The sequence below is a fragment of the Podarcis raffonei genome, chromosome 16 (genome assembly GCF_027172205.1).
Source record: "Podarcis raffonei isolate rPodRaf1 chromosome 16, rPodRaf1.pri, whole genome shotgun sequence".
NCBI lineage: Eukaryota > Metazoa > Chordata > Lepidosauria > Squamata > Lacertidae > Podarcis > Podarcis raffonei.
Genome location: NC_070617.1, coordinates 10,746,494 through 11,676,148, shown reverse-complemented (window position 1 = coordinate 11,676,148; position 929,655 = coordinate 10,746,494). Strand labels below are relative to the sequence as shown.

Here is a 929,655-nt window from a genome sequence, read left to right as displayed (position 1 = left end):
GCCCTGAAATAATACAGGAAAAGGGAGAATTAGGTTTAGACAGCAATCCTTTACACATTTACATAGAAGGAAGTCTCACTGAAACAATAGCACTTGCTTCTGAGTAGACATAGATAGGAGTGCATTGTTAGTCACTTTAAAGGGAAGTGCAATTAGAGATGTAAACTACCTGGTAACTTTGAAGCCAGAGAGAGGGAAATAATAGGTTCCTCCCTCGCCAACCCTAAAAAGTGGAAATCTGGGAATCTATTTCATGCATTGACTAGCTGTATCCATTCAAGCCAGGAAATGCAGTGAGGTCAGCCTCTTAACTAGCTTGAATTCCCTCAGTAATCACCTTACATCCTCAACAGCTGAAGAAAACTGCTCTCACCTCACTATTTATAGCTAATCTAGCTTTGGTGTTAGAATATAAAGTGTTCACCTTAAGGGAAAATATTTAACCAAATGCTTTCTTTTCTGTGTTTCACAAAGTATCAACACCCACCCCCCTTTTTAACTGATATAGAGGGGCAGGAAAGTGAAACCGCAGATAATATTCCCCCTCCCAAAAAAACCTTTCCCCCCCTTCCTGGGCATGACAAAGTGCAATTTCTTTCGGAGATGAATTGTATTTCCTGGGCAACTCCCAAATGCTTCTTGCTGATTTAAGGAAATAGAGGAGAGAAAATGTGTTTGTTTTGGTCACAGTATGATGGGGAGAGGGTCCCAAAACAGCTCTTCTGCTTCCATTCCCTTTGGGAGCGAGCGAATGAGAAACACGTATCTGTTCTTCCCAGGAGAACTCATTCTTGCTTCATCACCAGTGTGAATGGGCCAGTGTTTAACAGAGAAACTCTGGGCATATGTCTACGCGACTTATTTGAACCATCTAACTTGTTTTAAGTGGACTCTCAGCTAAGGAACTCTATTTAAATAAACTGCAAAGATCTCAAACAAGGAATTCTCAGCACCTGTACCAAAACTACATTTCCCCTTTTGGGAATAGCACGACAATAACTGCCGTTTAAAAAGTTTAGATTTGTAGCAGAGATGCTTACCGAAAAGAGTCTTGCCAGCTGCTCCCCCTCATTCATGTTTTTTGCACTTGGCAGCTTTCTTCATTTGGGGAGGGGGCACCCCCTCCTTGGGGAACTGGGTATCCATGTATGTTTGTGTTTATATGTATGTGTGTGCGTGCGTGTATGTCTTAATTGCCATATCCCCCATACTCTATGCTGAAGAGATGGTGGAGGATTGAGTGGGAATGTATTCTTAAGTCCTTCTCTAAGCAGCACAAAAGGCCAAGAACCAGCCATCAGGGGCATCTCATCCATGCAACCAAACCTTGTGTATTTTTTATTTGAAAATAAAAATCACCTCTGAAGCCAACGTGTTTTGTCTTACTCTTGGCACTGGGAAGCCTATGCCTCCCTCTCCAATTGCAACAGAGGTTGTCACCAAATGCAACAGCAAGGTCCAATCGCCCACTTAGCCAAAACCGGAGCACTTACCAGTCATGAGATAAACCTGGCTAGATTGAACTTGATTTCATAGATATATACTGGACCCAGGATAATTCAAAGGCAAAATGGAAATTGTGTGGTTGATGCATTCCTGCAGTAAATCCAGATGAGCAGACCCAACCTCTGGTTTGATGTGCACAGCTTGGTGCAAGAGGCCTGGAACAGGGTATGTGTCAAGGTTAACATGCAGAACTCAAGATGATCCCTTGACTGTGCTTTCATTAGGCCCCAGAAATCCAACTACAGCCCCCATCGTCTGCCCCTGTGGCCACACTTGCAGTTTTGTATGCCAGTGTAGAATTTCCTTCTCTTGCCTTGCCCACTTTTTGGACTCTTTCCCATGTTGGACACCTAGTGTGCTGTAGCTTCTGACTTCCACCAATCTGGTGCTGCTCTGAGGTCATCATAAACACCCCTTATGCACAAATAAAACCTCCCTACAGGCTAAAATGCCCCATTGGCTGTCTGCCCCATTTTTAAGCCACCCCCAACCAAAAGAGAACCAGAAACAGCCCCCGTGATGATTCACACAAGGTGGGAAGCTTGTGAGAAAATGCTATTCTCTAGTTTCTGGGAAGACAAGAATGAAAAGGCATCTGTGGAGCTTTTTGCATGGGAAGGGGATCTCTACAGAGATCTGTTTCCAAGCCGGTGAGAGGAATAGATGAAGCAGCCTGTTGCCTTGAAGGAGCAAACTGTCTTTAGACAAAGCACGCTGGGCCCATCCTTTTGAAACACACAGACTTTATTCAAAAGAAGAAAAAGAAACCATACACCAACTGGAATGGAACAGAATCATTCCCTGAAGCCACTGGAAGGTAAGGGAAGAGGGGGTAGGGCACGGCAATTATTAAGAGGTTTAACAGTTACAATATACCCAAGATATGCAGATATTCCCAGGAAGACAACTGCAGATGGCGGAAGGAGGCACTCAGCTGAACAAAACAGTCCATGGATGCAAGGGTTACACGCTAACTGGGGTGTGGCCTTTGGAGAGGGAGGGAGCGCAGGCACAAGGCAGCGGTGGAGCCAAGGGTGGAGGGGCGCCTTCACTACGGCAGCCCCTCTCCACCACTGGGCCACCCACAATGCTAGGAGTTGGGCCTTGCGTCGCTTCTCCTGGCCAGGGCTCTCCATTGGCTTCCTGCCATCCCAGCTGTACCCACCGCGGGCACAAGCATGTAAACCAAGAGGGAGGGGGAAGAGACAGCAGAGAATGGCCACAAACCGCTAAAGCATCAATGGAGGCGTTGAGTGCCAGACAGACAGGAGGAGCTGGAGAAGATTTCTATGGTAAGCAGACAAGTCCTTCCATTCTGCACAGGGAAAGGGAAAGGGGTGGCCGCTGCTTCTCTTATTTGGCAGTCATCATCTGTACAAACTCTACAGGAGCAAAGGAGACAGGAAAGGGAAGTAAATCAGGACATTCAAGAGGCAGGCACCTTTCCAAACATATCCTCCTACCAATGAATTTGAAAAGATAAAAATAAAGGATTTATTTTTTTAAGTGCTTACCTAGGGTTGCCATAGGTCTGGATTTTCCAAGACATATCCAGATGTATGGCAGTGCTCAAAAACGGCTTTTTTGTGATTTTGCCCAAAAAGCTTAAAAACTTTGGCACGGAAAGAAAGCAAGTATGTTTTGATAAGCTTCCATTCTGAAAAGCTGTGCTTGCTACTGTCAATGGTAAGGGGGGAAAGTGTCAGGAGACTTCATAGTGCTACTCAGATGTTTGGGAAGACATCAGTCATTTTGGTACTATGGATGAACTTGCAAGGCATCTCTACCAGGAGAGAGAATTTGACAAAGATGACCCAGCTTAGCACAAATATCTGCACCACTGATGTTGGAGTGGTTGCCATCAGTGAGCACTCTGTGTAGATCTACACAATGGGCAGTAAGTGCCTCTTCTGGTAGCTTGTAAAGGATGTACAAGTATCCCCATGGACTCCTGCAAAATTCCAGCTGCTCAAGTCACTCTTCAGCTGATACATGAGCAGGGTCAACAAAAGTACAGATCTCCCGTTTGAAGATTCCTTTTGGGCTACTGCACTCATCGTGAATCCAACCCTCATATTCACAATGAAATGCTCAATAACGAGATTAGAGACCATTCTACCCTTACTCTGGGCCCGGGGGATTTTGCCGGCCTGGTTACCTCATTCCAACAAATGGCCTACTTCTAGTAGCTGCAGAGAGCGATGGAGCTCAAGGAGGGGGACTTGCAGCCCCAGCCATTGTGTGTGCTGAACGTGATGAAGAATAGAGGCCTAAACCTCCACAAGGCTTTCCTGCGAGAGCAGCGGAGAGGAGGCCAGCAGCAAACCACAACCAGAAGAGATGTAGCTCCGGGAAGCAGAAAGAAGCGCCACCGGAAGGGGTTTGGAATTTGGAGGAGGTACTGTGGAGAAGCGCAAGCCAAACCCTATTCCATTATCCCCACAAACTGAAGCACATCTCTCGGGCAATTTGATCCCCGGGCAAGGAGGTGTTGCAAGGATTCTCCCATGTAGTCATGAAATGCAACAATTGTTTCATATGGCCCCCGACTTCATACACACACGCATCAGTCTCTGTAGCACGGGCAAACCACACCTGCCCAAGTCCCCATAAGCCCTGTGAGTAGCCCTGCAAAACTGACCATGGGGGAGGGGCACAAAGAAGGCTCTTCTCACCCAGGGCACTATTTGTCCCAGGGCCAGAGTCTGCCCTTTCATCATCATTATTATTATTATCCATTATTATTATTTCTATTTATATACCGCCCTTTATCCAGAGACCCTGGGGCAGAACATAACATAACATAAAACATAACATACATCTTAATAAGAAAATAACCATAGTAACAATCCCCCCACATTTAACAGGTCATAAATTATTTAATGGATGATGGCCTGGGTAAAGAGGAATATTTTCACCTGGCACCTAAAGATATGTAATGACGGCGCCAGGCAAGCCTCTCTGGGGAGAGCATTCCACTGGTGGGGAGCCACCACAGAAAAGGCCTATTCTTGTGTTGTCACTTTCTGAAGGTCTCGGGGAGGGGGATATAGAAAAGGGCCCCAGATGACAAGTGAAGGGTCCAGGTTGGTTTGCATGGGGAGGGGCAGTCCTTAAGGTATTGAGATCCTGAGCCATGTAAGGTTTTATAGGTCAAAACCATCACTTTAAACAAAAATGAGGTTCTTGGGACTTTTTTAAAGATCTACACAAGTTTCTAGCGTCCATCTTTCTAAACAAATCGCTGAAAATTATGTGGGCCATAATTCCTGAGCAAGACCCGTTGAAACAAAGACGACTTGCCCAAAAGGATGGCGACTGTGGTGCCACTGCATCCAACTCCCCTCCTCACCTTCATAATTGACTTGTCCATCCCCATCTATGTCAGCTTCCCGGATCATTTCATCAACTTCTTCATCCGTCAGCTTTTCGCCTAAGTTGGTCATGACATGACGCAGCTCCGCAGCACTGATGTAGCCGTTGCCATCCTGTGTGTGGAACCAGGAAAGGGAGAGAGGCAGAGGACGTTGACACCCATAATAACCTATTACTCCATCCACGGCAGGCTTGTCCATCCTCCCCATAAAGCAAATTAATGCACTTCGAGTCAAGAAGCAGCACAGATGCATGTGACTATTTATGCAAGGAGAGAATGTGGCTGTGCGGTGGTCCTTCTTGCTGGCCACTGTAAGAACAGGATGCTGGAACAGGTGGACCTTTGACCTGATGCAACAGAAAGGCTCTTCCTATGTTCTTAACTCCCACACTTCAGACATTGATCCTTTCCGCTTTGGGCCATGGAACAATACTTTCAAACAAGCTAGGTAAAGGTAAAGGGACCCCTGACCATTAGGTTCAGTCGTGACCGACTCTGGGGTTGTGGCACTCATCTCGCTTTATTGGCCGAGGGAGCCGGCGTACAGCTTCCGGGTCATGTGGGCAGCATGACCAAGCCGCTTCTGGCAAACCAGAGCAGCACACGGAAACGCTGTTTACCTTCCCGCTGGAGCGGTACCTATTTATCTACTTGCACTTTAACGTGCTTTCGAACTGCTAGGTTGGCAGGATCAGGAACCAAGCAACGGGAGCTCACCCTGTTGCGGGGATTCGAACCACCGACCTTCTGATCAGCAAGTCCTAGGCTCTGTGGTTTAACCCACAGCACAACCCTCCAAACAAGCTACACGGCTTCTAACCCTTTTCTCTCTCCTTCCACTTTTATTCCTCTGTAAAGATGTTTTCTTCCTTGAAGAGACCCTTTCTCCACTCCTCTCTACAAATTTACAGTTGACTCTAAGTTATTCTTTAACTATTTGCAGATTTGTTTTGTTTTGACATTTTCTCCAGACAATTTTCTCTCAAATTGCAAAGAAGGAAGGAGGAACGTGTGTGATAACCTAGGGAACAGATTCCTCATGTCCTAGCCAGTTGGCCAAGTGGCCTGGATTCAGATGGAAGTGGAGTTCTCGCCCCAGGGCTTATTTGGCGCCCAGAATAAAACCCAAAGCGACTCAATGAGACTGAACGTGTGAGGAATGTTACTGCACTCACCGAAAAGCTGCACTTCACAAAGGAGCCTAGGAAGCACTTAAAACTCCATCCCCAGTTTGCACAGAGCATCAGCCAGGCCTGCTGGTTTCACTGTTCCCCCATATGAACCAACTGCTTCTCTAGTAGGACACCAACCCATCCTCTGTAGTAGAAGAGGGAGGATCGTAATGGCCGACACTAAGGGGAAATGCTTTTACCACTATGGAACTTACCGCCAGTAGTTCTTAGGAAAAGTGTTCAGCAATTTTCAATCTCTGGCTAAAAAGCAGCAGTTTCTATTGTACAACCTTTTCCCAATCATTGGAATAATTTTGCTTCAAAGAAAAGCAAGGCGGCAGAGCTAAAAGGGCAGAGAGACTGTAAAACCTCTGTGAAAGTGTTGATCCCAACCAGGAAGAACGGCAGCTAGCCAGCAAGAAAGCTGGTGTTGTTTTACTGTTCTAGCTATAGGACTGATGTGACCTAACGAACTTTTGGCATTCAGGTTCAGCTCAAAAATTCCTACCCTTGGGCTCCTTGAAATCTCTTTCCAAGCCCTTCCCAAGGCCTTGGAATTAGTCTCATATGCTGGGATACAGCAGAACCTTTGGCTGATGTTGCTGAACTACAACTCCCACCAGCCCCAGCAAGCATTGCCAATGATGGGAGTTGTAGTTCAGCAACATCTGGAGGGCCAAAAGATCCTCACACCTAGGATAAACATCTCTCTTGCTGTAGGCCATCCACTGGAGAAAAGGGCTGCGGAGCATGTGCAGAATGCCACTAGTCCCACTAGGGAACAAGTTGTGTAGAATCCTAGCAAACGTCTTTTTGTCGCAAAATTAGCCCCCCTACCTTGTCAAAGACTCGGAAGGCCTCACGAATCTCCTCCTCGCTGTCTGTGTCCTTCATCTTCCGAGCCATCATGGTGAGGAATTCTGGGAAATCGATGGTGCCATTCCCTGGAGAAGGGTCAGCTCTTTAGTGCTGTGCCTAAAAAACTGCTGCTGAGATCACCTGTGTAGCAACATGGAAGTCTTGTCCGCTGGTCTGCCCTCCCGCCTAGCAGGGTCAATACTTTTCAAGGGAGCAATGGCTACTGGAAACGCTTTCCTCTTCCCCCTGGACGGGGCAACAATGGCTTTGCCAGACACCAGAGTGGGTGGAGAAACCCAGTTTCAGGTGTGTGTTCAAGTAACTGAGGGGAAGAAGGGGAAAGGGCCATGTAAGTGCCGGATAGGCCCTGCTCTCTTTAGGAAGGGGCCACAACATTCCATGATTGCACTTGGATTATCCTCAAGCTGGGAAGGCAGCTAAGGGAGTTCACCCACAAACAACTCGGGCAGGACCCCAGTTGGGTGGCAGGTGAATAATCAGTCCAGAGAGTGGCAAACCCCTGCAACCAAGCCAGGCTGTCCTTCCACTAAGATCAGCCTGGGAGTTCAAGAAGGCAACTCCTCACCTTCCTGCCCAGGTTTCAACAGCACACCAAGGACAGCTTGTTGTCGCTTTCACCCAAAAGGCTGCTGTGGACCCAGCAGCCTCCAAATGTTCACTTCCATCTTCTACTTTGGCCCTGACCAATGAGGATTGGGGCTTATGCATCTTGCAGGATGCAACTACTGTTACCCAAACCTGAGACTTTTCACTAGGGCAAGTTACAAAGACTAAAATAAATGTGTCAATTTCCCACCTGCACCACGTAAGTGGACCAAAGAAACAAGACAATTCTAACTGGAGGGCCAATCCTCCAGTTCCAGCACTGTTCCAATCCAATACCTGTTCCAACACTACCCCATTTCCCACTCGTCCCCAGAGTCTTGAGTGCCCAGCTTACCATCAGCATCCACCTCATTGATCATGTCTTGCAATTCCGCCTCGGTGGGGTTCTGCCCCAGGGAGCGCATGACGGTGCCAAGCTCCTTGGTGGTGATGGTGCCATCGCCATCCTTGTCAAAGAGGGAGAAGGCCTCTTTGAACTCTGAGAGAAGCAGAGAAGAGAGATAGCTCAGGGCCAGATATAACCCCCTCCAACCCAAGTCCCAGCCCCCAAACTCATAAAGGAAACCAGAAAGGAAAGGGGCTAGCTGAATACATTTGTAACCTCCTCCTAAACCCAGTTATCACCTTGGCAGGTATGGAGAGGGGAAGGACTACCCAGGCTGTGTCTGGGGGAAGAACGCAAGTATTCTCCCATGCAGGTTATCCAAGTCTTGCTGGGGGATAGAACCGCCCTAATGCACCAGCCCTTTTAGATCCGGGGCCCAAACACCCAGTACTGTTTTAATAGCATTTTTTTAGGACGCAGCTACACCAGCATGCTCCCTCCCCCAAGGTACACTCAGCTAGCTTTAAGTGTTTAAATCAGTAGGGTAGAGGTCAAGCAGTATTCGGAGAAGTACTTTTGAGGAAGGACATTACACATGCTCCTGTTTTACACAGGAAAGGAGCAAAGGCTGGGAGATTGTGAGGCAGTGAGTTTAGCTAGGACGTTCTGGGCCAAGCAAGAGTTTGGATGGAGGACCAAGTCCAGCACCAATTGCTGCCTCTCTTGGCATTTATGCCACACAACTGGTACCATCAACCCTTCAGATTTTGACAGATGCTGCCAATGTTCCTGTCCCCAGGAGCAAGATAATTTCTCACCTGCTATTTGCTCCTCTGTCAGCTGATCAGCCTGCAGGAAGGCCATGGAGAATGATGGGGGAGGAGAGAGAATATCAGTAAGTTTTGCAGGTCTCACCTTCCTGGTCCATGACAGCCGCATCCCATTTATTTTTCTTTCTCTCTTTCTCTTTCTTTCTCTCTCTCTCAGATACACACACACACTCACTCACACTCATTAACTTCTGAACTCAATGCAGTTGTTGCCTCCACTCTCTCCCAAAGACTCACATCTGCACTCAACCCAAATAGAGGGAGTGATATGGACTAAGAACAGAACACCCCCACAGGCCTGCCTTATATAGGAAGCTGCCTTATGCTTACTTGGACCATTTGTCCATCGAGCTCAGGACTGTCAACACTGATTGTCAGCAGTTCATCAGGATTTCAGCTTGGGGTCTCTCCTGCCCTTCCTGGAGATTGAGGCTGGGACCTTCTGCATGCAAAGCAGGTGCTCTTCCCAAGGTACAGTCCATCAACTTCAGCCTTCAGGAAGGGCAACATGAGGCCACCAGCTCCTCTCTGACTCTCTTCTCCACGCATCCTGTACTGCCCGCTTTCAAACTTGGATGGGCTCCTGCCACCTATGGTTCCCACCTCACCAAGTTCTCCTAACCCTTCCTTATCACGTGCTCCAAGTTCCTGTGTCAATAACCCACTATAGATTCTTAGCATTTTTCTATTTATAACCAACATTTATGGTGGTTTACAAAGCAGTATAAGCACAAAAACAGGAGAGAGGGAGGTCTTTGCCCTAAAAAGGCTACAATCTACATTTTCACAGTCGGAGGACACAACAGAGCCTGGGAACATGTGCCCCTCTCCTCTTCATCTGAAGGTGGGTGACCAACATCACACCAAACCCTTCAATGTTCTCCTTTTATAATCATATGGGGAGTTTTTAATCCTCTCTCAGGGAAGCTCCTCTTTCCAGTTTCTCAACTGTCTTTCCACTAATTCTTTCTTTAATGGAAACCACATGAGGGAGAGGGAGAACCCACATAGATCCTCTCTCCTGTCTGCTCATACTGCATCTCCCAACCCCATCTTCTGTCTTGGGATTCACCCCTGCTCCCTTTATATTTCCATTCTCAATCTGTGCAAGGCCTTAGGTAAGGGCTGTAGCTCAGTGGAAGAGCACCTCCTTTGCATGCAAAAGGTCCCTGGTTGGAGCTCCAGCATCTCCAAGCTGGGCTGGGGAGCACTTCTGCCAGAAAACCCAGAGAGCCACTGAGCAAGATGGACCAATGATCTGGAGCACATTATTTAAACACTGATTTACTATCCACTCCTCACAATAAAGTCCAATGTTCCTATGCATCCTCACTTTGAAATATACCATTGTCTATATATTGTCATTATCTCATTTTTAAACTTGAGATGCCTTAAGCACAGTCATTCTCTCAAGCATGCACACAACTCCTCAAAGGGTGTGTCCTCCACTTCTTACTCTCACCCCCCTTGCATACACAAGACTTTTCTTCCCCCCATCAGGTGTCCACTATCATTTCTCTTTCTCAGCAGTTCAAGTGCCCTCAAAATGAGGTTTTCTAGTCACACAACAGAATCTCCTTTTAAAGGCACCCCCTTTCCTATCCACCTGCTCTGAATTTTGCAAATTATTATGTTCTTCCCATTTCAAGACAGGCAAACCCCTTTATCATATTATCTCGTCACATCACCCTCCTTCTTCAGGAGTTTTCTTCCCAATGCTCCATCTTTTATCAACTGCCTCTTCTTAGCTGAGCACCCCACTTTTGGGGGAATATGAGGAACCCCCCAACTATTCCATTATCCACACTTTTATCAAATCCCCCCTTATTTAAGGGATCCTCTTCTCAGCATCCCAACCTTTATAAGTCTCTCTGCCAGCACTGCATACTTTTATGAGGCCTTTTGGGACTCCTCCACCCCCTAGCCCATTCCAAGAAGACTTCCACCTTCATTTTTAAGGGGAGGGTGTTCCACAGGTGCAGCTGTTTTTGAGGCGATTCCTTTCTCGACTCCTCCCGCTTTTGGGGAGAAGTTAAAAGATTTCCCTTAGACTTCATCACCCCCAGGTCCTTTGCAAAGGGAGGAGAAAGCTGGCCATATACAGCTTTTTCTTCCTCTACACCCATCTCCTATTAACCCATCCACTTCCAGCTCCTCAAACCCCAACATGGGTAAAAATAAAAAAATGGGGGGTGGGAGGAGGAAAGACACTTTGAACCCCTCCCACTTCTTCACCTTCATAAGATTCCACCCTATAATATGCCATCATTGGTGGGATGTCCCAGCCCCCCTCCCTGTGACCCAGTAATATGATAAAAGCCACAAAGGCCCCCATCTTCCCTCCCCATCAGACATTGGAGCACCCCCCCCAATCTTTTATTAACCCAACTCCACGCACATCCTATTTGGGGGAGGGGATGTGAATCCTAAAAACCTTATTTATCTTGAACTTGACCATCGTAAGATCTCCATGATGGAAGACCCCTCCCCAACACACACCCTTTCATTTTGGAGAGGGTCCCTTCCCCATATAGACCTCCATTGAGAAAAGGGGCCTGACCCCTTCCCTCCTTAAGACGCCACACTGCGGGGGGGGCAGGTCGAGACCCCCCCTCCTCACATGACCTCACGCTTCGCCCCCTCCCCATTTAAGCCCCCTCCCTCCCTCGCTCACCATGGTGACGTGGGGGAGGGGAAGCGGCGCTGCGACCTCTCGGCTCCTGGCTGGCGTCCGTCTCCCTCCACCCGGGGCTGAGTTGTCGCCGTTGCCCCGCTCGCGCAAGCGCTCTCGCTCGCCCTCTTCCTCCTCTTCCTCTCCTTCTTCTGCTCTAACGGCAAGCGCCTAACGTTACTTCCCGGGCCCCGCGCGCACGCGCATTCCCCTCCCTCCGACGAGCCCCCGGCAACCGCGGCCGCAGCGATAGGAAAGGCGGCCCTTTAAATAACCCCCGGGCCCGCCCCCTCCGCAGTCACGTGCGCCGCCGCCCGACGTCCCATTGGCCTAGCCTCACCTGCATTGCGTCAGGGGAGGCAGCTTAAAGGGAAAGCCGCGAGGAAATAGGGCGTGTTGTGAGCCGGGGAGGAGGAGGGGGCGGGAATGTAAATAAGTGGGTTACGGGGAAGAGGAAGTTGGGGAGGGGAGAGGGATGCTGTCGGCGGTATTTTTTAGAGGGTGATTAAAGGGGAGGTGGAAATCGGGGGGGGGGCCCGGACACACAAGTAAAGGGGAGCTTTACTTAAAAGGGATGGCTGGGTGTGATAATTCCTATTTCTTTTCCTGTTTAGGACTGCTGGGAGCATATGAATGAATGAATGAATGAACCAATCTTTATTTGCGTCAGCCATCGGTCATAGCAATAAAACAGCAACGCGATATACAAAGAAAAGAAATAAAAAGTCGACTATATAAAATGCATTTTAGGGTTTTGAATCAATAGTCAACTACTGGATCTTATTCTAATTGCCCCAGCTAAAAACCTGGCAACCTTTGCTGTCACCTGCTCATCTTGATCTGACAAGAGAAAGGACACTGTGGCAGTGGCTGGGCGACCAGAAATGGAATAAAAGAGGGGCGATAACCTCATTCCTCAACTCTTTATCAAGAGTGCAAGCCAGAAGGTATATTAAACTGTCCTGTACTCCTTTGTCATTTTACTGCAGGGCTGGGGACCTTGTAGCCCTCCAGTTGCTGCTGAACTACAACTCCCATCATCCTTCCCCATTAGTCTTGGGGGCTCATGGGAGTCGGGAGTCCAACATCTGGAGAGCTCCCAGCAAAGGTTCTCCCCATCCTTTTTGAAGGGTTTTGAAATTCCAAGGGATTTCACAGATTGTATTTTTAAATACCTAATTCACAAAATAATTAAATGAAGCTTGGCAGTAACAAGAAGCACATTTGAGTATCATGTGTGAAGGGTACATAGGCAGGCACTGTAGAGACAAGTACCAAAACTCAACGTGTTAACAACTCTTTACATGCATTCAAGAGTTTCTTTTGCAGGAACAATTCATATACATCCCACTTCTTGTGGAAAAGGGTGCAAGTTATGGTAATGTACCCAAAACCCACAGCCCAATCCTCTTCACAGCATTGTCTGTGGCCCTCAAGCCTCAGCCTGCTAGTATCCACAGATTATTCATTAGTCTTTAATTGCTGAGTCTGAGCCCACTACCAGCTCACAAGCTGGTCTCAGGTGGGTCGCAATAAAATAAATGAGCATCAGCAGTATTACCCCCATATATCTATGGTGAAAAGAAAAATAAAATTCTTGCCTGCTTGTTTTGGTTAAAGATGAGTCCCATGTCAGAAAAGGTTGAAAGATACCGTAACCTATGTTTACAGCTGTAAATATGGGTTTTGAAAAGGCAAAAGAAAGCCCAGAGATATTCAGGCTGTTTAATTATTTGTCCCAATCCCAAATTCCACACTTGTGCAACGTGATCAAGGTAAACACATGTCTGGAAGTCACCCAGTCTAGAAAACACCCTCTCTGCTGGCTCCCCTCCATCAGACTCAAACCTATTTCTAGCTAGAGCTATTATCCTCCTTGTTTAACAGGTATTCTTTAACAAATGTATAAAACTGTCACAGCCTGAGGCCATCTAAGCACCACGAACAATGAATACCATTCCTACAAACTCTTTTTAAAAAATCTTAAGATATAAAATTAATATTCCATAAAGAGCTGGGTCACTCCTCAAGGAAAGACTTCTTAAACCAAAATATTCAGTTGGCAACTAGCCATCAAGACAGTTAGGTGCCTGTCTAATTTCGGCCGATAATTGATTCCAGATTGCTGGTTTCTAGTACAATCTAAGCATGTGTTACTCTCAGTGGTGACCCATCTGAGGAGCACATGTACCCTTAAGTAATCTGGTCCCAAGCTGTTGAGGGGGTAAGTCCAGACCAGTTGCACTACTTCTACCCCTGCCACTGACGACTGCGCTGTTGAATGAGTTGGGATTTACCAGGGGAATTGAAAGAGGCTGTGTGCACATGCATAAACACTACCATTCTGAACAGAAACCACAAGAGTCAGCAGAGAGAAATTTATTAAACTCATTCCATACCAGTTCACAACAGTTTTGGCAAACAGGACAGGCACACGAACAGGACAGGCTCGCACAGACACTATGCGCCTGCAGTAATATTCATTCCACAAAGTACAGAGGCTTAGAAGGAGCTGGGTGGGGCATTTAGTTTGCACAAAAACATATAACTTTACTTGTCAGTTTTCAAGGATGAAAGTTGCCCAGCCAAATGACAAGCACACACACCATGTGGAAATGATAATCAAAACTGGAGCTGTGGACAGTCTGTTGACGCACATGACATGTTAGTGTATCCAGTGGTGGTGGGGACATTAAGCTCTACACACCACGGGTGAGGGACCCCACAGCCCTCCAGATGTTATTGAACTACAACTCCCATCCTACCCAACAACTGGCCAACCTGGCTAAGGATCATGGGAGTCGGAGTTCAACAACATCCTGAGGGTCCACCTATTCCCCCCTCCTACTATAAAAAGTTTCATTTTTCCAGATACTGGCAGGTCAAGGAATGTACAAGGAGTGAAGGAATTAGGAGAGCAGAGAGAGAAGAGACAGGTGTTAAAAAAATTAAGGTGATACAGGAGAGAGTAAGATCAGAATGCTGTGAAAACTGCGCCCTTTCAAGAATTCAGAGGCTGCTCCTTTGCAAGGACAGTTGCACAGACCCTGCTCTTTTGCTCCTCCCTGTCAGGCTGGGGGAGCCACAAGTCAAACTAGGCCACATACGGGAAACTGAGCAGGAGCCCTTCCGAGGGAGCCAGCCTGAGTTCCCGTACACTCAGCTGTTTCTTCTCCTCCGTGGGCTGCGTGCTGAGCTCCACTGTGACTTGGTCTGGGAGGGGAGGGGACGTCACTATGGAGATGGTCTGGTCCCTGGGAGCAAAGTTGAGGACCACTAGGTAGCGCTTGTTCTGGTCCCAGACCCGCAGGTAGGCAAAGACACTCGGGTTGCTGGTTTCAGCCTCTGTGTATTCGCCGTGAAGGAGGGAGCGCTCCTTCCCCCGCAGCTCGCTCAGCTGTTTGAAGAATGACAAGACCGAAGCCGGGTCACTGTTCTGTGACTGCCGGGATTGTGCAGAAGGGGTAGGGAAAGAAAGAGAGAGAGAAGAGAGACAAGGGGAAAGTTATTCATTAATCACTTCTAGCTTCACCGGCGTTAAAAATCTAAAAACTGCTTAGCGATTAAGGCTGCATACACACTATAAACTTAAAGTGCAAGCAAACAGAAATCCTGGGAACTGCAGTTTGCTAGGGGTACTGCTGGGAATTGTAGCTCTGTGTGCGTTCCCAGGATTATTGCAGGGAGGAAGGTGAATGTGCTTTAAATGTATGGTTTGTATGCAGCCTAAACTTCTGCCTACCAGACACTGGGGGCAAGCAGCAAGGGAAAGCTCTCCCGCTCGATGGTCCCTGCAAGGGAGGCCTTTCAGGCAGAAGTCCAGGGCCCCAATTCAGCAGAATGAGCAAGAAGGAGCCCCAAACGCAGCAGGACCAGATTTTCCCTGTTTTGAGGTAAGTGAAGGCATGGCCAGACATCAGCACCAGAGGCCCTCCATGCTGGACCGTTAAGTCCAGAGTCTAAAAATGACCTAACTGGCACCAGTGGTCTACACTACACGGGGCTTGGCTCCTGAGTTATCTGGCTGGACTTTGTCTGGGTAAGAATGGGAACAGAGGAGACTGCCTTGCACCCAGGTTCAACCCCCAGTCTCTGCAGGAGGGCTGGGAATGCCACATGCCTCGAAACCTGGAGAGCTGCTGCCAGTCAGTGTGGGCAATACAAAGCCAGATAGACCAATGACCTGACTCAGTGCAAGGCAGTCTTTCTGATGTTCCTATGACAAGAGGGGGCTGTTGCCTTCATGCCCTGCTGTTGAGCTTCATGGGAGCATCCGGCTGACCACAGTTAGAAGCAGGATACTAAGCTAGATGGAGTTTTGGTTGGCATTAAGCTGAGTATTTTGGGGATATATTTATTTGTGACATGCTGGCATGTGTCCCCATATAATTTGCAAATTACTGGCAAGAGCCACTCACATTTCTCCCATCACTTCTGAAACTCACCTGTACAGTGACATTGCTGGCTGCTGTGTTAACCTGCTGCTGATTTGCTTTTGAGAAGCCAAAGTTTGCTGAATTATCCCACTGCATACGAATGACACTGGAGGCTGCAGGCTGGAGGGAGAAAAGAACTTACTATTAGCATGGGTGCAACTTGGGGGGGGGGGGGTCAGAAAAAGACAAGACCCATCACACACGACCCATTGCAGCACCTTAAAAACCACCACCACCAGTGTTTTGCAGGAAGAAATCTGAATTTCCAAGTCCAATAAACCACAATGCAAATATAAGTAACATTTTTGTCCATTAAATTCGCCCAGATTCCATGCTGCCCCCGGAGGCTTGACACATTATAAAAACACAGGAGTTTGCATTTCTGCATGTGATGCGGGATGGAATATGATGGCTATGTTCTCCATCCATTGTGAAAGGCAGTATCTGTGAATCAACCCTGGGGAGAGTATTACAGCTGCGCTCAGGCACTGCTTGAGAGCTTTCCATAAGAGTATCTGGTTGGGCTGCTTAAGAAGAGAATGCTAGACCAGGTGGGATTTTGGCATGATCCAGCTGGGTTCTTCTTATGTGGTGGGGAGGATACCACTGAGCCAGATCTGATCCCCTAAGACAGAGAGGGGGAATCTGTGCTCCACAGATTACAACTCCCAAGATCCCTGACCATCAGCCAAGCTGACCAGGGCTGATGGGAACAGGACCCTTATCTCTGATTTACCCTTCTGTAAGTGCATTTAATATGTGATCCCTGATTGGCTGAGACATCTGTCCAGAACAGAAGGCGAACCCTGTGGCCTTCCACATGCTGGACTGTAACTCACGCCCTCCCTGACCATCGGCCCTGCTGTTTGGGGCTGATGAGAGCTGAGTGTTCAGCAACATCTGAAGGACCACAGTTCCCCAGCCCTGCCCTGGCAGCTCCAACACGTTACAGACTCAGGATCTGTTCCCTGCACCCAGAGCAAGCCTTAAAATGGTCCAACAAATAGATATTGCTGCTTGAGCATCCGCCCACAGAGCAGCTGGCTGTTGTTTGTGCACCTCCTGCATGGAGCCATGGGAACTCCGGAAACAGCAGGCCCCTTCGCAATGCATTTGTTGTGCTGCCAAGATTTTTGTTTTCATAAAGTGAAAACTACAATCCTTTGGCAAGAAGGGCCAAGGAATGCCTCTCCTGCATGTCTGTGGGGGGCATTGAAGCTCCTGGCACCTTTCAATGCTCCCCCCACAACAAGCACTTACTCTGGTTTCTCTCCAGTCTTCAAAAACAGTGTGCCCACATTTACATGCCTATGGCTGATGAAAAGGCAGGTGCCTTTCCACTGGGCTGCCTTGTATAGAATCAGACCACTGGCCCATCTAGCTTCCTGAAACCACCAGACAGAAGAACCAAAAACTTGCCTCCACTGCTGTATCTCCTCAGCCTCACTGACCCTTCCTGCTCCCACGCACCCTTTGCAAAACAACAGACCAAACAGACCTTGCTGCCTGAAGCAAAGGACATGCAGGTTCCTGGCACAGACTAGTGCTTACATCTTACTTAGAACTACAGGGTGTTGCCTTATATATACAGAGTCTAACCGTTGGGTCCATTGAGTTCAGTATTATCTACAATGACTGGCAGCAGCTCTCCAGGGTTTCAGGTGGGGGAAAATTGCCAGCCCTACCCAGACGCAGAGAACCGAACCTGCCTGTGACGTACACACTCTACCCCACCCTATCTGCCCCTCCACCCATCAGCAAAGCACCCAGACCCTGACGTCGCACCCCTACCTGGCCCGGCAGGTCCCGCAGCCCGATCTCATCTCCGTAGTCCGTGAAGGGCGTCCCTGGCAGCGTGTAGAGCAGCAGGTGGAAGAGGCGAAGGAGAGGCTCGCCCATCGGAGAGGCCAAGTGGCCAATGTCGGGTCTTCCCACCTGCAGGAGGACAGACAGTCAGCATCCAATCAAGCGTGGGTTAGAATGGGGCCATTGGAGGAGCAGCAGCTATGTGGTCTGTGCCTGCAAATGTCCCTCCTTCCTCTGCCTGCTCACCTTCAATTCACCCGTGGTCCCCTTGCATTTAACTCACGCGATTTCAACCATACATGGCTGAAGGGCCAATGGTTGAAATTCCGCGAGGCAAATGCAAGCAGGGCAGGCAAGTGAAAAACTCTTTTTTCCACTGGGTTTTCTCAACAGGGGCCAGCCACATCTCTTCCTCTCTCTGTCTCTGTCTCTGTCTCTGTCTCTCTCTCACACACACAGACACACACACACCCCTTCATCCAGGCCTGAGCAGAGCTTGTCTGAGGCCTGGGGGTGGGAGTTTCGCGATAACAACACTGTAAACTCAAGCAAAAAAACAGCCACTCCCTGGCAGGGGCTCCCAGCCAGCTTAGCCCTTTGAGGGCTGGGGCAAGTGTACCCAGCTGCCCCCGCCATCTGCACAAGACTGCTTCCAACCACACACAGGCCACAAATGGCGGCCAACCACTCCCCTTGCTCTCTTTCACCCACAAACACACACGTATGCAGACGCAACCACAGAGTCTGGTTCCAAGGCTGCCACTCACACTCCAACTGGGCCACTTGTCTCCAGCTTCTTGGATGTACTGGCGTATCATCTTGGCGGCTGCTTCCCCTCGTGTGCTGTCTTCTTGGCCGCCTTTCACCAGCCCCAGGAGGTACTGGCTGCTCAGCAGATCCACGCCTGTGGTCTCGTTGAGGAGGGAGAAGATGCCCTCGGCATCCTGCCTGCGTGTCGCTGCAATGAGCACCCTGAAAGGAGGAGCAGAGAGAGAAAGATGGAGATCAGTGGAGGCTGGACCATTAGGGCAAGAGGAGCACTTGCCCCATCACTCTCAGTCTGCCCTCAGCCAACCCCCACCTGCCTGCTTTCCTGCCTACAACCAGTCCGGGATGGGGGTGGCCCTGCCTCTCAGCTTCCTCCTCCTTAGTCTCAGCGTTGCCCTTGTAGAAATCAGCAGGAAGGGCAAAACTAGAATTAGGTGGCTGTGCCTGTGATTGGCTCTGGCTACGCCTCCTGCTTCTCACCACCAGCCAATGGGCACCAGCCACCGCTGAGAGATGGCTCAAACGAAAGACCACCATGGGAGGCAGCTGAGTGACATCAAGGTGACACAAGTAGTGGGCCAAGCACAGCACAATTGATTTTACTGTGCTTTCTTATTTCTATTATATAGTATATTTTGATTCTTGTTTCCTCCAATGAGCTCAGGGCAGCATACTTGGGCCTCCCCATTTTGTCTGCACAACAACCTTGCGAAGTAGAGGTTAGGCTGAGAGACAGTGACTGGTCCCAGGTCACCCCATGAGCTTCATGGCTGAGTGGGGGTTTGAACCTTGATTTTTCTTGCAGGTCATAATCCAACAACAACACCATGTTTAGAAGCTGGGGGTTTTTTTTGCTTTTAGCTTTTTAAATGGAATACGGATCGAATAGGCCTGGGGTTGTCATGTCTTCAGTAAAAGCTCAGAAGCCACTGGGGCTTTTCCGGGGCCCTGTACGGCATCTTAGTCCTCACTCATAGGTACCAACTCCTAGGAGCTGAGGGATCTTCGGCACCCCCAGAAAAATATTTGAGGGGACCAGGCCCCCTCAAAGTTGATGGGGATTGCCATCCAAATGGTGTCCGTGCACCACATCACGTGATCAATTACGCAGGGAGGGCTTACTTGGGCACCCCAATATTTTATTCAAATTGGCACCCCTGTCTTCACTCATTATTAGCAAAAAGCAGAATTTTAAAAAGTTAAGAGAAAATGGGTGGTAAGGGGTGAAAATGGCAGAAGGATAGTTTGCTTTGGCACAGATTTATCAACTTGATTTTGTTTTCTTATGTAAGTCACTATGTTTATGTAGCACAGCTTGGGAGCTTAAAGGAGGAGGAGGGGATCAGAATAGGAAGCTGTGCATCTTAGGGGGGTGCCTACCTGGTGTGGTCGTCCACACTGTATTCTTCTGTCAGGTTCTTCCACTCACTCAGGATTTGGGTGTCCTGAGGAAATAACATGATCGGCAAGTGAGATAGATGCACACTGAGGGCAGGAACTTCAAGCTCCACCCCACAACCACTATGCCAAACAGGAAGGAATGCAGGAAGTGGCCTTATAACTACTCTGACCTTCTGCATGCAAAGCAGATGTCCTGCCACTGAGCTTCCACTCTGTACAACCCAAAAGTCCCTCCCCCTGTAAGAAAAAACAACCTCCATGTATCTGACAAGAGGAGGCCACCACTCTTTAATACCAGCTCACAAGGAAATTCACTTTGTCCCTTAAGCGCTAGTGCCCTGAACCGGGGTGGGGAGGGAGAAGGATGAATAATGGAGATTGATTGGGATGGGCTCACCACATACATTTAAATGTTCCACGCCCCCGATCTGGATCCCAGAGACACCTTCCTCCAGCCAGAATGTAATTGCTTCCTGAGGGATGGAAAGAAAAAAAAACAGGACCAGACAAGCAGTTAGTCCTCAAGGGTGACTAAAAAAATCATGTTGTGTTGGTTGATTCCTCCCTCTCAGTCCCTGCTAATTAGCCTTTGGTGAATTTAGTTTTATTTAGGTTACAAGGAAATACGCCCACCTGCTATAAGGAACAAGGGTGTTGATTCACACTAAGGAGGCCATTGCTCAGACCCCTCCCTCAACCATGCAGGCTGCTGTTTCAGCCTACCTTACGGGATTGTTGCAAGGCCAGTAATGCTATGTGCACTGCCCCAAGTTGCTTGATAAATGGCTATATGTGACCAATTACAGGTTTGTTTAGTTTTTAAATTCGATCTAAAGTATTTAGACTCAAACCAGTTAGCTCTGTTGGTCAGAGCGTGGTGCTGATAACGCCAAGGTCGCAGGTTCAAACCCTATATGGGCCACCTGCATAGTCCTGCATTGCAGGGGGTTGGACTAGATGACCCTTGGGGTCCCTTCCAACGCTACAATTCTATGATGTTTAATGTTTGGTGCTTTACTGCAGTTTTATTTGTTGGAAGCCGCCCAGAGTGGCTGGGGCAACCCAGTCAGATGGGTGGCATATGAATAATAAATTATTAATTATTATTATTATTATTCTATATATCAGAAGGGGGAGAACCTTAGACCTGGGGGGTGGCCAAGCAAGCAGCAACTCTCCTCACCTGTGATACCCAGGCACAGGTGTAAATAAATTCTTCCCCATCACCACCCAAAAAAGGTGGCAACTTTAAGATCTTCCCAATGCTCCCCTGTGCGCTTTTCCTTCCTCACCTTCATTTTGTCCTGCAAATCCTTGTTAAGACTGATCTCCTGGCTGAACCAAGGCGACTGGCTGCGATAGTTGGGGGTCAGATCCAAAACCACCTTCAAGCCTGAAAGAGAGAGGAAAGGAACATCACAAGTCAGAAAGGTGATGCCTAGAACTTCTGCAGAGACCTCTTGCTGGCACTGCAGCCAGGAATATAAGAGCAAGATCCTGGCTAATGGATAAGGCCAAAGCCCAGAATCCTGTTCTCATGGTGGCCAAACAGATTCCTTAACAGGAAGCTACCAAGCAGGATTTGAGCACAACAGCACCTCTCCTCCCTTGCGATTCCCAGAAACTGGCATTCAGGGGCAGAGCAACAGCTAGTAGCCATTGTGGTTACGCTTGGCCCTTACTTTTTTTCTTTGCCACCTGCAGGACTTCCCGGAAGTCATCCAGCGTCCCATATCTTTTGTCGATGTCCTTGAGGTTCGTTCCAGCCTGGTCGTTTTCAGGATTGACGTGGAGAGGTCCAATCACCAAACCTTTCACTTTGAGTTTACTTAAATAATCCATTTGCTGCTTCAGACCTGGAGTGACAGAAAGAAAGCAAAGGTGTTATTTGGGGGGGGGGAGGGGGAATAAAGGTTGGGCTGCCAGTGCAGCAAGAGAGTTGATCCCCTGCTCAATTCTAGCTCCAGAGATGATGTAGGACTCAGCTAGCAGAGTTAACAGCCCAACTATGGCCACAGACTTAACAAGCCAAGTTCGGAGGATCAAATCCTGACTTTACAAGCCAGAATATGCACGTGCACTGTGGCTCCTTGGCATGAACTTTGCCCCTCCTTTTGTGTGAGCAAGGGACTCAAGCCAAGAACCATAGTTTCCTGTTACATCCAAACTGGGAAACATTGGCTTACACAAATCATAGCTTGTTTGGAAGACACTAGCCACAGTTCCCAGTTTGCACAGAGCAAGGAAGCCATACTTAAGTGCAGTTTCTCAATTTGCTTCCCAGTCTGAAACAGAGCACAGCAGTTGTGTGCGACGGAAACATAATGAATAAATAAATAAATCCAGCAGAGCCTTCCAGCCCTCAGTGTTGTAGAGACAAACTTGAAAATTAGTATACAATGGTTTCCCAAGTCCTCCTTAGTGTCAATTTGGAACTTTCTGTTGTTAAGATTTAAAAGGCCAGAGAATTTAACAGGGCTGAGGAGGAGGAGGACGACTATTTATAGAAGACATTATAGAGGACTATACGCTGGCTCCCTCGGCCAGTAAAGTGAGATGAGCACCGCAACCCCAAGAGTCATCCGTGACTGGACCTAATGGTCAGGGGTCCCTTTACCTTTACCTTTAGAGGACCACTGGGAGACCCGGGTTCAAATTATTACTGTGCCATGGAGTTTAGTGGGTGGCCAGGCAGTCCCTCAGTCTAACCTACCTCACAGGGAAGCTGTGAGGGTAAACTTGAGGAAGAGAAAAAGACATGTATGCTACCTTAAGAGTGATGGGTTGAGACCCTGGGAGAACAGGGTAAATTCCCACTCAGGAATGGGACTCAGTGGGTGACCTTGAGGGGTCAGTCGCAGTGTCTCTGCCCAAGCTACCTCACAGATTTGTTGTGTTGATAAAAACAGAAACCAGAGAAACAATGCATGCCACCCTGAGGGCCTTGAAAATGGCTCTCATATCTCCTCTCGGTCTCCTCTTTACCAGACTAAACATGCCCAATTCCCTCAACCGTTCCTCATAAGGCTTGGTTTCCAGACCCTTAATCATCTTGGTTGCCCTCCTCTGCACATGTTCCAGCTTGTCAATATCCTTCTTAAACTGTGGTGCCCAGAACTGGACACAGTACTCCAGGTGTGGTCTGGCCACGGCAGAGCAGAATGGTACCATTATTTGGTTTAATTGGTTTTCGTTCTTATTTTTATATGGTAATTTTATGTTGTGAACTGCCCTGAGATCTACAGATGAAGGGCAATATATAAACTTTGGTAATAATAAATAATAATAATAATAATAATAATAATAATAATAATAATGAAGAATCTAAATGTAATAAGAAGTCTGCTCCCAGCCCAGTTTTGCTTATTTATTCTATTTATTATAAATCATATTAATTAATAACTAGCCCGGGAACAAACTTCCAAACTCAAAGGGATGTTTGTGAGGGAGAAAATAAGCCCTTCCTGAGCTTTGGATGCCCCCCCAACCCCCAAATGTACTTAGAGCTGAGCAAATAAGGACACAGGTTCACACAACGAGCCACGAGGCTCTATCTGCCTGATCTCCAGAGGAAGCAGGGTCAGAGTGAGACAGTGGAGGAAAGGAAGTGGAGCCCTGCGAATCGTTTACCCAGCCAGCCGCCTCCGTGCTGAGTCAGCGTCCCACTGACGTCAGGAACTGATGAAACAAAGGCCAGTGGTTGCTTCAAAGCCGGATAGAACCGGCTGCTTGGCACAGGGAAGTCTGGCTGGTACCAGTCTGTGGATGGGCAGCCAGTAAAGAGGAAGGGGGGGGTGGAGAGGCAGCTGCTAATCACATGTACTCAGAGCACTGCTGAGCGCAGCAAGAAAAGCCCAATAGGGAGATCCTGAACTGCCCAGGAGGCGATTTTCAGAGCCATAGAAGCCTCATTGCGGGACTTGCCTGCAATGACCTTAGCCAGCAACTCTGCATTGAAAAATAGTCCTTTTGACTGCAGTGGAGGGGAGAGAGGAATAGGCAGGGTGCATTAAAGGGCAGGCTAGCATAGGTCCCGGGTTATATATTCCAGGAACCTTCTCAAGTTTTGTTTACAGCAGATCAGTTACTTCTGAGCAACAACACCCTGTTAAGTAGCTTGGAGGGCAGATATTCATGATAGGTTCCCCCCCCCCTCCCAGGAATTCAAGGCTGTTGAGTGAAAAGGGAAGAGTCCTTGACTGGCATTCACACAAGCACTGTGCCCATTAATTACATCACATTACTACTAGGAAGTCTGGACCTGCAAGTCCGCAATAAATTTTCCAAGCAGGTGGGGGGGGGATCAGGTTAGTTTATGAGCACACAAAAATAAAAATAGTGCTCATACTTGTCTCATGTCTCGGGTTCTACAAAGCTAGATACTTGCTCTTTTTTTGGAAAGCTGGGAATCTGGAAACGATGATATCTCATTCACCCACCTGAGATGTTCTGATGCTGAGCCACAACCCTTCAAATAGAATGTCCTTAAGAGCATAGGAAGCCGGCTGCTATTGAGTCAGACCACTGGGTCTATCCAGCTTAGTGCTGTCTACACTGACTGGCAGCAGCTTCCCAGAGGTCTCTCCCAGCCCTACCTGGAGATGCTGGGGATTGAACCAGAGCCCTTATGAGTGCAAGGCTTTTATTCTTGAGCCGCTGCCCTCTCCTGCAATGGAATAGCTAGGACCACGTCCCCCCCTTGCAGCACCCACCTGCCAGGTCGCCCACGTTGTCGTCCCCAGAGTCCTGGAACCCTGCCACCTCCTGGATGCGGTAGATGCCGCCTTTCTGCCACCACTCCTGCTTGGGCAGGTCCTTGCAGCGGGGGGCCTGGACGATGATGACGACGGCCCCCGCCAGCATGCCCAGCCAGCCCAGCCAGAAGAGGATGAGGAGCGCCCAGCGGGTGCGCACCCACGTGGGAGTGCCGGCCACCTTGAGCAGCTCTTCCTTGGAGAGCCCAGTGAACTTGGCCACCATGGCGCTTTCCTCCTCCTCCTCCTCGGCCACCTTCACCTTCACGACCCCGTTCTTCTCGCCCAGGCTGCCCGGCGAACTGGCCAGCGGGGAAGAGGCGTTCATGGGCTGCTTCTCGGTCTCGATCTCGTTGAGCTCCACGTCTTTCATGTCGAGCTCCGTGTCGGGGGTTACACCCGGGGAGGTCATGGTGCCACCTGGGGGAAAGGAAGCAGGTGGTTTGGAAGTGATAGAGGGGGAGCAGAGGGAGCCCCCTTAGTTCACAAGGCCTTTCTGGGGGGAAAGGCTCTTCTTGACCCAACATACCCGTCTTCCACAGAGACCAGCTTGCCTCTGGGCTACCCTTCCTGCATGCATCCAACTGAGGGTTCATCAAAGGCTTGGCCTCCAAACCTATCCTTGGTGCCTGTGCCCCCCCCTGGGGGCACCAAAAGCCCGTCTAGCTTCCCAGCAGCCACAATGAACAGCTGCACAGAAAACCCTTCAGCAGGCTCAAACCCTAGAACCTCACATTTTAGAAATTTCAGACAATGTCCATTTTTAAACCTCCGTTCCTCCAAAAACTGCCTATCTTCCTGGATACTAGTAACCCCCCCTTACAGAGCCCTCTTTAGGAATACCCCCTTATGTATGCCAGAGACTAGACCCCCCAAAAAACCCCTCAGCAGCAGTCACTATGCCACCCCTATTAGATCCCTGGGGCCATTAACCCCAAATACATTCCCCTCCCTATTATAAGAGGTGAAATTCACACGCTCTCTAATGGCAACCCTATGGAGAGGGGAAGGGGGATTTTGAACAGAAAGCTCCTTTTACCGAGGCGTTGCGCTGCCCCCCCCCGGACCCTATCCACCCCCCTCCCCGTAATCCAGATCTTCTCTTCTGCCTTTATCCGCTTTCTGGATACCAACTTTAGGAGGTGTATCTAGTGCGTAGAAGCGGGTTGTAAAATCAGGGGAATGGGGAGCGAGCCCGGCAGGTGGGGTCTCTCCAATCTCTACCTGGAACGATCCGGAACTTGGCTCCTCGAGGAAATCCGGTTCGATCCGATTCTGAGCAAAGCCTCGCCGGCCGGCAGCTAAAATAGGCTCGGAGCCTCCGCCCCCGTCCCGCCCTCCCGGCTCCCCCAGGCCGGCGCTTAAGGTGGAACAGAGCTTGCCTCGCCAACCTCACGATGGCGAAGGCGTCTGAGTACGTATCATCATCATCATCATCATCACCCCGCAACAAAAAATTGGGACAATTAAGTCCATCTCTCTCTCTCTCTCTTTGCCTCTAAGAACAGCCAGCCAAATGCTCTGGGGGACTCAGGAGAGGCATAGAGGTGCATGGCAGCTCACCTTACTCTTTGTCCCCAGCCAGGCATCTGCTAACTGAGGTATACTGCCTCTGAACCAGGAGGTTCCATCTAAGCTTTCATGCTCGTGAGAACCTAAGGGTTGCTTTGCAGGAGGAGACAGTCAACAGGGATGCTGCTAGGCTGGAGATTCTCAAACTGTGGTCCATGGACTACGAGCAGCCAGCGAGCTTCATGCTGGTGATCCACAACATTTCTGTGGATTCCAGATTGAAGATGAGGGACAGTACGTTCATCCTATTCAATATTTGTGTCGATTTTTTATTTTGTGGGGGGGGTTGCTTTTTTTGTTTCTTATACCATTTATTTCACTGTATCGCAATGTTTCTATGATATTCAAACTTTAATACAGCAAAATGCAAGAAAAAGACGGTTATAAGTTTAGGAGGTCACTCTTGGATGGTTGGTGGCCCTGATTGCCTCTCATAGCATCAAATTCCAAATTAACTATGAGCTGAAATCCTTTCATCTGTTATTCAGCTTTATTGGCTATCCCTGAGCTGGGTACACATTGTGCCTTTAAAGCACATTCGGGGCACATTCTTTCCCTCAAAGAATTCTGGGCATGGTAGTTCACCCCTCACAGATTTAAAATTCCCAGCAACACTTAACAAACTATATTGCCTATAATTCCATGAGGGGAGAGATGAGTTTTCAATGTGCTGTGAAGATATTCTGTGTACGCAGCCTTAGAGTTATGAGGAAAAAAGCGACAGACTTCCCCCATTTACTTTCTCCACACCAAGCACCCACTTATAATACCTCTAACATGTGCCACTGGCACATTAACTTTTCTTCTCAACTAAAATGCCCTGGAAGTTTCCTCAAGGAGGGGTTGCTCCAACCCCCTTTATCACTTTTCTTGTCCTTCTATGAACTTTTTTCCATCTGAGAGCTGCATAGGCCTGCAGGCTTCCCATCCCAGATCGAGGACCTTCTATCAATTGTTAAAAGGAAGGAAGTCAATAAGTAACAAAAATTAAACAATTAAAGTAAGAAAATAACTTCCCAGCCAGTTTCTCATCATTCAATACTCCATTCTTGCTCAGGCAAGGCAAAAGTGGGAAGAGGAAAGCGGGGGCAATTTTCAGATCCTTCCTTGCTATACAATTTCAGCTCCAAGACAGAACTGTACCAGAAACGGAGAGGGCGGGAGTCAGTGTCAGACTTTGAGCCTCTGTGGCGGCATCTGTGGGGAGATCAAAGGGGTAGACATCCGCCTTGGGACAATTGCAAGAAGCAACTGATTATTCCCTGCCTTAAATTGGGTGCTTTCAAGTGCAAACAATGTTCCTTTGAGGAGTGGGCAGCAGGCATGAAATCGTGCAGGGATCCTGTACAACACAGAGGCTAGAACACAGAGGTTGTCAATGTGGGGCCTGTGGGCACACAGGCACCCACAGAGGCCTCTCCTGGAGTATCTGCCATGCTGAAATTAGGCTTGAAAGAAGACTCCTGCTGCATTTATCCTGATTTGTTGCAGGTGAATGTAAGCCTGGCTGCTGGATCAAGCGAATAACCCATTTATTCCAGTATCCTGTTGTCACAGAAACCAGTCAGATTCCTAGGGGAGATTAGATGAAGGTTGCTGTTTAATCAGCATTCATCCTGATTAGCTTGTGGGGAGGTTATTTTATTTATTCATTTTATGTTAAAGCATTTAGAAACTGCTGAATATTCTTAAAAACCTCTAAGGTGAGACCCATATGTTGCAGATATTAGTCCAAATTTTGAATGCTATTTTTGTGATATACAAACGGCATAAGAAGACTTGGTCTCTTCATTTGTATCATTTATTTTTCCTATGATCCTTGCTAATTAAACCCAGCGAAAAGCTATTTAAAAACCCTCTAAGGTTAGACGACTGTTGAGCCAAAGCAAAGTTTATACCACACACTTTTGAGTGCATTTCCCCCTTTCCTTATCACAAAAAGCGGTTTTGTGTTGCAAGACCTTCCAATCAACAATAGTTGTGCAACATGAAATTGGTGACATGTGATTGAATCCCACCTGAAAATAACAACCGTCTATAATCCATGCATAATCTCTTTATCTTGTCTCTCCCAAGCACAATTGCCTTTTCCTCCCTTCCCAAAAATAAGAAAAGAAAGCCCCAAACATCTTATCATTTCTTTACAGTGCTTACTTAGCTTGTCATAAATTGTGCAGGCTCAGCACGGCCTCAGCTGATCTTGGAATTCCTTTGGTAGGAAGAAAAAATAGATTTTTTTCCCAGCAAGAAGCCAGCAGCTCCAGAGTCTTCCACCTTAAGCTGCATCTCCTGACTCAGCAAAACTTGCCAAAGCTCCAGTCCTCCTCTCTCTCTCTTTTCCTCTTTCCCTCCCTTCCCCCCATCCCAATGTTCATTGCTAGGGCAGTAAACAACTCTCAGACAAGCCAAGACTGAAAGCAGACTTTGGCTATTTTAACTTGACCTCCCTCTCCCCTCAAGCTAAGTGGATTTTGTCCCCACTGCCAAAACATTCTAACACCTAAACTGCGGGGGGGGGGGTGTCAGCGCCTCCACCCACACAAGACATTTTGTACATCTAACAGACCTGCATATATTTGTGAAGGGTTAAAGGTAAAGGGACCCCTGACCGTTAGGTCCAGGCGCGGAGGACTCTGGGGTTGCGGCGCTCATCTCGCTTTATTGGCCGAGGGAGCCGGCATACAGCTTCTGGGTCATGTGGCCAGCATGACTAAGCCGCTTCTGGCGAACCAGAGCAGCGCACGGAAACGCCGTTTACCTTCCCACCGGAGCGGTACCTATTGATCTACTTGCACTTTGACGTGCTTTCGAACTGCTAGGTTGGCAGGAGCAGGGACCGAGCAACGGGAGCTCACCCCGTCGCGGGGATTTGAACCGCCGACCTTCTGATTGGCAAGTCATAACCCACAGCGCCACCCGCGTCCCTTTGTGAAGGGTTGGTGGACCCAAAAAGCCCAGCAAGAGGGGATTCAGTAACCCTGTGAGGTAGCTTAGGCTGAGAGACAAATGACTGGCCCAAGGTCACCCAGACGGTTTCATCATGGCTAAGTGGGTGATTTGAACCCTGGTCTCCCATGGTGTGATGTCACTCACGCGTGTTGTGGGGCATGCTGACATGTTGTGCTGATGCTCCAAGGCATGTGTACATGCTGCCGCAGAACTTTGGTGGGCCCCAGCCCCTTCAGTGAAAATTTGGGGGGCCTCGTCCCCCACAGCCCCACATAAATGGCACCCCTGACTGACTGGCATCATGGACCAAGGCATGTCTGGGTAGTAATCAGTTGGCCTGGAATAGCACTCCCCAACATTATATATTATAAAAAATAGTTGTATTTGTATTTTGTACGCACATTCCGCCTATAGTATTGCTCATCTTTTAGTAGAGTGGATTGGCTTTCTGAATATCTTACTGGATGCACATTTTATGGATTTTGTATTTATGTTTTTAATGTTTGCTTGTTTCAAATTTCTGTGTTATCCAGTTCAGTCACTTTAAAACGTCCTTTTGTATAAAGTGACTGATAATATTAATAAAAAATAGGGACTTCCGGGGGGGGGGGTTCTGGAAGGGGCCGGTTCATCCTGGATCTTCGGCAATCAACAATTTTGGAGTTTCTTCTAACTAAAAAAAGCTGGTTTTACTATTTGAAATATGGCAACCCTAAATAAATAACAATAATAATACATGTCTGAATTTTTTTGTCAGCTCCACATTGTTGGAAAGCAAGGTATAAGTCTCAACTACTTATACTACTTAAATAAATATAAACATTCTAGGCAGTTGGGCTTGTCAACCCAAGGGAGAAACCATCTGACCTCAATATCTTATTTCTAGAGGACCTGGGCAAAGAATGCTGGCAGAATGGAATCTCCTCTTTTTTCCTTAGCAATTTTCTTCCAAGTCCTGAAGGGCACTCATTCCTGAGCACCCTCACTCCCAAGACTCTTAAACTCCAACCGTTCGTTCCTCTTTTGATCTCCATCAAATACCTGTCCAACATTTGGGTCAGGCTTCCATCACGTTCAGGCCTGTGTTCAGCCCAGGGCTGGAAGAGGAGGAGGAGAGGTGGGAGGAAGCCTCAACAGGGGTGAGGCTGCCCCAGAGCTAAGTAAGGGATCCACGTGCTTCTCACCCCACGTTGCTGGGAAGGAGGCCGGCCTGCAGGCCAGATCTTGTAGCCTCTATAAAGGCCTGGGCTCCGAGCCAGCTTTGAATCCCAGATCTGAAATCCCATCGGAGCAGTCAGGCATCTCAAAGCAGGGATAAAGCAAGGCACACATAACAATTAATGTCCTTTTTTCTGGTTGCCCTTTTCAGGGCCTAGCAGCTATTAGAGCCGGATTAACCATGATGCTATGTGGGGCCTCATTGTGTGGGGCAGGGCACTGCTTTGATTTAAATATCTGGATTTTTGTTTATGGCACTGAACTTGTTGGAAACACAGCTAAAAGATGGTCGCCTTTTTAAAAGATGCTCCTGCCCCTGTGTCTTTTACAGCAAACTGGTACGTGGAAGCTATGTGGTTAGCCACACTTAGGGCAGGTGTTTAGGGGACCTTTGACTCACCAGATGTTGAACCACAATTCTCTGTGTCCCCGGCCATTGGCCACATTTGCTAGGAGTGCTAGGAGTTGCAGTTCAGCAACTCCTGGAAGGCCAAAGGAACTTAGGGAAACCTGAGGTGACCCTCCAGACCTCTCTATCTGGCCCTTGGGATTCTCTGCAGGCCTCACACCAGCCCTGCCTTGCACCCTCTCTGGGTGTTCTTGCCTGGCTGCAATGCAACTCTATTAATGCTTCTTGCCAAGATGGACAATTGGGTGTGGGTGCAGAAACTAGCCCACCATACAAAGGTCAAATTCACATTCATTGCTCTGCTCACTTTTGCTTTCTACCACTGGCCTGCGGCCCCCAAGTGGTTGCCTAGATGGGAATGCGGCCCTCAGGCTGAAGAAGACTCCCTGTGCCTGACTTAGGGAAATTTCAGTCATCTTACAAAGCAGATGAAGGAACTCTGCAAAAAGAGACAGTAATCCTACCTGATGCACAGAATTCCTGGTGACCCTATTTTTCCCTGCGTTAAATGCTGTCCTCCCCCAGTGTGTTTACACCATACAATCTTCCTCCCCGAATTCCCAGAATCCTTCCTCCTCCTGCTGTTGTTGTTGTGCTGCTCAATGTTATTCGGAACAAGCAGAAAGGCTGGGTCCTTGCCAGGCTGCGGAAAATAAAGCGGTATGTTATTGCCGCATGTTTATCTGCTTCTCTAATGGACGGTGGTGCACACTCCTGTTGCGTGATCCTGCCGAGACTCACTCGAGTTCACACAGATAAAGGCACTCTTGGCCAGAGAGCAACATGAGTCCTCTCTCTCTCTCTCTCTCTCTCTGTCTCTCTCTCTCTCCCCCCCCCCTCCGTTACCCCCTACGGTTCAAAAAGAGCTGAATGCTTTGGCAACAGACCAGTCCACTGAGCTGAAACGGCTTGAAAAATGCTTGCAGTTGTAAACAAACTTTGAACTTTTTATCTGTGTCAGAGATGTTACCTTCCCAGCCGTGTTTGCCCCAGAAAGGCAAATGAGCTCCCTCACTTTGGCAACAACATTGCAGTTAGAAAACCTCACAGCCTCCCACTGTTTTGTAACCACCGCGGCTGGTTATTCCAGCACAGGAATCCAGCAGAGAATCCCAGGCAGTAAAATCAGGCTCTCAAATAAGACCTACTTCAGTTCTCATGCTTCTGCAGCCCCACCTTGCCAAGTGCGGGGAATCAGTACTGCAGAATTTAACCTCCTGAATTAAGAAACTCCAAGATTCTAGTCCTTAAGAATACATACAATGATAGGCCCGAAACTATGCTGAGTTCAGATAAATCGCCGAGTATGATTTCTAATGGTCAAAGAGCAGGGCCATAATTCTCAGCATCGTTCTTCCCCCTTCTTGGGCCAACCCCGGAACTCAAGGTCCTTGGGCGCAGAACTTTGTTTGGCAGCAATTCAGGGCTTAAACTTTGGCCCCTGTTACTGCAGGACTGGAAGGAAAGGGAAAGAGTATCAACTGCTCTTAAACAGCAGTGTGTATGAGTTGAATCAAGCTCAAGAGGCATTGGTTCAAATTCTAGCCCAGTTTGCATTGAAGTTGCATATACACCATACCGCACCCCCCCCCCAATAATCCTAGGAACTTGATATTTTATCTGTCAGAGCTACAATACCCAGCACCCTTAACAAACTACAGTTCCCAGGATTCTTGAGGGAGGTGTGTGCTTTACACGTATGGTGTGTACATAGCCTCAGTCTGTCCTGCATGCCCCCTTGGAACCACATCTGTCACAATCACTTAGATCTTGTCTGCGCTATACATTTAAGGCAGAATCATATCAATTTAAACAGTCATGGCTTCCCCAAAGGATTCTGGGAACTGTAGTCTGTTAAGGGTACTGTTAGGAAGCCCCTATTCTCCTCACAGAGCTACAATTGCCAGAGTTCCCTGGGAAGAGAGATTGACAGTTAAACCACTACTGGCAGCTCTTGGAGGGGAGGAAGGGTCTCCTAAGACTACTCTCAGTACTCTTAACAAACTACAGTTCCCAGGATTCTTTGGGGGAAGCACTGCCTGTATAAAGTGGTACTGCTTTAAATGTATCGTGCAGATGAGGCCTTAGTGTACCACTGCTGTGCTGACTGTAGAGGCTGCGAATCACACGCAGGGCGGGCCTAGTGCCAGGGAAGCAAGCAATCCGAGAACCGGCTGTGCCGCCAAATGCTCCAGTTCTCAGAATCAAAACAATAATAAAAACCCAGAACAGATGTGACATTTCCCTCCTCTCCCCGTGCAGTGAAGGCTTAGAAATACAGTCGCAGACACCCAAGGAATGGAAATTTGGAGATTGGTCATTGGGCCCACTTTGTGCAGGCCTCTATCTGAAGATCACCCCCTTGATTGACAAAGTCAATCAGTCACCTGGCTAGCTTCAAGGTGCTGGGTTTGGTGTGTAAAGCCCTAAACAGCTTGGGACCAGGATACTTGAAGGATGGTCTCACCTTTTTCAGCCAGAGCATGCCAGAGTACACTTCAGGCACTTCTCAGGTGGGCGCCATTACAAGCTGGTGCTCCCCCTGCCCGTTTCTTGCCTTTACATATGTCTGAGAAGCCCCAAACGAACATTTAAAGCCAAAATGGAAGTTGGCCCGCATATGAGAGTCTACACTTTTTAAAATATATGACTCCACCTAGCTCTTAGCCTCTCCTGGCCATGATTGGTCAAGCTACAGCACGGGGCCAATTTGTATTTCCTTTTCTGTCCCCGCGTAGCAGTGTCAGGCTTTAAGCTTTCGAGCCAGGCCTCTACTATTGCACATGCGCACGTTTGCACGAGGGCCCTTCTGAGCTGCCCTAGCCACCCGCCTGAATCTAAGAGAATGAGGGAGGCGGGGGTGCATTTATTTGACCTGCACCAGAACTAGGGGTGACCCCAAACCAGCTAGGGAGACAGCTTGCAGTAGTTTTTAGCATTCTGTGAGTGGTGAACATGGTTGTTGTCAAACCTGCATCTGTTCAGGGCTGCCCCGAGTCGCCCGGCCACTTGTTGTAACAACTTCATGGTGAGTTCTAGCACCATTTTTCTTGGAAAAAAGCACTGGTCTCACTGCATACCCAACTAACCACTGCACTCCGCAGGTGAGGGCCTCCTGCAGATACCGTCTTATCAAAAGATTGATGCCACACAATGCAGGAATCTGGCTTTTAGTATCATGACAACCACCTCTTGTTAAATATTAGACAGACGCCTGCTGAAGACCTACCTCTTCCAACAGGCCTTTTAAGCAGAGGACTTTCCCAGCCTGTAGCCTCGTTGGAACTGTTTGCAAGGTGTTTGAACTGTTTTCTTGTTTGTGTGTTTGCCACCCTGGGCTCCTCGGGGAAGGAGGGTGGGATATAAATTGAATAAATAATAAATTGAATATATAGTAAAAGGAAGGAGAGTAGGTGCTGGAGGGCCCTTGAAATTGCTCATCAACAGCACCTCAAGAGCTGAGCAAGCAGGCACACACGTTGCTTTATCATAGGTTTTCCCACCATGTTGAGAATTGTATTTCCAAACCCTCCAACATGCTGAGTCCCAAAACTGGGATGCACATCTTTCTGTCCATGCTCCTGTGTGATTCACATGACCCGCATGAGATCACGGAGCCCAAAATACACACTTTTTCAGGGCCGTGCTTTCACACCGCCTAAAAATGTATGTTTGGGGGCACTGTGCAAGGTTGCGGCCCCGAAAAAAGTGCTAGTTCTAACACAATGTTGGACTTACAAGACAGCGTTCCAACTCATCACTATCTGTAGCTGATGCTTCTTCAATTAACATCCACCTTAGCTAGGTAAGACCTGTGTCCACTTGGTGGTCTGATCAACCATCCAGTGTATTTTAAGATTTGAATGTGTATAAGCATATCTTCTCTATTGTTAATGAGCAGCCTGTGAGCTGATGTTGCTTTCAAATTTTTAGAAACAAACAAACAAACAGCACAGTTCTGCAATCAGTGAAGTTTTTAAGGTCCAGTCTGCCATTTTGATTCAAAATGGCACCCAACTGTATCAAAACATAGATGAAAACTGGCTCCTCGATCTCAGGAACCATCACACAAAATTTGTTGCAATATCTTAAGAAGTGTCTGAATGCATAGCAAACTGACAAACAACTTTTCAAAATTTGCTAATTTACTGGTGTTATGGATGCATGTCCCAATAACATTTTATGTTGTAATAAAGCATTCAAAATGATTTCTGAGTCGTCTTTCTTGACTCAATTAAGCTATCTCCACTGGTCTTTTGGACAATTAAAAACATGTCAAACTAAGTAAAAAGCTGTCCAGGTTAACTGTATTTGCACTTGTTGTAATGAGTAAACAAAATAAATTGGAAAGGAAAGAGAGATGGAAAGATCTGCAAGTTTGAAACTGGACAAACAGAAACCCTATGTTAAAATGAAATCTACAAGTCTTTGGGGTTTCTAGGGAGGTCTGGAAATACCATGGCAATTACTGAGCATGTGTAAAATAAAATAAAAATCAATGGAAAGGAGGCTCATTATTTCTTTGGAACGATGTACCGCAAGATCACATCCTTGAGCCAGGTGACCCCATCAAGATAAAAAGTGAGGCAGCTGCTCTCAGTGGAAGATTTCGGAGTGGTGGTTCTCATACACAAACACTTAACTCAGAGCAGGCTAGGATTACATACTGAATGGATAAGAGTTCAACGAGGGCATCCATCTGGGTGCCTGTCTCGGATGTCAGGATATTCAGTTCCTTGGTACAGACATACTGTACTGGGTCAGATCTTGGCTTATCTGGGTGTATTCCATATGGTGGTAGCTATAAAGGGGCTTCTCTTACCCTATTGCCTGGGAGTGAACCTGGCACCTTCTGAACATAGTTAAGAGCCTGGCAGCTGGATCCTCCCAAAGGCCCATCTAGTCCAGCATCCTGTTCTCACAGTGGCCAAAGGGATGCCCCGATGGGAAGCCCACCAGCAGCACATAAATGCAACAGCAACTCTCCCCGTTTGTGATTCCCAGCAACTGGTATTCAGAGGCACATCACTGCCCCCAACAGTGGTGAGAGAATATCACCATCAGGCTTAGTGTCCACTGATAGCCTTATATTCCATGACTTTGTCTAATCCTCCTTTAAAGCCATCCCAGTTGGTTAGCCATCAATGCCTCTTGTTGGAGCAAACTTCACAGTCCCAAGTACATGCTGTGTGAAGAAAGTACTTCTTTTTGTTGTCTGTCCCCTGGTTCTGGTATTATGAGGTTTGGGGGTAGAGAAACCTTCTCCCAATCCACTTTCTTTATACCATGCGTAATCGTAAAACTCCTCTCTATTTTAAACACCTACTGCATGCAAAGCAGTGGCTCTGCCACTAAGCTGCAACCTCTCAAACTTGCCTGGGAGTCTCTTCCCTCCATAGTTTTGCAAGAAGAAGATCCCTGGTTCAATCCCCAGCATCTTAAAATTATAAGGCACAACAGAGTGGGGGCAGAGTTCAAGATTCATAACTCACATTGCCAAATGCTCCCTCCTATCCTAAGAGCAATATTCCCAGTACATTAAAAAACCTAGCAGATCAGGGAGGAAGCTAGGCTTACAACCCTTTTCCTTGGTGTACTGGGTTTCTCTTTGCGAGGATTTAGCTCCATTTGTAGAGCATCTGCTTTGCACAATGACATCTCCAGGTCAAGCTGGGAAAGATGCTCTGCTCTGGAGAGCCGCTGCCAGTCAGTGAAGACAGAACTGAGCAAGACGGACCAAGGATTTGAGACAGCATAAGGCAGCTTCTTATGTTTCTTCTCCCTAATCTGAGCGACTTGCATCACCTTGACTCCAACTGGGCCTAAACGCTTTCAGCAAAATGCTTTGGTCGAGGTCAGAGAGACTTGGGACTTTGGCCTAGTGTTCAGGCTAATTCAGCAGTATTCTTCCACAGCTTCCTAGGGAGGGGCTGCACTGAAACCCTGGAACAATTTAAATTAAAATAAAGGGTGGCTTATTTTGTGGGGTGGGGGAAGGAGAGGAGGGGGTCCGAAAGGCTCTCTCAAGGCAACTGAGCCATCCAAAATGGGAATGTGATGTAGCAGGAAGGGGGGAGGGAGTTGCTGCCATTTTCCAGAATGGAAAGGACAGGGAGAAGAAAGAGAAAACATATGGTTCTTAACTTGCATACTGTTTAATCTGGGGTTGGGATCCTCGGGTTTGAAGGCCAAATGCGGCCCTCTAACCCTATCTGGCCCTTGGAATGCTCTTCACGCCACACCCCATCTCCAGCTCTGCTTTGCACCCCCTTGAGTGTTTTTGCTTGGCTGAAATATGCCTCTGAACTCTGGCGATGCCTTGCACTTGGCTGAAAGGAGGTAGGGCCATAGCTGGGGGTGGCGAGGTGGGCCGTGCCAGGGGCACAGCTGATGGGGGCGGGCACAAAACCAGATAAAAATATGTCCATAAATATAAATATTGATTATTGCCTCATAAGAAATGGTTTTAAATAGAGGGTGAATTGAATGGGGGGGGGGAGTTGGAGGAGAGGCAGAAAGAAGAGCTAGTTTGTCCGTGGCTAGGGGGTGCAATTTGGAAGGTTCTGCCGGGGCGCAAGATCACCTAGCTATGGCTCTGGATGGAGGACAGAGATGGGAGCATGCCTGAAGAAGCTAGCCTGTTGTACAAAGCTAACATCTACATTAATTGCTCCAGCCATTTTTGCCTCTGGCCCCAGTCACCACTGCCATGTGGCCCTTGGAAAGTTGTGCAGAAGGGCTGGGAAATGATATATAATGAACTGAAGAAGGTATTTAAATTTACCTTTCCTAAGAAACCAGAGGCCTTCCTTTTGGGCATAGTTGGCCAATTGGTGCCAAAGAAAGACAGAACATTTTTCATGTATGCAACAACAGCAGCAAGAATACTTTTCGCCAAGTATTGGAAGACACAAGATCTACCCACCGTGGAAGAGTGGCAGATGCAAGTGATCGACTACATGGAGATGGCAGAAATGACCGGCAGAATCCATGACCAGGGAGAAGAACTGATGGAACAGGACTGGAAAAAGTTTAAGGACTATTTACAAAAATATTGCAAAATGTTTGAGTGTTAACATGATGTGGGAAGTGAAGATAACAGGGCATGTGGGATTTGGTTAAAAGTGAATGAAAAGAAGAATTTTAAAAAGGAGAAGGGGGTTATGAACAGAATAATATTATGTCATAGTATATAAGATGAGGAATGGGCTAAGATAAGGGAAATTTGGGACATAATAACTAGAAAAATATAATTTTAAGTATGGTTTGAATAAGGGTTTGAACTTGCTGAATTTGATCGGAATAAAGAGGAACACAAAAAAGAGAGATGTGAGGAGGTCAGGACAGAGGGACATGGAATTTTGTAATTTAAAAAGTGGATTTTTCTTTTTTTTCTTCTTCTTTTTTCTTATGTATTCTTGTTTTTTGTTTTTTTCTGTGGGCTTTATCTAATGGATTGATCTATGTGAAATGATGAATTTTTTGATTTGTAAAATTTCAATAAACATTTATTTAAAAAAAAAAAGGAAAGTTGTGCAGAAGGGAATGCGGCCTGAAAAAAAGGTTCCCCACCCCTGTGCTAAATCAACAAGGTTAGATTGCTTGACAGACGACCCAGGTTCAAATCCTCCACTCAGTCATGAAGCTTACTGGGTGGTCTTGGGCTGGTCTCTCCCTCCCTTCCTCTCACCACCTAACCTACCTCACAGGGGTGTTGTGAAGCTAAAAAGAGACTCTGTGGGGGGGCAGGGCTGTTTGCTGCTGGGAGCACCTACAAAACCCCTGTCTACTATTTTATGATTTTTTTGAGAAGGGGCAGGAAAAATCCTTATAATTAATAATACTATCAAATTGGGTTAAGAGAGGAAGAAGAGGGTCGGGTGATTCAAAAATGGACCCAACATGAAATCCATTGGACAGAGGCCCACAAGGTTATTATTTCGCAAGCCCTTAAATGGCTTGAACAAGAGGCTTAATCAACTGCCTCCCCCTGAGCATGCACAGAGTGCCACACTTCTGAGAGCGGGGGGGGGGGCTTTATTCTATCGTCATTGCTTTTAGAAATTAATGCAAAAGAACTGGCTGGGGAGCAGAAGGGGAGGCTGTGCTGAGAATGAGAAACGCAAGGTTAGCAGGGGCAGCTAGTAGGCTTCAAAAGCTACTTTCGGAAGCGGCAGACAGTTACCTTGTCTCCCCTCCTTCTCTAGCTCTCTCCTTCCCAGCCGCATGTCCGGAGTCTCACCGCCGCCTAGCTCCCCTTTCCACACGGCAGCCATCTTGATGCCACTAAGACCAACATGTTTCCATGGCAACCAGAGCGGCCAAGGAAGCTTCTGCTCAAGCGGGAAAACAAGGCTTGGCAGTGGCTGGTGGGACCACACCAAAATGGAAGAAGACAGGAGACAATTGTCAACTTTGGTCCCCTCTCCCCACAACACTTGGGGAGGGGGGCAGACAGAAATTCAGCAGGTGAAATGATCATGGAACGGGAAGGCAGTGACAGGGAATGGGGCTGCATGAACTTGACTGTTCAGTGTCTATCACACTTCCTCAGAGATAGGGAATCTCAGGGCCAAGGGTGGCCCTCCAGGCCTCTCTGTCTGGCCCTCAGAACTCTCCCTATGCCACACCTCACCAGCCCCATGAAGGTGTCTGGCTGGCTTGAATGCAGCCTTGAACTCTGATAATGCCTCTTAGTTGTATGGATGGAGGATACAGATTGGTGTGTGTAGAAACTATTTTACTCTAACTAAAGTCAGGTTTACATTCATTGTTCCGTTCACTTTTGCCTCTGCCCCTCCCCCCACTACTGGCAAGTGGCCCTCAGAAGGCTGCCCAGAAGGAAATGTGGCCCTTGAGCTGAAAAACGGTTCCCCTCCCTTGCTCTCCCTGTTAAAAAGCACAGGAGCCTCTCCAGAAATAAAGGTGGCAACTCTACAAAGGAGAAATTCAATGATCTCCAGTTAAGGCAGGATGAGATCCTGGAGATCAACCAAGCAGCCATCACAACAACCATAATTCTTGCTACCAAGACACAAGCACACATTTCCCGCCCCCCTCTGTCATCCCAAAGATTACAGAGAAAAATATACTGTGAGTGCAGCTGGGGTGTGTTGGGAGGTACGAAAAAACCTTGCAAAAATCAGGTTGGTGCTTTCTAGATTTTTAACAAACAAGCTAATCAACTCAGGATCCAGGGCAACTCTGTGCAATCTCAGTCTCTCTCTCTCTCTCTCTCTCTCTCTCTCTCTCTCTCTCTCTCTCCAGATAAGCTTCCATTAACCCCAAAACATCATGCATCAATTGTCTTTTTCAAAGCACAGAAGGGCTAAGAAGCCATTTAAGAGCTGCTTCTAGGCCTGGGATCTGTCTGCCGGATGTGGCCAGTCCATCTTCCTCCATCTGCACAACAGCCCAGGATGCAGGATGGGCCCTCTCCTGCGCCTTTCCCCTCTAGCAGTGCAGTGCCTCACAGCTTGCGATAGGCGCCAACAGTGATGTCAAAAAGCTTTGTGTTGGTGATCCGTCCCTGTTTGTCCAAGAGGAAATAGAAGGCTCTCCCCTTAACCTTGAGTGGCATCATCGCCGGCACCTCCAAACGATGGGACATGCAGGAAACATGGCGAAGAGGGACCGTGAAGGACGAGGTCCAGCCCAAGGGGTAATAGGTGGTAAAGGTCACCTCCTGCCCGCCTCGGTGCAGCAAGATCCGGCTCACAGAGCGTCGGGAAAAGACAAAACCTGCCGCCAAGATCAGAGAACCTGCAGAGGAACAGAGCAGGATGTCAAGTCGAGCTGAGATAACCTACTGGTCAGGCTACTGCAATGCCTAATATATCCTAAGGCTGCCTTGGAAGATGGTTCAGAAATGGCAGGTGGTTCAGAATTCAGTTGCTGGGTTTCTGACTAGGAAATTTAATCATCATGTACTAGCGTTTCACCAATGCACATATTCCTACTCTGGTTTGGGACCCAATTCAAAGAGATTTTGACCTTCAAAGACCTTCATGGCTTAGGACTAAGGCCCAGGTGCTTCTGCCAGCTGAGCTGTGACAGACCTATGTCAAGGAAAAACCTGTTTTGTGGTAGTACCCGACCTGTGCAATTTCCCACAGAAACTGGACTTGCGCCTGCTTTGATACATTTGGGTGCCTGTGTCAAGCTGGTGCCTTAATGGATGTTTCAGACTACAGTTCCCACCTGCCCCAGCCATGGATGTTGGTTCTGATCCTTGGTCCTGGTTATAAGCCTGAGTTGGGCAGGGAGTGTTATTTTTATTGGGTTGTATCCGTGTTAATTCTACTCAGAGTAGACCCCATGAAACAAAGGAGCATGGCTAATGCCTCATCTGCACCTTATATTTAAAGCAATATTATGCCACTTTAACAGTCATGGCTTTCTCCAAAGAATTCCAGGGCCTGCCATTTGTTAGTGGTGCTGAGAGTTGTTAGGAAACCCCCATTCCCCCCACAGATCTACACTTTCCAGAGTGGCTTAACAATCAATTCTTCTTTCCAGCAAACTCTGGGAATCGTAGTTCTTTGGGGGAGATAGCAGGGGAGGTCTCCTAATTCTCAGTACAGTGGTACCTCGGGTTACATACGCTGCAGGTTACATATGCTTCAGGTTACACACTCTGCTAACCTAGAAATAGTGCTTCAGGTTAAGAACTTTGCTTCAGGATAAGAACAGAAATCGGGCTCCAGCGGCGCGGCGGCAGCAGGAGGCCCCATTAGCTAAAGTGGTGCTTCATGTAAAGAACAGTTTCAGGTTAAGTACGGACCTCCGGAATGAATTAAGTACTTAACCTGAGGTACCACTGTACTGTTAACAACTACAATTCCCAGCATTGTCTGGGGGAAGCCGTGCCTGTTTAAAGTGGTAATGATGTTGCTCTAAATGTATAGTGCAGATAGGGGCCTTACTTAAATAAATTAATTTCAATGGATCTATTTGGGGGTAGAACTAAGTTGGCTGCAACACATGGATCTGAAACCCACAATATTACGTTTGGATACATCTTCCTGCTGTGCCCCACATACTATCTGTCACCGACAAGAAGCAAACCTACAATTTCATGAAAGTAAGATTGCAATTTATATTGTAAACTCCTCGGGGTTAGGGGTCTTTTTTGTTTTGCTTAGAAAAATGTGCAAAGCGCCATGCACATCGCGACACATAGCTCAATCGCTAGAGCATGAGACTCTTAATCTTAGGGTCGTGAGCTCAAGCCCCATGCTGGCCAAAACGATTCCTGCCATTGCAGGGGGTTGGAATAGATGACCCTCGTGGTCCTTTCCAATTCCACAATTCTATAACAACGAAGAGCAACCAATGCTAATAAGTAACCCCGGAGGAGGAGCGGGCAGAGCGATCCAGCCCTTCCTTACCCACGGTCAGGCAAGACGCAGTGAAACCGAAGCGCCACTTGTTGGAGCTCAACTGTATCGTGGCTCCTCCCGGTAGAGTTGGCAGAGGGCGCTCCCCATGCTGGGGATCCGGCTCTGGCCGGCTCGCCCTAACATCCCGCAAGCCGTGGAAAGCGAAGTGTGCCAGATACGCCCAGAACACGAACTGGCCGGCGCAGAACAGCCCAAGAATACGGAAAAAACGGCCTCGATCGTGCTGGAAAAGCAAGACATCCCGGGGCACATTAGTATCCAACGGGAAGGCGGTCTGCACGCCCCGGGCGCCCCATAGCCGAGGCAGCTCCGCGCCGGGAGCCCTTTGCGCGCCCCAGCTCCAAAAGCGCACAGGACCCGTGAGGCCCCAGAGCCTCCAAACCCCGCAGCCTCCAGACCCCCCACCTGCCAGCCCCCCGATCCGCAGCCCTGCTCGCCATGTGCAGTGCAACATTCTTGAACGGCTTTTGCCAAGGTCAGCTGCCGCCCAAGAGGCTCATGGGAATTGTAGTATTTCTCCCCTCCCTTTTCTTTTTAACCCACTTCCCCTTCTCTACAGTCATTGGCGGATGCTCGTTTCGAGCGCCATCTTTGGGGAGGGCGGCCTTAGCTTCCGGCCAGTTACCAAAACTGGCAAGGCTGAGGAAGCGCACAGGATACCTTGAAAGCACATTCCCTCAGGGAATTGTCAAAATGTGAAGAGTGCGGTTTGTGGAGCGCCAGAAGCTGCAACAATCATTTTAAAAAGAGACTACATGTGTTGTGTACAGAGGATAGGCGACAAAGATGGAGAGGGATCTAGAGACCATAAGAGGAAAGGTTGAATAAATTAGGTCTGTTCAACCTGGATGACAGGTTAAGAGTTGATGAAACCTGAAGAGCTATTGTAGAGGCCAGGGTGAGTAAAAAAGTAGTCTACATTCACTAATGGCATAAATCACAGAGCCAATTTATTTTCTGTTGCTCAGAGGGTAGGACCCAAACAGACAGGTTTGAATTACAAAAGGATTTAGACTAAAAAAAATTTGTATATAAGTTTTGTTTAAACAATGAAAATAATTTTTTTAAAAAGGGATTTAGACTAAAAGTGGATAGCGATCTATCAGGGTTGTTGTAGCAGTGGATTCCCTGCACTGATAAAGGTTTGGACCTGAGTTGTGCGTCCCCTTCCAACTAATTCTGGTTACCTAAGCACAATTCAGTGTGGGATAACACCCTTCTCCATCACGGTCTTAAAAAATAAAGCTTCGTCCAAGGCTCCTGGGTCACTGAGTGACGTCTCTGTATGTAACACGGAGCAGGGGATCTTGCAGATCTCCAGGGCTGCAAGAGGAGCCATCTTCCACAGGGAAGAAATTAATGATAACATAACCTTGCTCTCCTTTTCAGAGGAAGCAGGATAAACTCAGGGCAGGAGCCCAAAGCATTAGGACCTCCCTACACACTTATTTTTAAAGTAATAGAAGATTGTGAAAGATGGGAAGGTATGCTTATTTACATAATTTGTACATTTGACAGAACTTCCACAATCATAAGTCGTGCATGGCCAAAACGGAAAAAGAAACCCATAGTAAAAGGAAGTGATCTTATCTCTAGTTTAGAACACCATCACATGAATGCACACCATGGTTTTAATAACAATTTTACTAAACACAGTGTTTTCAAGAACTACAGGCAGAAAAGAAACACGGAAGCTACAGCTTGCTAGGTGTGCAGACCCCAAAGCTTCTTCTCATTTAAGCAGTGAGTGACAGCAAATCCGACGTCCTGCAAGGGCTGTGCTTCAGCGGCCATCCATCCAAACAGGGTCTCACATACCTAAAGTCCTCTAAAGCAACCTAGAACTAGGAAACCCACTCTCTCTCTGGCACCATCAGGATGATCAATTGTGCCTCAAAGGACACAGGAGTGGGTGCTGCTGCTGCTGCCTTTTGCAGGTTGGAGGTTTACCATTCCCCCTGCCCTCTAGGGATATAACCCTTGTTGCATGTTGAGAACTACTGACTACTTCTTACTCTAGGCACATACAAGACTCAACTCCCAAGTCGGTAGCAGCGGGGGGGGGGGAGGTATACTAAAAATCAGCTTTACAAATTAAAAGGGAGGTGGGAGAACCCAAAAACGATCCAAGTGCCTTTCCTCCAAATTTCCATGGTCATCAGTGTCTGTTAGAAAATCAGTGTACACAGCAATTCCTCACGTCATCTGTCGCCGCAGGCAGGAGTTGCTGCCTCTTCCACAAGGGCCTGTTTTCACTGCTTTTGCCCGCAGTCCAATGGCAACACGGACAGGTGCAGCCTTCACAGTCACAACAGGGTAGGAGTCTCTTTAATTTACATAGTGAAACTTTCATTTATTTACAAAACAAGAACCCAAAGGATAAAACGCTGCTTGGCTGGCTTTGGTAAGGGCAATGGTGGCAAACGCTCAGTTGATGAAAGCCACTTCTGGGATCTTCCCCTCAGCCTAGAAGAGAGAAGGAAGAGTAAGAAGTTAACAGCAACCACCTCTCCTCCATGTCTGGTTCTAACAAGGAGACTGAGACAAACATGAAGCTGTCAACAGAACCCAGGGGTTTTCCCCAGGCTCACAGGGTAGTGATAAAAAAGTTTTCCCAAATCCAGACTTGACTCCTCTTCCAAAGGTCAGTTAAGAGGCCAGTAAGGGGACAAAATATTCTGAGGACAGTCACCCATCCAAAGGCAAAGTCTGCTACATATCAGCTTCTCATTACTGCATTATGGATGAAAAGCAAAAGAGCAAAAACCAACAGCAATGGTTTCTGGATGCTCTCGCGTCAAATAACTCTGAATACACACATCAAGGCATATTACATAGGGGGATGGCTTTCCTTGCAAACTTCCTCTGGGGGGAAACATGACCCTCAAATACAGCACATCAGACCCTGAGAATGAAGGAAAAGCCACCCAGGCTTCTCCCCTGTAACAGAACTGCAGTGCAGTGCAAATCCATCCCAGCCATCACTTTCTGACTCCAGTTCTTAAGCCTGGCAGCAGGTTCTGGTGGTCTCACTCTAGAAAGGCACCAGGGCACTCACCTTGAGCTGGGTAAAAACCTGGGCCGCATGAGCGTAGTTCCAATCATTGTCCAAGAGGCACCTGGGCAAGGGTAGGGAGAGATGATAAAGTCATGAGACAGCAGCCTAACCTAATCTCATTTTCCCTCCCTGCCCCCCACCCTGATCTCAAGACCATCTCCCACTCCTTTTTCCCAACTGCCAGCCCCCAGCAACTCCAGACTCACTTCTGAGACCACTCAAGATTCATGCCCGACTGCAGTGAGAAATTCTGCAGCATTTCCTGCTGCTCTGCCGTGAGCGTGGGCACCGGGCTGGAGGAGGGCGTGGGTGCTGGCATGACGAAAGCCTTGCGGATTTCCTTGTTGGTGGCCTTACGAATGAATAGCTGATCATTCACAATGCACAGCCTGCAGAGGAGGCAAAAAGAGCCAGGAGTGGTTAATGAAGGGGCTACAAGTCTACACCCAACATAAGGAGGAAATATCGAGGGTAGGGTAGCCAGAATGCCCCCTTTCACCTTCTACCCTTTCAGTCTGAGACCTGACTATTCCTGGCCACCCCTCTGATGGCAAGCAGAGATTAGGATCTGCTAATGCACACACAGAGCCTCCTACAGCTTGCTTGCTTGCTTGCTTGCATCTCTTGCCAAGCACTGCAGGATGCTCCTATAAATAAAGGAGCAACAGCTAGACACTATACTTGCTTCTGCCTTCACCAAGGAGAGAAGGTCGTCATATTCTAACAGTAGCAAAAAGTGTGGCAAATATTAAAAGTGCATCTAGCCAATGTTCAGTAAAATGGGTCCTGAAGTCAGAGAAAAAATGAGACACACCAGCATGATGTTCTTTGAACCATGCTCCCACTGTTCTTGTGGAAAGTCAACTACAGCAAAAAGGAATTGTCGCTGGATTCGATTTCTGACAGCAGAGTGGAAATCAGGTGGCAGTCAACCTGTCTTGATGGCCTGGTTTTTAAAACTGTGCTCCAAGGAACCACTTTCAAATTTACTGAGAATATATACTTTCGAACACTGTAACTGTTAAGTAAGGCATAACTAACCTGTCATCCCCCCTGCTTCTAAACATTAACATGCTTTCTGAAAATGCCAAAATCAATGCTAGCCCCACATCTTTTGCAAGAATTGCAAGAAAAGCTGCCTCACACCAAGTCAGACTGGTGGGTCTAACTCAGTATTGCCTGCACTGACTGGCAGCAGCTCTCCAGGGTTTCAGGCGAGTTTTCCCCCCAGCCCTACCTGGAGATACTGGGGACTAAGTCTAGGACCTTCTGCATGCAAAGCAGATGCTCTAGCACTGAGCTAGGGCCCTTCCCCAACCAGCGCCAGGCTGTCCCCTAGAAATTGGCCAGTGGTTCACCAGTACAGATATAAATCACTGGGCGAAATCAGATTGCTCCTCCATAAGCTGGCCAATCTCCCAATGCCTCCAGCACATGGGCTATTTTTAAAAGCCTTTGACATTCCTAGCTCCTGATAGACATGGCTGCTAAGGCTCTGTCTCTCATCCCCCTATAAATATTTCATCATCCTCCCAATACCTGCCCCTTTCAGAGACATACCTGTCTTGCAATCCCTGGATTTGTCAATGCCCTGAAGCTCATAACCCTTACCCATTATTGCCAGCAGGCACAACGATGAACACACGGGTGAAGGCGCGCACCGAGTCGCGACACTTGCCATCCACTGTAGAATTTAGAAAGAAAGTGCAGGTTAGAGTTTTCAAGAAGGGGCACTGGGTGCTGCAAGTGTTCTGGCTTTCCCACTGTTCAGGATGTGTCACAAAGCAGGCTTTTAACAGCACACTCACCTTCCTTGAAGACCCCATTGACGGTGAAAGATAGCAGCGTGTTCTGCAATGAGAAAAGAAGGGTCTCAAGGCCAAAGAGATTGTGGCAGCAACCCACACAGATGTTATATACATCATTTAACATCAAGATGTTTACCCCACCTTTCTGTAATGAAATACCCAAAGCCGCTTACAAGATAAAGTAAATTGCCTTTGTTTTATTGAAAAGTGAGCAGCAATAGTGGGGTATGTACTTATTGGGGGGGAATAATACTTTGTTCCATATTCCAAGATTTCCAGCTGAACAACGTATATTTTGACCTTGCATAGAGGCAGCAATTTTTCTCAATTCCCATTGGCTATCAGGGACAAGTCAAATTTCCAGCCAACCAACAACCCATTGCTCATCTTTCTTGTTGCCCACTGACCTCACCTACTCCTTGAAAGGCAGTAAGTGCTTGGCCAGTTCCTTCTCCCCTGACTCACCGTTTGGGCACAGACGTCCACAATAAAGGAGTTGATGTCATGCTGAGTCTTCGGGAGCTCGCTAAGGAAGGCCACAACGTTTAGCTTTGTGTGCTTGAGGAGCCTGAAGCGCATGGCTGGGGGCAGAAAGAGCAGAGGGAAGGTCAATCACTACCTTCACTGAAGTAAACCCAAAGTGGAGAAACCAGCAGCAAATACATGTACGTGTGTGTGTGTGTGCATGTGTGTGTGTGTGTGCATGTGGTGGGGGACAGTCCACTAATGTAGGAGCGTCTGCCCCAACCCTAAAAAATAAAAAAGAATCACTGCTCTTGTTCCAAAATAGCCAACCAATACAGTTTATTCACTTTAATCAGGGGTTTTTCTGTTATCCTCTTTTACAACTGGACTGCTACGAATGAAGGGCTTCAGTGTGGATTTGAGCATTGTCCCAAATCCTTTCACCATTGCAGCTCCCCTCTTTTGTGCATTGGGGTCCCAACCTCTGCAGCAGAATCACTGTGCAGGGCCCATCTCCCATGAAACACTTCTGATTACACTGTCCTTAAAAGAGTCTGTAGCCTTGTACACCCACCCCACCCCCGCCACTGGTCATTACTTACTGGGATCCTTAAGCTTCTTCACATTCCTGCTGTTCTTGAAGTATTCAGCCAGAGTGCTCCTGAAGACAAGACAAGAACATAAACGCCTACCCATTTCCCCAGGTCTTTCTTTACGTAGCAGGAGGTGTATACTTGGTGGCAGTGGGCAAAATGTTGGGTTTGAAGGCAGTGTGCTGAGGGTTAAATCCCCACCTGGCTCCAAAGTAAAGCAAGCAGCTCTATGTACTTTCAACCTAGTCTCTCTCTTGGTATGAGGATTTTTTAAAATGTAAGTTGTGGAAGCACCACAAATCCCTGCCCTCTAACAGTTTAGTTAGATTTATTTAAGCCCAAATCTTCTTCCCAATCAACACAATGCAACCAAATGTATGGCATCTTACAAAAAGACTTCATGCTTGCAAAGCGTGAAACACTTGAATGGGAGGCATGTGCAAGATCCACACACAGCTCTTTGAATCGCCTTGTGACTAATACAAGCAACTCTTGTTTACTTAGTATAGGTTGCAAAATACCCCACATCTTGGCACAGAAACTTTGGAAAGGGTGCACACAGCCTGTCTCACACCATGTCACACCAAAAGCACAGTGTAGTAGGGCAACGTGCAGTCCTCTCCCATGGCAAGGAAACAAATGTCATAAGCATAAACTTACCTAGAATGGTTGTGTAGTGAGAAGGGGATGCTCAGGGAGCAGCAGGCTCCATCGTGGTAGGCGTCCAATAACCCTTGCCGGTCCCCAGAATCATAGACAGTGTAATATCTGAGGGAGAATACAAACATTGCTAAAGAAACAGCCAGAATGGAAGAGAGGCTTTAGCCGCTTTAATATTTCTATTATGTTATTTCCATTGTATTGGGTAAAAAGGTAAAGGTAAAGGACCTCTGACAGTTAAGTCCAGTCGCGAATGACTCTGGGGTTGCGGCGCTCATCTCACTTTACTGGCCAAGGGAGCTGACGTTTGTCTGCAGACAGTTTTTCCGGGTCACGTGGCCAGCATGATTAAGCCGCTTCTGGCAAAACCAGAGCAGCATACAGAAACACCGTTTACCTTCCCGCCAGAGCGGCACCTATTTATCTACTTGCACTTTGATGTGCTTTTGAACTGCTAGGTCAGCAGGAGCTGGGACTGAGCAATGGGAGCTCACCCCGTCGCGGGGATTCGAACCACCAACCTTCCGATTGGCAAGCCCTAGGCTCAGTGGTTTAGACCATAGCGCCACTCATATCCTTTTGTATTGGGTACTGTGCCTCAATAAAGTCTTTTGCTTCTTTCAATTACAGTACAGTCAGTGATCCTTTTTGCTAGCCAAGTTTTAAACACTGGAATGCAATTTCAAACCCTGGTTTTCAAATGCCAGCCAGCATCATTACCACTACCCTCTTCCCAGGATCTAACTTAAAACTGAAGATCTTTACCCACTCATTTTTTTTCTCCAGCTCCCCTTTTTGTGTGTGCCCAAACCCCCAGGTTATAAACTTGTTGGCAGGGGCTCTGGTTTTCTTTAACATACAAGACCTTGCAACTCTACTTACTGTTGCAGAAATCGCAGGATCAACGCTTTTAAGTCTTCAGAGCAAAAATAGCTGCCCTGTGTGAGGAGAGTCAAAGAGAGAAGCCGGATGTTAATCTGTTCCCCTCCATTCCTCCCAAACACCAAGCAAAACCTACCAAGTACCCTCTCAGCACCAGCCCTAAGGCATCCTATGCTACACAGCCCACACTGAGCAATGGGACTGAAGCAAGGGCTCGAAAGGCGCCAGCTTTCTCAGTGCAATAGCAACACAGGCCCCCTCCCTTGCCCCTTCCAAGCATTTCTGTACCTTAGTAGGGGGAAGCGTGGTAGGTGCTTCAAGATCAAAAGCGATAGGAGGGGGGAGTTCATGGCCATCCTGTGATGGGAGAGGCAGAAGGGTAAGGCAACAGTACTGTCAGATACAAAAGCTGGCTCAGAATCCACCTGGAATTTGAACAATTCACTCACCAGCCTCAGCAACTTTGGAAACCGTTCGCGGATGGCGCTGTCAGAAAGGGGAAAAGGAGTGAATGAAAGAGCTTTGTGCCCCAAGAGCATTGCCCTCCCCCCACCCGTGGCCTACCTGGGTGGTCCCCACCTTCTGCTACCACCATCTTCCTAATACAGCCAGTGCTACCTGAACTACATCCTGTCGTGGCCTCTACCCACCCTGGCCACTGGCCATCATTCTCTAAAACATCCTTTAAAACCAAGCCAGGCAGTCTTGCAAAAAGAAGTTGCCTCAACTGCTGTCAGGAGGTGGAGGGTTATCAATTTGTTATCTTGGGCCAAACAGATGCCCACCAAATTATATAGGCTGCCCACTGGTGATTCAGAACCCTCACCACACCTCACTTCCTGGATTCTGAATTACAGAGCAACAACCAGCTCCCCAACTGGAAGAACTTAGGAGACATGTCCCACAGGTTTCATTCCACGCATCTGGGCCTTCTTAGGAGCATGGAGAAACACCACAAAATGGTGGCATTACCAGAATCTTTTAACAAAAGCCCCCCGCCCAAGGCTCTCAAACTGTATGTTTCTTTGGAAGCCTAAGAAATTTACACGTACAAGCATTTTAAACAAAGGTAGAACGTGTACAAAATCAGGGACGGGTTGCTAAAGCTGCACGTGGAACAGTATTAGGCTCTGCATCTTCCGTTAGCCACGGAAGAAGCAACACGAATGGGGTTAAAAGGATTGTACTGCTTATGCTGGATTAGAGAACTACTGCAATCCAGTTTAAAGAGACATCTGATTATATTTGACATTTCCCACCCTGCGTATTAAAATCTGACTCAAGTCTCACCTAGGAGAAAATGCTGAGTCAGCTTTCCTTTAATATTGCCAGACAATTTAAGGGAAAAGTTGATCAATTTCACTATTATGGTTCTGTCACTTGATACCATACAAGGGTGAGTGACAGTTAGCCAACTTCAAAAAATTAGTAGGTAGCAGAACACAGTCTTTAAAGTAAAATGCTCTGGTACTCTTCCCGTGGTAGTTTTACACATGCACACGGGTGCGAGAGGCAGAAGTCTCGAAAGCCATGCTACTCAAAGTCTCCCTCTGCACTTACCTGAGTGTGTACTCACCCGCATGGTGAGGAGGAGCGCTCCACTGAGGCCAGAGGGCAGGGGCAGGGAAGGGAAAGTAGGGAAATGGACAAGAATTCCCACTGGTCATGGAGATGCCTGAGCCAACTTCCTGGCACCCAACTTAAAACAGCTTTGGGAGAGTTCCTGCATCAAGGCCCAAATCTAATTAATGACCATGGAAGATGCGGGTGGGGGAGGGAGAAGCAGAGGGACGCCAGAATGATGGAAACAAAGAAAAAAAGGCCTGGAAACTCCTCCCTACTGATGCACAGCCTCATCCATCCTCCACACTGCCCCTTCTGGACGCTCCAACCCTGCAAACATACAGATGCCTTGGCCACACAAACAGGACTTCCAAGTGCACAACTGGGGGAGAAAGAGTTTTACTTGCAAGAAGCTTGTCACTTCAGTCTGCTGCTGCTGCTCCACCCAGAGTCAGCACCATCGTCACTCCCAGATCATCAAGAAGCAAAAGTCTCCCATTAGAAATGGCACAGAGGCTGTCCAAAAGCTACTTGCCGACGACAAGCCTGTGAAGGAGGGTTCTGGTGCCTTGTGTTTGCCAGCTTCCCCGGAGGCGGGCGGAAGGGCTCCGTTTGGCCACTGTGCGACTGTGCCTGTCTTAGGTTGTTCCTTCCGCAAGGAATCTTACCCGTCACTGGCTAACCAGCCATCTGTGAGAGCCAAACGCACCAGGGGCACCCCAGGATTTAGCAGCTTAGCTTCAATTCTCCAAAAGAAAGACTTCCACGTGCCTCTGTGCAATATGGTACTTCCAGGTACAGCATTGGGGAGCCACAATATATAAATATAGAAGCAGGCAAGGCCACGAACAAGGTGGCTCAGCATGGCAGGCTCAAAGGAGGGTGGCAGTGCACATGGGGAACTTGAGAGGATGGAAAAGGCTGCGCATCCTGAGGTCCTAGAGCCCCCGGGGGCAGAGAAAAGCAAGTGATGTGTGCAGAGCGGAGAGTGGAAGGCAGACAGAAAAGCGGGGGAGGGGGAAAGGAAGATTTCACAAGGAAGAGAAGCAAGGCTGGGGTGGCTGGGAGGTGCGATATGGCAGGTCATCCACAAAAGCAAATTTCAGCTAATAAATGTAGTAATATCAATATGGGGTGGGGGAGGAGACGGGGCTGGGCAGTGCTCCAATCTGGCTGAAATAAAACCATTATCACAAAAATCACAACTCAGGATCCAGGAATGAGATGCAGCATCTTCAGAGATTTGGCTGCAGCCGAGGCAGATGGTGCTATGGGGCAAAATAACCAAGCTGGCACCCCTAGGAGGGCAAAAAAAGCCTTTTGGCAAGAAACATCTTAATCATGCCCTGAATGCCCTCTGGGTAGGTGAAGGTGCACCCTTCCAGGACATCTTAGGCAGCCCCAGGGCTACTGCTCACCTGATGTAGGTAGACTGGTCACGGAAGCTATCACACAACAGGTTGCCATCCAGCCATAGTTCCTCAAGCTTCAAGTCTTTTAACCTGTCCAAGTCACGGTCTGTCTTCAACTGAAGGGAGCCAGGAGGGAAAGAAAGAGAGAGAGCATAGTGAAGAGAGTGAGGATTTTACCCAATGGAAGATTCAGGCTGAGCTAGTGAGCATCCAGCCCTACCTGGTTAGAAGACAAATTGAGGATCTTCAGGTTGGGAGCCTTCTGGGGCAGCTCAGCCATATCATCCAGCCGATAGAGCTTGTTGTCACTCAAGTTCAGAGAAAGGAGCTGCAAGGACAGATGGGGGTGGGATTTGTGAGGTGTGAGTGAGAGATGTGCTTTTTGCCACCAAGTGACCTCAAGGCACTTTTTGTATTTAAAAAAAAACCTCATTAAAAAATAAATTAAAGTACAGTAAGATTTATTTCTTTATTTACATTCGTATACCGCCCTCCATCTGTAGATCAGGACAGTTCACAACATAAAAATAGAAGATAAGACACAAAATACACGATAAATACAAGAACAAATAAACAAAAAACGCAAATCCAATATTGCCACCCCTTCTATGATGTTTCGTGTATGGTTTGTAATTATGGACCACTTACTTACAAGGGTCCATATTCATTTGAGGGCAAGCTGAAATCTTTTCAGCATGAAATTTCAGAGAAATCACCAATCCCCAAGGGCACCAAGGCAAGAAAAAGGCTGGGTTGAAGAGAGGGAAAGGGAGAAAGAAATGGATGACCTCAGGAATGTTCTCCTGGATGATCCGCAGCACAGCTAGCATGCAGCTTCGGCGACTCAACACCATGTCAATGTTCTGGGCTACCAGATCTGGGGAGTTAAAAAGTAGAATGAATCTCACTTTACTGCCAGCTGGAATCTGCAACAGAAACCCACCTCTGCCCCTGAAGCTGGAACCAGAGTTCTAGGTGTGTAGAAGAACAGCAGTCCCAACAGTGAAAAGGTGGGTACGGTGACCTACCTGGATCTGTGTGAAGGTTCTTTAGATCCAAGGCCTGCTGGGAACCATCGTATCTTTTACTCATGCAAAGCTGGAAGGAGAGAGAAAATTTCCATTAGATAGATAAGGACTCAGACAGGCTTATTCCTGCCTGCTTGAGGGGAAGAAGAGACTCTCAGTACCCCAAGCAAAAGAAAAAAAAAACAAACCAAGGTTAGGAAGAGATTGTACAATCACAACCTGAACAGGGACTTGTTTTCCCACAGATGGCATCTCCCATTCCAACTCGCTAGCCTCTTGAGACAGTTTAAAATCAAGGATCATTGTCAGGTTCCCAAAGAGAAAAACACCAGACACAAACCACCTGTGGGAATGCAGGGCAGACTGGCAAGTGGATGGCAAGAAAATAGTACTAAAGTTCTGGCACATTCCACTCACCTTCAGCTGCTCAATCTCCTCTGGTTTCAATTCACGCTGGACAGATGTTGGTGGACTGCATGGGTTTAAAAGTATCACAACCTGAAAGAAATGCCAGTTGGAGATTGGATGGGTGCAGGTTAATCCCTGCCCAGGCTACTTAATGTATGTAGAGAGGACTGGGGAACAAGATCTTGCAGGTGGGCTGGATCCTAAGCTCCCCCACTCGCCTTTGAGCCACTCTGGCCGACGGGCGATGTTGACCATCTCTCAATTACCTGACCTCACAACTTCAAAGGAAATAATTAAGAGTGCACTCTTGATTCTTTCCTTTCTTCCTTTGCAGGCACTGCTTGAATCTAAGCTGTGTCAGCAAAGGACGATCACATAAGGCAGGTCAGATCTATAACTGACCAAGCAACCTCACTAGTCTGGACATAGCTAATCGCCCTCCAACCTCATGTATCCCCCCCCACTAGCCCCAGGCCCACAGAGGAAGAACAAACCAACCTTGTAGCCATCTGGGGCAACAATCTTTCGAGACACCTGTTTGAGGGCGTTGGCTGCAGAGGCTTCTTCCACATAGAACACTACCCGATTATTGGCATAGTGTAGCTGCAGCAAGAGGGGGAAAGGTCTTGGTGTGAGACAGAGCTCATTCTTCTTTAATTAGAAAAAAAGGAGCTGATCTTCATCATTAATAAAGACTATACAACATGGAAGGTGCCTTGTAATGCCTCTGGGCACAGCTTTGAGTGACCAGAAGGTGCAGGGCTTGGAGCTTTTAAGCTTCCCCATCACCAACACGTTCTGCTAATGCCAACCTCATGCCACCCCTAGTCTCCGCATTCCTTCATATTTTTATTTCACTAGCACCAGCATTTCCAAAACTGCTGAATTATCTAGGACACAGTAAGTTTTTTCCTAGATTAAAATTGAAGGCACAATTCACTCAGATGCTCAAAAATGACTAACATTTTATTGATTGGTTCTGAGGGGGGGAAAGAGAGAAGTACCTCTCCCTTCAAATGCAGAGAAGTACAATTAATGCCTCCTGGCATCCTGCTCAGGTGGTTAAGGCCTATAGAAGGAAGTGGGTATTCTAAGCAATGGTGGTGACTCAGGGATTCCCCTGTACCCATCAGCTGCAGCATGGGATGCTAGTGTATAGAGCTTGAATTGTGGGAGAAAGTTGAGGAACTTCACACAAGCTCCATTCCTTGACTCCTCTTTTCCCCAGTTCTAACCAAACATTCTTGCTTGGCATTTCTAAAAAACAGTAGCTAATTTTTCTGAGTAGAATCAATACTGGGTACACCCAAGGAAACGCAGCCCCTGCCCAGCACCTTATAATCTGAGTATTGCTGGTGCAACTTCTATCAGAATACCATTGGCAATTTACTAACTGGGGTGGGGGCAAGATCAAATCAATGCCACATACAGCCTCCTGATCCAAATGACAATGGGTGCTGGATGCATCCGACATGGCGGTTTCAAGGAACACCCCAGCTCCTATTGCAGCACACAATTTGGGAATCACAAGACTGCCAATTCTGTAAAACAGAAAGGAAAATTCTTGCCCAGGGAACATGTGTATGCCTCTCTTACCTCCACAGGAGTGAAGGGAACGCTGCACAAATTCTGAATGGCATTAATCAGCCAGGCCTTTTCATATTTCCTTCCATAGGGAATCTGAGGGGGAGAAAAGCAAAAAAGCCAATCAAGGCAAGAAGCAGAACCATACCAAAGCTTTGATGTGGTAATAATATCCAGCTCTCAAGTCCATTTGCCAATTGGTAGGTTGGGGACATTTTTCACTGCATCAGTGGGGAAGAAAGAAAAGCTTTTGGCTAATCTGGAAATGTGAAACCTGGGAGGCACGCATTTTGTAAACTATGGGATTAAAAATGCTACAATTCAGCTGGAAAGAGAACAAAGGGAGATGCTTCTAGGCATAGGTGAAATGGAAGCAGCAAGATTTTGACTTCCAGTTTAGGAAAGTGCAAATGCTATGGAACTGTAAGTCCATTGTGGATGACTGAAGGGCTTTGGCTAGGGATGCACAAATCAGCCTATTTCCATTCTGCATCTGTTTCCATGTCAGTCATATGCCTGACTTTTTTTTGTGGATAAAGGTAACGCAAAAAGTTATATGTAGATTGTGTATAAAGTGTGTACATTCTTCCCCTAAAATATATCTGTTTATTACTTTCAATGCTTTTTCCTGCTTAACAAAAATGAATTTTGTATGCATAATCCCCCACAAAAAGATTCACATGTTTGAACCAAAACTGTGGAGCAAAATTTGGAGAAATATGTCATCTTACTGACAGCTAAGTCTGGGATCAGCAAATGAGGTATGTTTGCTTTAAAATGCAGACTACACAAATTTCTCCTCCATTCCTAGCTCTGGCCTATCACCCTCTGACATCTCCTCAAATCGGCTCTCTAGCAAAACCAGCTGACCCAGGCATATACACTGAATGGCTGGACTGGGCATGTTGGGAGAAATAAATCAGATGTAAAAGCCTGCAGCTGGAGAATCAGCTCAGGAAAAGATTTGAAAAGATGTCTAGATCCAATGGTTGATGACTTTCACTGAAGTTCCCAATCCCATTAAGCTTAGGTATAGCTATATTTAGCATCAACTGTACACAAGGGCAAAACCCGTGAGTACAAACAGTCTCTGGATACATTTCAATATGTGCAACTCAAGGACGTGGACTGTTGGAGAAGTGAGACCTGACTGCTCAATCCCTGCTCCTCCTGGCTCATAAAACCTGCCAGTGAGGAGATGCAAATGCCTTGTCACAAAATAGTACTGTTCCACCAAGCACAGCGGGTAGTGCTAAGATATTTAAAGGCGGGGCTCCTCCTTAACCCCCCACATACTGGATAATTTCTGGCCAGTTTCCAACTTTCAATTCTTGGGAAACGTCTCTGGGCAAAAAGAGGGAGTTCACCCCTCCTGGTTTGTTCTCCTGAGCCTCTCTGCAGCTTTCAGTAGCATCAACCTCCTGAACAATCTGGGTGTGATGGGACTTGGAGACACAAGTTTGTGGTGGCTCTAGTCCATCTTAGGGCAACAGTTTCAAAAAATGGTGCCATGTGAATCCTGTCTGATGCCCTTGTTGATGGTCAATTGTATCTCTTGGGGTTCCATCTCATTTCCCATGGTATTAAACATCTACATGGAACCATTGGGGGAGGAATTCTGCAGTTTGGAGGTTCTGTGTCACCAACACCTCTTCCATGGAGGTTTTTAAGCAGAGGTTGGATGGCTATCTGTCATGGATGTTTTAGCTGAGATTCCTGCATTGCAGGGGGCTGGACTAGATGACCTTTGGGGTCCCTTGTAACTCTATGATTCTATGAACATGCTGATGAGACTAACTCTCTCATTTCCATCTAAACCCCCCCAAAACCTGTTCAAGTTCAGAATCAGTGTGCAGTGTTGCTAATGGCCTGGATGCTGGTGAAGAACTTGGTTCATTTAAAATCAGGGAATGGGGATTCATGCTGTCTTGGATGGAATTGCACTTCTTCTGAAGACTTGGGTTTGCAGTTTGGGAATACATGCAAGGACATGACCTAAGGGCCTTCTCTAATGTCATTTCACAGTCACACAATCTTTTTTATGTAACTATCCTTTTGTCCCGTCAAGCTGACTTTTCTTTTTTAAAAAAATCATGACTAGTCTTATTATGTTTGTGGCCTCAATTTGTATCTTTGATAGGTTTTATCTGCTCTATTTACTTATTGGTTTTAAAATGTGTTATTGTAGTATTATTACTGGGTGGAATCTACTGAAGTTCTATTTATTGTACCCTACTGAAATGAATGGGCCTAAGTTAGTCATGTTGGTTAATTTCAATGTGTCTACTCTGAGCAGGAATAACATTTGATACAGCCCACTGTTAGCTTTCTTGGGTGTTATATGCATAAAGGCAAGAAAGAAATTGGAGTAATAAATGCATTTAATCTCCACCCCCAAATACACAGTGTTACGAGGCTTGGTTGTCAAAGTCAAACCATAGTGCTGCTTGTTTCTGTTATAAAAGAAGGCAGCATTCTCTCAACTCCAATCCTGTGAGGTTTAGCTATTTCCCCTCCCAAACCACATGGGACTGCAAAGCTACCATGTGGGGAAGGACTGACCTGCAGATTACCAGCAGAACTGAAACTGGGAAGCTCCCTTTCTACCCTGCATAACAATGTTCTCATGCCTAACTCAAAAAGCGGTAGCTCCTTGTGCTTTCAGCACACTCAAGTCTGAAAATTATTCAGGTAAACCAGCTGCTCTCTTAAACAATTAACAATGAATTGACACAAAGATTGGACTGATTGTTTCAGATCAAAGTGTGCATGAGAGCTAACCTCACCTCTACAGCTCTTTTCTGCCCACTTCTCCTTTTCTTTCTCCTCATGCTTCTGGAACATTCAATATTCAGTCCTCACCTCCTACCTTGGCCTCACTGCCTTTGGTCTGCTGTTTTCTCAGTCCCCTGCTTGGCCTGTTCTTCTCTGCTTAGGAGGGCATTTTGCCAGCCCCACCCTCCCCTTTAGAATCTAAACAGTTTAGCCAATGACACGCAGCATTGCTTAGGAACTGAATAAGCAAGAGTCCCGTCAAAACAGCAACTCTACAGGAACAGAGCACCTCTGCCAACAACAGCCAGGGGTCCTTCAAGCTCCGCTTCCAAATCCCTCCCCTCCCCCCTGTGACTTACTGTAACCTTGAACCAGCTCTTCTTGGGGGCATTGCTTCTGGGGCCAAGCCGTTCTAGGGTACTCAGATTCTGTCTCACTGTGAGGCTTATATTGCTTAGACCTCCCCGCTCCCGATCTCTGTTTGGACGACCGTAAGGAGTGCTGAGGAGTAGAAAACAAGATTTCAGTATGGAGTGTAGCAGAGTGTCAAATTAAGATATGAGAAACCTTGCCCAGAAAGAAGTCTGGATCAAACACTCAAATTATTCTACTGGCTTGTTTCTGTGGACAAAGCAGTAATAAAAAGCATTTGGTCCTCGTCCCCCCCAAAAATGTTACAGAACTAATCAGACATTTAAATGGTAATTATATCTGCAACTTAACTTTACTCAATGAACTAGGTAACTTGTGATTCTAGCTCTTTTTCCAAACGACGAATACATTCAATTATCGGTTCCCTGATTATTATTATTATTTACTTCACAGATTCTTCATCTGGTTGCAACCAGTTAAGTGCTATGCTGAGGAATGATTCAGATGACCTCAATTTTCCATCTTCGTAGGTGCAGGAAATGTGCACAGAGTCCCTCCCCACAGCAGAGAACCTGTACCTGGTTAGGCAAGAAAGGTTCACATCCCTTCAAAGAGCTCCACCTTCTATGCTTTTTTTAAAACTAGGGTGTGTGAGGGCCTGTAAACTAGAGCATTAAAACAGAGCAGGTCACAGGCTTTTACCATTCTGATCTTCGTTAATACCAGCTCCTTGACCTTATTCATATCCTGCCTTTAACCAAGTGATGCCCTAAGAAATGGTCCCCTTATTTTTCCTAGACTTTCTACAAAAACCTTTTTATGGGGTTGGCTGGAGATCTTATGAAATTCACACACTTGGTTCACTAGCAAAAAAAAACCACAAAAAAACTTTTTAAAAAGTGTCCTTAATAGGGAACATCTATTCTTTTTGAGAATTACTTTTCTGCCCCAGTGTACTTCCCAAGAAAAAGGAATGAGTATTCTCAATGGACTTAAATTAGCAGTATCCATTGATTTCATTGGGCCTACACTGAGTGGAACTTAGCTGATACAACTCATAATGCCTATCTTATTACAGTCTTCTGATATAAGTCGCTGTTCCCATTTGACAGATGGGGTAACCGAGGCTGAGCAACAGCAGCATGTCTACAAACTAAAGTATGTTTATGTCCACCCAAGAGAACACTTTACTTACTAGCGGGATCGCAGCACATCATGAGGGTCACTCATGAGAACATCTCCATCCTCCTCTTCAAGTCGGCTACGAGGACTGGGGCCTGCGCCGCTCCAGTTCCGTGGGTGATGGTTCATCTCACTGTACATCTTTCCTCGGAAGGGGCCTCGACCTTTTCGCCTCCTCCCTGGGAAGCCCCTGTTGCCACCACCTCCACCCACACGGTCATCATGTTCTATGTAAGGACAAAAAACTGAAGTGTCAGAAGGCTGTCAAGCAAAGTATTCAGAGAAACAAGTACACCAGGCAAGTCTCAAAAAGCAAACTAGAGCAGGGATAGCCAACACAACACCTTCCAGACATTGTTGGATTCCAGTTCTCATCATCCCTGAACCACTGACCATGCTGACTGGTGCTGAAGGGAGCTGCATTCCCAACAATGTCTGCAGAACACCACACTGACCACCCCTGGGCCATCAATTGCCTTCTTCTACACTCTGTGCTCCCTACAAAATTCAGCAAGGTGCCCTCATGCTTCTGAGTTCTCCACAGACAACTAGAGAATATCATGAACTAGGACACACCTTCCCATTCACTTCCTCTTAACAAGTCTCCATTCCCTATCCACCACCACCATTGCCTCCCTTCAGCTTCCCCCAAGGACCTGAAATAGTGGGATTCCTCTCTCTGTGCTCTTTAACTCTATCCAAATCTTCTTAGCTATCCCTGGAAAGGAACCCTCTCCAAGGAGCTGCCCCTGCCACCTGCCACCCTGCTTCATTTTTGTACAAAAGCAGGTTCTCCTACCCCTGTCAGTGATACATGTGTGTGTGTGTCACATTGACAATACTATAGACACAAAAAAGAGCTCTCAAGCCTTCAAGCTCCATTAGCATTTTTTCAAAAAGGAACCTCTCCCCCCCCCCCCGCCTAAGGTTCCCTATAACACCTTCCTCCATATCCCCCTCGTCCCCCCTAATATTCACCTCCTCTCTCCTTGTGCCCTAGAGCATTCCCTGCCTTAATTGCCCCCACCCTTCTGCTCCTCCCCCTCCCATCCCGGCCCACTGCCCACAAACCCGACCCACCCTTCCTCGTCTTCCATCCCTCCTTCCACAGCACACATATTCGCCCCCCGCAAAAAAAAGGTTCCTGACTCCCTAGAGCAGCGGTGCCAACTTGAATAAAATATGGGGGGAGGGGGACGGACAGGTAAGCCGTGCCTCACACAATCGATCACGAGGCGCACACGCGCCGTGTGAATGACATTGCCCATCAATTTGGGGGGGGCGTTAGCGGGAGGCGGACCCTTCAAGTATCTCATTGGGGGAGCCGAAGGGACCTCGGCCCCTAGGAGTTGGCTCCTGTGCCCTAGAGCTAGCGACGCGGGCCGGGACCCGGAGTCCAACAGGATCCTGAGGCGCAACACGTTGTCTTTAAAGTACCCTCTCGGCTTCGGCCCGGTTCCCACCTCTCACGCCAGCGAAGACCCCCACCCACCCCAATATCCCCTGGCCTGACCACCCCACCGCCCCCGTTCCTTTTCTCACCGCTGTAGCCTCCTTTTCCTCCGTCGGCCATCGAGGGAAGCGGCCCTGAGGGAGCGTCGGCGCTTCCCCGAGCGCAGAATGAGGCCGAGAGAGAGGCAAGGACTTGGACAGGTACAGGCACCTCGCCTCTCGCTCAAAAGATTAAAAACAATAGCAGCAGTAGCAGCAAGAATGACGGCGGTTATGATAAATCCGCTCTCGAGTCGGTTGGACAGCCAAGCCAGTTGCTCCCTCCGCTCTTTCCCTCACGAAGTATTTTTCATCCAACTGAAGGGGGCCCCACGCGCCGCACTGCGCATGCCCGAAACGGACGCGCTCGCGCCCTCCGGTGATTATAGTACGCGACCACGTCAGGCGCGCCCTCAACGCTCGGCTTTGTGACCATAGAGGTGCTGCGGCTAGAGCTTTCCGCATCCGGAGTTCTACTTCCGGCTCGTATAAAAGGAGAAGACGCCTCCTTCGGTTCACCCTTTCACCTACAATCACGGAGAGGGAGTGGCGCTCGTCGTAGGGATGAATGGAGGAATCTCATTTTTTTTGGCGCGCAGCTGTGGTTCGGCAGCAGCTACCAAGCAAACAGGGCTGGGGCAAAGATAAAACACAAACGGGAGGCCCCTGCGCTTTTACGCTCCTGTGAAACGTCTGTGGTTGTTTTGTTGAGTTTTTCGAGATTGTAAAAGGCATGCCAATGTAAAATGTAGGCAGGAGGGAGAGAATATCTTCGGACCACAGTGTAGTCCAGGAGGAAGCAGAAAGCAGCTTGGGATCTGCTGCCCTGGGTGCTTGGTTTATTATTTATTTATTTATTTATATTATTTATTAGTTAAGACTTACAGCTCACATTTCCTTCAATATGGAGCCCAAGGTAGCTTGCAGAAATGACATGCATGTCTCTGTGTATGATACGGTATATCAAAAGGATATACGGATAAACTATAAAATCACCTATGATGTTCAGAGCAAGATAGAAGAATAAAAAATAGTTCCACCAAACACATGGTGAATAAAAGGAGGTGTGGTGGTGGGACTTTCCTTGTTCCTTAAAACTACCCACTGTGGGGGTTGTATTTCCCCAAAGGAAGGAACTCCAGAGTCAGGAGACCACTGCAGGAAATACCCTGTCATACGCCCCTGAACATTTTATATATTTGTTTTATTGTTTTAAAATTGTAAACCACCTTGGCTGCCTTGGTAGAAAGGCAGTATATAAATCCAATAAACAAACAAAATAAAATAAATCCTATCGTCCCTATTGGCCACACTGGCTGAGGGCGATGGGACCTGAGTGTTGACCTGAGAGTTCCAACATCTGGGTGGGAACACTGCATTGGCTACTCAATATATAGAAAGGTGTTCTTGTAGGTATCGAGAGTCCCAGATAGTTTAGGGCTTTACAGTGGTACCTCTAGTTACGAACGTAATTCGTTCTGGAGGTCCGTTCTTAACCTGAAACTTATTAACTAGAGGTGTGCTTTCGTTAATGGGGCCTCTTGCTGCCACTGTGCCGCCGGCACACAATTCCCGTTCTCATCCTGGGGCAAAGTTCTCAACTCGAGGTAACTCTTCCAGGTTAGCGGAGTTTGTAACCTGAGGAGTTTGTAACTCGAGGTACCACTGTATATGGCTTGTATCAGGAGTGAGGAACCTATGGCTCTACAAATGATGTTGGGAGTACAACTTGCATCAACTTTGGCCATTGTCCATATAGCCTGAGGGTTGGGTGTCCAACAACAGCTGGAGAACCATAGGTACCCCACTCCTACACAAATAATAGTGCATATAGCTCAACAAAGGTTTCTGACTTTTAAAAAGAACAATGAATCTGCACACACACACACACCCTTGCCTGTGGGACTGGTTTACTCTAAAGCCTCCATCCTGGAACTGAGCCTCATGACCACATCAGCAGCCTAATTTTTGTACTTTTTATGCTCTTTGTTTCTGCTGATGGACCTCTGGGCTTTAGCAAAAAAAAGTAAATACCACATGCTTAAATGATGCCAACCCCTGCTGTCATTCACTTTGGGAGTATTGCGTATTTTCCCACAAAACAATTCCTAAAGTTGCAAAAAAGTTCAGTTTACTGAAATGCCCACACCCTGGCTCCTTCCCAAGCCAAATCCCACACTCAAGTTGCATACAGAAGCCTCATGCTCCACTGACTTGCATGCAGATCCACTGTTTTGCAAAAATAATACATTTTTGCACAAAGGAAAGAGCAGGGATTTCAATCTTTGCTGCTACTTTTTGTTGTTTAGGGACAGGGAGGCACCTGCTCCCTAATCCCAGATACCATTAAAATATTGGATCTCCAAATAAATAGGGTCTGTTCAAATCAGAAATTCAAGGAGTGCCCCTTATCAAAGCATTTTGTACCTTTGCCCAAATCTTGGGTTCTTCACTGTTTTCTGTGTATCTCTCACTTCCATCTCAGCAAAGTGAGAGATCTAAGGAACTAGAAGTGGAGGCCTGTGTGTTAATCTAGCCATCATGGATGCCTCTGAACTGGTTGCTAGGAAGCCTATTCTATTATTACTGTTTGTTCTAAGGTTGTACTGTACTTCCAAACACACTTTCAAGGACGTAATCTCCATTTAGCTCAGTGAAGCTTACTGCTGGCCCAAATCCAAAATCGGACAGCTTGCAAAATGAACCTTTAAATTCTACATCAATGGATAACGAATGTATTCATGGCCTTAAATGACCAGAGAACCAGAAAAGGGAGATCTACACTACACATTTTCTGAACTTCTGAAGCTCAGAATGAATATTTGCTGGGTAAGCTTGAAGTCTCTGAAGATCAGCAGCAAAAACTGCAAGCAGACCTTGAACAAATTATGAAGAGGGCAGCTTCATAGGCCAGTGAATCTGGCAGCATGGATGAGCTGTAGGGTCAACTTTTGAAGTACCAAGAAATCTTAACTGAGTCTAAGGATGTACACCAATAGGCAAAATCTGCCACAGCTCTAAGAATGGCACAAACTGAAGAGGAGAGATGGTGAGTTTGAGTTAACATTAGGTACTCTGTTAGGTTGGCAAACATTAAAAGCAAATTGAGTGTCATAGGAAATTGATTATCTGTGATTCATTCTTGCAGCAAGAGCCATACAGTGGGGTAGCTGGCTGCGGCTATTGTCTAGTTTATAGTATACGCGTGATCCTAAGAGTTAAATTTAGTTCCAATATTGCCTACTACAGCAGATTATTTATTTATTGTACTTTTATTGTATTTTCTTTTGTATTCATATTCCGTTTGCTGCTTTGGGGGCCTCTGAGTTAAAAGGAAACATGTAAAAGAGGCATAAAAATAATGTAAATCTGCCTCTGGCAGCATGGCCAATGCTCAGGGATGATAAAGTTTGTAATCCAGCAGCATCTAGAATGCCAAAAGTTCCCTAAATTTTTGCATTGTAGATTTTAAGTGAAAAACCACCTTATACAAAGCAGGCCAATAAAGATCGCAGTGGAGTGTAACTCTTACTACAGTGGTACCTTGGGTAAAGAACTTAATTCGTTCTGAAGGCCCGTTCTTAACCTGAAACTGTTCTTCACCTGAAGCACCACTTTAGCTAATGGGGCCTCCTGCTGCCACTGCGCTGCTGGAGCACGATTTCTGTTCTCATCCTGAAGCAAAGTTCTTAACCTGAAGCACTATTTCTGGGTTAGCGGAGTCTGTAACCTGAAGCGTATGTAACACGAGGTTCCACTGTACTTTCATCTGTGGTGAGGTTTATCCAACACACATCGTCTTGAGTCTTTCACAAGAGCCACCCATCAATCAGGACTATGAGCAATTCGTAGTGCCCCACCTGCTGCCTAAAGACAAAACTGAAAATGTTCTCTCCTTCCCATGCTGAGCTTATCTTTGTACCTTAAAAAAAAAAAACAGTACTTTGTTTCTAAAGTGAGAATCTCCTTCGCTTAGATAGGGAAGAGCTGTGCATGGGGTGGTTATTTAGAGGTGTACCTGTAGGAATTGCACTCGCCCCATGCTCAGAAGGTATGACTTCACATCGCTCAGTGGTGACTGCAGGCACAAAGCCAAGCCCTGGCTCTGCATCTAGGTCCCTACACCCCGGGGTGAGGAAGGGATTACATAGCTTCTCCCAGCAGGATGGCTAATTGATGTTTCCAAGGCCTTACCTTACATAGTCTAAGTTGGAGACTCATAAAATCATGACCTAATTTCCACCCACCTGGAGCTCCCAGTCAAAGCTGCAATATTTTCCTGCCTACTGTTGATGTTCTGTCATGCTTTCTCTCTCCGCTTCCACCCACCAATATAACTCAAGGATCCTGTGTAGATTGGCCTGCAGCAACACTGTCTAGTTCAGGCACGTCCAACAGGTAGATCGTGATCTACTGGTAGATGACCGGATGTCTGTGAAAGATCACTGGTAGATCCTGGCAGCTCTCCCCAAAAAAAGCTCAACAAATTTGATCAGAACCCTCCAAAAACGGGGGTAGATCACTGCCAGTTTTTAATTCTGAAAGTAGATCACAATCTCTTGGGAGTTGGCCACACCTGGTAGTTCAAGGGTAACAAACAGCCCTCCAGATATTGCTGTATGGACAACTCCCATCATCCCTGACCTTTGGCCTCACTGGCTGGGGCAGAGGGGAGCCCAATATCTGGAGGGTGGATTGAATTCAATCTAAGCAAATTCAACCAATAAAAGATAGGCGCTATTCTGAGCATTTTCAATCAGGAAGAACACCTGCTGACTATACTTGTTTGGCAAGGGAGAGCTGGATTCTAATGCCTCTGCTAGGACAGACCTCTGCCTGAGAGCCAAGCAAGCCAGTGTCGGATGCAGAATCAGTACCAAGTTAAATTAACCAACTCGCCTGACTTGCACAAAGGAGCTTCCTTAGGGGCCGGAAAAATCTCAGCCAGAACCTCCCGCCGCAGCTCTTTCTGCTACATTCCTCTAGAAGGAAGAGCTGGGAAGATGGACTGTACGACCAGTAGCCAAGGCCCAGAAGAAACTGCACCCCACTCATTTATGCTGTATCTTCATGTAGATTTTAATTGCAACACTGACTGGGGAGCTAATCTTGGCAAAGTGTTAAGCTAGCCGTGGACGAGCTGATGCGCTCTGGGGTTTTTAAGACTACGACTGCCATCAGCCCCAGCCACTCATGCTGACTGGGGAAGATGGGAGCTGTGGCCCACAATACGCTGGCGTGTACCAGCTTGGCCCAGGCTGGCATAAGCAGATAAAAGTGTTCGCAATCCAGGCTAGTGTGCCAGCAACAGAATGGGCAGAAGACTCCGTTGTTGTTGTTTTTAAAGTAAAGCTTTTTTAAAAAACAGCTTTCAGGCAAGAGCCGGTGCTACTCTCTCCTCTAGATCACAGGATAGCACCACCATCTCACACTGGTTAATGACAGACAAGCAGGTTCCCCCTACCCCACCCCCCGCTCATCTGAAAGAGCACAGGAGAAACTGACAGTGGAATGTTAAGGCCATTGCAACTGGGGAGGGGGGGCAAAATCCCACCCACCTAAAACCAAAAAAGGAGGAGGTGGGGGTGACATTTAAGGTGGGTTCCTGCTCAGCCACCATAACCAGGCCAGGGGGTTGAAATGGCCTTAGCATAGGCTACTAACAAAAAAGAGGTTGGGGCAGGGGAAGAGAAGGATTAGAGCTTAGCAGTTATATCAGTATCAACTAGCTTATAATGATTAGTAAGGTTGGGGTAGCAAGGACACTTTCTCCACTTCTTTTGTTTTTTTTGGGGGGGGGAGCCTGAACCGTTTGACAGCATGGAGGAGGCACTAGAGAGTTAGATCTGTTTTCAGAGAGGGAGAGATAGGGTGTCTGGCAACTAAAAGAGGCGTCAGTGTCTCTGCCCAAGCCCTGCCGACTTCCGTCAGCCAGGAGGATCGGAGCCACAGGGGGAAACATATTTGGTCTGCGTAAATCAGCCACAGTGAGAAATCTCTCCCTTGAGCAGGAGACGCGACGAGGAAGGCTGCCTCTTGATTTGCCTCTGTCTAAAACGGGAGACTCAGAGAACCTTCCTTGCACACAGGAGCTCTCTATGCCTAGGCAGCAGCAAAGAAGAAACTTAAATATAGAAAACAGGGAGTGGGGAGAAACCCCTATCAGGCCCACAGCCCTCTGGAAAAGACAAGAGAAGCCTTGCAACTTTAGAGATACAGAAATTGTGAGAGGGAGCCTGTGCTGGGAAGTTGAAACCAAGGTATCAGTAATATTTTAAAAGGGGAAGGGAGGGGTTCTGTTAGTGTGTTGTTTTTCGTTTAGTCCCAAAGGGGAAGGGCAAATATATAGAACAGAGGAGGGGAAGAGATGCAAGATCCTGGTCCCGCTACATACAGACATGCCCCCCCACTGGATTGTATCCCATCTGGGGAGCAGAAGGGGGTTTGTTGGGGCAGAGCCCTTCACAGCATAGTCCAAATGCTATTGCACTCCGATTGGGGTGGCCCCCGCTCCAGGCCGAGAGCCACGGCCAAAAAAGAGAGAGTCACAAATGAGCGAGGATGGGCCCCCTTTTCGGCACCAGGCACATGGAGGGCAGCAGTGATGACTCTGCCCCCAGGCCGGCTACAAAGAGAACAGAAGAGTCCAGTGTCCCAACGCGGCTCTTGCAGGAGGAGGAGGAGCTGGTGGTGGGCGGTTGAGCCGCCTCCACCATCAGGCCAGGAACACCACGAAGATGATGAAGAAGACAATAAGGATGAGGAAGATTTTCACCATCAGCCACCGATTGGATGTGACGGACTGGAAATATTTCAGGATCTCCGTGTGGGCGCCTTCAACATTAAGCTGAGCATCTTCCACGTTGGCGTCAATTCTACAGGATTGGCAAAAAAGAGAAAAAATAAGGGCAGGTGAAGCCCTCAGGAGGAGCTGCCAGCTTGCTTCTTGCCTCTGGGGAAGAGGAATAACTCTATGGAAACAAAATAAATTCCTTCCAGTAGTTCCTTAGAGACCAACTAAGTTTGTTATTGGTATGAGCTTTCGTGTGCATGCACACTTCTTCAGATACACACACATGCACACGAAAGCCCAAACTTAGTTGGTCTCTAAGGTGCTACTGGAAGGAATTTATTTTGTTTCGACTACGGCAGACCAACATGGCTACCTACATGTAACTAGACCTATGGAAACAGCAACACTAAGTTGCCTCCCAGGATTCTTACGGAAATAACATACAGTGCATTTTGCACGTATCAGACCAGTGTAATGCCACCCCTTTTGATTTGCAGCAGCTGGTCGCTGGTTGCAGTTGTCAAGTGATGAACCCAACATTTGTGAGTCGCCCAATTGAGGATCATCTCTGTCTGTTGGGGGTGGTTTGCCCTGGTGTACCAGTTGCTAAGAATCAAAAGTGGGAAGGAGAGTCGCTGCTGCGCTCAGGCCCTGCTTGCCAAGGTGGGAACAGGAAACTGGACTTGGTGGGCCTTTGGCCTGATCCAGCAGTCAGACTCTTCCCCACAAGTCTTCCTCACAAGCCTCCTCCCAAACAACCCTTGTGCTGCAATCCGCTGGCTGCCTCGAGAGGAACAGAGCTTTTCTCCCCTGCCCACCTCTGGATGGTCTCCTCTTGTTCTTTAACCATATGCGCCAACTGCTGGAATATGGAGCCCAGCTCCACGATAGTAGACTCGATGTTCTGCATGGTGTCTGCCCGGCTCTGGATGTACGTATCCTACAAAAGAGGAACGGGTGATGTGGGCAAGGGGTTTCGAATAGGTGATCCTTAGGGTCCCTTCCAACTCTACAATTCTATGATTGCCTGCTCTCTTTTCTGTACCACTGTTACCAGGCAGATCTGTGGCTATGGCACAACTGCAAGTAAGCCATGTGGTGGTCAATACTGATGATCTAGAGCAGCCTTCGGCAGCTTGGTGCCCTCCAGGTGTTTTTGGCGACAACTCCCATCTACAACTCCCATCATCCCTAACCACTGGCTCTGCTGACTGGGGCTGATGGGAACTCAAGTTAAACAATATTTGGAGGGCCACAGGCTCTCTATCCTTGCTTCACGCTTCTGTAAGGGCATTTAATATTTGATCCCTGACTGGTTGGGATATGTGTCTAGGACAGGGGTGGGAAACCTGTCAGGCTCTCCAGGAGGTGTTGGAAGTACAACTCTCATTACCATTGGCCATAGTGACTGGGGAGGATGGGGGTTGGAGTCCCAACAACAGCTTGCGGGCACCAGGCCCCCCATCCCTGCTTTAATGTGATGCGAGAACCCAAAGCAGGGCTATGCAAGTAGCAGACAGCTCAATTCTGACAGGCCCCCCCCAAGCCAATAGGCTACAATTAGCAAGGCTGCCAAAGGAGAGAGGGCAAAGCTGCTCAGAAGAAACAGGGAGTTCCACCAGGGACATGAATCTTCATGTGTGCTTTTGTTTGTAGACAGATGTTTCTTATCCTATAGCTCAGCCATGGGAAGCTAAAGAATGACAGTTAGCCTTTCCCATTGCTTCACACCCCTTATTTCTAGTGCAAACGTCTGCAGGCCCACCCACTCCCCATGCCAAGGCACCTGCTCGTTGATGAGTTGCAACTGCTGGCTGGCCCGGTTGTCCATGTCAATAGCCACGTCCCCCGAGTGCCGGCGTTCGTCCTGAAGCATAGCGGAGCCACCTGTGGACATCAGCCAGCGAGGTCAGACTGCTTCCCCCACCTCATTTCAACGCCACCTTCCCTCCTTCAATAGGGTACCTGCAGCACCACTTTCCAGTTCCTTCTGGTACCAGGGGACTCCCTGCTCCGACTCACCTAGATTGCTTGCGGCGAGGGGAATGGCGGAGACCGGGGGGCGGGAGAACTGTTCTCGCCGAGTCTTCTGCTGTTTAAGGTTCTGGGGAAGGAAGTTGGGAGGGTCAGGGTAAGCCAAGCAATCAAGGCACTCAGGCCGGTGGGTCTTAATGTGCACAAGTTAAAGTTTCCCTATCATCCCATTGCCCACACATCAATGCAATGCATAATATCACTAGCTCCTCCAGGTGTGGGGAAACATTGGCTCTCCAGACGTTGCTTGAACTACATCATCCATGGCCACTGGGGCTGATGGGAGTTGTACTTCAGCAACATCTGGAGGCCCAAAGGTTCCCCCCAAGCTTGCTTTACATCTAGTGATGGTGATCCATAAGGTTGTACAATTTACACAGACTTTTCACCACCTCTCATGGAAACTTGACATTGTTGTTTCCGCTTTTTTTAGCCCATTTTTCTCCAAACAAGAGGGATAACAATATAGATAACAAGCCTCCATATGCTTTTGCCTTTGATCAGGGTTGATAAGGCATTCATTTTATAATTGTGTTTATAGGTGTGTGTGTGTGTGTGTGTGTGTGTGTGTGTAGTCAAGAGCTGCCTTATTTATGTTGTGTGACGCAGCTAAAACAACGGAAGCTGACTTTAGCAAAGTTTGAGATTGGTGGCTTACAAGCAACTTACCTCTGTCCGCACCTCCAGAACAGACTTGAAATCGTTGGACATGGAGGCTAACTTGGACTAGAAAAGAAGGGAAGGGAAGAAGAGTGAGGAAGGCAAAATCTGATCTTCCTGCCACCCTATCTGGCCAGAGAAAACCTATTCCCACATCCATACCCTGTCACTGCTGCTAATCCCATGCTAGGGAACAAACATTTTCTTTATGTCTAATACATATAAGACTACAAGAGCCTTCCTCAACCTCGGGTGCTGGCTGGGGCTGATAGGAGCTGTGTTCCAAAACATCCAAAAGGCAAACAGGGATGCGTGAACAGTACACCTCAAAATTCTGCATCAAGAAAAAAAGATGAGTTCTGCAAGCTGAATAAATTATGCATATTATTTTCCAAGCTGTCAGAATTTATTCTATTGCTTGTGAGTTGGGGGGGGGGAATGAGCTATCTACAGTACCCAAGTCCTGTTCTTTTGGGATGGGGGAAACCCTCTGGCTCTGAAGACATTTAAGGCCCACAAACTTTTAGGCTTGCATTTTTTCAACCCTCTGCCTCAGGCCTGACCTGCAGTGACACCACCACGGTGTTGGAGTGAGTTTGCACGTGCCTCCCACTCTGGCTGCCTTTCGCTTTGACAAATTCTTGCAGCTGTGCGATCTGTTTGTTCAGGCTGTTGATGTCCTGTTGAGAGAGAGAGAGAGAAAGAGGAACTGCCTGAAGAGGCAACTCGAGGTTGCCAAGAGGCGCTAGATCAGGACACTGCCCCTTTAAGAGAGCTCGGAGGAGGAGGCGGCGGCGGCAACCAGCAAGCATAACGCACCACAGTGGTGCCTCCCACCTTCTCTGGCACTTACTTAGCTTTCCTTCCCCATCCACTGGGCATTCCAAGCAATACAGCGGAAAGAAGAGAGAAGGCAGCCAAAAGAGGAGCAGGACAGAGGAGGCCCTCTAGCTCACCTGCTTGATGATGTAAGTCAGCTCCTCAATCTCCACTGCCTTGTCATCAAACAGAGATTTCCGCTTGGCCACTGAAGATACAGAAAAGTGTAGCGCATTAATCCATTTTCAGTCTAGGGGCCACATTCCCCTCTGGGCAACCTTCCAGGGGCCATATGCCACATGGTGGGTGGGACCAGAAGCAAACACAGGCAGATCAATGCAACCTTTGTAGAGGGGGATAGTTTCTGCACACACACCTCCCTATGCCTTTGGTTCAAGGAGGCAAGAGGTGTTATCAGAGCTAAAGGACACTTCCCAGGCAGAAACACTCAAGGTAGGTTTGAAGTAAGGCCCATAAGGGGAGAGATGAACTGGGTACAGTCCTGAGGGTTAGATCACGAGGCCCTGAGGCTCCCAGCCCTCTATATTAACTCCCATTCTCACCAACCAAGCCCGGCCCCTTTCCCTTCACTTGTGACTTCCATGTTATGGAAGTGGAAGCTTATCCTAGACAGGACAAGCTAAGATGCCGCAGTTGCTCTCAACCCAGCTCCCTGCCTTCGTCCAAGCACAGCATTCCTGGTCAGCCACTGTGTACACCACTGCCCTGGCCTCCCAACACCTCCCTAGCTTTTCATCGACATCAAATGACAAGTCAAAACTCAGCCAGCAACTGCGTGATGTGGATCGGTTTCCCCCACTCCCCCCAGTAGCCTCCAGCTTCATCCACACTCCAAATACTCACAGATTGTTAGCTTCTCCAGCTTGGCAAAAGTGTTGCTGAGGTCCTTCCCAATCCGCCTGAGAATCACAAGGAGTTGAAATTAACAACAACGGATGTAGAACTCAACCGCCTCACCTAATTTTTCATTTCATCATCAAATGTTCCAAGTTACATGAAACTAACAAATCTTAAAACTGGAAGGGGCAAGGCGTTATTATGCACAGTGCTGGACCACCCCTGTGTGCTGGATTTTGACATTCCACATTTTCAAAAGGCCTTGCCCGCCGGCAGAAAAGTGGTAGTGGCTTCGGGCAGGTTATCACAGAGCTCTTGCAAGATCTCCCTGTTGCTTCTCCTCACTTCTCTGGAGCCACCACCAGAAAAGCAAGGAGAAGCGGCTGCAGCTACTGGATTCCACAGCAAGATCTCATGGACCTCTCAATACTGCTTCTCCTCACTTCTCCAAAGCCCCCACGCATATCGCCTGCCCCCCACTGCTGCAAGAGAAGCAAGGAGAAGCGGCTGTGGTTTCCAAGTTCCGTTGAGATCTCACAGACCTCTTGCAAGGGCTAGGGAACCTCCAATTGTCTTCAGCTGTTGGTCATAGCAGCTAGGGCTGATGGGAGCTGTAGTTCAGCATCACCTGGAGGACCACAGATCCCCCAGCCCTCCTCCAAGCTTGTCCTCCATGTTTCCAACCGCTTACCAACTTAACCCCCACTCCCTGCTTCCAGTACCTGCCATCTCACCAGCCATGAGTGCTGGACCTTACTGGCTGTGGGGCTGGGCTCCCGACACTGTATAGGGGAAACCTATTTCTCTGGATCCCCCTGCAGTGCTACATGTCCCTGAAACGTCCCCATGAAGCAATGGGTTGATAAACTCACTTGGCCATGACAGTGAATTCGCTTCTTTGCCGAATGGCGTTCAGCACTGGCTTGTTTGGCTGAAGCCCATTCTGAGGGGGGGGAGGGAAGAAAATGAAAGACAATTGAGACTGTGTTAAGAATATAAACAAAAATGTGAAAGAAAGAGTAACTCCTGGGTGCTTCTCTTTTTACTGGTCCAACTTCTCCCAGGTGGGAAAATTTCTACCTACACCTGTCAGAATACCAGCCACACTTCTGTCTCCCAACAAGCAACACAATGGCCTGGTACAAAAAGATGCAACTTTATTTTTGGGGAGTCTCCAGCATTTTTAGATGCCAACCTTATGTACCCAGGAAATTCCTGCAGCCTGTGGGAGAATTTCTCCTGCAAGTTCTAAAGATCTCAGATGCCCACCCCGCAGTAGCTCAGTGCAGGGCTTTTAGGGTGGCTGCCCATGTTGGTGGAATGGCATTCCTTTCAGGATACAACAGACGCCCTACTATCTGCACTTTCAGAAATGTAGCATACATTTTTGTTCCAACAGGCTTTCTCCACTGGAGAAATGGATCTATGCCACGAGTGTCTTTCTGGGGGGGGTATAGTTTCAGTTTTGTTTTAAGTGTATCTGCTGGGTTTTGTGTTTTATCTGGTTATTTTGCTGGTTTTGTTATACATTGCATTGACAATGAGTGTAGAATGCAATCATAAATTGATTATGGTGACGATAATGTTAACAATAACCAACCTGCTACTTATGCTTATAAAATTATTTACAGTGGTACCTTGGTTCTCGAAGTTAATCCATTCCGGGAGTCCGTTCGACTCCCGAAACTGTTCCAAAACCAAGGCACAGCTTCTGATTGGCTACAGGAGATTCCTGCACTCAAGCGGAAGCCATGTTGGAAGTTCGGCTTCTGAAAAACATTCGCAAACCGGAACACTTACTTCCGGGTTTGCGGTGTTCGGGAGCCGATTTGTTCAGAAGCCAAGCTGTTCAAGTACCAAGGTACCACTGTATATACTACATATTATTGCTGTATAAAGGCCAGTTTCATAAACAAAACATATATAAACATTGATTGTTAAAATACACAACAAAACAATTCCATTTAAAGCATTACAATGTGAAACACCCATAATTAAAATGCCCAATAAAATAATCCCATTATCCTGCTACAAGCCTTCTCAATGAGGTGTACAAATTTAACAATAAAACAGGTTTTTAAAAATCACAATTAAATAATGTGACATTAAACACTAGAAAAGGCACTGAGAGGAAAGTCTCCATTTGTGGCAATGGAAACTGGCTGCAAGAGTTAGGTCTATCCAAATCCCCTTGCCTCCAACTCTGCCTTAAGTGGCACTTACCTGTCTGCTCTGCAAGGACTTGCAGGCGGAGAGAAATTCCTGGGTGCGATCTTGACACGACATGGTGTCCCACTGTGGAGGAGGTGGCGCAACTGGGCTTGGGGCAGGGGTGGCAGCGAGCGGGGGCAGAACTTGTGTCTGGGAAGGTCCCAGGTAAACGCCCTGCTCCGTGTTTCTAGAGCCGTGGCGTCTCCTCGTATTCATGGAGGCTCATAACCTGGTGCTGAGAGAGAGAGAGAGAGAGAGAGAGAGAGAGAGAGAGAGAGGTGGTCATCAGCGCCCAGCAATGAAAATTTCAACCTTGCTCTCAAATTGCACCAGACAGGCTTCCCCACCCCATTGTAAAAACACTTAAATCAACAAGGGACAATCTAAAAGTTGTTAGACTCAAATTCCCATGATCCAGGTAGCAGCTGAGTGGACAGGGATAACGGGAGCTGCAGTTCAACATCTGGAGAGTCACTAGTTCCACCACTGACTTAAAGCCTGCAACCCTTTCAAGTATGGTGTTTATTATTGCATTTATTAATTAATTTTATATCTCACCCTTCCTCCCAAAGGAGCATCAGTGACCAATACAATCATTTTTATGGGGGGGACTCAATATATTAGAATAAAAATTTTCCATACACACACACACACACACACACACACAATATTCCATACATGAAAACCATAAAAAATATTATCTGCTTTTAGCAGTTACTGATTTAAAGCTCCACCCCTCCCATCAAAAAATAAAAAAACATTTTGCCAATCTTGAGAATTAATTTCACAATTTCCCATATTGTTCTCAGTTAAACTTCTCATCAGGTCACAAATAATTATATAAAAATTAGGGGGCGGGATTCTTGGGAGGGCACACTGTTAAAGCCCATTGAACAATTAATTTTAAATTTAGTCTGTTTGCTTGAGAAAGAACTATGTGATTAGCCAAGGAACGTGCAGTTTGATGTCTGGGCAGCCAGCTTGTTTCCAGTTCTCCCAGTTTTTCTTTTCCTTGGGCTCCTGTTAGAGCTTTTAAATCTCTGTAAAGGTATCTTATCGTGTGCAATCCCTTCTGTTTATAACCATTGGGCTGTATTTCTTTTGTTTTGATGTAGAACAAGGGATGGTAACAGAAAGGAGTAATTGGGGAGATCAGAGAGTGACCATAATTTCAAAGTCAGAGATGTGCTACAGCCAAGGGATTTAAAATAACTTGACAACAAATGTGAGAGGTCTGTTTCATCATTAGAATTACATTTCATGCATGTGCTGCATCATAAATTTGGTGGAATCCTCCCCACCCCTGCCAATATGTTGATTTGTATAGGTTGGCAGTCTTGCTTGCTTGCTTGCTTAGATGATTAAATTAAGAGATTCTAAAATCTTTCAAAAACTGGCAGATGAGTACAAGGACTTGGAATAACTTTTTAAACTTAGGTAGGATAATCCTTTGTACAGTGGTGACCCTTCCCAACTATGTTGCCAGTTTGAGGGATCTAATTATATGTATTTGATGAAAGGCCTATTGTTCTTTTTCTTTAACTGTTTCCAACTTTTTGTAATCATTACTCCAAGATACTTTATTTGCTTTCAGCACAATTTAATTTTGGATTGGTTAAGGCACAATTAATCTAGTTGTGCAATTTTGAAAGGCAACTTCTCTGACTTTTTGCAGTTGAATCCCATTCCCGAGATTTCACCTTAACAAAAAATCTTCAAGAACATTTGGTAAGGATATATTTGGTTTATCTAACCCTGATATCATCTGCAAATAGGTTAAGCTTTTGTTCCACTCCTTCCACTGATACTCCCTTAATCAAATCATCTCCCCTAACTTTGGTAGCCAAAGGGTCCAGGGATATGGCAAAAAGCAGGGGTGTGTCCTCGCCTTCCTTCACCACTCCACATACTGAATTTTGGGGGGGTCCTGTCCATTAAGTCTGATAGTTCTCTGAGAATTCTCAAACAGGTTTTTCAAAACAGTTACAAATATTGTGGGAAATTACAACTTTTCTAATAATGGATATAGTATTAATTAATTAGTTAAATCCGCATACTGCCCTATACCCATAGATTTCAGGGTGGTCCACAACACAAAATATAGAAAATGCAAAGCACATAAAAAAAATAAGAACAAAACCAAACAAATAATCCCCTCTCTCACAACACACTCAAAAAGGGCATCATGTGTAAATCAGCCCAAGGCTGATTTCTAGCAGCTAGTTTCACAGAGTCTAGTGCATAAAGGTGTATAATGAAGTCAGTCGAATCTTCCTGGGGAGAGTGTTCCACAGGTAGGGAGCCATTGCAGAAAAGGCCTGTTCACACAAAGAAGGGCCTCAGAGGATGATCTCAGGGTAGGTTTATATGGGGAGAGGCAGTCCTTGAGGTATTGTGGTCCTGAACCATTTACGGCTCTGTCAAAACCAGCACTTTGAAATGGGACCAGAAGCTAACTGGTCCCCAGTGCAGTTAGACCAGGGCTGGTGCAATGTGCTCAAACTGCCTTGCCCCAGGGAACAACCCGGTCACCGAATTCTGCACTAGCTGAAGTTTCTGAAACAAGCTGAATAAATTCTCCCAGCCCAATTTGTCAAATGCTTTTCTAGAATGATACTATCAATGTTACTTTTCTTGGTTCCCCCTGCCCCAGATAGATTCCATTAATTAATATCCTAATAGGATCAGCTATATGCTGCTCCTTAACAAAGCCTACTTGATCTGTGTTTACAATTGTAGATAAGAGAAGTGGATGTCAACCCATCTGCCAAAAGTTTCCTAAAAATCTTTGCATCTTGATTAATTAGTACTATTGGTCAATACTAGTAAACAAAAATGGTGTCTGTCTCAGGTTTCTGAAATTCAATCACCTACGATTCCTTCCAAGTGGCAGGTACTTGATGCCCTCAGAGCATAAAGTTGAAGAGCCTCCCCATTTTAGGAAACTTGCTCCTTAAACATTTTGTAAAAAAAAAAAAAAAAAAAAAAAGGAGGTGAAACCATCTAATCCTGGGGTGTTTGCAGGTTTTAGTTTAAGGGGATTTTTCCTATTTCATTTTCTGCTATAGATTCACATAGATAACTTTGTTGATCTCTGTCCAGGGCTTTTAGATTTACTTCACTGAGATACTGAGATAACTGCTAATTTGCATATTATATGTTACTTTATATTTATATATTTCATCGTAGAAGCCTTTACATTCCCCCCCTACCAACCTCTTCTTTATAAAGGTGTTTTCCTCCCTGTCCTTGAATACACGTGATATATTTCTAGAATTTCTTATTAGTTCATAAACTAAGAGTTTTGATTTTTTGTCACAGAATTCTTACTGATATATTGTGGCTTTTAAGAACATTGCAGTGCTGGCCCAAAACATCTTCCTTTCTGAAGCAAAGCCTAAATGGCACCACAACCACTCCAGTAGGGCCAACACAAAAAGTATTTGCTGCACTGTTCAGACACCAATCCCCACCACTCCTGAAGCAGACCACTTTGTCCTGCCACTTGGCTCCCAACACACACACACACCCTCGCTACCAGGATAGGGCTACCAATGGCTACTAACTCACTGCCAATGGCTACTATCTCCACTGTCAGAAGCAGTATGTGTCTAAATGCTAGTTGCTAGAAACCATCGATGGGGAGAGTGCTGTTTCATGCAGGTCCCATTCCTAGGCTTCCCACTGGAGCATGTGAGTGGCCACATGCTGGACTAGACAGGTCATTTGGTCTGAGCCAGTCAGGCTCCTTCCACGTTTTTTATGTTAACTCAGATCTCCACCAGAACTAAGCTGAAAAACAAACAAAGGCACCCGGTGCCCTAGGACAAACTGCTCTAAACTACTAGCAACAGCTTCTTCCCCCACAATGCTCAATACGAATCCAAAAGATTCCTAAGTTCCACTTCTTTTGGATTCGAAAAACTGCCACTCCTAATTCAGTGGGAGGAAATTTAGATTTCACAAAGGCCCAAGTAGTGATGCCAATTGGGCAGGTGAGAATCTGGCTGCTTTGTGGTTGTATGAACTAACACAGGGGTCAGCAACCTTTTTCAGCAGGGGGCCAGTCCACCATTCCTCAGACCATGTGGTGGGCTGGACTATTTTTTTTGGGGGGGGATTGAATGAATTCCTATGCCCCACAAATAACCCAGAGATGCATTTTAAATAAAAGGACATATTCTACTCGTGTAAAAACATGTTGATTCTTGGACCGTCCGTGGGCCGGATTGAGAAGGTGATTGGGCAGCATCCGGCCCCCAGGCCTTAGGTTGCCTACCCCTGAACTAACATCTACTCTCCCCACAAGTTCTGAATCGCTTAACAATAACAGAAGATTATCAGTCTTCCAAATCACCACCTTGCTGGCACAAATAACAAAGAGTTTTGTGGCAATATAAGGAGACAGATTTATTGTAGCATAAGCTTTATCATTCACTATATTTATAAAAAGCACTTTTAGATCACCCTTCACCTTCAAAGATACCAGCATGGTATCCAATCAGCAGGAATAAACTAATTGTGGACATACTGGCTGGGGCTGATGGGAGCTGGAATCCCCTGACCCTGCTTAACATAAACATACAATGCAGCTGCATTTGAAATACTGTGCAGAAACAATATTAAGTAAACGGGGAAAGGTGCAGAAAAGAATGACTACAATTATCAAGGGGCTGGAGCACTTTTCCTCCAAGGAAAAGAGAAGTCAATTGGGGCTTTCTTTTTTATAGAAAAAAAACACACTGTCTGGGAGAGGGGAGGAAATATTACAGCAACTTCTATTATTACAAATTGTCTAACAAAGAGCGGAGAAAGAGAAACTGTTTCCCCTTCTCAGAGTCAGCAGGTTTGGAACAGGCATACTATTTCATGCAGTACAATGCACAATTAACTTAATCAAACTTGCACTGTGGATATGGGCAGCTAGTAAAACTTGCGCCACTAAAAGCGGATACCCTGAAAAGACCAACAAATCAGAAACCTTTGTATACCTATAGTTATTTGTTTTGACTTTTTTCTGAATGTAGTATGTTTGTTTATACTATGACAAATATGTATAAAATCAGTATTTTAAAAACTTATCAAACTTAATGCCTGAAGTTTTGGTGAAGTGCCTACTAGCTAGGACAGCTTTAAAAGAAAGCATTAGAAAGGGTTGTGGAAGAGGAAGAGCTCTACTAACTGTCAAAAAGGAACTTCCTGTTCAAACACAGTCTACCCAGGAAGCCAACAAATTACATCCAGCCTTGGAACACAGGGATTCTGTACCTCTCCTTCAATCAAGCTTACCTGAAAATAAGCCTCACTGTATTCAATGGGGTTTACACTCAGGGAAGGGCATACAGGACTGCAACTCCGATTTTATGACACGGTAGTGTCGGGGGTTCAGAGGGGCTCGGAAACCCCAGTGCAAGTGTGGGACTCAGACCCCTTCAGCACCAAACTGTGAATAGCATCGGCTCAGAGTCTCCCAATATCCATCTCCAGCCTTCCCCTCTCCAGTAAAGGGGGGGGGGAGTCTGGGGTATATTTGGACCCTTGGCGACACAGCCTTGGCCACCCCTTACCTAGATAACCACCTCCAACCCTCCTTTTCTTTCTTAAAGCCAGAAGCACTACTGTAGTTGCACTGCACCCTCCAAAGCTCAATTAATCTGTAGGGTAAGAGTGGCAGGAAAGAGAGTAGAGTGGGGCTCCCCCATCACCCTCAGGAAAGGACAACATGGGTTGCTTGTCAGGGCAAGGGAAACTGTGGGCTGCTTGGGATGCTTCTGAAAACATAGATGAAGCTAAGCCAAAACAGAAAGTAAAACACAAAGTAACATAGGAAGCTGCATCTCTCATAACACTAGAATTAGAAAATAGTCAAGGAAGCTGGATGTTAAAAGGTTCAGGACAGGCAAAAGAGCGTATTTCTTTATACAGTGCATGGTTAAACTATAGAATTCGCCCCCACAAGAGGCAGGGATGGCCACCAAGTTGGATGGCTTTAAAAGAGGATTAGACAAATTCATGGCTGATAAGGCTATCAATGGTTACCAGGCATAATAGCTATGTTCTACCTCCAGTTGGAGACAGGATTATTCTGAATATCAGTGCTGGAAAACACAGCAAGGGAGAGTGCTGTGCACTCAAATTGTGCTTGTGGACTTCCTAGAGACATCCGTTAAGCCAGCATGAGAACAGGATGCTGAACTAGATGGACCAGTAGCCTGATCCAGCAGGATGTTCTTATGCCTTCTACAGAGCCAGGCCTATCAAACTCAGTATTGCTTACACTGACTGTCAGTGGGTGTCCAAAGTTTCACACAAGTGCTCTCTCCCAGCCCAACCTGGAGATGCTGAGAACTGGGACCTTCTGCATGCAAAGGTCTACCAGATGCTCTACCACCGAGCTACGGCCCTTCCCCTCGAATTAAGATTCTAGTCCTCATGGTCCACCACTGAGCTACGGCCCTTTCTTGAGGGTCCGCCACACACATAGAATCATGGAATTGTAGAGCTGGAAGGGACTACGGGGGTCATCTAGTTCAACCCCCTGCAATGCAGAAATTGCCCTACGTGGGACTCGACCCCACAAGGCCCTAATATTAAGAGTCTACTAGAAGGGAAAGGTTTTGAACCACTATCTGTGGAAGAGGAAAGTGGAGAGTTGGAGGGGGGCGGGGAGAGAGAGAGACCTCAATTCGTAATGATACCCAGGAGAGGAGGAGGGGGGAAAGCTTTCGTTCCTGTCAGAAAGGGGAGGGTGAGAGGAAGGACTTGGACCAATAGGCTGGGGGAGGGATTTGGAACAGGACACGAAAGAGAAGGGACTGGAGACCACAATCTGTCGGGAAGGGGGAAACATTTCACGGGGACACACAAAGCGGGGGGGAGGGCTCCGGCTTCTGTCCCTGAAAAAGGAGGGAACTCTTTGAAGCGGGAGGGGGGACCACACCGGGTGGGGGAACTTTTACGGAGGAGCACCGCGCTCGGCAAGAGTAGCGGGGGGAGGCGGCGGCGAAGCCTGAGGCATATATGAGAGGCGGACCCCCGACTCACCGGCTTCGCGGACCCGGACCCAGCTCTAGGCGCTGCCTCCCTCCTCAGTCCCGAACACCGGCCTCCGGATCGAACGACCAAACAAGCCGAAAGGAGGGCGGGCCGTCGACGTCACTGCCACGTACCCCCTCAGCGGCCGACGTCACACGCACGACGCCGGGAGCGACGTCTGTTAGCCCCGCCTCCTCCGCTAGCGCGCGCCTGCGTACGTCATCCCCGCCCCTCCAGCGACGCGGCTTCTTTTCGCTGACGTTGCGGTTGAGGGAGGCGGGGCTCTGTTGCTATGCGACAAAAGGCGGGCGCTTTCCGGGATCCTTGGCAAACGAGGAGGGAGCGGGGAGTGTAGAGTCGGGATTTTGTTGCTAGGCAACGAAGAGCCGGCGGGGCCTTGCATTCCAGAATAAAGGATTTACCTGGGAGTAAGCTGTAATTGAAGACAGAAGTGCCTGGCGTGCTCTGGTCCATGGGGACACGACTAAACGACTAAACAACAAACAAGCTGTAATTGAAATGGGTCGGGCTGGCTGCTGAGTAAATGTGCGTAGGATTGGGCCGTAACGTAAATCAACAAACTGAGAAGCAGAAGCAGAAACGTTGTGACAGGTAGAGATTCGGCTGGTGAGGCTTTTTCTAGCAGCTGCTCTCCAGGGTTTCAGGCAGTGGATGTTTCCAGCCCTATCTGGAGATGCCAGAGACTGAACAAAACAAAATAAAATAAAATAAAAATTCCTTCCAGTAGCACCTTAGAGAACAACTAAGTTAGTTATTGGTATGAGCTTTTATGTGCACACGAAAGCTCATACCAATAATTAACATAGTTGTTCTCTTAAGGTGCTATTGGAAGGATTTTTTTTAAAAAAAATTTGTTTCGACTACAGCAGACCAACACGGCTACCTACCTGTAAACAGAGACTGAACCTGAGACCTACATGCAAAGCAGATGTTCTGCCACTCAGCTACAGTCTGTCCCCCAATATCAAGTATTACGGAAACACTACAATAGAGTACTACAAAGAGGTCATATTCTCCATTCTTTCCTTGTGCATTGTTTAGTAAAGTTTAATGGAAGATAAGGCTGTCAATGGCTACTAGTCATAATGGCTGTGCTCTTTCCCCACTGTCAGGGCAGTAAGGCTTTTGAATCCCAGTTGCTGAAAACCACAGCAGCTCTTGTGCTTAAGTCCTGCTTGCAGGTTTCCCACCGGCATCTAGTTGTTCACGGTGAACAGGCTGCTGGGCTATAGAAGTCATTGGCCTGACCCAGCGCACTCTTCTTGTGTTCTTACATTGGTAGTCAAATGAAATGTTACCTTGATACGCTCTAGCATCTGTTTCCTTTATCTGTTTTTTTCCCACCCCACTGGCAATATTTCAGTAATAAGCTCCTTCGGGGCAGAGTATTTGTGTTACCAGGTAAAGTGCACAGTAAACCACAACATAATTTGAGTTTGGAACCTACAAATTGTGCAGGCCAGATCCAACACTGTTGGCAGTCTTCCAACTAACCCACCCACCATCTGTTGTGGCTGCCAGATGGCACTTGGAAAGAAAAAAACTTCTTTTTCTGAATATCATAAACAAGCAAGTATGAATGTAGCAAGCTCTGCGTGAATGTAGCAACTAAAAACCTACTTCCACACAAGCCAAGTACGTACAGAGATAGCGAACAGAGGTCTAACTTAGAGGAAGAGGAACTAAAATAAATCTTAACAAATTGTCATTTTAAATAGTCTAGTCATCAGCAACATCAATGAAAACAAGTGGACCTTGGCCACTGAAGAAAAAATACACATAAACTAAGAATCTTCAAAGGAAAGGAAGACCCTGAATATTTCTGTTCTGTCTGCTGGGACTTTATTTCTCTATCATGTGCAGGGTGGGGTGGCATCAACGGTTGGCACCCCTGAGGGCACGCTCAAAGACCCTGCTGGACCTCCTCACCCTCTGCACCATTGTTGACTGCTTGTTCACCTGCGTCTTCTTGCATTTTAATGGTGTCGCAAGGCCAAAAGAACAGGGTGTCTAACCACCACCTACGCATGTACCTCTTGGTCTGGCCCAGAGAGGAGAAGCAGCAATGGCATTGAGTGATGAGGAGCTGCTGCCGCTGCCTGCTTCCTCATTGGCATGCTGTGTCAAGCAGTGGTGAGGCAAAGGAGTTGCAATGACAGTGGACCAGAGGTGGATAACACCTTTCAGCCTGAGGGCGGCATTTAATTATGGGCAACCTTCCGGGGGCCATATTTCAGTGGCAGGTGGGCCCAGAGGTAAAATGGATGGAGCAACAGATGTAAATTATACCTACCAACATGAGTTTGACCAAACTGTGGGAGGCAGTGGAAGACAGGAGTGCCTGGTGTGCTCTGGTCCATGGGGTCACGAAGAGTCAGACACGACTAAATGACTAAACAACAACAACATGGTAGGCTAGTCTCTATGCACAATCACATATCCCTCTCCTCCATCAGGGCTAGCAAGAGGCACGGACAGATTTGGACACATTCTAACCTGGGAAAGGCACCTAGAGCCAGTGAAGGAAGTGGCCTGGGGAGAGTTCTGAGGCCAGGTAGAGAGGCCTGGAGGCCTACAATTAGCCCCAAGGCCTGATGTTTCCTCATCTCTAGCTCAGTGAGGCTTACAGAAGGTATCTCTTGTCCCTCAAACCTGCAGCTGGCCCCGATGTAGGAAATGTTAACTTTTTCTGTGGCCCATCCATCAAAACATCTTATGGGAAGGGGTGTGAGGAATAAAAATACAGGCTTTTACTTGCTGCATGGGATATTGCGCTGCGTTCATGGGTCAATAGTACAAACCTTTCCCACAGAATTAATTATGATCACCAAAAAACTGTTTGAATTCCTCACTTCCCATTACTAGTCCTCTCCTTTCTCTTCCTGACCATTATCAAAATGGGTATCTGCTATCTCGGGCAGCCAAGAATTTCACAGAAAGCCATGCATGATAGTTAAAGTTTATTCCCCTTAGCTGTAAGACTGCCTGTATTTTGCAGCAATGCTGCCATAGCCTGCTCTGTATTCTCTGTCCACATTCTCTCTCTCCTCAGTGAGTTTCCCCAAAATTACTCAGAGGTATCGGGTTGAGGTTCTTGATCGCTGTTCAGATGACTGGGCCCAGCCACTTCTGCGCTCATGCTCTTCAAGGAATCTCGCTTTGTGCTGAAGAGAGAAACACGTCTCCAGATCACGTGGATCTTTGTGCTTTCAGTCCGATGGCCCAGATCTTCGGTAGATGTCTTCTTCCCAGTTGCCCACCTTTCCCTTAAGCTATGTCTTCTCTTTTTTTTCACTGCAAACAAAAATTATAAGATCATGTCAATGGGGGGGGGGGAACCAGCAAAACCAGGGCAGCTTTAGCCTTTTGGTCTGCATAACCCTCTAAAGGGCCCTGTGCCAACACATGGCATAATTGGGCACCAGAGACCAATGCCACAATCACCAATTTTACTGGGTGGCATTGGCTGCCGCTGAAACTCTTGCTGTTCTGGGATAGCTTGCATGCTGCTGTGGCAGTGTGTTGAGAAGAAAAGCCCTGCTGGCTCAAGGCAAAGGCCCATCTAGTCCTCTATTCAGAGGAGCAATCTAGGTGCCTATAGAAAGCCCGCAAGCAGGCCCTGTGTGTGTTGGAAGTGGTCTGGTGCAATTAAGATGGATGCACTAGCAAGTTCAGGCATGGAGGCTCCAAGTTCCAGTTTCCAGCCATTGGGTTGTAATGGTAGCCATAGCTGGAGCAGACCTATTTAAATGACTAGATGTGATGAACTTCTATCCATTAATGTGTCTACTCTCAGTATAACTTGGTTAGATACAACTTGCTGGTTCATGGCATGCAATGAAATTTTTTGTTGGGGAACAGGGCCAGAGGCACCAGCTTGCAAGGGTGATTGGGGGGGGGAGATGCACGTGTGCGCATCTTAAGCAGGTCAGAAACTTACTGGGCTTTGGGGAGGAGGTGCCAGGCCTCTGACAGATTATTGGAACATTGCTGCCTCCGGGAGGGCTCTTGATCTCCGTCATTCTAATTTACCAGGAACATTTAGGGGGCTACCCTAGTCCACTGACTGCAAGCCACTGTTGCTGGTCACAATCCTGTCCTCTGAAGCAACTGAAAAGAGGTCTGCTTCATCTTCTGTGTGACGGGCCTTCTGATATTTGAAGACCACTATCATGTCTACTTAAATATTTGCTTCTTCGGGGTGAACATACCCTGCTCCTCTTCCTTGTTCCCCACAACAGTTTCTCATAGGAAAATGCTTTCCAAATCCTTCACCATCCCAGTTGCCCTCTTCTGAACATGCTGCAGTTTATCATCATGCTTCTTAAAATGTGGTGCTCAGAACTACTCTACATATATTCCGACCAGCAGAGAATAGAGTGGAGCTATTACTCATTATCTGGTCAGAATGCTTCTATTTAAATAATCTCTCCCTCTTACCTGCCCCAGCCAGTGTGGCCAGTGGGATGATGGGAGTTGTAGGATAGCAGCATCTCAAAGGTTCCCCACCCCTGTTCTGCAGGGCTATCAAGGTTTGGGATTATTTGCAGTTACCGGTAGCTAATCTAGCATCAGTCTACATTGTTGTAAAGCAATCCTATGCATGTTCATCCAGAGATTGTCCCATTTTGTTTAATTGGGTTTATTTGCAGATGCATGTGCAGAGGTTTGCAGCCTTAACAAAATATATCTATAACAGTTTCTCCTACATTGGTAAGAAGCTGAAAAGGTTATTTATATTAGGTTCTTATTTCACTATTTACTGATTAGTTTTTAAGGTTGTAAATTAGATTATCATGATCTTGTTTAGAAGCATATTCTCCTCAGGGTGGCCAGATGCACAAGGACAGGTCTTAATAATTGTGCCGAAGAAGGAATTTCAGCAAGTGTATCCTCTAATGTATAAGGCAGCTTCTGGTTTAAATTAAATCTACCAGGAAAAAATGTATGAATATATAAGCGCCCCGAAAAAGCTGCAATGTGAAATGATGGTTTCCTACAGTGTGAACAATCACAGTGAGCATTTGGGCTTGTGCATCCTGTTTTCCTCTTTTATACACATATTAAGAAAACCTTGGTTTGCTGAGTGATGGTTTTAGAACTTGCTAGGATTTGAGATTTCAGCTTGATCCTAGCTTGTTCTTACTAACCAGGGTCTGGACCTTGATCACACAACTGTGTTTTGTTTAAAAGTGAAAGCATCACATCTCTGTGATGATGTGAAATAATAATAATAACAACAACAACAAATTATTATTATTATTACTACTACTACCCCACCCATCTGGCTGGGTTTCCCCAGCAACTCTGGGTGGCTCCCAACAGAATTAATGATAATTAATAATAATAATAATAATGGGGGAGCATGCTAACAGCTGGTTTACTGCAGTTGGAAACTGCATTTACTCGTTCCGCTTTATAACAGGAATGGAAAACATGCACCTAACTCCTGTCAAGTTCCTCCCATCGGAATCCTCCCTCCTGTTGCCTGGGCCGATTCCTCCACAAGCTCCTCCCACTTGCATGCGCGAGCTCCGCCCCCTTCCCGAGGCCCCACCCTCTTCGAACCTCGCTTGCCCCTTAAGTTCCATCCGAGGGCTTGCCCGCCCACGTGCGCAGGGCGCTGGGGATTCCCCGAATTTTCCCAGCTCCGGTGAGGGGAAACCCCTCCGCGGGATTCCCTTCTGCGATCGGGGATGCGGAGGAGGCGTCACCTTTTTCCGAGGCTGGAGCAGTCGTTTGGGGCGCGGGTGGTGCTGCTACTGAGTTTGTGTCTATCGCTTCGCAGGAAAGCACTTCATTGGATTCCACACAGCCCATCGCCCGCCGCGCGGCGCCTGGACGGGGCCCGTCCCGGCCCGCCAAAGGGGCCTGCCGCCGCCGCAGCCTTATTCCCTAGGCGGCTTTTGTGAGGTCACGCTTTCGCCTCGGCTCCAACTTTGGCGGAGGAAAGTTGCCTCGCCTCACTCTGCCCACCATCATCCACCGTCTTCCTTTAAAAAAAAAAAAAGATTGTTCTTTTATATTACAGTATATCACTTGCATTTGTTATAAAATATATCGCCTTCCGATTCCGGATCCCAACTCCCTTCGTTACCAAGGTGGCTGCGATCCTAGCACGTTTCCCTAGGAGGGAGTAAATCCCATACAGACTGACTGAGACTTACTTCTGGTTTTATGTATTGATTTAAGCAATTTAGTATACTGCTTAACTACGGTAGTCTCTAAGTTTACAAATATAAGGTACAAAATATAAAAATACGATTGCGCTGCCAGGGGCATTAAAGCCACATTTCCCCCTCAAAAGCAAATCCCATTGCCTTGAGAAGGTAAGAGCAGCCTAACTGCTGCATCAGGCCAAAGGATCAGGCTATCTTGTCCAACACCCTCTTCTCACAATGGCCAAACAGATGACACAATGGGCAGCCCCAAAGCAGGGCATGAGCGCAACAGCAAGTCTCCCTGCTTGTGATTCCCAGCATGTTGCCTCCAAGAGAGGAGGGAGAGAATACACGGGCATCCTTTTTTCTCCTCCATAATTCCTCTCCCAGCCCCTGTAAATGGTGAGAGTTTTGTAGTAGGGATAGTTTGCAGAATGACACAGAAAGCTTCCCAAACTGCATCCAAAAATGCAGATAGGGTAGTTGTGGGATATAAGAGATGTTGGGTGGAGAAATCAGCAAAGGCAGCTCTGCAGATTGCAGCTTTAAATAATAATAGAATGATTATTACTACATTATATCCCACCAGTCCTCTGGGGAGCTCAAGATCACATACAGGTAAATTATTTTATTTTTTATTATATTATATTTTATTTTATTAAATACATACCCTGCCCATCTGGCTGGGTTTTCCCAGCTACTCTGGGCGGCTTCCAACCGAATATTAAAAACAATACAGCGTCAGACATTAAAAACTTCCCTAAACAGGGCCACCTTCAGTTGTCTTTTAAAATTCAAATAGTTGTTTATTGCCTTGACATCTGCTGGGAGGGCGTTCCACAGGGCAGGCACCACTACTGAGAAGGCCCTCTGCCTGGTTCCCTGTAACCTCACTTCTCGCAGCGAGGGAACCACCAGAAGGCCCTCGGTGCTGGACCTCAGTGTCCGAGCTGGATGATGGGGGTACATGGTTCCCCCACAACAGCCCTGTGAGGTAGATTAAGCCAGGTGTGGGGAACCTTTGCCCTTCTAGTTACAGAAAGGTAGCCGTGTTGGTCTGCCATAGTCAAAACAAACAAACAAACAAATTTCTTTCCAGTAGCACCTTAAAGACCAACTAAGTTAGTTCTTGGTATGAGCTTTCGTGTGCATGCACACTTCTTCAGATACACTTGAAACAGAAGTTGCCAGATCCCTCTATATAGTGAGAAGGTGGGGAGGGGTATTACTCAGAAGGGTGGTGGGAATGGGTGATTGGCAGATAGCTGTGATGAGCCTGTTGACGACTCTTAACGACTGCAATAGGTCTTACAGGAAAAAGCAAGGGGTGAGGTGAGAAGGTGAAAAATAGCTTTGTCATTTATAATGAGATAAGAATCCAATGTCTTTGTTCAGACCAGGTCTCTCCATGGTTTTAAGTTTGGTAATGAGTTGCAATTCAGCAGCTTCTCTTTCCAGTCTATTTCTGAAATTCCTTTGTAGTAAAACAGCTACTTTGAGATCTTGTATAGAATGTCCTGGGAGATTGAAGTGTTCTCCTGCTGGTTTCTCTGTCTTGTGATTCTTGATGTCCGATTTATGTCCGTTTATTCTTTGGCATAAGGTTTGGCCTGTTTGTCCAATATAGAGAGCTGAAGGACACTGTTGGCATTTGATGGCATATACAATGTTAGACGATGAGCAATTAAATAGTCCCGAGATGGTATGTGTGATGTTGTTGGGGCCAGTAATGGTGTTGTCCGGGTGTATGTGGCAGCAAAGTTGGCATCTGTGTTTATTGCAGGCTCTGGTGCCAGTGTCCGTGTTACGTCTGGTTGTAGTATTATTGTGGGTTAGGAGTTGTTTAAGATTGGGTGGCTGTCTGTAGGCAATGAAAGGTCTTCCTCCCAGAGCTTGAGAAAGAGAACTATCATTGTCCAGGAGAGGTTGTAGATCTCTGATGATGCGTTGTACTGTTTTAACTTGGGAGCTGTATGTGATGACTAGAGGTGTTCTGTTATTTTCTTTTTTGGGTCTGTCTTGCAGCAAGTTCTCTCTGGGTATCTGTCTGGCTCTGTTGATCTGTTGTCTAACTTCATCTGCTGGGTATTTTAGTTCTAAAAAGGTTTGCTGTAGATCTCTTAGGTGAGAGTCTCTGTCTGTAGAATTGGAACAGATACGGCTGTAACGTAGTGCCTGGCTATATACAATGGACTGTTTGGTATGTTTGGGATGGTAGCTAGAGGCATGTAGATATGTTTGTCGGTCAGTTGGTTTACGGTATAAGGTGGTGTCTATGCGTCCATCCTGTATTTTTATAGTAGTGTCCAAAAAATGTATTTCTTGCATAGATTGATTCATTGTTAGGTTGATTGTGGGGTGAAAATCATTGAATTTCTGGTGGAAGGTGTCTAGGGTCTGTTGACCATGTGTCCAGATGATAAAAATATCGTCAATGTATCGCAGGTACAAGAGAGGTTTGAGTGGGTAGGAGTTTAGGAAACGTTGTTCTAAATCTGCCATGAAGATGTTGGCATACTGTGGGGCCATGCGGGTGCCCATTGCTGTGCCGCTGATCTGAAGGAACAGGTCATCACCGAATTTGAAGTTGTTGTGGGTAAGGACAAATTGGCAGAGTTTGGTGGCAAAGTCTGCTGTGGTTTTATCTGAAATGGTGTTCCTGAAATGGTGTTCCACCCTTCTGAGTAATACCCCTCCCCACCTTCTCACTATATAGAGGGATCTGGCAACTTCTGTTTCAAGTGTATCTGAAGAAGTGTGCATGCACACGAAAGCTCATACCAAGAACTAACTTAGTTGGTCTTTAAGGTGCTACTGGAAAGAAATTTGTTTGTTTGTTTGCTTTGCCCTTCTAGTTGTTGATGAACTACAACTCCCATCAGCCCTAGCAAGCATAGCCAATGGTGTAGTTCAGCAACACCGGGATGACTAAATGTTCCCCATGCCCAGATTAGGCTGAGAGACAGCAGCATGGTGACCAAGTTGGGATGTGAACTCCAGTCTCCCAAGTCCTAGTCCAGCACTCTTGAATCACACATTGCACCACATACAATAACCCACAGCACCACCCGCATCCCTGTTCTTTGTAGTAATAGCACATAAAAAAAAGATGTGGAATAATATGAGCAGCTCTTGCTGGATCATATTAAAGGTCTGTTTGATGAAGCAGGCTCTAGCCCTTGAAAGATGATGTCATGACTTTGTTAGCCTTTAAGGTGCCACAGCACTCTAACTACAACAGACCAATGTGGCTACTTGGTGGGGTGGAAGGCAGGGAAACCTATCTTCTGGTGGAGCCACAGCCAATGGCGGACAAACTCACCCCAACTGGCAGTAAAAAAGAAATTAGGCATCTGGTCCCTGGCTGAAGGCAGATCTTCACAGTGGCTTCCCCTCAGGAAAGGGCAACCAAAATGGTCAAAGGCCTGGAAACGATGCCTAATGAGGAACGGCTAAGGGAGCTGGGCATGTTTAGCCTGGAGAAGAGGAGGCTAAGGGGTGATATGATAGCCATGTTCAAATATATAAAAGGATGTCACATAGAGGAGGGAGAAAGGTTGTTTTCTGCTGCTCCAGAGAAGCGGACACGGAGCAATGGATCCAAACTACAAGAAAGAAGATTCCAACTAAACATTAGGAAGAACTTCCTGACAGTAAGAGCTGTTGGACAGTGGAATTTGCTGCCAAGGAGTGTGGTGGAGTCTCCTTCTTTGGAGGTCTTTAAGCAGAGGCTTGACAACCATGTCAGGAGTGCTCTGATGGTGTTTCCTGCTTGGCAGGGGGTTGGACTCGATGGCCCTTGTGGTCTCTTCCAACTCTATGATTCTATGATTCTATGAATTAGTGATTATCCAGCTCACTCTTACTGCTCAGACCCAGTAAAATCACTGGCCAATACTAACAAGTCTGTTGACTTCAACTGGTCTCTTCACAGTGGAGCTAAGGGGTTGTATTCAGTTATTTCTGACAGTGGACAACCCAGAGGCTTCTGGGAAGCTCATGAAGGATATAACCATGGGTAGGCAAACTAAGGCCCGGGGACTGGATCCAGCCTAATTGCCTTCTAAATCCAGCCTAATTGCCTTCTAAATCCAGCCCGCGGACGGTCCGAGAATCAGCGTGTTTTTACATGATTAGAATATGTCCTTTTATTTAAAATGCATCTCTGGGTTATTTGTGGGGCCTGCCTGGTGTTTTTACATGAGTAGAATGTGTGCTTTTATTTAAAATGCATCTCTGGGTTATTTGAGAGCCAGTGTGGTGTAGTGGTTAAGAGCGGTGGACTCGTATTCTGGTGAACTGGGTTCGCTTCCCCGCTCCTCCACATGCAGCTGCTGGGTGACCTTGGGCCAGTCACACTTCTCTGAAGTCTCTCAGCCCCACTCACCTCACAGAGTGTTTGTTGTGGGGAAGGAAGGGGAAGGAGAATGTTAGCCGCTTTGAGACTCCTTAGGGTAGTGATAAAGCGGGATATCAAATCCAAACTCTTCTTGTGGGGCATAGGGATTTGTTCATCCCCCCCCCCAAAAAATATATTCCGGCCCCCCACAAGGTCTGAGGGACAGTGGACCGGCCCCCCGCTGAAAAACTTTGCTGACCCCTGGATATAACCTTCCTCTGCTAATACCCCTTTCCTGCATTTCAGTGGTTGACTACTGCTGGAAGTGGAGTCTCCACTTTTGTTAGTGGGATTACTAGAGCTGACCTGCATGGATTTGCCCAATCCATGGCAGTAGTCATGAGCCCCATGGCCACAGCAAAATTCCATAAATTACCATTTTGTATGAAGGAGTTTCATGGATGACCCTGAGTTTCTAGAATTATTTTTCTAACCCTACTATTATTTTAAAGACCTATCATACCCATCTCTTTTTCTAAGCTAAATAACCACAAATGCTTTTAGCTTTTCCTCACGGGGACTGCGGGTTTTCCACTCATCCCCTCCATCTTGGGCCGCATTCACACTGTACATTTAAAGCAGTATTGTACCACTTGTGTCTTCCCCCAAAGAATCCTGGGAACTGGAGTTTCCCCCTCATTCCCCTCACAGAGGTACAGTATCCAAAGTTCCCTAGGAAAAGACACTCATGGTTAATCCACTCTGGAGACTGTCGCTCTCTGTGAGGGGGAATAGCGGTCTCTTAACAACTCTGGACATTCTTGTTGCAAACTGTTTTGATCTTTTCTAGGACATAGCAGTATGCATTTTGATAAATCCGCTCATGGATGGGGCAACACTCCCCCTGAAAACGCAGGTTCCCAGTCTGGGTATTTTACTGGATTCGGCCCTGAGCGTGGATGCCCAGATTTATGTGGTAGCCAAAACTGCATTTGCACAGTTAAATTTCATGTGCCAGCTGTGCCCATTCCTGGAGAATTCTCATCTAGCTTAGTTACATCCCATTTGGATTACTGTAACATGCTCTATGTAGGGCTTTATTTGAAGTGCTTGAAAACTCCAACAAACGAAGAACTGCAGGCAAATCCTTGACTGGGGCTGGTTGTAGGGAGCCTTTTACTCCCTTTTTTCGACTTCTCCACTGGCTGTTTCTGGGCTCAATTTGAAGTGTTGGTTATGACCTATAGAGAGTTATACAGCTTATGCCCAGGCTCTCTGAAGGACTGTATTCTGTCACACAAACCTGCCCAGGCTCTGAGATCTTTGGGGGAAGCCCTTCTCTCAGCCCTGCCATCCTCACAGGGACATTTGGTGGGGATGTGGGAAGAGGCCTTCCAGATTTGGGGACTCGCTTCCTAGTGAAGCTAGGCTGGCTCCCTCCTTGTTATCCTTCTGCCAGCAGGTGAAAACAATGTTTTATTCTAGTAGACTTTTGGGAACTGACTTTTTTTTTTAAAGGAAAGGGCTTCCATTAGTGCTGTGCTATTTTTACTGTGTTTTAATAAGTTGTTTTTGTATTAATTCTATTATAGTTTAATTACTTTTCAACTTTTATCTGTGTTGTTTCAATTTGCGTAAGCCACTTTGAAGCCTGGAAAAGTTGGGATATGAATATAATAATATCTTGAGTGGTCCCAAACTTGGGAGTTAGAAGTTGCTTCCACACATCACTCCTACGCACTCCTTAAAAATGGAAATGGAAATCCTAAGCAGGACAGGGAATGGTGACACTTTCTCCTACCCGAGACCCTGCACAGGGGGAAAATAGCCCACATTCAGAACATATTGTGCAAGAAGGTACTTTTTAATAGCTTCAAGCGGTCTTAACTGCACAGCAGCCAAAATGAGAGAAGGAAAATGGAGAATTTCAACCATGCAGGGGGGGGGGAAAGTGTTGTCTCCAGAACGTTCTTGAAATGAAGCCTCTGCTATAAAACTTCACATTCCTGCCACACCAGCTCCCCAGATCCAAAAAATAACCTGGGGCTGCTATGAGGTTAAAAGCCCCCCCCCCCCCCTGGCAAACCTGTCCTACGAGGCAGCAGAAAGCAGCTCACAATCTTTCCGTCTCTTTTTCTCCCATGACCAGCCAAGGCCTTTGCTTGTGGCAAACCCATGTCCAAGGCTGAGATTCAGGCACTTTGGTGATGCCTGCCTCCTTCATTATTAAAAAGGCAAATGTCATTCCAACCCCCTCCCCACCCAGATATCAAGATTCAGCTTTTTTAATCTTCTTCGGCTTTTTGAGGCCCTTGTCCCTTCGGGGTGCTTCCCTCCCCACGTCAGAGCACGGCTGTCGTTCTGCTTTCCGCTTGGCGGCAACCACTTCCATTGAGTTCCAGATCTCGTCCACCTCCTCCTCCTCCTCTTTCACGTCACTCTGGAGGTCAGCTGAAGGGTCGGCGCCTTCATCCTGGAGAAAGAAGATCAAGGATGTATCTGCACCTTAATCCAGGCTTCCCTAGTGGCATCAGTGGCATGCAATGCGCTCCCTGCTGAAATATGAGAGTGCCCATCTGTACTGGCATGCTGCCAGCTTTTAAAGAGGCACCTGTTTACACAGGCATTCCCGTGATTTCCTGACTCGTCTCCTGTTACAATGAGTGTGTGGCACCTAACTATGTTCTCAGAGTAGGTCCACTGACACTAATGGGCCCTAATGTTGGTTAATTTAATAGGTGGACGCGGGTGGCGCTGTGGGTTAAACCACAGAGCCTAGGACTTGCCGACCAGAAGGTCGGCGGTTCGAATCCCCGCGATGGGGTGAGCTCCCGTTGCTCGGTCCCTGCTCCTGCCAACCTAACAGTTCGAAAGCACGTCAAAGTGCAAGTAGATAAATAGGTACCGCTCTGGCGGGAAGGTAAACGGCGTTTCCGTGCGCTGCTCTGCTTCGCCAGAAGCGGCTTAGTCATGCTGGCCACATGACCCGGAAGCTGTACGCCGGCTCCCACGGCCAATAAAGCGAGATGAGCGCCGCAACCCCAGAGTCGGTCACGACTGGACTTAATGGTCAGGGGTCCTTTACCTTTACTCTCAGTTAAAACTAACAGATGATACAACCCATCACATTTGATTGCCTATTTTACTTATGAGGGTGAAATTAAATGTGCTATTACACAATCTTCCATCTGTGCAAGCATTCAACTTGTCAGACAGAACACCACCACCCCTTCTCCCGCTCCATGCTCAGAGCCTCATGGCAACCAGGAATTATTATAATACCTCCTCCTTGGTCCCTTCGACTCACCTCCCATTTTTCTCTGCTGGTTAGCAGCAGGCAGTTCAATCGAGATTTCAGATACACCTGTAACCAAACAGAGACATAGTTCAGTTAAGCAGCAGAGAGGAGGCCACCATCTTGCCCCATCTTGATGTCTTCCAGTCACTGTTGAACTCAAGCTTCATCAGCCCCAACTGGCATGGCCAATAGCCAGAGACGGTGAGAGTCGAGAATTCAAAATCATACCACCCACTAATACTGAACGTTGGCCATTCTGGCTGGCGCTGATGGGAGGTTCCCCCACAATCTATATGCAAACACCAGCAACATTGTTGTGTTGGGCTCCTCCTCACCTTATGCTCCAAACGTTTGTGCTGGAGGTTGTGCACACGAAGGAAGCGGTCCAGCCCGCACGAGGCCACCAGCGGAAGCACAGGATGGCACTGGATGGCACGGACACTCCCAGCGAAGCCTTTGAGGCACTTCAGCAACCGCCCTGTCACAGGACGACAACAATGGCTGAGTTACGAGGGCGGCAGGTATGCTGTGGCTACACTACTCAAGTGTGGAATTTGGAATGTAGTGAAGTGTAGCTTGGCGACAGCCTTACAAATTTATTATATAGTAAGATATTGTTGCAAGGGCAGACTTGAAGAAAAAGCCGTGAGGTTTTTCTTTGCGCTTGTGTGGAATTAAACAGGAAATTTTCAGTCTGCTGCACATGGCTGTGGTTCATAGACTACAAGATTCCAAGTACAGGATCCCAAGGGAGGTGGGTCTTCTACTGTTCATGTTTCCCCACTTGGTCTGCCTTGGGGTACAGAACCATTTTGTAGCCAACAGAATAGGCCTCACAGAACAAGGGTGTGTGTAGTTTCAGAGTGAGAGTGTCTGCAGCTCCAGCTTGAAAATGTGACCACAAAGGCAGGCAACAACCTCTGACTAAAAAACATCGCAGGAGAACTTTGCCCGGCCAAATGCTGCTGTCTGCAACTTGCTTTAAAGAACCTTCCCGTCATCAAAGAGTTGCCTCTCCAGCTGTACATCAATATCTCCTTCTGCCCTCCGTTTTTAGCCCACCTTGCTCCTCTGCAACTCTCTTTCCAGATTCTCCTCAGATCCAAAACCCCCTCCCCACTCCATCATTCTGGCTCTTACTTACCTTGCCGTAAATCAATTACTGCCACATCCCCACGCGAGCTGCCCACAACAACAGCACTGTAAGTGAAAAAAGGAGGAATTATGTATTTCCAGTTTTGCAAAGGGACAGCATCCATGTAGGCCCTTAGCTGTGAGCAGCCAAGGACACTGCAGGCTGGGGATTGTGTCCAGAGCTTGAAAAGTTCATTTTTTAAAAAGGAACTAGTTCCAGTTCACATTTGTCCGTTTAAAATATGAAATAATTCTGCTCTCATTCAGTCCAGATTCACACAAATAATCCTCAGCAATTTTTTCCAGCATTTAGAATGTTACAAGCTGCTATGCTAAAGTATTAAATATACTTAAGAAGACTAACAAAAAAACAACATCATGGTGGAATGTGAATGATTTAGCTTATTTACCCCAACAATTATGATCTTTAAACTTAAAATGCCCAAGGAATCTATGAAGTAGAAAAGCACATGTAATAGAATGAACTTGAAGATGATCTGGAAATCGTTCCAAGTTCCACCCTGAAACAAACTTCATTCACATTTAATTCACCTGGCAATTATGGGAACTGCCTTCAGGTGTAAGGTGGAGATCTTTGAACTTATTCATTGAAGTTGGTTAAACCAAACTCATTCATTCCAAGCACTGGGGAGAAGAGAAACTCACTTTGTGTCAGGGGTCAGGGAGAGGGCAGTGAGCGGGTGCTCCCCAAAGGTGGCTTCCAACACAGGGCGCCGCTGTGGGGTGCTGGGGTCATAGAGCCGGACCTGGAGGCAGAAGAAGACCAATAGGATGAAGAGCAGAAGTCTTCAGCCTCAGATGAAAGACCCAACAACAGCAGCAACCACCCTATAACACTCCCAAATACTATTATGCAATGATGGGGAACCTTTTCCAGCCCTTCTGGACAATGTTCTGAGGGAGACATGGAAGCACTGTGCAAAATTTGGTTAGGATATCTCAAGAGATGTCCAAATGCATAGAGAACAAATGCCCAACTTTCCGAAATATGGTAGTGGAGATATTTGTCTTCCCCAGCTTCTACCTGGTGGTGTCCAGTGCAGGTAACAATTTTCTCTGATCCAGGCAGGAACTGCATGTCCCGGTCCCAGATAGGCACCCTCAGGTCAAGCCAGTCATTCCGCACCTGTTGACAAGAGGGCAAGGCATGGTGTGAGCGAAGGCAAGAGTGTGCCATTCTCCAATACATTACACATCCTGAAGAATCTGAAAAGGAAAAAGATCTTTCCTGAACTGCGCTATGGAATCTGCTTACATCAGATGTGGTAGCGACCACCAATGTGGATGGCTTTTAAAGAGGATTGGACAAATTTACGGAGGAAAGGCTATCTATGGATTCTAGCCATGTTGTTCTCCTACCACAGCAAAATGTGCCTCTGAATGGCAGCTGCTGAGAACTGCAAATGGGGAGAGCTACTGTTGTGCTCAAGTCCAGCTTTTGGTTGGCCACTACAGGCACAGGATGATGGACCAGATGCGTCTTTGGCCTGATCCAGCAGGGCTCTTCTCACGCCCTTATCCGTGCACTAATACAGGAGAAAGGAGCCCAGGCTGTTTACACAGTATAGCAAACTCACATTTTTGGCTCGGAAGATGGGCTCCTGCGGTTGGTGGAGGTCCCACACCTTGAGGCAGTTCTCCTTCCCGCCTGTGGCCACGCGGTGAGGCTGTTCCGGGTTCTGGCGCATGCGGCACACGCCGGGGCCCACCTGGACCTCCAGCTGCAATGCAAGAGATAGAGCTGGTGGTGGAGGTGTACAAAGCCAAGACAAATACATGTGGACTCTCCTTCCCTAGTGGTTTCTAAGCAGAGGTTGGATGGCCATCTGTCATGGATGCTTTAGTTGAGATTCCTGCATTGCAGGGGGTTGGACTAGATGGCCCTTGGGTCCCTTCCAACTCAATGATTCTATGGTTCTGTATGTAGACAGGCTACCTAACATGAGGACCTGCCAGATGCAGGTTCATAAACCTCAGCTAAGTAACTATGACTGGCCTTGGGGAAGCTGCTTTCATTCTTAGTTCCTCCCCAAAATATGCAACATTGAAGAGGGTGGCAAGAAATCCACTTTTGCTGCAAAGATGGATAAAGCAACAATTATGTTGTAGGGTTTTTGTTTTGTTTTTTAAAAAATGTTGTCATTTTACAGTAGCTTTGTGCAAAAGGTGCAGTTCCACAGGAGTATAGTCATAGGTTGAAACCAATTAAGTTCTATTCAGTGGAGGCACACTCAAATGGGTTAAAACACAGAGCCTAGGACTTGCCGATCAGAAGGTCGACGGTTCGAATCCCTGCGATGGGGTGAGCTCCCGTTGCTCAGTCCCTGCTCCTGCCCACCTAGCAGTTCAAAAGCACGTCAAAGTGCAAGTACCTTCCAGCGGGAAGGTAAATGGCGTTTCTGTGCACTGCTCTGGTTCGCCAGAAGCGGCTTAGTTATGCTGGCCACATTACCCGGAATCTGTACGCCAGCTCCCTCGGCCAATAAAGCGAGATGAGCGCCGCAACCGCAGAGTCGGTCACGACTGGACCTAATGGTCAGGGGTCCCTTTACCTTTTAAGCTCATTAGCTTCAATGGGTCTGCCCTGAGTAGAACAAGTATGGGATACAATCTGCAGAATTTAACTTCCTGATCATATCAGCTCTTTCAGCAAACAAAACCCAACAAGTTTCTAGCATTTAAGACTGCAAAGATATTTAGAAAAATTAAAACACACAATAAAAAGCTTTGTGGCTCCTTAAAAGGCTATTGTGTGGCCTGGAACCCATCTCTCCCCCTCCCCACCTCCCTCAGACACCAAGATAGGACTCACATTTTCCGACGAAGCATCCCGCCAGACCTTCAGCAAACCAGACTGTACACAGGTGATAAGGGAACTGTAGGAATTGGTTGAAGAATTAAAAGGGAAGAGAGATAAGAGGGGAGGGAGGTGGAGAGAAATTAATTTGCCATAAATGTGGAGAATGCATAAGACGAGCTGGTAGCAATCCTTTCCAAGGAAGGAAAAACCCCACAAAGCCTTATCTCCTACAACTCAGTGAAAAGAACACACATTTGTGTGCTGAACAGCCAATGTTCAGTCAGGAAGGGGGCTTGAAGTCACAACTGATCAGCCGATGGGCATCACTCAGGACCTCCAAGTGGAAGCAATCTCTGGGGCCTGCAGGGTGCCAAACTTAAAAGGTTCTGAATTTGAATCATGCTGGCACAGATTAAGGTTCCTGATTGTTCCTTTATAGCTACATCTTTATCTGCCTCACACCTGGGGCAGGTGGCCATGGCTAGGGGAAAATTGGTCTTACAAGCCAATTAGGACCCCTGAGGTTTAGGCCCCAAAATACCTGAAAGATTGCTTCCTTCACTACAGATCTTCTCAGGTGCTGAGACTGGCACAGAGGGTACTTTTGGTAGTTCTACCTCAGACGTTCGGTGTGCGTATGTGTGTGGCAGCCCAAGAGAGTGCATTCTAAAGTACAAACACCCAAGGATCATCCCTGCTGAATCCATGGGCGTCATATCAAGTGACATGAAGCCTGTCCTTTCCCTGAGGTAGATGAAGGCTAAGGATTTGAAGGGATTCAGACTTACTTGTCAAGCACAGCCAAGCCACAAAAGGGTCCCTCGCCTCCTAGACAGTCTCGTGACTCAGTAAACTTGCCCTTCTCAGTACTGAACAATCTGACTGATCCATCAAGGCATCCCACAAAGATCTGGGAAGAAACAAAAGGAAAGAAAACAGAAACTATTATGAAACAAACGTGCACCTCCCTGGCTGCATTCTTTCAGAGAGGCGACTGCACCTCAGTGAGAGAATGTATGCAAAAATAAGTTCCAGGTTCAAACCTCTGCCATCGCCAGTTACAATGCCCTCCAGTGCAGGGGATAGGAAAAGCTTTTGGAGAGACGCTGCCAGTCACAAAAGACAATACAAGGAAGACTCTGTAAAGGCTACCCTTGGGCCTGTTCCGGAGGCTCTGGGTGGTGCAAAACACTGCAGCTAGACTGCTGGTGGTGACAGACTATCACTAGCACATAACTCCAGTGCCCAAATGCTTGCACTGGCTGCCCACATGACTCTTGGTCAGGTTCAACGTTCTTGTACTGATCCTCAACAACTTGAGTCCAGGATACTTCAGGCACTGCATGATCCCTGCTCAAACTCTGAGGTTTTCAGGAGAGTTTCTGTTAGTGTTCCCCCATGGCTTAGATGCATAGATCTTATGCACAAGGAGCTGTGAGGGAGGCTTGTCTTTCATTATACATCTTTAGGCTTCAAGTGAAAATATTTCCCTTTAGCTGGCCTTTGGCTGATTAATATTCTACACCCTTTTAAATGGGTTTGTGGGAAGGTTGTGGGTTTTTTTTTGACAATACTGAACTAGAGGGACCAACAGTCCAACCCACTATAAGGCAGCTTCCCATACAATGAGGTATCCTGTTTTTCTTTCCCAGCATCCAGTCCCCTAAACTCTGCCAGCTGCATTAGGAGTTGGCAACCCCGTTACCTCAGACTCGTAGGGATCGCCCCAACACATGGCAGTAACAGCTTCGTGTCGACTGAGCACCGCATCTCCTGACTTATAGTTTGTGGCCTGTTTCTTCTGCAGGTTGATCCCTAGAAAGAGGAGAAAAGAGAAAGAAAGGGATATTATTGGGAAGGGTGAAAAGAGAAACAGGTCGATGGCATACTCTCCCTGTGTCACTAACCACCAGGAAAGGGGAAGCTGAGGGGCTAGTGGACCTCTGTCTGCTCCTTGCAGTGTTCTAATCTAGCTCCCTCCTGCTAAGTCTTATGACGCAGGTTTGGCAACTTCTCAACCATTCCTGGCACTGTGACCTTTAACATGGACTTGATCTACAGCAGAGGTGACTAACCTATGGCCCTCCAAATGTTGCTTAACTACAACTCCTACCAGTCCCAGCCAATAATTATTTAAAGGAATCCCCACTTTACAAGACTTAGCTGATCATGCCCCTTTCAAAGGCACAGCAACAGCATCCAGCTACTAGACTGGTCAGTGATGGGTATTTATGTAAAAGCCTTTTGCTGCATTCCCCTCCCACATAAGACTCACTCTATATCTCCTCTGGCCTTTGTGTCTAGAGACCTTATTCACAGTGCCCCTATCTCCCCCTACCCATTAAGAGCATACCATGAACTGGGCTGGACCTAACCAACAGTGCACCTATTCCAGGATCACAGTTTCAACACTGGCGAACCTTGATGCCTCCACGAAGTTCACAAGCAGGGCATGAAGACAATTGCCCTCCCCTGTCGCTTGTCCTCAGCAAATTCCGAGGTATAGTCCCTCTAGAGCTGGAGGTTCCACTGAGCCACTATTGCTAATGCCTACTGAATAGCCTAGCCTCTTCTGTTCATTTGCCTTTCCCACTTTTTCCGCCCTCCAAACAAGCATTCATTGTCTACACATATATGCTCCCCACCCAAGAAACCATCCTCTTTTCCCCATCACCTTCCCTTCCTTCACATGTACTACCTATAATGTACTTCCTTCAAAACATGTCTCAGAAAGGGGAGAGGCACTCTGTACATGCTCAAAAGCCCAAAGCACCATAATTTGTTGTAAGGGTGCGGGCAACCTCACCCCCCTCCTGCCACTAGGAACAGCATCTACCCACACTTCCTCCTCATTTATTTCCCCGAAAGCCACACAAAGCTCTCCGTTTCCCCAGAGTCGCTGAATAATAGACATCCCACCCCAAGTAGCGGTCGAGCCCCGTACCCTCCATTACCTTTCAGGATGCCCGTCTCGGACCCCACCCACACGTGGTTACCCCGCGCCGGAGACGCCATTTCTACTGTCGCTCCGCCTCTGGACTTCCCGAAGCTAGTCCTGTCCCGAAATCCCTGTTGAGCCGGACGTTTTAGAGTGTAACACCGGAAGAAAATGTTACTAAGGCCCCACGCTGATTCGCCAGCGCAGCTTCGTCGGTGTTGCACTCTTAGCAATCCCACTGGTACGCCGTTCCCCTTTCCTGGTGGTCCCTTTGTTTTCCTGATAGCGAAGGGATGGGGGTGTTTATGGACCTTCTTCCTACCTAGACCCTACTGAGTGAGCTTCAGCTGGGGAAGGAGACTATTTTGCGGGCAAATAGAGCTCCGAAATAGGGATAGGGTCAGGCGAGCCCTGCAGGAATAACTGCACAGGAAACCAGTGTGGTGCTTAATAATAATAATAAAAATAATACAGTGGTACCTCAGGTTACAGACGCTTCAGGTTACAGATGCTTCAGGTTACAGACTCCGCTAACCCAGAAATAGTACCTCAGGTTAAGAACTTTGCTTCAGGATGAGAACAGAAATCGTGCTCCAGCGGCGTGGCAGCAGTGAGAGGCCCCATTAGATAAAGTGGTAACTCAGGTTAAGAACAGTTTCAGGTTAAGAACGGACCTCCAGAACGAATTAAGTTCTTAACCCAAGGTACCACTGTAATAACAACAACAACAACAATAATAATATATTTATACCCCGCCGATCTGGCTGGGTTTCCCCAGCCACTCTGAGCGGCTTCCAACAAAAGATTAAAAATATATTAAAATATCAATAATTAAAAACCCCTAAACAGGGCTGTCTTCAGATGTCTTCTAAACAACAGAGAGTTGTTAATTTCTTTGACATCTGATGGGAGGGCGTTGCACAGGATGAGTGCCACTACCGAGAAGGGACTAGACTAGCGTGTCGGACTAGGACCTTGGAGACTGGAGTTTGAATCTGCACTCAGCCCTCACTGAGGTGACCTTGGGTACCAAAAGAACGCAGCCTGGTGTCAATAGGCAGGGAGTTCCAAAGCATAGCTGCTAAAAGATCAATTTCTTCCAAGTGTGGAAAACATATATGTGGCACCTTTACAGTGCCAGTTCCGCAGATCAAACAGTTGAGCGGGCATATATGAAGTAAGGTGATCCTGCTACTAAACTGGTCCCAAGCTGCTAGTAGTATTATATATTGATAGTAATTCCTTGAACTTGGTCCTTAGCAGATGGGGAATCTGTGCAAATCTCTGAGCAGAGATATTATATGCAGGCAGGGTCCCACTCCTGTCTGCAACCTTGCTGCAGCATGCTGCACTAACTGCAGCTTCCGAATGTACCGCAGAGGAAGCCTCGCATACAGTGCATTACAGTAACCTAACATTGAAGTTGCCAGTGCCTGAATTACACTGGTCATGCTCTCCTAGTCCAGGAATGGCTGTAATTGTCGCACCAGTAGCAACTGGCAAAAGGTGCTTCTGGCCATGAGGTTATCTGGGCCTCTAGTGACAATGCTAGATCCAGAGGCACACTCAGATTGCATATCCACCCTTTCAGGGGGAGTGCAACCCCATCCAGGGAAGGCAATTGACCAGTTTCTCCGGCATGGCAACCACTCATCTAAGGTGTGTTTGCCTTCGCAGGATTCAAGCTCATCACATTCTTACTCGGGCATCTACCATCAAAGGGGAGAGAGCTGTATCATTTTTTATGATGACGATGTTTTATTAGCTTTGTAACGCACCTTTCGATTCAAAAATTCCAAGGACAGTAAACTACAGTCCATTAAAATACATCAATATATAAAAATCACAAAACCAAGAACATTATAAAACAGAAATTCCAACAGCAGAAAACATCAGTCATCTCCATAGCTTGAAGAAAAAGATACATCTTAACTTTACATCTATAAGCATTTAGTGTGCGGTACAGACATCCAGGCGGTGCCACGGGAGAGAGAAACCTGCTTCACATTGTCTTACTGTAGGAAGAAGCCTTATACTGAGTTAGGTCATTGGTCCATCTAGCTCAGTATTGCATACACTGACTGACAGTGGCTCTCCAGGGGTTTAGGTGGAGGGTATTCCCAGCCCTACCTGGACATACCAGGAATTGAATCTGGGACCTTCTGCATGCAAAGCAGATGTTCCAGCAATGAGCTATGGCCTTTCCTCCAGACTACAGCTGCTGCTAGTTCAGCAGCCTCCATTCCCACCTGCTTCTGGTACCCACAGCACATCACCTGCTGGATGGCAGTGTGGGTGAAGCATATTTAAGGTAGTTGTGTCAGCAAGTTTAAGCATACCACGTGGACCTGGAGCTCTGCTAGAGCCATTTACCCCGCTCTGGCACCCAGCTGAGCCCCTTAAGTTGCAGCAGTTGCAACCTGGGAGTAATGACACTTTGCATACTATAGATGTATATCCCTACTTGTTAGCTTATACCAATGGTCACCAGTCATTTTAGACCCATGTGGACACCACCCACTCTGGTCACTTCTCTCTATCCCACCCAAGACAGATCGTGCACAGAGACAGTCTTTGCTTTGCTGAGGGATCTGGGGGAAAGCTGGAGCCAGTAGTATTCATCTGAGTTTGGGAAAGCATGTAGAGCTGAAAGAGGAAGCAGGAAAGAGCATCATTCTTCCAACTTCCTCCTTCAGCTCTTTGTACATTTCAAAGGAGAAAAAGATAACCACCCTCTTGACAAGGGGGGCAAAGAGACTGAGCGTGGGCTCAGAGGCTTTGTGAGCCTCGGAGGAAGATATGAAAATGCATCATTGCACCCATATGTACCATGCTGGAGACTCTTGGTTGATACTTTGGTTCCTTCGACGTTCCCTTTAGCATACACGAATATAGATATATATTAAGATCTACTTCCGTTGTTTGACGTAACTTTGACACTGCCAAGCAGAAATGAACACTGAAGTAAAGTTTGTCAGGAAACTACCTCCAACGTGCTAATGGCAGAACTGGAGTGTGTGTTTGTGCGTATATCAGTCTGTGTGCCCTTTCCCTCACACCCTCAAGTCCCAACAGTTGCTAGGCGTCATACTCCGCCGTGGAGCGAGCCCATCCACCTTCCTGTTGCCTAGCCATCCGGCCTGGGCACGCTGCGCCACAAAGTGGCCAAGAATGGCGGGCAACGCAAGGCCCCACAGGCATCGTCTTCTGGACAGACAGCCTTGACGCACATCTTGGCCTCCTGGCCTCCCTCGGCGCTGAGGAAGGGCTCCGTCACGTCGAAGCGGACACCGCAGGCTTCCCTGCTCAACAGTGCACGTCGGTTCCCTTGGCGGGCTCGGAAGTACTGGCGCAGGGAGGGAGGAGTGGTGAGGAGGAGCCTGTAGGGAGGTGGCTGGCCTCCCCCTGGGGGCTGCTCCAGGTTCAGGAGAACAAAGGCTTTGGTGAGTCTCTCTCCCTTCTGGCAGCGGAGATGCAGCATCCAGCAAAATTCGTAGTCCTCACCTGTTAAAGAGAACGAAGGGGGGCCATTGTTAGCATCCCTCCAGAAAAATAGGCCTCAGCATCCTTTACCAGCTGAAGGAGTGTGTCAGTGACCATGAGGTGCTTCTGGGAACAACATTTGCCCAGGTCTTTCAACCTGTGCCTGTGATTGTACAGTGTTACCTCGGGTTAACTACTTAATTGGTTCCGGAGGTCCGTTCTTAACCTGAAACTGTTCTTAACCTGAAGCACCACTTTAGCTAATGGGGCCTCCTGCTGCCGCCGCACCACCAGAGCCCGATTTCTGTTCTCATCCTGAAGCAAAGTTCTTAACCTGAAGCACTATTTTTTGGGTTAACGGAGTCTGTAACCTGAAGCGTATGTAACCTGAAGTGTATGTAACCCAAGGTACCACTGTACTTTGTTTTAAACGGTGTTGAATATTGAATTCTAAGTTGCGGTAACCTTCCCTGGTATCTTCAGGTGAAGGGGTGGATATGAAATCAAATAAATGAACAGCAACAATCTAGGCAGAGCCCTACTGCATAGAACCACGTGGGTCATCTAGTCCAACCCCTTGCAATGCAGGATTTTTTTTGCCCAATGTGGGACTTGAACCCACAACCCTGGATCAGACCAAAGTTTCATCAAGTCTCACAGTGGCCAACTGGATGCCCCAGTGGGAAGCAGGACTTGGGTGCAACAATGCTCTCGCTGCTAGCAAGTCCCAGCAGCTGGTATTCAGGGTCCTGCTGGATTAGGCCCCAATCTCACAGGTACATTTGGGAAGCCCACTAGCAGGGCTTGAGTGCAAGAATGTTTTCGTTGCTTGTGATTCCCATCAACTGGTAATCATGGGCAAATTGCTTCAAATCAGATTGCCAACACTTCTCTCCTCCCGGGCCAGAGAACAACAGGGCAGTAGCTGCCAGGCAGAGGAGCAAGATAGCAAAGTCTCTTTAAGACAGGCCTGGAAACATATATTTTTAAAATAACCCACAAACCCTGCACAGTTCAATGGCTATATAGTTTGGACTTCCAGGTCCTTCATCTTAACAGTTGCTCTGTTTTTTGCAAAACCAGAAGGCAGCAAAAGTGGAAGAGCATCTGCTTTGCATGCAGAAGGTCCCAGGTTCAATCTGGATCACTTCCGGATAGTGCTGAGAGAGAACCCTGCTCAAAACCCTGGAGGTACTGCAGCCAGTCTGTGTAGACTGTACTGAGAAAGCCAGGCCAATGGTCTGATTCAGTGTCTTCTTGCTTTCAAAACAGTCCCCATGCACTACCTTGGCTATCCTTACAACAACCCTGTAAGGTAAGCCCATATTAGCTCCATATTGCATGTAGTGGAAGGGTAAAGCCTACCTATGCCCCCCATCAGCACTTGCACCTGGACAGCAGATGGAGGAGGTACACAGACTGATCTCCATCTTCCTCTCTATGGCTGTGAACACACCGTACATTTAAGACACATTTAAAACTTTTGACATTCCCCCCCCCAAAGAATCCTGGGAACTGTAGTTCACACAATTCGTAGCACTCTTAACAAACTACTACTGTTCCCAGGGGAAGAGGAACCATGTGTACACAGCCGAAAAAAAGCAGCATGGTACTAAAATTACTGTACACGCAACTCCCCATTTACGCAGGGGGTTACGTACCAAGGCACCGTACAATTAAGTGAAATTGCGTGTGTTGGGAACACCCTTGAAAGCCTGAAAACACCCTCAAAACATCCTTGCTCAAACACCAACTCTCCACAGACCTCAACGGTCAGTGCAAAGGCTCCTGGGATTGCACTTGCAAAGGCTTGTGGGATTGCTAGGCGCTGTTTCCATGCCATTTTCGTGCTCTTTCAGCAGCTACCCCCCCCCTTTTGCATGCCACTTCCAGGTTCTTGGCGATGCGCATCTGTGCGGTCGTGCACATATTGAACGCGCGTAAAGTGGTTGTCGCCATTGTGCTATTTTTCTAGAAAAAGAGGTGCTGGAACTCACCACAAACACCTCCCTCGTTCTCTTAGAATGGCAATGGTGCCAACTGAGTTCTGTCAAATCCCTGCTGTGGAAAAAGCCCTGGTTGTCTCCTATAATTATTTACACCTTTGCATTTCAACATATAAATTAACGCACACAAAGATTATGGAAATCAGCATCCTTTTTCCCGCAATATATTTTTTCGGGGGTGGGATGCAAAAGTGACCCCCCTGCCTCTTCCCCCGCCCTCCCCACAGCACTCAGAGGCCTTGCAGCTCCTGTGACGCCCAGCAGCTGCAAGCAGAGCAGGGAAGCCACCCTGGGGTGGAGCCTGTGGAGCCCTCCCTGCTGCCGCTCGATTGGCTACGCAGCTGGGATTCCAAGGAAGGCATGGCAGCTTCGCTTTGGGTGGCCGTCCACCTCCCTTACCTTCCCTGCCTTCGTTGAGCTTCAAGGAGACGGAGCTCTTGGCGCCAACCATCCCAAGCATCGCCTGTGCAGCGCACTGCAGCATGCATGTGCTGAACCTGGGTGCCACGTGCGGCTCTCCTGACGGCGCTGTCGGATTCTCTTCCTGAGGGCAGGGTGCGTCCGGGACCTCTGACTCAGGCACGTTGCCTGCCGTGCGGTTGGGAGCAGTTGCGGCAGCCAGTATCAGAGCCAAAGCCAGCCATTGATGACCCATCGCACGCTTCAGGGGGGCCGAGGCCTGCTGTGGGTCGGTGCCAGGACCAAGGTTCCCGCTGCCGAGAGACAGAGAGGAAGGGGGCAGGCTAACGAGGGGCTGGATCCGGCGGCATGCCTGGACTTGCTGCCGGAGGTTGTGTGGATTCCTTCGCCCCTGCGAAGCTGCTGGGTGGGTGCCCAGAATAACAACTGCCAAGGGACGCTTTTAGAAGAGGCCTTGGAATGCCAGAGGCCGGGGCGAGGTCTGGATTTGCCGCCGAAGCCTGAGCGGCTTCCTTTGCCCTGCTGATCTCTGGGACGGTGCCCAGAACAACAACTCGGGAGGCATGTTTCTTGATGAAGGCCTTGAGGAGCCAGACACAGTGATAAAGAATCGACCTTGCATGCAAGAAGGCAGAGGCGTCTGCCTGCAGCGCAGAGTTAAACTGTGTGACTCATTCCTGATGGACACCAAATTCATTGAGAAGAGGGGGCTATCAGTATCTACCAGCCACAATGGTTGTGCTTTGCCCCACAGTAATACTTCTGAATACCAGTTGCTGGAAACCACAGGGAGAGCACTCTTGTGCTTGGGTCCTGTTTGTGGGTTTCCCACAGGCATATGGTCAGTCGCTGTGAGAACAGGATGCTGGACTAGATGGGTCATAGGCCTGATCCAGCAGGCTTTCCTCATGTTCTTAAGGGCTGGAAATGTTCCGTGTGAAACCAAGTAGATTTATTGCATACATGTCAATCCTTGGCACATCCAGGTAGCCCCCTGAAATATTTCATGTCTGAAACTCAGGAGAGCTGCTTCCAGACAGTGTAGTAAAACCAGAATAATTTATGATCACTGAAGAATTGATGCTTTTGAATTATGGTGCTGGAGGAGATGCTGGACTGCAAGAAGATCAAACCTCTCCATTCTGAAGGAAATCAGCCCTGAGCGCTCACTGGAAGGACAGATCGTGAAGCTGAGGCTCCAATATTTTGGCCACCTCATGAGAAGAGAAGACTCCCTGGAAAAGACCCTGATGTTGGGAAAGATAGAGGGCACAGGGAGAAGGGGACGACACAGGACGAGATGGTTGGACAGTGTTCTCAAAGCTACCAGCATGAGTCTGACCAAACTCCGGGAGGCAGTGGAAGACAGGAGTGCCTGGTGTGCTCTGGTCCAGGGGGTCACGAAGAGTCGGACACAACTAAACGACTAAACAACAAAGCCCAAGCAGGGATGTCTGGCAAATGATTCTCACCAGATCCCATCGCTACATACAGTGGTACCTCGGGTTACAAACACTTTGGGTTACAGATTCCACTAACCCAGTACCTCAGGTTAAGAACTTTACCTTAGGATGAGAACAGAAATCGCGCGGTTGTGGCGTGAGGCCCCAAAAGCTAAAGTAGTACCTCAGGTTAAGAGCAGTTTCAGGTTAAGGACGGACGTCCGGAACGAATTAAGTTTGTAACCAGAAGTACCACTGTAATTTGCAAGTCACAGCATCTGGCACCCAAAGCCAGCCAAGTGACTTTGTGAAAACCCCACAAACACTCTCCCTTGCTCTGTCAGTAATAATACAATTAGCAACAAACTACACAGTATGTGATTTTTGTTGTTGCTGCTGCTGCCTTTTCACCCCAAATCTGCTGCAGGCCTTGCTGTTCATCCGCATGACTCAGTGGCAAAAAGACAGAACAAACATCTTTCATGCGGTCCTTTTCAGCACAGAAAGGAGATAGGGAACCTCAACCCAGACCCAGACATGACGCCTTGGGACTCATTATCAGGTCTTATCCCTCCCCCAGTGGTACACGCTCTTCTCAAGCCACAACCCTCCCTGGCCCTGCTTCCCACCTTCCTGTTTTTGTTGGGCTGGAACATGACCTCGAACTCTGACCATGCTTTCGCTTGGCTAGAAGGATAGTGTGTGTAGAAAGCTTATTTTACAGACGTAAACTGCCAGAGACGGGCTGGACGCCAGGCATGCCAACTCAAGGGGGCTGAGGTGTCTTCAGTCCCCTCAGTATTGGTGGAAGGGGGCCAGGCCCCTCAGTGTTGAGGAAGCCGGTGTGGTACAGTTTCAGCGGCTGGCTTCTCCAAAGTGCTCACACATACACCAGCCCCCCCTTCAACCTTGAAGGCAACTTGGCACCTTTGTTGGATGCAAAAGACTGGGGAACCCCTAAGGGAAGGCTCAGTGGCCAGGGAGTAGTGGCCAGAGGGAGAAGACTGAGAAGTGGTAATAGGGCTTTGTGAGCTGGGAGACTGCGGCAGAAAGAAATCAAGTCAGAGGCAGCTGAAGCAGGGAAGGAGACCAAAAAGCAGAAATGGGTGAGGCCTGATACTGTCATTGACTCTGTGAAATCAACTTGACATTTGTTGATACCCACTGGGCTGATGTGACAGCCACCAGCAAGAGCCTTCTAGCTAAGTACAGTGGTACCTCTGTACTGTACTTATGTACTTAATTCGTTCCGGAGATCCGTTCTTAACCTGAAACTGTTCTTAACCTGAAGCACCACTTTAGCTAATGGGGCCTCCTGCTGCTGCTGCTGCGCTGCCGGAGCACAATTTCTGTTCTCACCCTGAAGCAAAGCTCTTAACCAGAAGTACTATTTCTGGGTTAGCGGAGTCTGTAACCTGAAGCGTATGTAACCCGAGGTACCACTGAAACTTCAGCAGCTCAAAGGCTTATGCACCATGAGAACCAGGTTTATGTATTGCCCAGCCACCAAATGCATTGTACAGCACTGAGGTTAGAAGAAAAATTTCTCGAAGTCCATATAGTCCCTCGGGAAGGTCTCTTATTGGTCAGAGAGAAGCAGGCCAACCAGAGTATTGCATATGGAAGCAAGGCAGCTGGTAAGCCTGATCTTTATGAATAGGGCGTAATACTTTTTTTTAAAAAAACACCTTTTGATTCACAGGCGATTTCACTGCAGTCCTCCCAACAAGAGCATGTCATACATCAGAAATAAGTCATAGAAAGGACATACACCAGTTTTACAGGGAAGTTTCACAGCTTAAAGGTTAGTCATTGACACTTCCTTAGGCAAAATAAACATTGCCCAGTAGCACCTTAGAGACCAGCTAAGTTTGTTCTAGGTCTAAGCTTTTGTGTGCATGCGCACTTCTTCAGATACACTGAAACAGAAGTTATGCAAGCATGCAAGCATTCTGTCACCCTAAAATGTCTTCCTGTCAGTTCCTGTTTTTTGCTTACATCCTGATCTCAATAACATGCTAACAGTTACTTGCTGTCCTTTGCAGGAACAAGCAGTGGGGAACAAATTATTAGAAATGTCTAATGAGGCTAAGGTTGACTCTAATGAGTCAACAAATATGGATGTATGGAAACACATCTTGACAGCTTATGAGCCGTCATCCACTGAAATTGAGTGGCTTGACATTGTGAATTGGTGTTATTCATTATAGACACAGTAGATGGCACTGTGTAGCTGTCAAGAGTTCCCTTGCAGAAGGAAAAGATGTAACTTTATACCCAAGTATCAATTTTCATACCCAACTCTCCTTCCATCACGTTTGCAGAGTGCCAATTTCAGGAAAATACATATGAAGGAACAAGGCAAGTTCTGCCATTTGCAAGTTACTGGAATGGATACTGAAGAGCCCCATATATTGTGGTGTAAAGAAATATCCACTCCTCAACTTTGCTACAGACAACCCTTTACCCATGACTCAGAAAAAAACACAAAAGGCAATGTGTTGATGGGATCACACATATGTAATTTATTGAGTACTGCCCACAATGCATTTCTATGAAATTTAGTTTTTGCCTAAAAAGCAAAGCAGTTTACAAATAAAAGCATAAAGTAATAAGCTACATGTTTTTCAGGAAACTTGGTCGTTTTGCAGCTGTGCAATGTGTTCAACATTGTATTTTAATGGCCATTGGCTACAAACAATAACACTGGATTGATTGCTTTAGCACTTGGGTGGGGTGGGATCAATCGAGAGCACTGACAGCTTGCTGATCATCTTGAGAACAGTCTCCAGCAATTGTGCATGCCTGTGTATGAAGGGGAGCAGGGCAGGAGGGAGAAAGAAAACAAAGATAGCAAAGATGAGTTACTATAGGTGACAAATCAAAACCATACACAACCACTGTGCTTCTCCTCCCACGAATCCCATCAGACAGCTCCTTCTGGAGTAGCGTTTCCTCTTCTCCACTCTGCGAGCTCCAGTGGGTTCAACCTTTGCAGGTTCTGGAGCCAAGACAGATGGTAAGACATGTTGCCTTATCTCCTCATTGGGACTCCTCCCCACACCACAATACCAAAAGCTCATGTTCTGGGACTATGTAATACAGTACTCCATTCCTTCCTCTAAGCCCTAGGTGTTGGAACAACCTGTGGCCCGTTCAAATGTTGCTCAACTGTAGCTCCCATCAACCCTGGTTCTTCCCCCACTTGTCTGCCCAACTGTTCTCTTAGAGCGGTTAGCTTTTAAAGCTCACCTGTTGGATGCAGAAGCAAGGCTGGGTGAAGTGGGCTGGAAGCAATCAATGCTGCAGTGATATCACAACTAAGGAAGCTACCAGTTACTGGAGAGACCTGTAGGAGCCCCAGTTTGTCCAATTTGAGCTCTTCTATGGAAAGGAAAAAATAGAGATGTTAAGTATAATGAAGTCAAAGAGCAACTGTCATCTCCCATCTCTTACACAAATGTCGCTGCCATGCTCCTAGGCTCAGAAGGAACCACTCAGTCACAGAAATCAGACTGGGGCGGTAACAATCTCATCACTGGAGCCAACTTGGGAAGAGGAGGGAGTGCCCTCTCTCTCTCTCACCCCCCCCCCAAAACTGTGGAGGGCAAGCACTTACCCTCTTTGCATCTGCTGCCAGTTCATGTAGACAATGCAGAGATGGGTGGACCAGTGGTCTAGCAGCTACCTTAGGACTGTAGTTGGCTTCAGGGATCTACAAGGAGGGGGAAAACACACACACAATCAGACCCAAGGCCCAAAAATCTTGCTTAGTCTACCTAATTTGTTTCTTTGCAGTTTTTCAGCTGTTCAAACATTTTCATGGTTTTACAGATGATCAAAGTGAGCTAGTGAAACTCATCATTAAAACTGCAGGCAACTAACTGCTCAATCTTTCCTAACTTTTATGGGAGTCCTCTTTTTTATGCATACTGGAAAGTTACAGTGTGCAGGGCTTCTGGAATCCCCCAGAGAGAGCTGTAATCTGGACAGCCAGATATTCGAAGGTTTCAATCCTATATACTTACATGGCTGTAAGCCCCACTGAACTTCCAAGCAGACATGAATAAAACTGTATTTTAAGCTTTTCACACGTGCTACCATTTTACCTATCAGATAAACTTTACCTGCTAAATCTCCACCAGGAAGGGAGGGAGGTCCCCCAATTCAGGTTCACCATTCTGCAAGAAAGATGGTTTTGCCATTTAGGGGGGGAAATCCAGAAGAAACAAATTGTCAAGCATGACCTCTAGTCCACAAGAAGGAATATTCAAATTTAAAGAAATCCCACCAGCTTAAAAACTGGAGCAAAAATGTAAGGGCTGGGACATTATTTAGACACTCTCCCAACTGATGCTCAGATTCCGCTTCTCAACAGCAAAATTCAGCCGAACGAGATTCCAAGTGAGATCATCATGTCAGTGGGAACTGGGGGTGGGTGGGTGAATTGACTATTAGCAGAGAAGTTAAAAGCAAGGTTGGCGCTATATGCAAACTCACTTTTCATCCTTTGGAGACAGGAGGACAAGCAGTCAAGTCCACAAGGGCTAGCTCTCTGGAGTATGTCCTGCATTCTGAAGGAAAGAAAAGTCATCTATGTATATAAATGCATATAAAAACGAACTTGATCTACAGCCCTTCCTCATCAGACCCACGTCCCATCAGACAGTTCCTTTTGGAGCAGAGTTTCATCTTTCCCCTCTGCTGGCCCCAGTGGGTTCAACCTTTGCAGGTTCTGGCGCCAAAACAGAAGATAAGACGCAATAGGATTTCTTCATTGGGACCAGAGTGATGCTTTAGGTTTGAGATTCCTAGATTGTATTTTTGCTAGCATGTGGCTGTTCGATTGCGAGGAATAAAACATACCTGTTGGAAGCACCGTCTTTTAAATTAACTGCTCCATTCTGCTGTCTGAAAGAAACAGCAGATCCTGGAAAGCAAGAGAAAATGATTATTATTAAGTTCTGATTTGCAGCTATGACCATCCAACCTCACCCAAGTCCTGCTGAGCTCTTAAGCCTCAGAAAGGACCACTCAGTCACAAGAAATCAGACTGGGGCGGTAAAAGTCTCATCACTGGGAAGGAAGACAGCAGGTGGAGGTTGGGCGGCAGTACAGAAGCAAGAGCAACAATACACTAACCCAGATGTCAGGTCCTCCAGATGTTGCTCAACCACAACTCCCAAAATCCTTGCTAATGCTGGCCAGGGCTGATGGAAGCCGGGACTCTAACAACATCCCCACCCCTATATTAAACAGTGCATAAATTTAAAAATGAGCTGTACCTCCAATACTCACTTTTTTTGGCCAGGGTCCTTGTACCTGTGTAGGACATAAGAACTTGTTCAGTAAAAGGAAACTGAAGCCAGAATGCATTTGCTACGCGGAGGAGCAGCAGTTTGATCAGGGCTTTGGTAACTCTATTGCCATGAGACTAAATGTCGTCCATCAACGTAGGTCATCATTTCAAACTAAACAGTCAAGCGCAAACGATTGAAACACACCCAGCGCACAAAGGTCTCACCTCCCCATCATTCAGATGCACTGGTCCTCAAACATACCTCTGAAGGGTTTTCCACACAGCTGCTCCTTGTTCAGGAATATACATCCTGTAATTAAGGAAATCGGAAGCATTTTTTATTTTATTTTGTATACCCATTCATTCCCCCCTCAACAAGCTGGAAGGTCTTGTGTTCTCAGACAGGAAGCTGACATCACTAGACATCAGATATATGCTTGTCAATTTTAACATCACTGAACACAGTAAGGCAGCAAAAAGGCGCTCAAAACAGCTGGTAGGGTGTGCTGGAAGCTTTCTATTTTTGAAGTACACCCAGAGGATTTGTCCAGAGAACTCCTTCTGCCCCCTCCCACTAGAAATTTGCCACACTGGCTGCAACAAGACTACTTTGCTCCTTCTCAAATGGACTAGTTCTCTAAATAGCATGCAAGTATAATAAAATTGTACAGGTAAACATACAATGCAAGAGGGCCAGGTTTTGTTCCCCTTGCTCTGGATCTGAGAGCAAATCACCAAAAATTACAGTGACTAGATAAACAGAAATATTTCAAGTTTAAGGAAAATGTTTTGGCTTCTACATTATCCAGCTGGTCATGTTATTCAATGAGCACTATAGCCAAAATGGCAGTTATAGAAGTGGTGAATGGAGTATTGTGTTTTTAATTACAGCTCCTTTGAGCATGTCCTAAATGCACTTTAAAAATGGGGTTGGCATATTTTATAAATATAAATAAAATAGATACTTACACGTGGTAGACACACATAGCTGATGACTCTTGCAGCTGCGGAATGGGGGAATATGAAAAAAATATTAAAACAACAACACACACTGCCTTCAACCACTAATGCTGCTATACCAAAGGTGTGTATGAGGGAGAGATTCTACACAACTTGACCACATGGTCTTTGTGTCTCGGACATAGAACAATTTTGTCAGGGCACTTTGGCAAAATCTACTTCCATCTTCCACACTGATGGCCAGGGCTAGTGCTACTCAGAATCTGGTAAAGGTTTTCTCCACTGAAGCCTCAGAAAGAGAGAGTTCGTGGATTTCATCTCTGTAGCACTTGATGCCCTTGTAACAATGGCTAGAAAGGGCACTCAAGGAAGTGCTCTTTTTAACAGATTGAGCTATGGGGTACAGTTTAAAATATGATACCAAGTACAGCATTCTAAGGTCTTCAGAAAGAGCAAGTGGGCTTCATAGGTCTGTTGGAACGCATACACCGCCACTCAGCAAGAAATGAATGTAAGGATCAAAAACATTGCAGTTTTATCCCAATCCTACTCTGCAACATGCTAGATTATGGTTAGAACTAGCTTCTAAAACATGGTATTCAAATACAGTACACCTCACAGTACATTTTCAAGTTTTATGTTTGGACATCCATGTAAATACACAGCATATTATATTTCTAAAACCTCCCATGTACCAAACGTCAATTGCCCAACAACTGCTCATCTTTCCAAGTACATAACAAAGAACAGCTTAAACACATTTGATTTTCACCTCACCTGGAAAGTACAGTCGCACATGATCTTGCAAATTCAGGTCTGGAGGGAGAAAAAGCCAACAGCTTATAAGCTACACATTTCCAAGTGATATACTATAATCTAGAAAGTAGTATCTGACTATGGCAGCCAGGAGTCCATTCTCAGAAACAAAAGGATGTCCTCACAGAACTTTTCAGTACAGGTCTGTGTAGTTTCATCAGAGAAAGACATTAAATATACAGAGGGAGCGCTAGCCCCAGCCATATCCCCCTTATGGCTGGGAATTTATACCAAAACCATACTTGATCTCAAAAGCTTTTAAGCAAAGGTAGTCTGTTAGGGAATGCCCTCACTATGGATTTGATGTGGTGGGTTGGAGCAGATGGCTTACAATAATGCCAATTCTAGGGCCCCACCAATGCTATGCATTCTACTACTTTCAACAGTCATGGTTTCCCCCAGAGAATCCTGGGAACTGTAGTTTGTTAAGGGTGCTAAGAGTTGCTAGGTGACCCCTATTCCTCCTACAGAGCTACAATTCCTGAAGTGGTTTATCAATTAATCCCCAGAGTACTCAGTGAAGGGTAGCTCTCTGAGGGTAATTTGGGCCTCGATTTCCAGTGACCAACTTTAATCAGAAAGATCTGCAGCAGACCCTTAAAAGTTATGGAGAAACGAAGCCCAAACGTATGCATAACTTCTCAGAAGCATATTGCACCAAGCTCAAAGAGGTTTCTTTACAGCTTGATGGGCACACAGGCCCTTATTCACATTTTCTGATAGGCATCCAGGCCAGTAGGGTTTTTAAGCGTCCACAGGCACGTACAAAAGTCTACCTATTCCAGGCATCAGGAATCGCTGCGAGATATTTTATGAAAAGCAATAAAAAAATGAAATCAAATCAAGTACCGATTACACCCAGCCGTTAAATGGCAAATAAAGTAACCTTCATTTGTATTTCAGCCACCTCTTATATAGAGCTGGCCGAATGCTTACTCAGAAATAAGTCCCACAAGAGATCCAAGGGCCTTGCGCCCAATTAAGCGTTGCACGAGCTTGCAAGATCATACGCGGCCCGTTGACCGCATCCTTTCTCAACAAACACGCTCAAGGGCTACTCAATATCCACACCCAAAGATGAGGGAAAGCGTACAGAAGCCCTTTAGTGGGATTTGCAGGCCTGAAACCCTCCACAAATCGCGGATGGCTCCGGATTAAAAAGCAATAACTCTCCCTCCCACGCCCTTTACTTACCTTGCCGCAGGACTGCCTTAGATAGAGAATCAGTGCCCGCCCGCTGAAGGGTTAAATAGTCAGTAGCCGCGGAGCATGCCGGGAACTCTTCTCCGCCTTCCCTTTCTGCCCAATGGCCATCGCTTTTTACAAATTCGCCCGTTTAGCGCGTGCAGTGAGACGTTAGAACGCATGCGCCCTCTTTTACAACTGCTTGAAGACAACCGTGACCATAGAGATAGAAATGAGAGAGCTCTATGGCCTTCTTTCTATCCCTACGATAGTCAGTACTGTTTTCGAGAGATAATAGTATTACGGATTTTTCATACTCTGTCCCTGTCTGTACGACATAACTTATGGAGCGGAGAATTAAGGGGCTTTTACCATGGAGATATGAAGGTATAGAACCGTGTTACTGCCCCCCTCCCTTTAAAATGGTCAATGGCGGCCATCTTCATCTCCTTTTCAATTGATACCGGAAGTGTAGCCTTTGTGTGTCGCTCTAATTTTTCAGATAACCTTATTGTCTCTAGGACATATTACGAAAGGGCAGGGCGGGAAGAGGACTGCGCAAGCGCAATAGAAAAAAAATCAAGCACGTGTAAAACAAAGGACGCAGGGATTCCGCATGCGCACTGGCCTCGATCAGCGGGGGGCGGAATGGAATGGAGCTGCACGTGTAGTACTAGTGATAACGAGAACGGCCCCGAGCATGCGCAGAATTCTAATTCTTCCCTTGCCCGGAGTACGTATACAAAGGATTTCCGAGCAAGTTTGCGATTCCTCCTCTTTTTGGTGTGCTGTTTCGCCCCAAACTCATCATCTGAAAACATTTTGCTTCCCCTGCAAAAATTATTGGGAAGCAAGTCAAAGCTTGCAGCAAGTTTCATACAAGGAAACCCATCTTTTTATCCCCCGTGCAAAGGCAGAACCACACAGCATTATGACAAAGTAGAAATGTTTATGCAAATATGTTGCTAATGGCTGTCAGGTCAATCAGGTAGAGACTATCAAGAAATTGTCCAGGTCAGGACAATTCAGAGTTTTTGAGATTAAACTGCTTATCACACAGCTGATGGGACAGTGGAAATAGAATCACCATCAGAGTTTATTTGCGGAATCAAAAAGGGTACTGAATTACATGCAGCCCGGAGCGCTTTAAAGCCCGGGACCCCCACCAAAAAGGATCCGGCCACCTACCACTGAAAATCGCTAGGAAATGAGTTTGGTTCCCCAACTAGAACCTGACATGCTACCTAAGTAAGCCTATTGGCTGGCAGTGGGCCAGCGGTGCAAAAGGCCCAAATGGCCACCACTCAAGGCTCAGTGGGTTCACCGGAGCTGCAGTTCTTAACTTGCAGATTGAGTGAACTGTTTGCATAAGGCCTTTCAGACAGGACCTCTGTGCTGCTCTTTGACACTTGCTCCAGGGGAGGAAAGCTGTTTCTACTGAAACAATTGTTAAAATGGGAGGGTCCCTGTTTTAGCAGCAGTTTTGATGCCAACCACTTTCCTCTCCCAGACCAAGGTGGAAGCATGTCTCAGTGCAGCAATGGAACCACCAGAGCACACCTTGATTTCCCAGTTGTTTCTTTGAAGCTACATATGTCATCAGGTAGGGGTGGGTGGCCGTGACTTGGTGTAAACAGCCTTGTGGGCCACTAGGGGATGTTTGGTGGGCCAAATTTGGTCTGCAGGCTAGCGGTTCCCCACCCTTGGCTCAGGCTGTAAAGACACAAACGAAGACACAGAGGTTAAATCTGTGCTCCTTCTTGTCACTTTGAGGCACGATAAGAATAAATGAAACAAAGAATGAGAGACGTGGGAAAGGGTTTTGGCCATGTTTTCATATTCACATTGGCAGTAAGAAAAATATGCAAAAATAAATAAACACAAATCTGTAACTGTTTACAAATACATAGCTTGATGCCCTCTCTTGGGGGACTCAGGCCTTGCTAACCAGGTGCTGCTCCACCATTCGGGGCAAAAAACCTTGCAGGAAGTGGAAGAACTCCTGGAAGACGGACGTTTGCTCAGGGTCTGTCGAGAATCTCAGGCTGATGCGTGTGTCTTGATCGCGGGAAGTGCCACCCCTGCTGGCCTGGGCACAAACTGTGAACTGGAAGAGAGGGTCTGTGGGCCTTGCTTCGCACTCCTGCTGGGAAATGGCCTCGGACACTTTTGCTTCCAGCTCCAAGGAGTTGGCCTTCTGCTGCTGGGTTTCGGGCTCCGGCCCCTGGAGCTGCCGCCGGATGCGACGGCGGCCCAGCCACACGCGATGCCAGACGGCGCAGTTCCAGGTCATGCTCTCCTCACCAGGGAGCAAATCATCAACTCGCAGCCTTTTAGCGGGCAGAGAGACATTGCTCCCTCCCTCGTCTAGAGGGCGCTTGGACCCTACCGACAGCTGCTGAGTCTTTGCTTCTAACTCCTCCTCTTCCTGTTTCACCTCAGAGACTTCCTGCTCCTCCCCAAGCCCCTGCCCCACCTCCACACAGCTACATTTGAGCACGTCCCTTAAGACGAAGGCTACGCTAGCACAGACCTTCTGGAACCAAAGTAGGTGGAAGTCCCTGGCCTGGCCCAGAAGCTCATGGGCTTGAGTGGGCGGCACTGCCATTGTTAGGGGAAGGCCAATGACAAAGTTCTCAGCAACCGGAGCTTCGGTGGCGCCTGGCTGAAACAGGCGGACGAGCCCCCAGATCTTGCCCTTGCTGGACTTGCGCTGGTACTGCAGGCTGCGGCAGTACTTGGCTGCGTTGCAACAGCAGCGCTGGAACCGCAGCGCCGTCTTCTCGTTGACGTTGGCGGCGACGTTGTGGCTCTGCTCAAAGGGGTCCTGGAGATTGAAGGGCCCCAGCTTGAGCTTGCTGCCTGCTTCAGAGGAGGACAGGAAGCTGGGCAGAGGCAGCGGACGGCCCTCCCACAGCGAGATCACGCAGCCAGCGAAGTCGTAATCCTCGAAGACGCGGAAGAACTCGGACAGGAGAGAGCCTGGAAAGTAAGAGGCCGGCAGCCAGTGAGCCATGGAGATGCGAGGGAGGTTTTCCACAAAGTGCTACCAACAGCAATTCAGTGCTTACATCACACAGGAAGCTCCCTTATGCTATGTCAAACCACTGGTCCCTCTTGCACCAGTCTTGTCTACGCTGACAGGCAGCAGTCAGTTTCAAAGCAGGGAATCTCATCCCAGCTCTACCAGGAAGCTTTCTCCAGTCCTACCTGGAGATGCCTGGGATTCAACCTGGAACCTTCTGCAGTCAACGCAGGTGCGTCACCACCGAGCTGCTCCCCTTCCCCTACAAATAAGGATTCTAGCCCTCATGGTTCCAAATAAGTGTTTCCCAAACTTGGGTCTCCAGCTGCTTTTGGACTACAATTCCCATCATCCCTCGCCACTGGTCTTGCTATCTAGGGATGATGGGAGTTGTAGTCAAAAAACAGCTGGAGACCCGAGTTTGGGAACCACTGTTCTAAATAAAGTGAAGATATAAAAAGGGAGGTGCCTTATGCAGAGGCAGACCACCTGTTTAACTCAGTCCTGTCCACATGGACTGGCAGCTCCAGGACTTTTAGGCAGAAGACATTCCCAGCCCAACCTGGAGATTGAACGGGGACCTTCTTCTGCATGTAAAGCAGGTACTGTCCCACTGAGCTATGGCCAATGTCCTAGACTCCCACCTGCACATTTAAAGGAGAACAACAGGAAAATTTCCACTTTAATCTGGGTTTTAACCTCCTGAGAGCAACTCACAAAGATCTTCCTTGTTCCCGCTGGGCTCCAGCCGCGCAGAATCCTTGGGGAAGCTGCAGTCCCATCCATCCACCACAGTGTGTTCCTCTTCCACTAGGGAGCAGAGGAGAGTGAGAACGCTCTTTCCAGAAGCATTGCCAGGAATATCACATTTGTGTGTGTGTATTAATCTTTAGGTTTATTAATCTTTTACATTTCAAAAAATGAACAACAAAATGAACCCTGAACCCTTCCCTCCCCAGGTAAGTGTCTTTCAGCATCAAATGAATCGCTGTCCTCATTCCAGGTGATCTCACCAGAACAGACAGGTCCAAAGACATCTGTGTGTAGCCAGTGGCTGCAGGGACTGGGAATATCACTCAATATTTGCACCTCACTTTTCCTCCCACAAGGAAGCCGAAAGTGGGTGTTAACAATTTGTACAACATAAATAACGACGAGGGCAAAACCAGGATCTAGCTAAGCGATAAATAAAGCTGTTCAGAACCCCAGCTTGCTTTTTTGGGGTGGGAGGGTAGGTACCTGAGAGGTCCTTCAAGTGGGCGACCGTAGGTAGGATGGGTGGGGTGCGTGTCTGCAGGAAGAAAAGCACCAGCAGGGTCAGGGCATAGTTATTGAGGAGGGGGCCTCCGCCAAATGGGTTCCCTGTCAAGAGAGGAAAGGAGGTAGTGTTAAGTGGAAATAAAGCTCTGGCTTCCCACTGCCACCAGAACCCTCCCTCCCTGGGCCACAGCCTGCAGAATCCAAAGCTTTATCACAGGGATCACCAACGTGGCGCCCTTGGTCACCAGAAACCCTCATGGTACCTACGAAAGGTCTCAGTAAATATACCTCTTAAAACCCAAAGTAGACATTTGCTCTTGTGGTTCAGTTCCTGTTTGCACTAGCTCAGCCAATCAACAGTGAACACGCCCCCTTAAACATACCTACATTTGATTGGCTCCTCCCCTCCATTTTGAACAGGGGACAGATGCAATGAGGGAGTGACTGGCAGAGGCTCCCTTTCCTCAGTGATGGGGTGGCTGGTTGTGGGGAGTCAGGGAATGCCCACATTATTTTGTAGGCCTTCATCTCTCAGTCTGCTCTTTTGGATGTGGTGGCCATTCCATGTTAGGCTAGACCCTCCATGGCAGCCATTTTGTAGCTGACACCCATGGCACATTTTTGTAGCTTCAAATGACGGCGATGATTAAATTTATTACCTGCACTTCGCTAGCAGGTTACAACAATTTAAAATTCAGTATTTAAATGAACTGCAGTCAAAGGAATAAGATAAAGGTAAAGGGACCCCTGACTATTAGGTCCAGTCATGGCTGACTCTGGGGTTGCGGCGCTCATCTCGCTTTATTGGCCGAGGGAGCCGGCGTACAGCTTGCTTCCGGGTCATGTGGCCAGCATGACTAAGCCGCTTCTGGCAAACCAGAGCAGCGCACGGAAACGCCATTTACCTTCCCGCCGGAGCGGTACCTATTTATCTACTTGCACTTTGACGTGCTTTCGAACTGCTAGGTTGGCAGGAGCAGGGACCGAGCAATGGGAGCCCACCCCGTCAAGGGGATTCAAACCGCCGACCTTCTGATCGGCAAGTCCAAGGCTCTGTGGTTTAACCCACAGCGCCACCCGCGTCCCTTCAAAGGAATAAAGGGGGTCCTAAAAACGTACATCTCAGGTGTTTACACTGATGGGCGACAACCCTCCAGGGACCCAAGCAAGGAGTATCTCCAAGCCCAAGCTAAAGATGCTGAAGACTGAACCAGAGACCTTCTGCATGCAAAGCAGATGCTCCACCACTGAGTTGCTATGGGCTGTCCTCTCCTTCACAATTTTTGTTGAGTCCCCTCACCCCTTGTTTCTCCACTTTACCTGCCAGCGCCTGCTGCTTTGCCCAATAGCGCACTACATAGACCAAAGGCCGCACTCGCTCGTCCATCTCGGTGCAAAGCTGCAGGAAGCGCGTGTTGCAGATGGCCAGCCTACCATGGAGAGAGAATCCAGAGACAGTAAGTCAGGACCCTGACACAACGAGGCAGCTACCCTGCGCCCCCGGAGCATATAGCTAAAATGGAAGTGGGGAAAGTGTCTCATTTGCAACATCAGTCTCATTTTGAAAATATCAAGCACCAAAATGAGAGAGGAAATCAACTCCTAAGAAACAATTCCCTGAGACCTCGTGTACTTAAATGGCCGTGTTCGTAGTGCCACCACTGGGGGCTGCCCGACTGGCACTGACCTGTGACATGACCTTTTCAGTGGTGGCTCCCTGACTGTGCAATGTCCTCCCCAGCATTGTGTGCCTGTCTCCATCATTCTTAACTTTTATGAGGAATCTGAAAATGTTCCTGTTTATCAAGGCATTTGGTGGCTGAAGAATACTGTTCCTGGAAACCTTGAGATCATTGGAAGAAAGTCTATGTTTTAAATTGTATGTTAGAATGTTTTATCTGTAACTAGTTTCAGTATGTTTTAATCTATTGTAGAATGCATTTTGTTTTATTTTTGGTTTTTCAATCGTGTAACTTTTTGCTGCCCTGGTCTCCTTAGGAGGAAAGGCAGGCTATAAATTCAATAAATTAATAATAATAAATAAAATGGAAAGAACCTATTGTATTTTAGTGGTTTGTTGGAAGCCGCCCAGAGTGGCTGGGGGGACCCAGCCAGATGGGCGGGGTACAAATAAATTATTATTATTATTATTATTATTATTATTATTATTATTATTATTATTATTATTACCTTTGGCCCTCCAGATGTTGCAAAACAAAAGCTCCCATTAGCCCTAGCAAGCATGGGCAACAGCCAGGGGTGATGGGAGTTATGGTTCAGCAACATTCAGGAGGGCCAAAGGTGTAAAACAACAATGCAAAATTTAGTAAAGGGATTCACGCACACAAACACACACACAGCCCCCGTACTTGTTTTTTATGGAGATGTCACCACGCAGGCCCGATTCCTTGTGCCAAAACTTGACAACCGGCCGACGGGCAGTCAGCACGGCCTGGACATTGTGGACTCCCGGAACGCACTTCCGCATCACGGCGGCAACCAACTCCAGCACTTCAGGCACTGTGGCGGAAGCCAAGTCAATATCGCTCAGGATCGAGTCCTCCGAGCACGAGTCCAGCTCCACGCTGGCTCCGTCCTCAGCCTGGAGGAGAAGGGGCATTTGGAACAAGCTGTTTTTATCCTGAGTGTTTCTCTGTCTGGCCCAGTGCTGGCTACTCTGACTGGCAGCATCTCTCCTGGGTTTCAGATCTCTCCCAGCACTTCTTATAGATTCTAGTGCATTGCAGACCTCTTTTCAGTGTAGGAATCTGCCTTATACCAGGTTGGAACAACGGAACATCTAACACTGTACTGTCCAAGCGGCAGCAGGTTTCAGACAAGCTATCTTTCCCAGCCTTGCCTGGAAATGCTGGGGACTGAACCTTGCACCTGCACGCTACAATTCCCAGAGTTCCCCGAGAAGAGGGACTGATTGTTAACCGCTCTAGAAACTGCAGCTCTGTGGGGGTGGAATGGGGTATGTGTCTCCTAACCACTCTCAGCACCCTTAACAAACTACACTTCCCAGGATCCTTTGGGGGGAAGCCGTGACTGTTTAAAAGTAGGAGGATACTGCTTTAAATGTATAGTGGACATGAGGCCTAAAACAAGGGTGGAGAGAATGGAGACCTCTAGGCATCTCTAACTGGCCACTCCGCCTTCTCCAGTCCTCCACACCCCCGAGTGCTTTTCCTTGGCTGGAATCTGTCAGTGAACAGGAAGCATGTGTCTAGGTTACCAGGATGGGGGGTGGAGAGAATTTTGTGCATGTAGCAACCTCTGACTTGTAAGTGCCTGCTGTACAAAGGCAAGAGAGTCACATCCATTAGTCCACCCACTTTTGCATGTGGCTCCTTGGAAGCTGTGAGAGCTAGTGCTCATTAGGACCGGCAGGGTGGGAAGAGAGGAAAACCAGCAGTAGGGGGAACCACAGCCAAGGATAGATGGAACCAAGAAGATCTGCTCTTGTCTCCCTCCTCCTCCCTACAGCATTCTACAAATGCAACACTTAGACTAGGTGCCACCTCCTAGACTGGTTGGAAGGAAGGAAGTGGGTTGCGGCAAGAACTGTGGGTCCAGTTCTGGGCACCACAGTTCAAGAAGGACACTGACAAACTGGAACGTGTCCAGAGGAGGGCAACCAAAATGGTCAAAGGCCTGGAAACGATGCCTTATGAGGAACGGCTAAGGGAGCTGGGCATGTTTAGCCTGGAGAAGAGGTTAAGGGGTGATATGATAGCCATGTTCAAATATATAAAAGGATGTCACATAGAGGAGGGAGAAAGGTTGTTTTCTGCTGCTCCAGAGAAGCGGACACGGAGCAATGGATCCAAACTACAAGAAAGAAGATTCCACCTAAACATTAGGAAGAACTTCCTGACAGTAAGAGCTGTTCGGCAGTGGAATTTGCTGCCAAGGAGTGTGGTGGAGTCTCCTTCTTTGGAGGTCTTTAAGCAGAGGCTTGACAACCATATGTCAGGAGTGCTCTGATGGTGTTTCCTGCTTGGCAGGGGGTTGGACTCGATGGCCCTTGTGGTCTCTTCCAACTCTATGATTCTATGATTCTAAGAGTATTGTTAGCCCAGAAATGGAAACAAGAAGAAATTCCGACGAAAGAAGAATGGCAGACGAAATTAATGGACTATGCAGAATGACAAGAAGGATTCGAAACCTGCAGGACCAGAGATTTACAGAAGATTGGAAGAAGTAGATGAATTATTTGAAGAGCAACTGTAATCAACAAATTACGCTAGTAGGACTACAAGAAGTTTTGTAAGGAGAAATATACAAAGTGTTACAAAGTATAAAAGATAGAGATATTGGTTATGAGTTTGAAATGTAATAGGGAAGATAAGAAATGCATACTGAGAGATTAGATTGGAAAATTTTCAGACAGGATTGATGGAAGTCAAAAATTTGAATAAGATGTAAAAGTATGTTTAATTACTGTTGAAAATGATATGTTAAAAAAAACTAATAAAAAAATTATATATATATATATTTTAAAAAGGAAGTAAGGAAGTGGGTAAGCAGGGCCCAGCTGAGGACAGGCCCTTATGGACTCCACTGATTCAGCTTAAAGCAACTTCCTATGCCACTGACCCCTGGAATTCTGAAATACACTGTCTCTGGACAGGGATGTTCCATTTGACATCATGGTGGTGAACAGTCAACTAACCTCAACTCCATCAGTTTGACAAGGTAGCAGCCATCACCCTCGGCTCATGGCAGCCAGATCCATGCAAGAATAACAGTAGCTACAACTAGGGCTGCTGATTAATGGAGGACGGCATCACTACTGCATCAGGAGCAGGAAATCTTTTTCAGTCTCAGGGCCAGATTCCTTTTTGGGCAGGCTTCCAAGGCCCACATGCCATGACCCACTGCCTGAAAGGTCGCCTAGCAGGAATGGTGGCTGTCAGACTGAAAGGGTTTCCCAATCCTAGTCTAAGACAGACTGAAGGAGACATTTGTAACTCCGTCTGCTGTTAATGTCCTCTGCTCTGGGTCTCACCTGTGGCCCGCTAGGTCGCTTGGCGGAGGCCTGGAAGTTTTTTGTCTTCTCGAGGTCCAGGAACAAATCCAGGTCGCAGCCAGAGACATCGAAGCCATTCACCGAGGAACCAAAGGGGAGAACAGCAGAACCTGGGCATGGAGAGGGGGGTGAAAGGTCAAATGAAGATCCAAGGTTGGACAATCAGCAGAGGTCCAGGGCAGCAGCTTACCGGGGAAAAACTCCAGGAACACCTCCTGGAAGAGAGTGACCAGCAAGTCCCGCAGGCGTCGTTCGCTCTCGGAGAACTCAAAGAGCTGCACCATCAAAGACATCTGGGCATCCACCTGGAAACATAGGAACAAAGGAAGCTGCCTTATGCCCTTCAGACTATTGGGGTCGTCTAGGCCAGTAGTGTCTACACTGACTGGTAGCAGCTGTTCAGGATTTCAGACAGGAGTCTGATTGCAGGTGCCTGGGCTTGAACCTGGGACTTCCTGCATGCAGATACTCCACCACAGAGCTATGGTTTCTGCCCTAAAAACAAAGGAATATTCCAGTCCCCACGATCCTAACTGAACAGCTGGTTTAAAAAGGAGCACAGGAAATTGCCTCATACAGAATCAGACCATTACATCCATCTAGCTCTCTACTGTCTGCACTGGCTGGCAGCTCTGCAGGGTTTCAGACATGGAATCTTTCCCACACCAGGGATTGAACCTGGGACCTTCTGCACACAAAGCAAATACTCTGCTGATGAGCTACAGCCCTTTGCCCACCTGCAGGCAGGAGACCAATAGCAAGGCTTTGGGTTTAATACTTTTAAAGCTGCTGCTAGCCCTGTCAAGCAACCACTTCCATTCAGTCTCCTCCAGCACTTGGGATCAGGAATAAGTTATAGACAGGGCAAGAAAAAGAAACCAGAGTTCACTCACGTTGTCAGCTTGGCACAACTTTTGTGCCAGCTTCTCGGGGCTCAGCTGTCCTTGCTTGGCTGACCCCTGCTTCCTGGGGGGCGTGTATTTGAAGTCCTTCTTCTCTCGAGGCTTGACACGCAGCTTCTCACCCCCCAGGCTGTGCTGGGGCTGTGCCAATACTTTCTCCAGCACTGTCTCATTCTGTAGCTCCACAATCGCATAGACTCCCTAGCAGCGGGTGAGGCAAGAGAAAAGAAAAGAATGTCAGTTTCTGGGTCCTCTCACAATCCTCCTGCCCTGTCTAGAAAAAAGAAGCTACAATGCATGCTCAGCCTTAATAGATTAATGTCTTTAAAACAGAATGAACAGATCAAGAGAAACAACACCCTTTATTAGGATGAACAAGCACTTGAAATGCATGATGAAGGCTTTCTGAGTTAACAAATACTGTATTTTCCCCTCTATAGAACGCACTTTTCCCCCTCCAAAAATGAAGGGGAAATGTGTGTGCGTCCTATGGGGCAAATGCAGGCTTTAGCTGAAGCCTGGAGAGCAAGAGGGGTCAGTGCGCACTGACCCCTCTCACTCTCCAGGCTTCGGGGAGATATCCGCAAGCCTGGGGAGCCCAGCTGGGCTCCCAAGGCTTGTGGATAGCAGTCTCCAAATCCGACCTGGTGTGGAGGCTGGTGGTGGGGAAAGCAGCGCTTCTCCCCACCGCCAGCCCCACAAGCTCGGGGGACAGCGGGGAGGCGGAGCGCCGTCTTCCCACTGTTCCCCGACCTGGTTTGGAGGCTGGTGGTGGGGAGAAGCGCTGCTTTCCCCACCGCCAGCCCCACAAGCTGGAGGGACAGCGGGGAAGCAGAGCGCCGCCTTCCCGCTGTTCCCCGACCTGGTCTTTGGGGCTGGCGGTGGGGGAAAGCAGCGCTTCCCCCCCCGCCAGACCCAAAGAGCAGGTCAAAAGGAACCCAAAGCCTCCAGTTCCCGCTGGGCTCCGGAGGCTTCGGGTGAACACACCTTGAACGCATAGAACGCACCTTGACTTAGAGGGGGAGAACAAGGGGGAAATTTTTTTCCCCTGTTCTCCCCCTCCTATGGTCCGGTGCGTCCAATAGAGCGAAAAATACGGTAATTCCTCCTCCAGCTAGGTGGTCCAGAGGGCAGGAAATATCTCTGTGTATTGTCCTCCGACAAAAATGTCAGGGCAGTGTACAGCAATATAAAAACATTTCTAAAAGACCATTACAAGCAGAATAGAATAATCATTAAAATGACTGTGAGCAACTCCCCAGGCCTGCTGCAGTTGGATTTTCCCCAATGGAATGTTATTTTGAAAACATGCAACCCACTCCTACGTGTGTTTACTCAGAAGTCCCACTGTGCTGAATGGAATTTACTGCCAATAAAGCTGCATGTGAAAGGCTTTTGAAGGTTAAGCCTCTTTAAGTCTTGGGAACAAAGGAGTTGGGAAACATTCAGGAAAGGGCAACCAAAATGGTCAAGAGGAGAGAGCAACTCCCCTATGATGAAAGGTTCCAGCATTTGGGGTTTTGTAGTTTCAAGAAAAAAGCAGATAAAGGCTATCAATGGTTATTAGCCAGGATGGCGATACTCAGTGCTTCCACTGTCAGAGGAAGCATGCTTCTGAATATCAGTTGCTGGGCTGATAGACAGGTTAATACAGTGGTACCTGGGGTTACATACGCTTCAGGTTACAGACTCCGCTAACCCAGAAATTGTGCTTCAGGTTAAGAACTTGCTTCAGGATGAGAACAGAAATCATGCCCCGGCGGTGCAGCAGCTGCAGGAGCCCCCATTAGCTAAAGTGGTGCTTCAGGTTAAGAACAGTTTCAGGTTAAGAACAGACCTCCAGAACGAATTAAGTACTTAACCCGAGGTACCACTGTACATTAGCAGGATTTTAGAAATACAGTGGTACCTCTGGATGCGAACGGGATCCGTTCCGGAGCCCCGCTCGCATCCTGAAGTGAATGCAACCCGCAACTGTGCGGGTCTCGATTTGCCGCTTCTGCGCATGACATCATTTTGAGCGTCTGCGCATGCGGCGAAACCCAGAAGTAACGCGCTCCTTTACTTCCAGGTCGCCGCAGAGCGCAACCCGAAAACGCTCAACCTGAGGTATGACTGTACTTGTAATGACATTATGAATAGACAATAAGTAATTTCAATGATTTTTCAATATAAAATGGAGATGTGGTATGATGCTAAACAATAGAACCAGGGAAGGGACTAAGGGAAAGTCAACTTTTTTCTTTTTATGTTTGATTATGAAGATGTATTGTTGTTGTTTTTTATCTGTTATTTTTGGAAAATTAATAAAATATTTAAAAAATGATTATCAGCTGCTGGAAAGCAGAGGAGGGCAGAGGGCTCTTGTGCTCAGGCCTTGCTTGCATGCTACCCAGAGGCATCTGGTGGGCCACTGTGTGAACAGGATGCTGAACTAGATAGGCCACTGGCCTGATCCAGCAGGCTCTCCTTATGTTCTTAAAGTAAAGGTAAAGGGACCCCTGACCATTAGGTCCAGTCGTGGCCGACTCTGGGGTTGCGGCGCTCATCTCGCTTTACTGGCCAAGGGAGCCGGCATACAGCTTCCGGGTCACGTGGCCAGCATGACTAAGCCGCTTCTGGTGAACCAGAGCAGCGCACGGAAACGCCGTTTACCTTCCCGCCGGAGTGGTACCTATTTATCTATTTGCACTTTGACGTGCTTTTGAACTGCTAGGTTGGCAGGAGCAGGGACCGAGCAATGGGAGCTCACCCCGTCGTGGGGATTTGAACCGCCGACCTTCTGACCGGCAAGTCCTAGGCTCTGTGGTTTAACCCACAGCACCACCCGCATCCCCCTTATGTTCTTATCTGTCTCATAAAGTTTATTTCCCTGCTCCCCTGCAAAGCTTATTCAACGGAGTGTGTTAAATATTGAAAGTGGTAGGAACCCAAGAGTTAAGTTAATACACACTTGGATGGTATCATTCTCTGTGAAATGAACTAAAGGGAGAACTGAAACCATTTTAATATAGTGCTTTATGTCTCTTGCTGTATGTGCTCTTTCTTTTGCTCAGTGGCAAAGTATCTGCTTGGCATGCAAAGACCCCGGTTCAATCCCCAGCATCTCCAGGTAGGAATGAGAAATAACCCCCCTGAAGCCCTGGAGAGCTGCTGCCCATCAGAGTAAACAATACTGAGTTAGATGGACCCCCTGGTTCAGTTTAAGGCAGCTTCCTATCTTCCCAAGAAGCAGCTATCGAGGTTTTACTAATTTGATGCCAAAGGCAATACCTTATCCTTGTCCATTACCACATTGGCCACCTCCCCATAGGCCTGGAAATAATCACTCAGCTCAGAGGCTGGTGTCCCCTTCCGAAAACCACTGACAAACACACTGCGAAGCTCCTGGGCCTGCCGAACAGTGCGGAGGTTTTCCAAGCGCTGGTGTTTCTTCCCACGAAGGTGGTCATCCAGGCTGGGCTCTGCAGCAGAAAAACCAAGGCTTTTGTTTGCTTCTTTTAATCAGCTTTTAATACTGCCCTTTTGACATGATGACCCCAGAGCAGTTTACATCAATAAACATTTAAAAGCAATATGATGCAAACCAAGTATAATAAAAACAGTTCCAGAACTCCAACACACTTACTCCAACACAGAACTCCAAAGATACTTATAATGGTTTTAGAATGATTTTTGTAGTGATATGTTTGCCACCCTGGGCTCCTTTGGGAGGAAGGGCTGGATACAAGTTGAATAAATAAATGGTAATAATATAAAAGTATTTACATTCTGCCATCTGATGTAAACTATCAAGGCAGTCTACTATGATATATACAATACAAATACAGCAAAACATAAAACGCCATTAACATACAAAATCATCATTAAAATGCCTGTCTACTCTTAAAACTGAATAGGCTTATCAACATAAAAATAAGTCTTCAAGAGGTGTTTGAAAGTCAAAAGTGAGCGTGCCTGCCAAATCTCTGCCAGAGTTTTCCATCACATGGGACCAGCAACACTAAATGGCTGATTTTTAGCTGAGGTCAGGCCTCTGTTACACAGGGCACCATTACAATGCTCATGTGGATTATCTCAATGATCGAGCTGAGATCAGGGGGCCATTAAAGTAACTTGCCACTTAAATACCCTGAAACCTTCACTTTTAAATGAATCTGTTAACAAAACACACACACACACACAAATAAAAATAGTTAACATCCATATGAAGCTGGGTGAAATCAGGGGATTTGGAGTTGGATAGCACCAATATGCAGATGTCACCCAAAACATCAAAATGACACACCTGACATAAAAATCAGATAAAAGCCATTTTGAACCGGTGTCTGGTCACTGTAGTGGGCTTCACAAGGGCATTTCCCAAAAAACTACAGCCCACCTAGCCTACTTCTGATGTTTTATGTGGCATCAGGTGTGAGCGAGGCAAAGGGGTGGTCTTCCATCACTTTGAAATCTGTTTGTAAGCTGTTTACATTGCAAAAATAAGGATTTATTTATATAAGGCACACTTGGTGCCTTCATTACATATTTTTAGGTGCCAGGTGAAAACATTCCTCTTCAACCAGGCCTCTGAGTGATACAACAATATATGACATTTAAATGTGCATGGGTGTTGTTGTTCTGCTATTATATTACTATGTTTTTATGTTGTAAACTGCCATGTGATCTTCAGATGAAAGACAGTATATAAATTTAATAAATAAGAACATATCAATAGTCTTCCCCATCACTCAAAATTGGTATGGATAACACCATGAGCGCTTTTGCCTCCCTGTTTTCTAGATGTCAACAGCTTGGAAAGGGTATACAGAGGAATATGAAACTGATTTTAACTGCATGGGGCCCTTTCGCAAAACCACTGTTCCATGTGCCTACTAAAGGGGAAAAGGTCAACTCAGCTGCTCTTGCAGAAGAAAAAATATACATATATATTCATTGCTTAAGAACACAAGGAAAGCAGTTTCTTTCCATGGCTTAGGACTCTTGTACGTTAGCTGCTGTTCGTAAGTAAGGCAAGATTGCCTCAAGTGTGTAACTTTACTTCTCAGGAGGATCCTAAAAACCCTGCAACAGGCGAAGTTTTCCTTCATCACAACTTCCTCTTATCACCAAAACCTTCACTTCAGCTGAAAAGTTTTGAAATATACCGGAATTTCGCAAGGGGTGGGGAGAAGAGTAACCCGGCAGCAGAGGCTGAGCAACTGCAGCCCTTCAGACGTTGCTGGGCTCTTAGTTCCCATCAGCGCTGGCCAAGATATGGGAGCCTGAAGGGCCATCGATTCCCCATCTCTGCCCTCCTGCGCTTCCGAGACAGAACACTTAACTCGAGTCCAAGTTCAGCCTTGGAAGCATTTGAGGAAGAGAGAAGAGAGTGCCTCTGGCCACGTGCAGAGTACCAGACCGAGTTCTCTCTTTTGGTGCGTGTGCATAGGACAATATAAAACCTTTGTTCACCCGCAGCACAGGCCCCACCTCCCGACCTGCGGCCCCACTCACTATTGGCCACCGCCACATGGCAGAGGCGACACCGAAAGCCCCCGCGGGGCAGAGACTCCACATCTCCCAGCCCCGAATCCGCCATTCCGGCGCTCGCCACGCCCACCGCCAGCGGCCGGTTCTTCCAATACATAGGTCCCCGGCGGTTCCCATGCTTGGCTCCGCAACTTCCGCCGGAAGAGCTCGGGTAAATACACGCTACTTCCCTAACTCTGTGGTTCCGCCGGTCTAGGCGCAATTCTCTCTTCCTCCACGCGCCGTCGTTGCTCCTAGGGGTTCAGGGCAATTCGCTTGGAGAATCAACTTCCGGTTGCGATTCGGCGGTCGCCATATGCGTGGTAGAAGCCGCATGTCGCGTTACCGAGTTTATTCCTGCCAAAGGGATAGGAAAAAGTCCCCCCACCAATACGACTGTGGTTCTCCCATCTCGCCCAAAAAAGGTCGGAAGGAGGGACCGCCTCGCCTACAGCTAAGATGGTGGAGGCGAATTTCTTCCATTGAGCTCTTCCATTTCTGCACCTACATAGCCCCCACAAAACTACCTCATATTAGATTCCTTACACATGTTATTCCCCTTCACGTATTTGTGTATGTATTGCTAAGAGTTTTGGCGGGGTAAATTGTATGCCTGAGCGCCATTCTAACTTCTGGATCCAGCAGGGCTTCAATTCCAGGAATAGCCAGGCTAGCTTCCAGGTGAGGTAATAGCCTTCTAAGTGTGGGCCATTAAGGTAACAAAGGAAGTAACTCTGTTGCAGACACAAATGGGTGGGACCGCCCATTCCAACATCTCTCTGTCCTGGTAAGCAAGCATTTTCACAGTGCAATGACATTCCAAGCAAGCAAAAACGCCCAAGCAGGAGCTACTGAGGCTGGGGAAGGTTTGTGGCTTAGGGAGACATCCCAAGGTGTACCTAGAGAAGTCCTTGGGTTCCCCCATCCTGGGTTACAAAGTAGCCGTGGTGCAGAAGGATAGTTAAAATAGGTATTGCCAGTAGGTCAGCAAAGGGTGATATGAAAGGTATCAACAGTGTGTTGTGAGGAATTGCCCAGTTTAAAAATGTTCTGAATAGATGGCTGTTACCTGCTACCTGTGGGGACGCGGGTGGCGCTGTGGTCTAAACCACAGAGCCTAGGGCTTGCCAATCAGAAGGTCGGCAGTTCAAATCCCTGCGACGGGGTGAGCTCCCGTTGCTCGGTCCCGGCTCCTGCCCACCTAGCAGTTCAAAAGCACGTCCAAGTGCAAGTAGATAAATAGGTACCACTCCGGCAGGAAGGTAAAGGGTGTTTCCGTGCGCTGCTCTGGTTCACCAGAAGCAGCTGTCATGCTGGCCACATGACCCAGAAGCTGTCTGCAGACAAATGCTGGCTCCCTCGGCCTATAGAGCGAGATGAGTGCGCAACCCCAGAGTCGTCCGCGACTGGACCTAACGGTCAGAGGCACCTTTACCTTTTTACCTGCTACCTGCAGGCCTCTGGCATTGCTTGCTCATGGGTAATAGTTGGTGGTTCCTTTTACAGAAGTTGCGGAGGCCCGGATTTCATAGTGGGGCAGCTCTTTTGGGAAAGGGCCCATACCCTTTATAAGTTCCCGGCATTTAAAACAACTTGGAGCACAATGGCAGCTTCCAGCTGCACACTCACACCATTAAGGTAGCTTAGCGAAGCAGCCAAAGGCTGAGGAAGCCTCAGGCATGTGAGGGGTTCTCTGTCCTGGGCAAGTTAAGACAGAATTCTTGGTACTACTGCCGCCGGGTCGCAAACAGGAAATTCAAGCCCTGGGAAGGCTGCAGAGGCCTTTACTCCCATTATTGCCTATACAAAGGTACCATTAACCTCCATTGCTCTGCTCACTTTTGCCTCTGCTGCTGCCCACCTTTGGTATATTCCTGCCACACCAGAAGGGAATCTGGCCCTCGCTTTGAATAAACCCACTGCCATCATAGATAACTGCAGGCGGTGTCCTGAATGCCAGTTACAGTGGTACCTCGGGTTAAGTACTTAATTTGTTCCGGAGGTCTGTACTTAACCTGAAACTGTTCTTAACCTGAAGCACCACTTTAGCTAATGGGGCCTCCCGCTGCTGCCGCGCTGCCAGAGCACGATTTCTGTTCTCAACCTGAAGCAAAGTTCTTAACCTGAAGCACTATTTCTGGGTTAGCGGAGTCTGTAACCTGAAGGGTATGTAACTTGAAGCATATGTAACCCAAGGTACCACTGTATTGGAAACTGCAGAACTCTTGCACTCGGGTCCCACTTGTGGGCTTCCCTTTGAGGCCTCTGGTTGGCCACTGTGAGAACAGGATGCTGGACTAGATGGGCCATTCTGACTGATCCAGCAATGCTCTTCTGATATTCTTACTGGCACCTACTTTTGTTTTAGCAACCTTCAATCCTCTCAGCTTTCCTAGAACTAAATCTTGCACTTAATCCTCAAAGCTCCCATTGCCCCACAAGGTTGGTTCAGTGTGAGAGAAGGGAGAAAGTATGCAAAAGCTCATATTTCATTTTACTGTACTATAGTCTGAATTCTGTGGAATACTGTATTTTATTGTATAAGAAATAAAATCAATAAAAATACAAAATGAAATTCCTAAGGCAGCTAGCACAGCACATTACAATTGCTACAAGAGGCACAATGGTAACATTAGATGGTCCACAGATACCCTTAGCAATTTTCAAGTGGTTCGTGGAGGAAAGAAGTTTAGAAATCCCTGCTCCAGATGACGCAGGCCCCTGGAAAGGAAAGGGGCCTCAGGGTCCCAGAATGTGGTTTAGTACAAAGCCCAAACATGTAGGTTGCCAAACTTGTGACAATTCATGAGGGATTCGGGTTACTATGTCACCAGTCATAGCCAACTCCCCCTTCATTCTGAAACTTTCAAATCCTCACTCCAGAGACCAGTACAGTTATGAGTAGGAAACACGTGGGTTATGCTGGGTAAGAAAGCAGGGGCGGGAGATGGCACAACCCCCTGGCTCTGCATGGCTTCCTGTTCCTCCAGCACCGGCCCCATGCTGCGTCTCTTGATTTCCTGAAGATCTCACTCCCCCACCCTTCCATCGCTACAGCCTGTCTTCAGCAGGAAAGGTTCCCAATGTTCCTGAAAAGCCGCTGTGCATTTTATGCCTTTCGCAACCAGAACGGACGTTAAGTCTACGGGCATTTCTATAATCTAAATAGTTTAATCCCAGATGAGGACTGAGATGGGAGATTAGCAGAGAGCTGTAGGGCCTGTCAGAGAAGGGATTTGCCTTAGAAGACTGTCTGGGCTAAGAGCGGAAAGGCAGTGCCGTTTGCACCATCCTCTTGCATGAGATAACTGAATTTTTTTAGGGCCCACAACAACATGGCAGGGATGAAAATGGTAAAAGTGAGGACTTATTTCCATTGAAATGAAAAGTTAAATTGAGCCTCCAAGTGTTTTTCCAGTGTTGAAGCCGGAGTCGTTACACTGGGAGGACAAGTCTCTGAAAAGCACAGGTGTTTTTTAACAGACTGTGAACATACTGAGTCTATGAGAGCCTCCCTGATACTTTCTATCCTGTGCTCAGCAAGTACCAGTGGATAATTCAAGGACAAAAAGCTAATTCTCTTACTTTATCTGTGTGCCTTATCTAAGAAGTGAGTGATGTTCTCTTCCCTGCATCTGCAAAATTTAGAAGGGCCATTCCAGGTTTTCCTGCCTACCAGTTCCCAAAGGGAGAAAGGAGGGGGAGGGGCATAACCTATGTAGGTCCAGGCTATCCACTCTTAACACAAGGCAATAAAGTGAAACCCTTCGTCCCTGTAAGGAGCAACACACATGCACCAAGTTTTCCCCAAACAAGCTCCCTCACACGCAAAAGGAAAAAAAGAGAGGAGAGGAAGGTGTGAAGAAAACAGCATTTATTTATTTTGTTGCTATAAGAACCAGTAAGAGGTTGACTTAAAAAAACCTGACTTTTTTTTCCTCTCCAAACCATGTACAAAAAATGGGCTTGTCAAAGGCTTGAGGGGAGGGGCAAGGGTAGCCATGTTTACAGACAGCTGGGGCTGCCCCTCTTTTCCCAGATACATGGGTATTTGGGACCAGAGGGCAACTTTTTAAAAAAAAAGGGGGGGGGGAGACATAGAGACAAAAAAAGAAGAAGGAAAAACAGCTGCAGGGGTGGAATGGAAGTCACTCTGAAAGGGGTTCTGTATTTCCCCAAGTCCATGCCATCCCTACAGTCTTCTCCACCCTGACCCCCAAACACACACACACAGAAGAGGGCACAACTTGCATTTACAGTGCTGCCATGGGGAGGGGAGGGAAGTGGCCAGCTTTGTGCGCAAGTCTGAATTGTTAGGGGAGGGTAAAAAAAGGAAGGGGAAACGTGGAAATTAAAAAATACATATATATATAAAAAGGGGGGAAATGAAGGATGTCCAGTATCCAACTTTGCGGGGGGGGGAAAGGAAAGAGATGCCCCCCTCCCGCCTGCCCAATCCCAGCAAACGCTTGGCAACTGGAGCTCTGAAGTTCTCTCTGCCAGACAGGCCTTGGAGGCGGGAAAGGGGTGTTGGTGTCGGGTGAGATGGCTACAAGGATCCTAGAGGGGGCGCCAGAGAAGCGACAGCACTCAGTCTTCCAGGATGATGGGTTCGCTGGTGCTGGCAGGATGGGCTGGGGGTACGGGTACCAGAGGAGCCGCCACAGGCCGGAGGGGCAGCACCGACTTCACCTTGAGCGGCAGGTTGGGCCGGCGGGCAGCACGGCGCATCTCCAAGTGGCTCAGGGCCTTGCGGAGCGCCCTAGGGGAAGGAAAGCAGAAGAGGCGCAGGGCGTCAGGGGCACAAACACTGCAGAGCCTAACCAAAGAGGACAGGCCGTGTGGTGCATGCAGCGCCTCAGAAGATGATGGAAGACGCAGTGAGCAGCCTGGCAGGGCAGCGCCAGAATCAACCCCTACACCTGGCCTGTCCAGTTTTTGTGGGGCCCATAAACAATATTTTATTTCAACCCCTCCCAGCACCTATTGCCGCTTGTATTTTTTAAACTCCCTTTCCCTTCAACTGCAGCTCTGGCCTGAGATTGGGATTGTCTCTAAACAGCATCGGACAGGGTTTATAAAACCTTGTTGCCAGTGTCAAAGCTACACAACTTGTAGCATCTGCCATTTCTGAAAACAAAACCTTTAAAAAAAAAGGGAAAGATTGTGCCTTGGGCACAAACAATTATGAGGCATAGGTTGTTGCTTCTGCGACAGAAGCTGTGTATGATGGCTAGGAGGGACATACTTCCACATGCCTGGGTTTCTGAACTTCTTTGCATCCATTTTAAAATGTAGAAGGGCCATTTTCTAGACCTTGTTGGTGCAATGGGGAACAGCAGAAGCATACACTGGGGCCTCGTGCATATTTCCTTCTGAGCTTTTGGCACCTGACACTCTTATCTAAAATCTCCAGAATTTAATGAAAACCCAAAAAATATGTAACAAACAAATCAAGTAAAATCTACATTTCTTTGCACGTTAATCACACCCTGTTTGTGGCAGAAAGGTGGAGGAGAGAGAGAATCCACTATTGTGCAACAACCTGACTAAAATTTCCCAGGTGAATTACAGGCTGGGTTGCTATCTCTTGCCCTAGGGCCCTTGACCGCCTGGAAGAGTGGAGCATCTCTCTGCGCCCAGAGTTCTTGCAGAAAAGAGGGGTGGTTAAGTGGGTAAATGTCCCAAGGACATTATGTAGCACACAGCAATAGCTGTCAGGACTTGCGGGGAGGGAAGGGAATTCCATTTTTTATTTGTTTGCTCCTGATAAGAAAACTGGCACAAAACTCCATATCTGAGGCAGGAGCCCTGAACAGAAGAGGCCAGTACCAACCCTGTGCCAGAGAAGGGATAAGCTAAACACCCTGCCCACTGCGCCACCCTTTCCATCGCCTTCCTGCTCACCCCAACTGCATTTTTTTGGTTTTAAATCCCTTCCCCAGTACCTGGTGTCCTTGGTAGCCACAAAAACGACTGGGTTGGGGGCGTCGGCCGGGTTCAGCTTCTGACGCTTGATGGCAGGCTGAGTGCTCGACCTCATTCCGGAAGTCATGGGCCGCCCGTTGGCTGAGAAGGGGAGCCCGCCCCCTGCCACCTGCACCCAGTCGCACATAGAGCTATCAGCGAGAGGAAACCCCAAAGGCAGTGTCCACCTCTTGCTGGCTCCCGCCCTCCCCCTCCATCCTGTGTCAGTCTCACCCTGCCCCAAAATGGGAGGGGGAGTCTTATGCTGCCTGGCTGGGGGAAACTGGCTACCCATCCTCCCCACCAACTACAGAGAGGAACTTACAGAGAGAGAGAGAGAGAGAGAGAGAGAGAGGGGCAGGCCCAGAAAGAACAAAGACCCCCCAGAAACAACATATTCCTTCTCTCCCAAAGAGAAAAAGAAAAAGGAGTTATGGGAAATTTAAGTAGCATCAGCCACAGTGAACAATAACCATTTTGCAGTTTGTTTTTTAAAAATATTATTTACCTTTTCTGCCCCTTTTAGGGTTTCAAATGTGTGGGTCTCCCCCTCCCACAAGCACACAAAATAAACTTTCAGAACTGTAAGGTGGTACCCACCCAAGCTCCACTTAGAGAAGGCTCACTGATTTCATTGGAACCAATTTGGTTGTGTTCATTCATTTAAACAGGTGCACTCTGAGTGGGGTTAACACTGGATACAATCCTTTGACACTCTCTACTATGCCTGCTGCTATTACACCCCTTCTCCCTGCCCAAGGTCTCCATAACATCGCACTCAATCACACCCAAATGCTACCGCCGCCCTTCGATGCCCACCTTCCAGAGCCCAGCGGCACTCACACTCTCGTACGCCCGCTTGCCCACGATGCCAGCCAAGCCTCGGTTTGGGGTCAGCTGGTTTCTGTTGATGGGCGTCTTGGTGCCTCGAGGGGTTTTTGGTTTCAGGGGAGCCTGTGCAGCTGGAAGAACAAGAGCATTGTCTTAGGTGGGCAACTTCTGAAGAGAAACACAGGCTTTCCCCCAGTGGTCTTGCTTCCCATTTTTTGGAGATATGTTTTTTTATAAACATCTGATGTTTTTGAAGGAGAAACTAGCTTGTTTGGGCCAAAGCTTCCTCTCTCTCCTATTCCAAGACACCAGACCTACATCATAAGAATCTAAGAGCCTGGTTGCTGGATCAGGCCAATGGCCCATATAGTCCAGCATCCTGTTTTTACAGTGGGCAACCAAATGCCCATAAGGAAGCCCACAAGCGGAAGCTGAGTGCAATAGCAACTCTCCCCACTTGCAATTCCCAGCAACTCAGGGACACAATCTTCAAATGGGTTGGGGACTGCTTGGTGGGGGTGTACGCAATTCCTTCTTATGTCCCATGATTTGGAATTCACAGAAAGTCAGGATTGTCTGCAAATCATGGTTTGGAGGAAATCCCAGTTAATCCCAATCATATTTTTGCTTGATTTGAACATCACAGCAAAGCCATAGAAAGGAGAGGGGAATTCATACGTGAGAAAGGAGTGCACAAACCTGTGGCAATAATTGTGATTTGGAGAGATGTCAACGTCAAGAGATGTGAGACATAAGTCCAACCCCAGTCTCCTTACCTAGCTCCTTGACAATGGTAGCCAGTGGAAGCCGCACCAGAGGGTGAATTTTGAGGGGCGTCTTTGCGGCCTTGGGAAGCCGGATAGAGCCTGGAGGGGAGAGCAAACAACAGGAATGAGATCCGCCAGCTCCTCTGTTGTTCCAAGCAGCCCTTCTCAACCACACACACAAAACATACACTCTGCCTTGATGGCATTGGCGTTGATGGGTGCGTATGGACGACGGGCAGCCCGGCGCGGCTGCAGGATGTCCCGGCACATGCGGCGTGCAATGCGGGTCAGCTTGGTGGTCTGCAGCAGGAAGGTCTGCCGGTTCTTGGCTAGAAGCTTGGCCCGGTTGGCGCTGGTCGTGTAGGGAGAGAGGCTCTGGGCTTCTGGCCGAGACATGTGGCCCCGGGAGTGTGGCTCCTGGAAAACGGGAGAAGGGGGCAATATGGTGAGATCCCCGCTCAGCTTGCAAAGTGGATGCCCCCCCCAAAAGTAAAGGGAATAGGAAAGAACCAGCATGTGGCAAGATGCCAGCTATGTCAATGACAACATTACAAAAAGAGGCCAGCACTGTACCACCTGCCAATGTGGTATCAAAATCTAAAAAGCCAACCATTTGTTCCTGGGCAAAGCTGCTTTCATGGAGAGATAAGAACGATGTGGCCAGGAAACCCTCTGAGCAAAGTCCCCTTCACTGTTAAATTTGCTGCTGCTAGTAGCCATTACAGGTAGAACCCAGAAGAATATAGCAATTTTAGAGGCTTCGGTGAAGACAGCAAATGTTATACTTCAGGTTCAAATCAGGGACTAGCGATACTAGAGCAGACTTTACCGTGACACTGCGGGCTGCTCCCTCGAGCTGTGTCGGGGTCTTCAGGCCCCCGTATTTCTTCCAGTAGATCCAACAGGAGGCACACAGGCGGCACTGCATGTTGGGGGGACCCCAAGCATACCACTGTGCTGACTGGGTGGCTGTGGGGCAAAAGGGAGGCAGAGCAGTCATGGACTCAGACAGGTGAAACCCTAGGTCAGGGGTCTGCAATTCGCGGCTCCGGAGCTGCATGTGGCTCTTTTACAACTTCGCCGCGGCTCCGGGGCGGATACTAGCGAGGGGAGGAGGCGCATTGTGCGCCCCGACACTCCCCACTGTGGCGGGCGCTGTACTGGCTGCGACGTCGCATGGGGGCAGTGCGTGCGATAGTCACGCACCGTCCCGACGTCACCTTCCCGCCCGCCCGCTACATTGTAAGGGACATATACGCTGGTCACTGCATTGAAAGGGGGCATGTACACTGGTCACTGTTTTGAAGGGGAGTGAAGAACACACACACACAAAAAGGTAACTTGTTAATTTAATGTTTATTTCTATGAGGAGGAGTAATTCTGAGGGGTCAAACAAAGAAATAATAAAAAAGTGACAAAAAAGTTATTTTTATAATGACGAGTTTTGTGGCTCCCAGTTTTTTTTTCTTCGGAAACGGGTCCAAGTGGCTCTTTTTGTCTTAAAGGTTGCAGACCCCTGCCCTAGATCCTCTCTCTCTCCCCCCACCCCAGGTTCGGAGGCAAATAACTCAGGTGGGTGAGCCAACACAGAGCCCACCCACACTGAGTGAAACACTGCAACGCTGTTGTCAGAGTTACCACTGATGAACAGAAACCAATTTGCACTGTGCTTGTGCCATTTCCCTGTCCTCAGATATACAATGCCCCCCCCCCCGCAGGTACTCACTGTGACAGCTCTCGCAGGTCAGCCCCTTCTGGAAGCCAGCCCCGTTCATGCCAGGCTTGGAGCCCACAGAGATGATTTGGTTTGGATTGGGTTTTGTGCTGGGTGGTGTGGAAGGGATGGGGGAAGAAGACAAATGCTGTTAAAGAGGCCAGGCTGAACTCTGGACGCATCTGTCCCTGCTGGTCCCTGAGGTGGGTGGGGAATACTCACTAGGTGGGGATGTACACCTGCTTCAGCTTGCTGTCAGCTTCTGCTGCTTTCAACCTTTTCTGTAAGGAAAAGAAGAAAGTGGGAAGGTCAAGACGTGCTGCCTTTCGCAGGGTCTCTGCCTGAGTCCCACGTTATCAAGGCCACTTGGTTGGGGGGTGGTCCACAGGCAGGTGCAGCCTCTGGGCAAGGAACAGGACTCTCCCACCCTGGCCACGGTCCCTTCCCCCCTCGCTGCCAAACCCCAAAAGCTCTGCAGAAATCAGTTCACCCACTTGCTGGATGTATCGGTCCGTGGTTTTCCACATGTAGTAGAACTGCACAATGCTGGCAAGGGACTTCCACGGGAGCTGCAAGAAAGGCAAGACTTCAAGGGAACGCACAGTTACTGGCCCAACCCACCAGTTTTTTTTGGGGGGGGAGCCGGCATTTGACCCCGGGCAGCCCTCCAGTTGGTGGGGACGAATTACAGTTAGGGAAGCAGTTGGAATCTGGAAGAGAAGGAACTCTGCACACCAAGTTTTCAACCTTTCGGAGTCCACAGCTCCCTTGACCAACTACATTCTTTCTGCAGCTCCCCTTCAGCCTGCCTGTGGGCAGTGTAGCCCACTCCAAGGTGGAGGCGGGGCTTGGGAACTACATTTCCTGTGAGGTGCGCTTCGTAGGTATTGCTATCCTTGATTCTGCCACGCGTGGCCATTTCTATCAATCTTATACACGCAATCTAATCTATCTATTAAAAGGAGGTAGGAAAGGAGGACGGACAGAGGCTGGTGCTGCCCTGGCTTCCCAAACCATCATCCAAGGCATCTCAGGGTGCCACGGCACATCAGTACACAATACCAGTTTTACAAGCATCCCAAAGACTGAGTTCTGGGGCAAATTAGAAACTGGGTCTGTCTGCTTATCAAGAGGAGAAATGATTATGTCCCTTTTCCAAGAGTGGGGGAGAAGACACCCTTCCCAGTTTTGGGGGAAACGGAAAGGGAGGGGGTAAAAAGTAGAGCCACAGGAGACTCTGACCATTATTTTCCACCCAACTCATAGCCCCAACTCACAAAGTCCTGCCGGATGTCATTGAAATCTTTGCCATATTTCTCCAGGGCCTCCTCAAAGAGCATGGCTTCGGAAGCCGACCACTCCTCCATCTCGTCCCTGCACAGCACAGGACCTCCTTGGGGCACCAGTGTTGACATAGCCTTGGCCAGGTCATAGCCATTTCGCTGCAATGTATCCATTGCATGGAACTGCCAAGACAGAAGGGGACAGAAGAGATACAGAACAGGAGGCAGTTGTGCGACTTGGGATTGTGCAGTCTGCTGAATGTAGTACAGGGTCAGAACTTGGGTTTCCTCAGAATCTCAGACCCGCACATCAGCTCAAGGAAACTTAGCTGTAATAGTTGGACGCAAAGTTTGAATTGAGAAACCATGACTTGCAATTGGCTAGCAAACCAGACCATGGTTTGTTAAGCAGATTGTGCTATAGTTTGGTGCCATGTCTCAATCAACAAATCTGAATTGTAGCCACTGCTCTGCCTCTGGAGGCCTCTGCAGACTGCTGAGCAGATTGGGGCCGGGGCCAGGGAGCAGGCAAGCAGCCTCACAACCATGGCTTGCTCCTTCTAAGTAAGGAAGCTCAAAGACCAGTTGGTTCTAGTGGTAAACTATGGTTAACCTATGGTTTTGTGTGGTGTTTGAATTGAGCTCCTAGTCCTTATGGTTGCAAACACAGGCTTGAAAACAATGCTAGAGGGGTGTTTGAATATGGATCCAAATGTCAGTAGAAGACTTCCTTGTCCCTCACCTGTCTTAACTGAATAAATTATACCACGCTGTTTGTTTGTTTTTTGTTTTTTTGTTTAAAAAGACAGTTTTGTGAAAATAAGTGAATTGGCATGGTTTTTAATTACCATTTTGCAAATCTCGGGGTTGTATCCAACAGAGCAGACCTACTGTAATTGATGGATCCAAGTTAGTAACGCCTAGTAACTTCCATGGATTGGAGTAGAACTGACAATGGATTCAACCCTTGGCTCTTCCCGACCTAGGGCTTGGGTGCTGTTTTTTTACCTATACATAATATACAGCCCTGCCCCACCCGTCATGCCCCACCCACAGCTATTGCCCTTCTCTCCCTCCTCGCCCCCTCACCAGCGTGATGTCACGGGAGGCGGCAGCCGCGCTCATGTGAAGGCTGGGCTGCCGGATGGAACTGCTGCAGTCAAGGGCGCGAGCGAAGGTGCCAACAGCCCTGGCATTGAAGGAAGAAAAGGGTGGGTTAATGACCCGCAGGAGCTGGAGCTAGACTGGCAAGAGGAGCCACAACACCCCCCAGCCGGATCTCACCGAGCCACCACAAGGAACTGGTCAATCTGCCGGTCAGTAAGAGGGTTGTCAGGGTCCCACACCTTCATTTCCATCTTCTGCTGGTTTCGATTGTCTGATTCTCCTGAGGGAGTATGAGAGAGGGGTTGTCAATGATCCCACCAACCGAGGGAAGTACTTTTCTTTCTTTCTTTTTGCTCAGTGATCAAGGGTGTGTGTGTTTCCTTGCTCACCTTCTGCCAACCGCTCTGGGATCTCTGCCTGATACTTGCAGCCAACCCGGATTTCACCCTGGTCAGCTAGAAGAGTCTTCTGAACTGGGTCGAAGACCAGCGAATAGAAAAAACAATCCTGGGAGGAAAAAGGGACATGGCAAGTTAAAAGGAGGTACCCTTCAAACCCTCAGTCTCTTCAGTTCCTGGCGGTAGGAGGATGTCTTCACTCCTTCTGCAAAGCCTAAAGAGAACAGAAGTGGGGGGCTGCCTTCCCTACTATTCTGTTTGATGGAGTTAAGGGATGATACCCTCTTATCCCAAGTCCAGAACACTGGGACTCTACAAGCAGCCACATACATTCCTTTTTACGCAACCTGCCTCACCTCTTTATCCAGGTACTGGCTGAGGATGTCTGTCTCGTTGAGCAGCGTAACACTGCATTTCCCCCTGCAAAGAAAAGCAGAACCCGCGTCTAGCCTAGCAGCTCTCTCAACTGTGTGTGTATGGTTGTTTGCTTTTTTTTTATTAATAGTGTTATACAAATATAACAATTGTCTCCAGCCTCTCCTCACCGTATGTGGGTAGCGGGCAGAGACTCAAACTGGCGTGAAAGGAAGAGTTCCCGGTGTTTTAGCTGGTGCCGCTGCTGTTCCGACACTGAAGGCTGTTTGGACTCTTCTTCAAATTCTCCTGTTTTGGGGTGAAAGAGGCAGAAGGTAACGGTGTTCACTTCCAGGAATTCCATCTCCCCCAGAAACTGCAAAATGTGGCTCCTTTGACTTAGCCAGCAATCATCCCAAATCAATATGGAGACTACTCAAAAGGCTAAAATCAGGTTTTTCAAAATACATAAAAACCGGATTGCTGGATCAAATCAAGGGCCCATCCAACCCAACACTCCGCTTCCAATGGCAACCAGTTAGACATATATGGAAACTCACATGCAGTGCAGAAATGCAATGGCCCCTCTCCTGTTTCTCTCTAATGTCTGAGAGCCAGGGTGCCAATAGTTAAAACATAGTACTTGGAGAGTGTGGGTTTTAATACTTGCTTGTCACAAAGTTCACTGGGTGGCCTCTAGTTCCATCACACATTCACACCCAAAGCCTAAAATCACAGCACTGTTGTGAGTTTAAAATGGGGTTTGCCTCCCTGAACTCACTGGAGAAAGGCTTGGATCTAATGGTGATAAATTAAATTCAAACATGTATACTGCCTTTGAACATGGAGGTTCTATTCTCAGTATCATGCTTAGTTAATACACCTATTCTCCCACTATGAGTCCACCAGGCTGTAGAACAAGGGGAGAAGAGAGAAGCACTTCTGCCAAGAGACCAGCTGCCTTTAGCTCTCCCACAAAGTCACCTAGCAAGGGTGATGCCATCAGGCTACCCTACATTGTTTCCATCCCAGCTGGTTGTTTTAAGTACTACAGCTTTAAGAACTGGTGCCTGAGCTTTCTTTCCACCCCTTGTTAGTCCCCATCCCTTGTTCCTTGTGTCTACTATCTTGCAGATAGTTACCCTGGAGGCAGAGATTGTCTTACTGACAACTGAACATCATCACAGGGCAGCTCACAACATAAAAATACAAAATGAGAACACAAAATACATAATAAAACAAAACAAACTGTTTGTTCCGACAAACAATAATAAGCTATTCTAGGAACCTTTTCTGGTTGAAGAGCAAGGTTAAAATAATAAAAAAAGTTTGTCTAATCCTCTTTTAAAAGCCACATTGGTTGTAGTCCACCACCACATCCTATGGCAGCGGCTTCCATCGTTTAATTAATTACACATTGCGTGAAAAGCCTTCTGTCTGCCCTGAATCGACTGCCTCACTTTCATTGGGTGTTCCTGAGTTCTAGTACTATGAGAAAGAGATAAATATTTTCCCTCCTCCAATTGTAACACCTATAATGACCCCCGACCCAATCGATCCCCCCCCAAAAAACCCCAACTATTAAAGCACCTCAGATACTCCAACCTTTTGATCATTTCCCAGCATAGATCTAGCCATGTTTACTCAGGAGTCTATTGACTCCAATTGGGCTTACTCCCAAATTAAGCAGAATTAAGATAGCAACCCAAATTTTCCCTTTTTATTAAAAAAAAGAAAAAAGAGCAGTGCCCTACTGGCTGCTGTCAGAGGGTCGTCATTTCCGCTCCCCTCTACAGCAACACAGCATGTGCCTGCATGCCAGTTTCTCTCTCTGTCTACACACACACACACACACACACACACACACACACACACACACACAGCCACCCTCCTGGAAGCAGCCAAGAAGCAGCGTCCACCAAGAGGCGCATTGTTCTCCCAACCCCCTTCTGCTTCTCAGAACTTGGCAGAGTCCCAGGGAGGGACTTGAAGGATGCTTACTCCACCCTCCCCTCCCGCCCCTGCTTTTTGACTCAGGAAACCCTCTGCAAAGGAAAGGTGGGCCTGTGGATTAGAGGCAGCCTTGAACCAGCCCTCCTCCTCCTACTCCTCCTCTGGCCTGATTGGACAGACTCAAGGTCACAGCCCCTGCTCCAAGAGGCCAGGAAGCCCTAAGCAGTCATGCAAGCTCCTCCCACCCCATCCTACTTCTGTTAACCCTTCAGCAGCTGGTGACTGTGCCAGGATTCAGAGAAGGCTAGGCTTTACAAGGGCCAGAGGCAGATGTCACCTCCTGGCCTTCACCACCAGGATTCAGTTCCGCAAAGACCCTAAAGGCCCTTCTCCAACGGCAGAAAAGCATAAAGTTTCCAAACCTACATGCACCTTTTTCTCCTATCTGACCCCTGCCAAAGTTTTTAAGAGAGTCAATGTATTATGCAAACAGCCAGCAACTAACTGCTGCTCTGTATTTTGGATCTGTGAGCAAGCAGGTGGAGAGAAATAAAGACACCCTCCCCCAAGTCAATCTGCTTAAGTCTCCACTTCTGCCAGAATAGAAAGAAGCTTCCCAGGGCTTTCAGATACAACTGCTCTGGGAAAGAGGGTAGGGCAGCCTTTCACACACTCCTCTCTTGTTTTCTCTTCCGAGGTGGATTCCCTCCTCCTCTTGCTCCAGCCTGAGGGCAACAGCTCCCTATCCACCTCTGTGCCTCTCCTCTCCCCCACAACCTCCTCCAGCACAGCCGGTGTCACCAGAGAGGCTGCCAAAGGCCATTCCCAGACACACGGCCCACGCGCTACCCAGCCCAACAGGCCCGGTGCAACATCTCGCCCCCCCAACCCAAATATACTCCACAGCTACTGGCTCCAAAGAACATGCAAAGCACACTAGGGACCCCACTACTCACGGGCATTGCTGTCGGCTAGGCTGTTGAGGCTACTGGATATATCACGCCGTCGAAACAGGCAGACCACTTTGGCCTCCACATTGCCATTGGCCGTCTGGGGGTAGAAGCAGAGGGGCAACGCTGTTTATTAGTGGGCAGGCAACAGTGGCCTCAAGATCTTGTTCTTATTTATGTAAGGCATTTCTAGACCACTTAATCATTAGCCAGTCTAAGTACATAAAAGTAAACACAGAGAATGAAACCTCACCATAAACCATCAACACTACCTTAAAAATGCCCATTGGAATAAGGAAGTATTTGCCATGCACCTGAAAGGGGCCTATGTAACCTCAAGCGGAAGAAAGCTCCAGAGGTCTGAGACCACAAAACTGATGGCTTCTGAGTCATGGGGACTACCGGGATCCTTTTCAAGTGCCTCACCACATCCAGCAGCTTCCTACTTCACCCCCCATGTTCCCCCAGCTCCCAAATATCCTGGCTTCCTTGGCTACAATAGGTCCAGCACCCCCAAGGCATGCAGCCCAGCACCCCCCCCCGCCCCATCTCTCTGCCTCCCACGACCAGTGCTGTCATTACCTTGTTGAGCTCCTCAATGCGGCGGACGAGGTAGGGGTTACTAGAGGAATTCTCAAAGTAGACATAATCTGTAAGAGGGGCAAAACAAAAGGCAATGAGGGAGTGGAAGCAGCAGCAGCTGGAAAGCAGGAACATATTCTCAGGAGACACTGGCTCCTGAAACAACAATGTAAGTGGATGTTTTAACATTTTTCCCTCCTAGGGTGCTCTGTGGTCTTCCAGATGTTGCTGGATTCCACCTTTCATCAACACTAGCCAGCATGGCCTATGGTCAGGGATTGCAGGAACTGTAGTCTGGAGGGCCACAGGTTCCCCAACCCTGCTTTAAATGCTTCATGGATGTTATTTAAGCCAAGGCAGGTACACTTCAGGACTGTGGCTGTGTACACACCATACCTTTAAAGCACATTCTGAGAACTGCAATTTATTATGGGTGCTGGGAATTGTAGCTCTGTAAGGGATAAACTGCAGCTCACAGGATTATTATTTTTGGGGGAAGTATGTGCTTTGAATGTGCATCAAAGGTAAGTTGTGCAAGCAACCTGTGCTTTTTTTTATTTACACGAGACCTTCAAAGTCCACCAATTAGAAACAGGTGCAAAGCACTGCCAGTGGAGGAGGCATTGGTAATGCTCAGCCCTGGAAGTTGTAAGAAATGACCTCCTCCAAGTCCTTTCACATGAAAATTTGCTCCTGGTTTCTCCCCAGGCTTTACTCGTTTCAGAAGCCTATTTGAGGGAAGGTGGGGAGCTTTTTTTGTTGCTGGTTTTGTTAAATAATGAAGTGTCAAAGACCCTTGCTGAGCTACTGCAAATCACCCAGAAATCGATCAGGAGGTCTCAATCACCTTCTGTCTGTCCCTGATTGGACCAATCCTGATAGCCCCTCTGTAAAATAGGCCAGAAGGACTATTATCCCTGTTATGCTGTACAGATAAGGGCCTGAGGCTGGGAAGATTGTTTAATACTACCTGGCAAGTTCATGGCCGAGCTGAGATTTGAACTAAAGACTTCCCCATTTACAGCCCATGCTCTTGACACCTCCAGGAGTTGTCATAGATACACCTCAAGAATATATGAAAAGCCTGGCTGGCTTACTTCAAAGGCCATTTGCGTAAAGTATCCCATTTCCCACAGCAGCCAACAAGAATGCTTCTAAGAAGTCTCTAAGCATGTCACAAAGGCAACCACCTTCCCTTGCAGACTGCCTTTGAACATGGAGGTTCTGTTCATTCACCATAGCTAGTAGCCATTGCTCAAGCACATACAGTGGTACCTCGGGTTAAGTACTTAATTCGTTCCGGAGGTCCGTTCTTAACCTGAAACTGTTCTTAACCTGAAGCACCACTTTAGCTAATGGGGCCTCCTGCTGCTGTCATGCCGCCGGAGCCCGATTTCTGTTCTCATCCTGAAGCAAAGTTCTTAACCCGAGGTACTATTTCTGGATTAGCGGAGTCTGTAACCTGAAGTGTATGTAACCTGAAGCGTATGTAACCTGAGGTACCACTGTACTGCGTATAGGAATACTATATCCATCAAACTCATCAAAGTGCCTTAGGAAAAATATGAAGATTTATCTAATCTAGGTCAGCCCATCCCATTTTATCCAGGACAAAGACTATTCAGTACTTCTCTCCTCTGGCCCAGCCTCAAGACTTGCCACCCTGCAGCTCAGCCCCACCCTCCCCAGCACCCACTGTCCGTTCCATCAGAAGTCCCACACTCAGGGCTGTGAATCTCCCACTTCTCTGCAGTTATGCTGTGCGTACCCCCATGGAATTTGACAGCAAGACGAAGAGTTGAACATAAGCATCTTTCATTTCCCACTTTTTAAAGCAAGCAGAATTTGAACCTTTAAAAAGGTGAGCCTGAAAGCTCTGGGTGGGGGAGGAAAGCCTACTGAAGCTGCAGAAACCAGAATTTTCTAATGGAGGTGTGGTGAAACTTTGGACCTTCGTATGTTGCGGAACTGCAGCTCCTATCATCCCTGGCCATTGGTCATGCATGCTGGGGCTCATAGGCATTGTAATACAGCAACATCAGGAGGACTAAAGGTTCCTCACATCTATTCTAATACTTAGGGAAGGGATTGGGAACCTTTGGCTCTCCAATGATGTTGTTGGTCACTGAGAATTACAGTGGTACCTTGGAACTCGAATGGCTCCATTCTCAAATGTTTTGGCTCCTTGAAACTTGAACGTTTCAGAAGTTGAACAGTCTTCCAGAACGGATTACATCTGAGTTCCAAGGTACCACTGTATTGGATTTTGTAATCCTGAAGTTTTTGGAGGGACACTGGTTCACCAACCCTCATGAGGGAATGAGGCTTCAGTGCCCTGCTTCTCCCAATCATTAACAGAAGCACTACATGCAAATTTCCCTGATCTGCATATTTCTTACACGCTACAAAAGGCAGGCTGCCTCCACACAGAGTTATAGGGTGTTTGTTTTTTGTTAGGTGCAAATCATACCTATCAGTGGCTAAAGCCAGGGAAAGGCTAGAAACCTTTCTGTCTAAAGTGTTTCACAACTATATTTGAATCTTTATGACAATCACATAAAAGTAAGCCAATATCACCACTATGGGAATGCTGAAGGTGAAAGCCATCGTGCAGAAGGCCGGCCAGCCACACAATATAACTATATAGAGACTATCATCCCTGATCTTCAGAGTAGCCAAGCCCCAACCCAGGTGTGGTTGCCAGTCATTTGTCTGACATATAAGAAAGGGTTGGGTTGCCTGCTGCGCTTCCACAAGGCCTATTTCCACCACTACCAATAAGTTCTTTGTTTTCCTACCAGTACTAGCCACTATAAGCAATACAGTATATGAGTGACTCAGATTCAGCCCACATTAAACAGGAGGTGGTGGAGAAATTAAGAAGCGGTGGGGGGGGGGAGTCAGGCTTGGAGAGAGAGTCAGGTAACAATGGGAGGGCAAGCAAAGGGTGGATGGCAGCCAACCATTTGGCTGAAGTTGTTAAGTCTTCAGAGAAGGGGCCTAGAAGAGAGGGGAATTGTCACCAGGGAGAGGGAGGATATTCCAGGCCAAGGGAGTCGCAGGGTGGTTAAAGAGATAGTTAAGAGTGGGAAGAGGTGACTAAGGGGTCCAACAGCTTGTGAACAGGAGAGTAGGAGGGAATGAGGGCAGCAGGCTTTAAATGCAAGAAAGAGAAGCTTGAAGGTGAAAGGAAAAGAAAGGGAGACGGTTGAACATATGCCCATCCAGCCCCTTATTATCTAATCAGACTGCAAGTAGCATGTTTCTCTCTCTCCTGTGTGTGTACACACACATGAGTGTGTATATGCCGTGCTATTTTTCTAGAAAAAGAGGTGCTGGAGCTGACTATGAACTTCTCCCTTGTTCTCTTAGAATGGCAATGGCACCCACCTGAGACGTGCCAGAGTTGAGCTCCAATGAGCTCCAGCTGAAAAAAAGCCCTGTGTGTATGTGTCTTTCCTAGCCCCGCTACCGGAACTTTTTGAACCTGGGTCCTTCTGCAAGCAAGCTGTGCCCTCTATCATTGACCTATGGCCCTGTGACGCTGGGAATTCTAGCAGCACTGATCACGGCAAGGGGGTGGGGATATATTGGTAGAGTCTTCTAAACTGACCAAAGATGAAAAACACTGGGTTGTTTCCAGCTAAGTTGTACTCAGAGCAAACCCAATGAAATAAATGAACCTTTGTTAGTCACTGCTATGAAATTAAACAGGTCTACTCTGAGTAGGAATAACATTGGCTACAACCCTATTTCAGCATCACAAACCTCAAGCAGATGCCTCCCGGAAGTCTGTAAGGAAGGCACCATATAAATGGCTCTCTCCAGTGCTTTCCTCCCCATCATCTATATTGCTTCTGACTATGGAGGTTCCAGCACCTCACAGACTCTTAAAACCAACTCTCTAGCATCCTGTTCTTAACTCCGCGCACAAACCCCTCTCCTTGCCTCCCCTGCCCCCCCAGTCTGACAGGCCCAGACTTCAAACTACCCCCAGCTGAAATCCAACAAGACCCTTTGCTCAACTTATAAGTTGTGCGGCCCCTAAGTGTATTACGCCCTTCCTCATCTGTTTCTTCGCTCCCACTCTCTCCCAGAACCAACCACATCCTCCTCACACCTCTCTGTACAACTAACCAGATCTTGACATTTCTACCAATACTTAACACACACACACCCAATTTCCCACCAATCTGGTCTTGTTTCACCCACCCACCCCAATCTTTTGGACCTCACTTCTCTACCACCACATCTGAGACTGAAAACAGCTCACCCTCTTCTCACTTGCTGCAGCCAACTGTTTAGCAGGGGAGAGAGGAAATTATCATGTTTCCCACCATACTTTAATTTTAGTGTCCCCCTTGCAAATTCTTTCACCCAAATTCCAAACTCAAACCAGGGTTTGCCAGACTCTTAAACCGCCACCTCTCCTCAAGTTAAACCTTTTCCCAAAGGCTTTGAATTCTTAAGCCTGCCCCATCCATCACATAATTAGCAGATTCCTCCACCAAACTCTTTCATGCCCCCAACTCCCCTGCCCAGCCCCATATCTTATCCCCAGTACCCCAACCCATTCTTTCACACTGCCCTCCAATATGCACACATCCATGTGCATTCACACAAACAAACCCCTTGGGTTTCCAATCTTTGTGCTACTACTTCAAACTAGACCTCTTAACACCTTCCTCCCTATACCTCTTTAATATTCCCCAACCTTCATATATCTATTTTTTGCCACCCTGCTCCACATGCACTTTTAAGTCCCACCACTACCACTATGCCTGCTACTTCTTAATTTTACCACTTCCAGTATTAGCCCCCCCCCCAAATCCTCCCTCCACTCAATTACCTTAAAACAAACTATTTCCAAACGTTATCCCACTATTTGGAACAAACCCTCTTGGTGCCCCCAGTATCCCAAACCTGTTTAGACCCAAGCGCCTCCATGTATTCCTCACCAACCTCAAACCACCCCAAACTATTTTATTCAACAACTTCCCTCCCTGCCTCTTAGGAATACCCTATGCCCCACAGCACCCCAATTTAAAGTCAGCCCACCCCCCAACCTCCTTCACTAACCCCTTTTCACTTTACCAAAACCACCTCCCTTCAAGTCCCCAACCCACTGCTTGGAACTAAACCCCCCCTTATTGCTTTCACACACCCCCAAACACCCCAATTTCTTTTGCATCCCCCTTATTTCTTCAAACCCTTTTACCCCACAAACTAGGTAGTTCAGCCAGCCTCCTTGCTCATCTCAGCAACCCCCCTGATCCACAACCCAGCCCCCACAACTAACTTTATAAACACACACACAAAACTCCACCATACTCCCCATGGTGGCTTTTTTTTTATAAGCCCCCCCTTTTCACATTACTGTACAAATAAACTTAGTCCCACTTCCTGGGTCCAGCCCCCCTCCCTTTAGCCCTCCTGCCCCCCTCACCTCCTCGGTGAGACAAGGTCCCCTCCCCCAACTCCTCAATGCACCCCCCGACACCCGCCTCCCCCACCAGCCCTCTCTCTATCTTTAACCCCTGGTGCTGAACCCCTTTAGCCCCCCTCACCTATTAATTTCCCCTTCGTTCCCTGCCTCTCCCCTCACATTCTCCCCTCCAGCCAGCAACCCCTCCTCCCCTCGTGTCTCGCCCCTCCCCCATTTTCCCCCCACAGCAAAAAAAAAAAAAAGCCCTCTCCCCCCGCCCCCCTCTCCTTCCTTACCGCCCACCCGGTACATATTGGCCGCCATGACGCCTGTGGGGCGCTTCGACTCCTCCCGGCCCGGCCCGCCGCGGCCCCCTCAGGAACTCCGGGCCCGGCCGCTCTTCATCGCCTCCCGCCGCCGTTGTCGTCTCCCTCTCACGCAGCGAGCGCCGGCGCCGGCCAAGCCTCAAGTCCTTCGGGAACCTCCGGAAAGCCCCCTCGGGAATCTTCGGAAACCCTCGGCTTTTTCCGGTTCTCGCTCGTCGAAAGAATACGCCTTTCCTTACAGCATCTCGGGCTTTTACGGAAAAGAGGTCGGAAAGAGACGGGGATTTCCCCGGCCAGCTTTCCCCCTCCCCCAATACTACCAACGGATGAATGAGGGCGACGTCTGCTGACCATACCCGGAAATGGACGAGGGCCACTCGTGTTTTTCCGGATGCCTTCGGGTCGTTCCGTAAAACAAACCTTTTTCCCCCTATAAGAGGGAGGACGGGTCTGGACTGCTTTTTAGTGGCAAGAGTTCAGAACGCTCCTTGGCGTCTTTACGTCACTTCGCAAATTAGGCGCAAGGCCGCGCCGCTCGGCTGTCTTCATTTTCGGTGTCAAGAGATTAACCCTTTCCTCAATGCCCTGTGTGCCCACATCCACGTCAGTTTGTCTATTTTATTTATTGCCCCTAGTATAATAATTCCACAACCAACCGTGATCTACATACACATCATGTATTTGAGGCAGAGTTCTCTCCCCTCCACACAAAAAAACCGTAGCAACTGTCGTTTAGTACGGCTGCTGGGACTCGCAGCTCTGTTAGGAATAAACTTCAGTCCTCAGGTTTCTTTAGGAAGGGGCCAGATGCGTTTTAAAAGTATGTTGTGCACAGTCCTATCTGCTCCCTCTTTATTTGTTGCTGGAGACTTAAAAGCCCACCATGCCCTTAGTGATTTTCTATTCTCACAACAACCCTGTGAGGTACGACTATTTTACAAATGTGAAGTACAGTAAGCCCTAGACTTAACACAGGGGTTACATTCTGGGGATCATGCTTAAAGGAAAAAATGCATATAGTCAAAACACATTGAGTGCAGTGGTGGGTGGCATTGCCAAAGTCTTTTTTCCTGGATCCCTTTCCACCCCCTTTTATTTATTTATTCTTAATTTCCAAGTGTATGAAGCTGAATGTACACAAGTTAGGTAAAGGTAAAGGGACCCCTGACCATTAGGTCCAGTCGTGGCCGACTCTGGGGTTGCAGCGCTCATCTCGCTTTATTGGTTGAGGGAGCCGGCGTACAGCTTCCGGATCATGTGGCCAGCATGACTAAGTCGCTTCTGGCGAACCAGAGCAGTGCACGGAAATGCCGTTTACCTTCCGACCGGAGCGGCACCTATTTATCTAATTGCACTTTGACGTGCTTTCGAACTGCTAGGTGGGCAGGAGCAGGGACCGAGCAACGGGCGCTCACCCCGTCGTGGGAATTCGAACCGTCGACCTTCTGATCGGCAAGTCCTAGGCTCTGTGGTTTAACCCACAGCGCCACCCGCATCCTACATGCACACAAATTGCAGGTTTATTGCATATTCATATGCCACCTGTTATACAAAAGAACTTAGGGCTGCTAGGAGATACTTGCTGCATTTACCTCTTAGATTTCAAAACAAAACAAAACAAGTAATCAAGAAGACTACAAAGGACCGAAGGAACTTGGTATGAGATGGCAAATCTCAACTCAGGGTTAATTAAAAGATAAAGCCAGATCTTAGGTTAGAGAGGTTGGAGTGAGGAGTGATGTAATCGAGAAGCAAAGTAGCAGGCAGAGCACAATGGCTGATGGCTGTTTGAATCCAGGGCTGTAGCTATGGGAGAAGCAAGACCCTATTGATGTGTAAATGCTGTAAACCCCTCCATCGTAGGCTCAAGCTGTATATATGTGTAAATAAATCATCTGTCATTAAAACACCACAGTCTCCACTGTGCCTCATTTCCAAAAGGAAACATGGACCCTGGTTAAAGCGTAGTTGGAAACCCTGGAATCTCGCACTGCGCAGAGATTGGGAAAGTGCAACAATAATAAGCAATACTGGTATCTTCCCCGTCTGTTTCAGAAACAACCCAGCCATGTGCACACACAGAAACACACTTTTTTCAGCAAAGGAAACATTTCCTGCCCCTCTCTACTTCACATACATTGAATTGGGCTTCTGTTACAGTTGCCACGTACGGTGCATATGGTCATTGTTTGACTACATGTAGATTTCAAAACTCAGCACTCAAGCTCCACTTTTAAAAAAAAAGTTATCTTTTCCCCTCACTCCCCTCTCCTATAAAAAGATGTCCCAACACACAACTGGTGTCACTGGGAGTTGAAATATTATGCTGCAGGTTATCCTGTGTTGTTGGGTAACCATGGTTACCAGCCAGGCCGCAAATTCCTGCTGCAGTCCTTGTCCTTGCGCCCCCCCCCCCTTCACCACGTCCAGGGTGGAAAAAAAGACACGGAACAGCAGAACTCTGGATGCAAAGGTTTATTTCTCTGCGTTTCTCACAGTGTTAAGGCCCTTCTTTGCGCTTGCTATTTACACATCAGATCCAGCCCCTGCCAGAATCACTAGGAATGTAAACGAAGTACGGAAGGATGGCAGTAAGGGGAGGGGTGTGTGGATGGAGACATTTACCCATTTTCTCTGGACTTAACAGAATCCAGCGTCTTTCAGGCTTGAAAGGGGAACATCACTGAAGTTCAAAGGGAACATTCTCCAGAGAGGTCCCCAAATCTACACCCCTGTCCCCTCGCCACTCACAAGTAGTCCTTCTCTCCAAAAACTCCTGTCTGAGAGACAAGGAACAGGTCTCTCTGCCTTCTCACACACAACAGGCTAGACATTTTCCTTCACGGTGCCAGTTCTCCTGAGCCTAGGACTGCTAGGTATCCTGGCTGATCCCACCCTTATGTTAATAAAGCAAATCACATTGTTAGCCAAAGGAAATTTAAGTTGGCAGGGAGAAGAGACTCCCGCCTTCCCACGGATCCATCAACCTGAGCACTCAAGTCCACAAGAATGAGTCACGGGGATGGGAGGTCAGCCCCATCATCCTCTCTTGCAAAGGCTTAGTCACCATACTGGGGTATGAGATTTTGCTTCTTCCCCTCCCGCTGGCTTCAGGTGCTGACCCCAGCATCCTGGGAGGAGACCGAGGCAGAAGAGAGGGATTGGCTGCGGGCAAGGCTGCCACCCACCACTCGCCACTGGAAGATGCTGGTGTCTTTGCCCCCCATGGAGATAAGGTGGCCATCGTTGTGCGTGAAACGCACATTGGTGACGTGGCTCCCATGGCCACCATAGACATGACTTGGTGCCTGTGGAAAAGAAGAAAAGGTGGGTAAACGTTTTGAAAAGGTGCCATCATCAAGGGGATGTTCTGGGAACGGGAAAGTCAATGTGGTGCCCTCCAGATTTTGTTGTTGGACTGCGACTCCATCAACCCTAGCCAGCATAGGCAATGGTAAGGGATGATGGGAGTTGTAGTCCAACAACAGCTAGCATCTTTTGGCCTACAAATACCCTTAAAGGTTAGCTGAGTGGCACAGATGCAGGAATGTGGCGAAAGCACCTATGATCCATAAGAGACTGGATTAGGTTGGGAGAGCCTAGAGTCACCAGGATCCAGCCTACAGTGTGGGATAAGTTTGAAAGTACAGGTACCCTCTGAAGTCAAGGAAATCAACCCAAGCCTAGAATGGTGATCAGAAGACAGAACTCATGCCCTTATCCCAAGCCTAGCCCAGTTCAGAGCTGAATTAATCCTTGCCTACGAGCAACCTCTTCTCCCACCCCACCTCAAGTCAACTCCATTCTACCTTGGGCTTGGCGCAAGGGTACTGGAAGAGGTGCACCTTACAGAAATCATCTGCAACAGCCACCACCCGCTCGTTGTGGGAGCGGCAAAGTGCATTGATGTCGGTGCCATCCGATCCGTCAGGCCACACACCTGTGAGCAGATGGAAAGAGAGAGGGGGAAGTGAGATGTGATGAGTACTATGGAGAAGAAGATGAAATCAAGGCCAGAATCTTACAGGGAGGGGATGCAACTCTGTGGCAGAGATCATGCAGATGGTCGCAGGATCAATCACCAGGTACAGTTGGGGAAGTTCCCTGCCTGAAACCCAGGACAGCTGCTGCCAGTCAGAGTACACAGTAATGAGCTAGATGGGCCAATGGCCTGACTATGTTTTCTACACACACACACACTCTGCCGCCATGTGCTAGGTTAGCACATAGAACCCAGCAGGTTAGCTTCTCAACAAAACCAGCGGAGTAGGCTTGTTTTTCTTATCTCGCCTCCAAACTCACCAAAAACATGAAAGCCCAGCACGCAGGTATACGAGGCCCATTCACGGTCCTTGTTCTCAAAGCGGTTCCTCAGCAGCTTGCAACCTCCAGCCACATCCCCTGAGAACCAGACATGCAAAAGTAAGGGTTAATTTTGCAGAGGATACCAGGCTGTTGCCCAGAGAGAGGGCACTCCTAGGATCTTGATATTTTCCGGTACGATTCAGTCACAGGCCGAGAGGGGGTTATTGTCTTCTGGGCAGCCCAGGACCTCCATAGACACTGCCTAGACTTGCACCCTGGGGAGGTCACTCCAGTGCTGCTAACGTAGCAGTCGTATGACTTCACCCTCAGAAGTGCACTCCTGAGACAGACAGATGGCAACAACAATTCAGGTCTATACTGGCGTTTTTAGGTTGCACAATTAAAGTCAAATGATAGACCTGTGCACCAAACCTGCCTGCTCCCCCCTGCCCCAGAGAAAGCCAGACTTTTGCTATAAGGGATGAGGAAATGCACTAGAAAATGTGGAATAACACTTTGGGAAGTTCAACACTACACACTGAAAGTACACACAATGCACATTTAAAGCACATTGTTGTTGTTTAGTCATTTAGTTGTCTCCAACTCTTCATGACCCCATGGACCAGAGCATGCCGGGCACTCCTGTCTTCCACTGCCTCCCGCAGCTTGGTCAAACTCATGCTGGTAGCTTTGAGAACACTATCCAACCATCTCGTCCTCTGTTGTCCCCTTCTCCTTGTGCCCTCCATCTTTCCCAACATCAGGGTCTTTTCCAGGGAGTCTTCTCTTCTCATGAGGTGGCCAAAGTATTGGAGCCTCAGCTTTAGGAGCTGTCCTTCCAGTGAGCACTCAGGGCTGATTTCCTTCAGAATGGAGAGGTCTGATCTTCTTGCAGTCAATGGGACTCTCAAGAGTCTCCTCCAGCACCAGAATTCAAAAGCATCAATTCTTCGGTGACCAGCCTTCTTCCTCTAAATAATCCTGGGAACTAAAGTTTTCCTCTTCACAGAACTACAATTCCCAGAACTCTTAATGAGCAACAGTTCCCAGAACTCTTGAGTGGGGGGCGGGGAGAGAGACTCATGTACTTTAAATGTATGTTGGATATCCTTTAAATATATGGTGTCATCTAAGCTCCACACAAACTAATCACAGTGAATGCTCAATAAACAGATGGTCTGGAAGCGAACAGAGACCAGATCACCACATGGGAACAACTATCAGGCCTCAGAATTAACCAAAGGCTCAGGACTTTCCATTTCTCCGCCACTTCAGGGACTTCTCCCAAATTTCTCTTTCCCTAACCAATGGGCCTTACTGCAGAAATAAAACAGCAGCTCCACACCTTGGTAGCTAAAGGAATTACCACACAATGCACTTCAGGGCAGAAGAATTTTTTTTAAAGAGGTTTGTGATTTGGAAGTTGCCATCTCAGGGTTTTCACCTTGAGAAAACATGTAGCTTCCTTCCCCCTCCTGCTCAGACATGGAACTTACAGTACAGGATTTCATAGTCCCCAGAATTGGACATGATGAATTTCCCATCCTTGGACCAGTCCAGATGTGTGATGAAACTGGAGTGTCCCTGGAGTGTAGGGAGAGAAAATGTGCAGGTTAGGAAACATCTGGTCTGGTTTTGCTTACCAACGAACCAATCAATAATATGCTCACCGTGCAGCGGCCAAAACGGGTGTATTTATGCCCACTGTCCTCTACGCTGTAGATATAAATGAAATTGTCGTGGGAGCCAATGGCCAAGAACTCCCCATCTGCCAAAGAAGGTAAAAGCACAGTTAGAGGCGGGGGGAGGACAGAGAAACAAATTTCCCAACAGGAAAGGCTGGGGTGGGGGCGAAGGCTCTGTGGCAGAGCATCTGCTTTGCATGCAGAAGGGTCCCAGATTCGATCCCTGGCATCTCCAACAACGGCTGGGAAAGGTCCGGTCTGAAACCCTGAAGAGCTGCTGCTAGTCAGTACAGTGGTACCTTGGGTTAAGTACTTAATTCGTTCCAGAGGTCTATTCTTAACCTGAAACTGTTCTTAACCTGAAGCACCACTTTAGCTAATGGGGCCTCCTGCTGCCGCCGCGCCGCCAGAGCACGATTTCTGTTCTCATCCTAAAGCAAAGTTCTTAACCTGAAGCACTATTTCTGGGTTAGCAGAGTCTGTAACCTGAAGCGCCTGTAACTTGAAGCGTATGTAACCCGAGGTGCCACTGTATATACAATACAAAGCTAGATGGACCCAGCAATCTGACTTGAGATGAGGCAGCTTCCTATGTTCTTATTTAAATCAGCTGTCCAGCTAGAACCATGAGGACTGGCATCTTTGCTCAGTGGTATGGCATCTGCCTTACATATAGAAGGTCCCAGATTGAATCCCTGGCATCTCCAGGTAGAGATGATGAGGACAACAACAACAACAACAACAACAACAACAACAACAACAACAATAATGTTATTTCTTATACCCCACCCATCTGACTGGGTTACCCCAGCCACCCTGAGTGGCTTCCAATAAAAGGTAAAGGAACAAAACATCAAACATTAAATCTTCCCAAAACAGGGCTGCCTTCAGATGTCTGAAACCCTGGAGAGCTACTGCCAGTCCGTGCAAATGCATCTGAGCTAGATGGACCAATGGTATGGCTCAATACAAGGCAGTTTCCTATGTGGAAACTTAGGCACTGGTGAAAAAGGAAGCAATGGCCTAACCTGGCGAATAGCGCACCACTGAGAGCTGCTCGTTCCCATCTATGTAGCTCGACAACACTTGTTGCGTCTCCGTGTCCAGCACCACCCATCTGTTGGAGGGAGAAAACAAGAGATTCTCTCAGCAGCCAGTGACCACACCAAAGGGCGCACTTCTTTTCCGGTGTGCAGGTGCACAGAAAGCTGAAATTTAACAGGACAAAGCTCCCCCACTAACTGCATTCTGGCCAGAGGGAAGAAGTTTAACCTGTTGATTTTCTGCTTTTCACACAAGTGTTCTCAAGGCCAGAAAAGAAATTAGCAACCCTTACTAACGAAGCAGGGTTGCCCTTCCCAAGTGTGCAAAAGTTGAGGTGAGGGTGGGGTGGAACAAGTAGTTACCGTCCAGAGCTGAATCCGACTGTGACCACTTTCCCACTGGGATGGAAGTCAGCACAGAGCCCTGTCTCCTAGAGAAGAGAGAAAGAGGAACGACATGAGATTTATTGTAAATACTATCATGACATAGGGTGGCTAACTGGATACGGTGCTATTCATTCAGTGTGTTCAAAGCACAGAACTGCCCCAGTCAGGTGGAAAGAGGCTATGAAAGAGGATTAGACAAACTCCTGTAGGATAAGACTATCAGTGGATATTAGCCATGTCAACTATATTTCCCCTCTGCTGTCAGCGACATTATGCCTCTGAAGACCAATGTCTGGGAATCACAAGTGGAGGGAGAATGCTGTTGCACTAACATCCTGTTCATGGGCTTCCCCAGAGGCATTTCGTCAGCCACTAGAAGAACAGGATACTGGAGTAGATAGGCCGTTGGCCTGAACCAGCACGTTCATCTTACTGTATTTACTCAAGTCTCCTCCTGCCATAAAGAAGGCTGATTGCCAAAGAATTGATGCTTTTGAATTATGGTGCTGGAGGAGACTCTTGAAATTCCCATGAACTGCAAGAAGATCAAACCTCTCCATTCTGAAGGAAATCAGCCCTGAGTGCTCACTGGAAGGACAGATCCTAAAAGCTGAGACTCCAATACTTTGGCCACCACATGAGAAGAGAAGACTCCCTGGAAAAGACCCTGATGTTGGGAAAGATGGAGGGCACAATGAGAAGGGGACAACAGAGGACGAGACGCTTGGATTGTGTTCTCAAAGCTACCAGCATGAGTTTGACTAAACTGCGGGAGGCAGTGGAAGACAGGAGTGCCTGGCGTTCTCTGGTCCATGGGGTCACGAAGAGTCGGACACGACTAAATGACTAAACAACAACAACAATCGTGCCAACCTAGCAGTTCGAAAGCACGTCAAAGTGCAAGTAGATAAATAGGTACCACTCCGGCAGGAAGGTAAATGGTGTTTCTGTGCGCTGCTCTGGTTCGCCAGAAGCGGCTTAGTCATGGTGGCCACATGACCCGGAAGCTGTACGCTGGCTCCCTCGGCCAATAAAGCGAGATGAGCACCGCAACCCCAGAGTTGTCCGCAACTGGACCTAACGGTCAGGGGTCCCTTCACCTTTAATGAGCCATCAAATCTAACGTGCACCTCAGTTTTCAGAACCTTGAAACCAAAAAACCATATTTGCCAGCAAATGTAAATGTGCCATTGAATCTAATGTGTACCTTATTTTTTGCAATGTAATTTGGCCAAAAAAGGTGAACGTTAGATTCAAGTAAATACATTAAGTTCTTATGTGCAATTTTCATTGTATTTTTTTATTATTTCTGTTTCTAACCCTTACAATCCCAAAGCATGTTAGCCGATGGCTATTGAAATCTTAGAAGCCAGAGAGGATTTTTTTGCTGAATGAAATTTCCAGCAGGACAAGAATTCACTTCTTTCATGTGTTTCGTGTCCGCTTTGTGTAGGATGATCATGCAGAAACAACACTTCTTGCCTACCCAGATGCCTGCAAGCTGGACACGAGCACAACAGCACTCTGCCTACCTGTGATTCCCAGGAACTGGCATAATGCCTCCGACACGGAAAACATAGACAACATGGCTAAGCTGCTGTTGATAGTCTTGCCCTCCATGAATTTGTCTAATCCTCTTTTTAAAGCCATCTAAATTGATTCTCTGTGTCCACTGGCCATTCCACATCAATGGCACTGCCGACACCCCTGGGCCATGCCACACGTTCCTCCCCTCCCGGGTCCAGTTACCTCCAGCGTGGTGCTCCAAGCCAGCGTGTGCTCCCCACTATCCCACATGCAGAGCTGCCTGTCATGGGCGCAAGTGACAAAAAGGTCCCGCGAAGGGTGAGTGCCCAGCCCCCACAGTTCATCCGTGTGCCCCTGCAAAGGAAGAACGTTGAGAAGCAGCTGGAGAAGGAAGGAGCAGCTGAGGAGGAGGCCCTGTGACCAGACCAGACCCACCCCTTTACCTGGATGATGGGCCGGAAGCCCTCCGCCAAGCTCCCCCGCAGCAGCGCATTGCGTGTGGTCCCTACCAGCAGCTCCCCTCCATCACCCTCGGCGATGGTGCGGACGGCACCAAACTGTTCCGGAATCTGATTGCCAAAGAAGCGGCAGGCATTATAAAGCTGGTCTGTGTGTAAAGTTTGATGGATTCACCCAAGGATGGATTAAAACCCTTTTTCAGTCTGAGGGCCGCATTTGCTTCTGGGCAAACTTCCGAGGGCCACATGCCCACTTGGAAATTCAATGCTTCAAGTTACTTTGCCTTATTTCCTTTTGTTATTTTTAAGGATTAATAGCAGGCTTCCTCAACCTCGGCTCTCCGGATGTTTTTGGCCTACAACTCCCATGATCCCTAGCTAGCAGGACCAGTGGTCAGGAATGATGGGAATGATGGGCCCAAAACATCTGGAGGGCCGAGGCTGAGGGAGCCTGATTTATAGCAACTCACTTTTCTCCATCAGGGATGGGCTCGAAGCGGGTCAAACAAAACCAGAGGGAACCATCTGATGAGATTTTGAAAATTCATATGATTAAATTGGCAAATGTTTCTTTAATTGAGCAACAAGCCTTAACCATAAGGTGTATCCTCCCTTCCGGGTGCAAACCTACAGTGAGGGGCAAAAGCAGTTAAGAGGCTAACCCCAGATCCCCAAACACATTTTAGTAAAAGAAAAACCCACCCCAAAGACCCTACTGTTTCTGGTGGTTGGGGCAAAAAGGTGGGAGAATGTTTGAAGTACAGTGGTACCTCGGGTTACATACGCTTCAGGTTACATACGCGTCAGGTTACAGATTCCGCTAACCCAGAAATAGTGCTTCAGGTTAAGAACTTTGCTTCAGGATGAGAACAGAAATCGTGCTCCGGTGGCATGGCGGCAGCGGGAGGCCCCATTAGCTAAAGTGGTGCTTCAGGTTAAGAACAGTTTCAGGTTAAGTACAGACCTCCGGAACGAATTAAGTACTTAACCCGAGGTACCACTGTAGACTCAGGGCCGGGGTGAACAGAGCTCAATGCTTTGATGGGGATGCAAACAGCTTCTTCTTTAATCATCAGATCTGTCAGAAAGGATACTTTGTGTGGGTGGGTGTACCTCAGGCTGCAAGTGAAAATGTGTGAGGTGGCCACGCCCACTTTTAGCCACCCCTGGCACGCAGCCCCCAAAGAGTAGGCCAAGGGTGAATGTGGCCTCCTGGCCACATGAGCTTAGCCACCCCAAAGCTAAAGGATATGGTGGTTATTAACGTACGCCAAGCAATCTCCAAGAGCTGCTGTGCAGATCCAGTCACCTCCCTTACCTCCACCTCCTGCAGCAGGGAGAGGCTGGGGCTCCACCGGACCAGGCGCCGGTCCTTGCCACCCCCACTGAGCACCGAGCCATCGCGGCACAGGCAGAGAGAGAAGATGCTGCCTTCGTGGGCTCGCGTTTGCTTGCTGATCTGGTAAGTCTCTGTCAAGAGAGGTAAAAACACACCTGTGTCAAACCCTGGTTCAGTTTTGTATTCTTTTTAGTGACACGACACGGGGATTAGTGCCAGGTTCTCTGTTCGGATGCCTCTCCATAGGAACATAGGAAGGTGCCCTATTGTACAGTCAGACCACTGGTCCATCTTGTTCGCTTCTCCATTGTATATCTATTTATATTATAGTACAGGCGACTCCCCACTTACACTGGGGTTACGTTCTGGTGCCCTGCACGAGTAAGTGAAAACTGCGTAATTGGGGAGCACGCTCCAAACACCCTTTAAATGCCTGCTCGGCCATTCCAGATTTTAAAATGCTGTACAGTGGTACCTCGGTTTTCGAGCGTCTCGGAAGCCAAACATTTCAGTTTTTGAAAGCCAAAAACCCAGAAGTAAATGCTTCCCTTTTCGAATGCTTTTTGGAAGTTGAACGGCTTCCGCTGTGTTTCCCCCCCCCAATTTTCTCCATTGACTTTGCAGACCACCCTTTGCACCTCAATTGTCAAACGTTTCGGATGTTGAACGGTCTTCTGGAACGGATTGCGTTCAACAACCGAAGTACCACTGTACCAAAAATATCCACAACTGGAATTGAAGCTCTGGACTGGCTGGAGACTGGAGGACACATGGAAAAGATGTTGCTCCTGCTGCGCTACCTCACGCATCAGCTGTTAGGCGGGGAAGGTGAGCAGCCTAAACAAAGCCCCACTGAGCCTCCAGTCTCTTGTCCATCCTAACTGAAGTCCTCTTTGGGCTCCAGGAAGTGTCTCTTTGCAAGTTACAAGGACTCTCCAGTGCTCTCCCTCCATTACTTCCCAGCACCACGCGTATACACGCGATAGCACACAAGTGGGGAGTCCCCTGTAATCATTTCTAACTCTGTGTCAGTCCACAGCCCATAGCATATGCAAATTGTATGCAAATCAGCATATGCCCAAGGAACCACCCTAGCAGACCATGGTCTGCTATTACCATTCACCTTTGCATACCTTTTGCCCCCTTTCCCAGCGTACGGATGTCAGCAGGCACCCTGGCCCAAGTCAGGATGTTGCCCTCCGAGTCTCCGGTCAGCACATCACTGTTGGTGTCGAACACAAAGCACTGGATGAACTTGGGTTTCTTGTATTTCTGGAAAGATCAGGAAGGGGAGATGCTGATACAACAATGGCGGGGCAGAACCGGGCGAGGTTCATTCCCGTATCTCTAAGTTCTAGCAGGATGTTTATCAAAAAATATCTAAAATAATTAAATTGCCTCTTCAGGCTTCTCTATTAATGGTCATTACTGAATATATGGAATGACAGTATGAAAGCTTGTTTGCTCTGAATAACTTTCAAAACACATGTAAGCTGCAGCCAGGATTTCAATACCCAGGACAGTAATGGAAAATTTTGGGGGGAGGGGGAAATCTACATTTGTCTTTGTAGTACAAGAACTGACGGAGTTTGGCTATTGTGGGGGAAAAATAAACACATAAATTTTGTGTCTTCAAAGGGATGGCGGATCCAGAATGCTTCTACACCATCTGGTGGGATTTTATTTATTATGCTTTGGACTTAGATGCCAAACATTCACTGTCTGCAGTACTGGATTTAGGGCAGTGTGTGCTGTCCCCCGTCCCCCCCACAGGGCGCCGAGCTGAGGGGGCACAAAATAATAATAAATAAAAAGGGTATTATTGTGAAAATAAGAAATATTTAGGAAGAGGGCAGTGCCAAATTTTGTCCTCGCTCAGGGCGCCCTATTACCAAAGTCTGCTCCCACCATCCATGCCAGTTTGGGAAATATGTAGGCTTTGGTTTATACTGGTGTGTTACCATTTCTTTCTTTCTTTCCTTTTATCTGTATATGTTAACAATGTAATGCACTGCTACTGTGATTTTGGGTTGTTGAAAGAAAAAGAAGATGGGGAAGAAGAAGCTGTTCAAGAAGGAACTTGCATTTGCGATTCTGCCCACGGTAAAACACTGAAGTTAGCAAATGATAGTATAGTGATCTGGGAATCTGTGTGAGGAGTTGCATGGGGAGAAGAAAAGAGAAAGATTAACTTGGACAAACAACTAACGTCAGGCAAGGCATGGAAGCAATGAGAGACTTTTGAGTAGCGAGCATTGACTGGGACAGAATAAAATGTCAGCAGAGACACTGGTCACAGCCACACCACACAGCCTGCCCACTGCCAAGAATCCCAGGAACTGTAGTTTGCCCCTCACAGAGCTATAATTCCCAGCACCCTTAACAAATGACAGGTCCCAGGATTCTTTGAGGGAAGCCGTGTGATTTAAATGTGAATTAAACATATAGCATGGATATGACCATTAAGTTATCAAGACAGGGCTTAAGGCAGTTGAGGAAAACTCTGGTTGAAAAACGTAGCTAGCTAAAAAGAGTGCATCTGAGCATGTGCTGGGTGTTTTCTGTCACCATGTTTAGCACTCGTATTTTCTCCGAGGAAGGAATTGGGTTGACCATCTAAGGCCTTGAATTTGGAAGCCTTCCCTACCCACTTCTCCCTCCCTGTTCTCTTTTATTGAAGGCCCCCAACTTTACCAATGACCCCCCCCACACACACACTGCAGCATTGCCTCACCCCAAATATTCCCTGCTTCTTTGTTAGGCTGTTTCCACTCCAGGTCCAGAAATAGACATGAGATTTCCCAGTGGTGATTATGTTGCTGCTGTCTTGCGGGTTGAACTCCACGGTCAGGACAGATTCATTGGTACTCTGCGAGGTGCAATGGGGTGGATGGGTGGAGAGTGGAAGGAAGAAGGTATCAGAGTGATGTGGCCTCTCAGTACCACCAAAGATGCCCACAAGGATTATTCAAAGTGTTGTAAGTCTCCCAAAGCGCCTTTTAACCTTAGTTGTGTGTGTAGGGAAGACCAACCCTCCAGACAAGCAGATCACCACCTTATTGCTGCACCCCTGGAATGATCTGAAGGAAATGCACTTTTCACACTGCTGTTATTTTAATGGGATTGTTTCAATGTGTACTTGAATTATGGATGCTTATATTTTTATAAGTGGCTTTTAAGCTTTGTAAATCACTTTGAAGCTTATTTTGGCATTAAGCAGTAAATAATAATAATAATAATAATAATAATAATAATAATAATAATGGTGGTGGTGACGATGATGATGGAGATGATGTTATGAGGAGCCACCACCCAAAATATTAGTATTATTATCATTTTATTTTATTTTTTCTTTAGGTGGTGTCTCTGTCTCTGTGGAATAACCTCCTTGCTAAGCTGCATATTACCCTGACTCTTTCATATGCCAGCTAAAACCCTAACATTTTTGCTGGGCCTTCATGGTGTTTTTAACTATGCTATTTATACAATTAGAATTATTTTAATGCTTTTGTTTCTTATGTATTATGATTATCCTTTGCGGGGGGGGGGGAGCTGCCATTTGACAAAAACGCTTGGACTGGTGTAACAATCGTAATAGTGCAAAATCAAATTCCACCCACTGCGTTTAAATCAGACGAGACAGCAAAGCCAGGCCTCTCCACACAGACAAGAGAGAGGGCCTTCTGGCTCCCCAGTTGTGGAAGCTCTCCACAGTAAGGCCCACCTGGTGCCTTTGCTGACACCTTTTCAGCACCAAGTGACTACTCTTGATGGACCACAATGAGGCTGTTTGCTGTTACTCAGACTGTCAAACCTTCTACTGCTGCTGTTGAGGGTTGCCTTGCATATATTTTTTATGAACTGAATGTATTTTGTGTGCATGTTTTCTTATTACCATGTACAGTGGTACCTCAGGTTACATACGCTTCAGGTTACAGACTCTGCTAACCCAGAAATAGTGCTTCGGGTTAAGAACTTTGCTTCAGGATGAGAACAGAAATCGGGCTCCGGTGGCGCAGCAGTAGCAGGAGGCCCCATTAGCTAAAGTGGTGCTTCAGGTAAAGAACAGTTTCAGGTTAAGAACGAACCTCCGGAACGAATTAAGTGCGTAACGAGAGGTACCACTGTATTTTATTTTTTTAACTTATCTTTATGCTTTTTAAATATGTTGTGAGTTGCTTGGAGATCTTTTTTTGTAATAGGCAACAAACTAGTTCAAATAACAACCACCACCACAGTACTCACCTTGATTTCAGCCTGCTTGGTGCCACGAGCACAATCCCAGACAGACAGCATGTGCTCGTTGGACTCGTCTATCACACATAAGTATGTCCCCTCATCCTGGAGGGAGATAGGAACACAGGTTCCTGAGTTATTGTCTACACTGATTGGCAGCAGCTCTCCAAAGGTCTCAGGCAGAGAGTCTTTCTCAGCCCTAACTAGAGATGCCAGGGATTGAACCTGGGACCTTCTGCATATCAAGGGGATGCTCTACCACAGAGGTTCCCCAGCTGTGATCCGGGGACCACCAGTGGTCCATGAGCTTCATTCAGTGGAGGGAGAACATAGCCATTGTAGGTAGTAGCATCCTACATGATGGGCCCTATGGTCATAACACAAGGTTCCATTATGGCAGGCATAGGCAAACTCAGCCCTCCAGATGTTTTGGGACTACAACTCCCATCATCCCTAGCTAACAGGACCAGTGGTCAGGGATGATGGGAATTGTAGTCTCAAAAACAGCCAGAGGGCCATGTTTGCCTATGCCTGCATTATGGTGTGAAGCAGTTAGCTCACTGCTTGCTCAGGGACCTATGGGGTTAACTTATCAAACTTAAAAGTGGAATATATACGTAATTATAAAAATGATATATAAGGATCAGCGCTCAAGAGAATGCATGTATAATAGTATTTAGTGTGGGATAACCAGTCTCATATAACCAACATGCTTAAGTCAAATTAATGCATGAAGTAAGTTGCTCTGCCAGGCTTAGCTACGTCACATTGGGAGGAAATAGGTCTACCTGAGAAGCTCAGCATGTAAAAAAGGTTTGAAATGATTGCTCCAACTCAGACCGCATGGCTCTCACAAGCCAGTCTTGAGTTCCTATACTAATAATTTAGGAACTTTCACCATTTTGTATATAAGATAAGTTTTACTGTCTGTGCTCTGAAACACATGAACCTGACCTTTGAAGCGTTCATAAGTAAACCCATTTTTAACTTACCAAACTTGGGATTTTTTCTGTGCTTAGGGAAGGGTAAGACTTTGGAAATAAACTTTTGAAGGGATATTCTGGAACTCACTTTAAAGGGCACATATTTTAAAGGTCTAACATCCTGTATTTCCACAATTTGCTGCATATTTTGTGGTTTTAAACCTCTCTTGGGGTCCTCTCACCAAAGAGTACTTGCCCCAAATCTTGTCATCCAGAAATTCTCCTTTTTATATACCTATTTTTTCCTTGAACCAACGTATAGGATGGAGAAGTTGTAACACTCACAGCTGTGGAGAAAGCAAGAGAACCAACTCCTCTCTCAAAGCTGCCCTGACCAATTTCTAGCAAGGTGTTAAGGTTGGACGAGTCCCAGATGTGAACGGAGGGTTGCAGAGGCTGTAAGGAGAGTGGGAAGAGAAATAAGAAAGGTCAGCTTCCCTGTGTAAAGAGGTAGAGCAAAAAGAGGTAGAGATCAAAACAAGCCAGTACTGTATATAGAAAGCACATTACTAGTTTGCTAGTAGCAGAATATTAATTCAAATGGACTATCTATCACAGAGTAATTAATTTTAAAATGTTATTTTATAATAACATGAATATCTTCCTTTCCTCAAGTAACTCACACCTGCTTGGTTTTCGATTTGTGCGTGCACACACACACACTTTATTAATGGGTTCCATTTGTTATTCACACCTCATAACACTTTGTTTGCTGATTGAAGGAGTGCATTACTTGTACTTTCACTGCTGTCAATAGCCAGACCAATAGAAGATTTTGCCATTTAAGCACATTCTGTTTTGATAAGTTATTGAATTCCATCTTTAATTTCTGTGTAACCAGGCAGTGGGGCAGTTAGGTAATTTTAGATTCTGGAATTAGCATGGTCTGATTGGGAGGCAGGAAGAGATGTTTTTCAACCCTGCATCCCCAGAAGTTTATTTGTTTACAAAAATATTTATATACCACTGTATCATAACACTGTATCTCAGCGGTTTACAGCAATGTAAAAACGTAAAACCAAACAATGAAATCATAACGAGCTAAGAACAAGTTAAAAGCACAAAGAAATTAAAAGCAAGTTGTTGAACTACAGTTCCTATCGTCCCATAATCCCTGCTAGGGATTATGGGGAGTTGTAGTCCAGCAACATCTGGGTGCCAAGGTTGAAGAACACTGGTTTGGGCAGCATTTTGCATTACTTCAAAATGTGAAAGGCCACCAGTCCTATTGTGTTTGGGAGCATTCTGGCTCATTTCGCTGAGTGGAGCCCCAAACCTCTCTGCCCCAAAGTCTGATATCTGATGGCACCACTGCAGCCAATTAATCTTATCTCTGGACAAAAAGATTATAAGCCATGTAGCTGAAATGAGGGGGGAAATCATGGCCTTGGGTGCCTCCCAGATCTAGGGGTTTACCTTGCCATCCTTGTCCACACCAGCCATCTGCCCTGAAGCAACGCGGACTTTGTCAGGATGCACTGCTAGGCTGGAGAAAGAACAGAATCACAAGAGGAAAGGGCCTGATCCACCATCTGCTCCCAAACTCAAAGTCTCCTAACCCCATCGCTCCAGAGAAGGTGAAAACCACTTTGCTCAATCAGATTCTCCACTCACCCCCCCCATGGACCAAAGCAACGTCAAAATTCAGCATCCCCCCCACCTCTTGCCTTTCGTTCTAAGTGATCTTTGCGGTGCCTCCTGCACCACCCTCTTGGTTCAGCACCCAGTGCAGGCGAACCAGTCACACTCCCCTAATCTGCCTCTGCTGGATGATTTCAGTGAATGGGGTGCTGCCCCACCAACCTCAGCCTGCTCTCAGCCACCGAGCCCTGCACACTTGCCTGCCTTCTTACTTACTTACAACCAGGCCAGCGGGTGGCTGTGCCTGTTGCCTTTCCCCTCCTCCTGTCTCAGTGATGCAGCGAGGATGGTTGGCTCTGCCTGTCATTGGCTCTGTTCCTGCCTGTCATTTGCTTTGGCAAATGACAGTCTACCAGTCCCATTGGACGCCAGCCGCCACTGGTGAGACTAGGTGTCTGTAGTGGAGTGCCTATTTCTTGCATCATGGGAGAGTGAGCACAAGTATTTGTCTGTATGTTTCCTGCGCCTGTCCCTGTGCTGTGGGTGTAAGGTAAAGGTAAAGGTAAAGGGACCCCTGACCATTAGGTCCAGTCGTGGCTGACTCTGGGTTTGCGGCGCTCATCTCGCTTTATTGACTGAGGGAGCCGGTGTACAGCTTCCAGGTCATGTGACCAGCATGACTAAGCCACTCTGGCAAACCAGAGCAGCGCACGGAAATGCCGTTTACCTTCCTGCCGGAGCGGTACCTATTTATCTGCTTGCACTTTGACGTGCTTTCAAACTGCTAGGTGGGCAGGAGCAGGGACAAAGCAACGGGAGCTCACCCAGCCGCGGGGATTCGAACTGCTGACCTTCTGATTGGCGAGTCCTAGGCTCTGCGGTTTAACCCACAGCGCCACCTGCGTCCCTCATGTTGTGGGTGTACATACAGGTAATATACACAGGAGTATTGGAGCAGGTTGCGGGTCTGGGAAATGGCTCCCGCAACTCACCAGCGCACGCAGTCAGTGTGCCGCAGGTAGTGGCGTTGTGTGCGATGTTGCACATGATACAACACAACCACACAGGCAATGAAGTAGACCAGCTCTCCTGACGTCAACACGTAGAGATTGGAGCGGCAGTCACGGCCTCGGTATCCATATCTGGGACGGGCGTCAAGGAGCAAAGAACCGACACAAATGCAAAACGGGGAGGACAAGGGAGCCACGCCTGCCTGCTCTCTGTGTCACTGGGGACTCAAGCGATGGCTCTGTCATCTTTTGTGATAACACCCCTGTGAGGGAGGCCACTATTTCAGGGGCCCAAATGGTGGGACTCAAACCAGGGAGAACTGGGTGCTAGTCCCTACTCAATTGCAAAGCTCAATGGGTGACTTTGAACCTGTTTGCTTAACTCTCAACCCAACCTACCTTACAGGGTTGTCGTGTGGGTAAAAGTGTGGGATCTGTGTATGCCACCCTGAGCTTCTTGGAGGAAGGCTGGGATAATGATAATAATAATACAAACAAACATAGGAAGCTGCCTAATCCCATCAGACCATTGGTCTATATAGCTCAGTGTTGTCTACACTGACTGGCAGCAGATTTCCAAGGTTTCAAGCAGGAAGTTTTCACCCCAGCTCTACCTGGAGATGCTGAGGATTGAACCTGGGACCTTCTCCATGCAAAGCAGATTTCTACCACTGATCTGCAGTTCTTTCCCTCAACCTAGTCAGCTAGAAACAAAAAACAGAGAAGGTAGAAGCTAAGTGTAAATTTAAATAACATTCCTCCTCCTACGCCCTAGATCTGCATGCTTTAATTCAGAGATAGCCAACCTCATGTCCTCCACACATTGTGGACTACAACTCCCATCATCCTTGACCATTGGCCATGCTGGCTGGGGCTGATGAGAAATAGAGTCCAAAAAACCTGGAAGGCGCCATGTTGGCTACCTTTGGTTTATAGGGCACAGTCAGTGCTCCTCAGAGGCACTCCTCCAGGTGCCACTGCCATGCGGGGTAAGGAATAAAACACAGAGAGAAAGGGGGGAGGGGGGAATGAGCGTTCTCTGTTCATTTCTATTCCTCTCAGTCTATTCTTCTCAGTCTCTCATTTTCTCATTAGCCAGCTTGGTGAACTACAACTCCCATCATTGATCATGGGCCATGCTGGCTGAGGCTCATGGGAAATGGAGTCCAACAACACCCAAAGGGCACCAGGTTGGCTACCCCTCCCTGAATGGGTTTCACCGGGGAAACAGTGTTATTCTGTGGTGGCTACTGTGCTTTAGGAAAGGCTGGGATGGGAGGGCGGCGGAACAAGGAAGGAGGCCTCCTCCTTCCTGAAAGGATACACCCAGTCCAGCTTCAACTTCTCGGTCGGCAGCTCCATGCGCAGCTCCTCGTAGTTGAGGAAGTCGGAAGGGATGTACATGGTGATGGGGCGACCACGCAGGAACATCTTCGTGGAACGTCCTTCTAAAGGGACAGAAAAACAGAAGGAGGGAGCAGGTGGGCATCAGCAGCTGGAGCACAACAAATGCCAAACCCACCTTGGCCCAAAAAGTCCATCTGTATGCCTTCTGCTATGGAGGTCCTGCCCCTCAAACGACCAAGCATCACCCACTTTTCAGGACTCCTGATGCAACCAGGAGAATCAAGCGATAAAACTTTGCCTAGGCTCCTATCTTAAGGATGAAGAACCTCAGGCCTAGGGGTCAAACACAACCCACACCCCTCTGCCTCTCTATCCAGCCCTCCCTCAATACTCTTAACAAAACTACAGCTCCCAGGATTCTTTGGATGATGCCGTTACCATTTAAAGTGCTGTCAAGAATGCCTTAAATGTATGGTGTGGATGTGGCCTAACTCCACCACAGGCACCACCAGATGTTCTGTCTTCCATTACAAAGAGCCTGCCGCATCAGGCCAGTGACCCGTCCAGTCTAACATCCCGTTCTCACAGCAGCCAGCTATATATCCCTATGGGAAGCCTGCAAGCAGGAACTGAGCACAACTGCACTCTCCACTCCTGCACTTTCCAGAAACCACTACAGTCGAACAGAATCTGTTCCAGAAGTCCATTAGACTTCCAAAATGTTCGGAAACCAAGGAAGTCGTGCTGGACGTTTGGGTTCCAAAGAACGTTCAAAAACCGGAACAATCACTTCCAGGTTTGCGGCATTCGGGAGCCAAAACGTTCGACTCACAAGTCATTCGTCAACCAAGGTACAACTGTATTCATAACTTGTTGGAGGAAAAGGCCATCAGGGACTACTAGCCATCCATTTTAAAGCCATCCAATCTGGTGACCATCTCTACTTCCTGAGAGACAAACTCCCATATGCACTGTGTGAAGAAGGACTTCCTTTTGTCTGTCCTGAACCTTCCAACCTTCAGCTTCATAAGACGTCCCCAAGTTCTGGTGTTAAGATAGAGAAAAACTCCTGCCTGCTTTCTTCTCCCAAACCCTCCAATGCAATCGTTTCCGAAGCCTCACCTTGGTGCATCCGCCGAGCACTCAGTGGCCCTAGGCAGTGGGAGAGGAAGGAAACATTAGGCATTTGTAGGAAAGAAGAAGGGGCTGCATTTTTGCCCCTGGAGCAGCCTTCACCAACCTGGTGCCCTCCAGAGGTTTTGGACTACAACTCCAACCCACCAAACAGCTTTATTGTCCCCTTCACTATCCTTGACTTTGAGAGCTCACCTGGACTTAGGGAGGGATCCTTTGTTCGGCTGCAAAGAGAAAACAGAACATTAAAGGGGCCGGTCAGGGTATATGTGTGTGGTAGGTAACATAGAAGGAAATGAACTGTGGAATAACCAGGGGGGTTTTTCAGCCGGAACTGAGTTCCAGCACCTCTCAGGTAGGCGCCATTGACGTTCTAAGAGAACAAGGGAGGTGTTCATAGTGAGTTCTAGCACCCCTTTTTCTAGAAAAATAGCACTGGGAAGAACACTACCTCTGAGCATGCACACCATACCCTATTACTCCCCACAGAGCAAACATAACCAAATCCCATGTGGCAATATATGCTGTGTGTCTATGTTTATTTGTGTGTGCTGTAGATAACAGATTAGCCAACATGCTGCTCTCTGGATATTTTGGACTACATCTCCCAATTATCCCCGATCAATGACCATGCAGGCTGATGTGAGTTGGAAACCAAAACACCCAGAGGGCACCATGTTGGCTATCCCTGGCTTATAGGGAGCAGCCAGAGTCACCAGAGATCATCTTCAGTAATACTCCTCCAGGTGCCCTGCAGTGTTAGTTAAGGTGGACAGCAACCAGCAAGAGAGACAAATGGCAAATCTGTCCATTTCCATTTCTCTCAGCATCTCATTTTTTCCAATCTTAAATTCAGTTCCCCACAATTCCACATCTATTTGCATTTTTTAAAAAATCTTCCTGCAAATTCATCAGCATTTTAGTGCAAACATCTCCCAATACCTATTCCCCGTAATACAATGATTTTTTTTGTACTTTATTTTCACTAATATATGCATTTCTATGCACACATCCTGCATTTCTATACAAATTACTGGGCTGGAAAACGGCATTGCAAAGTCTGAAGAAATTTAGATTTCAAAAGATAGCTGTGTTTTGGTTCATACCTTGTTTTGGAAAATGCAAATCAACTGGGTTTGCCTTTAAATGTGGACTGACTCAATTCCCTCCGCCCAATTCCGAAGTGGGAGACAGAGTCTTTTTGGTGTTGGTGCTGTGGTTGTGGAATTCCCACTCCAGAAAAGCCCACCTGCACCACGGTTATATTTCTTGCACCAGGCAAATATTTTAAAATGTATTCCCTCCCCCCCTCTCCCTTAAGATATTGAAGTTATATGTTATTAGTGTATTTTTTCTTTTTTGCAGACTGCCCCTGGGCATCTCCAAATAAACAATCCAGAGTGCAACCTTGGGGTGGCACTGTGCTTTTGAACATGCACAGAGTGCATGCTCCCTCACCCTCAGGGCGAATGCAACCAAATGCCACTCATGTCCCTAAATCAGAAAAATTGGGGTGATACATGGTATGTGCCTGAGTGTGCCTCACTTCTCAAAGCTGCTGGAGTGGTTGAAGAGGTTGGCTGAGGACGCTGCCTTCTTGGAGAGGCGCTGCTTCGTTTTGGAGGGTTTGTCGGAGGAGCTGTTTCTCCGCAGTCTGGGGAAAAAGAAAGGGGGGATAGGTAAGGTCCCACACTATGATGTCGTATCCAACGTTAGTCCTATAGGGCTAGACTGTCGCTACTTTCAGGTGGGATTCAAGAACATATAGGCAAATTCAGGATGTGCAAATAGAACTGACTTGGAGCTCTTGCACAACAAATTCACTTCCCTGAAAGATCAGACTTTTTGCAACAAGAAAAATGACAGGGAAATGCACTGGGAAGGGTGGGGTGAAACATCCCTTCGTGCAACATGATTGGCGCTCCCCACAAATAAATCAGAGTGGAATGTTCATCAAATAGCCAATGTCGTCTAATCTCCCTGCAAACAAATCAGAAAGAATGCCCAATAAACAGGTCAGCTGGAAGCGCCTCTGCTCCAGGTAGGCCCATTGATAGTAACAGACAAAACCTAACTCAGGTCCATTAATTTTAGTGGGTCTACTTAGAGTGCAGTTGTTCTACCTCCACTAGAGCTAGTAGAGCTTTGAACACCATCTGCTGGGAATCACAAGTTTGCAGCGTTGTCCTTGCGCTCATGTCCTGCTTGTGGGCTTCCCTTTGTGTAAACAGGATGCTGGACTAGATGGGTCTCTGGCCTGATCCAGCAGGCAGACTCTTCTTACATTCTTATGGATGCAACTCAATCATTGTTTTTGTAGACCACTCAGAGGTTTGCTTACAATCCAGTGGAACAGAAATTGTGTTAAATAAAATAAATAAGTAACAGAGATGCATCCCACAGTCAAAAACTCCCCTGTTGTCCTTTGCCTGCAAGAGCGGAAGTTGTTTTTCTATGTTGTGAGTCTATCCCATGGATATTGGCTGATTTGCTTCTCCTCAGGGTGCTGTAGGCCACTGAGAGGGAGCAACCCTGGTCATCCCCTTCTTCTAAGGAGAAGTGGCGGCAGCAGCAGAAGACAGGCTCTTTTTTCTGAGGAAGAGCTCTTCACAACCCGAAGAAGAAGAAGAAGAAGTAGCTGCCGCCTTTGGCCTTGTGGTGTGGGGGCAACGCTCTGCCCACAGCTGCAAATAGAGCCTGGTTTTTACCAAACCTTCAATTCAGCCAAGAGAGAACGGGGCGGGCTCCTCTGAGCAAGCAGGAAAAGAAGCTCAGAAAGATAGAGGGGGAGAGAAAGGGTGAATCACAGGACAATAAGTGACCCAGAGACAGGGCCGACCTGAGACATTTCGCTGCCTGAGGTGAATGTGTGCATCCCCAAGTCAACACACACCAGACCCAAGGTTGGTCACGTGATTTTGGCATCTGAGGCAGAAAATCTCATAAACGACTCTCCTCTTTTCCGACAGGAAATATGGAGTAATAAATAAATAACTGGTTCCCATTTTGTTTCCTTCATGATACCCAAAATCAACTGCCTGAGATGGCTGTCTATGGATAGCGCCAGCCCCAGTGTTTCCCTTTCTCCTAAATCAGGAACCTCCAGCTTGTGGGCCAGATTTGGCCCGCCAGCCCTCCTGATTTGGCCCATGAGGAAGCTTTCCCCAGCTGGTGTCAGGCGTGGAGCAGGTAGAGATGTGGCTGGAGAGCAGGAGAGAACCACGTTATCAACTGGTGCATGGGAAGTTCAATCCTGAATGGTCTCCATTTCCCCCCAACTCTGTGGAGCAAACAACCTGTCTGTCATCTGCTGTCAGTTAGGATGTCAGATGATTGACATGTGGGTGGTCCCACCCACCTGCTAAAGTTTTCCTGAGGGGTGGGGAGATGTAAAGATCTGTCCCACTGGGCGACAAACGTTCCCAACCAATGTCCTAAATCCATCCAGTAGGTTAATCAGTTTTCAACAGGTGTGCAGGAAGCTGCAGGACGATCACATCCTGACCTTAAGTGTGTCACACTAGGGGTGGAACATATGTTTACATATGTTCAATGTACTGAATCCAACTAAACAAGCATCTGGATCTTCAACAGCAGCAATGGGGCAACATCCTCTGCCATACCTGAGGGCAGCAAGCTAAGGAGCTCAGGGAGAAAGACATAGCACTGCTATCACTCCTGGTATCTGGAACATAGGAGTCCCCCTCATATCAAGTCAGACCATTGGTCCATCTTGCTCTGCCTACACTAATTGACAAAGACTCTTCAGGATATGTTAATTGAATAAAAAACATGTACAAAAGGAGGCAACTAAATGAATCAGATCATAATATCAAGCCATGGGTGGGTCTTGCCCTGCACCCAGAATCAGACAGAAAACCTAGGAATCCTGGCTCTCTGCTCCAACCTACTAAACTAAACCTCATCTCCATCCAGCCTTAAACCAGGCATATGCATATAGGAAGCTATGGTCTCTGGCAGATAGACTTCATGTCTTAAACAACCTTTTTTCTCTTGGATCTGGGAATAGGACTCTGGAGTTTTGCTGATTTTTATTTATTTTTAAACACCCACAAGACTAAATCCAGAGCAATCATAACCTTATGAAACACTCGCCCCTCTTTCTGTTTCTCTCCCAGAAGAATCCAGCCCAGTTCCCTCAGCCTTCACACTTACAGCTCCTTCTTGCTCGACATCAAACTCTGCACAGCTGGGACCGGTGAGGCAGGGGTGCTGCTGCTGTTGCTGCTCCCCACTTCCAATGGAGGCTCAGGGGATGCTGGGAGCTGACCCAGCGACTGAGCTGGGGGTTGGGACTGCCCCACGCCAGAGACTTTGTCTCTGCTGTCTTCAGGGGGAGGCTCCCCGACATCTTGAGTTTCGTGGGGGCAAGTCCTAGGAAGGTGGCAACCAGTGCCTCGAGCCTGGGGTTCCTCCTGAACCTTTTGCTTTTCCTGAACATTTTGCAACTCCAAGGCAAATCCTGGGTCTCCTCCTCCCTCAGCCTGCAACCCAAAGGAGTTCTTAACGGGCTCCAAAGGGCCTCCACTGGCTAAGCCCTCTGTGAAGCCTGTCTGTCCAAGGGTGGAAGGGGCTTGGTCTGTCTGTCCTTGAACCACCGAGCTCTCTGTCTGCTTAAGATGCCCGTTGCTTAGGTACTGGCTCTGCTTTGCCTCCAGCAAGGAGGACTCCTCTGTTTGCGTCCCAACGCTGACCCTTGGTGAGCCCTGGGCCCTTTCAGCTGAAGGCACTGACTCCCTGTAGCCTCCAGGTTGCTGCGCAATAGTGGACCTGCAAACCAAAACACAACGTGAGTTGTAGGATGCCAGCTTGTTTCAGTCATCCTTGTAAACACCCTACACACCCCCTTAAAAAGTCAACATGTCGGATGTGTTTCAGAAAGCCAAGCTTTCCACCCAGATGATGGAGTTATTATGCAATTACTGTGCGGTAACAGAGCCACTGTGGGATGTGGGTGGCGCTGTGGGTTAAACCACAGAGCCTAGAACTTGCTGATCAGAAGGTCGGCAGTTCAAATCCCCGCGATGGGGTGAGCTCCCGTTGCTCGGTCCCAGCTCCTGCCCACCTAGCAGTTCGAAAGCACCCTTAAGTGCAAGTAGATCAGTAGGTACCGCTCCGGTGGGAAGGTGAACAGCGTTTCCGTGTGCTGCTTTGGTTCACCAGAAGCGGCTTAGTCATGCTGGCCATATGACCCAGAAGCTGTACGCTGGCTCCCTCGGCCGATAAAGCGAGATGAGCGCCGCAACCCCAGAGCCGGTCATGACTGGACCTAATGGTCAGGGGTCCCTTTACCTTTTTTAACAGAGCCACTGGTGGTGTAGTGGTTAGGGTGCTGGGCTTGGACCTGGAAGACCAGGGTTCAAATCCCGTCTTGGCCATGAAGCTCTCACTGGGTGACCTTGAACCAATCCCTGCCTCTCAGCCTAACCAACCTCAAAGAATTATTGTGAGAATAAAATGGGAGGGGGAAGAGAGTTCCTTAGAGGTAAGTTGGGATATGAATATAATAACAAATCAATAAAGTGAGCAGTAAGTGCAAGAAAACACTTCTGTTTGGGGGGGAGAGAATGGTGTTATATTCTCTGTGACTAAATTCTGCAGCTTGAGATGCTGAGAAAACAATAGAATTTCCCTCAACCAGAAGTAGCAGTAGTGGTTATTTAAATTTGTAAATCACTTTATCTTGCCCAAGGGAACCCAAAGCAACTTACAACCAAACAACGTACTTAGTTAGCTACTCCATCACACAGTTCCACAAACAGTCATAAATTGACACAGCTCACAGTAAAATTCTTATGGGTTTTTTTTAATCATTGAGTTTATATTTCCTTGGATACATATTTTAAATCCATTTAATTGGTATATTGATTGTTAAATTTCACTTTGTCCGTTTTAATGTTTATGAAAAAATTATGCTGAAATTCTGGTTTTACTATTAGTCATAATAATAAACATTCATTCATTCACTCCACCACACTTAGTTAACCACTATACAGCACTTCCTCTCCTTTTACTTCCACACTCTCAGGTACAGTACACAGAGCTAGAGCCAATGGCAGGTGGAGCCAACTAATCCTCCTTCCTGCCGAGTTATACAATGAGTAACACTGAGACTGAGGAGGAGGAAACAGGCAGGGTCACCTTCCTAGGCTGGTTATCAATAAGATGGCAGGCAGGTGGGAGATGGCTGAGGGCTGGCAGGCCCTAACAGACCAGCCTCCATCGTTTGGGAGTGAGCTGCAGATGGTCCCATAAGCACAGTCTTTGCTGGGGCCTCATTTTGCCCCTCTCAAAGATCCCTTGACAAGTACCTGAAAGAATCATTGGAGAAAGCAGCAGGCAGGCTCCAGAAGGCACCATTGTCTTGTGGAAGGAGTGCAGGATCTTTGGTATCTGACAGACCGGAATTTGCTGCAGTGAAAAAGGAATTTGAATTAAAGCAACCATTCCCATGAAGCAATCTGATGGCTGTAAGCAACCTGCCATGTTAGGGTGGGGTCTGATTTTGACATGAAGCGGGGATTTCCAGCCCCACTTTACCTCCTTGCTCAACCAGGCACTTTTTCCCATTACCCCAGGCACTTGTCACTCTCCATGGCTCACTTCTGGTGTCTGACCTGAGGTGAAGGGAATAATTTTGTGCGCCTAACAACAGGGAGGTACAGTTAGAAAGGTTCACCTCCCCTCACCTGTATATATGCACCTTTCTTCCAATTAAAAGCTATCATCTGCTTCGAGGGTCTTTCCTTTTTTTTTAACAATCAAGCAGTATATACATTTTTTTACAAATAGATAGCTGCCCATCTATTGGGACTCTTGACACCCTCACCTTCAAGCAGCTGTTGCCTGAGCAGAGGGATCTGCTGGTCGTAGAAGCTGAGCCTCCGCAACGCGTCTGCCAACGCCGATTTCACCAGCGTCAGCTCCTCTTCTTGGCTCCGCAGTCGGGAATCGAGGTCAGTGAGCCAGGCTGGGTGGCGCAGGATAGTGTTGCTACCCAGGAGGTTATCACCTGCCAAAGGAGGGAGCTGTGATTAGATTTGAGAACCCGTGCTTTTAAAATGCAGGAGGGCAGGTTGAGGGGAACCTTTGGCCCTCTGGATGTTGCTGAACTACAACTCCCATCATCCCAGGGCATTGGCCATGCTTGCTGAGGCTGATGGGAGCCGTAGTTCAGCAACATCCAGAGGGCCAAAGGTTCCCCACACCCATAAAAGGGTTAGGCCACATTAACCTCATCTATAATTGGGGATCTATCTAATAATGTACAGTGGTACCTCAGGTTAAGTACTTAATTCATTCTGGAAGTCCGTTCTTAACCTGAAGCACCACTTTAGCTAATGGGGCCTCCTGCTGCCGCTGCGCCGCCGGAGCACGATTTCTGTTCCCATCCTGAAGCAAAGTTCTTAACCTGAGGTACTATTTCTGGGTTAGTGGAGTCTGTAACCTGAAGCGGATGTAACCTGAGGTACCACTGTATTGGGGAAGAGCTGTAGCTCAGTGGGAAAGCATCTGCTTTTCATGCGGAAGGTGCCAGGTTCAAATTCTGGCATCTCTAAGCCGGGCTGGGAATGTCCCCTGCCTGAAACCCTTGAGATCCACTACCAGTCTGTGTTAGCAGTACTGAACTAGATGGACCAACAGCCTGAGTCAGAGTTTACCCGTGTTCCTAAGTATCATAAGCATTGCCTTGCTAGAGACTAGACCAAGCTCTACTTTCGCATGCCATTTCCAAAACAACAACTAGACAGATGCATTTGGAAAGCTTATGAGCAGAGAAGGAAGGTTGCCCCTTTCCCCCATTGCTCGTCCTCAGCATCTGTTATGCAGGGGCATACTGCCTCTGTGCCTAAAGGGTCCCATGTGGGCTAGCCACTTTTAGATGAATGCTGCATGGATTTATTTTGTATTTCTTAAAGTTAATTCTGCATTGCGCCAAAGAAAGGCTTTTAATAAAAACCAAAAACAAGTCTGTCCTGAACCCAGTGCCAAACCAGTTCCTCCAACTTCAGACTGTAACGTCCTCAGGGCAGAGAGCTGTTTACATTACTATAAAAAACAAACACCAGGTACACAGGCAGCCCTACATCAGGAATATAGAAGCTTTTTGACCCTGAGAGCCACATTCCCTCCTGGGCAACCAAATGCCAGTGGCAGGCAAGGTCTGAGGCAAAAATGGGTGCAATAGTGAATGTAAAATTTCCCTTTGTACTCTAGGCCAGTTTCCACACACACACACACACCCTCGATCCTCCATCTAGAGAAGCCTGAGGCATTATCAGAGTTCAAGGATACATTCCAGCCAGGGGGAAAAAACTCAAGAAGGTTGTGAAGCAGAGCCGGTGAGGGCTGTGGAGAGGGAGCCTGGCCGGGGAGAGTTTAGAGGGCCGCACGGAGAGGTCTGAACGGCCACTTTCAGGCCCCAGATTCCCCTCTACTACATAAGAAAAGGTAAAGGGACCCCTGACCATAAGGTCCAGTCGTGGCCAAATCTGGGGTTGCGGCGCTCAGCTCGCTTTATTGGCCGAGGGAGCCGACATACAGCTTCCGGGTCATGTGGCCAGCATGACTAAGCCGCTTCTGGTGAACCAGAGCAGCGCACGGAAACGCCGTTTACCTTCCCGCCGGAGCGGTACCTATTTATCTACTTGCACTTTGATATGCTTTTGAACTGCTAGGTTGGCAGGAGCAGGGACCGAGCAACGGGAGCTCACCCCGTCACGGAGATTTGAACCGCCGACCTTCTGATCGGCAAGTCCTAGGCTCTGTGGTTTAGCCCACAGTGCCACCCGCGTCCCTCTCCTACATAGAGCACAATAATAGCAATATGAAAAAACCCCTAGGAGCAGCTTTTCTGTTTCAGCGCTGGAGATTGCAGCGTTCCTCCGAGTGATGACTTTTGTGTAGCTCCAGAGTCCGTGTGTTCCTATACCAAGAAGAACTGGCCCTTATTTGCTGCATTTAAACACATGCACCTTTTGCCAGAAGCCACAATGGTCAAAAGTGTCTATAATTAACACAGCAGGGGGAGATGGTTAAGGTTTCCCGCACAAGGCCCGTCCTGGGGTGCCACAGTTCACGGAGGGAGGGAGGCAGAGGAGAGGAGAGGCCTGCTTGGTTCAAGCTAGGTCCTCTGGCCCACATGGTGCAGGCAGCAAGCCCAGTTCTTGCCTCATGCCCAGCCAGCCTTGTTTGTGCTGGCAGCGGAGGACAGTGGCAGTTGGGAGGAAACGACTCCCGCCTTAGACATTCCTGACGCCACCGTCAGCTCCACAACATGGGCCCCCTGCCCCCCTGGGTGCTCTAAGGATGTGTGGGAGACGCAGAGGACAAAGGGTGTCAAGATGGCTTAACCCTTTACTACCCTTTCCCCATAATCTATAAGAGGGTGGCTGGAGGAGGCCAAAGGCCCACCTGGTTCAGCATCCTGTTCTCAAAGTGGCCAACTGGGAAGCTTACAAGTCGGACCCGAGTGCGAGAGTAACTCTTGGCACTTGCGGTTCCCAGCAACTGATATCCAGAGCTATATAGGCTCCTTAAGAGTATGTAGAACATAGCCATTGATAGCCTTCCCCTCCAAGTTGGTAGTCATCTCACAGGAACAAATTCCACAGTTTAGCCATGTGTTGTGTGAAGATGTACTTTGTTTTGTCTATCTGCGTGAAGCAGAGAGGCCTGGCCACTTTCTCCAGGCCATCTACCAATTTGATACACCTTTATCTTGTCCCCCCAATTACGTGCCTTTTCTCTGGACCTAAAGGCCTCTCCCCAAAAACTAAAAAGCACATCTTTACAGAGGACAGTTCTCTAAAGTGACCTCTATTTGAGGGCTGTCCAGTCCAAGTCTGGTTTAAAGGTAAGGAACCACAAGAAGGGAGGTTAGGAGTGGCCTTGAAATTGCCAACCAACAGTTAGCTACACAGCTCTTCAGTAGACTGAGCAGGCAGGCAAGTGCTATGTGTTTTTATTTAAGTATTTCTCAATTTGCAGCTATACTTTTGCAGATTTTATGCAAATTTCTGTCCTCTGTCCTCTTCCATTTTTAGTGATGTAACTTCTTCTTCTTCTTCTTCTTCTTCTTCTTCTTCTTCTTCTTCTTCTTCTTCTTCTTCTTCTTCCTCTTCTTCTTCTTCTTCTTCAATGCATATCTGGTCAACGAAGGCCTCCTTGAAGGAAAAGGGCTAGGAAATATTTCCTGTCTGAGCTGAGACTTTGCCTCAGCAAACAACATGCCCTGGCTTTGGTACGTTCTTATTGTTGGGAGTAAAGCAATGACACTTGTAACTGTGGTGGCAGGGGTCAGAAAGGCAATGCGTTCTTCCCTTGCTTATTCCTTATTGAGCAGATTGCTTTTCTCTCAGGCTTTGGTTCCTTCCTGCTGCTTCTTCAGTGCTACTATTGGACTTTCATTTCATACACCTCACAACTCTATAATGGCCATACATAAGCTTGTATTCAGAATGGCTTTGTTTGCCAGGACTAATAAACCGTATGTTTCTTTTATTTTCTCAACCTTTTTCAGCCCGAGGGCCACATTTCCCCCATTAACAACCTTTCAGGGGCTGCATGCCTGTGGTGGGTGGTGCTAGAGGCAAAAGTGGGTGGAGCAATAGATGTGACTTCAACCATGGTTCATTCCGGCTGTGCATAAGAGATTTCAATATACATGCTCCCCTCTCTCCATCCATGAAAGTAAGAGGCTTTGTTGCAGCTCAGTGATACATCCCATCTCAACAAAAGCATAAACATAAGCCAGTGTGGTGCTGTGGTTAGAATGTCAGATCAGGACTTGGGAGAGACCAGGGTTCAAATCTGTAGTTTGCCTCTCAACCTAACCTGGGTTGTTGTGTGGATAAAATGAGAAGGGAGAAAACCACGTATGCCACATCAAACTTAGAGAAAAAGGTGGGCTATAGGAGAGAGAGAGAGAGAGAGAGAGAGAGAGAGAGAGAGAGAGAGAGAAGGACAATGGCATTGATGGGGACTTCACAGGGATGATCCAAGCCAGGGGTCAGCAACCTTTTTCAGCCGTGTGCCGGTCCACCATCCCTCAGACCATGTGGGGGGGCCGGACTATATTGGGGGGGAATGAACTAATTCCTATGCCCCACAAATAACCCAGAGATGCATTTTAAATAAAAAGACACATTCTACTCATGTAAAAACACGCTGATTCCCAGACCATCCGCGGGCTGGATTTAGAAGGCAATTGGGCTGCATCTGGCCTACGGGCCTTAGGTTGCCTACCCCTGATCCTGGATATAGGAGAAGGACTGGAAGAGTGAGAAGGAAATTGCACAAAGAGGATCTCACTGTGCCCCAGATCTTGCCATTATGGAGCAAGAGACTCTCAATGGATCATAAATAGCTCGCAATGTATGGAAGTGGATGCAAATATAAAATAGTGCAGTATTCAGATTCCCCCCTCCCCTTCTTCTTAAAGGTACTAAACACACCAGCTGGAAGTTATACAAAGAAAACAGAGGGAGCTGGCAATCTTGCTGCATGCGACGAAGCAGACCGAAGTGTTTTCCAGCCTGAGCCAACGAGCAAGACTTGCTGGGGTTATTTTCTTGTTGGATATACCACCCCCCTTGATGAAACCACATCACCTCCTTCCTCTGTCTCAACTACCCCCCCCCCACCAAAGACTGAGAAGTGGGCAGTAAAGAAGGCCTCTGTCCAACAAAAAGAGGATGTGGAGAGGACTCAAAAGAAGCCTGGATCTGAGAAGCTGGTACAAAAAAAAAATGGAGACTTATTTCGTCTCTGTGCTGAGGAACACAGAAATCAGATGGGCTTTAAAGATAAATAATAGTCCAAACAGGCTCCGCTTTGTCCAGATTTTCCTCCTCCGCACACTCATCCCCCAAAAACCCTTAAACAAAAAGGCATTTTCCCCCGTGACCTTTTCAATTCACATCTCCCTCGCCCCCAGTATGGTCAACTTAAAGGGGGAAGGGATAGGGCAGGAGGGCCTTGCCTGCTCACTGAAATTTCAGACTAGAGCAATGGTCAGTGTTAGAATGGGAAGTTTGCATTCCAAATTCAAATCCTCATTCAGCCACATATTTTCAAGAATGGTGCCCTGTGGCATCTACAGCAGGAGTAGGGAAGTTTTTTTCAACACAAGGGCCACATTCTCTTCTAGGCAGCCTTCCGAGGGCCACTGCCAGCAGTGGGTGGAGCCAGAAGCAAAAGTAGTCGGAGCAATAAATGTTAATTTTACCTTTGTACAATAGACGAAGCACATACACACCCACTTTATTCTCCATTCAGGCAAGAATTGAATTCAAGGGCACATTCCAACCACAAAAAATCCATTTGGGGTATGAAGCAAGGCCAGTGCAGGATGCAGCCTAAGGAGAGGATGTGCAGTCTGGGAGAGTTCCAAGGGCCAGATTTGTTGTTGTTTAGTCGTTTAGTCGTGTCCGACTCTTTGTGACCCCATGGACCAGAGCACGCCAGGCCCTCCTGTCTTCCACTGCCTCCCGCAGTTTGGTCAAACTCATGTTGTTAGCTTCGAGAACACTGTCCAACCATCTCGTCCTCTGTCGTCCCCTTCTCCTTGTGCCCTCCATCTTTCCCAACATCAGGGTCTTTTCTAGGGAGTCTTCTCTTCTCATGAGGTGGCCAAAATATTGGAGCCTCAGCTTCAGGATCTGTCCTTCCAGTGAGCACTCAGGGCTGATTTCCTTAAGAATGGATAGGTTTGATCTTCTTGCAGTCCATGGGACTCTCAAGAGTCTCCTCCAGCACCATAATTCAAAAGCATCAATTCTGCGGCGATCAGCCTTCTTTATGGTCCAGCTCTCACTGCCATACATCACTACTGGGAAAACCATAGCCTTAACTATACGGACCTTTGTTGGCCAGATAGAGAGTCCTTAAGGGCAAAATTCAGCCCCTGGGCCTGATGATCCACCACCCCAGTCTGCAGAATAAGGCAGAAGGTTCTTAGTTCAAATTTCTGCTTCCTGGTCTCACCTTCTGACAGGGCCTGACTCTAAGGAATTCTACACCACACCTTCCCTGCTCCACACCCTAAAGCCAATAAAGAAATACTGGATTTCAGGAGTCTTATAGCCTTGCCCAGGCCCTGGTGTGCTGTGTGCATGGAATGCCAGAGCATCTTCCTGCTCCCTCTTGGGCCTTTCAGTTTCCATTAGAAAAATCGCCCCCACACTCACACACGCCCTCCACCCTCCCCGCCAAACACGTTGGGTGACATTTTTGGGCAAGGTGTTCATCTCAGGAATTAAACCTTCGGGGACAGGCACTTCCTATGCCTCTCCTTGGCTTCAGAGGGGGTGGAGAAGAGAGCCAAGTCATTTTCAAATTGAGGCTGTCAACTATATATATCCTTCCAGTCTCTGAAATGGCACAGCATCTTAGACTGGAAAGTATTTGATCTTGTGAACCGCCCTGAGATCCTGTGACGAAGGGTGGTATATAAATCTAATAAATAAGTACGTAAATACATAAATAAAATAAGTATCCGTTATGCATTAAACACCAATGCTTCACAGGCCAAGCGACATAACCGAGTGTGCCCTTTTTAAAAAGCATCACTGATTAAAGGGGGGGGGAATTTCCCCATGTGAAATTCTTTTGTGGCAAATGTAGTTTCCATAGATGTTAAACCACAACACTTTATGCGTCAAGCAACATAACTGGGTGCCGCCACCCCACCCCCCGCACTCCCAGCACCACAGATGCAAAAAAGTGTCCTCATTTTATTAATAAATTCATGTCCCACCCATCCACAATTCTGAAATTCTTATGTGGCAAACTTAAGTCTTTATATGTGTTAAACCACAATATTTCTTGTGCCAGGTGACATAACTGGGTGTCCTTTTTTCCTAAGCACTGTAGATACCATTTTTTAAAAAAAAAACCAACTCTCTCTCTCTCTCTCTCTCTCTCTCTCTCTCTCTCTCTCTTTTTTGCTGGGTTAGGCCTGACTGGGGTTTTCCCAGCTACTCGTGTCTGGCTCAGTCACTTCCGGTTGCCGGGCTACATATGGAGAGAGGAAGGGGGCGAAGACACCCACAGTTTACCTCAGCACCCAGTTGGGGAGCAGAATGTGTGTGTGTGTGTGTGTGTGTGTGTGTGTGTGTAAGAGAGAGAGAGAGAGAAAGAGTAAATTAATAAATGTGTCCGTCTGTTGTAGGTGAGAAGGATAAGACCCACCAAACTCTTATTTCCACTTCAAAGAAGACGACTTTAAATCGAGAGCAGAATGAGGCAAAACAAACCAAACTCTGAAAAGAGAGCATTGTCTATATTTCTCTTGAGAAAGAGCCCACAGAAGGGGCTTAGCCCCGTGGTAGAGCCTATGCTTGGCATGCAAAAGGTCCCAGGTTCAGTTCCTGGTATTCCCAAACAACAAATAGAGACAACCCCCATCTGAAACCCCGGAAAACCACTGCCAGTCAGTGTAGACAATACAGTGCTGGTGGACCAATGGATTGCCTCCGGATCAGATCCACACCATACATTTAATGGCTTCCCCCATAGAATTATGGGAATTGAGCTATAATTCCCAGCACCCTTCACATACTATAGTTCACTTCCCAGGATTCTTTGTGGGAAGTCATGTACTTTAAATGTATGGTGTGGATGTGACCTCAGTATACGGTAGCGCCTGTGTTTCTTGACGTACTCTCAAACTCTTGTGATCTGCTACTGCTTCAATTATTTCTCTCATATAACTTTGGAGGTTGATTCAGTCTACACAATTTTGCAGGTCGGGGGAGGCACCTTACTCAGTGAGTGAGGGGTCTGGTTTCCCCTGCTCCATTCCTCCAGTGCACATTTACAAAATGTACATTTGCACAATCCGAATTCAGGTGAGGAACTGCAAGCAAGGAGGAACAAGAGAGTGGCAAACTGATTCTGGATAACTCAATCCAAAAGAAATAATTTGATCTTGCCGACTTGCTTTATGTTTGGCAGAGCAGGCCAAAAAAGAAGTAGGCCAAGGGGTGAAGGATGAGATGCAATCAGGAGACTGAGCCGCTCTGGATTTCACAACTCTGGCTGCAAGGCACAATGTAAGCAGGAACTGTAGCTCTGTGAGGAGTATAGGGGTCATCCTTAATGAAAGATAGCTCCCACAATTCTTTGGGGGGAAGCCATTACTGTTTAAAGTGGTAGAATGCTGTTTTAAATGTACAAGGCAGTTGTGTCTCAATACACTCAAACATAATTTCTATTTTCTAGGAAAGTTTGGTTTTGAGCATGAAGTCTACTCTCCACCAGTATGTCTGAACCAAAAGCAGGAACCTGTCCAGGAAGGCCCAATTTATGACACACCACTTGAAAGACCAGCCTGGGCAATATAACACACCTGGCGTTGGAAGCTGAAGAACGAGACTGCAATCTCATTATACTGGCAAAAGGAGGGGCAGGTTTTCGGATTCAGCTGCGGCTAAATTAGGTGTTATATATAGTGCATTTCAGGTGTTCAGAGCTCTTTGTTCATGTTGGTAAAGTAATACCCTGCAAGCGACAGCCTTTGAAAGTAGGCCTGTATTATCTCTATAGTTTTGCCTAATTACACCTAGTAGTGAGACGCTATCTGAGGCAAGATTTGAATGAGGGACTTTCCTGGTCACACTATTAACTACTCTGCTAAACTACGCAGAACATTATTGTTTCTAACCCAATTGGGTTGAGATTTTTTTTATAAAGCTTCCCACCATTGGGGGAACTTATATGTTCCCTGTTGAATCACAGCTGGTTGCAAAGGATTCTGGGATATGTTCTATGAGTCTGCTCATTTCACATGGGGCACTATCCTAGATATTTAGGCCTCATCAGAACTCTTTCTTCTGAACTGATAATGCCTCTTGCTCACACCAAATACTCCTCTGTAGCTGCACATCTGATGGGTAGCAATGACAGATAAGCCAGGAAATATTGTGTACCGTTGACTAATCTTCTCAATCATAAGCTTCTGAGGAACCCCAGTGAAAAACTGCCGCTCGAAATTACAGTCACAAATGAATATCTCTTAATACATATTAGTTAGTGCTTATCACCCCTCTAGTCTCCCTGTTTTGTTCTCAGCAAATGGTCTGGGTAGTCAAAGGGTGGCAATCAAAAAAAGCTTTCTGTCTTTGCTTAGCCATGAAGCAAACTGGGTGGTCTTGCTCAAGTCTTTTTCTCTAAGCCTAACCTACCTCTCAGGGTTGTTGTTGTGCAGGATAAGATGACAAGCAGCAGACCTGAGCTCTTCATAGGACAGGGAGGGATATGAATATGATTAAACAAGTAATACTTGCTTTTGTAAAAAAGACAAGTGGCCTAGAAAATCAAAAGGGTTGCCCACTCCAGGCCCTAAACGCAGGGTGGGCTTTTATGTCTCACTCAACAAATAAAGATGAAACAGATAGGATTACACACTATAAACCCCTAAAAGAATCCTGGGAACTCACAGAGCTACAATTCCCAGCACACTTAACAAACTACAGTTCTCAATATTTCTTGAGGTGGGTTTTGCTTTAAATGCTTGGGGTGGGGGCAAGCGATGAACTCAATTGGTGGCTCCTGATTTTGTAAAATGTAGAAGCTCCGCCCCACATCCACACTGGTCATGTCCTGCTCTACTGACTCTGACTCCAGATGTTGCAATATGTGGCTTCCTCTAAGCCTCAGGACTAATGAGAAGTATGTCAGGGTGTGAGTGAATTTGTTTATATGCAAAAATGTATCCCAAGCAGGGAACGAATCCCTACAGGTTCTTTGCCTAGGAATGGAAGGAAGAAAAAACCACTGTAGATTTGCAGGGATAAAGATTCTATCATGCACAAACTTGGGGGGAAATTTTGGTGCTTTTAGAAGGCATTATAAATATTGACGCTATTTAGCTTTAGAAGGGAGGGGGCAGCCTGTCATTCTAGCAAAGGGGAGTGTGCACGTGTAGACATTGTTGCCTAATAAACAACAAAACACTGGGGGAGAAGTGGAAGGGGTAGTGTGTGTGTGTGTGTGTGTGTGTGTGTGTGTGTGTGTGGCAAAGCTTGGTGCCAACTCCAAATACTGCTAAACTCCAACTCCCATCAGTCCCCACTAGCATGGCCAATGATCATGGCCAATGGTAGATGTTTAGCAACATCTGGAGGGTCACAGTTTCCCTGTACCCTGTTCTAGACCAATCTTGTCCCAACCTACCAGGGATCACATATTAAATGCACTGACAGAAGTGTATAGCAGAGATGGGGAGCCCATGGCCTTACAAACGCTGTTGGACTTCCGTTCCCATCAGCCCCAGCCAGCATGGCCAATGATCAGGGGTAGATGGGAGTTGTAGTCCAGCAACCACAGGTACCACAGAGGGCAGAGTCTTCCAAAACACTGACTGTAGACCTGTGGAAATCCGCATCCACAAGACATTTGCACATGCTTCTCAGATTAAAGAAGGGAAAAAAACACATGGGCAAACCTCATATGCACAATGCTCTTGCACACAGGCTGCATGTTATTTCCAGTGTGGAAACTCTGCTCACAGAATCTCACACACATATACATACACAACACTTTTCTCCTCCTATGTTGACGTAGTATATTTACACAGGGACACACACACAAACCTCCTGCTTCCCCCGGGGAGAGATTCACACAGTGCGTACTTCCCAAACCCTTCCCACCAAACCAACCCACATTTCCTCTGCAACCATACACTGCATGCACTAGGCACACAACTCTCTCTCACCCTATGCCTCCGAGCTCCTTAACAGCAACAAAATCTGCCCTTGCTCAACAGCACAATGCCCCCTGAACCTTTGCACATCTGCAAACCACCTTCTAGTGGTTTTAAGGTACTTGGAAAGGAGTAATAATTGCAAGTTGGGGGAGCTGGATTCTTTGCTTGTTTATTCCATAAAAGCAGCAAAGCAGGCTTAATAATAATAATAATAATAATAATAATAATAATAATAATAATAATAATAATATCAAATCCACTGTGTTCTATGGGGTCTACCACTCAGTAAGCGCGTTCAGCTTTAACTCCCAAGTGAGCATGCCTAAGTTTATAAGCTGGCCAACTCAATCCTTCGTTTGTTTACTCCGATGTAAGGCTTGCTGTGTCCCTTTTAAATTCTCCAGGACGTTGAACGCGGGTTGCAGCTTCACCCACGTGTTTGTTTGTTTTTACGCCACAAGTATCCGCGTTTGTGTTGTTGGGCGCGGGGCGGAGGCGATCTCCAGTCCTCTGCGCTCCCAACCCGACATCATCCGGGAGTGGGGGGAAGCAAGGATGTCGCGGGGAGAGATCGCGCTGCGCCCGTTTCAACCCGCTTGGCAACCTCGCCCCGCTTCTGTTGCCCCACCTCTCTCCAGCGCCCCCTCGCGTCAGGGCGCGAGGCAACTCTCCTCCGCGCTCCTGTTCCCCAAGTTCCTCCTGACCGGGAGGAAATGGAGGGCGTCGGATCTTTGCACGGGGCAAAACAAAAACAAAATCAGAATAAATCACAAGCTCACCGTTGGGGCTGCGCTCCGGGTAGCCGTCCATGGTGGTGGCCGAGCAGCGCCGCGCCGCGCTTCCATGCGCTCTCGAGCCGGCGATCGCGTGTTTTTCGGTCCCCCTCCTCGCCAGGCGAATGAGCCAGGGGATGAAGGAGCCAGAAAGGACCCGGGGACTTGCGGGAAGCGGCGAGCGGAGGCGGCTGCGGCGGCAGCAGAAGCAGCAGAAGCGCCCGCCCTGTCCCGATCGCGCTGCTGGGGCCGGGCTCCCCCCACCCCCAGGAAGCAAGAAGGGCGGTATGTCATTTCCCTTGCAGGGAGAGGAGAAAAAACACACAAGTCTTGCATCGCGCTGTCTTCGCTCGCGCCTCGCTGGGATTTTTTGTTTTTTTTACTTAAAAAAAAAGTTAGTTTCTCAAGCGTTCGGCTGGGCCCACAGGAAAGAACCGGCCAGCGGGGAGATGGAGGGGCGACGGGACCCCGGCGCTCTGCTGGACCAAATTGGAAAGAGGGGGCAGCGGTGGGAGATATTCGCTGGAGGTTCTCCAATTGATCGAAAAGAGTTGGAAAAGTCCTCCTAACGCCTGATTTCTCCATGGAAAACGGAAGGGGCTGTGGTAAGCAGGCAGGCAGGCAGGCAGGCAAGATGGTAATAGAATCATAGGATTGTAGAGTTGGAAGGGACCACAAGGGACAAGGGTCAATCTAGTTCAACCCCCTGCAATGCAGGAATGTTTCACCCCAGGTGGGGCTCGAACCCACGACCTTGAGGCATAGCTGTCAACTTTTGGATTTGAAAATAAGGGATCAGCAGCCTCACCTGTCCCGGAGACAGTCTACGGGATATCTAACAATCCAGGATAGCAGCGGGAAGCAGTGGGAAACGGTGCTGAAATAAAGGAATTTCCTGCAAAAAAAAGGGAAGGTTGACAGCTATGCCTTGAGGATCAAGAGCAGGGGTAGGCAACCTAAGGCCCAACGGCCGGATGCGGCCCAATCGCCTTCTCAATCCGGCCCGCGGATGATCTCGGAATCAGCATGTTTTTACATGAGTAGAATGTGCCCTTTTATTTAAAATGCATCTCTGGATTATTTGTGGGGCCTGCTTGGTGTTTTTACATGAGTAGAATGTGTGCTTTTATTTAAAATGCATCTCGGGGTTATTTGTGGGGCATAGGAATTCATTCATCCCCCCCCCCATAGTCCAGCCCACCACATGGTCTGAGGGACGGTGGGCCGGCCCATGGCTGAAAAAGGTTGCTGACCCCTGTTCAAGAGCCTCATGCTCAGATGATGACATTGATCATTTTTGTTTAGTTAATAATATTTGCATACCTCTTGACTAATCAAAAACAACAGTGTTAAGTTGTGGGTGAACATATGCTACAGGCGCAACCAATGCTCGGGCCGTCTCGAACACCTCAGGCCCACAGAGGCTGAGGAATAGGCCCCGCTTACGTTCCTGTGATACTTCCGTCAGCTCGTTGGCTTGGAGGTAGCAGTCGAACTGAGCGAGGTAGGAGTCCCATGATTCAGAAGCTGGGGCAAACGGCAGTAGAGCCACAAGTGAAGCCATGGTTCCGATGCTGGCGTGGAGGGCGATGGATGGAACACAGTGCTCTAGCCAGAACGGTCAGCTCTGAATTGGTTCTGTTCAGTGATTTCGCTCAGTGATTCATCTCAGTGATTCAGCTCCACTCAGAGGGTGGCTGCATCTGGCTGTGCTCTGTTGTCCATCCATCCCATTCTCATCACCAGTGTTAAGTTGTGGGTGAACATATCAGACGACACAGCGATTCTTCAAACAGCTCTTGTTTATTCACAGAACAGAACAGAACTGAACTGAAGGCTTCAGCGAGCCTGCTTATATAGAGCTCCACTAGAACGCAACAGTAACCATTTTCTGTAAGTATCCAATCACTGAATGTCACTTTCGATCCCTTATTTGCATATGTGGACCTGAACTATCTACAGTATCCCCCTGCTGGCCCAGGGTGAGAACTTCAGTACATAACAAACAGCAACTGAAAGCAATTGGGTTTGTATCACACCTCTCTGAGGAGCTCAAGCTGGCATATGAGCTTCTCCTCTTTATCCCTGCAACAACCCTGTGAGGTAGGCTAGGCTGAGAGGCTGTGACTGTCCCCCCTCACAGGGTTGCACAGTGACATTCATGGCTGAGTGGGGATTTGAACCCTGGTCACCCAGATCCTAGTCCAGTGCTCTAACCACTACATCACACTGACCCAGGGATGGGGGACCCTATGTCACCACCTCTTCAGTTTCTATCAGCTCTGACCATTGGCCATGCTGGCTGGGGCTGATAGGAGTTGGAGTCTGTGCTGGCTCTTCATACCTGCTCTATTAAGAGTCCTTGCTGCTGGTCAGAGCACAGGTTAGTGCGGACCAATGGGGTGGCAGGCAGGGAGCCCACCAGTAGGTGGCGCCAGACCCAATGACAGAGCCAACTCAATCTCTCTCTTTTTTTTGTCCCCATTCTCCTCCTCCTCCTCTCTGCTGAATTTTACAAAAGCAAAACTGAGGAGGAAGCTGGCAAGCAGTGCCACCCCCTGGACTCTCTGTAAATAAGAGGCCAGAGGCGTCGGAACTGGCAGTATGCCTCTGAATAATAACAGTTGCTGGGAGTCGAAGGTGGGCACTGTGGTTGGCTACTGTGAGAACAGGATGCTGACCTTGTTGGGCCATTGATCCAGCAGCCAGGCCCATTGTATGTTCTTAGGAGGCATCCTGCCAACCCCAACGTGCCAGACTCCTTATGTACATCCGTCCCAGGGGGTAGCACTGCTTATCAGTACTCCTGATAAGCACTGATGTTCCTCCTCCTTAATCTCAGTGTTGTCCTTGTAGAGTTCAACAGGGAAGAGGATGGGGAGAAACCTTGAGTCAGTTTTCTCTGCTTATCATTAGCTCCACCTCCACCTAGAGTTTGGGCTCCTTTGCCATCTGCTCTACCAGTCGCATTGGGCACAAGCCACCACTGAAGGGGGTGCAGGGGGAGAGAGAGAGAGATGAAATAGGTGGAAGGAGGGCAGGAGACTTGCATGTTTCCCAGTACATTTCCGAGCACAATTAAAAGTGTTGGTGTTGACCTTTAAAGCCCTAAATGGCCTCGGCCCAGTATACCTGAAGGAGCGTCTCCACCCCCATCGTTCTGCCCGGACGCTGAGGTCCAGCGCCGAGGGCCTTCTGGTGGTTCCCTCATTGCGAGAAGCAAAGCTACAGGGAACCAGGCAGAAGGCCTTCTCGGTAGTGGCGCCTGTGGAACACCCTCCCATCAAATGTCAAAGAGATAAACAACTACCTGACATTTAGAAGACATCTGAAGGCAGCCCTGTTCAGGGAAATTTTTAATATGTGACATTTTAATGTATTTTTCATCTTTGTTGGAAGCTGCCCAGAGTGGCTGGGGAAATCCAGCCGGATAGGCGGAGTACAAATAAATTATTATTATTTATTATTATTATTATTGAATCAGTTCAGACCCTTGGTAAGAGTGATCTGGCCCTTTCACAGGCAAAAAAGAGAAGCAGGTGTCAGAAAGATAAACTCCTTGGCCGAGCACCCTGTTCCTTATTTCTGGGTTGCTGCCAGCACTGCCCCTCAACCATTATTTTGCACCCAGCTCTGATTGGCAGACCTTGGGTTCTGTTCAGTGGTGGCTGGTGCCCATTGGGACTGGTTGGACTGTAGGGAGGGAGCCCACCAGTAGGTGGCGCCAGATCCAATGGCAGGCAGAGCCAACCAATTCTAGCTTTGTCCTCCACCTCCTCCCTGACAAGTTCTGTCAGGCAACAACTCTGATGGAGGGAGCTGTCAGTTGCTGCCATCCCCTAGGCAGCTAGTAAGTCAGAAGGCAGGCAAGTGGAGGCAGTCTGTAGGAAGAAGTCTGAAGCCTGAAGTCTGCCCATTCTCTGAATTTGTGGGCCTCAGCAAATCATAAACTGCCTACCCTCAGGAAGGGAAGCCTATGAAATAGGAGCTTTTGCTTTATTTTCTTCAGCCCCTAAAGCTGGAAACTGATTCTCAGCTGCGGAACGTGAGGCCTGGAGACTCTTGCATTCTCTCTCTCTTGATTTAGCCATATAGATACAGTGGTACCTCGGGTTACATACGCTTCAGGTTACAGACTCCGCTAACCCAGAAATAGTGCTTGAGGTTAAGAACTTTGCTTCAGGATTAGAACAGAAATCGTGCAGCGGCAGCAGGAGGCCCCATTAGCTAAAGTAGTGCTTCAGGTTAAGAACAGTTTCAGGTTAAGAACGGACCTCCAGAACGAATTAAGTACTTAACCCGAGGTACCACTGTACATATTACAAATACATGTACATATTGCATATACAAAAGAAAAAAAGAAAACATATAAAAAATGAAAAAAGAAAGGAAACAGAAATTTTTTAAAAAGGAAAAAAAACCCAAACATTTTCAAATATATGTCTTTATAGGGAATACAAGACTCTTTGCATTCTCAAGCAAGTCGCAGAGGAGGAAGTGTCTGGTGAAAGCTTTATACAGATAAGCAACTTCTGTTGGCTCCTGGCCCTGGCTGGTGGTTTCGATTTTTTCAGCCTGGAAAATCAGAAGCTGTTGAAGGAACTTATTCTTCCAGCAGGACAGGATGTGTGGACGTCCAACTCCCAACACCACTTGCACTTCAGATCTGAGCGGCCAGAGAACAAGGTGGAGTCAGTAGGGGCCCCAATCCCTCCTCCAAAGGCATTGCTGACCTTTGGGCCAAGTCAGATCAATTGCCCAGAGGGAATTGCTGCTTCGTCTCGTCCCACTTGTGAGGTTCGACAAAAGAAGAGTCCTTCAGTATCAAGCCCAAGGCCCGTCTAGTACAGCATCTTGTTCACACAGTGGCCAACCAAATGCTGATGGGAAACCGGCAAACAGGACCTGAACGCAGCGGCAATGTTAGAGGGGGTTTTTCACTGGTGGCAGATGACAGAAACTGTGACACCATGAGACTGGTGTAAAACCAAACCAAAATAAAGGTTTTATTTCAAAACAGCAAAGCTTGTTGGGTGTTTTTCCTGCAGGCAAAGTTCAAACTGCAGCTTTTCTCCTTTTGTAGCCATGTCCAGCTGTACCCAATCAGCCCAGAGCTCACAGAAACTGTTCTTAAAGGTACAAACATCTTTACTGTTTCTGTGCAGAATGACTCCCCACTTGTGATTCCCAGTCAGTGGCGTAGCGTGGGGGGTGCAGGGGGTGCCGGCCGCACCGGGCGCAACATCTGGGGGTTAGGGTTAGGGGGCACAAATCCACGGGTTAGGGGGCGCAAATCCACGGGTTAGGGGTGCAAATTACTTGCCTTGCCCCGGGTTCTGACAACCCACGCTACGCCACTGTTCCCAGTAACTGGTATTCAGAGGCAGTTTGCTTCCCGACAGTAGAGGGAGAATGTGACCATATAGACTTGTAGCCATCAATATCCCTCTCCTCCATTAATTTCTCCCGTCCTCTTTTAAAGCCACGCAAGTTGGTGGTCATCACTGCCACCAGCAGGGAGCAAGCAAGTTCCACAGTTTAACTAAGTGCTGTGTAAAGAAGCCCTTCCTTCTGTCTGCCCTGAATCTCCCAATAGGTGGGCGACTGCGTGTTGAGATTCCTGCTTTGCAGCGGGTTGGACTAGATGACCCTCGGGGTCCCTTCCAACTCTACAATTCCACGATTCTGTGATTCAGCTTCACTGGATAGTCCCAGGTTCTAGAATGATGAGAAAGGGAGCAAAATCATCTTCCTATGCACTTTTCCTATGCATAACCTTACACAGCTCTGTCATATCTTCCCTTACCCGCCTCTCCTCCAAACTTTAAAACTCCCAAATGTCGTAACCTTTCTTCATAGAGGGATTTCGTGGTACAGTGGTACCTCGGGTTAAGTACTTAATTCATTCCGGAGGTCCGTACTTAACCTGAAACTGTTCTTAACCTGAAGCACCACTTTAGCTAATGGGGCCTCCTGCTGCTGCTGCGCCGCCGGAGTCCGTTTTCTGTTCTCATCCTGAAGCAAAGTTCTTAACCTGAGAGCCAGTGTGGTGTAGTGGTTAAGAGCGGTAGTCACGTAATCTGGGTAACCGGGTTCGCGTCTCTGCTCCTCCACATGCAGCTGCTGGGTGACCTTGGGCCAGTCATACTTCTTTGAAGTCTCTCAGCCCCACTCACCTCACAGAGTGTTTGTTGTGGGGGAGGAAGGGAAAGGAGAATGTTAGCCGCTTTGAGACTCCTTAAAGGGAGTGAAAGGCGGGATATCAAATCCAAACTCTTCTTCTTCTTCTGAAGCACTATTTCTGGGTTAGCGGAGTCTGTAACCTGAAGTGTATGTAACCTGAAGTGTATGTAACCCAAGGTACCACTGTAGATGCAGCCCTTTGGGACTGATGGGGCAGAATGCTGGGAGACCAACAGTAGGCCGGGCAAAAGGCAATAATAGGCGGCAGGGCTGGAATAACTAAAATAGGCACGTGCTTAAGGCATCTAGGGAAGGGGAGCAGCACAGACATTTTCCATTGCTGGTAATGGTCACAAATTGATCAGCTGAGTGTTCATTTTCTCAGCTGAAGTATATTAAAAATCCCAACAGAGCAACTATGCAGCAAGGCAGGCTGTACTAAGTACAGAAGCAGATGTGTTACGTAAGATTAGTTTGGAAGATCTGATCAAGGACTTTGCAATTAGAAAAAGTAGGAGATTCCTCCCCCCCCCCAAAAAAATATAAAGTGGAAGAATACAAAAATAAAAATTATTTTCCATCTTACTGTAGGTTCTGTTTCATTTCGAAGAATACAATTTTATTTTACAGTTTATTATTGTTTATACTGTGGTACCTCGGGTTACAGACGCTTCAGGTTACAGACGCTTCAGGTGACAGACTCCGCTAACCCAGAAATAGTACCTCGGGTTAAGAACTTTGCTTCAGGATGAGAACAGAAACTGTGCTCCGGCAGGAGGCCCCATTAGCTAAAGTGGTACCTCAGGTTAAGAACAGTTTCAGGTTAAGAACGGACTTCCAGAACGAATTAAGTTCTTAACCCGAGGTACCACTGTATTTTGAATTAGAAATACATGGGGGAACCAAAATATTTTAAGTGCTTAGGGTCTCTAAAGGTATTGATCCGGCCCTGATAGGTGGAGCCTTCTTGCTGAGTTCTGCAAGGGTCAATACTGAGACTAAGGAGGAGGAAGCTGACAGGCCAGGCCACCCTCTGGACTGGTTGCAATGGAGAAGGCAATCAGGTGGGGTCTGGCTGAGGTTGATGGCAGCACAACATTTGCCCTAATGCACCTGCCTTCACCGGGGGAATTGCTACAGCTCCTTGATCATTTTTCTAAACGTTTCCCAGAACATACAGCTTGGCAAGAGGCACACGTTGAACCCAGTGAACGCTGACCACAGCTATTGAATCAGCTTCTTGGGCAATACTTTAAGCTACTGGAAACGAGTTCCTGAGATGTTGGCTGCAATTTTTTAAAAAGCTGAAATAGATTTGTCTTGAGGCTCATGTCTGACCGGAAGACACGCCCTCTTCCCTGGAAGCCCTGATTGCCACTCCTAGAAGCTGGGAGGGAAGGTGTAGTTCTGCAGTGATGAAGGGAATGCCATCTGCATAGCTGTCAACTTACAGATTTGAAAATAAGGGACCAGCAGCCTCGAAAATAAGGGATCAGCAGCCAAAATAAGGGATTTTGCTATTGTACAGAGTTATATACATTGGTAGGATTGACAGATGCTGTCAATCTGGCATGAGGTGGTTGTGGCGCCGCCGCAGCCACTGAAGCGCCGCCCTTCTGCGTCCCTCCCCATCCCCTCCTCTTACCCCTCCCGGGCTCGCAGGTGGCATGGGCGAGTCTCTCTCCCTCCCCCCCCAGGCGGGGAAGGGCTGATGGAACGCCTCGCGCCAGGACGGCGCCAGCGCTTGCTCTCTCTCACGGCGGAGGACCCCGAGCCGCTGCTTCCCTCCCAAGCCAGGTGAGCATGAAACCCGGGAAATTTAAGGGACATCATCAATAAGGGACAGCAGCGGGACACGGCGCTGGGATAAGGGAGTTTCCCGCCAAATAAGGGACGGTTGACAGCTATGGCCGTCTGGTATGGAAAACAGGGCGTCAGTGACACCAGGCTTGTCCCTTGTCCCCAAGGTGTTCAATATGGTCAAGCCACAGAGTTTCATACTTCCACCAAGTATAGCCAGCTAGAACAGATTTGAGTGTGAATTGTTGCCTCGATACTGGGAGGCAGGTTTGTAAATGCATGGGACTTTATAGATCAAGAATTGGGAGTCTTTGTTTGTAAATGCATGGGATTTACAGGTTTGTAAATGCATGGGGTCCATGGGGTCACGAAGAGTCGGACACGACTAAACGACTAAACAACAACAACAAATGCATGGGATTTTATAGATCAAGAATTGGGAGTCTTTTTTTATCTCAGGGGCTGCATTCCCTTTCAAGGGCCATGTGTTGATGGTGGGTGGGGCAAGAGGTGAAAGCGAACAGAGCAATGAATGTTAATTTTTGTACTCTTGTAAAAAAAAAGTGGTTTCTACACACTCTCCTCTCTGCCCTGGGAAACAAGAAAACTCATCATTCAAGGGCATATTCCAGTTAGGAGAAAACACGCAGGCAGGGAGTGAAGCAGGGTCAGTAGGCTGTGTGGCCCAGAGAGTCTCCCAAGGGCCAGGCAGAGGGGCTTGGGGGGCAACATTTGGCCACCAGGCTTGAGATTCCCACCCCTGTTACAGATGCTTAGGTATGAATGGGGTATGGGAGAGCCATTTCAGAAACTAATCTGGCTTGGATGTGAAGCACTGTACAAGCATTGCCAAAGTATGCAGGGGAGGGGGAAAGATCCCCTGGCGTCTGCTGCAATCAGTTCGCAAACAAAAAAAAGCAGATTTAACTGTGAAGTTTGACTAAGATGCCAGAAAGGTGAAGGAAGGGACAAGAGGAAACACAGGGTTGCATGTCCGCAGTGGTTTCTTAATTCTTCGGAGACTCTCAGCTTTCATTTTTTAAAAATCACCTTGTGTGGGTGATGCTTGCTGAAATCTCCCCAAAACAGGACGTTCCCATGGAGCTCAATGTGACTTACTTCGGAATAGACACACACATAGGCTTGCACTGTGAATAATATTCCCAGTAGCTCGTAGCAAGTCACCAGCACCTGCCTAAGCTTTGTCCTCCTCTCCAAGAGTGGAAAACAAAAAACACCCAAGACATTACAAGAAGCAAGTATGCACATTTGACATATTTGCATGATTTGGGCAAGTTGCAGAATTCACTTTGTACTGGTGCAGGATTTGGCATGCCTGAGCACAGAATTTAAGGTTTGTGTGTTTGTGTGTGTAGAACACACCACCTTAGGAGAGGCAGGAGAGGCCAAAGGGGCAGGGGTAGCTGGAGACATTGTCCACAGTGGAGATGGAAGCTATGGAGACCCCATAAAGCAGCCTTCAGCAACTGGGACACCTTTCAGATGTTTTGGACTCGCAACTCCCATCTCAGCCCTGATGGGCATTGTAGTCCAAAACATCCAGACGGCGCTAGCTGCTGAAGACCGCAATAACAGGAGGTCAGTCAACAGAGCAGGGATGGGGAACTTGTCAGGCCCTCCTGATGTGGCTAGACTACATATCCCATCAGCCTTGCCCCTGACCAATAGTCATACTGGCTGATGGGAGCTGGAGTCCAAGAACCCCTGGAGGACCACCCTGCATTGCACAGGGGTCAATCAAGGCGTCTTAAGGCAGGCCGAGGTACAAATGAGAGGAAGCAGCGGAAGTCAACATGTTTATTGAGCGGTCAGCATGCAAGTTGCTGGAACAGCCACCAACACATGCAAACTGGGGTGGACACAGCGCAGAAACACTCAAGAGCTCATGGGGAACAGGAACCAGCCCCTCCCCAGGATCGGGCCCCTGGCTTGGCAAGGGCTGCTGTCCTTCCTAGAAAGAAGGGGTGGTGTGTGGGGGGACGACGACCTGTGGGGCCTCCTGATGTCGTTGCACTCCGGCCCCCATCAGTCCTAGAGGGCCAACTGCATCAGAGTTGAAGGGAGCTGGAGACCAGCAATGCCCAGAAGGCCACAGTTCCCCCGTCCCTGATTCAAAGAAAAATGATATGATTGGGGGAAGAGACATCAGCAGGAGGAGAGACACAGGATTCCTTACCCTTGCCTCCAGCTTTTCCCAACTTTTCTTCTGAAGAATTGCAGCAAGGGTTACTAGAGGCTTGCACCCTTTTCCTTCCCATAGACAGGCATAAGCAGGTGCCAATATACGTGCATAAAATACAAATTCACAATACAAATGTGAATCTTGTAATTTCCATACACATAATCTGTAAATGGATCCATATTCATGTTTAAAGAGCCATTACTTCTGACATGATTTCATTGTCACTTGGATTCTGGAACCACAACAACAGTGGTGTTGTGATTGCTCCCTTATGCAACTGGTTTTATTAAGTAGAAGATTAAAGGTGGCTAAAATGGGGGGGGAGCGTTTCCAAAGGAATGAACTTTTGGATTTCACTTAGGTCCCCTTCCCAACACCAATCAACGCCATTCAAGCACTCTTGTTACAGGAGAGAGCAATCAGACTATAAGACAATTGTTGCCAGGGAGGAGGGAACAAAGCATTTAGCAGGGGGGGGGGCGGTCCGAGCAGCCAGCAGGGGAAAGCAAAGGGGGCTTTTTCACCAGTAGGAATCTGCAGCATTCAATGAAGAAACGTTTTTAAAGAGGGAGGGCACCGAAATAGAAGACATTTCCCCAGCAGTAGGAAGGCGAGGGGGCGGAGGATAGCAGCAGTTGTGAATCAAGTCTTTTCTCGCTGGAGACAGAGTGTTCCTTCCATGCTGGGGGTCAAGAACAGGGAGCTCATCCTTAATAAATAAAAAGAGTTCCGGGGCAGCACATGTCCATGGATGGGCAGGGGAGTGGGAGTCAAAGACTTCAGCATCTGCGACCAATCGAGTTTGGCCGAGTCCTTCTAGCTCCTCCCACGCCCCACGGAGGCACTGCCACTGTCTCAGTGGCCAAATGGAGCCCAGTCACACCTCGATGCTGGGGTCGGAGCCCAGGCCCTGCTTTTGCAACAACTCCTCTTGTTTCATCTTGGGCTTCTCGGTCCGGGTGTGCCAGACGAGCACCTGCAAGATCAAAAGAGGTGTTTCTGTTTCAATTTCTCTACTACTGGTTGCCCGAGTTTGCTTGTGTTTTCCTCTTCCCACCCCACCCCTTTTCCTTTTCAAACATGTACTGTTTCAGGGGCAAACATACAAAGGTTTTCCACTCACAGCAGCTACCACCGTCAACCATTATGTGAGGAAGAGCAGTAAGACCATCTGCCCTTGGGGGTGACTGTACCAACTGTGCTAAATTGCTTCTCGATATCTCAAAAAGGAACTTCTCAATGGGAATCTGACTGTCATCAGGCCTGCCTCGTCTGAGACAAACCGCCTTAAAATAGCTGCTGCAAACTTCCTGCTGCTTGAGGAAGTGAAACCATGTATTAAAGAATGTCATGCACACACACTCTCCCCTTGCCCTGGTCATCTGCTAAAACACCAGTCAGGATTCAAGGCAGCCTTCCCTGACCAGGTGTCCTCCAGATATTTTGGACACCAACTCCAATCAGTTGGAGACAGCACAGTTTTGTGTTGGTGGGAGATGATGGAAGTTGCAGTCCAGGAGTGGGGAGCCTGTGGTCTTCTGTACGTTGATGGACTCCAACTTCCATCAACCCCAGCCAGCATGGCTAATGATAAATAGCTGGTGGGACCTGTAGTCTCCATGTCCCAACCAATCAGGGATCACAATATTAAATGCACTTACAGAGGTGTAAAGCAGAGATGGGGAACTCCTGGCCCTCCAGCTGTTGTTTTACTCCAATTCCCATCAGCCCCAGCCAACGTGGCCAGTTATCAGGGCTGGTGGGGTTGTAGTCCAGCAACATCTAGAGGGTCACAGGTTCCCCATCCCTGTGGTGGTCAGAAATATTGTCAGGTCCGAAAAAGTTGCTGTATGTAGGGGAATCTGTAGGGGACTCAATAGAATTGGAAGGGACCCTGAGGGTCATCTAATCCAACCCGCTACAATGCAGAAATCTCAACACATGGTCCCCCATCCAATCTGAAACCATGCCAGACCCTGCTTAGCTTTACAAATATGCCAGCAGTTTTACTGATGTCTGCCAACCTGCTCACCTTGGTGCAGTTGTCAGCCTTGGGCTCCAGCTCCTCAATCGACACCAGGGACTGCAGCAGGCTGCTCTCCAGGTAGCCGCGCTCGGCCAGCAAGTCAAAGCGAGCTTCCCGATTGGCCAGGAGCAGATCGAGGGCCACAGCAAAGCCGGCCATGTCCATGGGGAAGGGCCGGTTGGGCTTCCAGGCCGTGTAGAAACCCACCACTTTGCCGTTCTCCACCAGGGGGCGCTCAAAGCGGAGGCCTCCCACCAGGCCGACGGGCCACACCGAGACGCGCTTGGTGGAGCGGATCTGGTTGGGGACAGGGTGGAGCAAAGAAGGGAAAAGAGGGGGAGAGAGTTTGATAAAACTGCTTTTAGAATGCTTCCATTTTCTGGAACGCTTTCTTTAAAAACTGTGGCTGTGTTTCCAGCCCTGGGTGGGATATAAATTGAACGTCAACAACACCACCTTCTGGAGACCAACGCTGCCTGGTTGCAGTTCTTTGTTTAACAACCTGTTTATTCCCATCTCTTGTGGTAACCGGGAACCTCTCCCCAATAAAGCACCCCAACAATCCTGCACATGCTAGTTTGCCACGCTACCTTAGACGTGTCTACCTAGAATTCAGTGTAGGCTTCTCCCATGTAAGTCACATAAGTTAGGATTGTAGCCTTAGTATGTAAGGAGTAATTCCTTCTGTTCAACCCCCCCCCCCCGCTGTCAGCTATGAGGCTTGCTACTTAGGCACCTATGTCCGTAGAAACTGACACAACTGCAGAATAGATAGATAGCGGAGTATCCACTTACTCCCACAGAATCCCACCCGAACCCCAAGCTTTGTTAAATCCCTGGGAACACGGGAGTCAACTCTTAGGGGCCAATGTCCCTATTCAAATTGGCATCCCTGCCTGGGAAGAGGGGTTGATTGTAAAACCACTCTGAAAATTACAGTGGTACCTCAGGTTAAGTACTTAATTCGTTCCAGAGGTCCGTACTTAACCTGAAACTGTTCTTAACCTGAAGCACCACTTTAGCTAATGGGGCCTCTGGCTGCTGCCGCGCCGCAAGAGCATGATTTCTGTTCTCATCCTGAAGCAAAGTTCTTAACCTGAAGCACTATTTCTGGGTTAGTGGAGTCTGTAACCTGAAGCGTACGTAACCTGAAGCGTATGTAACCTGAGGTACCACTGTATAGCTCTGTAAAGGGGAATAGGGACCTCCTAGCAATTCCAAACCCCCCCCCCCATGAACGACACCTCCCAGGATTCTTCAGGGGAAACCATGACAATTTAAAGTGGCGCGATACTGCTTTAAATGTACAGTACAGATAGGGGCTAAGTCAGAACCGATGGAAGATTTGTATTGTTAGTATCATCTGACAATGCTTCTTTCGCCTCCTCCCCATTATATTTGTGAAAATAAAAGGTTTTGTTTTTCAGAAGAAGAATATGGAACATTCTGGAATCTAGGAGAACTGCAATCCCGCCCCCCCCAAACTGTTGCACCCCTTCCTCCCGGCACTGACTTCGTCAAAGAGGCGCAAGCTGTAGGTGTTGTCGTCGTCCGCAAAGTACACCACCGCCTTCTTGCCCAGCTCGTGGTTCTCCCGCAGCCACTGCAGGGCCAGGTTCCGCTGCTCCACCCCCCGGGGCTTCAGCCAGTTGGGGTCGCTCTCCTTGCGCTTGTGCTCCTTGGGCGTTTCGGTGTGCAGGTGCGTGAAGCGCAGGTGGCTCTGAGCCAGCAGCTCCGAGACCAGCTGCGTCTTGGCCGGCGCGTCCTCGACCACGATCCAGTGCAGGTTCTTCACGTGCAGGAGGGTCTGCGACAGGCGCACCAGCTCCGCCTTCTGGACCAGCCTGGGGAAGAGGAGCCCAGAGAGAAGGAAGCAAGTGAGAAATCGGGGAGGCAGATTTAGAGGGGCTCCAGCCACAGCTTTGGTAGCAGAGCGTGCAGAAGGTCTCAGCTTCAAGCCCCAGCATCTCCAAGCAGGCCAAGGAATGTCCCTTGTCAGAAGCCCCTGAAGAGTTACTGCTAATGGTCCGACTTTGTATAAGGCAGCTTCCTAGGTTTCTATTTCACAGATTCTGTGTTTGTGGCCAATATCTGGTGGAAGACGTTATTCACTATCTATTCATTTGTCCTTTATACAGTGGTACCTCGGGTTAAGTATTTAATTCGTTCTGGAGGTCCGTTCTTAACCTGAAACTGTTCTTAACCTGAAGCACCACTTTAGCTAATGGGGTCTTCTGCTGCTGCCGCCGCACCGCCGGAGCCCAATTTCTGTTCTCATCCTGAAGCAAAGTTCTTAACCTGAAGCACTATTTCTGGGTTAGCAGAGTGTGTAACCTGAAGCGTATGTAACCTGAAGCGTATGTAACCCGAGGTACCACTGTACAGTGATAGAAGAAAGATTTCTGGAAGAAACAGCTCAGTTTATTTGCTTTGGGACACATAAAGTGGCTCTTGGATTAGAAAGGGAGAATTAGATAATGTTGCTATAAATTGTTTTGGAGACTGGGAGGTTTAATCTGAAGTTGGGTTAGCTGGTGGTACTTCTGATTCTTCTTTTCTTTCTACTATCAATGTTTGTTATTTATTTGTTTCATAAAGCCATAGAGTTGGAGGGGGCCACAAGGACCATTTGGTCCAACCCTCTGCAACACAGAAATCTTTTATTATCACTACACATGTATTTTGGTACATTATAATGTAATTGCCATGGGCTTTGGACAGCACAATAAGCTTATTGGATATGGTCCTATTTAAATCAGACTGCTATTCAGAACCACAAAGACGGGAACCTCTGTTTATTTTTAGGGGAAAGGCCCTAACTCAGTTGTAGAGCCCCTGCTCTGCCTGCTAAAGGTTGCTGGTTTGATCACATGGATGAACCAGTGGTCTGGCTTGGTATATGGTATATGGTAGCTGTCAGGAGCTCGTCCTACACTCGAGTAGGACCCTGGCAGAGACACATGTTCTCTCCCTCCTGGTCATTCGTTTGGGAGCTTCAGAAGCTTTCTTCTGCCCAAACATCACAGCGACCGATGCCAACAGACATCGGCACGCTTAGGGATCCACAGAGTTTGCGCAGTTGGGTAACAGAACCCCAGCAACTCAGCATTTTGGCTAATCTACTTTATTTACATATAAACACACACGGAGCACTGCAACATGGCTCCCTCTCTCTCTAGCATCAGACAGCAAAGAGAAAGAACAAAGGACAATAGTCCCACTTCACAGAACACAGTAACACAAACATCCTGTCTCCGTCACTTCCCACGGTCAAAACATACACCGTCATGTGATAGATAGCAATCCCATGACTGCAATCATGGAGCAGGAATTCTAACAGTAGCTTCCCGTGTCTTAAGGGAAGAGCTCTACCTCAGTGTCAGAGCATCTGATTTACATACAGAAGGTCCCAGGTTCAACCTCAGCTTCTACAGGTAGGGCTAGACATAGACTCCTGAAAGCCTGCAGTCGCTGTCAGTCGAAGTGTAGACAATGCTGAGCTAGATGGGACCAGAGGGTCTGGCTCACTCTAAGGCAGTTTCCTATGCCCCTACATTTCCTCTGATCAGCAGCACCTCTCTCACAGTCCTTCCTTCCCAAGATCCTTCTTCCTGCAAGTCATGCCTTCAGCTGCTGAACTATGACCCAGAACTGACACTGCCCCCTACCCCCAAGGATCTGGCACCTTACCTAGCGTAGGTGGGCGTGACGGCATAAATGACCGGCAAGGCTTGTTCTGCTGGCTCTGGGACTTTTTCCCGCCCCTGGAGCCTCTTCAGCTCATTCTGCAACTGGGACAGCTTTTTCTCCTTGGCATGGATGAGGTCGCTGGCTGACTTCAGGTGCTGGGTGCAGTCGCAGGGCTGTCCTGAGGCCAGAGGGAGGAACATCAGCACACAACTGCTGCAATAATATCCATATATATACACACTGTATTGGCCTGAATATAAGCCTCACTTCCGAGACTTCCGGGGTGGTGCCACCGGCAATGGCGGACTCCCTCTGAACTGGAGGGACTGGCTCCGCGGGAAACGGGTCTTCTCCGCTACGGCGAAGCGGGGACCCTCTCAAAATCACAGGCGGATGAAGCCTGTGACCATGGGACTTGGCGGGCACCTTTAGCGCCCCCCCAACCCGCTAAGGAACCCACTAACGGGCTCCGAAGTGAAGAGGGGGAAGTGGCGCGGTGCTGTGAGTCAATTGCTTCTTCCGTGGAGTGAAGCCGCATAGCTGTTGCCGGAGAGCGCTGCCTTTTTCCTGGGACAATTTGGACTCTAAAATAAGCACCCGTGAGTACTTAGAATTTGAACAATTGGATATCAAACAAAGATTCGTGAGTAGGAAAGAACCGGACTTTAAAAAATTCATTTGAATTTGGTACGGAGCGGGAAGGGCTAAACAGGAAGTCACCCTTCCGTTCTTTTGTAAACAGAATAAAGCAAAGGCAATTTAAACTAGAGCTCAGAAAATCGTCTTTAAAAGATTGGATTTCAACATTTAAAATTGTGAATTTTTTCTTTTTGGACTGTTTGAAGTGATTTTAAAGGGAAGTAACTTTCCTCCGTCCTGATCCTGGAGCGGGGTGTCAGGACTGACGTGGGAAGTTCATTGACCAAAGACAAGTGCTTTTTGACAGATAGCTAAAAGAAGAGAAGCTTAGCGATTCCACTGCTCCCTTTCGCATTTTAAAGGAATATATAAGGACAAAGTATCTCAAAAAAGGAAATTCTGTAGCAAGAATAAATATAAGTCCTCCCCCTAGGGGGAGTTTGTGAAACTGTAACTAACTCCAGGGAATCGACAGCTGTTACAGATTAACCGTGGGAACAAGTATTTGACCTTGCAGGACAATGTACTCAGAAGCCTTGTTGTGTGCTTTTTACAAAACAAATGCTCTACTGGAAGAATTACATGAAAAGGTGAACTGGATGGTGACTTCGACTAGAAATTTTGAACAGGCAGTGGGATATTTTGACCAGACAGTGGGAAAATATGTGGAGCCCACTCAGGATTTAAACCAGAAGTGTGTTTTGATAGAACAGGAGTTTGTGACATTAAATCAGGAGTGTGTTTTGACAGGACAGACCGAACAGGAGTATGATCTTTCGGATTTGACAAATGAACTTGGAAAGAGCCAGATTTGGAAAGGAAAAGCTTGGTGTGGTTTGGAAATGGGGGACTGGATTGACCCCCTTATGTTGGGATGTCTGGACTTTTCAAATATGGCAATGGGCTGCGAGATGCTTGAGACTGTGGGGGCTCTCAATTTTGGAGGGCCCTTGAAACATGCTTTTAAATACTACATGGAATGCAGTGATGAATACGGAAAAGGGTCTGATCTGTCGAGAAGGGTTAAAAACATTGTCAAGCTGGAGTTATCACGAGCAAGAGACATTGTCAAGCTGGAGTTACCACGAGCAGGAGATAAGGGAAATTACAGCTACAAATATGAAGAAGAGCCGCGGAAGGGCCATGGAAGTGACTTGAGGGCCTCGGACATAAGGTTACCAGGTTAATGGGCTAGATTGATGGGAATAAGGACTGACAAAACCCGGAACCAGGAGGAAGGGACGCTGGATAAAGATTGGATTTGTTTATATCTTTCTTTTTTATTATTATTAGAATGTTTTATAAAGTTGATGAATGATAGAAAAATGTTGGAAGAAATTACTCGGCTTTAGCAAAGATGCTTAAAGAATTATGAAAGAATATTATGATTATAAGAAGCTGGTAAGGATAAGACTTAAGTTTTAAGTTTTAAGGTTTGTTCTATTATAGAAAGATAAGATTAAAATAGTCTAGGGTAATGTAAGGATAGAATTTTATGAAACATGGAAAGGAAAGGATTTGCTGGGATAATTAATAACTAGGATACAAAGAAAGGGAGGAGGAGGAGGTCTAAGAAAGAAGGTAATGACAGTTAAGGATCTGAAAATAATGAATTTGTTTTAAAATGCTTTTAAAGGTTTGGGATTTTTGTATTTTTGTCACGGTGGGAAGGGGTTTTCTTTTCTTTTCTTACTTTGTTAACTATTTTTACTCTTTGTATTTTCTTCTGTCCCTATTTTGTTTGTTTTTTTTCCTTTTTGTAATATTTTGAAAAAATTAATAAATATCTTTTAAAAAAAAGAATATAATCCTCACTTCCCCCCCCAATTCCAACCGTTAAAAGTTAAAGTGCGGCTTAAATTTGCGACCTTACAAAAATGGGCTTTTACGATAGCGCTGCTGAAACAGAAATATAGTAAAACGGAACAATAAAATGTTTTATTGCCTATTTGCGAGCTTGAGACTGTTCATTTGCCATTTACGGGTGTGAGTGCCTGCAGAATTGTAGCAATTGAATAGCGATTTGCAATTGTATGGTAACTTTTGTGGGCTTGCAAGATCAAAGGCTTAAATTGGCTTGGAGTTACAATTCTACCAACCACAGCGATTTTCAGCCTGTAACCCAGTCTTAAGGGAGCGGCTTATATTTGGATATTGTATTTCCCCCCCCCTTTGAATTTTAAAGGTGCGGCTTATTTGCAGGTGTGGCTTATATTCGGGCCAATACAGTATATATAAGAATTATGGGAGCTGTAAATAGCCCTTCACAGAGCTACAATTCCCAGAATCCTTAACAAGTTCCCAGGAGAAGAAGGGGAAGGAAGCCGTATGGTGTGGCTATAGCCCTGAACAATGTAAGGTAGGGTGGAGGCAAAGGGTTACATTCTAAATCAGAAGTGGGGGACCTGTGGCTCTCCAGATGATAATGTTGGACTTTAACTCCCACGAGCTCGACAGCATGGCCAATGGTCAGGGATGATGGGAGTTGTAGTTCAGCAGCATCTGGAGATTACCTACCCTATCCTAGACACATGTCCCAACCAATCAGGGATCACATATCAAATGCACTTACAGATGTGTAAAGTTGGGAGTCCAGCAGTAACTGGAGGGCCCAGAAGGGTATACCTCTCTGCAGCAGAGCCTTGTCAAATTTTCTATATCCTCCTGCTGGCCATCATAAGACTATGATTGAATACAGACTTTGCTTTTTTAACATCGAGTCAGGTATTGTTTACCCAGCATTGCTAAATATCTAGCTTTATAGAAGAGTTCTGAGAACTCAAAAGTTTGCTCATAATTTGATTGGTCCTAAATAAAGGTATTGCCTGCTAATAGATATTGGAAAGTCCATTAAATAAATACAGCAGGATACCTCCATCCCTCCTTTGCTACTCACCCAGTTGCAGCAGTGCATACATCAGGCCGATCACCGACACCAGGAAATAGATGACGAACACGTTTTTTAATTTCACCTTCATGGCAGGGCCTGCAGAGATGAGCACCAAACAAAGATCAACACACGGCTCTGTAGGGAAAAATTAAGATACCACCCACACCATACATTTAAAGCACTCTTTAACGCCACTTTAATAGGCAGGGCTTCCCCCAAAGAATCCTCAGTACTGTAATTTGCTAACGGCGCTGACATCACAGAGTTAGTTTCCAGCACCCTTAACACACTGCAGGATTCTTCATGACAGTTAGATTGGTGGTGTAAAAATGTACACAGAAGGACACTGCGCTTGCCACCCTAGCTGCTGCAGTCTACACTAGTTGCAGCTTCCAGGGCAGCCCCAGGTTGAGCACATTACAGCAATCAAGACTTGAGGCTACCGATGTGTACAACATGGTAGTAAGGCTATACCAGACCAGGAATGGTTATTACTGGCACTCCAGCCAAAGGAGACACAAAAAGACACTCACAGGTACTGAAGCCACATGCGCTCCAGTGACAAAAACAACTCCAGGGAATACACACAGATGATGAACATGTTTCTTTTGGGAGAGTGCTACCCTGTCCGGAATAGGCAGACATTCCAATTCCTAGAGCTGTAAACCGCTGACACACAAGATTTCTGTCTTCTTTGGATTCAGTTTCAGCTTACTGGCCCTTATCCAGCCAGTCACCGCTTCCAGGCACTGGTTCTGGACTTGTACAGCCTCACCTGACTCCAATGTAACAGAAAAATAGAGCTGGGCGTCACTGACGTGTTGATGGCACTGTGTTCCAAATCCCCAAATGGCTGCTCCCAATGGCTTCATATAGATAGGAACCAGAATCAGGAACCAGATGCTAACATGTAGCACTATGAAGCAGTGGCGTAGCGTGGGTTGTCAGCACCCGGGGCAAGGCAAGTAATTTGCGCCCCCTAACCCGTGGATTTTAGTACTCGAGTGCGAGCGCGCCCCCCCAAGATGTTGCGGCCGGTGCCGCCGGCCCCCCCTGCACCCCCACGCTACGCCACTGGGGCTGGGGGCGAGCGAAGGAGCCAAAGACCCCCCCAAAGGCTCAGCAGGAATTTATTAAATTTATTATTTGCGGAGCCCCCGCGGGCCGAGGCAGCCGAAGCCCCCTCCCCTCGGGCGCCTCCCCGCCCCCTCCTCTCCTTGGGCTGTAGGTGGAGCCCGCGCTCCGAGGCGCTCCAGATCCGGGCTTGGCGAGCGCCTCTCCGGGGGCTTCCAGCCGCGCTCCGTCCTCGCCCCCCCCCCCGCGGCTGAGACTTGCGCTGAGAGCCGGAGCCAGCGGCGCCCCCTTCAGCCGGGAGACGCTCGCCCGCCCGCCGGCTTCCTCTCGGAGGGTTTTGGGGAGCGCAGGGCGCGTCGAGGCCCCTCGGAGCTCTCCTCCCTCCCAGTCGGCAGAAGCAGCCGCCGCCTGTGGCTGGGCTGAGGGGATGGCGTCGGCGTCGGGGTGCGGAGGCTGCCGGTGCCCGGCCAGGCGTCGGTGGCGCCGTCGGCGCTGCTGCAGCGGCTGCTCCTCCTGCGAGCAGTGAGTGGAGCGCAGCCGCAGCGGCGGCGGCGGGGGTGGGCGTGCGCGCTAGGGCGCAAGGCTGGCGGTGGCGGCGGGGAGACCGGCGGAGGAAGGAACTTGTCCCTTCCCTCTGGACTCGCGCCCCCCCAGATGTTGCGCCCGGTGCGGCCGGCACCCCTGGCACCCCCCACGCTACGCCACTGCTATGAAGCATAATTGCCAGGGGGCCGAGATGTAGGGTTAGAGGCAATGTTCCTACTCAGAGTGAACCTACTGAAATGAATGGGCATGGTAGGTTCATTAATTTCAGTGCGTCTACTCTGAGCACAACTGAGTTGGAGGCAACTCATAGTCACCCAATGCCACTCTCTGAAACTGGTCCTGTAAGTAGGAATGGAACCACTATAAAATGGCACTGCCAACTCACAGGACAAAGAGATTAAGCAAGAGTAACGTGGTCACACTCCCCTTGCCCCTCAACCAACGTTGATTCAATGCTAAAACCCGGTCTAAACCTAGATAGAAATACAGTGGTACCTCGGGTTAAGTACTTAATTCGTTCCGCAGGTCCATTCTTAACCTGAAACTGTTTTTAACCTGAAGCACTACTTTAGCTAATGGGGCCTCCCACTGCCGCCGCACTGTTCTCATCCTGAAGCAAAGTTCTTAACCCTAGGTAATATTTCTGGGTTAGCGGAATCTGTAACCTGAAGCGTATGTCACCCGAGGTACCACTGTATATCGAGATAGTTTTCTCAAAGGTGGGCCACCACTACCCTCTTGAGCCCCTTGCTGAGGAGGGCGCATTTGCAGCCAGGAGGTAATTGTCAGAAAGCAGCAGACAAACAACCACCTTTTTAAAACAGGAGGCACTGTCACACAATAATGCACTTACCACACTCTGGACTCACCTGGTCAGCCCTCTCTGGCCAGCTCAAGGAAACCACAACAAACAAGGATCGAAAGGGCATGTGTTTAGCCAAATGATTCAACGTACTTTGTCCACATCCTCAGGCCTCAAAAGCTGAACCTGATCCCATAAAGCCAGACTAGACAGTGCACTGGGCACTTCAACTGGACTTGTCATAACCATGCCATCTAAATGAGAGATTTTTTTAAAAAAAAGTTAACAAGATTTTAAAAAAATATCACTTAACCATAAAAACTTCTAAGCAGTTTACATAAAATATAAAGGGTTGCATACAGTCCTGCTCAGAGTAGGCCCACTGAAATTAATGAAACTAAAAACTATTGGTTTTAGTAGGACTACTGTGAGTAAAACATTGTTGGATACAACTCAAAATACACATTAAATTATCTATAGCACCTGATGATTAAAACACCTAATTTATTTTCAAAAGAAAAGCAGCAGTTTAAAAATACATACTTTATAAAATAAAATTATGTCTTGATATGCATCCCAGATTAACATGTCTGCATAGCCTTGCTTAAACAAAAAAGATTTTAGCAGGTGCCAAAAGCAGTACAGTGAATGTGCCTGCTTAATATCAAGGGGCAGGGAGTTCCAAAGTGTAGTTTTTATCCTCAAAGTGCCTAGCAAATCTATCTCAGCAGCCTGATTCACTGCCTGTTTCACTGCCTACAGCTCTTGGGAATGCCAAGGAGCAGTGTGGGCTCTACAGCATCAGGAGCGATCATGTTTGGACCCTCACATCTCATCATTCTTCAGAGACCAGGGTTGCCAGCTCTGTCTAACTGTCCAAATATCCCTAAGAGCATTCAATAATCCATCAAATCCCATGACAGTCTCTAGGGATAGAGCATCTTAATGGGTTTCCCATCTCTGTAGGGAGGAAATGTTGCCCAAACCTTTACCAGGAAACCAACGACAAGCCTGCAAGCTACGTAAATGCCTCTGGAGTTGCGGAGATGGCATCTGAGCACATACAAAGTGCCTTTACGTCTCTATCACGCGCACTCCTAGGACGAGAGAGCAAGGGCTTGCTGCCTTGTGGGACGCAAGCACTCCTAAGCCCCTGCAACCTCTTATTTTAGGAACCCCGAAGCCCTGGTGAGATCTCTCTCCCTCTTTCCATGCTAAAGCCCCTCCCCTTCCCCTTGCAGTTACTGGGCAACCTTCAGCACTGCACCATCATGGAGGCTCCGGGCACCCCTTGAAGCAGAGCCTCTCCATCTTCTCCTAGGAGCGCAGCAGCAACCCCACGCCGACGCCCCCACCCCCCGTTCAATACCCCACCCCACCCCCGTCTCCCATCTCCTGGCATGGGAAGGGAGACGGTGTGACACCGTTGCTATGGCGACGGAGCCAAGGCCGGTGCTCACCACGCTTCTGTTACTGCCACCCGAGGCGAAGGGGGAAGAAGGGTTAGGGGGACTAGGATCCTCAGCTGCTCAAAGCCCCCTTCATCGTATCCGGGGTCCCCACGGAGTTCCCCGCGCCGGCCAACACAGCACTTCCGGTCCAGCCGCGTTTACCGTCCTTCAGAGGTCCCTTCTCGTGAAGGGTCCCCCGGTGCAGCTATTCCCCGTCTGGCCCGTTCCCCCCGCCTCCTGATTGCTTCATGCCTTTTCTTCTGAAATGTTGAAATACGTTGAAATGTTTTCCCTTGGTTCGACTGCACTCCGTTTTTTTCTCTTCTGCTGCGCTTTTAGCTGTTTCGTTTCCAGATAGGGCGACCGCGTGTCTTACTTTGCAGAGGACAGTCCTCTGTTTGAAGGGCTGTCAAGAGGACAATGGAGCCCTCACAGAGCTTCAACTCCCAGCACCTTTAAATATATAGTGTGGATGTGATCCAAATCCAAATTAAAGAGAATGCACCCTATGAAGGGAGAGGGCTTGAACCTGTGCAGCCAGTTAGCAGCGCTACTTGGGACAGTGGGTGGAGCAGGCACAGAAGTCACCTGGTCACAGTGTAATAAAAAATTTAAGGTCTTATATATATATAATAAATGTTCATAAATGTACCAACCAAGCAGTACATAGATATGTGGACCACATGTCTGGAGCAACACAGGAAGACTGAAACCATTTTGACCATAGCTGTCAACATTTCCTTTTTTTAAGGGAAATTCCCTTATTCCGAATAGGATTCCTCACAAGAAAAGGGAAAAGTTGACAGCTACGATTTTGACTCCCAAACTGACCAAATGTTTTCTCTGCAAGGAGCGAGGGAGTGAGGGAACCTTCCCATTGTCTCAGGAATTGGGAAATGACCATCTCAAAGGAATGGCCAGACTACCAGGAAAGGCAATCAGATAAGGCATTATCAGAAAACCCGGCAGACAGGAAAAACAACATTCAAATTTCTGTTGTAGACCGCCTTTGCTGTGATGTAGGTACAATGTTTGTGGGGGGTGGTCTTGAGCTGCAGGGCAGGGAATTAAAAATGTCTATATAACGGCAGGCACACCTTGGTTCTGGGTCCTCCTCTCTCCTGTGTGTGAAGGGAGCACCCTGTTGCAACAGCTTTAATAAAGATCAGTCTTACTAGCTGCTTTGCTTCTCAATATTCTCTGGTTGGCCTCTGTTATTTTCTCCTACCAATGGAGAACCTACAAAGGACTCTATAAAGGGCTCTTGTATACCCCATAAGAGAATAAGGGCAGATGTTGTTTACAACAGTCTTGCTCCCCATGCATTTCTATTTAAATTAGAGCAAAATGTTTATGTAAATTGGCCATTTTTATACAAACCAGTGTCCTTGTTTGGGGGGTGGGGCGGAGAGGTGCCATGCTTAAATCTGTTGCAGTAAAAACAGCACACAAGGTCTTGCACCTTAAGATTTCTATTTTTATTTATTTTGTGGACCAGATAGCACTTCCTCAGATCAAACACTCACTTTCTTATTCCATTTTTCTTTCTCATTCATACATTTATATCCCACCATTTTCTCCAAGCTCAAAGTAGCATACAGGATTCTCCCCACTTATTTAATCCCAACTGCCCTAAGAAGTAAATTATGGTTGAGAGGCTGTGACTGGCCCAAGGCCACCAAGCAAGAGCTCCCTGACCAACTGGTGATTTGAACCCTGGCCTCTCCGGTCATAGTCTGACAATCTAACCACTACACTACATAAGCTTTTGGCATAAGGTGTTTTATTGTCATGTAGTTATTATGGGGAGACCCAATATGGATTATGTAAAGGTGCCACAATATGGATTATGTAAAGATTATGTAAAGGACCACTGGGTGCAGACTTTGCCCATGCAAATTCAACAGAGAAAACAAGAAAGGTTCTATGGGAGAGAATTGTAGCCATTATTGTTGTTTAGTCGTGTCCGAATCTTCGTGACCCCATGGACCAGAGCACGCCAGGCACTCCTGTCTTCCACTGCCTCCCACAGTTTGGTCAAACTCATGCTGGTAGCTTCGAGAACACTGTCCAACAATCTCGTCCTCTGTCGTCCCCTTCTCCTTGTGCCCTCCATCTTTCCCAACATCAGGGTCTTTTCCAGGGAGTCTTCTCTTCTCATGAGGCGGCCAAAGTATTGGAGCCTCAGCTTCAGGCTCTGTCCTTCCAGTGAGCACTCACTCAGGGCTGATTTCCTTCAGAATGGATAGGTTTGATCTTCTTGCAGTCCATGGGACTCTCAAGAGTCTCCTCCAGACCATAATTCAAAAGTATAAATTCTTCGGCGATCAGCCTTCTTGATGGTCCAGCTCTCACTGCCATACATCACTACTGGGAAAAGCATAGCTTTAACTTATCCCACATGGTCTAAGGCAGGGAACATGTCAGCCTCTACATGCTGGACTCCACTCCCATCAGCCCCACCTAGCATGGTGAACAGAAGAGATGTAGCTCAGTGACAGAGAATCTGCCTTGAATGCAGAAGGTCCCAGGTTCAATCTCTGGCATCTCCAGGCATGGCTAGGAGAGACCCTGCTGAAAGCCAGGATATGCAGTACTGGGCTAGATGGTCCAAAATGGTCTGGATGAGAAGGGAGCTTCCTAGGCGCCAGGAATTCTGGGAGTTGGGAGTCTGAAAGTGCACCATGTTTCCTTCCCTGCTATAAGAAACTGGTCCAAATGGCCACAGTTTCCTGGCCACCACCCTCCAAAAGGGGAGGGAATCCAAGCACAGCTCAATACAGTGGTACCTTGGGTTACATACACTTCAGGTTACAGACTCCGCCAACCCAGAAATATTACCTCGGGTTAAGAACTTTGCTTCAGGATGAGAACAGAAATTGTGCAGCGGCGGCACGGCGGCAGCAGCAGGAGGCCCCATTAGCTAAAGTGGTGCTTCAGGTTAAGAACAGTTTCAGGTTAAGAACGGACCTCCGGAACGAATTAAGTACTTAACCCGAGGTACCACTGTATTCCTTTTTTAAAAGTTTTATATGTGCTACTATTATGAGGATTTCCTCTTTTTCTTTGCTCTCATGGTCTCCTGACTCGAATACACTATGCATCCATGCAGCAAAACAGACGCCTCTGACATTGTCATGAATAATCTGTGGCAGCTATCAAAAGAAGAAAAAAACCAAAATGCTTATTTTTAATGGTTTTTTTATTGTCCATCTTTTATCAAAACACCCAGTCAGTGAAAGCTTTATACCTGCAGATGAAATCACAATCAAGAAAGCATGGGAGGAGAGGAAGTGTGTGTGTGTGTGTTTTAAAGAAGGGATTTTGACCATTTTTTAAAAAAAGAAAAGAAAAAAGACTCGCTCTGGGCCTTTTGCCTGCAAATGCACGAGGGAGAACCAGCCAGGACCAGGAATGTTAATCCACGTACACACACAAGACGGCCAAGGCCAAACGCAAGCCAGGCAGCCTAGCCTGAGAGGGGGCAGGAGCAGTGATAGCTGGAAGCAGGAGCGGGAGAGATGGAAGGCATAGCGAGAAGAGTAAAAAAGAAAAAATCCTGTCTGTCCTACTCCACCCCAAGGAGGATGGGCCCCTCTCCTCACTTTCTGGCAGGAAAGGGGCCTGATTTCTTAGCAGCTTCTTTCCCCGCTCACCTGCCACTCTTGTTTTTTCCTTTCCAGATTTCTGTGCAGGACAACCCCCCGCTCCACATTCGCTTTGGCTTGCTCTCATAACCCAGGGCCTGGTTTTCTAACCAAACTGCAGCATGCCTCCCCTTTCCCTTCACATGATCTGTCTCATCTACCCTCCCCCAAGAAATTATATAAATAGAAGTGCCAGTGATTCACTGACACCAAGATAACCCCCATCCCCACTCCGGAAAGAAATAGAAATCCCTTCTCACTCACAGTACTAAGGGTGGTGGGTTTTTTTTTTGGGGGGGGGAGAAATAAGAAAGTATTGGGACTGATGGGTAAAAGAGAGCGTGGGGAGAGAATGGCCACGGTCTAGTTCAGGTGTGGGGAACCTGATGCTGCTGAACTACAACTTCCATCAGCCATAGCATGACCAATGACCAGGGATGATGGGAGCTGTGGTTCAGCAATGTCTCAAGGGCCAAGTGAGCTAGCTGTACATGTTGCCCTGTTGTTTATGGCGAGTGGCGACATGGGGCAGGGAACAACGAAAGAGGGAGTTCTCCATACATTCACCTGTTGGCAAGGAAAAGGTTAAAAGGCAACCCCTGCCAAGGTCACTCGTTTTGTGGTCAGCAACTGGAGCCAGGAATTGGTTGGGCAGGAGAGAGATGAAGAGGGAAGTGGAGATGGATGGGAAACGGAGGAGACCAAATCAATTCTCCCTCCCCTCTGGAAAGGCCCAGCCCCTCAAAATGGTTGGTCCCAATATTGCAACTCCAGGGAGTGGGGTGGCGTGGGAAGGGAAGGGATCTTTCTTAGCCACCACCCCCGGCAGAGGGGAAACGAGAGGCTCAACCAACTCCAACCCAGAGATTCTTCATTCTACAGCAAATATTGCTAAAGTTAATCTATGGAACCACACGCAGGGGGAAAGAAAGAGTCCAAGCCAGGATCGGAGGGGAAGGGGTGGAAGCGATAGCCGCCACCATCCCCTCCCAAGACATGCCTGAGTGGTACAGGATGTTGGACTTGAGCCCCTGCAGGGTGGGGAGCGCCTAGCCTTCCCTTCCCACATGACAGTGAAAGGGGAGGCACCCCAGAACTCCCCAACACTGCTTGAGTGTTTCCTTAGCCCTCTTGTCCAGCTGAACCCCTCTGCCCTCCCGCCCGCCCTCCCGCCCAGCTCGTGGCATTATCGCAGGGAAATGCTCCAGTCTGCCCCAATGTTGACTGCAGGTTTCCGGATGGTTAAGACGGACGTTTCAGCCTCGTGTGTGAAATCCAGGCGAGATTCTGCAACATCTTTTAGGATTGGGGGGGAGAAAGAGAGAAAGGAGGTGAGCACAGCTGAGAAAAAGAACTACCGTCCTTTCCCAATAGAGAACAGTTTGAAGTCGGGTTTAACTCAAGGATGTGACCCTCCAGGTGTTGCTGAACTACAGCTCCCATCAGCCTCAGCCAACAGGGCCAATGATCAGGGATTCTGGGAGTTGTAGTCCAGCAACATCTGGAGGGCCAAAGATCCCCCATTGCTGTAAATCTTAGCTGAAAGTGCTCTGTAGATTAGATTAAAATTAATATTAATTAATTCCCAAAATTCTCAGTGCACACAGACAAAACACCAGTTCAATTCATAGGAAACTGTTCCTCAAGTTTTATGGATACCAGGGGGAACCATTAATTTTTTTGCTATTGGGGGGTATTCACTGCCTGCCACAACAACTTCTCCCAGCAGATGTTGGCCCCCTTCTTTTCCTCCTAAGAAAGCCCCACTATGACCCAGCTCAGATGATCGTATTTCAGCTTACTGAAATGAGGCACAATTTGTCTATCCTGCCCAGGTGCCTAAGGCAGAGGGGAGTCTTCCCTCATCACCTGGATTCCTACTTCCTTCTATAACTGGAGGCACCCAGGACCAAGCCTGGGCCTTCTCCATGTTAAACGTGTTCTTCCACTCAGCTACCGCCCTCCCAAAAAAACCATGGAGGTGCCAGTGGATGGAGCCCAGGACCTTTCCAATCACTCACCGTTCTGTTTGAGGAACACTGCCGCTGGCTTCCCGGCTCCCAGGATCACCACCCGTTCAATCCAGGCCGGAGTTTCAAAGCTGCCCTTCGGGTCTGCGGAGCTGGAAGACAGGAGAAAACAAAGGCAGGGAAAGCACGGTTAGAGGGCAGGGAAGTGATACTGTAGTGCTACTTAAAAGGCAACAAAGATGGCACCTAAATCCCACCCCCAAAACATAACATTTTCACCCGACTTACAATAAAGCAAGGCAGGTTACAATAAAGCAATATAAGATTTACACACCCAACTAACAAAATGATGACATTAAAATGCTAAAACAACCGCCGCAAATAAAACATTATCAAAAGCAGCATCAGCAAATAAACCGTCCCAGAAGCATCAATTAAATAAATAATTATGAAGCTACATTAATATAGGCAACTCTGGCCTTTGTATTAAAGAGGTGTCAGACCCACCATGTCTGGGCTGTACCACCAGTTACAGAAAAAAATCCTTGCCTGTAGAAACCTAGCATGTCAGGGCTAGGTAGGACTGCTCTTCCCTGGCATGTTAACTTTCCATGAGTGGGGAGAGGAGCCTTTAATCCTGCCAACTGCCCCACCTGCAATCTGAATTGCAATCACAGGCCGACCACCTCAGTCAGAAGTAGCAGCACCAACCAGGCAGGATAGATGGTCTGGGGTGGGGATTTTGTGGGAAAGAGGAGGGAGGCCCAGTACCTTGCTGTCAATGTGTTGCCGGAGAAACTGAAGCGGCGATGGAGGTACTGCCCCTTTGTCTCGAAGCTGAATGTGTGCCCGTCGTCAACGAAAAGCTCTCCTTGTGCTGTGCCCTGTAAAGGGGGGGGGGGTGTTGACACAGAAAGCCAGGAGGTCCTGCTAGTTAAATCCTGTACCAGGTGGGTTCTGGGAGAGTGGAGCTACCATGGTCAAGACATGCTCTGTGCGGCCTCTTCCTCTTCATTGCTGCTGCCACTCTCCCTGATTTTTCATTCTCTCTTGGATTTAAGTGATGGGTAAACCTCTGCAGTCTGAGGAGCCCCGTTCCCTTCTGGGTACCACATACCGGTGGTGGGCGGAGCCAGAGGCAAATATGGTAAAGTATAGCATTGTAGACTAGTTCCCTACACACACTGCTCCCTTCCTCCTTCCAGGAAAACGAGAGTTCAAGGATGCATCCCAGCTAGGCAGAAATTCACAAGGAGGAGCTGAAGCGAGGACCTGCTAGCTAGGGATGATGGGAGTTGTAGTCCAAAAACAACTGCAGACCCAAGTTTGGGAAAGCCTGCTGTAGAGCATCTCTCCCACAACCCTGCCCCACTTTGCTCCTTCCCACCTCACCTGGGGGCCCAGGGCCACGTAGAGGGTGTAAGGGTCATTGTACATGCAGTCTGAAGATCGCCGGACCCGCTCCTTCCGAGCCACGATGCTGCCGCCACGCTGGTACACAGGAATCTGCAGAGAAGCGTTGTGGATCGGGGGTTAAGTTGTAGAGTTTGCTACTGTGTTGACACTATTCTCCATTGTTCATGATATATTCTATACTATTCTGTATAAATAAGTACAGTATTGTGTATTAGGATTTATGTACTGTACTACTGATTGCTATCCACCTGGTTTAATTTTTTGCAGCATAGTGATATTAGGCTATGTTTGTTACTATATTGTAAACCACTGTGTGGTCTTTTGAAAGAAGGTGGTATAGAAATGTCTTTATTGTCTTTTTGGTGCTTTTTTTACAACACTTCAAACCCGGAAGTGAGTGTTTCGGTTTGCGAATGTTCTTGGAACCCAAATGTCCGACGGGGCTTCTGCGGCTTCCTGCAGGAAGCTCCTGTAGCCAATCAGAAGCCATGATTTGGTTTCTGAACGTTTTGGAAGTCGAACGGACTTCCGGAACGGATTCCATTCGACTTCCAAGGTACGACTGTATATAAAACTGTTGTTGTTGTTTTTTTTAAAAAAATATTGGTGTTACTGAGTTGCAAGCCAATGCTAGTCCTACTCAGAGGAAACTCACTGAGGTCCATTAATTTTAGTGAGTCTATGCTGAGTACAACACAGCTTGCGGCAACCCACTATTGCTAATGGCTTCGAGAGGTTTCGTAGAAAGAGATTCATGAATGGAATTCAAATATACAATCCTAAGTGGTGGTTCCAAGGGGGGTGGGTGAGAGACAAAAGCCTCCAGTGGCCAGGTAAGCAAGGCTTCCGTGCCCTGTCTTGGTTCTCTTTCTCCCTCCAGGAACTGCTCCCCCCTTTTTACTTACGCTGCTCATGGTGACTGCTAAATAATGGGTTTGGGGCGCATGAAGTTTCTGGTGAGTGTGGACATCATACCAAACCTGCATAGTGGAAAAAGGCACGTTAGAGACATAGCTGTCAACTTACAGATTTGAAAATAAGGGGCCGGCAGCCTCGAAAATAAGGGATCAGCAGCCAAAATAAGGGATTTTCCAGGAACAGGCATGTTCGACTTCTGAGCCCCTCCGAGCCAAAGGCAGAAAGCCCAGCCAGCAGCCAAATGAAGCCTCAAGCAGTGGTTCCCACAGTGCAGCAACCCGGCGAAGCGGATGCAGCAAGGAAAACCACCGTCACCTCTCCGCTGGGAAGCGCTGAGCAAAGGCGAGTCCCCATGCAATGCTGCCAATTTGATTGGCACAAGGCATGCAAGCTCCACCCCCCAGTCATTCATAGACTCCTTATTGGGTGAGCAACGCAGCCAAGCAACACAGTTGGAGCCTCCCTCCTCCCTGGCCGGCAGGGAGGGAGGGAGGGGAGCTGCTTCCTTTATAACCCAGGAAATTTAAGGGACATCATCAATAAGGGACAGCAGCGGGACACGGCGCTGGGATAAGGGAGTTTCCCGCCAAATAAGGGACGGTTGACAGCCATGGTTAGAGAGGACTATGGACATCCACAGGACTTGTCACTCAAAACTCAAAACAGAATCCTGGGAGTGCTGGGGAGCGTCAGGTTTAATTTAAAACAGGGCTGGCCGATCTTGTGCTTTCTTCTGTTGGGGGCTGCAGCCCCTCATAGGCAATATGTGGGGCCCCATGCCAGCAATAGGTGGGCCTAGAGCCTAAAGTGGGCAAGACCGCCCCTTCTGCCTATGTCTGTCTCTCTGCCATCCCCTTTACTTTCTCTCTCCCTTTGCCACCCCTTCTCTGTCTCCTCTTTCTCTCTCTGGGTCATTGCAGCCTTCATTTCCTTAGCGCTGGACACAGGTAAGGCCAAGAAACTGCCAGAGTTGCTCACTCTCTATGCTATACACTCTGACAAAGGAGCGCCGACTCTCCTTCTCCCACCCCATCACACCTCATTTCCACTCTGCCAGCCTCAATTACCTCTCCTTTGCCAGGCAAGTAGACCTGCACGCCTCGGGCCCCCTGCGCCGTGACTGGGTGAACCAGCAAGGCATCGCCTGCAAAGGGAAGAAAACAGAATAAGAGCATGAGATCTAGAAATTTGCATTAACTGCACCTCTTGTAATCTGCCTCTGAATTAGGAACATTAGAGGAGCCCTGTTGGACCAGATCAAAGGACCATCTAGTCCACTATTCTGTTCCCAAAGTGGCCCACCAGATGCCAAAGAGAAGCCCACAAGCAGGAGCTGGGCGCAACAGCAACTGGTATTCTGCTTCTGATACTGCAGGCAAAATAGAGCCAACATGGCTAGCAGCCACTGGCAGCCTTATCCTCCAATATTTTGTCTAATCCCCTTTTTGAGCTGCTGGCCTTTATGTAAAGGTAAAGGGACCCCTGACCATTAGATCCAGTCATGACCTACTCTGGGGTTGCGGCGCTCATCTCGCTCTATAGGCCGAGGGAGCCGGCGTACAGCTTCTGGGTCATGTGGCCAGCATCACTAAGCCGCTTCTGGCGAACCAGAGCAGCACACGGAAACGCCGTTTACCTTCCCGCCAGAGCGGTACCTATTTATCTACTTGCACTTTGACGTGCTTTCGAACTCCTAGGTTGGCAGGAGCAGGGACTGAGCAATGGGAGCTCACCCTGTCGCGGGGATTCGAACCGCCGGCCTTCTGATCGGCAAGTCCTAGGGTCTGTGGTTTACACCACAGCGCCACTTGCATCCCCATACAGCCCATTAGGAAGCATCAAAGTTCAAGCCCACAATGTTCAGAGCAGCCATCAAGTTTTGCATGCTGCATTGCATCCAACATCTCTGCACTTCATCTTTGTTTGCATAAACAATAAAACAGTACAAAGATGTATAGAACCTGGTGATCATAGAAAAGATAACTCAAGGAAGTGTGCCCCTAACTTCTCAGTTGAAATGCTCAAGAACCAAAATGGCTATTGGATGTTAAAATGCAAAGATTCTTGCCAGAGAACAGGAAGTGAAGCAACATCAGCCCTGGGATTCACCACACTCACCAAGCAGATACTGGTCATCAATGGCATATGTTGTAGCGTCCTGGGGATATTCCACCCAAAGAGGTCTATGGAAGGGGAAAAGAGAGTAGTGAAAGCAGCAGACACACAGCAGTGGGGAAAGCACCATCTGGCATAGCAGCTGATTTCACACACCACACCAAGCCCGGCTTGAGGAAACGTAACTATTGGTTTGGTGCAATGTGTGAACGGATAAACCCTGGTTTGCAGCTGGCTAGAAATCTGAAAAAGAATCTAGGGCTTCAGGCATCACTCAGTTTAGATTTCTTTTCTTTTTCTTTTAAACAATTTTTATTGAATGATTTTATGTTACAAAAAACAATACAGCCATACTACCACTAAATATAATTAAGAAATAAAAATTACATACATTGATATTTTGTTTGTTATTTGTTATTTACCGTCTTATATCCTCCCAAACACTGCATACAACAACACACATATGTGCAGATGCTCAGTTTAGATTTCATGCCATTTCTGAGGTTCTGGTCTGCTTTCAGCTTTCCATTGCTCAAAGCTCTCATTCCTTTCAGGCAGAGGTCTCTGGAGGTGGAGCAGCTGTTCCACAGCTAGTAACCTGGAGCAAGGCTTTCAGGGTTGCTGCCCCTGCTTTGTGTAACAGCACCTCTGCTGAGACTGGACCACCTACCTATATAGCCAGTCCACGCGCAGGTAGCTGAAGTCACCCTTTCCTAAAATGGAGAGACCCCCTCACACCCTTCCACTCACCTCATGACAGGCTGGCCAGTACGGTAGCTGTGGTAGAAGAGGGTGTACCAAAAGGGCAGGAGGGCATAGCGCTGGCGAACAGCGTCCCGGATCAGGGCCTTGTTCTCTTCGCCAAAGAGCCAGGGCTCCCGGCGGGTGGTGTCCATGTGGGCATGCGCCCGGAAGAAAGGCTGGTAGGCTCCCGCTTGGTACCAGCGCACCAGCAGCTCCGGCTCAGGGTTCTTGAAGAAGCCACCCACGTCGGCTGGAGGAGGGAAGGCAGGGGAAAGATCAAGACTTTTAATATCCTTTAAGAATCCAAGAGTGGCCCAGTTCAGCTGGAACCAAGGGTCAAAGTAGTCCAGCGCTCTGCTTCTAACAAGCCAACAAGAACCAGGATGGTTAAGGATGGGGAACTTGTAAGCCGATCACAAGTTGGACACATCTGACCAAAGCAAAAACTCAAGCAGGATGCAAAGCAAAGTGGGGGGTGTGGCCTAGTGAAAGGGTGTGGCCTGGGGAGAATCATGAGGCTGAATTCAGCCGAGGCTCCCCACCCCTGGTGTTAAGAATCTCAAGAAATGTTTGTGTCCACAAGTAACATCAAAGCGCATGGATGAGCCTCCCGTGACAGCAAATCAAATGTTGGCCTCATGTGACCCCCCCCGCTCCTGTGCAGCTGGCAAGATGACTTCTGCTGAATTCAGTTTCACTTCCAATGAACCTCAGCTTAGTGGCTTTTACAATTTTCAAGTCGCGGTTTCCAGCAAACCATCTGGCTTGTTTAGCTACTAACCATTGTTTCCTGTAAAGCGTGACTCCCGGTTTGTATGTAATACCATGCTGAGATTCTAACTCGGTGTATGTCCTCTTCCTCGCCGTGTAGGGGGAGGACATGGGGGCGTGAAGGAGTCTGATGCTTCCCACAGACTTATGGAGGCTCATCCATGAAGAATTAAAGCACAGTTTAATGTTAGATGGTAAGTAGTCCAAATGTGTAGAGCATTCAGAAGTGCCATATTAACGATTACTATTATTATGAAGCCATGGGTTCAAGACGGGTTATCTGAACCCCACAGGGTTTACCTCCGCAGAAAGAGATGCCCACAAGAGCCAGGCTTAGACACATGGGGATGGAGATCTTTAAGTGGTCCCACTCCGCTGCGTTGTCACCTGTCCACACAGCCCCTGCAGAGGGTGACAACAAGAAGGTGCAATAGCGAACAACCTGTGCACAGATCATCTCTCAACCTGCCACTTTCCTGTGGCCTCACCTAGGCTCTGAAACTCCCTCCCCAGGAAGGCCGGCTTTGTCGATTCCTTGATGATGGCCTTTAGAGCACAAGAGGCTAACCTGTGACCCTAACCTGCTGGACTCGCATCACCCCTCACCGCAGGCCATACTGGCAGGGGCTGATGGGAGTTGGGGTCCAACGACATTTGGAAGGTAAAGGTGGCCTCAGCCCTGCCTTGGAAGCCTGCTTACAGTCTGCATGCCTGCCCCTCCACACCCCCCCCCCAGGCTCCTTAAGGAGCTTTCAGTTTAATAGTCTTTACTGAATTGGTATAACCTCTGCGGCAGAGTTTACATGGCAGACTGGTTCTTTTTTATTTTAATGTTGTGCCATGTTCTTTAAACTACCTTGACAGCTGGGTCGTGAGTTCGAGCAAAATATTCCTGCATTGGAGGGGGTTGGACCAGATGACCCTCAAGGTCCCTTCCAACTCTACAGTTCTCTGATTCTCTGTCTTACTTATTTGTCCAATATATCCCACCTTTCTTCCTACAGGTCTGCTGCACAGTAAACCATATTGTACAGGGCCAGTCCATCAGTCCAGGTAGCTCAGGACGGTCTCCAATGGCTGGAAGCAGCTCTCCAGGGTTTCAGGCGGGGAGTCTTTCCCAGCCCAACCTGGAGATGCCACGGGGGACCGAACCTGGGACCTTCTGCATGCAAAGCAGGTGCCCTGTCACTGAGCAATGGCTCTTCCCTCCTCCCATCTCATGCACCACTAACCGTAGCGTTGTGAGCCCGCAAAGAAGCCGCGAGTCAACACAAACGGACGCTCCAAGCCTCCCGACCGTTTCACCTGCCCCTCCGCTGTTGCCATTTGCTGCCGGCAGTGGGGGAAAAAAAGAAGTGTTATGGGGACACTTCAAACTTAACACCCGAACCCAAGCCCAGAAACCTTGCAGCCCATGCCTCCCTCATCAAACAGAGTATGACACATGTGTGTGTATGTATATATATATATATATATATATATATATATATATATATTAATGATTCTGACGGAACGCAGGACCAAGCGCAGAATGTGGTTCTAGGTGCAGAATTCTGCTTTGTGGTTTTAAAAAATAAAATAAAAATAAAGCAAGCTTCTAGCCGTCATGGCTCTACATGCTTGGATTCCTGCGAGGGGCTGTTGAAATCTGAGAAGCTTGGCTCACTGCCTTGCCCCTCCTCATGACTAACAAAAGTGTGCAGAACTGTAATCAATCGTTTTTATGTAGAAGAGGAATTGCACCAATCTGTGCGGGGAATGCAACAACCTAATGGGTTATAATTTATCCAACTCTTAAATTTTAGAAGTTATGATTTATCTGTCTCCCATCCAGAGTACTGTTCAGATTCATGCCTGCTTAGTTTCCTCAAATGTGCTCTAGCAGTTAGAACTTAGACCAGAGAGACCTAGGATTGACTCTCCCTCAGCCACAAAGTTTACTAGGTGACCTTATTCATTCACTATCCCACCTATCCTCTAGGAGCTCAAGGTGACATCCATGGTTCTCCTCCCCATTTTGTCTTCACAACACCCTCTGAGGTAGGTCAGGTTGAGAGTCAGTGTCTAGCCCAAGGCTGCCCAAGAGCTTCACAGCTGAGTGGGGATTAGGGGGTCTCCCAGGTCCTAGCCTGACACTCTAATTACTACGCCACACTGATCCAGGGATGAGAAGCCTGTGCCACCCCCTACCCACCCTAATAATAAAAATAAAATAATAATAATAATAATAATAATAATAATAATAATAATAATAATAATAATTTATTTATACTCCGCCCATCTGGCTGGGTTTTCCCAGCCACTCTGGGTGGCTTCCAGCAGAATATTAAAATACAATGATTCATCAAATGTTAAAAGCTTCCCTAAACAGGGCTGCCTTCAGATGTCTTCTAAAAGTCAGATAGATCTTTATTCACATCTGATGGGAGGGCGTTCCACAGGGCGGGCTCTCTGCCTGGTAGACTTCAATTCCCATCAAACCTGACCCCTGGCCATGGGAGTAAGAAATACGTCCGCAAGCATCCAGCGATCTTTCCTGCAGATCCTGATCTACATCTCAGCCCACTTGAGTTCCTTGGAAGACCAGACGAGAGAGATGTTCCAAACCAGCCTTCACCAACCCAGTTCCCTCCAGATGCTTTGGACTACAATTCCCATCAACCCCAGCCACCCTGGAGGGGAGCAAGCTAGCAAAAGCTGTTTCATTCGTAAACAGACCGGTCATGTCATGGACTTCAGCTTTTCTTGGCCCAGAAAGGGGGAGTAGGAAAGGAAGGCAGCGCTCACCACGTAGAATGCATACAAGTTGTGAATGTCACGGTGCTCCCAGCCCCCTTGGTGCACGGCATCCTTGTGCATCGTCACTTCGGGGCCGTTGAAGACAGAGGGCTCGTTCATGTCATTCCAGGTGTAGAGGTTTTCCATGGAGCCCTGAAGCCGAAGGAAAGGGAAAGTCAATTGGCGGGGAGGGCCCAGGAAGGGCTATCCACGCCAAAACTGAAGCCTGAGCCTGCATAATAATAATAATAATAATATTTATTTATACCCCGCCCTCCCCAGCCAAGGCCAGGCTCAGGGCGGCTAACAAGCAATAATAAAAGCAAACTGAATGAATACAACTTAAAAACAAAATTAAAATACAACATTAAAATATTGAAACCTCATCACAGGAGGAGAAAGGAAAAGAAAAAAGAAAGAGGGGGAGGGAATCAAATTGGCTCCAAGCCAAAGGCCAGGCGGAACAACTCTGTCTTACAGGCCCTGCGGAAAGAAATCAGATCCTGCAGGGCCCTGGTCTCATGAGGCAGAGGGTTCCATCAGGCCGGAGCCAGAGTTGAAAAGGCCCTGGCTAAAGAGGTGAACCACCTGCCTACCTCATAGTGGTCGTAGCCAAACATGCTGGACCACCAGGCACGCATCTCTGGGTTGGTGAAATCCGGGTAGCCTGCTGAGCCTGGGCAGAAGGAGGCAAAGCGTTAGGCCAGACCCTTACGTTTTGGTTTAACAAATATTCAACACATGATAGTTCTTTTTTAAAAAAACAGAATATAATGATGTGTTTTTAGCTTATTGCTGGTTTTTAAAATTGTTTTGTTTTTACTATGAATCTTGCTGCTTTATTCTTTTCTGTAAACCGCTTTCATTAAGGTTTTCTATAGTCAAGCAGTATATAAAATTAATGATAAACAGTATGTATCGTGCACACTCCTGCAACTACAGAGCATACGGCAAACGACGAGTCTATGGACTTGTCGGCTAGTAACACCCCCTCGTATAAAGATTCTCTCTTACAGCGATCTATAAATTCGCCCCAGCCACTGGCTGCTCCTGTGACATGTGACAACTTGAACCTGAAATGCAAACAATCAAAAATCACTGCCTTTTTTCACCCTACTGCCCCTTCACGCAGCATGCACCCCCATTTGGATTCCCCAGGATTAACCACGCAAGAGAAATCATGACTTGAGGGAAACACAAAGCGGTCTCTTACACTACTATCATGGAATGTGGCTGGTATTAAATCCAAACTGACAGATCCATCATTTGTTGCCTATATAAATGGCAGCCACATCCTTCTATTCCAAGAGTCATGGGCCTGTGAGGACTTCTATCTAACAGGATACAAGGGCTTCTACCTGAATGCCACGCAGAATTCGTTATCACATGGTAGACCACAAGGAGGCTTGGCTACTTTTGTTTCCTTAGCCATAAATCTTCAGGCCGAAAAAATCGACATCCAGTCGTCACTCATGCTGATTATAAAGTTGCAAACAGCAGAGGAAACGATAGTAGTGATCAATATCTACTTATGTCCAATTTATAAGAGAAATTTGGTTGATCTGAGATGGCAGGAAATCCAAGTGACATTGGAAACGCTTTTTGATAAATACCCCGAAGCCACTTTTCTGTTGGCGGGAGATTTTAATGGACGCCTGTCACACACTGACCAAATCTTATTCTCTAAATTTAGCAAGTACCCTTCTTCACCTCTTATGACTACAGATCTTTTACCAATGTTATTCAAAGATAACATAGCCACTTACGCAGGTTTCAAATGCAGACAAACCTTGCTGGCCCTCAATTTCCTTCTGCTAAATGGGGCAGTCAGCTCGGACTACCCTGTCGAATTCATCTATTGGTCAGGTTCACGTGCATCCACCATTGATTTTGTATGGATATCTCCCGACCTTACCCCAAAAATATCCAGCTTTAAGGTGGCTACAAGATTGGAGATTGATCACTTCCCTCTAGAAATTTCTTTGACTCTGGCTGACGAACTTGATAGGCACTCCTTTGTGCACCTATCAAATGATCATCTGGAGATAAGACCTACAGCCCTTAAATGGACCTCCAACTCAGCCCAGCAGTTGAACGAACTTCTCTGGTCTGATCAGCTCCAAATAAAAAGGGCTTCCCTTATGCAGGCGGATGAGCCTCTACCAATATATGACGATTTAGTAGAACTTCTAAAACCAACACTAGCTCGGTCCCCCACAAAGCATGGTAAACAGTTTTTCCACAAAAAATGGTTCGATGAGGAATGCAAAAACTTCAAGAATCATCTGTATAATGAATGGTTGGCATACAGAGCATCAAATGACCCCATGCCAAATAACCGCCTTATCACCCTCAGGAGAAGTTACAAAGCCCTACTAAAGGAAAAGAAGCTCGAGGCAGAAAGAAACAATTGGAACAACCTTTTGATAGCTGCAGAGAATAGAAATCCAGCCTCTTTTTGGCAGTTAATTTCCAGATACCTGGGTAGGCCGCTTGCAGGAATAGAACCCCACATCTCAGCGGACACTTGGGAAAGATACTTCGCCGATCTGTATGCAGCCCATGATGCCTGCGGAGATACGGTGGAGCCGGAAGCACTGCCCGATTGGGACCCAGTTACATGCCCTGAAGTTGAAACTCTCATAGATCGATTTAAAGCAGGCAAGGCCCCCGGTGATGACCTTATATCCATTGATGCCATCAAAGCAAATAAAGATTGGTGGATCCCACTTTTAGCAGCACTTTACACGCATATAAACAAAACAGCAAAATTTCCCTCAAGCTGGAGCTCTGCGTTGATTGTATTAATACATAAGAAAGGCCCACGTACAGAGCCGAGCAACTTTAGACCAATCAGCTTGCTAAATGTCATTTGGAAGATTTACTCGGGGTACCTGCTAAACAAACTATCGAAATGGATGGAGGACGACAATATCATTGCCGATGAACAGGCGGGTTTTCGCCCTGGAAGATCTACCACAGACCAAATATTAACCTTGAATCACCTGGCGGAAAAGTATGCCGGCAAAGCCCCAAAGGTTCTTCATGTGGCTTTTATTGACCTTAAGCAGGCATTTGATCGAATCTCTAGAAAGCAGCTATGGACAAAACTGGCTGCTACAAAGATCGATCGTCGTCTCCTTCATCTGATTATCAGCCTCCATACAAACACCTTTCTGAGAATCAGGCTAGACAATAAAGGCCTAGTCTCCAACCCTGTTACCACCACTAGAGGGGTAAGACAGGGTTGTCTATTGGCCCCAGCATTGTTTAGCTTTTACATTAACTCACTGGTGACTCACATGGCCAATGATGTCTTCCACCCCCCCAAATTAGCAGGCCGATCTCTGAATGTTCTTCTGTATGCGGATGACGCCGCACTTCTTGCCAGATCCCCTATTGGACTGAGGAGAATCTTGCAAGCTCTACATGAATACTGTGATCAGCATGAGCTCCAACCCAACTATGCTAAGACCAAGATCATGGTCTTCTCTGCCCGACCGAGACTCCATCGATGGTCGATGAACGGGATCCCACTAGAGCAGGTTAACTGCTTTAAATATCTGGGACAAGTAATACGGTCAAATAGGACTTTTCTGGCCCACAGAGACTATATAACAACTAATGCATCTAAAGCAGCCATCCAGATTAGATCTCTATATGCTAAGAATCAGGCTCAATCAGTGAAGATAGCTTTGAGACTCTTTCAAATGAAAGTCCTCCCCCTTCTTTTGGCGGGCATCTCTTTAGGCTCCCGCAGGGATTTTTTGAAACTGGATTCTATCCGAACGCGATTCCTTAGAGCCATCCTTAGGATTCCCCCCTCGGTAGCGGGTGCGGTTATGAGATTAGAGGTTGGCTGGCAAGCTCTACGGTATGTGGCCTTGAAGACGAAGCTCTGGCTATGGCTCAATCTTTGTTTTAAACCAGTGGGTATTGCCCCCTTGATATTGAGGGACAATTTCCAATCATCGTGGGAAAGGGAGGTCATTAACGAGGTTCAATCCTGCGGATTGTCTCACCTTTACTTTGAGTCTATGACGTACAATCAAGCTAGAGCTGTGATCTCCCGGAGACTGAGTGACATTGCCAGACAAGAGGACATAGCCCAGGTAAAACCAGGGATGTTCCTAGGGGACCAGATTTATCGGACCATACCAGCCCCCTACCTTGCAGAAATCCACTATGTGGAATACCGCAGACTTCTTACAGCGGCTAGATTAAATGTCCTTGACTCTGCGATATTGTAGGGAAGGTACAGGGGAGTACCATACGCCCAGAGAACCTGTCATTGTGCCATGGGTGTGGTTGAGTCCACCGAACACATTCTCTTGACTTGCCCTTCTTATGCAGAGCTTAGACAAAATTTTATAGACCCACTCCTATGTCAATTTAGCTTCCTACCCGGAGAAAACCAGGTTTTACACTTGCTGAATAATGTCACTAGAGCTATACCTTCCTTGGTGGCCAAATTTCTTTTTTTAGCTTTTAAGCGTCGCAAGACTATAATTGACTGTATTGATATGGGGCTATCTGTTTAGCCCATTTTAGTGTTGGCTAAGTTCTAAAATCTTCCTGGATGTTTTAACCGTGTATTGACAAACGTACTTTTTTCTGACTGACGGTCGAATAAAAGGTTGATGATGATATGTATCGTGCACTATAAACAATTAAATAATCAATAAAGTGCAATATATTAAGAAACACAAATCAGTAAAATTGTTGTTATAGAACCGTTGGTAGATGTATGCATATTTCTGAGTGGTTTGCTTGTCAAGATCTCCTAAGATTTCCTTAATAGCTTAAATATTATAGAGTGTGTGTGTGTGTATAGCCACTGAATACTTAGTTACAGTGGTACCTTGGTTCTCGAACTTAATCCATTCTGGGAGTCGGTTCGACTCCCGAAACCATTCGAAAACCAAGGCGCGGCTTCTGATTGGCTGCAGGAACTTCCTGCACTAAAGTGGAAGCTGTGTTGGACGTTTGGTTTCCGAAAAACGTACACAAACCGGAACACTTACTTCTTGGTTTGTGGCGTTCGGGAGCCGATTTGTTCAGGAGCCAAACCGTTCCGAGTACCAAGGTACCACTGTATTTACAAAATTAAATATTGGCCATAATCCAGCCACATTTCGGGGTGGGTGGGTGTAAGTTATATTAAAAAATGCATACAATCTATTCCAGGGGTAGTCCATGTGGTGCCTGCCCTGCAGAAGTTTTTGGATCCAGCTCCCATCAGCCCCAGCCAGTGTGACAAACCGTGAGGGATGATGGGAGTTGTAGTTCAGCAACATCAGGAGGGCCACTTGTGATGTATTGCTTCTCCTGAGATTGCTAGTTTTAGGTTTCTTTAAATATTGTGTTACTAGACTCCAATCATTTATAGCTTCTCTAAATCTTCCTTATTCTCTAAGCATAGCTGTTCATTTTACAATATTTAGTTGTTCCCTCAGCTTCCTTCAGTAAACCTACTTTATTTGATTTCCTATTGTCTTTGCAGCTTTTCCCATGGGAAATTCTGATGGCTGCTATAAATGTATAACGAAAGCTGAGAATCCGCTGCCCTTTCATGGCACTCAGGGGTTTGCCACTCAAGAGGGCTGGCCCACATGACTGCCAGTCGGGGCTGGCCCCAAACGCCAGGAGCACAGCAAAACAAGTCTCCTGCCTCATCAACCGAATTCACTTTCCTCACCTGGCCAACACCAGCCCTCGTAGTCACTGCCGTCCTTCGTCTTGACGTAAAAGTCCCGGGAGCGAATCTCGTTGTGGATCCGATAAGCACTGTCCACCTTGATGTGCGGGTCCACAATGCTCACCATCTGAGTTGAGAAAAACCAGAGTGGTCAGGGATGAAAGTGGTTGGGCTGAGCACCGCCCCCTGCCTTGAGAAAGACCAAATTCAAATTGTTTGTCTTCCTCTGCATCATTTATTCTGGGTTTGCAAGTGACAGGGGAGACTGCTATGCAGAGCACTGAAGCTGGATGGGTCTCAAACCCTCGGTAATCTAGCGACTTCCCCTGCAGGTTCTGGAGGGTTGAGTGGGTGATACCAATACAGTGGTACCAGTACTTAATTCATTCTGGAGGTCTGTTCTTAACCTGAAACTGTTCTTAACCTGAAACACCACTTTAGCTAATGGGGCCTCCTGCTGCTGCCTGCCGCGCCGCCAGAGCACAATTTCTGTTCTCATCCTGAAGCAAAGTTCTTAACCCGAGGTACTATTTCTGGGTTAGGGGAGTCTGTAACCTGAAGCGTCTGTAACCTGAGGTACTGCTGTGGTGGGTCCGACGATCAATAAGATGGTTTCTGCATGTGCTGCAGAGGGAAGTGAGGGGCAGGTGGGGCTTGTCCCTCTGGGAAGGTAGCCCATCTAGGAGAAGGAAAACTCTGATCCTTCTTCTCCGCTGCCTTGCAGGATATCTTTGGGAGAAGAAAAGGCTAAGGAGTAAACCCTACAGAAATCCGGAGTGGAGTCCCTAAAACGGTGGGATGACACCTTGTACACCTCCCTCCAGGAACTCCTGCAGCCAAGTGTATTGCTCTGCTTTCTTTCGGACCACACCAGAGAGGCCAAGAGGAGGGTCTTGTCTTCTGAGCAGCCCAGGACCTCCATACACCCTGTCCAGGCTTGTGCCCCAGGGAGGTCAGTTCTAAATTGCTAACACAGCAGTTTGAATTCACCCCTGGAAGCACACTCCATTGTCTCTTTGGACAGATGGATGCCAACAAGGCAGAGGTGGGGAAGCATTTTCAGAACTAGGACCGCATTCCCTTCTAGGTAACCCTCTGAGGGCCACATGCCAGTGGAGGGCCAGATCAGATGCAAAAATGGGCGGAGCGACGAAAGTTAATTTTACGTTCGTACAGTACTCAAGCACCCCTCCCTATCCCCCATCCAGGGAAGGAAGAAGATGCATGTCTGGCCCACATGCCAGCCAGACAAAAATATCTGCAGTGCAAAGCAGGGCCACTGAGGAGTGTGGCCTGGGGAGAGAGTCCCAGGGGCCAGATAGAGAGGCCTGGAGGGCCGCATTGTTGCTTGAGGTTCCCCACCCAGGCTCTAGTCCATGGTTACATGTCATTAATGTCTGGGACACGTCAGATGATCGTTAGGTGTGCGGAAGCTCCAAGGTCCCTGCAGGGAAGCTTAAGAGCTAGGGTAAAGGTAAAGGAACCCCTGACCATTAGGTCTAGTCGTGACCGACTCGGGTTGCGGTGCTCATCATGCTTTATTGGCTGAGGGAGCTGGTGTAGCTTCCGGGTCATGTGGCCAGCATGACTAAGCCGCTTCTGGCAAACCAGAGCAGCGCACGGAAACGCCGTTTACCTTCCCGCCGGAGCGGTACCTATTTATCTACTTGATCTTTGACATGCTTTCGAACTGCTAGGTTGGCAGGAGCAGGGACCGAGCAACGGGAGCTCACCCCGTTGCGGGGATTCGAACTGCCGACCTTCTGATCAGCAAGTCCTAGGCTCTGTGGTTTAACCCACAGCGCCACCTGCGTCCCAGAGCTAGGGACGTCTCCTCAAACCTCACCTTGCGCCTCTTGGCTGCCAGGCCCTGAAGCATTTCCCGGGGGCGGGGGAACTTGTTGGGATCCCAGGTGAAATAGCGCTTGCCATCAGCGTGCTCAATGTCCAGCCAGATGACGTCGTACGGAATGTCGTGCTCGTCGAAGCCGTTGTCCACTGTGCTCACGTCCTCCTCGTCGTTGTAGTTCCAGCGGCTCTGGTGATAGGCCAGGGCAAAGAGCGGAGGAAGGGCCTGGGTTCCTGAGAGAAAGGAAGGTCAGCCGAGGACACCTGCCCATCTTCATGCCCGCAGAGGGTGGGCCAGAGAAATGCTGCCTTAAATCAAGTCAGACTGCTGGGCCCACGTTGTCCTGGAGCCTCCAACTAAGTCTAACTCAAAGCAAACCCCTTGAAAGCAGTGGACTTAGGGACAGAAAATTAGTCTTGACTGCAGCCAGAACAATCGTTACATTTGGAAAAAATATGAAAGCCCCTACTTTGGAGGAACAGAACAGTAAAGTTTGGGATATTGCATCTATGGTTGAATTGAATCGGGAATTTTTTAATGTTTGGCATTTTATTAAGTTTTTCTATGTGCTAGAAGCTGCCCAGATTGGCTGGGGGAAACCCAGCTGGATGGGCAGGGTATAAATAATAAAATTATTGGTATTATAAAATTAACAAATATAGTAAGGGTCATAGTGGAGAAACAGACATGCTTTTTGTGGGGGGAAATGGAGCCTTGTTAAGAGAATGCTAGTCTACATATACTGTTAGGAACTTTATGAAAATAGTCATTTGATTGTAGCAGAAGCTTAATGATATTTACATACTTGTATATCTGTCTGGGGGTCTTCTGTTTATTGGATAAACTCAAAATTTATTTGCTTACAGTAAAAAAAATTTTTTTTTAAGGACTACATCATGGCCATTGACTTCAGTCTATTCTTAGGACTAGTACGGTAAGAAAAGAAGGAAAAAGATAATCCCTGCCATTGTTTAAAGCCAGTTTCTTCCAGAAGCAGAGTAAACACAATCTCTGTCCCACTCACCTGTGAGGGATGCATACTGTCGGAAGATGTCATTGGGCGTAGGGCCCAGCAAAAGAAACGCATCTATGATCCCGCTCTCAGACATCCAGCGAACATCTGTCTGCGGAGTTTCGCCTCCTCCTTGCATGTAATCCAACATCTTCCCAAACAGAGTCTGTGAAAGAGTTTGGGGGAGACAAACAGGGCTGTCTTTAGCAGATGCAGCACTGGGGTGCAAATATCCACCCAGCGCCCCCAAATTACCATGGATAGTTTTGGGGTGGCCGTAGCTGCGCACTGCCAGCCATGGGAGGGGCAACTCTCCCCCATGCTGCTGTGGGAGAGCGTTCCTGGCAGAGGCTTGGGAGGAAAGCTGCACGCCTGCCAGGGAAAGGGGAGGCCACCGGCAAAGCTGCGCAGCTCTCCCACTTGCTGGGGCGCCCCTGAGAGGCCGGCACCCTGGCAGAATGCACCACTAAGCCCTATGGGAAAGACGGCTCTGGTGACAAACTATTCAATCAGCTCAGGTGGAATAGCAAACCATAGTTTGGCTTTACATAAACAAGCTTTCATGCATTGCCTTGTCTTCCTCTTTTGCAGCAGGCCACTTTGCCATGACAACCTGAACCAGGTCAGCCCCTGGCATCCACCTGCCTCTGCCCCCTCCTTCCTGGGTTTGGGTGCACCAAGTCCACTTGACATCCAAGTATTGTGGGTAATCAGAATGGCTTGCATTGGGTGTGTATGTGTGTGCTTGATAAAAGGCACTTTGCCAGGGGAGCTTACACACAGATTTCAGTTCTGTGTTTTGAAGGATGCAAAATGGCCACTCTTCCAATAAGGATCGCTTTCAAGCTACCAGCAGCAGGGGGGAGATTGCCAAAGGTGTTGCGCTTCATCCCCTTTTCAACTGCCACTGAAATACACATGGGCAGGGAGGCAAATGAAATGTTCATCCTAGCTAGCTATTGTGGGCATTGCACGGGTGATAGATTAAGAGCTGACAGCTCTGTTCATTCGAAGGCGGCAGGACTGAACTGAGAGAGGCTCCTCTCCTATAGAGATGCCAGTTCTGAAGCAAAGTGGAAAAGACCAACTAATAATGGAAGAAGAAACTGAAGAAGAAACTATGGCCACATCCGCACTAGTCATTCAAAGCACTACGATACCACTTTAACCGTTATGGCTTCCCCAAATAATCCTGGGAACCGGTAAAGGGAGCAGAGAGTTGCTGTTGTTGTTTATTCGTTTAGTCGTGTCCGACTCTTCGTGACCCCCTGGACCAGAGCACACCAGGCACTCCTGTCTTCCACTGCCTCCCGCAGTTTGGTCAGACTCATGTTTGTAGCTTCGAGAACACTATCCAACCATCTCGTCCTCTGTCGTCCCCTTCTCCTTGTGCCCTCCATCTTTCCCAACATCAGGGTCTTTTCCAGGGAGTCTTCTCTTCTCATGAGGTGGCCAAAGTCTTGGAGCCTCAGTTTCACGATCTGTCCTTCCAGTGAGCACTCAGGGCTGATTTCCTTCAGAATGGATACGTTTGATCTTCTTGCAGTCCATGGGACTCTCAAGAGTCTCCTCCAGCACCATCATTCAAAAGCATCAATTCTTCAGCGATCAGCCTTCTTTATGGTCCAGCTCTCACTTCCATACACCACTACTGGGAAAAGGATGTTGTTAGGAGACTTCTATTCCCCTCACAGAGCTACAATTCCCAGATTGGTTTAACAATTGATCCATCTTCCCTGGGAACTTTGGGAATTACGCTACAGCTCTGTGAGGGGAACAGGGGTCTTCTAGCAACTCTTGGCACCCTTAGCAAACTACAGTTCCCAGGATTCTTTGGGGGAAGCTGTGACCGTCAAAGGGGTATCACAGTGCTTTGAATGTATAGTGCAGATGTGGCCTATAGTTTGCATTATAGCTGGATGAGGAATAAGTCAATAGACCTCAATTTGCTTTGGGTCTCATGCAGGTGCGTGTGATGTGTCTCAGCTAGGGAGGACATAAGAGGAGTCCTGCTGGACCAGGCCAAAGGCCCATCTAATCCAGCATCCCTGTTCTCATAGTGGCCAAACAGATGTAGATCTCTGGGAAGCCTGCAAGTCTGCATGACAATAACTCTCCCCATTTGTGATTCCAAGCAATTGGTATTTGGAGGAATACCACGGCCACAGTGGAGGAAAAATATAGCCATCTCCTTGTCCTAGAATTATAGAACTGTAGAGTTGGAAGGTACTGTGAGGGTCATCTAGTCCAACTCCCTGCAACGGAGGAATGAAAACATGTTTTACACAAGGAGTAAAAGGGGTGATGTGCCCTTGGAGGAACAGTACCTTGCCTGCTGTATTGGAGGTGACGTCCACCCAGGTCTCCGCCGCGTTGAGCCAAAAGATGCCCAGAGTGCGCTGGGGATTATGGGCCAGCAGGACAGGAACAGAGCCATAGAGAGCCATGGGATTATAAAGTTCGTATTGGAAGACATCCAGGTTATAGAGGCGGTATGGGTCCCCTCCCCTGCCAAGGATTTGGCAATTAGAAACAGTAGGGGGAAATGCAGGGTGAATCCAATGGCGCAGCTGCCTCCCTGATACTCGTGACACCATTTGGGGTGCCTAGGAAAGCAACACACCACCACCCCTCAATCTCTAGGGCACACACATACAACCCTCTTGCAACTGCTTAAGCTCCATCGGGGGCGTGCACAGGGAACCCCACCACCATTGCTATTAACACTGTCAGGCCCCAGGCTTACTCAGTGGTTCGCAACCGGAGGTAGTCTGCGTGTTCTGGAATCCCATACACGTTCTCCACACCCGGGAACGAAAAATCTAGCCCCACAGATGTTGGACCTGCAGAAAGAGAGAGAGAGAGTGAGAAAGCGAGAGGGAGCTAGGAAGAAGGGAAGTGGAGCAGCATTAAGGTGTCTTACACTTCAATACCAAAGCAGGGTTTGGCCACACTTGCAACAAACCATGGTTTGCAAGAGGCTACTAAACCAGGATCTGAAACCATGGTCTGTTAACCCAAGTGGGCAGTAACAAAATGCTTCTGGGATTGCCTTCCTTAACAGGACTTTACCATTGGGCTTGCTGTCTGTGTGTGTCTTGAATGTTTCCTCCCAAGATCCTGGCTCTTCTTCTGTCTCACTAGCCCCTTTGGGTGCTTCCTCACCCTGCGAGAACAACACAAAGGAAATTCAAGTCACCATTTCAAGTCAACGTGCTTCACGCAAACCACAGTTATTGTTAACTGCTTCTCAGTCTTGGAATCCAACAAACTGTGGTTAAGCAAAACTGGAACTGGAAGCTTCTGATTTCCTCCGAGCAGGGCTGGGGGAAGAGTGAGTGAGCCCAAGAGGCTCGTTCACTGCATTAAAAACCATGGCTTGGCATGACTGTGGTTCACTTCACAGTCATTATGGTTCAGCATTCAGCTCCCTTATTCCCTGCAGAGCAGGGGTGAAGAATCTGATGTCGGTTAGCACAGCTCCCATCACCCTTTGGCCATGATTGTTGGGGCTTTGTGTTGGAGCCCCCCCCCCCATCATCAGGAGGCCTACAGGTTTCTCACTGCTACTGCAGGTGAACACCTTTCCCACCCTGTGCTCACCTGCTCGGTTTTCTCTGTAGACTCCTGTTCCGCTGACGAAGGGGCATCCGAGGCTTCAGCAGCCCCCTCCCCTTCTGATGCTGGTTCCTTTGGTGGTTCTCTGGAAGAAAATAAGGGAGGGGGAGAAAGGAAGGCTCAGCCCTAGAATCCCCACCTGCCCCATGACCCCATCCAGGCAGCTTGAAAGGAAAAGGAAACCAAAATCCCAACTTTGTCCTAGCCCAAATGAAATGCTGGAACCGTTAGTCCACTACAAGCAGCACAGCACACACCAATTCACAGCCCAGCCAGTTAGCAGGGGAAAGGGAAGTGTGGGCAGCTGTGGGGCGGAGGACAGTGCAAAACCAGGCTCTGGTTCCCTCGGCTCCAAACCCACTGGCTCTTAGGAAATGGTTGCCAATCCCATTCTGGACTGGCCGCTTTTCGTCCTGCACCTAAAGAAGAAGGGGGTGTTGCAGTTGTGCCTCTAGGTCAGGCACAGGCAAACTCGGCCCCCCAGATGTTTTGAGACTACAATTCCCATCATCCCTGACCACTGGTCCTGTTAGCTAGGGATGATGGGAGTTGTAGTCCCAAAACATCTGGGTGGCTGAGTTTGCCTATGCCTGCTGTAGGCTTATTTGCAATGGGTGGTTTTCTCATTAGAAATGTTATTTCTTCATCTGCACATCTAACAAGCAGCTGATGAAAACCCAGACGGCCAAACAATTAAACCAGGCAGGTCTAATGCATGCCAGTTCAGAAGCAAGCCCTGTGGTGTTCAGTGAGTTTGCACTTCAAGATGCAAGTGTGCCTGGGGTTGTTGCCTGAGAGGTCTTACAGTGGAGCGGCAGCCCCAGGCATTACTATCCTTACCCCATAAAGAACAGAGAAGAGGGATATTGCGTGTGTTCTCGGCACATTTGGTTTGCGTGGGGCAACAGCTAGATAGAACATAAACAAGATGGCACCCTAAACAAGCACAGCTGGCTCCTTGAACAATCAGAGCACTTGCTCACTCAGATATTCTCTGAAATGCATGTGGGTTCATCAGCAGGTGTGCCAAGGGGTCCCTGTGGGCAGGTAAGAAGTTTGGAATGCATTCCAAGGTGCTGCAAAATTTGGAAAACTACACTGACTTCTCAGAGAGTGGAACTGCCTGCTACATGTGTGTGGGTGTGTGTGGGTGTGGGTGTGAAGGTCTTCACTTAGGCTTGAGAATCTGTGGCGCACCCACTGTGATCCAATGGTCAGGGATGATGGGATTTGTTGTCCAGCAGCATCTAGAAGGCCAATGGTTCCCCTCAGACTGGGGCACATCAACTTTTTAATGTCTGGGGGCACATTTGGAATTTTGAGTGAGGGTCTTCCGCCGGCCACTTCTCTCTCCCCTCAGCTGGATCTCTCCCCGCTGCCTCCCACAAGACAGAAAGAGAAAAGCACACACATACGGACCTTGTTTTTCCGAGAGATCTGGGTGAAAGTCATATATAGCAGAATTAATCTAAGACTTAAAAAAGCACATGGAGCTTTTCCAGTTTCAACTCTATGCACTTTTTAAGGGAGAAAAAGATCTAAGGAAGGCTCTTCTCATGTATTGGATTGCTGTCACCAAGCCATACATAATACCCCTGATGCACAGTGTGTGAGTTTAAAGGAAATCCTGCAGGGCCATGGGTTTGGAAGTACGCAAGCTCTCATCTAGGACTAAACATGGTCTACACAGAAATAGAGAAAGGAGACAGCAGCAAGCAGCCCATCAGCATGTCCTTCTGGCAAGGACTTAAAAGCGTGAGCTCCCTCTCTGATATGAAACAATTTCTATTAGCAGCAACCTCCCAATACCAACCAGCACGGAGAATAACCAAAAGAGGCAATAAGAAGTCCAACATTTCTGCAACTAGAAATGCATTACACGGAATGAGTGGCAAAATGGGTCTTGGTCTCCTACACTGGCACACGTTGCTTCAAAAGACAAACATTCGGGAATTTCACTTCATTTGTTTTCTTTGCTTTTTTTGCGAGACCATAAGAAACATATCAGAAAGTTGGATCTGACATCCTGGTCTCTTAGGCTTATCACAGCCTGCAAATTGCGGATACGATCGCAATACTTTGTCCATACATTACATGGCAGTAAACCAGAGATGGGGAACCTTTTGCCCACCAGATGCTGCTAGACTACAACTCCCAGCATCCCTAACAATTGGCCATGGTGGCTTGGGCTGATGGGAGTTGGAGTCTAACAACTGGAGGGCCACAGGGTCTCCACCCCTGCCCAGCATTGCCACCCAGCGTACTCTAAAGATGTGGCAACCAGCTATGGCACTCTTAAAACAGTCCTTTAACTGCATGATGTACAGAGAGAAGAATATTGCAGGACCTTTAAGCAGTGGCAGACAATGAGGCTCCCTCCAGAGATTGCTGGACTACAACTCCCATTATCCCTGATTGGTGGCCATGCTAGCTGAGCTGGAGTCTCATCAGGCACCACACAGGCTACCCCTGACACAAGACTAATAAATTTAGGCTACAATCCCATACTCACTTACCTGGGAGTAAACCTCACTGAATTTAGGGACACGTTTATCTCTGAATATTGCGCTCTTATCACAGCAGATGTTTTTGCGGACTCAAGAGAAATGAAACTGTGCCACAATAAGCATGTAAGCCAGCGATTCCCAAACTTGGGTCTCCAGCTGTTTTTGAACTACAATCCCCATCATTCCTGAGCACTGGTCCTGAAAGCTAGGAATGATGGGAGCCAAAAACAACTGGAGACCCAGGTTTGGGAAACACTGGCGTAAGCCTTTAAGGAGGGGTGGGCAAGCTGTGGCCCTCCAGACTCTGTTGGACTCCAACTCCCACCAGCCCCCAGTTAGCATGATCAATGATCAGGGGAAATGGGAGTAGTAATCCAGCACCATTAGGAAGGCCACTGATGTTCTCCACCCCTGCTTTAAGGTGCCACAATATTTCTTCAGAATGCATTTGTATCATATCTGGATATCTATTTGCCTCATTTGCACACTACCTTTGTGTTTCTGCTTAAAGAGCAAGCAAACAAAATGTGTGAAAGAGTCGGGAAAATTACTTAGCACCCTGGGACAGAGTTAGAAATCATAGGCGACAAGGACAAAAGGACATGATCCAACTAAAGTGAAGCATGCTTTGATGCCTTTATGCCTAGAACGTCATCTCTCTGAGCATGGGTATGTGTGAGCCAGGGCCATAGCTCAGCGGCAGAGCATCTGCCTGGCATGCGGAAGGTGCCAGGTTCAGTCCCCAGCATCTGCAGTTAGGGCTGGGAACGTCCCCTGCCTGAAACCCTGGAGAATTGCTGCCAGCTGGTGTAGACAATACTGAGCTGGAGGTAGGGCAGCTTCCTCTTCCTTTTTCTTCAAACCCCATTCAAAATCCCATTCACCCCAAGGCTATTGGCTCATCCTCCCAGTCCTCCCCACAGAGTGCTTGTTGTGGGGCAGGAAGGGAAAGGAGAATGTTAGCAGCTTTGAGACTCTTTAGGGTAGTGATAAAGCGGGATATCAAACCCAAACTCTTCTTCTTCCTCATTCCTAACCCAAACCCAGGATTTTTCCCAAACCCTTTCCCTCCCATTTGCTGTAATTCTCCACCGTCTAAAGAATTTAGGCTGCCTATGTCAGGAGTGGGGAAACTGGCTTTCCAGATGTTGCTCAACTGCAACTCCCATCAGCCCTAGCAAGTCAGTAATGATGGAAGTTGTACAACATCTGGAAAGCCACAGGTTCCCCACACCTCCCTATGTACTGCTGTTAAGATGCCATGTACACTGATGGGGTGGTAACAACAAGGATATAACTTCAGGAAAAACAGAATAAACCTAAGCATTGGGTTTCAACTTTACTATGTTGAAAGTAAAACGACTTAACTCTGGCTAGATCACACTCAGACTTTTTACTTTTATTTTTAACAAGGACACTTTGATTTGGCTGCTGCCAGCACAGCAATGAGTTGCAATGAATTAAACTTCATGAACTTACTCAAGGCAAGGTTTGCGGGAATCGGGACAGTCAAATGCGTTCATGCACACCTTGGAAACAGAGCTAAAGGCTGCCGCACACCTCTCAAGGATTTGAGAGGGCAGCAACTAACCACAGGGATCCCCAAATACGGCACAGGTAAAGGTGGGCAGGGAATGGCAGAGCCACTGTCTAGGCGGCGGCAAGGGTGGGTGGGGAAGGTTTTAGAAACAGTAGCAGAAGCTGCAGATTTACCTAGAGAAAAGGTTCTTGATCCTATCCCAAATGCTAACGACCGTGCTACTAACTTTATCCGAGAAACTGGGGGGGCCGAGCGGGAGGGGGAGGCACAAACCAACAAAAACAGAAAACACAACGAGAGTCAGTGCAAGGAATCCCAGAGACGTAGAGACACATCCCTCCAGCCAGCCCCCCAACCACCCCTGGAAATGGCCCTGCTCTCCCCTCCAGGACAACTGGGGCTGGGGAGCAGGGTAGGGAAAAGGGGGGAGGGGTGGGTTAACTGAGACCCCCTTCCCATCCCTTGTACAGAAAGCCTGCTGCTTTCCCTAGCACAGTCTTCCCCCAACCTAGTGTCCTCCAGCCACTTTGAACTTCAGTTCCCATCAGACCAAGCCAGGCCAGCTGAGGCTGATGGGATTTGGAGTCCCAAGAGCAGAGGAAGCAGGTTTCCTAGCCCTGCTTGAAGAGATGTGCTTGTGACATGCTCTCGCTCCAGAGAATGAATCAGAGGGCTGGAAGAGATCTTGGAGATGACGTAGTTCAGCCTCCAGGATCTCACTGCAGCGCAGCTCACCCAGATGTTGCTGGACTACAATTCCCATCACCACTGACCACTGGGCTGTGCCTGGTGGGAGCCATAGTCCAACACCACCCAGAGAGCACCAGGTCGGGAAGGCTGACCTAAGCTATACCCCTCCTTCTTCTCCAACACCCTGGATGATAGAAACTTCTGGCCTTGTGTCCCAAAGAGAGGGTGTGAAACCCATACAAAGAGGCCTTTGCTCGCTCGCCCAGCCCCGAATGGAGGTTGAGACATCACTACAGTGACCCCCGCTGGTGGGAGGCTGGAGATGAAAAGCACCACAGAGCCCCATCTTCTTACCAGGTCTTGCCTGGTGGCACTTCCCAATGAGAAAGCGGGGTTAAAAACACATCCAGAAAGGCTTCTGGCACAGGCCCCTTTTGCACTTACATAGCTCACTGGGAGCACCCCTTGCTCCTGCTGGAGGAAAAAGCGGACTGCAGCTAAAAGGGTTATTTAGCTGCATTGAAGAGGGTTGGGACTAAATGACTCTTTGGGTCCCGCCTAACTCTACAAATTATTATTCTATGAAACAGGCCGTCCCCGCTTTCCACAAATCAGGACTCCTGCCTCATACCGAATATCCCCCCCAACCCATTCTGGAATGGGAAGGGTAGACCCATAGTGAGGGAAAGGATGTGAATTGGAAGAGGAGGCTGACCTCTCCTTTCTACACCCCATTCCCCCAGGTCAGCCGCTTTTCCTAGGAGACTTGAAAGCAGCAGGCTCCCACCTGTCAGGTACACCCCAATCTTGTCCGTTAACAGATCCCCTTCCCCTCGTTTGTTTGCTTGAGCTTTTTCGTTTGAGGAAGACAGAAGCTGCCGAGAAGCCAGGAACAGCCTTCCCCTCCCTCTCCCCTGTGCCGGCGGCCCCAGTACTCACGAGTCCTTCCGCTGCCGCAGGTGCTCAAAGACAAGCAGCCCCCGGGAGTTGACGCTCAGCACCAGCTCCCGCCCTTCCAGCAAGTCCATGCGGAAGGGCTTGGCCGTCAGAATCAGCTTGTGGTTCCCCTCGCCCAGGGACAGCTCCACGCTGTTATCGTCCCGGCCTGTGACAGATAATCTTTGGTGGGAGGTGGGGGTGGGAGGATTAAGGGGAAAGAACAGAGCGGGTGGCATGAAGAAAGGGAAGTGTCCAAAGGGAGGGCAGGAAGATATCCCCATGGCTACATGCGAGATCCTGGGCGCTATTCTATAGACTAGGGCTGGGCGATATATTGATGTATCGTCCAAACCCGGTTTTAAGTTCATAACGTGATCTTTGACCTAGCAATGCACCACAAATCATGATATGTGTGATTCGCATAGCAAATATTTTTTGCTATGCAATAATCATGATGTGAGAAAAACCGTAAAGCCAACCAATGCCTCTACATAGCTCCATCCTTATTTCTGACATTGTGACATCTCAGTATATTGCGATGTTGAAAACCAGTTATCACCCAGCCCTACTATAGACTGTTGCTACTTTGTGGTGGGAATCAACCAGGCCCCGACAAGATCTGGATCTTCCCGTGCAGAAAGGAAGGGCAGATGCTGTTTTGCTCCCCCACCCCAGGGGAAAGGGTTCCCTTTAAAGCAGGGAACCTTTTCAAGTGTGACATAACCTTCTGGAGGCCCCACGCAAGTGGTGGGTGGGGCTTGAGGGGGAAAGTGGGTGTGGCCACAAATGCAAATTCCCCATCCCACCCTGGGCCTGAGGTTCCCTGCCCCTACACTAAACCGCTGTGCCTTCTCCTCACAACCCATGGTGAGCTAGGATGCATAAATGACCCTCCATCTGCGTACCTGGTAGTGGGCGGGTCCTGGACTAACACATCTGGTACCTCATAGCGGGGCTTGAGCGGGTTCAACTCATTGATCCGGATCCGGGTCATGTTCCCTTTCAAGCCGTAGAGCTCGAGGAGGAGAGGGACCTGGAGGCAGAGAGCAGGGTCAAGTCCTCTTTTTCCAGAGGTGGGGAACATCTGTGGCCCTCCAGATGTTGCTGGAGTACAGCTCCCATTGTACCTGACTGCTGGCCATTCTGGCTGGGGCTGATGGAGTCCAATGACATATGGAGGGCCCCCAGGTTCCCTGTCCCTGTTTTACACTGAGGCTCCAGCCCCAAAGCTGAGACTGCTGCCTGATACATGTATGTTTACAAGCGTGGCCTATGTTTGGCTGGCAGCAGCTCTCCAAAAATTCAGATAAGGGCCTTTCCAGCCTTGCAAATGGAGGTTGTTTTTAGTGAAGAGCTGAGGGGGATTGAAATTGTGAGCTTCTCTACACCAGCCATCTGTTCTTCCACTGAGCTACACAGATGTAGGATATCTGCCTTATAAAAAGGTAAAGGGACCCCTGACCAGTCCAGTCATGATCGACTCTGGGGTTGCAGCGCTCATCTCGCTTTATTGGCCGAGGGAGCCAGCGTTTGTCCGCAGACAGCTTCTGGGTCATGTGGCCAGCGTGACTAAGCCGCTTCTGGCGAACCAGAGCAGCACACGGAAACACCGTTTACCTTCCCACCGGAGTGGTACCTATTTATCTACTTGCACTTTGACATGCTTTCGAACTGCTAGGTTGGCAGGAGCAGGGACTACGCAATGGGAGCTCACCCCGTCGCAGGGATTCGAACCACCAACCTTCTGATCGGCAAGTCCTAGGCTCTGTGGTTTAACCCACAGCGCCACCCGCGTCCCCTTATACCAGGTCATAAATTTGGCACTGTAGTCAAGCACTCTCTCCTCCAGGGCAGCAGTTATCCAAGGTCTCTCTTGCAGATGCCCTCCAACCAGTGTTCAAAATTAGCTAGGTACCAGGCGTGTTTTGCAAATTACATGGGTCCCATCGCGACCACATGGAGATCCCTGGACGCCAGGTTGGTGACTGACATCTCCATCTGGCTGGCCGCTTCAGCTTTCTTAAGCAGGTAAGCAGAAGAGTTTATTTACTGCATTTATATCCTACCTTTTTCTCCAAAGAGTGCATGGTTCATCCCATTCCTCAGTTAATCCCTACAAGGACCCTGTGAGGTAGGTCAAGATAATGTGACTGGCCCAAGGTCACCCATAGAGCTTCATGACTGAGTGGGGATTTGAACCCCGATTTCCCAGGTCCTAGTCCAACACTCTAACCACTATACCACCCTGGCTACCTAGGGTTTCAACTCATCAATTCACCTTGTTTGCTTCATTGATGAGCTGGATCTTCATGGAATCCTGGCTGAGCTGCAACGACTCCAGCAGCGCTCTGTAGGGTGAACTCCCAGCTTCCACGTTCCTCTGGCGCCTAGGGAGGGGAAACCATGGTTACTGGAGGCAAATGATCAGGGCCACCTTTTACTATCTCACTCTCCCATTGTAGGAAGCTTGTTTGTTTCTGTACTTGTAGCCACAAGAGGAAACTTCACGGCACAGGGAAAGGACCGCAGCCCTTCCTCAGGGAACAGGAATCCTGTTGAGGAAATGAGTGCCAGCCCTTTTTCCTCAGCCAGGACAAACATTTAAACTTTTTTCTTAAAAAAAAAATGTTTCTAAGCTGCTTTTATTAATATTGTTTTAATGCTGCTATTTTTCACTCTGGGCTCCTTTGGAGCAATACAACGAAGAAATAAATAACAAGAACATCAGACAAGCCCTGCTCATCAAGTCCAGCATCCTGTTTCCACACTGGTCAGCCAGATGCCTCAGTGGGAAGCCTGTTGACGACAACAGTAAATGATTCCCAGGAACTGCTGTTCACAGGCACACTCTGGCCGGTGGGGAGAGTCAGAATTAAGGCTACCAGTGGCTAGCTGATGCTTTTATTGTAAGACAATAAGAGCCTCCTGGATCAGGCCGGAGGCCTACCTGGTCCTGTATACTGTTCTTATACCTAGGGTTAAATATGCTTCAGGTTGAGCGTTTTCGTGTTGCGCTCTGCGGTGACCCGGAAGTAACGGAACGTGTTACTTCCGGGTTTCGCCGCTTGCGCAGACGCTCAAAATGATGTCACGCACATGCATGCAAGCGGTGAATTGCGACCCGCGCATGCATTGGTTGCGTCCGCTTCAGAATGCGAATGGGGCTCCGGAACAGATCCCGTTCACATCCAGAGGTACCACTGTACTGGTCAACCAGTAAGGGAAGACCACAAGCAGTAAGGGAAGACCACAAGCAGGACCTGAGTGCAACAGCAACGCTCTCCCCACTCAAGAGTCCTCCTCTGACAGCAGAGATAAGAGACCCAACTTACTTGCAAAAAGAGCTCTGGTCGCATGTCTTGAAGTTGCTTCTGTCCACAGCAGTGACAACAGCCAGGGAAAGAGCTAACCAAGCAAGAGCTGCCATCTCGAGTCTATTGAGAAGGAAGACATTTCTCCATGCAACACATTGTTAACTTGCAGACTCCCCCCCACCAGTTGTACTTGAGGGCTGCTGGCTCACAGAGATAGCAAGTGCGTTTTGATGTAAACGGCCCCGGATTTATCTCCAGGCAGAGGTAGGGCAGACTCCTTGCCTGAAACCCTGGAGTGCTGCTGCCAGTAAGTGCAGACACTACTGAGCTAGATGGACCAGGGTCTCACTCAAGGTGCATGCTCCAGGCCAGCTAGCATTAACCAACAAGGTTCATCCTACAACTACCTGGATTGTGCTCAAAAGGGATGTTTAAGGCCCAGATGCCATCTGGAATTCCTACACCAGCCTAGCCCAAGCAGCACAGACACAGAATGCCTTTTCAAAGCTAAGATCCCATTGACACAGGCTGCTCAATTGCTTCAATGAAAAAGGGAAACGAGAATGGTCTCCAGAAGATAGATAGAATAATGGAGTCATAGAATTGCAGAGTTGGAATGGACCATGAGGGTCATCAAGTACAACCCCAGCAATGCAGGAATCTTTTGCCCAATGTGTGGCTCAAACCCTTGGCTCTGACATTAAGAGAATCATACTCTAGCATTAAACAACATCCTTTGGTGGGGGGTAATCAGGACTGCTGAGACCATCTGCATGCAAAGCGGATGCTCTACCACGGAACTACAGCCCTTCCCCACAGTGTTTAAAAAACACAGGTCCTGTGCAAGCTCTCAGCTGAAAGATGGCTTCTGGATTGCCTTATCTCATCTGTAGTGTAGTAATGACGAAAAGAAAGCTCACCAGATAGGAACACAGAAAACCGCTTTACACCAAAGCAGACCATTGCTCCATCTAGCTCACTGCTGTCTACACTGGCATCGTTTCTCCAGGGTCTCAGACAACAGGCTTTGCCAGCCTGACCTAGATGTACTGGGGATCGAAGCTAGGATCTGTAGAGCACTAAACATGTGCCTGATCTACGCAACATGATTATTTTTTTTGATGCAGGAGATTTATAAATCACATATTTTTTACAAACCTCTTTACATGGTGTATAACTAAAACTATAGATAAACAACAGCTGAAATCTACTAACCAATTAGAAATGCACAAAACCATTATGATTAAAACGCAGAATAAAAGAGTAAAATGTAGGTAACCAAATTATATGTCTGGGCAGGCATGCAAAAATGCACTCACACACAAATCAGCATTGGCAGAACATCAACAAGGGGTTCTGGCTCCTAATTATTTAACAACAGCAACAAGAAAAAGCTTTTCTCTCTCTCAAAATTAGGCAGTTAGAATTCCACATATGCAGCTCATTCAAGGGGATTTGTACTTGTACACGCACATTATCCCCATTTCTGGCTCATGAGGTGCTTCCTTCTCTTCTCCAGCCACTATACCTGTCTCTGAATGGTGGAGCTTGGGGCCTTAGTAAAAACACCAGAGTGGGATTCCGCCTAAACGGCCCTTGCTCACATCCACAACACGTTGAAAGCCCTGCCTCAGCATTATGTTCTACCTTGATCACTGGCATCCTGCAATGGGGTGCTTCTCGTGGCCCCCCATGCCCCTGGGTTTCGGTGAGCCCTGCTCTGTGAAACTTCCTGCCAGTGAAGGATTGGCAGGAATCATCTCCGCCTCCTTTCATGTATCTCCAAAAAACTGTTATTCAGACAGGCCTTTGCAATGTGGATTTCTTTTTGCCAATGAATATCTACTGATATTCTTACTGATGTTTTTATGTCTCTTAATGTAACTTTGTACAGTGGTGCCTCGCAAGACGAAAAGAATCCGTTCCGTGAGTCTCTTTGTCTTGCGGTTTTTTCGTCTTGCGAAGCAAGCCCATTAGCGGCTTAGCGCTATTAGTGGCTTAGCAGGCTTAGCGGATCAGCTGATAAGCGGCTTAGCGGATCAGCTGGTAAGCGGCTTAGCGGATCAGCTGGTAAGCGGCTTAGCGGATCAGCTGATAAGCGGCTTAGCGGCTTGGGGAAAAGGGGGGGGAAGGAAAAAAACCCTGCAGGAACTCGCAAGACATTTTCGTCTTGCGAAGCAAGCCCATAGGGAAATTCGTTTTGCGAAGCACCTCCAAAACGGAAAACCCTTTCGTCTAGCGGGTTTTCCGTCTTGCGAGGCATTCGTCTTGCGGGGCACCACTGTACACTGTATACCGACCTGCTATATATTTTTTGAAAATGCAGTCTATGAACACTTTAATAAATAAATGGGTATGTTAATACATAATAAGAACAGCGTTTCTATACCACTTGAGCAATCAAGGCTTCCCCAAAGAATTCTGGAAACTGTTTTGTGAAGGATGTAGAGGGTCATAGGTCTTGAAGGTTCTCCCAACAACTCTTAGCACCCTTAACAAACTACAGTTCCCAAGATTCTTGAATGGGAAACAGGGAGCCATGATTATTAAAAAGGCATGAGATTGCTTTCAATGTACAGAGTAGATGCGACTGTAAAATCTGCCAACACCTGTTCTTGAAGCACAGGCTCATTCATAGCAGGAATGCCAAGATGTGATCAAGCCATCTGCTGTGTATTCAGTGATCAGGAAGCAGCTTCTAGAGACAAAACTATGGGCACAGGGAGAGTGCAAAGGGCAAACAGAGCTCTCCACTGCTGGTGTGAAGGTCAGTGCCTGTTTCCACACATGCTGCATTTGAGTGATCAAAGGCTGAAAAGCAGGAGCCATGTGCTAATAGAAGGATCAGCACACTGGGCTGACCAAGACCTCACATGCAAAAGCACAAAGTTCTGAAGGAAGTTTCAGTAAAAAGATAAAAAGAAAAACTGCCCCTTTATTTTTTGGTTGCTCATCTTTTTCAAAACATAGTTTCTTGAGGCAAGGATCTGTCCTTTTTGGTGGTTCACATTATTTTGAAAAGTATTTTGAAGCACAGAACAAGAACAAAACTAAGGGAAATCATCACAACCATGCCATGGTTCACTCACAAGAACTACAATTGGGATGGGTATTAGGGAACATAGGAAACCATATTATATAGAATCAGACTATTGGTCTGCCTAGCTCAGTCTTGTCTAAGCTGACTGGCAACAGCTCTCCAGGGTTTTAGGCAGGGGTCTCTTCCAGCTCTATCTAAAGATTTTGCGGACTGAACCTGGGGCCTTCTGCATGCAAAGCAGATGTTCTACCACTGAGCTGTGAACACAGCACAGGTACATAGGAAGCTGCTTTGTACTGAGTTGGCACAATGGTCCACCTAGCCCAGTGTTCTTGACACTGACTGCCAGTGGCATCTCCAATCAGATGCTCTACAGCACACGGCTATGCAAAAATGTGCAGATCAGTGTTCACAACTGTGCAGACCACAGTCCACAGTACAAATCATTTTCATAGTTTTCTGTAAATTTCAGCAGAAGAAAGTTTCCAGTCCCCAAGAACATACAAAATGAATGTAATTGAATATGAAATGGTCAACAAGCAAAAAGGGTCAGTGCTGTGCTTCTTAATAACTGGTACAGAGCATAGCGGACTAGCCAATGGGCTACAAAGGACAGCTGGATCAAGTCAAAGGCCCATCTAGTCCAAGATCCTGTTCTCACATCCAAACCAGATCCCTGGAGGAATCTTGCAAACTAAGTTTGAAATCAAAGCCCAGCCTTGGTTTTGCTTAGGTGGTTTTGGACTAGTGTCCCCTGAACTCAGTCTGCCAGAATGGAAATATTGGATTATCTGCTTCATAATAGAAAATAATTGTGGAGAGGTCGCACCCACACCATACATTGGGAGGCCTAGCTACACCGCAAAATATCCAGAGAAGTGCAGTTGGTGAAGGGCGCTGGGAACTGTAGATCCCTGACAGGGTAAATTAGTTCCCAGGATTCTTTGCACAGGGTGTTTTAAATGCATCGTGTGCGCACAGCACAGGTAGACAGGCGTGTAGGCAGGTGGCTGCATCGTAAGGGGTCTGCAAGCCTCGGAAGGGGCTTATGGGGGGTGGAGAAATGGAAAGGGGTCCTGCAAGGGATTCGGGGACCATGGGCTGGGTGGGTGAGCAGGGGCTGGCGATGCGGGGCAAGGAGCAGCACGCGCACCTGTGGGGCGCCCTGCGGGAACGAGGTCTATTCCAGAAGCGACGTGGAAGCACAATGGGGGCGGGGAGACCATGTGGGGTTGGAGGGCGGGAATAAGGCGACTGTGGGAAGGGAGCGGGGGCTGAAGGGAAGCCCCGGAAGTTGAAGGGTCATTCAGGAGGAATGAAGAGTTGGTGGTCTTCGGTGGGGAGGGAGGGAAGCCATTCTGAAAACAGCCCTCCCCCCACGCCCTCCCCCGCATAGCCGCCACCCCACAAGTGAGCCTCGCTCTCACCTCCCTACTGCTGCCGCCGCCGCCATCTTGGATCCCGCTTCACTCCCCCCTCCCGCCGAGGGTTATCAGCCCCACCCCGTCCCCACCGAGGCTTCTTATTGGATCCCGCGGCATGAGCCCGCCCCTTCGCTTCTCGAATCGGCCGGCCGGCCGCTCCGCCGCTGGTCCCTCCCACTCGCTGTTGCATTATTCATGAGCGGGCTTTCCCGGCGCGTGCGTACACCGGAGGCCGCTAAGGCACGGCGGCAAAGGCACGTTTCCCGGGAGCGGGGGATGGGGGCAGGCAGTGCTCGGACGCCTGGGTCCCATTCTGGGAAATCATGATGACACGAAGCTTCGGTGCCTGGATCCTATTGTGAGATAGGAAACTCGAACGCCTGGGTCCCGTCCTGGGGGAATGAACGTCAGGGATCCGATTCTGAGAAAGGAGTTCTTGGACTGGTCCTAGCCCCATTCTGAAATCTTAGAAAGTGAGCAGTAGGATGTGTGTTCATCTAGCCAAAAACGAGAAGCCAGCTGTCCCCCACCGCAATGCCCCAAACCCAACGGAGCTATTTTTCTTTTGAGGGCTTATACTACACTCTGTTCATTTGGGGCTGTATATATCCTCTTTTATTCCAACACACATCTCCCTTCGAATGATTTAGTCAAATAAAAATTTTAAAAGCTAAAAACCTACCCCTTTAACAGTCGTGGCTTCTCCACCCTCAAACTCTGGAAACTGCAGTTTATCCTTAGGAGCTACAATTCCCAACACCCTTAAATTACAGTTCCCATTATTATTCAAGGGAAGCCATGCGGCTTAAATGTACAGTGTGGATATGGCACCAGTCATCAGTTAACAGGATCAGGTAGCTGGCCATGGCGAGAGGGCCTTAGCTCAACAGCAGAGCACCTGCTTCGCATGCAGAAGGTCCCAATAATTCAGTCATTAGTGTCTCCATGTAGGGCTAAGAATTTATCCCGAATTAAACCCTACAGAGCTGCTGCCAATAAGTTTGACATGGTAAAAGCCGCACTGAATTCTAAGCTATCAAGAAAGGCAGTGTGGTGTAGTGATTAGAGTTGAGGTGACCTTGTGGCCTTCCAGGTGCTGATGAACTGCAACTTCCCTGTTGCCTGTACTCCCTGGGGCTGATGAGAGCTTAAGCCCAATGACACCTGGAGGGCAACACATCCCTGGGTAAGAATGTCTTAAGAAGGTAAGACACACCCGCTAGATGAGGCCATTGACCCATCTAGTCCAGCATCCTGTTCTCTCAGTGGCCAACCAGAAGCCTGTGGAGAACCTGAAAGCAGGACATGAGCACAACAGCACTCTGTCCACCTGCGAGGGATCTGATCAGTCAGTGTGAACAGGAGGCTGGACTTCGATGAGACAATGGCCTGATGCAACAGGGTTCTTATATGTTTGTTTGTTTGTTTGTTTGTTTGTATGTATATCTACTGGGACGCAGGTGGCGCTGTGGGTTAAACCAGAGCCTAGGACTTGCTGATCAGAAGGTCGGCGGTTTGAATCCCTGCGACGGGGTGAGCTCCCATTGCTCGGTCCCTGCTCCTGCCAGTCTAGCAGTTCGAAAGCACGTCAAAGTGCAAGTAGATAAATAGGTACCGCTCCGGCGGGAAGGTAAACGGGGTTTCCGTGCGCTGCTCTGGTTCGCCAGAAGCGGCTTAGTCATGCTGGCCACATGACCCGGAAGCTGTACGCCAGCTCCCTCGGCCAATAAAGCGAGATGAGCACTGCAACCCCAGAGTCAGCCACGACTGGACCTAATGGTCAGGGGTCCCTTTACCTTTATGTATATCTACTACATATTTTGGACAGTTCTTTGTTGTTATGGACTGGCTGGACACAAAGGAATGGCGGGAGAAACCAGATGGAGAAGCACCAAGGGGAGAAGGATCAGAACTTGGGGAATGGGGAGTGGTGGTGGGATAACAATGAGTAGTAGCCCAAAGGAGAAGACTGGGAAGAGGAGGTGTCAGAAGCCGAAGAGGTAACAGGGCCTAGTGAGCTGGAGAGTCTGTGTCAGAGAGAAGTCTGGAATCAGAGGCAGAAGCTGAAGCACGAGGGTGGGAGGAGAGAGGTCAAGGGTGTCTCCCACTCCTGCTGCGACAAGCTCTCCTCCCTGCCTCCCAGAACCAGAAGAGACATGAAAAGGGTGGAGAAAGGATTGGTGATGCATAGTCGCCATCGCCAATTGCTTGGGGAAAACCCTGGAGAGGAGGGGATGTAGGCAGCTGTGGGGAGGCGGGGACCTTTAGTCTCAGCAGCTGCTTCATGGAGGCAAGATCTACTGGAGATGAGTTGCTCATTAGGCCTGACACTCCTGTGCAGATTGTGTTTTTGCTAATAAAGAGTTAACTCCAACTTGCAGAGTGTGATTTACTGCTGGCTCGCTCTGCATTTTGAATACCTCTTAAAATACCATAACCAAATTTTGCACAATGCTTCCCGAGATCAAGGAACAAGTTTTTCTCTGTGTTTGGACAGGTTTTTTAAATCAAGATGGCAGACTGAACCTTTTGAAACAGAACTGATTCTAACCGCAGATCACAAAATTGCACTGATCTTCTTTGGCTTCCTAAACCCCTGAGCAAACCCAGGTGGAAGGCCGCTGGTGTTCTTTCGTTGGCTGGAATTTGTCATTTAATTATGATGATTATTTTTTACAAATGACAAAGAATTTGCAGGAACACTGTTTCTGGACAAAGTGCCAGTGCTGTGTGAGCTGCTCTTTGTATGCCAAGCCAGCTGCAGAGTCATATAAGCTCCTTTTCCTTTTTTAAAAAAGAAATTGAAATTTGCTCAACCACATTGTTGCAACTGTTTATTTCGCCATCCAGATGGAAATTCTCTTAGCCCTCTGTCTCTAACTGAAAAAGCAAAGGCACAGAAGTTCCTTCTTCACTTTTTTATTATTTAGAAAACAGTTTAACCCATCACCTCCCACAAAAACCACCCAACTGGGCTGTGATGATGCAAAAGCAGAAAGGCCAGCAACCCTCCAGCCCTGCTGAAAATGACTGACAGCAAGAACCCCGTGCTACACATGACCTCTTTGTAGCACTTGAATCGTCCCTGAAAAGGAAAGTAGTAATTGCCCATACGGCATTTAGGCACAAGGAGGTCAAGCAGGACTCTTGTCACACACAAGCGGAGCTCTGGTACCAATAGGGGGACATCTCTCTTTGGACTGGCTATATAGATCAGTGCTCAAGTATGCATGGATAAGTTTAGGCAAGTTCTGGCATTATGGTCAGTTGTTCCCACACAACAGCATCAGAAACCTTCTGGAGAAGAGCCCTCAGTTTTGTAAGATAAGCTGGCCACATCTGTTTATGCAAAGTGTTGTATCCAAGTGCTACTCAGAGAAGGCCCACTGAAATCAAAGTTTCAATGAATAGGACTTAGCTGGCTACAACCCCATGTGGCAAACCCCCATCACCAGGAATTGCAGTAGGGGGCAATCAATGGCCAGCTCAGAGCCACTCTAAGAAGCAGCCCAACAGGCAAATGGCTTCACCTGCCCAAATCCTTACTTTAGTGAAGCAGTCTGGGGGAAACACTCTCATGTCAAGCAAGGCAGTACTGACTGGGCCCTGCTCGTGTTGAAGCATTTGCATTTTGGGCCCACAGAAGAGCTCTGCATAACCCAGAAACATAAAAGTCTTCCAAGTTATGCAGAGCTCTTCAGAAGGGCAACATTTCACCAGCTCTGTGTAACTAGAAATATTTGCACATTCTTATACCCACTCACCAACTGAGCAGCCCAGTAAGTGATTATTACTTAATCTATTTGTCCTTTATTACAGGGAAATGGGTTTGGGTTTTTTTGCGGGGAGGGGTGGTTTGTACCAGAATTTATTCACCAATTTTTCCCTCCTTGCTCCCTCCCTATTCTTGTGCATTTAGGAATGTGTACCTGCTCAGCGATTGTAACCTCTGTGGGAATCTTAACAGATTTCCAGATCATAGCAAGACATTGAGAAACCAGCCATATATGACCATAGGAAGTGAGCTAACAGATCTGGAAAAACAAGATAGAGAAATGCAAAAGCTTCAGGCATTCTCCCCTCAGGCTACCTGGATATGGTCATGTCAACTGACACTGACAGCCATATCACATGGCACACAGCAGAGTACACAAGACTGTGTCCATACTGGTACCATCTGGCTTTAACCGAGGCCTCTGACCCTCTCAAGTGCCAGGTCATCCTGGCAACTTCTCTACTTGCTGCATGTTGTGTTTTTGAAGCAACATCTCATGACTTACAACTGCATTTTCAGCTCACACTTCGTAGGTCCTTCTGCAAACTAAGCTGCCAACACCAGCTGGGGTGGCATCACATCGAAGCTGAGGATACAGATAAGGCCTGGGAAAGAAGGACCTTCTGTTCCTTCTTTCTCATGACAACCCCCAACTGCTGCACACCTGGACAAGTCATATGACAGTTTTCCCTTTGCTTACAATCAAAAGCAGGAAGGCAGGATGTTCTCTCCCGACAGTGGCAGGCGGGCTGACCAATCCCACAGGGCAAAAACACCAAAAGGGGCACTAGATCTGGAAGCGCCCCGAGAGCAGCCCCAGCCGGTCAATGTTTTTATGCAGGACGCTGTGCAGAACGCAAAGGTATTTGCCAATGTCGGTGTCTCTGCTGAAGTCCCGGAAGAAGAGTCCTGTGCCAGCGTTGAAGGTGAACTTCTGCGGCAGCGGGCTGTTGTCGCGCATGTAGTCCCAGACGCTGAGGAGCAAGAGGTGGACCTCAAAGGGCGCCAGCTGGTCAAAAATCTCATGCATGTTGCTGAGCACGGGCGGGAGGAGGTGGCCCTCGCCCATGCAGGCCACCAGGGCGCAGGAGGCCTGCAGGTGCCAGGGGGAGCTGGTGGTGTCGTTCTCCCGCGAAGCCTCCCAGTGCGCCATCAGAGTCGCCAGGAGGCCGCGGAGAAGCACTGAGCAGTAACAGAGGGCCGGCCTCCCCGCCGCCACCAGGCTAAGCAGCTGGAAGAGCAGGGGGTTGTCGCGGAAAGCCCTCCCGATCTGGATGTCCCGCTCCACTGTGTTGCGGGTGTGCTCCTCCGGAGGCCACGCCAACTCGCTGTTGGTGATGTCAGGGCAGACGGTCTCCACCAGCACCACCGCCACTGTCTTCGCTGCCTCGGGGCTGACGGCAGCGTGCTGGGAGGGCTCCGGGCTGCAGCGCTCAGCTCCGCAGCACCGCAGCAGCAACCCCAGGAAGGTCTGGACGTTGTGGGAGACCTCCTCCGGCTCTCGTTGGTAGGGGGCGTGGGGCGGCTTCAGGCCCCTCCCAATCACGCCGGCATGGAAGACAGACCACACACTCCCCGAGAAGTTCACCGCGGCCATAAATCGCCGGTTGATATCCAGCAGGGAGACCTTGGTGCCTTCCAGGGCGGCAGGGTCGTTCCCGACTGCAGGAGGCTCGGGCAGTCCACCAAACAGCTCGGCGTTCCCTGGGTGCAGGGCCCCCTCCACCAGGTACTGAAGTATGGCCTTGCCAGCGGTGGGCGAAGCCCCGCTGAGGCAGCAGAGGAGACGGCTTCCGTAGCTGATGCCCGTGGGGCACTTGCAGCGCAGCACCAGGAAGAAGTGGTGTACAGCGGAGCGGATGAGGAAAAGGAGGTGAGCCGGCCGGATGGCCTTTGGCATGGGGCAGACGGAGAGCAGCAAGGCTGCCACCTGGGCCACCTCCGGGTTGCAGTGCAGCAGGAGCTGTCCAAAGTCATAGAGGTGCGCCGCGACAGCCTCACCCAGCTGGTGGCCCATGGAGGGGGGGCCCTCGCTCTCCCTCTGCATGATCAAGGCCAGGTTCTGGAAGAGCTGAGCCATGTGCTGCTCTGAGAGGCCGCCAGCATGGATCTGGCACACGCACTTCTTCACGGTGGCCGGCAGCAGGTCACTCATGCAAGAGCTGAGCACGGCGTAGAGCTGAGTGGCCAGGCTGAGCTCCTCCTGGCTCTTGGCCAGCGTCAGCAAAAAGAAGAGGGCCTCGCTGGCGCAGCTGGGGGTGCAGTAGACGGAGAGGAGGACCAGCAGCTGGTGCTGCCAGAGGAACCTCTTCCTCTCCAGCCGCAGCGTCTCCACGCACAGCTCCCGCACGTGGCCCTTCAGCTCGTCCAGGAAAGGCACCGGCCGCGGAGGGGCCTCCGCCAAGCTGGCCGAGCCCCGGTTGTACACCAGTTTCTGGAGGTTGAGCAGCAGCAGCTGGATGACACGGTCGCAAGCCTCCCGCACGCTGTCGTGGACGGCCAGGCCCGGGGTGGTGATGACAGAAGCCGGCATGGCTGTGTTGATGAGGAACTGCAGGGTGCGGTAAGCTCCTCCCGACGTCTGGCAGATGAGGTGCACCACAATGCTGACCATGTTCTCCAGATCCTCCCGAGGGAGCGAGGCGAAGTGCTGGTGCAGCTGGTTGAGCACGCCTGGCTTGAGGGAGTCCACCAGCTCAGCCGAGATGGTGCCCAGCAGAGTGGGAGACATGACGGCCAGCTGGAGCAAGAAGGGCACGGTGGCCTTCTGCTGCTGGTCCCGCGTGGGGCCCAGGCTCCCATGGAACATCCTTAGCAGCTCCTGCTTGATGCTCTCGGAGTGGCGGGAGGCCAAGTGGCCCAGGATGCCCACCACCGAGGCGATCTTGGGGACCCTCTTATCTGCCGTTGTGGCGCTAGGGAAGAGGAGGAGGTCAGCCGAAGCTGTGCCGTGCATGCAGAAGTCCTTCAGCCCGCAGGAGAGCACGCGGTTGATGATCGTGTTGGGGAAGGACGAGCCGATGTGGGCCACCACCCAGTCGAAGTGCGGAGAGTGCTGGACCGAGGTGTCCAGCAGGGCATCCACGCAAGCGTCCGGGCAGGTGCTGATCATGGAGGAGAGGCACTGTGTGTAGATCTCCATCAGCGTCCGAGTCGCCTTGCAGGACATCCACAGCTGCAGCAGCTCGTTGAGGCTGCTGGCGTGGGGCACACCATGCCGGCCAGCATACTTGCTGCTCAGCTGTCCCATCAGGTCAATGGACCAGGCCGAGACCAAGCCTGCCCATGCCTTGGGGTTCATGCGGACGAATTCGGACAGCACGGCCTGGATCTCTTGCACCACGTCGTCCAGGTTGGGACCCTGGGAGCGGATGGAGCCCAGCCCACCTTCGCTGCTCTCCAGGTCCAGCAAGTAGGTGCACACATACTCATCAAAGACACCCCGGAGGTGGTCCAGGACGGCGCTGCGAGCAGGCGGCAGACTGCGCAGCAGTAGGATGGCGCATCGGGCATGCTCCTTCAGGGTGAGTTTGTTGCCGTGCAAAGGGTCTACACCACTAAGGAAGGCCTTGATTTCCTGGGCCAGCTCTTGCGAACTACAGGAGGCAAAGGAAAAAGAAGGAAACATAGCATCAATCCTCGGCCAACGTTCCTAAACAAGACTGTTTTAAAGTGGTATGATACTGCTTTAAATGTGTAGTGCAAGTGGGGCCTTAATTTGCTTGCAAGGGCTTACTCCAGGCATAAGCAAACTCAGTCCTCCAGATGTTTTTGAGACTACAATTCCCATCATCCCTGACCACTGGTCCTGTTAGCTAGGGATCATGGGAGTTGTAGTCCCAAAGCATCTGGAGGGCCGAGTTTGCCTATGCCTGGCTTACTTTATTACCATCTCACAACAGAAACTAGGTTAATCACCATGTGTTCCCACAGAGGCCTTTCTCTCCCTTTTCAATTCCCGCTCCCCCAATCCAGCTTGAAAAAGTGTTCTGTTTAATTCATAAGCTCCAGTCCACTTTAAGAACAATGGCTGGTGTTAATGATTTTTAAAATTTGCTTTAAAATGTGATTTGCTAAATATCTGAACTTTATGCATGTGTCTTTTCACAAGAAAAACATGACCAGGTTAGGGGAAAGTTGTCCAGTGGTGAGAGCTTCCTTTCAAAAATTATTCTGTATTTATTAGCCCTGAGTCTGATCCAGCATGTTAACATAGGAAGCTCCCTTATACCAAGTCAGATCCTTTCTCCATCTAGCTCAGTACTGTTTACACTGACTGGCAGTAGCTCTCCAGGGCTTCAGGCAGTTATTCCCAGCCCTGCCTGGAGATGCTACTGGATACGGAACCTGGTACTTTCTGCGCTCAAAGCAGATGCTCTGCCTCCAGTCCTATTTCCCATCCCAAGGCACCCTGTTGCATCTGTCACTTCTCAATTTCCCAACAAGCCTTATATACTTGCAGAGTTGGAAAGGATCCCAAGGGTCATCTAGTCCAACCCCAGTTGCTGTGCACAATAGTACCAGCAAGTTCACCCAAAATGCACATAAATGGTACATATGCTTTCCCTGTGTTAACCCTCCCTGCTACCACTTCTCTTTGGATTTTAGACTGCAAGCTCTTCGAGGCAGGGACCTCTGTAAAATGTTGCAAGCGTAATTATTCCTTTCCAGAGCCATCAGAGCAAGTGACCATCAACACACCCTCTGTTCAAAGATGAGGGGACTGGGTGGTGCCAGCATGAAGGGGATGTCCTAGTCCCTTACAGGTGGCAGGGAGGAGAGAGAAGAGGTAAGAGAATCAGTACCTGAGCGATGGAGAAGCAGCTGCTGGTTTGGGGCTGGGGGTGGACCCCGGATGCCCTGCCACCCCTGGGGGATCACACAGAGCAGACATACCGCCCAAGGGGAGAAAAGCTGCAGAAGAACCAGTCCCTTTGTCCCCCCTACTTCCCTTCTGCGCCTGCGCGCGGTTGAGCGGCGTTGAGGGAAGCATACAAACAGCACACAGAAAGGGCCCCCTTGGAAAATAGTTCCGTGCAGGCCTGCCGTCCCTTCAGATTAGCGTTCCACTTTCCGTTATAAAGCTTGGCACCCATGGAAGGCAAGCACTGTGTCACTCTTTGCTTTAGCCGGAGGAGCGTTCCTCAGTTGCCTTGACTTGCCAATTGCCAGTCAGAATGGTTTTTTGTTTCTTTTACAGGGCAGTTGCCCAAACTGAGATGTATGCGTCGCCTGTTAAAAAAAGAAGGAAATTTGTTGCACCTTAGAAGCCCAACAGATTTTTTTAATAGCATGATCTGTTTTTAGTATTCTCATTAATCATCATCATCATCATGAAAGTGCATGACACGTTCTCACTCTCCACCCCACCCCTGGTTTATACCAGTCCTTTCAGATTTCTGTACAAATACAAGGGAAAACAAAAGACCAAGTACAGTAATCAATTGAGCAGGAAGGAAAAGAAGCAGGCGGCAGAGTAACAAAACAGATCCCTGACCTCAAGGGTCTTACAAGCTAAAAACGGGAAAACAAATGAGGTAGGAATATACATCTCGTTGACTTACACTACTTAAAAGTAATTCTGCAAATCAAACGTTGTGGGGGCAACTTTTCATCCTGGCTTTGGGCCTGTAATTTGAAAGGTGTCATTATGACTTCTTTTAGACCGGGGTAGTCAACCTTTTTATACCTACTGCCCACTAATGCATCTTTCTTGATGGTAAAATTTCCTTGCTGCCTACCAGTGCTCGTCAAATGAGATATTAGATTATCTGTCTCATAATAAAAAATAATTGCACAGATGGATCACATCCACACTATACATTTAGAGTACACAGCTCTCCCCAAAGAATTGTGGGGGGAGGTTGGACTACATGACCAATTGAATTGAAAGGAGTGGAACTAGATGACTGTCAGGGTCCCTTCCAACTCTACAATTCTGTGATTCTAAGAATCCAGGGAGGTGCAGTTGGTTAAGGGCGCTGGGAAATGTAGATCCCTGACAGGATAAATTAATTCCCAGGCTTCTTTGCACTGGGTGTTTTAAATGCATCGTGCGCGCAGAGCACAGGTAGACAGGCGTGCAGGCAGGTGGCTGCATCGTAAGGGGTCTGCAAGCCTCAGGAGGGGTTTATGGGGGGTGGAGAAATGGAAAGGGGTCCTGCAAGGGATTCGGGGACCATGGGCTGGGTGGGTGAGCAGGGGCTGGCGATGCGGGGCAAGGAGCAGCACGCGCACCTGTGGGGCGCCCTGCGGGAACGAGGTCTATTCCAGAAGCGACGTGGAAGCACAATGGGGGCGGGGAGACCATGTGGGGTTGGAGGGCGGGAATAAGGCGACTGTGGGAAGGGAGCGGGGGCTGAAGGGAAGCCCCGGAAGTTGAAGGGTAATTCAGGAGGAATGAAAAGTTGGTGGTCTTCGGTGGGGAGGGAGGGAAGCCATTCTGAAAACAGTCCTCCCCCCACGCCCTCCCCCGCATAGCCGCCACCCCGCAAGTGAGCCTCGCTCTCACCTCTCCGCGGCTAGCGCCGCCATCTTGGATCCCGCTTGACTCCCCCGTCTCGCAGAGCACTATCACCACCTAGGCTTCTGATTGGATCCCGCGGCATGAGCCCGCCCCTTCGCTTGTCGAATCGCCCGGCCGGCAGCTCAGCCGCGGATCCCTCCCACTCGCTGTTGCATTATTCATTACCCTGTTAACCTTTCAGGTGCCGCAAGACCTCTTTGGAGTTGTTTTTTTATTTGACACACAGTACAAGTTCACAGGGACTTCCGTGATTTGAGGGGGTTCCATTCTATTGATATGTCAACTAAGCGCCAGCACTTGGGCTGGTGGCAATCAATTCACATAAGCAGCTCCCAATTTGGTAAACAGTTGCTACACTCCCTCCTTTTCTAAACTAAGGTAAACTAAACTAAACATCTCCTTACACCCAACTGGTCTCCGAATTGCCTCCATCTATGGGGTAGGGAGATGCCCTTTTATTAACACCTTAAAAAGGTTAAGGGACCCCTGACCATTAGGTCCAGTCGTGGCTGACTCTGGGGTTGTGGTGCTCATCTCGCTTTATTGGCCGAGGGAGCCGGCGTACAGCTTCCAGGTCATGTGGCCAGCATGACTAAGCCGCTTCTGGCGAACCAGAGCAGCGCATAGAAACACTGTTTACCTTCCCACCGGAGTGGTACCTATTTATCTACTTGCACTTTGACGTGCTTTCGAACTGCTAGGTGGGCAGGAGCAGGGACCGAGCAACGGGAGCTCACCCCGTCGTGGGGATTTGAACCGCCGACCTTCTGATCGGCAAGTCCTAGGCTCTGTGGTTTAACCCACAGCGCCACCCGCTGCCCAGCTGTCAAGGTAGTTTAAAGAACATGGCACAACATTAAAATAAAAAAGAACCAGTCTGCCATGTAAACTCTGCCGCAGAGGTTATACCAATTCAGTAAAGACTATTAAGCTGAAAGCTCCTTAAGGAGCCTGGGGGGCGGGGTGTGGAGGGGGCAGGCGTCCAGACTATAGGCAGACTTCCAAGGCAGAGCTGAGGACACCTTTGGCTCCTAGGCTCTGTGGTTTAACCCACAGCACCACATGCATCCCTTTTTCTAAACTACTGTAAATTATAGATTTCAGATTTCCTTTATTTTTGATCCAGGACACCTCCTTCCAATAACCCAGAAACATGTTGTTCCCCACCACCACTATAAACACACAGAACACAGAAGGACACAGAACTGGTTTTCTGCTATTTTATTGGGACAATATTTCAACCCTGGAACATCTGCCAAAAATCGAATTGTACCCTAAAATTAGGCTTGGGGGAAAAGCCTTCTATATTGGTGCCAAATGAAGACTACTTTCCAGCCTTTCCAGTTATTGCACTAGAGGGTGAGAGATCTTTGAGCAGAAAATGTCCCTCCTCAGCTGCAGTCTCCATTAAGTGAACACACTCCCCAAAATGCTTTACCCTCAACAAGCCCCATAGCTGGGGGGGGGATGATAGAAGTGTGCAGAGTATCCATGGTATGCATTTCACCAACTCACTTTTGTTTTGACACCCCACCCAACATCAACATCCTCAGAGAGAGAAAAATGTTCCTCACCCTTACTTTTAATTTAGGGATGGGGAATTTGGGCCCCTCTAGAAGTTCTTGGACATCAACTCCCATCAGCCCCCATCTAGATGGCCAAAGGCCAGGGGATGATGGGAGCTGTAGTTCAGCAATATCTGGAGAGCCAAAGGAACTAGACAGTTGCAGCCTGTTTAGCAAACCTCTCAAGACTATGTGTGTTTTTAACGGAAATCTAGCCACATCAAAGTCCATGGGGTTAAAGAGCTTCCAAGCCCAATCCTTATGACTTTCCTGGTTCTGCAGCCATGGATGGCCTTTGCTGCTAACCCCAGAGTTCTGCCAGCAGGCAACGAAAGAGAGTGAAGAGACTGAGCTTTAAGACTGCAAAGGAAGATCTGAGCTCCCTGGTTCTGCTGCAGGCTCCACTTCTGCCACTTCTGCCATCTCTACATCTGGGCCAGCTGTTTCCCCCCCATTCTTCTTCTTCTTCTTCTGCCGCTTGCCACTCTGGGCATTTTTATTTGGACCTGGAGAAAGCTCAACTGCAATACAGAGAGAGAAAAGGAACTTTAAAAACAGTAGCTCAGTGGTACAGCAACTGCCATGAAAGCAATTTAAAAATGGGATAAAACACAAACCCCAGTTTCTAAAAGCTGTAATTTCTAAAAACAATAAAACTATCCATAAACAGACAATCAATTTTCATACATGACTGTAACACCTATCAAGGGAAGCGTCCTTGAACAAAACATGTCTTCAATGGGTACCCAAAAAACATGACATCAAGCACCCCCCTGATTTCAGCCAATCATTTGTATCCAGAGTGCTGGAACTGCAACACCAAAAGCTAAGTACACCTGTGAGAACAAGGTACTCCTTTGAGCAGTCCCTCATTTGAGCAGCAAAATTGCCTGCTCTCTGCGTCAACAAAGGTAGGAGTGGAGGAACTGTGGCCTTCTAGTTGTTACTGGACTGACACTCCAATCACCCATGACTGTTGGCCATACTTGTGGGGGCTGACGGGGATTGGAACCCCATTCCTATTTTACACCTCTGTCGGTGCCTTTCATATATAATCCCAGGTTGGCTGGGACATGTGTCAAGGACTGGGGTGCAAAGTCTGTGGCACTCTGGATGTCGCTAGTCTCCAACTCCCATCACCTCTGATGTTTTGGGCCATGATATCTAGAACTGATGGGAGTTGGGGGGCAATGAGATCCCTGTTAAAACGAGGCTTCATATATTCATAACTAATCAGGCTGTAGCAGAGAACCAATTATACACATCCCACAAAACCAAATACTATCTAAAGCTGTTCTTTGACAGCACCACTTCAGAGTGTAAGTGGGGCTCCCATCTGCCTTACCCTCACCCCCTGGAAACAAAACATAATAATACCAACACGCCCAGAAAGTGGACTCAGCTAAATCTTTTTCTACTGTACAGGGACAGGGTCATTCAAATATGCAAGCACCCCTACAGAACCTAAAGTGGCAAAATCCAAGAAAAGTCCCACCCTTTACATCTGCTGAATGCATAAAATAGTTCATGGCCCCTAAGTGTTTCAGTATTTAAAAAAACAGTGGTACCTCGGGTTAAGTACTTAATTCGTTCCGGAGGTCCGTTCTTAACCTGAAACTGTTCTTAACCTGAAGACCATTTAGCTAATGGGGCCTCCTGCTGCCGCCGGAGCAAAATTTCTGTTCTCAACCTGAAGCAAAGTTCTTAACCCGAGGTACTATTTCTGGGTTAGCGGAGTCTGTAACCTGAAGCGTATGTAACCCGAGGTACCACTGTACTGATTTAAGGCTTCCCTGCTTAAGGGACAAGGGTAGGAGGTGGGGGAGAACTGAAGGTCTGGCCCTAAAAAATGCTCACCCTGCATTTCTGTCTTCTCCTTTGTGGAATGGCGGATTTGCTTCAGCAGTTTCCTTTTCTTTTTCCCAGAGAGGGTAATGTTCGCTCGGGAGCTAGAACTGGAGAGGGAAATGGCAGGGAGGTGGTGATGCACAAAGAGAAGTTTGGGTTTTTAAACCACGCACCGCTGGATTGCAATGTGCTTTAAAATGCACGGCACAGATGTGACCCCCAGCCAAATCCACTTTTCTTGCAAGTATGACAGAAAAAAGCCAAGCAATCCAGCTCACACTCTCCCCACTTCTCTAGATTCTAGTCCCCATGCCCATCTCAAGGCTGGGAGCAGGACTGGGCACTGCCTTCCTCCAAATTATCCTCATGACCAGACTCTGATTTCTTCTTTGCTTTCTCAGTGGGTGAACTCTCCCAGAACTTCCAAGGCAAAGAATAACTCACCAACGTTTCTTTAGGTGATGAATGGTGATGAGCCCCTCATCCACCACAGCACCTACAATCCGGTGCTTCTTCCTCTTCTGCTTGCTAAGGACGCGGCGCCTTTTGAAAAGGTTTTTCTGTAGCTCCTAAAATAGAGAGAAGTCACTTTGACACACACAAGTCACCATCTCAACAACATCCCAGTAGCCACTTGGCCTCCATGAATTTGCCTGATCTTTAGTTGGCAGTCCAATTTCAGGTGTATGCTGTTTCTGTTTTGTACTGTTTTTAATGTACAGTGGTACCTCAGGTTACATACGCTTCAGGTTACAGACTCCGCTAACCCAGGAATAGTGCTTCAGGATGAGAACAGAAATCGTGCTCCGGCGGTGCAGCAGCAGCAGGAGGCCCCATTAGCTAAAGTGGTGCTTCAGGTTAATAACAGTTTCAGGTTAAGAACGGACCTCCGGAACGAATTAAGTACCGTATTTTTCGCTCTATAACACGCACCCGACCATAACACCCACATAGTTTTTAGAGGAGGAAAATCCATAGGCATGCCACCCGTAGGCATTCCCTCCATAACACGCACAGACATTTCCCCTTACTTTCTAGGAGGAAAAAAGTGAGTGTTATGGTGCAAAAAATACGGTACTTAACCCGAGGTACCACTGTATTTAGTCCTACAAGCAGGGTGTTTTTTTCTTACCAGAGAAGCATTCAAGAACAGGACATCCACACCAACCTATGACCACAATTCAATGTTGGATCCACATAGGGCAGCAGAACAAAAGGGGAGAATAATAATAATAATAATAATAATAATAATAATAATAATAATATATTATTATTTATACCCTGCCCATTAGGCTGGGTTTCCCCAGCCACCCTGGGTGGCTACCAACAAAACACTAAAATACAATAACCTATTAAATGCAGTATAATAGATTATACTACAATACTTGAGACTGACGGTTGAGGGTATTTTTAAAAGCTCAGCTTCAACAACCATCCTCACAAGTAAAAAGCTAGCACACAAGGAAGAAGGGTGGCCTTCAGCTTATCTTCCCTGGGCATTAGTTTTCAAAAGGCAGGAAATCTGAATCTAGGCATGCTTTCAAAAAAGACACCACACACCAAATGCAGCTCAGTCTACCACCTCACGACTCTTCCCATTTCATATGCTGCTTTTTTAAAGGGAGGGCCTGGAAGACCAGGGTTCAAACCCCTACTCTGCCATGAAACTCACTGGGGCCAGTCAGTCTCTCAGCCTAATCTACCTCACAGGGTGGTTGTGAGGAAGGGAATCATGTATAGCACCTTAAGCTCCTTGGAGTAAAAAAAAATTAATTAAAAATTTTTAAAAAAAAATAATTTTTTTTGCATGGGATGCAAATGTGATAAACAAACAAACCAGAGATAGGGGAGCCTGTGGCCCTCCAAACCCCTGCTGAACTTGAACTCCCACAATCGCCAATCGCTAGCCGTACTAGCTGGTGCTGACGGGAGGTGGCGTCCAACAACATCGGAGAGGCCTCGGGCTCTCCCTCCCTCCTCTAGACTAATGCTAGACATTATTAGCCCCATTGGGAAAAACATCAAAAAATAAGAGCCATGAAACGGAACAAAACAAAAGCCCGGAACAAGATGCGGGAGGGGAGAGAAAAGATCAATTACCGTCCGGGGCCGGTTGATTTTTCCAGTGGCTCCCATGCTTCACCCACGTGACGCCCTTCCTCGCCTACTTCCTTATACTGCACTGTGTTGTTTAACTTCCGGGTAGGAGAGGCATAGCGAGAACCTCCGCTAGAAGGACCGCCCCCTCCTCAAGGCCACGCCCCTGATTCTTTGAAACAGCCAATCAGGGTAGGAGTTGTGGATCGGCTCCTCACTATTTCTCCCTCCTACTGTACTTCTTTTTAAAAAATGACCACTTGGTGGCGCCCGAGAGCTCCAGGCTGAAATATAAATTGAGGAGGCGGAGGATTCCTCTTTCTTTTCTGCAAGGGAGGTGAGTAGCAAGGAGGGAGGGAGGGAGGCTGCCTGGGTTTAGTTGGCCTACAGAGGCTGGGGGTCAAATGGGATCCGCGGGGGCATTTGGGTCGGGTTTGTGCAGGTGGCCTGATCCTCTTTACTATTTGCTAGGCTGGGGGAGCCTATAGAGGGCAGGTGCAGGGGAGCCACGTGGCGGTTCTGGAGGCCTGTGCGCCTTAACGCGCCTCCATGTTGTCCATCCTCGCTTCCCCCGCGCTGCCTCTCGTGTCTCCCGCTTGCTCCTCGGCTCGTCCTGCGCGCCATAGCGGGGATCATAAGCCCCGCCGGAATTCAGCCATCGAGCATTCCTGTCTCCTCCTCCTCCTCCTGGGTAAACAAGCACCGGGGAAAGTTGTTTAATGAGCAGGTCGGGGGTCCGCCGGTGGATCTTTATATACGTGTATATATAGTTTTCCATTTAGTGATATACAATTATAACATTATTATCCACTTTAACTTTCTGGCTCTTCAGAGCCGGTCGACTTCCTTTCCTGCCTCCTCATGGCTTTCAAAGTCAACCTTTATATCCTTTTATACATTTTCCAGTTCTAATTTCACTCATTACGAAAAGACATTCAAGTTTTACTTAAAATAAAAAGGGAGAAGGGTTCTCATTACAAGTCTTAAGTCAACCCTGCTACTGATGTTAATTGCTTACAATAATCTTTCAAATATTGTATAAATTAACTCCAGTCCTTTTGGAATAATTGATCTCACTGGTTTCAGATTTTTCCTGCCGCCGGTGGATCTCTAGGCTGCTTGGAAAGACCACCAAAGATTTGTGTTGTGTTTTTTTTACAGTTGTGAGTTCCCCCGCCCTTCCTCTAAAACTGGGCTGCGGGAAGGAAGGAAGCCTGTGGGGTGGGAGGGAAATGGGGATGGATTTTTAATGTATTAGAATACAGTGGTACCTCTGGATGCGAATGGGATCCGTTCTGGAGCCCCATTCGCATCCTGAAGCGAACGCAACCCGCTTCTGTGTGGGTCAAGATCATTCCATTTTTTTACAGGGCTTTCAACATAAACTGCAGAATGTGCTTCATTTACCATAGATGCCACACGGACAATCACGTGTCCCTCTGTTAGGTGCTCTTGGGAAAGTTAATGGTCATATACTGTAGCATTGTATTCATTAACTTATTTCACAACTGTTTTTTGTAGGTGCACTTCTACATGTCAAAATGCCAAAAAGAAAATGTAAATTTTCTGTCAAGCTACAGAAGAAGTATACCTGTTTTAGAAGAGGTAGAGATGATTTCGAAGGTGAATGCATGATATGTAAACCAGGTACGTTTGTTTCTGTGGCATGTAAAGGAGGACTCAACCTGCAATCGCATGTGGACTCTGAAAAACACAAAAGAGCAATTCAGGGAGAAGCTTCTTTCTTAACAGACTTTTTCGTAAAACCAGGTAGCAGTTTGGAAGATGAAGTAACCGCAGCAGAGGGAACTTTCGCTTTTCACACTGTTAAGCACCACAACAATTATAACATGATGGTGTGCACATCAGGCCCACTGAGGACCATGTTCCCAGATTACGATATTGCAAGGATATTTTCAAGTGCAAAAACCAAGACTGAGGCAATTGTAAATTCTGTCTTGGCACCTGATTGTTTAGAAAATGTTTTGAAAAGCATTGAAGAAAATGAAGTAGATTTTTGCGGAGTTTCTACTGGCGGGAGTGACCATGGTTCGGTAAAGGTGTTTCCGATAGTTATTCGATATTTTGACTGGAAAAGTGATGGTTTGCAGTCCAAAATAATTGAAATGCAAAGCCAACCCAACGAGAGTGCAGATACAATCTCATCATACGTGAAAGAAACTCTTGATAGTAAAGGACTATTAAATAAATGTATAACGTTCACAGGTGACAACTGCAACACAATGTTTGGAGGGATGCCAAGGGATTCAGAAGGAAGAAATGTGTTTGCAAAGTTGAAGAATGAGCTAGATAACAAAACTTTAATTGGTGTGGAATGTCCAGCACACATTTTGAATAACTGCGTACAGCAGGCAGCAGAAACGTTGGACGTCGATATTGAGGGCATCCTTTTCAGGATATACCAGTACTTTCATATCTATAGAGTCCGAACAGAGCAGTTAAAGGAGTACTGTGAATTTGTGGACATTGAATACAAACAGCTGCTATCGCATAGCAAAACAAGGTGGTTGTCATTATTTCCAAGTATCACTAGACTCATTCACCTGTTTCCAGCTGTCAAGGCGTTTTTCCTCTCGCAGAATAAACCACCAACAGTGTTAAAAAACTTTTTTGAACATGAGTTCAGTGAGGTTTATTTATTGCACTTGCAGTCTCTCATGAGTATCTTTCACTCAAATATTTTGGAACTCGAAAGGGAAAATAATTCAGTTGTAGAGGTTCTGAAAGTTCTGCTTTGTGTTCATAACATGCTTACTGAACGTAAGAGCAACAACTTTATGTGTCTCAAAGTTAAGAGCCTCCTAGCCGAAAAGCGTAAGCATGGTCTTAGTGCGGCGTGTGACAAATTCTGTGCAGAAGTAAATAGCTTATACGACAGCTGCATAGAATATCTAGAAAAATGGGTGGAGCCCATGAAGGAGTTTTCATGCTTCATGTGGATGTCTCTTAGTGAGTCACTAGAGTGGGACAAGGTAGAATCTTCCATGAAATTTCTCCTGGACAGGCATGTGTCCATAGATTATGGGAAGTGCTTTGATCAATTCTTCAACCTCAGGAAGTTTGTAAATCAATACAAAGGTGATGATGAGTTCATTAATCTACAGGCGCATCAGAAGTGGGCCAAGTACTTTGAGACTTCCAAAAACATGTGCCAGTCAGAACTTCTGAAAATTGCACAGTTTTTTTTTGCTATTGCACCACATAATGCGAATGTGGAACGCATCTTCTCTCTGATGCAAAGTCAGTGGAGCAAAGAAGGAGGCAACTTACCCTTTGAATCACTGCGAAGTATATTGCTAGTACAATATAATTATAAACACTTTACTTGCAAGGAATTTTGTGCCTATCTCTTAAGCAATAAGCAGTTGTTGAACAGGATCAGATCTACAGAGAAATATGCTTAGGCCAGACAGTGTCAGAAAGAAGAACAAAGTGCATCTGAAACTGACGGAAAGGTATTGGTTTATATTTGTACCGATACACGTGTTTAAATTGTGTTATTATTTTGTTGTTGAAAGTTAAGAGCATTGCTACTAGCAATATATCACAGCTTCTATAGCCTACATATAATAGGGGTATTTAAAATTAGAGCTGTCATAGCGATCCATAGTTAAAAGTAGAAGTCTGCAAATGTGTCCCCTTTTTTGTTCTTCAGAATATGACAACCCTACTTGTTATTAACACTTCACGTTATCAGAACACTGCTTTCAAGCATTTTACATGGTGCATCTAGCTATAAAGATATGGGGAACCTGTGGCCCTCCAGATCTTGCTGAACTTCCAACTCCCATCAGCACCAGCAAGTGTAACTAGGGATTATGGGAGTTGTAGTTCAGCAAGATCTGGAGAGCCACCTGTTTCTACTTTTTGTTAGGACTGCATCTCCCATCAGGCCCGAGGCCAATATTGTCCTAGATGATAGGAGTTGCGAAGCCGCATTGGCTACTCTTGATCTCTTCCTATGGCTTATAAAGAGGGGGGTTTTGCTTACTGCTTAACTGTGTAGCTGCTACAATGGTGGTGGGGGTTCACTTCAGTGCAGCTCCTCCTTTTCTTGGCAGGCCCGGGTCTCCCAGTGCCCGGCTCTGTAATGTCCGGAGGTACAGGAATGCGCACCCAGTGTTCTGTCTTCGGTGCCAGCGGCTTTGCCATCTGCTGGTTCTATCCTCAAGCACTGGGACAAAAGGCATGTTGGATCAGGTACAAGCTCTATACCTGTCAAGGCTCTACCACAGCCATCTCCAACATGGTGCCCATTCAGACAAGGGACGACTACAACCCCTTCTCAGCCCTGGCCTTTGGCCATCCTGGTTAGAGCTGGTGGAAATGGGGGGGGGGCACCTGTGGCTGGTTGTAACAGCTAGAGCAGGCATAGGCAAACTGCCCTCCAGATATTTTTGGGACTACAACTCCCATCATCCCTAGCTAACAGAACCAGTGGTCAGGGATGATGGGAATTGTAGTCCCAAAAACATCTGGAGGGTCGAGTTTATGCCTGAGCTAGAGCCTGTAGAGAGGGGCCTGTTTTGTGTGTTGGGAGAAACCCTTAAACATATTTTCTCATTTTTCTCCACAGGGCTTTTTAAGACTTCTGCAGAAATGTGGAACTGAAGGCGCAAGACTATTCAAGCTGCTAAAGGCTACTGTAGAAGAGGACAATGGTGCCCAAGGGTCTTAAAGGCTGAGCCCCAGAATCTGGAGAGGAGGTTCAGTAGGTGAGGTGCCAGCACGCAGCCCTACTGGCCACTGACTATAGGCCCCAGGAATTAGAAGAGTCCCTAGTTCCCTAATTGGCTTGACCTGCCATGCCGTTTCTCAGAGCCTGGAAGTGGCAGAGAAGCCATCGATGCTGATGGTGCCAAAAATACGAGAGGGAAGAGGGCCTGGCGAGGCTGCTGCCACAAGAGAAAGGCACAGACCCAGTGGGGTGGGGTGTCCAGTTACAGGGAGGTGGATATTGCAGTAGGAGCAGCAGCTAGTCTGCTGGGGGCCCCTGGGAATCCGGGTTCAAATGATGCTAGATATAAATACCATTGTGTAGCTGGCTTTGTCCTGGCATAGGTTTTACACAGCAGCCAAAATCTAATTCAAGCATTAATGTTGAACTCCTTGATTTTTCATGCACGAAACTGGACTTTGATTGGGTGCTGCCACTACCCTTTCAGCTGGTGCTGTAGATTATAGGTTACCTTGTTAGTGGCTTGCCTGACACCCTCACTGTATTCTTAAGTGGCAGGTATGGCCGCCTTAAAAGTTCACCCAGGACTTGTAATTGTGCTAAATTCAGCATTTTAGGCTGTCTCTGTTGTAAACTTTTCTCTTTGATTTTTTTGCTATCTTACATTGTTGTCTTCCATGAAGTATTTGCTGATGGGCATGTATGTGTGTTATATATGTTTATAATAAATGTGGCTGGAAACTACCCTCTGGACTCTCAATGTGTTACTATAAACGGGGTGGGAAACCTTTTCCAACTCGAGGGCAATTTCCCTTCTGCAACCTTCCAGGGGCCACAAACCATTGGTGGGGCGCGGCCACAGGCAAAAGTGGTTGGAGCAATTGATACACATGTTAAGTTTGTACAGTAGGCCAGTTTCTATGCACACTCCTCTTAGCTGGGTTAGCTTACTTGCTCCGGGCAAGTAAGAGGCATCATCGGCCTTCGAGGACATGTTCTAGGTCACATGGAAAACCATTGGGTGGCGGGGGGAGCAGTGCCCAGTGATGGGAAGGGCAACCACAATGATCAAGTGTTTCCCAACCTTTGGTCTCCAGCTGTTTTTTTGGACTACAATCATCCCTGACCACTGGTGTTGCTAGCTAGGAGACCCAAGGTTGGGAAACTTCTCTTAGAATGTGTGGACAGCCAGTGAAGCTGAATGCTGTAGGTGGTGAAGAAAAAGCCGCTGTGTTCCCCTCTTTGGGCCTCAAAAATCTCTTGGAGGTGTTCACCACCTATCACAATATTGTGATTTTTGGCAGACACAGCCCTAAGTATGCTGATGGTGTTTTATCAGCAGGCTCTAGAACTTGCTCATTTAGATACCTGGGTGTACAGTGGTAGCTCTGGTTACAAACACTTCAGGTTACAGACTCCACTAACACAGAAGTAGTACCTCGGGTTAAGAACTTTACCTCAGGGTGAGAACAGAAATCGCGTGGCAGCGGGAGGCCCCATTAGCTAAAATGGTACCTCAGGTTAAGAACAGTCCTCCAGAGCAAATAAAGTTCATAACCAGAGGTACCACTGTACTCTCTTGGTCATATGGAGGTAGTGCAACTCAAAGGACAGAAAACCATAGGGGCATTGATGTGAAGTTTTGTCAACAGTAAGGGAGAGGGCAGCTGATTAAACCTTCCCTGAAGATATTTGGTAGTTAAAGTGCTTACCCAAATGCTCTATGGTGTTGAAAACTGATTCAAACTCCATTAAAGTTTTGGAAACTTCAGTATATTTCACACACACCCCACTAGCAATACTCTACTATCAGAAGTAACAGCAGTTCTTATTCATACAGAATACAGATGGCCAACAGTTAAGGCAAGAGTGGACTCAGCTAAAGTATATATTTTTTTAATTTGCTACTATGCCTACTGAGTGTTTTCCTGCACTGTGCTATATGGAATTGTATGGTAACAAGTTTGAAGAACCGCTTGTCAAGATGTTTTAGACCAGGCACGTCCAACAGGTAGATCATGATCTACCAGTATATCACTGGATGTCCGTGGTAGATCAGTGGCTCCCTGCAAAGAAGCTGAACAACTTTGGCTCTCCTAAAAGCTCAACATTTTTGCCCTGCACCCCCCAGAAATGGGACTTCCCTCCTCCCTAAAAAAGCTCAGCAACTGTAACCTGAACCCTTAAAAACAGGGCTTTCCTTCCTACAAAATGTTCAACAACTTTGACATGAACCCCCCAAAAGGGGGTAGATCACTGCCAGTTTATAACACTGTGAGTAGATCACAGTCTTTTGGGAGTTGGCCACCCCTGTTTTAGACTTATTAACCAGATTCTTGCCTTGGTATCCACTCTTGAGAGCACAGCATTTTAGAGCTACAGTGGTACCTCGCAAGACGAAATTAATTCGTTCCGCGAGTTTTTTCTTCTTGCGAGTTTTTTGTCTTGCGAAGCACAGTTTCCCATAGGAATGCATTGAAAATCAATCAATGCGTTCCTATGGAAACCGCCTTCAGACCAGGTCCGGGGACAGTCTGTCCCCCGACCTCTTCTGAAGGCTGGGGGGGGGGGGGGACAAGGGCTTTTCTTCCCACTGCCAGCCTTCAGAAGGCTGTTCTGAAGGCTGGCGGTGGGAAGAAAAGCCCTTCTCCCCACCTCCCGCCCCGCAAGCTCCGGGGACAGGAGGGCTTTGCTGCCGACCGACAGCATTTTAAAAGCCCCCGGGACAGCGGAGACTTCTCCGCTGTCCCGGGGCGATTTTAAAATGCTGGCGGCAGCGAAGCCTCCGCTGTCCCGGGGCGATTTTAAAATGCTGGCGGGCGGCAGTCTCCGCTGTCCCGGGAAGGCAGGCGGGGATAGCGGAGAAACGCGCTGCGCTTCTCCGCTATCCCGGGAAGGCCGGCGGTGGGCGAAAGTCTTTGCTCCCGACCGCCAGCATTTTAAAAGAGGTCCCCGGAGATTTCCCTATGGGCTTTCTTCTTGCGAAGCAAGCTCATAGGGAAATTCGTCTGGCGAAGCACCTCGAAAAACGGTAAACTTTCTTCTTGCGAGTTTTCCGTCTTGCGAGGTACCACTGTAGTTTCCTGACCAAACTCTTACCAGCTTCCTTTAGCAACTTCTTTATTGAATTAGGTATCACTTTATAAACACAACTGCAGTCTTTGATGACCACTGTGTTGTCCCCTAGGCAGACAGCCTTGGTATTTGTGGCCAATGTTAGGTGGAAGACATCATTCGTCTGTTAGCCTGTTCCTCATATAGAGACCCAAGAGATCACTTTCTGAAACCATTGTTGACGCAAGCAAGCAGGTACACCCTGACAGAAATGGTCTAGTTTCTTTTGAGTGAGGACGATAGCTTTGTCACACAGAGTGGCTCTCTATGCACTGGCTTCAAAAAAGGAAAGGAAAGTGGGGGAAAGGAGGAAGAGGAGTAATAATAATACAGTGGTACCTTGGGTTACATACGCTTCAGGTTAAATACGCTTCAGGTTATACACACTCCGCTAACCCAGAAATAGTGCTTCAGGTTAAGAACTTTGCTTCAGGATGAGAACAGAAATCGTGCTCCAGTGGCGCGGCGGCAGCAGAAGGCCCCATTAGCTAAAGTGGTGCTTCAGGTTAAGAACAGTTTGAGGTTAAGAATGGACCTCCAGAACGAATTAAGTACTTAACCTGAGGTACCACCCTAATAATAATTTATTTCTACTCTGCCCATCTGGCTGGGTTTCCCCAGCCACTCTGGGCGGCTTTCAGCAGAACATTAAAAACAGAACATTAGATAAAATAGCTATAAATCCAGCTGAAAGGCTGGATTTGAGTTTATTGGTGTCCTCTCAAATCATGGATGTTGGCTCATATTGGGGATGTAAGCTCTGTACTGTCTTATTTTATTGGTACTGTTGCTGTGGGTTTGTCATTGCTTTGGGCTAGAACGATAAACTTCTATATAAAAAACCTGCTAATTCTTAAGCTATTTTACCACCACCACACCTTTCCATTGCCTTTATGGGCTCACACAAACTACATCCTTCCAACCGTGTCTCAAATATATTTGCTATTTCTTTTAATTGTGCTTGAAGCATAATGAGTTAATTTGAGGGCAGATATATCTCCAATTTTTAAATTAAAGAAAACAAATATAAATTAAAAGGTGTTATTAATAATTCGGGACACTTGTGCATCTCACGCTGAAATCAAAGTTGAAAGGGTAAAAGCAAGTAAATCTAGTAAACTTAAAAGGATCTGGATGCACCGATAAATTGTTCCTAAGGCTACGTGTCACCAGATAGATTATCGGCAGTCATTAAGTGCTGGAAATTCCTTTTACAGCTTTTCAAGCTAGAAGCTCTCAATAGAACAGGAAACTATCAAAGGGATAGATTTGGAACCTCTGCCGGCACGCAATGAATTAATAGTTTCACAGTGCCTGCTGGGTAAATGGGTGGGCCTATGCAAATTTAGCACCAATCGCCATCGGAGTAACCAGGCAGACGGCTGAGAAATTGACATGATCGAAATAATAATCTAGTTTTGAGGTTAAATTGTCGATCTAGAGGGTGCTGAGTTGGAAAACAGGTAGAAATGTTGTCAGAGTGTATTTTGTGGAAATGGAAACGGTGCTGATTCTGATGGGGCGGTGAGAGCTTTGCGGCGCCAAGTACCCACCATCACCTCAAAAGCCATCGGGAAAGGAGACCCGCTTAATTTTTGTTCGGTTTGGTATCGCTTCTCGGCCTTTTGGCTAAGATCAAGTGTAGTATCTGTTCTTATCAGTTTAATATCTGATATGTCCTCTATTTGAGGACTATATATTAAATGGATTTTTGGAACTGGGAGATGGAATAGGGGCTTGCTCCATCCACTCCATGCATCGACCTGGTATTGCAGTACCTTCAGGAATGGTGCACCTCCCTCTGGGGGGAATATTACTGGTGCAAAAATAGATGAAACTTGCTTGGAGTGTGGAATGTGTTTTGACTATTACCAAGTTTGTCTAACCGAACAACTTTTGCAAACATACATATATTTGGAGAAAACAAATAAAGTTATGAAAATGACACGCACAAGTGCATTAGTTGTACCTCGGGTTACGAACACTGCAGGTTGCATGTTTTCAGGTTGCAGACGCACCAGGTTTCGGTGCTTGTGCATGCGCAGAAGCACGAAATGATATATGGTGCATGTGCAGAAGCGCCAAATCACATCACGTGCATGCTGCGAACACTGCAGGTTGCAAACGTGCCTCCCGCACAGATCACATTCGCAACCAGAGGTATGACTGTATTAAAAATAGTTTGCCTGCAAAAATGTGTACTTTAGTCAAAACTACATACAAAACAACCCTGCATCAGCCTGGGATTCCAGTGCCTCCAGGAACATGGCACCTAATTTTCTGCTGGTTCAGAAAAAATAAAAAAATAAAACAAGTAGCATAATGTTCTGCTTCAGAATGTTCTAGTTCCAAATTCTAACCAGCCAGGCTCTCTTTCCAAAATATTCCAATCACCTCCCCACCCATCCGCTCAGCATTCCATGGCCACTGACTTTACTTAGTCGCCATTGGTTTCCTCCCTAAAAATATATATATTTGTTGTACTTTCCAAACTGTCCTGCCTGCTTATATCTCCAGGGAGGGTGCCATTTTGACTACATAAGGCCTGGCATTTCAATGAACAGGTTAAGAAATATGCAGCAGATTTTAGGAACTCCCCCCAACACTGCCGCCCAATAAATTAGAGATTTAAGAAGGCATCAATTTCTGTCCTTATTCCTGCTCCTGACAAGCAGCACTGATTCCTTTCTGCTGCAGTTTGCCTTCCAACAAGAGTCAAGTTATTTGTCTAGCTGTCTGCTGTGGCAGAATTTTACATAATGAATTACAGTATGATTATGTTATTTTGCATTGCTTGTTTCAGTGCAAAGGCCATTCATTTCCATGCAAAGGTAATGCCATGCAAATGTGGACATTGGTTCTCATTTGCCCGTTTAAGGGAATGGCTGCTGCCCCACCAACCACAATCTGTCCTCAGCCAGCCCCCTTCTGCCTGCCTCCCCAGGGAACAAGGGGGGGGGGGCTGCCTGTCAGCTTCCTTTTCCTTAGAGTAATAATAATAATAATAATAATAATAATAATAATAATAATTTTTATCTATACCCCGCCCTCCCCAGCCAAGGCCGGGCTCAGGGCAGCTAACAAGCAATAATAAAAACAAGTTGAATGAATACAACTTAAAAACAAGATTAAAATACAATATTAAAATATTGAAACCTTTAAATATTAAAATGCAGCCTCATCGCAGGAGAAGGAAAGGAAAAAAGAAAGAGGGGGAGGGAATCAAATTGGCTCCAAGCCACAGGCCAGGCGGAACAACTCTGTCTTAGAAATCAGATCCTGCAGGGCCCTGGTCTCACGAGGCAGAGCGTTCCACCAGGCCGGAGCCAGAGCTGAATAGGCCCTGGCTCTGGTTGAAGCTAATCTTACTTCCTTAGGGCCCAGGACCTCTAGGGTGTTGCTATTTATGGACCTTGAGGCTCTCCGTGGGGCATACCGGGAGAGGCGGTCCCGTGGTACGAGGGTCCTAGGCCGTGAAGGGCTTTAAAGGTCAAAAGCAGCACCTTAAATCTGACCCTGTACTCCACTGGGAGCCGGTGCAGCTGGAAAAGCACTGGGTGAATATGCTCCCATGGCAGGGACCCCCTGAGGAGCCTGGCTGCAGCATTCTGCACCCGCTGGAGTTTCTGGGACAGCTTCAAGGGCAGAGCAAATTACAGTAGTCAAGCCTGGAGGAGACCGTCGCATGGATCACTGTGGCCAGGTCGGGGCGGGAAAGGTAAGGGACCAACTGCTTGATGCAGCAAAGGTGGAAAAATGTTGCAGACTTGTCTTTGCAGAACTCAGCAGGGAAGAGGAGGAGGAGAGCAAGGGAGAATTATCTGGCCCCACCTCTGTCATTCTGGTTCCACTTCCTGCCTGGGCTCCCTGCATTTCCTGCTTCAGTCCCAATGCAAACCAGGCACCACGCCCTGGAACCTGCAGTTCGTTAAAGTTGCTTGGAATAAGGGAAATATTTATTCAGCAACTCTGCTTTGCTTGGCTTGAGAGCTGAGTTTTTGCAGGATGCTCTCAAGGGGAACAGGAAGTTAGGAACGGGAAACTTTGGGGACCTGTACTGGCACGCAATGAGTTAACAGTTACAAGGCGCCTGACGTGTGAATGGGCGGGTCTATGCAGATTTAGCACCAATCGCCATCGGAGTAACCAGGCAGATTGCTGAGAAATTGATAAAATCGAAAGAATAATCTAGTTTTGAGGTTAAATTGTCGATCTAGAGGGTGCTGAGTTGGAAAACAAGTAGAAATGTTGTCAGAGTGTATTTTGTGGAATTGGAAACGGTGCTGATTCTGATGGGGTGGTGAGAGCTTTGCGGCGCCAAGTACCCACCATCACCTCAAAAGCCATCGGGAAAGGAGACCCGCTTAATTTTTGTTGATTTTGGTATCGCTTCTCGGCCTTTTGGCTAAGATCAAGTGTAGTATCTGTTCTTATCAGTTTAATATCTGATATGTCCTCTATTTGAGGACTATATATTAAATGGATTTTTGGAACTGGGAGATGGAATAGGGGCTTGCTCCATCCACTCCATGCATCGACCTGGTATTGCAGTACCTGCAGGAACGGTGCACCTCCCTCTGGGGGGAATATTACTGGTGCAAAAAATAGATAAAGCATAAGTTCCTCGCTCAGCTATATTTCAGCATTTTTTTCCTCAAAATATGCTTTTTTCTCAATGCTGTGTGTAAGCTCGGTTTGATCTCCTATGTCTCAAGAAAGTACACCCGTTAATAAAAATATTTGTTTACTCTTAAGGGTTGGAAGGAATCTCCGGCGATCATCTAGCCCAACCGCCTCCAATGCGGGACTCTTTTGCCCAAGGGGGACGGCGGCTCTTGAACTCACAATCCTGAAGCTGGGTCTCATGCTATACGGACTAAGCTATCCCAGCATGCTCATTCATATATTCATAAAAATATGAATGGGGCTTCAACCCCATAACAATGTTTGAAGCTTTGCGAATTAGATTCTATATGGAGCTTAAAGGTGAAACGTCTCTGCAACGTAGACGAGCCACATAAGACCCATTCTGCATTTTTAATAACTCAAATCTCTTAGGGCGGCAGCACAAGTACACTTTGGAACTCCCTGCCAATTGATATCATGCCTTCGCTTTACTCTTTCCCGTGCAGGCTAAAAACATATTTGTTCCTGCAAGCGTGGGCAAGTTTTTATACAGTGGATGCGAGTTTTAATCTATTTTTAGTCGGATGTTATTTTAACGTTTCAAAAGTCTTGAACAGTAGACCTCTTTGAGGGGCTTAGCGGTGTATAAATTTTATGAACTAAAATAAATAAATTGGAGGAAGAATCGCAACAGCACCGCAGCCCCATAAACACTAACAAGCAACCTTAGCAAAACCCGAACAGCAAACAAAGCAATACAAACCCACCCAATTAGCAGATAACGACAACCTCATCAACCCCCTTCCCTAGATCACATCGGTGGGTTCATGCTCCCTCCAAGCGTTATTCAATATTTCTCCTCCCACGTTGCAGAGCAGTAGCGAAACACATCGGGAAAACGGTGGCAAAAGTTTGACCTGCTTTTGCAAGTTGACCCAGATGCCGCTTGCTTCTTGCTGCTGCTGGGGCTACAGATGCGGCTTTGCAGAGATCGGCCACTTCCTCCTTGTGCTCTAGAGATCTCCTTAGCTCCTCCTTCCCCCTTCCTCCCGCCCCACTGAAGATGGCAGCAGCAGCAGCAACAGCAGCAAGCTGGCTGAAAGGTCCTCGGGGTGTTTTCAGGACGCTGGTGCGCTCCTCGCTTTCTTCTGCCTCTTCCTCTTCCTCTTGGTCAGGTGGGTGCCTCTCACGCCAAGGAGAAAAAGGGAGGGCAGGGAGCTTTTGCACAATTGAGGTTTGCAAAAGGCTCCTTTCAAGGAATCTGAGTATTGATCCTGATCTGCTTGCATCAAAGCTTAGGCGGCGGCTGGGCTCCGGATTTGGAGATTTATTAGATGGTGCTGCCTGTTCAAATGAATGCAAACGCGCCATACATCTGAAGCGCACGTGCTCCTCAAAGATTTCTGGGAGCTGTAGTTCGTTAAAGGGGTGCCAGGAATTGTAGCGCTGTGAGGGGTAAGCTGTAGTTTCCCAGGGTTCTTTGAAGGAAGGTGAGGGCTTTAAATGTATACACAACCACAGACCGAGGGCACCCCAAACAAGAATGCTCTGCTATGCAAAGAGTCTTATGCTGTTTGTCTGCATTTTTTTACGTGTGTGTATACACACACACACACACACACACACACACTCACACACAATTGGTCTGACAGCATCAGGTGCAGCAGCTAAGCAGTTTTGTGCTTCATCAGTCCTTGGATGAGAGATCATGACATGTAAGAGCAGGATTTAAGTATAAGTTAGCATTCCCCCCCAACAATTTTTTAAAAACAGTATAACCAATCTTTTTCCCCTTCTCCGATGGTGTTTGTGCGTTGGCAAATCTCACAATCTGCCTTGAGCGTGCTGAGTCCTTCCTCTTGATTCTTGGTGATCCCATTTTTGCTGCATTTCGGTCGGCACACAACACCTGTGTTCATGATTGGAGGGAATAATAGAGGGTTGGACTAGATGTTCCTCAGGGTCCCTCCCCACTCTGATTCCAACTTTTGAATTATGCTTTGGGAAAATGGCTACCCCAAGGGAGTCCCATAGAAGGGCAAAAACCGCCTTTGAAGGTAACTGAGGGCCACTCCCAACATCCTGTCTGATGCTTACACATGATGATTTGTGCTTATGACCGTGTAGGTGCAATTATATGCAATCCAGCTTTCAATACAGTTTGAGCCTGCAAAAGTCCTGGGGCAGCCACATTGCTTCATCCCAAATCATAACGCTGCAACCTTCTGCTTGAATCCTGTAACTTTTTATATCACAGATCTTCTGGTTTATTTTTGTCCTGCAATGATGATGATGATGATGATGATGATTTTCTCCAATTATAAAACAAATGAGAACATAACAAACACGATTAGGGAATGTACATCAAATAATAAATTTGAATATACATCAAATAATAAATGTCCTGCTTTTGTGACAGGGGGGTTGGACTAGATGACCCTTGGGGTCACTTCCAACTTTACAATTCTATGATTCTAAGTCACAAAAAAGGGCTGGTTAATGCCAAGGGAGTAAACCACCTTGGATTTAACTTCTGAGTAAATGTGTGCTTAGGACTGCGCTCTGGAGAATACCCTGCGTGTTTAGTTTTATTTTATTTTTTTAATTTTTAATTTTCAATGCAAAATTACAACAAAAATTACAAACATTGAATCAAAAATAAAACAGTACAAACAAGAAAAAAAACACAAGAGAAAAAAGGACACAAGAAACACAAGAAAAACAGAAAACAAAAACACATCTACAAATAAAACCATATCGTCATTTTAATCGTTACAGTACATACATATGCACATATTGACTTCCTTCCTTTGTTCTAAGACCTCAAAATTTTTACTCTTTCTAAACTGTTGTGTCTAATGTAGATTACCTCTATCTTTATACTTTTTTGCACCATTTTTCTCTTTCTTTAACCCTGCAAAGCTTCGTTCGTTACATACCGGTATGTGTTTAGTTTTAAATTTTTGTGGGGTCAGAGAAAGGCAAGGCGAGCTGAGGTCCAGCGAATATGTGGCTTTGCAGTTGACACGCTGCGCCTTCTGCCTCCATCCATCTTCCAGATGATCTCCTTCGGCAAATGGACCGGCGTGGCGCCTGGGACCGCTTCTACAGCGCTAAGGAGAAAGGAGCTTCGCATCCTGGCCACTTTGACTGGTTCTTTTCCTACGAAGATGTCTCGGGGTTCCTGCTCTCCTTCCTTCAGAGCTCGCCAGCCGGCCAGACCCAAATACTAGACGTTGGCTGCGGCACATCCGCTTTAAGCCTGGGGCTCTTTCGAGACTCACCCCGGCAACTTCACATCTCGTGTTTGGATTTCTCCCCTCCAGCCATTGACTCCCTGCAACAGCTGGTAAGGGAGAGCCCCCCACCAGGGCACCCTCTTTCTGAACTGCACTGCTACCTGGCCGATGCCACTGCCTTGACCAGCACCTTTGAGGAGGGATCGTTCCACCTCATACTCGACAAGGGGACCTGTGATACGCTGCTGCGATGCCCCCAGGGCCCGGGCAGAGCCAAGACGTTGGTGTCAGAGTGCCTGAGGGTGCTGAGGCCCACGGGGAACCTACTTCAGTTTTCTGATGAGGATCCGGATGCCAGGGTGCCATTTTTGGAACAGGCAGGGGGGGTGAAAGTTACCGTGAAGGAAATTGCGCATATCGGTGGCATCTGTTACTATGCTTACATACTAAGCCCAGACTCTTCAGGGACCAGTGGAGCTGTCAAATAGAAGAGGGATCGAAAAATTGTATCCTATGAGGTGAAGTAAAACCTTCGAGGCCGGCTGGGGTTTAGAAATTGGGTGCTAGCTAATGCTCTTCAAGCAATCGATTGTGTAGTGTGGCAGCATCTGCTCTCTGGAACTCCCTGCCACTTGATCTTAGGCAGGTGCCTTTGTTGTGCTTGTTTTGGCGTCTGCTAAAAACTTTTCTGTGTAAACAAGCCTACCCAGGGAAGAAAGCACTGGAGGCAGAAAACAACAGGAATGGCAAAAGGGAATGAAAATGAGCCAGTTTGAGAGTTATTCTCATTTATTACATTTCTCACCCACCCTCACCATCAGGTTCCAGGGCGGGTTACAACAGTTTAAAAATATGTTATTTTAAAATAAGTTAAAACATGACAGTTGAGAGAATAGGGTGGGTTCTAAGATATACATACCAGTATATCTGAGGTGTCAAAGAGGTTAATCTTCGGCATATGACAAAAATTACATAATGCAGGTGCCATATACAACTCTGAAGAGAGAAATTTCACAATAGAGGGGCTGCCACGGAGAACGCCCTCGCCAAGGCCTCCACCACCCCAAATTTGTGAGGATGGTGGAACTACCAACAGGCCCCCTCTGCCAATCCTAACACTTGAGAGGCAGCCATTCAGATACCGGTTATTTGGGGCCTAAGTAATTGAGAACTCCAGACCTTAACCCAGCTGCTGCATTTTGGACCATTTGAAGTTTCCAAATTATCTTCAAGGGCAGCCCCGCATCCAGTGTGTTGCAGTAATCCAGCTGGAAGTTACCAGAGTGCGGAATACAGTGGCCAAGCCATTTCTGTCCAAAAGCTGGCGAACCAGCTGAAGCTCAAAATAAGCACCTGAGGCTTCAGTGACAGGGCTGGATCCAGGAGTTACCCTCAAGCTACAGACCTGCTCCTTCCAGCTGCATGTATATAGATTTAGCCGCAGGCAAAAAACCAAGGATGGAGAAGCCCTTTCAGTTTGAGGGCCACGTTCTCTTTTAGACAGCCCTTTGGGGGCCTTGGGGGAAAGCAGGTGTGTCTGAGGAGCGAAGGTGACTGGAAAGAGTCCCAAGGGCCAGACAGAGCTTTGGCTTGAGATGTGAAGGCCTGGGAGGGATGTTTCTTTAAAAAATATTATTATTCTATTTTTTTTTCTCCTAAGCCTTCACATTTCTAGACCTAGAGAATCACATTTGCCTCTCCCGCCCCAGTTTAAGCCAAGAGCTAAATGGAAAACGTGGTGGCACCATGTGGGAAGGAGCTTCAGGCCTAATCCTCCGCTGATAGACACTCATCCTGGTTGATAGAATGACGCTGAAGTCATCATTGCCATGTTTGTCTTCAGGCCCCTTTGCCTGGGAAAGTGGGAAGTGACGGAGACAGGATGTCTGTGTTACTGTGTTCCGTGAAGTGGGACTATTGTCCTTTTTCTCTTTGCTGTCTGATGCGAGAGAGAGGGGGGGGGAGCCATGTTGCAGTGCTCCACATGTGTTTATATGTAAATAAAGTAGATCAGCCAAAATGCTGAGTTGCTGAGGTCTGTCACGCGCATGATGCGCAAACTCTGTGGATATCTAAATGTGCCGGTGTCTGTTGGCATCGGTCGCTGTGATGTTCGGGCTGAAGAAAGCTTTTGAAGCTCCTGAACGATCGACCAGGAGGGAGAGAACATGCCAGTCGAGCATGTGTCTCTGCCAGGGTCCTACTCGAGTGTAGGACGAGCTCCTGACATCTGCTACCCCTCCGAGAGACACCTCGAAACAAAACAGCAGGATGCTACGTTTGCTTCTTTCCAAGGCGATGCCCCAGAGTCCCTTTCCAAGACGTTGCCAAGTCGTGATTAGACGTGGGCGGCGTTGGGAAGGTGCCGTTTCTGTCCATCCGTCCCAGGGAAACATTGGGCAGAATGTTACAGAAGCACCTCCTCCACGTCGCTGTCGAAAGACGACAGTCCTTGGGAAACAAGAAAACGGGAAGAGGGGAGGAGGTTACAGGGGGACCTGGGACCTGGATAACCTGAAAATCTCTCGCAAAGGATTCTGGGCCGTATTCACTCAGTAAAGTGTGGCATACTAGGGTGCTATTTTTCTAGAAAAAGAGGTGCCACAACTCACCATGAACGTCTCCTATTATTATTATTATAATTATTATAATTATTATAATTATTATTATTATTATTATGCCACCCTTCATCAAAAGATCTGAGGGCGGTTCACAAGAATAAAATATAAGCTAAAACCTAAGTAAATAATTAAACCAAAACAACAAAAATAACACTACAGTGGTACCTCGGGTTAAGTACTTAATTCATTCCGGAGGTCCGTTCTTAACCTGAAACTGTTCTTAACCTGAAGCACAACATTAGCTAATGGGGCCTCCTGCTGCTGCCGCGCCACCGGAGCACTATTTCTGTTCTCATCCTGAAGCAAAGTTCTTAACCCGAGGTACTATTTCTGGGTTAGTGGAGTCTGTAACCTGAAGCATATGTAACCCGAGGTACCACTGTCATGGCGCCCACCTGAGAGGTACCAGAACTGAGTTCCAGCAAGTTCTGGCTGAAAAAAGCCCCACCCACAGATCAAGTTGGGATTTGGGGGGTGGGCACCAGTAAGACTCACCTGCCCCCAAGTCCTCCTCGCCATCAGCAAAGAGCTCGTCTTGCTCAGCCTCCTCCAGCAACGTGAAGTCGGGGGGCCACCGCAGCTCCCCGCTTTCCACATCGCCCACTTCAATGGGTTCCACCACAATGGAGGGCAGGCGAGCCTTCTCTGACCACGTCTCCACATAACGCTCCTCTTCATACAGCCTCCTGGAGGCTGGCCCCTTGAAGACGCTCTCACACAGTTCCGCACATGTCGTTTCCGGGCACTGGCCCCCGCAAGGGGCTGCCCGGACGCACATCTCCTCGCAGGGCAGCTCAAGGGGGTCCCTGGACATCTCCTCGTAGGTCTCGCCAGGGAGGTCGCCGCATGACTCCAAGGGGGAGCCGCGGAAGGGATCTGCCCCCAGGCCCTGGGGCGGGCTTAGGAAGAGCTGGAGAGAGAAGTGCAGAAGAAGTTTTAACCCAAATCAAAGAACGGAAGGCCTTTTCACATGTTGACGGTTTTTTGAATTCAGGACTTAGAGAGAGGCTGGGTGCTGCGCAGCATGTGTTTAATTAAAGCGCAGGATTTCCCCCCAAAGAATCCTGGGAACTGTAGTTCGACAAGGGTGTGGGGAATAATAAGGGCAAAACTGCAGCTCCCAGAATCCTTTGGGGGAAGTCACATGCTTTAAATGTGCATGCAGCCATGGTGGGCTTTAGAAGTTACAGGGGGGTAGATTTCAAGCAGCTTCTGGACGGTCAGAGTGAGGCTGACAATGCAGCCAATGCCCTAGAGCAGGGGTAGGCAAACTAAGGCCCAGGGGCCGGGGCTGGCCCAATCGCCTTCTAAATCCAGCACACAGACGGTCAGCATGTTTTTACATGAGTAGAACGCATGCTTTTATTTAAAATGCATCTGTGGGTTATTTGTGGGGCACAGTAATTCATTCATTCCCCCCCAGAAAAATGTAGCCTGGCCCCCCACAAGGTCGGAGGGACAGTGGACCAGGCCCCTGCTGAAAAAGTTTGCTGACCCCCCCCCACCCTAGAGGAATGGGTGGGTTCTCCCTTCCTTCAGTGGAAGCCGGACAACCACCTGCTGGGCTGCTTTAGCTCAGCTGTGGGGAATCTGTAGCCCTCTGGATGTTGTTGGACTACAACTCCCTTCACCTCTGACCATTGGACATGCTGGCAAGGGGCCGATGGGAGTTGGAGTCTGAAAACCTCACTGGACTCCAACTCCCATCATCCCTGACCATCAGTTATGCCAGCTGCAACTTAGCTGACCTCCAACTTTACAATTCTGCAGTTAGTAAAATGTGATAAGGTTTATGTTGCTGACGTCATCTTCAGTTTGCCATTTCCTTTTCTGGTAAATAAAACTCTTCCGATAACTAAAACTTGTTTGGGGGGGGGGCAAAGACTCAAATTGCAGTAGACAAAGCAGCTGAGCTCACACACAGAGACTGCTTTGAGCTAGCAGTTCAACTCCTGCAAAGCTTGCATTTGGATGTCCCAGTTGCCAAGACCCTAGTGAACAGGGAAAGTCAATTAGGACATTCACTGGCTTTCTGATTCATGCTTTAGACACTGGATGAGAAGGATAAGGGAAGTTCCTCAACTTGCATAGGAGGCAATTACCGTATTTTTCGCTCTATAACACGCACCCGACCATAACACGCACATAGTTTTTAGAGGAGGAAAACAAGAAAAAAAATATTCTAAACGAAACAGCGGATGTATGATTTTTGTGGTTCATGCTGTGGCCACAGACATGTGATCTGACGGTGAGTTTGGGGTAGCCCAATGCAAAAATCCTGAAGATCCATGTGGATCCATGCTTTGTAACCACGTTTTTGCACCACTGCGGCCCCAGGCAACAGTGGGTGCATGCTTTTTTTGGTGCAATGGACATGCTATGTGATCTGATGGTGAATTTGGGGTGACCCAGTGCAAAAATCCTGAGGATCCATGTGGATCCGTGCTTTGTAACCATGTTTTAAGTGGGGAGGGAAGGAAAAGCACTCAAGGGACAAGGAACACACGTGGGGTGGGTGGAGAAGGATGCTGTTAATAATGCAGAAGAGGGGTATAAGAGGAGAAGGCTCCTCTCCTCTCCCGCTTTGCTCCTTTAAAGCAAGCAGGCTCTCTGTCCCTCTCTCCTCCCCACTCAGCAGCTCTTCTCCCGCTTTGCTGTTTCAAAGCAACCACGGAGGAGGGAAGGAAGGGGAACCATGGATCTTCTGCTCACGACTGCAGCAGATCCCCCCGCCATCCGTAGGCATTCGCTCCATAACACGCACAGACATTTCCACTTACTTTCTAGGAGGAAAAAAGTGAGTGTTATGGTGCAAAAAATACGGTATATTATCTGAAGATGGAGGTGGACAGCAGCTCAAAAGAACGTTCTTGTCTTACCTGGGTGTTCAAACAAGGCGCTCGGTGGGAACTGTCCTCCCTGGCTGAGATCCACTGCATCTCCTGATCAGTGTTCAGACCAGGCTCACCACTCATGGCAGGATCCAGACCTCCTGTAGACATCTGGCACGCAGCACACGTTTCGCCCTGGGTGTCAGGACCCTCACAGCCCCTCATCATTTCAGTCATGACTGCATCTGGGAGCAGGCTCTCTCGAGAGATCCAGAGAGACTCAGGCCCCTTCCAGCTTTTGAGGCCCCTATCCATAACAAAAAATAAAAATGAATACACACGAAAGCAAAACAAGATCTGAGGGGACACCGTCACCACAGCCTAATCTTGTGTCATCAGAACCAACAGTTTTACAAGCATTTGAAACTCTTTTAATATGACAATTATGGCAGCAGTCCTTTGTCAAGGGTGCAGAGAGATGTTGGGAAACGCCTCACAGAACTACAGTTCCCAAAGAGGTATAACAATCAATATCTTTTCACGGGGAACTTGTAGTTCTGTGGGAGGAAGAGAGAGGTCTCTGAGCAACTTTCAGCAACCTTAACACATACCCTCCAACATTAATCTGATAAAAAATAGGGATGCCTGAAGGAAAAGCAGCACATTCTGAGATCAAATCAGAAACCAGAACGGCTTCTGAAAATCCACAACTGTCCCTGGAAAACAGGGACACTTGGAGGGTCTGTAATAACAAACAATGGCTCCCCCCCCTTTATTTTTGAGGGGGAAGCCATGATTGTTTCATGTTTTGCTTTGAATGTGAGGTGTGCGTGCAGCCTCAGAATCGTGTCCCTCTCTGATAGCGGAGAGCTCAGGGTGCAGCCGCTTAAGAAGGATTAGGGTCTGAGTGCCCTGACTCTGGCCTGGGATCTCACGGAAGCGCTAAAGCGCTTTGTCCTCGTGGCCAGATAATCCTTCAGCCATAAGATATGCCCACATATCCCATCACTGCATGTGGAGCAAAGGGTCTGTGGTGACGTGACCCTGGCTGCATAGGCAGCCTGCTTCCTCCGTCTGAGAAGAGCAGGCCCACGTGGAACATGCTGCGTGAAAGGGTTGTTATAGGAATTCTAAGGTCTTAGAGAGGGAGGGAGGGAGAGAGAGAGAGAATAAATGTTCATAAAAGTACAAGGCAAACACACATCCATAAGTATAGTACAGGAGAGTGTGATAGGAATTTTGAGGTCTTAGATATATGTTAAATGTTCGTAAGTGTACCAACCAAGCATGTACAGTGGTACCTCTGGTTACGTACTTAATTTGTTTCGGAGGTCCATTCTTAACCTGAAGCACCACTTTAGCTAATGGGGCCTCCCGCTGCCGCCATGCCGCCGCAGCACGATTTCTGTTCTCAACCTGAAGCAAAGTTCTTAACCTGAGGTAATATTTCTGGGTTAGCGGAGTCTGTAACCTGAAGCGTCTGTAACCTGAAGCGTATGTAACCCGAGGTACCACTGTACATAGATCAGCACAGGAAGACCGACCTGAAACCATTTTGATTCCCATACTGACCAAATGTTTTCTCTGCAAGGTCAAAGGAAAATGGAAAAGCCTCCCCATTGTCTTTTCCTTCACAAATCCTGTCTTAAGGCCACATTTGGCTCAGGAACTAAGTGTTTATCATTACAAAAGACTGGCCCAGGCTCCCCAGGCAATCCAATCAAGTGGCCATTAAACAGGTAACCTGGCAGACAGGAGGTAAACAAAGCACTCAGATTTCTGCTGTAGACCGCCCTTTCTGTGATGTAGGTATGATGTTTCAGATCTACAGGGTGGCAATTTCAAAAGTCTATATAAGGGCTTGCACACCATTATTCTGGGTTCCTCCTCCCTCCTGCGTGCGGTGAGTGAGAACCCTGTTGCAACAGATCAATAAAGATCAAGCTTACTAGCTACTTTGCTTCTCAATATTCTCTGGTTGGCCTCTGTTATTTTCTCCTACCAATAGGGAACCCACTTAAGGACTCTATATGTGTCCTTGGATACCCCATAAGGGAAATTGGGCAGAGTTTTGTTTACAACAAGAGCAATTCTGAAACCATTTTGACTCTCCCAAATTGACCTCAGATGTTTCTCTGCAAGGAGGAAGGAAATGGGAAAAGCTTTCCAATTGTCTTTGGACTGTAGGGGCTTACACCTCCCTGTAAATACAGTCTGGCAAGTATCTGATTCAGGATTTACCATCTCCAAGGAATGGCCAGGCCACCCAGAAAAGGCAACCAGATATCACATTATCAGGTATCCTGGCAGACAGGAGAGAAGCAACACACTCACATTTTTGCTGGGGACCACCTCTTTCTGTGGTGTATGTATGATATTTGGGGGGGGGGGTTCTTGAGCTACAGGGTGGGCAATTTCAAAAGTGGGCAATTTCAAAAAAGGGCTGCATCAATAGGAGTATAGCATCTAGATCAAGGGAAGTAATAGTGCCACTGTATTCTGCTCTGGTCAGACCTCACCTGTAGTACTGTGTCCAGTTCTGGGCACCACAGTTCAAGAAGGACACTGACAAACTGGAATGTGTCCAGAGGAGGGCAACCAAAATGGTCAAAGGCCTGGAAATGATGCCTTATGAGGAACGGCTAAGGGAGCTGGGCATGTTTAGCCTGGAGAAGAGGAGGTTAAGGGGTGATATGATAGCCATGTTCAAATATATAAAAGGATGTCACATAGAGGAGGGAGAAAGGTTGTTTTCTGCTGCTCCAGAGAAGCGGACACGGAGCAATGGATCCAAACTACAAGAAAGAAGATTCCACCTAAACATTAGGAAGAACTTCCTGACAGTAAGAGCTGTTTGACAGTGGAATTTGCTGCCAAGGAGTGTGGTGGAGTCTCCTTCTTTGGAGGTCTTTAAGCAGAGGCTTGACAACCATATGTCAGGAGTGCTCTGATGGTGTTTCCTGCTTGGCAGGGGGTTGGACTCAATGGCCCTTGTGGTCTCTTCCAACTCTATGATTCTATGATTCTATGATTCTAAAAGTCTATATAAGAGCTTGCACACCAATGTTCTGGCTTCCTCTCCTCCCTCCCTGCATGGGGCGAGTGGGGGACCCTGTTGCGGCAGTTTAATAGAGATCAGGCTTATTAGCTGCTTTGCTTCTCAATATTCTCTGGTTGGCCTCTTGTTATTTTCTCCTACCGACAGAGAACCTACGGGCTCTTGGGTATCCCATAAGGGAAAAAGGAGCAGTTTTTTCTTATAACAGGGTGCTATTGTGGCAAAAATATTCCAGCTGGGGGAGCCTTCTCTCCCTGGAACTGAAATATTATCCTCTTCCGAAGCATGGCAGACTCATTAAATGCAGAGTCTTATAACTCCTGAAGCAACCCTAAACTCTAAGGGATTTGCAGCAATGTCAAAGTTGGGCTGGTCAGAATCTGAGGTCACAGCTTCACCACATGTTGAAAACGCTCCTATACTGCTTTAAGCCGTCGTGGCTTCCCCTGAAGGATCCTGGGAACTGTCATTTGCGAAGGGGTGCTGAGAGGAGACCCCTCACAGAGCTATAGTTCCCAGCACCCGTAACAAGCGACAACTCCCGAGATTATTAGAGGGAAGGCACAAAGTGGTAGAGATGTGATTTAAATGGAGAGTGTGGATGTGAGCGCTCTCAAGAGAAGCTGTTTGGGAACTTTGCCACATTAAAAAGCAAGCAAGCAAACAAACAAACATGTTCTTGACATGCAGAAATTAAAGAGGTGAAGTTTCCCCTCCCCAACTCAAATATTTTGTCTCTACCTTGAATAAAAGCTTAACTCTTTTAAAAAATATTTCTGGGGCACAAGGCACAGGAGCAGAGCCAAAGTTGCAATTGCAGAATGTGTGGTATACCATACTGAAGTCCTCATTGACTAGCTTGTTGAAATTGGGTCTGGGAATTAACAGGTAGCTGGTGTAACTAAAGAGGCTACACATTCATTGCCAGAACTGACCCTTCAACCTATCTATGGTTGATATGTCAGTGTAGACAATAACTGAGTGAGATGGACTGAACTAAAAGGCAGTTTCAAATGTTCCTATATATTATTTTCAGCACCTGCTGAAGGCATTCATCTTGGAATAAGCCTTTCCCAGTCTGCACCTATACTGGCTCCACCCGCCCCCATGGTATTTCTTAATTGTTTTATTACTGCTTGGTTGCCACCCTGGGCCTGGATATAAACTTAATTAAATAAAATAAATCGGCTCTGCCTTCAGAACTATGAGGAAACATGGAATCTTACTTTATTTGGGAGGGGGAACCATGGCTCAGTGGTTCCGTGTTTTGCATGCAGAAGGCCCCTGATCATAGCTGTCAACTTACAGATTTGAAAATAAGGGACCAGCAGCCTCCAAAATAAGGGATCAGCAGCCAAAATAAGGGATCAACAATTACTTTGATAAAATACATATTTTGTTGCGTGCAAATGGCTTTAGGTCCATAAATTACCATATAGCATATATTCAACACAAAAAACAGCAACAATTTGTTGTTGACAAAGGACAGCTGGACATAGAAAGGGCCCCATTACCTTCAGTAGCTTATTTAAGAGACATCATCAATAAGGGACAGCAGCGGGACATGGCGCTGGGATAAGGGACTGTCCCGCCAAATAAGGGACGCTTGACAGCTATGCCCAGGTTGGGCTGGGAAGAAGAGATTCCTCTCTGAAACCCTGAAGAGCTGCTGCCAGTCCGTGCAGGCAATACTGAGCTAGATGCACCGACAGCCTGACTCAGCCTAAGGCAGCTTCCTATGTTCCTATAGGAACTCCTCGAAAACAAGGCAGGAGAGCAGGTTCAGTTGGGAATCTGCCAAGAGGAACCCTCCCCCCTCCCCTTCAGTTTCTCACCTTTTCCTGGAAATCGGTCCTGTGGGATCTTGGGTGGATCCTCTTCCAATTCCCAGGGCTCAACTTCTTCCGGCAGAAGTGGAAATATCCTCTTCCTTGTCTGGTGGAATTGGTGGGGCAGAGAGGGTGTTCGCTTCCCCAGGCTCTGGACAGAATAACAGAGCAATGGGGGGGGGAGAAGGAGGGGCTTCCAGATCCAGGGGGGTGAGGTCACCCCAGGACACTGGCCATCCATCTCTATTCCCTGGATATTAATCGCCCTCTGAGATCATGGAAACTCAAAGCACAGCTAATGAGCTCAAGGCAGAGATTGTCACAGGGCTAGTGCGAAGGGTGGGGAAGGCCTTACTTAAAGCAGACGGTGGTGGTGTCTGTCCGTTGTGTGTGCCTCATTGCAAATATCAAGGTGTACGTGGGTTGCCAACTGATGGGACAAACCCAGCTGGGCCTGCACCTCTGCTTTTAATAGCGGCTTGACCCTCAAGTGAGACTTCTGGGTTTTTTAATAATAATAATAATAATAATAATAATAATAATAATAATAATAATACATTTTTGTATCTAACCTTTCTGATGCACGTGCATCGCTGAAGGAGGCATCCATGGATTTAAAAAAGGCAACCTCACAATAAAGTCCCAGCATCAGTAAATTACAGTGGTACCGCAAGTTACATATGCTTCAGGTTACAGACGCTTCAGGTTACAGACTCCGCTAAAGCAGAAATAGTACCTCGGGTTAAGAACTTTGCTTCAGGATGAGAACAGAAATCGTGCGGCAGCGGCGGTAGCGGGAGGCCCCATAAGCTAAAGTGGTACCTCAGGTTAAGAACAGTTTCAGGTTAAGAACGTACCTCCAGAACGAATTAAGTTCTTAACCCGAGGTACCACTGTACTGTGGAAGAAGGTACGAGTGATGAAAAACGATATTCAAATCAGAATGCTGTCCACCCAGGCAGCAAGGCAAGAGCAAACTCTGGGGCTTCTATTTAAATGGCACAGAGATGAGCGTGCTAATCTGCTGACACACGCAAGCCAACAGGAGGAATCCTTTGCGGGAAGAATCTGTGAGCTCTTTCTGCAATGTCTGATACTGTATACGGTTTCCAACGCACCATAAAACCATCTCTTTGGCATCTTTTTACCAGTGATGTGAGATGGGATTCCCACCCCCCTTGTGCTTTATTTTTCCAGGGGAAAAGAAACCCGTCACATAAGGTAATTAGTAGCAATCAATAGATGCCAATTGCCAATAAATATCAGGCAGGCTTGGCAGTTTCAGAGCGTTTAGCTTAGTTTGCTAAATAGGATTGCAAGGTTGTTTAGTCGTTTAGTTGTGTCCGACTCTTCATGACCGCCTGGACCAGAGCACGCCAGGCACTCCTATCTTCCACTGCCTCCCGCAGTTTGGTCAGACTCAGGCTGGTAGCTTCGAGAACACTGTCCATCCATCTATCTTCCTCTGTCGTCCCCTTCTCCTTGTGCCCTCCTTCTTTCCCAACATCAGGTTCTTTTCCAGGGAGTCTTCTCTTCTCATGAGGTGGCCAAAGTATTGGAGCCTCAGCTTCAGAATCTGTCCTTCCAGTGAACACTCAGGGCTGATTTCCTTAAGAATAGATAGGTTTGATCTTCTTGCAGTCCGTGGGACTCTCCAGCACCATAATTCAAAAGCATCAATTCTTCGGCGATCAGCCTTCTTTATGGTCCAGCTCTCACTTCCATACATCACTACTGGGAAAACCATGGCTTTAACTATACGGACCTTTGTTGGCAAAATGATGTCTCTACTTAGCATGCGGTAAATTGAGCACTCTCAAGGGACGCCTTCATCCATCTGGTGTCCTCCAGATATTTTGGACTACAATTCCCATCAGCTTCGCTTTTCCTTCAGAGTAACACAGAAAAAAGAAGAGGAAGCTGCCTGCTACTTCCATCTACCAGCCCTTCTAGCTCAATACTGCCTACACTGACTGGCAGCGGCTCTTCAGGGTTTCAGGCAAGGAGCTTCTTCAGAGATGCCATTGGGGACTGAACCTTGTGCATTGCAACGCAGATGCTCCGCCACCGAGCTACGGCATTTTCAGGGAAAATTTTAAAATCAATTTTAAAAACCAAATCTGAAATAATTCTTCTAACACAAATGAAGACCCGAGTTAGAAAGAGCAAGACTCCCTTCCCTCTTTGGCGCTCCTTTAACATCTCCATAACTCTCTCCTTTTCTTATCTCTAGTTTGCGGCCGGGACACTCTAGCCCAGACACACCTCTGCTCGCTAGGTGGTGCGCCACCTTTTTTCTTCCCCTCGCCCTTCCAGGGAGGCTGGTCCTTCCCGCTTGTTTTTTGGGGAGTGTTTTTGGAGCGGTGGGGTGTCGTTTGCTTCCATGGAGACTGCCTACCGCGTAGCAAAGGGGATCTTGTTCGTGGCGGGGTTCACGGGCGCAGGGCTTGTGCTTTGGGCCGTGGTCGCGCCGGACGAAGCGCGCAGAAAGGAGATGGCGAAGGTGGGCGAAAGCTCCAGTCTCCGGGGTTTGCGGTGGAGGTCAGAGGAAGCGACGGTACACTTGCGGGGAGCCCGGGCTCAGCCCGTGTTGTTTCCGGCTAAAGGTAGCAGCTGACGAGAAAGAGACCCCAGAAATCCTGAGAGAGCTGCTGCCAGTCAGAGTAGAGTATACTGGCCCCAATGGGCACATGTAATCCTCCCGTGTCTGTCTCTGTAACCGTAGCTGAAACTCTCCAGCGGTTTGACATCACCTTTGAAGGCACCTCTCCTGGATCTTCTAAACGTCTTTCTTTCTTCCTCCAGGAGTTTGCTGATGCTACCCCACAGGTGTTGACTGAGCGGCAAAAACATAACGCCATGGTAATGGAGATCCTGAAAGAGGCATCGAAGACCGATGAGAATGTGGCTCACAAGCCGTGGCCCTGGAAAAAATAGCAGTGAAGCAAAAAGAGTCTGTGCTGGCTGGACTCTATTCTAAACTGAGAACTTTGCAGAAGCTGGATCTAGGAGGACTTTACTGTCTCTTCAATGGAGAGATTCTTCTGTTTTGTCTTCTTGCTGTAAGGCTTGCTTTGGTGTAAACATTGAGTGATAAAATTTTCTTTGTAAATCACAGTGACATCTGTGCTTATTTAAGGGTTTGCTGTAAACGAGCAACAAAAAAAAGCAGTTTGTAGTTACGATAGTAATATGTGTGTAGAGAGAGAGGGTGCTTATCTTTTGCTAAGTTGTCTGTACAATGGCAACATACACTTTACAGCCATAGCTGGATACCTCAGCCCCAGGGGCCAAGTGCAGACCTTCAGACCTCCCTATCTGATTCTCAGAACTTTCTTCAAGTTGCACCTCTCACCTGCTTTGTGCCCCAGAAGTGTTTGCCTGGCTGGAATGCAGCCTTGGATTCTGATCCTGTGTCTTGTTTGCTGGGTGGAGGGTACAGAGGTAATTGTGTAGAAACTAGACCACTGTACCAAGGTAACATTCATTGTCGTGCCTACTTTTGCCTTTGGCTTTGCCTACCACTGGCATGTGGTCCTCAGAAGCTTGCCCAGAAAGGAACGTGGTCCTCTTGTACAGAAAAAAAGCTTCCTTACCCTTGCTTTCCATGACCTCTTATCACTTGAGGTTCAGGCCACCCATTGCCAGGCATGGAATGGTAGGTTGGGCCCTCACAGCAGTGACATTGCCATGAACAGTACTTAGGGAACCTGTGCACTGCTGAAAGTTGTTGTACTCCCATAATCCATGGTTCTTTCAGTATGCTGATCAGGGCTGATGGAAGTTTGAGTTTGTCCTCACCTGGAGAAACAGGTTCCTCAACCCTGACTTAAATGTTTCCCCATTAGACTGAATGACAGCTATGCATTGGCATGAGTGGAAAAAAATGAGAAATCTTATGTAGACCATTTGTGTGCAGTCTGTGGTGGCTGGTGCCCCTTGGAACTGCTGGGGCAGAAGACAGGGAGCCCAGCAGGAGCTGGAACCATCTAATTCTAGTACTGTCCCCATCTTCCTCCTGGTTGAAGCAACACTGACACAAAGGAGTAGGAATCTGATAGGCAGGGCTGCTTCCTGGACTGGTTGTATATCAGAAGGCAGGCAAATGGTGGCTAGCTGTGGGATGACGCATTGACAGGGCAGTTCCCCCGTATGGTTTCACATTGAATGGGGGACCTCTTGCTGAGATTCCTGCATTGCAAGAGGGTTGGACTAGATGACACTTGAGAGTTTTCCCACTCTATGATTTGCCTTAGTAAGCCAGCCTAAGCATGGTCTAAACCTGCTCTCTGTGAAGCCCACCCAGCAGAATCAAATCTGCTTTTATTGCCACAGCCTGCATAAGCCCCTTTCCCTTGCAAAAGCCTTATCTTCAGTTCTATTCTTCCACTGAAAAATATTGGAAAGCTGGCTTTTATACAGATGGAGAAGTGGACAAATAGCTGGACGTAATCAGCTTGATGTTCCCTAACTAATATCTCCTGGAGGGAGGAAATTCCCCCTTCCTCTCCTCTTGAGATTTGCCTCCACCTGCAAACGCTGACGGGAGCTAGCATGACCATTCAAATCGATGGGGGAACCAATCGATCGGGGAGTTGTTGGCATGCCGGACACCCATTGCAGTACACGCCGCCCTTTCTGCTTCCACCGAGACGATTGACAGGAAGCAGAGCGGCTTCTGGGCGCCAGCCGCTTCCGGCGCGGTGTCCTGGACGCCGCCATCTTCCCGCCTCCGCAGGAAAGCCGAGACATGTCTTCCAGCGTCGAGCGCGTCGCTTCCTCACCGGAGCAGAAACGGTCCTTTTTCTGGTCCTGCTTCAGCTGCCGCGCCCTGAGCGGGGGGGCACTGATCGCCTCCTCCTTGTTCGTCTATTCGGGGCCCCTCCGGATTATGAGCCACAGGATCCCCCCCAGCATGGGCAACATCGCCCAGATGACCTTCGCCGTCTGTAAGTGAGGGGGCGCAGAGAGGGGCGGGAGCCCAATGCCGGGGGCGGGGGGGGCCGGCTGCAGGCTGAGCTGCGGCTCACCAGGGCCGGATGTAGGCTTGATGAGGCCCTAAGCTACTGAAGGTAATGGGGTCCTTTATATGTCCAGCTGTCCTTTGTCAACAACAAATTGTCGCTGTTTTTTGTGTTGAATATATGCTCATACCCTTAGTCTGTGCTGCCTGATCATCAGTCTGCAAGCTTTAATATTAGATAACAGGTAGAACAGCTTGACTTACATTCAACTGTGCTGCACTGCAGTCTGCAGCTGCATGCGACATGCAACCAGTCCATGCAGAATGTAGGCACCCTATATAGAAGTGAGCAAACCAGTGATATTTTAGGGAGCAGGCCAGCAGGTGGGGCCCATTACTTACATCATAGGAGCCTACACAACACAAAAGACTGTTGCTGTATGTAGGTTTTATTTTGTTTTTTATCTTATATTTTGGAAGTGTACATCCAGTTTTTTTCTCCTTTAATTTTTTTGGGGCTTCTAAGTGAGTGGGGCCCTAAGCTATAGCTTGTTTAGCTTATACGTAAATCTGGCACTGGGCTCAGCGCCGAGATCGACATTTGGGTGAAGTCACCTCTGAGCATATGCAGAGGGTGTTTGCCCTCACCATAGTGAAGGTAACTGCATCTGCCCTTCTGAGCCGGTGGGTGTGGATTTCAGACCATACCCTGCCAGTCCCAGGGGACATCATTTCTTGTTCAGAGGTTGATCTATGCTCAATTGTACTTGGGAAAGTAGGTTCAGTGGGAGTGCTAATATCTCTCCTAGTTTTAGTCCAAATCATTCAACATATATGGGGCAGGAAATCTGCCCTTAAATCAGATAGACTAGCAATCATTTCTCTTCCCTCATCTTGTGGGGGTATTGGCAATGTCTGTTTCGAAATCAGCTCTGCCACTGGCACCCTTTGTTTCTTCCTGCTGTTTGTGGCATACATCCTTGGATGACTTAAGATCAAGGGTGGGAAACCTCAGGACCAGGGGGCCAAATGGGCCCCTCTATCTGGCCCTTGGAACTCTTCCTCGGGCCACACCCCTCACATGCTTTTCTTTTTCTCCCTTCCAGGTCTCTTCTGTTGGGGTGTCACTGTGTGGGTAAACCCAGTTGGAAGCTACAAGAAAGAGGAGTGAATAGCAATACCCCATTACTGGATGCACATCATCTTTTTCCGGATCTGGCAGCAGTTCAAACCGTGGCCAATAAAAGACTAATGGAGGGAAATACCCTGGATTTGTTTGTGATGTCCGTGGCAAGCTGGTTTATATGCCAAGAAGACACCGTGCACCCTCTGCAGAGACTTTAGCATATCATGCTTTCCTTACGACGGAGATTGTCAGTAGAAGCTGTGATGTATGTCATAGCTGGGAGAGGAGAAAATCTGCTTCCTCCTGCATTAAAAAAACATCCCTAAGCACCATGTATTCAATGTAAATATTTAACTGGATTTGTTTTAATTAAATCAAGCTCTGTTTCTGCATCAGGGGCTATAGTTTCACTTAGGGGTCCCCCTCCATGTTTTTAATCTTAATTGCAGCAGCATGCAAAGAGAAGTGGAAAGAAGAGGTTCCTTGCTCCCTCACACAACACAATTTGTGAAAGAGGTCAGGGAGGGCCACTGGCTTCAATAGGGGATTTAAAAGGATGCAAAACTACCATATTTTTCGCTATATAAGACGCACCAGACCATAAGACGGACCCAGTTTTTGGAGGAGGAAAACAAGAAAAAAAAATTCTGAATCCCAGAAGCCAGAACAGCAAGAGGGATTGCTGCGCAGTGAAAGCAGCGATCCCTCTTGCTGTTCTGGCTTCTGGGATAGCTGCGCAGCCTGCATTTGCTCCATAACACACACACACATTTACTTTTTAGGAGGGAGAAAGTGAGTCATAGAGCAAAAAATACGGTAATTTAGAAATTATTGAGTGCTGTTAAAAGAGGCTGCTGCAGTTGCAAGAGACACCAATTCCTACAATTGCACAACATGACTCATCTAAAAGAGCAGCTCAAATACCAACCATCCAGGACCCTGATGGAAGGTTTGTCCAATTGGCAGTGACCCCCATAAGCAGCATGGCCTTCTCAGTGATGGCTCCTCATTTGTGTAACCCCCCCTCCCCATTGAGATGCATCTGTATTCCTCATTATGAACATATGCTGCCAGTTGAGTCATGGCATCTGTCCTCTGTAAGGGCACTCAGGGTGGCTAAATGTCTAACACTACCGGAAGGTGACATCCTCGCCACTCCTACAGAGGACAGATGCCATGACTCAACTGGCAGCATATGAGAAGGTGACCAGGAAATTCTCTGATACCCGGACTCTTTGTACAGATCTATTCTGAGCGCTGGGTTGGTCTGGACCACCAGCTTTCCTTCCTCTGCTTGTACCCACAGAACATGTCGTCTTTGTTATGATTTGGTTTGCAGTGTCTGCATTTTTCTTTCTTTTTAGAAAGTTCAGTTTTTTAAAAACCCCTATTAAATACATCAAAGTCCCTGGAGTAGAGAGACAAGGCAGCAGGATAGCAGCCTTTTCCTGGAAGAGAGCCCCAGGCACTGCCCTCCCAGTGCCAACTAGATGACTCCGAGTGCCCTACCACTTAACAAATGGGATAAAAGAATTCTTGCAAGAAACAAGGAAAGAGAGAATAGGTTTTATTCATGGTGTGTGTGTGGCATGAAGAGAGGAAGTCAAGTTGCAACCTTGCCCCTCCCTCCCCGACAGGAGGGGAAGCCCAACACTTTTCTCCATCGCATCCAACCCCACCCCGATCATCGCCATTGATTCGGAATCCCAGCCCCAAGACATGGTGGCGCTTTGGAGTCTCTGTGGGCAGAGTTGGTTAGGAAAACCAGGAGGGGCTGGGATGTGCGCTCCCCCCAGAGACAGAGCACATGGGTCAGGTGAGAGTCACCTCCGGCAGCAAGGGAAGGAGGGGGCTGAGAGAGCGAGGAGCAGAGCCACTTCAGCTGTTGCCTTTCTTTGCTACGATCAACACAGCAGAAGGCACCAAACCTACAGAGGAGACAGAGAGAGAGGCAGAGAGAGGGAGGTAATGGGGAAAACTTGCATCCAGTAGTTAGCCGGGCAAACGTGGTGTTAGAACTTTGGGTCAAAGCAAAACAGTCAATATTTATGTACAGTGGTACCTCAGGTTAAGTACTTAATTCGTTCTGGAGGTCCGTTCTTAACCTGAAACTGTTCTTAACCTGAAGCACCACTTTAGCTAATGGGGCCTCCTGCTGTCACTGCGCCGCTGGAGCACAATTTCTGTTCTCATCCTGAAGCAAAGTTCTTAACCCGAGGTACTATTTCTGGGTTAGTGGAGTCTGTAACCTGAAGCGTCTGTAACCCGAGGTACCACTGTACTGTTCTGATGAAGTTTGGAACTGGCTCCCTAGAACTGGGCCAGGCAACAGTCGGGGATGATGAAATGTGTGTGTTCCAATTGCGTCTGGGGGAAAACTGGCCCTCCAGATATTGGTGGACTGCAACTCCCATCCTGAGCATTGGGCCATGCCGGCAGAGGCTGTGGGAGCTGGAGTGGAGCAGCTTCTGGGTTGATTTGATGTATTTCTAGGCTGCTTTTCATTCAAATGGATCTCAAAACGGCTTACCGACAACACGTAATAATGTAATGCAGCGTGAATCGTATGAAATAATTAACAAATCCTCAATAAAACAATTGCAATCAATAAAATTCTATTAGCAAAACGAACTAAAAAAAAAGCTAACCATCACATTTACAGCAAAAGTCGTATCATATGATCAACAAATCAATATGGCACTTAGAATCTATAAAACAATATTAATAAAACAGCAACTAAAAAAATTAGGTCACCAGTTCCTCTGGTGCAGGCTCTCTGTGTTCTTAGATGTAGCATAAAATGGCTCAGCTTCCAACAGACTGTGCTTTGGCCTAGGATGGGTCGGGAACCTGGTGTTGCCGGGGGGCGAGTCCTCATCTTCCCTGCTCACCTGTCGCTCACCTGACTTCGGGTGATGTTTGTCAGGGGTTTGCCAAGCGCTTTACACAGCGCACAACTAATCCACAAGCTTGAAGTCAAAATGTGTGAGCTGATAGGCAGTGATTTCAAGCCTGCTTTCTGCAGGGACTAGCTGCGCAACTGAGCTCCCCACGCACAGCCAGAATGGCTGCATCTCTACCTGACGTCACATAAGGTACAGTGGTACCTCGGGTTACATACGCTTCAGGCCACAGACTCCACCAACCCAGAAATAGTACCTCGGGTTAAGAACTTTGCTTCAGGATGAGAACAGAAATCGTGCTCCGGCGGCAGCGGGAGGCCCCATTAGCTGAAGTGGTGCTTCAGGTTATGAACAGTCCTCCGGAATGAATTAAGTACTTAACCCGAGGTACCACTGTATTAGGAGTGGGACGTAGCTTGGTGGGTATTGTAGGCCAAACTGGGAGCTATGCTGGGACAAACTGGGCTTGTGACCCAGAGGTTCCCAGCCCCTGCCTGAGAATTCCTCCGTCCTCCACGGAGTAGCAGGAGGGAAACACTCCAAGCAACCCTCACCCCCTTCCCTCTCCCTACCCCAGCAATCTCACTCACCCAGCTCCTGCAGGGGCTTCTCCATGTCCTCCTCAGTGAAGACACGCCGCGGGAAGCTGGTGAGGAGGTGGAAAGGCTCGTCACCATTGTCCTTGCGGTTCAGCTCCACGTAGAGCCGGACGGCGGCCAGCTGCTCTTTGGCTCGAAATGTCTGGGTGAGCGACGTGCCGTCCAGCAGTCTCACCTGAGGAAAACACAGGAGGAGAGGATCTGAAATGGTGCATGATTGTCGCATCCATGAACATGAATAAGCCTTGGGGGTTCTGGGCTGTCCTCTCTCTCCACAGGGAGATGATGGGGAAATGTACGTTTTTAGCCAGCTGCAGTTTAGTGTTATATCTGAACCCTAAACTGTGGCTAATCTTAACTGCAGTCATTGGGATGATAATGCACATGTAAACTTTTTTTTACTAAAGACCTTCATTCAGAACTCGGAGATTTCTTTTCTGCCAAAGGTTTTAACCATGCAATGGTAATTGCTCATTTCATTAATAATTAAGAATGCTAAGGTTTAAGGATTGTAGTGCTTTATGTGGTTCATATGCTTTCTGCACACTCTCTCGATAATCCTTAACCACAGGGGAGATGATGATGATGATCATCACCACCCCTTTTTTGTTGCAAATGTGGGGATAGAGATCAGAAGTGGGGGCCTGCCTAAAGCTATCTCAAGTGACACCACCACAAAGTCCAGAAAATCATCAGGGAGCCACCGAAGCTGCCTTTCCTAAGTCAGACTCTTGGTCCATCTAGCTCAGTACTGTCTACACTGACCGGCAGCAGCTTTGCAGGGTTTCAGAAGGGAGTGGCTCCCCCAGCCCTACCAGGAGATGCCAGGAATTGAACCTGGTGCCTTCTGCATGCGAAGTATACTGAGCTGCAGTCAGGAAGTCAACATCTGGAGCCTTGCCTCTGCCATGAAAATACTAGGTGGCCTTACTAGGCGAGCCCTCAATCTCAGCCCCCCCCCCACAGCCCATCTGCAATGTGGTGAATAATACCTTGCAGGGTTGTTGTGTAAGGATTACAGCTAGATAATGCACTGAAGCACCTGAAAGCACTACAGAAACACTAAGAAATATTACCATTATTTTGGAAAAAGTAGGTTCATATTTCCATTATCCATTGTGTGGAGCCAGAGAATATCCCTTCTTTACTCTCTGACAGGTTTTGTGAGATGTGCCAATAAGGATCAAGGAACGGGGTGTATAGATTTAGTATTATCTAACTAGGCTGTCCCTTTTTGGTTGTGCATCCTGGGCAAATAGCTTGAACTGCTGTTTGCATTTTCTGCTAATTGCATTTCGACATGGTTCTGTATTTATTTTAAGATCAATAAAATTAAAGGGGGATGGGTGAAAGGAGGCTCACAGCAGGGACCAGTTTGGAACTGCAGTCTCCTCCAGTTTGCATGGCTGGACTGCTGATAACCTGTCCTGGTCTACTCCTGCTTGCATTAGGCAGGGAAGATTTCAAGGAGTCTTTTACGGCAGGAATGCAAAAGGTTAAGGCCGGCCACGACATGGCTATATATCGCAAGCAGAGTGGCTTATGGTATGTGCAAGAAACAGATGAGAATAAGCAGCATTCTACACACAAACACACAGCCTGCCCCGCAGTCAGTTACCTGTATCCTGCATTGATCATACTCTCGCTTGACAGGGGGTTCCTGGCTGGGTGACGAGGGAACCGGTGTGGGTGCCGATTGCTCAGGCAGGGTGGAGCCTTGGGAAGAGCTGCTGCAGCCGCCGCCAAACTGAATTGAAAAGGAGAGGTGGGTCAGTGGACAAAAGACAGCTGCCCAGCATCATCCTGATGTTTGTTCTCAGGGCAAGCTTGCACCCTAGGGGCAGAAAGCCCTGTTCACAAATTATTATTATTATTATTATTATTATTATTATTATTATTAATAATAATTTATTTATATCCCACCCTCCCCAGCCAAAGCCGGGCTCAGAGCGGCTAACAACAATAAAAGCAACACAATTTACATAAAATCAATCAATTGATTGAAATGCATTCTAAAACCAATTCATTCTAAAATTAATTCAAAATCAAATTCATGGCAACCATTGGGCTAGAGTTCTGTGAAGATTGCCAAAGGAGGGGGTCAGACTGTGACCTGGCCAAAGGCCTGGTGGAACAGCTCTGTCTTGCAGGCCCTGTGGAAAGATGTCAAGTCCCGCAGGGCCCTGGTCTCTTGTGATAGAGCGTTCCACCAGATTGGAGCCACAGCTGAAAAAACCCTGGCTCTGGTCGAGGCCAGCCTAACCTCCCTGTGGTCCGGGACCTCCAAGATGTTTTTATTTGAAGACCGTAAGGTCCTCCGTGGGACATACTATGAGAGGTGGTCCCGTAGGTACGAGGGTCCCTAAGGCGTATAGGGCTTTAAAGGTTAAAACCAGCACCTTGAACCTGATCCTGTACTCCACCGGGAGCCAGTGCAGCTGGTATAGCGCCAGGTGAATGTGCTCCCGCGGCGAAGACCCCGTAAGGATATTGACAAGCTGAAAAGTGTGCAGAGCTGGGTGAACAAGACGATCAAGGGTCTGGAAACCAAGCCTTATGAGGAACGGTTGAGGGAGGTGGGCATTGTTTAGCCCGGAGAAGAGGAGCTCCGAGAGCCATCTTTAGCTATTTAAAAGGCTGTCACATAGAAGATGGTGCTCTGGGGGGATTTGAAATCAATAGATTCAAATGACAAGAAAGGAGATTCCGACTAAACATCTGGAAGAACTTTCTGGTGGCAAGAGCTGTTCGAAAGGGGAACAGATTCCCATGGGAGGCGGTGGTCTTCATTTTAAGCAGAGGGATGGCCATCTGTCAAGGAGTCTGTAGTGGTGATTCCTTCATTGCAAGAGGTTGGACTAGGTTGTTATTACTATTAAAGGTAAAGGTAAAGGTACCCCTGCCCGTACGGGCCAGTCTTGACAGACTCTGGGGTTGTGCGCCCATCTCACTCAAGAGGCCGGGGGCCAGCGCTGTCCGGAGACACTTCCGGGTCACGTGGCCAGCGTGACAAAGCTGCATCTGGCGAGCCAGCGCAGCACACGGAAACGCCGTTTACCTTCCCGCTAGTAAGCGGTCCCTATTTATCTACTTGCACCCGGGAGTGCTTTCGAACTGCTAGGTTGGCAGGCGCTGGGACCGAACAACGGGAGCGCACCCCGCCGCAGGGATTCGAACCGCCGACCTTTCGATCGGCAAGCCCTAGGCGTTGAGGCTTTTACCCACAGCGCCACCCGCGTCCCATATTATTACTATTACCATTTATTAAATTTGACATCACCCTTCATCCGAGGGTCACAGAGTGGTTTACAATAGAAAAACACTAAAGTACATACCATAAAGGTAAAGGGACCCCTGACCATTAGATCCAGTCGTGACCGACTCTGGGGTTGCGGTGCTCATCTCGCTCTATAGGCTGAGGGAGCCGGCGTACAGCTTCTGGGTCATGTGGCCAGCATGACTAAGCCACTTCTGGCAAACCAGAGCAGCGCACGGAAAGGCCGTTTACCCTCCCGTCTGAGTGGTACCTGTTTATCTACTTGCACTTTTTAGTGTGCTTTCGAACTGCTAGGTTGGCAGGAGCAGGGAGAGAGCAATGGGAGCTCACCCCGTCACGGGGATCCGAACCGCCGACCTTCTGATCAGCAAGTCCTAGGCTCTGTGGTTTAACCCACCATAGTAACGAACAAAAAGAATTCCCACCCCCACAGTTTAAAAGGCCATAGATTGTTTAATTAGTCAAAACCCTGGGAGAAGAGGAATGTTTTTGCCTGATGCTTAGAGATATGTAACAAAGGCACCCAGGAAGCCTCCCCAGGGAGGGCGTTCCACAAGCGGGGAGCCACCACAGAAAAGGCCCGTTCTCGTATTGCCGCCCTTCAGACCGTTTGTGGAGGAGGCATATGAAAAAGGCCTCGGGTGATAAACGCAGGGTCTGTTATATGACTCTTGGAGTCCCTTCCAACTCTACGATTTAAGTTTAACAACACTGGAGGGTTTACCCAGCAGGCAGGGCCTTGGCCTAAGAGCTTTGGCAAACAAGCAGGAGCAGCTTGCAATGCATTTGTTGCTGGCTTCCACCGTTTTGCACAGAAGGTGGGAGTTGGCCTTTCTGAAAGTTCTCTCCCGCAACATCCCTCCTACATATACTCCATTAAAATGGATGCAGTGCTGAAATACGGATAGCCAGGTGCTGTTTATAGACTCCCAGCTCCCATGAGCCCCAGGCCACATGGTCAACGGTCAGCGCTGATAGCAAATGGGAGCCCAATAATGTTTGGAGGGCTGTTTCCCCAAGTCTTGAATTCATGCTCTGTGAATCAGCCTCAGCTTATTTGCTCCCCTGTCCTTTCTCTCCCTCTGGGTCAGCCTTGAGGAGACTGGAATTATTGTATTTTAATATTTTGTTGGAAACTGCCCAGAGTGGCTGGGAAAACCCAGCCAGATGAGTGGGGTATTTTTAAAATAATAATAATAATAATAATAATAATAATAATAATAATAATAATAATAATTATTATTATTATTATTATTATTATTATTATTATTATTATTAGGAAACAGAACAGACTGGAGACAGCGCATCCGTTACCTTGATTATCCCTTTTGATTTTTAATTCTTTTTATTTCCACCTGTGGGTCCCACATCTCTCGTGGAAGGAAGCCACGAGCAAAAACACGACTCTCAGAGCACACCCCTTTCCCAGTCTCTGCTGCTTGCTTACCTTCTTGGCTCTCTCGGCCTTGTCGCGCTCTATCTTCTCTCGCACCCGCTGCCTGGAAAGGAGAAGAGTTTTCATGTGGGGGGGTAGGAGAGCAAGGGAGGCTGCAACTCAATCACAAGAGAGTGCCATTTGAGAGCAGTCTTGGTGTCAAGAATGGGGTTATCCCAGCGGCAAAAAGGAAACTGCTTTGTACAGAGTCAAGACCTAGCTCAGTATTCATCTGCAGTAACACTCCAGGGGTTCGGGGAGTGGTCTTGGGCCTCCAGCTGTTTTTGGACTGCAGCTCCCATCATCCCTGACCACTGGCCCTGCTAGCTAAGGATGATGGGAACTGTAGTCCAAAATCAGCCAGAGGTCAAAGTTTGGGAAGCACTGAGCTAGATGGACCAATGGCCTGACTCGACAGAGAAGCAACTTCCTATATTTGCAGCTCTTTTGCTTTGATTCGGGAAGGCGTTAAAAGCACCCACAGACCATGAGAGGTCTGCTGCTGTTCCTGGCAGAAATGACTGGCAGAATCCGCGACCAGGGAGAAGAGTTGGCAGAAGAAGATTGGAAGAAATTTAAGGACTATTTAAAGAAATATTGTAATATTACTGAATTTTGAAGGGAGTTGGATTGAAACCAATGGTTTTTAGCTGTTATGGTAAAAGAATATGGAAGAAATATGTTTTCTTTTTCTTTTGTTTTAATAAGGGTTTAAGTTACAATAATTTAAGAAGCTGAATAGAAAATAAAGGGTTAATTAATTGTGAAGTTAGGAGATTAGGATTTGCTGGATAAATAATTTGATCTAGAAAACAAGAAGGGGAGGTTCGAGGAAGTCAAAGGACGATGGTTTGGAAACTAGGTTTTGGAAACTATGTGTTTTTAATATTGTCTTTTTTTGTGTGTGTGTGTTTTATCTCTTTTTTTTCTTTGTTGTTTGTATAAAATGGAAAACCTTAATAAATATTTATTAAAAAAAAAGAGAGAGAGAGGTCTACTGCTGTTCTCCACTCTATAGGAGCAGCCCCCTCCCCACTTCCAGCCCCCCTCCGGGTCCCCACTGCCACCCCCCACAGGCTCTCACTTGGCCAACTTCTCCTCCAGCTTCTCCTTGCGCCTCTCCTCGGCCAGCTTCTTCATCTCGTCTTCCTGCAGCTTCTGGCGGATGAGGGAGAGTTCCTGGCCTTGCTTCCGGCGCTGCTTCTCCCGCTCAATGCTCTCCCGCTTCTCTCGCTCCTCCCGCTCTCGCTGCTTCTGAGTGATCAGCTCCATCATCCTGAAAGCACATGGGGAAAATCCCCGGGAGATCTCGTAAGCCACACAGGGGCATCGCCGTAAACAAGAGAGGGTGGAGTTGGAAGGTGCAGCTCTGTGCCTTGCTCACTTCGCAGCACAATTATGCAAAGATGCCTTACCTAACCATCAAGATTTCGTTAGTCCCATCATCCCTGACACCCAGTGATTCTGGCTGGGGATGCTGGAAGTCCAATACCACATAGGGACCCAAGTTCCACATAAAGTGCGGGGGGGACATGCAGGCTTGCATGATTAGCCTAATCATATTCTAGTCGCAGAATCCAGGTTTTCAGGTCGCAGAATTTAAAGGCGCCAGAATTACGATTACCTCTTTGTCTGCTCCCGCTTCTCTTCTTCGCTCAGGGGGCGTCGGTTATCTTCCTCCGTCAGCTCCTCTAACGTGGGATCTATGGGGAGATAAACCTGTTATGTTGCTACCCTCTGGGCTTGGAAGAACCCAAGGAGACAAGCAAGGAAATTCCTATATTTGAGGACGAGCAGAAAAAGAAAAAAGGAAAAGGAAAATTAACATATGAACATAACCAGAGCCTGTTCACTGGATTATTATTATTATTATTAGTAGTAGTAGTAGTAGTAGTAGTATACCACCCTATACCCATAGATCTCAGAGCGGTTCACAACATAAAGGTCAAAGAATCTGAGTGCAACAGTAATTTCCTCCAGCTGTGATTCCCTGCAGCTGTTGCTTCTGGCATTGGAGAATGAAGCACTGGGATCCTTATCCTGCATAAATCTGTTTAACCCCCTTTTAAAGCCATCTGAGTGGCTGACCCTGAAGAAGGGATCCTCAGGGTCCCCTCCAACTCTATGATTCTACTGTGAGTGGACTCCACAGATTTAACCATACGCTGTTTGGGAAGAAGGACTTTATTTTGTCCGTTCCCACACTGTACTTCCAGAGTTCAAGAACAGGCACCCCCCAAACTTGGCCCTCCAGATGTTTTGGGACTACAGCTCCCATGATCCCTAGCTAACAGGACCAGTGGTCAGGGATGATGGGAATTGCAGTCCCAAAACATCTGGAGGGCCGAGTTTGGGGATGCCTGTTCTAGAATGATGAGAGAGGGAGAAAAACCAGAGCCAAGAATGTTAAGGAAGAAGGCTGACAAAGAAGCAGCAACGGAAACATTCAGATTTTGGTTTGCGGCTTTTAGCATAGATCTTTCTTGGAGAAATCTAACTGACCAAGCAAGGCTCTCTGGAGGCAGGATTCCAGAACAGGGGTGGGCCAGCATGCTGTTACTGAACTATTAAGTCCCATCAGCCCCAGCCTGGGATGGGATGATGTGAGTTGCTGTCCAACATCTGGAGGGTGAGATGTCGGCTATTCCTGTTCTAGAACCTCTGGAAAAGTTGCCCTCAATGGAAAGAGATGGAGGTTCGAAGGAGCTCAATTCTGGCTGGATGGAACTATTTCCAATCTCCCCTTCCTCTCCCAGGTGATAGTAAGAACTAGGCCAGGCACAGGACCCCCTGATGAGGTTCCCTCCCACCTCAAGTTCTCCAGATTTGCTCTGACCTGATCCACTTTGCACTGACTCCGGCATCCTTCCCTCGGGGGGCTCCTCTGTGCTCAGAACATGGCCTTGGGGGGGCACGTATGGCTCATCCAGGTCGGGATCATTTTCGTGCTCCATGAGCCTGGGAGTTAAGAGAGAGGCACCATTCAGGCGAAGACTAGTAAAAAGAGGGCTGCAAGGGTCCGTAGCAGGGAAGAAGGGAGCCAATACTCACCAATCCATCGCTGATTCAATGCCCTGGTTCCCTGTTAGCGCTAGGGCCTTCTCTCTGGGGAAAAAGGAGAGGGAAGAGGTAGTGAACTACATATCAACACAGGGCTATTCTACATTTTTTCTGCCTCTGTGAGAAGTGCTGGAAGCACAGGGCACTCATAACCCCAGCCTAACTTCCCCTTCATCTAGGGTGGGATGGGAGTTGCGGGACGACGACAGGGTTCGCCGCAACAATTAAGTAACGTCCACAAAGGAAGCTGCCATATACCAAGTCAGATCATTGGTCCACCTAGAGCAATGCTGTCTGCACTGACTGGCAGCTGCTCTCTACTATGATTTCAGGCACGGAATGTCCCCCAGCCGAACCTGGAGATGCCGGGGATTGAACCAGGGACCTTCTGCAGGCCAGGTAGATGCTGTAGCCCTTCCCAAATACTAACACAGAAAGCTGTCTTCTACTGAGTCAGACCACTGAGATAATACTGTCCACACTGACTGGCAGCGCCAATGCTCTACCACTGAGCTACAGGTTTTCGTAAAGGCTCTGATTTTCAATTAAGGCCAATGGCCATGGTCTAGTACTGCTTGTCTGAACACACATATACACTGGGAACATATACATATACATATACCCATATATAAAGGTAAAGGGACCAGTGACCAATAGGTCCAGTCGTGACCGACTTTGGGGTTGCGGCGCTCATCTCGCTTTACTGGCCGAGGGAGCCGGTGTACAGCTTCCGGGTCATGTGGCCAGCATGACTAAGCCACTTCTGGCAAACCAGAGCAGCGCACGGAAATGCCGTTTACCTTCCCGCTGGAGCAGTACCTATTTATCTACTTGCACTTTGACGTGCTTTTGAACTGCTAGGTTGGCAGGAGCAGGGACTGAGCAACGGGAGCTCACCCTGTCGCAGGGATTCGAACCGCCAACCTTCTGATCAGCAAGTCCTAGGCTCTGTGGTTTAACCCACAGCGCCACCCGCATCCCATATATATACATATATATACCTGCAAGCTAACACACATATACACTGGGAGCAGAGAAGGGGTCTTGCACAGATCCAGTTTTCTTCTTTCTAGGCCTTCTGGGCAATACATGTGGGACCAGAAGGCCTGGCCTTGCCATTTTAACCCTCACATGCCTACCACCCCTCCCCAGGGACAGACACCTACGCTCTGTTCTGGGGGAAGCCCATCTCAATGAGGCTCTCCAGAGCTGTAGCCTCCATGCTGCTGGGCTGGGCTGCCACCACCACTGCCAGCAAGCTCTGCAAAAGAAACAGGAGGAGTCCAGAAATTTGTGTTAGTTCCTTTAACAGCGACAGTGAAAGGAAGAGGTTAGCAAAAGGAAATAACATTCCGGGAGCCAGAATTTTTAAATATAAGAACGTAAGGAAAGCCTGCTGGATCCGTCCACCCTCCACCGTTCGCGCAGTGGCCAGCCAGATGTCTGTGGGAAACTGGCAAGCAGTTTCTCCTGTGGTTTCTAGCAACAGGTATTCAGAAGCATGCTGCCTGTGACCACGGAGGCAGAGCCCTGAGCAATCTGTACAACAGAACAATCTGTGCCACCCAGCAAACATTTGTCCCAAGATTTCTGGAATAAAGCTACAGTTAAAAGTTATCTTCGAAGTCAAAAGTTATCACGCTGCACTGGCACAGTGATAATACATGGAATCCTCATTTGTTTGTCATACTTTTTGATACTTTATTGTATGCCAGTTTGGGAGGTGTTTTTTGTCTGCTTGCCAAGAATGGCTTAAAAGCCACACACAGAGAGAATTGCTGGTCACGATTTTGTCGTGTTAATACAACTCCGCCACCGTTCTGTTTCCAGAACGTGTCCTGTTTTCTTTTGCACTCTCTGTAGTTAAGAGAGAGCAAACCTCCCAACCTTGGAGAGGACTATCAGATCAGTGTGTGCAGCCAAGGCCTTGAGTGCCTGAACGCCACCCACACTCTTGCCTTAAACAGCTGCCTGTTAAGGTAGAAAAAAACAAGCAAGGAAAAAGTCCGTCTTTCATTGCATTTCCACTCCAGGGAGGTTTTGCTGGTTCATTTCTACACAGTCAAACTTTGGCTCTGTTTTCGAACGTTTCGGCTCCCGAACGCCGAAAACCCGGAAGTAAATGCTCCAGCTTTCGGAACTCGAACGTCCGACGTGGCTTCCGCTTGCATGCAATAAGCTTTTGCAAAGCAATTGGAAGCCGCACCTTGGCTGTCGAAGGTTTCAGAAGTCAAATGGTCTTCCAGAAAGGATTACGTTCGACAACCGAGGTTTGACCGTATCTGAGGACATGATTAGCCAATGCAGTGACCTCCAGATGTTGTTGGACTACAACTCCCATCAACCCCAAACAAAAGGGAGTTGGAGTCGAACAGCATTTGGAGGTCACCACACGGGCCAATCCTGTCTTAAGCTGTTTGTAAAAGCTACAGTAGACTTTCCAGGGGTGGGGGATGAAGGAACTAGCCCCTCCACCCTGTGATGACTCTAACTTTGGAGCCAGTGGGATATAGCAGTTCGACTGAAAGACTAGGGCTGGGAAGACCCAAGTTCGAATTCCTATTCAACCATTAAGTCAACTGCGTAACCCTAGGGTCAGGCATTCTATCCCACAGGCTCAGAGCAGCTTATAGCAGTTTTTCTAAGCATCAATAATTCTAGCAGTTTTTGGACTAGCTGGGCCTTCTTGACCATTAGACCGTCTATTAGTCCACTCAATCCACTGGAGCCTGTCTTCACATGCAGGTGAAGTCCCTAACTCACTGAGGGTTTGAGACCGCTGTCACATGCTGAGAGCTTCTGGGAGCCACAGGTCAGAGCTGAGTCGGGGAAGGAAGGTGGAAAATTACCTCAGAAGGAGCATGATGTGTCCACCCTCACAATATTGTTTAAGAAGCCTGCTGAATACATTTGAAATTATTATGATCATTATTATAGCAAACCTACCCAAAGACACAAATTTAGTTACCTAGATTCGCTTTCAAAATTTTATTGACCTCATCAGTGTTTCAGTTTTTTCTAATTATTGGTGGTGACTGTTTCTGTTTCAAGATAGTTCTGTGGATTTTATCTGCGGTTTCAATTTACGCCTCTTATAAATCTTTGCAAATAAATAAAATGCACATATTATTTACTTACCCCCAGGGGAAGGACCTATGGGGTTTAAATTCGTCCCATAAACACCCACCCACCCATTTCTTACGCTTAACGGCCCCAGCTTTCTTCCCCTCCATAGATCTTAAAGGGTTAAATGTAAGCCCCCCCCAAAGGTCTTTAGAGCAAATGACCTGGAAAGGGGGAGGAGCCAAAAGCGAGGTTGGAAAAGGGGGGGGGGTGTCAGGGCGGGGCCCTTCCCTGTTTCTTAAAGGGACCGCATATTTGGGGAATGGGGGGAGAACCCCGCAGGGCAGGCTGCGCCAGGTGGGGAGGGGGCCTGTACGAGCGAGCCCCCTTCCCCCTACTGCCGTTTCCCAGGGGGCGGAAGAAGGAGCGCCCCCCCCCCGCCTTTCACCTGCGCTCCGAGGGACCGGCGCTCTCGCTCTCTCTTCCCAGGCGGCAGCGGCGGCGGCAGCAGCAGCAGCAAAAGCGCACCGGAAGCGGCGGGTCTGTCGCGCGGCCGCTGTTTGGCTCACGTGGGCAGGTTGCCGGAATGCGCGAAGGCGGCCGCCGAGGGACAGAAAGGGTGCGCGATCGGTAGGGTCGGCTGAGAGCTTCGCCTTAAAGGGGCAGGAAACGGTTCGAGGTGGTCAAATCTGTGCCGAAGCGATTTTATCTCCTATTGCACACACACACACACATATATACACACATGTACGTATGTATCCCTCCCCAAGGCCACCACACACCTGTGTTCTCTTTCAATTCATTTAATTACTTTATTTATTACTGCATTTATTGATTTATTCTTTTTTACACTTTCATTATGTTATCATACCTTTCCCCTCATTTATTCTTCCCCTCGTTCTTTCTACCTTTTATTTATTTTCCATTCCTTCTGCCTGCCCTTTTTTGAATTCTGGCTCTTGTAGTCTTCTTTTTTCTTTCACTTCTTTCTCTTATTATTCTTTCTCTCTTCTCTTACGTTTATTTAGTTCAGTTTTCCTGTCTTTTGTTTCTTTTTTATTTTCATTCTTTTATTTTTCATTCATTATTATTTCTTCTTTCACGCTTTCACTCTTTTAGTCTTCCATTTTTCTCTTTCTCTTTTTCATTCGCTCTCTTTTCCTTTTCCTCCCATTCTTTCTCTTCTGTTTTCTTTCTATCATATCCCTTTCATTCACATTTTCTCTTTCACTTGCTCATTCATTCATTCACTGGCTGCAGGGGTTATAGCAAGGGTTGGGAACCTCTGGCCAGCAGGCCAGATTTGACCCTGCACAGATCCCAATTTGGCACAGGGGGGTCCATTTCCCCCAACCTACACCCACTTGCCCCATACCTGACACCGCATGAGACATCAGGTGTGTGGCAGGACCAGTTGTGCAGCTGGGTTTCATGTGGGGAGCTCCATCATGTAGCTGATCCCAGAAGAAAGCAGCTTTGCCAGCCCTATGCTGGGAGCTTTACTGAGCATAGGGTTGGCAAAGCCTCTTCTGCGGTTCCCAAGAGCTGCATAAGGGACTTTTGACAGGTGAGCAGGACAACATGCCCATCAGTCACCTGACATAATGTTGCCAGGTGATGGGCAGGTTGGTCAGAGTCCTGCCAGGTAAAAACACACAAGGAGGGTTTGATGCAGGGACGGTGAGGGTTGCAGCCAGACCCAAGGTCCCCTAAGACCATCAGAAAAGCTCTGCTGGGTCCAGGCCCAGACAGAGGGGGGGGGGTCATATGGGCCACTTGGCCCAGGCCTCCGATTCCAAAGGGGGCCTCGGTCAGGATATTCACAACCGCAGGGGATGCACTGGGGTGAATGCACTATTGTATACAGTGGTACCTCAGGTTAAGTACTTAATTCGTTCCAGAGGACCGTTCTTAACCTGAAACTGTTCTTAGCCTGAAGCACCACTTTAGCTAATGGGGCCTCCTGCTGTCGCCGCCCCGCCAGAGCACAATTTCTGTTCTCATCCTGAAGCAAAGTTCTTAACCTGAAGCACTATTTCTGGGTTAGCGGAGTCTGTAACCTGAAGCATATGTAGCCTGAACTGTATGTAACCCAAGGTATCACTGTATCTATATTTTCCATTTTGTCTTTATATGCAGATACGGTTCAAGCCTTGAAATAAAATTATTTGTCAGCATAACTTTTGTGAAAATTATTTGTATACTTACTTATTTATAAGACTTCAGTTATCCCCAGAGTAAAAAAAGGGGGGCACATTATCTACCTGGCCCAGGCCCCTGCCTGGCTCTGCAAGGCCCAGGCTGGGTCCAGCATCCTGTTTTCACAGTGATCAGCCAGACCCCCAGATTCCCCACAATGGAAAGCCTGCAAGCAGGACCTGAGGGCAGCAGCAACTCTCCCTGCTTGTGATTTGCACGATTTGCCTAATCCTCTTTGAAAGCCATCCAGATCAGGGACTCAAACTGTCTTGCTCCGGTGAGCAACCTGGCTGCTGAATTCTGCACCAGCTGAAGTTTCTGAATAGTTTTCAGAGGCAGCCCCACGTATAACACAATGCGGTAATCTAACCTAGAAGTTACCAGAGCAAAGATGACAGAAGTTAGGCTATACCTGTCCAGACAGGGGTGCAACTGGGCCACCAGCCAAAGCTGACGGAAGGCACTCCATGCCACTGAAGCCACCTGAGCCTCAAGCGACAGCAAAGGATCCAGAAGTACCTTCAAGATGCATAGCCACTCCTTCAGAGGGAGTGTAACTCCCTCAAGAGCAGGTAACCCTCCCATCCATCCAGTCTAGAGAACCTCTCACTAACAGTGCCTCAGCCTTGTCTGGATGGAGCTCCAGTTTCCTGGCTCCCATCCAGTCCATTACCAAGGCAAGACAACGGTTCAGCACATCCACTGCTACGATTGCAGTCTACACAAAGCTCAGCCAGGCTGGCAAATGCATTTCTCTGCCCCCACCCTAGTGAAGCTGGTGGCGACTGGCATTTGCTAAGCCGTTTTTTTGGCTGCAGAGCAGTCATGGGGATGGGAGCTGTTGGGGAATATTCTGCAAGATCTCATATACACCAGAGCCGTGACCTCGCAAGCCCTCGCGTTTTACCCCAGTAGGGTTTGTTGGGGGGGGGGAGAATCTCTGCAACTCTCCTCCCTCCTATTGTGGCAGGGGGAGAATCACATGCATCATTATGACCTGGTTTCTGCAGCTGGTGGAAGCCTGGGCAGAAGGCCAAAGGCAAGAGAGAGTGTGTGTGAAAGAGAGAGGGAGCTGCCTCTTTAAAGGACCCCTGGAATCCAAGGGGCAGTGTGCACTGGTCTCCGAGTGCAAAACTTTATTCAAGTGTAAAGCACACATACACAGCGAGAGAGCAAGAAACGGGGAACAGATTGCAGGGCAGAGGCCAGGCCTGGGTCTCTGGCCAAAGGGGGCCAGCAAAGGAGAAACCGGGCAACATCTAAGATTGGGAGAGAGCGTGCACCAGGGGCTGCAGGGGTGGCGGACGGAGGAATAAGCAGGTCCAGAACTGGGCGGGGGCTGGAGCCAACAGGACGGTTCAGAAGAGGTGGGCATCGAGGCAAAGAAGAGGACACAGGTTGGAGGAGATAGGAGGCCGGAGTGACAGCTGACTAGGAGTAGAAGGCAGAGATGGGAGCCCAGCCGAGAAATAAATCCTGGATGGGTGAGGGCTCCTCGCCTCTGTGGGCAGTGGTGGGCTCCACCGGTTGGCCTGTCGGCCATTTCTGCCTCTCCGCCTGCCTCTTCCTGGTAGAGCTGGTGGCCAGCCGGGTGACCGGCTCACTGCTCCTGCTTTCCTGCGCATTCCACACCCTGGGAGGTGCACTGGCTCTTGCTGTGGCCTTGACCGATGCCTGGCTGGCGACCGGAGGACACCCCAGTCGGAGGAATACCTTCGGGTGGGTGCGAGCCCGCATTGCGGGCACCCTGGCCAGCGCCGTCTTCCTGAGCGCCCTGTGCCTTGCGCTCCTGCCCGAGGCGCTCCGCAGAGTGTCCGATCCACACGTCACACAGCATGCGTTGGCCCTGATGGGGATCGGGGCCGTGGGGATCCCGATCCACCTTGCCAGGGTGGGACTGCCTGGCCAGCAGCCCCAAGACCCAGGCACCAGGCCGTGCTGCAGCAGAAGGAGGGTGACCGAAGGAGACAGCTGTGCCCAGGAGATGGAAGGTGAGTTCGTGCGAAGGAGTGACTGGGGAGCATTGGGACCGGCGGAGCAGAGGGCAGGCAGAACAATGGAAGGCAGAATCAGGGCCTTCCCTGCTGAGTTCTACAAGGACAACGTTCAGACTGAGGAGGAGGAAGCTGGCAGGTTGTGACATCCTCTGGGTTGGTTGTAAGAAATTAAGACGGGCAGGTATGGCTGGTAGGGGGGGCTGTTACGGTAAATAGTGCCCCAGTTGCCCTAATGAAGCAGCCTGCACTGTGAGTGAGGGGGGCAGGGAAGGAGAGTAGGAAGAAACGAATGGACTGTCTCATGTACAGTGGTACCTCGGGTTACATACGCTTCAGGTTACAGACTCCGCTAACCCAGAAATATTACCTCGAGTTAAGAACTTTGCTTCAGGATGAGAACAGAAATTGTGCAGTGGTGGCGCAGCGGCAGCAGGAGGCCCCATTAGCTAAAGTGGTGCTTCAGGTTAAGAACAGTTTCAGGTTAAGAACAGACCTCCAGAACGAATTAAGTTATTAACCCAAGGTACCACTGTATAGGCAATGTGGTGCCCTCTGCATGTTCTTGGACTCCACCTCCCATCATCCCTGACTATTGGCTATGCTGGTTGGGGCTGATGGGAGCTGGAGTCCAGCGATCTATGTAAGGCACCATGTTGGCTACGCTTGGGCTATCAAATCCTGGGGTGGAGAACCTCCAAATGTTTCTTGGACTTCAGCTGCCATCAGCCCCAGCCAGCGTCGCCACTTACCCCGGGGGCAATGGGAATTGGAGTCTAACAGCATCTGGAGGGCCGCAGGTTCCAATCCAGTAGTTCAAAAATTGGAAACCTTACGGAAAAGAACAAGGTTAATGCTCTAAAGACGTTTCTGATGACGGCTGAAGAGGCAAGCTGTGCTTATTAGGGAAAATGGCTTGCCTCTTCCGCAGTAGAGGTGGCTGCAGTGAAGGATAGGGCTGATCAGCACAGCCAGCCAGGATAGCCAAATGGCACCTCCAGATTCAGAGGCAATCTGCTCTCAACTGCTGTGGAGAAACAACAAGGGAAGGTTATTGGCTTCTCAGAGGCTTCAGGGGGCAGTTTTTTGGAACAGTGCTGGCTCAGATAGACATTGCATCTGATCTAGCAGGACAAATCTTACCTTCTTTGCTCCCCCAGTTCTCCTTTCTGTGATATACATCTGGGGATGGCAGATAAATTAGATTCCTTTTGCATGTTAATGAAAAACGACCCTATTTGCCCTTCTCAAACCAAGACACTAACACCTATCCATAGAAATTGGCACTTTTCACAATTTTGCACTGCAGTTCTTCACACCAACGTGCACAAATATATGTTCAGTTAAAGTCTGCATAAAAATGGCTATGTTAGGGTCATGGGTTTGAACACCATGTTGGGTGAAAGATTTTTATATTGCAGGGGGCTGGACTAGATGACCCTCATGGCCCCTTCCAACTCTACAGTTCTCTGATTCTAAACTTGGAAATATTTGAAACGGAGAGAAACCGAACCTGACAAGCTCATCCACCTCTTAACTCCCACATAAGGAAATGTCTCAGGCCTGTCCCGGGGGCTGGATTAACCATTAAGCAAAATAATCACCTGCTTGGGGCATCAAGGGAAGCAGGTCACCACAGAACTTTTCCATTGCCAGATTTTTTAACATTAATGGCCACCAATTGCTCAGCTCAGTTGAAATTGAGCTGTGCAACTATGCGACAAGGCAGGCTGGGTGCTTCATCTCTACGAAGTACAGAAGCAAACATGTTACCTAAGGTTAGTTTTGAGGATCTGATCAAAGACTTGGCAATTAGAAAAAGTAGGAGAAATGTGTTCAAATAAAGCGGAAGCATACAAAAATGAACATTATTTTCCATCTTACTGTAGGTTTCATTTCATTTTGAAAAATTTAAAAAAGGGTTATTATTGTTTATATTTCGAATTAGATATATATGGGGGCGCCAAAATATTTTAAGTGCTTAGAGCCTCTAAAGATCTTACAGTGGTACCTCGGGTTAAGTACTTAATTCATTCCAGAGGTCTGTACTTAACCTGAAACTGTTCTTGACCTGAAGCACCACTTTAGCTAATGGGGCCTCCTGCTGCCACCGCGCCGCCGGAGCACGATTTCTGTTCTCATCCTGAAGCAAAGTTCTTAACCTGAAGCACTATTTCTGGGTTAGTGGAGTCTGTAACCTGAAGCGTCTGTAACCTGAAGCTTATGTAACCTGAAGCGTATGTAACCTGAGGTACCACTGTAATTTGGTCCTGCCTGTCCCTTCTCTAAGCTTCTGGTTCTTTCTCCTCATCTACAGATCTGCTGGGCAACGGCTCCTCGGCCAACGGGCAGCCCTGGATGGAGGATGACAGGGAGGCCAGCCCCATGCCCCCCACAGAAAAATTGGGGCAGTGGACAACGCTTTGCCTTGGCCGGGTGGTCGCCTGCCTGGGCCCTGCGGCCGTCCTTCTGTACTCTCTCATGTTCCACCTGCTGTGGCCTCCTTGCCTGGGCAACGCAGCCTGCCTCAGCCACTGCCCCAGGTCAACCTGTTGGGCCTGGCATACTGCGGAGGCACTGCAGTGGGGACGCGCCCCTTGCTGGCTGCTCTACCTGGACCCTGGGCTCGCCGTGGCTGTGTCGGTGGCCCTGCTGTGCTTGGCGTGGCCTGCTCTGCAGAGCTCCGCTCTGGTCCTCATGCAGGCCGCACCGGAAGAACTGGACCTGAGGCTGCTGGAGCTGCAGCTGCGGGCCACGGAAGGCGTGGTGGCCGTGCGGGACCTCCGCGTCTGGCAGCTCGACGGGCCCAGCAGTTTAGTGGGCACTGCCCACGTGCACTGCCGGGACGTGGCCACGTGCGAGGCCGTGTTGGACAGGGTCCAGCGGGTGTTCTGCGAGCATGGCGTTCACGCTGCCACGGTTCAGCCAGATCTCAGTGTTTGTCCGGGCAGCAGGTGGTGCGAGGGGGCATCACAAAAGAGGTGCCTGGCCCCGTGCCCTGCCATGGTCATGGAATACGAGACCACGGTGTGAGCTGAGCAAATGCACCACTTGGGGGGTGGGAGACCAGGGTGGGGGGTAGGGGAAGAGTACCTCACAAATTTCCATTTTTCTCTGCTACAGGTGTCCTGCTTTCTAGCTAGGTGATGTTACGGGTGTCTGCAGTAATACCGTATTTTTTGCTCTATAAGACTCGCTTTTCCCCTCCTAAAAAGTAAGGGGAAATGTGTGTGCGTCTTATGGAGCGAATGCAGGCTGTGCAGCTATCTCAGAAGCCAGAACAGCAAGAGGGATTGCTGCTTTCACTGTGCAGCGATCCCTCTTGCTGTTCTGGCTTCTGAGATTCAGAATATTTTTTTTTCTTGTTTTCCTCCTCCAAAAACTAGGTGCGTCTTGTGGTCTGGTGCGTCTTATATAGCAAAAAATACGGTAAGTTGGTGGAGGTGCGGGGGAGACTTGTAACCGCAGGTTGTTGACTGGACTATTTGCAGCCTTTGTGCGACTGGGACACCTGCACTGTTACATGGTGCTGAAGACAAGCAACGAGAAATAATGGTGGGCTGTGCCTCTTGGTGATTTAGTGTTTAATATATATCTCCGAACAAACATCTAACAAGTTGCTTGATTTGTGCATTTAACAATATCAGAGGGAGGCACTGGAAAGACACAGCAGCTTCAATTTCATAGAAAATCATAGAATTGTAGAATTGGAAGGGAGCACCCCCCCCCCACAAAGGATCATCTAGTCCAATCCCTTGCAATGCAAGTGCCGCAGCTAAATAGCCAGCAATCTCAGTTTAACAACATGCAACAAAGGAGAGTCTACCACCTTCCAAGATAGTCTCTTCCACTGCCAAACATCATCCATGTCCTTCGAACAATGAATGGGCACGATGCTGAGGTTCCTGGGAATCTCAGCATTTCTTCTTTTAGATGCAAGTTTCTAGTCCTCATGATACAATTTGCAAAGTGAATTATGCAAATCAAGAGAAGTCCACCAGATATGAATGAAATATTTATATAGGCCACAGAATCCTCCTTTATTGCATGCAGAATCATGGGCATTGGTTTCAGAGGTGGGGTCTACAGTGGTACTTCGGGTTAAGAACTTAATTTGTTCTGGAGGTCCGTTCTTAACCTGAAACTGTTCTTAACCTGAGATACCACTTTAGCTAATGGGGCCTCCCGCGGTGCGATTTCTGTTCTCATCCTGAAGCAAAGTTCTTAACCCAAATACTATTTCTGGGTTAGCAGAGTCTGTAACCTGAAGCGTCTGTAACCCAAGGTACCACTGTAATCCAAGGAGGGATGGGGGGGGGGAATTTGATTCAGTTCACATTTAAAGGCAAATGTACCTAATTTGCACTTTCTGAAATAATCTGAAAACTGAAACACAGCAGTCCTTTGAAATCCACGCCTCACTGGATTTTGCAATGCCGTAAAGTGAGCATTAAAAATGCATTTGTTTGTGGAAATAACATGGAGGAAATGCTTTGCAAAATCTGCACTAAAATGCTGATGACGTTATAAAAATGTTCACAAACCAAAGTGGAAATGTGGATAACTGAATTTACGACTGGAAAAATGAGAAACTAAGATAAACCAAAACTCACAGATTTCCCCATCCCTATGATTTAGTTGGATACCACCCAAGGACTCTTCACCCCACTTCCCGCCTTCATGTGCCGAGTTCGGATGCCGCCATCTCTGCTATAATGTAAACTGCAAACAGGGCAAATAGGAGGAAAAAATGTGGGACTGGTGTTTCTAATACCTGATTCCCAGGATCGCAGCAGGGATGATTTCCTCCCTACTCCTTACCCAACACCCTGATAAAGCAAAGAATAATACAATCCTATAGATTTTCCAATTTTTTATTATTAATATTATTGCCAGCTAGGTGGGGGATCCTAGTTGAGGAGGGCAGGGGGTTATCAGGGATCGCCCAAGGTCACGCCACCTTTTCGGACGATCCCGGCATAATCTGCTCTCCAATGGCACCTTCACTTCCTGAAGGAAGAAGGAAACCAGATCAGCAAGGCACCCACCCAGGAATGGGGTACTCAGGGAGGGATGTAGGAGAAATTTGAATCAGCTTGCAGATCTATGGAATTCACACTTCCTGGAACAATAAAGGTAAAGGGGTAAAGGGGACCCCTGACCATTAGGTCCAGTCATGGCCAACTCTGGGGTTGCGGCGCTCATCTCGCTTTACTGGCCGAGGGAGCTGGCGTACAGCTTCCAGGTCATGTGGCCAGCATGACTAAGCCACCTCTGGCGAACCAGAGCAGCGCATGGAAACGGTGTCTACCTTCCCGCCAGAGCGGTACCTATTTATCTGCTTGCACTTTGATGTGCTTTTGAACTGCTAGGTTGGCAGGAGCAGGGACCGAGCAACGGGAGCTCACTCCGTCGTGAGGATTCGAACTGCTGACCTTCTGATTGGCAAGCCCTAGGCTCTGTGGTTTAACCCACAGCGCCACCCGCGTCCCATGCAAAATTTGTTAGGGGCGCAGAATTTCAACACCCGGTGCTGCCTCAGTACAGCTATGCACTTCCATTGCTGGACTCTGTTTAAAACAGCTTCTACATGCGAACCAAGAAGTGACCTCTCCAGACAACAAAATAACTCTTCTTTTTTTTTATCTCTGCGGCTGTGATCTCCTGGGTGACGCAGAGGCTATTAGTAAGTTCAATGCACATGCATATTCTGTATGGGCACTGGCAGCCCACGCTACGCCACTGCCTATCAGTCACTAGCTGTGTTGACTATTATCCCTCCACTGTCAAGAGGCACTCGGCCTCTGAATGTCAGGTGCTGGACACTACAAAAGGGGAGAGTGTTCTTGTGCTGAGGTCTTGTTCCCATTGGGGCAGCTGGTTGGCCACTGCGAGAACAAGATGATGGATTAGATGAGCCACTGGCCTGATACAGCAAGACTCTTCTTATGCTGTTATGGAGAGTGGGGAAAGAGTGCTCGAGAAGTTTAGCAGGGAATTTCAAGGCATGGGCAGACTGGAAGCGTGTCCAGCCCAAAATCTTTGTAGCACAAACAAGTACAATACTGAAACTGGGGTTGTGTATGACAGCCCCGACACCATCATGAGCACAAATAATCATGAATGGACATTAAGAAGGATGTCAGGAGGAACCCTAAATTGGTCAATAAATTTTAAGCAAAGTGCAAAGAACTGCTACTGCCATTTAGCCAAATGGCAGAGTTTTAATGTTTGGATTCCCTCCTGTATGAGTGAAAAAGTGGAGTATCAGTTAGGGGTGTGACCTGGAGAGAAGTGGTGTGCCTGGGGAGGGAGTGTGGACCAAGGGTCAGCCAGAGATGCCTGGTCTGAGGTTCCTCATCCCTTGTCTAAAACGGGCTGGGGGTGAACCCTGGGCCTGCGAGCCTAATTTGGCCTCCCCAAGCAAATATCTCTGCCCATCACTTCAAGACTCTACCAATCCCCCAGCACCCCAATACCTGGTCGTCTTGATGAATGCAGGCCTCCCTGGAATGGAGGCTTCGTCGTTCGCTGATTCTTGCTCCTGCAGCATTTGTTCCAACGTTAACACTTGTCCCGATGCCGGATTTGATGCTGACTGCTGTTCTAGCTCCTGCAGTGTTTGTTCCACTGTGAATGATCTTTCCGACGCTGGATTTGATGCTGACTGCTGTTCTTGCTCCTGCAGCATTTGTTGCACTGTGAATGATCTTTCCGACGCTGGATTTGACGCTGACTGCTGTTTTTGCACCTGTAGCATTTGTCCCACCGTTAACAGTTGTTCCGATGCCGGCTTTGATGCTGACTGCTGTTCTTGCACCTCCAGCGTCCGTTGCACCGTTAACTGTTGCTTCGATGCCGGCTTTGGTGCTGCTGGTCGCCCTTTCTGCACCTGCAGCATCCATTCCACCGATGATGGTTGTCCGAACTCCGGCTTCAGTGCTGATCAGCCTTTTTGCACCTCCGGCATTCGTTCCACCATTAATGGTGGTGCAAATGCCGCCTTTGGTGCTGTTCACCCTTTTGGTACATCCAGCATGCGTTCCAGCGTTGACTCTTCTACAAACAGCGGTCTTGGTGCTGATCAGGCTTTTGGCATCTCCGGCATCCGCTCCACCATTAATGGTTGTCCAAATGCTGCCTTTGGTGCTGATCAGCCTTTTGGTACATTCAGAGAGCGATCCAGCGTTAACTGTTGTACAAGTGGCGGTCTTGGTGCTAATCAGCCTTTTGGCATCTCTGGTATCCATTCCACCGTTGACGGTTGTCCGCAGTCCGACTTCAGTGCTGATCAGCCCTTTTGCACCTCCGGCATCCATTCCACCACTGACTGTTGTACGAACGGCGGTCTTGGTGCTGATCAGCCTTTTGGCATCTCCGGCATCCGTTCCACCGTTAATGGTTGCCCAAATGCCGGCCCCGGTGCTGATCAGCCTTTTTGCACCTGTTTCACCGTTGGCGGTTGTTCCAACTTTGGCTTCGGTACTGATCACCGTTCTTGCACCTGCACCAGTGTTGACGGTTGATGGTCTGAAGCCCGCTGCAATGATGGATGGGTTTCTGATTTGCCCATCCCTTGGCTTTCTGTTGACGACTGCGCACCCACGATTGCAAACGATTCCAATTCTTTTGTGGGATTCCATTTGCTCTTGGTCTTCAGGTTCGCTCTGAGGCCAGTGCAGATTTTTTTCACCTTATCATTGGTGTCCACGAACCCATCGCCATTCTTAAAGGGAGGGGAAGGGAGACGCATTACTAGTCCCTCTCTTGACTTTTGCAGAAAAGCCCCGCAGGGCAAGGCTTCACGGTGGTTAGAGCAGAAGGGAGGGAGACCCAGTGGCCCTCTGGGTGCTGTTGGACTTCAGCTCCCATCAGCCTCAGTCAGCAGAACCTGATGGAAGTCAATGTCCAGCAACATCTGGAGGGCTGCAGGTTCCCCCATCCTTCAGTTGCAGTGTTATAATGTGATGACTGCAGAGACCTGGGTCCAGTGCCCTGCTCAATGGGTGACACTGAGCCAGGCATTTCCACTTAGACTAACCTGCCTCACAGGGATGTTGCAAGGATGAAAGGGGGATCATGTGCCACAGTCTGAGCAACTGGGGACAAAGGCTTCTATCCCATGCTAGTCCTACTCAGCATAGACATATTGACGTTAATGAACCGGTTGGCCTTAGGTCCATTCATTTCAATTGGCTTTCTCTGAGCAGGACTAGCATCAGATAATGCAACCCAAAGAGTGGTTAGGAAAGTTTTTGATTTTGATTTTTTTTTAATGTCCAGAAGAGTAAAAACCGGAACAAATGGATGCAGCATGGAAAGTGATCCCTCCTTCCTATAGTTTTCTTTGTGTGGGGGTACGGCTATCAATTCTCAGGAGCACATCTCTACCAGTCACATGAACCAATCAGATTAGCAAGATGCCGCTAAACCACACAGGAGCTCCTCTCCCACGATTTCAGTTCCTCTGCAAACTGAATTAAGATGTGCACTTTTCTAAGGGCGTCGTCACCCCCTCAGGGGGCTTTAAAATGAGGGCCCTCCCTCATTTTAAAAACTTTATATATTTACAGTATTTTACTTTGCTTGCAGAGCAACCGGCCACTGTGCAAAGTGCAGTCCTAGTGGAAACCTGGTCACCTGCTGTTTACATTTGCTCAGAGGAACCCTATGTATTTTTGCAATTAGTAGTGTGGGCTTGATGCCCCCAGTCCTTCAAGTGTCTAGCAGCATCTCTACACTTTCTGATCCTGAGTTGTTGTAAAGCTCAGGTCTGAGGACTTGCATAGAAATCCTGTGTTACCAGAATTCACCCTAGCTCTTACTTAGGCCTCCCAAGATTTGCCCCTAGACCCCACCAGGAAGCCAATATTTATTTATTTTTTAATCACAAGCTAATAGAAAACCAATTGGTTCCATGTTTTGTTGATGTTTACTATGGAGTCAGATTGACAAATTGAGCGAAACTCCTAAAGAAACTGAGCCAGTCTCTCACACATGAAACCACCTGCTAGATCCAAGAGGAGCTCCTCCCTAAACCATTGCACTTTGCCAAATCTGAGCTGCTGGATTTTGTTTTTTTATCATGGTGTTTGATATATCATTGTGTGTGTGTGTGTGTGTGTGTGTGTGTGTGTGTGTATATATATATATATATATATATATATATGTGCACATTGCCCAGATATTTTATGATATGGTGGGGTGGGTGGGTGGGTGTATATTACATAAAAATGAAATTGTTTAAATAACAAGAAATAGTAATGATAAATTCAGATTATACGTAGAAAAAAGAAGAAGAGTACAGGTTGGCATTTTCATGATGAGAGCGTCATCTAGATGCTGTGAAATACCTGCATACAAGAGCGACAACAACCGCCCATCTGGAAGTGGTACCTGGAAAAACTCTTTTTTTATTTGGGCTTTTTCAAACATTGGGAGAGGGTATGGGCACTAGGGGGCACCTCAGCTCTAAGTGTTCAGCTACCTCATAGAAATGTAGAAGGCAGGCAGAACATCCCAGCTGGCAACTCTGGAAGGGAGCAGCAGTCATATGGTCATATGTCATGGGTGCTTCTGATTCCTGCATTGCAAGGCGGTGAACCAAATGACCCTCAGGATCCCTTCCAACTCTACGATTCTATGAATCTATGATTCAGCCAAGGGAAGGGACCCCCAGTTTTGCACAGCAAGCCAGCAAATTACGTGGGGGGGGGTACATTCCGGGGATCGTGCCTAAAGCCAAAAACCATATTGTCAAAACATATTGGGTTCAAAGGTGGGTGGGATTGCCAAGTCATTGTTTCCTGGAACCCCCCCACTTTCTGCTCTTTCTTAATTTTTATTTTTTGCCACACACACACACACAGCTGAAGGCGCACAAGTTAAATGTGTGTAAGTTGTGGGTTTACTGTATATCGATTCCTTGCAGGGGCGAACAAAGGCATCGTGACACCTGGGTTGGGGTGTCGCTATGTAGGGCGCATGTGCGGTGTTGGCATGTACGACGCATGCGCCGTACGTAGCGACATCGCACATGAGCTGTACATAGCGGTTTGCCGGCAGCGCCACTCCAGCGCCATGTGCCGGGATCCCTCCGTCGCTGCTACAGCCGTGAACTGAGGATCCTCTACATGCGTCTGTAGCAGCAACAGAGGGATCCCACTGTCATCCGTACGGTGCTCGAGCAGTGCTGGCAGCAAACCGCTATGTACAGCGCATGTGTGGCATTACATACAGCACATGCATGCGACGCCGCACATGTGCTGTACATAGCGGTTTGCCGCCGGCACTCTGCTGGCAGCTGCAGCCACGAACGGAGGATCCTCACATGCGGCTGCAGCGGCGCGATGGCTGCTTGCGCTGCTGCAAGTCCCTGGGGGTGCCTTCTTGTCACCCCCCCCCCCAGACATGGCACCCAGGGCCACCGCCCCCCCCCATTGCGACACCACTGATTCCTCAGCGTACCACTGTCTTAGTTGTAGGTTTTTGCGACTTATGGCAGAATCAAACCCATATGCTGTCAGAACTCCAGAAATGTGCTATGTGGATGTGTTAGTACGGCTGCGTACAAAGCATTCGTTTGTTAATGCACATTTCTTGCCCTGCGCAATAATCCTGCGAACTGTAGTTTATCCCTCACAGAGCTATGAATCTCTGGATCTATAATCTATGTTAAATATGTATTCTATAGTTAACCTCCTTTTTAATGTTTAATTTGAAATCTTTAAGATAATATTTTAGTTGTGTGTTATGTTGCTTTGATTGTATACTCCGTGGGTAGGCAAACTAAGGCCCGGGGGCCAGATCTGGCCCAATCGCCTTCTAAATCCGCCCTGTAGACGGTCCGGGAATCAGCATGTTTTTACATGAGTAGAATGTGTGCTTTTATTTAAAATGCATCTCTGGGTTATTTGTGGGGCATAGGAATTCATTCATTTCCCCCCAAAAAATATAGTCCACCGCCCCCCCCAAGGTCTGAGGGACAGTGGACTGGCCCCCTGCTGAAAAAGTTTGCAGACCCCTGGTATACTCTATATTTGACTTTCTTCAGATTGTTTTATTTATGTTTTATTGATTTAATATGCTGCAAACCCCTTTGAGGTTTTCCTTAAAATTATAAAGCAGTATAGAAATTTTAAAAAATATTATATTATATTATAATTATATTATATTATATTATATTAATTATATTATATTATATTATATTATATTATATTATATTATATTATATTATATTATTATATATAACAAACTACGGTTCCCGGGATTCTTAGGGCGAAGCTTTAAATGTACGGTGTGTACCAGGTGCGTGTGCCAAATCAGAGAGTCCATTTTGGTGGTACTCACCGTCTTTGAGTGCAAAACCTGACCGGACGCTGGGACAACCACCTCAAAGGCACCTTGGCCAGCAACTTCCCCAACCTGGAGAGGAGTCAGGAAAAGAAAGAGGAATAACTGGGAGGAAAGCTTTGGGCCTGTCACTCTCCCTCAGTCTAATCGACCACACAGAGTCATTATGAGAATAAAATTGGGTGTGCACTTGCGCCCACGACTCCCTCTCCCCCTAACCTACCTTACAGGGTTGTTGTACACTTAAAACGGGGTGGGGTGAGGCCAGTCACTGTCTCAGGTTAACCTACTGCACAGGGTCATTGTGAACATGTAATGGGGCAAACCTTTGGGCCTGTCACTCACTCACACTCAGCCTATCCTACCTCACAGGGTCGTTGTGAGGGTTACAGTGCATGTGGGGAAACGATGCCATCCTGGGCACCTTGGGGGAAAGGGCGTGACATAAATGGAATAATAAACATTCCTGTGCTCACACCAAAGATCACTATTCATGGTCACACCAACACCATACATTGAAGGCACAATTATAAAGCACTTGGCTTCCCCCAGAGGATCATGGGAACTGCAGGTTTTTAAAGGGTGCTGGGAATTGTAGCTCCACGAACCTTTTGGGGGAATCCACGTACAGAACTTTAAATGTATGGTGTGGAGGGTACCACAACGCATCCAAACTCCCTCCTATCCCCCAAGAGTTGTCTCCTGGTCCCGCCCGCAGAGGCACGTCACTTACGATTTCCAGCATGTTCGGGAAGCATTTTTCCAGGAGCTTTTTAATCTGCAAGAACTAGAGAGATGAATCACAGAAGAATGTAGTCAGTTCTTTTTTCTTTCTTTCAAAGCAAGGCGGCAGGCGGAGGTCTATTCCCACATCCCACATTGATTTTAGAATGCTGTGGTTTTTTTACCGTTGTTAGCCGCTCTGAGCCCAGATTCAGCTGGGGAGGGCGGGATATAAATAAAATTTTATTTTTATTATTATTATCCTGTTGAGGAAGCAGCGCTATGTGCCCTACCCCTCCTCACCGCACCTCTCAACATTGGGGTTTAGAAAGGAGGGGTATTTAAGAACATAAAAGCCTGGCTGCCGGTTCTCACAGTGGCCAGCTAGATGCCCCAATGGGAAGGGAGCCCACAAGCAGGACCTGAGTATGATAGCAACTCTCCCCTAACTTTTTGGTACTCAAACTCCTGCAGGATCAGGCCAAATCGGGATCAGGCTGGGTCAGCGTTATGTACTACTGAGTTAAATAGGATCCAGAATGTAGCAGTCTGATTGGTCCTAGAACAATAGGATCCAAAATGCAGCAGTATGATTGGTCCTAGAACAATAGGATTCAGAATGCAGCAGTCTGATTGGTCCTAGAATAATGCAGCAGTGTGATTGGTCTGCAGGAGCCACCCAATCCGGCTCCAGATGGAAGTGAATCCACAACCTGATTGGCCTACAGGAGAATTCCGGAATTAGCCAATCACGTGCAGCCCATTGTGTAAATAATGTATATAAAGCAGATACTTTGAGGGGACTTTCATTCCTCCTCACCACTATGAGCTGAATAAAGAGCATGAAATCCACTCTGAGTATATTTCAGTCAGATTCTCACAATGGCCCGCTAGATGCCTCAGGGAAGCCTGCAAGCAGGACCTGAGTAGAACAGCAGCTGTTTGTAATTCCCAGAAACTGGTATTCAGAGAATCACAAGATTTGAAGGGGACTAAGGAAACACAAAGGGCATGAACCGGGGGATTCAGCAGTGGTGGGGTGCTCAGGGCAGAATAAGCAGGGGGGGTGATATTTGGGAGGAGGAACAGCCCTCCTGCAAGGGACACTTACCCGACTTTTGTACCCTCATTCGGCTCTAAAAGACAAAAAAAAAAAAATGGTCTGTTTGTAAAGTTGCCAACATTTTATGATTGTATTTATTTTATTACCAGCAGCCTCATATCCAGATTGGCTGAGGAATTCTAGGAAACCAAAAGAACCTGCACGGTTTTGAAATAAGTGCAGGTTTGAAAAGTTCCATCTGCAATCTTGATTCAAAATGGTGCCCAACTGTATTACAACACGGACAGAAACTTGCGCCTTGATCTTAGGAGCCGCATCACGCAAAATTGAGTTAAGATATATTTTAACCAAAGACGACAAACAACTTTCCAAAATATGCAGTATTATTGCACACCACCCTAATCTCCGAGTGGTGTGAGGGGTTCCAGGGTTTGGTTTCTTTGGAATGAGGGACAGCGGAGACTGTGGTGTCTTTAGGATTTATGGTTTATTTACACCTATATACCACCTGAGACTATGATGGAGGGATTCACAGCATTATTAACACCCCAAGAGGATCTTACTGTTACTCTTTCTCTCTGGCTTCCTCCTCTACCTAGCTTCTACACTCACAAACCTCTCAGGCCTTTTGTTTTATTAACTTCCAGGCAATTGAGAGAGAGGGGGCTTATCCTTTCGCCTTCTGGCACAGAGCCACTTCCTTTGTTACCTTAAGGACCCATACTTAGGGGGCCATTATAGCCCTTGCCTGGCTAATTCAGCAGTTTGAATCCTTCTTTTGATTTAAGAATTAGAAGGGGCCCAGGCATACAGTCTACCTCCCCCAAACTCACAACAGTATAGACTACATTTATATCCATGGGTATCTGAGGAGGGGGGAGGAATGAGAGGCAGTTGGGGGCCCCTTTCCCGATGTACCATAATCTCCACATTCACAGATTTCTTTTATAGTACATTTTTAGCATTTGTAGAACCTGAGCTACGGGGCAAAATGTACAGGCACAACTTGTTTTGTGATAAATTATCCTACTCCCCCCCACAAAAAAAACTTTTAGTACTTTATTTTAACCCACTCCCCCCAAAATTGCAGGTGGGCGCCCAAGTTGATACCTCACATTTCCTCCAAAGAGCTCAAATACATGGTCCTCCCCGCTCCCCCATTTTACCCTCACAACACCCCTGTGAGGTAGGTTGGGCTGAGAGACAGCCATTGGCCCTCAAGGACCCTGAGTGAGATGCACAGCTGAGTGGGGATTTGAACCGTGGTCTCCGGGTCCTTGCCCAACCACTCTTGCCACGCTCACTGTATAGTGGCGGTGGGTAACAGAGGAGCACACCCTCTTGTGGTCAGACCCGAGGACTGACCGATCGATGCACACACTTTTCCCCGCCTCACCAGTAGATGATCTTCACTTTGAGCGACCCGGGTGCAGATACGGCTGTGGGTTTCTGCTGTTTGCTCCCCATCCTCCTGGATGGGGAGAAATGGAGCAAGAGCCTTAAATTGGTGCTTGGAGGTCTTGCGCCAAACTGGGAGGACCTCCCTGAGAGTTTTGGTCAAGGGGGCTAAAAGGGCTTGGGGGGGGATCTGCAAGAGCTTTAGAAGATGGTGGCATCGGAGACCCTCCCAGGCCTCAGAATTCACGTTCCTAAGCAACCTTCTTGACTGTTCTCTCTGTCCACACACACGACAAAGGCCACATTGATGCCATGCATTTAAAGCGCTAGGATACTGCTTTAGACAATCGTGGCTCCCCCCCCCCAAATAATTATTGATTCAGGGAGCTGTAGTTTGTTAAGGGTGCTGCAAGTTGTTAGGAAACCCCCATTACCCTCACAGGGCTATCATTTCCAGAGTTCCCTGTTGGTCAAACCACTCTGGGAAATTTCAGCTCTGTAAGGGGAATATCTGTTAAGTATAATTGGTTTAATTGACAATGGTTAAATGTGCATTGGTGAAAGGCTTAACATGGGGCTATGTTAGAAGAGCACTCTCTGGTTGTTGTTGTTCTCTAGCTAGCTAACAGTGTGAGTGAGCAACCTTAGGTCAGACGATTAAGGTATTGAATTACAAATCGCCGTTTTGGTTCTTTCAGACTCTGCGGAGTAAAAATGTGTAAGACTCTTCTGAAGTAAACAGCTTCTCTTCTCTTCTCTGTAAACAGCTCCAGGTTAATGGGGGCTGGAACAGGGTGATGTTATGATCTCAGTCCTGTTCAAATAGGGCTGCCATGTGCCGTCGGAAACGGTGTCCGGGCGGAAATTGTTGAAATGTCTGGGAAAATCCGGACGTATGGCAACCCATGTTGGAATGCGTAAATTTTGATGAATGTCCTCAAAAATACCTTCCTCCCCCCTGCCCAATGTTGAAAGAAAGAAAAAACGCTGAACAACTTTTGTATCCGGATTTTCACTTTTAGACATATGATTTCTGAAAATACACTCTGCCTGTGCTGGATATGCACAAGATATGGAGCTGTATGGCTGTATCATTTACTGGTTTTTGTTATGTTTTAAAGAAAGTTATGCAAGTAAACTTTGAATAATATTTTCATGGCTCTGGTTAATGCTTCATTCCAAAAGGACTCCGTTTTCACGCATCCAGTTGCTTCAAACTGCACAATATTAATATACAGTGGTACCTCGGGTTAAGTACTTAATTTGTTCCGGAGGTCCGTTCTTAACCTGAAACTGTTATTAACCTGAAGCACCACTTTAGCTAATGGGGCCTCCTGCTGCCGCCACACCGCCGGAGCACGATTTCTGTTCTCATCCTGAAGCAAAGTTCTTAACCCGAGGTATTATTTCTGGCTTAGCGGAGTCTGTAACCTGAAGCGTATGTAATCTGAAGCGTATGTAACCCCTGTATGCAATTATCTCTTTCTCTCTGGCCCTTGGCAGGCTCCCCAGTTCATTCACCACACTGGCTTAGCTTCACTCCCCACTTAAGTTTTTTTTCCTGGCTGGAACTCTAACAATGCCTCTTGCTTGCCTGGGTAGATGATAGAGGAGGGTGTGTGATTAAGGGCTTGTCCACACTTCTGCATGTCCCTTCTAGGCATGATGGGTCTGAGCAGCTTTCCATTTGGCCCGCCTCTTTCCCCAGGAAAACCCGCTGTTTATCTCTCAATCATAACAAACGTCAATCCGTTTGTTCTGATTTAAGTGCAAATTTGGAAGAGCCTTATGTGTCTAGAAACTAGCCTACTCTGCAAAGGTAAAAATTACAATAGTTGCTCTGCCCAAGTTTGTCTCTGGCTCCCTCAGCTGCACAACAGGTTACAACCATGTCCACATTTCAATTCTAGGAAATGCTGGACAGCATTCAGGGAAGGGTTGGATAGAGACAGGGCACCAGAATTTTAAGGCTGCATATACGCCATAGTGCTACAACTGCCTTAAAAACAACCATTTCCATAATTTTGGGGGTGTTTGTGTGCTTTAAATGTACTTCAAGCAAGCAGCACAGCCTGTCTACTCAGTCTGATTTACACAGAAAGGGTGTGGTAGAAATTTCATACCCCTTTTTGGCTGCCAGGGGGATGGAAAAGGACAAACTAATGAAGTTTTAGCACCAGCCGTAAGTTCTGACTCCTTTCCAGGCTGTCTGAGTTGCAGAACAAGACACTCAAATGGAATCTTGTTTGTAAAACCTCCAGCACTTGACGTTCATAATTTTAATGAAGGGCGTATAAACATCCGTCCATCTGAGGTGGGTGAGATTGGCTCTGCTTCAGTCAATCCTGAAGAAATATGTGCCTGAGGCCCCAGTGTGATGGTCTCCAAAGCCCCTCTGGCTTTTTGACCAAGGAAAATAGGTACTGAACAGAAGCTTCCTTCATAGACGGGTAATGAGTGAACAAGGAACTTCTGTAAGAGGCGATGGCGGAACCCACTGAAAGAATCTTTGGAATGCCACTTTCCTTCACACTAGACTTTCCAGGTCCTTCCAGATTAGAACATCACCGCAGTTCTTCATGTATTTATAATCTGAACTTCCACAAAAACGTATCAAGGTGGTAGGTAGCATATTAGAATAAAATCAGCAGGGGGCTAGCAGGAATCCCATAAAACACCATTAAAAAAATCAAAATGAGAAAATGCATATTTTATCAAAACATATATAGTGGTACCTCAGGTTAAGAACTTAATTCGTTCTGGAGGTCTGTTCTTAACCTGAAATTGTTCTTAACCTGAAGCACCACTTTAGCTAATGGGGCCTCCTGCTGCCGCTGCACGATTTCTGTTCTCATCCTGAAGCAAAGTTCTTAACCCGAGGTACTATTTATGGGTTAGCGGAGTCTGTAACCTGAAGCATATGTAACCTGAGGTACCACTGTTGTGTTGTACAAGCAGTATTCTCCCCAGAAGGAAGGTGCAGATGGGACACATCAGCCAGAGCAGGTAGCCCATCTAGGAAAAGAAAACTCTTGATACTAAACCTCTGCTGCCTTGTGGGATGTCTTTGGGGAAAATTAAAGGCTAAGGAGTAAACCCTACAAAATCTGGAGTGGAGTCCCTAAGACAGTAGGATGGCACCTTCTGGCAACTCCTGCAGCCAAGCTGGTGCCCAACTGAACCCTGGAATCTCACACCATGCAGAGATTGGGGTAGAGTGCAACACTGGCGCTTCCTTAGCATCTCAGAGAGAAGGGTGCTTCTTGATGTGCTATTATTTTATATGCGGGGATGTCAATCCATAATTTGAACTGCCCCCTGCAGACCGAGGCAACATAGCCCAGTCACAGCTTTATTGCCCCAGTGAGAGAACGAAGCTAATTCAGACTTGATATCTTGGTAGCAAACACACACAAGCTAAACAGAGTTGTTTTGAGTCAGGGAGAGGACAGAGAATCAAAGCGCCTTTGTATGCCACCTGCTTGTGGCTTGCTTGCCCAACTGGCAGTGGTTTCTGCATTCCTTGATCCTCCAGTGCCAACACTGCCAGGCTAAAAATAAGAGTGTCATGCGGACCGCAAGGCAGTTAAGTGCAAATATAGAATGTGTATGTGGAGTTAGAAAAAGCAGCCTTTATTTGCATGATTATTGGGACAAAATTGCCACTCTGGCAGGGGAAATGGGGACATTCCAGGGTAAAATCAGAAACCAGGATGGCTTTTGTTATTCTGGGATTCTCCCTGGATAATTGGGACACTTGACGGCTATGCAACTATCAGCCCTGAGTGCTCACTGGAAGGACAGATCGTGAAGCTGAGGCTCCAATACTTTGGCCACCTCATGAGAAGAGAAGACTCCCTGGAAAAGACCCTGATGTTGGGAAAGATGGAGGGCAGAAGGAGAAGGGGACGACAGAGGACGAGATGGTTGGATAGTGTTCGCAAAGCTACCAGCATGAGTTTGACCAAACTGCGGGAGGCAGTGGAAGGCAGGAGTGCCTGGCGTGCTCTGGTCCATGGGGTCACAAAGAGTCAGACACGACTAAACGACTAAACAACAACACCACATCCTATTAATTTGGGGTCCTCTTACTCATTCAGCTGATTGGGACCTTGAGCTTCCACCCCCATGGCCTGTGCTGACTTTGAGGGTTGCCATACTTTGAAAAGTAAAAACCAGAACACCCCAAATTTGTGGAGCTTTTTTTTGAAGTCCCAGACATATGGCATAGATACAACACTCTCAGTTCTAGGGGTTGTTTTGAAAAAAATTATTCAATGCAGAAATAAATAGTCATTTATCCCTTTCGATCAAGTCATCTTCCAATTCATGTTTCCATGTGATCAAGGAAAAATCCTGAATCTGTTTATGGATGGCAAGCTGCACTTGGGAATTAGACCTTTACATTCCTGGCAAACAGCTGTCTTCCTAATTTTACTGGAAGACTCAGCTGGGTGGAAGGGGAAAAAACTCGATATGGAAGAAGCAAGGAAAAGAAAACAAAACCCCCTATGAATGGAGCATGGGAATGCTTTTCTGATGCCAACAAACCAATTTAGACGCCTCCAAGTGAATTTGCTCAATGAAGCCTTTTAAAAAAAAGGCAAACACACAAACAGATTTATTTACGAAGAGGACTGATTTCCAAAACGGTGGCTTCTTATCCCTCACATCACAGAACAGGGGGAAGTTGAACTATACACACTGTGTGAAGTACTTTCTTTTGTCTTTTGCCTGTCCTGAATTTAATTCTACCCCAACCAGGAAATTAACTGGCTGGCCTTGGCCTAGTTGCTGTCCCACAGCGTAAACTGCCTCACAGGGTTGTTAGTGGGAGGTTAAAAGGAGAGGAAGAATCAGCACGTGGGCTACCTCCACAGCTCTGGAGGAAAGGGAGGATAAAAATGTAATAAAGAATGATCTCTTAAGTCCTGCTGCTAATAAGGCTTGGCATAGGGGCGGCCTATGCGTAAGGGCTAAAATAACATTATGGCAGGCTTGCAATTAGATGTTGAGAGGAACTGTGTGGGGTACGTACACAATCATCTTTGAATCAGCTGCAGGTAAGGATGGGACAGAAATTGGATTCGTTTTTAAAGGCTAACTTACTAGATTCACACTGATCTGAAACAATTTGTGAACCGAAACACAACCCTCCATCAAAATTCACAGCTCTCTGAACTGCATAATGCAGTTCTCCAGCTAACTAAAGTGTAAAAAGATGTGTATATTGGGATAAAGTGTGCATTGAAATGCAAAAGAATATTTCTTAATGCAGAGCATAGTCAAACTTTGGAACTCACTTCCACAGGAGGAAGTTATGGCCACCAACTTAGAATGGCTTTAAATAATAATAATAATAATAATAATAATAATAATAATAATAATAATTTATTTATACCCCACCCATCTGGCTGGGCTTCCCCAGCCACTTTGGGCGGCTTCCCAAAAAATATTAAAATACTGTAATACACCAAACATTAAAAGCTTCCCTAAACAGGGCTGCCTTCAGATGTCTTCTAAAAGTCTGGTAGTTGTTCTCTTTGACATCTGGTGGGAGGGCGTTCCACAGGGCGGGCGCCACTACCGAGAAGGCCCTCTGCCTGGTTCCCTGTAACTTTGCTTCTCACAGTGAGGGAACCGCCAGAAGGCCCTCGGAGCTGCACCTCAGTGTCCGGGCAGAACGAATGGGGGTGGAGACGCTCCTTCAGATATACTGGACCGAGGCCGTTTAGGGCTTTAAAGGTCAGCACCAACCGTTTAGGGTTTAAAGGTCAGCACCAGCACTTCAAATGAGGATTCAACAAATTCATGGCTACTAGTCATGATAGCTATGCTCTGCCTCCTTGGGTGGGGGTGGTAATGCTTCTCAATACCAGTTTCTGGCAATCACGGGGTGGGGGTGGGGATAATGTTCTTGCACTCAGGTCCTGTTTGAGGGCTTTGCACAGGCACCTGGTTGGCCACTGTGAGAAAGGATGCTGAACTAGATTTGCCATTGGCCTGGTCCTACAGGTGACTATTATGTTCTTAAGGTTGCTTTGCAAAAGAAAATGTGTATATTAGGCAAAATTGCATATAAAAACAATGTATGTTAGGAAAAACTGCACTGAAATGCGAATGAATATTCACAAGGAATTCTTAAAAAACAAATTCGCAAGCAGATGTCAAAAGATTGTCAAAAGGAGAACCCATAACTGTCAACTTTGTCCATCCCTAGCTACGGGAGTCTTTAATTTTGATAGGGAAAAGTGGAACATGGCCAACAGTAATTTAACAGTAATTTAACTGTCTCCCGTTTCTCTGCTTGTTGCTGCTGCTCTAATGAAAATCAGAGCCCCTCAGTTGCTTGAAGTCAACATTTTTTTAAAATTACATAACTCTGATGATGGATTCCCTGTGTTGCACGTGTGTGAGAGAAAAGATTTTGAGTGTTACATGAACGTGTACTCATCTGGGATCTAAATCAAGGCCTGGTGGGTCTCTGCGCATGAATGGCGCACATGTTTGTGAGCGTGCTCAAACCCAATGCAGTATGACCTCGTGTGTTGAGTCCTAGACTGTTTATGTCTCAAAAAACAACCTCCCCACTCACCCCACCTTCCCAAGGCTATAAACACTTCCTACACAGTCCCGCTCTCCAGAATTTGAGGGTGGGGGTAGGGGAACAACGTAATCCAAGTTTTAAAAAGAGACATATGATTCACTCTTGTCCCTGGCATAGAGCAACAAAGAAGGAGGAAACATCAAGGAAAAGCATAAACAGACAAGGATTTACAAGGGAGAGGGTTTATGTGTTCAGCCAGAACACTGCCCCGGGTGGTGTTCGCAACCTAAAATACTTTGGACTTCGTAGAACGCTGAGAAGGCTTGTCCACGCTTCTGCTTCTCCGAGTGCTTTCCCCCTTGTCCTGTGCATTCGGGGCACAATTTTTAGCAGTTTTGCCTTTTCTCCGGCCGGAAAACCTGTTCCTAAGCAATAAATTGGAACAGCAACAGTTCATTACTTGTACCCCTCCCATCTGACTGGGTTGCCCCAGCCACCCTGGGCGGCGTACAACAGAATATAAAATAATATACAATACACCAGACATTAAAAGCTTCCCAGTACTGGGAAAATCCAATTGCCGTTTGCTCCAATTCAGCACTAAACTGCAGGTTTTCTCTGCAGGAAAGTGATTTTAAGTCAAGCTAATACATGCAGGGGTTAAAACCATAGAGTAAGCTGTCCTGCTGGACTTACCTTGGGAGGAACCAGGTAACCAGGCCTTCTACCCAAGAAGCTCAGCATGTAAAGAGGCCTGAGATGGTTGTTCCAAGCTCAGACTGCATGGCTCTAACAAGCCATTATTGTGTTCTATCTATACCAATAGAACTTTCAACACTGAAACTAAGCCAAGTTGTATCGCCTGCGTTTTCTGACTGATGTATAGAAGGGCACACGAACCTGACCTTTGAAGAGTTTGTAAATAAACCATTTTTAACTTACCAACCTTGTATTTTTCTACGATGGGGTGGACTATTTTGGAACTCACAATGGCATATTATAAAAGGTCTAACGGCTGATATTCCCATGCTTTCCTTTGCTGCATATTTTGTGATTTTAACTAGTTGATGGGGTTCTCTCATCAAATAGTTATTGTCCCAGACCTGGTTCTTGGCATCCAGGGAATTCTCCTTTTGTATACCCTTTCCTCTCTTTGCCACCCACACCTAGTAAGTGCTCTTGGTTGAATGTAAAAAAATGGGTTGCTTAATGCTGTTCCTGCTATGCTGTCTTTCTATGGGCAGGGAGTTTCGGCCAGACAGCCTGTCAAAAAGACGACTGTCTTCTGTAAAGGAGGAAACAGGTTTCCCCCACATGTAGATGGGCTGATGAAAACACTACCATGGACCCCTATGAGGGACTCTCCAATGCCCTGATGCTGAGCAAATACATCTCCAGCCAGGGTAGCAAAAAGGCTCCCCAAAACCTGCTTTAGCTCTTCTTCCAGAAGTATCTTCAGCATTCAAATGCCTTGGCCCAAGTTTGCATAACAAAGTGGATAATGAACAGACCTGACTAGGTTTTTTTATTTCATCTCTTATTTCAGAAGTATCTTCCATCTCTTCAGTCAGTAGATCCAAACATAGTGGCTCAAGTTTACATTACAAAGTGGATAAGGAGCAGACCTGGCCTAGCCTATTTGCTTCACAAAGAAACTAATCTGACCATGAACAGTCTCTTTTTCTACCTAATTAAGTCTTAAAGCTTATAGCCCTCAAGTGTTTTTGCCTGACTGGGATGTCTTCAAACTCTGATAATGCTTCTTCCTTTCCTGACTGGAGAGGTGTGTGTACAAACTGGCCTATGGTATAAGGGTATATTTTAGGTTTGTTGACCAATCCACTTTTGCCTCTGGCATTGCCTGCCACAGACATGTACCCCCAGGAAGGTTACCCAGAAAGGAATGTGGCCTCTAGGAATAAAAAGATTCTCCACCCCTGCCCAAAATGGTTTGGGGCAGTGCTATTTTTCTGGAAAAAGAGGCACCGGTCTCTCCATGAACACCTCCCTTGTTCTCTTAAAATGGCAATGGCAACCACCTGAGAGGTGCCAGAACTGAGTTCTGTCCGGTGAGTTCTGGCTGAAAAAAGCCCTGGTTTGGGGTCAGGTGGCTCACACCAACCTGGCCTGTACCTTACAATCCACATCAGGCAGGGGCCCTGCTTGTGGGTCTGGCCTGTCTGTGAGAACAAGTTGGTGCCAAAGAATCCTGGAGGAATGACAATTCCCAACACCCATAACCAACTACAGTTCCCAGGATGCTTTGTGCAGGGGGTATGTGCTCTAAGTGTGTGGTGTGTGTGCAGTCACAAGGTTTCCCCCACTGACTGAAGGTGGTGTTGAAACCAACAATGAATGTGATTGTGCTGCGCAACAATTTGCCAGCCGTTGCTCTGCCTGAGTGTGCCACCGCAACCAGATGTGACTGATCCGTCCGAAGGGGAACTTGTTGCGTATGTTTTCATGCCAACCATTTCCTGCCAACAAGAAGCAGGAATTTCACAAAGACATGTTGCCTTGTTTACATCACCTTCGATGCCCGGGTCAAAGAGGGCATTACTGACGATGGTGTGAAGAAATTGAACCTCATCTAAGCATCCATGCAAATTTACTTCTTATTTACAGAGGTCTGCATTAAGACATCTAAAGGAACACAGGAAGCTGTCTTATACTGAGTCAGACCATTTGCTCCCTATTCCCCTCACAGATGTACAGTTCCAGTTTAACCATTAATCCCTCTCCCCAAGGAACTGTGAGAATTGTAGGTCTCACAGGGATTAGGGCCCCCCTATCAACTCTCAGCAGGACGTGGGTGGCACTGTGGGTTAAACCACAGAGCCTAGGATTAGCCGATCAGAAGGTCGGTGGTTCGAATCCCCATGACGGGGTGAGCTCCCGTTGCTCGGTCCCTGCTCCTGCCAACCTAGCAGTTCGAAAGCATGTCAAAGTGCAAGTAGATAAATAGGTACCGCTCCGGCGGGAAAGTAAATGGCATTTCCGTGCGCTGCTCTGGTTCGCCAGAAGTGGCTTTGTCATGCTGGCCACATGACTCGGAAGCTGTACGCCGGCTCCCTCGGCCAATAAAGCGAGATGAGCGCCACAACCCCAGAGTCGGCCGCAACTGGACCTAATGGTCAGGGGTTCTTTTACCTTTACCTTTTATCAATTCTCAGCACCCTTAACCAACGACCGTTCCCAGGATTATTGGGGGGGGAACATAACTATTTAAAGTGGTATGAATCAGGGTGCAGGTGGGGTCCAAAACTCTTCCCCGCTAATTCCTCTCACAGGACTACAATTCCCAGAGTTCCCTGGGAAGAGGTATGGACTGTTAAACCACTTGGGGAATTGTAGCTCTGTGAGAGGAACAGGGGTCTCCTAAACGCTCTCAGCACCCTTAACAAACTACAGTTCCCAGGATTTTTTTTGGGGGGGGAGCCATGGAAGTTGTATGATACTGCTTTAAACGCATGGTGCGGATGGGGCCAAGTTTGACTCAGAACCCAAGACAGGCCTCCCTCTGGGAAGACTTTCTCACATCTGCTTTTTGAGGTAGGCAGGCATCCAAGAGATGCTCAGGGAGGGAAAGTCCCCACCTTCTCAACCCTACCATACTCCCAGAGGCCTATGGGTACATGTTGTCCCAGCTCGGCCAAGAGGCAGGCACTCCCAAATTCCCACCGTTCCCATGCCTTCCTTCAACAACGCACATCTGGAAAACACTGAGTTTTCCAGGACACAGCTCAAAAGCTTGTGAACTCTGCCAAGGACAGCTGCCAACGGAAACTCAAGTCCTGATGCAACGACACGTGTGTGTGTCAGGAAAGAGTCAACCACGTTCCAGTGACTCCGCTTTCTCCAACTTAGCTCCCTCCAGATGGTTTGGACTACAACTCACTAGGCTGGCTCTGCCTGATGGGAGTTGTAGTTCCAAAACATTGAAAGGGATGGGCAGCAGGTCGGGTAAGGCTGCCATAACTCATATGAGGTGCTCTGGAAAGAAAAGATAAATAAGAAACGAAGGCATTCCAGGAAATGATGGTTCAGCATTTTACTCTACTCCGATTCCTCCAGCGACAATCAACTAACACCAATGTGCAGTTATGAGAATATCTGGCTTGGAGTGGGTGTCGAATGAGCAAATCTGCCATTTTGTTTTTTCTCATTTTTCTAATATTAAATTCAGTTCTCCCCATTTCAATATCAGTTTGTACTCATTAAAATTGATCAGCATTTTAGTCAAATTCCTCCTAATGCACACATGCTGGTGTGCAATTGTGTCTAATATAAGCATTTGTGTAAATCAATTTCCTCTAATACAATGCATTTGTAATGCTTCCCCCCCTACCGATGTATGCATTTTAGGCACGCTTCAATCTAGCATAAGCATTTTTCTACATATGACTTGGAGAACTGCTCAGCAAAATTCAGAGAAGTACAAATTTCAAACAACAGGACTGTTTTTGAGCTTTGTTTTGGGAAAGTTGCAAATTAGGTAGGAACATAGGAAACTCCTATATACTGAGTTAGACCAGTGTCCCATCTAGCTCAGTATTGCTTACACTGACTGGCAGCAGCTCTCCAGGATTTCATACCAGGAGTATTTCCCAACCCTAACTGGAGACGCCAGGGATTGAACCTGGGACCTTCTACCCACCAAGCGGAAGCTCTGTCCACTGAGCTGTGTCTCTTCCCAGAGGTAGATTCGCCTATAAACGTGAACTGAATCAAATTTCTCCCCCACCACTAGTTGTAGATATCTCTGAAGTTTTGTACCTCTGTAATGTTGTTTTATTTTTTAAAAAAACCTCTGATAATAAATACATAAATAAACATAGATTCTTGCAACATCTTAAAAGACCGTCTTCACATCCCTCCCAAGAGCAGCCATCCTTTTCAAGAGAAGAAAGAATTGGAAATGACAATTTGGCAGGATCTGAATACATGGCTTCTTCTTGAGCTGACTGAACTGGTCCAGGGGCTTTGAGTGGGCACTTGGGGAGTGACAATGACACAAGTTCTTTGCAGTCCCCTCCCCAAAGGGGGTATGTAGAGTACAGGGTTGAGCCAAGACATTTTGCTGGAGAAGAAACAGTATGTTGTAGGATGATGATGAGGAACTTCAGGCTCGGAGTCTGAATTGGCCCTCCAACTCTCTCTCTCTGGCCTTTGAAAGTATCCCCAGGCCACACCCTTCACTGGCCCTGCGTCCAATCCACATACAGAATCAGATTGGACTCAATGTTGAGCATTAGTTCAGCACTGGTGACAATGGAACAGTGTTATTCATGAATGGCCCTGTCCTGTCCTCTAACATTTTGCTGCTGCTTCTTAACTGCCTGAATCCGCTGCCTCATTGTGCCTAATGGCAAGTCCAGCCCTGGTAGACCACAGTTCAAAATGGTGGTCCAGGTCAGATCTGTCTGTGCACCCTCTCTCAGGCCATGAAAGTTCAGGGGAGTGGACTGGTTCAAATTCCCCAGCGCTGAGAGTTCAGAATCGCTCCCCTTCTGCCCCAGAGGCAGCAGGAAAAGAGCTGGGCGAAGGTCCACGAAAACGACAGAGCCTTTGAAGAAAACATCTCTGAAGAAAACCGTTGCCATCTCTGTGTAGACAGCATAGATGGCACCAGTGTTATTTTTCTGAGAAAAAGAGGTGCTGGAACCCACCATGAATGCCTCACTTGTTCTCTTATAATGGCAATGGTGCCCACCTGCGAGGTACCAGAACTGAGTTCCGGAGAGTTCCGGCTGAAAAGAAGGCCTGGATAAGACAAAATTGCTGCCCCTTCCACCCTGGAGGCAGCAACTAACACAGCATTTTAAAGGCAATGGCGTCGAGTGAAGCTCCCCCAAAGAAACAGAGGCTCGAACTCTGAAGCAACAGAGATGCCATCTTGCCAGTAGACGCCAACACCCTGCTCAGAGCTGCTCCTCACTGCGGAAAGAGCTGTTTGCAGCTCCGTCCAGGCCTGGCTCAGCGTCGAGGATGTTGTCCATCGACCCGCGGTGAGGATGCTTCCTCCTGTTGCGGACGCAGAAATGCCAGGCCAAGGCGGAGATGACCACTAGGATGAGGGTGGCAGCCAGCCCCGCAGCTATGTAGGCATAGGGCATTTGGTGGGCAGGGGTCCGGATGAGGCGGCATGGCCCATGCTGCTGGGTGCCATCGTCCGTGGGGCTGGATCCGGCCCGGTTGGATGCCACGATGCAGAACAGGTACTCGTGATCTGGCAGCAACCCTGAGACAGCCGCCAAGCGGAAAGTGTTGTTGAGGGCCGGGCCGGAGAGGAAGTCGCCGCCGACTAGCTGATAGTGCAAGCGATATTCCTGCACTGTGGAAGAAGGCGCACACCAGCGCATGCTCGCTCCCACCTCGCTCGTGTGGACCATCTGCAGGCGGGGCGGCTCGGGGGGCACATCTGGGCCGGTGACCCCCGGGCACAAGCACCCGCTAGCCCTACTCAGCTCCGCGCAGGGCACTTGGAGGTGCTGGCAAGGGTTGTATTTGCAAAGGTGATAGGGCGGCTGCGGGAGGCCGGGCGTCTGGGGCTCTGAGGTCAGAGGGTAGTCGTAATCGTCGTAATGTTGATCGTCAGGATAATCCAGAGAAGGTTTGACCGGAGCAGGCGATGAGGTCCTGTCTTTGCTCACCGCTGGGGCATTGCTCCCTGAGGGATGCGGGAAGAGGGGGTTCTCTTTCAGGGGCACGGGCAAAGGGTGCCCCATGCTTGTTGGTGATGCCTGGGGGCAGAGGGTCAGGATCCAGGCCGCTACCAGAAACAGCCCTGGGATTTCCATGGCTCCTGGTAACAGATGGAAGAGAAGGGGAAAATAGGGGTGTTTTTATTTATTTTAATAATAACAATAATAAAAATTATTTATATGCTGCCCTCCCCAGCCGAAGCCGGGCTCAGAGCGGCTAACAACTGTAAAAGTAACACAGTTTACATAAAATCACAATCAATTAATTGAAATACATTCTAAAATCAATTCATTCTAAAATCAATTCAGAATCAAATTAATGGCAACCATTGGGCTGGAGTTCTATGAGAATTACCAAAGGACTATTGGTCTATTTTTTTCTAATCAATTTTTTCAACATATGACAATGTCACACAGATAAATAATGAAATATCCCACCCTAACTCAGAAGCTGGTGTTTATGCAATACATAAACAACCAAATACTTATCCCAAACTATTATTTGTACAGAAGGCCATAAGCAGTTTAAGTTAATAAAAAGTACGGTAATTGTTTTTTAGAGCTGTTTTTAAATGGGAAGCTGCCTTATAGAATCATAGAATCAACACAAGAGTTGGAAGAGACCCCAAGGGTCATCTAGTCCAACCCCCTGCAATGCAGGAATCTTTTGCCCAATGTGGGGCTTGAACCCGCAACCCTGAGATTAAGATGCTCTGAGGTATCACAAACCCAATTTACAAAGCCCTCCACAACTTGGGTCCACACTATCACAGAGACCATATATCTCTGCCCAAACACTGAGATATTTGAGGGAGTCTTGGTTAGTGGTGTACCACGGTTCAGAGACATGGCTCTTAACTACCAGAAGTGGTGTGTTCAAAATTGTGGGTCCAATTCTGTGGAACTACCCTCCTGACTGAGATAAGAACCCAGCCCATTCCCTGCTGAACTGCAGGTGCTTGACAATCACTTTCTAATTTCAGCATTTTAAGGTTCTTCTCCATTTCTAGGGTTTATTTTAATTGTTCTTATTCTTTGTACAGTGTTCTTTAAAAAAGTATGCACACTGCTTATAAATTATAAATATTAAGTCGTACAGTGGTACCTCGGGTTAAGTACTTAATTTGTTCCGGAGGTCCGTTCTTAACCTGAAACTGTTCTTAACCTGAAGCACCACTTTAGCTAATGGGGCCTCCTGCTGCTGCTGCACCGCTGGAGCACAATTTCTGTTCTCATCCTGAAGCAAAGTTATTAACCCGAGGTAATATTTCTGGGTTAGCGGAGTCTGTAACCTGAAGCGTATGTAACCTGAAGCCTCTGTAATTCGAGGTACCACTGTATATAAATACAGGTCTAAAATAAAATACCCCCCCTTGCATCTTTCTGTGTCAGCCCATATGGTGAAACATTCAGAATTCCTAAACCACCAGATCTGACACTACGCATTACTATTTTGAACGAGGTGACTGCTTGTGCGTAGCCAGATTTATGCATGCTTGTGGCTGGATTCAAGGTCTGAATCAGAAGTGGTAACCCACAGGATGAGGAAACCTGTGGCCCTCCAGATGTTGGCTGCGTACACACCAGACCTTTAAAGGACCTCACAAAAAGAATTATGGGAATTGTAGTTTACCCCCATAGAGCTACATTTCTCAGCACCCTTAACAAACTACTGTTCCCAGAATTATTATTATTATTTTGAGGGGGTGGGGAATGTGTTTTGCATATATTTTAAATGCACAGTGCATTCACAGCCTAAGTTGGGGGGGGGATGAGTGAGACGAGGGTGCTGCTCTCCCTTTGCAAACGCTGAGGTGCTGGATCAGACCAAGGGTGTATTCTAGTCGAGCGCCCTGTACCCAGAAGCGACCTGCAAGAAGGCCTCATCTGATCTGCCTCTACTGATTTTGGAAGTAGAGTTCTCCTGAACCAGAGGGTCCATCACTGCCTCCTACAGGATCTAGAGCAAGGAGACGGGGAACTCAGGCCTGGAGTCCAAATGTACCCATCCAGGTCTCTCTGCCAGATTCCTCAGGACCCTGTCCAGGCAACATCCCTCCTGAGGCTGCACATAAGGTAAAGGTAAAGGTACCCCTGCCCATACGGGCCAGTCTTGACAGACTCTAGGGTTGTGCGCCCATCTCACTCTATAGGCCAGGGGCCAGCGCTGTCCGCAGACACTTCCGGGTCACGTGGCCAGCGTGACAAGCTGCATCTGGTGAGCCAGCGCAGCACACAGAACGCCATTTACCTTCCTGCTAGTAAGCAGTCCCTATTTATCTACTTGCACCCGGGGGTGCTTTCGAACTGCTAGGTTGGCAGGCGCTGGGACCGAGCAACGTGAGCGCACCCCGCCGCGGGGATTCGAACCGCCGACCTTTCGATTGGCAAGTCCTAGGAACTGTATATCTGTGCGGGCTGAACTACAGTTCTCAGGATTCTTGTGGCGTGGTAGTACATGTACCCATATTTTTTGCTCTATAAGACGCACCAGACCACAAGACGCACCTAGTTTTTGGAGGAGGAAAACAAGAAAAAAAAATATTCTGAATCTCAGATGCCAGAACAGTAAGAGGGATGCCTGCACAGTGAAAGCAGCCATCCCTCTTGCTGTTCTGGCTTCTGTGATAGCTGCGCAGCCTGCATTCGCTCCATAAGATGCACACACATTTACCCTCCACTTTTTAGGAGGGAAAAAGTGAGTCTTATAGAGCAAAAAATACGGTATATATCCTGAGCTGGACCCTTCAACAGCCTTCCTTAAGTGTTTCTACCAAGCTGGAATGTGCCCTTGGACTTTGACCATACCTTTTCCTTGCCCGGATAAAGCATGTGTATAAAACAGATTACTATACAAACATAAAAGTTACCTTTCTTCCTATATTGACTCTTTACTTCTGGCCCTTCCCGCTGCTAGTATGCGCCACCCCTCCCAAGATGGGAATGTGACACCCCCCCCAAACAAGCACCCCTGCTTTACCCCAAGAGGAACGCAACTTAAGAGGCGAGGAGGAGGATATTGTGCCTCAAGGGGGCAAATTCACTCACCTGGATGGCGGATGTCTGCCTTTGGTTGCTAGGCAACAGGCTGCCGGGGGAAGGGTCTCTGCAACAAGTTATTACCCAAAGGATGGAAGGTAGCAGGAACCCCCCTCGATGAAAGAACTACGATGGAGCTGTTTTCAGGAATAACAGGACCCACCAGGCAAGGACCAAAAGCCTGTGGTGCTGAAATGGGGTGTGTGTGTATCAAAAGCTGCCCGTTTGGGGGGGGTTGGGGGCACAATAATTGCCGCCTCAAGGCTGAGGAGCAATCTGTGGTATCCGTGGAAATGATAAGCAAGAGCTCCTTGCGCTGGCCTGCCGGGAACTAGCAAAGTGGTGGCCTCTTGCGAAGCCCAAAACCCAAACTTTTATATCCTCCTTGTGGGATGATCTCATCGCCCCCCTTCACAACCTCTTCCTCCCCCCCCTTTACAGCTGGGCCCAGCCAGTGGGAATGAGTACAAGGAGGGCTAATGGGCGTGGAAAATTCTTTGGCTTGACAGGGACCCCCCTGGCAGGTGCCTGGAAAGAAAACAAATAGTGCCTTATAAGGGCTATTCACTTCCTTCTCGGAAAGCCCTCCTCTGGGTAAGAGAGGGAATAAATAAGGGTTGAGGAGAGAGACAGAGAGAAAGTAAAAAAGACCTGACAGGAGACAAGGAAGGGTGTGTGTGTGTGCTGTGTCACAATCCCAAGGGGGGGGGGGACTATTCTTACATGGGCAGACTGATTCAGGATGTTCATCCCAGACAGAGGGAGAGGCATTTTTCTTGCTCCCAGACCAGCTCTGCCCTGCCTGGAGCCATACACTCACCCAGGTCTCAGCCACTCATTGAAGCATCAGCACAGACAAAAGACACTCTCCAGGGATCATCTTACACCCAAAGTGGTGCCAAAAAAACGTGATTTACAGTGCAGTGGGGGGGGGACTTTCCAGATGTTGTTAGACTCCAACTTCCAGCCAATGGTAAGGAACGATGAAAGTGGAAGGTCACAGGTTTCCCACCCCTCGCTTATATTATCATATTTGCTTTCTTTCTTCGTCTTCCGTTCCAAAAGGATCTCATTGTCTTTTTCTTTACCGCTGGGCTTTCTTCCCATTTTGCAAGCCGAAGGACTGAGGCGAAGGACAGCGAGGCTCAAGGAGAGACCACACATGGAGACCAATAGGAAATAAGCTCGCCACCTCCCCCATAAAACAGGCCTCCTACGATTTTATGAGCCACAAGACAGGCAGATGTTCAGCAGGTGAAGCCACATAGCTCCTTCATGTCAAGAGAAGCTTATTCTGTTGAGTTTATGGCCTGTGCAAAGCTATTTTGATGTATTTTTCATCTTTGTTGGAAGCCGCCCAGAGTGGCTGGGGAAACCCAGCCAAATGGGCGGGGTACAAATAATAAATTATTATTATTATACTATTAAATACATGGAAGCGGTGTGGGTGGGTGGGTGGGTGTGAGAGAGAGAGACAGACAGAGAGTCAATAAGTGAGTGAATGAGTAAGAGAACATTAGAAAGCAGTGATGGGACGCCCAGCGCGAAGTGTCTCCGGTCCACACCGGCCAACAGGAAAATATCTAAGAGCCAAAATCCTGCATTCTCTCGTTTATTAATGAGGTCATTCCAAGAGCAGAAAAATTGAAAAGGAAAATAAAAGACAATGCATTTATTGAATCTTAAGTAATATTGTATGAAACAGTTGTGCTGAAGAGATGCTGCTTGATGTACCCACCCGTGTTTTAAAACAACTTATTGTTTTACTTTTGTTTTCCTAATCGACAAGAGACAGAAAATTCCCCCCCTCTGTTGACTGAAGTTTCAATAACCCGCAGTTGTCTTCCATCATGAGCAGGCAAAGATCTATGACTGACGCCGACGTACACAAAAGACTTCACCTTCTTTATTTTACCACAGAGTATAATTCCCATTTTAGAGGTGGGAGAACTGAGGCCACAGAGACTTAACTGCATTTTGAAATCCTGGCGGACAGGGATTAAAATAAAGGAGGTACACAACTTTCTTAACAATACAAAATATGTCTTCTTAGATTCCCTCCATCACTTCCCATAATGAGGTGTCCCTTGTATACCTCATGCTACCTTTCAGAGCCCCACTGTGCAGAGTTTTGAGGTAAGAGAGTGATGTTAATTTACTTATTCCATATATCCCACGCTTCCTCCAGAATGAGCCCAGGTTGGCTCATGCATCCATATGAGGAATATATATATATTTTAAAGCCTTCTCAGAAACAGTTAAAAACATTCTTAACCAGTGATCTCAGATTAAAGTTTTAAGGAATACTTCAGGCTCTTTTGGACCAGCTCAAAGCCCTTTCTTGGTGGGCTTCCCTGGTAGCAACAGCCCTTCACACTGCAGATGGGAGACAGATCCAGCAACCAACGTAGAAGAAAAAGGAGGGTCCAGGATGTGTGTCAGCAGTGGGCTCTTCGGGGACCCCAGGAGTTCCCTCCCCACAAAACCAGCAAGAGGTGACGGCGCTCTTCTCCAATTCCCTAGTATAGGTAAAGGGACCCCTGACCATTAGGTCCAGTCGTGGCCGACTCTGGGGTTGCGGCGCTCATCTCGCTTTATTGGCTGAGGGAGCCGGCGTACAGCTTCCAGGTCATGTGGCCAGCATGACTAAGCCGCTTCTGGCAAACCAGAGCAGCGCACGGAAACACCGTTTACCTTCCCGCCGGAGCGGTACCTATTTATCTACTTGCACTTTGACAGGCTTTCGACTGCTAGGTTGGCAGGAGCAGGGACAGAGCAACGGGAGCTCACCCCGTCGCGGGGATTCGAACTGCCGACCTTCTGATCGGCAAGTCCTAGGCTCTGATTTAACCCACAGCACCACCCACGTCCCTCTCCAATTCCCTAGTGTGGCAATAATTCTCCTAAAGGCAACCTCGCTTTTCAACTAATATTCCACTTCCTCTCAGATCATCACCAGCTGCACGTAAAGCTGCTCAGGACATGACCCTGGCCAACTCCTGGCAACAGCAAAGCAGAGCTCTTTGCTACTCCCTCAGCTCCTCTGCAAGGAAATTCAGCAAATAGGCTGTGCAAGGAGGTCACCCTTAGAACTTCTTAAACGAGCTTAACTTTGGAACTGTGGAGCCTACTGCAATTGCCACGTGGCAAGGATTTTACTACGATTCCCTCCTTTTCTTCCTCAGTTGCCCAAACAAGACAACACGAAAACTAGGCCAGAAACCTCCAAAGGTTTACATTCAATGCTTTCAGCATTTGTAGAAACAGAAGACATTTTCCGGGACGAATGGGGCGTTTAGAGCACTACCATATTTTACACTGACATTATTATTATTTTTTAAAAAAGCAACTTTTTGTCAAGATTCTGATGTGATCTGAAAAGCAATTTGCCCTTTGGGTTCAAATGGGTTGCTCTGCTGATGGGGTAAAGGGTACTCTGTACATGTTCAGAGGCATGCAGCCCGTGTCAGACTTTGCAAAAGCAGACAACCATATTCAAAACACACGTTGAAAGCTTTTGCAAATTTAAGGAACAGTGAATTGCAGGGGTTGCCAGTCCATTAATACATTGATCATTTGCCTTAACTAACTGGGAACATGTTTCTTCGGCTGCTTTCAGATCCTGTAAGCTTCCATAGAATCATAGAATTGTAGAGACAAGATGTCAAACTGTTCTTATATGCAACAACAGCGACAAAAGTACTGTTACCCCAGAAATGGAAGCAAGAAGAAATTCCGACGATAAAAGAATGGCAGACGGAATTAATGGACTATGCAGAAGTGGACGAAATGACAGGAAGGATTTGAAACCTGCGGGACCAGAGATTTACAGAAGATTGGAAGAAGGAGATGAATTATTTGAAGAGCAACTGTAATCAACAAATTACGCTAGTAGGACTACAAGAAGTTTTGTAAGGAGAAATATACGAAGTGTTACAAAGTAGAAAAAAGATAAGAGATATTGGTTATTAGTTTGAAATGTAATAGGGAAGATAAGAAAGGCATACTAAGAGATTAGATTGGAAAATTTTCAGACAGGACTGATGTAAGTCAAAAAAATTGAATAAGATGTAAAAGTATGTTTAATTACTGTTGAAAATGATATGTTAAAAAACTAATAAAAAATTATATATATATATAAAAAAAAATTAGAGGTGGGAGGGACTCCAAGGGTCATCTAGTCCAACCCCCTGCAATTCAGGAATTTCAACTGAAGCATCCATAACAGGTGACCATCCAACCTCTGCTTGAAAACCTCCAGTGAAGGAGAGTCCACCACCTTTCAAGGGAGTCTGTCCACTGTCAAACAGCTCTTACCACCAGTAAGTTCTATGTGATATTTAATTGGAATTTCCTTCCTTGTAACTTGAAGCCATTGGTTCGAGTCCTACCTTCCAGAGCAGGAGAAAACAAGCTTGCTCCCTCTTCCAAGTGACAGCCCTTTAGATATTTGAGGATGGCTATCATATCTCCTCATGGGACCCGGGTGACACTGTGGGTTAAACCACAGAGCCTAGGGTTTGCTGATCAGAAGGTCGGTGGTTCGAATCCCCCGCCACGGGGTGAGCTTCTATTGCACGACAAGTGCAAGTAGATAAATAGGTACAGTTCCGGCAGGAAGGTAAACGGCGTTTCCGTGCGCTGCTCCGGTTCACCAGAAGCGGCTTAGTCATGCTGGCCACATGACCCGGAAGCTGTACGCCGGCTCCCTTGGCCAATAAAGCAATGAGCGCCGCAACTCCAGAGTCGGTCATGACTGGACCTAACGGTCAGGAGTCCCTTTACCTTTATCATATCTCCTCACATTACAGCTCTTATAAAATAAAGAAACTTTTAACATCCCAACATTTCAAATTATTTTATTCCCAGCTGATACAGCTCCTCTCAAAAGATCTCCTTTGCAAAAAAAATTTTTTGAAAAATAAAAACAGGGTTGGGGATAGGGAAAAATATATTTTTAAAAACAGGAGGAGGAGAAACACAAGCTTAATTAACAAATGTTGCCCAGACATTGTAAGGACAAGCAAGTGGGACCGACTGCACATTAGGGGAATGCTAATTAAATTTCAGTTGGAAGAACTGGGGCACAGGGTACGACTGAGACGTTGCTTTTCAAAATCCGCTTTTGTCTAAATTTGTGCTGAGTCATTATCATGAGTCTCTGACTAAGCAAGGGGACTGCATTCCTGGCCAAAAGCTCTTTCCAGCAAAAAAAAAAAGGAGGGGGGAGAGAGTATGAATTAATTCTGAAAACAACCCACATGATTAAACTTGGAAGAGCTCAATGGAATTCAGAATTGCTCATACACTACGTGCCAGTTTCTATACCATGGAATAGCAAAATTCCAGCCTTACAAAAATTCCTCAGGGTGAGTGGTGCTAAATTCCGCTCATCTTGCATAATTTAAGAATGAGTGGCGTGTGTATTTCTGGTACACAGCTTGCTCAGAGTATTTGCTCCACATACAGCCCGTTAAGCCAAGGTTTTGGTTGGCAAATTGTGGGAGAAAAGGTGGAGGAGCGGAACGGGAGAGAGAAGACTGTCTGGCAATCGAGGATGAGACCAAGGTGAACCTCATGACACATGGCCAATGCACGTTGGGGGTTTCCATTTGGAAAATTTGCACCCGCAATAACAGCAGCAAGAATATTACTGGCAAAAAAAAAAAAAAAAGAATATTACTGGCCCAAAAATGGAAGCAAGAAGAATTACCGACAATTGAAGAATGGAGAATGAAGTTAATGGACTATGCAGAACTAGATAAACTAACAGGAAGGATTCGAAACCAGAAATTCACAGAAGACTGGAGTAAATTTACAGACTATTTGAAAAGTATTTGTGAAGATCAGACAACGTTTGTAGGTTTGCAAGAAGTTTTGTGAGGAGTATTATTGGAAGTATTGCAAAAATGGAGAAGGGGAAGGATGACTTGTTAAGAGATGTAAAGGCAATATAAAGTTAAGAAATGCATATTTGTTTAGTCGTTTAGTTGTGTCCGACTCTTTGTGACCCCATGGACCAGAGCACGCCAGGCACTCCTGTCTTCCACTGCCTCCCGCAGTTTGGTCAGACTCATGTTTGTAGCTTCGAGAACACTGTCCCACCATCTCACCTCTGTCGTCCCCTTCTTCTTGTGCCCTCCATCTTTCCCAACATCAGGGTCTTCTCCAGGGAGTCTTCTCTTCTCATGAGGTGGCCAAAGTATTGGAGCCTCAGCTTCACGATCTGTCCTTCCAGTGAGCACTCAGGGCTGATTTCCTTAAGAATGGATACGTTTGATCTTCTTGCAGTCTATGGGACTCTCAAAAGTCTCCTCCAGCACCATAATTCAAAAGCATCAATTCTTCAGCGATCAGCCTTCTTGATGGTCCGGCTTTCACTTCCATACATCACTACTGGGAAGACCATGGCTTTAACTATACGAACCTTTGTTGGTAAGGTGATGTCTCTGCTTTTTAAGATGCTATCTAGGTTTGCCATTGCCTTTCTCCCAAGAAGCAGGCGTCTTTTAATTTCGTGACTGCTGTCACCATCTGCAGTGATCATGGAGCCCAAGAAAGTAAAATCTCTCACTGCCTCCATTTCTTCCCCTTCTATTTGTCAGGAGATGATGGGACCAGAAATGCATAAGAAGTGGTTAAAACGGTGGATCATCAGAGGTGCTGATGGAAGTCTAAAAAGATTGTATAAGTGATACGTTTTGTGGTACATTTTATAATTTATATGTTTATATATATATATATATATATATATATATATATATATTAGAAAATTTGTACCTAAGGTGGCGGCGGCAAATAATTTCTTAATTTATTTTTAATGCAAATTTATTTGAAGGAAAGAAAACGAAGAAGGAAAAACCTATCAACAATACAGACATGCCCCCACTTAATCGTGATTGGTGAGTACGTATACCTGCAGTACTGGGAAATAAATAATTCTATTCAAACCTGGAAATAGTGGGAGAGAGCAGGAGAGTTTTTGTGGCTCGTGAGGAGACCCTCCCCGGAGCTCAAAGAGGATGTCACTGCGGGCAGAAGCTCCAAAGAGACTTGGGCTTTGTTTAGGCTGCTCAGCCTCCCCGCCTAGCAGCTGATTTGCGGGGTAACGCAGCAGCTGTCATGCAGCCAGCCTCGAGCTTCAATTCTAGTTGTGAATATTTATGGATACAGTCTTTTTGGTCTGGATTGGCAGAAGAGCAGCAGAGAGGGTGTTTAAAGGATGCTCCCGATGCACACAATTTTTCACTTACACATGGCAGGTCCCCAGAATGTAAGTGGGAGGGGTGAAATCCCCCAAAAAGATGTTACTTTTTTTCTGTATGCCACAACAGCTGCGAAAATATTACTAGCGAAGAATTGGAAGAAACAATATTTACCAACGATCAAAGAATGGCGGATGAAAATGATGGACTATATGGAACTTGCTGAACTGACTGGGAGACTCCGAGACCAGAGAGAAGAGACTGTGGAAAAAGATTGGAAGAAGTTTAAAGAATATCTGAAAAAATATGTTTAAATTTAAATCTTAGAATACCTTTGGAAGGGGATAAAGGCTGTAGGGTTAGAAGTAGAAGATAGTGTATTTTAAAATAGTATCATTTGTAAGTGATAAAATGTGAAGATTTTTATGGTAAAAGTAAGCGTGATAAAAAGAATGGTTAAAAATTATGATATATGTAAACTGCTAAAGATGAGGTAAAATGAAAATCAGATAGAGGGGACTTGGGGAAGCCCACCTAACAATGTTTAGAAAAAATAAGGATAAGACAAGAATTTGTTTGTATTGGTTTTTTTTCCTGTTTGTGTTGTTTAGTTGTGTTATAAAATGAATAATTTTTTTTTGGGGGGGGGGGACCAAAACAGAATGTAAGTGGGAGAAACCTGTATACTGGATCATCCAGGATCCTGTCCAGCCAGATGCCTATGGAAAGCCTGCAAGGAGGATCCAAGCATAAGGGCAACTCTTCACCTCCTGCAACTTGCCAGAAGCTGCAGGATACAATATGCATCACCAGTGCACCCATCTTTGTTATTTTTATTATTATTTATTAAATTTGTATACCACTCAACATTTGCGCATACAGCTCAACATATGCCATCCAAATGTGGAATCAGCTATCCAGGCGAAGTCGGCATTTATAAACAGTGCGTTCAACATGTAACATTAATACGCAGCCCGCCGAATATTAGATGGTGGGTATTTTTTCCTTCCAGGCTGGAAGTTTAAGTCTCTCTTAGTGAGCACATGGGCTCTCAAAATCCATTTTTGTTGTCCTGCCGTGAATTCCTGCTCCACTTAATCTAAAAGTACCGTGTTTTTCACTCTATAGGACGCACTTTTTCCCTTCTAAAAAGTAAGGGGAAATGTGTGTGCGTCTTATGAAGTGAATGCAGGCTGCGCGGCTAAGCCCAAAGCCAGAACAGGGAGACGGAGCGCTGCGCAGTGCTCCATCTGGCTGTTCTAGCTTGGGGATGGCTGCACAAAGCTTCCGCAAGGCAGCGGGGTGCCTTCATCCCGCTGCCCTGGGGAGACTTCACAGGCTGTCCCCGAAGCCAGAACAGCAAGAGGCTATCCCAGAAGCCAGATCCCTCTTGCTGTTCTGGCTTCTAGGGTTCAGAATTTTTTTCTTCTTGTTTCCTCCCCTCTAGGGGAGGAAACTAGGTGCATCTTATCGTCCGGTGCGTCCTATAGAGCGAAAAATACGGTATGTGAACATGCACAAATATCAAGGATTTCACCAATACAAAATTGATACAGGCATGTGGGCCAGAGGCAGAATGGGGGACTCCTTTAAACTTCTCCGTTGAGGGGCGAGCGGCTGCCCTCCCTTCAGAGAAGAATTGCCTGATGGAAGGAACAAGCTGCCTACTTTTCAACATCCCAATGTATCGCCAGATCGCGATGTTTGGCTGGTGATACATTGCAATGTTGAAAACCTGACGCCGCCCAGCCCTACTTTGTATGTAATCATCTGCCTTGGTAAAGGTAAAGGGACCCCTGACCATTAGGTCCAGTTGTGACCGACTCTGGGGTTGCGGTGCTCATCTCACTCTATAGGCCAAGGGAGCCGGCGTACAGCTTCCGGGTCATGTGGCCAGCATGACTAAGCCGCTTCTGGCGAACCAGAGCAGCACACGGAAACGCCATTTACCTTCCCGCCAGAGTGGTACCTATTTATCTACTTGCACTTTGACGTGCTTTTGAACTGCTAGGTTGGCAGTTCTGCCTTGAGTGAGGAGCAAATGCTCACCTAATTTCCAGCAGATTTGAAAGAGGATTGGACTGGTCACAGTTACTGAGGAAAACTGGATTTCTTTTTCAGCATTAACTGGAGGGCTGTGGGTTTCCCCACTCCTGCTTCAGACTATGGGGCCCACCCCCAAAAAAGTATTTCATCCCCTATCCTGCCCACGTTTCCAAAGCAATCCAGGAGGGACAGACAGGTACCACCACAACAAACTCAAGTTTCAGCAAAGCATTTCGCACAGCCCTGCGCGACACCACTGAGCTTAGTTAGGAGTGCCAGCAAAGCACCATGGGAGTTTGGCAAACAACATGTGACCTAGGTTAGTCCTCACTGCAAGCAAGCAGTGCGCGTGCCCTGCACTACGAGGTGAACACACCCTTCCAGCTGGCGTGTGGAGCAATAAGGGTCATCCCCACTACCACTGGGCTGGAATTTGAGGCGAGAGTTACTAGCTGTGTCTGGAATGCAGACAAGCCCTCCTTCACAGCCAAGACGGGCCAGATGAACATTGGATCTTTGCAAACTGAAAGACGTCAGATTGGGTGGGACCCTCCTCTGGCTGCAACGATTATCGGAAAACGCTATTAATTAAGAAAGTGGCAGCTCAAACAGCCAAAGGAACATGAGTGTTGGGCCAAGGCAACTTCCTGGGTGCATTTCATGCAGCGTGGTGGTGGTGAAGACCATCAACCAGGCAACTCAAATTCTGCATCAGGAAAAAGGGGACATTCCTCTATAAACCCGTGCAGACAGAAGTGCCTTGCCTCTCAGCCTGCGTGATTTATTCTGGAAACTGAATGTGCAACCCCTACAGGTGTGCCGAGTTGCGTCCGACATTGGGGGGCCCTCGATGTGCATGCACGATGCCACACGTGCGATAGACACCCCAGATGCCACACGTGCGATAGACACCCACTCACCCCCCGCCAGCCCTTTTGGAAAGGGATGCACAGGCAAAGATGCTTCACCCTGTGCATCCCTGGTAGAGAGCGCCTTCTGGAAAAGCTTTCTGGTGTTCCTCAAGGGTATGTGTGGGACAAAAAAGCTTTGCCCCATGGGAGGTGGCACACGCAGAGGACGCTCTTCCCTCTCTGCTTGTCCCAGCCCCTGTCCGGCTTCCAGGCACTGGCAGGGGATGGCAGTCCCCTCAATTTGGGGGGGGGGTGTCTCAGCCCCCTGCACACCAATATTGAGGGGGCCGAAGCTTCTTTCGCCCCCAGTGCTCGGCGCCCCTGAACCCCTATCCCAGTGGAAGCCAAGGTAGTATACTCTGATGTTGACCGCAACTCCAGAACTATTTAAAGTGGGATGATACTACTCTAAATACATAGTGGAGAAAGGGCCTAAGGGCTCGTCGACTCTTCTGTTTGTGCTGCAGAATCGAAGCACTGGGTGCATGATCTGAGCAGGTATTTGTTCAACCCTGTGGTTTTCCTACTGAATCAGAACAAACATTGATCTGCGGAAAACCTGACTGACGTCCGAATCAGTGGTAAACAGCAAGTTTTCCCAGGAAAAGCGCTGGGACAAAATTAATAAATCGTAGAATTAAAAAAAGGTAAAGGACCCCTGGACGGTTAAGTCCAGTCAAAGGCGACTATGGGGTTGCGGCGCTCATCTCGCTTTCAGGCCAAAGGAGCTGGTGTTTGTCCACAGACAGCTTTCCAGATCATGTAGCCAGCATGGCTAAGCCGCTGCTGGCACACGGACGACTGTGACAAGTGCCAGAGCACATGGAAACGCCGTTTACCTTCCCGCCGCAGCGGTATCTAGTTATCTACTTGCACTGGCGTGCTTTTGAACTGCTAGGTTGGCAGGAGCTGGGACCGAGCAACGGGAGCTCACTCTGTCGCGGGGATTCGAACCGCTGACCTTCCGGTCGGCGAGCCACCCACATCCCTAAATTGTAGAATTATAGAGTTGGGAGGGACCCTAGGGTAATCTAATCCAAACCCCTGCAATGCTGAAATGTCAGCTACCTGTGCCTACAAATCAAAGACCTAGAAATCACACATCCTAAGGCTCGTCCTAGGCTTCTAATCTAGTCCAGGATGTGCATGGCTTAAAAAGCCCCAAACCCACCTCCCAGTGCACAAGAATTCACGGCATGGCTTTCCTCCAGCCCAGAGTTTTTGCAGTACACTGGCAAATAATTCGTTAGCAGGTAAATCTTTATTTTAAGTTACAGTGTCTCCGGGTGAGGAGTAGGGGGTGGGGGGAGAGAAAAAGGAGCTGGAATGTAAACACAAGCTGGGAACAGAGGCTCCCTTTGGAGAGCAAGGCCTGTGGTGGGGGCAAGCTATTGGGAGCAGTGCAAAAGGCTGAGGAGGGGCTCGTGAGGCCGCAAACAAACCCGCCCGCCCCCTTTTCAGGAACTGGAGCAAGTACTTCTTTGCCGGATCTCTGAGCCTGGCGTGAGGGTCCTGGCCCCTGGGGGCAGCAGGCTTGAAGGGTCCCCCTCCCAGGAAGCGGCTGGGAAGTTGGCCTCAGCAAGCAGCGTGGAATTGTCCACAGACTCAAATTCCGTCTCTGCGAATGAATAAGCAAACGGGAGATAAATCAGTATTCACATGTCGGAGAGAAGCCCCTGTTATCCAGGCATTTCAAAAGGTTGTGACTTTAAGCAGATACTGCAGACTAGGGCTGGGTGATATATTGCTATACAGTGGACGCTTGGGTCGCGAACGTGATCCGTGCGGGAGGCACGTTCGCCACCCACAACGTTCGCAACCCGCAGTGCCGTGCGAGCACCAAAACCTGGAAGTAACCCGTTCCGGTAACCCGAAAACGCGCAACCTGAAGTGTCTGTAACCCGAGGTATGACTGTACAAAACTGGTTTGAAAGACCTGGCAATATACAGTGGTACCTCGGGTTACATACGCTTCAGGTTACAGATGCTTCAGGTTACAGACTCCGCTAACCCAGAAATATTACCTCGGGTTAAGAACTTTGCTGCAGGATGAGAACAGAAATTGTGCTCCGGCGGCGCGGCAGCAGCAAGAGGCCCCATTAACTAAAGTGGTGCTTCAGGTTAAGAACAGTTTCAGGTTAAGAACGGACCTCTGGAACGAATTAAGTTCTTAACCCGAGGTACCACTGTATTGTGAATTATGAATTTGCTATGCAAAAATCACAATTCTCTGCCTGTGTTAACTCTGCAGGCTCAGCTCTCTCCTGCAGGGGGCAGCAAACCACAAGAGCAGGTGCAGGCAAAAATCACGATGGAAGAAAAACTGAAGTTGCCAGTGCTTCTACATAGCTCCATCCTAATTTCAGACATTGTGATGTATCAGTATATCACAATGTTTAGCTGGTGATATATCACGATGTTGAAAACCAGCTATCGCCCAGCCCTACTGCAGACTCTGAGCTTTCATTTTTTTAAAATTAAGTCTCTCTCTAGCCTTCCTAGAAAGGACGTGAAACGCTACTGAAGGGGGCTCCCTGATATTAGAAAGCAACAGCATCAGTGTGTGAGGGAAATTTCTGTCATCAGAACACAGCTGACTTCCCATGGTAAGCATGAGGTGGGTGGGGCCAGAGAACAAAGAGGGCGGGGCAAAGGATAATAGGATCATAGAATTGTAGAGTTGGAAGGGATCCTGAGGGTCATCCAGTCCAACCCCCTGAATTGCAGGAATCTCTGCTAAAGCATTCATGACAGCTTAAGCCAGGGGTCAGCAACCTTTTTCAGCCATGAACCGGTCCAACGTCCCTCAGACCATGTGGTGGGCCAGACTATATTTTGGAAGGGGAAAAAAAAAAGAACAAATTCCTATGCCCCACAAATAAGCCAGAGATGCATTTTAAATAAAAGGACATATTCTACTCATGTAAAAACATGCTGATTCCTGGACCATCCGCGGGCTGGATTTAGAAGGCAATTGGACCCGCGGATCAGCGGGTTTTTACATGAGTAGAATGAGTGCTTTTATTTAAAATGCATCTCTGGCTTATTTGTGGAGCCTGCCTTGGATGTGCCCCTTCACCTGCTGGCAGGTTGTAAGGTCCCAGGTGGGTAAGCTGTCCACACACACACACACACACACACACACAGAGAGAGAGAGAGAGAGAGAGAGAGAGAGAGAGAGAGAGAGAGAGAGAGAGTTGTCTTTCTTTGTACCTTCTCCAGCTTTATGATACCCAGAGCCAAATTTTAAAACCCCTTTTAAAAATAATTTTTATTAGCTTTTTGCACAAAATTTGATATTGTTCATTTCACTTTCAATTTAATAATAATTTAAAATGCATTTCTGGGTTATTTGTGGGGCATAGGAATTCGTTCATTATTTTATTTCAAAATATGGTCCGGCTCCCCACAAGGTCTGAGGGACGGTGGACCGGCTCCCTGCTGAAAAAGTCTGCTGACCCCTGCCTTAAGCCATCCAACCTCTGTTTAAAAACCCCCAAGGAAGGGGAGTCCTATGCTATGCTTACCTTTGTATAGCAGGCTACATGCCAGCTTAACAACAGTTAGAGGTTCATTTATGGCCTAGGACCCTCGTACCTATGGGACCGCCTCTCCCGGTATGCCCCACGGAGAGCCTCAAGGTCCATAAATAGCAACACCCTAGTGGTCCCGGGCCTAAGGAGGTTAGATTAGCTTCAACCAGAGCCAGGGCCTTTTCAGCTCTGGCCCCGGCCTGGTGGAACGCTCTGCCTCGTGAGACCAGGGCCCTGCAGGATCTGACTTCTTTCCGCAGGGCCTGTAAGACAGAGTTGCTCCACCTGGCTTGTGGCTTGGAGTCAACTTGATTCCCTCCCCCTCTTTCTTTTTTCTTTTCCTTTCTCCTCCTTTGATGAGGCTGCATTTTAATATTTTAATGTTTCAATATTTTAATTGTTGTATTTTAATCTTGCTTTTAAGTTGTATTCATTCAACTTGTTTTTATTATTGCTTGTTAGCCGCCCTGAGCCCGGCCTTGGCTGGGGAGGGCGGGGTATAGATAAAAATTATTATTATTATTTACACACTTCCCCACCCAAGAAAGCAACAGGTATTATGACTGCTGCCCATGGCCAAATCACTTAAGATGGGTGTGAAGGAAGGCTGAAAATGGGTGTGTCCTGGGGAGAGTCCTAAGGGTGGGATAGAGAAGACTGGAGGGCCACATTTGGGCACCTAGGCCTGAAGTTCTCCACCCTGGGGTGGGTGCATGCATATATAGATATGTGTGTGTCCCTTTAGCTCTGCAGAGTCTCCTTGCTTATTGGTATATACTGCATGCAAAACATGGATCCAGGAGGGGGGTGAAGGAAGCTCAGGTGAAGACCAGGATGTGCCACCTACCTTCGCTCATCCCATTGTCCAGCCTGGACCTTGTCCCAGAATCAGGTTTCTCCAGATTGCTCTTTTGGGTCTGCATCTCAGCAACTGTTGCAGAAGCAAGAGGAAGAAGATCAAGACAGGCCTGTAGGCTGGAAATCGTGTGTTGAAAAGAGGGAGCGTCTAAGATGGCAAGGAAATCATGGCAGAATACGCCATTCGTGGAATGCCCTCATAGGAAACCTGCCCGATACAGAGTTGGTCCATCTTGCTCAGCACCATCTACACTGACTGGCAGCGGCTCCCCAGGGCTGCTTTCAGAAAGGGAGTCGTTCTCAGCCTTGTCTGGAGATCATAGAATCAGAGTTGGAAGGGATCCTGAGGATCATCTAGTCCAACCCCCTGCAATGCAGGAATATGCAGCTGTCCCAGACGGGGATCAAACCCGCAACCTGCATCTCCACCTCCATCGTTCTGCCCGGACACTGAGGTCCAGCTCCGAGGGCCTTCTGGCGGTTCCCTCACTGCGAGAAGCCAAGTTACAGGGAACCAGGCAGAGGGCCTTCTCGGTGGTGGCACCCGTCCTGTGGAACGCCCTCCCATCAGATGTCAAAGAGAACAACAACTACCAGACTTTTAGAAGACATCTGAAGGCAGCCCTGTTTAGGGAAGCTTTTAATGTTTAATAGGTTATTGTATTTTAGTGTTTTGTTGGAAGCCGCCCAGAGTGGCTCGGGAAACCCAGCCAGATGGGCGGGGTATAAATAATAATTATTATTATTATTATTATTATTATTATTATTATTATTATTATTATTATTATTACTACCCCGGTGTCATCAGCACCATGCTGTAACCAGCTGAGCTAAGATGCTAGGGATTGGAGCTGGGATCTTCTGCAAGCAGAACAAATGCTCTGGCCCTTCCCCAGAGATGGTTTTTTTGTCACCTCCTTTGTCATCTTTTTCAGCACCTTTAGATTTTTAAAATCACTATTTACAACCTGACCTGTACCATTTGACTCCAAGAACAGGGTGACACAATTCATTTAAACGAGTAAGTTGTTTGCCTCATGCCTGGACATAAGAACCACCAACCCACAGGGAATTCTGTAGAGTGGAATATCAAATCTTGGCTTATTGGCCCTCATTCAACCCATTACCGAAGAGGTGGAGAGCCTCAGGCCACAATCCTGAGGCCACCTGCCTTGCCAGCCTCACTTTGCACCCTCCTTCAGTATTTTCTGCCTGTCTGGAACGGGTCCTTGAACTCCAGTAATGCCTCTTGCTTGTCCAGATGGAGACAGAGGGGGGTTGCATGAATGCATGTAGAAACTAGCCCACCACACAAAGGTAAACATTTAAACTTGCTGCCCCTCCCACACTGCCATGTCGCTCCCAGAAGGCAATGTGGCTCTGGGGACAAAAATGATTCCCTGTCCCTGCATTATAGCAAACAGACCGGAATTTAAAGTTTAGTTCAAATTTGAAATTACTTATAATAAAGGAACAAACGTAAGCTATAATACAACAGAAAATAAATGGCAGTTATGGCAGCAGATAAAAGGAACGCAACAGGGACATTATGGATGTAAGGGCAGGAAGTCCAAACGTAAGAAATCATTAAACTGAAAGTGAAATGAACAATGTCAAATTCTGTGCAAAAAGCCAATAAAAATTTATTTTTAAAAAGGGTTTAAAAATTTGGCTCTGGATATCATAAAGCTGGAGAAGGTACAAAGAAAGACAACTCTCTCTGTGTGTGCGTATGGACAGCTTACACAACTGGGACCTTGCAACTTGCCAGCGGGTGAAGGGGCACGTCCAAGGCTTTTAAAACCATGAACTTCGAACAGAGACTGTCAGGGAACTGCCATCTGAGGAGCAGGAGGTGAAAGGGCTCACAGAGGGTGAGAGAGACCATTCAGCTGAGGAGGGAACCAGCAGGGGGAGAAGTGGAGTTCCAAGGGAAAGTGAGTCGGAGGGAGGGCTCAGAGACACTTCCAGCGAAAATAGTGGGGAGGTTTCAGGACCTCCCATAGGGACACCTACTCCTCGCCGGAAACTGTCACGCCGAGAGTCCAGAAGACGCGTTTCCGTTAAGGAACTTTTATGCTGGAAGAAGTTCCGTAAACGCCCACTGTCCGATTCTACGAGCGACTGATGGAGCCATGCTTAAGGAGCTCCGTCACAGACAGAGGTTTGTGGACTTAGCCAAACTCTGAGGGACTAGGATTTTACGCACAAGCAGCTCACCATCCCATCACAGAGACCCAGGGATGGGCTGCAGGAGAGGAGGTTTCGCCCTTCACACACTACAATACAAGATTACCCAATTTATTTTCAGTGGGTTCAAGATAAAAACCAAAGACAGGGCCATTTCATGTTGTGCATAATTACGAAATCTTAAGGCAGCTGGCGCAGTGCCTGTCCAGATGGGGTGAAAACAAGATCCAGATACAAGTTATGTTGAGAAATTGGTCCAGAGGTTAATTTCTGCAAAATGTTAACGTCATAATGACATACATCATGCATGGAAGGGAAGAGAGAATAGCCACATCTCGCCAACTCGGTGGGGTGGGTAGGGCTTGTCCCTTTAAAATATATTTTCAGATGAGTATCTAAAACAGTTTGGTGCTGTTTTTATCTGATTTTAATGTTATTTCATTGTGTGCGTGCAAATTGCTTTGAGGCACCTGGATACAAATAATGCCACTAATAAATATACTGAATTAATTACTAAGCGAGATTTCATCATGCATTGGGGGGGTGTGGGTGTATGTGAAACTCCTTAGAAGAATGTGTGGTTTAAGTAGATGTCAACTGTTGCGTTCACAATCCCTGAGAAAAAGTATGATCGTTATAATTGATACTGGACGTGTAGTAACATGCCCTTTTAAAAAATAATAATAAAATGTTTTTAAAAAATAAATATCAAGATGTTGTCCTCAAGGTCTTATAATTCACACTTGAAACTGAAACGATTTCTGAGTAGTAGCATATTTTGTCAGAGGCATTTGAACACTGCTATCCTAACAAAATAATTAGTCACCATCTAGTTGAAAAGGAATTGTTTTGTTTGTCCTCTAGTATCCTTAATTGTTTATTGCTTTGTGTGTGTTTAATTTCAAACAACCGCATTGTTTTATCTTTATTTGCTAATCAATTATATCTTTTTGATCAAACAAATATTTTCTTTCTTTCTTTCTTTTTTTAAAAAGGTCATTTTTATCTACCTTTAGACCACGTACAACATCATAAGCACACAGGTTTGAAAACGAGAATTAGACGAGCTGAGCTGGAAACAAAATATTGCAATGTGGGCTGTTCCTGTTCAAGGATCCAGCTAGCCTCTTTCCCGATTACTCCATTCCATCCCATTAAATCACCAGCATTCCCTGCAGGCCTGTGCAGAGCTTGTCTTAGGCCTGGGGCGGGAGTCCCCAGTCTGCTGAGAGGCCCATGGCGTTCTTGGCAAAACAATGTAAAGTCAGGCAGGCCCTTAGAGGTCCCCCTGCCCAGCTTAGCCCTCCGAGGCCCGGAGCAAGTGTACCCAGCTGCCCCTCTCTGCACAGGTCCGGTTCCCTGTACAGTCATACCTCAGCTCCCGAACACCTTGGGAGTCAAACGTTCTGGCTCCTGAACGATTGAAAACCGGAAGTGATTGCTCTGGTTTTCGAATGTTCTTTTGGAAGCCAAACATCTGACAGGGCTTCCAATTGGCTGCAGGAGCCGCGCTTTGGAAGTCGAACGTTTCGGAAGTCAAATGGATATACGACTGTACTAACGGGATCCCGAAAGCGCTCAACCTGAAGCAACTTCAAGAAGAAGAAGAGGAGTTTGGATTTGATACCCCGCCTTATCACTACCCAAAGGAGTCTCAAAGCAGCTAACATTCTCCTTTCCCTTCCTCCCCCACAACAAAAACTCTGTGAGGTGAGTGGGGCTGAGAGACTTTAAGAAGTGTGACTAATAATAATAATAATAATAATAAAAATTTTATTTATATCCCGCCCTCCCCAGCCGAAGCCGGGCTCAGGGCGGCTAACAACAATCAAATAATCAAACAATCAAATAAACCAACATTCTAAAAATATTTCATTATAAAAATTAATTAAAATCAAGTTGATGGCAACCATTAAGCAAAACTCTGTGCAGGTTGCCAGAGGAGGGAGTCAGGCTGCGCCCTGACCAAAGGCCTGGTGGAACAACTCTGTCTTGCAGGCCCTGCGGAAAGATGTCAGGTCCCGCAGGGCCCTAGTCTCTTGTGACAGAGCGTTCCACCAGATTGGAGCCGCAGCCGAGAAGGCCCTGGCTCTAGTTGAGGCCAGCCTAACCTCTCTGAGGCCTGGGACCTTCAGGATGTTTTTATTTGCAGACCGTAGGTTTCTTTGTGGGGCATACCAGGAGAGGCGGTCCCGTAGGTACGAGGGTCCTAGGCCGTATAGGGCTTTAAAGGTTAAAACCAGCACCTTAAACCTGATCCTGTACTCCACCGGGAGCCAGTGCAGCTGATATAGCACCGGATGAATGTGGTCTCGCAGCGAAGACCCCATAAGGAGTCTCGCCGCGGCATTCTGCACCCGCTGGAGTTTCTGGGTCAGTCTCAAGGGCAGCCCCACGCAGAGCGAGTTACAATAATCCAGTCTGGAGGTGACCGTCGCATGGATCACAGTGGCTAGGTCAGGGCGAGAGAGATAAGGGGCCAACTGCTTAGCTTGGCGGAGATGAAAAAATGCCGCCTTTGTTATAGCTGTAATCTGCGCCTCCATAGAGAGGGAGGTATCGAAGATTACACCCAAACTCTTAACGGACGGTGCTGGCACTAACTGCACCCCCGCAAGAGATGGGAGTTGCCCCCTCAATCCCATATCGTCCCGTCCCAGCCAGAGGACCTCTGTCTTCGAAGGATTTAACTTCAACCGGCTCCCACGTAACCATCCAGCCACAGCCTCCAGGCATCTGGTCAGTGTGTCTGGGGCCGAGTCAGGATGGCCATCCATCAACAGATAGAGTTGGGTGTCATCGGCATACTGATGGCAACCCAGCCCAAAACTCCGAACAAGCTGGGCGAGGGGGCGCATAAAGATGTTAAAAAGCATCGGGGAGAGAATCGCACCCTGAGGCACTCCACACACCAAGGAGTGGCGTGATGACAATTCCCCCCCAAGCGCCACCCTCTGTCCCCGACCAGAGAGAAACGAGCGCAGCCATTGAAGGACTGTGCCCTGGATCCCCACGTCGGCAAGGCGGTGGTCTAGGAGTTCGTGATCGACCATGTCGAAGGCTGCTGACAGGTCTAGAAGAATCAGCAGCCCTGACCCGCCTCGATCCAGCTGCCTGCGGAGATCATCTGTTAGGGCGACCAGAGCCGTCTCGGTCCCATGACCAGCGCAGAAGCCGGACTGGAATGGATCGAGAGCCGATGTTTCATCCAGAAACCTACCAAGCTGTTCAGCAACCGCTCTCTCAATCACCTTACCCAGGAATGGGAGATTCGAAACCGGGCGGTAATTGGACAGATCTACCGATTGGACTAGCCCAAGGTCACCCAGCAGCTGCATGTGGAGGAGTGGAGACGCGAACCCGGTTCCCCAGATTACGAGACTACCGCTCTTAACCACTACACCACACTGGCTCTCAAGGTATGACTGTATATCCTCCAACCAGGCAAGTGAGAGGCATCATTAGAGTTCAAAGACACATTCCAGCAGCCAGGCAAAAGCATCTTGGAGTTCAAGGGCAGTCTGCATTAGAAGGGAAGTGGGGGAAAGCAACAAGTTAGCCCCTCCAAGACAGATGGACAGCCACTGTGGGCAACAAACTCCTAATCCATCTAGCCCTTTGGTCTGATCCAGAAGAGCAATTGTATATATATTTAAAGCGATTGTCCGAAAGGCAAAAGAGCATCTAAAAAAAGTGCAGACCTGCTCTCGACAATTCGTCCTCCTCTTCATCAGCCCCCACATCCTCTGGTTGACGTGGAGCAGCCTCTATTTCCTCAGAGCCTGCAGAAGAAAGGCAACCAAAAAAAGAGTTCAAAATAATTTTATTTGTTGCATTGTTACCGCTGCTGTTGCCAAAACTTCTATCCTGCCCTTCCTCCCAAAGAGGAGCCCTGGTGAGCAAGCAAAGTAGTGAAACAATTAGAAATGAAATAAAAACACATTTAAAACATTTAAAAAGAATACTTGAAAAACACTCGCATAGACTCAAAGCTAATCATTTCAATCTTGCCTGGAATGGTGGGTCGATCCAGTGTTGGTCCTGTTCCGAGCAGTCCCAGTGAAATCAATGGACATGGCCAACTTCGGGCCCATTCATTTCAGTGGGTCTACTTTTGAGTAGAACGTAAGCTGGATGCAACCCAATGCTTTGTCAAGCGCTACCCTGAAATCCCAGTGGCTGTTTTGACTTCTGTTTTGAAAAAAATGCTGCTAAACAAATTAATAATAAGGGGAGAGAATGGGTTTTCAACCATTACTAACCTGGGCCTTGCGGCCTTGCACCCTCAGGTAAAGCTCAGAACTTAGCCCCTTTTATTTATCGCTTTCCCTGCAGCCTGGGTCCTCTGGGCAGATGCCCACATAAGGAAGTCAAAACAATTTCGAAACAAAATCCACGCTATGCCAAAACAAAACAAAAACCCTCTCTAAAATCCAACAAAAGCACAAGGCGAGAACCAGAGCAGAGATGAAAACAAACAGCAGGCGTGATTCCACAGCCCAACCCCAGATAATTTTTTAAAAAAACAACAACTTTGTAAAGGGCAGACATATGCCAAATGCCATAAAAAAGAGCCTGAAATGTTGATATACAAGATGCTAAAGAGTTATTAAAATGGCACTGAAAAGAAGGGCGATTTTTAGAATGCCAACATCCCAAAGTTCTTTTGAGAGAGAGGTGTCATTTCAATGAATAAACCAAACGTGAGGAACGCTGGACTCAGCTGCTATATATATATAGATATCTTTGAAAGGAAACGGAGATTCGTTGTACTCTGAAATTTGCAATGCACTCGCTGAAGTTTGCTTTGTTCTGTTTAATGAAGTGCGAAAACAAAAATACATTTCAGAGAGGTGAAAACAAAAAGTCTTTGCCAGAAAACAGAAGAACGTGAAAACATCAGCAGCTTATTGATTCTCATACGTTCAAAGCACTATGATATCACTTTAAAAACTGGTGGGTGGTTTCCCCCAAATAATTCTTGGAACTGTAGTTTGTTAAAGGTGCTGAGAGTTGTTAGGAAACCCCTATTCCCCTCACAGAGCTACAATTCCCAGAGTTCCCTGTGAAGAGGGGTTGACTGTTGAACCACTGGGGGAATAGTTGCTCTGTGGGGAAAACAAAACTCTCCTAACAACTCTCAGCACCCTTAAACTGCAGCTCCCATAATTCTCTGGGGGAAGCCATGACTATTTAAAGTGATACCATAGCGCTTTAAATATATGGTGTGAATGTGGCCTAAGACAGGAGTAGCCGGTGCGGGGGGCCTCTAGATGCTGCCGGACTACAACTCCTGTGATCTCTGATCATTAGGCCATTCTGCCTGGGGCTGATGGAGTTGGGAGTCCAGCAACAACTGGAGAAGGGAAACTCCATACCTGGGAAGGTGCCACCAAAACAGCTCTAAAATAAATTGACTCCCAATTCCACGGTACCTTCTTTAGGGACCACAATCCGTCGGCGGATGTCTTCTGATTGTTGAAGCATTCCGGATCTTTCCCGGCCAGATAACTACCCGGGGATGGAGTGGGGAAGAGAGAAAAAAGACAGGACAGAAATCAGAATTTTGTTGGTAACTGAACACTCCCAAGTTTTAGATTTCTTTTACTGAGACTCAGCTGAGGGGTGGAGCGAAGTGTATACTGTGCTGATTATATTTGTACAGGTTGGTATATTAAGCGATCTCTACTCCCATCATCCAGCCCAGACACTGAGGTCCAGCTCCAAGGATCTTCTGGCAGTTCCCTCACTGCGAGAAGTGAGGTTACAGGGAACCAGGCAGAGGGCCTCCTCGGTAGTGGCACCTGCCCTATGGAACGCCCTCCCATCAGATGTCAAGGAAATAAACAACTACCTGACTTTTAGAAGACATCTGAAGGCAGCCCTGTTTAGGGAAGTTTCTAATGTTTGATGTTTTATTGTGTTTCTAATACAGTGATACCTCGGTTTAAGAACAGCTCTGTTTACGAACGATTCGGTTAGCGAACTCTGCAAAACCGGAAATAGTGTCCCGGTTTGCAAACTTTACCTCAGTCTAAGAACCGAATCCGAATGGTGGAAGGACACCGGCGGCAGGAGGCCTCATTAGGGAAAGCGCACCTCAGTTTAAGAACGGTTTCAGTTTAAGAACAGACTTCCAGAACGGATTAAGTTTGTAAACCGAGGTACCACTGTATTCTCTTGGGAGCTGCCCAGAGTAGCTGGGGAGGCCCGGCCAGATGGGCGGGGTTTAAGTAATAAATTAGTAGTAGTAGTAGTAGTAGTAGTAGTAGTAGTAGTAGTACAGGTTGGTATATTAAGCAATATGTGGCAATAGTGGTTCATTTGTATGACTTAAGAAAAGGTGAGGTGGCCTTGCTCCAACCATGTCTCCTTTTGGGTCAAGCAGCCAGGGCCGTGACAAGTTACAAAACGCAGTTCACCCCCAATCCTTGGCACCGTCTCTCACCTGCATCGATAAGGACTCTCTGGGCCACACAGTGCCCCAGATCCACTGCAAGTAGCTGAAGAGGACGATGACACTCAGGAAGGTGAAGTTGCTGGCCACACCCAAGATGGCGGACGTCACTGGGAAGTTGTAGAGCAGATATCTATGGGAGACAAGAACAGGAAGGAAGGGGGAGGTGTTAAGAGGTGCATTGTTCATATTTTGGAATTCCTCCCCGCAAGAGAGTCTAGACTTGTTCTCTCTCTTTTATCCTTCCTATTCAACACAGGCCTTTGAAAACCAAGAAGCAAGTGTCAGTCACTGGGCTGCTATCAGGGCAAACTGGGTTTCAATTGCTAGTTCCACCTGTGCTCTGATGTATTTAATTATCATTTTTATCTAGTGTTGTTTGTATTGCTTTGTATTTTATACGGTTGTTTTTAAATGCTGTAAATGGCCATTAATTCCAAGTAGGGAAAAGGCTGAGGTATAAATACATTTTAAAAAATAATAGTTTTTCTGTGGTTTTTAAAAATTGATTTTGCAACTGTCCCTTCTGCAATTTGCTCCCTGGAGTGTGCTGTGGGAAGAGGCCCAAACAAGCCTGTCCTTCTTTCGCCGTGCTTAGAATGAACTAGTTCGGCTTAACGAAGTTCACCGAATTAGTTCAAAACTTTCCAAACTACTCAAGGAAGGAGTTACCACAACTGCCGAGTGAAATGAACTGTGAATCACCTTTGCCTTGCAGTAGAACTGTGAATGATTTCTACTTCAAGTCCGTTGTATTTTTACATGTTGAATAAATCTAAAAAAACGCTAATATAAATAATAAACAACAGTCCTCACCGCAGTCCAGTGAAATGGGCATGAATGCGCAGCTGAGCGCCATAAATCTGGATCTTTGTGGTCTGGATTTCAATCACGGCACCGACTGTAGGTGTGTACTACAAGCAGAAAGAGAAGCCAAGGTCACTGATTCATCTTTTGTGTGTCCGTGTAACAGCAAAGACCTGTGCCTACTCAAAATGCAGAGAGATCGTCCCTCCATCCCCAAGGAAGGTCTTACATGCATTTAACTTGGGCAATTAACTTGTGGGGATGCACTAGCAAATTCTCACAGGAAGTCAGATTATCCCACGAGATTGTCCCATGAGATCTAACTAACCCAGAGCAAGGCTGACAGCTTGTAGGAGCCACAATGTGATAGCTGAGTGCAGGATGAGGACCAAAGCTCGGCAAACTACCCCAGTAGGTGGTGGGAGAAAAATATTGTCAGGTATGAAGGACTGGCCAGGAGATGGGAAACAGGAAATGACAGTCTTCCCTAGAGGAAGCAGGAAATCAGGGAGAAGAGCAATGCCATCCCCTCACCGAGTCCTCCTTGTAGTCTGAGTACAACTCGACGTCCAACAACTGCTTCTGTTCTGTGAAACCAGCCAAGAACAGGCTGGCAAAGGCGAAGGTGTCCAGCATTTGCAGCAGGCTCGAGCGGTAGTGTAGCATTGCCTAGTCAGGAGAGAGGGAGAGCGCGGACTCGGTCACTGGGTCACCGTTAAGGGAGTGCAAAGGATCTTTTAGGGAAAAGAAAAAATAGAGGGGACTGGAGGGAGTTCCCCCAAAACAGCCCAATGAAGAGTGAGAATGGCCACAGAATGCTGACCGGCTGTTGGGAGAGGAGTGGAATAGAGTATCCTAGAAGAGGGCAACATTTAAGAGGGTGGCGCTGTGGTCTAAACCACAGAGCCTAGGGCTTGCTGATCAGAAGATCGGCGGTTCAAATCCCCACGACGGGGTGAGCTCCCGTTGCTCGGTCCCAGCTCCTGCCAACCTAGCAGTTTGAAAGCACACCAGTGCAAGTAGATAAATAGGTACCGCTCCAGCGGGAAGGTAAATGGCGTTTCTGTGCGCTGCTCTGGTTTCGCCAGAAGCGGCTTAGTCATGCTAGCCACATGACCCGGAAGCTGTACGCCGGCTCCCTTGGCCAATAAAGTGAGATGAGTGCCACAACCCCAGAGTCGTCCACGACTGGACCTAATGGTCAGGGGTCCCTTTACCTTAAACACCCCTGAGGTTGCCAACTATCTTTTTCTTATTTTAAAGAAGCCAATGCGCTGGAGGTGCACCACGATGGGTGCAGGGTGGATTTTTATAAAGGTTTTGTATCCCACCTGGTATGGCAGCTTCTTCCAAGCCTAGGGATAGTACAATGGTAAAATAAAAATTAAAAAATGACCGCATGGACACCTGCCCACACTACAGAACGCTCATTTCCAATCTGTTCCCAAAATGTAAGTCAAGCAACCTTATTTTATTTAGTACAGAAGTGGGGACTTTGTGCCCCACCAGATACTGGATTCCAGCTCCCATCAGGGATGGTGGGAGTTGTAGTTCAATAGTACTGCAGGACTTCAGTTCCCATCAGCCCCTGCCAGCATGACCGATGGACAGAGATGATGGGCGCTGGAGTCCAACAACATCTGCAAGGCCACAGTGTCCCCAACTCTCATCTAGCCAATGACATTCATAGGTTCCTCTGCATCACAGTCTATTTCACATTCCAAGACTTAAGTGGTAGGGGAAAAAAGTTGTTGAGCGTGGCTGCTTGCAACATGGCGCAATATTTAAATCTAGCCTTAGCTGTTGCCCCTTATAAAATCTACCCATCTTGCCTTAAAAGCTGTAGATAGCATGTTCCAAAAGTAAAAGAAAGCTTTTTGGATGATAGCCAACCAAGCAGTGTAAGCTCTGCACTTGGGACTACAGGTGGAGAAGCCTCTTGGGAGACAAAACAGGCAGAGACAGAGAACGAATCAATAAGCTTTCCTTTCACTTTGGCTATTGACCATGTGCTGTGCAATCGGCTGTTGTTTTCTATAAAGATTACAGCCCCCCCCCCGCCCCCTCCAAAGATCTTACATTTGGAGAGGTTCGTATGTGAGAAGATGGCCTGGATCCATCACCAATACAACGGAAATGTGCTTTGAATTGTGCTATTCCCTCATCTTCAGAAGGCCTTCTCCAGCTGCCCCAGCAAATCAGGTTCACTGGATGGCTTTTCAAGGGTGGTACCTTGGCTGCTTTGTTTCCATTACTTAATATAATATTAACATTGAAATAGAATACAGTGGTACCTCAGGTTACATACGCTTCAGCTTACAGACCCCGCTAACCCAGAAATAGTGCTTCAGGTTAAGAACTTTGCTTCAGGATGAGAACAGAAATCAGGCTCTGGCGGCGCGGCAGCAGCAGGAGGCCCCATTAGCTAAAGTGGTGCTTCAGGTTAAGAACAGTTTCAGGTTAAGAACGGACCTCCGGAACGAATTAAGTACTTAACCTGAGGTACCACTGTAACTGAATTGCTGACATTATTAAGGATCAAGCGTGAGAAAGAGGCAGAATTGGCTCCACTCTCATTGATTTGAGGAGCCAATATAATATTTAAACCACTGACCCTTCATCTTTTGGCGGTTGATGGAATAGAAACTGTACACTTTTGTGGTAAAGTGGCTGTCAATTAGAATATGCAGCGTCGGTGTGATAAAGTGTGGAAAGTTAAGGAAACACTGAAGTAACAAGGGGTGAGTTTAACAAAGGTAAATTCTATGATGACTGATTGCCTTTTATTCCCTTTAGTAATTATTGCCCAAGAGCGGTTCAGCAACCTAATATTCAGTTTTTCTTTCTGGAGGGTTGGTGGTATGGTCTTTAACATGCTTTTGTCAATTGACTTGATCCTTGATTGTTGATACACACACAGCTTGCAGGCTTTTGTTTTGTTGCTGTTGTCAAATTTATATTGTCCATGGCTCGTCCTTGCTGGTTTGCTTGAATATTCTCTTTGTGTTATTATAAATTTTCAATTTAAAATATATATATTTAAAAAGAATCATGAAGCGAGGGGTCAGGCAGTCAGGTCTAGCATTTTGCTCCCAACAAACACAACCTGGAGCTTTCCAGATGTTTTGAACTACAACTCCCATCAGCCCCAGCCAGCATGGGGAAGGGGAGAGAAGCTAAGGTTGAATGTACACAGCAGTCCAAGCTCTTTGCATACATAGTTAGATGCAGGTATGTTTGTTCCTAAAATAAAAACAAAAATGCAGCGCTGGTTGTATCATGTTTAGGGTTATTAAAGTTGAACATTGCTTTGCACCAAAAAAGGCACAAAGCAATTTACAACAAATTGTAAAATGACCGCATGGGCACCTGGTATGCCCCATGGAGAGCCTCAAGGTCCATAAATAGCAACACCCTAGTGGTCCCGGGCCTAAGGAGGTTAGATTAGCTTCAACCAGAGCCAGGGCCTTTTCAGCTCTGGCTCCAGCCTGGTGGAACGCTCTGCCTCCTGAGACCAGGGCCCTGCAGGATCTGATTTCTTTCCGCAGGGCCTGTAAGACAGAGTTGTTCCGCCTGGCCTTTGGCTTGGAGCCAATTTGATTCCCTCCCTCTCTTTCTTTTTTCTTTTCCTTTCTCCTCCTGCGATGAGGCTACATTTTAATATTTTAATGTTTCAATATTTTAATGTTGTATTTTAATTTTGTTTTTAAGTTGTAATCATTCAACTTGTTTTTATTATTGCTTGTTAGCCGCCCTGAGCCCGGCTTTGGCCAGGGAGGGCGGGGTATAAATAAAAATTATTATTATTATTATTAACAGACTAAAAAATACCATAAAATCTGTACATAAACAGTAAAAGCAAATGCAATGCTTGAAATTTATAATAATAATAATAATAATTTTATACTTCCCTATACCCTCAAGGGACGCGGGTGGCACTGTGGGTAAAACCTCAGCGCCTAGGACTTGCCGATCGCATGGTCGGCGGTTCGAATCCCTGCGGCGGGGTGAGCTCCTGTCGTTCGGTCCCAGCTAGCAGTTCGAAAGCACCTAGCAGTTCGAAAGCACCCTTAAGTGCAAGTAGATAAATAGGTACCGCTTTCTAGCGGGAAGGTAAACGGCATTCCGTGTGCTGCTCTGGTGCTGGTTCGCCGGAGCAGCTTCGTCATGCTGGCCACGTGACCCGGAAGTGTCTGCGGACAGCGCTGGCTCCCGGCCTCTAGAGTGAGATGAGCGCACAACCCTAGAGTCTGTCAAGACTGGCCCGTACGCGCAGGGGTACCTTTACCTATACCCTCAAGTGCAAATAGAAGGGGAAGAAATGGAGGCAGTGAGAGATTTTACTTTCTTGGGCTCCATGATCACTGCAGATGGTGACAGCAGTCACGAAATTAAAAGACGCGTGCTTCTTGGGAGAAAAGCAATGACAAACCTAGACAGCATCTTAAAAAGCAGAGACATCACCTTGCCAACAAAGGTCCGTATAGTTAAAGCTATGGTTTTCCCAGTAGTGATGTATGGCAGTGAGAGCTGGACCATAAAGAAGGCTGATCGCCGAAGAATTGATGCTTTTGAATTATGGTGCTGGAGGAGACTCTTGAGAGTCCCATGGACTGCAAGATCAAACCTCTCCATTCTGAAGGAAATCAGCCCTGAGTGCTCACTGGAAGGACAGATCCTGAAGCTGAGGCTCCAGTACTTTGGCCACCTCATGAGAAGAGAAGACTCCCTGGAGAAGACCCTGATGTTGGGCACAAGGAGAAGGGGGCGACAGAGGACGAGATGGTTGGATAGTGTTTTCGAGGTTACCAGCATGAGTTTGACCAAACTGCGGGAGACAGTGGAGGACAGAGGTGCCTGGCGTTCTCTGGTCCATGGGGTCACGAAGAGTCGGACACGACTAAACGACTAAACAACAACAACAACATACCCTCAAGTATGTATCACCGGTGCTGCCCAAAGCCTGGGAAAACAAAAACACACCTGCTCGTTGCTGAAATTATGGCAAGGCTGGCTCCGGGCAGGCTTCCTGGGAGACGGGTTCCATTAACGGGGAGGGGGAATACTGCAGAAAAGGCCAGTTCTCTTGTCATCACTCCAGCCAAAGGTCACTGGGGAGAAACCACCACTCAGCTGCTCCGCCTCCACCCACGCAGTTCCCCCGCAAACCCTGGACATACCGATCTGGCCGAAGAGGAGATGATATGGCCACCTTTGGTGTAACACGAAATGACCACCATGAACATCCCCAGGTTCTGGTTGACCGGCGACTCTGGCAGCTCCAATTCCAGCGAGATGCGGTACGGTTGGCCGTACATGAGGACCTGAGGGCAGAGAAGGCGATAGAGAAACACCAACACACACACACACACACACCCTTACACCCTCACATTTAATCAGTGGAATTCTAGGGTCCTTCATTAAATAACACCTTAAAACCATTAAGGCAGGCTTTGCACTCAACTTAAGAGCAGCAGCAGCAGTCTTCTTTTCCCTTCGAAAGGAATACAGACATAGAAAGCTGCCTTAGACCAAGTCAGACCATTGGTCCATCTAGCGCAGTGTTGTCTACACTGACCGGCAGCAGCTCTGCAAGGTTTCAAGCAGGAAGCCCCCATCTCAGTCCTACTAGGAGATGCCATGGATTGAACGGGGGACCTTTTGCATGCAAAGCAGATTGTCTGCCAATGAGCTATGCACCTTCTCTGCTTCCTTGCGATGACTAGGCAGGATAGCCTTAGAGAAAATTTCAACCCGCTCCTCTGTTTTTTAGGCTAGGCACCCGTGGGCTGGTATAATCTTATTTTTATGGGGCGCTAATTCTTTATAGATTTAATTGCGAGGCCGCAGATAATGGGTGTAGCATCGCAGCCAAGAGCACAAGTCTCTGGCCCAGGCCCAGATCTCATCTCAGGCTTCTGGCTAGGTGCTGTTCTCTCAGTCTTTTTATCTGTAAAATGGGAACAATAAGAGTGTCCTAACTTGTCAGGAACACGGACCATGGACCTGGATTTATATCCTTTTGCATTATATCCACAATCCATTTTATTTACTTATTAAATAAATATATCCTGCCTTCCTCACAGAAGAGCCCATGATGGCAAACTCTTCTGTAATAATAATAATAATAATAATAATAATAATAATAATAATAAAAATACAGTTCATAATAAAGACATGTTTAAGACATTTAAATGTCTGGATAGGCCTACTGAAACAGAAGGAAGTTTTCAGCCGGCATCTAAAAAGAGGACAGTGATTTTCCCCCATTTTGTTTTCCACATGGGTACTGTTCCTTGTTTCTTCTTCTTTTGTGTCCACTCGGTGCACTTGTAATTTTGAACTTTTCATTTTTCAACAAAAATTATAAAATTAAATATAAATAAACAAAAAGAGGACAGTGACGGCATTTGCCTAATGTCAATAGGCAGGGACTTGAACCCGGCACGTTTTGAGAGCTAAGTGTGTGCTCTGCCACTGAGCTAGAAGCCCTTCCGAAATATGCTGAACTGGGCATTTCTCCCCAAGCGCCCAAGGTCTAGTGCATGCTATAATTAAGGTTCACTTATAAACTAGAGACAGTTTGCTGGAAAAAATTATCCCATGCCTTCCAGGAGTACTATTGTCTGGGGTGCAGGTGATGAAATTACTTCTTAAAAGAAACCCAGCACATCTTCTGGGACACCGGCAGAGCTTAGAATCTGTTCCCAGGGAACTTGCGCCCCAATAAGAATTAATTAGGACTGTGATGAAAGACACCTCGGAGCTTTGGAACTGAGTTTTTCGATAAAAAGAGGATCTCACCTCCATTTTGTAGACAGCTCAGTCTCATCTGTGAGATATATATATATATATATATATATATATATATATATATATATAGCCTTGTTCTCTTTTTATCTAGTTTTTAGGACACTTCAATGAATATTACAGTTTTTACTTCTATTTTTAAAAACAAAACAACTGAGATTTTTTATTATAGCAAGCAGTATAAACAAATATTAAAACATTATCCGGCTCAGGGGTTATTCACCAACCAATTGTTCTGAGCAGACAGTTTCTTGCAAGCTCTGGGAAAGGGAATTTGTGGGATTTTGCTATACCATGGAACGCAGAAGTCTAAAAAAAATGTACTTTCCTCCAAAGGGCTCAAGGCACCATACGCGATTGTAATGACTGGGATTAAGCGGTGTATAAATTGTTGAAATTATTTAACTGATCAAATCAAATCGTCAAGTTCCCAATTTAACTGGCAATTTTCAGGTGCTGATCTCCAGTTAGCCGGACTGCGGGATGGGGGGAAATGTCCCTCTATAGACCAGATTCTTCTCGACCACGTCTCCACTGTTCGATTCAAGACAAGAGCGGGTGAACCTGCATGTCAACCTTAGTGCCAAACACATCAATGGCCAGTGAAGCCAGAAACTCACCCGGTCCCGGCTGTCCTTGATGAAAGAAACGTTGGCAACAGGGAAAGAGCACAGTTCTGATCCAATTTGGCCACAGTCAGTCCTGGGGGAGAGGGAGAAAAGATCCCGAACAATGTCACATTCAGAACTTGAGAGACCTGCCAAACGAACACCAGGTTTCTGGATGGAGCTCCTTTAGATATAACCCCTGTTCTAAAACAGCAACACTAGCTGCCAGTCAATTTCCGGATCTAGGCACTCATGCTAGTGTTTAAACAGCCCTGAATGACTTTGGCCCCAAATATCTGAGAGATGGCCTCCTTCCCTACAGATCCTCCTGGGTGTTAAGATCGGCAGACTAGGCCCTTCTGGTACTTCCACCTCCCTAAGAAGTTTGGGTCGCCTGGGACAGGGCCTTCTCTGTGGCAGCCCCTAAGCTGCGGCATTCCGTTCCTGCAGAGCTGTGCCTGGCTTCTTCCCTGTACAGCTTTTGGCAAATGCTGAAGACGCAGCTCTTTGCCCTGGGCCTTTGACACCTGAGATGTCAGTTTCCAGGCCCCGCCCTGTTCTTGTGAATGTAGTATTTTCTTATTTTTACTTACGGATTTTAAATTGTCGTGGCCCACTCTGGGACCTGCGGGTGAAGGGCGGGTGGTAAAGTTAATGTTAATAATCAAAACAGCAACAGTGTCTCTGGGAGGGCACAAAGCTAACAGTCCTCTCTCACGGCTGCTCTCTGGCAACTGGTACTTGGAGGAATTTTGCTCCTGACATGGAGGATCTACTTAGCGACCACAACTGCTGGCCCTTAACAGAACTCTCCTCACCCCCCAACCCCATTCATTTTCCCCCTAATCCCTTTTCAAAGCTATCTAAGCGAGAGGCCACCCCAGGCATCCTGATGCAGCAAATTCCACAAATATATATATACACACACTGTGTGGCGTTAGGACTTCCTTTGGTCAGCCCCTTAATCTCCTGCCAACTGAGGAGATGGGGCAACAGTTGGAATCTGTCTCTGATCTGAAATGATTTTATGTTTGTGCTGTATCATGTTTATATTTATTTTTAATTGTTTTGTTATATATCTGCAATTAACTGTTGTTTATGCATGTAACTAGGGACGCGGGTGGTGCTGTGGGTTAAACCACAGAGCCTAGGACTTGCCGATCAGAAGGTCGGCGGTTCGAATCCCCGCGACGGGGTGAGCTCCCATTGCTCGGTCCCTGCTCCTGCCAACCTAGCAGTTCGAAAGCACGTCAAAGTGCAAGTAGATAAATAGGTACCGCTCCGGCGGGAAGGTAAATGGCATTTCCGTGCACTGCTCTGGTTTGCCAGAAGCGGCTTCGTCATGCTGGCCACATGACCCGGAAGCTGTACGCCGGCTCCCTCGTCCAATAAAGCGAGATGAGCGCTGCAACCCCAGAGTCGGCCACGACTGGACCTAATGGTCAGGGGTCCCTTTACCTTTATGTATGTAACTGGTTTATGTATGATACTATACTGTAAATTGTTTTGGGATGACTTGTGGGAAGAAATTCAAAACAGAAAGCAACAACGTAAGACTTCTAATATCCAAGGTGGAGGGAGAGCAAAAAAGCATGTCTGTCCAGTTTTTCAAACATCATTTTTTTTACCTTCCCCTTCTTACATTTTTCTGAGCTAAAAAGCTGCAAAAGCTTTGGAACTTTTTCTCGTAGGGACACCCCACATAGAAGCTATATTATACCAAGTCAGGTCCATTTACCTCAGTGCTGTCTACACTGACTGGCAGCAGCTCTCCAATGTTTCAGGCGGGGCAGGGGGCATTCCAAGCCCCGTTGGTAGATGCCGGGCTTGAACCCGGGACCTTCTGCACACAAAGGAGATGCTCTATTGATGAGCTATGGCCCTTGACTTCACCTCAGCCGGACTCTTGGCTTCATTGTCACCAGGGGCCTAAATCTGTGTCTGGGTTGTGCAACTTCACACTGAACAAAATCCCTGCAACAATGAAATAGTGTATCAAGGCAAAAAGCTGCTGGCCTACTTTTTTGCCCAGATAGCCTAGCTTTTTTTGTTTGGGGCTTCTTTTTTGTGAGAAGCCACAGTTACAGAAGTCCCGTCCCCCCGCTGAATTTGGGAGAGATACAACCCCAGGCAATGGTAAACCACCTGAGAACTGGGACCCCTCAAGGCATGTTTAGTGAAAGGGTTGCAGCTCAGCAGTAAAGCACCGGCTTTGAATGCAGAAGGTCTCAGGTAGGGCTGAGGAAAAGACTTCCTGTCTGAAATCCTGGAGTGCTGCTGCCAGCCAGAGTCTAGGTGAACCAACGGTTTGACATGGTGCAAGGCAACTTCTTATGAACTGCTCTCTCCCTTCTCCATCCAGATCTTGACTCCTGCAATCCCCAATCTCTGCACCCATATAAACTTGCAGGCTGAGATGGGGAGGATAGTTTGAAAACCGAACTGTTTGCTGAGAGAATTCGTTCCCAGCCACAGAAAAGCCTGTTGCTGTGTCTCACCATGAGTCACCGAGTCGACTCGGCCTCTGCTTTTGGCTGTGTCGCTGCCTCAGGTGTAACTGGAGCACCTGGGGCAGAGATGCAGCAGAAGGGCAGGTCCAGACCCAAAACAGCACCTTGCGGTGGAACGGTGGGTGGCTTCCTCGCAGGGCAAGCAAATACACATACACACACACACACACCAAAAGCAAGATAAAAAATTCGGGGTGTGTGTGTATAAGATCAAAGGAGGAGAAAAACCAACCCCAGCAACACTGATGCCAAAAGGTTTGGGAGGAAGTAGCACCATCATCTGATGAAGCAAACCAGCGTTCTTCAACCTTGCATCAAATGGACCCATCTTCCTGTGTTCCAAAGATTTGCCTTTAGTCTTTTGCAGCAAAGACAAATAGAGCTACTCTTCTGGAAACTTGTTACACCAGAGCAGAGGTTTTCAACCTTTTTGAGTCCATGGCTCCCTTGACCAAGTACAGTGGTACCTCAGGTTAAGTACTTAATTCATTCTGGAGGTCCGTTCTTAACCTGAAACTGTTCTTAGCCTGAAGCACCACTTTAGCTAATGGGGCCTCCTGCTGCACTGCCAGAGCACGATTTCTGTTCTTATCCTGAAGCAAAGTTCTTAACCTGAAGCACTATTTCTGGGTTAGCAGAGTCTGTAACCTGAAGCATATGTAACCCGAGGTACCACTGTATATCCTTTCTGTGGCTCTCCTTTGGGGAAACGCGCCCCGAGTCTCAGGAGCTCAGTTAGGTCGACCCTTGCCTGCTGAGCCATGAGCCCTCACCCTTTTTGTGGACACCCTCCCTTGTGGAGGGTTCCCTCAACCTCCTCTCCCCTCTCCTCAGGAATCCTTGCCCGCTCGCTTACTTACTCCGAGGCCACTGACCTCCCGGTAACCAACACCCCTTGGCCAGCCCCAGAGGCACCATTCGCCTGGAGAACTTGTAGCCAGGGCTGCTGCAACAAACAGCTGCACAAGCCTCTGGAGGTAGAGATGTGAGAGAGCATCAGAGGGAGGGTGGGAAGGAAAGAGGGACGGAGGCCAGTGCTGCCCCCAGCACACCTGACCACCATTCAAGGCACCCCAAGGTGCCATTGCACCCTGTTTGAAAACCACTGCACTAGAGCAAGTCTACTGCTATGACATACTGTGTGCACATCATCCAACAGCAGCGACACAAATTTAGCAGGCTTATAAATAATAAATAATAATAATAATAATATATTATTTTTACCCCACCCATCTGGCTGGGCTTCCCCAGCCACTCTGGGCGGCTTCCAGCCAAATATTAAAATACATCAAACATTAAAAGCTTCCCTAAACAGGGCTGCCTTCAGATGTCTTCTAAAAGTTTGGTAGTTGTTGTTCTCTTTGACATCTGGTGGGAGGGCGTTTCACAGGGCGGGCGCCACTACCAAGAAGGCCCTCTGCCTGGTTCCCTGTAACTTGGCTTCTCGCGGTGAGGGAACCACCAGAAGGCCCTCGGAGCTGGACCTCACTTCAGAGCCAGCTTGTTTACCCTTGCATGAATTTTAAAGGGTCAGCTAAAAGTCTAGGATTATGATTTCTTTCACCTGGTAAACAACACCTTGCATAAAAGTCACACTTAGTTAAAAAGCTCTGGTAAACTAAAGTCAGTTGTAGCCTGGAACTTGAAAGACACCAGCGACGGTGGCAAGAGGAGCTTCTCAGGAAGGCTGTTCTGGAGCCGAGGTGCCACCACAGAAAAGACCCCCACCCCACCTAACTTGGTGGAGGGCCCAAAAGAGAACTGCAATGGAAAAAGAAGAAGAAGATTTGGATTTGATATCCCGCTTTATCACTACCCGAAGGAGTCTCAAAGTGGCTAACATTCTCCTTTCCCTTCCTCCCCCACAACAAACACTCTGTGAGGTGAGTGGGGCTGAGAGACTTCAGAGAAGTGTGACTAGCCCAAGGTCACCCAGCAGCTGCATGTGGAGGAGTGGGGATGCGAACCCAGTTCACCAGATTACGAGTCCACAGCTCTTAACCACTACACGGAAACCAACTCAAAACTGACCTGAACTTGTAGTGGACGGGGCTGACGTAGCTGACCGTAGGCATATAGGAGTAGTAGAAGCTGCCATAGAGGAAGACTGAGATCCAGAGGAGAAGCAACAAGACGCAGAGCAAAATGGCCGTCTGCAGGACGGTCCGGCGCACACGGAGCATCAACAGCATCGCCACTTCCTGCGCCCATGGCAGGAAGGGTCCGCTGCTGCCCGCCATGGCGCCGGGAGGAGAAGGCAACAGAGAGGGATCCAGCGGAACGAAGTCGTCAGACCGGCAGGAGTCAATGAACGGAGCAGCTTCGATGCCTTCAACGGCAACTGGGAGAAAAACCAGGAATGTAACAGCAGATCCTCAGGCAATGAGGCGGCTAGTAAAAATAATAACAGTAAAAAGTTTCCCCTTGTTCTCAGCTGGATGGCAACCAGGCCTCCTACTCAGGGAATAGATTCTGGCTCCTGCTTCGCATGCTGCCCTGTTTGCGTCGCTTGGCTTTCTGCAGGCTCTTTATATCCATGAGAAAGACGGGGCGGCCTGGGGGTCAGTGACTCCGGCACATGGCGGATGGCGGGGCTGCCTAACACAGCACACTGTCCTCGTGGGAATCAGGAACTCGGCAGGCTCAGCGCCATCATGGGCAGGGAGGTGCCTGGAGAAAGGGGAAATAAAGATGAGAACACCAAAGTCAGAGAAAATCTCAGCACAGAGAAACCAGATTTTGCAGGGAACAGAATTGGGGTGAATTTTAAAGAAGGGTGAACAGAAGAGGGAAGGAGCCCGTTGATGGAGAAAGTTAGAGGATCCAGATGAAATGTAGAAGATCAAGCAAGGAGTATCAAACTTCTGGGAGAGACCAAAGGGGTAGACGGCAAACAGGGAAAAGGGATGGGATAAAGGAATTGGAACACCTGAGTTCCTCCTCTGGACTAATTCTTATTTCATAAACGTGTCTTGTTTTTCAAATGCAGGGACACAACAATAATCACAATGGACACCAGCATCTCTGATCCCTTGCCCACCACTTACCCTCCTCAGTGAATACCAGAGATTTATTGCAAATAATAATAAGAATGTTTATTATTTATACCCTGCCCATCTGGCTGGGTTTCCCCAGCCATCCTGGGCAGCTTCCAGCACATATAAAAGCATAATAAAACATCAAATATTAAAAACTTCCCTAAAAGTCATATAGTTGTTTTTTTGTTTGACATCTGATGGAAGGGTATTCCTCAGGGAGGGTGCGACTACCGAGAAGGCCCTCTGCCTGCTTCTCTGTAACTTCATTTCTCCTGGTGAGGGAACCGCCAGCTCAGTTGGTAGAGCATGAGGCATTTGGTAGTGGGTAGAGCATTTCAGGGTCGTGGGTTCAAGCCCCACATTGGGCAAAAGATTCCTGTACAGTGGTACCTTGGGTTACGAACCGTCATACTTATGAATGCTTTGGGTTACAAACTCCGCAAACCCGGAAGTAGGTGCTCCGGGTTGCGAACTTTGTCCTGGGATATGAACGTAATCCGCTTCCCGGGCCGCGGGAGGCCTATGTAGAGAATGGGTGCCTCAGGTTAAGAATGCTTCGGGTTAAGAATGGACTTCAGAAACTAATTAAGTTCGCAACCTGAGGTACCACTGTATTGCAGTGGGTTGGATAGATGGGCCTTGTGATCCGGTCCAACTCTACAATTCTGTTTCAATGCTTTCCATGTCCTGACCTAATTCTTCAAAAATTACCGTATTTTTTGCTCTATAAGACTCACTTTTTCCCTCCTAAAAAGTAAGGGGAAATGTGTGTGCGTCTTATGGAGTGAATGCAGGCTGCGCAGCTATCCCAGAAGCCAGAACAGCAAGAGGGATTACTGCTTTCACTGCACAGCGATCCCTCTTGTTGTTCTGGCTTCTGAGATTCAGAATATATTTTTTCTTGTTTTCCTCCTCCAAAAACTAGGTGCGTCTTATAGAGCGAAAAATACGGTATATCAGGGTTGCACAACTTCAGACTACCCCCAACCACATGCAAAGAAAAAGGCCCATGCTCTTCCCAAAAGTAAAATATCCCTGCACACAGAAAACTAGAAAGCTGGGGTAAAACTCTTTCCCTAACATGATAACTTTTTACATGCAGGGATATCCATTCAATAGGAAGCCGCCTACTGCAGGATGAAGAGCGACCGCTCAGACACAAGCCGACATTTCAGTGAGAACTAGACCTCAATGCAGAACAGAACCAGTGTTTACAGAACTTTAGAGAGAAGGAGGTGGCTAAAGAAAAAAGGGCAAGCTTCTAAGGCAGTAAAGCCCAAACTTTCAGCTTCTATGAGCTACTTATTTCCCTTACTGCTACTCTTTGATCTATCAAATAGAGTCAGGTGCAAATAGTTGCTTGGAGAGTTAAGTAAGAACTGGATATAAAGTACTGGTTCTGGAGCTTGAGGTCGTTAGCTACTGAACCACAGTAAGCAACACCATTGGGATAACCAACATATTCAGAAACAAATTATACTTACGTTATTCTGGACCAAGGATTCCAACACAAAACTTTAAAACGCAGCCAGCCAGCCACAATCAAATTTATTTTCTACCTGCTGTTCTTCCAAATTATAGTCAAAGCAACACCCAGGAATGGTGAAGAAATCACCAATATACAAGTACAACTAGAACACAGTCCTTAGCAGGTTACAGGGCACATTTCCTAATAGAATATAGAAATCCTAATGAGGAAGCCAGCACGCACACTATAATTATAGCCTCCCTATAGATATGAAACATTCATTGCACAGTCAAGATCACACGCAAAAAAAGATTTAACAAACAAGTCTTTCCCTAAATCTCTGAAGATACCAGTAGCACAAAAAAGATCAGAAAGACCTTATCAAAGACAACTACGGTAATTATTGCAGTACTCACATTTATACAAGTAAGGAACATGGAGGTTGAAAGATAAACAGAGGACAGTAGTGACAGATAATTTCTATACCGGGGGTTTTAAACAGCAACTTTATCACAGCACTCAAGTACCGGTATATAAAGTCCCACTGATATTTGGGGAACACATAAAACTTGCTATTAAACTACTGAGAATCAGAAACCCTCACTGATCCACTTCATTCTGCACCTATCTACCAGCAAACCCTGATCTAGTTACTATCTCTCCCAGTTCCAGAGTTTCAGCTGCATAGACTAAGCTCCAATTAAGGTCTGGGCCCTTTGAGAAGCAAAATAACAGAAGAGGAATCCTGCGGAATCAGGCCAAAAGCCCAACTAGTCCAGCATCTTGTACTCACAGCAGCCAACCAGGTGCCCCAATGGGAAGCTTGCAGGCAGGAACTGAGTTCAGCAGTGACTCCCAGCAACTGGTACTTGAAGACAGTGAACACTGTGATAGCCCAGATAACCCTCTTTTGAAACCACCCAAGGTGTGCGCTTTTCCCAACTACGTGCACACTATATCACACACCAACACCCAACATCTGGTCCCATCCAGTATTAGTCCTACTCAGAGTAGCCACACTGAAATGAGTGCACATGACTAAGTGAAGCACATGGATTTCAATGGGTTTACTCCAGGCAAAACTTGGCCCAGTTTCAATTCTAGCTAAATCTTCTTGTTTTTTTAAAAAAATACTTAATACACCAGGTCACAGCTTAGGCTAGCTAAGGCAAGACCTTCTAGCACTTCCCAGCCAATAAAACCGAGAGTGAAAAAGGAGGCATTTTGTATGTGGGGAGGGGGCATTGATTTAAATATACACCAGAAACAAGGGGATTAAGGCAAGTTTCTGCACTTCCGAATTGCATCCCATATTGTTTTTTGCAGGGGAGGGGAGAGTTCCCACTACCTAAATCCCACCTTTGACGGACAACAGCTTGAGGAGAAGTAAGCCATGCACCCCGAGGTTTCATTCGAAAGCAGGTGTGCGTGTGTAAGGAAGGAGACCTGGGTTCCAAACACAGCACCCAAAGTGGGTAAAGGAGGTCAGAAAGCTACTTACACACTCCAGCCACAACTAGGTGGGTGGGGAGATAATTAGACCCCTGGACCCCTGTGTCCCAACCAAAACTAAAGAGGGGGGGGGTCGGATAATTAGACACCCGGACGCCTGGGTTCTAGCCACAGATGGAGGGAGGGGGAGGAAGAAAAGTAGATACCCGAACGCCTGGGTCCCAGTCACATATGCGGGGACAGATAATTATACATCTGGACTTCTGGTCCCAGCTACACTCGGAGAAGGGGGGTGAGAATTAAACCACCTTAGTTAGTTGTTTCCAGCGCCGGCTTGAGGCTGCAGCTCCTCCTCCCCTCGCTCCCCCTCCTCTTCTTATTTCTTCTGCCTCTCCAAAAACTGGCTCTGGTCCTGCCTCTTCCGGGTTTGGCCCCGCCCTTGCCGATCCTCCGGGCGGGGAGGGAGAGGCAAGAGGAGGAGGCGGGCCTCTCTCTCTTTTTTAAACGCTCCTGCTGCGAGCATCTTCCAGTCACGTGGGGAGAAGGATGCTGATGCTGCCCGCCTGCCTCCCGTTTCCATGGCGACTGCAGCAGCAGTGCAGGAGTAGGAGGAGGAGGGGAACCAGGCCTCTTCCCATCCTCTGCCAAGGACAATGGTGGGGGGGGGGCGGGGGGGAGGAAGCTTGGGGTTCAAATCTCCACTCAGTTAACTGGGTGGCCTTTGGCCAGTCCTCCTCACAGGATTGCTGTGAAGATAGAATGGGGAGAGGGCAGAATAGTGTGAGCTGCTTTGAGCTCCTAAATCAGGCATAGGCAAACTTGGCCCTCCAGATGTTTTGGGACTACAACTCCCATCATCCCTAGCTAACAGGACCAGTGGTCAGGGATGATGGGAGTTGTAGTCCCAAAACATCTGGAGGGCTGAGTTTGCCTATGCCTGCCCTAAATGCCCCAGTACAGTTGTCTAGGATGAATGTTGAAATATCACCAAGGTGCTGGAGAGGCTGTGCTGAGTTAGGCACATATTCTCACGTGTGATGGACCTGCCTGCAGGTCTGTACACCCTGGAATCTACTTTTTGATGAAATACAGGAAATTGGAAAGTAGTCAGTGGACGGGCCCCCACAACTGGTGTTGGTTCATCATTTTATCATTCAAAATGCCGACATTCCACACACCGAGAAAAATTTAGCTGGGCATCTTTTAATGGTAACACGCTTCCTCATAACTAAACATTGAAATGATCTTCAGAGAGCAACTTTATCTTATTGGAAGCAGAAAGTATGGTACATGGCATTCCTGGGGAAAAATAATGCACAACCCAAATTGCACATGGTGTATCAAAAACTGACAGTTTATTTTTTAATACAGTATTTAGAACATTTTTCTGTCATCAGAGGAAGGAGATATGAAACATCAAAGCAAAGACAAAAAGGGGGCAAAGCATGGACGTAGCCAGGACTTATGTTAGAGGGGCAGGCTTTATGTTGGGGGGTGGGTGCAGAACCTCAGTTAAGTATTTTTAATTGATTTAGTTGATTGATGGGGCTGCTGCCCCCCCCCGCTCCTTATTGGCAGCACCTGTGGGGCAGAGACATCAATAATCCATTCCAGACATTTGATATAATAAAAATTATAACAAGAGTATAAAAATAAAAATACAATTAACACAGATATCCCTTATTTTACAGGGGGATGAGCTGTACTCCCAGCAAACCTGAGTTTGTGAAACTTTGCATATATCCCTGCTTTTGGACTTCCTAGAGGCATTGGGTTGGCCCCTGTAAGAACAGGATGCTGGACTAGATGGGCCTTTGGCCTGATCTAGCAGGCCTCTTCTGTTGTTTCCTCCCTCACTAAGAAGGGAAAGCAGAAGGGAAGATAGGTTAATAAACAGCCAAGAAAAGGGTCCCTCTTGGGGCTATAGCTCAGTTGCAGAGCAGCTGCTTTGCATGCAGAAGGTCCCAGATTCAATCCTCTGCATCTCCAAGAACATCTGGGAGAAGAGACCCCTGTCCGGAACACTGGAGAGTGTATACCGCTGCATGCTAGAGAGATCAGTGATGTGGCTCATTGCTGTGTAGCTTCATAGGTTTCCGTTATGTGCCTAGGTCCCCTTTCTACTGGGGGAAATTGCAGGGATTTAGGCCTCCGAATAGCTGAAGATGGAAATCGGCAGTTTCACTCGATGTTAAGGAGCAGGCAAGGCCTTGGAGTGGCAAAGAAGGCTTGTCATGTGGCACCGAGTGGAAAACGGAGACAATAAAATGTTCTCTTTCCTTCAGCTTTCTGCCTCCCACATCACACATAGTTCAAGGTGCTGCAGGGAGTGGAAGCTGCTTGTGTACCTGCTGTGCCTATTTAGAAAAGGGGGTGGTGGTGAGGAGCCTGGAAGGAGGGGAGAAAAGTAGGCAGTGTGCATTGATGTCAGATTTCCAAATGAAAGGGAGATGCTGACACCGTACTGCAGCTCCCATGCGCCTGTACCACTACGCACATGAGGGGTGTGTGGGCCGGCATCCCCCACTCCTTAGCTGTGCTTTCCCCACATAACCTCATGTCTCTCCTCTTTAATTAAATTTCCTCCATAGCAACTGTAGCCTTCCACTCCAGAAAAGCAGCCGTCTTTTTAGAGAAACCCATGTGGGGGGTTTACCTCCACAACCAGCACCACCCCTGCCACAGAGATGGTTCAGCCCCAGCCTTAAGTGGCTTGTTGGAGCATCCTCTAGGTACCAGTTCTATTTAATTAAGGTCCATCCTGGAAGAGGTGAGGAGAGTGCTGGGGAGACACCAGGGTGGAGTCACCGCTTTGGTGGGGGGAAGGAAGCAGAAAGGTGCCTTGTGGAAAACACACACACCCTTTCCTCGACCCCCCCACCCTCAAGTCCAGGTGGGGAGAGAGGACCAGAGTCTTTCTCTCTACGCCAGATCATCTGAACACACCCAAGGCTGAGAAAAATCAACAACAGGCACCCACATTTACACACCCATCTCTTCATTCCCAACAGGGATCCAAAATAAAGGTCTGTATTGGGGGAAATCTCCATCAGCTTTGAGGTGGGGGGTGGAAGGCGGCTTCTCGCATGCAGGGAGGGAAGATTTGGATGTCTGGCATATGGAACCTATCCGGGGCAGAGACCTAATGTTGATGGGCCTATGCAAATGTTTATTTTTTTTTCTGATCAGCCAGGGATTTGAATGACCGTTTTGCACTATTCTGACAGTGTGATAGGTTTTCTTATTGTATGTATTGTGTGGCACACTGCCTTGTGGGAACTGCTAGTCTAGAAATGCTTTTCTATATAAATAAAATGTGGCAAGAGAGTAGACAAAAGAAGGAGGGTGCGAGTAGCTGCCGTAGCTTTGTGTTTCCATGGTCTATGTTCCTTGGATTGCTTGGGTTGGGGGTGGGGAGTGGAGGAGAAGCAGACAGAAATAGAGGAAAGGGCTTCTGGGCAGAGATTCCTTCCTCACAGCTATGCCAAGGGTACGGGAACCAACACAAATGTGAAATCTGGGGGGGGGGGGTTGAATTCTGATGCCAGCCTTTGGAACTGCCATTTGTTCATGCTTCATAACATCTCCCTGCCTGATATAGCTTTTCTGCACTCCCCACCCCTCGCTTTTATTTTTTTGCATCTAATAAGAAAAGAAAAAGGAAGGAGAGAGGTGAGGGTGGGGCAGCAATTTTAAAAATAATAATAATAAAGGATTGGGTAGAGCTCATGGGGTGAATATTTGTTCTCATGGAAGGTGGGCTGTAAAGGGAGGAAGTGAGATAATGGGGGGAGATTCTTTGTCTTGAAAGGAAAAAAAACTCATGTGGAGAAATTTAACCCTCATATAGCATTCATTCGCTGCAGGAATATAGGAAACCGCCTTATACCAAGTCAAACCATTGTTCCATCTGGCTCAGTACTGTCTACTCTGACTGGCAGTAGCTCTCCAGAGTTTCAGGCAGGGCACTGAAGCCATGGCCCAACGAGCTATGAACCTTAAAACGAAGGTACATTAAGGAACATAGGAAGCTGCCATATATCGTGTCAGATCACTGGTCCATCTACTTCAGTGTTGTCTACACTAACTGGCAGCAGCACTCCAGGATTTCAGGCATGGGTGGAGATGCTGGAGACTGAACCTGGTTCCTTCTGCAACTGAACTATGACCTGTCCCCAATACTCCTTGACACCTACTGTATATTTGGCATATAGACTGATGCCCCAAAGAAAATATCTTAAATTGAGGACACATGTGACTGAATGGAATGCTATCCTGGAGTGGATGGCTTAGGTCGGTGTTTCCCAAACTTGGGACTATTTTTGGACTACAACTCCCATCAACCCCAGCCAGCATGGTCAATGCTCAGAGTTGACGTGAGTTGAAGTCCAGGAACTTCTTGAAGGCAACAGGTTCCCCATCTCTGGTTTAATGGATTTCCTCTCAGGATGAGCTGATATGATGCCCTCCAGAAGGTAGTGGACTACAGCTCCCATCATCCTTGTCCACTGGCCATGTTGGTTGGGGCTGATGGGACCTATAGTCTGACTACAAAGTCTGGAGAACATCATGTTGGCTTTACAATCCACCTTACCACTAGCAGGGGTCCTTGTGTTGCTTATCCCAACAACCCCCTTGCAATGCCTTCTGTAGTCACTTCATTTGGCAGAGTGTGAAACCTTTTTAAGAAAAGGAAAAAGAAATTCATTGGCTGGCTACCAGGGCTTTCAAACCCCAAGGCCAGAACTTTTCTCCCTATATATTTGGGATAGGTGAGGGAAAGTGCTGTTGCATTACTCCCAGAGACAGCCTGTCCTTTCCTTCTTGTCCTCAGGCCATTAAAAATACAACCACCAGATTCCTGGTTTTAGATCTTGGCTTAAATCAAGACTCCTTAGCCTGAGGGCTGGAGCTCTCTTCCTCAGGCAAGGCCTAGATTATTGCTAGAACTCCATCAGTCCCCATTGTCTTTAGCTAGGATGGGAATAGTCCCTGTCTGGGCCTAAGAAGTTGCTGCCAGCCGGGGTTGACAACACTTTTACAGACCTCTGATTTGACTCAGACCCCATCCGCACTATATATTTATAGCGCTTTTATCCCACTGCAGACACAGCTCCCTGCAAAGAATCCTGGGAGCTGCCATTTGGTTAACAGTGTCAAAAGTTGATGGGAAACACCCCGACCTTTGATATTGGCATTGCAATACTGTGTGTTTTTTGTCTGTGTGCTACCAGGCTCCGACCTGGTGAAACACTCTGTCACAAGAGACTAGGGCCCTGCGGGACTTGACATCTTTCCGCAGGGCCTGCAAGACAGAGCTGTTCCGCCAGGCCTTTGGCCAGGGCACAGCCTGACTCCCTCCCTCGGCAATCTTCACGGAGCTCTGGCCCAATGGTGGCCAGTGGCTTGAATTTAATTAATTTTATAATGAATGATTTTAGAGTGTTGTTTGTGTTGTACTTTTGTATTGTTTTATTGTTGTTAGCCGCCCTGAGCCTGGCTTCGGCTGGGGAGGGCGGGATATAAATAAAATTTATTATTATTATTATTATAAAGTGTGGTTTATAAAGGAAGAAACAAAATGTTGCTGGACTACAACTCCCATCATCCCTGTCCATTGACCATGCTGGCTGGGGCTGATGGGCATTGGAGTCCAAAAAAATGGCTGGAGGGCAGCAAGTTCCCCTTGAAGCTTTGACCTTGAAAACAGGTCCATGTTCAAGCTAACAGCTTCTTGTTAAAAGAAGCCTTGACAGGGACTGGTCAAGTGCCAGGAGTTTGCAACACCGCCCCAGCCTTTATCAAGGTTAACCTGATGCGCCACTTTCATGGCAACATCACTACTGGATCTTGCCGATTTCCCAATCATGCTCCCAGTGGCACAACATCTGCTTTGCATGTGCATAAAATCCCAGGTTCGCTGATCAGCATCTCCAGCTTGGGCTGGGACCGCCCCTTACCAGAAACCCTGGACAGCCACTGCCAGTCAGTGTAGACATACTGTGCTAGATTGAGCAACGTCAATAAGTTCCATTGTTCAAAGTATTTGCATTTCAAACTCTCCCTTGCTAACCCTGTATTTAACAAGCATTCACAGGAGGAAAACCAGGTGGTGTGCTGTAGAGTATATAATTCCTCTGGATTATAAAAAGATTAATTGGAAATTAGGTGGGTGGCAATTTAGGAGTGGGCCTCCTTAGCTGTGGCACCTCATCTGTGAGCTGCAATTTCTTCAGGGGTGCTGAGTTTTATTAGGAGACACCCTTGTTCCCTTCCTAGAACTGTAATTTTCAGAGTTCGCTGGTTAGGGTTGCCACATTTCAAAAGGTAAAAGCCTTGCCTAAGATCCAAGACAAAGCGCCACCTTTCAGAAATCCCTCCCAGACATCAATTCCGCCTTTTACATCATGGTAATGTCCGGGAAAATCCGTTTGATATACGGTAAATGGCAGAGGATAAGGCCATTGAAGGTCGTCATATACAGAACTGTCATGGACAGAATGGAGGAAAAAGAAGTACAGTATTATACGCTCACCTGAAGTTTTACAAAAGTATGTAAATGCTCTGGGTACTGTTTCAACACGAATGGAAACAGCTAAAAGTACAGTGGTACCTCGGGTTAAGTACTTAATTCATTCCGGAGGTCTGTTCTTAACATGAAACTGTTCTTAACCTGAAGCACCACTTTAGCTAATTAGGCCTCCTGCTGCCACCGCGCTGCCAAAGCACGATTTCTGTTCTCATCCTGAAGCAAAGTTCTTAACCGGAAGCACTATTTCTGGGTTAGCAGAGTCTGTAACCTGAAGCATATGTAACCTGAAGCGTCTGTAACCCGAGGTACCACTGTACAGTTGACAATTAAGGGATAATTTTGGGTAATGGATTGTAACTGGAGAGTTAACGCAGTAATATTAGAAGCTAAGATCGTATCAACAATGGCGAGTGGGAAATCATTTAATTAAAATTTCATAAATTTGGTATTGACTTGTAATAATCAGTGAAGATTGGGTTGAAATTTGGAAAATCAATTAAAAAAATAGTATGAGAAAATCTGGACAAATGGCAGCCCTAGACTGATTGTAACACTACTCTGAGAATTGTAGCTCCATGAGGATAATTGAGTCTCCTAACAACCATCAGCACCTTCAACCAGCTACAGTTCCCATGATTCTTTTGGGAAAGCAATGGATGTTTAAAGGGGTATTATAGTGCTTTAAATTAACGGTGTAGATGTGGTCTTTCATGTGATTCTACTGCCAGGCAAATAAATGTTTGTTTGCATAGTATTTTAGCAGGTAACGTAGAGGCCCTTCCAGATGGCCTGTTTATTGAGGTTTCTTCCTAAATTGCTTTGCAGGGAGATGAGATGATATACGCTATTTAACAAGCATTCACTCATCGGTGGGGAGATTAGACGATGTTGCCTCAAAGCAAGTGTCAACCTACTTATTCCAGTGCGTTTTCCCATTCCTTTCTTTATCGCAAAAAGGCTGTTCTTTTGTGGAAGTGGGTTTACTGCCCAAGATCTCCCAAATCATCTATAAGTGCACAACCTGGCTTTGCTGTTATGTGAACTAATCTTGCCCACAAATAGAATCTCAAAATGCCCCCTAAATTCATGGTGTGATGTTTTCAACCTGTTGCATTTCATCCTTATGCTGTTGTTCAGGTGTTACCGGTAATTTCCACGCAACTCTGTATTTTGTACTTGCAGTTTATCATCCGTGTTGCAGGCTGGCCTGACAATGTTCACTGAAGGGTGGGCTAAAAGAATCCTTTATTTAAAAAATGACAAAAAATTGCGGGCCGCTTTACAGTCCCAGCTCATTCCAGATTAAGTTGTGACCAATCAAGATGCATAAAATTAGGGGGGGGGGAGAGCACTTTGGGCTAGATTGGACCAAACATTCATCTAGGTCAGGATCCTGTTTCTCCAAGTGACGCCAGGAATCTACCAAGCAGGGGCAGGGCAGCATACACACCATACATTTATAATATTTCCCCCCTTCCCTCCCCCAAAAAGAATCCTAGGTACAGTGGGACCTTGGGTTACAGACGCTTCAGGTTACAGACTCCGCTAACCCAGAAATAGTATCTCAGGTTAAGAACTTTGCTTCAGGATGAGAACAGAAATCGTGCGGCAGCAGCGGGAGGCCCCATTAGCTAAAGTGGTGCTTCAGGTTAAGAACAGTTTCAGGTTAAGAACAGATCTCCAGAACGCATTAAGTACTTAACCCGAGGTACCACTGTACTGTAGTTTGTTCAGGATGCTAGGAGTTATAGCTCTGTGAGAGGTAAACTACAGTGCCCATGATTTTTGGGGGGATGCCATGTTTCTAATGTATGGTATATACACAGCCCATACAGGCAATGGCCTCCTGCTGTTAGTTGGTCCCATAAACTGGTATCCAGAGTGCCTCTGAACATGCAGGTTCCATTTAGCTACTAAATAGCCCTTGAGAGTCCTCATCTCCTTCATACATTTGACCAATCCTCTTTTTTGTATATAAAAAACCTCACCTAAAATAGGGTCCACAGTGGCACCCAGTCTTTTCATAGTATCTTTTGCTCCATGATTTCTGTCGCAGAATCCTCATGAAGGGCGAAACTCCAGTAAACAGCACTATGAGTATTGGGCAGGCCCGGAAGATGGTGGAGCAACTGAAGATTGAGGCCAGCATGTGCAGGATAAAGGTAGGAAATAGGAAGAAGGGAGCCTAAAAGGCAGTAGATTACTGGTCCCTCCATTGGGGTCAGGTGTGACACACACGCCGCAGGTGCTGTTGGACTCCAGCTCCCCTCATCCCTGGCCACCCTGGCTGGCGCTGATGGGATTTGTAGTGCCAGCCACTCAAGGGCCACAGGTTCCTCACCCCTTCTCATGTCTAGTAGTAGACCATATGCTTTGCATGACGAAGATCCTTGACGTCTCCAGGCAAGGCTACGAACATTCCCAGTCTGAAACCCTGGAGAGCCATTGCTAGTATTGGGCTAGATGGGGGAAATGACCTGGCATTCCAAATCTGGAAAATCAGTAAAAAAAAAAAAATCGCAAAAAAATGACCTAGTGTTTATTTATGTAGCACTATCAGTACATGTGGCACCTTGCAGAGGAGGGGGGAACAGGTCCCTGCCCCAAGGAATTTACAATCTAAGGGTGGCAAGGACCACAGTAGAGTAAGCCTGCTGGATCAGGCCAAATGCTTACCGTATTTTTCGCTCTATAAGACACACTTTTCCCCCTCCAAAAATTAAGGGGAAATGTGTGTGCGTCTTATGTGGCGAATGCAGGCTCCTTGGCTTCAGCGATAGCAACACAAAGCCTCCGAAACACAGAGGGAACGCTCTCTCTGCGCTCCGGAGGCTTCGCATTGCTTTCCCTGCAGCCTGGAGAGCGAGAGGCGTCGGTACCTGAAGCCACCTGAAGCCAGGGATAGCCACCTGAAGCCTTTGGAGCGCAGTGGGAGGTCCCGCTGTGCTCCGGAGGCTTCAGGTTGCCCTCACTGACTCTCCTGGCTTCAGCAGAGAGGGAGAGCTGCGCAGCGCCCCTTCAGCGAAGCGGGAGGAGAAATGGAAGGGGCTCCGTTTCTCCTGCTGCTTCGCTGAAGGGGCGCTGAGCAGAGAGGGGGATCCTATGGTCAGGTGCGTCCTATAGAGCGAAAAATACGGTATCTGTTCCCGCATCCTGTTCTCACAGTGGCCGACCAGATGCCCCAAAGCCCACAAGCAGGACTTCAGTTCAACAGTGATTTTCCCCACTTGAGATTTCCAGCAACTGGTCTTCAGAGACCTCCTGCATCAGCCCCAAACCCATCTAGTCCAGCATCCTGTCCTGTGCTTTTAAATGTATGGCGGGCACCTTCCGCAGGCAGAGCAGCTGCTCAACCACTTCGCTTTGGAGCATCCATACAAGTCCGTGTGTCTCTGTGTGTGCTCAAGGACCATTGAATCGAATTACCCCTTGTAATTTTCGACATGTGCGAAGAACGTGAAGTCGCTGCCCATTTGAGGAGGGTGAACAGCAACTCGGGCAGATCTCCCCCCCCCTTGAGTCCTGAATTGCTAGGAATGCAGCCAAGCTGCTTTCTGGTCACAACTGCAAGCAAAGGATGGCTTGCCCAGATGCACCCTCATGTGGCGAGAATGAGCTTTTACTGAACTACCGTATTTTTCGCACCATAGGACGCACTTTTTCCCCTCCAAAAATGAAGGGGAAATGTGTGTGCGTCCTATGGTGCGAATGCAGGCTTTCGCTGAAGCCTGGAGAGTGAGAGGGGTCGGTGCGCACCGACCCCTCACGCTCTCCAGGCTTCGCACACCTCTCTGCAAGCAGCGGGAGCGGTCCCGCTGCTTGCGGAAAGTTGCCAGCATGCCGAAGCCTGCGCGCGCTGAGATCAGCGCGCCCAGGCTTCGCGGACCTCTCCGCAAACAGCGGGAGCGGTCCCGCTGCTTGCGGAGAGTTGCCAGCATGCCGAAGCCTGCGCGCGCTGAGATCAGCGCGCCCAGGCTTCGCGGACCTCTCCGCAAGCAGCGGGAGCGGTCCCGCTGCTTGCGGAGTTGCCAGCATGCCGAAGCCTGCGCGCGCTGAGATCAGCGCGCCCAGGCTTCGCGGACATCTCCGCAAGCAGCGGGAGCGCTCCCACGGCTTGCAGAGAGCTGCCTGTTTGGGGGCTGGGGTCGGGGGAAGCTCGAGCTTCCCCCGCCCCAGCCCCGCGCCTGGGGGGGAAATAATTTTTCCCCTTTATTTCCCCCCCCCAAAAAAACTGGGTGCGCCCTATGGTCCGAAAAATACGGTATATAGTCAGAAAAGGGGATGTGGGTGGCGCTGTGGGTTAAACCACAGAGCCTAGGACTTGCCAATCAGAAGGTCGGCGGTTTGAATCCCCGTGACGGGGTGAGCTCCCATTGCTCGGTCCCTGCTCCTGCCAACCTAGCAGTTCAAAAGCACGTCAAAGTGCAAGTAGATAAATAGGTACCACTACGGTGGGAAGGTAAACGGCGTTACCGTGCGCTGCTCTGGTTCGCCAGAAGCGGCTTAGTCATGCTGGCCACATGACCTGGAAGCTGTACACCAGCTCCCTCAGCCAGTAAAGCGAGATGAGCGCCGCAACCCCAGAGTCGGCCACAACTGGACCTAACTGTCAGGGGTCCCTTTACCTTTGTAGTCAGAAAAGGCCCCTCAGCAGGAAAGTGGTAGATAAACACAACCGGTAACCAAACAAGCAAATAATTTTTTGAAAACATCAGCAGTAAAACACATGCCTGGCATGCAGAATGTACCAGATTTCGCAGCAGGGCATCTCCAGTTAAAAGGATGAAAGAGCCATCTCTGCACGAGATCCTATGAAAGCCACTGCTGGGCTAGATCAGGGCGGGGGAACCTGTGGCTCTCCAAATGTTGCCGAACTCCAACTCCAATCATCATCCCTGGCAACTGACTTGTGCTCGCTGGGGCCGTTGGGAGTTGTAGTCTAGCAATATATGGAGGGCACCATTGTAGCCTTCTTCTCCATTCATTTGTCCAATCCTCTTTTAAAGCCATCTAAGTTGGTGGTCCTCACTGCCGCCTATGGGAGTGGGTTCCATAGTTGTTGAAGAAGTAACTTCTTTTAACTGTCCTGGGTCTTCCAACATTCATCTTCATTGGATGTCCCAAACTTCTACTGTTAGGTAAAGGGACCCCTGACCATTAGGTCCAGTCGTGGCCGACTCTGGGGTTGCGGCGCTCATCTCGCTTTATTGGCCGAGGGAGCCGGCGTACAGCTTCCAGGTCATGTGGCCAGCATGACTAAGCCGCTTCTGGCGAACCAGAGCAGCGCACGGAAACGCCGTTTACCTTCCCGCCCGAGTGGTACCTATTTATCTACTTGCACTTTGACGTGCTTTTGAACTGCTAGGTTGGCAGGAGCAGGGACCAAGCAACGGGAGCTCACCCCATTGCAGGGATTCGAACCGCCAACCTTTTGATCGGCAAGTCCTAGGCTCTGTGATTTAACCCACAGCGCCACCCGCGTCCCTTTAGTGTTACGAGGGAGAAAAACTTCTATCCGCTTTCTCTGTGTCATGCATCCTTTTACAAACTGACATCATCAGAAGGCTGGAGTTTTCAACTCTCCCCCTTCCCTTGGCAGGTCTCCAAGGCTGCTGCGGACCTGATGACTTACTGCGATGCCCACGCCTGCGAGGACCCCCTCATCACCCCTGTGCCCACCTCCGAAAACCCGTTCCGAGAGAAAAAGTTCTTCTGTGCCCTCCTCTGAGCTATGTCTGTCTCCCCACCTCACCCCCTTGGGCCCAGGGGGGCATCTGGGCTGCTCAGATCTCCTTCTCTCCCCCAATCCCTCGCATCTTCCAGTCCCGGGACACCCTTATCACTGCTCAGCATTGAATTGGGTTTGCGCAGGAGAAGGCTGCCATGTACCTCGAAGCCCAAGTCTTGGCTGTTTTGGGGAAGGGGCTGTCAGGGCAGTTGTGGAGGTTCCCACTTTCAAATTCCCCCCTCCACGTGTTCCACTGCAAGGCTAACTTCTCCATACACTTCAACCGAGCACAATTCAAACTCTGCAAGTGATATGGATACAGCGCCCCCTCCTGTTTCCTTCCTCCACAGTCAACAAAGGGTGGCAGGAAGGCACCCATTCTCCCCAAAACGAGACCTAGAGGTATTAACCACCCCCTCCTGTATGCCCAATCTGTGGATGGTTTTGCTACAAACTGCCCCCTCCAGCTACCCACCACCTATTTCAAGTTTCGGTCCTAATGGCCAGAGGGACTGAAAAGTTTCACCCTCCCCGCAAAAAAATTATACCCGGGGGGGGGGAGAGCGAAGGGTTTTGATTTCTTCCAAAACGGGCCGAGGCGGTTTGTGCCACACACCCCTGCCCAACTCACACTGTATCAGAGAGCACAGAAAGTAATAAAATTAACTGGAGCCACTCAAGCTGGGCCGGAGTGGTTTTGAGATGGAGAGGTGGGGAGGGATCTGCTAAGGGGTCGGGGGAGGACTCTTAGCTCCCGTTGGCCCCCAGCCTGAGCAGCCAATGCTAACACAGGAAGTGGCCCTGTACTGGGTCGAACCCAGTGGTGGCTGGTGTCCATCAGGGCTGATGGGGTAGAAGGCAGGGGAGCCCAACAGGAGGTTCAACCAGAGACAATGGGAGGCAGAGCCAACTCACTCTGGATCAAGACAAGAAAATCAAAAAGAAACTCTGGCATGCAAGGAGGAGGTATGGGCAGACTCTTGATTATCAGGGCTGCAAAACTCTGGCGCCAGGTTTGCCCAGGGCATGTGTGCAAGAGTGTGTCAAAAACTTGAAAACAGAACCACCGAAAACTTGGGAAGTCCGAAATGTGTTCCTCTCCCACCTGCTGCCAATTGGTTTCAGGGTCTTCTTTGAGCTCAAGAATAAATGTAGTTAAAAACAACGACACTGACGCTGCCCAAAGGCTCCCCCAGACTGGTGCCCTTCAGACATTGCTGAATCGCAAATCCCATCGCTGTTCCTTAACATCTGCCAAACTGGCTGGGGCTGGAGGCCAGCAACAGATGTCGAATTGCAACTTCCACCATCCCTGGGGCCTTTGGGCATGCCAGCAGTAGGGGGTGGATGGGAGTCGGGAGCCCAAAAGGTTTCAAGGGCACAAGAAGAGGTTGGCATCAAACTTAGGTTCACCATACAGGATGGATGGGGAAACCTGGGCTGCCTTGTCTTGGGGGGGGCAGGGGGGACACATGCCAGCGATGGGTGGAGCCAGAGGCAAAGTGGGTGGAGCAATGTGTCTGTTTCTATAGAAACCCGTGTCTATCCTCCAACCAGACAAGGCATAATCGGAGCTCATGGACATATCCCATTTGGGCAAAAACACATAAGAGTAGCACAAAGCCAGGCAGGTGAAAGGCGTGGCCAGAGGAAGAGTCCCACAAGCCAGACAGGCCTGGAGGGCCATTTATGGCTCACAGATCTGAGTTTGTCTGGCCTTTTCCTGCCAGGAAATGCCCCAGAGTTGGGAACATTTTGAGCTAGAAAAGTGTGTGTGTCGGGGGGCATGAACCCTTCAACACAACTGATACAAAAAATAGAGCAGTCCCGGCCTGACGCTTCCTTCATGATTCAAACCGTTCATAAAATAAACCACTGTTCTTTATTGCTAATTTCTGTGCACAGTGAAAATTGGCAGACACGACAATGCCCTGAAAATTAGAGCCCCCCGCTGGGGGCAAGGACGACACTGTGACAAAGGGAGCTTTCTAACACTCCCATGCACACACGCATAGAGACGCAAAGGCAGGAATACTTCATTGGGTTGGGAAGGTGTGGTTGTGCAAGTCTGTGCTGAGAACGCTTTGGTATCTAGTCTATTGGCCCCGTGAATCTCCACTTTTGTAGTTGAAAAGAAGAAAAAAGAATAGTCAGGATTCTAGTTCCTGTGAACACTCAAATGCAACCCTGGGCTTCCGAAGATTACAGGCAGTGCTCCTGTGCGTCAACGCAAACCCCAAGCCCTGCTATCAGATGGGGAGCTTTGATTTGCATAGTTATGTCCAATCACAGAAGGCAGGGTGTTAAATGCTAAATCTTTTGGGAAATTTCCCATAAAACCAGGTGAAGAGCAAATAGAGAAGGCAACGGCAATGTTATTGGATGGAAATGAGCTTACACATTTCCCCTCTATCCTCCTCCGTCATGGATGCAAAGAAGAGTCTGGAAACTTTTGCTCCTGCTTTATGATGAGCCGCAGTTTGTTGTTTCACCTGAACAAAACTGAGTTAACACCTAGCTAGGGTTTAGGGTCCAGATGTCACGCTAAACTGTGGCTGATCAGAAACCACGAAAGAAGCAAAAGCTTCCGATCTCTGTGTGGCCACGCCAGAAGAGCAGATGGGAGAGATGGGGGCATGCAGCCAAGGCTTGCTGCAGCTCTTCAACGCTTGAGAAACTGTGGCTTGAATTTGGCCACTGTCTTCAGTGCAAGAGGGCAGCAACAGGAATCCACACTCGGAGCGAACAGAAGTTAACTGTCCCATTTCTGGGAATTGCTTTCTGCTATGAGGGGATGCCTTACAATTTCGAAGGACTGTGTCCCTGCCCATCACAAGACGCAGGAGTACCGAGGCTGCCAGATGCGGAACGGCAGCAGCCCCTATGAGAGAGAAGAGAAGAACGACCAGATGCAGAAGGGGAAAGTGGAGTGTGTGGCATTAACCAGCCTGGAAAGGAAAGATCTCAGAGGCAGCAAGTCTCCGTTACGCTGAGACTGTAAGCCTCTGCAGTGGGCAAGGAGGTGAGGAGTGCTCTTAGCTGAGTGAAGGTGGTGGGAGGCTGGCTTATGGGGCGGGAATATCCCCATATTTCCCATGTGCTGATTGGTCCGTGAACTGAGTATAAGGGGCAGTGCTTGTGGTTGCTGCCGCCTCCTTCCAAGACGTGAGCTCCGCTCTGCTGCTATCCTCAGAAGAGCTTGATGATGGATCTGCGCGATTTCCCCACTCCAATCCACTTGACTGCAAAACAGGGGGGGGGGGTTAAGAGAGAAACACCTTTATTTATCCAAACAAGGTTTATATACCTGTGTGTGTGTATGTATACACACACACACACACACACACACACACACACGTTAACCTTCAAAACCTCTAACTGGCCGACATAAAATATAAAACATACATGAATAGGACAGATGAAATCAGATGTTTAAAAACAAGTTGGCCATTCCCGCCCCTGCCCCCAATAAAGGGTTGCAGCCAATGCTAATCCTGCTCAGATATATTGAAATTCATGGACATGGCTAACTGAGATCCATTAATTTCAACGGGTTTACTCCTGGGATAGAACCCATACATTAAGAAGTAAGATACGCGTCAAATTCACACATCTGGGCAGCCTTGCTTAAGCAACAAATGGAAAGATTTCGGAAGGTGGAAACACCACAGCGAAGGAGGTGCTTGCCTATCATCAATGGGCAGGGCATTCCAAAGTGTGGCTGCTGGAGTAGTTCCATTTGCACGGGCCACAACTCACCTGGCACCCCCAGATAATCCTCAATGAAGCGGATGTAGCCCTGGGCCTCGGGGGGCAAATCACCAAAACTGCGGGCCTCCTCGGTGCTGCACCGCCAACCTGGCAGCACCTTGTATTCCACGGCTACTTTGTTGAGGAGCTCCTGGTTGGCTGTGGACGTCCGTGAAGGTGGGGGAAAGAGAAGCTCTTGTTAAATTTGGGTTTTCTGATTATGCTCTAAGTGTCTAAGCCGTCTCTGGGCATTCTTATTCATTACTAGCAATGTTGTACCCGGGGTTGCTCAGAAGCTTTAAGAAACAAACAAAAAATCAGTGTGATTTGGAAATCGGCAATTAAAATGAGCGCCGTTCCAAAAGGTTCCTTGATCTCTGGAATCGTCGTACAAAATCTGGTTGAAATCAGTGGGGTTTTGAATGCATGCATGCACTTGGAGACCTTTTATGGCACTGGGTTGCAGTCAGTGCTAGTCCTACTCATGAGGAAACCCATCATACGTAGATACAACCCACTGTAACCAAATATGGCATGGATGTTCCTGGGGTCAGGGAGCAAGTTTTTATCTACATTTGGATACAACTGGATGCCAGTTTGAATGAAGATGGCGGGCTGAACCTTTCAGAACTGCACTTGTTTTTTGTTTATTTGAATTTCTTAACAACTCCAAGGATTAGGCTGTTATAGACTAGTATAAATACGGTAAATAAGTAACTGAGCATGCTGCCTCTGAAACTGAACCTGCAGCTGTAACAGTCCTTGGTAGACCTTTCACTTCCATTAATTTGCCTAACTCTTCCTTAAAAGCTGTCCCAAGCCAGAGGTCATCTTGTGGCAGTGAGTTCCATAAGTTAACAATGAGTTATGTGAAGCAGTCCCTCCCCTTGACAGTCTTTCTGAACCCCCACTCTCAGCGAAACCTGTTTTTCTCTACACCAGCCTCTGCCAACCAGGGACTCTCTAGCTGCTTTGGATTACAATTCCAATGAGCCCCAACCAGCACTCCTGTGATGGGAATTGTAGTCCAAAACAGCTGGAGGGCACCAGCTGGGGGGCAAAGGCTGCTCTATGCAGACTCCAGGACACTGCTCACCACTTTCCTCCTGTCTTCTGAACCAAAGGACAAAACCCCTAAGGGCCTAAACCAGCCGTGGGGAGCCTGTGGCCCTCTGCATGTGGTTGGGACAACTCCCATCATCCCTCGACCATGCTGGCTGAGGCTGGTGGGAGCCAGAGTCCAGCTACATCTGAAGGACTGCAGGTCCCCTGTTTGAGGCCTAAACTGTGAAGGCTAAAACAGCCTCCCTCCCATTGCTGACTGGCCTAAGGCCCGTGGGCCAGATGCGGCCCAATCGCCTTCTCAATCCGGCCCACAGACGGTCCGGGAATCAGCGTGTTTTTACATGAGGAGAATGTGTCCTTTTATTTAAAATGCATCTCTGGGTTATTTGTGGGGCATAGGAATTCATTCATCTATTTTTTTCAAAATATAGTCTGGTCCTCCACAAGGTCTGAGGGAGAGTGGACCAGCCCCCTGCTGAAAATGTTTGCTGACCCCTGGGCTAGGCCCACAGCATCACCTGGGAAGTAAGGAATGCGTTTCTCATTCAGCCGGTACTCCACGCCCACTTTGATCTCCTCGAAGGTGTCCAGGATGTCCAGCTTGGTCACAGCTAGGCTGTGGAGCAGAGCAGAGGGCAACGGTTACAGGGTTATGAACAGCTTTCCAATCACAGCAGGGGCAGGCTATGCCTGTTTTGTCACTGAAAGCCCCATATGGGTGGAAGGCCAGGGGGCTGTGTGGCTATGGGCGGGGACCGGGGTGGAAGTTGGGTCATTCACACATAGCCATTAGCACACATGATGTGTTAGGCGTTCGACCCTTGCTGTGCGAATGGTGCGTGGTGTGGGGGCAAGAATCTGGCGGTCATACCGAAGGCATCAGAGGACCACATGTGTCCAACAGGCTACTCACGTGCACCTTAAAATGAGCTTCTTCAGTTTTGGATTCCAGTGACACACTACAAAAAGTATAAACTCCTCTAGAACCAGGGCTGGGCGATATCCTGTTTTAAAGTCATCCAAGCTGGTAGCCATCATTGCCTCCTGAGGCAGTGAGTTCCATAGTTTAATCATGCGCTATATGAAGAAGAGGGACGTGGGTTGCGTTGTGGGTTAAACCACAGAGCCTAGGACTTGCCGATCAGAAGGTCGGCGGTTTGGTTTGAATCCCCGAGACAGGGTGAGCTCCTGTTCTTCAGTCCCTGCTCCTGCCAACCTAGCAGTTCGAAAGCACGTCAAAGTGCAAGTAGATAAATAGGTACCGCTCCGGCGGGAAGGTAAACGGCGTTTCCGTGCGCTGCTCTGGTTCGCCAGAAGCGGCTTAGTTATGCTGGCCACATGACCCGGAAGCTGTACGCCGGCTCCCTCGGCCAATAAAGCGAGAGGAGCGCCGCAACCCTAGAGTCGGTCACGACTGGACCTAATGGTCAGGGGTCCCTTTACCTTTACCTATATGAAGAAAAGCTTTGTTTTATTTGTCCTGAAACTTCCAACATTTAGCTTTGCTGGGTGTCCTCGAGTGCTAGTGTTGAGAGAGAGAGGCTTACGCGCTAAATCCATTGATCATGTGGGCGTATTTCACCAGCACGAGGTCCAGCCAGCCGCAACGGCGCTTCCGGCCTGTGGTGACGCCAAATTCTCGCCCCCGCGACTGCAGCTCCTCGCCGATCTCCTGGAAGACGGCAGAAAAGCCGAGTCATCAAACCACTCATGGGTAACCCAGTCTCCCCTTCCGCTGCAAAGTCTCACTCCTGTTCTGCCCCCCACAGCCCCTCAGGGAAAGACTCACATTGTCCTGTTCAGTGGGGAAGGTTCCAACTCCGACACGGGTGGTGTAGGCCTTCACCACGCCGTACACCTTGCCGATGTAATGTGGGGGGATGCCGAGGCCGGTGCAGACCCCTCCCACGGTGCAATTGGAGGATGTCACAAATGGGTAGGTACCTAATGGGGAGAGGAGAATCTTCACAACGTTGCTGAGCCAATTGCAGCCTGTAAGCAGTGCACAGAACCTGTGCATTGTCTCCAATGAATGCCACTTTTGCAACATACATTTAAAGCACTATAGTTCCCCCAAGAGACATCACCTTGCCAACAAAGGTCCGTATAGTAAAAGCTATGGTTTTCCCAGTAGTGATGTATGGAAGTGAGAGCTGGACCATAAAGAAGGCTGATCACCAAAGAATTGATGCTTTTGAATTATGGTGCTGGAGGAGACTCTTGAGTGTCCCATGGACTAACAAGAAGATCAAACCTATCCATTCTTAAGGAAATCAGCCCTGAGTGCTCACTGGAAGGACAGATCGTGAAGCTGAGGCTCCAGTACTTTGGCCACCTCATGAGAAGACTCCCTGGAAAAGACCCTGATGTTGGGAAAGATAGAGGGCACAAGGAGAAGGCGATGGCAGAGGACGAGATGGTTGGATAGTGTTCTCGAAGCTACCAGTATGAGTTTGACTAAACTGCGGAAGGCAGTGGAAGACAGGAGTGCCTGGCGTACTCTGGTCCATGGGGTCACGAAGAGTCGGACACGACTAAATGACTAAACAACAACAACAAGTTCCCCCAAAATAATTCTGGGAGTTGTGGTTTTTAAGGGTGCTGAGAGTTGTTAGGAAGCCCCTATTTCCTCACAATTTAACGAGCAACCCCTCTTCCTGGGGACCTCTGGGAATCATAGCTCTGCGAGGCACTGGCATAGTGTGGGTTGCCAGTGCCCGGGGCTACGCCAAGGCGGTGGGTGGGAGGGAAATGGAGTATGCCTGCCTAACAGTGTTTGTATCACCAACAGCTGCAGAGATAAGAAAAGAAGAGTCATTTCATTGTCTGGAGAGGTCACTTCCTGGTTCGCACAGAGAAGCCGTTTCCAATGGAGCCCAGTGATGGAAGAAGCACACAGCTGTATTGAGGCAGCACTAGGTGCTGAAATTTTGCACCCCCTAACAATTTTGCACCTGTGGCAACCGCCCTGGTGCCATCCTTCCCACCCCCGCAGGCTATGCCACCGCTGTGAGGGGAATAAAGGGTCTCCTGCATTCCAAGTGTTAAAATGAGGATGCTTACCAAAATCGATGTCTAAGAGTGCAGCGTTTGCTCCTTCGACCAGGATCTTCTTGGGTGGGCCATGCAGGGCTTTGTACATGAAATAAACACCGTCCTTCACCAGTGGGCGGATTCTCTCGGCATAAATCTGTCGGGTTTTTGTTTTTAAAAAATGAGTTGCAGTTTTGGGCTCAGTCCAAGAAAGTGTAAGTCATGGGTAGGCAAACTAAGGCCCGGGGGCCAGATCCGGCCCAATCGCCTTCTAAATCCGGCCCCCACACAGTCCGGGAATCAGCGTGTTTTTACAGGAATAGAATATGTCCTTTTATTTAAAATGCACCTCTGGGTTATTCGTGGGGCAAAGGAATTCGTTCATATTTTTTTCCAAAATATAGTCCGGCCCCCTACAAGGTCTGAGGGACAGTGGACTGGCCCCCTGCTGAAAAGGTTTGCTGACCCCTGGTCTAAGTCTATGAAAGTCTGAGTCATGCACCCAACACTCAGCAAGGATGGTGCCTGCCTAATCTCAATCAGGAGGGAGTTCCACAGGTTTGGGCCCATTGCATTGATGGCTTCTAGTAGTTCCAAGCAGTGCCTCTAAGCCACAGGGGGCGCACCAACAGAGACAACCCCAGAGATCTGAGTCATCAGGTCAGGATATAAGGGGTCAGGTGGTCCTTAAGATATCTTAGACCCAAGCTACTAGGCACCTTGTAGGTTAACCTGGCTCAGTAACACACAGGCAGCCAGGGCAAGCTTTTAAGCAACTGAGTCAATATGCTGTCAGTCTAGCTGCAATATTTTGCAGGAGATGGAGCTTTTGGACCAGGCGTAAGGGTAGCTCCACGTAGAGCCCAATGCAATAATCATGAATCACTGCAGGCAGGCTTTCCCAGTAGTCACGGACCTACCCCCACCACAATAATCACCTTCAATTGCTGCAGCTCAGCCTCCGTGTCAATGTTGAGAGCTGGGTATGTTGTTTTGTACTGCTGGGCCAGGACCCTGAATCTAAGAGAGGGAGAGATATTGCTGCTGAGTCAGTTGCACTCCCACCGATCGCCATTGTCAATTATTTGCAAGCTACCTTCCCATCATTAAACCATGCTTGAGGCGGCTTATAGCACCAAAAACAACATGCTGTAGGCCGTACACCGCCTTGCCATTATTTTATGATTGAAAACAATATTAAAAACAATTTAGAACAGCTTAAGGACAATAGACGAATGAAAACTTCTCAGCGGATTTACGACGCAGTTAAGCAATCCTCACCCGTAATTTACAATAATGCCTTACAATAATCTCTTCCACCCATCAACTCACTTCTTGGAAAACTCGTTAAAATCCGCCAGGAGGTCACAGATGCGCAGGCCGGTTCGGGAGGCCTTGGAGGAGTAGGCTGGACCAATCCCTTTCTTGGTGGTGCCAAGGCTGAAAAAAAAGTAACCAGAGGGGCACAATACTTTTCACAGGAGCAACCAGTATACGCTGCAAGAATGAACCCCCCCCCCCACTATCGTGACCAGTTCTAACTTTGATTTTGTAAATATACATTAGGAGCCAATTTGTTTCTCAACATCCTTGTTTTTCTTTGTGCAGATGGGGGCTTTGAGTGCGGCATCCCTGGCCATGCCTGAGAACTGCAGGAGTCGCCAACCTTTCTGGGCCAGTGGGCGTATTTGGGGTTTTGAGAGAGTGCAATTGGTGCCAGTCACAAAATGTGGCATAATGTAAAATGGCTGCCACAGGGTGTGGCATAACACAAAATGGCTGCTGTGGGCCTGTGGCGTAACACAAAATGGCTGCCGTGGAAGTGTGGTGTAACACAAAATGGCTGCTGTGGGGTGTGGCCGAAAAAGGAACAGGGCAGCAAAACTGTGTAGGCATGCCTCCCATTGACAGGAAAAATGCAGCTACAATAGCCACGCTCATACAAAGACAGAAGCTCTTTGCACTTCTCCTTTATTCAGAATGGCATCCAATGAAATGTGGGAATGTTGAAGGGTAGGAGATGTTCTTGTATGGGAGGCTCAGCCACTACAAACAGGAACTGAGCAGTAAGGGCAAAATGTCTCTCGAACATTGTGGATTTTAGAGGGGATATTTACAGAGACATTTTGTGGATGCCGCAGGAGGTACTGGAGGACACACGTTGGCGACCTCCGATGAAGAGTGTGGGTTTTGTACGGGAGAACATGGCATTCCATGTGCAAACATTGGGGAGGACTATTGCTCAGCGGCAAAGCATCTGCCTGAAATCCTGGGCAGTTGCTGCCGGTGTCAGTGAAGGCAATTCTGAGCTAGAGACAGTTCCCCATGTTCCTATGTGTATGTTTGCATTTTATAACAGTTAGCTCAGCTTATTTGGGGTTGGGAGGGGAGACAGCTGTGTACTGAAGATGAGGCAGCAGCAGATTTCTATGCAGCAAAATGGAAGCAAACTTTGGTCAAGGAACTCTGGTTTAAACAGGCCTGGGATGCCTTGTTCTGAGGGAAGAAACGTCTATGACTGCGTGGGCTCTGGAATGGGGGAAGAAGAAATGCTGACTAGGCTTTAGTTGAGCTGAGAAGCCGGGAAGAATACATGATCTGTTTCTCCTTGGGCCTAGAAGGTCTGAATGACCTTCACGATGCTTGAGAATACCTCAGTCCCCAAAACAACGGAAAACTATTCCTGCAAGTTTCTACCACCAGGTTTGTCATTTGTCAGTACAAAGCTGAATCTCAGTGAGCAAAAAGAAGGTGACAAGAGAAAAGATTGAATCAGGAAAATGGAGAGACGTAGATGGATAAAAATGAGAAGGCACCTCAGTTGTTACAGCTCACATCTGCACCTCCTGTGCTTAATTTTACTTTTATATAGCTTCAGTTTTGCAGGTAAATATTTGCTTTAGAGCTCAACTGGCCTTTTCCCTATTTTCTATGAGAGAAAAAGGGATTTCCTGTTTTGAGTGTGTCCCTCCTTCAGATTTTGCAGCTACTCCTTGCCTTTTCCCCCCCTGAGCCAGCCTTTTAGGCGGGCTCATGAACAGTTTTTGTCACATACACATCACACATTTAATGTGCGGAAGGAAGGGAGGCTAAACAGTGACTGGAACCACAACCGATGACAGGTGGAGCCAGAGCTAACGCAAGGCAGCACCAGCTAATTCTAGTTTTGTCCCCCATCTTTCTCTTCCTCCCTGCTGAGTTTTACAAGGGGCAATGTGGAGACTAAGAAGGAGGAGGAACCTGATAGGCGGGCCCGCCCCCCAGCCTGATTTTAGATAAGAACAGAGGATTGGCTGGGGGCAGACTGAGGTTGGTGGGGCAGCACCCCATATGCCTTAATGGACCAGCCTCCACTAACATCAAGCTACAGGACAGGATGAGAGATGGGACTTCAGGGCCTCTGCTCTGAAAGACCAGCAACTTTTGACTCTACAGTGGTACCTCGGGTTAAGTACTTAATTCATTCCAGAGGTCCGTTCTTAACCTGAAACTGTTCTTAACCTGAAACAGCACTTTAGCTAATGGGGCCTCTTGCTGCCGCCGTGCCGCCAAGGCATGATTTTTGTTCTCATCCTGAAGCAAAGTTTGTAACCTGAAGCACTATTTCTGGGTTAGCGGAGTCTGTAACCTGAAGCGTATGTAACCCGAGATACCACTGTACCTGTCCTTGAAATCTTTCCTTTCCAGCTGGTCATTATAAGAAGTTCATAACTAAAATAATATACTGAGTTTACTTTTCTCCCTCCCAAGCTCTTTTCCTTTCGTGTTTGTGTCTTTTGGATTGAGAGATGAGAGCAGGGATTGTCTTTTTCCTGTATCCCTGGGGGTCATTTCAGCTGAAAAGCAGGGAAATGATGCTATAAATAAATAAATAAATAAATAAATAAATAAATAAATAGGCAAGTTTCATAGTCTCGAGCCCATGCTAGATCTGTGGCAAAGCTCAAATGTATATGCAATAACAAGAGACCTTTGCAACAGCACTATTACCAAATACCAGTGTGGCAAAGGGTCACTGTTTATTTAAAGCAAGGATGGGGGACCTGTGGTCCTGCAGATGTTGCTGGACTCCAACTCCCATCAGCCCTGGCTATTGGCAACGACGCCTTAGGCTTATGGGACTTCTGGACTACAACTCCCATTATCCCTGACTATGAGCTATGCTGGCTAGTATTGATGGAAGTTGGAGGCCAAAGGATCTTCAGTCCTGCCCTAGAGGACAGAGTGCCCACAGAGACAGAAAAAGACTGCGCACCCCTTGCCCAACATGCATGCCCGTGCCTACCCTGGGCCCCAGCAACCGATGCTACGCCACTGAGCCACACCCTCAGCACCCCACTTACTTCTTGCCACCCTGCAGCTGCCTTTGCTGTTCCTGGATTCCATCCACAGCCTGGTGGAAGTTGAACACTGAGGAAGACGCAAGATGACAGATATGTCGGTCTCTTTCTAACTGTTATTTCACTCCCACCACCAAATTCCTCCCAGGACACTCACCCAGATGAGCACGGTCAGAAATCACCGTCCGAGACTCCCAGCCTTCTAGCCCTGTGGAAACAGAACACTTGTGGCTTTTAAACATTTCCATCTCTTAGCTCAACAGGGCTTTCTATTAATGGACTTTCCATTAGTCCACAATGGAAAGCCACATACAAAAGGGACACAGGTGTGGGCTGTACCCTAGCCATGCAGCACGATGCACACACATTTTTTCCTTTTCATTTCCCTTCTTTAGATCAGGCGTGGAGAATCTCACGTTGTTGGGGGGGGTGTCACTCACCTGACCCTTTCTTAAGATTCTTCTCAGCTTCTTCAAAGAGTCCTGGCAAGTGGATGACAACACCGTTCCCTGAAAGGGAAGGCAACCTCTCATTTATTTATTAAAATGGTTTGTATGCCTCTCGATCCATTTGAAAATCTCAAGGCAGTTTTACAACCAAAATTAAACCGACAAATAAAGCATTACAAAATACCCAAATTAAACATTTCAGGCCCAAGTCAAATGTAAAATACACACTTTAAAAAAGCACAATGGACAGGAAAACAAAATTTTCTCCTGAAGATAAAAACATAGCACTGACAGAGTGATCTCCTTAGCGCTATGTTGAATCCCCCCCCCCAATATGAATATCTAACTTGTGTCTTCAGCCACAAATACACACAAATGCCACCGGCCACCTGAATGAAGCTTGCAGACCACAGTTTGGGAACCCAAATTGATCTAGAGCAATACAGTGTCCCACAAAGAACAACAGAGTCACTCCCTTCCCATCTCTCTCCCAGATAGGGCTATACTTTATGCTGGTTCAGTCTCCCATGCCGAGTGGTGTCCAGCAACTTTTAAATACACATAATCCGATCTTTAAAATATCTTTCAGTAAAAAACCGGAGGCATTCCTTTTAGGTTTAATTACAAATTATATCCCCAAAAATCAAAGGAAAGTATTCCTTTATGCAACAACAGCTGCCAGGATGCTTATAGCTAAAAACTGGAAAGGCAGAAAAATTCCATCAGTGAAAGATTGGCAAATTAAATTTTGTGAATACATAAATCTGGCAAGACTCACAGCTTACATAAGGGGACAATCGGACCAGAAATTATTAAAAGAATGGGGTTGTGCTAAAGAGTATATGAAAAAACATTGTTCTGGAGTAAGTATATTGGTATGTAATGAATGATGCTTTACAGGGTTAAAGAAAAAGAAAAATGGTGTAAAAAAAAAGTACAATGGTGGAAGTAATCTAATTAGACACAACAATACAGTAAGTGTAATTTTTTTGAGGTCTTAGAACAAAGGAAGTCAATTTGTGTTTATGTACGTAATGATATGGTTTTTTTCTGTAGATGTGTGCTTTTTCATTTTGTTTAGTTTAGTTTTGTTTCCTTTGTTTTTTTTCCTTTTCTTTTCTGTTTTTTTTTGTATGTTCCGGGTTTTTTTGTCTGTATAGTATTATTTTGGATTCAATGTTTGTAATTTTTGTTATGATTCTGCATTGAAAATTAAAAAATTCAAATAATAATAATAATACTAATAATCCGAACCCCAAGCACCCAAGTGGAAAGAAGGGTAGGGTTTTGGGGGGAAATCCCTGTCTAGGGACACAAAGAGAAACGGGTGAAATTGCAGAAGGAGAATATCCATTGCAGGGAAGGGAAAGAGTCTATGCAGGGTCAGAAGCCACCCATTTGGTCACAGCAGGGATTTGAACACACATCCCCAAATCTGCCCCCTCACTGCACCTGATTTGGCTGCCTGTCACAACCGTGGCAAGCACACAAGATTCCTTACCAATGAACGACGTGGCATTGTGGTTGATAACCCCACTGGGCAAAAGGTGGAAATCATATTCAACCGAATCCACCACAACGGTATGGCCTGCGTTATTGCCACCCTGCAGAGACACACATTGTTACCAAAAACAGCAACACTTAATTGGCGGCGTTTTTAATTTGTTAACAGCCTGTAGGGTATGGTTAATTGGGAGGCAACTAAACAAACAATCCACTTTTGAAGAGTGTGTTTTGGTGGTTTTTTTTGGAAAAGTGATATATAAATGCATACAGATACACACACAAACTGAAACAGAACTGGGTTGTGCTGTTATAGGAGGGGGAATTGTTTATTTTGGTAGCAAAATAAAATAGAAATATTTCAGGTTTTTGAAGGGCTATCACAACGTAGATGGACCAAACTGATTTTCTACTGCTCCAAAGTTAGGGATGAGAAACCTGCGGCTCTACAAGTACTGCTGGACTACAGCTCCCAGAACCCGTGACGACTATGTTGGCTAATAGGAGTTGAGAGTCTAGCATTATCTGGTGAGCCAGTGTCCCTGCTCTAGGATAAGGCAGGCAACCTTTGGCTCTCCAGATGTTGATGGACCACAGCTCCCATCAGCCCCATTCAGCACAGCCAACAGTAATGGGTCCTGTTTGTTAACAGCGTCTGGAGGGCCAAAGGTTCCTCACCCCTGGAGTGAGACCTGGTTCAGATTACAAGAAAGGACATTTGAACTAAACTTTAGGGAGAACTTCCTGACATTACATAGCCTTGGAAAGTGGTGGTCTATCCTTCATGGTAGAAACTGGGTGTCCATCTATCAGGAATGCTTCAGGCAGATCATTTTAAGCTCATAAAAAGAATCCTGGGAACTGAATTTAACCCCCAAAGAGCTACAATCCCCAGCACCCTTAAACACAGTCCCCAGCATTTTTCTTGGGTGTGTCCTTCAAATGCATAGTCTGTGGATCTGCCCCAGATCACTTCTGAGGACCCTCCATCCAACTTTAGGATCCTAAACCAGGGTCGTGGACTCCAGCTCCCGTCATCTCCAACCGCTGGCGCTGCTGGCTGGGGCTGATGGGAGTTGGAGTCCAACAACACCTGGAGAGCCCCAGGCTTGCCACCCCTGTCCTAAGCAAGACCCCCCCCCACTGCCCTTGCAGGCCTCTCTTCTCGTGTCTCACCTGGCACCTGCAGACGAGGTCCGCGTCGAGGCTGAGCAGGTCGACCACCTTGCCTTTCCCCTCGTCCCCCCACTGCGCCCCCAGCACCACCGTCACGCGGTTCCCCTGGGGCCCGGACCCGGAGGGAGCTGGGGCCGCCCCAAGCCGGGGCCGCTTCTCCTCCGGCCCGTCCCCACCTCCGCCTCCATTCAGCAAGCTCCCGGGGGTCGCCGCGCTCTCGGTCCCCGCCATGTGCAGAAGCAGCAGCAGCAGCAGAAGTAGCGGTAGCAGGAGAGGAGACGGAAGCCAACCCTAACATGGCGCCGCCCTAGGCGGCCTCAGCGCCAGCACCCAACATGGCGGAGGAAGGCGTAACGACCCACCACGATCATGGCCCCGCACCGCCATGATGAAGATGAGCCCATAGAGATACGAAAAGAAGGAGGAAAATAGAGGGGGAGAACCCGTGAGCCGTTAGGACTCCGACTCCCATCAGCCCCAGCCAAGAGGGCCAGCGGTCAGGGATTATGGGAGTTGGAGTCTAGAGTAACAAGATGGCGCTTTCTATTCTTTTTTGAACCTGCTCGTCCTTGTAACTGAAAGTAATAATAAAACTATTATTGATTGTGAAATATACTCAGAGTCGCAAAGTGATTTCATGCTCTTTATTCAGCTCATAGTGGTGAGGAGGAATGAAATAATGTCCCCTCAAAGCATCTGCTTTATATACATTATTTACACAATGGGCTGCACATGATTGGCTAATTCCGGAATTCTACTGTAAGCCAATCAGGTTGTGGATTCACTTCTATCTGGAGCATGATTGGGTGGTTCCTGCCAACCAATCATACTGCTGCATTGTTCTAGGACCAATCAGACTGCTGCCTTTTGGATCCTATTGTTCTAGGACCAATCGGACTGCTGCCTTTTGGATCCTATTGTTCTAGGACCAATCAGACTGCTGCAGTTTGGATCCTATTCAACTCAGTACATAACAGATTGATTGATTAATAATAATCCCCCGCCCCTCACCCTAAGGTTCCAGAGCGGGTTACAATGAAAGCACATTAAATACAGTTTAAAATCATTTATGAAAATTTTCTTCTGTTGGTCTCCTAGCCAAAAATTCCCTCGAGCTAAGATGGCGGCGTCCGGGGCAATCTCAGCGCCAGCACCCACGATGGCGGCCACTCCCCGCTTCTCAAGAACATCACTGAAGAGCCCGCCAAAGCAACATGAGGCCTTCTTAAGTCAAGCTCAGTGCCAGCATCCGATATGGCGGCGTTAGGATTTAAGACTCGACAAGAGCTCGAGGCTAATTTTCAGACAGGCAATGGCAGCTTTCCACTTCCACAGAACTTTTGACTCAGGCGAGCTTGAAAGCCACATCACTCTAATTTAATTGCTATTTAATTGCATTTATTGTGTACCTTATAGGGACGCGAGTGGCGCTGTGGGTAAAAGCCTCAGCGCCTAGGGCTTGCCGATCGAAAGGTCGGCGGTTCGAATCCCTGCGGCGGGGTGCGCTCCCGTTGTTCGGTCCCAGCGCCTGCCAACCTAGCAGTTCGAAAGCACTCCTGGGTGCAAGTAGATAAATAGGGACCACTTACCAGCGGGAAGGTAAACGGCGTTTCCGTGTGCGGCTCTGGCTCGCCAGAGCAGCTTCGTCACACTCGCCACGTGACCCGGAAGTATCTCCGGACAGCGCTGGCCCCCGGCCTCTTGAGTGAGATGGGCGCACAACCCTAGAGTCTGTCAAGACTGGCCCGTACGGGCAGGGGTACCTTTACCTTTATTGTGTACATTGCTGCTGCATTTCCATAGCATTGGTTTGTTAAATGTTTCTTGAAATGACAACCTATTTTGAATGAGGTGCCTGCTGTCCTTTGCATTTTTTCAAGGCCGGCATGGGAAGTTTAAAAAAAAAAAATTAGGGAAGGAAGAAGTTCACCACAGGCTTAATTGGGCCTGAACCTCCTGGTAAAGGTTATTCCGGCCCCCAAAATGTTCAGATCCCCTCTACAAGGAAATGAACTAAATGAGTCTTGTACATCTCTCAGCTCTACCTCAAAGGGTTGTTGTAAAGGTAGAACGGGATGGGGTGGTTAGGGGTCATGGCCCTAGAGAAAGATAGATAAGCACGTAAATTGCCCTTTAGATGACGCCAAAGGTCCAAGAGTTGCTAGTCACCAACTAGCTCAACTATTGCTCCTTGGAACAAAAAAATCTTTTTGCAGATACAGGGTCCAAACAGCTTTGAAGGGGAAAGTATTTAGAAAATTAAGAGCCCATAGATAAAGTGTTAGTGGTGTGTGTGTGTGTGTGTGTGTGTGTGTGTGTGTTTGCACAGGAAACCATCTTTAAAAAAAAACAACTAGATCTGAATACCAGCTGGTCGAAACATGTGCAAGTCACCTTTCACCCTCTGTAAAGGGAAAGCAGAACTGTAGTCTATAACAGGTGTAGTTTAAGCACATGCAGATTCCTTATCCCATACTATTACCAGCTTTAAAATGACAAAGCCCTTTTATTAAAAGATTATGAAACTCAAGACTTAACACGCAAAGGGCAGAGCAGCATCATACCTGGACCACGTTGGTGTTAATGCAACCTGGCAAACCCCCCTCCCCATTATGTGAGTCTAAATAATATACATTGCTTCTCTCTTCACTGCAGTCTGTGCTGATAAACTGCTCCACTAAATACTATTTCAATTCGTTTAAACAAAGGGCTGGGGTGTAAAACCGCTGTTTTGAAATCCTATCTTCACCAATGGATGCAAATTGCTTATTTTGCATCACCCACAAAAAGATATGCGAAACGGCCTTTCACACTTTGCACCACTCCCATTGTTATTTTACTGTCATCAGCCCCAAGCATGGTCAGTGGTTAGAAGTTGTGAGTACTCCAAAACATCTGGTGAACACCAGGTTGCACAAGGCTGCCACAGATTGTATCCTTATGCTTTCTCCTGAATGAAGAGGAACCTCAAATTGCTTTGGTCTTTGAGTTTTTTATTTTTGGGGGAGGGAGAGAGAACAGACAAGCCAAAAGCATTAAACAACGACACCTAAGAAGTCAGCGCAGCAACAGAAGGATGTGGAGTCAAGCGAATGATTATTTATTCTAAAAATGGAAGTTTTTCAACCTACATATGCCAGAATTGTTAAGGAAAGAAAGTTACAGATGTAAACAACCACACAGTTACATGTTCAATGGCAAAACCCTTTTTTACTGGCCACTTAAACGTTTTACAGTTCGTAAAAACATTTACAGCCTCCGTTTCGCTTGAGCTTTCCATCTACAGCAACTAAGACATACAATCATGAAAAACACTAACAGATTTTAAACAGGCTGAATTTTTTTTCTATTTTTTGTTATTTTTACCATTTCTTTTTTTTTCCTTTCCTTTTTTTTTTTACAAAAATGTGCAGAAAAAAGAAGACATCTACTAAAGTTGCTAAGATCTCTCAGTCTGATGGTCTAGGATGCGGCAGTTTTAGTCATTCCCTCCCCCCACACAAAAACACACACAGGAAGACAAGTGTGTGTCATTCTTTTGAGATTCTACTTTTTAAAAGGACCATAGCTCCAAAAAGCTATTCCACTGAACAGCATCAGCAACTTCTCGAAGTGATCCCCTGGAGAGGCATGACCGAGGACCTTCTTGCTTTCATCAAGGCTGCTGGCACTCTGTATGCTGGTAATCACGCCCAAGACCAACTTTCCACAGCATCAATCTATCACGCTCCCATGCGAGTGTTCAGTTAATGAAGCTATCTGCGTGCGCACTCTCTCTCACACACAACCCCTTCTTCCCCGGAAGAATATTTTCTAGTGGCCTGAAGCATGTAAAATACCAGTTAACTTTGTTATAAAAACAGTTGTCACACAACCACACATTCTGAATACACACATGCACGGAGATAGAAGAATCCTGCTTCTCTCTAACTCCTATATTTGAAAAAAGGCAAGAGGGCGAGGAGGTGGCTGCTGCCCTCCGCACTCCCTCCCCACCCCACATCAGCCCCCTTTTCAAATGACTTGGCAGGCTCCCCACTTCTGTTCTGTCAGGCTGGGATGCAGGAATGAGCATTCTTAATGGGGAGACAAGAACCATTTGCAAAGGCTGGAAAGAGAATTCTTGTGTAGCCAAAAAACAAAACAAAATAAATTTAAACCCAACAATCTAAAAAGAAAAACAAGTGTTAAAATTTCAAACAGTGAATCACAAGGAACAGAGGCAAATCTTCAATCCCTGTGTCTGGGAACAGACATAATTTAGTCAAGCTGGAAAAAGGTGGTACCAAGAAACTAGGGAGCGTTTACACAATGTGTCTTAAGGAAGAACATCCTGTTGTTAAAAGTCCCCCATCGTTCTGTGGAAGAAAGCCTACGATGAAGCAAAATAAATCAACCCACAGGATGGGGAATAGGTCCCCCTGCAACACACATAAATTCCCACCCACATCCCGGAAAGAACACCAGCCACTCGACCCAAGAAGCCTAAGATTTTCTTCCATCTGCACGACTGGACAAACATGGAAGAGGATGCTTTAAGAATTATAGCTAGGCACACTAGTGTGGTTAAAAAAAAGAAAAGAGGAAGCATCAATAGAAGCCTCTAGGAACTGGAAAAATAATTAAGCTTCATCAAAGGGCCAGGATCAAGAAGTCAACATATTTCAAGGACACACACACACATATACACACCTGTCACCCCACCCACCCCACAAGCGCAGATCCTCTTCGCCCCTCCCCATGTTCCTATTTACACAGGCTACCAGTTTATCAAAACCACAAGGACAGAACACCCCCCTTCCCCACAATGACTGTATAAAACCAGTTGGTATTCTCAGCACTAAGCTTCTCAAAAGGTGACAGTTACATGCTTGCAGTTTTGCTTATATACATGTTAGGTGCTAACAATGAGAAGATCCTGCAGAAACCCTGAGAAAAATGTTCTTTCCACTCCACTTAAGAAGAAAAAGGAAAAAAAAAGAGGACAGATACTATAGAGATGATGAGAGGGCCAACTAAGCCTTGGGAGGAAAGGAAGGAGGGTGCAGAAAGGGCACCCAAGGCAGCTTGCTTTGACCCGGGAAGAACTTGGGAATGTGGCGAACTAAACTCCTGCGCTTCCTTCCGTCTGATGGGTCACAAATAAGCAAGCCGCTGAGATTTCAAGGTGAGGCACCTGCAGAAATAGGGAGAAAGCTCAAGAAAAGCCTCTGTGGCCTGAGCGACATGAGGTCAAACAAGCCTCCTGGCAATTCACTGTCTGAAAACGTAGGCCGAACTCTGAAAGAGGAACATCAAGACCTCTCTTGTTCGCTCTTGGTGGCTACAGGATGGGGAAAGGTTTCCTTGGTTCAACTAGAAGGAAGAACATTCATGCCGCCACCACCCTGGCCTGGAAAAACAGAGTGACAATGCTCAGGAAGTGCGGTTTTTCTGCACGAGTTAGGAGAAGCCAAAAGTTGTATCCCGTCCCCTTCCCTCCGCCCAAACAGCCACCCGCTTATCCCTGCATGCCCTCATTTGCGCCTCCCCCTTTGCCATGTGAGCCCTGCACCTCCCTTCCCGTCCAGCTGCTCTATGATGTCATGTTTTCCTGCCCAATCACAGGCAGCGCTAAGTGCTGCTCTCCTGCTTGCGCAAACGTTTTGATTACAAATGTCTAAACTAGGTTTGAAATGTTTTTTTTGTTTTTTTATAGAATAAGACAATATTCTTTTCAACAAACTTTAAAAAAAATTTACAATTTCTTTTTTTTTAACCTCCCCCTCCCGCCCCCCTCAACCCTGCTGCCACTTTTCCCCAACAGCCCCACATCCATTATGTTGTGTCTTGGGAAGTGACAGACACCCCCCCTGCCCCCCAAATAGAGCCTCGCTGGTTGGCTGAAGGGTGGAGATGGTTGGGGTTTCACCGGTACCCCTGGTATCCTCCATAGTAGTTCCTGTAGTATCGGTCTCTGTCTTGGTAGTAGTTCTGCCACTAAAAAAAAAGGACAATGAGAGTTGTTATTATGCTGATAGTAGGGTATGAGTGTGCTCAAGACCAAAGGGCCTCTCATCTTCTACAAAAAACAGGTTGGGCACCATTCATGTTATTTACATGCTGATGGAGTGAATGCACTGGTGCCCTCCAGAGGCTTTGGACTCTGGAGGGCACCTGGTTTGGGCAAGGTTGGAGTACACAAATAATGGATAATCTAAGATAAATGGTCCTATTATAGAAGTGGGGAACTGAAGCGGTGATTTTAAATAATGCCATGTTGTTGCTTTGAAAGCAGAGGTGGATTAGGAACCGAAGCTCCCTACATCAATTACCTACTTCTCACCCTCCAACCCCTTTCTTTACTCCAGTCAAAGTCAAAAGTTTCTCTTAAGAAATCCTGGAACCAAGACTTCTTGTACCCAGAGCTTTTGTGGTCTGGAAGGCCTTTAGATGCACCACTGCTGGAACCAAAGCAGATGAGAGTTCCAGCAGTAGTTGTCTCCAGGAACAGAGACAGCGAAGTGCAAAACCACTATTCTGAAAGCATGGGACTGTGTCCAACTAGCTTCTGTCAGAGCAGGCCCTCTGACCTAAGTTAGCCGTGTCCATTCGTTTCAATAGGTCTACTCTTCATAGGACTAACATTGGACACAATTCATAGTATGCAGCCTCTTACCTCTCGGTTGTAGTCCCTGTAGTAGTCTCTGTATCTGTTGTACTCATAATCACGCCCGTAGAACCGATTGTAGTCCCCCCTGTATCGCTCGTAGAAGTTACGATATCCCTGTGGATTGAAGGAGCAGATTAGATGCAGAGACATATATCTGGCACTGCCCCTTAACATATAGCCTGTTCAAGGAAAAGTGGCTAACCTCTGGCCTTCCTGGAGTTGCTAGACTTCAACTCCCATCATTCCTGGCTATTGGACACACTGGCCAGGGCTGATGGGTGCTGGCCCAGCCACTCTTACTTTATTATTTTTTTTACAGTGGTGCCTCGCAAGACGAAATTAATTCGTTCCTCGAGTTTTGTCGTCTTGCGATTTTTTTCGTCTTGCGAAGCATGGTGTCGGGAAAGTTTTGGAAAAGCTTCAAAAATCGCCAAAGTCTTTAAAAACCTCAAAAAAGGCTACCACACCGCGTTCTATGACTTGCTCCTCGAAGTCAAGTCGCAACTGTATTAACGGTGTTTAGAAAAAGGAAACAAACTTGCAAGACGTTTCTGTCTTGCGAAGCAAGCCCATAGGGAAAATCGTCTTGCGAAGCAGCTCAAAAAACAAAAAACCCTTTCGTCTTGCGAGTTTTTTGTCTTGCGAGGCATTTGTCTTGCGAGGTACCACTGTATTCTGTTTATATCTTGCCCTTCCTCCCCCAGGAGCCCAGTGTGGCTTCAGAGGGCAACTGCAAGAGGATTTGCTTTGCATGCAAAAGGCCCCATGTTTAATCCCGGACATCTTTGGAATAAGGCTGGACTCTGAAACCCCATACACTGCCAGTCAGTGTAGCACAATACTGAGCTAGATGGATCAGTGGTCTGACTCTCGTCTAAGGCAGCTTCCTAGGTTCAAAGGTCGCTAAAAGGAAATCACTTGAAATTTCACAATATGGAAGGGGGGAAAGTGGCCCCGTTATGTCTTCCTGATTAAGAGTATCAAACCTAACTTATCAAACTTGGGCAAAGACAATCCAAGGGGATATACTTACACCTCTGTTTCCAGGCTGCCCCCAGTACTGCTGCTGCTGCTGTTGCTGCTGCCCATAAGCCCGATTGTTGTAGCCTCCTCGGCGCTGGCCACCAGCTAGGGGGGAGCGAGGAATGTAACAAAACAAAGATGTATCAGACAGTAGTGCCAGCTTAAGTGAAAATATTAAGAAGTGCTGAACAGTCAACCTGGCATCTCTCTTTTTTGTGTGTGGAGAAGCAGGACTTGAGCCCGGGGGGCAGGGCAGCTCAGGGGCATTCATTTTTTTTAGGAAGCATAGGCCAAAGATGCAAGAGAACATTTGCCACTTACAAACACATTAGGATCAGCCAAAGCTTTTTCCTGCAGCTTGCTGGCCAGCCAAACCTCACCCCACTTTCCTAAATTCACAAGGGGGCATGGTGGGAGGAGAAGGATAGAAAGCTGACAACTACTACGACCCATTTTATGCTAAGTGTGCCGATTTCAAATGGTGTTTGAATCACCACCCGCTGCCCCAATCCAACTCCTCCCAGTCCTCTACTCCAAAGCAAGGTAAACTGTGACCTCCCCACCTCTCCGACCCCCACCGCCCCATGCTTTGCCCCACCTCCCACAGAGCATTAGGCTACTCACACAGCAGCCCAGGAGGGTGCTGCATACTTGGATGCCTGGGCTGAGCTGCCAAAAAGAAAAACAACAACACTCTCAGTGAGAGTTTTAAAGATTTCCAGCCTTCCCCAAAATGACTACAAAGGACCGCCTGCTCTACTGTGGAAGCTACATTTTTGTTATGGGCTTGAGCAGAAGCTATGGAGAAGTAGTGGAAGCACAAAGCAGAGGGTTAAGTAGCAGAAGACAGATCAGCTGGTATAGAGCCAGAGGTGGGAGACAGAATCTGGACAGGTGGGGGCCTCAGTAAGCAGCTATGCAAAAGGACAGGGGGGGGGTGGACTCAAGATAAACCACTCTTGACAGGGAATAAGGAATTTGGGTGTTTCAAAATTGCTCATGGCTGTGTGATCCAAATGAGAAATCTTGTCTCTGGCTCCTTCTCTGCTGGTAGCAGTCTTTTGGAAAGGAAAGGTGGGAGGTAATACATGATAAATTAACTGAGGGCGCAGATGCCCCAGGCTGTTGCTCCAGAAGGTGGAAACAAGGCTTATAATCAAGGGGGAAGGGGAAATGAGGCTGGTACATAATGGGGAGGGGGAGGTGATGAAAGCTTAGGACAGGGGTGGGAAATATGTGGCCCTTCAGATGTTGCCGGGCTCCCAACACCTCCATCTGTCCCTGCCAACATCATTTGGTAAAAATGGTCACTGGATGGCCAAGCAAAGGAAGCACCATGAGGTTAGTCTGAATGCGACCCCTAAAACAGACATCAAGCCTGCAAATGTGACTTAATGGATCAAATGAGCACAAATCTTTTATATTGTGAACTGCTCTGAGACTCGTGGTTATAGGGTGGTGTACTACTACTACTACTGCTACTAATAAATATTAGTAAAAATCTTAGTAAAAAAACTGCTGCAGCCAAGTCCTCTAAGTGTGCATACAATTATCCTGCATGGTCAGAACTTCTCACCAGCACCCTAGGCTCCAAAGGGAGAGAGCTAAACCCACAAGGAGCCAAGAATGAGCGGAACAGGATTGGGGAAGTCATTTGGGCAAGAGTGAAGCAAGTGCTACTCTCAGAGAGGCACAGGATTTCCTTTGGGACCTGGGGAACAGGAAGCCCACAGCTGTCCTCAGCAAAAAGATGAATGAAGAGTGTCAGGAGTACCTCCAGAGAGCAGCCCTTCCTACTTGCAAACCCTCACCATATCCCTGGCCGCGGTTGCGGTTCTGGCGGTTGCGTTTGTTGCGATTGTTGCGCCGATTCGTCCGCTTTTCGGAGGGTGGGAGCAGTTTCCTGGCTTCTTCCTTGTATTTGGTGACGAGGGGCTGGGCCTCCTCCTTTGCAAGCTCTTGGTACAGGACTTCATCTATGAAATCACATTTCTCCGGAAGAGAGAAGTTGGCTGGGATCACAGGGAAGCAGGAGGAAGAGGAAGTGCAGAATCATTAGAGGAAAGTTCTTTTCAACAGGGAAAACAAACCTGAAGCCCCAACACCACCACTTCGCTCGTGTTCCCACAGACCCTTTTTGCAGAGGCTACCTTTCATTTCCAGCATCACAGACTCAGGCACATCTTCTCCTTCAGCTTCCTCCCTCTGCTCCAGCCTGTCTTCCCAGTCTTCTTCGGTGGGAACCAACACAATCACCTTGCGCACAAAACCCTTGAAAGGGAGGAGCTTCCGCCGTTGCCCAGAATTGTACACATTACACTAAAAGGGAGAAAACATGCGGGTCTTAGAGATGGCAAGAGCACCTCCTCTCAGCAATGGCCAAAAGTCATTAAGGGGCTCCCTGATACCATAGCCAAGCAGGAATGAAAATGAACCAAAACATTACGGTCGTTAATTATAATCAGACTTCTAGTGGTCAACCCATCCTTTATGGTCAGGGGCAGGAATTGCTTCTAAAAGTATGGTGATAGTTTAATTCATCTCTCCACATGTTAAGAACTCATCTCCCACCTTGCCCTGTCTTGCTTTTTGCAAAAGCACCCTCCTCATAGCCAGTGGTGGGGAATGGATGTTGCCAACACAACTCTCATCACCCGACTGCTGACCATTTTGGCTGAGGCTGGTAGGAGCTGAGTGTCCCAACTACACCTCAAGGGCCCCATGTTCTCCACCTGCGTCCTAAGCATGTATTTAATGGAAGCCTTTTATTTGCCCTTTCCAGTAGCTTCTTCTGTTCTGATACCGTTTTCTGAATGTCAGTGCCATCACCATATGCGAAGCCTTCTCCTCTAACATCATGGAGAAGAACAGGCCCACTAAAATGTTGTGACAAAGACCCTTCCTCATGTACCCAGTCATCAGTGAAATCCTGTTTGTCAACTTGCGTGGAGACTGTATGAATACTTTGGATTTTCTAACTTCATTGCCTACCTCCTTGGAACTAAACCCCCTCAGCACTTATGTAAAAATACCTGATCGAGAATGAAGTTTCGCTTTGTCCTGGGGGCAATCTGGACCAGTTTACTAACACAACGGGCAGCTTGCTGAAGCAGTTGGTCTTTAGCTGCAGTGTCCAGGACCTCTTCAACTTCAGTGCCCTTTGTCTGATAAAACGGGGGGGGGGGGATATGGAGACAGAACAAATCAAGGAGAAATATGTCACACACACCACAAGCCACTACTTTACACGGTTAAGAGTTTAGGAACTGACAACAGGGATGTTATTCCAGGGCAATTCTGTATTCCAGGGTGTCTCCACCATACTGCCCTGCTGACATTCTTGGGTTGTTTGTGGGTTCTCTCTTGTCTTCTTTAAAACTCTGTCTGTCTTCTACGGAGAAGTGAGTTAAAAAAACGCTTGCTTTTGCTTACATCAATGATTATGAAGGCAAGATGGCCAAGTCAAGGTTTAATCTGCAATTACCACACCCAATTCGCTCAGACCTCAGATTCACCCTCGGGAAGTATACACAGACTGAAAAGTGGAAGTGACCTCTAACTTCTTACCCTCATTTGGCAGAGAACAATGCCTGTTCCCAAGACGTTGTAGCGCTTATCTTGATTCTCCTGGATGTGCTTCTGTGCCCAGTGGGTTTTCCCGCATCCTGGCAGCCCAACCATAAGCAGCACCTAGAATGGGGAGCAGGAAGAGAGTAAGCAAGCGCACAAATTTAGAAAAGTTAAAGGGGCACTGGTGCTAACTGTGCTGTTGGGCCATGCAAGTCCCTGTTAAGACAGCAGTTGCCAAAGCTCCATTAAGAGTTCCTCTATGCTCTGAAGTGCCTTTCAACGCAAGGGGGCTAACCACAGAGAAGACCCTCCCTGCCCTGCAATTAGAACACACAATTCTCTGGACCCTTTCAATACATATCCCCTTCCTATCTAAGGTCACATCCACAACATACATTTAAAATTCCAATTCTTACCCCCTTCAACAAACTACAGTTCCCAGGATTCTTTGGGGAAAGCCATGCAGGCTAAATTGGATTTACAGTAAGTGGAATGTGTGGATATGACCTAATTCACCAGAATTAGGTAAAAGACAGAGTCTTCACCGCTAGATTATCCATTAGAGTTCAAAGATTAAGCAGCAGCATCACAACACTGTATTACTGGGACACAAGAGAAGCCCCTCTAGGAACTGAAACATGGAAGTCTGTTTTATTACCTCACACTCTCCAGGGGTTTTGGGTGGCAGGGGAGTGCGCACTCGATCCTCAACGGGGACGGCATGGATGAAGACGAAGTCCTCAGGAACTGGAAAAAAAGGCTCCTCTTTCTGGCCGAAGTTCAGCTCCACGACACAGTTTTTACACAGCACATGCGGCAGAAGAGCTCGGTCGCCGAGCAGCTCCTTGTTGATCTGGAAGGCCACACCTAGGTCCTCCCCATTCTTGGAGAAGGACAGCTCCACCTCTTCACTGTCAAAGTTCTGTAACACAGGATGCGCAAGCATGTGACCTGCAAGTCCCCGTGGATTGGGCACACACACACCTTCCTCACACTGTCACATGCTTTCAAAGCCATGTTCTAATAGCCTCCTGAAGACAAAGCAATGGAAGGCAAAGCTGGCTTTTAGCTGCCCTGGTTGAACACCACAGCCAGTTATGGGGACGTTCTAGTAAGAAGCATTAAGGCAAACCTCGTGACGGCACATGCAGTGCACGGTTGTCCCCTGAACGGCACTGCATCAAGGAAAGGAGCAGGAGTTAACTTTGTGTTGTTAGTTACACCTTGGCTATACAGAACCTCATTTTCCCCTACCCCGGCCTACTCCGAAGATACCGAAGCGGCCCCTCAAGAGCCGGCCCGAGGCCTCGCTCACTGCACTTACAGCAAAGCAACCGATCACATCATTCTCCCCAAAGGGCTGACCAAAGTCTTCGAATTGCCCATTTTCAGCCTTCAACCCTCGTCCATCGTAGCCATAAGAAAACTCATCCTCACCTAGAAGAGAGCAACACTTACTATGGTGACTTCACCTTGAGAACTGCGATTTCTTCCCCCAGGCGGCGCCAGCTTAGTTGCGCTGCATTGCTGCCGGAAAGGAGGTACTGCTTACCTAGCTGTGAACGAGAGAGATCAACAGACCATCCAACGCGAAGCAACTGGTTCTCTGTGGACCCTTCCTTCAGCGGGAGGTTTTGTGTCACCTAAGGCAGATCAAGGGGCGATGCCCATTTGAGACAAATGTTAGGAAGCTTGTAGAAAAGGTTTCTGTATGCACCCAAGTCCAATTGCAAAACGACACAATGATCTTTATTTAAATATCAGCCCAAGAAGACCCAAAACGGCCCTCACAGATGATCCCATTTAAGGCAACTTCTGTAGTACAAAACATCTTCCTCCAACCAAAAGAAAAGAAATATATAATTCACTATTATGTTCTGATTACACATTATACTACTACCTTCTGCTTTGATTGGGTAAGTGTTCTGTATTTTTATTCTTCTGTTCCTTGGCTGGAATCCAATTTATGTTGGAGGGCTGGGGGTCCTCCAGAGCAAATCTGTTTGGGGGGCCTGAATGGAGGAAGTGGAATTGCCAAAAATTGCCCCCCCCCCAGCTGCTAATGGATGCCTTTTATCACTGGAATGACACCAACTGGATTATACTATGTGTTTTTAAAGGACACATTTGCAGCTATTGCTGTGTTGCTTTTTGCTTTTATTGCAATAATAATTTTTTGTTCTATAACTGTGGATCACCTAGGCAACATTTGTTATTAGGCAACCTAAAAGTGACCTAAATTAAAATAAACTAGTAACAATACCTCAAGCCTCAATTCCTTGGCAGATGAAATTCACCTACCCAACATGTGACACACACACACACACTCTCTCTCTCTCTCTCTCACACACACACACACGTGTTGTGTATACACATATACATTTATTGGCCCTGAATTTTGTCATCGTTATAAGCTGTTGTGCAGGCCCAACTAGCAATAGGAAGTGAAGGAATGGCAACATAAACTTTGTTAACTTGCGCCTCAACAACCTTCACAGAAATGAGACTCCATTTACTTTAAAAACAGAACTGTGCAGTAAGAGTTGTATCCAACAATAAAAATTAATAGACCCAGGTTAGTGATGTCTATTAATTTTAATGAGCGTACTCTGAATATGACTAGCAATGACTCTTAAATGTCCACTTCATACTGATCTGGAGGGGTCCAAGTGCTACACTATGCCATTCACAATGAAAAACAACTCCAAGCTGCAGTCTGTTGAAATGATCACTCTAACTAGCTCAGACCACACTTGCTGCTGAAAGCTCCAAGAAGTCTCAACGTGGATTATGTGTTCCCCTGAGGAAACATCCTTACCTTTGCCTCAAAGCAGACCTTCCCCTTTTTCACTCCATGTGTGCTTCTTGCCCCAGACCACAGATTAGGGAACTTCTCGGAGAACAGAGGCTGGCCTCCGTAGCGGTCCTTGGTAGCTCTGAAGTGGAGATCGGATGTATCTGGGCAAGAAAGGAAAGCAGGATGCATTTAAAGCCAACATGTGTGTGATGTCTGCCACTGCAAAATAATTTCAAAAGAGACACCTGGGATGTGGATCAGTGATCAGATTTTGAGGCTTTCTGTAATCCTTTTGTTCATAATGACGTCTAAACTCCTAAAAATATCACCCCTTGTTACCCCACTCTTGCTGAAGTGCTCAAATCCTCTCAGGTTAAGTTACAGAAAAGGCATACATTGTAGTGAACATAGGAGGGATTTTTTTTTCCTGTTAGGAAGGACACGTTCCCTCCAGGAATAATTAAGAATCGCATACTGATGTTGGGAGCAATCTGAACAGGTAGGAGGCCAGGCTTGCCACCTCACTGGAGGAGGAACAGATCACTCTTGTAAGAGGACTAAATTCATCACTTGTAAAGGGCTTTTCTCCCACACCTTCCATTCCTCCCATTTTTGCTTCTCCCAACCCTTGCCTTATACAGTGAAGGAAGAAATGGGATAAGACTTAAAAGAATTTGAAATACAGTGGTACCTTGGGTTACATACGCTTCAGGTTACAGACTCTGCTAACCCAGAAATAATACCTCGGGTTAAGAACTTTGCTTCAGGGTGAGAACAGAAATCGTGCTCCAGCGGCGCGGGAGCAGCAGACGGCCCCATTAGCTAAAGTGGTGCTTCAGGTTAAGAACGGACCTCCAGAACAAATTAAGTACTTAACCCGAGGTACCACTGTAATGAATCTAGGTTAGTAATGTCCATTCAATTCAATGAGACTACTCAGAGTATGACTAACATTTAATACAACCCCAAGTCTTTTAGGTCCTATACTATTTAGGGTTGGCAAACTGATCAGAGTTATAGCAGGGCTTGCTATCTTGCTTTTATTTATTTTTTTAAAAATGAACAAAACAAAAAACACAAAAACTTTCAGTTGCAGTCTTACTATACTACAGCAGTCCTGACTTTTCTATGAAATGATATTTAAATTTTACATTACACAGTTCACATAGCATACAAAATAAGCACATACATGTGTCCAGGATCACAGTATTCTCATCATCCTCTTCTCTAGCCTCCTCCTCTGGTGGTGGTGGAGACTTGGATCTATATTGAATATAAAGGAACAACCAACAAGGTCACATTAAAAAAGCATCCAGTAAAAAATTGGTATGTAGAAGAAAACAAATACCACAAACACCATGATAATCCCTGGAACCTCGTTCTCACATCTGCTTGCCCTTCGTCCTGATTTAGCATTATTTTCAAACCAGATATTAAAACAATCTCTAGGTAGTCAAAACAAGTCAGGTTCATGGTCCATGTTCCTATGTTGTTTGACTTTGATACTTACAAGAGTTTGTTTCAAAGACACCACCCTCTGGTTCAAACACAACACTAAGCCACAATTCTGCAAAAGTGAAACTAAACTCTGCCCAAGTCCTCCTCCCAGCCGTGGGTGTGGGTGTGGGTGTGGGTGTGTGTGTGAGAGAGAGAGAGAGAAATTGATGCTTTGCTTGTGTTCATTCACAAAGCACTAAACCCACAGTTTAGTGTTTTGTATGAACTTCATTGGCCACCTAGCATGAATTCCTGGACAAAATGACCCACATCTCACCGGCTATTATATGCCTCCTCTCGGAACTCATAGTAAGCACGGCCGTGCTCGTCCTTTTCATCCCGCTGTCTTTTTAGTCCGTGGTGTTCTCCGTCTGGTGCAGCCTGCTTTGCTTTCTCATCATCCTCATTTGCTGTAAGAAAACACAAGCACAAAAACAAAAGAAATTTTGTTGAAAGCAAACACACTTGCATGTATAAGCCCCTTCTGGCCTCTCTTACCTTGGAATGAAACACACATAAGGTGTTTATCTAGGACTCCAAGGGTAGCCTAAATCCCCTGTGATCAACCTAAGGGAAATCTTTATAAACAAGCCTTGTGTCTCCTTTTTCGCTAACAGTTAACCATGGATTTAGTGAGGCTCCTGGAAGTCAAAGTGATATGCTTCATTTTTCCATTTTGGCCTGTGGGCAGAAGTCTTACATTTTCTGATTCTCTCAAGCCTCCAGTTCTTTAGCGCACGTTTTATTTTACATCTACATCAATAAGGTCTGCAAGCTTTCAGTGGCATTATGCCTGATGCACAAGATAGGAACAAAGCCTCCACATCTGTAAGACCGATGTAGGCATGTGTTAAGTACTAGGATGACACTTCATACTGCAAATCAAACTTCAAAACAGATTTATGGCAAAGATGTGACACACCCTGAGCCCACATGTAGATCTTGGGGGTATTAAGTAATGTGTGCCTAAGGATAAATTCCTATTTCTTCCTTTCATGTTAACTGCTATTCCAAGTGGCCCACGCCCCCACAATTTTCTCATCAAAAACAGGGTTCAATGTATTTCCAATTTCTAAGGAGAGTGAAGCATATGCTAAATATCAGCATTATTCCCAATATGTTAATTGCTTTGTCAAGGAACAGCATAGAACTAAATAGGCACAAGAAAGACCATTTACCTTGGAATAGCCTATTTCAATGATGCACCATAACATGCCTTTTGTAAAAGCATATTTCAATTTGCAACCATAGACAGGTAGCAAAAGTAGTGCTAGCAAACAGCAATAAGCAACCACACAACTTAGGAGCCACACATGGACCTGCTATAACCTAAGCCTATGCATGTTCCCCTAGGAAGTAAGCCCAGCTATAGTCAATGAGGTTTACTTCCTAGCAAGTGTTTAAGATTGTAGCCGAACTGCCTAGCTTTCTTAAGAATAAAACAAACCTTTAGAGACAGCACAGCAACTAAAGTTTTCCTCTTGAGAATCTGTCGTGTGCTCTCATGAACTTGATAACAGTCAAACATCACCATGCACAAATCTGAAATACTAGTTTTCCAAACCAATTTTTCAGAGTGTTTACCACTTAACCAAACAATGCACATAAGTTACCCTTAGTGCATTTCATGTGAATAAGCCTGGAGAACATACTTTGGTTACCTGCAGCTGCTTACAAACTGAGAATACTTTTTATAGCTATGCTTGGATACCAGCAGGTTTAAAAAAAAAATCAAGGACAGTTTATTCCAGAAAAAAGAAAGTAAAAGTATCAGTCAGAGGCTGAGAAGTCTGATGTGCTTTCCCCTAAACACACATTTGGCAGCAGTACTGAATAAAACACTTTCAGCAACTTCTAGTTCAAGGCCCAAGACCACGGCACTGCACTACATCAGTGTACTTCATAGGTCTTCTTAGCAAACTGATGGCCCAAAGCAGTGAGAACACAATTTACGAGTCCTAAGTTCAAATCACACCTTTGCTGTGAACTTTTAGGCAACCTTATACAAGCTTCACATCACAACCACAAAATCAGTGATTTGAACACTTAAAATGCATAATATATTTATAATGCATTTATTATGCTAAGTAACTTTCTTGTGGCAAACATTCAGAAATTGATAAATTGTTTAAACAACTCTCTCCTGTCTACCAACTGTAGAAAATTGAATAATAATTATAATTGCAACATTACTAACATTTATACACACAATCCATCATAGATGAAACTTTACAAAGAATCTTACCAGCAAAACAAAACAAAATGATCCCTGTCCATAGGGAACTAACCCTTAAGAATTTAATCTAGTAATTTAGCCTCCTCACAAGTGCTTCACACACACACACATTTTCATCCCACTCCTCCTCTAAGGAGTTCAAGGTAGAGTACACAACCAACATTTTTTTCTTACAACAGCCCTGTTAAGCAGGATAGATTGGGAGAGTGGACAGCAAAAGGTCAGCACTGAGCTTCATGGCTGAGTGGAGATTTAAATGAAGGATCCCGTAGCCCAGCCTTTTTGGGGCCACAGACCTCTTTAAGAATCTGCTAAAACAGGCACCCCCAAACTTGGCCCTCCAGATGTTTTGGGAGTACAACTCCCATCATCCCTAGCTAACAGAACCAGTGGTCAGGGATGATGGGAATTGTAGTCCCAAAACATCTGGAGGGCCGAGTTTGGGGATGCCTGTGCTAAAAGCTATTGACCCCTTCCTCAGAAATCCCCCCCGGCCATTCTCAAAGTAACAGGAAGTAAATGAAATAAAAATCTTCTCTTTATGTGCCTAGTTCATAGCCCCCCCCCTAATCCATGGCCCCCTTTGGAGTCCATGGGCCACAGATTAAGAACCCCTTGCCCTAATTCAATCTCACACTCCTCTACTCCAAGACTGTCTCTCATATCTTAATAACCTTATTTACACCAACCTGACAAAGTACAATGCCCACTTATGGAAAGGAAAAAGAGACAGGGCAGCAAACATATTAGGACTACAGACATAATTTAAATTAGATATTTCCTGACTCACAACAATTTAGCCACTACATAGATTATTATTTATTTATACTGAGCCATTAATGTGCACACCTCTTCACAAGAGCTAATTTCTTATGGACCACTTACTGCCTGCCACTGACTGGGATTCTTACAAAAAAATATTTACACACAATTTAGTTCTATCGACTTCTACTGTATTTTTACTGTATAACAAAAAAGAGGTCCCTGCCGTGAGGAGCTTCCAATTTAATATTCAATTCAGGGGAGGAAAGAGGAGAAACAAGATGGAAACAAGTATCAACAGAGGAGAAATAGGAGTTCAGTTACTATTACAGTGATATATATACAGGAATGGCTATATATGAGCAAGAAAAGTACCATGACTAAAACAGCTATAATGACAGAAAACCTGGTGAGACAGTAGAATTGTGACATTTCTATGCTAGGTCAACTGCATATAAATTGCACACTGGCTATTCACAACAGCAGTTAATTGGTGATAACACCATCTTCTGCAGTTATGAATTTACCTGTTGGCCCACAATAAACCTGTCGAGTATTTTACTTTTGTTCTACAACCAATAACAAGTCACTGGGCCATTAGAGATCTACCACAATACACATGTTTACTCAAAAGCTAATCCAATTGTGTTAATTGGGAGCTTACTTCTGGGTAAAGTGTACACAAAAATACAATTCAACAGCCAAAATCCTACACATTTTTTACCCAGAAGCAAGATTCACTGATTTAAAGAGGGCTTATCCACCACTAAAGCTGCAACCCTGTGCATCCCCCATCCGTATGCACATTAATTTGCAGGTTAGCACCACTAATCCAACAAAAGTTAATTGCAAGTAAAAGATGCACAGGATGTGCTGTGGCATAGCTGCCCTTCAGAATGCCTCACAACGAGGATAAGAATGACAACACAGGGGTAACAACAAATAAAAACAGCATTAGTGGTAACAGAGAATAGGTAAGACATTGAGGATGCCGTAGTTAACCACCTCTCAACAAATAGGTAGTAATAATGATGGCAATACGTAGGTAGAATGAACACAAGGTGGTACCCAACTATAGTGATACACAGGGTAGATCCAGTTAAATTAATAGACGTTACTAACTTGGGGCCATTTATTTCAATGAGTCTAGTTTGCAGAACACGGTTTCATGCAACCCTAATATTACAACGTATAAGTAACAACGAGGATGCTGATGAGAAACAAATAAAGACACGGGGCTTTACTGTTTGCTTTCATCCGTACCGACGTCAGCCCTGCTCTGAGGAGGCCCATTGAAACTTCTGCTAAGTTCATTGATCCGAAATGGTGCACTTTCACCCATGAAATCAATGGACTGGGGGGTTGCATCCCACGCTCGCCCTGCTCAAGAGTAGCCCCACTCACTGGAGCGCGTCGACACGACCTGAATCTGGGTCCGCTCGTTTCATCTCGGGGAGGCTCTTGAGCAGAACTTCGCCGGATGCGTCCCCTAAACCAGAGGCAGCCCACCAACAACGTAGGCAGGAGCTTTGCCTGGCGGCCAACAGCCGCGATGCGAAGCGACCGTTACACTCCGCCCCCCCCCAGCCAGCCCAGCCACGATTCCCGCCTTACCCTCTTGCTCGGCTCCCTCCTTGGCCGCGGCCTCTCCCGCCGCCTCCTCGCCAACCCCGCCGCCGCCTCCTTCCTCCTTCGAAGGCCGCTGGGCGCCGTTGACCCCGCCGCCGCCGCCGCTGCCGCCGGGCTGGGCCTGGCCTTCGTGCTGCTCGCCGGCCTGCTGGGGCTGGGCCTGGGCCTGGCCGCCGCTCGCCGCCGCCGCCTCCCGTTGCTGCTCCTCCTCGTCGGCCAGCAGCGCTTCTTCGTCCTCGTCCTCTTCCTCGTCCTCCTCGTCTTCTTCGTCGTCGCCGCCGCCCTCGTTGTTTTCGCCGCCTCCCAAGCGGGGCCTGCCGAGGCTATGCCCGGCCGCCGCCGCGGCTGCCGACTCCGCCCCGGCCTCCTCAGGCCCGGCCGCCAACATCTCGGCGTCCAAGGCCTCCTGGAGCCGCTGGGCCAGCTCCACTTTCAAGCCGCGCGAATCCAGGCCTCGCCGCCCGAGCTCGGCCCGCAGCTCCGTCACCTTCAGCCGCTTCACGTCCATGGCGCGCGCGCTCCGCGGATGAGGGGGGGGAGGAGGAGGGAGGGGGGAGGAGGAGGAGGAATTAAGCGAACGAAAGGCGCTCCGGAGGGACTGCGCCTGCGCGGTGCTCTCACGCTCGCTCGCTCTTCCCTGAGCGGAGGCCTACACCCCTGCAGTCCGAGTTCGGCGCGCGCGCCCGCGCCTGCGCCGTCCAGCAGCGCTCCCCCCTCCACCACCCCGCAAGCACGGCTCCCTCGCCTTCGACGACTTCTAACGCGCAAGCGCAGCCTGGCGAAAATGGCTGCCGCGCAGGCTCGGAGGACGGGCCGGCTAGGCAGTGAGGCGCATCGCGCAGGCGTGGATAGCCAGCAGCCCGTCGATGAGGGCAAGCAGCACAACTACGCATGGGCTTCGTTGGGGCGCATGCGCGCTTGCTGCCCCTTCGCGTCCCCGCCCTTTCCTCTTTCGATCCCACTGTAGTTTAAAAAGTTCCCTTTAGTTCGCGCGGCCTCGGTTGATTTTTTATTTACTCAAACGATCTGTTAAGCACCCCTTTTGCTTTGAACGGTGCATGCGTTTTCCCGCGCCTACGTGCACAGTGATAGACTTTGAGCGGGCAGCTAACGCCCGTTGGGGCGGGCGTATTGCAAGAGGAGAATATTCACCAATCAGAATATAGAGCTCTCAAAGTTACTCTGCCTAGGAACAGTCCAAGCTGCTTTTTAATTGGGCGGCTTCTCTCGAACCGCCATCTTGCCCTTAAAAGTCTCACATTAAGAAGGGAAAAGTTGTTTTATCTTGTTGCCCCTGACAGCGGCTCTTACGTTTTTAAAAGTTGCATAACTGGCAGAAATTAGACAGGTGCAGCATGCAAATCGAGGGTGCTGCACTAGTTAAATTACTACGTGTTGGCAACTCTTAAAGACACAGAGCCCTTGCCAGTAAAAAGGTTTATTTATTGAATCTTTTACACTCCACCTTCTCTCTTGATCCCCCAAAGCAGGGGTAGGCAACCTAAGGCCCGTGGGCTGGATGCGGCCCAATCGCCTTCTCAATCCAGCCTGCGGATGGTCCAGGAATCGACGTGTTTTTACATGAGTAGAATGTGTCCTTTTATTTAAAATGCATCTCTGGGTTACTTGTGGGGCTTGCCTGGTATTTTTACATCGAGTAGAACGTGTGCTTTTATTTAAAATGCATCTCGGGGTTATTTATGGGGCATAGGAATTCGTTCATTATTTTTTTTCCAAAATATAGTCCAGGCCCCCACATGCTCTTGAACATAGCTGTCAACGTTTCCCTTTTTTAAAGGGAAATTCCCTTATTCCAAATAGGATTCCTCGCAAGAAAAGGGGAAAGTTGGCAGCTATGGCTCTGAGGAACAGTGGACCAGCCCACAGCTGAAGAAGATTGCTAGCCCCTGCCCCAAAGTGCGACCAAAAACACACAGTACTTTACAGTAACACAGGAACTCTCCCTCTTTTTTTCTCACTTCACCACCTGCAAACATTTGCTTCTTTATTTCTGAAGGTATCTACCACGTATGCTGGGTAGTTTCATGCTTTGTGAATGTGCCTGTAGTGCATCAAGAACTATGTGAAACAAAACAATGTCTTAGGTCAATTTGGTAATCTCATTAAAAAAGAGAAGGATTAGGCCCAAACTACACAGGTTGGCGGCAGGACACTACACACCGTCTTCAAATGTTCCAGCCATGTCAGTGGCAGAAAGTGGGCATGACTGGCAGCACAATCCCATACCCTCCAACATTTCTCCAATGAAAATAGGGACATCCTGTTATTATTATTATTATTATTACCCATCCAACTCCAGGCTGCTTCCAACAATAAATAAAAATTAAACATTTTAAAAACTAGAGGTCAAATAACTCCATACCCTCCAACATTTCTCTGATGAAAATAGGGACATCCTAAGGAAAAACAGGACATCTACCGGTAGATAACACTCACTGTTTATATAATCAGGAAATGCAGATAATTTTACATCAAAATTATCCGATTTGGCTTCACCTCAGATAACACATCTATGTCTGACCAGACATTCAGATAAATCTTTCTGTTCATGGCAATTTATGAAATACCACATTGGTATGAACATTGCTATAAGTATATTCTTGTCCAGGGAGGGAGGAAGGGAATATAATGTCTGTTATTATTGTTCATATATACAAACATTTTTGAAGCAATGTTCCGTACATTAGAAGATAGCCTTAGTCTCCAATTATTCATCTAACCCCTTTTTAAAGCCATTGAAGTTGGTAGCTGTCACTGCATCTTCTGGAAGCAAATTCCATTTTCTATGTGCTGCATGAAAAAACTCTTTTGGCTGTCCTAAATCATCTTAACATTTGCCTTCATTGAATGAGCCATGATCTAATATAATGAGGGAGAAAAACTTCTATCTATCCTCTTTCTCTTCACCATGCATAATTTGATCCCCCTCATGTCCCTCACCCAACTTGCTCACATCCCCCCCATACTAAATGTTAAAATTTCATTTCTTGTAAGGGGGATGCTCATAAAGCCACATCAACTGAAACTGGTCCACGATGCCACAGTAGATGTGTGCAAAGGAAGGCAACCAAAACGATGAAGGGTTTGGAAACCAAGCTTTATGAAGAACAGTTGAAGAAGCTGGGTATGTTTAGCCTGGAAAAGAGGAGACTGAGAGGAGATATGATAGTCATCTTCCAATATATAATAAGGGCTGTCACACAGAAGATGGAGCAAGCTTTTCTTTTGCTCTGGAGGGTAGGACTCAAACCAATGGCTTCAAGTTGCAATAAATGAGATTCCGACTAAACATCAGGAAGAACTTTGTGACAGTAAGAGCTGTTCAACAGTGGAACAGACTCCCAGGAGAGGTGGTGGACTTTCCTTCCTTGGAAGTTTTTTAAGCAGAGGTTGGATGGCCATTTGCCATGGATCACCTAGCTGAGATTCCTGCATTGCAGGGGGTTGGACTAGATGACCCTCAGGGTCTCTTCCAACTCTACAATTTACAGTTTTATGACCCAAAACTTTTGCTGCATTCCCTACGTACACAGGAGACTTGCGTGCTTTCCAGTACGCACACGTGTCCGCATCCACTCAGAAGGAAACCCCACTGAGTTCAATGGTTCTTACTCCCAGGTAAGAGTATATACAATGTAAAGCCAGCAGTTTGCGCTATTAGCATTCCTGGGGGCTGGTTATTCCCCGGCTCCCCCGCTCGCCTCCTCCGAAATCAGCTGGCTCCGGTCACGTGATTTCGCTGCCCGAAGCCGCTTCCCATTTTTTTGCAGTTTAAACTCTGCTTCCAGGTCACGGAGGGGGTGTGGCAGCCCATGCAGAGCAGCAAGTGGTGATGGCCGGCTCCCGAAACTGCTGCCGCCGCTCCTTTTGATCCCAATGGCCACCGCAACACCAAAGGTACGTTGGCGGCGGGGGGGGGGTTGTTGTAGCTCATTTGTACAGCATCTGCTTTGCATGCACACAGAAAAGGTGCCAAGTTCAATCCCTGGCATTCCCAGGTAGGGCATGGAATACCCCCTGCCTGAAACTCTCTCTGGAGCCTAACTGTAAGGAAGCATCACCTGTTCCTGCTGAAAGCAGTCCTTCATTCAGAATCACGAAGACTGGCATCTTTACATTTACAACTATTTTACTTTTAAAAGACAACTGAAGGCGGCCCTGTTTAGGGAAGTTTTTAATGTCTGATGCTGTATTGTTTTTAATATTCGGTTGGAAGCCGCCTAGAGTGGCTGGGGAAACCCAGCCAGATGGGCGGGGTACAAATTATTATTATTATTATTATTATTATTATTATTATTATTATTTACATCTAGAGAGGATGGACCATCACTCAGTAGCAGAGCATGTGGTTTGCATGCAGAAGGTCCCAGGACAGGTTCAATTTCCAGCATCTCCTGGTAGAGCTGGGTAAACTACCTCTGCCTGACACTTTGGAGAGCCACTCGCAGTCAGTGTTGCATAGTGTTGAGCTGGATGGACCAACAGCCTCAGTCGGCCCCATTCTCCCCCCCCAAAATGTTGTGGGTGGCAATGGTAGGTCCCAAGAATAAATTAGTACTGGGGGACGTGCTCTCATCCCCCAGATCAAAATGCTCAGGGAGATCTTGCTTTGAAAAACGAACTCAAGGAAACATCCAAAAGAGGAAATGTTGTAGTGATGGGTGACTTCAACTTACCCTCACATAGACTGGCTACATATGTGTTTCGCTCAGGATGACAAAGAGATAAAATTTCTAGATACTCTGAATAATTGTGCTCCAGAACTGTTGGCCATGGAAATGGCAGGGGTGGTGGTGACCCTGGACTTAATCTTGAGTGGTGCCCCCGTGTGATGTTGTTTTTGAGCCAATTGGAATCAGTGACTATAGTGCCATTAAATTAAATAAATGGCCAGTTGCCAAACTTCCCTGAAACTGGGAGATTGGTAAAAGGGAAGTTGAAAGGCAGAGTCAAGAGGGTCAAATCACTCCAGACATTAAGACCAACAACATGGTGTCAACTGCATTCCGTTGTTGAACATGATGGCTGCATTCCCTTGCATAGAGGAGTTGTTGATGGACTAAAGCTGCCATCGTGCCTGATCACTGGCTGAGGCTGATGGGAGCTGGAGTCCATCCATGTCCTTGCACCCATCTTTTATATTATTCTGCTCACTGTCCCTTCCAGGCTTCTTCGGAAGCAACTATGGACCAACGGTTGCAGCAGGCCCAAGCCTTCAAGAAGGAAGGGAACCACTGTTACAAAGAAGGGCGTTTGCGGGCTGCCGTGAGCCGCTATCACTGGGCCTTGCTGCAGGTGAAAGGACTGGATCCCAGCGTGCCTTCGCCTTTGCAGGAGTTTGGTGCAGAGAGGCCTCTTGTGACACCGGAACAGGAAAAGGAACTCCACAGCACCCAAAGCGACTGCTACAACAACCTTGCTGGTAAGCCAGGGCAAATCTATTACATGTATCTGATGACGTCCACAAGCATGGCATGACAGCGACTGACTGGGCTATCCCATGATAGCTATCCCATCCTATTGGCTGGGTATTAACGTTCTCCCATTTGTCTGTCTTGTCCAAGACCTCCAGCCATTATTATTGGATTGACTCTCAATGAAAGGTGATTTCATAAATTTATTTTTCTCCTGTTAGCTGTAGGCTGGCTAATGGTGAGAGCACCTTTGAGCGTGCGCAGAGTGCCTACCTGAACCCCTTCCCATTGAGTAATCCCAGGCTGTCGCTGGCCTCCTAGTAACAATGTTGTGCTGTGTGCCTCTTCCACAGCGTGCCTCCTACAAATGGAACCTGTGAACTATGAGCGGGTGAAAGAGTACAGTCTAAAAGTCCTAGAAAGGCAGCCGGAGAACCCCAAGGCGCTATACCGAGCTGGAGTGGCTTTCTACCACCTGCGGGATTACGACAGAGCCCAGCACCATCTACTGGCAGCAACCAGCAAGCAGCCCAAAGGTGAGAGGTGCTAACATGGTGCTTGGAAGGATCATAATACAGGTCACTTTGACTTTGGTGATCTCTAGAGCAAGTGTGGGCATCTGGAACATATGAAGCTGGCCTATACAGTGGTGCCCCGCAAGACGAATGCCTTGCAAGACGGAAAACCCGCTAGACGAAAGGGTTTTCCGTTTCGGAGGTGCTTCGCAAGACGAATTTCCCTATGGGCTTGCTTCGCAAGACGAAAATGTCTTGCGAGTCTTGCCATTTCCCCCCCACTTCCCCCCCTTTTTCTAAGCCGCTAAGCCGCTAATAGCCTTTTAGCAGCTTAGCCTCTAATCCTTTAATAGCCGCTAAACTGCTAATAGCGCTAAGCCGCTTAGCCGCTAATGGGGTTGCTTCGCAAGACGAAAAAACCGCTAGACGAAGAGAATCGCGGAACGGATTCTTTTCGTCTTGCGAGGCACCACTGTACTGAGGCCTTATACACGCTATACCTTTAAAGCACATTCTTTCCCTCAAAGAATTCTGGGCCTTGTAGTTTGTTAAGCGATGCTTGGAATAGTAACTGCCTGAGGGAATAAACTACAGTGTCCAGAATTCTTTGAGGGGAAGAATGTGCTTCGAATGTTCCTTAAAGGCGTAGTGTGTTTTTGTTTTTATTATGTATTTTGTGTTTTTTTATATTGCGATTTTATGTTGTGGATTGCCTTGAGATCTACAGGTATAGGGCAGTATACACATTTAATAACTAAAATAATTATTATTATAATACAGTCGTACCTTGGAAGTGGAACGGAATCTGTTCGACTTCCAAAACATTTGGAAACCAAAGCCCTGTCAGACGTTTGGGTTCCAAAGAACGTTTGCAAACCGGAACACTCACTTCCAGGTTTGCGGCGTTCGGGAGCTAAAATGTCTGAATAACAACACATTTGGTACGACTGTAAATACATATCCCTAGTCAGTCAGTCAGTCAGTCAAATTATTTCTTTGTTAGAGACCATTGATCATCATCAAAATACAAACAGTAGAGAAGTACATTTTAGCAGAGGTGGTCCCCAATGCAAGAGACCCCATGTTGTGTATACTGAGTCAGACCATTGGTCCAGCATTTTCAATATTGTCTGCACTGAGCAGTAGCAACTCTTCGGGTTCTCTGGCAGCGGACATTCCCAATCCTACCTGGAGTTACTGAGGATTGGAACCTGGGACCTTCTGCATGCAAAGCATCTGTGCGGGAGGCACGTTTGCAACCTGCAGCATTTGCAGCCTGAAGTGCCACATCTGCGCACTGACTTACAGCCCCTCCCTGACAGTTTGTGAGCTGAATTCAGCCCACAAAACAACTTCTTCCAAATTTTCATTGAGGCATTTTTAAAAAACAATTGAATTTAACTTTGGTTTTTGCAACCCTTTCCCTCCCTGTTTTTCTTTTCCAATCTCTCCATCAAAGATGCCAACGTGAAGCGTTACCTGCAGCTGACGCAGTCTCAGCTGAACAGCTACCACAAAAAGGAAAAGCAGTTGTACATGGGGATGTTCGGCTAGAGGCGACAGGTCCTCCCTGAAAACACCTGGATATGGCCTAGTGTTGGCTCCTGGTTTTGTGGGCCATATGTGGCTATTGGCTTCAGAAGCATCAGATGACGCAGTGCCTTGGGAAACGTGTTTCATTACCAATTGAGCCTGGGAAAGTGTGAGTGACAGAGACCTTCTTCAACATTTCCTTCCCTACCCAATGTTGCTGTTTTTGGGTGCGGAACGGCTTGGGGATGGACTGCCCAACCCCTAAACGATTCCCTCCTTTCCATTGCAGCTATAATAGGAACTACCGGCTAGATTTGCTCTGTTTCGTTTTTTCCCTTCCACCTCACTGTTTCATAAAAGTATTTTGGGAAATGTAACTTTTGACTGCCTGTGTATGTGTGGTGCTTGTTTTCCGTTTTGATTCTGCAGAGGGAGAAACTGAAACCGAAACAAGTTAAGAAAGGCCGAGCCCCTTATTCATATATTGGCTTTGGGGGAATTGCTGAGTTTTGAATGTGAGTCTTTCTCTCCTCCCACCCTTCCATTACACATATCTAGCAGGTGACTCAACACTGCTTTGTTATTTGGTTTTTTCGGTGCCCTTCGTTGCCATAGCGACCGTCGCTAGGCCTCTCCTGTGGCTTGCTCCTATGGCAACGGCGTCCTGTTGTGTCAGCTATGCTTGGCATCTCCGTGTGACCTCGCCCCCACCCCACCCAGGGCCCAGACACCTCTGCCCATACAAAAGAAAGGCCAGAGGTCTGCATGTTCCACCTACCACATGCCTGTGTTGGAGCTTTTGCTGCTGCCGCTCTCAAGAGCTGCTAGCCCATCCAGTGTTTAAGAAAATGGGTTTGCTTCCCTTTCATCTTCATATTTCTTCTAACATAAAATTGCAGTTGGGGTGCGTTACTGGTGATCCTTGGTTGCATGCCAGAAGAGGCCAACCCTTCCAAGAGAGAGAGATACCTGGGGTTTCACCTGGCTCTGAATCCTGCAAGGCACAGGCAGCTCCTGGCACAAAGGGAGCATCGGGGCGCTGGGAGGAAGATCAAGGACACACTCCTACCATACATTTAAAGCTCTGCAATACCATATAATAATACAGTGATACAGTGGTACCTCGCAAGACAAATGCCTCGCAAGACAAAAAACTCGCTAGACGAAAGGGTTTTTTGTTTTTTGAGCTGCTTCGCAAGACGATTTTCCCTATGGGCTTGCTTCGCAAGACGGAAACGTCTTGCAAGTTTGTTTCCTTTTTCTTAACACCGTTAATACAGTTGCGACTTGACTTCGAGGAGCAAGTCATAGAACGCGGTGTGGTAGCCTTTTTTGAGGTTTTTGAAGACTTTGGTGATTTTTGAACCTTTTCCAAAACTTTCCCGACACCGTGCTTCGCAAGACGAAAAAAATCGCAAGACGACAAAACTCGCGGAACGAATTAATTTCGTCTTGCGAGGCACCACTGTACCTCGGGTTAAGAACTTAATTCGTTCCGGAGGTCCGTTCTTAACCTGAAACTGTTCTTAACCTGAAGCACCACTTTAGCTAATGGGGCCTCCCGCTGCCTCTGCGCCACCAGAGCCCGATTTCTGTTCTCACCCTGAAGCAAAGTTCTTAACCTGAAGCACTATTTCTGGGTTAGCGGAGTCTGTAACCTGAAGCGTATGTAACCTGAAGCGTATGTAACCCGAGGTACCACCGTAATAATTTATTATCAGTACCCCGCCCATTGGCTGGGTTTCCCCAGCCACTCTGGGCAGCTCTCAACAGAATAATACAGTCATACCTTGGGTTGCGAATGTGATCTGTGCGGGAGGCACATTTGCAACCCGTAGTGTTCACAGCCTGAAGTGCCACGTCTGCGCACGCGCGTGATTTGATTCGGCGCTTCTGCACATGCACGTGACGTCATTTTGCATTTCTGTGCAGGCGCCGAAACCCGGAAGTAACCCGTTCCAGTACTTCTGGGTTTGGTGCGGTCCGCAACCCGAAAACACACAATCTGCAGCGTTCGTAACCCGAGGTATGACTATAATAATAATACAGTTGTACCTCGGGTTACAGACGCTTCGGGTTACAAACTCCGCTAACCAGGAAGTGGTTGCTTCCGGTTAAGAACTTTGCCCCAGGATAAGAACAGAAATTGCGCGCCAGTGGGAGGCCCCATTAGCAAAAGCACGCCTTAGGTTAAGAACCGTTTCAGGTTAAGAACGGACCTCTGGAACAAATTAAGTTCTTAACCCGAGGTACCACTGTAGTAGTAGTAGTAGTAGTAGTAGTAGTAATAATTAATAAGAATAAAGATCAAACATTAAAAACTTCCCTATACAGGGCTGCCTTCAGATGTCTTCTAAAAGTCGTGTAGTTCTTTATCTCCTTGACATCTGATGGGAGGGCGTTCCACAGGGCGGGTGCCACTACCAAGAAGGCCCTCTCAGTGGCTCCCTGTAACCTCACTTTTTGCAATGAGGGAACCGCCAGAAGGCCCTCAGAGCTGGACCTCAGTGTCCGGGCAGAATGATGGGAGTGGAGACGCTCCTTCAGGTATCCTGGGCCGAGGCCATTTAGGGCTTTAAAAGGTCAGCACCAACACTTTGAATTGTGCTCAAAAACTTTAAACTGTCATAGTTACCCACAATAATTTTGGGAGCCGTAGTTTGTTATGGCTGCTGAGAGTTGTTAGATGATGTTACAATTCTCAGAGTTTCCTGGGAAGGGGGATCAATTGCTAACTGGGTATTGTAACCTTGTGAGAATAATGGAATATCCTAACAGCTCTCTGCACCCATAACAAACTATAGCTCCCAGATTTTTTGGGGGGGGGGATGCACTTTCAATGTATGTTGTGACTGTGGGCTCAGTGTGCTATGAGGGGAGTTCCATGTTCAAAAATCCCACCCAGTAACTAAGGCCCCCTCCCTCCAGGCTGGTGTATGTGTGTGTTTGCCACTACAGTGGTACCTTGGGTTAAGTACTTAATTCGTTCTGGAGGTCCGTTCTTAACCTGAAACTGTTCTTAACCTGAAGCACCACTTTAGCTAATGGGGCCTCCTGCTGCTGCCACACCGCTGGAGAACGATTTCTGTTCTGATCCTGAAGCAAAGTTCTTAACACGAGGTACTATTTCTGGGTTAGCAGAGTCTGTAACCTGAAGCGTATGTAACCTGAGGTACCACTGTAGATCCTGCAAGAGGCTGAGGTCCCTTCACACACACCCCAAAAAATATTTTAAGCGACTGGGCCCCTGCAAAGTTGATGGGTATTGCTTACCTGGACTCCCCCTGTTTTATTCAAGTTGGCAGCCCTGAATATGTGACCTATTCAGTATAGTACATTACTGGTGGATTTGCACCAGACAGGCAAAAAAACTTGTTTTATTACTAGTTCTGCGAGGCGTCCTCAACGGTTACCACATTATTGCCGTCTGGAGGGGGCACTCTTGTGCCACAGTGCAAGAAAAGGGGGGGGGGGAGAAACAGGAAAATGTGTGGTATAGCAAGTTACAGGATTTCAGAAGGAAGTTACGGGACTTGCACCAACTGGGAAAATAAAGCAGTTTGCCCACCCTGAAACTTTTGAAAGTGGGGTCATGTGTAGCTGCCCTGACAACACAAAATGCCAAAATGATTGTGAATACAAGATAAAAAGGATGTCCCGAGTGAGGGTTAAAGCGACCCCCACTCTATAGGTTCATAGTAGGGTTGGGGAAGGAAAATGGTGGGGACATAATCCGAGAGGCTTCTAATTCTGAGCCATGTTGGCACTTGTATGAAGTCAGAACTCCTGCCTTTTATCGATTTTGTCATTTCTGCTTTCTTCCCGGTTCTCCAGCTGTGACATCCCAGCAAACATCCTTCATTGCTGCCATGCGTGTCTCCTCCAGTCTCTTAAACAAATATGTGTGTGTGTGTCAGCAGCTGGGAAAGGGGGCTGTTTGCTTTTCTCAGCTGCCGTTTGTGACCTTGCCTCTTGCAAACAAGACATCAGCAAGTTTTTCTTTTTGTGGGTGGGGGTCGCTGCGGGGGGGGGGGCTGCCCGTGGGCCTCTGTGTCTATAGTACCTTTGTGACTTGGTAGCAACCGCAGCGGAATGTGTGTGCGGTGCATGAGTACATTGTGGGTGTGGTAGCATTGAACCAAACAGAAATTTGGCTTCTAGAAGATAACTGCTTTGGGGCGGTTGTTTTAATCGCCAAAGAAAGGTGCTAGTCCACAAGGTGGCAATATTTGCTGACAGGTCAGCAACCAAAGGTCAGAGGCAAGCAAGTGAGAGGAAATTAACTCCTGAAAGGAAGGAAACTTGCATGACACAGTCCTGAGTGTGCCCCCAGAGAGGTACCGATTTTTCCGTGTACTGTATAAGCCTGGTTTTTCTCCCTAAAAAATAATGTCAAAAATTTGGGGGCATCTTATATACGGGGGTCATCTTCCCCCATTTTCTTAAATTGGAGTCCCCAAAAGTAGGGTCGTCTTATACATGTGGGCGTCTTATAGACGGAAAAATATGGTAATTGAAGAGGGCCCAAAGTTTATTTATTTAACCCCCTGTTCCTCTTCAAACCCAAGGCAGCAAACGCAAAAGCGACAAAGTAATTAAAACATACCGTATTTAAAAACATGTAACGTATTTAAAAACATGAGAGATTATGGTCAGCAGGATGGTGGAGGGTATGCATTATGCCTACTTTGCTATGTCATTGTTCTGCATTTTTTCATGTTGAAAGCACCTTCAGCATTGTTTGAAAGGCGGCATATAAATAAAATTATGTATGTACGTATGTATGTGATCGGTTCAGGGTGTGTACTGCTCAGCAGTATTTGGCTGTTCTTGCCAAGATGCAGCAGATAAACTGTTATGCACAGATCTCCACGATTATAATTTTATTAAAATAAAATTTTATTAAGGCAACTGGGGAGAACAGTGAGAAAAGCTCAACAACTTTGCCAATAAAAGCTCAACAACTTTTGTGTCCGGATTTTCACTTTTTTGAAATATGGCAACCCTAAGACCCACACACCCCACAATGAAACCTGGAAGGGTACAGAGAGTTGTGAGAGACCCCTGCTCCTTTTACAGAGCTATAATTCTCACAGTGGTTTAACAATCAATCCCTTTTCCTGGGGGATTAAACACTGCTTAAGACCCTGAATAATGACTGAAGACATTCCTAAGCAGATACGGGCTTCTTATTAACAAATTCCATTGATTAAAATAGCTGTCTTAAGGAGGCCTGGGTATGACATTTTAGGCCAGGGGGGCGGAACCAAATGCCTTCTGTCTCCTCATATACAGTACGTGACAAAAATATAACAATGAACTAAATCGAAGGCAGGCAGAAGATTGAGCAGGATCTCCTGGGAGATTAATAGATTATTGGTCAGAGGTTTCTGCTTCCTAACCATTTAACTATGGCTGTGTACACACCATACATCTCCCCACCCCCCACCCCAAAATCTGGGAACTGTAGTGTACCCCTCACAGAACTACAATTCCCAACAGTCTTAATACAATAGTTCCCAGGATGCTGTGGGTGTGTACAATTTAAATGTAGTGTGTACACAGCAAAAAGTGTGTTTGTTTTCTAAACTGGGCTTGTTAGAACCACCAAGTGGGTAGTCAAAAGGCAGTGTGGTGTAGTGGTTAGTGTCGGACTGAGACCAGAAGAGGGTTCAAGACCCCACTTGGCTAGGAAGCTCATGGGGCAGCCTTGGGCCAGTCACTGTCTCTTAGCCTAACCTACCTCACAGGGTTGTTGTGCAGGGATTAAATGAGCGAGAGAAGAACCGTGTACACTGTACACCCTGAGGTGGAAGGAAAATATGCAATAATTCAGTCACTCAGATGTAGACTTTTCTGTGTTTGGGCGTCACGAGGTGTATGGTTTATGGCTTATACAGCAGGGAGTAATCCATTCTGCCCCTCAGCTACCCTGTTTTGTCTGCCTCTGCCTCTATCCAGCCACAACTGTGGATCTGGTAGTGTTGGGTGGGGGTAAAAGGGTTAGTTATAAAAGGCAAGAGACCAAACAAGAACCCATGTGCCTGAACTAAGTACAGTGGTACCTTGGTTCTCAAACTTAATCCGTTCCGGAAGTCCGTTCCAAAACCAAGACATGCTTTCCCATAGAAAGTAACACAAAACGAATTAATCCCTTGCAGACTTTTAAAAAACAACCCCTAAAACAGCAGTTTAACATGAATTTTACAATCTTACGAGACCATTGAGCCATAAAATAAAAGCAATTATCAATGTACTGTACTATAAAATAAGACAGTATTGTAGATGATAAAAATGAAAATTTAATCTTTTTCTTCCTTGCACTGATGATAGTCAATGTTTGGATGGGGGACTTTTATCCATTTCTGCAGTCACACAATCAATAAATCAGTAGCTGAACTGGGTTCCACAGAGTCACAAAAACAAATTAATCGAAAAAGCCTCAAAAACAAAAATGCAAAATAGCAAAAACAAAAGCGCCAAACTTAATCAGTTCCGGAAGTCCGTTCGACTTCTGAAATGTTCGAAAACCAAGGCACAGCTTTTGATTGGTGTAGGCGGCCTGGAAACAATAGCCGACAACCGCATTGAACGTTCAGCTTCCAAAAATTGTTTGAAAACCAGAACACTTACTTCTGGGTTTTCGGAGTGTGAGAACCAAAGCGTATGAGAACCAAGGTACCACTGTAGTTTATTATTTGCTGTCCTTTAAGGCCATGTGGGCTGCCTCTCCCTTCCTAATGGTGCAACCTGAAAAGGCACTCTCACCTTATACTTCTTCTCTGCCTCATAATCCACCTGATAGGAAGCAAGTTTCTACCTGGTGAAGCTTTCCTGATGCAATATAGTGGCTAAGGCTTCATACTCAACCTTACTTTTAAAGTAACCCCCCCCCAACAAAAGAACCCTGGGGACTGCAGCTTTCTATAACTCCCAGCCCTTATCAAAAACTACAGCTCCCAAGGTTCTCTGAGGGTGGGAAATAACACTTTAAATATACACCCAAACTTCAGAAAGGCTCCAGTTCAAATTTCACCTCTGCCACTCACTACGTGTCCATAGAAGAGTCACTCACTCTCACTCTCAGCCTCGGTCTTCCGTATCTGCATTATGGGGGGAATATTACTTTCAGGGTGTTGGTTAAGGATTACTGAGACAATGTATGCAAAATGCTTTGAGCCGCTCAAGCTATTTGATGAGGTTTTTCTGTTGCTGGGAAATGCACGTTCTGGGCTGGAAGGCTGCGGCAGGACCAGACAACAAGCTCCGGCTTGCCAAACCCCATCCCCCACAGTCTTGCAGCCTCCTTAATTACTATTATTAGCTGCGCGGTGCCAGGAGGCACGCCGTAAACAGCAATTCGCTCAGCCTTTTCAAGGCATAACCAGGAGCGTCGAGGCGGCAAAAATGTGTGGCTGGAAGGCAGGAGAAACCAGCTTGCTATATCCTACCTGCTTCTAGGCACTAAGCGGGGAGGGATTAATTATAGGAGGGATAATCTGGCATCCCTCCTCTCCTTCCCCCACTCCATTTTACAACCCAGGGCTTGGTGGGAACACACCTCTCTCCAGTGTGCATTGCAAAGTGTTGCATTGCAAATATGAAAACGCAGTGAGGTATGATCATAAATACCAGGGATGGGGGACTTTAACCGTCTGAAGGGCACATTATTCTCTGGAAATCAATGGGGCAATGTTCCAATGGTGCAGAAGAGTGTCAAAGTCTATCATTTCGGCAGGAGAGACCCCTGTCCAGTAACCTACAACCACCTGAGGATGAAAGGGGAGCTTTTTATCCTGTGTACAGGGTTCCTTCATGACAGTCACAGTCAGTAAAGAGTTATAGATATACCGTATTTTTCGCCCTATAGGACGCACTTTTCCCCCTCCAAAAATGAAGGGGAAATGTGTGTGCGTCCTATGGGGCAAATGCAGCCTTTCGCTGAAGCCTGGAGAGCGAGAGGGGTCGGTGCGCACCAACCCTTCTAGCTCTCCAGGCTTCAGGAAGCTATCCGCAAGCCTTGGGAGCCCGGCGGGAGCTCCGCAGCGCGCCCCGGGCTTTGGCAGCTCTCCGCAAGCCTGGGGAGCCCGCCGGGAGTTCCCGCCGGGCTCCCCAGGCTTGCGGACAGCAGCCTGTTCTGGGGGCTGGGTTCAGGAGAAGCTCGGGCTTCCCCCGCCCCAGCCCTGTGCCTGGGGGGGGGGAATATTTTTTTTCCTTTATTTCCCTCCCTCCCCCCAAACTAGGTCCGCCCTATTGGCCGGTGCGCCCTATAGGGTGAAAAATACGGTATATGGACAGAAAACATACTGGCATATATACTCAGCTGCTGCAAGACTTTGTAATAATGCTTCAGTAGGAAAACATCCTTAAATCTCCACACACTCCGTTCATCCCACATTCCCAAGACCAAAGCAAGACGCCTAATTTCAAAATGCTCGTTTTTATTTTCTATCTTGATCTTAACATTTACATGCAGTGGGGAAATAAGGTTCACAGTTTCAAAGAGCAAGACGGATAAAATCAAAAGGACGACGTTAAAAAAGCTACCTCCTTTTGAGTCTGCTGTGGGGAGACTTGGGCCTCCAGATGTTGCTGAATCCCCATCTTCGTTGGCCATTCTTGCTGGGGCAGATGGGAGCTGTAGTTCAGAAACATCCAGACTGCCAAAGGCTACTCACCCATTTTAATTAAAGTTGGGGGGGGGGTAGGGAGGCAGACGGGAGCACAGCCACTCCCCCCCTTTAAAGGTGGCAGCGGTACCAGACAGAAATATCTAGGAAGACGTTTGGAAGCCTTTGGGGGCCAAAATGAAGAATTGGGGGGGGTGAAGGCCTTGGGGGGTGAAGGGTTAGCTTGCACTAGGAATGGGGGGGGCCCTGTGGCCTGTCTGATGTTGTTGAACATCAGGCCCCTGACCACTGGGCCCGACTACCAAAGGCTGGCTTATTTATTTCATTACAGTGGTACCTCAGGTTAAGAACTTAATTTATTCCGGAGGTTCATTCTTAACCTGAAACTGTTCTTAACCTGAAGCACCACTTTAGCACCGCAATTTCTGTTCTCATCCTGAAGCAAAGTTCTTAACCCGAGGTACTATTTCTGGGTTAGCGGAGTCTGTAACCTGAAGCATCTGTAACCTGAAGCGTCTGTAACCCGAGGTACCACTGTATATCAATTTTTTCTCCAAGGAGCTCAAGTACAAGATACTCCTCCCTCCTCATTGAATCCCCACAACAACCCTGTGAGGTAGGTGAGGCTGACTGAGGCAGTGACTGGCCCAAGATCACCCATTGAGTTCAACGGTTGAGTGGGGATTCGAATCCTGCTCTCCCAGGTCTTAATCCGACACTCTAACCACGACACCACATTGGGTAGTGATATGAGAACTGTAGTCCATTGGCATCCAAAGTGCCACAACTCTGCATTATACCCTTACTGGAAAAGGAAGGCAATATAAAACCTTGAAGAAAAGGCAAATTAATACCACTTCAAAATCACGATTTGCAACCTGTTAACACAGCTCCCTCCCCACCAGGGACACACAATGGACCCCTGCCAAACCCCTCTTTGGTTTTCACCACCTGCTTCGAACTGCCAAGAAGAAAAATCCAGGATGGTGGCGGATGGTGGTCAGGGAATGACTTTGTTGGGCAGGCTGTGAGTTCCTCAGGACAGGCTGCACATTTTATTTATTTAAATAATTTACATGCTGCCTTTTCTAAGCGTCGTACAAGAGAGATAAGAACATAAAGCAAGTTAAAATTAACCACAGAATCACGGGGCTGGGGAACCCCCTCGCAAACTGTGTGCTGAAACAGAATAAGTTGTCACCAAGCGCTGGGAGTTCAACAGGGAGAGAGGGTGGTCGAACCACAATACGAATCATGTGTCTGAGCCATGGGAAACCATGAAAAGCGCCCTCCTCCTCCTCCAATACCTCAGTAATTGCCCAGGGATATAAGGCATGGCCTGGATCCTAAAATAATAATAAAAATACTTACAGTGGTACCTCGCAAGACGAATGCCTCGCAAGACAAAAAACTCGCTAGACGAAAGGGTTTTTTGTTTTTTGAGCTGCTTCGCAAGACGATTTTCCCTATGGGCTTGCTTCGCAAGACGGAAACGTCTTGCAAGTTCGTTTCCTTTTTCTTAACACCGTTAATACAGTTGCGACTTGACTTCGAGGAGCAAGTCATAGAACGCGGTGTGGTAGCCTTTTTTGAGGTTTTTAAAGACTTTGGTAATTTTTGAAGCTTTTCCAAAACTTTCCCGACACCGTGCTTCGCAAGACGAAAAAAGTCGCAAGACGACAAAACTCGCGGAACGAATTAATTTCGTCTTGCGAGGCACCACTGTATGGTGATCTGCGTGCTTCCCCTACCATATTTGTGGTGGGTGGGAACCCAAGGCAAGGCAAAACTTTTAAAGGACATTGGGGGTAGAAGATTCAGCATATCTCTGACCCTCATATTGGCTAGGCTGCGAGACTACCATAACTCAAGGGTTTCAGTGGAAGCGGGTACATGAGGGCGGAGGCAATGCTGTCCCACTAACCTCAGTCTGCCCCTGGCCAGCCCCCACCCGCCTGCCTTGTTACATCCAGTCCAGGGGGTGGCACTGCCTGCCATTTTCCTCAGTCTCTGCGCTGCCCCTTTCACAACTCAGCAGGGGGCATGGGGACAAAACTAGAATGTGTTGGTTCTGCCTGCCACTGGCTCTCTGGCGCCACCTACTGTGGGGCTCCCCACCTGCCACCCTATCAGTCCCAATGGGCAACAGCCGCCACCGGGGTTAGGTGAGGCGGCTTCAAGGCCCCTCAATCCATTCTTAGGAAAACATTATCGAAGGAGACCTGGAGTTCCATGTCCATCTTTGGTTCTTGTTTAGGCCAGTGAGAAATCCTGAGGCATAAAGAGTTAATGTCCAAATTCAAGGATGTACGTAGCAATAAGGCTGCGGAAAAAACTCGGGAGACAACCCCTGTCGTCCAAGGGGATGGGGAAGCTTGTCTAGGAAGGTCAATCAAGAAGCCTCAAAAATGCTTAAGAAGCTTCTTCACTTTTTACCTCCTCCACTCACCCACCCAACACATCTTACAGCCCTTTTTTGGGGGTAGGAGGAGTCACTTGGTGGTCCTGGACCCCTTGAAGGAGCGTGACATCATTTTCTTGAGCTCCTTGAAGGAGCGGCTGCGCCGGAGCTTGAAGCTGCGGACTGGCAAGTCGGCAGAGTCCAACGTGGCTGCAGTGTGGGGCCACCTGTCCCCGAGCTGATGGTGGATCCAGTCTCCGTTCAGGCTGACGGCGCTTGTGGCGTCCACCTCTCCAAGGCTGCCGCTGGCAAGTCCAGCCCGCTGCCGAGGCGGCAGGTCAAGATGGCTGCTGCCCAGGAAGCAAAACGACGTTGGCGAGTCAGAGGAAAAGGCAAGGTGGCGGTTCAGCACTTGGGGCGGGTGGAAGGTGCCGGCTTTCAGCCGCTGCCGTCCGGGGGCTTTGCTGGAAATCTCCAAGACCGATGTCCATTTCGGCTTGACCGCTTTGCCTCTGCTGGCTTGTGGGTCGCTGTGGCAACCCAGCCCCGCGGCCGCGTGGACATTGATTTCCGAGCTGGCGCGGGCCCTGCTCCCCATGCGAGCAGACGGCCTACGGCGAAGGCTCAGCCTGCGTAACAGTTCCCGGGGGCTCAGCCAGCTCCTCTCGGCCGGCTTCTCCTGCCTCTCGGCTGCTTTCACCAACTCCCGCGAGGCATGTTTGCCTTTGTACAGCCTGTCAAAGTTTATAGCGGCCTGCGGCAACGAGGCCTCCTTTCTGAAGGGAGCCTCGGCCTGGACAACATGACAACGGGCCACGTTGACCCAGCCCAGGACCTCTCTCTCCGATCCGCCATGTTGCTTATTTGGGTAGGGGATGACAGAAGGTTCCGGATACAATGGGAGAGGATCAGGCAGGGACACCACCGACGGCTCGGTAGCCTTCACGAGGTTGGTGGTGCTGGACTGGACTGAGGCGATCTCCAGAAACGGAGTGAAATCCCCTTGGCTGTCCAAAACCCGCGAGTCCCATGCCCCTTCGGAACCTTCTGGAGAACGCAGATGCGAGCAGGTAGAGATGCGCCGCCGGATCTTCCACCCGGGCGCCGGTGCCAGGAGCTGGCTGGCACCCAGGACAGAACTGCAGACGGAGGACATTGACAAGCTCTTCTGATTCCCCGCCAGGTATCCGGACTCTGGCCTGCTGGCTGCGGAGCGGCACTTGTAACGCAGCACCAATTTGGCCACGTACTGGTCCAACCGGGCTCTCTGCTGCTCCTTGGAGCACGCGGCCGCTCTCTTTGGGGAGCTGGTGCCAGGCTGCTCCAGGGGTCCCTCATCCAGATCCTCCTGAGACGAGCTCTGGGAGAGGCTGCTGGTGAAGAGGGGGCTCTGGAGAGCCACGGCATGCAAGGGGCTCGGGTAGTGGTAGATCTCGTTGGTGTTCCGGGAGACAAGGTCTGACCTGTACTGCAGCAGCTGGAGACTCGGGTTCTTTGGGAGTGGGAGGGACAAGTCTCCGAGGCCCAAGAGGAATTCAAGGTCACCTGCAGCAAGGGAACACAAGGGACTTATGGGTAACAGGAACCAACGACCTTAGGCAGGGCAAGGTAGAAGATGGACTGTCTCTTTAACAGGGATTCAAGGCAGGCAGAAGCTACCTGGTTGTAGCCTCCTAAGTTAGACTCACTGCAGACCCATTGCTATTAATGTTCTTAGCGTAGTCATACCTATCAATTTCAATGGGTCTATTTTCAGAAGACCTAGTATTGGGTATTGCCCATGTTCAATCATTCCTTGAACTCACATGGGCATAAAACAGGGGTGGGGAACCTGTAGTCATTCAGCAACATCTGAATTGCTGGCTGGTGCTGATGGAGTAAAACAAATTTAGAAGATGATATTTTGGGGTGGCACAAATCTGTTTCTGCAACCCATGGCAGCAGAGTCCAGTTGCCCTGGGGGACGGGTGCCATCTCATAACTAAAACATAACACCTGAGCTGAGTTTGCTTTTTTTCCTCCTCCCCTTTTTCCTTGTGTGTCATGTCTTTTCAGTTATTATAAGCCTGAGAACAGGGTCTGCTTTATTACTGATCTTCATAAACCACTAAAGGTAAGGATGCTTCAAAAAGGAAGTAATAATAAAGAGAAAAACTTCCCATTTATCAATTCAAACTGAAAGGGAGGAAGAAGGTTCTCAGGAAGCTGAACATAGAAGTCAGGATCACCTCATGGAACTGGGGGTCATAGGAAAGCTGTCTTATGGACAACATCCACACCATACACTTTAAGCACCATTATACCACTTTAACAGTCATGAGTTCCTAGGAGGTGTCTTTTTTTTAAAGAGTTCTTAAGGTAAAGGTAAAGGGACCCCTGACCATTAGGTCCAGTCGTGGCCGACTCTGGGGTTGCGGCGCTCATCTCGCTTTATTGGCCGAGGGAACCGGCGTACAGCTTCCGGGTCATGTGGCCAGCATGACTAAGCCGCTTCTGGCGAACCAGAGCAGCGCATGGAAATGCCGTTTACCTTCCCGCCGGAGCGGTACCTATTTATCTACTTGTACTTTGACGTGCTTTCGAACTGCTAGGTTGGCAGGAGCAGGGACTGGGCAACGGGAGCTCACCCCGTTGCGGGGATTCGTACCGCCAACCTTCTGATCGGCAAGTCCTAGGCTCTGTGGTTTAACCCACAGCGCCACCCACATCCCTATTCCCTTCACATAGCCCCAATCCCCAGAACGGTTTAAAAATTTTCCAAGGGAGCTCTGTGTGGGGAACAGGGACCTCCTAACAACTCTCTACACCCTTCACAAACTTCAGCTCCCAGAATTCTTTGGGGGAAAGCAAAGCTATTCCCCCAAAGGACTGTGTATCAAATTGCTCTATCTGTACAGTGTAAACGTGGTCTCAGTTTATTCTAGCCCTACCTGGAGATGCCAGGGATTGAATCTGGGACCTTCCACATGCAAAACAGGTGCCCTACAACTGAGCTACACTCTTGCCCCAGACATGTGCAGCCCAGTCTGTGTTCTTTGTTGTACTCTCCCTCATTCCTCCCTTTTAACTCCTCTCTTGGTTGGAGCAGAGGAGAGAGGCTCAAGCACACAGCCGATCTGCAAAGCCTGAGAGTCCCTGTTCATGCAAGCACGTCTCACCTGTCGACACAGGCCTCCTGCCGTCCACGCCAGAGGCGTTTGCCAAGGTGAGACGCTGCAGCTGGAGGTCTAGGAGGCGGACAGCAGCCTCGTCAGTAGAGCGCGGGCGGGAGAAGGTGGCCTCCCGCAGGCCTGGCAAGTGGGAGAGGGATCCAATGCTGCAGCGGGAACCCCCAGGCCCATCGCTGTGGACGGAGGCGCAGGAATCAGACAGGGAGCCCATCTCACTCGTCTCGTAAAACCCTGGAAAACACAGAGAAGGAAGATGCAGTGCTCTGGCCGTGGTGGAAATTTGAGGTGGCAAAAATCTGGCCACGTCAAAAAAGCAAACATAAAAAGTCTTGTTTACACAGAGGGAAATCAAGAAAAGCCACAGTTTATCCAGTCTAGTTTGATGTTATTAAATATATACATGTGGGAGCGGAGGGCTCAAATACACCAGCCAGAAATACACATTTATGGATCTCTTAATAGCTAAAAGTTTTGACACTCAAGATCAGTGACTGGTATCTTGGGAACTCTATGCTGCACACTATGAAACTTGGGAAGAGAGGCAGAATAAATCAGACTAACCCCTGATTATTGTTCTATATTTTATTTATTTTTACTTACCTTTGCTGCAATTCTGGGCTTTTCTCTTATGTGTTTGTTATTTATTGTTTGCAGCCTTGTCTTTTACATTTTCAATAAAAATTAGATAGTGCAGCACTCTGGACGGAAGTTTAATTGGATTTAAAGAAAAGGGATCAGATGTTTTCTGGGAGAAGGACCAGTGTGTCGTAGGGATTGCGACCTGTGAGACCAGGAAGCGAAGTATTTGTGGAGATATAGGGATGCAATGCTCATAAATGAATCTTTGAGGTGCATGTTGTGGCTGTGTCTAGTGGAGGGTGTCTTCTTTTTGGTCAGAAAATATTGTTTGCGTTAGCTTTGTTTCGGAAAAATCCTTAATATTTTCAGACATTCACCTACTTTTCCATTCCATTGCTCTGGTGCAAGGACTTAACAGATGGACAATGGAAGTGGACCCTGCAAACCCTTCTGGTTGCAGAGACTTAGGGTTGTGTCCAAATACTATTTCTACTCAGAGCAGAACTACAGAAGTTAACAGACATGATTAACATGTTCATTAAATTCAATGGGCCTACTAACTGAATATAACCTTTATACCTCAGGACTAAAAGGTTCATAGATTATTATAAGCACCATGCTCTAATCAACTGCCCTTTCTACATTTGAACATATATATTACATTCGTCAGTCTTGTTTGGAAATCTATTTGGACACACGAACTGCCTATATTAATATAAACATTTAAATCAGAACTGAGGGACAATTTTTATTGCTGATGTGAGACAGCTGCCTGGATTTTCTTTCTTTTTTTCTGTTAAATTTACAATACAAATAAACAATCCACCAGGCAGGTAGATTCCTCCCTGCTGAACCTGGAGCAGGCATACCTGAGCTGGGCCTGGAGTCTGCCTCCAAGATTTCTTGGGTATCTCCCCCATTGATTCCAGCTTTCTTGGAGGAAAGGAGTTGCTCGCTGACCATCCGCAACCCAAGGCATCCCTTCTCTGATCCGTCCCCCATGTGAGCACGGAGCACCCCGGGGTCTGCCTCAATGTTCTCTGATGAGCTGTAGGTGCGAGGCTCCTTTGGGGTCCCCAGCAGGTCCTCAGATTTGCTCCAGTCCAGCTTAGTGGTGGTGGGCAGTCGGTTATCGCCCAGGCTGCTTTGGTCCTCCTGTTTTTTGCGGGGGGGGGGGGGGGACAAGCAAGGGTTTTGTGAGACAGAACAGCAGAGGAAAAAGGAAACTGCTGCTGGTTTTTTTTATCAGGCCAAACTCAAAGTTTTGCTATTATCATATATGCCCACTTGACTACTTCAATTTGCGCAGCTGGCTCTTTCGCAAGTGCCACATGATCTCCATTCCACACTCATAAGGTATCAATCTTCCAGCATGGCAGCACCTGCAACCTGGAACTCCCTGCCCATTGAAATTAGGCAGACATCTTTGTTGTACTATATTTTTTAAATTCAGGCAGGCCCACCCAGATATGTGAGGGACACGGGTGGCGCTGTGGTCTAAACCACTGAGCCTCTTGGGCTTGCCATCAGAAGGTCAGCGGTACAATCCTCCACATTTTCTCCTGTGAGGTTGGGTTAGGTCCTGGCTCAAGGTTACCCAGTGAGCTTCATGGCTGAGTGGGGATTCGAACTCTGGTCTCTCTCCAAAATCCTAGTCCGACACTCTAACCACTAGGCCACACTGGGCTTTTGGATTTCTCCACCGATGTCTATGAGCAACACCCGCTTCTGTCTGCAGGTGTGAGCCAGGACAGATAAATACGAAAAATGCAGAACGGAACCTCATTCTTCGCGCCACTTCCTTCAGCCATCCCATTCTCTTGTCCACCTGGGTTTCAGTCCTGCCCCCCTCCAGTCGAGCCCTCGAGGGTCTATCTTTGCCTGGTCCCCCCACATTTAAGGGTCTCTCCCTTCAATATTTTTAAGCATTTGTAAACCTCAAGGTTGATCCTTCTCTTTTGTGCGGTGCTAATTTTTCGCTACGGAAGGAATGGAACTCTTCTCCCAGAGAGCAGAAATAGAAGGAAGGAGCCCCACGCTTTGTACACAGAGGTTTCTGATGCTTTTATCTTGCAACTGACAGATGTGTCCCTTCATTGGATTTGTCTAATCCCATTTTGCAAAAGCCAGCTAACCACCCTCAGGCTTTTCGGGGGCCCCTCGCTAAGCCCCACGCTGGAACGTCTCCCACCACCACCACACGACAGCAGGCCTGCGATAACAGAGGCCAATCTTCCTCGCCAGTCACCCTCTATGCTACCGCTTGAGAGAATCATGGTTTCCCCCAAATAATTCTGGGAAGTGCCGTTTGTTAAGGGTGCTGAGAGTTGGTAGGAAGCCCCTGTTCCTCTCACAGTCTTCCCAGGATCAAATCAGAGCTCAGTGAGGAGAATTGTAGGGCTTTTAACAACTCTCAGCACTCTCAACCAGCTCCAGTTCCCAGGATTCTTGGGGAGAAGCCATGACTGTTTAAAGCGGTCTCATAGGAATACAGGCGGCCATTTTGTGCGTGTCCAATTGACACGCGACTGCCGACAAATGGGTTGTTTTAGATATGGAGGGGGGCAGAACATGGTGGGCTTATGAGTGCGCCGCTAACACGTTCAGGGGCCAGGTACAGAACCCGCACACAAAATGGCTGCCACCTGTATAAGAAGTTGTCCTACAGCAAATCAGACTATGGGCCCATCTATGGCAGGGACTGAACTCTATACTATACTTAGAGTAAACTCATTCGCTATCCGCTAATGCTTACGTAGTCAAAAAAGTGTGAATTTTGCAAAAAAAAAAAAGGGGGGGAGACAGATAGCAGCAGGCTTGGGGAAACCCCAAGGTTTTTAGAAGTACAAACAAATCTTTAGATAAAAAAAAGCACCCTAGGGGAAGGGGGAAACCCCAAAGTAGCTCAAACGGCAGCTGAGAATGCTCAGCTGGACACAGAGTCCCCACTCAGCAACAAAGCTCACTGGGTGGACCTGGGCAGGGCGAACAATGGAATGGAGTATCCTGAAACAGGGCATGGCCGGCTGGCTGGCACCCTACAAAGTTCTCTGTAAACCCTTAAGACGTTGTATTTACAGTGTGCACATTTGGATGGCCACCTGTCAGGGATTTTTCATCTGCAACTCCTGCGCTGCAGGGAATCGGACCAGATGACCCCTTGGGGGGGTCCCTTCCAAATCTTAGGTTCCTAAGGCAGGCTGACAGCAAGGCCTGACTCCAAAACCAAAGGTATTAACCGGTGCGGAAAGCCAAGAGGAAGCAAACATGCTGCGGCTTATCTCCTAACCCACCCTGCCTGTCCCTCCAGACTGCACCTGGGCCAGATTCCAAGATTTATTGATCTCCGTGGGGCATTGGAGGGGTAAAAGTTGCAACATGCCTATGGAGTTTTCCCCCTCCCCACCCCACAACAGTTAAGACAGCTGCTTCACGCAAGGAAAGGGGGAGCGGGGAAGAGTCCCATTTGCTGAGCCAGCAGGAATGAAACATGAACAGGAGAAGGGGGGTGGTCTATCCTCCTCCTCTTTCTTCTCCTAAAGCCAGGCAGCTGTCGCCATTGTCTTGGGGCCTCCTGGCTACCTATTGAAATGGCAAGCGAGACGGCCGGACGCACGTGCCATGTGGCGGGTGCATGGTGTGTGTGGCTGGCAGAGGGAAGCAGCCGTTCCTCTAGGCTTGGGCCCCCAAGCTAACAGGGCCCAGGTTGGGGCTGCCATTTTGTCCACATTAATTCATTACCACCCCCAAATCCGCCCCATCGGTGGAGCGAGATGCAATGTTTTGTTTTCTGCATCAAATCTATTGGTTGCCTCTTTTTTTCCAAAAATCAAGTTAATATGACTGACATTATACAAATGCGCACATTGAAACCAGCGTAAAAGAAAACAAAGACAAAATCCAAACGGCAGTCCTGGTTTCAGAAAGTGGGTTTAAAACATCCTGCCAGCTCAAGGAGGTTGCAAGTGATTAGAAGCCAAAAACCTGGCGAAAAAGATATGTAAAGATGGCACCAGGCAAGCCTCCCCAGGGCGAGCATTCCACAAGTGGGGAGCCACCACTAAAAAGGCCCACTTTGGTTCTGCCACCCTCTGGACCTCCCTTGGAGTAGGCATGCAGAGAAAGGCCTCAGATGATGACAGCCCTGACACCTCTGTGAAGGCCAGACATGCTTGTAATTCTCAAGAAGGAAACTGTTGCAAAGACAACCCTCTTTTGTGTGTTTACATCATTTTTTAATTGAAATTTTACATTCACTAATAAAGAAACAACCCAAATGCTTGTTTCGAAACTGCTATAACATTTTGATTATGCAGTTCACCCAGGAATAATAACCAATTATAGAATTGTATTTATTATTCCAAAAAGGCTGCTGAGAAGATGGACTCAGGTAGGGATATAAGATCAGAGTTAGAAACTCAGAGATGTATAAACTAGGCGTCAAATGGCTCCTTAAACCAGAGTTACAGTCACCAAAATGTCTAGTTGCCATTTTTGGACCAGATGGCTCTAAGTCGTATTTTTCAATACAACATTGTGCAGAGAAAATATAATGGATAGAATTCTACAGGATGGGGTATTAGTGTGTGAAAACAGTCCGGATTCAAGGATCCCCATGCAGGAATCTCCAGATGGTGAAGACGTCAGGCGCCGATGGTGCCCAGGCATCTTCGCTTGGTCAAAAGTGGCCAGTAGCCAGGTGCAAAATTCACCTGGCAAATTTCAAGTGCTGGAGAAGATTATCTGCTCTTTAAAAAGAAATATCTCGCTAAGAATTTAGCAGCCCCCCAAAAGAGTCAGAGCTACAGCTGCCCATAAAAACCTCTGTTTCCAAAAGCATAAAATTTTGTGAAATTATGATAGTCTCATTAACACCAATGCCACACTATTATCATTACACATAGTGCAGGGATGAGGAGAAACCTGTGGCACACCTGGTGCTGTTGGACTACAACTCCCATGAACCTCATCCACTGGTCATGCAGTCTGGGGCGAAGGGAAAAAACCATGGAGGCCACTTTGAGCTCCTTGGAGAAGGCAGCGGGATATAAATGCAATAAAAAAATTAAAATAGTAAGAAAAAGTGTTCGATCAGACCCAAGGTTCATCTAAACCAGCAAATCCTAATTCTATAGTTGCCAGCCAGGTGCTTCTGTGGGAAGCTCACAAGCAAGGCAAGAAGGCAAATACATTCCCTTGCTGTCTCTCCCTGCCATTAGGTAATCCGAGATATATTCCCCCTGCACTTGGAGGTTCCAGTCTTTGCCAGCTAATGGACAATGGCAGACGGAGCCCTTCGCTGGTTTTCTGGTTTTCTAATCCTTTTATTTTGATTTTAAAGCCAGCTAAGCCAGTATCTACCACCACATGTTCCGGCAACACATTCCATAAATTAAGAACGTGCTGTGCGGACAAAACGCTTCTTTGCACATTGAGCAAATGTCAGCCTTTTTTTGTGCATGACTTAAAACAGGCAAACCCGCCTTACACTGTTTTTTTAAAAAGTCTTTTGTTTACCTTCATGAGAACTTTGTGAACTGGATCGATGTTGTTCTCACTTTAGAGATAAGCAGAGCCGAGGCCGACAGATGAGAGCCAGAACAGTATTTTAAAAACTACTGTGTGGCATACTGGTTAGAGTGGCAGGGTTTGGGAGAAAGAGACCAGGGTTCAAATCCCCATTCAGCCACAAAGCTTGCACCCGTCAGCCAAAACCTACTTCACAGGGTTGTGAGGATTAAATGAGATGGAGAACTCCTTGGATAAAAAAGTGGGACAGACATGCAATAAGAAATAAATGCAAAGTTCTGTTGGTTAACCAAGAGACGTGTGGCGAATGCGGTGGAAGTCTTTTGTAATATTTTAACTAGGATTTATATATTGTAATGTTTGAAGTATGAATTTGGAATAATTGATTATGAAAAGTATTTTTTTCTTGTTTCTTTCTTTTATCTTTTGTCTTTCTTCTTTTCTAGTCTGCGTTCTGAAAAATTGTATAGATAAATGTTTCTATGTATGGTTATGTATTGTTTCTATTTCTTTTCTCTATTTATTTTTTTGGTAACATTTAATAAAATTTAATAAAAAATAAATAAATGCAAAGTTCTGATCAATCTTCACTACAGCCCTCGATTCTGGGCAGGAAGGATGGAGGCCCAAGTTTGCGAAACACGGCAGGCCCAGGCTCAATCCTTAGTTATCCCCAGGTAGGATGGAGGGGCCAGGACTCCCAGCCTCAAACCCAGGGGAGAGCCTCTGCCAACCAGTGCAGACATTCCTGAGCTAAACGGACCAAAGGCCCGATCTCATGCCACCCTCGGCTGATATGCCACCCTTCCTTGCCTAGCCTGGAAGATAACGCTGTTTGCCCACGATTAGGTCACTGGGTGTACACAGCGGCCCCTCCCTGCCACGGGTGGAGCTCCCCGCAGGCGGCTGCCATCTGTCCATTTGACCAAGAGCTTGTTCTCCCATAAAATAAAGCGAGCTGTTTAAGAGGGGTGTGTCGGCATGCAGGAGGGAGAAAGAAGAGGGCTCGAAAGACAAATCAACTTTCAGGCCATCAGCATCCCCCCCCCCCCATAAAACAAAAACAGAAGGCTTCTTCACACAACACCATTGAGCAAAGATAGAAGCTGTGTCTATGGAAGAGCTAAGTGCACAGAGCATCTGCTTTGCATGAAGAAGGTCCCACGTTCCCTATTTTCTAGGGACAGTCATGGATTTACAGACGCTGTCCCGGTTTCTGATTTGATCCCAGAACGTCCTGCTTTTCCTCAGGATGTCTCTATTTTCATCAGAGAAATGTTGGAGGGTATGTCAGTAGAAAAAACCAGCATCGTGTGTACACATGCCTGCAGCTTTCCCAGCTGGGTGAAGAAGTCTCTGCCATGGCCATCCCATTTTGTATCGCTTTTAAACTCATCTTCTGTTATTTCTTCCCCTGCTGTTTTGTAACTGCTTTTACTCTTATTTTCTACCCTGTCTTGGAACCTATGTGGAAAGCAATCACTTATTATTGGTCATTTATACACCCCTGAATTTCAAATGTCTCTTAGTAAAAAAGTTTATGAACAATAGGATAAAGAGGAAAATCAGTTTGAGCTATAAAATCACAGAATTCAGTTATTATGCCTGCTGATTATTATTATTTTTTAAAGTCTTCAGCAGCAGCAGCCGGAAATTCAACAGGGAAGGGCACTTGTCTGTGCAATGGAGTTCCATAAAGCTGGACCCACGATACTGAGCAAACAGGTCCTGGGGGGTACGAACAGCTCCTGATAATATTAAAAAAGTTAACTCTGCCACATTAAATGTGCATTCTGTAGTTGACCTTTTTGGTAACATTTCATTTTGAAATCTTTAAGATAATATTTTAATTTCCTGTTCATCGTGTTACTCTGATTGTATACTTTACTCTCTTCACTAATACTTAATTCTGGATTGTTTTATTTGATGTTTTAATGTAGGTTGCAAACTGCTTTATGATTTTTTCTTAATACAGGAATGAAAATAAAATAATAATAATAATAATAATAATAATAATAATAATAGGTCCTCCATATTTAAAAAAAACTGACTCCGATATTAAAATTTAAATAAAATAGCATGTCAGGAAGAAGCAGCCTCAGTACTGATATGCCAAATGTTTTCTCTTCAGGGAGCTGGAGTTTTTTTAAAAAGAAATTAAAAAATAGTAATAGGTGCCAATTTAAACAGGCAACACCCCTCCACCTATAGTCTAAAAGCTGTGCAATTTTGTTTCTCACATGAGTCAGCTCTACATGGGCTGCTTAGGAGGAGCCACAGCTCAATGAAGAGGGCGCCTGCTTTGCATCCAGAAGTTTCCAGGTTCAATTCCTGGCTTTTCCACTTAGAGGAGTCCCAGGAAGCAGGATTGGGAAAGAGCTTCTGTCCCTCAGAGGAGGCAGTGCTGACTCCTGACAACTAGATTTTCAGTAAAGTGGTATTGCTTTAGTGCAAGCTCATTGTAGCACAAGCACCTTGCTTGAACCATGTGCGCCCTTTCCCAGAATGCATTTCGCATGCTCTTCCCAGAATCCCCTGTGAGACACACAAGGGTTCTGCAGTGGGCAAGACAAAGCATATTAAGGGTCTTCCTGAACGCAGGAGAAGAATGGAAACTCAGAGCGACGGGAAGAAGAATTGTGCATCAGTGAGACTCTTGTCAGGTAGTTCGGGTCTACAAATCTGAGCAAAAACAAGGAAGCTGGAGGAGAGGGAGAGAGGGACAGACACTGTTCCCTCCAGGTGGCAGATGTGCCAAGCAGGAAGTCACCGTCGCGAACAGCAGGTGCTTTGTTTTGCTGTGCTCTCTCACCCCACCCTACGCATGCAGGGGGAATGGCCGGCCTACGCCCACAGCTGGCGAGCCAAACCACAAGGCAAACCCCACCTGCCAGGACTCCCAGCACGGGGAGGACCTCTGCAGCAACAGCTGCTACCGGCATGAGACAAAGAGGAGCCTGGAAGGGGTTCGCCGGTGCTGTTTCTAGCCCAGATTCCCTGAATTATTTTATTTTATTCCGAGACTGCAGTAAAAGAGAAGATCTCATTTACAAAGGAGAGACTCCAATCCAGATGCAATCCAGGCTCTGACCACATCCTAACACCCAGAAGTCAGCTTGTTTTTTAATTTTAATAACAAATGACCCTCTTGGTGAGACTTGCGAGATGCACTATTGTAGGGGCAAATCCACACCACATACAAATTCTAATACAGTATCACTTTAACAGTCATTGTTCCCCTCCCACCCCAAGAATTCTGGGAAGTGTAGTTTGTTAGGGATGGTTAGAGTCATTAGGACAGGCATGGCCAAACTTGGCCCTCCAGCTGTTTTGGGACTACAATTCCCATCATCCCTGACCACTGGTCCTGTTAGCTAGGGATGATGGGAGTTGTAGTCCCAAAACATCTGGAGGGCCAAGTTTGGCCATGTCTACTTTAGGAAATCCCCTGCAGAACTACATTTCCCAGCACCCTTAAATTACATTCCTCAGGATTCTTCGTGGAAACCATAGCTGTTAAAGTGGTATAAGGCTGCTTTGAATTCATGGTGAGCATGTGACCTCAGTACCAACAGTCTCCTACTCTGTCTGCAAGATGACACTCTTGTCCTCATACTCTTGAGCTGCCATCAATCAGAGCAGGCAAGTGTAGTCTATTGTGGGAGAGAGGGTCATTGCTTTGATATGCTTTTGTCTATTTATTTGTGCCTTTATCCTATATTTTTATCTTGTGAACCACACCAAGATCTTACGATGAAGGGCGGTATATAAAATAAATAATAATTAAAATAAAATTACTAGAGCAGTGTTTCCCAAACTTGGGCCTCCATCTGGTTTTGAACTACAATTCCCATCATCCCTGACCACCGGTTCTGCTAACTAGGAATGAAGGGAGTTGTAGTTCAAAAACAACTGGAGACCCAAGTTTGGGAAAACACTGGACTAGATGGAAAAAACTATCTCCTGGTCTATCACAGCTTCCTGTGTTATCCAATTTAATTCATCCCAGAAGGAGCACCAGCTTCCTAATTTTGCACTTACAATTGGCAATGCTGATCAAGGATCCCAGTTCACAGACTATGGTAGTCACCAAAACATTATGTCGAATGCGAACAATGAGGAATAGCAAGGATGATTCAAGAGAGAGAGAACAGTCAGAAAAGGAAAGTGACATTTCCTGGCATATTTATAGATACAGATGCCTCATCAACAGGCCGTAGTCTCAGCTTGTGCAAGCTTTCAGAAGAGGCAGATCGCTTCATCAGACCAATGTCAAGGTGTTCTGTGCTGGCATATTCTTCTCTGCAACGAGCCCAGCTGCTAATTTACCAAAATTCATTAATTTTCCAAAATTGCCAAAAGCTTCCCAAAACACCTTGCTCAGACCAGAGAGAAAAAGCAGAGCTAACAATTCGGCAGAAACCTTTTTGTACGCAATATAAAATGGGAAGCTAGTTACTGGGTATGTCTTTGATGCAAAACTGGTAGGGCAACTCCATACAGGGAAAATCCAGAAGAGGAGCATGCAATCTTTCAAGCAACACGCCGGCCTTTGTTGGGCAGTTAATAACAACTGCTTCCTCAGTGGCCCAGCTGTCCGAGTTTCGATGCAGCAACTCCCCCCCCCCCAGCAAATTCTTTCAGAACAAGGAAGGATGAATCGCAGAAAAGCAAAAATAACCCCCCCCCCCACCTGCTTAGCCATTCAGGATATAAACAGTGGATTCCTTGCTGCCGACGCCACCATTACAGGTGGATACCGATGGGCGGGTTCCAAAACACGTGTGTGGTTGCAACAACAGAACCTGGGCGCTATTCCAGACAAACATGCAAGAGTGTGACCTTGCACATATTTGGTGTAAACATTCTGCCCTGTGCAAGATCCAGCGCACAAGACGTGGGGTCCTGCCAGAATCACGCCATTTCCCCGAAACGTCGACACAAACTCTCCCCTTGTCATTTGAACACATTGCTCCCTTCTATAGTTCCCATTCCTTCAACTTTCCCAGACTACCGCCCTCTCTTCTTGTTCCTCTATTCAAGAGCTCCTCTCCTACATTCATTAAACATCTGCCACGTCGGCAAGCCTTACTTATTTACTTCCCCAAGCTCACACACCTGCCTGCTCTTCCTAGTTTCTGCCACAGCCCTTCTGAATCCAGGCTTCCCTGAGGTCAGGGCACCTGGCGGTACAAACCAAATCTTTCTGTCTCCAAATCAACCCCGCTCCCGTTATCCCCCAAGACATATACTCTACCCCAACTGCTGACTTCCCAAGCTCCTCAGGGCAGGGACCACTCTTCCTCAGGTTTTGTTTTTTAACTCGGCAAAGTACCATAAATCTCTAAATCATGATTTGGAATATGTTTCCCTGCAAAAAGCTCCAAGCAATGAACAGGTGTTGCCAGCTGAAGTTAGACTGTTCTTTTCTTTATAAACAACCACCACATCTCTATGCCCAACATAGAATCACAGAACTGTAGACCGCGAGAGTCAACTAGTCCAACCCCCTGAAATGCAGGAATATTTTGCCCAACATGGGGCTCAAACCCATGACTCTGAGATTAAGGGTCTCATGCTCTATCAGCTGAGCTATCCCAGGGTCCTTAAACAGGCTAACGTTTTTTAAATAAGAAACTAGATTTCTTGTAGTCAACTGACAGGTTTTCAAATGAAACCAGCAAGGCACACTTTGGATCTCTTTCAGCTAAGGTAAGGGTTGGGAACTTGATGCATGGGGGGCCGGCCCTCTAGGCCTCTCTGTCTGGCCCTTGGGACTCTTCCATGTCCTTCACCAGCTCCTTGAGCATCTGTGCCTGACTGGAATGGGTCTCCCAACTGTGATAATGCCTCCTGCTTACCTGAAGAGGAGCTGGATGCAGAAACCTCTGACTTTCCTGTAGCCCCACCCACACCTCACAAGTAGCCCCCAGCAGCTTGCCGACCCACCCTCAAATTAAGGCATAAGTTACTTTTCCTGAAGTGGTCTCAAGTATGTCCTTTAAGCAACAACACACAGAAGTGCATTTCTGTATCAAACCCCCCTAGGCCCAAAGCTCTTTCTAAAAATCCTTACAACAGTGGTGCAGCCAAGCAGCTTTAGACTCTAAACCAGGCATCCCCAACCTTCGGCCCTCCAGATGTTTTGGACTACAATTCCCATCACCCCTGACCACTGGTCCTGTTAGCTAGGGATCATGGGAGTTGTAGGCCAAAACATCTGGAGGGCCACAGGTTGGGGATGCCTGCTCTAAACATAATGGATACAGGGCTTCTTTAGGTCTGATGATTTCACTTTCTTCAAAATGGGCTACATTTCTGAAAAATTTACCAGTGTGGTTGAGAAGCCTCGAGGTCGATCAGAAAAGGATCCTTTACCAATTTATTGATTGATTTCCCTATATTCAATATGTTCCAATCAAGCAAGGAAACCTCCTCACGCTAGTTCTGGAGAGAGGATAATTTCAGTATTTTCACTTGTGTTATTTACCGGTACATTGTTTGGAAATGTGTGGAATACTTCGGATTCTTTACTTGTTTATATGTTGTGTGTGTGTGTGTGTTTTTATACATTCATTCTGTTATTGGTTGTTGTTATATAAAAGCTGATTTTAAAAATGGGGGTGCTCTACTTTGTTTGGGGCCCCTCCTGCTCACCCCATCCCAAAGTCTTCCCCCGAAAGGTATCACTGCCCAACAACCAGCAAGCAAGCTACTCCCCCCACCTCAAAACTAGAAAGCCAACTTTGCTCGAATGCATTTCACCTGCTGTGAATGGCTGAAGAGTCAAGGCACAACCCATCACAGAAGTGCCTCCCTGGATCACACCAAAGGCCCACATTTTGTCTACTCAGACGCAAGTCTCACTGTGTGCAATTTATCATTTACACTTTGCCTTTCCAGAAAATACCTAAACTGCCTTACCACGTGTGTCAAAACAGACAAAATATAATAAAAAAGCAAGTCTGGCACTGAGCTCGTCGTAAACAGCCTTTTAAAACAAACCCTGTAAAGCCCTGTTTAGTGGGGGAAATGTCGTAGTTCGGCAATAAGAGCATCTTGCCTTGTATGCAGAATCAGAGTTGGAAGGGGCTGCAAGGGTCATCCAGTCGAAACCCCTGTAATGCACGAATCTTTTGCCCAACACGAAGCTCAAACCCATAACCCTCAAACTAAGAGTCTCATGCTCTACTGACTGAGCTACCCTGCCCCTTCACTCCCCACCTGAACACACACACCCTAAGCCGCTGCTTGACAGTGTTTACAATGCAGACTAACGCTCCGACTTGGTACATTTCCCCCCAAGTTAAGTGTGCGCAGGACTGCAGCATTGCAATCAGATACAGAAATGCCTTTGAACTGAGTGGGACTCTGGCTGCAAACACATCATACCTTTACAGCAGTCCTCCCCCCAGAATACTTGGAATTGTAGTTTAAGGGTGCTGGGCTGGGAATTGTAGCTCTGCAACGGGTCAACTACAACAGATTACATACCTTGAGGCACATGTGGTATAATTATATATAATGCATACAGTATAATTATATATAATGGATAGCCTGGGATGGGGCTATCTGATTGCAATCCTTTGCACACTGGCTTAGGGTAGATCAGTTTAAAAGCCTGCACTGGAAACCTAGCAAGCTAAGCCCCTCCTGGCCTTATCTACCCCAGCCTGTAAGTTTACTCCTGAGTAAGCATGCCTAGCAGCGAGCATTTAGGAGTCTGGAATAGCTTTCCTTTTGTTCTAAGATATGCACCCTATTCTTTCTTCCTTTTTTAAAGTTTTGGCATATATATTTTTTTAATGTTGCACTTTGTTGTACCCATCGGCTGGCTTTGAATCGCAAGTTATGTGAATTAGTGGTTTCTCATTTTTGTAGACCGCCCTGAACTCTTTGGTGCAAAAGGCAGTTAAAGGGCATTTTAAGCAAACTTCCCCCCCCATTTCCTCCCCCCTCCCTTCAGATCTCTCTCCCTCTTTCACACACACACACCTGTTGCGTCTCGCCATCTCTCCGGCTCCCTTCCAGAGCGCGTTCCACCGTTTCCCTTTGTGTCTCCCGCAGGAGATCCAGCTCGAAGATCCCGGCCAGGCTGGCTTGGAGGCGCTCCCCGATCCGCAGCCGCTCGTTCCCGGACCACAGCGACGGGGGCACTGCTCTGCGGCCGGCCATGGCCCCTCCCCCCCGAGACGCGGCTTTCTAAATCCCCGGGCTCCTGTCCCTTTTGGAGAGATCGCCTCTCATGCGCCCGCAGCTTTGGGGGGGGGGGAGCGAGGAGCGGTAGATCCCTACTAGAGGCAAGGATCGGAGGGGCCACCGCAATTTGGGGTGGTCGGGGGGGGGGAATCGCAAGCAAAGCAGCGCCAGAAGCGTGTCGCGGGGGAGGGAAGCACCGGCTTCGCACGCGCCGGAGCGCGCCACCAACTCCAGGGCGCACAAGACGCAGCCGGACTCGGACGATCGCAAAGAAGCGACCCGCAGTTCAGACAAAGGGGAAGGTTTTGAAAGTGTCACGTGGAGACAGGTTGCCTTCTCTCTCTCTCTCTCCTCCCCCTTTCCCTCCCAATCAACTTGCCGGCTTCCGATTGGCCCGAGCCAGAGGCAGGAGGGGAGGGGACCCGCGCGCGCCCACGCCGGAAGCCAACATTTTCAAAGAGCGAAAAGTTCGGAAAGTTCCTGGCTGGGATTTGAAAGGGATGCCAGATGGCCCCCAACTCAGCTGCAATGCTATGCACGCTTCAGCCCGGGAGCAGGAGGCCCATGGAATTCAGTAGCGCTTGCTTCTTAGAAGGCACGAAGATGAAAAAAAGGCCCGCTTACCGAGGTGGTTTTACCGCCTCTCTCCCTCCCCAAATAAGATTTATTAATAGTATATACAGTGGTACCTCGGGTTAAGTACTTAATTCGTTCCGGAGGTCCGTTCTTAACCTGAAACTGTTCTTAACCTGAAGCACCACTTTAGCTAATGGGGCCTCCTGCTGCTGCCGCGCCGCCGGAGCACGATTTCTGTTCTCACCCTGAAGCGAAGTTCTTAACCTGAAGCACTATTTCTGGGTTAGCGGAGTCTGTAACCTGAAGCATATGTAACCCGAGGTACCACTGTACCGATAATCCCCTTCATGGATCACTGCCTATCCATTCTTAAGGAAATCAGCCCTGGGTGCTCACTGGAAGGACAGATCCTGAAGCTGAGGCTCCAATACTTTGGCCACCTCATGAGAAGAGAAGACTCCCTGGAAAAGACCCTGATGTTGGGAAAGATGGAGGGCACAAGGAGAAGTGGACGACAGAGGACGAGATGGTTGGACAGTGTTCTTGAAGCTACCAGCATGAGTCTGACCAAACTGCGGGAGGCAGTGGAAGACAGGAGTGCCTGGCGTGCTCTGGTCCATGGGGTCACGAAGAGGTGGACACGACTAAACAACAATATACCGATAATATGCTTTATATTATCTGTTGGTAATAAATATTAATTATTGGTTTTATTTTTTGCAATAATTATTAATCGGTGTCATTATTAACAACTAAATGGTCATGATTAATGATCATTCCTTCACTATGCCTGGTGCTTTGCAGAATACAAAGAGGTCCCTGCCCACAGGAACTTCAAACAATTCCTAAAAAATCAACAGCAGGGTAGGGGAGACAGGGAAAACTGGTGTGGATATTACAGATAAGTAAGTTTATTTTCGTCCCAACAGCCTCTCCACTCTTGCTGGGTACATAGGCGCCGACTCCATGGGGCTTGAGGGGGCCCGAGCCCCCTCAAAAATTCGTTTGGGGGGGCTCCGCCCCCCCAATAATCTCCGGCGCCCCTCCAGCAGAGCGCCATCGCCGCCCCTCCCCCAGCCCAAAATGCACAGGGGGGGCGGGCTGCATGCCTCCTGCCCTCCCTCCCGAGCAAAAGCTCCACCCAATTTCCTATGGAGCTGATTAATAGGCGCAGCACGCTCTCCCCTATTCGCTCACGAGGAGGCGGCGCCACTTTATTTGCATATTCATGAGCTTATTTATTATTCATGAGCTTTCCCGGGCCCCCCCAATATTTTTTATAAGTCCGCGTCGCTGGCTGGGTAGCCTTCTTGTAACAATAGCAATGGAGATCAACAGCAATGGGGACCAGCCACTATAGGTTCTGATCAGGTTCAGTACATTTAAAAAGAAAATAAAAATAAGTTCATTTAAGTTCATACATGGATCAGCCAAGTGTGCTGAGGCATAGCTGCCCATGTGTGGCTGAAAGAGTGCAAGTGTCCTTTTCTTTAACTGCAAGAGAGACGAAAGTACACCAGGTGTTTTTTTAATTCATCTGCTCCTGTTTCATTTTGTACTGATGCAAGTTGACGTGTCAGTTTCTCCATCGATGCTCTGTTGATGAAAAAAGGTTTGTTGAATGAGATTTCCAGTTTTTCGCAATAACTCATTGCACTTGCTATAAGGAGAAAAGCTATAAGATCTTTAAACATAGCTTTTGGTGGTTGCTCATTGAAGTAGTAACATTTGATTTCCTAAATCTTGTAAGACCCTTTAAAACAACCTCTTCTTGCCTCTTCCTGCAAAATTACTTTGCATACTTAATTAAGATGTGATAGATTTCTATTTCCCCCTTAAGCTATTCAGTCTCATTATCCGCCCCCCCCCCCTTGTCACTTTGTATTTAACTAGGAGTTATTTCTGCTAAGTCACAGTTTGAGAGTCATAAAACCTTGGCCTTGTAGCGCATTCCTAAGCCCAGGGGCAAAAATTGCATAGTACAGATAAGGACTTCAATAAAAAGCTAGCTGAATAGCTAGTGGAGGGCTGAATTTCCTGCTAATGTCATAAATGAATGAAAACATAATCTGAAATTGTTGTGATCCTACCAGATGACTTCACTGCTTGACTCATGCTTTCACTGGAAGAACATGAGAAGAGCCCAGCAGGATCAGGCCAATGGCCCATTTAGCCCAGTATCCTGTCCAAGCAGGAACCGAGTGCAAAACCACTCTCCCCACTTGTTTTTTGTTTGTCCCCCCCCCCAATTTTATTAAATTTGCTTAGTAACGTAACATTATTATATATATTCTATAAAACAAAGAATACAGAACAAAATTCATTCATACTACAATGCCTAACTACATAATCTCCCCCTAATGCCTCAAACATAACATTAATATATTGGTTTCTGAAAAAAAGGCTTACATAACAAAATCAATTCAAAATACCGTCCAGTTTACTCCCCCCCCCCACTCCAGCACTCCCCGCCCCCGGTCAGGCCTTCCTTCTTCATATTTTTATCCATGTACACAGTCTGTTCATTCGAGCTTGTATGTTAGGGTTGACTTCCCCTCTTTCTATCCAGTTCCTGTAAAATGCCCATTTATTTGTGATTCTTTGGCATTTATTTTCCCATCTATCCTCTGCCACAATCTGTGCGAATATTTCTGATTGTACATATTCAAAAACATCACCATTCCATTTTTCCATATTCCATTTGGCCTTTTCTTTCCATCCCAAAGCAATAACTGCCATTCCAGCTAGACACTCTCCCCACTTGTGATTCCAAGTAACTGGTATTCAGAGACATCTTGCCTCTGACAGTGGAGAGAGAACATCGCCATCCTGGCTAGTAGCCATTGATGGCCTTCGCCTCCATTAATTTGTCTAATCCTCTTTTAAAGCCATCTCAGTCGGTGGCCATCACTACCTCCTAAGGGAGCAAATCCCACCATTTAGTTGCATGCTGTGTGAAGCCGGACTTGCTTTTGTCTCTCCTGAATTGTCCAACCCGTTCAGCTCCATCCGATGTCCCCGGTACTCACCTCCGACCTGTTAACCTGCCATTGTTAACCTAAGGAGCAAACAAAGCCCAGCTTTTGTCTGCTTAAGCTCAGGAGAACACACAACATCCTGCTCAGATGAGGACCACGCTGACTCAAGAAACTAAAGAAATGGGCTTCAGTGATGAGCCAACATGAGAAGAAGCCTTGTTTTTGAAGTTTGAAGGAAGAGGCTGGGAGAGATATGAATCCAAAATCAGGGTTGAGAATTTGGAAAGACTGAAGCACGGTTTCTCGATGAACCATCCCGTAATATTCAACACAGAGTGATGCAAATAAAAATGGATTTCATAGTACAGTGGTACCTCGGGTTAAGTACTTAATTCGTTCCGGAGGTCCGTTCTTAACCTGAAACTGTTCTTAACCTGAAGCACCTCATTAGCTAATGGGGCCTCCTGCTGCCGCCGTGCTGTCGGAGCACGATTTCTGTTCTCATCCTGAAGCAAAGTTCTTAACCCGAGGTAATATTTCTGGGTTAGTGGAGTCTGTAACCTGAAGTGTATGTAACCTGAAGCGTATGTAACCAGAGGTACCACTGTACTGTATAACTTCGGATGGATCTGCTGGGATGAGAGGGTCAGACTATAGGACAACCAGGGGCCCTTAGTGGAGGGGAGCCCATGCCAGTGAAGAGAACTCCCACCAGAACTCCATCTGCCCACCCACGGGCAGCGTGGCAAGTGGAAGTCATGATTGCCAATGATCCCACGAGCATAATAGCAAAAAAGGAGCATGCATCCTTCTTAAAAACTATGCTTGGTTGCTGTGCCCACACTTTGGGACTATTGTTGCCACACATTCCTGGATCCTTGCGGCCACCACTGGCTTGTGCCACGTCACTGTGGTGTAGTGGTTAGAGCAGGGCTCAGCAAACTTTTTCAGCAGAGGGCTAGTCCACTGTCCCTCAGAACTTGCGGGGGCCGGAATATATTTTTTTGGGGGGGGGGAAATGAACAAATTCCTATGCCCCACAAATAACCCAGAGCTGCATTTTAAATAAAAGGGTACATTCTACTCATGTAAAAACATGCTGATTCCCGGACCGTCCATGGGCCGGATTTAGAAGGCGATTGGGCTGGATCCAGCCCCCGGGCCTTAGTTTGCCTACCCATGGGTTAGAGTATCAGACTAGGACATGGGAAACCAGGGTTTGAATCCCCACTGGGCCATGACGCTTGCTGGGTGACCTTGGGCCAGTTACTGCATCTAAGCCTAACTGACATCACAGGTTTGTTGCGGGGATTAGTTGAGCAGAAGAACCACGTATGGTCCACCTTGGAGGGGGGAGGAAGTGGGAAATAATTCCAATAAATAAATGATAACATAAAAATACAGCACATTCACTTGATGCACAGTTGCTTTTGTTGCTTTTACCTCAAAAACCCAAAATATTGCATTCACCTATACAACAGGTGCTGATGACCCTAGCACAGAGCCCCCCCTTTTTTGGAGCAGCTGTTCCCCACACAGCACCACTGCTTTGTTTACACTGACTAGCTGCAGGTAGAGGACTTTCTCCTTGTCCTACCTGGAGATGGGAGACTCGACTTGAGATCTTCTGCACGCAAAGCAGATGTTCGACGACTGAGCTACAGTTCTTCCCAAAGAGAAATACAAGAAGCTGCCTTGTACCTGTCTGCCCACCTAGCTTGGTATGGTCTACACTGATTGGCAGCAGCTCTCCAGGATTTCAGACAGCCCTGTGTGGAGAATGAGGGACGCGGGTGGCGCTGTGGGTTAAACCACAGAGCCTAGGACTTGCCGATCAGAAGGTCGGGGGTTCAAATCCCCGCGACGGGGTGAGCTCCTGTTGCTCGGTCCCTGCTCCTGCCAACCTAGCAGTTTGAAAGCACGTCAAAGTGCAAGTAGATAAATAGGTACCACTCTGGTGGGAAGGTAAACGGCGTTTGCGTGCGCTGCTCTGGTTCGCCAGAAGCGGCTTAGTCATGCTGGCCACATGACCCGGAAGCTGCCTGTGGACAAATGCCGGCTCCCTCGGTCAATAAAGCGAGATGAGCGCCGCAACCCCAGAGTCGGCCACGACTGGACCTAATGGTCAGGGGTCCCTTTACCCTTTACCTTATGTGGAGACTGGGCTTGTGACCTCCTGGATGCAAAACAGATGTTCTGCCACTAAACTATGGCTCTTCCCCAAATTTCAACAAAGCATCCACAAAGGGCAAAAATAGGGTAAAAAAAAAAAGGCAGCGATTCTCTCACCTCCCACCCGCTTCTCTGGATAATACAGATAGTTGGAGCTTTATGCATTAAATGTGAAGCTGGTATCCTCTGATGGCTGTGAATTCTTTGTTAAGCAAGAACATGCACAGGAATAATGGGACTGTGCTGAATAATAGTAACAGCCTGGGGCTATTTACTGAGAGTGAAGTCAGCTGCTAGGATTGTATAAATTCCTTCCCATCTCTTGTCCAAAGGACACATTCATCTGACCCACAAGAGGGGTTCCTAGAACAACAACAACGTGATTCCTGAATTTCTAACTGCAACTGAAAATGGAGGGGAACTGCCAATGATGGCTTATACTGTATTGGAATAAAATAAATTACAAAAATAAAAAAGGCCCAGACCAGAGAGGAAAACGGCAATCGTCTTCCCCATTCATATTTGGGCCCAGGAAATAGGCCTTAACTTGAACTGGGTTGGAGGCCTGACCTCATTCCCCATATTGATCTGGCTCAGCAATAGAGGATATTAGCTGTGCCTCTGAGCATAAGCTACAAAATGGGTCCCATGTTTAAACAAAAAGCCCAGCTTAGGGTAATACCCCATCTAAATTTATATCAGCAGATCCCCTGTAAGATTTAATTTAATATACAGTGGTACCTCAGGTTAAGTACTTAATTCGTTCCGGAGGTCGGTTCTTAACCTGAAACTGTTCTTAACCTGAAGCACCACTTTAGCTAATGGGGCCTCCTGCTGCTGCTGCACCTCCGGAGCACGATTTCTGGTCTCATCCTGAAGCAAAGTTCTTAACCTGAAGCACTATTTCTGGGTTAGCAGAGTCTGTAACCTGAAGCGTATGTAACCTGAAGCGTATGTAACCTGAGGTACCACTGTATAGGCTTTGATTTCATGGTTATTGTAGCTGTGGTGCAGCTAAAGTAGACTTTATACCTAACTTCTGGAATTGCTCCCAATTAATTAAAGTGAAACCAAATGGTACATAGTATTATATTGGATATGCTAGGAAGCCATATACCTTTGGAACCAACTAAGTTATTTCAAAGATGTTATCTCAAAGTGATCAAGAAGTGTTAATTAACCTTATGGGGATGCAAAGGTAATGATTGTAAAGAATTGGAAAAACAACGTACCTCCTACTGAGTGTGAATGGATGGAAAAGATCTGGTTCATTGTGATGGTGATCAAATAACCTACTGCAAATCTACAGTAAAACAACCTACATTTAAATCAACTGGGTAAGTTTATGGAGCGATTCCCCTCCTCCAATGTCCTGGAATAATAAATTCAGTGACAACATACAACCTTGTAAGTCTTTAATTTATTGTAATGTCATCAGCCTATTTTAATGTTATTGCGCTATGTAGTTAGCTTTTTTCTTGTTGATAAAGGTAAAGGGACCCCTGACTGTTAGATCTAGTAGTGGCCGACTCTGGGGTTGCGGCGCTCATCTCGCTTTTCTGGCCGAGGGAGCTGGCGTACAGCTTCCGGGTCATGTGGCCAGCATGACTAAGCCGCTTCTGGCGAACCAGAGCAGCGCACGGAAACGCCGTTTACCTTCCCGTTTACCTACCTTACCTATTGATCTACTTGCACTTTGACGTGCTTTCGAACGGCTAGGTTGGCAGGAACTGGGACTGAGCAACGGCAGCTCACCCCGTCGCGGGGATTCGAACCGCCGACCTTCTGATCGGCAAGCCCTAGGCTCAGTGGTTTAGACCATAGCGCCACCCGCGTCCCCTTCTTGTTGATATGATGATCTAAAATAGAAATGATGAAAACAGCAATTACGAAAACAGACACACACCAGGGTTGGCATGAACCGCACTTTGCAAAGTTCCCTGGGAGAACGGTAGCTCTGTGAGGGGAGCGTGGAGTCACCTAATAACTCTCAACACCCTTGAGAAACTACAGTTCCCATAATTATTTTTTTGGGGAGAATGCTATTTAAAGTGGCATGGCACTACTTTGAGTGTGTAATGCAAATAGGCCTTAGAGGTAGCACAGTGCAGCCGTTAAGAGTACAGCCTGGGAGACCAGGGTTCAAATCTCCACTCTGCCACAAAGTGACTTTGGACCAGACACACTCTCTCATTAACCTACCTAATGTATATACCTCACCTTTTTAAAATTATTTTTATTTATTTTCCATAAGTTTTCCAATTCTAATTACACCCATTACAAAATAACTCAAAATTTAAATAAATATAGAAAGGTAGAAAACTTCTCCTTACCAGTCTTCAGATGACCCTGCTAGTGATGTTAATTGCTTACAATAATCTTTTAGCTATCGTATAAATTTACTCCAGGGACGCGGGTGGCGCTGTGGGTAAAACCTCAGCGCCTAGGACTTGCCGATCGTCAGGTCGGCGGTTCGAATCCCCGCGGCGGGGTGCGCTCCCATTGCTCGGTCCCAGCGCCTGCCAACCTAGCAGTTTGAAAGCACCCCCGGGTGCAAGTAGATAAATAGGGACCGCTTACTAGCGGGAAGGTAAACGGCGTTTCCGTGTGCTGCGCTGGCTCGCCAGATGCAGCTTGTCATGCTGGCCACGTGGCCCGGAAGTGTCTGCGGACAGCGCTGGCCCCCGGCCTCTTAAGTGAGATGGGCGCACAACCCTAGAGTCGGACACGACTGGCCCGTACGGGCAGGGGTACCTTTACCTTTTTATAAATTTACTCCAGTCCTTTTGGAATATTTGATCGTGCTGGTTTTGGATTTTTCTTGTCAGCTTCGCCAGTTCTGCAAAGTCCATCATCTTCATCTGCTACTTGTCTTTCCTTGGTACTCCTTTTTGTGTCCATTTTTGGGCTGAAAGAATTCTTGCCGCAGTTGTTGCACACATAAACAGTCTTTTATCTTCCCTTCGTATCTCTTCACCCACTATGCCCAATAAAAAGGCTTCTGGTTTTTTAACGATTTTCTTTAAATATTTTCTTTAACTCAGTATATACCTCACCTTGAGCTGCTAGGAGGAAAGGTGGTTTAGAAAGACAAAAAATAAATAGAAAAACATTTCAGATGGTTGGAGGAGGGGGAGCTTAAGAAGGCAGCTTGACCTAATGCCATCTAGTAATTGAGATTTCCTGAGTTCACAGCTCAACCCTAAACCAATACCTACCCATCTATTACGCAGAAAAGTCCTTCCTCGGTGTTGGGAAATTGCATTCACCTGTCTCAGCTGACATGGGTAGACGACACCTCCGCTACAAACTTTGTCCAACTCCTTCCTTCCTTCCACTCGAGTAATCAAAACTGCGTCCCGTGGCGGTGCGTTCCGCTGGCCAACTCCACCATTGTGGCCAAATGCGCTTCCCCTGTGGAGACCCGCCCCTGAATCTGAATGTGGGCGAGTCTCAGGGTGGGCTCTCCCCACCCTCCACCTCTCCACGTCCTTCCCCGGACCTTGGAGGTCCTGATCCTGGAAGCAATTTGGGAAAATTTTAGGCGTGACTCGGGCACTATTTAAGCGGCTCCAAGGGAGTCAAGTCAGAGCTACCGCTGGGGACGATTCTTCTTCAATTCCCCTTCCCGCCCCAGCTTTATTTCCCCCCTTCCCTTTTTAAGAAAAAGGTGTGGTTCCTTCCAAGATGGATTCTTTCCCCCCATTCAAGCACCGTAAAACCTTCGGTAAGACTTATTTTCTTTCTCCCCACTTATTCCCCCCCCCTTTGTCGTGTAAACGCTCCTTTTCGCGATTCGGAGTTGCTCTTGTTTGGCCGCTAGCGCCCCCTGCTGGCCCAAGGGGCTGAGATTAATTAGGTAAACTGGAGTGGGGGGCTAGACTTTGGGCTGTCCTGTTTTGGGGAGAGCTAATTTGGGGAGGGGAGACCGAGGGAGAGGTGTTTTTTCCCTATTGCCATAATTGACCCAGTTCTGTAATTTTCCACTCTAGCCTCCAGGAAAAGTGAAGTGGCCACGATCCGGATGAAGTTTCCTGGCAAACTGCCGGTATGTAGGTTTCTCCTTATATTGTTGGCTTAATAGGTATGGGGGCATGTTTATTTGGGCTTGCTTTGTTGTACTGGACCGTTTTGCATGTTAAAAGTAAGCTGGGCTATGGTTCAGCAAGGGTTTGTGTATAATGTTAAACAAACCATGGTTCAGTGAGATTACGTAAGGCAGTTATGGGCAGTGCTTTTTTTTCTAAAAAAATGTTTAGGGGTACTCTCATTTTGACTCAAGAAAACCACCATTTTATTGTTCAAATCAGGAAAAATAAATACAGTAGATGAACAAAAGTACAAAGATTTACAAAATGTTTAGAGGTATGCATACTCCTGCGTATCCCCAGAAAAAAGCACTGTATTTAGAGTAAAAGCGGGGGCTGTTTTGCTCCTGGTTCTGTGCTTGATACCCAACCCATCGTGTTGTTAGTTAATTTAAAAATAATTAAGATTCCTTATGTGTTCCTAGGCTTGTAGTTGGTTTCGCTCCCAACAACCAGTAATTGTAATCATGATTTGTTGTTCTTGATTCACCATTTTGTTCGGGGAAGACAAACCATAAACCTTGGGTTCACACATAGTGCTAAGCCAAACCATGGTTTACCTAGTAGCGCAGGAGGACCAAAGCAGCTGTAATTGGTGGTCTGGCTGCCTGCACTCTTGCTTGCCATTGCTAAATCAATTAAGTCAAGTAATATATCATTGTAACTGAGAGAAATTCAGTTCTCATTTTGTTTATTTACTCCATGTATAACCCACCCTCAACCTTCCATGCAACAAATATTTTTCTTTATAGGATTGTAACTGAGCTTAAGTGAAACATTCCTGACTCCCAGCTGATGCAGTTTCCCCCCAAAAATAGATGGTTATTGGGAAATCTTAAAACAATTATTTAGCCCCATATTGCAATCAAAAAACCCCCACCCAGAACCCCCACCAATAAAATCACATCCTTGCTCCTAAAATAAGATGTTGCACCCCTGCAGATTATTATTAATTGAATTTATTATTAATTGAATTTTGTTCAAAGATTAAAATCAAGATATAAAACCACAAAATACATAATGCTAAAAACAACCACCCAATGGCCCCCCAAAAACGCACACACATTTTAAAAGGGCATAGGATGTAAATCGGATCAACCAAAAGCCTGGTTAAAAAGGAACGTTTTTGCCTGGCGCCGAAGGGTGTATAATGAAGGTGCCAGGCGAACTTCCCTGGGAAGACGGGGGGCCACTGCAGAGAAGGACCCGTTCTCACGTTGCCACCTTCTGGACCTTTTGAGGAGGAGGCACACAGAGAAGGGCCTCCGAAGATGATCTCAGGGTCCATATGGAAAGAGGTGGTCCTTGAGGTATTGCGGTCTTGAGCCGTTTAAGGCTTTATAGGTCAAAACCAGCACTTTGAATTGGGCCCAGAAAATAATTGGTAGCCAGTACAGTCTAGCAGTTTGAAAGGACGTCAAAGTGCAAGTAGATAAATAGGTACCGCTCCGGCAGGAAGGTAAATGGCATTTCCGTGCGCTGCTCTGGTTCACCAGAAGCGGCTTAGTCATGCTGGCCACATGACCCGGAAGCTGTATGCCGGCTCCCTCGGCCTATAGAGCGAGATGAGCACCGCAACCCCAGAGTTGGTCACAACTGGACCTAATGGTCAGGGGTTCCTTTACCTTTACCTTAAAGTCTGACCAGGATTAGTGTAATATGCTCAAACTATATTGCTTGGGTGAGCAACCTGGCCGCTGAATTCTGCACCAGCTGAAGTTTCCAAATTGCCTTCAGAGGCAGCCCTACGTATAACGCATTGCAGTAATCTAACCTTGAGGTTACCAGAGCATAGACCACAGTAGTTAGCCAGGGGTCAGCAAAATTTTTCAGCAGGGGGCCGGTCCACTGTCCCTCAGACCTTGTGGGGGGCCGGACTATATTTTGAAGGGGAAAAAGGAACAAATTCCTATGCCCCACAAATAACCCTGAGATGCATTTGAAATAAAAGGACACATTCTACTGGTGTAAAAACACGCTGATTCCCAGACCGTACACAGGCCCGATTTAGAAGGCGATTGGGCCGGATCCGGCCCCCGGGCCTTAGTTTGCCTACCCATGAGTTAGGCTATCCCTGTCCACATAGGGGCATAGCTGGGCCACCAGCCGAAGCTGATGGAAGGCACTCCGGGCCACTGAGGCCACGTGAGCCTCTAGTGACAACAAAAGATCCAGGAGTACCCCAGGCTATGAACCTGCTCCTTCAGAGGAAGTGTAACCCCATCGATCTCCCACCCATCTGGTCTAGGGAACCACCCACAAGCAGTGCCTCTGCCTTATCTGGACTGAGTCTCAGTTTGTTGGCTCTCATCCAGTCCATTCCCGAGGCAAGACACTGGTCCAGCAGTGAACAGATGAGTCAGGCAAATCAGCAGCCGGCTGATAAACCAGTGGCTATTAGTCATAATGGCGACAAGTAGAGCCTTCCTGTACAAAGACAGTCTATCTGAGTACTTGGACAAATTGGAAACGGCTGTCTTCACTGTAACCATTTTGCTTAAGCTTCCCAGGGGAATCTGGCCGTCTGCTATTGAAGACCAATCTCAGGCGTGGCTCTTCTTCCTTTGCAGATAATCCTGGAGCGCTACCCCAAGGAGAAAATGTTGCCAGCCTTGGACAAGACCAAGTTTCTGGTTCCTGAAGACCTCACCATGGGCCAGTTCATCACAATCATCCGGTGAATGAGCCTCTGAGGAATCTGGGCAGCCTGTAAAAATGGGAGGATTACTAAGCATCTGGCTGGGTCGCTCATCCTTCTACAACCATATGTTGGGCTGGATTTAAGCAGCGACTATGTTAATTGGATTTTTAATGCTCTGGCTTGGTGTGTGAGAGTGGGGGAGAAATATTATTATATTGGCACACAGGGAAATAGGCTTGGAGGGGCAGTGGTAGCTGGGGCTGGTGGGGCGGAAGGCATGGAGGCGGAGCTATAGCCAATGACAGCCAGGGCTGGAGCCAATTGCAGGCAGAGCCAGCTCCTGATTGGTTGGAAGTCAGAAGTCGGGCAGGTGTGGGCAAGCTCAGGGCAGCGCGCCATGCACCCTAACGGACCAGACTCCACTGTTTTGGGGCAGGTGAGGATGCAGAATTTGTTTAGGCTACCCGGAAGCCATGTTTTTACTCGTGCCCGTTTCCTCCCTCAGCAACCGAATGTGCATCGGGTCCACTCAGGCATTCTACTTCCTGGTTGACGGCAACCGCAGCCTCGTCAGCATGTCTTCCACCATGTCTGAAGTGTACATGACGTACAAAGATGAAGATGGCTTCCTCTATATGACCTATGCCTCTCAGGAGATGTTTGGCTGATGGCAAATGGGTCGCCTTTGGATCCCGAGTTCCTCGTTTATTTTGTCTGGGAGATGTGATCACCTGCATTTTGGACACCAACTATCTCTTCTTTCTCCCCACCCCACCAGATTATGGTTTTCTTGGAACGTAGGTTTTGATCTACCAAGGTGAAACTCACCCCCACCTCCTTGCAGTTGTCCTTGAGAAAGAGGTACCCCAAACCGCACCTTTCTTAGTATTGCCAAGGAATGGCCTTCCTAAGCACGCACTATGTTAAAGTCCTTCCCGGCCTTCGCTTCTGCTCCCAGGTTGATACAGTAGGAGACTGCTTTGATCGTCAGGGATGGCCATGAACCAGTGACCCTCCCAGTGTTGGGCTCCCGACTCTCACCAGCCTGGCCCAATGGTGTTCAGCAACACCAGGAAGGTTGTTGGTTCCCTATCCTTCAATTCGGGGGTGGTAGCTGGTTATATTATTGCTCCCCCTCCCATACTCCCCATTACCAAGTCCATAAACGGAGATTGCCTCCGATACTCTTTCTTTTGACATCCAGGGATGATGGCTCCAGGGGTAGCCTGTGTGGTGAGGGTTTTGCCTGCTGGAATGAGATCATCTCTTGGATCTCCTGTGGCAGATGGGCCAGTGCAGCCTTCTTTTTCATGGCCCAACCACAAGGTTTCATGTGCAGAGGTGAAGGGGATCTGTTTTTTTCTATTTAATTGCAAGTATTAAGACTTCTGAAAAAGGGAACATTGGAACAACTGGGTTTATAATATAAAATTATGGTTTACTGTAACGGGGGGAAATGTCACTTTGTTCAACACTTCAATTACTTTGTACCTTGCATGTTAAACTACCACTCTTGAGTAGAAAATACAGTTTAAAAACATGTTTTGCGTGCCAAAATCTGCTTTTGTGGGGGATGGCACTCTTCTCTTCCCCATGCACCTCGGTTTCCTAAATGACATAACTGGCATCAAGGTATTCTGCTTCAAGCCTGATTCAGACTCTTGGAGATCTCAAGAAGATGGATGAAAGCAAATGACTCTTTGCTTAAGATCAGCTCTGCAGAACCCCAGCTGTGTCCTGACCCTTGCCCCCTTCTCTGCCATCCAGCTGGAAATCGCTGGTTAGTCTTGGTGGACTCCTTGCATGATTTTTCTGCCTATTGTAGCACTGGCAATGTCTCAATCTAGATACCGTGTGATTTTTTTAATTGTACGGTTATGGCATCTTTTATTTCTTACATTGTATTAGCTTGCATCCTGTAGACGTCAAACTGCACTTCAGTTAAATGCAATGTAAGAAGTTAAAGAAGTAATAAAAATACTACTTAAAATGAATGTTGGTATTTAATGTAGCTATGCCACGGACCACAATTTGGGAATCCCTAGCCTTAGAGGAGAGGAAAAACCCCCACCCACAAACCCCCACACCCACCCACACCCCAAAATCACAGAAAAGAGTGTACTGGAGCACTTGATGCCTGGTTTTTTTTACTGTTAAATGGGTATCCTTGGCAGTGAAGCTGCTTTGTAGCTGCTTAGAAGAACAAACAGGTTGGAGAAACACATTTCACAGTGGGAGGGTTGGCAAGTCCTGGGAGGAAGGTTGAGGCTGGCAGTGGCTGCTCTGAAGTGAGCAGGCTTGAAAACGGGAAAGAGCGTCGGAAGTGACTTGGAAGTGGGAAAAGTTAAAATCTCACCTGCGCTGTGCATGACCTTGGCAAGTCCCATCTGTCGGACTTTGATCTTTGTCTGTGAAATGGGAGCATTTCAAAACAGGGATGCACCTGGTGGGGGCCTGTGCATTGCCTGCTTTAGATGGGGCTAGTGCCTATTGGGACTATAAGAATATAATAATTTATTCCTTATACTCCACCCACCTGATAGGGTTGCCCCCGCCACTCTCGGCAGCTTCCAGCATAATAAACACACAGAAAAATGTCAAACATTGAGAAGTTCCGGATACAGGGCTGCCTTGTAGGATGGAAGGCAGAGAGACCAACAGTAGGTGGCGCCAGAGCCAATGACAGGCAGAGCCACCCCCTGGTCTGAGGGTAAGCAGAAGGCAGAGCCAAGGAGGTTGGCTAAAGTCAGGCATGAAGTTGGTGGGGGCAGTGCCCCACTTTCCCTTGCATCAGCCTCCACTGTTTTAGACTCATGACATCCAACGTGTCACAAAGAGTGGGGCAGGGGGGCTGTTTTGAAAAGGAATACTCTGCCCACTTCTCCCAATGAGTCCCACCTGCACTGCATGGTGGGACAGAGTCAGAATCATGCCTTTCAACACAGTCTTCCTCACAGGCGCTTCTCCCCCTATGCAATCTTTTTCTGTGCATCCAGGAGGGCTAGAGCTGTTCCCATCCCCCCTGCTGTCAAGTGAAATTCTGATTTGCAACAACTGTCAGGAACAAAAGGCTTTCAGGCCTTTCCTCCCACAAAACAGAATGCCCTCTAGGCAGCAATACCTAGAGCTCAAGCTTAAATACCTCTCCAACTTCATATTAAACCTGCAGCCACGAGTTTGTACATAAATAAATACTGGAGTGGGAGGACGAACCCCTTCCCCAGTTCTTTTTACGTTTGCTTCTTCCAAACGATGCACAGGGCTGACCCGGGTGCAAACCCAACTTCCCAACAATTCACCTCGTGGAAAAACAAACAAGAAATTCTCAAGGGCCAGGTGGGGAAATGATTAGGAAGCCAGGAGGGAAGGTTGAACCTGATAGGATGAGCCCCCATCATTGGCTCGGACAGTTAGGGCGGGCTCTCTCTGCCTCCTGGCTTCTGCACAAAGTTTTACAAAAGGGATGGGTTTTTTTGTCCTTGCATGTTGGGAACCGTCCATCTGCTCAGTCGTGAACCACCTGCCCTACGGCCCAAACTGGGTGGGGGTATAGACCCCCTACGAAGGGTTCTCAACATCCTGTTTGCAACGCTTGGCTGCCAGGTCCTCGTTGTGGGCCTTGCGGATGTGCCGGTAAAGGTCTCCGGACTGCGTGTAACTCCGCATGCAGTAGCGGCACTCGTAGGGGCGTTCCCGCGTGTGGACGGTGGCGTGGCGCCGCAGGGTGTAGGAGCACGAGAAGGTCTTCCCGCACGTCTTGCAGGTGGGGACGTCTTCCGAGAAGATGCCAAAGTTGGTGTGGGACTCGTAGTCCTGCAAGTACATCTGTTCGTGCAAGGGCGGAGTCACCATGTTGGAGAAGCTTTGTCCGGCAGGCACAGGGATCATGTGGTACGGGACGTGCTCTTGAGGCAGGAAGCCGCTCTCGGAAGAGACCTCTTCCATCCCACCTGGCTCTTCAAAGCTGTCGGGGTGGCGCCCACAGCTTCCGGCAGGCCCTGCCTCTACAGTGGACCTCTGGAATATCGTCTCCAGCCTCAAATCTGCGCTCTGCCCCTCCAATTGATCCATCATGTCCGGCTCCTCGTCGGAGATCACGATGGCTTCCACCTTGACCTTGACAGAGGACCTGCTTGGCTCCTTCTGGCAAAACACACCAAGACCACCTGTCTGTTGTTCCACATACCTCTCCGGAGGGCCAGCATGACCCTCAGCTGCGTTCCTCGGTGGCGAGCAGCTGTGTGATATGGTTTCGGTGGAGCTGCTAGGGCTGGAGAGAGAGATGTCAATGACGGGGGCTGGAAGAGGCCTCACAGGAGGAGGAGGAGCTTCCATCCCTGGCTGCGTGGTGTCCGCCATGTCCAACGTGGAGGCCAATGGCTCCTCGGAAACCATTTTCTCTCCACCTTTCCACTCCTGTTTCTTGCTCTTCCCTGCTTCGCTTGGCTGAGGGGGCGGCAGCGGCTGGGCTCCAGACGTTTGAAGTTGGCACTTGGAGGTGCTGGGCAGAAGCTCTGAGCTGCCCAGGGGATCCTCCTCCTTCTTGGTGCTGTCTGCTTCCGCCAAGGCGCGGGCCTGCAGCTTCTTCTTGCACACCTTGACGATGTCGTTCATGTGCAAGTAGCTGGCAGCCGCCAGGATGTCTTCCACCGGCATGTCGTTAAAGGAGAGGCTGCCTTTGTACATGAATTCCAGCAGCAGCCCGAAGGCGGGCGCAGTAACGATCTCATTGTTAATGGAGACCAAGTCTCTCTTGTCCAGCCGCTCCTTATAGAACATGTGGAAAAAGGCACTGCAGGAGGCCAGCACTGCCCGGTGGGCCAGGAACTGGGTGCTGCCCACGAGGACTGTGCAGTCACAAAGGAAGCCCTCGTGTTGCTGCTCCCAGAGGCTCTGCAGCAAGTTCTTGCTGTGGTTGGGGAACTCCATGCTGGGACAGCTCTTTCACGATGAGGGGTTGACCAACAGCATAGTCCAGACTCCTTGAGACAGCAGGGGAGGGGGGAGAGGGAACGAGAGAGAGTGGGGAAAAAACTTGGTAACTTGTAAGAAATGGCTTTTAGGAGGTTGACCCCTTCCCCCTTTATGCAGAAAACATTTTGCTAGAAATACATTCAAGGGGTTAGTACTAGCCCTAAATGACTTGGGAGCAAAGTACCCAAAAGGGCACCTAACCCAAGATCAACTATCTCACATTCTACAATGAGGTGTGTCTGCCTCCTTCATTATTGACTTTCAAATGGAATGTGGCATTTAAGGGCTGACCATAAGATCAATCTTGAAATCAGTTGTTGACTGTAATTTTAGAATGTTTCTGCCTGCTCTCAGAATGCTTAAAAATATTAATGATATGTGCCCTAGGCAATGCAGGATATTAATCTGAGTAGATAGTAATGAATAATGAACATTAAAAGCTGCCATATGCTGGCTGGAACACTGATCTCAATCTAGTTCTGCGTTGCCTGTTTTGCCTGGGAAAGACTCCTCAAGGTCTCAGGTGGACGTTTTTCTTAGCCATTCTACCTAACAGCCTTCTAAACTGGAGAGGCTGCAGACTAAACATGGGAACTGCCAGATGTAAAAGGTAAAAAAGAGAGAGGGCACTGCTAACTCTGCCGCCTGAAACTCCATCTCCCAAGCGTCCAGCTTTTCCCATCTGGAGGCTGCAAAGCAACGGCATGTTGACTTAAGGTCTCCTACATCCCCCACCCCAACTCCTGTTCTACAGCCCCCTGCCCCCGTTACTGTGCTCCACTGTTTGCAGATATTTCACCGGGTGCCAACCAGCTCCCTGCCCAGATTACTAATGCCAATCCAGAATTTCCCAATTTCCCGTTCTGAACCCACAACTCCACCAACAAATACCTCAGTTTGCACCTTCTAATTCCCTAAACCAGAGGTAAAGGTAAAGAGACCCCTGACCTTTAGGTCCAGTCGTGGCCGACTCTGGGGTTGTGGCGCTCATCTTGCTTTATTGGCCAAGGGAGCTGGTGTACAGCTTCTGGGTCATGTAGCCAGCATAACTAAGCCGCTTCTGGCGAACCAGAGCAGCGCACGGAAACGCCGTTTACCTTCCCACCAGAGTGGTACCTATTTATCTACTTGCACTTTGACATGCTTTTGAACTGCTAGGTTGGCAGAAGCTGGGGGGATTTGAACCGCCAACCTTCTGATTGGCAAGCCCTAGGCTCTGTGGTTTAACCCACAGCACCACAGCCCTCCAAATGTCACTGAACTACAACTCCCAGCACCCCCGACCACGCTGACTGGGGGGCCGATGGAAGTTGGGAGGGCCACAAATTCCCTATGTCAACTGTGTGCCCACTGATGTATTCCTATGATGGCAGCGCGCAGACTCCATAACACTCCTGCACCCTCCTTAGCCTGTATCTTGGGACTTCTCCCCGTTATTTGATCCCAACCCCCCAATAATTATATAATAATCTCCTTTCCCATAAGGCTGAAGGTGGGAGGATCATTGGTGGCTCCCCCTCAACTGTCCTCAGCATTTCCACCCCCCCACCCCCACCCCAATGAAGCCAGCAAATATGATGGAGACCCCCTTATAATGAATACCCCCCTTTATTTCCTTCTGCCCCGCCTTGGCCTCTGTGACCCTCCCATAATAAAAGCAGGGGAACCCCACAAATACTCCTCAATTTGCCCCTCCCCCACTGCGTGACCCCCTCCCCAAGTTGCCCCCCTCCCCAGGTCCCACCCTCAGGGGGAGATAACGTGATTCCTCACCCCCACAATGCACTACAGACATATATCTATAAGGGAAAGCGCCCTTCTTCCTCTCCCCCAACAGGGGGTGCGTTGGGTGGTAGAAGAGCGCCTTCTTTCCCCCACTTACCCACCACAAAGCGGAGGCCTCGAGGGACCCGCCCCCTTCTGCCTGATTGGCTGCGCTCGCTAGGGAGGCGGGGCTCCCTCTCGTCACTCTCTTGCCTCCTCGCCTCCTGAGTGGCTCCCGCTCCGCCCGCCTCCCCAGCAGCGCTCATTGGGGCTCCTCCTCGCCCGTCGCCTTTCTCGGCCAACTGTCTTTGAGTGCGTCGCGCCGAAGGGAGCTGAGGGGGAAAGGCAAGGGCGGGCCTCACTCCGCCTGCTCTTTCTTCCGATTGGCTCAGCCCAGCTCCGTCAGCCGCGACGACCGCGGTCCGCTATCGGCCCGGTGATTGGAGGAGGCGAGGAGCCGCCGCGCTTTCTGGAGCCTGAGTGGTCACCCCACCCTTGGCCCTTATCGCCGATTGGTGGGATCGTCCTAGAACTGAACCGGAGGAGGGAGCGCTTCGGTTTCCATAGTTACTAGGGAGTTGCGAGGCGATGGAAGGGGACCTTGCAGCTGTTGCTGCCTATGCAAATATTGTTTTGCATACATTTTGCTAATATATGCCGGTTACATAATTATTCATTGCTCAATTGCTCACAAATACTAAATAAAAAACAAACTTTTATTATTTTCACAATAATTATAACAAGAGTAACTATAGTTTATATTATTGTATTTATTATTAATAATTAGTATGAGTAAAGTGCTTTTACGTATATCGGATGCTTTGCAGCAAAAAAATTAAAAACCGTTTATTGTCTTTCCCCCTTTTTTGTTTTTTGTTTTGTTTTTCAAATGGATGCTTATAGTTGTAATGGTCCATTGCGAACCATTCCAAACAGCAGGAAAGAAAAGTATATTGTCAGCATTTGTCTGTCTGGCAATGGAGTGTGCCTCTGGGGGTGAAGCCAAACCACTGGCGAATCGCAGCACCTGCTATGACTGCAGAGACAGGTACAGTGGTACCTCGGGTTAAGCACTTAATTCATTCCAGAGGTCCGTACTTAACCTGAAGCACCGCTTTAGCTAATGGGGCCTCCTGCTGCCGCCGCGCCGCCAGAGCACGATTTCTGTTCTCATCCTGAAGCAAAGTTCTTAACCCAAGGTACTATTTCTGTGTTAGTGGAGTCTGTAACCTGAAGCGTATGTAACCTGAGGTACCACTGTAATTCATAACTGCTGCCTCCTATGTTGTTTTTGCTGTGTTTGCAGTACTGAAGTGACCTCTCTGGGGCGCAAGGCTGGGCAGGGTGTATGGAGGTCCTGAACTGCTTGGAAGACAAGACCCTCCTCTCAGCCTCACTGTTGGGGTCCAAAGGAAAGCAGAGCAATACACCAGCTTGGCTGCAGGAGTTGCCGGAAGGAGGCATACAAGATACCATCCAACCACCTTAAGGACTCTGCTCTGGATTAGGGTTTACTCCTTAGCCTTTTGTTCTCCCGAAGATGTCCTTCAAGGCAGTGAGTATATGGATTTTTCCTTAGCAGGGGTGTTCAAATTTTTTTCAAAGAGGGCCAGATTTGATGAAGTGAACATGCGTAAGGGCCTACCAAAGTTGTTGAGCTTTTCTTAGGATTTTACCTCATGAAATAAACTGCCACAGGGGCCAGATTAAACTGACTGGCGGCCTGTATTAGGCCCCCAAAACAGACTTTGGACATACCTGCCTTAGGGTTTACTCCTGAAGACATTCTCATGAAAGAGTATAGTGGATGGGCTACCTTCCCAGGTAGACAAGCCCCATCTGCCCCTCATTTCTCTCTACAGCACTTACAATAACTGCCTTCTTGAACGTTGGACCCACTATTGGTCTCATCCGCTCAATCTGCCAGAGCCTGTCTTTGCATGCAGGGGAAATCCCTAACTCACCAAGAGTTTGAAACCCATTGGCTACCCTCACCTGGCACCTTCCATTCTTACAATCAATAAGATATTGCACACTTATTTGTCACTTTTACCTGACTTAAGTTTTACTTGGATGCTACAAAATTATTATTATAGTACAGTGTTACCTCTGGATGCGAACAGGATCCGTTTCGGAGCCCTGTTTGCATCCTGAAGTGAATGCAACCCGTGTCCGCGTGTCTGCGTGTGCACGGGTAGTGATTCACCACTTCTGCACATGTGTGTGACGTCATTTTGAGTGTCTGCGCATGCGCATGCGCGAGCGGCGAAACCCGGAAGTAACGCGCTCCGTTACTTCCAGGTCGTTGCAGAGCACAACCCGAAAAGTCTTAACCTGAAGTGACTTCAACCCGAGGTATAACTGTATTGGGCTTTATCCAACATTACTTCTGCTCAGAGTAGGCCCATTTAAATTAATAGGCAAGTCTCAGGTCCTTTAATTTCAGCAGGTCTATGAGTATAATTTAGTTGGGTATGGCTTTTTAATTATTATTGACCAGGTGGAATGTATAATGTAGTTCACTTCCTTATTCATGGGAAGGATATTTCCAGTAGTACAGTCGTACCTTAGAAGTTGAATGGAATCTGTTCCGGAAGTCTGTTTGACTTCCAAAACATTTGAAAACCAATTTGCGGCTTCTGAAGCTCCTGCAGCCAATCAGAAGCCGCGGAAGCCACGTCGGACATTTAGGTTCCAAAAGAACATTCGCAAACAATCACTTCCGAGTTTGTGGCATTGGGAGCCAAAACATCTGAGTTCCAGGGCGTTCGGGATCCAAGGTACGACTGTATAGATCAATTGCATTTTAAATATTTAGAATGTATCATATTTATAATTATATGTAACATTTTTTTAATATATTAGGCATATTTATATCCTGCTTTTCTACTTTAAACCATTCAATAGCGCTACTGAAGATAGCTAGCAACAAAAGATGAAAGAAGGGAAATGCCAAAAATTAACAGTGTTCAAAAACCTCTGAAATCAGGTGTAGGTAGACTCATAGGTGTGAAAATAGATGGATATGTTCTGCCTCCACTGTTAGAGGGATGGAGGAGTGGGTGGCAGGGGTAAGTGCTGGCTTAGGGCAGACAGAGGCTGTTGGGGCAGCGTCTCATTTTCCCTAATAGATGATCCTTAACTGTGTGTACAGTGGTACCTCAGGTTACATACGCTTCAGGTTACATACGCTTCAGGTTACAGACTCCGCTAACCCAGAAATAGTGCTTCAGGTTAAGAACTTTGCTTCAGGATGAGAACAGAAATCATACTCCGGCGGCGCGGCAGCAGCAGGAGGCCCCATTAGCTAAAGTGGTGCTTCAGGTTAAGAACAGTTTCAGGTTACATATGGACCTCCGGAACAAATTAAGTACTTAACCCGAGGTACCACTGTATTCATTCACTTCAAAGCATGGTAATCCATGATAAGCTAGCTCTGCCCTGAACATCTTTGCCAAAGCCCTACACCTGGTGGCACCAGCAGGCTTAGAAGGCCAATCAAACATCCTTCGCCTAGGCTGGAAAAACAGATACAACAATGTCTTCTGCTTTGTTTTTGTGTCTTTGGCTGCTCGTCTTCCTGCTGCTGCACCGGCTGACGTTCCTCTTTCTCTCCTTTCCACAGCGGCCACTAGGAGTCAGCTGTCAGAAGCGAAGCCTGTATATGTAAACAACCCGCCAGCCAATTGCTGCCTCCTGTCATTTCAAATCCATCCAGTGGGTTTCTTTTTGAATTGTTAACGTCTCTGTGAGTCACAGAGCCTTCCTGACAGATCGCTTGTGCTTTCGAACAGGGCACCCGGCGGTGGAAATCTTCAGAGGGGGCTGGTGGTGGTGGGAGATCCTTCCTACCAGCTGAAGATCCCTTTCTTCTCCGACCTGACACGACATGAGGAGGAAAGAACCCACATCGGGCAGGTCCAGGGACACCCCGGTGAGAAGGTCAAGTCGCTTGCAACCGGACAGAGTTGGAGAGCAGGTGAGGCGTGGTAAAGTTTGCAGGGCAGGGTGCATGCTCAGTGCATGCAGGGAAGTCTGCCAGGCTCAGATCCCAGCATATCCATTGAAAGGGAGTTAGGTTCCAGGGCTGGGGAAGACCCTTGCGCTGCCAGAGTTAGGCAGCTAGATGGACCAATCAGTCCGAGCGCCAAGCTGCTTCCTGTACCAGCTGGACAGCTCCTCAGTGGGAACAACCTGCCTTTCCAGCAGTGAAGAAATCTAACATAGTGGTTCCCTAATTTCCACCACTTCTTGCACCACTTGAAAATTGCTGAGGGTCTCGGTGCACCACTGAATTACTATTTTGTTTGACTGCTGTAGCAGTTGTGCGGTGCTGTGCTAGACCAGGCATAGGCAAACTCAGCCCTCCAGATGTTTGGGACTACAACTCCCATCATCCCTAGCTCACAGGACCAGTGGTCAGGGATGATGGGAATTGTAGTCTGAAAACATCTGGAGGGCCGAGTTTGCCTATGCCTGTGCTAAACGCTGCATAATTTCTAACAGTATTCTTGTTAAGGCTTTTATTTCTTACATATTGTATTTAATTGTACAGCCATACCTTGGATCTTGTACACCTTGGCTCCCAAACAAATCGGCTCCCGAACGATCAAAACCCAGACGTGAGTGCTCCGGTTTTTGAACGATTTTCGGAAGCTGAATGTCCAGCGTGGTCTCCGCAGCTTCCGATTGGCTGCAGGAGCTTCCTGCAGGCAATCAGAAGCCACGCTTTGGTTTCCGAACGTTTTGGAAGTCGAACCGACTTCTGAAATGGATTCCGTTTGACTTCCAAGGTACAACTGTATTACCGTTTCACAGCACAGAATGCAAATTGTATCACAGTAAAACGCAATATAACGAAAGACGCTGTACCTCCCTTCTCAGAGGTAGTATGCCTCTGAATAGCCCTCTTCAAATATCTAAAGGGCTGCCACATGGAAGATGGAGCAAGCATGTTTTTTCCTGCTTCGGGGGGTAGGACTCGAACCAATGGCTTCAGCTTATAAGAAAGGAGATTCCGATTACAGGTAAACATCAGGAAGAATGTTCTGACCGTACGAGCTGTTCGACCGTGGAACTGACTTCCATGAGAGACTGTGGACTCTCCTTCCCTGGAGGTTTTTATGCAGAGGTTGGATGGCCATTTGTCAGGGATGCTTTAGCTGAGATTCCTGCATTGCAGGGGGTTGGACTAGATGACCCTTGGGGTCCCTTCCAGCTCTATGACTTTGTGAATACCAGTTGCTGGGAATCACAAGTGGGAAGAGTTGCTCTTGCACTCATGCCATGCTTGTGGGTTTCCAACAAGGATCAGGCTGGCTGCTGTGAGATCCGGATGCTGGACTAGATGAGCCATTGCCTTGATCCAGCATGCTCTTCTTATGTCCTTACGTTAAGCAATAAAAAGACCATTAAAAATCAATATGAATGCTTAATGTGATGGATGTGCTGTTTCTGATCTTCAGCCACTAATGCACAGACCTACCACAAACCACCTAAACGAAGCTCACAGATGACTCACAGACACAATTTGGGAATCCCCGGGCTAGAACAATACAGTGGTACCTCGGGTTAAGTACTTAATTCATTCCAGAGGTCCGTTCTCAACCAGAAACTGTTCTTAACCTGAAGCACCAGGTTTAGCTAATGGGGCCTCCTGCAAAGTTCTTAACCCGAGGTACTATTTCTGGGTTAGCGGAGTCTGTAACCTGAAGCATATGTAACCCGAGGTACCACTGTATCTCCTGATCTGTTCTCCTGATTTATTGCAGATTGCTAATGAAGCAAAATTCAGATTTCTGGGTGCAATTGACAATGTTTCTCCCGACTCCGTCCCCAAACTGGCAATGACGCTGATGGATTTTGTCAGCCCACAGCAATAGGGAATCCTACTGCTGTTGTTAGTAGCATTACTTGGTTGCATTATACCAAAAGTCTCAAGGTGATTTTGCAAGACAATTAAATCAAAACTAAAAGATAACCACCACAGTAAAAGCTGAAATCATGCATAAATATTTATCATTTGGTGTGATGTGAATTGATTGAACAGGTGAGCAACCATCCCCAGCAACAAAAAATTGCTGGACTTAAAATGATATTTTCAGTATATGTCTGTGTATGATTCTAAGCCAAGGTGAAACAGCAAAAGTGTCAATGTAAGATGTCTAATATGTCTCATTTCACGGCCTTTATAGTCAATTGATACATTTTAATTAAAGTAAATCTTAATTTTTTAAAATACAGTGGTACCGCGGGTTACATACGCTTCAGGTTACATACGCTTCAGGTTACAGACTCCGCTAACCCAGAAATAGTGCTTCAGGTTAAGAACTTTGCTTCAGGATGAGAACAGAAATCATGCTCCAGGTTAAGAACGGACCTCCGGAATGAATTAAGTACTTAACCCGAGGTACCACTGTATATCTATATGTATATCTGTATCTCAATATCTAATTAACAGGCAGGTTCCTAAGTGGCTTCAGAGTATTTGCTCTCTTTGGCCAGAATACTTGTAGGACAGGAACAAAATTTCCCCTTAGATCATCTTAAAAAGCTGATCATTCGGGAAAGGGGCCTGAAACATTCCTGAGGGGTCAACCTCCCTCCCTCTGGTGCTGAAGGAAATTGCCTCTGTGCCACACTAATGTGTCAAATGCTTGAACCAGGAATGGGAAAAATCTGGCCCTCCACAGGGTGTTGGACTACAGCTCCCATCAGCCAGCATATGACCATTGGCTGGGAATGATGGAACCCGGAGCCTGGCAACATCTGGAAGGCCACAGGTTCCCTAAACTGGCCTTTAAACATCATATTTGATGGAGGAGTGAATCTTGAATCGATAGCTGGATTTTGAACACCACTTTCGGAAGGGGAGCCACAATTCAGTAGCAGAGCACAGACTTTGCTCTGCAGAAGGTTCCTGCTTCACATCTTCACACCTCCAGTTTAAAAGGAACTCTCGGATTATGACGACGACAACAATTTTATTTGTACCCTACCCATCTGACTGTGTTGCCCCAGTCACACTGGGCAGCTTCCAGCATATACAAAAACATAATATAGCAGTAAACATTAAACTTCCCTATACAGGGCTGCCTTCAGATGTCTTCTAAAGCCTCTGAGCTGCAAGGAGTGACACAAATGAGAGTTTACAGCAGCACCTTCCACCAACCATGGACACACCCTTGCAGAGAAGTGGGCTTTGGTGTATCGGTGAGGAGGAGAAGGGGAGATCTCAGAGAGGTTGGGCATACTAAGGGCATTGTGCCCGAAGCCCATCCTGCCCCCACAAACTGGAACGGGCACTGGCCATACTGGCTATGGGAGCTGGAGTCCAGTAACTTTTGTATGGCTGCAGGTTTACCCATCTGTGGTGGCTGGTCCAATAGGGAGGCAGTGGCAGAGCATGCAGGAGATTAAAGTTGCAATTCGTGGCACCTCTTCTTTAAAAAGATCACAGGCTGCTGAGCTGTGAAAGACTCTCCAGCTGAGAAACCAGAAAGCCAGATGGCAGCCTTGACAGCAATGCTGGGGTTAGATCACACAGAGGCCTGACTTGGGCAGAGACAGCTCTTGCAGCGCAGGCTCCTTTCAAAGGGCAGGAAGTTTTCTGTGTGAGTGGCGGGCGGAGGAGGCGGGCAGAAAGCTCCTATCTCTTTGTGACTGTAAAAACATCTGTGCAGCAAGAGGAAACTCCCAGGGGAGCTGCCTTGTGCTAATTGCAAGTAACGGTTGCGGAAGGCACCCTTTGGTCAGATCCTTTGCACACACATGTGCTTTCTCTCGCACAATCCGTCAGAGCACCAATACTCCCTCAAGTCGCTTTTGGATGATGACAGGGTGATCGGTTCTCTTCCTTTATTTTTTAAATACATTTTATTAAAGTTTGAAAAAATAATTGAAAGGTTAATATCAGAGAGCTTTTCATCAAGGATAAAAAAAAACTAAGAAAGAAAAAATTCCAACTCCTCATCTGTCAACTATACGTAGAAAATTATTCAACACAGCCACTCCAAGATAACACCCAACAAATCCACTTTCTATAAACTAATATTACCTTCAGTCCTCAAACCCAGATACAGTGATACCTTGGTTCTCGAACTTAATCCGTTTGACTCCCAAAACCGTTCGAAAGCCAAGGCACGGCTTCTAATTGGCTGCAGGAGCTTCCTGCACTCAAGCGGAAGCCGTGTCGGATGTTCGGCTTCTGAAAAACGTTTGCAAACCTGAAATATACTCGGAGTCGAGAGTGGATTTCATGCTCTTTATTCAGCTCATAGTGGTGAGGAGGAATGGAAGTTCCCCCACAATATCTTCTTTATATACATTATTTACACAATGGGCTGCACGTGATTGGCTAATTCCGGGATTCTCCTGTAGGCCAATCAGGTTGTGGATTCACTTCCACCTGGAGCTGGATTGGGTGGCTCCTGCGGACCAATCATACAGCTGCATTGTTCTAGGACCAATCAGACTACTGCATTCTGAATCCTATTGTTCTAGGACCAATCAGACTGCTGCATTTTGGATCCTATTGTTCTAGGACCAATCATCAGGCTGCTGCATTTTGGATCCTATTGTTCTAGGACCAATCAGACTGCTGCATTTTGGATCCTATTCAACTCAGTACATAACAAAACCGGAACACTTACTTCCGGGTTTGCGGTGTTTGGGGGCCAATTTGTTCAGGAGCCAAGCCATTTGAACACTGTTTCGTGTTCATTTTCTTTTTCACGCAAAAAGTCTATAAGGGGTTTCCAACCTTTAGTAAATGTTGACAATGGTTTACTCTGATTAAAACATCAAGGGTGATCAGTTCTGATGGCTCCTTGAAACATCTTTTTAATTTCGGAAGGCACCAGGAATATTCCCAGGATTGTTGGGGGGCAGAGAGGATGTGCTTTAAAAGTGCATTAGGTGTATCGTGCATACACAGTCCTCATCAACCTTCTTTCTGTACAATAAGAAAACAAAAACCCCCTGCTAAGAGGAAGTGCCCCACTATACTGTAAGGCACCAGCTGCCAATCAACACGACTCTGCACTGTTTCTCAAACGCAGGTTTCAAGGGAACCGCAAAGCTTTAGAGGAAGTCATGTCGCTGACATCCTTTCTCCCAGGGAGAGCATCAGAGCTCACAGGAAGCAGGCCGAGCCAGCCAAGGACCCATCGCCCAGTCCCCCCAGAGGTTCTTCACAATCGTCGGAAGAAGCAGAAGCTCATGAAGACAGCAGGCAAACCGTGTTGGAAAGAGACACCCCCTTGGTGAGTCTATTTCAGCTAGTTGAGGCAGCTGGACTTTGGCATAGCTGTCAACCATCCCTTATTTGGCGGGAAAGTCCCTTATCCCAGCGCCGTGTCCCGCTGCTATCCCTTATTGATGATGTCCCTTAAATTTCCTGGGTTTCAAAGGAAGCAGCTCCTCTCCCTCCCTCCCTGCCAGCCAGGGAGGAGGGAGGCTCCAACTGTGTTGCTTGGCTGCGTTGCTCACCCAAAAAGGAGTCTAAGAACGACTGGGGGGTGGAGCTTGCATGCTTTGTGCTGATCAAATCGGCCACGTTACCTGGGGACTCGCCTTTGCTCAGCGCTTCCCAGCAGAGAGGTGACGGTGGTTTTCCTTGCTGCATCCCCTTTGCCGGGTTGCTGCGCTGCGGGAACCACCGCTTGAGGCTTCATTTGGCTGCTGGTTGACTAAAATCCCTTATTTTGACTGCTGATCCCTTATTTTCGAGGCTGCTAGTCCCTTATTTTCAAATCTGTAAGTTGGCAGCTATGGACTTTGGCCATAGCTGTGCAACACAGACAGGGTCACTCTCAGGGCTGGGGGTGTACAATCCATACCCTTCTCCAAATTCAGGACCAAACTAACTGTACCACAGGGAGATATACTTACTTATCTATTGCAGGAGTGGGGAAAATTTTCCGGTCCGAGGGCCGCTTTCTTTCTAGGCAACGTTCCGAGGGCCACATGCCAAAACTGACCTAGGTCACACATTTATTTGTAGCACATCGCTTTCCCCAAATAATCTTGGCAAATGTGGTTTGTTAAAGGCAATTGGGCATTGTAGCTCTTTGAGGGATGGACTACAGTCCCCAGGAGTCTTTGGGGAAAGCCATGTGAATTAAATGTGTGGCCTGGATGTGGCCTTCCTTGAATCCGGCGTGACTTACTTCTGTGTAAGGAGGCGCAAGATTGCCGAGTCAGGTGACAATGTGAAACAGGGAGTGTTGAAAGGGCTAGAATAATAGGCGCAGGGATACAGGAACTCTTTGTCAGACCCTCAAGCTGTTGTTGGACTCCAACTTCCATCAGCCTCAGCCAGCATTGCCAACAGTCAGAGATGATGGGAGCTGGAGTCCAGGGTGGGGTGGGGGCATTCACTGCTCAAACAAACAAACAAACAAACAAACAAACAGGGAAGTACCATTCGGAAGGTCAGCTGCCTTGTTTCTGTCAGTCAGGATTTGGTTCACAGGCAGAGTCCATTACAGTGGTGCCTCGGGTTACATACGCTTCAGGTTACAGACTCTGCTAACCCAGAAATAGTACTTCAGGTTAAGAACTTTGCTTCAGGATGAGAACAGAAATTGGGCTCCGGTGGCGCGGCAGCAGCAAGAGGCCACATTAGCTAAAGTGGTGCTTCAGGTTAAGAACAGTTTCAGGTTAAGAACGGACCTCTGGAACGAATTAAGTACTTAACCTGAGGTACCACTGTAATAGTAAGAGGACGACAACAACCAAGATGGCTGCCACAGCTGGGCTCACTGAACATAAAAAGACATCCCTCCATTTTCCTTTTCAGTCCCCCTTTGTCAGGCTGAGGAGACTGGATGTCCCACAGGAAGAGGAGCCTTCCCCACCCCGAAACGGGGCAAAGGAGGTAACAAGGGATGCATAACCAGAACAGGGGTCTTTTTTTAAGCAGAGCCATCTGAGGAAATGGCTGCCATCTTCCTCCATACCCCAGAAGCTGCCTTATACTGAGACCACTGATCCACTTAGCTCAGTATCGTCTGCACTGACCGGCAGCAGCTCTTCAGGATTTCAGGCAGGGAATCTCTCCCAGCCATACCTGGAGGACTGGACATGGGACTGTCAGCATCTTATACCGCAGGAGCAAGCAAACCAGAAACTCTTCCATTTAACTGTGTTTCCAATTTTGTCCGAACCGGGGGTGAAAGAATGTTAAACCAGCTTACAACCATGGCCTAATATCCTGGCTTGTTTCCTGCCTGTTACTTCTTGTTTTCCCATTTGGATGAAATGTGAAACTACAGGTTGAGTGGAGAACCTTGGGACTGGATGCGGCCCTCCAGGCCCCTCTGTCAGGCCCTTGGAACTCTCCCCAGCCACACACACCCTCTCTCCATGCAGTGGAGTTAATATTTACATTTGTAGCCCCACCCACTTCTTCTGGCCCCACCTACCACTGGATTGTGGCCTCCGGAAAGTTACTTAGAAATGAAATCGGCCCTTGGTCTGAAAAATGGAAGACTTCCTTGTTTGGTAGCTTGCTTGCTCAGAGGGACAGCGTGTGTGTGATCAAAAGACTCATTCGGATCTCGGCACATGAAGCCGAGATACGATTTTCACAACATGAGCTTTTCCCTCTCTTGCCAGCTGCCTCAACCAAACATCGAGTGGGAAGTGGTGAAAGACAAGAGGGCCCGGCTACAGGTTCTGGAGACCTCTCAGCTGCGAAGCACCAAGGCAAGGCCCCAGATGGAGAGGAGGACAACGGCTAGCTCACAAGGCAGGGTGCAAAACGAGACGTTTGCCCTTGGGCAGCAGAGCAGGGCAGGAATCGATGCCAGGTCCCAGGCACCAACCATGAAGAAGGCCGACTCTTCTAAGTCACAGGCAGGAGCCCCCCAAAAGTGGGCCAAGGTATATTAGAGAATCCCAAAGCATGCTCCAACATACCCCATATATTCACACTAAACTGCTTTAATCTGCGGAACAGGTACTTTCACAAGTGCCATGTAATGTTTATTCTACCCTGGCAAGGAAACAATCCTTTTAGTGGCAGTGCTTACTCTCCAGAACTCCCTGCTGATTGATAGTCCTCAAGCACCTTCGTCGTATTGTTTTTGGTGCTTGCTTAAAACTTTTTATTGTTGTTTGGGCATGTCTAAACATTCCGCACAAAAATAAGCCCGCCGTTCCACACAAAGGCAGGGCAAGAACTGCCACAATGGTGAGGCAATGCAATTAAAAATAAAACTGAAGCAGATTTAGAAACATCTACAAAGCAGTCTTTAGCAAAATCTAAAAATGTGCAGAACAGTCGCAGGCTCCCACAGCTGATAATTTCAAGGTTGCCAGAAACTGTTACACACATTTGTTTTGAAACTTATGGATTTTATCTATATTTTGGTAAATTTTAAGTCTACTTCTTTTTAAAGTTTGATTGTGTTGATATTTTCTTCTGAATATTTCATATTGTTTTGTGCCAACCGCCTAGGGTTTCTTGCTGATTAAGCGGTATATAAATCCGGTTAAATAAAAAAATTGACATGGGGGCAAAAATACGCAGAGTTTGAAATGTATGAGATAGTTGCTTTCTCAGTGGGGTGACAAGAGGGCACCCCCAGACTTGCTATTTTTGGGTGAAATTCAGTCACCTACCAGCAAATTCTGGCTCTACAATTCTAGTTGTTTTGGAGCGCTTGTGCAACAAACCCACTTCCTCAAAAGACCTGACTTTTGGCGACAAGGAAAGCAATAGTGAAAATGCAGTGGGAAATGTGTGGGATTACATTTGCTTTGATACGCTTTCAAACCTCTCCGCAAACAAATCAGAATGAATGCTCATTCAATGAAGGCACATAAATGACTCAGTGGTATAGCCTCAGCCCAGTATACCTGAAGGAGCGCCTCCACCCCCTTTGTTCAGCCCGGACATTGAAGTCTAGCTCTGAGGGCCTTCTGGCAGTTTCCTTTTTTTTAAAAAAAATATATATTTATTAAAGGTTTAAAGATTACAAAAAAAGAAGAAAGAAAAAATGAAAAATTAAATAGAACAAATCAGTACCTTACAATACATAGGAAAGATAAAAAAACAAAAAACAATACAATAAAACAAAAAGAGAAACAAAATCAATTAAAAACACATCCAATATTTCCATATCTTTGTCTTTCATTTACTTGTTTCATCAACCTCCTCACACCTCCCTTTTTTGTATTCTAATTCAATTAGCTGTTTCAGCAAATCCTTTCCATCTTACGCAGTTTTTGTTCTATGATTTATCTTAGCACAATCTAACCTTGAATTTTCCACTTTGACCCATTAACAATCTATTTTTACTTAATTCTTTATAACATTTCTGCTAAAGCCATGTAACTTCATTCCAGCATCCTTCTAACATTCATTAATTTTACAGTATTTCTGTAGATAGACTTTAAATTTTTTCCAATCTTCTTCCACCAACTCTTCTCCCTGGTCTCGGATTCTGCCAGTCATTTCCACCAGTTCCATGTAGTCCATCAACTTCATCTGCCATTCTTCCCGGGTGGGTAAATCTTGTGTCTTCCAATGCTTTGCGATAAGTATTCTTGCTGCTGTTGTAGCATACATAAAGAAAGTTCTATCCTTCCTTGGCACCAATTGGCCGACCATGCCCAGGAGAAAGGCCTCTGGTTTCTTCAAGAAAGTATATTTAAATACCTTTTTCATTTCATTATAAATCATCTCCCAGAAAGTCTTAATCCTTGGGCATGTCCACCAAAGGTGAAAGACTGTACCTTCAGTCTCATTACATTTCCAGCATTTATTATCGGGCAAATGGTAGATTTTTGCAAGCTTGACTGGTGTTATGTACCACCTGTAGATCATTTTCATTAGATTCTCTTTTAAGGCATTACATGCCGTAAACTTCATACCTGTGGTCCATAACTGTTCTCAGTCAGCCATCATAATGTTGTTTCCAACATCTTGTGCCCATTTAATCATAGCAAATTTCACCGTTTCATCCTGCGTATTCCATTTCAACAGCAAGTTATACATTCTTGACAAATTCTTAACTTTGGGATCTAACAATTCTGTTTCCAATTTTGATTTTTCCACCTGGAAGCCTAGTTTTTTGTCCAAATTATATGCCTCCATTATTTGATAATAATGGAGCCAGTCTCGCACTCTATTTTTTAATTTTTCAAAACTCTGCAGTTTTAATCTGTCTCCCTCTTGTTCCAGAATTTCCCAATACTTCGGCCATTTGGCCTCCATATTGAGTTTTTTCTGAGCCTTTGCTTCCATTGGTGACAACCATCTTGGGGTTTTATTTTCTAGCAAATCCTTATATCTTATCCAGACATTAAACAGTGCTTTCCTGACAATATGGTTTTTAAACGCTTTATGTGCTTTAACCTTATCATACCACAGATATGCATGCCAACCAAATACATTGTTGAAACCTTCCAAATCCAACACATCAGTATTTTCAAGAAGCAGCCATTCTCTCAGCCAACAAAAGGCGGCTGATTCATAATAAAGTTTAAGGTCTGGCAGGGCAAATCCACCTCTTTCTTTAGCATCAGTTAATATCTTAAATTTTATTTGAGGCTTCTTGCCCTGCCAGACAAATCTAGAAATGTCTCTCTGCCACTTTTTGAAACAGTCCATTTTGTCCAAAATTTGCAGTGTTTGAAACAAAAACAGCATCCTTGGCAATACGTTCATTTTTATCACAGCAATTCGGCCTAACAGTGATAACTTCAAATTTGACCATATTTCTAGGTCCTTTTTCACTTCAGTCCAACATTTTTCATAGTTGTCCTTAAATAAGTTCACATTCTTAGCAGTCATATTAACCCCTAAATATTTCACTTTCTTAACCAGTGTTAATCCTGTCTCCTTCTGAAACTTATCTCTCTCAATCACAGTTAAATTTTTCTCTAAGACCTTAGTTTTCATCTTGTTCAACTTAAAGCCTGCTACCTGACCAAATTCTTGAATCAGTTCCAGTACTCTTTTAGTACTAGATTCTGGCTCCTGTAAAGTCAATACCAAATCATCAGCAAATGCTTTCAGTTTGTACTGTTTAGCTCCCACTTGTATACCTTCCTTCTGGCAGTTTCCTAACTGCGAGAAGTGAAGCTACAGGGAACCAGGCAGAGGGCCTTCTCAGTAGTGGCACCCTCCCTGTGGAACGCCCTCCCACCAGATGTCAAAGAGAACAACAACTACCAGACTTTTAGAAGACATCTAAAGGCAGCCCTATTTAGGGAAGTTTTTAATATTTGATGTTTTATTGTGTTTTTAATATTCTGTTGGGAGCCACCCAGAGTGGCTGGGGAAACCCCGCCAGATGGGCAGGGAAACCCAGACAGATGGGCAGGAAGACATTCCCTGTCTGAAACGCTGATAGTGGGGTAGGAGAGCTGGAAAAAATGCCAATATATTTATTTCACATCTGGCAACCCATGCGCCCTTTGGTTTCAGATAGTGCATAGGCAGACGGATCAAAAAAGCTCAGGACACAAATTTTCGTGGCCCTCCAGCAGCTATGGTGGCTCATTTACCAAAAGTAATTTATTTAGCGTTAACTCCAAAAGTGTATACTCGATGCTGACCAAACTAAGCCTCCACGAGCAAAATGTACATTGGGCTTAGTTTGGAGATGGCACTAAATAATGTCCTTCTTCCTCTCAACCCCTTTTGTCTTCTCAGCGTCTCCCATATCGGTCTGTTCTCTGTTTCCTTCTTTTCTTTCTTATCCTGGGCTTTGTTTGCTGGTTCACATGGAAACACGGAAACCCTGGCTCCTTCCTGGGGCTGGTGGGATACGAAGCATGGAGATGGAGCAGCTTCCCAAAACTGTGGAATGCGGCGGAGGAGTGCAGTAGTCAGTGCAGGCAAGTAAGGGGCATGCGCATGTAAGGGCTACCAGCTATTATTTTTATTATTAATTCAATTTAGGTACCGCCTTTTATCAGAAGATCCCAGGGTGCGGTGCACAGCATTAAAAACACACTGCAGAACAATTAACAAAGAGATTACATGCACTGCATAAAACAAATGTTGTAGACAATTTTGTTGAAACATGACAGCCTTTTATAAAACACTTTACTGATAATCCTGAAGAACAGCAACTACCGAAATTACAGGCTGGACTTTGGCAAACTTAACTAGATTGATCTGTCCTGGAGAGAGGAGCGGGGCAGATTGTTTTTGTATCCTTCTCTTTCTCTCTTTTGTAATTGTTATGTGGTAAAGGTAAAGGGACCCCTGACCATTAGGTCCAGTCGTGGCCGACTCTGGGGTTGCGGCGCTCATCTCGCTTTATTGGCCGAGGGACCCGACGTACAGCTTTTGGGTCACGTGGCCAGCATGACTAAGCCGCTTCTGGCAAACCAGAGCAGCACATGGAAACGCCATTTACCTTCCCGCCAGAGTGGTACCTATTTATCTACTTGCACTGGTGTGCTTTTGAACTGCTAGGTTGGCAGGAGCAGGGACCAAGCAACGGGAGCTCACTCTGTCGTGGGGATTCGAACCACCGACCTTCTGATCGGCAAGTCCTAGGCTCTGTGGTTTAACCCACAGCGCCACCCGTGTCCCTTAATTGTTATGTATTAGAAATCAATAAAACTATATTTAAAAAGGAAACACTGAAAAAAGGAAAAACGGGCTTTCAGCTGGGGGTGTTGTAGTTCAGGGTTGGGGGAAACCAGGGCAGAACCTCGCCCTCCAAGCCTCTTCGTCTGGCCCTTGGGACTTTTCTCAGGCCGCACCCCTCTCACCATAGCACGGCATGTGGGATGGAAGAGATTCTGAAAAGAAACCCAAAATCCATGGGGTTTGCCAACCTGTCCAACATAGAAAGCACCACTGCATTTCTTTAGACTTCACCTGCTCCCCTCTCTTCTTCCTGGCTTTTTTTTTTTTTTGCATAATTTTTTTTATTAATTTACAACAAAACAAAACATACATAAAATTTTTCACATCCAATTTTCACAAATTGCTTCTTTTCTGGACTTCCTTCAGCTTCTCCGTAAATCATCCATAGTCATTATTTTAAATACGCATTTCGTAATTTATATTGTCATTATTTATACCCTTAATTTCCTTTCTCTTTAGACAATACTTCTTAGTTTTTCACGGTGCTTTTTTAAACCCCTCTAGCGTTATCTGTCCCTCACTTATACTTTCCAGATATTCCACAAATTTCCTCCAGCCCTCGATGAACTTTTGGTCTCTTAGGTATATAATTTTCCCAGTCAATTTATCCAACTCCACATAGTCTAACAGCTTCATTCTCCATTCTTCCACTGTCGCTATTTCCTGTTGTTTCCATTTCTGAGCCAGTAACACTCTTGCTGCAGTCACTGCATATTGGAAAAATTTACAGTCCTTTCTCTTTATCTCATTTCCTAGTATTCCTAATAGAAAGGCTTCAGGTTTCTTTGTAAATGTATATTTTAGAATCTTCTTCAATTCATTGTATATCCTTTCCCAGAAGCCTTTCACTTTCTTACATCCCCACCACATATGATAAAAAGAGCCTTCTTTATCTTTACATTTCCAACACTTATTACATGTCTTATACATTTTTGCTAATTTCACCGGTGTTATATACCATCTATAAAACATTTTCATAACATTCTCTTTTAACGTCATACATGCTGTAAATTTTAGATTTTCTTTCCATAGTTTTTCCCAATCCTCAAATTGTATATTATATCCAACATCTCTGGCCCAGTGTATCATTACCGACTTAACTTCCTCATCTTTCAGATTCCATTCTAACAACAGCTTGTACATTTTGGATAGAATTTTGTAATCATTATTTATTATTTCATTTTTTTTCTTTTTTTTTTAAATAAATTTTATTAGTTTTCATCGAATTGTACATTTCATCCCGAATACAACAAATCATAACTGTTTTGGACTTCCTTCAGCGTCTCTGACAATCATCCATATTTATACCTTTAATACACATTCCCTTCTTCCATATTGCCAATATTCCTCCTTACTCCTAATATTTCTAATAAACAATACTTATTTGTTTTTTACAGTGCCTCTTGAAATCCCGCTAGCGTTGTGTTAACACCACATGTATTTTTCAGATAGTCCACAAATTTTTCCCAGTCCTCAATAAACTTTTGATCTTTACTATATCTAATTTTCCCAGTTAATTTATCAAGTTCTGCATAATCTGTCAATTTTAATCTCCATTCTTCTACCGTCGGTATCTCTTCTTGTTTCCACTTCTGGGCCAACACAATTCTGGCTGCCGTTACTGCGCATTATTTATTATTTCAGTCTGAAATTTTGAATCTTTATCAGCATAACCGCCATCTTTGATATCTTTCCTAAACATTTCATTTATTTGAAAATAATGCAACCAATCATATACATATTGTTTAATTTGTTCATATGGTTTCATTTTCCATTTACCCCCTTCTTTAAATAGCAGTTGACCATATATGATCCAATTGCCTCTCATATTAATTTTCTTTACACTCATGACTTCTAGCGGAGATAACCAGTGTGGTACTTTGGGTTCTAATAGGTTTTTGTACCTATCCCATACTTCAATCAAAGGACCTCTGAAGATGTGGCTCTCAAAACCTTTATGGATTTTCTTTTTCTCATACCATAAATACGCGTGCCACCCGAATCTGTTATCAAACCCCTCTAAATCTAACAGTTCCTTGTTTTCTAATTTTATCCAGTCTTTCAACCAGCAAAGGCAAGATGCCTCATAATATAATTTCAAGTCCGGCAGGGCAAAGCCTCCTCTTTCTTTCGCATCTGTTAATAACTTAAACTGAATTCTCGGCTTTTTGCCCTGCCAAATATATCTTGAAATTGCTCTTTGCCATTCTTTAAAAATCTTGTTTCCCTTAATTATAGGGATAGTCTGGAATAGAAATAACATCTTTGGGAGCACGTTCATCTTAATTGTAGATATCCTACCCCAAAATGACAACTTCATTCTTCCCCACACTTCTAGGTCCTTTCTTATTCCATTCCACACTGGTTCGTAATTGTTCTTGTATAAATCTATATTTTTGGGGGTTACCCATATTCCTAAATATTTCACCTTTCTGACCACCTCTATCTTTGTTTGTTGTTGCATTACTTCAGTTACACTTTGATCCATATTCTTCGCAATCATTTTCGTTTTCTTCTTATTTAATCTAAAACCTGCCACTCTTCCAAATTGTTCAATTTTTTCCAATACTTCTTTTGCTGTGTTCATTGGTTCTTCTATCATTATTACCAAATCATCTGCAAATGCTTTAACTTTATATTCATTTTGGCCAATTGTTACTCCTTTTATTTTCCTATTTTGTCTTATCGAATTCAAAAGAACTTCTAACACCATTATGAATAATAATGGGAAGAGTGGACATCTTTGTCTTGTTCCTGGCTTTAGCCTGGTGTTGGTGGAGAGCATCCCGTCCACTTTGGATTACGAAACGCTGACTCCTCACCATCCAAGCATCTACCAGGCTTGGATGAACCTCCTGGATGGTGCCAACAGCAGTGTGGAGATAGCAGCTTTCTACTTCACCCTACGGGACTCCGATGTTCACGTGGAGGATCCCTCTTCGAAGCAGGTCAGTCGCTAAGATGGGACAATCTCGGTTCCAGTTTTTCTGTTTCTCCTTTTTCCAGGCTTCAGTCCTGTACATTTCCACATCTGTTTGCATTTTTTTAAAAAAGCCATGTGAAAATTAACCAGCATTTTACTGTATGCAATTTTGCCTAACGCACACATTTTTGCAAATCAGTTTCTCCCAATAGAATGCATTTTGTATGTTATTTTCTCTTATAGGTGCATTGTTATGCACCCTTTACCCCAGAATATTATTTTTTGCACGTATTACTTGATAGGAAAACTGCATAGCAAAATTTGGAGAACTGTGTTTGTGTAATGCGGTTTGTGTCGTTTGTGTGAATTAGCTGGACATGCCTTTAAAAGCAAGGTGAATCCAATTTATCCCTCCTGTGTTAGTCCTTGGCAGCTAGTGCTTGAGAGGTAGAACAATGTAAGGATGCATACAATCTTTACAGAGAAAATTATGCATCTTTACTAAATTAGGTAGGGCAGAGGTTTTCAACCTTTTTCTTTTGAGTCCACAGTTCCCTTGACCAACTACATTATTTCTTGACACCTCTGTGGGTCTCAGGAGCCCAGTTAGGTATGTCACCCCTTGCCTGCCGAGCTGGCAGCCTCTCATCCTTTTTTTATGAACACCCCTGTGAACAGTTCCTTCAGCCTCCTCTCCTTGGGAGTCCTCTGGGCAGCAGCCCCTGGTCTCTGAGCTTCCTCTCACCATTCACCTGCAGAGCTTATTAGCCAGGACTGCTGCAATAGGCAGCTGTGCAAACTTTTGGGAGGCAGAGACATACACAACCCTGGCCATCACGTAGGGAGGGTCTGTGGTGGGAGTATACAATCCCCTTGTTTCAAGACTAACATTGTAGAGAAGTGAAAATTTGTATCTATTTTTTGCACCAGCAATACTCCTCCCAGAGGGAGGTGCACCGTTCCTGGAGGTACTGCAATACCAGGTCGATGCATGGAGTGGATGGAGCAAGCCCCTATTCCATCTCCCAGTTCCAAAAATCCATTTAATATATAGTCCTCAAATAGAGGACATATCAGATATTAAACTGATAAGAACAGATACTACACTTGATCTTAGCCAAAAGGCCGAGAAGCGATACCAAAGTCAACAAAAATTAAGCAGGTCTCCTTTCCCGATGGCTTTTGAGGTGATGGTGGGTACTTGGCACCGCAAAGCTCTCACCGCCCCCTCGGAATCAGCACCGTTTCCAATTCCACAAAATATACTCTGATAATGTTTCTGCTTCCGTTGTCCAGCTAAGCAGCCTCTTGATGAACAGTTTAATCTCAAAAATAGTGGATTCTGTCGACCTTGTCCATTTCTCAGCCATCTGTCTTCTTGCTTGATGGCCATTGGTATGCAATCTGCATAAACCCGCCCACTTACCTGTTAGGTGCTGCCTAACTGCAAACTTGCTGCACACCAGCAGAGGTCGCAAAGGTTTCCCTTTGATAGCTTGCTGTTCATTCGAGAGCATCCTGCAAAAACAGCTGTGCAAGCCGAGCAAAGCAGTGCTGCAGAATAAATTTCCCCCTTAAAACATTGAAACACTGTAAAAGGAATTCTTGGCGTGTAATGACTGCAGAAAATCTATCTGGTTCTGCAGACCCTTTGAAGCTATTTCCTAGAAGAGCCACAACCTTTATGTTTACCTGAAGATTTACTTCCTTCTGCCCTTTCAGCTTTGATTTGAGCATGAAATGCACGTACAACTTGGTCACGAGTGTTTAATACCATCCTTTTACTGACTTTCCTTAATTAAATAAATTGCAGGTATCTCTGCCCCCCAAATTAACTCCCTTTGCTTCACGAGATGGAGATGTGAGCATCTCTAGGTTCCATGCATAGCAATGCTGTAGTAAGCGTCTGGTTGTGCTTGTCGTTCTTGCAGGGCAAAGCGGTGTTTGAGTCTCTGCGGGCCTTGCCTTCTCGCGGGGTGAAGCTCAGCATCGCTGTGAACAGCCCCCAGTCTTCCCAGTACGACACAGATGAATTGGCCCGCCACGGTAAGGCGTCACGTAGAACAGGGTTTTTTGTACTACCTGGAAACCTTTCAACATTCAACTGTTAGCCAGCTAAGGCTGTTGTATGCATTATTATACCATGAAAGCACACTCATTCCCTCAAAGAATTCTGGGTAAGGGTCAGTGGGGATTGTAACTCTTGTGAGGAGTAGAGTGCCCAGAATTCTTTGAGGGGGAGAATGTACAGTAAGCCCGCAACTTCTGCTCATTGAACTTGTGCACATTCAGCTTTATGCTCTTGACCAAAATAATAATAATAATAATAATAATAATAATAATAATAATAATAATAATAATAAATAAGGCAGACAGGCATCCAGGAGAAAGGACTTTGGCACCCACCATTGAACCAAGTGTGATTTTACTACAGTGGTACCTTGGGTTACATACGCTTCAGGTTACAGACACTTCAGGTTACAGACTCCGCAAACCCAGAAATAGTACCTCAGGTTAAGAGCTTTGTTTCAGGATGAGAACAGAAATCGTGCTCTGGCGGCGCAGCGGCAGCGGGAGGCCCCATTAGCTAAAGTGGTGCTTCAGGTTAAGAACAGTTTCAGATTAAGAACAGAACTCTGGAACAAATTAAGTACTTAACCCAAGGTACCACTGTATATGCAATTTTGGCTTTCGGTGCAATCCCCAGAACCCCCATGTAAATTGTGGGCTTACTGTACTTTGAATATGTTTTATGTTGGAGTTAGGTATGTACGTGTGCATGTAGTGTATATATTCAGAGCTGTAAGAAGGGTCCCTCCGGAGGGCCATCTGGCAGAGTCCTCTTTCTCTCTGGCCTTCCTCATAGCCCATTACCTTCCCCGATGCTTTTCTTCGGGGGGGGGGTGCCAATACTTCATATTCTTGAGTACCCCCAGAAAAAAAGCACTGACTTCCCTTTCTCTTTGGTTAATGGCTGATCTCCCAGGTGATTTCCTGAACACAGGAAGCTGGTGGGGCCTGTGTTTTAACACTTTGCTAAATCTGAAAGGGAGAGAATCTGTATTCCCAAGCGTGAAGGCTAGAAGCTTGCTGAATTCTGAACACTCAGTTCTGTCCTTGGTGGCAGAATATACATAGACTTTGGATGCGTGTGGTGTGTAATGGCATCAGCTCAGTGGGTTTGCTTTTGGTAACTGGAGTAGCACAGGGACTGAGCTACAAGTAAAATAGTCCTTCGTTTGAATCTCACTTCATAGTGAGGCTACATAGACTTAAATGAGCCATTCTCCCTCATCTTCAGCCTTGTCTTTCCAGTACAGGAGTAATACTGGGGTTGCAATGAAGGGGGCAGAGGCAAATCCAGGGGGGATAATTCCAAAGGCTCAGTGGTAGAGCATCTGCTTTGCATTCAGAAGGTCCTAGGTTCAATCCTCAGCATCCCCAGGTATGGAGGTGACTGGGAGAGTCTCCCTGCCTGAAATCCCAGTAAGCTGGTCAGTGTACACCAGGGGTCGGCAACGTGCGGACCATGGGCCAGAAGCAGCCCACGAAGACCGGTTTACCGGCCCACGAGCTGCCCCTGAACCAAGCCACCCACTTGGCGAGTCCCCTGCACGCTGCACTAAACTGGCGCAGCATGCTGCGGGGACTTGCCAAGCGACACCGGAAATCGCGTCTGCGCATGCGCAGATACCGGAAATCATGTCTGCGCATGCGCAGATACCGGAAATCATGTCTGCGCATGTCTAGGTGCCAGAAATCGCTTCTGCGCAGGTGCGATTTTCAGCATCTGGGCATGCACAGAAGTGATTTCTGGCACCGCAGACATGCGCAGACGCAATTTCCGGCGTCGTGCTGCGCCAGTCTGGCCCACAGACAATCTCCGTGGAAGCGATCCAGCCCATGGCCGGTAAACCTTGCTGACCCCTGGTGTACACACTGCTGAGTTAGGTGGACCAGTGTCATGATATGGTGTAATGCGCCATTCCTGTGTTTCAATAATGCAACCTCGCAGGGCTGTCGTAAGGATTACAAAAAGCTGAATGCACGTGACGCACCATATAAGCGATGGCGACACAAAGGCCTCTTAACATCATTAGGATCATTCCAATGGGGAAATGGAAGGCGTTAAATTCTTGCCCCTTCCTCCCGCAGGTGCAGATGTGCGGTACGTGGACATGAAGAACCTGACGGGAGGCATCTTGCACACCAAGCTATGGGTGGTGGATCAGAAGCACATCTTTGTGGGCAGCGCCAACATGGACTGGCGCTCCCTCACTCAGGTACGTCTGGGCGTCATGGGTGGAACTAGTTCAAGAGCATGGGCAGGGGACGGCTGCGCATTAGAAGCATCTGAGGATGTGCTCTGGGGATTGTCAAAGGGGTAGACACACTCACAACCCACAAAACAATTGTCAGGGTCAGGCACTCTGTTGGGCCCACGCTTTTGCCCATCAGACCTGGGGGTGGGGGGGGGCTGGCTTTCTTGCTAGCAGTGGCAGAAGCCATCAACAGTTCCTGAGCAATGCTGGGGGTGCTTCAAGACCCCTGGGAGCTATGGACCCAGTTCTGTGCAACTCTCTCCTGGCTGAGATCAGGTAGGTCCTTTCTCCCTGTTGAACTTCAGGCGCTTGGTGAGAAGACTTTAAAAAAACAAAAAACCTCTCCGCAGGTATTAGAAATACGTATTCTGATTTTATTTTTTATTGTATCAATTTCACAAATTTATATACTGTATCACTCGATTATAATAAAACCTCAAAGCTGTTAACAAAAATAAGAAAAGAATAAAACTCAGTACAAAACAGCTAATAATAACAATTAGAAACAGTTAGAAAATGAAAATTAACATTCTAACTGTCTGGATAGGCTTGCCTAAACGAAAATATATTTTAGCAAGTGCCAAAAAGGGCACAGTGAAGGTGCCTGCTTTATGGTTAAGTTTAACAGGTTCTTTGTTGTCCTGTTTGTTAATTTGAGGGACTGTGGTGCCATATAGCACATAAATAATTGAAATATAACAATGATGATTAACATTTTAAATTGCTACAATGCCCCAGAGCAATACTGCACCAGGGGCATAGTGGGTAATTAAAATGGCCGCTGGATTCAGCTGCTTGGTACTTCTCAGAGCATTGGTCCATGGGGGAGGCAATTTAAAGAGGTGGCCCAGGGCAGGTGTCTGCGAAGAGCCCCACCTGATTTCTAGTGCTGATGCTGGCTCTACAGTTCATAGAGCATTTTTGTCAAACAGGTGCAGGTCGATACAACTTGAGAAAATAAAAAATGTTCAAGGTGCAATGTGGGGCGGGCCGGTGAGGGGTGTACCCTGAGGGCCAGGCAGAGGGGCCTTGTTTTGTCCTTAAGCCCAAGTCTCCCCATACCTCGGGGCTTAGCCTAGACAGACAGACAAATCTCCTAAGGTCCTGCTCACCTTGTTCCTTCTATCTTACAGGTTAAAGAGCTGGGCGCTGTGCTGTACAACTGCAGCTGCCTAGCTAGGGACCTAGACCGAATCTTTGCCATATATCGCATCCTGGGGAAAGATGGGGCCTCCATCCCACCCAAGTGGCCGGCGGACCTGGCTGCCAAGTCTGGCCTGACTCATCCCCTGAAGCTGCAGCTGAATGGCACCGGCGGTCAGCTGTATCTGTCTGTAAGTTGGGGCAGGGTGGAGAATATTTTTCGACCCACAGGCTGGATTTCCACACTGGGTGGATGACAGATGTGACTCTTCCCTTTGCACAGTAGGCTACATTCCGGCCTATCAGGGATCCCAGGACCCTCAGCCTCACTGGCCTACACCCACAAAGTAGCTGTGTCTGTATTTCTTTCTTCTTTTTCTGCCACCAGTTATCCCCAAATTCTTTGAAACTTCCTAGTAACGTTAGTCTTGGAACCGTCAGAGACAGGATGAACTTGAACTGGGTTTATTATTAAAACTGACCCACATACAGGGCACTCAGAGGTGGTGGTTAGCAGTTTCTGTAGACTTGAGAGCCTCTGCTACTAACACAAACCTCCAGGTGGCTTTTTCCCTCAAACAAAATTTCCTGTTCCTCCACGCCAGCCAATTACTTCCAACCCTCCCTTCTCCAACTGCCTCTTTTTACAGTTAAAAGTCATCAGTCAGAGGTTAGAATTACTTATATTATTGCATTTATACTCCACCAAAGAGCCCGAGGCAGCATGCATGGTTTTATCCTCACAATTTCCCTGTGAGGTAAAGTTAGGCCAAGGGGCATTGACTGGCCCAAGTTAATCCAGTGAGCTTCATGGCTGAGGGTTAGATTTGAACCCAAGTCTCCCGGGTCCTAGTCGGACAACTCTAACCATTACACCACACCACCAGGCGGGAGTATTACGAGAACAACTCCCTATCCATTTTCTTCAAACCACGTATCATTTTAACACTTCTGCCAGGTTCTACTGTCCCTTTCTTGATTTTTCCGAAACTAAACAGCCTCAAATGCTGTATGTTGCTCAGGCCCCTTGATTTGCCCCCTCCTCCTCTTTTGCCCCCTTCGAAGCTCTCTGATTTTGTGGTTCCAGAGCTCTCCACCGGCCCTCTGCTCCGCAGGCAGAACCTCTGATCTCACCGCCATTTTGAGCACCATCGAGGATGCTGAAGACTTTGTCTACATTGCTGTGATGGACTATGAGCCCCAGTGCACATTCTGCAAACCAAAGAGGTAGGGCGAAAAGGGACCGAAAAGGCACATAAAAATCTGAACCTAATAAGTGATAAAGGCATAAGGGGAAGGGGCCACAGCTCAGCGGTGGAGCACCTGCTTTTAATGCAGAATGCCACAGATTCATAGAACGGTCAAGTTGGAAGGGATCATCTGGTCCAACCCCCTGCAATGCAGGAATACGCAGCTGCCCTATATGGGGATCGAACCTGCATCATTGGCATTTTCAGCACCGTTCTGTAATGAAATGAGCAATCCAGTTGATAATATCTCCAGGCAGGCTGGGAGCACCCCCTGCCTGAAAACCTGCAGAGCTGCTACCAGTCAGTGTAGACAATACTGAGCTAGATGGACCAGTTTGGTCTGACCCCTTATAAGGCATCTTCCTGTTTTCCTAAAGCTAAAGTTCGTCATGCCTATTCCCTTCAATGGGTCTACCCTGAGTGGAACTTGCCCTGGACACAAGCTTATTGTATTTTAGTATTTTGTTGGAAGCCGTCCAGAGTGGCTGGGGAAACCCAGCCAGATGGGCGGGGTATAAATAAATTATTATTATTATTATTATTATTATTATTATTATTATTATTAAGCTTTAGAGTGGCATATATCTGCTCTGGAATTCAGATGTTAATGGAAAATGGCCCGTTAGGACTGTCTTCACACACCATACATCTAAAGCCCATTCTCTGTCCCCCAAGAATCCTGGGAACTGTAGATTGTTAAGGGTGCTGGGAATTGTAGCTCTCTGTGGGGTAAACTATAGTTTACAATGAATTCTTTGGGGGGGGGGAATCATGGGCTTTCAATGTATGGTGCGTATGCAGCCTTAGCCGCTTTGTAGGGCCACCACCAGCTTTGGGTTTCCAGGGACTAAAGGACTCCCCGTTCCTTATATAATAATGCTGTTGCGCTTGGCTTGGCACTCCTAGGTTCTGGCCGGTCATTGATGACGCTCTGCGCACTGCGGCCTGCGAAAGGCGGGTGAAGGTGCGTCTCCTCATCAGCTGCTGGAAACACTCGCATCCCGCCATGTTCGTCTTCCTGGATTCGCTCAGAGTGCTCAGCTACGAACCTCTGCATTGCCCCATTGAAGTGGTGAGTCTGGGAACCAGAGAGAACAAGCAGACAGGCCTGCTTGGATGCAAGCTGTTTGGCGCCCTTAGGTGCTACCTCCACTGTCAGAGTCGGCAAGCTTGCAAATGACAGTGACTGGGAACTGCAGGAGGGGAGAATTACTGTTTGGCTCAGATCTTGCTTGTGGGCTTCCTGCAGGCATCTGGTCGGCAGCTGTGAGAATAAAAAGGTTGCCTGGAGGAGCCCTGGGAAGGGTCCTAGTCCGAAGCTCTAACCCAGAGCTTGCCAAACAGCTGGGTTTCCAGCTGTTTTTGGACTACAATTCCCATCATCCCTGACCACTGGTCCTGCTAGCTAGAGATGATGGGAGTTGTAGTCCAGCAACAGCTGGAGCCCCAAGTTTGTGGAAATTCTGTTCTAACTGCTACACCGCAATGGGCTCCACTCTCTTAACGGTGTTAGTCAGGTTCAGAAAGCTGCAGGAATCCAATTCAGAATCTGGAGTGCCAGAATTATAGGAACGTAGAACTTGGGAAGTGAAGGTTTGAACTCAAGCCTCTTGGGCAGGGGTCAGCAAACTTTTTCAGCAGGGGGCCGGTCCACTGTCCCTCAGACCTTGTGGGGGGCCAGACTATTTTTTTTGGGGGGGGAATGAATGAATTCCTATGCCCCACAAATAACCCAGAGATGCATTTTAAATAAAAGCACACACTCTACTCATGTAAAAATACGCTGATTCCCGGACCGTCCATGGGCCGGATTTAGAAGGTGATTGGGCTGGATCCGGCCCCCGGGCCTTAGTCTGCCTACCCATGCTCTTGGGCTTAGCCCAACGCTCTAACCTCCACACTAGGTGTGAGGAACCTTTGGCCCTCCGGATGCTGCTGAACTACAACTCCCATCATTCCTGGCAAATTGGCCTTGTTTGCTGGAACTGATGGGTGTTGTAGTTCAGCAGCATGCAGAGACTCAGAAGGCTCATTGCACCAAACAGTACCTACCCAATTAGGCCAGTTTGGGTGGGAAGTGAACAGGCCTTACCTCTGGCTCCTGGTGGGGTGCAGAACCAGAGGAGGCATCTCCCACTAGTGGTAGCAGTAGGCAACTTTTTCTCCTTTCAGAAACTCTTTGTCGTTCCCTCGGAGGGAGAGCAGCCACCGATCCCTTATGCGCACGTCAATCACAACAAGTACATGGTGACCGACAGAATCGCCTACATTGGTAAGTAGACCTTGTCTGCGTTTTATGGCTCTGTCCCTAACAGTTCCATGATGGGGCGGCCAGGGCTTCCACTTAGCTGTCCTTTGAAGTCCCTTCCAGCTGTGATGATTCTAAGCTACCACAGTGGTCCCTCGGTTTTCAAACGTCTCTGTTGACAAACGTTTCGGAAACCGAACAGCAAAAACCTGGAAATGAATGCTTCCATTTTCGAACATGCCTCGGAAGTTGAATGACTTCTGCTGTGTGTTTCTCAATTTTCTCAGTGAAATTTGCAGACCGCCATTTGCACCTTGGTTTTCAAATGTTTCGGAACTCAAACGGTCTTCCGGAAAGGATTACGTTCAAGAACCGAGGTGCCACTGTATCTATTTTGCTTTGGGGGCAGGGCAGGGAGGGGCTGGAGCATCTCACCTTAGTGCCATGAAAGCAAAGATGCATTTGGCATAATGTGAAGTTTGATCCTCCTTCTGTGGCCTCGCCTTGCTCTGCTGTTCTGCCTCTCAGGGCCCCCATCCTTGCCCTTCTCTGCTTCCCTGAGTAGGAGGAAGTCAAAGGGGCAGTTTTAGAAGGTCCCCTTCCTTGTCAGAGAGTTTAAAGGTGCCTTTGGTGGCAAACTGTTGCTGTACCTCAAGGCTGTAGAAGTTCAGATCTGTGGACCCCAATGTCCACTGTTATTATGAATTAGATTTATTAGTTACTTCTTCCCAAGGGTCTCCAATCATGACTATTATTGTTGTTTATTAAATTTGTATACCTCCCTATACCCGCAGGTCTCACAATCACAATATAAAATCACAAAATACATAATAAAAACAAAAACACAAACAACCCAATAATCCCACCCCCCTAATACATTTCAAAAGGACATTGGATGTCAATCAGCCAAAGGCAACTTGACCCAGCCCATGAATGTCCCCAAAGCCACCTCCTAGCCTGATTCCTCCCCTTTGGATTTTTCAGCCACCCAAGCGCCCAGGAAGTCCCTAATCTGCTGTGCATTTGTGTGTGTGTGTTTCCCTCTTCGCCAGGTACCTCCAACTGGTCTGAAGATTACTTCACCCGCACTGCAGGCGTGGGTCTGGTCGTCAACCAGAGCGAGGCCTCTGCAGGAACCCCGGGACAAACCCTGCGCCAGCAGCTGGAGAAAGTGTTTATCCGGGACTGGGACTCTCCCTACGTTCAGCCGCTCAGCAAACACTGGGAATGTTCGAGGAAGTGACGGCAGAGGGTGGACCACTCCACTCCTTGCCTGGAAACAGGTTCAGGGCTCGGCCTCGCTCTGACCCCTTGACCTGGAAACACTCCTTTCAACATCCTGCAGTTTAGAAGCTCTTGCCTTGGTGCCCCTGCTCCTGTGCTTGCGTCCCGGAGGAATCTGGCCAGCAGGCGATGTTGGGGGTGGGGGGAAAGGAAGTGGGACTCTTTGGGTCATCAGTCTGACCCAGAGAGGTTGCTTCTGAAACTCCTAAGCAGCCGCTCATTCTGTTGGCACAAGTGAGGAACAGCTACAGCTGCTTGGCCACCAGAGATGGAGCGCTCTTGCGCATGCCTAGGGAACCTGTGGCCTTCCATATGTTGCTTAACTCCCATCATCCTCAGCACAGCCAACTCACTGCAAGGGATGATGGGAGTTGGAGTCCAGCAACATCTCAACAGGTTCCTCACTTCCCCACTGTAGGGTGGGACGAGCTGCAGCTAAGAGCAGAAATGTGAACTCAGGGTGGGAGGAGTAGGGCAGGAAGGGGGTTGTAGCTGCCGCCCAGCTCCCTGTTTACACCAAGGATGGGGGAGCCTGCAGTTGCCCACCTCCCATGTTGATGGACTTCACCACCCTGATCGTTGACCGTGCCAATGGGAGTTGGAGTCCAGCAAAATCTGGAGGGCCGCCAGTTGGCCACCCTTGCTTTACAGGAGGAGTGGGGGGGACCCTGGTCCTGGGGGCCAAATGCGACCCTCTGGACATCTCTGTTGGGCCCACCCACTCCCCAGGTGGCATCCCTCCCTGGCCCTGCTCTCAGGCCTTTCCCCCAGGAATTGTGGCTCCATGGTGATAATGCATCTTGGTGGCCTGGGTGGAGGATGGAGAGGCATGTGCCTGGAACACAGCCTAGTTCCCGTATTTTTCGCTCTATAAGACGCACCCTTTCCCTCCTGAAAAGTAAGGGGAAATGTGTGTGCATCTTATGGAGCGAATGCAGGCTGCGCAGCTATCCCAGAAGCCAGAACAGTGAGAGGGATCACTGCACTCCCTCTCGCTGTTCTAGCTTCTGGCTTAGCCGCACGCAGCCTCTTCAGGGCAGCGGGGAGCCTTCATCCCGCTGCCCTGAAGAGGCTGCGCAGCTATCCCAGAAGTCATACAGGCTCTGCGCAGTGCTCCCTTTAAAGAATTGTTTTTTCTTACATACCCCGTCTAAAAACTAGGTGTGTCTTATCGTCGGGTGCATCTTATGGAGCGAAAAATACGGTATGAGTATCAGAGGCTGGCCCATTAGGGCAAATGGGGCAACCTCAACTTGCCCTCACCTACCTGCCTGCCTTCTTACTTAAGGCTAGTCCAGGGAACGGCCCTGCCTATCATCTTCCTCCTGTGTAGCCTCAGTGTTGTAAAACTCAGCAGGGAGGAAGATGAGGATGTGACTAAACTGGAATGGTGGGTTCAAGCTGTGACATTGGTTCTGGCTTCACTGTTGGGCTCCTTTGCCTTCCACCTCCCCAGTCCCAATGGGCACCAGCCACCGCTCTGGACAAAGCTAAGAGCCACATCTGTCTCTCCAACCACTTTTTTTACAGCCCGCCCCCCATTCACCACTGGCCCGTGGCCCCAAGAAGGCAATGTGTAAATGCCCCTACCAGCCTGGCTTTACAGAGACGGATGTTTACATTCCAATATTTCTTTTCGTTTGTTTGCTAGCTTGCCAAAGTTTTCCAGTTGCCCAGTTGGCAGAGAATGGCGCTGCCTTCTGCCTCGCTCTCTCCTTGCTGCTTGACCCGAACAAGGTCACATCTGTACCCTCCGTCTAAAGCAGGTGTAGGCAAACTCGGCCCTCCAGATGTTTTGGGACTACAATTCCCATCATCCCTGACCACTGGTCCTGTTAGCTAGGGATGATGGGAGTTGTAGTCCCGAAACATCTGGAGGGCTGAGTTTGCCTATGCCTGGTCTAAAGCATTCTCTTAGTCGTGGCTTCCCCCACAGAATCTTGGAAATTGTGGTTTATTAGGTTTCGCTCATCAGCTCTTAGAACACTTTATGAACTACACTTCCCAAGATTCTTTGCGGGAGGCATACCTGTTAAAGCGGTATGAGAGTACCCTGGAATGTACTGGAGCATTTGAAATAGGTGTAGATAAGCTCTGAAGGGAGGGGAGTGCTGGGACTCAAGTAAGATGATTAGCTGCCTTCCTGCAGGTGTTTTTATTCTAGGGGCATGGCTGTGTATGTGTGTGCATCTTTCAAAGATATATCTTAGCAGTGCAGCTATGTACAGGTTTGCTAAAGGGATGATGATATTGCTTTTTTATGTTGTATATCCCCTATAAGGGAAGAGGATCAGCAGGGAAATCAATTAAAAATCAGAAAATGGGTAAATCAGCCAGAAGTCAGATATCAGCTGGAAATAAATGATGAGGCAGGGAAATCAGCTGGAAATTAGAAATCAGTATGATAGGGAAAGGGTCCTCAGGTAGATTTATTTTGGGGGGAAATTAACTCAGGGAGCATGTTTGAGTTGGGGAGTTATGTGCCTTAAGCTGCAATCTTGTATATGTCTACTCAGAAGTAAGTCCCACTGAGTTCACTAGAACTCCCATGAAAATTGCTGTGGAATTGCAGCCTAAATTTATATGAGCTTTAAGCAGTGAGTGAGACAGTTCACCCTCTTTGGGGATAGGGAAATGCTTGGGGTTGGGTTGGGGCTGGAGTTGCATTCTTAGCAGAATTTATTTTTGATATTACAAGTGTTTTTAATAAAGAAGTCAAATTTTGTTTGTGTCTTTTCATTGACTGCACACCCAACCAGTTTTTAAATTCTCAATATAATCTAAAGAGTGCAAGCCATGCTTCTGGTTCTTTATGGAGTACAAGAAGACAGGTCTCTGCCCTGGGGAGCTTACAGTATAAAATGTGAGGCAGAGGTAAGGGACAGAAGTGGAGGCAGGAATAAATAGGGAAGCAGTATGCTGGGTGTGGAGATCATTTGGGCCCTCCAGCCATTGCTGAACTACAGCTCCCATCAGCCTCAGCAAGCATGGCCAATGGCCAGGGATGATGGGAGTTGTAGTCTAGCAACATCTGGAGGGCCAGAGTTTCTGATACTGTACCTGCTGCCCTGGACTCCTTTGGGAGGAAGGGCAGGATACAAATGTAATAAATAATATGCAGTGACCTGTTTATTGAGCATTCATCCTGGTGCATTTGCAAGGAGGCTAGACAACGTTCATTCTGATTTGTTGACAGAAGGTAGTATAACAGCAGGGCACAGGGAGTTTAGGGAATTGTGCCAAAGCTCCATAGAAAAGGTAGGTTTTGAGGAGGAATTTGAAGGAAGTGCTTTGGTCTTTGCCAGCTGAGATGTATATTGCTAGGACCCACCCCATTCTTGTAGGATTGCAATTTGTTTTAAACTGTGTTTAACATTTTGTTTTAAATTGTTCTGACCTGCCCTGGGATGGTACGATGAAGGGCGGGTAATAAATTGTATTATTATTATTAATAATACTACAGGAGGTATCTCATGGGCATTTGGGGAGTTTCAGACATATGGAGAAAAGAGTACTTCCAGATGGTAATAATCTCTGGGTTTAAACTACCTAACAGGGGTGTTGTGTGGATAGAACAGGGAGAGGAGGAAAGCATCTATGCTGTCTTGAGCTTTGTGGAGGAAAAGTGGAATATAGATGTAATAATGAACAGCGATAATATGAAAACAACAGTATGATGACATAGCTTAGTAGAGCAAGACACTCTAAATCTCAGGATTGTGGGTTTGAGCCCCATGTTGGGCAAAAGATTATTTCATTGCAAGGGGTTGGCTTAGATGACCCTCATGGTCCTTTCCGATTCTACAATTCTATGACAAATAAAAGCACACACACAAAATAAAAAGTGAGTAAAAGCAGCTGCTAAAACCAATTCGTTCCTCATTGTTTCCAGCAAGTTAAAAGCAATCCATTAAAAAAACACACCCTTGGATACATAGCTCTGGTAACATGCAGAGAGCCTCCCTCAAAGCACAGGGAAATTGCAGGTAGCTCTCATAGGCCGCTGCTGAGTCAGATGACTGGTCCACCTAGGTGTTCAGTGTTACAAGCACTGACTGGCAGCAGCATTCCAAGGTTTCAGACAAGGAATCTCTCCCAGCCCTACCTGGAGATGGCAGGATTTGAACCTGGGACCCTCTGCATGAAAAGCAGGTGCTCTGTCGCTGAGCCATAGCCCGCCACCCCCTAAGCAAGGGAACCTATGGCTCTCCCATTAACCCCAGTAAGCATGACCCAAGGCAAGAGATGATGGGGACTGTGAGTGGCTACTAACCATACAGTACTGGCTATGTTCTCCCTCCAGGGTCGGAGGCAGCATATGTCTCTGAATACCAGGCTAGCTGGGCCCCTGGCCTGATCCAGCTGTAAGACTCTTCTTATGTTCTGATGTCTCGCAAACGTCTATGGAAAGAGCCGCCCCCGCTCCGTACAGCTATACACATCCCACTATGGGAGAGCCCTGTGCACCCGCCATGACACTATAGGCACTGGCATCGACCGCTGAGGCGCACGCGCAGGCGAGCAACGTTCCCTTCCCCTGCCCCGGCAGCTTCCTGTTTGCTTCGTTAGGCGGCAATGGAATCCTATCGCCGCGCAGCCAATCAGGACGAAGCTGCCTTGCAACATTTAGAACGCGCGGTGCCTCTGCGTTCCTTCCGGTCTCGGAAAGAGAGGTGCGGACGCGCGCGTGCGCGCAGGCGGCCAGCAGGATGTTTTACCATGTGAGTAGTTTTTTTATTACTGGGGAGTCTTAGATTTTAGCTCCTTTGCTACCCAGGCACCCCACGTGGGACGTGAAAGATGTGGTCGCGGGGGCAAATGAATGATGTGCAACGTCAAGGTGGTATTCTGGCCCTTCCGTCGTTATGTAGTCTTGGAATAACTCAGTCGGGAGAGCAGGAGACTCTTAATCGCAGGGCTGTAGGTTTGAGCCCCACTTGGGCAAAAGATTCCTGCATCGCAGGGGGCTGGACTAGATGATCCCCGTGGTCCCTTTCCAGCTTTCCAGTTCTAGGATTCGATGTTTCTGTTGCAATCTGAGGAGTTCTCTCAAGTGTCGGTGGCACCCAGTTGGAAGAGGAGGAGATCGTGGACAGGGGAGATCAAACGCAGCGCTGCTACTTTCCGCCCTCATCAGGTGCTATGCAGCCGAGTTTTACTCAGGGTAGACCTGTTGAAATGAATGGCCCTAACCTAGTCTTGTTCGTGGATTTCAGCAAGTGTGCTCTGAACAGAACCTTGACTGCCCCAGCGCAGCCCAGCACTGTTTTGTGACTGTTAGCTTAGAGGATTTTTTTTTTTTTTGGAAAATGTATAGGATTTTATTTATTTATTGCAGTTGTATCCCACCCCAATCGTTCAGCCCAGACACTGAGGTCCAGCTCCAAGGGCCTTCTGGTGGTTCCCTCACTACAGGTGTCAAGAAAATAAACAACCTTTAGAAGACATCTGAAGGCAGCCCTGTTTAGAGAAGTTTTTAATGTTTGATGTTTTATCGCTTATTATTATTATTATTATTATTATTATTATTATTATTATTATGTTGGGAGCCGCCCAGAGTGGCTGGGGAGACCCAGCCAGATGGGTGAGGTATTATTATTATTATTATTATTATTATTATTATTATATTATCCCCTCCAGAACAAGGTGGCATACGTGACTCTCCCCCATCTTATTTAATTCCCTTAGGTTGAGAAGCACTGAGGTCCATGGCCAAGTGGGGATTTAACCCCTGGTCTCCCAGGTAGTGATCCGACAGTCTAACCACGACACCACTCTTGCTCTCAAATCAGCCTGGATCATCAGAAACGGATCTGTCACTCCATTGACTATGATGGCAAATGGAGTCTCCCTTGCCCACAGACATTATATCTGAAGTAGCTGCTGTGGACACACATCAGGTGGCAGTTGCATCTGGCTGGCTTCCTGTTGACATCTGGATGCTGGGCTAGAGTCAGATCTTTGGGTGGCCCAGCAGTTCTCTACTGCAATCCTAATCCTGCTTACCTGTTAGTAGACCTCACTGAAAATACTGGGGAAGGGTCACAGCTCAGAGCATTGCATGCAGAAGCTCCCATGCTCAACCCCTGGCACCACCAGGTGATGGAGCTTCCTTGAGAAGCCAGTGTAGTGCGGTGGTTAATTGTTGGACCTGGGAGACCTGGGTTCGAATCTCCCCGCTCAGCCATGACACTCACCGTGTGACCTTGGGCCAACCATTGTTTCTCTGCCTACTTTGCAGCAGGGCTGTTGTGGGGATTAAATGAGGGGGAGAACCATGTGCAGCACCTTGAGCCTCTGGGATATGAAAAGTGGGACATAACAGGCAACCAATCAGTAGTAAAAGGACCCCTGACCATTAGGTCCAGTCGTGACCGACTCTGGGGTTGCGGCGCTCATCTCACTTTATTGGCCGAAGGAGCCGGCGTACAGCTTCCGGGTCATGTGGCCAGCATGACTAAGCCGCTTCTGGCGAACCAGAGCAGTGCACGGAAATGCTGTTTACCTTCCCGCCGGAGTGGTACCTATTTATCTACTTGCACTTTGGCGTGCTTTTGAACTGCTAGGTTGGCAGGAGCAGGGACCGAGCAATGGGAGCTCACCCCATCAAGGGGATTCAAACCGCCAACCTTCTGGTCAGCAAGTCCTAGGCTCTGTGGTTTAACCCACAGCGCCACCCGCATCCCAGTAGTAAGTTAGTGCTTTTTAAAAAGTAGCCAAGTGTGTTATTGGAATTAAGCTTGTGACTAGGTGCTGCAGTGAGTCCCCATTCTGTGACAGGGCCTTCTCCCTCCACTTGCCTTCCTTTGTCTGTGTAGACCAGCTGTCACAGTGCAGTGGGAATAAGATCTAATGTTGCTATTTGCTTAGTGGCTGTTGCACTAATGCAGTTGTCAGCAAACTTACCGCGCCTTGGGCCGGTGTCTCCAGTGCTGATCGTGTGGCGAGCCGGAGGGCAGGGGAGCATGTGCCCATATGCGTGCGCACATGCTATTTCCGGCACACTTCTGGGTCAGAGTAGCACTGGAAATAGCTTGTGCACATGTGCATGGGCCTCCTCTGACCCAGATGTGCACTGGAAATAATGCTTGCGCATACGCAGAACGGTTGCGCATGCACACAAGCTATTTCTGGTGCTCCTCCGACCCGGAAGTGGGCATGCGTGCAGCGGGGATTGCTGTGGGCCAGATAAACGAGTCCCTCGGGCCTTATCCTGCCCATGGGCCTTAGTTTGGGGACCCCTGCACTAATGTCTCTGCTGCTCTACATCTGTTTTGCTTCCAGATCTCATTGGAACACGAAATCCTGTTGCACCCTCGTTACTTTGGGCCCAACCTTCTCAACACTGTTAAGCAGAAGCTCTTTACCGAGGTGGAGGGGACCTGCACGGGCAAGTAAGTGAAAGAGCAGATTGGGATCCTCTTTCCCCGTGATACTTGGCGGTGTAGATCAGCAATGGCCTGGATGAGCGCCAATAAAGCACTGCACATTTAAACCAGTGTCATCCCTGGTTTTCCCTCCAAAGAACCCTGGGAACTGTAGCTTAAATCAGATCTTTATGTGGAACAATGAGGAATGATATCTTACTTCGTTTTTAGGTGAAGGTTCATAACTCAGTGGGCGAGCATTTTGGTAGCTGTAAGGTTCTGGAGACGAGGACTCTGCTGCAAAAATAGTAATGGGTCTTTGACACCCCCCCACAACCCCACATTGTTGCACCACTGCCCCCTGAGAAGCAGGATTGGATTTCTGCAATGCACTCTACGCAGGGCTACCTTTGAAGGTGACTCGGAAACTATAACTAATCCAGAATGCGGCAGCTGGACTAGCAACTGGGAATGGCCACTGGGACCATATAACACTGGTCCTAAAGGATCTTCATTGGCTCCCAGTGCTTTTCCAAGCACAATTCAAAGTGTCGGTGCTCACCTTTAAAACCCTAAATGGCCTTGGCCCAGTATACCTGAAGGAGCATCTCCACCCCCATCTTTCTGTCCGGACACTGAGGCCCAGCGCTGAGGGCCTTCTCAGTAGTGGCGCCCACCCTGTGGAATGCCCTCTCATCAGATGTCAAGGAAATAAACAACTATCTGACTTTTAGAGGACATCTGAAGGCAGCCCTGTTTAGGGAAGTTTTTAATGTTTGACCTTTTATCGTGTTTTTAATATTCTGTTGGGTGGCATATATATATTATTATTATTGATATTGTTATTGTTGTTATTATTATTGTTATTATTAGTAGTAGCAGCCTGAGCCAGGATTAACTTGTGCAACTGTGACCAACAGCTTTAAAAATAAATAAATCAGATGCCTAAAAGCAAAGGGATGGAAAAAGTTAATTTACTTACTGCACCCCCATCACTTAGTCACTGAGGTCCAGCTCTGAGGGCCTTCTGGCAGTTTCTTCACTGCGAGAAGCGCAAGTTACAGGGAACCAGGCAGAGGGCCTTTTCGGTAGTGGCACCTGCCCTGTGGAACGCCCTCCCATCAGATGTCAAGGAAATAAACAACTATCTGACTTTTAGAGGACATCTGAAGGCAGCCCTGTTTAGGGAAGTTTTTAATGTTTTATCATATTTTTAATAATCTGTTGGGAGCCGCCCAGAGTGGCTGGGGAAACCCAGTCAGGTGGGTGGCATATAAATAATAAAACGGTTGTTAATTATTTTCCTCCTTCCCAGATATGGTTTTGTAATCGCTGTCACTACCATTGACAACATTGGGGCGGGTGTGATCCAGCCTGGGCGCGGCTTTGTCCTTTACCCGGTCAAATACAAGGCCATCGTCTTCCGGCCTTTCAAGGGCGAAGTGGTGGATGCTGTTGTGACTCAGGTTAACAAGGTGAGGTGAAATGTCTTGGGCCACATCCGCACTATACATGTAAAGTGCTATAGCTCCGCTGTATACAGTCGTGGCTTTCCCCAGAGATTCCTGGGAAATGGAATTTGTTAAAGATGCTGAGAGCTGAGAGTTTTTAGGAGGCCTTTATTATCCTCACAGAGTTCCCAGAGTACCGTATTTTTCGCCCTATAGGACGCACTTTTCCCCCTCCAAAAATGAAGGGGAAATGTGTGTGCATCCTATGGGGCGAATGCAGGCTTTCGGTGAAGCCTGGAGAGTGAGAGGGGTCGGTGCGCACCGACCCCTCTCGCTCTCCAGGCTTCGCGGACCTCTCCGCAAGCAGCGGGAGCACTCCCGCTGCTTGCGGAGAGTTGCCTGCATGCTGAAGCCTGCGCGCGCTGAGCTCAGCGCGTCCAGGCTTCGCGGACCTCTCAGCCAGCAGCGGGAGCCAGTGCTGGGCTCCCACAGCTTTCAGAGAGCTGCCTGTTTGGGGGCTTGGGTCGGGGGAAGCTCGGGCCTCCCCCGCCCCAGCCCCTCGCCTGGGGGGGAAATAATTTCCCCCCCTTTATTTCCCCCCCAAAAAACTAGGTGCGCCTTATGGGACTGTGCGTCCTATAGGGCGAAAAATACGGTAGTTTAACAATCGTTAATAATAATAATAATAATAATAATAATAATAATAATTTGTGCTGGTCCCGAGGGTTAACCGTGAGGTCCGAGTCCAGTCTGAGGTTGAGGGTGTGATATGGAGGCTGTCCGTCAAAGCTGAAGCTGGGTCCAAGACAGGGAGTCGAGTGAGGTCAGGAACTTTGGCAGAAGAGCAGGTCAGGGTGCAGGCAGGAACAGGCTACCGACAATGTTGCTCCCGCAACCTGGAACTGGGCTGGCTGGCTTTTATCTGCCCCGAGGCATAGGGCGGCCCCGATCCACAGGTGACTCGCCTCTCCTGGCCTGGAGGCAAGCACTCCTCCTGCGGGAACTTAGTTCCCTCTGCCTCTCTGCCCTGAGCCTCTGCAGCTCAGGAGACGCTGAAGGGTTACTGGACCCAGAGGCAACCTCACCTTCCCCTGACGGGGCTGAGAGTGGAGCACCTGCAGGCAATGGGTCCTCCATCACCTCAGGAGCCAGAGCAGACTCAGCTGGTACCTGCACCTGAGGATCCAGCACAGGTGAGGACCCTTCAGGCTCAATCCCCAGCCCCGGCTCAGCTGGTTCTGGAGGCGGGGACTCCTGTGCAGGCTGGGATTCCTCAGGTTCAGCCTCTGAGTCCGAATTCCAGGCCATCACATTATTATTATTATTATTATTATTATTATTATTATTATTATTAATCCTCATTCCCAAAGAATTCTGGGAACTGTATCTGTGAGGAGAAAATGGCTGCCTAACAACTCTCTGCACCCTTGACAAACCACAACTCCCAGGATTCTTTGGGGGGAAGCCATGCCAGTTAAGAGGAAGTCCTTTTGCACTGGAGGGTCCCTCTGACTCGCTTTGCCGACGTCTGCCCCCAAGTCCTGGCCTGCCGTTCCTTGTGCGAATGCTGACATACTTTCAAGATGGGGGTTGCTTGAGAGTGATGTTCTTTGTTGTTCTCTCACCAGGTCGGACTCTTCACTGAAATTGGGCCCATGTCTTGCTTCATCTCGCGACATGTAAGTGCCCTAGGCTTGGCGGGGGGGGATGAGGGGCAATGTCTCAGCGGCTTCCAGAAGGGCTGTGAGGGTGTCAGAGAAGGCTGTCCATCCTCTACCACAGAACCATCAACCCATCTTCCCTTTCACCTCCCCTTCAGCTGCTCATATCCCCTCTTAATTCTCTTTGCAGTCCATTCCCTCTGAAATGGAGTTTGACCCCAACTCCAATCCTCCGTGCTACAAAACTGTAGATGAGGTAAGTCATCCTCTCCTTCGAACCAGTTCAGAGAGTGGCTTTGCCTACCATCTTCCTCCTCCACAGTTTCTCTGTTGAGGATGGGGACAAAACTCGCATTTGTTGGCTCTGGCGCCACCTACTGACTGGCTCCCTGCCCTCTGCCCTACCATTCCCCAGTGGGCACCAGCCAGCCATTGAGCACAGCCCTTCGCTGTCTCTTTTCCCCCCAACGCAGGATATTGTCATCCAGCAAGACGATGAGATCAGGCTGAAGATTGTGGGTACCCGTGTGGACAAAAACGATATCGTGAGTTGTAAGAGTATTTATTTGCAATCTGACTTTTTTGACCAAATGATTTTTGAAAGCAGCTTACAGGTAACAATACAAAACAATACAAAACAAAAACAGCAGTTCACACACAGATACCCACCACCCTCCTGGCTCAGAGGCAGTGTGGAGTAGCGGTTAGAGTGCTGGACTGGGACCTGGGGGACCAGGGTTCAAATCCTCACTGGCCCATGGAGCTCCCCTTGGGCCAGTCACTGCCTCTCAGCCTCGCCTCGCCTACCTCTCAGGGCTGTTGTGAGGAGAGCATGAAGAGGAGGGAAAGAGTGTATTCCATTTTGATTGATATTTTTAACAGATACTCTTTGTTGATTTTATTCTTATATGTTCTATACCGCCTCGGTATAGTTTTATGAAAGTGTGAGTTATAAGTAAATGAAGAATAATGTTTTAAAAAATTATTTCGCAGTTTGCTATTGGGTCCCTCATGGATGATTACCTTGGTAAGTTTCCGTCTTTTCCCAGCATGGTGGATTGCAAAAGCTGCTGTTTTAAAAATAATTGAATTATTCGGGGGGGGGGGGACTTTAAAAGGGGAAGGGGGAGCTTGAACGATCACTAAGGGTTGAAGGTGGGATTGAAGGTGGGATTATCTTCCCACTACAGAAGTGGGGGGCCTATTTCAGCTTGGGGGGGCCACATTCCCTCTGGGTAATTTTCTGGGGGCTGTGTTGCCTGCGGCGGGTGGGGTGGGAGGCGAAAGTGGGTGGAGCAATGGGTGTGAATTTCACTTTATGGTAGGCTAGTTTTGAGCGCATGCCCACCCGCACCCTCGGGTGACTTGTGCTTTTTTTGGACATCATGCAGGTTCAAACCACAATGGGAATTCATTACTGTTGCACTTTGGGGTCGGTGGGCTCATGTCTCCCCCTCCTGCTTTTCCCCACAGGCCTTGTTAGCTGAAGTAACCCGTCCCTTGGCTCTGTGCGGAAGATCCTGACCTGTGGCTTCTAGGAGTTGTATTTATAACACACGAACGCCATTTATCCAGGACTGCCGGCAGCTGGGTGACGAAGGCTGGATGGATATGACCCCCTCCCTTCATTAAAGGGTTTCTTGTTCTGTGTTCAAGTCTGCCTCCTCCGTGTTTTTTCCTTCCTCTTCCCTGCCCACCCCCTCCAACCTCCTTTTGCTCCCATCCTTTCCACATGGGGTGGGGGAGGATAGGAACACAGGAAACTGCTTCACCCTGAGCCAGACCATTGGGGCCACCTAGCTCCATACTGCCTACACTGACTGGCAGCCGGTCACTAGGGTTTCAAGCAGGGAGTCTTTCCCTTTTTATTTTTTAATTCATCTTTATTGATTTAAAATATCATCTTACATACACCTTACAAATAATGACAGGAAAATTAAACACAAAAATATAAAAGAAAGAAATACAGTAAATAAGGATAAAAAGCAGAGTTAACAATAAGAGATGAGCATTGACTATAACATCCTGTCTTTTCTAATAAAGTCTTCTGAAAGAAACTTCCACTCATTCTTATTGCACTTTTCCTATTGTCTTAATTTTATCGCACAGTTTGTTTTATAACTTTTCCTGTCTATTTTCCTAGTATATTTACTCCATTTGTTTATTTTTGTTTACCATCATTACTACTCCAAAATTTCTTTTCCTAAGTTATTTCTGCAATCTTTAAAATTACAAGAGTTCTTAAAATCCTGCCAGTGTTTCAATCTGCTTACAATACTTTGGTAAACACATAATGAACATTTTCCATTCTGCTTTAAACGTCTTGCCATCTTGACTTCTGAGCTTCCCAGTTGATTACGCCATTTCAGGATAGTCCATTAACTTGGTCTGCCAGTCTTCTTTGTTTGGGACTGTTTCTTCTTTCCATCTTTGGGCTAACAATATCCGGGCGGCCGACGTAGCATACATAAACAAATTTCTCTGATCTTTGATATCTCTTTACCTACAATTCCTAGTAAAAAAGCTTCTGATTTTTAGTAAAAGTTGCTTTAAACATTTTTTTTCATTTCATTGTAAATCATTTCCCAAAAGTTTTTTTACCACCTTACATTTCCACCACATACGATTAAAAAGTACCTTCTGTTTCTTTACATTTCCAACAATTTTTTGTTCTTGTTCTGTACATTTTTGCGAATTAAACCGGGGTTAAGTACCCCTGGTACATCATTTCCATGTAATTTTATTTCAATAAAGTACATGCTGTAAATTTCAGATCTGTCTTCCAAAACCTTTCCAATCTATCATTTGTAATGGGGCTTGCCATGTGGACGAAATTCTTCGGTTTTCACTGTAAACGCAGCTTTTCTATTGAATACGGTCTCCATTGAAAAAATCCTTCAGTTTCCACCACATTGAAGAAATCCTTCAGTTTTCAATTTTTAAAGGCGGTTGTTGTAACGTGTCCGGTCGTGATTGACTCACTGGAAACCCAGCTTCCGTTTTGAGTTTTCCAGTTTTCCCATGTCCCTGTTCTTGTAAAGGGTCTGCATGGCCACTGGGTGTCACTGTAGCGCTGCTTCAGAAAACCTTGTTCTGGTATTTACATGAAAACCAATAAAATTATTTGGACAAAAGAAATGCTGTTTAGAAGAGGAGGCGCTGGTCCTAATTTCTGTGGCTTCGTGTGCCAATTCCTTTGCCTCCCTCAAAAAAACAAAACTTAAAATGATCTGTTCTGTAGAATGATGTATAACTTGTTTTAGAAGATTGTAAGTGTGTGTTTTAATGGTGAAACAAAGCCTTTAAAAACATCAACAGCTGTTTTTCATGTTTTCTTTCAGCCTTTAAGCTTCTCGCAATAGATTAATCAACTAACATTTTAGTTGATTAATCTATTGCTAAAATCTACTGTGAGTACGGTCTCCGTTGAATAAATCCTTCAGTTTCCACCCCGTTGAAGAAATCCTTCACTTTTCACTTCTTAAAGGCTGTTGTTGTAACGAGTGCATTGTCGTTCACTCACCGGATACCCAGCTTCCGTTTTGAGTTTTTCAGCTTTCCCATGTCGCTGTTCTTGTAAATGTTATTGCTTGGAACAACCCCAAGTGGCCACTGGGTGTCACTGTAGCGCTGCTTCAGAAAACAATCCTTCCTGTTCTGGCATTTACATGAAAACCAATAGCATTATTTGGACAAAATAAATGCTGTTTCGAAGCGGAGGTGCTGGTCCTAATTTCTGTGGCTTCGTGTGCCAATTCCTCTGCCTCCCTGTTCTTGTAAACGGTCCGCGTGGAATAGCCCCAAGAGGCCACTGGGTGTCACTGTTATTTTTACTATAGGAAGAACATTCACCAGCACTTTCTTGCCAGCCACTCCTAAGAAACCCCTTTATGTATGCAGTTCGGCCAGAATTTTATCCCAATACAAAGCACTTTTGTTTCTCATTTTCACCACTATGTTCATTTCCACGCACACTTTCCTCTCAAATGCACAAACACTGGCTGCTTGGAGAAACTGCATGGCGCATTTCGGACTGAGGCATCTGATCATAGCCTGCATTTTTAATCAAGGCTTATATTTTGATCAGATTCCTGTATTCTAAAAATGACCTTAAAGAAATATATATTTGTAAATGTTTGTATCTCTCATGCCAGGCAGAAACCATACTCTGGCAGCTGTTTATCTTCTTGATCAAGGGCCCCCCTGATCTATAGCAGTGTCTCAGGGTTGTAAAAGGAAATTACAGGCTAGGAGCAAAAGGTCACATTGACCATACAAATTATAGAATACAATCAAGGTTGCAAAAACACAAATAGTAATAATTATTGTGCCTCCCATTAAACTTGAGCCATATCTTCCTAAGGTTAAAAGGGCAAGAGCTAATACAAACAGCAGCTGGCTAGGGAAGTGGCTTCTCTCTGAAACTGCTTTGAATCTTTAGAATTTAGAATTTAGCTTAGCTTTTGCTAAGTTCCCTTTCTTCTAAAAAAACTATGTTATGAAATATATTGGCTTAAATGTAATTATGCAAAGGATTTAGAAAGTAAGAAATCATAGAATCATAGAAGAGTTGGAATAGACCACGAGGGCCGTTGGGTCCGGACCCCTGCCGGGCAGGAAGAGCACCATCGGAGCACTCCTGACGTGTGGTTGTCGGGCCTCTGCTTAATGACCTCCAAAGAAGGAGATCTTTCATTGATAATGTGTGGGGAGATGAACAAAAAGATCTGTTCAGATAAAATTAGCCATCATCTGTTTTGGAGTGAATAGGGCAATAGGGCAAAAGATGAAATGTTAGTTAAGGCGCCTAGTCTAGGGCAAAAGGTTATCTGGTAATTAAGGTGCCTGGTCGAGGTAAATGTAAGATATATGACTACTTATTTGCCAATTATAAATAGAAGGAAATATAGCTCTTTGTCTCCCATAAAAGGTAATAGGAAATGGGTGTATCTTTTATGATTGGTTCTAGCAAACAGCCAATAGGAATTTTAACCAGGCTGATTGGACAGAGGCAGCCAAAGGAGGAGCAAGGGGGCTGAGCTGAGGGAATATAAGTGCTGGCCATAATGGCAGGAGGCCAGGCCAGAGCTTGGTAACCATATACCACTGTGCCTCACATTTATTTGTCTGACAAATAAATTATTATTTTAATTTCTCTATTGCTGCGTTGAATATTTCATTCCAGCTAAGCGTTAACCACAAGCAGGGTGCTACATTTTATGGTGCCTCTGTGACTCGGATAAGTGGTCTGCTGGAACGCAGCCCCTTCGCCTTACTGGGCAGGGTACAAGAGGGAGGACCACTGACTGCTTACCCAGCGCGCACTGGAACATTTTTTCCAGGGGAACGCAGAAGTCTCGTCTGTCTGATACCCTGCCCACCGACGGCGACGGACCGGGGGGAACCAGAGAAATAAACTGGGAACCAGCTAAGGGTAAGTGCACAAAGGGTTTTGGCCCTCCAATTAATTAGGAGGAAGAGAAGTCCTGATCAAACTTCTGCGTCTCAGTAAGGGGAAACTGAGTACGCTACATGGCTGGGTACATCAGATGGTGATCTGATGTAGGGAAAAGGGAAAGGTTGGGAGGTAGAGTGTGGTGAAGTATCCAGCGCATTGTATGTGTGAGAAAGTACAATCTGTAAGTGTGGAGTGGGTACTACTTCGTTTCCCAGTAAGGCGAGTGTGTGAGTGACTGAGTGGATACTTCACAGGCCCATATAATGGGAGTTGGAGGTTCAAAGGGGGGAAATACACCTCTTGAATGTATGTTAAATAATTTTAAGAAAGCCTTCTCAGGGGCATATGGAGTCAAAATGACGCCAGAACGCTTGAGAACGTTATGTGAATTAGAGTGGCCGAAACAAAATACTGAATGGCCATCTCAGGGAACCTTTGATATAAATTTAGTAAGCAAACTTTGGTCTAATATCGCCAAAGAAACTGGAGGGTGCCCAGAACAATTTTCATATATAAATTCTTGGCTGAGCACATTAAATAAAAATCCTCCATGGATAAGGGAATGCAAAGTCCAACGATGCAAATTATTGGCTGTAAAAGCCAAAGCTAGGAAAGGAATCTTGCCAAATAAACTCAAACCCATTTTTGAGGGACCAGAGGAAGAGGTGCTTCCACCTCCACCCTATGCTCCACATCGAAGGGAGCCTAATCCAAATACTCCACCAGTTGTAACCCCAAGGCAAGAAAGTGGAACGAATAATGGGGGTGGAGTCACAGAACTTGATTCCTTGATAGATTATGATAAATATCTTCAGGAGGCCTTGGAGTCCTATAATAAAGCCCAAGCAGAAGTGGTTATTCCACCTGTGAGTCCCAGTAGAACTCCATCTACAGTCTCCTTTAGTGGAACAACCAATTGCCCACCCCAAACCCCTGTACATCCAAGTCCTAGAGAACTATTACAGGAGTTACAGGGAGACCTTGATCGGTCAGCAAGCAATACAGCAAGGCGTATAAAGCTGCTAAAAGAACGCCTTGGGACAGATACCATCCCCTATGATTTGAGGCCCCTAGAGCAAAGCGAAGAGAAAGGTCACGTAGTAGCCCCTCTTAGAAGAGTATTTGATGCACTTGAGGAGCCTGTGCTGGTTAACGGGCAACCCGGACCACGGCCACCTCGAACTTCGACCCTCCAGTACATTCCATTCACAACTACGGATCTGATGAATTGGAAAACACCCCCCCCCCCATCTTTCGCAGAAAAACCTCAGGCTATGATGGACTTGGTGACTTCAATAGTAAATACTCATAGTCCTACTTGGACAGATTGCCGCCAACTCCTGAATACTCTGTTCACCACTGAGGAAAGAAGAGACATAATTGAAAAGGCACAGATATATTTGCGTGAGCAGGCCAGAGTGGGAAATATTTTTAATATTGCCCGTCATCTCCAGGATAACTTTCCCTTGGAAGATCCTAATTGGGATCCAAACAATGCAATTCACCTGGCCAGGCTTACCACCTACCGCCAGACGCTTGTGCAAGGTATCCGCAGGGCATGCCAGAAGCCCACTAATATGTCTAAAGTCTCAGAAGTAGAACAGAAACCAAATGAGAGTCCGGGAGACTTTTTAGAGAGGCTGCAGGAAGCCTATTGTATATGGACTCCTTTTGACCCTGAAGCCCCTGAAAACAGCAGAATGATTACTGCTACATTTGTGGCCCAGTGTGCTTCTGACATTCGTAAGAAAATTCAGAAATCAGAAGGATGGGAAGGGATGCTGATGAGCCAAATTATGGCCATTGCACGTCGAGTTTATCGGAATAGGGATGAGGCTGAGAAACAAGAGAAGAAGAAGTGGCAGAAGGAAAAGATGGTAATGCTGGCCACAGCAGTGATGTGTTACCCATAACACTGTTTCGTGTTCAGTGTGCACCCACAAAAGACTTAAGTTGTCACCTTTTGCGCTCCTGTATGGGAGGCCACCCTCCTTTGTTCAGGATATTCCAGCTGACCTCAAACAAATAGGAGACCATGTGACACAGGGACAAGTGCAATCTCTCTCCCGTGTTTTTGTCTCTCTCCCGTGTTTTTTGTTGTTGTTTATCTTAACAGGTGGGCCCTCAAGCACACGCCTTGCAGCATTGCCCAGCCGATTCATCAGTTCCAGGCTGGCGATAGCGTATGGGTGAAAGAGTGGAAACGTGATCCACTTGCACCTAAGTGGCGTGGACCTTACACCATCTTGCTCTCTACTCCAACAGCGGTGAAGGTAGCTGAGGTGACCCCCTGGATTCATCACTCCCGTTTGAAGAAGTCCGAAGACAGTTGGACGTGCAAAGGTGACCCCTCTAATCCTTTTAAAACTGACTCTCTCCAAAAACCCCTGTATCTAGCCCTACGGGGAACGGGCTAGGTCACGGGCAACATTAGACGACTGGCTTGCTGCAGCCACAACCTGGAAGCTGGCTGACCTGCGCACGCCTGAAGCTTGAGGAGCGTCTGAACCAGCGATTGTGAACGGGAAGATTCTCTTATACAATTGATTGACTGCCCCCCCCCTGTGGAACAATTATCAGAGATATTACTCATTGGGGATCCTTGGGATATATGTTTTGGTCTTGGTGGTTCCCCATTTCTGTCACTGGAGGAATTATATTGGGGCTAATATTTTTTTGTTATCACAATAAGGTAATCTTTTGTGGAAGGAATGCATATGCTAGACATCAACATGATTTTATTATTAATCCTGATCTCTTGGGAAGGGGAAGGGTCCTTGAATTTGAGCAAATTTGCTAAATATGGATTCCGCCATGACCACAATATGTGGGTAGGCTTAGCTGAGATAGTAGCCAATGTTACAAATAGGACCAATTGCCTTGTTTGCTCTCTTGGGCCAGATGATTCAGAGGGAGGTATGCCCTTATTACCAATACCATTAAATGCCATTGGTATGGTAAGCGAAATGCCACACCAAACAGAAGTACAGAATTTCCCCGGATGGAACTCAACTAAACCAATACGAGTTATACCTGTACAAGGGGAATTCTGTGTACATAAATCATCAGAGGCAGCTGATTCTACCATGATAGGCTCTTCCCATTGCCACTATACTTGGGATTATATTAAGGGTAGTCAAACCTGGGCAAACGGTACTACCTATTGAACTCGGAATACCTTGCCCTGTGCACCTCCTTTTATTCATGCATGGAAAATGGTGTGGAACATAACTATGACAGAAAAAGGCAATCTAACATACTGCACTGTGAACTCTGTACCCCTTTTGATATTTCGCCTTATGCACTCCACGTACCAAAAACCTCAGACCCGATGGTTGTGGTGGATATGTGGAGAATGGGCATACAAGAAACTCCCTTCCAAATGGAGTGGGACTTGTTTCCTGGGATGGGTATTACCACCAATGTGGATTATGCCCACTAGTTCAGCCAAGCGTACACAAAGAAACGCTGATATTTCTCATATAGCAGGAGGAAGTACCCAAAGTTGGAGCGATACTGATGATTGGCCACCAGAGCGCATTATAGCCTATTATGAACCTGCCTCCTGGAATCCTGATGAGCTCATACAAGGGGCTCGGGATCCTATTTATAATCTAAACAGAATAATTCGGTTGCAAGCAGTAGTGGAACTTGTAACCAATGCAACGGCCCAGAGTTTGAGACTTATTGCACAACAGTTGGATGAAAGTAGAGCCGCCATTTTGCAGCTGAAAATGGGAATGGATTATGTACTTGCCAGGCAGGGAGGCCTATGTGGAGTCTTGAACTTGACAGGGAATGCCTGTTGCTTTAACATTTCTGATAATGGTGAGGCAATCCGTGTGTTGGCCACAAAGATGGAGAATATAGCACATGTCCCAGTACAAACATGGGAAGGATGGGATATGGGATGGCTCACCAACTGGTTACCAAATGTCGCAGGACTCAAAGGGATACTATTGTCTTGCTTGTTTTTCTTGACGGTAGTAGTAATGGTTTTGTGTATGGTGCCATGTATCATTTCATGTTTTAGAAGTACAATTAGCAAGATGATTTCAAATGAAACTCTACCTCATATCATGGCCCTATACAGAGCTTTACCTCAGGAATATGATGAAGGTCAAGCTATCAAGGACACTTGGGAAGGTCCTTGAGCTTGAAAGGGGGGAATGAGGCATCTGATCATAGCCTGCATTTTTAATCAAGGCTTATATTTTGATCAGATTCCTGTATTCTAAAAATGACCTTAAAGAAATATATATTTGTAAATGTTTGTATCTCTCATGCCAGGCAGAAACCATACTCTGGCAGCTGTTTATCTTCTTGATCAAGGGCCCCCCTGATCTATAGCAGTGTCTCAGGGTTGTAAAAGGAAATTACAGGCTAGGAGCAAAAGGTCACATTGACCATACAAATTATAGAATACAATCAAGGTTGCAAAAACACAAATAGTAATAATTATTGTGCCTCCCATTAAACTTGAGCCATATCTTCCTAAGGTTAAAAGGGCAAGAGCTAATACAAACAGCAGCTGGCTAGGGAAGAGGCTTCTCTCTGAAACTGCTTTGAATCTTTAGAATTTAGAATTTAGCTTAGCTTTTGCTAAGTTCCCTTTCTTCTAAAAAAACTATGTTATGAAATATATTGGCTTAAATGTAATTATGCAAAGGATTTAGAAAGTAAGAAATCATAGAATCATAGAAGAGTTGGAATAGACCACGAGGGCCGTTGGGTCCGGACCCCTGCCGGGCAGGAAGAGCACCATCGGAGCACTCCTGACGTGTGGTTGTCGGGCCTCTGCTTAATGACCTCCAAAGAAGGAGATCTTTCATTGATAATGTGTGGGGAGATGAACAAAAAGATCTGTTCAGATAAAATTAGCCATCATCTGTTTTGGAGTGAATAGGGCAATAGGGCAAAAGATGAAATGTTAGTTAAGGCGCCTAGTCTAGGGCAAAAGGTTATCTGGTAATTAAGGTGCCTGGTCGAGGTAAATGTAAGATATATGACTACTTATTTGCCAATTATAAATAGAAGGAAATATAGCTCTTTGTCTCCCATAAAAGGTAATAGGAAATGGGTGTATCTTTTATGATTGGTTCTAGCAAACAGCCAATAGGAATTTTAACCAGGCTGATTGGACAGAGGCAGCCAAAGGAGGAGCAAGGGGGCTGAGCTGAGGGAATATAAGTGCTGGCCATAATGGCAGGAGGCCAGGCCAGAGCTTGGTAACCATATACCACTGTGCCTCACATTTATTTGTCTGACAAATAAATTATTATTTTAATTTCTCTATTGCTGCGTTGAATATTTCATTCCAGCTAAGCGTTAACCACAAGCAGGGTGCTACAGGACCAGTGAGAATTTTTTAGAGCGGCTGTGTTTTGAATTCTTTTGGAAGGTGCGCATTTGAGAAACACAATTGAAAGGGGACTGAACTGGATTCCTCCCGCCTCCTTGGCCGTGCGAGGGCTCCTGCGAGACGAAGGGGAGCAGCGCCAGGTTCCTGCAGTGCTGAAAGGAGAGAGAAAACATCACATTTTAGTGAAGCAGGTCTGTAGTTGGGGAGGGACGTTTTCTGGGACTTCCAAACACCATGGCCTCTCAACCTCGCCTGGTGTCAGGTTTCAGGTGCTTCCATCTGTCTTTTGGTGCCAGCCATATTTTCCCCCAGAGGAAAAAGCAGCGCCGTTCCTGGAGACCCTGCAACCCCAGGCCGATGTGTGGGGTGGAAAGGTCATGAGTTGGGCAGACTATCTGCTCACACCACAAGCTGGGGTGTGTGGAATGAACACCTGGCAATTCATGCACCTCTTTGGTTGCAGATAGTACACGGGTATATCTGCCTAAAAAGTCTGGGACACAATTTATTTCACCCTCTAGCAGCTATGGCAGCTCATTTACCAGAAGTCATGTATTTAGCCTGAAGCTGAGACTCCAATATTTTGGCGCCCTCATGAGAAGAGAAGACCCCCTGGAAAAGACCCTGATGGTGGGAAAGATGGAGGGCACAAGGAGAAGGGGACGACAGAGGACGAGATGGTTGGACAGTGTCTTCGAAGCTACAAACATGAGTCTGACCAAACTGTGGGAGGCAGTGGAAGACAGGAGGGCCAGGCGTGCTCTGGTCCAGGGGGTCACGAAGAGCCGGACACGACTAAATGACTAAACAACAACAACAATGTATTTAGCATTAACTCTGGCAGTGTCTGCTTGATTCTGACCCAACTCAGCCTGATGTACACATTTTGCTCTAGGAGGCTTAGTTTGGTCACAATTGAGTCTCCACTTCCAGAGTTAATGTGAAATACATTCCTTCTGGTAAAAGAGCCACCGTAGCTGCTAGAGGGCTGTTAAAATGGGCAGCCCAGGCTTCTTAGACTCGCCTGCGCATGTAGTAACCAAAGGGGTGCATTGGTTGCCAGCCGTGAAATCCCCTGGCATTATATTCAACACTCTTTGAGTTTTCAACTTTCCCCATGTCGCTGTTTGTGTAAATGGTCCATGTGGAATAACCCCAAGAGGCCACCGGGGTCACTGTAGCGCTGCTTCAGAAAACAATCATTGTTGTTCTTGCATTTACATGAAAACCAATAGAATTATTTGGACAAGAAATGCTGTTTAGAAGAGGAGGTGCTGGTCTTAATTTCTGTGGCTTCCTGGGCCAATTCCCCTGCCTCCCCCCCAAAAGATAAACTAAAATGACCTGTTTCATTGAATAATGTTGAACTTGTTTTTGAAAATTGTACGTGTGTGTTTCATTGGTGAAACAAACCCTTTAAAAACAACAGCAGCTATTTTTCATGTTTTCTTTAAGCTTTTAGCTTAAAGTTTTATTATATTCATTTTATTTATTTTATTTTATTATTCATTTTATTTAACATTGCGGGTCAAAATGACGGAGGCACAATCTAGGTTTACTGTCTGCGTCTTGAATAAATCCTTCGGTTTTCACTGTAAACGTGGCTTTTCTATCGAGTACGGTCTCTGTTGAAAAAATCCTTCAGTTTTCAATTTTTTTTTCTTTCTCTCTTTTTTTTAATAAAATATTTATTGAAATTTTACAGAAACATAGATTTACAAAATACAAAAAAACAGGAAAAAAACATACAAAAATACATGAAAAATAAAAAATAAAAATACAAAGTACAAAAAACAAATAGATACAAAAGAGTTAAAAACAAACCCATTTTTTGCAGCTTTGAACTCAATAGCTTGTTTCTTTGACTTCCTCACACCTCCCCTTTTTGTATTCCCATTTAAATAATGAAATCATCAAATCCTTACCCTCTTTCGTTTATCTTAACTCTATATCTTGACATATTATAGCAGTATATTTTCATCCATTATCAACTCATTTTTGCATATTCTCATTAACTTTGTTGCTAGTGCCTCTTATTTTCAATCCAACATCATTTTTAACATTCATTAATTTTACAGTGTTTCTGAAGATAGTCTTTAAATTTCTTCCAATCTTCTTCCACCAACTCTTCTCCCAGGTCTCGGATTCTGCCAGTCATTTCCGCTAATTCCATATAGTCCATCACCTTCACCTGCCACTCTTCCAGGGTGGGTAAATCTTGTGTCTTCCAGTACTTTGCAATAAGTATTCTTGCTGCTGTTGTTGCATACCAGTTTTCAATTTTTAAAAGGCTGTTGTTGTAACGAGTACATCGTCGTTGACTCACCGGAAACCCAGCTTCCGTTTTGAGTTTTCAACTTTTCTCATGTCGCCGTTCTTGTAAATGATCCTTGTTCTTGTAAATGGTCCGCGTGGAATAACCCCAAGTGGCCACTGGGTGTCACTGTAGCGCTGCTTCAGAAAACAATCCTTGTTCTGGCATTTACATGAAAACCAGTAAACCTAAGAAATGCTGTTTAGAAGAGGAGGCGCTGGTCCTAATTTCTGTGGCTTCGTGTGTCATGGCTAAAAGTTGGCCGCTCTTTCTTTAATGCTTAAAAAGCCGCCTGGACCGGGTAGTATATATAGAGTGAGAAATGTTAGTTTGGTGTTGGGTTGGTTGGTTGGTTAGTGAAAGCTGGTAGTGTGGATGTGTGTACAGTTGGTCAGTGGCTTTTGCAGAAAGGCTTTTAAGAAGAAAAGCAGAAAGGACTCTGCAAGGATACTTTTCTCGCGGACTCTTTTATGCCAACAAGGATCCGAGGATTGTTGTTGTTTTACAAACCCTGACATCGAGTGCCAATTCCTCTGCCTCCCTCCAGAAAATAAACTAAAATGACCTGTTTCATAGAATAATGTATAACTTGTTTTAGAAGACTGTAAGTGTGTGTTTTAAGGGTGAAACAAGCCCTTTAAAAACAACAGCTGCTGTTTTTCATGTTTTCCTTCAGCCTTTAAGCTTTTAGCAATAGATTCATCAACTAACGTTTTATTATATTCATATTATTTATTTTATTTTATTATTCATTTTATTTTATCTTATTTTATTTAAGTAAGTACTACCGGCACATCCTTTTCATGTAATTTTATTTCAATAAAGTACATGCTATAGACTTCAGATCTGTCTTCCAATTCCTTTCCAGTCTATCATTTGTAATGGGGTTTGCCAGGTGGTTGTGGGAGGGAGAGATTTTTTTGTGCCCCCACTTTCACCTGAGTTTCAAACCGGGCCCCGGCAGGCTGATATTGTGTCCCACATCTTTTGCCCATTTTATCATAACAGATTTGACCTGTTCCTCTTTGGTGTCCCATTCCAAGAGCTGATTATACATTTTTGACAATAATTTAGTATTATCTTCTCATATCTCTCTCTGAAATCTTGATGCTTCATGACTTGGGCTGTCTTTCTGTTCTCAAAGGGAATGCTGAAATCTGCCATTAGGATTTCCTTCTGTTAGAATGTGTGTAGGTTTAGGGCTAGGTATGGGTTTAGGTATAGCATTAGATTAACTTTAATCTGAGGATTACAGTTTGTTCTCGGGCTAAGTCTAGAGTTATTGTGGGGTTTAGGGTGAGAGTGGGGGTTGGGGTAAGTGTTAAGGTTGGGATAAGGGTTAGTGTTGGTGTTAGGGTTAGTGTTGGGGATAGAGTTAGGGTTCGGGATAGAGTTAGGGTTCGGGATAGGGTTGGGGTTTGGGATAGAGTTAGGGTTTGGGATAGAGTTAGGGTTCGGGATAGGGTTGGGGTTGGGGCTCTGGCTAAGGCTCTGGCTAAGGCTCGGGCTAAGGCTTGGGCTAAGGCTTGGGCTAGGTCTAGGGCTAGGTCTAAGTTTAGGGTTAGGATGGTGGTTAGTGTGAGGGTTGGGGTTGGCGTGCTGGCAACTGGAAGGGAGACGTTGCCTCCTCTCCTTGTTCCTAGCAGCAAGGCATCCTCCGACTTCCCATTGCAAGGTTCTGCAGGCATCCCAATATGTGGTGTATCAGATAGTATAATAAGAGAGAACATCAGAGCAACATAAAACAATAACATTGCGGGTCAAAGAGGATGGATCAGAGACAAGTAGAATAGCTGCTGACCAAAATGACGGAGGCACAATCTAGGGTTACTGTCTGCGCCTTGAATAAATCCTTCGGTTTTCACTGTAAACGTGGCTTTTCTATCGAGTACGGTCTCCGTTGAAAAAATCCTTCAGTTTTCAATATTTTTTTCTTTCTCTCTTTTTTTTAATAAAATATTTATTGAAATTTTACGGAAACATAGATTTACAAAATACAAAAAAACAGGAAAAAACCATACAAAAATACATGAAAAATAAAAAATAAAAATACAAAGTACAAAAAACAAATAGATACAAAAGAGTTAAAAACAAACCCATTTTTTGCAGCTTTGAACTCAATAGCTTGTTTCTTTGACTTCCTCACACCTCCCCTTTTTGTATTCCCATTTAAATAATGGGAGTTTTCAACTTTTCTCATGTCGCCGTTCTTTTAAATGATCCTTGTTCTTGTAAATGGTCCGCGTGGAATAACCCCAAGTGGCCACTGGGTGTCACTGTAGCGCTGCTTCAGAAAACAATCCTTGTTCTGGCATTTACTTGAAAACCAGTAAACTTAAGAAATGCTGTTTCGAAGAGGAGGCGCTGGTCCTAATTTCTGTGGCTTCGTGTGCCAATTCCTCTGCCTCCCTATTCTTGTAAACGGTCCGCGTGGAATAGCCCCAAGAGGCCATTGGGTGTCACTGTTCTTTTTACTATAGGAAGAACATTCACCAGCACTTTCTTGCCAGCCGCTCCTAAGAAACCCCTTTATGTATGCAGTTCGGCCAGAATTTTATCCCAATACAAAGCACTTTTGTTTCTCATTTTCACCACTATGTTCATTTCCACGCACACTTTCCTCTCAAATGCACAAACACTGGCTGCTTGGAGAAACTGCATGGCGCATTTCGGACCAGTGAGAATTTTTTAGAGCGGCTGTGTTTTGAATTGTTTTGGAAGGGGCGCATTTGGTAAACACAATTGAAAGGGGACTGAACTGGATTCTTCCTGCCTCCTTGGGGGCGGAAGGGGAGCATCGCCAGGTTCCTGCAGTGTTGAAAAGAGAGAGAAAACATCACATTTTAGTGAAGCGGGTCTGTGGCTGGGGAGGGACGTTTTCTGGGACTTCCCAACACCATGGCCTCTCAACCTCGCCTGGTGTCAGGTTTCAGGTGCTTCCACCTGTCTTTTGGTGCCAGCAATATTTCCCCCCAGAGGAAAAAGCAGCGCCGTTCCTGGAGACCCTGCAACCCCAGGCCGATGTGTGGGGTGGAAAGGTCATGAGTTGGGCATACTATCTGCCCACACCACAAGCTGGAGGGTGTGGAATGAACACCTGGCAATTCATGCACCTCTTTGGTTGCAGATAGTACACGGGTATATCTGCCTAAAAAGTCTGGGACACAATTTATTTCACCCTCTAGCAGCTATGGCAGCTCATTTACCAGAAGTCATGTATTTAGCCTGAAGCTGAGACTCCAATATTTTGGCGCCCTCATGAGAAGAGAAGACCCCCTGGAAAAGACCCTGATGGTGGGAAAGATGGAGGGCACAAGGAGAAGGGGACGACAGAGGACGAGATGGTTGGACAGTGTCTTCGAAGCTACAAACATGAGTCTGACCAAACTGCGGGAGGCAGTGGAAGACAGGAGGGCCTGGCGTGCTCTGGTCCAGGGGGTCCCGAAGAGGCGGACACGACTAAACGACTAAACAACAACAACAATGTATTTAGCATTAACTCTGGCAGTGTCTGCTTGATTCTGACCCAACTCAGCCTGATGTACACATTTTGCTCTAGGAGGCTTAGTTTGGTCACAACTGAGTCTCCACTTCCAGAGTTAATGTGAAATACCGTACATTCCTTCTGGTAAAAGAGCCACCGTAGCTGCTAGAGGGCTGAGAAAATGGGCGTCCCAGGCTTCTTAGACTCGCCTGCGCATGTAGTAACCAAAGGGGTGCATTGGTTGCCAGCTGTGAAATCCCCTGGCATTATATTCAACACTCTTTGAGTTTTCAACTTTCCCCATGTCGCTGTTCTTGTAAATGCTCCACGTGGAATAACCCCAAGAGGCCACCGGGGTCACTGTAGCGCTGCTTCAGAAAACAATCATTGTTGTTCTTGCATTTACATGAAAACCAATAGAATTATTTGGACAAGAAATGCTGTTTAGAAGAGGAGGTGCTGGTCTAAATTTCTGTGGCTTCCTGGGCCAATTCCCCTGCCTCCCCCCCAAAAGATAAACTAAAATGACCTGTTTCATTGAATAATGTTGAACTTGTTTTTGAAAATTGTACGTGTGTATTTTATTGGTGAAACAAACCCTTTAAAAACAACAGCAGCTATTTTTCATGTTTTCTTTAAGCTTTTAGCTTAAAGTTTTATTATATTCATTTTATTTATTTTATTTTATTATTCGTTTTATTTAACATTGCGGGTCAAAATGACGGAGGCACAATCTAGTGTTGCTGTCTGCGTCTTGAATAAATCCTTCGGTTTTCACTGTAAACGTGGCTTTTCTATCGAGTATGGTCTCTGTTGAAAAAATCCTTCAGTTTTCAATTTTTTTTCTTTCTCTCTCTTTTTTTTATAAAATATTTATTGAAATTTTACAGAAACATAGATTTACAAAATACAAAAAAAACAGGAAAAAACCATACAAAAATACATGAAAAATAAAAAATAAAAATACAAAGTACAAAAAACAAATAGATACAAAAGAGTTAAAAACAAACCCATTTTTTGCAGCTTTGAACTCAATAGCTTGTTTCTTTGACTTCCTCACACCTCCCCTTTTTGTATTCCCATTTAAATAATGAAATCATCAAATCCTTACCCTCTTTCGTTTATCTTAACTCTATATCTTGACATATTATAGCAGTATATTTTCATCCATTATCAACTCATTTTTGCATATTCTCATTAACTTTGTTGCTAGTGCCTCTTATTTTCAATCCAACATCATTTTTAACATTCATTAATTTTACAGTGTTTCTGAAGATAGTCTTTAAATTTCTTCCAATCTTCTTCCACCAACTCTTCTCCCAGGTCTCGGATTCTGCCAGTCATTTCCGCTAATTCCATATAGTCCATCACCTTCATCTGCCACTCTTCCAGGGTGGGTAAATCTTGTGTCTTCCAGTACTTTGCAATAAGTATTCTTGCTGCTGTTGTTGCATACCAGTTTTCAATTTTTAAAAGGCTGTTGTTGTAACGAGTACATCGTCGTTGACTCACCGGAAACCCAGCTTCCGTTTTGAGTTTTCAACTTTTCTCATGTCGCCGTTCTTTTAAATGATCCTTGTTCTTGTAAATGGTCCGCGTGGAATAACCCCAAGTGGCCACTGGGTGTCACTGTAGCGCTGCTTCAGAAAACAATCCTTGTTCTGGCATTTACATGAAAACCAGTAAACTTAAGAAATGCTGTTTCGAAGAGGAGGCGCTGGTCCTAATTTCTGTGGCTTCGTGTGCCAATTCCTCTGCCTCCCTGTTCTTGTAAACGGTCCGCGTGGAATAGCCCCAAGAGGCCATTGGGTGTCACTGTTCTTTTTACTATAGGAAGAACATTCACCAGCACTTTCTTGCCAGCCGCTCCTAAGAAACCCCTTTATGTATGCAGTTCGGCCAGAATTTTATCCCAATACAAAGCACTTTTGTTTCTCATTTTCACCACTATGTTCATTTCCACGCACACTTTCCTCTCAAATGCACAAACACTGGCTGCTTGGAGAAACTGCATGGCGCATTTCGGACCAGTGAGAATTTTTTAGAGCGGCTGTGTTTTGAATTGTTTTGGAAGGGGCGCATTTGGTAAACACAATTGAAAGGGGACTGAACTGGATTCTTCCTGCCTCCTTGGGGGCGGAAGGGGAGCATCGCCAGGTTCCTGCAGTGCTGAAAGGAGAGAGAAAACATCACATTTTAGTGAAGCGGGTCTGTGGCTGGGGAGGGACGTTTTCTGGGACTTCCCAACACCATGGCCTCTCAACCTCGCCTGGTGTCAGGTTTCAGGTGCTTCCATCTGTCTTTTGGTGCCAGCAATATTTCCCCCCAGAGGAAAAAGCAGCGCCATTCCTGGAGACCCTGCAACCCCAGGCCGATGTGTGGGGTGGAAAGGTCATGAGTTGGGCATACTATCTGCCCACACCACAAGCTGGAGGGTGTGGAATGAACACCTGGCAATTCATGCACCTCTTTGGTTGCAGATAGTACACGGGTATATCTGCCTAAAAAGTCTGGGACACAATTTATTTCACCCTCTAGCAGCTATGGCAGCTCATTTACCAGAAGTCATGTATTTAGCCTGAAGCTGAGACTCCAATATTTTGGCGCCCTCATGAGAAGAGAAGACCCCCTGGAAAAGACCCTGATGGTGGGAAAGATGGAGGGCACAAGGAGAAGGGGACGACAGAGGACGAGATGGTTGGACAGTGTCTTCGAAGCTACAAACATGAGTCTGACCAAAGGGCGGGAGGCAGTGGAAGACAGGAGGGCCTGGCGTGCTCTGGTCCAGGGGGTCCCGAAGAGGCGGACACGACTAAACGACTAAACAACAACAACAATGTATTTAGCATTAACTCTGGCAGTGTCTGCTTCATTCTGACCCAACTCAGCCTGATGTACACATTTTGCTCTAGGAGGCTTAGTTTGGTCACAATTGAGTCTCCACTTCCAGAGTTAATGTGAAATACATTCCTTCTGGTAAAAGAGCCACCGTAGCTGCTAGAGGGCTGAGAAAATGGGTGTCCCAGGCTTCTTAGACTCGCCTGCGCATGTAGTAACCAAAGGGGTGCATTGGTTGCCAGCTGTGAAATCCCCTGGCATTATATTCAACACTCTTTGAGTTTTCAACTTTCCCCATGTCGCTGTTCTTGTAAATGCTCCACGTGGAATAACCCCAAGAGGCCACCGGGGTCACTGTAGCGCTGCTTCAGAAAACAATCATTGTTGTTCTTGCATTTACATGAAAACCAATAGAATTATTTGGACAAGAAATGCTGTTTAGAAGAGGAGGTGCTGGTCTTAATTTCTGTGGCTTCCTGGGCCAATTCCCCTGCCTCCCCCCCAAAAGATAAACTAAAATGACCTGTTTCATTGAATAATGTTGAACTTGTTTTTGAAAATTGTACGTGTGTGTTTTATTGGTGAAACAAACCCTTTAAAAACAACAGCAGCTATTTTTCATGTTTTCTTTAAGCTTTTAGCTTAAAGTTTTATTATATTCATTTTATTTATTTTATTTTATTATTCGTTTTATTTAACATTGCGGGTCAAAATGACGGAGGCACAATCTAGGGTTACTGTCTGCGTCTTGAATAAATCCTTCGGTTTTCACTGTAAACGTGGCTTTTCTATCGAGTACGGTCTCTGTTGAAAAAATCCTTCAGTTTTCAAAAAAAAATTTCTTTCTCTTTTTTTTATAAAATATTTATTGAAATTTTACAGAAACATAGATTTACAAAATACAAAAAAACAGGAAAAAACATACAAAAATACATGAAAAATAAAAAATAAAAATACAAAGTACAAAAAACAAATAGATACAAAAGAGTTAAAAACAAACCCATTTTTTGCAGCTTTCAACTCATTAGCTTGTTTCTTTGACTTCCTCACACCTCCCCTTTTTGTATTCCCATTTAAATAATGAAATCAGCAAATCCTTACCCTCTTTCGTTTATCTTAACTCTATATCTTGACATATTATAGCAGTATATTTTCATCCATTATCAACTCATTTTTGCATATTCTCATTAACTTTGTTGCTAGTGCCTCTTATTTTCAATCCAACATCATTTTTAACATTCATTAATTTTACAGTGTTTCTGAAGATAGTCTTTAAATTTCTTCCAATCTTCTTCCACCAACTCTTCTCCCAGGTCTCGGATTCTGCCAGTCATTTCCGCTAATTCCATATAGTCCATCACCTTCACCTGCCACTCTTCCAGGGTGGGTAAATCTTGTGTCTTCCAGTACTTTGCAATAAGTATTCTTGCTGCTGTTGTTGCATACCAGTTTTCAATTTTTAAAAGGCTGTTGTTTTAACGAGTACATCGTCGTTGACTCACCGGAAACCCAGCTTCCGTTTTGAGTTTTCAACTTTTCTCATGTCGCCGTTCTTTTAAATGATCCTTGTTCTTGTAAATGGTCCGCGTGGAATAACCCCAAGTGGCCACTGGGTGTCACTGTAGCGCTGCTTCAGAAAACAATCCTTGTTCTGGCATTTACATGAAAACCAGTAAACTTAAGAAATGCTGTTTAGAAGAGGAGGCGCTGGTCTAAATTTCTGTGGCTTCGTGTGTCATGGCTAAAAGTTGGCCGCTCTTTCTTTAATGCTTAAAAAGCCGCCTGGACCGGGTAGTATATATAGAGTGAGAAATGTTAGTTTGGTGTTGGGTTGGTTGGTTGGTTGGTTAGTGAAAGCTGGTAGTGTGGATGTGTGTACAGTTGGTCAGTGGCTTTTGCAGAAAGGCTTTTAAGAAGAAAAGCAGAAAGGACTCTGCAAGGATACTTTTCTCGCGGACTCTTTTATGCCAACAAGGATCCGAGGGTTGTTGGGTCCGAGGCCCTGACATCGTGTGCCAATTCCTCGGCCTCCCTCCAAAAATAAACTAAAATGACCTGTTTCATAGAATAATGTATAACTTGTTTTAGAAGACTGTAAGTGTGTGTTTTAAGGGTGAAACAAGCCCTTTAAAAACAACAGCTGCTGTTTTTCATGTTTTCCTTCAGCCTTTAAGCTTTTAGCAATAGATTCATCAACTAACGTTTTATTATATTCATATTATTTATTTTATTTTATTATTCATTTTATTTTATCTTATTTTATTTAAGTAAGTACCACCGGCACATCCTTTTCATGTAATTTTATTTCAATAAAGTACATGCTATAGACTTCAGATCTGTCTTCCAATTCCTTTCCCAGTCTATCATTTGTAATGGGGTTTGCCAGGTGGTTGTGGCAGGGAGAGATTTTTTTGTGCCCCCACTTTCACCTGAGTTTCAGAGCGGATCCTGGCAGGCTGATATTGTGTCCCACATCTTTTGCCCATTTTATCATAACAGATTTGACCTGTTCCTCTTTGGTGTCCCATTCCAAGAGCTGATTATACATTTTTGACAATAATTTAGTATTATCTTCTAATCTCTCTCTCTGAAATCTTGATGCTTCATGACTTGGGCTGTCTTTCTGTTCTCAAAGGGAATGCTGAAATCTGCCATTAGGATTTCCTTCTGTTAGAATGTGTATAGGTTTAGGGCTAGGTATGGGTTTAGGTATAGCATTAGATTAACTTTAATCTGAGGATTACAGTTTGTTCTCGGGCTAAGTCTAGAGTTATTGTGGGGTTTAGGGTGAGAGTGGGGGTTGGGGTAAGTGTTAGGGTTGGGATAAGGGTTAGTGTTGGTGTTAGGGTTAGTGTTGGGGATAGAGTTAGGGTTCGGGATAGAGTTAGGGTTCGGGATAGGGTTGGGGTTGGGGCTCTGGCTAAGGCTCTGGCTAAGGCTCGGGCTAAGGCTTGGGCTTGGGCTAAGGCTTGCGCTAGGTCTAAGTCTAAGTTTAGGGTTAGGATGGTGGTTAGTGTGAGGGTTGGGGTTGGCGTGCTGGCATCTGGAAGGGAGACGTTGCCTCCTCTCCTTGTTCCTAGCAGCAAGGCATCCTCCGACTTCCCATTGCAAGGTTCTGCAGGCATCCCAATATGTGGTGTATCAGATAGTATAATAAGAGAGAAGATCAGAGCAACATAAAACAATAACATTGCGGGTCAAAGAGGATGGATCAGAGACAAGTACAAGAGCCGCTGACCAAAATGACGGAGGCACAATATGGTGTTGCTGTCTGCGTCTCGAATGAAATCCTTCAGTTTTCACTGTAAACGCGGCTTTTGTATCGAGTACGGTCTCCGTTGAAGAAATCCTTCGCTTTTCACTTTAAAAATGTGGTTATTTTAATATTTACGGTCTATGTTGAAGAAATCCTTCGGTTTTCACTTTAAAAATGTGGATATTTTAATATTTACTGTCTATGTTGAAGAAATCCTTCGGTTTTCACTTTAAAAATTTTGTTATTTTAATATTTACGGTCTATGTTGAAGAAATCCTTCGGTTTTCACTTTAAAAATTTGGTTTAAAAAAACTTTAAAAATGTGGTTTTTGTAATATTTACAACGTTCAAGAATTTTTTCAGTTTCCACCAACTAAGTTTGTTAATGGCATAAGCTTTCTTGTGCACGCACACTTCTTCAGATACACTGAAACAGAAGTCACCAGACCCTTCTATATATAGTGAGAGGATTACTCAGAAGCGATGTGGGAATGGATGATTGGCTGTTTAGAAGGGGAGCGTGAAGAAATCTTTCAGTTTTCAATTTTTAAAGTACTGTCGTCGTTGACTCACCGGAAACCCAGCTTCCGTTTTGAGTTTTCAACTTTTCTCATGTCGCCGTTCTTTTAAATGATCCTTGTTCTTGTAAATGGTCCGCGTGGAATAACCCCAAGTGGCCACTGGGTGTCACTGTAGCGCTGCTTCAGAAAACAATCCTTGTTCTGGCATTTACTTGAAAACCAGTAAACTTAAGAAATGCTGTTTAGAAGAGGAGGCGCTGGTCCTAATTTCTGTGGCTTTGTGTGCCAATTCCTCTGCCTCCCTATTCTTGTAAACGGTCCGCGTGGAATAGCCCCAAGAGGCCATTGGGTGTCACTGTTCTTTTTACTATAGGAAGAACATTCACCAGCACTTTCTTGCCAGCCGCTCCTAAGAAACCCCTTTATGTATGCAGTTCGGCCAGAATTTTATCCCAATACAAAGCACTTTTGTTTCTCATTTTCACCACTATGTTCATTTCCACGCACACTTTCCTCTCAAATGCACAAACACTGGCTGCTTGGAGAAACTGCATGGCGCATTTCGGACCAGTGAGAATTTTTTAGAGCGGCTGTGTTTTGAATTGTTTTGGAAGGGGCGCATTTGAGAAACACAATTGAAAGGGGACTGAACTGGATTCTTCCTGCCTCCTTGGGGGCGGAAGGGGAGCAGCGCCAGGTTCCTGCAGTGCTGAAAGGAGAGAGAAAACATCACATTTTAGTGAAGCGGGTCTGTGGCTGGGGAGGGATGTTTTCTGGGACTTCCCAACACCATGGCCTCTCAACCTCGCCTGGTGTCAGGTTTCAGGTGCTTCCATCTGTCTTTTGGTGCCAGCAATATTTTCCCCCAGAGGAAAAAGCAGCGCCGTTCCTGGAGACCCTGCAACCCCAGGCCGATGTGTGGGGTGGAAAGGTCATGAGTTGGGCATACTATCTGCCCACACCACAAGCTGGAGGGTGTGGAATGAACACCTGGCAATTCATGCACCTCTTTGGTTGCAGATAGTACACGGGTATATCTGCCTAAAAAGTCTGGGACACAATTTATTTCACCCTCTAGCAGCTATGGCAGCTCATTTACCAGAAGTCATGTATTTAGCCTGAAGCTGAGACTCCAATATTTTGGCGCCCTCATGAGAAGAGAAGACCCCCTGGAAAAGACCCTGATGGTGGGAAAGATGGAGGGCACAAGGAGAAGGGGACGACAGAGGACGAGATGGTTGGACAGTGTCTTCGAAGCTACAAACATGAGTCTGACCAAAGGGCGGGAGGCAGTGGAAGACAGGAGGGCCTGGCGTGCTCTGGTCCAGGGGGTCCCGAAGAGGCGGACACGACTAAACGACTAAACAACAACAACAATGTATTTAGCATTAACTCTGGCAGTGTCTGCTTCATTCTGACCCAACTCAGCCTGATGTACACATTTTGCTCTAGGAGGCTTTGTTTGGTCACAATTGAGTCTCCACTTCCAGAGTTAATGTGAAATACATTCCTTCTGGTAAAAGAGCCACCGTAGCTGCTAGAGGGCTGTGAAAATGGGCAGCCCAGGCTTCTTAGACTCGCCTGCGCATGTAGTAACCAAAGGGGTGCATTGGTTGCCAGCCGTGAAATCCCCTGGCATTATATTCAACACTCTTTGAGTTTTCAACTTTCCCCATGTCGCTGTTCTTGTAAATGGTCCATGTGGAATAACCCCAAGAGGCCACCGGGGTCACTGTAGCACTGCTTCAGAAAACACTCCTTGTTGTTCTGGCATTTACATGAAAACCAGTAAACCTAAGAAATGCTGTTTAGAAGAGGAGGCGCTGGTCTAAATTTCTGTTTGTTTTTTTTAAAATATTTTTTATTAAACAGTTTTTATAACCACACAAACATAACATAGAAACAACAAATACATAAACAAACAAAAACAGAAACAAAACAAAAAACAAGTAACATTTCATATCTTAATTTCTTATACCTTTCTTCCCCGACTTCCTCATGCCTCCCTTTTCTGTATTCCAAATTCTAATCAATTACTCAGCAAATCTTCCCTTATTTTACTTTAGATTTAAACTAATCTTCCTTATTCTCCTTGTCTTAACCATTGCTAATAGTAACCATTTACTTTCCAGTCCAACATCATTCTAACTTTCATTAATTTTGTAATATTTCTTTAGATAGTCCTTAAACTTTTTCCATTCTTCTTCCGCTGCTTCTCTTCCCTGGTTTCGGATTCTGCTCGTCATTTCTGCCAAGCCCATGTAGTCAATCACCTTCATCTGCCTCGCTGGTCTAAATTTCTGTGGCTTCCTGGGCCAATTCCCCTGCCTCCCCCCCAAAAGATAAACTAAAATGACCTGTTTCATAGAATAATGTATAACTTGTTTTTGAAAATTGTAAGTGTGTGTTTTATTGGTGAAACAAACCCTTTAAAAACAGCAGCAGCTATTTTTCATGTTCTCTTTAAGCTTTTAGCAATAGATTAATCAACAAAAGTTTTATTATATTCATTTTATTTATTTTATTTTATTATTCATTTTATTTAACATTGCGGGTCAAAATGACGGAGGCACAATCTAGTGTTACTGTCTGCGTCTTGAATAAATCCTTCGGTTTTCACTGTAAATGTGGTACGGTCTCTGTTGAAAAAATCCTTCAGTTTTCAATTTTTAAAGGCTGTTGTTGTAACGAGTACATCGTCGTTGACTCACCGGGAACCCAGCTTCCGGTTTGAGTTTTCAACTTTTCTCATGTCGCTGTTCTTGTAAATGATCCTTGTTCTTGTAAACGGTCCGCGTGGAATAGCCCCAAGAGGCCATTGGGTGTCACTGTTCTTTTTACTTTAGGAAGAACATTCACCAGCACTTTCTTGCCAGCCGCTCCTAAGAAACCCCTTTATGTATGCAGTTCGGCCAGAATTTTATCCCAATACAAAGCACTTTTGTTTCTCATTTTCACCACTATGTTCATTTCCACGCACACTTTCCTCTCAAATGCACAAACACTGGCTGCTTGGAGAAACTGCATGGCGCATTTCGGACCAGTGAGAATTTTTTAGAGCGGCTGTGTTTTGAATTGTTTTGGAAGGGGCGCATTTGAGAAACACAATTGAAAGGGGACTGAACTGGATTCTTCCTGCCTCCTTGGGGGCGGAAGGGGAGCAGCGCCAGGTTCCTGCAGTGCTGAAAGGAGAGAGAAAACATCACATTTTAGTGAAGCGGGTCTGTGGCTGGGGAGGGACGTTTTCTGGGACTTCCCAACACCATGGCCTCTCAACCTCGCCTGGTGTCAGGTTTCAGGTGCTTCCATCTGTCTTTTGGTGCCAGCAATATCCCCCCCCCCCAGAGGAAAAAGCAGCGCCGTTCCTGGAGACCCTGCAACCCCCGGCCGATGTGTGGGGTGGAAAGGTCATGAGTTGGGCAGACTATCTGCCCACACCACAAGCTGGGGTGTGTGGAATGAACACCTGGCAATTCATGCACCTCTTTGGTTGCAGATAGTACACGGGTATATTTGTCTAAAAAGCCTGGGACACAATTTTCTCCACCCTGTAGCACCTATGGCAGCTCATTTTCCAGAAGTCATGTATTTAGCATTAACTCTGGAAGTGTAGGCATGATTCTGACCCAACTCAGCCTGATGTACACATTTTGCTCTAGGAGGCTTAGTTTGGTCACAATTGAGCGTCCACTTCCAGAGTTAATGTGAAATACATTCTGTTAAGTTGTGGGTGAACATATCAGACGACACAGCGATTCTTCAAACAGCTCTTGTTTATTCACAGGCCAGGCCAGGACAGAACTGAACTGAAGGGTTCAGCCAGCCTGCTTATATAGAGCTCCAGTACACATAATTGTAGCAACTTTCTAAAACTATCCAATCACTGAATGTCACTTTCGATCCCTTATTTGCATAACTATCTACAGTATCCCCCGGCTGGCCCAGGGTGAGAACTTCAGTACATAACACCCCTCCCCACCGAGATAAGGGGTTAGTTACAATCGTAATGGTTTCCTTATATATAGCACTACACATAATGTTCCATTAGGCACAAAAGCATATTGGTTACATTTCACATGCTTCCATTAGACCAGCAGTATTACATGTCTGTATTACATGAGAGCCAGTGTGGTGTAGTGGTTAAGAGCGGTAGTCTCGTAATCTGGGGAACCGGGTTCGCGTCCCCGCTCCTCCACATGCAGCTGCTGGGTGACCTTGGGCCAGTCACACTTCTTTGAAGTCTCTCAGCCCCACTCACCTCACAGAGTGTTTGTTGTGGGGGAGGAAGGGAAAGGAGATTGTTAGCCGCTTTGAGACTCCTTAAAGGGAGTGAAAGGCGGGATATCAAATCCAAAAAAAAAAGTCCAACAACATAGTCCTTTAAATAAGTTGGGCGCTTGGAAACTGCCAGACTGCCGGGGAGTGGTATCCAGGTCCGGTGGGCTGCCCGATTCTTGCTGAGGCTGTGGCGCGACCCTAGGTGGCGTTGAAACCAAGTCCCCTGGATCCGCTGCTGTGGGTGGAACATCCACAAGTGGAGTTGGCGGAATGTCAGGCACGGCAGTGGTCTGATTCTGTGGGAAGTCCGGCAGACCCTCTGAAGCGGCTTGGTTCAGCTCCACGCCTGCAGTTTGTGAGAGAGGTGTAGGTGGAGCCTCGCCATCTGTAAGCGTCTGTTCCGGAGCCATGAGTGCAGCTGGGGGCACTGCAGTAGTGCCCAAGTCCCCAACCCTGCGCCTAAGCTGGTCTATGTGCCGGCGCCACAAACATCCGTCTTTGAGTGCCACCTGGTATGAGAGAGGTCCAGTGACTCCCACTACTGTGGCGGGCACCCAAGGAATGTCCCCTACAAAGTTCCGGGCAAAGACCTGGTTTCCTGGAACAAATGACTGTGGTGCGTTGGCACAGCCTGGGGGTTCGGCCACGGCAAAGTCCGGGTGCAGCCGGTCGAGCGGAGACCTGAGGCGGTGGCCCATAAGCAGTTCGACAGGACTCTGCCCTGTGGCCACATGAGGGGTGATGTGTTGCACGAACAAGTATTCAGCAACCCGCTCGTGCCAGTCTCCTTGGTCCAGGCGCGCCAGTGCCTCTTTTGCCGAGCGCACCATTCTCTCCGCTTGCCCATTGCTGGATGGATGAAATGGTGCCGTGAGGGCATGGCGGATGCCCAGTCCCAAAAGGTATTGCTCAAAAGTGCCTGAGGTGAACTGCAGTCTGTTGTCGGAGACGAGGACATCAGGACACCCATGCGTTGCAAAGAGGCCTCGCAGCACCCGGATGACGGCCTCGGTAGTGGTGGAGGGCATCAGGGCCACCTCCAGCCATTTGGAATAGGCGTCCACCACTACCATTAAGCTCCGGCCGCGAAAGGGGCCGGCCAGATCGATGTGCACCCTCGACCAGGGTGTCTTGGGCGTCTCCCAGGTGTGTCCCTTAGCTGGCAGTGGTGCAGGCCTCGATTCTTGGCACGCTTGACAGGCGGAAACCCAGGCAGTGATGGCATCGTCCATGTTAGTCCACCAGACGTAACACCGAGCCAACGCCTTCATTTTGATGATTCCCGGGTGGCCAACGTGCAGAGCTTCAAGGATGTGTTGACGGAATCTTTGGGGAATCACGACGTGGTCTCCCCACAGCACACTGTCTGATGAAAGGAGAGCCTTGACCGCATTGAAGGCCGCTGTCTCCCGATGACCCCAGGACCAAGGCATCTTCGTGCTGAGGAGTCGGTGAAGAGGCTCAGCCACCGTGGCTTTGTGGGGCAGGAACATGTTATAAAAGTTCAGTCCCAGGAACGCCTGCAACTCCGTCTTGTTCTTTGGGATGGGGGCCTGCTGGATAGCGCAGATCTTGGATGTGGTCGGGTGAGGGCCGGAGGCGTCGATAAGATAGCACAGGAACTCTACCTGTGGAACGGCGATCTGGCACTTCTCCCTCTTTACCTTGAGCCTGGCCTCCTGGAACCTGGTCAGCACAGCAGGGAGGTGCTCGAACAGCTGCTGATGTGAGTCTGCGGATACCAAGACGTCGTCAAAATACGGTACCACGCCCAGAAGCCCTTGCAGGAGACGCTCCATAAGGCTTTGGAAGATGCCAGGAGCTACACTCACCCCGAACTGCAACCGGCGGCAACGGAATGCCCCTCGGTGGGTGACGATCGTCTGGGCTTCAGCGGTGGCATCATCGATGGCAGTTGTTGATAGGCTTGGGCAAGGTCCAACTTAGCAAAGACCTTACCCTCACCCAGGGAATGCAGCAGGTGTTGAACAACAGGAGCGTGCTGCTGAAGTTCCTTGTTGATCGTGCACTTGAAGTCCCGACCCGTCCGGCTTGACAGGCGTGACGATGGGGGTTTCCCGCTTGGTGTGGTCAACTGGTTCCAAAATTCCTTGGGCGATCAGCTTGTCCAGTTGTTCGTTCACCTTAGCCTTGAGAGCAAAGGGAATCCGGTGTTGTTTTAGCTTGATGGGGGCAACTTGTGGATCAAGGCTAAAGGAGATGGGCGTACCTGTATATTGCCCCAAAGTGCCGTCAAAAACCTCGGCAAAGTCTTTGACCAGACCCTCAGTCTCTGCGTTAGAGATGCAGTTGATGCCGGTGACTTCCAGGCTGAGGGCATCAAACCAGTCTAGCCCTAGGAGGCTTGGCCGCTGACCTTTGACCACCACCAGTCTGAGCAGGCCCGAAAAATCCTTGAAGGCGATCCGGAACTGGCCAACGCCTACCATGGGAATGTTGTTTCCCTGGTAGTGTCTCAGGTGTATGCGGTGAGAGTCAAGTTGCCTTTAAGACACTCTGGGTACCAGTCATTTGATGGTGCTCCAAGACACGATGGACAGGGCAGACACGGTGTCGATCTCCATGTCACATGGAGCTCCTTCAATGAGCACCATGACATTCAGCTTGCGTCACGTAGGTGAGTCGGTTTGGCCAATTGTGGTTCCAGATGGGCAGCGGCAGTTGGTAAGAGCGAAACAGTTTTCCTTGGCGGACTGGAGTGAAGACTTGGACTTGCGAGTCGGTGAAGGAGGGGTGCCGGACGGAGCCGATTGGCAGACCTTAGCGATGTGGCCCCTTCTGGAACACTTCCTACAGATGGCGTCTCTGAATCGACACTTGGCACGGGAATGGTTGCCTCCGCAGCCGGCACATTCCGATTGGCCCTTGGACTTCTTTTGGAACTTCCTGCGCTCCCGCTTTGTCTGGTGCATGTCATCATCTTCACTGGAGGATGCCTCATCACTGCTGGCCTCTTCATGATGCACTAGAACTGGCTTCCTAGCAAGACGCGGACTGCTGGCCTTGCGGATCTCCTGGGCAGCTTCCGAGGCCACGGCCCCCTCAATGGCTTTCTGCAGCGTGAGGTCTGGCTTGGCGAGGAGACGCCATTGCAGATGGATGTCCCAGACCCCGCAGACGATTCAATCCATCAGGGCATCGTCTAAGTCTTGGAACTTGCAGTGCATTGCCGCCTGTCGGAGGGCAGCTGTGTAGTTGTTAATTGACTCCCCCTCTGCCTGGTTCCAGTGGTAGAACGCATGGCGGGCAGCAATCTTGGACGGCTTTGGCGTGTAGTGGTTGCAGAGCTTCTCTTGAATCGTGTCCCACGGTGCTGCCTGGACTGCTTCAGGTGCAAGCAATGCTCGGGCCGTCTCAAACACCTCAGGCCCACAGAGGCTGAGGAATAGGCTCCGCTTCCGCTCCTGTGATACTGCTGTCAGCTCGTTGGCTTGGAGGTAGCAGTCGAACCAAGTGAGGTAGGAGTCCCATGATTCAGAGGCTGGCGCAAACGGCGGTAGAGGCACAAGTGAAGCCATGGTTCCGATGCTGGCGTGGAGGGCGATGGATGGAACACAGTGCTCTAGCGAGAACAGTCAGCTCTGAATTTGTTCTGTTCAGTGATTTCGCTCATTGATTCAGCTTAGTTCAGAGGGTGGCCGCATCTGGCTGTTGTTCTAACTAGTCTGGTCGTGGTTGACTCTCCAGAAACCCGGTCTCCGTTCAAGAAATCCTTCAGTTTTCACCAACTAAGTTTGTTAGTGGTATGAGCTTTCTTGTGCATGCACACTTCTTCAGATACAATGAAACAGAAGTCACCAGACCCTTCTATATATAGTGAGAGGATGGAGCCAGGTATTACTCAGAACGTGGCTTTTCTATCGAGTACGGTCTCCGTTGAAGAAATTATTCAGTTTTCACTTTAACTATGTGGTTTTTGTAATATTTACGGTCTCCGTTGAAGAAATCCTTCAGTTTTCAATTTTTAAAGGCAGTTGTTCTAACTGGTCTGGTCGTGGTTGACTCACCAGAAACCCAGTCTCCGCTGAATAAATCCTTCAGTGTTCACTTTAAATATGTGGTTGTTGTAATATTTACAGTCTCCGTTGAAGAAATCCTTCAGTGTTCACTTTAAATATGAGGTTGTTGTAATATTTACAGTCTCCGTTGAATAAATCCTTCGGTTTTCACTGTAAACACGGCTTTTGTATCGAGTTCGGTTTCTGTTGAAGAAATCCTTCAGTTTCCAATTTTTAAAGGCGGTTGTTCTAACTAGTCTGGTTGTGGTTGACTCTCCAGAAACCCGGTCTCCGTTCAAGAAATCCTTCAGTTTTCACCAACTAAGTTTGTTAGTGGTATGAGCTTTCTTGTGCATGCACACTTCTTCAGATACACTGAAACAGAAGTCACCGGACCCTTCTATATATAGTGAGAGGATGGAGCCGGGTATTACTCAGAACGTGGCTTTTCTATCGAGTACGGTCTCTGTTGAAGAAATTCTTCAGTTTTGACTTTAACTATGTGGTTTTTGTAATATTTACGGTCTCCGTTGAAGAAATCCTTCAGTTTTCAATTTTTAAAGGCGGTTGTTCTAACTGGTCTGGTCGTGGTTGACTCACCAGACACCCGGTCTCCGTTGAAGAAATCCTTCAGTTTTCACCAACTAAGTTTGTTAGTGGTATGAGCTTTCTTGTGCATGCAGACTTCTTCAGATACACTGAAACAGAAGTCTCCGGACCCTTCTATATATAGGGAGAGGATGGGGCGGGGTATTCCTCAGAAGAGATGTGGGAATGGATGATTGGCTGTTTAGAAGGGGAGGTGCTGGTCCTATTTTCTGTGGCTTCCTGTGCCAATTCCTCTGCCTCCCTAAAAAAAAACAACACTAAAATGACCTGTTCCATAGAATAATGTATCTATTCTACCAAGCGAGGTAGGAGTCCCATGATTCAGAGGCTGGCGCAAACGGCGGTAGATGCACAAGTGAAGCCATGCTTCTGATGCTGGCATGGAGGGCGATGGATGGAACACAGTGCTCTAGCAAGAACAGTCAGCTCTGAATTTGTTCTGTTCAGTGATTTCACTCAGTGATTCAGCTCAGTGATTCAGCTCAGTTCAGAGGGTGGCCGCATCTGGCTGTGCTCTGTTGTCCATTGATCCCATCCTTGTCGCCAGTGTTAAGTTGTGGATGAACATATCAGACGACACAGTGATTCTTCAACAGCTCTTGTTTATTCACATGCCAGGACAGAACTGAACTGAAGGGTTCAGTCAGCCTGCTTATATAGAGCTCCAGTACACATAATTGTAACAACTTTCTAAAACTATCCAATCACTGAACGTCACTTTTGATCCCTTATTTGCATAACTATCTACAGTATCCCCCTGCTGCCCAGGGTGAGAACTTCAGTACATAACACATTCCTTCTGGTAAAAGAGCCACTGTAGCTGCTAGAGGGCTGTGAAAATGGGTGTCCCAGGCTTGTTAGACTCGCTTGCGCATGTACTATCTGAAACCAAAGGGGTGCATTGGTTGCCAGATGTGAAATCCCCTGGTATTATATTCAGCACTCTTTCTTAGGGTGTGGTTATTTCAGAGAAGAAGCCAGGCCAAAAAGGGATGCTTAACAGAGAAGTATCTTTATTGCCAAAGAAGAATCGAGAACAGGAGCATGAGTCACTTCCTCAGTTGGGCACAGGGCCATCTCTAGTGGAAACGGCAGCATATCGGCAATGTGGACATCGCAGTCAGAACTCAGCCTCTTTCCCTGAGTGCATCTGCCGGCAAAGGACTTTTGCAGAGCTGGTCGTCTTTTTTATAATATATATTTTATTTGGTTTTCAACAAACATAAGATAAATGATAAAACAAAAGTAAAAAAAGAAAAAATATTTACACAAAAACAATATCAAATCCGTAAAATGGGGTTATCTGAATGCCTGGACTTCCCTCCACAGCCTCCCTGGGTCCCAACAATTTTCTTTTCAGCTGCATATCATTACTACTCCAAAATTTCTTTTCCTAAGTTATTTCTACAATCTTTAAAATTACAAGAGTTCTTAAAATCCTGCCAGTGTTTCAATCTGCTTACAATACTTTTGTAAATACATAATGAACATTTTCCATTCTGCTTTAAACGTCTTGTCATCTTGACTTCTGAGCTTCCCAGTTGATAATGCCATTTCAGGATAGTCCATTAACTTGGTCTGCCAGTCTTCTGTGGTTGGGACTGTTTCTTCATTCCATCTTTGGGCTAACAATATCTGGGCTGCCATCGTACATAAACAAACTTCTCTGATCTTTGATATCTCTTTACCTACAATTCCTAGTAAAAAAGCTTCTGATTTTTTGTAAAAGTTGCTTTAAACATTTTTTTCATTTCATTGTAAATCATTTCCCAGAATTTATTTACCACCTTACATTTCCACCACATATGATAAAAAGTACCTTCTGTTTCTGTACATTTCCAACAATTATTTGTTCTTGTTCTGTCCATTTTTGCTAATTTAACCGGGGTTAAGTACCACCGGCACATCATTTTCATGTACTATTATTTCAATAAAGTACATGCTGTAAATTTCACATCTGTCTTTCAAAGCCTTTCCCAGTCTATCATTTGTAATGGGGTTTGCCAGGTGGTTGTGGGAGGGAGAGATTTTTTTGTGCCCCCACTTTCACCTGACTTTTAGACTGGGCCCCGGCAGGCTGATATTGTGTCCCACATCTTTTGCCCATTTTATCATGACAGATTTGACCTGTTCTTCTTTGGTGTCCCATTCCAGGAGCAGATTATACATTTTTGACAATAATTTAGTATTATCTTCTAATATCTCTCTCTGAAATCTTGATGCTTCATGACTTGGGCTGTCTTTCTGTTCTCAAAGGGAATGCTGAAATCTGCCATTAGGATTTCCTTGTGTTAGAATGTGTGTAGGTTTAGGGCTAGGTATGGGTTTAGGTATAGCATTAGATTAACTTTAATCTGAGGATTACAGTTTGTTCTCGGGCTAAGTCTAGAGTTATTGTGGGGTTTAGGGTGAGAGTGGGGGTTGGGGTAAGTGTTAGGGTTGAGATAAGGGTTAGTGTTGGTGTTAGGGTTAGTGTTGGGGATAGAGTTAGGGTTGGGGATAGAGTTAGGGTTGGGGATAGAGTTAGGGTTTGGGATAGAGTTAGGGTTTGGGATAGAGTTAGGGTTTGGGATAGAGTTAGGGTTAGGGTTAGGGTTAGGGTTAGGGTTAGGGTTTGGGATAGAGTTAGGGTTTGGGATAGAGTTAGGGTTGGGGATAGGGTTAGGGTTTGGGATAGAGTTAGGGTTTGGGATAGAGTTAGGGTTTGGGATAGAGTTAGGGTTGGGGATAGGGTTAGGGTTGGGGATAGAGTTAGGGTTTGGGATAGAGTTAGGGTTTGGGATAGAGTTAGGGTTTGGGATAGAGTTAGGGTTGGGGATAGAGTTAGGGTTCGGGATAGAGTTAGGGTTTGGGATAGAGTTAGGGTTTGGGATAGAGTTAGGGTTTGGGATAGAGTTAGGGTTGGGGATAGGGTTAGGGTTTGGGATAGAGTTAGGGTTTGGGATAGAGTTAGGGTTTGGGATAGAGTTAGGGTTTGGGATAGAGTTAGGGTTAGGGTTAGGGTTAGGGTTTGGGATAGAGTTAGGGTTTGGGATAGAGTTAGGGTTCGGGATAGAGTTAGGGTTCGGGATAGAGTTAGGGTTCGGGATAGAGTTAGGGTTTGGGATAGAGTTAGGGTTGGGGATAGAGTTAGGGTTTGGGATAGAGTTAGGGTTAGGGTTAGGGTTAGGGTTGGGGATAGAGTTAGGGTTTGGGATAGAGTTAGGGTTGGGGATAGAGTTAGGGTTGGGGATAGAGTTAGGGTTTGGGATAGAGTTAGGGTTTGGGATAGAGTTAGGGTTGGGGATAGAGTTAGGGTTTGGGATAGAGTTAGGGTTTGGGATAGAGTTAGGGTTGGGGATAGAGTTAGGGTTCGGGTTCGGGTTCGGGTTAGGGTTAGGGTTCGGGTTCGGGTTCGGGTTCGGGTTCGGGTTCGGGATAGAGTTAGGGTTTGGGATAGAGTTAGGGTTCGGGATAGAGTTAGGGTTAGGGTTAGGGTTAGGGTTCGGGTTTGGGATAGAGTTAGGGTTTGGGATAGAGTTAGGGTTTGGGATAGAGTTAGGGTTCGGGATAGAGTTAGGGTTGAGGATAGAGTTAGGGTTGGGGATAGGGTTGGGGTTGGGGCTCTGGCTAAGGCTTGGGCTAGGGCTAGGTCTAAGTTTAGGGTTAGGATGGTGGTTAGTGTGAGGGTTGGGGTTGGCGTGCTGGCATCTGGAAGGGAGACGTTGCCTCCTCTCCTTGTTCCTAGCAGCAAGGCATCCTCCGACTTCCCATTGCAAGGTTCTGCAGGCATCCCAATATGTGGTGTATCAGATAGTATAATAAGAGAGAACATCAGAGCAACATAAAAGAATAACATTACGGGTCAAAGAGGATGTATCAGTGACAAATACAAGAGCCGCTGACCAAAATGACGGAGGCACAATATGGTGTTGCTGTCTGCGTCTCGATGAAATCCTTTGGTTTCCACTGTAAACGCGGCTCTTGTATCGAGTTCGGTTTCCGTTGAATAAATCCTTCAGTTTCCAATTTTTAAAGGCGGTTCTAACTAGTCTGGTCGTGGTTGACTCCCCAGAAACCCGGTCTCCGTTGAAGAAATCCTTCAGTTCTCACTTTAAATATGTGGTTGTTGTAATATTTACGGTCTCCGTTGAGGAAATCCTTTGGTTTTCACTGTAAACACAGCTTTTGTATCGAGTTCGGGTTCTGTTGAATAAATGCTTCCGTTTTCACCCCGTTGAAGAAATCCTTCAGTTTCCAGTTTTTAAAGGCAGTTTTTCTAACTAGTCTGGTCGTGGTTGAATCTCCAGAAACCCGGTCTCTGTTGAAAAAATCCTTCCGTTTTCACCCCGTTGAAGAAATCCTTCAGTTTCCAGTTTTTAAAGGCAGTTTTTCTAACTAGTCTGGTCGTGGTTGAATCTCCAGAAACCCGGTCTCTGTTGAAAAAATCCTTCCGTTTTCACCCCGTTGAAGAAATCCTTCAGTTTCCAGTTTTTAAAGGCAGTTTTTCTAACTAGTCTGGTCGTGGTTGAATCTCCAGAAACCCGGTCTCCGTTGAAAAAATCCTTCCGTTTTCACCAACTAAGTTTGTTAGTGGTATAAGCTTTCTTGTGCACGCACACTTCTTCAGATACACTGAAACAGAAGTCAACAGACCCTTCTATATATAGGGAGAGGATGGGGCGGGGTATTCCTCAGAAGAGATGTGGGAATGGATGATTGGCTGTTTAGAAGGGGAGGTGCTGGTCCTATTTTCTGTGGCTTCCTGTGCCAATTCCTCTGCCCCCCTCAAAAAAATAAACTAAAATGATCTGTTCCATAGAATAATGTATCTATTCTATTCTATTCCATTCCATTCTATTCTATTCCTATTTAATTTTAATCTATTCTCTTCTCTTCTCTTCTATTTTGTTCTATTTTATTATGTTTTTTTCTCTTTTATTCTATTCTAATCTATTCTATTTTGTTCTCTTTTATTCTATTCCATTCAATTCAAGTTTAATTTATTCTATTCTATTCTATTTGGTTCTATTTTATTCTATTTTATTCTCTTCTCTTCTATTTTGTTCTATATTATTTTATTCTATTTAATTTTAATCTATTCTATTTTGTTCTGTTTTATTCTATTTTGTTATTTTTTGTTCTCTTCTTTTCTATTTAATTTTAATTTATTCTATTCTATTTTGTTCTCTTTTATTCTACTCTATTTAATTTTAATCTTTTCTATTTGGTCTATTTTATTCTCTTCTCTTCTATTTTGTTCTATCCTATAATTTAATTTAATTTAATTCAATTCTATTCCATTCTATGTTATGTTATGTTATGTTATGTTTTATGTTATGTTATGTTATGTTATTCTCTTCTCTTCTATCCTATTCCTATTTTATTTGATTTTAATCAATTTTATTCTATTACTTTCTATTATATAATTCTATTCTATTCTATTCTATTCTATTCTATTCTATTCCATTTTATGTTATTTTAATTTATTTTATTCTATTCTATTATATCCTATCCTATTCTGTTCCTATTCTATTTAATTTTAATCTGCTCTTTTCTTTTCTTTTCTTTTTTCTTTTTTCTTTAAATCTATTCTATTCTATTCCATTCTATTCTATGTTATTCTCTTCTCTTGTCTTCTCTTCCATTTTGTTCTGTTTTATTTAATTCTCTTTAATTCTACTCAGTTCTGTTTTGTTATTGTTATTCTATTTTGTTATCGTTTGTTCTATTCTATTCAATTTAATTTTAATCTATTCTATTCTATTTTGTTCTCTTCTATTCGGTTTGATTTTACCTATTGTGTTCACGTTTATTCTATTTTAGTCTATTCTATTTTGTTCTCTTTTATTCTATTCTATTTTAATCTATTCTACTGTATTTTATTCTAGTCTATTTGGTTCTATTTTATTCTCTTTTATTCCCTTCTCTTTTATTTTGTTCTATTTTGTTCTATTTTGTTCTATTTTATTCTATTTTGTTATCTTTTGTTCTATTCTATTCTATTTAATTTTAATCTGTTCTATTCTATTTTATCCTATTCTATTCCTAATCTATTTTATTCTTCTCTCCTATTTTGTTCTCTTTTATTCTATTCTATTTAATTTTTATCTATTCTATTGTATTCTGTTCTAGTCTATTTTATTCTCTTCTCTTCTATTTTGTTCTATTTTATTCTCTTTATTCTATTTTATTTTTAATTTTAAACTATTCTATTCTACTCTACTCTACTCCACTCTACTCTATTCTATTCTGTTCTTTAATTATATTTACTTCTATTCAATTCTATTTTATCCTATCCTATCCTATCCTATTCTATAATTTAATTCAATTCAATTTAATTCTATCCAATTTTATCCTATCCTACCCTATTCTATAATTTAATTTAATTCTATTCTATTCTATTTCATGTTATTCTATTCTCTTATATTCTATTCTATTTAATTTTAATCTATTCTGTTCTATCCTATCTTATTCTCTTTTATTTTATTCTAATTTTAATCTGTTTCATTTTACTTGATTCTATTATTTAATTTAATTTAATTTAATTTAATTTAATTTAATTTAATTTAATTTAAATTCTATTCTATTCTATTCTATTCTATTCTATAATTTACCGGTAATTTAATTTAATTTAATTCTATTCCATTCTATTTTATGTTATTTTCTTCTCTTCTCTTCTCTCCTATCTATTCTATTCTATTCTATTCGGTTCTATTTTATTCTATTCTATTTTGTTCATTATTCTACTCTATTCTATTTTAATCTATTCTATTTTGTTCTATCCTATCCTATCCTATCCTATCCTATAATTTAATTTAATTTAATTCTATTCTATTCTATTCTACTCTATTCTATTCTATACTATTCTATTTTATTCCATTCCATTCCATTCTATTTCATGTTATTCATTTTATTCTATTGTATTTAATTTAATTTTAATCTATTCTATTCTATCCTAACTTATTGTCTTTTATTTTATTCTAATTTTAATCTGTTTAATTTTACTTTATTCTATTATTCTATTTTATTTTATTTTATTTAAATTCTATTCTATTCTATTCTATTCTGTCCATTTTTTCCTATCCTATCCTATCCTATAATTTAATTTAATTTAATTTAATTTTATCCTATCCTATCCTATTCTATTCTATGCAATTTAACCTATCCTATCCTATTATTTAATTTAATTTAATTTAATTCTATTCTATTCTATTCTATTTATTCGATTCTATTTCATGTTATTCTATTCTGTTTTATTCTATTCTTTTTAATTTTTATCTATTCTATTCTATAATTTACCGGTAATTTAATTTAATTCTATTCTATTCCATTCCATTCTATTTTATGTTATTTTATTCTCTTCTCTTCTATTCCTATTCTATTTAATTTTAATCTGTTTTATTCTATTTTATTCTATTTGGTTCTATTTCATTCTCTTCTATTTTGTTCTCTTTTATCCTATTCTATTTAATTTTTTTCTATTTTTTTCTATTCTATTCTGTTTTATTCTATTTTGTTCTCTTTTATTCTATTCTATTCTATTTAATTTTAATCTGTTCTATTCTATTCTATTCTATTTTATTATTTAATTTAATTTAATTCTATAATATTCCATTCCATTATATTCCATTCCATCTCTTTTATTCTCTTATCTTCTCTTTCATTCTATTCTATTTACCGTATTTTTCACTCCATAAGGCGCACCGGACCATAAGGCGCACCTAGTTTTTAGAGGGGGGAATCAAGAAAAAAAAATCCCCCCCCCAGTCCCAAAGAGCAAAGAAACCAAGACAGTGAGCGGGATCCATCCGTTGTCCCATAGCCGCTCACTGTCTTGGCTTCTTTAGCCGCACGCAGCCCCTACGGCCGGAGGGGCTGCGCGCGGCTATGGCAATTCCCCTACCTCCTGCAAAAGCCCACAGGAGCCGTGCACCCTTTAAGGAGTGTGCGGCTCCTGCGGGCTTTTCTACGAGGAGGGAGAAGGGAATGATTGACCGTGTCAGTCCCTTCTCCCTCCTGGGGAAAAGCCCACAAGAGCCACGCGGTGCTTGTGTGCGGCTCTTGGGGGCTTTTCCTGCCTGCCTCCCCCCTGCATTCACTTCATAAGATGCACACACATTTCACCTTACTTTTTAGGAGGGAAAAAGTGCGTCTTATGGAGCGAAAAATACGGCAATTTTAATCTATTCTATTCTATCCTATCCTATTCTTTAATTTAATTGAATCTAATTCTATTCTATTTCATTTTAATCTATTCTATTCTATTTAGTTCTATTTTATTCTATTTTGTTCTCTTTTATTCTATTCTAATTAATTTTAATCTATCCTATCCTATCCTATCCTATTCTATTCTATTCTTTAATTTAATTTAATTTAATTTAATTTAATTTAATTTAATTCTCTTCTCTTCTTTTCTATCCTATTCTATTCTCTTTTGTTCCATTTTATTCTCTTTTATTCTAGTCTAATTTTAATCTATTTTATTTTACTTTATTCTATTATTCTATTTAATTTAATTTAATTCTATTCTATTCTATTCTATTCTATTTAATTTTAATCTATTCTATTCTATGTTATTCTATTCTATTCCTAATCTATTTTGTTATGTTATATTTTATTCTCTTCTATTGTATTGTATTTAATTTTGATCTATTCTATTTTATCCTATTTTAGTCTATCCTATCCTATTCTTTTATTCTCTTTTATTCTACTATAATTTTAAGCTATTCTATTCTATTATTTAATCTAATCTAATCTAATTTAATTCTATTCTAATTTGTACTATTCTCTTTTATTCTATTCTATTTAATTTTAAGCTATTCTATTCTATTCTATCCTATTATTTGATTTGAATTGATTTAATATAATTCTGTTCTATTCTATTCTATCCTACTCTATTATAGTTTATTCAATTATTCTATTCTATTCTGTTCTTTTCTATTTTGTTCTATTCTGCTTGATTTTAATCTATTCTATTCTATTTAATTTTAATCTATTCTATTTTATATTCTACTCTATTCTATTTTGTTCTATTTTATTCTATTATAATTTTAATCTATTCTATTACTTAATTTAAATCTATTCTGTTCTGTTCTGTTCTGTTCTATTTTGTTCTATTTTATTCGATTCTACTTAATTTTAATCTATTCTATTCTATTTAATTTTAATCTACTCTATTCTATATTTTATTTTAATTCTATTCTATTTTATGTTATTCTATTCAATTTAATTCTATCCTACCAACCTATCCTATCCTGTTCCTATTTTGTTCTCTTTTATTCTATTATAATTTTAATCTATTCTATTCTATTCCTATTCTATTCTATTCTGTTTTGTTCTGTTCTCTTTTATTCTATTTAATTTTAATCTATTATTCTATTCTATTCCATTCCATTCCATTCCATTCTATGTTATTCTCTTCTATTTTGTTCTATTCTATTTAATTTTAATCTATTCTATTCTATTCTGTTCTGTTCTATTTTTTATTCTCTTTTATTCTATTCTATTTAATTTTAATCTATTTTATTTTATTCTATTATTCTATTTAATGTAATGTAATGTAACTCAATTTAAATTCTGTTCTATTCTATTCTCTTTTAGTTTATTGACTTATTCTATTCTATTCTATTCTATTCTATTCTATATTGTTGTATTTTGTTCTCTTGTATTCTATTCTATTTAATAGCCTGGGACTATTGGGAAAGAAGGAATTGGCAACAGCAATCAGAACAGAATCTTACTTTTGATTGATATGTGCAGCGCACAACCTTGTTATTACCAACACACTCTTTCGACAGAAAAATAAATTTAAAACTTCATGGAGGCACCCTTGATCAAACCACTGGCACCTCTTGGACTATGTTAATGTCCGTGCTAAAGATGGCCGTGATGTGCTTCTTACCAGAGCTATGACGACTGCTGGACAGATCACAGGCTAACATGCCCCATGGTGGCTATCAAGATTATACCTCAACGCAGGCTTCAAGGAAGGAAACCAAGGTGCAAAATGAACACACAAGCCCTTCAAGATCCCATTAAGCGGGATTGCTTCCAAACGACTCTAAAGGAGCATCTGCCTTCAGAATTCCCTGATAAAGGAACACTGGACCAAGCTAGAAACATCCATTATTGCAGCCTGTGAACAAACTATTGGATACCAAACCAAGAAACACCAGGACTGGTTTGGTGAGAAAGACAGTGGGATTGAACACATGATTGACAAGAAAAGGAAAGCCTTTCAGATCTGGCAAAGAGACAGAAACTGTGCCACTAAGAAAAAAACCCTATGCCAACACTAAGGCTGAGGTTCAAAGAAGAACCAGAGAACTAAAAAACACCTGGTGCATAAAAAAAAAGCTTAAGAGATCCAGCATTTAGCCGACACTCATGATAGACCGAGTTTCTTTAAAGCCACAAAGACCATCTATGGGCCAATAAATTATGACATATGCCCCCTAGGCTCAGCAGACGGTACCACACTTCTATAATATAATACAGTGGTACCTCGGGTTACAAACGCTTCAGGTTACAGACTCCGCTAACCCAGAAATAGTACCTTGGGTTAAGAACTTTGCTGTGGAGGCAGCGGGAGGTCCCATTAGCTAAAGTGGTACCTCACGTTGAGAACAGTTTCAGGTTAAGAACGGACCTCTGGAAAGAATTAAGTTCTGAACCCAAGGTACCACTGTGATAATAATAATAATAATAATAATAATAATAATAATAATAATAATAATAATAATTCATTTATACCCTGCCCATCTAGCTGGGTTTCCCCAGCCACTCTGAGTGGCTTCTAACAAAATATTAAAATACAGCAGTCCATCAAGCATTAAAAGCTTCCCTAAGCAGGGCTGCCTTCAGATGCCTTCTAAAAGTCTGATAGTTGTTCTCTTCGACATCTGGTGGGAGGGCATTCCACAGGGCGATGCTACTACCGAGAAGGCCCTCTGCCTGGTTCCCTGTAACTTGGCTTCTCACAGTGAGGGAACCGCCAGAAGGCCCTCGGCGCTGGACCTCAGTGTCTGGGCAGAACAATGGGGGTAGAGATGCTCCTTCAGGTATACTGGACCGATGCCGTTTAGGGCTTTAAAGGTCAGTACCAACACTTTGAATTGTGCTCGGAAACATACTGGGAGCCAATGTAGGTCTTTCAAGACCAGTGTTATGTGGTCTCGGCAGCCGCCCCCAGTCACCGGTCTAGCTGCCGCATTCTGGATTAGTTGTAGTTTCCGGGTCACCTTCAAAGGTAGCCCCACGTAGAGCGCATTGCAGTAGTCCAAGCGGGAGATAACCAGAGCATGCACCACTCTGGCGAGACAGTCCGTGGGCAGGTAGGGTCTCAGCCTGTGTACCAGGTGGAGCTGGTAAACAGCTGCCCTGGACACAGAATTGACCTGTGCCTCCATGGACAGCTGTGAGTCCAAAATGACTCCCAGGCTGTGCACCTGGTCCTTCAGGCACACAGTTACCCCATTCAGGACGAGGGAGTCCTCCACAACTGCCCACCTCCTGTTCCCCCCAAAACAGTACTTCTGTCTTGTCAGGATTCAACCTCAATAGATAAAGAAGCTATTGCACTGAGATGGAAAGAACATTACCAACATCTCCTTAACCGCAACTCCCCCATAGCTGCTGAGGTCCTCTCATAAATTCCACAAAAACAAGTTAGAGATGAGCTTGCAGTATCTCCAAATCTGGGAGAGTTGCGTACAGCTATTAACCAAATGAAAAACAACAAAGCCAGCAGACCTGATGGGATACCTGCCAAAGTCTTCAAAGTGGGTGGAATTGAACTTACACAACAACTTCACAAGGTCATCAAAAAAAAACTGTGAGATAGAAGAGATCCCAGCAAACTTTAGGGATGCCAAAATTATCAATCTCTTTAAAAAAGGTGACAGAACTGATTGTGGAAACTATCGAGGCATCTCTCTATTAACTGCGGCCGGCAAAATTATTTCAAGGATCTTAGCAAACCGTCTCTTAACAATATCTGAGGTGTCCCTTCCTGAATCCCAAAATGGTTTTCGACCTTCTCCGGGGACAGGGGACATGATTTTCACCGCTCAACAGTGGTGCAGAGAGCAAAACCAACCCCTGTATATAGCATTTATTGACCTAAGGCTTTTGACACTGTAAATCATAATGCCCTGTGGACTGCCCTTCTGAAAATTGGCTGCCCAGGTAAATTTCTGAACATCATTCGGCTCCTCCATGATCAGATGACAGCAACAATCGCAGATAACAATGGCTCTCAAAGTGAACCATTCCCAGTGGGACCAGGTGTTAAACAGGGTTGTGTTATTGCCCCAACTCTATTCATTATTTTCATTGCCATGATTCTACACTTTGTCGAAGGGAAACTCCCCACAACCACTACGAGTGATAACCAAAGAAGAAGAGGAGGAGGAAGAATGCTTAGAGTTAGATTCAGGTTTATGTCTAAAGTTAGGGCTGGGGCTAGGGCTAAGTTTAGGGTAAGGCTGAGGTTTAGAGCACTGGCGGAGCATATGCCCGCGCTGCCCAAGGCGGGCGCGTTCCCGAGGGGCTCGGAGGGTGCCCTCCCGGGCGCGGGATAGCCCCGCGCGCACCCACGATCCCTCTTCCTTGCTCTCCTCCAGCCCGGAGCGCGGGGCAACGGCGCTCTGGACTCCCGCGCCTCCTGCCGGCCGCCAGGGGAAGCGGCTGCGCTGCGCTCCGGCTGGAGGAGGCAGGCAGGCAGGCAGGCAGGGGAGAGGACGGGAAGGAGGCAGGCGAGCGGGAAGGGGAGAGGAAGGAGCCGGCAAAGCAGCGCAGCAGCTCCACCCCCCCTTCCCCCGACGGGTCGCGGGAAGCGAGGGAGTCCGAGCATAGGCGCCGACTCCATGGGGCTTGAGGGGGCCCGAGCCCCCTCAAAAATTCGTTTGGGGGGGCTCCGCCCCCCCAATAATCTCCGGCGCCCCTCCAGCAGAGCGCCATCGCCGCCCCTCCCCCAGCCCAAAATGCACAGGGGGGGCGGGCTGCATGCCTCCTGCCCTCCCTCCCGAGCAAAAGCTCCACCCAATTTCCTTTGGAGCTGATTAATAGGCGCAGCACGCTCTCCCCTATTCGCTCACGAGGAGGCGGCGCCACTTTATTTGCATATTCATGAGCTTATTTATTATTCATGAGCTTTCCCGGGCCCCCCCAATATTTTTTATAAGTCCGCGTCGCTGAGTCCGAGTCGCGGGCGGGCGGGCGGCGCACCGACTGGCACCCGGAGCGGTGTGGAGTGGGCCCCCAGCACCCCCTTCCTCCGCCAGTGGGTTAGAGACTCTTGAGAGTCCCACGGACTGCAAGAAGATCAAACCTCTCCATTCTGAAGGAAATCAGCCCTGAGGGCTGACTGGAAGGACAGATCCTGAAGCTGAGGCTCCAATACTTTGGCCACCTCATGAGAAGAGAAGACTCCCTGGAGAAGACCCTGATGTTGGGAAAGATGGAGGGCACAAGGAGAAGGGGACGACAGAGGGCAAGATGGTGGGACAGTGTTCTTGAAGCTACCAGCATGAGTTTGACCAAACTGTGGGAGGCAGTGGAAGACAGGAGGGCCTGGCGTGCTCTGGTCCATGGGGTCACAAAGAGTCGGACACGACTAAACGACTAAACAAGGTTTATGTTTAAAGTTAGGGCTAGGACTAGGGCTAAGTTTAGGGCTAGGGTGAGGGTTGGGGTGCTGGGGGGGAGACCTTGCCTCCCCTTGTTCCTAGCAGCCAGGCACCCTCCGACTTCCCATTGCAAGGTTCTGCTGGCCTCCCATTATGTGGTGTATCAGATATTATTATAAGAGAGAACATCAGAGCAACAGAAAACAATAACATTGCGACTAAAAGAGGATATATCAGAGACAAGTAGAACAGCTGCTTACCAAAACGACGGAGGCACAAAACAGTGGTACCTCAGGTTACAGGTGCTTCAGGTTACAGACTCCGCTAACCCAGAAATAGTACCTCGGGTTAAGAACTTTGCTTCAGGATGAGAACAGACATCGTGCTCTGGCGGCGCGGCAGCAGCGGGAGGCCCCATTAGCTAAAGTGGTGTCTCAGGTTAAGAACAGTTTCAGGTTAAGAATGGACCCCCAGAACGAATTAAGTTCTTAACCCGAGGTACCACTGTACTGTCTGTGTCTCCGTTGAGGAAATCCTTCGGTTTTCACTGTAAAAGGGGCTCTTCTATTGAGCACTGCCTGTGCTGACTCACCGGAAACACAGCTTCCGTTTTGAGTTTTCGGTTTTCAAACGTCACTGTTCTTGTAAATGGTACGAGTGGAATAACCCCAAGTGTCAACCGAGGGTCACTGTTGCGCTGCTTCAGAAAAACTGTAATAATTCTTTGCACATCTGCTTCTCCCGGCGCAGAATTTGGATGCTTTTTGAGCTGTTGGAGAGCACATGGATGCTGCAAAATGTTCAGGGCCCCTTTGGAATGAGCACCTTTTATAATTCCTCAAAATGTGCTCTGGCAACATTTCTGCTTCTGTTGTCCAGCTAAGCAGCCTCTTGATGCACAGTTTATTCTCCAGAATTGTGGATCCTGCCCACCTTCCCAATTTCTCAGCCATCTACCCGGTTGCTTGACGACCTTTGGTGCACAATCTGCATAAAGCTGCCCATTTACCCATGGCGCAACTGTGGGCCTGGAAAGTCCCCAAAGTTCTCCTGTCACAGCTTCCTGTTCTTTCAACGTCAGTCTGTGAAAACACAGCTGTGCAAGGCAAACATTCGTGCTGACATCCACGTTTGAGCATGTGAGCCAAGGCATGTTTGCAGAAGAAATGTTTCCCATAAAACACTGAAATGCCGCAAAAAGGAATTTATGGTATGTAATGCCTGTAGGAAAAAGGGACGCGGGTGGTGCTGTGGGTTAAACCACAGAGCCTAGGACTTGCTTATCAGAAGGTCGGCGGTTCGAATCCCCGCGACGGGGTGAGCTCCCGTTGCTCAGTCCCAGCTCCTGCCCACCTAGCAGTTCAAAAGCACGTCAAAGTGCAAGTAGATAAATAGGTACCGCTCCGGCGGGAAGGTAAACAGCATTTCCATGCGCTGCTCTGGTTCGCCAGAAGCGGCTTAGTCATGCTGGCCACATGACCTGGAAGCTGTATGCCGGCTCCCTCGGCCAATAAAGCGAGATGAGCGCCACAACCCCAGAGTCGGCCACGACTGGACCTAATAGTCAGGGGTCCCTTTACCTTTACCTTTAATGCCTATAGGAAATCTATCTGGTTTTGCCAGATAGATTTGAAACTTGGTTGGGGGCTGATCTATAATTTGGGCAAAGGAGTCAGGGGTCCACTAACCTCAGCCAGTCTCTGCCTGTTGTCTTTCTAACGATCAACTAGTGTAGTATACAGCACCTGCCTATATCAGCTTCGTTCTCCTGTCACAGAAGGGAGAAGGAGGGTGGGGGCAAAACTAGAATTGTTTGGCTCTGCCTGTCACTTGCTCTGGCGCCACCTACTGTTGAACTCCCTGCCTTCCACCCTACCAGTCCCGGACAAGCACCAACTAACCACTGAGCGCAGTCTTACGTTGTCTGCTTCCTCCAGCAAGTCGATGAGATCAGGCTAAAAATTGTGAAGACTCCTGGGGACAAGAATGATATTGTGAGTTGACGCGCGAAGTGTTGGAATGGCATCATCACCATTTTTAATTTGTATACCGTCTTTCTATCTTACAATACTCAAGGCGGTTTACAAGCTGTAGAAACAAAAAATGTACATCTTATAACAATCTAATGCAATACGAAAGTGTGAGAATAAAAGGTAGCCTTAAAATAGGCAACCTACATCAAAAAAAGTAACATTCAACAATCATTAGAAAATATAAAATAATCATATCAACATATAAAAGTTAAACAGAAATCCACTCAACAGTTACAAGAAATAATATCTAAACTTTTCATTCATTTCATTTATTACGGCCATAGGCCCATACAGGTAAAAACAACACATAAGTGACAGCTTGTGCCGTAGGGGGGAAAAAAAAAAGCAGTCGCTAAAACACCACTATAACAATAAAATACTATAAGATGGAAAGGCATACTACGCCTTAATTAGCTTGTAGTGCTCCTTGACGTCGCTTTTGGGAAAGGACAGCGACCAGGAACCTAGCCACCTTCAGGGTCGTGTGGGTATACTTGTCCTGCAAGATTTGGGCAAGGTGGAATTTTGGTGGGGTACCCTCTAGTTTCTGAATGATTGATCCCAACAAATTTGCCCGTGGCACATTGAACAAGGGGCAAATGAACATAATGTGCTGGAGCGACTCCGGCGTCACCTTATCACATTCGCACACGGCGGGGGCTTGGCCCTTTGAGAATCTATGTCTCAGGACATTGGAGGGGAAAACGTTAAACCTCGCTTTGGTGAAGGCCAGTCTATGGGCAACAGTCGAAATAATATCAAGAAATAATATCTAAACTATAATCAATAAAACAACGGCAAGCCACAGTACATAAAATAATACAATAGACATTGAGAAGCAGAGACTAGAGGAGAGAGCAAGGCAGGTGGAAGGAGGGCCTTGCCTGAAGGGGTCTCTCCCCTGGGGGGCTGTCACAAAGGCTGGGGGGGGCACAGAGATGCCTCGGCTGCTGTGAAGGACGGGCTTCTCCTGAAATATGAAGGCTGTGAACTGTATCCAAAGCAGACCCAGCTGTAAATATATGTACAATCATATATATTTTTCCAAATTAATTTTTATTAAATGTTTTATTGTGCTACAAAGTAAACAAATAATAAAAAAGGAAAAGTACATATTGCGCCTCCACATTCAATCCATAGTCTTTTTCACAGTTTGTTTACATTCAGTAAAGGGCACTACAGTGGTACCTCGGGTTACATACGCTTCTGGTTACAGACTTTGCTAACCCAGAAATAGTACCTCGGGTTAAGAACTTTGCTTCAGGATGAGAACAGAAATCACGCAGCAGCAGCGGCGTGGCGGCAGCGGGAGGCCCCATTAGCTAAAGCGCTACCTCAGGTTAAGAACAGTTTCAGGTTAAGAACGGACCTCCGGAACGAATTAAGTACTTAACCTGAGGTACCACTGTATTGTAATGGACATTGTGCAACTGGGCAAAAAGAGAGGGGAGAGAGGGAGGGAGGGAGAGAGATGGGGGTAATGATATTTCCTTCTCTTGCATTGCGTTTGAGAGATTGGAGGCCCCAGAGCTTGCTTCGTAGCAGTGTGGTTTGTCTGTATAGGTGAGCTGGGCTGGGCTGGGCGAGGTCCCGACTGTCTCCTGTGCCTTGATTTCCCAAAGGAAGCACGACCCTGGGGGTGCCTGGAGCCGGCTGGAATTTTGCTACCACTCAGCAGAGATTGAGGGAGCCGCACCACCTTTGTAACAATATTGCAGAGAGATAACAGTCCCGTTTATATGCTTTTCGAAGCAACAACATTCTCCCGTAGAGATACTCCAATCCCAGGTTGATGCAGGATATTTTGTAGGCAGTATTTGAATATCCTGCACATTCTTGCAAGCAAATTCTTCTAACAAAACACACTTTTGTCCAGTGGAGAGCGCACCGACGAGCAAAAGCTTTCAATCTACTTTTATACCAAGAATATTCCCCCCAGAGGGAGGTGCACCGTTCCTGGAAGTACTGCAATACCAGGTCGATGCATGGAGTGGATGGAGCAAGCCCCTATTCCATCTCCCAGTTCCAAAAATCCATTTAATATATAGTCCTCAAATAGAGGACATATCAGATATTAAACTGATAAGAACAGATACTACACTTGATCTTAGCCAAAAGGCCGAGAAGCGATACCAAAGGAAACAAAAATTACTCGGGTCCCCTTTCCCGATACCTTTTCAGCTGTCGGTGGGAACCTGGGTGCTGCAAAGCGCTCACCGCCTCCTCGGAATCAGCACCGTTTCCAATTCCACAAATACACCGTGACAACATTTCTACTTCTGTTGTCCAACGCAGCACCCTCTAGATCGACAATTTAACCTCAAAAATAGTGGATTTTGTCGATCTTGTCCATTTCTCAGCCGTCTGCTGGTTGCTCTGATGGCCATTGGTGTGTAATCTGCATAAACCCGCCCATTTCCCCATCAGGGCTTCTGTTACTGTTAAGGCGCTGCTCGGCAGCAGAGGTCGCAAATGTTTCCCTTTCCTGTTCACTCGAGAGCATCCTGCAAACGCACGTGTGCAAGGCGACCATTCGTGCTGACATTAACATTAGTGCTCCTTAGCAAAGGGGTGTTTGCAAGAAAAATATTTCCTGTAAAACCCTTAAAGGCTGCAAAAGGAATTGCCAGCATTTAATGACTGCAGACGGTCCATCTGTCTGGTTTTTCATAGACCCTTTGAAGCTATTTACCTATAAACCCGGATCCTTTTAAAATCACCATGCTTCTCCCCTTTCAGCTTTGATCTGAGCACGAAATCTACAGCCATGCCCTGAATTATTATGAACACAGTTTCATTTTTATTGGTTTTCTTTAAATAAATTTGAGGCAACTCTGTCTGCACATTAACTCAGCCTGCCTAAAGCACGTTCATCCCAACCATCAAATACATTTGAAATGGGGTCGGAAGAATTTTGCTTGTGGCTGGTGCTAACATAACTTGACAGGTATTTACTTAGCAATCGAAAGAGCGTTTCCTTCCCGGGACAAGTTTTCCATGTGATCTATATAGCAATGTTTGTTCATAAGGATTTCCGTTGCTCGATAGCTTTCTGTTCTCTGGAAGCATAATATCTGTGCAGATATTTCCCCCTGGAAATAAGGGTTATCCATTGTTAATGGTGTTTTTATTGTTGTTGTTTAGTCGTTTAGTCGTGTCCGACTCTTCATGACCAGAGCACGCCAGGCACTCCTGTCTTCCACTGCCTCCCGCAGTTTGGTCAAACTCATGCTGGTAGCTTTGCGAACACTGTCCAACCATCTCGTCCTCTGTCGTCTCCTTCTCTTGTGCCCTCCATCTTTCCCAACATCAGGGTCTTTTCCAGGGAGTCTTCTCTTCTCATGAGGTGGCCAAAGTACTGGAGCCTCAGCTTCAGGATCTGTCCTTCCAGCGAGCACTCACTCAGGGCTGATTTCCTTCAGAATGGAGAGGTTTGATCTTCTTGCAGTCCATGGGACTCTCAAGAGTCTCCTCCGGCACCATAATTCAAAAGCATCAATTCTTCGGCGATCAGCCTTCTTGATGGTCCAGCTTTCACTTCCATACATCACTACTGGGAAAACCATGGCTTTAACCATACGGACTTTTGTTGGTAAGGTGATGTCTCTGCTTTTTAAGACGCTGTCTAGGTTTGCCATCGCCTTTCTCCCAAGGAGCAGGCGTCTTTTAATTTCGTGGCTGCTGTCACCATCTGCAGTGATCATGGAGCCCAAGAAAGTAAAATCTCTCACTGCCTCCATTTCTTCCCCTTCTATTTGCCAGGAGGTGATGGGCCCAGGTGTTTTTATAGACTTGCTATATTTTCTATTGCTCCAAAAGTCTGGCATTTATTACTGCCCCTGCTCTTCTTTCCTCTCTGCTTCAAGATTTCACACCTGTTTTCTGTGATGACTTTGTTGCATGCTTGATTTTGCATCTTAATGATGAAAAATAATAACAGGCTATGGTTTATTCAGGATCATCCGGCAGGATCCTAAATCGCATCCGTTCTTGTAAATGTTACGCTTGGAATAACCCCAAGTGGCCACCGGGGGGCACTGTTGCACTGCTTCAGAAAACAATCCTTGCACATCTATTTCCTCCTTTCTCTCTGCAGGAACTCAGCAGAGTGTTTCCCTTTGGCCTTGCTGGTGTCCAGGAAAGCTGGAAACTCGCCAGATGATTTGATTGCAACCTCTGTAGCTCCACGCCACCCTCCTCCTTCTCTGCTGGGCATCACTGGCTGGTGGCTATACCAGCTGCAGTTGATAGGAAACACTGCTGTCAAAAAAATGCTGTATTAGTACTGTAGTTCTTGTATTTACATGAAAACCAATAAAATTATTGGGGGGGGATGCTGTTTAGAAGAGGAGGTGCTGGTCCTAATTTCTGTGGCTTCGTGTGCCAATTTCTCTGCCTCCCTCAAAAAAACAAAACTTAAAATGATCTGTTCTGTAGAATGATTTATAACTTGTTTTAGAAAATTGTGTCTGTGTGTTTTAATGGTGAAACAAACTCTAAAAAAACATCAACAGCTGTTTTTCATGTTTTCATTCAGCCTTTACGCTTTCAGCAGTAGATTAATCAACTAAAGTTTCAAGTTGATTAATCTAAGGCAGGTATTTCCCCTCCCCACCCATAAGTGGGGTTGAGGCTTAATTTATTTATGACCTTTTTAAAATTCTCACTCTTCTTGCAAGGAACTCATGGCAGTGTTAAAGATCCTCCCCTTGATTTTAACCTCCTGCCAACCTTGTGAGGTAGGCTGTGTAACCTTCCAACCGCTAAATACTATAATTTTTAAGATTTCAGTTATAACCATTATTTATAATTAAATAACTCTTTATAAAATCAGGCATTGAGCAAATGCGTAGGGAAACACATTTCTCCTTCTTTCATAACACCAGAACACGGGGACATCCAGTGAAGCTGAGTGACAAAAAGAAGTCCTAATTCATGCAGCACAGAGCGGACCTATGGAACTCACTGCCTCAGGACGCAGGGAAGGTCATCAACTTGGATGGCTTTAAAAGAGCATTAGACAAGTTCATGGAGGAGAGAGCTATTGATGGCTACTGTCCCTGTGGGTGATGCTCTGCCATCCAAGGTCTGAGGCAGCAATACTTCTGAACCCCCCTTTCTGAAAAACAAAGGAGGGAAGAGTTCCTCTTGCACTCAGGTCTTGCTTGTCATGTCCGGTTGCCATATGTCTGGCTTGGGTGGCTTAAGGTGGTTCTGGGGATTGTGCAAAAAATACCTAAGTATTTCAGCAGTTTCCTTTAAAAAAAAATAGCTCAGCAATTTGGGGGTCTTCCTGGTTTTTACTTTTTTGGAATATGGCAACCCTGTCAGGAGTTTGGCCTACATTCGAGTAGGACCCTGGCAGAGACACATGCTCGACTGGCATGTTCCCTCCCTCTTGGTCGATCGTTCGGGAGCTTCATAAGCTTTCTTCAGCCCGAAAATCACAGCGACCGATGCCAACCGACACCGGCACACTTAGGGATCCACAGTCTGCGCTGTTCGCGTGACAGACCTCAGCAACTCAGCATTTTGGCTAATCTACTTTATTTACATATAAACACACATGGTGAAATATACTCAGAGTCGAGAGTGGATTTCATGCTCTTTATTCAGCTTATAGTGGGAGGAGGAATGAAAGTTCCCCCAAAGTGTCTGCTTTATATACATTATTTACACAATGGGCTGCACGTGATTGGCTAATTACGGAATTCTCCTGTAGGCCAATCAGGTTGTGGATTCTCTTCCATCTGGAGCTGGACTGAGTGGCTCCTGCAGACCAATCATACTGCTGCATTGTTCTAGGACCAATCAGACTGCTGCATTCTTAATCCTATTGTTCCAGGACCAATCAGACTGCTGCATTGTTCTAGGACCAATCAGACTGTTGCATTCTGAATCCTATTGTTCTAGGACCAATCAGACTGCTGCATTTTGGATCCTATTCAACTCAGTACATAACACATGGAGCACTGCAACATGGCTCCCTCTCTCTCTAGCACCAGACAGCAAAGAGAAAAAGAACAAAGGACAATAGTCCCACTTCATGGAACACAGTAACACAAACATCCTGTCTCCGTCACTTCCCACTCCGTGGAGTCAAAACATACACCGTCATGTGGAAGACAACAATCCCATGACTGCAATCACGGAGCAGGAATTCTAACAAACCCTGCTTGTGGGTTTTGGCTGCAGGATGAACAGGATGCTGGACTAGATGGGCCATGGGCCGGATCCTGCAGGGCTCTCCTAATGGATGGGTTGAGCCAGGCCCGGTCTAGCTATGCAGGGTTTCGCAGGCGCCTCTCCTGGTTTCTCAGCTCAGGAGATGCAAGGCTGGCAGCTTCACCGTCCGTCATTAGCAAGCGAAGCCTGTTTGCTTGACGTGTCTTCCCATAAAACGCAGGCAGCCGGTGCTGGAGGGGGGAGAGGGACCCACACACACAAAAAAAAACACAGGCCGCGTCTGGCCCGCTTTAATTATCCTTGTAAATTAATCCGTCGCTCTCGTTCAGTGCATGCAAATGCAATTTAATTATTGGCAGCAGAAGCTCGCTGGGGCGGAGGGAATGCACACACTCCCGGCTCAGCCTGCAAAAGAGAGGCCACGGTTGCCGGCTCTTCTCCCCAGAGAGCGAGGCTTCCAAGAAATATGGCGCAAACTGATTAGGGAAATCGGCAACAGGCGTCCCTGGGGAACGTGGGGAAGGAAAAGGAGAAGTTGATTTACACCGCACAGACCCGACTCTCGGTGCCGCTGCAGGCAGTGATTAATTAAATGCAATAATGAAATTAAGAGGCGATGTAGCGGCCGCAGGCTTTCGGAGCATCGGCTGGGCTAGGTGACCTCCAGGAAAGCCTGGTTAGGTCCAAAGGAAGCTGCCTTATAGCGCGTCAGAAGTCATTGCTCCATCTAAGCCAGTACTGTCTGCACGGATTGGCAGCAGCTCGTCAGGCCTGGCCCAGCCCTACCTGGCGGTGACGCTGGAGATTTGAACCCAAGGCCCTCCACATAAAGTGCAGCTGCTCTGTCACTGAGTTATGGCCCTTCTTCTAACATTAAAGTGAGTTTCCAGTTCTGATTTTGAGTAGTGATCGGATTTAAACATGAACATGTTAACGGAAAAATCCGAGGGCTCCCTTGGACAAAAACAAAGACACCAACCAGGATAACTTGGAGCAAAACAGCAGCCTGTAGGCTTGGCCTTTATTGAACTGTTGCAACAGGGTGCTCCCCTCACTTGCAGGAGAGAGGAAGGACCCAGAAAAATGGTGTGCAAGGCCTTATAAAGACTTTTGAAATTGCCACCTTGTAGATCAAGACCACCCCCAGAAACATCATACATACATCACAGAAAGGAGGGGTTGAGGGAGGAGTTGTGGTGGTAACCTGAGTGTCCTGTCACCTGGCTGGTTCCCCCTTTCCCCCTCCCCATGAGTACTTTCCAGGTGACAGAGGGGAGTTTGCAGTTTCCTGCCCCCAGAGGGAAGGGCTGATCATTGTCCTTTGTTCCAGTCCTTGCTGAATCCACTCCCATATGCAAGTTCTTTGTGATCTTGATGGTCTTCTGTCTAGGACCATCAGGGTTGGCATAGGAACTGGGCAGGGCTCCTGTGGATGTGCTGGTATGCTCAAGAGATTATGGCTGCCCTGTATCAAACCTTCCCCATTTTGTAGTCCTTCCTTCATGGAGTAAAATAAAAGTGGAACAGTGCAAATCCGGTGTATGGTTGATTTTCTATGAATTTATAGAGAAAGCGTAGCATATGTAGTGTGTGAGTGTGAGTGAAGTTTGTACAAACTGAATGATTGGGGGGGGGAGGGTTCCTGCGACAAACATAAGATGCTGCTTTATAGTGAATCGGAGACTATTGGCCCACCCAGCATTGGCTACACTGACTGGCAGCAGCACTCCAGGGCTTCAGGTATTGGTATTTCCCTGCCCTACCTGGCTGTGGTTATTCAGTAGCAAGAACTGACTACTCTGCCCATGCTCAGGAGACGCATTTCCCAGTCGTTTCTGCGTACCCCCCACGACAAACACACCTCGCCTGGTGCTGTGGCAAGCCCTGGCTGGTAGAGAGGGCTGCTGCTTAGAAATCGTGACTGCTTAGAAATCACGATAAGAAACTGACCCGCTGCTTCTTTCAGAGACTTGCATAGTCTACAAAGACTTTCAGAGACTCATAAGACTTTCATTTGGTTCTATGTTTTCAAGAGAATCCATCAAGAGTGTATATTTTGTGACTTTCAGAGATTTATAAGATTTCTGTTTATTTGGTTTTGCAGAGAGTGCATTTCATATATTTCATACTGTTCAATGTTCTGTATAGATTATATAAAGAGTTTATATTGACATCGTATTGTTGTACTTGGTCGCCGTGTTGCTTTGGATATTACTGATAGAAGTCATGACTGGCGGCGTTTGCAGGATTAAGTCAGGACCGGAGTTACAAATGCACCGAAATTCTACAGACATGCAGGAAAATAAATACAGAATGTGGCATTATTATAATAATAATAATTATTACTACCAACCCATCTTTCTTCTAATGAGTGCTCCAGGGGGATTTTATCCCCGCAACAACCCTGTAGGGAAGGTCAGCCTGAGCAGGGATTTGAACCTTAGTCTCCTCGCAGTCCTTCTCCAATACACATTATGCCGCCAGGTGCGATATCCAGTCTCCTGAAAATATCTATCTTTTTCCTTTAAAAAAAATACCGTATTTTTCGCCCCATAGGGAGCACCGGCCCATAGGGCGCGCCTGGTTTTTTTGGGGGGAAATAAAGACAAAAAATTATTTCCCCCCCAGCCCCCAGAACAGGCTGCTATCCGCAAGCCGTGGGAGAGCTGTGCGAAGCCTGAAGCCTGGGGGGCGCTGAGCTCAGCGCGCCCCAAGCTTCTGGGTGCAGGCAGCTCTCCCACGGCTTGCGGATAGCTTCCTGAAGCCTGGAGAGTTAGAGGGGTCAGTGCGCACCGACCCCTCTCACTCTCCAGGCTTCAGCGAAAGCCTGCATTCGCCCCATAGGACGCACACACATTTCCCCTTCATTTTTGGAAGGGGGGAAAGTGCGTCCTATAGGGCGAAAAATAATAATAATGAAGAAAACAAATTTCTAGTCCTTAACACATACGGGTAGCCAGACTAAGGCCCAGGGGAAACAAAACTGATCTTCCCAGTATTCCCTTCACCTGATAGATTGGATTCTCCATTCCATGACTTAAATTTCCTATATGGGGTGGGTGAGAGAGGGGAAAAATAGGTGAGGAAATACTGAAATAGCTTTGAGCCAATTTGGAAGATAAAAAAGACCTAGAGCTACCTTGCATGTCTACTCAGAAGCAAGCCCTAGTGAATCTAATGGGTTTACTCTGAGGCAACCGGGTTTAGGATCACCCCTTCGACATTGCAATTAGCCTGGAATAAAAACCACCAAGTTTAAAACAGAAGACACACTTTAAGTTCCATTTTGGTGGTGATGGTTTAGCCCCCTCTCATATGATTAGCCTTGAAATAACCCTTCTATTCCTGGTGGCAGGGCAATGAGAGGGCTTGAACTGGGGAATGGTGTGGTGCAGTGGTTAGATCTGTGCTGCAATAAGGCTCTGGGAAGACATATGTTGGATACATTGGGAAGAGGTTCTAAATTAAGTTTACCGGACGTCCTCGTTTCCTGGGGACAGTCCCCACATTTACAAATCAATCCCCTGACAAAATCCATTGAAGTTGAAAAGTGTCCCCGGATTCATTGAAAAAAATCTGGTAACCTTACTCCAAATCCTATTTTTGGGAGGGTTAGGGATGGAAGAGGGCCCTTTGCAGGCAAATATACAGACACCCCCCCACACACATACACTATAGCATGGGTAGGCAACCGAAGGCTCGGGGGCCGGATCCGGCCCAATCGCCTTCTCAATCTGGCCCGCAGATGGTCCAGGAATCAGCGTGTTTTTACATGAGTAGAATGTGTCCTTTTATTTAAAATGCATCTCTGGGTTATTTGTGGGGCATAGGAATTCGTTCATATTTTCCCCAAAAATATAGTCTGGCCCCCCCACAATGCCTGAGGGACGGTGGACCGGCCCCCTGCTGAAAAAGTTTGCTTAACCAAACTGGGAGGGGTGGCTAACACCCCAGAGGACAGGATCACACTTCAAAACGACCTTGACAGATTAGAGAACTGGGCCAAAACAAACAAGATGAACTTTAACAGGGAGAAATGTAAAGTATTGCACTTGGGCAAAAAAAATGAGAGGCACAAATACAAGATGGGTGACACCTGGCTTGAGAGCAGTACATGTGAAAAGGGATCTAGGAGTCTTGGTTGACCACAAACTCGACATGAGCCAACAGTGTGACGCGGCAGCTAAAAAAGCCAATGCAATTCTGGGCTGCATCAATAGGAGTATAGCATCTAGATCAAGGGAAGTAATAGTGCCACTGTATTCTGCTCTGGTCAGACCTCACCTGGAGTACTGTGTCCAGTTCTCGGCACCACAGTTCAAGAAGGACACTGACAAACTGGAACGTGTCCAGAGGAGGGCAACCAAAATGGTCAAAGGCCTGGAAACGATGCCTTATGAGGAACGGCTAAGGGAGCTGGGCATGTTTAGCCTGGAGAAGAGGAGGCTAAGGGGTGATATGATAGCCATCTTCAAATATATAAAAGGATGTCACATAGAGGAGGGAGAAAGGTTGTTTTCTGCTGCTCCAGAGAAGCGGACACGGCGCAATGGATCCAAACTACAAGAAAGAAGATTCCACCTAAACATTAGGAAGAACTTCCTGACAGTAAGAGCTGTTCGACAGTGGAATTTGCTGCCAAGGAGTGTGGTGGAGTCTCCTTCTTTGGAGGTCTTTAAGCAGAGGCTTGACAACCATATGTCAGGAGTGCTCTGATGGTGTTTCCTGCTTGGCAGGGGGTTGGACTCGATGGCCCTTGTGGTCTCTTCCAACTCTATGATTCTATTCTATGATTCTAAGTTTCTAGTTCCTAATGTGGATCCCAGCAGCGCAGGAAAGGCGGAGGGGGGGAAGGGGGGAGTAGACTAGGGAGGCGTGGCTTAGAACTCTGGTTTGAATGACAGAAACGGAGGAAAGGAAGGAGGGCGGAGATTGGGCGTGGCTTATGAGGCTGGTTTCCCATTGGCTGGCACGCTTTTTTCTCCTTCCAGCCACGCCCACACCCCCCGTTGCTAGGATACTTCCCAAACAAAAGACGCAGAGCAGCCAGCATGGCAACGCACTACAGTTCTGGCCAGGTGAGGGCGGGGGGGGGGGAGAAGAGAGGCTGCCCCTCATTGAAACCACCCCTTATATTTCCAAAATAAGACGCTTGAATTAAAGGGGGAGGGGAGGATGGGATTGCTCAGGGCAAGGAGAAATTGTTTAGGGATGCTTTTAATATTTGGCGAATTATTGTATTTTAATATATATTTTTATTTTTAATATTGTATTTAATATTTTAATAAAGCCGCCCAGAGTGGCTGGGGAAACCCAGCCAGATAGGCGGGGTATAAATAAATAAATAAATAAATAAATATAAATAAATATAAATAAATACTAATACTAATAATAATAATCCCCTTTCCTCCCTACCGTGAGGAGTTCCATTCTCCCTCCTTAGTTTAGAGGCAGCCCTTCTTTGTTATTTGCTCCAAAACTCCTACGAAGAGGCAAACTTCTCCCCACTTTCAACGCGTCCCCCAAACAACCATCTGCAATAAAGTCCTCATGGAGGAATTCTTTGCCCCCTCCCTTGAAGTGAGACCCCCCCAATCTCATTTTGGAGAGGACTCTCCATCTCGCCCGCCCCTTGCCCCGTTTAAACTCTCCTCCAGGGTCTGTTAGTCACAAGCTTTCCACTTCCTCACATCTGGGAACCTACCTACCTACTACCTACCCTCCCTCCCTCCCTCCCCCAGGAAGAAAAATCCTCTCACCCTCTTCTCACAGTGGCCAACCAAATGCCCCATGCGAACCCTGCAAGCAAGACCTGGTTGCAACAAGCCACCCCCTCCCCTCGTTTTCCAACTGCTCCTTCCCTTCTCTCTCCCCATAGCTGTCAACTTTCAGATTTGAAAATAAGGGATCGGCAGCCTTGAAAATAATAAGGTATCAGCAGCCTCACCTGTCCTGCGGACAGTCTACGGGATATCTAACAATCTGGGATAGCAGCGGGAAGCAGCGGGAAAAGGCATTTCCTGCAAAAAAAGGGAAGGTTGACAGCTATGTCTCCCCCCCCCCCGCTGCTTTTGGCATAATATATTCTGCTTCCTGGGGAGGGGTAATAAGCTCTACAGCAGCCCACCCCCTTTCTCCCCGACATTTCTGCCCCATTTTGCTCATATATTTCATTTCATGACCATGAGGACTAGGAACTTACTGGATCTCTTTAAAAGTGAAAGACAATGTTCCATTCCACATAGGCACACTTCATCTTTACCGCTCAGTATTCTGGGACCAGCACTAAACCTGCCACATCTCAGCTCTGCTACCCCCCCCCTTTGTTTTGCAGTATGAAGATGCGTACAATCCTAAGAATTTGCAGAACTGGAACCTTCCCAAAGTTGCTAAGGAGGTGAGTTTCCTCTGGAAGCGAGTGTGGAATGAGCGGACTTTGGAGATAGGTCTGGTGCTCTCCTAACAACAGAATAAGCCTCACCCTTTTCCCAGTGTTGGGGAAACTCTTATGTTTGCTTTAATCGCTTTATTGCATATTTTGATTATGGAGGTTGACCTTTTAATGTTTTCAGGGGATTGCTTTATTGTATCTTGGTTATGGACGCTTATATATTTTATGGTTTGTGTTGTGGTTTTTATAACATGTTAACCTCCAAGAAGACGATTTTGGCATTAAGTGTGATAAAAATTAAGAAATGATTATAGTAAAATCCAATTAAGGGCACATTTCTGGTCACCATCATCTTCTGCTGCATATTTATATAAATTGTGGGTTGTATCCAACAATGGTGATACTAATTGGTGTGGTGCAGTGGTTAGAGCGTGGGACTAGGACCTGGAAGAGACCAGGGTTCAAATCCTCTCTCAGCCATGAAACTCACTGGGTGACCTTAGGCCAATCCCTGCCCCTCGGCCTAACCTACCTCACAAGGTTGTTGTGGGGATGAGGGGAGGGGGAGGAGAGCCTTGAGTTCATTGAAGGAAAAAAAGGGCTATATATAAATGCAATCCATGCTCAGAATAAAATTAATGTACATGAATAACATGGGACCATTACGTTCAGTTAAATTCTCTGAGTAGAACTTTTTTTTTTAATGCTGCTAAATCATACAGAAAATATCAAAGCAGTTCCACAAGAACTGTACATTAAACCATACAATAAAAGCCATATAAAAAAATTAAAATCAGTTAACTAGTGTGGAAAGCAGTGTTCTTAATTGCCTGCGTAAGCCTGACAGAATGGAAACATTTTCAGCAGGTGCCTCCTGAATATCTAGTGGCGGAGAGTTCCACAAGACAGGCTGATGACATTAAAAGCTCGGTTCCTTGTTGTTGCCAAAGGAGCCTTGCCACCTCAGGGAAACTTGGTTGGATACAACCCTTAGTAAATGGAGTGCTGCTCCTTCTATATTTGGGCTTCCTCCTGCCTTCATTCTCCTCCCATCTTCTCTGCAGCACCCCTCTGCCCGGGAAGGTTACACACAGTTTATAGCCAATGACCGAGGACACCTGCTTCCGACAGTCCCACGCTCCAAGGTGAGGCTCTGCTCCAGGGACGGGGAACTCTCAGGCCTGGGGGCTGAATGCAGCCCTTCAGGACTTTTGTGTGGCCTTCAGGACTCTCCCTAGGCCATGCCCCTTATGGACTGCCTGCCACATTCCTTAAAGGTAAAGAGACCCCTGACCATTAGGTCCAGTTGTGGCCGACTCTGGGGTTGCGGCGCTTATCTCGCTTTATTGGCCGAGCGAGCCGGTGTACAGCTTCCGGGTCATGCGGCCAGCATGACTAAGCCGCTTCTGGCGAACCAGAGCAGCGCACGGAAACGCCGTTTACCTTCCCGCTGGAGTGGTACCTATTTATCTACTTGCACTTTGAGGTGCTTTTGAACTGCTAGGTTGGCAGGAGCTGGGACCGAGCAACGGGAGCTCACCCCATCGCAGGGATTCGAACCGCCGACCTTCTGATCAGCAAGTCCTAGGCTCTGTGGTTTAACCCACAGTGCCACCCGCATCCCACCCTGCCACATAGAGCATGGTTAAACAGTGGGATTTCTTCCTGCAAAAGGTAGTGATAGGCACCCACTTAGATGGATTTAAAAAGGGGACTGGGCGAATTCCTGGAGGATAAGGCTATCAACAGCTACAAGTCGTGATGGCGATGTTCACTCGCCAGTGTTCACCCTCTGAATACCAGTTTCTGGGTCTCACAAGTGGGCAGAGTTGCTGTGGCTCTCAAGTCCCGCTTGTTGGCTGCGCTTTGGAGCAGCTGGCTGTCCACTGGGAGAAAAAGATGCTCGACTCCATCAATAGCTAGTAGCTACAATGGCTATGTTCTCCCTTTGCTGTGGGAGGCAGCAATGAGCCACTGAGTTTCTGGGAATCACAAACGCCGGAGATTTGCTGTTGCGCTTTTTTATTTTTAATATATAATTTTGTAAGTTTTTTACATGAAATTTGACGTTATTCCTTTGGACATAATACATACAGTGGTACCGCAGGTTAAGTACTTAATTCGTTCCGGAGGTCCGTTCTTAACCTGAAACTGTTCTTAATCTGAAGCACCACTTTAGCTAATGGGGCCTCCTGCTGCTGCCATGCCGCTGCTGCGCAATTTCTGTTCTCATCCTGAAGCAGAGTTCTTAACCCAAGGTACTATTTCTGGGTTAGTGGAGTCTGTAACCTGAAGCGTATGTAACCCGAGGTACCACTGTAATTACATTTTGCCTTCCCATCCGTATGCCCACAATGCTCCTGTTGTTATTCCTTTATCTGCTGCCATAGCTGCTATTTATTTTCTACTTACTTTATCATCGTTCATTTATTCTCCTTCCCTCGCCTGTTATTCGAATCCCCCTTGCGATTTCATTTGGCTGTAGTGTTTTTGATCAAATAGTCCGAGTAGAACCTCCAACTCTTGGACCAAGTTCTCATCTTTTGGACCTCTTATTTCTGCTGTCAACTTTGCCATCTCTGCCTAGTCCATTAACTTCAAAATCCATTCTTCTTCCCTTGGGAAAGAGGGTCCCTTTGTGCTAAGGTCCTGCTTGGTGGCTTCCCCCGTAGTCACCTGGCTGGCATGGCAAGAACAGGATGCTGGACCCGATGGGCCTCTTGGCCGGAGCCAGCCTCTGGGCTCTCGGCTTGTGTCCTTGCATCCCCCACGTGTGTTTGAGCTCTCTCCTTCCTCTCCCCCCTACAGGCCTCCCCTTGGGGAACATACATGGGCACATGGGATATGCCCCTGAAGATACCCCCGGCCAAAGTCAACCTCACGTCCCGCTCGGTGAACGCAGCCGCCCATCTCACCGAGTGGATCAACAGGTCCACGGCCTTGAACAACGCCTGTAACGGGTTCTGCCCGGAAGTCACCGGCAAGGTAAAATGGGCTGGGCTGGGCTGGGGGGGGGGTAGGGGTTGGTGTTTGGAATCCTCCTCTTGGACACACCTGTAGGTCAAGCCAGTGTGGTGTAGTGGTTAAGAGTGGTGGACTCGTAATCTGGTGAACTGGGTTCGCTTCCCCGCTCCTCCACATGCAGCTGCTGGGTGACCTTGGGCCAGTCACACTTCTCTGAAGTCTCTCAGCCTCACTCGCCTCACAGAGTGTTTGTTGTGGGGGAGGAAGGGAAAGGAGAATGTTAGCTGCTTTGAGACTCCTTCGGGTAGTGATAAAGCGGGATATCAAATCCAAACTCTTCTTCAAGCGGGACAGCTAGGGAGCCTTTGCAGAATCCAAAGTCACCTCTGCTGCACCATTCATTTGAAGCACACTTAATGCACATGTAAATCACAGGCTGCACACTGCAAAGAACTGCCGTTCCTGGCATGGGGGAACCGTTAACAAACAGCAAACCAAGTGTCCCCATTTTCCAGGGACAGTCCTGGATTTACAGAAGCCGTCCCTATTTCTGTTTCGATCCTGGAATGTCCCGCTTTTCCTTAGGACGTCCATCTTTTCATTGGAGGAATCTTGGAGGGTATGAAACAGCAGTTGAATTCCTGGAGAGCGGCTGCCAGGCAGTTTAGATAATTCTGAGCTGTAGTTTCCTGTATTTGTATCTTTGCTGAAGGGCTGTTGCTCCCAGGTTCAGTCCCCAGGATCTCCAGGTAGTGAGCTGCTGCCAGTCAGTGTTGGCAATGCTGTGATAGATGGAGCAATAGTCTGAGTCATTGTGGAAATCCCCTTTCTATGCTCCTATCAGCAGCAGGTAGCATAATCAATGTCCGGGCATGATGGGAGTTGTAGTCCCAACAAACAAACTGGAGGACGTGAGGTTAGGAAGCTTGCCATAGACAGGCCTCTCTTTCTGGCAAGGCATGACTCCTCCCAAAGAATTCTGGGAACTGTAGTTTACTGTGCACAATGCTACCGTTCCCAGCACCCTTAACACACGAGATTTGCCAGGATTATCTGGGGGGGGGGAGCCATGTGCTTTAAATGTTTGCCAAGTGTGCTTTGAATGTATACGGTGTGGATGCGACCCACATCTCATGCTTGCCATACTGATAGCTGTGAGATCACAGAAAGGTTAACTGCAAAATGTTCCTTAAAACTGTTGAAAGGAAATGCTAGAGTGATGCAGTTTTATCCTGACAGACCTATGCAGTTGTTTTGACATTTTCTTGAGTTGCCAGTCATTTTAATGATTGATCTGTACTGCTTTTAATGGGTTTTTTTTTCTGTTTGTATATCACTGTACTCTGCCCGGATAAATGTATAAGGAAACTTTTTTAGATAGCTAAGGAGGATGGAGGGCACAAGAAATGTTTAGGAAACCAGGCAGCCTTTGGAGAATTAGGGAAGGGCTGTAGAGCATCTGCTTTCTATGCAGAAGGCTGGGGAAAGACTCTCTTTCTGAAAGAGCTGCTGCCAGACAGTGCAGACAATATTGAGATAGATGAACCAACAGTGATCCTCCACTGAATCCGATTGGCAGGAGATACAGTACAGACAGGTGGACTGCTTCATTCCCAGTGTATTTCAACGATGGAACTCACTGTTGCAGGACGATGTGTTTAATTAATTATTTTATTAGATTTATTTATTAGTGATTTATGCAGTGATGGGCAACCCCCTATTCTCTCCCTCCCAAATCCCCACAGCCAAGCGACCCTCCACCACGCGTTTGCAAACCCGTCAAAGGCGGCCCATCGTCAAGAAAAGCCTCGGAGCGTCCCGGCTCGGTGGGGAAGATGCCTGCTCAGGAAGACCCCGCAGCCAGAGGATCCGCCACCCCCAAGGGCCCCCTCTCCCGCCAGCCCGGTTGCATTGACGTCCGCATGAAAGACGACTTGCCGGATGCCCAGCAGATGGAGCCCAAGGAACCCAGACCTCCAGCCACCAGCGAAATCCCGGTCTCACGCCAGCCCGGTTCCATGGATGTCCGCATGAAAGAAAATGGGAGCCCCAAAATCCCATCCCCGAGCCGCCCCAGCTCCAGGGAGCCTGCCGCTAGGAGGGCGGCCTCGGCAGAGGCCCCTGCTTCAGGCTGGCCCCGGTCGCTGGAAGGGAAGCCCAAAGGGGTCAGCACCCCTGAGCTCTTGGCTTCATGTCGCCCGGGCTCCATGGAAGCCAATCCACGGAGCCCGCTTTTGGCCGAAGCCCTGGCGTCCAGCCGGCCCACCACGAAAGGCAGCCTTGCAGCACCAGATGTCCGGAAGACCCCGCTAGACATGGGTGCGGATTGGCGGGAGAAGGGAGCCTCTCCTCGACCCCTCCACGGCCCGGAGGAGCCGTCCAGTTAGAACCAGTCCGCCTGGAAATGGAAAAATTCTATTACCAATGAGTTGAAAGTTGAAAACAAGCCATTCTGCTCAGTCTGGTCGAGACGTCCTGGGGGGCCTGCATGTGTTTCTTTCCCCGTCTCCTACCGTCTCACCTCGCCCCACCTTGGGGCTTCTCCCCACCCCCTGCCCTCTCCCCATTCCACCCCAGTTCCCTTTCTCTGTTCCACCTACCAAGAAACACCTTCCATCCGGTCAGCCCAGACAAGTGAGACCCAAGAATTTCTCCACTCGCCTGAACCTCAGGAAAAACGAAAAAAGGAAGGGGGTTAAAGCCCTGCCTGAGAGACACTGCCCAGGAGATGACCTGCCCGAACAAGTGGGCAGCAAGACAACCAACCCGAGCTTTGCCAATCAGAAAATTAAATAATTACAACCACAGGGGCCGCTGATGATGGAATGGGTGTTTTCATGGTAATAGACACTAAATAAAGCTAACCCCAAAAACCACTGTTTCCCAATAGGTCTTGATTGCCTGTTTGTGTGTTGTAGTGGTTAAGAGCGGTAGACTCATAATCTGGTGAACTGGGTTCGCTTCCCCGCTCCTCCACATGCAGCTGCTGGGTGACCTTGGGCCAGTCACACTTCTCTGAAGTCTCTCAGCCCCACTCACCTCACAGAGTGTTTGTTGTGGGGGAGGAAGGGAAAGGAGAATGTTGGCCACTTTGAGACTCCTTCGGGTAGTGATAAAGCGGGATATCAAATCCAAACTCTTCTTCTTCTTCTTGATTTTTATTTTTATTTAAAGGAAAACACGAGGGCTGCCGGCAGCTTGAAGGAATGTCAAATCAATTTGTCGTGTGCACTTTGATTTCATTAAGGCCGTCTTCCTCTGTACAGATTTATCCGGGCAGAAGCTCCATTGGGCTTTCTTCGGAGTCGACAAGGATAGGATAAGCTGCCCATTTGTGGACAAGCAAAGAAGTTATTGGTCTGAAGAGAAAAATATCTGTCTGTTTCCGGACAGAGCCGGCAGTGTCTTGGATAAGAGGCCTTGCCTCCTGGGTGTGAGAGGAGATGAGGCCTCTTCCAGGATGGTATTTTAGCATTATCTCCTGCGAGAGAAGGAGTGCATTTTCCAAGATGGAATGAAAAGAGGTCACATTCCCTTCTGGGGGGGGGGTGCACATGCAGGTGAGGGCGGGGCCAGAGGCAAAAGTGGGTGGAGCAATGGATGCAAAGTTTACCTTTCTACCTAGGCTAGATGATTCCCCACCCACCCCTGTCTTTGATCCAGCAAGTGAGAGGCATCAGAGTTCAAGGACATAATTCCAGGCAGGCAAGGAGGTGCAAAGCAGGGCTAGAGAGGGGTGTTGCCTGGGGAGAGTCTTGAGGGCCAAACAGAGGCACCTCGGGGACCACATTCAGCTCCCAGAAATGTACCCTCACCTAAGATAAACCCATGAAATCTTGCCCTGCCTTGTGAGAGCAAAGCCCTGATGCAGACTAAGAGCACCCCCTTGGCAGGTGTGAAAGGAGCCCCCTAAGCTACATCCTACCACAGACAGGATTGCCAGCCCAGGAGCAGCATCCCAGACCCTGAGATTTCAGGACTCAAACCTGAGACTTAGTGGAGGGATGCAGTGATGCCATGGGGGGGGAGGTTTGACCTCCCCTAGGGACGTGGGTGGTGCTGTGGGTTAAACCACAGAGCCTAGGACTTGCCGATCAGAAGGTTGGTGGTTCGAATCCCCGTGATGGAGTGAGCTCCCGTTGCTCGGTCCCAGCTCCTGCCAACCTAGCAGTTCGAAAGCACAAAGTGCAAGTAGATAAATAGGTACCGCTCCGGCGGGAAGGTAAACAGCGTTTCCGTGCGCTGCTCTGGTTTGCCAGAAGTGGCTTTGTCATGCTGGCCACATGACTCAGAAGCTGTACGCCGGCTCCCTCGGCCAATAAAGCGAGATGAGCGCCACAACCCCAGAGTCGGCCATGACTGGACCTAATGGTCAGGGGTCCCTTTACCTATGACATCTTTATACAGTAATTTCAGATATGAATATTAAATGGGAGAGGGGAGGAGGGAGGGGAGAAGCACAGCTCCCCTTTCCCGAGTGTCCTGTCTATATATCCTATCTATACAGTCAACTTCTGTTGAGCTGAAGCTTGCTATGCAGTGGTACCTCCGGTTACATACTTAATTCGTTCCGGAGGTCCGTACTTAACCTGAAACCGTTCTTAACTTGAGGCACCACTTTAGCTAATGGGGCCTCCCGCTGCTGCCAGCGCGCGATTTCTGTTCCTATCCTGAGGTAAAGTTCTTAACCCGAGGTACTACTTCTGGGTTAGCGGAGTCTGTAACCCAAAGTGTTTGTAACCCAGGGTGTTTGTAACCCGAGGTACCACTGTATATGGTGGTCTTGCTCACCTGGAGATTCAAGGCCCACCTTTGCCACCTGAGGGTGGTCAGACAAACCTGGAGACTTCAAGTCACAGCCTGGCAAGCACAGTCACAGAAGATTGCTGTCCCTTCAGGAAATGCCTGCCATCATTAACCTTTCCCCATTGCGCAACTCCCCAATGAGCTTTTGAGGGATCTGCCATTTGGGGAAGGGGATGGGGAAGACCCACACCCAACACACAGCATCCTGAAAGCAGCAGCATTGTTGTGGCACCCCCTGCAGCGCGGTCATGCCAGTCGTGTCACCCTGAAACCACCTCTGCAGAAAGCAACAGATAAACCCCACGACCTCATCTGTTAATGCCAAGCCCATTTTAAAAAGGGATGTGGGGGGGGGGAGAGAAACCAAGCTAATTGGTTGACTTGAAAGCTGCTGGTTCTGGGACTCGAAAGGCTCATTAACACCCTGCACGTACAGAAGATTATTCTTTTTTTTTTTTTTTTAAAGTATTTTTTGTGTGGGGGGCAAATTTAGACAGTAAAACTCTTCCCAGTAATAGATACGCACAGTTGATTTAACAGAAGCAAAGCCGTCACAGCTCCTGTTCCTTAGGAAAGTCTTAGATCATCTTTTTTTGATCATCAAAGCAGCCAGGCTTTTAAGAGAAGGCTTTCAGAAAACACACGGGAGATCTGGGACTCGTCTCCCCTTTTTAATAGACTGTGAAGTGTGGAGAGAGAGAGAGAGAGACAGACAGGTTAGATCTTCTTTCCCACCACCCACCAGCAACCTGTTTTTTCAGAATCAGAAATTCAGGCACTGCCAAGCAGGTGGGGGGTTCTTCATCTATGCTCAGCATTAATGCTTTACTGCAGATTTAGTTTTGAAGCGTACCAGGATACAAGGCTGCAGGGAACACTCGGGAATATATTGTGTGCGTCTGAGGAAGATGGACATAAACCGGATTGGTGTGGTCCCCAGCAAGGGGGAGAGAACAGCAGGCTTGTGGGGGCAGGAATCCCAAGTTTTGCAGAAGTACAAAACCATCTTGGGAAAGAACTTCTAAGGCTTGGGGGGGGGCAACACACCCAAAAATGATCAGTGTGGGCCCATTTTGTTCAATCATGAAATGCAGAAAAAGGGAGACCCTGGTGAAATAGGAGTGTGTGTGTCTTTGTGTGAGAGAAACATGTGGAACTGGGTGGAGGTAAAATGGAATATAGTACTGTATCCTGGAAGAAGGCACAGCCAGCTGGAACACTTTCTCAACATTATTATTATTTTTTTTTGCAGGTCCTCATTGTCACCAGCCCTTTTTTTAGAGCTGGGTCACAGTTGAAAGCCATTTATGAGACCCACTCGTTCCGTTTTAATTTAACCAGGTACATGTCCAGATGTGCTTTGGAGCAGGCTGCCAGCTGGTTTTGCATCCTGATCAACCAACCTCACCTGATATGGGCAAAAATCCCTATCATTGTGGGAGATCAGGAGTGGGGAATTTTGGGCCAAGTCTTTTTGAAGTACAGCTCTCGTCAGCCACAGCAAGCAGAGCTAGCAGCAAGGGACGATGGGAATTGTAGTTCAGGCGCATCCAGAGGGCCAAAAATTCCACACACCTATGAAAGATGGTCATGGAGGGGTTGAATTCAAAGAACCCAGGACAGGTGGGCTGCACACCCTTACAATTTATTAATATTACCTTTTAAACCCCAGCTTTCCTTCCAGGAGCTCAAGGTGATGTACATGGTTCTCCGCTCCATTTTGTCTTCACAACAAGCCTGTGAGGTAGGTTAGGCTGAGAAACAGTGACTAGCCCAAGGTTACGCAGTGAGCTTCATGGCAAAGTGAGGATTTGAACCCTGGTCTCCCAGGTCCTAGTGCAACAGCCAAACCACACCACCACACCAGTTCTGCTCAGCAACAGAGAACATTTTTTGCATACAGAAGATCTGGGTTTGCGGATTCCACCTGAGGAAGAAGGGTTGGAAGCTACCAATGTTTTCCTGAAAACTTGGGCAGTAGGGGACCTTGGAATTGCCTATGTATTTTTAAACCAGGCCAGGTTCTGCACCCAAGACATACAACAGCTGAGTGAGACGAGACCCACTGTGATATACCTTGATTATTCAGAAACGTGTCAAATAAATAGCACCAGTAACTTCATGTGCCCCACGAAAGGCTGAGGACAATTTATTAGTAGTAGAAACAGGTGGAAACTTTACAAAACCCAAACAATGGTTCTGATCGCAGAGAAGTAAGTTGCTTCATTTGTGGAGAACAGAGGGTGGAGAGAGGCAACCCAGCTTCATTCATGGGGAGGGAAAGCTGTCTGGCTTTAACATTTCAGGAGGTGGTAGTACAGTATGGGCTTGTATTTACGGAGTCCGAGAGGATAATTCGTCTGCGACAGGGTTGGAGAAACATGTGGCCTTTGTAGATGTGAGGCCTACAATGCCCATCGTTCCCAGTGAGCATGGCAAACGGTGATGGGTGATGGGAGTTGTAGTCCTACACCATCTGGAGGGCTGCAGCTTCCCCATTATCAGGACGGATCCATCTGCAAAGATGGCGAGCAGGATAAAGTGGTCTGAAATTACACCACCCGAGTTCTTCCACCCAAGTAGAGCCAGTGTGGGGAAGGTTTTTCCCTCCAGGCGCTGCCAAACTACAACTCCCATCATCCTTGGCCACTGGCCATGCTCATTGGGGCTGATGGGAGCTGTAGTTTGGCAGAGTCCGGCTGGAGGGCCAAAGGCTCCCCTCACACCTGCAGCAATGAGACCAGGCCTTGCCCAAGATGACATTGTTTTCTTTTCCCCTGGCCCATGTTGGCGGCCCACACCTACAAAGAGAGCAATGCAGCATTTCAGCACGTTGCCATAGCAACCTCAGCAGAGGCAGCCACAGGCCACAGGCCCGAAGCCTCACGGCCGCTGCCATCATTCTGGGAATAAAGGGGTGAGGCACAGGACAGCCGCTGGAGGTGGCTTCGGCTGAATGTGCTGCTCTTGCCTGCGAGCCTCGCTTATCAATGGGCGCCCTTGTCCTCGTGAAAAATATACCCACACGCTCGCTCACACAGTGTGCTAATGGAGCTCCCTCAGCCCCTAGGCAGGGGACAAAGGCTGGTATTGTCTCAAGCCTTTTTGGGGGGAAGACTGGGGGTGGGGGTGGGGAAGAGAGAAACGAAAAGAAGCATGCGGCTGAGGAAAGCAATGGCTCAAGCAGTGCATTGTGGGTATGCTAGCTTCTTAGCCAATCAGGACTCAGCTGCTGTTGGCCATCTTTGGAGTCTTGCACATCCAGCCCTAGGCTTTCCCTTGGGGTGGGAATTTCTTGAACTCCAGCTGGTGATAATGTGGGACATTAAAATAAAAACAGAAAAAGAGTGGTTCTGCAATAATCTGGGAGGATCTGAGAAGGGAGGAAAGAATCATCTCATTACGATTTACTATTAAACTATGTGCTGATTTGTGAACCATTTGCGCCCACCCCAGACTGTTTCCCTAGCCAAAAAGCTGCGCCTCAACTTCTACAGCTCCGGAGATTTTGACGAACTAAACCGTTCAAGAGATGGAAGAGAACAGGATTTCAGGAGTGGTAAGAGGACGAGAGAAGGACTGCTCCGCCCAGCTTCACATTGCTGCAATCCCAATGGAGGACAATACTGTCAGGATAAGGACGAGGACTCCGGATTGGTAGACCTGGGGTATTTTGAATCCTTTGCCCAGGTCCCATGCCTACAAGAGAGAGAGAGAGGGAAGCAAAAGTGTTGTTTTAAATAGCCGTTTTTAACTGATTATTTCACTGGTTTATTCTTTTAGCAAACCATTATATACATTTTATGAAATAAATAATAAACGCCCATCTGTCCCAGCCAGCATGGCCAATGGTCAGGGATGATGGGAATTGTAGTCCCAACAGTATCTGGAGAGCCCAAAACTAGACACCCCTGTGTTGAGTTAGTACCAGGGAGACCCAGTTTCTAATCCCCACTCAGCCATGAAGCTCACAGGGTGACCTCGGCCTTGTCACTGCATCTCAAACTAGCCTACCTCACAGGGTTCTTTGGAGGATAATGTGGAGTGGGTGGGTAAGAAACCATGTACGCTAGCTTTCCTCAACCTGGACCCCTCTGGACACTGCTGCACTCCCACTTTCACCACCATGATGACAGCTGATGGAGTCGGAGGTTCCATTGTAGTAGTAATAATAATAATAATAATAATAATAATAATAATAATAATAATAATTTATTTATTTATACCCCGCCCACCTGGCTGGGTTTCCCCAGCCACTCTGGGCGGCTTCCAACAAAACACTAAAATACAATAACCTATTAAACATTAAGAGCTTCCCTAAACAGGGCTGCCTTCAGATGTCTTCTAAAAGTTTGGTAGTTATTTTTCTCTTTGACATCTGGTGGGAGGGTGTTCCACAGGGTGGGTGCCACTACCGAGAAGGCCCTCTGCCTGGTTCCCTGTAACTTGGCTTCTCGCAGCGAGGGAACTGCAAGGATTGCCTCTCAAGAATGCATCTGAAGCTCCGTGAACACTTGAAAGAGCTATGCGCAAGTCGTTACGCAAAGTAGGTGGTGTAATTTGCATAATTTACACCAGACATACAATCAGCATACATCTATACATAAATGAATACGCACACCCATGTCCGCAGCCATCCCTAGCCTGTCTTCTCCAGTAATTTGCGGCCTCAAAGAGAAATACAAGTAATGTTTGTAGACCTCTCTTGCCTAGTCCCCTGGAAAGGGTTCCTACTCCCCAGAGGTGTCTAGGGAAGTGCTGTTACCTACGACTCGGCTTTCAAGACCACAAGTCATTTCCCAGCTCACAGATTAATTCCTCTGCATGCAAGCAGGTCCAAACTGCTGCACTAGAATTGACAGCTGTATGGTATTGGGGTGCAGTGTTGCAAGTTTGTGGGGTTTTCTCCCAGATCACTCTTGCTTTCTGCAACTGTATGCTGGTGTGTGTGTGCGTGTGTGTAGAGAGAGAGGGAGAGAGAGAGAGAGAGAGGGAGGGAGAGAGAGAGAGAGAAGTGCAGACATCACTCTTTTCTTTCTCCTGGCAATATTCTTCTCTCTAGCTGTGGCAGCTTCTGATGACAGCCGTTTGGATCGAGTGACAGCAGCTTCTATGCCTCCCTAATAATGTACAAGGGCACACTTGATGCGCAGGGAGCAAAATCCATTTGTCAAGCCCAGCGCCCACCAATCGGCATCCCCTGCCCCAAGGGGCAGCCACTGATTGTGACTCTCAGTAAACCAGAATGCCCTCCAGATCTTATTTTTCAAAAGCAAAGGGAGGCGTGGGCAGGCAGAAGAATCCATGCATACTATCTGGAGTCAGGAGGAAGAGAAGATGCTCATTCGGAGAGGCATAAGATGCCCAGGAGCTGGGCAAGGGAGTCAGTGGGTTGGCCTTTATAAGGTTTTTTTTTCCTCTAAAGAGAAAAACAGACACGCACACACACACACAGAGCTCACACTTCTCCCAGAGAGAACCGTCTGTCCCAAATCTCAGCCCCGGGTAAGTACTGAAGAGTCAGTTGCTTTCAAGGGAATGTTGCAGAGTCCCAGAAGTGAGCAATCAGAGCAGTTGTTCTCCCCCCGCCCTCCCAGAGAGAAAACACGCTGACAGATCTAATTGCTTTGAAAAGAAGTGCCACTTCGCAGCACTGCAAATGGCAGAGAAGGATGCAAACATGCAATATGATTGCTCCTTTCTCCGGGGGCGCAGGATGTGTAGTGTAGTGGTTAGAGTGCTGGACAAAGACCTGGGAGGCCACAGCTCAAATCCCCACTGCCCCCAGCCTGACCTACCTCACAAGGTTGTTGTGAGGATAAAATGAGGAGGGAGAACCTTGTGTGTCACCTTGAACTCTTCAAAGGATAGGTGGGTCATAAATACAGGAAGTAAATAAGTAAGGAAGTCAACTCTTTCCATCCCTTTGCTTTTAGGCACCTGGCTGTTGTTTTTTTAAGCTGTTGGTCAGAGTTGCACGAGTTAATCCTAGCTCAGGCTGCTACCCACACAGAGACATCCTGCCACTAGCCCAAACCTCCCCCTTTTGTCTGTTGAATGTGTGGGCAAGCAATGTTCCTCTGGCAGAATCCCCAATGCAAAGCTTCCATGTACAGTAGTACCTTGGGTTAAGTACTTAATTCGTTCCGGAGGTCTGTACTTAACCTGAAACTGTTCTTAACCTGAAGCACCACTTTAGCTAATGGGGCCTCCTGCTGCTGCCACGCCGCCGGAGCATGATTTCTGTTCTCATCCTGAACCAAAGTTCTTAACCCGAGGTACTATTTCTGGGTTAGCGGAGGCTGTAACCTGAAGCGTATGTAACCCAGGGTACCACTGTATACCACTGAATACTGAATATTCACTGAATACCACTGTTTTTTAACAAATATTTATTATTATTTATTTTTTTAAAAAATATTGTGCTATTGTTATAATTATTTTCATGTTTATTTCAGCAGCTCGTATGCCACTTAAATCACAGTCGCCTCTAAGCGGTGAACTGCAGACTCAGTAGAGTGATAATAAAACTGAGCAGAAACTATAAAATCAGAATTTAGTTAAAGTGCCTGCTAGCAAAAAACCAAGTCTTTGGTAAGGGCTAGAATTTCAACGGGGGGGGGGGGGCTGTCTGACCTCAACTGGGAGGGAGATCCATAAAAATGGGCCTGCAATCCTGAACACATAAACAGTGACTCCTCCCAAGACCTCAGTGAATACTTATGTCATTATATTGCAAATGGCTCTAGGATGCATCATGGGAAGAATTCATATATATATATATATATATATATATATATATATATATATATAGGCATCAGGCAAAAACATTTAGCCACGACTTTGGCTTATAATTCTCTGTGGGCTTCATGACTTGTTGGGATGTTCAATTCCTGCCTTTTAAAAAATAGGATTGCCCTTTAGAAATTTTTTTGCTTTATTTTATGCTGGCTTCAATCTGTCTGTTTGCTTCCATATTGTAACGGTGGTAAAAAAAAATAAAAAGCAACAAATACATTAAATAAATAAAATAATGAATGAAATCAATGATTAATATTAACGACAACAGCAACGGTGCAAGGAAGATTAGGACAAGGTCAACCGGCTGAGTTGGGATCTGAACCCTGGTCTGTAGCTCCCAGTCTAGTGCTCTAACCGCCACACCACCACTGCCTCTTTTATGCCGAGAGGCTCCCCAGTTGCATCCATATTCCAAAAGGGCTACTCACTAGATGCCTGATTCCGTTCCAGGTGTGGAAGGTCAAGGGAAAAGCCAGGGCAAACTTTGCAGAGTAGATGAGGGCAGGCCCCAGGCTAAGGGACCTGATCAGATCCAAGTAGTCAGCAAAGTGTCCCGGGAGGATCAGAGCGCTTAAGCCGAAGAGCGACACCCCTGGGGAGAAAAACATAAGAGAAATGGGCTCCTTTGGACAACGTGTTTATCGAGCAATCTTCTGCACAAAACTGATGTGGAGGCTGGACTATGACTGTTTTTTGTCTGAGCATTCATTCTGATTTGTTCATAGGCAGTGTTTTTTCTGGGGGTACTCAAAGATATGCAGTACTGTCACCTTAACCCCCCCCATGTGAAAAGTGTGGCACTTACTGTAACTTTATGGTGAGTAGCACCGTTCATAGGGTAGTTATACAGCAATGCGCATTCGCCCTACAGCCACCGTGAACTTTTTGCAGGGTGTTCAGCTGCATAAAATCATTAATTTGTCCGGCTTTTCAACGTGTTCCCCACCTTTTCGCTTTACAAACTGCAAACCTACTCTCACGGGAGGCAGTAACGGCAACCCACGAAGAGGATTAGACTGATTCATGTAGGAGAAGGCCATTGATAGGCTATGCTCTGCCTCCACAGCTGGAGACAGAAATGCTTCTGAATATCAATTTCTGGAAGCCACAGGAGGGGAGAGTCCTCTTGTGAAGGGATCCAGCTCAAGGCCTGGCCACTGAGGCATCTGTTTAGCCCCTGGGAGAACAGGATGCGGGACTAGATGTGACAAGGGCATGAACCAACACGTTCTTTTTATGTTCATATGTAAAAAGACCTTATCTTAGGGGGGAAAGTGGATTTGTTGTGCAATGGCAACAGAGCATTTTAATCTGCTTTATTTGCAAAAACCTCCGATTTCAGTTTGAGCTTGAGCCCCTCCTGTGAAATTCTGGCTGTCTGGGGGCACCCAGGGATGCTAAGGATATGGGAGGCAGACATACCACTCTCAAGCTCCTGAAAAACCTCTCACATTTGCTACCTGTGCTATGCAAGTTACATGCTGCAGGAGAACCTACACCCAGGACACACCTCCAAGACAAGCCATACAGTATATGATATCTAGCAGGTAAAGAGGCAGCTGAGCAAAAGGGGCGTTTTGCAGGCACCGATCAGCCCTGGACAGAGCGCTCTGCCAATGCCAACCATCAGACATCACAATACAGTAAAATGGCGAATTCAATCCAAGTGGCTTAATACCATGGCTCTGCTCAGCTTATAAGGCCACCAACTAGAGTAAGGAGCATCCATCAGGGCGAGACACAGAACAGCTACAAGCAAGGCCAGATTAGCAGTGGCTTGAGCTTTGACAAAGCCCCTTAAAGCTTCTGGAGGAAAGTTTCCTTTCCAGGCAAATTACAGATCAGCTACCAATGCACAGGCAACCTCAGCTAGCTGAGCAAAGAGAGGCAAACCCCACGGGTGAGAGCTGGGACGCTGAGCCGAATTGACATGCGGCAGGGACAGCTGATACGCAATAAGGACAGCTTGATGAGAGTGCCTGGGTTGGCTGGAAGAGTGGCGGTGGCGGCTCCTTCCTTTTAAGCCTCAAGGCTTCTCCTTGCTGTTTCCAGATGGCGCTGCCAGAATGGATGGCAGGGGCAGTGGGGAAGGGCAGGCGGAGCTAGCAAGAGCGAAGACCGCCAAGCTGCTCTTAGATCTGCTCCCTTCCTGCCCACCTGCCCGTCACTGGTCAGCAAAACCCTCCCAGGACACTTCACCCGCCACCCCGGCCAGAGTAGCATGCTGCAAAGCGCAGGACCAACATGGCCCAAGCTGTCCTGCTGTTTCCCAGTGGCCATGCTTCTCATTTTGCTGCTTGCCCCGGGCATTAAAAAAAATAAAATCTTCTTCTGCTCCCCAATCTCCCCTGGCTGCTTGAGATGAATCTGGCGAGGCGCCTCTTGGTTGACAGGCATGAGAGCGGACTGTACCACTTGAGACTGCAAAGGGCGGGGGGTAGCACTTTTTAAATGCATGACACATATGCATGCCCCCATGTTAAGGCAAAAAACACATTTCCTGAAATTCAGCAGCATTCTCCCATTGCTCCAGGCGCCTCTGGGAAGCCCAAGCACAGCAGAAAGGCTACAGGCCGTTCTGCACAGAGGGAGCTGCAGCTGTAAGGAGGGCACTGAGTGGGGTCCAGAGGAAGGTGACAAAGGACAGACCCCCTAAGTACCTAGGCTCATTGCAGCTCCTGTGCCACGGTGAGAAATGGACATCATCATGGGCAGGGACCAGCTGAAAGAAGAAACAGAGGCCAGTGAGATTGGGCACAAAGCAAGGCACCAGAGTCTAGCCAGACTGCCACCAACATTCAGTTCACAACAGCTCTTTCTTCCCCCAGCCCATCCCACCAAACTCTCTTAAAAAAGGGGTGAGGAACCTGCAGCCAATTCTGGCCTGCCAGCGGGTTCTTATTTGGCCCACCAGTCCCTTTCCTCCAAACCACACCCACCTGGCTAATCAGCTGGTGCCGCTGGCTGATGTAAACTGATCGGTGGGTTAAGTCCTGCTGGCTGCAGATTCACCAGCATATTCACCATGAGGAACACACTGGCGAAGCAGACCCCGGCAGAGAGCAGGATTGAGCCCTCCGCTCATCAGCTGATGAACAGAGAGTTAAATTCTACTGGGTGCTGCTTCGCTAGCATGTTCCCTCGCAGGGAACCCCTCTCTCTGCCCTAGAACTTTGGCAGATGGAAGCGGGAGAAGCCACCCTTTGGTCACCTGACATCATCACAGCATCAGGTGATTGACCGGTGGGTGACCACACCCACTTGTCAAAGTTGGTCCACAGGGTGGAAGGAGATAACCGGGGCCAAAATGGCTCCCCACTCTGGTCTTAAAGCCTTTGTTCAATTGATTATTCAGCTACTTCGTTTCTAGATCGCCTATCAACCGAAGTCCCTGGGCTGTTTTCAGAAACCAGTAAGACACACCAAAAATAAATATATCCCTATGTAAACGACATAAAACCTTCACAACCCAGCATTCAGACAGCACTAAAAACACAGATCAGCATAAAGTAAAACCCCAAAAAATAACATTTTGCACAGATCTAACTGCACTGGAAGAAAAAAATAAAAGAGGCTGAGAGAAGGAAGAGGTCTTCAGCTGACAATGTGCAAAAAAACGATGCAGTTTGTTCCCATAAGAAGCAGCGATGGCCACCAACTAGGGTGGCTTTAAATGAGGGCTAGACAAATCCATGGACGAGGAGGCCACAACAGCTGGTAGCAGGTCCTAAAGCATATATGTACATCTCTCGGGTGTCAAAGATCAGGCTAAAGAGGTAAGTCTTCAGCATATGACAGAAACTGCAGAATGAAGGTGTGTGGTGGGGACAGAATTCCTCTGTTTAGGGGCCACCACAGAGAAGGCCCTCTCCTCAGCTGCAATGTACAGTTGCAGTTAGTGGAATTGCTTCTACTTTTTATTTTATTTCCCCCTCACTATATGGAGTCAAATATTGAGTTTGGGATCTTGTTTGTGTATGTGGACTATTAATAAACTCAAAACAGAACTGATTTGGGGAAGGAGGGGGAGAATCGGTGACTCTCCAAGTGTAAATCACCCAGGATGGAGAAACTGTTCCAGCTCATTCTGTGCCTGTACCCAGAATTATGCCAGGAATCCAGCCAGATGAGGAGAAGGGATGGAGGAATCTACGGAGGTGGCTGAGGAATGACTTTGCCACAATGGCAGGAATCCTGGAGGGGCGGTGGAGGAAAGAGAGACGGGCTTAAAGGGAAAGCAGCGGACCTTCTGAGCGCCACCGTGAAGAAAGAAGGAATAGGATGCTGCAAGGGGAACAGGGTGCGAATTCCGCATCCGGGGAGCCAATGGAATATAGGAAGCTGCTTTATAGTGAGCCAAGGTTTCAGGCAGGGAGTCTCAGCCCTACCTGGAGAAGCCGGGGATTGAACTTGCATGCAAAACTGATGCTCTACCCACCGAGGGGCAACCCTTCCCCTGTAGTGTGCAGCAGTGTCAAATCCAAATGTCCACCCCTTTCCCTTTAAGTAAGCCTGTAGTAAAGTTAGTGTTCAGTTAGGAGTTATTCCTTGGTCAAGCAACAAGAGTGAGGCCTTGTGGGTAACCAGCTAGCCACAAGGATCATGGGATATAAGTTCTGTCCCTTTAACCTCAGACTAGCAGGCTCCCAGAGTGTGAGAGATTTACTATGGGAAAGGAAACCCCCTTGATTTAATGAAAGCTTTGACACCTGGGTCCGAAGTTAAGTGCATTCCCTCAGTGATGTTATCTGGCCTTGATTGCCTGAGAATGTGAATCTACATAAGTTTCACGGGAAGGGAGGAACCCCTTTGATTTAGGCTCTGGGTTCTTAATGAGTCCAGCTGCCAGGAGTTAGATTGATTAGTCCACCAGCTCGTCATTGGCGAATTCAAAAAATAATCAGGAGTTATGATTGGTTTTGGGGTTCCGACGCAACTTGGAAATTGGGAATAAAAGATCTGGGAAATGGCTGAGAAAGCGCGCTCTGCAATCCGCAAACCGCCCGGCTGCTAATGTTCCACCTAGTAGCCGTCCTTTCATCCTTTGAAATGGAGAATCGGAAAAGACTTTGAATGCGGACACTGGAAGGACTCTAACTATTCTCTCTACCTTTTAGTTGTGAGTATGTAAGTCAGTTAGACTCTACAATGTTCTTATTTTCTTTGCTTGTAACTTGCCAAAGAAGTGCCTGCTATTTTAGCATGTTTTCTGTTGTTCTTTTAAAATAAATTTTTAAAGAAGAAACTGTTTGGTTCTTGTGCCTTCCCGGGGGAATAGCTAAATCCTAGCCTTACGCTTGGTTGCGCTCTACCGTAGAATTTCTGTCTGCAAGTCTGTGGATGCAACTTGTAGAGTGGGGATAGCCAGTAGTAACGGGTCACAGCCTACTCCCTGGGTTGTGGTTCTGGGTCCCCGGGAACAGAGGGAGTGGTGGCAGCCCTACCGGGTTTAGTTGGGTTTTGGTTCTGAAAAAAGTGTAAACCCGTCCTCCAGCCCTGCTCAAGAAGCCTGGACTGGCCGGAGAGCAAAGACAGGTGAGGGAGGGGCAGGTGGCTGGGGGCGAAGGTTTACCACACGGTGGCAGCGGGTGGGATTGTGGAGCAAACATTACTACAAAGCCGCTCTTTCGTCGACTGCCCTTTCAGGATTCCTGCCAACGAGGCAAAGGGTTCCTCTGGGTTATCTCAGTGATCCAGCTGGGATATGAAGGCTCAGGTGGTCCTTAAGGTATCCTGAGCCAAAGCTGCCTGGGGCTTTGTATATATAACACAGGAACTGTGAACCTGTAGCAGAAGATGGCAATAATGCGGTACGCCTTGGGGGAGCCTTGCAGAACATCTAATAAAGTGGAACGATGTCTGGTCGGCCCAGTATAAATTGTGTTGACAATGTGCTGCAAAAAAACCACCCACCAACCCCATCCCGGTGCCAGTCCTAAATCTTGCTCTTTATCTCAATTAATTGGAAATGCAAGCGCCTCCCTTCTTAAACAAAGCCAGCTCTTACTGGTAGATGGTGACATGAGGGGACAGAGGACGGTTGGACCGGGTGTTCTTCTCCCAAAACTGGGCCATTTCCTCCTTTGCCGTTGTTGCCATGGGGACCACGCTGGAAAAGAAAACACAGGAGAGGAGAATGGCGCTGGGGCCTGTGCTGTGCTTAGGAACATGGGAAGATACTGCATTGCAATCAAGAGAACAGGGCAGGTCCTAAAATGGGAGGAAAAGCCATGGTTCGATCATCTCATGGGTGGCTCATGGTTTGTTAAACGAACAATGCCTCAAACCCGAGGTGCAGAACTTTTGCTGTTGTTGTTATTCCTCTTTCCTCCCCACCCCTTTTAAACAACAACAACAACAACACATTTTTATTTATACCCCACCCTTCCTGGTTCAAAAACCGGGCTCAGAGCAGCTAACAACAAATTTAAAACACTTTCCCTTTTTTTGTCATCTAAAATAGGACACTGTAAGTCTGAGGATGGGATCAACCTCATTTGTTTTCTGCAAGGAGTTTTGTGGAGGTGAAGAGCAGAGTTATTTTTTTAAAAAGAGGGAAATTGTTTAAATAATAAAATAAAATTGATGCACCAACTTCCTCTCCTGTAGGGCTCTGATTGGAAGTTTGTTTAGGGAAAACTTTTGTTTGCAATAAATAAGGGTGTGGTGGAGGGGCACAGAGACAGAGGGTGAATGGAAAGGACCATCTGAAGCCAAGTCGTTGGCAAGTAAACCAGCGAACGCCCTTTGATTTATATTACCTGAGAGCAGCACCTGCAGATTCTATAAAGTGCCAATCACAGCATTAACAGCTAGCCAGCCGTTTTAATGGCCCATGAATTATGGGAGAACAAACTGGCAGAGGAGTGAATCTTGCAAGGATCCAAACAGCAGGAGGAGAATTAACAAAAGCCCATTTTTTTTACTGTCATAAACTCACTGCCGCATGGAGAGTCCCGGTCTGAGACGAACACAGAGGCATCGCCGGCTGGCTAATCTGAAAGACAAAAGTGCTTTTTGAATTTACAACTGAAGCCTTATTCTTCCCACCAAGACACAGTGCAAGGCAGGAAACATGAAAACACAACGCGTTTTGCTCGATAATCACACAGAAACCATTATTGTTATTATACTGGGGTGTGTATGCATCTAAAACCTTCCAACACAATAACGAAATAAAATGTTGGCACTGCAACTAAGGTTGTGTACACAGCATACATTTAAAGCACAGGCCCTCCTGCCCCCCTGAGTTCTGTGAACTGTAGTTTCCCAAGGGTGCTGGGAACTATAGTTCTTTAAGGGGTAAAAAAATTGGGAGGGGAAGAATGCACTTTAAATATATGGTGTGTACTTACACAGCCAGAGAAATATATTGCCAGCTTCCCATTGGTTTAAGTAAATCACAATCCAATACTGCCAAAAGCATTTTGACCAGGCAGTCTTCTTCAGCGGCAAACAATAACAGCTATTAGATGGATGAGTCTGAAATGGATTATATTTCAGGTCTGCTTACATCTAGGTTCAGGCTGCCCAGGCTTTTAAATAAAATGTGAAACCACCCATTCAAACCATTAAGGGACAGAAATGCAGTTGGTTGCAATTCCCCAACTTCCGCTGCAAAACTCTCACAGATCCATGCGAAGAGACGCTATATATGGATTTCATAAAAGGTTTTAAATATTTATTGATCTAACAGTGACTTATTACAGATTTAATATAAATCTATATATATCGAGCTGAAGGAATATATGTACATAATTTTAAAAGATGAATGCTTGCTATGTATTTGTCCATCAGTACATTAAATCTTCTTTTAACAATTAATGAAAGGGGGAATATATTCGTGTGCATCTGTGCACCACACACACAAAATCAAACATACAGTCCTTCACATCTCCATCCTTGAAATGCAGCTCATTTTAATTTGCTCACTAAACACAAAATATCCAAGACGGGCGAGAAAAACCAGCCCTGCCAATAACAAAAAGCAGTTATTTCATGCCTGGACCCCTAAAGGGTAAAGGTTTGCAGGCTTCTGGTGGGGCGAAAGCAAGAAGGAAAACAAACTTTCATTTCATTCTGCAGATGCCATTTGTCACACCTGAAGCGCTAGCAAAATAGCAGGTCATTGTTTCAGTGCAGTGAGCATCACATTTCAGTCGCAAACTGACACCATGAGCAAGAGGTAAATTAAGGGTTTCAATTTCTTTTTTTATTATTACAGGCACACACACACACCCCTGCAAGCTACAGGAGCTATTCTAGACAGATCCCGTCAAGATGCTGTCAGGCTGACATTCAAAGGTGACACACCGGCAAAAAACCAGCGATTCACAAGGCAGCCGGTCATAGCTCAAGGAGTTTATAGAGATGGGGACTGGAGTGGACTTTGTCTAAAGGACACACTAGTGTTGGAGATAATTGACACATAAAAAAGGAAACTTGCTTATAAGGCCCACCTAGCCTAGAATCCTGTTCTTACAGTGGTCTTCCGGATTATTGTGGGAAGCCCACAGGCAGGACCTGGGTGCAATATTACTCTCTTCTCTTGAGATTCCCTGCAACTGATATTTGGAGGCACATGGCTGCCTCTGTCAGTGGAGACAGAATATAGTCACTGCAGCTGGTAGCCTTCTCTCCTCCATGAATTTGTCTATTCCTCTTCTAAAGCCATCCAAGTTGGTGGCCATTCTGACCTCCCGTGGGACCACACTCTATAATTTAACAATGCACTGTGTGAAGGACTTTCTCTCCGGTTTCCAGCTACCCCACTTTGCCGGATCAGGTCCCTTCCAAGAATTCTGGGAAGTTTGGGTAAAATTAGGGTTGCCATATGTCCGGAATTTCCCAGACATATCCAGAATCCTGCATTTGTCAGCAGCGTCTGGGCGGAAATCCAGACATATGGCAGCCTGTGTTGACAGTGCCAATTTTGCTGATTTCCCCTAGAAATGAGACACAGGCATGTCAAAATGAGGCAGGAAAGAGGGGCAAAGAAATAAGAATTGAGACCAGCTGAAAGCCTGGTGATGAACACATTTCGTAGGAAGCGAGTTGCGAAGTGTGATGGTTATTTTTCTGAAACTAGGACATTTTCCATTATTATTTTCTGCAGGGCAGTTGAGAATGTGAAGTGGTTCCATGGGAAAGCATTGCTTCTGAACTGGCACTGGGTGAAAAGAAAACTCTTGAGCATGGTGGCAGAACCGTGACAGCTCATTCACACATAAGTTGCCACTTGATAAGTGATGCACATACATGTGGGAACCAACTCACACATACAGGCACATGTGTTCAATGTTGCACATGTATGCACACCTTTCATATTGTATGCACATATGCACACAGACAGGTGCTCTTACAGATATTTGCAATTTCACAAACCTACAAATGTTAAATTTAGATGTGCACGTCTAAACCCACCTCGATAAAGCATGGGCATATATGACTACAATACCATAAACCTGCACATGCATTTAAGCTCAGGTGTTCAGAGATGCATATACACAGCCTGTGCATAGTTCCACAAAATTGTTACATATGCTTTACGGCTACACTTCCATACAATAAAGCATGCATACACTAAGACATATTCACAATGCCACAAGCCAGCATATGTATTTAAACTTATGGACACACAGAGATGTACAACTGCACACATGCTCACAAGTGCCACAAATATATTATTCGTGCACTTCAGTTTATGCACATCTGACTGCAATGAAGCACACACGTAAGCGTACGCATGCAAGGCAAACACTCTCACAAACTCATGCATGCATTTCGGCTTATGGACAAACAGAGACCCATGTTTGCAGTGCAACAAGCACATGTACACAAAAGAATAGATAAACAAACACCAGGTTTCAGAAAGGGCAGCATTTAGAAACTATTTGGAGAATATTTCAGCCTCACTGGACACTTGCCTACTGAACTTACAAGTAGCCATTCTGAAACAAAGAGCTTTCAGGGAAAACTCGAGTGTGAAATTAAATCACAACTGATGAAGAAATTCAATCAAACGAAAACCTGTGACTGAATCAAGATAATGGGGTTTTAATCGCACTACATGGTATTAATTAGGTTACCAGTGCCAGGATATTTGTGTTTGCACCAACATTGCCTTGGTGACAGTAATAGTAACTATTCTGTTTTTCGCGGATTTCCTTTCCATTTGGCCTCACTCCCCTTCATCCCTGCCCATCAAAGCACATACACACAGCTGCCATAATTTAAGATTATGTTTCACGCATCGGAAAAAATAGACAACCAAAGTGTGCTCCCTAATAGTTTGCTGGTTGACTTAAAGGTGTCACATGTACTTTACATATAGAAGCTTTGCCCACATGGAGAAGAGGCTGGTGGGACTGCATTGCTGACATCATGCATGGCACCAGCCCTATGCCTTGATCACTGGCACACTGACACTGATGTCTATACTGGGGAAATCAACAGGCAAATGACAGGCTTGCATGTGATCTGGACCCAAGCATGATCAGGGGTTGTTCACACATAGCAGGGCTGACACAGAATAGGACATTAGAGGCAGGGTCAGGGGTGCAGTCTCATTGCCTCCTTCTGTGTGCATGGCTTCTGTGTGTGGAGAAGGCCCACCTGCATGTCTGCTTGTGTGCAAACACATGTGTCTCAGTTTGTGGAAATGCCTGTGGACATGTAATGAATGCATAAGCGTAACACAGCTGTAGGGATTTATGGGTGGGTGTGTCACAAATAAATGCATTTGCAGAAACGTGCATAGGAACATAACACTGACATGCAATCATAGAATTGTGGAGATGGAAGGGACCCTGAGGGTCATCTAGTTCAACCCCCTGCAATGCAGGAATCTTTCACCTCATGTGGGGCTCGAACCCACGACCCTCAGATTAAGAGCCTCATGCTACACCAAATGAATTTTGTCGTTAACTATGTTTGAAACTACGTAAGTACAGTAGTATCAAACTGTTTTAACACAGTGTTGCAATTTTGTGTTCTAATGCTGTAATACACCCTTGGACCTTAAGGTGAAGGGTGGGTAATAAATTAAATAATAATATGAGAAACAGCATATACTTATATACTTATATGCATATACTTATATACGTAGGTAAAGGTACCCCTGCCCGTACGGGCCAGTCGTGTCCGACTCTAGGGTTGCGTGCTCATCTTGCTCTAGAGGCTGTCAGCCGGCGCCGTCCGAAGACACTTCCGGGTCACGTGGCCAGCGTGACAAGCTGCATCTGGCGAGCCAGCGCAGCACACAGAAACGCCGTTTACCTTCCCGCTATAAAGTAGTACCTATTTATCTACTTGCACTTAAGGGTGCTTTCGAACAGCTAGGTGGGCAGGAGCTGGGACCGAAAGACAGGAGCTCACCCCGCCGCGGGGATTCGAACCGCCGACCATACGATCGGCAAGTCCTAGGCACTGATGTTTTACCCACAGCGCCACCCGTGTCCCCCTACTTATATACTTAGCTTATATACTTACCGTACTTATATACTTAGCTATGCGCATAATGCTGAAATGCGTGCATCTTACATCTGCGGGCTTGTGAGTGAGTGCATACAGACACAGATTACATCTCTCTGCACACAGAAGTTTAAATGCGCGCAGAGATATGTGGCACCGCAAAAACATTATGTACCCATGTGCTGACAGGTGTGGGGCGTGTGCATGCAAGCAGAAAGGCAGGCACAGCCTGCTGCTGCACGTGAAAACGCACTCTGTACATGCAGCAGGATAACAGAACTCTTTAGGTTTGCATTTCAGCTTCTGCAAGAGGATAACGGAACGGCGCTAAAAAAACCCCCACACCTTTAGGGTAAAAACCAATGTCACCCAGTCTCACCCAAGGGCACAGGTCCGCCCCCACAAAGGGCCCACTCACAGAACACACCCCATTTCCCAGACAGCCAGGAATGACCCCCACCCCACCTCCCACTCCTTCTCTTCCCTCCCAGCGCTTCGCTCCCGTCTTCTCCTCCCCGCAGTCACCTTAATAGAGACACCGCCATCTTGCCGAGGCGCCACTCTTTCCAATGTCCCCCCGCCCAACTACAAGCAGGAAGTGGGCTCAGGGTGACGTCACTGCCCTACTTCCGTCGTCAAAGGCAAGCAAGGGCGGAAGGGCGCTTTTCAGCAGGCGGTGGAGGAGGGGGGCAAGGTGCGTCTGCTTAAGACCTTAAGGGTTTCCCGTCCCCTCCCGGTTCCGGCAGGCTGAGAGCCTGTGCTCTTTTTGTTTATTTATTCGGGAGCAAGGACTATTGATTTGCATGGGGCTCCTTACTTCAAATGAGGACTGGGAATTTTATATATTTATAATATGTGCACATTTATATTGCACCCCGCCTTTTTTCTCAAGGCGGCTTACAGATAAAAATAAGAACAGCTAGAAAAAGACAATCGTTTAAAAAAAAATTAAACATTGATAGAATTAAAACTATGTACATATACAGTGGTACCTCGGGTTAAGTACTTAATTCGTTCCGGAGGTCCGTTCTTAACCTGAAACTGTTCTTAACCTGAAGCACCACTTTAGCTAATGGGGCCTCCTGCTGCCGCTGCGCCGCCAGAGCCCAATTTCTGTTCTCATCCTGAAGCAAAGTTCTTAACCTGAAGCACTATTTCTGGGTTAGTGGAGTCTGTAACCTGAAGTGTATGTAAACTGAAGCGTATGTAACCTGAAGTACCACTGTATACAATTTATCAGATCCACACCAGTAAATTAGAGTTGTTCAGGGTAGACCCATTGAAATGAATGGGCATGGCTTAACTCAGGTTCATTCATTTCAACGGGTCTCTGGATATTTATTAGATTTCTATTCCATATTTCCTCCAAGGAGCTCGAAAGTGCTGTTCATGGTTCTCTTAACCCTAATGAGCTTCATGGCCAAGTGAGGATTAGAGCCCTGGCCCATCCGTCCCCCCACTATATCCTAGTCCAACACTCTGACCACTACAACACACCGGTTCTCATTTCAAGTAGAATTTAGTTAGGTACAGCTGATCTTCCACTGTAGTAGCCCAGAGAGAAAAATCACATCCTAAGCAGCCGTTTGTGAGTGAGTAGGTCGACAACACTGGAAATTTAAGCCAAATGTTCAAGGGTTGGCACCTACAAGTTTAGAGATTGCACACTTTGTTTTTCTGAACATCTGTTGAGCTCTTTCAAATTCAGGCACCTCATACTGCTGCCCTGCTGGCATTCAACGTCTGCTGGGTTATTTCCATTTATTTTACAGTATTTTATTTTATTATTTCAAACATTTATTGCGCTGTTTTTCAACATCTATGAAGGAGTTCCTCAAAGCAACTTCCAAAATACAAGGGCAACAGGGATCCAAATGCTGAAAGGCAGGTTGTCGAAGTAAAATGATGAAATGATATATCCTTGCTTCTTCCTCAAGGGGCCTGCCACTAGATCTTCACAACAACCCTGTGAGGTAAGTTAGACTGAGAATGAGAGAAGCGAGTGATCAAGTCAAGGTCAGTAAGTGAGCTTTGTGGTTGAGTAGAATTATGCTAACTACTCTGAGTGCCTCTGAGAAAGTGCAGAGTGTGTTCTGTTCTGGCATCTCTTACTGTGCGCCTCAAATTATGACGTGAGAAGCTTCAGTTCACGTATTATGTATTACATTTATATCCCACCTTTTTTCCAAGGAGGCCAGGGCGGAGTACATGGTCCTCCTGTTTTATCTATTCACACAACAACCCTGTGAGGTAGGTTAGGTTGAAAGATAAAGACTGGCCCAAGGTCACCCAGTGAGCTTCATGGCCGAGTGGGATTTGAACCCTGGTCTCCCAGATCCCAATCCAACACTTTCACCACTACAGTGGTACCTCAAGTTAAGAACTTAATTCGTTCTGTAGGTCCGTTCTTAACCTGAATCTGTTCTTAACCTGAAGCACCACTTTATCTAATGGGGCCTCCTGCCGCTACGCCGCCATCGTGCGATTTCTGTTCTCATCCTGAAGCAAAGTTCTTAACCCAAGGTACTATTTCTGGGTTAGCGGAGTCTGTAACCTGAAGCGTCTGTAACCTGAAGCGTCTGTAACCCGAGGTACCACTGTATTGCTATCCTGGCACCCCAGGTTGAATAATTACACTGTTTCACCAGATAGGGAGTGCTGCATCTTTAGCCAATTTTTACAACTTTCATCCCAGTTTTCTCCATCAGGGGGGAGAAGGGAGAGGTGACAAGCCCCCACCTGCCCTCCAAGATCATGGACATTCTGAGGCTAAACGCTCTAAGCAAGAATCCTGGGAACTGCGGTTTGCCGTAAACACCCCCTGCAGGCTGGGATACCATTGTTCTTGTAGCCAGGGCTTAGTGCAGCATGCAGAAGGTGCCAGGTTCAATCCCCAGCAACTCTAGGTAGGGTTGGGAGAGATTTCTAATGGAAATCCTGGAAAACCACAGCCTGTCAGTGTGTAGGAAATACTGAACTAAATGGAGCAATGGTTTGACAGCTTCCAACGTTCCTAGCCTGTCTCGTTCCCTTGTCTTTCTGGTGTCCTGCCTTGGACCCAGCAGTCCTTGTTGCAGCACCGAGCCTCTGAACCGCCCACTTTGGGCTGCTTAGCCCAGCTGGGGGGGGGGGAATCAAAGTTTCCTTTGTCAGCCCAAACTCAGTCGCCCCAGCTTTGTGGAATGTTGTGCCTACAAGCACAGGCAAGGGATCCAGATCACACGGAAAGCACGGCTCAGGATCCAGGCTTCGAGGGATCTGGAAGGAGGGAGGGATAATGTGCTTCAGGGTTGAGCCTGTCCTGGTGATCCCCAACCCATTTACCTTCCCCACAGTAGAAATCTAAAAGTTTCCAGGACTGCTGTAAACACCATATATTTAAAGCATATTCCACCTCCCCAAAGAATCCTGGGAACTGTAGTTTGTTATGGGTGCTGGGAATTGTAGCTCTCTTTGGGGGTATGCTCCAGGACTCAGGATTTTTGTGGAATGTATTTTAAACGTGTCTTAAAAGGGTCCTGGGAAAGCAGGTGGGCGGATGAGCATGTGCCAAAACTAGCCTAATTTTATGGGATTAATTTTGAAGTAACTGCTGAACAAACATCAGACAGATCAATGCCAAGCAGATATCAATCAGATGAATAACTGCACAACTTTCCGAAGACGTCCGAAGGCAGCCCTGTATCAAGAAGTTTTTAGTGTTTGACTTTTTGCTGCGGTATTATTATGTTGGAAGCTAGACTGCATAAATACTAAATTATTGTTAATACAGTATATTTAATGTAAATTTTGCATTTGCTGCTACACCCAGTTCTGCCTCTGGCACAACCCACCAGTGACATGTGGCCCTGCACAAGGGAATGTGGCCCTCAGGGTGAATAATCCAAGCCCTCACTGCTGCTCTCCTCAGCAAACTGGGTTGTAGAATCAGCACCATTCATGGCCTGGCTGCCAGTTTCCAGGCCCAGGTCAAAGGGCTGGTTTTGACCTATGTGGCTCAGGTCTCCCAATACCTCAGAGAGCACCCCATCTCATATGAACTGACCCGGACCTCATCATCTGAGGCCCTTCTTTGTGTGCTTCCTCCGTGAGAGGTCTGGAGGGTGACAACATGAGAACGGGCCTTTTCTGTGGTGGCTCCCTGCCTATGCAATCTCTCCTGGGAGGTTTGCCTGGTGCTGTCATTAGACACCTTTAGGTGCACAGCAAAAACATTTATTTCAGACCCTCCAAGTATCCCTATTTTCCCAGGACTGTCCCGTATTTACAGAAGCTGTCCCAGTTTTGACAGCGGAATGTCCCGCTTTCCCTTAGGACGTCGCTATTTTAATCGGAGAAATGCTGGAGGGGATGTTGTTTTGTGCCAGGCCTTCGGTTTGTAATCGTCTGTGGCCTCTTTGAGTGGGTGGGCATGTTTTAAACTTGCAGTTTAAAAATAGGGTTGTCTTTGTCCTTTTCGTTTGAACGCATGTGCTCATTTGTTTTACACGCTATACAGTGGTACCTCGGGCTACAGATGCTTCAGGTTACCTCGGGCTACAGATGCTTCAGGTTACAGGTGCTTCAGGCTCCGCTAACCCAGAAATATTACCTCGGGTTAAGAACTTTGCTTCAGGATGAGAACAGAAATCGTGCAGCAGCGGTGCGGCGACAGCAGGAGGCCCCATTAGCTAAAGTGGTACCTCAGGTTAAGAACAGTTTCAGGTTAAGAACGGACCTCCGGAACGAATTACAGTGGTACCTCGGGTTAATAACTTAATTCGTTCTGGAGGTCTGTTGTTAACCTGAAAGTGTTCTTAACTTGAAGCACCACTTTAGCTAATGGGGCCTCCCGCTGCCGCTGTGCCGCCGGAGCACGATTTCTGTTCTCATCCTGAAGCAAAGTTCTTAACCCAAGGTACTATTTCTGGGTTAGCGGAGTCTGTAACCTGAAGCATATGTAACCTGAAGCGTATGTAACCCGAGGTACCACTGTACAGTAAGTTCTTAACCCGAGGTACCACTGTAAGCTGCTTCAGTTAAAAAGGTGACCAATAAATTTAATCCATATTAAGGAGAATAATAACGATGACCCATTGGGAGGCTGAAGAGAGGGATGCAGGCCTTGGACCAGGCTTTTCCACCGCTCTTGCCCTGAGGCTTCATCTCCTCTGGCATTCCTTCTGGAGGCCGTGACATCGCCTACACCTCAGCCGAGAATGCGGCTTGACAATGGCCGCTCTTTTGCCCAGCTATGTCGCCGGAGCGTGTGGAGCAACATTTAACGAGCCAGCGGGCATAAATGCCCCCTTTTCACTTTTGTTCCGCTCTGGCTTGTTCTTCCCCCTTCTTGGCTCCAAAGCACCCCACCCCACCCCACGAAACCGAATGCCAGGCTCCCATTGGCTCGGCGTTTCTGCCGAGACGGCATCCTTCCCAGGCCGGCCAGGTTCTTAAACCAAGGGTGCCACCCTCCGAGGCACCCATCGCCAAGGAACCGCCGTCTCCGCCATCGCCAACTCTTCCCCTCCATGTGGCTGTAGGGATTGTACAGTAACCCAAAAAAAGAAAGAAGAGGGGGGGAAAGCCATGGGGACCCCAGGCAGCTCAGGGAGGGAGAGAGCCCTTCTTCTGCTCACGGTGCTGGTTTCGACAATGGGTAAGTTGGTGTTTCGATGGGAAGGGGTCCTGGGGGTCATCTAGTCTGACCCCAGCAGATCGATGCGGGGTGAAGTGTCTCTGGCAGGTGGCCGCTGGACCACTGCTTCTGTACCTCCGGCGAAGGAGCGTTTGCCGCTTGTTAGGAAACATAGGAAGGCAGCTGTCTTATAGCAAGCCAAAACACTGTTCCATCTAGCTCAGTGTGGTCTACACTGACTGGCAGAGTCTGTCCAGGGCAGCAGGCATCGGGACACTCCCAGGGACTGAGCAACGGACAAGATATCTTTTACCTATTCAGAGATATCGGACAGTCCCTTTGCGACTCCTCTTAATACCCATGGGAAAAGGAGGGAGAAGTTGGTGGTCATCAGGAGAACTCAAATGACGAAGCGTTCAGAGGTAGACTGGTTCTGAGTGAGGAGGCTCCATTTTGCTATCGCAAGGGGCCTGCCCCCCGTGATTGTGATTTAATTTAGTGTGGGCCGCTGGGCTTGCGTTCAAATTCCACTGTGGCTATTGTGAAGAATAGTCGCTCCTTACAAACTTATGGGCTGCCTTGCCGGTTCACGCAGCTCAGAAATGGGGAGCCTGGGGCTCTGCAGATGTTGTTGGAGTACAACACCCATCATTCCTGACCATCGGCCATACTTGCTGGGGCTGATGAGAGCTGCTGATAACAACATCTGGATGGAGGGCTCATCACCCTCCTCCCAGGAGCAGCCAGCCAAATGTGACGATGGAAGGGCATTCAGGCAATGGCTTTCCCTTCTCCCCCCCCACATGCTATTCAGAGGTAGACTGCCCTTGAACCTGGAGGTTTCACCATTAGCTGTAATTGTTCCTGCTAATTCTGATTCTGTAAATGGAGCACCTATTTATCACGCTAAGTAGATCTGTGTATTCTCTGTGATTTTCTCTAATCCTTGTCATTTATTTTTTTTCCTGTTGTTGAAAATGTTTGCGGCACTTGCGGGAAAAATATCTAAGTGACTTTAAGCTTATATTTTTATCTTGATGTAATCAGTAACCAAAACAGTAATGTGTGTAACAGCAAAAATAATAGGTTTCATCCAAGGCTAGTCCTCAGAGTAGACTCATTGAAGTGAACTGACTGACTAACTAAAACTCATTCATTTCAGTGGGGTTGCTCTGAGCAGGACTTAGATACAGCCCAATGATAATAACTTAACCCAACTCAGAGTAGACCCATTGAAATCAATGACCATGACTAACGTAATTGGTTTTAATAGGTCTAATCTGAGTAGGAACTTAGCTGGATACCAACCAATAATCATAATCATGTTGCAAAGAGTTCCACAAGCGAATTATGTATTATATCTATCCTGAAACTACTGTTCACCTTTTCTTTTTGGGGGGGGAAGGGGGTGGAATCCTGGTCTGGGTGTCCCATATTTATTGTTATTTGTGCCTCATAGTGGTAGTCTATAATGTGGTTTGACCTGGGCAGCAATGGTGGGGTGCTGGAGTGATCCGGAGATGATCTCGTTATCTAGGAAAGGAGTTGACAAGAGTGGCTTTCTGGATCCTACCCAGCCCTGTGATTTTGAGTCTTCCAGGGATGCCAGAGTTACAGCCCTGGAAGCCCAGGGTGGTGACTCAGTATTAGCATGAGATATAATCATCATCATCTTTTCTTTATATCCCGCCCTCCCCGGCCAAAGTTGGGCTCAGGGCAGCTAACATCAGATATATAACATTAGCATAAAATCAAACAATAATTAAATTACCTCCTAAAAACAGGTCAAAATCAAATTAAAGTCTAATTAGATGGTATTCTGCAGGGTTAGGGTTATATATTTTGTAACTATTTATACCTAGAAGCCTAAAATCCCAGGGCGCTTTCAAATTACCTGTTCATTGAACAAACACCCTGATTTATTTTCAGGGTGGATAGACGAGGTGGCATATTCCTGCGTTGCAGAGGGTTGGCCTGGATGACCCTCGTGTTCCCTTCCAACTTTACAATTCTGTGATTTGGCACAGGGACAAAAATTGACCAAATACCAATCGTTTTCCTTCTTTTTTAAAAACAGCCACAAAGACCTATTGCAGTCATAACTTAAATTGCTTCCATCTCAGCTGAGAAGTGTGTTAGAAGAACAAAGCGATGCATTTTATATTGCTCTGGGACCTCTTTCCATTCTCTTTTGGAAAATCGATAGTGTGTGCATGAGAGAGTGAGTTAAAGCAAAGCGAGCCATTAGGAAATACATTGTCCTTTAACTGTCCCCGACCTCCTGACAAGGAGGATGGCCAGACTTCCATGTCTGACCTGAAGTCTCCGGGGTTGCGTGGCCTCCTCCATGTGGCAGGTGGAGAGACTGAATCTCCAGGTGTGTATGAGTGGCGTGCCTTTAATAATAAAACATGTTTGCGCTGTGCATGCAGCTTGCAAGCTTCAGCCCAGAAGGAGCTGGTTGCAAATTATGGCAGAGACTCTGTTGCAGGGGGGGGGGTGCCCTCCTTTGCTCCCCTTTCCCAATTAACCTCCGTCTCCAGGGCCTGCCCCTCTGACATCACCAGAAGCCATCCCTAGGTCTCAGGACTGGACCCTGAAACCACCAGGTACTCCTAACCTGGCAAGTTCAATTTATACGTGATCGTGGCCTCCCATGCTTTCTCGTTTTTCCCCAATCTCCAGTTGGATGGATCTCTAAGAATGCCCCCCCTTTTTTTACTGCCTGAGCAAGTCTTTCCAGGGTGAAAAGGGTGTGCAGAAGGCCCCTAGGACTTTTTATTTAATAATATGCAATATCCTGCCCTTTGGTTTATTGGGAATGTGCCTCTGCTGCCACCCCAACCCCCCAATGTGGCTTACAGTTATGAACATTTAAAAATAAGGAAATTAGAAAAACATACAACACAATGCAGTCTAAACACAGCAGTGGAATCAAGAAACAGAAAATGTGAGAAAGGAGTAATAATCCTGGGAATTGCAGTTTACCCCGACAGAGTTTAAATTCCCAGCACCCTTAACAAACTAGTTTCCAGAATTCTTGCATATGTGTGTATGTGCGTGCTTTAAATGTAGGGGGTACAGACATTAACAGAAATATAGGAAGCTGGCTTGTCCCGGTCCATTTTGCTCATTATAGTGGTACCTCAGGTTATATACACTTCAGGTTACATACGCTTTAGGTTACATACGCTTCAGGTTACAGACTCCGCTAACCCAGAAATAGTGCTTCAGGTTAAGAACTTTGCTTCAGGATGAGAACAGAAATCGTGCTCCGGCGGCTTGGCGGCAGCAGGAGGCCCCATTAGCTAAAGTGGTGCTTCAGGTTAAGAACAGTTTCAGGTTAAGAATGGAGTTCCGGAACAAATTAAGTACTTAACCTGAGGTACCACTGTACTGTCTGCACTGACTGGCAACAGCTTTCGTGCAGGGAGTCTTTCCCAGTCCAGCGTGGAGATGCTGAGGATTGGGACCTCCTGCATGCCAAGCGGGAGCCTTGCCACCCAGCTACATGGCTGTTCCTTCAGAATGGGGATGTGAGAGATCAAGGGGACAGAAGAAGCTTGCCTTTCCCCGAGTTGGATTCTTTCTCCATCTATCCCCATATTGTCTACTCTGACTGGCAGCTGCACTGCAAGGACTCAGGCAGCGGCTTGGCAGTGGAAAAGGTTTGAGAGGGGAAACGCATCAAGCGACAGTACTTCTCGGGAAACAGCAGGCTCGATATGGATTTGTGGCAAACGTCACATGTCAGCAGCTTCGGAAGGCTAGGAGTGTGAGTGTGCTGGAAATGGAGTTAAGTGGCAATGTGTAGACTGCCTAGAATTAGCACTCTCTGCCTGCCGTTGGCTCTGGCGCCACCTACTGTTGGGCTCCCTGCTTTCTGCCCTGAAAGTCCCAAAGGTTCAGTAGCTACCATTGTGGGCATCCAATCGACAATAGCTATTGGTTACAATAGAACACTTTTCCCCCAGTCTAATTTCGAGGTGGGAAGAGGCAGGGGAGGACTTGGACCATCTTGGAGGCTGCAGCTATAAGCAATCACTGCATTGAGCCAGACAGGAGGGTGTCAGGCTGGTCTCCAAAATTCCATGTCCTGAGTTCTGATTGTGTTGTTGGATGTAAAGATCAGGTTGCATAATGGCAGACTTTCCCTTGACTCCCAGCTTGGAAGAAAGGCGGGATATAAAGACTAACAACAACAACAACTAGGAAATAATAAGTCTATCTGCTTACATATATACTGCATAGTTCTGCAAACTTAATTACATTTTATTGTTATTTTGTTATTGTTGTTTTCCTCAGCTTTCTTTTGTTTTTTATGTATTCCCCCCCCCCTTTTCCTTTTTTTTCCTCTTTTGTTTTTCTTTTCCTTATTCACTTTCACTCACTGTAAAAATTTCAATAAAAATTTCAGGTAGGTAGACATATACAGTGGTACCTCGGGTTAAGAACTTAATTCGTTCTGGAGGTCCGTTCTTAACCTGAAACTGTTCTTAACCTGAAGCACCACTTTAGCTAATGGGGCCTCCTGCTGCTGCTACACCGCCGGAGCACGATTTCTGTTCTCATCCTGAAGCAAAGTTCTTAACCCGAGGTACCATTTCTGGGTTAGCGGAGTCTGTAACCTGAAGCGTCTGTAACCTGAGGTACCACTGTATAGGATGGTGCTGTTACCCATTCTACAGAGAGACATAAAATGCCTCCTTTTTCAGATTGCACATGGCTATATAGACCCTGCCCATATAAAGCACGTGACTTCCCCCAAAGAATCCTGGGAACTGAAATTTAGCTTTTGCAGAGCTACAGTTCCCAGCAGCCTTAGCAAACCACAGTTTCCAGGACTCTTTGTCAGAAAGACATGTGCTTCAAATTGACATACCACCCCCAGTAAGAAAGTATGTCTTGGGCCACAGGTACACTAGTTTCCATCTAGTATATGCAATATAACAGTTTTGGACCACTGTGCACTCCATATCCCCTGTACAGGGTGAGAAATCTGCAAATATCTCTACTAGCAACTTTAAAAATACCGTATTTTTTGCTCTATAAGATGCACCAGACCATAAGACGCACCTAGTTTTTGGAGGAGGAAAACAAGAAAAAAAATATTCTGAATCTCAGAAGCGAGAACAGCAAGAGGGATTGCAGCACAGCGAAAGCAGCGATCCCTCTTCCTGTTCTGGCTTCTGGGATAGCTGCGCAGCCTGCATTCGCTCCATAAGATGCACACACATTTCCCCTTACTTTTTAGGAGGAAAAAAGAGCAAAAAATAAGGTATAGTAGTTAAGGTGCACTTGACAATTTTGTAAAGTTCATCTTTCCTTACCAAGGAGAAATACTGGTAAGAATGTTAATATCTGAGGGAGAGAGTGTATTTATTTAATATATTTCTGTTCTGCACCTTCTGCATAAGTTTTCCAAGGCAATAAGAACATGAGAATGTGTGTCATTGTACGAACTGTGCAGTTAAAGGACATTTACAGCACATTTCTCCCAACAAAGAATCCTGGGAATCACAGTTTGTTAAGGAAGCTGGGAACTGTAGTTCTGTGAGGGGCAAACTACAGTACCCAAGATGCTTTGAGTGGGGGCGCTTTTATTCATAGCAGTATCAGAAAAGTTAAAGTACTGTCTAAAGACAGAGAGAAATGAGGCTGACCCATAAGACGTTGTGGCTCTCTGCTGGTCATTCTAACCCATCTGATGAATGAATCTTACAAATCAAATATCCCAAAATGTTATGAACATAAGCAGAGCCTGGTGGATCAGGCCAATGGCCCAACTAGTCCAGCATCCTGTTTTCACAGTGGCCAACCAGATGCCTGTGGAAAACCGCAAGCAGGACCCAAGCGCAAGAGCAACTCTCCCCTCCTGTAGTTTCAGGAGCAATTCAGAAGCATTGCTGCCTCCAACTGTGGAAGCAGCAACTGTGCAAGAAGGTAAAAGGTAAAGGAACCCTGGACATTTAAGTCCCGTCAAAGGCAACTATGGGGTTATGGTGCTCATCTCATTTTCAGGCCGAGGGAGCCCACATTTGTCCACAGACAGCTTTCCGGGTCATGTGGCCAGCATGACTAAACCGCTTCTGGCGCAACAGGACACTGTGACGGAAGCCAGAGCACACGGAAATGCCATTTACCTTCCTGCCACAGCGGTACCTATTTATCTACTTGCACTGGCGTGCTTTCAAACTGCTAGGTTGGCAGGAGCTGGGACAGGGCGACAAGAAATGCATAATGCAACTGTGGAACTGTGCATTATGCATTTCTGTGGAAATACTGGGAACCTGGTCCTCAATTTACCTACTAATACCCTGCAAGTTTCAATTTCTACTCTAGCCCTTTTGCGTGTTTTGCTTCTTTCTTCTTTAGTGGATATGCTTTGTACAACTTTTGTATTTATTTATTTATTTATTTATTTACGTACTTACTTACTAACTAACTAACTATATGGAAATACTAGATATGGCTAGCTTCTGCTTTTGCAATCCCATTCTGTTAAAAAGCCATAAAAAATAAATTGGGAAATAAAGCTTATTTGGGAGTGAGGTGGGTATGCTATCAATGTATGGTGTGTATGCAGCCCAGGACTATTTTGTAGAAATACCCTTATCTTTCTAGATTCAGTATTCTAAGCATAGCAATTATGGGTTTCTTAATGATACCATCTGGGATGTGCCAATCGAGACATGTTGTGCAAATAATTTCAAAATGTAGAATTAGGGGCTTTAATTCACTTTACTTCTTGTTGGTTTTTTTACAGTGAGAATTTATTGTGCATTTTAAAGCAAGGCCATTTGGAAAGGTACCACAACAATCCAAACAAGTTTCCACCAAAATTATAGTTGCTGAGTCATTAAGTTTTGCCAAATTTATGGGTTCCCCAACCCATGCCAGTTTAATGCAGTATTTGTAAAGAGACAGAGTTTTATGGACCGTACCCAATGAAATTTTGGAGTCAGCCGTTTCCAGCTTGGTTTTAAGAAATAAGCAACCACGTTTTCCTCACATACAAGTAGCAGGAAAGTTTTGCTTTCAGTGAAATCCTGAGCAGCAGTAAGCTCAATACAAAGGAAGGTACAGTCATACCTTGGTTCTTGAATTTAATCCGTTCCGGGAGTCCATTTGACTCCCGAAACGGTTCGAAAATCAAGGCCTGGCTTCCGGAAGCTGTGTTGGACATTTGGCTTCCAAAAATTTTTGCAAACCAGAACACTCACTTCCAGGTTTACAACATTTGGGAGCCGATTTGTTCGACAACTAAGGTGTTCAACCACCAAGGTACCACTCTACACAGTGTGAGGTAAAGGTAAAGGGACCCCTGACCATTAGGTCCAGTCGTGGCCGACTCTGGGGTTGCGGCGCTCATCTCGCTCTATAGGCTGAGGGAGCTGGCGTACAGCTTCCGGGTCATGGGGCCAGCATGACTAAACTTCTGGCGAACCAGAGCAGCACACAGAAACGCTATTTACCTTCCCGCCAGAGCGGTACTTATTTATCTACTTGCACTTTGACGTGCTTTCGAACTGCTAGGTTGGCAGGAGCAGGGACTGAGCAACGGGAGCTCACCCCCGTAGCGGGGATTCGAACCGCCGACCTTCTGATCGGCAAGTCCTAGGCTCTGTGGTTTAACCCACAGCGCCACCTGCATCCCTTACACAGTGTAAAGTTAACCCCAAATTACAGGCCTCCAAGGAAAATGCAGCAAACACACAAGCTGTGTACAGTGGTCTGCTAGGCTCTCTCAATAATTATTTCTATCCTGCCTGCCTGGGGCTGCAAAAACAAAACAGAACACAAAACCCACCAGGAAGCCTGTCAGGCCATAATACTCAGGGCTGACGGCCTGTGTTAGGTTTGGTGTGTTGCAAAGATGGCTCCACGACCAGGTGGAGTCAGATGGCCACCTCAGAAAGTAAGTAAGAATTTCCTGAATTTCCCCAACTGCCCTGAGGGGGGGCAGGTTTGGTGGAAAACATTGTGCCACCACCTCTGTCAAAACATAGGTTCTTCCGGACAACCTGTCCATCGAGCATCTGTCCTGAGTTGTTTGTGGGGGGTGTTGTGCCAAAAACAAGTGTTGTCCCACCTTTTCCTGCTCACTTTCCTTATGGCAGAAAGTCCAATTTTTGAGGGAAGCAGGTCAGTGGCGCAAGGCCTGCCAGTCAACGATAACTGCGTGACTTGAACTTGCTGGTCTGTGATTGAATCCCACTCCTAAAATAGCGACAGTCAGAAAGTGCCCTAAGATTGAACTCCCCTTCCAGCCAGGATCAGTACATGGAAAGAGAGAGAGAGAGGAGCCATCTCGCTCCTTTGCCTCAGGCAGCAAAATGCCTTGGCCCAGATCGGATGCGTTCGCACAATATGCAGGCCTGTTTTATTGGCCATGCCGGAGAGAAGAAAAAGAACAGGGGCAAAATCTCCTGGCTCAGGGAAATTGCCCGACATGTTGGAATTTGTTCCCGGGGGTGGAACGACAAAAAGACGGGATTGTGTGGCGTACAATGCCCTCTTTGATTCCAAATGTCGCCCTGGAGGCTTCTGGGTAGATCAGCAATGTTCCACAGCCCCTTTCGGTGGCGATGGTGGACCACAGCAAGGTTCTGCAGAAGGAACCTCCTACACTACAGATGGATGGGCGAGGGGGCGTGGAGACAGGAACAAAGTCTTACAGAGAGCAGTCACACTGGGCCAGTCTCATGAGTCAGATCCTTGCATATTCTTCCTTCCAAACAAGGGAGCTGTGTACACCTCCACTACCCCACGTAGGTCTGCCTCTCACACTCCAGGCCAGAGGAAGCACATGACATCCCTGGGCATCTCTCCAGGTTACCTTGTTTCTGCAGTGATTTAAAAGGGCCGGTCCTACCATTAGGGAGAGTGAACTCACTGGTGACGGCTGATTTCGAATGGCAAGAAAAGATGGCAAAATATTAGTGGGCATTTTATTCATTATTATTGGTGTGCGGTTGTTGTTTTTTTACTGCCAGGGTGGGGGACAAGTCCCCTACTGGCTCTGATACATAAATAATTTGACTGGTCTTGGGTAGAAAATGACTTTCCGTACAGGAAGGGAAAATATCAGTTGCTAGGAAAAGTTTTGATGAAACCAGGCGCTCTCTGTGCTCACATCTGCACCACACATTTAAACCACATGACTGCAGTTTGTCAAGGAATCACTCACTCTGAAATATAGCTGTAATGGAGAAAATTATGTGTAACTTGAGATTTCAACCAGAACTAGAACCCCCAGACACTTTTTATATGCTTTGGCATTCTTTTATGGCATACTGTATAGCAAAACCATTGTTTTAAAGACAACCCATGTCACAAGCCTGGCAAATCTGGAGCAACACGTGATAATCAGAGCTGCCATATTTCAAAAAGTAAAAAGTAAGATTCAGGACAAGCTGCTGCCTTCCGGAAATTCTCCCTGGACGTCACTTCCGACTTTGAAATTCCAGTTATGTCCAGGAAAATCCAGTTGTATGGCAGCTCTAATAATTTGATAACGCTGATAGTCTTTACTTGGACTGTAACCCATATGCAACTACACTCACTCTATGTGCGTATTTTATAGTTTTGGTTTTTTATTTTACTTTTCATCTGTTCTTATAATTGTTCTCTCTGCTTTATATGGTTGTACAAGTACAACAGGGTTTTGTTTTGTTTTTGCTCAATGAATGAGTAGAGGACCACAGTCAAAGATATTCAAGAATGCTTTCGGAAATATAAATTACCTTACTCTTTAATTTGTTATTTATCAGGCAGTGAAGTTCCCTGGTTGTTTAATCTAATTTATATTTATTTAAAGCATTTTTATATTGCTCTTAAGGCCAAAACAAAGGATCTCAGTGTGTCTTAAACAGCTATGTCTCCTGCCCTTTCCACCTAAAAATCTATGACATGAAAGGAAGATAATAGTCTATTCTCTCAGCTACCATCATCCCTGGCCATTGGCCATGCTTGCTAGGACTGTAAGGAGTTGTACTTCAGCAACACCTGGATGGCCAAATGTTCCCCATACCTAGTGTGTACATAGCCATTAATAATAATAATAATAATAATTACCTGCACTTCCCCTTAAGGTCCCAGGGTGGGTTACAAAATGAAAACACAATTAAAAATAATTTAAAACAACTAAAACACTTAGCTGAAATGAAGAGGAGAGGCTCCCAAAGCAGCTTACAAATGTCAGTGGTAAAGCAGTCCCTGCCATTGTGTTTACAATCTAAAAGACATGGCACAAAAGGAAAAAGGGGTGGGAAGGGAGGACGAATGACGGGGAAAGAGCGCAATGCATGTCTCTTCTTTTCTCTCCTTTGCAGTGCTAACTCCAACTTTGGCCATCCACGTTTACACAGACCGAGAAGTCCATGGCACGGTGGGCTCCAAAGTTACGCTTTCCTGCTCCTTTTGGTCTAGGGAATGGATCTCCGATGACATCTCCATCACTTGGCGTTTTCAGCCAGAAAATGGCAGAGACGCTGTTTCGGTAAGCATTTGAAGCATTTATCTGAAGCATTTTTACCTCATTCATTTTGCTCCTCAGTTTAAGAGGGAGAAGCCATTCTATCACTGAGCTGCATCCGCTCCTCAAGGGCGCATCCACACCTCCTGACCGTATCTCATCCCACCTTAGATATTCCACTATGCCAAAGGCCAACCTTACATAGATGACATTGGACGCTTCAAGGATCGCATTGAGTGGATTGGTAACCCTCGCTGGAAAGATGGTTCCATCGTCATCCATAACCTGGATTACATAGACAACGGCACCTATACATGTGATGTCAAGAACCCCCCTGACATCGTGGGGAAGTCGTCTCAGGTCTTGCTCTACGTCTTTGAAAATGGTAAGGTTTCCCTTCCAGGTGAAAGGTCTGCTCATATTGGTATGCAGAGCACAGCTTGTGAATCTGGTTAAGAGAGCAGACTTTACCTGCTGCGCTCACACACACAGAGAGAGATGCTTGTAGGGTAAGAAAACAACACAGCTGCTTATGATAGGAAGTACAAAGCTTGGATAGAAAAGTTTCTAGTTCCAAAATGACTAATCTAGAGAATGCAAGGGCAACCATGCTTGCCTTTTCTCTCTCAGATGGTAGATCCAAGGTGACCCCGTCATCTTTAAGTCCGAGAGAAGTGTGAGGAGGAGGACATTGTAAGCAGGATGCAACCTAAGAGGCACCAGTCCCAGCTGGACTACAACTCCCATAATTCCTTACCATGGTGGCTGGGGCTGATGGGCGTTGGAGTACTGCAACATAGGTTCCCCAGGGGTGGAATAGAGTTAGGGGGCATCCAGGAGAGATATGAATGTGTATAAAAGAGTCTGAATACTTGCTAAGGAATTAAAACACAGTATATGAAGTCAGAAAACTAGAGTTATAAGAACACCACATGGATGCTAGGAATTGAACCTGGGACCTGCTGCCTGCAAAGCAGGTGCGAAAGCCCTTCTCAGAAGCTTAGGCAGCAGCAGAAACTTAAGCAAATACCTTACGCTAAAGACACATTGCTCTGTCTAAAGAGAAAACCCTGCGGCCAGGGCTTTATAGGGCCTGGAGGACAGTGATTGGCTCTTGTGAGGTCAGCTGACTGATGACTCAGGTGACCCCCTAGAGAACCAAAAAACTCAGTCCAAGAATGGCCAGGAGGACCAGGTTTGGCCCTGATGTTTGCAGGCTCCCCATCCCAGGTCCAGGTGGTGCTTGTGGGCTGGAAGCTCCAGTGCAATGTCTTTTTAATTTTAAACAGCAAAGTTCTCCCTTCTTCTGCTTCGTAGTACCTACCAGGTATGGTGTTGTGTTGGGAGCTGTCATTGGAGGTGTTCTGCTCGTGGTCTTTGTTGTGTTGGTGATCGCCTATCTCATCCGGTATTGCTGGCTGAGGAGACAAGCCACTCTGCAGCGGAGACTTAGGTAAAGCGCCCAGGAGGATGGACATGTCATAGAAGGGCAGAAACTATGAGTGTCGCCCTGGCTGCTATATACACACACTCCTTACTTCTTAGATTTTTAAGGGCATGGAGAATGCTTCATTCAGAGACTTCCCTCCACTACAGTGCCAGGAGCTGTAGTCACAGGGATCTATGACACTTGCTACGCCCATTTATTTAAATACTTATAGAGCGCATTATATTGCGAGGCAGTAGGCAACCTAGAAGCACATAATGCTACAGTAAAAACAATTTTAAAAGTGAAACATCACAGCGAAATCTGGTTGGCAGAGAATCTCAGGTTCAAAAGTCCTGTCCAAATAGTACAGTTTCCAGAAGATATCTGAGAGAGAGGAGGGATGACTCCTGAACAAATTTCTATTGGCAAGAAGTTCCATAGGGCAAGGCCTGCCACACTAAAGTCTTGGGATGGGCGGGGTATAAATAATAAATTTTATTATTATTATTATTGGCCCTTGGTAAAGGCCAGCCAGACCTCAGGGGCATGGGGGACAGCCAAAATTGCCCTGAGGGCAAGACCTCAGCAGTTGAGATTGAGGGCAGCTGTGTGCCCTCATTCATAGAGGAAGTCTGGCACAAGTCCAGTCTAAACATGAAGTCTGATGCTGCCCATCAACCCTTGAGCAGCAGACTGAGCAAGCAGGCAAGCACACAAGTCACCTGAGCCACATTTGCACCATACATTTAAATCACTATAATACCACTTAAACAGTCATGGCTTCCCTTCCAAAATCCTGAGAGCTTTCAGGCCCCTTGCAGAGATACAATTCCCAGAATGGTTTAACAATCATTCCCTCTTACCATAGAACTATGGGAATTCTATATCTGCAGGGGGAATAAGGGGTCTGCTAACGACTCCCTTAATGAACTACAGCTCCCATAATTCTTTGGGGGAAGCCATGAATGTTAGAAGTGGCGTCATAGCGCTTTATATGTTTGGTGTGAATGTGGCCCTGATCACACAGGCTTGCACCTCTCCGGGGAGATGTATTTCTAATTAAATAACATTAATTATTTCTAAAGCTGCATCTATGCATATAAATAAGCATGTGAAAAATTTAGGAAAACCTGTATTCTCCTTTTTCCCCTTTGGCAATGTGTAGCCCTTTCCTCGCTTGCACAGAAACATATCCAATGTGAGGGACCATTCATGCATTCCAATAAGCGCAGAGGGCATGACTTGTTTCTGTTTCCATTTCATTTCAGTGCTATGGAGAAAGGGAAGTTGAGGCTGGGCAAGGATTCTTCAAAAAGAGGCCGTCAGGTGAGTGTGTGTGTGTGTGTGTGTGTGTGAGAGAGAGAGAGAGAGAGAGAGAGGGAGGAGAGGAAATGTGTCGGGGGGGGGGAATGAGTGGGATGCATAATATATTATGCTGGTTTAAGAAACCTGTGCCACAACCACACCAAACATTAAAAGGGCATAGCTTCCCCAAAACAATCCTGGGAACCTTAGTTTGTTAAGGGCGCTGGGAATTGTAGTTCCAAGAGGGGTAAGCTACAGTTCCCAGGTTTTTTTGTGGGAAACCACGTGCTTTAAATATATGTTTCAATGTAACACCAATGATCAGAGCGTAATAACCTCATGGATCAGGCCAGTGGCCCATCGAGTCCAGCATCCTGTTCTCACAGCGGCCAACCAGATGCCTGAGGGAAACTCAAAAACAGGACTCAAAAACAAGAACTATCTCCTGCCCTGTGGCTTCCACATGCAGAAGTATTACAGTGGATGCAGAGCACAGCCCTCTTGGCTAGTAGCCACTGATATCCTCCAGCTTGTTGGCTTCTCAAAGGCACCTGGCCTCTGAGGAAAAGGATGCAGGCCTAGACAAACAGGCCCACATTTTTTGGCTTCCTGCGTGGTGACAAGACTCTCTTTTCCCTCCCTGTTTCCCCTCTCCTGCTGAATTCTTCCCTCTGCTCCTGTAGCAACCCGTCCTGTACGCCATGCTGGACCACAGCCGCCTCACCAAGTCGGCAAGTGATAAGAGGTCCAAGAAATAGCGGTTAGCCGGCAGGGAAGGTACCCAGAAGAAGGTGGGCGAGAAGAAGGTCGTCATGACCATCGAGATGGAACTGAAGAGGGACCAACTCGAGGCCGGAGGCCTCAAGCCCGCCGTCAAGTCCCCAAGCAAGAACAGCCTCAAAAACGCCCTCATGAACATCATCAAAAGCGATTCGGAAAAGTGATTGGATACTGAAAAGGTGGCGATGATCCCAGCCCTCCGTCCTGAGGAGAGAGGCCTGGGATAGTCTCCCCTGCATCCAACCCTCTTGGTTTTGTATCCCGCCATGTTCTTACACACTTCATTATAGCCCATCTAGTCCGGGGCTGATGGGATTTGGGCATATTCCTGCCCAGTCTCTGTCCCTATTAAGATATTGATGGAGAGCCTTTCGCATCATATATGTATATCCAAAGCATAGGGAATTTGCACCCACCTTACTGACTTAACATTATTAATAACTCCTAGGACGTTGTGTGCACATTAAAACCATGAGGCAAACTGAGGCAGGGTTAATCCTAGGGAACAAACTATGCCCTCTCCCCATTATGAGGTGCCTCTTCTTCTCTTTTAAGTCTAGAAACAGGCTGGTTCAGCATCTTGGAACACCATCACACCCATGCTTTGCTACTGAGAGTAGACCCACTGAAATTAATGACCCTGGATAAGTTAGGTTCATTCATTTCAGCAGATTTACTCTGAGTTGAATACCATGCAGATACATTTTTTCCTGAGGCACAGGCGACTCTCCTGAGTGACCCAGTCTCGCCACTGTCATCTTCAAGACCTCCATGCGAAAGCTGTAGCTAGACAACAGACCGGGCTTATTTTCTGGTTTTCTAATGGGAACCTGGCCTTCTATTTAGGGTGAAATTTCACCCTGAACTACAGGGCTCCAGTTCCCATCAGTCACTAGGCCCGATACGATGCCTTGAGGCCTGGATAGACAGGTGTCCTCCTACTTCTAGTTTTCCTCAAAATCCCCCAAAACATTGGCCAAGAAAGACATGCAACCTCCCCAGACAGGGGTACCTTCTACTGCCCAAACGGCTGTGACATAACCCTCTTCCGCTCAGTGTTTTTCGAGCACAGGTGTATTTTTTTCCTATTCCCACCCCCTTTTAATCCAAGGATCAAATATATATATATATATATACACACGTGTCTCTGAGATTCAGAAGGATGGTTTAGCTCCCTTCCCCAATTGTAGGTTAACCAACCCCACCTTTGTCTGTTTACTTCAGCCCCTGTTTGGCTGCATATAGGTGAAAATGCTAATTTTCCGGAAGGCAAGATAGTATTTTGCTGGTGCTCCATCTCTGCCTAACCTTCCCTCTCCAGTGCAAGCTCTCTTTTGCCCCAATTCTTGCAAAAGCACACCACAGGGGGGTTATCAACGGAATAAGGCACAATGCATTTGCCACAGAATTTCGCTTTAGACACAGTCAGGGGCTCCTGCTTTGAGCGAAGCATCTGAGGAATTTCTGGAGAAGTGAGAAAAACAGAGCACTCCCGAATTTCCTCAGGGAGGGGGTTTCGCCCATTTCCAGGTTGTCACCAGATTTTGCCCAAAGCTGAATTCTAGGCAAAGGGTGAAGGTTTGGGGGGGGGACGATGAGGGGTTTTGATAAGAAAAATGCCTCAGGCAAATTCCCATGCATCCTTATGCCAAATCCCCTTCTCCTTCCCTGCCTTTATCATTGATATTCTGGTTCATCCTGCATCTTCACTAATCCCCTTGAGGGGAATTAAGCCATCCTGGAAACAAGCCTTCTCAACAGTGGTTCAACCTTACAGTGTGATCCCCAACCCACAGGAAGGTTGTTATTAGTTCTTATTAACCACTGATATATTTCTGTTAGTCTCTCTTTCCTCTTCTTTTTCCCCGGTGACCGAACGCCACATGACGTCACACGGTTAATACCTCTTCATATTGAGGCCTCAGTCTTTCACCTTCTATGTCCTCATTTCTTTTTTTATGATGTGTCCTCCTCTGTTTTCAGATTAACTCTCCTTACCCAGGACAACATGCTCCGTAACTTAGTAGGCCCAACGGCCACCAAGTGAACAAAACAAAAAAAAGATCTGGAGGCCAATCGTTCTGCTAGGCCAGGAAAACGCCATACTGTTGAGGAAGGGCCCCTACCCAAACTTGAACTTACATTTGGACATACTATTGCATCCTCTGCTATATCATATATGCACACTTCCCCCCCACAATGCTTCAGAATCTTCCTTTTCAGTTGTGAGCAAGGAATCTAACACTGGCGTGTGGTAGGGCCTAGCAAATAGATTCGTCTCCATAGATATGTATATAGCCAACCACACACACACACATACTTTCTGTGTAGCAGTCAACCGCCTTTGTGTTTTGGTTTTCTTGTTTTTAAATGTTATGTAAAATGGTGTATTTCATTTCCTTTTTGGGGGGGTTAGTGGGGCTTTCTCAACTTTGTGTACATTCTCTCAAAATCAGCAGCAACAACCAAAAACGATACATGACACAATTAAAAAAAAAGAAGGGAAGTTAATAAAAAGACTGACATTTCTAGACAGAGATGGTCTCCTTTCTGTTCTAGGATCCATATCAGCAGCTGAAATGTGTTTAAAGCAGGACCCGAACACAATAACAACTCTCCCTGCCATAGCTGTCAAGTGTCCCTTATTTGGTGGGACAGTCCCTTATCCCAGTGCCATGTCCCGCTGCTGTCCCTTATTGATGAGGCTTCATTTTGCTGCTGGCTGGGCTTTCTGCCTTTGGCTCAGAGGGGCTCAGAAGTTGAACATACCTGTGCCCGGAAAATCCCTTATTTTGGCTGCTGATCCCTTATTTTCGAGGCTGCTGGTCCCTTATTTTCAAATCTGTAAGTTGACAGCTATGCTCCCTGCTTGCATTTCAGGGATATTCAAAGACACATTGCTACCTCTGACAGTGGAGGGAGGATATAGCTATTGTGGCTAGTATTATGCTCCATGAATTCGTTTATTTCCCGTTTTAAAGCCCTCTAATCTGACGGTCCCTGCTCCTGCCAACCTAGCAGTTCAAAAGCATGTCAAAGGGCAAGTAGATAAATAGGTACCACTCCAGCGGGAAGGTAAACGGCGTTTCCGTGCACTGCTCTGGTTCGCCAGAAGTGGCTTAGTCATGCTGGCCACATGACCCGGAAGCTGTACGCCGGCTCCCTTGGCCAATAAAGAGAGATGAGCGCCGCAACCCCAGAGTCGGCCATGACTGGACCTAATCGTCAGGGGTCCCTTTACCTTTAATCTGACAGCCACCACTATATTTTCTGGGAGCCAATTTCATAGTTCAACTATCACTGTGTGAGAAAGTTGTTCCTTTTGTCTGTCCTGAATCTTTCAACATTCATCTCCATTGGTTCTGGCCCAGAGTTCTGGTTTTATGAGAGATGAGTCCCAGTATTAAAGGCAGCAGCTAGCAAGCAGGTTTGAGCCTTGCTCCTCGCCACCCTTAAGTGCTCATCCAATTAGCTCAAACTAGTTAGTTAACACAATTATGGGCACTGACTTGATTACATTGAAACCCCCAGGAGTGTCCGATTAGCACATCTAAATGCATTTGCTAGGTAGCTTCAATTAGGAGGCAATTAGCAGAAAACAAGCTCCAAGAGAATCAGTTCCAACTAAGGTTGCCAACTGCCTGGGGTGACCGCCTCACTTTGCCTAATGGTAGGGCTGGACCTGTGACTGGCAGTAGCTCTCTAGTGCCCCAGGCCAAGAAAGATCTATCCAATGGAGTTGGGGGTGGGTGGGTTAGGGTCGGGAACTGTTTTCAGACTGAGGGCCACATTCCCTTCCAGGGGTTGCATGCCAGCAGGGGCAGATCCAAAGGCAAACATGCTGGCATTCATGTCTCGGAAGACAATGGAGTGTGCCTTTAGGTTCAAGATGTTATAGAAAAAAATGGGGTTTGCTTTTACAGCCCAGCTCTCCATCAAGGGACTCAGTGTCCCCTAAGTCCATTATCAGTCAGACAATAATGGATAGAGACAGGATTTTGTGAAAGCAAGGCAGATCTTTATTTTTCTGTTGCATAAGAGTTCCCCACCCCTTTCAAGGAGGTGAGGACCCAGAACAAAGGTGTGCATAACTTTTAAAACTTCAGAAATTGCCCAACCCCTTAGCCAAAGACCACCCTAAAGCATCATGCATATATCACAGAAAGAGGCATTTAAGAGAGTGGCTTATCTCCTGTCTGTCAAGATACTTGATAATGGTCACAGATTGCATTACTGGGCAGTCTGGGCCATTCTTTTGAAATGCTAATATCTTAGTTCTTGCATCCAGGTCATAGGACTACCCTATTCACACACAAAATATGCCCTTAAAACAGGATTTGTAAGTGAAAAGAACCATTTGGAGAGATTTTTCCCAAGATATTTCCTTCTGCAGAAGAAATATTTGGGTTCATTAAGAGTCAAGATGGCTTCATGATTGCTCTCCTGTACTATTTCAGGCATGTGGGTTTTGTGTGCGCTTCTGAACATTCATTTTATTTATGGTCCCTTGGAATTATTATAACATATTCCAGTCATGCTAAATCATTCAAGGTGTGGTGGAGAGCTGGTGAGGGGTGCAATTTAGCAAGAGGGGGTGTGGTCTGGGGAGAGCTGAAAAGGGTTAAGGCTGGAGTCTTCCAACAAAGCAATTTTTATCTCTCCACTTAAAAAGTCAGAGTGGTAAAGGGCTATATCAGATGTTGGCTGAAGCCCATCATTGGGACAGCTGTCCCTCCATCTCCCAGCAAATACTGCATTCAGTGTTGCCTGGTAAGCATAATCTTGACACAAGGGCTAGAAAATAGCAGTTACGCTTGTGTGATTGACCCATAGCAGATTGTCAAACGTTGTATAGGAAAGGGGCAACAGGCTGAAACAAGACCCAGGAAGAACTGACAGGTGAAAGAAGAGGACTTAAGGGAGGGCTGTCAGAACATTTTGATCATTGACACAAAAACGTAAAGATTTTATACAGGGGACTGGAAACAGTCAGTGCTGTTCTACACTCTCCTAGCTGCAGTGCAAGCTCTCCGCTTAAGAAATGGAAACCCGGGTTGAGTCACTCCTACATCATCACCAACTAGGGGCTTGTCCAATTAGCTCAGGCTAGTTAATGCAATTACGGACACCAACTTGATTACATTGCAACCCCCAAGAGTGTCCTATTAGCACATCTAAATGCGTTTGCTAGCTGGCTTCAGTCGGAAGGCAGTCACCGGAAAACAAGCTCAGCAAGACGGGGAGATCCTCTCGCTCCTGGGAGCTGGAACGATTCCAACCAGAGACACCAGCTTTTCTTCTAACAAGCCATGAAGCTAAGCATGGGAAGCTGCCTTAGAGCAAGCCAGAGGATTGGTCCTCTCAGCTCGGTATTAGCACTTCTCCAGCATTGCAGACTGAAATCTTTTCCCAGGCCTACATGGAGATGCCAGAGATTGAGCCTAGAACTTTCTCCATGCAGGACAGATGCTCTTCTGCTGAGTTAGGGTCCTCCTAAAATAAAGTAAGATTCCAGTCTTCATGGTTCAAGATGAACAGCTGATACAAATAAGAATACAGTGGTACCTCGGGTTACATACGCTTCAGGTTACATACGCTTCAGGTTACATACGCTTCAGGTTACAGACTCCGCTAACCCAGAAATAGTGCTTCAGGTTAAGAACTTTGCTTCAGGATGAGAACAGAAATTGTGTTTCGGCGGCGCAGCAGCAGCAGGAGGCTTCAGGTTAAGAACAGTTTCAGGTTAAGTACAGTACTTAACCCGAGGTACCACTGTAAAGGAAGCTGCCTTATACTGAGTCAGAGCACTGGTCCATCTAGCCTTGCGAGGAACACTTGAAAGAGTTGGGTATGTTTAGCCTGGAAAAGAGGAGACTGAGAGGAGATATGACAGCCATTTACAAATATCTCAAGGGCTGTGTTGTAAACAAAATCTGCCCTTTTCCCTTATGGGGTATCCAAGAGCCCACATAGAGTCCTTACGTAGGTTCCCTATTGGTAGGAGAAAATAACAGAGGCCAACCAGAGAATATTGAGAAGCAAAGCAGCTAGTAAGCCTGATCTTTATTGATCTCTTGCAACAGGGTGCTCCCCTCACATGCAGAAAAGGAGGAGGAACCCAGAACAATGGCGTGCAAGGCCTTATATAGACAATTTAAATTCCCTGCCCTGGAGCTCAAGACCACCCCCAGAAACATCATACCTACATCACAGAAAAGGTGGTCTAAAACAGAAATGTGAGTGACTTGTTTATCTCGTCTGACAGGTTACCTGTTTAATGGTCACTTGACTGGATTGCCTGCTTACTTGATTGGGTACCCTGGGGAGCCTGGCCGGTTTTTTGTAATGATAAATACTTAGTAATGATAAATACTTAGTTCCTGAGTCAGGTCACAGGCTCACCCTATTCAAACACAGACATACCCTCAAGACAGGATTTGTGAAGGAAAAGACCATGGGGAAGCTTTTCCATTTTCCTTTGACCTTGCAGAGAAAACATTTGCTCAGTTTGGGAATCAAAATGGTTTCATTTCAGTTTGGGAATCAAAAATGGTTTCAGGTCGGTCTTCCTGTGCTAATCTATGTATGTGCTTGGTTGGTACACTTATGAACATTTAACATATATCTAATACCTCAAAATTCTTATCACAGCTCTCACATGGAAGTTGGAGCAAACTTGTTTTCTCCTGCTCTGGAAGGTAGGAACTCAAGCCAATGGCTTCGAGTTACAAGAGAGTAGACTTCGACTAAACATCAGGAAGAACTTTCAGACAGCAAGAGCTGTTCAGCAGTGGAACAGACTTCCTTGGAAGGTGGTGGACTCTCCTTCCTTGGAGGTTTCCAAGCAGAGGCTGGGTGGCCATCTGTCATGGATGCTTTAGCTGAGATTCCTGCATTGAAGTGGATTGGTCTAGATGACCCTTGGGGTACCTTCCAACTCTACAATTCTATGATTCTAGCTCAGTACTGTCCACACTGACTGGCAGTGGCTTCTCCACGGCTTCAGGCAGGGGACATTCCCAGATCTACCTGGAGATGGTGGGGATTGAAACTGGGACATCCTGCATGCAAAAGGGGGGGGGGGCTGGAAGGTTGTTTGTTGCACACCAGTGAAAAATCCACTTTAATTAACTAACTGGTCTGTATGTGATTGATCTGCAGAATAGCAACAATCTGAAACATCCTTCATTCAATGTATCTGAAGAAGTGTGCATGCACATGAAAGCTTATACCCAGAACAAACCAACTAAGTCTCTAAGGTGCTACTGGACAATGTTCTTATTTTATTTATCCTTCATTTTGACTCACTTAAGATCAGGGCATAACATCTACAGAGGCTGATAGGTGTTTTTTTTGCTCTCTCCTAGCTGGAAATGTAAAGTGGTCAAAAGAGCCTGTCTGGCACGCTCCATTTGTGTGTTTTTTTACTTTTCATTTCAAAGGAACCAGGAGATAAGAGGCACTGCACTCTTACTATCTCAGCAGCCTGTCAGGAGAAAGCAGGGAGATAAAAGGTATTCAATCATGTTCTCCTGACCTTAGTCTGCCACTAATTGGTGATGCTTTAGGCAACACCTGGTCTTAGCGGAACCCCAAAATTTAGATTATAATGTGTATAACTTTACTTGTGGTACTTCAGCCCTGCGATGTCTGGGGGCCACTCCTGCTTGCTCTCCTGCAAGGGAGTTTAGACTTCTGCCCTAAAGTCCGCTCCTGATGATGTCATTACTTCTTATGTGCCAGAATCCAGCTTGACTGGAAAGAAGTAGAGATTATCAAAATTCCAACACACCCCACCAGGTATGTAAACCAGTAAACCCTATCCCAAAACCCAGACAGCATTTCCTTGGGGTTCTGACAGTACCAACACCCAAGGGGAAAACCAATCCTTTAGTCGTTTAGTCATGTCCGACTCTTCGTGACCCCCTGGACCAGAGCACGCCAGGCACTCCTGTCTTCCACTGCCTCCCGTAGTTTGGTCAAACTCATGTTGGTAGCTTCAAGAACACTGTCCCACCATCTCGTCCTCTGTCGTCCACTTCTCCTTGTGCCCTCAATCTTTCCCAGCATCAGGGTCTTTTCCAGGGAGTCTTCTCTTCTCATGAGGTGGCCAAAGTATTGGAGCCTCAGCTTCACGATCTGTCCTTCCAGTGAGCACTCAGGGCTGATTTCCTTCAGAATGGAGAGGTTTGATCTTCTTGCAGTCCATGGGACTCTCAAGAGTCTCCTCCAGCACCATAATTCAAAAGCATCAATTCTTCGGCGATCAGCCTTCTTTATGGTCCAGCTCTCACTTCCATACATCACTACTGGGAAAACCATGGCTTTAACTATACGGACCTTTGTTGGCAAGGTGATGTCTCTGCTTTTTAAGAATCCCAAGTATGAAGAGCTAAAAGACCAGTCTCTGCTTCTGGGGTCTCACGCACTAAAAATGAATTATTATTTTTTGAGTAGCATAAGACTGGATAGCTTAGCTGGCTAGAGCATGGTGCTGATAAATGCAGGTTCGATCCTTGTATGGGACAGCTGCATATTCCTGCATTGCAGGGCTTGGGCTAGGTGATCCTCAGGGTCCCTTTCAATTCTACAATTTTAACACCTGCATGGTGTTCCCAATCCTTTTCTCTCCTGTTTACTGGCCACCTTTCTTTTTTTTCCTTTTCCTTTTCCCCGCCCCATGGATTGGACGTAGCCAATGAAGGAGGACTTATTCGCAAGAGTAAAAGGAAAAATGGCCGCCTGTCTTCAAGAGGATTACATGTATTGAGGAAGCGAATGTGATAAGAATTCTAAGGTCCCAAATATAAAATAAACATTCATAAATGTACAAGGCAAACACAAAAGTATATAAACCATGTGTCTGTCAGGAGAGCAATCCTGAAGCCATTTTGACCTCAAATATTCCTCTGCAGTGAGGAAGGAAATGGGAAATTATCCTTATTATCTCTTTACTCAAATCCTGTCTTGAGGGTGTATTTGTGTATGAATAGGGTGAGCCTGTGACCTGGATTCAGGAACTAAGCATTTAGCATCTCAAAAGGCATGGCGGGGCTGCCCAGGTGGAGCAATCAGTGACCGATTGTCTGCTATCTTGATAAACAGGATTTCTGTTGTAGACCGCCTCCTTGTGATTTATTTCTGTTGGGGACAGCCTCCTCCTGTGATGTATGTATGATGTTTGGGAGGGGGGGTTCTTGAGCTACAGGATGGGCAATTTCAAAAGTCTATATAAGGGCTTGCACACCATTGTTCAGGGAACCTACTCAAGGACTCTATACGGGCTCTTGGATACCCCATAAGGGAAAAGGAGCGTTTTTTTCTGTAACACTTAAGATTGTCTCCTTGCCACCGCAATGTCGCAGCAGCGCGCGCTCCCCCAGAGCAAGGAAACCTTCCTTCAGTCTTACAACAAGAGGCTGAAAGATGACATCAAGTCGGTCATGGAGAACTTCAGAGAGATAATCAAAACTGCAAAGATTGAGGAAGGAACCCAAGTTTCTCGGACAACCCAAGGCCAGCAGGACAACTATGAGATGCATGTCAGAGCTGCAAATATTGTTCGGGCTGGCGAGTCTCTTATGAAGCTTGTCTCTGACCTAAAACAGTTCCTGATCCTCAATGACTTCCCTTCCATCAACGAAGCCATCAACCAGCGGAACCAGCAGTTGCGCAGCCTTCAGGAAGAATGCGACAAGAAGCTTATTGCCCTGCGTGATGAGATCTCCATAGACCTCTATGTGCTGGAGGAAGAATATTACTCTTCCGGCTACAGTCTGTGTGACACCAACAACCTCCTGCTGTGTGAAGCATATTGGAGACCGGAGCCAACCACGTCCTCTCCAGAAGGCCTAGCCATGCCTCTGGTGGCTGCCATGCATGGAGCAGACCTGATGGAGGAGGCCTGAAAAGGGAGCCTGAAAGTCTCCCCAGCTTTGTGGCATTTTGACAGTTGAACGGTCTGGTGGTGCCAGTTCACCTGAATACTTGATTGCAACATGCTTGTGGCGTTGTTAAAAGTAGGATTTTGTGGGGGGTGTTAATTGTAAAAATGTATATTCCTCTAATTGTTAACAAATTGTTTGAATAAAGTCAATTTTTATATATACCAAAAAAACCCCAAACAATTTCCAACACAGCTGCAAACAGGAAGATCCCAGCTTTAAAAGGCTGGATCACGTTTAGCGTTTGGGGCTTCCTTCGCTCGATGATCACCTTGCCAACTGCTCCGATCACCCAGCCTGCTCCGCCCTGCAAAGCTGCCCAGGCGTGGCCCCCTTCACCTCCACCCTCCCGGCCCACATCCGGCCTTCACCCTTATTTCTTGTTCCGGATAGTCCTTGCTACCGATCGTTGGGGTTTTTTTAGTGCAGGGGGATTTTGGAGAGGTCGCTTGTGCCCACTCTGCGCTCTCAGCTTGGCTAGAAGAGCCATTCAAGGTAAGCTGGTTTCCCCCACCCCCTGCTGACACCCCAATGCAATATCTATGAGCTTTTTTGGGGGGGGGATGTCTTTCTTCCCCGAATTGTGCGCCACGGGACGCAGCTGAGCACATCGCGCGCCGTGTGGATTAGGAAGGTGGATTTGTACCGAGTCGGACTGTTGCTGCATCTGGTCTAGTATTGTCCACACTGACTGGCAGCAGCAGCAGCAGCAGCGTTCCCCGGGGTTTCAGGCGGGGATCTTCTCCCTGCCCTACCCGGAGATGCCGGCGATTTCTGCATGCCAAACAGGCGATCTAGCGCTCTGGGTGCTCGGTTTGGAGACGGGTAATTTGAAAAAGCGCGCCAGGGCGGAAGCAGGCAAGGGCATCGGATGAAGAGGATCTTGGATTTACCGAGCCTGCAAGTCGCGGTTTTGCGGCTGGATCCAGGCCCTGTTTACTCCCGCCTATCGATCCCGGCGGGATTTATCACTCCTCCGGAATAGGGCGCCATCGATCGGGTTGGGATATTTGTAAGACGCGTCAGAGCTCGTGATCGATTTCGCTCCTGGAGAAATTGCTGTCTAGAGTTTCACTGCAGCCTCCTGGGGATTTGGGGCTGTCTAGGATTGTGGCCGCCGCCTTTGGAAGATCTGTACAGGGTGGCGATATTTATTACGTTTTTTTTAGCGAGGCCTGTATGCCGTTTAATAAAAACAAACTGTAAGCGGGTTAGCATAGATGATATAAAATAGCCATTAAAAAGCATTAAAAAGCGACTTTTGAGAACAGTATATCATAATTATCGAATTATAGATCAAATAAACAGATTTTAGAAACAAATGTGCACAATGCAAGCACTGTAAGCTATAAAGGCATTGGGGTTATTATGAGCCGCACAAGACCGAGGGCTACTTTCCTTTAAGCTTGTCTGGAAGTTACTGTGCAGTAACTGCCTATTTCCATTGAAGGATAAACACTGTATTTGCTCAGATACACTCATTTCCTATGCTGCAGGGCTGACGATCGCTGGTACCCAAAATAGTTCCCAGGATTTAGCCTCCGTTAGTTCAGATGAAATCCCGTGGCTGCGCTGCACAGGGGTATTTCCCCCAGTACAGTAGCTGGGAAGCTAATTGATTCACCACCACCCAGGACGGAAATTCCATAAGGACTAGAAACCTCAGTCGTTGTTTTTAAAGTCACGTAGTTTAATCAGAGTATTTTTAATCAACAAACAATTGTTTACAAGCCAGCACATTGACGCTACAAGACAAGACCTGTGGGGGTGCCCCTGCAGAGGCAGAGATTATTTGGCTTGCTTGAGAAAATGCAGGGAGGAGGGGGAGGGGCTGGTTGTCTTCGAAGTTGTGATAATATTATTAGTAATATTAGCCCAGGTGATTGCAAATGATTAGTGGCCAGTTACTGGGACGCGGGTGGCGCTGTGGGTTAAACCACAGAGCCTAGGACTTGCCGATCAGAAGGTCGGCGGTTCAAATCCCCACAACGGGGTGAGCTCCCGTTGCTCAGTCCCTGCTCCTAGCAGTTCGAAAGCATGTCAAAATGCAAGTAGATAAATAGGTACCGCTCCGGCGGGAAGGTAAACGGCGTTTCCATGCGCTGCTCTGGTTCACCAGAAGCGGCTTAGTCATGCTGGCCACATGACCTGGAAGCTGTACGCCGGCTCCCTCGGCCAATAAAGCGAGATGAGCGCCGCAACCCCAGAGTCGGCCACAACTGGACCTAATGGTCCGGGGTCCCTTTACCTTTTTACTGGTTAGTCAATGGCTACTTTGAGTAGAACCAACACTGAACACCCCTTATAGTTTGTGTTAACCCACACTAACTGTTTTTGTGAGGCGGGGGCACCCATATGCTTCTGTATTATTCCTTGGCTCTGGGGCTCCGGTGGGAGATTCTCCTCACTTTGCAGTATCAAGATGGCTGGCATCCTGCGGAATGCGCCAGGCGGGCCTTGACAATATTTTGATGTTTTCTCCTTCCCGAGTAAAAATACCCATCTGCGTGAGCAGATTGGCAAAGGGGGTTTGGGGTTTCGCAGAGCATGTGTTCTGGAGCAGGCCTGTGTCCCAGAGGGGGCCGCAAGAGATGGCTTGCCTTAATTTTCTCTGTCACATGAAGTGCTTCTTCAGAAGCGCTGCGTATCTGCACGCAACGAACCAGCGGCTACTTGTGTCGTTCCTGAACTGTGGAGAGGGTTTTGTTGCGACAACCAAATTCCAGTGTTTCCTTTGGAATAACATCACAGCCAAATTCAGATAGGTAGCCGTGTTGGTCTGCCATAGTCAAAACAAAAAATTTTTTTCCTTCCAGTAGCACCTTCCAAGAACTAACTTAGTTGGTCTTTAAGGTGCTACTGGAAGGAAAATTTTTTTTTGTTTTGATCACAGCCAAAGTTGTCCATATCAGTTGCTCTGTTGTTGCATATTTAAATTAGCACGCTTGTGGAGAGGGGGACTGTATTTTGGGGTGGGGGCCAAAGAAACAGAATACAGTTGTACCTCGGGTTACATACACTTCAGGTTACATATGCTTCAGGTTACAGACTCTGCTAACCCGGAAATATTACCTCAGGTTAAGAACTTTGCTTCAGGATGAGAACAGAAATTGTGCTTTGGTGGCATGGCGGCAGCAGGAGGCCCCATTAGCTAAAGTGGTGCTTCAAGTTAAGAACAGTTTCAGGTTCAGAACCTCCGGAACGAATTAAGTACTTAACCCGAGGTACCACTGTAAAATACAGTGAAAAAATGCATTTTCATTGGAGCCTGGTCCAAATCTGTGTACATTGCTGTTTCAGTAGCATTTCTGCCAATGTTAATTTTAATGTCACTCACTTACTTTATGAGCTCTCTGTATTGAGTACTGCAGTCTCACATGATTAGGAAGCTGCCTTGTGTGGAGTCGGGACTGTTGGCCCATTGTGCTCACTATTGTCAACTCTGACTGACAGCAGCTTCCCAGGGTTGCAGGCAAGCATAATTCCCGGTCCTAGGAATTACTGCATGCAGAAGGTCCCAGGTTCAAAGCAGATGCTTTGCCACTGAGTTAGCAGCCCTTGAAACAGGAAGCTTTTTTATACTGAATCAGACTATTGGTTCACCTGGCACAGTGTTACTACACTGGCTGGCAGCAGCTGCCACAGGTTTCAGATCGGATATTCTCAGCCCTACCTGGAGGGAGACGCTGGGGATTGAATCTGGGGCCTTCTGCCTGCCTGTGCTCTGCCACTGAGTTACGCCTAGTTCCCGATTATAGCACAGCGCACCATGTATCTTTATACATCAGCAGCGTAGAATTTTTTTGGCTCCATGTGTCAGGACTTCAAAGCTCACAGCAGGCAGCAAGATGCTGATAGTGGGAAGAGATTTTTTTTTCCTTCCTTTCAAAGGAAAGCCTCTTCATTATCAGCTTTTTGCTGTCTGCCCTGTGTGGTTGAACTGAGCAGTTTCAGATGCGCAGGAGAGCGCTCTTGCACATCCAGAACCAGCAGGATCATTGTCCTGTCACATCAGCCAGTGGGGTTGGGAGACAATGCGCTGGATCCTTAGTGCTGGGTTTCAGCCTCAAACAAGAGCACAGGGGTTGCTTTAAAATCCTTTGCCCAAAGCTTGCTGTGAAGCAGGTTGTGCTAATCCTTTCAGCGAATGGCTAGGGGTCAGCAGGTAGGGGAGCAGAGGTTGTGAATGGGCACAGCTCATGAAATACAGTGGTACCTCGGGTTACATACGCTTCAGGTTACAAACTCCGCTAACCCAGAAATAGTGGGTTAAGAACTTTGCTTCTGGATGAGAACAGAAATCGTGCTCCAGCGGTGCGGCGGCAGCGGGAGGCCCCATTAGCTAAAGTGGTGCTTCAGGTTAAGAACAGTTTCAGGTTAAGAACAGACCTCTGGAATGAATTAAGTACTTAACCCGAGGTACCACTGTACTCAGATCCTGTTTTTCAATTATATTTGCATTGCTTCTTTCAATTTCTCATATTGCATCTGATCATTTGTTTATTGTGTCTCAGATTGTTTTCCATGGGATTCAAATGTTTATGCCACAAAGTGCAGTGTAGGAAAGGAAGTGATACAAACGCAATTAAAAACTATGTGGTGTCTAGTGCAGTAAATCAGAGGCTACAACAGGGAGAGGAAAACCATTAAGTGACTTGCTGAGGCCCTCAGCAATTTTAAAGTGGCGGGGAAGATTGGGAACCACTGATGGAGGGCTTTAAGTTCTGGGCCTCTCCAGTCAAACCTTGGTTTCCGAACGCCGAAAGTAACTGCTCTGGTTTTTGAACGATTTTTGGAAGCCGAACGTGCTGTGCAGCTTCTGTTTTGAGTTTCCCTATTGTATCAAGGCTTCTGCTTTTGGTTGTCGAACGTTTCGGAAGTCAAACGGTCTTCTGGAATGGATTACTGTTATGTACTGAAGTTCTCACCCTGGGCCAGCAGGGGGATACTGTAGATAGTTATGCAAATGAAGGATCGAAAGTGACGTTCAGTGATTGGATAGTTTTAGAAAGTTGCTACAGTAACGTTGTACTGGAGCTCTATATAAGCAGGCTGACTGAGCCCTTCAGTCAGTTCTGTTCTGGCCTCTGAATAAAGAAGAACTGTTTGAAGAATCGCTGTGTCGTCTGATATGTTCACCCACAACTTAACAATTACGTTTGACAACTGAGGTTTGACTGTACTACTGTTTGGCCCAGTATAGGGCAGAGGGGGGGAACCTGGGGGTGGGGGTAGGGGTCAGCTATGTCCGGAGTCTGGCCAACACCAGGCCAGAGCAGGTCATGTGATAACTGCCTGGCTTCTGCAAAAGCTTCTTGAGATCATCTGTTCTTGTGGGCCTGAGTAGGTTTTGGGGTGCTCCACATAGCAGCCCATCTTTGGACTCAAATGGACTCCACAAATGAGAGAGAGAGAGAGAGGGTGTGTGTGTGTGTGTGTGTGTGTGTGTGTGTGTAAAGGATAAAAACCAGGCACAACCATTTCCCCCCTGATTATTTTATTAACATGCTAAAAGTCAGTCCACAAAGCAGCTTCTGTCAGTGCCCCGTGGTGATGCCGTTTGCAGAGGGGCCTGTTGGAGGTTTTCCGCAACCAGAGTAGGGGTGGTGGAGCGGCTTGCCAGTGCACGAGAGTTATGTGGCGGCTATCTTTGTAGCAGGTTCTGGCCCAACAGCCGGCTGGCCCTGGAGCAGAGGGTGCGTGGATCTCGCGAAGGACAGTCCTTTCCCGTCGGTGGGATTGCGGGGCCCTTGTCATTGGGCTGTAGGTTTAGCTCAGGGCTTGGTAATAGGGAAATGAGACCCGCTGGAATTAAAAATTGGTGATGGTTTAAGGATTTGCCCCTTCCCTCTCCCCGTCTTGTGGGAGCCGATCTGTTTCAGTTTTCTGTAGCCCAGGCTGCGATATGCACCATAGATTTAAAGCACATCGCTTTCCTCAAATAATCCTGGGAACTGTAGTTTGCTGTCCCCACCCTGAGCTACAATTCCCAGCACCCTTAAACTACAGTTCCCAGGATTCTTTTGGGGGGGTGTTTAAATGTATGGTGAATATGCAGCCCCAGTTTTAATCCAGCTATCTGGACCAGTACATTTCCATTCTTAGTTCAGATCTTTTACTCCCTTCTCACTACTTCTGAGTCTTAGCAACTGGCTCTGAATTAGTAGCTGTTGTGGTAATGGTTTAAGGAATCCATGAAGGGTTGTTTTTTTGTCACGTCTGCAGGAATTGAGTATATTCTGGGGGGGAAAGATATAGTATGCAAGAGATCAGATGCCTATTAAGTCTATTAGAATTTTGGGGAACGCTCAAGTAGCACAAAGCTCGATGGAATTTGCTCTCTTGGTAGATTCTTTCACCAGCTTGCAGCTGACCTCTGGCAGATCATATCTTAATTGCGTTATGTTAAAATTATCTGGGTTGTTGTGAGGATAATAAGGAGAAGGGGAGAGCCACCTTGAGCTCTCTGGAGGAACAGGTGGGATAAATATGCAATAATATTTTAAAAATGAGAGATTTAAAACCTGACAAGTTTGGCTATCTCAGTATTGATGATTTTGAAATCTGAACATTTGCTCTTAAGGATTTCACATGAGATTGTGTTTTGCACACTGGGGCGGGGGGGGGGGAGACTTGTGGATTGTGTCTCAATGGTGGCGTTCATGCCATTAATGTTTGGATCTAATACTATGGTGTTCAGTTTCGGAGCACAAAACCTATAAATATCTTATCTTTTCCCCCTATGAATGTTCTCAGACTGGCTTTTTAATTTGCCATTTCTAATAGGAATTGCTTTCCTGATCCCAAATATATGTGGAACGCCCTCTCATCAGATGCCAAACATACATGACTTGTAGAAGACACCTGAAGGCAGCCCTGTATATGGAAGTTTTTAATGTTTTATGCTGTTTTTATATTTTGCTGGAAGCCACCCAGAGTCAGATGGGTAGCATATAAATAAAAAACTATTATTATAATTATATATCTATATATCTCTATATATTGGAGGGGGTGGGGGAAGAGCAGCTATAAGGCTTTTCATTTTGTTTACTAGCAAACAAACCCTGAATTGGGCAGTGGGCAAGTCTGGCCTGACCCGCCAAACCACAGTGGGGGTAGCAGCAGGCTTAATTTTTCAAAGTGCAGACATTTTTTAAAAACACATTAAAATATTACAAGTCTAGCAATGGCTATCTTCTCTACCCCTGTCCCAAGGCTGGCCTGCCCCCTTCCCTTCCCTGCTTCTCCCCACCCTGCCCACTGCAATCTAGCGCTTTCTCAATGGCTTTCAGTGAAGGGACGTTGGCTACGCGGCTATCATCATGGCTATTGGAAAGTGGGAGCGCCCTCCCGTGGGTGAGTGGCACGTGAGCTTGAGGGTAGCCCCCTGTTTTGTTTGTTACCCCCCCTCCCCAAACTCCGGAGAGGGTCCAAGCCCCACCCTTGCTTTGAATATATTACAGTACGTGCAAAAAATAAATACCACTAGCCCCACCTAATATGGGTAGGATAAGGGGACGTTAGGGTAAGGCAGGCTGTGTGTCGTGGCGGAGGGGTGGGGGTGGCATGGGAGACGGGAGAGGTGGGTTTGGTGCCGCTGCAGCTGCTGCCGTTCAGGGACTGGGGTCCTTTTTCCGTTTCTGGAAGCGCCGGAACTTCCCCTGGATGGCGAGGGCGGCCTTCTCCGTCTCGGGCGCATTCAGGTCAATGTCTACTTCCTCTTCTTCTGCTTCTACCACCTTCTTGGCACTCCCCGCTTTGTCTGTGTGGAGAATCAACAGGTGCATGCATTGAACACAGAGTAGGGAATGGCACCGTAGCGGACATTTGCACAAAAGTGATCGAGAGGGTGGAGCGACTCTGCTGCAAGGGAAGGTTGCAGTGTTTCGGACTTCTTAGCTCAGAGAAAAGGCAAATAAGCGGCAACATGATAGAAGTCTATAAAGTTATGCCAGGCAAGGAGAAAGTGGATATAGAGTTTTTCTCCCTCATAATTCTAGAATTTGTGGACACCCAAGAAAACGGATGGTTCAGGCAGATAAAAGAATAAACCAGGTTAGGGGAGCCGATGGGTCTCAAAGCCTCAATGAGTTAGGGGCTTCCCTTGCATGTGAAGACAGGCTCTGGAGGGTTGAGTGGACAAGACCAATACAGTGGTACCTCGGGTTACAAACACTTCAGGTTAAGAACAGATTCAGGTTACAGACTCCACTAACCCGGAAGTAGTTCCTTGGATTAAGAACTTTGCTTCAGGATGAGAACAGAAATTGTGTGGCGGCAGCGGGAGGCCCCATTAGCTAAAGTGGTACCTCAGGTTAAGAATGGTTTAAGGTTAAGGACGGACCTCCAGAACGAATTAAGTTCTTAACCAGAGGTACCACTGTAGTGGGCCCAATGGTCAGGAAGGCAGTTTCTGCACGTGCTGTAGAGGGAAGTGAAGGGCAGGTGGGACTCTTCACCTGGGAAGGTAGCTCATCTTGGAAGAGGAAAACTCTCATCCTAAACCTTCACTGCCTTGCGGCTGTACTAATCCGTGAGGAAGGCTTTGGGAGTAAACCCCGAGGAAAAATCCATACCCGCTGTCTTGCGGGACATCTTTGGGAAAAGAAAAGGAGTAAACCGTACACAAAAACAGAGTGGAGCCCTAAGATGGTTGGCTGGCACCTTGTACTGTACACCTCCTTCTGGCAACTCCTGCCAGATGTCTTGCTCTGCTTTCGTTTGGACCACATCAGCGATGCTAAGAAGGGGGTCTTGTCAACTGGGCAGCCCAGGACCTCCACACACACTGCCCAGACTTGCGCCCCAGAGAGGCCATTTTGGTGCTTCTAATGCAGCAAAAACCATGCAGAAGGCAGCAGTTATACGTTACGGCCACAGCTGGCACTGTGGTTATCAAGCAGTTTTGTTGTAAGCCAAAAATCTCAGGAAATAAGCTATTTTTGGCTTACAACAGTTTGACTTGGCCCCCAGAGGTGTGCTCCATTGTCTTTCAAGACAAATGTATGCCAACAACCTTCTCGCTGGACTACAACTCCCATCAACGCTGAACATTGGTCACGCTGGCTGAGGCTGATGGGGAATTGGAGTCCAACAACGTCTGGAGGTCACCACATTGGCGACCCCTGACATGACTGAAATGACCCTATAACTCAGCAACTGTTGTTTGAAGGAGACAGAGGACCACGGCTTCTGTGTCCACCAGCAGCAGACACCACTACAAAGAGGAGTACAGATCCCTCTCAGCCGATCAGCCATTGGTTAGGTCAGCGTGTCAGACTGCAGCTCCCATTAACCCAACAAGTATGGCCCATTGGCTAGGGATGGAGGGAGCTGCAGTCCTACAGAATCTGAAGGACCACAGGTTATCCTGCCCCTGTTTCACAGGCCCGAATAATATAACAGCCATTTACTAGCTACTAGGTAGTTGTGGTTCTTAAGAGCCAATAAACTCGGGATGCTGCCAGCCTTCACCCACATAAGCTGTCATGTTCAGTCTTCACTCTGCCCCCATTTTTGATGATCCGTCCCAACCACCCAAATCCTGCCCTGAATCTGCTCCTCCTCCCACTCCACAGGGTCAGTATATTTAAATCAAATCGACAGAGAGTGCTGGATTACCCAATAAACAGGCTCAGCACATGCTTAGGGTGTCAGCCAAGAGCAGCAGCGAAAGAAAAAATTATTGAAGAATTTGACATTTGATATTTAAAAAAGCATCAAAGTCGTCATCCAGAAGTAGCTGCTTTAATTTCAGCATGCATTGTGTCATTTTGAAAAACAAATTTTTATTGTATGGTTTAGCATTGCTTTCATTTTGAATTACATATTAGGGGAACCATATCTTTTCAGTGCTTAGGGCCTTAATCTGGCCCTGAATAGGCAGCTGCTGGTAGGCAGAACCTTGGATGAGGGTATTGAATGTGATGCCCTCAGATATTGGTGGACTACAATTCCCATCATCCCTTACCACTGGCCACGCTGGCTGGGGTAATGGGAATTAGCGTCCAGGAGGGCACCACATTGGTGTCCCCTGATTTAGGAGAACATGTACATGTGCCAATTGTCAGTTCTAAAAATAAAATAACAATTTTATTATTTATACCCCACCTATCTGGGTTTCCCCAGCCACTCTGGGTGGCTTCCATAACATAAAAAATAAAATAAAAAAGCTCTTAAAAAAAAAGCAGCCAAATGGGAAGCCAAAAAAGGATCAGGACTCTTCAGGACATTTGAAGTAGCCATTTATGCCTGCCCTCCACCAGGGGTCCGGCCTGCCTGCAGTGCCAGAGCACAGTCTACTCTTTGAGTAGGCCCTGTGAGGGCGCTGACCTTCACGGCCTAGCCCTGCCCTAGAGGTGGGCAGGGCAGCATGGATATTGGGTTGCCTAGCAACCACAGGCAGAGAGCTGCAAGGGCAGAAAGCATCGCAGCCTCCAGGTTGCCTAGCAACCATTAGCTGACGGGGCCTAAGTTCCACTGCCTCTATTCCTCCCACCCTTTCTTCCTTTGGCGTTCTGTGAATGACAGCCCGCCTTACTCAGGCCACAATCACTGTCTAGAACGGGGACAAAGTGTGTGGAGGGTGGGCGTGGAAGTTGGAAGGGAGGTGTGTGCTCACACATTAACTTCCTCACGTTTTTATCTATCCCATTAACTCCAAATGGCACGGCCAGTTGTTCGGGAGGATAGGAGTCTTAAGTCCAGCAACATCTAGAGGGTCACAGGTTCTTCTCCCTTCTAGTTGAACATAATTCCACCCCCCGCTATCAGTTGATAGAACCTTTTTTAAAAAAAATTAATCTTATATTCACAAATATAACTAAGCAGGGGGGGGGGTAAGGGCAAAGGAATGAAAGGGAGCTAATGTATGAATAACAAAAAACCTACCATCATTTCACATTAAGGATTTTTGTATTCTTATTAATTATAATTATAATAGATATTCACACTTTGGGCTGCCGCCAACTCTAAAGTAGAAAAAGGTCCCTGGTTCAGTCCTCAGAATCTGCAGGTAGGACTGAGAGAACCATCTCTGAAACCCAGTCAGTTGCTGCCAGTCACCATGGACAATACAAAGCCAGATGGGCTGATGTTTTTACTTCGTATAAAGCGTCTCCCTATGTTCCTGAGGTAATCCATGTTTGATTCCGATTCTTAAAAAGAGTGTGTGTGCATGTAGGAAAAACATTGTTTTGATTATGTTACCTGACCCAAAGTAAAGGCATGCGGTCAAGTTTAATAATGAAAAAATCAGATGTAAGTTCTTAAGTTCTTATGGGCTGCTTAGTCATTAACTCTCTTGCCCTTAATTAAGTTTGAGAACATATTACAGGCTTAGCATGCACCTGGGTTGTTCTTTTTCTCAATTTGGATCAAAGCCAGTCTGGGCGGAAACACACCAGTACGCAATATTTCATTTTTAAAAAATGACAGGATCAATATGGATTTTGGCTCATGTTTTCTGTGCACTACTTCCAAACCAGCGATGGGAGAGCACTGAATTCAGAGTAAATGGAAGTGTGATGGAAAGGAAGACAACCCACTCCACCTGGAAAAGGTGATGTCATTGAACACACTCTTGGGCTGGGGCATTGTTTAGGTGGTTTTGTGTTACTGATTTTAATTTGTTGCATCTTTATTTTTAGATCTTACTATGCTATACATATGATTTCTGTCAAAATTGTTCAGTTTGGTTGTCTGCTTCCTGATGTGTTTTATTTATTGTTCATGACTACTTTTGTTATGTTTGTAAATATGTAAACTTTTTTTACATGTTGTAAGCCGCCTAGATTTCCCAGTAGTGATGTATGGAAGTGAGAGCTGGACCATAAAGAAGGCTGATCGCTGAAGAATTGATGCTTTTGAATTATGGTGCTGGAGGAGAATCTTGAGAGTCCCATGGACTGCAAGAAGATCAAACCTCTCCATTCTGAAGGAAATCAGTCCTGAGTGCTCACTGGAAGGACAGATCGTGAAGCTGAGGCTCCAATACTTTGGCCACCTCATGAGAAGAGAAGACTCCCTGGAAAAGACCCTGATGTTGGGAAAGATTGAGGGCACAAGGAGAAAGGGACGACAGAGGACGAGATGGTTGGATAGTGTTCTCGAAGCTACAAACATGAGTCTGACCAAACTGCGGGAGGCAGTGGAAGACAGGAGTGCCTGGCGTGCTCTGGTCCAGGGGGTCACGAAGAGTCGGACACGACTAAATGACTAAACAACAACAAAGCCGCCTAGATCATGGTTCTAGCTATGGAAAGGTAGCATATAAATAAGATGATGATGATGATATACACAGGCCTCTAATGCAAATGAATTGCAGAAGGAAGCTGGATCTCAGTGGAAAGTTGGAGGGGAGATTTTTTGGGGGTGCAGATTTTGCCAGCATTCCACAGATCCTTACTGCTATTCTTGCTGCCAAGTCGTAATTCCCCATCATGCAGGGAAGAAGACGACCGACGAGTTTCACACATACTCCTCCGACTCCTGCTCCCCACTCGAAATAAAATACAAAAGAGGGGTGCTTTCTCCCCCTCCTTGTTCTGATGTAACCCCCACCTCTCAAATTTTTGCAGAACATTCAGAATTTCAAACGTTGGCGCAACAATGTCCCAAACTTCCTGCTTCTCAGTACTGAGCCGCCTCTGGCCCTTAAAGGAAATCTCCATGGTTATGATGACATTTGCTCTACACTTTGCCAGCCCTGACTGCCGGCCTGGAGCAAGAGATGGAGACCAGGGCTCAAATGCCGCACTCAGCCATGAAGCACCTTGCAGGATTGTTGTGCGGATGAGAGGGGAAGAGGGAGAACCACATGCAGAACCTTGAGTGCCCTGGAGAAAAGGTAGGAGCTAACAGAACTAACTCTCAAGCAATAAGCCAGTAGAGAAGGAGAGGAAGAGTTAATGGCAGCTCCTTCTTGGTCCTTTATACCAAGACAGACGATTGCTGCATCTAGCTCAGCACTGACTGGCAGCAGCTCTCCAAAGTTTCTGAAAGGAGCCTTCTCCCGGGTCTACCTGATGATATGGGTGGTGTTTTGGGTTAAACCACACAGCCTAGGACTTGCCGATCAGAAGGTTGGCGGTTCAAATCCCCTCAACAGGGTGAGCTTCTGTTGCTCAGTCCCTGCTCCTGCCAACCTAGCACTTCGAAAGCACATCAATGTGCAAGTAGATAAATAGGTACCACTCCAGCGGGAAGGTAAACAGCGTTTCCGTGCGCTGCTCTGGTTCGCCAGAAGCGGCTTAGTCATGCTGGCCACATGACCCGGAAGCTGTACGCCGGCTCCCTCGGCCAATAACGCGAGATGAGCATGCAACCCCAGAGTCGACCACGACTGGACCTAATGGTTAGGGGTCCCTCTACCTTTACTAAAGCAGATGATCAGTTGCGGAAATGCGACCATTCTCCAACAGGAGAAGCTGCCTTATACTGAGTCTATGTAGCTCAGTATTGTCTACTCTGACTGGCAACAGCTCTCTAGGGTTTCAAACACGGGGCAATGATAAACTCTACACAGTGATGCCTGGGATTGATCCTGCGACCTTCTGCAAAGCAGATGTTCTGCCCCCAAGCGATCAAGGCCCTTCTCCTTTGCAGTTGAGTGTCTGGCAAGAGCATCCTAGAGGAATAAGCTGTCATGCTCAGCAAAGGGGATCTGCTAGCAGCTGCAGAGTGTCATTCTCCTCTGAGCCTTCCCTTCCTCTCCAGCACTCCGGGATGCCATTGCCTGCCCTTTTTTGTCCGCTCTCTCGTTACAGCAATTTGCCCAAGTGGCATTGAGTGCCCTCGGTCAGACCTTGTCGAGTCGCATTTCCATGGTTAGAGCAGCAGCAGCTCCCTTTAATGAAGGCTTAATGGAGACTCATCAGAAGAGAGGAAGCTGCCTTCTACGGAGTCTGTCTTATGGGTTGTCTCCTGTTATACACAGAGTAGACCCATTCAAAATAATGAGGCTAAGGCCACATTCGTACCATACATTTAAAGCATTATCGTGCCACTTCAAGCAGCCATGGCTTCTCCCCAAAATGCTTGGAGCTGTGGTTTGTTAGGGATGCAAACAGGTGTTAGGAAACCCCAACTCTCCTCACAGAACTACTATTCCCAAAATTATCTGGGAGTGGGTGTTAAACCACTCTGGGAATTGTAGCCCTGTGAGCAGAATGGGGTGTGTGTGTCTCCTAACAGCTCTCTGCACCGTTAACTAATTCTACAGCTGTTTAAATGTGTGGGGAGGGTTTTGTTTTTTGTTGTTTTAACTATTTACTTGTGTTTTCACCTTGTATTTTTATCCTGTGAACAGCCTTGAGATCTTGTGATGAAGGGCACTATATAAATCTCAACAACAACAACAACATTTGTGGGAAGCCATGACTGCTTTAAATGTACAAACAAACAAACAAACAAACAAACCCGTGTTGCAAAATATGACTCGGCAAAATCGAAAGCAACACGATGGCCAGAAACAATTACAGTATAGAAAACTTTATGGAATAATGAAAAACATCAAAACTATCAGACTGAAGTCACGGTGCCAGACTTTACACGGCGGAGACTACATAATCGCATGAGCACTGTTCCAGAGTACTTTTCATTTTCATGTACCGGTATATTATATCAATTCGAAAAAAGATTGGTTAATGAAGAAATTACACATCTTTCTACTTACGAGTGTTTGTTGAACTAATTTGCTGATGAAGAACTGAACGAAATTGTAGTTGCTATCTGGAAACACTGTTCATCAGAGTTCAGAGCTGGACATCAGAATTGGACATTTGCCGATTATACAAACCTTTACAAACTTGATCGCCGCCGGGTAAAGTCTGGCACCGTGACTTATTCAAGGACTTTCAGAGATTTCAGTTTGATAGTTTTGATGTTTTGCACTATTCCATAAAGTTTTCTATACTGTAATTGTTTCTGGCCATCATGTTGCTTTCGATTTTGCTGCTTTAAATGTATGGCATGAATGTGGCCTAAGTGAGTCATGTCCATTATTTTCAGTGGCTCTGCTCAAAATAGGACTAATGTTTGATACCCAATGAGCTGCGGGACAACTAGACCCAAATATCTCAGAAGCCCACCCTATACTAAACTACAGTGCGACTCCCTCCCCCCGTACCATAGAACACAATTCCTGTCCAGATACCATAAGTGCCCCACTATCTGTGCTCTCCGGAAACAACAGAAGACATTTTTTGTTCCTATAAACTTTCCCAGCTGGAGGTCTAGGTCTCTTCCATGGGTTTCTACTTGCTATTGTTTTTCAGATTTATCGGCTGTTATTTTCTGCATCATTAAAAAAAACAAAACTATTTTCCCGCTGTTTTTAATTGCATGTTTTGCATTGCCTTGAAACGTGTGTGGAAGGTGACATAAATAAATAGCCTTGGTTTTTCCCAGGATGGGGGCTGCGTGGGGATGATGCCCCTGAGACTGGCAGAGAAGTTGGCAGCCTGGAACAAAGAGGAGGAGACGATGAAGTGTGTGTGTGTGTGTGCGCCAGCTGCTTTCGCTCACCTTTTTCTTCCTGGCCTGGAATCTCACTGGGGGACGGTGACTCATTGGAGCTGAGCTGCAGAGAGACAGACAGACAGAGAGAGAGAGAGAGAAAAGGGCACTCCATTAGAACGTACTGTATTTTCGGGCACATGGCCTCATTTGCCTCCAAGCTCCCTTGTCATTCAGACATCCCTGTGTGCGTGTTTGCCTGTCAACGTCACGCAAGGAGAAGCTTCCGGAATAGCTACCAGGGAAAGAGAGGAACTTTATATAGGGATAGCTACCAGGGAAAGAGAGGAACTTTATATAGGGATGTGCTGACCTCTCTCTGTACATCTTTTGTTCCTCTTTGAAATGATTTAACCCTGAAACACTTTTCTGTTGTGCGCCAAGTTCGTCCCAATGAAAAATCCCAAACCTTTCTTCCTTGTATGGGATTTGCTTCAGCCCCTTGATCATTTTGCTGTGGCCTGTTCTGCAAATGCATGTAATATGAAAGTCCAGCAGGTGACCTACACCAGGCAAAGTCTCTTTGGGTGGTTTCGAAAGATGAGAATGTGAGAAGAGCTTGCTGGATCCGGCCCGTGACCCCCGGGGTCCAGCATCCTGTACTCACAGTGGCCAACCAGAAGCCTGTGGGAAATTCGCAAGCAGGACCTGAGAACAAGAGCACTTTCTCATCCTGTGTAGCCATCGATAGCCTTCGTGAATTTACCCAAGCCTCTTCTTACTGTTTCCTGCAGGTGCGAGTTCCATAGTTTAACTATTCACTTTGTGAAGAAGGACCTTCTCTTATTGGTCCCAAATTTTCCAATGTTCAGCTTCATTAGATGAAGCTGGAACAAGGAAGGTGCCCAGAAGCTGTACGCCGGCTCCCTCGGCCAGTAAAGCGAGATGAGCTCCGCAACCCCAGAGTCGGTCACGACTGAACCTAATGGTCAGGGGTCCCTTTACCTTTAAGTTTGTTATTGGTATGAGCTTTCGTGTGCATGCACACTTCTTCAGATTCTTTTGTCTTCACATAAGATCTTGCTCACTGTCCTTGCATTTCTACAGTGAAATGGCACAAATCTGTTAATCTCACAATTGCCTCGGGTTTCTCAAAACAGACAAAACTGGGTTGCTCAACAGACTTGTGAGCTGCATTCATCGGAGTGGCTTTGCATTTGGCTCCAGAGAAGTCCAGCTACTTAATCTGGTTGCAAACCATTATCTCTTGAATTTGTCATCGCAGCCGACGGTATGCAGTCTTTATTTCAGAAAACGCATGGTTTACAAAATACGGAACCTGATTTAATCATTGGTTTCCCTCCCCTCTGGTGTTCTAAATTATTAGTTCAATTGCCTCAACTTAAATTAATCGTCCCTGACGGGGATGCTTTCAAATCCCCACAGTGGGAGGACAAGAGAAAGTCACTTGGGGGGGTGTGATTTTGAGCTGGAAAATAGCAGAAAGGGCAAGGTTTAAGTGCCTCCTCCTGCTGCATCTTCTCCACATTTGATTGCCCCCCAAAAAAGCAGATCTGAATGGGCTGTTGGGCAGGCTCTTGCACACATTGGCATGTAATGTGTAGTTTGGGCCTTGAAATACCAAGACTTGCCCAAGCCAAATGATGGGAAATTGAGCTGGCATGGGCGAAAAGCCAGTGGTTCTTCATTCCATGTGTCACTTAGCCTGTGGAGCTCACTGCCACAAGATGTGGCCACAAGTGACACCTGCACATTTAACACACTTTTAAAGCACATAGCTTCCCCCAACAAGAATCCTGGGAGAACTAGTTCACTAAGTGAGGCTGAGAACTGTAGCTTTGTGAGGGGTAGACCACAGCTTCCCAGCATGCTTTGGAGAAAATTCATGTCCTTTGAACGTACAGCATGGCTGTGAGCCTGTAACCCTAATTTAGGCAGCTTTTAAAAATAATAGGGACGCGGGTGGCACTGCGGGTTAAACCACAGAGCCTAGGACTTGCTGATCAGAAGGTCAGCCGTTCGAATCCCCGCGACGGGGTGAGGTCCCGTTGCTCGGTCCCTGCTCCTACCAACCTAGCAGTTCGAAAGCACGTCAAAGTGCAAGGAGATAAATAGGTACCGCTCCGGCGGGAAGGTAAACGGCGTTTCTGTGCGCTGCTCTGTTTCGCCAGAAACGGCTTAGTCATGCTGGTCACAGGGCTCCCTCGGCCAATAAAGCAAGATGAGCGCCGCAACCCCAGAGTCGGTCACGACTGGACCTAATGGTCAGGGGTCCCTTTACCTTCAATAATAATAATAATAATAATAATAATAATAATAATAATAATAAAGCACATTCATAGAACATAGGAAAGAGGTGGGACTCGCAATGATATGTTGGTATGTGGAGCGTTCCCATTCAGCCACGTCCCATTCATCTCTCTGCTTCCCCTCCTCCAAAAGACCCCCCAGTAAATCTGCATTCTGTGGGTGACTGTTCATGCTCAGACCTCACTGGGCTGTTTTGGGGTCCCCCCTTCCCCCTTGGGGATTTTATTTGTGCTTTTGCAAACCCAGGGATCCCAACTCTGAGAATGCTGATAATGTCCCTCCTGAGCACAGATGGTGCGTTTTTGGCTATGTAAAAACACCGGCGCTCGCCAACCGAACATCAGCGATAGACGGAATTGTAACTAACAAAGGAAATGAATGAGAAGACGAGGCGTTTGAGCCCGAGGGTGCAGTTGTGCCAGCTTTGAGGAGGGGGAAGAGGAACAGTCCGTGTCCCAGGCTGGGCAGCTCTTTGGCTGGGACTGAGCATTACAATGCAAGCTGGCAACTCTTCTTTATTCCCCCCCCTTTTTTGCATGGTTTGTGGAGGGATTGCGGTTGTGCGTGCGGGGAGGTTGCAGCATTGCAGCATCTGCTTCTTTATTACACCCTAGTGGGTGATTAAACTCTCAAGCAGCAATTAAGCCCCTGCTATGCAAACCTCAGCAGTCCTGGGGAGAAGCGCAGCAGGGAGATGAACTGGGGGAGAGACTAGAAGGCTGCAGGGCAAGCGACAACTAGCAAGGGGGGCCGAGGGAGGGGGAAATGGTTCACGGAAGGGCAGCTGTCGGGTTTCCAGGACCCTGCAAGTCTTCTGCTCTTCAGGGACATCCCCACAGAGCCAGCTTTGCCAACCTGGGGCCCTCCAGAGGTTTCCAGTCCATCTCAGCATCCTGTTTCCAAAGGCAAGGCCAGGAAACCCCTGTGGCTGCCACCCCATTGATTGGTATAGACTGGGGTCAGCAAAGTTTTTCAGCAGGGGGCCTGTCCAGTGTCGCTCAGACCTTGTGGGGGGCCGGACTATATTTTGAAAAAAAAAATATGAATGAATTCCTATGCCCCACAAATAACCCAGAGATGCATTTTAAATCAAAGGACACATTCTGCTCATGTAAAAACACCAGGCAGGCCCCACAAATAACCCAGAGATCCATTTTAAATCAAAGGACACATTCTACTCACGTAAAAACACACTGATTCCTGGACCATCCACAGGCCAGATTTAGAAGGCGATTGGGCCTTAGTTTGCCTACCCATGGTATACTATAGACTGCCCCTGACCATGCAGGATCCATTTCACAACCTTGGCTGCTAACTCTCGATTTATCTCCCTCCTCCACAAACATATCCAGTCCCATTTTGAGAGCCGTCTAATAAAGCCTGTGACAGTCACAGTTGTGCGGCATCAAATCCCGCACATTATTATGTCGGTGTGAAAAAGTCCAATTTGTTGCATGTTCCTGAATCTGCCGCCGACCAGTTACTTATAATTGGCAGGCCCACACTGTAGTGTAACGTGAGAGGGAATTGATCTCTATCTGCTCTCTATCCATCATCCATAATTTTACCAACCTCCCTCTTCCCAAAACCCACTCTAGACAAATAGCCACAAGAAAAAAACATTATCCTTTCCGCGCAAGGAAGAGACTTTCCTCCACCCCTTGATGGTTCTGAATGTCCTCGCCTGCCCCTTTCTGAGCTCTGCAGTGTCCCCTTTTAAAGATGGGGTCATGCTGTAATCTAGGTTATAGCCGCAACTTGTTGGATTTATATAATGGCATTATTGTTCCAGCTGCTCTGCCTTAAGCCTCTGCTCTGTGACTGATATAATGAGGCTTCCCCAAATGAGACAAGCCATTGGTGGCTATTCCAGGGGTGAGGCCAGATCCCTATCTCCCCGCACCCTGTGGGGAAACTGTGACATGTGGAAGGACCCGGGGAGGGGGGTCAGCTTTCACAGGTGGGTGTAGGGAGATGGTCACCAAGCCAGACTTAGCTCCCCCACGCCTCAACTGGTGGGTGGTGCGTGGCCTGTTCAGTCTGGCTCCTGCAAGGCAGTGGCATTGCGGAGGTTGCCAGAGCCCATGGCACACAGGGAGGGAAATGGCCAGAGTACACATGTGCATTCAGCTGCCTAACCCAGGAGATTGCAGCCTCCGAAATAAGAAAATAAGAATTGTTCCATTGTCTAGAGAGGTCACTTCCTGGTTTTCAAGTTTTCAACAGTGCCCAGCGACGGAAGCATGCAGCTGTTTTGAGATAGCACCGGGTGCAGCCTGCTTACTGTGGAGGAAGTGGCTACATGTCTGCTCCTGCCCTAGAACTGATGTCACGTATGGCAGCTGGAGGGTCAAATGCAGAGGTCTGGTAGACCAAATATAACCCCACGGGTAGGAAGTCCCCCACCCCTGGGATATACCATTGGTTTGTTGAGCACAGTGCTGCTTGCTCTAACTATGCATCCCTCTTGGGAGTGTTATCCAACTCTTAACTGGAAATGCAAGAGATTGAAAGCTGGACCATGTGCATTTGCAACCTGTGTTGTGCCTCTGAGCAATGTTCCTTCCTAAACAAATCCTTTGTGATGTTCGTATGCAAACATGCTGGGAACGTGGCCTGTGTTGGAAACTCTGTCCTGCCATGTGACCCCCAAAATCTTCCTGACGCAGTGTATGTGGCGTTGCTCCTGATGGTTGTCAGTTGCCCATGATGGTTGTCAGTTGCTTCCGTAACGCAGCATGCTCAACACAGAAGCGTGGCAGCCCTTCATCTTGGGATCGGACGTTAGCTTTGCATTCTCCCTTTCGGAGAGGTGAGCCATTACCCCAGTGGCCTTGCCAAGAAGCTTGTCAATGGAGAGGCTGCTGGTCATGGTGGAACCCAGGAAGACAAACTTTTCTACCACCTCAAGTGTGTGGTCGTCAAAGCTGATCAGATGCTGCAACCTTCCAACAGTTTGACTTCACCCTCAAAGGTCCACTCCTCCATTGTCTCCAACAATGATACAAACACACAATGGACAGTTTATTTTTTTTAGTGGCTCTTTTGTTAATAGTGTTTAAGCATCATAGAATTGTAGAGTTGGAAAGGGACCCCAAGGGTCATCTAGTCCAACCCAGTTCAATGCAGGAATCTCAGCTAAAGCATCCATGACCAGGGGCGTCTTGCCCATAGACGTAAGTGGTACAGGGCGCCAGGGCGCCAAGTTCTGGACGGCGCCAGGGAAGAAGTGGAAGCTGGACGTGGCACCTCCCAGCATTAGCTCACTGCCCTTGCCCGCCTCCACCATCCCACACCAAAGCAGTGTGGCACAGTGGCCAGTGCCATGGCCACTGCGGCACAGGCGCCAGGGAAGAGGCGGAGGCTGGGTGCAGCGCCTCTCGGCATCATCTTGCCGCCCTTGCCCACTTCGCTGAAGCAGTGCCACGCCCGGAGCCTCTGCCTCTTCCCCACCGGGGGAGCTGCCCTCCAGCTGTTGCCCCCGCCTCCTCCAGCTCTGCAAAGCTGCCGGCAGCACCGTAAAAAGGTCAGCAACTCTGGGAAATGGGGAGCGGGGTACCGGAGGGATCTTTGCACCACAGCACCAGATATACTTAAGACGGCCCTGTCCAAGATGGCCACCCAACCTCTGCTTGGAAACCTCCAAGGAAGGTTCCACTGTTGAACAGCTCTTGCTGCCTGAAAGTTCTTCCAGATGTTTAGTCGGAATCTCCTTTCTTGCAGCTTGAAGCCGTTGGTTCAAGTCCTACCCTCCAGAGCAGGAGAAAACAAGCTGGCTACATCGTCCATGTGGCAGCCCTTCAAATATTTGACAATGTCTATCATATCTCCTCTCAGTCTCTTCTTTTCCTGGCCAAACATAACCAGCTGCTTCAGCCGTTCCTCATAAGGCTTGGTTTCCAGACCTTGATCATCTTGGTTGCCCCCCTCTGCACAGCTTCCAGCTTGGCAACATCCTTCTTAAACTGTGGTGCCCAGAACTGGACACAATATTCCAGGTGTTTTTTCTGACCAAGGCAGAATAGAGTGGTACCATGACTTCCCTTGACCTGGACACTAGACTTCTGTTTGTGTCATGTCTTTTGGCTCGTAAGCTTGCTGGCAGAGACTGTCATATTTTGCAAGCAGCTCTGGAAGCCTTTTTGGCTCCAGAGCAGGCGGGGAAAAAAAGTGCTTTAATAAGTAAAGGCATATATGCACATGTAATTCAAAGCTGCATATTTATAGCTGCAGGGCTGACTCCCTACAGCTAAGCAGCCACCCGCACTGACCCCAGGGAGGTCAATCAAAGAGGTTTCCAAGGGGCTGGGCCCACCTGCTGACCACAGATCTGGACCACAGCTCTCCGAGAAGAGCTGCAAAAAAGCATTCCTGTACCTGGGGCTGTTATGGAGTCCACAACCACAGGTTCCTCCACCGCTTGCCACTCTGAGCACTACTTTCCGAGGTCACATGGACACGCAGAAACTCCATTATTCCAAGGCAGATCAGCAATCTCTTAATCTGCTTAACTTTGCCTTGCTATTGCTCAGCCGAACCTCCCAAATCTCATTATCTGCCCAGGATCCCGTCTTCCCGTTCCAGCTGGCACCCAAAGGCTATGCCTGGCCGAGCCTCCTCACAGCACCCTTAGGAGTCAGGCCAGTGGTCCACCGAGCTCCGTTTCAGCTGTGCCAGAACCTCAGGAACAGCAGCTGAGCGGACTAGATGACACTCGAGGTCCCTTACAACTCTACAATTCGCTAAATTCTAACTGTAGAGGAGGGGGAATGGAATGGTGTAACTGAGAAGGTGGCGTGGCCGGCTGGCTGTCACAAATCCAGAAGAGGAGCACTTTGCGCTGCAACATTTTGTTGCAGGCCCAGCTTGTTTTGAAAATAAGCACAAAGCCCAACAAACTGCCTACCCAAGGCTCTGTGATGGCAGTTTCCAAACTTCCACCCTTCAGAGGCCACACTCCCTGTCAAGCTATATGCTGATTGTTGTTTAGTCATGTCTGACTCTTTGTGACCCCATGGACCAGAGCACGCCAGGCACTCCTGTCTTCCACTGCCTCCCGCCGTTTGGTCAAACTCATGCTGGTAGCTTCGATAACACTGTCCATCCATCTCACCTCTGTCGTCCCCTTCTCCTTGTGCCCTCCATCTTTCCCAACATCAGGGTCTTTTCTAGGGAGTCTTCTCTTCTCATGAGGTGGCCAAAGTATTGGAGCCTCAGCTTCACGATCTGTCCTTCCAGTGACCACTCAGGGCTGATTTCCTTCAGAATGGAGAGGTTTGATCTTCTTGCAGTCCATGGGACTCTCAAGAGTCTCCTCCAGCACCATAATTCAAAAGCATCAATTCTTCGGCGATCAGCCTTCTTGATGGTCCAGCTCTCACTTCCATACATCATTACTGGGAAAACCATGGCTTTTACTATACGGACCTTTGTTGGCACACAGAGTGAGAAAGGTAGAAGAAATATAGATGGAAGGAGCTGTCCATTTCTTTCTCTCCTTTCCCCAGTCTTAAATTCAGTTTTCCACATCGGGGCACCAATTTGCAATTTTGCGTCTTTAAATCTTCATGAAAACCCACCAGCATTTTAGTGAAAAATTTCACATTTTTCAATGTGAGTTTGCTTTATGGGCACTTCTTTTTTTGCAAATAGAAGGCATTTCTGAACATTGTTTTCATTATATTCCTTTTTCTGCATAGTTGACTGTATTGTGTGCACTTGACGTGGCTGGACAACTGTGATGCCAAATCCGGAGAACGGGGAATTCCAAAGGACAAGTTTCAGTCTGTGTATTGTATTGGAAAGTGAGAAGTAGGCTGGTTGGTCTTTAAATGCGAATGAAATCAAATTCTCCACACACACACCCCATCCTTCTCTGAGTATAACTTCGCTGGGGAGAAACCCTCCATATCAGTATCAGCTCAGGTAATTTATAAAACAAAAACCTTGCATTCTAGCCACAAAGCAGTAGGGGTGGGTTGATCTGACATCCCCCGCCCCTTAAAGGAAGGGTGACGACTAGGGCTGGGCAATACAGTGGTACCTTGGTTCTCCAATGCCTTGGTACTCAAACAACTTTGAACCCAAACACTGCAAACCTGGAAGTAAGTATTCTGGTTTGTGAACTTTTTTTGGAAGCCGAACGTGCTCCGTTTTGAGTGCTACCCTTGTGATATGAGTGTTATGCTTCTGATTTGAGTGTTACGCTGAGGTCTGTCTGTTTTTGCTATTTATTTTGCGTTTTTGTTTTTACGGCTCTTTTCGTTTTGTTTTGGGTACTGTGTGGAACCCAGTTCAGCTACTGATTGATTGATTGTGTGACTGCAGTACATTGTTTATTGCTTTCATTTTATGGATCAATGGTCTAGTTAGATAGTAAAATCCATGTTAAATTGCTGTTTTAGGGGTTGTTTTTAAAAGTCTGGAAAGGACTAATCCATTTTGCATTACTTTCTATGGGAAAGCGTGTCTTGGTTTTGGAACGCTTTGGTTTTGGAACGGATTTCTGGAACGGACTAAGTTTGAGAACCAAGGTACCACTGTATCAGGTTTTCAGCATTGTGGTATATATCACCAGCTAAGCATTGTGATATACCAATACATCACAATGTCTGAATTAAGGAAGGAGCCATGTAGAGGGGCATTGGCTGGCATCATGGTTTTCCCCACATTGTGGTTTTGTATAGTGCGCACATGCACACACATACACACACACACACGATTCAAAATATATTGCCAGGTCAAAATTTATGAAACCAAGATCACAATATGGATTTCAAACTGGTTTAGACGATATATCACTCAGCCCTAGTGAGGACCCGATTCGTATTCCTCCATGTCAGGCATGTTCCTGAACACTTAAGAAAGTCAGAAGGGTTTGTTGGGCTACCCAAGCAGCCTGGCTGGAGGACTCCATTGCAAAAGTTTGGAGAAGTTCAAATTTAGAAGGATGGCTGAGGGGAAATGAAACAGAGCAGCTGGGATCCTTAGCAGTAGTCCTCCATGCTGCGTCCTTTCTGTTGCATTTCCCACTTTAAAAAAATTTTTTTACACAACAATGAATGCAAAGTTTCAGCGCTAAGATGCCAAAGGACATCTTGCCCATTCAGCATTCAGGCCCACACTGTCTTTCCAGTCTTAACGGAAAGGAACTTCAGGCTATCTGTCAATCCAACAGAAGGATGGGGAGCTTATGGTCCTCTGGATGACTCCAGCTTCCAGCATCCCCAGTCAGTCTGGTGAAGGGGCAAGGATGATGGGAGTTGTAGTCCAATTACAGTGGTGCCTCGGGTTACGAACTTAATTCGTTCCGAAGGTCCGTTCTTAACCTGAAACTGTTCTTAACCCGAGGAACCACTTTAGCTAATGGGGCCTCCTGCTACCAGTGCACCACCGCCGCACGATTTCTGTTCTCATCCTGAGGTAAAGTTCTTAACCTGAGGTACTATTTCTGGGTTAGCGGAGTCTGTAACCTGAAGCGTATGTAACCTGAAGCGTATGTAACCGGAAGTACCACTGTATTTTGAAAAAAATAATAATGAACGAATGATTAACCCGAGGTACTAAGTTCTTAACCCGAGGTACTACTTCCGGGTTAGCGGAGTCTGTAACCTGAAGCGTATGTAACCGGAAGCGTATGTAACCGGAAGTACCACTGTATTTTGAAAAAAATAATAATGAACGAATGATTAACCCGAGGTACTAATTTCTTAACCCGAGGTACTACTTCCGGGTTAGCGGAGTCTGTAACCTGAGGTGTTTGTAACCTGAGGTACCACTGTACTTCCACAGGGCCACAGGCTCTGCTGCTGACTGCTTGTGTAGGAATCCCTGGCAGCACTGCTAAGTGTGGAACCCCTAGACATGCTAACAAGGAACCCCAATAATTCCTCAGCACGCGGCTGGGGAAACCGCAGCCCCACAGGAAAGAGTTCTCCCTGCTCTTCTCTGTTGAGCAAAGGGTCTCCCTTTTATTTTCCAAACACGTCTTGTTTTCCATGCCTGCTCCTTTCCAGAAATAGCTCGTATTATCATCTTAGTTTTCATTCTGCCACAATGTGTTTTCTCCCCACTGGGTCACCCATGGGCTGCACGCAGCACCGAGAACCAGCTGTTTTCTCTTCACTTTTTTTTTGTGTCTGTTTGACTGTTGCAGAGGCTGGACCCCTGCTGCGATAACATCACCCATCATCCTGTAGCCGTCAGTCAAGGACAGGCGAGCCGTGGGCTGAGGGGAAGGAGAGGGCTTAGCGATGGAGAGGGAGGGGGAAGCATGGGCCATAGCCTCCATCTCCGCACCCCGCAGATAAATAGCTGGAACTTCTCTTAATTTCTGCCTGACTTGCTGTAGCCATAGGCAGCCAACATTGCTGCCTATATTATTATTATTATTATTATTATTATTATTATTTGCTTCTAGGCTGCCTTGAGAGGGTGAAGACCTCTCAGGGTGGCCTATAAATTAATTAGAATAGAATACAGCAGAGATGGGACCTTCCAGATGTTCTGAATTTCCAACTCACATCAGTGTCAGCTTGGACAGCCTACTGCTGGGAGTTGATGGGAACTGTACTCCAACAATGTATGGAGGGCCGCAATTCCCCAACCCTGTAATGCAACTACAGCCATGAAATCACAACTGGCCAGAACCAAACAGTGCTAAATATTTCATTATATAACTATGACTGTCCATCGGAAGGGACCCCTAGGGTTCCGAGGTTCATCTAGTCCAACCCCCTGCAATGCAGGAATCTTGTCAATATCCTTCTTAAATTGTGGCCCCAGAACTGGACACAGTATTCCATGTGTGGTCTGACCAAGGCACAATAGAGCGGTACTATTATTTCCCTTGATTTGGACACTGTACTTCTGTTGATGCAGCCTAGAATAGCCTTAGCTTTTTTTTTTTTTGTTGCTGCATCATACTATTGACTTGTGTTAAGCTTGTGGTCCATTAAGACCCCTAGACCCTTTTCACGTGTGCCACTGGCAAGCCAGGCGTCCCCCGTCTTATATTTGTGCAGCTGGTTCTTCCAGCCTAAGTGCAGAACCTTTCACCTGTCACTACTGAAATTCATTTTGTTGGTTTTGGCACCTTTCTCCAATCTGATTCTGTCTCCTGCTGCGTTACAGTGGTACCTCGGATTACAAACACCTCGGGTTACAAACACTTCGGGTTACAGACTCCGCTAACCCAGAAGTAGTACCTCAGGTGAATAACTTTACCTCAGGATGAGAACAGAAATCGTGCGGTGGCAGCCGAAGGCCCCATTGGCTAAAGTGGTACCTCAGGTTAAGAATGGTTTCAGGTGAAGAACGGACCTCCAGAACGAATTAAGTTCATAACCAGAGGTACCACTGTACCTACCCTTCCCAGTTTGATGTCACCTGCAAATTTCATGAGCATCACCTCAATTCCTTCATCCAAGTCGTTTATAAAGACGTTGAACAACAACGGGCCCAGGACAGAACCCTGTGGCGCTCCATTTGTCACTTTTCTCCAGGATGGCGAGGTACTAGGAGGGAGCACTCTTTGGGTTTGTGAGAAAATCCCATTTCCACAGAAGAGTGATGCTAGCAGAGAAGCATTTTTAAGAACATTCCCCCCCCCCCAGACTTGTGTGTGTTTGTTTAACAGGTGTATCCTGTCGTTGATGCAATAGTACCATTGATGCAATAATAGTGCATAAGTGGTGCATTTATAATAGAGAGTTTACTTTATTCATTGCTCTGCGATGTGTCCTCAAGATTTACTGCAACTGGAGGAGGCACTTGCCGCAAAGACAGGACAACACTCACCCATCCTACTAGAACATGTGTGGTAGAAAAAGTTACAGGACTGTAACACGAAGTTACAGGACACACATCGATTGGAAACAAACCCTAACCCTGATCTCAAACAGCTACACCAATACCACCATGAGTGCAAATTCAGATTATAGGTACGTTTGTGCTGATTGAATCAATCAGGCAACTAAAACTCATGCAATTAGCTGTTTCCACTTTTGCCTCTGGCCCTGCCCCTTGATGACCTGCGGCCCCTGGGAGGGAATGTGGCCCTCAGGCTGAAACAACTGTATGATGGAGCAAATTGCACCAGTGTGCAATGGCTGTGGTTTTCCAGCTGAGCTCCATGGGATAAGACCCCCTGTATTCAATGGGATTTCCTTTCACCAGGGAAGTGTGTGTCAGATCACAGCCTTCAGAGGAGCAAAGGGGGAGAAATATGATTCAGTTTGCACTTTTTGGAACAATGTGCAAATTGAAAACCAGGCATATGCTTCAGAATTCGCTCTACTCTGAATTTTGCCACACAAGATCTCCAAGTCAAGTATTGTGGACAAAACTGCATCTACTGGAGTTAAAGAACGAATAAAAAACACCCCGTGCATTTGTGAAAAATAGCATAACAGGAATGCATTATTTCGGGGTGAACTGCATTGCAAAAATGGATATATCTGGCAACACAGCACACAAAGATTTGAATACTAAATGAAATTTGCACTAAAATTCTGGTCAATACTTCCAAGGACTTAAAAAAATAAATCACAAACTGATGCAATAATGTGGAAGGATAGTCTTAAGACTCGAGGAAATTTAGAAACTGGTGAAAACTGAAATTGAGAGATTAGCACATCCCTACTTAGGAGATAAGCAGCAAAGGGAAAAAGAAAACAGGTGGAGACAAGGCTTGGGTGTGTGGAGTTGACCTCCCCATCTTGATACTGTCCTTCCACTATGCTCAGAAGATGAACTCAAAGTGGGAAATGCCAGAAAGGAAAGAGGGGGTTGAGAGGCTGCTACGATGTGCTCCTGTGTGTGTGTGGCTTTTGTGTGTGTGTGTGAGAGAGAGAGAGAGAGAGGGAGAGAGAGAGAGAGAGAGCGCAGTGTACAACTGGAGCACTCCATCTTGCGGAAAAATAAATTATCTTCCACTTGACAGGCAGCGGTGCCTGGGGGCCCCTGCGCAGACAAAGAGTGCTGGAGCCAGTGCAGAGAAAGGGAAAGCAGAGAGGGAAGCGGTTTTGCTAAAACTCCCTCGCTCCGCTTTTCTGCACCAGGCATGAGGGAGACGCACTCAAGGAATAAAGAGTTTGGGTCATGTGCTTGCTTCGGCAGCACAGACACTAAGAGTTGGGGCCCCAAAGATGCTTTCTCGTCACCAGAAGATGCGAAGGGACAGGGGGTTGGCTAGCAAAGGGATTGGACGGCCGTCCAATTAAACCAGAGGGGTGGGAAATCTGTAGGCTCCTCCCAACATTGGGAGACTCCAACTCCCATCCATATGTTCAACTCTATGGGGCTGAGGACATCTCAGCCTCCCAAAGTATTCGGGGACGGGGCTGAGGTCCCACCCCCATTCTTGAGAGGCCGGACCCCTTGCAGCCTCCTTCTGATGTGTGAGGTCACACGTGCAATGTGACATCACACGTGCAATGTGACATCAGATGTGTGACATCACACGTGATGTGACATCAGACGTGCAATACGACATCACACATGCAGCGTGACATCACGTGTAATGTGATGTCATGTGTATTCGACGAGGCCCCCCCCCATGCCACACAGACTTATCCAGGCCCCTAAATTGTCCCAGGCACCAAGGCAGGATGGGATGCAGGTGGTGCTGTGGGTTAGGACTTGCCGATCAGAAGGTCGGCGGTTCAAATCCCCATGACGGGGTGAACTCCCGTTGCTCGGTCCCTGCTCCTGCCAACCTAGCAGTTCAAAAGCACGTCAAAGTGCAAGTAGATAAATAGGTACCGCTCTGGTGGGAAGGTAAATGTGTTTCCGTGCGCTGCTCTGGTTCGTCAGAAGCGGCTTAGTCATGCTGGCCACATGACCTGGAAGCTGTACACCGGCTTCCTTGGCCAATAAAGCGAGATGAGCGCCGCAACCCCAGAGTCGGTCACGACTGGACCTAATGGCCAGGGGTCCCTTTACCTTTACAAGGCAGGATACTAGTAGTATGCAGGTATTTCTCTCTGCAACCCCACTGCAGTAAAACAGTAAAGTGACCTCTTTGCGCAGGGGTCCCATTCCTGGCCCCTGCACTCATTGACGGAGCGTGCATAAGCCCGCCATGCCCCACTACGCCCCTGTTTTGCCCTCTTCCAGGTCCAAAAGGACCAGGACATCAGCGGCCATGTGTCAGCTGAATGCACACAAAATGGCCGCCACCTGAACTAAAAACTCCCAGAGGGGTCAGCCAATGAAATTTGGAAGATCCAGGACAGACAGGAGGGAGGACTCCTTCACACTGCGCACACAGGGCTTTTTTTCCAGGCAGAATTTTCCAGAACTCAGTTCCGGCACCTCTCAGGTGGGCGCCATTGCCATTCTAAGAGAATGAGGGAGGTGTTCGTGGTGAGTTCAGGCCCCTCTATTTCTAGAAAAATAGTACTGGAAAGAAGTGTGTATGCCATATTGAGCTCTTTGGAGAAAAGGTGGGATATAAATGTAATAATAAACTTTTTTTTTTTAAGAACCCAAGTCCATGAACTCCGACAAGTGACACTTTAACAAGGTCTCCCCAAACTGTGTTTTCGCCAGGAACTGAGAGCAGAGGTGGGGAACCTGCGACCTTCCAGATGTTGGGATTCCCACTAGGGATGGGGGAGAAAATCAATTTAAGTTTGCATTTAAAGGCAAACCTGACAAATTCTCATTCTCTCAATCAATATGAGAACTGAAATGCAGTTTCATCCTTAGCAATCTGCACATCTCCGGATTCTGCAATGCAGTTTTCCAGTTAAGTAACATGGACAGAAATATATATGCTAGAATAAAGTGTGCATAGAAGCATAGGATGGCGAAAATAACAGGCAAAAAAATGTATCGTGTGAGGGAAAGTAGCTTTGCAGAAAATGCGTCTGATGGGCAAAACTGCAAACAAAATGTGCGGAAAAACACATCTATTAGTGAAAACGACACTCAAAAATGCATTATATTAGGGGAAATATAAGAATCAGGGAAAAGATGCTTTGCAAAAATGTCTATATTAGGCAAAACTGCATCCCCAAAATGTGTATTTTAGAAGTTTACACTTAAATGCCGATGAATTTCTATGAGGATTAGATCTCACAAACTGTGGAAACGTGGATAACAGACCTTAAGACTGGAAGAATGAGAAAAGGAACGGAAACAGAATGGACCTGTTCGCTCATCCCTACCTGGAAATGACCACAGCCAAAACTCCTCCTTTGCCACCCTCCTGCTTGCTCTCTGTAGCGCCCCCAGGTGGTGAGACCGCCGTTGTGCCACGCTCCCTCTCTCCTCCCCACCCGCACCAATTGTCTTAGAAGCTGCGCTGTTTTGAATAATTCTGCTTGGGGCTGTGGGTCTTCTGCATTTGCCGTTGCCGAGGCAACTGCAGCCCATCCCATAATGATCTCAATTGCATGCAGACACACACGAAGATGAAGAAGAAAAGAAGAGGCATATGCTCTGGGTAATCTCCCAAGGAAGAAACAGCAGGCAGCAGGGGGAGATAATATAATAGAAAGCTATTAGGGGGCTGAGAAGCTTTTTCCCGTTTTTGTTCACAAGGATTGGATCAGCACAGCAATATATATATATATATATATATATATATATATATATATATATATATAAAACTCAGAGAATTCAATAGGAATCAGAGCTGATGGAACCAAAAAATAAATAAAAAGGTGGTGCAGACAAAAAGGTGGGGCAGGAAAGAGGAGAGTACACAAAGGTCTACAATTTAGGAGTCGTTGCCCAACTTGACTTTTCCCCACCCAGAGCATGGATCTTGTGCTCTGAGCTGCTGCATAACAGAAATTCAACAGGTGCCGGCACATTTCTTCCCCTCAACCATGGAGAAGCGGTGATAAGGGAGCTACACCTGGTGGATTTCTACCTGTTAAAAGCAAAGGAGCCTGTCGGGTGACTGCATTTGCCGTTCCACCACCTGGTAGACACCCTGGTTCTACCCAAATGGTTTTGGAGGTAAAGCTAATTTAGGGCCTGCACCAAGCCCTGGCACCCGTGGGCAACAGACGGGGCCTTGGCAGTGCCTACCACTAATCCAGGCCCTCTGAGCAGCTGGTTCCAGGTTCCCGTGGCGCTGTGGGTTAAACCACAGAGCCTAGGACTTGCCGATCAGAAGGTCGGTGGTTTGAATCCCCGTGACGGGGTGAGCTCCCGTTGCTCGGTTCCTGCTCCTATCAACCTAGCAGTTCGAAAGCACGTCAAAGTGCAAGTAGATAAATAGGTACCGCTCCGGCAGGAAGGTAAACGGCATTTCCGTGCGCTGCTCTGGTTCGTCAGAAGCGGCTTGATCATGCTGGCCACATGACCTGGAAGCTGTACGCCGGCTCCCTCGGCCAATAAAGTGAGATGAGCGCCGTAACCCCAGAGTCGGTCACGACTAGACCTAATGGTGAGGGGTCCCTTTACCTTTACCACTAATCCAGGCCCTCTGAGCAGCTGGTTCCAGGTTCCCTTTTGCTTTCCCACAATGCCCTCAAACGACAGCACCACCAGGGGCATTCTGGGAATTTGCTATGTTTGCACACACAGGGGTGAAGACCAAAAGGTGTATTAACAAGGTGGGAACTGACAATGGCTCAGAAGCTCAGTAACTCCTGAATTATGGCTACTTCTCAGCCAGCCCCCCAGCAGAGGGCACTTTGCCTAAGCCCCCCACGCCCCCAGCCTGGAGCTCTCCCAGATCCCATTGACTTCAGCGGGGCTTAGACTCCCAGATAAATATGCATGATCTTGCAGTCTCGGAGGGCTGGCAGCCAAAAATGCGGCTGGTTATTCCTGATCAATATATGGAACTTAAGTCGTCTGCAGCTGTCGACTCTGTGCGCTTCCATTCATTCATCCAGCCTGCGTACATACTGTACTTTTACAGCACATTTAAAGCATATGCCGTCCAAAACAATCCCAGGAACAGTAATTCAATTCTCACAGAGCTACAGTTCTCAGCACCCTTAAAAAAACAACACAAAACTACAGTTCTCAATATTATTGGGGTGTAAGGCGGTGCACTTTAAATGTATGGTGTGTATGCACCCATCCTCACTCTCATTTTCTCTCTCATTTGTCCTTGCAGGTCTCTCCTCTGCTTCTATCTTAGGACTATTACAGAGAGCCAGTGCAGTGAGGTACCTGGCCTTGAATTAAGAACTGGGGAGACCCAGACTGACATTCGGCCATCAATGTTCACTGGACAGCTTGGGCCAGTCCCTCTCCCTCCTTTAACCCACCTTCCAGGGTTGTTGGGAAGATTAATCATTGTGGGAGGGGGCTACAGCTTTGAGCTTCTTGGAGGAAAGTCAAAATATAACGATCATAAATAGCATCTTTCTTCCCAGACTCCGCTGCCTGGCGTTGCGCCCCTCGCCAGCCCTGACCACCTCCTGCTCCTCCCCAAGTGATTTTGCTTGACTGCAAAGTGTCCTTGCACTGTGACAATGGTCATGCTTGTCTGGATGGAGGACGGAGAGGGTCAGGAGTGGATGTCAGGAATAAACCACTTCCTTGTTAGAAGAAACAAGGCCTGCTCAGGGAAGCCAGGCCTACTGAGCACAGCGACTCTTCTCGGTAGGTCTTGCCCCTATGTTATGTACTGAGTTGAATAGGATCCAAAAAGGCAGCAGTCTGATTGGTCCTAGAACAATAGGATCCAGAATGTAGCAGTCTGATTGGTCCTAGAACAATAGGATCCAGAATGCAGATTAGACCACAGGAGCCACCCTATCCAGCTCCAGGTGGAAGGGAATCAGCAACCTGATTGGCCTACAGGAGAATCCTGGAATTAGCCAATCACGTGGGGCCCATTGTGTAAATAATGATTTTAAGGCAGACATTCTGGGGGAAATTCCATTCCCCCTCACCACTATGAGCTGAATAATGAGCATGAAATCCACTCTTGACTCCGAGTATATTTCACCCTATGAGGCAGTTGCAGAGGCTGAAGATCTCTGCCTTCCCACAGCTGCCTAAATCTCCCCTCCAATCTGACACTCAGCCTACTTGCCTGTCTCTGCTCCTTTCTCTTCATACCTCTTCTGGTCCTGGGAGCCTGTTGCGGCAGGAGAGGGAGAGACCTGGCTTCCACATCAGCCTGACTTATCTGTGCCTCCTGGCCTCCCTCCTCTCTCGCTTCAGCTTCAGCTTCTGGACTTTGCCACAGCCTCTTCCTGCTGACTAAACCCTGTTGCCTCTTCCTCTCTCCCAATCTTCTCCCTCTGCCCACTCATTGTTGTCCCGCCACCAATCCCTGGTCTCTGAGCCTTTTTCCCTTTGGGATTCCCCAGCTGGTGCCCCGCACCCTCTGCATCCAACACGTCCATGGCAGAAAAGTGTGTATATGTGTGTGTGTCAGAGCTGGATTTACATATAAGCTAAACAAACTATAGCTTTGGGCCCCACACTCTTGGGGACCCCCAAAAAAATTAAAGGGGGAAAAAACTGTATGTCCATTTCCAAAATATAGGATAAAAAACAAAATAAAACCTACAGTGTTTTGTGTTGTGTAGGCTCCTATGATGTAAGTAATGGGCCCCGCCTGCTGGCCTGCTCCCTAAAATATCACTAGTTTGCTCATTTCTATATAGGGTGCCTACATTCTGCATGGACTGGTTGCAGGGCAACATGTGCAAATGGCTTTAGATACCTGTTAGGTCCATAAATTACCATATTTCATATATTCAACACAAAAAACAGTGACAATTTGTTGTTGACGAAGGAAAGCTGGACATATAAAGGGCCCCATTACCTTCAGTAGCTTAGGGCCTCATCAAACCTAAATCTGGCCCGGGTGTGTGTAGACACCTCTGACTTCTGTGTGGCTGGATTGTCCAAACGAGTGTTACAACTTTAACTTCTGGCCCCAACGCCGATTGCCATGGGGCTCCTGGAAGGTCCCCATGAGAGAATACAGCCCTTGAGCTGAAAAAAGTTCTCATAGCCCTGCTCCTCACATCTCCTTCCTCCCCTTCTTCCCTTGTTCCCGCAGGCTGCTCCGCCGTCACCCTCTCTTGCATCACAGCAGCCCAGCCAATGGCAGCCAGAGGCTCTTTGTTCATGGCCCTCTGGCATAAACAAGACTCTTTGGCCCCTTCACTTCGCAGGGTGCACCTCCACCGCAAGGAAAAACAACAACACCTCTCTCTTTCCTTTGTGTTCCGGAATCGCTGCCAATCTTTCTGCCTCACACAAAATGCGGTCGTTTCCCTCTCAAAACGTAAGAGAGCGATCCAGCACCGGAGCCTTCAAGCAAAGTGGCGCAGATTCCTCCCTCCCCGCTCCCTCTGGGCCGTGGGAAATTCCAGCCCAGCCGCTTACAGTGTTGTCTTCGTTTTGGATGACGGAGCACTGCAGAGTGTTGATTTTGGGGAAGGCTAGGGTTTTGGTTTAAAAAAAATCTATTTATTTACAGCTGCACAATTTAGCTGATTTTACAAGGGGGATATTGCACAGCAACAAGTAAACAGTAGAAAATATTGGTAACCAGGTCAACACCCAAACAGCTTCTGCTAGGCAGTTCCAAAAAAGATAGATAAATGATATAGATAGATATAGATAGATGATAGATAGATAGATAGATAGATAGGCAGGCAGGCAGGCAGGCAGGCAGATAGGTAGATAATATATAGATAATAGGAAAATTAAGCTTTCAATACCTTGAACAGACATGACACCAGGGCAAAAGAAATAAGGATATATACAGGGAACACAAGCTTTGCCATAAGATCTCCTAACTTCCAACTAAGAAAACAGACTCATTTTTTTTTAACCTTCCCTTCCCTCAGCTGTGCAATTTTAGAGCAGCGCAGGAACAGGCACACAGGAGGTCAGGTCGGATTTCTAGTGCTATCAGTATTTTTAAAAATAAGGCCAGCACCTTCCAGGAGGCAGCTTTGAAAATGTAGAACTAAATTTGCCCTGGCCCTGAAATCCCCTGGATTTCAGTGAGATGTCCCGCAAAGGTTGTCAGAGGAGGAGGAGTTTGAAGTCTCCAGATCTCAGGGCTTTTTGCGGGTGTGTTGCAGGCGTACGCTGCAACATGTCACTGATGTAATAGCAGCACATTTGGGGGGTGCATTTATGCTGGAGTGTCCACACATCATTCCTCTGTATTCGTTGTTCTGTAAGGCTACCTCAGGGTTGCTGCATTATTTCCATCGGGTGGGGGGCACTTTTGAACTTATAGCACAGCAAAACCAGGATAATCTCTCCCTCCCCAGAGAACATTGAGGATATAAAAAGTTACAAGACTTCAGCAAGAAGTTACAGAAACATGCACTGACATAAAACAAAGCAGTACAACCACCGCAAAACTATTGCAGACACAAGCAAGTATTGAAAAAATGTTTGCATATGGTTGCCTTTGAACCATCATGAGCACAAATAATCAGAAATGCCCAATAAAAAGGATGTCTCCAGAGTGAGGAGCCAGGAGCAATCCATACATCATCCAAGCTCGTTTCCTCAACAGTTCTACCACTTGAGAAGGTCCAAACCATAACACCATCTCCTTAAATTCTCCGCAACTTTGCATGAGGGGTGGATCTCTGCTAGTCATGTGATGCTGCTCAAGGCATAAAAGGGGCTCAGTTGAGCCAGAGGCCACCTTGGAGCAACATCTGCCTTTCTTGGGAGCTCTCCATGGTCCTGCAATGCCCGAGGTAAGAACCCAGTTTGTAAACCAGGAATGGAGAAACTATGGTCCTCCAGATGTTGCTGAACACCCTGGCCATTGGCTATGCTAGCTGAGGCTGATGGGAGTTGTAGTCCACCATCATCTGAAGGTTAACCACCCCTGTTTTACACACACACTCCTTTGCAAGGCCAGATAACTACTGTTCAAGGTCAGGCCCCTCCAGGCCTTGATTAAAACAGAAACAGAACTGTGTCCAAATCTTATACACAAGCCTTAAAAAAGGACTGAAAGGAATAATAGGGCCACATAAACAAGTCTATTAATATTCAACCAGTCAGCCTGAGGGGCAGAGATGGAAAAGGGCTGTAAAATACTAAGATGGCTACAAGATTAGCCACTGAGAACAAAACAGGCACTGCATGAAATTGCAGGAAGCCAACAGGAAGCCAAGTGTGAACCCAATGGAAGCTCCTAAACCAGGGACTCCTGTGGTCCTCTGGACATTTTGACTCCATTTCCCATCAGCCCCTGTCAGCACAGCCAGTGGTCAGGAATGATGGGAGTTGTAGTCAATCAACACCGGGAGGTTCACGGGTTCCTCACCCTATATCAGAGTTTACAAAACTTGAGTCTCTGGCTGTTTTTCGACTACAACTCCCATCATCCCTAGCTAGCAGTGCTGTAACCAAAGTGCTTAGGGGATCCTTTCCAGGCAACTCAGGCAAGTAAGCCAAGCTGCGTGTTCCAATTGCAATGGTGATGGAGGCAAGACAGAGATCATTCTTTCTCAACACCTAATAAGGCAAAAGCATAACAATAAACAACTCTACCCCCCAAATGAAAGTCTTGCTTGGACACAATCTCACACCGACCAGTACCTACGGGACCGCCTCTCCTGGTATGCCCCACGGAGAGCCTCAAGGTCCATAAATAGCAACACCCTAGAGGTCCCGGGCCCTAAGGAAGTTAGATTAGCCTCAACCAGAGCCAGGGCCTTTTCAACTCTGGCTCCGGCCTGGTGGAACGCTCTGCCTCGTGAGACCAGGGCCCTGCAGGATCTGATTTCTTTCCGCAGGGCCTGTAAGACAGAGTTGTTCTGCCTGGCCTTTGGCTTGGAGCCAAATTGATTCCCTCCCCCTCTTTCTTTTTCCTTTTTCCTTTCTCCTCCTGTGATGAGGCTGCATTTTAATATTTTAATGTTTCAATATTTTAATTGTTGTATGTTAATCTTGTTTTTAAGTTGTATTCATTCAACTTGTTTTTATTATTGCTTGTTAGCTGCCCTGAGCCCGGCCTTGGCTGGGGAGGGCGGGGTATAAATAATTTTTTTTATTATTATTATTACCCCTATAGACAACTCTGACTTGAAATGACTGAAGTTCTTTGCCTGGTGGAAATATGAAGACCTCGGTTCAGATTTTGTTGTGAGGCTATATTGAAACATTATATGTACATGAATACTTTAGAAAGATAAAGAAAATCACTGCATAAATGCTGCAAAAATTGGTATTATCATCACTACCCTGTTCTAATAAGAGTTTCTGGGAATCAAAAGTGGGGAGAGCTGTACACAGGTACCACCTGGCAGGTTTTAGTAGGATTGACATTTCCCAAAACCACCATGTGATACATCCTAGTTTGTGCTCAGTCCCTAGGACAGTCTTCCCCAAATGGCCCCCCAACTGCTAGATGTTGTTGGACTCCAATTCCCATCAGCCCCAGCCTGCCTGGCCAATGGTTAGGGATGATGGGAATTGTAGCCCAAAACATCTGGAGTGGCACCAAGACTGGAGAAAGCTGTCCTTGCGCAAAATCTGAGAAGTCATTCAAAAGATATGAGCTTTCTATTCTGGTCTGAAAAGAGATTTCTCATTGTCCCTCTTCTCCGATATTGTCTCACGCTGCTTCTTTCATTCCACCCGCCTCCCTCAAAACTGAATATTTATACCTTTGCAAATTTCATCTGCTACTTTCTTTGCAGATAAACAAAATTGTGCCTTTTTTGTATTTGCCTTTGTATTCTCCCTCCCTCTCCCTCTCTCTCTTGATCTTCTCAATCCTTCATGTTGTTGGGACGGGGTTTTTTTGGGTGTGTGTGGGGGAACAGCTTTAGTGTTTGAGTTTTGCAAAGTGGATCCAGTTTCCTGGGGCATGCATGCATGCCAAAGGACAATTAATTCTGCAAATCCAGCACTTGCTGAGGCAATAAAATAAAATAAACCAACCTAATAGATGGAAGGAGGAGGAAGTGAGGGAAAAGGACAGAGGCTTGTATAGGCTTACAGTTTACGCATAACTCTTCTCTAGATGCAGACTTAGGCTGCATACACAGCACATATTTAAAGCACACACACTCTTAAAAAGGAATCCTGGGAATTGTAGTTTATCCCTCACAGAGCTACGATTCCCAGCACCCTTGACAAACTAATGTTCTCAGGATTCCTTGGGATGGGAGAATGTACTTTAGATGTATGGTCTGTATGCAGCCAATATCTCTCATCTCTGTCTTCATGTCTCCATCTTTGTATCCTGCTCCTCCTCAAGTATTTCATCTCAACAGCAACCCTAAGGGGCAACTAAGTCTGGGAACGACATCTCTCCAAAGGCTACCCTGTGAGCTTCAAAACTGAGCAGGGAATGGACTCTGAGCTTCCCACAATGAACCCAAGCACGCTAACCATTGTGCGAAACTGCCAGCATGCCAGCAATGCTTTATCCTCCGGTTAAGTGTTAATCTGCTTGCTTGTTCTTTCCAGGGGGAGGGAAACTTGTGCACTTCCTGATGTTGCTGAACTACAACTCCCATCCTCCCTGACTGTTGACCATGTGGGTTGGGGGCTGATGGGAGTTGTAGTTCAGTACAGATCTGGAGGGCCTCCAAGTTGTGAACCCTCAACTGGAAAGTCAAGGAGGGACTCCCTTAACAGGATTACAAACCACCTGGTCTCAGGGTAGTAGGGGATCAAGGTCTCGTGCACAGCAGAGAAATTACAACTGTAGATGGTAGAGAGAAATTCTTCGGCATATCTCTGCCTTTACCTAATTTAGTCCTTTACCAAAGCCTAACCCATTCTCTTCCCCTTAGCCATGTTCATCAGAATAGATTACTAGCCCCCCCCCAACTTAAATGCATTAATTCTGTACGCGTTGCACAGCACCTGGTGCACTCCTGCAGTTAAGTCAGCAGAGCCACTAGTGCATACACCTACACAAAAAGGTTATTGCTTACACACACACATACACACCAGTCAGTTGTGACATATTCACAGCCTTCAAGGTGGAAAGGAAGAACTCTTGTGTGGTAAAAGGGAAAAAAATAAAAAAGCTTTCTTCCCTAGTCGCCACGAGGAGATTCCGACTCGCCACAGGCGACCGGCGAGTTCCAAGCCTGGGCCTGGCGCCTTGCTGGTGTGAAATGAACTGGTCTACAGCAGGAACTGCAGTGGTGGAAGACGCATTCCCACCCGAGGACGATCAGGCTGTGGGAGGGTGTGAGGAGTTGGCAGAGCCCGGCGTGAGCCGGTTTAATCGGCTGTGTCCATCTGGACGGAAGGGGCGGCGGTGCCAATTCCCGGCCTTGAGCCCAAAGCACCAGCTACGGTTCTTGCCGGGCTCTCCGAGGCAATTAACCATGATTAAGAGAATCAGCCCTTGCCTGCTCACGCCTAAATAGCTCCTGTCAACCCCGCTTAGGCACAGACCGCCTCAACGGCTCTCTCCACGAACTGCGTCTTCGTCTTCCTCCTCCTGCTCCTCTTCCTCCTCAGGAAAAGAGGTCCATGGCTGGAGGCAAGTATCGCAAGCACCTGGGCTAGCCAGAGGTCTTGCCCTGGCGACCACACAAAGAGGAGAACATCAGAATTAGGCCAGTGGCCCATCTAGACCACCATTCTGTTTCTCACAGCGGCCACCCAGGTGCTTATGGGAAGCTCACAAACAGGGCTTATCTCCATTCCCCGGGGTTCCAGAAATTGGTGTTCCCAAACGTACTGCCTCCAATAGGGGTTGTAGCCCAGAGTGCCCCATAACAGCTGGGAGGTCTTCACAAGTGGTGCTGGCAGAATAAGTTTGCTAAGGAGAGAAGCTCATAGGATGAGGCTCACGGTCTGTCTGGCCCATTGCTCCTCTGGTGCACACTTGTGATGCCTTCAGAGACAGCGTAAAGAGATTGACAGTCTGTCTACTGATATCAGGTGCTGCTCGCAGCCTCCTTCCCTGCCCCACTTGCGGGCTTCCCAGAGGCACCTGGATTATTAATGTTATTTATGATTACAATTCTATCCCAAGGAGTTCGGGGGGGGGGGCACGCAAAGCTCCCCATTTCCTTCATTCCATCCCCATAACAGCCTTGTGAGGTAGGCCACACCAAGAGAGTATGATTGCCTTCCCCCCTTCCCACACCCCCCCCAAGGGAGGTTAATGGCTGAGTGGGGATCTGAACCCTTGTCCCCAGTCCAACACAAACCACAACATCAACACCCTCTCTGTCAGGTTCTGTGGCACTGCAGTCACGAGGCTGGGCTACCTTTGGTTTGATCCTGCAAGGCAGTTCTTTATGAATACAAAAATTATTTACACAATGTATGCAATGGCTAAACGGAAACTCCATAGACAGAGGCAGTCTATCTTCGCTGACACGAATATAAGATTAGCTAGGTAAGGTCAATGGGGACACAGGTGGTGCTGCCACAGAGCCTAGGACTTGCCGATCAGAAGGTCGGCGGTTCGAATCCCCGCAACGGGGTAAGCTCCCGTTGCTCGGTCCCTGCTCCAGCCAACCTAGCAGTTCAAAAGCACGTCAAAGTGCAAGGAGATCAATAGGTACCGCTCTGGCGGGAAGGTAAACGGCGTTTCCGTGCGCTGCTCTGGTTCGCCAGAAGTGGCTTAGTCATGCTGGCCACATGACCCGGAAGCTGTACGCCAGCTCCCTCGGCCAGAAAAGCGAGATGAGCCCTGCAACCCCAGAGTCGGCCACGACTGGACCTAATGGTCAGGGGTCCCTTTAACTTTACCTTAGGTAAGGTCAAAGGTCTAGGTAAGACCTTCCACATGCCCACGAGCAACAGAGGCAACCAGTCATCAGCTCCCGCAGCTACTGCTAATCACAGATAGGCTATTCCTGAACGTGGAGGCTACCCAGATTAGCCACCACCTCGAGGCTGCAAATCCCAAACGCATCTGCTAGGGAGTAAGCCTGGCTGAATGCAGCTGGGGCTTATTTCCAAGTAAATACCCTTGAGGATTGTCGAGGGAGCGAGCCTTCCAAAATCTGCCTAATTTATTTATTAAGCCATCAGCGCTTCTCAGGGCAGAGAATTCCCTACATGAATGCCAGATTGCTTGAGAGAAGTGGCTCCTTGTCAGGCAATGCCTGGCCCTAGTACTGCTCATCAGTTTTGTGGGGTGAGCACCCCACCCCGAGTCCTTATATCACAGAAGGAGGGAGAAAATAAATAAGCAAATACCCACTTCTCACACCGCACAGCTCACAGTGTGTTTACGCATCGCACATAATCCCATGGCTTTTGCCAGGGTTCCGCTCCAGACCTGGGGATTCCTCCTGCCAGATTTGGATCTTACACACACGGTGGGTACTAATGCAGGCTTTAGAGTTAACACATGCACATGCATTCGGATCTCTGTGTGTGTGTTTGTATATGTGTGCAGAGAAAGAGAGAGATGGGTTGGGGGAAGAGGTAGCCCAGTGCTTGGAGGATCTGCTTTGCATGCAAACAGTCCCAGGTTCAATCCTGGCCTCTCCAGCTGGGGCTGGGAATTTCCCCGGTCGGAAACCCTAAAGAGACTCTGCCAGTCAGTGTAAGCAATACAAAGCTAGACAGATGGACCAACAGTCTGACTTGGTATAAGGCAGTTTCCTATGTTCCACCCAGAGATAGAATTTGTGGATTAACAGACATGGGCTTGTATTAGGCACACACTTTATAGTCTTCTCTATCTCATACACGCACACACAATTTCCTGCATGCACAGAGCTGTATCTCACTTTGGCATAAATACAGGATAGGGGTCTTTTTTGCACCCCTGTCACTCTCTCACATAGGCACCCTTCTATAGGGCGAACCAGATGCAAAAGGGGAATGGGTTGCTTGCTGTATCTCTGACTGTTGTGTGGAAGAGGAGATTCCCCCCATCTTTTCATTCAGGGTGGATTAAAAAAGCTGCACTCTCTGAAATTCCCTTTGCTGGAGAACCGTTTGCTTACTTCTCTGTTTATTTTAGCGGTTTGTCCCTATCTGGGCAGAGAAGAAGAAGAAGAAGAAGAAGAAGAAGAAGAAGAAGAAGAAGAAGAAGAAGAAGAAGAAGAAGAAGAAGAAGAAGAAGAAGAAGAGGCATCCCATATACACACACACAAAAACACACACCCCAAACACACAAAACTTACAAAAATCAACATACAAGTGAGTTCTCTCTCTCTTATACTCTCACTACTCATTTCTCTCTCTCTCTCTCTCTCTCTCTCTCTCTCTCTCTCTCTCTCTCTCTCTCACACACACACACACACACACACACCCCTTAGCCATGCAGGTTGCTAACCTTTCTGAACAAACACACTCACTCATTTTCTTTCCAGACGCAATCAGCTGTTTGCACAAGAGGATAGAGTGTGCGGGTCACACGCAGCCAGATGGATTAGACAGTGACAGCAGAGCCTGTCTTCCTGTATATACCCCCTCCTTCCTCCCTGCACCCCAAATGCATCACACAGTGAAGCTGTCTCTCTGTCTGTCTCTCTCCACTTTGGTCCACGCTCCCCCCCCCCGCCCCCAGCCTCCAGTGCCAGGGGATCACCTCCGCCACACAACCTGCCCTGGGGATGCCGAGAGGCGAGAAGCCTCCTCCTCCAAATGGGCATCCCTTGGGGGGCAGGCACCCCCCCATAAAACCTCCTCCTGGCACAAACCCTCCTCAGAAGACCCTCTCCATCCCATCTCCTTCCGGATTCCCGCATCCCCTCACCTTACTCATGGCGCCGGGATGGTACCCTAAGGATGCTCCAAGAAAGATGCTCTGGTCCTCTCTCCTCTCTTGCGCTCTCTCTCTCTCACTCTCTCTCGCTCGCTCTCATTCACACACTGCCCCCCCTCTGTCTCCGGCTCACTCGCATATATAGCATATTGCCGGACTCAAAGATGCCCGGCACTTTGAGTGGCAGGTGCAGGCAGCCAATGGGAGAGGCCCGTGGTTTCTGCTGCATTTGCAAACTGGGTTAATACAGCGGGATGGTGGTAGTAAACAGACGCTGAGGAGAGAATTGCCACCTTGTTGATTCTAAACTATCAGCGTGGTTCTCTCTCCCCCCCTCCCCAACTTCCATCAACCTGACATTTATTTATTTCTTCTTTCTGAAATCTAGAGCTGAGTGCTGGGTAATTGCAAATCTTCAGACATGTTAAAAATGAATAAAGACAGTTAAAAAAAGGAAAAGCAATTCTTTATGCAATTTCCCCATAGGGGCTGATGATCACAGAGGCTGCAAGTTTGGGGATGGGGCCCCGGTTAATTGGGGAGGGAGAAGTTTCTCCTACCCAAATCAAATTGCATCCTTTCCAGATATCTTAAGGTAGGGGCAGCTGATGTTGTGCCCTCCAGCCATTTTCGGAAGGTAATTCCCATCGCCCCTCACCATGCTGGGGGTGAAAGGAACTGGAGTCTATTAAATTTGCAGCTTACGGCATTGGCTACCCTTGTCTCAAAGGGACACATACAATAAATTCCACTTTTATGTCAGATCACTCAATTTAAAATAGTGACTACCCTCAGTGGAAGGACTTTGGGGAGACCCCAAATGCAACAAGGTGGGCTTAAAGTAAAGGTAAAGGTACCCCTGCCCGTATGGGCCAGTCTTGACAGACTCTAGGGTTGTGCGCTCATCTCACTCTAGAGGCCGGGAGCCAGCACTGTCCGCAGACACTTCCGGGTCACGTGGCCAGCGTGACGAAGCTGCTCCGGCGAACCGGCACCAGAGCAGCACACGGAAACGCCGTTTACCTTCCCGCTATAAAGCGGTCCCTATTTATCTACTTGCACTTAAGGGTGCTTTCGAACTGCTAGGTGGGCAGGAGCTGGGACCGAACGACGGGAGCTCACCCCGCCGCGGGGATTCGAACCGCCGGCCTTCTGATCGGCAAGTCCTAGACTCTGTGGTTTAACCCACAGCGCCACCCGTGTCCCATCTAAGGTGGGCTTACTCCAAAGCAAATACACGGAAGAGATAGCTCAGTCAGTAGAGCCTGAGACTTTTAATCTCAGGGCCATGAGTTTGAGCCCCAGGTTGGGCAAAAGCTTCCTGCATTGCAGGGGGTTGAACTAGATGACCCTCAGAGTCCCTTCCAAGTCTACAATTATGTCATTTATGACATTACAGTCTAAACAGCTCCCCTTCCTTCCAGGGTGACCCATTAGAACAAACACACACACCATTTGAATGGCAATGCCCATCAACTGGGGGGGCAGCCCCTTCAAATATTTTATTGGGGGGGCTGAAGGGACCTTGGTGCCTAGGAGAGGGCTCCTATAGGGAGAAAAGTCAAATGAGCTGGACCCACCTGTCCTTGTCTCTGGCGCCATCTACTGTTGGGCTCCCTGCCTTCTCCCCTATCAGCCCCAATGGGCCCCAACCAGCCCTGGCAAGAACCCAGAGTCAGGATTACCCAACTGATGGCAAAACCCTAACCCTCTCTAATCAGATGTGTTTTCGAATTCGTTGGGGTTTACTCCCAGGTATGTGGGATGAGGTTTTTAGCCTGTGCCACCGGCTACACGATGATTTCAAGGGTTGAAATTGCACCAATAAACATGTGCTGTAAGTCCAGCCCTTTTATGACTACCATAGCTCTAGCCTGTGTTTTGAATATAGCCCCTTTGTCGCGGGAGAATTTCCCCCAGGAAAAGCGGAAAAACCCTTGTTTTATTTATTTAACACGCACGCACCCGTATATATTGCTCCATTTTTCAAAGAAATCTCTGAGCTGCTTGCAATATCGTAAAAAAGCACAAACACAAACATGGAATAATAAAAAGACCCCCATTGGAAAGAGGCACAAAACAATTAGATAAGATATCCTCTTAAGGAGAGAGAAAAAGTCAGTGCTGTATAAACCAATCCTTGGAATGCAACGAGACCGTAGTAACTTCTAGCAGATCCAAAATACAGGAAGACAGAAGAGACAGGCAGCCCTACCCACGATGTATGCAAGCCTGTACTTAGAGGGAGCAGAAAGATTCTCACTTCTGCGGCTGTCTCCTCAACCTGACATTAATCTGCCTCCTTCTGTCCTTCTTTCCTTTGCTGCCACAGGCAACCTTGAAACATACACTGTAAACACTTGGGAAGAGAGACTTTTTATTTTATTTTATTATGTTTATCCCACTCCCCCCCCCCAGTGCAGGACCCAAAGCAGCTTACAACACGAATTAAAAACAGATGCAATTTAAAAACATTGACACCCCCTATCAATCAGTTTTAAATTAAAAAATAAATAAAAATGGTTTCCATTTGAAAAAACAGCACTGGACCAAAGCAACTTAAAGCCATTTAAAACACAGCAGAAAGAGAAGAAAACGCACAACAACCCACCGTTGAAAAGACCCTGCCCCAACAGTCAAACAAAAAAGTGTTTGCCTGCTGGCGAAAGGAAGGCAGAGAGAGGACCAGCCTACATTTCCATGGAAGGGAGTCCCACAATCTGGGAGCAACCACCGAGAAGGCCCTGTCTTGTGCCCTCACCAAATGTTCCTGCGAGATTGGTGGAGCCAAGAGAAAGTTGTCCCCTGAAAATCTCAAAGCCCGGGCAGGCTCATATAGGGAAATACAGTGGTACCTCAGGTTACAGACATTTCAGGTTACAGACTCCGCTAACCCAGAAATAGTACCTCGGGTTAAGAACTTTGCTTCAGGATGAGAACAGAAATTGCGCGGCAGCGGCACAGCGGCAGTGGGAGGCCCCATTAGCTAAAGTGGTACCTCAGGTTAAGAACAGTTTCAGGTTAAGAACGGCCCTCCAGAACGAATTAAGTTCTTAACCCGAGGTACCACTGTATGGTCCTTTCTCTCTTGCTTATCTTACTAAGGCAGTGTGGTGTAATGGTTAGAACAGGCTTCCTCAACCTCGGCCCTCCAGATGTTTTTGGCCTACAACTCCCATGATCCCTAGGTAGCAGGACCAGTGGTCAGGGATGATGGGAATTGTAGTCTCAAAACATCTGGAAGGCCAAGGTTGAGGAAGCCTGGGTTAGAATGTCAGGTTAGGAGCAGGAAGACTACACCTCCCCACTCAGCCCCTTCAGACTGGTGTGCTGTTGTTTTGCTGGTGTATTCAGTGAGGCATAGTGGTTAGAGCGCTGGACTAGGACCTGAGAGACCCAAGTTCTCATCCCGACTCAGCCCTGAAAGTCCCTGGGCCAGTCATTGTCTCCTAGGCTAAGATATCTTACACAGTTGTTGTTTGGATAAAATGGGAAGGACCAGGCGTGCTGCCTTGAACTCCTTGCAGAAAATGTGGTCTATAAATGGAATACTAGTAGAGGTGATAATAAAAATGTCATTGCTGTAATAATAGTGCATTAGCGATGGATTTATAATGGACCAGCCACACATCATCCTGCTTCCTTAGTTGTCCTGCTGTTCTTCCCCAGTGTTGCTGTGTTACTGCCATCTGGAAAAGGGGCTTTTGTTTTACAGTGCATCAAAAGCGGGATTAAAAAGAAGAAAAGGCCCTGGAACGTTTGTGGCGTGAAAAGCTACTGTATTTCAGCAGGAAGTTACAGGGCACTGCACGGGTTAGAAGCAAAGCGTTCTGTCTGCCCTGAAACTTTTGCAGATGTGAACAGTACTGAAAGCAGAACCATGTATTACTCTCCCAATAACATCAGGTGCACAATTAATCATGAACGAACAACAGAATAGACACACACATACAGTACGCACTCCCCCCCTAAACTAATATTGTATTGTCCAATCCTTTTAAAAAAAACAACACCCAATTTAATGGAGTAATATTAATCAGGTAGGTGACCCAAGGGCAAATGGCCTTCATTGAATAGGTAAAGGGACCCCTGACCATTAGGTCCAGTCGTGGCTGACTCTGGGGTTGCGGCGCTCATCTCGCTTTACTGGCCGAGGGAGCCGGCGTACAGCTTCCGGGTCATGTGGCCAGCATGACTAAGCCGCTTCTGGCGAACCAGAGCAGCGCACGGAAACACCATTTACCTTCCCGCTGGAGCGATACCTATTTATCTACTTGCACTTTGACGTGATTTTGAACTGCTAGGTTGGCAGGAGCAGGGACCGAGCAACGGGAGCTCACCCCGTCATGGGGATTCGAACCGCCGACCTTCTGATCGGCAAGTCCTAGGCTCTGTGGTTTAACCCACAGCGCCACCCACGTTGCCAAAATTGTTAGCCTTTCTCGACTCTGGTAATTGTACTATTAACGTCTTTGTTCATCTCCTGTGGAATTCAGTGAAATATTAACAAGCAGTAAGCACACCCATGTAGAATCAGAGAATTGTAGAGTTGGAAGGGACCAGGAGGATCATCTAGTCCAACCCCCTTCAATGGAGGAATTTTTTGCCTAACCTAAGGTTCGAACCTACAACCCTGAGATTAAGAGATCCATTCTCTAACAACTGAGCTATCCCAGCAGTTGTTTTTTTAATAAACCACAGCAATTATTTATATAACAAAGGCTCACTGCATGGTGTTTGCCAAGCCGCAACTCTCTTGGCCTCCTGTCTGCAACCCGCCTTAAAGGGTTACTGCAAGGGTTCCAGAGATAACTTGCGTGAATTACTCTGAGCACGTGAAAAGCGGGCTTTTGTTGTTGTTGTTGTTGTTGTTGTTTAGTGATTTAGTCGTGTCCGGCTCTTCGTGACCCCCTGGACCAGAGCACGCCAGGCACTCCTGTCTTCCACTGCCTCCTGCAGTTTGGTCAAACTCATGTTTGTAGCTTCAAGAACACTGTCCAACCATCTCGTCCTCTGCCGTCCCCTTCTCCTTGTGCCCTCCATCTTTCCCAACATCAGGGTCTTTTCCAGGGAGTCTTCTCTTCTCATGAGGTGGCCAAAGTATTGGAGCCTCAGCTTCAGGATCTGTCCTTCCAGTGAGCACTCAGGGCTGATTTCCTTCAGAATGGAGAGGTTTGATCTTCTTGCAGTCCATGGGCCTCTCAAGAGTCTCCTCCAAGCACCATCATTCAAAAGCATAAATTCTTCGGCGATCAGCCTTCTTTATGGTCCAGCTTTCACTTCCATACATCACTACTGGGAAAACCATAGCTTTAACTATACGGACCTAATGCCAACTATTGCTGCCGAATGTGCAGAAGCAGCATGGCCAAGGCCCTGGTTTTGACCCCGAGCACAAGGACAGGTCATAGGTCAGTGGCAGAGCATCTCCTTCGGCTGCGGAAGGTGCCAGGTTCAATCCCTGACATCTCCAGTTAGGCCTGGAAGAGAATCCTGCCTGAAACCCTCGAAGGCTGCTGCCAGTCAGAGTAGATGACACTGGGTGAGCCGGTGAGCCTGACACTTCTTGGTTGCTTCCTTGCCACCGCCTTCCATCCCACTCCCAGCACATCAGATGTCAGAGAGAGGCGGCGTGTGCCAGCTGCCGTCACCCACCGTGGCCCATTTAGAGCTGATTAAAGGCCTTTATTTTTGGTGGCTTTCCCTTTCTGTTTTCTCCTCATGTTTAATTTAAAGCCCAAGAAGCAGGTGATAAAAGATTAATGTGGCACAGCCAGACCCTGTGGGCGGGGGGAGAGACAGGGAACAGGCCGAGATGGGAAACGCTCACTCTGTCACTAACTCTCCTCATCCAGCGAAGCTCCCCTCCCCAAATCAATGGTCCTTGAACCAGAGGAGGCAGGAGTTGGCTCCTTCCCAGATCCCTTTCGGAAGCAAATACAGTGGTACCTCAGGTTACATACGCTTCAGGTTACAGACGCTTCAGGTTACAGACTCCGCTAACCCAGAAATAGTGCTTCAGGTTAAGAACTCTGCTTCAGGATGAGAACAGAAATCGTGCTCCAGCGGCGCGGCGGCAGCAGGAGGCCCCATTAGCTAAAGTGGTGCTTCAGGTTAAGAACAGTTTCAGGTTAAGAATGGACCTCCGGAACGAATTAAGTACTTAACCCGAGGTACCACTGTAATGTTTTATTATGTTTTCACAATAAGTGGCTGGGGCAACCCAGTCAGATGGGTGGGGTACAAAGGAGGAGGAGGAGGAGGAGGAGAAGAAGAAGAAGAAGAAGAAGAAGAAGAAGAAGAAGAAGAAGAAGAAGAAGCAGCAGCAGCAGCAGCAGCAGCAGCAGCAGCAGCAGCAGCATGAATAGCCTTACATCAAATCCGCACTACAGGTTTACAGCCATAGCTGTCAACTTACAGATTTGAAAATAAGGGACTAGCAGCCTCGAAAATAAGGGATCAGCAGCCAAAATAAGGGATTTTCTGGGCAGAGGTATGTTCAGCTTCTGAACCCATCCGAGCCAAAGGCAGAAAGCCCAGCCAGCAGCCAAACGAAGCCTCATCTGTAAGGGACAGCAGCGGGACATGGCCCTGGGATAAGGGACTGTCCCGCCAAATAAGGGATGCTTGACAGCTATGTTACAGCATTATCACACCACTTCTAAACAGTCATGACTTCCCCCAAAAGATCTCGGGAAGTGCTGTATGTTAAGGGAACTGGTTGCAGACCCCGTCCACCAGAGCTACAATCCCCAGAGTGGTTTAACAACGGATCACCCTTCCCTGGGAACTCTGGGAAGTCAGCCCTGCGAGTGGCTGCGCATATGGAACTGTGAGTGGTAGATGTTCAAGACCCTGTTAGTGCAGAACTCAAATTCGTGAATTTGTGTGATGATGAGGCAGCCTGCTTCCGAATTCTGTTGCTGGACAACAGAGGAGGGAGGGATTTTTTCCTACCCTCCCCCCTCGGTTCTTGGGCTTCTCGGAAGCACCTGTGGCAGGGCCACTTGGAGACTAAATGGACCCAGCAGATCAGCCTTAAATCAGCCTTCGCCAACCTAGTGCCCTTCAGATGTTTCGGACTGCAACTTGGGATGGGCAAATTTCGTGGTCTCTCGGTTTCTTGTTTTCTCACTCTCAAGTTCAGCTCTACACATTTTCGCATCAGCTTGTGATTCATTGATTTGGCTTTAAAAAAACCAAGTGTTATTTACTGAAGTTCTCACCCTGGGCCAGCAGGGGGATACTGTAGATAGTTATGCAAATGAAGGATCGAAAGTGACGTTCAGTGATTGGATAGTTTGTATGCAAATGAAGGATCGAAAGTGACGTTCAGTGGTTGGATAGTTTGTATGCAAATGAAGGATCAAAGTGACGTTCAGTGATTGGCTAGTTACAGAAAATGGTTACTGTTGCATTCTAGTGGAGCTCTATATAAGCAGGCTGGCTGAGCTCCTCAGTTCAGTTCTGTTCCAGCTTACAAATAAAGAGCTGCTTTGGAAGAATCGCTGTGTCGTCTGATATGTTCGCCCACAACTTAACACCAAGTCCCACTGAAAATTTGCCAGCAGTGCTGTACGAATCTCTCCTCTTTTCCCCCTCCTCTTTTTTTTTATTTTGCAAAGTGACTTCCGCCAATGCAATGCATTTTAGTACATTATGTTTTCTAACAAGTATGCATTTTAATACGCACTTCAGCCTAATATATGCCCCTTTTTTGTGTGCACAAGCTGCTGGGCTGAGCAATTTGCAGTGCAAAGTGCAGTGTCACGGACTGGATGAATGCAGAGGTGCGGTGGGAGGGAACCCCTGGGGGAAGAAGGCTCAGAGCCAGGGGACTGGTGGTGGGGTGACAATGAGTGGTTGGAGGGAGAAGAGGGAGCAGACTGGGAGGAGGGCAGGCATTGGAAGCTGAAGAGGCAACAGGGTTTAGTAAGCAGGAAGCAGCTGGGGCAGAAGGCAGTCCAGAATCAGAGGCTGAAGCGGAGGCTGGAGAGGAGCGTGGGCCAGGAGACAGAGATGAGGCAGGCTGCCGAAGCAGCCAGGGAGTCTCCCCTTCCTGATGGTTTCCAGAACATGCAGAGAAATGAAAGGATCAGATTGGTTGCGTGCAGACGCAGTCTCTGATTGCATGGGGAAAACCCTGGAGAGGACTTAGGCAACTTCAGTCCTTGCCATTGCCTCATTGGGTCAAGACCTACTGGAAGGAGTTCCCGGAATCCCTAGGCCTGTGCTGTTTGGGTTTCTTTGAATAAACAGTAAAGAATAAGGTAAAGGGACCCCTGACCGTTAGGTCCAGTTGTGACCGACTCTGGGGTTGCGGCACTCATCTCGCTTTATTGGCCGAGGGAGCTGGCGTACAGCTTCCGGGTCATGTGGTCAGCATGACTAAGCCGCTTCTGGCGAACCAGAGCAGTGCACGGAAATGCCGTTTACCTTCCCGCTGGAGCAGTACCTATTTATCTACTTGCACTTTGATGTGCTTTCGAACTGCTAGGTTGGCAGGAGCAGGGACCGAGCAACGGGAGCTCACCCCGTCACAGGGATTTGAACCGCCAACCTTCTGATCAGCAAGTCCTAGGCTATGTGGTTTAACCCACAGCGCCACCCTTATACCCCACCTATCTGGCTGGCTTTCCCCAGTTAACTTCACTGGCACTGGAGCTTGTTTAACCTCCTGACATGCGGAAAAGTGCAGATTTCGAAGAACGGCCACGTTTTGGTTTGCAACTTCCTTCAGAAAGTGTCAGACAGGTCTGTGTTTAAATGCAAGCTGCATCGAATGCCTTCCCCATCTGTAACTATAATTCCCATCAGCCCCTGCTAACCGTAGTTGAAAATGCCTGAAGGGCGTCGGGTTGGCGAAGGTGGACTGAAATCATGATCTTGCCCAGGTTTTGGGTCCCTTTCCAAGCATCAGGAAGCAAACACGGGGCTGTCTTGGGCTTCCTTCTTCTGCTACTCTGGAAAGGCTCCCTCTTTCTCACTCGGGGCGCATGCTTCAGATCTGATGGGGACAGAGCAGTGCGGATCTACACGTCCTTCTCCGATTGCAGCCTACCCAGCTGGCATGCATCAGCAGCTTCAATTATACTCCCACTGGTGAGCTCGCAGCGATGCACTCACACCCCCATATAGGCAGGCCCTGCTCATACGCTCAGAGACAGAGAGAGGGGGGGGGCTGGCTCTCAAATTTATGGCGAGACCACACTTGGAAAACCACATGCCGTTCTGGTCGCCTCGTCCCAAAAAGGGTACCTATCGCAGAGCTGGAAAAGGATGGAGCAATTCCCTAATGTCGAAAGCAATGCTCCCTAATGGAGCAATTCTCTAGTGGGGAAAGGTTTCAGCATTTGGGCTTTTTCAGTATGGAAGGGGGAAAGACACATACAGTCATACCTCGGGTTGCGAATGAGATCCGTGCGGGAGACACGTTCGCAACCCAAAGCACCGTGTCTGTGCACGCACGTGATGCGATTCGGCGCTTCTGTGCATGCGCATGGTGTCATTTTGTGCTTCTGCGCATGCGCAAGCTCCGAAACCTGGAAGTAACCCATTCCGGTACCCAATAAAACGCAACCTGCAGCATTCGTAACCCGAGGTATGACTGTAAAAGCAAAAGAAGAGCCTGGCTGCTGGATCAGGCCAAAGAATCCTGTTCTCATACTTGCCAGGCAGATGCCTCAATGGGAATCATAGAATTGTATAGTTGGGAGGGAACCAAGGGTTATCTAGTCCAACCCCTTGCAATGCAGAAATCTAAGCTCAAGCATCTATGTGGGATGGCATGGTTGGAGGCAGGAAGATGATAGACAGATAGATAGATAGATAGATAGATAGATAGATAGATAGATAGATAGATATAGATAGGGAAAGTGGAGAGAGAACCATTTTTCTCCCTGTCTCTTAACACAAGAACACGTAGACATGCAATGAAGCAAAACACAGGAAGGTTCAGGACACTCAAAACAAAATTCTTCTTCACACAGTGTGTAGTTAAAACAGTGGAATCAAAATATTGAGGGGGCTGAGGCCCCTTGTGCCCCATATACCTGGCGCCGCTGCATAAGACCATAAGAGTTAGCGATGGCCACCAGCCTGGATGGCTTGAAAAGAGGGTTGGACAAATTCACGGAGGAGAACACAGCTACCTCCCGTGTCGGAAGCCCTATGTCTCTGGTCTGAATACCTGTTTCTGGGAATTGCAAATGGGCAGTGTTGCTATGCGTTCAGGCTTCCCGGTCGTATCTGGTGGGCCAGTGTGAGAATGCTGGACTAGATGGTGTTTGTGTGTGAGTATTTGTGTGTGTGTGTGTGTGCGCGCACACACACATACTAGAATCCCTGTGGCCCATCAGAGCCTTTTAAACTTGCAAAGCAAAAGTTCACACCCAGTTGAAGCATAAGTCATCTGTGCGGAGGCAATGCTCAGTTTATCACCCTTTCTCCAGAAGCTGCAGATTTTCTCAAGTGACCAGGCCCTATTGCAGGATTCTTTGCAGAGGTTCCAGCAACTGTTAGGTCAGGGTTGGGGACGGCGGCAACCCTTGGGCTTTAAAATTTCAGTAGCACCCTGTGCAATGCCAAAATTTGGCACTCCTCGCCTCTTGTATTCCATTGTTCGTCATTCTTGCCTTGTCCCCTTGTCCCCTCTCAGCTCAGCACCCAGTGCGGGTGAACCAGTTGCGCTCCTCTGAATCCACCTCTACTGGGGAACCTCAGGTCTGAGGGCCTGAATGTGGCCCTCCAAGGCTCCCTACCTGGCCCCCAGGACTCTCCCCAGACCACGCCGTTTACCAGCCCTGCTACAGTACCTTACTCAGGCGCTTTGGCCTGTTTGAAATGTGTCCTCAAACTCTGATCGTGCCTTTTTCACTTACCTAGATGGGAATGCAGACCTGGGGCTAATAAATGGTCCCTCAGTCCTGCATTAGGCAGTCTATGAGAAATTGGGGAGGATGTCAAAGTGCAAGTAGATAAATAGGTACCACTCCAGCGGGAAGGTAAATGGCATTTCCATGTGCTGCTCTGGTTCGCCAGAGGCAACTTAGTCATGCTGGCTACATGACCCAGAAGCTGTACGCTGGCTCCCTCGGCCAGTAAAGCGAGATGAGCGCCGCAACCCCAGAGTCAGTCACGACTGGACCTAATGGTCAGGGTCCCTTTACCTTTTTTAATCCGCCTCTTGCTCACCTATTTGTCAAGAGATCCACAGATCCGTATGTGCATGTTCTGCAACGTTGCAGTCTCATGCAGCATTGAACAAGGAAGTAAGAGCCAGCATCTTGAGAGTCGTCTTTAAAAGGAAACAAGTTTCTAGTCCTTAAGATAAAGCCCTGAAAGTGTGTAGGTTAGGCACCCAGATGGTGTGGGGAAATGCTGAGCAGGATTACCACCAACGCCATCTGGAATTGCTCTTTGGCCACAATGACCACACCATACATTTAAAGTGTGTCGCTTCCCCCAGAGAATCCTGGGAATTGTAGTTTATCCCTTACAGAGCTACAAAGCCAGCAACCTTAGATGATGTAGTGAGGCAGCTGATGTAGTGAGGCAGCTGTGGTTAGGATGAATGAACAACAATGTGGGAATACTGCCCCCTGTTGGCTGTAGGCTGCACCTCTCTCTCTCTCTCTCTCTCTCTCTCTCTCTCTCTCTCTCTCTCTCTCTCCCAAACCACCAATATTTGGGGCATAGCTTAGTGGTAGAGCAAAAAAGGCCCCCACGTTATTAATAACAACAATTTTTTATTTATAGCCCGCCCTTCTTGCTGGGTTTCCCCAAGCCACTCTGGGCGGCTCCCAACTGAATATTAAAAACACAATTCAGCATTAAACATTTAAAACTTCCCTAAACAGGGCTGCCTTCAGATGTCTTTTAAAAGTTAGAGAGTTGCTTATTGCCTTGACATCTGATGGGAGGGCGTTCCACAGGGCAGGCGCCACTACTGAGAAGGCCCTCAATTCACAGCATCTCCTGGCAGAGCTGAGAGAGACATGAATCCCTGAAGAGCTGCTGCCAGCCAGTGTTGGCTATTCTGAGCTAGATGGACTAATGGTCTGACTTGGCAGACTCTGAGATTTTGGGGGTCAGGGAGAGTTATATGGGTGATACATGAACCAAGAGAGAATTTCGTAACCTTGGTGCGTTCACGCAAACCTGATGTAAGGGCCAACTCTATGGGGCTGAGGACACCTCAGCCTCCCCACCCCCAAAATAAGTTGGGGCTGAACCCCTCCCTCAGTCTTGAGGTGCTGGGTCTCGTCAGTCTCCCTACGTTGGTGGCAAGCCTTGTTGGGCCTCGCAACTCTCCCCATTTGCGATTTAGAGGCAGATGAGGAAGAATGTAGCCCTCGTGGCTGGTAGCTGTGGACAGTCTTGTCCTCTGTTAATTCCTCCAATCCTCTTTTAAAGACATCTATGGTCACATCCAGGGACGTGGGTGGCGCTGTGGGTTAAACCACAGAGCCTAGGACTTGCCGATCAGAAGGTTGGTGGTTCGAATCCCCGCGACAGGGTGAGCTCCCGTTGCTCGGTCCCTGCTCCTGCCCACCTAGCAGTTTGAAAGCACGTCAAAGTGCAAGTAGATCAATAGGTAGCACTCCGGTGGGAAGGTAAACGGCATTTCCGTGCGCTGCTCTGTTTTGCCAGAAGCGGCTTAGTCATGCTGGCCACATGACCCGGAAGCTGTACGCCGGCTCCATTGGCCAATAAAGCGAGATGAGCGTTGCAACCCCAGAGTCAGTCAGGACTGGACCTAATGGTCAAGGGTCCCTTTACCTTTACCTGTGTTGACATCCACACCGTACAGTGTAGCTCTCTGAGGGACAAACTACACTTCCCATAATTCATTGGGGGAGCCATGACTGTTAAAGTGGACTAGATGTGTTTTAAATATATGGTGTGGATGTGGCCCAAGTCGGTGGCCGTCTCTACCCCTTGTGGGAGCAAATTCTGCAGTTTAACTAGGCGTTGCGTAAATAAAGTTCTTTTGTCTGTCCTGAATCTTCAAACATTCAGTTTTATTGGCAAGCCCCAAGTTCTAGTATTATGTATCCAAATTTCCCCCCTCCCTCTCCTCTTTTTACCTGCTGAAGTATTTCCAGTGTGGTACCAAACTTAACACCATATCCGAATCCAGGATGCACCGCCTTATCAGCAAAGCAAACACACTTGCTGCAGAGGTAGAAAACCTGGAAAAGGAGAACGGTGCCTCCAAGGTGACAAGGGAGGCAGAGATTTACAGGGAGAGATCTCTCTTTTTCTCTCCCCTCAGTTGGAAGGAAGAAGAGAATGGATTGAAGCCCCAGGGGATAAAAATCTGAGCAAAACAGCCTCAGCCTGAGGAGGGAAACGTCCCCTCAGGGATGCAGGAACAAATCCATCAATTTTGGTTTCTCTCAGGTGCAGACACATTCATGACACTAGCCGCAATCCATATCTAGCTGGTCATTTCTGAGGAAATAATTCATTTTGATGTGTTTCTCACCAAACAAGCTGCAATCCAAACTGAGAAACAGGGTGACCCAGCTGCATTCTAAGCTGGTAATGTGCCTCAGTTTCTAATTTTTCCAATCTTAATTTCAAGTCTCCATATATTCACAATAACACACACCCAACACATTAAAAGGCCATGGAAAATTAATCAGCCAAAGAGGAGCTGGCGCAATGGCGTGCGGTCAGTGGACTAGGGGGCTAGGTTAGTCCCCTAAATGTTCCCAGTAAATTAGAGTATTAAAGTATTAAAGTCTAGCACCTCCTCCCCAAAGCTAGGGAAGCTTCTGCCTGGTTTAGGGAGGCATGATGCTCACACGAGTGACGTCACGATGTCCCCACGCCCCGCAATCGCCCTCACAAACTGGTGCCTCTAGCCCTAACTGTTCCCCTGTGAAAATTTCACTGCACACCACTATAAAGACGTATAATGAAGGTTTCAGTCGAACCTCCCTGAGGAGAGCAATTCCACAAATGGGGAGCCACCACAGAAAAGGCCCGTTCTCATGTTGCCACCCTCCAGACCTCACGTGGAGGAGGCACATGAGGAAGGGCCTCAGAGGAAGATCGTAGGAGCTTGGCCAGCTCATTTGGGGAGAGGCGGTCCTTGAGATATTGTAGTCCTGAGTCATTTAAGGCTTTATGGGTCAAAAACAGCACATTGAATCGGGCTCGGATGCTAATCAGCAGCCAACACAGTCGGGCCAGGATCAGTATAATATACCATACTCAAAGCATCTTGCCCCTGTGAGCAACCTGGTTTGCACCAGCTGAAGCTTCTGAATCATCTTCAGAGGCAGCCCTAGTATAAAATGTTACCGTAATCTAACCTAGAGGTTATCAGAGGCTAGGCAGCACTACAGTGGTACCTCGGGTTAAGAACTTAATTCATTCCGGAGGTCCGTTCTTAAGCTGAAACTGTTCTTAACCTGAGGTACCACTTTAGCTAATGGGGCCTCCAGCTGCCGGAGCACGATTTCTGTTCTCATCCTGAGGTAAAGTTCTTAACCCGAGGTACTACTTCCAGGTTAGCGGTGTCTGTGACCTGAAGCGTTTGTAACCCAAGGTACCACTGTAGTTGGGCTAGCCCTGTCTAGATAGGGGCACAGCTTGGCCACCTCAAGTGACAGCAAAGGATCCAGAAGTACCTGCTCCTTCAGTGAGAGTCTAACCCCATCAAGAGCAGGCAACCTCCCATTCATCTTCCTCCCCCCACTCTGGCCCCATCCTAAGCAAGAGTCAGATGTCAACTGTCCAGTTTCCGCCTGTGTCTTGCCGGACCTGAACCAGTCCGGTCTCATTCCCAGCTTGTTATGGGAGGCATTTCCTGGCAAGTGGGCCCTGGAGCAGAACTGCGGAGGGACGCTGGCCGCGCCTGTGATCCCCGGAGGCATGGGGTGGACGGCTCCGTAGGCTGACCGCCACCACCACCAGGCTGAGACCCCAGCAGAGATTTGGCCTTCCTGGAGCGGACAAGGCCCACAAGCATTAAGGGAGGGGGCAGGCGGGCAGCACCCCCACCCCACCGACAGGAGCAGTAAGGGATCTGGGACGAAGCTTTGCTCAGGCTTCAGTGCGACAGGGTAAGTGCGTCACCTCGCCAAATAATGTGTAGTTTCCATAAGATTACTGGCTGTGAGGCTGAGGGGAGACTTCTGTGCCTTTAGCAGGTATAATGATCGCAGGAACAGGCAAAGGGGCGTGTCCCACACGGGTGTGTGGCCCTCTGGCCCTCTTTGTTTGGCCCTCATGCTCTATGCGGAGGATGGAGAGGGTGTGCAGGTCGAGAAATTAACACCCCACGCAAAGGTAAACATTGCACTCGTTGCTCCGCCCACCTTTTCCCCTGGCCCCGCCCATCTCTGGCCTGCAGCCCTCTGGGAGTGGTCCAGGAAGGAGGGTGGGCTGAAGGCACCACTGACTCCAGGGTTGAGGGCATGGGACTTCCTGGAGATGCCAGGAAATGAGCCAGCCCTGCCTCCCATCGTTCAGCCCCAGACGCTGAGGTCCAGCTCCGAGGGCCTTCTGGCGGTTCCCTCACTGCGAGAAGTGAGGTTGCAGGGAACCAGGCAGAGGGCCTTCTCAGTAGTGGCACCCCCCCCCCGTGGAACGCTCTCCTATCAGATGTCAAGGAAATAAACAACTACAGTGGTACCTCTGGTTACATACGCTTCAGGTTACATACGCTTCAGGTTACAGACTCCACTAACCCAGAAATAGTACCTTGGGTTAATAACTTTGCTTCAGGATGAGAACAGAAATTGTGCTCTGGCAGCACAGCAGCAGCAGGAGGCCCCATTAGCTAAAGTGGTGCTTCAGGTTAAGAACAGTTTCAGGTTAAGAACGGACCTCCAGAACGAATTAAGTACTTGACCCGAGGTACTACTGTACACAACTTTTAGAAGACAACTGAAGGCAGCCCTGTCTAGGGAAGTTTTTAATGTTTGATATTTTATCGTGTTTTTAATATTCTGTTGGGAGCCGCCCAGAGTGGCTGGGGATAACCCAGCCAGATGGGCAGGGTATAAATTATTATTATTATTATTATTATTATTATTATTATTAAATGCAAACATGTGCTATGCCACTGAGTTTGGGCTGTGGAGAATAAGTGTGTGTGTGTGTGTGTGTGTGTGTGTGTGTGTGTGTGTGTTGCTCAGTGAATTTACAGAACCCCTTCTGATTTTGCCATCTCTCTCTATCTGACTTTGCTCCTGTGCCAACCGCATCCCAGGGGCCTGTGTGGCTGTGGAGGGAGGAGAGGGCAGGGTGGGTGGGAAGCTAGGATGTGATGGAGCTGTCATGGGAAAATGAAGACATCCTGTTCAAATATAATTATCCTCTCCGCCTCAACCACCACCGGCGAGATGGGGGTGGGTGGGGAGGGTGTGCAGTGGAGAGACGGCGGTGGGAAGAATGGATCGGCCCGGCTTGCCTCAGTGCAGATTAATCAAGCTCTTCAAAGTTTCATTAGCAGGAAATTGGTCTTCATTGCCGGGGGATTGGGGGATTAATCAGACGCTGGGGAATGAAAGGATGGGATCTGGTTCATTTTTCGTTCTGCCCTGCTCCTCTCAGGATTGCCACCTCTTGAATTAGCCTTTAGCCGGAATTTTGTGGGTGAACCTTTGCAGTGGCCTGGAGAGGAAGGTTAAAATTGGCAGTGGGGTGGGGTAGGGACATTACAGTGGTACCTCGGGTTACATACGCTTCAGGTTACACACTCCGCTAACCTAGAAATAGTGCTTCAGGTTAAGAACTTTGCTTCAGGATAAGAACAGAAATCGGGCTCCGGCGGCGCGGCGGCAGCAGGAGGCCCCATTAGCTAAAGTGGTGCTTCAGGTTAAGAATAGTTTCAGGTTAAGTACGGACCTCCGGAACGAATTACCGTATTTTTCACTCTATAAGACACACCAGACCACAAGACGCACCTAGTTTTTGGAGGAGGAAAACAAGGAAAAAAATATTCTGAATCTCAGAAGCCAGAATAGCAAGAGGGATCACTGCGCAGTGAAAGCAGCAATCCCTCTTGCTGTTCTGGCTTCTGGAATAGCTGCACAGCCTGCATTTGCTCCATAAGACGCACACACATTTCCCCTTACTTTTTAGGAGGGAAAAAGTGAGTCTTATAGAGCAAAAAATACGGTAAGCACTTAGCCGAGGTACCACTGTATCTGGCAAGTGTCTGCGTGTCAGGCAGTTGACTAAAGGCAGAGGAGCAGGCCCAGGGAGAAAAAGTGGCAACCCTGAGGAGGCAGGTGCTGGCTGGGAAAATGTGCCTGGCGCATGGAGAAATGAGAGCTGTCCGTGGGGAAAGGAAATCCACCCTGGGGATGAGAACAGATTTTGAGGCCTAAGGATCAGCCTTAAGGAGCCTATTTCAGCCTGAGGCCCACATTCAACTCTGGGCAACTTTCTAGGGGCCGCATGCTAGTGCTGGGCGGGGCCAGAAGCAAAAGTGGGTGGAGCAAAAAATGTAAATATTGCCTTTATAAAGGCAAAGGCTTCACCTTCTGTGTTTTTGCCCGATGTGCATCTATTAGTGCTGTTGCTTAAGCCAGCTCAGATGCCAGATTGCAATGCCATAAATCCCATAAATTGTGAGGTCTGGTTTGTAATGAATAAAAATATACACTGCACACATTCAGACACGTGTTCTGCTCCTGATTCCTGAGAAGGCGCCACCATAAGCCGGACACTTCAAAGCACACTTTGAGCCAGCGCAAGGTGTAAAACAGCGGGTTGTGCATTGCCTGGCTCATGCGCATGGATTGAGGTGCCAAGAGGCATTATTTTACTTCAGGAAACCCAGGGTTGGGGGTACAGCGGAACCTTGAAGGATGGCAATGAGAGCAATATATGCCCATCTGAAAATATGAACGAGATGCACCCCCCCAAAAAAAAACACACACAAGGGGAAATGATTTACCAGGGACTGTGGGTTAAACCACAGAGCCTAGGACTTGCCGATCAGAAGGTCGGCAGTTTGAATCCCCGCAACGGGGTGAGTTCCCGTTGCTCGGTCCCTGCTCCTGCCAACCTAGCAGTTTGAAAGCACGTCAAAGTGCAAGTAGATAAATAGGTATCACTCCGGCGGGAAGGTAAACGGCGTTTCCGTGCGCTGCTCTGGTTTGCCAGAAGCGGCTTAGTCATGCTGGCCACATGACCCGGAAGCTGTACACCGGCTCCCTCAGCCAATAAAGCGAGATGAGCGCCGCAACCCCAGAGTTGGTCACGACTGGACCTAATGGTCAGGGGTCCCTTTACCTTTACCTAGGAAATAGGGACCACCTCAGATAAATAAAGGGAGATAGGAGCATATCTCCTGACAACACACTATAGCATGGATGGGGAAGTTGTGACCTTCCAGATGTTGCCAGACTATACCTCCCATTATCCCCGTCCACTGGCCTTGTTGGCTGTGGTGGTTGGGAACTGGAGTCAAAGCACATTATTGAACTACAACTCCCATCACCCTGAATATTGGCTGGTGGGAGTTGGGTGTTCAACAGGATCTGAAGAGCCACAGTTTCCCCATTGCTCCAGAATCACAGAATTGGAAGGGACCTTATAATAATAATAATAATAATAATAATTTATTATTTATACCCCGCCCATCTGGCTGAGTTTCCCCAGCCACTCTGGGCGGCTCCCAATCAGTGTTAAAAACAGTACAGCGTTACATATTAAAAACTTCCCTGAACAGGGCTGCCTTAAGATGTCTTCTGAATGTCAGGTAATTATTTATCTCTTTGACATCTGATGGGAGGGCGTTCCACAGGGCGGGCGCCACTACCGAGAAGGCCCTCTGTCTGGTTCCCTGTAACCTCACTTCTCGCAATGAGGGAACCGCCAGAAGGCCCTCGGCGCTGGATCTCAGTGTCCGGGCTGAACGATGGGGGAGGAGACGTTCCTTCAGGTATACAGGACCGAGGCCGTTTAGGGCTTTAAAGGTCAACACCAACACTTTGAATCGTGCTCGGAAACGTACTGGGAGCCAATGCAGATCTCTCAGAACCGGTGTTATGTTAAAGGTCATCCATTCCAACCCCCTACCCCCTGCTCAATACAGGAATCTTCTACCTCTCCAAAAGAAATGAAAAGCCACAAGCAGACCTCTCCACCCAAAATCCAAGGCTGGTCACACGTTCAACTCCAAGTCATCCAATCAGATCCATGCAGTTGTGAACAGACGTTTGTCAATCTGAACTGGTTTATGTCAGGGTTTCCCAAACGTGGGTCTCCAGCTGTTTTGGGACTACAGCTGCCATCATCCCTAGCTAGCAGGACCAGTGGTCAAGGGAAGATGGGAACTGTAGTCCAAAAACAGCTGGAGGCGCACGTTTGGGAAACCCTGGTTTATGGCGTAAGTTTGAAAGGTTGACATAACCTAATATAACAAGAGATACTTCATCTTGACCTTTGGTGACGCTGGTACCAGTCTGATCCCAGCCTCTTGTCTCCCGAAAGGCATTCGGGGATATCTTGAGTTCCTCACACCTTGCAGAAAGGTCAGCACATGCAAATTTAGTTACCTGAGTACAGTCTATTCAGCCCTTGAATGGAGACCATCAAGATAATGTTAGGATAAACTGAAGGGAAAGAGGAGTCGAAAAAAACTACAGTGGTACCTCGGGTTACATACGCTTCAGGTTACATACGCTTCAGGTTACAGACTCCGCTAACCCAGAAATAGTGCTTCAGGTTAAGAACTTTGCTTCAGGATGAGAACAGAAATTGTGCTCTGGCGGCGCGGCAGCAGCAGGAGGCCCCATTAGCTAAAGTGGTGCTTCAGGTTAAGAACAGTTTCAGGTTAAGTACGGACCTCCGGAACGAATTAAGTACTTAACCCAAGGTACCACTGTAGTTCAGTCACAGCCCACTAGGATGGGAGTCTTTCAAACTCTTAATTTGATTTGCAAGATGAGAGAGGTGAGAAACTCGGGGGGGGGGGGAGGGGAGGGGGGAACAATGGAAACAACAGGAATTGCTCATCTTCCCCAGGAAGGAAAGCACATAAAGGAACCCTAAAAATGGTAGTCAGTGGCTCTCATAGCTCCAAGGAAGACCATCACTCAGCACTCACAAGGAATGAACTGAACACACACACACTTAAGGACAGGTATACTCTCCCCCCCCCCATTTTCTTTCCTTACTATCAATGTGGGTGGTGCCAGAGGAGGGGAAGGCAAGCACCCCCCCCAACAAGAAGCTCACCCCCAACTCCTTCCCCCACTGCTGAGCTCCTGCCAGTAACATAAATTGATATTTTCCCCTTTCACAGAGCTTAACATGTGGGACACAACTCACCCTACTAGAGATAAACTTTGCCTCTTCTCTTCCCACTCACACTAGATTTCCCCCCTGCTGCCACCACTGTACATCAGGCTCCAGTACTTGTGTAGCAGCTGCGTGACAGGCCGAACTCCAACAGATGCAGCTACAAAAGCAAGACAGGAGTGGAGCCGGTGGTGCCAGGAGCACCACCCACTGACCCCATTTATGATTCCACCCAGCCCTCATTTTTGCTCCCTCTCTTTCCGTACTGGCTCCTAACCTCCCTCACCTCACCTTGTGCCCCCCTGGTTTTTCTTGCCTCCGCCCTGCGGACGCCAGCTGTGCATGCCCTCGAGGCCAAAGTACAAATTTCACTTAGCCTTATCAGAATCCAGATCCTTTTCTCTCTCCCCACCGGAGAAACAAACGCCAGTGGGGAGGCAAACAAGAAGTCCGGCGCTGAGTGACAGCCCTGTGGGGAGACCCTCCACCCTCCCAGCTGCCCCCCTTGTTTACACCCACTCACCAACACACACGCTGCTGGAAACTCAACTGGTAAGCTCAGCTTTATGGGGTGGATTGGGGGGGGAGTGGGGTGGCTTTCAAAGTGTGGGGGAAGGCATTATGAGGAAGAACAGCAGGACAGGGGGAAAGAGGACCTAGGAAAGGTCAGAGGTCAGGAACAGCTGCTTCTCTCCAAAGCCCCCCTTTCTCAGTACACAACAGGTATATACCAAAAGTAAGGAAGGAAGGTCGGCCGTTTTGGGGTAGAATGGGCAGAATGAACCAGGACCGCAAACGGGGTTTTTCTTTTTATTGCTTTCTTCTTCACAGCTCTTTGTTTTTCTCCGCGAGCCGAGCCAGACACTCAGAAGAGAGAGAGTTGCTTTCTTCTCTTGACCTTTCCTTTCCTTTTCTCTCTCTCCCCTCCCTCGTTCTCTTTCCTTTCCAGGTTGCGTAACGGCTGCCCTTTTATCTACACCCAAAGGCGCAGGCGCTTGCAAGGAGCTGGACGTGACATTCGCACAGGTGGTAAACTCAAGGTGCCTTAATGCAGATTCAGGAGACACTGTAGGTTCTCGGGGCAGGCCCCCACCCCACCCCAGCTGCCCCAAAGAGGTGTCACTCAATTCCCACTATTGGGGCCGCTGCTTACCGCAAGGATGGGGCACTTCAGGCCTGAGAGGCTTATATGCCCCCTGCTAAGCTCCTCTCACTGACTCTCGGAACAATCCCCAGGCCACACCCCCTCTTCCTGAGGCCACACCCCTCACCTGCTCTGCTCCACACCCTCCGTAGTGTTTTCGCCTGGCTGCGATGTCTCCTTGAACTCCGGTAATGCCCCTTTACTTGCTTTTAAGTGGGAGAGCACCCTTTACTAGGAAGTACAGTTCCTAGGATTCTTTGGCATTAAGTCACAGAACATTTTAGAAGTGGTGTGGTGGTGCTTTAAATGTATGGTGCAGATATGGCCAAATGGACCAATTTAAGACAATGCCAGGTCTCTTATGGAGCCTGAACACTGCAGAGCCGTGTTCGATGAATAGAGAGAGGCATTCAAGAATTCAGAGTTAGCCACATCCGGCCAAAAACCAGGGGCAGCGGGATTGTATGCAGGGCCAGCCTCAGCAACCAGCACCAATTAGGGAAAACCCTCCACGTGTCTCTATTTTCCAGGGATGTCTCTGATTTGGAGAAGCCATCCCAGTTTCTGATTTGATCCCAGAATGTCCCACTTTTCCTTAGGATGCCTCTATTTTCACTACAGAAATGTTGGAGGGTATAGAGTTATCTGACCCCCGAGCCGTCTGAAGGCAATCCTGTTTAGGGAAGTTTTTTTTTATAATGTTTACTGTTTTATTATGTTTTTGTGTAGGTTGGAAGCTGCCCAGAGTGGCTGGGGCAACCCAATAAGTTGTGTGGGGTATAAATAGTACGATTATCATTATGGAATGGGATGTCAGATTGACCACCCGTGCCTGTTCTGGTCCCACAGGGCATTATGGGAAATTAAAATGGTCGGCAGACCCATCGACAGAAGGTGGGCTTCAGTAGTGGGTTTGCCCAGGGCAAACCCACTCAAACCTTAGTGAAATGTGGGGATATGCTTAATAATAATAATAATAATAATAATAATTTATTTATACGCCACCCATTTGGCTAGGTTTCCCCAGCCACTCTGGGCGACTTCCAACACAATATTAAAATACAGTAATGCATCAAAAGTTAAAAGCTTCCCTAAACAGGACTACCTTCAGATGTCATCTAAAAGTCTGGTAGTTGTTGTTCTCTTTGATATCTGGTGAGAGGGTGTTCCACAGGGCGGGTGCCACTACCGAGAAGGCCCTCTGCCTGATTCCCTGTAACTTGGCTTCTTGCAGTGAGGGAACCACCAGAAGGCCCTCAGCACTGGACCTCAGTGTCTGGGCTGGACAATGGGGGTGGAGACGCTCCTTCAGATATACTGGACTGAGGCCGTTTAGGGCTTTAAAGGTCAGCACCAACACTTTGAATTGTGCTCCAAAACGTACTGGAGTCCAACCCACTACAATGCAGGAAATGCAGTCATATTCCAAAATGCTTGTCTGGAATTTCCGCCTCAGGCACTGATGGGGGCCTGCCTGTCACCGATTTTCCTCCCTTCACACCAGGACTGCAGCTCCCATGGCATCGGTGCGTGGGGTCGCCGTGCAGTGCCCCTCCGACGGTGAGAGCAGCTGCAGCGGAGGCAGCCCAGCCACCACGGCCTCCAGTCGCAGTGACACAGACCTTGACGGGGAGGAGAAAACTTGCGCCGTGTGTGGGGACCGGGCCACAGGCTACCATTTCCACGTCATGACCTGCGAAGGCTGCAAGGGTTTCTTTCGGTACAGTTCCTCGTCTCGGTTTCCACTCCTCCTCCCACTTCTGCAACCCCATTTCTGAAAATGATCTAGGGGGCATCTTCCCTGCATGCAAAGACTCAATGTTTGGGTCCCCCCCCACCTTTTTTGCGACTGAGGTTAGTGTGCTTAGAGAGACATTAAAGGTAAAGGGACCCCTGACCATTAGGTCCAGTCGTGGCTGACTCTGGGGTTGCGGCGCTCATCTCGCTTTATTGGCCGAGGGAGCCGGCATACAGTTTCCGGGTCATGTGGCCAGCATGACTAAGCCGCTTCTGGCGAACCAGAGCAGTGCACGGAAACGCCGTTTACCTTCCCGCCATCTACTTGCACTTTGAGGTGCTTCAGAACTGCTAGGTTGGCAGGAGCAGGGACCGAGCAACGGGAGCTCACCCCGTCGCGGGGATTCGAACCGCCGACCTTCTGATTGGCAAGTCCTAGGCTCTATGGTTTAACCCACAGCGCTACCTGTGTCCCCTAGAGAGACATTAGAGAGACGTTTTTGTGTGTAGTCGTCGCTAACATGTGACATTTATAGGCACACTGTAGTCTACACATTTTTACACACATTAGGTGGCTGCAGAAGTCAGAGAAACGCCACGGTGCGACTGTGAGGTAATTTACATTCCCGCCCCCTTGTCTTGCAGGCGGACCGTCATCAAGGGCATCCAGTTCACCTGCCCCTTCACCCGAAGCTGCACCATCACCAAAGCCAAGAGGCGGCAGTGCCAGGCGTGCCGCTACCAGAAATGCCTCGTCGCGGGCATGAGGAAAGACAGTAAGTGTGGCTGGCCAGTGTTCTTCCTTGCTTGGTTTTGGCCCCAGGCAATGTCAACGGCTCCCGGCTGGTTGCCCAGGAAAGTATAAAGGCTAGGAAAAGTTTATTACGGTCCTTTTTTATTTCAAACTTTGCAGAGAGAGGCTATAGAACCCAGCCTCTTGGATAATGGTGTTGTCCCGAGTGAATCTCCACCCCATCCAGTCTCTCCCAGTTCCTCATTCATCAGTTCTACGGCTGCCGCTAAGTGCCCTCTGTCTTTGAGCTCTTTGCTCCCCTACTTTTAAGGCTCGCCGGGTTCTGGGAGATGGGGGGTCTGGAATGCTTTCAAGTGACAATGTGTCAGCCAGCTGCTGTTCTGGCTCTGCTTGCTCCTGCCCTCCCATTATTTCCCAACTTTCCCCCTCATCTGCCTCTGAGCTGTGACCTCCCTCAAACCCCTGCTATAAATCTATACTGTCTTCCTCTTCCTCCTCCCTGGAAGGGCCTGTGGTCTCCACCACTCCTCCTCCTTCTCTGCTCAGCCCCTGACAGGCAAATTACTGTACCAGGCAATGCAGAACCTTTTCAACCTTTTCAATGCAGAAACCATCCTGGTTTCTGATTTGATCCTGGAATGTTCCACTTTTCCTTAGGATGTCCCTATTTTCATTGCAGAAATGTTGGTGGGTATGGAGTTATCCGACCCCAGAGCCGTCTGTAGGCAATCCTGCATAGGGAAGGGTTTTTTAAAAATGTTTTATTATGTTTTTCTGTATGTTGGAAGCTGCCCAGAGTGGCTGAGGCAACCTAGTAAGATGTGTGGGGTATAAATAAGTAAAATTACCGTGATGGAACGGGACGCCCTTATTTTCATCGGAGAAATGTTGGAGGGTACGCAACTGGATTTTATTTATTTATTTACTCATTCAGAAAACTTCTACCCTGTTTTATAGGGGCTCTTAGGGTGGCTTACAGCAGATTATCACAATTTTCTATATTAAAAAAATCACATTCAAGGCTAGTATCAGGAAAAGAAATAAAGCGACGTCCCTAGGGTGCTTTTGCATGCAAGGGAAAAAACAAAAACAGAATTCCCATTGAGATCCTCTGAGGCAAAAGAGTGATGCTTAGCAGCTGGGCCTCACTCAGGTCCTCATGGAGGCCTGGCTTTCCCTGTTGGCGGTTGCTAGGCAACAGCTCCTATCCGCACCTGTTTGGCCACTGTGAGAAAAGGATCCTGGACTATATAGGCCTTTGGCCTGATCCTGCAGTTGGACTGTTACTACTCCTAATCTTATTAATTTGTTAAGTCACTTTCCCCACAGACTGATGCAAAGTGACGTACATTAAAATGGATTCAGAACAAGCGAGTAAAACCCCAACACGGCTATACAGATAAAAGGCAGGAGTAACCCCCCCATTAAAAGCAGCCACAGTGCCCCCCCTTGAAATGAAAGGCCAAAAGCTTGGGTAAAGAGAAAAGGCTTTGCCTGGCATCTAAAAATAGATAAAGATGGCGTCTAGCGTGCCTCCTTGGGGAGAGCATTCCACAAGCTTATGTTCTTAGGTTCTCCCAGTAAGGTCTTCTGAGGCAAGCGAGTGGGACTGACACATACACACACACGGAAAATACATATGGTTGCCCTGTCGCATCTTTGGACACCGACAGCCCCTCTTGCCACTCCTCCACTCCTGTGGCTGCATAATGAAAAAAACATTAGAATTGATTGAATTCTAAAAATGGCTGACAGTACAGAGGCCAACTGTTCCCTGCCTTACATCCAGGGATGAGGGGGAAATTTGCTTCAGATTGCTTTTAAAGGCAAACCCATGTCGTTTGCACCTTCTAAAAACACTAGGGAGAGCGGAACAGAGCCATCCTTAGAAATTTGTGCCTCTCTGAATTTTGCATTGCTATGTGTTAAGGGAATGTGTGCGTATAAATGCATATATTAGTGAAATTAATATGCAAAAATGTGAGTGTGTGTGTGTAGAAATAAGCTTTGAAAAAAGTCTGTAATAATAATTTAATTATTTACAGTATATGCCACCCATCTTACTGGGTTGCACAGAAATGTATATTTTAGGCTAAATTTTGCACTAAATGCTAATGAATTTTCATGAGGATTCTGAGTAGTAGTAGTAGTAGTAGTAGTAGTAGTAATAATAATAATAATAATAATAATAATAATAATAATAATAATAATAATTTCAAACTGATGTGCAACTCTGGGGAACCGAACTTAAGATTGGAAAAATGACAGAAATAAACTGAAATTGACACGTTCTCCCAACCCTAATTACATCCTATGGCCTAAACAAGTTCAGCTGTGGTGGATTTGAATCTTCCTACCAGATCCCATTTGTGATACCCATCCTCCATATATTTGCCTATCAATAGCTATTAGCGTTAATGAAGCTGTCTGGTCAAACGCAAAAGTCATACTAGACCTGGAAGGGGTTGTGGGGAAGAAACAGACTGGATGGCTTCTGCCCTCATGCCCTGGCTTGTGGAGTTCCTTTTAATTCCTATTACTATATGACCCAGGAAGCCTCTCTCTCTTTCCCCACCCCCCAATTCTTTCGGCCTGGTCCTTTTGTCCTGCACTTAACTGCATTCGGCAAGAGAGGTTCTCCTTAAAGTTCCCTGCGTTCTGCAGGAGAGTTTCTCTTTGAAGTCCCAAAAATATCAGATGGCTGCTCCAAGCAGGGCTGCCCCCATTTGTGGGACGCTATCCCATATAACTGTCCCATATAGAGATATGACAGGCAGACCACTACTATCTGCACTTTCAGGAAACAGCTGAAGGCCTGTTTGTTTTGATAGGCTTTTCCAGCAGGGTGGAAAGGTCTCTGGTCTTAGGGGTTCATTTTGTATAGTTTCAAAACTCATCCTTAGTTGTTGTTGTCAATGTTCTGCTTTTAAAGCTATTTCCAGCTGTTTTTAATGGCATGTTTGCAAATTGCTTTGTAAAAGGTGGTTCATAATTTAATAAATTATAGTATATAGAGACCCCTGCTAGATCAGATTCCCAGCAGACGTAAAATATAACCGTCGGGGCTGGTCACATTGGTAGCCCTGTCCTCTGTGAATTTCTCCAGTCCTCTTTCAAAGCCATCCAACCTAGTGGCCATCGCTTCCTCTTGCAGATGCAGCTACCACAGTTTGGCTCTGCACTGTGCAAAGAACAACAGTGCTACCTTGGTTCTCGAACGCAATCTGTTCCGGAAGTCCGTTCGACTTCCAAAACTTTCAGAAACCAAGGTGCGGCTTGCTATCGGTTGCAGGAGCTTCTGCAGCCAAGCGGAAGCTGCGTCGGATGTTTGGCTTCTGAAAAACATTCAAAAACCAGAACACTTACTTCCGGGTTTTTGGCGTTCGGGAGCCAATTTGTTTGTTAACTAAGCTGTTCGAGAACCAAGGTACCACTGTATTTTCTTTTGCCTGTCTCATATCTTCCAACATCCAGGCTTCATAGGTTGTCCCTGAGTTTAAATGTTATGAGAGAGACCTCTCTGTCCATTCCCATCCCCCCAACCAGGCCTCGTTTCACACGCCCCCCTGTCATGCCTGCTCTTCCTTGCCTATTCTTGAAACTAAAAAAAGTCCCCAAATGTTGTAACTTTTTGTCACACGGGAGTTTCTCCGGCCCTTTGTTTATTATTTTGGTGGTCCTTTTGGGAAACTTTGCCCAGCTCTATAACAATAGCAACAACATTCAGACACACACACACACACACAGACACACAGGTAAGCAGCACAAGATGGGCACTCTCAAAGCATCTTTCGGTGTCATCCTGAGCAGAAGAAGCCTTCAGCTTGTTTGCTTCTGCAAAGCCATCTTCAGTAAAGAGGAAGGATTGGAAGCAGCTGTAGGGTTGTGCGGAGAGGGAGGGGTGAGGAGGAGGAGGAGGCGGCTGTCAGCAAAGCCGCATCCCCTCTCCAGGGAACAATACACTGCGCTGGAAAGCAGGGTGGATTTGAGGCCGCCCAGCCAGCTTTTCCTCCGCATCGACTGGCCCAAAGGGTCAGATTTCATTAAAAGAAATGCCAGAGAGGAGCAAGAATAGAGTCATCTCCCTCTTCCAGCTGCAGAAGCAAGACACAAGCAAAAAAAGATCTTCTTAGAGCAGGCTGGCAGCAGAGCCAAACCAATAAAAACAAAACAAAACGGGCCTCTGCCTGAGCACAGATTAATCTGATGGGGGCAGTGGGGTGGGGTGAGGTGTGTGTGTGTGGGCAGACAATAATCTGGTCCAGGATGAATCCTGCTGCACACCCCGGGGCTTTGTGGAGAGAGGAAGGAGAGAGGGGAGCGTCAGCGCTGTGCAAGAGACTGTCAGAGGGTGATGCATTGCAGTCTCCTTACACAAGAGGGTGTTCCGCGCTGCAGTCGGACTGTGATGTAGCCGTGGGCACACACACGTCGTTGTTGTGTGTGTGTGTTTTAAGAAAAGAAATACCGCCTGGATCTGCCCGCAAACAGCTCCGAATCGCACCTGACCCTCTCTGCAGAATCCCATTAAGGAGCTTCTAGCGAGAGGCACTCCCTGTAAAGTGAATTGAGAAGGGGGGGGGAGTGTTGCAAATCAATTGGGGTTTCTCTCTGCAGAATCTTAAGCAAGTTCAGCTGGACACTGACAGCGGGGAAGAAAGAAAGAAAGCAGCATTGCAAAGAGACCGATAGAGCGGCAAATCCTTTCTGACAGTGTTGTGCCCTGCCTGCAGCAGGAGGCTGACCCCCAAGCCCAGGGATGATGCAACAGGGTTTAATTTGGACAGTGGCGAAGTCCATGGGGGTTTCAAGAGCTACAACATAGCCATGGAATGTGTAATACAGTGGTACCTCGGGTTACATACGCTTCAGGTTACATACGCTTCAGGTTACACACTCCGCTAACCCAGAAATAGTGCTTCAGGTTAAGAACTTTGCTTCAGGATGAGAACAGAAATTGTGCTCCGGCGGCCCGGCGGCAGCAGGAGGCCCCAATAGCTAAAGTGGTGCTTCAGGTTAAGAACAGTTTCAGGTTAAGAACAGACCTCCGGAATGAATTAAGTACTTAACCCGAGGTACCACTGTATTATTAATAATAATGGAGAGTGTGTAATAACAGAGTCGGCATGGCGCCGTGGTTAGGAGCTGGGGTAGGGAACCACCGGCCAGGGGCAAATTGTGGCCCTCGAGGGCCCTCTGTCTGGCCCTTGGGATGCTCCCAGACTACACATTTAATCACAGGAAGCTACTGGAGTAGTCCCTAAAGTGTGTATAGGAATGCATTTTACTAGGGAACTTTGCAAAAAAAAAAAAGTATATAGGGCAAAAATCCATATAAACATGTGTCTGTTAGGAGAAATTTGCGCTAAAATGCCAGTGAATTTTCCTGACTTAAAAAAATTCCACATATTGCTGTGGAAATGTGGAGAACTGTACTTGAAACTGGGAAAATGAGAAACTGAGAGAAACCAAATGCATCCCACTTGCTCAGGGATGGAAGGATCAGTTCATTCCGATTCTCTCTGTTTTCTCATCTTTCCCGTTTTAAATTCAGTTTGCCACATTTTGCAGCAATTTGTGGGGTTTGTTTGTTTAAATTCTTATGACTATTCATCCACATTTTAGTGCAAACGTCTCCCAACGAGCACGTATGTATATGGAGTTTTGATTAATGTACACATCTTTGCCAGCAATTCCCCCTAATATAATGTTTTTGTGCGTGTGCCATTTTCACCAATATATTCATGCTTCCTTTCACCTAATAGATCCGTTTTTTGGTTGACAACCCGCGTAGTAAAATTCAGTAAAATAGTAAAATTCAGGGAAGTGTGAATTTCGGAGGATGGCTGTGTTATGGTCCATTCGGAAAGTGTAGATTGGAAAGATTCGGCTTCAGAGGAGACGTGAATCAAATCCCTCCCTCACCCCTATACCCACCTGTTACGGCTAAAATCTGGGTGCGGGGCTACTCTGCCATCCAGCTCGTCGGACTAAGTCCGCGGGTCCCTGCGGAAGAAAATGAGCTCAGCTGGGCACAGGAGCAAACTGCAGAAGATCCAAGTTTATTGCGCAACAGGTTCAAGATGAGATTGAACAGCGAGAAAGGGGTGACATGAACTTTTGAAACTCCCTCCATGTCCCAGAATACAGTGCAAAATACATCCCAGTTACATCATGAATACATTAAGAAGAGGTTGGGTTACACAGATTACATCATGAATACATTAAGAAGAGGTTGGGTTACACAGGATTAACATATGGAGGAGGGAGGGGGGAATATGCAGAGCTGGAGATATGCGCAGATAAGCACATCCTGATTACCGGTGATGAGAAGACAATGGTCCATGTATGCATGGTCTGCCACCTGGCATTGCCCACAGGAAAGGCTTGGCAGAGTGATTTGACAGGATTAGGGTCTTTACACCTTGCTTGAGGGATTATGGAGGACAGGGGAGGTGTCATGGAGTCCTAGAGAAATTGAGCAAATTGACACGTTGATTTTCTATGAATTTTATAGATTTTAGTCCCTTTTGACATTGACAATTGGGAATAAATGGATATATTGTAGCGAAGAAGCAGGTGAAGAAGACATCCCCCCCCTTCCGTATCACCACCCTTACTGGTGGAGCGTTTGGTTTATCAGGTCCCTGGTAGCTCCCTGCCCAAGGTCCGCACTCAGCTTGGCAGCGGGGTCCACAAAGCTTCTCCTTTGAGCACTGCTTCCTTTTCATTTCTGACACAGTGATAATGTCAGAGGAAGCTTTGCATGTGCGGCGTGCGCTGAGGTGGCAGAAGAAGCACCAAGGACAGAGTCTGGCCTCAGTGGAGCCACCTGAGGAAAGCAGCCTCACAGAAGAGCAGGAACAACTGATTGAACTCCTCACCGAAGCCCACAAGAAAACCTTTGACTCCAGCTTCTCTCAGTTCAACCACTACCAGGTGAGCTTTGCAGGAGTTCCAGACGGTTTGTTTCAGGAATGAGGGGGGAGGAACACCCTGTGGCCCCCAGGTGCTGCTGTTGCACCCCAGCTCCCAGCCAGTCTGGCCAATGGTCAGGGGTGATGGGAATTGGAGCTCATCGTCTTCTAGAGAGGGGTCCCTCATCCCTGAATTGATTAATGTACCAGGAGAGACCTACACGATGCTTTGCAGATGTTGCTGGAAATAAAATATCACCAGTCCTAAAATATCTACAGTGGTACCTCGGGTTACAGACGCTTCAGGTTACAGATGCTTCAGGTTACAGACTCTGCTAACCCAGAAATAGTACCTCAGGTTAGGAACGTTGCTTCAGGATGAGAACAGAAATCGCGTGGCGGCAGCAGGAGGCCCCATTAGCTAAAGTGGTACCTCAGGTTAAGAACAGTTTCAGGTTAAGAACGGACCTCCAGAACGAATTAAGTTCTTAACCCGAGGTTAGCCCTGTGGAATGCCCTCCCATCAGATGTCAAGGAGATAAAGAACTACACAACTTTTAGAAGACATCTGAAGGCAGCCCTGTATAGGGAAGTTTTGATGTTTTACTGTGGCTTCATAATTGTTGGAAGGGGGCAACCCAGTCAGATGAGTGGCATTAAATAAACAAACAAATAAACAAATAATGATCCTTAACTCACTGCGATTGATCAGGCGAATGGCTGCCTTACAGGCCCGCTTGACCAATTTCCATGTATTTCTCATGAGGACTAGATGCTTAGGATCAGAGGTTGGTGGGAGAAAGAAAGAAAGCTGAGATGGTCTTGGGGTTCAACGAAGGGAAATTTATTGTGAGCCCCACTTAACCAGCGTCTCCCCTCCAGCCAGCGGTGCGTCTCTACATCCACAGCCAGAGATCTCAGAGCCCCCAGGATGCTGCCGTCCCTCCCATGTGCCCCTACAGTCCTCAAGACCACATGGAGAGCTTTCCGGAGGAGGTCCTCCCCGATGTCTTCAACCTCTTGCCGCTCTTTGCCGACATCAGCACCTACATGATCCAGCAAGTGATCCAGTTTGCCAAGGCCATACCGTCTTTCAGGTGAGTGCGTTGCTGTGAATCAAAGGGTCTTTATTCACCCCCTGCAAAGTCCTATCATCCTCCGGGAGTCAATAAAGGTAAAGGGACCCCTGACCATTAGGTCCAGTCATGACAGACTCTGGGGTTGCGGTGCTCATCTCGCTTTATTGGCCGAGGGAGCCGGCGTACAGCTTCTGGGTCATGTGGCCAGCAGGACTAAGCCGCTTCTGGCGAACCAGAGCAGCGCACGGAAACGCCGTTTACCTTCCCGCCGGAAGGTACCTATTTATCTACTTGCACTTTGACGTGCTTTCGAACTGCTAGGCTGGCAGGAGCAGGGACCGAGCAACGGCAGCTCACCCCGTCGCGGGGATTTGAACCGCTGACCTTCTGATTGGCAAGTCCTAGGCTTTATGGTTTAACCCACAGCGCCACCCGTGTCCCTCCGGGAGTCAATATGTGACTACTAATGGGGAACTCTGATCTAAATTAAGGAGGCTTCCAGACTGTTGCTATTTCCGTGCGGGAGATTCAATCACATATGGACATATTTAGGTCATATGATTAAAGTCGCTCCTGTGCATCAGACCTGCTTCATCCCCCCCCCCAAAAAAATCCTTCTCTTTTTTTGCAATAAGAAAAAGCATTGCGGAAACATGCTGGAAAGTGTAGGGAGGCAATTGCTTGACGCAATGTTGTCTGAACTCTCCACGAAGGTTGTGCAAACAGATCAGGGTGGGTGCTCAATAAACCAGTCACCCAGAGGTGACCTCTGTCCCGTGTTGCCTGCTGATAACTCATAGGTGATGAATGCCGAAAAAATGTGTGTAAGGCAGGCGGCTCTGCTGTAAGACAATGAAATTAATCTAAAACTAATTATCAATTAATTATGGAACTGATTTTAAAAGGTTTAAGGTAAGGATCAGTTACTGGAGGGCGTCCCCTGTCTTGGGGAAGGGGAAAGAGGTTGTTTATAGCTCAGCAGTCAGTGATTGATGGCTTGAATAATGGATACAGGGGGATTTATAATAAACAAAATACTGGGGTGGGGGAATGTTTGTTTGCTACTATGTTATGCATTTTTGGGTTTTCACATTGTAAACCACCCTGTGATCCTTGGACGAAGGGCGGTATAGAAATTTAATAAATACAGTTGTACCTCTGGTTGCGAACGGGATCCGTTCCGGAGCCCCGTTCGCAACATGAGCAGAACGCAACCTGTGTCTGCGCGTGCGTAGGTCGCGATTTGCCGCTTCTGCGCATGCACATGACGTCATTTTGAGTGACTGTGCATGTGCGAGCAGCAAAACACGGAAGTAACCCGTTCCGTTACTTCTGGGTCACCGTGGGACGTATCCTGAAAGAACGTAACCTGAACTGAACTTAACAAGAGGTATGACTCTAATAGCATCTTTAAAAGCAGAGACATCACCTTGCCAACAAAGGTCCATATAGTTCAAGCTATGGTTTTCCCAGTAGTGATGTATGGAAGTGAGAGCTGGACCATAAAGAAGGCTGATTGCCGAAGAATTGATGCTTTTGAATTATGTTGCTGGAGGAGACTCTTGAGAGTCCCATGGACTGCAAGAAGATCAAACCCATCCATTCTGAAGGAAATCAGCCCTGAGTGCTCACTGGAAGGACAGATTCTGAAGCTGAGGCTCCAGTACTTTGGCCACCTCATGAGAAGAGAAGACTCCCTGGAAAAGACCCTGATGTTGGGAAAGATGGAGGGCAGAAGGAGAAGGGGACGACAGAGGACGAGATGGTTGGATAGTGTTCTCGAAGCTACCAGCATGAGTTTGACCAAACTGCGGGAGGCAGTGGAAGACAGGAGTGCCTGGTGTGCTCTGGTCCATGGGCTCACGAAGAGTTGGACACGACTAAACGACTAAACAACAACAACATGACTGTAATAAAATAATAATAGTTCCCCCACCATCCTCAGCCAGTCCCCACCTGCCCTGCCTTCTTGCTTTCATCTAGAACTGAGATCTGCCAACCAGAACCAGGTGTAAAATAGCCACTCTGTGAACAGGGTGCCTCTGAGCACATGCTCAGTTGAAGGAACAAGAAAAGAGATTCCAGCTAAATACTGTATCAGGAAGAACTTTCTGACAGTAAGAGCTGTTTGCCAGTGGAACAGACTCCCTCAAGAAGTGGTGGGCTCTCCTTCCTTGGAGGTTCTTGGGTTTTTTCCCCAAATTTTTTTTATTGGTTTTCACAATATTATAAACAAACAAACAAACACACAAGACAAACAAACATAACAAACATAAATCATAGCCTTATTGAAAATTACCGTTATTAACTTTGTTAAGTGACTTCCTCGCTTCCCCTTAGTTGAATTTCATTGCATGTCCTTTTAACGGTTTTCCAAATCCCAATTTTTATAAAATTTAACTTAAACATTAACATCCTTAAATCTTCACCTGATATAATTAAACATATTAATTCATCACTTAACATAGACAGAATCCTAAGCCTATTAAGTATCTGCAAGCTGTTTGCGGTTACCGTATTTTAACTTAACAAATTTAACTAAATAATCATTAAATTTATTCCATTCTTCCTGATATTCCTCCTCCTTCTGGTCGCGGACTCTTCCGGTTAGGTCGGCTAGCTCTGAAAAATCCATCATCTTCATCTGACATTCTTCTACTGTTGGTAATTCTTGGGTTTTCCACGTTTTAGCTAACAAAATACGAGCAGCAGTTGTGGCATACAGAAATAATTTAACATCTTTCTTGGGCAATTCCAAACCTGTTATTCCAAGAAGAAAGGCCTCTGGTTTCTTTATAAATGTATATTTCAACATTTTTTTCAATTCATTATAAATCTTTTCCCTGAAGTCTTTCACCTTGGGACAGGTCCACCACATATGATAAAAGGTTCCTTCCTTTTCTTTACATTTCCAACATATATTGTCACAATTATGATATATCTTTGCTAATTTTACAGGAGTCAAGTACCATCTATACATCATTTTCATTATATTTCCCTTTAGCAAAGTACATGCAAGTCCTTGGAGGTTCTTGAGCAGAGGCTGGGTGGTCATCTGTCCTGGATGCTTAGCTGAGATTCCTGCATGGCAGGGCGTTGGACTTAGGTGACCCTTGGTGTCCCGTCCAACTCTACAGTTCTGTGATTAGAACTTTCCAAAACAGTCTGCAGACCAAAATGCAGCTGGCCTTTGAAATTTGCACTTCTCCAAGTTTTGCAACACAGTTCTCTGGCCAAGTCACATGTACGAAAAGGCTGACTTTAAAGGTTTAATAAATCAAGCATTAAAAAAAAAATAGTGAACGCAACAGGCAAAAATGCATTCTATTAGGAAAAATTGCTCTGCAAAATTATGTATATGAGGCAAAATTGCATACAAACGTTTATATTAGGAGAAGTTTGCACTGTTGTTATTTTTTAAATAAATTTGCAATACTGATGCGGAAACGTGGAGGACGTTGGAAAGACGAGAAACTGAGAGAAACCAGAATTGACAGATGAAGCAATCTCTAAGTCAAGGGTGATGGAGTTCAACAACATCTAGAGGGTCACAAGGTTCCCACCTCAAGGCTAAGGATTGGTTCAGAAACTTTGAGCCTGTCTTACCGCTTAACATGTTTTTTCTCTCTCCCCCAACCAGAAGTTTGCCAATCGATGATCAAATTTCACTCCTCAAAGGCGCCACCCTGGAGATCTGTCAGATCCGGTTCAACACAGTCTTCAATGAGGAGACCAAAGCTTGGGAATGCGGCCAACACTGCTACACCATCCAAGATGGCGCCCTGAGTAAGTCACAGGAAGTCTAGAGAGTTCCACAGTTGCCATGTGACTGGGAGCAGGACACATTCCATGGGCTCTCTCAGGCTTGCCTATAAGAGCGCCCTGCTGGATTAGGGCCACGGTCCAACTTGTCTAGCATCCTGTTCTCACAGTGGCCAACCAGATCCCTAATGAAAGCCCACAAATGAGATCTGAGTGGAAATGCACTCTTCTCACTTGTGATTCCCCTCCTTTGGTATCCTGAGGCAGGCCACCTTCCAAGCATGGGGACAGAACACAGTCATTATGGCTAGTAGACATTGATAGCTTCTTCCTCCATGAATATGTTCAATTGTTTTGTAAAAACATCCAAGTTGGTGGCTGTCACTGTGGGCCATGAATGGCCTAGCCTATTAGCATTTTTTAAACTTCCAAATGCAGTGGTACCTCGGGTTACACACGCTTCAGGTTACATACGTACGCTTCAGGTTACAGACGCTTCAGGTTACAGACTCCGCTAACCCAGAAATAGTGCTTCAGGTTAGGAACTTTGCTTCAGGATGAGAATAGAAATTGTGCTCTGGTGGCGCGGCAGCAGCAGGAGGCTCCATTAGCTAAAGTGGTGCTTCAGGTTAAGAACAGTTTCAGGTTAAGAACAGACCTCCGGAAGGAATTAAGTACTTAACCCAAGGTACCACTGTATCACTTTCCTAGCCTCTTTGCTAATTGTACATGGAAAGCTGTCTTGTTTTGCAGTTTCCAGGCGCTAGTACTTCCATAAATTTAGTATTCAGTCTGTACAATCCAATTGTTAGCATTCCTACCAAACAGAGTGTATGGAGCACAATTTATGGCTGCCGTGATTATGCTTCCTGGGCTGGGTTAGAGAGATTACCCTGGAAGCAGCAGTGTGGGTAGATGAATTCATGGAGAATTCACATGAGCTATTGTTTTTTGCTATGCATTTTTGTGTTTTTATATTGTAAACTGTCTTGCAATCCTCTGATGAAGGGCGGTCTAGAAATACTACTACTACTACTACTACTAATACGCTCCTGTTTTCTGAGGCAAATGATGCTAAGTGGGAACAAGAGCCCTTTTGGGGCGCTGAATTCCTTCCTGGGTTCTTTCCTGACCTGGTTGCCTCCTGGAACCAATTTTGCTCATGGGGTTCATACAACCAATCTAGCAAGAGACCCATAATTGGATTACGTTGTGTGAGTGCTCCCTCCTGTGGCCAGAGGGGAGTATTTAGCACAGCAGAGGATCCTGGAGGGGCCAGTCCTCTGACCTCAGATTGGTTCCTTCTGTGGGCAAACTGATCCACTATGCTACATGCCATAAGCATCACAGGCCCACAATACACAGAGACCCACTTTATCAACACCCCTGTCTTCTCCTCCAGCTGGATTCCAGCAGGTCTACCTGGAGCCATTGCTGAAGTTCCACATCAGCTTGAAGAAGCTGAGGCTGCACGAGGCTGAATACGTTCTGCTCCAAGCCCTGGTGTTGTTCTACCCGGGTAAGTCCTCCGCATCCCAGTAGCGGCAGATTGCACCATCGCCACCCTTTCTGAAAGGCAGGAGGTTTCCACGCCTGCTCGGTTAGAGTATTGGACTAAGACCTGGCAGGGGAAAAGGTAAAGGGACCCCTGACCATTAGGTCCAGTTGTGACCGCCTCTGGGGTTGCGGCGCTCATCTCGCTTTATCGGCCGAGGGAGCCAGCGTACAGCTTCCGGGTCAAGTGGCCAGCATGACGAAGCCGCTTCTGGCAAACCAGAGCAGCGCACGGAAACGCCATTTACCTTCCCGCCGGAGTGGTACCTATTTATCTACTTGCACTTTGACATGCTTTTGAACTGCTAGGTTGGCAGGAGCAGGGACCGAGCAACGGGAGCTCACCCTGTCACGGGGATTCGAACCGCCGACCTTCTGATCGGCAAGTCCTAGGCTCTGTGGTTTAACCCACAGCGCCACCCACATCCCTCCAAGACCTGGCAGACCAAGGTTCAAATCCCCACTCAGCCAGGAAGCTCACCAGGTGACCTAGTCGCAGCCTCTCAGCCTGGCCTGCCTCACAGGGTTGTTCAGAGGACAACAATAGAACCGTGTACGCCACCTAGAGCTCGTTGGAAGGAGAGGTGGAATAAAAAATGCCTGTCTGTATGCGGGTGTGCTTATATATCTGTCATTAAAAATAAATAAATATTTTTTGTTAACCGCAGTATCATACAGGCAACGGCCAGTCAATACACGTCCCATTGGTGTGTGACCGCACGGGCGTCACACCAAACCTGGAAGTGTCTTTAAAAATGGCAAAAATGGCCCTAAAAGAGCCCAGAAAAGGGGGAAAGGGCGCTTAGAAATCCTACAAGCCTTTGCAAGTGCAATCCCATGAGCCTTTGCGCTGACCGTTGAGGCCCATGGAGAATTGGGAGTTTGAGCGAGGAGGTTGGGAGGGAGCGATGGGGGTGTTTGCAGGCTTCCCCAATGGTGTTTCCAATATACGTAGTTTCAGTTAAACGTGGTACCTCGTAACATAAAAGGTAAAGGTATCCCTGCCCGTACGGGCCAGTCTTGCCAGACTCTAGGGTTGTGCGCTCATCTCACTCAAGAGGCCGGGGGCCAGCGCTGTCCGCAGACACTTCCGGGTCATGTGGCCAGCGTGACAAGCTGCATCTGGCGAGCCAGCGCAGCACACAGAACGCCGTTTACCTTCCCGCTTGTAAGCGGTCTCTATTTATCTACTTGCACCTGGGGGTGCTTTCGAACTGCTAGGTTGGCAGGCGCTGGGACCGAACGACGGGAGCGCACCCCGCCACGGGGATTCGAACCGCCGACCTTTCGATCGGCAAGCCCTAGGCGCTGAGGCTTTTACCCACAGCGCCACCCGCGTCCCTACCTCGTAACATAACCCCTTCGTAAATGGAGAGTGGCCTGTATCTCGTATTCCCGTGATTAACTGAATCTCAAAAGGGATCCAGAGAAAACGTGGGTGAAGTGCTGTTTGCTCATATATGTATATGTATGTGTGTGTGTGTGTGTGTGTGTGTGTGTGTGTGTGTGTGTGTGTACACACACACACAGACACACACAGACACAGTATGTCAACCTCATTCTTTATTTCAAGAAGTCCGGCATTTCCAGACAAGGGCCTCTGGGTGCATGCAGAGTACATCTTCCTCAAGAGGGGGACATTTTTCTATGTGCCTCTGAGCATGCACTAAGTAGCAACCCATTTGGGTGGGTGGGGTTTTTTGGTTTTTTTGCCAACGCTCCCTTTGGGTAAGAGGGGAATTCCTCACCCTTTGCCCCATATCTCCTCTGCCTTGTCTCTCACTGCCCAAGCCTGCGACTTTGCAGACCACATGGACGTCACGCAGCGAGAGGTGATTGACCAGACCCAAGAGAAAATCGCTCTAACTTTAAAAAACTACATTGACCAGCGACATGCTCTGCCCGAAGGAAGGTGAGCAGGGAACGTGCTTTGTGGTGGGGGAGGGGTGCTCTCTGCAAGGGGTGGGCGACCTGTGGCCGTCCCGATGTTGCTTTGGGGCTTCCAGACGGGCTCTTTATTTTGCAAATGTGATTGTTTACTTGCAACTGACCACACTCCCTGCTTTTTTAGGATTGCCATAGGTGTTCTGCTGTAGTCAGTTTTTCACAGAACATTTCTGTTACGTATTTTCTGACCTGTCCCAACAGTTACTACTTCTCCACTCTCTCACAAACCCAACTTTCCAGCCCCTAGTTATCGTGCTTCACAATGGGCAAAATGAAGGTTTGTGCTGGGTGTGTGTGCTGCAATTCCCAGAGTGCTTTACCAATCAATCCCTCTTCCGAGGGGACTCTGGGAACTGTAGCTCTGCGAGAGGAATAGGGGTCCCTGAACAACTCTTAGCACCATAGGAGCCAACTCCTAGGGGCCAAGGTCCCTTCACCCCCCCCCAATAAAACATTTGAAGGGGCCGCCCACCCAAAGTTGGCGGCGTTGCCATTCAAGTGGTGTGTGTGCATCATGTTCTGTGATTGATTATGTGGGGTGGGGCTTACCTGGGGCCCTCCCCATATTTTATTCAAGTTGGTGTCAGCATCGCCCTTGAGCCAGTGCCACCAACTGGACTCATCCACTTCAGCCCCGACTGGGCTAGGCGAGCTGGGTAGCACTTCCAGAGACCACCTTCTGCACAGGAACAGGTCAAAGTGCTGTGGACAGACAGCTTAGAGTTGTGAGCACCGGATTCACTCCAACAAGAAGACAGTCGTCGCACAGCAGAGTATAGCAGAGTATAAACGACTTGGAGAGCAGCTCTGTAGAGTAACTTCTTTATTCTATCTACGACTATCATACAACTATATACAGAGCTAAATGGGTTCTAAGCATAAATGAATGCTAAACTGCACTGAGTGTCTGCAGCTGCTCTTAGGTAAAGGTAAAGGGACCCCTGACCATTAGGTCCAGTCGTGACCGACTCTGGGGTTGTGGCGCTCATCTCGCTTTATTGGCCGAAGGAGCCGGCGTTTGTCCGCAGACAGCTTCCGGGTCATGTGGCCAGCATGACTAAGCCGCTTCTGGCGAACCAGAGCAGTGCACAGAAACACCGTTTACCTTCCCGCTGGAGCGGTACCTATTTATCTACTTGCACTTTGTGCTTTCAAACTGCTAGGTTGGCAGGAGCAGGGACCGAGCAACGGGAGCTCACCCCGTCGCAGGGATTCGAACTGCCGACCTTCTGATCGGCAAGTCCTAGGCTCTGTGGTTTAACCCACAGCGCCACCTGCGTCCCTTGCAGCTGCTCTTAGCAGCAACCTTATCTATACACACGATCTCTAACACTCAGTCTCTCTCTCTCCGACACACTGACTGACTGACTGACTGACTGACTCTTTGATGTGGTGCTGGAGCAGAATAAATAGAGAGCAGAACACTGCTCCTCCTCTCTGGAGAATCAGCAGAGATCATCAGGAGATTCTTGGATATGGGAGGGGTGAAATCTCCTCAGTTGGCACCCCTGCTCAGCACAAACTACATTTCCCAGGATTCTTTGGAGGAAGCCATGATGTCTTAAAGTGGTATGATACTGCTTTAAATGTACAGTATGGATGGAGGCCTTAGTCTTTTAAGATCCCTTAAGCAGCCTTTGCTTCCCCCAATGAATCCTGGGAACTGTGGCTTATTAATGTTATGTACTGAAGTTCTCACCCTGGGCTAGCAGGGGGATACTGTAGATAGTTATGCAAATGAAGGATTGAAAGTGACGTTCAGTGACTGGATAGTTTTTATGCAAATGAAGGATCAAAAGTGACGTTCAGTGATTGGATAGTTTTAGAAAGTTGCTGCAGTAACGTTGTACTGGAGCTCTATATAAGCAGGCTGACTGAGCCCTTCAGTTCAGTTCTGTTCTGGCCTCTAAATAAAGAAGAACTGTTTGAAGAATCGCTGTGTCTTCTGATATGTTCACCCACAACTTAACAATTAAGGGTGTTGAGAATTTTTAGGAGACCCCCTATTCCCCTCACAGAGCTACAATTCCCAGAATTCCCTGGGAAGAGGAATGGATATTGTTAAATCCCTCTGGGAACTGTAGCTGCGAGGGGGTCTCCTGAATAACTCTCAGCGCCCTTAGCAAGTTACAGCCCCCAGGGTGATTTGGGGGGAAGCCGTAGTTGCTTAAAGCAACGTAACTTGAATGTGTGGTGCTGATGGGGCCCTAGGTGGTGCTCAGGCAAGGAGCCAATGGAAATTTGGTGTGTGTAATAGAGAGCACCCACTCAAACGATCAGGAACGGCAAGGACTGATGGCCGCCTCCTTCTCCCTTCCACTTCTCCAGGTTCCTCTACGCCAAACTTCTCTTGTTGCTGACAGAGCTGAGGACGCTGAAAGTCGAAAATACGCGGCAGATCCTCCATATCCACGACACCCAGGACCTCACCACCATGACGCCACTGCTTTCGGAAATTATCAGCTGAAAGCTTGCACCAGGAGAGTGCTGCATCTTTCGTTCATGTTTTGCTTTAGGTGTAAAATGGGATATATGTGCTGGAAGACCGGATCCAGAAGTTTTCCAAGACTTCCCTCGAGATCCAGTAGTTTTAGGGATCTGCTGGAAAGCCAGGCATTGCTCCCTTCTGCTGCTACCCTGAGCAAGGGCTGGTTACTTTTGCAGAACTGTAGTCTCTTCCCCCTCCATCTGCTGCAAACCCATATTTCCCGCCCCCCGCCCCCCCACAAACAATCTAATCTTCCTTCCACAGCTAATCCAATAGCAGCCAACCCTGTTCCTCCCATCCTCACCCCCAAGCTGATCCTGGCTTAGCCAAGCATCATCAAGAGCCTCCTTGCAGCCAACCTTGTCTGATCCACTGATCCTCTCTAAGCTTCCCCTGCGCTGGCCCTCAAAACCCTCTTTAGGCTTCCGAGATCATGAAAGCGAAGCCCAACTGCCAGGGCCCCACCCCCAGACAGAGAGAATTTCAGGGCAGCTTTTGCATATCAAGCTGGTGTCCTGCGGGAGGAAAAGAGCTCCCCCCGAAAAAGTGATAGCATATTTGTGTGTGTGTGTGTATGTGTGTGTGTTTTAATGTGTTTATTTACAGCTCGAGAAGGATTTCCGGGGGCACATCAGATGCAAGGCCAGGGCCACAACAGAATCAGTACAGGCACCTAATCGCAGCAGGCTTTAGAGTATGAAAGCTATCTTGTCCCCCCTAGACTCCTTTGGCAGCACTTTAAAAATGAGGCAGTGCCATTTTTGCTGCAGCACACACTTTTCCAAGTGACTTTCGAGTAAGAAAATGTGATGATAATTTATTACTTATGCCCTACCCATCTGACTGGGTTGCCCCAGTCACTCTGGGTGGCTTCCAACAGAATATAAAAACACAACGAAACATCGGACATTAAAAACTTCCCGATACAGGGTTGCCTTCCAATGTCTTCTGAAAGTCGTATCATTATTTATCTCCTTGACATCTGATGAGATGGCGTTCCACAGGGCGGGCGCCACTACCGAGAAGGCCCTCTGCCTGGTTCCCTGTAACGTCACTTCTAGCAGTGAGGGAACTACCAGAAGGCCCTCAAGCTGGCCAGAATTAGTTACTAATAGCTTACAGAAGCTTCTAGCTAGCTCTTTGTGAGATTTCTTCAGGGGCAAGTGAATTGAACTGCAGATCAAAGGCTTGAAGCCTTGATAAAATTTGCTCCTAGTACACCTTTGAAGTCTCCTGTTTCTTTCCTTCATTCCTATGCTGAGCTTTTCCATCACCCCCAAGGAATTTTAACAGAACAGAACAGCAGCCCTGCTGGATCACCCCCAGGGTCAAGATGAAAATTCTGAGGACGTGAATGTTTTTGGGCTACAACTCCCATCATCCCTAGCTAACAGGTCAGGGATGATGGGAGTAGTAGTCTAAAAAAATAGCTGTCTAAAAACAGCTGGAGACCCAAGTTTGGGAAATCCTGCTTTAGAAGAAGTCAGCTAACATATTGGATGCAATGCCTTAGTTCTCTCCTGCCTGGGACTGGGTGGGCAAAGTACATCACAGGCAAACCTTCTTGCAGGTCCCCCAAATAAGCACCAAGACACACATTTTTGAGGGGTGGGATGTCCCCAGCATGATTTTAATTGTATATTCCAAGCCATCACTATACAGAAGCCACAGCCCTTGCCCTCGTCACAGTCCCAGGCAAGGGGAGTGGCACAATGCCCACATGCATGCCACCCTCTTCAAAATTCAGAGTTTGGGGCCAGAACTGACATAGTGATGGCATTGATTCCCAGTTCCTCAAGGGAATGCCATTATTGACATCCTCCAAGCCCCAGCAAATGAAGGCATCCGTCCTTCCACGAGCCCCCTGCCCCATCACCCACACCATAACACCTGCCGCGGAGTTTATGCCTTGCACGATCTGGAAGAAAACAATACATGGTCATGTTTTCGGAGGAGAGCACATCTCCCTGCCACACCAATAACAGTAAATGTCCTTCTGGAGACAAAAAAAAAATTAAATAAAAATCCGTGGACCTCCTCAAGGCAGGGCTGTGATGCAGGCACACTGAGAGGATGCTGGGGCCCCCAAATCATCGCTGCCCCACTGCAGAAGCCTGTGGTGAAGTGCCCCGCTCTGCCCACACAAAACACACAGACACACGGACAGAACGGGGGTCCCCTCTGACCAAGCAGCTTCGCAAAATCAAATCCAACTGCCTCGCGCAGTCGAGAGAGATGGATCGTCAGGGCGCTCAGCCCACGATGATGCTGAAGCCGCAATGGAACCGGTTCTTCCAGTGGTTGAGGAAGGCGCCCAAGGCCAGGGTGACGGGCAGAGGGGGGAGCTTCTTCTCCAGGACAGCCCCCACACACCAGCTACTGTCCAGGAAGCCTAGAAAGGGAAAGAGGGGGCACATTTTGTGTAGGTTTAAATATTTACAAACTAATTTGATTTTTTCTTAAAGGATAATAAGGCAGTAGGGCCCTATGAAAAAATATAGTATTACAGTGGTACCTCGGGTTACATACGCTTCAGGTTACAGACTTCGCTAACCCAGAAATAGTACCTTGGGTTAAGAACTTTGCTTCAGGATGAGAACAGAAATCGTGCTCCGGTGGTGCGGCAGCAGCAGGAGGCCCCATTAGCTAAAGTAGTGCTTCAGGTTAAGAACAGTTTCAGGTTAAGAACCGACCTCCGGAACGAATTAAGTACTTAACCCGAGGTACCACTGTACTACAACGGGGTTGCCATACGTCCAGAATTTCCCAGACATAGCCAGAATATGGCACTTGGAAACAGCGTCCAGGTGGAAATCGCTGCAATGTCTGGGACAATCCAGACTTAGGCAACCTGTGTTGGAAGTGTTGATTTTGGCGAATTTCCTTAAAAATAGTTCAAAAACATCATTTTGTTGTTGGTGAGATTTTGGAAATATGGCAACCCTATTCACTATAACATCAATAAAGATTGGTCTGGTAAAACACACACAGAGAGAGAGGGAGGGAGGGAGGGAGGGGGAGAGAACCATGTCTGAACTGTATGGTTTTTAAAAGGTGCCTCAAAGAAAGCAGGGTGGACTTCTGCTGGCCTTCACAGGGGAGGTCCTGTCACACTAGGGACTCGGCTGCTGGTAAAGGCCACCTGAACCTCAGGGGAGTGGGGGACCCCCAAGTTAAGATGGCAACAGCAGCTGCCCAGTTTACAATTCCCCACCGCCGGAACTTCTCAAGCAAGCTGCTGAGATGCAGTCTATCTCCTCTCTTAAGTCTGGCCAGTTTCTCTCAGACTCTGCTGGATGGCCTTGAGAGCCCCCAAGCTTGGCTTCAGGAGAGCCTCACACTCAGGGAAGATGTCCAAGATGGGACATCTCTCTGACAATCCAACTTAAACCTTTCCTGGGATTCACCTGGCTTCCTCAATCACCAGCCCTCCTCCTCCAGCTCAGACATTTCTTGAGGCCCCGATTTTGCCTTCTTCATGCTGCTTGGGGTCATCTAGCTGCAACCTCCTGATGTCTTTTCCCCTCATCTCCTCAGGATGTTCCTGTCCCCCCCCCCATGACATCTCCACAGGGCTCACGACAGACAGGAACTCAGGTTCCCTATCCCTGCCAAACTCATTTCCTGTCGATATACGATATATACAATATACGATATCTTTATTGTCACTGTCCCATGCAGAACAATGAAATTGAAAAACTACATAAAACTACTACAAAACTACATAAAACTACTACAAAACTACATAAAACTACTACAAAACTATATAAAACATTCAAAACCCCCTAAAAACTCTGAAACCCCATTTTAAAATACACTATACTATAGAGACCCCTTATGCTGCATTTAGAACCAGAATTGCATTTGCGTAGAAACTGTTTCTCAGGCGGCTAGTCCTGGCCTTTATAACCCTATACCTTCTTCCAGAAGGCAGAAGCTGAAAGAGATCATTTCCGGGGTGCGTACTATCCTGTCACAGGAAGACAGGCAACGGCGGATGAAGGAAGGGCTTATGGGAAGCAGGTCCTGTGGCATGAAGGTTCAGGCATTTGATCACACTCTGGCCTCGCACAGGGAGGGCGTCCCAGCCCCTCGCTCACCTCTGAAAACCATGTTGGCCTGTGGCAGCGTGAGTTGATATCCAAAGGCAAAGCTCGTGTCTTGCAGCCGAGTGTTGGCCTCAAATTCTACCCCGACCTGGATCTGTTGAGGGGGAGAAATCAAGAGGTCAGACTTGGCCAAAGAAAAAGTGGGCAATGGGCGGGGGCGCAAAAGAAACTCCTTTTTGACTCACCTGGTCATTGGCACGGTGATAATAGCTGGCGTGAGCCCCGCCATAGCCAAGGTTCAGGGTGGCTATCCATTTGAGGGCTACAGAAAAGGGGGGGAAATACAGCACAAAGGAACACATTGAAATTCATGGACCCCAATGAGGGTTTTTTGGGGGGGTGGGGGGCAGATGTGTGTGGCTTAATGACATCTTTGTAACAACACCTCTATCCTGTCTCTATTCTTGGCTAAGAGTGTGTGTTAGACTACGCAGACACTTCTTGACGCAGCTTTCCTGGCTACAAGAGTCCACTTGAACCATTATACAGTTTTCCAGGGAAACCAAAATATCTGCTGCTGTTTTGAGGAAGGGAGAGTAGAATCCTTAGAAAAAAAGGAGGGAGGGTAGATCTTTTTCCTTGCCTCTCCTCCCACCTTCCTTCAGAAAGTAAAACACATTCATTTCATTAAGGGTGCTGAGAATTGTTAGGAGATCCCCCCCCCCCCGGTGTTCCTCTCACAGAGCTACATCCCAGAATTCCCTGGGAAGAGGAGTTGATTATTAAGCTATCCTGGGATTTATGGCTCTGTGAGGGGAACTGGGAGATAGCCTAACGACTTTCAGCTCCCTTAACGAACTACAGTTCCTAAGATTCTTTGGGTGCCAGTAATTAAACATGACTGTTTGGAAGAGGTACAAAAGCGTTTTAAAGGTATGGTGTGGATGTGGCCATCACCTGGGAGGCCACAGGTTTCTTCATCCCTGCTCTCATATGTGTGTGTGTGTGTGTGTCTGCAGCTGGATTATTCACAGTACAGTGGTACCTCGGGTTATAGATGCTTCAGGTTACAGACTCCGCTAACCCAGAAATAGTACCTCGGGTTAAGAACTTTGCTTCAGGATGAGAACAGAAATTGGGCGGCAGTGGTGCAGTGGCAGTGGGAGGCCCCATTTGCTAAAGTGGTACCTCAGGTTAAGAACGGTTTCAGGTTAATAACGGACCTCCAGAATGAATTAAGTTCTTAACTCAAGGTACCACTGTATCTCCCAGACGCAAGGGAACAAGGGAAAAATTTAGCAGCCATAAACTGATTCTGCCCTTGATACTAAGCCTCTGACACAGAGAAGCATTTGGACATGCAGGCTTCTTCCTGCCACATCCCGAAACAGGAAAGTCTGAGGGAAACTGAGAAATGAGCCTTTCTGCAAGTGTTTCAATCAGCTCTGTGTGCTCTTGTTCAGGTGTGGGGAAACTTTAGCTATCCCGATGTCTGCTGGACTACAACTCCCATCAGCCCCAGTCAGCATGGCCAAGGACCAGGGATGATGGGTGCTGTAGTTCAGCAACACCTGGAGGGCTGAAGGTTTTTCATGCCGATCGCATCTGATGCCGAATCAGCAATATCAAGAAGCTGCTCTTTGAAGAACCAACCTGTGTACTTCCCAGCAAGCGTGACGATGGCCCCCTCTTCCCCCGGCCGCCGGTGGTACACCATTTCCCCGCCAAGGACTAACCGCGAAGTGATGCTCTGCAGGAAGTGTGCCACGACAATGACTGCAACGAAGGAAGAGCAAGTCAGTGTGTCCCCCCAAAGAAGACTTGCATGCAGCTGCAAAATAACCAACACCCTTTGGAGAAGAGCTGTGGCTTAGTGGTAGCACATCTGCCTTGTGTACAGGTTCAATCCCCAGGATCTCCAGGCAGAGAAGCACTGGGAGAAATCACTGCCTGGAACCCTGGAGAGCCACTGCCAGTCAGTGCAGGCAGTATGGAGCTAGATGGACCTGTGGCCTGATGTAGTGATCAGGTGGGATTGCTATGAGGAATTATAACAAATATAGAGTAAGCCATCTGTGTCAGCAATGAAAGCATTGTGTTGACTGGGTTTAAACTATTTTGATACGATTCTTGATCAAGCCACACCTCTGCATCCCTGTTCCATTTCTCTTTCTTCACAAGTCACGTACCCACTTAGACAGGCAGGCGTCCTGGGTCATCAAAGACAGTGGGTAGTTTCTTTGATGTAGCTTTTCTGCTATGTTAATCTTAGGATGTTAATCTTAGGGCCAGGAAACAGGTCTCACATAAAGGTGATAATGATCACTGTTCTCCTGGCCAACGTTCTTATCATGTGTATTGATTGATTATGACCTCTGGGGTTGCTGAATGCACTCCTTTGTAGTTTTCATTCATTTACCCCAAAGTATGCATGCCTAACTAGTGTTTGTAGTTTAACTTTGTCCCCCGTGGGGTTTGTTGAAATGATCAGAAGAAATCTGATTGGTTCTTATGAACACTCTGTAAAAAGTTCTTTTGTGAATAAAACGACCTGGGCTGAGGGGTAGAGGGAGAGAGATTATTATACGCACGCTTCCCAGAGTCTTGCTGGTTCAAGCCTCTGTGTGTATTCTTATTAATCAGAGTTCAATCCTTCCTTTACTTTGAGAACGCCTCAGCCTGACTCAGTATCAGCCAGCTTCCTGTGTCCCCTCCTAGACTGAGCTAACCAAGTGTTGGGGCAGCTACAGCAGAGATGGGCAACCTCTTGGCCTCCAGATCTTGCTGAGCTTCCAATTTTTCCCTTATCACTAGCCATGCTGGCCAGGGCCGATGGAAGTAGAAACAAATAAAATCTGTGAATAATGGGAGGGAAGTGTATTAAACCTGGTAAACTGGATAGTGACTGGTTTGTTTTGTGAAAAGGGAACGGCATAACAAGGGAGACGAGGAGATTTTTTTCTGGATGTTTGTGAGGTTTGTAAAACTCGGATATTACGAATGAGAGGATATTATTGAGGAAATATGATTTAAAATTACGATTAATGATTTATATGGACAGATTAGCGCTACTTGATTAACTGGGAAAATAGAAAAAAGTCTAAGCAGGAATTGAAGATGCAGAGTCAATGGAAATAGCAATGGATGGGCAAGTATTATAAATCAAGAAAAAAGTATTTTACTGTGAGCAGCAAAGAAGGGTTGGAAAAGAAGCTGAGGCTGATGGGAATTGCAGTCAAGCACCAAAGGTTCCACATGCCTGCTCTATAGGTCACACCAACTTTGGTCCATCAGCACGGACAAAGGGAACTTTTTCTAGTCCGAAGGCAACCTCCCAAGAGCTGTCACATGCCAACGACGAGCAGGCCAGAGGCCAAAGTAGACAAAGCAATGCATGCAAATTTGTACTTTGCACAGGAGGCAGCCTTCTAAACACACAAACACCTCTCTTTCTCCTCCACCCAGGCAAGCCAAGAGGCATTATCAGAGTTCAAAGGCATGATCTAGCTAGGGAAAAACACCTGGGTGGGGGGACAGCAGGGCCAGGGAGGGCTGTGGCCTGGGCAGTTTTGAGCAGAGCCTGGGAAGTTCGTTTTAAAAATGGAACTAGTTCAAGTTCAACATGTCCGAAAAGGAATCTAATTACAGTTCATGTCTGTCCCTTAATGAAACGACCTTCAACAACGTTCAGTAGTTTATCCAAGTGATCCAGGGCAATTTCCCTGTCCCCACACCCAGTATTCAAAAAGCTACAAACAGCCATGCTGAAATTTAATGGAAACTTAAGAAGATGTTTTTAATTGTGGCTGCTTTTAGAATGCTTTTACCTGGAACTGCTTTGAGAGGTTTTCAACTGTTGCTGTTTTTAAGAACGTTTTACTTTCTTCCAGAATGTTTTTGCTTGATCTTTGTTTTTATTTGTTTATTAGATTTATTTATTAGCTCTATATCCTCATTAAGATATCAGGGCGGTTCACAGAGCAAAAGCAGGATAAAAACATGAAAAATAAGTAATACAAAACAGCGAAACAATAACCTCCCCCTTTCCCACAGACGGATTCAAAAGGCTGTAGAATATGAATCCATTTTAAAATTGTGCAAATCTGTTTGCCTCGGCTCCTTGGGAGAGGAAGAGTGGGACAGGAATTCAATAAAGAAATAAAATAACACACTAGTCAGGAGTTGAGGACGGAAGCAAATTTGTCCCACCCGGGGGGCAACTGCTAGGCTGCTATTCCACCCCTCTCCAGGCATCACTGTAGGCCACAAAGAAGCCATGATGTTCTTGCCCCATGTTAGAAGCTGCCACCAGGTGACATAGGGCCTCTCACTGTCTAGCAGGCCCTACATTACATGGTAGAAACTCCATCCTTCTCTGGGGTTGGTTGCTAAGCAACACAGCAGCTGTGGGAGAGTCGCCCCCTCTAGTGGTCATTCGAGGGAAACATTGGTCTTAGGGGCTCCCCCTCCCATTCTAGGCCTCCAAATGTCTTTTCTTTCTTTTTTTACTACATTTATTTACCACCTTTTCCTCCGAGGTGGTTCTCTTTTCCCCATCTTAACCTCACAGCAACCCCTGTGAGGTAAGTTAGGCTGAAAGACACTGACTGGTCCAAGGTGACCTACAAGACTAGGACTAGCCACCTGAGAAACAATTTCTATCCAAATGCGATTTTGGTTTTAAACGCAGTGTAAGGTAGTCTCTATGTGAGCATATTGTATTCAATTATGGGGTATCAGAGTTTTAAGCGGCTAACCAGGCTGGGATAGTTGGGATAGCAGGCTTGTTGGTTTTTTAATGTCTGGTGTAGATTTTTTCAATTTCGTTTTCAATTTCATTGTTCTGTATGGGACAATGACAATAAAGATATCGTATCGTAAGTGAGCTTCGTGCCCAGTGGGGTTCAAACCCTGACCTCCCAGGTCTTAGTCCAACGCTCTTAACCACTACACCAGGGTTTCGCAAACTAGGGTCTCCAGCTGTCTTTGGACTACAGTTCCCATCATCCCTGACCAGTGGCTGTGCAAGCTAGGGATGATGGGAATTGTAGTCCAAAAACAGCTGGAGACGCACATTTGGGAAACCCTGCATCGTGACCTATTTATTCTGCATTTATCCAGAGTCTGGCTCCCTCTCACTGCCTGCCTGCCTCTCTCCCCATTATGTCAGCCTCTCTCTCTGCCTGCTTCCCTACATTTGTACAGGCAACTCTCCATTTGTGCATGCTCAAGGCACATGTGACAACGAACATGTGCATCGCGCAAACCCAGAAGGGGCAAAAACGGCCCCCGAAAGAGCCCCAAAATGGCACAAAAATAGCGCCTAGCAATCGCTAGCAAAAGTGCAATCCCATGAGCCTTTGCACTGACCGCTGAGGCCCATGGAGAGCTGGGAGTCTGAGGAAGGAGGCTGGGAGAGAGCAACTGCGGCGCTTGCAGGCTTTTTCCAATTGTGTTCCCAATATATGTGATTTCGCTTAAATGTGTGGTGCTTCAAAACGTAACCACTGCGTAAATGGAGAGTTGCCTGTATCTATCTATGCACATGTGCGCACACACACACATTTGTATATTTTCCTGGACAAGCTGCCAACCAAAGAACTAAGGTTTTTCCCCCCAGAGAGGGGCGGGCAGGATGCAAACAAGCCTGCGGCAATTGCCAAAGATTGCCAAGATGGCAGACGGGCACTCACTCACTCGACTCGCTGATCAAGTCAGGGTTGCCCAGTGTCAGGGTGGCCGTGTAGTCATCTCCCCGGTACTCGGTATCAAACTGCCAAGTCACGAATTTGGACTGCTGAGTCTGGAACACAAAAAAGTTGAGGGGGCGGGAACAGGGTTGGGCATGGGCTATTTCTCAAAACGAGTTTACAGCCTAGTTCTCAGAGAAGCAAAAGCTCCCAAGTTAGGATGTAGGTCAGGGCTGCAGCCTCACATGTTAGCGGAGGCTGATCCATTAGGGAAAATGGGGCACTGCCCCACCCATCTCGTCTGCCCCCCAGCTCTCACCTGCCTGCCTTACCAACCACCAGTCCAGGAGGTGGCAGTATTGGCCTACCAGCTTCCCCCCTCCTTCGTCTCAGTGTTGCCACTTACAGAACTCAACAGCAGGGAGGAGGGTGGTGGCAAAACTAGAATTATTTGGCTCTGCCTGTCTTTAACTCTGGCGCCACCCACTGTTGGGCTCCATGGCTTCCGCCCTACCAGTCCCAACAGGTACCAGCCAAATGCTGCTGGGCTCCGATTCCCATCAACCCCAGTCAACAATATCTGGAGGGCCCCAGGTTCCCAGTCCCTGATTTGCAGCCTCTTCAACCTCTCAGACAGGATGCCGTTGTTAACGTGACAAAGCCTCACAGGCGTGTGAGATGCCACCTCTGAATTTCTTTATTTAGGATTCATTTTTATTTAGAAAAATATTTGCATACTACCAATTCATAAACAATATACATAGTGTAACACGCCATTAAAAACGGGGTGGGGGGAGATAAAAAGGTAAAGGGACCCCTGATCATTAGGTCTAGTCGTGACCGACTCTGGGGTTGCTGCGCTCATCTTGCTTTATTGACCGAGGGAGCCGGCGTACAGCTTCCGGGTCATGTGGCCAGCATGACTAAGCCGCTTCTGGCGAACCAGAGCAGCACACGGAAACGCCATTTACCTTCCCGCCGGAGTGGTACCTATTTATCTACTTGCACTTTGATGTGCTTTTGAACTGCTAGGTTGGCAGGAGCAGGGACCAAGCAACGGGAGCTCACCCCGTCGGGATTCGAACCGCCGACCTTCTGATCGGCAAGTCCTAGGCTCTGTGGTTTAATCCACAGCGCCACCCGCGTCCCTGGGGGGGAGATAGGATAGTTTTTTTAAAAATTAACCGTTGCATAGGCCTGTTGCTTACCATTGAACACTCAAAAAAATATACGCTGATGAGTTTTCAGCCTGGCAATACCAAAAGCATTAAGATCCTGCCTTCAACCCCATTGGCCTCAGACCCAAACACTCCCTGTGTAGTTTTTACCTGGAATACAGCTTTTGTCCGTATCCGCTCAGCCAGTAGGTGGAGCACCTGAGCGTTGAGGCTCCCAGCATTATTAATGTCTCCAATGAGTGTTGGGAAGGCCTATGATGGAAGCAGTGAGAAGGTAAGGAGAGCCAATGGCCCATCTCGTCTCGCCATCGCCAAGCACTGAAATTTAGCACCAAAGGAGCACCTGAGCTAGAGAACAGTCGCCCCACCTGTGTGTTCCAGCAACTGGCATTCAAAGGAAGGAAGACTGAATGAGTTAGAAACCCATGCTCAAGAGAACATATGGCGCATAGATGCTGCCATTTTTTCCTTCCACCTTATTCAAGATGGCGTCGGGGTGAGCAAATGTGCATGCCAGGTATCATTCTGGAAGCATCTCTGCCTCTGCAGAGGCGGTGACTAAGCAGCAGGATGGAAGGAAGAAAAGAGATGCAGCTTTTTCTTTGAGCAAGTGGGAATTCTGGGTAGAACATATTTATTTCACTTTTAACTTGTATATAGCCTTTCAGTACACAAGGAGGCTTACAGGAACAAAATATACACACCTTATAGTAATCTGATCCAATACAGAAAGTCATAATGAAACATAACTTCAAAAGTAATATTCAAGAATCGACTGGAATATAATAGTACACAATAAAATTAATTCTCAAATCAGCAGCAAATAATACTTAAATATAAAATTGGGGGACTGGGCAACCTGTGGCTTCAAGGAATGACCCTGAGTTCAAGTTCCACCTTGGGCAAAAGATTCCTCTAAATCAGGAAAAAGCCCCAAATTTTGTCATCTTTCCTCCCAGGGAGTTGCTCCAACTCCTAGATCATTTTTTAAAATAAACTTTTATTAACACTTTTCACAAGCCCCCTAAAACCACATATCTAGAACCATGTTGCTCTTTTCAGCACTTTCCCCACTTGTCATAACCCCACCCCCCAGGAAAAAAATAAATGCTTTGCTCACTTCTGTGGGGCTCAACTGCTGGTCTCCCACATACGTTGTATTGAGATGATAACTTGATTGTCCAATTGTGCTCATGTGAATAGTATGGGTCACCTGGAAGAAGGAAAAAAGATGCACTCCGTTGATGGAAGAGAGTCTTATCGTCTTTGAAAAATGAACACCATGATCCAGCAGACAGTTCATACTCCAGGTTTGGGAGCTCTGGGATCTGTTAAGACTGGGTGCCACCGTTGGCCAGCACAAAAATACAGGTAGCACAGAAGTATGTTTTAGAATAGGCGGTCCCTTCACACAGAACCTGTTGTACAGTAAAATTGTATCTGGTTCGTTGGGTTGCAATGGCAAACATAGAAACCTTATATGGAGATCCCCATCCATCAGCAAAAAAACAGATTCTACCCCCCCCCCCTATTATTCCAAAAAGAAACTCTCTGGAGAATTCCTTTGAGAAATTCATCCCTAGGCGAATTATTTTTTGTTGGCATCCATCTGTCTTGAGAGACAATGGAGTGGACCTCCAGGGGTGAAGTCTAAGCACTGCGTTAGCAGCGCTGACGTGGTCTCCCAGGGTGTAAGTCTCTGCAGTGTGTATGGGGGTCCTGGGCTGCCCAGATAACAAGACCCTCCTCACTGCCTTGCTGATGTGGTCCAAAGGAAAGCAGAACGAGACGTCTGGCACCAGCTTGGCTGCAGGAGTTGCTGGAGGGAGGCGTACAAGGTGCCATCCAACCGTCTTAGGGATGCTATTCCGGATTTCTGTAGGGTTTACCCCATCACTTTTTTTCTCCTGAAGATAGTGGAGGTTTAGGATCAGAAGATTCCTTCTCCCATTGGACCCACTCTTTGTCCCGTCCACTCAATCCTTCAGAGCCTGTCTTCGCGTGCAGGGGAAGCCCCTAACTCATTGAGGGTTTGAAACCCATCGGCTCCCCTCACCTGGTTTAGTTGCCAGGGTGTGGCCACTGTCGCATGCTGACAGCTTCTGGGAGCCACAGGTGAGGTTTGAGTGCAGGCTGGGGACCAAAGGTGGACAAATACTGCCCCAGAAAGATCATGGCATGTGTCCCCCACCAGAGGCACTACCCCTCCCCTTACACCTTACAGGGAGCAATATGATAAACATTGAACAGTATTTCCCGCTTCCCCCTTTTGCCTGCAAACCAGACGCTGTTCCGCTGCGCCACAGCGCTTCCCCTGGGAGCTGGACCCATTTCTCCACTTTTTAGTCATATAAAAATAGCCAGCATGATTAACAGCGGCAAGGGTACGCACCTGAAAATGGCTGGTGAGGGATTTATTAATGATAAGCTTGACTCCTTCTGTCTGCTGGGGGAAGACTTCTGGAACAGAAGTAGGGTGGGAGAAGAGAGACAGAAGCAGTATTTACAAAATGAAGAATATGAATGATCCAGGAATTCCTAGACCAGAGATGGAGAACTGCAGCCCCAAGGGCCAGATGCGGCCCTCCAATCCTCTCTACCTGGCCCTTGGCCCTCTCCCCAGGCCACACCCCTCTTGAGTCCTGCTTCCCCCCCTCCTTGAGTGTTTTTGCCTGCCTGGAATGCATCCTTGAACTCCCTTTATGCCTCCTACATGCCTGGATGGGCGATAGAAGTGTGTGTGAGCACATGGAGAAGCTAGTTGATTTTCCAAAGGCAAAATTGTTTTACAGACGCATAAAGTGAGAGGTTTCTGCATGCACAGATCTCTCCAACCTCCACCCAGCAAGCAAGAGGAATGATCATAGCTCAAGGACGCATTTCTAGAGGATTATTACTATTAGTAGTAGTAGTAGTAGTACCCTGCCCATCTGACTGGGTTTGCATCAGCCACTCTGGGTGGCTTCCAGCATACAGTGGTACCTCAGGTTACATACGCTTCAGGTTACATACGCTTCAGGTTACATACACTTCAGGTTACAGACTCTGCTAACCCAGAAATTGTACCTTGGGTTAAGAACTTTGCTTCAGGATGAGAACAGAAATTGTGCTCCGGCGGCGCAGCGGCAGCGGGAGGCCCCATTAGCTAAAGTGGTGCTTCAGGTTAAGAACAGTTTCAGATTAAGAACGGACCTCCGGAATGAATTAAGTACTTAACCCGAGGTACCACTGTACATACAAAACATTATAAGAAGAAAAAAACCTTCCCTATAAAGGGCTGCCTTCAGATGTCTTTTAAAAGTCAGATAGTATTTATTTCCTTGACATCTGATGGGAGGGCGTTCCACAGGGCAAGCACAACTACCGAGAAGGCCATCTGCCTGGTTCCCCGTAACCACACTTCTCACAGTGAGGGAACCACCAGAAGCTCCTCGGAGCTGGACCTCAGTGTCCAGGCAGAACGATGGGGGTGAAGATGCTCCTTCAGGTATACTGGGCTGAGGCTGTTTAGGTCTTTAAAGTTCTGTACCAACACTTTGAATTGTGCTTGGAAACAAACTGGGAGTCATTATAGTTCTTTCAGGACCGGTGTTATATGGTCCCAGTGGCTGCTCCCAGTCACCAGTCTAGCTGCAGCATTCTGGATTAGTTGTAGTTTCCGAGTCACTTTCAAAGGGAAGAAGCTGCCTTGTATTGAGTCACTACCTATAAGGAACATAGGAATCTTCCTTATAAGTAGTAATTGTGATCCTTGTGGTTCGGTATGAATGAATTTCTCATGAATTTCAGCTGCGGGGAAGGAATGAAGAGGGAGATCATGCGGGCAACAGGGAAAGCTTCTTGGGGTCTGGAAGTGTGCAGCGACTCCTGCTCTGACTGGCAGCAGCTCTCTGGGGTCTTATGATGGGTCTTTCCTTTCCTCTCCCCTACTGGTCCTTTTTAACTGGAGATGCCAGGGACTGAACCAGGAGTCTCCTTCATGCGAAGCAGATGCTCCACCTACAGAGCTATGGCCCTTCCGCAGGCACACAAAACTACTCAGGGAGGGTGTAGAGCAGGGTGAGGGCCAGCAGAGAAGTCCGAGGGCCAAACAGAGCAGCCTGGAGGGCAGCACTTGCCCCCAGCCCCGAGGTTCCCCGCCCTAGCATTAGACCGTCCTGAGGACTAGGGGGCTGCCTGCACCAAAGGCTTCATGAGAAAGGTGAGAGCTTTGAGGAGGGATGAGGAGGAAGAGCAAACGACGGCTTACCTTTGCATTTCCGATGGAGCTCATCGAAGCTACCCGGGTTAGCAAGCGGCTCCTTCCGATGCGACCCCCTGCGCAGCCCAGGCAGAGGGGACAGCATGTTCCCCATGGCCCTCTAGAACCAGGCTAAGAAGCTTAGCTTCGGCCCATTGGTTTGGCGTTCGTTTGCTTTTTAAGGTAGAAATCTATTTATACAAACTCTTGCGTCCCACTTCCTGCCTCTCAGTTTAAAGAAAAGACTACAGTAACGCCAGGTTTTAAGCGGAGGAGCGCTTTAACACCAGCAGCCGCAGCCATGATAACCACTTCCAACATCCCAGGACAACTCGCTTCTTCGGATATTTATTGCCAACGAGTTAACGAAGTTTCACAAGAAGCTTGCCAGGTCAGCCACATAAAGCGGGACCTGGTTTGCGGGGTTTGCAAAGGAAGACAAAGGATATGAGGGTTCTGAGCAGGGGGAAACCTGTCAGTGCATGTTTTGGATGCTCACGAGAGGCTTCTAAAGCAAGATCTGGAACATGCACAGAAGGAGAAGCTCGGGTAACTGGGCACATACACGCACACAAAACAGCAGGCAGCGTCCTGGCAAAAAGCGGGGGGAAGCTTGTGGTGGTGGGGAAATAAGGGGCATCAGCCAGAAACTAGACTCTAGGAAGAAACCCACTCTGTGATCTTGATGGGGGCAGCCATCTTGGGCCCCCCTTGACCCCACCCGCCCTCTTCCAGGAAGCGATTTTCAACGGTTGAAGTATAACATGTGCTTTCAGCGGCCATGTTTGAAACGGGCACGCAACACGCACACACGCGCGCGCAGAGGAGAGGAAGCAAACAAACAAGGGCTGTGATTGGATAGGACTGTTGCAATCGCTGTTGTTGTTTCCTTCTCCCCCGCCCGGAACTGTTCTGTGATTGGGTGAAAATGTTGCCGCCGCCTTCTTCCTTCCATTCAACATTCCGAAAGCGCCGCTCTCCCTCCAAGCCGCTAAATCAGGGACATCTGTGGCTCTCCAGATGTTCTTCCATCTAGGCTCCTTGGGGAGGAAGGCTAAAATCCATGCTTACTTTGGGATCTTACTTGGGATCCCTTCTGAGTAGGCATGCATTGGATCGGGCTGCAAACTTCCTCACACACTGAGCGCAACGGGTTCACTTCGAAGTAAATATTCACCCAGAGATTTTGCTCCTAATTGGTGTAATCTTTTAGCTGGGTGGGACACAATGTGTCCTTTTTATGCGATTGCAGGATGAGCGCTTTTAGTTAAAAGTGCCTTCTAATCTTTTGGTGGATTTTAATTTGGTATTGTATGCTTTTAAAAAGAAAAGGGAGGGAATCGTAGTCATTTTATTTATTGACATTTATATTCCTGCATTGCAGGGGGTTGGACTAAATGACCCTTAGGGAGGGGAAAACTCTACAATTCTAAAATCACAAGCAATTAGTGAGGGAGCTGTGAGATGGTGAGGCCAGAGGCCAGGAAGTGTTGCTTAAATAAAGTCATAAGAACCAGACAGAGAGGCTTTGAGGGCCACATTCAGATTGCAAGGTAACCCTAATAATAATAATAATAATAATAATAATAATAATAATAATAATAATAATAATAATTTATTTATACCCAGCCACTCTGGGCGGCTTTCAACAAAATATTAAAATACAATAATCTAATAAACATTAAAAGCTTCCCTAAACAGGGCTGATTTGATCCCAGAATGTCCCACTTTTCCTTAGGATGCCTCTATTTTCACTACAGAAATGTTGGAGGGTATGGATTGCCTGAAGGCAATCCTGCATAGGGAAGGTTTTTTTAAAATAATGTTTAATGTTTTATTATGTTTTTTTATATAGGTTGGAAGCTGCCCAGAGTGGCTGGGGCAACCCAATAAGTTGTGTGGGGTGTAAATAGTAAGATTATCATTATGGAATGGAATGGGACGTCAGATTGACCACCCGTGCCTGTTCTGAGCCCACCTTTTTAAAAAACCAAACCTCTGCATGGCACTCTGAGCAGAACTGGATGGGCTAGTCTAGCCACCATTTTAATGTCCCACAGGGCATTATGGGAAATTAAAATGGTTGGCAGACCCATCAACAGAAGGTGGGCTTCAGTAGAGGGCGCTTTGCCCAGGGCAAACCCTCTCAGACCTTAATGAAATGTGGGGATATGCTTAATAATAATAATAATAATAATAATAATAAATTTATTTATACCCCGCCCATTTGGCTAGGTTTCCCCAGCCACTCTGGGCGGTCCAACACAATATTAAAACATAGTAATGCATCAAAAGTTAAAAGCTTCCCTAAACAGGGCTGCCTTCAGATGTCTTCTAAAAGTCTGGTAGTTGTTGTTCTCTTTGACATCTGGTGGGAGGGCGTTCCACAGGGCAGGCGCCACTACCGAGAAAGCTCTCTGCCTGATTCCCTGTAACTTGGCTTCTTGCAGTGAGGGAACCACCAGAAGGCCCTTGGCACTGGACCTCCGTATCCGGGCAGAACGATGGGGGTGGAGACGCTCCTTCAGATATACTGGACTGAGTCCGTTTAGGGCTTTAAAGGCCAGCACCAGTACTTTGAATTGTGCTCAGAAACCCAGCATTTATTTTGGGGTGCAAGGGCAAAGAAACTTAAATTCGTGCCCTGCTGTGTCAAATAAGGAACCAGAATTTCGGAACCAAGTTCTGGTTCCTTAGAACACAAAGAGAGCCTGCTGGATCAGTCAAAATGGCCCATCTAGTCCAGCATCCTGTTCTTACAGTGGCCAAACAGATGCCTCGAAGGGAAGCTTGCAAGCAGGACCAGAGCACAAAAGCCCTCTCCCTTGGATTCAGAAGCATCTGCCTCTGACCACAGAATCACCAAGGCTAGCAGCCATCAATAGCCGCCTGCATCGGGGGGGGGGGTGGAGTTTGGGAATCCAAAGGGTCCATAATTATAATTTGTTTTGCTTTTATTTTGTTTTGTTATTTGTATGAGAATTGAGGAAATCGTGGAAGGGAATTTAGGTCGACTTTAGAAAAAGGCTTTAAGAATAAGAACAGATGTATAATTATTGATGTTTATAAGTTATAAGTTATAAATTTATAAGTTAAAAGTTTAAAAGTTAAAATTGGTTTTTCTAAAATGATTGAAATATAAAAAGGTTAAAAATTGGGGACAAGAACTTGTTGAACCAACAATTCGAACTGGAATACAAGAGGGGGAGGTGTGGGGAAGTCAGGAAAATATGTTATTGAAAATAATGACTTTGAATTTTATGTGTTTTTAATTTTTTTTCCTCTTTGTTTCGTTTTCGTTTTTGTGTTTTTCTTTGATTTTTTGATAATGGAAAAATCTTAATAAATATCATTTTTTAAAAAAAGACAAACCAATAATAATAAATAAATAAGAATGTGCTGTGCACCCCCCCCCCCAAAAATAGCTGCCTGCATCATTTTGCCCAATCTTCTTTTAAAGCCTTCTCGGTTGGTGCCCATCACTGCCTCTCCTGGGAGCGAATTCCAACAGTTTAACTGTGCTGCGTGACTCTGCCCTGCATTTTTCAACATTCAATTTCACTGGATGTCCGCAGGTTCTGGTGTTATATAAGGGGAGAGAGTGTGAAGCTTTTTGCTATCTGCTTTCTCCATGCCAGGCATAAATTTTATGAACTTCAGTCTTGTGGCGCAATGAGTCAGTGCACCCGGCTGTTAACCAGAAGGTCGGTGGTTCAAGCATTGCAGGGGGTTGGTCTAGATGACCCTCGGGGTACCTTCCAACTCTACAGTTCTATGATTCTGTGCCACCACCTGCTCACCTTTTCACTAAACTAAAAAGTTCCAAAGAAAGCAACCTTTCCTTACGGAGGTAGCTCCATCTCCTTTATTATTTTAATTCCTTTTTTCCCCTTCTGGGATCCACCTTCAGCTGTGCATATTTTTTTTTATGGCTGTTTTTTGATGACTGATTCTGTTTCGTTGACGTTAATATTCTGCATGGAATTAGGATGTTTAATATTATGTGGTGCTCGGGATTTGTTAACCCGCGTGGTTTTCTTTTGGAAATTAGGTTTTTCTGTGTTTTTTCCAAAATAAAATAAGACTTTTTTCCTGGAGCTCCTTGGAGCTTTCAGAAAAATGCTTTCCAATTATTTCAGCTTGGATCAGGGTGATCTATTTATTTTATTTTTGTCAAATACTGCAGGGGTGATGATTGCTTAACTGAGCCTTTGGACTGAAGAGCACACAGCGACTCTTCAAACACAGGGGCACATGATGTGCAGCGGTGACGGAAGAAGCAGGCTGAATGTGCCCACTATGTTTATGTACAATAGCACCGGTGCCTGCCAACCCAATGGTTTGTAATGGACAATTTCCCAGAATTTTCGATGCTGGGGATGAAGCCAAAAAGGGCTCCCTCCCCCCTCTTCTCCTTCGTTCCTTCCCCCCACCCGCTTGATCCAGGTTCGTTACCCTCTTGTTTATGCTAATAAGAATATTTGGATCATGCAAACGGGTTCCTCAATTAAAAACATTCTTCCGCCAGGGACAGTATTCTTCAGCCACCAAAAGCCTGGGTTAACAGGAACGCTGTCATATTCCTCCTGGTAATTATTAGTGATGGAGACAGGTGCACCTCAGTAGGGAAGGCATTGCACAAATGGGGAGCCATCACTGAAAAGGCCCTGTCACAGGTCAGTGCCAACTGGGCAGCCCCGAATGGCAGCAAGGCCTCCCCTGTTGTATCGTATCGTAAAACCTTTATTGGCATCACATACAACATCCAAAACAAATCAATACAGAATTACCACTTCCCCAGTGGCACAAAACATTTACTAAAAGAAAGGAGGCAGAGCAGTCTATCGTCATATCTCTTGGTCTCCAGGGAGATCAGACGTCTGCAGTGTATTTCGACGACTAAAAACCAAATAGAGATATTTAGCCACTAACTTGGGGCTTCACCTGTCGATCGTAGAGTTCGAGATGGAAGGTGCTGTTGATCATCAGGTGTTGAAGGCCTAGGAGTCCTTCTGCAGGGGGGAGAGTTGAAATCCTGATGTGTTTAATAGTTTTCATAGTTATGCGCTGATGTCTCCTGTTTGTTTCTTCTCTCACACACACACAGATAGCCAAGCACATTGGGATGTAAGAAGTAGTACCATATTTTTTGCTCTATAAGACTCAGTTTTTCCCTCCTAAAAAGTAAGGGGAAATGTGTGTGCGTCTTATGGAGCGAATGCAGGCTGCACAGCTATCCCAGAAGCCAGAAAAGCAAGAGGGATTGCTGCTTTCACTGCACAGCGATCCATCCTGCTGTTCTGGCTTCTGAGATTCAGAATATTTTTTTTCTTGTTTTCCTCCTCCAAAAACTAGGTGCGTCTTGTGGTCTGGTGCGTCTTATAGAGCGAAGAATGTGGTATTTTTTGGAGTCAGACCATTGCTTCTACTGACCATTGCTTCTACTGATAGTATCTATCCAGGGTTTCAGTAAGGGATTTCTCCCTGCCTTACCTGGAAGATGGAAACCAGGACCTTCTGCATGCAGAGCAGATGGCCTGCCCACTGGGGTACAGTCCTTCATGTGCTCTGAGCACAAATGCTCACTCTTTTAAGCGGGCAGGTCCCATCCTGCCGCGCCCCCAAGTAGAAGAGGAACTTTGGGCGTGGTCTTTTTTGAAAAATTGCTTGTTTTGCAAACGTACACAAGTTGACCAAGGTGAAAGAGTACAGAAGCAAGCACACAGGCTGTACCAGTTTGAGAGTCGTGTATTATTCCCCAAGCCTGCCTGAGTCTTAGGGCCTGTCCCTACCTAACGTGGATTGTGAACCACTCCTGCAAAAACCCAGAGATTCCCTGTATCCTGAAAAATCCGAACAGCAAAGCCACATCCTTTGCAAAGGGAAATCTCTGGACTTGAAGAGGAGAAAAGTCTAGGGCAGCAGTAGTTGGAGGAAAACACTGTAAGAATGAGGGGGAATTAAGGGAGGCCAGCTTTGCGAACAGCAAATTACTTAAACCTGTGGTTCTCAAAGGGTTTGGTGTGCCACACTGGTGTGGCAGGAGAGGTGGTGGGAAGGTTCAAGGACAAGCAAAGAAACATTTCAACATAGCATGGTACCAAGATAATTGTTTTTATTTGCAGGAAATGGATAGATATCTTTTCAAAATGAGAGTAGGAGCATCAAGTTAAACTGCAAGCTCACACCTCTTACTGAGTTTGTATACAGTGGTGCCCCGCAAGATGAATGCCTCGCAAGACAGAAAACCCGCTAGACGAAAGGGTTTTCCGTTTTTGAGTTGCTTCGCAAGACGAATTTCCCTATGGGCTTGCTTCGCAAGACGAACATGTCTTGCGAGTCTTGCCATTTCCCCCCCGCTTCCCCCCCCTTTTCTAAGCCGCTAAGCCGCTAATAGCCTTTTAGCAGCTCAGCCGCTAAGCCTTTAATAGCCGCTAAACCGCTAATAGCGCTAATCTGCTAAGCCGCTAATGGGGTTGCTTCGCAAGACGAAAAAACCGCTAGACGAAGAGAATCGCGGAACGGATTCTTTTCGTCTTGCGAGGCACCACTGTACATACTTAACGTACACATGTAAGAGGCTTGTTTATAATTATATTTTGGGAGTGATCCTTATGTAGCTGCATTGTTTCATACTTTCTGGCTGTCCCACGATCCTATTACAGTGGTACCTCGGGTTACATACACTTCAGGTTACAGACTCCGCTAACCCAGAAATAGTACCTCGGGTTAAGAACTTTGCTTCAAGATGAGAACAGAAATCGTGCTCTGGCGGCGCGACGGTGGCAAGAGGCCTCATTAGCTAAAGTGGTGCTTCAGGTTAAGAACAGTTTCAGGTTAAGAACAGACCTCTAGAATGAATTAAGTACTTAACCCGAGGTACCACTGTATAAAGGTAGTTTGTGTTCTACCGTATGTTCTAAATCAAGCACTGCTAGTTGCTGTTTCTTTTTGTTTCCCAACGTATTTGCTACCAATAAAAAATTCAGTGTGGCACAAGCTAATTCTTATTCTGAAAGTGTGGCCCAGAGGGGGGGGGGAGCTTAAGAATCACTGGCTTAAACCATTCCTCCATAAAACCTTTATTTGCAACTCCAAGCAAAACTACGGTAGCACATTCCATGTGAGGTCAAAGGGAAAGATGCCAAAGATTTGGATTTCGGTTGTTGTTGTCTACCTTTTGATGGGGAGGGAGTTGTTTGCCTGACAGGTTTCCTCCACAGACCAGGTCTACTGAGTTTCTTAAGGACCTCTTTACACGTCGTGGACTCCCGGCTTCCTTTTCTGCTGACACTGTTTTTCCCCTTGTCTACTTCCACATCTGCCCCTATTAGTCAACCTGACATGTTGGAGGTTAATGTCCAGCGATAAGATTAGAGCCAAACTCTGTCCTTCACCTCCCAGCCATTAAACCCTGGCCAGCCTCATGTGAGCTGACAAGACCTTTTATGCTGCCAATTCTCGTTGTAGACTGAAATCGACAGGAGCCTGGCTAAAGAAATTTTAAAGACTGAATCTTCCTTTTGGACACAATTTGAATGAGTTTTTGGTTTGTGGCTTTTGTAGTAGATCTTGTACCTTGTTCTCTCAATTTTTGGATTATTAATATAAGATTTAGAACGTAGAATGGTTTGGTAGTGTTTTGTGTGCTGCTTATATGCTGCCTACTTCGTATCAGTCTCCAAATGTGGGCAGCCAATGGTCACATCCACAGGATGCATTTACAGTGGTACCTCAGGTTAAGAACTTAATTCGTTCTGGAGGTCTGTTCTTAACCTGAAACTGTTCTTAACCTGAGGTACCACTTTAGCCAATGGGGCCTCCTGCTGCCGCCGCACCACCAGAACACAATTTCTGTTCTCATCCTGAAGCAAAGTTCTTAACCTGAAGCAATATTTCTGGGTTAGCGGGGTCTGTAACCTGAAGCGTATGTAACCTGAGGTACCACTGTATAACATTCTTATGCCACTTTAGCAGTCACGCCATCCTGCAAAGAATCATGGGAACTGTAGGTTTGTTACAGAGCGACAGTTCCCAGGGAACTCTGGGAATGGTAGCTAGCTCTGAGAGGGGACTAGGGGTCTCCTCACAACTCGTAGCCCCCTTCACAAACTCCCAGGATTCTTTGGGGGAAGCCATGACTGTTAAAAGTGGCATCATAGTGCCTTAAATGTTGGTGCAGAATGCACCAATTATGTTTGCAGGTGAAGGGGCAAAAAACTTCCCCCTGTTGCCACTTTATTTTAAAATGCACAAGAGCAGGCTAGGCCCCTTTCCCTCCCCATCAGTTGGCAACTGATGAAGGAGGAAGATTCTAACACCAGAGGTGCACACACAGCATTTAAACGAAGAATTGTTTAGCAGAGCTTGCTCCAGTTCAGCTGCAGGAGATGCTAGGGTTGCCACCTTCCCACCTCCAGCAAAGCTCCCATGCCTTTAACAGCAGTCACAGTAGGCAAATTCAGCAAGATAAAACTTTTCCTGGCATGGAAATGAATGGGGGGAGTTGAGGGGAAAGATGCAGAATTTGTTTCTTTTTATTGTCAGGACCATTTATTTATTTTTAAGTCGTTAACCTTAGGAAAGTTATTAAAGCATCATTTTTATCTGTCATGTGACAAACTTGCTATGTACACAAAATACTTTGTTCAGTTTTGGTCGCCCCAGCTCAGTTGTTCTTATAAAAGGTTCAGAAAAGCACAGCCAAAATGTTCAGGGGGGTGGAGCCGCCACTCTGTGAGGAATGATGACAACATTTGGGTTTGGGGGGTGGTTTAGCTTAGAAAAGATGTATAACATTACTGTATTGAGGGGGAATCAAAGTGAGGCCAGGCTCCTTCTGCATTTTACATTTAAAGCCGTATTGTATTACTTTAAACAAGCATGGCTTCCCCCCCCCAACCAAGGAATGCTGGGAACTGTCTGCAGTTTGCTAAGGATGCTGGGAGTTTTTCAGAGACCCCTGCTCCTTTCACAGAGCTACTGTTTCAGAGTGGTTTAATAATCAACCCCTCTTCAGGAGAAACTCTGGGAACTGTAGCGTTGTGAAGGGAACTCCTAATAACTCTCTGTGTATTTTGCAATCTACAGTTCCCAGGATTCTTTGGGGGGGGGGAGACGTGACTGTTTAAATACTCCTTGAATACTCCTTTAAATGTTTGGTGCATGTGGGGCCTGAGTAGTTTTTCTCCTTCTTGTGTAGTACTAGAACTCAGAATCATGCAATGGAGCTGAAAGTTGGAAGATTAAGGAGTGGACAGACAAAATGAAGCATCTACCGTATTTGTTGCTCCATAAGATGCACCAGACCATAAGGCGCACAGCTTCTGACTTCTGGCTTCTGGGATAGCTGCGTAGCCTGTATTCGCTCCATAAGATGCACACACATTTCCCCTTACTTTTTGGAAGGGAAAAAGTGAATCTTATAGAGCAAAAAATACAGTAGTTAAAACTCTTGTGATTCCCCGACTGTACAAGGGGGTTAGAAAAATTAATGGATGTTTATGGCTATTAGATAGTAACGTTTCTGAATACCAATCGTTCAGCTTTTGGCCTGATCCACTGCAGCTGGGCTCTTCCTCTGTTCTTATTATCCCTACACAACGTCCTTGTAAGGTCGGCCAGGATCATGAAAAAGGAGGAAGCCAAAACTGCAAACGTTACTCTAGATGTGACTGCACCAAAGGTTTATATGAGGGCGCTTGCCTCAAGCCAGGGCTTGCATTCTGCATTAACTCTGATATGGCCACGATTCCCTTGCCCATACTAAATGTTATCACTGAAGTAAGTGTGGGCCTCTGTGTGTACTTAACCCTTAGACCCCGAAGCTGTTGACATGGGAATTGCCTTAGTTAGCAGTTGCAGAAATCGCACATTGCACTTCCAAGAGGGACAGTTGATGTGGTGGCAGGTTGAAGGGGAGGAGGAGGGACAGGACAGGACGCAAGCACCAATCACCAGGGAGAATAGATCGGGTGAAACAGACTGGTCTTTTGATGCCCTATATAAGAGCCTACAACTTCAAACTAACAATCACTTCTATGTTGACTGGCTCCTTGTAATTGATCTTTTGGGTAAGAATGAATTGACTTTATTTTATTTAAGAAGAAAGGGTTTGGGGTGGGGTGGAGCAATGGAATTGTCACTTTACCCCCCGGCAGAAATATTGAAACTTTACCAGCTATGTGACACAGGCACACCGGTGGAGCTTCTGTTAATAGAGCTTGACTTTTTGTATGGATTACAACAGAATTCAAGTGAATCCACAAGCCCTGCTCTTGAAACCTTGGTGTGGGGGGGGGCACTTGTTCTTTCAGTGGGCGGGTGAAAAACACACTCTCCTGGGTGTTCATATGGGTCTGAGGTGTGGCAGTTGTGCAACGGATGTCAAAGCACAGAATTAAGCCCCGCTGTGGTGCTGGGGGTAACTGCCCCAGTTTAATTTTAGCCTGTTCTCAAGAGGGGAAGAAGGTGTCAAGGGTTGAGCAGTAGAAGGATGGGAAAGTAGAAAATCTAAAAGGAAGCTGGTGACAAATGTGAAACGGAGGGGTTGTCCCTGACAATACTGTAGTTGTTGTTTGGCTACTCCTAGGCTGCAACAAAGGGTTGCAGCGTGAAGTGCTCTGATTTGGGATAAACCGGTTCCGTTCCGTTCCCAACAGTCAGTCTGCATTCTCAGTCCTCAACTGCTGCTACTGGTGTTTCCTGTAGACTCCCCCCCCCCCCGCACAATGTTTTCTTTATTTCTGCAAACCTTGGGGGCTCCCCCGGCCTCCTGATATTACCCCCTCGTGCTAGGGTTGCCATACGTCCTGAATTTCCTGGACATAGATGGGATTTGGCAATCAGAAACAATGTCCGGGCGAAAATCGCTTAAATGTCCAGGAAAATCCAGACATATGACAACCCGTGTTGGAAATGTAGATTTTGGCGAATTTCCTTTTAAAAAAAAGCTTTAAAAAACTCTACACTGGTCCCAACTTGGCTGCGTAAGCACCTGAACTAAGGGAAGTGAAATTACTATTGTTTGATATTCAACACCACCAATGTACATTTTAATTTTTCATTTAGAAAGATTCTGTGCCACCTTTCTGAGTTTGGGATTTCTAAATTACTTTTATTATGTCTGGGTGGTAGATGTAGACAGGTACAGCTTCTCTCCTCCCTTTGTCCCCCCTCCAACACCTTTAGCTGTTCAGCCTCCTCTCTAACACAGGCACTGCAGCCTTCAAGAATGGCTGCTCTCTATTGACAAAAAGGAGGGATACAATAGTTTCTAGTCCTCATGAAAAGTTTTGGTTTTTTTAAAGCGTGCCATGCAGTTGGGCAGAAAACGTGAAGTAGTTTTTTGGGAGGAGGGGGGAATTGTTCACAAAGTTCACATATTTACTATATTCTTTGTTTTTAAAACAGTAAAGTATTTAACAAGCAAGCAAAAAAAAAAAAAAACCTGCCTCACGAAAAGCCTGAGAATTCACTTGGCCAACTAAGTCTATACCAGGGTTTTCCAAATTTGGGTCTCCAACTGCTTTTGGACGACAACTCCTATCATCCCTAGCTAGCAGGACCCAGTGGTCAGGGATGATGGGAATTGTAGTCCAAAAACAGCTGGAGACCCAAGTTTGGAAAACCCTGCACTATACCTTTACAGCAATGCTTCTATCAAACTATATGATATGGTGGGCCATCATTTTCCCCCAGCCTCACTGTGCCAGGGACTGGCACCATATTTGGTCTCTGAAGCTCCCTACCCAACCTGAGCTGTGGGAGGGTTTACGTGGCCTTTGAGCTCATAGCTTGTGGACTGCCAATGGTTTGTGGGCCATCGCTTTGCGTACTACTGCTTTCCAGCACATTCTTTCCTCCCAGAGAATTCTGGGCACTGTAGTTGACCCCTCAGGGAGCTTCAGTTCCCAGTAACTCTTAACGAACTACAATTCCCAGGATTCTTTGAGGAGAGCCACGTGTCAAATGTACACTGTGGGGGTAGCCTGCGTACACACAATGCCCTCAAATCACATCTTCTCTCTCAAGGAATTCTGGGCACAGGACTTCACCCCTCACAGAATTCCCAGTAATTCCTTTAACAAACTACAGTGCCCAGAATTATTTTTTGTGGGGGGGGAATGTGCTTTGAATGTGCTTTAAAGGTATAGTGTGTACGAATCAAGCCGTAGAGTGTGCGGGCTTGGTCTTGCTTCCTCACCTCTTTTCTCACAACCTCTCCCCGTCCTCCCTTTCCCCCCAGAAAGTAAAGGAGTGCTCCAAGCGTGCCAAAATGAAGGTGTTCGCTCTCGCAATCCTCTTGGTCAGCGTCTGCTGCATGGAAGGTACTCTGGGGCAAGGGGGCTGGCAGCGTTCTTCATTGCAAACCGTGAGGGAATCAAAGAGTGCTTCCAGGTGGAACTTAATTTGCAAACATAATAATAATAATAAAATAATAATAAAATAATAATAATTTATTATTTATACCCCGCCCATCTGGCTGAGTTTCCCCAGCCACTCTGGGCGGCTTCCTATCGAGTGTTAAAAACAATACAGCATTAAATATTAAAAACTTCCCTAAACAGGGCTGCCTTCAGATGTCTTTTAAAGATAAGATAGCTGCTTATTTCCTTCACATCTGAAGGGAGGGTGTTCCACAGGGCGGGCGCCACTACCGAGAAGGCCCTCTGTCTGGTTCCCTGTAACCTCACTTCTCGCAATGAGGGAACAGCCAGAAGGCCCTCGGCGCTGGACCTCAGTGTCCGGGCTAAACGATGGGGATGGAGACGCTCCCTCAGGTCATTGGCAACCGTTGAGGGTGGGTGTTTGTTTTCCACTTATTCAATTTTCTCCGGTATTGTTCCATCTGGACTGAACTTCGAATGACACAGTGTGGACACAGGAGAGAGGATACTGCATGTGTGAGGAGCAGAGCTGAAGCTCTCTAGGTAGAGCATTTTCCTTGCATGCAGAAGGTCCCTGGTTCAGTCCCCAAGGACATCTCCGAGAGCCCAGGGAGTGGTGGTGGGATGACAATGAGTGGTGAGAGGGAGGAGAGGGAGAAGACTGGGAAGAGGAGGTGCTGGGAACTGAAGGGGTAACAGGGCTTAGTGAGCTGGGAGAGTCTGTGGCAGACAGAAGTCCAGAATCAGAGGCAGAAGCAGGAGAGGTGGAGGAGAGAGGCCAAGATGAATCGGGCTGTTGAAGAGTCATGGGGAACTCCCCGTCTTGCTGCAACAAGCTCTGGTCTCCTAGAACCAGAAGCGGCATAAAGTGGAAGGAGCAAAGACAGACTGCGTGCCGGCTCAGTCTCTGATTGCTTGGAGGGGGAAAACCCTGGTGGGGAGAAGACCTAGATGATTGTGGGGAGGCAGGAACCTTTAGTTTCAGCAATTGATTCATGGGGGGCGAAACACCTGGAGGTAGGTTCCTATGTTCCTTAGGCCTGTTACTCAGCCAAGTCTTTGCAGATCCTGTTCTTGCTAATAAAGCTTTAACTCCAACATGCACTGTGTGATTTACTGCTGGCTCGCTCCTGTCATTCAGGTAGGTCTGGGAGGAACCCCTGGAGTGTCACTGACAGTCAGTGAAGATGATACTGAGCTTGTTAGTCTGATTCAGTATGAGGCAGCTCCCTTTGAACTAAGAGGGTGTACTGGTTAATGGCTTTTTCCCTTTGTACTGTCGAGTGACCCCCTATTTATGAGTCTCCCCGTGTCCTTGCAGGGACTGTGGTCAGACGGCAGGCGGAACAGGCTCCAGCCCCGGCTTCTGATGTCGTGCAGCAAGTGCAGAGCTACCTTAATAGCTTATCTGACTACTTCAAAAAGGAACTCGTGCCACAAGAGAAGATAGAGGAATTCAAGGCCCAGACAATGTAAGAGCTTCTTCCCCCACTCACATCTTTCTTTCTTTTTAAATGTATTTTTATTAAAAGCCCAACAATTCAGAAAGACAGACAGAACGAAAGGCGATTGAGCATGGTCAGGTAAGGAGATGAAGCATTAAAAACATAACTTGTACAAAAGAGGCAATATTTCGATTCAAGGCAAAAACAGCAGATCAAATACACATATAAATGAAACAGTGCCAGATCCAATCACATTTCAACTGAAATGGGGTGAGGACCCTTTTTATACAAACCTAAAAAAAACTCTGGATCAGGTAACCTTCTCCTCCACTGCCCAATAAAGGCACCAAATTCTACACATGGAACCTGGTTACTTTTACCAAGGCCTGATGGTTATTGGCTGGTGGTGAATAAGAGACTGGCTTTTTCCCTGCTAGCACCAGTGTTGTGGAATGCAATCTCCCTGCTGATATATGAGATGCTCCATCTGCATTGGCATGCTGCCGGCTTTCGAAGATACTTATTTATACAGGCATTCCCTTATTCTCTCAGCCCGAGCCTCTTGTTTTAATTGCAGTTTCATTTTAATGGGATTGTTTCATTGCACATGTTAATTACGGTCATTTATATATTAATGTTTCAGCTGGATTGTTTTACCATGCATTTAAATTACACTGAATTTTAAACAATTAGTCTGTATTTTAACAATACACACAGGTCCCGCTATCAGAATGCTCCTTATCTACAAATTCCAAACATAAAGAATTATGCCCAAAGAACAGCTGAATCAGATATGGGAACATCTGGAGTTTGCCCACTTCCTTACTTGTTTGTGCTTTGCTGGTCAGTAGCAGCCATTTTCGGGCAGAAAGCATGGAAAAGGGGAACAGGCAGAGAGAAGGGAGAAATCAGTTTTTCCTTTGTCTCTCTTTTGCTGGTTGGCTGCGGCCATTTCAGGATGAAACCATGGAGTGAGAGAGAAGACAGATTGGACAAATCACGGATCAGAAATGTTCCCATGGGAAATAATGGAAATTGTCGTTATGCAAACTCTTGCCTAATGAACGATTTCCTGAGGAACGCATTGCATTCTGAAAACTGCATGTACTGTACTGTGCAGTTGGTTCTTACGTTTTGTAAACTGCTTAGAAGCAATCTGGGCATATATATGTAATTAATTAACTCATAATCGGCAGTATGGCTAGGAATGTAACCGCTATGCACTGGGGCAGTCTATCCAAAGAACAGCTACTGAGGACTACCAGAAAAAGGGGGGAGCCATTTGCCTTCATGCTCTGCTTGTTGGCTTCCCAAAAGTGTCTGTCATATCACTGTTGGAAATGGATAGGATTAGAGCAGGCATCCCCAAATTCAGCCCTCCAGATGTTTTGGGACTACAACTCCCACCATCCCTGACCACTGATCCTGTTAGCTAAGGGTGATGGGAGTTGTAGTCCCAAAACATCTGGAGGGCCGAGTATGGGGATGCTTGGATTAGAGGGAAGCCCTTGGCCTGATCCATTTGCTGATTCTTTTATTGGTCCGTTTATTCATTCTGACAGGGCTTACGTGCAGCGGGCACAAGAGCATGTGACTCCTATGGCTGAACAACTCAGGGACCAGGCTACCGAGTTCTTCTCCAGCCTTTTGAGTACCATCCAGAAAAAGACCAAGTAAAGTAGTGGAAGCTGCGTTCAGAGAGGCTCCGTCCTCATCATCTGCTGAAAAGGAAACTAGGGAAAATCTAGCATCTTCTTGTAATCCAAAGACTGGCTGGATCTCCCTCTGGTTGTAATAAAGGCGCCTTATTATCTAAGTGTGTGCATGTGTCTGGCTTTTGATACAGGCAGAGTATCCAAGATATTGCATGTCCACTCCACTTAAAATGGCCAGCAATGGGGTGGGTGCCAAATGGGGACCCCGAAGCCCCCTCCATGTTCATCTTTTTCTTGTATACCATGCACAGTTCCCTGCCCCACTGGTACGTCATCCCAGTTTGCTGTTCCTCAAACTGCTGTAATGAGCTTCAACTATTTAAACAACAACAACACTTGATTAAAAACCACACTGTAAATTTAAAGTACTGTACTTTTCTGTGTATAATACTAGGGGTTTTTTTTTAACTTTAAAATAAGGTTAGAAATCTGGGGGCGTCATACATGGATAGTGCATATGCCCATTTTCTAAATCTGGGGTCCCCAAAAGTAGGGGGCGTCTTATACACGGAAAAATACAGTATATTTAACACACATCCCAAGGTAGACTGGCACTGTACACTGAAGGTTCTATTCTGCACAATGCTACAAGAGCCCCCCCCCCCGCCAAACAGAGGAAAGGGCTGTTTCCTTCAGCTTCCTCTTTCCCACAGTGGTCAGGTAGGTGCCTCTGGAAAGCCTGCAAGCAGGACTTGAAGACAACTGCCTACTGGCGGAGGAACAGGGGTGCGGAGGGAGCAGACCGTCCCTGGCACCACTATTCCAGTAGGGTGCCATCGCAGTGCCCCCCCCGACATGCGCTGCGCCCCTCCCGGCGCGCCACACCCCCAGAACGTGTGCCACGCCATCCCGCCTGCTCTCCGCCCCCGGTAGCAGAACATGCAGCTTCGCCACTGCAACTGCCCTCTGCCGATATTGTTCACTAAGGTAGAGTTTGCTCTGATCCAGCAAACGCTCCGTTTGTTTAATATAAAACACACTCTATTTAAATTGGAAGCACCCAGTGTGATTTACAAACTGGGAATTAAACAACATCTTTAAAATACACTGCTGGGAGGGAGAGCTCAGTTAGTAGAGCATAAGACTCTTAATCTCAGAATCGTTAGGGTTGCTGTATTTCAGAAAGTGAATATCCGGTCACAAAAGTGGGGGTGGGGGTGTCAAAGTTGTTAAGCTTTTTTTTTGGCAAAAAATAAAAAACAAAAATCAGAAGTGAAACCCACTTACAACATGGATTGCCATATGTCCAGGTTTTCATGGACATTTACAATGGACGTTGAAAATAATGCCAGGATGCCGTTTTGGAAGCCAAATCCCGGCGATGTCTGGGATTTTTTGGACGTATGGCAGCCCTAAGAGTCATTAATTTGAGCCCCACATTGTGCAGAAGATTCCTGCATTGCAGGGGGTTGAACTAAATGACCCTCATGATCCTTCCAAGTCTATAATTCTCTATGTATTTTCCTGCACAGCAGAGGTTTTCAACTTTTTTGAGTCCACGGCTTCCTTGGCCAATTACATTTTTTCTGTGGCACCCCTGTGAGGCTGGCAGCCTCTCGCTTTTTTTCCGAACACACCCCCTTGTGGAGTGTTCCCTCAGCCTCCTCTCCTCTCCCCTCTCCTTGGGAGTCCTCTTTTGCTGCCCTCCCCAGTCTTTGAGCTGCCCCCTGCCCCAAAGAGATGTGCCTCCTCACACTGTCCAGTCCCAACAACAAGGGCTGGAGGACTAGCTGGCTGGGCTCCCTTGCCTGCTTGCTCGCTTACTCCAAGGCTGCCTCAGCTTCTGGCAAATAGCACCCCCTGGCCAGCCCCAGAGTCACCATTCGCCTAAGGAGCTTGTAGCCAGGGCTGCTGCAACAAACAGCTGTGCAAGCCTTTGGGAGGCAGAGACACAAGAAGGAATCAGAGGAGAGAGGGAAGGAAAGAGGGACAGAGGCCAGTGTTGCCCGCAGCACCCCTGACCATCATTTAAGGCACCCTAGTTGAAAACCACTGCTATACATGCAGCAGGAACAACCCCCCCCCAATCATTCAGTTTGTACAAACTTCACACACACTCACACGCTACATACGCTACACTTCTGTTATAAATTCATAGAAAATCAACCATACATCGGATTTGCACTGTTCCACTTTTATTTTACTCCATGAAGGAAGGACTACAAAATGGGGAAGGTTTGATACAGGGCACCCATAATCCCTTCAGCATACCAGCACAACCACAGGAGCCCTGCCCAGTTGCTATGCCAACCCTGATGGTCCTAGACAGAAGACCATCAAGATCACAAAGAACTTGCATATGGGAGTGGATTCAGCACAGACTGGAACAAAGGACAATGATCAGCCCTTCCCTCTGGGGGCAGGAAACTGCAAACTCCCCTCTGTCACCTGGAAAGTACCGTATTTTTCGTTCTATAACACGGACCCCAACCATAACACGCACGTAGTTTTTAGAGGAGGAAAATCCGTAGGCATGCCACCCATAGGCATTCCCTCCATAACACGCACAGACATTTCCCCTTACTTTTTAGGAGGAAAAAAGTGAGTGTTGCGGTGCAAAAAATACGGTACTCATGGGGAGGGGGAAAGGGGGAACCAGCCAGGTGACAGGACACTCAGGTTACCACCACAACTCCTCCCTCAACCCCTCCTTTCTGTGATGTATGCATGATGTTTCTGGGGGTGGGCTTGATCTACAGGATGGGAATTTCAAAAGTCTTTATAAGACTTTGCACACCATTTTTTCTGTGTCCTTCCTCTCTCCTGCAAGTGAGGGGAGCACCCTGTTGCAACAGTTCAATAAAGGCCAAGCCTACAGGCTGCTGTTTTGCTCCAAGTTATCCTGGTTGGTGTCTTTGTTTTTGTCCAAGGGAGCCCTCGGATTTTTCCGTTAACACCCGGAAATTGTACGCCGGCTCCCTCGGCCTATAAAGCGAGATGAACGCCGCAACCCCAGAGTTGGCCATGACTGGACCTAATGGTCAGGGGTCCCTTTACCTTTACATCAGATTTCAGAGAGCTTAGTTTTGGACTACAACTCCCATGAGCCCCAACCAGCACACGACGACTGGGGCTTGATGGGAATTGTAGTCCAAAAGATCTGGAGGGCATTAGGGTGAGGCTGGCTGCTCCAAGCGCATGCGGCGGAGAGGAATCCGTCCGCTCTCCCAGTCCTTTGATGTTGGGTAAAAGTGGAATCCAAGGAAACCACAGCGCCCTAATTAAGCCACACAAGAAACAACTTCCACCAACAGCCTACATGGAGCCTCTCTTTTCTCCCAGCTCTGTGATTCTTCCTTTCCCCCGCCCCGCTCTACACTCTATTTCCGCCCTCAACAATCATGTTGGGGAAAGCGCCACGCGATCCATTTCCGCCCAACTGCTCACGTGCTGGGCAAGGATGACAACAACGTCCGACGTTTCCTCGCCCTGCCCAACGGGAAGTCATTTCCGGTTGGCGTACCTCAACAAAGATGGCGGACGAGGCTACTCGCCGGGTAGTGGCCGAGCTGCCTCTGCTGAAGACGAACGCGGGTCCGCGGGACAAGGAGCTGTGGATTCAGCGGCTGAAGGAGGAATACCAGGCGCTCATTAAGGTACGTGGTCCTTCCCGGTGAGGAGAGGGAGCTATGTGCCGGGAGGCTGACGTGGCTCCGGTGCACTACGGTGGCTTCAGAGGGTCAAGTATAGGCAGGCGTTTTGGTGCTGCTGCAATAGGAGAAACTTGCGGGGCCTGAGGCTGCAGGACTGTTGCCACTTCCCTGGGAGTGAGCCCCATCGAAATCAGTGGGACTTGCTTCCGAGGAGACCAACCTCCACCCATTCCGACGCCTGCCAGTTGTTTCAGACTACGGCTCCCACCGTGCAGGGCCTTTGGCTGTTTCCTGGGGCTGATGGGAGTTGTAGTGCGAAACGTCCTGGACTGAGGGTCCCCGGCCAGATGGTTGTACAGTGGTACCTCAGGTTACATACGCTTCAGGTCACAGACTCCGCTAACCCAGAAATAGTGCTTCAGGTTAAGAACTTTGCTTCAGGATGAGAACAGAAATTGTGCTCCAGCGGCGAAACAGCAGCAGGAGGCCCCATTAGCTAAAGTGGTGCTTCAGGTTAAGAACACTTTCAGGTTAAGAACGGACCTCCGGAACGAATTAAGTACTTAACCCAAGGTACCACTGTACTGCGCTTCAGGAGGGTTTGTGCCCAGGAAAGCTGCCAACCTAAGTGCCATGTCCCGCACGCCGCTCTGTGCGGATGGCACTCCTGAGTAAACACACCTAGGACTTGTGTCTGAGTTCACCTTTCTTTTTCTCTCTCCCCCCCCCCCACGCCCCAATTGTTTTCTGGAAGCTTACTGAGATGAGATCTTTCGGGTGGGGGGACGACGACTATATTTTTAACTGTAACTACTTTTGTAATATTTTAACAGTTTTACTTTTAAAATAATAATAATAAGTGGGTGTGTTTGCTGCCCTGGGCTCCTTTGGGAGGAAGGGTAGGATTTAAATTTAATAAATAAATAAATCCACCCTTCTAAAGAACCCTGGGATCTGTTGCTTACCGCTCACAGAGCTATGATTCACAGCACCCTTAACAAGCTACAGTTCCCAGGAATCTCTGTATGTGTGTGTGTGTGGGGGGGTATTTTAAATATACAGCTGCAGGAATAATCTGTAACCTGCCTCTGTCAGATTTTCAAAAAATGTTCATTACGGACATCATGCTATGGAGGTTACCTTGCTGACTATTTTATTTTATGGATTCTTTCTGTAGTATGTGGAAAACAACAAGAATGCTGATAACGATTGGTTCAGGCTAGAGTCCAACAAGGAAGGCACAAGGTGAGTACAAGGGAGACCCCAAAACTTTGTGGAGAATCCTGGGAACTGTAGTTTGTTTTGGGTGCTGGGAATTACAGCTCTGTGAGGTCTGCACCCTGAACAAACTACAGTTCCCGGGATTCTTCATGGTTAAAGTGGCACAATAGTGCTTTACATGTATTGTGAATACATTCTACAGCACTTGGAGAATGTTGAAGACACACATTTTTACCCTAGCTTTTAGTAATTGGGATGTATATTTTTATTTCTGTTTTAAACACTGTTTTAACTGCCGTAACCCACCCTGGGACCTTGAGTAGAAGGGTGGGGTGATAGTAGGAATAATAGTAATATTAATATTGATTATTATGTGGATGTGACTTTAGTGCGACAGGAGATGTAACCTTCTCTTATCTCTTTTTCTTTTCTTGCTAGGTGGTTTGGGAAATGCTGGTACATTCACAACCTCCTGAAGTATGAGTTTGCTGTTGAGTTTGATGTGAGTCCTTGCCCCGTGCCCTCCTTTGGGCTTCCTGGCCCTCCTGCCTTTCATTCCTCACTTTCCGTGTGAGAGCTGCTTCTTTTACTTTTATATATTTTATTTCAACAATTTGTATATCATTTAATCACAGTTGCCTGTAAGCGGTGAACAAGAAACCCAATACAATATGACTGAAAATGAGTTAAAACTATACAATCAGAGTTCAATTAAAAAGCCATCTGGAATGAAATAGTTTTCAGAAACCGTTGGACGGTCGGCTACCTGTGGATTTTGGTGAGGGCTAATTAGGCCAACCTATGCAGGATTTCTAAGTATTAAGCTCTGCTTAAACCCCATTTGCAGATTCCGGTAACATATCCATCGACTGCACCGGAAATCGCCATCCCAGAGCTGGATGGAAAAACAGCAAAAATGTACAGGTCAGATGCTCTCCTCCTCTATATTTTAGCCAGTTTGTATGGTGTGGTCTAGGGACGCGGGTGGCGCTGTGGGTAAAAGCTCAGCGACTAGGACTTGCCGATCGTATGGTTGGCGGTTCGAATCCCCACGGCGGGGTGCGCTCCCGTTGCTCGGTCCCAGCGCCTGCCAACCTAGCAGTTCGAAAGCACCCCCGGGTGCAAGTAGATAAATAGGGACCGCTTACTAGTGGGAAGGTAAACGGCGTTTCTGTGTGCTGTGCTGGCTCGCCAGAGCAGCTTCGTCACGCTGGCCACGTGACCCGGAAGTGTCTGCGGACAGCGCTGGCTCCCGGCCTCTAGAGTGAGATGAGCGCACAACCCTAGAGTCTCTCAAGACTGCCCGTATGGGCAGGGGTACCTTTACCTTTTTATGGTGTGGTCTAGATCACAATTTCCCCTTGTATCTGTCCCGTTAATGCCCCATCTTAATACCTCTGTGTGTCTTCTTGCAGGGGCGGTAAAATATGTCTGACGGACCACTTCAAACCTTTGTGGGCCAGGAACGTACCTAAATTTGGGCTGGCTCATCTCATGGCCTTGGGGGTGAGTTGTAGGTGTGTGAGAGAGAGTGCACACATGTGTTTGACTGGGCTGCTTGGGACATCATTTAGTAAGCCCCAAAGGGCTGCTCTTGTCAAATGAGTAAATTGCATTGGCAGCAAACCTTCCTGTTGAAAAACTGTGTCCTGCAAATAAGTATCAAAGGATGAAAACAACACGGAAGTCTTCCGGTTTCTTAAAGTTTAAGAAATGCATTGCATTGGTTTTTGTGGACTAGAGCCCGTGTCAGTTGTATCCATGATACATCAGGGGTGGGGAACTTATTCTGGTCTGTAGGCCAGATCTTTCATTCCCCAGCAGCTGGCAGGCTAGGATCAGAAAGTCATCCAGAAGCGAATGTGGCTCTCAGGCTGAAAAATGGGTTCCTCACCTCTATTGTAGGTAATACTGAGCCTAGATAGGCAACTTCATATGTTTGATGTGAACTGGAAAGCCTTGTACAGTGGTACCTCTGGTTAAGAACTTAATTCATTCTGGAGGTCTGTTCTTAACCTGAAACTGTTCTTAACCTGAGGTATCACTTTAGCTAATGGGGCCTCCCGCCTTCACCGCACGATTTCAGTTCTCATCCTGAAGCAAAGTTCTTAACCTGAGGTACTATTTCTGGGTTAGCAGAGTCTGTAACCTGAGGTACCACTGTAATTGGAAATATTGTTTAACAATCCTAAAAATGGAGGAGAGGGCTATTCTCTGTTAAGTACGGTATGTCACATGGCCAAGGAAGGGGAAAGGAAGCAGCCCTGGTGACCTCCTGACGGTCCTCTCTTTGTCTTGCAGCTGGGACCCTGGCTGGCTGTGGAGATCCCAGACTTGATATCGAAAGGCCAGATTGAGCACAAGGAGAAATGAGGCAGGCTGTGCGGCCTGCGGGTGGAGGCTAGGCCTCGGCTGTTCTCCTAGGCCTCAGCCATCAACAGCTGCAGACTCAAACATGTGCCAGTGACTTTGTTTTGTGCTTCTCTGTGTAACTTCTGAACCCCGGACTTCCGACTGATCCACAGAACATGACTCACTAATTAAAAAGAAATGAAAAGCAAGCCTTTCCTAAGAGTTGCTGTTTTGCTTGTCTCTTGAAAAGCCACCTGACCGCACTGTTGTGGCAAATCTTATTTATTTATTGAGAAAGATTTATACACCACTTCATCAGGAAAAAAACAACTTTAGATGGGTTACATAAAATGATAGGGTATATATATTTAAAAATAGCAATAAAAGCAGACCTAGGGTTGTAAGCAACTATGTTTTACTCAGAGTAGAACCAGTGAAATTAATAGAGCTAAGTGAATGTTGCCCACTAACTTTAATGGGTCTGCTCTGAGGAGGCACTGGATACAACCCTTTAAAAACGTAATAAAATTGAAACAGTTGAAAACCAAGAGGTGTTGAAGGCAAATGTCTGCATTGCTTAGCAGTATTGTACCTAGCACTGCTCATGCATTCTAAGAAACCAAAAAAATCAGTGCGGTTTTGAAATTGGTGGCAAATATTGGTGCAGTTTTGAAAGGTTCAGTCTGCGATCTTGATTCAAAATGGCATTTGATTGTATGCAGCCATAGAGAAAAACCTGATCCTTGATCTCCAGAACCATCAAGCAAAATTGGGTTACGATATCTTAAGAGGTATCCAAATGCATTACGATCTGACAAACTACTTTCCAAATACATAGTATAGGTATGGTTTTGCAGGGAGCAGCATTCTATCTCTGCTACCTAGGAGGGATAGGTGTGTGTGCAGGAAGAGGAGAATAAGCTATGAGGAAAGACTAGCTCAGGGTAGAACATCTTCCATCTCTGTGTACTGCTGGGACAGACCTCAGCCTGAAACCCTGGGCAGACAATACTGAGCTAGATTGATGTTGGAAGATTCGAGCCATGGGATTTGCTCCCACAATATGTTGTGGTGGCTTTGAAAGAGGATTGGACAAATTCATTTTCATACCATAAATTAGGGTTGCCATATGGCTTTGGCTGTAATGTCTGGAAAAATCCGGACATATAGCAACCCATGTTGGAAGTGTAGATTTGGGTGAATTTCCTCTGGATTTTCACTTTTTGAAATATGGTGACCCTACTATAAATGTTCAGAGGGGTGGGTGGATTGTTATATTTTTGTTGGTTTACATTGCAACAACTGTGTCCCACTGAAAAGCATGAATGCACCACAGAAAAACTAATAAAGTAGAATGGTGTGTGGGTTAGGGCTCAGCGATATATCAATATAAATCACAATGTGGAGCCAGACAACGCTTCTCTCAATTTCTGCGGCTCCTGTTAGCTTGGCCGGCTCAACTCTCCCCTGTGTCCTGCAGGGGGCAGCAAAAATCACAATGCAGGGGAAACCGTGAAGCCAGCCAGTGCCTCTACATAGCTCCATCCTTATTTCAGGCATCATGATTTTTCAGAATATTGTGATGTTTTGCATGGTGATATCTTCTTCTTTTTCTTTTTTGGTGATCACTTGTAGCAGAGTAAGATTGTCTTCCATTAACACGGTTTTAACAATGAGTCCGTAAGTGACTGTGGAGGCCAATTCTGGATTCACACATCCTTCCACAGTGGGGACATTGGTTCCCTGGCGGGAGTTGATCACGGTGTGGATTTGCCAAGCATGCCTTCCTCCTACCACGTTTCTCCCTTGCGTCCTGAGTTCGAGTGTCTTCAAAGCCCATGACACCTTTGGGAAAGGCTGTTCTCCAACTGGAGCGCTCTCAGGCCAGTGTTTCCCAATTGTTGGTGTTTATACTACATTTTTTAAAAAATTGCCTTGAGACAGTCTTTAAACCTCTTTTGTTGACCACCAGCATTACGCTTTCCATTTTTAAGTTCGGAATAGAGTAGTTGCTTTGGAAGATGATCACCAGGCATCCACACAACATGACCAGTCCAACGAAGTTGATGTTGAAGAATCATTGCTTCGACACTGGTGAGCTTTGCTTCTTCCAGTACACTGACATTAGTTCGCCTGTCTTCCCAAGTGATGTGTAAAATTTTTCGGATACACCATTGATGGAATCTTTTGAGGAGCTGGAGATGGTGTTTATAAGTGGTCCATGTTTCACAAGCATCCAGTAAGGTTGGTAGTACAATAGCTTTGTAAACAAGCATTTTGGTTTCCTTGCGAATGTCCCAGTCCTAAAGCACTCTGCACTTCAATCGGGAGAAAGCCGCACTCGCAGAGCTCAGACGATGCTGGATTTTGGCATCAATGATGGCATGGTGATATATCATGATGTTAAAAACCAGATATTGCCCAGCCCTAGTGTGGATGGTCCAGATGATCCACCATTGAGTGCTCTATTATTCCATCCGTGGCATGCTGCAGAATACGCCCATGAAAAAACACCAGTCTGGGGGCTTCCTCAGTGTGACTGGATGAGGCCCTGTGTGAGTTTTATTCTGTGCAAGCAACACTGCCTTTCCCCCCAGTTGATATTTGCTGAGCCATTAATGAATGGGTGGAAGGTAGCATCCAGTTAACATGTCCAGTATTCTCTCCCCTTCATCTTCTCAGTAAGCTGATATGAAGCGAGTAATTAATACAGAGGAACGTGAGTATTGAGATGAGCAGATTTTTGCAAGCTGATCTAGGAGGGTTAGTTTACCACCATCACAAGGAAACAATTCTCCTTCTCCCTGGGAAAGAGGAGTGAATTGGCTCAGAGGCAACAATAAGCACATAAGCATCTTCAAAGGCTCGTTATGACATTAACGGGATATCTCACATATGGTTGGTTTGCATACAAATGCTAATGTTTAATGTTTTTCAATTACAGTATATGGTTCAAGGAAACATGTGTGTGTGTGTCCCCCTCCAAGTATTCCATTTTGATTAAAAATAGCTTTTAGGGCAGGTGTCGTCCGCTATACACTTTTGCTTAGGGGGTTCAGCCCTATTTGATTCACTAGTGGTTGATGTAAGAACAGTAAGGCATGCTCACTTGCAAGGAAAAATGTTTACTTCAGTGTTACAACAAACTCCTTGCCCTGCTCTGCTCAGAAGTAAGCCCTGCCCTGTTCAATGGGGCTTATTGTCATGTAAGTGTGCACAGGACTGCAGAATGTTGCACCAGCAATGCAGTCTTGTAGCATTTTAAAAAGACTAATGTAACAAGTAACAATGTAACAAGTATCTATTTGTTAGCCTTCAAGGTGCAGCCAAGATCTGGAAGTTCTTGTTACATTTGAATTAACTCCCGTCAAACAAAGTGGGTATAATTATGATTAAATATCCTGCAATTGCAATTCCTATGCACACTTAACAAGGAAGTAAGCCCCATTTGTTTATTATCATTTCCTATTTCTTAAATGATATTTCACCCTTTCCCACAAAGGAGTTCAGGACTGCAGACATCAACAATAAACATTAAAACACACACAGCAACCTGGAAATAGTTAAATACATTCTGAACAACAGTTTAAAATTTAAATTTAAAAGCATTTCTATTCTGCTTAATATTTCAAAAATCTCTTAAGTGGTGTGAATTACTCCTGAATAAACATTCATAGGATCTGGTTGCAGCTTGCGAATAAATCACAGCGAACGATTCCCAAGAAATATACAATACATAGACCGGATCCGGCTTGCAAAGCGTACAACCTCTATTATTTTTTTTATTTATTTAAGGCTACTGCGCCTTTAAATTTTCTGGGACGCTTCCCGCCGTTTCCATGGCGACGGAAAAGGTGAGAGTGGCAGGTCGGGCAAAGCAAAAGCTGACTGTGACGCTACCAAAACAACAAAAGGAGCCTAGGGAGGATGAGCTGCGCACGCGCAGGTCCCGTCAGTCCGTCGCCTGCGCGCGCGGGGCCCGAAAGGCGTGCCGGCGCCTGCGCGTTGGAGCCGCGCGAAGCCGGCCTTGGCCGGGCAAAAGCGCGGAGTGCGGCGGGGAGGGGGGAGGAACAAAGATGGCGGCCCGTGCTGCAGGAGTTGTTGTTGCCATGGCGTCCTGCAGGAGGTGAGGCCCACACACCTGAACTCCTTTGCGGCACCGGGGGTCTGTTGCGGGACGGGGTGGGGTTTGAGGGCTGGGGGGGCGAGGGCCGTGTAGCACGAAGGGTTAAGAAGAGGGGGGCTCTAAAGGCTCGGTTAAAAGGATGCTCTGGGGGCTCCTCTCCTTATTTGAGTCGTGGGGCCGGCTGTGGGTCTGCATGAGGGGCACAACGCGACATAGGTAAGGCCCACCTGCCTAGATGGTGTCCAGCGCAGGCGAGATGCACACGCTGTGCCTGTATAACGCGAGGGGAGGGGGAGGGCAGGGAGCACAATTTGACATTATTATGTAATCGCGGCATAATAATATGTGGGGTGAGTCTTGACGGGGTGGGGGTGGGGTTTGTGGTTTTTATTTTTGGGGGGGGGGGACTTCTCTGCCCAGGGTCCTCGGTGAAGGGGGTGGGGAATGGGCTTCTCATGGGGGCTCTGGACTGCGAAGGAGGAGGGCTCTAGAGGTCGGCAGATGAGGCTGTGCTGCCTAGGAGTTGGGGTGGGCTCCAGGTGACAGCAGGAAGACCCCCAACCTCTATGGAGTAAGTGGGTCTGAAGTGTGGCTTGGAAGTAAAACAATTGGGGGGGGCTGTTCTGGGTGTCAGTATGCTTTTTATGGCACCGGTCTTCAGCTGGTGGGTTCGGGGACCCCACTAGTGGGTCACGGCTTGTTCCAAGGTGGGTTGCAGCAGAGCATGGACATCATGCAGATACACGGTGAAAATATTAGGGAATGGGTCCCAAAATGTATGGATGTGTTGAAAGTGGGTTCTGGGAGTGAAAAGGTTGATAACTACTGTTTTATGAGATGCATGGACAGGGGCTACTAGGAGGCTGCCTCTTGAGAAGGACATCCTGGCGAGGGCGAAACCAACTTCATCTATCTGCCAGTGGAGGATCAGCTGCTCCAGTCCTTGATTTTCCTCTTCCCTCCTCATTCCATTTTCCTTTCACATTGTGTCTATTGAATTGTGAGCTTGTGGGCAGATATTGTCTTATCCTTTAGTTTACAAACAGTGCTTAGAGAATTTTAGGAGCTTTGATAACGATGATAATATAGGTTTTAAAACAGGGAAGGTATGGACTGTCTTTTTAAATGGGAAGATGCACCCCAAATCAGAAGATGGATTTGTGGAGGATAATAGATGTGTTTTAGGTGTTTAGATATGTTATTGGGTTGTATCCAGGGCTAGTTCTACCCATAGAAATGAATAGGCATGGCTAATTCAGTTCCATTTCAATGAATCTACTGTGAGTAGAAGTTGGATAAAAACCTAGTATTTAAATGGTGTATGGCAGTGTCATTATCTGGCTTTATGGTGTTTCTGAAGATTTGGTCAAATTGACAGAAAAGGATAGAGCTCTGAGTGTCTCTTTGCTGCTGCAAGATATGGCAGTAGTAAAGATTTGAAGGATTTTTTTTTTAATGGTGAAGTGGAGGCCACCAGGTGTCATGGCTTCAAACAGGGTTAGACATACTTATAGGAGAGGAGAAGGCTGTTGAACTTCCATATCCAGTAGAGGTGGAGAACCTTTTAGGCCCTCCATATGTCATTAGACTACAACTTCCATCATCCCTGATCATTGTCCATGCTTGCTGAGGCAGGCAGAAATTGGAGCCCAGCAGCATCTGAAGGGCCACAGATTCCCCATCCATGATGTACAGGTTGAGACTACCTTTGAATTCTCCAATGCTGAGGACAAACATGAGGGGAAGATTGTTGCTGCTTTATCCCTGGATGATGGAAGCTTTCTGGAGGGACCTGGCTGGACAAAGTTTGTACTGGAGAACTGGACCTTTGCCTGACATTGGTTGGGTGTGCTCCATCTCTCCCAGTAACGTTTTGCATGTCAATGAAGCTTTGGAACTCCCAGGGGATGTCTTGTTTTCCATTTCAGCCACAGTGAAAAGAAGCAATAGAGCAAAGGAAAGATATGAGGGCCAGTGGTGGTTGTCCTCAAGGATCACATCTGTGATCCTGCAGATGTTAGACTCCAACTCCCATCTTCCCTGGCCATTGGCCATGCTAAGAGTTGGATTCCAGTTATGTCGCGGGGGAGCGGGACACAGATGTTGACCGGCTGATAATAAAGAGAACTCTGGGATTTTTGTGTATGTAAATAATAAGCTTCTAGAAACCAAGGGGAAGTGCTCTTGTGCTTGAAGCCTGCTTGTGGGTTTCCCGCAGGCAATTGGCTGGCCACTGCGAGAACAAGATGCTTGACTAGGTGTTGGCCTGATCCAGCAGGCTCTTCTTTTGTTCTTCTTTTGTTTTTCATAGAATCATAGAATTGTAGAGTTGGAAGGGACCCTGGCAGTCATCTAGTCCAACCCCCTGAAATGCAGGAATCTCAACTGAAGCATCATTAGATGGCCATCCAACATTTACTTTAAAAACCCCAAGGAAGAAGAGTCCACCACCATCTGAGGGACCTACACAATTTTTGTTCTTCTGTTGCATCTCCAGTGCCTGTCTCTATTCATTCCTCTATCCTCTGTGTCCCTATGAATATTTTAGAATATAAGCAAAGGACCATTCAGGCTTCTTCAGTGTCATTTATGTAAATGGGACTCTCTGTATATGAGAATGTGTTGAAATTCTGTGTGCCGAGAAAAGCTAGATTCCATAACCGTGGCAGAAATTATGCTGATAATACATTTGCATATTCTTTTTTCATCTACTTTCTCTTGCTTCTGCTGTGTAGCGACAAATAACTATACCGGTTACAGAATCTTCTCTTCCCCTGCTTGCTTTCAAATCTTACTTTGCAAAAAAGGAAAGGCTTTTCTGAAGGCTAGCTCTTTACTTTGATCCCCTATTCTGTGATTGGGTGGAATTCGTGTGTCCCAGCCTGTTTCCTGTGTGGCTCTTTAGGTCTCAGTGGGTCTCAGTGGGCATAGCTCTGTCTCCCATAAGAAGAGCCCTGTTGGATTGCACTAAAGCTGGGGTGGGGGCAGGACCTTGTGACCTCTACATGTTGTTGGACTGCAGCTTTCATCTTTGAGTCCAGTATCCTGCCTTTCCCAGTGACCTGCCAAATGCTCCACAGTCTGAGCATGAAGGCACCGGTCCTCTGCTGCTTATTTTGTTCCTCAAGTCTGCATAATTCATGTAATTCCCATAGTTCTGCTTAAGCAGGCTTTTTGAATTTGGCACAGAAAATTGGTTTCCCCCTGTTTTTAAATATGTCGCTCAGAATCTTGTTGCCTCTGTAAAGACCTCCTTGAGTTCTGATTTCCAGAGAATTGTGTTTTCCAAAAGAATTGTGCCAGGAATGCAGAAGAAATCCCCTTTGGCCAATGGTAGCAGAGGAAACTGGAGGAGAACCTCAGAAGAGCTCTGGCCAGCAGCTCTCTGACGCTCACAAGCAGCACAAGGAGGCAATAGCCCTTTAGCAGCTGGTATTCAGAGATATACAGCCTCTGAACTCCACTAGCCTTCGTGGCTGCTACCCATTCATAAACCGGTCCTTCACAAATGCGTGTAAATGCCTTGCAGTACCACCTAAAGTCATATAACTACACAATGCCCTAAAGCTGTTTGGCTGATACCACCATGGCAGAACTTTGGGACTGGGGGCCGAATGTGGCCCTTCAGGCTTCTCTGACTGGGCCAGGTTGCCTCTGGCTTGCCAGGATGGAAAGATGTGTGACCTTTGTGTGGCCTACTATACAAAGTAAGAGTTGCACCCATTTCTCTGCCCAGTTTACCACTGACTCTGCCCTGACACTGGCATGTGGCCCCTGGAAGATGCCCCATGAGAGAATGCGGCCCGTGGGCTGAAAAAAATGCCTGCCCTCCCTGCCCTATAGAGTGTTTGTGATTTTTTGGTCAACCTTTAGGTGTCCTGGTTTTTGGAATAAAATGTCCCATTTAGTTAAGTAGATGCACATGAAGCTTAATTCATGAAATAATTTAGATGCAAATGTGAGTGAGTAGCGGCACTGTCTATTCCCCCTTGCTGATCTCGAAGCTTGGAACTCCTCCCTAAATATGTAATGGCGCTACCTCTCCTCCCTTCCTTCGAATCACTTCTCAAAATTAATCCTTTTCTAAGGGATTTTTCCTCCCAAATTCTTCTTTCCAACTTTAACCAAGTTTTAGGCCAATGTAACTGCATCTGCCCACAATTTCTCCTCCCTTCTTCATTTCTCCCATTGTCTGTCTTGGATTGGAAGCTCCTTGCAGGCGGGCACCTCTCTGCACACCTCTCTGTGACTTACTGTACCCCAGGAATGGGAAGACTATGGCCTTCCTGATTTTGCAGAACTACAACCCCCCTCATCCCTGACCACTGGCCATGCTGCCACAGAGTCTCTGGTGCTCAAAAGCTTGCACTGACTGGCCATACTGGGCCAGGTTCAAGGCTCTTAACAACTTGGACACCTCAGGGTCCACCTCTCCCTTGTATCCCTGCCCAATCACAGAGGTATTCAGGGGAGTCACTGTTAGTGTTAGTTTCCCCCCATGGCTCAGATGCGCAGCATTTGGTAATGTGGGCCCGGTTTTATGGAACCTCCTTCTAGCCAAGGTCTGACAGGCCCCCCTCCCTGTTGAACTTCTGTGCCTTCTTAACTGGGTTAAAAAAATACTAATCCAGCAGGCATTTTAATTTACCGTATTTTTTGCTCTATAAGACTCACTTTTCCCCTCCTAAAAAGTAAGGGGAAATTTGTGTGCGTCTTATGGAGCGAATGCAGGCTGCACAGCTATCCCAGAAGCCAGAACAGCAAGAGGGATTGCTGCTTTTACTGCACAGCGATCCCTCTTGCTGTTCTGGCTTCTGAGATTCAGAATTTTTTTTCCTTGTTTTCCTCCTCCAAAAACTAGGTGCATCTTGTGGTCTGGTGCGTCTTATAGAGCGAAAAATGCGGTAATTCTGATTTTGTAATTTTAATTGGGTTTTGATGTCATTGTATTGAGATTTTTGTGTGCTGCATAGAGGTGATATAATGGAGAGCTATATAAAATGTCTAAGCAAATGAATAAAAATGTGAAGGAAACACCCATTATGTTACAGGTACTCCCAGCCAGGTGGCCTTAGGCTTTGGTTTCCAAGGTTTTGACAATCTGCGTACCTCCAGAGCTCCTTTCACTCCGTCCTTAGAATGACGAGAACTATTAAACCTGTATCGCAGAAATAAAGCCAAGGTTCTCAGGAAGCCAGAAGCTGAGCTGAATCCTGCATTGTGTTTACAGACTATGCTCACCCTTGTTTCTGAGGAATTGGAGTTAAGATGTGGCCTCGGTTCCCCCTGAGATGCAGGGAAGCGTTTCCCTTTCCATTGGGACCACCTATCCTGGAATCTGGCTGTGGGGAGCATCTCTGAGTAAAGGCGGAGAATTTTACCAGTTTTCCTTTGCTGTTTTTTTGTCTTGCAGGGCATCTGCCAAGAGGAGCCCTCCTGCGGTCAGCCACCTCTGTGAGGTGTGAGCCAGGGGCTGGCGGGGGTGAGAGCCTAGCACTTTTTGAGAGGTGCGTTTCCAGCTTGCTGGGCTGGGGTCTTTGTGCTGCTTGGCTTTGTGCCTGTTGAGTGCCTGTTTTGAAGGGCTAAAAAATTTCCGTGCTTTTATTAAATTGGAAACTGGGATTTCCCAGGAGTCTGTATGCTCAGTCCTCTGAACTGACCTTTTCCCACAGTCTCCTGGTTTAATTGCTGCATTGTTTTAATGTGTATTTCACTTAAGGGTGTCTATATTGTAAGGTGATTGTGTAGTTTAATTAGGAATGTTTCTACTTCAGTGTTTTGTTTATACACGGTAAAAAGCACAGAAGCCTATTCTGAATGTTAAGTGGTATATAAAGTTGTTAATAACTGATTCTATCCAGCTAAATCCTACTCAGAGCAGATGTACTTAAGTCAATGGACAAATTAGTAATAGCTATTTATTTATCGGATTGGCTCCAACCCAGTATTAATAAGCAGTAGCCTCATATTTGGCATTGCTCTGGAATGATAAGGAACCAAAAAACCAGTGCAGCTCTGAAAGGTTCAGTCTGCCATCTTGATTCCAAATGATGCCCAGCTGTATTCAAACGTAGACAAAAGCCTGGTCCTTGAGCTCTGGAGGAACCATTATGCCAAATTTGGTTATGATATCTTAGCAGGTATCCGAATGCACAGCCAACAAACATACAATGGTACCTTGGTTTAAGAACAGCTTAGTTTATGAACAACTTGGATTAAGAACGCTGCAAACCTGGAAGTAGATGTTTTGGTTTGTGAACTTTGCCTTGGAAGCAGAACATGTTCCGCTTCCTGCTGAGTGTGTTCCATTTGTAAATTGAGTCCCCCACTGCTGTGGGAAAGCACACCTCGGTTTCAGAATGCTTTGGTTTAAGAACGGACTTCCGGAACGGATTAAGGTCGTAAACCAAGGTACCACTGCATTTCAAAAACGTAATGTGAAGAAACAGACCTGACTGTTTCCCCACTTCCTGCTTTTGTTGCTTTTCTCCCCAGGGCCCTCCTCTATCTCCTCTCCGCAATGCCGCAAGCCTCCGAGCACCGCATGAGCCGGGCAAGAGAGCAGTCGGTCATCACCTCTCAGCCGAAAGCCACCTCCAAGCTCCCCAATGGACACCGAGCCCCGAGCCAAGAGCACCGTGGCTGCTCCTCCGCCGCCTCCAATGGACTTTCCGTGGCGTCCAAACTGCGCCCGTTGCCGCCCAGGCCGAGCCCTCTGGATGACAGGGGCAAGAAGCTGGAGCTCGACCGAGGCCGGGCCTCCAAGCGCAGCGACACACTGCGCGCCTCCGCCTCCCGCCGCGGCCCCGTCAAGGCAGACCACGCCCTCAAGGTGCCCGGCTGCCCGCAGGCCGGCACCATCTCCAGCAGCGCCTCCTTCACCATGCCACCCGGCGTCCTCCTAGGCGGGCCGGACTCGGACCGCCGGAGCGGCAACCTGCTGCGCTCCAAGTCGATCAGCATCGGCGACCTGAGCCAGTCCGGCAGCCGCGGGGAGGAGCAGCTGAGCGCCGTGCTGAACCGGCTTGCTCTCCGGGACCGCAGCCCGTCATGCAGCCACAAACACGGCCTGGGCGCCCTGGCCCTGAAGAGGAGCTCGTCTCTGCGGAGAGTCAACGTCACCCCCGGGGCAGATGGGAGGCCGTCGCCCACGCTGCTGTCCGTCCGCACGGAGGGCTGCCCCAGGACTCGCGCCCTCGACCCGCAGGCCACGGAATACGCTCGCTCCCAAGACGTCCCGGTATCCACCAGCCCACCCCAGAGCAAGGGCCCTGTTCCGAGCAGGCTGGAGGAGAAGGCCACTGCTGTAAGGGACTGGCAAGGCGTGCCCAGCAATGATCCTCTTTGGGGGAATGGAGGGCCCCAGGCTTTACAGTAGGGTACACGGTGTGAAGATAGTAGATAGAAGGAACTTTCTTAACCTTAGAATCCAGGGCTGTCTAGGAAACCGATTGGCAGTAGATCCAGGGGCAAACTGAAGAAAGTAATTTCTCTTCAGCACATGTAGATTCACTTTTGGCATCTCTGTATTTAAGCAGTTGCCTGGGAGTTGTAGGCACGAAGGAATTCCCTGTGGCAGAAGGGTCCTAGATTCCTCTTCTGTCCTGCACCCGTCACCTTTGTCCCTCCTCAGCCAAAATACTTTGCAGAATGCTTTCCCCTTCCTCCCCCCTTCCTCCCTGGCTGCTAAGAATCCGGTGTCCTGGGTTTCCATACTAGACATGGAGGACCAGCCTCTTAGCAAGCTAGTGTTTAGAAAACAAAGTGTGGGATACTTTTACTTTTATTCAATTTATATTCCGCCCTTAATCCAAAGATGTCAGGGTGGGTTCATAAGGGGGGGAAATGCAGGATAAAAGCACAAAATAGATAGTTAAAACCAAAATAAAACAATAACCCCCCCACCCCAAGAAACAGTACGTTGCTGTGAAGTGCAGTCACAGTCGCCATTTTGGTTTGTCTTAAAGCAGGATTGGTGTAACCTTTGGCCCTCCAAATGCTGCTGAGCTCCAGCTTCCACCCTCCCTGACCATTGGCCATGCTGGCTGGGGCTTACTCTGGAGAGCCAGAGGTTCCCACTCCCTCCTTTAAAGGAAGGAGAGAAGACAAATTTGTGGATGACTTTTGTTCATCTCTTGATCGCCTGATAAAGCTCCCATGTTCAGTAGCAGTATACCGCTGAATACCAAATGCTGGGGACAGGCTGTTGCCTTCACAACCTGTTTGTGGGTGCCCCAGCATGAGCCAACTTCTTTCACTCCTCTTCTGGTGCATCCCCACCCACCCCCAAAAAATAATTGCCCCAGAGGGTTCCGTGAGCAGAAATTGACGCTCGCTGGATTTCCCTTGATGTTTATGCTGTCCGCTCCCGCTAGTTTTTAACTGCTTTGTTTCATGTTCCTCCCAGGCAGACATGCACGCACGCAGGACTCTCCTTGGCAGGCGGCTAAGTATCTCTAACAGAATAGACAGCCACAAGAGTTCCCAGCATTCCTTGGGGGTGAGTCTGTGGGGGCGGGGAGCGCCATAGTCGTTAAGCTGGTTTTAAGTGGCTCAGCTGCATTAGACACACTTAAGTGGGTTTATCGGCCATGGAACCTTGCGGGTTGTGCTTCGGCGAATCGGACAGAGATCCTTCTCTGAGAATTCGCAGGAATCCACCACCAAAGGAAGTTTAGGGGAACTGGTGGTAGTTTGCCTGGTTTAGATTTGCGACACGTGAACTTCCCCTATACTACTAAGGCAGAATGCTGGCCCATCTAGTTCAATATTGTCCGCAGTAACTGGCAGCAGCTCTTTGGGATTTTCCATCCCTACCTGGAGATGTCAGGACCATCTGTGTATAAAAGCAGATGCTCTACGCCTCTGAACTATCCCTCCAAAAGAATAATAACCGTTGAATAGGTTCCTGTAGAGCTGCCCCTAGCTGTTTGCTTTCCCCTTTGCCTCACAGGAAGGCTGCCTCTGTATCCTTCATATCAATTACTTACAGTCCTGTAAATACTGGCAGGTGGCCAGCATGGATCCGGTTCCCCAAGGCAGGAGGGTGGAGTTCTGGCCTGACTCCCACCACATGCCAGCTGCTGGAAAGTGAGACAGCACAGGCACGGCTTCTTACAGCAAGGCGCTTTTGGTGTCGTTTGGGTGGCAGTGAGAAACTTAGGAAGCCTCTCTATACCAAGTTGAGTTTTATCGGAACTGACTCTTGAGGGTTTCAGGCGGTTGGCATCCCCAGGTCTACTTGGAGAGGCCAGAGGTTGAGCCTACAACCTTCTGCATTCAAGGCAGATGCTTTGCCACTCAGCTGCAGCCCTCCTCACTCTCAACAGTGGTCCAGACAGAGAGGAGGGCATACGAAGCTGCCTTCTCCTGAGTCAGACCACCTAGCTGCTCAGTATTGCGTACACTGACTCCAGGATTCCAGGCAGGGTTCTCTCCCAGTCCCACCTGGAGATGCTGCCAGGATTGAACCTGGGACCTTTTGCAAGGCAGATGCTTTTCCCATTGAGCTATGGCCCTTCCCCAAGGGGTGATGGCTGTTCATGGTGCTGTCACCCACACACATGGTTTTCTTTTCTTCTTTCTGTTTATTGCATGGTGAAAATCAGTGAAGCTTTTTGTGGACAAACGTTGTCTCAAAGAGCAGCCTCTGCACAGTTGCATTGCAAGCTGCTTCCACTGGTCCATCTGCCCCTGTTGGAGCCATCTCAGGAGATGCCTCCTTGTGGCCTCTTCAACACTCGAAAGCAGGAGGCAGATGAGAGGGAGGGAAAGGAGACTTTTCTTTGGTGATAGCCTATCGAAAATCACATTTGTTTCCATAGAAACAGATGCATGGAACAAAATGTATAGAGTTAGCAGATGTCTCCCCTAAATCTTTTCTGTGAGTGCAGGCAGGGATGGTCTTTTATTAGAGAGGGTGGGGATGGCTTAGGGGAAGGCACATTCTCAAATGTGCCCATTTTCTTCCACTGCTGTCCCAAGCTGGCAGCCCTTTTGCTGAACCTGGACTGATTTGGGGGTAGAATGTCCACGCCCAGCTCCTAGCTCACTCTCTGCACCCGGTTCCCCCGGCTAGTGACTCTGGTCGACTCAGGTGCTGACATCTTCCAGAGTTGTAACGGCTAATTAATTCCCTGGGGCAAGGATTCACTTGCACAGTTTTTATAGGTCTGTGTAACTCTCCGACTTGCCCTGCTCGAGGTAGCTTTTGGGGAACGTCCCACTGTGCCAAGGTGGGTTGGCCCACTGAGAAGTTGTCCGAAGCAGTTACCCGCTGGGTCTCGGGGCTTTTCTCGAGGACGCTGCAGGGGCCTCTTGGGGAAGCTGCTAGCCGTAACCCTGGTCACCCTGAGCTGTGTATATTTGCTTTGGTTGTGTTTTTATTTTGCCGTGCCGTTCCCTCCCTGGCTCCGCAGTTCTCCGAAAGCGTTGCTGCTCCCCAAAGTAGCTCTTCCTGCTAATTAATCCCGCCGAGATGAGCCTCCAGGAGGAGCCAGGAATAGCCAGGGGAAATCGGATCAGCTAATGAGCTGCTGGCTTATAGGGACGTGAGGGAGGGCCCGCCAGTCCTTTTCCCCGCTTGGCGCCGCGCAGGACGAGGGCTGCGCCTCTTTCTCGCCGGCTCTTCAAGCGGGAACAGGCAGCGGGGGAGCCATGCCGGGGCTCCAGGGGGCCACTCTGGTGGAGCTGCCCCGGAAGCTGCACCGCACCTTGGCCACCAAGCGGGAGCTTCATGGCCGAGCTGCCGACATCTCTGAGTCCGTGGTCCACACGGCGGTGATGGGGCTGCTGCTGATGACCAGTGAGGTAACACGCCCCCCCCCCAATCTCTCCCCGTTGCTGCCACTAAGTTGATAATGTCTGACGCGGCTTCATTGCGTGGCTTTATTGTACAGAGGTGCCCTGAGCCTCTTTCTCCGTATCCTTTACCTTTTACCTTTTTGGTTCTTTGGCTGGACTTATACCATTCCGTTCCGTATGGGACAGTTTTCATTGTAATGAAGGATGATTAAGAAACTTGACTATTAAAAAAACCCTGCTGTTTGCTGGGAGAATTTGAGGAACAGGGAGCTTTGGCCTATGGGACAAGGCTGCAGCTGAGAAGAGCGTGGAGAATGCTTTCCCTTGATTTCATAGTGGATGAGAGCAGCGCTTGTTGAATTATTTGTTTCTGACCCAGTAGTTGCCTTTAATTCTGGCCAGCGACTAGGGACCCAGTTACAATGTTTGTGATGAGATGTTTCCCTCCTCCTCCTCTTCCTCCCACTGCAAGAGGAGAGGACATTTTTAATAGCTGTTTGAAAGAGTTTTTTCTTGGAGGATCTACCCTGTGAGAGAAACCTGCATTTGCTGCAGTTCCCTTCTATATTACTAAATTCATACCCCACTTTTTCCTCCCAGAGTTGTCCAGAGTGGAAAACACACAAGCAAGAAAACAATTTGAATGTCTTAAAAACACCACTCCAGTACAGATGCAGGCTTGCTTTTATTGCACCACACAGCTATTTAAAAATGAAGAGGCTTGGTCTTCTTTTGCAGTTGGTCTCCCTGATCTCAAGCTCTTCCTCCCCTCCACCACACAAAAATGAAAATTGAGTAAAGCGACCAGTTAGTGCTTCTGCTGGGGTGAAGTGGCTGTAGGTCAGGGCACAACCTTCCTGTCAAGGGCCAGTGGTCTAAAGAAGAGGTTGGCAGGATCTATGGGGCTGCTGGACTCCAATTCCAGATGTTGCTGGACTCCCATCAGCCTTGGCCAGCCATATCTGCAGGGCCACGGTGTCCCCCTTCGGAGTATACAACAACAACAACTTCATATGCTCATACAGTTCTCTTACATTGGAAAAGGACCATAGTTCAGTTGATCAAGCCCCTCCTCTGCCCTCAGAAGGTTCAATCCCTGGCATCTTTAGGTGGAAAAGACTCTGAAGTTCTAGAAAGGCATGGCTGTTGGTGTGGAGCCTATTGGGTCCTCTGGATGTTGCTCAGCCGCCTCCCATCAGCCCCAGACAACAGGACCAAGGTTAGGGAGTTGGATTCCAACAACGTCTGATCCCAAAAAGGTCTGAAGGGTGCCTGATTCCCTCCCTCTGGAGCTAAGGAAGGATTGGTATCCGGACTCGTTTGGGGGCATGCAGCTCCTGTTTCAGAACGTCTTGGTTGCAGTCTTAGAAAAATGCCCCAAGGGTGCCTCCCCCCCCCAACTTCTTGATTGTGTTCAGATTTCCTTCCTGTCACGGCAAGTCGCACAACATAATTGCGTGTATTTAAATCCTCAGCGGTCACCGCTCAAGCTAACCTGCTTCAGAGCCGCTGTGATTTGCTCACTCCTTCTCTGCTCGAGACGACTAGGTAGGGGAGCTGGAACTCCTCCACAGCTGGAAGGGAGAGGTGGATTGATCTGAGAAGCCTGCAAAAGGCAGCTTGGCCAGAAAGTGCAGTGGAGCGACCCCTAGACCATTGGGAGGAATCATACTGGGGGTTGGGGAGCTCTGGCAATGACACAAAAGAGACCTTTGGGTTGGGACGCTCACTCTGTATGTGTACTTAAGTACGAATGTATTTGTCCATCCTGCATGTGGAGCCATGAGATGAGACGAGCCTATTATTCCCGCTGTCACAACACGCAAAACATCCCTCCCTCTCTGTCTCTCTCGTTCACTCTGTCTGTTGTTTTTGTTTTTTCCAGACGCATCACACTCTCCTGCTGGGCTCTGGGCACATAGGTCTCCGCAACCTTGGCAACACGGTAAGAAGTGGGCGCTTAGCCTCCCCAGCCCCAGGTGAAGAGAACTCCCCCCCCCTGCATAAAGGACTTGTCACAAAGGTTTCTTTTGAAAGGCCCCAACAATGTGCAATTTTTGTTATTCAAAAGATGCCTTAAAATAACCGGCATTGAGAAGTCGAACTTGGTAGGAGGCGAGGTAGCCGTGTCAGACTTGCCACAATGAGCGCAGCAGAAGTGATGTCTCTTATTGAGTTTGTTGTGTGTGTGTTTTAAAGCAAAGGTGGCAAATCTTTTCTGGTGGTGGGTGAGATCTGCATCTTCCCCACCCCATTTGACAGGTGGGTGGGGTTGCCCACCTGCCAATTGCCTGGATCCGCAGTGGCATCTTGCGATGCAGCGCTTTGAAGTCCTGACTTTCGGGACTTCAAAGCGCAGCGTGGGGCTGTTTGAAAGCCCTTTTGCAAACTGCCCCCGCTGCTCTTTAAAACTCCAGAGGCTACATTTGACAACCTGGTAGGCCAAGATCGGCCTGTGGGTTCCCCACCGCAGATGATTTTGACTTTCAGCTTGTATGATGTGTGCATATTCTGCACAACCGCTCTGTGCCGTGTACAGAAAACAAGTTTGGAATTCTGCATCCAGGTGTCGCTGAGGGAAGTGAGGTTGGGTGGTATGCTCCACGAATGTTCTGCACTAAGCACCAAAATCGGACGCAGGACCCAGCATCTTTGGAAACTCAATGGGATTTTAGCTGCTGCCTGAAGCCTGCTTGCAACCCTGCCGCTTCAGTCCCCGTTCCTAACCCTTGATCCCCATCTGGAAGTTGTGGGAGCCTAGCAACAAGGACACACACACACACCCATCAGCTGTGCCAACCTCAGCATAACTAAGAACATACGCTGTGGTTGGTTGCTCCAAAATGGCAGCATACTCCTGTTTCCCACCACCACCAGGAGGCGAAAAGGGGAGAACATGGAATTGAAGTCAGGATTGCTGGCTAGGAATATGGGTCTTTTATTGCATTCTGCACTGGAGCACTCTGTAGCTGATGTGCAGTTCACAGTTGTCCCCCTCCTGTCCAGGCACTGACTCACCCCAGGCCTTCTTTGCTCCAGCAAGGTTTTATTTATTTAAAGGCATTTAAAAACAGCTTTTTTTATTACAGTCGTACCTTGGATCCTGAACGCCTTGCAAGTCAAACATTTTGGCTCCCAGACGCCGCAAACCCGGAAGTGACTTTCCTGTTTGCAAACTATTTTTGGAAGCCAAACGTCTGACGGGGCTTCCGCAGCCTCTGATTGGCTACAGGAGCTTCCTGCAGCCAATCAGAAGCCGTGCTTTCGTTTCCATCCATTTTGGAAGTCGAACGGACTTCCGGAACGGATTCTTTTCGACTTCCAGGGTACAACTGTATTCTTATTCACTAAACAGTGTGCAACATAAAAACAATGAGTTGTAGCCAATGCAAATCCTATTCAGAGTAGACCTATTGAAATTAATGGACCTAAATTAGGTGTGTTGGTTTTTGAAATATTTCTTACTGTGTTTTCAAGAATAAGGAATACATCAGCGGAGGAAGTTACCTGTTGAGTAAACTACCGTATATATCCGTGTATAAGACAATTTGTTTTTCCAAAAAAATAATGTCAAAATTTATGGGGCGTCTTATACACGGATAGTGCCGAGGGTGTACTGGCGATTGATTGTTGCTGTGAGCAGGAATGTTTCATTGGCGATAGGGATGTTGATTTGTGTATGCGGCGAGGGCTGCTGCTGATAGGCTGCTGCTGCGGCAAGTGGGCAGTTGAATGGCAGTTGCTGGCGGGTGATTGTTTTTGCCCCCCCCCCAAAACCCCTCAAAAACTGTGGGCAATCCGCTCCAAAAAAAGCTGAACAACTGAGGACAACCCTCCGCAAAAAAACCCTCAACAACTGTGGGGCACCCCCCCCCATTTTCTTAAAACTCAGTCCCCAAAAGGGGGGGGGGCGTCTTATACATGGGGCATCTTATAGATGGGAAAATACTGTATGTTGATACAACTGTATTACATAATTATACTTCCCTCAGTCAGCAAACAATGGGATGCGGGTGGCGCTGTGGGTTAAAGCCTCAGCGCCTAGGACTTGCCGATCGAAAGGTCGGCGGTTCGAATCCCCGCGGCGGGGTGCGCTCCCGTTGCTCGGTCCCAGCGCTTGCCAACCTAGCAGTTCGAAAGCACCCTCGGGTGCAAGTAGATAAATAGGGACCGCTTACCAGCGGGAAGGTAAACGGCGTTTCCGTGTGCTGCGCTGGCTCGCCAGATGCAGCTTGTCACGCTGGCCACGTGACCCAGAAGTGTCTCCGGACAGCGCTGGCCCACGGCCTCTTGAGTGAGATGAGCGCACAACCCTAGAGTCTGGCAAGACTGGCCCGTATGGGCAGGGATACCTTTACCTTTACCTTTACCTTTACAGTCAGCAAACAACCATTCGCAGAGCCTCTGTAACAAACTCACTAAATGAAACAAAACTAAATCTCCTGCAATGTTGGTTTTCCCCCCCTGTGAGTTGGAACATCATTGGATAAACCCCAATGGGAGGGGGGTTTACTCAACTTGTTTTTGCTCAGAGTAGATCCGTTGAAATTGATGGCAAAGACAAAGTAACGGCATTCTGTAATACAAGGGTAAGGACAGAAAATGTCCCGTTTTCAAGTCCCCGCCCTGTGATGTTCTGCAGGGTGCTGTGTTGCAAGTAGAATTTTCCCAGCTGATTTAAAGGTTCTCCCGGGACTATACAGGGGCAGGTGACCTTTCAGGTAGCTGCATCCTGTGTGTCTGCAGACGATCCCTTTTGGGGGAACGGGAACGCTGCAGGCCATGACGATACCCCCATTGTATCTCCCCCTCCAGTGCTTCATGAATGCTGTGCTTCAGTGCCTGAGTAGCACCAAGTCCCTGCGGGACTACTGCCTCCGTCGGGAATTCCGGCAGGAACAGCCCAGCGCTCTGCGGACCCAGCAGGAGCTGACCGAAGGTAAAGGGGGGAAGTGGAAAGACCCTGCCCTGCTTTTTCTGTTGTTGTTTTCCCTCCCGTCGGCAGAGTCGGTTATGTAACCAGATCACTGTCTGAACGAGCTTCAGCTAAAAAGGATCCTTGTAGTGAGCCAGCAATCTAAATTGGTCTCTGGAGGGCCTTAATCCAATCCCGGTTGACCACTATTATATAAGTACCTCTGCCTTGAACAAAGTATTATATAATTAGAGGACCTAATTCCAGCACTGTCCTGTCCTGTCCCTTTCTCACCTGCGAGGCATTCATAGGCCACCGTCTCTGGCCTTCAGCTTGCAAACATATTACAGGAAACACCTAAATAAATATTGTGGGTCAAACTGCCCAGGCTTATAATCCACAATTTTGAGGTGAGGGGTGGAATGGTGGGACAGGGAGAGGATTATGAAAGTCACTCCTAAAGGAGCGGGTGTTTGATATTGCATTGTGTTTGCACATCTTTTTCCATTGCTCCAGCCCCTCCTCTGACCCCCTTGATAGTTTTCCACCAGCAGTATCTTTGAGCCTGTCCTGTTGGGAGGGAGAGGGTCTAGGTATGAGTTCTGCCTCTGCCACAGTCTTCCCTGTGCAGCCTTGGACAGGCCACATACCTAACTCCAAGCCCCAATTCCTCATTTGTAAGACAAAACCAGGAATGGTAGCATATTTGCCACGTTTCAAGGAAGAGGAAGCAAAACGAAGTTTGCTGAGTGTTTTCCCCAGTGTAAAAATGGAGAAGGAGAAAGGGAACAACTCCTTTATTTTCTTTTTTGTGGCTCTTCATTCTCCAGCCTTTGCAGATGTCATTGCCACTTTATGGCACCCCGATTCCACGGAGGCCGCCAACCCCAGCCGCTTCAAAGCCGTCTTTCAGAAATACGTGCCATCCTTCACAGGATACAGGTGAGGCAAGTTGGGGTGCCTGTTGCCTTATCCCTGCCCCAGTGCGGTTGCACATTTCTTACCCACCCCAACATTTCCCCCACCCCGGCCTGCCCAATGCTTCTGCCTTTCTTCCTTTTCTAGCCAGCAGGACGCTCAGGAGTTCTTAAAATTTCTCATGGATCGGTTGCATGTGGAGATTAACAGGAAAGGGCGCAAGACTCCCAGCATCCTCTCTGACGCCAAGCGACCCTCAGTACTAGAGGACACGGACACCTTGAGGTGAGTGCAGAAAATGTGGTGCCGTCTTGTGAGCTGGGCAGAAGAAACTGCTCTATACCACAGATCGGAGCATGCTTCTATTTTTTGAAGGGGAGAGGGCAGGGATTGAACCTGAGACCTTTGGCTTGCGAGGCGAGTGCTCTACCGCACAGCTACAGTTCCTCCCGGAATGTGTCAAGCTGCTGTATACCAGGTCATCTATCCCAGTACAGTCAAGTTGCATCATCCGGGCATTTTACTTACACAAATTCAGCTTTACATGCCCAGCTGCGGCTCCATTCCAGCCTTTTTCTTCTGCCTCCATCTCTCTCTCTTACTCACCTCCCCCCTCCTCCCTTCTGCTGCTCACTTTCACATGGGGGAGTGAGGGGAGGCAGCAGAAACATAGGGGAGGCCTCCCCCTGGGACTTCTCCACCAGCAGCCAAATGAAAAGTAATTTTGGCTGTGCATGGTTTTCACATATATACGCAACACATGTGATGCAACTTGATTGCATTGTCTGCTGATAGAGGCTCTCCACAGCCTCGGGTTTTTGGCAACTCTGCTATCTAAGAGCTCTTATGTTTTGTTACTGTTTACAGTCATATCTCGGGTTGAAGTCACTTCAGGTTAAGCCTTTTCGGGTTGCGCTCCACAGCGACCCGGAAGTAACGGAGCGTGTTACTTCCGGGTTTCGCCGCTCACGCATGCGCAGACGCATGTGCGGAAGCGGTGGTTGCATTCGCTTCAGTATGCGAACGGGGCTCCAGAACGGATCCCATTCACATCCAGAGGTACCACTGTATGTAAAGAGATTGTTTGAATGGTGCCAGTTTCTACTATTGACACAATATATGCCGCTTTTCAGCCAAAAGAGACCCCCAAGTCAGCTCACAAGAGAATAGATACACAAACGCCAACACAAATGATGAAAACTCAAAATAATTAACATTTGAAGAGTGTTTGACTGCGTTCGTTTTCCTGCCAAAGAGGCAAAGAGCATTCCCCCCCCCCCCGCAAAACTGAGAGCAAGATCAAATCTTTAAGCAGCGGCTCCTCTTTATAAGAGTCCCAGTTAGGGGGCAAGGCAGGTGGAAAAGCTTGCCCAGGATGATTCCAGGAGACTTTCCCGCGACTGGAGATCCTTGGAATTGGATCTGGAACCGCTACATGCAAAGCGCAGGCTCTGCTACTGCTTTTTGGCCGCCTCCCCTAAACACCACCTCAGAAGAGAGAGGAGATAATACTAGAAGGGGCTTCCCAAGGAAGCTGAATGTTGGAAGATTCAGGACAGGCAAAAGAAAGTCCTTCACGCAGTACAGAGAGTTAAACAGTGGAACTCACTCCCACAAGATGAGTGGTGGCCAGCAACTTGGATGGCTTTAAAAGAAAATTAGGCAGGTTCATAGAGGAGAAGGCTCTCGATGGTTGCTGGCCACAGATTCTGTGTTCTCCCTCCACCATCAGAGGCAGTTGCTGGGAAGCGCAACTGCGGAGAGTGCTGCCACTTCCCAAGGGATCTGGTCAGCTACAGTGAGAGCAGGCCTTGATGGGCCTTCTGGTCCTGCAGGCCTTTTCTTATGTTCTTACAATGGGCTCATCTTTCCTGGTCCAGTGGCCTGTCCCGGTGCAGGGTGTTTCTGACCTACCTGGGTTAATGTGGTGAACAGTTGGGCCTGACCTCTCAGTGCAGCTGAACTACTAGCAGCGCTCAGAGTGTGTCTGAGCACATAAATGCTGGAGGCTGGGTTTCTCGTCTTTGCTGTGGGCTTGAAGCCTGATTCATACCTGCATCTCCATTGCTCAGTGCAGAGCTTGGATGTGAGAATTGCCATGCTTGGAAAGCATTTGTGTGTGGAGGAGGTGTTTGATGAAATCTTCCCTGCGGTGACTGGTTGTTGCTTACTTAATAATAATATCTAACCGTTCTGTAGCGCTCCAGTTTTCAAGTGACATCGCAGACATTCTCAGGTAATTTTTACAATGCCCCCTTAACCTGGGCTGGTATCGTCACACCCACGTTTCAGATGGAGTCTGAGACTGGCTTGCCAAAGACCATCTAGTGAGGTTGCTCCTGAGGCAGGATTCGAACCAGGAACTTAAAGGTTCCCGGCTTAGCCTCTTACCCCCATACCAGCTATCAGCTTGCTGCCACTGAGCTTCCAAATTTCAGGGGTTGATGGGCTTCCAGTTCACCATCAGTGCCTGGGATTGTAAGCTCATCAGGGGCCTGTTTTGGCTTTCATTCTTCTGCAGTGATGCATTGATACTGATGTTGCTGAATTAAAATAATAATCGTTTTGCAGGTGGGCTCTGCTTCTGTGCTCTGCCCCAGTAACCAATGCCCCACCTCCATCCAACCCTCTCCCACTTCCTGATGTTGCTCACACTCTCCTCTTGGGTTTCTTTCCTCTCCCCCCCCCCCCAGTGATGACGAACAAGCCAACCAGATGTGGAAGCGCTACCTGGAGCGAGAAGACAGCAAGATAGTAGGTGAGCAGGTCATGTTTCTTGCACAACCTTGGGCTGCCAGCTCCCATCATCCCTGACAGTTAGCCAGGGACTGATGGGAGATGGAGTCCGGCAATCCCTGCCGGGCCACAGGTTTCCCCCATCCCTGCCCTATAGCATGGGAATGGTCTGAGCTGAGCCATAAGGCCGAAATGATTTGCCTGTGACTAAGCCAGTCTAAGAATCGCCCACCTGGTCACATAGGAACATGAGGGCCACTCGAGAGTAGACCCAAATGCAAATGCCAGTGTGCAACTCCTACAGGGTCCTTTTGATTCCATCTATTATCAACTTGAAATGCTCTCTTGGAGTCAGAACGCATGAGCTGTAGCAGAATGTGCAAGTCAAACGCTGTTTGTAAGCTGGCCCACACAGTAACAGAAGCATCTCTCTCTCTCTCTCTCTGCTAGATCTCTTTGTCGGCCAGTTGAAAAGCTGCCTCAAGTGTCAAGCGTGTGGCTACCGGTCGACCACGTTTGAAGTTTTCTGTGACCTCTCCCTGCCTATCCCAAAGGTAGGCTCCTGGTGTCGTCACGGCAGGCTTCAGGGCAGATGCTGTTAAGTGACTGATGAAGCTTCCCTACAGCAAGTCAGATAGCTAGCCTGGCCAGCTCAGAACTGTCCACTAATATGACTGGTACCTTAAGGGATCCTTTTTAACTGGAGAGTTAATCTGGGAATCCTCTGGAGTGTTTTCTCTTTTAACTGGTTAACTAGTTAAAGTATTGGGGTTTCCCCCCTATCCTGTAAGCCAGGAGTAGGGAAGGTGGGACTTTCCATATGTTGCTGAACTCCAGTTTCCATCATCCCTGATGACTGGGATGATGGGAGTTGGAGTCATTTGCGCTCTGGAGGGCCACAGCTTCCCAATTGCTGCTGTGAACCACTTCAAGAGAGAGGTTTTTTAAAGAAAAAGAAAAGGTGGTGATTTTAAAATTAAGATTCCTGGTCATCATTTTGTGTTTATCTACTGATGAGCAATGTCGGAAATGGACCACTGGTGCTACACTGACATCAGGCGATGCTTCCTTTTGAAGCCCCAGTTGTCAGGACTTCGAAGTGAACTGTAGGGCTTTCAAAGCCGCCCCCCCCCCGTTTCCCTTGCAAACTACTGGACTGTGGGCCTTTCCTATAATTTTGCAGTGGCTCAGAAGCAGCAAGAAGGAAAAGGGAGGGGTTTGGCCATCTGAGCAAAGGGACTTGACATCCCCTTGAGCAGGGGAGATAGACTGAGCTGGGGGAGGAGAGGTCCCTGCACCCAGCTTCTGGGTAAATTTTGGCGCTTGCTGGCCTGGCAGTGGGGCAGAGAGACTGCCAGAAGTGGAGATCTTCATCCCTGCTTTTGTTTTTACATGTGAGCACTGATGTTTGTAAGCCTCCTCGAACATTCAGCCTAACGGATAGGGTGGTGGTAAAGATGATCTTTCCAACCAAACCCTTGCCCTGATTTCACAGAAAGGCTTCACCGGTGGGAAGGTATCTCTGCTAGACTGCTTCAGCCTCTTCACCAAGGAGGAGGAGCTGGATTCTGAAAACGCACCAGTAAGTTCATCGTGCTTTTCTGCCACGTGGGTGATGGCATTAGCAGTAGCGCCTGTTTTACTGAATTTGTGGTGTCTTTTTGTTTAAATGGTAATTGTCTCACAGTTTGAGAGGTTTTTTAACAAAAAAATCTCCAGTGGTTTATAAAAACTTTTACAGAAATAAAATGAAGTATAAGCATCTTCTCTTCTTCTTCTTCTTCTTCTTCTTCTTTTCTCTCTCTCTCTCTCTCTCTCTGAGCAGGTGTGTGACAAATGCCGGCAGAGGACCCGAAGCACCAAGAAGTTGACCATCCAGCGCTTTCCTCGCATCCTTGTGCTACGTATCCTTTCTACATTCTCCCCCCCTCCCGCCCCAACTTCCCCCAAGAATTGGGAGCCAGTCAGGGTTGCAGCTGGCGGGAGATTGCCCAAAGTATTCTGTTTGTATTTTATCTGTGGATGTAGAAGCCACTTTGCAACCAAAGGTTACCAAAGCGGCGTACAGAAAAATATCAAGTTGAAATCCCAAAAGAATTGCCAACTCAGTAAACTACAAGCAACAATAGCAATTTCTACAGTTGTACAATTGTTGTCCTGTAGTATGACTGCGCCACACTGCAGGGAGAAAGTGGCTGCTTAGAACAGTCTGTTAAAAATGTTAAGATGGTCAAACTGGCCTACTTTTCAGGCTGGTTCTGCAGAATTACACAAAGTACTTGTGAAATGCTATACATACAGTCATACCTCGTGTTACGTTTGCTTCACGTTGCGGCTTTTCAGGTTGCAAACGTGGCAAACCCAGAAGTGTTTACTTCCGGGTTCGCCACACACGCAGAAGCGATCTGCACGCTTCGTGCATGCGCAGAAGCGCACTATCATGCTTCGTGCACACACAGTAGCGGCACTCTACTTTTCAGGGTGCAAATGGCATCCCGAAACGGATCGCGTTCATAAGTAGAGGTACTACTGCAAATCAAAATCGGATGCTTTCCTGGGTTTCCTAAGGAATTGGGGATTGGCTTCTGCTGGCCTCTAAATATGACGCTGCCAAGGCTATTCTGGCTTGGGTTTTCTTTTATGGTGAAGCATCAGGTTATGCTGCACTGATGTGTGTGATACTGGGTATCTTGCTCCTTTCCAGTCCTGCTGAGTTTAGGGGGGAAGGCAAGAGGCGTATTCTACAGCAGTGGGACCAATGGTCAAAGTGCCCTCGCTGCACTCGGCACAGGCATTACAGTCCTTCTCCAGGCTGAGTCCTGGAGAAAACTATATATAATAAAATAGCTTGTGCAAGGTTTTGCAATACAAGGTGGAATGCCAGGAAGCTGCTGAAGCCCACCTAGTCCCCTAGAACAGCTTGACGCATGAAGCGACAAATTTATATTTCTTTTTTTAAAAAAATAATTTTTTATTAATTTTCCAATACAATTGTACATTTCTATCCAAATTTTAACACATTATCTCTTTTTGAGCTTCCTTCAGCTTCTCTAATAATCATCCGTATTTATCTCTTCAGTACGCATTCCCTTCGTTTGTATTGCCATTTATTTTCCCTCCCCCTTCTATTTCTTTTGACAATACATCTCAACTTTTACAGTGCCTCTTGAAATCCCACTAGCGTTGTTTGTACATCACAAACATTTTTCAGATATTCTACAAACTTTCCCCAGTCTTCGATGAACTTTTGGTCTCGCGCATATCTGATTTTCCCAGTTAGTTTGTCCAGTTCCACATAGTCTGTCAGTTTCATTCTCCATTCTTCTATAGTCGGTATTTCCTCTTGTTTCCATTTCTGGGCCAGTAAAATTCTAGCTGCTGTAACTGCGTATTGAAAAAGTTTACAGTCCTTTCTTCTTATTTCATTTCCTGTAATCCCTAAAAGGAAAGCTTCTGGTTTCTTTATAAAGGTATATTTTAACATCTTTTTCAATTCATTGTAAATCGCTTCCCAGAAGCTTTTCACTTTCTTACATTCCCACCACATATGATAAAACGATCCTTCTTTTTCTTTACATTTCCAACACTTATTACATGTCTTATACATTTTTGCTAATTTAACCGGTGTGATGTACCATCTATAAAACATTTTCATAACATTTTCCTTCAATGCCATACATGCACTAAATTTTAAATTTTCCTTCCACAGTTTTTCCCAATCATCAAATTGGATATTATACCCAAAATCTTTGGCCCAATGTATCATTACCGATTTAACCTCTTCATCTTTCGTATTCCATTCTAGCAATATTTTATACATTTTTGATAAAATTTTACACTCATTATTTATTACATCTGTTTGAAATTTTGACTCTTTTTCTCCATAGCCACTTTCTTTTATGTCTTTTTTAAACATTTCATTAACCTGAAAATAATGCAACCAATCATATACATATTCTTTAACTTGTTCATATGGTTTTATCTTCCATTTCCCCTCTTCTTTGATTACCATTTCACCATACATAATCCAATTACCTCTCATATTAATTTTCTTTACACTCATAACTTCTAGCGGAGATAGCCAGTGTGGAACTCTTGGTTCCAATAAATTTTTGTACCTGTCCCATATTTCTATTAACGAATTCCTGAAGATGTGGTTCCCAAAACCTTTGTGGATTTTCTTCTTATCACACCATAAATATGCGTGCCATCCAAATCTGTTATCAAAACCTTCAAGATCTAATAATTCCTTATTTTCTAATTTTATCCATTCCTTTAACCAACATAGGCATATATTTCATTGCCTTTATATCCCACCTTTGCTCCAAGGAGCTCAGGGTGGTGTGCATGGTTGTATGCCAGTGTGGTGTAATGGTTAAGAGTGGTAGTCTCGTAATCTGGTGAACTGGGTTCGATTCCCTGCTCCTCCACATGCAGCTGCTGGGTGACCTTGGGCCAGTCACACTTCTCTGAAGTCTCTCAGCCTCACTCGCCTCACAGAGTGTTTGTTGTGGGGGAGGAAGGGAAAGGAGAATGTTAGCGGCTTTGAGACTCCTTCGGGTAGTGATAAAGCGGGATATCAAATCCAAACTCCTCCTCCTCCTCCCCTTCTTCTTCTTCTTCTTCTTCTTCTTCTTCTTCTTCTTTTCTCCTGACCTGTTTTATCCTCACAACAACCCTGCAATTTAGGTTAAGCTGAGAGGCAGTGACTGGCCCCTAAGGTCACCCAGCGAGTTTAATGACCAAGTGGGGACTTGAACCCAAGTCTCCCAGCACTTTTAATTGCTTTTCCATCACAGGCACAGCACAGACATATAAGGATCGTGCTTAAAAAGCAGGCTAAACCCGTGAGATTCACTTAGATGCACACCTGCCATCAGGTGTAGAACTGAAAGGATGAGTTTACCTAATTTTTTATTAATCATTTATTTTCAGCATTGATGCCACCTTTAGCCAAAATGGTTTTCAGAGCAGGTTTACAAAAAACAAATACTATCCCTGCCGTGTGGCTCACATTCTTAAATGACATGACACACGAGGAAAAAAGAAAGGGAGGAGGAAAAAGCAAACTTGAGTACTTCAAGTTGCAGCCAGTTATATTGGTTCATGTGTTTTTTTTCATCATCGTCAACCACTTTGAGAAACAGACGGTGAAAAGCAGGATATCAGTTTTGAATAAACAAAATTCTTTAACTCACCCTATCCCAGACCTGAACCGGTTCTCCACCACCCGTTACTCCATTAAGAAATGCTCCGTGTTTGTGGATTTCCCCCTCCAGCAGCTCAACCTGAAAGAGTTTGCCAGCGAAAAGGCGGGTGAGTTGGCATGCCAAGTCTGGGCCAATCCCTCCTGTGCCGTCTCAGGGCCTGCTTGCTGGAGAAGGGGTAGTCTGAGCTCCTCCTGTTCTCTCTCCCTGTTCCAGGCACCCCTGTGTACAACCTCTATGCCCTGTGCAATCATTCTGGCAGCGTCCACTACGGCCACTACACAGCCTTCTGCAAGGACCAGTCCGGCTGGCGGGTTTACAACGACTCCCGGTGAGCAAAGAGAAGATGATGGCTTTCCTTTCCTTTCCAAATCTCCACTGCGCTGATTCTAGTCTAGTTCTAAGGAAGCTTTCCTAGATCAAAAGCGAGGGTGTAAACACTCTCCAGGGTTTTGTAGCCAAACGACGCTGGTCAGGCGATCCAAATTCTGCAACCCGGGTTCGAAATGCGTAATTTCCTTGTTGAGTAATTCTGGGGAGGAGAATTCCCCAACACTGAAGGCCTCTTCCATGCATCTCATAGGGAGATAGGGAGTGAGACCGTTGGTCCAGATCGCTCAATATTGCCGCGTCTGTCTACTCTGGAGTCAGGCAGGTGCTCTCTCTCCAGGACCTGCCCGGGGGTGGATGCAAAGGATTGAGCCTGGAACCTTGTGCATGTAAAACATGCACTGCGCTGTGGCCCATTCTCCCAAAAAAGGAACCTAGGATATATAGGAAGCTGCCTGGTATTGAATCAGACTGTTGGTTCACCTAGCTCAGTGCTGCCTGCTCTGACTGGCAGCAGCCCTCCAGGGTTTCAGGCAGGGGTCTGTCTCTCCCAGCCCTACCTAGAGATGCCAGGGATTGAACCTGGGACCTTCTGCATGCAAAGCAGCTCCTCTCCCACTCTCATTTAGCCGCACTTGTTGATGTTACACTCTCTCTCTCTCTCTCTCTCTCTCTCACTCTCACTCTCACTTTCAGCTGTTTTGTAGGCATACGGAGTAGAAAAGTCCTTTTTTTGTTCTTAAATCAAACCGTGAAGGGCAGGAAGGGCAGGAATGCACCCTCTGTCAGCATTTTCCAACTCTACAATTCTGTGATTCCACACCCGCTGTGGGATTGTGGCGCTCACCCAGGCCAGCTCTTTTATGGGTCAGAAGTCACTTCCTGAACCCTTCCTGCCTGTGGCCTGCTTCCTTGCACCATAAATCCTGTGCTCTGCTCTGGACCAGGATGCTAATATAATTAGGTAGCTGTACTAACTTAAGTAGCTTAAGACACCTGTTCCTAATGTGTGCCCTGCTTGGCAAGGGTTTAAAGCAGGCCAGGCTGCTGCCTGAACACCCTTGATGCAGCCTTGCAGCCAGCTTCAAAACCATTCAAACCCGGCTGCCCTAGAACCCAAATTCTGCATGTGAACAGCTCAGTTTTGCAACCAATGCTAACAACAGCAAGAGGGTTGTATCCAACATAGAGTAGACCCATTGAATTCAACAGGCATGACTGACTAAAGTTCATTATTTTAATTAGCTGACTGAGCAGGAGTGAGCAACCAAAATCTCTGGTTTTCCTCACTGGCACGTTTCCCCCCCTGCTCTTTTGCACGATACAATCCTCTCCTGCTCATTATGGGATACTGGACATTGGTGCACTGCCCTCCAACCTCTCGGAGTCTTCTTTGGCCGTCACAGTGATTTCTAAGATTTCATCTAGCATAGCTCAAGTATCACCACAAAATCAAAATGGCTACAGAAAAATAAGAACCTGGCAATTAGATTGATAAATTATGTGACCCTGTGACTTTGGCTTTCTTCTGTACACTTGGCAGTGGTTATTAATTTTATTTAGTATCCTCTACACATATGGAAGGGACGCGGGTGGCGCTGTGGTCTAAACCACTGAGCCTAGGGCTTGCCGATTGAAGGTCAGCGGTTCGAATCCCTGCGATGGGGTGAGCTCCCGTTGCTCGGTCCCTGCTCCTGCCAACCTAGCAGTTCGAAAGCAAGTCATAGTGCAAGTAGATAAATAGGTACTGCTCCGGCAGGAAGGTAAATGGCATTTCTGTGCACTGCTCTGGTTCGCCAGAAGTGGCTTAGTCATGCTGGCCACATGACCCTGAAGCTGTATGCCGGCTCCCTTGGCCAATAAAGCGAGATGAGTGCCGCAACTCCAGAGTCGCCCAAACTGGACCTAATGGTCAGGGGTCCCTTTACCTTATACACATGGAAGTTTACAAAAGTACTGGGCAGGGAGGGGCGGCAGTACAGGCAACGCCAAATTTCCAGTTGGTTCAAAATGCAATTGCTTATTTGACACTGGGAGGAGATCAGATCACTGGGAGGAGATGTGATCTCAATACCATCAGCTTTGGTTATTTACTGGTTTCTAGACTAAATTCAGAGTGCTGGTATTAACTTCCTAGAACCAGCACACCATAAGGGCTGCCGTCTCCCGTGTGACCAAGTCTGAAGTTCATCTTAAGATGCCCAGTTTCATGTTCCTTTACTGTAAGACAGATGTGGGGAACCTGAACTGCAGCTCCCTGTGAGTCCCAGCAGATGGGCAAGGATGATGGAGCAGGGGCAGACTTTCAAATTTCACCAGCGCCCTTTGTGGATCCACCTCTTGCCTTCCAATCTGATCAGTTCAGTACATTAGAGTTGTGGTGCGCTGCTCAGCGCTCAGTGCGGCAGAACTGGTCACTCTGCCTAAATCCGCCTCTGATGGGAGTTGTAGTTCTGCAACATCTGGAGGAGTATTCCAGGCGAGTAAGATGAGCAGGCAAGTAAGGTTTCTCTGCTAATGTGCCATCCTTTCTCTCTCCCCTCCCCCCCCCCTTTTGCAGTGTGTCTCCCATCAGCGAGAACCAGGTCCCGTCCAGCGAGGGCTACGTCCTTTTCTACGAGCTGGACGACATGCACTGGAAGAAGCAGTAATAGTATTGGAACCCAGCACTTTCGGCCCTGCCGCCCCTCTTACCTCATAGAGACTGGTGCTCGGGTCTTTTTAAAAAAAATCATTTTAAAAAAGCGACGACGACAAAAAAAACAACAATAAAAAAACAAACGACACTGTGTGGGGTTTGTTTCTACGAGTGACCCGGGTCATCCACTTCTCCATATACGTACCCAGGTTTCCTTTTTATTTTATTTTTTTCCTCATTTGTTCTTTTTTTAAAATAAAATAAAAATCACCAGGTCTTAAGGCAGGATGGGAGCGAAGTGGTTGCAGGGCAAGGCCTGGCAGAGAGAGCGAGTGTGTATGTGTGGGAGCTTGTGAAGGGATATGTGTGTGTGGGAGGAAGAATGCACAGAGCCTCCATTGTCCGTCCGCTTGCCCCCCCCCAAGCCCTCAGGGGAAATAACATGCGCTTACCCCTCAGTCTGACTGTGGCAGCCACTACTGATTTTAAACGACTATGTGACTTTGTATATATAATGATGGGTTTGTACATAGATGACAAGAGAAAAATGAAGAGGTTGAAACTTTTTTTGTGAATAAATTTACTAAAAAAATAATAACAAAAATGGTGTTTGTCTCACTTCTGTTTGGGGGAAGGGGTCGTGGGGTTGATGCTCAGCGGGGGGAAGAAGAGACATTTTGGGGTATTGGTTTAGAGCAGGCTTCCTCAACCTCGGCCCTCCAGATGTTTTGACATGACAATTCTCATCAGCCCTGACCACTGGTCCTAGCTAGGGATCATGGGAATTGTAGGCCAAAAATATTTGGAGGGCCGAGGTTGAGGAAGCCTGGTTTAGAGTGTCGGACAAGGATCCAGGAGAGATCAGGGTTCAAATCCCCACTCGGCCATTATGCTCACTGGGTGACCTTTAGACTGGGGAAACTCAGGCACTGGTCCCTTTGGATGAGAAAGAATTAAGGTACTTAATTATCATTTTTATTTCCAATTGTGAAATGGTTTATAGGTGTGAGTGTGTTCATTTTGTGTGTGTGTTTGTAACATAACGCTTACATCTTGGCACAGAGTTCTGTGTAATCTAGAAGCAGGCACATGTTTTCTTGTTGCAAGACAAAAAAAACACTGGTACTTTTTGTGCTAGCAGAATGAAGCCCAACTGATTCCTGGGCAAAACTCTGTTGGAAGGCGTTAGTTGGTTGCTGGGGTGACCCCACCAGAGTCCAATTAGTATCTCTACTCATTTGGGATGCAGGAAGCCCCAGAGAAGGGGTGTGCATCTCTCTCTGGGTTACTTTTTCTTTCTAAAATTCTCTGGTGTGTTTATAAAAAGTTTTTCTCCCCCTAGCCCTGAGAGTGTCATTTGTCTTTATTTGAGACTTCTGTGAACTAAAATATAACTGTCTTTAACACAGGAGACAAAGGAAATGTATGTGTGTGAGAGACAGAGACAGAAAGAGAAAGAATTGTATCCTAGAGATTATCAGAATGGCAGTGGTGTTTAGGGGCTTCTGCTGGGGTCAAGATTTAATTTTGAAGTGCATTATTTTCACTGTTACTGGGACTGTGTTTGTATTTTATTATTATACCTTATGAATTACAAAGGGATTGCTTAATTTTATTGTATATTTCTTAATGAGCTGTTTTTGTTAATTTGTTTTTTTATTGTTTAAATTTTGTTATATTTTGTAACAGTGAATTATGTCTTTTTCATGGTGTGGAAAACCTGCACACAAATTATGATAGCCAATGCTAGTTGATGGACAGTGGATTATTATTAATAATAAGTAACTTTGTTAGTTGCTTTGCCCAGGGAAACCCAAAGATGAATTCATTTCAGTGGGTTTACTCTTAGTACAATTAGTTAGCTACAACCCTGGGAGATTTAAACTTCAACGTGCCATACTCAAAGCCACTTCCCATGCATTATCTAGCTGCTGTCCTTACAACAACTTTGTAAAGTAGGCTGTTGTTGTGCCCATATTGCAGATGGGGAACACTGAGGCTGAGTGTGTTTTGCTTAATGCCACCTCATGAATCCTTGACCTTGTTACCTCCTCTTGAGTCGCACAGAGACTGGTAGCTCTGAGCATTTTAAATTCCGATGTCTATTAATCACGTTGTTCCAGTTACAGAAAGGTAGCCGTGTTGGTCTGCCATAGTCAAAACAAATTTTTTTTTCCTTCCAGTAGCACCTTAAAGACCAACTAAGTTAGTTCTTGGTATGAGCTTTCGTGTGCATGCACACTTCTTCAGATACACTTCAGATACACGTGAATCACGTTGTTGTTGTTGTTTAGTTGTGTCCGACTCTTCGTGAGCCCATGGACCAGAGCACGCCAGGCCCTCCTGTCTTCCACTGCCTCCCACAGTTTGGTCAAACTCATGCTGGTAGCTTTGAGAACACTGTCCAGCCATCTCGCCCTCTGTCGTCCCCTTCTCCTTGTGCCCTCCATCTTTCCCAACATCAGGGTCTTTTCCAGGGAGTCTTCTCATGAGGTGGCCAAAGTATTAGAGCCTCAGCTACAGGATCTGTCCTTCCAGTGAGCACTCATGGCTGATTTCCTTCAGAATGGATAGGTTTGATCATCTTGCAGTCCATGGGAGAGCAGGGGTCAGCAACCTTTTTCAGCTGTGGGCCGGTCCACCATCCCTCAGACCATGTGGGGGGCCAGACTATATTTGGGGGGGGGGATGAACAAGTTCCTATGCCCCACAAATAACCCAGAGATGCATTTTAAATTAAAGGACACATTCTACTCATGTAAAAACATGCTAATTCCTGGACCATCCGTGGGCCAGATTGAGAAGGTGATTGGGCTGCATCCGGCTCAGGGGCCTTGGGTTGCCTAGCCCTGCTCAAGACTCTCCTCCAGCACCATAATTCAAAAGCATCAATTGTTTGGCGATCAGCCTTCTTTATGGTCCAGCTCTCACTTCCATACATCGCTACTGGGAGAACCATAGCTTTAACTATACAGACCTTTGTGAACTGGTAGCTCTCAGTACAGTATTTTAAATTCTGATGTCTATCAATCACTTATAAAAGCGCCCCAGACCCCGCCCACCAGGCGGTGCGCGTAAGTAGGAATAGCTGCAGAATGCTCAACGTTCCACTCGCCCCGCCTCCCCTCCCTTTGCAGCCTTCCGAACCCTTACGTCATTGTCCCTATTAGCCAATCCTGGGCGGAGGGGAGGAGCCCTGAGCTCAGCTGCGGGGGATGAGAAGGAGAGAAAGAAAGAGGGAAGTGGATGCAACGTGCAGCCATCAGAGTAAGGGGGCCCGAGGACTGCCGGGGGGGGGTGTGCTACACGTGTGTTTTGTGTTCGTGTGAACGCAGCCAGAGAGTGGCGTAGAGGGCATATTGGTGTAGGAGGAGTCAGTCGCTGTAAATCGAGGTGGGTCGGTCTGGAGTGTGTGTTTATTATGGTAGAGAGAAATTATATCGGTGGCAACTAAAGGAGGCCTTGAACTAGGGTTAGGGGGTGCGTTGTAGAGCCGGTTGGGGGGTAACAGGAGGGCAAATTGGGGAAATTGTTCGAAGGGTAGGATATCGGGGGCGGGCGGGGTGCACGTTACAGACAGGAAGAGAAATGTCATCAAATGACGGGTTGGAAGGCATATTTGCTGGTGAGGTTCTGGGGCAATTGGAAAGAGTTTTACTCATCAATTACTGCATTTATATCCTCCAAGGAGCTGAAGTGTGGTGTCCATGTTATCCTCGCAACAACCCTGCGAGGTAAGGCAGAGAGAGCTGGTGACTGAAGTCACCGACAGAGAATTTTGTGGCAGAGGGGGGATTTGAACCCTAGCCTCCCAGATCATAGTCCAGCACTTTCACCACTATGCCACCGAAGGCTTTCATTGTGTTCACAAATAACCCCTGGTCTTTACAGGGGGCACGGAGTGGGTGTGGCTGGCTAGGTGGAAATAACGTAGTAAAGTGAATGGGGGGAGGGAAGAGAGCAATCTTCCCTGAAGGGGGTGTTTGGTGGGGTGACCAGACAGGGGAATTGAACTCACTTAATATAGACTGCATGCAAACCATCCATTTAAAGCACACACACACACCCCCCGCCAAAGAAATCATAGGAACTGTAGTTTGATAATGGTGTTGAGAATTGTAGTTCTGTGAGAAGGCATTCTAAATTTCCCAGGATTCTTTGGGTGGGTAAATGTACTTTAAATATATTGTGTAGTCACAACCCCATTAAGTGTTGGCTACTTTGCTGAGCACCTCAGGTTGTGCAACAATTGGTTAACAAGCTGCATTTATGAAGGCTTCCAGACTGCGTTGTGTGGGCTGAAAAATGTATTCTCATGTGTGTTAATGGCAACCAGGAAACCAGGAGTGGCTGCAGAGACTCATCTGGGGGTAGAAAACTTTCAGTTGTGAGTTCTGTAAATATATGGGCTGGGGAGGTATTTTGAGAGGACGACAATTTCAGAGTGGAACATTTCCTCTCTATGATTAAAGTGCACATGGTGAGGTTAATTTCTTGATTTTGTAAAATTTATATACTACTTGGTTGTAGAAAACCTCAAAGCATTTACAAAAAGTTTATTAGTTTAAAAAACCCCATAAAAATAAAAACCAGCAATTAACTAAAAACACATGAGTATTCTAAATATCACGTTAACCCATATATTTATATTAATTTTTATTATTATATTTATATTAAATAAATCTAATTTATTTATTACACACACACGCCTCCCACCTGTTCTCAGAGGCGCTCAAAGTGTACACATTCCTCTCTCCAGTTTGACTGGGGTCACATCCATGCCTTGCCTTTAAAGAATCCTGGGAACTGTAGTTTGTTAAGGATGCTGGGAATTATAGCTCTGTGACGGGTAAACTACACTTCTTGTAGGAAGCCAAGTGCTTTCAAGGTATGGTCTTGGAGATGGCATGGATACCTTCAGCCAGCCCACTTCTTATCTCTCGGCCCGGCCAACCTCACAGGGTTGTTGTAAGGAATGAAGACGGCTGTCAGTATGGATGCCACTATGAGCTCCTTGGAGGAAGAGATGTAAACTGCTTTGAGGTTTTCACTGCAGCCAAGCAGTATATGAATGTTGTGGAATAATAAATGTAAAAATAATAATTTGGGGGCATGGTGTTGTGGGTGACCCCCTGTACGTAATCGGATCCTTTGCCCGACTCTCTCTAGAATCCCAATGCAGAGGACGGTGGCTGTTCTTGGTGGGGGGGTGAGCGGCCTGGCAACCTGTTACTACCTCGCCAGAAGCCCCCAGGCACCCAAGGTGAGTGTGGGACTGTCTGTGAGGTACTGTTGCTCTCTGGAGGCCCGGAGGGAAACAGCACTGCATTTGCTGCTTAAGTTGGCCATTTTGTGTGTGACCAAGGCCACAGCTTTAGACAGGCATGGCTTCCCCCCAAAGGATTCTGGGAGCTGCCATTTGTTAAGAGTGCTGAGAGTTGTTAGGAGACTCTTGTTCCCCTCACGGAGCTACAGTTCCCTGGGAAGAAGGGCTGAGCATTCAACTCAGAACTGCAGCTCTGTGAAGGGAATTGGGCATGTGCTCATAGTTCTCAGTACAGTGAACGCTCGGGTTGCGAGTGTGATCCGTGTGGGATGCAGGTTTGCAACCCACAGGGTTCACAACCTGCAGCGGCGCATCTGCACACACACGGGTTGCGATTCGGTGCTTCTGCGCATGCGCAAAGCGCGATTTAGCGCTTCAGCGCATGCGCAACCCCCAAAACCTGGAAGTAACCCATTCTGGTACTTCCGGGTTTCGGCGGGTCCGTAACCTGAAAAAACGCAACCTGAAGCGTCTGTAACCCGAGGTAAGAATGTACCCTTAACAAACTCTCCTCCCCCGGGTGCTGTTCTGGAGTTTCTCTCAACACCTAATTTGGGGGATTCAAGGGGAACAGAGTGGGGAAAGGCCGCATTGTACGTTTCCAAGCACAATTTGAAGTGTTGGCGTGGACCTTTAAAGCCCTAAACAGCCTCAGCGCTGTATATCTGAAGGAGCGTCTCCACCCCCATTGTTCAGCCTGGACACTGAGGTCCAGCTCTGAGGGACTTCCACCGGTTCCCTCACTGTGAGAAGTGAAGGGAAGCAGGCAGAGGGCCTTCTTGGTTGTGGCACCCGCCCTGTGGAACGCCCTCCCTTCAGATGTGAAGGAAATAAAGAAATTTGTGACTTTTAGAAGACATCTGAAGGTTGCCCTGCATCAGGTATTTTTTTAATAGTTAACGTTTTATTACACTGGAAGCTGCCCATGGTGACTGGGGCAACCCAGTCAGATGGGCAGGGTACAAATAACAAAATTGTTGTTGTTGTTGTAGTGGAAGCTCTTGTATGGTTTTCTATAACAGAACCCATTCATTGGATCTGGCCCATAGGAAATAAGGAAGATGGTTCTGATAATAGTCAGCCCAGCATCCTGATAAATATGGGTCCCATTTGATGCTATTCGGTCACATTCTCATGCACACACTAGTGTTCAAAATTCCCCAAGTGCATTTTGCGACTGCGAACAGTCCACTTGCGACCAAATGGAGATGTCCCGTTGCCAACTTGGTATCTCCATCTTCTGGCTGGCACGCAGAAAAGTTTTCTGCTGCCGTACCACCTGCGCAGCAGCAAAATTGGTGAGAGAATTGCTTTCCAGGGTAGAAACAAGAACAATAATGATAATAATAAAAATAAAAATACATTGTAAAAATAATTGTGGTGACCGTAACCTGGATTTAAGGTGCCATTTAGCAATTAGCTTGTATTTTTTTTACACACCCCACCCTTTCTCTGTCCAGGTAATCCTTTTAGAAAGCAGCAGCCGTCTCGGAGGATGGATCCATTCCACACGTACAGAAGACGGGGCAGTTTTTGAGCATGGGCCCAGGGGGATCCGCCCTGCTGGGGCAGTGGGAAGAAACACCCTCCTTATGGTATGTGTTTTGCAAATCGGAAGCCCTTTACAAATCAAGCAGTAGATATCAGTTGTATGAAATCAAATAAATTGATAAGTTGAGGCCCTTGATAGCTCAGGTGGTAGAGCATGAGACTCTTAATCTCAGGGCTGTGGGTTTGAGCTCCTCATTGGGCAAAAGATTCCTGCATTGCAGGGGTTGGAGTAGATGACCCTTGAGGTTCCCTTCAACTCCACAATTCTATGATATATCCCTGGCAAGATACTCCCAGCTGTGCTAGCCTGTCCCTGGAAACATGGCCACTTGACCCAGAGACAGATCATACTTAAACCTAGAGGACTTCTTCTGAAATCACCTGCTTGCCTATTTTCTCTTATTACTGGTTTTCCAAATTATCACAAATCAGTCCGAATTACTTTAATTTAATAGAATTGCTTTTTTTAAAAAAAAATCAGGTTTCCCACTCCTGTTGCAAACATATGTCCATTACTTCCCCGTGCAGCCACTTCATTCTTCTTTAATCTCCTCTTACTCCTTCTCTTGAATTCTCTTCCATTTTGAGAATTGGCACAAGAAGGACCTGCTTGCCATAACCCTTTGGCTTTCCAGATGTTGCTGAACTACAGTTCCCATCAGCCCCCAGCAAGCATGGGGGGAAATGCGAGGCCACCGGAGTTTGAACCTGGGAGTGGATGCTCTGCTATTCAGCGATGACACTTCCCCAAAAGCAGCTCCTTATCTGGGCGGCGTTGGCTGCTGTTATCCATGCATCAATGGTCACGGGTCGTTTTATCTTTAGAAGTTCGGTGTTGACTTTCTAAGTCCCACAAACTATAAATTATTTCAGATCCGCATTGCTCGGGGAGCGAAACAGCCCCCATAAGCAATCATGTTTGCTATATAGCGGTACCTCGGGTTAAGAACTCAATTCATTCTGGAGGTCCATTCTTAACCTGAAACCATTCTTAACCTGAGGTACCACTTTAGCCAATGGAGCCTGCTGCTGCCGCTGCGCTGCCACCACACGATTTCTGTTCTCATCCTGAGGTAAAGTTCTTAACCCAAGGTACTATTTCTACGTTAGTGGAGTCTAACCTGAAGCGTCTGTAACCCGAGGTACCACTATAATACAGTCATACCTCATGTTACGTTTGCTTCATGATGTTTTTTCCAGTTGCATCCCGCGGTGACCCGGAAGTACCAGAAAGGGTTACTTCCGGGTTTCGCTGCTTGCGCATGCGCACAAGCGCCAAATCACGCTTCGCGTATGCGCACAAGCGCAAAATTGCGCCACACACCTGCACAGATACAGCACTTCAGGTTGCAGGCTTTTCATGTTGCGAATGGGCCTCTGGAATGGTTCCACTGTACACTATTTTGAAGTCGAGCATCTGCACTGGGGTTAAGAGGGTTGCGATTCCTTTCTAGGTCTCTGAACTTGGACTTGACGCAGATGTCCTTCCTGTCCCCGGTGACCACCCAGCAGCCAAGAACCGCTTCCTCTATGTCCGCGGAGCCCTCCATAAACTCCCCTCGAGTATCAGGTACTTTCCAGAAACCCTGGGGGTGGCTCTCGGGAGCCCTGAGATCAACCCGTCCTTCCTATCTGAGCCCGGAAGGTGATACTTTCTCCGCTGTGTTTTCTGGGTGCCAATTTCCAGTGGTGTCGTGAGGACTGTTCCTCCTTTCACCCGCCCTCTGGTCTGGAGTGGCCTGAAAGAGCTCCTGTCCCCCCGCAGCTCCAAAACGGACGAGACCATCCACGCCTTTGTGAGGCGTCGCTTTGGCCAGGAGGTACGTGCCCAGAGGGGAAATGTGGCAACGCTCATTTGAGGGAGTGAGCCAGGAAGGTTTTCTTACAGAGGGGCGTTTTGTTTTGGCTGGCACAGGGCAGGGGGGAAAGGAGAAGCAGACCAAGGGCGGGGCGGGGTCCGTGTGTCTTATCAGCTCCACACAGGGCCTGAAAGAAGGGTGGGTCCCACTGCTCTCCCTGCCCTGCCTGTTTCTCTCACACAAAGCCTCCCAACAGAGTCAGGGTAAGCTGTTCTCAAAGATATCCTGTCCATAAAAGAACAGGGCTACTGTCTGCTTAAAACAAGGGCCCTTCAGGTGAAGGGCCACATTCGCTTCAGGAGAACGTTCCAGAAGCCACATGCCAGGGTTGAGTCAGAGGCAAAAGTGAGCAGAGCAGTGAATGTGAATTTTACCGTTGCGCAGAGAACTAGTTTGTACATAACACTCATTCGCCCCCTCTGTCCTGTAACGGGAAGTTTTTAATGTTTGCTGTTCCATTATGTTTTTATATGTGTTGGAAGCTGCCCAAAAGGGTGGGGTATTATTATTATTAAGGTAAAGGTAAAGGGACCCCTGACCATTAGGTCCAGTCGTGGCCGACTCTGGGGTTGCGGCGCTCATCTCGCTTTACTGGCTGAGGGAGCCAGTATACAGTTTCCGGGTCATGTGGCCAGCATGACTAAGCTGCTTCTGATGAACCAGAGCAGTGCATGGAAACGCTGTTTACCTTCCCGCCGGAGTGGTACCTATTGATCTACTTGCACTTTGACATGCTTTCAAACTGCTAGGTTGGCAGGAGCAGGGATCGAGCAACGGGAGCTCACCCTGTCACGGGGATTCGAACTGCCGACCTTCTGATTGGCAAGTCCTAGGCTCTGTGGTTTAACCCACAGCACCACCTACGTCCCCATTATTATTATTATTATTATTATTATTATTATGATTATTATTAATTATTATCCTCCATCCAGGCAAGTAATAGGCCTGATCCAAATTCAAAGACACATTCCAGCCAGGCAAAAACACCCAAGGACCAGCGAGAGGGATGTGGCCTGTGGGAGATTCCAAAGGGCCAGATAGGAAGGCTTAAGGGGCCACATTTGGCCCCAGGGTCTGAGATTCCCCACTCTTGATTTTAAAAAGCGCCTCACCCAACATCAGGGCGGCTTGCCGCTTTCTTGCCTTGAGTGCTGCGTCCTTGATCTCCCCAGCTGGCCGACATTGTCATCGACAGCCTCTGCCGGGGGGTGTTTGCCGGAGACTGCCGGACCCTCAGCGTGCGCTCCTGCTTCCCAGCGCTGTTCCAGGCCGAGCGGAGACACCGTTCTGTCATCTTGGGCATGGCCCTGGGCGGAGGTGAGGTGCCAAGGGGAGCCGGAGAAAAAGCAGGAGGCTTTTGGATTGCATGTTTTGTAAATTCAGAAGGAAAGGACACATAGAGTAATTTCTGATATCAAACTTCCTTATCTTTTAGGGAAAGGCCCCCCTGTGGATTCTCCTCTGATCCGCAGAGCCCGGGACGAGCGATGGAGCCAGTGGTCGCTGCGTGGCGGCATGCAGACTCTCCCTGAAGCCTTGGAGGGCTTTGTGAAGCAGCGTGGGGTGGAGATTCACTGCGGCGCCCCTGTGAAGCGGCTGGAGAGGGCGGCAACCGGCTCCTGGAAGGTAAGAAAAGGGCCATTGGGGAGTGAGAAAGGAGCATAAGGCAGCTTCCTCTCTAGGAATCTCCCTTCAGCTGCTCTGGAGGAATTTTGCCCCACTCGCACCTCTTGCGATATTTCCACAGAGGCCTGTTCAAGTCACGTGGTTAAAGTGTTGGGCTCAAAGACCTGGGAGATGTGGGTTCAAATCCCTTTCTCAGCCATGAGGGTCACTGTGGGCGACCCTGGGCCCAGTCACTATCTCTCAGCTTAACCTGCCCAGACACTGAGGTCCAGTGCTGAGGGCCTTCTGGCGGTTCTCTCGCTGCAAGAAGCCAAGTTACAGGGAAGCAGGCAGAGGGCCTTCTCGGTAGTGGCACCCGCCCATCAGATGTCAAGGAAATAAACAACTATCTGACTTTTAGAAGACATCTGAAGGCAGCCCTGTATAGGGAAGCTTTTAATGTTTAATAGACTATTGTATTTTAATACTTTGTTGGAAGCCGCCCAGAGTGGCTGGGGAATGAATGAATGAATAAATAAAATAACCTGCCTCATAGGGTTGTTGTGTGAGGAGGGCGAGATCCACATGCTCCACTTTGAGAGTCTGGGAAAAAAGGTGGGACTGAAGTGGGATGATGAACGATAATAAATTGAAGTGATATGAAGAAACAAGCCGCCATTTCCTTGCGGAAGCACCTGTAACCATGTGTAGGCCTTAGCCGGCTGCCCCTGACTATAAATTGAGTTGTGTCCCACTGAAGCATACTCAAGAGTTGACCTACTTTTTTATTATTGCATTTTATCTCGCCACTTCCACCAAGGAGCTCACGGGGGGGGGGCATGCATGGCCCTCCCCTTCTCCATTTTAACCTCACAATAACCCTGTGAGGTAGGTCAGGCTGAGAGACAATGGTTGGCCAAAGTTCACCCAGTGATCTTCGTGACCGAGTGGGAATTTGAACCCCGGTCTCTCAGGTCCTAGTCCAATGTGTTGGATACTGCAGTAACCAGTGCTGGGCTTGGTGCCAAGGCTAATTTTGGGAACATCACCCAGAGTTTTCTGAGTGGTCATTGGTGGTTGTGGTAGGAGGGCTGGACTTCAGCCAGAGGCTGTTGTTGTTTAGTCGTTTAGTCGTGTCCGACTCTTCACTCCCATTTCTTTAAGAACTTGCCATAGTTTGCTGTGGTCGACACAGTCAAAGGCTTTTGCATAGTCAATGAAGCAGAAGTAGATGTCTTTCTGGAACTCTCTAGCTTTCTCCATAATCCAGCGCATGTTTGCAATTTGGTCTCTGGTTCCTCTGCCTCTTCTAAATCCAGCTTGCACTTCTGGGAGTTCTCGGTCCACATACTGCTTGAGCCTTCCTTGTAGAATTTTAAGCATAACCTTGCTAGCGTGTGAAATGAGTGCAATTGTGCGGTAGTTGGAGCATTCTTTGGCACTGCCCTTCTTTGGGATTGGGATGTAGACTGATCTTCTCCAGTCCTCTGGCCACTGCTGAGTTTTCCAAACTTGCTGGCATATTGAGTGTAGCACTATCTGGTAAATCACTGCACTTGTGTTAGAGACCCTTCTGCAGCTGGCGCAGCGTTGATTGATGCTGGCTCTGCATTTCTCCCTTAGATAGTGCTTGAGGACGGCGTTGTGGAGGCAGATCACATCATCAGCGCTTTGCCTGCCCAAGGTAGGAGAATCCTCTGTCCAGGAACAGGGACTGTGGAGCCTAAGGACCACATTTCATCCTAGGCAACCTTGAATAGACTCAACCTGCCTCTTGTCTCTCTCCAGCGCTTGCTGAGTCGCTCCCCGGCTGGGCCGAACCGCTTGCTCGAGAGCTACTGGCCATCCGGGCTGTTTCTGTGGGGGTGGTGAACCTACAGTACAGAGATGTGCATCTCCCCGTCACGGTAAGAGGCTTTTACGATGCCCCCTGCTCAAAACGCGAAGCTTGTCGGTTCCCATTGCAATGCAGGCAGGAATAATGTCTCTCGTTTCTCTCAGGGTTTTCCCCCTTGTTGTGTCACACAGGAGAAAATCCGTAAATGTCCATAGTGAGATCTATTGCTTTGGGAACTGGGAAGCTTTACCAGGTGAATTTCTACCTGTCACAGAGTGCAACAGCTTTGAAACCAAATAAAAGGGGAATGTGGCAAAAATCTCCACATGCCCATAGGAAGATGTAGCGGTTGGAGGAGTGGGTGGGGACACCTTCCCAGCTAGAAATTCAACAGGTAAAGTTGCTGGGTGCTGTCACGGGAAAGATTTCTATATGTCCACAGAGAAATGGAGTGATGTGACAAGGACTGGGGCTTAAGTCTTAAATTTTGAGAGATCTGGAGTGTACATTTTTGTAATGTTAACTTCAGCTACAGTCAGTGGTCCTTGCATGTCCTTGCAAAAGGCCATGATCAGCCCTCCCCCTATTTTCTCAAGGAGGTGTGCCCAGCCATGTTCCAACCTGCCCCTTGATCTGTGAGATTGGCTGGGAACCCCAGGCAGGGCCTTCTTCAGAGTGGCCCCAACCATTAGGAATAGGTTTAAATACTGTGTGTGTTTGTTTGAATGGGTTTCATTTGCATTTTTTGTTTTGTTTTTGAACAGTTCTTTCCAGAACCTTTAGGGCAGAGTTGAAGTAGAAATAAAGAAACTCACGCTTTGTGTGATTGCCAATCTCTTTCTTCCAGGGATTTGGGCACTTGGTACCCTCCTTCGAGGACAGCTCGTTGCTGGGCATCGTGTACGATTCTGTCGCCTTCCCCGGGCAGGATGGATCCAGCGGTCCTTGCATGCGCCTGACAGTAAGAGCCGGTGGGAGGCGAGGGGCTAACCTCCCACCCCCCTTGTAGGATCATGTTCTAAATATGACTTAATGCAGGCTTCATCAGCCTGGTGCCCTTAGAGCATGGGTAGGCAAACTAAGGCCCCGGGGCCGGATCCAGCCCAATCGCCTTCTAGATGTGGCCTGCGGACGGTCGGGGAATCAGTGTGTTTTTACATGAGTAGAATGTGTCCTTTTATTTAAACTGCATCTCTGGGTTATTTCTGGGACATAGGTCCCCCACAAGGTCTGAGGGACAATGGACTGGCCCCTTGCTGAAAAAGTTTGCTGACCCCTGCCTTAGAGGCTACTCCTTTAGGGCAGATGGGGCACTGCCCCACTAACCTCAGCTGGCTCTGAGCCAGCCCCTGTTTCCTGGCTGTCTTACAAACAGTCCAGGGGGTGGCACTGCTTGGCAGCTTCCTCCTCCTTAGGCTCCGTGTTGCCCCGGGGGGAGCGCTAGGATGCTGGAAGTGGGAACTGTCCTGCAGAAATTGACCCACCCTGGCCACTAAACCACCGCCCAGCTTCCCTCAGCTCAGGCAGCCCAGCCCTTTTGGACACTCCGGCTTCCATCAGCCTCAGATCGGCTGGGAGTTCTAGTTCAAAATGGGTGCTGTGCCAATGAGCCACGGGTCCCAGAAGGCCATGCAGCTTTCAGGCTGGGAAACCAGCTTTTTAACATTCCACTCCTTTTGCCCAGGTGATGCTGGGCGGTGCATGGTTTACATCGGGGCTCGGAGATCCGGACACCGTCCCCCACGCTGTGCTGCTGAGCCGTGCCAAGGCAGCTGTTAAGGAGCACCTGGGGGTCTCAGCCGAGCCCTCCCACAGCATCGTCAAGGTGCAGAAGGTACAGACCATGGAGCAGAGAGAGAGAGAGAGAGAGAGAGATGGGGGTGGGGAAGAGCGTCAGTCTTAATTCCACAAACCTCCTTCTGTGTTCCAGCTGGATGCACAGCTCCCATTAAGTTCAAGAATCACAGAATCACAGAGCTGGAAGGGGACCTTGAGGATCATCTAGTCCAACCCCCTGCAATGCAGGAATACGCAGCTGTCCCATGCAGGCATCAAACCTGCAACCTTGACATTTTCAGCACCATTCTCTAACCAGCTGAGAAAAGTGAACTGATTTATTATGATTATATTGATTTCCTTTATTTCACAAAACGTATAATAAATAATAATAAAAATAAATTTTATTTATACCCCGCCATTCCTGGTTCAAAAACCGGGCTCAGGGCGGCTAATAACAATTTTAAAACACTTGATTATAAAAGCAGCATAAAATACAGTATAAAAACATGAATAACAATAGAATTCAAAAATCAGTTAGATAATCCCCAGGGCTAGCTGGCTGAATTGGTCCTACTTGGGTCAGCGAGGAGGCCAGGGGAGAATTAGCTGTGGGGTCACAGAGCGGGTGATCTTCATAAAAGAGGAAGGGAAGAGAAGGGAAATGAAAGATCAGGCTGAATTCAAATTAAAGGTCAGGCGGAATAGCTCTGTCTTACAGGCCCCGCTTGCAAAGAAGAAACCCTCAAAGTGGTTGACAAGCAGAATGAAAATGAAATTATCAGTGTGTGTGTGTGTGTGTGTTTTAAAAAAAAAGATAAAAGCAACTATTAAAAACTTTTTTTAAATAATGAAAACCAACAATAAGGTAACATTCACTTTTCTGGTGGTGAATGTAAAGATTGCCAAGATGCTGTACAGCATGACACAAATGGAGAGCTTTAAAAATGCAGAATTGGGCGGAGGTTAAGACCTATGGTGCTGTGATTCACCGTCTATGTTGCTTTTGTGATGACACAGCCACTGTGCTGGCTGTTCCCATGGTACAGATGGAGAATTGGTGGCATGACGAGGCTGTGGGGATTTGAACCCAGCTCTTTGCTGTCCAAGCCTCAATTTCTGTGTCTTGTGTGTGGAAGAAGCAGAGGAGAGGGTGCTGCATTGGGTGGCAGAGAGAAAAAGAGTCGGGGAGGGGTATTGAAGGGGTGAAGAGAAAGGGGTACAGGATCTCTTCTTATATATATAACTCCAATTTGTTTGAAAACATTTTGAGTTGCTCAAGACCACCTGCAAACCCCTTTCCCCTTCCTGTCTCTGCAGGCCTGCATTCCTCAGTATACACTTGGCCACTGGAAACACATAGGTAGGCCTTTCTTTTTTAACTATCAAGGCAATTTAATTCAGCTATTTTCATGTTATGCAGCCTTCCAATATGAGTGTGTGTGTGTGTGTGTGTGTGTGTGTGAGAGAGAGAGAGAGAGAGAGAGAGAGAGAGAGAGAGAGAGAGAGAGAGAGTTAGGCCTCAGCTACATTAATCAAAAAATAATGTTTTGAATTCATTATAAAAATGCAACACCAGATGGTGCCAGAGAGAAGAAAAATTTCTAAGTGGTTTTTGCGTAGCGTTTTTTTCTTTCTTTCATTATAACGATTTAATTTTTGACTTATTTATAGTGTTTTTCCCGAGAGAGAGAGAGAGAGAAGACACACAAAAAGCCCAGCGCAGCAACACCTTACATTTCTATGTATATAGAAGCACAGGTCTTCAGCCAGGGGGTTGGGACCCCCAGGTGGGTCGCAGCACAGCTCTTTCTTCTTGCCATGTTGTACTCCAGCTACAGTTGACCAAACCAAAAGAGCACAGTGCGTGTGGTGTCTGGCCCAGGATGCACCCTTCTGACAACACACATATTTTTGCCACAGGTGCTGCAAATTGAAAGGCTAGAGCCTTTTTCCATAAGAAGGATATTTCTGGCAAGCTGTGAGGGAGCTGCGACACTGTTCGCTTTCTGGTCTGTTTGTGTGGCTCTCTCGACTTCTCCCAGAACAGTTGAATGATGGGGACCAGAATGCAGGAGGTGTTGATTCAAGCCAACAAAGTTCAGAGGAATTGGCCACCCTCCAGGTGCCCGGCTTGAATTCTTGTTGACCTCCCTGCCAGCGACTCCCGGCAAGACCAGGGGAGGTCTCCAATCGGCGATTCTTCCCAACGTGAAGAAGAACACACCACTCCTCCCCCTCCTCCCATTGCCAGGGAGGGGAAAGAGACAGACAGAAATATATTTACATGTCTTTATTCCTGTCTTTCCAGCAGTACAGAGAAATCATGTCTGTACTCTCTCATCCCAACTGCAGAGAGAGAAAAACTCCACCCATGTACTTCCAGTACAGGGTCATGTGACACTCTGAGCTAACATCCGGCGCTCAGTGCACAGAATAGACTATCCCTGGTTCCCACGGTACAGTCCCATAACATCAGCTTCCTGTTTGGCTTTCCAGCCATCTGGAGCACCCAGCTGCATTGCTCCTTTTTCGTAACAGGAGGGTGGTAACTCAGTGGAAGGGATGGCATGCACCTGGCTGCAAGAAATGAGCTGGCAGAGGCTCCCCCCTGGAACCCTGGACAACCGCTGCCAGTCAGTGCAGGCAGTACTGAGCTAGATGGACCAATGGCCTGACTCTGTATAAGAAGGCAGTGACATATGTTCCTTGCTAACCCTTTGCTCTGTCCTTTAGAGAGCGCAGCGGCTTACCTGGAGCAGCACAAGCTGCCTCTCAGCCTGGTTGGGGCTTCCTACGAGGGCGTCTCAGTCAACGACTGCATCTCCAGTGCCCACACTGCCACAGCCAAGCTTCTTGGCCATGTCTCCTGAGAAAGGCAGAGGGGACTTCATCTTTCCTCGGCTTGTGGGACTCCTGCCCCAAAGTGCTTCTCTCCGCTGGCAGCCTTGGTTCTTATCCTGCTAACTGCCTGGAAGTGGAGTTGATGAATCTCTTGGCACAGGATCCAGGCCTCTCGCGTTGAAACGCAGAAGGGGGTGGTTGTGTTGGTTCAGCTTGGAATGGATTTGCTCCTCTGAGCTTATATCTTTCTGGTCTGCAAGAACCACACACTCTGTGCTGAGCACCGTCTGGAGAATGCGTTGCTGCAATTGGAAAAGCGGGTGTCTAGTCCCTGGCTTTCCTCCCTCCCTTGCAATTTGAGGTTTCCCCTGGTGCTTGGAAGTGTTCCCTGCTTTGTCTGAAGATTATGGGGAAGGTGTCTGAGATGCTCTGCAGGCTGCCTTGGCCCTGCTGTTGGGATGGTGGGGTTTGTGTGTGCCCTGTCTGCTTCCTTCCCATCACCCGTCAGTTCTTCATATAATTGACTATTTCATAGATGTCTACTAATAAAAATAATATATCTATCAGCCCTACTGCTGGGGAGGCTGGGCTGATTTCTCGCTCCCATTATTTGGGTACATAAAAGTGCAAAGCTTGAGGACTCAGGCCTGATTCAGGCAGTTGTGAAATCTACGCAGGTCTCCTCCTGTGCAGGAGATCTATAGCAGGCATTCATTAGAATTCACTGTGCAGGAAGACTGCAACTTACACAGGAGTTACATTCTGGGGCTCATGCCTGAAGCCCAAATCGCTCAGTGGTGGCCAAACTTGGCCCTCCAACTGTTTTTGGACTACAACTCCCATCATCCCTAGCTAACAGGACCAGTGGTCAGGGATGATGGGAACTGTTGTCCCCAAACAGCTGGAGGGTCAATTGCCATAGCCACTTTTCCTGGAATCCTGCCCCCTTTTAATTTTCTAAAAAAACTGTCATATGCATGAAGCTGAATGTGCACTAGTTAAATGTGTGTTAAGTTGCGGGTTTAACTTGCAATGCAATGGTATACATGTGCCTGCTCAGAAGTAGGTGCCTGTTTGCAGCAGGGCTTACTTCCAGGTACAGGATTGCGACAGAAATTATTCTAGCAAGTAAGATCAGCATCGGCTGCTGTTGCTGCTTTGTTTGTGAATAATTATTAGCCTTCCAATGGACGTAGGCATTCCACAACCAACTCTATGCCCTGTGCCCTTTCCTCTTTGGTGGAGGTAGAAGTTCACCAGGTGATGCCCATCCTATTTCTGGTCCGTACTGGGGGGGGGGGGAGGGACACCTATTCTACCTGTCCCACAGCTGGTCTTTTTATTGCCTGAAGCACACATGCCCTAATTGCAACCTTCCAGGGGCTGCATATTGGGGGTTTGGTGCGGGGCAGAGGCAAAAGTGGCTGCATTTGGAGGTTATATTCCAGCCAAGCAAAAGCCAGAAGATTCTACTTCTACCCACACCTCTCTCCACCCTCCTAGCAACATTATTCAAGGGCAAGGGCACCCAAGGAGAGGGCCTGGAGGGGACAGTCCCCAAGGGCCAACTAGAGAAGGCCCGAGGGCCACATCTGAGCTCTGGCCCAGAGATTGGCCACTCCTGCCTGCAGAGGGCCAGGGCAGCCACTCTTAACCAGGGAAGACAGCTCACTCTTTTCCTCTTTAATCCACGGACCATGTTTTTATTTCATTAAAAAAATCGGTTTATCAAAAACTGAGGCAAGGGACAGCAGCTACAGCGAGAGAGAACGAGGACTCCATAAATAGAATAAATAACTACACACCACTGCCAACAGCTAGAGCGATTGTGAGACGCACACCTGCGAAGAGGAGGAGGAAAGGGCCTTTTCTGAGGCCGTGGGGTGGGGTGGGGTGGGGAACAGGTTGCAGGCTGGGACCAGCCCTAAGAGAGAGAAAAATGTGTGTGTGAATGTGTAGAGCTGGAAGAGGGCATTGTGTAATGTTAACTATATCACTATAACTTCCGTTCACAGGAAGTTTTACAATCTATCCCCTTTCCAGCTTATTTTTATTTTAAAAACCACCATGATTCAGCAGCTACAGAAAGTACAGGGCTGATCAAACCCCATTTCCAATGGTCCACATAGGCCTTTTTTCAGGCAAGGAAGGGGGCCCAAGGTGCTAAAAACAGCCTGGGAGGGCAGGCATCCAGCGGGCACCTTAGCCTATTTGGGATGGGGATTAGGGTACAAAAAATGGCACTACACCATTAAAAAGGGTCCTCCTTGGGAAGGAATATATTGCACGAAAGCCCAAAGTTGAGAAGTAGCCCCACTTTTGACCCAAAAATGAACCTAGGCCACCTTCATGCCATACATTTAAAGACCTATCATACCATTTTAAATGTCTCCCCCCAAATATTCATGGGAACTATTAAGGTGCTGAGAGTTGTGGGAATGACCCCCTGACCTTCCCCTCATGGAGCTGAAATCCAGTGTTCCCTGTGAAGAGGAATTGAACGTTAAATCCCGTTCGTGAGGTGAACTAGGGACACCACAGCAACTCTCAGCACCCCAAACGAACCGCATTTCCCAGAATTCTTTGGGCGAAGCCATGACCGCAAAAGTGGCACTTTAATGCTTTCAATGCGTTGTGTGAATGTGGCCCTAATCCTTGGACATTTAAAAAAAGGGGGATTTCTTGCTTGGCTCAGAATGATTAAATAGGTTCCAGCATCCATCTGCGTCCAGCTCCAGAAAACGTGAGAGGGGTTGGTTCAGAGAACTGCAGGAAGCAGCCATCTAGGTTTCAATTCGATTGGGGGCGGGGAGACGGACGATGACGGGGACAGACCTCTCTCCTACCAAATGTTAGGTTCACCACCAGCACCTTGACTGGGCAGAGTTCCTCCTCTTAAGGAAGGAGGGTGCCAGAAAAATAGTGTTTGTATATGGACGTATTTCTTTCAACAAGTCTGGCTAAGCAGGAGATCCCCGCTTCGCCAGCCTTTTGAAGAAGGCACCCAGCAGCGCCAGGCTGTGGAGTGCCCCTTCTCCAAACCAGGCAGGGAAGAGGCCTGCATCTTTCCACTGGGACGGCATGAGCCCAAGGGCTTTTGCAGGAACGGCCTTTGCTTCTGAGGGAGCCTGGCACCAGCAACAGGATGGGGCTTGGTGGGTGTGCCCTCCTTCACTTCAATCGTACGCAGCCACCTCTTCCCCCTGTTCTGTCCACTGCCTCCGACAAAATCCACCAGCATGCAAATGTCACAGCAGCTTAATGACCCCATTTAACGGTACAGAACACCCCAAGGCCCCACAGTGAGAGTCAGCCCCAAAGTCAAGGGGGTATGGCTGCGCAGCAGCGAGGCCTAACTCTTCTGCAGAAAGTTGGTGGCACCTCTGAGGTAGGGCCAAAGTCTTCGGGAGGAGACGGCACCGCAGGTGGAACGAGGAGTCAATCGCTGAGGAATCAGAATGTGGAGTGTATTCCCGCCCCAGTGGAAATTTAACTACCATTTATTGCCCCTCCCAGGTCTCTCTCCATTGTCCAGTCCAGGTTTGTTGGGCCCTGGTGACCCAGCAGACACAGAAAAGGCAGCCCAATGGGCTCTAGGCCACAGCCTGATTATTATTGCAACTCCTACGATTGGTTCTAGAGGCTTGAGGCTTGGCTGTGGTGCCTAGCGCCCACCGGCTTGGACTGCAGCACCCGCCCTAGCCGGCGCTTCCTGGGCCAGTGTGATTGCTCATGGGCTTCTGGACCGGGGAGGCAGAGGTCTTGAAAAACTCTGCCTCCACTCGCCCGGGTAGATGCTTCCCAGCATCCTCTGCTTCTCGCTTCGCAGCTTCCGCACTGGGTGCCGCCGCCTGGACGACCGTTCTGAGGATTGCTGGCCTGGCGCTGCCAGCCGCCACACGGGGGGACCCCACCTCCCGCTCCGCCTTCCCCGCTGTGGGGCTGGTTTTCGTCTTCTCCGGTTTGGGAGGCCCCCGCTCTCCTGTCGCCGAATCCAGCAGGGCCTGGATCGTCCCGAGGGGAACTTCCCCCCAACCCATGGCCCGAGAGAGCTTGGCAAACGGAGTCTTGCGCAGCATCTCCTGGCGGAAGTCGTGGTTGCTGCCGCTCGGATAGTTCCTGCCGCCGAGGCTGGGGATTGAGCCCTTGCCGCCCCGGGTGGCCCGAGGGTTGGTGCCGATGTCGGCCGTGATGTTGGTGTACAGAGGTTGCAGCTCCTTGGAGAGGAGGGTGTACGAGAGGGAGTTCATCCCGTCCTGGGTCCAAGCCCGATGCGTCCTGATCAGCAGGTCAAACCTACGGGGTTGGGGAGAGACAGAGAGAGAGTGTGTATGTGCAAGGTCACATTTGTGCCATACATTTAAAGCACTCTTCTGCCACAAGTCCTGAAAGTGCTGTCCATGTAGAAAGACTGGGTCATTATAAAGAGAATAATAAATAATAATAATAAATTTTATTTATATCCCGCCCTCCCCAGCCGAAGCCGGGCTCAGAGAGGCTAACAACAGTAAAACGATTAAACATTCTAAAATCATTTCATTATAAAATTAATTCCAATCAAATTAATGGCAACCATTGGGTTAGAAGTTCTGTGAGGATTGCCAAAGGAGGGAGTCAGAATAATAATAAATTAGGTAAAGGTAAAGGTACCCCTGCCCGTACGGGCCAGTCGTGTCTGACTCTAGGGTTGTGCGCCCATCTCACTTAAGAGGCCGGGGGCCAGCGCTGTCCGGAGACACTTCTGGGCCACGTGGCCAGCGTGATGAAGCTGCTCTGGCGAGCCAGCACCAGTGCAGCACATGGAAACGCCGTTTACCTTCCCGCTAGTAATAAATTAGTGGTTCTTAATTGATTGGGGATTCGGGAGTGCTGTATTGTATTATTTATGCAAATTGATTTTCTCTGGAGTTAAAGATCTGACCAGGACAAACCTTATTATGTTGAGCTCATATTTTGCACAATTTGTATACGGTGTCTGTTTGATAATGTGTGGTTTGCTATGCCTAATAAAGGATAAAGGTAAAGGGACCCCTGACCATTAGGTCCAGTCGTGACCGACTCTGGGGTTGTGGCGCTCATCTCGCTTTATTGGCCGAGGGACCCAGCGTACAGCTTCCGGGTCATGTGGCCAGCATGACTAAGCCGCTTCTGGCGAACCAGAGCAGCGCATGGAAATGCCGTTTACCTTCCCGCCTCAGCAGTACCTATTTATCTACTTGCACTTTGACATGCTTTTGAACTGCTAGGTTGGCAGGAGATAAGGATAACTATATATAAAAAGATCTATGTTGGCTCCCAGGACCGTTTCTGAGCACAATTCAAAGTATTGCTGCTGACATTTGAAGTCCTAAACTGGCTTGGCCCAGTATACCTGAAGGAGCATCTCCACTCCCATCATTCACCCACTGATGTCCACCTGCGAGGGCTGGTTCCCTCCCTGCAAGAAGTGAGGTAACAGGGAACCAGGCAGAGGGCCTTCTTGGTAGTGGCCCCCCTACCTGTGGAACGCCTTTCCATCAGATGTCAAGGAGATAAACAACTACACAACATTTAGAAGACATCTGAAGGCAGCCCCGTTCAGGCAAGTTTTTGAAATTTAAAGTTTTATTATGTTTTTGTATATGATGGAAGCCGCCTAGAGTGGCTGGGGCAACCTGATGGACAGGTACAAATAATAAAATGATTATTCCTCCAACTGCAGGGTTTTTTTGGGGGGGTGGGAGGAGGGGGGAAGCAGCACACCTGTGTGGATTCTCCTCGTTGCCTTTATCTCCCTTATGCTTCACCATCTTGTAGTGGCCGACAGAGACAGGAGGCCGTGAAATCTTCATGCCGGCCAGGCGCACCCTGGAGACACAGAAGCAAGGAGGCCAAATTAGGATTTGCTAGCCTGGCCCTGTTGTTAGCCACAGTGGAGCAGATGCCTCAGGCAACATGTTTAGGAGTGCAGGGGGTGGTGGTGGCAACAGAATGTCCACCGCCAACCCCCCTCCATTGGAGACCAGAGCTAGGTCTGCCACAGGCCTGTCACACAGCAAGCCAAACTGCTCACTGGGACAGACTGTCACTATAATGTTACACTGCTGCTGGAAGCATGGCAAAGGCTGTCCATTAATTACCAACTTAGACCTTGTCCACACCACACTTTGAAAGCACCACGGCAACCCTTTCAACAGCCATGGCTTCCCCCAAAGATATTATGGGGACTGTAGTTTGTTAAGAGTGCTCAGCTACCCTGACAGAGCCACAGTTCTCAAGAGTTCCTTGTGAAGCAGGATTGGCTATTAAATCACTCTGGGAGTTGTAGCAGTGGTCTCCTAACAACTTTCAGCACCCTTAACAGCCGTTCTCAAGATCCTTTGTCAGGAGGGAAGCCATGACGGTTGACGTGGTACAAGAATGCTTCAAATGTATGGTTCAGGGTGCAGATGTGGCCAAATAAATGCACAGACACACGCAGTATGCAGCCTTAAGAACAGTGGGTGACTCTGTCTCATTGACAATGTTCGATAAGAGTCAACTCCTAGGCCTGCCAGCTTCTGTACACAGAATGGGGAGTGCGAGAAGGAAGAGAAGGGGACGCCATTTTGATTTTTGCCTCAGGTGGCAAAATATGTTGGGCCAGCGCTGAGGATTTATAGTCAGATGGGCTTGGGCCTCTCCAGAGGCACCTTGCCTGGGCAGCTCCCTAACAGAGACGTCGAACCTGCTCTGAGGTCATGGACTCCTGACCAATCAGGAGGTGGGTAATGTGCATTGCTGCGCTAAACATCCTCCCTCTCTTTTAACGCCAACTCTTTTGTGCAGGGAATTTTCCAGAAGCAGAGCGTAGGCACGCCCTCACAGCCAATTCCCTCCTACCCCTACCTACTCGGGTCTCTCTCAAGCTTTTCCTTTATCTTCGCCCAAGGTTAAGCATTCCACTGCTGTTCCCTCGCAGCAGGAGGTGGAACAGTTGCCATGGCGACGCACAGTCCTAGTCAAATCCATTGAAGAGAGGCACAATTTGGGAGCCAAAATGCTTCCCTGGGTGAGCCTGTTGGAACCAAGTACCAATTTTATTAATCCTTTGTTATCCATGTCTCTTAGTTCCCTCTCCTCCTCCTTCCTGCCACCCCTCACTGGCAAATCTTAAGATTGTAACATCCCTGGGGCTGGGATCCTGCCTCTTTTCCAGGGCTTATGCGGGGTTTTTTTGCAAAGCGGTGATAGCGAACCTCAAGCCCCGGGTGGTTGTGAATGCGGCCCTCCAGGCTTCTCTATTTGGCCCTCAGAACTCTCTCCACAGGTCATACCTTGGCTGCAGTTACACTCTCTCTGAAGGAATAGGCATAGTCTTTCAGTACTTCTGAATCCATCAAGGCTCAAGTGCCTTAGTGGCGCTGAGTGCCTTCCATCAGCTTCAGCTGCTGGCATCCGTCTCTGGACAGGCACGGCCTAATTCTGTCGCCTGTGCTCTGGTAACCTCAGAGCTGGACTACTGCAATGTGTTACACAGGGGGCTGCCTTTGAAGACCATTCGGAAACTGCAGCTGGTGCAGAATTCGGAGGCCAAATTGCTGACTAGGGCAGGACAGTCTGAACAAATAGTGCCAGTTCTGGCACGATCGTTCTGGCTGCCAATTGGTTTCCACGCAAAATTGAAAGTGCAGGTTTTGACCTATACAGACTTCTGTGGCTCAAGACACCTCAAGGACCACCTCTCTCTTCCCACGTGAACTGACCCGGACCCTGCAAACATCATCTGCAGTCCTTCTTCGTGTGCCCCCTCCGCAGGAGGTTCAGAAGGTGGCAACACAATATTGGGCCTTTTTGGGGGTGGCCCCCCACTTGCAGAATGCTCTTTCCAGAGAGACATCTCTTTATTTTTAGGTGCCAGGTACCCTGGCTTCTTTGAATGAGGTGGGATCGCTAAGTTGTACTCTGCTTTATCCGTTTAGTGGTAGTTTTTGGATTTTTATTGGATGTTCCTAATTGGTTTTAATGTAAGTTGCTTTGGGTTCCCCTGTGAGAAAAGCAACTAACAAATGAAATAAATAAAGACTACACCTCACTGCCCTGCTCTACACCCTCCTTGAATATAAAGCTACAATTTCCAAAGTTATTTAGCCATCCATCTTTCTTCTCAGGGAACTCTGGGGGCTGTAGTTCTCGGAGAACAGCGTTCTCCTAACAACTCTCAGCTCCCTTAACAAACTACACTTCCCAGGATTCTTTGGGAATTGACAGTTTAAAGTGGTGTCATAGTGCTTTAAATGTATGGGGCAGGTGTGGAACAATTCCTAGTAAGTAGCTCACAAGTGTGCTAAACCCAGGTTGGTGAGGTGTTAGGTACTCAAATTCTAATGTCTGCAGGGATAGATTAAGTTTTTCTTCTGGTGCCCCATTAGATAATTCTTTTATCACCTCAAAAATTCTGGACATGCATTCTTTGGGATCAAATATGCAAAATTAAAGCTTCACATCTGTTCCTTACAAGAGCATAGATCTTTGGACTATATCCAAAGCTAGTTCTATTCAGAATAGGCCCAATGAAGTTTAAAAACATGGATAATCTCCATGAATTTTACCCCAAGTAAAACTAAGTTGGGCACAACCCACAGAAAACATTTATAGCCCCACCTTTCCATTAAAAATCTCATTGTTCTGTGCAGTTTCCCTTTCCACCTTCTCTCACCGTTGCTGAGCTGACCCAACAATATCTCACAACACCCCACCCCCAGTGTTGGAGCATTTGTGAACATCCCATGGCATCACAGACGTTCAATTTGCCAACAAGTTCAAACCCTAATGCAACAAACACATGGGACTACTGAGCTGGGCGCGTCATCAGGCTTGGCACAATTTTCTCACCTTACCTGAATGCTGCAGCCCAAACCGCCACAGCCTGCGTGGGAAAAATGAGCATGCAAGGATCCGACAGCGTGCACAAGGCAGGGTGGAAGAAAGAGATAAAAAGAGATGATAATGAAGGCGATGAGAAGAAAAACAGCACTCCAGTTGCAGAGTGGGAAGAAGGGAGTGGAACAAACAGAGGCTGGGTGGGGAAATCAGTGCTCCAATAATCTCCGAGTCTTGCAACAGGCAGGGAAAACTACAATACCAAAGAGTGTAAATCTACCAGCTGCAGCTACTCTTCCCACTGCCCATTTTTAACCTAAAAACCATGGCTACACTTATGCCACAGTTCTTCACAATTGCAGGAAAAAAAGCAGGAAGAATGATTATCTGGCCTGGAATTTAGGAATCTGAGCTGCTTCTACCACTTTTTATTTCTTTCTCTTTCTCTCGCTTTTTTTTTTTTTAAAGTTTCTAGTCCTTTTTAATTTGGTAGAATTGCCAAAGGCATCCAGGATCCTGTTCTCTCAGCAGCTAACCAAAGCCGACAGGAAACCTGCAAGCAGGAACCGAGTACAACAGCAGGTCTTAAAAAACAACAACCCATTAATTTTGTCCAATCCTATTTTAAAGCCACCAAGTTGCTGGTCATCACTGCCTCCTGCAGGAGAGAGCGCCATCATTTAACTACGCACTCCTGTGGTTTCCGGAGACTGGCGTGCAAGGTTACCAACAGGGTTTGAACTGCAGAATCCTAGAATTGTAGAGTCGGAAGAAACCCTGAGATCATCCAGTCTGACCCCGCTGCAATGCAGGAATATACAGCCGTCCCATACGGGGACCGAACCTGCAACCTTGGCGTTATCAGCACCATGCTCTAAACAACTGAACGAACCACCGCCAACCCCTCAGCTACAGTTCCCGCCATGTCAGGTGCCAAAACAAAAAGAGCAATGCATGTTCTAAGCGAGTGGGAGAAATGGTTACAGGTTGGAAAGCAGAGGGCGAAGAGACAATGGCCACCACAGAAAGAAAGGGGTGAACGAGGGACACTCACCTGGTGGCGATGTCGTCGTCCTCGCCTCCCCAGCCCCAGTACTCATTGGGGAAGCCGTTGATCTTTAGGTACTGGTCCGGGGTAAGGGCCGACACACCGCCAAAGTACTGCGAATATGGGAGGCTGGAGTGGGAAAGGGGCAGAAGAGAAAATGGAGAGAAAGGCCAGCATTGTTAGTCATTTTAAGTGACAATGGGAATCCCCCGCACTAGATATTTCAAAGACACGGAGGGTGGGGGTGGGAAAGGCTCTTGACACAAATTTGCAAAGCATTTGCTTTTTCGCATGTGCTAGTGTACTGCATATGGATGGAAAGTCCTAGCCCAAATCAAACTTAATTCATATTTGGTCTGCTTGGCAATGATGGGAAATTACTTTTGGGTGTAGTTTGGATTTATTCTTTTTTTGAACTGATTCTATGAATTTAATGAAATGGAGTGAGTGCCCTCAAAACACAAGAGCCTTTTTGAGGAGGAGCATCAGGACCTGATTATGTTTTCTGCTCGTGTTTTGAAATAGCCCAGAAATGGTGAAAGCTAGACATTCGACACAGATTTCGAATAATCTCATTGTCTGGAAAAACCAACCAGTGTGGTTAAAAAGGCTTCAGGAAAGTCAAGGCAAGGATCATTTCCTTATTGATTGGTTTCCCTTTCTTCAAAATACGTTAATTGTTCTAATCAAACAAGGAAACCACCTCACAAACATTGCCAGCTCTGAAGAGACGATAATTTCAGTATTTGGCACTCACTTTTCCCCTTTTTCTTTGGAAACCTGTTGGATTCTGCACTTGTTTTTACATTTTCTAATGTTTATACGTTCGTTCTGCTCTTGGTTGTTACATGCTGTATAAAAATTAATACATATATTTCCCCCCCCAAAAAAAAGTAACACCATGGAGCCAGCCCTGAAGACAACCACCCACCACAAAGCATGGTGCGATCAGTCCTGCCCTCCCCTATCCCTGCCTTCTCACTTGTAGCCAAACTTGTTCATGGCGACAGAGACGTGCTTGGGACTCCACGGGTCGCAGATGTAGAGATTGTGGTCGTTCTCAGGAATGAGGTCAACATCGTGGAGGAAGAGGCAGTTCCACTCCTCATCCTTTAGGGCTTCCTTCACGCCCACATTCAGCAGCTTCGCCCGGTTGAAAGTCGCATTGCCAGCCTATAGAGAAGCAGGGTTGAGTGGGAAGAAGTGGCAACAGGGCGAGGAGCAAGACTCACGAGGCCCAGCCCTGCCACAAGGCAACTGCCTCAGGTGTCAGCAGTGCTAGAAACTCAGAGATAAAAGCTCAGTGCCAAATGGCTCCTTAAAACAAGGTTACAGTCGCCGGAACAGAAGGTTTAGTTGCCATTTTGTGAGGAGATACGACTCTAAAATCTGTCTTTTCAAATAATGGACTGACTGTGTTTGACTCTCAGTTAAACATCTGGCAAGTTTAGATGGCAACCTTGAGCTAGGTTAAGAGCTCTGAGAACTTAAAAAAGAAAAGGGGACTTCCGGAGGCGGCGCCTCCGACAATGGCGGATTCCCTCTGATTCAGAGGGAGACAGCTCCACAGAAATCGGGTCTACTGCTGCAGCGAAGCGGGGACCCTTTTGAAAACCGCAGGCGGAAGAAGCCTGCGGCCGTGGGACTCGGCGGGCACCGTTTGCGCCCCCCTGTTCGGCAAAGGAACCCTACAAAGGGCTCCGGAGTGAGACGGGGGCTGGCACGGTGCTGAGAGTCAATCGCTACTTCTGCGGAGCGAAGCTGCACAGCTGATGTCGGAGAGCGCTGTCCTTTTTCCTGTGACAATTCGGATTTTAAACAACAACCCGTGAGTAGGACAATTGAAACTTTGGATTAAAAATATACCTTTGAATTTGACCCGAGACTGGAAGGTGCAAACAGGAAGTCCGCCTCCCGTTCTTTGTATAAAGATTAAAGCAAAGATTTTACAAACTAAAAGCCGGATAAATTGAAAGCTTGAAATTTCCTGCATTTTTACCACCAAATCCCCCTAGACAGCAGGAGGAAAGGGGGGAAAAACTAGACTTTCTAATCCTGCAGAGAGTGAGTTAAGAAAATAAGTTTCCATTGTCCCTAACCTGGGGACGGAATGAAAGGAAAGAAACTGTCGGTGATGCTTACAATTTGAATATAGAAAAATTGACAGATAGAATTGGAAAAGGGAAAAGAAAAAATAATTCCAACGCTGCTTTCTGCCTGTTTGTTTTATATTGAAAGGAAACAAAATATCTGAAAATCGAAAGTAATTCTTTTTCCCCCCCTTGTTGGATACATTTTAAAAATGGATGCCAAAAAGTAACTACACCCCCTAGAGGAAGCCTACCAGTGTGTCTGTGTCAATTTATAAAGAGAACATAGTAACTGGGAGAATCAGACCGTGGGACCAGCTCCCTGACCTTGACAGAAATGATTAGAGAGGAAGTTTTATCTGCCCTGGACAAAATACATGATGTGCTGCGACAGCTGGATGAGAAAGTGTCTCTGATGAATCAAAAGATGGACTATATAACAGCTGCAGTCAGCAAAGAGGTGCCAATGGGAAATGCAGTTACAGAAACTGCACAACAATCTATCCAGGAAACTGGTTCAACAGAGCAAGTGCAAGGGCAGAAAAAGATGGAAGAGATTGTGAATGCATCTCAAAAGACACAGAGAATTCAAGTCCTACATGACCAAAAGCTGCAACACTGGGAGATGGAATTTGGAGGACACTGGCTAAATTTTGGATTTAAGAAAATTCCTATCTCTGGTGGGACTGTGAAACAAGTGGAAGATCTTTTTTGGAACAATTACTCTTTGGATTATAGACTAAACACTGGGGAGTGCAACACCGGGGAATGGGACAATCGGACAAAAGGAAATGAAGAATACTACTGTACGGAATTCCCCGGTGATTGGCTCCCCAAAGAGAAAGAGAAGAAAATGCGAAAGAATCCAACAGGGAACAAGGAGGTATGCAACCACAAACAGAAACAAGAAAACTCGCAGAGGGGGCTTGGAAGTGACTTGAGAGCTTTAGATATTAGAACACCTGACTGATGAGGATATAATGACATAAGGACTGACATCACCCAGAACCAGGAAAAAGGACGTTGGATAAACTTAGAATGAGAAATGCTTTTTGTAATAAATCTATATTTATGGAATTAGTGTAATAGTAATGAAGTATTAAGAGATGCTGGAAAGGAAGTAATTGGCTTTAACAGATAGGTTAAATATTGTCTAAATTTAGAATTTTTAGAGATTTGAGGGTAAGATAAAATTAATGAAATTAATGCAAAAAATGAAGTGGCTTGAGTAATAAGGTGAAATAAGAATTTGCAAGAATGGTTTGATTATAAATGAAAATATGAAGTAATATTATATGGGGATACATAATTAAGGGTAAGATAAGAGGGTATGAATTTGCTGAATAAATTTTTAAATGGAATACAAAGAGGGAGGTGAGAGGAAGTCAGGAAAATAAGTAAAAGAATGGTAGAAATTGAAGGGAGGGATTTTTATTTTTTTCCTGTTTTTGTGTTGAATTTTTGGTTTTTGTGTTTTTCTGGTGTTTATTTTATTTATTGTTTGTTGTTATGTTTGTTTTGTTGTTGTTTCTGTAACCTTTTTTCTTGTGAAAATTTAATAAAACATTTTTTTTAAAAAAAGAGAACTTGAAGAAAAGTCACTTGATCTAGGGAGAGTCCACATATATATTGGCCTATTCCGACCTTTCCTTAATGGTGACTGCTCCTGCTCAGGCTGCCCAAAAAAGCGTTTTGGTTCCCGAAACTCATTCCGATTGTGCAGATAAAATATAACTAGTAGAATTCCACAGGGCGGTGTATTAGTGCCTGAAAACAGCCAAGTTCCAACGATCCCCAGATGGTGGAGATGTCAGGCGCCATCCTGGTGCTGGGGCATCTTCACTTGGTCACAAGTGGTCAAAGGCTGGGCGCAAAATTTCCATGGCACCTTTGAGTCCTGAGGGCCAGGCCTCTAGCTGGCTGCTTTGGGCCTGAGGCGGGGACCCAGGGCCGGATTTAGGTTTGATGAGGCCCTAAACTACTGAAGGTAATGGGGCCCTTTATATGTCCAGCTGTCCTTTGTCAACAACAAATTCTTGCTGTTTTTTGTGTTGAATATATGCCATATATATATATAGTGGTACCTCCGGTTAAGAACTTAATTCGTTCCAGAGATCTGTTCTTAACCTGAAACTGTTCTTAACCTGAGACACCACTTTAGCTAATGGGGCCTCCCGCTGCCACCGCTGCACGATTTCTGTTCTCATCCTGAAGCAAAGTTCTTAACCCGAGGTACTATTTCTGGGTTAGCGGAGTCTGTAACCTGAAGCGTATGTAACCCGAGGTACCACTGTATATGATATTTTAGGGAGCAGGTGGGACCCATTACTTACTTCATAGGAGCCTACACAACACAAAACACTGTTGCTGTATGTAGGTTTTATTTTGTTTTTTATCTTATATTTTGGAAATGTACATCCAGATTTTTTCCCTTTAACTTTTTTTTTGGGGGGGGGCCCCAAGAGAATGGGGCCCTAAGCTACAGCTTGTTTAGGTTACACGTAAATCCAGCACTGCCCCCACCCCTGGGTTGCATTGAACTAATCTCTCTTTCACATGTACACAAATCCCAACCAAACGCACCTGATGGACCACATAGATCCCATACTGCAGCTGTTGGCGCTGGAGGAAGGGGTGTAAGTAGTAGAGCAAGTGGCGCAGGTGCGTCTCCCGGTTGCGGTGCGGGATGATGACGGCTGTCCGGGAGCGTGGCTCGCAGGCGGAAGGGCGGTACCTGCCCCCGAGGCCCACCGCCGGGTTCTTCTCTTGGATCTGCTCCAGATTTGGCACCTGGCTGAAGCTCACTGTCAGGGGGCCAACTGAGATGAGAGTCGGTAGGGGTGAGAAGAGAACAGGAACAGAATCAAAAATTCACGTGCAGCCAGCGGGCTCTTCCAGCGAGAGCTGCTTGCCTCATCTCTCTGACGCAGCGTTCCAAAAAACCCCCAAAGAATCTGCCCAAGTTTCTAGTCTTCATGAGGCCTGCATGAATACCCAACACGAAGGCCTCTATCTAAATATCTCTCACCCCAGAGGCAGGGAGCTAAACTAACCTTTTCCTTCCATGGCACGAGGAGACTCTGTGCGTGTCAGGTGTGGCGACAAAGTTTTAAGCTGTAAGCAGGATTTCCCAGAAAAATGGAACGAGGGATGTGCACGCAAAGGCAAGGATAACAAGCTGTTAGGAGCAAATGTTGCTTTGTCCCCACGCCAAGGACATCTGAGTCAGGGATAATCCCACAAGACTGGAGAGAAGCACCCTCAACATCTTTCCTTTATAATAAAATAAGTCAGAGCAATCTGGGTTGGGAGTTGCTGCTCTTAATATGACAGCAGCAGCCCCAGGTGGAGAGTGCAACAAGTCAGGAGCACAGGAAGCACACTTTAAACTGAGTCAGACCCACTGGTCCATCTGGCTCAGCGCTGCCTACACTGGCTGGCAGCAGCTCTTTGGGGTTTCAGATGGCAGATGGGGTTTCAGATTCCCAGCCCTGTCTGGGAGAGGCTGGGGATTGAACCTGGGACCTGCTGCATGCAAAGTGATGCCCTGCCACCAAGCTATGGCCCTTCTGGCTCCCTGCGCCACTGGAGCTGCCATCACTAGAGGAGTCATCTGTGGGCATCTCAAGCCAAGGCACCATCACCACAGCCCAGCATCCTCCAGGCCCAAAGAAGTCATGTGACACCGGGCAGCCAATCCTGTGCAACTACCCACTATAAAAGGGTTCCAGACCTGCCACCCTTTTCCTAATCCAGGCCGTTCTGCTGAGGGAGGTGGCCAGGTCCTCTCTCTTACCTTCTGTTCCGCATCCATACTATAAATATAAAGGACTATGACACAGCTTGCCCCCAAACAAACTGTCATTTGTTAAGTGTGTTACGAGACACTCCCAAGTCCCTCCAAAGCTACAATACCCTGAATTCCCTGGGGAAAGGAATTGGCTGTTAAAACTACTCTTGGAATCGCAGCTCTGGGAGTGACTCAAAATTGTTTTATGTATGAACATGTAGACACATTGAAATTCGTGGAGCCAAGTTGGTCATCTCCATTAATTTCAATGGATCTAAACTCTGAGTAGAACTTGAGGGGTTCTTTCCCCTCAGGTGTACAAGTTTTAAAAAATAAAAAAATAAGCTTCATACAACTCTACATTCCTACATCTTCACTACCAAAACACTGTTGCTATATATAATCATGCAAGGTATCATTTTGGCGCTATTAACATTCTTACCGTTAGCTCTGTTTTTAACCTTAAAACTATTTTCCTGGACATTCTGGGCTTTTGCTTTAAGGCAGGGGTGAAAAATATATCTTCTGCCTTTTCCTTTTCTATCGACTTTTGGAAGTTGTGTGTTTCTTTCTTGAAACCATCCTGGCACAAGTAGATGGGTTGCTATATTATCTTTTTCCTATTAGACTGCACTGTCAGCTTAGATCTGAGGTAGCTAACATGGCACCCACTATGGTGCCCTCAGTTTCCCCAACCCCCCCTCCCACTCTCTTAAAAAATAATAATAATTAAGGGAGGGTGGCCTGCTTATCTGTTGGTCTGCAGTCCATTTATTTTGCTGTGCATGTAAGCATTTTGCCTCTTTGGATGTGTGCAAGAGACTCACCGGTTTTTCCACCTGTGAAATGGGTACTTTATGGTGGCCAGAAGTTTCTTAGATTTCCAAATGTGCCCCTGGGCCCCCAAAAGTTGAGGATTCCTGGCCTAAGTTAAAAATATAGATAGCGATCCTATACACACCCCAGGAGTAAGTGCTGCTGAATCCAGTAGGACTGAGTTCTGGAAATTGTAATGCACTGTGCTAAATGATGCATTTTTACTGACATGCCGGGGGCCACCTGACTGACGCTCGCTGTCCACTGGCAATCTGTGGACCACAGTTTCAGAGCCCTTGCCTTAAATTACGTCTAGGGAACCTGTGGGCCCTCCAGATGTTGCTGGACTCCAGCTCCCACCAGCCCAAGCCAGCATGGTCAATGGTGAGGCATGATGGGACTTATAGTTCAGCAACATCCAGAGGGCCACAGGTTCTCCACCCTTGGAGGAGTGGTAATTTTGGTTTGCTCAAGTTACTGTTGCAATTAGTACACAATTATACTGTGTACTAGGGACATGGGTGGCACTGTGGGTTAAACCACAGAGCCTAGGACTTGCCGATCAGAAGGTTGGCGGTTCGAATCCCCGCGACAGGGTGAGCTCCCGTTGCTCAGTCCCTGCTCCTGCCCACCTAGCAGTTCGAAAGCATGTCAAAGTGCAAGTAGATAAATAGGTATTGCTCCGGCGGGAAGGTAAACAGCGTTTCCGTGCACTGCTCTGGTTCACCAGAAGCGGCTTAGTCATGCTGGCCACATGACCTGGAAGCTGTACGCCGGCTCCCTTGGCCAAAAAAGCGAGATGAGCACCGCAGCCCCAGAGTCAGCCACGACTGGACCTAATGGTCAGGGGTCCCTTTACCTTTATAGTGTGTACTCGTGGGGCTGTCAGTTTGCATGCCATTTTTACAGAGTGCAGAAGGACACGCCCCTGCCCCAAGGAGCTTACAGTCTCAACGTCTAACAAAGGGGAAAAGAGAAGCAACGAGTAGCACGGAAATCGCAGACAACTGACAGGTATTGGGGCCTGCTTGAAAATCCTGCACACACATCCCTGGAAGATCAGCCCCACTGCACTCAGTGGACTGACACGTGAGTAGACAAACACAGGGTTAAACGGTTCATTGCAACTGGGAAGGGAGTAGCCCAATGACTACATTCTGTTCTTGGCTACCTCTTGAGGGCCGCATGCCAGTGGTGGGTGGAGCAACACACATTTATTTCATCCTTGTGCAACAGGCTAGCTTCTGCACCTGCTTTCTCACGCCCTTCTCCATCCACCCTCCAGATAAGCAAGAGGCAGAGTTCAACAGGACCAAAACCACAAGGAAGGTGCAAAGCAGGATGGGTGAGGGGTGTGGCCTGGGGAGAGTTGTAAGGGCCGTTCAGAGAGGCCCGAAGGGCCGTATTTGGCCTCTGAGGGTGGGATTTCCCCCCTGCAATAGGAATTCCACAGGAAAAGTGATCAAGCTCATACACAGCAATACGAAACTGCTCCTTCAGCAACTCTGAAAAGGCTCAGCCACTTAATGGGGTGCCATGTGATCTAATAATTAAACATTTACCCAGGCCCAAGCAGCAGACAAAGGGACTGCCAGGCATAAAGCTGTGATAACCGCCTTATCTTATTTATTTTTTAAGTGGCTTTGAGAGACTTTGTAATCTTGCATAGCCTCCCACCTCCACCCACCCACATTTTGTGTCTGGGTTTTAATCCTGCAATACTGAGCTTTCATGGGAGTAGTTTTCTCTGCGGCCTTAGAGAACCTGAAACATTTTGGAAAACAAAGCAAGAGGACTTTTTCCAGCCTGAGGGCCACGCTCCCTCGTAGGTAGTATTCTGGAGGCCACATGCCAGTGCAGGACAGAGCTAGAGGCAAAAGTGTCAGGGCAACAGATGCAGCTCTTAATTTTCTACTGTAGGCCATGCAAAAGGCCTCCTCTGGACTGTGGATTTAAAGCAGCGTAATACAACTTGGAAACTGTGGTTTGTTAAGGGTGCTGAGAGTTGTTAGCAGACCCCCGTTCCCCACCCACCCAGAGCCACAATTTCCAGAGTGGTTTAACAGTTGATTCCTGTTCCCAGGAAACTCTGGGAACTGTAGCTCTGTGAGGGGAATAGGAGGGGTTCCTAACAATTCTCAGCTTGCTTAGCAAACGGCAGATCCCAGGATGCAATGGGGGAAGCCATGGCTGTTTAAAGTGGCATAATAGTGCCTTACATGTACAGTGGTACCTCGGGTTAAGTACTTAATTCGTTCCGGAGGTCCATTCTTAACCTGAAACTGTTCTTAACCTGAAGCACCACTTTAGCTAATGGGGCCTCCTGCTGCTACTGCGCCGCTGGAGCACGATTTCTGTTCTCATCCTGAAGCAAAGTTCTTAATCCGAGGTACTATTTCTGGGTTAACAGAGTCTGTAACCTGAAGCGTATGTAACCCGAGGTACCACTGTATAGCACAGAAGTGGCCAAAGCCAGCATTTTTCCTCACGCACACACGAACCTCTCTCCATGCAGGTAAGCAGAAGGCATTGTTACAGTTCAAGAGTGAACGCACGCAAGGAGGGCATGGAGCAGGCAGGGCTGGTGTGGTGTGCAACTTGGAGAGAGTAGCAAGGGCCAGAGAGAGACACATGAAGGGCCACATTCAGCCCATGGGCGCAACATTCCCAATCACCATTTCAAAGCCGATCGTAATTCTCTGTATTCTAGGACAAGGAAGACTCTCAAGCCCCTCGTATGTCGGAACCTACACTGAACCACCCCTCACCCAGCAGTTTTGACCTCCACACTGAGCAACATGGTCACAGGCCCCACTCACTGAGGTACGGCGACCGCTCCGGGCAGTAGGGCAGAGACTGCGTGGGGCTCCCATAGCGGGGCTGCTGAGGCAGGAGGCTGAGGTTGGTGTAGACGTCGTGGGTCCGGGAGTAGTCGAAGGACGGGTTGGCGTCGTGCCCAAATATCGAGGCCAAGTTCCGGAAGCCACCAAAGGAGAAGTAAGCCATGAAGGCAAACTGGAAGCCAATGAGGAGAGCCAAAGTGCAGGGCCGGTCCAGGAGCCTTCGGAGCATGGTGGGGTGGGGGGCAAGGTCTTCTCCCTGGGCCTCAGAAGGAGTCGCACCTGCAAGAAGGTAGGAGAGCACATCTCTGAAGACTTGTTCCTGGGGAGCAGCAGGGAAAGAGGGATGAAGCTCAGGGGCAGGTCATCTGCTTGGCATGCAGAAGGTCCCAGGTCCTTGCCTCTCCTCCCTGCCTTCAGGCTCTTGGCCTGCTGAAGATGATGGAAACAAAGTAGGGAAGATAGGCGTGGTGGAATGGTGAGAATGTATTTTAATACTTTGTTGGAAGCCGCTCAGGGTGGCTGGGGAGACCCAGTCAAATGGCCGGGGTATTGTATTGTATTGAACTTTATTACGGCCATTGGCCCATCACACGACAGTTTCCCATACCAACATAATGTACTTAAACCTCCAAATTTAAAACCGCCAAAACTTACAAAAAACAGACAAGAACCAAAGCAAAACAAAAACAAAAGACCAACATCATACATTACAATAAATTTGTAACATAAACATCGTCCTCTATTCATAAATTAGTAGAAGACATCAATGGTGATATCACCTAATTACATCCTAAAACATAGATCATAGTTTAGAGGGATTATCCGAGCCGCACAGGAGTCCGTTTCTCTTCTTTAGGGATAGAACGCTGATCAAGAATCTGGCAACCATGAGTGATCTTAGGGGGTCATCATCATTTAATAGATATCTCAGTTTGGCTTCATTCGTATCATCGGCAATTCCCTTTAGATATTGAGCAAGAAACTTGCTCCTGGCCGATGAGTGAAATGCACAATCAAAAATTATGTGATGCAACGATTCCGGTGCCCCACAATTACAATCACATAAGAGCGATATCTGTCCATTGGAGAATCTATTTCTCAGCACGTTCGATGGGAAGGTGTTGAATCTTGCCTTTACAAAGGCATATCTATGAGCCGAAGAAGTTAAGGAATTCAAACAGTTTGGGAGCCTTAAGAGGGGTAATAAACCAAGGTTTAGAGGTGAGCAGGTACCATTGCCCAAGACCATTTTCTGCTGCAAGTCCATCTCCTCTAGTTTACAGGTTACTGTTCTTTTAGCTGGAACTATATCCTGCTCTAGTAATTTGGATGGGGAGATTCCCATTGCCGTAATTTTCAGTTGTAAATTTTTTACCCATGGGCTCTGGAAATCATCTCTCCACATGCATTGTATCAAGTACAAGTTTGGGAGATTGTGCCATAGAGATAACCAGTGACAAAGTATGTGCTTCCACAGAGCGTTTTCCAGGGATACAATATTAAGTTCCATGCGTAACGCTGTATTATTTACACAGTTGGGCAGTTTCAATATCCCTCTTAAAAACTGATTTTGAATAACCTCTAGGTGGGATAAGTTGACGAAAGTCCCCCAAACTGAGATGGCATAAGCAATTGTTGGGATCACCTTGGCCTTGAAGACTTTCAACGCCGATGGGATATGAAGGGCCCCATCGGTGAAGAAAAATCGCAAGATCGCCAAGGAGATAGCTTTGGCTCTATTTGTAACATAGGCTACATGGGCCTTCCATCTAAGGTTATGTTGTAACCAAACTCCCAAGTATTGGAATCTATAGACTTGTTCGATGACTCTCCCATCAATTCTCCAATTATGGAGTTTCCGGCTCTTTGAGAAAATTAGAATTTTAGATTTCTCATAATTAATTGTAAGGGAATTTGCGTTACAATATGATCCAAAAATTTTTAAGGCCCTCATAAGACCTACTCTAGAAAAAGAAAGGATGACTGCGTCATCCACATATAGTAACAAAGGGCAGCGATAAAGTGCTAGGCGGGGTGCATGAATCCTTTCTTGAGCCTCTATTAGGGGAGTCCTCATGTCGCTTATGAACAAATTAAACAGGAATGGAGCCAATATACAACCCTGTCGGACACCTCTGTTAATGGGAATTGAATTGGTGAGATCGCCCTCTGGGGTGAGGCTCACTCTAGCCGCTGAGTTCTCATGGAGTTTGATTATTAGCCAGAGAAGCCTTCTGTCGATGCCCCAGCGGGTGAGTTTTTCCCAGAGGATGCTCCTGGAGATACTATCGAATGCTGCCTTTAGGTCAATGAATGCCACACAGAGTTGGCCACCCTTTGGGGTGGAATATTTCCAGGCAAGATGCTGTAAAATTAGAATATGATTTATTGTTGACTGTTTTGGGCGGAATCCAGCTTGTTCAGGCCCAATTAATTTTTTCTCTTTGGCCCATTGAATAAGTCTGTTCAACAGGAAGCGGGCATACAGTTTCCCCACTATTGAGAGCAGACTGATATTTCTGTAATTCCCCGGGTCATCTGGTGAGCCCTTTTTGTGGATTGGAACGATAACAGCGTCCTTCCATACTTCCGGGATCATTCCAGAGTTGTTAACGGCATCGAAGATGGTTGCCAGGGCTTTGGCCCACCAGTCCGCGTGGTATTTTATAGCTTCAGCCGGGATCAGGTCTGGTCCAGGCGCTTTCCCTGTTTTGAGTTTAACGATCAAGTCATGGATGTCTTCCGGATCGGTGGGGGGCCAGAGGGGAAGCTGATCTTGAGATTCATCTCTTGTGTTAACAATACAGTCAGTTGTGGCAAAGTAGTTTTTTAAGTAAGATTCCCAAACCGGGGCAGGAATAATAGTTAAAGGGTATCTTTTAGTTCTTTTATTTACCAGGAGCCAAAATTGTCTGGAGTTCCGTGATGATGAGGCTTCTATGATTGCCCGCCATTGATTCACTTGCCATTCCTGTCTGGCTCCCTTTTGAATTTGCTTGTAGGCTGATTTTGCTTGGAAATATTCTTTTGGCAGGACCATTGCCCTGGAGGCTTTATACTCTTTGTATATGTTACCAAGAAGTTGTCTAGCCTGTTTACAAGCACTATTGAACCACAGTGCACCTATCTTCCTTTGTGTTCAATTTATTTTATGCGTCGGGACAGAGAAAAAAGACGTTAGATCTTCCGACAGGTTCGAGAATAGTCTTAGAGTTTGGTCATAATCATAATAATCCTCGATTAGGCCTGAGTATGCTTGTTTTAGTCCTTGTTGGAAATATGCTGAGTATTTTTGGGCCTGTAGTTCGGACCATTTTATACTTTTGATTTGGAATGCTGAGTTCGTAATCAAATGTGTTGGGTGTCTGTCTCCATCTGGGGTCCAGTCTATTGTCATTGTGGCGACCAACGGTAGGTGGTCGCTCAGTTGAATATTTTCAACTTTAAAGTGGGAAAATTTGGGGAATATGTCATGAGATACTAACATATAATCCAGGACACTGTTTGCAGAGGAGCTTATGTGTGTAAACTCACCCGGTACGTCAGGCGGGCAATTCCCGTTTAGAATCACTAAGTTTAGACGTAGTACCAATTGGTAAAGAAGGGTTCCTGCTTCATTTACCCTTTTGTCTTTGGAAAGTCTTTGATTATGGAGGGAGAGGTCATTAATGAATTCTGGGGTTATAATGGCCGGGGTATAAACAATAAATTAGGGACGCGGGTGGCGCTGTGGGTTAAACCACAGAGCCTAGGACTTGCTGATCAGAAGGTCGGCGGTTCAAATCCCCACGACGGGGTGAGCTCCCGTTGCTCGGTCCCTGCTCCTGCCAACCTAGCAGTTCGAAAGGACATCAAAGTGCAAGTAGATAAATAGGTACTGCTCCAGCAGGAAGGTAAACGGTGTTTCCGTGCACTGCTCTGGTTTCCAGAAGCAGCTTAGTCATGCTGGCCCACATGACCCAGAAGCTGTATGCCAGCTCCCTCGGCCAATAAAGTGAGATGAGCGCCGCAACCCCAGAGTCGGCCACGACTGGACCTAATGGTCAGGTGTCCCTTTACCTTTATAAACAATATATTAATTATTATTATTATTATTATTATTATTATTATTATTATTATTATGTCACACTCAGCCATGAAGTTCACTGGGTGACCTTGAGGCCGGTCACCATCTCTCAGCCATAGCTTACCTCACAGGGTTGCTGTGAGCTTAAAATGGGGAGAGGGAGAACCATGTACGCCCCCCCCCTTGAAGAAGAGGTGGGACAAAAAATATATATTGAAATAAATAAATAGAGTTGGAAGAGACCCTGAGGGTCATTTAGTCCAACTTCTTGCATTGCAGGGGTTGGGCTGGATGACCCTTTGGGTCCCTTCCAACTCTACAATTCTTTTCTATGAAACAACATTATGGACTAGCAACCTGTTGGCAAGGCCAAATGAAAAAAATGATTAACCAACCTCAGAAATCTTCAATGGACCGACAGCCTTGCTGTTACTTTATACGTAATTTGCTATTGTTATAATTTTTGGTTTTAACAATAGTAACTGGCAACAAGGCGTCAGGTTTCCTTTTCTCCCCCTTACAGGCAGCGTCGAGAGACGGCTTTGCAGCGGGACAAAAGAGAACTGGCGAGCGCTCACACACACGCATCAGCATTCCCGAAGAGAACCTGACCAACCCCGAGGCAGCATGCTGCCCAAACCTGTCTCGGTTTCCTGCAAACTGAAACCTGCGACTTTTACCAATTAGGGGGAGCAGGTAAAGTGCACAGGCCAAAAAAATGATATTTTGCCCCATTCTTCTCTGGGAGCCCCAGAAGCCATCACCCCCCATTTTATCCTCACTGTGACCTTGTGAAGAAGGTTAGGCAGCGAGAGAGAGAATATGAACGTTGTGCAACTGGTTCAAAGTCACCCAGTGTGGTGGGTTGTGGCGTTCAGCTGTCCCTGGTCCCAGTCCAACCCCTATATTTATGAATAAAAAGGTTTGCACAGGAACCTAAGAACCACCTGGTGTATCAGGCCAATATGCCATCTGGTCCAGCATCCTATTAAAGCCACCAGGGCTAGTAGCCTTCAACACCTGCTGAGGGAGCAGTTCCATAGTTTAACTTCGTACCGCATCCTGCATTTTGGCACTAAGAAATAAACTGGACTCTCACATGCAATGTTCCTGAGCGATTCACACACCGAAGGCTTAGTTTAAGGTTAAAACAGTTGTATGCAAAGCTACACAGATATCACAGTTCCACGTATGCACGTAACAGTTTGGGGTGCAAAATCCAATTTCAAAAAGGGGTGTTTGTGTGTTAAGAAACTAAGATTCTAGACCTCATGTTTCCAGAGATACGCTAGAAGAGCACTTTGGGAAATGTCCGAAAGCTGGCAAAATAAGGTTGGCAGTGGCAGAGCACAGGGCTTCCATTCCCTGCATAATCTCCAGATTATCGGAAGCATAATATGTCATACGTCATCTTCAAAGTGTCAGAATAAGCCGTGCAACAAAGACACAGTTTCATCTGTATTCGGTCCTAGGAAAATGGCTGAGGGAGGGGAGAAGAGAGAAATCCTCTGGGAGCAGCATAAACTAGGCATGGCAATATTTTAGCACTCTCCGCTTTCACCCAGCACCACCACCACTTCTTATCCCCCTTACTTGAACAGCCAACAAGAAAGGAATAGACCTGTGTAACTCAAAAGCTGGCGCGGTTCATTTTGAACGCAGCAGGTTCAAGTAAGAACTCTCCATCTTGGCGCTGCCTGGCTCCCCCTGTTCCTTTCCCCAACCCCATCCCACCCTTTCCCTCACACATCCCGCAGAAAATGAAAGAGCCCTGAGTAACTCAAAAGGTAGCACACTTCCATTTGAACACAGCTGGATCCAGCAACTTTCCTTTCCTCCCTGACCTGCTTTCACCTGTATATATATCCTGGCGCGACCGACTCACCTGTCCTCCACCGGGTCCCTTTCCCAATCTCTGCTCTAAGCAGCTAGCTCCTTATAAAAGCCTCGCCTTTGAACTCCCAGCGGGATACAGATATGGATATCGCACACACATATCTAATTATTTCGCAACGGAAGCACCAATTCCATCCTCCTGCTAAAAATCTGGGATGATCTCTACGGCTAAAGCTCAGTTGGCAAGGGAGGGGAATGGAGCCCAAGCCGAGCCCCTCCCCCACCCTCTCCCCTTCAGGATCCCTTTCCCAATCCAACCCCGGGGGGAAAAGGAGGGCGCGGGGGTTTGCAAGAGGCGCCCCCCGTCTCCCTCGCCCAGGTGCAAGGCTCAGCGCCACCCTGGAGCCCAGGTGTCCCCTGTTCGCCGGGTGGAAGAGCCTCTCCCAGCGGCGCCCACCCTTCCTGCCAAGAGCGCACCCCCCTCGGCCCCCAAGGGTGCGCGCTTGCCCTCCCGCACCTCCTGCCCCGCCCTTGCTCACCTGGGTGCTGGGAGCCCTCCGCGCCAGGAACGCCCGGCTCTTAACCCCACCCCAGAATCAGAAACACCGCCGCCGCCGCCATCTTCAGTAGGTAAAAGGGAAAAAAGGGGGGGGAAATGGAATTAAGGGGCGGGATGCTTTGGGGAGGGGGATAAGAGAAGGGCCGGTGACGTCGAATAACAGGGCAGGCCCGGATACTCCTCCCTTTAAAGCGCCCTGCGCGCGGAAGCAGAAAGTCCGGAGGTTGCAGAGATTTTGATCCGATTTGATTTTTTTGCAGTATTTCCCCCCCACGGCGGAAGCCCCAGGATTTGGTTGACTTTGGACGTTTGAGGCACGGCGGCGTCCGAAAGGCGAGAGAAGCCCTAGCATGCACAGAGGGCCCGTTTCCCTCCTCGCCTGTTGCCACCGCGCTAGCAGGAATCGGACCCTACTGCATGACAACACTGGCAACTTAGGAACGGACAGCTGTAGGTGCACCCTGTCTTTGGATAAAATGCAATGATATTTGGAATGAATTTACACAGAGTATATTAGTTTATTGACAATTATGTGTGTATTAGGATAAGAATATATGCAAGTAAGGTAATGTAACAGTATTTTTTTCATCACTTCTTTCTTTTCCCTCCTCACTCGTCTTTTTATAAATGAAATTCTAATAAAATATTACTAATAAAAAAGGAATCAGACCCTACTGACAGGGTGGGGTTTTGGGAGGGAATACATAAGCACCTTGGGTCTGTCCACTCTTGAAGAAAAATGCTCCATTCGCTGCATGTTACTCAGAAGTAACTCCTTCGGGCGTCAACAGGTTTTAAACCCAGGGTAAGAGGGCGATAGGACTGCAGCCTGTAATCCTTGAACAGAACAGCCAGAAATGTCAGGAGCATTACATTACCCCTGTGATGGAGTTTAGTCTTTATATCAGCTTTTGCCAACCTGGTGCCCTCCTATTCCCTTCAGCCACAGCCAGCTCAGCCAATGGTCAGTGTTTATGGGAGGTGGAGCCCAACAACATCTGGATGACCCCATGGGTTCCCTTTCCTGCAGGTTAGGGGTGGTCCCACTGACAATACTTTTTTCTGTTCTCCAGCCCAGAATGGACCATCTTTGTCTTTTTCTAATATGTAATTATATTTAAGGGTTTTCAAAAAATACAACATTTCATCCCCCCCCCAAACAGCATAAGTAATTCAAAACACATGTTCCCCAAGTATGATTGATAACACATCATGGTCAGTGAAGGACTAAACACTGTGTTTAATCGTGTTCCTGGAAGCCTTTGGAAATTTATAAGCATGTTTTTAAACAGCAGCTCAAGAAATAAAATCAAGCCAAGTAGCATAAAATTTATAGTTTCTTATTGTGTTTTTTTCTCCAACAATTGGTCAGCTTTTCCATCAAAAACAGTTCTTAAATTTGTGCAGACCAAGCTTCAATAAGTCCATATCCAATGATATCCAGTATCTGGTTATTGTGAGGTGTGCAGGGATCATGAGAAGGAACAAATAAGTCTATCTTTAAGGTCTTGTGTATCTTCTGTAAAGACTGAAAATAAAGCTCTTTTAGGATCTGTGGCGGACTAGATGATCCTCAGGGTACCTTCACAATTCTATGATTCTATGGTAACTGATCAGGCCAATTTTGTGGAGTATCTTTGTCCAGAATGAGTAAACACATGGACATGTCCCCCACAAGTGTATAAATGATCCTATGTCGTATCTCCATCATCATGATGATATTTATAACTAATGTCTCTTCGTTTAACTTACTTAAGAAATATGGATGCATATGTCAATCATCTTTGTTTTTGATTGATTTTACAACAAAAAGTTTAAGTTGGACCAAAATGGGGAACTCTCATCAGCCCCAGGCAGCACAGCCAATAATTAGGTGGACAATAGTTTGGTGGCTGATATGGGCCTTATTCACACCATGCCTTTAAAGCACTATGATACCACTTTAAACAGTCCTGGTTCTCTACCCCACCTAAAATTCTGGGAGCTGTGCTTTGTTAAGAGTGCTGATAGTTGTTAGGAGACCCCTATTTCCCTTACAGAGCTACTATTCTCAGAGTTCCTCTTCACTGGGAACATTGAGCACAAATAATCATGAATGCACAATAAAAAGGACGTCTGGATGGGCTCTTAGCAAATCGAAGGAAGAACTCTTCCTGGACGAGAGTCCCCTTCAGTAGATGTGTGAAGGTTTATATGAAGTTTGGCAGATGTAGATATACAGTATACTTAGACGACAGCAGATGAATATGATGGTTTTCAATCTGCACTTTTCCTTAATGAAAGCCAGCATCTCTCTGATCTCTCCAAGCAGACTCTCAAAGAATCCTTTCCACATTCCCTGAGGGATAAAGTGAGATACAAGAGAACATGAGGAGAAAGATCTGTGAGTCTGTGGAACATTCGGGGGGGGGGAGGCTAGCCTTATGGGAGACCCTTAGGTCCTTATAGACATCGGAGCGCCAGGCATCCATATTTATTGACAAAACCCACTGTTTGAACTGGCTTGGGGTCATATCCACACAATACATTTTAAATAAATTGCTTCCCTCCCACCTCCCAAGAACCCTGAGAACTGTTAGACTGGGAACAGTAGCTCCGTGAAGGGTGAACTACAGTTCCCAGGATTCCTATGAGGAAGATGTGCTTTAAGTGTACGGTGTGCATGTGACCAATATAATGTCTGTCTCCACCACCCAGGTCCCATCTGCACTATACATTTAAAATAGTACCACACCACTTTAAGTAATTGTGGCTCCCCCCATGGAATCCTGGCTACAGTAGTTTGTGAGAGAGGATAGGCTACAGTTCCCAGGATCCTTGGGGGGGGGGAGCATGTGGTTTAAACTGTGTAGATATGACTGCATTTGGGATGCAGAGAGTTTTGTTTCAGTTTGCTTTTAAAGGCTAACCTAACGAATGCTTTCCAACACTATATGATCACTGAAAAATGGTCATCCTCCAAAATCGGCACTTTTCTGAAATTTGCAGTGCAGTTCTCAAGCCAAGCATTATGTACAAAAATGCTTAAAATGCGAAAGGTACCTCTCTAAGAGACATTCACATGACAAGCCCTTCGGAAACCTTCCTTCGAGGGAAACCGAAAATTAGAAATTCCTACAAGCTGCAAAAATGCTATAAAATGGAGGCCTCTGCAATATATGGGGTGAAAAGAAAGCCAGGTGACACCAACCAAGATCTGGATGCCATGGCACACTGCATAAAGGTAAAGGTAAAGGGACCCCTGACCATTAGGTCCAGGCGTGGATGACTCTGGGGTTGCGGAGCTCATCTCGCTTTACTAGCCGAGGGAGCCAGCGTACAGCTTCCGGGTCATGTGGCCAGCATGACGAAGCCGCTTCTGGCGAACTGGAGCAGTGCAGGGAAACGCCATTTACCTTCCCGCCGGAGTGGTACCTATTTATCTACTTGCACTTTGATGTGCTTTCGAACTGCTAGGTTGGCAGGAGCAGGGACCGAGCTCACCCCATCGCGGGGATTCGAACCGCTTACCTTCTGATTGGCAAGTCCTAGGCTCTGTGGTTTAACCCGCAGCGCCACACACTGCATACCCTCCAACAATTCTCTGTTGAAAATGGGAACGTTCTATTCCATCCTCCTCCTCCTCCTTTTATTATTATACTCCACCCATCTGACTGGGTTGCCCCAGCCACTCTGGGTGGCTTCCCACATATATAAAAGCATAATAAAACATTAAACATCAGACAACTTCCCTGTACACGGTTTCCTTCAGATGTCTCCTAAGGTTGCATAGTTACTTATCCCATTGGCTCGGGGTCACATAACTTCACACCCTCCAATACCATTGTTTTTTCTTCTTCTTAAGAGACTTGTAGAGTTGGAAGGGACCCCCGAGGGTCATCTAGTCCAACCCCCTGCAGTGCAGGAATCTCAGCTGAAGCATCCATGACAGATGGACACCCAACCTCTGCTTGTTGTTGTTGTTGATTTCATTTCCCAGATTTTTTGACCCCAAAGGCCTGCTTGGCCTTTGACGCGCCTTCGCACGCCGGTCCCCAAACTGAGGTGGGCCCCGCTACCCCGCCCCCCCCCGGCCCCAAAAGGAAAGGCTGGCGAGGGCTGCTGCTGCTAGGCCGCGTCTCCATGGCAACAGGAGCGCGAGGGAGACGCTGGTCCGGCGGCGCCCTCGGCTTCCGCGGCCCCTCCCCTCTCCCGATCTGCGATTGGCTGGCGAGCGGGGAGGAGGCGGCGCCGGAAGTGCCTGCCGGGGGTTGCCATGGGTGCGGCGGTGGCGGCCGGGGGTCGGTGTCGGTGCTGGTGCTGCGGGAAGGGGCGGTGTCGGGCGGACCCGTGCGGGGTCCTCTGCCTGCTGCTTACGTACCTCAGTGTGGGCTACGCCGACTACGTCATCCTGGAGCATGTCCTGCTCCAGCCGGGCTTCCGGGGCAGGTAGGGCGCGCCAGCCCCGCAGGGAAGGTCCCCACCCCTTCGCTCTGCACATGCTCAGGGGCACGGTGCCCTTGGGATGCTTGGGATGGCTCGGTTTTGTTCCTCCCCCCGTCACCGGTTTCCTTGCCCCACGGTGTTGGGGGAAAGGAAAGAAGCGATGCCGGAGAAGGGCCGTAGCTCAGGGGCAGGAGGAGGTCGCAGGTTCTGTACTCTGCACATGCTCAGAGGTGCTTTCTCAGAGTTTTCTTGAAAGAAAGAAAAAAGGGGGAAAGTTTCAGAATCTACCTCGAGCCAAAATGTTGCTGCTGCTGTTATTGGACGTGTTTCCTGCCCTTCACCAATATTTTGCTTAGGATCAACCCAGCCGGCACAAAATGCCAGTGAGCAAACCTTCAGCTTCTCCAGAGCTCTGCATCGGTTTCGGTAATTCCAGGAGTGGGGTAGTGAATAACTACAAAAATGAGGCTGGATACTCATGGAGCCAACATCCAACCTAATTGCCTCCCCCCCCCTTACTTCCCCAAGTTCTGCTTTGTGCAACAACTGGCCTGATGAAGAAATCTGGTGGGCTAAAACCTTGCTCACTCTTTTGTGACATTTTGGTTGATTCTAATATAAGTATTGTCTATTAGTGGATTCTGGATTCCTTACCCTGTGAAATGCCCTCCCATCAGATGTCAAAGAGATAAACAACTACCCGGTACCTGACATTTAGAAGACATCTGAAGGCAGCCCTGTTCAGGAAAGTTTTAAATGTGTGACATTTTAATGTGTTTTTAATTTTTGTTGCAAGCCGCCCAGAGTGGCTGGGGAAACCCAGCCAGATGGGTGGGGTACAAATAATAAATTATCATTATTATAAGGCAGCCCTGCCCTTGTGGGACTTGCTCCTGGATAAGTAGGTAGAAGACTGCAGCCTTATTTTTTGTTGTTGCTTAATAGATGTATATTTTTTCCTTTAGTGCATGTATTTTCAGGGCACCAGCACAGGGCACAGTCATGGAGGAGGAGTCCTTTAATTTCTGTTAGTTAAATAGACATAATAATGGTTATGCAGAACCTGTATGTTTGAGGAAGTCTACCACTGAATACTTGTCACTGGGAGATTACAACAGAGAAAAGGCTGTATCCTTCAAACCTTGGTGGTGGTCCTTCATGAAGCATTTGCCTGGCTGGTAAATGGATGTTGGGCTAGAGACATACACCTGGTCCAGTTCAGCGTGTCTGCTATGTTTGGGTACATGGATTTTCTTACAGGTCCTGAGCATGCCTTTTTTTCTTACCTGGTGCCCACCTTTTTTATCTCCCGCAGTTTAGCTAAATTCTGCTATGATCCTAAACACACACACTAAGGAGTAAAGATCGAAAAACATGGGCTTTTACTTCCAAGAAACCATGCAGAGTCAGTTATTTATAGGCCAGGATCAGTAGTAACGTTTGACTTTGGAATTCTAAAACAGTGTTTCCTTCCCCTTTACACCCCCAATGCCACCCTTTGAAAGTGGGGAGTATCAAAAACACAACAGAACAACATAAAAAACCTCCACTGAGTATGTCCAATCATGGGGGGCCTTTTGGGTCCCAGCTGTAATAAAATGTGAATATGCTCCCTTTCATGCACAAAGTAATCCAAGACTTGCTGCATTAGTAAGATGATCCCTGCTTGGCTGTCAGAATGCATTGTTTGCAACCGGATAATAACGAGTTTTTGGGGATGATTATGATGACGCAGGGATAGAATGGGCTCTCGTATTTCACTGAGTTAGCCTTCTGGAAAAGCTGTTGGGAAAGGGGAAGGGGGGGGGGAGAAAAAGAAAGAAAGTTTGCGAGATGCTGATGACCTCACTGCTTCCATTTGTCACAGCCTCTGGTGTCCGTTCCATGCCGTGGCGTTCAACTTCATTGTCGTTATGCTCTTGGCCTGTCACACGCGAGCTGTCTTTGCCGACCCAGGTAAGCCACCTTCACCCCTTACCTGGGCCCTGTCTGTGTCATCAGCTTCCATGCTTTGCTCTCTCTCAGTGGAGGTTGGTAGGACAAAAGGCAGAGGGTCCTACAACAGCCAGAGCTAGAGCCAGCGACAGGCAGAGCCAGCTTATTCTAGTTTTCTTCCATCCTCCTCCTTCTTACTGAGTTCTTGAAGGGCAACATTGAGACTAAGGAGGAGAGGGCTGACTGGCCGTATTGGACTGCAAGTAGGCAGGTTGGTGGGAGCTGGCCAAGGACAAGCTGAGGCTGGTGGGGCCTTGAGGATCAGTCCATACCTGCTGCCTTGCGGAACCATCTTTGCGAAAGGAAAAGGCTGAGGAGTTGTCGTTTAGTCGTGTCCGACTCTTCGTGACCTCATGGACCAGAGCACACCAGGCACTCCTGTCTTCCACTGCCCCCCGCAGTTTGGTCAAACTCATGTTCGTAGCTTCGAGAACACTGTCCAACCATCTCGTCCTCTGTCGTCCCCTTCTTCTTGTGCCCTCCATCTTTCCCAACATGAGGGTCGTTTCCAGGAAGTCTTCTCTTCTCATGAGGTGGCCAAAGTACTGGAGCCTCAGCTTCACGATCTGTCCTTCCAGTGAGCACTCAGGGCTGATTTCCTTAAGAATGGATAGATTTGATCCTCTTGCAGTCCATGGGACTCTCAAGAGTCTCCTCCAACACCATAATTCAAAAGCATCAATTCTTCGGCGATCAGCCTTCTTTATGGTCCAGCTCTCACTTCCATACATCACTACTGGGAATACCATAGCTTTAACTATTTGGACCTTTGTTGGCAAGGTGATGCCTCTGCTTTTTAGGATGCTGTCTAGGTTTGTCATTGCTTTTCTCCCAAGAAGCAGGCGTCTTTTAATTTTGTGACTGCTGTCACCATCTGCAGTGATCATGGAGCCCAAGAAAGGCTGAGGAGTAAAGCTACACAAATCCAGAGTGGAGATCCTAATACTGTTGAATGGCGCCTTGTATCCCTCCTTCTGGCAACTCCTGCAGTCAAGCTGGGGCCAAATGTTTTGCTTTGCTTTGGACCACATCAGCAAGGCCTGAGAGGGGGGTCTTGTTGTCTGGGCATCCCAGCCTTCCCCCCCCCCACTGCCCAGCCTCGTCCCAATTGCCCTGGATGGACCGGCCTCCGCTATGCACACTTTCTCTAACCAGTACACGGTGACCTTATGGGACTCGATGTCCCAAAATGGGTTAATATTGGCCACAATCTTAAATGGCATTTCAAAAATGATTTGAAGTACAATCCTGTGTGCTTGGAAATAATGCCCCACTATGGCTAATAGGAATTCCCTCACAAGTATATGTGCACTTTCAGCTTCAGACAAATAATACAGGAAGGAAAGGGATTTATTTATTTTTTAAAAAATTAAGCTGCCCTTTATCCAAAATCGGATTTTGGAGCAGTATGCAAATAAAAAAAGAAAATGAAAGCAGCCAATAATGCAATAAGATTAAGAGGAATGAAATCACCCGACTAGCTAAGAACAAAATCATTTAAAATACCTGTGCAAATGGAAAGCCTAGTCTGAAAAGAATGCAGTGTCTACACGACATACTTTCCTTGGGAAGGCATTTCATAAACGGGCAACTTCTCAGTAGTGCAGGAATGTCCCGTGGCTCAGGAGTCACTGTGCTTGTTTGCCTTTGCCATTCTGCAATTCCATAACAGGACCAGGGCCTCGATCAAAGCGCCAGCCATGTCTGGAAAATCCCCCTGAGCCTTCAGGAATCCCTTGGATTGCATAAGTATCTGGGGGCAGGCAGACCTTCCTAATGAGGGAATGTCAGTCACAGTCAATCCAAATCTCACTAGAGACTGATGTGTCCATGTCAGCCTGGACACTCCCCGCCCCCCCACTCTAGCAAAGACCAGATCGAGAGTATGATTTGCAACATACACTGGCTGCGTAATGTTTTGAGACATCCCGTGGTTGCCATGGCAGCCATGAATTCCTGAGCTGGACCAGATAAGGCGGATGTGGCATTGACATCGAGACTCCCCAGAATTACTGTCTTTATGGTTAAAGACCATATCAGCTCAGACAAGGAGGTTGTTGGGCTTCAGGAGATCTTTGTTCTGTCTCTGCAGCCCAGCATCACTTCCCAGGTTTCAGAATTTTATGACTGCAACCCCACCCTGACCCTCCAGCCTGTGTTGCTGCTGTGCTGAGTACCCAGGCAGGCAAAGCGCAACAGGCTGGCACCCCTGAATGAGAACGTAGAACCTTACATTTAGGTCTTTGGGGGCAGGCTGGAGGGAACATCTCTTCACCTAAACAGCTGGGCAGCTTCCTGGTGGCAGAGGACACTGATAAAGGCTGCAGGGCAAGTGCAGTGATGGGAACTGTGTGCTCTCCTGGCCTCAGATGTCAGCTGCAACGTGACACCAGCAGCGCCTCTGATCTGATACTGGGAACAAAGCAAGGGATGGGCTTCCTCTTTCGAATACCAGTTGCTGGAAGCCCCAGGAGAGGAGAGTGTCCTTGTGCTCAGGTCCTGCTACATGCTTCCCAGTGGCATCTGGTTGGCCACTGTGGAAACAGGGTACTGGACTAGATGGAGCACTTTTTATTGTGCTATTTACGAGTTGTCTGGCCTCTGTGAAAGAGAGAATGCTGGACTAGACGGACCCGTGTCTGATTCAACAAGGCGTCCCATTCGCCATTAGGTGCCTTCTTCCCCAGCCCCTCCTTCCTATTTCAGTACCTTTTGCAGAATAGTAAACAACTGCTTGGTGTCCCCCACCCTTGCAAACAGAAGGGCTTTAGAGTCATTCTTTTTGAAACCATGAAAGTGGAGATTCCTGGGTCTCTCTCTGTGTTAGGAGCTGTATTCTAATCCTCAGTGGGGCACACTTTAGGCCACACCTATTGCCAGGCTGCCACCCCCCCCCCCCCAATCTGTGATGCTGCCTTTTCAGCATATCCAAGCAAAGCAGCTGCAGAAACTGGAGCTGCCCAGCCTTCCTTTGCCGGGTGTTGTTTTTCCGCAACTGCTTGCCCGGATCCTGCTGAAGGTCGTTGCCTTGGCTTCCTTGGAGGTGTCATCTTACCCTGGAAGAGGGCCCTTGGGCCTGTGGATCTTTGCGAGTGTTTATTATGGGATCAGCAAAAGCGAAGTCCTTGATCATCTTTTGCCAGTGGCATTTGGGACAGAAAGCTGAAGTGGCATATTTGACATTAATCAGCCTGCTCTGCACATTTCATCTTTTCTCTCTCTGTCTCTCCAAATGCAAAATCAAAATATTTATTGAGCAAATGTGCCTTTGTTGGCGTCACTGAGAGCTGGAACATCTCGATTGAGTAATGTGCCTGCATCATTGTTAGAAGTTCATTCTGTTCCCGTTTCTTGGAGTTTATTTAGTTCATGATATACTTTTGCAGGGTGGGAGGGAGAAGGAGAACAGCTCTGTTCTCTTGATCCTTCCACGCACATTCAGATTTTTCTGTGATTTCTTTGCTTAAAAATAAAAGAATTTCCTTGCTGGGTCAAAACTAAGATCCATCTAGTCCATCACTCCAGTAGTGAGCAATCATTAACTCCAGGAAAATTCATAAGCAGGGCATGAGGGATAAAAGCCACTTTTGCCTGTTTGTCCCAAGCATCAGACGCTCAGAGGTAAACCTGGAGGTTCCATTCCTAAATATGGCAGCTATTAAAGGGATAAAAAGGGAGCCAATGATTGATGCAGACTTGGTCAACTGGCAGTGGAGAAGCACACACACAAAAAGCATTTTTTTGGACATTTAAAACAGCTTTTTGTTGCTGAGATAAGAACCGCAAAAACTGAAACGAGAAAGTTAACTTTTTTTCTCTGCAGAAAAAAACGCCATGCTGGAAGTAATTAGTACCCCAGGGCTGGGAACCTGGACTCCAATTCCCATCAGCCCCAGCCAACACGATGGGAACTGGAGTCCAGCAACACCTGGAAGGCTGCAGGCTCCCCAGCCCTGCAGCACAACTCAGTGGGATCCCCTTGAGGCCTCTTGGTGGGTAAATGCGATTAGTGCATGCATGTATTTACACCCACTAAACAAAGATGAAAGGAATGGTAGATAACAGGGGGAGGTTGGAGGAAGAGCATAAGTAAATGGGTGTGAAGTTAATTTCTTCATCAGGCTGTCTCCTGTCTGTCTGTTCTGAGCCTTTTTTTTAAAAAAAACTTTCTTTCATTACTTTTTAATCTGTTCTTTTCCCCAAGGAGTTCAGGGTGGCACATTTGTTCCCCCCACACCTTGTATCTTCACAGCAACAATGTTAGCCTGAGGCCATATCCACACCTTGTACTTAAAACACTCTTATACCACTTTAACAGTCACAACTCCCTAACAGCCAGTGTGTGGGGTAGCGCAGCAGCTTTCCTGTTCGGCCTCCTGCCGACCCCAGAATATCAGTTCTTGTGGATATTTTTGGACACAGTATTTTTGGTCTGGATTGAAGAGAAAGCAGCAGAAAGGGCATTTAAAAGGTGTTGAGAGGGCGCCCCCCCCCACTTTACATGATGTCACTTACTTGTGCGGGGGTAAGTTTGGGGGACGCTGACGCCGCCTTTACTGTCTCTGACAGCGATGGGAGAACACAGCCATCAAGTCTGGTAGCCACCAATAGCCTTGTCCTTTATGAAACAGCTCCCCACCATAAAAAAAAATTAAAAAATCAATTAGATTTGACATGCTCACACCCAGCCTTGCCTGTGGCTCTCTTTCAGGCATGGTCCCGCTCCCAGATACAGCCATTGACTTCTCTGACTTGCGGAGTAGCGGCAGTGGCGGATCGCACAAGAACAGTCGGGTGAGTTGTTGCAAGGAGTCTGTACCTGGGGAGAGGGGAATGTGAAGCTGCCTTGCCCGTAGCCTAGGGGTGGGGAACCTGTGGCCCTCCAGATGGGGGCTGGATTCCCAACTCCCACTGGCCTCAACCAGCATGGCCAGGGTCAGGAATGGCAGGAGTTATGGACCAGCAATGCTGTGTTCCAGCTGCACGCTCCTCATACCTGCCTTAGCCCAGTGATTCGTCAAGCTCAACACCATCTAGCTGCAGCTAGTTACTTTAATTCTCTGCAGCTACCTTGCATTCAGGGACGCAGGTGGCGCTGTGGGTTAAACCACAGAGCCTAGGACTTGCTGATCAGAAGGTCGGCAGGTCAAATCCCTGCAACGGGGTGAGCTCCCGTTGCTCGGTCCCTGCTCCTGCCAACCTAGCAGTTCGAAAGCACGTCAAAGTGCAAGTAGATAAATAGGTACCACTCTGGCGGGAAGGTAAATGGCGTTTCCGTGCACTGCTCTGGTTCTCCAGAAGCGGCTTAATCATGCTGGCCACATGACCTGGAAGCTGTACGCCGGCTCCCTTGGCCAATAAAGCAAGATGAGCGCCGCAACCCCAGAGTCGGTCACGACTAGACCTAATGGTCAGGGGTCCCTTTACCTTTACCTTGCATTCTGACAAGCTGCTGGAGAGGTAAGCACCTTGTCTGCTGTGAATGCAAGGCATGCAGGCTTCCCCATCGGCACTGTGTTCAAAGCACAATCCTACCACTTTAAACTATCACGGATTCCCTCAAAGAATCATGGGGATTGTAGTTTGTTAAGGGAACTGAAAGTCCTTAGGGGGCTTCTATTCTGCCCACAGAGCTACAGTTCCCAGAGTTCCTTGGGAAGAGGGATTGACTGTTAAGCCACTCCAGGAAGGGTAGCTCTGCGAGGGGGAGAGGGGCCTTGTAGCAACTCACAGCATCCTTAGCAAACCACAGCTCCCAGGATTATTTGCTGGAAATCCAAAATGGCGACGCCCCCAAGGGCATTGTGGGAATCACAAAATGGTGGCTCACAGACCCAGGGCAAGGTCTCCTGTAATATACGGAGCAGTTTACAGTGGAAAAACAACATCAACAACAAATATAAAATTACTGAAACAACATCTTCAATAGAATGGCACCAAAGAGCAACAGTAATAGATTCCAGCTGCTTCTCCTCTTGTGGTCTCCAACGGAGCAGAGTTTCTGGGACTCTGACTCAGATCACCCCTCCATCCCACAGTCTTGCTTTATATACGCAGCTCCCGTGTTTATGCTTTATATATACAACTCACAGGATTGCTTTCTATAGACAATTGCAAGCAGTGCAGGGAGGCTGTGGCTTGCTGACCTTTTAAATTTCCCAGAATGCCCCAGGTGCAGCTTTAGCTCGGGGGCATGGTGTGAAATTAAAAGGGTGGCTGAGTCCAGCCTCCTGGTGCTTCTTGGAGCAGTGCTTTCATGGCAGGGAAAGGCTGACAGAGCCCACCGATGGAACCAGCCCTGGAGTCAACCCTGAAAAGGAACAGGCTTTTAGGCTACATGGGATTTGGGCCTGATTCAGCAGGGCTCTTCATAGGTTCATTCTGGAGCAGTCCAGTCCAGACAAAGGTTTAATCTTTCAGAACTTAAACCCCTTGTGTGCAGATGAACTGTAGTCTGAAGGAGGTGGTGTTAATTCCATTTGATGGTTTCTTGCATTTGCACCCTGCACTTTAACTCAAAAGGCTCTCAAAAATCAGCATGAAGGTGGCCCCTGCCCTTGGGCTTCTGTCCAAAGAGGATATGTCAGGCAAGGAAAAATGGAATGGGAGGGAGGAGGTGAAAGCAAGCTCAAGCACCATCAGAAACAGAAGCAGAGCAGGTGACAAACACCCTTGGGTTCCTCTGCCATCCTCTTCTTTGCCTCCCTAGAACAATGAGGACTGGACAGTGTGTAACCGCTGTGAGACATACCGGCCGCCCCGGGCGCACCACTGCCGCGTCTGCCACCGCTGCGTGCGCCGCATGGACCACCACTGCCCTTGGTGAGGATCCTGCCTTGATCTGTGTGTGTCAGGGTTCGATGGTGCCTTTTGCTCCCCCTTGCTTCCTCCCCAGAGAAGAGGGCTTCCCATCTCAGTCAGTGGTATGACGGACCCAGTGAGACAGCATCGGCCTCCCCAACCCCATCTCCTCTTTGGGAACCAGAAGAACCACCCTTTTTAATTTTAACTTGAGCTGTTGTCCCTAGGGAGTGGGGGGGGGGAGAGGAGGAACGTGGTTCAGTTTGCATATGAAGGCAAACCTCCCCAATTCCCATTTTCTGAAATGATTTGTGAACCAAAGCACAACCATCCTTCAAAATTCACACTATATTAAAAAAAAACCAATAAAAAAGAACTCTACGCTTCTCCAAATTTTGCATGCAGGTTAATTACCTATTTGTTAGAAATATACTTATCTGCCACTGTTCAGTAAAAGCAACAGTAGAGTGGTTTATGACAATGGTCTATGAAACCATACAATAAAATCCATATAAAAAGTTAAAATCAGAAAGCGGCTGGCTGTTGTGGAAAGATGGATGCTCAATTGTCCACCTAAACTGAACGGAATGGAAAAGTGCCCAGCAGGCATTTAAAGTTCTTTCACCCGGGTAACGTGTGCAAAAATGAATGTACTAACGCGTGCATGCAAATCCACGTGTTAGTGAAAATTACATACAGAACACATTATATTAGTTAATATTGCTTTGCAGAAATGACTGTATTAGGGGGAAATTGCATATACAAATGTGTATAGTAGGAGAAATTCACAGAAAAACGCTGATGAATTTCCATGAGAATTTTTTTTTTAATTGCAAACTCATGTGGAAATGTAGAGAGCTGAACTGAAGATTGGAGAAACTCGAGAGAAGCCACTTGACAGCTTCATCTCGTTCCTAGTTGTCCAGTTTTCTTTCTAACACGCCCAAACGCTCTCTTGGTAGGATCAACAACTGTGTGGGGGAACTGAACCAGAAATACTTCATCCAGTTTCTCTTCTATACAGGTATGTCGGGAACGTGCTACCGGGCTGTGGTTTGGGGGGGGGAGTTCCTGTGGAGGGTGGGGTGGGTCCCAGGACATTGTGGGTAGCAATTTACCTCCCTGCTTAATGCCCCACTGCCCCAAGGGCCCCTTCTTTGCCTCCCCAGAACAAAAAAATTAGGGTTTAAGGTTGCATTTGTTGGTTGAGCTGCCCTCGTTCCTGTCCGAAGAGCACTGGGGACTGAGGGATTGCGGCGACTGAAATCGATCCAGCCCAGTTTATTAGATGTCCCCTCTGGTTAATCTCTGAAATCAAAGCAGCGATCCCTGTCTTTCCCCACTAGGGGCTGCTCTTCTCCAAGGCAGGCAGTCTTCCTTTTCCTCCTCACTGTAAAACTTGGAATTGTTCTCAGCTTCTGACAAGTTTCTTTGTCTCTTTGAGGGTTGAGAGTCCTTGTTTGCTTGTTTACCTGCTTAACTTTTAATGTCCTTCGTTGCTTCCAACTCACCTCCCACCAACTGAGTGATTCATAGAATCACTTAATCATAGAGGAGTTGGAAGGGTCATCTAGGTTCATTGCTTCCTCCAGCCACTCTCCTCGTTCTGCCTTCCTACCCCTTTGCTCCTTTGCCAGGCTGCCCCCTGCCAATGCCTCCCTCCCAAGACAAAATAACACTTTCCTCTCTTGACTTATCAAAACCTAACATTTTGTGTAGAGCAGGGGTAAGCAGCCTTGGACCAGAGCAACCTTGACCCTTGGCCTGATGTCAGAAGCCCTCTTCAAAGAATCAGTTCAGACCTCTGGCAATAGCAGCCTGTTCCTCCCTGGGAGACTTCTGGGAGGAAGAGCATGGTGCCAAGAGAGAGCAGGGAGATGGGTGTCAGGAGAAGGAGACAGGGGAGTCAGAGGGAGAGGACATTTTTAACTTTGGATGTTTCATTGCGTTTTTAATATTTTGTTGGGAGCCACCCAGAGTGGCTGGGGCAACCCAGTCAGATGGGCGGCATAGAAAGAATGAAAATGTTACAGTCATACCTTGGGTTGAAGGAGCTTTGGGATGAATATTTTTGGGTTGCGCTCCGCAGCGACCAAGAAGTAATGGAGTTTGTTACTTCCGGGTTTCGCCGCATGCGCAGACACTCAAAATGCCGTCACCCGTGGAAGCGGCGAATCGCAGCACGCGCAGGCACGGGTTGTGTTCGCTTCAGGATGCGAACGGGGCTCCAGAACGGATCCTGTTCACATCCAGAGGTACCACTGTATTAAGTTGGAGTGGTTCCACTGACCACCAGAATGCAGCCCCTGACAGATTGCTCCCAGGAGAATGTGACTCCAGACTAAAATAAAATGAACCCCCACTCCCTACCCCTGCTGTAAAGGATTTGGCTTAACCCCTCATTCTTACTCACTATCTCCTTTATCTCCTGCTCTTGCAAGCTAGAAGTTTGTTGAAAGTCGAAAAAGTCTAAGGCATCTGGAAGTTGAGCAGAAAGCCTGTCTCCCCACCCAAAAAACCCTTTCAAGCTTCAGCGCTGTCCTGACCATACTTGGGGATTTATGACATGTATCCTTGAGGGAATGATGAAATGCACAATGCCTACGTTGATAACCCTTTTTTCTTTTCGTGTTTCCTCTCCCTCTTGGCCTTCGCTGACCTGGTTCTCCGGCCACAGGCTTGGCCAGCCTTTACGCCATGGGGCTGGTCTTGACCACCTGGCTTTGGCCCACGGACAAGAGCTCAGCCGGGAAGGCCGAAGGAGCCGAAGGAGGCGTTTCCAACAATCGCATCCAAATGTGAGTCCCACTTCTTCCTCCTGCCATCAAGCTAAGGATTCTCCCCTCCCCCTCCCCTCCCCCCATTGCTGGGGCAGGGAGAGTTCTAGAGACCCTGTAGATGCCTCAGTTCGGCCTTTTGCAAAAACAAAAAAATTAATAAGAAAGACGAACGAAAGAAAAGAAATTGCCATGTCACACAGTTCTTGCCAAGAACAGCTGGAGCTCCAGAGCTTTGGCTCAATGCCAAGGGGAGGGGAGGAGGCTCCATGCTGGCTTTTCTATAAATGAGCAGCACACCCTCCCTCCCTCTCCCCCTCTCTCTTTGGAAAATGGGAGCAGCCGAGGGTAGGGCGTTGTCCCTTCGTCCAACCCCCGCAGCCTCCTCGCCTGCTTCCTCCTGCTTAGGGTCTCTCTGTCCACAATCGTGGGGGTGGGGGAAGGCTCCCCCCCTCCCGTTGAGGGCTGTATTCCCCTGCTGCCACGGGCTATTTATTTATTCTGTTTCACTTCTGAATCGCTTCCTGCGAACGTGACCTCGAAGCGATTTAAGCAGCGAAGGGATCAGCGTTAGAACAATTTCACGTGGAGAAGAAACTGAAAGAATGGGTTATACCACGTTCGAGTTCTCCAGTTAATTAGGCATGCCTAACGTAGGCCCCATCTGCACTCTGCATTTAGAGCAGTATCATACCACTTTAAATAGTCACGCTTCCCCCCAAAGAATCCTGGGAACTCCTTTGTTACGGGTGCGGAGATCTGTTTGGAGGCACCTCTCCACCCCCTCACAGCGCTACAATTCCCAGAGTGGATTAACAAGTAATCCCTCTTCCCGTGGAACTCTGGGAATTGTAGCTCTGTGAGGGGAATAGCTGTTTGGAGGTGCCTGGTACACATGTGAAGCACAGCTCAGCCCTATTTTAAAAAATAGTCCCGTGCGCTCTGCGGCCCCTCCGGAAACACAAGTTGGAGTAGTAGTGTTCCTAGTTAACAGACTGACTGTACTTTCCCCTTTCCTCCTTCTAGTGCTCACCGCATCATCTTGCTGGTGGAATCCATCCTCTTTGGCCTCTTTGTCACAGTCATATTTTATGACCAGGTTGGTTTTAAGGCTTGCAGCGGGGGGGGGGGACACTTGGTTTTTTAATTGTTTGGCAACCTTTTTAGTTTGTCAGCCATTTATTAAAAACAACAGCAACGCCCCCCAACCAATTATTTTTTTACAAATTGTTCCAAATCAATAAATTTTTAAAATAGTTTATTTATATGTCACCTTTCCACACTGAGCTGGGCCCAGTGTGGCTACAACACTTATTAGCAAAACGCAAAACTTTGTAGGCTGGGAGAGAAAGCTGTTGTCAAAATGAATCCATAAATTGAAGCAAGTTTAAAGAAAGCAGCAATTTAACAACATTGGAATGGATTCTGTACTAGAAATAATCTAGACTTGAATATGCCAGCACAGAGCAATTTTTTAATATTTTATTTTACAAGCAATTAAGTTCCAGCTGCTGGCGCTGGGCTGATTCCACTCCAAAGAGCCTCAGCAGCCTGACTAAGACACAGTTCAGAGAGGGAGGGGTCTTCTCACTAGGCGTACAGCTGGCTCCCTCATCTCTCCTCTGGAGAAGAATTAACAGCAGCAAAAGGGAGATGCTGGGGAGGGCAAGAGTGGCAAGTCCTCTTCCCCAGCCTTCTTCCAGTTGCTGGTGCTGGTTTTCCTGCAGAGGACTAGAAGAGAAACCGTGTCCATGGCACAGACACTATCAAATATCAGCAGCTGCATGGAGCTGCCTTGTAAAGTGTCCAATCAGTGGACTGTGGAGCCCAAGGTGGCCTCTTTTAATTGGCAGTGGCTCTCTACGGTCTTGGCAGGCGTTGTTGCTGTACGTTGGAACTGGGGAGGGTGGGGGCGACTTCAAGCAGTGTGCTGTACCATTGAGCTATGAGCCCCACTGAGTATAGGGTGCAGCTTTTTGCAGGTTGGGTCCTCTCTACTGTGAACAGCAGTGGTTTCCCAATGTCTTGTTAGATCTTACTGTGAATCATGTACATCAGGCTTGCATATTTATTGAGATGTTTCTGTTGGTTTATTGTTTGTGGCTAAATTTTGTTACATTTTGGTAACTGTTAGAGTGAATTATGTACGTTTTTTGAGGTTGCAAGTAGGGCTGAGCGATATCTGGATTTCAGCATTGTGATGTATCACCAGCTAAACATCACAATATATTGATACACCACAATGTCTGAAATTAGGCTGGAGCTATGTAGAGGCATTGGCTGGCTTCACAATTTTTCCTGCATCATGATTTTTGCATAGCAACCACACACACATCGAGATTTGTGATATATTGCCAGGTCAAAAATTACGAGAGTCACATAGGTGTAGCATTTATGTTTGTATTTTTGTATTGTCGGTATTTGAGTTGGTGTAATTGTGTGGTTGTACGTGCATTATAAATAATAAAGTTTTTTCTTTAATGAAAAAAAAATAAAAATTATGAAACTGTTATCACAATATGGACTTCAAACTGGTTTTGGACGATATATTGATATCTCATCCAGCCCTAGTTGTAAGCCACCTTGAAGGAGGTTTAACTGTAGGAAGGCTGCATACAGATAGAGCAATGAAGCATCACGGCTATCACAGTGTGTTGTTCAGGGACTAGGGGGACAGGTGGGCAAGGTTTCAGATTTTGCCCAGGACCTCCTGAGGTGCCAAGGATAACCCTCCCCCAAAAAAGATGCACCGGTGGTAGTGCTATTAGGAGAAAGTGAATGTTAGTATCGCATGGAGCAAAAGACAGACACAAGTGCTTGTGTGTGTGTGTGTTTGTGTGTCTCAAAACATATCCTGCCCACCCCCTAACTGCCTAATGTGCATCACTTCTCCCAGCTGGTCTCCATTATCACAGACGAGACCCCAATTGAGCAGCTGCGCAACCGGCTCCTGAAAGAGGCACGGCGGGAAGTCTCGCATACGCGGAAGCCCAAGATCGCCCTCCTGCGGGAAGTCTTTGGCCGAGGTAAGTCTGGGGTGGTGATGACTGGCATATGTTCTTGCTGGTCCGTTAAAGCAGTGCCGGGAAGCCAGTGGCCCTCTAGATTAGGCAGAGAGAACCTCCAGATGTTGCTGTGCTACAAGTCCCATCATCCCCAGCCGTCATGGCCAGCGACGCTGGGAGCTGTAAATCAGCAACATCTGGGGGACCAGACACACACCTGTATCTGGAAGATGCTGAACTCCAGCTCCCATCATTCTGTGCCATCACCCATGTTGGTTGGGGCTGATGCGGGCCGGGGGTCCATCCTCAGCCAGAGGGCGCTGGATTCCCTGTCCCAGCATTAGAGGCAAGCATCCACAATGAGCCTATTAAATGATGATGACCCCCTAAGATCACTCATGGTTGCCAGATTCTTGATCAGCGTTCTATCCCTAAAGAAGAGAAACGGACTCCTGTGCGGCTCGGATAATCCCTCTAAACTATGATCTATGTTTTAGGATGTAATTAGGTGATATCACCATTGATGTCTTCTACTAATTTATGAGTAGAGGGTGATGATTATGTTACAAATTTACTGTAATGTATAATGTTGGTCTTTTGTTTTTGTTTTGCTTTGGTTCTTGTCTGTTTTTTGTAAGTTTTGGCGGTTTTAAATTTGGAGGTTTAAGTACATTATGTTGGTATGGGAAACTGTCGTGTGATGGGCCAATGGCCGTAATAAAGTTCAATACAATACAATACATCCACAATGAGCTGTGTGCCTCCAACCCTCCTTCCCTCTCTCACCACCTAGGTCTCGTCATCTGCTGGTTCTTCCCGTGCAACTGCAGCTCTCCGTCAGCCAGCGGACCCTCCTACAGCTACTTGCCCAACTACGACGTGTGACTTCCTGGGCTGCTCTCTCTTCGTGCTCTCTTTCTATTGGTGGAGGCAGAGGTTCCGTTCAGTTTCATTGGCCACCTTCTGTGGAGGCAATGGTGGCTGCAGTTTCTTAACGTTTTCCCCCAGGCGGGGAAACAGTTTTCTTGGGAGGGGAGTGTTTGCGTGCGTGTATGTGTGTTTTTGTGTGTGTGTGTGTACTATAAGTGTTGATGCTCTTCATCCCAATGGGAACAGAGCACGCTCTCCCTTGAAGTGGAGCTCAGCAGGAGGTCCTCGTATTTTGAACTCTTGGCTCAACCTGTGTAACACTCAGAACTGGGGTGCTGCACACAGCAGAGATCACTCTCAGAAGCGGCCCTTAATGCGTCTTGGGCCCTGGTGTGAAGCATGTGAATTTGAGCCCCTTCCTTCCTTCCTTCCTTCCTGCCTCACCTTGCCTGTGAAGGCCGTATTTAAGCCCTGCGTCCTTTACCAGGTTTCCCAAAGAGATCAAGCTCTGGCCTATCTAATAATAATAATAATAATAATAATAATAATGCGGGCATTAGCCTCCTACTCTGGAGAGCTGTGACCTCTGCCCACTAGGGACCCCAGCCTTGCTTTTGTTCACCTGATTTCAGCCCTGGGGGTGGCAGTGTTTGGTACATGCTTCCACTTCAAGCTTGCTTCAGCCTCTGATGCTCTGCTGTGGCCTGGAAGCACATCGAAGGCTGATGGTGAACAGCTGTCCCAGAGGAGGGAGTACCTTGTATTAGCAACCTCCTTGGGGTTTCCTTTTTCAGAGGGCGGGGGCTGGCTGCCCTCCAGTGGATGTGACCACAGATAGCTCAGGTGGGTGTTAAGAGCACGCAGCCGCACCTCCCCACACGGCACCAGCCACATCAGGATCTCTGCTTATCCTTCTGGTTTGCTGTGAGCATTGTGTGTATATTGCCTTTCAGCACATTCCCAGCAGTTCCTTGAGCTTTCTTGAAACATAAGAGTCGGAACATCATGCTTTGTGGTGCGCAGGGACTTGCTGCATCCTCTGCTTGGGGAGGTGTTCAGGAGGTTTCTGTCATTTTGGTGTCTAATCGCTGGGGGGATTCCTTGTTTCCTTTGCTGGATTGGCCCCCACCCCAAGGTTCCCCGGAGGCCTTGAAATTAAGAGGCTGGGTTTCCAGCATCATTTGAGCTGCTCATTAACTGGAGAAAAGAGAGGCCTAGGGCTTTTTTTCAGCTGGAGCACACCGGAGCATGGTTCCGGCACCTCTCAGGTGGGTGACATTGCAGGCCAGCACCCTCCCACCTGCTTCTTGCCTTTACGTACTTCCGAGAGGCCCAAAATGAACATTTCAGGTCAAAAGCGAAGCTGGCCAGCATGTGAGTCTACATTTTTTTTAGATCTATGTCTCCACCTAGCCGCAGTTGGTCAAGCTATGGGGTAGGGCCAATTCGTATTTCCATTTCTTCAGTCCAATTCCCGTATAGCGGCAGTGGGCTTTAAGCTGTCCAGCCAGGCCTCTACTGTTGCACGTGGGCGTGTTTGCACGAGGGCCCTTCCAAGCTGCCCTAGCCACCTGCCTGAATCTAAAAGAATGGGGCGGGGGGCGGGGCACATTTATTTGACCTGTACCAGAACCAGGGGCGACCCCCAAACCAAACAGCTTGCCGTAGTTTTTATCACCTCCGTGGCTGGTGAACACTGCTGTTGTCAAACAGGCATCTGTCTATTCAAGGCTGCCCCGAGTCACCTGGCAACTTGCTGTAGCAACTTCATGGTGAGTTCTGGCACCTATTTTTCTGGGGGGGGGGGGCACCAGAGAAGCCCTTTTTAGTAAAGGGGAGATTCTCCTGCCCCTAGTACTTCAGCAGAGGGTGGCGGCCCCCTCTGAAATAATGACTCCCTGAAACTCATCTTAAAATGGTGGCTGGTATCCATTAGAGTTTGTAGGGCAGAATCTGGGAGCCCTGCAGGAGGCGGAGCCAGAGGCAATGACAGGCAGAGCTGCAAGCAATGAGTGGCAGAGCCAATGGAGTCTAGTTTTGTCCCCATCCTTTTCCCGAGACTGAGGAGGAGGAGGGTGACAGGCAGGGCCCCACCTTGGACCGGCTGTAAGTAAGAAGGCAAGCAGGCTGGGGATGGCTGAGAGCGGACTAAGGGTTGTGGGGCAGTGCCCCATTCCCCTGAATGGAGCAGCCTCCACTGCCTTTCAAAGCACAAGAAGTGTGTCGCATTTGATACCCATTGTGTCATGTGTTTCCCCCACACCCCCGACTTGCTAATCCTACACTGCTGCCCTTGGGTTGGGTGGTACTTATCTATTTATTATGTTGCCTTATAGCCCAGGCTTCGATTCTACTTCTCAAGGCGGCTAGAAATATATCATGTTAGAATAGAATATGTTTTTAAGTATGCTAAACGGGTAAAGCAACTAAGCAGCAGCATTGCAACCAAAAGCAGAGAGGAAGGCCTCTTCTAACACAATGCCCTGTGCATGTGCATTGTCTGAAAACGAAGCATGCCTTCTGTTTCAGAAGTGTTTTTACCCATGTGCAAGTTGAAATGGCAAACTAAATCTAGCCAGGCTCATACAGCGTACAGTAATTGGTTTTAAAAAATAAATAAATCAGGTTGCAGCCTTACTTTCAGCAGAGTGCTACAACCTGGGGAGTCAGTGTGAGACACCCTCCCCCAGATGTTGCTGGTTTCCATATCCTGTCCACTCCAACCAGCATGGTTCGTGGTCAAGGGATAATGGGGGTAGTAGTCCAGCCACATCCCTATACTGCAGCATTCTCATTCCCCCACTCCTTTCTACACGCTGTGTTAATTCCCTGTGCTCTGGTCTGTGCTAGAATGAGGCTTTTTTCTACCACTATCTCCCTGATGCCTGACCCTGCTATCCATCCAACTTTTTTAAAAAGCGGGGTGGTTTTCGCTCAGACTTGGCAAACAAGTTTTGAGCTGCGAACCTAACTGTGGCACGATTGGGGTGTGTGTGTGTGGTGAGGAAGGGAAAGAATGTCTCTGGGATTTAATTGGGATAATTTCCTACCCTCTAATGAAAGTCTAGACAGCCCCAGATGCAAGTGTCAGGAACTGGAGGGTGAGCGATTGATTGCCCCCGGTGCCCTGCGGACAAAGCAGCTCTGGCTGTGGATTAAGTCTTAAGTGTTCTGCCGCTTTATTTATTTTCTCAGGATGTGTTTGCACTGATGCTTCGTTTAATAACAGGATGCCACTTGTTCCCTTTGAACCAAATGTGATGCCCGCCCATCTCAAAGATGAGCAGCTTGTTTTGCAAACCCCACAGACGATCGGTCTTGACATCTTCACGCTCGAGAGGGTGCCAAGGAGCAAGGAATCCGGCAACTGGAGCACATTTTGCTGCTGCTTCTTTTTTTTCAAAGCAAGGTTCCGGTCCTCATTGCTGCAGAGAATAGCCAAATTTCTGATTTAAAAGAAAGAGAGAAAGAAAATATCTCTCACTCGGGAATCCAGTGCTCTGAAGGAGTCTCCTCATTTCTTTGCACAGTTATCGGGCTCCCAAAGTTAAGACTCTGCTAACCCTACTCTTAGAATAGTCTCATTGGAATTAATGAACACAACTGACTTAGATCTATTAATTTCAGTGGGTCTGTCTTGAGTAAAATTTAGTCAGTCTGTTCTCAGCAGGGGCACAGGAGGCAGAGTTGTGGCACTACTGCACACTGGGGCAAGGCAGCAGCGGGCTTTGCCACCATCCCAGCAAGGACGGTGCCGCTGCCAGGAGATCACTGCTGCTGCTCTTCTGCCCCTTTTGCATGCCTTTGCTGCCTGCCCCACTTTTGGTCATCTGCCCTAGTATTGCGATTTGCAGCTTTAATCTTCCAGTCTCTCCACCACCCACTACCCAGATCAAAACCTGTGCAATGATTCCCTCCGAAAAAGATATATTGCCGTTCCGAACATTCCTGCATTGCAGGAGGTCGGGCTAGATAACCCTCAAGGTCCCTTCCAACTCTTAAGATTCTAGGAGTCTAAATTATTGTAGGTCATTTCATTCCAGTTACATCACTTCATTCCAGTTGCACAGTTTGGGAACTTCTGTTTTGTTAGTGCAAAACTCCAGACTCTCATCGCTGAGCTCTCTTCTGCTGGGTGGCACAGAGGAAAAGCTGCCTTCAGTTGCCTGTATAAGATCCAGGCTTTTGCATCCCTTTGTTTTTTTCTTCTGCTGGGCCTAGTCTTCAACCAGCCATCCAACACCCTGAACCTCTGATAGATGACAGGTGTGAGACTTTGGCAGGCAAAGCCCTCCCTGTCCTCCCCCTGCTGTCTAGAAACGTGTTGTTGTTTTTCCTAAAAGAGCATGCATCTTCAGGATATAGAATCCTTTGCTTGTGTCTTGCAGTGGTGTTGGAATCTTAACACAGCTCTCGTGGCCCCGGTCTCTTAACTACGCACAGCTTGAACGGCATCTTATATGGAGGCCAAGCACAACTGGGAGACGGGCAGAAAGTAGACTGGGATCAGCGGGTAGCTCTCTGGATGACTTTGATTTGGCAAGGGCTTCAGATTCCTGACTGTTTAACAATGACAACAACCGAGAAGTCTCTTCTCCCTTCTCAAATTAAGCTGCTGAAACAAAGAAAGAAGGGGAGACTAGGAGTGGGTTGGGGGGAGGGGGGCTGTGAGCTCAGTCTTGATGTCAAAAACAGAGTCCCAGGAGCAGCGTGTGCATTCACGCTTGGTGCCCTGTTCCTGAAATCCCCACCGCCTCGTCTGTAGAGGAGCAGTTAGCTTTCTCAAGAAGTCATCTTAGCTCTCTCAGTTGTGAATGTGAACATTGCACTCAGGTCCTGTTTGCAGGCTTCCCCTCGAGGTGTCTGGCTGGCCACTGTAAGAGCAGGCCGCTGGCAAGGAGACCTTTGATTTGATCCAGCGGCCTGTCTCCTCTTATTTTGCTGTGGTAGTGGGGATGCAAACATGCCTTTAAACATAATAATGCAACAGCAGATTGGTGGAGCGGCAACAACAATGGTCTCTCTGTAGGAAAGGGGAGGTGGGCCGACCTTGCCCTAGTCGCTGACGCCACAGACTTGCTCATCCATGCACGCTCAGCAGGCATAGCGCCCCAGCGCTCACTGGCATGTATGAATGAGCCGTCGCAGGTCTAACTCGACAACTGGAGGGACCATAACACTTCCAGTGCAGTGTTAGCTAGCTGGAGTCCAGCTGCCTGTTGAGTATGCAGTCATTTAAGGGCTGATCCACAGAAATTTGTGCTTGAGGGGAGGGGGGGTTGGCCACAGACAGGGGCCGTTGCCACACTCCAAAAATGTGTGTTTTGGGGTTGGGGGCCCAAAGGGGGTGCTGCTATGAAGCCTGACCCTGTTGCAGCCTAGCAGTATTATAACATAACGGGTCATCTCTGTATGTATTTGCTCTTTGTATTTACTGCAAGGATTTTTTATATATAAAAACATTTCCTCCTCCCCTTCTCACTGAATTCTGTTTGGAGGCGCTTCTTCTTTATTTGTGGCTCAGTCGTTCCCCCACAGCAGGCACAATCAGTTCCCCTGGCCCTCATCCGATCTTAATTTTAAAATCTCAGCCGGAGAGGCTAACCGTTTCTGCGTTCCTCCCCGTCCCACACACCCAGATTCCCCACCCCCTTCTAAGACCAGGAGTGGAAATTGCAGCCTCTGTACGGGCTCTGGAATCCGAGCCGGCAGCTCCGTGGCCTTGGGAGATTTGGGGAGTTGGAGATGGGCCCAGGAACCTTTCAGCGCCTGAGTGAGTCAGAGAAAAGCGATGCAGGAGGTGAACGTCTGGAAAGAAGATTTGAAGAGGCAGCAGGAAAACATGGAGGAGGAGATGTAGCGACAATCCTTCTTCTGGACCTCACCTTTGAGGACTCCTTCCTTTTTTATTTTAAAGCCTGGAACCCAATTTTTTGCTTTGTGCGTAGGTCCAAGCAGCAGAGTAACAAAAACAGCTGCCATGCAGGCGTTGGGAGGCTACGCCTTAAAGGAAGAGGGATTTGCCATTAGGAGGTGACGGGAATGGCCAGCTTGTGAACGTTGGGAAATTCAGGACAGACAAAAGCATTTCTTTACACACAACACGTAATGCAACTATGCAATTTGCTCCCTTAAGAAGTGATGGCCACCATCTTGGATGGCTTTAAAAAGAGGATTGGACACAATCTTGCAGAATCAGGCTGTTGATGGCTTCCAACCACTGTGGCTGTGTTCAGCCACTACCGTTGGAGACAATATGCCTCACAGTACCAGTTGCCAGGAATCACAAATGGGGTGAAAGCTGCTGTTGCGCTCGGGTCCTGCTTGTGGGTATCCCACCAGCATCTGGTTTGTCTGCTGTGAGAACAGGATGCTGGACTAGATGAGCCACTGGCCTGATCCAGCTGGATTCTTCTGTTATTCTTGAGTATTTGGCTGGGCACCACTGCTGATGCCAGCCCTGTCCCTACCATGTCAAGTAGCCCCAGGTACCTGTATCTAGTCACTCTTTCTGATTTCCCATAATATCCCCTGCTTAGTATTGGTGCCTTGCAAGACATCTTCAGGAGAAGAAAAAGCTAAGGCGTCAAGCCTACACAAATCCATAGTTGAGTCCCTAAGACGGTTAGAGGGTGCCTGGTATGCCTCCTTCCGGCAACTCCTGCAGCCAAGTTGGTGCCAAACATATTGCTCTGCTTTCCTTTGAATCACATTGGCAAGGATGAGAGGGGGGGTGGCTTGTCATCTGGGTAGCTCAGGACCTCCATAACACACTGCTCAGGTTTGTGCCCCAGAGACGTCACTTTGGTGCTACAAAAGCAGCAAAAACAATGTGGGAGGCAACAGTTATAATCTTGTCGGAAGGGATACCATACACCATCTGCCCCAGCTGCAACAAAACATGTCTCTTCCGTATCTGTCTTTGCAGTCACAGCAGGTGCTGCAACCTTCCAACAGTTTGACTTCACTTCTCCATTGGTGCCTTTTGGGAAATTTAAAGGCTGGTCCAACCCATCTGCCTGGAAAGTGGCCTCCATAACCGAGTAAACTCAGCAAAGTCATTAACAGACAAAAGAGTTGCCTTCTAAAATTTGGATGGTTGTGGCACAGCCTGTTCTCCATAGACAACAGTCTGCCACACGACCTCATCCCCTTACAGATAGTATGGGTGTCATAACGTTCATATAATTTTGAAGTGTGTGTCCTCCGGAATTCCTGAGGCACTGCATACCAAGCCCAAAGCAAGATCTAACAAGGCGATATTGTTGCACTTTCCTCTCCTAGCAGGCCGCAGTCAGCTTGGCCAGTGGCCAAGGGTGTCTGGTTCCCCCACCCCAAAAGTATAAAATGTTCCCTCTCTCATTTACAGCTTGAAAGCTTTTCTTTCCCTAGCGAGGGAAGCCGAGGTCCGGCTTTTCACTGCTTCTTGATGAAACCGCCTTAAAGATACAGATGATATTGCTTCAGGGTCGCATCTGGCCAACAGGCTGCATTTTGGCCAGCTGAGCTCATGGGGTCAGAGACAAGACTTTGCAACAGGAAGCTGCCTTAGACAGAGTCCAGCCATTGCGCCATGTAGCTCAGTGTAGCTGACAGGCTGTAGGTCTCCCAGGATTTGGGGCAGGAATCTTTCTCCACTATCTGGGGTTGCCTGGGACCTTCTGCTTCGGGAAGTGGACACCCTACCACTGAGCTATGTGCCCAAGTGAAACTGAAGCGCTGCCCAGGACAGATAACTCAGTCCCAGTGCCCAGCTAGAAAGATCTGGAAAGTTGCATTTGGCTGCTGGGCCTGAGGTTCCTCACCCCTCCTCTTAATTCTTTCTCCCAAGCCACTGCTAAATACCAGGGGTGGCAGTATAGCGGTACCCACCAAAAGAGTCACACCAAGACACCGGGTTTATAAATAGCATTAAATAACCTGGCGGAGTTTTTATTATTTCAAAACGAAAAAAAATAACCCCAGATCCCCAACAATAGTTATTAAGATCAAACACACTGTTCTATACAAAACAAATATAAAACCCAACCTCATGACCCCTGGGGACTTGCCCCGGGGCCAGTTAAGGCTTTTGCTGCTATCCTCCTTGATTTATAATTTAATTAAATTATTAACTATCAGAGTCCCTGTGGTTGAGGGAAAGGGCTATCACTGACAAAACTGGGGAGTTGTTTGGGGGGGGGGATTGCCTCTGGTTCTACAGAGGTTTTAAATATAATTCACCCCCTCCAGGGGGAAACTTAGTGTGTATCAGCTTCGGTATGGGCATAGCTCATGTTGCTCAACTACAACTCCCATCAGCCCCAGCAAGCATGGCCAAAGGCCAGAGATGATGGGAATTGCAGTTCAACAGCATCTGGAGGGCCCAATGTTCCCTACCCCTGTTGTAAGGGCTGGTGCTTCTGGCACGGCAATGTGCAGAATGAGTTTCTTGTTCCCTTTTGCTGCCTCTTGGCCCATGTGCTTCTACTCCTCAGGTGTTTGGGGAGGGGAGAGACAATGAGAAGACCCTGGCTTGGCATCCTTTCGCTCTCAGAGCTGGTGGAGTCCCATTGTTTCCCACCTTCGCTCTACTTCACTGCTGCAACCACTAACCTCTGCTCTCATTTTAGAAGTCAGCGTCTAGAGATGATAGCCAACTGACTTTTACTCAGAGTAGCCCCACTGAAATTGGTGGACCTAAGCTAGTCCAAACCATTGATTTCATTAGACAGGCATTGGATGCAACCTTCTCTCTCCCTGCCACCTCAATGAAATCACCTGCTTTCCCTCACTTTTTTTTAAGGCTGGGAAAAATAATTCCCTTTTAACGGCCTCCTCATGCTAAGCTGCTGCTTATTCCCTTGCCACTCACTCGGCAGTGCCTCCTAGCCCATAATGTTAGGGCCGTCAGCTCCCCTCGCAACCTGTGATAATTGGGAACCAGCCCAGACACAACATTATTTTCTGGGCTGAGGGGAGGAAATTCTTCGAGTGGCCTCTTCTGCAGGCCATAACAGTGAGAGGCACAAAGGCCTGGTCCCTTCGCCCCTCCCTCGACACGATAGAAGAAGGGAGGTCTAACTGAGGTCGGCCTACTATGAGGAAAAAGCCCCAGAGCCTGACCACTTTGGGACGGCTTTTCCCCCAAACCAAGGCCTGTAATTTCTCTGGTGCCTTGTCATTGCCGCAAGAAAAAGGAGAAAGGCACGTGCTGCCAAAAAAATAAGAGAGGCTCGCCTGTCCAAAGCCAGAGACAGCTGTGGGGTGGGCCAAAAAAAAGCCCATTTGAGAGCAGAGAGTGGGGGAAGGAGGAGGCGCTAAGAGGCTGAGGTAGACGCCGCTGATTCGAGCACATTTTCTGGCTCCCCCAGAAAAAACGTGTGGTGTAAAGTTGCCAAGTTTTGGTGAGGCTGAGGAACATTGCTGCCTCCTTTGTTCTGCTTAAAAAAAAAACCCCAGCAGCAACAACAAATATATATATATAAACCCTCCCCACAATTAATACTCTTTATGCATCCAGAGTAGTGAATAAATAAAAAGGATAATAAATACAGTACGCGAGCGGACAGGAATAAAAAAACTGAGGGAACAAGCACAATGGAGAATAGGCCCGTTGACGGCCTGGGCTAAGCCAGATGTTGTTTTTGCAGAATTGATGCCTCTTCTCTTCAGTCAGCTCCGTTGCTTCTCCCTGTCGCTCATCCCCCCCTGAAAAAAACCACAAAAAAACAGCAAGGGGCTTTTTTTCATCTCCTCCGCACCCTGGATTCCATTTTGGAGCCCGGCTGACCATCGCCCTATAACTTATCAGATCCCTTGCAGGGAGGAGGAAACGGCTTGGCTTGACAACCCCACACTTGAGGTCAAGCCTTTTCAGACATACAAGGCCTTAAGCCTCTGGGTGCTTTCCCCTTTCCCCCACAACTTGGTTTGTGTCCTGAGTCTTCAAATGTCCAGGCAGAGCCAAGAAAGAGAGTCCACAACATGCTGAAGAAGGTTCCGGAAGGTCCCTGAGCCATTAAGCAAACCTAGCACCAGCTTTTGCTGCTTAGGGTCTCTTGTTTGTGGGGTCAGCGGGGAAGGTCTGGTGCAGTTTGGTCATCTTCAGGAAAGCGACATTAAGAAGACGTGCCTTTTGAGCCCCCTCCCCACGCAGACACCTGCCTCCATTGTGGGTTGCAGGGGCCAGAGCAAGTCAGGAGGCCTGGCCAGGAACCACCTCTCCCCAAGAGGTGCGCATGTCTATTTGCGGCCTCGCCGGTTCCTTAGGACCTCCAAGATGCGAGCCTTCTGCTTCAGCCACTGGCTCGACAGCCTCTTTGGAGCCTTGGGGACGAAGAAGGTGTACTTGAGGCGCGGGGTCTTCTGGTCGGTCACCACCAAGGCTTGCAAGGTGAGCGGTTCTTTCAGGGGCCCGCGCCCCACGATCGTCTCCATGGCCTTGGTGGCCCCGCTGTAGCGCATGGTCACCCCGCCTGGCAGGTGGACGTCCTGCTCGGAAGGTGCCAGGATGTAGTTGCCGTTGAGGGCGTAAGTGCTGTCCCGCCGGCGGAGAGCCAGGTAGATCCCGTCGCTGGAGGACGATGGGCCGCTGCTCTGGCGGATCAGGATGTTGGTGGCTCCTGCTGGGATGGTGACCACGTCGTTGTAACCGTACCTGATTGGGCGGAAGGACGAGAAAGATCAGGGATCAGCTGGGATGGAGAGCGGCAAAGCCCTGCCTCTGAGGGTCAGGGTGGCCAGGTCTCCACAAGACTCAGGGCTCATTCACACTTCTGTTTTTCTTGCCACTTTCCTCCCTGGGAAAACTTGCATTTTAGCGCTGAATCAGAACAAAGGGCAATCCGGTTTTTCTGCGGATTGCTGTTCTGATTTCGTGCAGAAGAACAAGTTTTCCAGAGGAAAGTGGTGGAAAACTGCTCTGAGCCGTGCTTTCTAGGCGTGGGACAAGCAGAAGTGTGGCCGAGCACCCAACTTTTCTGGGTAATTGTCAGGGAACTTTGGGAATTGTTGATCTGCAAGGGGAATAAGGGGCTCCTGGTGACTCTCAGCATACGTGACAGACTACATCTCCCAGGGTTCTTTGGGGGATGCCATGACTGCTTAAGGTGCTGTGCTATGGCTTTAAATGAATGGTGTGAATGTGGCCCTAGGAAGCTGTGAATAGGAGCCAACCTCTTGGTCCGAGAAAGGCCATGTCTTAGGGATGGATGGGATTGGAGTGAGAGGTCCCACATGTTCCACATTCTTTATTTGTTTCAACACTTTGTATACTGCTTAATCCCAGTCATACAGGAGCAGTGTACCCATGGACATGATTCATTGCAAACAGCAGTCCATGGTCTTCTAGGAATCAGGGGCTCTTAAAAATCGCCCAGTTCTGTTGGAATTAATTTATGTACTTACTTGCATGCAGGGGAAGTTTTCCCTTCAAAATGCATGAGAGTTCTTACACCTTTTTGTTAGGTATGGGAACAGGATGGTTTTATAATTGGAGCAAATCATGTAAGTATGAATATATATGTATTTGTATCCAGTGCCTTTTTTCTTTAAAAAAAATGTTTAGGGGTACTCTCATTTTGACTCAAGAAAATAACCATTTTATAGTTCAAATCAGGAAAAATAAATACAGTAAATGGACAGTAGTACAAAGATTCACAAAATGTTTAGGGCTTTGCATCCCCCTGCATCCCCCCCCCCCAGAAAAAAGCATCTAAGTTATACTCAGAGCCCAGCGTCAACTCCATTCATTTCAATGGATCTGCTCCAAGTAGGCATACTCTTGGATACAACCTGAAATTCATAAATGCAATAACTATTCATCATTTATATCTGGGCTCTTGAATTAGGGTTTCTATGGATACTTTTGGCGTAGGCCTATATTTAACTGTTGAAGTAATGGCATCAGCAGGGTCTCAACTATCTGTAAAGAAATGCTTGGGGTTGGGAAGGAGGGAAACACATTGTGCATTGTGCCACACAAAGCAGCGCCTGCAAAAAAAATGTCACTCACTGAGGGTTGGTGAAAGAACCATAGATCTTGGTGCATCCAGAGTTGTCCCCTCCGCACACCATGCATTTGTCAAACTTCTTCTTTGAGCCGATGACACGATCACAGCCAGCGTGGACGCAGCGCCCCTGGACGCAGACTGAGGTGGAGTCGGGGGAGCAGGGTGTTCCATCAGCCACCTAAAACCAAGCAAGAGTCAGTTTGCTGCCCCAAGGACTTATGGGAAAATCACTTTCCTCTTCGGTCCTCTACTTCCTTCCCCACGACACCTTCCAGATTCTCCATCTCCCGCCTACACACTCTCAGATAGCTGTCCATTGCTTTGCATTTTGTTTCCGAAAGCCTGTTCTCTTAAGTGTAAAATAACCTCAGGGTGTCCTGAGGGACAGGAGGCCCACGTTGCCATGGTAACACATACCTTCGGTTCCAGGACATAGTAGTAGCCCAGGGCATGGGATTGGCAGGTCAACTTGCACTGGTCACGCTCAGCCACACCGCTGTAGCGGGGCACCCAGTCCATGGGGGCAGGGTAGTCCTTAAACATGTCCGTGCGGTGATTGTAGACAGCACACTGCTGTTCCCGGTAGGTCAGAGCTGGAGGAGAATTAACACACAGGGGTTAAGACCTGCAACTAGGGCTGGGTGACACGGATAAAATGGCCCCAGGTGCATTTTGGGTGTGAAATGGGCATCAACTTTCATGTTAAACCTCTAGACGATTGCTTCCGTCTCACATTTCTCTTCCATATTAAACAATTAAGCAAGACCCCTGTGCGCCACTTGGAATAATGAACCCAGTTAGCACACAGGAACATAGGAAGCGGCCTTATGTGGAGTCAGACAATTGGTCCCTCTGGCTCACTCTTGCCTGCACTTGCTGGCAGTTGGCTAGCTATGTTTTCAGACAGTAATAAACGCAAGCGAGGAAGCACCAGGGCAGGCTGAGAAACGCTGTTTGAAAGTGGCGTAAATGATCTTACCGTTCCCATCGGGGCAATTCTGGACGTTGCAGGAGCGGTACTGGGTGCGTTTCCCCTCGCAGTACTTGCCACCATTGCGTGGGACAGGCTTGTTGCACTCGCGGGTGGAGTACTGCACTCCCCCTCCACAGCTGCGGGAGCAGTCGCCCCACGGGCCCCAACGTCCCCAGCCGCCGTGGGTGGGAATCTGCAAAAAAGGAGAAAAGGGAAGAGAGAGTGAAAAAGTGCTTTGTGTGAGTCAGTTGATACGTCATACGGTGTTTTCAAATGTACAAAGCACTTCACAAGCACTACGGTATGGGCAATGAATCTGTCAGTATCTGTTTCTCCCTTTTCTAAACTTAAGTTCAGTTCCCTACATTTCCACATCAGTTTACGTGCCTCTTGTGTTCTTGGGTTTCCAAGGCTTGTATCCAGTGTAGTGCCAAGCAATTCGATCCACTAGCGCAAGAATTGGTGCTTGTGCAGCAGATCTCCCCTCCTTCCCCTGTGCACCCCTTAAATCTGTCCTGATGCTCCCCTCAGGAGCAGAGAGGGCATGGTGTCCATTCAGGGGAGAAGAAGAGGGAAAGCACCATTACGCAAGCACAATTTACTGTGCTAACAGAACAAGTGCATTCAATACTGTACAAATGCGTCCTCCCCAGCTCAAAAAGTGAGCGCTGTGTCCTTTATGTCTACCCTGAGAATGCAGAGACACTGCTGGCGGGTCTACTCACATTGTACGCCTTCAAGTCGACTTTGCTGATGCACTGGCCGCTCATGCAACTCTTGCCTTCGCCGCAAGGTGTCCCATCGGCCCAGGGGAAGTATTTCGTCTGGCACATGTATTGCCCGTTGATCTGCCCCGTGCACCACAGTGAGGAACAAGGGGGACGCATGCTGGGGCAGTGGCGTGAGTCGGGCCCAAAGCTCAGCTGGCACTGCTGGTCCACATCGTAATCACTGCCGGGAAAGGCAGCTGGGAGGTGCAGGGGTTCGCGTGGTTTGTCTAAGAGGCAGCGACCTGCAAGGAAAGGGATGAGGAAGGGGGAACCAGAAGATTGGTTAATTCAAGGCCTAGGAATGGGCAGATCTGTCAGTTTTGAGTATACAGTTCTGCAAAGCAATGTTCCCTAATGAAAATGCATTTTGGTATGCCCTATTCACCATTACTGCATATGCATTTTATGTTCCTTTGCACATCACTTGGCCGGACAACAGCATTACAACGTTTAGAGATGTGTGAATTTCAGAAAATGGCTGCTTTCCGTCTTTGCATTGTTTTGGTTCTCCTTTCAATGCAAACTGAATTGAATTGCTCCCCCTTCTCCCTAGGTGCTTAAGTTGTCACATGAGGCCAGGATGGTGAGGAAGGAAGCTCGACCACCGGGGCTGAAAAGATCCAACTGAACAGTCAAGGACTGCGCAGATTGGAAGAAGTCTTACCGTGGTCGTTGTCTAGGAAGTCAGTGATGAAGCGGGCACTGCATGGGGACCACATCTCTTCAGGGTCCACGGGGGACATGATGGAGGCCATCATGTGACGTGAGTTCGAGTGGCGGTTCAGCTCTCTGCAGTGCTTGTCATCGTCATGGAGCATGTTGAAGACATGGCCTATACAAGGGGGAAAGGAAAGCGGGAGAGAGAGAGAAAGAAAGAAAGAAAGAAAGAAAGGAAAAAGAAAGAAAGAAAGAAAGAAAGAAAGAAAGAAAATTCAGCTCCAGCTCCCCATAAACTTGTGAAGCTGCAGGATATTTTGCATTAATTACTTGGCCATTCAAGAACAGAATCTGCGTCTGAGAGTCGAGGCAGGGCATAGCCCTGATGGTTAATAGTCATTGATACATTATCCTTCATGAAACTCATATTGCTGACTAGACAAGCCTAGGCTTGCACTCCACACCTCTGTCTTTTTGGGGAATAGACCACCTGGCTTTTCGACAGGGGTGGATCCATGGGAATGCCCCCAGGTGTGGCTGGTTGAGTGCAAGGTGCCAGTCCCCACTTACCAAGCTCATGCGCTGCAGTGAAAGCAGACTGGAGCCCGTCGTCCTCCACGATGGAGCAGCTGCGTTCTGGGTCACACACAGTGCCCACGTCCGCCATGCCCAGAGTGCCACAGCTAGAGCGCCCGCAAAGATCCTGCCAGGGAAAGACAAATGCATATTGTCAAGGCCACCAATGCACAGTGTGGCAGAAACAGCCATTAAAGGAGCCTCCAAGGTGGCACTGGCCACGTGGGATGGCACCCTCTGCAGGACTCAGCAGGCAATGTCTACAGTATCTTTTTGGAGGGGAAGGCACCCACTGGCCGCCAAATCAGCTCTCCTTACAAGTCAGTAGGGGGAGAGATGGTCAGACGCTTGCGTTCAGACCAAGCTAGAACTGATAGAATCATAGAGCTGTAGGGCTAGAAGGTTCTAGTTAGCTATGATTCCCTGCAACACAGGAATCATAGCTAACAAATTTGTGATGGAAGGCCATGCAGCATCTCTTTCAAAACCTCCAGTAAACAAAAGTTCATAGGTAAAGTAAAGGGACCCCTGACCGTTAAGTCCAGTCGCAGACAACTCTGGGGTTGCGGCACTCAGCTCGCTTTACTGGCCAAGGGAGCAGCTGTTTGTCCGCAGATAGCTTCCGGGTCATGTGGCCAGCATGACTAAGCTGCTTCTGGCGAACCAGAGCAGCACATGGGAAACGCTGTTTACCTTCCCGCCGGAGCGGTACCTATTTATCTACTTGCACTTTGACATGCTTTTGAACTGCTAGGTTGGCAGGAGCAGGGACCGAGCAACGGGAGCTCACCCTGTCGCGGGGATTCGAACCTCCGACCTTCTGATCGGCAAGTCCTAGGCTCTGTGGTTTAGACCACAGCACCACCTGGATGTAGTAGCTTCTTAAAATGCCCCCCCCTCTAATTTTCTTTTTCTTGGCAGCTATCTATATCTATCTATCTATCTATCTATCTATCTATCTATCTATCTAATCTATCTATCTATCATCTATCTATCTATCATCTATCTATCTATCATCTATCATCTATCTATCTATCTATCTATCTATCTATCTATCTATCTATCTATCTATCATATATCGATCGATCTATATCATCTGTCCTTGGGGTTTTTTTGTGAGCTTCATGGCTGAATAGGGAATTTGAACCCAGAACTTCCTGGTCCTAGTCTTATCTACCCTCCAGCTCTCAACTAGCTACTTATTGCAAATACCCCTTAAGCCTCTGGGGGCTCTCTTTCATCCAACGGAAACCAATTTGACTTTTGCTGCAATCCCTGGAACATTTTGCAGGTTAGGAAAGTAAGGAGCCTATTGCTAAATGCCAGTGTGACCAATTTGCAGATTTTATGCAGAATTTGGCCACTTTTCTTGGTGCAGAATTTTAGTTGTGCGAGTTCTCTGTGCAGCATATAGGGGGATACCTGGATGCAGTTCACTTACCTCCCTGGTGAAGAGAATGGCTGTGTCGAAATGCTCAGGATCCTCGTCACTCTCCTTATTGAGGCCTTTCTGCCACGTGCAGAAATTCCGCAGCGTCTCGGCAGCGTTGGAAGACACCCGCAACCCGTCCTCGGATTGTCCAATCACAACCAGCCTGGTCACGACCAAGTTGACTGGATTCTTCAGACTGGGGTGTCGGAAGAACTTGGCGGCCGCTGCCATGATGGTGAGAAGGTAGCGCTTGAGGCCTGCGCCATGGAAATGCGCCATCTCTTCATCAGCCACCACCAGAGTCTCCACATAGCGTGGGATGGAAGCAAACCGCTGCAGGGAACAGAAGGGATGAAGAGAGGTGAGTTGGAAAGAGGGCGAGTGAACCTCATTCTGCCCCCCCCCCACACACCATGGGGGAGCAAGCTTTGCCCCAAGTGCCTAGGCAAGGACAGAACACTGGGTGGGGATACATGAAATGACAGATCCATCAATTTAATTAATGTTATCTGCTATGTATTTTGAGAAGCTGTTTGTTGTCTATGCATTTGGGCACCTCTTACGATACCACAACAAGTTTTTGCGTGGCAGTTCCTGAAATTGAGGAGCAGGTATTTGTCTTATCTTTGGAGACATTTGGATGCCATTTTGAATCAAGATGGCAGACCGTTCTGTTCAAAACTGCACTGATTTTAACCGATTTTTTTCATGGCGGTTCCTGAGGTTGAGGAGCAGGTTTTTGTCTGTCTTTGGATACAATTGGACACCATTTTGAATCAAGATGGCAGAGCGAACCTTTCAAAACTACGCTGATTTTAAGCACTGATTTCAAGACTGCGCTGGTTTTTCTGTTTCTTAGAATTCCTGAGCAGCGTCAGGTACAAGTCTGCTTAGCCATATTTGAAGAAGGATTGTAGTTCAATGGCAGAGCACCTGCTTTGAATGCAGGAACTTCCCCGCTGTTTCATGTTAGAAGTACACTACAGAAAACCTAATTTTCAGCCTGGGGGCTGCATTTCTTCAGAGTGATCTTCCAGGGGCCACATACCAGGGCTGGGTGCAGGCAGATGTAGAAGTGGGTGAAGCAATGGATCTGACTCTTATCTTTGTATGGTAGGTTCCATTCCAGCCATGCAAAATGCAGGAACATAGGGAGCTGTCTTGTACTGAGCCAGACCATTTGCCCATCTATCTCGGTACTGTCTACACTGATTGGCAGTTGCTCTCCAGGGTCCTGTATCTGGAGATGCTGGGGATTGAACCAGTGACCTTCTGCAAGCAAAGCAGTCGTTCTACCTCTAAGCTATTGCACTTCCCCAAGGGCTTCTACACACAGAAAGAGATTTCTCCATCTTCCTTCCAGCCAAGAAGTATTATCACATTTCAAGGACACATTCAGCCAGCCAAAAGCACTTGAGGATATGGTCTGTGAGATGGGCTGCGGCCTGTGGAGAGACCCAAGGGCCACATTTGCCCCCTGGTATTAGATTCCCCAACCCTGCCACAGAAAGTGATGGGAAAGACTCTTCTCTGCCTGAGATTCTTGAGAGCTGCTGCCAGTCGGTGTGGACAATACTGGGCTATACTAGGCTGCTTCCTAGATTCCTGTTAATAATAGGCAGGGCAGGGAACACTTTAAAAAAACAACCTTTTAAAATCAAATAGATTTTATTGAAACGATTGCATGTAAAGGATATGTGGCAAGTAAAATATCTGACACCAAAAAGGATTTAGGGCTTGGGGAATTTGAAACTAAGCAGTTTTGGTGGGGAAACAGTTCTTTAGCTGGAGATGGTTAGGGAGCTTAGGCGACAAGGCCCAACAGTTTTGACGGATGGATTAATCAACCCCGGGCTTCTGTTGATTAATCTGTCAGGCCCCATTTGAGCAAATAAACAACATATGTGCCTGAATGCCTTGATGTCTCCAGCCAGGCAGCATGGAAGAAGATGAGTAGCGGAGAGCTTGTGGGGTAGCTTTCTTGACTGGCTGCTGGACAAAATTCCTGAGGGAGGGAAGGAGGGAGACTTTGAGGGCTGTCTCTGCTGTTGGCTCAGAGCCTCAAGCCTCGACTCCTTCGGTGCAGCAGGAGACCAAGCACCAGTGCCTGCCTTCCGCTAAGTAGGAGGCGAGGTCTCTTAGGGCCTGTGCAGTGCTGAGACATCTCCGCCACCGTGTGAGGTCAGAGCTTGCCACGGCTTCGCTGCATTACATGCGTCATGAAGACCCAGAGGTGAAGGGTTAGGGTGACAAAATACGAACGGGGTTCATGTCAGATTTGATGGGGACAGACTTTCACTGGTGCTCAAAAGCTTGCACTGGTTGCTCTTACTCTGTCAGGGCCAGGTTCAAGGTTCTGGTATTCATGGCCAAGGCTTAATTGGTGACAACTTGAGCCAAGGATACCTGATCTCTTATATCCCTGCCCAGTCATAGAGGTCTTTGGGGTAGTCACTTTCAGAGCCCCCCACTTCTCTCAGAGGCACAGTGTTACACACCACCACCCCAATCTCCAAGAGCGGTGTGAGATTCCAGGGGTTCCAGGCGCTTATCCAGGGTTATTGCTTCCTCTGGGAAGATTGAGGCACAGTGGAGGCTAGTGCTTTTAAGAAATATATTACTTATAATATAAATAGCTCGTATCCATTAGGAGCTGTGTGTTCAATATTGAGGACCCAGTTTTATGGAACCCCCTTCCAGCTGAGGCCAGACTTTTATTCTAGCTGGCAATTTCAAAGGAATTCTGATTTTATAGCTTTAGCTCGTTTTTATTGTGTCAAGGTTCTGGAACAAATGCTTAGAGACTATTGCAATTAAGTGGTCTGTAAATGATTGAAATAAATAATAAAACCTCTGCTTCATGGAGGGGGTTGCAAATAGATGGGCCTCTGGCCTGATCCAGCAGAGCTTTTCTTATGCTCTCTGCCACAATCTTTTTGAGATCTCAGTGTTGGCTTTGCAGAACTCAACAGGGAAGAGGATGGGTTCAAAACTAGAGTCACTTGGCTCTGCCTGCCGCTGGCTGTGGCACCACCTGCTGTTAGCCTCCTTCTCTTCTGCCCTGCTGGTCCCAATGGGCACCAGCCACTGCCAGGAGCCTCTCCCTTTCTCTTTAAAGCGAACTTTCTTCCAAGCACCCTGAACACCCAACAGTTGCTAGGCAGATTTCCATCCCAACAGTAGAGATGTGTTCAGGTTGGCTGGTGGCACTGAATGAGCTTAAGCTGGTGTGCAAAGGTAGAGCCACAATCAGACTTAAGGGGCCAACTGTGCATCTCGAAAGAAAGAGGAAAACCACCCCCACCCCAAAAAAGAAAGAAGATGATGATGTAGATTTGCACAAAAAAATGCACACGATAATTTATGTGCATAGCTGCCAACACGGGTTCTTGGTGACCATTGGGAATAGCAGGGCAGAAGGCAAGGAGGCCAACAGTAGGTGGCACCATAGCCAATCCCAGGGAGAGCCACCATGTCCAGCTAGGGCTGGGAGAAACCTTGGAGAGCCACTGGTAGCTGCTAAGCTAAATGGATCAGTCCTCTGACTTGGCATGAGGCAACTTCCTGCGTTCTTATGACAGGAGCCTTCACTGTCCTCCTTTGCGTTCAGCCTCCCTTCCTCTAACCACTGGCCTGCTTTCTCAAGACATCCTAGCAGCTGTTCCAAGATGGCACCCAGACCAGGGAGGCCATGGCTTGCATCTGCATGGAGCTGCTTTCTCTCCCCAGCCTCCCCGATGGCTTTCTACAGCTTTGCCAAGACTTTTCTTGTCTCTTTCCCAACCCCAACTGATGACACCTCACAGCCAGGGCAAAGAGCAGTCAGAGGAGGGGGAGGGTTGTGGTGGGTGGTGGGTGCAAGTGTAGAATCGCTGTCTGGGGGCTGGGCGTTCCCTGCTTCACTCTGTTCCATTATTATCTCTCAGACTTGGCCCCAAGGAAGAATCTGAAGGATGCAGACACTGCAACCATATACCCCACCGCCTGCCTGCCACTGAGTGGGAGTGACAGAGATATCATAATTAACATGCCTTTAGAAAATGTGACCCAAACAAAATGAAAACATGAAAAAGAAAACTTCTTTCTTAACAATAGGGTTGGGCAGAAACAGCGTGCTAGGTCCTGGATAGGGATGGGCCAATCTGTCAATTTCAACGTCTCTCAGTGTCTCGTTTTTCCAACTTTCCATACATTTGGCTTTCTGCATTTTCACATCACTTTGCAAATTTTTTTTGGTGGTGGCTGGGGAGGGAAGTCCTCATGAAAATTCATCAACACTTTAGTGCAAATCTCCCCTAATGTTAAAATCTCTGTATGCAGTTTTGCCTAGTATCTATGGTTCTTACTAGCGACACTTTGCTGTGTCTGTGATCCTGCCAGGAATCAATATCTTTGATGGATTCACCAGGCCAGTGTTGTTGACAATGACAGCCTTCCCTAACTCCCATTAGATGCTTTTGGACTACAGCTCCCATCATGCCTGAGCAATAGCCATGTTGGCTGGGGCTGATGGGAGTTGGTGTCCAGTGACATTTGAAAGGCATGAGGTCGAGGAAGGTTAAGGAAACAGGAACAATTCATAACTTGTCTGGCAAGACCAAGTGCCATTGGCTCAAGAGTCCCTGTACACAGCCAGTGTCAGGGATCAACCCCATTGGGCATTTACTGTGGCCCCACATCCCAAAAGGGGCCCTACTTTTGATACCCCAGGAGCCTGTCAGGAGAAGCAGCAACAGCAGTAACCACCTCTCTTGGGTCCAACTAAAGGGGCATTCAGACATGGAGTTTATTGCGGTAGTTTGCCTGGCTATAATGCAGGCATTTCTGTTCTGGTTCTCAAAGTTCCTTTTCCACCGCATTGCCTGTTGCATTATGGAACAGTGGCTTTCATATTGGCATCTTATCCCGCCGTACTAAATTTCATTCACACCAGTGGGCGTGGTGTGACCTGACCTATCATTGGACACATCTCCAGCCTTTAGGCGCATGCGTGCCTCTGTTTCCCCATGATTCACCAATGGAAATGACAGAAACGAACTGTATGCCGGAATACCGCCCCAAATTCACGTGAGTGGCGGTGGCCTGATGCATGAAAACTGCAGAAAGTACAAAAACTGCAGAAAGTGCAAAAGCCCCACAATTTCCTGGGTTAACTGGGTTGCAATTGACACGGAAGTGAGCATCAAACCTATATTAGATACCTGATACTGCTACGGGCTCCCAGGAAAATGGGGACATAGTGGGCAGTTGAGAACATTCCCACCGGGAACCTCCAAAGAACCTTTTGGGTGGGGAGAAGGGCCGTACCAAAATGGATGTAGAGGGACCCAGGTTCAATCGCGATGTCCTTCAGGTCAGTCTGTTCATATCCCATGACTGAAACCCCGGAGAGCTACCACCAGCCATTGTGGACAACACTGAACTAGATGGACAAGTGGTCTGAGCCTGTATCATGCAGCTTCTTTTAACAGCAAGACAGAAATGCTAAAGCAGGACTCAAAAGCCGGCCCCGAGCGCAACGTGGAACTAAATGACGTGTGCAAAGTATTCCCGGTAAGTGTTTTTGGCAGCCGCATCCCCCCCCCATCCCAGCATGCTCCCGCTCTTACCTTTGCTCTCCTGGGAGATGCTTCGTCCTTGGGCAGTGGTTTGCCTGCAGGGGCTGTCATGCTCTCTGGCGCCTGGGACCCGACGCCGCACATTGGCCCGTCCGCTTTCTCTGGCATCTTCTTCCTCACCACGTGGGCGCCGGCTCCTCCTGCCGTGTTCGGGGCTCCCCCTTCCAGGGGCTGCACGTGGTACTCGGTGCCACGGTACTGAAGAACCCCCAGCAGCGATGTCCCGTCGTAGTTGACTGCCGCAATCGATTCCGGGTCAGAGTTCACCGTGCCAGTGAAGTAGGTCCCTTGCTCGGCCAAGCCGTCCACTTCTTGTCCCGACCTGCCCAAATACTGGACCGTCAAGCCCTCTGCGACGAAGCTGGGGTCTTTCTCTAAATTTAGGACCAGTTCTTCACCGAACACGCGAAGGCGGTAGGAGAGCCGCTCATCCGAGCTGCCGCTGCCTCCCAGGCCGTTGTCTAGCATGTCGCCCTCATCCCAGCCCGCAGGATGGAATGTGGCATTGAGTCTCTCGGGGAAAATTATTTCTTCTTGATACTGGCCGAAACGGGCCCTTTCGTCCACAGCGAGGACCAGGTGGCAGCAGGTGATAAACCAAAGAAGAAACATTTGGAACTTTTTTTTTTCTTTTGCTAAAAGCAACCTTGCAGGGAGAAAGGGCAAAGCTTGGTGATCTTTGAGGGAGAAGATTCTTCTAAAGAAAAAGAGGAGCCCCTGAGATTAGCAAAAATAAAAGCAAATCAACAACTTGGCTGATGCACACAAAGGATGTGAGCAGTAAACGGAGGCAATTGAGGTCACTCCTTCTGTCCTAGCTGTGGCTCACAGCACCTAAGCAAGGAGCGTCATCCACTCTCCTTTGGGTTTTGAAATCCACCTCCAGTCACCACCTCACACACCCCAGCATGAAGTCCCTCACTGCCTATTTAAATTTCTTAAAAATGGACCATCAAGAAGTCCCTTTTCCAGAATTGTGGGGTTTCTCTTTCTCTCTCTCTCTCTCTCTTTCCCCACCTCAATGCCAAGTCTTTTTGAGCTGTCTTCTTTTCAGCACACACACTCTTCTTTAAAACAAAAAACCCGGCAGCGATCTGGAAGCCTGTGCAACAGGATGGAGCTGAGGTTTTCCTTTCCTTTTGTTCCAAATTTTTAAAGAAATACAAATATATAAATATACCTCTCTCTTCAAAAAGGGGGCTTCCTTCCTTCTGAATAAAGGAGCTTGAATGAAAAGCCGGTGGAAGAAGGGAAAAAAGGAAAAGAAACCACAAGAAATCGATGTCAATTCCAGTTGGCGTTTTCTCTTTTCTTCGCGTCTGTCTAAGAATCCTTGGGAACTTTTTGAGTTTGAAAGAGCGCAAGAGAGAGAAAATGTGTGTATGTGATATATATATTTATATGTGTGTATTAATCTCTCCTCCTTTATTAAATTGCGCTACAGTTGCTCGTTCAAGCATCCAGCTCCTTTTAACAGCTGTTTTTGGCTTCTGCTGATTGGCTGAAGCAAGGTAATTTTTTTTATAGCCTTCCTTGGCCCCCCCTCCAATTTTGCTGAAGTACAAAAGACGCAAGCAGGCAGTCGTTTGATGAGATCATAAATTACAACAGTTTGTATGTGGGTTTTTTTTTCTCTTTCTTTTTTCTTCCGTCCAAAGTAAGGGGGGGAGTGGGTTGCAGAGGGAAATGATGGTTCATCCATTGGCTAGAAGCCAATTTAAGGGTGGGAATTGCAGTTGTGACTCAACAGATTGCCAATTTCTGACACAGCTTTTTTCTTCATCTTTAAACACAGTGTCCAAACCTTCTCTTTTGTAGATTCTCTTTTGCTATCTCTGGCTGTGTACAGGATATTACTACTACTACTACTACTATTACTACTACAGATGTTGCTACAGTTAGTGAAAGCATGCTGGCTGTTTCAGAGTTGAAATCACCCAAAACCCACACCTACTTTTCAGTGGAGGGTGGGAGCCTTCCCTGTTCTGATTGCTACTAGTCCACATGGTTTGAACCCTGAATGCTTTTTAAAGTGTGGGAAATGGTATCATAGAAACTTAAGATCCGTTTTAAGGTACTTTCTTCAGGGCCCCCATCCCCAGCTTTTGGACATGACTGGCTGGGGCTGATGGGAGCTGGAGTTCAACAACATCTGGAGGGCCACACATTCCTCAACACCTGTCCTAATCCTAGAAACACTTACCTGGAAGTAAGTTCCATTGAGCTGTATGGGACTCATTTCCAAGTCAGTTCTCAAGCAAATGGCGCAGTCTTTGGCTGGCAAAATAAGTATACAAGGAAGCAGGTGGAGGTTACGGGACATACCAAAAGTTAAGAAATGGATACATAAAAGCTGGGAAGAGCTTTGATGTCAAAACTGGTGTATTTTAGAAGGACAACAGCAGCAGCAAAATATATTGAGGAAAAACTGGTCCATCCATTGAGTAAAGTAATATTTTAACATTCCCAATCAAAAGCTGTTTTTATTTTATATTGAATAACATTGGATGTTCTATAACTATAATAATCTACTAGGTATCAGCTACATACATGCACATGAAAGAGGCCAAGTTTAGGACAATGGAAGACAGAGATGCATTACGTGTATATTTATATATACTTATGTGTACATATAAAATAGAAAATATATATTACATGTGTGTCTATTTAAATATGTGCATACATACTTATAATAACAAAGTATAATGTATATATAATAATTATATAAAAAGCAATGTATATAAAATTATAAACACAGTTATTTGCTAGGCATTAGAAAGAACCAAAACAGGGAATAAACATTGCTGTTTGTGATCTTAGCGGTGTAGAAAGCAATTAGGTTTGCATCCACATTTGTTTGTGCAGTAAGTTTTCTCCCTTCTTCCTGTCTATCTGTTCTACATTTGGGAATACTGATGAATAAAAATCAAAAAGAGGGGGAAATATTTTACAAATACATTGGCAGGCAAGGACACCAGTAGCACATCAACAAGATCAATGTAAACAGCCATTAATCTGGATTAACTCTTACCACAGCCTTCCACAAATCATTATGGGAAGTGTACTTCACATCAAGACTTGAGAAGTCGCTCCTTGCCCTTTGACAGGAAATCAGTTTCCATTCCACAGATTTTAATCCACTGGGAGTAAAAACAGGGGCAGCTGGTCCATTGGGGCAAATAGGGCCCTGCCCAACCAACCTCAGTCTGCCCTCAGCCAGCCATCTCCATTTAGTTTGATGTTTTATTATGCTTTCATATTTGTTGGAAGATGCCCAGAGTGGCTGGCGGAGTATTATTATTATTATTATTATTATTATTACCATCATCATCATCACCAATCAAGGGGTGGCTTTGCTTGTGATTGGCTCTCTAGCTGAGCCTGCGATTCCCTGGTTCTGGCTCCACCTATTGTTGATTTCCACCCTACTAGTTCCAATGGCCACTGGCCACCGTACATCAGTAATAATCATAAAATTGTAGAGCTGGTCCAACCCCTTGCAATGCTGGTATATTTTGCCCAACATGGGGCTTGAACCCATAGCCCTGAGATTAAGAGTCTCATACTCTACCTCTACCAGCTGAGCTATCTACACTGAATAAGTAACACTTTGCCGCCATTCATGATATCCCAAGTCATTTGAGGCAGCACTTCCCTCTGCCCAACGGTAGAGCCAGGCCTGGCCAAGACCCCCTGTGCCCATCTGAGTAATCCCCATAGCAAAATGACAGGCCTCTGAGTTGGCCTCTGGGACAGTCAGCTTTGCATTTGTTCATGACTTCCCAGATGATTTTGCTATTTGTGATGATGGTGGTGATGGTGTCTTTGTACAAGAAAAGTCTCTCACTCTTGAGGGAGTCAGACAAGGGCTGCCATTTTATGGCAGCCTCCCTGCCCTTCCCAGACCAAGAGAGTTCTTCTGAGAACATGTTGTCCAGCTTTCCCACAGTCCCTTGGGCCTCCTTTGGGAAAGCCAGGAGAGAGGCCAAGCGGAGCAAGACGTAGCAGGGGTTAAGGCCTTGGAAAACTCCGCGCTTTTGAAAGAAGGGGGAAATCGGGCTTAGTTCCAGAGAGAGAAATCTTTCTCGTGGCTTGGCAGCCGAGCACTACAATTATACTTTCCTTAGCCTGTGGCGGTGATCTCTCTCTCTTTCTCTCTATCTCTCCTTCCTTCCTTCCATAGAAGAAGGAGCTCTTTCTTCTATTGATTATGAATTTTAATGCGGTTTTTAAAAATTATATATAGACACCAGCTACATTTAAAGCACTATGATACCACTTTAAACGGTCATGGCTTCCCTCAAAGAATTCTGGGAGCTGAAGTTTGTGAAGGGTGCTAAGAGTTAGGAGACTCTCTTCCCCTCTCAGAGCTACAGTTCCCAGAGTTCCCTTAGAAGACGGATGAATTGTTAAACCACTCTGAGAATTATAGTGCATATCAAAAGAAATTGCTGGATATATGACTTTTTTAAAAAAGCAAACTAGTTCAGAAACTTGAAGATCTGAACTTCAAACTAGAAAGACGAGAAATGGAAAGAAAGCAAAACTGACAGATTTGTCGATCCCTACAGAGCACTTCTAACCATCTTATCAGCCATGGCTTCTCCCAACTAATCCTGGGAACTGTAGTTTGTTTAGGGTGCTAGGAATTGTAGCTCTGTGAGGGGTTTCTCCTAACAATTCTCAGCAGCACTCCTAACAAACTACAATGGGGAAAAGTCTTGGCTGTTAAAGTGGCGTTAATGGGTGGTGCTTGAAATGCATGGTGTGGGTGTGAACTTTTCAAAAAAGAACAACTGACTTCTTGCGGTTTGGAAAGTAATAGGGGATGACTAAATGGACAACCTATATACACCCGGCAAGCAGATCAAAATGCATGCAGGACAAACGCTCATATAACCAGCCCTGCATACAAATCAGAACTAATGCAGCTCAGTATAGGTTGGACACAGTCTAATGATGGTGTTCTGCAAACTTGGGCCCCCAGAAGTCATTTGACTATGACTCCCATCACCCCGACCCATTGGCTAAAGTGGCTAGGGATGATGGGAGTTGTAGTCCAATAAAAATAGGGGGACTCAGGGTTGAAGAACATTGGTCTAACCTCCACGTAAGCTTTCTGCAAGTCAGTCAGCACTGAACAGTCAAACAGGTCATATGCAAGGACCCACGGTTTCAAAAATAAGTAGAATGGATTCTTTGTTGTATTTTTATATAAAAACAAACAAACCAAGAGACCTACTTGGTATCTAGTCACAGTCTATACAATGTTATGACCACAATGAACAAATTATATCTGATTCTCTCACTCGCTCGCTTTTCCTCCCTCCCCTCTCTTATTTTTCTTTGTCCTCCTCTAACCCCATCTCTCAGCCTCTCTCTCTCTCTCTCTCTCTCTCTCTCTCTCTCTCTCCCTTTCTCTCTCTGTCTCTCTCTTGGATTCAGGTTTCCTTGGATCGACTCCCCTCCAGCTCCGCCAAAGTAGCAGGGGGAGATCCCTCTGGCTCACCAGGCCCTCTGCTGAAACCTAAGCGACCCCTTTATGGAAAAACTCAGTTACTAAAGAAAAAAAAAGCAAAAAAAAGCTGATTTAAAAAAACACCAATTATTTACCTCCGCCTCCTATAGCTGCATTGTACATTCATCCCCCCACCTTTAACTGCCTGCCTCTTGTCTTTCTTTCCAACCTCCTAGCATTATTTTCATTCTTTCACCACGTTTATTCACCCTCTCTGTAGGTCTTGAATTCATGTTAGTGTGGTTTGTTCCATCTCTCCCCATTCCCCCTTTTCACATCTGTTCCACCCCCTCCAACACACACACACACACACACACACCGCCCGTGTGCAGAAGCCTTTTGCGGCCAAAAATATACTCTCATCTTTTCCTTTTCTCTCCCAGTCCCTTCTTACACCCCCTCTCCTCCGCCCGCCTCCAAGCTCTGCAGCACTGAGCTGCAGGAGATGAAAAAGTCTGCAGCTCCAACCTGGAAATGGCTACAACTATTGTAGGTCAGGAGCAACAATAACGCAAAAACCCTGGGGGGAATTTTTAGCAACCCTGGCAAACCCATCACGGGTGGCAAAACAAACACAAATCCTCGCCCATTCTTAGTTCTTTCAAAGCGGCGACAAAATCAACCCTCATCCTCTGGTTCATTTTCTTGGCGGCCTGCCATCTCTACCACCTTGGCATCATGGAAACGGTAGAACTTAAAATGTACAAAGCAAGTTTGGGAAGGCTGCGGTTTCTTTCTCTGAATATCCCTCCCACCCGCTTCTTCCTGAATCAAAAGTTCCATCTCCTGATATCACGGTCCCAGCCCTTCTTCACACGGGGGCCAAATATCAAGCTGAGGAAACTAGGTCAGGTATTTTAAATTGCCTCCATTCATTACAGCTTTTCAAAAGGTATATGGGAAGTCATTCGCTGTGCTCCTCAGAGCTGGCCTGAGGGGTGGACAAGTGGCTGTGCTTTGTATTCCTCTGGCTGTCATTTGTATTAACTGTTTTTAATTTCTGAATTTTAAATTATTGTAACCTGCCCTGGGACCCTGCGGGTGGAGGGTAGGTAGTAATAATAGTGCTTCAGCAAGGAAGAACTACATACAGTGGTACCTCGGGTTACATACGCTTCAGGTTACAGACTCCGCTAACCCAGAAATAGTACCTTGGGTTAAGAACTTTGCTTCAGGATGAGAATGGAAATCGTGCTCCGGCGGCAGCAGCAGGAGGCCCCATTAGCTAAAGTGGTGCTTCAGGTTAAGAACAGTTTCAGGTTAAGAATGGACCCCCGGAACGAATTAAGTACTTAACCCAAGGTACCACTGTACATTGAATATAATGCATTGGCTAAGTTTTGCATTACTGCAAGCCCACAATTTAGGGACATTTAAGTTGTGCGCATTCAGATTTATGTGCTTGGCAAAATAAATAAATAATAAAAAAGCAGGCAGGTGTCCAGGAAAAAAAAAGATTTTGGCAAGGCCACTCGCCATCAAACCCCATATGGTTTGACAATACGCGACTTTGGCCTTAGGTGTGATTCCCGGAACATAATCCTCGCGTAAATTGCTGGTTTACGGGACATAGTTTGCGTTAGGCACTTGCCGTTTTTGGAGATTTTCCAGCAGGTGTAGGGACTACAAACATATGTGCGCTTGTTATGTCCTTTGAGGAATCCGAGATAACCTGAAACACAAATTCTGGGCCAGACAACAAATCTAAGGGCACAGCAACCTCAGAAAAGTGCAGGGTTGGGGTTTTGTTTTCTGGCCAAGCTGCCTTTCACAACAAACTGCTTTATAGTTCCCCAGGTCAGGCTACTTGTCCATCCTGCCCAAAATTGTGAACTCTGACTGGCAGTAGCTCTCCAGGGTCTCAGGCAGAGAAGGGTCTTTCATATTGCCCACTACCTCACCCTTTTGACTGGAGGTGCCCAGGATTTAACCTGAGAACTTCTGCCTGCAAAGCAGCAGCGCTCTGCAGCAGACCTTTCCCCTCCCGTTTAGAAGCTGGAATGTTTGTGAGCATTCTGTGGCATCACAGTGGCTTAGCCATCCTGCAGCTGGGCTCATTTTTTTTAACCAAATAATATGCTAACTAGTGCACTGGAATGTATGAGTTCATCATGTGTGAGAGAGGGGTTCTTTTTCTCGGCAAACGGCACCACACAGCTCTGAACTGTTGCCACTCTGTGTTCAGTTGAGGTTTCTGGTCGACTGGTCCAACGGGCTGAACTCGTCATCCACCATACCTCTTTATTGGCCTATATTTGGAGCGGGAGCCTGGTCAAGGAAACCGGACCTGGAACTGGAAGAGCCATTTTCCACCCTCTTTTGTGCTGGGTGTTTGACTCAGTAGTAGGAAGGGGAAGGATGGGGCAAGGGGAGGGGGCGGGGGCTGATTGCTCAGGCAGCTGTGGAAGGAAGTGCTCTCCATCCGCTTGCAGAACAAAGTCTCGCTTCCGTCCATTTCCACCCCCAGCACCACACACACACACTGCGGCTGTTACCTTTTTCGCTCCATAGAAAGGCATACAGGAAAACATGACTCAGATGAGTCCAGTAGAAGAGAAAGAGAGTTGCTCACGCTAAGAGGCATTGAGAAAAAACAATGAAATAACTAGTGGATGCTGCAGCAAAATGTTGCAGCGTGAAGTGATCCTGGCTCAGGTTTCCAGCCAACCAGACGTGCCTCCTTCAAGGCTATTCCATTCCATCATCCACCCTGTTTTTTCTGTGTCCTACACCAAGAGTTGTAAGACCATAAGAAAAGCCTACTGAATCAGGCCAATGGCGCATCTAGTCCAGCATCCTGTTCTCACAGTGGCTCCCCAGATGCCCCAATGGGAAGCCCACAAGAAGGACCCGAGCCTGAGAACACTCTCCCCTCCTGTGGTTTCCAGCAACTGGTATTCAGAAGCATCACTGCTTCCCACCATGGAGGCAGAGCACAGCCATTGTGGTTTGTTGTTGTTTAGTCGTTTAGTCGTGTCCGACTCTTCATGACCTCCTGGACCAGAGCACGCCAGGCACTCCTGTCTTCCACTGCCTCCCGCAGTTTAGTCAAACTCATGCTGGTAGCTTCGAGAACACTGTCCAACAATCTCGTCCTCTGTCGTCCCCTTCTCCTTGTGCCCTCAATCTTTCCCAACATCAGGGTCTTTTCCAGGGAGTCTTCTCTTCTCATGAGGTGGCCAAAGTATTGGAGCCTCACCTTCAGGATCTGTCCTTCCAGTGAGCACTCAGGGCTGATTTCCTTAAGAATGGAGAGGTTTTATCTTTTTGCAGTCCATGGGACTCTCAAGAGTCTCCTCCAGCACCATAATTCAAAAGCATCAATGCTTCGGCGATCAGCCTTCTTTATGGTCCAGCTCTCACTTCCATACATTGTGGTTAGTGGCCATTAATACCCTCATCTCCATGAATTTGCCCCATGCTCTTTCAAAGGCATCCAAGTTGGTGGCCATCACTTGTGGGAGCGAGTTCCATACACGTCCATGAGTCCCAGCGCTATGAGAGGAGAAGGAGGAGACCTTTATCCACTTTCTCTGTGCATACTTTTATAAACTTCTCTCATGTCACCTCTTGCCTTTTTGCTGCTCTAAAAAGTCCCAAACGCTGCAGCCTTTCCTCTTAGGGCTGTCGCTCCATTCCCTTGATCATTTTGATTGCCCTTTTCTGAATCTTTTCCAACTCTACAGGCAGCCAGCCAGTATCCTGTGCCCACTGAACATGCTCAGTCTTCTGTGGCCTGTTTTGGGCTCCTTCCCTACATCCAGCGCTCTTCTTCCAGAGAGAAAAGGGTGCCGGTACTGTGTACCCTTGAGTACCTCAAACAAGCTTAGCACCATTAACAAACCACAGTTCCCAGGATTCTTTGGGGGAAAGCCGGGGGGGGTGGAATTATTACCTAGGAGTTTTGTAGTGGTCCTCCTCCTATTTAGGAATCTGTAACATTGGTCCAACCCTGCTTATGAGGGCCGCCTCTTAAAAATAATCAATACCAGCTCTCAAAACCCTGAAATATTTCACCCAGGCCTGATTAATGGCCTGTGTTTATTTGTCTACCCCTTCACCCCTTTTATTGTTTTTTTAAAAAAATATTTTGTCTCTGTGTTGGAAGCAGATGGAGGTGGGGGAGAGAAGTCTATAGGAAGGTCTAGCCAGCTTTGCAATTTATTTTCTCATGGTCTGGGAAAGCCAGCCAGACCTTCGAGCGTCTTTCTAAGAATACATCCAGCCATGATTTGTGAGTTGCCTCTGGATTTGATCTGAGAGTTTGCCTCATTGACACAATAGTTTGGGCTTATGTGGACACTTAAAAAAAAACAACCCCAAGCACTTTTCTGCATACAAAATGCTGAATAGCTTGCATGTGCTATGTTTTAAATATATGCTGAAACAGCCAAATGCATTACTATCTCGCCTGCGAATCCCTTCACATATATTGGCTTAGCTGCTGTGAGCTACAGTTCCCAGAGTTTCCTGGGGAGAGAGATGGATTGTTAAACCGCTTAGGGAATTGTAGCTCTGTGGGGGAATAGGGACATCTCCTATTAGAACTCTCCTCACCCTTAACCGAGTAAACCCATGTCTGTTTAAAGTAGCACAATACTGCTTTAAATGTATGGAGCAAATGGGACCTAACTTAGAGCAGGGCTTTAGGTGTGGCTGCCCCGTTCTGTGGAAGAGCATTACTGTTGCAATAACAAATTGGATTTTCAGAAAACATCACCTTTTTGTTCCAACAAGCCTTCCCAGCTGAATGGATAGGTATCTACCACACTTTTAAATTTGTCTTCTCGTTTTCTTTGTTCTTCTCTTGTCTTCTCTTGTTTTTAAATTTGTCTTCTCTTGTTTTCTTAACTGTTTTAAAATAGTCTTTATTGCATTTTGTACAAAGCATTTGTGAAGCAATAAAAAATAAACACTCAGAAAAGACACTCAATATTATTTGTGGGGCTGTTATATGACCATGAGCGTTCATGAGCTCCATGCTTGCTAGAGCTGATGGGAGTTGTATCCCAAAACATATGGACAACCTCAGGTTGGTGAAGCCTGTCCTAGAGGAAATGGTGATTCCTTCTTGCTTGCTTTCCCCTCCATTTCCTGCTGGGATATGATGATCACCTTGCTTTCAATTTTCCTGCCTCAGCCCTGATAACCAGTTTCCAGACTATTGGTCAGAAGAGCAAACAGAGGCAGGGCTTGGACTGCAGCAGGAGGAAGCAGAAAATTTCCTGCTCTAATAGGTTCGGTTTCCGCGCTGTCGGGAATTACTCTTCCTCACCTACAGAGAGACAAAGAAAGGTGGCTTCGTACTGTTACTGTGACGCATCAGTTGCTCCGCTAGGCCAGGAATTCCTCCCCAAAACACCTTTGGGGTGCTTCCTCTCCCTTTCCCTTGAAATCCCTCCTCCAAACACACCTTTTCCCGTGAGCCTTTGAGTACAACCCTCATCCTGTATGGAAAAGAGGACTAAGTATGTATATCAGTTTCCTATCTATTTCCGATGTTCAGGCTGTGCATGCCGTTGGTTATGTAACCTCCTTGGGAGGAGGAATGGATTACTAAACTGCTCTGGGAATTGCAGTCCTGTGAGGGCAATAGGGGGTCTCCTTACAACCCTCAGCACCCTTACCTAAGTACACCATGGCTCCCAAGAAACATATCCCCTCGCTCATTCTGTTCTCCTCAAGTGCCTGTCCACGCCACACACTCTTTCACCAATGCGTTTTCTAAAGAGGGAAGAAAGAAAAGACTAAGGCCACATCTACCCCATACATGTCATGAACCATGTTTACACCGCTTTAAACCGTCATGGCTTCCCCCAAAGAATCTTGGGAACTCAACTGTTGGTTGTCAAGTGTGCAAAGAGTTGTTAAGGAGTCGCCCTATTCCCCTTTCCAGAGTTACCAGTGAAGAGAGATTGGTAGTTAAACCACTCTGAGAACTGTGAGACAAACTGGGGCCTCTTAACATCTCACAGAACCCTTAACAAGCTACATCTCCCACAATTCTTTGGGGGGAAGCTGTGACTGACACAGGTGGTATAATAGCACTTTGGGTGTACGGTGCGGATGGGGCCTGACAGAATGAATGCTTCTGCCGTAAGCCCATCTCGTCTCCCATCGTGCACTTCTTCCTCTGCACTCCTGCCCCCACACCAGCAACACTGCCTGCTTGCAGAGGATGAAGGCTTTGCCCAGAGAGGTGAAGAGGAGCAAAAGCAGGACGTATCTAGAGGAGACATCGCTAAACCCGCAGGGCCGAGGACACATGAAAAACAAACCTCGGCCCTCTCAAGAGGAAAACAAAGGAGGCTACGAGATCCTACAACAAAAAGACCTCAGTGCCTGCCTGGGGGCCTGCTACTGAGCAGTGCAAGCTGAAGATGTTCCCAGACAAAGCTTCCCTCAGTGTGTTGCTGGCACAAGAAGTGATGCTAGGCTGCTAAGCCCGTAGGGGGCCCAGCTGCACATTTCAGCTTCCCACCTGATGTGGAATCAGAGTACGCTTTGGACCACAGCTAATATTGTCATAGTTGAGGGAACAAGCAGCAGGGCTCACCAGAACACCAGCTAGTTGCCCTCCAGATATTGTAGACTACAACTCCCATCATCCCTGACCATTGGCAGTGCTGGCTGAGGCTGATGGGAGTTGGAGTCCAATAACATCTGTAGGACCACAGGTTCTCCAGCCTTCTCTGACCTAGACCTTCTGTTACAAGCAGAATCAAAGACAAAAATTATCTACATGTATTCTCAACATGATCACCCTGTACTTCAGGGATGAGGACCAGGGAACTCTGGGAATTGTAGCTCTGTGAGGGTCTTCTAACAGCTCTCACCTTAAAAATTTCCCAAGTGTCTATGGGGGAAGCCATGATTGTTTACAGTGCTATGGTTCTTGTGTTTATTGATGTCAAGACTTGGAGCAGATGGACTTAAACTGGAAGAAGGAACGTTCTTGGAGAAGTTTCAGCACCAATGTTCTAACCATAGCTGCAGCAGGGGCGATGGAGGAGATTAAGCCAAGGAGGTCGTTGTGGGTTTGCAATTTTTTGAAGGAAACAGAAGTGAGATAAGTATCTGCCGGGGAGGCTTTGCGCAGATGGACTGTGCTGAAAGGATGGTTGGTGGCCCACATTTCCTTATAAGGTGACTTTCACCCCAACATTTCAGGAAATTGGTCGAGCAGCCTGTGGAGAATTCAGGCTAGCGGCTCTTTTGGATTGGAGGCCCTAACTCTTAGCAAGAACATGTGTGAATCAACCCGAGGAGATTGTGATGGAGTGCCCTTCTGAGTGAGCCAAGAGGAAACTCACTGGTTGCGCTGAAAAGCAACCGCAGTTTTCAGCAAAGTACACAAATGATGAAAAACGGGACGTCCTAACAGTAAGGACAGTTGGGTAACGCAACAGGATTGTACTGTGGTAAATCCTCTTCCCCGGGAGGGACATAAAGAAGGGACTCTTCTTGGCAAGCGTCTATGGGCCAAGGAATACTTCACATAGGCTGTGCTCACAGTTGACAGCTGGGCTCCAGATATGCTTCGCAACAAGTGGGAGGAGGAGTTGGATGAGCTGGGACCCACAGAAGAACAAATAATGCTGTCTTAGATTTAGGCCACATTCACACCCATTCATGTAAAGCGCTACATGGCTTTCCCCAAAGGATTCTGGGAGCTGTCGTTTGCAAAGGGTGCTTATAGAGTTGTTGGGAGAGCAGCCTATTCCCCTCAGGGCATTACAGTTCCATCCTCTTTTCCTGTTTATTTTTAGGCCCAACCTGCACTATACATTTAAAGTATCACCATACTTTTAAAATAATGGCTCGCCCCCCCCCCCAATAATCCTGTGGCTTATTATCAGTGACAAGATCTGTTTGGAGAACCAAACACAGCCTGAGTTCCCTCAGAGAACTATGGTTCTTAGGGTAGATTAACAACCAGTCCCTCTTCCCAGGGAACTCTGGGAATTGTAGTTCTGTGAGGGGAATAGCAGAGTCTCCTCACAAATCTCAGCACCCTTAACAAACAATGCTACCCAGGATTCTTGGGGGGGGGGGGAGCCATGACTGTTGAAACTGGCCTGATACTGCTTTAAATGTATAGCAGAAATGGGGGCCCCGTGAGCATGTGTAGAAAGCAGGCTATTTTACAAAGTAAAAGTCACACACATTGCAGCACCCACTTTTGCCTATGGCTGCACCCACCACTGTATGTGACCCCCCAGAAGGTTTCCTGGAAATCTGGAGGAGAACCCTACAGCCACAGTGCACAATGATATCCCTCTAACAGTCATGGCTTCCCTCAAAGGAGTCTGGGAATTGTAGTTCACCCCTCACAGCACCTGAAATATACTCAGAGTCGCAAAGTGATTTCATGCTCTTTATTCAGCTCATAGTGGTGAGGAGGAATGAATGAATGTCCCCTCAAAGTATCTGCTTTATATACATTATTTACACAATGGGCTGCACATGATTGGCTAATTCCGGAATTCTACTGTAAGCCAATCAGCTTGTGGATTCACTTCAATCTGGAGCATGATTGGGTGGTTCCTTCCAACCAATCATACTGCTGCATTGTTCTAGGACCAATCAGACTGCTGCATTCTGAATCCTATTGTTCTAGGACTAATCAGACTGCTGCCTTTTGGATCCTATTGTTCTAGGACCAATCAGACTGCTGCAGTTTGGAGCCTATTCAACTCAGTACATAACACCCCTCCCCTCTAAGTTCCCGTCCTGCCCGGGAGGTCGCATTCATAGTCCTCGAGGTACGCTGGCGGCCTACGTGTGCGTTGCGGCCTGGGGTGTTCCCTGGTCCGGGGTTCAGGTTCTGGCTCGTGTTCCAAGGATGCTGGCTGTGATGGGGCTGTCTGGTCTGGCGCAACCGGCTCGCTCAGTCGTGGTTCTGGTTCCGGTGTCCTTTCGGCCTCGCAGGTCCTCTCTGTATTTACTGATTCTGCCTCTCCTGCTGGCCCCTCGTGCTCTATGGGCCTCACTGCCCCTCTGTTCCCTTGGGACTCCTCTGACCTTTCCTCCTCCTGGTTTTCTCCCGGGAATCGTCGCCGTATCTGGTCGCAGTGGCGGCGCCAGCATTGCCCCCCATCTGTTAGCACCTCGTACGACACGGGGCCAGTGACCCTGGTGACTGTGGCGGGTACCCATGCTGGGCCTGCCCCAAAATTCTTTGCGTACACTGGGTCCTGGGCCTCGAAGGTCCGGGGGTTCCTGCCTTCCCCCACCACTACCTCATCCTGAGCTCTATCGGGGTGAAGGCGGTCCAATCTGATTGCAAGGCGCCGACCCATTAGTAGTTCAGCGGGGCTCCGGCCAGTTGTTGAGCTGGGGGTGCTGTGCTGTGCTAGAAGGAATGTGGCAAGGCGGTACTCCCAATCCCCTTGCGTCATGCGGCGAAGGGTGTCCTTGGTGGTCCGCACCATGCGTTCTGCTTGGCCATTGGTGGCAGGATGGAATGGCGCCGAACAGATGTGGCGGATGGCGTTTTGCGCTGTGAAGGTTTGGAATTCTCCTGACGTAAATGCAGTCCCGTTGTCTGAGACGAGAGTGTCAGGGAGCCCGTGGGTTGCAAACAGCCTGCGTAGTACCCGGATGGCTGCGGACGTAGAAGTGGACGGTACCAGTGCGACTTCCAGCCATTTGGTGTAGGAGTCCACCACTATGAAGAATGTTTTCCCCTGAAAGGGGCCAGCGAAGTCCACATGCAGGCGTGACCATGGTGCTCGGGCGGACTCCCAGGACTGGACTGGGGCCCTTGGGGGATCTGGGCGGGATTCTTGGCAGGCCTGGCAGTGTTTGACCCAGGCCTCTATCTCTCCGTCGATCCCCGGCCACCACACATAACTCCTGGCAAGGGCCTTCATTCTTACTACCCCTGGGTGTGTCTCGTGTAGGGCTGTGAGGACCCTTTTGCGGAGGGGCTGGGGAACAACGACCCTGCTTCCCCATAACAGGCACTCCTTGTGGGCCGACAGTTCATGTTTGCGGGTTGTGTAGCCGGCGAATTCTGGCCCGGGGCTGCTGCTGGGCCATCCCCTCCACACCCAGTCCAGGACCCGGGAGATGACCCTATCTTTCTTGGAATGGTGTGCAACTTCTTGTGCCTGAATGGGGCGGTCGGGAAGCAGCTCCAGGCTCATAACCTCTTGTGCAGGTGCTGGGTCGGGGCCTGTTTCCGGTAGTGGTAGCCTGCTGAGGGCATCCGCATGGCCCATCGCCTTCCCCGGACGGTGAATCAGTGCATACTGGTAGCTGGCAAGGAAAATTGACCACCTGAGGACGCGAGGAGACAGCACTTGGGGGGTCTGCTTTTCAGGGGCAAATAAGCCAAGCAACGGCTTGTGGTCAGTCACCACGGTGAAGGGCCGCCCGTACAAGAAATCATGGAATTTTTTTACTCCCTTCACGATTGCCAGACCCTCCTTGTCGATTTGCGAGTAGTTCCGCTCGGTTGCGTTGAGTGTCTGGGAAAAGTATGCCACCGGTACCTCTCTTCCATCCGGGAGTTGGTGTCCCAGGACAGCGCCAATTCCATAGGGCGAGGCATCGCATGCTAGCACCACCGGCAGCCTCTCGTCGAAGTGTGCCAAGACCGAGTTTGAGACAAGCAAGTCCTTGACTGCCTGGAATGCGGCCTCCTGGCGCTGGCCCCACACCCAAGGGGCCCGCTTGTCCAGGAGTCTGTGTAGGGGCTCTGCTACCGCCGCCTTGTGGGGAAGGAAGGAATGGTAAAAGTTCAATAGTCCCAAGAAGGCCTGAAGTTCAGTCTTGTTCTTGGGCGCTGGGGCATCACAAATGGCCCGTACCTTGTCCCCAGTCGGGTGGACCCCTTCTGCGTCCACCATAAATCCCAGAAAGTCCACCTGAGGCACTCCTAGTAGACATTTTTCCCGCTTCACCTTGAGACCCGCCGTCTGGAAACGGTGCAGAACGGTGCGGAGGCGGTCCTCAAACTCCTCTGGTGTGGGCCCGGCAATCAACACATCATCGAAGAAGGGGGTGACGCCAGGAATCCCTTTAAGTAGAGAGTCCATTAGATTCTGGAATATGCCTGGTGCCACGCTGACACCGAATTGCAGCCGCTTTACCCTGAATGCTCCTCTGTGCGTCACAATCGTCTGTGCCTCTGCTGTGGCCTCATCTACTGGCAGCTGTTGATATGCTTGGGCCAAGTCCAGCTTGCCAAAAATTTTCGACCCAGCCAGGGTGGCAAGAACATGGCTGACCACTGGCACTGGGTATGCATGGGCCGTGAGGGCCTTGTTTATGGTACATTTGTAGTCTGCGCAGATGCGGACTGAACCATTAGGCTTGACGGGCGTGACGATTGGGGTTTCCCAGGGGGCATTAGGCACCGGCTCCAGCACTCCTTGCTCCACGAGCCGGTCCAATTCCTCGTCTATACGGGGTTTCAGGGCGAACGGGACCCGGCGGGCCTTGAGCCTGACCGGTCGTACTGCGGGGTCAAGCTGTAGAGCAATGGGGGGGCCCGTATACTGTCCCAATTTCCCATCGAAAACCCCCGGAAATTCCTTGCATATGGCGTCCACGTCCACTTGTAAGCTAGTGTGGTTCACCCCGGTGACGGCTAGCCCCAGTGGTCCAAACCATGCCAATCCCAGTAAGCTAATGTAGGGGCCCTTGACCACAAGCAAGTCCAGTTGCCGCGTCCGCCCTCGGTATTGCACCCTGAAGGTCCCCACCCCCATTGTGGGGACCTTACGTTTTTGGAAGTCCCGGAGGGTGAATGGGGCCGGCCTGAGTTTGGGACCCCCAGTAGGACACAGTTTCCTTAAGGTCCTTGCCGAGATTATGGATAGAGTTGAACCCGTGTCAAGCTCCATGCGGCATGGGGCCCCCTCTATCTGTACGTCAACATAAATTTTCTCTACGTTGGGGTGGGGCAACTGGTATACCTGGAAGTCCGTGAGCTCTGTCGAGTTGCCTTGGTGCGTTGGGCCCCGGGACCTGGGGCTCTTGGATTGGTCATCTGATGCCTGGCGTCGGGTGGGCCGAGCCCGACACACCCGGGCGATGTGTCCCAATTTTCTGCACTGCCTGCACTCTGCGTTGCGGAAACGGCAGGTCCTCCTCTCGTGACTTTCTCCACAGCTTGCGCAGCTCCCTCCTTCTCGTCGAGGCAGCTGTGGTATGTGGGCTGCTTGAGTGCGCTGCTGTACTCGGTGCACCTCCTCCCTGTCGGATCCTGAGTCGTCGGTGAGGTCTTCGTGGTGGACCCTCGGTTGGGACAGCTGGCTCGGCCGTGCCTCTTGCGTCGACCTCTCGGCAGCTTCCGTTGCCAGGGCCTCCTCCAGAGCGACCTGGAACGTTAGGTCCTTCTTAGCGTAGAGGCGTCGTTGCAGCTTCTCATCCTTCAGGCCACCGACGAGGCGGTCACGAAGCATGTTCTCCAGCTCTGAGAAGTTGCAGAACCGGGCGGCTTGGCGGAGAGAGGTCACAAACCCAGTTATGGTTTCCCCAGGGGCTTGCCGCTTTGCGTAGAAGGCATTTCGACGAGCCACCACTGAGGGCTGTGGCGAAAAGTGCCCCTTCAGCTGTTCCATTATTGTTTTGTATGGAACAGTAGCGACGTCTTCAGGCGCAAGGAGGGCCCGGGCGATTTCAAACGTCTCCTCTCCGCAGACGCTGAAGAATATCGCCCTCTTCTTGGCGTCTTCTTCGTCGGTGACCCCTTTGGCTTCTAGGAGGAAGGTGAAACGGGAGGCGTACGCTTCCCAGTCTCCCGATGCTGGGTTGAACGGCGAGAAGCTGTTGTCGGTTGCCATTCTGAGTTCCTTGTGTCCCGGAGCTGAAGCCTGGATACACGGTGCGAGGCAGCGGTGCGGCAGGTGGCGGTGCTGCGGTGCTGTGTGTGGCAGTCAGCTCAGCGGGATCCCACCTTCGTCGCCAGTGAAATATACTCAGAGTCGCAAAGTGATTTCATGCTCTTTATTCAGCTCATAGTGGTGAGGAGGAATGAATGAATGTCCCCTCAAAGTATCTGCTTTATATACATTATTTACACAATGGGCTGCACATGATTGGCTAATTCCGGAATTCTACTGTAAGCCAATCAGCTTGTGGATTCACTTCAATCTGGAGCATGATTGGGTGGTTCCTTCCAACCAATCATACTGCTGCATTGTTCTAGGACCAATCAGACTGCTGCATTCTGAATCCTATTGTTCTAGGACTAATCAGACTGCTGCCTTTTGGATCCTATTGTTCTAGGACCAATCAGACTGCTGCAGTTTGGAGCCTATTCAACTCAGTACATAACAGCACCCTTAACAAGGGAGATTTCCCCGGATTCTTTGGGGCAAGCTGTGCGCTTTCAGTTAATAGTGCGGCTCTGACCTTACGCCAATTCTGCCCTGAGATTCTCACTCCTTATCTTCTGCCTTCTTCTGTTTCCTCCTCAAATTGTAAAACAAGTAATCATCTCCTCCCCCCATCCCCACCCCATGATTCATATTTATTGTATTTAGGTTACTGTGTTTCCGTCCAAAGTGGAAGCTCAAAGCAGATTAGTATCTAAGATCCATATGGATATGCTAGGAACAAAAGAACAATAATAAAGAAGTCTTTTGCAAAACGAAACAAAACGTAAGGCGAGAGACGTCCCGGTTCATTCCAGTTCATCAGCCAGCAATAATGTTCTTCTGAGCAATTTAAGACAGGCTTTCTGAATACTTCAGTCTTCCCCCTTGTCGTTAAAATAGAAGACGTTCTGTTGATCTCCATGGGAAAGGAATTCCATATTGCGGTGCCAACACAAAGAATGTCCTGCTGTGATTTAACCTTGAGGATGGTTGCCCCCAGCTGCAGCGCTGCCAACCCTGGCATAGAAAAGAGTTTCCAGCCCTTATCCCTGGCTCATGTTAAACCCCGTTCTAAGGCTCTGCTGTATCTTGGGGGGATGTTGGACAGTTTACTGCGTACTGTTTTCGTCGCCTCACCTCAGAAAGGATATTGCAGAGTCGGAAAAGCTTCAGAAAAGGGCAAGCAAAACGATTGAGGCGATGGAGCAACCCCCCTATTAAGAAAGAAAAGTTTGGGACTTTTCAGTTTAGAGAAAAGGGAAGTAAGAGGTGATACTATAGAAGCTTACAAAATCTTGTGTGGAATAGAAAAAGTAGATAAAAGTTTTTCTCCTCCTCTTATTAGGGAAGCTTTAGGGAAGCTTTTAATGTTTGATGTATTACAGTATTTTAATATTTTTTTGGAAGCTGCCCAGAGTGGCTGGGGAAGCCCAGCCAGATGGGCAGGGTATAAATAATAAATTATTATTATTATAATAACTTGAGACATCTAATGAAGATGAATGCTGGAAGATTCAGGACAGATGAAAGATAGAATCATAGAATCGTAGGGTTGGAAGAGACACCAAGGATCATCTAGTCCAACCCCCTGCAATGCAGAAATATGTAGCAGTCCAATATGGGAATCAAACCTGCAACCTTGGCGTTATCAGCACCACACCCCAACCAACAGAGCTATCCAGTCCAGGAACGCACTTTTTCACACAATACATAGTTAAACTACAGCACTCACTTCCACAGGAGGCAGGGATGGCCAACAACTTGGATGGCTTTAAAAGAGGATTTGAACCATTTGTGGAGGAGAGGGCTATGGTTGGCTACTAGACATTCTGCCTCCATGGTGGTCAGGGGCAGAAATGCTTCTGAATACCATTTGCTGGAAACCACAGGAGGGGAGAGTGTTCTTGTGCTCAAATCTTGCTTGCTGGTTTCCTACAGGCATCTGTTTGGCCACCGTGAGAACAGCATGCTGAACTAGATGGGCCTTTGGCCTGATCCAGCTGTTCTTCTTCTGCTCTTACGTTAATCCTATCAGAAACAGAAACAGGGGAAGAAATGGCCACGATTTGACTGCTTGTCCAAGGTCAGGAATGGAGAACATGCAAGCAAATAAGCGCGGTGCTCAATATTGCTGCTCCTCCTCCTCTTCCTCCTCCTCCTCTTCCTCCTCCTCCTCCTCTTCTTCTTCTTCTTTAGCCCACAAATATTACGTAAAACAATTACATCAACTTCTGCTTTGTTTTTGACGTTTGCCTTCCACAGAAATGAACTGAGATTAATTTCATAATTATTTCCGTTAGTTTCCGCCACAGCATAGAGTGAGGCAGATGATATAGATTTCAGCAGAAACCAAACTGTAGCAGAGCTGAAACAGGACAGATTGCAAGGATGGGTTGAAGATTGCTGATTCCTTGTGTCCCTACTTTAAGTGTTTTGGAGGATACTCAATATACTCAATGCATGGGCATAGACAGGATTTTTTTTAGGGGGCAGGCTTTATGTTAGGGGGGGCAGAACTGAGTTATCTGCGACACAATTGGTCAGTTAGTTATTTTCCTTTATTTTCTTTGTTTAGGGGGGCAGCTGCCCCCCTGCACTCCCCTGACTATGCCCATGACTCAGCGTGTTCAGTGGGGAGGGAAGGAAATGTGCTTCTTCCCCTTCTCATGTCAGGTAGCACATCCATCCTCGGTGCAACTGAATCATTGGGTACCTTTATTAAGACAAGAAACATAGGATGCTGCCGTATATTGAGCCAGACCACTGGTCCATCTAGTTCATCACTGCCTACCCTGGCTAGCAGCAGCTCTCCAGGATTTCAACCAGGGTTGTCTCCCAACCATCCCTGGTGATGTCATGGGGATTAGGACCTTCTGCATGCAGGGCAGATGCTCTCACGCTGATCTATGGCCCTTCCCCACCCATGACATCCTCCTCCCGAATACCAAATCCTTAAACTGAAACCGAGTGCATTTATTGAGACATTTCCCTCCCACACTTCTGTTAAACAAGCTTTGGAGACGTCTTGCAAAATATACGAGATGGCAAAAAAGGCAGTAAAAATCTTGCATAATAAAAGAGAGGCTTTAACAATAAAAGTGTCAAAACTTGCTTGGTTAACCCAGCACGAAGTGTAGATAAAAATCAAGGCATTTAAGCATTTCAAGCCCATTTGATCTACTCCCAAAACTCTCTGTAATAGCCATTCACTAACCAGTTTCCCCCACTCCTCAAAAGACCCTATAACAGCCATCTGCTCACAAGGGCTCTTGCTTAACAACCCAACTTCTCCATAAGATCAGAATTTTGGTCAAAAAAAGGAGATAGGGCCAAAGTGCTAAGCATTGTCTAATCTCCGCGCCAATGAATCAGGATGATAACAAATCTGGATGAGGGAACACCTCAGTTCAAGTCAATTTGGCTCTCCCCAAATGTCTCTGCAATGCCCATCTAAAAGCGCAGGAGTCATCTGTTGGAAAGGGGTGAGAATTGTCCTGCCTTCATATTTTAGGGTAAAGGCACTCTGCATATGCCCATAGACACTCTGTCCAGGCTGCCAGCTGCTAAAATAAAAAAATAATGGCAAGCTCTAAACTACACTGCAAGAGAGGGAGCTGTCAGCCAGAGGTCTGAGATGTGTTTGGCCCCGTTCCGCTCTCCTTTTGCTCCTGCTAAGCGTTCCAAGAACTTGGATATAACATTTCCAGCTTGGCAGGCACAAAGCCTGGGAAGGAATGCACACTTTTTCTCTCTCCAGCCTAACACTTAACCGTTTCTCCATCTGCAGCGCTAGAGGAAAGCTGATTTTGGCTCTTTAAAAAAGTAGAGGTGTGTGGAGCATATTAGAGGCATCGGACTAGGACCAGGTAACCCCAGTTAGTATCCTAATTCACATACACCTGGGTGACCTTGGACCAGCCTCTGTCTAACCTACCTCACAGGATTGTTGTGAGGGCAACATTTCTTATTTTATTTTATTTATTGCATTTATATCCCCGCTTTCCTCCAGGGAGCTCAAGGTGGTATACATGATTACCCACCCCACCCCGTTTTATCCTCACAACAACCCTGTGAGGTAGGTTCCACTGAGAGACTATGATTGGCCGAAGGTCATGGCTAAACAAGGATTTAAACTCTGGCTTCCCAGGTCCTAGTCCAACAGTCTGATCACTACACTTATATACACAGCCTTGCGTTCTCTGGAGGAAGTGTGACAATAATACGGGTTGCATGCAACTAGGCCCACTGATACGAATAGACCCAACTTAGCATGCAATCCTGAGCACACCTACCTGTGAGTAAAGGTAAAGGGACCCCTGACCATTAGGTCCAGTCACGGACGACTCAGGGGTTGCGGCGCTCATCTCGCTTTATTGTCCTGTGAGTAAGGTAAAGGTACCCCTGCCCGTACGGGCCAGTCTTGACAGACTCTAGGGTTGTGCGCTCATCTCACTCTATAGGCCGGGAGCCAGCGCTGTCCGCAGGCACTTCCGGGTCACGTGGCCAGCGTGACGAAGCTACCCTGGCGAGGCAGAGCCGCACACGGAAACGCCATTTACCTTCCCGCTATTAAGCGGTCCCTATTTATCTACTTGCACCCGGGGGTGCTTTCGAACTGCTAGGTTGGCAGGCGCTGGGACCGAGCAACGGGAGCGCACCCCGCCGCGGGGATTCGAACCGCCGACCATGCGATCGGCAAGTCCTAGGAGCTGAGGTTTTACCCACAGCGCCACCCGCGTCCCCTAAAGTAGGCCCCCCTAAACACAATAAAATGTAGCTTTAGGGTAAACATGCATAGCATTGGGCTGTTCCTCATGCTCATTAATTCCAATGGTAGGGCTGCCATACATCCTGAATTTCCTGGGCATATCTGGGATTCGTCCATCAAAAATTGCATCCGGGTGAAATTTCCAAAAATGGATGAGGATGTTGCAGGGGATGAGGTTGCGCAGTCATTGACGTAGCCGTGGTGGGCAGGGGGAGCTGCCCCCCTAGATCAAGTAAAACAACAGAAATACTTAACTAACTACGTTGGTTCTGGCCCCCCCCAAACAAATCCTGTCCCCCCCAAGAAAAATCCTGGCTATGCCCATGGGCGCAGTCATAAAAGAAGTCATCCCAGAGAGCAAATCTAGATCTTCTCATAGGAGACCAGCTACCCCACAGCTTGTATGCAGTTGGCCAGTGGGACTGGAAGGCAGGGAGGCCAGCAGTAGGTGGCGCCAGAGCCAATGGCACCCCTTGATGGTTGGAAGAAAGAAGGCAGGCAGGTGAAGGCAGGCTGAGGGTGATGGGGCAGTGACCCTATTGGCCCTCCTGGGCCAGGCCCCACTGCCTGTATGCTTTACCCAAATTTGCTATCAATACTGCTGTAGTTTGGAAATTTTAGACTCTGGACTTAATGGTCTTAACGAGGCCTCCCTCTCTTTAGATACTACTGTGTAATTCTTTGCTTGCTTCCAACCCTGTATCTCTGAATTGAGCTGGAGACTCCTGTTTATCTTGCTAAGTGGGGCACTGCCCCCCAAGTTCTGCCCTGGCAGCACCACTGCTTACAATCCTATACAGTGGTACCTTGGGTTAAGTACTTAATTCGTTCCGGAGGTCCGTTCTTAACCTGAAACTCTTCTTAACCTGAAGCACCACTTTAGCTAATGGGGCCTCCCACTGCTGCCGTGCCGCCGGAGCATGATTTCTGTTCTCATCCTGAAGCAAAGTTCTTAACCTGAAGCACTATTTCTGGGTTAGTGGAGTCTGTAACCTGAAGCGTATGTAACCTGAAGCGTATGTAATCCGAGGTACCACTGTACTTCAAAATTTCTTAGCTCCATTTATTTGCAAATCATTTCCAGTCATGTTCATAGTTATGATTCTGTACCTGGGCAAGGTACTCTGTGTATGCTCAGGAACTCTCTTAATATTCACACAATTGATCCTCCAGAGTCCAGGCAATGAAAAGAGGGTTTGGGGAAGGCGAGCTCAGATTAACCTTTCCCCCAGGCACTTGGTTTTCAAATGGCTTGTGAAATATACTCAGAGTCGCAAAGTGATTTCATGCTCTTTATTCAGCTCATAGTGGTGAGGAGGAATGAATGCAAGTCCCCTCAAAGTATCTGCTTTATATACATTATTTACACAATGGGCTGCACATGATTGGCTAATTCCGGAATTCTACTGTAAGCCAATCAGGTTGTGGATTCACTTCTATCTGGAGCATGATTGGGTGGTTCCTGCCAACCAATCATACTGCTGCATTGTTCTAGGACCAATCAGACTGCTGCATTCTGAATCCTATTGTTCTAGGACCAATCAGACTGCTGCCTTTTGGATCCTATTGTTCTAGGACCAATCAGACTGCTGCAGTTTGGATCCTATTCAACTCAGTACATAACAGCTTGCTCTTCTGGATAAGCAATTGGGCAAATCATGCCAGACCTTTTTGGCAGATGCACAAGTCTGGGGAGACCCCCTTATTCAGCCCCCATGGGCTAGCCTCAGGCTCTTTTAACGACAGTAAGTAGAGGCTTAATTTGGAAATGGCCATCTGGATTTGGTTTGAGACAAGATTCCTGACATGGCTTCCTTGTGGGGAACATCTGGATCCACCACATGGACTGAAAAAGACAGAGCAGCAAGGAGCTTTGGGGACGTACAAAGCCAGGACTCATATGTGCTTTGAATGAATAAAATAGAACAAACCCAACTATCTGCTCCCAAATTTCTACTTCGAAGAAATTTGGATTCTGAAACCTGCATGCATTATGCAAAATTATTTATTTATAGAATTTATATCCCACCTATTTCCTCCATGGAACTCAAGGTCGCTTACATGGTTCTCTCCCTCCTCACTTAATCCCCACAACAACCCTGCGAGCTAAATTAGGCTAAGAGGCAGTGACTGGCTTAAGATCACCTAGTGAGCTTCATGACCAAGTAGGGATTTGAACCCTGGTATTTCCCAGGTCCTAGTCCGATACTACATCACACTGGATTCTGGATTCTGTGGCCTGAACGCATTGCAAAGATTCTGGATCTTGTGACGTGAATGTGTTGTGCAAATTCCATATTCCGTGGCCTGAATGCGTTATGCCAGTTCCGGATTTTACAACCCAATTGGCAAATTCTGAATTGTGCTGCCTGAAGGTTTGAGTGGCGCATTAGTCATGATGGGAACGCAAGTGAGGTTGTGTCTACTCATCTTTTGCTTTACCAGTGTGTGTGATGGCCTGATGTCTGTGTTCCACCTTCACTGTAGGAGGCAGTCATGCTTCTGAATGCCAATTAAGGGAAGCAGTAGGAGAACAGAGAGCACTTGGGTCCTGCCTGCAGGTTTCGCAAAGCCATCTCGTTGGCCCCTATGAGATCAGGATGCTGGATAGATGCAGAGGCAGATGTCTGCAATGAAACTAATGAAGCTTAAGCTTCAGAGCCCCTAATCCTGGAGGGGCCCCAGAAGCGAATTTAGTCCACATTGCTTTTTTTAAAAAATTGGTCGAGTAGACCCAATTTGAGTTGCATGACTCAAATTGATTATTTTTGTTGCTGTATCTATTTAACAATCCCAAAGCTTGAGAGTCAGTAGCATAGATGTGTTAAGTTGTGGGCGAACATATCAGACGACACAGTGATTCTTCCAAAGCAGCTCTTTATTTGTAAGCTGGAACAGAACTGAATTGAGGAGCTCTGTCAGCCTGCTTATGTAGAGCTCCACTAAAATGCAACAGTAACCATTTTCTGTAACTAGCCAATCACTGAATGTCATTTTCGATCCTTCATTTGCATAACTGTCTACAGTATCCCCCTGCTGGCCCAGGGTGACAACTTCAGTACATAACAAGATGTTGTAAAGGTTGCAAACTATCCCATTGAAGAAGATAACAAGGGTTACCCAGACCTCATGGCTGCTTGCGAAGGGGCTCCCATAACAGTCTGAGCTTCAGGGGCCCCAAAATGTAGGTCCACCACTGACTAGATGGGCTACTGGCCTGATCTTTCAGGCCTCTTTCTGAATAGAGCAGGCATGTCCAAAGTTCATTTCGGGGGCCTAATCCGGCCCGCCGGTTGATTTAATCCGGCCCCCGTGGCAGTATATGTCCTGGGGTCAGCCCTCACGCATGTTCACTTCATCAAATCTGGCCCTCTTTGAAATAAGTTTGGGCACCCCTGGAGTAGAAGATACACACTGATTCAAAATAAAGCTCTCCGTCTGCCCTGAAGCTTCGGCAGGCACAAACAAATTTTGAAATGAGGGTCACATATAGCCGTCCCAATGCCACCCGGAGCACAAATCGGCATGAAGGCATCACAAGGAGGCTCAGAGCGGCTCACAGTGTAAGTTTCTATCTCAGGCACCCAAACATCTTGGGTCACCCTGCCAGCTAGTTAGGCTTCCTCAAGGCTGGCCAAATTTATGAGGTTCGTAACAGGGATGATGGAGGCTTGAGTCAGAAAGATCCTGAAGTGCTTCTGTCAGAAGTACAGCCTGGCTGGGATTTATTATTTCTTCCCGGCACAGCTGCTGTGGATCGTGGCGTACAGAACTGAACCAGAAGGATGTGGGGAGGGATGATAGGCCCGGGAATGACCGAGATTTCACAGGGCCTGACATGGGGGAAAGGGGGACTTCCTTCTTTTCTCAGGGCTGGGCTCCAGAAGAGAATCCCTTCTTCGCAATTCCCTTCCGAGAATCTCCCAGGCCTTGTTCTTGGCGGGCCTTGGGAGACGTCACGGCCCCTCTAGGCCACGCAGGCGCTGGCTGGCCCTGACCCAGGGGATCTGTCAATCTGCCATGCCGCTGCCAAAAGGCTGTGAGAGCAGGGTGGGGCGGGGGGGGGAGAGAGAGAGAGAGAGATCAGCTGTAAATCATCAGGGACACAGAAAACGTCTGCTGTCAGTGGGTGACCTGAGCATCCACTGCAAAGCAGTGAGCAGGGGAACTGCAAGAGAAGGGCAGGTGAAACAGGGAGTTTAAGAGGCCAGAAAAGGCAACAGGATAAAAGCATGTAAAATCCATGCTGTGGAAAAAGGCAGCAAAGGTTTGTCCCCCCCACCCCCCCGAATAACTCTAGAGCTCATGGACATCCAAGGCAAAATAAAGTACTTCTTTAGCACACACTGCATAGCTCAACCATGGAACTCACTGCTGCAGGATGCAGTGATGGCTACCAACCTGGATGTCTTTAAAAGAGGATGGGACAACATTATGGGGGAGAAGGTTATCAGTGGCTGCTGACCGGGGTGGCTGTGCTCTACTTCCCTGAAGGCTGAATGCTTCGGAATATCAGTTGCTGGAAACGGCAGGAGGGGAAGGTGATCTTGTGTTCGAGTCCTGCTTTCAGGTTTCCCTCAGGTATCTGGTTGGCCAGTGGATGCCGGACTAAATGGGCCACTGGCCTGTTCCAGCAGGGATGTTCGCACATACTTACTGAATTGGTCCATTTAGCAAGGGGTTGTCAACACTGACTGGCAGCAGCTCTCAAGGATTTCAGACAGTCTCTCCCAGCCCTACCTGGAGACACTGTGGATTGAACTTGGGACCTTCTGTGTGCAAAGCCAATGCTCTATCACTGAGCTATGACCTGTTCCCTGGTGCGTGAGGAGCCATAGCCTCTCACGTGCCAGCAGATCTTGTGTTGTACGTTGCACCTCTTCTCACAGTAAGAATTGCTGCCCAGAGCATGGAAAGGAATGAGTTCAAGTTCAACAAGTCCACAAAGGAACTAAATTCGAGTTTATGTTTGTCCCGCTATGAAACAAAACTAGTTCAGGTCACAGTTCAATTCAAGTTCATCCAAATGACCATCTGTAACTCCGCTCCCCTGGCAGCATTCAGAATGTTACAAGCTTCTGTGCTGAAGTATAAAAGATACTTAAGAGGACTAAGAGAACATCAAAACACAGAGCGGGATGCAAATCATTTATGTTTCCCCAGCAATTATGATTGTTAAGTCACGGAAAAGCCATGGAAGGGAATGAATTTGAAGATGAACTAGAAATTGCTCTGACTTATACCCCCGAAACAAACTTATTTCACATTTGCTCTGCTCAACAATGATGGGAACTTCTTGCAAGTGTAGCTCAAAGATTGCTGAACTGAGCAGGGAACTTTGTGAAGTTTTACTAGTTTGTTGCAAACCGCTTGACCTTCCCTCTGCCGGTCCTTTGTAGATTTCATAAGCCTTTTCTCTGCCTGCTGTGCATTAAAATCATCACCATAGTTTATTAAAGCACACATGCACATACATACATACATACATACATACATACACATGGATATACATACACATACATGGTCCAGTGAGAACTGGACCATAAAGAAGGCTGATCACCGAAGAATTGATGATTTTGAATTCTGGTGCAGAAGGAGACTCTTGAGAGTCCCATGGACTGCAAGAAGATCAAACCTATCCATTCTGAAGGAAATCAGCCCTGAATGCTCACTGGAAGGACAGATCCTAAAGCTGAGGCTCCAATACTTTGGCCACCTCATGAGAGGAGAAGACTCCCTGGAAAAGACCCTGATGTTGGGAAAGATTGAGGGCACAAGGACAAGGGGATGACAGAGGACGAGGTGGTTGGACAGTGTTCTTGAAGCTACCAGCATGAGTTTGACCAAACTGCAGGAGGCAGTGGAAGACAGGAGTGCTCTGCTCCATGGAGTCCATGGGGTCACGAAGAGTCAGACACGACTAAATGAGTAAACAACAACAACAACAGGCACATAAACACAAAAAAATGCTTTAATACACTGATGGAGGACCTGTGGCCCTCCAGATGTTGTTGAGCTCCAGCACCCATCAGCCCCAGCCAGTATGGTCAGTGATGAAGGATGATGGGAGTTGCAGTTCAGCAACATCAGGAGTGGACACATCAGAGAGCACTATGCCCAGTCCCTAGCCCTTGAAACCTGGAGCCATGCCAGGATGTGTATGTCCCATTTTGCTGGATGGATCCAAGGCCATGTGAATAGGATTGCAGATGACGCCCTGTCAAAAACCAACAGAACAAAGTTCTCTCAACTAACCTAAGTCCTGCTGCTCTCTCTCCCTCTCTCTTAGCTGAGACCGGGCCAGCTCTTTCCAGCGCTGCAGAACCAGAGACACCCTTTTTCTTATTGAGCATTCGTGCTGATTTTTAAAAACTGCTGACTGAAATTTGGAGAATGGAACTTGAGGGTGGAAAAACAAAAGAAGCTGAAATGGACAGGTTCACCCTGATCAGAGGGCAGAAAGCAAGGAGACCAACAGTAGGGGGCACTAGAGCCCATGACAGACAGTGCTACCTACAGAAAGGCTGTAAGTAAAACGGCAGGGCCCCATCTGCCTTAATGAACCAGCTTCTGCTGAAGCTTATCAGGGCCAGCCCTCCCATGAGGCAGGGTGGAGAAGCCACCTCAGGTGGTGGGAGCCTCCATGGATGCCACACTTGCCCCATTGTCGGAGAACCTCCGACAGCAGCATCACCAGAAACCACTGTCATTGTGGTTGCTTTGTGGGCACTGTCACATGACCCAGGAAAGGGTGGCATTGGTGGCGGCGTGCAGCACGTTCCCATTTTCCTCAGGCGGCGAAACGTGATGCACTGCCCCTGGAGCTTCAACATATGTTCTGCATCAGCAATAGGGGGTTGAGGCAAAATTGACAAACAAAAAATCCCCATCAAGATGTATCAGAATCCGCTCTCTCTTGCTGTGAGACTTGATGGATGTTTCCATAATTGACTCTGATTGCAGGATCTGAGGCAAAACAATGAAGAGGAGGGAAAGCATTGGTTTTTGGGTTGCTTTTGCGCAATTTGTCACCATTAGAATGACTGTAAAAAGGCTGTTGTTAATTAACAGTAGCGCTACTGATTGGACAGAGCCAGTCAAGACAAATGCCTCCGGAGCTTTCCAGTCCCAGCTGCTGCAAGTTAACGCCTGGAGTGAGCGGGTGGGGAAGAAATCCCAATTGCTTCCCGTTTTTATTTCTGTAATGCAAGTTTCCTAATTTGCCCTTCATGAAAGAATATGCACCAAAAAACATACAGCCGTCCTTTGAAATCCACACTTCTCCAGCGCAGTTCTCAAGTAATGGGTGTGATGAAAATGCATAAATTAAGGAAATTGTGCGTAAAAATGCATTTCCTGTAGAAAATAACTACAAAAATGCACTATATGTGGGGAAACAGCTTATACCTCAAGCACATGAACTGACCCAGGCCCTGCAGCCATCATCTGAGACGAACAGGGGCTCTCCTAACAACTCAAGCCCACAACAAACTACAGATCCCGGTTCTTTGGGGGAAGCCATGATGGTTATTTAAAGTGGCATGATAAATTGATGTTTTAAATGTATAGTGCAGGTGCAGGCTTAGATTACAAGCCTGGGGCCAGGAACCTTCTTAGAGGTGGTTTTTGTAAACTGAGGGCCTTTTTGGCTAAAGATTGGGGTATAACTACTCGTAAACAAGCAAACTAAGAAGGCTGCCTTTTTTCCTGCAGTTTTATAAGGCAAGGCTTTTGCGACCCACTGTGTGGTCTAGCAGCTGCAGTGATGCCTAGCTGGGATTACTCAGCAGGGTTTTGGACAGGCAGGTTTATCTAGAAAGACCCCACATTTTTGAATCTCCTCCCATAATCGTTTTGTCTCTTTGATATGAACAATGAAGTCTCTGTTCTACAGGGAATTGCACAGGGCTTGGAATGGAAAGGAAAACTGCAGAGGGGACTGAACTGTCGGCAGTGTTGCATCCTGTTAGTGGTTCATCTGTAAGAACAGGCAGCTCTCAGTTCATTCCCGCCTTCAGAACATTGTGATGGAGGCGTGACATTCCCTTCGCTCCATTGTAGGACAGTGTTTTGTGGCACTCCGTGGTAGAGATGTCAAGGCTGGTGGGAGCGGGGAATGAGGGGAAAACCAGTTCCCCCTTCCTTTTCTTTCTTTCTTTTGTTTTTTTTTGGGGGTCCCTCCCCCTTGTTTCTGCAAAATTGGAGAAGGGACAGAAAACATAGGGGTGGGAATAGTCTCTCCCCATTTTTATCCAAACCTTCAGATCTCTACTCTGAAGGTGCGTTGAACTTCACACTTTGTCACAGGTTTTCCAAGCTACACTATGGAACTCCCTGCCTCTTGACCTCAAGCTGTGACTGTCACCAGGCTCTCTTGAGTACCTGCTAAAAAGATGTTTGTTTAAGCAAGTCTATTCAGACATGTAGAAGTCAACAGGTGTTTTATTTGGTTATTAGTTTAAGATATTGATTTCCTTAAAAAAAAAACAGAAACAAAAAAACAAACACCTGCTTTTAACGTTGTGTTTTATCCATCATTTTAATGTTTGTTTTGTTTTCTTGTAAACTGTTTGGGGTCTGGCTTGCATCCAAGGCGGCGCTGAGTAACCATCACGTCAGCACAAGGATTTCCGCTTGCAAAACACGACTTCCCCCCACCTCACCTCCTCAGGCCCATGCTCCACACCCTCCCCAGATCCGCCCTGGAAGGTTGGGGGTACTTCCAAGACAAATTTCAAGGAGGAAGTGGGGTGAGTCCCATTTGCACAAGCAAATAGGGGAAACACTGCTGTGCTCAGGTTCTGTTTGAGGGCTTCTTGGAGGCATCTGAGTGGCCACTACGAGAACAGGATGCTGGGATTGATGGGCCATTGGCCTGATCCAGCTGCAGCAGTCTTCATGTTCTTAGGGTGCCCATGTGCACCCTAAGGGCGGTCCTTGCTTGGAAGGCATCTGTCTAGTTTAAAGATCAAGAACCTACAGATGACTGCTAGCCCTGGTGGCAAAGCTCTACTTCCATGGTTGTAGGCAGTATGCTTCTGAACATCTGTTGCTAGAAACTGCAGGGGAGGAGTGGGGTAGGAGACTGGGGGGGGGGATTACATCTGGCAACCAATGTGCCCCTATGGTTTCAGATAGTACACGGGTAGAAGAGTCTGACAGTACACGGGTAGAAGAGTCTGTGGGATGCGGGTGGCGCTGTGGGTTAAACCACAGAGCCTAGGACTTGCCGATCAGAAGGTTGGCGGTTCGAATCCCCGCAACGGGGTGAGCTCCTGTTGTTCAGTCCCTGCTCCTTCCAACCTAGCAGTTCGAAAGCACATCAAAGTGCAAGTAGATAAATAGGTACTGCTCTGGCGGGAAGGTAAACTGTGTTTCCGTGCGCTGCTCTGGTTTGCCAGAAGCGGCTTAGTCATGCTGGCCACATGACCCGGAAGCTGTACGCCGGCTCCCTCGGCCAATAAAGCAAGATGAACGCCACAACCCCAGAGTCGGCCACGACTGGACCTAATGGTCAGGGGTCCCTTTACCTTTACCTAGAAGAGTCTGAAAAGCCTGGGAGACCAATTTTCACAGCCCTTTTAATGAATATGGTGGCTCATTTACCAGAAGTAATATATTTAGTGTTAATTCTGGAAGTGTATAATTGATTCTGACCAAACTAAGCCTGAAAATCATAAAACTGTAAAGTTAGAAGGGACCACAAGGGTCATCTAGTCCAACCCCTGGAATGCAAGGAATATTTTGCCCACCATGGGGCTCAAACCAACGACCCTGAGATTAAGAGTCTCTTGCTCTTCAGACCGAGCTACCAAGTGTACATTTTGCTCTAGGAGGCTTAGTTTGGTCAGAATCAGAGTTAACGCTAAATGCATTACTTCTGGTAAATAAGCCACTAGAGGACTGAAACCAAAGGTTGATGTTTTGGTTGCCAGATGTGAAACATATTGGCATTGTTTTCAGCTCTCTTACCCCACTAGAGAGTTCTTGGGCTCAGATCCTGCTTGTGGGTTTCCCACAGGCATCCAGTTGGCCACTGGGAGAGCAGGATGCCCAGCTAGGTGGACCACTGGCCTGATCCAGAGGGCTCTTGTTATGTTCTTGACCCCAAGAAAGGAGAGCAGGCAGGGGCGTCTACTGTGAGCCCCAGGACTGCAAGACTGAGCAGCCACACAGGTCACTCGGTAACAGCTTTCCCCAGACTGGTAAGAAGTGCTGGATTTCTTATTCGCTGGGTGAGCCAATGGTCTGACTCAGTAGAAGGCAGATTCCTTCATTCTCCTTAAATTATAGCAATCATGTCTAAATTTGCACCTCTACGTATAAATTAGCCCGTGCAAATTTTATGCCAATCTGTCTCCTCTTTTGCCCTCTGTTATTTTGATGACACATATCCTCCTTTTTTGGGTGATAGAGAAGTGGCCTCCTCATTCTTCTTCTTAACTGCTTATTGAAAGGGAAGCAAACAAATGTAGGAATGATCAGCTAAACAAAAAAGGCCACAGAGGACATATGCCGTTTCCAGTGGCCTTATATTATCACAGGGCATATTCATAAATAGACATATTCCATAGTCTATATATGTCATGTCTGGCCCTGACCTGTGCCACATTCTCATCGTGGTGCCACATTAAAGAGTCATGGCTCCCCCCCCCCCCAAATTCTGGGAGCTGCAGTTTGTGAAGGTGCTGAGAGTTGTTTGGAGACACACCCACCCCAACTTCCCCTCACAGAGCTACAAGTGCCAGAGTGGTTTCACAGTCAACCCCTCTTCCCATGGAACTTTGGAAATTGTAGATCTGAGGGGAACAGGGGCTTCCTAACAACTCTCAGCACCCTTAACAGACCACATCTCCCAGAATTCTTGGGGTGGGTGTGCGCTGTGTGACTGTTTAAAGTGGTATCATCGTGCCCTAAATATATTGTGTGAATGTGGCCCTGGTACCGGGCATGGATTCTTCAGAGGGAGAACTGGACACCCCACAGTTTGGGGATGTTGAGGATCAGGAAGCCCCCCTCAGAAAAATCCATCAACAGCACAGTGTGTGTTGATGGACCCTGAGTCATCAGTCTACCTTTGACTAAGCAATCCCTGATACTCCTTCACTGCTAGCAGATGGGATTAGGGTGCAGTTTAGGAGGCCAGAGTGATGTTATGGGTTCTTGGGTGCCAAAGTTTTTGGTCGCCTTGATTTAGTAAGTGCTAGAATTTAATCAATGCTTGGAGTGTTGAGATGGGCTGCCAGTTGCCTATATAGGCAGTGCCAGACAGCAAGGAGTTGGAGTTAGCAAAAACAAACCAATTGAGTTTAGGATTGCAGTGCTGATTATGTGACCTAGGAAAAAGAGGTTGCAGTTTGTTAAATGCAGCAAACTGTAATGGTCGGGAGCATCAGAGCATAATGTGTGCTGAGAGTTTGAATCCAGGACCGTGGCCATGGAAGAAACAGGAGCCCCTTGGAGTGTAATGCTTTGAAACCTCTCCATCATAAGCTCAGTTTGTATATATGTATAAATAAACCATATATCGCAAAGATACCACAGTGTCCGTAGCTCCTCATTTCCAAAGGAAACACCTGGACCTGGATTCAAGCATGTGGACCCCTGGAATCTCACACTGCTGTGGAGATTGTGGCAGTATGTGACAGCCTTCTTGTTGCTGAAAATGTCACATTCTGCAGAGAGGAGGACTGGAACTAGCTGGCTCTGCCTATCATGGAGGAGAATGCTATCAATGGCTACCAGCCATGATGGTGGTGTTCTGCCGCCACAGTTGGAGGCAGCAATGCTTCTGAATACCAGTTGCTGGAAACCACAGGAAGGGAGAGGGCTCTTGGGCTCAGGTCTTGATTGCTGGTTTCCCACAGGTCTCTGGTTGGCCACTGTGAGAACAGGATGCTGGACTAGATAGTCCATTGGCCTAATCCACCAGACTGTTCTTATGTTCTTATTGTCTTTGGCTCTGTTTGCAGTTGGGCTTCCTGCCTTTTGCCCTATCAATCCCAATGGGCACCAGTGCCCCTAATTATTTCTTTTGTGGTGGCAAAGTCCTCATCTTTCTGGTTAAGAAGCCAATATATTAGATAGGAAACATTTGCGGGTTCAGCTCTGTTTTGGTGGTTTGGTTTGCCCTCAGAAAGCCACTTTGAATTGGTCTTCCTCGATTAGAGATCTGGAGGGTCCTCTAGCAGTAATTGTAGGGTGGGCCCCGGCTGTAAAACCTACAATAGCAACTTCAAATTTCTGTGGGTTTAAGAGCATTCCCTTGTCTTAGTAGTGAAGCATTGTTTGGGCACGGGTTTCCTTGTGTTGGTTTGGCAACACCGTCTGTAGACCAGTGGGGGAAAGTGGTACGTTGTGGTGCTAAGTTCAAACCACCAGTTCGCTTAGGAAAATAGCCCTTGAAATTGTTTTTCCAAGATGGGCATCTGCTCAGTAACTGTAGCCCAGTGGGAAAAGCATACAGGATGAACGTCTAGCCCTTGACATGTTCAAATCACAACTACTTTCTTAATTTTATTCTTTTTGTAATTACATTTCCTCCAAGGAGCATACACAGTCGTCATCGTGGTCGTCATCCCCCTTATTTAATTCCCACAACAACCTCCTTGTTAGGTAGACTAGGCAGTAACTAGTCATCCAGTCAGCTTCTTGGTCAAGGGGGGATTTGAACCTTGGTCTCCCAGAGTTGATAGGAGAGCTCTACATA

At 47.4% G+C, this 929,655-nt stretch overlaps 47 protein-coding genes, 4 long non-coding RNA genes and 11 other non-coding genes across 98 annotated transcripts; 23 read left to right on the top strand and 39 right to left on the bottom strand.

The window, feature by feature from the left end:
* Positions 1-2,232: 2,232 nt before the first annotated feature.
* Positions 2,233-11,623, bottom strand: LOC128403314 (calmodulin-1). The gene is made up of 6 exons (XM_053367996.1): positions 11,369-11,623; positions 8,683-8,713; positions 7,874-8,017; positions 6,892-6,998; positions 4,859-4,994; positions 2,233-2,888 (listed from the first exon to the last, which is right to left on the bottom strand). The coding sequence occupies exons 1-6, from the start codon at positions 11,369-11,371 to the stop codon at positions 2,860-2,862; spliced, it is 450 nt and encodes a 149-aa protein (XP_053223971.1). The 5' UTR covers positions 11,372-11,623; the 3' UTR covers positions 2,233-2,859.
* Positions 10,185-11,361, bottom strand: LOC128403319 (uncharacterized). Its single transcript, XR_008327930.1, has 2 exons — positions 10,502-11,361; positions 10,185-10,386 (listed from the first exon to the last, which is right to left on the bottom strand). It is a non-coding gene; the product is annotated as an uncharacterized LOC128403319 (long non-coding RNA).
* A 2,106-nt stretch (positions 11,624-13,729) lies between the features above and the next one.
* On the bottom strand, positions 13,730-39,300 carry SLC3A2 (solute carrier family 3 member 2). Of its 5 annotated transcripts, XM_053367978.1 has the most exons (12): positions 38,864-38,931; positions 31,143-31,321; positions 28,257-28,311; positions 24,489-24,950; positions 21,459-21,632; positions 21,069-21,169; positions 20,181-20,249; positions 19,756-19,820; positions 18,375-18,579; positions 17,593-17,736; positions 15,811-15,921; positions 13,730-14,807 (listed from the first exon to the last, which is right to left on the bottom strand). In XM_053367978.1, the coding sequence occupies exons 4-12, from the start codon at positions 24,940-24,942 to the stop codon at positions 14,460-14,462; spliced, it is 1,671 nt and encodes a 556-aa protein (XP_053223953.1). In that variant the 5' UTR covers positions 24,943-24,950; positions 28,257-28,311; positions 31,143-31,321; positions 38,864-38,931; the 3' UTR covers positions 13,730-14,459. The 5 variants fall into 5 exon arrangements, with proteins under 5 accessions (XP_053223953.1, XP_053223952.1, XP_053223949.1 ...); XM_053367977.1 differs by lacking the exon at positions 31,143-31,321 and having other exon boundaries at positions 38,864-38,930; XM_053367974.1 differs by lacking the exons at positions 28,257-28,311; positions 31,143-31,321 and having other exon boundaries at positions 38,864-39,300.
* Positions 39,301-39,401: 101 nt separating this feature from the next.
* Positions 39,402-42,632, bottom strand: TMEM223 (transmembrane protein 223). Its single transcript, XM_053367989.1, has 2 exons — positions 42,069-42,632; positions 39,402-40,440 (listed from the first exon to the last, which is right to left on the bottom strand). The coding sequence occupies exons 1-2, from the start codon at positions 42,532-42,534 to the stop codon at positions 40,148-40,150; spliced, it is 759 nt and encodes a 252-aa protein (XP_053223964.1). The 5' UTR covers positions 42,535-42,632; the 3' UTR covers positions 39,402-40,147.
* Positions 42,633-43,706: 1,074 nt separating this feature from the next.
* On the bottom strand, positions 43,707-61,734 carry NXF1 (nuclear RNA export factor 1). The gene is made up of 21 exons (XM_053367973.1): positions 61,413-61,734; positions 59,884-60,097; positions 58,676-58,817; positions 55,554-55,637; positions 54,456-54,560; positions 53,967-54,047; positions 53,550-53,619; positions 53,310-53,398; positions 52,742-52,849; positions 52,528-52,637; positions 49,996-50,032; positions 49,835-49,903; positions 49,547-49,602; positions 48,665-48,772; positions 48,014-48,072; positions 47,412-47,527; positions 46,947-46,989; positions 46,750-46,822; positions 45,345-45,527; positions 45,139-45,199; positions 43,707-44,546 (listed from the first exon to the last, which is right to left on the bottom strand). Exons 1-21 carry the CDS (start codon positions 61,441-61,443, stop codon positions 44,508-44,510), a joined length of 1,878 nt encoding a protein of 625 aa, XP_053223948.1. The 5' UTR covers positions 61,444-61,734; the 3' UTR covers positions 43,707-44,507.
* Positions 61,735-67,647: 5,913 nt separating this feature from the next.
* STX5 (syntaxin 5) lies at positions 67,648-81,925 on the bottom strand. Its single transcript, XM_053367964.1, has 11 exons — positions 81,781-81,925; positions 74,749-74,971; positions 73,398-73,468; positions 72,532-72,587; positions 71,805-71,875; positions 71,412-71,528; positions 70,858-70,914; positions 70,177-70,258; positions 69,941-70,041; positions 68,973-69,094; positions 67,648-68,236 (listed from the first exon to the last, which is right to left on the bottom strand). Exons 2-11 carry the CDS (start codon positions 74,950-74,952, stop codon positions 68,077-68,079), a joined length of 1,041 nt encoding a protein of 346 aa, XP_053223939.1. The 5' UTR covers positions 74,953-74,971; positions 81,781-81,925; the 3' UTR covers positions 67,648-68,076.
* A 2,814-nt stretch (positions 81,926-84,739) lies between these two features.
* On the bottom strand, positions 84,740-88,037 carry LOC128404118 (uncharacterized). The gene is made up of 3 exons (XR_008328067.1): positions 87,960-88,037; positions 87,507-87,785; positions 84,740-85,086 (listed from the first exon to the last, which is right to left on the bottom strand). It is a non-coding gene; the product is annotated as an uncharacterized LOC128404118 (long non-coding RNA).
* A 6,098-nt stretch (positions 88,038-94,135) lies between these two features.
* On the bottom strand, positions 94,136-102,646 carry WDR74 (WD repeat domain 74). The gene is made up of 11 exons (XM_053369016.1): positions 102,500-102,646; positions 101,251-101,360; positions 100,334-100,455; positions 99,558-99,621; positions 98,323-98,466; positions 97,770-97,871; positions 97,391-97,491; positions 96,735-96,790; positions 95,926-96,068; positions 95,600-95,656; positions 94,136-94,765 (listed from the first exon to the last, which is right to left on the bottom strand). Exons 1-11 carry the CDS (start codon positions 102,558-102,560, stop codon positions 94,562-94,564), a joined length of 1,164 nt encoding a protein of 387 aa, XP_053224991.1. The 5' UTR covers positions 102,561-102,646; the 3' UTR covers positions 94,136-94,561.
* A 1,589-nt stretch (positions 102,647-104,235) lies between these two features.
* LOC128404059 (uncharacterized) lies at positions 104,236-109,109 on the bottom strand. The gene is made up of 2 exons (XM_053369343.1): positions 108,372-109,109; positions 104,236-105,987 (listed from the first exon to the last, which is right to left on the bottom strand). The coding sequence occupies exons 1-2, from the start codon at positions 108,625-108,627 to the stop codon at positions 105,611-105,613; spliced, it is 633 nt and encodes a 210-aa protein (XP_053225318.1). The 5' UTR covers positions 108,628-109,109; the 3' UTR covers positions 104,236-105,610.
* A 3,235-nt stretch (positions 109,110-112,344) lies between these two features.
* On the bottom strand, positions 112,345-118,481 carry LOC128403808 (uncharacterized). Its single transcript, XR_008328008.1, has 11 exons — positions 118,104-118,481; positions 116,871-116,909; positions 116,103-116,137; positions 115,359-115,443; positions 115,120-115,156; positions 114,701-114,764; positions 114,335-114,408; positions 113,962-114,015; positions 113,454-113,549; positions 113,087-113,218; positions 112,345-112,639 (listed from the first exon to the last, which is right to left on the bottom strand). It is a non-coding gene; the product is annotated as an uncharacterized LOC128403808 (long non-coding RNA).
* LOC128404532 (small nucleolar RNA SNORD22) lies at positions 112,755-112,885 on the bottom strand. The gene has a single exon (XR_008328130.1). It is a non-coding gene; the product is annotated as a small nucleolar RNA SNORD22 (small nucleolar RNA).
* LOC128404529 (small nucleolar RNA SNORD31) lies at positions 113,312-113,382 on the bottom strand. Its single transcript, XR_008328127.1, has one exon. It is a non-coding gene; the product is annotated as a small nucleolar RNA SNORD31 (small nucleolar RNA).
* LOC128404528 (small nucleolar RNA SNORD30) lies at positions 114,187-114,255 on the bottom strand. The gene has a single exon (XR_008328126.1). It is a non-coding gene; the product is annotated as a small nucleolar RNA SNORD30 (small nucleolar RNA).
* LOC128404531 (small nucleolar RNA SNORD22) lies at positions 114,490-114,617 on the bottom strand. Its single transcript, XR_008328129.1, has one exon. It is a non-coding gene; the product is annotated as a small nucleolar RNA SNORD22 (small nucleolar RNA).
* Positions 114,851-114,918, bottom strand: LOC128404530 (small nucleolar RNA SNORD31). Its single transcript, XR_008328128.1, has one exon. It is a non-coding gene; the product is annotated as a small nucleolar RNA SNORD31 (small nucleolar RNA).
* LOC128404527 (small nucleolar RNA SNORD26) lies at positions 116,345-116,419 on the bottom strand. Its single transcript, XR_008328125.1, has one exon. It is a non-coding gene; the product is annotated as a small nucleolar RNA SNORD26 (small nucleolar RNA).
* A 1,430-nt stretch (positions 118,482-119,911) lies between the features above and the next one.
* TUT1 (terminal uridylyl transferase 1, U6 snRNA-specific) lies at positions 119,912-133,983 on the bottom strand. 2 transcript variants are annotated; one of them, XM_053368820.1, is made up of 10 exons: positions 133,816-133,963; positions 131,590-131,780; positions 128,308-128,517; positions 127,605-127,719; positions 127,394-127,524; positions 124,749-124,981; positions 123,700-123,809; positions 122,359-122,481; positions 121,837-121,929; positions 119,912-121,076 (listed from the first exon to the last, which is right to left on the bottom strand). In XM_053368820.1, the coding sequence occupies exons 1-10, from the start codon at positions 133,946-133,948 to the stop codon at positions 120,028-120,030; spliced, it is 2,388 nt and encodes a 795-aa protein (XP_053224795.1). In that variant the 5' UTR covers positions 133,949-133,963; the 3' UTR covers positions 119,912-120,027. The 2 variants fall into 2 exon arrangements, with proteins under 2 accessions (XP_053224795.1, XP_053224796.1); XM_053368821.1 differs by lacking the exon at positions 131,590-131,780 and having other exon boundaries at positions 133,816-133,983.
* A 3,704-nt stretch (positions 133,984-137,687) lies between these two features.
* On the bottom strand, positions 137,688-155,660 carry MTA2 (metastasis associated 1 family member 2). 4 transcript variants are annotated; one of them, XM_053368372.1, is made up of 18 exons: positions 155,458-155,660; positions 149,737-149,804; positions 149,161-149,254; positions 146,443-146,560; positions 146,254-146,317; positions 145,889-146,006; positions 145,677-145,779; positions 145,482-145,581; positions 144,387-144,575; positions 143,604-143,678; positions 143,332-143,390; positions 143,122-143,219; positions 142,225-142,364; positions 141,584-141,812; positions 141,405-141,494; positions 140,617-140,759; positions 139,779-139,927; positions 137,688-138,592 (listed from the first exon to the last, which is right to left on the bottom strand). In XM_053368372.1, the coding sequence occupies exons 1-18, from the start codon at positions 155,483-155,485 to the stop codon at positions 138,421-138,423; spliced, it is 2,037 nt and encodes a 678-aa protein (XP_053224347.1). In that variant the 5' UTR covers positions 155,486-155,660; the 3' UTR covers positions 137,688-138,420. The 4 variants fall into 4 exon arrangements, with proteins under 4 accessions (XP_053224347.1, XP_053224348.1, XP_053224349.1 ...); XM_053368373.1 differs by having other exon boundaries at positions 140,641-140,759; positions 155,458-155,658; XM_053368374.1 differs by lacking the exon at positions 139,779-139,927 and having other exon boundaries at positions 155,458-155,658.
* A 2,287-nt stretch (positions 155,661-157,947) lies between these two features.
* Positions 157,948-195,392, bottom strand: EML3 (EMAP like 3). The gene is made up of 24 exons (XM_053368633.1): positions 195,033-195,392; positions 183,373-183,555; positions 182,855-182,954; positions 180,699-181,313; positions 178,069-178,176; positions 176,718-176,746; positions 176,511-176,540; positions 175,366-175,489; positions 174,024-174,173; positions 172,867-172,936; positions 171,736-171,846; positions 170,477-170,572; positions 168,966-169,100; positions 167,365-167,503; positions 166,211-166,362; positions 164,878-165,003; positions 164,657-164,788; positions 162,884-162,951; positions 162,506-162,594; positions 161,463-161,560; positions 161,289-161,376; positions 159,790-159,888; positions 159,297-159,427; positions 157,948-158,795 (listed from the first exon to the last, which is right to left on the bottom strand). The coding sequence occupies exons 1-24, from the start codon at positions 195,061-195,063 to the stop codon at positions 158,598-158,600; spliced, it is 3,102 nt and encodes a 1,033-aa protein (XP_053224608.1). The 5' UTR covers positions 195,064-195,392; the 3' UTR covers positions 157,948-158,597.
* A 10,291-nt stretch (positions 195,393-205,683) lies between these two features.
* On the bottom strand, positions 205,684-218,510 carry B3GAT3 (beta-1,3-glucuronyltransferase 3). Of its 5 annotated transcripts, XM_053368804.1 has the most exons (8): positions 218,340-218,509; positions 217,866-217,976; positions 216,931-217,133; positions 214,464-214,553; positions 210,929-211,106; positions 208,752-209,082; positions 207,245-207,535; positions 205,684-206,188 (listed from the first exon to the last, which is right to left on the bottom strand). In XM_053368804.1, the coding sequence occupies exons 3-8, from the start codon at positions 217,004-217,006 to the stop codon at positions 206,090-206,092; spliced, it is 1,065 nt and encodes a 354-aa protein (XP_053224779.1). In that variant the 5' UTR covers positions 217,007-217,133; positions 217,866-217,976; positions 218,340-218,509; the 3' UTR covers positions 205,684-206,089. The 5 variants fall into 5 exon arrangements, with proteins under 5 accessions (XP_053224779.1, XP_053224778.1, XP_053224781.1 ...); XM_053368803.1 differs by lacking the exon at positions 217,866-217,976; XM_053368806.1 differs by lacking the exon at positions 217,866-217,976 and having other exon boundaries at positions 216,947-217,133; positions 218,340-218,506.
* A 3,945-nt stretch (positions 218,511-222,455) lies between these two features.
* GANAB (glucosidase II alpha subunit) lies at positions 222,456-258,381 on the bottom strand. 2 transcript variants are annotated; one of them, XM_053368285.1, is made up of 25 exons: positions 258,324-258,381; positions 253,875-253,976; positions 252,821-252,929; positions 251,448-251,575; positions 250,543-250,722; positions 249,087-249,152; positions 244,852-244,951; positions 244,321-244,414; positions 243,995-244,091; positions 243,576-243,756; positions 241,261-241,414; positions 240,234-240,469; positions 238,388-238,514; positions 233,286-233,365; positions 232,699-232,842; positions 231,144-231,240; positions 230,212-230,313; positions 229,147-229,390; positions 228,400-228,464; positions 227,349-227,425; positions 226,269-226,343; positions 225,340-225,453; positions 224,719-224,831; positions 223,999-224,099; positions 222,456-223,273 (listed from the first exon to the last, which is right to left on the bottom strand). In XM_053368285.1, the coding sequence occupies exons 1-25, from the start codon at positions 258,347-258,349 to the stop codon at positions 223,164-223,166; spliced, it is 2,922 nt and encodes a 973-aa protein (XP_053224260.1). In that variant the 5' UTR covers positions 258,350-258,381; the 3' UTR covers positions 222,456-223,163. The 2 variants fall into 2 exon arrangements, with proteins under 2 accessions (XP_053224260.1, XP_053224261.1); XM_053368286.1 differs by lacking the exon at positions 249,087-249,152 and having other exon boundaries at positions 258,324-258,345.
* Positions 258,382-261,223: 2,842 nt separating this feature from the next.
* On the bottom strand, positions 261,224-268,688 carry INTS5 (integrator complex subunit 5). The gene is made up of 3 exons (XM_053368653.1): positions 268,607-268,688; positions 266,901-267,327; positions 261,224-265,691 (listed from the first exon to the last, which is right to left on the bottom strand). Exons 2-3 carry the CDS (start codon positions 267,086-267,088, stop codon positions 262,883-262,885), a joined length of 2,997 nt encoding a protein of 998 aa, XP_053224628.1. The 5' UTR covers positions 267,089-267,327; positions 268,607-268,688; the 3' UTR covers positions 261,224-262,882.
* Positions 268,689-269,827: 1,139 nt separating this feature from the next.
* C16H11orf98 (chromosome 16 C11orf98 homolog) lies at positions 269,828-274,248 on the bottom strand. The gene is made up of 4 exons (XM_053368628.1): positions 274,135-274,248; positions 272,479-272,603; positions 272,044-272,141; positions 269,828-270,707 (listed from the first exon to the last, which is right to left on the bottom strand). The coding sequence occupies exons 1-4, from the start codon at positions 274,168-274,170 to the stop codon at positions 270,541-270,543; spliced, it is 426 nt and encodes a 141-aa protein (XP_053224603.1). The 5' UTR covers positions 274,171-274,248; the 3' UTR covers positions 269,828-270,540.
* A 134-nt stretch (positions 274,249-274,382) lies between these two features.
* LOC128403661 (uncharacterized) lies at positions 274,383-279,574 on the top strand. Of its 2 annotated transcripts, none has more exons than XM_053368627.1 (3): positions 274,383-274,468; positions 275,653-277,607; positions 278,729-279,574. In XM_053368627.1, the coding sequence occupies exon 2, from the start codon at positions 275,673-275,675 to the stop codon at positions 277,554-277,556; it is 1,884 nt and encodes a 627-aa protein (XP_053224602.1). In that variant the 5' UTR covers positions 274,383-274,468; positions 275,653-275,672; the 3' UTR covers positions 277,557-277,607; positions 278,729-279,574. The 2 variants fall into 2 exon arrangements, 1 of the variants encoding a protein (XP_053224602.1); XR_008327993.1 differs by having other exon boundaries at positions 274,387-274,468; positions 275,653-275,778.
* On the top strand, positions 278,197-278,337 carry LOC128404534 (small nucleolar RNA SNORA57). The gene has a single exon (XR_008328131.1). It is a non-coding gene; the product is annotated as a small nucleolar RNA SNORA57 (small nucleolar RNA).
* Positions 279,575-283,553: 3,979 nt separating the features above from the next.
* On the top strand, positions 283,554-283,744 carry LOC128404519 (U2 spliceosomal RNA). Its single transcript, XR_008328120.1, has one exon. It is a non-coding gene; the product is annotated as a U2 spliceosomal RNA (small nuclear RNA).
* A 2,585-nt stretch (positions 283,745-286,329) lies between these two features.
* Positions 286,330-286,520, top strand: LOC128404520 (U2 spliceosomal RNA). Its single transcript, XR_008328121.1, has one exon. It is a non-coding gene; the product is annotated as a U2 spliceosomal RNA (small nuclear RNA).
* A 1,087-nt stretch (positions 286,521-287,607) lies between these two features.
* Positions 287,608-290,575, top strand: CSKMT (citrate synthase lysine methyltransferase). The gene is made up of 2 exons (XM_053368954.1): positions 287,608-287,745; positions 289,630-290,575. Exons 1-2 carry the CDS (start codon positions 287,634-287,636, stop codon positions 290,295-290,297), a joined length of 780 nt encoding a protein of 259 aa, XP_053224929.1. The 5' UTR covers positions 287,608-287,633; the 3' UTR covers positions 290,298-290,575.
* A 987-nt stretch (positions 290,576-291,562) lies between these two features.
* LOC128403852 (uncharacterized) lies at positions 291,563-296,153 on the bottom strand. Its single transcript, XM_053368955.1, has 3 exons — positions 295,310-296,153; positions 292,926-293,340; positions 291,563-292,260 (listed from the first exon to the last, which is right to left on the bottom strand). Exons 1-3 carry the CDS (start codon positions 295,574-295,576, stop codon positions 292,217-292,219), a joined length of 726 nt encoding a protein of 241 aa, XP_053224930.1. The 5' UTR covers positions 295,577-296,153; the 3' UTR covers positions 291,563-292,216.
* Positions 296,154-302,222: 6,069 nt separating this feature from the next.
* On the top strand, positions 302,223-303,263 carry LOC128404403 (ubiquinol-cytochrome-c reductase complex assembly factor 3-like). Its single transcript, XM_053369959.1, has 2 exons — positions 302,223-302,651; positions 302,954-303,263. The coding sequence occupies exons 1-2, from the start codon at positions 302,532-302,534 to the stop codon at positions 303,083-303,085; spliced, it is 252 nt and encodes an 83-aa protein (XP_053225934.1). The 5' UTR covers positions 302,223-302,531; the 3' UTR covers positions 303,086-303,263.
* Positions 303,264-304,736: 1,473 nt separating this feature from the next.
* On the top strand, positions 304,737-306,629 carry LOC128404400 (distal membrane-arm assembly complex protein 1-like). Its single transcript, XM_053369957.1, is given in 2 exon segments — positions 304,737-305,097; positions 306,218-306,629. Coding segments are annotated over 2 exon segments (411 nt in total). The 5' UTR covers positions 304,737-304,751; the 3' UTR covers positions 306,283-306,629.
* Positions 306,630-307,789: 1,160 nt separating this feature from the next.
* UBXN1 (UBX domain protein 1) lies at positions 307,790-321,145 on the bottom strand. 2 transcript variants are annotated; one of them, XM_053369948.1, is made up of 11 exons: positions 321,023-321,145; positions 320,508-320,611; positions 318,678-318,772; positions 317,503-317,556; positions 317,288-317,409; positions 316,076-316,154; positions 315,536-315,727; positions 314,464-314,515; positions 311,358-311,486; positions 309,731-309,914; positions 307,790-308,165 (listed from the first exon to the last, which is right to left on the bottom strand). In XM_053369948.1, the coding sequence occupies exons 3-11, from the start codon at positions 318,731-318,733 to the stop codon at positions 308,116-308,118; spliced, it is 918 nt and encodes a 305-aa protein (XP_053225923.1). In that variant the 5' UTR covers positions 318,734-318,772; positions 320,508-320,611; positions 321,023-321,145; the 3' UTR covers positions 307,790-308,115. The 2 variants fall into 2 exon arrangements, with proteins under 2 accessions (XP_053225923.1, XP_053225921.1); XM_053369946.1 differs by lacking the exon at positions 320,508-320,611.
* Positions 321,146-323,519: 2,374 nt separating this feature from the next.
* Positions 323,520-327,810, top strand: LOC128404388 (proton-coupled zinc antiporter SLC30A1-like). The gene is made up of 2 exons (XM_053369941.1): positions 323,520-324,764; positions 327,085-327,810. The coding sequence occupies exons 1-2, from the start codon at positions 324,224-324,226 to the stop codon at positions 327,798-327,800; spliced, it is 1,257 nt and encodes a 418-aa protein (XP_053225916.1). The 5' UTR covers positions 323,520-324,223; the 3' UTR covers positions 327,801-327,810.
* Positions 327,811-329,625: 1,815 nt separating this feature from the next.
* On the bottom strand, positions 329,626-339,558 carry LOC128404386 (uncharacterized). 4 transcript variants are annotated; one of them, XM_053369940.1, is made up of 7 exons: positions 339,302-339,558; positions 337,954-337,978; positions 336,853-336,906; positions 336,117-336,191; positions 331,588-332,493; positions 331,247-331,518; positions 329,626-329,777 (listed from the first exon to the last, which is right to left on the bottom strand). In XM_053369940.1, the coding sequence occupies exons 5-7, from the start codon at positions 332,408-332,410 to the stop codon at positions 329,664-329,666; spliced, it is 1,209 nt and encodes a 402-aa protein (XP_053225915.1). In that variant the 5' UTR covers positions 332,411-332,493; positions 336,117-336,191; positions 336,853-336,906; positions 337,954-337,978; positions 339,302-339,558; the 3' UTR covers positions 329,626-329,663. The 4 variants fall into 4 exon arrangements, with proteins under 4 accessions (XP_053225915.1, XP_053225912.1, XP_053225914.1 ...); XM_053369937.1 differs by having other exon boundaries at positions 331,247-332,493; XM_053369939.1 differs by lacking the exons at positions 336,853-336,906; positions 337,954-337,978; positions 339,302-339,558 and adding an exon at positions 336,598-336,616 and having other exon boundaries at positions 331,247-332,493.
* Positions 339,559-351,156: 11,598 nt separating this feature from the next.
* Positions 351,157-356,568, bottom strand: LRRN4CL (LRRN4 C-terminal like). Its single transcript, XM_053369950.1, has 2 exons — positions 355,603-356,568; positions 351,157-352,655 (listed from the first exon to the last, which is right to left on the bottom strand). Exon 2 carries the CDS (start codon positions 352,648-352,650, stop codon positions 351,772-351,774), a length of 879 nt encoding a protein of 292 aa, XP_053225925.1. The 5' UTR covers positions 352,651-352,655; positions 355,603-356,568; the 3' UTR covers positions 351,157-351,771.
* Positions 356,569-366,997: 10,429 nt separating this feature from the next.
* Positions 366,998-395,973, bottom strand: BSCL2 (BSCL2 lipid droplet biogenesis associated, seipin). Of its 2 annotated transcripts, XM_053369943.1 has the most exons (12): positions 395,795-395,973; positions 394,828-394,896; positions 391,560-392,198; positions 387,031-387,112; positions 384,781-384,924; positions 380,135-380,269; positions 379,610-379,707; positions 378,785-378,926; positions 377,772-377,847; positions 376,038-376,118; positions 370,136-370,219; positions 366,998-367,373 (listed from the first exon to the last, which is right to left on the bottom strand). In XM_053369943.1, the coding sequence occupies exons 3-12, from the start codon at positions 391,766-391,768 to the stop codon at positions 367,213-367,215; spliced, it is 1,212 nt and encodes a 403-aa protein (XP_053225918.1). In that variant the 5' UTR covers positions 391,769-392,198; positions 394,828-394,896; positions 395,795-395,973; the 3' UTR covers positions 366,998-367,212. The 2 variants fall into 2 exon arrangements, with proteins under 2 accessions (XP_053225918.1, XP_053225917.1); XM_053369942.1 differs by lacking the exon at positions 394,828-394,896.
* Positions 395,974-398,091: 2,118 nt separating this feature from the next.
* GNG3 (G protein subunit gamma 3) lies at positions 398,092-408,086 on the top strand. Its single transcript, XM_053369960.1, has 3 exons — positions 398,092-398,512; positions 404,075-404,180; positions 407,618-408,086. Exons 2-3 carry the CDS (start codon positions 404,082-404,084, stop codon positions 407,744-407,746), a joined length of 228 nt encoding a protein of 75 aa, XP_053225935.1. The 5' UTR covers positions 398,092-398,512; positions 404,075-404,081; the 3' UTR covers positions 407,747-408,086.
* Positions 408,087-409,609: 1,523 nt separating this feature from the next.
* On the bottom strand, positions 409,610-423,441 carry LOC128404384 (adenylosuccinate synthetase isozyme 2-like). The gene is made up of 13 exons (XM_053369933.1): positions 423,063-423,441; positions 421,885-421,987; positions 420,375-420,443; positions 420,092-420,142; positions 419,938-420,004; positions 416,927-417,034; positions 416,533-416,614; positions 415,625-415,751; positions 414,351-414,505; positions 414,109-414,233; positions 413,080-413,177; positions 411,506-411,655; positions 409,610-410,988 (listed from the first exon to the last, which is right to left on the bottom strand). Exons 1-13 carry the CDS (start codon positions 423,291-423,293, stop codon positions 410,936-410,938), a joined length of 1,419 nt encoding a protein of 472 aa, XP_053225908.1. The 5' UTR covers positions 423,294-423,441; the 3' UTR covers positions 409,610-410,935.
* Positions 423,442-426,038: 2,597 nt separating this feature from the next.
* Positions 426,039-443,931, bottom strand: HNRNPUL2 (heterogeneous nuclear ribonucleoprotein U like 2). Its single transcript, XM_053369928.1, has 14 exons — positions 443,214-443,931; positions 438,879-439,011; positions 438,294-438,367; positions 437,126-437,265; positions 435,860-435,950; positions 435,632-435,744; positions 434,966-435,229; positions 434,305-434,427; positions 433,770-433,901; positions 432,888-433,056; positions 432,549-432,749; positions 430,748-430,842; positions 429,721-429,828; positions 426,039-429,041 (listed from the first exon to the last, which is right to left on the bottom strand). Exons 1-14 carry the CDS (start codon positions 443,734-443,736, stop codon positions 428,970-428,972), a joined length of 2,238 nt encoding a protein of 745 aa, XP_053225903.1. The 5' UTR covers positions 443,737-443,931; the 3' UTR covers positions 426,039-428,969.
* A 3,087-nt stretch (positions 443,932-447,018) lies between these two features.
* On the top strand, positions 447,019-451,088 carry TTC9C (tetratricopeptide repeat domain 9C). Its single transcript, XM_053369951.1, has 4 exons — positions 447,019-447,146; positions 448,416-448,671; positions 449,017-449,199; positions 450,638-451,088. The coding sequence occupies exons 1-4, from the start codon at positions 447,126-447,128 to the stop codon at positions 450,730-450,732; spliced, it is 555 nt and encodes a 184-aa protein (XP_053225926.1). The 5' UTR covers positions 447,019-447,125; the 3' UTR covers positions 450,733-451,088.
* Positions 451,089-459,135: 8,047 nt separating this feature from the next.
* LOC128404382 (dapper 1-like) lies at positions 459,136-479,549 on the bottom strand. Its single transcript, XM_053369929.1, has 5 exons — positions 479,016-479,549; positions 466,361-466,646; positions 464,901-465,143; positions 461,065-463,287; positions 459,136-460,707 (listed from the first exon to the last, which is right to left on the bottom strand). The coding sequence occupies exons 1-4, from the start codon at positions 479,193-479,195 to the stop codon at positions 461,834-461,836; spliced, it is 2,163 nt and encodes a 720-aa protein (XP_053225904.1). The 5' UTR covers positions 479,196-479,549; the 3' UTR covers positions 459,136-460,707; positions 461,065-461,833.
* An 8,538-nt stretch (positions 479,550-488,087) lies between these two features.
* LOC128404401 (microtubule-associated proteins 1A/1B light chain 3C-like) lies at positions 488,088-492,519 on the top strand. Its single transcript, XM_053369958.1, has 4 exons — positions 488,088-488,672; positions 488,938-488,993; positions 491,604-491,710; positions 492,180-492,519. Exons 1-4 carry the CDS (start codon positions 488,633-488,635, stop codon positions 492,340-492,342), a joined length of 366 nt encoding a protein of 121 aa, XP_053225933.1. The 5' UTR covers positions 488,088-488,632; the 3' UTR covers positions 492,343-492,519.
* Positions 492,520-493,804: 1,285 nt separating this feature from the next.
* ZBTB3 (zinc finger and BTB domain containing 3) lies at positions 493,805-716,898 on the bottom strand. 3 transcript variants are annotated; one of them, XM_053369936.1, is made up of 2 exons: positions 716,874-716,898; positions 493,805-496,656 (listed from the first exon to the last, which is right to left on the bottom strand). In XM_053369936.1, the coding sequence occupies exon 2, from the start codon at positions 496,601-496,603 to the stop codon at positions 495,233-495,235; it is 1,371 nt and encodes a 456-aa protein (XP_053225911.1). In that variant the 5' UTR covers positions 496,604-496,656; positions 716,874-716,898; the 3' UTR covers positions 493,805-495,232. The 3 variants fall into 3 exon arrangements, with proteins under 3 accessions (XP_053225911.1, XP_053225909.1, XP_053225910.1); XM_053369934.1 differs by lacking the exon at positions 716,874-716,898 and adding an exon at positions 498,531-498,705; XM_053369935.1 differs by lacking the exon at positions 716,874-716,898 and adding an exon at positions 498,535-498,705.
* Positions 499,834-530,496, top strand: LOC128404383 (5'-3' exonuclease PLD3-like). Of its 2 annotated transcripts, XM_053369931.1 has the most exons (14): positions 499,834-499,967; positions 502,038-502,391; positions 507,472-507,675; positions 509,214-509,291; positions 510,032-510,298; positions 514,080-514,264; positions 517,795-517,978; positions 519,885-519,999; positions 522,109-522,236; positions 523,409-523,609; positions 524,506-524,645; positions 525,575-525,740; positions 526,841-526,940; positions 527,969-530,496. In XM_053369931.1, the coding sequence occupies exons 2-14, from the start codon at positions 502,302-502,304 to the stop codon at positions 528,157-528,159; spliced, it is 2,049 nt and encodes a 682-aa protein (XP_053225906.1). In that variant the 5' UTR covers positions 499,834-499,967; positions 502,038-502,301; the 3' UTR covers positions 528,160-530,496. The 2 variants fall into 2 exon arrangements, with proteins under 2 accessions (XP_053225906.1, XP_053225907.1); XM_053369932.1 differs by lacking the exon at positions 509,214-509,291 and having other exon boundaries at positions 499,836-499,967.
* LOC128404513 (U2 spliceosomal RNA) lies at positions 518,900-519,090 on the bottom strand. Its single transcript, XR_008328115.1, has one exon. It is a non-coding gene; the product is annotated as a U2 spliceosomal RNA (small nuclear RNA).
* On the top strand, positions 532,761-540,334 carry POLR2G (RNA polymerase II subunit G). Of its 3 annotated transcripts, none has more exons than XM_053369955.1 (8): positions 532,804-532,921; positions 535,485-535,594; positions 536,883-537,042; positions 538,647-538,697; positions 538,870-538,935; positions 539,153-539,224; positions 539,673-539,706; positions 540,153-540,334. In XM_053369955.1, the coding sequence occupies exons 1-8, from the start codon at positions 532,910-532,912 to the stop codon at positions 540,164-540,166; spliced, it is 519 nt and encodes a 172-aa protein (XP_053225930.1). In that variant the 5' UTR covers positions 532,804-532,909; the 3' UTR covers positions 540,167-540,334. The 3 variants fall into 3 exon arrangements, with proteins under 3 accessions (XP_053225928.1, XP_053225930.1, XP_053225929.1); XM_053369954.1 differs by lacking the exon at positions 532,804-532,921 and adding an exon at positions 533,011-533,040; XM_053369953.1 differs by lacking the exon at positions 535,485-535,594 and having other exon boundaries at positions 532,761-532,921.
* On the bottom strand, positions 588,402-588,592 carry LOC128404515 (U2 spliceosomal RNA). Its single transcript, XR_008328117.1, has one exon. It is a non-coding gene; the product is annotated as a U2 spliceosomal RNA (small nuclear RNA).
* CFAP126 (cilia and flagella associated protein 126) lies at positions 597,610-604,879 on the top strand. 2 transcript variants are annotated; one of them, XM_053369944.1, is made up of 5 exons: positions 597,611-597,725; positions 598,982-599,044; positions 600,103-600,183; positions 601,847-602,023; positions 603,748-604,879. In XM_053369944.1, the coding sequence occupies exons 1-5, from the start codon at positions 597,699-597,701 to the stop codon at positions 604,387-604,389; spliced, it is 990 nt and encodes a 329-aa protein (XP_053225919.1). In that variant the 5' UTR covers positions 597,611-597,698; the 3' UTR covers positions 604,390-604,879. The 2 variants fall into 2 exon arrangements, with proteins under 2 accessions (XP_053225920.1, XP_053225919.1); XM_053369945.1 differs by lacking the exon at positions 600,103-600,183 and having other exon boundaries at positions 597,610-597,725.
* On the bottom strand, positions 608,923-625,692 carry SDHC (succinate dehydrogenase complex subunit C). Its single transcript, XM_053369956.1, has 6 exons — positions 625,607-625,692; positions 620,550-620,606; positions 619,617-619,718; positions 616,270-616,331; positions 614,038-614,201; positions 608,923-610,507 (listed from the first exon to the last, which is right to left on the bottom strand). Exons 1-6 carry the CDS (start codon positions 625,624-625,626, stop codon positions 610,403-610,405), a joined length of 510 nt encoding a protein of 169 aa, XP_053225931.1. The 5' UTR covers positions 625,627-625,692; the 3' UTR covers positions 608,923-610,402.
* On the top strand, positions 630,490-647,220 carry MPZ (myelin protein zero). Its single transcript, XM_053369949.1, is given in 6 exon segments — positions 630,490-630,719; positions 641,033-641,199; positions 641,347-641,560; positions 642,493-642,628; positions 643,873-643,930; positions 644,593-647,220. Coding segments are annotated over 6 exon segments (906 nt in total). The 5' UTR covers positions 630,490-630,649; the 3' UTR covers positions 644,854-647,220.
* LOC128404397 (mediator of RNA polymerase II transcription subunit 22-like) lies at positions 653,966-654,725 on the top strand. The gene has a single exon (XM_053369952.1). The coding sequence runs from the start codon at positions 654,046-654,048 to the stop codon at positions 654,595-654,597; it is 552 nt and encodes a 183-aa protein (XP_053225927.1). The 5' UTR covers positions 653,966-654,045; the 3' UTR covers positions 654,598-654,725.
* On the top strand, positions 655,005-667,276 carry LOC128404406 (uncharacterized). Its single transcript, XR_008328098.1, has 3 exons — positions 655,005-655,128; positions 666,070-666,193; positions 666,418-667,276. It is a non-coding gene; the product is annotated as an uncharacterized LOC128404406 (long non-coding RNA).
* PCP4L1 (Purkinje cell protein 4 like 1) lies at positions 661,090-698,184 on the bottom strand. The gene is made up of 3 exons (XM_053369961.1): positions 698,039-698,184; positions 670,159-670,213; positions 661,090-662,395 (listed from the first exon to the last, which is right to left on the bottom strand). Exons 1-3 carry the CDS (start codon positions 698,045-698,047, stop codon positions 662,247-662,249), a joined length of 213 nt encoding a protein of 70 aa, XP_053225936.1. The 5' UTR covers positions 698,048-698,184; the 3' UTR covers positions 661,090-662,246.
* A 1,818-nt stretch (positions 716,899-718,716) lies between the features above and the next one.
* On the top strand, positions 718,717-740,645 carry NR1I3 (nuclear receptor subfamily 1 group I member 3). Of its 3 annotated transcripts, none has more exons than XM_053369066.1 (10): positions 718,717-718,873; positions 719,271-719,361; positions 720,970-721,185; positions 721,848-721,978; positions 728,699-728,895; positions 729,756-729,970; positions 733,593-733,738; positions 735,117-735,233; positions 737,075-737,180; positions 739,544-740,645. In XM_053369066.1, exons 3-10 carry the CDS (start codon positions 720,983-720,985, stop codon positions 739,680-739,682), a joined length of 1,254 nt encoding a protein of 417 aa, XP_053225041.1. In that variant the 5' UTR covers positions 718,717-718,873; positions 719,271-719,361; positions 720,970-720,982; the 3' UTR covers positions 739,683-740,645. The 3 variants fall into 3 exon arrangements, with proteins under 3 accessions (XP_053225041.1, XP_053225040.1, XP_053225039.1); XM_053369065.1 differs by having other exon boundaries at positions 718,718-718,873; positions 719,271-719,347; positions 737,060-737,180; XM_053369064.1 differs by having other exon boundaries at positions 718,718-718,873; positions 737,060-737,180.
* Positions 740,646-741,301: 656 nt separating this feature from the next.
* TOMM40L (translocase of outer mitochondrial membrane 40 like) lies at positions 741,302-755,607 on the bottom strand. Of its 3 annotated transcripts, XM_053368863.1 has the most exons (10): positions 754,870-755,607; positions 753,013-753,080; positions 751,741-751,833; positions 750,771-750,872; positions 749,450-749,555; positions 745,406-745,528; positions 743,998-744,074; positions 743,804-743,906; positions 741,918-742,095; positions 741,302-741,621 (listed from the first exon to the last, which is right to left on the bottom strand). In XM_053368863.1, the coding sequence occupies exons 1-9, from the start codon at positions 754,973-754,975 to the stop codon at positions 741,956-741,958; spliced, it is 918 nt and encodes a 305-aa protein (XP_053224838.1). In that variant the 5' UTR covers positions 754,976-755,607; the 3' UTR covers positions 741,302-741,621; positions 741,918-741,955. The 3 variants fall into 3 exon arrangements, with proteins under 3 accessions (XP_053224838.1, XP_053224837.1, XP_053224839.1); XM_053368862.1 differs by having other exon boundaries at positions 741,302-742,095; XM_053368864.1 differs by having other exon boundaries at positions 741,302-742,095; positions 753,013-753,077.
* A 9,201-nt stretch (positions 755,608-764,808) lies between these two features.
* Positions 764,809-770,510, top strand: APOA2 (apolipoprotein A2). Its single transcript, XM_053369211.1, has 4 exons — positions 764,809-764,933; positions 767,108-767,189; positions 768,571-768,721; positions 770,257-770,510. Exons 2-4 carry the CDS (start codon positions 767,138-767,140, stop codon positions 770,369-770,371), a joined length of 318 nt encoding a protein of 105 aa, XP_053225186.1. The 5' UTR covers positions 764,809-764,933; positions 767,108-767,137; the 3' UTR covers positions 770,372-770,510.
* Positions 770,511-773,841: 3,331 nt separating this feature from the next.
* UFC1 (ubiquitin-fold modifier conjugating enzyme 1) lies at positions 773,842-777,795 on the top strand. Its single transcript, XM_053369147.1, has 6 exons — positions 773,842-774,005; positions 775,180-775,247; positions 775,662-775,725; positions 776,071-776,147; positions 776,639-776,729; positions 777,525-777,795. Exons 1-6 carry the CDS (start codon positions 773,883-773,885, stop codon positions 777,594-777,596), a joined length of 495 nt encoding a protein of 164 aa, XP_053225122.1. The 5' UTR covers positions 773,842-773,882; the 3' UTR covers positions 777,597-777,795.
* Positions 777,796-781,557: 3,762 nt separating this feature from the next.
* On the top strand, positions 781,558-809,852 carry USP21 (ubiquitin specific peptidase 21). Of its 4 annotated transcripts, none has more exons than XM_053368579.1 (15): positions 781,587-781,701; positions 787,115-787,208; positions 788,197-789,007; positions 790,109-790,201; positions 794,390-794,449; positions 797,320-797,443; positions 798,250-798,361; positions 798,485-798,622; positions 801,031-801,095; positions 801,524-801,627; positions 802,569-802,655; positions 802,899-802,977; positions 806,282-806,389; positions 806,497-806,611; positions 809,171-809,852. In XM_053368579.1, exons 3-15 carry the CDS (start codon positions 788,222-788,224, stop codon positions 809,259-809,261), a joined length of 1,962 nt encoding a protein of 653 aa, XP_053224554.1. In that variant the 5' UTR covers positions 781,587-781,701; positions 787,115-787,208; positions 788,197-788,221; the 3' UTR covers positions 809,262-809,852. The 4 variants fall into 4 exon arrangements, with proteins under 4 accessions (XP_053224557.1, XP_053224556.1, XP_053224554.1 ...); XM_053368580.1 differs by lacking the exon at positions 781,587-781,701 and adding an exon at positions 782,198-782,272; XM_053368582.1 differs by lacking the exon at positions 790,109-790,201 and having other exon boundaries at positions 781,558-781,701.
* Positions 809,853-812,418: 2,566 nt separating this feature from the next.
* Positions 812,419-826,345, top strand: PPOX (protoporphyrinogen oxidase). Of its 4 annotated transcripts, XM_053368587.1 has the most exons (13): positions 812,544-812,641; positions 814,418-814,511; positions 816,035-816,169; positions 817,580-817,695; positions 817,813-817,945; positions 819,157-819,301; positions 819,420-819,610; positions 821,213-821,273; positions 821,378-821,496; positions 822,274-822,387; positions 823,111-823,260; positions 824,523-824,565; positions 825,939-826,345. In XM_053368587.1, exons 2-13 carry the CDS (start codon positions 814,425-814,427, stop codon positions 826,073-826,075), a joined length of 1,431 nt encoding a protein of 476 aa, XP_053224562.1. In that variant the 5' UTR covers positions 812,544-812,641; positions 814,418-814,424; the 3' UTR covers positions 826,076-826,345. The 4 variants fall into 4 exon arrangements, with proteins under 4 accessions (XP_053224561.1, XP_053224562.1, XP_053224560.1 ...); XM_053368586.1 differs by lacking the exons at positions 812,544-812,641; positions 824,523-824,565 and adding an exon at positions 812,419-812,515; XM_053368585.1 differs by lacking the exon at positions 824,523-824,565.
* A 1,383-nt stretch (positions 826,346-827,728) lies between these two features.
* Positions 827,729-845,903, bottom strand: B4GALT3 (beta-1,4-galactosyltransferase 3). Of its 2 annotated transcripts, XM_053368583.1 has the most exons (6): positions 845,451-845,903; positions 840,609-840,844; positions 836,918-837,108; positions 835,942-836,064; positions 831,789-831,893; positions 827,729-830,342 (listed from the first exon to the last, which is right to left on the bottom strand). In XM_053368583.1, exons 1-6 carry the CDS (start codon positions 845,701-845,703, stop codon positions 829,745-829,747), a joined length of 1,506 nt encoding a protein of 501 aa, XP_053224558.1. In that variant the 5' UTR covers positions 845,704-845,903; the 3' UTR covers positions 827,729-829,744. The 2 variants fall into 2 exon arrangements, with proteins under 2 accessions (XP_053224558.1, XP_053224559.1); XM_053368584.1 differs by lacking the exon at positions 831,789-831,893.
* A 10,268-nt stretch (positions 845,904-856,171) lies between these two features.
* LOC128403634 (palmitoyltransferase ZDHHC3-like) lies at positions 856,172-877,286 on the top strand. Its single transcript, XM_053368591.1, has 9 exons — positions 856,172-856,363; positions 858,228-858,316; positions 863,067-863,149; positions 865,065-865,177; positions 866,119-866,180; positions 867,834-867,954; positions 868,960-869,032; positions 870,830-870,959; positions 871,732-877,286. The coding sequence occupies exons 1-9, from the start codon at positions 856,191-856,193 to the stop codon at positions 871,821-871,823; spliced, it is 936 nt and encodes a 311-aa protein (XP_053224566.1). The 5' UTR covers positions 856,172-856,190; the 3' UTR covers positions 871,824-877,286.
* Positions 877,287-879,706: 2,420 nt separating this feature from the next.
* On the bottom strand, positions 879,707-895,535 carry ADAMTS4 (ADAM metallopeptidase with thrombospondin type 1 motif 4). The gene is made up of 9 exons (XM_053368578.1): positions 893,819-895,535; positions 888,219-888,542; positions 886,772-886,904; positions 886,209-886,376; positions 885,500-885,786; positions 884,781-884,967; positions 884,219-884,394; positions 883,804-883,979; positions 879,707-882,447 (listed from the first exon to the last, which is right to left on the bottom strand). The coding sequence occupies exons 1-9, from the start codon at positions 894,437-894,439 to the stop codon at positions 882,033-882,035; spliced, it is 2,487 nt and encodes an 828-aa protein (XP_053224553.1). The 5' UTR covers positions 894,440-895,535; the 3' UTR covers positions 879,707-882,032.
* Between the last annotated feature and the right edge of the window lie 34,120 nt (positions 895,536-929,655).

Bases quoted from the DNA above. Each gene is read 5' to 3' on its own strand.
- LOC128403314 (XM_053367996.1), bottom strand. The intron at 8,018-8,682 runs GTGAGAAATTAT...TGCTTCTCTCAG, and splicing joins GACAGAGGAGCAAATAGCAG to AGTTCAAAGAGGCCTTCTCC. The intron at 4,995-6,891 runs GTAGGGGGGCTA...TTCCACACACAG, and splicing joins CCTTCCGAGTCTTTGACAAG to GATGGCAACGGCTACATCAG.
- SLC3A2 (XM_053367974.1), bottom strand. From the start codon at position 38,954: ATGGCTGCCGTGTGGAAAGGGGAGCTAGGCGGCGGTGAGACTCCGGAC. The intron at 24,951-38,863 runs GTAACTGTCTGC...CCTTTCCCCCAG, and splicing joins AGAGAAGGAGGGGAGACAAG to GTGGCACCATGACCTCCCCG. The intron at 20,250-21,068 runs GTGAGGAAGGAA...TCCATCCCTCAG, and splicing joins ATTTGCAGGACAAAATGAAG to GAAGCAATTACATTCTGGCT.
- TMEM223 (XM_053367989.1), bottom strand. From the start codon at position 42,534: ATGTTGCACTGCACATGGCGAGCAGGGCTGCGGATCGGGGGGCTGGCA. The intron at 40,441-42,068 runs GTAAGGAAGGGC...GTTCCTCTGCAG, and splicing joins TGCGTCTTGCCTGACCGTGG to GTTCTCTGATCTTGGCGGCA.
- NXF1 (XM_053367973.1), bottom strand. From the start codon at position 61,443: ATGGCCGACGGAGGAAAAGGAGGCTACAGCG. The intron at 55,638-58,675 runs GTAAGTCACAGG...TCTCCCCCTCAG, and splicing joins AGAGCTGGTTCAAGGTTACA to ATTCCCTATGGAAGGAAATA. The intron at 49,904-49,995 runs GTGAGTGAATTG...CTCCCATCACAG, and splicing joins TTCCAAAGTTGCTGAGGCTG to GATGGCCATGAACTCCCCCC.
- STX5 (XM_053367964.1), bottom strand. From the start codon at position 74,952: ATGAATACGAGGAGACGCCACGGCTCTAGAAACACGGAGCAGGGCGTT. The intron at 71,876-72,531 runs GTGAGTATTTGG...CTGTATCTTCAG, and splicing joins GCTGGAGAAGCTAACAATCT to TGGCCAAGCGGAAATCTCTG. The intron at 69,095-69,940 runs GTGCCTTGGCAT...CCTCTTTTGTAG, and splicing joins TGCAACTCATCAACGAGCAG to GATACGTACATCCAGAGCCG.
- WDR74 (XM_053369016.1), bottom strand. From the start codon at position 102,560: ATGGCGTCTCCGGCGCGGGGTAACCACGTGTGGGTGGGGTCCGAGACG. The intron at 98,467-99,557 runs GTGAGTCCTATC...CTTGCATTGCAG, and splicing joins GGGATGCTTCGTCGGAAAAT to CTGGAGGTCCAGGTGGGCCC. The intron at 95,657-95,925 runs GTGAGGAGGAGC...GTTTGGTTACAG, and splicing joins ACAAACGTTTGGAGCATAAG to GTGTATCTGAAATCTCGATT.
- LOC128404059 (XM_053369343.1), bottom strand. From the start codon at position 108,627: ATGGGTCATCAATGGCTGGCTTTGGCTCTGATACTGGCTGCCGCAACT. The intron at 105,988-108,371 runs GTAAGGGAGGTG...TCTCTTTAACAG, and splicing joins GCTCAACGAAGGCAGGGAAG to GTGAGGACTACGAATTTTGC.
- TUT1 (XM_053368820.1), bottom strand. From the start codon at position 133,948: ATGTATTGGAAGAACCGGCCGCTGGCGGTGGGCGTGGCGAGCGCCGGA. The intron at 128,518-131,589 runs GTATTGCCTTTG...ACCCGCTGCTAG, and splicing joins TGGTAATGGACAAGGATAAG to GGAGTCTATGCGATTGTGGA. The intron at 122,482-123,699 runs GTAAAGTGGAGA...CTCTCTTGACAG, and splicing joins AAAGCAGCAGGCGCTGGCAG to GGAACCCATTTGGCGGAGGC.
- MTA2 (XM_053368372.1), bottom strand. From the start codon at position 155,485: ATGGCGGCCAATATGTACCGGGTGGGCG. The intron at 141,813-142,224 runs GTAAAGTCTGCT...CCCGTTTTCCAG, and splicing joins GAGCAGCCCGCAGTGTCACG to GAGCCACACTCCCGGGGCCA. The intron at 140,760-141,404 runs GTAAGGAGACTG...TTGTTCTTCCAG, and splicing joins TACCATTGTCAAGGAGCTAG to CTGCACAGGCTCCCCTGAAA.
- EML3 (XM_053368633.1), bottom strand. From the start codon at position 195,063: ATGGACGGCTACCCGGAGCGCAGCCCCAACG. The intron at 166,363-167,364 runs GTATGCAAAGGT...CTCTCTTGACAG, and splicing joins GCTGGGAAAGGGGGCAAAAG to AGACTTACCAGATCAGCAAG. The intron at 165,004-166,210 runs GTAAGGGAGGTG...TTTGGCAATCAG, and splicing joins CCCTGCTGCAGGAGGTGGAG to ATTCCGGAACAGTTTGGTGC.
- B3GAT3 (XM_053368804.1), bottom strand. From the start codon at position 217,006: ATGCCCTTTCGATCCTTGTTTGTTGTGGTTTCCTTGAGCTGGCCAGAG. The intron at 211,107-214,463 runs GTGAGTAGCAAA...CTCTGGCCTCAG, and splicing joins GTATGCACTGCTGCAACTGG to GACAGCCCTGCGACTGCACC. The intron at 209,083-210,928 runs GTAAGGTGCCAG...CCTCTTCCCCAG, and splicing joins GTCACGCCCACCTACGCTAG to GCTGGTCCAGAAGGCGGAGC.
- GANAB (XM_053368285.1), bottom strand. From the start codon at position 258,349: ATGGCGGCGGCGGCAGCAGTAGGGAG. The intron at 241,415-243,575 runs GTACTGTTCCTC...ACTCTTTCACAG, and splicing joins CCTCCAATACAGCAGGCAAG to ACTCTGTTTGGGAAGATGTT. The intron at 238,515-240,233 runs GTGAGGTTTGAG...TTCTCAACTCAG, and splicing joins TGGCAGCCAAGAGGCGCAAG to ATGGTGAGCATTGTGGACCC.
- INTS5 (XM_053368653.1), bottom strand. From the start codon at position 267,088: ATGCTTCCCTCAACGCCGCTCAACCGCGCGCAGGCGCAGAAGGGAAGT. The intron at 265,692-266,900 runs GTACTGATTCTC...TGCCTCCTGTAG, and splicing joins GCTGCTTCTCCATCGCTCAG to TTCGCAAGAGCTGGCCCAGG.
- C16H11orf98 (XM_053368628.1), bottom strand. From the start codon at position 274,170: ATGGGAGCCACTGGAAAAATCAACCGGCCCCGGACG. The intron at 272,604-274,134 runs GTAATTGATCTT...TCTCTATTTTAG, and splicing joins AAATCAACCGGCCCCGGACG to GAGCTACAGAAAAACCTTTT. The intron at 270,708-272,043 runs GTGAGCATTTTT...TCTGTATTGCAG, and splicing joins GGAGAAGACAGAAATGCAGG to TTGAGCTTTCTCCAGGTCCA.
- LOC128403661 (XM_053368627.1), top strand. From the start codon at position 275,673: ATGCCAAAAAGAAAATGTAAATTTTCTGTCAAGCTACAGAAGAAGTAT.
- CSKMT (XM_053368954.1), top strand. From the start codon at position 287,634: ATGGCAGCAGCAGCAGCAACAGCAGCAAGCTGGCTGAAAGGTCCTCGG. The intron at 287,746-289,629 runs GTGGGTGCCTCT...TCCATCTTCCAG, and splicing joins TTCCTCTTCCTCTTGGTCAG to ATGATCTCCTTCGGCAAATG.
- LOC128403852 (XM_053368955.1), bottom strand. From the start codon at position 295,576: ATGGATAGGGGCCTCAAAAGCTGGAAGGGGCCTGAGTCTCTCTGGATC. The intron at 293,341-295,309 runs GTAAGACAAGAA...TTCTCTCTCCAG, and splicing joins CGCCTTGTTTGAACACCCAG to CTCTTCCTAAGCCCGCCCCA. The intron at 292,261-292,925 runs GTGAGTCTTACT...TTGTTTCCCAAG, and splicing joins CGAGGAGGACTTGGGGGCAG to GACTGTCGTCTTTCGACAGC.
- LOC128404403 (XM_053369959.1), top strand. From the start codon at position 302,532: ATGGAGACTGCCTACCGCGTAGCAAAGGGGATCTTGTTCGTGGCGGGG. The intron at 302,652-302,953 runs GTGGGCGAAAGC...TTCTTCCTCCAG, and splicing joins GCAGAAAGGAGATGGCGAAG to GAGTTTGCTGATGCTACCCC.
- UBXN1 (XM_053369948.1), bottom strand. From the start codon at position 318,733: ATGGAGGCTACAGCTCTGGAGAGCCTCATTGAGATGGGCTTCCCCCAG. The intron at 314,516-315,535 runs GTGAGAGCCTGT...TCTCCTTTCCAG, and splicing joins CTGGAGGAGAAGTTGGCCAA to GCAGCGGGTGCGAGAGAAGA. The intron at 308,166-309,730 runs GTGAGTGAGATT...TCTCCTCTGTAG, and splicing joins GAAGCCCCTGCAGGAGCTGG to GTTTGGTGCCTTCTGCTGTG.
- LOC128404388 (XM_053369941.1), top strand. From the start codon at position 324,224: ATGGGAGCCCAGCCGAGAAATAAATCCTGGATGGGTGAGGGCTCCTCG. The intron at 324,765-327,084 runs GTGAGTTCGTGC...CCTCATCTACAG, and splicing joins CTGTGCCCAGGAGATGGAAG to ATCTGCTGGGCAACGGCTCC.
- LOC128404386 (XM_053369937.1), bottom strand. From the start codon at position 332,410: ATGGAATCCCACAAAAGAATTGGAATCGTTTGCAATCGTGGGTGCGCA. The intron at 329,778-331,246 runs GTATTGGGGTGC...TTCTTCCTTCAG, and splicing joins GCATTCATCAAGACGACCAG to GAAGTGAAGGTGCCATTGGA.
- LRRN4CL (XM_053369950.1), bottom strand. From the start codon at position 352,650: ATGGAAATCCCAGGGCTGTTTCTGGTAGCGGCCTGGATCCTGACCCTC.
- BSCL2 (XM_053369943.1), bottom strand. From the start codon at position 391,768: ATGGCGGGCAGCAGCGGACCCTTCCTGCCATGGGCGCAGGAAGTGGCG. The intron at 387,113-391,559 runs GTCAGTTTTGAG...CCTCTCCCCCAG, and splicing joins CCCGTCCACTACAAGTTCAG to GACTGACTGTGGCCAAATTG. The intron at 384,925-387,030 runs GTGAGTTTCTGG...CTCTGCCCTCAG, and splicing joins TCAAGGACAGCCGGGACCGG to GTCCTCATGTACGGCCAACC.
- GNG3 (XM_053369960.1), top strand. From the start codon at position 404,082: ATGAAGGGCGAAACTCCAGTAAACAGCACTATGAGTATTGGGCAGGCC. The intron at 404,181-407,617 runs GTAGGAAATAGG...TTCCCTTGGCAG, and splicing joins CCAGCATGTGCAGGATAAAG to GTCTCCAAGGCTGCTGCGGA.
- LOC128404384 (XM_053369933.1), bottom strand. From the start codon at position 423,293: ATGGCGGGGACCGAGAGCGCGGCGACCCCCGGGAGCTTGCTGAATGGA. The intron at 420,143-420,374 runs GTGAGTGACACC...CTGTTTCCACAG, and splicing joins GAATCTTAAGAAAGGGTCAG to GGCTAGAAGGCTGGGAGTCT. The intron at 415,752-416,532 runs GTGATTATTGTG...AAAACCCGACAG, and splicing joins CTGAGCTGCAGCAATTGAAG to ATTTATGCCGAGAGAATCCG.
- HNRNPUL2 (XM_053369928.1), bottom strand. From the start codon at position 443,736: ATGGACGTGAAGCGGCTGAAGGTGACGGAGCTGCGGGCCGAGCTCGGG. The intron at 438,368-438,878 runs GTGAGATGTGGG...TATTCAATATAG, and splicing joins GAGGAGGCATATAATAGCCG to ATCCAAGTCTCCACCACCAC. The intron at 430,843-432,548 runs GTGAGGGTTTGC...GCTCCCCCCTAG, and splicing joins CAACCGCGGCCAGGGATATG to CTGGTGGCCAGCGCCGAGGA.
- TTC9C (XM_053369951.1), top strand. From the start codon at position 447,126: ATGGCCACCGCAACACCAAAG. The intron at 447,147-448,415 runs GTACGTTGGCGG...TGTCCCTTCCAG, and splicing joins TGGCCACCGCAACACCAAAG to GCTTCTTCGGAAGCAACTAT. The intron at 448,672-449,016 runs GTAAGCCAGGGC...CCTCTTCCACAG, and splicing joins CTGCTACAACAACCTTGCTG to CGTGCCTCCTACAAATGGAA.
- LOC128404382 (XM_053369929.1), bottom strand. From the start codon at position 479,195: ATGGCCGGCCGCAGAGCAGTGCCCCCGTCGCTGTGGTCCGGGAACGAG. The intron at 465,144-466,360 runs GTATGCCTGCTC...TGTGTTTTCCAG, and splicing joins AGACTCCAGGCCCAGCTCAG to GGTTTTACGAGACGAGTGAG. The intron at 463,288-464,900 runs GTGAGACGTGCT...CCCTTGCTGCAG, and splicing joins CAGGAGGCCTGTGTCGACAG to GTGACCTTGAATTCCTCTTG.
- LOC128404401 (XM_053369958.1), top strand. From the start codon at position 488,633: ATGGATTCTTTCCCCCCATTCAAGCACCGTAAAACCTTCG. The intron at 488,994-491,603 runs GTATGTAGGTTT...CTTCCTTTGCAG, and splicing joins AGTTTCCTGGCAAACTGCCG to ATAATCCTGGAGCGCTACCC. The intron at 491,711-492,179 runs GTGAATGAGCCT...TTCCTCCCTCAG, and splicing joins CAGTTCATCACAATCATCCG to CAACCGAATGTGCATCGGGT.
- ZBTB3 (XM_053369936.1), bottom strand. From the start codon at position 496,603: ATGGAGTTCCCCAACCACAGCAAGAACTTGCTGCAGAGCCTCTGGGAG.
- LOC128404383 (XM_053369931.1), top strand. From the start codon at position 502,302: ATGAGGAGGAAAGAACCCACATCGGGCAGGTCCAGGGACACCCCGGTG. The intron at 510,299-514,079 runs GTATATTAGAGA...TTGTCTTCTCAG, and splicing joins CCCCCCAAAAGTGGGCCAAG to CGTCTCCCATATCGGTCTGT. The intron at 525,741-526,840 runs GTGAGTCTGGGA...TTCTCCTTTCAG, and splicing joins TGCATTGCCCCATTGAAGTG to AAACTCTTTGTCGTTCCCTC.
- POLR2G (XM_053369953.1), top strand. From the start codon at position 532,776: ATGGAATCCTATCGCCGCGCAGCCAATCAGGACGAAGCTGCCTTGCAA. The intron at 538,936-539,152 runs GTAAGTCATCCT...CCCCCAACGCAG, and splicing joins GCTACAAAACTGTAGATGAG to GATATTGTCATCCAGCAAGA. The intron at 539,225-539,672 runs GTGAGTTGTAAG...ATTATTTCGCAG, and splicing joins GTGTGGACAAAAACGATATC to TTTGCTATTGGGTCCCTCAT.
- CFAP126 (XM_053369944.1), top strand. From the start codon at position 597,699: ATGGCAACGCACTACAGTTCTGGCCAG. The intron at 600,184-601,846 runs GTGAGGCTCTGC...TCCCCCCTACAG, and splicing joins CGACAGTCCCACGCTCCAAG to GCCTCCCCTTGGGGAACATA. The intron at 602,024-603,747 runs GTAAAATGGGCT...AAATCCCCACAG, and splicing joins GCCCGGAAGTCACCGGCAAG to CCAAGCGACCCTCCACCACG.
- SDHC (XM_053369956.1), bottom strand. From the start codon at position 625,626: ATGGCGGTGTCTCTATTAAG. The intron at 619,719-620,549 runs GTGAGTTTATGA...TTTCTTTTCCAG, and splicing joins CCGGGACTCTCCATGCGGCA to CGTGGTCCCCATGGCAACAA. The intron at 616,332-619,616 runs GTAAGAGCTGGC...TTCTTCTTTCAG, and splicing joins CCTCATGTCACCATCTACCA to CTGGTCCCTGCCCATGATGA.
- LOC128404397 (XM_053369952.1), top strand. From the start codon at position 654,046: ATGTCGCAGCAGCGCGCGCTCCCCCAGAGCAAGGAAACCTTCCTTCAG.
- PCP4L1 (XM_053369961.1), bottom strand. The intron at 662,396-670,158 runs GTGAGCGAAAGC...TTCTCCACACAG, and splicing joins TCCAGGCCAGGAAGAAAAAG to ACAAAGCGGGGAGTGCCAAG.
- NR1I3 (XM_053369065.1), top strand. From the start codon at position 720,983: ATGGCATCGGTGCGTGGGGTCGCCGTGCAGTGCCCCTCCGACGGTGAG. The intron at 728,896-729,755 runs GTGAGCTTTGCA...TCTCCCCTCCAG, and splicing joins CTCAGTTCAACCACTACCAG to CCAGCGGTGCGTCTCTACAT. The intron at 729,971-733,592 runs GTGAGTGCGTTG...TCCCCCAACCAG, and splicing joins AAGGCCATACCGTCTTTCAG to AAGTTTGCCAATCGATGATC.
- TOMM40L (XM_053368862.1), bottom strand. From the start codon at position 754,975: ATGGGGAACATGCTGTCCCCTCTGCCTGGGCTGCGCAGGGGGTCGCAT. The intron at 751,834-753,012 runs GTGCGTACCCTT...TCCTTCTTCCAG, and splicing joins CCCTCACCAGCCATTTTCAG to GTGACCCATACTATTCACAT. The intron at 743,907-743,997 runs GTGAGTCAAAAA...CCCCCTCAACAG, and splicing joins ATCACCGTGCCAATGACCAG to ATCCAGGTCGGGGTAGAATT.
- APOA2 (XM_053369211.1), top strand. From the start codon at position 767,138: ATGAAGGTGTTCGCTCTCGCAATCCTCTTGGTCAGCGTCTGCTGCATG. The intron at 767,190-768,570 runs GTACTCTGGGGC...GTGTCCTTGCAG, and splicing joins CAGCGTCTGCTGCATGGAAG to GGACTGTGGTCAGACGGCAG. The intron at 768,722-770,256 runs GTAAGAGCTTCT...TCATTCTGACAG, and splicing joins GAATTCAAGGCCCAGACAAT to GGCTTACGTGCAGCGGGCAC.
- UFC1 (XM_053369147.1), top strand. From the start codon at position 773,883: ATGGCGGACGAGGCTACTCGCCGGGTAGTGGCCGAGCTGCCTCTGCTG. The intron at 775,726-776,070 runs GTGAGTCCTTGC...CCCCATTTGCAG, and splicing joins AGTTTGCTGTTGAGTTTGAT to ATTCCGGTAACATATCCATC. The intron at 776,730-777,524 runs GTGAGTTGTAGG...TTTGTCTTGCAG, and splicing joins CTCATCTCATGGCCTTGGGG to CTGGGACCCTGGCTGGCTGT.
- USP21 (XM_053368579.1), top strand. From the start codon at position 788,222: ATGCCGCAAGCCTCCGAGCACCGCATGAGCCGGGCAAGAGAGCAGTCG. The intron at 789,008-790,108 runs GTAAGGGACTGG...TGTTCCTCCCAG, and splicing joins TGGAGGAGAAGGCCACTGCT to GCAGACATGCACGCACGCAG. The intron at 801,096-801,523 runs GTGAGCAGGTCA...TCTCTCTGCTAG, and splicing joins AGAAGACAGCAAGATAGTAG to ATCTCTTTGTCGGCCAGTTG.
- PPOX (XM_053368586.1), top strand. From the start codon at position 814,425: ATGCAGAGGACGGTGGCTGTTCTTGGTGGGGGGGTGAGCGGCCTGGCA. The intron at 817,946-819,156 runs GTACGTGCCCAG...TGATCTCCCCAG, and splicing joins GGCGTCGCTTTGGCCAGGAG to CTGGCCGACATTGTCATCGA. The intron at 822,388-823,110 runs GTAAGAGCCGGT...CCTTTTGCCCAG, and splicing joins GTCCTTGCATGCGCCTGACA to GTGATGCTGGGCGGTGCATG.
- B4GALT3 (XM_053368583.1), bottom strand. From the start codon at position 845,703: ATGCTCCGAAGGCTCCTGGACCGGCCCTGCACTTTGGCTCTCCTCATT. The intron at 840,845-845,450 runs GTGAGTGGGGCC...CTCTCATCTCAG, and splicing joins GGAGCGGTCGCCGTACCTCA to TTGGCCCCCTGACAGTGAGC. The intron at 831,894-835,941 runs GTGAGTGTCCCT...CTGTGTCTCCAG, and splicing joins GACGACGACATCGCCACCAG to GGTGCGCCTGGCCGGCATGA.
- LOC128403634 (XM_053368591.1), top strand. From the start codon at position 856,191: ATGGGTGCGGCGGTGGCGGCCGGGGGTCGGTGTCGGTGCTGGTGCTGC. The intron at 865,178-866,118 runs GTGAGGATCCTG...CTCTCTTGGTAG, and splicing joins ATGGACCACCACTGCCCTTG to GATCAACAACTGTGTGGGGG. The intron at 869,033-870,829 runs GTTGGTTTTAAG...CACTTCTCCCAG, and splicing joins CAGTCATATTTTATGACCAG to CTGGTCTCCATTATCACAGA.
- ADAMTS4 (XM_053368578.1), bottom strand. From the start codon at position 894,439: ATGTTTCTTCTTTGGTTTATCACCTGCTGCCACCTGGTCCTCGCTGTG. The intron at 884,968-885,499 runs GTGAGTAGACCC...CCTTTTTTGCAG, and splicing joins TCGACTTGAAGGCGTACAAT to ATTCCCACCCACGGCGGCTG. The intron at 884,395-884,780 runs GTAAGATCATTT...ATTCTCCTCCAG, and splicing joins GAATTGCCCCGATGGGAACG to CTCTGACCTACCGGGAACAG.